Here is a 1,107,100-nt window from a genome sequence, read left to right on the forward strand (position 1 = left end):
CCCAGGGTTGGACTACAAACTATAAAGAAAAGAAACCCAATGAAGATCTGCCGTGGCTCTCTCCTTACATAGGCATTTGCTAGAAATGCACCTGGCATTGGCTTCCTCTGCCAGGTCTGATTCCTGATCCCTTTAGGCTGGGTTTCAGTTTGCTTTGTGCCGCTGTAACAGAATACCTGAGGAGAGGGCACTTAAAAAGATCAGAAACGTGCTGGCTCACAGTTCAGGAGGATGAAAGATCCCAGATGGAGAAGCTGCATCAGAGCATGATGGGAGACATCTCATGATTCTGCCCCAAACCCCTATGATTTGTACATACAGGACCCAGCCCCTCCTCTGTATCCCTTAGCCCCAGGTGTCTTTGTCTGTCCTTTAGGATTAGCCACTTATCAAGAGGAATTCACTCGAGTGAGGGAATGGAACAGCTGGCCCTCCAAGGTTCTAATCACCAACTCCAGAAAGCATTTGCTTCTCCAAAAGATAAATCTTGTTGGCCAGTATTGTCCAGAGGGGGCTATTCAGGGGAATTCTAGGTCCATGAAAGGAAACACTAGGTCTGGGGCAGAAGGTAACTTCCACTCACATGTAACTGAAGCCCACCTGGGCACCAGAAATTCCCTCAAGAGCATGGCATCACTGACCCATCAAAGAAAGGTCATGAGCACCACTGACCAACCAGGAACTTGGATGTGAACTGAATGTGCATCTCTCAGCCCCAATTTTAATATTTAAGAACCATCCCTCCTAACTTGTCAGGGAACCCAGGAACTAGGCAATCACTATCCAGCACCTTGCTCTGTACTTTGCAATAAATACCAACTTTCTTCCACTACCCCAGTGAAGTGACTGGCTTCATGCGCATCAGCAAGTGGATCCAGGTTTGAGTGCCCTGTAGCAATGCCTCCAACTAGTATGGGGGTTTGTTCTGTAAATGATGGAAGAGCACACACCTGCACATGCATGAAGACTGAGGGGGAAGGGGCACTGAGCTCATCTTTTATGAGGATGCCATTCCAGAAATAACAAACCCACTGCTGTGATAACAGCAGGAAGGGTTCTGCCCTCATGACCCAATTACCTCTCACAGGTCCTACCTCTCAACCCTGTTGCATAAGAGACTGTTTCCAACACTTGAACTCTGGGAGGCACATCCAACCTCAAGCTATGTGATAGATTTGATGCAGTGTGAATAGGTAGGCAGCTAGCCAAGTCCAAATGAGCTGGAAGCCTTACAGCCCTGCGATATAATGTTCTCTCTTTACCTGACAGTCAAGAATGCCCACCATCTCAGGATGCCCCTGTGTCTCATCCGGAACCAAGAAGGGGAGACGCCAAGATTATATAGATATTAAACTCTACGTGGAGGTACCATAAAATTCTCAGACTGCAGCATGCATGCCAAGGTACTCTCCCTACCTCATAAAAGAGGCTGAGAACAGGGGAGAGCCCTTTTTGGTTCCAGAGCATGGTGAGGGTGCTTTTCTGTTTTTTTCCTCTTTGTGTCTGTCTTTGGACAGCACTCTGGCCCACTCCTGAAGGGTATTTCTGCATGTGGGGTGACCCATACTCACACATGAATGTGTGTTTTTTCTTTTACTGCTGAATAAATCATGTTCCCACTCGTGTACAGTGCAATACCTCTGCCTACAATCCTTATTTCTATGTGAGGCAAGAATCTGGGATAAAATCTAAGATGCCCAGGCCCCTGGTCACCCTGAGCTTCTCTTTCTTTCAAAATTTACACTTTTCCTTTTTTCATACTGTTTTAAAGTACTGTAGTTCTTTGGGACTTTTCAAATAGAATGTTCATATTATGTATTTTATGTGCTTTATCTCATTGTAAAATAAGTGAGTAAGAAAACCAAGGTTTTGGATTTTAAAAGAAGCATCTCAGCTGGTGCCACGGCTCACTAGGCTAATCCTCCGCCTAGCGGCGCCAGCACACCAAGTTCTAGTCCTGGTCGGGGCACCGGATTCTGTCCCGGTTGCCCCTCTTCCAGGCCAGCTCTCTGCTGTGGCCAGGGAGTGCAGTGGAGGATGGCCCAAGTGCTTGGGCCCTGCACCCCATGGGAGACCAGGATAAGTACCTGGCTCCTGCCATTGGATCAGCGCAGTGCACTGGCCACGGCGGCCATTGGAGGGTGAACCAACTGCAAAGGAAGACCTTTCTCTCTGTCTCTCTCTCTCACTGTCCACTCTGCCTGTCAAAAAAAAAAAAAAAAAAAAAAAAAAAGAATCTCTTGTTTCCAGGACTGGCTCTGCCTCTATATGTATAACTCTGGGAAACTCACTGAACTTTTTGGTTCTCTTTTTGTCCACCTTAGAATTGATGTGGGTGAAGGGTATTGATTTTTCACTCTAGGTCCTTGTCATGCACAAAGATGAACATTCTTGGTGCTGACACAAATAAGGGTCATAAAGTGATAAGATTTATTTAAAAGGTGAGAAAGTGAGTGCACACCAACACACACACACATGAGCAAGGGTTGCCCCAAACAGACACCCATCATGAGTGGGCAGTGGCCCAGATGATCTGCCTGATAGGAGTAGGACTGATGAAGGGAAACAAGGAGAGATTACCTGGCAGCCCCTCCAGCTATAGTCAAAGATGGAAGAAAAGGAGAGAGAGAGCTCCTCCCACTGTTAGTCTTTTTTATGAGCTTGGGGGAGGTGCCTCCAGGTGTGAAGCCAACTGGGAATTATATGGCAGTTCCACAAATGTCACATGGAGCTCAATCTCCATATTTTCATGGTATTTCTTTAGGTCTTGGTTGAAGCAGTTGCATCCTGGGAAAGGGGGTATTTTGATTGACAAGCAAGAGGATAGAATTACATGCAGGCTGGTGACTTCCAGCTCAATAGACCTGGCTAGCTGCCTGCCTACCCCATATCAGAATGGGGTGGTGATTTTAACAGGCTTTGGCAGCTGTCAAAGTCCATGAATCCACGTAATACAATGCAAAGCAACCCTATGTAAAAGATTATAATGCTCTTTGAAGGTGTTTCTCTCTTTCATAAAACACCCTGTGGTATACGCAATAAAGGGCAAAGAACCATTACTGCTTTTCTTCATTCTCATAATAAATTCTGAGCTTTTTCCCCCCTGGGGCTCCTTAGAATTCTCGATGCTATGTGTTTCTCCAGAGTTCTTACTGTTTCTCTCTCACAGGTCTGCCGCTCCTCTTGGTCAAGAGCTACACACCTCTCCCCCATTCAAGAGAAAGAACACTCTTGGCTGAACCAGCCCTTACCTGCCTTCAGCTCTGCAGTGGTCGGCATTACAAGCAGCTCCTCAGTTAGCCCTCTGTGATTGAAAACGAGGACAGGCTTACTCCAGCTGATAGTGCACAGAGCTTTGAGAGAGACCAGCTCAGAAAGCAGTCTGACCTCTGCGTATCTCCTTGCTCATATCCTGTCTGGATGGTGGCAGCATTTTCTTACTGAAATGAGTTTCCCCTCTTCCGACTTTTCTGGAAAATAATGAAGTCAAATGTTCTGCAGACAGCGTAGAACAAAAGGGTCAAGCAGAATTCACATGGGAAATCCACCCCTCGGTGTGTTTTTACAGGTTATAGGAACACTTCTTACTCTCTAAAATAGATACAGGTATAGAATCTGTCTATGTAAAGTTGCAGTGATGATTCAAGAAGATGAAAGTCAGACCTTGGTGAATCATAAGCATGGAATAAGCATTATCTCCTGTTAAAAGATCATCTTCAAATATAATGAAAAACTTGTGAAGATAAGACATTGGGCAGTTTCACAATAGCCAAAGAAGTCTTTGTAATTTCATCTCTAAAAATCGCTAGTGTTCTCACCATTGGAAAAATTACATTATTCCCTTGATAATAAATACATCAATCTTCAAATCTACTGACAGCATCATAACACTCGTGAGAATGTGAGGAAGAAGAGACATGATTGAAAAGATTAGGAACTTGAAAAAATTGAGAGGAGAAGATTAAAGAAAAATAACTTTAAAGCTTGCTCAATAATTCAGAATGCGGTGAGTGAAGTATTCAAACAATGGAAAAACTAATATTCGAGTTGGCAGGATCTATGATGATAACAATACTGCAAGAATGAGCGAGGATGAGCTGGAAAGATCAGTGAACTCTCATTCCAGATGCTATTGACACTTCCCAATGCTTGCTTCATGCCAACCACCTAGGTGTCTCTGAATCTATGAGAAGGCTAAGAGCCAATTGTTATTTACTTACCACTGTACTCCCAGCACCCAGCACCCAGCACTCTCATTGTCAGTGCTTCATCGACATGTGTTGGTTTCAAAAAGAAGTATGTGACAGAGGCTGGTAGAAATCACTTCCCCAGTATTACCACCAAGAGAACTTCTAGATATTACTGTTTCAATAATGAACCAAATAGGGGCTCGCAGGGTAGCACAGCAGATTAAGCTGGTATTTCATATCAGAGCAACTGTTTGAGTTCCTACTGCTCGGCTTCTGATCTACCTCCCTGAAAATGGACAAGGGAAGGCAGCAGAAGATAGCCCAAGTACCTGCAGCCCTGTCATGCATGTGGGAGACCAGGATGGAGTTCCAGGCTCCTCGCTTCAGCCTGACCCAGCCCCATTGCTTTTGTGGCCATTTGGGGAGTGAACCTGTGGCCGGGAGATCTCTTTGTTTCTCTATCTCTCCCTTTCTCTGTCACTCTGCCTTTCAACTTAGTTTTTTAAATAGATAAATAAAAAATTGTGAACAAAATTTAGACATTATACTGGGGTTGCATTTTAGAAAGGAATAAAAAGAATGCCAATAGATTGTTACTGATATAATCAATTTAAAAATATTTATGCATTATGTAGTACCAGTGAAAGACACATGCATGAAAACATACATCTCACCCACGTTCTCATAGATCTTGAAATCTAGTGGAAGAGACAGCACCTAAAAATGTACGTAGGCAAATAAAAATGTAATCCTTCAGGCAAGTGCCCTGAATAGACGTGCATCATCCCTTGGAATGTTAACTGCATCAGGGAGGTGGGTGGGGAGAATTGGTGATATCGAAATTGAAGGATGAGGCAGGCATTAGTCAGGCAAAACTCGTGGGCGGGGGGATAATTTTAGGCAGAAATAATCGCAAATGCAAAAGTTTCAAAGAAAGAAAAAGCTTAGCCTAGTCCCAGATCTGAAAGAGCCCAGCACAGCTAAAATACATATTGTGCACAAAAGGAAAAGACACCTTGGAGGAGTTGATCAGTCAGGGGCAGTTCTTAAAGGTATTGATCACCATATAGGTATTGGTCAGCAAGTCCTTCCTGCTGGAAGATGTTAAAGAAATGCCATTTTAGAAAATCTACCCTGGAAATTGGACAGAAGGTGGAATGTATGTGGAGAAGCGTGTCTTCAGATTGTGGTAGTAGTGAAGGCAGAGGCAAACTGTGGAACTGGGGTGTGGGCAAGTGGAGGCCTGGAGGTGGCCACACGTAGGTGATCCCAGCTGTATTCAGGAAGCAAAATTGATGTCTGCGTCACTTCCAGGGCACAAAAAAGGGAGAAAATGACCTAAAAAAAAAGGGCCACAAAAGCAGGGAGAAAATGACCTAACAATTCTGGCTTGAGCAAGCCAGTGAGATTCCTTTTGTTGAGATTATGGAAGAGAAAGGAAAGATTGGGGTTCAGTTTGGGAGGCTTCCAGTTTTGAGACTGGGAGCAGACCCAAGCAGTGAGGTCAAGTCCTCTGGACAGCTGACCATTTGCCTCTGTCTCCACCAAGTGCCTCTGTTCTCTTCCACGAGCTGTCTTGCTGAAGCTCACACCTGTAAGTCACTGCAATGGAAAGACACCAAATCTTTTGGAGGCGAGAAAGGAGGTGGAATATTTCAGGAAGCAACTTTGTGTTTCACTTGCTGGTCAAAGAGTACAAGCCTTCGGTTATAAGACAAAGAAGATCTAAATATCTAATGTACAGCATGATGAGTATAGTTAGTAATAATATATCATATGTTTGAAATTTGTTGAGAGTAAAAATCAAGTGTTTTCATCACACACATATTCCCCAAATGCTAGCTACGTGAGGTGATGATATATTAGTCTGAGTGTGGTAATCATTTCATAATGTATACATATATCAAACACCATTTTTACTGCCAAGTATACACATATTTTTAAATAAATCTTTATTTATTTTTTGAGAGACAGAGAGATTTCTCATTTGCTGGCTTACTCCCCGAATGTCCAAAATGCCTAGGGCTGGGCTGAGCTCTGCTGAGAGTCAGACAATCAGCCCAGATCTCCCACGTGGGTGACAGGAACCCCACCACATGAGCCATCACCTGCTTCCTTTTAAGGAGCAAGAAGTGGGAACTGGAAGCAGAATTAGGTCTCAAACCCAGATAGTCTGATGTTACATGCAAACAGTTCAACCAGAGTCTTAACCAACAGGGCAACTGCTTGCCCCTAAATAATATTTTTTGAAGATTTGTTTACTTACTTATAATGTTTATTTGTCAAGCATACTTCAATGAAGCTGGGAGAAAAAAACTCTCACTGAGGAAATAAACAGGTAACAAAGTAGCAGAGAAGATGAAAGACTAGGAACATCACATTGTGCATGTGCAGAACTGCGTCTGTATTCTAGGCTTAGTGACCAGAGGATGACTCATGATCAGTTTACAAGTGGATTCGGGAAATACAAGTGATGGTGATTAAGGGAGAAGGAGTCTAATAAAAAAGAACCATGCCTTAGATCTTTTTGTTGCTCTTACTTCTGGGGTCAGGAAACGCCTCCAGAAAGCTCCTCCAAGACCTTTCCTAATTAATTTTTTAAGCATGTCTCCATTTACTTTTTTTATTTTTCTTTGCTCTCATCATCCTTACTTGTCTTTCTTTTCCTTCTTCCAAAAGCAGAGATTTTCAGCAGCAGGAGGGAACACTGTGAGGGCAAGTAAACACAGAAAGGTTTCGATGTTGAACACCTTCATATTTAGAGACAATCGATTTTGATTTTATGCTGATGGTTGGAGAGATCCAGTAGATGGTACACATATGTCAAGAAAGACATTCCTCAAACCTGCCAACATAAGTGAATTTCACTCTAATTGAGCAGAAAAGGGTGAATCATGTAAAGAGAAGATTATTTTTGGAAGCTTTGCAAGTGAAGAGATGTGCTTTGGAGACAATGAAGTATGATACATGATGAAGACTGTAGGAGTCTCAGACCATGTACTTACCACCACCTCTTGCTCAGAAGGCCAACGTGCAAGGCCAGGTTTTCTGTACTGCCTTTAGCACAACTCCAGTACCTGAAGGTGGCTGTGAAATAGTGTCCCTGTGATAGTCAGGGAGCTCTGTCCTACTGTGGTTTGAAGACTACACCATTCAGGTTTCCTCGTGGAGATTCAGAGCACCCGTGGCCATCCAAAGGTTTTTACTCTTCTGCTGCAGAGTAACCTATCTTCTTCTTTTAAAAAAAGATATTTATTTATCTGAATGCCAGAGTTACTGAGAGAGAGGGAGAGGCAGAGAAAGAGAAATCTTCCTTCTTGTTTCACTCCCCTTATGGCCACAATGGCCAGGGTTGAACCAGGCTGAAGCCAGGAGCCAGGAGCTTCATCCAGGTCTCCCATGTGGATGACAGGGACCCAAACACTTGGGCCATATTCCTCTGCTTTTCCCAGGCCAATAGCAGGGAGCTGGATTAAAAGTGGAGCAGCCAGGACACAAATCAGAGCCCATATGGGATGCCAGCATTGCTGATTAGCTGTAGCCGCTATGCCACAATGTCAGCCCCAGAGGGATCTTTCTAAAGTACCCCAGCTTACACAAGGCCCCAGAGGGTATGGGTCTTCTCAGAACAGCTTTAGGTTTCTACACAGTGATGTCCCACAGAGACCAGGTTGGGTAGAGCCTACCTAAGTCACTCAGGATTTCCTGTTTCAGAAATGGCCCTGCCAGGTACGGTCTGTGAATTTCCCTCTTCATTTTTGTATCCTGCAGGCTTCACAGCTGAGTCATTCTGCCCTGTTCCTAAAATGTCTGGCTGGAGTACTAACCTTATTTTCCTGATTCTTTCTTCCAAACCAAAAGAATCTGAGCATTTCCTCTCAGGGTAGTTCTTTATTTTTGTTAACAATTGAAGAAAGACCTAGGAATCATTCTTGAACCGTCTCTGCTTCATCCTAAAGGTCTTTAGTGGCTTTTTATCACGTTAAAAAGCCAAGTTTCTGTGTAATTTCACTATTTTTCTTTTCTACTGCGTAAATTCTGTTTTAGAACACAGTGATAAACTATGACTGCATATAGATGTGAAACTGTCTAAAAGTCAGAGCTAGGGAAACTAAGCAATATGTTTGTAAAGATTTTTAAATACTTGGAAAAATTAATACAAAAATGCCGCTTTTTCTGCACTTCATTTCATTGTAACATGGTAACCTGCTGACTTCACTCAGTTATGAAAGCTCATCAGATGAAAACCTCTTGCTAAGTAATAATCTTGTGAAACTTTTCAGTACCCAGCAGGTGACCCATCTGCACATAAACAGTGAGTGGACTGTTGTTGACTCAAGATATTTTTGCAATAATTGATGTGATCCTTTTTCCCCTCAATGTGATGACATCAACCCTTCAAGGAAGAAAACCAGATGGGAAAATGTCCACCAGCTTAATCTAAGCCATACTAGTTTGGTAAAATAAATGTCTGTATCTATTAGCAAATGGAAAATCTAAGAATTTTTTTAAAAATTTTTAAGAACCACATTTACAAATAAAAATCTGAAAACCCTTTAAAACTGGTAATTCTTCTCTTTTCCAAGTATATGGTCTAGTGTATGTAATATAATAAACCATAATATTTATTTTTAAATTTTATTTATTTATTTATATTGAATTATATTCAGTAAAAATGAGTTTCTTTCCTTTGCTGAATGTTTTCTGTTTTGCTTAGATGTGCTTTAAGGAATAGCATATTGTTCATAATATTTTAAACTGCCCCAATCACTACAAATATTCCTTTTATCTTGAAGTAACATTTCTGCCTTCATAAATAACATATGCAGTTGAAATATTTGTAAATATATGGGACAAAAAAAGTACAAGCTGTGCATAATAAAACCCTTTTTGAAAAGATATCTTTTTTATGTATTTGAAAGCCAGAGTGAGAGAGAGGAGGAGGAGGAGGAGAGAAGCAGGAGGAGGAGAAGGAGAAGGGGAAAGGGAAGGAGACAGAAACTTGCATCCACTGGCTTCAAACCTAACAACAGCCAGGACCAGGCCAGAACAAATCCAGGAGCCAGGAACTCCATCCAATGGCAGACTCCCAAGTACATGGGTTATCCTCTGCTGCATTTCCAGGCACATTAGCAGGAAGCTGGATCAGAAGCAGAGAAGCCAGACTCCAACCAGCATTCTGACATGGGATGCCAGTGTCCCCAGCTAGCAGCTTAATCCACTGCACCAAAACACCCACTCCTAGAATAAAACATTTCATGTAAATTTTACCCGAGAGCCTTATAGTTTGGAGCTAAGGTTGCTGATTGCTGTTTTAGGATGCTCTAGGTTGAGAACAGTGCATGCATAGGAGAATAATAAAATACAATTGTAATGGAACTCCCAGACTAGTAGGTAGAGGAAATGCAGACCAAGGTGATCTTGTTCAGGACATTGATAAATGGTAGCTAATTAGAGCATCATAATTTAAAAGAGGAAATAGATAAACTATATCAAGAAACCAATAAAATCATTTTCCAAGTGTTATTTGGCAAACCCCAAATCATTATATAGTTTGCTTCCTCAAGTCATGGAGAAGCCTGTTCAGATTCCATCTCCTATAGGAGTTGTTCAGGATGATTCTACTCAAAAGAGCAGAATATAAATGGAGTTCTATTAGAATTAAATTAAATGAATTAATCAAATTAAATGAATTCATACATAAATTAAATGAATTAATTAAATTTAGAATGCCATGGAGTTCTAGAAAATAGAGGGGAAAATAAAAATTTTAAAGAATCAACACTATAATATTTAATATATTCTAACTGGCATCATGAATGAAGAAGTGCATATATTCTACTTTAATCAGAATCAATAGAAAGACTAGGGCAGGTGTTTGGTGCAGGATTTAACATACTGCTTGGGATTCTCTCATCTCGTATTGAAGTGCCTGAGTTCTGTTCCACTTTCAATTCCAGCTTCCTGCTAATATGCACCCTGGGAGGCAGCCGATGATGGTTCAAGTAGTTGAGTCACTGCCTCCCACATAGAAGATGGTGATTATCCTCTGAGTTCCTGGCTTGATTTAGACCTGCTCTGGTGGTTGTGACTAGCTGGGGAATGAGCCACTGGATATAAGATCTCTCTATGTTTCTGTCTCTTTTCCAAGTTAGGATTTAAAAAAAAAAATAATTCAGAAATCAAATATTTGGGGCCAGCACTGTGGTGTAGCAGGTAAGGCCACCGCCTCCAGTGCTGGTATCCCATATGGGCACTGGTTTGAGTCCCAGCTGCTCCACTTCTGATCCAGCTCTCTGCTGTGGCCTGGGAAAGCAGTAGAAGATGGCCCAAGTCCTTGGGCCCCTGCACCCATGTGGGAGACCCAGAAGCTCCTGGCTCCTGGCTTTGGATCAGTGCAGCTCTGGCTGTTGCAGCCAACTGGGGAGTGAACCAACAGATGGAAGACCTCTCTCTCTCCCTGCCTCTCCTTCTCTCTCTGTGTAACTCTTTCAAATAAATAAATAATTTTTTTTAAAAAATCAAATATTTTAATATGAGGTACAGGATTAGATACATTACTCATCATTTGAGATCAGTATCCATGCCAGAACAATTACTAGAGCAACACTTGTTGAGGGGGGTAATATAATGTCATTTGAAACAGTGCTTTTATACAGCTCTCTTTGATCACATCATTAATGATTTGTTCTTCCAATTTGAATTAACCTGTTTGATTCATATTTATTCCTTATTTAATGACTGTTATGAAGATGTATCCCAATTGCCTGTGTAATATACTGTGAGATGAGAAATGAAATTTGGTTGTCATTCATGACAATATTTTGTATATATTGGCAAATACAGCATAGTACTATTATTGCAAATATAAAAATGACTGAATGAGGGTCAGTGTTGTGGCACAGAAGGTTAAACTACTGCTTCCAACACCAGCATCTCATTTCAGATTGCCAGTTCAAGTCCCAGCTATGGAACTTCTGGCCTCGCTCCATGCTAATGTGTTTGAGAAAGCCATAGAAGATGGTGCAGATCTTGGGGATCCTGCCATCCACGTAGGAGACCCGGATGGAGCTCCTCACTCCTAGTTTTCACCTGGCCCAACCCCACATGTTGCAGCAATTTGGAGAATGAATCAGCAGATGGAAGACCTCTCTCTGTCTCTTCCACTCTCTCTGATGCCTGCCTTTCAAATAAATAAATCATTGTTTTAAAAAAGAAAGAATAAATAATCATACTTCAAGGTGGAGGAATGGAAGTGCATAGAGAGTGATGGTTTACTAAAGACCACTAGCATTGCCATGGACAGAAGTTGGAATAAAATAACTTTTGTCTTAGTTCTATAGGAACTTTTTGTCAATGAAATCAATGTTGTTTTCTGCATTAAAGTTCTAGGACAGACACTAATATATGCATGTATATAATTATAGGAGAAAGGAAACATTTTGATAAAATATTTTATTATTATTAAGAATAATAATATAATCATGGTTATAAAAATAACAACTTTATTAACTACAGAAACTTTATAATACAAGTCATAACCACAGTGTTCTCTTTGTTGGGTAAGCATCCAGCTATACCACTCAATAGGCAGCTTATCAATTTCCTATTTACACACAAAACAAACAGTCATAACATCCACAGTATTCCATTTTCAGTTTCCTAAAGACAGAAACTTTCTGTGCAAATGGAAATGAACCTACTTAAGAGTTACACTGTCAAGATTTATAAGGTTCAAATTTTTTTTTGTACTAGTAAATTCTTGGTTCTGAACTCATTTGAACATCAAAAAATAGCTTCTTTTTTGGACTTTTTCTTGAGAAGAATTTTTTTAAAACTATGTATTTAAAAAACAAACTGTCTTTCTACTCAGATTAATTGTACTTTCCAAATGAGTTTGTCTACAAATATGGGGTATAGTCCCTTGAGAGTCATTATTTTTTCTAACCTTAGTAAATCAATTTAAGGCTCTTTACTATGAGAGTTTATTAAAATCATTTACCTCTTGATGTCTATACTGTGAACATGAGTTTTTAATGAATACAATGCTCAGAAACAAGCAGAAAGTGCCTGACAGCAATTTCCCACTTCTTGACAGTGTTCTTTTCGAGAGAATGTTGTGGCTATAACATTCACTTTGTACAGTACCATTGGTACCAACAAGAAATATTCACAGGAATAAATGAAATACAATTTTGCTATCACATGCCATTGCTGTTATTTTCCTTGCCATCCAGTGTCTCACAGGTCCCACAGTTTGAAACACTTGGGTAGCAAGCAAGAGCCTGTTAATACTAGAGATGGACTCAATGTAAACCCTTTTACTGAGGACCTGCCCACAGCAAACAGGTAAAAGTCATTACACATTTTACAATAAAATTAAGGAAATATACAAAAGGATTATCATCCCTTCTGCACGGCAGAGGCAGTATGACAAATATTTTAATTTTACATTTCTATTCTCGGTAGACATAAGAAAATGTCTACAATTATAACAGCATATAACCGTTATTTCAACAGCCGAAACCAAACACAGCACTGAGAACTTCTCGTTTAAAGGGTCCTTTATGGTGATGCCACAAAATAAAATAGTTTTTTGGGTGAATTGGAATTTTTATTTTTTGAACTTTATCCAGAAAAGACCCAATAATTAGTATCTTGCACCAGAGAACAGTGACATGAGTGTACCCTGTGCCACCACCTAACATAACCTGCATCTTGCTCACCTGGCTTTTGTTGTCAATTGCCCCCAGTTCCCTCTGCTACAAAGGAAACCCGAAAAAAATTACTGTGTACACCATGTTTGGTGATTTACTGATACTGGTATTTTCACTCATTAATAAAAGTAGAAAATACTGAATTAAAAGGTCTGAAAAGTTAGCTGCACCTTATATTTAGGACATCCCTATCTTTCTTTCCATGGAAATATAGAGAAAAAGACAAAGAAATATTTGAAACTATGAGTATTTAAGGTTATTGCAATTTTTATAATAGTTTTTACAAATATAATTAATATATGTGACTTAATCAATACAACTTGGCCAAGTTCAGCAAGAGGAAAGGAAAAGGATGAATTATATGACCATGAACATATTTAGATGAGCATATTTTAATGTTTTGACAATGTGCCTTTGATATTTCTGTATTTTTACTAATATGGTGTATTATATAAGGGAAAGAGAAATACGATCAGATAAAATGATGTAAACTGGCAACAAATTTGCTATCCCCTAGCTTTTTATTTCTTGTTTCTTCATACGAGTATTTTGTCACCAAAAGAAAAAAAAAGGCACAATTTGTATAAGCTCTATACTCTGTAAACTCAGCTCTTCAGTAAACTTAAAAACACTTTACTCAAGATTGAGCAGAGAATGCTCTTGGGACACTATCTGGATCCTTGGCCTTGATAAAGAGCACTCAAGAGGATCAAAGCAGAGAAATTAGAAGGCTGGACTCACAGCATTCCAATTATGATTTTTAAAGATGTTCTGTACAGGAAGATCTTTGGAAAATTCAGACCTATCCTATACGTCATTGTTATCCCATTTCTCCACAAGTACATGATCTTCAGCCCATCACAGCAAATACAATAATGAATATGACAATATGGCTGTCATTGTACAATATAAATAGCTTACTAGAGTGTCTCCAATGGCATCAGGAAAGAGCTATGTAAAATGGATTAAGGAATGGGAATATCTCAAAAAAATACTTGATTTAGCAGATTAAAACTTTAGTTTAAGAAAAATTTGAACAGAATTTGGATAAACTAGTTCCATTCTTTCCCTCTTAAATTTTTTCATTGACTTGAATAAAGTTTTATTAGGCTCAAAGACTACCAGTTTGAAAAAATATTCTCATTTTTTTCTCCAAGAGATAGTTTAATGCATGATTTCATGAAAGCTATTTACAAAACTGTAGAGACACAGAAATTTTCCTCTTAAATAATTCTTAAAATTTAAAGATAGTGAGCTAGAAGCCAATTAACAGCAGCAAGGAATGAACCTATTTAAATACATTTTTAATGACTCAACCCATTTTCAATCTTCTTCAGTTAGATACATGTCTAAGAACTTTAAGAAATGCTTTAGGAAAACAGATTTACAAATACTTTGCATAAAAAATTGGCCCTAAATCTGGAGGAAAGAAATACTACAGATGCAAATATTTCTGTCTCATTTTAAGAAGAGACTGTATAAAATACTTAGTATAACAGATACTCATAGACAACTAGATTCAGGGCCACCTGTGGGACATGACCACACTTTAAATGTCAGCCGGGGATGGGGGGTGGGGGGTCAAGATCAAGTGCAGGTTAGATCCAGATAATGAAATCATCACTTATACCTGACACCTTTCCTTAACATTTCTACTGGCCTTCGTAAATGGTTTTTTTCTAAAAAAAAAAAAAAAATCTAAAAAAAATCCAGAATATTTTGAAATTACATAAGATAAACCATGATTTGCTTGTACTGTGTGCACATGTATACTCGCATATGTGTTCTTGGAAACATGTGCCTGTATATCAGAATTGCAAGATATGTGATGGGGAGAAATGAATGAACTATAACAGATGGCATATGAAAGGTAATTTAACATTGAGTTAAACTTTAAGGACACAAGGTATTGATGGTTTTGGTGAGGTTAAAATAATCTGTAACTTTCAGGATTCATTATTAAGAAACTAACCTTGGAAAGCAGCATAGAGAGACTGATTGATCTTTTCCATTAAATCTTTTACCATCCAAAAATTATACCTTTGCTTTTTTATTCCATTCAAGTATCTTCAGGAGATATGTTACTGCATGTACCTTAACTCACTTCAACATTTACAAAATAACACTGACAAACAGAACAACAAAAACACCCATATATATTAATGAGTATCTCAACAAACATGACACTCAAGTAGTTGTCTCAAGGTTGTTGTGAGTGACACTTTAATTCCACGTACTCTGACATCCTCATGTTAAAGAAAGCTGTATCGATGGACGCTTCAGGCTTGCTTACTTCAGTTATGGCTGTGGCACCTTATACGTTAATATAATTTTGTGTATCCACTTTGCATAATATGCCACTCGGACGAAGATACCAGGACGATTTGGAATGGCACATCCACGACCGGGAACAATGACTCCAAGAACCATTCTCATTTTATGTTGTTCACAAACAAGTGGGCCACCATAATCCCCCTAGGTGGAAGGCATGCAATAACAATAAAGAATTATTTCTGAAACAAAAATAATGACTCTGTAACTTTAGCCTACATTGATTTGCATTTCAAAGGTAAATAGACACTAAATGGGAGTAACTACTGCTGAGATGGGAAGACAAACGAGTGTACTAGTCTTTGGTTATCCACTAAATTTGTCAAATAAGACTAAGATAAGTAGAAAGTTCAAAGTGCCATATTCACTTAAGAATTGCTTGCCTTTTCCAAAAATATTCTCTTCCTTTTGCTGGATAAAAACTGACACATAACCATTGAGACCTTTTTAGTACAATAGCTTTTATATTTTTGAAGGTTTTAATTTAATGAATACAAATTTTCATATGTACAGGTAGCTTTTATATTTATTTTGATCTTCTGATGTTCCAAATATGTCAGTTGTAGAAAATTTGCATGATCTTAACCAGCTAAATAAAAAAAAGTGTGGTTGATAAAATAATTTTATTTATTATTTAAAATTATTTTTCCAGCCAAGGAATGTTTCTCCACTCAACTGTTGGAGATAGTAGTTAATATACTCACTAACTTCTGGAGGATAATAACTATGCTTTCTGGAACAAAGTCTGATTTCATGGTATTTCCCTTGTATGGTAACGCTATTGTCCCACTAGATAGAAAGAATAGATAGTTTGATCCATGTGTGTCTATGTCTTTTCATGTGTATTTGCATATAATTATATATATTATATATATATGGTTACACATATTTTTATACACAACCATTACAACTGTACTGTATCTCTTTCATATAGCATGCAGTTTCCTGAGTATGCAACAATCACTTTTGGCTTCCTTCCATGAAAAAAGAGTGCTTGTGGCTATTTTAATTTCTCCCCAACAGAGATGTTGTGAGACAAAAACCACACCATGGCAAGACTTTTGCTCTGGGATGCAAGTGGAAAGTAAAGAGCTGCCAACACTCTAGGATAGGAGAAGTCAAGGTGGAGGTGAAATAGAGCATCGAACAGTAAGGGGAGAATGTTCATCCTAACAGCCTCTCTATAAACCAGGCCACTCGAGGTGCTAAACAAATGAACCTGTGATCACAGATCAGAGCTCTTCCAAGCAGTTCACCTTGGAGACTTCCACTAAACACGGTGCCATTGTTACTGTGCCTGCATTTGGGAGGATTTCATTTTCAATGCCTCGCTTGCAGCGGCAGAGACAGATACCAGAAAAAAGCTCTGGAGGAAACGTGTGTTTTTTGAGAAGTGACAAAACACATTTGAAATCGAGTCTCATCGATAAGGATAAATATCACAAATATGTGAAGTAAGGAAACTCAAAGTGTATAGATGATAACCCACAGGAAAAGCTGCTTCTGAGAAGTGACTGTCAAGTTGCTTTTCATACTGACAGTGAGGCCAGGACAAGTAGAAGATCTGGCAAGAGACATCTTGCTCATGGGAGCTGTGAGATTTCTCTCTCTCTCTCTCTCTCTCTCTCTCTCTCTTTTATAAAGTGTATTTATTTTTCTCATGGTAGAACTTCACACTCAAACTCATTTTGCCAGAAGTACACCAAATTTGAAAATGTTTATAAACACAAGATCTGTTTCTAACCATATCACTTTAAAGCAGTTCTTGAAACTGTACTTCAGTATTTCTTTTCAGGAATAAAATCTCAGAGCAAGGTGTATAACACATGCACTTTAACATATTTATGTTCCACACATCAGTCGTGCATTTCCATACCTATCAAAGGACATTGCCTTTTTATTCAACTCATTTCATGCTTTGCTCCACTTCTATCCCACAATCCCCCAGCTCCAAGGCCTGAAGAACACGTCTCTCACATCTCAAATGCACCAAAAATAACCATTTAACAGCTTGTCCATGTACAATTGGGATAGGCACACAGCCAAGCTGACAGAACCATTGCCTAACAAAGGAAAATGTCCAAGCTCTTAAAGTCACAAACTTTGACCATTAGTCTTTTTCCTAAATAGAATTTGTTTGGACACTTCCACACATGCCAGCTTAACCAAAAACACTCCAGAAAGTTTAAAGTCAGGCATATATCTCTTCAAAATATCATTAATTGGGATCATTTAGAGAGAATTTGGGTAAAATCAGGTAAACTGAGGAAAACGTTACAGAAATGCAAGCTATTATGTAAAATTTAGTTGGATGCTTCTAACTTCAGCAGCTTTCCCTCAGGGTTCTGGCTGTATTTGGTTAATGTTCTTCAGAGAGACAGAAGTCATCAGTTTGCTGCAAATGACACATGGGTTATCTCATTAATTAGTTAAAAGAAAATCATAAGGTTAAGAGAAGATTATTATTATTATTGCTGTTATTTTTTACAATTCAACTCCTAGGAAAGTTGGATGCACATTTCTTTTGACTTGGGAAAAATAAGCAGAAAAATGCAAAATATGAGGAACAACATAGGCTATTGAGTGAAGACCTTCCTTCTTACCTCACAAGGTCCTGATCCAATCTTCTCTGCTCCAGCACATATTTCAGATTCCTTCAGAGTCACTTTTCCTTGATGGTGCTGACTGCATTTCTCATTCCCCATAATATAGAGATGTGCAACTCGTAATAGACCGTCAGAGTTGATCACTAGATTGGTGCAAAAAAAGGTAAGGCTAATGAGCATACAATGAAGAGGATAAAATAGGAAGCAAATACACATTGATTTCCCATAAAAATGAATGGGATATTCCCTCATGTCTTAAAAACTAGCTTATGGCCAGCGCTGCAGCTCACTAGGCTAATCCTCTTCCTGCGGCGCCAGCACACCAGGTTCTAGTCCCAGTTGAGGCGCCGGTCCTATCCTGGTTGCTCCTCTTCCAGACCAGCTCTCTGCTGTGGCCCGGGAGGGCAGTGGAGGATGGCCCAAGTGCTTGGGCCCTGCACCCGCGTGGGAGACCAGGATAAGTACCTGGCTCCTGGCTTCGGATCAGTGCAGCGCGCCGGCTGTAGCAGCCATTTAGGGGGTGAACCAACAGAAGGAAGACCCTTCTCTCTGTCTGTCTCTCTCTCTCTCACTGTCTAACTCTGCCTGTCCAAAACAAACAAACAAACAAACAACCCTAGCTTACATCCGGTGTAGCCCCAACCATAAACACTGCAAGCAGTCTTCTCAGGAATGATGCATCCATAATTAGGTAAGTCAATCGTGCTAACAAAATCATCCAGGACAGCAGGTCTGAAAAGAGAAGATATGACATTCAGTACTCTCAAGTGGACTCCAGGAAAATTAGCATTTAAAATATAGTGCTTATATTTCACATATTTAGAGAGAATGAAGTCTTACTGCTAGAATAAAAGCAGGAAAAAATAAAATGAAATCTCTTTAAAAAAGAAAAAAGGAAGAAATCCAGAGCAGGTAGCAGAGAACTGAGTCATTTATTTGGTAATATTTAAGAATAAGTGGTCACTGTATTTTTAAAAAATCAGTATTTTATATTTTAAAGTCATCACATACTGCTCCTGAAGTTTCAGTTTTACGTAGGTTGATCAGTGCTGGCCCAACTTTATTTAATCAGATTTGAAAATGTTGTCATTGCAACTTCTCTTGTCTATATCCATATACACATATATACATATGTATGTTCATACATGACATGAGCGTGTATACATGACGTGTGTACACATGAGATACAATGTGTGCTTTCACAATAGATCTACACAAGCAGGAAAGAGTTGTCATGTAGGGAAGAAAACACTTTAACAAGTCCAGTCTACATTGAGTCTGTAAATTGCACTGTAGGAACCAACCTCGCAAGCTTCAGTAAAACCAGATCAGATCCTTCGGGCCCGTACACCAGCTGCGAGACGTTCAGCACCTGCTTGCGCTTCTCATCACCTCTTCCGTGGACATCGTGAATTCCCAGCCATGCTTCGTAATCCTTCAAGTCTTTATTTCTGGGCAAAATATTAAAATGTAAAAATATAATTACAAACTGTCTAATGCTACTCACTTATACGCTTAATTACATTCGCTTACAAGGGCAGCTAAACAGCTTCCATTTAAATATTACTTAAAGTGCGAATAAAGAGCAGCACAGCAGCACGTTAGCTATGGGAGAGCCTGAACCCTACAAGCATATCTAAGCAGAGAGAGATTTCAAGTTCTGAAAGTCCTAAAGGGCTATTTAAAAAGTTTTAATTGTACTCTCTAGATGGTAAGTCACTTGTGAAACATGCTCAGGTAGAGCCCGTTGCATGATTTACAATTTACAATTGTTGTGCACCTGTTGCTATATCTGTGTGATGTATATATTTGCTTTATTCATAAAGGTGGAAGTTTTATACAAATAAAACCAAAGTAACCTTGATGAGAATCAGGAAGCTTATACAAGCCCTGTCCTTATCTTTGTTAGACTGATTTTTGTGAGTTGGCTGCAATTTAGAAACGAAAAGTTAGAACTAAGAGAGGATTGTTGATCATTCCAAAGAAGACTTTCTATCCAGTGGGAGGCTAGGGTACAGATTATTACATAATTCAAAGCAAAAATTTTCCCAAAGTGACAGTAATGCTGATCGTGAAGAGAGGAGAGCTGAAGCCTACCAAGGGCGAAAGTACCAGTGAAGTCCAAGACTTAGAAGTTCAATTTCAAAAAGACATTAATGCATCCACCCCCGTGCTGGTGAATCTCTATAAAATGCACACGCATTCTAAGCTTAACCATTAAGTGCCCCAAACAAGTACTGATTTCAAAATCACTTTACCGAGAAGGGAAACATTGTCTTGCCGTAAGAACCCAGCTTTCCTTTATCAGTGATCCTCCGCAGATATGTTTATTTCTATGGGAAAGAGGAAAGAGAAACGAGTGACATCTGGGCAGAAAGAGTGTCTGCCAATTAATGCAAAAACCTGTGACTCTGTTGTAAACGAATAATTCAGAGAGGAAAATGAAGATACTAACCCAATTGAGGAGTCGTTTTATCTGAAAGGTAATATTTGATGATCCCAGCAAATACTTTTTTACATGATGTGATTACAATTTTATGAAATCAATTTTACTTCTGTGTGACTTGAAAGACTCAATTTTACACATACCAATACCTATTCCGGATGCACACGTGCCTCTCTTTGTGAGAAAAAGCATATGCTATAGATCTAGGAAAAGTAGAATGAAAACTATCGTAATTTGGACTTGTCTTAGAGTTTGGCTATGAGAAATGCAAATTCAAGTCCTGATGGAAACCATCCAGTGATAGCTACATGTTATATTATTTCTAAACTGTTCTTTCCCTACTATTCAATTTCAATGTTAAAATATAACTGAGTTTAATAAATGTCTTTGTTCAGTGTAGGGCCAGTAATACAATGTTTCATTTATAAATGAAAACAAATCATCAAGGGCGATTTCATATAATGTTTGTAGAGAATGAGCAGTCCTTGTACACATATTTGCTGATACCTAAAATCTGTGAATCCATGCTTTTTTGGCAGAGATGTGGAGAAAGGACTCATTTTCACAATTTCCATTTCCAGTGAGTACAGCTGTTCAGCGCTTAGAGGGTACGAGTAGAAGGTTCCCAGACTGAGACCATAGTTATTTATGACCTTCGCCACACAGGAGGATAAGCGTATATATCGAGTTATAGTTTCCTTTCCTCCCAGGATGTGTTTTGGAAGAATAACTAAACAGCTGTTGTTGTTAAGGACTTGGGTTTTAAAGAAAACAACATTGAGGTTTACAGCACTCTAATCGGGTTGAAAAAGGGGCTCCCTGCTTCCTTAAGAAGGGGGATCTCCAAAGAAATATCCTTACTAATTCTTCTTCTACTGTTAAACAGATGTGATAGAGAGCTACAGGTTTCAGGCAGGCATTTGGCCTAGCAGGTGGCATGCCAGCTCCCATATCTTAGTGCTTGGGTACTACCCAGCTCCAACTCCTGACTCTAGCTTCCTGACAAAGCACATCCTGGGAGGTAGCAGATGATGGCCCAAGCACTTGGGCCCCTGCCACCCACTTGGGAGACCTGGATTGGTTGCCTGATTCCAGGCTTCAGCACCCCAGCTGTTGTGGGCTTTAGGAAGGGAATCAGCAGATAGGAGCTCTCTCTATTTATCTTTCTCTAGACCCGTGTGTGTGTGTGTGTGTGTGTGTGTGTGTGTGTGTGTTTGTCTTTGCCTCTCAAATAAGTTAAGGGATAGGAAAGACTAACTCACAGATATGGATTGTTAGGACATTTTCTATAATAAAGAAAATTAAATTTCTATCAACTTTATTAAATTTATGTAATAAAGTACATTCTCTACATTCTCTATAATAAAGAAAATTAAACATTCCCAATATTTAAAAATATTTAATAAATCTTTATTTAGTCTTTATTATGCAATTGGGTTTACTATTCTAGTTAGCTTCACAATTCTATTCCAGTACAACATTCATAGGACAGCTACACTACAATCATCAGATAAGTATTTATAAAATCTGATGAATTATTTCCTGAGAAAAATGTATGAAAAGAGGCTACCTCCTACAACATTGGGGTGATCCAAATTCATATATATCAAAGAATATAAACTCCATATTTGATAAGAATTGGCTAATTAACTAAAGCAATTCAGCTTCAAGTTGTTACTATCCTATTTTGGTATCATTGAGACTTAGTCGCTAGGGGTGAAGGAATGAGGGTTTATTTAAAGAGGAATACACAAGTTGGAGTGGACGTTTGGCTTGCCAGTTATGACGCCAGATTGGGACACCTGCATCCCATTTTAGATGGAAAGCTCCTGATTCCAGCTTCCTCCTAATGCATAGCTTGGGTGACAGCTGGTAATGGCCGACATAGTGCACCTACCACCCACCTGGGAGACTGGGTTCCCAACTCCTGACTTCAGCCTGGCCCATTCTAGGCTGCTGTGGGCATTTGGCGAGTGAATCAGTGGTTGGGCGTTCTCTGTGTCTCTGTCTGTGTGGGCGTCCCTCTACCTCTCAAATAAGTAAATACCTTTTTTAAATGGAGATTTAAATAAGTGAGCAAAAATAAATACTTGGGGTTTTGAAAAATGAGGGAATTTTTAGGTACAAAATGTAGAGCAAGAAAAACCACAATGTGTAGTGGGAACAACAGCACCCAGAATTCAGGTGCATTTGGGGACTGCGTGAAGAGGTTCTGACATATGTACATTATGTATGTTATATGGAAAGAGATTTGGGCATTCTGATCACCTTATAGACTAATATACACAGCAGATGGAAAATTACAAGGGCAGATTTTAACTGGTATTTTCTGGGTCTAATTGTTATAATTACCTAGATTAATTTTCTACTGACAATGTAACTTTCAAAGTAATTTTAAATAGAACCTGCTACTGATTCTCTTCTTAAATTATGCATTTGAGAGACAGAGAGACACAAAGGGAGAGAAGGAAGGGCAGGGAGAGCTCCAGTCCACTAGTTCCATCCCCCAAATGCTTGGCGTGGTCAGGAATGGGCCCAGGCCAAAGCCAGAAAGTCAATCCAGGTGTCTCATACAGGCCTCACACTGGAGCCATCACCCCTGCCTCTCAGGGTCTACATTATCAGGAAGTTGGATGCATGAGAAGGAGCAGAGTCCAGAAGAGGGACACAGGCATCTCTACCCGCATCTTAACTGCTGAGTCAAATGTCCACGCCTGTCACTAATTTTTTAGAAGTACTGAGAAATAGACATGTTAAGAATATTTTATTGGGGCCAGTACTGTGGTGCAGAGAGTTAACGTGCTGGTCTGACATGCAGGCATCCCCTATGGGCACCAATTCAAGACCCAGCTGCTCCACTTCCTATTCAGCTCTCTGCTATGGCCTGGGAAAACAGTAGAAGAAGGCCCAAGTCCTTGGGCCCCTGCATCCACATGGGAGACCCAGAAGAAGCTCCTGTCTCCTGGCTTTGGATAGATGCAGCTCCAGTCGTTGCAGCCAATTGGGGAGTGAACCATCAGATGGAAGACCTCCCCCTCTCTCTCACTCTGCCTCTCCTCTCTCTGTGTAATTCTGACTTTCAAATAAATAAATAAATCTAAAAAATATTTTATTTTATCCACATTATTTTTTAAGTGTGGCTCTGTTGTTGATTTTAAATATTTTATTTATTTATTTGAGAGGTAGAGTTACAGACAAAGAGAGGAAGAGACAGAGAGAAAGGTCTTCCATCTGCTGGATCATCTCCAAATGATCCAAAGCCAGGAGCCAGGAGCTTCCTCCAGGTCCCTGAAGCTCGCTCAGGGGCCTAAGCACTTGGGCCATCCTCCACCACTTTCCTGGGTCATAGCAGAGAGCTGAGTTAGAAGAGGAGCAGCCAGAACAGTGATGTTTCTCACACTGATTATAATAATATCAACACTATTCAACTATAGATAATGAATTCTCTTTATAACAAATACTTTGGAATTTAAAATGACTGCTTTCCATTTGAATGACAAGGAAAAGTCAGAAATTAAAAAAATACAAAATTTATGATATGATTATACCTAGACATGATAAAAAATAAAATAATAATATCCTACATTGAAAAATCACTAACATATACACGAGAACTATGTATATTAAATGTATATAATAGCTCTCTGTCTAGTTGTCTTTTTCTGAGTCAGAACCAAAGCATTGCTTGGAATTAAGGTCAATGTCAATACATATGGGGTTTCTGTGAACAGTTAAAAAGGAAACAGTTACCTGTATTTCAAACTAACCATCCATCCCACATTTGTTCGTGTTGGAATCCCATTGACAACTCGCAATTGCTTTGTTTTGGCACAAGATACTACAGGATCTGAAAACAGGACCAAACAAAACATTTGGAAATTATCAGCGTCTCAGCTTTTCTTACATGCAATGACAGCTAGACAAACAAAACTAGCACAACTCTTTCAGAAGAGCATTTTGGAGAAAGAGGAGGCATTATGTCACCACAGTGCCACATCAGGCCACACACTTGCCATCCTCATTCATCTAGGTTGGCGAGTGACACAGGAAAACTAATCAACTCAGAGCCAGCAGGCGTGCTGTGATGCTGACAGTGGCTTTGCTCATCGTGTGCTGAGAACAAGTTCTCAGGTCTCATGTTAATGTATCTCCCTCAACACTCTCAACATAAAATGAAAGTTATTCATAGTGGTTGCTTCCAATTGTTAATAGGCTCAATAGCCTGGGAGGGGATCTATATTCTTACTTCTGAGTTTATACAGGAAGAATATACTTACAGTGGAATATGCTACCAATATTAGATTTATGGAAATTGTATGCAAGTAGCATAGCCATTAAGCCCAAGTTATTGTGTCCAAAGACAAATTTATTTGGAGTAAACATTTTCCAGAACGCTTCTATGTCCCTCACCTTACTCTACTTCTACTTCTGCACAGGTCTAGAAGAGACTTTCATTTCTCCCTCAGCCCCATGGAGCACAGCAGGAGTCTTTTAAGTCCAAACCCTTGAGTAACATCCTTCAACCCGAGAAATAAGTGAGGATCAAAACCAAGCCACTCCTCAAAGATTCTTTTTTTTTTTTTTTTTTTGACAGGCAGAGTGGACAGTGAGAGAGAGAGACAGAGAGAAAGGTCTTCCCTTTTGCAGTTGGTTCACCCTCCAATGGCCGCCGTGGCCAGCACGCTGCAGCCGGCACAACGCGCTGATCCGATGGCAGGAGCCAGGTACTTATGCTGGTCTCCCATGGGGTGCAGGGCCCAAGCACGTGGGCCATCCTCCACTGCACTCCCTGGCCACAGCAGAGAGCTGGCCTGGAAGAGGGGCAACTGGGACAGAATCCGGCGCCCCGACCGGGACGAGAACCCGCTGTGCTGGCGCCACAAGGCGGAGGATTAGCCTAGTGAGCCGCCGCGCCGGCCCTCAAAGATTCTTAAATCGAGGATTAACTGGACCTCTTAGAGTGTGTGTGTGTGTGTGTGTGTTTCCTACTAGACTGCCAGGCAGGCAATGAGCTTCAAAGATGAAGCAGGGTGAAGGCGCTCCACAGCACCCCAGTCTGCTGGGATTCTTCTTTCTGACTTCAGCTCCTTGATTTCATTTGAAGGATGGCATAGATAAAGGTGCCCAGCTCTCAGTATAGTTCTCCCAGTTAAAAGTCAATGCAAAGGCTCTTTTCACAGCCAAAGGCAGATATAACAACTTGTAGATTACTGATAGAGAATTGCATTTTGATATTCAGTATGCACTGGTTTTTGAAACTTCACTAAACCTACACATCGACATCAAATTTTTTTCAAGTGAAAATAAATACTTCAACTCATTTTTAAGATGCAAATCAATATGGATAGTTTTCTACAAAGAAAATAATGACATCTTTTCCAACTCCCATAGATTCAGATTTTAAAATTACTTACGGTCTAAATTCACTATTGTGGGGGTAGTATCACCTTCACCTGTAAAAATAAATATATGTACATTACATAACTCATATACATGTATTTCTGCTATAGAATAAAAGATATGCTAAAAAATCCAAGGATCAATGAATTGGGTAACTTACAAATATTCTTGATGTCTTATTGAATGATAAAATGTATTTTTAGTAATTTTGTGTCACCTTGGAGAATACTGCAGGAACATGCCTGCTATTATTATGTGATCTGAGGAGAGCCCTATTGTGTTACAGTGCAGTCTCTGTGTGTGGTTTCATGGCTGTTGGTGGTTTGAGTCACTCTGTCAGCAGCAAGAGTTGCCCCATTCTTCCAAGATGCTCAACATCATGCCTTGTGGGCACTTCACTGCTCATTATTGCTTGCTTCAATCTTTCATGCAGGGAGACCATTTTGGTTTTGTTGTCATTTGGCCCATTTAATTTTCTTCTGGAAACCACTTTTATTTTATATGATTGAGGATAATGGAAACTGAACGCGCTTCCAAAATCACTGCATTCTGGAAGATAGACATCTTCTGTTATGCACTTTGAGCAAAACTTTGAGAAGCTGTTCTGTAGGCCTTTTCCACTTCACTATCACATTCTATTCTCATTTCCTTTCTGCAAGCTTCCCCACTACTTCTATCACATGACACAGATCTAAAAATGCCTGTCATGCTAATACGGCTTGCTTTAGCTGAAATTTGAAGAAGGAAAACAAGTCAATGATAAAAGCTTTATCTATGGCAAAGTACAGGTGTGTGTGTGTGTGTGTGTGTGTTTGTATAGCATCAGAATCAAACATGGGCTCTTCTGAAAACCTTAAAATAGTTTCATTTACTATATTCTTAAGGTTTTGATTCAATTTCAAAATTTTATGTCATATTTTTCCCCAAGTAGAAACCTATGTTCCCATGCCTATATATTTTACATTGCTTTGTAATTGTTCATGTAATTGTATCCCTTCTAAGCTATAAACTATTTGAGGTTAAGATACAGTGTCTGAGTCTGGTGTTGTGGTGCCCCACACTAAGTCACGGCTTGCAATGCCAGCATCTCACATCAACAGGTAAGGTCATAGTTCTGGCTGCCCCACTTCCAAGTCAGCTTCCTGCTAATGCACCTGGGAAGCAACAGAAGATGGCCTAAATGTTTGGGCCTCTGCCCCTCAATAGGAGACCTGCATGAAGTTTCTGACTGCTGGCTTTGGCCTGGGCCAGATCGGGATGTTGTGGTCTTTTTGGGGAGTAAATCAATGCATGGATATCCTTCCCTGCCTCCCTCTGTCTTTCAAACAAATATATAAATAAGTCTTTAACAAAAGAAGCAGTGTTTGTGTTTTTGTATACATAGTCCATGATATAGGACTGAACAAAAATTATAAATGCAAGAATAAATGAAAAAAGCAGTCAACAAAAATGACAAATGCATGAATAAATGAAAACAGAAACAGGAGTTAAGTTTTTTTACTGCTTAATTGCAACATCACTGTTCATAATAGCTAAGTGGATATTTTTATTGTGCAACTTTAAAAAAAGTAGGTTAAGTAACTTGCTCAAGACAGAGTTATTGGGCTGGAATTCTTACTTGGGAGTCTGAGTTGAAGCTCAGGAGCACTGTATTCTCAATAGATAACACTTTACATTTTTCTAAGATATACTAAGAATGCAGCGTGCATATGTACACACAAATACATAGGCATCTCTTAATTTTTATTTTTGCATATTTGATAAAACATGTCATATATCACTATATAAATATTTTAGAAAAATATGGAAGAATCTCTTGTAAGGGAAAAGTACAGTGTGAAAGTGATTGATAGAATCTTCACAGATAAATAAATAATAAGAACTCAAATCTTCTAAAGATAAATTTTAGTAGCCTTTCACCAGGGAGAAAACGTAAATAAATCCTGGCTATAAATATTAGTTGGAAAAATGACAGTGTAAAAATATTTATTAAAATTAATGTTTGTTATACATTGAAATAAAAATGAGTTATCTGTAATAGCAATTAATCAAATACTAGCAACACCCTGAAGTCTTTCAACACCACATTCCTGACTTTTAGTTTAAAAATGTTAGTTGGAAGACTTCTACATAATTAGAAATCTGTTTTCTTTACGTTTATAAACCAAATCCCAGCATCCTGGGAATCTACAGACATTTTTACTCTTAACTCTCCACAAGCTAGATTGAGCTGTTATGATTTTTTACAAATCAGAAATCCTGTAGGGAAAGCAGTGTGTTCAGAAGCCAGATCATCAACATCTCTTTCTTCCTCACCCACTGTATATTTCCTTTAAAAGTTACTTTCTATTTATTTTTGCTTATTTAAAAGGCAGAGAGACAGAGACAGAGAGAGGCAGAGACAGGCAGATAGAAAGAGATGTTCCATCCACTGGTTCATTCCCTTGCAACAGCCAGGACTGGGCCAGGGTGAAGCCAGGAGCTTGAAACTCAATCCAGGTTCTCAGACTGGTGCCAGGGACTCAGGTACTTGGACCATCACCTGCTCGTCCCCAGGTTGTGTTAATGGAATGAAAAGTAGAGTTGGAGCTCAAGCCCAGACACTCAGTTATGGAGTGCAGATGTCCCAAGCAGGGTCTCCATTGCTGCGCCAAAAGCCCGCCCCTCATTTTGGATTCTGTATGTCTCTATCACTCCTTGGTTGTAATTTGTTTTTCAAAAAAACATTAGGAGGTGTCGGCGCCATGGCACAGTAAATTAATCCTCCACCCACAGTGCCAGCATCCCATATGGGCGCTGCTTCTAGTCCCGGTTGCTCCTCTTCCAATCCAGCTCTCTGCTGTGTCCTGGGAGAGCAGTAGAAGATGGTCCAAGTCCTTGGGTTCCTGCACCCACGTGGGAGACCAGGAAGAAGCACCTGGCTCCTGGCTTCAGATCAGTGCAGTTCTGGCCATTGTGGCCAATTGGAAAGTGAAACAACGGAAGGAAGACCTTCCTCTCTGTCTCTCCCTCTCACTGTCTGTAACTCTACCTCTCAAATAAAATAAATAAAATCTTTTAAAAAAGTTAATAGATACATAAAAGTTACACACAGTGTAGGTTTCCAGGTGATGGTTTCATATGTGTATACATTGCGTAATGTCTAATCAGGATAAATATATCTATTCATGCAAACATTTGACATTTCCTTATGGTGAAGACATTCGAAATCCTACCTTCTAGATTTTTCTTTTTAAATGGAGAAACATGCAGTCTATTAACATTATCTATTTTCCATCTTCTGTGAAATGGAAATAGGACTTTCTTCTATAGGTCTTTCCCTTAGTCCCTGCTAAGTAGCCTTTCTTCGTCCCTCTTTTCTTCCCCAAATTTTGGAAATCAACATTATACTTTTGACTTCTATGAGGTCATCCTTGCTTAGACTCTTCAATTACAGAGACTTTACAAAAAATTATCAGTGAGGTGAAGCTAGTATTTAGAAAATATAAGGGTTTAATTACTGAAAATGTTTTCATACAGCATTCCCTGGAGAAGGAAGTCTGCTTGTTGTTTTAGCATGAAACTTGGAAGATATCTTTCCTGACAATACACTGATGGAATCTATGCGAACTCTAATATGGGAAAAGTGACAGGATAGTACTAAGACATTAATTAAATTAAAAGGTATGATCATACCTCATGAAATAAAAATATAATAACAGGAAATACCATTTCTTTGCAAATATCTATGCTTAATTATGTATTGTTGTAAAGAATTTCCTAACCTATTAGGTTAGGAAAATAAGATGAGCAGTTCCAAGTTTTATCACGGGCATATTGATGAGCATCCTATTTAATAAGTTTCCCTTTTAATGCTACAATTTCATGAAACACGACTAGCTTGTCCACTTTCTGTGAGAGAAATTACCTCTTCAATATGACAAAAATTAAGGAAAATACAGATGTGTGTTTGCATTTCTTTATTTAGAGCCAACATTTCTGCCACCTAGTTCTTTTATTTATTTTTATTTTTGTTCTTTTTAATTGACCCATAGCAGTTGCCCACATGTATGAGGCACAGTGATAATTCAGTGCATGTATGTGGAGTGTCACCATCAAATCAAGATAGCTAGCATTTCCATTTCTCTTTTTATGATAAAGAATTATGCTGCTGTTCTCAAGGTACTTGCTACTGGCTTGTCTCACAAGAAACACAGTATTAAAACAAGGCTCTTAGAAAGTCACAAAAGTACTTATAGCACATTGAAGGCATTCTTCCATCTCAACAGGTATTAATGCACATCCACGGTCCCGGATGAGGCAGCTGTGCTCTCCAAGAGACACTGATAATGCCCAGAAATATTTCTGATTGGTTGTCATGGCTGGGGGAGGGGAGGTGACACAGGCATCCTGTGGCAGAAGTCAGGGACACTAACAACGTCCTCCCATGCACAGCATGGCCTCCCACACAACCAATTAACCAACTCAATATCAGGAGAGCAGAGGTCAAAAGCTCTGAACATTCTTACCACCTCGGATACAATTCCCAAACTGACCTCCAGACAGGATTTTCACTGTACTCCAGATACCATACAACTGAGAGATCCTGGTTACTCATGTGCACTAGGAATCATTTTATGACTTGCTTTTTTAATTTTTTTTCTTACTAGTAAGTTTTAATGTCTTTGAGGATTATATTTTTTGAAGACTCATTTCCTGTACTTATTTTTCTCCTGAGTTCTCACATCTTTGTCTTAATGATATACAATTCTTTTGTATAAAGTATAAAAGATGAATTTTATATAATATATATGAAAATAGGTTGTGTTTTACATATATCTTTTACTGTATGCATTAGCATCCCTTTAAAAAGGTTATTTTGGACTCAGAGAGGTGGGTGGAAATCTTTGGGCTCCCCAGTCTTGTAAGGTTAACTCACTGAAGAGGAGGGAGCACCACCCTGTCACATTTGGTCATGGGTCTCTTAGAGACTGAGGACTTTGCTGCAAACTCTGTTGCATTCAGGTGCTATTAGTCCTGGTGCTGTGAGTATGCAATGGTCTTTCTAGTTGGGCTGTGTCAGAAACATGGCCATTCATCGCTTCTGCATTCCAAATGGGATTCTTCTCAGAGGAGAATTTTTTTAAAATATCAGCAAAATTCCTTCTTGTTTAGAAGACAGAAGAGAGACAGACTGTGTGTGGTGTGCTTGTGTGTGTGTGTCTGTGCTGTTCTCTGGAGAGCATTCTCATTTGGGATCGACGCCAGATGTCCTGTATTATTTACATCACTGATTAAGTTATCATTTTAGAGGAGAGGCAGTACATTTAAAAGATCCCAACTGTAAAAAAACACTGCATGTACTTACAACGAGCAAGAGGACAATAATCCCAAGGCACAAGAGGATTCCCTGTGTAACACCAGGGTCCGTGGGCATCATCGTCGGGATTCCGGCAGTAATTCTTGTTCAGCTTACTAGCATCTGGTTCCCAGAAGGTGTGGCTGCAGAAACAGCAAACTCTGAGCGTCAGAAGCTTTTATGCTACCCACGAGAAGCAACTAGTACAGGAAGACATAATGCTGACATTTTGCTTTCCTTGTAGATACAACACAGGCTTATACTTAGTGTGAATTTTTGTTATTTTGTTTGAGATCTATTCTGTTGCTGTTATAATTTGGAAGCATTTTTTTGTTTCTTTCAGATGCATTTATTTATTTATTTGAAAGGCAGAGTGACAGAGAGAGAGAGAGAGGTAGAGATAGTGAGAAAGAGAGATCTTCTATCTACTGGCTCACTCCCCAATGTCTGCAATGGCCAGGGATGGGTCAGGCCAAAGTCAAGAACCAGAATGACATCCTGGTCTCTCACGTGCATGTATGGGACCCAAGTACTTCAGCTGTCACTTCCCAAGTGCATTAGCAGATAGCTGGATAGGAAGTGGAGGGGTTGGGACTCCAACTGGCACTACAATATGGGATGTGCGTGTCCCAAGCAGTGTATTAATCTGCTGTACCACAACACCCACCATTGGAAACACATTTTCTAACTTGAGAGTATAGAATTATGGATCCACAATTAGCATATATGGGATTATGAGAAATCTTGTCACTCTGTTTCTGCTTAAAAATAATAGAAGTAAGTAACAAAAATAAAGAGATTGAGAGCAAGCAGATGGCAAAGACTAAATTCATAACATAAATAGAAAATGCAAGCTACTGTAAAGGCATTTTTTTCATGTTTCAGATATATATGACTTGTCACTAGCAATATTGCTCCAAAAAAGTACAAGGAAGAGATAATAAAGAACAATATGATAACAAATAATTAAATCTTGAAATCTCAGAAGTCATATATGTTTTTCTGGCCTATAATTGAGTAACAGTTCAACTGCTCTGGTTTACATTGTAATTAAATTTACTACAAAAGAAAAGCAAAAGTGCTATATGCTATTTCATAGGACCACATCCATTCATGTAACATCAATATTTACATTGACCTCAACGTAGTGAAGACATTCTGCACGGACATTCTGATCTAGTCATTAAAACTGTACGCTTAGCTGAATTTGTTTTGTGTTATTACTACCTACCACATTTGAGGTTCTTGATGTGTCAAATTAAACACAATCAGAAAAAGCCTACCCAAGAAAATCAGGACTATCTTTCTGGACACAGGTTCATGTTCCAGATCAGTAACACCAGGAAACACACCTAATCCTGACTATGTGCCACATTCTATCATCAACTCTATACAGATACAAACTCAGACCATCCTTTGAGACAGGCTCTAAGATTTTTCTCTATTACATTTGAAGATGCTGAAAATCAGAGAGCCCAGTGAACTATTCTAACGTCCCATGGCCCCATGGCTCTTCCAGAGTCAACATGTGAAACCATCGTGCTCTTCTTCTTGCTAACATAGTTTTTTTTCCTAAGCTGATAAACCAGGTATATACACATATAAAAGTGATCACATTGATTGCAAAAACTACTGCTAATTATGAGAACATAGTAATCTTATAGCACACACTATTTGTAACACCAAATTCATCAGTTAATTAGACATTGCCATGCTAAGGTATGTAAAGGTTTCCTCAACGTGTCCATATTCTCCTCCAAAGGTGAAACCAAAGTATGTGCCCCTTTCTGTGGGTATTATCCATGGCTCCAGTGCAGAGCACACAGAAAACGTCTAGAAATGAATGAGTGCTGCACGAGTTACATAATTAGAAGTGTGCTACAGACAGGCAATGTTATGAGGTGTCCCCCCAAAAACTAATATTTACTATTGCGTATAAAATAATAAAGAAATAATAATGTTTATGTCTCCTGTTATCACTACATTCTGTTTACTGAAAGAAAAAGGTATACACACCGATGCAAGTCTTCCATGTTCTTGTCCCACATTGAACACGTCAGTCCAGATCTTGTTTTGGATAAATTGCCCATATAATTCTTGCCATTCCCAAGATAGCAATCTATTGTAAAGTGTATAAGAGGAAGACTAATGAATATTAGGGAAGATAAGACTAAGACATTTTTATAAGTATATGAAAACTAACATAAAAATGAAAACAAAACACTCTGAAATTTGTGAAGAGACTTAAACATGTCAGATTAAAGGATCTATCTGTCCAGCCCAATTTCTCCATTAAACTAGGTGCTTATGCGAATTTTTTTTAAGATTTATTTATTTACTTGAAAGATAATTACAGGGAGAGAGAGAGAGAAAAGAAAGAGAAACAGAGGGAGATTTCCATCCACTGGTTCACTCTACAAACAGCCGCAATGGCTGGAGTTGGCCGGGCCAAAGACAGGAGCCAGGAACTCCAACCAGCACTCCCACGTGGGCGGCGCAGGCCCAGGTACTTAGGCCATCCTTCACTACTTTCCCAGGCTATAGCAGGGAACTGGATCAAAAGTGGAGCAGCTGCGACTTGAACCAGCATCATATGGAATACTGGCATTGCAGGCAGCCGCTTAACCCATGGCACCACAATGCCAGCCCTGCAAATTTCAATATTACAAATAACATCAAAAGAGAGAAAAAATTAAATGAGCGACCCTTTGGGATACTAAGAAAATGAAAATTTTCAGAATGATATTTGTATATCTTAACATTTTCTTCCGAAAAGATTCATTCCACATAAAAGTCAAGAAAAACATCATGAATGCTCACAAAGGAGGCACCTTCCCTGTGTTTTGATTTTTGTCTTTTAAGACATCAATGTTCTGAGTCACCCAAGCCAGCTGTTTGGCAAATGTGCCACCTTAATTTCAATTTGTCTGATTATTTTCTCATGAATGAAACCATGCATGAGCTACTTGACAGGAGCATGGTGTGGGTGGTGCTCTGTGCTTTCCAGAGCACTCCTGACCTATGAAGTCCATTGGTCCCTTCACTGCTGACGCATTCCATCACTTGGCAAAGTAGAGCAAAAGACAAATGGTTAGGGCCTTTGGGATCAAGTAAACACCGAGCCAAACCTACTTTCACAAAATGACTTACACAAACTTTGGTGAGGTTCATGAGTCAGTTTTTATGCTGGTTATAAAATGATTATCTTTCATTTCTAAAATTTCTTAATGCATTGGCATTCATCTTTAAATACTAGTTTTACCTCTTCCCTTTCTCATCCACTTAGCGACTCACAGTGGAAGGGAACTCTTGGACTCCTTTTTATTCAATGTGATATAGACAGTAATCTATTACTGTTACTCATTCTGATGCACAAATTGTTTCAAAGTTCAATGAAAGCAATTTTATTTTTTGTTTTTAATATTTAATATCCCTTTCATTGAAAAACAGAGTGAAAAAGTGTGAGAGACAGTGACAGAGAGAGGAGAGAGAGAGATCTCCCATCCATTGATTCACTCCCCAAATGGAAGTACAGTCAGAGCCAGGCCAAATCATAGCCCAGAACTCCATCCTGGTATCTCACACAGGTAGCAGGAGTTCAAGTACTTGCACCACCATCCACTGCCTTCCAAGGCACATTTTACAGGGAGAGGGATGGGAGTGGAGCAGCTGGGACTCGAACCAGTGTTAGAATATGGGAGGCAGGCATCACAAAGGCATTTTAACTGCTGTATCACAAGGCCGGCCCTGGAGATGACTATCTTTTCAAAAGAAATCTAATATAAAAAAATCACATTCTTCCAAAAATGTGTGTTGCACTTCTACATTTAAAAAGAGATGCTATCCATATTTTTAACATGCCAAACCTTTAAAAAACTTTATCTATTAAACATTGATAATTTGTATAAACACTGTAGATTTGACTGTAAATTATCATCTACAAAAGTATATCAGCACTGAAATTCTTCTGTTTTGGAGATGGGCATTTGGGGCAGAGGTTAAGATGCTGCTTAAGCAGAGATGTCTGTATCCTGCATTGCACTGCCTAGTTTTGAGTCTCAGCCGCACTTCCAATTCCAGCTCTCTGCCAATGCACACTCTGGAAGACAGCAGATGATGGCTCAAGCAGTTAGGTCCCTGCAACCCATATAGGAGTCTGAGACAGGGTTCCAGGCTCCTGGTTTGGCATGACCATGTCCAGTTATTGCAAGCATTTTGGGAGTGAACCAGTGGCAGGGAGATATTTCTCTGTGTGTCTCTCTGTCATTTAAATAAACAAACATAAATAAACTTTTTAAAAAAGATTATTCCATATTTTAATGTTGGTAAATTACAAATTATTTTCACTTTTTTAAATCAAAACCATTATGGGATATCGCCTTACTCCAGGAATATTGACTATAAATCAAAAACACAAAATATTTAGAAATGCTGGTGAGGAAGTAGGGAAAAAGTAACGCCTGAACACTGTTTGTGAGTATGTAAATTAGTACACCCATTGTGGAAAACAATTTGGAGGTTCCCCAAAAAATCAAAACAGAACTACCATATGATCTAGTAATCCCATCATTGGACATATTCAGTCTGTCAAAGAGACATCTGCATCTCTGTGTTAACTGCAGCAGTATTCACCACAGCTGAGAGATGGAAACAATTTATGTGTCATCAAATGATGAAAGGATAAAGAAAAGGTGGTGCATTTTCACAGTAGAACACTACTCAGCTATCAAAAAGGGATGAAATCAGCCGGCGCCGCGGCTCACTAGGCTAATCCTCCGCCTAGCGGCGCCGGCACACCGGGTTCTAGTCCCGGTCGGGGCGCCGGATTCTGTCCCGGTTGCCCCTCTTCCAGGCCAGCCCTCTGCTGTGGCCAGGGAGTGCAGTGGAGGATGGCCCAGGTGCTTGGGCCCTGCACCCTATGGGAGACCAGGAAAAGCACCTGGCTCCTGGCTCCTGCCATCGGATCAGCGCGGTGCGCCGGCCGCAGCGCACCAACCGCGGCGGCCATTGGAGGGTGAACCAACGGCAAAGGAAGACCTTTCTCTCTGTCTCTCTCTCTCACTGTCCACTCTGCCTGTCAAAAAAAAAAAAAAAAAAAGGGATGAAATCTTGTCGTGTGCAGCCATGTGGATGCAACGGGAGGTAATTACGTTAAGTGGAATTAAACCCAGCACAGAAAGACAAGTGTCACGTGATCTCACTCCTATTTAGAATGCTGGAAAATTTGTCTCAAAGAAGTTGAGAGCAGAATGGTGACCACCAGAGGCTCAGAAGGTAAGGAGATGAGGGAAAAGGGCAGAAGTCAGCCAACAGGTACAGTATTGCATTTAGGTAATAGAAACCATTTCTAGTGTTCTGTTGCATAGCAAGGTAAGGCACCTGGCTCCTGGCTTCAGATCGGCGCAGTGCGCCGGCGCACCAGCCATCAACCACTTGGGGGCCAAACCAACAGAAAAAGGAAGACCTTTCTCTCTGTCTCTCTCTGTCTCTCACTGTCTAACTCTGCCTGTCAAAAAAAAAAAAAAAAAAAGAAGAAGAAGAAGAAGAATGCATAGTGTTTGGTTTTTGTTTTTATAAAAAAGCTGGAAGAAAGGATTTAGGATATTTTCACCATTAAGAAATGATAAATGTTTGAAGAGAAGGATGAGTATTACACAACCCATGCATGTTTCGAAACTTCACAAGGAACCATGTGTATATGTGCAAGTTCCATGTATCAGTTAAAAATAAAAGCAACTTGATAATAATAATAGGGTAGAAATCCTAATAGTGGTGGTTAGAAATAAATAAAATATTTATTTGTGAGGCAGAGTGACAGAAAGAGGGGGGAGAGAGAGGAAGGGAGGGAGGGAGGGAGAGAGAGAGGGAAGGAGGGAGGGAGAGAGGGAGGAAGGGAAGGAGGGAGGGCGGAAATCTTCCATCTGCTGACTCACTTCTCAAAAGCCCACAAAAGCTGAAGCTGTACCAGGCCACAGGCAGGAGGCACAACTGCATGCAGGTGTCCCACACAGGTGGCAGGGGCACTTGGACCATCAACTACTTCCCTCCTAGATGCGTTCGCAGGGAGCTGGATCATAAATGAAGCAGCCAGAACCAGAACAGGCACTCAGATATAGAATGTGGGCATCTTAACAGCTACTTAACCAACTGGACCACAATACCCGCTCCTAAATGAATTATTTTATAACTTGTCCAGGGATCAGTAAACACATTGTGAAAGGAATATAATAAGCACATCCAGATCTTGTGTTCTCATATCCTTGGGTCATATTTATAACAGCACTATATGGCATTTGGGCTTAACTTTAAGAACTCAAATAGGATAGGATTTGACACTGATAAAATAACTTAGAGTCATTGTAGTGCATGATAAATTGATTTCCAAAGCATAAACACAAAATGCAATGCTCGCATACATGAAAAAAATATGTAAGTTAAAACCTTTTCCTTCAGGGCCAGTACTGTGGCATAGCAGTAAAGCTACCACCTGCACTGCTGGCATCCCATATGGGCACTGGTTCAAGTCCTGGCTGCTCCACTTTGATCCAGCTCCCTACTAATAGCCTGGGAAAGTTTGTGGCCCACTGCAGCCAAGTGGGAGAGCTGGAAGAAGCTTCTGGCTCCTGGCTCTTGGCTTCGGGGTGGCCCAGCTCTGGCTATTGCAGACATTTGAGGAATAAACCATCAGAAGGAAGATCTCTCTCTCTCTCTCTCTCTCTCTCTCTCTCTCTCTCGTTTTTCTCTATCTCTCTCTGTATCTCTGCTTTTCAAATAAATAAATCTCAAAAAAAAAAAAAAAAAAGAAGAAGAAGAAGAAGAAGAGAGAAAGGAAACCTTTCCTTCGGGATCAGCGTTGTGGAGCAGTGAGTTAAAGTCACTGATTGTGACTCCGGCATCCCACAGTGCCAGTTTGAACCCTGGATACTCTGCTTCTGAAGCAATTTCCTGCTAAGACATCCTTAGAGGCAGCAGGGGATAGTGGGTCAACTACTTGTGTCCCCACCACCCACATGGTCATCTAGGTAGAGCTCCTGGCTCCTAATTGGCTAACAGTGTATTTCTGCTTTAGAGAGAGAGAGAGAGGAATTTTTCTATCTGCTGATTCATTCTCCAAACGTCTACAAGATCAAGGAACTCCAGAGGATTTCCCCAGTGGGTGGCACGGACTCAGTTATTTGAGCCATCATCTGCTGACTCAATCATAGGCACTCGACACAGAATGTGGACAATTCCAGTGATGGCTTAACCAGCAGAGTCTAGCACTGTTGCATACATCAGATGCAACATATCTGAAGAACAACATATAGTTTAAAAAAATGAAGGAAAGAGAAAAAGAGTGGAATAATGAAACCATCATTCGAAGGAAAGTCAGATTTATTTGCGACTGTGCCAATTTAAGAATTTAAGCAAGTTACTTAAATTCTGTAAGCCCAATTTCTTTATCTATAAATGAACCAATTTACTAAAAAAATTGCATCTTGTTAACTTCCTAAAGCCAAAATCCTCATATTCTGTCATATAATCTTTTTGTGAATGACATAGGTTTATGTGAGTACATCTTAGTGGGCACCAAAAGCTTATAAAACAATTGTTCTCTTTTCCTCTTATCACTCACACACTCTCAGCAATTGTTCAAGTGAATGAGACAAGGGTGCAGAAGACCCAGCTGGTACCAAATATCCCTTAATTTTTGGCTTTGACTTCATTTCCAACTGACCTTTAAAATCTGCCAAAGAATAGAAAGATTGACTATAAAGGGACTCATCCCCTCTTCCTTCTACAGCTCTGTTTTCAGAGTTACATATAAACAATGTACTGTGGACAAAGTTACCAGATGGAGGAAGTATACAGAGAGCAAAACACCTATGAAACGGAGCATTCTATCTGGGCTTTTTAGCGTGATGTAAGACTGACCATGACCATTATGGTTAAGTTTATGAGAAATAGAATATGGTTGCTTAAAACTCATAACTCTTTGGGACAGCATTTTGGTGCAGTGGGTTCAAACACCACTTAGGGTGGCTGCTTCCTGTCTCAGAGGACCAATGAGGGTTCTGGCACCTCGGGTTCAGATCCAGCATCCTACTACTGGACTCTGGAAGGCAACAAATAATGATTCAGGTGCTGAGACCCTTGCCACCCACATGCAAGACCCAGAAGGAGTTCCTGACTCCTGGTTTTGGGCTTGTCCAGTACTGGTTGTTGCAGACATTTGGGAAGTGAACCAATAGATGGACCACTGGGGGTAGGGGGCGGTGTCTTTGTCTCTCTTTCTGCCCTTTAAATAGATAAAATAGATAAACATTTTTAAAAATCATAGCTTTAAATTTATTAGACACTAACAAATGTCCAGAGCTCACCATTATTAATCTGCAACAAACCATTTCCCTTGCAAACCTGTTTCAATATAGTTCCTGAAAGAGTTGTCTTCAACAGCATCTATTTCCAAGTAGAACTCTGATTTATCCCACAGGTCAGAGCTACACTACATTCTTATCTCTTGTTTGTACACCTGAAACAACCATTTGACTGGTTCTTGTGTTTTAACCCCTGTGAAGAATTCTGATTATTTTCAGAGCCAGTGCTGTGGCATAGTAGACTAAGCTTCCTCCCGCAGCACCAGCATCCCATAACAGCACCGGTTTTCAAGTCCCAGCTGCTCCTCTTCCTACCCAGCTCTCTGCTATGGGCTGGGAAAGTAGTGGAAGATGGCACAAGTACTTCGACCCTTGCACCAGCATGGGAGACCCAGAAGAAACTCCTGGCTCCTGGTTTCAAATCAAGGGCAGCTCTGGCCATTGCGGCCATTTGGGGAGCGAACCAGAGGATAGAAGAGATCTCTCTCTGTGTCTCACTCTCTGTCTGTAAATCCACCTCTCAAATAAATAAATAAAATCAAAGAAGAGGAGGAGGAAGAGGAGGAAGAGGAAGAGAATTCTGGTTATTTCCCCATCATGCAGCCAGTGATCCAGTAAAAATGTTAAGTCAGACCAAGTAACTTTTCTTCTCAGAATTCTACAGAGTCTCTTCTATTTCAGAGGACAAGGTAGAATTCCTACCATGTTGATGCATGTTAGCCCTGTCACCTCCCTAAGTACATCTCCTCTGCTCTCTGTCTTGATCACTGTGTGCCAGCCACAGTGATGTGCTTATTTCTCTCCCTGAACTGTTGAAGCACTCTTTGGCCCCAGGCCATTTGTACTTCCAGTTTTCTCTGCCTAGGGTGCTCTTTAGATTCATATGAGCTGGCAGATGCTACTCCCTTACCTCCTTGACCTCCTGATAATGAGCAGTTTAACAGAGGAGCTCACTCTGACCACTTTTCAAATGGCAACCCCAATCTCCTCTATTTCTGGGACATCTCTGTCTCTCTAACATTTACCACAAACTAACATAATATCCCCACCAGGATTTCGATTTTGCTTGTTTTCTATCTACTGGACCTCAGTCCCATGGGATCAAAGAATTTAGTTTTGCTTGGTGTATAATTCCCAGGGTCTAGAACAATCCCTAGCATTAATATACACTCAAATAAATAGATAGATGGTTAGTGAAGGAACAGATAAAGAAAAGCCAAGTTCAGACTTGCCGATTTTGTCTGCTAACCAGTAAAATCAATGAATCAAGGGGTTGATCTTCTGCTGTAAAATATACCCTACCTTCAGGCATTTCCCTAGAATTTAATCATGCTTACATTGCAAAATATCAGCTATTACCTTGTCCACTTGACACATCACATTTTGGAATTTGGGAGCAGTAGCCAACTCGGATGTTTGGGTCAGTGGTGAAACACCAGGGTGACTCAGCCCCATCTGGATTTCGGCAATAATTTTCTCGTAGGTCCCTAATGAAACAAAGCACATTGATATAAATAGAGTTCTTATGTCAGTGAAGTCAACATTAGCATCTCCATAATCCCAGGCTATATGCATGTTTATAAATAGAGCTGTGAGTTGTTGGACTTAGGAAATGTATAGCTAGTTAGAATTCGGTACATGCGCTGGATACTGCCTGAATTACCAACACAAATGCTATCAAATGTCAGTTTCTTTTCCTTCCATAGGCACACAGTTCCACACAAACCTTACTACTTCATGAGAGAGAGAATAGAGACCACGATATTCTTCTCACTCATTCTCCAAATTCAGACTCTCATTTAAAAACACTGGCCTATTATTTATTATGTTCTCATGGCCCATAAGTAATTTTGAAACAACATGTATCTCTCTGCAGGAGAAAGGTTATTATTAATAGTCACTAACTACTCTCATTTGAAAATATAAGCTCAACCTATTCAAATGATTGCCCCAAAACATGATAGCTTTTTCTTTTTGAATTCTGTATTTCTTTGATTTATTTAATTTCTGCGTAGGTTGTTTTCAATTACAAAGTAGTTCTTGATTTAGATAACTTACTTGTACTCTTTATAAATATTTCTGTAAAATTAAGGCCTAATGATAACACAAAAACCTAACCATAGAGTAAGTTGTCAGTGTATTCCATGTATATCCTTTATTTTAATGATATTTTAATTAGAAATGCATAATTCTCAACACGAAGGATGACTATGTTAATATTCTTTCTATTTGGAAGGAATTAGGTGGTTTTCTACCTAAATATAATGTTCATATAAGAGAAAATATGGAAGTAATTATTCACTGTCTTAAGACATGTTCTCTAATTTTAAGCAGGCTTGGCCTTTCTTTTCATAGATTATTGGCTAATATTTTCACAAAATTAATATTCAGTCTATTGGAAACCACAGTATTTGTATCACTTAGCTCCAATCAGAAGTTCTGTAATTTTATTAATATCCAGTTGGGTCATCAGAAACTGAAAAGTTGTTGAGGCAGAAGCTTGCATTTGGTTAGAAAGTCAACAAGTAATAGTCTACCTTTCCAAGTGGATTCTGCCACTGTGTGATTTAAGGATATGAGAAGCGTCATTGTCATAATGAGGGCCATTGTGCGGTAACAGTTCAGGATAGTGACCCATAGTCAACCTCATAGCCTTCTCACAAAGTTATGAATTAGAATAGATGAAGAAACTTATTTCTTTGAAACCAGTTAGTGTTAATGTTCTAAAATTTAATGTCAGTACAAAATGTGTGCTCTAAGTTTTACATAAACTTGATATACATTTATAATTTTTATGGATAATTGCTCAGTTAAGTATTTTAGACTGTTAACTTAAGGCAAAATAATTAAGTAAAGAACTATTAACAAAATTCTCAGTTTAGACATGCCCTTAAAATTGGTATCTGGAAGAAACTAGAATAAATAAAAGCTAGATTAAATAAATAGAAAAGCCAAGGTTTGCCCAAATATTTTTTCTCATTTTCTTTCCCTTGTCTTGAAGAAAGAATTTTTCACAACTACCAAAGTGAACTGATGATTATATGATTCATGTAGGTTCCGGGCAGGCAGAATTGTTAATTACAGTGTTTCAAAAACTGTGTTTTGTAAGAAGTTTCAGTATTGAGGCAAATAAAGTTTAACAGAACTCGAGACACCTGATCAGCCAGGCCCATTGTACCAGCTCATAAATATGAGAAGGCTTCAAAGACTTCATGAAAATTGGAATTAAAAGGTAAGCTTATTTTGCTTCAAAAATTTTGAAAACCATACATTAGAATTTTTTAAAAGTTCATAAAAATGCCTATTATACAAAAGCTGCATGGATTTCAAACTTTTTTGCCAAAATAAACACATTCTTAAATTCCATTTTCCATGATCTTTCAGAAACACTCTCATAGCAAAGAGTAAATCAATGTTCTGAGCAGAACATTCAGACAGATTTTATCAGTTTACTAACATGGCTCACCTTTTTATCTTATTGACATTTTGTTTGGTTATTTTGACCAAATAACTAAATTAAGACAGGATGGCTAAAATTCAATAAAGCCTGACCATAAGATATTTGATAATTAGATTTTAATGGTGAAGTCTATGCATTCAATTTCTGTAATAATTCTTTTTATTACAAAGGTCAGAGTATCAGCACATACACTATTTATTTGGGTATTAGCAGTAATTGAAATCTAGCAAAAAGTGTGAATGGCATTTGATGCAGTCTCCTTTGTCCCTTTTAATTAATCTTTTCTCACTTTCTTTGCTTTCTCTACTTCAGTATTTTTTTCTGAGGTGCAAGTGGGTCAGGAATGGAGAGTGAATGGCTGGGAAGGAAATGAGAGAAATAAACCTGGAATGACAACTATAAATTTTGTTATTATAAAATAATGAAAAAGAATCTTAACAGATGGCTATTTACTATCTCAACAAATAAATAACTGAATTAGCTAAAGCACACAAGTCCACAAAACATCTCCCCTCTCCAGTGGATGGGCCAACAATTGTTTATACTCTCTGCTCTGAAATGTTAGGGTGTCTTATTAAAAACCAATTATATAAAGCCAATATATGTTATTTATAGGTGCTATTTCAGCAAAGCACTATGAATGACATGTGTGTTATAAATCTCAAAAGCAATCATTTCATGTTCCTCATAACAAGGTGGACAATTTAAAAACACATGGCACTGTGGCTTTGTCCAGCAAAAGTCACATGGTGAAAAAAATAAGCCAGGGAGACGCACACAACCAAGAAATGACTGACACTCAAAGGCAGTTTTGAGGGCTTGACTCATCTCAATGAGAGTTTTGCTTCCCCATTCTCCAAAGACAATCCAGAAAGAACAGAAAGCATTCTCATAAGCTTTTAAACCTCATTTTATTCCTTGGTGTTTAAGGCTGCCAACTCATGAGCTTAAAATATTGGCTGAAATCAAGGTATGCCTTTTCATTTAATAGAAAAAGAAATATGGAATCTCCCTTAAAGCTAACCTGAGAATTTAAGAAGGGATAGTTTGAAACGTGCTTGTTTATCTTTACCATTAATTGATCTATTAAATAAATCTGGAAGATCAAGGCTTCGATCAGAAACAGTTCAACAGAAGGAATAGATTTGCATGCTCCACAGCTCACAATAATGTTAGAATATGAGGGGCTGGAGAGGGATGAGCCAATAAGCTCCAAACTTGGTGGAAGGATGGGGCATGCTGGCTGCTGGACTTGATCAGCTTATGCTGTGTGTGTCTGGTGAAATACTGCACTGTGCTCTATACAGGTGTATGAGTTATTACACATTAATAAAAAAATCAAAGCAACAATTTAGAGATACGTTCCCAAGGCGGGGAAGATCAAACCCTCTGAATCAGAAACACTTAGAGGATTTACTGAAATGTACATTTGACAGTCAAGTCTCAGACTTAACAAATCCAAATCTCTGAGTGAAAAAATAAATCTGCCTTTTACCTCCTGATTATCTCCTGGCACAGTCAAGTTCAAGTAGCACTAGCAGAGGAATTAGTAAAAAGTAGCCATTCTGCCTCATTTCCCCCAGGGTCTACTGAAATTTTTAACATTGGCTTAATTTACTCACTTGCACTTGAAATTTTCGGGAGTTATGTCATGCTGGTGAGGATACTGGGAATCCCAACGCTGACAAGGAATTCCATTCCAAATGGTATTGATGGTTCCCCTGTAACCTTCTCCTTGACCTTGAATGCATTCCGTTGTTTCCATAGGGACATCAGTGTCATTCATAATACTGTGAGCTATTGGAAGAAAGAAGCTTCAGTTACAACTTCCAACACATCATCTTCCTCTTTGAACTTATCTGCATTTGTGCCACCAGAATTTTTCTGTCATTTACAATATTTTAATAATTAAGTTCAATAAGTATTCCAACTTAACAGTGTTATTCTCTCTGTTCCAATTTCCCTTTCATTACAACCTGAAATTAGTTTATGCTTGAAAAATTCCTTAAAGACCTTTTAGTTTCACTTATCACTCACTTATCACTAAAACTTATATACACTGAACAGGTAGTATTTCTGAATGATTATGTGATTATTCCTAAAATCAGATTGCTCAAATATCTAGAATCAGTGATGTAATGGACCATGATTGCCCTCTAATATGCCAAATCTATTTGAAGTTTATATGTTAAGATTCTCTTTTAATCAATTTGTTAGTGTTAAGAAAATCAGTTTTGCTACAAAGGTCTATTTCCTGCTTATCCAATTGCAATGCTTACCATAACTCACAGAGATAAAGAAACCCTCAGAAACTAAAAAAAAAAAAGTATAAAATTACATTTTACCATAACCAGAACTGTCTCCTTTTTACCTCTAATATTTTTAAAAATTTTGTTTGAAAAATACAAATAGTACTTCTTTTTAAGATTTATTTTAAGATCTTTTTAAGAAGAGAGTGACATAGAGAGAGAAACAGAGAGAGAGGTAGAGAGAGAAAGATCTTCCATCCACTTGTTCAAACCCAAAACAGCCACAATGGCCAGGGCTGGGCTAAGCCAAAGCCAAGAACTAGGAACCCCATGTAGGTCTCCCAAACCTGTAGCCGGGGTCTGTACTCGGGCCATTTTCTGTTGCTTTCCCAGGCACATCAGCAAGGAGCTGGACTGGAAGTGAAGCAACCAGGACTTAAACTGACATTCTAATATAGGATGCCAGCATTGCAGATGGCAGCTTAGCTCTCTTCACCACAACACCAACCTTGTGTTTAATATGTACTAAGTTATAACTCAAGACATTCTAAAATTTGTTTAGTTTTTCAAAACATACATGAAACTGTTTATGGTTTGATAAAGTTGGTACAAATCTCCTAGCTATCTTTGCAACCTAAATGATCATTCAAGATACCCCTGGTTAAAGCTCAAGTTTTAAATTGCTAAGGATAGCTTAAATTTTGAATAAATTGCTTTGTTTTACCCCATTATGGAATTAAATTTACTACCTCCCTTCCAAAGGAGAAGTCAGAATTCAATGTGTCTTCAGAGACAACGCACACCCATGAACATTTTTGACATTTAGTACCGTAAATTGTTTCAAATAGCTCTTAAATGTCATTAAAATGTGTTTCTCCCAAACAGTTAACTACAAGATGTGGCTGGGTGTTTTGTATCTTTAAGTGTCAGGAACTAAGCCTAGGCAAATTAAGTGCATTCTAAGCTGAAAGTTATTCTGTGAAGGTTTCTGAAAAGAGGGGGAAAGATTACTTTGATGACCACCCCAGCCACTGGAATAGGTTGTACATTCAGATTTCCATTAATTTTCCAATTCATACCTTTACTTCAGGTCATTTCACAAAAAGTCTCAATTTCTTACATACCTACTTTAGAGAATGAAAATAGGACTCATATATCCTAAGTTAGAAAGAAATTCAAATGGGGTTGGAAAATATCCAGGAATTGATCTATACAGCAGTAATTGTGAACCAATAGGCCAGAAAATTAATATATAGTGATTTGGTAATACACATTGATTCAGGAAGAACACAAATTATCGACCTGGGAGAAAGGTCTTGTATAGAAAGTGTTGCTGCTGGTTACACAAGTCCTTTGTGACTTGAATTCGATATCAGATGAATTTCAAAGCTCTTGAGGAACTACAATATTTCACCAAAACAAAAGCTATTAAGTTACTATATTTCTGAGGTTGTGAGGTGGGTGCTAAGTGACAAGAAGAGACTGAGTGTGTGGAAAAGTCTTTGAAAGGGTGGTAAGTGAGAAACAGGTGAAAGGTCAAGCTTGCCTTGCTGTATTTCACATCCAGTTATAAAGTTATGATGGGAAAAGGCAAAAATAAATATTCCCCAGGAATCAATCAATTCATTCGCTTCATATCTTAAGAGAAGTTTGGATTCCTCCATTGCTATGGTTTGAGTATGGTTTGTCGCCTCTGAAATTCATGTTGAAATCTGACCACCACTGTGGCCATGTTAGGAGGTGGCATTTTTTTTTTAAGATTTTACTTATTTATTTAAAAGGTAGAGTTGCAGACAAAGAGACAGAAAGGTCTTCCATGTGCTGGTTCACTCCCTAAATGGCAGCAACTGATCTGAAACCAGGAGCCAGGAACTTCTTCCAGGTCTCCCATGTGGGTACAGATGCCCATGCACTTGGGCCATCTGCTAATGTTTTCCCAGGCCACAGCACAGCAGAGTCGGATAGGAAGATGAGTAGCAGGGACACAAACCCACGCCCATATGGGATGATGGCACTGCAGGCAGAGGCTTAGCTCACTACACCACAGCATTGGCCTCAGGAGGTGGAGTTTTGAAGAGATGACTGGGTCAGAAGAGGAATGAATGCCTTTCTCAGGGTGCTCAGGTAGGCTGAAGCAGGAGTTTGGTGAAGCCGAGAGGCCTCTACTTGAGATGTCTGCATCCCATGCCAGAGAGCCTAGGTATGAGACCTAGCTCCTCAAGAGGTCTTTGTCTGATGCAGCCATTTCATCTTGACTCCCAGCCTCCCTAACAGGGAGCCAAGGTCAAGCTCTCAGAAAAGGAACCAAGACACTCAGCTTTCAGGCACCAACTCAGGACTTCCATCGAGAGTCCAGGGTCCTTACACTGGAGTAAGTTCTGAGTTAGGGCAGCCACTGCAAACACACTTTGTCTGGGTTTTGTCACCTGTCTGGAACACCTGGGTTTCCTTCCTCTCCTGCTGGCTTATGTGTATTGTTTGCCTTCTTTACTCCTGAACTCCTGTTCTCAAGCACTGTGAACATGCAAGTCACAGACCCAGGCTCCCTGAGCCCAGATGTCAACAAGGACCACCCAGGGCCAGATGTGGGCCCAGATTACCCCAGAGAAATGAGTTCAAGGCTAAGCCCATCAGAAATGAACCTATTCTACTGCACGATTTTCCAGACAGCAACCAAAACAATGGGGCCAAAAGGAAGACAGTCCTCGGATGATGCGTTATTTGTTGGAATCTCTACCTGTGGACACAGGTTCAGAGAGCTGCCTCCTTTGCTATGCAAAGGCAACTTGGCATTGTTCAAACAAGCTGAGCGGAGGGGAGGGAGTTAGACATTCTGCCTACACTGTCAACCTAAAATTAAATATCAAGAATCATTTCCAGCATGTGTTTTTAGATAAAGGTGATCAGAATTTCAAAGTGATTTGTTCTTAAAAAACTTCTTAAAGTTACAATCTCGTGGAAATGACCTATGACAATGAACATCTGAAGCAAACATAGAGCCTGAAATTCATGAACAAGTTTAAATCTACTGTACAAAAAGAGAGAGGGGTGGGTGTTGAGCCGAGCGGTTAGAATGCCTGTGCCGCAGTAGCTGAGTTCAGTACCCAGCACCAGCTCCTGACTCCTGCTTCTTGCTACATCAGACCCCTACATGACAGCAGTGATGGCTAAAGTAATTGGATTTCTGCCACCCATGTGGGAGACCTGGACTGAGTTGACGGCTCCTAGCTTTGGCTCCAGCCCAGTGCCATGTGGGAAATGAGGGTTTTCCTTCTCTCTCTCTCTCTCCATATACATAAATAAATAAAAAGTACGGTGAGTTTACTAAGGTAAATAAAGATTATCTTAATTCCTTAAGAAATCAACACATGATCAATAGAAAATATTAAGAAGAATGATAAAAAAAATTTAGCACTAATAGAGAATGAATGAGCATTTCTCTTAATTTGAGAGCAAATTTTCTAAGTTTAGGAGTCTCTGTGAAAAGGCAAATCTGTATTACAAAAGAGCATTTGTATAAAAACATTGAAAAAAATATTTCACTGCCAATTTATCACCTAAAATGTCAGTGTCAAGTTCAGAACCTGTATCCTTAATGCTAACACCACACCACAACTGAATAGGTCTCCAATCAGCTTTGATCAATGAATCTTGATCAATGAATGGCTTCAGATCAACCCAACTCCTGCCATTTGCGGAGTGAACCAGTGGACGGAAGATTCACTCTCTCTCTCTCTTTCTCTCTCTCTCTTCCTCTCTCTGTAACTCTAAATGAATAAAATGTAAGTCTTTTAAAAAAACTAGAAAAAAGTGTTAGGGAATTTAAATGGTAACATCATTATTTTTGTCTTTTGTTTTAATAAACATCCATGTCTTTAAAATATATAGCCTTAAGGAGTTGATGCAGTGACGGTATAGTGAGATTCCAACCCAGTTCCCTGCTAATGTGCTTTGGAAAGCAGCAGGTAATGGCCTGACAACTTGCGACCCTGCCATCACGTGGGAAGACTCAGATGGTGTTCCAAGCTACTGGCTTTGACTTGACCCAGATCTGGCTGTTGGGACCATTTGGAGAGTGAGCTCGAGAATGGAGCATCTCTCTCTCTCTCTCTCTCTCTCTTTCTCTCTTTGAAACTCTGCTTTTCAAACAAACAAACCAATTAAGTCTTAAAATATATAAGGTTAACTATCTTGAGAGTTTCTCTTTTCCTTTTGTTTCTATTTGCTGGAAATATTTCTCATGATTTTTGACCACAAGTTAGCAGTATTTCTCTTTAACTACAAAGTCCCTTCTGAAGTTGGTGCATTGGTATTTATGCTGTTTGACATTCAGCTGCTAGAAGTGACCTCATAAACAAAAATGATATAATTCAAATGACAATGTATGAACCACTAACCCAGAGGAATCAAGATATATTTGTACAACAAGGTAATTAAGTGGTTTTCATTAATAAATAAGAATTCTCATGAGGCTTCATGGAGCTGTTCAATAAATATTCGCAGATGAGGACTCTGATGAATGACTTGTTCTGTAGCCATTTCGCTGTGATCTAAATGCTTGATCTCTGCTGCTCACGTACTTACTATTTAAACAGCATGAATTATTCCTCCACTGCAGTAAAATAGATTCCTGCTGTTGCCCTACTGTATAAGTATCAAAACCTGCTGCAAAACCAAAACAAAAGCTTCAGGATAACTGATTGGAAAAAGCCCATTAAATGTTGGGGGAAGCATTCTTTTGCACTTAATCTTTTAACATGGACCCAAAGGAGGGAGGTTTGCAAGTCTCCTGTGGCCAAACCAAGTGTCAAAGAACCACCACAGGAACATCCCCAAAGATCAGCTGAAGTTGATCAAGTTTAGACAAAGCAACATGCTTTTAAAAAGCAGCATCCCACATACACAAATATTTTTGCAAGTATGTCTACCAAATTCATACGGAAAATATCAGGAACTCTTCTGAGCATTCCTCACGAATCAAATGTTTTGCCAGGCATGTCAGTGGTAGCCACGCTTTGGAAGCAGATGCAAAGACACTTAATGGGATCCTCAATGGCCTAGGAGTGAAGGAATGTTTCCCTTTGATGACAGACACAAAGTTTTCTGTTTGGAAATACTTTCAGGGACAGCAGCATTTTGCTGTTGAATTTTTTCTCTGTCCTAAGAGGCCATGATCAGATGCAGGACGTGCCTCTTGGAACATGATTTTCACTTTGCTTTTGGGGCTGTGTTGGGTTCTGATGCTGTCATGTTCGGAAGGGAGTCTCAAGTCTGGGCAGAGAGCAAGAACTAGCACTGACTGTCACCTAGTTCTTAAGACAAACATCCTGCTCCCCACCCCCAAGAGATGGACATCAGTGGGGTAAGATCAGTAATGACGCATGTGATCAACTGTTTGCTGTGAAGGGCTGGCCAGAGCCTTCTCAGGGGGCCACATGACCCCGAGGAGGGCCTGAGAATACCACCCAGAGAGCACCAGAGCACCTGTTGATTATGAAGAGCCACAAGCATGGATGATAAGTGAATCTTGCACTCATCATTCTATCCCCTACCCTTGCCAACACCCTTACAGAAGAAAAATCTAGATTTCCCAGTGAGAACCAGCTATTGCTGTTCATCTTCCTGTGCTAAGAGCAAGTTGCTTCACCAGCCAGTGGACAACTACCTGATCGCCCCTTGGAGTAGTTCAATCCCAACCCACTATTTCTTATTCCCAGCTACCGAAGAGCAACTGAAATAGGATTTTTTATAATGGTCCCTGGAGGTTGAGAACAGTGTATGAAGCCACTCTCCCATCATCTGTGCTTGTGCTCTTTGGCCACAAAGGGCAGGATCAGGCTCGTCATAAAGAGCTTCTTGTTTTAAACTTGACATGGGAAAGTAGTAAAGACCTCCAAAGTACAGACCTCAAATTGCTTGCACGTTTGCTTTCCATGTGCAGCCAGGATTTGTATCTGAAACTTTTCCCTGGACTTGATCCAAGCCTCTTCTGGTACAAAATGCTCAGGAGACACGACTTTCATGAAAAACCTTTAATTCCGAAGTCCTATTCCTTAGAAGATGATTTAGAAAAGACCTCCAACTACAAAATTATTCCCTTAAGAAAGGGGATCGATAGCATTGTTTTTGCCTGACTCGGAATACAATAACATGTTATTTCTATGAATCTCTATTCTGGCCTTGGATGAATCAATAAGATTCAATGAGACAATCAACTTTCTTTGAGAAAGAAAATAATTTGCTAAAATTATTTCCCAATGCACAAACACAGTGAATTTTGAAAGATGAGTACATTCTCTTAAGAAGATGTCAACGTTCATTGGTTACTAAGAAGAAGCATACTTTGCAGTTGTTACCAATGGCAGCATACCTACACAGCCTGTTCATTCTACCTTAACAAAATATCATAAGCTTGGTGACTCAACCTCGTAATTTATTCCTCACAATTCTTGAGGCTGGGAAACCCAGGACCTTGATGCAGGCCAATTAGCTTCCCAACGAGAGCCCTGCTCCTGGCTTGCAGATGGCCACTTTCTTCCTATGCTAAAAGACAAAGAGATCTCATTTTCTTCTGATGCCAACAATTCTGTAGGATTAGGATGCATCCTTATTACCTCACTTAGTATGAATTACATCTTAAAATCCCTGTGTCAACATATAATCACATTAGGGATTAGGGCTTCAAACTAAGAATTTGGTAGGAATGAAATTCAGTCCACAGCAGTATACTGAGTAGAAATCTTAGCTACCAAAGATCTTTCTAGGTCCTACTTTGAAAATGATCCTGGACCAGCTGCCTGCTATAGCCAGGGAAAGCAGTAGAAGATGGCCTAAGTCCTTGGACCCCTGCACCCGCATGGGAAGACCCAGAAGAAGCTCCTGGCTCCTGGCTTCGAATCAGCACAGCTACGGCTATTGCAGCCAACTGGGGAGTGAAGGGAGTGAACCAGCGGATGGAAGACCTCTCTCTCTCTCTGCCTCTCCTTCTCTTTCTGTGTAACTCTGACTTTCAAATAAATAAATAAATCTTTTTAAAAAATTAAAAAATTTAAAAAATAATCCTGGAAATTCAAAAAATAAGAAAGAGGAGGAAGAGGAGAAAAATAAAGATAAAAATAAGACAAGACTGGCCCATTTTGCTGGTAAGAGAAAACTCATCAATACCACACCAGAAGGAACAAATGAATATTACCAGCTCAGGAGAGAAATGAAACCTGAGTATGAGCTGGGGAAAAGGTATGTAGCAAAATCTTCCTGGCTGGTAATATATGAGAAAATCAAGTTTTTACATGAACATTGAGACACACAGAAGAAACACCAGGAGACTGAGAAAGAAAAAGGAAAAACTACCAGTTTCTGGGAAGGTAACACTCATTACTTCAGCAAATATTTGCTGATCTCTAGTAATGGGCAATATACTGTATTGAGCATAAGGAGAAAAAAAAAAAAAACAGACATGGCCCTTGCTTTGTTTGAGCTTGCAAGTTCACATAACAAGAGTTATTATCTAAACAATTTCAAAAATTAATACAACCAGCGCTGCGGCTCACTAGGCTAATCCACCACCTGCGGTGCCAGCACTAAGGGTTCTAGTCCCGGTTGGGGCGTCGGTTCTGTCCCGGTTGCTCCTCTTCCAGTCCAGCTCTCTGCTGTGGCCCAGGAGGGCAGTGGGCCCAGGAAGGCACCCGCATGGGAGACCAGGAGGAAGCACTTGGCTCCTGGCTTCAGATCGGCGCAGCGCACCGACCGGTAGCGAACATTTTGGGGAGTGAACCAACGGAAGGAAGACCTTTCTCTCTGTCTCTCTCTCTCTCACTGTCTAACTCTGCCCATTTGTGGGGAGCAACTCGGACTAGACTGTTACTGGAATTAAGACTTATTCTATGCATCTGCTCTCCCACAATATGGCGCTGAGAAGGGAGTAACAACTTCTACGCAGCTGCCTCTCACCAACTTGAGTGATGACCTGCAGGAGCTGATCCTGCTCCTGATTGGAGGAGAGCAGTGTACTCGGCGTGTGGGTAGCAGAGTTGGGATTGGTGGAAGAGGACTATAAAGGAGGAGAGAGACAACATGCACCAGGAACATCCATCTGAAGGAACACCTGAGCAGCCCCCGAGAGAGCCGGCTGGCAGTGTGCCACTCCCCCGCGGAAGTGGGGAAAGTGGCAGGGGGAACCGCCCTTCCACGGAGGTGGAAGGGTCGGTAGCCAACCCGGGAAGAACCAGCAGCAAACCCGGGGAGGGCCGAGCAGACAAAAGAACAGCGCAGGGTCCTGTGTCGTTCCTCCACGAAGAGGGGGAGCGACACCCATTAAAAGATAAAATTAAATTAAATTAAAGCAATAAATAAATACAAGACCAAGACACTGAGAAGTACCTGGCAGGAGAGGAGAATGGCGTTATGAATATGTAATAAGAAATATAATATGAGATTTGACCAAATCAGGAAGATCAAATACAGAATTGATAGTGGGAGCAATGACAACAGAGTTGAAATTTGAACAAGTAACTGTGAACTAGGTGAAAAAGGAAGAGGAAATTATTCAAACCAGAAGGACCAATGAGGTAAAGGCAGCATAACAAGGACATGGAAGATAGGTGGTATAGGAAAAAAATAAAAAAAAAACACTGTGGCTCAGAGAGCAAGAGAGCAAAGAGAAATGTGGTAGGTAGTCATGCATGAGGTTAGAGGGAATGGAGGATGGTTTGGTTTGGTTTTTATCCTGGGATGATGAAACGAAATCATTGGAGAGTTTTTAATTGGTGAGTGTAGGAGTTGTACAAGTGTGTGGTGGAGGAGGGGAGGTGGAGTGCCCAGATGAGAAATGACACAACCTCATTTTTAAGAACATCATTTTCTTTGCCTTATAAAGAAGGGATTAGAGCAGAAAACAATGGATAGAAGTGCAATGCCATTCAGAAGGCCAAACATTTATCATGCAAATCATGCCATCTTAGACGAATGAGACCAGGATGGAGTGAAATGTCCATGTTTGAGAGGTTATGTAGAAGACAAAAATGACAGGACTTGGTGACGGATCCATGTGAAGAGCAGAGGAGAGCTCTATGTCTAGGATTATTCTAGGCTTTGGGATCTTAATCTGGGTAAATATTAGGACCAATTATGCATAGACTAGACCATCCTATAATATTGTCAAAGAAAATCAAAGAAAAAGATAATGATAGAAGAGGTTTCCACCAGGGTGAGTTGCAGGTATAAGAGGCTGGAAACAATCAAAGCAGACAGCACGTAAAAGTCCATCCCAATTAGTGTACACTAAGGGAACCACATTAACTTTATTTTTCTTACATAGTAGTAAACATTTTTCTGAAAGAATCCAGGGGCACCTAAGTTTTCCAAGACGCTTTTTGGGGCCCAGGACAACAAAACTCTTTATGATAATGTTGAAATATCAACATTATCACGGGCCATGATGGAAATGCACATCAAAACCATGAAAAGGTATCATACTTTCAGTTCAATTAGCTATTATCAAAAAGATAGGAAACAACAAATGCTGGCCAGGATGCAGAGAAAAGGTGCAACTGTTACGGGAAACTGAATGGAGATGTCTCAGGAATCTAAAAATAGACCTACCACATGATCCATTTCTGGATATATATATATCTACAGAAAATTAAATCTGTGTATCAAAGAGATGGCTGCACCATCATATTTATTGCTGCACTATTCACAATAGCCAGGATATTGAATATACCCCTAAAACCGTCAACAGATGAATGGATAAAGAATATTTGGTATCAATGCACAGTAAATATAACTCAGCCACTAAAAAGAATATCTTTTCATTTGCAGCAAAATGGTTGAACTGAAAGCCATTATATAAGTTCAATAAGTTAGAGTAAGAAAGACAGTTACCACATATTCTCTCTCATGTGTGAAGGCTAAAAATACAACTGATTTGTTGGGCAGGATAGGGGAGGGGAGAAACAGAAGTAGATTGACTTATGGATGCTAAACCACGGTTGGATAGGAGTAAGTGTTGCTGTTCCATAGCATGATGGGGTGATGACATTCACAATAACCCAATACATATTTTATGAACAAATAAAAGAGAGTAGCTCAAAAATTCCAAACAAAGCAATGACAAGGAGAGGGGGAAACATTAATTACTCTGGTTCAATCAGTACAATTCAACTTACTGAAATATCACATTACCATATACCATAAGTATGTACAGTTATTAAGTCTTCATCAAAAAATTTTATGATATTTAAAGTGATAGAAATGCTGACTAAACTATTTGACCTTCAACATTGATTATATGTATGCAATTATCACTGCGTATCCCATACAATTAAAATAATAATTTAAAATTTCATGTAAGCGTACACACACGCACGCACACACACACACACACACTTGTACTTCAAAGTGGAGTTTCCAGATGACTTGTGATGTGTGATATATCAAAATATTGAAGGCAGAAGGAAATATGAAAAAAAACCTAACTTTTTTCTATTGAGGTGACATTAAAGATATTTGACTACAATGCCAATGATTTCCCTATTTTTCTGGAAAATATAGACTTTTTCATTCAGGATATATCTATTAACATCCAATGAGTTTACAATTTTAATTGTTAATGCATTAATCAACTTTTGAAGACTGTTTTTATTTCTAGTAGAGTATTAATTTTTATAACCCGCATAAATAACTTGGATTTCCCAATAACAATAGATAATATAAAGGTATAGTTTGTGAACTGGTGTAACTAATTAATGAGATGTACCAAGGGACATCAATCACCAGGCAATTTTTCAAATACCGAGGACCCATTGAAGTTCACTTCAGAGAAACACAATTAGTATCAACCAGTTTTTTATTTCTCTGAGAAGCAGTGAACGAACAGATAGAACAAACTGTTATTCAAAATAGGAACTTATTTCAGGGACAAATCTAAGAAACTCCATGCTTCATTCAGGCACTTGATGGGATTTTCAGTCTTGTTATATATTCGCAATGTTTTAAAATCCCCTATGCCCAGAACTCTGTTAAGAGTCACATAGCTGAAATATTTGTGGGCTGCTGACATTTGGGCAGATACTCCTTCTGAGGAAGACGGGGTGAAGGGAGGTAAGGAAGGCCTGTCCCAGGGTGCCCTGGCACACATCCGTCAGACAACAAGAGACATTCCTCCTTCCCTTGGATAGATACGCTGACTGTAACATGGAAGCTTAGATGCCAAATGACAGGGACAAATTTATCATTCATTCAGCAAATGAGGAACTGACAGCAGCACTCAAATCTTGGCTCTGAAAGGTGTAATATCCCAATACCAACACAGCTTCCACTTTTGCTTACTCACTTGTGCTAAAGCTCTAAAAATTCAATTCTCCCATAAGCCTTGGTCTGATGTGTTCCCTTCTGTCTCCCAAAACGAAGGAAAGGGTTTGACAAATAATGGCTTTTCAGAAAGTACTTATTGAATGAATGCCATGAGAAGGGGCCAACAACCGTCTTGGTGTTCTCCTCAAGCTTGGAGGCATTGACTTAGGCTCAGGTTCTGCCATTACTATTCACTGGGGATGTTCCAAAACCTAATTCAGAAGGCTGAATTTAGATTTGCTGTGAACACAGAAGCCAACCACATGCATCTCACTCAGTGGAACTAAACTTACTCTCTCTCTTCTCAGTGAATACCATGCTTACATATGCTTCATCTAAACAAGTTGGGCAATATTTTAGCCATTTCTTCGTCCTTGTTCCATTTCCCACTTATCCAAATTGTCATTACATGAACTATGCATTCTTTTCTAAAATAATTAATTAAAGGGCAGCGCAACAGAGAGAGAAAGAAAAAGACAGAGAGCATCTTCCACCTGCTGACTCACTCCCCAAATATCTTCAACAGCCAGGGTTGGACCAAGCCAAAGCCAGGAGCTGGGAACTCCATCTGGTCTCCCATGTGGGTGGCAGGGGCCCAAGTACTTGGCCTATCATCTGCTGCTTTTCCAGGCCCATTAGCAGGGAGATAGATGGTAAGTGGAGCAGTTGAAACTCAAACTGGTATTCTGATGGGGTGTCCAAGTGGTAGCTTAACCCCACTGTGCCACAGACACCAGCCCCCTGCATTGCAGTCTACCTTTTTGATATTGTTCTATTCTTCCTCATCTTGATTTTCTCACCTGCCTATTGCGTTGACTCACAAGATTGGCTTCTCTTTTATGTTGGAGAGTCTGTTCTGCCTCACCTCATCATAGTTCTCTGAAAGACTTTCATATGCTGAAGTTAATTTTTTTAAATTTCCTATGGTCACAGGATTTGAGCAATAAATGCACAATATACTAAATGCACAGAGACATACATACATGCAAATTCACACATGTGTATGTGTAAGTATATATTCTGCATAGATATACAATTATTAGTTGTGCACAGTAAGCAACATTTTTAAAGTATTTTCAAAGATCACTAAGTTTAATGTCCCTAGAGCAATGCACTATCACAAAATCCAGGAGGGATAAGAGTTCAGTACAGTGGGAAAAGGTAGTAGAGAAAAGGAATTTAGGGTGTTGAACTCGCCTGATTGCTGAGGAGCCCTTTCACGTCAGACAGAGGACTTTGGAGAAGTATCCATAAGGAAGCAAAGGAGCTGGGAGCTCAGGCCCCTTAAGATGTCCGTGCCCACAGAACCTTCGGAGAATCTTCCTATGGCCCTGGGTTTCCTGGACAGCAGTTTGGAGATCACTACTCTCAATCCTAAAGTAGGACCACTTCCCCTGCTTCAATTTCCATTCATGGCAACCAGATGAGCTCTTCTCATTTCCTGCTTGATCTGCCTCATATCAACTGAGCTTTTCTCATCCTCTTTAATTTTTCTGTTGTTACTCCATACCCATGTAAACTCACCCACCACATCTTCAATACTGCAGAGCTGCTGTGAGCACACATGTCTTCACACCTGGCCTAATCACAGCCACATTGTAGAAGTGAAATAAATACTATCATTATGAGATAGATAATGCCTCTCTCTAGGTGTTGGATAAGTTGTGGCAATTATGATTTTCTAATACAGGCATCATGTGATAAAATCAGAATTTAACCACCTTCATTCAACCATCAACAGGGTGACACAATCATCAACTCTAAGCTTTTCTTTAAACACATTAAAAATCAAGGATGACCTAGCTTGATAGAATCAGAAAGTTGACCCAAGAATTTAATGATAGAAATATAAAGTAATCATCAATTATCTGTTACAACCAGTGCAAGTAAGTGGGAAAAAAAAAACTGTGCTACTACTATAAAGAAGGAAACTGCCAGACTGTGGGCTGGGTCATATGTCAGAGAATGGTAGGCAGCTTCTTGAAGCTGGAGATCTCAGCCACAACCACAAGAAACTGATATTGAACTTGAACTAGGATGCTAAGTCTTAGATGAGATGGCAAGACTGGTGGGCACCTTAATCACGAACTTGTGAGACCCTAAGCAAGGAACCCACTTGAGTCACATCAGACTCATGGCCCACAGAAGCTATGAGACAATAAAACATCTTTGGTAATATGTCAACTTTCAATAGTAAACTAAGATACAATGGAAACCATCACCAAGTTTCCTGGTTTTGCACTTCAAGTTTTGCTATATATCGGCATAAACATTTGAAAAAACATTCAAAAAAGATTATCTAAGGTTGTACTTCATTCACTTCAATAAAACAACCATCGCTTTATTTCTATTTTTATGCCATTATCATAGGTACACATATTCTTAAACTAAAATATCATCCTCTAATAAAGTATTTCTAAACTATTCCCAAAGCTCAGGAGATTATTTTAATCTTAATATTGTAAGTTTGGTTGACAAATTCTATGATAATTTTCTTAGAATTAATATCTGATAAGCACTACTCTCTAAGAAAGCCATTAAATTTATTGCATGTCAATTTCATCATTGGTCAATTCCTCTTTTCACAAAAAATAAAGAAGACTTTAATAGTCAGGAAGCATCATATTAATTCTATTTGCCTTCTCTCCTAATATATTTTTTAAAATATCCTAAATATTGTTTTTGAACTGAAGAGGAGGGCAACACTTGGGTGTCTTAGTGTGTGCATGCCAGTCAAAGGGTGAATTTGCAGGTGAGTGTGTGTGCACGCATGTGTGTTGGCACTGGTCTTATTGCAGAGACAAGACTTATAGGATCACCTAAAACACAAAACAACAGAAGGGAAACAGTTGGTTTATTGTCCTTAACTGGTCTAGGATGAAGGAAAGATTAAGAAGATTAAACAAGTCAATGAGTGGAACTAGCCCAATCTGTACAGACGGAACACTGTCACAGGACCCTTGTTTTATTTTCAAGGATAAAGCAGGTGATTTCATTTCCTGGGAACATTGTGTTTCCCTCTGAGAAGCTTCTAGACCCTAAAGTGAGTCCACATATGCCTGGCACATCCCGTTTCTATGGGCTGTACAAGAGGTGTCCACAACATTTCCTTTTATTAGCAAGTCACAGTTGAGCGACATTGACCTTGGCATGGGTGCAGTGGGAAAAACACTGGATCAGGTTTGTCCAGAAAAATATCATCATCATGCTACTATGGGGAAAGATGCAAATACCTATCCATGTCCTCATAACTATGCACATTACCCTGGCTGCAGGTGCCCGACCTTAGGCAGTTTATTTATTTTATGTCTCTGTATATAAGTGCAAACCTTTATGTTATCAAGCTAACTTATAACAGTGTGACACTTGAAAGTATTTATGAAATCTATTGATCTGAAAGCACTTTAGAATCCAGTTGTAAAAAAGGAGATTTGAATTCAAAGAAACAAAAACAGGTCTACAGAGGGGTCTTTAGAAAGTTCATGGAAACGTGTATGATGATGAAACTCTACATGGACTTCAAACATCAAAATAAACATCTTTTAATTCCATTTTCCATGAACTTTTTAAACTTCCATGAAGTCTCCTCACACAATTTCAGAGAAAAGCAAAAATGTGTCAGTTAACCATGGAGGAGAGGACCCTGTATCTGGACTTCAAGGATATCACAAGAAAAAAAAAATTTTTTTTGGCATAAATTTAGCAGAGCTAGATAAGGACCATCTTATAGAAGGGGCTGGTACTGTGGCAGCATCCCATTAGGGCAGTGCCAGCATCCCATAAGGGGACCAGTTCAAGTCCCGGCTGCTCCACTTCCGATCCAGCTCTCTGCTATGGCCTGGGAAAGCAGTAGAAGATGGCCCAAGTCCTTGGGTCCCTGTACCCACATGGGAGACCCGGAAGAAGCTCCTGGCTCCTTACTTTGGATCAATACAGCTCCGGCCATTGTGGCCAACTGGGGCGTGAACTAGCAGATGGAAGACCTCTCTCTCTCTCTCTCCCTCTCTCTCTCTGTCCCTCTGCCTCTCTTTATCTCTCTGTGTAACTCTGACTTTAAAAACAAATAAATAAATCTTTTTTTTTAAAAAAAAAAAAGGAAAAGAAAAGGATAGTAGAGACTGATTAAAAACACAGGATGGATCATCATACAGGCTGGGTGCAAGGACAGCCTGGGGCCTAGGGACCAGCTACGGCAGACTGAAGACATCCATGTGCAGCTCCTATTGGACTTAACTCTTCTCAACTGCAGCCTCTGTCAATCACCAGAGGAGTTCACAGCCAGCTCCTGCTGAGTCCCCAAGGAAGACAGGTAGGAAGGATGCAGGACTGAAGGGTAAGAAGCAAGGTCCTAGCTTCTGCTGTCCTACTGACTTTGTGATGCTGCACACCTGCCCTGGGCTTTCTCTTCATATGAGGACTTTTCTTATTTTCTTGATAGCATGTGAACATTTAGGACTTTCTCACAAGGCATACACATCTTCCATTTATGTGTGAACTTCTGTTTTTACCTCTTGCAAAATAACGGCTTTCTGAAAAATGCAAAAGATGGGGCAGGATGATGTAACCCATTTTAGAAACATTAAAACCTGCACACGTGAAAGCATTGAGTAAAATAGTTGTTAACCTGCCTCACTAATAATCGCCTGCTTAGATCCAGTCCATGAAAGGAAAAGGAAGCAATAAATTTGACCCTAACTTACCACACATTTTAATTGCACAGTACTCCCAGGGGGTGTCAGGGTCAAGAGTATAACACCATGGCCTCGGCTTGCCATCAGGATTGCGGCAATAATTATCATCAAAGCCCTTGTCGGGATATCTGCAAACCACACCAAGAAAAGTGTCACGTAAATCTGCCTGGAGTCACCACCCAGCCCTCGGCTTGCAAAACAACTCCCCTCTTAGTGTGGATACCACTAGCTAGGGCAGAAGGACATTTCCTCTGTCTTGCCTTGCAAGGACCGCTAATCATTGACTACTAAATGGACTAATTGACACATTCCCCAAAGTGCAGACTGCCATCCCCTTTGCTAAGCTAGGTCCATTTGGTACTTGTCTACCAACGGAGGTCCCAAACAGAGTCCCCTTCTCACAGAGCCCCAGTGAAGGACAGATGACATAAACATGACCCCCTGTAGAATGCTCATTAAGAAAACAGGCCCTCCACTAGGGCAGGCTTTAAGTTCACACTGCAAGTGGGGTTTCAATAGCTCTGTTGCTAATGATAGCCCAATGTGGGAAACAGAACCTTTTAGGTCATGCCCTCACCTCCACCAGAGCAAGGAGCCCAACTCCTTCTCCCCAGCCCAGCCCACCTCCCTTTAAATCTAGTCTTGAATTAGTGACTTGATACTAATTGCTACCATATCCCTTCTCTTCTCTCTGGTAAGGAAAAAATGCTCTTAAGAGATAGACCAGAGTGAGTTTTAATTTCACTTAATAAAAAAAAAAAAAACAAACAGAAAGCAATAGAGGAGGGGGAAGAGAAAGAAAATACAACTTCCAGCATTTCATCATGGTTTTTATCTTTTATCAGAAAAATAAAGGGATTTATTGGAATTTCTTTTTTTTTTCAATTTAAAAGTTTTATATGAAATAAATTGTAGACATCCTTAGTTTGGGGAACTATTTGAGCTCAAAATCTATTCCTGGTGAAGAAGACAGACTTAACTGCCTAATTTCAGCATACTGGCCATCCATATTGGCACCTTCAAAATACACCAGTTAAGGGAGGGCATGGTGGTATGGTGGGTTAAGGCACCGCAGGGAATGTGTGTACCTCCTACCAGAGTTCCAGAGGTTGAAATCCACCTCCACTTATTACCCAACTTCCTGCTAAGGCACCTGGTGGGCAGCAGAACATAGCCTAGGAACTTGGATTTCTGTCACCCACTTGGGAGAAAAGGTAGAGCTCCCGGCTCAGCTCAGCTGTTGTGGGCTTTAGAGGAGTGAACCTGAGGTTGGAAGTTCTCTCTCTCTCCCTCTCTCTCAGCCACTCCACCTTTCAAATAAAGAAAGCAATAAAAATAATGCCCCCAGGAGAAAGCAAGCATGAAATTTTTGTTCCACCTTTCATTCCCTCTCTATGAACATGACCTAGATCATGGTGTTACCTATGTGAGTCCAGAGTACCTGAGTCTCTGAAGCAGCTGTCTACAAGGAGACCAGTCTGTACTTAGCTATGGTGCCTCTTCCTACAACACAAGCCTGTCAAAATGACCAGCACTGAATTGGCCATCTTAGTGACATTACTGGCAGGGAAGAGGGAGCCTCTGTTAGTGCTTCCACTCAGCACCTCAGCAATGGTCCAAGTTCAGGACCTCCCGGATCTTAGGAACCTTAATCTCCTCAGCCAAGGCCCATTGAAAGTGTGGCCTGTGTAATCATGCACCTGTTATAAATCTCTTTGCCCTAAGAGTCTCCTCCATGTACCCTGACTCCAACACCTCAGTCAGAAGAATCCTGAGCAATCAGGGAATCCTGAATCTTAGGTCCAAGCCCCACCAGGAGAATGTCATAGAAAGAGAATGTTCATGACTGCTTGTCATGGAGCAAAATGACAGCTTGTGGAAAGAATTGTGGGAAGCGTGGTTCAGTGCTTTTACCTTTCGGGCAAGAATTTGTGCCGGTGTGGTGTCTGATGGTCCCAGCGCTGACAAATCTTGCCTGATTCTGTGTGATCCATGGGGCCTCGATAACTTTCCCCATTGCAGGTCATACATTCAACTAATAAAATTAAAGTAGGGCACGTTAATTGTTTGTGACAGCAAAATCAAGAACACCACTGTCCCTTTTAAAGAACAGTAAATCACCTGTTTCACAAGTAGATTTCAGAACCCTACACACATCCTTATCTCTTTAAAGTAGAGTTTAATGTCCATCACCAGTGACACAAAATACACCGTGCAGAACCCTTCGCAAGGCTTAAGTGAGATTTTTGTAACTTTTGTCAGACCAATTGACCTGAGTGTCAGGATGCTGTCCATTTAACTTTTAATAACTGTGCAAAAAGTTATGTAGAAATTGGAAACATAGACCCTGGGGATTTTTCTATTATTGCTCTAAAATGTAAGGATCTCAGTATGTGTACTGTCAGCACAATAGTGTTGCTCTCTCCACTCCAAACACATAAACAGGAATTCCACAATGTACACTGGGCACGTGTCATACTCTGACAGTTCATGGCATAATCAGGAACTGACTGGTTTTAGACCAGGTTCAGATGGAATTCTGGTACAATTCGAAAAACGCAGATATTTTTAAAAAAAGAATTCATGACTCCTTCCTGCTAGCGAACATCCATGTTGAATAACTGGGCAGACTCATGTTTTTATCTATCTTAGAAAATGACCTACTATTGAACTCTTCATACTCATTCTTTTTAAAATTTATAAGCTGATCTAATTATGCAGGATCTCACTGATGATTCTAGAAGGTCAATTAATTGTTCTGGCTGGCTTCTTATGTCACATCGAAAACTCTGCAACACCTCAACTAGCTGAAAATGAGACTTCTCAAATGGATAGTTTGATTTGTAGCATAGCGTGCATCCTGTGGAATAAATCATTGCTTGGCTTTCCTACAAATCCGGCAAATTTCCCCAACACGTAATTTGTATCTTGTGATTACTGATCATTTAACTTTAGCAAAAGTGGGGGAAGATATCAGTGTTTCATTTTGCCCATTAGGATCCAGCCTAGCAAGTATGTGTAGTGATTTGGAATGTAATCTCAGAATCATCATTTTTGAATTTTTTAATTTTTATAATCAAATAAAGCCTTGACTATTAATTTTCTGAAATGCATGACCACTTGACTTGATCCATCTACTTCCTTTCATGTAGGTTAATTCATGAACTAAGTAAGACAAGGGGCCAATTCAGCTGCCCTTCATTTGATACTTGGATTTGCCAGACTACAAACAATATGCACCTGAGCTGCAAACGAGAGGCCTCCAGGAGCATATTGATAAAGGTGCTCAGGTCAGCCAAGATCTTCTCCACATTGAAATGTTCAACACAAGTTATGCATCATCACATTACAGCTCTTACTGCATTTGAATGGGGTTCAGATTTATTTAGTTTCCTTTCTAAAAGAATGCAATATTTGATATCTTCAAAGAAAATGATAGGGTACTACCATTGTTGTTTGCTCCTTCGCATTGAATGAAACAGTAAAATAGAATTCTATAGGCACACATTAAACATAAGCACTCATATGTGCAGTGTCTACTCTTGCATAATACTCAGGAATCAGAATATATATGTTATGTTTCCTTCAACAGTTTCTAATAGTATATTTCTTTCTAATGAAAGCAAATAAAATTATTTTCTGAGAAGCAGTACTACTGGCATTAGTATAGGACATTTTTTTCTGAACTTGTAGATTGTAATATCCTTAAGGACAAGTAGTTACACAAATGAAGCAGATGACTCTGTTGGATGAGTCCTTTTCAGAATGAGTGTTTGATCAATGTTTCTACAACATTAATGTGCATAAAAATCACCTTTGGATCTTGTGAAAGGAAAAATTCTGATTCAGCTAATGTAGGCTGAGGCATTAACTAATAGAAAGCTGCCAGGGGATGGCAAAATTGCTGATGCCTGTACCTCACTCTGAGTACCAAATTTGTAGATAATATACTCCACACTAAAAGTTCTCAGTGTTTGGTGATGATGCTTTTTTTATTTAAGAAAGATTGGATTTTACCCAGCCTTTGAAGGATGGATGACAATTGGAAAGGTATAAAGAGAAAAAATAAAATGGCTCAGAAACATGAATTAGGATGTTAAATTTCTAGTAAAGTGCAGAGAGAGTGATTTGTTGGCCTAACAATATAAAAATAACCAAAAAACAGTTAGCAAGAATAATGTTAGCTGTTGGAAGGCTAAGAAAGTTACTGGAGTGGAATTCAAAATATCCTGTGAAACAGCCAAGATGCAAAATACATTATAGGTTTCTATCTATCTATCTATATAATTGATTTCACACTTTTAACACATAACATATCCTTGATTGGCGCTATGAGGAAAATGAGGCTAACAAAAGTTCTAAGGAACTTACCTATAACAGAATGTCAAACCTGTGTCTGGAGCATGAGTTTGTGACCCATAGTCTAGTGTTCTTTCCACTATCACACATTGCCTTTTTGACCTCCATATTTTGACTTGCTTCCTACACATCCTAACTGGCCAGACTTGAAGACAGACTGAATGCAATAATGCTAGGAGTCGATATCCCTGCCCCTTCCAGCATTGTCATCGTTATTTTTGCTTCTTGTTTGCAACAGCAAGTTGTCCTGCTGTTAAATGGCCTCTTATTGGAGGAGGGGGAGCAGAAGGCCAAGGGAAAACCCACTAGATTGGTCCACTTATCCAAGGGAAATAAATGAAAAGTTTGTTCTTTTACTCTTGAACCAAACCATCAGGTTAGTTATAAACATCACTCCAGAAAGCCGAATTTGGACCCCATATTAAGTTTTCAAGCTTGTGGAATTCTAAGAAACATGTTCTCAGCTCGACGTCAAGCCATCCAAGTGGGAACCTAATCCATCTACTCAAGGAAACAAGTACAGTTGAACTGTGTCACAGGGAAAAGGGTGTGAAGATCACCCTTTGGCTCTATCATTGCCAGTGCACCATTTAACCATTCCGACAAGTGCTTCCAACATAATAGCAGTAATGAGAAATAAAGCACTGTCCCACATCACATGGACTCAAACTAAATAGCTTCTGTTCATAAATGCAGTCTATTTTCTAAGTATAGCTCTGGTCTAAACAATAGAAGACCACAACAAAAACTATACCTAAATTGCACTATAGGAACAAGAAATTTTACAATTTCTCACCATAATAATTAGCAAAAAAACTCAAAATTTGTGTTCTCTTTGCTCAGTCATAAACCCATAAGCAATGTGGATTTAACAAGTAAAACAACTATTTCAAAGTATTTGAATCTACTGTTAATCAGTGTTGATTTTACTCCCATAAAGGGTATCTTGGAAAAATCCATGCAGATGATTTCTTTAGCAAAATGAATGCTTAAAATATAAATAATCTCACAAACCCACATTTCTAAAAACAGTTTTATTTAAATCTTTGTTTTCAAAATTTTTTCTCTAGACTCTATACTTAAACTTTTGAAATTGTTGGTATTTTTAAGTTTAAGATATCTAACAATAATGATGATGGCTTAGTGAAAATGTATTTACCTGAATATTTGACAATCATAATTGGCATCTGCTCCAATGACTAATAAGTTATTTATCTTAAATCCCAAGCAAATGCTAAAGCAAAAAATTGGATCTTACATGCCTTAACTTTCTGTAATTTTGAATTAATTACTCATTTCTTCTTCACATAATTATGTAGGATTCTTTTCAAAAAAGTAAGCAGGTAAAAAATTGTAACTAGCATGACGTACTTGATAGATTATACATTGACCAAATTTAGCTAATTGGTATATAATAAATATAATATCCCATAGTCATTTGGGGTGAGAAAACTTAATATCAATTCTTAGTATATTTGAATATATTATGACTACAGGTACAATGTTATACAATGTATCATTTGAATTCATTCCCCTATGCAACTGAAAGTTTGTAAATATGATAAAAGATCAGTGGTTTTCATTTGGAATAATTGCTGTATTTCAGGTTTAATTTTAAAAAAATAATGTTAATAATTGGCTATCAGATAATTTTAGTATCTAAAATATTAGCCAAATTTCAGATGACTATTTAGACAAGAACTTAATGTAGTAACATAAATGTCAAAAAATACATACTGCTCTTTATGTCTTTTTCCAAAGAACAGCACAAAAGTTGGCCACAGGTATTTTTCTTGTTTAAGTTTAAATATACAGAACGCTTGATAATTGTTAAGTCATCCATAACAATGTAGCATTTGGAGTTTGCTATTCAATAAATTAATATTCACAGATGAAAATGGCCAACCATTATACCGTTTAACTACATTAGATTTTGAGGTTTCTACCTCTCATGTATTTTAGTAGAAATGGATATCATATGCACTTTATTTTGTACATTTTGCATTATCTATTTTAAAAATAATGATGTTTTCTCCACTAATGTACTGACAATGCTGATTTGGAACCTCTTCATGGAATAAAACTTTGTTCATTTTATCTGGATTTTAAAATATCACAATTCAAGTCACAGTCACTAAAAACATGTTTAGCCTACGAGGCAGGTGTTGATTCCATTTTCCCATGGGAAGGTTGTTCTACTCTCGTCAGACCTCTAATTGTTTCCAGAAACTGCAAATCTGCAACATTTAGTGCCACAGTGGCCAAGGGCATCATGAGCCATTAGTACTAAGGAGCAATGCCCTTTGCTTAGGATATGCTGACCTGGAACTGTGAGAGGATGAGAGTTGCATCATAACAAGAAAACAGAAAATACAATTGATGCCATTACTTCTTATCTAGCATGTGGTTTATTCAAAACCACCTAGTGTCCCAGATCTACATTTGTGTATTTTGATAAAGTCTCTTCTTAGAAACCAGGGATTGAAAAATCACCTTCCCATAAAGATTAAGAAAATAAAATAAAATGCTAAGATCTTTAAAATATAACCAAGTTACCTGAGTTTGAAAACAATTCTCCAGGTCAAACAAAACCAATAAATATATTTGTTGCCAATGATTTTCAATTTCAGAAAGCTGTGGTGATGCAGATCCCTCTAATAGTAAGGACTTTTTTAATGTGCATATTTAAGACAAATATTAATTACAGATTTATTCATACAAAACAGACTTGTTCATGACGTTATCACAGATAAGTTTATTATTTTTAAAAGAAAAGAAAACAATGAAGAAGTTATAGGGAACAGAATATGATATGGAATGGAAAGTAAGAATTTACAAACAGAAATGGAACTGGCTCTAGCACATGAAGTCAATGACTTTAAATTAACCAACAGCAGAAAACAAATCCACCTTCTCTGTGACAATTAGATGACAATGGCCTTTACTTTGTATGTAATAAATATCAATCTAGTATTAAATGAATATTCATGAAGAAAATACTTCAAAAAATATTTGATTAACACACAGTAAGATCTCTTACTATAAAAATGCATGGCATTCAAGCAGCCCCTCCCCAACCCAAAGTAATCTCAAAACCCTAATCAATTTCTAATATAATGCAAATCCATGCTTCATTTGGATTTTTGGAGTTTTAGTTTCTGACGGAACTGGAAAACCTAGCTTTTCTGTAGCTAGATAACTAAGAAAAATAAAAACCACATATACTGCCCCAATGGTCACTCTTGCATCTTGCCATTCATTGGACAATGCCCTTATGCTGGGGAGGAGGTACAGAGGTGGCCTTAGGGTTTCTGCATTCAAGATGGCTGGGATCCTCTACTTGGTCTCTTCAGATACTACTCTGAATGGCATGTCCAGTCCATGTGTCAAGCAGTTCTATCCCCATTTCCACCATAACACACCTGGGGATGTCCAGCTTATATTGTCTTCTGGATTCATGTACCCTTGCCAACCCCACTTCAGAGCAGTTTGGAGCAGAACCAGCTATTGGAAGGATAGGACTGGCCTTGCTAATAAGGACAGGAGGTAAGCAAGCACACTACCCCAGAGGCAGGTCTCAGGCTATGCTGGAATTCAGACTGACAACTATCTCCCTCACTTTGCTTTCATCTGGTGATCATCAGATGGTTTTCAAAACATGGGGTAAAAAGGCTCAAATCACGATTGATAGTTGCACTGGAATAAACAACACATATAGGGTGATTGATTTGTTTCTGTTCACCTTTAATGGGAGTTACAGTTCTACACAGAGGGGGAATAGAGTGCCCCACGTGGCATTCAGGTTCATTTACCTTCTGAACATTGAGGAATGTCACAGACTTCGTAGCGTACCTCTGGATTGCTTGTGAAACACCACGGTCCCCCTTCTTCCCCACGAGGATTTCGACAGTAGTTTTCCTGTAGGTCTTTACCGCGATAGCTCGAAGGCAAAAAGCTAGTTTTAAAATGATAATCATTACAGTATAAGAGCATGCAACTTTATGTGGGGCCTATTCATTTTACTAATGAGTAGGTATATTGTCTTGAAAGTACAGAAACTTTATCCCCTATGCCTTCCTATAGTTGGACTTTGCCATTTTCGCCCATTCTTAAAATATTTGAATTTTGATACCCTTCAACTCACTGTGCATTTCTATGTTCAACATCAAGCTAGGAATGACTACTCTGATTTGCTAATACTTGAACACACCAGAACTGAACTCACGTTGTTTAATATTCAGTTAAAGCTCCACTCAAAGGAAGCAAATAATTGGATCAAGGTCACTTAGCAGAGAACTGAGGATATTGCAAGGGACTTTGAAACCTCGCTATTATTATTATTCCTTGTCTGAGATCCTTATTGTTTGTTTATTGTTATACTTTTGAAAAATACCCCCTTTTCTCCTCCACCCATATCCGGCCCCCTACACAATTGAGAAACAAACTTATGAACTAACATAAAAAACAGCTCCAGAATCTAATTAAACCAGAACTCAAACTTCAGCTCTTTCTCTTATGAGAAGATCCCAACTAAAAATTCAACCTCTATGAGCCTATTTGCTTACCTGCACACTGAGTATAACCATAACTGAAAACCTTATAACTTCTATAGTTGTTTCGAGAAGTTCAGAGAGATGACAGAGTAAATACTGACACTTAACAGATTCTACTTCTTGTTGGGTACACTTCATGTTGCAGTCTCTACTCTGTCCTAATTGTCTATTCTCTTCAAAAATCTTGAAAAGTCAGCTATGACTGGGCTTGGTTCTCCCAGTGATAGGGTGCAGTAACTGCAATATCTATCACCATGTTGTCACTAGCATAAAGTACTCTAACACATCAGAAAAGCCAAAGTATTTTATAATGGACTCAATAATAGTAACTTTGTCTTTTAGACTTCTTGCAAAATAACATAATAATTTTACTAGTAAACTTTTTTTTTGCAAATCCAGTCACATTTTCAATATTCAGTTTGGTTTTTGCTACAAAGCTTTATTTCTACTTTTACTGATCTCTGACTTCTAGAGGGTACTTAACTAAATAAAAATCAAGGATTTTCATCTGTAAGTAAATATGAATGAATGAAATGTCTTCCCTACCCAATACAACCTCTAGTTAAGAAGTTATCTTTTTTAAAAAATATTTTGGATAGAATGAACACAGACATGCATTGGTATCCAGCAATATTTTCCAGTGAAATTCTTTCATTTGGACATGAATGTTCACCATAATCAAGTCCTCAGAAAATAAAAACTATCTGTCAAAAAGAAATAGCCTACTCTAAAAGAGTAGTATTTTTATTAAATAAATCTTTTTAAAGAACCAATTAAATAGTATAAACATTAATGACTCCAAAATGCCTTCAGATAACAAGTCTATATTCTTATTTCACTATCATTTCAATATGGAAAATGAAAATAAGACATTAGGCTATATGACAAAAATTATGATGCAATTAAACCTTATCATTTCACAGTTCATAACAGTAATTTGTTTTCAAAAAATAGAGTCATTTGTGCTTTGTCTTAGTTTCAGTGCCATTGTTCCAGAGTATTTTAGCATAACTTTTGATTGTTACATTGCTTCAACTTTATTTTCTTTCATTTTTGACACTTCACTTTTCATGGCAAATCTATATGAAAGCACTTTTTTCTCTGATAGAATCAAAATTGAGTTTTGTTTTATATATTTTCATAAAGTACAGCAGAACTTAAATTCTCATCAGAAAATTCTATTGTAACTCTTTTATGAAAAATCTTGGTACAGTACAAAGCATAAGCTATTATTAATCACAAAGCCAACATTTTTGCTCCATATACAGCAGCTGACTTAATATATGACACTGGTCCTTAGACAATTTATTAACTCTCTGAGTGTTTCAATTTCTTCACTTACAAGATTTATAGACTGAACAAGATTTCTGTACCAAGTTTAGCACAAGTTGAATAGACACATACTCAATATTGAATGTTTTAGAGAGGAGTTTTCATTCCATACACACATGGAAAGCAATACACACAACATATACCTTTCCAGCAGATTTGTAAAGCCAAAGAGAAGCTGGGAAGAAGCAGTGAATGAATCAGTCAATAGGTTAGTATGAAACATATAGGTGGGAAGGAAAAGAGACAAAGTGGAAATCAAACTGAGAAACAGCCAGAAAGAGTGCCCCCACCAAAGTTAATAAAATGAAGAGATGCGCTTCTGTCTGTAACTTTTAACCCATTCTTCAGGATGCAGATTAAAGAGTCTGCATCATCTCTTCTCTTCGTTGGTATACAAGTTTACTTCAAAGTCTGTTGGATACGCCATACATACTCTTTTGATAAAGCAAGCAATTTCCATGAGCTTTTTGAAGACCCCATGTCTTTGACCTTTTACTCAAATTAACGTGTTTAGGCTGCTAATCTGTAGCATCCCATGTTTGGCCAGAGGATGAAGCTAGCCCTGCTCTGTTCAATTAGCTGTGTTCATTCGACAAATGCTTGTGAGAACTTGCTACACACAAGCCTTGAGCCAGGTAGTAGCTCTGTAATATGCTTTTATTTGCATAAGACTATTTTTAGGTCTTTGTCCTTGCTGCTAGCAGGCTTTAAGAGAGATAGTGAGGAAATATTTAAAATTGGGTTATACCCAAATATACTTTGAAATATAAACTACGTCCTCTGGGTGCTAGCCTCCCTTTCTTTTCTTTTAATATAGACTATGTTCAAAGGAAACTTGAACCGTTCCATCATCTGCTTCATTTATGAATAGTGGGTGGCTAATGAAGGATAAAGATGTAGATATCAGGTCACCTGCTCTTCTGATTAAGCTTCAATACTAATTTCACCATCTATCATCATCTTCCTATTAAGTCACTTGTCAAATATTTCCATTTAGGGAGTCAACAATAAATCCCTCCTCCAGACAGAGGCATATTTCTTTTTCTCTTTCCCATAAAATTAATCTTGAGTTAACACTTAATTTAAAAGTGTCAAGCTATCATTCAGATATTCCAATAGGCTGCTAATTGCTGAAAATTAAGTGTTGGTCTTGTTGGATACAAAAGAAGATTTGATGAACAGAAAAGATTCTCTGGACTGTAAACATCTGTATCTGTAGGAAATAGTCATTGGTAAAGTAGCTGATCGGACTACTCAGCAGAGAATCACAATCGTAGAGAACTTGGGTTGAAATCAGACCTCTACTAGGTCAGTCCAGTGCAGTCTCCTGGACCAGGTAGGATTGATTTCAAATGATATTCTTTTGTTCATGAAAACTTAGATCTATCTGTTTAAATAAGATGTTTTGTTTACCATGCAAGGAGCAACATCTTGCAAACCCTTAAGAGAACAAACTCAATTACATAGTTTGTAATGTAAAGATAATACTACATTTCAGAGGTGTTCCTGTGTAGTTGTAAGTAAGTAATTTGGGAAAATTATTGTTTTCTGTTATTTGAACACTATAGGGCTGTTCACCTTGGACACTTACTAGATGGTGTTAATTATGCTGGGATCACATGTTCTAATCCCAGTGTGAAGCCTTGAAATCTTGCTTTATTTTTCAGTCAATTTACTCATTTCTATTTACTAAAGTAAAATCAGCTTACAAAAATGATGCCAAAAGAGTGGAATAGAATAAAAAGTGAATTCATCAAGGCAGAGTCATCACCCCCATGACTAAAAGAAGACACAGCATGTGTTGTATGGATAGGCCAAGTGTTTCGTGCCCTGGGATTCTTAAAAGCACATGTTATAGAGTAATATTGGCTGGGCTTCCATTCTAGGGAAACCACTTACTAGTTGTCTATGACCCTGAAAATTTATAAGGTTCTTTGTGCTTTCCTTTCACCGTGTATATAAAATAGAACTAACAAAACTACCCACTATGTGGTTCTCCTGAGGATGAAATAAAATAAACCAAGTCAACTGCTCAGCAAGGCACTTGGCACGTGGTTAACAAAAACCTTTCAATGGAGTTCACAAACCAGAGGAGAGCTGTTTTAAAGAACTTTAGTTCTTCTTGCAATTATTTGTGAAGTCCTGAAATCTGAGGCTATATTTGGTATTCAGCAGGCATTAGACATGTCTGGTTTTTTTTTTTTTCCTATCAGGATGAGAACTCACAGTCTAATGAACAGATAGATACTATGTTTACCGGTCTTTAAATAGAATCCATCTGTTATAATGAACACAACCATCCTCTTCAGACAAGAAACTTAGCTTCTATGGAAGAAGTTTTGTGGAGTCTTTGGACAACAGGTGAAATAGGGAAGCAGGTTGATCCAAGCTTTGAGCCATGGTTCTCAATGTGAGCTGTACTTTGGGGAGTTTATGAAGTACTGGTGCCTTATTTCCCCTGGAGATTTTTGGCTATAACTAACCCACGTTACCACCTGGGAGACGGGCTTCCTCAAAGGTGAGCAGTAGGTGATTTTAATGCACAGTCAAGCTCGGAATCCACGGAAGGGGAAGAACACTCAGCTCTCACTGAGGCCAGAATCTCACCCACCTCCACTTTTGCACAGTCCACCTGCCCGTGTACGTAAGGCTGCACTTTCTCCAAGGGTAAATGGGAAAGAATGAAATACTCACTATGTTTTCATAAACACCGTGACCAACACATTGAAGCACTGAGGTAGGACAATATTGGGGCATATATTAATGGTAAATGTATTCATCATTTTCTAGATCCTCATCTTGAGTTCACATAATCTTTGGCCTAATATGAGGCAATAAAGTTGAGCAAGCTAGTACAGAACTGTAGAATTATCCTGAAGGCCTCATGCGAGACTTCTCTTCACACTATTCTTACCTGTGTTCATGTGGTATCATGGAACTCCAGGGCTGACACTTGATGCCACTCTTAGTAATAGACACTGTTCCCTTATAGCTGCCTCCTTTACCAATGATGCAGTTCCTAATGTAGTCTATCAAAGAAAGCAGAGGAAGATGTCATAACTATGTGAAGCGTAGGCTATATGCATGGAAGAAGAAAAAACACAATAAAATCCATTTCAAACTTCTGCACAATTTCAACTAACATTGAAATATACTGCCTAAAGCTTCTACTAAAATTTTCTGAGTGGCACATTCCAGAACAATCCAAAACAAATGAACAGGCTGATGAGTGAGAATTTTTAATTTTATGAGTATATACAGAGATTAATCTCTGTCCTAGCCAGGCATTTGTGATTTATACAAATATACAGACAAGAAAATATTAGAAACAAAAACTAAGTGATTTTTAAAATCTATATAGAATTCAGAAATTTTCTTAATAAAATTAATTAATGGCCCTTCTTTATCTCAGCAAAACTGTGTGGCTTTTTGTGTAGCACCATGCGTGTAAAAAATGACTACACTGGGTGACTGTTTTCCATACTTTTGCTACCGCTGCTGCTGTCACAATTTATACAACTTTTAGTAACAAGATGCATATTCCTATCAAATAATGGCAGATGCAGTTGTTAGCAACCGAGAAGAAAGACTGAAGTAAGAATGGTCTTGTATTAGATCATTGCGTGTAAGAACTGCAAATTCTTGGGGTATAAGGAGATTACCTCATTTTCTACCATAAGTTAATTTTTTATTTGATTTAAACATGTATGCTATTGACATGAAAGCATCTGTATGTAGTACCCCATACTCAAATTTAATGGAACCGAGTATGACTTTTTGAAGAAACATAGAAATAAGTGCTGTTTTCACAAGCATAATCCATAATAATTATTAGTGTGATTAGAGAATTTGTAGAACTCATAGTTAATAATCCACAGTTATTTCATTTATATAATTATACTTTCAAACAAAATAAATGCTTTTCAATACAATTGCAGACCATCATAATAGACAAAATCAACATATAATATGGCCTCAAGTCCTCTTTTAAAGATTTTTACAGTATATGAATTACTCTGTTTTCCAAAATTTCCATTTTTATGTTATCAGTATTCATCACCATCACTTAGATTGATTTCTAGAGTTTATTAAAACATAAAATACTATAATAAGTTCAAAACTTGCCATGGAGTACTTTGAACTGATCACTTAGAAAGGATACTTTACAATTAACATGGAGAATCCCAGTTCTAGGAGAAAAACCTAGAAAATCACTGAAGGGGGGGAGGGCCTCTAGATTATGGAAAGTATAGGAAGTCCTCTCTTCAGTCTAAAATACTGTACCAGCTTCACCTGTCTTAACCGATGAAATGACTTCATAACACATAGAGCATATAATAGAAAAACCAGTTGGGAAGTATACTTTGGCAGGAAATTACTGTATGTATTTTGTACTTTGTTTCCTAATGCATTATTTAGGGGGAGGTCAGTTACCTTTGTTTTCATAGAGGTCAAATTCATGACCAAACTCTTTTTTCACTCCACTGGACATGCTATTGAAAGGAAACCAGAGGCATCGTTTTTTTGTTTTATCAAAAACAAAGGCCCTGAAAGAAAAAAAAATCTGAATGAGTAAAAGCAATACCACCACTTATACAGCTTTTAAACAATGAGCACATGGTTTACCCAGGAGGGCAGTATAAAAACAGATGCATACACACATAAAAATATGAGTGATATTTAAACTTACCATGCTGATGGCCAAACAAGAAAGAACAAAATTAACATTTTGCCAGTATGGATTTAAATATCAGACTGAATACTCTGAAATGTTCTTGGGTTATTCTAAATGACTTATTGAAAAATAAGGGTTTCACTATATAACACAGCTACTTGGGTTATTTATGAAGACTATTTTTGTTACAAGCATGGCAAGTTGGAAGGTTTTGTCTACATTTATATGCAAATGATTCAATTTGAGACATCATGATTAATTTCCAAAATTTATAACCATGTTAAGTATATTCTAAAGTGGAATTTCCTAAGGTCCATTAGAAAAATTACCACCCACATACTGGCATTGTGGCACAGTGAGTAATAACATGGCTTGCAAGCCAATATCCAATAATGGAGCCCTGGTTTGAGTCCTGGCTACTCCACTTCCAATCCAGCTCCCTGCTAATATGCCTGGGAAGACAGCAAATGATAGCCCCAATACCTGGAGTCCTGCCACCATGTGGGACACCAGGATTCTGTCTCCTGGCTTCAACCTGACTCAAACCTGGCTACTGTAGCCATTTGGGGAGTGAACCAGTGGATGGAAGATACTCCTAGAGTCTCTGAAATCAAATAAGTTTGGAAATTTTTGGATAAATATGGCTTCTTAATGAGCTATAAAGCACTGGAGCTTATTAAAGGCTATAGAAATCTTTGCAGAAGGATAACTGCTTATTTAAGGCAATGTTTCCTACAAGTATTTTAATTAAAATATTAAGATTACAGAATATGCTTTTGATATCAAAGAAATCAAAGAAAATGGCTGGCAGGTGATACCTCCACAATCAGCATTCTTAAGTATTACACTGGTTTTTGGGGTTGGTCACTAAGAACAAAATGATAGATATCAAGAAGTAATAGCATTTTTTATAAAGTGATTCCATCTGGAAAGTGGGTAACAGGTTTTCCAGTTTACTGATGTCATTAACCTCTTTTCTCTCATTCCACTGCCATGACATACTCCCTCTGAAATGTGTTTCTCTATCGTATTGTACATCTCCATATGGAGTGTGGGCAGCTGTAAAATTCCATGAGTTGCATCTCCTTTTAAATGTAAGAGTCTTTATCCTAGCCTTCTTTGAATTATTATCTTCTTTTCAAGAATTTACTTTGTCTATTTTATAGTTGTTTAGCCCTGGGGGACTAATCCAGCACCAGTTACTCAGTCAGCACTAGAAGAAGAAAGCCTTCTAATTCTCTTAAGTAAGTTCATGAATTGGCAATCGTCTGCAGAGCTTAGAATCAGGCATTCTGGTCACCTCTGCTCAGCAAAGAGGAACTTGAATCCCTGTAAAATCAATCATGTTGATACTTCCTCACAGGGAATGCTTGAGAGTGGTCCACCCATGCCTACTCAATTCCTAGATGCTTTCACACAAATCTGTCAGTATTTTTTAAAGGATTATGGTGTTTTTCATTGTTTTTTCAATAATTCCAGTCCAAATAACAAGTCAGCAAAGAAGATACTATGATTTATTAAAGATTTAATTTTGGAGTATCATAGTATGACCATTGAATTCTGAATAACTAATTTATTTCTCAATCCCAAATAATATGTATAATCTATGTACATGTACACAATATATTATATATACATATATACATACACGTATCTGACAATAGACAGATGAGGAGGATGTAATCATTTCTGGGCAGAAGAACTTTGGAACATGTGGTTTTCCGCATAGGTAATCATAAATTTGGAGACTAAATATAACTTGACTAGAATACAGTAGGCAAGTATGAAACTTCATATACAACAATGCAATGCAATTCTCCCATTTCACTTCCTCTGCCCTTTCAACTCCGAAAGGGGGAAAATGCCATTGCAGCCTCCAGGACTGACAGAAGTACATCTCCATCCACTGCATAGCTGGGTGTGGATTCAGAGGAGAACTCAGGCAGTTACAGGAAAGTCAGGGAATAACATGACCCTAGGAATATTCTTGCAAAGTCAATTCGCACTCCCCTGGCCAGGCAATGCTCCCTGAAAGTGGCAGCCTCGCAGTGGAAACAGAAAGTAGGTTGCATTTTGCTCACCCCTGGGAATGGCCATCTCTGCCCCTGTCTTTTCACCTCCTGCTCCTAACACTCATCTCCCTGGGCTAGGCCACATGAAATTAGGACATCAGGACATCTGATCATGGCAATCACTAAACCCTATGTTCATGTGCTGCTATCCAAATGTCATAGAGCAAATTTCAAAATGGACAGAATCATGTGTGCAATCCTGGTCCTAGCAATGGAACACAATAAGGCATAAAAGAATAGAACACGTGTGAGGGTAGCGAAGGCTTATGAAGACAAGAAATGCAGCTTTTTCCAGCAATCTGGGAGGCTAGTCACATGAAAATGTCACCTATCTGACTCAAAACCACAGGTCTCCCTAAAGCTCACTGCTGATGTTATGGGGATTCCTCCCTAGGAGCCTGCAGGGAGAGAAGCAAAAGATACGCAACTCTCTGTTGAGTGCCCTCAGCACTCTGAATTGTTGGGACATTTCCCCCTGAAACTTCATCGTCATTCCCTAACTCCTCTGAAACAGTGTGGGCTACTGATGCCACGCCAATCCTCTCAAGGTGTGTGTTTTTTTTTTTAATCTAATTCTTTCAACACCTTTGATTTAAATCCCTACAGACAATGATATAAATTGCAGTAAATTCTGGCTGTTGCTCAATATCTATTCTGAAAATTTCTGCATTCCTCTTGCAAGAAAAAGTAAGTTTATTCTGAATACGTTATTTTAAAAATGTGAAAGAGATAAAAGTCCATCTCATTGGGTTATAGGACCCCACATTTTATTTTTCATATGAGAAAGCATAAATTCCTTAAGTAAAGACTCTTTGGATTGCAGAATATAGAGTTTTTGTGATCTCCCATCTTCAAGCCATATTCCCATCACTGACAGTTAAATCTTCCAGTGAAATTAGGACCACATTTATAATTTTAAGGACAAATTACATTGAATAAAAGAAACATGATTCCAATGAGCACATGCTATATTTGGGAAATTATGCTAAGAACAAAATTAAATAACTTACTTGCAAGTGAATGGAAGTCCTTTATTCCTAATACATCTGTTGGCACATTGGTCTGCTGTGTTCATTTTTTTAGTTTTTATCTTCAGTAATGGGTCTTCTTTGATAAGAATCGTCTTTGCTGACTTTTTAAATTCATGAAGTGTATTTCTTCTCTTCTTCTGTCCCTCTATTAATAGGAAAATTTTTAAAATACATTTAGGAGAAATGTTTAGAAGGTTCATTTGGGGAAAAAAATGCTTAAGAATCATCTACAAGATAATGATGTTATCTGGCAACCTACTAGTCTTGCAAAGATTGCAGGCAAAAAATGAAGTGAGGAATACTTAAGAGCAAGGGAGGAATATTGTAAGCAGGGAGTTATTCACCTACAGTCTTTCAAATGAATGATGCTTTCAAAAATTAGAACAGAGTTCATCCTAAAGAAGCAAATGAACCCTAAAGAAGTAATTATCAAATAAGTAGGATAGTTCACCCTAAAAAAGTGACATTTTCCAAACAACCCAAAAGCATTGGTGCCAGAAGCATATCACAACATACTTCAAATTCATATTTTGCATTTTCTTCTATAATCATTCTTTATGCAAATTACAGTATTAATTAAATAAGCCAGTTCAAAGACAGGTGAGAAAATTTCACTAACAACAGTATAGTGGATAATTCTAACTTGCTCTTTGAAGTATTTCAGACCATTTAGATATTAGCCCTTCTCTTATTTACTACATCAATGTTGTCTGTGCTTGTGGGCACTGCTTCTCAGTGGCACTGATCTGTTTATCTTGAGATCAGGCCAAATGCTGTGAATCAAATGTATGTAAACCTTCATCCTTTAATGCAGCAGTTTCATTTTTCTTCATCAAAGTACAAGGCCACTAGATAGCATGAAGCCTCCTAGTGGGGGAAAAAATACTGAAAACAGAACTAAACCATGATGCAAGACTTCATCGTGAGGCAAGGCTTCATCTTGTGCATGAGTATCAAGAACTTGCTTCTTTTTCTGAATTTGCCCAAAGTAACTTCAAATTTAATCATGACCACCATCTTCACAGTGTGGATCCAAACATCTAATAGAAGGCAGCTATTGGATAGTAACAAGAGATGTGATCACGCCCTCTGCCTGTCAATGCTTTTGAACACCCTACGAACAAAGGCAGTGATCCAGATACAGGTCAAGGAACTGACCACTTAGAAGATCTCGCAGGGGAAACTCAGCTGCCTGACTTTCAGACCCCCACTGTGAACCATGCCACCTTTATCTAGGAATCACTAAGAATGTGTATGAAAGCACGGTGTGTAAACATTCTCTGAAGGTGTGGGTTAGAGCACTCAACAAAGAAACTTGGGTGGTAGACCAGCAAAGCTTTTTTGCTTTGTCTCTCTATGTGGCAAAATGTCTCAACATGAAAGGTTGAAACTTTGTGCAGAAAATTTGGAAATAATGGATAGCAGAGTGAGGAGCTGAGGATGGTATCATAATCTTAGGTTTGTCAGCACCCACTAGCTCCAGTTGGTTTATTGAACATGCACATACTACTCATTATCATCTATCCTAACCTAAAGTTCTCAGAAAAGAAGAGAAACGATGAAGTCCTCCAGAGGTCTGGTCCTCTGTAACACTCTGATCACTAGCACCAGAAGACTTGTACCAATTCTTGTAATGATGCTTTCATTTTTAGCTTTTCTTTGCCCTACAAAATGCAATGGCTATGACACAACAAATATAATTTAAAAGACATTTTAACATTGAAATTCAATCAACCAAACAATCTATTAGCATGTTATTTATGGAGTGCAGACCAAATGGTTTGCATAAGGTTGGCAGACAGATGATAATTCTGGCATTCTTATTGACTTGCCAAATGACTCTGTTTAATTACTTGAACTGTTAATTACTCAATCTACTAAATGGAAGTTATATTAACTTTGAACTAATGAGAGTTATTTAAACTGTAATCATCAAATAAATGTTTGGAAATCAACTTGGTTAAGAAAAATGTTACAAATAAACGAAGTATCAGTCTTATTTTAGAAATTTCATCCCTTAATTTATGGTGTAAGAGAAGAAACTGTTATTCTCCCAAGCAAAGAAGGCATAATTGGTTTCTGTCACAAAACTATGTTAATGGGAGATAAGGTTTTCCATTTAGACTTTCTCCTTCCTTGACCTCACTACACTATTATAAAATGTTACACAGCATAATAATCATTTGATTTCCTATATGAATTTGAATATTTTAAAAATAAATAGCAGTATTACTTTTTATTTGTTGAACTTATTAGGGAGAGCCACTAAGCCTTTGAGTAGAATACAGATTAAGATGTGTTATTTCAAGAAATTAATAAAATATTAAATAAATAGTAGTTAACATGAAAAATCTGTTAAAAACATCTGTCCAGTGAAATGAAAGAATTTTATGTATATATTCTCAAATGAATTCTGTTAACTAAAAATATAGAATTAAAATTGACCTGATGCATTAATTATACATGTATAAGGGTGAGAGAAAAAGCACTAAAATATTCAAAAAATCTAAGGTAAATATTTCATTCGTAATGCATTTGTTATTATCAAACACAAGAGAACCACATCTGGTGGGTGCAGTGGTTTCTTCTCTCAACGCCAGGCAAAAAGAAGGCAAGCAAGGAAGACTGCTCTGCGGAAGAGAGATCTCCATGGAATGGCTGGTTGTGTTTAATTCTACAGAGCCTCACTTGTTCTATGGAAATGTGTGCACGTGTGGTTGTTCCTCTTTAGAAAAAAAATCTACTCTTGCTTGCTGATAAACTTTCCATCACTACCTTTCATCTAAAGCTCAAAAATGATTCTAAAAAGCAAATAAGTCTATGATTATCCTTTATTAGAGATTAAAGATAAGTGAAAGGCTTTTTTGGTGCTGCAAAAATTAATCAGGGTCCATCGGAACCAGATGCCAGAAATGACTTCTCATTACATATGGCATAGAAACTTTTCCTGATATGTCAGCAATTTTACCAATTGCTTTAAAATATGAATTTGGAGCAAGTTGCTCAGTGTGTAACCTGTGCATTTATAAAATTAATTGTTTATTCAAAGGAAGAAAATGTCCAAAGAGAAGTCACCTAAAAATACAATTCCTTTGCTGAAAATAGTTTCTACTTTCTCTACCATATGTATTAACAACTGATGCTTGTTTTACTGAAAACAGTTAAAAGCCAAGCTTAATTTGGGAAGCAACTCAAAAATATCTTTGGATCAGAGTTTTCTCTACTATTTTTTGTGTGTGTGACTGTTAGTTGAAGTTTATAAACAAAATATTGAAATGAAATCAAAGGGTGAGAGATCACTGCAAATTTGTCATGCTTTAAATTGTAACTTCTTTTTCCTTTTATCCCAGTATGGGAAAATATTCTGGAAGCTCTATTTCCTGAAGAACCTAAAGTCCTTATTTGAGAACTGAAATCATTAGAATCCTAGTGAAAACCTGCACACAGAAAGTAGGGTCAAAAGTATCAAGGTGCTTGAAGAAAGACACACTTCTCCTCCCCAGTCCCTGGCCTCACACTCATTTCTCTCAATACCTCATATATTTTCTTCTCAGTGTGGACTAACCATTGACTTCAAAGGCAAATCATGCAAGGAAAGGATTTGCAGGGTGTGGAAAGAAGTAGGACTCTGACTTCACATATTCTGAGAAACCTGCCTGCATGATTAGTGATTAACAGTTCCAAGTGGCAAGATGTTAAGATGAAAGTATACAAATAATTAATGGAAAGGAATGGTTGTGACTGGAAATTTTAAACTCCCCAGGGACAAGGATTACAAATGAGTCTCCATGTTTCTATTGGGAGTTTCCCAAATCCACAATCTTCTTTAGGGAAGGCAACTGGTTCACAAATTAAGATGTCAAGAAGAGAAGGTATCAGACTGAAAGCAAATGCGGGTATCTGGATAGCGACAAGTCTCTTCCAAGGAGACTTACAAAATGAGGTGATGTTCATGTGAGAATAGGGGCCCTTCTAGATGGCTCCTTCCTCCACTTCCTCCTTTCCATTGCTGGTTCAGGGTCTCCAGCTTTACTGTCTGTGTCTGCCTACAACTCTCCCTCCATTAGGTGACTGGAGCCGACACTCTGAAGTCCAACTTGAGTCAATCATCCTGTCAACGTAAACGACTTCTCTATGGAGACCACACTGTCTAGCAGGACGCCCAACCAGTCCATTCTACCACACTCACGGTTCCAGTCCAGGCAACTCCCTCACCTGGTACACCTGTCCCTAGAGACTACTTTCAGCTGCTGTGTGGTGGTCTTTCTGGGACATCCCTTCCCTTTCTCATAGCTATGCCTTCAAGTACTTGGCTTCTCCAGCCATGCTACCGTCCATCTTTTCATACCTTATACGCCATCTATTCCTTAAGCCTATGTTGATCTGTCAAGCTAGGAATGGACTCTTAGCCACAGTGTAATCATATTTCTAACACCCAGGGATGGTTCTCTTTCTTTGTTAATATTCCTTAACCCATATAATTTTTCAAAAGAAAGTTTCAGTTAATTTTACGGTTGGGGGTACCACAATCACTTATTTCATTCCCACAGCCTTGGGGAGGAATCTCAACTACTATGTTAACGAACAAAGATAAGTAACATCTTTAAACCTCCATTTCCACATGTAAAATAAATCCAAAAATGCCAATCTCATCAGAATTAAATAAGCTTTACTTCAGAACTTGGTCCATGACATGTGCTCAGGAAATATAGCTTCCTTTCTCATTTGTCTATCTTGATATCCCCAAGGATTCTTTGGCATCAGGTACTCTCTTAGGCTTCTTTTGCTACAGAGGATTAGCTACTTGTTTCCAGTGTTGAGGACAATGAATAGAAGGTAATTCTATAGAAACTAATTCCTACAAGGATGGTTTGGGTGCACAACATGGAGTATTTCTTAGGAAACTAACTGCATGTCAATATATTACATCAGTATCTGTTTTTCTAACAATTATGAATTTACAATATGTGCAACTATATATTCATAGAATAAATCCAAAAGTGTAACCAAAGCAAGGGACAATAACAAGAAAAAGAAAACTTCTAAATGTTCAGTACTAGATGACATAAAAACCAGAACCTTTCTATATACATATCCTAAGAATGTTACCAGTGGTTTTCATTTTGAAGGATATCTAAAAAAAAAAAAAAAGCAACTATCAAGACAAACTTGCCACCCAAACAAAAGTAGGTCCACTCTTCTGATGACAATTTTAGCATCATCCACTTCAAGAATTATTCACAACATATCTGTAATTCTCAATTGGCCTCTTGTTGCCTGCCAGCGCACTCTTGGGCTGATTTCTCCCTATACTCAGGAAACACAGTCATTTCAACATTAGCCAAAGTGAAATATAATTACAGATGTGCATCTCCTGCCAAAACTTCATAATGCATGCCAAAAACAAATAGATGTTGTCCACGGTAGATCTACTGTTTGGGTTTTCCACACTGTGCTCCCTTGCTTTAGCTCAGATAATTCCAGGTAATTGTATTCTCCAGAACAGCAACATCTTAATCTTTTCAAAGGAAAGTCATCAAAACCAGAGCCAAGATTTCAGGTTATACTTGAAACCCCCTACACCGGCAATGTCCAAGAAGAATCCTTTTCCATGCAACACATCTCAAGGATGACAACCTGCTCTCTTCACCACTTCAGGAATCCAACCTAAGTGCTTTCAATCGACCCTCCCCAAACCGACCCTCCCCAAACAGTGTCATAAGGACCACTTCACAAAACAGAAGAAAGCCTAGTGGTTTGCCTTATCATTTAGCAAAATCTTGGCATCTTCAACCCTTGTACTGCCTCAGAAAGTAGATCAGAGGTCTGATAAATTTCACATTTAGCTTATCTCATCTCAAAAGATGCACGAGCTCTGTTTCTTTGCAAAAAAAAAAAAAAAAAATCCGTGTCTACCATCTGGTCATTTATCCCTTTCTTTTATTCCCCGTGTGTTCACTGCCTCTCCTGTTGGCACCCCAGCCGCCACGGTGTGATACAACCAAATACAGATGTTTCCTCTTGTCCTGATAACAAGGGAAAATTTCCCACAGCAGCAACGGTATCTCTGAAACCTCTGGACACAGGAGCGCCAAAGCAACTCCTCCCCAACTGCAAAGTCTCGGCAAGAAAGTGGGAGACTGACAGGAGCGGTCATGCAGCTCCCATCCAAGTCCCCCAGGTCTGCCTTCCCAGGCACTGCAGTTCCAAAAGAGCTGGCATGCATGCCCAGAGGGAGGGAGCCAGAAGACTGGCTTTCTCTTTCATTTCTGTAACGTTCATATGCGTAGATTTCAATCTACCTCATCCCATGAAGACCTGCATAAAGTCACACTCTATCCTAGCAGGTTGACTGTGGGATGAGGGGTGGTGGGTTGTCAGGGGACAGATGAGTCCCTGCCGGACAGACCATGCCTCTCCCAGTCTTCAGACCAGACCCCATCTTCAGCTTTGAACTTGCTCAAACCTGCAAAGTTGCAGCCAGAGTGAGCGCTTCATTCCTGCCGCATCAGCCAGGACTATTGGGGCTAAATGAGCAGGGCTGGGGACTGGGTTGGCTGCTGGCAGGGGGGAGGGTGGGGAAGAGGGGATGTGGCACTGTGGGATGTTAATTATCATTGTAAATGCTTTTCCACAGAGAAAAAAAAAGAAAGTCAAAAGAAAGTATAATGAGAGGTTTTTAAAAACCCATACCCCATACTGAGTTCAGAAAGGGTGCTGGGAGCCAGGTCCAGGGAGTGTGGTGGAGAGAAAGCAAGGGTTTCAGCAAAAGTTAAAATCATCATCCTTGTCATCACGGAAAACCCACACTGACCTGCGTAGGGGATGGCGATGGGCAGCAGCAGGAGATGCAGCAGGACCTGCTGCAGCAGCAGGACTGGCACAAGTTTGGACACCCACATGGTGCTGCTGGCCGGGCCGGCGGATCCCACTGCAGGAGCTGCCTGGCTGAGAGAATCCTGTTCGCAGTCAGTGCCCAAAAGAGCCCGCTCGGCTCCGAGCTGCTTTTTATTGCGATGAGCTAAGTTTGTTGTGTGATTAACTGGAAGGATCTAGGTCTGAACTCCCTCTTACGGTAAGAAACTGTTTAACACAGCCCTTTTACTCTCCTCCAGCCCCTCCTTCTCTCACCCCCCACCCCTCCCCACCAACACCACCAAACAGACCCCAGCTCCCCCTCCCCCCTCCCCCACCCCTGCCTAGGAAAGAAACTTACAAAGAGGAGGTCACCTGGCCAGAGGCCAGCTTCCATTTGGAAGCCAGCTCCAGATCCCAGTGGCTCCTATCCGAGTCGGAAGGGAGGAGCCAGGCTCAGCCCAATAGCTGAATCTGCAGGCACAGGCCGAGGACCAATTCGCTCCATTGAGACAGCAAAGTACATGTGTTTACATATCTGGGGGGGGGGGGGGGGTAGGGAAGGGGAAGCAGCATCAGAGGAGAGCAAAGGGCTGTCTTCCAGCCAAATGTCCTCGAGCTCCTCATCTGGGCAGTGTCACAGCGAGAGCAGTCTGGACATTCCAGACCCTGACACCGGTTCCCCCTCCCCCCCCCACCCCCCGCGGGGTTACAGCTTGGGGAGGGAGGGGGAGCAAAGCCTGAAGCAAGTCCCAGGCCAGGTAAGAAAGAGATAAGTGAAGGAACCGATACCGGATTGCAGAAGGAAAATCAACAAAAGCATACCGGGTTGCAGAAGGAAAATCAACAAAAGCGGCCAGGAGGCAGGTGGGAGAACTGCTCCTCTCACAGGCTCAGGGCAGGCGGCTTTCATCAGGAGCTGTGCTCAGTTCCCCAGTGGCCACACATTCACCCACGGTGCCTCACGTACACATGTACACATCACGCAGATGGTCTACTTTATTTGCAGATGCTCTCTCTGAACACAGCTGAAAGAGACACCTTGCCCATTGCCTGATTCCTGACAGGTAAATATACCGAGGTTGGACTGTGCATGCTTGTACTCCTGGCTCCCTCGACACACACCCAAGCATATGGGGATGTGTGCCCGTTCTGAGACTAATGTCCACCGACATCCCTCCTGGTGCTTGAAATCAGGAATCACGAGTGGGCCTCTCCTCTCCTGCCCCAAGCCCTGCGCACGCCCATGGCTCCCCCAGGTCCAGGCGCAGGGCTGAGGAGCCGGCTGCGAGAGCACTACCCCCACCTCTCACTGGACCCGGAGGAGGAAGATTTGTCTCTGCCCCACAAGGTGGATGCTCTGACTACTGTGGGCAACAGCTTGCTTTATTTCTGATGGACAGTGAGACAGCACTGCCCCGGGCATGTCTGAGATGGGTGGCGATCCCAGTCTGTGCCGTTGACAGAGGGGTGGAGAGCAGGTCCGGGGGGCTGCGCAGAAGCGGCCATAGGCAAAATTAAGGTCACTTGCAAAGCGAGCTTCCCTGCACGATCTTCCCTCCTTTCCCTCCTACCCTCCCCACCCCCACCTCCGACCCACTGAGAAACCCACCTGCCTGATAGGTCCCTGAGGTCGAAGGCTATCTAAAGATAGGGATTAAGGGAAGTCCTTTGGAGGGACCCTCTTTCTATTGCCTCTTCCTATTGCTAATTCTGCCCTTTTATCATTTTCTCCTTATAGAAACAAAACCAGACAAATGCAGAAGTCATTTGTCAGTGTCTCTCTGGTGTCCCAAGTAGCCAGTTTCCTTTCTTTTTATTGTCATTACACTTTGGGGACCTCTGGGTCTCTGCGTTGCCTGGCCATGACCCTGAATTGCCCCACTGGGTCTCCTGCGCTTTATTAGGGATTAAAGCTGCTTTGGAAGATGCTGGATTTTCTGTAAGTGAATTCTGGCAGGTATTTTTCCTGTCTCTCAGAGAAAGCAGAGCGTGGTCTATAAGCATAGTAACATTTAAAGTTACGAGTTTGAGGCAAAACCAGAGTGGGATGGACAGTATTAGATCACACATTTTAAAATATCTTTGCTCTAATTGTTTTCTTTCTTTTAAGTGTATTTCTATTTGTTTGAAAGGCAGAGTGACACATGAACACATGCACCCCCCCCCCACACACACACACAGATCTCCCAGCTGCTGGTTCACTCCCCACATGCCCAAAATAGCTAGGGCTAGGCTAGGCTGGAACCAGGAGCCGGAAACTGCATCCAGGTCTCCCACGTGGGTAGCAGGAACCCAAGTACCTAAGCCATCACCTGCTGCCCCTCAGAGTGTGCATAAGCAGGAAGCTGTATCAGAAGCAGAATCAGGATTTGAACCAGGCACTCCCATGTATGATGCCAACATCCTGAGAAGAGGCTTAATCCACTGGCCCAGAACGCTTGCCCTGCATCTTAAAAATATTCATTGTCACATTAAATACAGTAAACACAACTTAAACCTATATAAAAGTATACATGCATATTTTTCTTTTTTTAACTTTTATTTAATAAATATAAATTTCCAAAGTACAGCTTTTGGATTACAGTGGCTTTCCCCCCCATAACTTCCCTCTCACCTGCAACCCTCCCATCTCCCACTCCCTCTCCCATCCCATTCTTCATTAAGATTCATTTTCAATTATCTTTATATATAGAAGATCGATTTAGTATATATTAAGTAAAGATTTCAACAGTTTGCACCCACACAGAAACACAAAGTGTAAAGTACTGTTTGAGTACTAGTTATACCGTTAATTCACATTGAACAACACATTAAGGACAGAGATCCTACATGGGGAATAAGTGCACAGTGACTCCTGTTGTTGATTTAACAATTGACACTCTTGTTTATGGCGTCAGTAATCACCCAAGGCTCTTGTCATGTGTTGCCAACGCTATGGAAGCCTTTTGAGTTCTCTGACTCCGACCTTATTTAGACAAGGTCATAGTCAAAGTGGAAGTTCTCTTCTCCCTTCAGAGAAAGGTACCTCCTTCTTTGATGGCCCATTCTTTCCACTGGGATCTCACTCACAGAGATAAAAGTTTACATGCATATTTTTCTTTAACTACTTTTAAAATTTTTTTAACTATTTAGTTTTCTTTAATTTTTTTTTGAGAGATAGTGAGAGAAAGAGAGAGAGCGTGTGCTTCCATCTGCCGGTTCATTCCCTAAATACCCATAGGGCCAGGAACGCAGTTCAGCTCTCCCACGTGGGAGACAGGCACCCAAACGCTTTCATAGTCACCACAGCCCCACAGGGAACACCTTAGCAGGAAGCTGAAGTCCAGACCTGAGGACTGAACTCCAGTACTCCCAGATGGCACATGGACAGCCTAGCCAGTGTCTTTACTGCTAGGTCAAATGCCCACTCTCTTACATTACTTTTTGACCATAGTTATTTGGTTTCTCTTTATTGAAATCATAGGTAGGGGCCGGTGCTGTGGCATAGTAGGTTAAGCCTCTGCCTGCGGTGCTGGCATCCCATGTGGGCACCGGTTCATGTCCTGGCTGCTTCTCTTCCAATCCAGCCTTCTGCTAATGGCCTGAGAAAGCAGTGTAAGATGGTCCAAGGGCTTGGGCCCCTTGTACCCACGAGGGAGACCCAGAAGAATCTCCTGGTTCGGATCAGCCTGGCTCAGACTGTTGCAGCCATCTGGGGAGGGGGGTGAACCAGCAGGTGAAAGAACTCTCTCTCTGTATCTCCCTCTCTCTGTAACACTGTCTCTCAAATAAATAATCATTTTTAAAAAATGAAAAAAAAGAAATTGTAGCTAATATGCATTGAACCTTTAGTGTATGTAAAACATGATGCTAAGTACTCTTAAAAACTTAATTAATCCTTACAGCAAACTTTAGAGAATTATTAATTATTATTAATTAACTATATATTATTAATTATTATATTTCAAAGGCTGCAGTTGGCTAAACACACACACACACACCTTTGTCTTCAGATTCCTCAACCACAAGAGACATTTGTGAAAATGAACTTGGCAAATAGGTTCATCTGATCTGTGATCTGCAATCACTAATACTGTGTGCCCTTGAACTGTTCATGTCATTTGTTCAGTGCTTGGCACATGTGAGATGCCATTGTGTTTGCAGCTCCCAGTCCCATAGTCTGCTTAGTTATACACCTGGCTTCTAATCCCTGATGAATCTTGTAAGTCTATTACTAATTGGGATGTCAGCCTCCTAACATCCCAGTTCTCCTGCCACCAAAATGAGATGTTCTTGAGTATATGACAGGTGCTATGCATTGTTTCACTTATCCTTTATCCTTGCTCTGGAAAAAAGTGTATGTCTATCAGAGGTTTGTATTATTATCATCAGTGACTTACAGTAAGAAAATCAAGATTTAGGGATGATAGGAATGTAGCTGAGGTGAATCTGCTACTACAAGGTGATTCTAAGCCAGGTATCAAGTTACTGCTATCAGCTGCTATTGCACATGGAAATAGATCCACACTGAAAGAGTTCCGATATTCCTTCCAGCTCTGTTACTTGATAACTGAATCGTTAGTGGTTTCCATATTTCTATACCGTGTTTTCCTCTCACATCTAGGAAAGACGCGCTTGGAGCCAGCATTGTAGCACAGCAGTTTAAGCAGCCTCCTGCAATGCCTGCATCCCATATCATAGCTGATTCAAGTCCCAGCTGCTCTTCTTCCAGTCTACCCCCTGCTAATGTACCTGGGAAAGCAGGACAAGATGGCCCAAGTGCTGGGGCCCCTGCCGCCCATGTGGGAGACTCCGATGCTCCTGGCTTCATCCTATCTCAGCCCTGATCATCAGTCTCATTTAGGGAGTAAATCAGCGGATGGCAGATCCACCTCTTCCTCTGTCTCTCCGTCTCTGTAATTCTGCCTTTCAAATAAATAAAACAAAATAAATCTTTAAAAAGAAAACAGAAAGAAAGAAGTACCTGTTTGATCTTCAGCATTGCTTATCCTCTCCACACAATCTTTTTTTTTTTTTTTTAAGATTTTTTTTTTTTACTTGAAAGGCAGAGTTACAGAGAGAAGCAGAGACACACACACACAGAGATCTTCCATCGGCTGGTTCACTTCCAAAATGGCAGCGATGGCAGCAGCTGAGCCAATCCGAAGCCAGGAGCCAGGAGCTTCCCCAAGGTCCCCCACGTGTGTGTAGAGGCCCCAAGCACTTACTGCACTTACTCCAATCCAGAGAGCTGGATTGGAAGTGGATCAGCTGGGACCCGAACCAACAACCATATGGGATTCCAGCACCTCAGGTTGGGGCTCTAACCCGCTGAGCCACAGCTCTGGCCCCTACACAATCTTTTTTTTTTTTTTTTTTAAGATTTATTTATTTATTTATTTAAGAAGCAGAGTTACAGACAGAGAGAGGGAGAGACAGAGAGAGGGAGAGATAGAGATAAAAGTCTTCCATCTGCTGGTTCATTCCCCAAGTGGCGCAACAGGCAGAGCTGGGCTGATCTGAAGTCAGGAGCTTCTTCTATGTTTCCTACATTGGTGCAAGGGCCCAATGGGCTATATCCCACTGCTTTCCCAGGCCATAGCAGAAAGCTGGATCAGAAGAGGAACAACCGGGACAAGAACCAGTGCTCATATGAGATGCCGGTGCTGCAGGTGGAGGCTTAGCCCACTACACCGCAGCATGGGCCCCTCCACACAATCTTATCTCCTCATTCTCTCCCTCTTTGTAGGCTCTACCCTCTAGATTGGCATCTTTCTTCTCAAAGCCTCACCCCTGGATGATTTATACTGATGATTATCAAAATAGAAAATATTCACATTAAAATTTCATCCAATTTTACAATCTGGGTCAGACAAAAATCACTTTTAAACACATAAATAAGAAACAGAAAATATTGCAAGCAGGCATGACCATAATTATTTGCAAAATTATGGAGCGTGGATACAATGTCCATGCCAAACCTAGACCTACATTGCCTAATAGTAGCTGCGAGCCACATGTGGCTATGTAAATTCAAAAGTAAATTAGTGGGAATTCAGTAAAATCGAGTCTTCCTCTTTGTGCTCAGTGTCTGTAGCATCTCCCATAGTGGACAATGCAGATACAGAATATTTCCATCATTGCAGAAAATTCTATTAGATAATTTTGATCCAATCTAAGATGTTTGGTGTAAACATCATCAAATGTTCTGGGTTCCAGCAGAAAGGCAAAGTAAGACAATGATAACTAAAGATGTCAAGAAAAGAGAGAGAGAATAACCATGCCAGCCATTAGCAGTTAAGATGCCCCCTGGTGGGGGTATCCAGCGCTGTGGCGCAGTAAGTTAATCCTCCGCCTGCGATGCCTGCTTCCCATATGGGCGCCGGTTGGAGTCCCGGCTGCTCCTCTTCCAATCAAGCTCTTTGCTATGGCCTGGGAAAGTGGTAGAAGATGGCCCAAATCCTTGGGCCCCTGCACCCACGTGGGAGACTGGGAAGAAGCTCCTGGCTCCTGGCTTTGGACTGGAGCAGCTCCGGCGTTGCAGGCATTTGGGAAGTGAACCAGCGGATGGAAGACCTTTCTCTCTGTCTCTCCCTCTCACTGTCTGTAACTCTACCTCTCAAATAAATTAATACAATCTTTTTTTTTTTTTTTTAAGATGCTTCCTGGAATGGCCACAGGTCATATCAGAGTATCTGGACTTGACTCCTAGTTTTGCTTCCAATTCAAGCTTCCTACTAATGCTCACCCTGGGAGGCAGTAGGTGATTACTCAAGTGTGTAGGCCCCTGCCACCCACAAGGGAGACCCAGATTGAATTCTGGGCTCCTGACTTTGACTCATTCTTGGCTGTTGCAGGCATTTGGAGAGTAAGATGATAGACGGAAGATCTGTGTCTCTTTTTTTTTTTTCTCTCTCTGCCTTTCAGATAAATGAATATTTTAAATGACCTAATTGAAAGCAATGGACAGGACTTTGGACACATTGTTGATTAATATAAAGTGGTTTTTCCATGCATTCAACTTTAAATGTCCACTAAGAGGATTCTAATGGTTACTCAGTCAAGTCATAGATTCAGCCAGTCACCCATGACTTTTGCCACACTCCCAGGAAGTCTGTTGCAGAATTTGTGGTGAGACCACAAGGCAGCATCCAGGAAAACAACAGTAACAGTTCAAGTACATCATGATAGGGTAAGAATTGTCATGCACATAAAAATAGCAAGTTTATTTTTTCTCTAGAAATATGTCACATATACTTAAACAGAAATAATTTCTTTTCATGCAGTCACTACTGCCCATAAAGCAATAGCATTGGTGCATATTCTAAGAATTTGTCTCCAGGCAGGCATTTTGGTGTAGCTGGTGGAGCCTCCATCTGTGATGCTGATGCCCTAGATGGGCACTGGTTCCTGTCCCAGCTCCTCTACCTGTGATCCAGCTCCCTGCTAATGACCTAGGAAGGGCAGTGGAAGATGGCCCAAGTGTTTGGGTCCCTGTCATGCACATGGGAGATTTGGATGATACTCCTGGCTCCTGGCTTCAGCCTGGTCTGGCCTTTGCTGTTGCAGCCAAATGGAGAGTAGACCAGTAGATAGTCTCTCTGTCTCTGTCTCTGTTTCTCTGTGTGTGTTGCAGGGCCGAGGGTAGGGATGAGGGTTGCAGGGCTCTGACTTTCAAATAAATAAATAAATCTTAAGAAAAATAAAGAGGGTAGAACAAACCAAGTATGGAGAGAGGGTTAAAAAAAAAAAGGTGCTCCTCTATTAAAAAAAAAAAAAAAAAAACAGAATTAGTCCCAAACTAAAGGACAGCTATGAATTGAGCTGTGCTTTGTCTTTGGGTGGTAAAGGGAAGACAGCCATTGAGAACACCAGGAAATCTGAGCTAGAACTAAACTCTGAGGCTTCGTTTTCAGTTTTCTGAGCCAGGAGGGGCCATTCTCCGAATCCAGGGGCCTGTTAAGGAACACTCCTCACCGTGAGTGTCAAGGCCAGTTTTTATGTATGTCCAGGTGTGGGCTGCTTTGTTAGATCTGCAGAGCCCCCAGACTTATAAAGCCTAAGCCCCTCCACACACCTTTTGTGGTAGACACCGGCATGTGAGTCAAGTGCAGGAATTTGGGGGATCTATTTCTTTGTTTCTGAGTTTCGAATCCAATGCTGATAAATCCATGAGTGTAAGACAACTAAGATATTCACAATATGGTGTTTTTTGAGGCAACTGTGTAATCCATTTATTTTGCATCTTAAAAGTCACATCATAAAATCGAGGGCTCCTTTTACTATATATACATGTTGCATGTTTATTGTGGTCTTGGGGATATCTGAGGTAGCCCCCTTTTCCAGATGGCACTCAGTACCAGGAATGACTTTTTCAAACTTGGGAGAAAAAGGCTCCCCTTGTTGGAATGCTACTTCTGTGGGCAGTGTGTGTGTGTGTGTGTGTTTGGTTTCTTCACAATTTGCTAGACTATACACAGCATATCTTGTGTATTAGCTTTACTTATAGATTACTTAAAAAGTTACATAACTAATGCTAGGATAGTGTAGTTCCCTGTAACGTATCTTGGTAATTTTATTAAAGAATCTTATTTACTTATTAACCTATTTGAAAGAGTGACAGAGGGGGAGAAGGAGAGAGGGAGAAATCTTCCATGTGCTGATTCACTCCCCAAATGCCTGTGACATCCAGGGCTGGGCCAAGCTGAAGCCAAGAGCCTGGAAGCCCATCTGGGTCTCCCAGGTGGGTGGCAGGGGCCCAAGCATTTGGGCCACCCACTGCTGTCTCTCCAGGTGCTAAAGTATGGACCTAAATCGGAAGTGGAGGAGCTAGGGCTGGAACAGGCACCAGTATATGGGATGTAGGCACCACAAGTAACCCACAATGCCAGCCCCTGGATAAATTTTTAAAATGGTTGTATTGTCTAGTTTATGCTCAATAAAGCAGTATTGTCCCGGTTTTTGAAGAACCTGCTACTTGAATTCTTAAATTGTTGTCTTAAGAGCCCTCATTCTGAAAGGTAGCATCCTTGACAGACAAGGTATTTGCCCTCTTTGGACTTAAGGAGGTTTCACAGAGCTAAGGGACTGACAAATCCACCAGAAAGACATCTTTTCTCCAACCGTGGAGCACTGGATACTGAGAAGCAAACCCACGATTCCTGAAACCACCTGTATTCCCTATCCATTTCATCTCACCTATTTGCATGCCTTTGCAATTCCCGATGTAAACCAGAGCTATAGAGATACGGAGTACACCAAAATGATAGGAGATGCCGCGTGCAAAGCCTGGATGAAGGATGTTGTCTGATGTCTCAATCTAATCCCAAATCAAGGGAGAATAAATGCTCTTGAATGAGCTCGATGGTCTCACGGTACAGCTCTAAAGCAAATCAAGCCTCACATACTGAATATGATGACTTTGAATGGGACATCCACTACAGGGAACCCCAGATTACAGCACTCTTTAAGCTTCTTTTATTCTTTCCTTGATAAAAGAGAAAGTTTCATAAAAATTTCTGAAAATCTTTTGCACCACTGATTTGTTATTTCTTATTTTTTGTATTAATAAGAGAAATACAGCTTTCTCTATTAAGAATAAAGTAAGGGGTCACTGCTGTGGAGTAGCGGGTAAAGCTGCACCCGGAGTGCTGGCATCCCATGTGGGCGCCGGTTTGAGTCCTGGCTGCTCCACTTCCAATCCAGCTCTCTGCTATGGCCTGGGACAGCAGTGGAAGATGGCCCAAGTCCTTGTGCTCCTGCACCCACGTGGGAGACCCAGAGGAAGCTCCTAGCTCCTGGCTTTGGATAGGCGCAGCTCCAGCCGTTGTGGCCAGTTGGGGAGTGAACCAGCAAATGGAAGACCTCTCTCTCTCTCTTTCTCTCTTTCTTTCTCTCTCTCTGCCTCTCCTTCTCTCTCTGTGTACCTCTGACTTTCAAATAAATAAATAAATTTTTTTTAAAAAAAAGTAAAGTAAAATATCTGTTACCTCTGTTCATCCCCCAAATTAACTTATTTAAGTGAATATTTCTTACACTTAAAGGTATTCTAATATTTTTTTTTCTGTGTTTCTTTCCTCAGAGGCAACTTTTTAACTTTCTAAGTGTAGCCACGCCTTCTGGTGACTCAGCATTATCCGGAGGGCTATCATCAGAGGAAAGCTTTGCGTCTTGCTCAATTTTGAATTCCGAAGTTTTGTATAATATACGGCTTTCATATTCTACCATTTAACATGTTTCACCACGGATTTATTTATTTATTTTCTAATGTAAACAGTGAGATAGCCAAAGGGCAGGCCAGCTGGTACAAGTTTTCATGACACCACTAACTGAGAGAAGCTGGACAAACGAATTCTCTACATTCGTCTGCAAAGTGATTATAGTGAGGGTCAAGACCGTTACCATTGGAGCAGGCCTACAGAGCACATCCAAAGCATGTATTTGGGCAACCCACTACAGTTGTAGTTATTATTCCTGTTGATACCGAAACATTTACGATTTTCTTTTGATCATTCAATCTCAAACAGAAAATACCTACATTACCACGCAGAGGGAAGCTAGGATCTTGGCATAATGAGATTAGGAAATACTGTAGCACTTAACAGTTATTTAATCCAAACTCTGTGTTAGTATTTTTTTAAAGATTTATTTGTTTATTTGAGAGGCAGAGTACCAGAGAAAGGGAGAGACAGAGAAGGAGAGGTTTTCCATCTGCTGGTTCACTACCCAAATGGCCAAAACAGCCGGAGCTGGTCCAATGCAAAGCTGGAAGCCAGGAGCTGCTTCTGGGTCCACCATGTGGGCACAAGGGCCCAAGCACTTGAGCCATCATCCTCTGCTCTCTGAGGCCACCAGCAGAGAGCTAAATCGAAAGTGAAGCAGCCGGGACACAAACCAGTACCCATATAGGATGCCTGTGCTTAGCCTACTACGCTACAGCACCACCCCTGTCTGCTGGTATTTTGTGAGAAATTTTAAGTAAATCAAAATATGAGTTGCAGTTCTTGTCTTAACTAATGAAGGAAAGCAGAAAAAGCCACATAAATCCATTTTATAACATTTTGCTTGTGAGAAATTATATATAAATAAAACACTCAAAAGACACAAGCAACTTTCAGTCTATTCAACTTTACATCGACATCTTGCCTGGATAAATGTCATTGAAATAATACTCTTGAAGTTACTTAAGGGAAATGTAGCATCCAAAAACCAAGGGAATTTGTGTATTATATCAGCAAGTCAGTTAAAAAAAAAAGAGTGAGAGGACAGACAAAATACCAATATACTTTATCCAAAAGTTTATTTTGACTCATTTCTCAACATTAAAATTTTAAATGATTTTTTTAATTTTAAATGAACAAGCTAGCCACACTTTGTAGTCAATCTACAGAGCACTTGATGAATGGCTATTAGCCACTTGTATATCACAGCCCCTTGCAGTGTCTAGACTATCTTCTTGATTCTTAAAAGCTGTTTAGACTTTAAATAGGCTTTGTTTGTTTTCACTTAATATAGTTCAAGTGTTTGGTGTCTGCCTTCCAAGATACCAGTGAACCACCATTTAGCTCATGCACACGCGTATATACATATTTACACACAAGTACATTTGACACATAAAAGACCGTACAACTAAAATCTGTTCTTCAAAACCACTATAAATTATTCAAAAGAAAGCCAGTTCATCGTATAGCAGAAGGCCAGATTTTTAGGTGACTGAAATCTCCCAGTTTACAAAATGAGAAATTGAAAGCATGCAGAATTCTATCTCCGAGAACTCACACTGATCACCATTCTCTGCGGCATGCCTCTACACACAGACTTAAGACAAAACTCAACAGCCACACCCACTGATACCACATTGAGGATGATTTCGGCTCTAATTCTCTCCTACGTGGTATGTCATTTGTAATAGTAAGTCTTAGGAGAGATGAACACGCATTAACATTAGAAATTAGTTTTGTTAGTCGTAACAACATTCAACAATATATCTATAACCATATACTTACAAGTTCTAAACTAAAATCGTTAAATCTTTGACTTGAAATAAGTAAATTGTTCTGTAGCAAAAGCCATGTAATTCAAATTTATGTATAAATGGCATCTATTTCCTAATAGATAATAAACCTAATATATTTCTTTATATCTTCACTATTTTATTTATCTTTTTAAAAATAGTTATTTATTTTTATTTAATGAAAAGAGAAATGTCAGAGAATGTGGGGGGAGAGAGAGAAAGGGAGGGAGAGAAACATCTTCCATTCACTGGTTCACTCCCCAAATGCCCGCACCAGCCAAGGCAGGCCAGGCTGAAGTCAAGAGCATACACCTCCATCTGGTCCCCCGTGAGGGTACCATGAACTCAAGTACTTCAGCCATCCTCTGTGTGCTTCCAAGATGCATTAACAGGAGGCTGGCTCCAAAGCTGAGGAGCCAAGAGTCAAACAGGGACTCTGCTATACATGTGGGCATCCCAAGCTCTGCCACAAGGCCCACCCCACTTCAGGAATCATTTTCTTCAACCACTGGTTGAAAGCAACAGTGAAGGACTTTACTACGTGATGAAGATATCACAGTAATGCGATATATTGTGGTAGCCAGAGCAACGGCTCCCCACCATGTCCAGGTCTAACCTTGGAGCTGGTGATTGGGATGTTCTACATAGCGAAAGGGACTTCACGTTTGTGACTGGACTGATGAAGATGTTGGGAAGAATGGTCTGAGCTGATCAGGTGAACCCATCCCATGGATCCTACAGCTAAGAGAAGAATCTGAGAAATCTAAAGTGGTTGGCTTTGGAGAAGGAGACAAGAGGGCATGAAAAAAGGAACACAGACAGCCTCTAGAAAAGGCAAACCATCATCCCCAGGGCCTTCAGAAAGGACACTGGCCTGCTGTCACTCTGACTTGAGACCTACCCACGAGACAAAGTGTAGCTGAGTAACTTTAAGCCACTAAGTTTACAGTAACTTTGCTATAATAGCAATAGACATCTATCCACACATGTGTCTTCCTTCCCTGAGTATTTATAAACTCCTTCTAGGTAGCGGTCAGGTCTTATCTCCCACTGTATCTTTCCAATTTACCTCTTTCTATGCATTATCCTTAGTAAGCAGCCAAATAAGTCTCAATTTCAGGATTAATATAAGAAAGTGTTGTGTTTTTAGAAACTATTTGTGCTGATTAGGTTATGATGGGAATCTTGACCTCCTAGTGGTTTCTTCGTGGCCTGTGCAATGGTGCATTAACGATTCTCCAAGAGAAGCATTTTGCAATGTGCTGTTTATTCAAGTAATCAGAAGAAAGCACAAAAATTACACTTGACATTGCAGGAAGATTAGCAAACAATAGTGTTGTTTTGAAAGACAGAGATCTGTATCTCTGAAAGGGGAAGTTGCAAAACTGTCTTTTCCTTTATCTACTCAGATTCCTTAGGCAGGAGGATTTTACAACCAGTATTATCCTGCTTGGAGACTCTTTTATGTCTGGCACTTTTCCAGAGTTCATCTGATACCCCAAGGCTTCCCAGAGCCCTCCTTTGGGAGGTGGACTTAAAAGTTGTAGTGTAAAATGTAACTGAAAAATTGATGTAATAGTGCAACAAAAAAAAAATTGCCAAATAGTTTATTTAAAAGGAGCAGAGAAGTGGTTATAGGAATTGCACAAAGGCTGTCAAACACAAATGGGTTCTGCTAAAAAGCCTAGCCACATCCTCTAGGATCTGTGGGTGTAAAGGGATTGATTGAAAGTTCTTTATCCACCCCTTTCTTACCTTATTGGCCCATCTACTATGCCTTGCATGACTATGTATTTATGCATCTTATTACAAATATAAATCATCTGTGAAAACCTGCTCCAGTTTTTGCACCTGCCGGGAAATGACACGAACAACTATTGAGTGTCCAATGTACTAATAGATATGAGGTCATTCAGAGAAATAAGAGACATATTCTCCATCCAAAGGAGGAATCATGTTCTACCAATACGTCTAACAATAATAACCTGCAGAGAGCCACTAGAGATTATATGCAATAATAAATATGTATTTAAAGTTATTTCATGCTTTTGTTACATTTAATTTTGTGTTTCCATTTTGTGCATTACATTTCTTGTGACTTTTTAAACTCTTAAGTAAGTAAGTAGAACTAGATTTATTTCTCTTTGTTTCTGCCTCAGGTATCCTAGTTTTGGGTATCACCATGGCTAGTGAATAATAGTCATTGTTTTCCAGTTTCTATAACCTTATTTTCACTGCATTTTGTAATTTAAAAATAACTAGAATTACTGGAATTTTGTAATTTAAAAGGGACAGGCTTGCATCCTGTACCAGAGTGGATAGGACTGACTCTCACCTCTGCTTCTGATCCAGCTTCCTGCTAATGTACGTAGGAGAAAGCAAATGATGGCCCAAGGACTTGGATTGCTGCCACCCACTAGGGAAACCCAAATGGAGTTCCTGATTCCTGGTTTTGGCCTGACCTAGCCTGGATGTTGAGGGCATTTAGGGAGTGAATAAGTAAATGGAAGATTTCTTTCTCTCTCTCTCTCTCTCTCTCTGGGTGTGTGTATGTGTGTGTGTGTGTGTGTGTGTGTCATTGTTCATTTCAAACAAATAAATAACTTTAAAAAGTGTTCAGGGGGCCGGCATAGCTGCTAGAGCCACTGCCTGAAATGCCAGCATCTCATATGGGCACCAGTTCATGTCCCTTGTCCAGGCTACTCCACTTCTGATCCAGCTCCCTGCTAATGACCTGGGAAAAGCAGAGGAGGATGGTCCAAGTGCTTGAGCCCCTGCACCACGTGGGAGACCCAGAAGAAGTTCCTGGCTCCTTACTTTGACCTGGCCCAGCCCTGGCTGTTGCAGCCATCTGGGGAGTGAACCAGTGGATGGAAGATCGATCTCTCTCTCTCTCTCTCTCTCTCTCTAACTCTGCCTTTCAAAATAAACACATATTGTAAAAAAAAATCACCAGACTACTGCCCATACTGATTTTACTTTAAAATGTTTTAAATAAATTAATTATAAACTATATACAATAATAGTGTTTATCAGACTCCCCATTCTAAGTACATCATGCTTTTTTTAAAAAAAATTATATATTTGAATGAGAGATCTTTTATGCAAATGCTCACACAGCTGGCGTTGTGCCAGGCTAACCCTGGAAGCCGGGAACTCTATCTGCTGCCTCCTAGGTGTATTCACAGGAAGCTATATCAGAAGTGGAGGCAGGGCTCAATCCCAGGCACTCTGACCCAATCCCAAGTGGTGGCTTATCCTGTCTCACCACAGTGCCCACTCCTCTCTTTTTCCCTTCATGTGAGCCATGTCAATAGAAACTCTTATGATCTTTACTTAACAGGTGAGGCACTGAGCTAATCACAAGCACTGATTCTATGGCAAACCTAAGACTAGAACCCAGATTTTTCTCTTGAACAAAAAAAAAGAGTCTGGAAAAAAAAAAGGAGTGAAATATGGCACAACATTATAGGGACAGAAGCAGGGGTTTTCCTCTAATTTTAACTTTGGTTACACATGGGAAATGGGGAGAAATCTACCCACTCATAATAACATGGATTGCTCCCCATCTGGGAGGTGACGGCATGGACAAGCCAATTATCAATTATTACTCAAAACTACTCTAGGCCGGCGCCGCGGCTCACTAGGCTAATCCTCCGCCTAGCGGCGCCGGCACACCGGGTTCTAGTCCCGGTTGGGGCGCCGGATTCTGTCCCGGTTGCCCCTCTTCCAGGCCAGCTCTCTGCTGTGGCCAGGGAGTGCAGTGGAGGATGGCCCAGGTGCTTGGGCCCTGCACCCCATGGGAGACCAGGAAAAGCACCTGGCTCCTGGCTCCTGCCATCGGATCAGCGCGGTGCGCTGGCCGCAGCGCGCCAGCCGCGGCGGCCATTGGAGGGTAAACCAACGGCAAAAAGGAAGACCTTTCTCTCTGTCTCTATCTCTCACTGTCCACTCTGTCTGTCAAAAAAAAAAAAAAAAAAAAAAAAACTACTCTATCCTCACTTACTTCTACCTTACCCAACATTTTTTTTTTTCTGAACCCTGTTTGTGGTTGCAAGTTTCTTGAACATAGAAGTACAACATTGATTCTAGAATCCTAGTTTACCTGTTGTTGCTAACAACATCTTCAATTACTAGTCACTTATCCTCTCATATTTCTTCTCAGAAAAGCAAACCATCAACCTCCCTGTCAGCCAGTTCTTTCTGTTGCTGAGCAGTGCACTGTCCTATTAGAAAGTGTCCATCATATAGATCTGAAATCCCCTACTTTATACCTTCTAAACATGTGGCCATGATTCTGCCTCCTTTAGCCCAAGAAGCGACTACTCCCTTCCACCTAAAAATGTGTACTGCTTCACAGGATTCACCCCATCCCATCCTTCCAGCTACTCAAACGCCCTGTTAAACCAGCACATCCAGAGAAGAATAAAAACTGCAGTAAACATGATCCAATCCATGAAGACTTCTGACTACCTCTGTTTGTGAGCTAAAAACCAAAGAAATGTTAATAGGATTCAATTCTTAGAATGAAGAACCCACCATCTATTGATGGGTTATTAAATATCCCAAACTGGGAAAGACCTTTAAAGAACTTCAAATCATTTAATCCCCTTAACAAGCCCCTGAGCTGGGTACTGTGGGAGCAAAGCATAGCATTTCTGCCCAGGTGCAAATTCTCCTTGCCCAGGTTCTGCTTGCTGTGGTCTCGCGGTGCTGATGCAGTATCACTTCTTCAGGCACCCTTGTGAAACTTCGTTTACATACTTTGTGGGTATTTAGGAACAATAAAATATAAAATGTACATCAATATATTTTATGGCAGTATTAAAATGATGTAGTAAAACCATTCCCACGTAATAAATCCTCATAAAGCCTGTAATTTTAAAGTGTTATTTTCCCATGTAATCTGTTTTTTAACCCATGCTTGAAAGGTTGTCAGTTCATATGCTTATATATGATATGATTATGTAATATTAAAGGGTAAACATTTAATCATAGAATTTTTGCCTGCTTTTCAAAACCTGAAATCTACAACAAGTAGGAAAATAATGTCATTAAAATAAAGATATTTAGAACATGAGAATAAAAGCAGCTATAACAAATGTCTATAAATCACTAGGAACAGTCTTTGAAATATTCCTTCACTTTTAAAACCATAGCTCCTTGTTTTTCAACTGGTATAAAATTTAATTATAATGCCATTAAAATCAGGAATAAGTGTCCAATAATGTGTTTTAAATTAACTAAATGACACTTTACACTCTTTTCCTATCTACTCCATGAACCCTTGCTCTTCATAGTTCACAAAAATATAAACACAGTTGCCAGACCTCACTAAATTTATTAAGATTTGGCAGAATGCCTGTGAAAAAGAAAAAAGACAAAGAGGGAAAAAATCAGGTTTCAGAAGGAAGTCTAAAATGAGGAAGAAAAATAACTTCTTGAAGTCAACCAGCAGAGCAAAACAGGTTGCAGCTAATTGGGAAAATAATGAGTTCCTTTAGCATTTATCTCTCATGTACCTGCAATTCCATTTAAAAAAAAAAAAAAAACACTTCTAGAACAGATTTGCTTCTGCCTGCATTCTGGTCATTCTGGCAGATAATCAAATCCTGTGGGGTAAATCTATGTCAAGAACTTGAGGGAGACAGATGAGGAGCACCTTAAAGAGGGGGCAACTGCCACCTATCCTATCTTCCTTGTTTCTTCTGTATTTTGAATACAGAACATTAGGCACAAAATATTGGACTGAGATGGCCAGAATAAACATTAAAATGTAATACTTCCAGAAAAATACATTAAAATCAATATTTTAAATTTTCTATATGTTCTGTGCTACAATTTCAATTTTATTCATCATTAAGATTTTTTTTAAAATTTCCAGTTATTTTGAAGTAAATTTCTTTTTAAAATTTTTTTAAAAAGATTTATTTATTTATTTGAAAGGCAGAGTTACAGCGAGAGAGAAAGAGACTCAGGGACAGAGGGGTAGACAGTGAATCCACTGATTCACTCTCCAAATGACCACAATGGCCAGAACTGGGCTGATCCACAGACAGGAGCTAGGAGCTTTTTCTGAGTCTCCCACATTGGTGCAGTGCTCAAGCACTTGGGCCATCTTCCACTGCTTTCCCAGGCCATTAGCAGGGAGCTGGATGGGAAGTGGAGCAGCCAGGACTTGAACCCATGTGGAATGCTGGCACTGCAGGTAGTGACTTTACATGCTATGCTACAACACCAGCCCCATCATTAATAATTTTTTAAAGAAATCAATGGAAAATGAATACATATGTATAAACATACACTCACATATTCAAGGTATGTGCAGAGAGGTTATAAATAGTAAGTTCACAACTATTTCTTAAAATAATACTTTAGTGTCATTTTTCTTAAAAGGTCAGAACTCAAAACTATTTTCTTTTCCAGAGATTTTGATAGCTTTATTAAGAACTTCTAGCCGGAGAGTATTTTTAAAATATGAATTCCACAAAATTTAATGACTCGATATATTTGACAATGAAAAATAAATGTTTTTCAGTAGAATAGAGATCAGCCCCATAGCTTTCGAATGTGTCTCCTTATAATGTGCTTACAATTAACATAATTTTCTACTACTCTGATTAAAAATGTATACAGGATTTGGTCCTGAGACTAGAGGTTGTGAATTTTCCAGATGTATCTATAATTTAAATGGATTGTTGCTAAGGACAAAAACGAAAATGACTTCTAAAAACAATAGAACTTTTTTTATCTTTTTAAAGATTTATGTATTTGAAAGGCAGAGCTCCAGAAAGAGGAGAGATAAAAAGAGAGAGAAAGAGATCTTCCAATCGCTGGGTTCACTCCTCAAATGGCCCCAAGCCAAGGCTGTACTAGGCTAAAGCCAGGGGCCTGGAACTCCACCCAGGTTTGCCATGTTGGTGGCAGGGGTCCACGTACTTAAGCCATCACCTGCTGCTTTCCCAGGCCATTAGCAGGGAGCTGGACCAGAAGTAGAGCAACTGAGACTCGAACCAGTGCCCATTTGGGATACCAGCATTGCAGGTGGAGGCATAACCCACTGCACCACAATGCTGACCCCTTTCTGCTTTAATTGCTTTATAAATTGCTCATTTTACTGCAGTTCTTGGAATAAAAACAGAGAAGACCACTTATTGACTCCCACCAAATATATCATAACAAAAAAGAGATTTAAAATACAAGTTAAAAATTAAAGCAAGTATAAAAACTAAATTGTTAACTACTACCTCATAAGGCACAGAGCTTTACTAAAATAAAATTAAAATGATAATAATTGAAATTTATTCACTCTTGATAATCTTTTTTATCTATTGAACTATTGCTAATAATACATTTGTCTATAAATAAGACTACTGATTCCAGAAGATAAAGATCATGTATGAAGCATCTTCAAAAAGTTCACAGGAAATGCATATTATGAAAAAATTGTGCATGGATTTCAAATTTCTCACCAGGTTTTTTAAAAAATTCATTATTTACAAGCTTTGTGAGGTAATGTCATAGGCCAAGTATTATGTTCTAATGTAAATAAATATAATTCCATATATAATATGGAATAACCCATATACAGTTTATATTATCATTTTCACTGTCATCATATATTTTTATGCTATGTAAATATGATGTAAAAGGACACAGGCCAAATGTATGTTTAAAACATCACTGTGGCATTGGACACTTGGTCTAGTGGTTAAGACATAGGTTAGTGTGACACTTCCCACATCAGAGTACCTGGGTTCAGTCTCGACTCCCGCTCCTGATTCCAGCTCCAGCTTCCTGCTCATGCTGCTCCTGGGAGGCAACGAGGACGACTCAGATCAGTGATTGTCTTGCTGGTCCCCAGTGTCAGCCCCAGTCCAACTGCAACCACTGCAGATATTTAAGGAATGAACCAAAGCAGATGGGAGCTCTCCCTCTCTATCTCTAACTCATTCTCTCTCTCTCTGTCTCCCAACCACTCTGCCTCTCAAATACGTAAATCCAGAGATTTTTTTTCTTTAAAAATTCATTATAGAACTATTTCAAGGATCTTTGTGACCAAAAATGAGAATGCATTAAAGTAATTTTAAAACATATTATTTATTTTTAATAAGAATTAAGAAAATTAGATTTGTGTTAGCATCTAGATAAGGATTACGTAGCTTTGTCTCTGAAGTTAACTGGACAAGAACAATTTAATTTTAGATGTATGTCACTAATATTCACTATGAAGCATTTTCCCTTTGGTTTCCATCACTTTATGTTACCATACTTTGTGTTCTTATTTTCCTCAGACACCGGACCAGTCTTGTACCTTTGACGGATCCCCAGAGTTGATTCCTTCATTTGGTTCTATGCCCAAGTTCCCTTCTAGAAGATTCTTTATTGCCAAGGAATAGCCCTTTCATGACAACTAATAGATCTCATTGAATTTGGAAACCTCAATATTTAATCAGAGACCTTCACATAGTTCTGTTGAGCTTTCAATATTCACTTCTTCTTCCTTTCATCGTTTTTTTTTTTTTTTTGTATAAGAATGTAATGCATGATGATTTTCTGCTAATTATAGTTCTAGGTTCTGAAGATACACTGGTGAATAAGATAAACATAGGTACCCAGGCCATTGTGTTTTAGTGATGAAGCAGCAAACAAAAGTCGATGAATAGCGATTACAATTCAGTTGCTTATATGCACCCCAACTTATGATATTTTATTTTAGCAATCGGAAAGGACTAAGCTGCCAAGTGAAGAATTTAGAATTCTGCTTCGAGTTCTCTCATATGACACACACTAAGAATGGAGCCTCAGAGTTTGGAGTGTGGAGATTTTGCCTAGAGTATGTTATAGACAGGGCTATTAAAAATAGAGTTTAGGCAGTTCTGGCATCATTTGATTTTTGTCCCACCGCAAATAACCTCTTGAGAATGAATGTCTAAGCTCAGGGTGGGGTAGGAAGAGGAGGGTTCCAGCCGCTGACGTTAGAAGGAGCCCTTTCTTCATTCGACCATGACCTCCAGAATTGGAAGCCGTGTCTTGTTTAGTTCCCTACCACCAGTGCTCAGCCCCGTTTCCACAATATCATAGATGCATAATAACTGCATGTGCCTGTTTTGAGGTGATGTTGATAGAGTCTTGAGTGAAATTTCCAAACGAAGGGGGAGATCACTGAACAGGCAACCACTAAAACATGCTAACACTGCCCAGGATTGGGTTTCCACTGGTGTGTTGGGTTTACCCAGGGAGATCTATGACCCCTGGCACTGTGTGGCTCCAGTGACTGGTTCCTCTGAAAGCCAGTAGGGAAAGGAGTTCTCAGCCCAGTCCTGCAAGCTCACACGCCCAGGAGGAAGCTGGCAGCCACCGGCTGCAGACTCCACCAGCAGGGCCTGTAGGTCTCAGGGATCAAGACAGGAGTTCGTTGGGAAGCTCTCATTCCCTCTCGTGGACCTTCCAGCAGAGAAGGCCTTTTGCTGTGGTTGCTTTATTTGTTTTTTGGAGGTTTTTTCCCTTTTTTGCTTTTTGTTGTGTTGTGCTTTGTTTTGAGCCAAGTTCAAGGCCAGAGAAGTATAGTCCATGAAGTTACCCCAGCACCTCATGCCAGAGGAATTTCTCACAAAATGAATGGTTTCAAATGCAGCAGCCTGCCCAAGTTCCCAGCTTGCAATCTCCCTGGAATCTGCACCCTCAGACTAACCCTCAGAAAAGAAAAAGGAAAAAAAATGAGACCCACTCATTCTGATGTCCCTGCCATCCCTATTTATCTGCTGCGATTTTAAGAAAGCTTTAGACAGGGTAAGCTAAATTTGGACAACTAGATGTGTGGCCATGCCTAACATGTATTTTTTTCTATGCTTTCCAAGTACGGTTTTAAAAGATTGTCAGGACAGAGTAGGAAAGTTGCTTTTAAAATCCAAATGCAAAACCCAGCTGAAAGAACACAGGAAGTTTTACTGAGTAATTGAGGTGATTACATGCAAAGCACTTTGCCCATAATCAGTGAGTTTCAAAAGAGGGTAGCAGGGTGATTGACAGTGTTGGCCACCCTTGAATCTACATCCTGATTGGAGGAAATAATTACTAGTATGGAGAAAGAGACCCAAGACTCTCCATCTCTTTCTTTTGCAGACTTAATCTGGGAGAAGAAAGATTATAGCAGAAAATAAAGTTGAGAAATCTCGATGTGAGGAACAAGAAAGCAGAAGTTCTGGTTATATCAACCACATGGATTTTCCTCTTTGGCTTTTCTTTTATTTATTCCCTGAGCATCTATTATGTTCCAGTTTGTGGGAAGAATCCAAGGACCTGATGCCATGGAAATCACTCATGTGCACTGCAACATGATGAACAGAGGTACACTGTCAGCATGGACATTCAGTTTGCAGGAAAAGTAACTAGGGCAAAATGACAAGCTGTGGTTCTAGACCCAGTCTGCTGTCCGTCTGGATGCTCCACGTGAGCCAGCAATTTCAGCTGGAGCAAACCAGGGGTCATTTGACTCAAGAATTCTGCAACTCCCGGGAGACCTTCAAGCCACTAGTCTAGAGAAGACAGTGTTTGTGCACCCCCGAGTGCCACTCAGGCTCTGGCCCTTCGGCAGGAGCCAGGCTGATTTCTGGCAGTCTCTGAAATGCTTCTTCCTTTTTGTTTTTCCATTCCAATGCTCCTACCTTGAATTCTTGCTCTTATTCTCTCTTTTTAAAGATGGATATTCTCCCCGGGGATTCCTAGATTCACGTTTGTCTTTGGATGTCCCTCAATTGCCTGTAGCAACTACTAAAGATATATTACTTGGTTGCATATGATTTTTCTATTACATACTCAGTGCATGACTTTCTATAGGTTCCGTGAAGCTTGAGAGATAATGATCCACTTTTTATTGTTTTGGGGAGTTTTTAATTACAAGAGCCCAGTCTCTGAGGATTATGCTATTGCAGACCCTTGGTGATTGTTTTAAAAGTTAAATAAATTTTGATGTTATCACAGTGCCTCTCACATATCAAGTACTCAAATGATTTCAGCTACTCTTAGCATTAGCATTATTTTCTCTGAAAAGTCTTAGCAAATGGAATCCCCTTGAACCAAAATTGAATAGGTCCATGTTCCACATTCTTTCTCAAGGAGAAAAATGGAAACTTTTCAGCATGTCACCCATTGACAAGAATGCATTGCCAAAGCCAAATGGGAGAGAATTAGACAATCTTGAATGGAACTGGCTAAGCAGAAAGTATATTAGACTAAACAACAAGTGGGAAAATGTAGAATAAGCGTTGGCTTTGGAATTTGTGGTTACCCTTGGTCAAGCTGGATGAGCAGAGGGTGATGTAGCCCAGCTGCCACCCTCTCTCCCGCTCCTACCATGTTCCCCTGCCAGGTTTGATCCACACCGAACTTGTAGGACTCTGTTCATTTTAGGATCAAGCCATTTTCTAAAGTCTTTTGTGGGCTTTGCAGGGTACTGATAGGTGGCAGAATTTAATTGGGAGTAGAAACAAGTGCAGAATCTAGATGTTTTTAGACACACAGATCCCCAACTACACCCAGGGCAGGGACTGGACAGTTCCCTCCGCTAAATGTTTTACTCTAACAGATGGCAGACTGTGAAACGCTGAGCACAACTTCAGGTTGCTACCAAACAGAAAACATTGTGGACGAAAGGAAACTTTTCATAGATAATGTACATGAGGAAGCAGCTGAAAGAGATTTTTCCTTTTAATCACATTTAGGTGATCTTTTCAATCTTGTAAATTTTTTAAAAATATTTATTTATATATTTATTTGGAAGACAGTTACAGAGAGGCAGAGGCAGAAAGAGAGAGAGAGAGAGAGAGAGAGAGAGAGAGATCTTCCACCCGCTTGTTCACTCCCCATATGGACGCAAAGGCCAAAACTGGGCAGATCTGAAGCCAGGAGCCAGGAGCTTCTTTCTGGTCTCCTACATAGGTGCAGGGGCCCAAGGACTTTGGACATCTTCTACTGCTTTCTCAGGCTATAGCAGAGAGCTGGATCAGAAGTGGAACAGCCAGGACTCAAACCAATGCCCACATGGGATGCCAGCACTTCAGGAAGCGGCTTTACCTGTTACTCTACAGCACTGGCCCCTAATCTTGTAAATTTTTCTAATTCAACTGACATCCTCTAGGCCATCTTCTTGACTCAAAAATACGGACCATTGGCCAGATACCAACTTATGTGTAAAAAAAAATCTTTTATAAATGACTGAAATCATAATGATTTCAACCTATATGTAATGCATAAGACAAAAGTAAAATCCCAACCCCCCATTTTTAGGAAATGCGTTGTGAGGATGGTACAATCTACTAGAGATTCTTTTAACCACACAGTGAATCCATTTTTCCTAATCTCGGTTGAGCACTGGACACTATTATGGGACAGAATAGAAGAGAGCACACTGTTCATTCTCCAGTAGTCTCATTCTTTTCAGCAGCCAAAGAATCATAGCATAGGATTCAGCCATTTATTCAACACATATTTGCTGAACTCCTTCCATGGCACTCAACAGTTTATAATCCATATGGACATATGCCAGCAGATTCTGAGCTCCCTGTCTCAGTCAGAAGTTTCTCAAAGCAATCCATTCATTTAACAGCTCAAGTAACTCCAATACATGTGTAACAGCCCCCATTTTTCAGACAAGTAAACTGAAGCTAAAAACGTTAAATGATGTCTTTAAAAACACACAGCTACTAAGTGGCTTTAATTATCTATGATGTGCATCCGTTGTACTACTTGCTTTTAATTCTTTAGGTTTATATCTTTGAAAGGAGGAAAGAGAGCTCAAGAGCTCTCATTCACTGGATTACTCTCCGAAATGCCTACAATGACTGATGACCAGAGCTGTTCCATCTGGAAACTCAACTGAGGTCTCCCACATAGGGCCGGAACCCAGTCATGTTAGTCCTCACTGATGCTTCCCAGCGTCCACACTAGCAGGAAACTTGAGTCAGGAGTTGAAACCAGGTGGCAAACCCAGGTACTTCCTTAACTGCCAGGCTAAACACCTTTCTCCCAGCCTACTTTTCACCATGAGAAGAATAGACACTGTGCTTGGTTTTGCAAAGTTCTTAGCTGTTTGATGACAGAAATTTCCTTTCTTGGGAGTTTGAACAATGGGTATTTATTCTCAAGAGATAAATTTTAATAATTACTGATCAAGCTGATTTGCTCCCATCCTTCAATCATACTTGTAGTGCTACCATTTTGGAGAAATGTCTTGATGGCAATATTTGGCATTTATATAAGGTTTACTAACAATTATTTTTCTTTTAATAGTCACAACATTCCAAAAAGAGATTTTTGAAAACTGTTCTTCAATTCAAGCTTAAATTTTTTTCTTACTTTTTCATTACATTGCTTCCAAGTCAGGAAGGCAAATATTATTTTATCTACATAACCAATTGGAAAACTTGCATAAAGAGGCCAAGAAATGCCATCTCCTGTTGCATTGGACCTAGAAGATACTCTGAGTCAAAGTTTTTCATTCCCACCCCAGAATTATTTCAATCACCTCATGCTCCCTTCACAATAGTGCTTCGTATTCCCAACATACATCACAATATAGCCACAGAGTTTCCCTGGTAGAGCATAAGGTAGCTGTTTTGTCCAGTATGTGCCCTTCCCATCCATCCATCCATCCATCCATCCACTGTACTCGTTTCCCTTCCATATCCTGCATTTGTGCATTTTCTTCAGAGGGGGAACTGGAAGAGTCTCAGAATTTTTAAGCGATACTAAGGGGACCCCTGCTCCCTTGCTCCTGGGAGGGACCCCTCAACACTCTGACAGCCTGAAGCTGCCTTCTACAAGAATCCACCTTTGTCTGACTTCCTCTCCTTCTGCCTTGCCTCCCACCTCCTCCCACACTTTCCCATGGGGGACTTCCTTCATAAGTCATTCATACCTGGACTGTTGTCTCAGGCTCTGCTCCTGCAGAACTTAATATGAGACAGATGGCATCTGTTTATTATTATTAATATTGTTGTTGTTATTGTTGTAATGATTACATTTTGCCTCCTCTACCATTTCCTTGACTTCTACCATGTGATACACTTATCTTACGTCGCATTCCTACCTCCTTCTGGGATTGGGATTTGGGTTGGCAATCACTGAGCACCAACCTCATGGATGTTGTGAAAATCTCTCCCAAATGCCCAAAAGAGAATGCATTATCGTTTTCACACATCCTCGCTGCCTCTCCTTATTTCTGCTGGTGGAAATTTCTTAAGCAAGAAACATCAGTTCTTATAATCATTTCCTCTTTCCCCTCTTTTATTAAATCAATCACCACGATTTGTTCAAATGTTTTCTTTTGCAAATAATATTTTATTACTTTTCAGCTATCGAGCTGTATTAGTTTACATTCTTGTCACCTCTTTCTTTTACTACTTGATAACATTCAACATTTCTCCATTATCTCCATGATCGGTATTCAAATATATCCTATATCAGAATGACCTTGAAACACAACCATGGTATTTCATGGCCTAGAGAGTTCTGATGAGTTTCCAGGGCCTCAGACCAAATCCCCTCCCATTCTATCTGTGATCAGATTCCCTAGGTTTGGGAAGGACATTTGGACTGGCAGTTAAGATACCAGGTGGGATGCTGGCATCTCCTATCAGAGTGCATGTGTTTGATGCCAGCTTCAGGCTCTGGATTCTAGCCCTCTGGTAATGGGGACACAGGGAGGCAGTGTTGATAGCCAAGAAGTTTGGGGCTCTGCCACCAGCATGGGAGGTATGGATTGAGTTCCTAGCTCCCTGTTTCAGCTTGGCTGTGTCTGTCTGTCTGTCTGTCTGCCTATCTATCTATCTATCTATGCTGTCTTCAAAGTTTTCCAAAGATTTATTTATGTATTGAAAGGCAGTTACAGAGAGAAGGAGCACACACACAGTGAGAGAGAGAGAGAGAGAGAATCTTTCAGCTACTGGTTGACTCCCCAAATAGCCACCTTGAACCCGGCTGGGCCAGGCTGAAGCCAGGAGCCTGGAACTCCATCTTGGTTTCCTGTGTGGGTGGTAGTGACCCAAGTACTTGGGCCATCTTCCACTGCTTTCACTGGAACATTAACAGGGAGCTGGATCAGAAGTGGAATGCAGGGACTCCAATCAACACTGATACAAGATGCTGGTGTCTTGTGTGGCAGCTTAACCTGCTGCATCAAAATATATTTTTTCAACTCTCAAGTCTCATCTCACAACAGATTTATCCACTCCATACAATGCCAAAATTAGTCATTTCTTTATGATGTGGTGAAACAAAGAAGCGAACAAAAAGCCAACAAAGACAAAAACTCTGGCACTAATCAGCTTTTACAAATGCAAATGTTACTTTTGGCACAAAGGAGTAACAGAAAGAGAATCGATGCCCTTTGATAGAATGCTCATTGGACAATCACTCCCAGTTACATTTCTATGACACATAGTAGTCTTGCAAAGGGCAGAAAGGGATAGTCACACCTCCAGCATCTTCAGTGTTGTGACACTCAAGAGGTTGTATCACTCAAGATACTCCAGGACAGGCATTTGATTTAGCTGTTAAAGTTCTCGCCTGGGACCCCTGCATCTCCTATCAGAATGCCCAGTTTGAGCCCTGCATTTCATACCCAAGTAGCTGGTTCAGTCCCTGCTCCTGTATTTGGGATCCAGCTTCCTGCTAATGTGCATCCTGGAGAGTTAGCAGATGTGATGACTTAAGTACCAGGTCCCTGTCACCCATGTGGAAGACTTGAGTGGGATTCCTAGCTCTTAGCTGCTGCCTGCCTGTTGTGGGTATTTGGTATCTGAACCAGTGAATGGACAATCTCCCTCTCTCTCTGACTTTCAAGTATAATGGAAACTTACAAATAAAAATATTAAAAGAAATATTCCACTAAGTGATGAAGAAGTTAAAGTAGGTTTTACATTCTGTAGATTTATTGTAATTAATTCCGGGTTAAATGTCTTATCCTCTAAAACAACATCTTCTCATTAAGAAACAGGTTAGACGCTGTGGGTTCCAAGGTTTGATTTTGAAATGCATTTATATGTTAGAGAATTATATTATTTTGCTTCTAAATATTCCTCCATTTCATATAGTTTCTTAATTATACATAAGATAGAGACAATTGAATAAACTGCTCTGTAAATATTGATTAATCATACATGCAAAGAGATTTCAAAAACTTTTTTTTTTGTCTGCTCTACTTAATATGACTGGTTTAGTTCTGTAATTGATGCACAGTTATTCTTAAGTGTTGAAAATTAACTGAAATGTGATCCCTGTTGAACATGGGAGTGGGAATGGGAGAGGGAAGAGATGTATAATTTGGGACATGCTCAGGCTGACTTGCCCCAAGTGGTGGAGTTGGAAGCATACCAGGGGATTCCAATTCAATCCCATCAAGGTGGCATGTACCAATGCCATCTCACTATTCCAAGTGATCAATTTCAGTTCACAGTTGGTCATGGTGGAGGGACTGGGAGTCAAAGGGAGCACATAGACAAGTCTAGTACCTGCTAACGCTAACCGATGGAGTAAATAAAGGGGAGAGTGATCCAACATGGGAAGTGAGATACTCAGCAGACTCATAGAATGGCAGATGTCCTAAATAGCACTCTGGCCTCAGAATCAGCCCTAAAGGCATTCGGAGCTGGCTGAAAAGCTCATGAGAGTATTTCAGGCATGGAAAGCCAAGACACTCTGGCAAAAGATCTCTGCGAGTGAGATCCCAATGGAAAGAACAGGTCTTCAAAGAAGGAGGTACCTTTCTCTGAAGGGAGGAGAGAACCTCCACTTTGACTATGACCTTGTCTAAACAAGATAAGAATCGGAGAACTCAGAGGGCTTCCATAGCCTTGGAAACTCATGACTGGAGCATAGGGAGATTACTGATGCCATAGACAGGAGTGTCAATTGGTAAAGTCAACAACAGGAGTCACTGTGCACTTACTCCTCATGTAGGATCTCTATCCTTGATGTGCTGTACATTGAGATTTAATGCTATAACGAGTACTCAAACAATATATTTCACTTTGTGTTTCTATGGGGGTGCAAACTGTTGAAATCCTTACTTAATGCATACTAAACTGATCCTCTGTAAAAAAAAAAAAGAAATTATCAATTCCCAACTTGACTCTCACTGGGATTAAACATGACAGTAGGTCTGCTCTGATTTCATCATCATTTAAAAAAAATCATCTATTATTTTTCACTTTATGTTTCTGTGTGGGAGCAAACTGTTGAAATCCATACTTAATGCATACTAAGCTGATCTTCTGTATATTAAGATAATCGAAAATGAATCTTGATGTGAATGGAAGGGGAGAGGGAGTGAGAAAGGGGAGGGTTGTGGGTGGGAAGGACGGTATGGGGGGGAAGCCATTGTAATCCATAAGTCGTACTTTGGAAATTTATATTTATTAAATAAAAGTTAAAAAAAAAACTTCCTGGAAAATACATACTATGAGAAAATTATGCAGATTTCAAATTGTGTATGTGTTTCAAGATTTATTTATTTTGAAAGCAGAGAACAGAGTAAGAGCCAGGTCGAGAGAGAGAGAGAGAGAGAGAGAGAGAGAGAGAATGAGAGAAAGAGAATGAGAGAGAGAGAGAAAGAGATCTTCCTTTCATTGGTTCAGTCCCCAGATACCCACAAGAGCTAATGCTGGGCTAAGCAGAAGCCAGAACCTTGTACCCCATTTCTTAAGTGGATTTCAAAAAAAAAGTTTGCATTTAATTTTATTCTTCCAGGAATATTTTTTCAGTATCCTTGAGTGTGTGCACGTCAGTGAGTATGTGTATGTATGCTTTACTAAATCAAATACATAAAAGTATTTATACTTTCCAGATTTAAATGTTAACAAATTTAACCATGCCTGTAAGATTTTTTTTCTGTAACCTTTACTTCTAATTGAAAATAACTTTGAAATATATGCTATATATATTTTAAGACATTTTAGATAGATATTTTCTTTTAATAAAATTCCTTATTTGATATGTGTTTCCCTAAGTAATACATTAAAGAATCTCATTCATTTGTTATGTAAAAATGCAAAAACAATTCAGATACATTGCAGATTTTTTAATAAGTTCATGAGACAATACTCAGTATAAAGAGACGTTATTTAAATTACTCTCAGTGACAATATAACTGTAGTTTAGAAAAAAGTAAAGGCACAAGAGAAATATATTTAGAAAAGTAGTGTACATATTTCCTTTGGGCTGGAAAAAATAAGTGGTTGTTATTTACTTCATTGGGCTGTAGCCTGTGTTGAAAAGATTAGTCACTGATTCCCACTAATTAGACAGTGGCTGAAAAGAATCTCTCTAGACTTCTCAGGCCTTTTAACCGGTGTTGGTTAAGAATTCTCCTCCAGTACCAAAACATGAAATCAAACTGTAAATAAAAGATCAAAGGCTTGCACAGCTGGCCCCAGTGGCCCCTCAGTTCACACCAGAACTCACTGAGCAGTTAGCAGAAGTCACATTTAATGGCTTATGCTGAGTGTGGGTGTCACCCTGAAAGCAGTGTGTGTTTGGAGATCAGGGGAAGAAAATGGAGAAGGAGTTGTAAAGAGAAACAGAAAATATCAGCTAAATCTCCAGGAATCCTTTGCCCAACAGAGAAGGAAAAACAAAAGCAAAAAAACCCCTATTTTAGCATTCAAACTTATTTCATGCTTAATTAGCAAATCCACTGTTGCAGACGACATATGTAAACTGATCATCGAATCGCTGTTCATCCTGATTTTCCAAACAAAACCACAGGACATCATCAAGTAACCTGGAGTCAGATTTGACACAGTCTGTACCACCAATTCCTCTTTAAATAAGGCATGCAAATCCAAGTCATTGCGAGGGATCACAAGAGAGCTATGTCTTGCTTACGGGAGACTGCTTTACAATTCATTCAAGGAATCATTTCAAAGGACGTGGTGATAAATATGAATTGAGTTTTTCCAGAATGAGATTTTTTTATGCAGAGCAGCCATGGGTGGATCCCATGATCTGAGAAAGAGACCGTTCCCTTCCTTCTCTTTAAAATGCTCTTTAAAGTCAGCCTATACTGCATCTGGCATTTGTTCTCCTAGAGTGAAAATAACTAGTAGACCACCAGTAATTTAAATTGTACCCTGTTCCAAGGATGTTTGACATATGGTCCCTTTGGAAGAACAAATACAAAAAACTGGCTCTAACCCTGGAAATAAGGTTACTATAGACTAACAGAAGGTTGCAATTAACCAGTATCAGGAAGGTTAACCTGCAAATTTCTCTCTCAAATACATACTAATCTCATTTGTAAACCATTTGATGCCGTTACAGAGAATGAAATAATAAGGGTTATAATGTTTAATTTTAAATTTGATTTCTCTTCTCCAAAAAAAGTAAGAAGGAAATGTCACATTAAGTTAATAGTTGCCAGTGAACCTAAGAACACACACAGGGCAATTCTTTAATATTTAAACTTTATAGAGACGATGAGAGAGAGAGAGAGAGAGAGATTCCTTCTGAAGACCATGATACTGGTTTTTAGTCAAACATCTTAAAAATAAATAAAATCTTATATTCTAGTGCTTCCTCCATCATTTTCCGTCACTCCGATTTCCTAGTGGAGGGGAACAAAGAATAGCCTCGTTAGAGTATTAGATGATGAAGGGCTGGAAATGAAACGGTTTAAGCACTGCCCCTGGCAGATTAAGCAACAAGTCTCAGGTCTGTGAAGCCACTTGCTGCAGCGGCCCAGCCAGTCCTGGTAAACATGACCTAGAAATCTGTTTTTCTGATTCAAGGTCCAGAACACTTTTTTACAATACCATAGTGTCTCTTATAAACTATTCTGCATCTATCAACGTAATTGATAAAATGTGGGTGTACTTAACCAGAGGGTTAAAATAGTAGCATATAAACTGAAGGACAACTTTTTCAAAATTTCCCATATAAAAAAGTGCCATCCTAAGATATTTTTTAAAAAATGGAAGCGCAAAGATAGTGAATGTTCTAATTAAATTTATTATTTTATTTATTATTTATTTATTATTATTATCTAATTTGTTTGTATTTTTAAAATAATAAAGTCTGATTATGAAATATTAAATGCTTAAACTATAGCTTAAAAATTATTTTAGTTTCCCGTTAATTATGTGGAACAAACTGTATAAACTAGAATAAGAGGAACATTTACTTTGCCAGCCGATGAATTCTAGTGATACCTATGCATGCATGCTAGAATCAATAGAAATCAATGTGATACTTTATTTTTTTACCTCTGGTACCAAATAGAATGTTGTAGAATTATACACTGAACTAAAAAAAAAAAATCAAGATTCAATAAAATAAAAATTGAACTTGACCTAAGGTATTAATTTATATAATAAAAATAGAAAAGTTCTTTATAAAATGACACAGATAAATGTATAACTCTGAAAATAGAGACAATTCCACTACTACTTCCAGTAATTTCAATGTGCTTTATAGGACAGCACTTCACTCCCCAATAACCAGGCTTCTTCAAATGCCTTCTGGCACTTGGTTTCCCGATTCTTGAAGGTAACAGAATCATATATCTATGGAAAAGCAAATCATTCATTTATTTCCTCCATGTCAATATTAAATACTGAAACAACTCAGAACAGCATTAAACCCTAAAACAATAAATACTGTTGCATTAAAGTCATTTTTTAAATTTTTATATGATGTATTCAAAATGAACCAAATTGAGCAACAAATTTGACACAAAAACGTGACAACGTGCCTGAAGGGCAGATCCTCCACCTGGAAGGAAGCATGCATTTGAAGGACTTACAACAATGGCACTAACAAGAAAGTTAATAACCCTCATAAACAACACCATCCATAGTTGACAGTTTTGCAAAGTAAAACTATTAGGAAATGTTTACTTTATAATGAAATCTGACATACTTTGGATAAAATACTGCTGCTTGAGAATTGATCTTGTCAAAAAAATCAGAAGGGTAAACGAATATGAAGAAAAACAGTATTCAGCAACTCCTCCGTACATGATACAATTAATTTCCCAACTAGGTCTAGGCTGCCTTGCTTTTTCACAAAAAGCCACTCTAAAGGGAACATATCAAATTTTGTATCAAATTTTCTCTTCAAGGTCTGGAAAGAAGGGTCCCCAGACAGTGAAGTGATAAAGTAGCAACGAAACACAGAGATGATCACTGCAACTCATTGCTTCAATTTCTTGACCAATACCTTTCTCGTCTGAGAAATATGGAAACAAGTAACTATCTTGCAGAGTTGTATTGAGTTTCAAAAATAATATCTGTAACGTGCCTGGTGCAGGAGAGGAGTTTAACAACTGATGGCTAATGTATTAACGGGATTGGAGTACATGGGTCCAACACAGCACAGGAGAAACTTCTAGAAGCAGCAAGGGAGAGAAGAGCCACAGTTGTGCTAGGTTTCGCTCCAGTAGACATGAACTTGGCAAGAGCAAATCATTTGTACAATTCAGCATTTCTGCCACGCAGGTGCAAATGCATGATTTAAGCACTTACAAGTAATCCTGGCTTTACACGTGGCTGGCTAGGGAAGATGGGTCTTTTCCGGAGAAAATATGATCACGGTTTGTGTGCACCAAAAAAAAAAGTGGAACTGCTGAGAACCGGGAACAATAGGAAATGGAGAAATGATGATGTCAGGAATAGCTTGAAAGATTTGAAAATAAATTTTAAAAAACTTATAACCATGAATGATCATACTTTACTTTTTGTAAAATAATATTGCTATCTAATATGCTTCAGTTAGCATCAATGTTGAAGAAATGGTATTCTTCAAACTATTGGATAAATGAAAAGGAGTTTAAAACTGAACTCATAAGCAAGGTACACTCATAAATATTTATAGTAAGCAGATCAATAGACATGGAGTAATATTTCTAATCACTCACTTGCTGTCTTTGAGACCGTGGATAAGAATCTTAGTTTTTGACAATTACATATCAGTGTACCTCTAATTTTCCAACATTTTATTTTATTTTATTTTAATTAGTTGGAGCTGGTTAATTAAGCCATAAAATTCTTCTTTCAAAAGAGGGCTGTGGGGCACAGCAGGGTAAGCTGCCACTTGTGATGCCAGCATCCCATATCAGAGCACTGGTTCTAGTCCCAGCCGCTCTGCCACTGATCCAGTTTCCTGCTGATGTACCTGGGAAAGCAGTGGAAGATGACCCAAGTGCTTGGACTCCTGCCACCCATGTGCCACACTCAAATGGAACTTCTGTCTACTGGCTTCAACCTGGACCTTGGCAGTTGTGAATATTTGGGGAGTGAATTAGTAGGTGGAAGACCTCTCTGTCTCTCTGTCCATCTCTCTTTCACTCTGCCTTTTTTTTAAGTTTACAGAGGGGCAGAAGCAGGGCAGAGAGAGAGAGAAGGAGAGAGAGAGAGAGATAGCTTTTCCATCCACTTGTTCACTCACCAAATGCCTGCAACAGCCGGAGCCGGACTGATTCAAAGCCAGGAGCCTGGAGCTTCTTCTGGGTCTTCCATGCAGGGGGAAGGGGCCCAAGCACTTGAGCCATCTTCTACTGCTTTTCCAGAGTATAGCAGAGAGCTGGGGCGGTAGTGGAGCAACTAGGACTCGAACCGGCGCCCATATGGGATGCCCGTACTGCAGACCGGGCCTTTAACCCACTGTACCACAGTGCTGGCCCCTCCCACTGCCTTTCAAATAAATAAAATAAATCTTTTTTTTTTCTTTTTTTGAAGATAAACACCTGCCATGGAAGACAAATAAAACTGCTTTGTCTGAAGTAGACGTGGCAGCCTGGCAATCTTCCAGCTTCCACATTGGTCAACACCCACTTCCTTATCATCTTGATGCAACTTGGAAACCAATCTAAGATAAACTTTTCAGGAGTCTTTAGACAATTAAAAAACCATTCAGGTTGAATGGTTTATTTAGAACAAGTGCTCCCATTTCCTTAAGAATAGACATCCCTTTTGGGACTCAAAAAAAGATAATTACTTCTCCAAATTCATTTATGAAATAACAATTTAACACAAGACATCCAGAATTCTCCTAAAAAGATAGCATGGCGGGCTGGCGCCACGGCTCACTAGGCTAATCCTCCGCCTTGCGGCGCCGGCACACCGGGTTCTCGTCCCGGTCGGGGAGCCGGATTCTGTCCTGGTTGCCCCTCTTCCAGGCCAGCTCTCTGCTGTGGCCAGGGAGTGCAGTGGAGGATGGCCCAAGTGCTTGGGCCCTGCACCCCATGGGAGACCAGGAGAAGCACCTGGCTCCTGCCTTTGGATCAGCGCGGTGCGCCGGCCTCAGCTGCCATTGGAGGGTGAACCAACGGCAAAAGGAAGACCTTTCTCTCTGTCTCTCTCTCTCACTGTCCACTCTGCCTGACCAAAAAAAAAGAAAAGAAAAGATAGCATGGCATCCAGTAAACAGTTTTATGCAACAGATTCTGGATTGGCTGCTTTCACCTGAACACACTTTACATAGGAGACCCTGGTCAAGTCATTTAACTTCTCTGAGCCTTGCTATTCTCAAATCTCAGATGGACACAGGGATCTTTGCCTCCTACAGAGGACTGCTGTGAGTTTCCAATAACATAAACAGGTGAAAATGCTTGCAGTATTTACAACATTCATATGCTGTACTGTGGCCCTAGTACCTATGGATTTGAGATATGAATGTTTGTTTCATGTTCAAATTAATTGTCAGCTTATTTCTTAATTTTTAAAAAATAACTACTTTTTTCATATAACAGCAGTTTGTAATCACAGATATTACAGAATCTTACTCTGGAAATAACAAATATGCAATTTTACATGGACTACTGAAAGAATTTCAACATATTAGACACACACGATTCTTTTGGGTCCAACAGGGATAAAGAAAAAACACATTTAATGAAATGACTACTACTAATCAATGCTTCCTACCCGCATTGATATGACAACGAGACTCCATTAAGCACAATCCTTTTCACATCTATGCTAAAATTGGCATGGAAGCAGACATTCACTTGTTTCGGATATGCAGAGGCCAAGGCTAAAGTCACAGCCATTTAGCAGATCTCGGCCCCATTTATAAACTGAAGGAGATCTTTGATGTATCCTTAAACTCACGCAGTTTTCATGAACTCTCTTTTGTCTCTATTTGCTCTTCTCTTGATGTTGCCTTCTTTTCTTTTGTGGAACCGACTGATGGTGTTCTGTACAGATTTATTCAAGTTTATTCAAGTATTCAAGTGCTCCAAGCAAGGCTGCTTCATGTGTGTGCGGCTGGTGCAGTCTCCCAGGGGCCCATGTTCAGAAGGTCTCACTTTGGGTATAATACTCAGCTGTGGCCATCCTAAACTTTAATAAATTCAGAACAATGGACAAATCTTGATTCTTCACTGAGCCCATACATTGTGCCTGGTCCTAAGAGTTTCTTTATACATCAAATTTATTATATTCTTTTCATTGTTTACCTTTTTCTCCAATTGTGATTTTGCCTCTTTTCTGCAACACCCTAGTTACCCTTCATCACTGCTTCATTTTTTGAAGAATGAAAGAAAGGGGCCCTTTGTATACCTGTGTATACAGGAAGGGAGACTTCTCCTCCCTAACCTGATATGAAGTTTGGTCTTGGGAATTTACCCACAGAACAAATTTCCAATTAAGTATGGTGCTGATGCAAACAGACTCCTTTTGGAGCCAGCACTGCTGGGCAGCAGGTTCACCACTGGCTGTGACTCTGGCATCCCATATGGGAGTGCTGGCTTGAGTCCCGGCTACTCCATTTCCAATCCGGCTCTCAGCTAATGCTCCTAGGAAGACAGTGGAAGATGGCCCAGGTGCCTGGACTCCTGCCACCCAGGTAGGAGACCAATCCGGACACCTGAGTTTGGCCAGTTGCAGCCGTGTGGGGAGTGAATCAGCAGATGCAAGAACTCTATCTCCCTTTCAAATAAATAAAATAAACCTTTAAAAAAATAGATGCACACAGACTCCTCTTTATCCTTTTCACATGTAGAAGATTACATTTGTACAAATTTTTCCCCAGAAAATATGTTATCTAAATGACCTGATCCTTGTTTTTTAAATCATCACATACCTAACAATTTATTTCAAGAGTAAAGCAATTCTAAGGAACATCAAAAACCCCATGAAAATAGAATTAAAAGTATGAACTTAGAAATATAAGAGATTTTTGAAATTCATGCGTTGGGGCCAGCTCTGTGGCTTAGTAGGTTAAGCCTCTTCCTGTGGTGTCAACATCCCATGTAAGCACCAGTTCGTGTCCCGACTGCTCCTCTTCTAATACAGCTTTCTGCTTATGGCCTGGGAAAGCAGCAGAGGATGACCCAAGTGCTTGGGCCCCTGCCACCCACATGAGAAACATGAGGAGTCCCAGGTTCCTGGCTTCAGGCTGGCCCAGCCCCAGCCATTGGGACCATCTGGGGGAGTGAACCAGTAGTATTCTCCCCACCACCTCCTCTCTCTGTAACTCAGCCTTTCAAATAAATAAATAAATATTAAAGCAAAGTGTTCATCGTTTAAATTTTAAAGATATCCCACAAGTGTGATTTTTCCAGAACCCAGTAATTCATTGCTCAAAAGGGTCTCAAAACACTACACGTTCAGTGTAACACTTCAATCTGCGTAATAGGAATACAATTTTGAATCATAGTAAAGTAATATACGAGCCTTTTGGACAGCACTGCACTTGAAGAAAGGCCATATTTCCTAGTTGAACCCTTGAGTACACATGTTCGGGAATTAATTCTCTACTAAAAAGAGAAGTCTTGCCCAAGAACCATTGTCAACTAAATGGTTCTAATGAACCTCCAAAATTATTTATAAACACGTGTAAGTTGCATATGTTTGTGCAAGTAAAGTAGATATAAATATATTTGCATATTTTATAGTTCTAGATACATTAAATTAAATTACTGTGATCATATTTGGATAGGTAAAGTGCTTATCACAGCTTCCAGAGAAAGTGACTCCAGGCTCTCTTAGAAAAAACGTTAGTTTTTCCTAAATTGACATTCACTTTCATCTACAGCCTCATTTATTTTGCTCCTTTTTGCTTGAATTCTGTACTAAAATTTTTTTATAATATATTTAACATTTATTTTTAAATGTTCGATTGGATACCAAGTATACACAAGAAGCTCTGATTTTGCATTTATCCTGTTTCTGCATCTTTTTAAGCTTTACTTATTTATTTGAAAGGCAGAGTTACAGAGAGAGAGAGAGAGAAGGAGAGACAGAGTTTTTTTTTAACTTTTATTTAATGAATATAAATTTCCAAAGTACAGCTTATGGATTACAATGCCCCCCCCATAACTTCCCTCCCACCTGCAACCCTCCCCTTTCTCACTCCTTCTCCCCTTCCATTAATATCGAGATTCATTTTCATTTCTCTTATATGCAGAAGATAAGTTTAGCATACATTAAGTAAAGATTTCAACAGTTTGCACCCACATAGAAACACAAAGTGAAAAATACTGTTTGGGTACTAGTTATAGCATTAAATCACAATGTACGGCACATTAAGGACTGAGATCCTACATGGGGAGTAAGTGCACAATGACTCCTGTTGTTGACTTAACAAATTGACACTCTTGTGGCATCAGTAATCTCCCTAGGCTCTAGGCATGAGTTGCCAAGGCTATGGAAGCCTTTTGAGTCACCGACTCTTATCATATTTAGACAAGGTCATAGTCAAAGTGGAAGTTCTCTCCTCCCTTCAGAGAAAGGTACCTCCTTCTTTGATGACCTGTTCTTTCCACTGGGATTTCACTCGTGGAGATCTTTCATTTAGGTTTTGGGTTTTTTTTTTTTGTTTTGTTTTGGTTTTTTTTTGCCAGAGTGTCTTGGCTTTCCATGCCTGAAATACTCTCATGGGCTTTTCAGCCGGATCTGAATGCCTTAAGAGCTGATTCTGAGGCCAGAGTGCTGTTTAGGACATCCGCCATTCTATGAGTCTGCTATGTATCCCACTTCCCATGTTGGATCGTTCGACAGAGAGATATTCAATCTGCTTGTTCACTCCTCAAATGACCACAACAGCCGGGGCTGGGCTGGTTCAAAGCCTAGAGCCAGGAGCATCTTTCAGGTCTCCCACATGGGTGCATGGGCCCAGGTACTTGGGCCATCCTCCACTGCCTTCCCAGGCCATTAGCAGGGAGAGCTGGGTTGAAAGTAGAGCAACAAAGACTCAAACTGGTGCTCCCATGGGATACTGGCATCACAGGCGGTGGCTTTACCCTCTGTGCCACAATGCCGGTTCCTCTGCATCTGTTTCAAAACAATTCTTGAAGGTCTTGATAGAAATTAAGATCAAGAGTTTATCATGACACCCTTAGGAACTTTGGCAACTATAATTAGGGATTGGCATTTGGTACAGAGATAAGATACCACTTGAGAATGCCTGCATCCCATATTGGTCTAGGTGGGTTTGAGTCCCACCTCGATTTCCAGTTCAGCTTCCTGAAAAAGTACAGTCTAGGAGGCAGCAGATAATGGTTCAAGTACTTGAATCCCTGCCACTTACATGGTAGAAACGGACTGACTTCTTGGCTCCTGGCTTTGGCTTGGCCCAGCCTTGGCTGTTGTGGGCATTTGGGGATTGAACCACTGGATGAAGATCTCTCTCTCTCTCTCTCTCTCTCTCTATCTCTCTATCTCTATCTCATATCTATCTATAGATATCTATTGATCCATAGATAGGTAGATAGATGGATATATCTGTCTCTCTCTCTGTCTCTCAAATAAATAAAAATAAATACAAAGCAAAAGGAAGTAAAATCACGGAACCATCTTCACATGTTTCAATACGGTGGCTGTGAGCACCTGAGATGGGCCTGGGTATGTAGGGAGGACTCAATGCCTGTCAGGTTAGACATGCTGCTCTTGCTGCTGCACCTAGACTGGACGTGGATTCTGCGTGGGTGGATGCACTTCCTGCTCTGTGCTGCACTGCCATGGGCTGCTTGGTCAGATGCCTGCTCTCCCACCTGGGGAGCCAGCGCCATATCAACTGAGTGATTCATGTGTTCCCTAAGCCCAGCGCATTGCTGTATCTTTGGACTTTAAATTCTGAGCACTGTGCACATATGGGACCATTTGGAAAGGTCTCTGGTGTCCTTTTGCTTTTTGGGGGGTGGTTCTTTAGATCCCTGCAGCCCTGAAGGTGCAGTGTTTACTCCTCATCCTGCCTGCTGCTCACTGCCCTGGGGCAGGAGCCAGGAGACACAAAGCCGTAGATTTCATGTTCTTCTGAAAGATGCTGTCTCATGCAATGATCCGTACTCTTACAGGATTACTAAGTCCCACTCTCAGTTCAGTATTCCCTCTCCCTTCAGCACTGTTCGTTGGCTTAACCACATTTACCCTGACCTGATATGGTCTACATCGAGCCAGCATCCATGTGGCAGGAAGGGCACATGATGAGAACAAGAGAAGGAAACAGGTGGACACAGGTGGCTGCTGTGAGTAGACAGCCACTTGTCATAGATGCAAGGACAGCAGTCAAGTTAGACTTAGTCATTCAGCCACTGGTGCCTAGGTGAAACGGTCAGACTTTCTGTCACTGGGACACTTGTTGCCTTCCTAGAGCCACAGGGACTGCAACAAAATGGGACTCCCAGAAGTACTACCACTCGGGAGAGGTTGTCAGGCTGTTCAAGCTGCTGGGACTCCCGCCTGGCTCCTCTGTGAATTCCCTCACATTGTCCCAGTGTGTTGGCTTGAGTTACCCAGAAGCCCCCTGTGATCACTACCTCACTGCGTCACTTACCCTGCCAATGAGTGCCAGGAGGTGTGTGTGTGTGCCTGGCGTTCTGTTAGTCTATTTCTCTTTTTGCCTGATCATCTTGTGAGTTTAGGGCTAGAGTTAGTTCATGACTATAGTAGCCATCTTTAAGCTAAGACTTGGGGAAAAAGATAACACCCTCTTTTTCCTCCTATTAATACTTCTTCACCTAGGGCCAGTGCTGTGGCATAGTAGGTTAAGCCTCCACCTGCAGCACCGGCATCCCATATGGGTGCAGTTCTAGTCTCAGCTGCTCTTCTTTCAATCCAGCTCTTTGATGATGTCCTGGGAAAGCAGTGGAACATGGTGCAAGTGCTTGGGCTCCTGCTCCTATGTGGGAGACCCAGAAGATGCTCCTGGATCCTGGTTTTGGATCAGCTCAGCTTCAGCCATTGTGGCCACTTGGGGAGTGAACCAGTGGACGGAAGACTTTTCTCTCTGTCTCTCCCTCTCTCTCTGTAACTGCCTCTCAAATAAATGAATAAAATCTTCACTTTATTTAAACATCTGATTTCTTATTTGGCTTTATCACAAGTTGCTTCTTTTAGATTTATGTAGATAAATTTCTAAAAAGTTCAGAAACAAAATCAAATCCAAGATAAAGAATGTGGATTTGTATTTCAGACTATCCAGGCTTCACGCTGGAGCAGTGGGTTGAGAGGTCACTTGGGATCCCCACGTACTTCATCATAGTTCAGGATTTGTGTCCTAGCTCCTCTGCTTTCACTTCAGCTTCCTGCCAATGAGCCTGGAAGCAGCTTGGGCCCTTGCCACCCACGTGAGAGACTGGCATGGAGTCTCTGGCTTCTGGTTTCAGTCTGGCTCAGCCCTGGGTGTTACAGGCATTTGGGGAGAGAACCAGTAGGTAGAAGATCTCTCTCTTTCTATGTGTCTCTGTTTCTGCCTCTCTCTGTCTCTCTCCCTCTTTTTCTGTCACTCTGCCTTTCAAATAAATAGCAAATCTTAAAACAAAAATGCATTACCTGGTTTCCATCCACTCTGCTCTTCTTCTACACATGAAAGAATAAGCTTCAAAAGCATACATTTTTATTTAATGTAATAAGTCAGTCTTTACATTTCTCTTTTCATATTTTAGACCTGATATTGCATATATTATAAGTATGAAACTTTAGTGTCAGTATATCAGATTGTCATGAAAATTTGCACAATTCTTTTTTTCCACCCTGATTTTTAATGTCATTGGACTCTTTCTTTATATTTAAACTCTTCAGTGACACTCACTAATGATTAATGACCCACTGACTCGTGCTGCCTTATAACATGAAAGTCACCGAAATGCCTTTTCCCTGGAGAGCAATTATTCTATGGAACAATATCCCCTACCTGGTGCATTGAAGTCCCAAAGGTTGGCTGTTAAACTTGCAGTTGTAATTCGTGAAAAAGTCCAGAATGCCAAGTTTTGAACTGCTGGGGATTTTATGCACCGTTTCATTTTACTAGAAACAACGTGTTTCTTCTCTGCCTTTGCAAAGAGTTTGAATAAGTAGCAGAAACAGCATAAACTTGAACTAGGTTTTTTAATTCAGATACCTAACTGAGACTTTTTTGTTTTGAAATTATACTGTGGACATGAACAAAAATACAGCAATGCAGGCATGTGTCTATATACACATGTTCATCTATTTTTTAAGGTTTATTTTATTTATTTAAAGGCAAAGTTAGAGAGAGAGAAAGAGACAGACAGAGAGAGAGAGAGAGAGATCTTCCATCCACTGGTTCATTCCTCAAATTGCTATAATAGCCAGGGTAGGGCTAGGCTGAAGCCAGGAGTCAGGAATCCACCCCACATCTCCCACATCAGTGGCAGGGGCCGGAATACTTGTGCTATCATCTGCTGCTGTCCCAGGCACATTAGCAAGAAGCTAGATCGGAAGCAGAGTATCCAACACTTGAACCAGTGCTCCAATATGGTATGCTGGTATCACATGCTTCACCCACTGCACCACAATGCTGGCCCCAATATGCTCCTCTATTTTGATATTTCAATGGAGAGAATTTTACTATTTCAACTCAAGAGAGACTATCTCACAGCCCTCAGAGTTATTTTTGAAATAGTAAAGAATTTCAATGTATCACATAATTCTGCATGTAAATCTCTGATCCTTGGAGAAACGATGTTTGTTATTTATTATTATTAGGATACTTCTGTCATTTGTGAATATTCGGAATATTTAGGATAAGTACATAAGGCAAGCTAAAATCATGAGACACATATAGGCTAGAATAGATATCAACCTTCTTGAGGAATCTGATACTGAGAAATCCTTGCCAGGTTTCTCCCATTATAAAAAAAAGAATAATGCCTGGTTAGTGAATCTATCAGTTAGTGTCAACAGTACTATGCCTTCAACTGTTCTAATCCTACAAAGGTACAACTAATATTAGTCTACACAAGGAGTATTTACAGTCTTTTTGTTAAGACAAGCACATCATACTGCCTGTTAAGAGCAGTACATGCAATGCTGATGAAATCATATGACTGCAGAAAGTGGAGAACTCATTATGAACGTGCTTTGTACTCATTGAACATCAGGGACAAGGATCCCGAGCTGAGCCTCCAATGATGGTCACAGTTGACTAAAAGGGAAAGGCTAGGAAGGAAGGAAGAGAAAATAATTCACGACAGAGCTCTGAAGCAGAAAGCAGTGTCTCGTGTGGCAGTGGCAGGAAAAGATTCCCTGGAGCGTGGAGTACGCGCCCGACTCTCGGAATGGAGACTTAGACTAGCGAGACACAGACAGCCCGGCACTGTTTGGACTGGCTAGTGGCTTGTGGACATTGACGGGCCACTGATTTGAGGCCAGAGTGGTGGATGATGGACTGCAGGCGAGGGACTTACCCCGAAGGCTCGTGCAGTAATTTACATCGGAGGCGATGAAAGCTGAGAGTAGCGAAGTAGCTGCGGGAGTGAAAGCGGGACGCGCAGATGAAGGAATGATAACTCTGAGGGACAGGTCATAATTAGACGCTGAAGGAGTGGAAACAGTAGGCGATGACTCCAAACCTCTGGTCCCTTCCAGATGACTAGAAGAAAAATCGTGGCTGTGAGAACCAGAGCTCAGTCAGGACGTGGTGGACTTAAGGTGGTAGAGAGACAGGGCTGTGACAATGCCGGAAGCACAGCTGGAACTGTGGTTCAGGAGACCCGCTGTGTGCGCCCGCACTCACGAATGAATGCCATTCCCATAAAGAACAGGAAGCCGGGAGAACTGAACTACTCCGGTTTTTACATAAGGGAAATTAAAGCATCTTATACAGAAATCTCATTTATTTACGTTCGATTATCTGGACCCCAGATAAGTGGCTGTTTTGTCCCTGGATCTCATCTGTAATTTGCAAATAACAACCTGATCTTTCTCAAGTCAACACAAAGTATGCAAACTTTTTTTTTTTTGGGGGGGGGGGGTCCGGGTGGTACTTTTCACTTATAAATACCTGGCTAGTGAACCCATCAATAAGTTGAAAAGTCTTCGCTACGAGTGTTTGCCTGGCGTGCTATTTCATAGTAATGGAAAGAGTAGAAGATAGACACGTCGTTTCTGACTTGCAGGCACAATCACATTGGTGACTTAGGGCTGTGGGCTGGGGCCTTGCCTGCCGACCCCCAGGGAACATCACTGAGCCTCTCAGCACGCTGACGCTCCTCCTGCTTCTCCTGTCCCAGGAGCCTGGGGAGCAGTGGGACTCAGCAGAACCGACAGTCGTGTGAGAGGGAAAGACTGAGAAGCGTGTGCACCGGGCCCAGCACATCATCAGGCCCTTTGCAACCGCAGCGTCCCGCAGGTCTAGGGCCACCACAAAGAGGAGGTGGAGCACAGAGAGCAGCAGGAAGAGCGGACAGGCCAGTTGAGAAGGAAAACAAATCATGAGGAAAGGAGGGAACCCAGACCATGCACCACCTAGAGTCCTAGTTTGTTGGATCCTCAGCTCAGAGTATGGAGGGCGGTGTTACCAGCTGAAGGCTGGGGACCGCCTTTTGAAAACCATCCATCACCACCTTGCAGGACGCAAAGAGCTGGAGCAGCATGGAACAAGAGAATATTGTGGGCCTCTCACAAGGGTGGGTGAACTCCCTGGACCACAGAGAGCACTGTTATAAAAGAAATCAATGTCACTGAGAAGGTGAAGATTCAGTTGCCATTTTTCTCTCCTCTTGCTCTATCTGATGTATGCAGTGGTTTGGATGTGGTTTATCCTCCAACGGTCATGTGTTGGAAGCCTGGTTTCCAGGGTGGTGCTGTAAAGAGATGGGACCTTAAAGAAGTACGACCTAAGGGGATATCATTAGGGCTTGCTGGGGACACTACCTTTCTCTTCTTTTTTTAGGGTTTATTTATTTAATACAGAGCCTGAGTTACAGAGAGAGAGAGAGACAGAGATAGAGAGAGAAATCTTCCGTCTACTGGTTCACTCCCAAGATGGCTGCTATAGCCAGAGCTGAGCGAGGCCAAAGCCAGGAGTTGGGAGCTCCATTTGGGTCTCCCAAACACTTGGACCATACTTGGCTGCTTTTCCCAAGTCACTAGCAGGGAGCTGGATGGGAAGTGCAGCTGCCAAGACTCACACCTGCACCCATAGGGATGCTGGCTTCGCAGGCTGTGGCTTTACCAGGCTATGTACAATGCCAGCCCCTGGAATCACTACCCTTGAAAGAGATTTAAATGTTCCTCACTGGACCCTAGCTATCATCAGAGCAAGACAAGGTCCTGCCTAGTCTATGCTTGTGTCTCACCAAGTGATCTCTCTCTCTCTCTCTCTCTCTCTCTCTCTTTCTCTCTCACCTGCACACTCACCATGAATGGAAAGGCCAGATAGTGCCAGGGCCATTCTTGTTTGGACATGCAGTCTCCAAAACTTTGAGCTAAACAAACCTCTTTTCTTTGTAAATTATCCAGCCTAAGAAATCTGTTATAGTAATGGAAAATGAATGAGTGCATTGTGCTTGCGAAGATTTTTTTCAGCACTTAAAGCTTGGGAATTCTATGACATCTTTCTGTTCATAATGTGTTTATGATATTTTGTAATCCTAGGCTAGATCCAGTCATTGATAGTTTATGTTTTCTTGATTTTGTAAAATTAAATATTTTAAATCTTCTCTACAAGTCTGTGTGGAAAAAGAGCTGGACTGAAATGAGAAAAAAAAAGATAATTTATTCCTGTCCCAACTCTGTCATAGTGGCTTTGGAAAAATAACATTTATTTTTGTCTTTTTAAGTATATGTCTTCTCTGGAATTCAGTTCCCTCAATGTAAACTGTGGATAATAGTATTTATCTTACTGGACTCTTGTGACTATTAAATTAGGTAAAGTGCTTACAGCACATGTTAACTATTATTATTATGAGATTACAGCTTTAAAATTCTATCTTCTATTACTTTGTAATGAGAAAATCACAAATGTATGCGGATATGGGATAACTTCAGTGGATCATAAAATTAGGAAATTGAGTGAGCCACACTAACTATGCTTAAAGTCAGAAATCTGATTAATATAGATTTAAATAATTTTTCAAAGGGGAAGGCATTTCACATGGTGGTTAAGCCACCACTTGGGGTGCCACACCCCACACAGCAGTGTTTAGGTTCAAGGCCCAGCTCCATTATCCATTCCAGCTTCCTGGTAATGCCCATGCTGGGAGGCAGTGTGATGGCTAAAGTGACTGGGTATCCGAACCCATATGTGCCCTAAATTGAGTTCCAGGTTCTTGGCTTCAGCCTGGACCACCTTTGCTATTGCAGGCATTTGGGGAGTGAACAATGAATACAAATCAAACTTTCTCTCTCTCTCTCTATACCTTTCAAATACATGAAATAAAAATTAACATATAAATAAATAAAAAATTTGAAATAGAGGAAAAGGTATTTCAAGGTTAAAAAAAAAGTTGGGATTGGTGCTGCGGCTCACTTGGCTAATCCTCCGCCTGTGGTGCTGGCACCCCGGGTTCTAGTCCCGGTCGGGGCGCTGGATTCTGTCCCGGTTGATCCTCTTCCAGTCCAGCTCTCTGCTGTGGAGGATGGCCCAAGTGCTTGGGCCCTGCACCCACATGGGAGATCAGGAGAAGCACCTGGCTCCTGGCTTTGGATCAGCACAGTGCACTGGCCGCAGCGCGACGGCCGCAGCGGCCACTGGGGGAATGAACTAACGGAAAAGGAAGACCTTTCTCTGTCTCTCTCTCCCACTGACCACTCTGCCTGTCAAAAAAAAAAAAAGTTAGATAAGGGACTGGTGTGTGGCATAGCAGGTAAAGCTGCTGGTTGCAATGTTGGTATACCATATGGGTGCGTATGGGTAAGTCCTGGCTGCTCCAGTTCTGATCCAGCTTCCTGCTAATGGCCTGGGGAAGCAGCAGAGGATGGCCCAAGTATTGGGACCCTGCCACCCATGTGGGCATCCTGAAAGAAGCTCCAGGTTCATGGTTTCAGCTTGGCCCAGTCCTGGCTATTGTGGCCATGTGGGAAGTAAATCAACTGATGTAAGGTGTGTATGTGTGTGTGTGTGTGTGTGTATCCTCTTCTCTCTGTGTAACTCTTTCAGATAAATAAACCTTTTAAAAAAATAGTTGGATACAAATAAACAAATGTTTACAACTTCAAATAAGTAGACAGATATTTGCAGTTTCTTGGAGGGTTAAGCAGGACAGCTCCTGCCACCCTGATTTTCTGTCCACTTGCAGGTGACAGAACTTCTCCTCTCCTGGTTGTCATATGCTGTGTATTTCGTAGCATTTTTGTCTCATTAAGCAGCACCAGGGGAACAGATGCATAAGGAAATACCCAGGTGCCTGCTTTTGTGAGCATAATGGGATACAACTAGTTGCTCTTGCAGATAAACTTGTAAACCATTTTAATAGGGGCCGGCACTGTGGCACAGCGGGTTAAAGCCCTGGCCTGAAGCGCCGGCATGCTTTGAGCCCCGGCTGCTCCACTTCCAATCCAGCTCTCTGCTGTGGCCTGGGAAAGCAGTAGAAGATGGCCCAAGTCCTTGGGCCCCTGCAAGCACTTGGGAGACCTGGAAGAAGCTCCTGGCTCCTGGCTTTGGATCAGCACAGCTCCGGCCGTTGCGGCCATCTGGGGAGTGAATCAGCAGATGGAAGACCTCTCTCTCTGTCGCTACCTCTCTCTGTAACTCTGACTTTCAAATAAATAAAATAAATCTTTTAAAAAATTTTAATAAATTTACATTTACATTTTGTTGATAATTAGACTCATGAAGATTTAACATGGAAATTTAAAAATTTTAATTTATAACATAAGAAAATAAATCAATACCAGGAATAATTTTAAACATTTACAAGTTACCTGCATTTCTCTCTTCTCTCCTTGAAGAGATGCATTAATATAGTTGGGTACTAGTTCATTTTATGCATGGGAGAATGATAAACCACACTGGCATTCAATCTAAATTTAATACAAATTTAATCATGAAACAATGTCATAGTGGTATGCTTATATTTTCCATTTTAGGAAATCTTATGGTTTTGCTTAATTTTGACCTTCCTATTGGTATTTCTGTAGTTAATGAACATGTACATAAATAGACTTTGTTCACTTGAAAATTAGTAATATAATTTCTTCTATTTATTCTTACCATGAAGGAAACAAATAAGACTGTGCTTCATGTTATGATTTCTACACTAAGAATTTTTACAAATTGGTTACAAATATCCTACTATATTATCTATCAATCAGCAACCTTGAAGCAAAAAGAACAAATTGCCTCCATTCCATAATTTTGCACACAGAATTCTTTACATGAAATGCTATTAATTACAGGATTTTTTTTTAATCATAATCAGAGTTAACATAGAAAGTATATAAAAGGGTGAGTGCTTCGTGTAGCAGTTAGGATGCAACTTGAGACAACCTGCGACCCCTAACAGAATGTTTGGCTCAAGTCCCAGGTCAGCCCCAATTCCAGCTTCCTGCTAACATGCACCCTAGGAGACAGTAAGTAATGGCTCAAGTACTTGGGCCCCTGCCATCCACATTGGGGACCTGATGGAGTTTTGGGATCCTGGATCTGGTCAGGCCCGTCTCAACTGCTGGGGGCATTTACAGAGTGAACTAGAAAATGGAATCTCTCTCTCTTCCTCTCTCTCTCTCTCTCTCTCTCTCTCTCTGTTTCTCTGACTTTAAAATGAAGAATAAGAAGATTAAGAAGAAAATATATAAAGATTGGAGTAAGGCAAAGTGAATCAAATATCAGCTTAGCTTCCAGGGACGCTCATTTAATTTCCCTTTGCCTTGTATGTGAAATAGGACAAAGAATGCCTCCCAGACTAGGTGTTAGAATCAGGAAGTGGAGTTGAGGGCTCCTACAGTGCTTGGCATGGACACAGAAACTGGTGGGTGAAAGCTGGCACAGCCCTGGAAGCTGCACAAATCACACACGTGCACATACTCACACCTAACACTTTTCTTCTCAGTACTGAGATGCAAACGGCCCTATTCAGAGAAAACTCTGCATTGTCTCCTCATGCACACAAAGTGCCCGTTAACACAAAAAGCAAGGGAGCTGAATGTGTTTTCCCATTGCACCTCCGTATCTCACTCTTCCACTCACAACTCAAGCTGTGATGCTCAGGACAGTAGGGCAGGGATGGGGGCTGCCTGTGTGCACTTGGCCACGGGGTGGGGAAGAGACACAGTCTCCTATCAGCTGGTTTATAACAACCTCCACTCAGGTCTCAGTTAGAAGAGAGCACGGATCCAAGGGAAAGTCATCGTGTTTGGGACACCTCCCAGAGCATATTAAACCAAACATTAAAAACGTTTTAAAGAGGGAAGAAGTTACAGAAGCCCGGCCTGCATGGCTCTCTGTGGAGCTGCTCGGGGATCTTGGCAGCCTGCCAGAAGGCACCTTGCACCCTCGTGGGAGCGTCTCCCTTAGACTTTTTAAAAATAGTTTTATCTGGAACTGGGATGAGACAATACAGGACTGAGTTTCAACTCCCCCAGAAATCAGCACTGGGAGGGGGAAGTGGAGCTGCACATGTTGTCACACCAGAAATGCTGAAGTCAATTTAGGGAACTAAGCAAGACTTTATGGCAAAAATACACTTACCATGGCATAATCTTGACATTTTGATATTTTCTGGAGTTGGCTTTGCCTGTGAAGGAAAGAGTCTGGTTTTTAACTCAATCCAGAGCCACAGCTCTTATGCATGAGACCTGGCCCCAGAATAGCCCTCTCTTCTCAGGGACTTGGAAATGAAAGTCCACTGTGAGTCTTGCCTATGGAGCTCAGTAGAGCACCCTGAACTTAGCCTAGCCGTCTGCCCAGATCATGTGGTCCACCCCAAGCCTTGCGCCGACACGGGGATTGCTTGCTGAGGCAGCAGGACTATTTTTAAGTATTACTTAATGGTCTTGAGTCCCTCATTTTTGCTTTGTTTTTTAAAGGTTGGCAAAATAGAAAATTCCTCTTTTTATCATAAAGTGGGCAATGCATATGTGGAGGCTCTTTTCAGATCACCAGGCCCTAACCCTCTCCAACAGGGGTTCCGTTTCACTCCTGTCCTGGCCCCACACAAATATGACTGTAGATGCCAAATAGCAGTGCATCCTCCAATATCCACTCAAGAGCCTGCATCCCTGGAGTTTCCTCACGATATTTTGTGATGGAATTCATTCGCTGAATGAGGGGTCAGGCCTGTTCGCTCTGATACTCAGCGATAACTAATATTAACTCAAAGTACAACATGAGCATGTCAACTCAGGACGTGTGGCCCTTATAGCCAGCAATGTGGTCTATAGAGAGAAGGCAGCTCTGGGGAGATTGGCATCTGCCAGGATTCTGCTTCAGGATTCAACAGATCCCTTAGGCAGTCATCTGATCTTCACAATCAAGAAGTGTGAAGATCTTATTTGGCCAACATACCTGAAGAGGTCTATAGTAAATATATTAGTCTAACTCAAAGTAAAAGTTGGGTAAGCCACAATGGTGGCATTGGAAACTGGAGACATTGCCCCATGTGAGGCAGCCAATTCTCTTTCTACGGGGGCTCTCATGGGAATCCAAACAATAACTTGAAGTGAGAAATACAGAATTAGAACAGAGAGAATAACCTGTATCATCTAAACAAACACACATATCTGCATCTTTAGGGAACTTTCTGAAAATATGCAGTATTTTGCTGCAACATGTGGATTTTGAGTGGGGCATGGGAGCTGTGTTTTAAAAGCACCTCAGACAAACTGTTGACACCAGTTTGCTTTGAGGAATGACTGAAAAATCACACAATGTGTACTGGCACCCTCCGAAGACAATCAAATGTGTATACCTACACACTGAAGACATACCAGCCTCTTGAACCAATGGTGTGTAGCCATACCTCCCGTCCCCTAGACCCAGGAAAGTGCGCACTAAAGTGAAGCTCTTTCTCAGATGATGGCTGGGGAACTTTCTATCTGACCAGAGCTTGTTTTATTCACATACGTTGTTCATTGACCTCATTTTGCCATGTCCTTGGGAGCTACTCCACCTTCTCCAAGGTAGGTTTCTCAGACAACAGTCCTATTTACAGAGAACCTACTTATGATGTTGACCCACTGCAAAGAAGTTTATATACATTTTTCTCATCAAATCTTCCCAGTTGTCCTGAAAAATTAGATATCTTTATTTTACTTACAAAGAAAATGCATTTCAAGAAAGTTTATTGATTTGCTCAAAATCAAACTGCTAAAAAGTGATCAAACTGGTCATCAAATGTTTTGGGTTCCTGGAAATCCCAACACTAATCATTGCTCACTGGTTTTATCCTTCAGCTCATGAAGAACACTGCTAATTGAAACACCTGTGCAGCCTTTATCAGCCTTCAAGTTTCACCTGCCTGGAGATTAAGATGCCCCATTACCTAAGAGTGTACTGGCCTGTTCCAAGCAAAAGATTTAGGAATTTTATTTATTTACAGAGGTTTCTTCATTTGACTCACAGGTACAATGAGAAAATATTTATGTTACATTAACATGTGTGCATTAATTTTAATAAAAGATGGAAAATGCCTAAATAACAAAACAGAGCTTTAAGTAAGTTCTTTTAAAATGAAGTCTAAATAACACACAGCAATTTCATTAGGAGAATACATGCGCATACATACATTGGAATAGGAAATGAATAAATATCATAAAAATAAATATCAAAGAAAGCAAAACCTTTTTAAAGTAACTTTTTTTCTTTTTTTAAAATTTATTTTCAGGTAGAGTTATAGACAGTGAGAGAGAGAGAGAAAAGTCTTCCTTCCGTTGGTTCACTCCCCAAATGGCCACTAGGGCCGGTGCTGCGCGGATCCAAAGCCAGGAGCCAGGTGCTTCTTCCTGGTCTCCCATGCAGGTGCAGGGTCCCAAGCACCTGGGCCATCCTCCACTGCCTTCCTGGGCCACAGCAGAGAGCTGGACTGGAAGAGGAGCAAGTGAAACAGAATCCGACGCCCCAACCCGGGCTAGAACCCGGTGTGCCGGCGCCACAGATGGAGGATTAGCCTATTGAGCCACGGCGCCGGCCTGGACGGTGTTTTTGATAAGAGGAGAATGCTATCAAAGGTACATATTATGAGTGTTTGTGAGGTTCTCATTGGAAGTATGAAATATCAATGAAAAATAAGGCGCAGCTATTTGTCTGCAATGAACATTGCCTAGAGCCTCCATTATTGCAATCACCAAGCCATGAACTTGAGGACTTAGAGAACTGGGAAAAGTTAGTGACATCTTGGGCAGAGGAAAACAGATGTAGGAGATCAAGGTGGAAAGGCATCAGAACTTTAGAAAAGGATTCTAGTTGGTTTAAACATTAACTCATAAGGAAAAGGAAGTAAATGTTTGGTAACATTGAAGAGTCTCTGGATTTTAATGAACATTTTTTTTTGTCATGTAAGGTGATTTTCTTTCAACCAGAAGATTATCTCCAAATGCTGAAGGTACAGACAAGAGGTTACTTTACATCATCCACATTTTGTTTGGTAACCACCAATGAAAGTAGCATCACTAAACCTCAAATTGTTAAGTCCTTATCTCTTAATTCCACAAAAAGCATCAATAGTTTGTCAAATGCCTAAGGGGAAAATTTTTTTTTTCATTCTATCCTCTCCCTAATTTCAAAGTTAGATTTATTTTACTAGATCAGATTTGAAAGTTGCTCAACCAAGGCAGCTGTTTGGTGCAGTAGTGAAGATGCCATTTGGGACATCTGTGTCACATAACTGCATGCCTGGATCTGAGTACTGGCTCCTCTCTTGATTTGAGCTTCCTGCCCATGTGCACCCTGGGAGGCAGCAGGTGTTGGCTCGAGTACATGGTCCCTGCCAACCACATGTGAGACCCAGATTGAGTTCCTGGCTTCCAGCTTTGGCCTGACCCAGCTCTGGCTGTTGGAAGCATGTGGGGAGTGCACTACCGATGAACAATCTGTCTCTGTATCTCTCCTTCAAACAAATAAATAAGTTTTCAGAAAGACAATTGCTGAGCATTTGGTCACTTTATAAATTTCATTGAATAGAAGTCAGACACGGTTACATATGGACCTATTTGCCGATTAAGGCTTTACCACTTGTTCATAACAAAGTAATTTGATTTCTGTGTTGTTTTCTCTCTATATATATTTTTTATATTTGTTTATTTATCTGAAAGGCAGAGTTACAGAGAGGCAGAGGCAGAGAGAGAACGGAGTCTTCCATCTGCTGGTTCACTTTCCAAATGACCACAACAGCCAGAGCTGGGCCAATCCAAAGCCAGGAGCCAGGTCTCCCCCAGGGGTGCAGGGGCCCAAGGACTTGAGCCACCTTCTGCTGCTTTCCCAGGCCATAGCAGAGAGATGGATCAGAAGTGGAGCAGCTGGGACTCAAACCAGTGCCCACATGGGATGCTGGCCCTGCAGGCAGTGACTTCACCATCTATGCCACAGTGACAGCCCCATGTCTCTGTACATTTTTAATATTTTATTTTTGAATAGTTTTAAATTTGCAAAATGAAAATTGTAAAGTAGTAATATAAAGAGTTCCCAAATACCCACTCCTTATTTCCCCATTAACATCTCATATTAGTATCTTTGTGATAATTAATGAACTATACCCAGATTCTCATATATATGTATACAGTCTCTATACATTTACTCAAGGTCTCTCTTCTTTCTCTTATATTTTGCTACCTTGGCCTAAAACTAAGCATCTACTTTCTATTTTGACACTTAAACTAACTTTAGCCTATTCTCTAAATCCCTCTGTGACTCTCCATCCTTCTAGAATACTTGACACCACCTCCTCCATGCTTTGATTAAGCTCATCTGTATGTTCATAATAGCTAAGTTACATCAATATACCTTAAAAATATCCTTATTTATGGGCATTTTATCTTCCTACATAATTTTTGGTAAACTGTTTCTCCCCATTTTAGTCCCTGTGGCTCAGGGGGAAACTGGCTTCAAACCCCTCATGGAAGGATAGGCACTTGACCCAAATCAAAGCTCATCACAATACTACATTTCTGAGGGTACAATGAGTAGCTCGGGCACAACAAATGCTGCAAATGGTAAAAACCAAAATCCACTTAGAAAGTAATGTGAATGCTTAAAGCTACAGATCTCTCCTCTGAGATCCCAATTTCTGAACATCATGTAAATGTGTGAGTCTTATTTGTCATTAGTTTTTGGAAGTATGCCGTAAAATGAAGTCATTCAACAGAAGAGAACAACTAACATATTAAATGGAAGAGAATGAGTCCTAAAATGTTATTTGAGTCCCTGGATCTAGCTATGGCTGAAGCCATTTGAATATATACATATTTCAGCCATTCTTACTAACAGGTAGTACTCTGATGAAATTAGTTTAAGTTCGGTTTTCTTCATTTGCCATCAGAAGGATCCAGATTTATACATCGTGTCTGTCTCTGTCACTATACTGTGATTGTAGGAATGGCCTCTTCTATCCTGTGAAAGGACTTGGAACAGAATAGGTTTGTTAATGAAGGGAGGGAGGGAGAGAGAGAAGAAGGGAAGTATGGAGACAAAACGATATATATTTCTTACTATCGACCAAGAAATACCAACAATATGGTGCTCTTCTTGCAAAACAAAGAAACAAAAGTCACCCATAAATTTTAATTAATTATTTTCTAATTGTTGTCCTGAACAGTGCCGGTCACAGTGGGTCACGATCCCTCGAAATTTTCCTAAAACGGCTCACTCTGTTTGGATGGATATTTACTTCTTAACACCGAATGATATCCTCCAGGTCCTAAAGTTATTTTAAATGCCGTATGAGATGGCGTCTCTGTGTGTGCCTTTGGGATCAAGTTTCATAGTCTAATCAGACTCACCATTAACAATCTTCCTTGGACAGAGCAGAGCTAATATAGTGTGATGAGAGAGTGTTGGCCGGTGGCTCAAGCAGCTCTGCAAGTCTGCACATGTGGATTCTATTTTCAAGCCTATGATTGATTTCCTTTCTGACGATGGCAAACCCTCCAGTCTCCCATATGATGCTTATCAACAAACGGTGCCTGCTGAACTCGTTTATGGAAAAGAGGTAACCGCATTTCAGAAATTCAGAATTATTTCATAAACAAGTTGAACTTGTCTCACCACAATACTGGTCTGGATGTGTGATATATCACCTGAGCAAAATAAATAGTCCCATTGAGAGAGTTCTGTAAAATTTGGAAAATTTAATGTTTTTTCTTAGTACATCTATTAACCTCTTTTGATAATTTGCTTTTTTCTTATCTAACTCCTGTTATCTATGACGTCCACCTTTGGATGTGTTGTTTTTAAGCGTTCTCCAGCTGGTTTCCTATGGGTTGCAAACTATTCAGTCAGGAAGAGATGAGCATTAAACAAATGTTTATTGACTTGGCTTCTTGACTCTTGAAATTGATACCATTGTCACCAGTTTCACATATTCATGTGGAGTGATATATATAGATATATAGATTGGATAGATAAGTAGATAGATAGATGATAGATAGATAGATAGATAGATAGATAGATAGATAATACTTGTGGATGTGTGTAATCTACCAGAAGAATCTGTATTCATCTGGGTTTCACTTTTCTTTTGATGGGATACAAATCCGAGCTACCTTGTGTTGGGAAGAAAGTACATGGACTATGGAAAGTACAGTTTCTGAATTACTGCTGTACCTTCAAGTCATGAAGAGGAACAGATGACCTTAGGGAATCCTTTATAAGTGGCTTTTTTTTTATTTGAAAACTCAAATTAGAAGATATGAGAAAGCATGTAAAACACAGTCATGACAAATTTTCTTTTCTTCTTTTTTTGTAATTAGAGTGAATGTTGACTTACTTAGCTCCCTGCTGTGGAGCACATGAGATAATATCAGCATGTCTGTTCCTACAAGGATTAAAAAAGAGGTTACCTGAGAAATCACCTAGGCCCTGCACTTTGGGGAAAATGCTAATGCAAACACTCAGTGGCCATTTGTTTTCGTGGTCAGTGGTTTGTTCAGTGTTTTTCTCTTCTTTGGGCCATGCTTTTGTTATTTTGGTGATTTAATTATTTTGATTTTTATTGTAGAATGTTTGCCATTTATTCCAATTTTTGCAATTAGCTACATATATTTTTACAAAAACATGCTAAAATTATTTAAATTACCTCTGTATCTGTGCCTTTCTACTCTGTCTTCTATATGTGTGTGAAATCATGTTTCCTCATTTTATTTCATTATTTTAAATAATTTGATCTTAAATATGATTCTATGCTTTATCAATGCTCTTTTCATTTTTTAATTCATTCACTTCTGCTTTAAACTCTATTTGTACCTCTTTTTTCTTTAGTTTTATTTTGTCATCTATTTTCTTCTGTTAAATGCTTGATCTTTTACATTTTGCATCCAAGCACGTATCACTAAAGTGTAATGCTATGAATTCTTTTCTGAGTTCAGGTATAACTCTTTCCATGTTGTAGCTTCATTTTGAACACTTTATATTCTGATATTAAATATCATTATATGCCTATCCATTTATACACAGTGGCTGGACACTTTATTTCATTGGTTGCCATTTTGTTTGTTTGTTTGTTTTGACAGGCAGAGTAGATAGTGAGAGAGAGAGACAGAGAGAAAGGTCTTCCTTTGCCGTTGGTTCACCCTCCAATGGCTGCCACGGCTGGCACGCTGCGGCCAGAGCACCGCGCTGATCTGAAGGCAGGAGCCAGGTGCTTCCTCCTGGTCTCCCATGGGGTGCAGGGCCCAAGCACTTGGGCCATCCTCCACTGCCTTCCCGAGGCACAGCAGAGAGCTGGCCTGGAAGAGGGGCAACCTGGAAAGAATCCGGCGCCGCGACCGGGACTAGAACCCAGTGTGCCAGTGCCGCTAGGTGGAGGATTAGCCTATTGAGCCACAGCACCGGCCGCCATTGGTTTTATAACACGTGTTGGAATGTGTTGTCTAAAAAATACCATTTTTGAAAATATTCGAAAATGACTTGAGTGGTAGGCGTTTGATGCAGTGGTTAGGATTCCACTTGGGATGCAAGCATATTGGGGCATTTATGCTTGAATCCTGACTCACAGGGCTCTGCTCTTGGTCCAGCTTCTGGCTAATGAGCACTCTGGGAGGCAGGAGGTGATGGCTCAAGTAGTTGGGTCCCTGCCACCTGCAGGGAAGACCTGAATTGAGTCCCAGAATCCTGGCTTCAGCCTTGACTAATCCTGGCTGTTGTGGGCACTCAAGAGAGTGAATCAGCAGATGGAAGATCTCTCTCTGTCTCTCTCTATCTTGCTGCCTTTCGAATAAAAATAAATAAATAAGTGATTTAAATAACTTTGAGAAGAAGTGATACTCCTGTGATACAATATTTATTCTTATCTATTTAGATCAAGCACATTCATTACATTCTTATATATCTGCAATCTTGTGTCTAATTATTGAAGTATAAGACTTCTTGAGTTAGCCTCCTGTTTCTACTGATTTTCTATAGATGTACCTGTGAAAATCTGTTGTTTATTATTTGTTATCACTCCTTAATGATTTATTCTTACATTCAGGAACATTAGTTTTCCATAACTTTGGTGTTAATTTTGAACCCAGTATGAATCATCTTTTCTCTAACTACTTTAAAAACATTATCTTTTCTATGTCGCTCTTATAGTTTTTAGATCTATATGTTCTGTTGTCAGTTCTGTAATGCTAAGATTTTGGTCACAATTTGTGTCCTGTGTCCTAGTCTAATTTATATCACTCTGCTATTTCACTACCTCATCCTTGTCTTTTTGTTTTACTGATTTCCTGCTCCTTTGAGCTTCTTCTAGATGTGAAAGTATTTTTGAAAGGCATCTTTTTAGTACCTTCTGGATATTCTGTAAGATTTTTACCCTATTTTGCATACTGTGTCCTTACAATTATGGCAGCATTTTTTCATGGCAGGCCTGGGACTTCTTTGCATCTTTTTCATATTTAATATGGGTTATGACTGGATAATCCTCCCAAAGGAGTGTTTATATGAATTCCCCTTCCTTCTCTTATTGTCTTATCTGAAACCTGTTGCTGTGCACCTCAGAGAATCACGGAGCTTGAGAGCTGGTTATTGTTGCTTTGTATTTTTTCTGTATTAGTTTGAATTTCATATTAAAGGCATGGGTTTCTTGGTTGAAGCTGTGGGTTGATATGATTGGTACATTTATTCTCTGGTTTTTAAAATTTATTATATAAATATATATGAGATTTATTTATGTATTGAAAGGCAGAGTGAAGGGGTGGGGCGAAACAACACAAGACAGATCTTCCATCCACTAATTCACTCCCCAAATGCAACAGCCAAATCTGGCCCAGTCCAGAAACAGGAGCCAGGAACTCCATCCAGATCTCCAACATGGGTGGCAGGGGCCCAGGCACTTAGGCCATCATTCTCTGCCGTCCCCTGGCACATTAGCAGGGAGCTAAATGGGAAGTGGAGCATCTCAGACAAACAAGAGCTACAGTATGGGATGCTGGTGTCTTAAACGGGAGCTTAACAGTCTATGTCATAATGCAGGCCCCTCTGAAGCTTCTTAATCCAACACTTACCATTTCGTTGAAAGTGTCCCCTAATCTGGGAGACACATTTGAACTTCAGATCCAAGTTAAATCACGAAGCCTTCAGGTCCCGCTATCTGAGCAGAGAGGCTACCCTCTACACCTTTGCCTGCATGCGACCGGAACTCCTCTTCCTCCTCTCAGTAAGCGGAGGAGAAACAGACAAGCTTGGAAGAGCGCAGATCTTTCAGTCCAGGACAAGCACGACCACAAAGGTTCTTGTTTAACTCGTGTTCTTTATGCATTCTGTTTGACAATTTCTGTCTTTTTTATTGTTGATCCTTTCTGTTCTCTTGCCTCTGTGCCTTTGTACCTGGAGGAAGACAAACTCACTCACCTTTAATGAATACTCTTTATGGTGATGACGACATTTGCCTTCTCTTCCCTTTCACTCTCGGTCTATAGTCAGAATTAATTGCTCTGGAAATGAGGTTTACCGATTATTTAACATGAAATCTTCTCATTTTCCACAGCTCAATCAAAAATCCTGGGGGGTACAATTTCTGCAACAAATGTTCCCGGGACTCACGACAATCAGCCCCCCACACTCATTCTCTTAGGAAAATATCCCTTCCACTTTGCTTTGCTCCAGGAGGAGGATGGGGCATTCAGGGCATTACACTTTTTAACAGTTTTGCATTTTAAAATATCTGGAAGCTGGGGTGTCTGCAAAGCTGGAGGTGAGGCTCTTTCTTCAGCTTTTGCCACACTAATTTGTCCTGGTGAAGCCCAAATATCATTTTGGTTCATGTGGTATTTAATTGTGAACAGCAATGGCTGCAGGATTTTAAGGGTCACTAGGTCCAGATGTTTGGTCATTAGTCACCATGGCATAACCCTTCTTCAATATAATAAATATGGATAAAATAAGGAAACACTCCAGCCGTCAACAAGATTAGTGTTCAAGACTAATAGGAGCCTGATTTCTGCTTTTTAACTCTGCTCACATTTAACCCTTTGAGGGCAGAGCATCTCACATGAAGTAAATCTCTCCTCACACTGCTGTTATGTTCTGAAGTTTATATACCTTCATTAATGGCATGTGCACTCACCAAAGAAGTGCAGGCATGCTTTTAAGTGTTTTAATACTTTACATCACACTTCATATCTTTTTCTTAACAACATATTGGAATGTTTAAGAAGGTGGTTTTGTTGGACAGTCAGGTAATTGTCTGATAAAGGGACCTGTGTCTACAAACGCCTATTTAGAATAGTTTATGGGACATCTTGAGCTGAACTGTATTGTCCAAACATTAAAACATCATTTCAAAAATTGCTCGTGTGTTTACTTTTTCATTCTTTCTTTAAGTCTCTACATAGAACAAAGAAGCATATACCTAAAATCTTTCCTGGCTCATGTATTTTGAACCTGGTACGATGGAAACAAACACCTGCAACTCCAGGGTGCAGGTCAGGGGCTCAAGCCACACGAGAAGCCATTTCTGTGATTTCTGTAGGTTTCTCTGCACTAAATGTGGATAAAAATGATACTAACCATGCAGAGTTGTTGCTTGCATTTAATGAGATCATGCATGCAGTCAGTTAAGGCTAATGTTCTTATTCTTATTTGCATAGATTTTGAACAACATTTTAATGCATATTTTTGCACAAAAGATTGGCATGAAAAATTGGATGAATTTATTGGCTACAAAGTGCTAAGTAACTAGTCTGTGTCCTGTCCTTTAGTGAATATTTTACTGATATTAGTTCATCATATAATACCTATAATGCCTATTATTTTAAATGCTAACTCATTTATGAAAGTTATTGTTTTATATAATTCAATATAAATTTGACTTTTTTTCATTTTTAAATTTTTTTAAGAGGTAGAGTTACAGACAGAGGGAGAGACAGAGAAAAAAGGTCTTCCATCCACTGGTTCACTCACCAAATGGCTACAACAGCTGGAGCTGGGCCTAAAAGAAGCCAGGATCCAGGAGCTTTCTCCAGGTCTCCTGTGCAGGCGCAGGGGCCCAAACACTTGGGCCATCCTCTCAGGCCATAGCCGAGAGCTGGATCCAAAGAAGACCAGCCAGTACAGGAACTGGTGCCCATATGGAATACTTAGCCTATTGCACCACAGCACTGGCCCTGTTGATTTTGTATTTGTGGACCTCTTTTTCTGGTCAAAACAGTCCTCACTCTGTACTGTTAATCAGTATCTTGAATGCTGGCTTTACCTTCCACACAAAAATTCCAAATTGAAAAAAGATGAAATACAAATAAGGAAACTATATATCTTTGCCTAGTTGGTTCAGTTTCTTGGGAAAAAAATATATATAACATGTATATTACACAATTATGTTATTATTCTATTACAGCTTTACTGGAGTAAAATTGACATATCCAAAGTGTACAATGTGTACACTATGAGGATTTGCTGTACAAAAACAATGTGTAATGATTATTGCGATCAACACATCCATTACCACACATAGTTACCAGGTGTGAGCGAGCACACAAGTCCACTGAGGATACTTGAGATCTATTTCCATAAAAGTTAAAGTCAACAGTGCAGTACAAGATATTACATGATCACTGTGCTGCACATTAGATACCCATGATATTCAATTACCATATAGCCAAAAGTTCAAACCCTCTGATCAACATCTCCCAGACCACCATGACCCAGCCCCTAGAAAGTGATATTCAGGGTCTATTTTTGGTAAAGACACAATCAGTTTTAACCCCTACACACACACACACACACACACATACACACACACACACATACACACACCCCGCTACACCAAGGCTTCTTCTGTGGTCCATTGCTCCAGAACCCTAAGCCTGGCCATGTGAGAATCATGTTGTCCTCTGCCAGGTTTTTCAGTTCCTCATCACCTGTCAGGGGAGCAATGATCCAGGTGAAAATAATTGTTCAACTAAAAGAAAGCAGTGGGAAAGCAACAACTCATCCGTTCAACCCGAAAGTGTGCAGGTGGGATATCTACTCACTAACTCCCCAAACAGCTTCAGAGTCCCGCCTCTCATCATGAACTCTATGGTTCTCTTCTGTTTCCTCCTGTTCTAGCCATGGTTTCCTCTTCTCTCCATCTTTCTATAATTTACTGTTTTGTCTGCTCTAAAAAGTAATAGCTATTATCTCAGGCCTTGTGGTCTGTTATGGCACCCTTCATCTACATGAAGACATATATATATAAGTAATTCATTTCTGTGTCAATGATATGATCTGAAAAAAGACAAATTTTTATAAGCATGTAATGATGATTAACTGCATTGTTCATTTTTTCTATTGAGATGTTTTCATACTTTGAAAACTCAGTTTTCAGTCTATGTAAGCATTGAACTAAATGATACGATGTTTGTTTACTTAACTATAATGTTTATTTTCAAGATCACTTTCAATCAAGGTATACTAAATGGTACTTTTTAGTATATGTGTAACATACACGTGAGTACATTTCTCTCTGTCTCTTTCATGCTACAAGCACATCAGTATGCATATTGATCTTCAATTATATTTATATTCACTTTTTCTTACATATTTTAAAAATACACTTCCCAATGGCTGTATCTGTCCCCGTTGAGTCTGGGGATGGTGCTGCAATTTATGTAATGTGCTACTCTGAGGCTAAGGAGACTACATCCAATTTCTTTTTTAAATGTCAACCAAAGACTTTATAGATTTTTATTTCCTTCATCTTCTCTTGTAACCTTCTTAGTAAAATTATTAGTACAGCTGTCTGAAAGATCAGATTTAAAGCCTTCAAATATTTCCTTGGTCTTAAAACACATGCCCCAAGAGACTTTCCACCAGAAAGGTACATTGGATTAACACAGCTTGGTTTTCTGACTACATTCTTTAAATAGAACTGACAGCCCCCAAATAAGGAGGCCAATTTATTTGTTAGGACGTGTACAGAGTATAAGAGGGGACATGTTTTTACCTTAGTAGGATGAAGGAGACCAAACCAGGTTATCTAGGAAGCAATTTTGTACCATTGCAATACAAAAAGAGTTCAGTGAAATACTTCTCTCTGGAAAGCTTCTATTAAGTGAAATAGATGCTTACAAAAAGAGCAGAGAGATTTTGTGCTAAAGGGAGTTAGTATCTGCTTAGTCTAGAGTTATCAATCAAGGCGTAATTCCATGCTAGGGAAATGTGACTCCTACTGGCTATCTTGAGCTCACACCCTGTGAATGGTTTCATTAGAATGCACATCTCAATGGAAACCATGCTTATTGATTAGGCAATGGTGGGGCTTCAAGAGATCTGATGCAGATCCTGCCTCTCCTCAAGAGAAGAGTGGGTTTAGCCGAAAAAGCTGCACCTGCTTTTCTATGCCAAGTGGGATTTCAGGATTTTTTTTTTTTTTTGAATTCTGAACTGACTTTGTAGACTGAATAATACCTCAGAGTTGGAAGAGCCACATCTAAAATGCGATTCAGAGAGCTAAGATTAACTCATGAAAAATAAATGGTGACTTTAAGCAAAATATACATAATTTTATTTTACAAACCTCATTGTGTGAGGGGAGAAATGTTTGTAAATATAACCTTGAGTTCTGGATTAGGGAAATGTTCTTACTTGGCAAAAGAACTTTCCATCATGGAACAATAACTTCAGTTGCTTGGATTCTAGCAACTGACGGATTTAGTACACAAAGGCACTAGTTGAGCTAATGATGTCATTCAAATAATGTGGCACTTTACAATGAGATGAAAATCAACAAATTTCTCACAAATTACATGTGAGTTTTCATTTCAATGCTTTAATTAAAAATATATAGTTTTCAATGCCTGGGAGTGAGAAAATGTATCTAATTGTGACTTGTTAAACATATCCAAGTTTTCCTTTACATAAAGCTTTTCCCGATTTGAGAATTTTCTTTAAAATAACAAAAAGCTTAAATAAAAATTAATAACAACTATGTGTATGTAAATCATTCATATATGAAGGGACACAATATTTATTGTTTATAATGGGCTGCTTGACTTTTGATTTCTATTCAACACATAAGAAACTTGAAAGTTGGAAAACATCACTCCCGGACATGAAAGAAGCGAAGCAAACTGAAAACAATGATTCTTAGGTCAGCCAGGGAACTGAGGTCACAAGGCAAACTGGAAAGATGGACAGAAAGAGGTCTTTTCTTTTCTTTTCTTTTTATTTATTTGCATGTTTCATAAATACAACTTTAGGAACACAGTAATTCTTCCCACCCACACTCCTACTCCTCTTCTTTGAGAGTGACAGCTCACCAAGAGTAGAACGCGGCAAATGGCGACAGAACCATGGGAACATGTTCAACACCTATAATTGAGGAGTTGCTGGAGGTGTCACATGGACTAATTGATTGGGACTTTAACCACCTGGGAGGAGGGAAATTTTCAATTTGGGATCCCTAAAAAGACTGAGGCCTATCACAGGGCTCCTAGAAACCTCGCCTGCCCGTTTTGCCACATCAATAGCACTCCTAAAGAACAGCAGAGCACAGCTCAAAGAACCACAGACCTCAGACCCTACTGAAGTAGTCTCTAAGAAAATCGAAAAACCACATAAGAGGCGAAACCATGGACACAAAAGGAAATCGTAGCCACTGATACCACAACTATAGAAGCACTGTAAGCATAAACATACTCTAACCACCAAGAGAAAAACATAAGCCCTCACATGAAATATCTATATATGTTGATGTGACAATTGTGTCTGGCTCTTAAGAAAAAATTACAAGGCATGCTAAAAAGCAAAAATGACACTGCAATGAGGCAAAGCCAGAACCAAAGCCAGCTATCACAAAGATCTTGGAATTATCACACTGGGAATTTAAGTTGCCTGCATTTAAAATACTAAGACCTATGATGGAAAAGGTGAAAAACATGCAAGAACAGATGGGTGCCGCAAGTAGAGAGATGAAAATTCTGAGAAAAAGTAAAAATGAAACGCTAGAAGTAAAAAAAATTGTAACAGAAATGAAGAATGCCTTTGATGGGTCCATAAGTAGATGACACAGCTGTAGAAAGAATCTGTGAGGTAGCTTCTAAAATGGAAATGCAAAGGAAAAAAGAGTGAAAAACAATGGAACATAGGATCCATTAGCTGGAATTATTACAAAAGATGTAACATATGTGTAATCCCAAAGGGACAAATACCACTTGTTCTCCTTGATAGGTGACAACTAACTGAGCACCAAAAAGGAAACCTGTTAAATTGAAATGAACACTAGGAGAAACGGTGACTTGATCAGCCCTCACCCTGACTGTTGATGAGCAACTTGATATGTTATCCCTCTTAGTATTTTGTTTGTTTGTTCTACTTAATACTTTTGGTTGAATACTGTAATCAATACACAATTCTTCTTAAGTGCTGAAACTTAACTGTAAAATGATCGCTGTTAAATGTAAGAGTGGGAATAAGAGAGGGAAGAGATGTGCAATTCGGGACATGCTCAAGCTCAAACGATAGAGTTAGAAACATACCAGGGGATTCCAATTCAATCCCATCAAGGTGGCATGTACCAATGCCATCTCACTAGTCCCAGTGATCAATTTCTGTTCACAATTGATCATAATGATAGGACTAAGAACCAAAGGGATCACATAAACAAGACTAGTGTCTGCAAATACTAGCTGATAGAATCAAAAAGGGAGAGAATGATCCAACATGGGAAGTGAGATACACAGCAGACCCATAGAAAGGCAGATGTACTAAACAGCACTCTGGCCTCAGAATCAGTCCTTAAGGCATGCGGATCTGGCTGAAAAGCCCATGAGAGTATTTCAGGCATGGAAAGCCAAGACACTCTGGGAAAAAAAAAAACCTAAATGAAAGGTCTCTGCGTGTGAGATCCCAGTGGAAAGAATGGGTCATCAAAGAAGGAGGTACCTTTCTCTGAAGGGAGGAGAGAACTTCCACTTTGACCATGGCCTTGTCTAAATATGATCAGAGTCAGTGAACTCAGGGGGCTTCCATAGCCTTGGCAGCTCATGACTAGAGCCTAGGGTGATTACTGAGGCCATAAACAAGAGTGTCAATTTGTTAAGTCAACAACAGGAGTCACTGTGCACTTACTCCTCATGTAGGATCTTTGTCCTTAGTGTGCTGTACATTGAGATTTAATGCTATAACTAGTACTCAAACAGTATTTTTCACTTTATGTTTCTGTGTGGCAGCAAACTGTTGAAATCTTTACTTAATGTATGCTAAACTGATCTTCTGTATATAAAGAGAATCGAAAATGAATCTTGATGTGAATGGAAGGGGAGAGGGAGTGGGAAAGGGGAGGGTTGCGGGTGGGAGGGACGTTATGGGGGGGAAGCCATTGTAATCCATAAGCTGTACTTTGGAAATTTATATTCATTAAATAAAAGTTTGAAAGCAAAAAAAAAAAAAAAAAAAGAAGAAGAAGAATCAAAGCAGAGAATTTTTTTGATGTAACAATGGCTCAGAATTTTCCAAAAATTAATAACAGACCCCAAAGCACATATCTAACAACTAGGAAAATAACAAACAAAATAGGTAATAAACATTCAGTAGTTGGACACATCATATTCCCAACTGTAAAAAAAATCAGAGAAATCGTGAAAAATGTCAGACAAAAAAAGGGCTAGTATGCCTACTGAGGAATAGCAAGTAGAATTAGAATTCCATTCAGAAACCCTAGATCCATAAAGGAAAAAAGAGCGGAGAGAAATAGTCAACATATTGAAAGAAAAGAAAAACCCCTACCAACTCATTAGGCTGTAGCTTGAAAAATTACCCCTTAAAACTAAAGGAGAATGAAACACTTTTTCTAACTAACAGAAACACTTTTTCTGACCAACAGATCTGCCACAGGCAGATCTGCTTTCCAAAATGTTAAAAAGTTCTTCAGAGAGAATGAAACTTTATAGATCAGAAACTCATACCTAGTAAAAAGAGAATAAGCATTAGAGAAAGGATAAGAGATAACAAAATAATTTTTATTTGTTCTAACAGATAACAGTCTGTCTAAAACAATAACAGCAATGTATTTGATGATTATAATTTATGGATAAGTGAAATTAATGACAGTAATTTGATACAGGATTAAAGGGAAGAATTGGGAAAATCGATCAGAAACTACTTACATTGCCCATGAAGCAATATGGTATTACTTGAAAGTGAATTTGGATTATTTCTAAATGTAGATTGCAAACTTTAGGGCAAATATAGGCCATAATTATTTCAACTCTGTGGAGTAGATATTTATATTTTATTATAGAAGTAAAATTAACTTTACTTTAGAAAACCAAACCAAATATTATCTAGTAGAGAAAACTAAGGCAGATAGGAATTAGTTAATTTACATGACTAATAAGTACAGGATTCATAATTTTAACCTATCTCTGTAAACTTCCAACCACAGATTTGACCAACTGGTTCATCTTGCTACCCGTGTGTAAGCAAGTAGCAAACTCATAATAGAATGATCAAAGAAAACAAAAGGGAAAATGAAAAAGGGAATAGATGTTATTTCATAAAGATAATATTAACATAAGGAATGTTTTGAAGTAGCAAATGTACTTGTCACATTGGCATTAAATATAGGGTAGTGATGCAGAATATATAACCAAAAACTAGCCTAATTCTTTTTAAAAGTTTTTATTTGTTTGTTTGTTTTTTTTTTTTTACATGAGAAACAGAAAGACAAACAGAAAGAGTTCCCATCTGCTCGTGCTCATATGGTTGCAATGGCCTTAGCTGAGTCTGGGCGCCAAGAACTCAATCTAAGTCCTGCCATCGGGTTTGCAGGAATACAACTGCTTAAGCCATTACTGCTCCCACCCAGGGTCTACAATAGCAGGAAGCTGGAAACAGAGGAGTCCAGGCTGGGGATCAAACTCAAGTGCTTCCAGGTAGGATGTAAGCATCTTATTTGTTTCTTAACTACTAAAGCAAACTGTCTGCCCCATTTAAATGATTCTTTTGAATATACTTACTTACCCATTTGAGAAGCAGAGAGTTGGATGCAGAGAGGGAAAGAGTACTTAAGTTCTTTGCATTCCAGAAAGGGCACTGTTGCCTCTCCCGCTTAAAGGCAGTAAGTGCCACAAGTTGGAAACTGATGACCCCAGTGTCCTACAGATCCACATCTTCACTCATCACTTCAGTGACTGTCACCCACCAGCTACAGCTTGACCATGCACAACAAGACTCTTTGGTATTTCCATACCCTTTGCTTGTATATGTCTTGTGATTGTTCTTTTCATTTTTAAACATTGCAAGTACAGAAATTTGTTATTGTGTTTTAAAGTCTGCTTTCATTATTCTTGATTTTGCATTTTAATTAAATTAAAAATGTTGCCACCTGATAGTCTTGATAATATTTGAAGTAGATCACTATTTGTCTGGACTCAACAATTCCTGTGGTTTTCCTCTGAGGAGAAAAACCACGACTTATGTTTTGCTGCCTGCTACTCTGAGGGGTAGTTCCACACTGGTGAACCATGTTTGCATCATACTTCTCTTGACCAACAGAGAGCTAAAAATCCATTGAAAATATTAAAAATCAGAAGATAGAACATAGGAATATATGAACCCCACATTTTGTGAAATATTTGAAGTTCCCAAGAGCAAAAGCCCTGTGCGTATTGGACTTGCCACTTTCCATAGGTGAATATGCAGTTCACAGCAGCCTGTGCCACTTTTTTCTGCCTTCCTAAATCTGAGACAGGCAAAGTGGCAGTGACCATTCAGCACATTGCTGGTTTTCTGGTTTTTTTTTTTGTTTTCTTTTTTGTCCTTCCTTCCTGCCTGCCTGCTTTCCTTCTTTCCTTTCTTCTTTTTGTATTCTCTCTCTCTCTCTCTCTCTCTCTCTCTCTCTCTGTCTCTCTCTTTCCCCCCCTCTGGTTCTAATTCTGAGTCTGCTTCATTTATGTTACATGCCCAACACCCCAAGCAATTAAGTTTGTTCCTAAACTGTCTGTCACTCTGTCACTATGCCACATAGAATTTTATATGCAGAACTAAGCAAATACAGCATTTTTAGACCTCTCTCTTTCATTTTAACACTATGGCCCAATGTGAAGATAACGACTCTATTACATTTTTTGGCATCCAAAAATAAGCTCATATTGAATGCACAGTCAAGCAAAATTTTCAAGGCTGAACCCTTGATTTCTGCACAGCTGGAATTCCTTGCAAACCACCTGCAGACTCAACATTTCTCTGCATCCTGGTGGGATCCTTGGAGCTCTAGCCAACAGTGAGACTAAACATACGTCACCCCTGCAATGACCTATAGCTGTGTTCTGCCAACTCAGCTTTTACCTCCTTCTCATTTGAATCTTGATTCTGATGCCTGGGTCCCTGTCTGTTTACCTGGGCAGATGCTTCTGACTGATACTCTGCCATTCTAGGACATGCGCCTGGTCCCTAAAGCCTAGCAGAGTAGCTGAGATTGTAACTGGATTGAGACCACAAGTATGCTTCTATTTCAAAATGAATCCTGCTGCTGCATTTCCTTATTACCCCAACACTGCCTTTAGCCATTGTTTCTGTTGTACATGTTGGGCTGGATGCGCCTTCCCCTGCTAGCGCTCTGACCCCCCAGTGTCAACCGCATGCCTATCTGAGGCACGGCAGATCAGGATCCCAGGAGCTACTAGCGATCTGATGATGTGTCTGCTAAATAAATCACATCTGCCTTTTCAAAAGGTGAACAGTCAAGGCGATTCTGTGTATGTTAGCTGTCTGATTTTGTTTTATTAACAATAATACCTATTAGTGATACTAATGACTAACAACATATTTATATAACTATTTTTACATCAGGATAGTGTGACAGACCCAATATAGTCACCAAAGACCTTTCCAGTGTCCATGTTTTCCAATTTCCTTTTCCTTTCAGGTAGCATCAACTTTGATGTTGCTTACTTTAGCACTAAGCAATAGTTTATAGTTGAATTTCTGAACTAAGGACTCTAAAAGCTTCTACTACACTTCTCTAGTTAGATTTAACATTTCATTTCATTGTACAAGCCTCTCTTCAGCCTTAATTTAACTCTCAACATATAAATAAGCATTCAAGGGATTTTCCCCACTTTTTATGTGTTTAGTTCACATATAATAATTGTACATATTTATGAAATATAGTGCAATAATTTAATACATGTATACAATGTAAAATGATCATAATGGGCATTTATGTTTTCTCCAAACACTTATCATTTCTTTGTGTTGAGAACTTTCAAGCTCTTTTCTTCTAGTTTTTTATAAAATATCTGATAAATTGTTGTAATTTCAGTTAGCCTACTATGACATAGAACATTAAAACTTATTATTCCTAGATAACTTATTCTAGTACTGGGTATTCTTCTTCCTACAGTCCTTGGCTTCTAGAGACCACAATTCTACACTCTACTTTTATAAATTCAATATTTTTAGTATCAACAAATAAATGAGAACATATAGTCTTTGTCTTTTTGGTGCCTGGCTTATTTCCCTTAACGTAATATCCCCAAGTTCCATCCATTTTGCCACAGATGACAAGATTTAATTATTTTTTAAACTTTTATTTAATAAATATAAATTTCCAAAGTACAACTTTTGGATTATAGCAGCTTTTTCCCCCATAACCTCCCTCCCACCCGCAACCATCCCATCGCCCATTCCCTCTCCCATTCCCATTCACATCAAGATTCATTTTCAATTATCTTTATATGCAGAAGATCAATTTAGTATATACTAAGTAACTAATTTAGTATATACTAAGTACTAAGCACCCACACAGAAACACAAAGTATAAAGTACTGTTTGAGTACTAGTTAAACTGTTAATTCACATTGTACAACACATTAAGGACACAGATCCTACATGGGAGTAAATGCACAGTGACTCCTATTGTTGATTTAACATTTGACACTCTTATTTATGACATCAGTAATCACCCGAGGCTCTTGTCATGAGCTGCCAATGCTACGGAAGCCTCTTGAGTTGGCCAGCTCCGATCTTATTTAGGCAAGGCCATAGTCAAAGTGAAAGTTCTCTCCTCCCTTCAGAGAAAGGTACCTCCTTCTTTGATGGCCCCGTTCTTTCCACTGGGATCTCACTCACAGAGATCTTTCATTTAGGTTTGTTTTTTTTTGTTTGTTTGTTTTTTTTTTTTTTTTTTTTTTTTTTGCCACAGTGTCTTGGCTTTCCATGCCTGAAGTACTTTCATGGGCTTTTTAGCCAGATCCGAATGCCTTAAAGGCTGATTCTGAGGCCAGAGTGCTGTTTAGGACATCTGCCATTCCATGAATCTGCTGTGTATCCTGCTTCCCATGTTGGATTGTTCTCTCCTTTTTAATTCTATCAGTTAGTATTAGCAGACACTAGTCTTGTTTATGTGATCTCTTTGACTCTTAATCCTATCATTATGATCAATTATGGACTGAAACTGATCACTTTGACTAGTGAGATAGCATTAGTACATGTCACCTTGATGGGACTGATTTGGAATCCCCTGGCACGTTTCTAACTCTACCATTAGGGAAAAGTCAGGTTGAGCATGTGCCGAACTGTACATCTCCTCCCTCTCTATCCCCACTCTTATATTTAATGGGGTTCATTTTTCAGTTAAACACCTAAGAATAATTGTGTGTTAATTACAGAGTTCAACCAATGGTATTAAGTAGAACAAAAAAGTACTAAAAGGAATAAAGTAGTAAGTTGTTCCTCAACAGTCAGGACAAGGGCTAATCAAGTCATTGCTTCTCATGGTGTCCATTTCACTTCAATAGGTTTCATTTTAGGTGCTCAGTTAGTTGTCACCGATCAGGGAGAACAGATGATATTTGTCCCTTTGGGACTGGCTTATTTCGCTCAGCATGATGTTTTCCAGATTCCTCCCAGATTTCATTGTTTTTTACTGCTGTATAGTATTCTATGGAGTACATATCCCATAATTTCTTTATCTAGTCTTCTGTTGATGGGCATTTAGGTTGATTCCATGTCTTAGCTATTGTGAATTGAGCTGCAATAAACATTGAGGTGCAGACAGCTCTTTTATTTGCCAATTTAATTCCCTTTGGGTAAATTCCAAGGAGTGGGATGGCTGAGTTGTATGGTAGGGTTGTATTCAAGTTTCTGAGGAATCTCCAAACTGACTTCCATAGTGGCTTTACCAGTTTGCATTCCCACCAATGGTGGGTTAATGTCCCTTTTTCCCCACATCCTCATCAGCATCTGTTGTTGGTAGATTTCTGTATGTAAACCATTCTAAATGGGGTGAGGTGAAACCTCATTGTGGTTTTGATTTGCATTTCCCTGATTGCTAGTGATCCTGAATGTTTTTTCATGTGTCTGTTGGCCATTTGAATTTCCTCTTTTGAAAAATGTCTATTGAGGTCCTTGGCCCATCTCTTAAGTGGGTTGCTTGTTTTGTTTTTGTGGAGTTTCTTGATCTCTTTGTAGATTCTGGTTATTAATCCTTTATTTGTTGTATAGTTTGCAAATATTTTTTCCCATTCTGTGGGTTGCCTCTTCACTTTCCTGTTTCTTTTGCAGTACAGAAATTTTTCAATTTGATGCAATCCCAATTATTAATTTTGGCTTTGACTGCCTGTGCCTCAGGGGTCTTTTCCAAGAAGTCTTTGCCTATGCCTATATCTTGTAGTGTAGGATTTACTTATTTTTAATGGCTCAATAATATTCCATTGTGTGTATATACCATAATTTATCAATTCATTTGTCAAGGACCCCAAGATGATCCCATCTTAGCTATTGTAAACTATGCTGCAATAAATATAGATATCTCTTGAGATACTGGTATTATTTCCTTTGATTAGAAACCCATTAGCAGAAGAGCTGGATCATCTGGTAGTTTTATTTTTCTTCATTTGAGAAGTATCCATACTGTTTTCCATAATGGCTGTACAAGCTTAGCATTTCTAACAACGTAGAAAGTTCTTTTCTCCACATTTATACCAGCATTTGTTATCTTTTTCCTTTTAGGGTATAGCTATTCTAACTGTGGTAAGATGATACTTCCTTCAGGTTTTGACTTCTATTTCCAAAATGATCACTGACACTTAACTCTTTTTCATATACTTGTTGAGAATTGGTATATTTTCTTTTGAAAATAGTATTTATGTCATTTGTAAATTTTTTAATTGAATTATTTGCTTAACGTTGAGTTGTTTTAGCTCTTTATGCATTTTGAATATTAAACCCTGGTTAGATGATTGGTTTGCAAATACTTTCTTGCATACTGTAAGTTTTCTCTTAATTATTATTTCCTCTGCTATGAATAAGTTTTGTAGTTTGATATAATCCCATTTGTCTATTCTTGCTTTGGTTTCCTGTGCTTTTAGGGTCTTATCCAAGAAATCATCACCTTGACGGATGTCTTGAAATACTCCCCTGTGTTTTCTTCTGCTAGCTTCATCATTTCAGGGCTTATATTAAAGTCCTGGATTCATTTCAAGTAGATGTCTGTATAGAGTGAGAGATAGTGGCCTAATTTCATTCTTCTGCATACAGATATTGAGTTTTCTCAGAACCATTTATTGAAGAGACTATTCCTCCAGGGTATGTCTTTGGCCCTTTGTCAAACATTGGTTAGTAATAGATGCATGGATTTTTTTGGTTCCATGAGTCTCTGTGCATTTTTGTATATCAGGACCACAATGTTTTGGTTATGATAACTGTGTGGTATGTTTTGAGGTCAGGTATGGTGATGTCAGTAGTTTTATTCTTTGAGTTCAAGATTGCTTTAGGTATAAGGGGTCTTTTGTGAATTTCAGGCTTGTTTTCTCATTCTGTAAAGAATGTCATTCGTGTTCTGATGCGGAATGCATTGACTGTTTAAAGTTCTTTGAATAGAGCATTTCGCCCACCGAGTCGGCGCCATTGCTGGAAGCATTCCCGCCCTGCTCTGAGAGCGTCCTCGGTTGTCCTCAGTGAGACCACCAGCAATCACTGACTTTTAAAGATGTGGCTTCACATCTTTTTAATGATATGACTTCACATTGGAGGAATGGAGATTGATGGACCCTACACAGAGCAACCTGCACAAGGATGTGATGCTAGAGAATTACAGGAATCTTGTCTCCCTGGGGCTTGCAGTTTTCATACCAGATATGAAATCTCATTTGGAGAATGGAAAAGGACCCTGGGCAGTGCTGAGAGAAATTTCAAGAGGCCCCTATCCAGGGAAAGCGGTGGAAGATGGCCCAAGTCCTTGGGCAGCTGCACCTGTGTGGGAGACCCAGAAGAAGCTCCTGGCTGCTGGCATCGGATCAGTACAGCTCCAGCCATTGTGACCAATTGAGGAAACCCTCCTGGATTGAGTGGTCGTGAATCGGAGGACCTACTGGGAGAACAAGGTCGCCCACCGCGCGGAAGCCGAGCCGCGGGACCGAGCTGCGCAAGCCGAGCCGCGGGACCGAGCCGCGCAAGCCGAGCCGCGGGACCGAGCCGCTGGAACGCGAGGTGAGCCGAACCTCAATAGCCCGAGACACCGGCAGGCAAGTGGAGAGAGGAGACTAGAGGGAACGACCCCCGGCGGGGGGGCGGGGGGACTTCACCAGGCTAACTGGAAGAGAGAGAGGAAAAAAAAAAAAAAGGTGACTGGTACGGACACGGGTTTCTCTCTCTCCGCTCACCTCTCAAGGGCGAGCAAGACAAAGAGCAGGCGCCATCTTGGACATACGTCATAAGCAGAGCGACCTCAGGTCTGCACCGGCCCTGAGCCTAGCAGAAAAACCTGACTCTGGGCAGGGCAAATTAACAGGAGATTAGGACCTAGTAAATTTGTGATGCTACTGAACTGAGACTGTGAAAAAAGAGACGGTGGGGGAGAGAACTCATGGAATTCACGTGAGCACTCTCCAGAGACGCTACAATTCCGTAACTTTGGCAACCCAGTGGGAGACTGAAGGAGAATTTGAGCCCACTCTGAGGGCCGAACAGATTCCCTGTGTGGTCCTTGGGAAAGAGCTTCTGATCTCTGGCTCCTGTGGGTATATCATTTGCCTGCTAACTACCTCCAACTTCGTTCAGCTGTGCAGAATAACTTCCCTTTTGAATCAAAAAAAAAAAAAAGAAAGAGAGAGAGAGAGGTTTACCACGCCTAACCTGGGAGTGTCACCTTTGGCACACCAAACAGAGCTCTCAGGCCACACCCATCTCAAGCCCTAAGGCTCCATCAAAAACAGATAGTCCACTTAATCTAGAGTCATAGTATAACAAGAAAAAGCACCACAGTGAAGAAACCAAATATCTCCAATATGACAAATAACAAATGCAAAAACCAAGGTAATAAAAACAAGGAAGTCACCATGAAGCCCTCAACTGAAAAAGACACCCCAATTCAAGATTATGAGGATGATGACATAGAAGAAATGCAAGAAGCAGATCTCAAAAAATTGATAAGAACATTAAGAAGTTCTCAAAAACAAATTCTTGAACTACAGAAATCCTTAATGGACAAGATAGAAAATCTCTCTCGTGAAAATGAAATATTAAGGAGGAATAAAAATGAAACAAAACAACTAGTACAACAGGAAACTGGGATAGTGACTGAAGTGAAGAATTCAATAGATCAAATGAAAAACACAATAGAGAGCCTTACAAACAGAATGGGTGAAGCAGAAGAGAGAATATCGGACTTAGAAGACAGAGAACTGGAAAGGATACAGTCAGACCAAAGAAAAGAAGAGGAAATTAGGAATCTAAAACATATTGTCGGGAATCTTCAGGATACTATTAAAAAACCCAACATTCGGGTTCTAGGAGTTCCTGAAGGCATGGAGAGGGAGAAAGGATTAGAAGGCCTTTTTAGTGAGATATTAGCAGAAAATTTCCCAGGTTTGGAGAAGGACAGAGAAATCCTAGTACAGGAAGCCCACAGAACCCCTAATAAACACGACCAAAAGAGATCCTCACCACGACATGTTGTAATTAAACTCTCCACAGTGAAACATAAAGAAAAGATCCTAAAATGTGCAAGAGAGAAACATCAGATTACTCTCAGAGGATCTCCAATCAGACTCACAGCTGACTTCTCATCAGAAACTCTACAAGCTAGGAGAGAATGGCGAGATATAGCCCAGGTACTAAGAGAGAACAACTGCCAGCCCAGAATATTATATCCTGCAAAGCTATCATTTGTGAATGAAGGTGAAATAAAGACTTTTCATAGCAAACAGAAATTGAAAGAATTTATTGCCACTCGTCCAGCCCTGCAAAAGATGCTTAAAGATGTGTTACACACAGAAACAAAGAAACACGGTCATCAATATGAAAGAAGGTAAAGGAAGGAAACCAAGGAAGGAAAGCTCACAGCAAAAGATCACAGGGAATTCAAAGCATATATTAGAACTTATCTTTGGCAAATGGCAGGGCAAAGTTACCACTTATCATTAGTCACATTGAACGTGAATGGCCTGAACTGTCCAGTTAAAAGACACCAATTGGCTGATTGGGTTAAGGAACAAAACCCATCTATTTGCTGCTTACAAGAAACACATCTTTCCAACAAAGACCCATACAGACTGAAAGTGAAAGGCTGGAAAAAGATATACCATGCCAACAGAAATGAAAAAAGAGCAGGCGTAGCCATCTTAATTTCAGACACCATAAACTTTACCACAAAAACCGTTAAGAGAGACAAAGAGGGACACTACATAATGATTAAGGGATCAATTCAACAGGAAGATATATCAATTATCAATGTATATGCACCTAACTACAGGGCACCGGTTTATCTAAAAGATTTGTTAACGGACTTAAAGGGAGACTTAGACCCCAATACAATAGTACTGGGGGACTTCAATACTCCACTCTCAGAAATAGACAGATCAATAGGACAGAAGATCAACAAGGATACAGTAGATTTCAACGACACTATAGCCCAAATGGATCTAACAGATATATACAGAACTTTCAATCCTACAGCTAAAGATTTTACATTCTTCTCAGCAGTACATGGAACCTTCTCTAGGATTGACCACATACTAGGTCATAAAGCAAGTCTCAGCAAATTCAAAAGAATTAGAATCATACCATGCAGCTTCTCAGACCATAAAGGAATGAAGTTGGAAATTAGCAACTCAGGAATCCCTAGAGCATATGCAAACACATGGAGATTGAACAACATGCTCCTGAATGAACAATGGGTCATAGAAGAAATCAAAAGAGAAATCAAAAACTTTCTGGAAGTAAATGAGGATAACAGCACAACATACCAAAACTTATGGGACGCAGCAAAAGCAGTGTTAAGAGGAAAGTTTATATCAATAGGTGCCTACATCAAGAAATTGGAAAGGCACCAAATAGATGAGCTTTCAATTCACCTCAAGGATCTAGAAAACCTACAGCAAACCAGACCCAAATCTAGTAGGAGAAGAGAAATAATTAAAATCAGAGAAGAAATCAACAGGATTGAATCAAGAAAAACATTACAAAAAATCAGCCAAACGAGGAGCTGGTTTTTTGAAAAAATAAACAAAATTGACACCCCATTGGCCCAACTAACTAAAAAAAGAAGAGAAAAGACCCAAATCAATAAAATCAGAGATGAAAAAGGAAATGTAACAACAGACACCACAGAAATAAAAAGAATCATCAGAAATTACTACAAGGACTTGTATGCCAGCAAACAGGGAAACCTATCAGAAATGGATAGATTCCTGGACACATGCAACCTACCTAAATTGAACCAGGAAGACATTGAAACCCTAAACAGACCCATAACTGAGACAGAAATTGAAACAGTAATAAAGGCCCTCCCAACAAAGAAAAGCCCAGGACCAGATGGATTCACTGCTGAATTCTACCAGACATTTAAAGAAGAACTAACTCCAATTCTTCTCAAACTATTCAGAACAATTGAAGAAGAGGGAATCCTCCCAAATTCTTTCTATGAAGCCAGCATCACCTTAATTCCTAAGCCGGAAAAAGATGCAGCACTGAAAGAGAATTACAGACCAATATCCCTGATGAACATAGATGCAAAAATCCTCAATAAAATTCTGGCCAATAGAATGCAACAACACATCAGAAAGATCATCCACCCAGACCAAGTGGGATTTATCCCTGGTATGCAGGGATGGTTTAATGTGCGCAAGACAATCAATGTGATACACCACATTAACAGACTGCAGAAGAAAAACCATATGATTCTCTCAATAGATGCCGAGAAAGCATTTGATAAAATACAACACCCGTTCATGATGAAAACTCTAAGCAAACTGGGTTTGGAAGGAACATTCCTCAATACAATCAAAGCAATCTATGAAAAACCCACAGCCAACATCCTATTGAATGGGGAAAAGTTGGAAACATTTCCACTGAGATCTGGGACCAGACAGGGATGTCCACTCTCACCACTGCTATTCAATATAGTTCTGGAGGTTCTAGCCAGAGCTATTAGGCAAGAAAAAGAAATTAAAGGGATACAAATTGGGAAGGAAGAACTCAAACTATCCCTCTTTGCAGATGACATGATTCTTTATTTAGGGGACCCAAAGAACTCTACTAAGAGACTATTGGAACTCATAGAAGATTTTGGCAAAGTAGCAGGGTATAAAATCAATGCACAAAAATCAACAGCCTTTGTATACACAGACAATGCCATGGCTGAGGAAGAACTTCTAAGATCAATCCCATTCACAATAGCTACAAAAACAATCAAATACCTTGGAATAAACTTAACCAAGGACGTTCAAGATCTCTACGATGAAAATTACAAAACCTTAAAGAAAGAAATAGAAGAGGATACCAAGAAATGGAAAAATCTTCCATGCTCATGGATTGGAAGAATCAATATCATCAAAATGTCCATTCTCCCCAGAGCAATTTATAAATTCAATGCAATACCAATCAAGATACCGAAGACCTTCTTCTCAGATCTGGAAAAATTGGTGCTGAAATTTATATGGAGGCACAAGAGACCTCGAATAGCTAAAGCAATCTTGTACAACAAAAACAAAGCCGGAGGCATCACAATACCAGATTTCAGGACATACTACAGGGCAGTTGTAATCAAAACAGCATGGTACTGGTACAGAAACAGATGGATAGACCAATGGAACAGAATTGAAAAACCAGAAATCAACCCAAACATCTACAGCCAACTTATATTTGATCAAGGATCTAAAACCAATTCCTGGAGCAAGGACAGTCTATTCAATAAATGGTTAGGAAAACTGGATTTCCATGTGCAGAAGCATGAAGCAAGACCCCTACCTTACGCCTTACACAAAAATCCACTCAACATGGATTAAAGACCTAAATCTACGACCTGACACCATCAAGTTACTAGAGAACATTGGAGAAACCCTTCAAGATATTGGCACAGGCAAAGAGTTTCTGGAAAAGACCCGGGAGGCACAGGCAGTCAAAGCCAAAATTAACTATTGGGATTGCATCAAATTGAAAAGTTTCTGTACTGCAAAAGAAACAGTCAGGAGAGTGAAGAGACAACCGACAGAATGGGAAAAAATATTTGCAAACTATGCAACAGATCAAGGGTTAATAACCAGAATCTACAAAGAGATCAAGAAACTCCACAAAAACAAAACAAGCAACCCACTTAAGAGATGGGCCAAGGACCTCAATAGACATTTTTCAAAAGAGGAAATCCAAATGGCCAATAGGCACATGAAAAAATGTTCAAGGTCATTAGTAATCAGGGAAATGCAAATCAAAACCACAATTAGGTTTCACCTCACCCCGGTTAGAATGGCTCACATTCAGAAATCTACCAACAGATGCTGGCGAGGATGTGGGGAAAAAGGGACACTAACCCACTGTTGGTGGGAATGCAAACTGGTCAAGCCACTATGGAAGTCAGTCTGGAGATTCCTCAGAAACCTGAAGATAACCCTACCGTTCGACCCAGCCATCCCACTCCTTGGAATTTACCCAAAGGAATTTAAATTGGCAAAGAAAAAAGCGGTCTGCACCCTAATGTTTATTGCAGCTCAATTCACAATAGCTAAGACCTGGAACCAACCTAAATGCCCATCAACGGTAGACTGGATAAAGAAATTATGGGATATGTACTCTTTAGAATACTATACCGCAGTAAGAAACAATGAAATCCAGTCATTTGCAACAAAATGGAGGAATCTGGAACACATCATGCTGAGTGAAATAAGCCAGTCCCAAAGGGACAAATACCATATGTTCTCCCTGATCGGTGACAACTGACTGAACACCAAAAAGGAAACCTCCTGAAGTGAAACGGACACTATGGGAAACGGTGACTTGATCAGCATAGCCCTGACTGTTAATGAACAACTTAATACATTATCCCTCTTAGTAGTTTTTTTGTCTGTTCTACTTAATATGACTGGTTTAATTCTGTAATTAATACACAGTTATTCTTAAGTGTTGAAAATTAACTGAAATGTGATCCCTGTTAAACATAAGAGTGGGAATAAGAGAGGGAAGAGATGTATAATTTGGGACATGCTCAAGCTGACTTGCCCCAAATGGTAGAGTTAAAAACATACCAGGGGATTCCAATTCAATCCCATCAAGGTGGCATGTACCAATGCCATCTCACTATTCCAAGTGATCAATTTCAGTTCACAATTGATCATAATGAAAGGACTAAGAGTCAAAGGGAGCACATAAACAAGTCTAGTACCTGCTAACACCTACCGATGGAATAAATAAAGGGGAGAGTGATCCAACATGGGAAGTGAGATACTCAGCAGACTCATAGAATGGCAGATGTTCTAAATAGCACTCTGGCCTCAGAATCAGCCCTAAAGGCATTCGGATCTCACTGAAAAGCCCATGAGAGTATTTCAGGCATGGAAAGCCAAGACACTCTGGCAAAAGATCTCTTTGAGTGAGATCCCAGTGGAAAGAACAGGTCTTCAAAGAAGGAGGTACCTTTCTCTGAAGGGAGGAGAGAACCTCCACTTTGACTATGAGCTTGTCTAAACAAGATAAGAATCGGAGAACTCAGAGGGCTTCCATAGCCTTGGAAACTCATGACCGGAGCATAGGGAGACTACTGATGCCATAGACAGGAGTGTCAATTGGTAAAGTCAACAACAGGAGTCACTGTGCACTTACTCCTCATGTAGGATCTCTGTCCTTAATGTGCTGTGCATTGAGATTTAATGCTATAACGAGTACTCAAACAATATATTTCACTTTGTGTTTTTATGGGGGTGCAAACTGTTGAAATCTTTACTTAATGTATACTAAACTGATCCTCTGTAAAAAAAAAAAAGAAAAAAAAAGAAATTATCAACTCCCAACTTGACTCTCACTGGGATTAAACATGCCAATAGGTCTGATCTGATTTCATCATCATTTAAAAAAAAATCATCTATTATTTTTCACTTTATGTTTCTGTGTGAGAGCAAACTGTTGAAATCCTTACTTAATGTATACTAAGCTGATCTTCTGTATATTAAGATAATCGAAAATGAATCTTGATGTGAATGGAAGGGGAGAGGGAGTGGGAAAGGGGAGGGTAGTGGGTGGGAGGGACGGTATGTGGGGGAAGCCATTGTAATCCATAAATAGTACTTTGGAAATTTAAAAAAAAAAAAGAAATAAAATATTAGAGGTTAAGTTCAAAAAAAAAAAAAAAACAACAATATTCTTTGGGTAGATTGCTCTTTCTTGCCAGACTGTAAACTTCATGGGGTCTAGAAACATATTTGCTTTGACACTAAAACTCAGTATCTTGACAGTCATTTAGTTGAATAAATAAATGATATACAAAAAAAGAAAGTTCTTTGAATAGTATGGACATTTTAACAATATTGATTCTTTCAATCCTTGAATATGACATCTTTCCATTTCTTTGTGTCCTCTTCAATTTTTTTTAATACTGTTTTGTAATTTTCATTGTAGAGATCATTCACTTCTTTGGTTAAGTTTATTTTAAAGTATTTTTTGTTTATAGCTATTGAAAATGGGATCGCTTTCTTGTTTCTTTTTCAAGCTTATCATTGGTATATAAAATGCTGTTGATTTTTGTATGTTGATTTTGTATCTTTTAACTTTCCTTATCAATTCTAGCAGGTTTTGGTGAATAGAGCTTTTATGTTTTTCTATATATAAAATGATGTCGTACACAGACAGGAATAATTTGATTATTTTCTTTTCTATTTAGATGCCCTTTATTTCTTTGTTTTGCTTATATGCTCTGGCTAAGACTTCCAGTGCTATACAGAATAAAACTGGTGAAAATGGAGACTGGTGTTACCAACACGGTACTGGCAATGTCAGCTTGCTAATGCACCTAGGAAGACAGTGGAGATGGCCCAAGTACTTGGGTTCCTGACACCTACGTGGGAAACCCAGACCTGGTTGTTGGCTCCTGGTTTCATTTTGGCCGAGCCCTGGCTGTTGAAGCCATTTAGGGAGTGAACCAGTAGAGGGAAGATTTCTCTTTGTCTCTTTCTGTCTCTCTTTCTTTCTCTGTAACCTTGCTTTTCAAAGAATTTTTTTTTTTTTAATGATGAGGCATTTGTGCTGGGGTACAGTGGGTTAAGCCACTGTCTGCTATGCTGCCGTCCCAAATCAGATCACTGGTCTGAGTCCAGGCTGCCCTGTTTCTGATCCATATTGCACCTGAGAAGAAATAGATGATGGCCCAAGTGCTTGGGTTTTGCAAACCCATATGCAAGACCTGGATGGGGTTCCTAGCTCCTGGTCAACTTGGCCCAGCCCCAGTCATTTTGGCCTTTTGGTGAGTGAACCAGTAGATGGAAGATCTCTCTGCTCTTTACTTCACCTCTTTCTCTGTCACTCTGATTTCAAATAAATAAATAAATAAATCTTTAAATAAATGTTGGCAAAATTGGGCATTCTTTTCTTGATCCTGATCTTAGAGGAAATACTTTCAGTTTTTCCCATTCAGTATGATGGTGACTATAGGTTATCATATATAGCCTTTATCGTGTTGAGCTACATTTTTTCTATATTTAACTTGCTAAAGTTGTTTAAAATAAGAGATGTGGAATATTATTGAATGCTTTTCTGCATCCATCCATTCATATGATCATATGGTTTTGCTATTTATTCTGTTGATATGGTACATTTCATTTGTTTTTTCACATTTGTTGATCCATTCTTGCATTCCTGAAATAAACCACACTTGATCATGGTGTATGGTCTTTTTGACATACTGTTGGGTTCAGCTTGGTAATATTTCATTGAGAATTTTTACATCTATGTTATCATGCATACTAGTCTGTAACTTTCTTTTTTGTGTGTGTCTTTGTCTAGTTTGGTTTCAGAATAGTGGCAGCTTTGGAGATTGAGTTTGGAAGAATGCATTCATTTTTAATTTTTTGGAATAGCTTGAAAAGAATAGCATAAGTTGCTCTTTGAAAGTTTTGCAAAATTAAGCTATGAAGCCATCCATACCTGAGCTTTTCTTAGTAAGTAAACTTTTAATTACTGATTCAATTTTATTACCCATTATTGGTCTGTTCAGGTTTTCTGTGTCTCCATAGTTAAATTTCCCATTTATTCTAGATTTGCAAATTTATTGGTATTTGGGTGCTCACAATAGTCCTTAATTATCCTTTGTACTTTTGTGGTATCAGTTGTAATGTCTTGTTTTTCTTCTCTGACTTTATTTATATGAGTCTTCTCTCTTTTTTTCTTGGTTAGCCTAGCTAAAAATTTGTTAATTTTTTAAAAAACAACCCTTTATTTCATTGATCTTTTGTAATTTTTAACCTCCCTTTTGTGTATTTCTGCTCTGATCTTTGTTATGTCTTTTCTTTGACTAATTTTGGGTTTGGTTTGGTCTTGTTTTCCTAATTCCCCGAGTTGAATCAGTAGCTTGCTTATTTGTGATTTCTATGTTATTGACGTTTATTGCTATAAACTTTGTTAGTACTACTTTTGCTGTATCCCAAAGCTTTCGGTATATTGTGTTTCCATTTTTATTTGTCTCAAGATTTTTTAATTCCCCTATTGGTATCTTCATTGATTCATCTGTTATTCAAAATTATGTTTAATTTCCACATCTTTGTATAATTTCTAAAGTCCTTCTTGTTTATTTCTGTTTTTATTCCATTGTGGTCCCAGAAGATACATGATATGACTTTGACGTTTTTGAATTTGTTGAGATTTGTTTTGTGGCCTACCATGTGGTCTATCCTGAAGAATGTTCCCTGTGCTGATGAGAAGAATGTGCACTCTGCAGCTATTGAAGGAAATATGCTATAAGTGCCTGTTTGGTCCACTTGGTTTGGTGTTTCTTTGTTTTTTTTGTTTTTTGGTTTTTGGTTTTTTTGTTTGTTTGTTTGTTTGTTTTTGTTTTTTTGGTCTGGATGATTTATCCATTGATGAAATTGAGGAGTGCAATTCCCTGACTATTTGGAGTCTCCATCCATTTTGATATAATGTTTACTTTATTTAATGAGGTGCTCCAATGTTGGGGGGTCCATATTTACAATTATTATATCCTTTGTTGAATTCATCCTTTTATCATTGTTCAGTAACCTTCTTTGTCCCTTTTTACATATTTTAACCTTGATTCTATTTTACCAGATGTAGTTATAGCTACTTGCTACTATTCCTACTCTTTTAGTTTCTCTTTTTGTGGAATATCTTCTCTTCACTTTCAGTCTCTGTTTACCTTTTCCATTGAAGCGAATTTCTTTTGGCAGCACATCATTGGGGCCTTTCTTTTCTTTTCTTTTTTTCTTTCAGCCAATGTAAACCTTTTGTTGGGGAATCTTAGTCTGTTGCTATTCAACAATATTATTAACAGTAAGGACTTACTCTTGTCATTTTATTGATTTTCTTTCTGGTTCATTTGTAGAGACTTTGAATCAATCTCTCTCTCTCTTTTCATCTTTATTATCTGGTGGTTTTCTGTATTGATAATGGTTTTCTCTGTCCCTGTTGTGTACCTGTTCTGCTAGTGAATATTATACTCTGAATTTTTACAATGATAGTCAACCTTCTTTTTCTTCTGTGTGTCTGTTAGTCTGATGTGGTAGTGAGGAGATCCCTAAGTTACTGCTTGTCTTGGAAAGTCTTTGTTTATCCTTTGCTTATGAAGGATAGATTTTCTGAGTATAGTATTCTGGCTGACAGATTTCTTTTTTTCTTTCAAGATTTGAATATATCATCACATTCTCTCCAAGCCTGTCAGGTTTCCACAAAAAAAAAACCTTCTGTAATAATAAGTATTCTCTAATATATTACTTAATACTTTTGTCTTATTGGTTTCAGAATTCTCTATGTCTTGGACTTTTGCTAACTTGATTATAATATACCTCGATGGAGGACTTCTTTGTTTGGATCTCCATAGAGATTTTAAGATTCCTAGGCCTGGATGTCCATATGCTTCTTGAGATTTGGGAAGTTTTCTGCTCATATTTCATTAAATAAGCTTTCTATGATTTTTCCTCTCTCTGCTTCTTTTGAAACACCCACAATGCGAATATGTTTGCTTAATGTTGTCCCAAAAATCCCATAGGATTTCTTGATTCTTTCTTATGGTTTTTCTACTTTGTTATTTCAAAAGACCTCTCTTCAAGCTAATTTTTTTTCTTCTGTTTGAACCAGTCAGCTATTGAGGCTGTCACCTGTATTTTTATATTTTAAAGACTTATTTATTTACTTGAAAAGCAAAAAAAAAAAAAAAAAGAGAGAGAGAGAGAGAGAGAGATCTTGCATCTGGTAGTTCACTCCTCAAATACCCAAAACATCCAAGGGGCTGGGACAGGCTGAAGCTGGGAGTGCAGAACTCCATCTGGGTCTCCCACAGTTATATGAGCCATCATCTGCTGCCTTTCCAGATGCAATAGCAATAAGCTCTATCAGAAGTGGAGGAGCCAGGACTCAAACCAGCACTCAGATTGGAATGCAGGTGTCCCCAGCATCAGCTTAACCCTTTGTACTACAAGACTCACTCCTCATCTCTGTTTTTATTTCATTCATTGAATTCTTCATCTCCAGGGTTTCTGTTTAATTCCTTTTATAATCCCAATCTATGCTGGATTTCTCACTGGGGTCATGAGTTGTCTTCCTAACATCATTGTATTTTCTATCTCTAGTCTCTTGTATTCCAATGTTTTTCTAAAATCATTATTTTAAAATTATTTTTTGGGTAATCCATTGATTTCCTTTCCTTTGGGATCCATTGTTATTTTGTTCATTTGAAGGTTTTTTTTTTTTTCATTTGAAGTTATTTTGTTGATTTGAGGGTATTTTGTTGTCTTGTTTTTTCATGCTGCTTGTGTCGCTAAGTTGCTATTTGTGAAGCAGGCAAATCCAATCCCTTTTCCATTTGTATGGAGTGACTTTAATGGTAAAAGTCTTTCTCCTGGTGTTGACTTCTAGAATTTCAGCTGGGAAGGCTGCATTGGCTTTGATTCCAGGTGAGCATGTTAGTATCGTCCCCATGCAGCTTTCTCTGCTACAATCAATGTCTGTGATGCCTCTGAATGTCTCAAAGCCTGGGCTACAGGGGTTTGTGGAATTGTCTGCAGGCTGGGATGCTACTCTCTGAGATGTCGTGTGTTTACCAGTGACTCTGAGTTTGGTAATTGTGGTAGATGGAGGGCATAAATCAGTGTGGGAGGATTAAACAGGGGCCTGGATTCCCTGTGGTACTTGGGCAATTGTGGTAGCAACTGAAGTGGAGATGGGGTTCTTGTGAGTGGCTGAGCTGGGCAAGTGCTTCCCCTTTACTATGGTGGGCCAGCCCTCTTGGTAGACTGCCCAACTGCTTCCCAGGGCTGTGAATGGGTGGACAAGGTACATGCTGAGAGTAGATAAATCAAACCTCCTGAAGGAGCAGGTTGAGGGATAGTCAGCTCCTTCCCAGTGCCTCTGGGTCGAGCTGCTTAGGACATGCTGTCTGTCTGCTTCCTGGGATGGATGGCTGCAATCTAGTTTTAAAGCCTCTGAGGGATGGGTAATTGTTTGTTTATTATTTAAGAAGTAAAGCAAAGTTAGAATGAGCTAAGTCTAGAAACTTGGGCCTCCTTTCTATGGATATTTGTTTGAGATAATATTTTTTCTTAATTCATATCTCATTAGGCCTCAGTTTTATCCCTTACCCTTTTCTTACTACAATATTGCTGTTTTTGCTAGTTGGAGAATATTCCATTAGTAAATGGATGAGAGAATTTCAGAGTTCATAGGAAAAGGGTATTATCTTTTAATTCCACTTTCCCTAAACTTCTTAAAGCTCCGTTGTACAAGAATAGTGTCTGCAAATACTAGCTGATAGAATAAAAAAGGGAGAGAATGATCCAACATGGGAAGCAGGATACACAGCAGACCCACAGAATGGCAGATGTCCTAAACAGCACTCTGGCCTCAGAATCAGCCCTTAAGGCATGCGGATCCGGCTGAAAAGCCCATGAGAGTATTTCAGGCATGGAAAGCCAAGACACTCTGAGGGAAAAAAAAAAAAACCTAAATGAAAGATCTCCGCAAGTGAGATCCCAGTGGAAAGAATGGGTCATCAAAGAAGGAGGTACCTTTCTCTGAAGAGAAGAGAGAACTTCCACTTTGACCATGGCCTTGTCTAAATATGATCAGAGTCAGTGAACTCAGGGGGCTTCCATAGCCTTGGCAGCTCATGACTAGAGCCTAGGGTGATTACTGAGGCCATAAACAAGAGTGTCAATTTGTTAAGTCAACAACAGGAGTCACTGTGCACTTACTCCTCATGTAGGATCTTTGTCCTTAGTGTGCTGTACATTGAGATTTAATGCTATAACTAGTACTCAAACAGTATTTTTCACTTTATGTTTCTGTGTGGCAGCAAACTGATGAAATCTTTACTTAATGTATGCTAAACTGATCTTCTGTATATAAAGAGAATCAAAAATGAATCTTGATGTGAATGGAAGGGGAGAGGGAGTGGGAAAGGGGAGGGTTGCGGGTGGGAGGGACGTTATGGGGGGGAAGCCATTGTAATCCATAAGCTGTACTTTGGAAATTTATATTCACTAAATAAAAGTTAAAAAAAAAAAAAGCTCCGTTGTAGAGTCTGAAATTTCAAAACTTGAGCTCATCAATAAAATACAAATCATCCAGGTAGAAATGACAGGAATCTAGTACACATGCTCAAACTAAACATCTGAGTGTGAGAAGCCAGAGAGCCCAGAACTTGCTAAGAACTTCATGCCATCCCATAAAATGGCCCTTATTCAAATGACTCCACAGAGAACTCTAAACTTTTCCAAAACATGTACCATGGATTTCAACAGAAGGTGGTTTTTGACTTGTGAGAGAACATTTGTTGACATCAGAAGAGATGGTTAATTGTCACAGTTGAGCAAGGTTGGAGAATTCCTCTTGTCTTCCAGAAGATATTGGCCAGGAATGCCTCTCAACATTCTAAAATGCATGGGGTATCCCTAGAGCAAAAAATTACTGACACAAAACACCAAGAAAACCAAGGTTGGGAAACACTAGCATAGAGGGGCGGGGAGGGGGAAGAAATAGAAAGCTTACTCTTGGTTTATATTAAAAGGAAAATGAAAGTTCAAAACTAATCACTACCAAACTGGCCACAACAAACTTATGGGTAAAGCTTACACAAAAGTGTTGATAGAAATACAACAATAACAAATGAACAAGTCCAAAGTTCTTATTAAAGTAATTAGCATGACAAAGGAGACTTTATGTCAGGAGTGCATGGATAAGTCAACAAAACAAGTCTGATAAAAGTAAATAGTTTGATAAATAATGGCAAAAAAGCTACATCTCAATATATACTAAACAGCATTTCAGAAAAATCAGTAGCCAATATTAGTTTTAAGCTATAATCATAGCCTGATAATTGAAAGAATTTTTCCTAATTTGGGAAAAAGTATACACCTGAATAAAAAATAATATTGAACAGTAAACTACTAAAGGCATTTCTGTTAGAATTAAGAACAACAAAAAAATGACAATAACCAGTATATTAGGTTATACCCTATATGGCAACACAATAAGGAAATATCTAACATAAAGTTTAAGATGGAAAAAAACAAAATAATTATTATTACCTGTATGTAATATTAGAGAATTTAAAGAAAACAAAGAAAGAAAGGTATCCTCATGATTAAAAGAATACTGAAAATTTAAGAAAGTCAGATTTTTTTAAGTCATCTATTTATTTAATGACAGGCCTAATCAGTTAATCATCATGAATTAAAATTATAATTCTATTCACCTTGACAATGACACTAAGGTTACAAGGAGGACCTTCCACTTGAGCCCTCTACTCTCCCTTCTTCCTCCCTCTTTCTACAGCCACATCCTAGTTCTATGGTGGGACTGAGAGATGACTGCCACAGGCCATTCTCAGGATCCCCACAGCCACTCTGGCCTTCCCTTTATTATGAACTTATTTTCCTTTGTTTACAGATAGGGACTACTAATTTGAAATCTTCTCTTTCATTGCTTTCAACCAAATAACCTAAAGACCAACGCAGGGAGGATCCAAATAAAGAAAAGTTCAACCACAAAAGTGAGAGAAAATATGAATAGTTAGGCGCATATTGTTGCCGAATGGGGAGACCCTATCTGTGAAGATGTGAGTTTTCTATCAAATTAGTTCGACTATCTTGTGCTACCAGGATTCCACTCTCAGGGTGTGCTCTTCAACTAATTCATGTTATAGCTTACTGGAAAAATAAATATAAGGAAATAGAGCAAGTTTTGAAAGAGAATGCAAGGGATCTGCCCATCAGATAATAAAAGGGAACAAACAAGCCCTGTGTGTTGTCAGAGGGAGTAAGAATAAACACATGGATCAACAGACATGAAAGAAATTGCAGCAGTATCTTCACACACACTAAAATTTTAATTGAAAGAATTACCCAAACAAATGTAGCTATATCACCTACCCCTGCTTCACATACACACAAATCTGGTTTTATTAGAAGTTTACATTTAGTGTATAAAATATTAAACATTTGTGAGATGATTTTCATCATCTTCGTGCAGGAAGAGCTATGTTTGATAAAAAGAAATCCAGGCCAAATATTGTAAAGGGGAGGACTGATCAATTTATTTACATAAAAACACAGAAATCAAAGTTACTACACAGCAAAAGTCACCATTAAACAGCTTAAAATATGTTTGAGAAAGGAAAATATATTTTACCTCATTAGAAATGCAAGTAGTTCAACTGAGTAAAAAGATTACAACTCTAAGTGCACAGCAGTTTCTATTAATTCATTTCCAGGAAGTCACTTAAAGGAAATAATTCAATAACTACACAAAACATATATATGCTTCTTCCTTTGAACATAGTAATATTTGTGGGGAGCAATCCGGACTGGACTAAGTTACTGGAATTAAGACTTATTCTATGCATCTGCTCTCCCACAATATGGCGCTGGGAGAGAAGAAAACAGCTTCTACACAGCTGCCTCCAGTTCAGCCAATAAACTGTAGGACTTGCTCCTGATTGGAGGAGAGCAGCGTACTCGGCGTGTGGGCAGCCGAGTTAGGATTGGCAGAGGAGGACTATAAAGGAGGAGAGAGACAGCATGCACCAGGGACATCTAAGGGGAACATCTAAGGGGAACACCTGTGCAGCCCCCCAGAGAGCCGGCCGGCGGTGTGCCGCTCCCCTGCGGAAGTGGGGAATGTGGCCAGGGGGAACTGCCCTTCCACGGAGGTGGAAGGGACAGTAGCCAACCCAGGAAGAACCAGCAGCAAACCCGGGGAGGGCCGAGCAGACAGAAGAACAACGCAGGGTCCTGTGTCGTTCCTCCACGAAGACGGGGAGCAACAATATTAATTTGGAAGTAACTTGAATGACCAATGATGGCAGATTATCTACCAATAAAGAATATTATACAGTCATTACAAATATTTGAGCTAGTCAGGCAGTGCCTCACTGTTAAACTTCTGGTTAAGATGCCCATGTTCCACACCAAGGGCCTGGGTTTTTGACACCTGTTTCTGGCTCCCAATTTTCAGTGTCTTGCTAGAGTAAACACTGGAGTCAGCAATGGTGGCTCAGGTAATTGCCCTCCTACAACCCACCTGTGAGAGCTGGATGGAGTTCCTGGCACCCAACTTTGACTTGGACCAGCTCCAACCTTTGACCTGATCTTTGAGGAGTGAACCAGTAGACGGCATCAGTCTGTCTCATAAATAATTTTTTAAAGATTTATATATTTATTTGAAAGAGTTACACAGAGAGAGAAGGAGGGGCAGAGAGAGAGGTCTTCCATCCACTGGTTCACTTCCCAGTTGGCTGCAATGGCCAGAGCTGGGCTGATTTGAAGCAAGGAGCCAGAAGCTTCTTCCACATCTCCCATGAAAGTACAGGGACCCAAAGTCTTGGGCCTTCTTCCATTGCTTGCCCAGCAAGCAAAGAGCTGGTTCAGAAGTGGAGCAGCTGGAACTCAAACCAGTACCCATATGGGATGCTGGCAATGCAGGCAGCAGCTTTACCCACTAGGCCACAGCACCGGCCCCCATAATCTATTCTTAATTAGTAAGTTTGAATTATGACAATAGTTGAAGAATAAGACATTTGTAAAACATTAAGTAAAATAAAGAAGGTTGCTTTACCCAATGTATAGATGCTACATTATGCAGTGCAGTCACGGATCACTAAAGCGAAGTCTGGAAAAACATACTTCAAGGGGCCAGCACTGTGGCACAGAAGGTTAAGCCACCACTTACAGAGCTGGCATCCATATGGGCAACGGTTCAAATCCCAGGTACTCCACTTCCAATCCAGCTCCTTTCTATTTTACAGTGGAAGAACTATTTTATTGCATCACAATTTACAGTTGTAAAATATTCAAACCAGCATGTACATCCAATAAAAAGAGAATATGTCATTTCACAAAATACTAGGAAGCTATTAAAATAATGATATGAAGCTAATTCTAAAACTTTGTAGGAACTTGGCACAAAATATTTGATAAAAATAATAAGTAAAGGCCGGCACCGTGGCTCACTAGGATAATCCTCCGACTGCGGTGCAGGAACCCCGGGTTCTAGTCCTGGTTGGGGTGCCGGATTCTGTCCCAGTTACTCCTCTTCCAGTCCAGCTCTCTGCTGTGGCCCGGGAGGGCAGTGGAGGATGGCCCAAGTCCTTGGGCCCTGCACCTGCATGAGAGACTAGGAGGAAGCACATGGCTCCTGGCTTCAGATAGGCGCAGCGCCAGCCATAGCAGCCATTTGGGGGGTAAACCATCAGAAGGAAGACACCTTTTTCTCTGTCTCTCTCACTGTCTAACTTTGCCTGTCAAAAAAAAAAAAAAAAAAAAAAAAAACTCTCTCTGTTTCTCTGGCTATCAAATAAAAAAAATATAAAAATAAGTAAAAGAAACTATAAAAATTTTAAGTGTACAAGTTTACAGTTCTTCACATAAACATTAAAGATTTAAACAGACATTTTAACATTGATGAGATTCTTGTTAGTGTACATGTGTAGTTGATGTTTAAGCTCTTGGTAAATTTTTTTTTATTTCATGAAAACACTTTAAAAATTTGTTTATGTGTTCATTCATTCATTCATTCATTGGGGAGGGGAGAGAGAGAGAGAGAAAAAAAAAAAAAAAAAAAAAAACAAAGAAACCTCCCATCTGCTGGTTCAGTTCCCATATGGCTGCAATGGCCAGCACCAAGCCAAGCTGAAGCCAGGAGCCAGGAAGGCTAAACACCCCCACTCCTACCCCCACCCCTACCCCCACTGCCACCATCCCGCAAAAACACTTAAAAAATGGAGCATGCTTTGTTTCTTTCCATTAAGATATATTTTTAATTAACTTTATACACAGAAAACCAACTCTATAAAGGAGTTCAACAATTTGCATGGAAACCCCTCCAAAAAAAAAATTGAAACAAGAATTGTTCAAAGTCATTGCATCTTGAAATTAATTTCACTTCTTTTTTGGAAAGTTAATTAACTATAAAAAGCACCTGAGAATGATACATCTTTTGCAAGCACTTAGACATTGTTATAATCCAACTCTTTGAGGACGGAGGTCCTACATAGGAAGTTAGTGCACAGTGACTCCTGTTGTTAATTTAACAATTAACATTGTTATGTATGACGTCGGTGATCACCCAAGGTGCTTGACACGAACTGCCTAAGCTATGGAAGACTTCTGAATCCACAATCTCTGGCAGTATTTAGACAAGGCCATAAGCAAAGTGGAAATTCTCTCCTCCCTTCAGAGAAAAGTACCTCCTTCTTTGATGACCACTTCTTTCCCCTGGGGTCTCACCCACCACAGTCCTTCATGTAGGACATGTTTTGCCACAGTGTCTTGGCTTTCCGTGCCTGAAATGTTCGCATCCCACAATCTTCTTACTCAAATAAACTGTGAAATTTATGTGGTTTCAGCACAGGGAACCCCATTTTGATATATCTTAGCAGTAGTTATGTCTAATGAATGAGGTTTTTCTCTGAGAAACAATCAGATAGCACTCTTGTTTTTTTCCTATTCTAAAGCATCCTTTAAAATTAAGAAATAAAATTGCCTATACCTGACACAGAATTTAGATTTTGGAGGAACTCATCTGTCTCGATTGTTTTTTGACAGCCAAAGTAAATATGACTTGCAATTGTAAAATATTCTAGGCCAAATTTTTCCTGAATCATCCCAATGGATTGCTGGCAATAGAACAGGAATTTCATTATATAAAGAGGAGCAGTCACTTATTCTACTTAAAACAACCAACTGAAAGATTTTAGTCAAAAATATTAAAAGTATTTTCAAAGAAACAAAATTATTGTTTTCACCAGGTAGGACCCTCCTCACCTTGGAATATGCTCTTCACTTGAATGTCCCATGCTCTTGGAAATGAACTTTACCCAGTGAGCTTTTTACTTACAGTCTAAGGAGTCAAGCTATCAAGTTTAAGTCAAACTATCAAAGTCAAAGTCAAGCTATCAAGTTTAAATAAACTGCAAAAACGTTTAAACTATCCAGCTCAGAGAGAATGTTTCACAAGTCCCTCATAAAATCATAAGCTTCTCTCCACCCCATCTCAAATGGTTTGAAGTTCTTGTTTGTCCACAGTTAGGATGATCCTATCTTTCAGATGCTATTTTACTATTTGGGTGCATTTGGTGTTGGGTGGGATATAGAATTTTCTTTCTTTTTACTTTGAAGAGCTCTGCACCTTCTTTAGAGTGGCTCTTCTTCCCCACCCCCCAAAAAAAGACTAAGCATAAAAGTAATGTAAAAATTCTGGAAAGTATAAATGAAGTGAGATATTCTTCACCATTCCTGTGTCTTCTTAGGTCTTTTAAATTGTATTACCCCTCCTCACTGTACTTCAGCCAAAGCATCACACTTCACTCCCTGCATCCCCGTAAGATCAATTCCACCATGGTCATTCATAAGTCAGCCTCCTTGGGGTAGAATGGGAGAGCTCACTTCATTTTCCAAAAGTTTAATCAGTTTATGTTTGAACAGATTCCACTGTTTTTTTGTTTTTTGTTTTTTGTTTTTTTTACTATACTGTCATTAAAAAAACCACAACATATCTACGGGAGTATTTGAGATTTGGTATGCATCTCTTTTTTGATCTTTAAATTTTTTTTCTAGATTTTCATTTACTTAGTTTAGAGGCAGAGTTACATAGAGACGGAGGGCGAGACATACAGAAGAGATTTTCCATCCACTGGTTCATTCCACAGATGGCCCTAAAGGCCTAGAGCTGGGACAGGCCAAAGCCAAGAGCAAGGAGCATGTAGTTACACAGGCCCAAGCACTTAAGCCATCCTCTGCTGCTTTCCCAGGCACATTAGCAGGTAGCCGGATCAGAAGTGGAGTAGCTGAGATGTGAACCAGCAATCATATGGGATGCCAGTGCTGAAAGCAGTGGCTTAACTTGCTACACCACAGTGCCAGCCCCTGATCTTCAAATGTTCACCCATTCTTGACTCCCTCAGCAGAACCCAATGAGATTCACAGTAGGAAGCATCAGGGAATATCAAAACACCCTTTGCAAACAGATAAAAGTAGATGGGTTCCAGTCCTTATTTTGTCATTTCGATCTTGTGAAGTTGCCATTGAATTTCTCAGCCTCCCTAAATCTCAGTTTCCTCATCTGTCAAGTGGGCACAGTAATAAAACCTCTGCAGTTGTCATCAGGCTTCCTGTCTGAAGGGTCTTCAGCATTTTCATGGAAAACGTATATTATGGAAAAACTAAGCATGGGTTTCATTTGGGGGTTGCAAAATGAATTTATCATTTATTTCCATTTTCCATGAATTTTTTGCCATCAACCTGTGACATCGAGTAAACTGTGTGATATTCTGAGTTTTATTTTTCCAATTACAATTACACTCAGCTCCTCTTTGGATGGTTGTTTCTGAAGCTCTTCCATAATCTTCAGTGATACCTTGACGTTAGCATTTACAAACACTTCAGCTCCCTGTCTTAACAGTGACCAAATCATATGTAAAGCCAACGTTTGAAAAAGTTGAAAACGATATGATATTTGTTGGAGATTTAGATATGGCTTGCAGACTAATTTGGACCCTTGGTGTTTAGCTTCCTCTTTGATGCTGCTTGAAACCAAGATGATAACTGAAGCGAGATATAAGAAATGTTTACAGTTGCCGCTTATCCTCTCATGTTCTTCATTAACTGGCCCGGCCTGTTGTCCTTTGAAAAGGCCAAGGTTCACGGTCCTGTTTTTTAATTGCAATTCACTCGTTCCTACTTCTTCCAGGAGCATCGGCATCAGCTTTATCATTGCTGGTGAGATTTACGGCTCGCTAATAGGCAGTCGCTGGATTCCCCGGAGTCTCCCCAGGAAACATGAGCAGCCTGTGATGGCTACAGCTGGAATCCCGTTCCACTTCAGAAGCTTCCTAACAGCATTCTCAGATGTGTGAATATCCATTAGTGACCCAGGGGGATTACTCCTTGGCACCAAGTTTACGTGCAGGAGAGGCCTGCGTGCTGAGGATGTTGTCCCCTTTCGCCAGCAGAGTGAGGCGGGGCACGGAGCTTGGAGGCTGGAGCACCCTGCAGGCTAACGTGTGGGAACGGAGAGTGCTTTTCAAAGAGAAGAATTCAAAAGGGAAATTCTAAAATTTGGCCTCGGGGTCCAGAAGTTTAATATTTATGTTGAGTAAACAGCTAACATATTTATCAAAACGTCCAAGGGCATGAGGGCTAAGCAGCACGATTTGATCTTCCTGTGTCTGTTTATGTGGATGGTAATTGACAGTAAGCAAGACTGAACTTTCGCTTCCTGTTCACCGTATCTAGGACAGACAATGCTGGGAGGATGACTCAGTTGCTCCGGCAGCAATGTCCTTTCAGGGAAAGCTTCCTGATTTCACCACGTCTTTTTAAAATATTTCTACTTTTCCTGCCCGCCCCAACGGCTCCTCAGCTTCTCTTTTTGCAACCACATCTCTAACCACTGTCCTCTCGCTTGGTTATAGCAATTCAAAAAGGGTCCCTGTCAGTTTCAGGTTAAAGGAGAAATATTTCTTTTTCCTTTTTTTTTTTTTAGTTTTTTTTTTTTATTTGTTTATTTGAAACAGAGAGTTACAGAGAGGCAGAATGAGAGAGAGAGAGGTCTTCCACCTGCTGGGTCACTCCCCAAATGGCCACAGTGGCCGGAGATGGGCCAATCCGAAGCCTGGAGCCAGGAGCTTCCTCCAGGTCTCCCACTCAGTGGCAGTCTTTTGCTGCTTTCCCAGACCACAGCAGAGAGCTGGATAGGAAGAGGAGCAGCACAGACACAAACCGGTGCCCAGGTGGAGGCTTAGCCCACTATGCCACAGTGCAGGCCCCAAAGAGAAATATGTCTGAGTCGATATGCCTCTTTGACAGAAGTAGTTCATGGGTTTTCTTGCATAAACCACGTCTTCATTATCACATTTGCACAACCAGTGGGAAAAAGCTACCTTATTGTTCAAGTAATACACAGAATGAAAGGATGAGCAAAGAGAAAAATCCTAGGGTTAAAGTTATAATTAAACCCATTCTATCAGCTCAGGGGAAAGAAATTTCAGTCAGAATCTGGAACGAGTCTATGTGTTTTCTTCCAATAACATTATGTGCTACTCAATATTAGTGTAATAAATATAACATTTAGTAAAAGATTATTGTTTAAAATTACCATTATCCTCTTTGAATAAATATGTGAATGAATGCAAACAAGTACCATTCAAGTGGAAAGAGTAAAGTCCTAGGCGGAGAGCAATGGCTTGTGTGTTTATGAACAGATGGGTATTCAGGTTTCATCCATTAGGCCACATTTCACAACCCTGGCTGCACATTAGAATCACCTGGGGAACTTTAAAAAAAAAAGTTGCCCAAGCCCCACCTCTAGAAATGGTGATTTAATTGGTCTGCAGTGAGCCTGGGTATGGGTATTTATTAAAAGCCCCCTAGATGATTCTGATATGCAGCTAGAGTTAAGAATCATTGCAGTCCTGTCTTGAAGGCAGGTTCTTAGAATGACTTGAAGATTGTAGAAAAGAACACTTAGAGGTAGGGAAGTTAAAAAAGAAAAAATATGTTCTCATTGTTCCACATTATAGGACACATTTATTCAACAATTGATAATATGCACTGAGTCATTACTGGGTATTATTGGTGCTATATATAGTGAGCATAAACAGGCGCATTGTGGAGCATATAGTCTGTTGAGAGAAGATTGACATTAATCAAACAAAGCAGAAATGCTTATGAAATTATAACTCCATCAAAACCCATGAAACGAAATACACTATAGGAAAAGAGTTCTTCTGCATACTTTCCCAATGGAATGATATTTGAACTAAGATCCTAGTTACAAGCAAAGATGGGGGAGTAGTGATGTAAGACAAAGGGTACTGCATGTGCAACGGCACTGACCCTCCAGGGACTGTTTATTGAAATAAAATCAAGATGGTTGTCACTGAGAGACCAAGGAGGATTAGTTTGAAATGTTCCTGGAGAAAGAAACAAGTCACTTCAAGTTCTTTGGGTTGTGAGACACATCAAAGTTTTTGATTATTATCCTAAAGCATAGGAAATCATTGTAAGATTTTTTAAAAGGTAAAGTATTTTCAGACAGCTATCTAGTGAGAAGAATGTATGATGGGGAGATAAGAATGGGAAATACAGAAGCTGAACACGGGGAGACAGCTTTTAAATGAAGAGGTGTGCAAGGATTACAAAAAGTATTTTAAATATGGAATATATGAGATTTAAAATGTTAGAGGATCATAGTTAGGGAGAGAATTATAAACTTTTTGTAAATACTGAGTCAGAATTACTTTTATATCATCCAAATAGGAATGTCAAGTAAATTGTGGGTTTTGTGAGCTTGAATCTCAAGCTAGAGTTTTTCAATAATAAAGAAAGGGGAAAATAAGAAGGGTGAGAGAAGTGGAGGCAGGGAGGGAGGGAGGAAGGGAATATCATCATGTTCTTAGAATTGTACATACAAATCACACTGAATCTGTTAAAAATAATTTGAAATTAAAAAAAAAGAATAAAAAATTTTAAAGGAATTAAAAATATGCAAATTGGGAGTCATTTTCAAAGTGGATTAATGAAGGCTATTGGATGAAATGTCCTTTGGAGGGGCCAGTGCTGTGGCTCACTTGGTTAATCCTCCACCTGCAGCGCCGGCATCCCATATGGGCTCCAGGTTCTTGTCCCGGTTGCTCCTCTTCCAGTCCAGCTCTCTGTTGTGGCCTGGGAAGGCAGTAGAGGATGGCCCAAGTGCTTGAGCCCTTGCACCTGCATGAGAGACCAGGAAGAAACAACTGGCTCCTGGCTTCGGATAGGCGCAGCGCCGGCCATAGCAGCCATTAGGGGAGTGAACCAATGGAAGGAAGACTTTTCTCTCTGTCTCTGTCTCTCTCTCTCTCTCTCTCTCTCACTGTCTGTAACTCTACCTGCCAAATAAATTAAAAAATAAAAAAATAAATAAAAGAAATGTCCTTTGGAGAAGCTACAGCTTGAAGAGAACAGGGCCGAGAACATGGTCTTTAAAAACATCCAGCCTGGGGCCGGCACTGTGGCGTAGCAGTTAAAGCCGCAGCCTGCAGTGCCAGCATCCTATATGGATATTGGTTCGAGTCCCGGCTGCTCCACTTCAAATCCAGCTCTCTGCTATGGCCTGGGAAAGCAATAGATGATGTCCCAAGGCCTTGGGCCCCTGCACCCACCCAGGAGGCCCCTGCACCCACCCAGGAGCTCCTGGCTCCTGGCTCCTTGCTTCAAATCAGCCCAGCTCCAGCCATTGCAGCCAACTGGGAAGTGAACTCACGGATGGAAGACCTCTCTTTCTCTCTGCCTCTCTTTATCTCTCTGTGTAACTCTGACTTTCAAATAAATAAATATATCTTTAAAAAAATCCAGCCTTTTGAGCAGAAGGAAAGCAGAAAAATATGGTCTATATTCCCTGTACACTCTTCCCTTTTATTTTCCTGTCTGAGTGCCTGCTGATACAGTTATTTCCATAACGGTGGAATCAGGTTAAAGCAAAACTTTATCACTATTGCTTTTGCTCCCAGTCAATTGGTTTCTCAAAGCCTGGGTTCATAAAAGCGTTCACAGTAAAGATAGACTGTGAAAGGCCAATCAGGGTGAGAAGCTCCAAAATTATTACAGCAGCCAAAACACTATGGAAATTCTGTATGGATCCAATCATTGGTGCGCTGGCAATCATAAAAGAATGCCAGCACCGTCCAAAACCAGAAAGGGGAAATTAAACGTGCTCATTGTATAATATGGTGACGATAGCCAATAACAATGCATTATGTACTCGAAAATCACTAAGAGTAGATGTTAAATGTTCTCATCACAAAGAAATGTGTTATGTAATACACAAGTTAATTAGCTTGATTTGGTCATTCTACTATATATAAGTGAGTAGAAAAATTGAGAGAGCAAAGCATTATGTCATATGCCATAAAATATAAAGCTATAAATTGTCAATTAAATGCTTTTTAAAAAAAGAAACCAATGAAAAAAAATCTGGTGTTATAATCATTGCAATAGTAAAAAAAGTCATAGTCTAAAGTAAAAATACATCATAAAAATTATAAACAAATACTAAACTCTTGTTTTGAAAATGAAGGAAGATATTTGTGGGTAAAACATTTAGGGTAAAGAAAACAAGTTACAGACACTGTACAGAGTAGAGTCCCAACATCGGCCTTGTTGACCTTTGGGCCTGGATGATTCTTTGCTGTGGGGCCTGCTCGATGCATGATAGGGCCACTAGCAGCTTTCTCGGCCTCTGCTCACTAACTGCCAGAGAAATCACTCACCTCAGCCCAGGGACACCATCAAAACCATCTCCAGAGATTACCAAATGCCCCTGGCTGTGAAACACATACAAAACATGATTCCTTTTATTTGAAAACAAGATCTGTTTGGCAAAAACGTACAGTGTGAGATAATATAACTGGGGAAAGGTATGTGATTGTAAGTAAAAGGGGATATTGAAGGGTGGAATAAATTCTTTAGGAAACAAGAAAAGGAAAAACTGACTTGTGACTATTGTCTGTTTCATCATGTAAGTACTGACGCCTTGGCTGACTTGAGATACAATGATGTCACTGAACCCAAAGTTCAGAATTGATACAAAAATTGCTTTTTCATTTTTTTATGATTTTTTTATTTGAAAGGTAGTGTGTGTGTGTGTGTGTGTGTGTGAGAGAGAGAGAGAGAGAGAGAGAGAGAGAGAGAGAGTTGGTGGGGAGAGGGAGGGAGTCAAACAGAGAGCCATCTGCTGCTTCACTCCCCAGATGGCTACAACAGCCAAGGCTGGGCCAGGCTGAAGCCAGCAGTCTGCAACTCAATCCAGACCACCCATGAGAGTGACAAGGACCTAAGCACCTGGGCCACCATCTGCTGTTTCCCAGGTGCATTAGCAGGGAGCTGGATTGGAAACCGAGCAGCCAGGACTTGAACCAGTGCTCCAATATGGATTGTGGGCATCCCAAGTGGCAGCTTAATCCACAGGGCCACAACACCTGCCCCACTAAATTGTCCTTGAAAACCAATTCAAGCCAGTTCCAGCCCCCAGTTGGATATAAGAGCAAAAAAACTAAATTTCAGTGGACCATCCAACTTCCATAAGGATAGAGTTGCAACACACAGGGCACTGGACCAAGGACTTGCATCTGCTCATGGGTCTGGTGCATTGTCCTCTCACCAGGCCTCTGAAAACAAGGTCTGACATCAGTGTCCTCATTAGTCTCTGTAAAACTCTTAGCAACACAACCTCATGGACTGTTTCTTAGCCCCAGTGAACAGGGAAATCTGGGAGCACGACTCAGCAATGCATGGTTTCCCTGGCTCTGCAGGTGACTATGTTATACATTAAAGCTTGTGAACTATAGGCCTGGGCAGTAATAATATGTTCATTTCTGAAGGGCTTGATGCTTTTCAAAGAATTCTCATCCTCTCAGCTGCGTTTCCTGTGCACCCTAATCCTAATAACAGCGGAACTGCTCTGTAGGAAGATCAATTTGGCAGCTTTGTTAGATTCAACAAAGAGAGAAATTGAAAATTTAGCAATGAGTTATGGTCCTGATTTATGGTGCTGACTGCAAATGAAGAAATAAATGGTCCCCAGGTAGAATAAGGAGCAATGATATCTCGCTGGAAATGCAAGCTAATGCACAGAAAGCAATGTGAATTGCCTCCAAGGTTTTCAGCCTTGTTAGCTGGAGGAAAAGGGGCCTAAAAAATGAATAAAGAATCCCATCCACAAAGCTGTCCTGGTTTCTCCTGTTTGTTGCTATGGTTTCCCTTCATTCAAACACATTCAGAACATTTTAAATGTAATTCACATAGCACATATTTGCTTCCTATGTTCTCAAGCTCTCCATTTGAGGATATTGAGCTGTATCCACTCCTGTAGCCTCTAACAGTCTTGGCAGAATGTTGTTCTGTGCAGCTGATAATCCTAATAACTGAAGTAATACATCATCATGCAGGAATCATTTGGAAAAGATGCTTGTAGTCATTCGATTAATATTTGCTTTGGTGCTTCAGAACAATGGCAGCACCAGGTGAAAATACATAGAACAGTTGGAGTTATCGATCCAGGCACATCCCAACCACATACATGCCTTCAAATAAAGCTTTACCACAGCTTCATTCATTCCAGCCCATTCTGTAGACAGTGTTCCCTGTGTGCAGTCCACTGCTTTCAGTGCATTCTCCAAATTTTTGATAGTTCCTTTAGTTTTGGGGTCTTGAATCTGCTAAGCTTTCCTCTCCATATTCTGATAGAAGTCAACCTCAGTTGTGGAATCCATTTTTAAATTTATTCAGTAAAATTATATCTTGAAATGTCTTTTAAAAAATTAATTCCTTAGGGGCCAGCATTGTGATGCAGTGGGTTAAGCCACCACTTGCAACACCAGGATCCCATTTCAGAGTGCAAGTTTCAGCCCCAGTAGCTCCACTGCTAATTCAGCCTTCTGCTAGTGCACCTGGGAAGGCAGCTGAAGATGATCCAAGAGGTCAGGCTCTTGATACCCCTGATGTGGGAAAGTAGGATGGAGTTTCTGGCTCCTGGCTTCAGCCTTGTGCACACCTAGCTATTGCAGGCATTTGGAGAGTGAACCAGTATATGGAAGTCTGACTCTCTCTCTCTCTCAAATTAATTTGCTAATATTATTGGCTCTGAAATATTTTAGCTACATAAAAAATGCTCTTATTTTATATGTCAAAGTATGAATAACTACTTTTCAGAAAATAAAATGGGAGTTCCTACTAAATTTATAAAGTGGATAGGCATTCTTGAGTTGATGAGTAAAATTTGAATAATTTACTATGAAAAGGAAAGAAAGAAGGAGTAAAAGAATTTTAGTACTCGAATACACATGCAATTCCACAAAAAGGTGGTCTACTTTCTTGGGTACAAATCTACTACTAATATTCTCCTTACCCTCAATAGACTAAATTATATTGAAAGTGCATAAGAAAGAGGAGAGACACTGGAAAGAGATGCCTGCAATTGAATCAGTTCTACCACTGAAATCATGACTTCAGAAATTTATTTCATGTAGATCTCAATCCAAACAGAAACAAAGGTAATAACACCTACTACAAAGTTTTTCTGAAGACAAAATATTTGATACCAATAAAACAATTAGCATAGTACCTGCCTCAGCACTAACTTACTGTGGATTACTGTTATTATTGTTGATCTAACTTTTTAAAATAATAGAACAGCCCAATAACATAAAATTTAGACTGGAACATTATGAGGAGTAATGAGTCAATCACTTGAAAAGTGCACAGAGGAAGAATAAACTATTCATTTTAAGGTGTCAATCATATTGTGCCTGCATTTTCATTTAAAAGATACTTGTCATTTAGAGATATACTGAAGTATGCACAGATGAAACAATATAGAGTACGAATTTGTGTAATAATAAGCTGGAGAGAAGCGAGAGATGAACAAGTCAGACATACTTTTGAAATTAGGCTGCAGGGGCCGGCGCTGCGGCTCACTAGGCTAATCCTCCACCTGCGGCGCCAGCACACCAGGTTCTAGTCCCAGTCGGGGCACCGGATTCTGTCCCGGTTGCCCCTCTTCCAGGTCAGCTCTCTGCTGTGGCCAGGGAGTGCAGTGGAGGATGGCCCAAGTACTTGGGCCCTGCACCCCATGGGAGACCAGGATAGGTACCTGGCTCCTGCCATCGGATCAGCGCGGTGCGCCGGCTGCAGCGCGCCTGCCGCGGCAGCCATTGGAGGGTGAACCAACGGCAAAAGGAAGACCTTTCTCTTTCTCTCTGTCTCTCTCTCTCTCTCACTGTCCACTCTGCCTGTAAAAAAAGAAAAGAAAAGAAAAGAAAAGAAAAGAAAAGAAAAGAAAAGAAAAGAAAAGAAAAGAAAAGAAAAGAAAAGAAAGAAAAGAAAAGAAAAGAAAGAGAAATTAGGCTGCAGGGATATAGGCTTCATTTTACTGGGTCCTTTGTTTTTCTATGTACTTGGGGGGAAAAAAATCCAGATGTCAGTTTTTTGTAAACACAGTGTTTTTTTCAAACTTCACTTAAAATCTTTGCTACACAAATTGATAGGAATTATATAATCCTATAGCTTTAATGATTTGGTGACTGTTTTAAAATTTACTTTATAGGTCTTTTCATTTTTATTTGTTGAACTCTTAATTTAGTAGAGCTATTAAGCCTTTGACTATAATGTAAACTAGACGTATTATCTCAAAAAGTAATAAGTAAAATAATAACTTAAAACTTTTATTTGCAAAAAAAGAGAATAAAGGAATGAATTATATTGTTCTGTGCCTGAATTTGTTTTGCTTGTTTGAACATTTGTTTAGCAGCCTTGCTGTATCACCATGGCTTCAATGACTGCCACAATATGTAAAGTTCATAGAAAGAGAAGTAAAATGATTGCTCTGTAGCTCCCTTAGCAAACAAATATATTCCATACACACACATACACAAAGGAATAGGACCACTCCAACACACAACTACACACAGATATAGGGGATTGTTTAAGGAACTCATTTCTCAGTACATGTGAGTGACAATACTTTCTTGCAGCCAAAAGATCTGGTGGCCTATTACATTTAGAAAACTTTGTGCATTTGGGTAAAGAATATTTATAGATTGATAAGACAACAAGAAATAAGCCAGTTTCACCATAAATTTATATAAATGAAAATATGCTCAGGGCCAGCACTGTGGCGCAGCGGGTTAAAGCCCTGGCCTGAAGCACTGGCATCCTATATGGGCGTCAGTTCTAGTCCCAGCTGTTCCTCTTCCAATCTAGCTCTCTGCTACGGCCTGGGAAAGCAGTAGAAGATGGCCCAAGTCCTTGGGCCCCTGCACCCACGTGGGAGACCGGAAGAAGCTCCTGGCTCCTGGCTTTGGATTGGCACAGCTCCGGCCATTGCAGCCGTTTGGGAGTGAACCAGCAGATGACAGATATTCTCTCTCCTTCTCTCTCTGTAACTCTGACTTTCAAATCAATAAATAAATCTTTAAAAAAGAAAACAAATAAAAAATATTTTAAAAAGGAAAGAAAATATGCTCAATGGTGGTCTTATGAAAGATTTACCAAACCTATTGCAAAAGCGAGTACATGTTCAAATTTTGCAAATTTATTCTTGTGAAAAAGCTAAGTAACAGATATAGTCTTTGAAAATCAAATGCATATACAATGCAAATACAACATTGAACTTGGTTTAATTCAACCAAACTCCATGTAATTGATATAAGGAAGTTTTAAAGTCATCTCCAAATAAGTGTATCTTAATATAAAAATATTAATTAGTTTCATTTTAGACCTATTGTTTGTGATGTCCATTATTGATTATGTTTCCATCATATTTACCAGAATAAGATTGCCCTTGATCCTAGTAAACATTTCATGAATCAAATTGTTAAGTCATTGTAGTGGTGAAAGAAAATGTTTGCCTCCCAAAGAATTTTTATTTATGATAAGGACATATTGTACTTCAAAGTCAGTTTTTAAAGGGACTTTGGTAATGGATGTGGGGTTTTTTTTGTTGGTTTTTTTGTTTGTTTGTTTGTTTTTTGTTTTTTGACAGGCAGAGTAGACAGTGAGAGAGAGAGACAAAGAGAAAGGTCTTCCTTTGCCATTGGTTCACCCTCCAATGGCCGCCGCGGCCAGCGCGCTGCAGCCGGCGCACCGCGCTGATCTGAAGCCAGGAGCCAAGTGCTTCTCCTGGTCTCCTACGGGGTGCAGGGCCCAAGTACTTGGGCCATCCTCCACTGCCTTCCCTGGCCACAGCAGAGAGCTGGCCTGGAAGAGGGGCAACCGGGACAGAATCCGGCGCCCTGACCGGGACTAGAACCCAGTGTGCTGGCGCCGTAAGGTGGAGGATTAGCCTACTTAGCCGCGGCGCCGGCAATGGATGTGTTTTAATTAGACCAAATTTTTGTCTTTATCTTCTACGAATACATGACTTTCTGACAACCAGCTACTACCATTAATTAAATATAGACTCAGTGTAAACATCAGAAACCATAAATCAAATATCACTCTTAAAGTGAATTTCAGGAAACCTTGAAAATGTTAATCTCACCAAAAGGAATCAAAGTTACAAACTAAACATCCTCCATGAATCCTGATTATCCATCGCTTATGATAGTAGTAACAATATTGTGATGGTTGTTCTATTTATTTAGTAATTAAGGAAGGCAATAATAATTCAGAAAAACTCAAATGGAAAAAATGTCCTTTTTGTTTGAATTCCTGACGCATCATCTAATCAGGATAGCCAGACTGTAGAAAAGCCGTCATCTTCTTTTGAAAAGGAAAAGGTTAAATTGGACAATATTATTTTTATAAATTATACTATACAGAATGTCCACTAAGCTAAATTTATTTATGCTCATGGACAGAATTCTTGGCATTTTTTTCTGCTTAAATGATAATTTACATGCAGCTTGATTTATTTGCAAAGAATGCATCAAGAAACCACAGAGGGTTATCAATTTTTTGTAGCCTTACATTCTCTTAGTTCATGGCAAACAGCTTAACATCCGTACATATTTTCCTCTAATGTTAAGTTAATGCTAGTGATTTATGAAAGGAAATAAAATGTGTCCAGTTTGGGCCTGCAGGAAAAAAATGCTTGTACTTTTACTATTTGGGGTGCATGTTTTTTCCAACATACAAAAGTTCCTCCTTGATCGTCATGGATTCACTATAGGATGTTACTCACCACTGGTGAGAACCCCTGCTTTCTCTCATGCTGTCACATGAGAACAAGGAACTCTAGACTCTGACAGTATCACACCCTCTGTCTGCTGGATTTAGGCAGGCTGCATATGAGATGCCACTCCATCCATCGCCATGACATGCACAAGGGCGTGAGAGATTCCGCCTTCAGACTCAAGAGTATTTCCCCTCCTGTGGATGCATCTTGAGCTGCTGTCGGAATTACAGACAGCTTCAGTGTGGTTCACAGGTTCAGCCTATCTGAGAATGTTGTAAATTCCTCAGATGTCTCAAACATCACTTCAATGTCGGATCATTGAACTCCCTGTTATTCTTTGTTTTTTTCTTCATGCTCAGATCTCCTGATAAGTCTTGTTCCTCTGGAGCAGTGCCTGAGAGCAAAGCATGCCCTTCTTAACAGAAGGAGGAATTGGCAAAGACATGCGTGTCTCCCTGGATCCATCATGTGCATGTCCGTGATGGAAATGGAGCCCAATTGTCCGCATTAGATACAAACCATCAAAATTTGGAGGATTAGTCCAAGGAATGCTTCCCACTCGGAAAAAGACAAGGTTAGCCCAAATATATCACTTTATTTAAAAACCGCATGTTCTATTTATGAACTCTGAAAAATATTTAATAAGCAAAACAAATTTTCTTGCAAATTTTCTAGCAAAACAAAATTGCTTGTGTCCCCCAGATATCTCTCTCTCTCTCTCTCTCCTTCTCCCTCTCTCTTTTTTCCCCCTCTCTCTTGTGCACACACACACACACACACACAGACTTTCCCAGTGTGTTGGCTCTTCTCTCTTTATATCACAAGATATACCACTTAGGTCCCTGTAGATCTTGAAGAAAGCACTGTTATCACTGATGTTTGACAATTATTTTATGCTGTTTTTCTTTGAGAACAGGTGAAACATGCTTTCTAAACTTTATGTTGCTCTCAATTAGGAAAAAAGATTTGCAATATTTTCTTGATGTTTTAAATTCATGTTTAGGAATACTATTTTAAGGAAATCACACAAAGACATTGAATAAACCACCACCAGGAATACTTAAATTTAAGGTTACTGGATTGTATAAACAGACAGAAGTTGTAAGGTGTGTATTGAGCTAATCAACTGTCACCTACTATAGCCCAAATAATTTCTGCACAGGTTTGTAAAGAAGTTATTGTTGGCCGGTGCCGTGGCTCAATAGGCTAATCCCCCGCCTTGCGGCGCTGGCACACTGGGTTCTAGTCCCGGTCAGGGCGCCAGATTCTGTCCCGGTTGCCCCTCTTCCAGGCCAGCTCTCTGCTGTGGCCAGGGAGTGCAGTGGAGGATGGCCCAAGTCCTTGGGCCCTGCACCCCATGGGAGACCAGGATAAGCACCTGGCTCCTGCCTTTGGATCAGCGTGGTGCGCCGGCTGCAGCGCGCTGGCCACAGCGGCCATAGGAGGGTGAACCAACGGCAAAGGAAGACCTTTCTCTCTTTCTCTCTCTCTCTCACTGTCTACTCTGCCTGTCAAAAAAAAAAAATATTTAAAAAAAAAAGAAGTTAGTGTTGTGTATTAATTTTAACTTCTAAATCAATGTGACAGAGGAATACAGTCAATGGATGTTTCAATGTGAGACTATTAATGTTCAAATGTATTCATGTATTTGAAATGCAGAGAAAAACAGAAAGAGAGATCTTCCATCCACTGGTTCGCTCCCCAGATGGCTGCAATAGCCAAGTCCAGGCAAGGCTGAAGCCAGGAGCCAGACACTCATTCAGGTTTCCCCACATGGGTGGCAGGGGCCCAAGCACATGGGCCATCAGCCATTGCTTTCCCAGGTGCATTAGCAGATACCTGGACTGGAAGTACAACAGCTGAGACTTAAACCAGCACCCTGACATGGGATGCTGGTGTCACAACACCCTGCACCCCAAGCCCAATTCACAGCCCTATTATTATTTTGCTGTCTTGCCAAAGCATGGAAAATTTTTCATCTTGCTATTTAGTGTAAGTTATAAGGGCAATGGGTATTTCACACAGAATCCCTTCTTCCTCTACAAAGTGAATGTTGGGTAAATTCCTTCCCAGGAATTTATAATCCAGCTCCCAGTGGAGAGTGACTCCATACAGGATGGACTTTTATTAGGGGTCAAAAGAACATGACTGTCTATGACTGAATAAAAAATAAAGAAAGAAACCTTTTCTTGGCTTCAAATTTTAAAAATTATATTGGGAGCTAATTCCTACATATTTATTAAATATTTTAATAAGCACTGTCACATAATTGTATTCATAGTATATTATAGTTACCATCCCTATGTTGTAAATTCTGGATTAGTGTCCGAAGTGGGTTAAGTGTTGGGCCACAAATGAGATGAATGCATTCTAAATCTGGAACAAGTGAGTGACTTTATTTGAAGAATATTGGGCCTGGCCTTGTGGTCCAGTGGGTTAAGCCACTGCCTGTGATACTGGCATCCCATATAAGTGCCAGTTCGAGTCCAGGCTGCTCTATTTCCGATTCAGTTCCTGCTAATGCACCTGAGAAAGAAGCTTTAAATGATCTAAGTGCTTGAGCCCCTGTCACCCGTGTGGGAGACCTGGATGGAATTCCAGGCTCCTGGCCCAGCCCCCAGCTGCTGCAACCATTTGGAGAATGAACCAGTGGATGGAGGATCTCTCTCTCTCTCTCTCTCTCTCTCTCTCTCTTTCTCCCTCTCTGTCCCTCTCTGTCTCTCTCTGTATCTGGCGTTTTCTGTTAAAGATCTCCATAAAAGATCATCCTGGGTACCAAGGTGGCTCCTTAAATGCAGTGACAAGGGATCCTATAAGAAACACACAGAGGAGAGAATACGAGGATAAAGAGAAGGTGGTCAGGTGGAGACCACGTCAGAGACTGGAGTGTGCAGCCCCAGGCCAAGGAATGCCGGGAGCCCGCAGAAGCCGAAGAGGCAAGGAAGGCCTGGAGTGAGCATGTCTCGCTGGCACCTTAAACTCGAATTTCTCTACTCCAAAGTTGAGGAAATAAAATCTGCTATTGTAAGCCACCCATGTTGTGGGAGTTTATTATGGAGGTCCTAAGAAACTAATAGTACGCAATTGTATGCACTGAAGACACTCTTCAGTTGTAGCTGAAAAGCACTACACAGCCACAAGCAGGCGACTTTGTATAAGGCACATAGTAGGTGCTCAACAAGTGTGCATTGATAAATGGCACCTGTGTTTTCTTTACATACCACAATTCATGCAAAGCAAAAAAAAAAAAATGTAAAGGGTAGAATGCAAGCAAGAGAACATTTTATATCTTCTGGATTTTTAAGTCTCTAAAATCTGATGGGAAAGAACATGTTTGGTGTTTCCAATGTCCCAGCTTCTTAGAAACATAAGATTAATAGGAAGTAACAAGTCTGAACCAGAAATTTCTACTTGTCCATTGTGAAAGGACTCCTACTCTATGGCATTTGTGTCTTTTCCATGAAAGGAAAGTTTCATTGGAAAAGAGGGGCAATTTACTGATGTAGCAGGGCGGTAGTTAGCAAGGAAACGCTGAGGTTGCCAGCCCCACCCCACTGCCTTACCTTTGCTGCAACCCTCTCTATATTACTCCAAGCCCCACCCCTCCCATGCAGGGGGAAATCACTGGTCAGCCGAATTGGGACAGCCAAAAATATACAACATGGCTGCCAGCTGCCTCCCTAAGATAACACTTAGCTCATTATAATGTCATTAACAAAACATTACCATGGCTGACACTTTCATTCCCATGATGCACCTGATACCATGACACTTCTGAGATTTCAACAAAAGGGCAAGCAAATGAATGGGACTCAATCCCACCTAGTTCCGCCCATATGAATACGCACTTAAACCCCACCGTAGACACCTCCCTCTGTACCTCCAGGTCTTATAAAGACATGGACCTAACCCTGGTTGAGTGCAGTTTTCTCTTGCACATGACCACATCCTTGGGTGTATACTTTCACTTTGCCTGCAAATAAATCTTGTTCCTGTGCTGGCCTTTACCTACATCTCATCCTTTTGCTCTTTTTTTTTTTTTAAGAGGATTTATTTATTTGAAAGTCAGAGTTACACAGAGAGAGAAGGAGAGGCAGAGAGAGAGGGAGAGAGAGGGAGAGAGAGAGAGAGAGAGAGAGGTCTTCCATCCACTGGTTCACTCCCCAATTGGCTGCAACAGCTGTATCTATGCCCATCCAAAGGCAGGATCCAGAAGCTTCTTCCAGGTCTCCCACATGGGTGCAGAGGCCCAGAGATTTGGGCCATCTTCTATTGCTTCCCCAGGCCATAGCAGAGAGCTGGATTGGAAGTGGAGCAGCCAGGACTTGAACTGGCGGTCATATGGGATGCCAGCAAGGCAGGCAGTGGCTTTACCCGCTACGCCACAGTGCCGGCCCCTGAATTTGCTCTTGCATCAGAGTTAAGAACGTGGACCCAGTCACGCCTTGACCCCACTCTGACATGTTTTGCCACACAGCAGTGAGTGCTATTGTCTAAGATAAATTGTTTTCATGTAATATGAGACACATACCAAAGAGAAAAATATACAATATCATTTTTATGTGTATATATGTGTATATGGTATGAAGCACTCACTACAGAACCAGAACAGTGGGAATGAGATTGTGCTCACTGTTGTGTTCTTGCCTGCTTTCATGCCCCTTCCTCCTCTACTCACTCAGCCTCTGTTATTTTCTATGCATCCCAAAAACAAACAACCCATGACTTGAATGGCCTAAAACAACACCCACTTTTATGACAGTTTGTGAGTTCTCAGCCCACAAAGAAAGTTAAGATTCGTGGAAGCAGTGCCCAATACTACACATGCCACTCTATTATTGAAAATGTCTACCTCCCTACATAATGTGCCCCTAAACTAGTTCCTGACTGTTCTTCAAGCTTCTAGCCCAGTTCTATGGCAGTTCAGAAACACACACAAGGAACAGAAAGAACTCAAATTTTCTCTTTAGTTGTAGAGCTATCACATTAGAGACAAATCTTGACCACCAGAACAACTATGTCCTAGTACCCCTTCCTCCACATTTTAACTTATTCAACAGGACAAGGAGACTCTAAACAGCAGAGCTTACCAAGAAAAGTTCATTCTGGGAGGAGACAGTAGAGAGAAAAGCACATACTATGTGAAAGGCCACTTGGTAATTCATATGGCAGCATGGTCTTTTTTTTTGAAACGTGGAGAGACAACAACAGTGCTTAATCACGCCCCAAATGCCCGCAACAGCAGGGACTCTGCCATTTTGAAGCCAGGAACCCAAAACTCAATCCAGGTCTGCTCTGTGGGGTGCAAGGACCCAAGTACTTGAGCCATCACCTGCTGCCTCCCAGGGTGTGCATTAGCAGGAAGCGGGAATCAGGAACTCGACCCCCAACACTACAATATGAGATGCTGTCCTCTCAAGTGGTGTCTTAACCACAGCATCAAATGCCTGTCCCAAGAGCACTATCTTTTTCACTGAACTCACGGGTTCTTGCAGGTGTTGATCTTGTCTGATGCACAGACCTTTGTGTAGACTGAGGACAGATCTACAAGGTTATGAACAGCAGGCAATAAAGCCGCTTTGTAGTTTTGTTGTTATTTTTAATACAATGTAGGCATCACTGGTAGGTAGAATAATTTGTTGTTTTCATACCAACTGGAAGATTTTGGGACCTTTTTAGTGATGGCAGGGTACAGCTCACTTAAACTTGAACAATGTAGATGAATCTTCATGAAGAGTGTGAGATGGGAGAGGCACTAGGAACTCCATGTATTAATACTGCATTAGTACTTCATACTTGAAACAGGAATGCTAGCCAGGAGTGTAGGATTGGGCAAGACAGGGTCAGCAAATCTAAAAGTTTATTCATTTGAGCTTGTTTTTCAGAAGATGTTCCATAAAAGCTGATTTTTTAAATATTTATTTGAAAGGCATAGTTTATAGAGAGAAGGAGACACACACACACACACACACACACAGATCTTCCATCCACTGGTTCACTCCCCAAATGGCCACATAGTTGTAGCTGAGCTAATTTAAGGCTAGGAGCCAGGAGCCAGGAGTTTCTTCCGGGTCTGCCACGTGAATGCAGGGGCCCAAGCACTTGGGCCATCTTCCACTGCTTTCCCGGGCACATTAATAGGGATTTGGATCGGAAGTGGAGCAGCTGGGACTTGAACCCCAGCATCCATATGGGATGATGTTATGGCAGTGCCGATAGGCCACAACACAAAGCCAAAAGCTGATCTTGCAATTGGTACTCAGGGGTTCAGACCACCACACACAAGGAAAGCTCCAAGAGAGGAGGCTAAGTCGGAGTTTTGAACAAGCAATGTATGCAGATATGTGTGGCTTGAACAGGAAGGGCTCTCCCACTTTCCCTTACCTACATCCCTGACACGCCTGTAACCCTGGCTATAAAAGCCCTGGAAATCAGCTTCCCAGGAAGGCAGTTTATTTAGGGAACTGTATTTCTCCACTGTCTCTTTCATACACAAGTAAATAAAGCTCTCCTCTGAGCAATTCCTCCCTGAGGCTAATTATTTGGCAGCCCCCCAAGCAAACAGACACCTTGTGTCTGCTATCAAAATAACATTAATTATTTTTCCTCAAGCAGAAGTTTACAGAGACATACAATAACTCTGTAACTCCTTTGAAGTCAGTTATAAATTTTAAAAATGTTAATACTTAATGTGAATATAGATGTGAATTTATACTGTTTTACATAATAAATACATATACTATACAGTGTGATGTGTACAACCGCCTGAAACAACATCAACAACAACAAAAATTTCTCAACAAGAAACTTGAAAAAGTGGTGCAGTGAGCACACTTATCTATCACTTGTATTGATTTTTAAAAATTTGCTTATGGGCTGGTGCCACGGCTCACTAGGCTAATCCTCCACCTTGTGGCGCCGGCACACCGGGTTCTAGTCCCGGTTGGGGCACCGGATTCTGTCCCGGTTGCCCCTCTTCCAGGTCAGCTCTCTGCTGTGGCCCGGGAGTGCAGTGGAGGATGGCCCAAGTGTTTGGGCTCTGCACCCGCATGGGAGACCAGGATAAGTACCTGGCTCCTGCCATCGGATCAGTGCAGTGCACCAGCCGCGGCGGCCATTGGAGGGTGAACCAATGGCAAAGTAAGACCTTTCTGTCTCTCTCTCTCACTGTCCACTCTGCCTGTCAAAAAATAAAAAAATAAATAAATAAAAATAAAAATTTGCTTCTGGCATACTCAGCATCAATGATACAGATCTTGCCAGAATAAGCCTCATCAAATTAGAGACAAAAAAGAACTGATTATAATGTCAAGAGTATTGAGGAATATCTGAGCTTCTCAATGCAAGGTTATCTTTAGCCTTGATAGCCAACCACAGGCGTTACAGTTCTTTGTTGCTGTGGCCCTTCTGTGACCCAGGGTTTCAGCACTTGCAACCACCCCTGTACAAATTCAGACATGATTCTATGTAGTGCTAAGAGTTTGGCCATTTGCTACCAGATTCATCCTCCATCTTCCCCTTGTTGACTACAAACGGGGCTCTTTCGCAACTTAACTGCACATTGGGTTCAGCAATGGAAGCCATTGTCTAGAGACTGAAGATCATTTTTCGAGTGTATCAGCATTATACTGAGTCTCTAATAAATAAAAAAGTTTAAAAACGAAAGCACATAGGGAGTATGGTGTTCAAGATAAAAAACTTCAACTATAATGCTAGTGCTATCTCTGGAGGTAAATTTAAATCTAGCAAAGAATGACAGTGATTAGGAATCGGAGTCAGCTTAGTTATTGGGGTATGACTAAAAAGAGAAAATTCTGGCTTGTGGCTTTTCTTGTGCTTAGAGTTCAACCACAACCACTTCTTTACACAAGGAGCTCAACATGAAGTATGTAAGCCATCTTGAGGCAAAGTTGGGCAGGTGGCTTTGCTTTCAGGTAACACAAAAAGAAGTAGGCATGTATATGTGTGAATGTCACTTTAAAAGATGAGAACTGGGTAAAATCACAAATTCTTTACAACAAATCATATCAATAATTTCCAGCAAAATAATACTTAGCTCCCTTAAGAAATGGTGATATGAAGTTATGCAAAGTATCCATTGTTCTATAAATCTTTAGTACTGAAAGGGAATTATGCTTCTTCTATGATCTAGGTTTTTCTTCCAATAAAGCAGGATTCAAAATGTGTTGCATTTGGTGTTTTGACTCTCTTAACTATATGCCCTTTGTGAACTCACAATTTCTCGCTGTTCTTTCAGTGCAGGATTTAAAGAACTTGACTACATCTTCCTACCACTACCACAGGGACATTGTAATGTAATGGTGTGGTTCATCTTAATATTAGGATTTCCTGGGGCTCTTGCTAACTTCATCTGTGCAGGTTAGCTTATCCACAACACCTACATCTCTCACTTGGATCATTGCATTCTGGCCTTTTGCAATCAAGTAGGTTGGAATCAGTACCTGGCTCTGGCTCGGGAATGTGCTGGAACAAATATTGGCTGTTTTCAAGCCTGAATGTTCCTCCACATTATGATCTCTTTCTTCTGCAATAACTGGAGGAAATGTGTTCAATATGGTGGCAAAACAAGGAGAAGCCTGGGCTCCAGCCACCATCTGTGGAATCCATGACAACCTGTGATATGAGCAGTACCTGTGCTGTGTTGAGCCACTGAACTGGGGTGGGTAAACATGTACAACACTAGCATGAGTTAATGGCACCAGTATGTCTAACCTGAGCTAAAAGTCTTGCTAGTTTTAAAGATTTTAAGTGGAAAAATGTGTTTCATACTGTATCACAAAAGAGAACTTTGCTTCAGATAGTGAATATCCACAATATCACCCTCTTTCCCCCAAATATTTTGGTCATAATAACAAAATTATATGTATATGACTATATGGGTATCTATGCCTGTATACCTGCAAACACTTATGAATGTGAGAATCAAATATGTTATGCTTAAATAAAAATTTTTAAGCACTAGAAGTTATTAGGATTTCTAAGAAATAGCAAAGAGGTGATGAAATTAAAAATTATTTGGTAACCAATAATGTAAACAAAACTATGAGAAATAAGTCTACCATGGGAGGTAGCAGCAACACCAAAACTGCTCCAAGCCTATAGGGAGTAGAAGCTGTGAGCAGTAAGAAACTTAACACAACTCCAAATAAAAATTGTTTGGCCAGTAAAACTGTTTCAAATATAGGCTGCAGAATTCTATACTCAGCTAAACTTTCAGTGATATATAGAATAAAAAATTTCCCTTACATACAGGAATTTCATTTACTGTCAAAACACTTTCTGAAGAAAACTACTACAGGAATCATTCCATAAAGACTGAAAGTAAATTCCACAAGGAGACAGTAAGATGACAAATACAGTAATGTGCCAAAACCCAAACAATAGAATGACATGTCATTATCTAATTTCATTATTTGAAAAATGCAAATGATTCTATTTTTGCTTCAGGTGCAAACACTAGCCACACTAGCTAGAAGCACTAAGAAATAATGAACATTACATATCTGTGTTCCTATTATAGCTGAACTGTAAACAAAGAGAATTGAAGCTTCCAGAAGGAAATTTGAAGCTTTCATGCCAGAAACAAAGAAGCAACATAAAGACAAAATGGAAAATTCACTAGTTTATGCTTTGGATGGAGGAACTGGACACAAATACAGACTCCCACATGTAGAAGGCTGGAGTTTAATGGCCCATAGCAAGAGAGAACATGGCGTAGACTCTGAACCCAGTGTAGCGTTGAAAATAAGACTTCCAACTAAAGCTAGGGCTCACAAGACTTGCCATTCAAGACAAGGGAAGAAGAGAGCCTAAAAACAGCTCTTGTGTTTGTGTAATGATAGGGCAATCATTCCTGTGCCAGGGCTTTTGGTGGAAAAGTAACACACGAGAAGGAAAACCCTCAAGTTTAAACACAACTCTACACTCACGCGGCACTCTCTGAGTGAGGAGAGGTCCCTCACAAACACATCTTACAAAACCACACTAAGGAAAAACACATCTATTGTAATGAAGAATCAGCGTACAGAGGTTTGTCTACCTGGCCCTCTTAGACTCTCCAAGCCAGGAGTCCTTAGTGTGTCTTGGTTTTGACAGCACAACAGCTGCCAATGCCCCCACCCTCAAGTGGTGTCTCCACAGCATCACTGCCTTCAATGCTACCTTTCCTTATAAAGACAGTGGCCTTGAAGCGTTTAAGACTCATGGAAGCCAGTAGACCTCATCTTGACCTGGTTAATCTATGAAGGACTCTATTTATTTTGTCACTAGGAGTCCAATGCGCTATCCATTGCACTACAGAGCCACCTGAAGGACTCTATTTCTAAATAAGATCACATTTACATATACCATAGTTTCTTTATAAAGTGAGATAATTCACATGTTATGAAAGATTTTTCTAAATGGCATAGATTTTTATTTGCCTTGACATATTTTTTCAAAATTTCTCCAGTGGGCATACACATGTGTTATTTTTATAAAGCAAGGAAGAAATAAGTAAACAAAGCAATGTTGTTTAAAAACCCACCTGTTCTTATGGTCTGTGCAGCTGCAGTGACCTCTTAATGTTCAATTATAATAAATTGTATCTATTCATCTGCTTTTTTGTCTTTGTTTTCCTGAATTGTAATCAGGTCTTTCCTCAGGCTCTTGCAATCAACAATGTTATTGTTTTTCATGTCCTACTGAAATAATAATGTACTGTGTGTGATTACAGACCTGCTGGAGTAATTACAAATGATTCTCTAAAAACATCTACTTAGAAAAATAAGAATGCTACAAAAACATAACATACTCTGAAAGTATGCAGACAAATTAGGCTTTTTCATAAGTGTGGCAAAAAAATCATAGATGAAATGATAGCAATGCATCAAACTAGAAGGTCAAAGAGCAAGGAAGAACTGAACCCATAAATCAAAACTGGAGGAGCCAAGTAGCTAAAATACACTGAGAGTATTGGATTATTGGGATGGGTGTTTGAAACAGCAGTTAAATTGCCACTCAGGGTACCTACATCTCATATTAGAGGCCCTGGGTTCAAATCCTGATTCTGCTCCCAATTCTAGCTTCCTGCTAATGTACACATTCTGGGAGGCAGCAGGTGATGGCTCAAATTTTTGGGTTCTTGCCACCCACATGGGAGACCTGGATTGAGTTCTGGGCTCCTGGCTTTGGCCTGGTCCAGTCCCTGTAATTAAAGGCATCTGGAACATATATATATATATAAAGAAAGAGAGTATATATATATATATATAGAGAGAGAGAGAGAGAGAGAGAGACAGATATATCCCAATCTTTCTTCTTTCTCCATCTCTCTTTCAAACAAAATGATAAAAATCTGAATTATTGGATTGTTTAAATATAACAGAGGATTTCCAAACTGCTAGTATTGATTTGTTCTTTAAAAAGATTTAGTTCTGTCTTTGAAAGGCAGAGTGATGGAGAGAAGCAGAGAGTGAAGGGAAGATCTTCATCAGCTGTTTCACTCTCCAAATGCCAGCAACAGTCAGGTCTGGGCCAGGCCAAAGCCTGAAACCAGGACCTCCACCCTCATCTTTCACTATGTGGCGGTAACCCAAGTACATGGTTCATGTTCTGCTGCCATCCCAAGTGCATTAGCAGGAAGCAGAATAGCTAGGACTTCAACTGGCATTGCAGTATGGGATACTGGCATTGTAAGCTGTGGCTTGATCTGCTGCACCACAATGCTGGCCCTTGTTTGCATTATCTTTATTTCAACAAAAAGCATAATATAGTAGATGCTCCATAGGCCTCACACGTGACCACACTTTGGTGGTATTTTAATGCTCAATGTATGTTGAATGCTATCACCTATCCAGAAAATCCACTCTAATGGCCTGTAATATAAGAATCCACAGTGTCATCAGGAACAATCCGAAATTTTAAACAGTCACCAACCTTTTAAAAATGTTAATGCTCTAGCCTTTCATAATAAATCTTGAAACAACAAAGCTAAAACAGTAGACATAAAATTTTATAAACTCATAACATAGTGAGGACATTTTCATTTGATATTAGGATATAAAATGTTAATTCTATTTGGCGGAGTACATGTTCAGAGTCTTCCTTAAGTCCTCGGACAACTTTTGAGCACTTAAAAATTTAACAGCTATAGTTATGCTTGAAATAGTGTCACCCACCATTTATAGAAGCCTTATTATTCACCAGGCATTAATCAGACACTGGGGATAGAGCAATGAGTAAAACAGAAAATTCATGGAATCCTCACTCCAGTGGAGGAGACAGATACAATGAAGAAGTAAATGGTATAGTGTATTAAAAATGATATGCGCTATGCAGGAAAATTAAACAGGGAATCCTAAAGAAACAGGGCTAGGGCAAGGAATGTTGTAGTTTTCCATAGGTGCTCAGAGGGTCAGAGTAGGGTACTAGTTCCATCCCATTTACCTACTCAGATTCATTCTCCACACTTTTCTGTACTATTCTGTGACTCTGGATATCTCTGTGTGCTTCATCAACCAGGCCATCTCGTCTTCTGGATTCCATCTGAGTTTGGACCCTGGAAGGTACAAGCTGGAACCCCACCATGGATTGTGATTTGCCCGTGGCTATGATCTACTCTCCCAGCCATAGTTAAATCGACTGTGTCCACTGTGTCCACTCTGTGGACACAGACTTAGCCAGTTTCTCTTAATCACTCACTATCCCAGCCTCCCAGGAACACTAGGAAGGTTAACGCTCCATTCAGTGATTCTCCCCAAGTGGTTTTCCATACCCTCTTGCTTCCTTTTATTCTGATGACACCTATGTAAACAATTCCTGCATTAAATTGCTGAAATACTCTTTTGACTGTATTGTTTCCTACCTAGATTACTTCTGATAACTTATTTTTACTGCCTTTGGCCACAAGAAACAGATGTAAATTGGATTTAGGAACTAATGATCTCATATTTGATGGAAACAAGCAACAAAGTCTCCTTGTCGGAATAGAATCAGATAGTGCTAATTTGTGGCTTGCAAAGATATTAGAATACCTGAGATTATCATTAGCAGTGGCACAGGATTGTGGGTAGGAGTTGAAGCACTGGCAAAGCTTCTGGTAGTGCAACCTATCACCGTAACGGTGACAATGAGAATTATGAAAAGTGCATGCTTTCTCTGATGAACCTGCATGAGAAAAACCTGGAAGTCCGAGCTGAGAGCATGGGTGGAGACTCAACAGGTATTAAGGGAGCTGTGAAAGGATTATATTACATGGTTACAGAGGAGACCTGACTGACATCCAGCCCAAAGCCTGCTTACTATGGTTCAAGAATTGCAATTCCATTTATATGGGAAATACCTTCAGTCTTTTCTCCTAAGTGAAGACATAGGCTTAGTGGGAATAGTGTCCTGACAGGTGGTATGGGGACATCTGAGCAGATCCAAAGAAATAGAAATCACAGAAAATGCAAATCCTTCTCAACATTCTTGGGAAGAGAAAACTCCCTCTTCTACCCTATCCACCAAGACAACAAACTTCTCCTTTTTAGAAGACTTTAAGTAACTTCAGCAAAAACAAGTTGTAATGGATCTCATTAGATGTTACACCAATTTTCTTACCTACAGGCCTATATGGAGATTTACATCTTAAAATAGCTCAAACATAAAATCATGCCATCTACTCCATTAAGCAGTTTAAACACAAAGGATCTGGCCTATTTGCATTGTGATGGGTTTAGGCAATATAGGGAGAAATTAGTTACAAGAGTAGTAGGACAAATAGGATAAAGCATGATTGATTTTAGCAGGATTTAGGGAAACTCACTTGGGATAAATTTAATGTTAGCTCAAGCACCTGGAAGCAGATTTAACCATCTCATTGGTTCATTTACTGAATGAAAATGGAACTCAATGGTGAAATGCTATCAATGAAATGGGGACGAGAAGAATTCCTAGGGTGCTAAAGCAAGGAGTGAGAAGGAATGGAATGTTGGACTGGACCTATGTTTTGCAAATTCCTCAGTTACCTTCTAGCTCTTCTCGGGAAGGCCAAAAGGTACTCTCTTCTTCAAAGCTTTGAAGATCTTAACCATTTATAGTGACTGACTTCATAGGCCAGAGATCAAGTGGGCAATGATGGATGGAGGTGAGATCTTTGAATTTAATTTTTGTAAGATACTCCTGGACCATCGCTGCAAGAAGTAAGCCTAAACCAGAGACATTGTGGCTGTGGTCATTTAACAATTGACTCTGCCATGTAGCTGCAAGGTGCACCATGACTAAGTCCCCCTCAAATGGAGGGGCAGTGGTGTTTGACTCAACTGTTATGCTTGGGATTCTGGCATGGCAGAACTTGACATCAGAGATGGAAATACATAGATTTTATTATAAAATAAACTAGATACAGGCTCTTCACTGAGGTATTAACCTCAGTGAGGCACTTATTTGTCTAGAAGTCCAAAATGTCTAGAAGTCCAAAATGTCACCAATATCCACTAATTAGAATGGAAGCTGATTAATGTGACTTGATCCCTGGAGTTCCGGTCTGAATCAGTCTCCCAGTGGAACCCGAGATCCATCCTGTGGTTATTTACCCAGACCAAACAGGCACCATGGGAATGGACACTCAGTAACCGGTAAAATTCCCCACATCATGACCTGACCTTGGAGAAAGGGCTAGTGTGACAGAAAAATTAGAGCTAAAGCTCCTATAAATGCAGATGTCCATCCAAAATAGCACAGTCAAGGGCACACTTCATTTCTAAGAGAATTACAGAGATTACCACTGACATTAACATCTGGGAAAATGCAGAGTTTGTGATTCTTCTCACGTCCCTAATTAACTTGTCTCTTTAGGCATTCTAAAACAGCACGGGTACTGGATCGTGACTGTGGATTTTCTCAAAGATGATCAGTAACTGGAGCTAATCCAACATGCTCTTCTTGATACGATTAGAGCAAATAAGTGCCTCACGCATGATACACAGCTACTGAATCACAAATCACTGGATTTCTTAATACAGAGAAAAGTAGAAATAGCTGGTCCATTCCCTGGAAAGTAGAAGGGTTTTGTTTGCTAGATGTGACACACAGAAGTAAGCAAGCACCTTAGATGCATTGCAGTGACACAGCAGAGTGTCTTCGTAACCGACCAACAACACCATCACAGTTAACCTGCACTACAATATGGCAGAGAGAACAGCTGACAAACCCCTGAGACCAAGGAACAGTCATAAGCATTGCCAACTTTTCCAAGTACAGAGTAATTACTCCTTATCCCTACTGATGGGAATGGAGCCTTAAAATGCTCAGTCTTATAGCACTGAATCATATATTGGTACAGCCATTTTTTAAACAAAATAGATGCAGGGTGGGGAAGGAATGGACAGCTGTGATTGCGGTCATTCTCCACTTAACCCTCCAGATCTGCTCTCGGACTTCCTCTTCTCCACTCTGTGTTCTCAAAGGCCATGGTGCATCTCCTGGATTCCCTCACTCTGGCCTCTGAGTGCAGTCGACATGAGGCCCTAGCAGGCATCACACGATGAAAGGAGGGATGCCAGATATTCTTTCCTCCGCCCTGATGCCTCTGTCTCTGTCTGTAGTTCCTAGTTCTGGGCAGGCAACTTCTCTGCAAAACTAGGAGATGGTTTCTCACTCAGCTTTTTACATTCAAACAACGGCTCTTTCCCTTTTGCCATCTCTCCAGGGCATGGCATTGGACTCCAGTTGCTGCTAACATCTGGGTCCTTCTCCATGCTTTTGCAATCCCTTAAGCCTTCCCATTCATTAGAAATAATCCCTAATTATCTCTTAAATTATTCATTTGAAGGCAGGCAGTTGGCTCAGTTGTTATGGTTGGACTCTGGGTTTGAGTTCTGGCTCCGCTCCCCATTCTAGCTTTCTGCTAATGCAGATTCTGGGAGGCAGCAATGATGGTTCAAGTACTTGAGCCCCTGCTACCCAGCTCGGAGACCCAGATTGAGCTCTTGGCTCCTTGCTTCAGCCTGGCCCAGTACTAGCTATTACAAACATTTAGAGAGTGTCAGCAGATAGAAGACCTCTCTCTCTCTCTCTCATTGTTCAGGCTTTCAAATAAATAAAAATACATATATATATATTTAAATTACCCATTTGAGTTATGAACCATGCTCTGCCAGAATACCAACAAACACAGCAGGACTCACTGAGACATTAAAGGTATAACACAGAAGAGAGACATGATTGAAAGCACAGACTTAACACGTAGGATGGCTCAGGGAAGTAGAGCAAATGGATGGAATCTGCTGTGTGATGAAAGTGCTACAAAGCCCATTTAGGTGTCATCAATAAGAAATGTACTTGCTTAGTTTTGCTTTGTTTTGTTTTGTTTTGTTTTAAATCCAAATGCTGGCATTGTCCTGATAAGCTTAACAGGTTTATTTATAAGTGTTATAAAACTGGACTGCTGAAACCTGTTCATGAGACGAGGGAGCAAACAATATGGATTTATTGGTAATGAGTGTTCTATACAGAGGTAGCAGCAGATGGTAAGTAAGACCCACGCAACCAAGAGTGTAACCAACTAGCTTGCTTAAAAAACATTCAGGAGCCACATTTGGCTGGAGTGAAATTAGCAAGGTTTGGGAGGAGTATTTGTTGCATGAGGTCATGTAGCAAGTTGAAAAGTGTTGCAGAACAACCTTCCAAACTATTTGGAGGTATTCCCATAGAAGCCGCAAATCTGGGTCCCATTGCCTGATGTGCAGAAAGCCAATTACTAACACTGGGGTGGTGAAAGAAAAGATATTTATTTGCAAAATGCAGAGCAAGGAGTCAGTCATCTATCACTTAATCCATGGGCTTCCCAAAGGGTTAAGGGTAAAGCTTCCCATAGATTGAAGTTAGAGCTGAAAGGTGAGTGTTTAGCCTGTGTCCAAGTTCCTGGGTGGTCTGTGGTGCTCAGTGACTCTCCTTTGATTGGTCATTGATGCTATGCTCCTTGGGGGAAATTTTATGGTGATCAGGTGGGCACCTGTAAATTTGGGGTCGAAGGGTTACATATAGGTGATAATAATATTCTGCCAGATACCTAGAATTTTCCCCACCCGAACCTGGAATTCCCCTAAACAAACCCTTCCAGACAATACTGGCAAGCAACGTTTTATCTCTTGGAGAAGCAAATGACTTCTTCAGTTGGTGATTCAAACAGTGGAGGATCAGCTGTGCCATTCCCTCAACTGAGGGAATTCTTTTTCATAAGTGGTTAATCCAGAAGGTTGGGGCTAAGGGAGACAGAAGAGGGGCTTTTCAAGTTTGACTTTGTATACCCTAGGAAATCATCAGGAGGTTCAAGATGGAAAAGTGAGATTATTTACCAGGATCCTCCGCTGCAGTGCTGAACATATTCTAGGAGCAAGTGTTTGGAAGATAGTTGCAATAATATTGCCATAATTTGGACTGGAGGTGATGGTAGCTCGAATCACTATGATAGCTGTGGAGGTGATAGGATGTATTCATAGTTGTGAGAATACTCATGTTTTGCAAGTTTGCATTTTCAGGTTTATTCCTTTTAAAAGTTCACACATTTATCTTAACAGTTAAAATATTCATATACCACATCAGAGAATTGGATTCAACTCCTGCCTCCAGCTTCCTGCCAATACAGCCTGTGGGGGGGAAAAAAAAAAAGATCATGCCTCAAGTAATTGGGTTCCTGCCACTCACATGGGAGACCTAGGTTGACTTCCAAGCTCCTGCATTTGGTCTGGCCCAGTTCTAGCCACTGCAAGCATTTGGAGATGATCTGGCTGCTGAGAGTTCTCTCATTCTACCTCCCTCTCTCTCCCTCTCTCTCTCTCTCTCTCTCTCCCCCTCTCCCTCTCAAAGTACACAGGATATTTATTTTTTATTTTTGTAAGAGACTGCTACATAAACCAATACAAATTGTTTGATGATGACTATTTGGTCTTTAGAGTCACTCATCATAAGAAAATGATAGAGGCATTTCCCAAGACTAGTTGTGGATTATAAACACACCATCAAGGGGAATTTTTTTTTAATATTCAAGTAAAAAGTAGCGTGTGTGGTTAAGGCACTGACGTCAAAACGGTGATGTGTCTCACAACAGATGTAAGTTTTCAAATATTTCATGGTTTAAACACGTTTTCTTAGAAGTGTTTCAACTTACAATAATTAGAATCTGATGTCTATTTTGAAAAGTCTGAGACCATGGCTTATATGGTCGTACAGTTTGCATCACATGAAAATGCACAATATCAATAGTTGCTGAGAAGATATTAACTCAGGTTCTCTATATTCTTAAAGGTTAATTGAACTTATAAAGAGGATTATTAAATATCTGTGAAGAGGTAATTAATGTATGTTAAAGGAGATGAAGAAAACATCATACAGATTCATCAAGGCAAACTCATCAAGTGAGAAAATGGCATCTTGCAGACCTCTTGATATTCACATTATCAGGTCAATGATGGCAGGGAATTTTTAACAAATAGATGTATGTCTAGCTACACTGGGACCTCACACTTAATACATATTCAATATGTGGGGGTAGAAAACTACAAGAAAAAAAAAACAAGTGTTTTGTCAAACTTTGCCTAAAATATTTGTCAGATTGCTAGCATTATATAGTACTATAATTTTAATGGTTTTGTGACTATTTAAAAATGTATATGAGTGAAGTTGAACATTTATTTCCATTGATTTTTTAAGATTTATTTATTTATTTATTTAAAAGAGAGCATTACAGTGATAGAGGAAGATTCAGACAGTGAGAGAGAGAGATCTTCCATTCCTGGGTCATGTCCCAGATGGCCACAATGCTCAGGGCTGGGCCAGGCAAAAGCTAGGAGCCAGGAATTTCTTCTGGGTCTCCCAAGTGGGTGGCAGGAGCCCAAGCACCTGGGCCATCTTCTGCTGCTTTTCCTGATCCACTGGCAGGGAGCTGGATCAGAAGTGTAGTAGCAGGGACAAGACCCAGCACCCATATGGGATGCCAGCATTATGATTGGCAGCTTTACCTGCTACCCCACAATGCTCTTCCTTGGATTTCTGTGTATAGCCCTTGCTTATATTCCTGCTGCACTATGGTCTTTTTACATTTGATTTGGAGAACTCTTCATTCAGTGCAGTCAGCATTCCTTTGATTATAACATTTTATCTCAAAATTAATAAATAGGGCCGGCGCCGCGGCTCACTAGGCTAATCCTCCGCCTAGCGGCGCCGGCACACCGGGTTCTAGTCCCGGTCGGGGCGCCGGATTCTGTCCCGGTTGCCCCTCTTCCAGGCCAGCCCTCTGCTGTGGCCAGGGAGTGCAGTGGAGGATGGCCCAGGTGCTTGGGCCCTGCACCCCATGGGAGACCAGGAAAAGCACCTGGCTCCTGGCTCCTGCCATCGGATCAGTGCGGTGCGCCGGCCGCAGCGCGCCGGCCACGGCGGCCATTGGAGGGTGAACCAATGGCAAAGGAAGACCTTTCTCTCTGTCTCTCTCTCTCACTGTCCACTCTGCCTGTCAAAAAATAAAAAAAAATAAATAATAAATAAAATATTTTAAGAATAAATTACATTTTAAAAGGAGAGAAAGAAGACTTTACATTGTTAACTTTTTATTAAGGTATATTCAATAATTTACCAATGAATAGCTGACTTCCTTTGCCGCACAACCAATAAAATTGTGCTTGTTGTTATCAGTTTTTAATTTGTCTCGCATGAGCCTAGTGGTTAAGTTGCACATGTCTCACACCAGTAAGTGCTTGGGTTCAATGCCTGGCTCTGGCCACTGATTCCAGCTTTCCAGTGATGCAGACCTCGGGGGCAGCAGTAATGGCTTAGATAGTTGGGTTTCTGCCACCCAAATAGAACAGCGGGATTGAGTTTCAGCTGAGCCCAGTTTTACTTGTTGCAGGCATTTTGCAGCAAAGAAGCAGATGGTTGTTTTCTCTGGCTTTTTTTTTTTTAATCTATCTCTCTCTGTCTCTCCACCTCTGAAATAATAGTAATAATTGTTATTATTATTATTATAAACAGATGGATTAAACATTAGATTTTTAAAAAGGTTTATTTATCTATTTGAAAGGCAGAGATAGAGGTGGGAAGAAAGAGAAAGAAAGAGAGATCGTGCATCTGCTGGTTCACTCCCCAAATTGCTGCAATGGCCAGGGTTAGGCCAGGCTGAAGCAAGGAGCCAGAGCTTCATCTGGATCTCCCACATGGGTGCAGGGGCCAAGTATTTGGTCCGTCTTCTGCTTTTGCAGGTCCATTAGCAGGGGGAGCTAGATGGGAACTGGAGCAACCAGGCCCCAATCCAGCGCCCATATGGATGCTGGAGTAGCAGAAGGTAGCTTAACCCACTATGCCACAACACCAGCCCCTAAATACCAAACCAAAGGGTTACAAATGGAAATGCATTATATAAAAAAATTATGCATGCATTTCAAAAAGGTTTACCTTCATTTAATTCCATTTTTCCTTAATTAGTTTGAAGTCTCCTTATATATAAAATATATTATCATCATTATCTTTTAATATTCGGTGAATACACTGACGATTTTTATATTATGTCTTAAATTTGTAAAACAGGGACAAGAGTTTGGCCTAGCAGTTAAGAAACGCACATCCCATATTGGACTGCCTGCATTGAGTACCCAGCTCTGGCCCCAACTGCTGACTCCAGATTCCTGCTAATGCAGGCCCTGGAAGGCAGGACAAAGATTCAAATAGTTGAGCTCTTGCCACCAATATGGCAGACATAGATTGGACTCCTAGCTCCCCGCTTCCATCCCTGCCAACTACAGGGAGCACTTGGGGTGTGAATCAGCACGTGGGAATTCTGTCTTTCCTTTCTCTCATTGAGTGTGTGTGTGTGTGTGTGTGTGTGTGTCTGCTTCTCAAATAAATGGATAAATATTTAAAAAATAAAATTATAATAATAGTTGTACATTACAGACACAGTATGTTTATGAAGTACTTAGAAAATTTTTTCCCAATGTTTATATCATATTTGAACAAAGCCGTCTTTGGAATTTTTATTCCATAAATATTTGTTGAGAGGGGACCATTGCAGGCACTGGAGACATTGCAGGGACCCCAGCTAGGTCAGCAACAACATTTCCTTCCCCAGCCTTGGTGGTTCAAGTGTAACCTTGTGCCCAGGCAGAACCTCATGGAAAGACTTTTATTAAGCAGGAGACAGAATGCTTTTTCTCTTTCGCTTCAGAGGTGGGAGTTGTTGAGGACAGAGCTGCAGATGGCCGTTCCGCCTACCATCCAGAGAAGCCCATCTGTGGTCAAAGATAATCAATATGACTAACAGAGAGAAAAAGGAATCGGTGCTTGACAAACTCCAACGGGCGGTTGTGTGATTTGCACTGCTCTTTGAGCTTTGCAGCTGACATTTCTGTAGACTGCGTGCCAGGCTCTTCTTATCTGTTCTCACTGCTTGTGACTGATCCATTGGATGTCACTGATTAAGCGATTACAAATCAGATTGCTGTCTTGGCAGCTAAGAGTTCTGGCTAAGATGGAAGGCATTCATCACAGAACATCTCTTTTTATCAAATTAGTGTCCTTCAAATTGATGAAATTATATGATGCTGTTAAGGAAAGGGAAAACAAATTAGTACATGAATTCACTTTAATGAATTAAAAGAAATTAAAAATAGCATAGATCAAGAAGTACCATTAGGCCATTGAAAGCATTAGGGGAAAAGGGAAATTTTATATATTATATACTACAGATTTTGTTTGCTTACAATCAGCATTGATTGTGCATGTATTTTAATTCAATAAGAAATGTAGAACTATTTAAAAGTAAAACCTAAGTAGATAACAAAGAATCTATTTTTTTTAAGATTTATTAATTTATTTGAAAGTCAGAGTTACACAGAGAGAGAAGAGGAAGAGGGAGACAGAGAGGTCTTCCATCTGCTGGTTCACTCCCCAGTTGGCTGCTATGGCCAGAGCTTCGCTGATCTGAAGCCAGGAGCCAGGAGCTTCCTCCAGGTCCTCACACAGGGGTGCAGGGGCCCAAGCACTTGGGCCATCATCTACTGCTTTCCCAGGCTATAGCAGAGGGCTGGATCAGAATTGCAGCAACCGGGACTTGAACGCGCACCCATGTGGGATGTCGGCACTGCAGGTGGTGGCTTTACCCGCTGTGCCACAGCAGCAGCCCTGAAATAATCTATTTACTAATTTAAAGCAGTTTAGCCTGGACTGAGATCACTGAAGCTGTAGTTACACTAGCAAACCATGCATGTGTATTTGTAAGCTGACTTTTGTCTTCAGCCTGGAACTATAATGGAAAGCTCATTAGGACCCTTTTTGGATTGCTATGGCTTCCATACATAATGAGGCAATCCTAGAGAGGTAAGTCATGCCTCTAAGACTAAGTTACATGTTTTACTCGAGTTGTTTTACTCTACTGTGACCTCTTGATAAGAAGAAAAGGAGGTATGTTGTCAAAAGAAAAAAAAAGAAGCATTCTTCCTATAAACTATTGGGAGAGAAAACACAGAGCTATGGTTGCACATGCATTGTTTCATGGGGAGACAAACTGTAGTCCAATATCATTATAAAGATATGATTATATGCAGAGACTGGGTCAGCCAGCCCTGTGGCTCACCTGCTCTGTGGTATCCAAATGACTGTCCCACATTCAGAAATTGTCAACACCATGAATTTAGAGGCTCGTGAAAATATGAGGGTGATGTGTTTTCCCAGCAGTTGCAATGAATGCACTTCATGTAGAAAATACCTCTCCTGTTTTATATTATTGCCTGAGTCCTTTTTATTTTTTTTTCAACCATAGAAAGAGATGAGCCTTAGTTCTTAGTGTACAAAGCAAGACTTTGGGAGCTTCCAAATCTGGGTTTGAAATGCTGATTCTGCTGTTTATAAGCTTTGGGACTAAGGGGAAATTGTTTAATAGTTTTATACTTGTTTTCCTAATAAGAACAATGGGTTACTGATGTTGAACATACAGTTTTCATTCAATTTACTTGTGGAGGGTTTAGCACAGAGCAGTCCTTCAATGACCTGTAGCCTTTGCAATCATTATTCCATCCAACATCCAATTCAGTGACAGTGAAAAAGCATTGTTGATTAACAACCTCATGATACACAGGGACAGAATTAGGGCAGAGTGTCTGTAATAACGAATTTTCATTAAGCAGTTAATTTAACCACCAAATTGAGAAAATGTCATTGTTATTATAGCTGTTTTAAAAGTCTAACTTACTGGATGTCCTGTGAGTTCCAGTAGTAGTTATGACTACTGTAAAAACAAGCATAAGTACTTGAGGCAGGTGCCACATAGGAGCACTAGTTGGAAACACAGCTACTCTGCATCCAATCTCGCTTACTGCTAGTATGCCTGGGAAGGCAACAGATGATGGTCCAAGTCCTTGAGTACCTGCCACCCATGTGAGAGACCTGGATGGAATTCTGGGTTCCTACCTTCAAACTAGCCCAGCCCTGGCTCTTGTGGCTCTTTGGGGAGTGAACTTGCTGCTGGAAGATCTCTGTCTCTGTCTCTCCTTCCCTCTCTGTCACTCTACTTTTCAAATAAACAAATAAATAAATAAATAAATTTTCTAAAGAAGAGGTTAGAAAGAGCAATACAAAAAACCATAAACACAAATCCTTCCAGAGATGTCTATGATGAATTGTCTGAAATTGCAAAGCTAAAAATACTCCCACAATGGATTTTGATTTAAAATAAGCTGTGCAAATTTGGCCTGAAATAATTCATTAAAAGCTTTTTCCAATGCATTATTTCCCCTACAGTTGTAATTAACCTTCAAGATTTTATAGGGCTTGAGTATTCTTTTGAGAATACAGCATTAAATGTAAGGCAATTTAATTGATTAAACAGGTAAGATGATTTAAAAAAATATTTCTTGGAAAATCAGGAAATTATACTGATTTCTCTGGCATATTTTTAAATTGTTTACTTATTGGTTTAATTTATTTGAAAGACAGAGATTGAGACACAGAGAAACAGAGATCACCCATCCACTGGTTTACTTCCCACATATGCCCACAACAGTCTGGGTTAATTATAAGACAGGAGCCTGGCACTCAATCCAGGTGTCCCACATGGGTGGCAGTGATCCAAGTACTTGAGCCATTACTTGCTGCCTCCCAGGGTGCACACTAGCAGGAAGCTGGATTCAGGAGCTAAACTGGGAGTTGAACCCAGGTACTCTAATTGAAGAACCTTAAAAATCAAACCAAGATGGAGTGACCTAAGCCAATACCATTAAAAACAAGAAGTCACCTTTGCCCCAAATAAAAATTACAGTTTAAAATTACAGCCCTAAACTTTTTCCCCCAAATCTAAAATTAGGTGCAGCTATAAAATAAGGGACCCTATGCTTAGCTAGCTGCGACACTTGTGCCTGGCTGTGCTAAAACCTAACCCAGTTTGTATACCTCCTAATACTCAAATAACGGTGTGGGAAGCGGGACGCTGCTCTCCCACAAGGGGAACAAAGGGAGCTAGAAGTCGTCCCCCCTCAGGGTGAACAAGATGGCGCTGGCAGGGAAAGGAACTACTAAAGAAGTAAACAACAAAATGGTGACTAGGTGCATGCCTCCCATGTGATCCTGTAGCTGATTGGATAGAAGACGCATGCCCTTCACATGATCAGCTCGCGGATTGGACTGCTGTGTGCATGGACTCTATAGTGCTTTTGATTGGTCGCTGTGGGTATATAAACCATGTGGCTTGTACTGGGGGCGCTCTCCGGACTCCCGAGTTCAGGAGGCCCGTCTGCGCAGACGCCGAATAAAGTCTCTTGTTTTTGCATCAGCTGGTCTGGAGTCTGAGTCTCTGGGGTGTGCCTCTCGACCTGTTAGCATCCTCACTCCAAGGGTCTAACATAATATGGAATGTAGTCATCTCTCAATTGGCAGCTTAACCACTACACCAAGTGCCTGTCCCATCTCTGATGTATTTTCCATGGTGTAATCTATTCCAACAGCTTCTGCATTTATATAGACAGCAGGCCACCAATTACCTTTTTTTTTTTTTTTTTTTGAAGGCACAGGTCAAAATGCAGTGTCATTGTTCTAACAGTTGCTAAAGGAAGATAGGAGAATAGAGGAGAGGCCAACAGTGAAGAAATAAAAGGCAAGATGAGGTCCCATCCTTCTGTTACATCCAGAACACACTCCATTTTTGTTCTTTCAGATTCAAATATTCTAATAAACATTGCCCTCATTGTTTTAAGCTCTGGTTTTAAAAAATGAATGGTGATTTTTAAAACATCGTAGAAGAACTTTGGATCCAGAAACTTTATCCAGGTTGTTAAAATTCAATAAATGTTTATTTCACTCTGTACATTTGGAGATCTCTGGACAGATTTATCCAAATGAACTTGCCCTATTTCATTTAATAATTTAAAAGAATGATTTTTACAAGAAGTTTTTTTTTTTAGAAGAAACTACATAAAAATTACATAATGACTATTGAGAATGTTTTTAGGGCTATATTAATTTTCTTTAAAAGAATATTTTTAAATGAATCACACTACATGATGTTAGGAAAACATAAGGTTGAGAGTGTCATTCCATACAAAAATAACCATTACAACTCAGATTTGTTTAGGATTTGAGAATAAGACATAAGAAAAAAGCTAGAAGGAAGTATAAAGGAATCCACATGAAAGCAACTGACCATACAAAACCTCTCTGTATTAAGAACCTCAGAAATGATTTTTTGAATCTTGCATTCTAATTATAATTCTAAATGAGTTATCAACCATGTATGCATATAAAGTATTAGGTATACAAATGTTTGTTACAAATAGATTTATTCTAGCAAAAATACAAACAATAAATCCTAGAACTCAATTTTGTGTCTAACAATAGAGAAATGACCAAATTTCATTTTATGTTGTAGACATAAAATGTGTAATATATTTTCAAAGAACTTTTAGATGGGATACTGTTACTAATATGGTAAGTGAAAATACAACACACACAATATGCTTCCATTGACGAAAATAAAAAAGAGGGGCCGGTGTTGTGGCTCAGAGGGTTAAGCTGCTGCCCATGACACCATCCCATCCCATATCCAGAGCCTGGTTTCAGTCCTAGCTCCTCTGTTTCCTTTCCAGCTCCCCACTAAATGTGCTTGCAAAAACAGCAGAAGATGGCCCAAGTGCTTGGGCCCCTGCATTTATGTGGGAAATCTTGATGGAGTTCCTGGCTCCTGACTTCAAACTCTACAAGACCTGACCATTGAGGCTGTGTGCAGAGTGAACCAACAGAAATGGATCTCTCTTTCTCTCTCTGTCTCTCTGTTTCTCTCTCTCTCACTCTACCTTTCTAATAAATAAAACAAATCTTTAAAAAAAAAGAAAATAATAATGAACATTTTAGAATGACAGGATAAATATCTATTCAATAATATCTTCTATATACTTTTCTGTTTTTTAATTCTTCAAAGGTCACATCAACTTCCAATTTGAATCAAAATAAACATTATTAATTAATAAACACATGTCATATATGAGAGAATATGACCTTAAGAGCAGTTTCTATAAGTGAGGAAGACTACATTTTTATCTTTTTGTTTGCAATATTAGCTTTTACTTGTCCAAAAATCATATCCAAACAACACAGTTATGAAAACTTTTATAAATGTCCATTAAACCAAAAATATTAATGTGGCTTGGTCATAACAGATTTCACTAAGGGAACTGAAATATATTGTTATTTTTCTTTGGATTCTCAAATATGATTATTTTCTGAAAATCAAGATTTTGACACCTTAATGATAGTGATTATGGGGTAGTTTTTAATTTTTATATTTTTAATATTTATTTTATTTATTTGAAAGTGACAGAGAGAAGGAGAAAAGGAAAGAAAAAGAGAGAAAGACATCTTCCATGCACAGGTTCACTCCCCAGATGACCACGATGGCAGAGGCAGGGCCAGGTCAAAGCCAGGAACCCAGAACTCTATCCGGGTCTCCCACCTAAGTGCTCTGTGACCAAGTACATGAGCCATTATTTGCTGCTCTCCCAGGCTCATTAGCAGAGGGCTGGATAAGACGCAAAGAAACCAAGACTCAAGCCAGCACTCTCTTATAGGATTCCAGTGTTGCAAATGGCAGCTTAACCTATTGCACCACAAAGGCTACCCCAGCTTTTGGAAGTTTTAAAAAGATATACCAGGGGCTGGGGTTGTGGTGTAGCGAGTAAAGCCACCACCTGCAGTGCTGGCATCCCATATGGTTGCTGGTTCGAGTCCCGGCTACTCCACTTCCGATCTAGCTCTCTGCTATGGCCTGGGAAAGCAGTGGAAGATGGTCCAAGTGCTTGGGTCCCTGCATTCATGTGGGAGACCTGAAATAAGCTCCTGGCTCCTGGCTTCGGATCGGCACAGCTCAGGCCGTTGCGGCCAATTGGGGAGTGAACCAGCAGATGGAAGACCTCTCTTTCTTTCTCTGCCTCTCCTTCTTTCTCTGTGTAACTCTGACTTTCAAATAAGTAAATAAATATTTTTAAAAAAGATATACCAGAATCTTGTTTAAAATTGGATAAATTAAAATTAAAATGAGAGGTCAGCACTGTAGCTCAGCAGGTTAATGCCCTGGCGTGAAGAGCTGGCATCCCATATAGGTGCCAATTCGAGATCCGGCTGCTCCACTTCCGATCCCGCCCTCTGCTATGGCCTGGGAAATCAGTAGAAGATGGCTCAAGTCCTTGGGCCCCTGCACCCATGTGAGAGACCTGGAAGGAGCTCGTGGCTCCTGGCTTTGAATCCGTGCAGCTCTGGCCATTGCAGCCAATTGGGGAGTGAACCATCGGATGGAAGACTTCTCTCTCTCTGCTTCTCCTCTCTCTGTATAACTCTGATTTTCAAATAAATAAATCTTTAAAAAAATAAAATAAGAGAAGACCGTTATTTCCAGTTGTACGTATGTGTGTGTGTATTTCCTATGTCCATAATACACATATTAGCTTTTGTTTCTAGTATCTAATTTCCCTTTATCTACTATGAGTTAATAAAGACAATGACATCTATAAACCTGGGTTTTATTATAAAAACTAATGCACTGCTTAGGGGCAGGCTGAGATCATACAGGAAAGCAAGAAAAGTGAATTCAAATCAAGGATAGGAACAGAATAAAATAAAAGGATTAACAGTGATCTATCCATTTGAGAATATGAATTCAACCAGTCTGCAGAAATTCAAAAAGGTAGCATGGTAAGTAAAAGAGCACAGATTGGTTCCAATTCATATTCTGTTTCCAACAGTGTGGGTGTGGGAAAAATAATAGCTACCCTTCTTTGAAGGGTTACCTTCTTAGGTACCCTAAATAGATTATTTCTAATCATCAAAAGCAGTTGGAAGTGAATTGTCAGTACCTGGCATATGGTATGTACTTAAAAAGTATTTATTGTTTTTATGAGTTTTAAATATTTATATAGGTTAGAATAGAAAGTCTCATGTGATGCATAATGATATCAATTTCACCTGCCAAGTCAAACACGAACAAATGTGCTTTAAACAATGTGCTTGAAATAGGCAGTCATGTTTTAAATGTTCTTTTCAGTTCCAAAAATTTAAATGTTCTTTTCAGCTCCAAAACTTGTCTTCCGGGTGGGATTCTTAGCACTTCGTCACTTCTGGTCACATGACGACAGCCTGTCCTGATTTCACTTTCCCAGATTCAGAGGAAATAATTACTCCTCTATCTCGGCCGCAGCTATTTTTCCTTTGCCATTGGCCATTTTGTGAATCCTCCCAGGACACAAATCTCACAACAGCTGTCTGTGACAATCTAGGTCATGTCCCAGATGTCACACTTCCGATCCAGCTCCCTGCTGATGGTCTGGGAAGAGCAGCGGAACATAACCCATATCCTTTGGGACCCTGCACCCACATGGGAAACTGGAAAGAAGCTCCAGGCTCCTGGCTTCTGTTTGCCTCAGCCCTGGCCGTTGCGGCCATTTGGGGAGTGAACCAGCAGATGGAAGAGCTCTCTCTGTCTCTGTATCTCCCTCTCCGTAACTTTGACTTTCAAATAAATAAATCTTAAAAAAAATAAAATAAAAGACATCCAGGTTTCCGGTTGATGTGATCATGCATCCTCCACATGCTCTTTGGAAATCCTTCATAATTTATAGCTACAAAATTTCTTTGAGATTTTTTTTTCCCTCCTCCTGCCACAAATCGCTCATTGCAGAGCTTAAACATGTTTTCTCATACCGTGTTGGCAGACTTGTATCGTGATATTCCTCAGGCTTTCCTTCCATGTGACTTTCCCCCCTGTGTTCTTACTTCCTTAGTATGCTGGTTCACACTATATTTCCCAGAGTCTGCTGAGGGTACTTTCCCTGTCGTGGTCATGGGCTGCCAGGGCTGTTCTGGAGACGAGATCCATCCGAACAAACACACAGCTCTATTACTTCCAGTACTGTAGAAAAGCCTTGGTTAGGCCAATACATATTTTCCTGATAAACAATTCATTCCCGTTTTCCAGATGAGGAGACCGAGCTGTAGATGCTAAGGGAGGAGTCCATGCTTAGGCAGACAAGGAGGAGCACCGTGATCTACTGCCAGCTCTTCCGTCTTGAAAGCTTCTGCGTGGCCCATGCAGTAACTACCATCAACTACAGAGAGTTCTTGCTTTCTCGTGCTTGGCCCCTGACCCATGACAGCTGCTAATTAATCATAGCACTCTGTTCAGTTGAATCCCCTCCATCTCCCTCAATGGAACAGTGTGCAGGCACAGGCATGGGGCTAGAAGTGCCACTCTAATAAAAGCTCTTTTCTGTCACAAAATGAGAACAGTCTCTCCCTGCAGTCATAGGTGTGTGGTTTATTCACCTGCAGAATGGGAGCATCTCTAACTCTTGGCCATCCTAACATTTAGGAAGATTATTAATCTGTATATTACCAGAGGATACATAATTTAGGAGTTTCTGATTCTTTTCCATAGAAGATATATTTGAAGTACCGTATGTTTACAATATGAAAGTCGTACTCACCATGAACTGACATTCACTTTGTAACCTTCAAATATTTTTCCTCAGGGTGGAAATTTCTCATGCTTGATCACAGCCCAAAGATAATTTTGTCCTGGAAAACACTCCCTATCTTTGTTCATCTACAAGGCCTGTCCTGTATGTGAAGAAATAAGAAAAATGAAGAAGAACCACACACAGTTGAAATAGTCCATGTGTATGGTCTTCACAAAGGCGTATTCTCTGGGGAGCAACCATTTGAAATATGTTTTACAAATTGTGTGTTTAATGGAATATATGTAGTATGAGGTCATAAGAATTCTTGGGTTATTTCTTTGAAGTCTAGTGTTTTAAAAATAATGCCAATACTGATTTAGGAATCTTTTAGAATTACATAACTGTGGTTTGGTTTTGCTTTATAACCTGGAGGTATTACACACACACACATACACACACACACATTCACACACATTCACTTTGAAAGGTACCAGCAAAGCACTGCTCAGGGAAGGCTTTCCATTCCCTACCCCCTTACCTTTGGCCGAATCTGCTCACATCTGCCCAGAGCTGAAGAAATCCTTGCCACCAAGCGGAGTCTGTGTTTTCAGCCTACAGCCCAGGAAATAACTACCTGTGTGGGCAGATCCTCAGTGCATAGCTGTTAGGGCCCACAAAATTCAGGACTCAGCACAAAAGAAAAAAAAAAAGGTGGATGGGACGCAACAAAGAAAATAAAAACCAAACCATCAGTTTCTCTTACCAAAGTGCCACCTTCTTCAAAGTATCATAGCCAGGATTACAAAGAAGAGCAGGAGTAGCAAGGTAGAGTCCCATACAAATTAGAAAATAAAGCCCAAAACCCATAGAACACCTTAACATTATTAGGAATTTTTTAAAAAAATTATTTATTTATTTATTTGAAAGGCAGAGCTACAGAGAGGCAGAAGCAGAGAGAAAGAGAGAGAGGACAAAAGACCTCTGTCTGGCTCACCCCCCAGATGGCTGGTACAGAATTTTGGTACAGAATTTTCATCTAGTTTTCAATTAATCATCACTTCACCTCTCTTCATGCAGATTTTCTGTCTTTGAGCGAAGAAATTGAGTCGGCGGGAAGTGCCCTGAATCGCCCAGACCTACAGTGGCTGGAGGCACTGGGATTAACTCCCAAACTGAGCCCTTGGGCGGGCGCCGCTAAAACAGGTTTGTGCATAACACTTAAGCACTCTGGGTCTTCACAGCCCCACCGAGACTCAACGGCTGTAATTAATGTTTAGTGCTTTCTAGGAAGAAAGTATGGGGGGAGTCTACTGTTTTTGAGGGCTCGCCATTTCCACACAACTTTTATTCCTAAGTGAATGATATTTTAGGAATTCCTTATATCAGCCTCTCTCTCCTCCGTGACAAACCAAGACCCTTCACTTTGTTGTCCGACGGAATGGCACAGGGCTAAGTCTGCCCCTTGCGTTCTGTCACTGTCTTTCACCTAATCAGATGATTTACTGGACTATGCAGCAGGGCAGTGCTGCAGAATCTGGAAATTCTCTTCCTTAAGTGCCTTGCCGAGCTTGACTTTCCAGAGTCTGCTGGGTGAGTGTTTTCCAGGGGAATGAGAGCCACAGAAATACAGATATCACCTAATCACCACGTGTCACTCTTAGCATTATCCCCAGAAAGCACTCCCTCCTGCTGATTGTCTGGCTGACACAACAAAACTCCTTGAAGCAATGTGAAAGCAACAGTATTTGGTGATCCGAGCTGCCTTTCATAGCTGACCGACTGCAGAGGCAGGATGGGCAAAAATGAAGTTCTCCCATTTTCAGGCACTTCATACGTAGATTCTGGTTGATTCATCTGAACATCATCCATAAACAATAGCATCAGAGGTGTCTAAATGTGGGTTTGTCTGCCTGTCTCAACGGTCTCTGGGTTCCTCCCCCTTCCTTCCTGAAATGGCCAGATTGAAGCTCCACCTTTAGGGTGGCAACAGTGAATTTTCCTACATCAGTGAGAAGTCCAAATGGGATGCAGTAAAAGCCCGACCTGTCCTTAGCATTTATGGAACCGAGATAGTGTGCCATACGGCTATATTAGAAATGAAGAAAAGTAGCATAAATCTTAATTATGGGTATTAAATTATTTAGAATACAATTTAAACCTAAACCAATTTCCATATGAAAAGTTGTAAATTGAATTGTTTTATTTTTTCTAAAAAAAAAAAATCTTCTGGCCAGATTCCCTGTGGCTAATCTATATGGTTATGCCATGTGGTTGGGAACAGGAAACACCTGTCTCCCTGCTTGCTAGCACTCACTTAACATGATCCCCAGCAAAACAGTTTTTTCAGCCTGAGTCCAATTCACCAGAGGTCATTTCAATGTGGACTATTTCAACTTGTATTACAAACCATCAGTGCTGAACAGTTTTCAAGCTCTTTCTGGTTATGAATTATTCTATAGTCACCAGAGGTTTTAAAACTATTGTCCTGAGGTCCTCTGAAAGAGATCAATTGCAAATTTCAAATTCATTGGGATTTCGATACATAAAATACCTTATTTTTACATTTTTATTATCAGAGAGAGACTATATCTCACCTTGCAAAATGGAAAGTGTATTTCTAGTTCTTTGTTTTTCAAAAGCATAATAAATAAAATCTATTGTAAGGGTTTCAAGTGTCAGCACAATATATTTGCCTTAGGGCTTTGCATTTTTTTCTCTTTCACTTTTTACGGTGCTTGAAAACAGAGTCTTCGTATTTAATATCCCACTCAAGTTCAGACTTTGAATTTTTCAATGCAAAGTTTGACAGTTATCACCAGTACAGATGCTTCAGATAGGCTAACAATTCCGCTTTGGGAATGAGTGTTCAGACTTGTATTTTTTTTTTTTTTAACATCACCATAGTTTCATCACCAACAGTCTGCCTAGGTTGACCAAGGAAACAATGAAGTTGAGCAATTGCTTTACCATTCCCTCTGGTTATGAGACTCTCTCCCTCCCCAACATGGAAGGGTTAAGAGGCCAATATTGACTTTAAAATAGCAAATTGCAGAATACCTCATGCTGTATAAGAAATAATTCATGATTATTACACCATTTACAGACACGTACTCGGTAGAACTATGGGTATGCTTGACAGCTGTTTTCACCCCTGATTTCACTGCATTTTCCTAGCTGTGCACCAGACAAGATTATTTCCATATCCAAGTAAACACAAGGTAGTTCTGGCACTGAATTATGATGCTAAAGGGTCTTGCCCCTTAAAATGAGAGGTGCCCCATATCATGCTCCACAACCTACTCAATTAAAAGGTCAGCCTGCAGACAGCAATATAATAGCATATGTTCTCAAGGGGAATGAAAATATATTTTTCATATAGTTTAAAATTTTGCAGCCCACTTCTAAATATTCTGGGGTTCATTAATTTTCCTTTTGTGTTTGTGCATAAGAATAGAACTAATGAAACATAGAATGACCAGGCAAGCAATAGGGCAAAAGAATGTTCTATTAGGTAGGTGGAATTAGAAATGCCAGAAGATTGCCTTCCTGTGCCCATGACCCTTGCCAATACCCACAGAAGTTTTGGAATAATTAATTCTTCCATTAATGGAAGAAAAGGGGGAGCTGGAGGGTAGCAGCTGCTCTGTGTCAAAAGCAGATGCTAGGCATGAGTCCTCAGGGCATAAATTCTACTTGCAGAAATAGATGACCACGTGTCAACGTTGTTTCAGGGTCTCAGTCTCTCCCATGGTACATGCTGTCTGGACCCAGGATACTCTGCAAGTCTAAATGTATTGCCATAATTTTAAGAAGCACATTGCAGGTGCCGGCACTGTGGCACAGCAGGTTGAAACCTCAGCTCACAGCACTAGCATCCCATATGGGTGCCAGTTCTAATCCCGGCTGCTCCACTTCTGATCCAGCTCCCTGCTAATGCACCTGGGAAAGCAGTGGAAGATGGCCCAAGGGCTTGGGCCCCTGCACGTGTATGGAGACACAGAAGAAGCTCCTGGCTTCTGGCTTTGGCCTGGCCCAGCCACGGTTGTTACAGCCATTTGGGGAGTGACCCAGTTAATGGAAAAATCTCTCTCTCTCTCTTTCTCTCTCTCTGCCTCTTTCTGTAACTCTGCCTTTCAAATAAATTAATTAAAAAAATTACTCATGGATAGTCAAATTTTGCCAAGACAACTTTGATTCAGGCAACAAATAGCTCAGGAGAACAAGAATAAGACTTGTTTCTTCCCTCCCACCAGGAATTTACCAGGGCTGGCATTGTGGCATAGAGGGTAAAGCTACTGCCTGCAGTGCCGGCATTCCATATAGGCACTGGTTTGTGTCCCAGCTGTTCCACTTCCCATCCAGCTTCCTGCTATTGCACCTGGGAAACAGCCGAAAATGACACAAGTCCCTGAGGCCCTGCATCCACATGGGAGAATCCAAAGAAGCTCTTAGCTTCTGGCTTTGGCTTGGCCTAACCCTGGCCATTGTAGCCATTTGGGGACTGAACCAGCAGATGGAAGATTCACTCTCCCTCTCCCTCCCCCTGCACCTCCCCCTCCCTCTCCCCCCTCTCTAACTCTGTGTTTCAAATAAATAAGATATTTTATTTATTTATTTATTATTTTTTTTTGACAGGCAAAGTGGACAGTGAGAGAGAGAGACAGAGAGAAAGGTCTTCCTTTTTCCGTTGGTTCACCCCCCAGTAGCCGCTGCGGCTGGCGCGCTGCAGCCAGCGCACCGCCCTGATCCAAAACCTGGAGACAGGTGCTTCCCCTGGTCTCCCATGGGGTGCAGGGCCCAAGGACCTGGGCCATCCTTTACTGCCTTCCCGGGCCACAGCAGAGAGCAGGACTGGAAGAGGCACATCCAGGACAGAATCTGGCGCCCCGACCAGGACTAGAACCTGGTGTGCCGGTGCCACAGGCAGAGGATAGGCCTGTTGAGCTGCTGCGGCACCGGCCCAAGATAAATATTTTTTTAAAAAATAGAATTTACCATAGTGAATTCTTAAACTACTCCATGCTCTAGTACTCCAGTTTGGAGATACAACGGGAACCTGGAGGAAAATAATGCAACTCCCTCATCCATAACATCTTACTTTTTAAGTGAAAGGAAACACAATTCATAAAGCAGTTGGATGACATGAGATAAAAATGTCCTACTTAAGTTATTAGACTCACTGTCACTCATTCGTCTCTAACCATAGCCTGAATGACTTGGGCAGAGATTTAGTGACACTGTTCTGCTATGAAAATGCCCCAATTACCAGATAGTTATTTAATACAGAAAAGTTGACTTAAATTATTACCCCTTTCAACAGGCTTTGGGAAGGTGATTTCAGTGGTATTGTGTTACTGCTTGTTCTAAGTGAAGAATTGTAAAGGAGATTGGATAACAAAGATCTAATTAGAAATTCACTCAACACTCACACCCCCATCTCTTCTGTTTGTCTCTACCAGTTCCCATCTGAGTTCACAGGAAGTGGAAATCCCTTTGAAGAAATCTCCCTGGATTTTTCCTTTCAAAGTGGGTAGCTCTTAAGCTTTAGAAATCAAAATAATAAGAATCTGATTATTTCGGTATTTTGATGGGAGAGCATTGAATCTGCACATTACTTTCAGTAGTATGAACATATTAACAATATTAATTCTTCCAATCCATGAACATGGAGAGTCTTTCAACTTTTCCGACTTCTTCATTTTTTTCATTAGTGTTTGGGAGTTTTTATTGTAGAAGTTGTTCACATTCTTAGTTAATTTTATTCCAAGATATTTTACCCTTTTTATCCTCTGTAGTTATTGTGAATGAGATTCCTCTTACAGTTTCTTTTTCAGCAAGTATGTTATGAGTATATAGAATGCCAGTGATTTGTGTGTGTTGATTTTATATCTTGCAACTTTGCTGAATTTGTTTATTAGTTTTAATAGTCTTGTTGGAGTATTTAGGCTTTTATTTCTTTTTATTTTTTCAAACGTTGTAGTCTAAAAGTCTTGGATTTTTTATATACTTATTATGTCATGAATTCATAAGGAAAGCAGCTCAGGCTCCTTTTCATTGGTTCTGACAAAGTGGGCTTCTCTGGTTGGAACAGGCTGAGGCTTCAGCTGAATCCAGGTACCTCTCTCTTTGGTTTCCTTCTCTTTCCAATCACGTCCTTTCACATGATTCAGAAAGCTATCCTGGCTCCTAAGAGTGCTTAATAGACTCAGTTTACATACTAATTCTATTGGGAAGAATCTGTTGGGTTCCTGAACCAGGACCCCGACACCTCGAGATGCGCACCCCAAAGACTCAGATTCCAAACCAGTAGATGCAACACGCAAGAGGATTTATTCAACGTCTGCGCAGACGGGCCTCTCGACAGCACAAAGCCCTCCAAAGAAGAAGTCCCGAACAGTTGTTAACGAGCATTTTTAAAGGGAAAAACCACACAATTTACTTAATACACGCAATTTACACACTAATTGGAGGGTTTAAATGATACACACACGATTTACACACTGATTGGAGGATTTAAATGAGGGGGTTAGTGGCGGGAAAATTTTTCTGGCTATCGCAGGAGTCACTTTAAGACTTTAGGGTGGGATATCTGCTGCTCGCCAGAAGGTGCTCTGCAACTAGGAGTTATCACAAAGCCTTGAGGCGGGGTTCCTGCTGCGAACCACATCTCCAGTGACAGCTGGTGCCTAGGGCTCTTTCTAGGAACTAGCACACTAAGTGGGGCAAAGGTTACCTCTAAGAATTAACTCACTAAGTAGGACAAAGGTTACTTCATCTGGGACGGAGGGGAGTGGCTCTTCAAATCTTGCCCTTAACTTCTTTGTTTACAATGCCAACGCATGCTAGATTGCGTGGGAACGACATGCAGGTTTGTCATGGGAACATTTATAGGACACTCCTTTTATAACAGTACCCATTCCCTTGATGACTACAACATCATCTTTCTTGTAGATGTCCACGCATGTGGCCAAAAGAACAGCTCCATGTTTTCTAAAAGGTCTGGACAGCATGTATGAGGTGCTGCTCATCTTCTTCATTGTGTTTGTCATCGTGGCAAATTAACAAAAGATGGCAGTTCTGGTCCAAATGCTAGATTTTCCTATATATTAAATCATATCATCTGGAAACAAGGATCATTTGATTTTCTCTTTCAAATTTGTATGTCTCCTAGTCACTCTGGCCAAACTTTCAGAAATAAATTGAATAAAAGCAGTGAACGTAGTCCTCATTATGTGGTTCCAGATCTTAGAGACAACATTTTCAGCTTTTCTCCATTCAATGCAATGTTGGTTAGGGCTCATCATATACAGGCTTTATCATATTGAGTTATGTTTCTTTTATATCTAATTAGTTCATGGACTTTGTCATGAATGATTGTTGAATTTTACTGAATCATTTTTCTGCAACTGTTGAGATGATCAGAAGCCTCTCATTCTTCCATGGACGTGATGTGTCACATTCTCTGATTTGTGTATTTTCAAACAATCCTGCATCCCTGGGATAAGTCTGACTTGATCATAATGCTGATCTTTTTTAATGTCTTTGGAGTTGGTTTTCTAATCTTTGTTGAAAACTTTTTGTCTGTATTCATCAGGAGTATTAGTCTGTAATTTTCTTTTTTGTTTTGCCCTTGTGTGGCATGGAAATCAAGGTAACTCTGTTCTCATAAAATGAGTTTGCAAGGATTCCTTCATTTCAGTTTCTTGGAGCAAGTGAAACACTTCAAGATATTAATATAGGCATTTTTATAAGACCCCAAAGCAAGGCAGCAAAGGTAGACAAATAGGATTTTATCACTCTAGCAAGCTTCTACACAGCAAAGGAAACAAACAACAGAGTGAACAGATAACTGATAGAATGGAAGAAAATATTTACAAGTTATTCATTTGATAAAACATGTAGATCCAGAATACATATGAACTTAAAAAAACTCAACAACCAAACTATCCAGTTAAGAAATGAAGGATTTGAAAAGACATATATCAAAAGAAAATATAAGTGTCCAACAGGTATATGAAAAAGTTCTCTGTATCAGGGGAATGCAAACCAGGAGCACAATGAGATATCATACCATTCTAGTTGGAATGGTTATATCAAAAAGACCAAAAATAACAAATGCTAACAAGGATGTGGAGAAAAGAGTTCCCTTATATACTGTTGGTGGAAATACAAACTGATACAGCCCCTAAGGAAAACATTATAGGGTGTACTCAAAAAACTAAAATCATTCCTAGCCCATGGCCTAGGAATCCCACTTCTGAGTATATATCTGAAAGAAATGGAGCCAGCACATCAAAGAGCTACCTCTACTCCCATGTTCATTGTGTCACTGTTCACAATAGCCAAGAAATACATCAACCTTCTGTATCAATAAATGAATAAATAAAATGTGGTATATGTCTGTCGTGGAATAGTATTCAGCCATGAAAAAAGAATTACATCCTGACCTTTAAAGCAAAATGTACAAAAATGGAGATAATTACATTAAGTGAAATAAGCCAGACACAGAAAGACAAATACCACATGTTCTCTCTTAGATGTGGCACTTCAAAAAATAGTACATCTGGACTTAACATAATGGTTACTAGAAGTTAGCAAGGGTAGAGTGGACAGAGGGAGATTAGAAAACTTGTACTTGTTGCGACACAGTGTTCCACAGCATGATGGGAGACCATAGCTCATAATAAGGTACTATTCACTGTGTAAATAACTAGAAAAGAGGAGTTGGCAGGCTCCAAACACAAAGAAAAGATAATCAAGTGTAAGAGCTAGTTGCCTGGTTTGATCAGTTTTTGTTGTATAAATAGCTGAAATATTGCACCATACCCATTAATACAGCCACATGTTACATGTTAATAAAAATTTTAAAATGCCTTAAGATCCTTGTTATATTATTGAAACAATTGGTTAAAGTGTTTCATGGTGTGATTCAAAGTTCAGAACAAAGTCAATCAATGCAAGAGAATAGGAAAAGGAAAGGCTAGTGAAAACAATGGAACATTTTTAAATCATGTTTTGATAAATTTATTAAGGTTTAAGAAAGGATATCACATCAAATATAGTTGGTATGGGGGCAGAAAGAGAACATTATTAAAAGGAAAAAACATTTTCGTCATAGACAATGTTCAAAAATTACTGAATTAAAAAATACACTGTCAAAAAAACTATAATGAGCCAATCCCCTGCCACATGGCAAAAACAAAGTGAATAAGATAAGCTATATAAATGACAAAGTCACAGCTAATATCACACTCAATGGGGAAAAGTTGAAAACTTTTCCTCTAAGATCAGAAACAAGACAAACTTGCCCATTCTGGCCACTTCTGTTTAATATGATACTGGAATTTCTAGCCAAAGTCATTTGGAAAGAAAAAAATTATATCCAATATGGAAAGGGCAAAATTAAAATATTTCTGTTCACTGATAACATCATCTTACATAGAAAAAAACCCTAACAATACCATCAAAAATACTTAGAAATAATAGGCAAATTCAGTAACCTGGTAATATAGTAAATCAACATGCAAAAAATCTGTAGTGTTCTATGGATAATAGCAAACCATCTGAAAATGAACTTAAAAATACCATTTATAATAGCTGCAAAAATACATAGGAATAAATTCACCAAAAATGCGGTATCTGTACACTGGTAACTGTAAACACTAATGAAGGAAATTGAAGAAGACACAAATAAATGAGAAGAAATCTTTGATCATGGATTGGAAAAATTGATTTTGTTGCAATGTCCTTACTACCCAAAGCAATAAACAGATCAAAAGGGACTCCTATAAAATTCTAGCAACATTACTTACAGAAATAGAAAAAGCAATCCACAAAATTATTCTGGAACCACAACAGACCCTGAATAGCCAGAGAAATCTTAACCAGGAAGAACAAAGCTGGAGGTATCATGCTACTTGCCTTAAAACCATAATACCAAACTATAGTAGTCAAAACAGAGGCCTTTGACATAATAACAGACATGTGGACCAATGGGACAGAATAGAGTCCAGGAACAACTCTATTGACTTACAAAGGTTCCAAGAATACAGAACAAGGAAAAGACAGTCTTCAATAAGCAATGCTGGGACAACTGGATAACCACACGTAGAAGAATGAAACTAGGCCCTCATCTCACACCAGATATGTGTAAAATTTGGATGAAAACTTAAATAGAAGACTTAAGACTGTAAAAGTACTAGAAGAAAGCATACAGGAAAATATCCCTGATATTGGACTGGACAACGATTTCTTTAGATACGATACCAAGTTTCAAGCAACAAAAGTAAATATAAACATATGGGACTACATCAAACTAAAAAGCTTTTGCAAGACTGGCACTGTGTCATAGTGGATAAAGCTGTTGTCTGCAGTGCCGGCATCCCGTATGGGCATCCGTTCTAATCCCAGCTCTCCATTTCTGACCCAGCTCTCTGCTATGGCCTGGGAAAGCAGTAGATGATGGCTCAAGTCCTTGGGCCCCTGCACCTGCAGGTAAAGATCCGGAGGAAGCTCCAGGCTCCTGACTTTGGATCTGTGCAGCTCCAGCCATTGCAGCCAATTGAGGAGTGAACCAGCAGATGGAAGAACTAACTCTCTCTCTCTCTCTCTCTCTCTCTGCCTCTCCTTCTCTCTGTGTGTAACTCTGACTTTCAAATAAATAAATAAATCTTTAAAAAATAAGCTATTGCATAGCAAAGGAAACAATGGACAAAACAGAAAGGCAAACTAAGGAATAGGAGAAGAGGCTGGCGTTGTGGTAGAATGGATTGGGCTACCACCTGAGATGCTGGCATCCCGTATCAGAGCGCTGGCTTGAGTTCTGGTTGTGCTGCTTCTGGTCCAGCTCCCTGCTTATATGCCTGGGAAAGCAGTAGAGAATGACTCAAGTGCTTGGGCCCCTGCCATGCATGTGGGAGACCCTGCTGGAGTTTCAGGCTCCCGGCTTTGGGCTGGACGTGACAGTTGTGGTCATTTGGGAGAAAGCCAGCAGCTAGAAGGTCTCCCTCTGTCTTTCCATCTCTCTGTCACCCTGCATAAGTAAAAATAAAAATAAAGGAATACAAGAAAATATTTTCAAATCACATTTCTGATAATGGATTAATATAAAAAATAAACAATGCATTCAGCAAATAAATAACCTGATGGAGAAATGGGCAGAGGAATTGAATAGATATCTTTCCAAGCAAGACATATTTATGGCCAAGTTATATTTAAAAATGTCGAATGTTAGTAATCATTAGAAAAATGTGCATGACAACCACAATGATATATCACCATATTCTTGTTAGAATGTCAGAAAGTTGAAAAATAACAAGCATTGGCAAGGAAGAAAAGAGAATACATGCAAACAGTTGGTGGGAATGCAAATTTGTACAGCCATCATGGAAAACAGTATGGAGTATCCTCTAAAAAGTAATACAACTATCAGAACAGCCAGCAATCCCACAACTGTGTACATAGCCAAAGGAAACAAAATCAGTGTCTGGAGGAGCTGTCTGCACTCCATGTTCACTGCCACATCATTCACTATGGCCAAGATACGGAACCATCCTGAGTGCCTGAGATTAATGGATCAAGAAAACAAGTAATCTACAATAAAGGAATCCTATTCAGCCATTAAAAAAAAAAAAGGAAAGGAAATTCTCTCAATTGCAGCAACCTGGGTGACTCTGCAGGGCATCATGTTGAGTGCAGCAGGTCAAGCACAGAGAGACAAATACTGAATGATCTCGCTTATATACAGTTGTCTAAAACAAGTCGAACTCATAGAGGTAAGAAGAAGGTTGGTTGGTAGTTACCAGAGGTTGGAAGAAGGTGAAAGCTGGGGAGATGTTGGTTACAAGATAGAAAATGTCAGCTAAACAGGATCAAGTTGAGAGATCTGGTGCAGAACATGATGAGTATAGTTAACAGCAATGTCTCCGAACATGAACACTCCTGAGGATAGATTGTCCTTGCTAACAAACAACAAGTGTGTGAAGTAATGTGTATGTTACCTCCATTTCTTTAGTCCATAGTGCACATATATTTTTTGGGGGGGTGGAGAGGAAATGTTTATTTTTTAATTTCATCCTTCAAGTTCATATTATGTACATAAAGAACTATATAAGCTTGGCCAGCGCCGCAGCTCACTTGGCTAATCCTCCACCTGCGGCACCAGCACCCAGGTTCTAGTCCCAGTTGGGGTGCCGGATTCTGTCCCGGTTGCTCCTCTTCCAGTCCAGCTCTCTGCTGTGGCCTGGGAGTCCAGTGGAGGATGGCCCAAGTGTTTGGGCCCTGCACCTCACGGGAGACCAGGAGGAAGCACCTGGCTCCTGGCTTCGGATCAGCGCAGCGTGCTGGCCGTGGCGGCCATTTCAGGGGTGAACCAATGGAAGGAAGACCTTTTTTTCTGTCTCTCTCTCTCTCTCACTGTTTAACTCTGCCTGTCAAAAAAAAAAAAAAAAAGAACTATATAAGCTGGTCTTTAGGCTATTCAAATATTTGAGTTGGGCATTAAATTATCTGATAAATCTGAAAAAATAAAACTTGATCACCCTGCTTATGAACATGAAATAAATTAGGCAGAAATAAAAAAGAGGGCATTGGCATGCAGAATTCTTAAGTTGAACAACAGTGTAACTGGGTTAATTTTAAGTTAAGAGTTTTATTTAGAATTTACCTTTCAAGTTGGTAAAACATTATCAAGGTTTTATATGCAAGATGTGTCTTTTTCATACAGGTGGTCCCCTGGATTACTTACTCATTTCTCACACACAAGAAACTCCACTGGTACCACACATTTAAGTGTATTTGTGTCATAGATCCTAAGAATTTGTGGAAGCCAAAAGGAGGCTTTAAGACTGGAGAAACTCCGGGGTAGCTCATCTTTGGGCTTGATGGGGAGGAGGGGGGGAGAAGGCAGAATTCCTGTGCTGTATTTCACATCTCTTAAAATTAGAAAGTTTTTTTTTTATTATTTATATTATAGAACTCATTACACACTACAATTTCCTTTGAAATATGGTTTACATCCAAATCATCATTACAAACACTGGCACTTTTACACGGAGGCAAACTAAAAATACCTTAGACCTTTAAAATTAGGCTATAGAATAAAAACAGTCCATGGTCTTACATTCAGGAAAATCATACTAAAATACTATTCGGAGCATAAAAGCCAAGAACACTTTACACATGCCACAATATCACATGTATTTACATGGCTCTTTCTTCCCTAGATAGTTAAAACTTTCACATTATACAATCCCCCACTTTATGCAAGCTTCCCAGGGATGTTAGGAGGCCAGATCACTGTCAGAATAGCTCGTGCAGTGCTATAATACAAAAATGTGTTTGAAAGCTATTGAGTGACCATTAAATACTGTTCCTATGAAAAATGCTTTGGATGTATTCGTTGGCAGACACCTTTCCAACTGCAGTTAAGAAGGCCGATGGGGTATACTGTGCCTCATTCTAACCCTTGAGTGCCCTTTCCACATTGACCACTGCAGAATCTTCTAAACTGTAACTTATTAAGGAAAATTCACATTTTCTTTGGCAGTGCATTAGAATATTGACGTGTTACTAGTTTGAGTGTTTCTAGAACATAAGCTTTCAAAGGTTCAACTAGTTCTTGATACTTCTACATCTTAGGTGATTAATTTGATTCACTGACTTAACTCACTACTGATCCATGAATGACAATCTTAGTTACTTTCCCCTAACACACAAGATAAAACGTATTTTCTTTGCCCTTCCCTAAATCTAAACTTGAATGGGAATCCAAACTTGAATGGTTTCACTTCAAAGTCACTCAGGTGAGGACACTTAGTATGGAGTCCAATTCTTTAGTTATTTTAAGTTGCACTGACACTACCATTATACCAAAGTGTACACAACAAAACAAATGAGATGAGGTATGCTTACTCTAATCAGTTTTACACAAACAGATTACACTCCCTAGTTAAATTTGTTTCAAGCCAATTTAAACATTAGCACTTTATCTTATACATGTACTTTAAGTAAAGTTTAAAGTTGAGATGTCATTATTTCCTTATCTGAAAGATTAAAGGAAACAGAAACCCGGCGGCTTGGTGGTTTGGGAAGAACACTTGGTAATGGCTGCTCACTGACTTTGGCTCCAGCATAGTTCTGATTAGCTTGCAGCTTAAAAATAAGTTAGGACTTGACAAGTTCGAGTTGAAGTTTTCATTATCTGGGAAACTTTTGTTCTCCCTTCCATTTCCCCTGGTCTGCCATGCGGCTGCTGACGAGTTATAACCATGGCCTCTTTCTCTTTCCTTAGGAACAATCTGCATCTGCGAATTCTGAGCCTTCGTCTTCCGCCTCGTAAGCTGTTGTTGGTTCTTACTGGCATCTCTAGATTGAGGGGCTGGAATGGTCTACTTCTCTGAACACCCATCTTCAGCTTCTTTGTCATCTTTCAGTCTGCTTCTCAGACTGCAGGATGTCCCCCACCTGGCCTCTTCCTGGCTGCCAGGCCCGGGATCCTAGGTGTTGCTCTCTGGCCGGTAGGTAAGTCTCAGTACGGAAGTTTTCACTGGCTGATCTGCTGAGTTCAGCCTGGGAGCTGAGGCCAACACCTGAGTCTCCTTGCACACACAAGCGTGAGAGAAGTCCTAGCGACTTCACGCCTGGAACTACAGTGGCGCTGCCTCTCCACGTAGAGGCCTCCCCCCCTTTCCAGCTAGAGACAAGGCACGAATCACACAACCCACAAGCACCAACCAGCTAGCAGCTGACCACTTGGTGTCCCAACCGGACATCCGCCTCCTGCCTCAACCGACAAAATGGGCAATGTACACAGATTTTAAAACATCATATTGGGCCGGCGCTGCGGCTCACTAGGCTAATCCTCCACCTTGTGGCGCCAGCGCACCAGGTTCTAGTCCCGGTTAGGGCACCGGATTCTCCTGGTTGCCCCTCTTCCAGGCCAGCTCTCTGCTGTGGCCAGGGAGTGCAGTGGAGGATGGCCCAAGTGCTTGGGCCCTGCACCCCATGGGAGACCAGGATAAGTACCTGGCTCCTGCCATTGGATCAGCGCGGTGTGCTGGCTGCAGCGCACCGGCCGTGGCGGCCATTGGAGGGTGAACCAACGGCAAAAGGAAGACCTTTCTCTCTGTCTCTCTCTCTCACTGTCCACTCTGCCTGTCAAAAAAAAAGAAATGTCAGGCATCTGGGCACATCAGACCTCCATCACATGTGAGTAAGGGAGGTAAAACTGAGACTGTAGTTTTAATCTGGAAGTGAGGGTTTTATCAAAGCCATTGCCATCAATGCTTGCTAAATTCCCAAGAGTTAGTATTGGCAGAACATACCAAGAGAGGCAAGCATAGACACACATTTTCTTGTAATGTTCCCTAGTGTAATGAAATTCTTGGTCCTCTTAATCAGCTATTCCAATATTCTGCCTGGAAAATGGGGCCATGTATTCACCCTCAACACACACACATACAATGACTCAAAGTCAGTTTCTTTTTCCATTAAGATTTCTCTGCCACACAATTAAAAGGAAAAATCATTTTTAAAGATTTATTTATTTATTTGAAAGTCAGAGTTACACAGAGAGGCAGAGAGAGAGAGAGAGGTCTTCCATCTGCTGGTTCACTCCCCAATTGGCCGCGATGGCCAGAGCTGCGCAGATCCAAAGCCAGGAGCCAGGAGCTTTTTCCAAGTTTCCCACACAGGTGCAGGGGCCCAAGGACTTGGGCCATCTTCCACTGCTTTCCCAGGCCCTACCAGAGAGCTGGATCAGAAGTGGAACAGCCAAGATTAGAACTGGTGCCCATATGGGATGCCAGCACTGCAGGCGATGGCTTTATCCACTGTGCCACAGCACTGGCCCCATTTTTTTTTTTTAAATATATACACTTTAGAGTTCATTCAGGAGAACTTTTCTGGTGGCAATATTATGGAGTCTTCTGAGACATATAGAAATTCATTTTGTAAGCTGCCAACCTAGAGGAAGAGACGGGAGATAGATAACATGATAACTTTCCAAACTTCGAAATATTTCTGTCAAATGAATTGGGAATTTATCTGAAAACACCTGGGAGCCCCAAAGCTGTCTTTTGAAGATGACTTTCTACTCAGACAGTCTCAAAAATTAAAGGTGAATTTTTTATTCATTTCTTGTCCATATAGACATCAATAAGATATACTTTGCCAAAGATGATGTCAGCCTTGCCGACAAAAGAAAAGATTTGACATGATTTCAAAGAAATGTCTGAAAGAATTCTGAGTTGCCTTGACATAAGCCATCCTTATCTGGAGAAGAGGCTGGGAGCATTCAGTTTCTGTTTCTTAAGGGATGCCTTTGTGAATTTGGATTTTCTATTTTTTTTTCCCCAAAGAAACCTTTTATTTAAGGAATACACACTTCATGCATTTCATAAGTACAACTTCAGGAATATAGCGATTCTTCCCATGATACCTGCCCTCCCACCCCTCCACCTCCTCCCTCTCCCATTCCCAGGCCCATTCTCCACTAAGAACCATTTTCAATTAATTTTATACACAGAAGACCAACTCTATACTAAGCAAAGAGCTCAACAGTTTGCACACAAAAAAGTTCCTCAACAATAGCTACAAAAAATCAAATAACTTAGAATAAATTGCACCAACAATGTCAAAGATCTCTATGATGAGAATTACAAAGCATTAATGAAAGAGATCAAGAAGATACAAAAAAATGGAAAAATTTCTCATGTTCATGGATTGGGAGTCTGGATTTTCTGTAGCCTGCTGTCAAACAGAAAATGATCAAAAGTAAGCATTTGTCAATAATAATGTGGGCTACCATGTGAAACACCCATCACAAATTCAAATTACTAGAGCTATGCACATTCTTATAATGAAAGTTATTTGGAGGAAAATTAAATTTAATCTGCACAAATTGAACTTATTCAGTTTTGAAGCAAAGTGGCTTTGATTTTGCTTACAATAATTAACGAAAAACACTTATTTTTGAAGTGTAATTTTATAATTTTCTTTGTCCTATGAAGGTAAGAATTTTAGGATTTATCTTTATTTCAGTGAAAAATGTCACTGGAATTTTGATAGGGACCCCATTCAATCAGGATATTGCTCTGTGTAATATGGGCATTCTAAGTATTCACGATTCCAATCCGTGAACATAGGAAGAACATCTTTCCAATCATTTGTAACTTTAGTTTCCTTCACAAATACTTGTAATTTTCAGTGTACATATCTTTCATCTCCTTCGCTAATCATTTGATGTATTCTGTTATTTTTGATGTTATGGTAAATGGGATTGTTTTCTTGATGTCAATATCAGATAATTTGCTGTTACAGTATAGAACACTTCTGATTTGTATGCATTGATTTTGTATCCTACACCTTTACTCAGTTTCTTAGTTCTCCTAGTTCTTTGCTGTAATCTTTAGGGTTTTCTGTAAATATGATTAAGGCATTTGCAAACAGAGTCAGCTTTTCTTGTCTTCCTATTTGGATGCCTTTTCTTTATTTTTCCTGCCTAACTGCTTAGACGAGGACTTCCAGTACTATGTTAAATAGACTTGACAAGAATGATTATCCTTTTGTTTTTAATATAGTGATAAGTGATATGCTGAAAATTTGAAACTGTACTCACTCATCGGTGATATTGGCTATAATTTTTTTGTAGTGTTCTTATCTGGCTTTGGTGTAAGGGTAATGTGGGCCTCATGCAATGAGTTTGGAAATTTTCCCTCCTGTGAAAATTTTTGGATGAGTCAAGGAAGTATTGGTATTAGTACTACTTTATATACCTGGCAGACTTTACCTGTGAAGCAATTTGGTCATTGAATTGTCTTTACCGAAACAATTTCAAGCATTAGTTCATTCAACTTGCTCTTTATTGCTCTATTTCTTCATGATTCAGTCTTGGCAGTTTGTCTAGAAATTCACTCATTTCGTCTAGGCCATCCAATTTGTTGTCATGCATTTGTTCATATTAATCTCATAATCCATTGTATTTCTGTTGTGTAAGTTATGGTATTTCTTCTTTCATTTATAATTTTTTGTTGAATTCTTTTCTTCTTGATTATAGTAGCTAAAAGTTTGTCAATTTTATTATCATTTTCAAAAACTAATTGTCAATTTCATTTTCTCTATGTTTTCTACTCTCTGTTTTGTTTCTACTCGAATATTTATTATTTCCATTCTTCTAATAACTTTGAGTTTAGTTATTTTTTTTCTGGTTGGTTCCTTAATGTATGAAATTGGGTTGCTTATTTGATATTCTGATTTCTGAATGTAGGCATCTGTCACTATAAAATCCCTTTCTAGAACAGCATCTCATACATTTTGGTGTGCTGTGCTTAGAATTTTATTTGTGTATAATTACTTCTTGATTCTTGTTTTGACTGCTTCTTTTACTGTTTGATCAGTGAGAGTGTTTTGTTTAATTCTCACGTATTTGTGAATTTTCCAATAATTCTACTATCATTAATCTCTAGTTTTATGCCATCTTGCTCAGAAAAGATAATTTCAATATTGCTAAACTTAAGATTGATTTTGTTGCCCAACATATTGTCTATCCTAAAGAATGTCCTTTGTGAATTTGAGAAAAGTGTATTGTGCTGATGTTGGATAGATAATTTCGTGTATGTCTTTCAGGTCCATTTGTTTATACAAATCTTTTGATTTCTTCCTCATTTTTGTCCGAATAATTCTGTTGTTCAAAGTGTGGTATTGAAATTCTCTTCTATTGGGCCGGCGCTGAGGCTCAACAGGCTAATCCTCCGCCTTGCGGCGCCGGCACATCGGGTTCTAGTCCCGGTCGGGGCGCCGGATTCTGTCCCGGTTGCCCCTCTTCCAGGCCAGCTCTCTGCTGTGGCCCGGGAGTGCAGTGGAGGATGGCCCAGGTCCTTGGGCCCTGCACCCGCATGGGAGACCAGGAGAAGCACCTGGCTCCTGCCATCAGATCAGCGCGGTGCGCCGGCCGCAGCGCGCCAACCGCAGCGGCCATTGGAGGGTGAACCAACGGCAAAGGAAGACCTTTCTCTCTGTCTCTCTCACTGTCCACTCTGCCTGTCAAAAAGTAAAAAAAAAAAAAAAAAAAAAAAAAAATTCTCTTCTATTATTATATCACTGCCTATTTCAACCTTCATTTCTATTAACATTTGCTTTATATATTTAAGTGTTCTGATATTGGGTGCATATACCAATTTTTAAAACAATTTTATAATTGTTTATAACCTTGATGAATTGATCCTCTATCAATGTATAGTGACCATTTTTTCCTCTTGTAATAGATTTTGTCTGAAAGCCAATTTTTTTTCTGATATAAGCAGATCTACTCTTTTTTTTGTTTGCCATGTTTATAAAATATCTTTTGCTACTATTCACTTTCAGCCTATGCTTTCCTTAATGTTAAACTGAGTCTCTTGTAGGCAGCATATTTTGGATCTCGTTTTTTGCTATATATTCAGGAATTCTGTTAATTGCAGAGTGCAATACATTTACTTTTTAATTTAAGAAGCATAGAAGAGCCGGCGCCGCAGCTCACTAAGCTAATCCTCTGCCTGCAGCGCCGGCACACCAGGTTCGAGTCCCGATCAGGGTGCCGGATTCTGTCCCTGTTGCTCCTCTTCCAGTCCAGCTCTTTGCTGTTGCCCAGGAGGGAAGTGGAGGATGGCCTGAGTGTTTGGGCCCTGCACCCACATGGGAGACCAGGAGGAAGCACCTGGCTCCTGGCTTCAGATCGGCACAGCCCGCCAGCCACAACGCGCCAGCCGTAGCAGCCATTTGGAGGGTGAACCAACGGAAAAGGAAGACCTTTTCTGTGTCTCACTGTCTAACTCTGCCTGTCAAAAAGAAGAAGAAGAAGAAGAAGAAGAAGAAACATAGAAGAGAGAGAGAGGTTGGGGTGTACCCATCCATTGGCTCACTCTTCAGATATCTCCAATGACTGGAGGTGGGTCAATCCATAGCTAGGAATTTTGAAGGCAATCCAGAACTCCCACATGGGTAGCAGGGACCCAACTATTTGAACCATCACCTACTCCTTCCCAGGTACACATTAGCAGGAAGCTGGAACTGGGAGAAGAGCTGACACTCAAACCCAGGCTCTATGATATGGAACTTGGGAATCCCAAGTGGTGTCTTAATTTGTAAGCCAAATGCCCACGCTTGTTTACTTTTAAAGTAATTATTTATGGATAACTAAAGTGATTTGGTTTATTACTTTCATATTATTTTGCAGCCCCTTTGTTCCTTCCTCTTCTATTTCTCTGTGAGTTGTGGAGGTTTTTGGAGTGTTTTTTGTTTCTGTTTAAATTACTTACTTACTTCTCTTCATTTTATTTGAGAGAGAGAGAGAGAGAGAGAGAGAGAGAGAGAGATCTTTTATATATTGGTGCACATACCAAATGCCCACAACAGCCAGAGCTGAGCTGAAAACTCAATCTGGGTCTCCCATGTGGGTGGCGGAAACCCAAGCACTTTAGCCAACATCTGCTTCCTAAGGGTGTACATTAGCAAAAAGGTAAATCAGATGCAGAGTAAGAGGGTCTTGAACCATGCACTCCGATAGGGGATGCAGGCATCCCCAGCAATTATTTAACCACTGTGTCAAATACCTGCCCAATAGTGGTATATTTTGATTCCTTCTTTTCACATTTATTTATCTACTAGAAAATTTTTTGTAGTTTCCATGGAGCTTATGCACAAAAATAGTCCTTTAAGATATTATATTCTAGTTAAGCTGATAACCACTTAAATTCAGTTGCATACAGAAACTGCACATTTGCTTCTCCCTACCACAAATATTTCATGCTGTTGGTCACACATCTTACATCTTCTTATTTTGTGCATCTGTTAACAAATTGTTGTAGTTTTAGTTATATTTACTTTTGCCTTTTAACTTTTATACTAAATTAAAAGCAATTTACACACCACCATTGAGTTTTATAGTTTCGTGTTGTTGCTAATTTGCACCTTTTAGTTACAATATGAGGAATTCTCTTCAGCATTTCTCATCAGGCATTTCTAGAGGTGGTGATCTCCCTCACTTAGCATTTTTTGGTCTGAAAATGTCTGTCTCGCCTTCATTTCTGAATAGCAACTTCGCCAGCAGTAGTTTTCTTGATCATCAGGGTTTTCCTTTCTTTCAACCCTTTCATTATAGTGCTGCTTTGCCTCCTAGAAAGCAAAGTTTCTGTTGAGAATTTCTCTGCTGACCTAACGGGGATTCCCTTGTATGTGATGAGTAGTGTTTCTGTTGATGTTTCCAAGAATCTCTTCATCTTTGCTTTTGCAATTCATTTATATATGTGTTTCAGGCTGTTGTTCTTTGGGCTGATCCTATTTGATCTTTGAGCTTCATGAATATTGATGCCTATATTCCTCTCAGGATGTGGGGTGCTTTTAGCTTGTATTTCTTTAAAGGAACTTTCTGCTCCTTTCTCTTTTTTGTCTCTTTCTGGCACTCCATAAGTCATATATTTGCCCATTTGATGGTGGCACACAGGTTCCTTATGATCTCTTTTATTCTTTCCTCTTCTTGTTCCTCTCACTTGCTGATTTCAAATGATCTGTCTTTGGGCTCACTCTTTCTTCTGCATCATCAAATCTACTCTTAAAACTCTCTCTTGAATTTTTCAATTCTCCCATTGCTCCTTTAGTCCCAGAATTTCTCTTAGATTCTTCTTTATAGTTTCTATTTCTTCAGGAATTTATAATTTTGTTAATGCATTGTTTTTCCAATTTCACTGAGTTGTCTCTGGCCACTGAGCATTGCTAGGATGATTATTTTCAGCAATTATATTTCATTTTCAATCTGTAGATCTTCATTTGTTTGGGGTCTGTTACTGGAGCTTTAATTTAATGTTTCCATAATTGCGTTGTTATTTGCCTGATGTTCATTTGTTTGCTTGCTTTGGCATTCTTGCAGCCTTGTGTTCATGTCTGTGCATTTGAAGGAGCAAACACTTCCAGTCTTTGCAGACTCATTTTGTCAGGTAAAGACAATCTCCTGCTGGGTTGCTAGGATGATGTGATTTCCTCTAGGATCACAGTTGATTGAGGCTGGAACTGGTTTACATGACTTCCCTGAGTCTTCAATGAGGTCTTGGTTCCTGGGCCTGGTACCAGGGATTGATTGTGATTTGCATCTAACCCCTAGGTAGATCTACCTCTGGGAGCGCACATGGGAATGCCTCCCTCTGGGTGATTGTGTGTATGTTAATACTCTCAGACAACAACTGAGAGAGACTATATTTACAGGATCATTTCAAGGTACATATACAATATCAAATTTGATGGGCTTATCTCTCAAGGTGCAAGTGAGGTAATTTCCTGTTTTTTTTTGTTTGTTTGTTTGTTTGTTTGTTTGTTTTTTGAAGATGGTTCTTATACTAAGACAAAGGCCAAATGGGGCTACAGCCAAACCTATTTGAGAATTGGGTCATTTCTAAGTTAGGAAATGGCATGACAGTTGGCAGTCTTACTACCTGGGAGTATGTTTTCCTTTTCAACATGACTCTTCTAGGTCTTGGGCTCTACCAGCATTTTGTAACTTGTTACCTGAATCCCAAAGCTCCCACAAAGGCACTTTTTCCCATGGATGGTTAAGAAATTATTGTTGCTCAGGGACATGTGAACAAGAAACCTCTTATTCTGCCATCTTGTGTCTACCACTCTTCTCTTTGTCAGTATAGCTACTTATATTGATTTATTTCTAAATATAAAACCAACCTTGATTTTCTAGGATAAACACTACTTGTTCATGATATAGTACCCTTTTTATATGTTGCAATTTGTTGTATTAAATTTTGTTAAGAAATTCCCATCTGTGTTCAATTAGGGTATCAGTGTATAATTTTCACAGTATACATATTCAATATATTTATATATCATATGTATGTATATGCTAAATTTGAGTTTGTAATGACATCTCTGACTTCTATCCTACATTAAAGGATCTGTTGTAGCTTTTTCTTTATGATTGTCTATAATGCCTGTTAGTAAAATGGCACTGTTTTATCTGTGGTGCCATCTATGCCCTAGACACCATTTTAGACACCAACAGTAGACTTTGGTCCTAAGTCCCATGGTCCAACCACTGGTGTCAGCTCCACTCCCACTCTAGTGGGATTCACTACTCCTAGTTCCCTACCTGACCCCAACAAAGGTATAATAGGACCCATTTTCTGGACTTGTGTTCTCTTTTTCCTTCTTCACCCCTTCCCTCCAGTTTGTCGGGTTTCCCCCCGCCAATAAACCCTTTCTGTTACTCTGGTGTTTGGTGTGTTTTGTGGTGACCTATCTGAGTCATGGCACCAGTGTAAGGCCAGCACAAAACACGCCAAACACCAGAGTTAGAGGAAAGGTTTATTGTTCAGTGGGGCAACTCTGACAGACCTGGGCGGGGGGATGGGAGCGAGTGGGAAAGGGGGTGAGAGAGAGGAGCAGAGCCTAAGAGAGAGAATACATGTTTGGGAACAGCTCCTGTGAAACCTTTGCTGGGGGGAGATCAGGGAAGTCGGAGCATTGAATCTCGTTAGGGTGGGGGTGGAGCTGACATCTGTGATTGGGCCATGTGGTCACCTGGCATCCAGCAATGGCGGCTGGGGGGGGGGACAGTGCTAGAGCCTAGGATGGTGTCTGGGGTGTAGATCATGCCACAGATATGACCCATCACCATCTGCAATTCATCTTAATTATTTATTTATAATTAATTTATAATTAGTAACATCAATTAAATCAGCCTCTCCATCTCCTCTTCAATATAATTATGTCATTTATTTGTAGTATAGTTACCTTCATTTGTCACAGAATGCATTTCTTCCTGGAGTTTCTCAACATCCTGATTGATTTTTTTTTTAATTTTCTACATCTTCATACATTATATTTTGGGTATAGTTCCATGGATTTTGAGAAATGGACAGGGTCATGTATCCATAACCCTAGTATCATATGGAAAATTTCCCCTATGCATTCTCAACTAACATCAGCAACTACTGATCTGTTTTCCATCTTGACTGCATTGTCTTTTGCAGAAGGTCATATAAGTGGAATTATAAAATAGGTAACCTTTTTCTGTCTGGCTTTTTTCACTCATCAAAATGCATTTAAGATTTATATATGTTGCATGAAACAATAGCTCAATCCTTTTTATTGCTGAATAGCTTTTCGTTATTTGTTTTTCCATTTCCTTTTCAGAAAACAACCTAATTGGTTCCAGTTTTAGTGATTATGAATGAGATTTTTATAGAAAGTTTGGTGTGTGAATGTAAGTTTCCAAATCACTTGAGTGAATACCTAGAAGTGTGATTGCTGTGTCATGTGTTTAAAATCTATACTTAACTTTATAGAAAAAATACCAATTGCTCTTGCATAATGTCTGAACTATTTTTAATTCCTTTAAGTAATAAATGGTCCATAGCCTTGACTGCAGTAAGTATTGTCAGTTATTTGTGTTAATGGCATGTAGTACTAACTTATTATTATTTTAATTTGGTTTTCCCTGATTATAAATTATATTGAATATCATATTATATATTTACTTTCTTTTTTTTTTTTTTGACAGGCAGAGTGGACAGTGAGAGAGAGAGAGAGAGAGAGAGAGAGAGAGAAAGGTCTTCCATTGCTGTTGGTTCACCCTCCAATGGCCGCCAAGGCCGGCACACCGCGCTGATCTGAAACCAGGAGCCAGGTGCCCCTCCTGGTCTCCCATGGGGTGCAGGGCCCAAGCACTTGGGCCATCCTCCACTGCACTCCCAGGCCATAGCAGAGAGCTGGCCTGGAAGAGGGGCAACTGGGACAGAATCCGGCGCCCTGACCGGGACTAGAACCCGGTGTGCCGGCGCCACGAGGCGGGGTATTAGCCTGTTGAGCCGTGGTGCTGGCCTTATATTTACTTTCCATTTATGTGTTTTTGAAGTTCTGTTGAGATTTTTGTCTGATTTTTATTGAGTTGCTTGATTTCTTATTACTGAATTTAAAATTTTTTCATATATTCTAGATCAAGCCCTTTATCAGATACTTAATTTGCAAATATTTTCTCCCAGTCTGAAATTTGTCTTTTCATTGTCTAAATAGTATCTTTCACAGGTAAGTTTAAAAATTGTTACTGTCGGGGCCGGTGCTGTGGCATAGTAGGTAAAGCCTCCGCCAACAATGCTGGCATCCCATATGGGCACTGGTTCAAGTCCCAACTGCTACAGCCCGGGAAAGCAATAGAATATGGCCCAAATCCTTGGGCCTCTATACCCAAATGGGAGACCTGGAAGAAGCTCCTGGCTCCTGGCTTCGGATCAGCACAGCTCCAGCCGTTGCGGCCAATTGGGGAGTGAACCAGCTGATGGAGGACCTCTCTCTCTCTCTCTCTCTGCCTCCTTTTCTTTCTGCTACCTTGATTAAATTCATGGATTGCTTCCAGGAAATAATTGAAGATTAATTAGAATTTGATACATAAGAAATCATTTTATCTGAATAAAAAGTTATTTCTTCCTCCATGATCTGTATATGCTTTATTTTTCTTATTTTATTGCACGAAATAGGACTTTCAATATATTATTGGATAGGAGTGGTAAGATAGGGAATCCTTGTCATATTCTAGATCTTATAGGCCGGCGCCACGGCTCACTAGGCTAATCCTCCGCCTAGCGGCGCCGGCACACCGGGTTCTAGTCCCGGTCAGGGCGCCAGATTCTGTCCCGGTTGCCCCTCTTCCAGGCCAGCCCTCTGCTGTGGCCAGGGAGTGCAGTGGAGGATGGCCCAGGTGCTTGGGCCCTGCACCCCATGGGAGACCAGGAAAAGCACCTGGCTCCTGGCTCCTGCCATCGGATCAGCGCGGTGCGCCGGCCGCAGCGCGCCGGCCGCGGCCATTGGAGGGTGAACCAACAGCAAAGGAAGACCTTTCTCTCTGTCTCTCTCTCTCACTGTCCACTCTGCCTGTCAAAAAAAAAAAAAAAAAAAAAAAAAAAAAGCATATTCTAGATCTTTGGGAGAAATCATTCAGATTCTTACAGTTAAATATTATGGCAGCTGTAGACTTTTAGTGTACTCTCTATTAGGTTAGATATGCCATCTTCTATTACATTTCACAGATAGTATTCATTACAAAAGTGTGTTGCTTTTTGTTAAAAACTTTTTCTACACTTATTGTAATGATCATGTGTTTTCTCTTAAATAATCTGCTGATTTGACTAAATTCACTGATTGATTTTTCCTAAACTGAACGGTTGTTTCATTGTGTAAATAAATTTCAGTGGGTCGTGATGTTTTATACTTTTTGTTACGTTGCTGGATTAAATTCACTAATATCTTGTTAGGGTTCTTTGTGTCTATATCCAACAAAGATAAGGTTTTCTTGTAGTGACTTTGATTTGGGGAACATACTGGAGTTATGAAAACTTAATATGTGTTCCCTGTGATTCTGTTTTCTGGAAATGATTACATAGGACAGATGTTATTTATTTTTAAACATCTGATAGCATTCCCCATTGAAATAATTTGATCCTGCAGTTTCATGTTTTACAGGGTTTTAACTACCTTTTAATTTCTCTGAAAGTACTATTCAGTTTATCTACTTTGATGAGTATTAGTAGTTTGTATCTTTCAAATCATTGATATTTTTCATCTAAGTTATTGAATTTATGGGCTTAGGTCTTTGGATAATATGTTTTTACTATTCTTTTACTGTTTTTGGGATCAGTAATGATATCCCAGCTGATTACTCATTGGTAAGTTGAGTCTCCTCTCTTGTTTTCTTGGCTTGTTAGCTAGACTACAGATTTTAGTTAACAGAGCAATGTGATTTATAGGAGTAAAAGAAGCAGAAACAGCAAGTTCAGCGAAGGGAATTTTAATTTCTATTTTTCACTTTGTAATAAAGCAGGAAGACAATTAAAGAGACACACAGGAGGCCAAAATAATATCTTTAAGAAGGCAGATCTAACTCATATACATTAAACTCAGCACTCTAAATAAATAAATTACTTCATCTAGGGTTCATCAATTAGGCACAAACATTTGTCATAGATTACTTACAAACATAACTTTCTAGGAATTGAAACTAGCAGTACTACCAAAAGCAATATGCCCTATTTGCCTGCACAAAACTAAACATTAATTATTTAAAGCACCATAAACAACAATGGTAATGATAATTCTGAACCTGTTAGGTATGGAGTAATAAAACAAGATAGAACTTTCTTTGATGTAAAACAAAGTAAACTGAGACAAAATCAAGCTGCTAAGATATGTGATGTTCCCTTTAAAATATCAGTTCACTCAAAATGACCCCACAACCTGGAGCCAACTATATAAAAATTGCTATGGGCGAATAGTAAATAGCTTAATGCAACACTTGATTTCTATTTATATTTTTTGTTAAATAGAAAGTTATTAGTGCCACTTTCTTGGTTTATAACATAAATAAATAATGCTTCTTTTAAATTTTTTGTAGAACTTTCTATAAATATACACATATACACAAGAATGTTTCTGACTTATTTCATCATTTTTACAATGCTCTGAGGTGATTCTGGAAACATTTGGGTAGAAGTAATGGTATATTGCATATGCAGTTTATCTTATAATGTTTCTGTATCCTTATTGAAATTGCTTAATTTGTGATTTACAGAATATTATATTTTTAATATCTTACAGATATTGGAGAACTTTTCTGAGGTCAAACTGTTCCTTTAGGTCCAGACAAGTCCATTTCATCTCACACAGTGGAAGATGTGGACTTTTAAATACTACCACATTTTTCTACATAATGCCTGACCTGCAACCTCACTATTTCCCCATTCTGTAAGGTTTGGTCATTGCATGGGAGATCTACTGCAGTGAAAGTAAATTTTCATTGTACCAGACTTTCACATCTGAGCAGCGTCAAAGATAACAGAGCAATTTTGCATTTGTTGTACTTCAAGCAATTTCCATTGTAATTAAATGCAATTATTTTCATTGGGTTAGTGGCTTATTTTGCAAAGATTACAAAGAGTGTCAAGTATAGGTCTGTAGTTCTGCCAAAAAATCTGTAATTTTTTTTAACTTTTAAAATGTATATTAAGGGAAAATTTTCATGTATTTCTTTTATACAGTTTTAAGAAAATCTGTGATTAAAGAATGTGTGGTTACACAAATAATTCATGGTGTCATAATTGCTATACAATGGCTAAAATTGAATTCAAAAGTAATCTACAAGATAGAAAATCAAAAGACCCATGTCCATTTTATCCACAGACTAGTGACAGTGACTGCCTCATTTAGCTTCCCTCAAAGTCCTTTGCAGGTCTTTTTAATAATTTCTCAGTTTCATTTCATGTGTGAATTAGTTGAGTGTTCGAAAACCAATAGTTGAGCCCTACTTCTCCTTAAAACTTCATTCCTACTATTATTTACTGCAAAATGCAAACACTTTAGCTCAAATATAAAAATAACATGATGTTAATGTCTCTTATCCCAAATTTTTGTTTAATTCATCAAAGAAGGTTTCTGTCCCCAACACTTCACTGCCATCAGAATCATTGAGGTCATTGATCTGCTGTCTTATAACCAATTTGCTTAATTTCATTAAAACCATTAGCCTAATTGATTGCCATTTCGTTTTGTTTGTTCCCCTTCCTTTCCACCGTCCTCTCCTCCTCTTCATCCCTTTTTTTCTCCTCCTCCTCCTTCCCTCTAATGAGTGAAATTCCCTCCATTTCTTATACATTTCTTGATCCTAGGCAAGAAATACATTTGCAATAAAAAAGTTACAGCAATTATGCAACCTTTAAGCAAATTATGTACACTGGCAAAAATATTCCAAAATGTTTCATAAGACAAACTTTTCATTTGGCTTGAAATCACTTCTATATTTTAGTTGGAACCATATGCCTTTCCTAAAATATATCATGAAATGAATGCTAATGATAAATTAACCATGTAGCTCAAAGGGTATAAAATGAATGACTTCTTCTGAAACAAAAAAAAAAAATGAATACAGACAGTACAGTTGCTTTGTTACTTCGAATATTTTAGAGGTAATTTTTCAGTTTCAGTGGCCTGGAGCCAAATTCTATGCTTCAGGTGAACAAAAATCTATCCTTTCTAAATGAACAGTATGGAGTGGCAGCTTACTAAGAGGAGAGAAATGTTTAATGTATTTTCTTTGCTATAACTATCAACAATGATGTAGATAAACTACAAAATGTAAAAAGAACCTCTTTGTGAAGAATACGTTTTGCTTCACCCCTCCATTAATATAAATGCAATTTGTACTCACAGAAAAACACAAATTTAAACTAAAAAGTAATATCATGTCACATTAGTCTTAGAAGACTTACTTATGGCTCCACCATATGGATGATCATCAGAAAAAATAATGTCAGCTAGAAATATGTTTTCAGTGGAAAAATAATATGTGTTTTCATTTTCTGGCTTAAAATATTGCTATTCTAAATGGTTTTCCCCCAAAAGCTCATGAATATACCATACATCTAAAATAATATCAGTGAATTATGAAACTGCAAACTATTCCACGTTTCAATAAATTAATAATGGAGCTCAAAGCATGCAACAAATCCACATGGCATGTAGCACACTATTAACTCTTCATAGGCTAATTGTTTTTAAAACTATGAAACTGGATTATTTTCCGGGAAAACATTTCATAGTCATTTATTTTATGGTTGTGATAGAGACATTAAATATAGAAAGATGAAGTCACCAAGGTTTATTGAGAATGAGTATGTCAGGGCAGGACACAGATGTCTATTCTATCTTACAGCAGCAAATATAAAATCATTGAGCAGGAAGGATTCTCTCAGTGTTGTTGATCTTGGAACCTATGGGAAAGAAATTTATTATTTGAAAAACTGCAGGATGAAAGAAATGAGGTCAAGGTAGGGATTGACTTTGGGCGGTGAAAAGAAGACCTTGAGAAAAGACTCAAATTGAGAAACATGGGTCAGATGAGAGAAACAAGACAAGTGTTCTTGTTAAGAAATCCAGTTATAAGAAAGTGCAATGCCACATCAGGATGGGTAAGGGAAACAGAGTTGGCCAGCAATGTGAATGCCATCTATTGCAAATTGAATTTATGTGACTTTTTAAAAAGAATTATTTTATTTCTTTCAAATGCAGGATGACACAGAGAGGGAGATACACAGAAAGAGATCTTCCATCCACTGGTTCATTCCCCGCATGACCACATGAGCTGGTGCAGGGCCAGGCTGAAGCTAGGAGCCAGGAACTCCATCTTGGTCTCCGACACAGATGGCAGGGACCCAAACATTTGGCCATCTTCCACTGTCTTCCCAGGCACTTTAGCAAGAAGCTGAAGCAGTGCATCAGGGACTTAAATCTACTGTCAGACCTGAGATGCCAATATCTCAAGTGCTGGCCTAAACCACTGTGCTACACCACCAGCCTCTGTGACTGGTTTTTACACATGGATTTCTTAAAAAGGAGGTAGAGAAATCAAGAACCAAATAACATGAACCACCTTTCTGTTTGAGATCTTTGATTAGCTCACTAGCAGTCAATACCTTCATAGAGAAAATAACACCTTCCTGACAAGCATTTGTATTTTTCCACAGCCTCAATCATTTAGCCTCCTCTTCCATACAACCCAAATGTTATTCTTGCAGTATTTTCATCTTGATTTATGAAAAAGCAAGTTACATGGGTATTTTTGCTTATAAACTTTTTTTTAAGATTTATTTTTTATTCGAGAGGTAAAGTTATAAACAGAGATTGGGAGAGAGACAGAGAAAGGACTTCCATCTACTGGTTCACTTCCCAAATGGCCTCAATGGCCAGAGCTGAGTGGATCCAAATCCAGGAGCCAGAAGCTTCCTCCGCATCTCCCATATAGGTCCAGGGGCCCAGGCACATGGGCCATCTTCTACTGCTTTCCTAGGTCGTAAGAGAGCTAGATCAGAAAAGGAACAGCCAGGATACAGACAGGTGTCCACGTGGGATGCCGGCGCTGCAGGCGGAGGCTTAACTCACTACACCACAGCATCAGCCTCTGTTTATGAACTTTCAAATTACCATGGTTACTTTTTTTATATATATTTATTTGACAGGTAGAGTTATAGACAATGAGAGAGACAGAGAGAAAGGTCTTCCTTCCGTTGGTTCACTCCCCAAATGGCCACCACGGCTGGCGCTGCGCCAATCTGAAGCCAGGAGCCATGTGCTTCTTCCTGGTTTCCCATGTGGGTACAGGGGCCAAAGCACTTGGGCCATCTTCCACTGCCTTCCCGCGCCACAGCAGAGAGCTTGACTGGAAGAGGAGCAACCAGGACTAGAACTTGGTGCCCATATGGGATGCTGGTGCCACGGGTAGAGGATTAACCAAGTGAGCCACCATGCCAGCCCCACCATGATAACTTTTAAAAATAAATTCCTATTGTATTTCCCTTACTCTAACTTTAAAAAATAATTCCCGTGATAACAGACATCTTTATTGCAGCAGTTGTTTTTTAAAATATGTATTTAGTTGTTTCTGTTTTGAAAGTCAGGGAAGCAGAGACAAAGAGAGATTTGTTTACTGGTTCTCTCCTCAGGTGCCTGCAATTCTGGGGCTGGACCAGGGTGAAACCAGGAGCCATAACTCAGTCCAGATCTCCTACAAGGGAGGCAGGGACCTAGGCATTTGGGCCATCACCTGTTGCCTTCTGGGGTATTCATTAGCATGAAGTTGGAGAACTGAATAGAAATAGGATTCGAACCCAGATAGTCCAATACGGGATGCCTGTGTTTCAAACAGCATCTTAAAACCATGCCAGACATTCACTCCACTGTCGATTTTCTTTATAGCTCAACAAATACCATTCAGTTATTTTAAGAACTTTAGTAGCATTTTTTAAAAGTTATTTTCCACATTTTTGTGTTAGTTTTTTAAAATTCTTTTTATTCTTTTAATTCTAATTCTCTTTTGATGTTTATAAAATGGCTTCTAATACTGCATATTAATTTTGTATTTATTCTTTTACTATATAACTTAATGTTTGTTATATTCTCCAGAGTGCAGCTGGTACCATGTCTTAAATAAATGATTATACTACCGCTTCTTTCGAATTTTTTAAAAGCTCACTTTTTTTTTTTTAGAAATTTCTTATCACAGCAGCTGTTGGTATAGCATCATTCAAAATAACTAGAGCTAAGGTCTCATCATAATTGTGCCAAGTCATGTTAGAACTGTCTGTGAATGAGGGTATGGTTCAGAATGAATGCTTCAGAGTATTGATGAAGGAATGAATGAAAGTTTACCTAGGAGGCGAGTGGCCTGTGAGGGGTTCTGAGTGGAGCGCATGACTTACATGGGCACCGAATATTCCAAGTCATTTTTTGTCAACCTCATTTTACTGATGACAAAAGCAAGGCAGACGTTTCATCAACCTGTTTTGCTTCTCCCCTTGTTCTAGCTCATGGTGCCTGCTCTGTTGCCCTTCTCCTAACCAGTTTCCTGTGCTAATGGAAGCACTGAGCTGGGGCTTCCTCTACCAGGGCCCTCCCCTGGAATTAGGGATGTGCGTGTTCATCTTCTCAGAGATGCTGACAGTTTCATCCAGGATGCACTAGCTACTCTGTTCCCCTGATCCGCTGTGCTAATCCTGGTGTGCCCTACGCTGCGCACCTTCTTCCCAGGGCTGGCTTGAGAGTCCCTGGCAGGTCTGAGAATTGGCACAACATTTTAAGATCTGCCACCTCACAGGCAAAACTGGCAAATACCACAAAACTCACTAGTTACTGTCCTTGGCTGCCTATTAAAATTCCTTGGGGAGTTATATGAAATTTCACACATCTGGGTTTCACCCATAAGTGTCTGATGTCGTCAGCCTGAGCTAGATGCTACAACTGTACAGTCAGGCTGAGAACCGCTGGTCTGATTTGGCTCTAACATAGCCCTTGTCCTTCTTCTTCACCTTTCTGTCTGGCACTGGACCTGCACACAGACAGGACTTGGTGTCTATGGGCCTAAACAATCCCCTTTGGCCCCTGTTCTCTGTATTGCCCACCAGGCAGATACTCTTCCCGGGGTGCACCTGTCAGCCCACGTCTGATGAAGTATTCCCTCTCTCTCCTTACCTTAGCTGTAGGGAGCAAGCATTAATTCACAGTTTAGTCACTCACATGGGTAGTCAGTGACAGCGTCGAGGCTGGGAACCAGGTGCACTGACTGCCGGACATCTGTGTATTGCATTTTCCACAAATGCCTTTAACTTGGTTCATTATTTACTTGGCTATGTCCTATGGGCTCCCTCTTTCCTCACATTTGGGCCTACTATGTTCACTAAATACAAATTGGTGGTTATTTGTTTATTTTTGCCCACTTTCTCTTTGTGTACACTTATCTGCTTGTAGACAATGCTAAAAGGATGGTGATTCATAACTCCACATGTGGACCAATATCTGGAGTCAGTTAAAGTGGGTCTAACTCATACAGCACACAGTACAGTACAGTGAATTCGTCACTAGAGCTCAGCATTGGGAATATGATGGGTAACACAGACTCTTCATCACATTTCATCCCTTGGTTTCCAGACTTAGGTGCTATAAATCCACCTGCGGCGCCAGCACTCCAGGTTCTAGTCCCCGTTGGGGCGCCGGTTCTGTCCCAGTTGCTCCTCTTCCAGTCCAGCTCTCTGCTATGGCCCGGGAGCGCAGGGGAGGATGGCCCAAGTGCTTGGGCCCTGCACCCGCATGGGAGACCAGGAAGAAGTGCCTGGCTCCTGGCTTCAGATCGGCACAGCGCGCCAGCGCCATAGTGGCCACTAGGGGAGTGAACATCGGAAAAAGGAAGACCTTTCTCTCTGTCTCTTTCTCTCTCACTGTCTAACTCTGCCTGACAAAGAGGAAAAAAAAAAAAAAAAGAAGTGTGTATAAGTGTATAAGAAGGTGCTATGATCAGATAATGAAAAATTGATGTTTTTTTTCCAAACAGATTTGCCTTTGCCTGGGTCTCCACAATTATGTTGTAAAATGACTTACAAAATACAAATCATTTTTCACACTCTGAGATGAAAATAAAATAGCAAGAATGCAATTTAAAGCATTGCTGACCGATGTGTCTCATAAGAAGTTGCAGCTCTTCTGTAATTTTTCTTTCTCTTTATACCATCAAAGAATAAGTAAGAGGCCTTTATATATACATATCTTTTTATATTTATTTATAGTAGTTGATAATCAAGATTTTCTTTTTAGAAATAATGCACTTAACTAGGGAGGAAAACTAGTTCTAATACAAAGGCTAAAATATCATTTGCACAGATTTTATTTCTGTACTCTAAGGCCCTATGTTAGATATGCAATACTTTGATCACTAAAATAATCTTTAAAGGGTACCACATATTTGTCCTAAATCAAATAATAGCAAGTGTGGTGTCGTTTAATGTCTTAATACGGAATAGTGTTGAGCCAGAATGAAACATTTGTGAAAAACTGAAGTATTTATGTCTTAATCTTAGGGATCCACATTCTGATGGCATTTTGTGAGTCTCAGAGACATTCTGAGACTTGAAACCTGCAAACAGCCTAGATCACATTCACCATGTATTAGATCACTTGTTATTTAGTAACAGCTGAATTCTTATTTGTATCCAGCTACTAAACATTTGAGAGGTAGAGTTACAGACAGAGAGAGGGAGAGACAGAGAGAAAGGTCTTCCATCCACTGGTTCACTTCCCAGATGGCCACAATAATTAGAGCTTGGCCAATCTGAAGCCAGGGGCCAGGAGTTTCTTCTGATTCTCCCACAGGGTGTGGGGGCCAAACACTTGGGCCATCCTCCATTGCCTTCCCAGGCCATAGCAGAGAGCTGGATTGGAAGAGGAGCAGCTGGGACACGAACTGGTGCCCCTATGGGATGTCGGCCTCACAGGTGGAAGCTTAGCCTATTATGCCATAGAGTAAACCCTAATATTAAAATTTGTATCTACTATATATAATCAAACCATGGTACTAAAGTTCACAGGGTTAGAGTGAGTCTAAAATAAAAGTGGATTCTCAAGAGAATTTTTTAAAGGATAGATTATTTTAATGTGAATTCAAGTTTATTTTTTTGAAGATTTATTTATCTATCTGAAAGAGTTAGAGAGAGACAGAGGCAGAGAGAGAGAGAGAGAGAGGTCTTTCAGCCACTGGTTCACTCCCCAAATGACCACAGCAGCCAGAGTGCTGTGCCGATCTGAAGCCAGGTGCCAGGAGCTTCTTCTGGGTCTTCCACATGGGTGCAGGGGCCCAAGGACTTGGGCCATTTTCCACTGCTTTCCCAGGCCATAGCAGAGAGCTAGACTGGAAGTGGAGCAGCCCGGACTCCAACCTGCACCCCTATGGGATGCTGGCACTGCAGGTGGCAGCTTTACTCAGAACACGACAGCGCCATCCCCTGATTCTTTTGTTTTATAAATAAAACTCGGTCATATTTACTCCAGTAATTTATCATTTTAAATCTAGTTTGCATATTCATAGTACAGTTTCACTATTTACTTACTCATCCTTTAGCACATGTCAGCTATGCAACAGCATAGGTAAAACTCAGTGTGGACAGAGATCCTTGGTTGTCTCCAGTATGGGGAAGATCAGAAAATTTCCAGATGAGATGCAAAAGATGGTTGAGATTCTGCACCAGCGTAGCCACTGAGGACTCACAGCTGGGTGGGGCAAAGGCACCTTACAGCTGAGACCACAGGAGTAATAAGCTGTAACTATGCAGTTAGTTAGAAATTCTAGGCCAGGGGAATTCTTGCATCACTGCAATGGAACTCTATCTCTTTAACTGTCAGTTTGCTACATCCACCTTCCTAGGATGCACCTGTTGCACCCAGGACTAGGGCACATGCTCAGATCCCACCCCAGTTGTAGGTCTCATTGGACTCCCACCCCCTTCCTTAGAAAAACATGTGGCAGACAGGAGAAAGCCCTCGTTCTGGCACAGACCCTGCTTGTTTTCTCTGTTCTGCCTCAGAACACACTGGGATGAACCTGTACTCACTTACAGGTACTTTCTTTGGGGTTTTTCTTACTCATTTGTGGGTAACTCTTTGGCCCACTCATGCTGGCTATTTCTCAGTGTGGAGCGGCTCACACTCACATGTGAATGTGTTTATCCCCTTAACTGTTAAGTAAATCCTGGTCCTATTTGCACACGATACTAGTCTGCACTTAGTGCTGTTCTTATCCTATGTAGGAGGTTCATTATTATTGGGTTGCCCACAACAGAAGATCAGATGAGGCCAGCACTGTGGCAAAGTGTATTAAGCCTCCACCTGCACTGCCGGCATTCCATGTGGGCACAGGTTTGAGTCCTGGGTGCTCAACTTCCAAACCAGCTCCCTGCTCATGTGCCTGGGAAAGCAACAGAAGATGGCCCAAATGCTTGAGCCCTGCACCCACGTGGGAGATCCGGATGAAGGTCCTGGCTCCTGGCTCCTGGCTTCAGTCTGGCCCAGCCCTGGCCATTGAGGCCATTTGGGGAGTAAACCAGTGGATGGACGATCTCTCTCCTTGCCTCTGCCTCTCCCTCTCTGAAACTTTACCTTCAAATGAATAAATAATGTTTTAAAAAAGTCATATAATTTCTGGATACAATATTATCTATGAGTCACAGTAAAGTCAATCCAGACTCCTGGCTTCAGCCTGGCGCAGCCCCAGCAATTTTAACCATTTAGGAAGTGAACCAGAGGATGGAAGATCTCTCTTTCTCTTTCCCTCTCTCTCTCTCTAACTCTGCCTTTCAAATAAATAAATAAATAAGTAAATAAGTAAGTAAGTAAATCTTATATATATGTATACACATAACATAGAGTATAATGTATGTGTGTGTGTATATATATTTATATATATATATAGAGAGAGAGAAAGAGAGATAATAACAAAGATTTATATACTGCCAAGGACATCATAGGAAGAGATTTTGTCATTTTTGTGATACATTTAGATTAAGCTTAATAATATTCCACATCTATGTTTAATTAGAAAATTAAAAAATGAAGGTCAAGTGTTAGTGGTCTTTCATGAAATTATTTTTGTAGAATTAATATTCTACCACTTGAAAGGTGCACTACTAAACATTCATAACCCACATTGATAAACAGACTGAAGGAGAAATACACAAAATAAGTGACAGCTGGGATCATTGGAACTTTTGTAACTCTAGGAATAACTCTGATAGGAGCAGTAGAATTTCCTCTGTGGAGCCCACACTCCTGTGCTGCGATCGATGGCAATGGAAGGAGAGATTAAGCAGGGGATAACATCTGAGAACTCGGGTGTGGTGAGAATAAATGCCCCAGTGTTACAGACTAAGGCATCCATGATCTTAACATAGCAGGACACAGGATTGATCACAAGGCTCCCAGCACATGACAAGGGATCCAATACTACCTCAAGTCTTAATACCCACGGAGACAAACACAGCATTTGGGAGAACCTGGGTCTCACACGTTCCTTGGGCTTCGGGGAAGTGACTCAGATGTGCTCGAATGGGCAGCAGTGTACCTGACATATTATCATTTTCAGTTAACCTTTTAGTGTCATTGTGCACCCAAGGGACATTATCTCTGGGTAGAGCGGCCCTGAGACATTACTGTTATGTAGACTATGAGGACATGCAACTTAGGTATTGAGGGATGCACGCCATAGTGTTGAAAACACAGCTTTATCTTGGGGGATCAGCTTGGAGCTGTGTATGCTTGGGTTTCCTGTAATCATTCTCATGGCTTTTTTACTCATAATTTTCCTGATTCTCCATTTTTGTTTCACAGCTTTATCATTTCCATTAACGGGCAAAGAATATAATACAAATCCGTGCAGCAAACTTTCACTGCATTATATAGCTAATAGTCGATTTTGGGGTGATAGTTTAGCTATATCTGCTAATGTAATGTATATGTACATTTTTACACACATACAAAAATAAATTTGGTATCTAATCTGTATTTACCTGTAATTTATAACACAGGTTTGCTGATGTCTGATGTTTTCTTCAATTTAATGTCATTTGGGCACAATGACATTTCACCATGGAAAAAGAGGCAGATATATCAAGGCAGGAAAGAATTTTTTAAAGAAACAAAAAATTTTTCTAGTTACATACAGATCAGGCTGTGATACAGACAAGTGAGACAAAAACACTTGTACTTGAGATCTCCTCTGTCTGCCTATACTGCTCACTATAAATCTTTGAAAATCAAAATGTGTTGCTTCTTTCCTCTTCCTACCTGGTGGCTAACGGTGTTGTGCTTCACACTGTTGAGAGTGACTAAACGCCTTTCTCGTGTTTTTGTTTACTCCACGATTTAGGGGAATTTAGGAGTCTTCCAAGGCCCATGTACTTTGACTGTCACCTGCTGCTTTCTGAGGTGCATTAACAGGAAGCTGCATCAGAAGCAGAGCAGCTGAGATCTGAATCGTTACTCAGATTCGGGGTAATGCATCACAAGTAGCAGCTTAACCCACTGCACCACAGTGCGGGCCCCTATTTAACCATTTTTGAATCATCAGAACTTTTTTTACCATATAGATGGTTATAAATTTTGTCTTCACTGGATTATACCAGCTACATGACAAAATAACCTTCTTTCTCCACTTTCTGATCATTGTCATGAATCCATTATGTGATATTAATATTCATGTTTTCAAGAACAAATAGTGTATAAATGTATGTGTATAACATCTATATATGTAGTGAATATGGCAAAATGTTAAAAATCATCAAATTAAAAAAATTTATTTTTTTATTTTTTTGACAGGCAGAGTGGACAGTGAGAGAGAGACAGAGAGAAAGGTCTTCCTTTTGCCATTGGTTCACCCTCCATTCACCCTCCAATGGCCGCCACGGCCGGCGCGATGCGGCTGGCGCACCGCGCTGATCCCATGGCAGGAGCCAGGTGCTTATCCTGGTCTCCCATGAGATGCAGGGTCCAAGGACTTGGGCCATCCTCCACTGCATTCCCTGGCCACAGCAGAGAGCTGGCCTGGAAGAGGGGCAACCGGGACAGAATCCGGCGCCCCGACCAGGACTAGAACCGGGTGTGCCGGCGCTGCAAGGCAGAGGATTAGCCTAGTGAGCTGCAGTGCCAGCGTTAAATTAAAAAACTTTAAAAACACCCCTAGAAACATAAAGAAAAAAGGAAATGTTATACTATAATCAATGAATAGGTATATTTATTAATAAAATACTTTCAAGAAAAAGTAAATTTCTCATTTTTATTTCTTTGAAAAAAATAAAAGTAAAAAATCGAAAATGAGCCACAGCTTCTGTGGCAACAACTTGGTAATAGACTCTTGAGTGATACATGTAATAGGTCCTGACCAGAGCCAGGATCCCAAAACTCCATTCAAGTCCCCCATGTGGGCAGAGGCACTTGAGCCATCCCCCACTGGTTTTCCCAGGCCATCAGCAGGGAGCTGGATCAGAAATGGAGCAGCTAGGACATGAACTGGGACCCATATGGGATGCTGGTGCTGCAGGTGGTGTCTTCACCCGCTACGTCACAACACTGGGCTCTGGGGTTGAGTTTTTTGAGTCACTGAGGTGTTTTATATATTAATCCTTTGTGCATAAGTAGCTTACAAATCCCTTTTTCATGTTCTGTTGGATGTCTTTTCACTCTATTGTTTTCTTGGATGTGCAGAAGCTTCTAAGTTTGATATAATCTCTTTTGCCTAATTTTAAGTCTCTTTATTTATAGGCTTCTACCTTTTGCTTATTTGTTTCTTGTAACTTATTTTTTTGAGATTAGTTTTCTTTGTAGAATTTTCCACAGCCTGAATTTTGTAGACTGTATTCCCTGATGACATGTAATTTGTTCCTTTGCCCTGCATTTTCTGTGAATTGGTTATTGGATCCACAGGCTGCTAATACAAATATAAAGTAAATCACATATATCAGTTTACTGTAGCTACTGTAACAATTTGCCACAAAGTTGGTTCAAAACAAAAAATTTATGCACAGTTCTGGAGGGCACAAGTCCTAAATTAATGTACTAGCCTGGCTTTTATCCCTCTGAAGATCATAGAGGAAAATTCTTTCTGGTCTCTTCCAGCATTTGATTGCATCACTCCGATTTCTTCTCATCTTTCTGTGCCTTCTCTTGCCTCTTGTAAGAACACCTGCTATTGGATTTAACATCCACACATTATAATTCAAGGGGATCTCACCTAGAAAGTCTTAGCTTACTATCTGCCAAGACCCCTGCTCCGAGTAATCTTACACTCAAAACCTAGTAGGTACATTAGACACTCTTTTAGTGGCCATGAGTCAACCTACTACAAAAGGTAATGAATAACATCACTGAATGATGAGTTAAATCTACTAACAATTAAAATTTTCCATTGTAATTTAAAAAATTGATTTTGTTATCTTTGGTTATCTTCTTTGGGTAGTGCTACTTTTTGCATGTTGTATCTACTTGGCCAAAATCTTATATACCATCCTTTCTTTAATTCCTCTTAAAAGTGTCTTTACAATTCTGACAATTTTCTCCTTATTTTGTCTTCTGTTTATCACAAACATTATCTGTCGTTTATTTGTTTCAGTGTTTCCCCTATTTATTCTGCAAATCTGAAAGATCTTTTTCCTTTTATGTGTAATTCTTTTCTGAATTCTGCTACATTATTTGTTGGCACTAACACTGATTTATGATTTTTTCCGTACCTTCTGTCAGTTTTCTACATTTCTTTCAGTGAGCTTGAAAAATTAGGTTAAGTGTTCAAATGTTTTGTGCACATGTCCTTTAGGCATGCTTTCATTGTCTTCATAAGTGTTATTTTTAGTCTGCATTTTCAAATTTTCTTATGCTAATTCTGACTTTGAAATCCTATGGCTCAGTTTTTAGAAGATGCAGGAAGAATAGAAAACTAATGCAATCTTTCTAGAGGAATCTCTCAGAATTTTGTTCACCATTGCCTTTATTCTACATCATCACTTAGGTTACAATGAACATATGGCCGAATGAATAAAACTTCTCATGCTGTTAGAAGTTCTAGAGAATCACCATCAACAATAAGTACCCTGTAGTAGGAGAAAGGTTCTAATTAAGGCACACAGGAGAAAACTAATGGACAAAGACACAGCCCTCAAATGGCTAGTTCAAAGGTCTTCTTGTGCCAATACAGAACTCTTCGGCCCAAAAGGCTGATGGTGCTTCCACTGAGTAACTGACTACCAAGGAAACTGTAGACTATATTTATTCTGTCATTGAATGTCCAATTTTAATTGTAAACAAGATAATGTCCAACTACTGGACAACCACAGGGGCTGACGCTGTGGTAGGTTAAGATTCTGCCTGCAGCAAGGACATTCTGTATGGGTGCCAGTTCAGTTCCTGGACGCTTGGCTACTGACCTGGCTCCCTGCTGTGGCCTAGAAGGGTCCTCGGGTCCCTGCATCCACACGGGAGACCCAGAGGAAGTTCCTGGCTCCTGGCTCCTGGCTTCAGACTGGCTCAGCTCTGGCTGTTACAGCCATTTGGGCAGTAAACAAGGGGATGAAAGACCTTTCTGTCTCTCCCTCTTTCTGTCTGTAACTCTGCTTCTCAAATAAATAAATAAATCTTAAAAAAATGAAAAAGCATATTATGGTTTATTGCTTCAGAAAAACTTACATTGATTTGTGGAAGTATTAAATGTTAAAAAAATTCACCATTATACTTTAAAATACATTAAGATAAATCAATGCCACCTAAGTGTTTATTAAATAGTGGCATTTGTGCAAATACTGAAAAAATGTCCTAAAACATTGTAATATTAGGGTAGAAATTAAATATATGATCACAATAAGAATAAAGTGAAACAACCACCACAAAACACAGCCTGACAATGTATGTAGATTTGTTTTCCAGAAACCTATCCCTTCAATTCTATTCTCAATCTTATGCAAGAACCAGAGTATATAATTTTGAATTATTAGAAATTCTTGGTCATGTATTCCTTGTATAAATTATTACCTGAAACTTACTGAATTGTTAATAAAGATTTAAGCACCATATCTACAAACTACTTAAAAAAGTCTAAGGGATATATGCAGCCTAATCTTTTTTTTTAAACTTTTCTTAATTATTTAGCAATTCCTTAAGGTTGTTTACATATCTACTAACTAAATGCTTGAAATTTATTATGACAGTTAATGTTATTTTCCATTAGGATGCAAAATAACATAATGCTTAAGAACCATACTTGGGGCTGGCGGGGTTAAAGCCCTGGCCTGAAGCACCGGTATCCCATATGGGCACCGGTTCAAGTCCTGGCTGCTCCTCTTCCAATCCAGCTCTCTGCTGTGGCCTGGGATAACAGTAGAGGATGGCACAAGTCCTTGGACCCCTGCACCCACATAGGAGACCCAGAAGAAGTTCCTGGCTCCTGGCTTCGGATCAGCGTGGAAGGCCAGCTGCCAGCCGTAGCAGCCATTGGGGGGTGAACCAACAGAAAAGGAAGACCTTTCTCTCTGTCTCTCTCTCTCACTGTCCACTCTGCCTGTCAAAAAAAAAAAAAAAAAAAAAGAAAGGAAAAGAAAAGAACCATACTCTTGGGGCCGGTGCTGTCAAGCAAGCTAAGTCAAGGCCTGTAGCGCTGGCATCTCACAGGGTTGCTGGTTCGAGTCCTGGCTGCTCCACTTCTGACCCAGCTCCCAGTCAGTGGGCCTAGGAAAGCAGTGGAAGATGGCCCAAGCCCCTAGGCACCTGCACTCACTTGGGAGACAGAAGGAGTACTTGGTTCCTGACTTCAGCCCAGACCAGTCCTGGTCACTGTGGCCATCTGGGGAGTGAACAAGCAGATGGAAGCCCTCTCTCTCTGTAACTCTGACTCTAGTAATGTGGGATCATCTTCATTAACTCTGTCCTGTGCTCTCTCCATTTTCAGTAGACTTGACGTATTAGTCAATCTTTTAGCTTTTCGGAAGGGGCTTTTAGAGTTTCATACAATTGTAGCAGCCTTTTCATCAGGTAGTTGAGATGATACTGAATTTGTTCTTTGTTTAATGTTGTTACTTAAAGTTGTGATTATCACTGAGTCCCTCATAGTTTGCACACCCTCTCTGGTTCTCCTTGAAAAAGGCTACCAGGTTTTTCTCTTGTTAGATTTGTGTGCCCTTCAGGAGACAGATACCTTGTATGATTTTTATTTCTTTCTACTCTTTTTCCAACCTCTTTCTCTGGCAACATCACTTCCTCCTCATCAGTTTTTCTTTTTGGATTTCTCTTAAACTGTTGAGACTCCTGGAAGCATTCGCTTTGCCAGGCATCCTGATCTACATAGCACAATTATAGGAGCATGTCAACAATCTAAGCTGATACGCAGCCGCTGAGGTTGCAGGGCGGTGACAGGAGCCAGCTCTGTCAAGAACTTGTACTCACTCACTGGTTCTTCTTGAACCTTTCAAGTCATTCGCATCCAAACACTCAAAACAAAACAACAACAATAAAAAAAAAAAACCCTGATGGTTTCCAACATTTGGATGAAGACACCCAGGACAACTTTGCTCTTTCATCTGCCTTTTCGCAGCTCAGCCATGAAACCCAGGTCATTGCCCATCCAGGCTTTTGCTTGCCACCAGCTCTTTGTTGTCAAGATCTTTTATTGCATAGTGCTTTTCTGGAGTGAGTTCTAGGATGCTCATCTATGTGATTTGGGGAGACGGATAGTCTCCCTAAGTTCTCCTAGAGCTGTGCTCTATTTGTGTTTCTCATCTCTGTGTCCTGTGAAAACTCTGCTTTGGTGAAAAATCTAAAACTCTGGCAATGTTCCTTACATGTTGGAAATTTTGTCGATGCCAAATTTCTCCAAATACTCCAAAAGTCAGCCCCACAGTTACTGAGCTTCTGAACTAAGAAGGACCGAGTGACTATTAGGAACTCTGATCATTCGCTATTTTCAGTATTTATTGAGTGATAAAGGAACAGGAAGTGAGAGACATCATGTAACATGCCACACACTCTCTCGTGTCCTAATCAGCTTTCCCTGAGGTCCAGTGGACAAGGAGACAAGCAGCCTGAAGTCATTTGAAATACTCATCTAGTAAATGTATTTTTAAAAGCTTTAATTAGCCTTTTCATTAAGGAATAATCATTAATTATGATATGCCAGAAATCAGATTGTCAACTAATAATCCATTTCTAGAATCACTCTGACTTTTGCTATTATTTTAATAATGAACCTGATTGACCAAATTTTCTGATCCTATTTATAGAAAGGTAGTTCAACTGTGTGAGACATTTGATAGTATGACTTAAGTAGAACAGAATGTCCTGTAGAAGGAGCTGTCCTAATAGTGATATCAATTATCATCACATTTGATGAAGAAAATTTTATTTAAAACATTATTTCTTTAATTTGAAAGACATGGAGACACACACACAGAGTGCACACATGTGCATATGTGTGTGCTCCCATCCTCAGGTTCACTCCCCAAATATCAGGCATAAGCCTGGATTTGGGAACTTGATCTGGGCCTCAGACTTGAGTGGCAGGAAGCTAACTACTTGAGCCATTGCCTGTTGTTCCAGAGTGCCCATCAACAGGAAGCTGGAATCAGGAGTGGTGCAGAGTCAAGGCACTTCAAAATGGGAGGCCAACATCCTAACCTCTGCACCAAATGCACCGCCCATGCCAAATTTTTATCTTTATCAACTGTCTGTATTCTCCTTTCTTCCAGTCCCTGGCAGCCATCACCCTACTCAATTATTTATGATAATTCTAGGCATTTCTTGCAAACAGTGTGGCATTTCAGAACATGTGTACAATATGTAACAATCATATCAGGTGAATGGCATATCACTTAGGACATACATAATTTCTTTCTCTCTGGAATATTCAAAAGTCCTCTCTGCTGCTTTGAAATATTCAGGTAGTTATGGGCAACCGCAGTTTGCTCAATAGTGAAATAAAAGACAAGAAATTATTCCTCCTATTCACCTGCACCCTGCAACCATTAACCATCTTTCCCCAACCTTTCCTCTCCCACACCTTTCCCAGAGTTCCAGCAATAACGATTCTCTACTTCAACACAAGTTTAGTTTCCACAGCTAAGCGATGCATGTGGGATTTGTGTCTGATCTTTTTCTTCCTTCCTTCCTCTCTTCTTCCTTCCTTTTTTCTTTTTTCTTCCTTTTCCTTTTTATCTCTTCTTTCCCTTCCATTTTTCCTTCCCTTCCCCCTCCTTTCTCCCTTCCCTCCCTCCCTCCCTTGCTCTCTTTCTTCTTCATTTTTTACATAAAGTCCCTCCATCCATCTATATTATAAACGACAGAAGTGCATTCTTTTTTTTAGGCTGTATAACAGTGCAGTGTGTAGGTATACTATATTTTCTTTATGCATTCATGCACTTATGGACATCAAGATGATCACACATCTTGGCTATTACGAATAGCCCTGCAATAAACACACAAGTGCAGATGTCTCTTTGGCATACTAATTTCATTTCTGTTGGATATATACCTAGTAGTGGGACTGCTGGTTCATATGGTAGCTCTATTGCTAGAAGTACTGCCAGGGTTGTCTTTATAATGACTTGCTAATTTGCACCCCCACCAATACTATTTGAGAGTTGTTCTTCCTCTGTATACTTGCCAGCTTTTATTATTTTTGATAGCTGGAGGTGATATCTCATTGTGGTTTTGATTTTAATTTCCCTAATGGTTAGTAGTGATGAACATTTATACACCTGTAGGCTATTTGTATACCCAATGAAGATTTTGATTATCAGCCATGTACAGCCATTTAATCAAGATGAAAATCATTTCTTCAAAAGAGAAAAATAAAATAATAAAAATAAAGCCTTCCTTCAAGATTTCAGTTGGATTGGGATCAGGGTGTGTACAAAAAGATGTTTTCAAGGCACGTATCTGGTATTAAGATACCACTTAGGATGCCCACCACACATATCAGAATGCCTGGGTTCGAGTCCCAACTCTACTTCTGATTCCAGCTTTCTGCTAACGTGCACTCTGGAAGGAAGCAGGTGATGGATCTAGTACTTAGGTCCCTGTCAACCATGACAGATATGGATTGAGTTCCCAGCTTCTGGCTTTGGCTGGGACAGGCCCTGGGTGTTGTGGGCATTTGGGGAGTGAACCAAGGGATGGAAGATCTCTGTCTATCTCTGATAAATAAAACTAAATAAAGAAATGCAATAAGATGGGTTCATTTAAAATCTAATCAATAAACTGCTAGTATGGTTTTATACATTAAAATACAGAAATAATTTGCAATAAGAACTGTCACATGTAATCCTGGCTATATGAAGGCCCAGGATTTTGAATTATTAGAATGGGAGCTGGGTATCAGTATCTAAAACAAAAAAAACAACACCTCCAACAAGGGTTTCTAATATTTGGTCAGTGTTGAGAATGTTTATGCTGGTGTATATTCTTAAGCAGCAAGTACCAATCTTATCTTTGTATCCTTAACACTGCATAAAAGCTCATTCACAGTATTTCTGAAATTAATCGTTCATTTTACCCTCTGGATTTGTCCAGCCTCCCTCACAGCTGTCCTGGGCTACCCACCTAACTGATCCTAACCACAATGTTAAACTTCAGAACCCTGAATCACCCTGTTTTTTTTCCTTTCTCCTACTACAGTAACCAGTAAGTGAACCATGCCATACTCTTTTTTTCTCTTCCAACTTTTTTTTTAAACTTATTTGGAAGGCATAGTTAGTTAGAAGGAAAGGCACACACAGACCTGCACACACACACACACACACACAGGGAAAGAGGGAGAGAGGGAGAGAGGGAGAGAGGATCTTCTATCTGCTGGTTCATTCCCCAAATGGCTGCAACAGCTGGAGGCTGGGCCAGGCTGAAGCCAGGAGCCAGGAGCTTCTTCTGGGTCTCTCAAGTGGGTGACGGGGGCGGGCGCAGTGGCTTGGGCCATCCTTTGTTGCTTTTCCAGGCGCACTAGCAGGGAGCTGGATTGGAAGTGGAGGTGCCAGGACTGGCACTTAAATGGGATGCCAGCGCTACTGGCAGCTACTTTAACCTAGTGTGCCACAGCATTGGCCCCTCTTCTTAATATTTCAAGAACTGGTCCATGTTTTTCTATCTGGCTTCGTTCTTGCCAGTCAACAAAGGCTTCTCACCTCATTGAGTTACGCTGAACTGCTCTCCTTTTCTGTATGTTTTTTTACCAGTAAGAACCCAGATTTCATTCCAGGGGATTATCCTGAAATGTGAACATGATCATATTGTTCTCTGCCTACAAAACTTCAGTGGCTTCCAGTTGGATCAACACCTCATGTGATCCAGAGAGTACTCCCCAGCACTGGCCCTTTGTCTTGGCCTCATTTTTCACTCTTTAACCTGCCCCCTGCCACCTATCTCCATCCATAGTCACTGAATTGACGTTTCTTGGCTGCAGCTCCTGGCTTCCACAGGCTCCTAAGTACTGCCAAGCTTCTTCCATCAGCTTACAATCATGGCTGCCTCCTCTGGCCAACTCTGTCTTGCTAGGTTATGTTTCTATTAGATGTATAGTACATTTACTTCCTGCATCATAGCACTTACCTCATGCAATTGTAAATGCTTATTAAATTTTTAGTATTCCCAACCAGTAGTTCCATAAGGGCAGGGGCCTTTTGTATCTTGTATAGTGTTCTTAAGTTTAGAAACTTCAGCTGGATAAAGAATTAAAGTTTTGAATGACAAACTAACGAGACAGATGGTTAGGATCTTTAGGGCTCTGGCCCAAAATGATACTTAACGACAAAGAGGAAGGTCATCGCAACATTAACTACTCAAAATACAATGGGGGCCGGTGCTGTGGTGCAGTGGGTTAAAGCCCTGAAGTGCTGGCATCCCATTTGGGTGCCGGTTCTAGTCCTGGCTGCTCCTTTTCCAATCCAGCTCTCTGCTTTGGCCTGGGAAAGCAGTAGAAGATGGCCCAAGTCCTTGGGCCCCTGCACCCACATGGGAGACCCAGAAGAAGCTCCTGGCTCCTGCCTTCGGATCAGCGCAGCTCCGGCCACTGTGACCATCTAGGGAGTGAACCAGCGGATGGAAGACCTCTCTGTCTCTACCTCTCTCTGTAACTCTTTCAAATAAATAAGATAAATCTTTAGAAAAAATACAATGGATGGTAAAATCGAGTGCCTCAACAGTACTGTGTTCTATGCTAAGTGCTCTACATGAATGATACCGCTTGCTCCCATCATGGCAACTCTACAACGTAGTTCTGTTATTTCTATAATATGGCTTGGAGACATTGTGCAAGGTGCCCACGGTTCATCACTAGTAAGTGGTGAAATCATGATCCAAGTCTAAACAGATTTTACTCGCCACTTGCCTACACTGTCTTCACCATGAGAACTGGGTGATTACTGGGTTTAGACATCTTCCAGACTGGTATATTTGTAAATTTAAAAAGATGGATGAGGAGCAGAGGGGATGGTAAGTTTACCAAGTATTACATTTGTTGTTTACAATAGTTATCAAGTACCACATACTTTCACAAAAGGAAGGTTAAAAAAAAAAAAAAAAAACTAAACAGAGAAAAAAGAGAGGTCTTTCCCAAAAGAGGACATCAGTGACCTTGTTCTAGTTTGTCTCCAACACATACAAAAGCGTTACAAAGTGTCTGGTGCCATGGTTTCTGGTTCAGTTTTGACAAAAAGAAGCCAGTGGCCTTACGTAAGACTCAATTCCTCTGGACAGCGTCATGTTAAAAGTGAGCACTTTTAACTGCTTGGTCTGTATGACTTAGAATCTCTTTTTATTTTGTACATTTTTATGGAATTTCATACAGTGGTACAATAAAAATGTTTTAAATCATTTATTCCTACTACATAAAGTTCATGGTGAACTATTTTATAGATTTTAAAAGAAAAATGGAAAATGTTTAAATTGACCACAGAACTGTTATGATCATGATAAAGTGTTTTGGGGGGAAAAAAACCCTACACACCAAAGAAAATTACATCTTTGAAAAATATTTCATCCATGTATATTTTAACATATTAATACTTAATAGTTATATGTTTGAATCCAGATTTATACTTTAAAACATTAATGGCAGAACTATAAAAATCTGCCTAATCTATCATTATAATAAGTACACTACAGACATACTTTGTTAAACAGGCACATTTGACAGTAGGCATGTAGGCATACGCTGACTGATTTCTTCCCATTGCAATAGCTATAAGCTTACTTTAATGGGACACACCTACTAATTATGTCAAGTTGTATTGATTTTCCAATTATGGTAGGAACATTAAAGTCCTTAAGTACATTTTTAAAATAGTTCAATTCAATAATAAATAGCATTGTTGAGTAGTATACCAATTTATGTGAAATGGTATAGGTGTTCTGTGAATCACTCCACTTTTGAGATCACAATATTCTGGAATCAAGACATGTCCAAGACTTTGAAATTATTAAGACCTCATACTGATGTTAGCACAAAACTAGAGACCAGAGATAACATATCTTATGGATGTAAAATTTTAAAATCAGTTGAGTATAATGCAAAACAAAAGAACTATCAACAGTAGTCCTGTGGATATAAAATATTTTCTTTCTAGGTTTGTAAGTCTAACAAATAGCATTAATGGGCAGCAATAGATGTTTGTTTTCAATAAAAGTAAGTACTCTGAATCAGTTTGTAGACAAAGGGGGGAAAGGTTGCAAAGAAATGGGATTGAATACACCTAAGAAAGCATTGATAAAGCAAGTTCCCAACAGAAGAGGTGGAAATGGGATCAAGATGATTGATAGAGGAAATGAGGGTCTCTGGAGAGTAAGAGTATTGATTGAGGAGATAAATTGGTACAGAATGAAGCCAGATGTTCAAAATACAAATGCTATCCACCTTACAGTTTTAAGTAGGGGTTTTCCTGCTAAAGTGCCTTGATCAGACATGGTGGGGGCCAGGCTTCCAGTAATGACCATCAACAGCATTCCACCCACAAGTAGGTATGTTTGCTCACTCCCATAGGATTTCCAAGACAGACAAAGAAAACAGATTTAGCCTGTACTTGATTGCACCAAAAATTGGCATAAACAGAACCCAACAGATTTTTGTGTGTGGGGGGACTTCTTACACTTCATTGTCTCATTATTTGCTATAAGATAGAAATATTTAGATGTTAGATGTATGAAAGATATGCAGATTTCAGAAATTCTACCTTGTTTCTTTCAAACTATGAAGGTCCTCAGAAAGCTCTTAGAAAATGGAATTCAAAGTTGTTATTTTTGGTGCATTTTTTTAAATTCATGAATATGAAGGGTCTTCAAAAATTCGTGAAAAATGCATATTGTGAAAAAACCATGTTAGGATTTCAATTTTGTTTGCATCAAAATAAACATCTAAGTCCATTTCCCATGAACTTTTTGAAGTACTTTCGTATTTCCCCCAAGGTCTCTAAAGATCCACGTAAACATCATATTTACCTACGAAATGTTTCTCACAATCGAAGTTCAAGGTGTGACTGACGTTCCCAAATGCTGCAGTGCCGAGGGCACCAGTGAGAAGCGTCAGAGTTACATCAAGGAAATACAAGCGCAGCGGTTTGTGAGATGAGGTTTGCAATTATAAAAAACACTCTGCAACCCCAGGTTTTTATCTCCCCAAACCAGAATTCTTTCCCCTGAAAGGCCTGCTTTTATAAAAAATATTTATGACACAGCCTTCTGTATCTTTCAAGTTGACCTTAAAAAAAGCAAAAGACCCAAACTGTGTGGTGACTTTAAATGATAAACTTTTATTCTGAATATACTGTTTTTGCACAAGATTTAACACAACATTTTCTGGGATTATAAATATTTTTATAACAGTATTATACAAATTTTTACAAAATGTTTTTTATCAGGCTAGTTAATTTCCACAAAAGTGTCAAGAGAACATAATAAAGGGGGAGAAGAGATCTATTGTTCACAAAAGCCACTTGGCCTTTCACTGGAATGCACACAGAGCATTTCAATAAAAGTATTCTAAAAGCATGATCCAACACTCATACAGCACGAGAAGACAGCTTTGCCAGGTCACACTGGAAACTCAGTTGGCATCTATGCAAGACAGTATCCCATTAGTCTCAGTGGAATTTCTTCAAGATAATTACGTGAATTAGAAATGAAGTAGATGAAACCATCAGTAGGAGTTGTCTAATTCTTCAAAACTCTTGCAATGTTTCAGCATTTGATATTTTCATTTTATTGATTTGCTCTTTACAGAAATGTACATTGAATATTAACAATATTAACATTCTGCTAGGAGAAACAATACAGGTTCCAGATGAGAATAAAATATTTGAAATTTGAGTGAGATAGTCTTTCTATTCTACATTAAAAAAGTACATCCATTTTGTCTCACTAGATCTGACTCTACTTTCAGACAGTTTAATGTCAACTAAGATGATTAATGGAACAGCTTAAGAGTTTTAAATTAAGACAGAATTTGAGCTTTGGTGGAGACAATACGAAGATTTAAATGAGATGTAACATACAAGAGAGCATCAAATAAGCAAGTAACACTTGGGTTGCAAAGGTCACTTAAAAGGGATACTGCCTATTTGAACCCCATAAGGCCAGTTTAAAGTTAATAAAAGGAATATTATAGGAAAACTTACAAATGGCAGCAACACTGTTTTTTTTTTTCCAAGTTAAGCACTAACGCCTCAAGCATTAGAAACATGAAAAAAGATCATACCAAAATCTTAAAGGCCCAGGACCTAAAAATCTTTTCAATCAAACTTGCTAACTATGTCATGTTAAAAACCTGTTACAAATATGGACCACGACTGGTGTTTGGCAGTAATGCTGGTTGTTCAAATGAAGAAAATACAAAGAAATCATTAATGTGAAATGTTAACATCAATGCAAGACTGATTTTGACTGTGTTTTGGTAACAAACTGCATTAGCCTACATGAATATAGCAAAAATTAAATAAGTGAAAACAGTTTAAGACCTTTTTTATTGATCTCTTGTTCTGTCTTTGGGAATCAATATTAATAATAGGATAGAATTATAGTTCTTATCAACAGAACTCACAGAAAACCAGTGGTAAATTTAAAAACAAGTTGATGGGATGGGTATTACTGTCTTCCAAAAAAGTATTCTAAAGCCATGAGGACTCAGTATCAGTCATGAGAAAAACTTTTAGGCAGAGAGCATGTTCTTACCCCATTTATTTCCTTGTACATGGTTGTCACAGGATATAACTTCATCATATAACAGAAAATAGAGGTTTATAGCAAGACTCATGCATATAAGTATATTTTGATGGGAACAGAAGTCAAATAGGGTTCTGTCAAGAGATGCCAAGTTTAACTATGATTAATATAACAATAATGCAGTTGATGGAAACGTACTATATAACTGACATTACCCATGAAAATATATTTTATAGACTTTAAACATAATTTTAAGGTAGTCTGTTGTATGCTGGAAGCAATTCAATTGTTTTAATGTGAGTCATTTATATACACAAACTATCTTTTTTTTGTTTTGATATCCCCTTCTCAACACTTCAATGATTTAAAAATCTAGCAAAAGTTACAATAAGTTTTAAATATTTAATTAACAAACAATATGATTTAAACATATAGTCAATATAGTGAGAAGTTCTGTATTTTTCTTTTCTATCACTTTGGTGTCTTCTAAAATGTTGATACCAGTTATGAATGAGACTACAAAATCATGACAGTGCATTAGAAATGGTAACTGATGTCAACTCTTAGAACAATCATTGGCAAAGTGGTTCCACTTTCCCTACCCCCTACCCCATTTTAAGTTAAAAAAAAAATCTTAAATAAGGAGATGTACACAAATGGTATCTAGGGCATATTGGTGGTGGGAGGGAATTACAAATGTATGTAAAGCTAAAGACAAAACAAATATATCTTTTCAACTATGCTAAAGAATTGGTTCTACCTTTGATATGTGGAGCATATTAAAGCATGCTGGATAATGTTAATAACTTTGACTTAAAAATGATATATAAGAAAATTTCCAGCATTTATACACACCAATTATTTGGCATGTTCAAAAGATGAAAAAAAAAAGCATTTTACCATAAAAAAATCTGCATACTTTCAGCCTTCAGTAAAATTACTCATTACGCTAGAGTTACACATTCGTTGTTTTTACTCCTTCTTCAAATACTGTTTACTCCTGAAAATAATTTTTAAAAGCATAAGTAATACTCTGCTATCATGTCAACCTGTAATGAAATATCTGATTTACTACGCTAACCATTTTCACCTCTGAGGCTGTATAAAAAAAATTTTATTATTCACAATCAAGTGTTCATGTGCATACATATAGATTCAAGGTTTCCTATTTGTTCAGATTACTGTAAAACCCTCAGCAGGTTATATGGAAATTTCTGTCAAATGATAATAGAATTTAAAGTGGAGGGGCACAAGCAGCAGCGCTTTTTGGATTGTCCATGCTACTGTTGAAAAGAACAAAGAGGAAACCCAGAATGAACCTTCTTTGAGAACATATATGTGCTTTTCAAAAAATAAATGTGTCAAATCTGATTTATGTACTTAAAATATCTGTACATAGGTTTTCAGGCAAAAGCACGAATCTGTATAAAATCCATTAATTCTCATTTCACCATTTACCTAACCCAATCATTCAGCACTTTACATTGCACAGTATATTCAGAGTAGTTTAACAACATTTTAGAAGATGACTGAGGTGCATTTACACTGCAAGGTTCAGATTCTTACATAACAATAATGTCACTCAGTTAACTTTTCAAAGGACTACACTCTACAGTAAGAGAAAAACAAACTGAAAAGTTAAAATAGCAGCAGCATCATGCAAATACCCTTGGTAACCCAAGTTCATTTGTCACAAGAAAAACATTTCCCCTCCCCCCAACAGGCTTTTCTTATAGCATCTTTAAATATCTGGCTAGCACTACCTAACTGTACTGCGAACAAAAGGAACGTGACATCAAAGCATTTAAGGGCTTACATTTATGAGGAAATACGTCACATATTCAAATTGTACCCTCAAGCACCTTTAGTTTAATAATCTCTTAGTTGTTATTTCAATCATTAATTCGTTACTCCACCAAAATTTAATTGGTCATCAATTGTGTTTTGCTTTTGGCAGAGAAGCCATTCTTCATAAGGCATTTTATTCACGGCATTTTTTTTGGTACAAAATTAGCCATTATTCATATATCCACAGTCCAATGTTAATTCTCTCTCTTTATATTATATTGTTATATATAGTCACTAACCACTCAAAGCAGGAATTAACTTTTAACAGAAGAAGTGAAGGCAAAAACAACCTCCCCCTTCCCCTAATAGATTTTCTTGGTAGAATTGCAGCAAGTCAAAATTCCAGGTCAAAATCAAGACAGTTCTTATGATTCATAAACAACTGGATGGGGAGCCCTTTTACATGGATCACCAACAATGCAACAACAAACTCCCAGATTTGCCAAGAGAGCACGTATAGAATTCTGCTTTGATGTTATACATAGATGATGCAGCATTCACACAAGTTTCAGGACTGGACACCCTGACATGCAGCCAGTGGGTGCCTGATGAGTCTGCGCCTTAGGGCTCTGCCATGGCAGAGGCCCAGCTAATGTTCTGATTTAACAGTTGACCCTACTTTAACATAACGGAGGGATCATGTTGTGGCAGGGTCTGGAGTTTAATTATGGAGATTTGGTTTTAGAAGGTCATAACAGGCAGTGTCTGCTGCCAGAAACCAGCCAAAGCAGTACAAACTGTATCCCGATGATGGACCACAGGGAAGGATTTAATCCAGAGACCCCACCGCAGTCAGTATAATCCTCCTATTGGAAAGAAAAAAATAAAAATGTAAAGGTCATTTAGTATGATATTTCCAGAGTAACCCGTTATTTTTCCCATTTCTAAACTTACCTTTCAAAACTGCTTTAATTAAAAAATAAATGATAGTGTCTTGGATATTATTGTTCAGCAATTTTAGACAAAGCAAGTTCCATAGCAGCATTTGTCAAGTGTTTTAAATATTTAGTTGTAGACTAGATGATTATGAAAGAAAATGCCTTAATCATAAGTGTTAACGTTGAGTAATAAGAGTATATCATTTTTAAGTAAAACAATTTCATAGTAACAAAAATTCTATATATTACTAAATGTAAGACATAAAAATAAAAGTTAATACTATGTTTCATATTTCCAAGAATTGTGATTGTAGGAAGAATATGCCAGAAGGAACAGTTTGCTTAAGAAATGAACTTCTCCTATATCCCATTTCTAAGGTGATCACATACTGCATTTGTAGCCCCTGGATTTCTATCTAGAATTAAAGAGTGACATATTTGAACCGTAAACAATGAAAGGATCCTCTTTTGAAAATATGTATTTAAAATGAAGAAGTAAGCTAAAAAGAGAGGTGTATCTTATTTAGAGAACCATTAACTAGTAGCAATGAATATCCTCACTTGGATTTGCCAATGTAGTAGTGGCTCATTTGGTTCCCTTCTAATGCAAAGTTATTCTTTACTCTGTAACATTTTTACATCCCCTAATTCCTTTTAACATAGTGGGTTACATTTTAAGAAACCTCACATGTTATCCTCTTAAACATATGTTAGGAATTCATTAATCCAAGGTGCACCTTTCAAGACCCAAAATAATAGTAAATGAATGCATGGCCACATGAAGTTTCATTCCCCACAATTATTTTACAAAGCTTGTCATCTAAACAGTAAGAACTCTGGCTCATTGTATTCTCTGGGATTTAATACCACACCTGCTACCTGGTAAACAAAAAATTTGTCTTGAATTTTATTTTAAGGCAGTAGAACTCCTATTTCATTTGTTAAAGACAAGACTGGAAGAAAAGCATCTATGAAGGAAAATGTTACTGTTTCAAAAGCTTATTTCCTCAATCTAAATAGAATCATAAAACAGTTCTTAGCTCTCTTCCTATTTTACCTTTCAGGAGCATTTTACAATGTATAGCATTCTTTCCCTGAAACATTTTCTCATGGCGATTAGCTCTGTGGCACAGCAGATTAAGCTGCGTCCCATATCTGAGTGCCAGTTTGAGTCCTGGCCACTCCACTTCCGATCCAGTTCCTACTAATACCCCTGGTAAGATGGCCCAAGTGCTCTGGCCAGGCCCCTGCCACCCACGTGGGAGACCATGCAGTTCCTAACTCCTGGCTTTGGTCTGGCCCATTGCGGCCATTTGGGCAGGGAACAGAGAGATCTCACTTTCTCTCTCTCCCCCTCTCTGTAACTCCGTTTTTCTAATGAATAACTCTTTAAAAATATATTTTGTCATGTGTTTTTGGTTAACATACTCCTCTGGCTTTCCTGGAAAGTTGTTTGTGGTCAGTCTTACTCTCCTTGGCTTGAGCTCCTCCTTGTCATGCCCTCTAAATGCTAGACTTTTCCAGGGGTCCGCTTGCTCTCTCTTTTTATTTTTCATGTGTACTCTGTGTAGGTCACCTCACCCTGTATCACAGCTTTAAATTTCATGTATTTGCTAATAACTCGTTCTTTTGCATCTTTAGCCCCAAATTCTTCTCTGACTTCCAGATCACTACTTGGATCTCTCATGGAGATTTAAAATTTCACTTGCTCTGGCCGGCGCCGCAGCTCACTAGGCTAATCCTCCACCTAGCGGCGCCAGCACACAGGGTTCTAGTTCCGGTTGGGGCGCTGGATTCTGTCCCGGTTGCCCCTCTTCCAGGCCAGCTCTCTGCTGTGGCCCAGGAGTGCAGTGGAGGATGGCCCAAGTGCTGGGGCCCTGCACCCCATGGGAGACCAGGATAAGCACCTGGCTCCTGCCGTCGGATCAGCGCGGTGCGCGGGCTGCAGTGCGCCGGCCGTGGCGGCCATCGGAGGGTGAACCAACGGCAATGGAAGACCTTTCTCTCTGTCTCTGTCTCTCTCTCTCTCTCTCTCTCACTGTCCACTCTGCCTGTTAAAAAAAAAAAAATTCACTTGCTCCAAAATATTATTATTCTGAGTATCAGTAAAAAGTACTTCTAAAGTGGCAGACCAAGCCAAAGAATGTAAGTCATTTGTAATTCATCTCAAATCAGCCATCAGCATGTCCTGTGAACTCTGGCATCAACATATACCCCCACACCCATCACCTCTCCCTCTCTCTCAGGTCTAAGCCACCACCACCATTTCTTGCCTACACTTCTGCAAAACATGTCTCATTGTTTCTATCCTGCCATTTTATAGTCTCCTGAAAACTATAAAAACCTTTTATGCCTGCTTGAAATTTCTCATCACTGTCAGAACAGCATCCACAGTCCTGAACAAAGCCTGTGTTCTTTCTGGGGTTTGGGGTCTGGCTGCCTTTCCACCTTCACCTTCCCACATTCCTCTCCTCTCCCCTACCACTCACTCTAATCCAGGGAACTCAGGATGTCTCTGCAACAGGACCTTTGTCTTGCTCTTTGCTAAGATGATGTTCTCTCCAGCTACAGTAACCAGGTGTAAAACAGGACGCCCAGTTATATCTGAACTGCAGGTTTAAAATACTGCTTTAGTGTAGCTCAAGTATCTCACACTCAGAAGCGTGGCCTGATACATAGGTGTGCAGTTTTAGTCCTTGGTAAGTAAACAGTAGGTACTCAATAAGGCAGCACACATATTGAGTGGCTAGAAGTGCTGCCAACATGAAACACTCACTCGGAGGAGTACCACAAGCAGTCCCCAGTTCCAGGAAATAATTATTTAGATGGATGAAAAATTAGCATGCAAAGGAGACTCCTTTATGTAGTAAGGGTGGATTTTGTCAAGGAAATTCTTAACATAAAACACATCTTTATGGTTTAGAAATGTGTTATGGAAAGAAAAATATTCTCTCTGGATCTTCATTATTTTTATATATATTTTTTATTTTTTTTGGGGGGGGGAGGGTTTCATTTCCTCCATGTGGTGATGAGATAAGTCTGTTCCAATCTGGGAGGTGATCCTGTAGATAAGTTATTTGAAGTCCCTGTCATCTGCAGGTTGTTCAAACAGTTTCCTAATCATGTTTTTGCATGTGTTTGCATGGTGCCACCACATATACTGACACTAGAAATTATTCTCTGGAAGTACATGAGATACATTCTGAATCACAAAGAACAGATACGGGAGAAACCTCAGCATTTCCTCTGTCTTCTAGAGTTTGACACCAGTAAAAGACTTATTTTTAAAGACTATTATAGTAGCAAATAACAGATTGGTATCTTGTTTCAGCTTAGCACATTAAAACAGAGAAAGAATGCTATGCCATTTTACATGTATCTTGGCTTTAAAATATGATAGACTAATTTTACTAGCATTCTTCAAAGGGAACATCTCTCAAAAGACTCTTAAATAAAGATATCAACTGAGAATTCTTTATTACTTTTCCTTCTCCATTACTTATTAAATGACTTGCTAAAAGTAAAAAAAATTAAATCATAATTATATTCATGTGACTTCGTGTCAAGGTTTAGTTTGTTCAAGGAGGAACAACAACAGTGCAAACCTCTCCAATTTACTGATGTTAAAGAAGTATCATCGAACCTTAGTCTTGCCTGTCTTTCCCCAAACAGAACTTGAGGCAATCAGCAAGAGCTCATCCATCTTTGATATATTTAAAACTTTAGAAATACATCTCACCAACAGAACGTGGCACGGTTGTAAGGCTCAGTTGTTTGCTCTTTGGGAATTACAGCTGTCATTTCATTTCCTTCAAAGGCAAATCACTAGTGAGGACACCTACCAAATCATGGCTAACTTCCAAATTCAGATAAGTCTCGAGTTATTGAGGCAGATGGATACTGCACAATAACTCTTTTTTCTTTTTGACAGGCAGAGTGGACAGTGAGAGGGAGAGACAGAGAGAAAGGTCTTCCTTTTGCCGTTGGCTTACCCTCCAATGGCCTCCGCGGCCAGCGTGCTGCGGCCGACGCACTGTGCTGATCCGCTGGCAGGAGCCAGGTACTTATCCTGGTCTCCCATGGGGTGCAGGGCCCAAGCACTTGGGCCATCCTCCACTGCACTCCCTGGCCACAGCAGAGAACTGGCCTGGAAGAGGGGCAACCGGGACAGAATCCAGCGCCCTGACCGGGACTAGAACCCTGTGTGCTGGCACCGCAAGGCGGAGGATTAGCCTAGTGAGCCGCGGCGCTGGCCACGATAACTCTTTTAATAAAAACGATGCCCAAACAATTTGTTCTCTGCCACAGTATCTTAACACTTATTAACTCACCAAATGCTGACTGATTACTATTTATTTTTCTGAAGACAATAATGTACTTTTAGAAATTGCATTTGCAAAAAATAACAATATTTCTCAAAGAACTGATTTGTTTTACTTTCTTCCTTGATAAAGTTTAGGCTTGTTCTTTTCTTTCTGTCGCTCCCCCTCTTCATGGAGGAACGACACTAAACCCTGCCTAGGCTTCATATCCGAGTCACGGCACCATTATGTCGCTCCCCCTCTTCGCGGAGGAACGACACAGGACCCTGCGCTGTTCTTTTGTCTGCTCGGCCCTCCCCGGGTTTGCTGCTGGTTCTTCCCGGGTTGGCTACCGTCCCTTCCACCTCCGTGGAAGGGCGGTTCCCCCAGCCACTTTCCCCACTTCCGCGGGGGAGCGGCACACCGCCGGCCCGGCTCTCTCGGGGGCTGCTCAGGTGTTCCCTTTAGATGTTCCCCTTAGATGTTCCTGGTGCATGTTGTCTCTCTCCTCCTTTATAGTCCTCTTCCACCAATCCCAACTCTGCTACCCACACGCCGAGTACGCTGCTCTCCTCCAATCAGGAGCAGGTCCTGCTGTTTATTGGTTGAACTGGAGGCAGCTGTGTAGAAGCTGTTTCCTCCTCTCCCAGCGCCATATTGTGGGAAAGCAGATGCATAGAATAAGTCTTAATTCCAGTAACTTAGTCTAGTCCGAGTTGCTCCCCACACTTTCTTTCTTTTTTTTAAAGTATTTATTTATTTGAAAGGCAGAGTTACAGAGAGAGGAGAGACAAAGATAAGAGATCTTCCATACCCTGGCTCACTTCTCAAATGGCCACAACAGGCAGGGCTGGGCCAGGCTGAACCAGGAGCCAGGAGCATCTTCCAGGTCTCCTATGTGGGTGGCAGAGGTCTAGACACTTGAGCCATTCTCCGGTGCTTTCCCAAGTGCATTAGCAGGGAGCTAGATCGGAAGTGGAACAGCCGAAACTCGAAATGGCACCCATACAAAGCCATGGCTTTAACCTACTGTGCCAGCCCCAGGTTTGTTATTTTTATTCAGGAAGACTGAAGTTTCTCCAAAAGCTTGTGTCAGAAGGTCTCACTTTTACATTTGTGTGTTAAAGAAGTCCTCATGGTTGGAGCTTTGTAACTATAATCCTTAATCTTTACCCTTTCTGGATTGCACAGAGTGCAAGGGCCCTAGATGCAGACAGAGTCATTTTTTAAGTGCATTAGAGATACTTACTCTGGAGCTTACACTATCTTTCCTCTTGTCCTGTAAGCAGAATCTAATCTACCACTAATTGTGAATTTCAGCTAGACTAACACTGAAGTTTAGATCTTGACTTTTATTGGTCCTCAATGCGAAAAACAACTGCCAACTATCCTGGCAATATTTTTATTCATAATATTTTTTTTTAAAGTTAAGGTTTTGGAGAAAATAATACTTTCCTTTGACATCATGTCAACACTCAAATCACATTAATGGGATTCACTGTTCCATACTCATACCTGTACTTTAAAATAACTAACCAAGTTTTGCTAATGAAAAGTATACACCATCAACACTGCCTTCTCGGGATGAATCACTAAGTATTTCTCAAGGACAGAGTGACGTCAAGAAATCCCAGATGTGCTCTTTCTATCACCTGCAATTTGTTTTGCCCAAATGTACTGATGTCATTCCATCAAGCCTATGTTGATGTTTATTTTGTGAAACAACAATGGTGAAATAGAAAAATATTACCAGTAGAATCTTAGATGAAAAATTCAAAAATTCGCTGGTAATTACAGATTTTTCAAGATAAAGGTAAAAAGGGGGCGGACATTTGGCAACAGCACTTGCAAAATTTTGCCCTTCCTTGGTAACCTGTAAGTCTTACCTGAAAATACTGTGATGGAGTAAACTTGTGACTCACAGGTGAAAATGTATCTAATTTTTATACTATTCCTCATCCACAGCACATAATTTGATACTGTTATGTTCTTGTTTGTTCATTTACATTATGACCACAGAGACAATTTTCAAAACATATAATTTTATTACTTAGTTTCTTCTTCAAAAAATCAATTTTAAATAGCTGCCTATGTATTAATTTTACAAATGTGTACTTGGAGAATGTGGGTTTTGTTTCAGTCATTTACTTTTTAAAATCAGCTAGGGTTTTCTTTAATAGGGATTTTCAGCAATGGCAACTATTATTTTACTATCTCAAAACAAATCTTTTTTTTTTTTTTTTTCTGATATTCCCTCTGCTACCCACACTCCCCCCTCCTCACCACCCTCATTAGCTCCCTCCATGCATAGTAACGGCCACATCTCCATCTAGTGGTTCCCTACGCAATGAATACCTGGAGACCAACGAAGAAAAAACACAACAGTGTTCTAGTAATACAATCATGATGATGCTAGAGCATCAGAAAAGAAATTTCAAAACAATAAATAGAACAATGAAAAGAGATCCAAGTCCTAAAACATTTGATACTAGTGCTGCTTATAAAATTCAGAATTTTTTCAAAAGGTTAATAAATAATGACAAGTTTTGGCAAATAACATAAGCAAATTAAATAAAATGAACTTAGAAACACCTGTACTGAAACTTTTCACTCAGAATATCAATATTTGGGGAGTAAAAATCCAGGAAGTTTTTTAAACAAGATTCATTTAAAAGCAAGGAAAAATCAGAATGACTGATTCAGAAGTTCTTAAACAATTAAAATGGTCCTATAATTTTTTGTTAGCATTTTTGAACATAAATTGAAACATCTAGCTCTGATAATTGGCATCAAGATTCTTTAGTAAAAGTGATATCATGAGACATATATAATTTTTTTCCACGTTGATTTAATTAATACCCAAACACCTAAAGAGAAAATAATGATTTTTAAATAAATACAGGAAAATGATATGTTCTGTTTAGGATTAGAAACTTAACACACCATTTGAAATCAGCCACTTACAAAGCAACAGTAGCACTGGAATTTGAATAGCCTGGTTTCAGGACATTTATTATTGTGAATTTAGGGATATGGGTTATTTTATAAAATTTCAAGCCAAAAACAAAAACAAAGAAAAATTAGAGAAAGTGACTGACCATCCACACCACATGAAAACTTGCAGTAAAATGAAGATAGGAGCTGACATCATGGTACAGGCACGACTCGTTGTGCATATAAGTTGATCCTATTAATAACGGGCAAAGTAGCAAGTACAGGAAAAGGAAAGAAAACACAGAAAAGAAGACATACAAGATGAGATTTCATGCAATTTGCTGGCAGTTAGCAGTTCATGTGAGCCTCCATTCAGAGCAGAACCACAGTGACCGTAGCAGATAAGCATTACCAACATACTCCACTGCTAAAGAAACACAACACAGTACCAGCACACCAAGCCACCGAGCAGGAGTTGTACTTTCACACACAACCTGATAGAAAATGGGCAGGAACTTGAATTGTTGGAAAATTTTATCAGTTAAATCTTTTTAATGCTTTGATTAAAAAAGGTAGCTTCCTGGGATAAGAATATTTTGGGTGATAAACAGGGTTTCTATACCTTTTAAGTTACTTCTGAGTGAGTTTAATCTTTAGACTGAAAAAGCTGGTGCTAACAGTTGGGCAATGAGTTGGCATGGGCAACTTTGAAGATTCTGAATCACTTTTCCTATCAGGAAGAATGATCCCCATAGTGCTTGGAGATAACTGGAACTTACTAGCTAACACATCTTTGCTGTTTAACCCTAATAGTCACTACTGATTTTCTTTCTTCTTTGCCCCATTTTTAACTTAAATCATCTAACTGTATAATATGTAACTGAAAATCTCCTACCCTTTCTGGGACAAATGTGGCTATATATTAGAGCAGCTAAACATAAGCTAAATAAATAAATAATCCTCTAAATGCATATAAATCAATAGATGTTCTGACATCTTTTCAGAATAAATCATTCATGAGATGATAGTGCTCTGTTTGGATGCTTAAATGTGTGTGCAAGACACTTAATGCAAAGGTATACCTTGAAGAAACAAGATGGGGGAATATAGGATTTAAAAATCAATTATAAAAAAGTGGGCAGAGCATTTTTTGTGTCCATCTGAGAATAAAGTTTTTCTTAATAATTAAAATAATCTAGAAAATATAAAGCTGATTACATATGTAATAAGTCAGAACAATGTTTATTAGGAAAAGATAGCTGAAATATAGAAATAGTAGTGATCATCTTTAGATAATATACATTAAATATTTAATCCAATTAACTCTGTGTAACTGACCTAACTTAAAACAATAGAAAGAGAAAATAATTAAGGTAAATAATACAAATCTAATGTCTAGTAGAATAAAGAAACCCTTCTAAGAGAAGGTAGAAGTATAAATTAATGGACAATAACTGGATGGCAGGTTTTTAAATACAGAAAACTAATACAAAATAATAAAATATTATAATAAAAGTAACTTTCATGTCTTCAGGATTGGCATATAAATAAGGGCAGACAACACATATACCATAACTAACATATTCTATAAGTTATTATTTATTACAAAGTCTTTAAAATAATTAGACCTTGATTATTGGTAAATTGATTGGAACTGTGTTTGAAAGTACAATTTCTGTGGGAAGGATAGATAGAAGAAGCAACTGTTAAGTATATGCTAACCAAGAAAACTATTGAAATGACAAAAATAAAAACCTATCTACCAGAAAGTACATCATGTTAATAAGGAAAACTATGATTAAGACGTTAAAGTTTGAGTTAAAAATTGCGACTTATCTCCTTAAATTCTTGTGGATGCTGACCATTAATTGGCAGTATTTTAATCCAGTAAAAGTTTCATCTTACCAGGACATTGTTGTCAAAGCAGACATCTGGCCCTTTTCGATATCTGGGTTGTTTAACCATATCACAAGGATCTGGTCCATCAGCTAAAGAGACTTGTTAAGGAATATGAAGTTATTTTTGTTCTCACATGATTAAAAATAAACAATGCAATGCACTTATTTCCCAACGTGAACAAAAGCCATCTATGCCATTACTCTCATCCAACACAACCGTTCAAGCAGTCAGGGATAGAAGGAACTAGGCTTGTGAATTCTCCGCCTGTACACGTGAGGCACAATCATCCTTGAATTCAAGCCAAATCTGGGGTGAGGGGGTCCCTTCTGCCTCCACGGGGTGATCACAACACTTTAATTAATGTTTCTCTTTATAAGCATAATGCCTGTGACAGGGTTAAACATGCATTGCTTTCAGGGGTCATTCTGTTCCCAACTTCTCCGAGTCAAAGGATACAAGTTTGCTCTGCTTGTATGAGCAGCCGTGTGTCACAGGGACATGTCCCCTTGCTCTCTACCATTATGAATATTAAATTGGTGTTCATGAGCTTTTCTACATGAAAGATTCTGCAAAATAAATATTAAGATATGACAGAGAATGATAAATATCTTTTGGGAATCTTCCAAGGACTCTTGGATATTAAAATGAGAGACAAAATATGGTATACTGAAACATAGAGTGCATCATCACCCTCAAAATTAGCTCAACAGCATGAGTATTTTTAGAAGAGAAAAATTACTATGTCTTTATATATTAGCCTAAACATATTACCTCTCTCAACTGAATACTAAAAAAAAATGCAATAGAAAACATCTTAAGTGTGACTTTTGTTTTCCAAGGGCTAGTTCTCATTGCATAGTAAGCACTAGCAGTTGAAACTCATAGAATGAAATGTTTCATGGGACATGGTTAAAAAATTGTGATATTTATCACTGAAATTGAACGAAGGTTGACTTACTTTACAGTAAGAAAACCAGGAACATAAAAATGGCTAAATATCTTCTCGAAGTGCTGTTCAACAAACACTAGCCAAAGAAGCTACTGAGCACCTGAAATGTGACAAGTAAGACTGAGGATCAAAATACTAGCTTTAACTCATTTGGCTGAAATTTAAACAGCCACAGGTAGCTGATAACCACTGCACTGCACAGCACAGATGTAGAGAGAATCAAGGGCTTTAAATTCCATTCCCTTCGTCCACACCTCAAGCTGCTTCTGCCTTCCTTTGTAACCAACATAAAAATGTGAGTATATCACTGAACAATTTCTTTATGGCTTTATTTATTTATTTTTCAAGAAGTGAGGTTTTGGGAATGGTGCTGTGGTGCAGCGGGTTAAAGCCACAGCCTATAGTTCTGGTATCCCATATGCACACCAGTTTGAGTCCTGGCTGCTCCACTTCCAATCCAGCTAGCTCCCTGCTAAAGCACCTGGGAAAGCAGTGGAAAGTCCCTTTAGCCATGTGGGAGACATGGAAGAAGCTCCTGGCTCCTGGCTTTGGATCAGCTCAGCTCCGGCCACTGCGGCCATTTGGAGAGTGAATCAGCAAATGGAACACCTCTCTCTCTTTACCTCTCTCTAACTCTGCCTTTCAAATAAATAAAACAAAGCTTAAAAAAAAAGAAGTGGAATTTTTTTCTCATTGAATGTGGAATACAAGCACAAGAAAATCGTGATTCAACTTAACGTCTTGCTTACATTGACCTTTACCTCCCAATTTAAATTTGGTTTTTGAAGTACACATTGCTATTACTGGATATCAACTAATGCAAAGCCAAAGGACATGGAAACTTCGACACAGACACTGAAGTGCTGTAGTTCCATTTCCTGAAGTTGATGGTCTGATATACTAATCTCTAAACAAGGTGGTTGCACTTGACTCCTCCCCTTTCCATTCCTTTTCATGCCCTCTACCTCCTTCTTAGACACAGATGTTTGCTAAATTCAAGTCATAAAACACTGACCCGTGCGTATTAAAGGTTCATGATATTTTCAGTAAACTCCTTTCAAACAGTTAGTGACTACTTTTGGGGATCCCCTAGCAACCAATTCCAGTACTTTCACAGTTTCAGATTACCTAACATCCTCCTATTTCCACTCTTCTATGTTAACATGCCTTCAAGAATAACCTGCCCTGGTCTCTACACCAAAATGTCCCTTATGGTAGGCTTTGTAAGTTGTGGCTTATGACTTGGTTCTCAGGGATACTACGATGTAGATTATCACTTTCTTCTTCATCTTGTCTTTTTCTTCTACCCCACTACAAGCAAATTAAATTATCTGCTTTTCAAAATTTTATTTATTTTTACTATTTCAGGAATTTATTAGTACATTGCATCACAGCAAATGCATAATTATAATTCTCATGTTAATATGAAGATTCAATGTTAAGAGAAGATTCAGTGTAGTTCATAAATAAAATTCTAATATCTTTCAAACTTTCACAAATGTTTTATAAATACTGACAAACATAAACAATGAACCTCAGAAATGGTATTTTCTGCCAGTTGCTTCAGTTTCAAATAAAAAATAACATTAAATTCTTCATGTCACATTATGAGAAGCAAAACAAACAGAAAACTCCAGAATATATATTTGAAAACCTGTTTAGTGACTGCTATTTAAAAATCATATTTGATTTAGAATTACCAATATAATTTTAAATGTTAAAATATAATTCTACAACTTTATACTAGAAATTTTAAATGAGTTTTTGACAAAAATGCATTAAAATAAAATCAAATTTTTTAATTTTCTGCCTAAAGAGAGAATCAATTAACTTGACCATATAATTATTATTATTATTATAGGTAAAGGCATAACTTACAAAAGTCAAAATTAATTTGAAAAATTCTAATTTTGAAAGCCTACAGAGTGACAGACGATCCCTGCACATTTTCAATCTAAAACAGTTGTTTAATCCCAACAACAATCTCCGTTATTTTTTGAATAATTAGAAAAGTGAAACCAATTTTGTAGTGAAATAAGATTATTCCAGAAATAAAGACACACGTTACCTGGAACAATTCCCACAGTCTAATACCCCACTGAACGATTTGCTGTCATTATCGAAGAAATACTGGGTTTGCTCAGTGATGCAGCTCTGCTTTGACATGGAGGCAGTGAAGTCGTCATCCTCCATATCAGCTGTAGGGAGTCAGAACACAGACCACTGTCACCAGCGGACACTGTCGTCTGTCCCCCAGAGCCTTCATCTCTCCCAGAGCAAAGTCAAAACAGAAGGCAAAACCCTTGACTGTAATATGAAGAGAACCCATAAAAGGTACCCAATAAATATTATTAGAGTAAATGAACTCAACTACAAACAGCTACAAAATAGAGGCCACATGGCCTAAGGAAGTTTCTAAAACATTAAGAAATATTTGACAAAAAAATTCCACCTTGCAAGAGTAGGAGATGGATGGACCCTGTGTCTCACACATACACATCCACCCATGCACATACACATTCTCTTTGAGTTTGTTAACTCAGCACATCAAAAAAATTTTTTTTGATTGTTAATCTTTACAATGACAATAGCTGAGTCTTCACATACCTGCCTCAAGGAGCCGTGGAAAAGTCAAACTCAACAGAAACTGCTGAAGAATAGACCTGAATTTAAAAAAAAAAAATTGATAAAAGGCTACATATTTTCCTTTATAAACATTACAATGAAAACCTGAGTATTTTTACTTGCTTACATATATACATCTTTTTGGGAGAAATAAAAAATTTAGGAGTATATTTATGTAAGTTTTCATAAATTATACAAAACATTGCAACCATCTTCTTAAATCTGTAAATGAGGTCATGAAGTTAGTGTTCAGGAGGAAGTGGAGGAGGGGCCCTACTATACACTACTAAGCAGAAGTAGTTAATTCTTGGAGGGAGAATGCTAATATTTCTGGGTGCGGATTTTTACATCCATGGTTTCTTATTTGAGTTTTAAAAATTTTGTGGTGGAAAGACAAAGAAAACATAAATGACCTTACGCCATGGATTTGGGCTTGTGGACTACGAATTGTTTTATAATATAGAATTTATTTGTAGATAATTAATGTGACATTCAAGAAATTAGTACACATAGAACATGTCACCTTTCATTTTAATATCAGTACAGAATCACTGGAACTGAATTTAGTTTTAAAAAGGAGGGGAGATGGAGGCAGAATGGAGACTTTAGCCATAAAAGAGGATAAAGACAATCAAGTATTTCAGAATCACCATGAGATTTGAAAAACTTACTTAAATGCAAACACAAAAAATTACTCTCGAGCCAGAAAACCATTTTTGAGGGAACACAGAATTTTTAATGTCAAAGATTGCTGATTTAGTAAAATGATACAGTCACACTTAAATTTTATCTTAAAGAAAAGCCTCACTTTTTAAATGAATGTTATAATTTAACCTACAAGGAATAAGGGTAGGATAACACGGCAGGGCGATGATACAGAAAGGAAGGAGGAGAGAGGGAGGGAGGGAGGACAGGAAGGTGGGAACAGATGCCAGACTAGAGATGAAGCCCAGCTACTTGACTGACCAGAACTGCTCAGTGAGAACTCTGACCTTCCAAACTTCGCACAGTGCCTCAGGAAACAGTTCCAATGTCTTATTCCCACAGGTGGTGGGGCACAGGTCGGGTGAGGGAGGTAGAGAGGGCGGGACAGTGAAAAGAAAGGACTGGATCCTTTTCAGCAACAACTACCTCTAAAACTATGCCAGTCCTGGCATTTAATAGTAAAGAGGCAGCATGAATTTGACTAACGTGGACAACTATTTCAGAAATTAAAAACGAAATACTTAGGGATTTTTTTATGGATCACTATGCTTAAAATGGAAGGAATTAAGTATCATACAAAGGGAAGAAAGAGTTTCAGCACATCCATAGAGAAAGGAAGTTTCTAAAAGTGGCTAACATTTACACGAGCATAACATTGTTTTCATATAAAAAAACAGAATAACTACAAGTACTACAGTGACCACTTAAGAAACAATTCATAAACATGACCTGTGTTTCCTCTAAGAAATGACAAAGCTATTCTCATAATAACAACTTACATGTCACAAAACCCACATTTTAATCGAATACTTTACCATTTCAATTTCATGCATTCTCTCACTACCCGCAAACAAAAACTCTGACTTACCAGGCAGCAGCAGTGGCCCACCATCCAATCTGCAGTATGTCTGCTATTGATGGCTATAAAACATAAAAAAAGATGACGTTACATCCACCTGCACTTGAGGACCCCTTTGAGATGGGCTGATCTGACGGAGGCACTACTGACCACATAAGCCGAGCGGTGCCCTGCTCCCTGCTTTGGCGCAGCACCAGGTTCACACACCGACTGATAATCATAAGATTTGTTAAAGGCATAAACTGATATATTGACCAGGTGTCTCATCAAGCTTGGATCAATCTCTCCAAAGAATCTTCCAATCTGATATAAAGAAAAGAATCATAAAATCAACTTTCAAATTTAAACCAGATGTGAATACCTAAATCAATACAGTGAAAAGAAATATGAATAAAATATGAACTAAAACTCAGGAGTTTAAAAAACAAAAGCAATGGAAAATCTGCATTTGTCACCATGAAAGCACCAAAATGAGATTAGGTATTTTTCTGCTTGATATTATTTTTGTGGAAGGAATGGACACAATTCATCAATTTCAATAATGTTTGAAGAGGTACTGCAATGTTGACCCTACTTTTCTCTTACCACACGTACATACCTGATTGGTATAATCATCATGGTTGGCCATCAAAAGAAACCCACCGTCATCTAGAATCACACAATCCATTACCTATCAAAAGAAAAGTCTGCAGTCAAGACATCTGGGTTAAGAGGCTACATAATCAAATGATTCCGTTATACAATTACAACAAAAATAGGAGAAAAATCCACATGACTGTATCTTCTCTTGAACACACGAGGGTATTTTATATTGCTCATGGAAGGGGCCGGCGCCGTGGCTCACTTGGTTAATCCTCCACCTGTGGTGCTGGCATCCCATATGGGCGCCAGGTTCTAGTACCCGCTGCTCCTCTTCCAGTCCAGCTCTCTGCTGTGGCCCAGGAGTGCAGTGGAGGATGGCCCAAGTGCTTGGGCCCTGCTCCCACAAGGGAGACCAGGAGGAAGCACCTGGCTCCTGGCTTTGGATTTGCACAGCACCGGCCGTAGCGGCCACTGGGGGGTGAACCAATGGAAGGAAGACCTTTCTCTCTATTTCTCTCTCTCACTGTCTATAATTCTACCTGTCAAATAAATTAAAAAAAAATTGTTCGTGGAAAAAGGAATTCAAAGACAAGCTTGTCTTGGTGTACACAATTTTGAAATCTGTGCCTAGAAGGAGTCCTCAAAAAGTTCACGGAAAATACATGTTGTGAAGAAATTATGCACAGATTTCAACAATATCTTCAAAAGAAATTAATCATTGAATTCTAGTTCTGCATGAAGTTTCTGAGTGCTCTCATTTATTCAGATGATTCCAATGCTCATATTCCTATCAGACCACCAGGGCTTGGTAATACATGGCTAACTAGTAAGACTATCAACTGATTCAGAATAAATCAGAAATAGTTTTAGCACTTCAAGGTCACATAAATGATCCAGGAAATGAACAGACTAAAATATTTAATCATGTATAATTTTGTTATTTTAAACACAGTCTTGATTTTTTATAAAAATACATTTAAGTAACATTTTAAGAAACATACTTGACTGATTAAAGAAAGAAAAGCAAGTAGGATAAAACACTATATTTTTACATTAGAAATGTTTGGTTAGATAATTAGAGGTCTGAAAGCAGAAAGCAAAACAAAAAATACAACTGAGAAAAATATTTCATTGACCTTGAAACAGGGAATATATTACCCAATTTAAATCATGCATGAAAATCAATTTACACTGTTTTCAGAGTTGAGAACATATATATTTTCCTATGTAAGTGAATACCACCCATATTGACAACACGTTATGCTTTGCCTTCCCATAATATGAAACTATTTTTAAAAATAGAAGCATTTAAAGTTAGAAATTAAAAGCATATAAGTTCAAATTCACTTATATTAATGAATTTACATATCCACAGATTTTAGCATTTGATTAAAAATTCTCACACCTTTTTCTTTTTTATCATGAAACGCTTAGTTAGAGTAATATAAGAACATAGCAGTTAAAAGACATTTAGTAAGAAGGTTCTTACATCACTGTTTCGTTTGCAGTCACAAACTGGACCAGCACACTGAAAGACAGAAATACAATTATCATCTCATGTGTTTTTTTAAGTTGGATTTTAACTATATCATATCACATTAGTTACTACAGTTATAATTAAAAGTTTTGGAATAATTAACTTAATATAAAAATAAAAATACATAACAGTCTAGTCTGTAAGAAAATAATTTTAACATTAGAAAATACCAGTCAATAAACAGAAAAAGTAGAATTTTAAGTTATAAAAAAGAAACATATTTCAAGGTTATAATTTATTAATTGATCAAACAAAAAATCATTGAAAAAACGGAATTCATAACTTTGCTTCAATGTAGGGTGTTGAAAATTTATTTTGCTGCTCTATAAGGACCTTACCTGTAGATTTCTTATTTTATTTTGAGAATAAGTGTAGCATAAGAGGTTTTAAAAAACTATCTTACCGGATCCCTGATTGAAGTTTTGGTGAAATTCTCTATCCAAGAATTTACATCAATTTTAATTCCAACAACTGAAAAATTAAAGATAGAAATGGATGTAATACAATCTTTGCTATATGACATATTAGAAAATTTATACAAAAGCAAAAAATGTTGGAGTGAATAGTTATTGTAGATTTTTGGGGGGAGCTCTTCATTAAGGAACGATGCTAATTGTTCTTGAACTATTACATCATCAATCATTTATATTCACAAAACAATTTATTTATTGGCCACACACTGGCCAATTATCTAATACAGTAAGCTAAAATAATAATAGTGATAATAATAGTGATAATAATAATATCAAAGATAGCCTCATAAATATGACTTCATTCAAGCGGTGTATTTTAAGAAGCTTCCCTAATCCCCTCGCACGTGTAACAGGCTGAGAGAATAACTGGTAAACGAGCAACTGAGGGAAGGAAGGAACAGGTGTGAGTTGTGAGTGATGGGGTGAACCAAATACTAGAACCACTGATGGGATAAAACTGCCCTCTGAAGTAGGATGGTCACCACTCATCCATCTGGCCTCCATAATATTATGCTTTTTTTCTAAATTTCCAGTAAAATTAAATCATATAATGAAAAAAAAAAAAACCAAGTTTTTACTTTATTGTATTCACCCACCTCAGCTGACTTCCACTTCTAATGTTTAATTTTATTATGTATTTTCACTTGCTTATTTAATTTTTACCAAAAAGTCATTTTTCTATAATTTGCAAGTTTTTAACAGATCCCTTCCTAATCTTCTCTGATAGGACTCTATAGAGTACCTATGCCATAATTTATGTTCCCCCCCAGTGATGGAAGTTTAACTTTCTATCTTTAAATTATTACAAATATTTATGTCCTTGGCCATGTTGCTTTATTATTTATTTGAAAGTATTAGGAGAGACTTCTCTAGTGGAATTCCTAGATCAACCCAATGTTTTAAGTTGTGCATTTAAAATCCTAATATATTATGTTAAATGGATTCCATAAATTTTTGTTGATTATATATAAAAACACTTCTTAAATTCTTCAGCACTTTATAGTATCAATTTAATTTTATCCCCAATTTGATAGATAGCAAAATTACATATTTTTTCAGTTTGCATGTCTGACATTATTTTGTTTGAGGCATTCACATGATGGGAGATTATAGTGTAGATGTCAGGTCACATTTAATTTTGATTGTGTTTATGTGTATAGTGTGTGTATGCTTACCTGCAGGTTTAAGAAGTTTTCCTTGGATATATATTTCTACAGCTTTGCTTACCATAATGCCTGACTCATAGGCCCCAGGTCCACTTTCTAAAAGAAAAGAAAGAAAACAGACTTATCTAGAAGATACAGTGGATAACAATATTAAATTTATATCAATAGATACAGATGGATAGTGTTTTACTTAAAAATTATAGATTATACAACACATAAAGAGATGCATGGTTCCTTCTTCCTCTCTTCTTTCTTTATATACCAACCAAGCTACTTGGAATGTCCATGAATTGTTGTGTATTTATTGATTTGGAGACAGGAATTACCTAGTTTGGTTTAATCTAAATCTGCAACATAATGCACACACATCAAATCTTGGCTTTCTACCATCTGCCAAAATGCTGGGGCAGTTGCAGAAGTAAAGAGGAAAAAAGTAAACAGGAAAGACTGGTCTTGGGTGCCTAAAACTGGTGTTACTTTTTATAATGTAGATGTTCCTGGACACAGCTCTGAAATTCTCTGAACTGCAGTTGCCCCCACCCCTTTTTATTTTATTTGAGAGGCAGAGTTACAGACAGTGAAAGGGAGAGACAGAGGTCTTCCATCCGCTGGTTCACTCCCCAAATGGCCACAATGGCCAGAGCTGCACTGATCCAAAGCCAGGAGCTTCTGGGTCTCCCACGCAGGTGCAGGGGCAAGCACTTGTCCATCCTCCACTGCTTTCCCAGGGCATAGCAGAGAATTGGATTGGAAGTGGAGCATCTGGGACTCGAATCAGTGCCCATATGGGTTGCCTGCACCACCGGCAGAGGATTAACCTACTATGCCACAGCACAGCCCCAGTGCAGTTGTCCCTTTTGTGAAAATGGGGGTAAGTAAGGCCTATTCCCAGAGATGTTAAGGAGTTAAATTAGAAAGATGTTTTGGAAATAACAGAATATTTTCAGTATTTTATAAATATTACAGTATGTAATTAATACTGATAAAATATAATTAATCAGTTACTCTATTTTATTTAGTTCATTAAGCATTCTTCCAATATATTTTTCAGCTGTGCCATGAAGGATGCTCTACATGTGTTTCTATTTCCTATGCATGCCTGTTAGAAATGCTACCTTTGCGCGACTGCATAATTGCATGCTGTGTAAGAATTTTCTCTCTTCAACTAAATGGATGCTTCTTTTCTATTTTTCTAATACCTTGCATATAATGCAGGCTTTTGAATAGTCATTTTGGTCAGTTAACATAAAATATATTGATGTGGGAGAAAGCAGGTAGCAGCAATAATTTATTTTTGAAAAAGTAATTGAGGAAGCTGAATTCCAAAGCAATACTTACTGTTAAAGTAGGGAGCAGTGAAAACGTAGTTATCATTATCGAGGCTCCTTTTATAGAAGCTGTCTTCATATGTCTCTGGGTTTTCCTGCCAATTTTCTCCAGCCCTAAGGAGGAAATGGCTCATCATTCATATTCTTTAATCTACCTGATAACCTACTTTTCCCTTGGTGGACACATTGAGCTCTACAGATAACGTCTACATCTCAGGTGTATCTAAGGAAGTTAGTGCTAGCTGACAGTGGAACTGATACTACTAAGCAATACATCAGAACAGTATCAAGAAACAGAAAAACTGGCTCCTAGTCTTACTCAGCTGTTTACTATCCAGGTAATTATGAACAAGACCAATTAGTATTAGTAAGTCTTGGTGCTTCCTTGGTCCACTTCCGACCATTACAGAGAAAGATACATCAAGGAACACTGGAAACAATGGCATGCTATACAAATCCTGCTAATAGTCTAAATCATTATGTTAATTTAATTAGTTTGAGCTTATGTCTACCAAGAGAAAATTCTCTTTAAACATCTTGTAAACATTTTAATAAATAAATAAATATATATATATATAAATACCTATATCATTGAAAAAATCCTAAGATTCCATTTTTCAGAATGGAGTATTTTAATACTGCAAATTCTTGACAACAATGACACCAGTGCAATCTACAAATGATGATCAATTTCTCTGGAGAACGGTTTCTTAATACAGGAATGCACAGATCTTGGTACGGTTTTTCTAATGCACTTACTTTTACAGGTGTTATTTGAACTTACTCTTTGGGATAAACTCTGGTAATCCCACCATCAGTCACAACAAACCGTGCTTTCACTCCCTTGCTGGAACACATGAAAAGAAGATTTTTTTTTTCCAAATTGAATTTATCCTAAGATATTAACTTAGGTATTGCTGAAACTAAAAGAGATAAAACAAGTTCCTGAAATAAGGGAAGCCAAAGTAAACACACCAACTGATGCAAAACTATGCCTTAATAACTGCAGTATCTATGAAGTAAGTCCTTAATAGGAGGCTGCTTAAGGAAGGCTCCTCAGGAAATGAAGATGAAGCTACATTTTGAAGACAGAATGGGACTTAACCAGCATGACAGAAAACAGAAGATGTCACTGTAGAGTGAGAAGCATATACAAGGGAAAAGTAGTGAAGAGTGCTGGTATTTGGTGCATTGAAAGCATATGGGAGAAATGGTAGCAAGCAAATTTTAAATACAAGTTTCTTAAGAATGAGTAGCTCATAATTGATTTTGGAATACACAAACATGCTTATTTAATTTGGTTTATTTACACCAAAGAGTATACACATGGAAAGCCGAGAAACGACAGGTATTAATACTGAAATGTACCCACAATTGAAAATGCAAGTTCTCCACAATTGTAAAATGATTTTGAGATTCTCAAGGAAAGGCTAAATTCAAAGGTAGAATATCTATTTTTATTAATAAGAACAAATACTTACATATTCTTCTGCTTACTCCAGTAATTTTGAACAAGTTCATTTGTAAAGCCTGCATCCAGCAAGACTCTATTAATCAAGTCTGTATTACCTAACACAGAAAAAAGGTATCTTTAATTATACTCACATACTTCTTTAAGACAGTAATGAAACAATTATATTTTCTAGCTCCAAAAGCAAGTTAGAGTGAATATTCCTATTAATTCAAGAACATATTCTGTATTCATATTCTAATTTTTCTAAATTTCTAATTTTCTAGATTTCCAATTTTAATTGAGAGAAATATATAACATAGGGGTATAACACTGTCAAAGGAAAATGTAAAAATGAGCTAATGCCTATAAAATGATCTCTAATTAAAATAATTATAAATTCTCAATTCTTTACATATAATCATCTCAAACATTTCCTACTGAATTACAGTGGAGGCAGACAAATGGTGATGAGAAATAAAAAGATGGGAACAGACAACACAAGTATGAATTACACTGGAAATACTATTTTTAAACATATTTAGACTTCTCCAGAAACTAGAGGCAGTGAAAAATCTTTTTCACACATTCTTTTGAATGACTGCAATTTTCATGGTATTCTGAAATATTTACAAAAAACTCATCTTTGCAAGGAGTATGAGAGTGTTATATAATTTTGTATCCAATTAAAAAATATTCTACAATCCTATATTTTAGTTCTCACTTGGAAATGCCTATCAATTATTAACAGGAAATAAACATTGACATAAAATAACTGCTCAGAGAAAGTACACAATGAGTAGAAAAGTTTAGAATTATGCCTAGTGTAGACCAGCTACCCATGACTGGCTTTCGAAGTGGCTTTGAAGCCACTAGCTAATTCCTGCCAAAGTGGAGGCTCTGTGAAGACATTTGTTCTCCTATGTGAGAAATCTAAACTTCAGAGGCAGCTTTAGAAAAAGGTTTTTGTTTTTGATAATAAAGTGCTTTGTTTAGTGCTTCCTGATAGATTTTTAAAAAAGAAAGAAGGGAGGAAAAGAGACAAGGGACAGGGAGGAAGACAGAGAAAACAAAAAGTCAATTAGATGTATTTGCTCTTTTTTTTCCTTCAAATTATATCCACTAAGGTAAATTTGAATTTACTTGGTTTTCCTCTCTTGATTTCCATTAAACTGCATTTGTTCCTGACAGTGCTTTTACAATAAATATTTTTAGGAAAGAAATGTTTAGATTTTTAAACATGTTAAAATCCAAAAATCCATAAATCTCTATGAAGTCTCATAGTTTGAATGATGCACATTTATCTGAAAGACAAGTATAGTGCTTAAAAATGAGAGACTAAAATTTGGTTCTCTAGCTGAACTTTTTTACTCCATAAATTGGGAAATAACAGCTTGTTTTTTCTTTTGAAGATAAATACTTTACTGTGATCAAAAACAGACTGTCAGAAAGAAAGAAAACATTAAGTGATATATCTTTATATTTTTGTTTCTTATTCTACGCATGTTAAGACTCATACAGGCCGGCGCCGTGGCTCACTAGGCTAATCCTCCGCCTTGTGGCACTGGCACACCAGGTTCTAGTCCTGGTCGGGGCGCCGGATTCTGTCCCGGTTGCCCCTCTTCTAGGCCAGCTCTCTGCTGTGGCCCAGGAGTGCAGTGGAGGATGGCCCAAGTACTTGGGCCCTGCACCCCATGGGAGACCAGGATAAGTACCTGGCTCCTGCTATTGGATCAGCGTGGTGCGCCGGCCACAGCGTGCTGGCCGCGGCGGCCATTGGCGGGTGAACCAACGGCAAAGGAAGACCTTTCTCTCTGTCTCTCTCTCTCATTGTCCACTCTGCCTGTCAAAAAAAAAAAAAAAAAAAAAAAAGACTCATAGAAATTTATATGTTCCTCTACATAGCAGGAGCAATTAAGAAATCTTCAAAAGATAACACAAAATTAAATATCCTAAATTTGAGAGTAGTTAAGGAAAGCATACCCTGTTTACATTTAGCTATTGCAAATATATATATTACTATGTTTTGAAAACTTGATTTCATTTAATGATGAAATGTCATTTCTTTCATATATAAAATTAAGGCTCAAATTATTTTGCCGTTAAAAAGTCATGCAGTAAATAAATCACAACACCAACAAACTAACATGATTATAGTAACATGATACAATAATGCAAAGACTTCAGGCCTTTTGGATATAACTGGACCGAAGCAATTGTTGCGAATTAATACATACTTACAGGATGGGTTGTTTGGAGTTTTTCTATCAATAAACTCATTGAAATTTAAAAGAAATTCAGTGTTATTATCTGAAGGTTTAAGGTCACTGCAGTAATCTCTGGGGGGAAAAAGTATATTTTAGGATATTAGATTCTAAGATCAAATTTTTACAGTATATCTGGAGGTACTAAAAACAGTTTGATATTTCATGCTGCTGATTATTAATTGAATATTAACAATGTTAATGAGAACTTACTGTATTTAAGATACTGGTAAACAAAAAGTTGTACTATTTTATATACTAACAAATTATCTTTTAATTCCTAACTTAAGAGAAGACACATATGCATCTGTACCCAATAAGTTGCAAGATTTTGTTCTGGCACATGAAGAAAAATGTCACCATAGAGATAGGCAGTTGAAAAAAAAGAGAGCTGCTTTAACAGTCTTTTTGCATATTGTGTCTACGTATTTTGCTAACACATCAAAACTTGACTATTCAGGGATAGAGAGAGGGCACCATGAGAGAGAAGTAAAATTAGGAGGAAAAATCATGTTCATTTGAAAAAGTATGTGAGTCAATGTAACTGTATTAAGATTTTTGTTTTCAGGGCTGGCACCTGTCTCAGTGGTTAAGTCCCTCTATGAAACGCCCCTGTCCCATATCCCAGTGCCTGGGTTTAATTCCCAACGCTGGCACCTGACTCCAGTTTCCTGCTCACACAGACCATGCGAGGTAGGGGTGATGGCTCAATTAGTTGGATTCTAGCCCTTTCTTGACTCTGGGCTTCCCAGTCACTCCTGGCTGTTGAGGCCATGTGGGAGTGAACCAGTGGATGGGAGCTCTGTCTGTCAATCTCTTTTCCTCCTGCCCTCTACCTTTCTGTTTCTCTGCATCTCAAATTTGACAAATTAATAATAACAAACTAAAATGTTTTCCCATACAGTTGTGCTTGAATATTTAAAAAAAAATCTTGAGGTTCAAACACTGCAGACATACGCTATACATACAGATTTGCCCATAGCTATGTATATCTAAGGGTACAGAGATACACAATACACACTTGCGTATACCAGGGACTTCAAAAAGTTTATAGAAAATGCATATTATGAAAAAACTATGCATATATTTCAAAATTGCACCAAAAGTACACATCTTTCATTTTCCACAAATTTTCTGAAGTAGCAGCTTGTATATATACTCATCAGTGAAAATACAAAATTCTCCATTATGATTACTGTCAGATGGAGTGTTATTGCTACAAGTGCAGAGCCTGTATCTACTTCATTCACCACTGTATATGTGAGTCAGCACACTGTGTAGCACATAGTAATTGCTCAGTAAGTATCTAAATGAACAAACAGAATTCTGTTTAAAGTTGGTTCTATGATTTGACATGGGATTAACACATAGCAGTCTTGACCCCAATTCAGATTGTTGTTGAAGGCCTCCAATGCATACAAGTGCTAAGAAAAAAAAGAAAAGAAAAACCAACCTTGGTGCTAGGAATGTGTAGCCAGATTCTTCAAAATTATCCGGTTTCAGTGTTTCTGAATCTGAAAAGATAATGGCACGGGATTGGAGAGGCAACTCGGAGCATATTTTTGAAATTCTAGGACAGAAGGTACTAAAAGATTGTCTTTTAAAAAATGTAAAATACACTACTTATATCCTAAAATTGAAACACATCAATGAATATTAAGGTCCTCAATGCTTCCCAATATTATAATAAAATCATAACACAGATTAACTTCACAGCATCTGTTGCAATAATTATATCAGAGGAAACACTATAATTTTCCCATTTACTAACCTTACCATAACCAAGATGTCTTTTAAAAAGAGAATATCAATATTACCTAATAGGTATTTTATTTAAAATCTCAGTGTGAAATTTACCAACATTGACAAAGAAAATGATCTTAGCAAGCTCATTAATATCTTTAGTGAATTAATAACATTCTTCATATGAGGTATGAATTAGTAAGTACAAGAGTAAAAAACACCTGTTTTTAATTCTAAGAAAACAACTGGCATGCGAAACAGACTGCATAGGAAACACAAGCATATTCTTCCCCCTTTCTGCTGCCCAGGTCTGAGTGATCATGGAGGAAATCTAGCACATGAGAAGCACGGAGGATAATCCCCAGTAGGAATGGAAATATCAGTGGACTTTTCAAGTGTACTAAAAGAAAGAAATCGAGCAACAAGAAAATACTTGCCCTTCATTTTGCCCTTTTTTGCTGTGAAAATCCATCAGAAAGAGAAAGCAGGGAAACAAAAAAAAAGAGGGTAAAGCAAAAGGGGTCACAAACAATATTTTATTCAATGACTTTCTTGAATAAAAATATTGTGCATAGATCAAAGGTTCATTTATGTACAGCTGTAGTCTGGAGAAAAGACACCTAGGTTTGAAGACTGGGAAGTCTGTCCTGTCCATCATGACTGATTACCCTCTCTGTCCTGTGGTCATTTCTAGGGCCTGTGTTGCGAAGTGATTAATGCAGGTGCAGTACCAATGTCAGGCTATAAACAGAAGCACTTACCTATCATCAAAGACTTCACTAGTTATCCCCTCACATGTATCAAGTAAAGAACTAGCTCATGCAAAATTGCTGGTTGTTAAAAGACCATCATATCTATCAAGTGAAAGTGCAAATATAAATGTTTAATAGATAGCCACAATGGATTATGAGCACCAGGCCTGCAGACAGCAGAACATAACTGACAAAGAAATGAGTATAACTGAAGTTTATTTTAAAGTCAGATGAAAAAGATATGTACTTTTTTGTGTTTTAATTCTTCCTAACAGGAAAAGTAGATTGTCAATAATAATTGAGATGTGCAAAGGATATGATGGTCATTTGACTTCACTAAATTTAGTCACCAGAAACAAAATCAAGATGAATTAAAAGAAATATGTACTATTAACAATTACTCCACATTCCAAATGATGTTTAAAGAAAATAAAAACTAGTCCATTGGAGTTACTGAGACATTAATTTGGATTATGAAAAGAAAGTTAATTGCCAAGCACAGTATTATTCTGGCCAAATGCAAAAGAGAAAAATGAAAAAGAAGGAAAGATCAGAAAAGGAAAAGCTGTATAGTGCCATGACTAGAGAGCATGTTGATAATTAGCATGTGAAACACTCTGCGCCAGCTAGCAGATCCTGAGCACGACAGCTACAGAGGACACAGCACTGCAATGATTCTATGAGCACATAGCAAGGCAGGGAAGGGAGGAGGGGACTGCCAGTGAGACTGGAGTACCTGCTCATATTCTATCCATGTAGAATATTTCTTGTTCCTTGCATGTTTGGAATGGGTTAGAATCATTGCTGCCGATTTGGTAATCACACCTACTAAAATGTAGAAGCCTTGGGTATTCCAAAATCTAGACGTATTTAAACATCTGATACTGGGAGATAACAAATAGAGCCTGGAGTTGCTTTCACAGTACTTACATCTGGCCTGAGTTATTGTCTCTTCTATTTTGGCTTTTATATAGTAAAAACTGTAGGTTGGTAATACCAAGGCCAAACTGCAATAGAAACAAGAGAAGCATAAACACAAACAAACAAAAATGAAACATAACTTAAAAAAAAAGACACATCAAGTTCATGGGAAAATCCAAAGATCTTCCTCATGGAAGGAAAAGACATATTACTTTGACGAGAAAAATGCATTCAGCAAATTGAATCCTTAATTTCAGGCTTGCCATCCAGAGTCATCCGACTGTCTACAGTGTAGGGAGCCAGAAGAGACAAGTGGGAAATAAGCTACTAGATGCAACCATAAATTAGCCGAGGAGGAAATGTCACTGATCCCTACCATATTTGCAGATTATATTTAAATATTTTGAATTTTGACAAAAATAGACGACCACTAGGGGTAGGTTTAAATAAGTACATATATCCTACTAATTGGATGCTCCCTCCTTAATGTGTTATACACACTGTTAAACTGCTTTGCAGCAAACAGACACTATTAAAATACAAATGAAAGAATCATTAACATGAATGACTATTGAACAATCAGAGAGTCATCTGAAATAAACTGTTAAGGGATTACACACCTATGGTTTTAACATTCTAATTGTTATGTAGGTTCCCCAGTGTCTACTGATGGGCAAATCCAGATTCCTTTATAGCACTAATAGAGACTGCTTATACAATTGTTTCTCACTCAGTTATATCACAAGAGCGTGGTATTTGTTTCAAGTTCATTTACTATGGATATTCTCCGTTATCTGGCAGTTTGTTATTAGGCTCAATGGGAAATACATCTTGACTGTGTAATCTGTAAGAGTCATGGGGGTACTCTGGCCTGATGGTAGACAGCCAAGCTGGAGGAGATTTCTAGGGTCAACATTAGCCTGAATTCAGAATGCTTAGACACAAGGAATGTCAGACAAGCCTGTCATCAAATCTCACCTTAGTGACTGCACAAAAATAAGAAGCTATCCTGTAGGTAACTTTCTTTTTGAAATTGCCAATGAACAAAATGCAGGATGTGTGGGAACTGTTAAATGATGTCAGAATATCACGCGGTTTCTAATAACACAAATGTATGTAAGTGATTCTTCTACCCCCAATACTGGCTAGCACACTTGTTCAGGGCATGATTAAGTATTCCACATCCACACGTGTAGTGCAAATGACCTTTGCTAATCATTGAATATAGAAAGAAACTTGTAAGCTGTCTGTGGCAAATATGAGGGTACCTTTAAAATGTACACTATTTCCCAGAAGCCATACTTATTGAATGAGAACTATGGGCGTAATTTGGCAATCACTTTTAATATTTACTCCAGATGTTAGTGTTGCACAGGAAAAGGTGTGCATTTCTAGGCTTCTGAGTATTTCTAGACATTTGCAGATTTTTTTTTTTTAACCACTCAAACCTCATGTATCCCCAGCGTTGGGGATGGATATCCAAACTGTAATTGGGTTATATATTGTTCATGGACAAGATAGAATAGGATGAAATATACAATTTCAGACTTCCTTTCTTATACATATAAATTAAAAATCCACTCTATGTACAGGAAAGAAAAAAGCAGAGGTTTATTTGCTTCAAATTTATTATACAATAAAGATAGCAAAATGAGTGAATGCTTGTTACTTCCAATTCCCAAATCTTTCTCCATCATTAAGTAATTCATCCACTTTCCTTATGAGAAAAGGTCAGGGAAATAAAATGCTACATAGATTTAATGAAGATTTCCACATTAATTTAATGGGTAACACCCTTTAAGTGGAGGCAGAGATGAAAATTAAAAGAAGCAATGTAATCAGTCTGAAAGTAAGATGACCTTTCATGATTCACTTGCCATTTATAGAACGGAGAGCAGAATTACTGAATATCTGAAGATTGCCTCCTACAAATTCCTCTCGAGGGAAATTAGGACACTTTTATGGCTCCATCAGTACTTATTACTAAGAGAAACTTCTAATTGAAACCGATAACAGTATATCATGCAACTGCTACAGTGTCACTCTGCAAGCTTGGGTTACATGTCATGTACCATAAAAAATAGCGTGGAAACCTGTGAGGAACACAACAGAATTTTTAAAATTGGCCTATCAAATATACATTTTGTTGGCTGTAAATCTCAGTTTGTTATTAATAGCTATAATCTTTTGCTATAGAAAAATTCAATTATACTTAATTTAATTATTTCCATCTCAAGTCAAGTCATTTCTTCAACATATTGCCAGATAAGATCTTTACCAACATTCTGACTCAGCAGTGCTGTCACCTGCAGTGCTTGCTGTCTCTCTCTCTCTCTCCATATAAAACCAACAGACCAAGACTGCTTTATTTCCTCTTAAAGGTTAATAAAACAAGTAACCACCAGATGGATGGTACAGCCCATGCAATGTTTCTGTGACTCACATAAACACGGTTACCTGATTTAGACAGACTTATGCCATACTCTTCAACTTAATCATTTATCCCCATAAAAGGAAACAGTTCATTAAAACAGAGAAAGCTTTCTACTAAAATATTGTTTTATCACAAAATATGGTACCTACATTCAGCCAAGGCTTAAAGACACAGAATCACCAGGTACAATTTGGTACTTTATTCATTAAACCAAAGCCTATCTTTTTTTCTACTTGTATGAGATATTTTGTTCTAAATTTTTTATTTGTTGAGTTGGTTTGTCCAGAAATTCAGAGAATTATTTGCAATGGAAGCAGACCTAATCTGGCCCAAAGCTGGAGATTTGGGAAGCTATGCCTGAGAAAAACATGCAAAAGTGGGGATGTCGGGGCCTTTGTAGAGAATGGAGATTCACATGGTGAGAGAAATGGCAGAAATGACAGGGCTGACAGGATGTGTTGGAATTGTGTGATATGAATAGCAGAGCTGAAGACCCCATTTAACTTGGTTGAAAATGGGAAGAGACCAGTGTTTCTGTAAACAGGGATTGACAATGTAAGAACCTGAGAAAAGAACATTAATTTGCCTGTACTATGTGTGTGTACTACCACTGGGGCTGTGAGGGAGGGACTGAGTGGAGAGGCCACTTGGTGAGACAATTTTAAATACCTTAAAGGAGGGTACATGAGAAATGAAAATACCCGCAAAGGTCCCTATCGCATAGTAGGACCAAGGTGCCGCTGACTCACTGTTGGATCAAAAAGATCCAGCTTTTCTAACCTAGAACGTCACCTCAGCAACAAAGGCATGGAACACATTCCCACACAGTGCACAGCCTCTCACGAGACACGGCTCCAAGATCTCTCTCGACGCCTTTTGACAAGTTTATCCCAAAACTTTAAGGTGGCAAGAATCCAGAACAAGGAAGGAAAAAAGATGACTTTTGTGTATACTTGAAGATTGCAGACATGTAGAGAAACGCCGGAAAGGACATCAGAAATAGGAATCCATAGATGGAAAGCAATAAAATTATTGAAGCAGTCATTCTGGTATGTCTCAATAAATCTAAGACTATGTCAAAGACTGAAAGTACAGAAACACTGGCACGCAGTGTGTGAAGACAATGCTGGGTACTCTCTCACCTTCAGTACTACGTGCATCCTAGGAACACAAAAGGAGACAGGTTCCTGCGAGAACAATCTGCAGCTCAAGGAAACCCCTAGCTCTAGGAAATTTGCAAGCTCATCTAAAAAGTTATTTATATTTTCTGGGGAGTTGGTTTTATTTTATTAGGAGAGGAATCGCTGATTCCCCCACAGTATACTAATTAGGTTACATATTAAATGCAGATCAATATGTAGTCAAAGGTACCTCCACTCTTTCACACTGCAATAGAAGTTCTGGACACCACTGAATGAAACTGACAAGATGAGACAGATTGAAAATTCCTCCAATATGAAAATTTTCAACTTCTTCATAACTGAAATAGCTCAATTCTGTAGATATTTGCAGACTGCCTATTACGAGCCACTGTCTTACAAGCTGGAGATTCAGAAGTAAAGAGAGCAGGCAATAATCCCTATCCCTCTGAGAACTCAGAAGTGAGAGAGGACCACTGAGAGTCAGTGCAGGTAAGTTTCTATGTACAAGCTCTGTGTGTGTGGTGTGCCAAGGGTTATGGAAAACATGAACCAGGAGGATTTAGATAGGCTTGCTGGAGATGGCCTTGGAGAGGAAACAGAAAGTGTGTGAAGCTCTGAACAAGATGAGGGAATGACAAGGTCACTCTGGGCAGAATTGCAAGTACAAGGGCCTTAAAGAGGAAGGGTACCAGTGTTCACGAGGATTAGCAAGGAAGACAACATGGCTTAACCAGAGCAGATTCAGTGCAGCATCTGGAAGATCAATTACAAGAGCTAAGGGTGAGTGAGGCCAGCTGATTTAAGCACTGGTGGCCATGACCCTGTCCTTTTATGCTAAATGTGACAGCAAAAGTTTGGTAGGGGCAGGGGGCAGGGTGAGAAACGAAACAGAGTAACTCAAGTGTTAAGATCATCCTTGCTGTGGTGTGGAAATCAGGAGTAGAGATGGAAGATGGACATAAGGATGTAAGTACTTAGGCACAGTGGGAGTGGGACTTCCCTCTGACCACTTCTGCTTTTTTTTCTCAGTAAAATGGGAAGCAAAAAAGATGTCACCTGAGAGAAGATGGAGGCAAAGGGTTGTAGGCTGGCAGAAAGAGAAGCCATCCAAAGTAACCGAGAAGCACCTCAAACTTACTGTTACAGAGTTCACCACGCACCACTGAACTAGCTCACCTGCAGTTAGATGGCATGAATTTCAGGGGATATACCAGTCAGTGAGTATTTTCTTTAGGCACTTTTAGCTAAAAGGACAGGTACTGGTGTGGAGCTGGTCATTATTTGAAGATAACCAGGACTGGCACTGTGCCCCACTGGTTTGCCAAACCTGAATGTGATGAAGGGAGTGGACAGAGTGTGCAAGTGAATCGACGCAATGAGACCCAAGAAATTGCTGCAGAATAAGGAGGCATGAAGTCATGCAGAGGGCAAGGCAGCGACAAGTTAGAAGGGACAGAGGGGTTTCACAACTCAGTTGAGTCAAAGCGCTGTTGGAACTGGGCTGTTAGTGGAGCAGATGGAAAACTATCTGGTAATCAGAGAGTTATGAGCAAACCTCAAGTTTAAGATGATGTTGCAGCTCTGACACTGTGAGAGCTGGAGAACATCACTTCAGAACAGGTGGCTAAGTTAGGGGCGTGGCAAGATCATTACATAGTATGGGGATTTTTTCAATATTTATTATTCCTAATGTAAATATACAGATTTTTATCATGCATAGTTTCACTTCTAAATTTTATATTCACAGTTTCTATCTTTGCCATTCTGAAAATCAGACTCCAAACTTCAATACAACTTATATTGCAAAGAATAATTTTCTTGTTGAAAGTTGCATTAAAAATTACTTAAGAACACCTAAAGATGATATTCACTCATTGGAGAATGGACCACTAAAGAGTAAAGACAGACACTTAACCAAGCACTTTTCCCACATTGTACCTATCAGCATCATTAATTACCTATAATCTGTGCCGTTGACAGGAGTCCACGTGTATGTCCTGTTTCCTTTGTCAATATATCTCTAGAAAAAAGTATGACATGGTTATCACTGCCTTACATTCTTTTTCAAAAGCATTTATGGCTTTCATATTCCCACAAATTACAGCGTTGAGCATAAATTTAAGAAGCGAATCTTTAATCCCAATTTTAAACATTTCACTAGTACCATTAAAATCTACAATAGATAAATAAATGAGGATATGCATATATGCATTAAAGATTTGACTATTTATTCATATAATTAAAAATTGTTTTTGATGCATGCATGTACTTCTTAGCAGAGTAGTTGGATTCCTAGAAGACATGACCATGAGAAAAATGCTTAAAAATTAATTTGAGACAGGTTTTGGGTTAAAATATTCAACAGGGTACATGTGAAGACAGTTTCCATGGGAAACATTTCATTTGTGTGGAATTTAAAATTACTTGGAAACTCATTGCGCCAAGCGTTGTGACATGTGGTAAGATGGCTTTTCCTATCTCATAGATACAGAAAATGATGTAAAGAAAAGTTACGTGATTTCCTACAACAAAAATTACGTGCTTCACAATTAATTTCTGACCTCAGCCTATTGAAATTGCTTCTTTGGGTAAAACTACACCAAATCCCATTGTAATCTGAAAGACGCATCACATCTTAAATGTCTCTACCAAATACCACAATAGGATAAACAGAGATAAATTTCCTGTTAAGATAGAATCTTAACATCAGAGTAATATGGGCGGGTGTTGTACAAGAGGTTAAACATTGCTTGCAATGCCTGCCTGCCATTTTGGAGTGCCAGGGTTCAAGTCTTGCCTCTGTTTCCTGTCCAGCTTCCTACCACTGCATACTTTGGGAGGCAGTAGGAGATGACTCTACTTGGGTCCATGCCATCTACATGGGAATTCCAGACTCTACAATTGAATTCCAGACTCCTGCCTTTGGCTTGGCCATGCCCTAGCTGTTACAGCCATTTGTAGAGCAAACCAGCAGATGGAAGATACCTTCCCTCTTTCATTCTCTCTCTCTATTCTCAAATAAATGAAAATAAATAAAAACTTGAAGGAATAACATGCATGTGTAATGTTGTAATTATTTTAATCGTCTATAAAATATACAGTGAGGAGCAGCAATTTGGCTCAGTGGTTAAGACATGAGATAAGATGCTTGTGTACCACATGAGAGAGCCTGGCTCTGACTCTTGAACTCCTGGTTCTAGCTTCCTGCCAATGAAGACTCTGGGAGGCAGCAGGTAATGGCTCAACTGATTAGGTTCCTGTCACACATGTGGGAGACCTGGACTGAGTTCCCAGCTCCTGGTTTCACCTTGGCTCAGCCCTGGCTGTTGTGGGCATTTGGAGAGTGCACCAGTGGATGTGAGCTTTTTTCTGTCTATCTTTCCCTCCCTATATCTGTCTTTGTCTCTCAAAAATAAATAAATAAATAAATGATACTGATAAAAACTGTGTTCATTCACAGAGTAAGTAACAACTTTCCTTGAAATGCAGAGACAAAGACACAGAAATGCGGAGGGGGAGCCACGGAGGAACGGAAGCTGAGCAGCTGTATTTACTGAGGACAGCGTGCTCAAGAGCAAAACCCAAAGGGTCAGAGATGGAAAAGAGCCTGCAGTTGAACAGTGGTCAACAAAAGCAATTTACAGTAAACTAGCAGAGGGAAAATAGCAATGCGAATTAGTAGGGAAAAAACTTACTTTGTAAGTTGAGGAAAGAATACTCAAGGCCAAAGAGTTCTTATACTGAAATGGCCTGAGAAGTTGGTAGAGCCTTTCAGTGGCTTCCAACCTTCTTAGGGAGTGGGGCTGTAAGCAGCAGGGCTAATGTCTAAGGAAACAGAGCTGACACTTCAACAAGGACTGGAATTTATATACCTCCCCTTGTACTCTGGTACTGGGAACTCATAATGATTTTTTTTACAGATTTATTTATTCATTTCCAAGTCACAGTTACACAGAGAGGAGAGGCAGAGAGAGAGAATCTTCCATCTGCTGGTTCAGTCCCCGATTGGCTGGGAGTCAGAAGCTTCTTCCGGGTCTCCCACAAGGGTGCAGGGGCCCAAGGACTTGAGTCATCTTCTACTGCTTTCCCAGGCCATAGCAGAGAGCTGAATTGGAAGTGGAGCAGCCAGGTCTCAAACCGGTGCCCATATGGAAGGCCAAAGCTTCAGGCCAGGGTGTTAACCCACTGAGCCACAGCGCCGACACCTCATAATGATATTAAAGTGAGGAAAGCCATGTGCTAACAAACGATCTTATTTAGATCCCAAGTTGCTCTTAGGGAAAGAGCAGCTGAGAAATTCAGGAGATATGTGTACATCTGAAAAAGGATGAGGTTGTGGAGAGAGGATAAAAGCTAAACAGAAAAGCTTAAATCAAATTTCCAGCTCACCCGCTTCTGGATCTTACATATTTTTCAAAATATTCACATATTTTCCTAAATGTACTCCACATGCAACTAATAATGGACAGACACATGTCTTATACAAAAAGAGCTCTTACATGTCAACAGAACATAGGATTATTATTACCATAAACCTGTGGCTTAGTGTAGGGAGTTGTATTATAATGTGATTTAATTTTGGGTTCAATGGAGGAAAATTATAAACTATATAAATACAAAAGGAAGATAAATCCAGTCAGGAAAAAGTAAATTAACAAAAACTGAAACCAGTTAACAGCAGAACTCAAGAATTAGGAAATCTGCATCTATAAATCATATAAAATATAAAGCCTTTAAATATGAAGTTCAGTTTTGCATTGCTAGTGTGGTCTAAAACAATGTCACAAAGTTATACTGTGTTTTATTTCTTATGATACAATAGACACAAAATACAATTTCAATAATATATGGTTAATAACATAATACATCAAGAATGCAAAGATAATTTTATAAAAAGGAGAGGGTAAAAAATGTATCAGTGGAAATTTCCCTCCAGACAATAGGCATTATAGTGCATCAACTTAAGCTGATGCTCCAGACTCCCAGGTCCCTTACTAGGGTGCTGGTTCAAGTCCTGGCAGCTCTGTTTCCATTTCAGTATCCTGTTAATGGACCTGGGAGTCAGCAGATGACCCTGCCACCAGTGTGGGAGACCAGGATGGAGTTCTTGACTCCTGCCTTAAGCCTGTACAGCCTTAGCTGTTGGTCATTTGGGGAGTGAACCAGTGGATGGAAGATCTCTCTCCTCCTCTGTCACTCTGCCTTTCAAATAAATAAATAAATTGATATTTCAAAAGAATTTTTAAAAAGAATAATTATTAGACAGTCCTGATGTAAATACTGAGTCAATATGAACGACAAATCAATATCAACTGTTCTTAATATATATTTTTATATTCGAGTATAATCCTTACCTCATCTTGAGATTTAACCAGAGTTCTGAATGTTTTTTCTCCACTTTCTCCATCGATCATTTTATTTCGAATCTAAGGAAAAATGAAATAATTATTTTTATTCCAGGAACCAAACTGACCTACCAAAGTACAATTATTAAATACTGATTTTTCAAGATTTTTGCTTTATTTAAAACAGAGTAAAAGTGAGTTGGTTGTACCTGTAACTGCAGTTTTCCAGTGGAAAATTTTTCCAAGTTATTACATTACAGTCAGTTTACATTATTTTAAGAAGATGAAAACATTCCCAGCGAACAATTTTCAGTCACTCATTAGTTTCTTTAAGGCATTTAATAAAAGTATGGTCAACTACCTATGGAAATGTACATGTATGTACAGAATTAGCAATTAATTCAGAATACTCAGAATTTCTGCCTGACTCGCACAACCTGTTTCATGTGAGACAGGAATTTTTAAGAGTATTCTCTACACTTTTTAGTTTTTATGATTATTTGTCATATGGGACAGGGCACAAAAAAAACCTAAGGGGTAGAAAAAATTATAAAAACCTACTTGGGTTCAATATAGCATTTCTTAAAAAAAATTCTCAACTTCTTAAAAATGAACAAGGCCATATTTATTCACAAAGTGTAACAGTCTGGCACAGCAAGTTAAGGTGCAACTTACAATGTGCCTTGAATCCTGGCTCCTCTGATTCTGATCCAGCTCCCTGCTAATGCACCTGAGAAAGCAGCAGAGATGGCCAAAGTGCTTGGGCCCCCTCCATCCACAGGGGAGACCCCAATAGAGTTCAAGGTTCCTGAGCTGTGGCCCAGTCTTGGCTATTGCGGGCATTTGTGGAGTGAACCAGCAGATGGAAGATGGATATCTCTCTCTCTTTCTCTCTCTCTCTAACTCTGCTTTAAATAAGTAAATTTTTTTAACTTTTATTTAATGAATATAAATTTCCAAAGTACAGCTTATGGGTTACAATGGCTTTCCCCCCATAATGTCCCTCCCACCCGCAACCCTCCCCTTTCCCACTCCCTCTCCCCTTCCATTCACATCAAGATTCATTATCGATTCTCTTTATATACAGAAGATCAGTTTAAATAAGTAAATTTTTAAGCGAGAGAAAACAGAATAACCAAGAACCAGTCTGCTGCAAATTCTTAGAATTTTCTTTAACTTATTTTTCATTTTATGTATCTCAACCAGTGATTTACATGTAGTTTTTTTTTTTTTTTTTTTTTTGACAGGCAGAGTGGACAGAGAGAGAGAGAAAGGTCTTCCTTTGACGTTGGTTCACCCTCCAATGGCCGCTGTGGCCGGCGCGCTGCGGCCGGCACACCGCGCTGATCTGAAGGCAGGAGCCAGGTACTTCTCCTGGTCTCCCTTGGGGTGCAGGGCCCAAGCACTTGGGCCATCCTCCACTGCACTCCCGGGCCACAGCAGAGAGCTGGCCTGGAAGAGGGGCAACTGGGACAGAATCCGGCGCCCCGACCGGGACTAGAACTCGGTGTGCTGGCGCCACAAGGCGGAGGATTAGTCTAGTGAGCTGCGGCGCCGGCCTACATTTAGCTTTAAAAAGTGCAGATGACAAGTAAATAAATTTGGTGTGAACAATCTGAATTTAAAGAATATATGATTACTTGCTTGCTCTTGCTCGCTCTCTCTTTCTGTATCTCTTTCAAGTAAATAAATCTTAAAAAAACACACATGGTTATCATAATTTAGTTAATGGCTCCCCATGTAAGTTGAGTATCCACATATGAGAGCTCATTGATAAAGCATTTGGCACTAAGTAGACCCTCTGCAAAGCTCTTTCCAGGCATTATTTCATTTAACCACAATACTAAATGATTGAGAGAAAGCAAAAGCTTAGAGAGACTAAATGAGATCAAGAAGGTCATTCAGTGGAGTTAGGGTCTAGAAACCAAGCTCCTCACCAGTTTTTCCTCCTACTTTATGATGTCAAATGCTTTAGAACAAACATTCACGAATCACTTAAAATACTCCGGCACTACAAAGTCTATGTTCTTCCTAGTAAATAAATAAATTCTGTTGAGAGGTTAAATGTGCAAAACGTTTGAGTCAAGTACAAATTAAAACATACTGTGACAAGTTATTTTTTAAAAAACATGGTGACCTTTGAATAGATAAGATAAGGAGATAATCCATTTGGAAAAAAATCCTAAATGGCTGAGCTTTGGAGGGCAAAGGAATGATTCTGCTACCAACTGGCTGACTCACAATGGACAAACTAAATAAATTCTCTGAACCGCAAACCAGTCATCAGTACAAGAGACATTGTAACAACACAATGCCTATTTCAAAGGTTCTTGTAAGTCCATGACTGACATATGAGAACCCTTCAAAAAGCTCATGGAAAAGGGAATTAAAATTAAATTTATTTGGGGGCAACATTTTTTGCAATCTATGCACAGTTGCTTTATACTCTCCGTTTTCCATTAATATTTTGAAGACCCCTTCTATAAGCTCTATACTCAATAAATGTTATTTTTGTGTTTAATGTGACTGTCCTTGTTACTATGAAAGACTCCCTCAGAGACAATGACATGGTTTAGAAACAACATGGAAACGTATGGAGCAAAGGGTGCTCGGGTGCACAGGGCAGCTTTTCTTATGCCGCTCAACATGTGGTTGAGTGGCTGGGTCCCTTTCGACTTTTCTTTCAGCTGAACAGTGACATCTTCTAGGTCTAAGCTTGTTATCGAAGTTTACAAGTCACATTTGTGTTGAAACAGTTAACATCCCTTTTTCCCTTGGAAAAAGAAATGAAGAAAACTAAAGGTCCACTCAACGTAAAATATTTATTCCTTTGCAGATGATCTTTTGAAAGCTGGAGTCCCCGATTCAGGGATTTTTTTTTTTTTCAGACAAAGATCATTTCTCTTTGTGCCCACATCTCCTGATAGTCATTGTGACACACAAAGCATCTCAACAGATATGGGTGGAGTTGCACTGATTACACTCACCTCCACTTTAATGTCATTCTCCAACTCTGCATCGAGGAAATCCAATGTCACTGGCTCCTGAGATTTGGGGTTCTACACAGAAGACAATCATAACTAAGCATGATGACATTTAAAAAGGGATGCTGCCAAACAGCAATCGAATTGATGCTTATGAAATTCAGTAAAATTACTTACCTAAGGTACATTAATAATTGACTAAAATTATGTAACGGTGTGTTCATATAAAATATATGAAACTAAGTAGTCAAAACAAGAGAGTGATATTTGAATGCAGCACATTTTTATTAATCACCAACTGAAGAGAGTCACATTCAGAGTGTTGTATTACATATTATATTTACAACCACAAGTTGTGTGGGTAAATGATTTTTGGAGATCCACTTGCAACTTTCTTGTCTTTGCAATGAGGCAAAATACAGCCACTGGATAACTTATTTGGCAACAAAACTAAGGCAACATATAAGCATGCTTTTTAGATTTATATTTTGTAAAGAAACAAGAAAGTACAAAAGTGAAAATGCTTTACAAAACTAGGTTTGGATTTGCTAAGTAAAACAAAAACCATCAGACCTATTCTTCCTCCTGAAAATCAGGGAAAGATGCACTTTTGCTTCATATTTTTGAAACTCATAAATTTTATATTTTAATAATTCAAATTAAGTGAAAATTTTGTAAGAGAAGATTTGTGGTCAAGTCATAAAGTATTTAACAATGATTACCTACTGCAATTGAAATCTAATGAGAATAATAACCTCTGGGTTCACTAAAAACTGTTTCCTACTTCCTGCTTTAATAGGATGGACTACTTGAGACATTGACAATCATTTACAATGTCTTAAGGTTAAACGTATTTTATTAGACACTGAATAACACAGTATACATGGCATATATCTATTTTATGATGATGACAAAAATGTCTTCTTTAAAAAGTAACTCTATTTAAACAATGAACACATTTTATTCCTGTAAGTGAGGATTTGTAAACGCAAATTTAAAAAAACAAGCTTTGACATTGTGAAAAACAATGCACTGCTTATGGATTCTAATACTATAATTAGAAGGTTCCATAATATTTTCCCAGAGGAAATGAACTTTATATTTAAAAAATTAACAGGCATTATATTTATTTTAAAAACCAAACAGATACATATTTATGGGGTAATATATGAAATCCTGCATATATATATGCAGGATATCTATATATAAATATATAGTGTAACATCCAATCAGGGCAAATATATTTAATTTTTTAAACATTTGACTTATTGCTATGGTAATACATCCAAATCATAGCTTCTAGGTTGTTCGCTTTTTAATAAAGAAATAAACAGAACAGTTTCTATAGTCACCTACTGAGCAATAGAATGCAGGAGCCTGTAACTCCTACCTAACTCTAATCTAGTACCCATTAATCAACCTTTCCCATCACTCTCCAGCCTCTGATAATCACCATTCTATTTCTAACTTCTGTGAGCACAGGGGACAAGTATTATGCAATCTCACTCCTATGTGGAGACCAGGAGTTTCTGTAACATTCAAAATAAGTATCACATTTTTCAAAGGTGAAATTTCTGTCCATTGGCTGGATAGCATCTTTGCCTCAGAAACAAATGCTAGTGACTAACATGTTTCATGACAAGAAAATAAAAAATCAATATTGAAATGCCTTCTAAGTCTTTGTTTCAGAAACAAAACCTAGAAAGTTCCTAACAAATGGATTCTCCACATTTATGGTATTTTTCAGAATGCCTTACTGAAGTCTCATGAAATAAATCTACACACAAATGCCGTCACATCAAAGGAAAAAAAAAATTCAAGAAACTCACCGCAACACAAAGCCCCAAGTAATCAACATGACAAAACGGAAACAGAAAGAAGAATCTTGATCTTACATGCAATGGATAATGCATAGCATGACCAGACCCAAACGGCATGCATGGAGGAGGCGTTATCAGGGAGCATTGGCAATATGCAGGTCATGTCCCAATCCAGCATCCAAAGACACAGAGAAGAAAATGAAATCATAACAGAGCCATGTCAGTGCAGAACTTGAACTTTAAATGGCAATCTGGCTTACCACGCTGTCAATGTCCCTTCAGAGGCAAAGTGCCTGACACATTCAGAAGTACCACAGGCTCACAAGAAAGCACTGAGAGAGTCTGTGTGTCCATTACTTTTGCTTGATAGTTTAAATGTATAATATTTCTCAATTGTAACATCTGAGTATCAATGGACAGATGACCACAATCATTTGTGGAAGAGGCAGAAGGCAATGTTGTTAACAAATTTTAAATTGAAGCAACTACTAGTAGTATTGTAAATATTTCACAACTGAAAAATTATTCCCCAAACTGAGACTTTTGTGGAAAATTCTGTGGTTGCTAGCTTGCCATTTGGGGTTTTCATAGAATGAAAACAAAAATAAAACAAACCATTTTGCAGGTTGTTTATTTTTTTATACTTCTGTCATAATATTTACATGCAATATGAGATGGCTAGAAAAATAAAAAGTCACTAAAATGCACATGACTTTGCAAAGTAATATTAAAGATAATAAATCAAAAAAATCATGCAAAAAGAGTAACAAAACAATATAACATGTCAAACAGGCATAACCCTGGTTTTAATCTCTATAGAAATCAAGGAAAATAGAAAGACTTTCATATGCCGAGACATAAAACTCAAGACTGTCATGGAGTCCTGGAGCTCCAAGAAAACGGAAACTTCTACCACAGTTCAATGACTCTGCACTTTAGAACAACCTGGGAGCCTTAACAATTACTCAGAGTTATGGGATCCAATCCTGGCCCAATTAAATCAGAAGTCTTCAGGAAATAGAAGTTTTCAGGAAGTTTTCACTTCATCGACTTAACTGCCTAGTACATTTAATATGCTGTGTAGGGTAGAAAACAATGGCTAGTTCAATCCTCCTTTTCAGGTAAAGGAACTGAAGGAGTACACAATTTAGTGAACTGCAAAGGAATACAGTGTTAGCTACTGGGGGAGAACCAGACTAGTTCACTAACTCATAGCTTTGTGACCTCTTCTTAATATCTGTTCTTTGCCCATCCCAATATCACCAGTATTTTAAAAGAAACAGTAAACATATGGAATGGGTATTTGGCCTAAAGGGTAAGGTGCCAGTTAAGCTGCCCCCATTCCACATCTGAGTGACTGGGTTCAATGCCTCAGTCTTGCTTCTGATTCCATTTTCCTGCTAAGGTGAACGCTGGAAGAGAGTGTTGATGGCTCAAATGTTGAGTTCCTGCTACCCATTTGGGAGATCTGAATTGAGTCCTAGTTCCAGGCTTCCGCCCAGTCCAGCCTGGGACTGTTGCAGGCATTTGGGGGTGAGCCAAGCAGATGGAAGTGAACTCTGTTTTTCTTTTGATCTCCACATCCCTCTCTTTCCCTCTGCCTCTCAAATTATTTTTTTCTAAGTAAAGGTAGGCTTACATATACAATCATCAATAATGTTTAATATTACTAGAGAACCTAAAATTCTCTTACTAAGTGGTAGAATGTATCATTTTATGTTAAATATTTTAGTATGCATATAGAAATATGTATACACATAACTTTTAACTCTTATTGACAAGATTTTGCAGTGAGTTTGCCGGACAATAAAACTCACACTATTTATATTTAATGCTGAATATTTTTATTTAACTGAAGAGAAGTTCCTATAACTTCTAATCCAAAATTATATTTTTAAAAACTAAAAGAAATTTGGGTTTGAAATTTATGACTTACGAAGACTGTCAATTAGAAACTGTATCTTTATTTTCACTTACAAGTCAATAATTTTACAAGCAAATTGTTAGGATCACATGGATTTGACATTAATTTTAAATTAATAACAACTATATTTTTAGATGCCATCTTATTATGATTACTCTGATTGTTAACATTATAATTGCATAATTTACTAAGCAATCTTTAGTTAGCCAGTGCATACCCCCTGCCACCATTAATAATGCCTTGGCCCCAGTTGATTGAGAAACCTCATGCTTGGGCGCTTGCTGTCAGGAAAGACGGCTTTAATCATAGGCTTTAAGAACGTAAGCTTCATCTCAACTCTGATTTAGCGCATTTGAAAGCACAGCTATGTCTGTCTTCATTTACAGTTACCTGAACATTGGGTCTCCTTTTTCTCAAATTAATTGTTGGTATACCTACACCAATAGGCTGGAGCAACAGAAAAATGGTAATGCATTCACACTGCATTTTGACACAAGTAAGGAAGGTTCCATCCCGTAATCAATTTTGATCAGATAGTTCCTTGACTAGAAACAGGTCTAACTTATGTAATTAAAATTCAAAATACTTGCTAGCTACCAGAGTTTATGTTCAGAAAATAAAAGTTCAAACATCTTTAATAAATAAAGATGCTCATACTAGTAAAAAATTATTTTTAAGCAAAATAACCATTAATGTTTGATTTTTTCCTCTGGAAAAGTATGTATTTGGGAAGTGTGAAAGATAGTATGTCCCAGACTACTTTTCCAATGATTGAGGAAAAAATAAAAAGAGAGAAAGATATGGGAAATTATAGAACATATAGAACAAATATGCAAATACTAACAGTTTTCTCCTTTACTATGCAAACAACCTAAATGATATTACCATCAGATGATAGAGTTATACATATCCACCATACGTACATTTTTCTTGTTTTTTCATTTGTCTATGATATATTTTAGTTCTTTTGAGGGGGAGTTTAAGAATACAGTAGCTATAAATTTAGAAATCTTTCCAAAAATCAAGCACATTCCATTTCTATCCTTTTAAATTATTTTACTTTGAGGAATATAATTTAAAACATATTGGATATACAAAGACCAAATATTGGAAAACTTTAAATTTCTTTTGTGATTTAAAAAGATAAAAGATTTTCAGCTATGGCAAAGTCATAGATTGGTCACCTAATGGTAAACAACTCTACTAAGGAGAATTTAACATGAGGCCCGTGAAGAGTCAGCAATGATGTAAAACAGTGCCTATGTAATACTAATATAATATAATATAATATAATATAATATATTATATTATAATAATATACTTACATAATACTTATATAAAAACAATGTATTTATGGGACAGGTGTTTGCCCTGGAGGTTAAGATAGTGGCATCCCGTATTGGAGTGTCTGGGTTCCACAACACCCTCTGGTTCCTCAGTCCAGCTACCTGATAATGCAGATGCTGGGAGACCCGGGTGACAGCTCAAGTAACTGGGTTCCTGCCACCCACATGGGAGACCTGGATCAAGTTCCCAGCTCTGGCCTTCTGCCTGGCTCTGCTCTAGTCATTGTGGGAACCTGGGGGTGAAATGGGATGAGAACTCTTTTCCTTTGTTTACTTCTCTCTTCTGTCAGTTTCTCTGTCTCTCAAACAAATTAGAAAAATATAGTCATATTATATTAAACATAATAAACACTGGTTAGTAGTTATATTTGCTTAGCTGCTTTATTTATACCATGATGGATTTTATATGTAAATAAGTTCCAAAGAGAGAAGAATTCAATAGAAAATTAATCACAACATGTAATATTATTTATCATATTAAAGCAAAATGCAATTAATTTAATGTTTTTGCATTCAGTATCAATGGTTCTTAATTATTGATTTGGACACTATTTAAATGACACAATTTTATGTATGTGTGTATGTGCACTCATTTGTGCTTTCTAACACACGGCCTATTTTCAATTTCCATGTCTGGGAAGGAAATAGCATGCATTAGTCTGCATGGTTTAAAGTATCTTCAGTATTATCTCAATGTGAAACTGTAACTTAAAAGATGTTCATAAAACTGCACTTATGATATACTATTTTGTCTAATTTTACTTCCAAATACGTTTTGCCATCAATGCCCTGTGAAGAATTAATGAACAGTGAAATGATATGAATGAGGTAAGTTACGAAAATATTTTATATCACAGGAAAACAGGCATTCGAAATAAAATAAAATGGTTCCTCTATGGAATTTTACTCCTTCCAGAATAACTCATTGGTAATAAACATTTCCTATTTGTGAAGCTCATCACATGTGTTTTGCTTATTGAATTTCCTGTGTTACTTTACAAGGCAGCTAGAAGTATAAAGACAAACCCTTTGGAGATGGAAAGCAGAGAGAAGAGCACTGGAAACTGGCCTGGGCTTAGAGGAGCATTGCTGATGTTTGTCAGGTTCACACCCATGTCTGCAGCAAGGTCTTTCACTACCATACAGCCTTAATCAGTCACCAGGGGGTTGCAGGAAACTGACGGTCAGTGGGTAATAACCACTGTCTTTAGGTAGCAATATTAGTTCAGCTAAACTGGCAAGAGAAAATGATAACTGCTTTCACACTTTCATACATTAGCATCTATGGTCTTGTTATATCCAAGAAGAAAGTCCCATTACAGACTGTTCTTTCATGTTTGGTGTTGTCTAGTGAATTTAAAAATGACAATCCTATTAAGAATATTAATCATTAATTTTATAAAACATTATTGACTGTAAATAAATAATAGATATAAATACCTTTGGCTGAAGATTTGGATGTAATAACACATAACCATTAGGATCAATTGCAAAATAGTAGCCATTGGGGCAGAGCTGAAAAATAATCAAAAAAGTTTAGATAGAGATTAATGAGACACAATCAAAAATCTATACTTTTTTAACAATTATTAAATGCACATTTTATAACATGTTGAAGAATAACCTGGTATCACATTTTAAGGGTGCTCTTAACCATTTGCTTTCCTTATTAAGATAATTTTTCTTAATTTTTGAGAATTACTTAAGTGTTTATGGTTATGGTAAATTAAGTTCTAAAAGAGAAAAGTTACCAAAAGAGTAAATTGTGTCTTACTGTAAAACGTGGTGTCAGTCTTTTAATATCTTCCAAAGACACATCAACTCCCATCACTCCAAGAATCAGCTGGTTCTATAACAAGATGGCAAAGAGCACATTTTACACTAAGAGACTACTTATTTCTACATAATCGCTCTCTCAATATATATTCATCCTTTTCCTTTGATAATGGTCGTTTTCCATATTATCTTAAACATAAACTCAGTATAGAGTGAGGCACATTGGGTGTCAACTTACAAAGACTCCCTGCTTTAATTGTTTTCCACTATGTTATCACCATTATTATTTAACTTAAATGAAGTGGGTGACTGAACATATGTGAGATTTCTTATATCCTTTTCTCCTAATATTTAATTGATACTATACAGTCAGCAAGTGTAGCTCAGGGTGTTTTTATGGATGTATGTGTGTGCAGACTGTATGATGAACTATAATTAAGAAACTATGAGAATGTCTAGCTTATAGATTGGACCAGAACACATTGGATGCTTGATGTTGATCGTACCTGTGCATGTGTGACTATCTTGAAAGTATGTCTGTCATCTTATTGGTAATAAGATCCTCAAAACACTTTTCCTAACTGCCAGTAATAACTTCCAAATACCAAATGATGGGCATCATAGGGTTAATTATAAATTGAGGAGATTACATGGCAAATTATTATCATACTATCCAATGGGACATAACAATGTTAGCATTTAGAATTGGAAATACTGATTTTAAATAAACTTATATAAAGCATAAAATAATAAGTTGAGATGTTTACAAAGATTATAAAATTTAGTTACTGGTTATGAAGAAACTTTAAACTTTGTATAGGTGCAGATTGCAAAAGTTCTGTCAACAACCTCACTGTTTCCTGTGAACCAATCCTAATCTGAGCAAAAAACTCCCCAAGTAATGCAATCTGTTTCAAAGTCCATAGTGAGATTTGTAAACTTGTACTTGAAGTGTACTTGAGGGACATAAAGAATTACTCCTTAATGAACTGCAACACTTAGAGCACACAGGTATTTAGGAATGGTAATGGACTTCCAAGGAGAAAAAAATAATTAATGCTTTCTATGGCCACATTATTAAAATGAGTTCAACTTAGATTTCTAATAACTGAAGAAACAACACCTAAGTGTAGTAGACTTTTCTATAAATTGGAGACGAATATTCTTTCAGGTCAGGAAGACCACATTCACCATAAAAGAAGTATCTAGTATTAAAAATACAATCTTAACTTCTACATTCTCAGATTCTCCCTGAATCAAGATAGGATAAAGGAATACAGTCCTATATTTAAATCATAAATATCTGAAACATAAGAAACAGAATAGCTACAAGGCACATATTTTCAGAACTTTTTAAGTAGATAGCATTTTATTGCATTGGCTATATTACCAGTGTTAGAGACGTTAAGTGCTTTTAAGAAACTTGTTATTTTTCCTGTATCTTAGAAAATAAAAAAAAATATAGAACTTAATTTAAATCAGATCTTTAGGTAACAGCATGAATAAAAAAAAAAAGATTGCTTGGGAGTTGAAGTGGAATGATTTAATAAATATACTTATGTACCCGATGCAAACATCACCATGATTTTGGTTTTTGGATTTTTCTTTCTGAACTCCATGAATATCTCAGATGCACTTTAAAAACGTGCACACAATATTATTGTCCATTCATCACGTAATTACTCCCAGGGTACAACTTTGTGTTTGCATAAGGTCATAGTAGAGTTAAGTTCAATCTTGGCTCTAGGGCAAGAGAGTGTGACTGTACTTCCTTTTTCCCAGGTGGTTACCACAAGGCTGTTGTTGCCTTTGACTTTTGGCCTCGATAGATAGTTAAACTGTATGTGCGTCCTTATAGAAATATCTTATCAACATTGGGCTTAAACGTCACAGCTTATCATTTATTATTGTTAATTTTATCAATTAACTTTTAACCTTTAAGTTTGTCTTATTTTCAAATTGGCCAGTTATGTTGAAGACCGGAAGAGTTCCAGTAATGACAAGTCCCAGTTCCTAAAAATAGATGCAGAAAGAAAGGCAAATGAACACTACAATTTGCATTAGCTTTTGATATTTAACATTCATTCTGTAGTTAATTCCAAAAAGTCACAAAAACGAGTCACTTGTTTCGAATATTGATTAAAGCTTATTTTAAAAAATCAAGCAAAAATGTCTTGGAAATAATTGAGACCTATTAAGTAGCTACTGAAGCCTGTGACATGTAAAATAATACTCTATTGGGATACTGCTAATAAAGTAAAAAATTATCTACTTACACAAATGATTAATAACTGCTAAACATTTTAGGAACCATGCCTACAGGTTTTCATAGTGATAGTTGAATGAATCTCAGGGCCCTCCGCAGCAGAGCAATCTTAAAATACTTGAAATGATTTGTTTACCCTTCTCTTTTCTTGCTTTATGCTTAAATTTTTTATGCCAAAGACTTCAGGCTAAATCACAACTGTGTAGCTGAATAACATGGTAAACAGCAGAAACAAGAAACTGATAGTTCATTTCTGGGATATTTTAGGTAAACACTACTCTATTCAAAAGAAAGAAGCAATATTTCAAATAACCCTGAAAACAAATAGAACTTTTTGACAGAGTAAAATGGTGTAGAAAAGACGAATAAAAGCATCAAACTGGAAAGTTTTCTCATTTAGCAGTTTAATATAACAAAAATAATGTCATCCTTTTAATCAGTGTACAGATAATTTCATATATGAAATGGACCCACAGAAATTAGTGAAATAAAATGATCCTCTAAGTCAAAGGTTGCTTTGTTTAAATAATTACTGAAAGCTGCAGCCATTTTACACACACACACACACACACCACATATAACCAGTATTTCATGCTAAAACTAGATTTTCAACAAAATTTTCTTCTTTGAATAATTTAAAAATTACTGTTGGAAACTGGATTTTCAAAGACTTGAATACACTGGTAATCTCTGTGTGAATAGTGGCCTCCAAATCCAAATCTCACAAAGACCACGGTCTCATAGAGCCAGAAGCACAGGGAAAATGTCTGGGAGGGGTTATAACTTACAGTAGTGCACATGGAAGCCCAAAACCAATGGAAACTGCACTGGGGAGGAGGGACAATGACAGAGAGGCTTCTGACTGAACAAGTTATCTGGGGCAAATATAACTAAGGAACAAGTGACACAGTAGGGCACACTGGCTCTCTAGCCCTACACAAGAACTTTTGATAACAAAACATACTAAAAGCTCCCCCATCAATAAAATTAGATTAGAGATTTATTACAAAAACCTAATATCCACAAGATAATTCAGTGACGATTATTCTGGTGAGATCTTGACTTGAATTATAGCTGATAAGAAAAAGATTTAAAATGCTGCAGTCTAAGACAAACTATATATGGATGAAATCTTTTTCTATGCATTACTTTTGCATTTATCCAGAACACCATAATTTGCTTCTAAAAATAGTAATATATATCAAAAAAAGAAGATACCAGACTACTAATGTATTAGATTTAAGACAATCATAGATAAACTCCCTAATGATCAACTTCTGTTTTCGCCCTCATTTCTTAAGAGGCACAAAATGTGTATCCTATTCCTGGGCACTTCACACATCTCCAGAGAACAAAGAGAGAAATAAAACAAGATTTCTGCCACCTTATTTTACACTTACTTTCTTCAACGCACATGATTCTCTTCTTATACAAAGAGGCTCACTTTTCTCCCAAGTAAAACAACCCTCCACAGTTTTTTCCCAGTCTTGTTTCTGCATTGATTTCTCAGTACAGAAACTGATCTTCATGAGTAACTAGGTATTGTTCAATCAATACACCCAGTACTTCTACAGCTTTTATGTTGGATTCCTTCACCTCAGCACCACTACAGAAGCTCCTATGTTCAACTAAATGTCATCAATTTTAATCACAGCCCACTACACATCTCCAAACTTGGAACGTCTCTGAAATTCCAGAGCTCTTTGAATTTTCTCATTATGAATATTATATTTGGAATTGAAATATTTTTAAATCTTCCTTCTTAATAAAACTGTTGATATCATTGACTTGCAATTCAAATCTGATGGATGTAGATATTTTTAAACAAATAATTTACAAACACACAATGGGTCCGTTATTCCCAAACCAGTGCAAAAAATGCTCAGTGTGCCCAATGAAGAGCCAATTCATGTGTTCCATGGTCTTTGTTTTTATTTTTTACATTGAGTTTCACCTTGTTGTACATTTAGTACCCATGTTTCCTCCTAAGTCATTTGTGCTATCAGGACGAACCTCACCAGCAATGCAGACATGTGGGTTAATGAACTTCTGGCCATAGGAACCATAGGAAGGCATGATTAGTGACTCTTTCTATTGTACACAGTTCTGCAGTGGATTGGGAAAAGGGAAGCATTTTGGCCAAAGCTCTAGATGACCATGTGACCTTAAGTAAATAAGTAATGTCAAGAAGGAACACTGGACAGTAATTTTAGCTAAGGCTTAAGGGAAGCAAGCTGCATATTATCTTTCCTAGCATGCAAGGCTGCCGCTAATAGTGCCTATTTTTCTTCTAACTTCCTGTATATGTTTATTTTATAAGAACCAAATGATAAGTAATTCTAAATGGATTGCATCTTGCCCCTTGAGGTTCATCATTGCATTTAGAAAAGTAGTAACAGCATGTAATTGAACTCCAAGTAGGGGAAAGGGTATTGAATCAGCAGTGACTTTTCAGGGCTTGTTTTTTTCATTATATCCAATATATTATTTAGTAAGTAATTAGTAAAGATTACACATATTAATAATATTAAGTGTAATAATTTAAAATTTTTATATCAGGAAAGTAAGGATTACATTAAAAACATTTCTCAACTTCAGCCTCATTGACATTTTCGGTTGGATAATTATTGTATTATTTTTAAAAACGTATTTATTTATTTTCATTTTATTCAGAAGGGAGGGAGGGAGGGAGGGAGAGAGAGAGAGAAAAAGAGATTTCTCATCTGCTTTCACTTATCAAATGTCTGCAATAGCTGGAGCTAGGCAGGCAGAAGTTAGGAGTCAGGAGCTGAATTTGAGTCTTCCATGTGGGTGGCAGGGACTCAACTACTTGAGCCATCATCTGCTGTCCCCCAGAGTCTGCATTAGGAGGAAGATGGAATTGGAGGTGGAGCTGGAACTCAAGCCTAGGTACTCTGATCTGGGATGCAGGTGTTCCACATTGCATCTTGGCCACTGCCCCTAACACCTGCCCCTGGACAATACTTTGTTGTGTGCATGTGGAAGGGGGCTGCTTTGAACGCTGTAGTATGCTAAGCAGTGTCTGTGGCTTCTACCCATTAGATGCCAGTAGGAACCTTTCCCTCTCCCCAGCCATGACAATCAAAAACGTCCACAGACATTTCCAAATGACCTGTGATGAGCAAATCACCGCTGTGGGGGAATCACTGCTTTAAAATATGATGGAATACTGTATTAAACATGAGCTGTTCAAGGAGCAATTTATGTGTGTGTGTTGTTTCACAGTAAATTTCATCACCTCAATGGTATAGTTTCAGTCAAAATGTCTGGGGTTGAATCTGCAACAAGAAATTCTATATGAAGAAGTAACTGGGTTATGATGATTGCTGCGAATCTCACTGCATGTACTTCTGAGCGTTAGAGGGTCTGGTTATTGTTGTGGAGGTGCTTCTACTTTAAAAGCAGAACTCTACTTCAAAAAACATTTCTTCAGTATTCTTGCTCAACATCTGCAGACATACCTTCTCGTTCACATACTTTCAGCATGATTTTTACATTCAAAAGTCAGAAAGGTACTGAAATATTCATAGATTCAATAGGCTGGATTGGAAATTGTACATAGTAAACATAGCAATTGAAAAATAGTATATTAAGCTTGTGGTTCTCTTACACATTCAAATTTAGGTTTTCATGTGGTTTATCTAAATTCCTGCAAAGAAGCTTGTGCTAGAAGGCATTATAAAGAGGATCTGATGAAGAGAGAAAGAGAAATATCATGTACAGAGAAGTAGTCAGCTGTGCTTATGATAGTTTGGTTCAATATTCAATAACCCAGCCTCTTACCAGTGCATCCAGGTACACATTTGTCCATTGGACTTGCTTAGCTTTGTCTCCTGCTAAAACCATCGGTCTTCCCAGAACATCTAGGTATTCCTATGCATTAAAAAAACACTTGTGGTTGAAAACTAGGAATTCTTTGTTAAAAAAGATCTCCATAGAGAAAAGAGTAATTGAGAGTTAAAAATAAATGTGCAATCAAAATTAAGAGAGCAAGTATATAATTATTTAATTCTTACTTTGGGCATTCCATATCTGGTATATCTACATACTCTAAAGCAACAATATTCTACTTACATGATTAATGTGATATATCTAACCTAGTTCCTTTTTTCTAGTAACAATAAGAACATTGTTTTTCCGAGGTACAACTGCTTATAAGTAAAATATGCTCCTTGTGAAGTGTTTCATACTTTAATCTGAACGATTTAAGGTTCTGCAATTTATTCCATGAAATGGTACAAACATGAAATAACAGAGCAGCTACATACTTGCTTTCATATCAAAATTATTTGGAGGAAATTCAAAACTACATTAAAACATATCAGAAAACAAATGAAATACTATGCCAAATATAGAAGGCAGACTCTAATGTAGCTGCTGTTTCATTTCAACATTCAACATCTTAAGTATGCATTTCCAGAAATCCCATGTTATGTAGTCTCAACTGCGACTTAGTCCATTTTGAAGATTTTTCAGTTATTTTCAAAATTGGCCAATGATTTTAAATCATAATTTATGAGTGTTTAAAAATAATACATATTTAAGTTAAATTTCTTTGTTCTACAAAAAATTAACAGGTAGGTTGTCAACTGAGTGGAGGTTAGAACAATCATCTTTTTTGTACACTTTAAACATGTAAACAGATCTCTAAGGGGTTATTTTGGAGTTATCAAAATTCTGATAATCTTACATGGTTTATCCATAACACTTACTGTTTAATTTTCTATTTGGGTACCTACAACTTAAAAAGCCTCATTTAAATGATATGCATTAGAACTAAATTCAAATTGCATGAGATGAGATTGTTAGTAAATCTGATCTATTCATTTTCTATGATTTTTTTAACATTGAAGTAACCAATATATATATACTCATATATATATACTCAATACTCATATATATATATATATATATTCTCTCTCTCTCTCTCTATATATATATATATATATACTCATACACATAATTTTTACCTGAGTTTTGGATGTTTGAAAACCCTTGGAACTTTTATGAAATAAAAACCAATACATTAACCCTGACATTTAGCATTTTAATATAAATGTAAGATTGTGAATCTTTTTTCCATTCTTAGTTGCAAACACTGTCTCCATACTGAGCATTTTTAACCTAGAAATCTTATACTATGAAAATAATTTAAACAAGTTTTAAAAGCCATACCTGAGTATTAATTCTTATGGCTCCAATGGATGGAATTTCATAATAATAACCTGAAATACATATATGAACATATATATGTAAATACAGTAAAGAGATACACAAAACATTTTATATCTTTGAAGGAAAAAAGTATTTTTCACTTCTTAGTTGAGCAAATACAAAATCACCAATATTGACAATACAGTAAGAAGTTATTTGATTAATGCATGCTCACAGCAAATATGTAGACTTTATGAGAAACTGCTACATATCTTGGATGAGTAACAAAATTAATGTTATATAACAATAAGGAACCTGATACCATTAAAATATTGTTTTAATTGGAGAAATTATTAAAGATGCAGTTGGTTATATATCTGATTATTATTGTATTTACCCGAATATTTGCCTGAATATAACTTTCAGAATAAATTCAGGTCTTTTTGTTGCTATTTTTTTTGTAGTTTATTTTCCAAATAACATTTTTTTCCGAGTTTTTTTTTTTTCTGAGTACAAAGGAACTATGGGCTCCTTGCACAAAATTTTAATTACCTAGGCACATTCAAGAAGACATTTTCTAAAGCAATAATTAAACCACTCAGAATATTCTTGTCACTCTTTCATACCTAAGTTTTACAAAATTCAGCTATTCTGTCATTCCTGATTTTTCATGTAAGGTTATAGTTGACAAGTATTATGAGGAATCATTGCATACAATATATCTTTTTATAAATGTGCAGTAACATGATCAGATATCTAAATTTTTATAGGATGTGATGCTACCATCAAAATTTGCTGTGTGTTTTCTCTATAGAACACACGTTCGGAGCCTTATTTTTGCTTTAAGTCCTATAAAAGTTCTGTACGACTTAGGATATTTTATACAATAATATGTAGACCTAAAAGCAAGTAGCAAGTCCTTTTTCTTCTAGTGAAATGTAGCTAAGAAAACACATCTGTCACCTTTATTTTCGCAAGCCATCCACTGAATAGGTCCTCTGTCGTAATTATGTTGGCCAACTGAGAATGTGAATACACGTACCTGAATGAATTGAAAAACAGCTATCTGTAAGGTTGAATAAAATGTACTAGATGTCAAAACAAAACAGTCAAAGTGAAGACAATTAAAAGCAAGCTTTTTGGTTGATTAATGTGACAAGAGAAATTGAGGCCAGTGGAGACTTCAGGAAGGTACCAGAGAGAAACCACATGATCTATTGTAAACACAGACTACAACTGCCAAATTAAATTAGCACATGGGTGCTCTGCACTTTATCCCCTGGCTAAAGTTTCATTAGTAGAAAATGCCATCTTTCAGGTCTAACTCAACCTTACCTGTCTCATCTCATCAAAACATATTACACACATTTGGTCCCTGCAAAAAATATTTCCCTACTCCACAGGGTATGTGATGATGAAAATGTATACAGAAAGTTGCTAGAATCAACTAAAATTAGTGACTGCTTTGCTACCCTCACACCATGAAAATATTTAGGGTATACACAAATGATTGTGTTTGTGTATGACTTATTCTCTGGAAAAGATGGCTGGGATATATAAAAAGGTATTTTTAGCTCTTAGGGTTTTTTAGAGACTCAAAATTACTGTTTCTAACATGCTTTCAAGTCTGTGAATAGTTTAAAATTCAACTGAGATCATTTTAAAATCATAATTATTTAAATATTTATTAAGAACCATTGAATTCAAATAATTGTTTGAGTATATAAAAGATAAATTCACTGATACCAAAAAAAAAAAAAAAAAACAAAACCAAAGGGCAATTTAATGTATGTTAATCTTTTACTAATTTAGTAATCATACTAAAGCAAATCCCAAGTTCAACATAGTTATCCAAAATATCAATTTTCTATGAGTTCCAAATCCAAGAACAAGGTTTACAGCTTTTCCCTAATTCTTGCCTACTGAGTATTTGAACTGACCTTTTCCAATCATTCTACCTGTTTTGGGTTTTTTTTAACCTTTTACACATGATTCTGGAGCACAATCTCAAAAGAGATTACGTGTGTGTTCTCTGTTCTTTAGCCAGTTTTAACCACACAAATCACATTCTAATTCCTGCCCTCAAAACACGTCCTGATTGTTGCTGTGTCACTCATTAAGTCATCCAGGTTTGCCATCTGGGTGTCCATGCTCTCGAATTCTACGTATTAAATGACTGATTCCAAGTTAACAGGAGAGGTTGGTTCTCTCCCTTTGGCCTCCTTGATCTCTCCCTGTCTTTCTCTGGGAATGCTCATCCTGAGAGTTCTGCTTATTGCCCTTGTCTACACTCCTGAGGAAGGGTGGTTTTTCCATTTACTACTTGTGGAACACTTTATTTAGTGGAGGGTAAGCTTGTGATTATAAAGTAAATTGAAAGTATGTCATTGCAAAAACTAAAAGAAAAATAAGAAAAGAAGGAGAATTGAAGGTGGGAGCGAGGGGAGTGTGGGAAGTATCAGTATGTTCTTAAAACTGTATATATGAAAACCATGGAATTTTTTCCCTTAATATCAATAAAAAAAGTGGAAAGAAAAACAATGCAATTTCTTCATCTAACTTTTCAATTGAGTCAACTTGGGGAGCAGTCTGAATATTTTGATGTAGTGTTGTTGTGCTTACATAATTGACCTTACTCTGAAATGGATATATTTTTATAAGCGGGTTGGCCACCCTAACTAATAATTCAATTTTACTGTCATACCTTGCACAATCATCTCATGAACTCAGGGCAAGGAAAAAAAAATCTGGTGGATCTTTCATGATGAACATTAGAATACAGGCCTCATTTTTCACATGAAAGCACAGCTCTGTGTAATGGCTCCTGGTATCACAGAAGTATTCTATTAAAATATTTTCCATGAAATACTTTTCAGTAAAAACATAAATGAAGAAGACTAAATGAGTTATTAGACCTACATCTGTGGGAGGCAAGCATTTTTAACAACACAGCAGCTGCACTTTAGAATCCAACCACGTGACTATTTTGACTGATAGTCCAAATACACACTTTAATTTAGCAAAAAAGAAAAACAGTAAGGCAAGCTTGTTGCTGTATCTTTTACTACAAAAGTTTCACTACCATGTGTTTGCTAGCTCTGGGAGGTTGTCAAAGTCAAGCTATTTAGGATGAGGGTTGAGTTTGCAAGTGTACATTCTGTCACAGTTAATTATAATGCTTAAAAATATGCTAATCTTTTATTTCTTGCTTCTTTTTTTTCTCACATATGTTTTTGGTGATTTAACACAAGCTGCGTTATCTGACTGAATCACTCCTGTATTATCAATGTATATTTGATACCTCTTTTCTCAATTTTAATTGGCCTGACAGCGCCACTTTAAAGGCATGATTTTTCTGAAATTTTTTTCTTAGGGATTAATGAAATCTCAAGAAGTACAAATGCAACCTACTTTTCATAAATTGGGCCACTGTCTTATGTCTTACTATTAGTCTTTAAACACACTTTAGTTAATCATATAAGAAGAATTTTAACTGAATTGATTTCATAAACATCTGCATTACACATTGTATAGTACAGGTATATAATGAATAGGTGAAATTTAAAAGAGTCTTACTGGACACTAACTTTCTACTTGGAACTGCAGGCATTGTCATCCCTCCTGTTCCACACTGTGTTACTGCCACCCTGTGGAACAGTCAATGAACTAACTCTAAAATTCCAGATGCCAACGTCCAGAATTGCTGATCCCCCTGTTTTCCACTTCTGTAAATGTACAGTTCTTAGTTTTGAAAAACATGGAAAAATAAAGTGACTCCTTAAAATGCATCCAATTTAAAACATAAGGTACATTAAGTTCTCATAAATATGTATTTGAAGTATTCATTTCTTACCAGTGTGTTTGTAGGATTTTATATAAAATTAAAACAATTTAAACTATATAAGATAGCTCCAGTGTCAGGTATTGTGGTGCAGCAGGTTAAAACATCATTTGAGATGCCTACATTCCATATCAAAGTACTTGGTTCACTGGGGTCGGCACTGTGGCGCAGCAGGTTAAAGCCCTGGCCTGAAGCGCCAGCATCCCATTTGGGTGCCCGTTCTAGTCCCGGCTGCTCCTCTTAATCCAGCTCTCTGCTATGGCCTGGATAGCAGTAGAAGATGGCCCAAGTCCTTGGGCCCCTGCACCCACATGGAAGACCTGGAAGAGGCTCCTGGCTCCTGGCTTCGGAACAGTTCAGCTCTGGCCGTTGTGGCCATCTGGGGAGTGAACCAACAGATGGAGGACCTCTCTTTCTGTCTCTACCTCTCTCTGTAACTCTTTCAAATAAATAAAATAATTCTTTTTAAAAAAAGTACTTGGTTCACACCTCCACGTCTGATCCAGCTTCCTGCTAATGCATACACTGGGAGGCAGTGGATGATGGCTCCAAGTACTTGAGTCTCTGCCACCCATGGAGGAGATCTAGATGGATTGCAGTCTCCTGGCTTGCACCTGGTCCAGCCCTGGCTCTTGTGGGTATTTGGGGAGTGAACGAGCAGATAGAAGATCTTTTCCCTCTCTCTCTCTGCCACTCTGTCATTCAAATTAATATTTTATAAAAAAAAATAGCTACAGATATTTAATATGTAATCAGACAAGCTAAATATTTCATCTAAAGTCTTAATTAAGCAAATTCCTCAGATCAGGCCAAGACTACATACAGGCAAAGTTAACTTCCACGGGGGGAATTCTCCTCCACTTGTGTGGCACAGTGCATTTATAATCATACCATTCGATTCATGGAACAGAGACACAGTGGAAATTTTCTGTTCTAGTTCCTAGAAAGCTAGCTACATGTTTCTCAGTTAGGGTGTGTGACTTTCCGGTGGGCTCTGCTGTGAAAACGTTTGCTTCTATGAGGTTTGCAGCATAGGAACACACGAGATACACACTCAAAATCAGCTTTGACAAATGTTTTTCAGAATGCTGGAGTGCAGGTCTTTGACAGAAAGAACACGGGTGGCTGGCGCTGAAGAAACATTGGATTAGGTTAAAACAGTTCCAAGACTGTACAACGTGGCATCTATTGTAGTGACTTACACACAATCGAAATGCATGCTTGCTTATTAAATGACAGAAGTGAAGTCTCGTGAGTGGTCTCTACTCCGTGCCTGAGGGACTGCAGTAAGACAAGATTTGGGGTCATCCAGCGCATGGGTCAGTTCCTTGTAACGTGGGAAGAACAGAGCCAAAACTGGCCCAGCAGCTATCTCTTATTTTGTAATTTGGGTTATTTCGTTCTATTTATATGGCATGGTAAACTTCTATCCTTTAAATATTATGTAGACATAATAACTGTTCCTGAACAAAATTTTTTAGGTAGCATAAAATATTCTTAATAGACTTATACCATTTATGTGCTGTGTTACACTAAGAGAAATAAAAGAATTCTTGTTATTCTTGAGGCATGCTTAGTTCTATAAGCATAAATGCAGTAGTAATCTGAAGAGCATATTCAATAAGATTAAATCTGTAAGTTAAAAATTGGTCTTTATTATTTGTTGTAAACTTACATAGCTTTAACTTCATTTGTTTCAAAAATAATTTTTCCCTGAGCAGAGTTTTATAATTCCAATAACTTTGCTTGATACAACATTCCTAACCTACTTGATTCAAGAAACTGCTTAATTATCAGCAAATTTCGTTACTTAAAATGTTAATACTGCTTTGTTGCCTATAATAGAACACAGATTTAAAACTTAAATCCCACATTTCTGACTTTTGCTAATCTGTTTTCTATTTTGTTTTGTTTGTTGAAAATTCAAATACTTGTCTTCAATTAAGAATCTTCTAAAGACACAAGGTCAACCTATTTTAAAAAGCCATAAGAACTTCTGGTTTCCCAGCAGAATCTGGTTACTGGAAACTGTCACCTCAACACTTATCAGTTACCCAGAGTTCAAGTTTAATTTATAATAGGCAAATCTCCAAAGTATAATGGAAATGAGTCTATGAAGAAAGGAAGCCAATAAAATAAAAATAAAAACTTCAGCTATCGAAACATGTCAGAAAAATTATGTCAGAGATGGGTTTTATTAATCTACTCTGTGTACTAAAATTTTTGGCATCGTGCCTATGAAAATACTAGATTGGGCTGAATATTTTAGGGTAAAAATCTACAGTGGTTACCAGAATTCACAAATACACCCGAATCTGGAGCACGTGAGTAGACCTCACCTTTAGTTTACAATATTATGCAACACAAACAAAAGTCTGCAAACCCAGCTTTCATAGTTATTCTATTATTCTATATAAAGTCCAAGAGTCTGAAAGCTAGTTGCAACTGGCAAAATTTTGAAAAATCCATCTTGGGCTGTTCAGGCTCTGAGGAGCAAGAGCCTTTGGTGAAAACTCTGGCCAGAGGACTTGAAGGAAGGTTCCAGGAAGGCAAATGATAATTAAGATAGCCACTAGGAGGAAGAAAGGGACAACCAGTGAGGGGCACTCCATGTAGGGTTATTGAAATTCCTGTTTCTGCCACCTGGTAGCTGTCAGAGTTTCAATGAATTGTTGTTTTCCAGTTTAGGATTTCTAATTTCCAAACTGGGGGTTGATGGTGATAATAATTATTATTACTTCAGGTATAAATGAACTAAGAAATGTAAAGCACTTTTATATGGGAAATTATCAGTTCAACAAATATTAGCCATGGTAGAAAAGATGATAATGATAATTAGTACCACCATTTCATGAGTTAGCATTTTCCACTGGTGGTCCACTAACAGCCTTTCTTGGCTCACAAAGAATTGAAAATAACTCCAAATAAAGCCATTCTAGAGGAGCAAATTGAACTCACTTTAATGATCTTCAGCTAAAAGCTGTAATAAAAAAGGTTCAATATTATCATAATGAAGTAGGCAGGCAAATAGGTTAAAATTGATTAGGTTTGTGAGCTGGAAAACCACGCCTTCACCACACCCCTGTGTGACCTTAAGCCCTACCTGATACCTTCGCCACACCCCTGTGTGAGCTCATCCCTCTAACTGGCCACACCTGAGTTCCCACCAGCCAATCAGGTTAATTAACCACTCCCCTTTGAAAGTGGGTTAAAAGCCTGGGACATGGTTTGTCCCACCCTTCTCTTCTTCCCTGGCCTCTTGCCAGGAGGGGGCTTGCTGTAGCCCTGTGCCTCCTGGCCTAGATTCTCTTCCATGTGGCTGGTTCCTGGTGCTCGGTATGAACCCAGATTTACCTCTCTCTCTTAATAAAGCTCTCACTCTTCTACGCCTCTTTCTCACTAAATAAAGGCTTAAAATGTACCATGCTGCCTCGTTTATCTGTGCGCTGGTATTTAGAATTCTCTAAATATTAGGCAAGAATCCTCTTGGGTTTATTAATATTGGGGATTTATTAATAAGCATATGGTGAAATCGTATGACACCCCAAATTCTGGTAGCACATGTGGCACTCCAGATAGCACTTCTGGGAAATTTTAAGGGGACACATTTTTGTGTAAATTTTAAAGGGTCATGTCCGATTTCAATAATGCCAATGGGTTCTTACAGAACACATGAAATTTTGCAGGGTCTGACTGAGGCAGGATGTCATCAATTATTTGTTGCCTTTGCTCACAAAACAGCTGTTTAAGAAGGAAAACAAAATGCAGCAGTCACAGAAGTTGGGGAGCAGGATCTTAAGTGATGAAGCTGATGTTACTTCCTATCCATGTCTTAGGTCTGGGTGGAAAGCACGAGATGACAGTGGTGTTTCTAATTTAGTAGTGATGCTTATGAAGTGCCTCACATTATCAGATTACAGGGCAGTGGTTTTACGTTCCGTTTCCTTCTGTCCACATAGTAGCACAGTAGTCCCTCCCCTCAGGGCTTCACTTTCTGTGGTTGCACTTATCTGTGATCAACTGTCACAGAGAACTACTAATATTTTTTAAGGTTTTATTTATTTGAGAGGTAGAGTTACAGACAGAAAGAGGGAGAGACAGAGAAAAGTCTTCATCTGCTGGTTCATTTTCCAAATGGCTGCAAAGGGAGGAGCTGGGCCAATCTGAAGCCAGAAGCCAGGAGCTTCTCCAAGGTCTCCCACATGGGTGCAGGGGCCCTAGCCCTTGGGCCATCTTCCACTGCTTTCCCAGGTGTGCTAGCAGGGAGCTGGATCATAAGAGGAGCAACTGGACATGAACCAGCGTTGCAGGCAGAGGCTTAACCTAACATGCCAGAGCGCTAGCCCCCAAAACTATTAATATTTAATATTTGCCCTCTTTTGAGATCCATTCACATCATTTTATTATACTCTGGTGGAAAATATGTTATTAATTACCCTATCGATGATTAATCTCTTGCTGTGCCTAATTTTTAAAGTAGACTTCATCACAGATATGTTACAGAGGAAATAAATGTAATATACATAGGGCTTGGTACTGTCTGTGGTTTCAGGTATCCACCGGGGTTCTTGGAACACATCTCCACAGATATGGGTTGGGGGGGGGGGGAGGCTTTGGTCCTTGATGAGCGATGGATAAGCCATGAGAACACTGTATTTCTAGGCACCTTGTAGCTCTGTAAGGAGTATGATCAGCTGAGAAGTCAGAAGTGAAGGCACACGGTGGGTACTTCAGATGTCCTCCTTGAGTAGCACCGCATACTTCACTGACACTGCTAAGGAGAACACTTAAGAAGATGCATGTGTTGGATGGATGAGAGCAAAAGAAAAGATGCCATCCGTACAGTGGTCTGGTATGGAGACTTCACTCCGTTCTTCTAGATGGTGTAGGCAAGAGTGGAGCATCAACAAAGCTTTATTCAGTATTCTAATTAGAAGGGAAAACTGCTCTTTTTAGTGACTTCATTTCAAAAGAAAAACAAAGCTATTGAATTCTTTGGCATTTATATGGAATTATATTGAATATTTTATTGAGTATTATGTTGATTTTGAATATTAAATTTCTTTATAACGTACTCCTTGCAGTTTACCTTGAGAGCATATTTCCTACGTATTTCTTGGCATGGTCATGATATCCATAAACACTGAGCAACTGCTGTACATCCTTGAACCTAAGGATTCATGGGCATTTACAAACTCAAACAATCCCTGTATCACGGGGCTTGGAATTGATATAGACGTTCAAATTAAAATGTGACTAAGTCATGAAAATAATCAAAAAGGTTTATCCAAGGGAAAGAAACTAAGAAGAAACAAGGTGTTGAAATGAGAATGAGAAGGACTGTCTGGAGAACAGGGATCACTCTAGAGAGAGTATGTGGGGAAGACTTCTCTGGGAAGACACACTAGAGAAGCAGAGTTCCTTACATTTAAGGCAGCCACAGAAAAAGCAGAACATGGTACCTTTTCCACAAACAATGGGAAATACCAATTCTGGGTGGCACAAGTGCACCTAGAAATCATTTCAGGTATAAATGTTGCACTACGCACATTGCTTACCCCTCACTTTTCATTACTCTATAGACATTAAATTAAGGAGAGTTTAACATGTATGAAAGTAATATTCCTGAAAAACTGGAGAAATGCATCTGTTAAGATTTTCCTTAGCTTAGGGAATGAATTGTCAGCATTCACTTCATTCTAAGAGAATGAATGCAAATCCATACTGTCAAACACACATGTACAGACAATATGCCTTTTAGATGGATGATTTCTATTGTTTTCATCTCCACAACAACTTCAGCATTAATAATATATTTGGTTTTTATGAACAAAAGCATAGCCCTTTCTGATACTGAAAAAAATGGAAGTGTTGAAACTGACAAAGTATCTGAAATGAAAGCTTTTAGAAGCAGTGCATTTGTTAAGTAGGATTTCAATATTTTACAAGTTAAATATCATTCATTATGTTTAATCACTTCCTCCAAAGGCTTCACTCAGGCCGAATGGAGCAGCCAGGCAGAGACACAGTAGAGAATGCAATGAATTATTTTACCTTTACCTACCATATAGTGAAAAACTGACAACTTATATAAGACACATATGCATATTCAGCCATTTCTGATTTGGTTATAGATTATTTCTCTCTCCTTTGGATCTGGTACAAAGAAGTCAAATCTTTAAAAATAAATGCATTAGAAATAATGCGGGACCGGTGCTGTGGCGTAGTGGGTGAAGCCACCACCTGCAGTGCCGACATCCTATACGGGTGCTGGTTCTAGTCTCGGCTGCTTTACTTCTGATCCATCTCTCTGCTATGGCCTGGGAAAGCATCAGTAGATGGCCCAATTCCTTGGGCTGCTGCACCCGCATGGGAGACCTGGAGGAAGCTCCTGGCTCTTGGCTTCAGATCGGCCCAGCTCCAGCCATTGTGGCCATTTGGGGAGTAAACCAGCAAAAAGAAGACTTTCTCTCTCTCTGCTTCTGTAACTCCGATTTCAAATAAATAAATAAATCTTTAAAAGAAAGTTCATTTAAAAAATAATGCATTTCTCATCAAGGAATTACACCTTTAGCTACACATTATTTTGAAAATTATTCCTCATCTATCATACGCTTTTTGACCACTATTCTCATTCAACTTACTAGTTATTTTGAAATTTTTATTTTATTAATTTAGAATGTATATACATATTTTTATATTAATTCTGAGAATTAAACTAAGAAACAGAAAACTAATTTTTAGTTGACTGAGTAATCTCAAATGTGCATTGCTAACCGCTCCTCCAGCTATTCTACAGAAAATTCAATGTTTTCATGTTGCTGGTCCTGGAGATTATCTTTCAACTCTGCGTCTGGTTTCACTTTCCTTTATTCATTTGTTTGGGCTCTGTTAGAGCACATTTTCGTTTTGGCACCATTTTTAAGGAGGTCTTATACCCATGGGTGAGCTCTAAGGAATGGCACCGCTGCAGGTAAAGATTAGAATGTGGACATATTTTAATTTGGAACAGCTGTGTGAGAAGATTAACATGGATTCAGTTGTAAAGCTGAACCTATCTGTAATCAGGTAGATTAATTCCCAAGAGGAGGACATTCCACAAAACATCCCGTGTCTCAGGTCTTTGGGGTCTTGTTCCATGGTGCCACTTATCTGCAGTCTCATTCATCAGCTCTCAGGATGCACCGGCATCGTACTGACCTGGGTTGCTCTAAAGGAGTTCTGATTTGTCTGAATGAAAAATGAATATAAACGATGCATTCAGTAACCCCAGCAAGAGGCTTGAGCAGAAAGTGGGATTCACAGACATCTGCAGATCTTTTTGAAGAGCTCACTAAATTTTCCTTTACAGTTTGTAATTTTAATGTCTTTTTAAATTTGTATTTTATTGTAGTAAGAATGGTGAACATGAGATTTATCCTCGACACATTTTCAGAGCAGAATCTATCATGACTGACTACAAGGTTCCAGAGCAGATTTCTGGAGCACATTCATTGCACTGCACTGAAATCTGATTTCCACGGATGAGTAAATTTCCATTTCCGCCTCCTCAGCACCTGGAAACTACCAATTCACTCTTTGATTCTATGAATTTGACTATTTTAGATACCTCGTGTAAGTGGGAAACTTATTTCTGTTCTTTCTTTCTGTGATCGTTTATTTCACTTCGTGTCTTCAAGTTTCATCCATGTTGTTGTATAACCTTGAACTTACTTCTTTTCAAGGTTGACTAGTATTTCACTGTATGTGTTCATATTGCACTTTCTTTACTTATTCAAATTTCAATGGACAGTTAGGTTGTTCCCATTTGCAGCACTCTTCAAAGTGGCCCAGAATAAACAGGGGACTGCTCTTCAAGATCCTGATTTCTGTTCTTTACTGGATTAATACTCTGAGGTAAGACTGCTGGATTCTATGGTAGCTCTAGATTTAATTCTTTCAGGAGCCTCCATATTGTTTAAAATAGCAGCCGTGCCATTTTGACTTCCCTGGAGCAGTGTACCAAGGTGAAAATTTCTCCATATCCTTCCTAAACCCTTGTCTTTAGTTTCTTTCATAAGAGCCATGTTGACATGTTGAAGTAATATCTCACTGTGGCTTTGATTTGCATTTCCCTGATGATCAGTAATGCTGAAGTATTTTTTTTTAATTTATTTAATGAGCATAAATTTCCAAAGTACAGCTTATGGACCACAATAGCCTCCTCCCCCCACCCCGTGTCTTCCCTCCCATCCACAACGCTCCCCTCTCCCACTCCCTCTTCCCTTCCCCTTCACATCACAATTAATTTTCAATTATCTTTATATACAGAAGATCAATTTAACGTATGTTAAGTAAAGATTACCACATTTTGCTCCCACACAGAAACATAAAGTGTAAAATACTATTTGAGTACTAGTTATAGCATTAATTAAACACCTAAGAGTAATTGTGTATTAATTACAGAGCTCAACCAATAGTTTTAAGTAGAATATAAAATGCATCTTTTGCATTGTTGTGACTTCCACCCGACCTCCCTCCCTCCCGTGGCCCTCCCCTCACCCACTTCCTCTCCCCTCTCCCCCCTTCATCACGTTTCATTTTCAGTTACCTTCATATACCGAAGATCAATTTAGTATATACTAAGCAGGGATTTCAACAGGTTGCACTCACACAACCGAACCAGGTATAGGGTATTGTTCAACTAGTAGTGCTGTTTTTGAGTTTCATAGATAAACATATTAAGGACAGAGATCCTGCGAAGGGAGCATGTACCCAGTGACTCCCGTTGTTGATTTAACAATTGGCACTCTTATTTATGACGTCAGCAATCACCCGAGACTCTTGCTATGAGCTGTCTAGGCTATGGAGGCCCCTTGATTTCACCAACTCTGAATTTGTTTAGTCAAGGCCATATCACAGTGGAGGTTCCTTCCTCCCTTCAGAGAAAGGCGCCTCTCTCCTTGATGGCCTGATCCATGCTGAAGTATTTTTAAAAAAATATCTCTGGCCATTTGTACATCTTCTTAGGATAAATGAGTAGACAATCACTGGTCTATTTTTTTAATGGGGTTTTCTGTGCTATTGAGTTATTTAAGTTCCTATGTATTTTATATCTATCAATCCTTTATTAGATACATGACAGAGAGAGAGACACACAGAGAGAGAGAGAGAGAGAGAGAGAGACAGAGACAGAGAGAGCGATAGAAAAGACAAAGCTCTTCTATCCATTAGTCTATTCCACAAAAGCCCCCATGGTTGGGGCTGGTCCATTTTGAAGCCAGGAACCAGGAACTGACGAGTGGCAGGCAACCAAGTACTTCAGCCACTACCTGTTGCCTCCCATGGTGTGCATCAGCAGGAAGCTGGAATCGGAAGTGGAGTCAGAACTCAAGAACAGGCATTCTGATATGGGATGCGGGGGTCCCAAGCAACATCTTAACTGCTGTGCCCAATATCCACTCCTAGAGTTTTCTATGCTTAAGATAATGGCATCTTCAGAGGCAATTTCATTCTGCTACTAATTTATAGTTTCATTCCACTGTGGTCATTAAAGATACTTGATACGATGTGCATCTTCTTGAACTTGTTAATGCTTGTTTTGTGAACTGATATGTGATCCACCCTGCAGAACACTGCTCCACACCTGAGAAGAATGCCTTCTGCTTCTGAGGGGTGGAAGGCTCTGCATTTGTCTGCTAGTTCCAGAACTTAGAGCTGCTTTCTAAGTTCTGTCTTTCCTGACAGATGTTCTCTCTGGATATTCTATCAAATACTGAAAGTGGAGAATCGAAGTTTCCTACCATTATTTCATTGTTAGCTCTTCTTTCCTGAAGAGATAACATGGCAGTGTTAAAATTATTAGACTATTGGCCGGCGCCGCGGCTCACTAGGCTAATCCTCCGCCTTGCGGCGCTGGCACACCGGGTTCTAGTCCCGGTCAGGGCGCCGGATTCTGTCCCGGTTGCCCCTCTTCCAGGCCAGCTCTCTGCTGTGGCCAGGGAGTGCAGTGGAGGATGGCCCAAGTGCTTGGGCCCTGCACCCATATGGGAGACCAGGATAAGTACCTGGCTCCTGGTTTCGGATCAGCGCGGTGCGCCGGCTGTAGCGCGCCAGCCGCGGCGGCCATTGGAGGGTGAACCAATGGCAAAGGAAGACCTTTCTCCCTGTCTCTCTCTCCCACTGTCCACTCTGCCTGTCAAAAAAAAAATTATTAGACTACTTGAATAAAGAATACTCCTTTCCCCTTGGCCTATTGATAATTATGAATCTGTCCTATAATAAGACTCACATTTCCAACTTTTGCTAAAAGTACTTAATTTATTTTATAATTGAATGTGTGCTTTCAGCTGGCAGCTTAAATTCCACAAAACAATGGCCGGCGCCGCGGCTCACTAGGCTAATCCTCCGCCTGCGGCGCCGGCACACCGGGTTCTAGTCCTGGTCGGGGCGCCGGATTCTGTCCCGGTTGCCCCTCTTCCAGGCCAGTTCTCTGCTGTGGCCAGGGAGTGCAGTGGAGGATGGCCCAAGTACTTGGGCCCTGCACCCCATGGGAGACCAGGATAAGTACCTGGCTCCTGCCTTCAGATCAGCGCGGTGCGCAGGCCGCGGCGGCCATTGGAGGGTGAACCAATGGCAAAGGAAGACCTTTCTCTCTTTCTCTCTGTCTCTCTCTCTCACTGTCCACTCTGCCTGTCAAAAAAAAAAAAAATTCCACAAACAAGATACAGGTCCAGTATTATTGCACCTTGTGTCTGGGGAGACCCCATGTTATAGTGCAGAGTGAGGGACATGCAGGGCTCTGCACAGTGAGTTGTGGGACCTGAGGCCCAGCACATGAACAAGCCCGCAGCAGGAGCGATGTGCTAGAATGTTCCCCAGGTGTGAGGGTTTCCTTGGATTTTCAATGATGAGATGGAGTTACTCAACAAGGTGAAATGTGTACATTCTTACAATCACGCACCTGTACTTTCACACTGCTTTTCAGTCTGATGATTTCTTCAGTAGAAACATTGATAGAATCAAACTATCACTTGAAAAGTACTGACAATTTACCAACAGCTCGGTCTGTTATTCAAATGTTATAGCATATGAATGAAGTTGACATTTTGAGATTTCATTATTGTTTATCGTCCTTGTCTAACACTTTCAAGGAACAGTAGTTTTCTACTTACTACTCATTGAATTCTTTATTTAGTGGAGGGTTAAGCTTGTGATTATAAAGTAAATTGAAAGAACAATAAGAAAAGGAGGAGGAAGACAGATGGGAGTAAGGGAGGTGGGGGGGTAGAGTGGGAAGTATCACCATTTATGCTCTTAAAATTAAACATATGAAATACATGAAATTTGTTCCCTTTATATAAATTAAAAATATTTTAAATAAATAAAATCACCAAATGTTACAACAAAAGAAAAAAATAACTAAGACGTGCTTTAAATTGTATGATATAGCACAAGCAGTATATTAACAGTTGAGGAAAAAGATTTGCAGTTAACTTGAAGTCATATATCGATATGTACATGTTTCAATTACTTGATCATTTTCAAATACATACAGACTAAATGAACCTGAGTGTTTTAAAGTGTTTCAAACCTTTTGTCAACTCTGTATCCCAATATGAATAGTATTTTGTCTGCCAAACCAACTTTATTAATTCATGTTTTTCTCTCTTTATAGCACAGATAATCAACCCATGCGTGTTCCTCAAACACAAAACAACCCATCAGAACTAATGAAGGGACACATCTTTCCAAGTGGTACAGTCCAATCAAAACTAATAGAATGAGCAGTTTATCCCATAGAGGTTTTCTTGGGAACAGATGAATAATTTTAGGCAGAATTTTTGAAATTACAAGCAATAGTTTAAATTTATTGTTATATGTTATAAATGGAGCCTTGGTATTTTAATAGAACAGGTTGGGAACAATGTGAAGAGTTGGTAAGAAAGTTGAATAAGCTGGTGATAAGACTCTTAAAAGAAAAAAAAAAGAAAACAGCCTGAGTTTGATCAAAGCTGATACACTCCACAGTGACAACAGGTTCTCAGGGATCCCTCCCCAAGCATCCTTTTCCCGGCAGTAAAATAAGCATTAAAACAAACTCATTCCCACTCTAAAGCCCTGTTCTCATAATCTCCATGGCTTGTTGCAACAGCACTCTTAACACAGTATAAAAGGATTTGGTTTCAGTCTTTTCTTGAATCAGTTTTCAAGTAAGCATGTAGTTTTTCCTGTTATAAACTCTTTTTTTTGGTAAATCTACAAAATAATACATAGAGACTTTTCTGAAAACTTAGGAAATCTGAGTATTATCACAATCTTTAATAGTTACATTATGTAATATGTTTATCTTGGAGAAACTGAAATTGTTCCTATTTTTTCATTGTCGTCTGATTTCATTCTTTTAAAAAAATATTCCTTAAATCTGATTCTCTGTGTAAGAATCCAATAGGACTTACAGGTCCAAATATTTTGTGGTTCTGTAAATTCCATAAAAAATCCTATTTACTTTCTACTTCAGCTATTGTTGTATAATCCATGTTTCACAAGACTTTATAACTGGGGCACTAGTGTTTTTGATCAAAAATTATCCCCTCACCACCACTACCCATTATCTGTTACAAACCACCTAGATGAATATTAGAATTGAAACACAAAAATTTCACTCACTTTCTTGTCTTTATTGTATTTGGCAAATATCTCCTGGGCTCTCTCTTCTCCTCCGTCCGTGAACAACATGATAATCTTATTGCAGTTGGCTCTGGATACATTATACTGTTAAAGGAATAATAATAATCAGTACTATCATATCATCCATAATCACTGACACTGTCTATAAAGCAATATGCAAAGAGCATGAGCAGCTTGCGAGAAACGAGTAGAACTGCCAGTTAAATAAGTTCATTCTAAGAACCTGTTGTTAGCGCAGCCCCCACCCCACCCCACCCGCCCCGCTTCAAGGGCCTCCCCTCACAGCTCACTTCCTTGGGGTCTTTGATCCCATGTCACTCCATCAGTGAGACCTCTCCTACAAATAGCTTTTACATCGCACTCTCCCTCCAGACTGCAATCGTCAACACAGCGTTTCGGTCTCCTTAGATCCAGTCCATATTTTCTTCCTTCACTGCTGGCTCCCCCAGTGCAGTATACGCTCCACAGGGGCAGGACGTTTCATCTTTTCCTTCCAAGCTGTCTCCCTGCCTCACACATAATCATCTCTCAGTGACTCATTAATACATGGGTTTTAAACGAATCAATGGTTATGATGCCAACTGCATGTGCCTGCGATTTTATACCCCAAAGAAACAATACAAATTAAAAATGTGCATACCCTTTCATATATATTTTCAATTTATTTCTAAACATTTGTTCCCTTCGTGTTCATTCTATTTATTTGCTTTCTGTTTCCACAATGACAGCCCCTTAGGGACTCCCTAACACACGAGGCCTTTCCATTCTTTGGCCATTGCTGAAGCCTGTTCCCAGAATATCCTCCTAACCTCTCGCCTTCGCATCCTGAAAGGCTCAGCTCCAGCAATTAATCCTCCTAAACCTCAAGGGCTCCCAAAGACTTTGGACGTGAGAGATCGGTGGATTAGCACGGAAGGCCATGCAAATGAACAATTAATTTACAACACAGGACTTCTGTGAGGTCTGAAACAATGATCTTAGCCTTTCTTTGGCTGCAAAAAATGTGTTTGCTGAAATGTTGAGAATAAAAAATAAAAAATCACTGAGTTCTGAATGCTCAGCTACTTTGCAAATGTCAACTCTCTCGCTCAGTGCTGTCCAAAAGACAAAGAGTGTGAGCCTAAAATGTAATTTTAAATTTCCTCATAGTCCCCTTAGGGGGAGTAATAACAAATTATTCCTAACCATAAATTTCACTTAGCAGTCATCCAAAATGTTATCAATTCAACATGAAATCAACTTAAAAATTGTTATGATGTTATACATGATTTTTCCTTCGACGCCTTCAAACTTCTGTGTGTATTTTAATATTTGCAAACATTCTGATTCTGCACAACCACATGTCAAGGGCTTGGCACTCCCATGGGATTGTGGCTATCACGTGGGACAGCACAGTCTTGGTGTTAAAATGGCTAATATTTTTAAAGCACATGAATTCTCCTTTAGTGAACACTCATTGAAAGTCCACACTTTATCTTTTTCTTCAAAGAACATAAATCCCATTTTCTGTTGTAAAAAATAATGAAGATAACATTTTACCCTATTGATGAAAAGATTCTATATTTCATATTGGCTCACGCCTTATTGACTAGGTTGTTAGAACACTGGCAGTAAAAGCTTTCAATGAGGCGTTGTGAAAACACAAGTATTGATTAATACACCTTGGCACATTCAAGCACCATTCTTAAATTTGGACATAGCCAGTCTGAAAATTTGATTATACAAAAAGTTACATATTTATCATCAAAATACTTTTGTAAAGGATACCTGGAATCCCCTAACTAGAATCAATTCTATGATTAGTCCTTTTTATCTGCACTGACAAGCCAACAAATCAATATGTACCTAAAGGCCTGTTTTATAACAATGAGAAAGATTTTATCATAGGACATGGTTTTATTTTTTGAAATATTATAATTATGGAATTATATATATGAGGTATTATAATTATGGAATGCAAACATCCACATAAGCTAACACACTAGGTCTTGCTGATCATCTGTATACTTGTGTAAATAAAATGATAATAAGTTTACCCAGGAGAGATAGATGTTAGGATACAGAAAACTAGAGTATGGGAAAAGCTAAAAATTATTTTGCTTTCGTCATGATTCTCACTGTGTAGCCTTCTCAGATCTCAAGGTGCAGCAAAACATATCACAACAAGTTTTACTTGCAATTGTCCAAAGAATCATGCAGTCACAAACAATTAACCTAACTGGCTTTTAATCAATTAAAAGAACCTAATGTAGGGGTTGGCATTGTGGTACTACACGTTAAGCCACTGCCTGCAGCACTGGCATCCCATATGGGTGCCAGTTAGAGTCCTGGCCACTCCAGCTCCTATTCAGTTCACTGCTAATGTGCCTGGGAAAGCAGTGGAAGATGGCTCAAGTGCTTGGGCCCCTGCACCCATGTGGAAGAAGCTCCTGGCTCCTGGCTTCAGCCTGGCCCAACCCTAGCCATTGCAGCTATTTGCAGAGTGAACCAATGGATGGAAGATCATTCATACCTTCTCTCTTTCTCTTCTTCTCTATCCATAACTCTTCTTTTCAAATAAATAAAAGTTTTTTTTAAAAAGAACTTAGCTTAATAAAATTACAAGAAGTAGGTTGATATATGGTATTTTAAAAATGTATTTATTTATTTGAAAGACTGAGCAAGCTTCCATTCACTGGTTCATTCCTCATATGCCTCCAACAGCCCCAGCTGAAGCCAGGAGCTGGAAACTCAGTCTAGGTCTCCCTTGTGGCTAGCAGGAGCCCAGTTACTTAGCCGGTACCATTGTCTCCCAGGGTCTGTCTTGGTGGGGAGCTGGTGATGCACTGGAGCTGAGAATCAAACCCAACTACTTTGATGTAAGGATGAACATCTTCTAAGACTCATATCTCCATTCATTCTTTCCTGGGAGGGGCAGGCATTATAGTGTGGGAGGTTAGGCTGGGAGTGAGGATGCCTGCATCTGAAATCAGAGTGCCTGGGATTGAGACCAGCCTCCAGTTCTGACCCAGCTTCCTACTAATGGGTATTTTTGGGAGGCAGAAGACAATGGCTCAAGTACATAGCCCCTGTCACCTGTGTGGAGGAGCCAGATGGGGTCCCTGGTTTCTGACTTCAGTCTGGTCTAGCCCTAGGTATTGTGGGTATATGGGGAGTGAAGTAGCAGATCAAAATCTCTCTCTCTCTCTGTCACTGTTTTTCAAATATAAATCAATGCTAAAAAATAATTAAATGAAACTTGTTGTGGGGCTAAATGATAATTCTATTTTTCATTTGTGCCACTGATCTTAAAGACAAACTTTGCAAGGACAAAGGAGGAGCAGACACCGTAGTGTGTTATAGTAAAAGAACTAGCACAAAATGCTTCAGGGTTGAGTAAGATGAGCCCACAGCATTGCGGGGAATTATTTCAGTGGAAAATTTCCATCAATAGGGCAGATGTAGAAAGTAGAACCCATGAGACATACACAACTGGCATCGCTGACAACTGTGGAGAAGTGGCAGGAGAGGCAGACAGGAGTTAAGTCGTATTTGATCAACAGCCAGTAACGGACCTGGGAGTTAGCATGCCTCTGCAGTGAGGCTGCCTCGGAAATAGGACTGGGGCTCGTGATCATTTCACAACTGGAACTGGGCAGGAGGGAATGCGGTCAGGCAAACCAACCACGCCGAGAAGAAGAATTACAGTGCCAACAGGTAGAAAAACTCCATTACGGACTCGAGAAAAAAAGAACTTTTATTCCCTTTTTACAAAAAATAATTTCTATGCCTTTACTAGAGAATACATATACCTTAATCAAATAGCCTGATCTCACAGTTTTGAGTTTCCAATTTTTATTAACGAAGATACATTTTTAAAAAATATACTTATTTCACCACAGATGGCTGCCCTGGAAGACGGCAACGCTGCATGTCTCTGCTGTTCGGCCTCCTTACTCGTTTACTGAATGGTGTGTATGACACAGCAGGATCTCAGATCCCAACCCACGTATCGCAGCCACACCCAACGTACTGGAGCTTCAGCTGGTTCCTATCCCGTGTTCCCTCTCTCTGGGTCCCTATGTCCCCATCCAGCTACTAGTCCAGTTCAAAGGACTTGGGGCAACCTAAGCCCCTGCCCACACCATCCAATCAGCTACCCCTGTTGCCCTCCTTAGCATCTTTCCACTTCGGTCCCCACACGGGGCCTCCGTCATGGCTTCCTCACTTAGCAGCATCATTCTCACACTACGGATTATCTGTTTGCTCCTGAGCATTTTCCAGACTGACACCGTGTGGCCTTTCCATTTACATCACGACCCACGGCCCCACACAACACTGCTTATATCCCACACCTGCTGAACCACCCACCATGCTATAAATGCATCGGGCTGTCTCCTACGTCCATGCTTCATCCACTCTGTTCTTTGCAAGGATCTTTCCTCTCTCCTCTGCTATTTCTTCAAAAACCTCATTTTCTTTTCTTTTTTTTTAAAGATTTATTTATTTATTTGAAAGGCAGAGTTACAGAGAGGCAGAGGAAGAGGTAAAAGTAGAGGCAGAGAGAGAGAGAGAGAAAGATCTTCCATCTGCTGGTTCGTTGCCCAAAATGGCCAAAGCCAGGAGCCTGTAGCTTCTTCCAGGTCTCCCACGTGGATGCAAGGCCATCTACTGCTTTCCCAGGCCATAGCAGAAAACTGGATTGCCAGGACTTGAACCGGCACCTGTATGGGATGCCGGCACTTCAGGAGGCAGGTTTACAGACTAAGCCACAGAGCTGGCCCCTAAAAGTTTCATTTTAAGCAAATGGCCACACTTCTCCTACCTTCCCTGGGCAGGTGGAGCCCCTCTCCAGGGCTGTTCTAGCACACACTGTATGGCCCGCGTGGGCATTTGCTAGGGCGCTGTGGATGAGGTGCCCATGTGTTGTTCTGGACCTTCCTGAGAGCTTTGAAGGAGTTCACAATAAAATGGAGGACACGACCATTTGGAAACACTGGCCACAGTGTCAGCAACATGCTATACCTGGGTGCAGTGCAGCCCAGTGTCTGATGGTCTTAAGTTCAGATTCTGACAGGTGGTTCAGGGCCATCCTCACCAGGAAGGAATTTCCACTCTGGGGACTTGTCTTCCTGTTCACCTTAATACCTACCACATGCAGGCTGGCGCTATGGCATAGTAGGCATTATGCCTTTGCCTACAGAGTCAGCAAACCACATTAAAGCTGGTTCATGTCCTGGCTGCTCCTCTCCTGATGCAGCTCTGTGCCAATGGCCTGGAAAAGCAGTGGAAGACGGTCCAAATGCTTGGGCCCCTGCACCCATGTGAGAGACCCAGAAGAAGCTCCTGGCTTTGGATAGGCCTAGCTCCAGCAGTTGCAGCTATCTGGGGAGTGAACCAGTATAAGATCTCTCTCTTTGTCTCTCCCTCTCTGTTTGTAACTGCCTCTCAAATAAGTAAATGAATCTTTAACAAATTATATTTACCATTTGGACCTTTCTGTATATAAAGACCCAAACTGGAAGTTTAATTCTCAAATATTTCCAGAAACTAACTGGTGACTGACAGCACAAGTTTCCAGAAATATTACAATATAAATATTGTAGTAACTGAGATAAGAAAAAGCAATGACATTCTATATAGGTCAACTAACTCTCTGGGGCTCATTTGAAATCAAATGATTAGCTGATGCACAATTTTAAGACAGTTTTCAAAAATTAAGGAAATAAAAGATCTGAAAGAAAATTTACATTCTGTATAACATTTGAATTTTGGATTTAAAATTTTAAAAATTTAAATTTAAAAATTTCAAGAAAGACATCTACTTCCTAGACAAACCTTTTTCTTTTTTCCTAAGGAAATTAAAAACAGTCCTAGACAGTAGTATCTACCGGGATATTGAAATTCAATAATGAACCAAAAAAAAAAAAAAAAGCACAGAACTGATACTTACATTAAGCAGCTGCTCAAAAGCAAAACTAAAGCCCTTCTTATAATCTGTGATTCCTTTTGCTGTGATATTATTCACTGCATCTTTCAACACTTTCTTATTTCTTACATTTGCTTGGACAAGGTGCTGAAAGCAGCTTACATCCTGAGCATTGCTGTTAAACTGCAAGAGATTAAAAAAAAAAAGAAGATATGTAAGTGAACATGAAAATCAGCCAGCACGTTTTCATTGATTGTGCTTTATACTTTTCAATCCCACTGCATTGCCTTCTCTTTTAAGACAAGTGAGCAGATGGATAAAAAAGGTGCATGGAAGACCAAGTGGTAACCTTCTCCTATGTCTCTAACCCATCCAGTATCTGAGCCTGTCCCTTGCATTCTTAAAGTCTGGTTTCCTTCTTCATAAACTCAAGATGTGAGTTACATAAGGTGCCTGCCTTCCAGTTCTTAAATGCGATGAGCATGCAGACAAAAATCCAAAAGCAATGAAATAGATTTAGAATCCAGAAATAATATGAGAGGCCTGCCCAGGATTCAGGAAGAAGTTGAACATTTTCATTGCCTCTCCTCAAGAAAGACTGGTTGGAAAAAATAGTATACTGAATGACAAGGGGAGATGTTTAGACATTTTGATGGCTGAGTCTTTCCTTGGGTGCTAACACGGAAAAGCAACCTTTGCTCGACCTTACAGAGGATCACTCCAGAGACTGCAAAGAATGCAGGTAGCCACGCACACACAGCTCACTGAGTTCTTGCCACCAGTGACTAGGCTATGGGAGGAGAGAGCTACACTCCAAGACATCTGCCCCTAAACGAGTAATTTCACCAACTCCATAAAGAGTATTCACTCTGTAAGTTATAAAGTAATTCATTGATTATTTCAGAAAAGATAAGAATAGAAGTACTGCGAATCAATTCAGGATACTAAAATGAGTATGACCAACTCACCATGGATGGACTCTGTCATTTGTCTAAGTTCCTTGTCTAGACTGCCGTATCAGTAAAATGGGAATAGTAATAATAAAGATAAAAACTTGCAGAGGACTGGCCAAATAAAATGTTGAAGATACTCTCAGATCAAAAACACATAATTCAATGATTTTTATGGGTTAATCACAAGTGAATCCATATTCTTAGCAATATAATGCATTATTCTTTTTTTCTCTGAAGATCACAAAGCTTAATTCTAAGATTCCCTGCACAACTCATCAATCTATTAAGTGAACATGTAGTAGCAGCCTTTTGTATGCCAAGAATCTGGCAGGTGACAAGTTTATGCTTCCAGACATGAAGTAAAATATTCATGCATACACAGGGGTACTCACATATGCCACATACAAGGGGACTTCAAAAAGTTCATGGAAAATTGAATGAGAAGGTAATACCTACGTTTTATGGATTTTCTGGCGCCTCCTGGTGTGTGTGTTTGGGAGTAAATACTGATATGGTTCTTGCTATGTGCTGAGTTTACTACATACTTTACAAACATTCATCATTTCCTCTTTGAAATGTTGCGTAAAACAATCATGATCACTATCCTTATTTTACCCTCAGGCACACTGAGACACAGAGAGGTCACATAACTTGTCCCCAGTCACAAGGCTAATGAAAGACAGAGGCTCAGGGTCCAAAGCTGCACTGTGGCGCACAGCCCGTGGCTGTAGCTGCCCCCACATTGTTCCCAGTATGGTATGACAATCTATGATTCACTCGACATAAAGCAATGTGAAATTGTGCTCCAGACCACACTCTCAGAGGAGAGGTTCTAACTCACACGCTGAGCATTTGGGGAAATTCTCCTGAGAAATGGCATTTCCTGTGTGGGTTCAGAGAAATGACCCAGAGAAAAAGACACAGAAAGAAGAGCCCAGGCAAATGACCTGTGCAAAGGCCCTGGTGGGTATATGCTGGAGAAGAGGAAGTCTTTCAAGGAGATCAAGAGCGCCATTCAATTGCATATGAGGACAAATAAAACAAAATGAGTTGAGAGACAGAGCCCAGAGTGAGAGAGCATGAGAGAGGAGCTAAATCACACCAGGTGTATGGGAAATGCCGAGGAAGTAGCATTTTTGCTGTTGACTGGAAAGTCGTTCAAGATTTTAAGCCAAATGCAAGATGATTTAATCTAAAACTGTAAGTGTCCCCCCTAACTGCTATGTGGGAAATGGATTTAAAGTGAGCAAAATTCAGAGGAGGAAGACCATTAGGAAGCTGGTTGAAAATACACTGAATGCGGTGTGAATCACTGAGTGACAAGGGACTAGGTGGTGGGCAGCGCATCGGATTAGCCCCCTTTCTGCCTTGCCTGTTTGAGCATCAGTACAATTTGAAATGGTTGGTGGCTGAGGCTGTGAGGGACTCTGGAAAGGCCAAGACAAGGATGCTCTCTGGGGAAGCCAGCCATATTCACCCACACCTGAGATCTACGATGTCCAGCTGTGGACGCGTGGGCACAACCGCCGCTGTGCCAGCACAGCCATGCTGGAGCACCAGCCCGCAAGGGCACTTAAACCGGCAGAAAGTACAGCCGAAGACTGAAAGGTCAAGGGCACTGTCACACTCACCCCTGGTCACTCCCGACTTGCTGTGTGTGGAGATGCAGCACTGGACCATGTTCACGGGAGGTGGGTCATCCACCCCCCACACCCCCACCCAAAGCTGTGATGATAAGAAAGGCAACGAAGGCGGGCTGAAGGATGTCTGGCTTCTTTGTTTCCTCGGGACTCCAACCACTCAACCAACAGGGCAGTGTTGGGGATTCCAGTAGACTGTGTCTCTGTCAAAAACACAGTTCTGCCTTGCTTTCCAACCAACCATGTTTCTGCATTGGAGTCTTAGCTATGTCTAAGTGTAATGGTGGCTTCAAACAAGCTATTCTTCTGAAGTACGAGAGAGAGAGGCGGGGAGGGGGGGGAATCTTTCATTTACTGGTTCACTCCCGAAATGGCTGCAATGACCAGAGCTCAGCCAGGCCAAAACCAGGAGCCAGGAACTCCATCTGGGTCTCTCACATGAGTGGCAGAGACCCAAGAACTTGGGTTATCCTCCAATTCCTTCCCATGCATATTAGCAGGGAGCTGTATCGGAATCAGAACAGCCAGGACTCAAACTGATGCCCATATAGGATGCTGGTACCATAAGCGGTGGCTCAATCCACTGTGCTACAATGCCAACCTGAGTTGAGTTTTTAAAAAACTGTTTGGATTTTAATTGTGATGCAGAAGTTACAGCACCATTTGGTTTTGCACAGACAATATTTCCACTAAGATGGATAAGTTTATATTTTGAACTAGAGAATATAGGGAAAAAGAAAAGAGAGAGGAAGAAAAGAGAGAGGGAGGGAGGGAGAGAGGGAGAAAGAGACAGCAAGAGAGAGACAATATATAGGAGCATATTTCAAAAAAGTCATGGAAATGGAATTTAAAAATGTTTATATAAGGACTATTCAAAAATGCATGAAAATGGCATATTATGGGACTGGCACTAGCCCAGTGTTTAACCAACCAGCTATGATGCCTGCGTCTCATCTTCATACCTGGCTACAGCTCCCAACTCCAGCTTCCTGCTAATGTGGACTCTGGAAGCAGCAGCAACGGCCCAAAGAGTTGAGTTCCTGACACACACATGGCAGACCTGGATTGAGTTTGTGGCTCTAGCTTTACCCTTCCCTCACCTAGGCTGTTGTGGATATTTGGAGAGTGAACCAGCAGACGGGATAGATCTAGCTCATATTCTCTAATAAATCATTTTAAAATAAATATTATGAAAAATTTGTGCATGTATTTCAAGGTTTTTTTTTTTACACCAAGATAAACTTATCTTTTAATTTCATTTTTTCATACACATTCTGAAGCACCTGGGTAGTGGCTTTGTTATTCGTGGGGATGGCCAGAAAAGGGAGGATTCAAGACATGTTTTTGAGAAAGAAACGATAAGGTGCAGAGATGGACTTACTATGTGACTGAGTAACACAGTAGGTATCTTGAATAACTGCCAGGCATCTGCCATGGGTACCGGGGTGGCTGGAGGACTTGGGGAATGCCTGGTTTCTGGAATATTCAGGAATAGGGAAGAGAGAGTTCAGCTGAGGGTAAGATTTCAATATATTCAGGATACACAAGTGGAGATGTCAACAAAAGATGACATTTCAAGTGTGAATCTCAAAAGAGGTTTTGATGGAAGGTTTAAAAGCAGAACAGAAATCTTCACCCTGGAAATCTGGTTGAAAGTCATGTGGATTAAAGGTGGAGTAGGCAGCGGTACAGGAGAAAACCAAGTAAAGGGCACGTTCCTGTGGAGATGGGAGGGGAAGCAGGGGACTGGACTATACAGGATGATGAGAGGGGGAAGTGTCTCAGGGGACAGACAGGGTATCTCAGAGACGGAAACTGAGGACTAAACTCTGCCCACCTAACTCATATACATTACACAGGCTGGGTGGCTAAGCCATCACTCGTGATGCTGGAATCCATATGGGAGTGCCAGGTGGAGTCCCAGCTGCTCCACTTCTAAACCAGCTCCCTGTGAATGCACCTGGGAAGGCAGCAGATGCCCCAGGTACTTGGGTCCCTGCCAGATGGAGTCCCCGGTTCCTAGCTTTGGTCTACCCAAGCCCTGGCTGCTGTGGCCATTTTAGGAGTGAACCAGTTGCTAGGAGATCTCCTTCTCTTTCCCTTTCTCTTTGTTGTTCTACTTTCAAATAAATAAGCACACACACACACACATAGAAGGGAGGTGACAGAAGGTCTGTAGAGAATGGAGACAAACAGTACATAAAGTATACGGCACAGACATAAAGTATTGTGCATGCAGGTGTAAAGTGTCAAGACAGTTTACAAGTTTACAGGACAAGACCTGTCTCATTTTTAGTTTGAGCTCCACTTTCAGGCATTTCTCATGAATGAGAAAGTCCCAACATACTTATTGACTGATTTCTATACATTCGAATGTTAAAAAGTTAACTTGCCCGCGTCTAAATGAACAGTGCCACTGCCTGTTTCATCACTTTCCCCTTCTTTGAGAATTTGATATAACCTTCTTGTACATGCTCCATTTTGAAACTACAATGTGAATTCCCCTGAAAGTTACAGAAAATAGGTGTCCAATATATGAATAGTATAATATCTGACGTTAGTAGAAATGCTTACAAGGGATTTTACTTGCTGATCTACTTAAACCATGGATCATCATAAAGGTACGAGTTACTCAGGAGGTGAGAGTTGAATGGTGTGTTGCCCTGAGTCTTGTTGGGGGCCTTGACATGCTTTTAATATAGAAAAGTGAAGCATCTCATTAAGCCACTTTAACTGGTGAAATGCAAATTCATTACATACAAATTTAGTGGCATATAATAGAAATACTACAATTGCACTTGTGATAAAACTCGTAAATAATGCAGAGAAAGGAATCGCATACCAACTGTTCCTCCCTGTAGCAAATCTTATTGGGAAAGTCGTGAGAAGTTTTAAAAGCTTGCAATTGTACAAACATGTCCTCCACAGGCAACCTGGATGTATCTCCTTTCAGAACATAAATACGTTCATATTAATAAAGACACATCACCTATCTATGTCTATATGGAAATATAAAATTTCATTTTCACCAACTGAAATTGCAGCTGTTAGTAACAAGAGCCTACATATATATTTAAAATCACATATCAAGGGGCTAGCGCCATGTCGTAGCAGGTCAGCATCCCCTGTGGGTGCTGGTTCGAGTCCCACCTGCTCCACTTCCCATGCAGTTCTCTGCTATTGCCTAGGAAAGCAGTGCAAGTTGGCCCAAGTGCTTGGGCCCCTACACCGCGTGGGAGACCTGGAAGAAGCTCCTGGCTCCTGGATTCAGACTGGCGCAGCTCTGGTCATTGCAGCCATCTGGGGAGTGAACCAGTGAATGGAAGATCGATTGATCTCGCTCTCTCTCTCTCTCTCTGCCTCTCTGTAACTCTGCCTTTCAAATAAAAAAAAAAATCTTGAAAAAAAAGAATTACTAATTCATAGTAAATATTAAAAAACACATATTAAAAACTTCAGAGCAGGCCGGCGCCGCGGCTCACTAGGCTAATCCTCCGCCTAGCGGCGCCGGCACACCGGGTTCTAGTCCCGGTCGGGGCGCCGGATTCTGTCCCGGTTGCCCCTCTTCCAGGCCAGCCCTCTGCTGTGGCTAGGGAGTGCAGTGGAGGATGGCCCAGGTGCTTGGGCCCTGCACCCCATGGGAGACCAGGAAAAGCACCTGGCTCCTGGCTCCTGCCATCGGATCAGCGCGGTGCGCCGGCCGCAGCGCGCCGGCCGCGGCGGCCATTGGAGGGTGAACCAACGGCAAAAGGAAGACCTTTCTCTCTGTCTCTCTCTCTCACTGTCCACTCTGCCTGTCAAAAAAAAAAAAAAAAAACTTCAGAGCAAAAGTTGACTAATATAGCATTACAAATTTTGAAATTGTGTACCATGAGTGAAAAGATAAACTTAAGGAAAGTATTCCTTTGTTATCTAGTAAGAAAATATTTCTTTTTCTAAGTGTGTATATATTTTCCTAGTAAAGATTTTTTAAAAAAATTATTTATTTGAGCAGCAGAGACAGACAGGTGGACAGGGATCATGTATCCTCTGGTTCACTCCCTAAATGCCTTTAGGAGCTGGGGCTGGGCCAGGAGCTGGGAAGTCAACTCCAGCATCATATGTGGATGACAAGGACCCATGTACCTGAACCATCACATGCTGCCTCCCAGGGTGCACTTCAGCAGCGAGCTGGGATCAGAAGTGAAGCCAGGACTCAATCCTGGGCACTCAGGCATGGGATGGGTCTCAACTGCTGTGCCCAGCACCCACCCCAAAAACTGAATATTGTGTGCTGTAATCAGAGACACAGACTATCATCACACTGATTGTCTGACCCCACAGCAGTCAACCGCATAGGCTGCCTACTAGAACCGCAAAGCATAACCTCTGCTGGCACACCTGCACAGGTGGGCACGAGGGTTCAGAGGAGCACCCAGGAGGAATCCCAGAGCTTGCCCCACACAGCATCTGCTCCTTCTGCCGGCAGCTCGCGTCCCACCCTGCACGCTGCTCCTCGGCCCACCACCTCTCTGCTTCCTTCTTTATAGGATGGCCCCACCAAGTCCCACATCTGTTTCTCACAAAGGTTTTCAGGTCTGTCCCTGATGAGATCAGATCACTTCACTATCAGCCTGCCTGTCGCCCGTTCTCTGGAACACAGCTGTAGTCCTGTGTTTCTTCGTGCGCTATCTTTGTAAAGAGATTCTGCCATTGGATGATTAGCCCACACGGCTGCAGAAGATCAGCCCATCACTGGCAGCTTCAGTCCTCGGCACTTAACTGGTAGGCTGTGCGTGCTTATGGAACAAACCTATGAATTCTCTGCTTAACCTCTGGCAGGTGCAGTTTAAGAGAATTAGAAGCTAGAGCAAAATGGTGATGCACAGTGAAGCAACACACTTGGATGCACCATAGCTTCGCTCCGCACCCTGCTGTTACACTGGGGCATTCAAAAATATAAGTATTCTGTCCAAGTAAACACTGTTAAAACAGCCAGATGAAGGTTTGTGGAGCACCTGGCATCATCTAGCACAAAAGCAGATGTTAAATAAACTGCACCTGTAGCGGCTTACAATTACTTTAGCAAAAAAAAAAAAAAATTAGTGTACTCAACACTGATATCAGAAAGAATCCCTAACTCATTCCTGATTCATGAGTAAGCTGTAAATAAAGGCCAATTTCTGATAGACAACATATCTCAAAGGTTAGTTTAGTGCTGGAAACAGTTTCTGGGATTAACATGAGCTAGAGATTCCAGTGCTTCCAAAACTCTTCCAATGAAACACCATAGGCAAGCACACACATCCAACTAGAAGACCCATGGATGCCAAACCAACCGTTGATTTCTCACATCAGCTAAACCCCACTCTTGGTTTTGTGAAGACAGCAGCTATTTAGTGTTTTGACGTCCTCTGCTGGGTACCAGATCATTCTGCGAAACCGTTTTGTTGGGGGTTAGGGGGTTTGGAGGTGGAGGAGTGGAGACTAGTGCTGGTCACATGTTCCTGGGACATGAACGATGACATCTTGCCAGGTCCAAGAAGCGGCAAAGTCCCCAGACGGTGCCCTGTGTCAGGGAGGGCAACTGCAAGGTACCCTTCGTGGAGCGTCAGGTGTCCCACGGACGGGGGAGTGGGTTCTCGCAGTCCCACCTCAGAAGTACTACGGCTTGGGACAAAGGCAATCCCTCCGCCTGGGGTCACCGGATCTTGGCCCCTCAGTCTGCGCCCACTTCACAAAGCCCATCTTCCTCCTGCTCCATGGGTTCTATGCTGTTACAAGGCAGCCACGCCTAAGGGTGCTCTGTGCCCTGATCAGCCCTGACACTTTCTAACAGGGAAAATGGAACACGACACTTCTCAGCTTTTGAATTGGCTCAGTACCTAAATAATCTCCTAAGCACGTCTTAGTCTTCTGCTTTCCGTCTTCAGCTCACACGGAATAAACAGGGTGCAAAAAAATCTGTGAGCTCAAGTCGTGAGGATGATGGGTAAGGACAGAAACTTCAAACCCCGACCTACAGGTGTTTTGGAACATGGCTTTTTTAGTTTTAAATTAAAAAAATAGTAAAGTTATTTACATAATACACAATTATAAAGAATAATGCGTACATTTATGTCATGTAAAATATGATTAATATAAACTAACAAAGTAAATTAAACAATTCTGCATAATAAGCGGTACAAATTATAGTATCAGATGCTATCTGTACTGTGGCCACAAGATGGCAATGTAGGAAACGAAAAGGAAAGCATGAACCTGGGTCATGATCTTGGGAATCCTGGTTATGTTTAAGCTTTCTGTATATATTCCCAATAAAAATATTTCTACAACTATTTTAAGTATTTTTCACAAGAAATTTGGACACTAGGAAATATTATATACAAACAAGATGATTACTCTAAATCATACATTAAAAAGCTGATAAGTATCCATAAAGGTATGGATATAGTCCCAGGTAAGAATGATTTCTGGGGCTGGTGCTGTGGCATAGCGGGTTAAAGCTATGTTGCAAGGCCCAGCTGCTCCACTTCTAATCCAGCTCCCTGCTAATGCTCCTGGGAAAGTATCAGAGGATGGTTCAGGTCCTTGGGTGGGCCCCTGCCACCCACATAGGAGACCTGGATGGACTTCTTAGATCCTGGCTTCAGCCTGGCCCAGCCCTGGCCATTGTGGCCATTTGGGGAGTGAACCAGCAAGTGGAGGTCTCTTTCCGTCTCTCCTTCTCTCTGTAACGCTACCATTCAAATAAATACATCTTAAAAAAAAATGACTTCTGAATTCTGTATCTGTCACCAAAGTAGTTTCCGGAAACTGCACCAATTTAAAGGATATTTGCCAGTTTTACTGCATTCTCCTAAACATTTAACATTTTTTATCCTAAAGTACATGTGAAAAGGGTACTTGAATATTTCAATTACCTGAATATCGATTACTAGTCAAGTAAAACTTTTTCCTCATATATTAATTTCCACAGAGTTCTGTGAATTGTAAGTCTTTTCCCAATTTGTTGCTCCTTTTTTTAAAGATTTATTTTATTTATTTGAAATGTAGTGTTACAGAGGGACAAACAGAGGGTTCTTCCATTTGCTAGTTCAATCCCTGCTGCAATGGCAGGGGCTGGGTCAGGCTGAAGCCAGGAGCTCCATCTGAATCTCCCACGTGGGTACAGGGGCCCAAGAACTTGGGCCATCTTGCACTGCTTTTCCAGCTGCGTTAGCAGGGAGCTGCATGGGAAGTGGAGAAGTGGGTACTTGAAACAGCACCCACATGGGATGCCAGCACTGCAGGTGGTCACTAATCTGCTGTGCCACAACGTCATCCCCTGTTGCTCCTGTTCATTTGAATCTATGAACTTACTCCATTATTTTAATTAATTGAGAAGCAGAGGGAGCAGGTGCACGTGAGCACACACACAGACCTCACATACACTGGTTTACACTTCAAACTCCTTAAAGCTGAGAGCCCGTAACGCAATCCAGGTCTCTCTCACAGGTGGGTGACAGAGAACTGAGTATTTGAGCCATAACCTGCTGCTTCCCAGAGTATGTGCTAGCAGGAAACAGGTGTCAGAAACTGAGCCCAGGTACTCCAACGTGAGATACGGGGGCATTCTAACCGGTGGCCTGAGCACTCTGCCAAATGCCAGTCCCCTTTCATGAATTCATAGCATAACTCCAAGAAAATCACTCATCCACCCATCAGATAAGTACTCATTTATAATCTGTCTTAATGTTTCATTTTTTTTTTTGCCTTGCTTACTTTACATCTTGGTGTTTAGCCAAGGTAGAATTTATTCTCTTCAATACTCTGAGGTGACAAGTGAATTCAGCCATTTGTCTTTGCAAATAGCCAATTTCTTCCTTTACTGAATAATTATTGCTTCATGACCCATTCTTTATGGTAAATTAAGATTTGGGGTATATTTCTGGAACTTTTATCCCTTTCCTGTTTCCATCATTTTGTGAACTTATTCTTTCTATATTCATTATTATGATCATACAATGTAATAATGACTATATTAATAAAATAGTAGCTGACAAATACCATATGTTCTCCCTGTCTCTGTGACTCTGCCTTTCAAATAAATAAATGTTTAAGAAAATAATAAAAATAAAAGCAAAAAAGGTACTGCTATTAAGCCATGATTTTTGGCAATGATGTGCATTGGCCTGGAAGCAGCAAATGATGGCCCAAGTATCTGCTTTCCTATCGCCCACATGGGAGACCTGGATGGAGTTCCTAGCATCTGGCTTCAGTCTGGACCAGCTTTGGCTGTTGCAGCCATTTGAGAAATGAGCCAGCAGATGGAAGATAGATCTGTCTCCCCACCCCCCACCCCCCAACCCCTCAACCTTTCAAATAAATAAATAAACCTTAAAAATTCCAAACAGAAACAGGGTGGGCATTTGATGCAGCTGTTAAGATGCCCCTCAGGATGCCTGCATCCGATACCAGAGGGCCTGGGTTTGAGTGTGGGCTCTGCTTTCTAATTCCAGCTTCCAGATAATGCAGACCTGGGAGGCAGCAGCGGATGGTTCAAGTACTTGGGTCCTTGCTACCCACACTGGAAGCCTGGATTGAGTTCTGGACTCCTGCATTTGGTCTGGCACAGACTTAGCTATTATAGGCATTTAGGCAGTGACTCAGCAGATGGAAGATTCTCTCTCTCCCTCCCCCTCTGTCTGCCTGTCAAATAAATAAAAACTAAAGAAGTATTTTTTTTTTCAATTTCAGAACATACTGATAAAGAATTTGCACTTTAATTCAATTAGGAAACACAGGTCTCATCTAGGCCCTTTCTCTCACAAAATCCATGCCACCATCACTGCACAACCACAATCTCCTCCAAGCTTCAGTGTCCTGCTTTCTGAAACAAAAATTTGGGAAAGAACTGGAAGTTCCAAAATGATGACCTGGATCTCACCTGATAGTTTGACAATAAAAAACAAAACCATAAATAAGGACTATTGTATATATAAATCAAATGAAAGAATTCTTTATCATATTATAATTATAAACATACAATATGCTTGCTTACAAGGATAAATCATCATATGTCAAACCTTTAAATAGAATTTTCATTTTTAAACAAATGTTCCCATTCATTTGAATCACAATATACTCAATATTCAGTCTGTTCCTTCTTGTTGGAGTGTTCTACAGATTTCTAAAAAACAGTCTTGTGTATCATATTTATTACATTGTGTTTATATTTGTCTACAGAAATATTACAGTTCTCTAATCGTATGCATTTAGAAGAATTGCCAGCAATCAATTAATGCCATGCTACTCTTTCACTTCAAAGCAATTTGTATTTAGCTCATCTCTGCCTGACAATTATATATTCTCAGCCATCTCTTAATAAACCACAGTGCAATTTTGATTCTACAGAACTTGTCCATCTGGAAATATGGGGAGCTTTCTTTCCCATTCCATTATTCTCAAGACACAGTAATCTTATGGGTATTAGTTCTACTACAAATATCTTTTCATAGCCCTGTGGAAATTTGAATGTCAGCTTCCAAAAGAAAAACCTAAATGAAATTATCAAATGATCATATACTCTGGGATCAATTTCTGCTTAACAACACTATGATTCAGACCTGATCAATATGTCCATTAGGTGCATGGCGCCTAGAGCTGATTACCTGGAAAACGTGCCCTCGTTGAAACCATGGCAATCACAGGGTGGTGATGACTGGTCTGCTTACAGAGCAGAGGGATGGGCATGTCTCTGTTTGTAGACTGGAGATACCTCAGCCCTGATAACTCGAGTGAGGGGACTCTGGTCTTCTAAGGACAGAATTGAAATATGACTACTAGACCAGTGGTCAGGCACCAGTGAGGATGTGCATGTCCCACATATGAATGCCTCCCAACCATCCCCAGCTGTGGCTCCAACTCCAGCTTTCTGTCCACGCAGACCCCAGGAGGCAACAAGTGATGCCTCAAGTAGTTGGGTCCCTGCCACCAACCTAGGAGACCTGGACTGTGTTCCTGGACTCCCAGACGCCACTCACCCACAGCTGGTGTGGGCATTTTCAGAGTGAACCACATGAACTTCTCTCTACCTCTCAAACAAGTAAATCTAAAAGTTAACACAAAAATCCTGATACCCTACTAGCACTGCTACGATGAAAAGAAAGCAGTGCCAATTCCAGAATGACCGCTGTGTGCACAGAAATGACACACACACAGTAACACCTACACAGAGTGGTGCTGCTGCACCCAAAGAGGCCCTCATTTATGGGGAGGAGGGAACCAGGGGTACAGTAAATAAAGAGCACACGTGTGGATGGCTAACGTGACGGAATAATCAGATTGGGAGTGAGATCAGGAGGACGACCCTGAGAAGGCAGCTTCGGAGCAAAGAGCTGAGCTGGGGGAGGTGCCGTCTGCAAACTGGATGTGGACGCATCAGGATTTACGCCACGGGGAATGGAAGGGGCTGCCAAGCAGTGCCTCTCCGCACAGACAAGCACCACGCAGGAAGGACACACATGTTTATGGACCTCACCAGTGAGTGCTTGTGAATAGGAAGTGGCATCTGGCTGGGAGCAACAAGCGGTGGTGAGAATGACACTGCCCGGTAACTCTGCCCCGCTGAGGTCAACTACACAGGTGAAAAGTACAGGCTTGGTTATGGAACAGACAAAGACCTCAGTAGTGACAATCCCTGAGCACAGGGTTATGTGGAGCAGACAGAGGCGGGAGTGAAAACACACTGCAATAATTTGCAAAGGGGGTTAGTAAGCATGAATTACTGAACAAAACATTAGAAAGGGAAACCAATTGCAGGAAAAAGTAAATGCCCAGTATATGCATCGGAAGTTTCTAAGAAAAACTGTATGAATTATTACTTTAGGACATAGCTCCTTACATTGTAACATTAAAAAAAAGATTTTCACGTCTAAGATGTATTTTAAGTTATAGTGTTTACAAGAGTTCACTAAATGCTTTTTCAACCCCTGAGAAGTTGGCTGAAATGGGGTGTTGTTTCATTAACAATTAAGATGAAAGTGTTTGCATTGTGCAAATCAGTACTTCCAGTATATCAGTTCACATTTTTCTTTCTTTGGAATTTCAAGTCTACTAAATAATGAAGAGCAAATATAATAACTGAATGTAAATAATTCTGAAGGATTCCGCTCTGTGTGTAGTTCAGGCCAGCCTAAACTATCCCTTTTGCCTGTACTCAAAACAAAATGAATGTAACTTGAAAAACTAACCAGTAAGTACCGAAACACAGTCATTTCTCAGTCCATCAAGCTCCAGCAAATGGATCAATAACTTTAAAGAATTTTATTTATATAAAGTGAATGAATTTCATGTATTTCATTTATACAGATTTAACAGCTACTTCCCACTCATGCTCCAAGCATCCACCCTCCTCCTTAGTTTCTTATTTTTTCATTTTTACAATAGGATTCTTGCATATTATTTTATAATCACAAGCATAATCTTCATATTTTTAAAGACAATACCTCAGTTAGAATTAAAATATCTGCCTTCCCTTGAATGTTACTTTGCGGTTTTAAAACCACATAAACAACTAACTTCAAAGTACCAGAAACTTAGTAAACCATGTATGTAATTATTAAAGGAAAAAAATATTTATCAGACTTGTCAACACCTGGCTATAAACTATCCCTATATCTGCAAAGCAATTAAGTTATCCTCTGGCATCGCTTAATTAAAACTCAGTAACCTTGATTTCTTTGGCCTGTTCTTGTAATCCCTACGTTCTCCTGTCCTTCAGTGTTATTTCTTCATGCTCTATAATATCTCTATGCGTCTTTCCAATGCAGACTGCTTTTAAAAGTACTTGTCTTTGCCTTTAAAGAACAAGTCTCTGGTAGCAGAATCTTGATTCTTCTAAATGACCTTAATTCTGCTCCTTCTTTCTGTAACCCCCACCAAAAGCCAATGGCTATGAAAGAAAATATCCCACAAACTTCCACAGAATGAAGAATTCTGTAAATTACCAATCTGTTAAAATCCAGGTTAGTGGAGGTATAATAATAAGTCCCAGAAAGATGTGTCTGATTCCCTTCTTTCTGATAATCTAAAACCTGGACTGTGTTCCTGGGCTCCCAGGCTCCACTCACCCACAGCTGGTGTGAGCATTTTCAGAGTGAACCACATGGACTTCTCTCTCTACCTCTCAAACCACATGGGTTTCTCTCTCTACCTCTCAAACCACATGAACTTCTCTCTCTCTACCTCTCAAACAAGTAATCTAAAAGTTAACATACGAATCCTGGTACCCAGCTAGCACTGCTACAATGGACAGAAAGTAGTGGCAATTCCAGAATGAGCATGAGTATGTGTGTCTACGAATAGCAGTGAATGGATCAAACCCTGTGGAAGGCTCACTTGCAGGGCTGGCCAGATGCAGTCTTGCTCCTGGGTGGTGGAGCTTGAGGCTCTCTATTTACAGCCTCTGTCTGATGTGGCTATGGGGTGAGGTTCATACTGCCCGGCCCTAGGGGACCTCTTACATAGCAAGAGTAGAAAGTGTGACCCTTTCATTTGTGACATACCTGATCTGTAGATCAACATCAAGATTTCCTGAACTCTTAAATGGATGGTTATTCCACCAGATGTGAAATGAAATTACTCTTCCTGATGTCATTTGCAACAAAGCTTCAGCAACATGCCAAATATTGTTATTTTATTTGGACTCAGGACAAACCAAGGCCTGTGTTGAGCCCTGGCTCATGAGTAGGATTTACTGCACTTGCAGCCCAGCCTCCCAGCAAGGGTAAGCGAGGTTGGCCCAGCACATGTGCGAGAAGGAAGGGAAAAATGCCTAAAAGAAAGCCTGGTGTGAGGAAGAATGTGGAGAACTATGGGGAATGCGAAAAACAACTAACAGCATCGAGAAGCACTGTGGATTTAGCTGAACACCCACGGAATGCTTCAGTGGAATGTGACCAACTGTCAGAGATGGCAGAAGAATTGAGCATTAGTTGCTATTTTTGTAATTCTGCACACAGTTTCCAATCCGTGCACAGTGTGGGAAAACAAAAGTGCATGATTTAGTCTTGCGATTGTGTCATAGAGCATGCTGGTATGTGCAGCTCTGGGAGTGGTGGATGCAATATGTGGCTTCGGCGAAACCCGGGTGGACCATGTTAGGAACGTCTCAGTACACGTGCAGTGCCTGCCCTCTATAGATGCTGAGTGTGTTGAGTGTGAACCAGGTGTAGGGGATCACAGGGGCAGAATACTCAGTTGCTATTTTTGCTCTCACTTTCTCTATGAAGATGATCAATTCCAGCATCAAGCCAGCTGCCAGCATTTAGCAGTAGAAATATGTAAGGGTGTTTTCATGCCATCAGCTTGGTCCACATTCGTGTCTCCACTGTAAGGCTTGTTTCTGAGATGAGCAAACAAAGAGCAAGGTGCTGAAAGCAATGGGGCTGGCATTGTGCAGCAGAGGTTAAGCAGTTTCCTGTGATGCCAGCATCTCAGATGGGTGCAGGAGAGAGTACTGGCTGCTCCACTTCCCTGGCCTTATGGCCATTTGGGGAGTAAACCAGTGGATGGAAGATCTCTTCTTTTCTCTCTGCAACTCTGCCTTTCAAACAAAATTAATGAATCATAAAAAAGAAATTCCTTTGAAGAAAGGGAAACAATGATCATTTTGGGGCCAGCACAGTGCAGCCCCTTAAGCTGCCACCTGCAATGCCGGCATCCCTTATGGGTAGCCAGTTCAAGTCCTGGCTGCTCCACTTCCTGTCCAGCTCCCCGCTAATGCATTCAGGAAAGCAGCGGAGGATGGCCCAAGTGCATGGGCTCCTGGCACCCCTGTGGGAGACCTGGATGGAGCTCCTGGCTCCTGGCTCCGGCGTGGCCCAGCCTTGGCCATTGAGGCCACTATGGGAAATGAACTAGCAGATGGAAGATCTCTTTGTGTCTCCTCTTTCTCTCTCTCTTTCTGTAACTCTGCCTTTAAAATAAATAAATAAACCTTTAAAAACATGTGTCAGCAAGAAAAAGGGGAATAGCCTCCTGGCCCTAAATGTGGCCATGCAACTCAAGAGACCAAGGATCTAGGCAGGTCAACACGGGCTGGCAGTGAAGAGGGCAATGGAGCTTCTGGGTATAACGCTGATTGGAAAAGCCTTTCATCTGATGAATGTGGGAGTGTGGTTACCATGAAGAGGAGGAGGTGGGGTGTGAAGCAGAAGAGGATGCGGAGGCAGGTGGAAAGGATTCTGATGCTGAGCCATCAGACTTAGTCACTGGTCTGAATTGAGAGAGGATCTGTGCTAGTGGCTATGGTCCCTATGAGGAGGAAGGGAACCAGGAAGCACTGCTTGCCTGCAGGTGTCTGTAGGCGAGAGGGGCAGGAATGTATGTGTGCCTGATGAATCGCATGCAGATGTCTCAAAATCCTACCATTCTGGCCTTGGGCAAAAGACTAGTCACATTTACTGGGCCAACTGGTTGGGCATAGTATTTTTATGGGAACTGATAAAAACACTGCTTATAATTCATTATATCTCATTTTACAAAATGTAGTAGATAAAATGAATTGCTGTATTTTTATGTCTGTCCACAGAATGAATGTTATCATCTAAATTGTCATTAAGTATTATGTTATCTTTAGTTGCATGATATTTACGTTCTTTTAGCAATTTGCTCATCCAGTCTCTTTCTCACAATGTATGTCCTGAATAGTGCTTATTAGCATTCTCAAATGTATTGACAAAGTGACTATTTGGCCATTTTTTGACAGCAGAGCCATATCAGAAGCGCTATCACTACAGATGTGTTCCTCAGGCAATTTCATTTCTTTTTGAATAAATCTAGTATTTCACATTCAAAGAAAAAAAGATGAGCAATTAAAATTGTGTCCCACTTGCCGCCCAGAGCAACTCCATATGAAAACCAGCCCCCACTCACTCCGTTGACTTTCAACAGTCCAGCCTGGAACTGTGGCGAGCCTGGGATTTTGCCCTCATTGCAAGTTCAGAAGTTAGCCTCCTACAGTTTCTGAGAAAACAGAAGGGACACCACAAGCCCTCCGGCTCAGAGACAAAGGGCAGTTTAACAATCAATAGCAACAGCTCTAGTACCCCAAATCCTAATTACTGCAGGATACAACAGAGGAGGGCTGGGGGCACCTGTGCAAGCCGGGAGGAGTTTTTTGGGCAAGAATCCCAAGATGAGGAAGGGCTTGCTCTTATGCCAGGGTGGCTGGTGGCTGGCCCCTGCTCCCTTCCAGAGAGAGACAACAGTTTAACTACTCTGCAGTTTAAATCTCTTCCGGGGAAGGTGATGTCTCTATCTTTACTATCCTAGGCTGTACACAAATCTAAGCAAATTGCTTGTTAATGCTTAGACTTGAAGAAGTAAGATAGGTCCATGATGAACTGTTACCCGACAGTGGGTAGAAGAGCGTTAGAAGGTAATAACAGCAATATTAGTGACAGTAACACTCACAGTAGATGGCACTTTCCATGTGACTTTTCCTTTCACTGATACTTTGGCAAGTTCCATGTGATTCTGTCGACATTTAAAGAAGAGATGGAGCCCGTGTTGGTGCAGTGGGCTAAGCTGCTGCATGCGAAGCTGGCATCCCACAGAGTGCAGGTGTGAGTGCTGTTTGGAGCCCTGGCTGCTCCGCTTTCAATCCAACTCCCTGCTAATGTGACTCAGGAAGGCAGCAGAAAATGTCCCAGGTGCTTAGGCTCCTGCCACCCACGTGGGAGACCCGGATGGACTTCCTGGTTCCTGGCTTCAGCCTGGCCCAGCCTCAGCTATTGCATCCATTTGGAGAGTGAACCAGGAGACCAAAGATCTCTGTCTCCCCTCCTCCCTCTCTGTAATTCTGCCTTTGAGATAAATATAATAAATCTTTTGAAAAAGAGAATGAGACAGAAATTGATAAGCCTGAAGACACTTGTATGAGGTCATATAACCAATAGTTTCAAAGCTTCCAAACTGTCCCTAATGCAATTCTACAAGGACATGTGAAAATCAGCATTGCCTGAGAAGAATGAGCAGCAGACCACTAAACCAGGTACAAGCCTTATAATGTCATTGATGCAGGAACAACGTGTCCATGGGACTGTCCCATCAAAACGCTGGTCTCCACTCCAACGGATACAACAAATGCTGGGGCTGCATGCCATGGAAAACAAATGCTTTTGGGACCTTAAGAATATCATATTGAGAACTATGGTTTGTTCATAACGAGATGCCTGAACCACAGAGGCCTGCCTCACACAGAGGTCTGGGCCAGGAAATTGGTAGCCTGCACTGGGGGTAAAGACTCTAGGTGGAGTACCAACCATGCTAGCTCAAGCCTCATTTCACATGTGTACTTAGAGACCATTGATTCTAGAACTGCTGCTGCTCTGTGAATGAAATCTAACAAAAGCTAGAAAATTTTTTTAAAGAAAACAGTTATTCAAATAAGCAACAGCAAAGACGTTGTAAGGAATATTTTGATCCCCCCCCCCCTTTTTTTTCTGGTGAGAAACCTGACATTATTAGATAAGGACCAGGCGTTAGAGCAGCTTCCAGGAAGAACACTCCAAGTGCCTCACCTTCCTCATGACAACTTAAGAGCTGGATCAGATTCTCACGCGAGAACATACGTGGTTTCCCTGAAACGCCTCAACATCTCCTTCGGTTGTTAACTTTTCACCCAGACAGCAGACAGTTTTCCTTCCGTCCTCTCCTGGCGTGCAGTATTTTACTGCTCAGATGTCAAACTCCCTCACACTCCTAAACAAATCCCACTCTCTCGTGCCAACATCTGAAATTTTGCCTGTAAATCAGAACATGCTGGGATGGAATTGCTGCTCCTATCATCTACCACTCCTCCTATCAAAGCATGTAAGGGGATTAGTTAGAAAACAGCTACACTAAGCTTGCATTTCAGCCCTGTCTAGCAGCAGGCTACCTTTCGGCAACAAAGACCAGCCCTGGAGAGAGCAGAAATACTTAGTAAGGATGCAGCATTAGTTCTGCCATCTTATAACACGATCTAAGCATGAAAATTACCATTCTGAAAAGGAGAAAGAAACTTAAGACGTCGAAACATACAAATAAGCTGCTTGATTTTTCTCTCTCATGGTTCAAGGCAGCTTTGTTCAAGTATTAATACAGATGGCACCGTAAGTCATTCAAGGAATGGCACGCTCATATGCACGAGGTGCAGAGAAAAGCGTGAGGCTCTGTGGGTAAATTACCATCACAATCAATTTTAGAACCGTTCCTTAGCTTCCTCACTGCCTATCACTGTGCATCCCCGAAGACACAAGAGCTGAGCTCTGTAGCTTTCCTGAGCATTCAAAAAGCATCAGAGAGAAAGGACAGCACACACTTCTGTGCACAAGTGTGCACACACACCACGCATTAAGGCATTGTCAATATTTCTCTAAGACTCTCCATATCATTAAATCTGTTTAATGAGAAAGGCCTATCTGTTCAAGACAAAACTACAGTTTTACCTTCTGCTCACCAAAAGGTAGCAAACGGCTACAAATCAGGTTTCCCCTCCATTCCAATGGCTCTGCCTCAAAAGGAAGAATGCATGAGTGTGGGAACTGAGGGGAAGAAGTAGGAATATCCCCTCTCCTCATAACTCAAAATGATCCACGTGGGAAATCTGTACTTCCAATCCCTGCAACTGTGGATTTCACTGAACACAAATCTGCTTTGTTGGAGTGTAGGGAGAAGAAGCGTGTTGGGCAATGCTCCTACCAGGGTCACAGCAAGGTTTCACTCAACTTAAGTCCACAGCTACTGTGCAGACACTATGAGCCTCTCATGCCTTACACCAGTATGCAAGCAGAACAAAACAAAACAAAGTTATCCTACTGACAGCGTCAGGACTCCAGCTGACCTGGGGATTATCATGAGGTCTGTAGTTGTACAACGTGGGGAGGGGTGACAATGCAGGGGCTCAGAAGACTCACTCTAGCCTTTTGTGACAAGTGACAACTGTGAAGGGACAAATGCAGAAGCCACTGTTTGAGTGGGCATAGAAAGCACAGACCCCCTAGGCTCCTGGGGTGAATGTTTTGGTCATCCCACCAAATAAGTTACCAGCTTAAGAGCTGGCCAACTGGGAGGGAAGGTACCAGGGCTGTTAGAGGAGAAAAAATATAAATGGTGACTTGGTTCTGACCCAAGCAACACACCATCAGGATGCATGAACCTTGGTTCCTTTGTTTTTGTATTTCATATTTGTGACTAGTCTCCACTGTTAATATCACTGATTGGACAAGGTAGCTGGCCAGCCTTCCAACAACAAACACCTAACACTTTTTTGGGGGTTCAGTACTCCCAATTGTGGCCACAGTCTGTTCTACTGACACATGGAGAAGGCCGGTATAGGACTCCCCATCTACTTTGGGTTTTGGATAGAATAACTCTGGAGCGAATGCTCTGTGTAGCTTGCAGAATTATGTAGCCGAATAAGTTCATTTACAGTAAATTAAGGTCCTTGAATTGGCTTCCTTCTTCACCTGCCTCACTCCCAACTCCTCGGGTGGCCTCCCTGTGATAATCTCCCAAATAATCTATTATTTATCTCTGAATCAATGAGTGAGGCTCACTTCTCAGAAAAAAAGTCAGATTAAGATATTAACCACATTTAATATCTGCTAGTTTTTATACACATTGCACTATGTTCCTCAAATCTGCACTGAATATAATGTTTTCACGACTTTCTTTTTTTAAGACTTTCTCTTCTGTTACGCCAAAGAAAATATTTTGTTAACAACCATCTCAGTGCCTTTGTAATGAACAATGTTTATAACAACACGAAGTAAGCATCTTTCCTGATCATCTTGTTAGAGAGATCAATCACTACACGTTACTTGTTTGTGTTCTGCTGAAACAAATGTGAGCTGACACATGGCCGTCAGATGGTAAAATCAGACGACATGAATCAGAGATCTATGCAGTATCAGGATTCACTAAATAATGTCAGGGTGTAGACAAACTAGAGGAGTCTGAAAGGTTTACGTGAAACAGACAGAAATTTAGATGGAAAAAATGTCTTCCCAACTCCTTCCCGTGTTGGCGATGCATCCTTCAGCCCCGGTGGAATGAAGCATCAGAAAGAACTTGCCCGGGCTCCTTGCGTAATTATTTACACTACCAAACAGCTTCCATTTATCCTGCCTCATAGATATTGAGTCCTGTTTACCATAGCTACCCTTGGCCAGGGATACCAAACGAAATGTTTTTTAGACCTGAATTCCCTTCCTCTCAATAAATAACATCAGTCTTGTTGCAGCAGTTGATGGGGGATTATACCAGCTCTCCTGCCTTCTTTTTATCCCCTGGTGGAGCCCTTCCAGGGAAAGCAGTAAATCTGTCGCAAACCAGCTGCTTCAACATCTTCCCCCCAAGTGATTTCAGAGACAGATCCATTCTTATCCGTTCAATACAAAACAGCCTTGCCGCAAATTCCTCCTCCACAAACATGTCTATGGGTATTTCCCTTTCAAATATGAAACTGTGTCCACCAGACATTGGAATATTTTCCATAAATTCTATGAGTTAAAATAAGGCATAATGAGACCTGCACTGTGGCGCAGTGGATTAAGTCACCGCCTGTAAAGCAAGCATCCCATACGGGTGTTGGTTTGAGTCTCAGCTGCTCCACTTTTGACCTGGCTTCCAGTTGATGGCCTAAAAAATCAGCAGAAGATGGCCCAACTATTTGGGCCCCTGTATCCATGTGGGAGACCTGGATGAAGCTCCTGGCTCATGGCATTAGCCTGGCCCAAATCTGGTCAATAAGGCCATCTGGGAAGTGGACCAGTGGATGGAAGATCTCGATTTCTCTCTCTCTCTCTCTCTTTGAACTCTTTCCCCCTCTTTCTCTTTGAACTCTACTCTTTCAAAGAGTAGAGTTTCAAAATAAATGAATTTTTGAAAAAAAATTTTTTAAGAATGAGGCAATGTAACATTGATTTGTTTTGCTGGCATCAAAGTTCAGTTTCATTTAGCTAAGAGCAGGAAGACTGAAGATGTATCTTCAGAAATAAGACTTTAATAAGAGCACATTCAAATGTCTATTGGTTCTTGTGTTAATAGGAAAAACACACTTTCAAAACATAATACTTTATGGATATGTATCCAGGATGAAAAAGGAGCACCGCAATGAGTAGAAAATTGAGATAGAATCATACTGCCAAGCTCTGCTTAGCAGTTCAGCAGTACCAGTGAGTAAAGAAAGAGGCTCATATTATGTGCTTACGCTCTTGAGTGAGGCAGAAAATGTGAGAAACTTTTCATTCATATTCATTATTTCAACTATTTTCCCCAGGAATCAACCCTTAGAAACTCAAAAAGGAGCCTGCCACAGTGGTACAGAAGAATAAGGAACTAGGACAAGACAGCTCAGTCTTGTGAGCTACCAAAAACTTCTCAGCACATTTCAATAAAAACATAAAGGACCTGAAGTCAAGTGGAGACAGAAGTTGCAGATTTACACAGGAAAATGCAGTCATCTTCTACTTACTGAAGCCACGTTCACAAAATCATCATCTGAGAGGGTTTCCAACATTTCGGAGACGGATGTCCGGATGAGTTTGAGTGTCAGTCCACTAACGCTTCCACTCCTGTAAGAGCAGACAAAGGGATCCACACATGTTGCCAGGGATTTTATCAACACCACAGTGAGGTCATTTATAGAATATGCAAATGACACCTTGGTCTTTATCAGTAGAGGAAAAAGACTGACTGATACAGTGGGAATTACAAGAAGTCTTGCCCTCCCCTCACCCCCAATCAGTACATATGCATTCCTAACCAAAATTATAAAAGTTGCCTGTCAACTGATGATTAAAAATAAGGATGCTAATGGCATATTTGCTCATTCAGAAAATATATCTTAAATACTGGCTCTGTTAGCCAGAGGTTAAAAGGCACAGTCAATGCCCTGAGGAGCCCATTGTTTGACTTGGTTAAATCAATGCTATAAAGCCCATTAAAGACTGGTGGGCAACAATGCCCTGTTCTGCTCCCTGATGTGGTTATCTCTAGGGCTTGGCCTTCTCTTGTCTCTACATATTCTACATTTCTATGATCTTCTATGAACTCACCTCACCAACTTGCAGAGTTGGCCTTTCATCTCTAGGAAGCACTCGCCTCTCCATTGTGCTAGCTCCCAAGGTTTTCTTAGTTTCACTCGTTTACCTACTTGCTAAAAACTGAGACTCAATGTCCAACATTGCAACTACTCCCCAACATGTTCAATGATTTATGTCCCTGATAGCAACCAGTCTGAGTCTTGGTCATCCAACTTTTCTCCCTCCCCACTCAGACAGCCTCCCTCGTGCCTTTCGCTCCACAGTATCCAAGGCCGTGGTCCCCTCTGCAGCCCTCTCCTCTCTGGCTCAGTCCTCACAACATGAAGTTCCTGAAGTAACAGCCACTCCCTCCAGCGCTCCGTCACCTCCTCCACATGCTAACAGGTAAGAATCCTGGAAACAGGTCCCGATCTAGGAACTTCTGATACCAAATGGTCACCCACTAAATACCCAACAATACATCAAAGTGCTGTCTTCCTTCTGCGGATTCCTTTAGCGCTGCCTCTCACTCTTTTTATCTCTTACTTTCTGCAATTATCTTAGTTCCTTGACAATGGGGTTTTGCTTTCCTCTTGTATTTGAATCATTTTTGAGATCAGGGATGATATCCTGATCATCTTTGTCTCTACATTATGACATTATATATAGAAGAATCTCAGTACATCTCTGTGGAGATAATTTCAATGTATGGTTATTTCAATTTCATACACATTCAATCTAAGGATATGCATTTGGCTTCTAGAGATATTAATTTGAGAAATTATTTCTGTAAATTACCACACAACCAATAGAATGAAAAAATATTGGACTGTCATTTCAATTTGTGCATGAGAAGAACTTCATGGATTCACTTCTAACACTCAGAATAATTTAATTAAGGCAACATGTGGCTAAAATGCCTTTTAACAAATTAAATAAAAATTAACATTTAAGTTACATTTGTCAAATTCAATACTCTCTCTTTCTCAAGCTGGGTTATAAGGCTTTGATAACTAATTTTAACTTTTTAATTTCAGATCAAAATGGGAAAAATCCAAATGTTGAGATTTGCTTGTAATAAGTACTTATTTGCCTACAAATCATTGTATTTTTCTTCTTCCAAAGAGCCAAAAGACCTATAAGGATATGCTTTCTTACTCTCAGTGCTTTAATTAGTTGATATTAGTGTTACAAAGTACATCTCCGTAACAGGACATAATCTTCTCAGTGTTCCACATGTACATACTCAATCTTATTAGAAATGTGTACATATGCACTCAGACATATAAATTAACTCGAAACAATGAAACAAATAAGTAAAATGACCGTGTAAAAACTCTTGGAGCTTTTCTTGCCTTTTTTTTTTTTCCTTGGAAAAAGTCCCAGTACTGACATTTAATATTTATCTCTTTTGTGACCAAATTCCTAAAGGTTAATTGAATCATAAATGACAAAGTGCCAGCTAAATGCTTCTACGTTTTTCTCCATTTTTTAAGAGAAACTGCTTAGTTTTAGCAATCCTGTTCTTTAATATTGTTCAAAATGTAGAGCAAAATTAGAATTAAATCATTTTTCCAAACACTTGAACTTTAGAACCATATTTTTCCATTCTAACATAGATTCCATTTTAATAATAAAATTTTGTTTACTTTGCTACTGGCTTAACATATCCTCTTTGGATATAAGTCAACATAATTATTCTTTAGGGTCTTTTTTTGACCTATCAAAGATGTCTTGGTTCCAGGCTGGCGCCGCGGCTCACTAGGCTAATCCTCCGCCTAGCGGCGCCAGCACACCGGGTTCTAGTCCCGGTTGGGGCGCCGGATTCTGTCCTGGTTGCCCCTCTTCCAGGCCAGCTCTCTGCTGTGGCCAGGGAGTGCAGTGGAGGATGGCCCAGGTGCTTGGGCCCTGCACCCCATGGGAGACCAGGAAAAGCACCTGGCTCCTGGCTCCTGCCACCGGATCAGCGCGGTGCGCCGGCCGCAGCGCGCCGGCAGCGGCGGCCATTGGAGGGTGAACCAACGGCAAAGGAAGACCTTTCTCTCTATCTCTCTCTCTCACTGTCCACTCTGCCTGTCAAAAAAAAAAAAAAAAAAGATGTCTTGGTTCCAATATATGGCTGTTATTTGTTTTACTTTTTCTTTTCTTTTCTTTTTTTTTTTTTTTTTTTGACAGGCAGAGTGGACAGTGAGAGAGAGAGACAGAGAGAAAGGTCTTCCTTTGCCATTGGTTCACCCTCCAATGACCGCCGTGCTGATCCGAAGGCAGGAGCCAGGTGCTTCTCCTGGTCTCCCATGGGGTGCAGGGCCCAAGCACCTGGGCCATCCTCCACTGCACTCCCTGGCCACAGCAGAGAGCTGGCCTGGAAGAGGGGCAACCGGGACAGAATCCGGCGCCCCGACCGGGACTAGAACGCGGTGTGCCAGCACCGCTAGGCAGAGGATTAGCCTATTGAGCAGCTGCGCCGGCCTATGGCTGTTATTTGTAAATACTCCCAAATCCTCAGTGTATAAAGATGGAAAGTTGGGCTACTCACACATCCACCAGAATAAGCATATCTTTAGGGGATGCAGCACCTTGGATGTACCTGAAACAGAGAGATAAATACTTTTTTCTCTTGCAAATCATCAAACATTGATATTTATTGCAATGATATTTACAGATCTCTGAGGTAAGGCATTTCCCTGGCACAAACATACTTGTATTCTGTCTCAGGAGAGGATGGTTTTTTATTCACAATGTCAGCTTGAAGAAAGGTATATTTAACATAACATCAGAGATGCCAGAGGCATGAGACTTTAAATGTATTGTTCTGATACTTGTAACAAAAGAAACATTTTAATACTGGCAGGAAAAATTTAACTTCAGTAATGACAGTCTTTGGAAAAAAATTATTCTAAACACCAATTGTGGGCCACAGGATTGAAAAGTCAGTTTAACAAGTGACAGACTGTCATATTTTTAAGTGCAAAAAACTACATGGTCTAAGAACATAAAAGAGCAACTCAACAAAATGAAACAAACCAGTAATTAGAAATAGTGAACTATGTAATGTTATTAATGAGAAGTCAAGAGGTGATTCTCGACTGTGTTTAAGAATCATGGGGAGAATCAGTTTAAAATGTTGATTCCCAAATTCAACCTCAGCCATAAAAATCAAAATCTCTTCCTTTGAAAGAAATCTAGAAGAGTGAGTGCTTTATGCAGATGGTTGAGCAATTATGGAGAGAAGCTTGAGTGCAGGTGACTAACTTGTGTTGCTTGTCTGCCGCAGCAGTGACAGCTGCACCTGCACTCAACCCTCTACTTATTTTGGAGGTCTCTTTGGCCACCGGTCTCAATCTTACTTCTCAGAAGCCTTCCAAGCAACACATTAATTGGTTTCCAGACAACATGAAGCATAGAAAAAAAAATCTACCCAGGACTGTGTGTTGATAAAGCAGAGTTTAAAATCTATACCCACTCTTGTTTCTCTATTAGAAGGGAAGCTGGCAAAGCTGTGGGTGCATTCCCATAAAGGCAAAACTAGTTCATACCACCTGGCATGCTGCTCAATGAGATGAGAGTTCAGGATACTAACTGCTTCTCCTGGTTGTTGGCACTTAACTTGCAAGTTTCTCCCCAGACAACCAAATCCTGAACCTGAACCATGCGATATAGTAGTCTTTGTCTACATGCAACAATCAAGGACATTTTGGAGTAATATTAACAAGAATAACACCTGCCACTATTACACATTGCCAGCATTCATGTAAATTGTCATTGGGAAGTTTAACAGGACATTTAAAGAGTTGTAAATATGTCCTTTGAATTGCTTATTAAGATTCTTTGACTCCTATAAAAAAAGTTAGAAATAGCCTGAATAAGCGACCATATAATATTCTTTTTAATAATATTAAGGATCTCCTGAAGAATACACACTCAAAGTCATTGCTATTAAAAGGAGTAGGGTATTAAGCACTAAGTGGAATATAAAATGAACTTATTAAAAAGATACATCCAGGGCCAGTGTTGTGGCATAGCAGGTAAAGCTGCTGCCTGTGACTTCAGCATCCCATGTGGGTGCCAGTTTGTGTCCTGGCTGCTCTAGTACCAACCCAATTCCCTGATAATGGCTGGGAAAAAGCTGCAGAAGATAGCCCAAGTGTCTGGGCCCCTGCTACCCACATGGGAGACCCAAATGAAGCTCCTGGCTCCTGGCTTTGGCCAGGCCCAGTCCTAGTCTTTCTAGATATCTGGGAAGTAAACCAGCAGATGGAAGCTTGCTCGCGTGCTCTCTCTCTTCCTTCCTTTCCCCTCCCTCCCTCCCTCTCCCTCTCCCTCTCTGTTACTTTGATTTTCAAAGTAAATAAAAAAATTAAAAAAAAGAAAACTTCCACACATTAAATTCATTTAATAAAATATAAACAAAATATAATTAATTCTAAGAAGATAAAAATTAACTTATTTCTCCAGGAGACCAGTTACAATCATTGGCATTTTTCAAGTGTTGAGTTAAGAGAATGAGTTGTTTCCATAGTGAGACACAAACAAAAATTCTTTTTTGGAAAAAAAATTAAACCTAAGCTATCTGAAGGTAACCAGGGGCAGCCCTTACCTTGGGGCCAGTTCTCATTAGTTCACTGCTAGAGGCAAACTACCAGTGGAGGCTATCTAATCTTTGCTTGGAGTAAAACTCCACTCCAAGCAAATTGGGAGACTTTCAATGGAAATACCCACCAGCAGAAAGAGGTTTATGGCTGAGATTGAAGAGAAATCTGAAAACAGTCCACATGCAGTGAATGTAATCAATCACTTCAACAATATTCATGTTCGTTCCCTACTGGAACCCATCATTGCCATTTACTCACAACTACATTTATTCAATGACCAGCAGAGCACATTCAATAAGTAGGTAAATTTTTCCAGCTCAATCCTAAAGATTCCTTCCACTGTTTAATTAAAAAAAAAAAAAGTATCCTTTTTTCTGTTTCATCTTTTACATGGCTGAAAATTCTTACCATGGTCTTCTGCGTACATCATAAAGATCAATCTTGTTTGGGGTTCGGCTATTATCAACCCATGGAGAAGCTAGAAGAGAAAAAAGAGGAATTAAACCAAAATATTGGATATGCTCTCCAAAAATAATGTGAAGCATTTTTTTAAATGTCCCTGATAAACAATTTCATTTATCTACAGTAATGTGCCAATGGGAGACACCATTTTGATTTCCATCATATTTTTTCTTTTTTAAAATGGAAAACAATACAGCAGCACAGAGAAAAGCAACATAAGGCAGGTTTCTCATCAATTATTTCAGAAGTGACTTTTAGACAGAGGTGTTTCCTGGCTGTGAACTTGCACGTTTCACTAGGTGTTGATGGTTGTCTATTTTCTCCTCCTCAATACCAGCAAATTTCCAGTTTCAACTGTTTAATCCTTACACTGCTATTCTGAATCAAGAGCCTACTGCCTCGGTCTCTATAGGCCTACTGTTTTTCTGGTATTGTTATTATATAATAGCATAATTTTTGAACATTCATATTCACATATTTGATAATGACAAACTCTACATGTCTCTGCATTGTCTGCAGTAAGGACAGACTAACAATCTTGTTTTGGTTTCACAGCCTTTATCATTTGGCAAGAATTAGAAAAAAGTTTTTGTCTAATTTTATGACTCTTAAATGTAATTTATACTTACTCTAATTAAGTCTGCAATTATTTTAATTTAAATGCCTTACAAAGGTTTACATGCACACATACATACATACATACACATATACACAAACACACGCCCCCACACACATACACCTTTGATTAAATGGAGAAAAATGAATGCTGAAAAATGGATGATAATCTTATGTTAAAAAAAAATCTCTCCTTGAACAGGTTTAGACAATATGACTCTGGGACAATGCCTAATTCATATGATGTACATGACACAATCTATTTTGCCCTTTTCTTTCCTGAGAAAATCTGGAAATTAGGGAAGATTTTACTTAGGTTTCTCAGCCAACTAAAATAATTTGGCCAATTAGAATATGTCAAAAAAAATTTATACAGCTAAGCCCTTTCTTGACTGTGAATCTCTCTCATTAGTGGCTATCTTATAACATGATTTATTCTTTTTAAATGACTCATCACATTTACATGAAGCAGTAGGTTTTAACAGAGCACTCCTCCCACAGTCTTCTACTGACAGAGGGAGCGTACCTGAAATGGTAAATCTGCTTTAATTCTTGCATTTGCAGAAACTGAGAGCCAAGGATATAAATTATCACTTTTTTTTTTGACAGTAGACCTAGAATTAAGTAACAAGCATGCTGGTAGACGAGTCAGTTCTCTTTCAACTAGTTCTCCATAAAATCTGACTCCTCCAGTTAAAGTCTTAGCAGTAAGGAGCACACATCTAAAGCAATTGTATCCTGCTTGCAGTACTATGCTGCACTGGTACATTTATAGCCTCTCAACTCTAAATGCCCCCTTGCTCGCTGGAACCTTTCAACACTTTAAAAATGTCTTTTTCTCTCCACCCTAGAAGGTACAATTTCAAGTTTTGCCAGCACATGATACAAGACAGACACTGGATGAGAAAAGGCTGCTTGCTTTCTGTTTTTGCCTTGTGGGTTCAGAAACCAGGCATCCTCTGTCTGCCTCCCACAGTGCAGCTATGTTCTCCGGAGTGCTGCTCCTCTGGGGCTGCAGCTCCCCCAGTCTCCACAAGGCTCCTCTAGGTTGGGTAGCGTCCCCAGGCCTGGGCTCCTGTATGGCTCCGATTCCCAAATACCGAATGGCCAGAAGAACCCACGGGTGATTCTGTAGCAAGGAATTGCCAGTGAGATACCTAGAACCACAGAGGGTAGACTTCTAGCAAACCCCTACAATGTGGCTTCACAGTGGCTTCTTGGCCTTACCAGGTCATGGACAAGAAGGTCTGATCTCAGCCCAGCATCTCAGCCCAGGGGTAGCTGCTATTTATTAGATTCTGTAATATTATATCTGGTATTCACATATTATTTAGAGTTCCTGAACACTTCCAGCCAATCGCTTACTACTCACATCCCTGTTAAACTTATTAATTCATTATTTTAAAAATGAACCTTTGTTGTTCAAGCTACTGTGTTCTTTCTCCCTCCTGATGGGACCAAGACTGATCCAAACGCACACAGGAGCTGAGAGAAGTGAGATTAGTAAGCACTGCAAAGACAGTGGCAGCAGACAAGAATTAAGCGGCATGCTCAATCGGACTTGCCCCAAATGGTGGAGTTAGAAATGTGCTAGGGGATTCCAATACAATCCCATCAAGGTGGCATGTACCAATGTCATCTCACTAGTCCAAGTGATCAATTTCAGTTCACAGATTACTGACGCCATAAACAAGAGTGTCAAATTGTTAAGTCAACAACAGCACTCACTGTGTACTTACTTCTCATGTGGGATCTGTCCTTAATGTGTTGTCCAATGTGAAGTAATGCTATAACTAGTACTGAAACAGTATTTTACACTTTGTGTTTCTGTGTAGATGCAAACTGATGAAATCTTTACTTAATATATACTAATTCGATCTTCTGTATATAAAGATAATTGAAAATGAATCTTGATGTGAATGGAATGGGAGAGGGAGCGGGAGATGGGAGGGGTGCGAGTGGGAGGGAAATTATGGGGGGCAAAGCCATTGTAATCCATAAACGTACTTTGGAAATTTATATTTACTAAATAAAAGTTAAAAAAAAAAAAAAGAATTAAGTGGCCAGCAAGGAACTTGATAAATGATTCAACGTAACTAGAGTGTAAAGATTAAATTAGATTTCTGAATTCTGCACAAATAACATGCACCTAGGATTTCTATTTTCAATGTAACAGCTAATTGAAATGAACTGCGATATGAGCTATGGTGCTCCGTGACATTTATATCTCTCTTTAATGAAAGAAGAAAACATAAGAGGCTATAAATTACAGTATAAGTCAGATAATTAAATTTTAATATTATTCATAATTTCAGGTTGTTTATATTAAAATTATTAATGATCTTTGCATAGAAGTTTGCAGAGATATTTCCTATTATATAATATCCCTTGTTTTCATTAAATGAAGATACATCTGTAATGGTAAAATTAAAAAGTATAATTTATTCTGTGATATTGCTAGCTAAAATGTAAAGTCCCATGGTGGCATTTAAGTGGTATCTTATTTATATCTCAGAATTATTGGAGATCAAGCAGTGTAAAGAACAATAATTAAACAACACTGAAATTCCCTGAATAATCCGTGCACTAATCATGCATAGGGAAAGCTACATTCCTGCAAAAAGTGAAATGCTGCTCTCTTTAGATGTCTCTAGCTTTCTGATAAGAGTTTTGGGAGGGGAAGAGAAATAGCGCAAAATGTGAGCTTCTCATTTCTGAATGCCATCAGTAAAAGCGATAATGACCATTTATGAGAACTACAGGGACCAGCGCGGTAGGGCAGCAGGCTAAGTGGCCACTTGTGACGCCAGCATCCCACAGGCTACTGCACACTTTACATACAGCTCCCCCCTAACGCACGTGGAAGGGAGCAGAGGAGGTACAAATACTTGGGCTCCTGTCAACCATGTGGTGAGAGACTCAGCTGGACTTCCCGATCCTGGCTTTGGCCTGGCCAAGCCCTGGATGTTGTGGGTATTTGGGGAGTGAACTAGAGGATGGAAGATAGCACGTTCTCTCTGTCATCCGTGCCTATCAGATAAATAAATAAACATTTGTTTAAAAAGGGAAAGATTCCTTTTGGCAAAGTCTTCATGTGGCAGGCTGTGTCTGCATTTTATGTTGAATGTTGGGGGTGCTGCAAACAAACCGCATGAGGATATGAGAAGGAAAAGGCAGATCTGGAGATGATCAAAATTAAAAAAAAAAAAAAGTCAAACAACTGAAAGGAGGCAGTGGCAACGCAGGAGTGTATGAGGAAAGCTAACCTGTGAGGGGAGAGACGAAGCCCCATAGGCAGGCTGAGTAGAATCTTGGTACGGTGAAAGGCACAGTCAGGGAACCAGACGTCACTCTGGCAATGCCGGTTTGTCTATTTTACCAGAGAACGCACTCTTCCTAGCAACGAACCCTCAGAACATGGCAGTTCTTTCAGAAGTAGGAGCTCTGCTCGCGTCTTAGCAGTCTTCTCTCCTGTGCCCAGCCTATCTTGACTTAAGCAAATAATCTTTACATTTTAACTTTGTTTCTGAGTAATGGGACTCTATGTTCAGATGATGGCATTGCCTTGGCCGGCAGGTGGCTTTGATGTCTCCTGAAGTCTTCTCTAACTTCTCACACGTGAACAAAGGACGGAAACTCATATGCAGAAAGCAGCATTACAGCTGAGGATAAACCACCATAAGTTTTAAAATAAAAAACCTCTTGTGAAGTCGTTTGCTGATAATTATACAGATGCCATGTAAACCACCCAAAACATTTTCACATAACATAAATGGATATTTCTCTATTATCAAGAGTACCAGGTAACAAAGACAAGTTGTGTGGTTAAGTGGAATATTCAATAAAGTTACATGGCACACAAAGATTTAATCATGCTCATGGCCCATATGTGAGTCATTTGGTGTTTCAGGAATAATTATGGGCACAGTATGTTTTATGAAGTATGTGATGGGTAGGGTTTATCCAAAAATCTCAAACATATGTCACCTACAGAAAATGTGAACTGTGACCAAGAAATAACTTCCTATTTTTGTAAGCCAAATTTCCATTTACACAGCAATTATAATGATAGGTTTCTAAAATTAAAAAAAAAAGGTTTCTACAAGAATTTTCTTTTTTTTTTTTTTTGGACAGGCAGAGTTAGACAGTGAGAATGAGAGAGTGAGAGAGAGAGAAAGATCTTTTTCCGTTGGTTCACCCCCCCCAAAATGGCCGCCACGGCCAGCGCACTGCGCCGATCCGAAGCCAGGAGCCAGGTGCTTCCTCCTGGTCTCCCGTGTGGGTACAGGGGCCCAAGCACTTGGGCCATCCTCCACTGCCTTCCCGGGCCACAGCAGTGAGCCAGACTGAAAGTGGAACAACCGGGACAGAACCAGTGCCACGACTGGGACTAGAACACGGGGTGCTGGTGCTGCAGGCGGAGGATTAGCCCAGTGAGCCGCGGCGCTGGCCATGTTTCATTTTTTTAAAAAAGATTTATTTATTTATTTATTTATTTGAAAGAGTTACATAGAGAAGAGGCAGAGAGATGGAGAGACACAGAGAGACACAGAGATACACACACACACACACACACACACACACAGGTCTTCCATCCATTGGATCCCTCCCCAGTTGGTCACAACAGCCAGAGCTGTGCCAATCTGAAGCCAGGAGCCAGGAGCTTCTTCTGAGTCACCCATGTGCGTGCAGAGGCCCAAGGGCTTCGGCCATCTTCTACTGCTTTTCCAGGCCAAATCAGAGAGCTGGATAGGAAGTGGAGCAGCTGGATCTGGAACTGGAGCCCATATGGGATGCTGGTGCTTCAGGCCAGGGTTTTAACCCACAGAGCCACAGCACCGGTCCCAAGAATTATGTTTCTAAAATCTTCTTGATTTTATGAGTCAGGAGTTACCTTTACATTGGTATTAATGGTTAATTTCTTTACTTTAAGATTAATTCATTTATTTGAAAGAGTCCCACACTGGGGAATGGGGGGGTGGGGAGTGGGGGAGGGGAGAAGGGGAGGGGGAGGGGTGGAGAGAGAGAGAGAGACACTGATTGATTGATTTTCCATCCAGACCGTAACACATGGGACTGGGCCAGGCCAAAGCCAGGAATCAGGAGCTTCTTCCAGATCTCTCACAAGGCTGGCAGGGGCCCAAACACTTGGGTCATCTGCTGCTGCTTTTCCCAGGCCATCAGCAGAGATCTGGATTGGAAGGAGGGCAGCCAGGACTCCAACGGGCTCCTATATGGGATGCTGATGTCACAGGTGGCAGTTTAACCCACTATGCCACAATGATGGCCCCCTATTTCTTTATTCTTTAAAAAATTTTTTTTCTATTTATTTGAAAGAGGAAGAAGGAAAGAGAGGGAGAAAGATTTTCCATTCATTTGTCTACTCCTCAAAAAGCCACAACAGCCACAGCTGGGCCAGGCTGAAGCCAGGAGCCTAGAGCTCCATCTGGGTCTCCCACCATGACAGGGACCTGAGTATTTGGGCTGACTTCCACTGCTTTCCCAGTGCATTAGCAGGGAGCTGGATCAAAAGAAGAGCAGCTGAAATTGCTCTGAAACGGGATGCCACAATTGCACACGACAGCTTAACCCAACATGCCACAATGCTGGCAACAATGATATATTTCTCTAACAAGCTTATATTTGCCATATATGAAAAAGTTCTAAAAAGACTATCTGACAGGCCGGTGCAGCGGCTCACTAGGCTAATCCTCCGCTTTGCGGCGCCGGGTTCGAGTCCCGGTCGGGGCACCGGATTCTGTCCCAGTTGCCCCTCTTCCAGGCCAGCTCTCTGCTGTGGCCAGGGAGTGCAGTGGAGGATGGCCCAAGTGCTTGGGCCCTGCACCCCATGGGAGACCAGGAGAAGCACCTGGCTCCTGGCTTTGGATCAGCGTGGTGTGCTGGCTGCAGCGCGCCAGCCGCAGCGGCCACTGGTGGGTGATCCAACGGTAAAGGAAGACCTTTCTCTCTGTCTCTCTCTCTCACTGTCCACTCTGCCTGTCAAAAAATAAATAAATAAATAAATAAAATGACTATTTGAAAAAGACTTTAAAATCAATAAAATTTTCTTTTCTTAGTAAAATTAACTGAAAAGTAATGATAGTTTTAGGCATCTAAAAATGAGTGACACAAGATAAGGAAAATTAGTAATTGATAGAGGAATAAGGAACAGAAAAAGATAAAAAGTTTCAAACCAATCATATTTCTTAGCAACATTTATTCACATATTTTACATGTGGTTCTATCTCTAGCCATTACATGCACCTCTCAGCTTCCACATTAGCATCCTATTTAACTGCTCTGTGAGCAAAGAAAGAAATCATTTCACCTATTTAAGGATGGTTGATTCCAGAGCAGGATCTAAAGTGAGCAACTGTTACAACTATTACCTGTGAAAAATAAGATATTTTGAAAAGAATGAGGTTCTACAAAAGGCAACAAAAGATGAGGTTACAGAATCACCTCCACAAATGGGGATGATGGGATAACTTCAAAAGCATGTCATTATTTTGCATATGTAATATATATCCCCTAAACACAACACAATTGCTGGATCCTCTATCATAAAATAAGTCACATAATTCACAGTGGAAACCCAGTGCTTGGGTGTAAGTATAGGTATTTGCACTTCCCTGTGAGTGCCCTAAACTTTATCATTCTAAATTGATCACTTTACTAACAAAATAAAATTTTTTAAAGGTTTATTCCTTTATTTCAAAGGCTCAATTACAGAAATAGAGAGGGAGAGGCAGAATCTTCAGTCAGTTGCAACAGCCAGAGCTGGACCTATCCAAAGCAAGGAGCCAGGAGCTTCGTCCAGGTCTCCCACACAAATGTACAGGTCCAAGTACTTGGGTCATCTTCTGCTGCTTTCCCAGGCTCATTAGCAGGGAGCTGGATTGGAAGCAGAGTAGCCAGGATTCTAATCAGTGCCCATATGGGATGCTGGTGCTGCAGATGGCGGCTTAACCTGCTACACCACAGTGCTAGCCCCAATAAAAAATACTTTTTAAAAAACTATTTATTAATTTGTTTGAAAGGGAGAGAGAGAGAGAGAGAGAGAGAGAGAGAGAAAGAAAAGAGAGAGATCTGCTGGTTCACTCCCCTGATGGCCACAACAGCCAGAGCCAGGCCAAAACTAGGAGGCTGGAGTTTTATCTGGGTTCCACGTGGGTGGCAAGGGCCCAATTATTTGGGCCATCTTCTGCTTCCTTCCCAGGTGCATTAGCAGGGAGCTGTATTGGAAATGGAGAAGCCAAGACTTTGAACCAGTGCCCATATGGGATGCTGGCATTGCAGGTGGCTGCTTAACCGCTTGCGCTATGCCACACACAATAAAAATACTTTTTGTATGTCAACATAGTAATTAGCTCCAAACTTTTCCAATCCATGCAAACTAAAAATCATAGTCAACTTATACTGTCAGTAACTAACTCCATTTATTATTTTTTAAACCTCTAATATCCTCTTCTTTCACATTTAAGGATTCTCCTTTTAAAATTCCTATCTGGTCCTTTGTTCACATCTTTAAAATGTCACCTGACCATTATTATAGCAATGCCTTCTGGTTCAGCTTTCCTAAATCTTTCTCCTTGCAAAGAGAATAAACTCTGTCTTAACCATTGTATTCAACTGCTCAAAATGTTTGTGTTGTTTTGCCTACATAACAAATCCCAAACCATTCTTCTCTTCAAGGCCACATAATTTGTATTACTAAATCTCCTTGTTTGATATTACTCTTTTTTAGATTAACTGGATTCACTAGATCTTTTCATTTGTTTTTTACTTCGTGCCGTCATTCCTTCCAGAAAAATTTTGCCTTTCATGCTTTAAAAAAATATGTATTTATTTTGAAAGGCAGAGTGAGACAGAGACACTGAGACAGGAAGATTTGCCATCTGCTGGTTCACTTCCCAAATGGCCATAAGAGCCAGGGTTGGGCCAAGTCAAAGCCAGGAGCCAGGAGCTCAGAGCTCCACTGTAATCTCCCTCAAGCGGGGCCCAAGTACCCAAGCCTTTATCTGCTCTCTCCCAGGATGCTCATGAGCAGGAAGCTGGATGGGAAGCAAGGTAGCAGGGATTTGAACCATGCACTCCATGTGGGATTTCAGTGTCCTAGGCAGTGGCTTAACCAGTTACACCACAATGCCTGCCTCTGCTTTTTCTCTTGACTTATTTTCAATCAAAAGTTCATCAGAGGCCAGCACTGTAACATAGCAGGTAAAGCCACTGTTGCATCCCACATGGGCACACTGGCTGCTCTGCTTCTGATCCACCTCCCTGCTAATGGCCTGGTAAAAGCAGCAGAAAATGGCCAAGTACTCAGGCCCCTGTCACCCACACAGGGAGACCTGGAAGAAGCTCCTGGCTCCTGGCTTAGGCCTGGCACAGTGCTGGTCATCTGGGGAGTGAACCAACAGATCTCTCTCTGTGTCTCTCCCTCTCTCTGTGTAACTCTTTCTAATAAATAAATCTTTTTTAAAAAGTTCATCAATCTCTCCCATGACTCTAGTCCATAATTTCTTCTTTTTCTAAAATTCTGTAAGAAATCTATCACTCTAGTCTATCTAATTTATTCGGTATTTACTTCTTCAAGCCTCCTTCATCATTCAACTAGAAAGAGTTTTTGACCCTATCCTCTGCTATTTGACTAAAATATCCTCAAGCTATTTTTCAAAAAGCATTGTACAATTTACTAACAACTGGCTACTCAGATGGGGAAAAAGTCACCCTATAAATTTTGTACACAGGGTCTTATTTTATTCCAGTATAATTCTAGCACATACAGTAATATGGAAATGTCCCCACCGAGGTCTTTTCAACACTAAAGCTACATGCACTGGGTCCCTTTTTTATAGTAACTATGGTTTTGAAATGAGCAAATAAAGCAGGAAAAGGAAAGACCAAATGGTTAATAAGACATCTGGTAAATGTCATCTGGAGATGAAGACAGTTTTTACTTTTTCTCTTTTATGCATGTGTGTGTGTGTGTGCATGTGTGTAAATGCAACCAATTATCTAAAAAGAGTAAGTGCTGCCTACCTTGGCAGTTCGATGAGTGGCTGAGTCTTAATTAGTCTCAATGACTGCAGGAATTGTTACAATTTCAGGAGATGCTAATAGGGAAATGAGCAGTCTGTCCCTACAGTTTTTATGACGCATAAGAATTCACAAAGTTGTCAGGGATTGAAAACAGTTTTAATAGTTTTAATGTTAATTTACATAAATCAATTAAGAACTTCTAAAGGAAAGAGCTCTTAACCTGATTTTCAAACAAGGCACATACTGAATGATGAATGAGACATGGGTTCCAACTTTTAAGTGTTTTTCTTTTTTTAAAAAATTTATTTTATTTATCTGAAAGGCAAAGTTACAGAGAGAGGTAGATTCAGAGAGAGAGGTCTTCCATCAGCTGGTTTACTCCCTAAATGGCTGCAACAGCCAGAGCTGCACCGATCCAAAGCCAGGAGCCACGAGCTTGGACCATCTTCTACTGCTATCCCAGACCATAGGAGAGCTGGATCAGAAGTGCAGCAGCCAGAACAAGAAGCAGTGCACATATGGGATGCTGGCGCTCCAAGCCAGGGTTTTAGCCCATTGCGCCACAGCACCAGCCCCAACTGTTTTTTTTTTTTTTTTTTTTTTTATAATTTATTTATTTGAGTGGCAGAGAGAGAGAGATTGATTGATTGATCTTCCATCTGTTGGTTTACCTGTCAAATGGCTGCAAATAGGTGGGGTTGGATCAGGCAGATGCCAGGAGACTGGAACCCTATCTAGGTTTCCCACATGGGTGGAAAGACACCCAAATACATGGCCATCTTCCACTGCTTTCCCAGGTATTAGCAGGTATTAGCAGGGAGCTGGATTGGAAGTAGGGTAGTGGGGACTAGAACCAAAACTTGTATGGGATGCTAGTGTTGCAGGCTGCAGTTTAACTGACTGTGCTACAACACCAGCTCCTTCAACTTTTGAGTTTTATTTTGTTTTCATAAAATTATATTTATTTATTTATTTGAGAAGCAGAAAGATGCAGAGATCTTCTATCTGGCATCCCAAATGCCCACAACAGCCATGGCTGGGCTGGTCAAAGCCTGGATCCAGGAACTCAATCCAGATCTCCCACACAGGGGCAGAGATCCAAGTACTTGGGCCATCGTCTGCTCCCTCCCAGCATTTGCATTAGCAGGAAGTTGGAACTGGGCATGCACAATATGGGACGCAGACATCCCAAGTGCTATTTTAACCAATAGGTCGAATGTCTGTCCCTTATTTTGCTTTTAATTGTACATAAGAAGAGACTTCACAAAGTTTTTGGAAAATGGAATTGAAAGATAAGATTATTTTGGTATAAAAACTGAAATGTTTAAACTAGCATAGTTTTTTTTTATAATATGTATTTCTATGAACTTATTAAAGATCTCTCATATTTAGGGGTATAGTGTGATGTTTTGATACATGTATACATTATGTGATGATCAAATTTTGTTACACAGTATACTCATCACACCTTAAACATTTATCATCATTTTGTGGTGAGAACATTCAGAATCATATCATATTATTTATATTGAAATATACACTACTATATTGTTAACTACATTCACCCTACTATACTATATGGAACACCAGAACTTATGCATCCTAGCCAACCATGATTTTGTAACTGTTGGCCAATCTCCACATTATCTCCTCCCATTGCTTTCCCAGCCTCTGGTCATCACTATTCTGTGTACAACCATGAGATCAACTTGGGTTCCAGCTTTACCTATGACTGAATGACAAAGGCAAATCACTACATCTACACTGCACAACACAGACTGTGGACTTTGCAAATGCTACAGGGCTAAACACCTAAGGCGATGACATTAGGGCCCACCTTGGAAATCATCCTATTCAACTACCTGGTGAAGAAATGGGTATGGAGACAGAACATGACCTGACCAAAGTATAAAATGTAGCTCATAGAAGTTGCTTATATGAATCAATAACTCCACCCATAGCAGTGTTCATTTATTATAACACAGAGCCCATCCCGCCTCCAAATTGCAAAGGAAGAAGGGAAGAATCAGATGAAAAAGAGAGGGAAAGAAAGAAGGGAGAGGCAAAAGGTCAGGCAGGAATGATTTTCACAGCTTACTGCCATCCACATCAACCCAAGGAAGAAGACAGGCCCAGAGACAGGTGTTAGAGTTCAAATCTCCCTGGGTTATCAAGTCAGCTACTCTGCAGAACCATCTCTGGACAGTGTCTTTATATTATGTCAGCTCTAGAGACTTCTGTCTTGGAAGCTGATGTTTCCACATCTTCTAAAGGATCTTAAACATGAATATCCTGAGGGTAGGTGACCACCTCTGACTTTGCTCCACATCTGGGCAATACACTAAGAAATATAACTAGGGCTTTTTCTTCTTTTAGCAATGTGACATTTTAACCATTATTATCCTCTTTGCTTCACAGCTGACATCAGCCAGAGTTTCTAAAGGTCACGGCCACAACCAGTGGTGGAGGTGGGATTTATGTCCTGGCTGCCTGGCTCCAGAATTTAGCTGCTTGTGTGGCCCTGCTGAAGCAGGATCTCAACAATGAACAGGAACATTTTTAGACGCTGTTGTGAATCAGAGGAGTCTTGTTTCTACACAATATCATTTTCAATGCCTCTGTGGCCAGAATTCTCTTAGGAAAATAAAATAAAAATAGATAGCTTACATAATTAAAAAATATTATATAATTCTATTTTTTTTTTTTTTGGTAGAGAATGTTTGGATGCATGTCTGATCTTTAGGATTTTGTTTGATCTTCAGGATTCCATGAAGTAATAGGGAAGCAGACTTCCCCATATTATAAAGGAAGAAATGGAGAGCATGAGAGAAGGGGTTTAGAGATTCAGAAAAGAAGAAAATTAATAGGGACAGGCATTTGGCATAGTGTTTAAGACACCACTTGAGATGCCTACATCCCATAGTGGAGTGCCTGGGTTGGAGTCCCACTTCTGATCTGGATTCCAGCTTCCTGCTAATATGAACCCAGGGAGGCAGTAGTGATGGCTCAAATAATTGGATGGGAGATCTGGACTAAGTTTGAGGCCCAGTTCTGGCTGTTGCAGGCATCTGGGGAATGAAACAGCAGATAGGAGTTCTCCCTCTCTCTCTGCTTTTCAAATAATTTTTAAAAAAGAAAGAATAAACCAAAATGTCCGAATATCAATAATTAAGTTCACATTTTGATATAAAGCATGGGGCAGGCCTTGTGGCATAGTAGGTTAAGCTGCTGCCTGCACCAGCATCCCATATGGGCTGCAGTTCACGTTCCAGCAGCACCACTTCTGATCTAGCTCCCTGCTCATGCACCTGGCGAAGCAGCAGAAGATGGCCTAAGTGCTCGGGTCCTGCCACCCATGTGGGAGACCCAGAAGAAGCTCCTGGCTGCTGTCTTCAGCCTGGGCCAGCCCAGACTGTTGTGGTCATTTGGGGAGTGGACCAGTGGATGGAAGATCTCCATTGGTCTCTCCCTTTCTCTAACTGCCTTTCAAATAAATAAATAAAGTTGAAAAAAGTAAAAGTAAAATATATGAAGCAAATACTTATTTTGTAAAAGTATACCCAAAATATTGCATGAGTCATATTTACATTAAAAAGTTCTTCACCGTTCATCTGAAAACTAACTTTAGGTTGGCCCCTTTACTTTTTCTGGTAAATTTAGAGAAGTGAACTGTGCCATAAGCTAAAACCAACCTGTTCTGCACAACTCCAATTTGTGATATTACTGCCTCATATTATAGTGTAACATCTTAAGATCTTCTACATTTCTACTTCAGCTTGCCTGTTAGCTGACTGTAACTCCAATTATGTTCTTTAATGTTACTGATGAAGAGAAAACTAGACATAGGCAAAATTCATCTAGTGGATATGCACAGTTGTAGCAATGCTTACTGTTTTGCATTTCCAAAGTACTTTCTGACATATTATCTCATTGTTCAAAATAACCTGCAGCAGGTAAACGGAGGAGCAACTAGGGTTCCCATTTTTTGGATCTGATGAATAAGACCTGAGAAGTTTAGTAGACCTACTCTGGTCCCATGGGTAAGCAGTAAAATACTAGCTTAAAAGCCGAGTCTTACCTGTGAAAAATCCAATGTACTAAAAAGAAGGAACATGTGAGGGTACATTAAGGACTTATGAAAAAGGAATTAAAAAATATATATTTTGGTGTAAACATTTTTGAAAGTCATGCATACTTTTTTTTCCCACAATATGCATTTTCCATAGACTTTTTGGATGACCTCTTAGAAATACAGATTTTAAAATATTTCACGCCAAAATAAGTTTCTCTTTTAATTCCATTCTTTGTGAACCTTTTGAAGTACCCTCATATTTTCTGTTTCCAGTCTTGGTTATGATGATTAACAATATTTAAAGATTGTGATTTAAAGTCTTTGACTTAACAGATAATTAGGAGGACCAAAAGTTTAAAATCTCTGATTTAACAGATAATAAGCAGGACCAAAGAGGCAATTTATCTTATTTAGACTTGCGTCAAAAGGCTAAAATCAGACAGGAAATGCAGTCAACTGAGAAATTTTTTTGAAGTCATATTATTTGGGACAGGCATTTGACATAGCAGTCAAAACGCTGGCTGGGATGACCGTGACCCCAGATGGGAGTGCCTGTGTTTGAGTCACAGTTCCAACCCCCTGGCTTTTGTCTGGTTAAGCCCCAACCATTGCCAGCATTTGAAGAATGAGCCAGCACATGGAAGAACTTTCTCCTCCCCTCTTCTCTGCTTTCTTTCAATTTAAGAAGAATTAAGAAAGAAGTCCTATGATTTTAAAAAACTCTTTATATTTGGGGAAAGTGTCCAGTGTACTGAAAATAGGCCTTGGCATACACAGAAACACAGTGGTTCAGTTTTAAGATGATAACAGCGTCTTAATGGCTTCGAGAAAGAGACTTGATCTATTGTACCATCTTGTCTTAAAGAGGAACTCTTCAACAGGTCACCTGAAACCAAAACTGCATCAGTGCAGTCCTTCCTAATCAAATAAGCCGTCTTTAAAGAACCTCCTCCAGCAGGGAAATGAACTCAGTCACAGTTCTCCAGTCCCTGCATGCGTCTTGCTAAACTGTTACTGGAAACTAGGGCATTGTGGGTCAGGGCAGGGCTGCTCCCACAGCTAATGCTCAGAGCAGGACCACCTGCATTCAGGGAAATTAAAAATCTCAAGATCTTTCCAAGAGGAGGTGAACATGTCAGGACCCTTGAGAAAAATTAAAGCTGCCGTGTGTGACTTTGCATTTAACAGGAAGGGAGGTTCAGAAGATGATTCACTAGTCAGCTGAAAGTTACTTAGTGCAACTTGTAGAAGAGCCACGTTTAAAAGCTGGGTGTACCACGGCATGCCTTTCCTGCCGGGCCCGTGCGTCCTCCCTCCCCTCTTCCTGTCTCTTCTGAAACTCTTCTCTTTCTTTTCCTGCATCACCAATTTCTCTCGGGTCCTGGGCTCTGGTTTCTCATCCTTATCCTAATTTGCTCTCACATATTCGTTTAATTGTTTGTGCTGAGTTTTGTGATGAAGTAATGTATTTTCCACTGTTTATTCCTTTTTATTTGTCTGAAAGGCAGAGCGACAAAAGACAGGCAGAGATCTTTCATTTGCTGGTTCAGTCCCCAAATGCCTGCAACATGTTGGCCTGGGCCGGGCTGAAACCAGGAGCCAGGGACCCCATTCAGGCCTGCGACAGGAGCGGCAGGAACCCAAGTACTTGAGCCATTGCCTCTTGCCACCTTGGCTGTGCAATCAGTAGGGAGCTGGAGTGGAAGGCAGAGTCAGCCCAGGATCTCAGACGCAGGTGTTCCTTGCTGGGGCTGAACCCACCGTGTCACAATACTTGCCCCAAGGTAATACATCTTAAAAGACTTAAAATCTCTAAGTCACTGCTAAATGTCTTCTCTTTGTTGTATTAACTTCTCTTTGCTGTATTACTCGATAGGATATAAGGTGTCTACTTCCTATAATTTATAACTGTACTCATGTTTTCTAAGACCTGATGCACTTTTATTATATACATGGATAGTGTTGCTTTTCTCCTTTGTCTTATCATATATATCAAAATATTTAGTTTCCTGATACATAAAATTTAACACTGGGAACAGCATTCTGGCGTGGAGGGTTAAGTCCCTACTTGTGACACTGGCATCCGATATTACAGTGCTGGCTCAACCCCTAGCTGCTCTGTCTCTGATTCAGCTCCCTTCTAATGCACCTGGGAAAGCACCAGATGATGGCTCAAGTACTTGGGTCCCTGCTACCCATGTGGGAGATCCAGATTGAGTTCCCAGCTCCAAGCTTCAGCCTGGCCCAGCCATGGCTGTTGAGGGCATTTGGAGAGTGAACCAGCAGATGAAAGATCACTCTCTTTCTCCCTCTCCCTTTCTCTCTGCCTGTCCCTCTGTTATTCTGCCCTTCAAATAAGTAAAACAATTATTAAAAATTTAACATGTTAATAAAGTAATGTGAGAGTATTATAGTGAATATTATTTTTTAATATTATGGAAATACAGTATACATACCAAGCAATTCGTATAAGTGTACAGATAAATAATTTTTGATCCTCTGAACAAACATATAACCAACACCCAAATGAATAAAACATTACTAGTACCACAAGAGTCCTCATTCTTCCCTCTTCTCCATCTTTTTTTTTTTAAAGGTGGAAGAGTATATTGTCATTTACATGGTATCATTCAGTTAGGCAATATTTATGACTAAGTACCAAATGATATGACATCCACACAATTTTTATACTCTGTCTCTATTCACTTCTGTAAATAAGAGAAAATGTGATATTTGTCCTTCCAGGTCTGGCTTATTTCATTCAGCATATAGATCTCCAGTTGCACCATTTTGTTGCAAATATATTTATATAAGGAAAAAAATCTCACTGCTATAACATGTGATATGTGATAGTTCCCCATTTCATATATTAATATTGATGTATTATATCTCACTTGTTTTTTCAGTATTTAATATAAATTTGGACTTTCCTGGAACACTGGATTTCTACAAATAATACTTACTGCATATCTCACCATCTGGCATTTGCTACCATCTAGTTTTATGGTCTTTACTTAATTTAAGAACTATTCACCCAGATGATGCCCATTGGTCTTTGAATACTAAGCCCCCTTCTAATATTCAGTTCATCCATTTTTACAGCTGTGACTTTTTATTTTGAACAGTTCAACTTGTTACACATGTTTAAAAAATTTAAGCTTCAAGAACTCTCCTGTTTTAATTTATATTGTGGGCATTTAATGCCTAATTGTCTACTATATAACCCATAACTTGGGTCATGCCTTTGAAAAGGAAAGTGCATTTTGTGTTGGTCAACTTGTTCTAAAATATGGAGAAGTTAAAAATGCCAACAGACTTTCCACTTAAGTGTTTTCAATAGGTTCTCAGGATGCACATGTGATTAATTTTTCATCTGTGTTTTAGAAGTTACTATTTATTTCTCTGCATCCTCCTATATAGGAACTTTACTGAAAGCTTTTAAAATTATTAATTTATAAAATACATTCTTCTTCATTGAATGTATATATATATATATGATCAGTGAATGCCCCCAGAATTAATACAACATGACGCACACAAGAAAGCTCTATTTTTCTTGTGATTTCCTTTTATTTCCTGTCTTACTCATTTTAACAAATCCATATGCACTGACTAAAGAAAACCATGAGTACTTTTGTTATAAATTTCAAGCACCTTTAAAACCTGGAGAGAAATGTTTCAATTAGTTTCTAAAACTCTATCCAGTCCTCTACTGTGACGCACAGTTGGATTCAGGTTGGGCAGCTGGGCCTGTATCTCAGAACTGTTACAGGATCCATGGTGACTTCCTGCTCCAAACGCACTCCTGAGGAGACCTGTTCATGGAGTCACTGCCTCCTGGCTTAATTCCAGGTACCAACCAGCCCAGCTGCTACTTAGGGGTTTCAGTTTAGAGTGATTTTGGTCAATACGGAGCCATGTAGGAAGGGATATCTGTGCCTTAGGAAAGGTGTGTGAAATAATCACCATCTTAAAACATAGGAGAAGGTGACAGGATTCTCAGGGAACATGGAAGCTGGTACTTACGTCTCACTGGATGGCTGTGGAATCGCTGAGCACTTACCTGGGTAATACCGGGCCAGGCCAGTGGCACTGCCAAACACCTGCCACAACAGTGAAGGGTCTTCCTCTCGATTTTTTTTGAAAACGTCATCTAAGGCACTTGTCCAGTTGAGTTCGTTTAACACGATTGTCGCTAACAGAAAGAAGACAGAAGAATCAATGAATCCAAATGTATAATTAATTACTGAATCTGTCTTCATCTATTTACAAAATAATAGCATACATTTTTCACTGCTTTATCTGCGAAAGTCCTCTCATATAGTGGTTATCAAAAGACTGTAGAGCAGGGATTCTTTCTTCTAACAGAATTTAATATGCCTATGACATTTTTGGCTGGGTAGTGTTTTTGTCGTGCATTATGGGAACTTGAGCACCATCTCTGGCCTCTAACCAACACATCCCAGTGCCATCTCATCAGTAGTGACAAACAAAAACGTCTCCAGATTTGTGTCAAATGGCCTCTGCAGGGAAAACTGCTCTAGGCTGAGAACCACTAGGACACATCCAACAGAGCAGGGGGCGGGTTGGTTTTCCTCCTCCTCCTCCTCCTCAGTGGCAGTGCTGAGGAGACCCACAGATCACCTCAGGGCACAGTTGAAAGATCACAGCTCCCAAGTATTGCTGCTCCCCTGGGGTACTCAAACATAAACTGGTATGTTGCCAGAGTTAAAAATAAACAAATGCTTTACCATTGAGCTTTACCATTAAGCTTACACAACAACAAAAAATGCACATAGTTTGATAAGAGGCAAAATTCATTCCAGGGCTTGACAACATGAGTGATACAAAGAGGAACTATCTGGTACTCTCTCTTTATAAACAGCGGTTTTTATTTTACTTTTTTATTTTATAATCATTTTATTATTTTCTTTTCCTAATTCATAATTAAAGTAGGGTGCTAATAAGCACCAGGTGGTTGATTTTGATATCTAATTAAAATTACCCACTGATACTGGACAGTTTTTGCAAACATACGTTATTCATTACCATGAAGGAGAAGCGATAATGATATGAGATTCCACAAGGGTTAAAATTATATACGATTTTAATTACGGGACTCCATGATCATAGAATCCCAAGTCTAACATATGAGATATGTAGTTGGCTTAGAAAATAATTTTCCCTTTACTCAAAAAGCAGTCAGAGGGGTGGGCTTGTGGCATAGTGATTAAGCTGCTGTTTGGGATGCTGGAATTAGCACAAGAGTGTCAGTTTCAAGTCCTGAATGCTATTCTTTCTGATGGGTGCTGGTACTTGGGTCCCACAGCGCATGTGGGAGATTTGGGTTGAATTCTGGGCTCCTGGCTTTACCTTTACCCAGTTCTGGCACTTGCGGGCATGTGAGCATTGAACCAACAGATGGAAAATCTATCTATCTCTCTTAATCTCTTTTGCTCTGCTTTTCAAATAAATAAATACATGAAACTTTCTGAAAAAATCACACAGAAACCATGTTTCCTCCCCCCTCCCCCTTTTATCCTTTATCCTTTATAGGTATCATCATCCCAACAGCTTGGGCAGTACTGCATGTGAGAAACTGGCAGAACTGGAACAGGGGAAATGTGCTTAGATTAGAGACGCTGCTTATCTTTGTTCTACTCTTTTCTGTGCGCCTATAACAGATAGAGCAAACAAATGCAACCATGGCTAAATCATGCACAGCGTTAGGTGTTTATATTTCAAACTTTGTAGCACTGACAAAAAAAAATCAAAAAAGAGAAATAGCGAAAACAAGGAGACTGGGGAACTGTTCTGGGACCAGCGTCTTGATGCGGTTCTCATTACTGAAGAACTACCAAGATATTCATCTTTATGGATGTGATTACTTTCAGAAAGATCAGTTGCGTGTGTGTGAATATTCATGAGCTGGGTCAGATCCATAGTGCATCTGAGATAGCAGAAAATTCATATTCAAAAGCATGATCCAATGAACACTAAGTGGCCAGTTATATGAAATTTTACATTCACACAGATAACCTGAACTGATATGCACTGTCATGAATATTTATACTGCTATAGAAAACATCATAGAAAAACAGCGACATTGTCCTTTTCTTTAAACATTCATGAGTTTTATAGTAATGTTCTACTGAACAAATAATGATGTTTATTTATGACCAAGATAAGACATCATTAATCCCTATTCTATTCTATCTCTTCAATTTCCTTGACTCGAACACATATTAAGTAACAACTGACATCTAATTATTTGTAATAAAGTTTAATTTGTTTCCAAGGCTGCTAATTTTTCCTTGTTTTTATTTGCTAGCTTAACAGCTACTAAGTATTAGGCACTGATACACCGACTGCGACCTATACTTCTATGTACTGAGGGGAATCCCTGAAAGAGTTCTATCATTGTGGTAATATGCTTTCAAATTTCTAGGTTATACATTTGAAGACTCTCTTTTTCAGAGAAGCCATTATGAAGCAGATTACAAAATATTTTTCTCAAAATGTGTCCATCTACAGATGAATTGAGTACAGAAAGAAGTTACAGACAAGAGACTTGAACTAATTTGAAATTTTACTCAGAATCAAAGAAACTGTATTTTCCCCCTACCACTGGAGCAAGGTTTATAAACCTGAGGCTACTTACTCAGTGTGTAGTATGCTGGGAGGACACAGGTACTTTCATATTTCAGTATATATTTATATGGACTTGTCAATGCAATCATTATTCTACTAATCACAATCTTTATTTGAATATCAAAAGCAGACATCAAAACTCAAAGGATCTGCCATGGAATGTAAAATTGGTACAGCCCCTTTAGAGGACACTTTGACTCTTTCCATCAAAATGCACATAGTCTTTAAACCCACAATTCTACTTCAAAAAATTTATATTATGGAGAGAGTATGTGTCTGTAGTACTTAATCAGAAAATTTTAAAACAGGAATCCTTCATTTAATTATGCCATTCAAATTCATTAAAACACCAAAACTGTAGGAAAAATTGCAGCATGACGGCATTTTTTTCCTCAAATCATAGGGAAAGCAACTAAGAATTGTAAAAGAGAATATATAAATCACCAAAGCAAACAATCAAAGAAGAAGGACTACTATTTTAGACTCTTTGTTATTTGGCCCTATTTTTCTGATCCAGAATTATCTTTGACTAATAAATACATTTTTCCCTGGTATCCTGAAATAAATAGACTTTCCTTTTCTTAATCTCTTGAAATTAAACAGCTCCTTCAGAATAACTAACGTGTTCAACAATTCCCTGCCTCTTTGCTAACAGCATACTCAGGATAAATAATACTGAAATAATGGAGTAATCTGCAGATGATGGAATAACAAAACTAATGCACAATGCTGGCCAGGCTAAACCAACTTCATGTCATTTCCTAAATTTTAATGTGGCCCCTACCATTTTCACTACATTCATAAACCTACATTCCCCATTTCCCTATCTCTAAATTTGTAAGCAGAGTTTATGTATGATCTTTTTTTAAGTGACAAGTCTATCTATAACTGGGTAACAAGCCAAGTGCATTACACTTGTCGAAGGTTGTTCTTGGCAGATCTTTTATTTTATATTCCATAGGGTTCATGCAGTTAGCTGGGTGCCTCTTTATTGTCAGCAAGCGTTTTTGGCCTCACTTTTCTTGACACCATAATTTTTTTTAAATTTTTTAAAGATTTATTTATTTATTTTAAAGTCAGAGTTACAGAGAGGCAGAGGCAGAGACAGAGGCAGAAGCAGAGAGAGGTCTTCCATCCGCTGGTCCACTCTCCAATTGGCCACAATGGCCAAAGCTACATATATCTGAAGCCAGGAGCCAGGAGCTTCTTTTGTGTCTCACATGTGGATACAGGAGCCCAAAGGCTTGGACCTTCATCCACTGTTTTCCCGGCCACAGCAGAGAGCTGGAGCAGAAGTGGAGCAGCAGGGACTTGAACCGGTGCCCATAAAGGATGCCAGCACTGTAAGTCGTGGCTCTACCCACTATGCCACAGCACTGGCCCTGACATCATAGTTATTAAAAGGTTTCAAATATGATAGAACAAAGAAAATACCAAATTCCTTGAAAAATTTCCTTACTTTCAGCAAATATTACTATGGATGATAAAACTACATTGTTTATTCACATAAAGACACAACACTCAAAAGATAAAAAAAAAATGACAAACTCTTTCTTACCACAGTTCTGATTTTAATCTGGCATTGTATATTACAAAATCCTTAAAGTGCAACTATCATCCCTTATGTCACCATCTTTATTTTAATGTACAGAGCAAGAAATGAAGATTGAATTTTAATTGCAGAAATAGTAATAAAATTAGTAGCTAAACTATGTTTCATCCAAGATTCCAGAATAAATGGTCTTCTTTTAAAAAGCACTTGAAATATTTTTGGATCAAAAATAAAATATTCTTTTATTTGAATAGATATATTTAATAATATTGAGAGCTTTGTTTTGTATGTATGGCCCAATATTATTTAATATTATGTTGTGTTTATAAAATCTTAAAAGCATAGGCAACAAAATTAGACAGATGGGATTATAGCAAATCGGATTCATTAAGGTGAAGAGACAACCAGTAGAATGGGAGAAAATATTTCACACCATTTATCTGATTACTACCAAGAACATACAAGGATCCCAAATACTCAACAGAAAAAAAAAAATCCCATTTAAAAGTGGGCAAACTGTATGAACCAACATTTCTCAAAGGAGTAATGCAAATGGCAACAAACATGAATAAACGCTCAATAGCACTAATAATCAGAAAAATGCACATCTACACTACAGTAAGATATTACCTCACCATGGTAAGCATGCCTATTAAAAAAAATGACAAATGCTGTGGAGAATGTAAAGAAAACAGAATCTGAATGTGAGGGAATACAAATTAGTACAGCCATTAAGAAGAACAGTATGGAGGATCCTGAAAAAACTCAAAATAGATCTGCCACATGATCCAGCCATCCTATCACTGGATGACCCAAAGAAATAAAACCATCTCATCAAAGAGTTACCCACACTCTCACATTCATCTTGGGACGATTAACACTAGCCCAGATATGGAATCAACAAGATGTCCAGTAACAGATGAAGAGATTTTTTAAACTGTGGTAAACATACACACATACACATAGTGGAATATCATTCTGCCATTTGCAGCAAAACTGATAGAACTGGAGGTGACACTGAATAAAATCAGCCACACTGAGAAAGATGGGTCCTGCAAAGTTCTCTCTCATGTGTGGAAACTAAAAAAAAAAAAAAAAAGTTGGTCTGAACATAGAATAGCAACTACTAGAGGCTAGGAAGGGGAGGAGCAGAGGAGAGACAACGGGAAGTTGGCAATGGGTTTGGAAACAAAGTAAGACACAAGTAAGAAGTTCTAGGGATCCACAGCATGGTGGGGTGACTGTGGCTAACAATACTGTTATACGTTTCCTGAAGAACTGAAAGAAAGGAGCTCACAGGCTCCAAACATAAAAATCAGAAAGAAATGCTAATTTACCCTGATTTGCTCACTACACATTATATATATTTCTTAAAATACTGCACTTTATCCTAGCAATACATATAATTTTTATCAAATTTTTTCAAAATATTTTATTTATTTGAAATAAAGAGAGACAGAAAAAGAGATCTTCCATATGCTGGTTCACTCCTGATATGGCCCCAACGGCCAAGGCTGAGCCAGGCTGAAGTCAGGAGCCTGGAACCCCTCACCCAGGTGTTCCATGTCGGTCGCAAGGGTACCAGTATTTGGGCCATCCTCTGCTGCTTTCCAAAGCACATTAGCAGGAAGTGGAGAGGAAGCAGAAATACTAATATGATTAATCATCATATATTAAACAAATATTTTGAATTATCCCATCACCCTAAAAATACACATAATTGAAATAATAATTTTAAGTGAAATGGTAGAGTTAGAAATGTGCCAGAGGATTCCAATTCACTCCCATCAAGGTGGCACCTACCATTGCCATCTCACTAGTCCAAGTGATCAGTTTCAGTTCTGATCCTAATGATAGGATTAAGTGTCACAGGGATCGCATAAACAAGACTAGTGTCTGGTAATACTAACTGATAGAATTAAAAAGGAGAGAACAATCCAACATGGGAAGCTGGATACACAGCAGACTCAGAATGGCAGATTCCTAAACAGCAATCAGGCCTCAGAATCAACCCTTAAGGCATTCAGATCTGGCTAAAAAGCCTATGAGAGTTATTTCAGGCATGCATGGAAAGCCAAGACACCTGGCAAAAAAAAAAAAAAAAAAAAAAAAAAAAAAATGAAATGACCTAAATGAAAGATCTCCGCGAGTGAGATCCTAGGGAAAAGAATAGGTCATCAAAGAAGGAGGTACCTTTCTCTGAAGGGAAGAGAGAACTTCCACTTTGACTATGGCCTTGTCTAAATAAGATTGGAGCTGGCGATCTCAAGAGGCTTCCATGGCCTTGGCAGCTCATGACAAGAGCCTCGGGTGATTACTGACGCCATAAACAAGAGTGTCAAATTGTTAAGTCAACAACAGAAGTCACTGTACACTTACTCCCCATGTAGGATCTCTGTCCTTAATGTGTTGTACTATGTGAAGTAACAGTATAACTAGTACTCAAACAGTACTTTATACTTTGTGTTTCTGTGTGGGTGCAAACTGTTGAAATCTTTACTTAGTATATACTAAATTGATCTTCTGTATTAAAGATAATTGAAAATGCATCTTGGGCCGGCGCTGCGGCTCACTAGGCTAATCCTCCACCTTGCGGTGCCAGCACACCGGGTTCTAGTCCCAGTCGGGGCGCCGGATTCTGTCCCAGTTGCCCCTCTTCCAGGCCAGCTCTTTGCTGTGGCCAGGAAGTGCAGTGGAGGAGGCCCAAGTGCTTGGGCCCTGCACCCCATGGGAGACCAGGATAAGTACCTGGCTCCTGGCTTTGGATCAGCGCTGTGCGCCGGCCGCAGTGCACCGGCTGCGGCGGCCATTGGAGGGTGAACCAATGGCAAAGGAAGACCTTTCTCTCTGTCTCTCTCTCTCTAACTGTCCACTCTGCCTGTTAAAAACAAACAAACAAACAACAACAACAAAAAGAAAATGCATCTTGATATAAATGGGATGGGAGAGGGAGATGGGATGGTTGCGGGTGAGAAGGTGGTTATGGGGGAAAAAGCTGCTATAATCCAGAAGTTGTACTTTGGAAATTTATATTTATTAAATAAAAGTTAAAAAAATTTTAAGTGATCAGTACAAATAAATTTTATTTTATATTCTCAATTGCAGATAACATGACAGTGTGTTATAACACATATTTTATGTTGTACTCGATATAGCCTTTCTTTCCCTCCCCACCCTTGACAGAAAATAGTGTTTTACCTTTACATAAACTTTCTGTCTCCTGATTTAACTATGAGTAGAAGTACATGAGTGAACTGGTATTAGAAATACATGACTGCATTTTTTTTTCACTGTAGAAGATTGACTAATGCCAGTCTAGCCCTAGAACCTACTGTCAGTTACTAATGAATTTAGCTTAGTATTGTATGGCTACTTCAAGAGTTAAGATTAGCTCTCATTTTCTGTCAAATTTTAAGAAATGAAGATCTGTGTCCCTGTTATAAAATTCTACTTTGCAAAATTACGTCTTTTATAGATGTTCAAGGCCAGCCTACTAAAAGCAGTGAACGCTTAGAGAGCAAACCTTGACTTAAAGCCTCTATTCTGAAAGGCGTAACAGGATTTCACTGATAATTGATACAGAATGCTGAGCATATGCTATTCTTCATATACTTAGCTTTCAAAAACATGGCCTTGGTGTTCAGCGTTTTTTCTCTTGTAGTGTATCCTTTTGTTCGGTCTGGCTTCTCCAGGGAAGAAAGAGGAATCCAATTTGTAATAGCACAAAAGACACACCTATGTCCGCTGCTAATTCTAAAATACATGACTCTCATTTCTTGTTTATGACATGGAATACAGAATTACTGACAATCTCTAAATCCAATTTTCTTCTACAAACTTCAATCTAGAAAATATTTCACTATTGTGTCCTTTTAAAATCTGTATAGGATTTAAATACATTTTATTTATTCAAGGTTCAGGGCCTTAGCATGCATGAAAGGCTCTATATGAATATTTGAAAAATCTTCAGCATATTTATATCAACTACAGCTTTCTTTGTTTTAAGTAGCTTTACTGAAATATCACTGACATATAAAGTCATATATATTTAAAGTGTAAAACTGGATGTTCTGATATACATGAACTCATACATCAAGCACTTATCACCATAATCAAACTAATTATCTCTTTAACATTTTGGGGGGGGGAGGGAAGGAGGGAGGGAGGGGGATGGGGAGGGAGAGGGGAGACAGAGAGGGAGAGAACCCTCACCATGCTGTACGTTAGATCCCTGGAAATCATTCATTATGCATAACCGAGACTGCATTGTTAACGACATCTTTCTAATATATGCCAGGATACAGAGAAAACAAATTTATGATTTACTCAAAGTATAAAATAATTTTTGACAAGCCTTTGGTTAAGAACTATTGCTATTACAGCAATGGAAAGGACTAGATAAACATTAATTTTAACAATGCTTAGTGTTGTACAGTTAAATAGGTAATACAGAGAATTCACTACAACGTTTACAATGCTGTTTCCATTCAAGGAGTACTACCATTCTGTTCTAATTTTGCATTAAGGGTAAAAATAAAGCACTTGGAGAGGGCATTTGGCTTGGTGGTGAAGATGCCAGTTACACACCCAAGTACCAGACTGGAGTGCCTGGGTTCAATGCCTAACTCCAACTTCCTGGTAATACAGGCCCCAGAAGACAGCAGTGACAGTTCAAGTAACTAAATTCTGCCACTCACGTGGGAAACCAGGACTGAGTTCCTTCTTCCTACTTCAGTTCCAGCCCAGCCTCAGGCATTGGAGGCATCTGGGAAGTGAATCCACAGATGGGGGCTCTATGTTGGTCTGTGTTTCTGTCCCTCAAATAATTTTTTCTTTTTTTAAAGATGTATTTTATTCATTCGAAAGGTAGAGTGATAGAGAGAGTGGAGTGAGAAGGAGGGAGGGAGAGATCCATCTGCTGCCTTACTCCCCTAGATGGCTCAATCTGGTTCCTCCACATGGATGGCAGGGACCCACGTATCTGGGCCATATTCTGTTGCCTCCCCAAGTGCATGAGCAGGGAACTGGATCGGAAGCAGAGCAGCTGGAACTTGAACTGGCATTCCCATATGGGATGCTGGTATTGTAGGTGACAGCTTAGCTCAGTATGCCACAATGTCAGCCCATCAAATACATTTCTTAACATAGCATGTTATTTAAACTTGCTCCTATTAACAAATAAAGTCGGGCTGGTGCTGTGGCTCAGCAGGTTAACGCCCTGGCCTGAAGCGCTGGCATCCCATATGGGCACCAGTTCGAGACCCAGCTGCTCCACTTCCCATCCAGCTCTCTGCTATGGCCTGGGAAGGCAGTAGAAGATGGCTCAAGTCCTTGGGCCCCTGCGCCCATGTGGGAGATTCGGAAGAAGCTCCTGGCTCCTGGCTTCAGATCTGTGCAGCTCCAGCCATTGCGACCAATTGGGAAGTGAACCAATGGATGGAAGACCTCTCTCTCTCTGCCTCTCCTCTCTCTGTGTGACTCGACTTTCAAATAAATAAATAAATCTTAAAAAGATAAAGTCAGTAAGATTTATTAAGCACTTATTGCATGCCATCAGATATTATAATTTTCCTTGCATTATCTCATTTAATTTCTAGGATAACACTAAAAGTGAGATACTGGTATTGTCTTTCTTTTAAGATGATGAAAAAAAAACCTAGTAAGTTTTTACAAACATCACACACTGAGAACTATAGAGACAGCACCCATATAAGTGTATGTCAACATTCCAAAATCCCCAAGATCCGTATGCTATTTAATTCTACACTTTCATTTTATCTGTAGTTGTGGCTGTCCAAAATCTTTAAATCTGATACACAAAATTGCCTCTTCCTCCATAGCACAATGGTTCTCAAGTGTTCATTTTAATTCCAGAAACTCTAAAACACTCTACTCTCTTCCTTTAACAAGCAAGTAAGGATTTTCAAGCTAGTTTTTAATGCCAATAAATGTCACCCTCTTCTTCCCTTTTATTTTTTGGACAATAACAGAATATTAGAAGTTCTAAATTATTTTTGGCTTAGATTCGATCGTAACTGTAAGTCTGATTCTAAACTGAACTTATGTTTTATCTATACAGAAAATGCTTATTTCATACCATAGTAAACAAGGGAGTCATTAAAAATGTTGCATTTAACAGATGAGATGTGCCATATGTCACTAATTTTATTCCTCAACCCTAATCTCTAAAAAAGAAAAATGTTAGAAGAACCTACTGATCCAATTAAGTGCACAGACAAAAAGAATCCACTTTAAGGACTTGACAGTGTGCATAAATATTAAAATGAATGAAATCTTTTCAGTGGATTGGGCTAATAGAATCTCATCTAATCCCAATGTAAATGAAAAATTAATAAGGTACCGGAAAACAGGGAGGCCAAATCTAATCTCTGTAATCGCATCTCAGGCACCAGAATCCACCTCCCACTGAGGATGGGCAAATCCAAGGCACACGAGGACTCTGATGAGGAGATAAGCCGTACTCCTGCAGCCAGTGTGCTGCAAATATTAAGAGGCCCTTGTCCTTGTCAATTCTGTAACCCCTTTATCACTGAGACTTCTGGCTCCCCATCTCTTCAGTTTCCTGTGGACTGAGCACCTGGCCAATGCCCACAACACAGCTGTGTGGGTTTCATAAAAGCTGCAAATCGTGCAGCACACAAAAGGAGTGGGGGAAAAAAAGATCCACTTTATCATTAAAGAAAAGAAGAATAATGCAAGAGAAAAGGAAGACATTAGAAACTAATAGAACAGCTATTCAATGAGCGACTTAATGCCACCTAACAAAATTATGATTTTTAAGGTTTTTTTTTTTTTTTTCGGGGTGGGGGTCAGGATTTGGGGGAAGAAACATTGCAAGAATAGGAGGGAAGGTTAAAAAAAAAACACCTACTAATCCTTAAAGCATTGTAAGAATTTCTAGTGCTAGCATTATAAAAACCAAATAAAATACTAGTAACCGTGTTAGCCAAGCATCTCAATCACTAGTGCATCCTTTACATTCTTGAGTTTCTGTCACTTTTTTATCTAACAAAGTGAAGGCCATCTACACGAAGGATCTTGCACAGGCCACACGTTTGGTATGGATGTCAAATGGATTTCAAGATGAAAACTTTTATTATAGTCCTTTTCTTGGCTAGATCTAAAAAAATTGTAAGGTGCACATCTCTTTCAGGTGTCTTGCGCAGCTGACAGCTCGCTTTTGCATGCCAGAGTTTTATCTCAGTCTTGTCAGTTATTTTCTTTTCCTTGAACACCAACCTATATTTTTATATATATATGTGTGTGTGTGTGTGTGTGTATACATATGTAATTCTCTCTGTGTCTTTCATATAAAGCCACATTCCTTCTGCCCAGGTATTTTGCACCAGACCAGATCATTAAAATATTTCATTTTAAATTTTGGAACGTTATGTAATTTATACATATAAAACAGGAATTTTAGAACTAAATGCTAGAAGAAAATACAATTTTAACCCTTAAAACTTCACCAAATCATCTTCATCAGAAATTTGGGTATTGGTAAATAAAAATGAGAATGAATCTGACACATTTCTATTTCTATATATTAGAATAATATTTCAGTAAGCATATAGTGTGCTAAATTCTAAGCATACAAAAATATTTTAAAATGCCTTAAAGATACTGTGCTTAAACCTTAAAGAGAGAAGTAAAATATGCAATTTTTAAAAAATCCTCAGATATGAGAGAATAGAAATGAGATTGGTACCAAATGGGAATGAATATGCAGTTAAGACCAAATTTAAAGGACTCCGAATTGAGGGATTTCTTATGCATGCATACTACAGATTTTCTTGTTGGCAATGCCTTTTTCCTTCAAGTAATTGGTATTTGGAAAACAAGTATAGGAATATGTGTAGTAGGATCAGAGAGTTTCCTCGCCACTGCCACCGCTCCCAGACCCAGCGAGCAGCTTCCTGACAGATCTGGACCTTGGGGTGGGCTTTCATTCTCTTTGGCCTGTTTCCTCACCTGAGTGCTTTGGGTAACAAGAATATCTCCCAGAGCCTTTTTGAAGGTCACAAATACTTGTCACTTACTGGCCCCTATCATTATCATTATCATTGCTATCTTCTCTATCGCTTTTTTTTTTTTTTTTGACAGGTAGAGTGGACAGTGAGAGAGACAGACAGAGAGAAAGGTCTTCCTTTGCCGTTGGTTCACCCTCCAATGGCCGCTGCAGCCGGCCAGCGCGCTGTGGCCAGCGTACCGTGCTGATCCGAAGGCAGAAACCAGGTGCTTCTCCTGGTCTCCCATGGGGTGCAGGGCCCATGCACTTGGGCCATCATCCACTGCACTCCCGGGCCATAGCAGAGAGCTGGCCTGGAAGAGGAGCAACCAGGACAGAATCCGGTGCCCCGACCGGGATTAGAACCCGGTGTGCCGGCGCCGTAGGCAGAGGATTAGCCTACTGAGCCACGGCGCCAGCCTCTTCTCTATCTCTTAACACTGAGCATTTGAAAGATTTTGTTAAAAAATATCATCATGGAGCAATTCTGATCCAGCTGCTAAATGCTGGAATATGTGAGTAGAACCTGGTTCTTGCCTTTCCTTTCTCACCCTACCCTGAGGCCGTGGACATGAAGGATGCTTCGTTTCCTTGCTTTGGCTGTCATGAAGAAAACAGTGTGCCAACCTTCCCAAAACCAGTTTTATGACATAACGCAATGCCAAACCAAAAATCATAAATATTGTACTAGGAACTTTTAACGTGGTATGTGATTTTATTGAGCATATCATTTTTACAAAGGAATATTCCCAGAGTTCCTGAAATCATTATCCTAGGTCTAACAGAGATATGCTGATATCCTAGCAAAAGGAAGAAAATTATGTAAGATCTAATAAGCATACTAGACCCAAAACATACACACACACACACACACACACACACACAAGCTCCTGTTAAAAAAAAGCAGAAACTCTGACCAGGAAACGCAGACCAAATTAGATGAGGGAACTTCTGCCTTTGCCCGGAGACTGCCCAACTGCAAAGGGAATTCAATGTCTCCATCCGATCTGGGCTGCTGAATTCACAAAGAAGGACGGACAGGTAGGGCGCTGACTAATGAGATATGGTTGAGGGAGAAGGATAACAAGGCTCCAGGGGAAAAGGGTGATGCTGACAATGAGGCCCGCGCTGCTTGGTACTTAAGGTTTTGTGTCACTGAGTTTTAGAACAAAGAGTTGCCTGGTGAGTCTAAGATGGAAAGATCAGATGCACAGAAGCACAGCACAGACAAGTCAGCTGTAATCAAGAACAGAGATCTCTTGTTTTAAATAACATGTGCTGATCCAGAGTGGGGGAAAAAGCACACTGAACTAAATACATCTCAGATTGCTGCATGGAATCATGTTACATAAGGGCAGGAATGAACTGAAACACTATTTTGAAGACAACACGGGATTAATATCCTTGTGTTGTGTTGCTAGCCTTGTGCTAGTATTTCTAGTCATATTGTATAGAGAACTGTCCATATGTATATTTGCAGAGTATTCATTATATATTTTGTTACTTATACAGAGACACAGACTTCTATCTTCAAAAAAACACAAACTATGAACACGGTTGGTTTCAAGGATGCTTATAACATAGTAAGCACAATTTGTTCAGATTTTAATGGAATCATTACAGTCGTTGACACATTAAATTTATAAGTCCTAGCTACTTCATAGCTCAGCAACTACCTAAATAACACAGGTACAATCGGTTTTCTACTCTAATAAATCATGTATTTTTTTCATTCACAGATACTGCTAAATTTCCAACAAAATTTACATGTGTCAAAGTGAAAGAGATCAAACCAGTCTGATGCAGCCTTAAAAAACAGTAAATAATTCAAGTCCTGATCAAAACAAGCATTTGTAATATAGTATTCTTATAACAACTTAAAGACTCAGGACAAAAAACACCAGGGGACAGTAAACAACCAGGTCGTGCTGCTTTGGGCTCCAAGGTATCTACGCTCGGTTCTGACTTCACAACATGCTCGCTTAGGCCTTTTGCAGTAACCATTGAGATTTTCCAGTTTTAACTCACTTCCACCCACTTTTCTTCTGCTGCCACAGTAGTCTACTTGTTGAATGCCCTTCCTTAATTAAAAGTTGTTCTCCATAGGAGCAGGTCTTTCAAGAGTAGCTTCTGCCCATCTTTCAGGCTGAAACCCTAGTCTTTTCCATGCACAGTAAGCCTGAGCCATAATCAAAGACGTTCTGACATCCCTAGAGGATGCAAGTCCTAATGCCTGCCTCCCACATTCTTGGATACGCTATCTTTCCTGTGGGTACTGGCTTTCTGACCATGCCTGCTTGTTCAAATTCTCCCTTCTTTCATGTCTCAGTGCAGCATCTTCTTCATTCTAGGTGCTCTTTCATCTTCCCCAGCCTGCCTCCTCCTCATCTAGCAGAGTATAAACTCCCTCACTAGTCTCCTATAGCTTTATCTACATACAGCCATTGAAATACTTCCACATTGCACTGTCATGGTTATGTGTGCACCTCTATTATACTGCAAGTGGCTTCACAGTAAGAACCACAACAACATGTTATGCATCCCTCCCCCGACCCCAAACCTAAAATATTGTGCAAGAGGCAAGGGAAGGTGGCAAAGCTATATTTAAGACACAGTTGTAAAAAATGCAGTAAACTGTACAGTTGAATGAGCTTCTAGTTTTTCAAGTACAAAGTGAAAAAAAAAACATTATCTATGATACCTAGGTAGGATTGTTATAAAAATTAGAATATTATGCTACACTAAGTGTATAATAGGCATTCAGTGGTCAGTAAAGATTAACATGTTTAGGTACTCAACAAGTATCTGTTAATGCATGAAAGAATACATGAATATATGAATTGTAACTCTCCTGTGCTTGGTCCTATTCTTAAGTTAAAGGCAACCTTAAGCAAAGGATAAAAGTGTTCTGGTTTTTAAATCTTTTACTTGATAGATGCCACATCCTTCCAAGTGGTCCAATATTTCCTTATCTTCCCCTAAGCCAGAATGACTGGTGAGTGGTGGGTATCCCCAGAGAATTCGCTGGTCCTGCTTTTACTGTGCTCTTGCTGACAGATCACCCCGTTTGACAGGAAATGTTTGCAAGAGTAGGGTATAAAGGTTGTGGCCTAATTTTAGAGATCTCTAAATCACTAAATATGTCTAAAAAGCTTTTAAGTAAGTATCTCTTGATCTGTGTGTTTCATCTGATTACCTGGCTTCTATCACACGTGCATCCAACTGACATCTACTGATCACCCATTTATGCACCAGACACTGTTCTAAGCTCTCAAAGGGACAGATGATAAATATTTTAGGGTTATTTATGGTCCAAGTAATGTTTGTCACAGCTACTCACTTTGCAGCTATGGCAAAAATGCTCCATATACAACACATGAAAAAAGGGGTATATGAGCCAATAAAACTTGATTTGCAAAAACTCGTGGTGGGCCATGTGTACAGATTTCCTCTAGAACAACAACTCCCATTGAAACACACAGGTCTTCTAACATTCTGGTGAAGGAGAAACACAAAAATCAATAATCGTCTAACAATGTATAGAGAATCCTTTAACAAACTGAAATTGGGATGCCACAGAGATGGACTAGTTGGCTACTTTAAGATTGGGTTGTCAGAAAATTTATGTATTCCTTATTTGAAAAGCTGTGTGTGTGTGTATGTGTGTGTGTGTGTGTGTGTGTGTGTGTGTGAGAGAGAGAGAGAGAGAGAGAGAGAGAGAGAGAGAGAGAGATTTGATCTTCTAACTAATGGTTCACTCCCCCAAATGGCCACAACAGCCAGGGCCACGCCAGAGCAAAGCCAGGAGCCAAGAACTCCCTACGAGCCTCCCATGTGGGTGGCAGGGGTCATTAGCAGGGAGCTGGATCAAAAGCTGAACAGCTGGCATGGGAACTGGCACTCCAATATGGCAAGCCAGCATCACAAGCAGTGGTTTAAGTCACAGTGCCATTAACAATCATCCCCAAGAGATTTACGTTGAGAACTAACTACCCACAGAAAGGTTAATATAAAAATCTTAATAAAAACAACACCGATGATATTAACAAACACTGGTAGGAAATGCCTGGACAGTGTCCTGATCTCACTGCGATTCACTACAATGCTCAAGGACAGAGTCTCACACAGTTATCCTACTACCTAGTACACTAAAATATCCAGACACACATAGCACTAGTGACTACTGTGGCACAGTAAGGACACTTTGGGTATTCTTACTGTAATAGATGTATCCTAGAAAGGAGAAGTTCTAACTCTGGCATTATATTTAACCACTCAAAAAGAAAACACCATTTATTAATAATGCTTGACCACATCCTTGGAATTCCATCTCCATTACATTGCAATAACCATGCTCAAGTTACTATGGCTCTAATGAAGTCAGAACAACAAATCAAAGAATCAAAAATCAAATTCTTTCTATCGGGCCAGCGCCGCGGCTCACTAGGCTAATCCTCCGCCTAGCGGCGCCGGCACACCGGGTTCTAGTCCCGGTCGGGGCGCCGGATTCTGTCCCGGTTGCCCCTCTTCCAGGCCAGCTCTCTGCTGTGGCCAGGGAGTGCAGTGGAGGATGGCCCAGGTGCTTGGGCCCTGCACCCCATGGGAGACCAGGATAAGTACCTGGCTCCTGCCATCGGATCAGCGCGGTGCGCCGGCCGCAGCGCGCCGGCCGCGGCGGCCATTGGAGGGTGAACCAACGGCAAAAGGAAGACCTTTCTCTCTGACTCTCTCTCTCTCACTGTCCACTCTGCCTGTCAAAAAAAAAAAAAATTCTTTCTATCACAGACTCTGTTAACACCTGCGTTTCAGAAGCTAAGTAAATACTACCAGGTGCAGGTTAGGGGGATGGTCCCAAAGGCTTCCTGAGGAAGGGACACACACAATGCTAAACAGCAGAAGTGGCGGGAGAATGATTGTGGGGCCGATGCAAGGAACACCTTGTGCTGGGCATGAAGGTGAAAGCAGACATAAGGCATTGCTCAAATGGCCTAAAACGAATAAGGGGGAATGATGACAACAGCAAGGACAACACAGGGATTTATCAGATGGAGCTTCAAAAACTTGGTGGAAAATGGACCGAAAAGATAAGAAGCATTTTCCAGGAGTTCCTGGGAGCCCTTTTTATTATGATATTTAGGAATAAATATTCTCTTCTGATAATTACAGAGGGTCATATAAAATGAAGTATGAAGTAAAGTCTAATTGCTTTTGAGACTTCATTCAGAAGCCAGCATGGAGGAGACTGAAAGTGGGTGGGAAACCGACCAGACAAGGCAGGATGGAGAGCAGGCACAGCCAGACTGGTGAGCAGCAACCCTGTTGGCACATAGAAGGCAGGGATGTGGAAGGAGTTTTGAGAATTACCACATAGAACCCACCTAGAGGCCATGGTGACAAACAGTGGGAGAGGAGAAAAGAGGAAATCTGGTGTCCTTGCTTGGGAGTCTGGGCAGCACTATTAATAGAGATCAGAACATCTGTAGAAGTGTGTTTGGAGACAACAATGGCAAACCCTGTTTTGAACATACTATGAGAATACTGTGAGATAAGTAGGATCTCAGGTAAGGGGTCAGCGTCAATCCCCAAGGGTGAAGCCCATGTGTGGAAGTTCAAATGCAGGGGCCACTGTTGAAGTGGCACTTGGAATATCACTATGAATGAAGTGACACCAGGAGGGTCTGTAGGCACGTAGGTACTGAAGAGTGCTATCAGAGAAGCTGCTCCACAGAAGGAATCCACTGGCACAACTCTGTGAAACAAGAACATTGTTTCCCATAAAAAGTGATCAGGAGCAGGCACTGGGTGCAGGGTTTATGAGGCCACCGGAGACACCTGGATCACAGTGTCCGGGTTGAAGCTCCTTCTCTGCTTGAGATTCCTGGCCCAACCCCGATGCGGGCATTTGGAGAGTAAACCAGGGAAGGGGAGCTCACTCCCTCTCTCTCTTTCCGTCTGCCTCTCTGTTTCTCTGTCTCCCTTTGTCTGTTGTTCTGCCTTTGTTTCTCTCTCTCCTTTCAAATAAATAAATAAAGATTTAAAGAATAATCATTGAAGAGCACACTTTAATATTTACTCCTTTTATTTAACAGAAACGGCAGAATGTATCTTCCAAATGTGATTTTCACGTCTGCATTAAAATAAATGTACTGATTATGAATTCCAGTCTATCGAGAGATCACACAAAAGAGACACTGAAACCAATAAAAGCCTATTATGCTCTAATGCACTGTTTTGAATTTTGCTTTCTGTAAAATAGTTACTGGCTTAGATCAAGTGCCCAGGGATACAATGCCTGCATCTCTAGCATATAGAGCACTTTGACTAATGCTTGCCATGGGCATGGAGAAGAGGCCACCGCCCTTCTCTGCTAGAATGATGGGATAACCTATTGAGCACCCACACTCACAGAGGGCCTTGAGAGGCTGGGCTCCATATGACTGTGCAGCCGTGTACAATCATAAAGTTCAACCACAGCAGCTGGACACGGACTACAAAGACACTGCAATTACTGCACATATCCTCCTGGACATCACGGCATGGCCTTCCCCAGCACTGGACTTGCCCTTTAGCTTTGTGAAATGAGCAGAGCCTGCAGCAGGAGCTCTGATGGCACCAACGCCAACCACCATCACTGATCAGAAGGCAGGACTGTGTGGCAGACTGAATTACTTAGAAATGCATCGGGTGGTAATTCATGGAAAAGAAACCTCACTGACTCCTCAGTATCATTTAATGACAGAAGGTATTTCATAAAGCAGAAAATTAGGCCTACATTCAGGAAGTACTCCATGTAACTTTTTCTTATTTGACAGGTAGAGTTACAGACAGTGAGATAGAGAGACGGAGAGAAAGATCTTCCTTCCATTGGTTCAGCCCCTAAATGGCCGCTACAGTGGGAGCTACGCTGATCCGAAGCCAGGAGCCAGGTGCTTCCTCCTGGTCACCCATGCGGATGCAGGGGCCCAAGCACTTGGGCCATCCTCCACTGCACTCCCAGGCCACAGCAGAGAGCTGGACTGGAAGAGGAGCAACCGGGACTAGAATTGCACCCACATGGGATGCTGGCGCCACAGGCGGAGGATTAACCAAGTGAGCCACGGCGCCGGCCTCCATTTAACTTTCAACAAATGGTTATCAGTCTCTGATATAAACATTGATGGTATACTGAAATGAATTTTACCATCCTTCCCCAAATATATGTCTTGATATTAACCTTACTCCTATTGTTAAAGGAGGGCTTTCCTTCTGTTTGTGTATCAAACTAACAGAAGCTGGGATCTTTCACGTAAGTATCTCTAGCCTTTCCAAATAAATCTGAAGCAAAGCCTTTGCATTTTTTGTTGATTCAATTATTTTATACTCATACTGCTAAAATACCAACCTTTGCTTTTTTTGTCTATTTACTAAATGTGACACCTTCAACATTTTTCAGTAAAATCAAAAGCCTGTGCATTTTATTATTTAACATTGTTTTATGATTTTCATCTTGTATTTTTAAATCACATACTCTTCAGAATCTAATACCTTCTTAGACAGGAAGGTAGATGTGTATATGACTCACTATAGACACAAGATCACATAATTTTGTCCTCTGTTTAAACTAATATGTACTTATTCTATGCATAATCAGTAACATTAATTTATGTTAAAGGCATTTACTTTTGATAACCCTTCTACCATCTACCCAATGCAAAAAAAATCATTTTTTTGGTGAGAATAGAACAAATGTTTATTTTTTTAAACTTTGAGAAATTCTGAATGCAATGAGAGTGACTCATGAGGCTTCTCCTTAATGCACCATGTCCAGTGATCCTTTCTATTCCTTGGAACCAATCATATTCATCATTTAATAAGAAATTTTCCCTTTTAAAAACAAATCCAAAAATCTAATCTTATTATCTAGAATTTACATCTTCAATCTAGCTTCCTCTTAATGCATCCTGGGAGGCAGCAGATGATGGCTTATGTGCCGGGTCCCTGTAGGAGACCTAGCTGGGGTTAGTCACCTGACTTCAGTCTAGCTTAGCCCTGACTGTTGTAACTTATTTGGGGAGTCAACCAAGAGAAAGAGATATCACTCTCTCTGTGTCTTTTACTCTGCCTTTCAAGTAGAATAAAACAAATTTTAAAAAGTCTTTCACAGGTATTAGTGCTGTGAGAACATAAAGAGGTATTCATCGGGACTTTTGGGGAGTGCAACACCAAACAAAAGATCTCTCTCTCTCTCTCTAACTCTACCTTTTAAATAAATATTTTTTTCAGAAAAACATGTATTCATTAAAATAAAAAATGTCCCTGAAACTCAAGGACACTGCTTGTCATATTCAATTTTATTTTTTTAAAGATTTGTTTATTTATTTGAGAGGCAGAGTTAGAGAGAGAGAGAGAGAGACAGACAGACAGACAAACAGACAGTAAGAGAGAAGGGTCTTCCATCCTTTGGTTCACTCCCAAAATGGCCACAATGGCTGGAGTTGGGCTGATCTGAAACCAGGAGCTTCTTCCTGGTCTCTTACATGGATGTAAGGGTCCAAGCACTTGGGCCATTTTCCACTGCTTTTCCAGACCATTAGCAGGAAGCTGGATGGGAAGAGGAGCAGCCAGGGCATAAATTGGTACCCATATGGGATGCTGGTGCCAAAGGCAGAGGCTTAACCTACCACCACAGTGCCAGCCACTCCAATACCAAACAATCCCTGTCTTTCCTATCCTTCACAATAAACTTAAATAAATACTATCAAAACACAGACTACCAAGTTATACTTTTCTCATAATTTAACATATTTTTATCTCAAATTTGAAGTGAAGAATAGTTTGCTGGAAAGAGTTCTCCCCATGAATGGGATATATGTACCACGCAACACAGACTCAAGTGCATTTATGCAAAGTGAAATGAGGGTTAAGGAACATATTTGAAATTGTATCCTATATATTTCAATTTTCAGAAATGATTTCAACAAAGGTGTATTATTTTAAAGATTTATTTATTTATTTGATAGACACAGAGGTACAGAGAAAGGGAGGGAGGGAGGGAGGGAGGGGGAGAGAGAGAGAGATATCTTCTATCTGCTGGTTCACTCCCCAGATGGTCACAACAGCTAGGTCAGGGCTGAGCCAATGCCGAGCCAGGAGCTTCTTGATTCCCCAGTGCAACAGCCTAGGTACTCAGATCATTTTCTGCTGCTTTCCCAGGCCATTAGCATGCAGCTGGACCAGAGGTAGAGCATCTTGGAGTAGAAATGGGCCCATATAGGATGCCAATGTTGCAGGCGGTGTCTTTACTTACTATGCCACAATGCTGCCCCCCCCCAAATGTGTATTTTTACTACACTTTTCATTACGAAGGAAGATTAATTTCCATATCATTTGAAAATGATGTTATTTGCCAGAGAAAAGTCAAAGTGGAGCCTATAATTAAGTTTTTGAAATGTATAAAACATAGCAACACCATGATTTTTTGGATAAATGCACTGAAATAAAATGGAATTTAAATATCTGGCAATAATTACAACAAACAGAAAGGAATATACATACTAAATGTGCATAGACTTCTATGTTGGGGGATACTTATTTACAAAAGATTCAATGTGTGATAACTATACATTAACACAAAATGAAAATCTGCAGAGAAAATAATAAAATCTATGTACAAATGGCATGATAACAACAGAATTTGAGGTTTGAAACCAGTTATGAGGGGGTCTTCAAAAGATTCATGGAAAATGCAAGGGTTTCAAGATTTTTGTATCAAAAATAAGCTTACATTTTAATTTTATATTCCAAAAACTTTTTTAAAAAGATTTATTTACTTGAAAGGGAGCATGACAGAGCGAAAGGATGAGACAGAGATCTTCCATGTTCTGGCTCACTCTCCAAATGCCTGCAACAACAGCTGGGCCTTCCAGGTATCCCACATGGGTAGCAGGGGCCCACGTACATTCACCATCTTCTTTTTTTTTTTTTTTTTTTTTTTTTGCAGGCAGAGTGGACAGAGAGAGAGACAGAGAGAAAGGTCTTCCTTTGCCGTTGGTTCACCCTCCAATGGCCGCCGCGGCCGGCGCACCGCGCTGATCCGATGGCAGGAGCCAGGAGCCAGGTGCTTTTCCTGGTCTCCCATGGGGTGCAGGGCCCAAGCACCTGGGCCATCCTCCACTGCACTCCCGGGCCACAGCAGAGGGCTGGCCTGGAAGAGGGGCAACCGGGACAGAATCCGGCGCCCCAACCGGGATTAGAACCCGGTGTGCCGGCGCCGCTAGGCGGAGGATTAGCCTAGTGAGCCGCGGCGCCGGCCCCATTCACCATCTTCTGCTGCTTTCCCAGCTGCATTAATAGGGAGCTGGATTGGAAGCAGAGCTGCCAGGACTCCAAGAAGCGCTCTGATATGGGACGCTGGCAGCAGCTTAACCCGCTGTACCACAATGCCAGCAGGTCCCTCCACAACCTTCTTGAAGTACCCTGGTATGGTCTGGTCAGAAAAGAGTGCTCAACTTTCTTGTATCCAAATCTCCAATACTGTCACCATAACAGAAGGTTCCATCTCAACTGACCAAAGTTCTAGGGAGGCAGACAAGTGATGATGGGTGATATAACCAGCACCAGTGAAATGTCATGTCATGAGATGAAACTCTATGTGATCCAAAATGAAAGTTTCAATATATTTATAAGTTATACCTTTCTGCTGAATCAAAAATCTGCAAAGCACATAATATTCCTCTTTGATCCACTGAGAATTCAGTTTTCTTAACTTCTGCCATACTCTTACCCTTTATTACAATAACTAGTGAAAAATATTTCAACTAAGTATCAAAATATTACAATTATGGTAATAGCATTAGAATATGTCACAGCACGCCCTGAAATGCAAAATCACCATGTGCTACTGATAATTTAAATATATTTCGCTTGCTCATAGCCTGCTAACCCAGCTTAAACTCGTCTCAAACCTTGAATTTGATCTCCAGTTTAGTGATTACAGAGTATATGTTAGTTAAATCATATTTTTAATAGATTAATATTAGTGATTGTGTCACTGGGAAGAGTCAGAAACATCACCTTTGTGAGTTATAGATTAGTTATTTTGAGTTATATAAAGCAAACTAATACACTACAGATACTTTCTCAATTTATACAATTTAATTACGTGACACTTTGATTTGTTATCTTAGAAATGAAGAAAACGATGGATTTTCAACTCTCAGAGTATAAAGTCAATTTACTGTCCAACTTGTAAATTGTGTTTTGGTTATCTCATGATATTTTTGAAATCTGGATAAAGAAAAAAGAATAGTAAAATGGAAAACAGAGAATAAGAAAGGGAAAAGATACTTAGATTTGCAGCTCCAGATGGGAGAAATATAAGGGCTTTAACATTTGGAAAAAACTGTCTTAAAATTTATTTGAGACAAAGCTTTCAGATGAAAATTTTTATTTTTAAACATTTTGGGGAAAAACAAATCCTAAAAAGTAGCAGCAGCCACCTTTGAATTGGGAATTTTATAGATAGATGAATAGCAATATTTCAGGAACATTAGTAAGGTAGGAATATCAGAACACATTTGTTTTCCTATGTATTAATATGTATATGAATTAAGCATAATAAAAGATCAAAGTGGTTTATTGCTTCTTCTCATCCTATAAACAACTGCTTGTTGTTGTTGGAACCCAGGTACAGAAGTAGGATAGTTTCTGCTTTATACCCTTATTCAACCTATGGTCTAGAATGATGGAGACTGTACCCATAAGACTTTACCCAATTGGCCATATAGGCAGGAAGGAGGCTTGAGGGGGGTTTAATACCAGCAATGAAATCCACTGGCTTGAACGTCACACTTATCACTTCCACTGAGAAGCCACAAGACAGCACCTTCCACAAACACCACCTTGCCACAAGTGCAGAAGCCATGCAGTCCTCTTACACATCTAAAGTAGACACACTGATTCAACTAAGCAGTGAGGTCTCTAGCAGGCAGCAGATGTACCTGTGAAATAACTATTCTTCATTTCATCAATAACATAACCCATGAGCTGGATAAGCCATGATTTCTCTTTCAATAATGATTCATGTAAAACATAAGAAGACCAACCTAACAAAAGACAAAATGTTCAGGAGATCTCTGACATGACCAGTGGAACATGGATCTGTAAGTGAATACTCTTCTGAATAGAGAAAAAGGCCTGTTTTGATTAAAAGTAGAGACATGTTGGCCAGATACTGAAATTCTTGAAAGGTAGAAAAAGATTATAAGATACCATTTAGGGCATAGAGCCCTAATCACTAGTTTTTGTATATAATTCCCATGTAAAATTCACAAAATACTGTAATACATGATAATGCACATTACAATTACTCAACAGCCTTAGTTTCATTTGCATATTCTGATTGTTTCCTATTCTTTGTATAAGCTAATCCATTTATCAACTTGATCATTGCAAATTAAGCCTTTGTATACCCATCTTCAAGTTTCCTTAGAACACATAAAAATAGAAGTTACTTTCATTAACATATGCTTTTTTTTTTTTTGGACATGCAGAGTGGACAGTGAGAGAGAGAGACAGAGAGAAAGGTCTTCCTTTGCCGTTGGTTCACCCCCCAAAGGTTGCTGCGGCCGGAGCGCCACGCTGATCCAAAGCCAGGAGCCAGGTGCTTCTCCTGGTCTCCCACGTGGGTGCAGGGCCCAAGGATTTGGGCCATCCTCCACTGCACTCTGGCGCCACAGCAGAGAGCTGGCCTGGAAGAGGAGCAGCCAGGACAGAATCCGGTGCCCCAACCGGGACTAGAACCTGGGGTGCTGGCGTCACAGGCAGAGGATTAGCCTAGTGAGCCACGGCGCCGGCCCAACATATGCTTTTTGATTGAAAGTGAGAAATAATATAATTTATGCCTTATGAAAAATGTATAGGTAATTCTAGTCATCCATATACTGGTTTTCTAGTTATAAAGTGGCTTGTATTATTACATTTTGAGTAAACTTAATTGAATTTTAGTAAAATACCTGAAATTTATGAACTCTAAAATATGTAGTTTATTACATATAGGAAAACTCCATATTAGCAACTTAAAAGATCTTCAAAGTAAATATGATTTCACATTTAAATTTTCAGATAGTCTATTCATTAAAATATTAAAACCTATCTCAAAATCAGCTACTAAAATTCATGTTCACAAGCTACTTACGATCGTATAATAACTGCAAAAGAAACTGTGAAAAGAACCTACTCAATATAAAAAAATTCTAACTTAACTATAATTTGAATAAATTAACTTAATTCCATAATTCATCAATTATTTTAACATTTATGAGAGCAGTGATTTTATTGAATGAATGAACAAGAAACAAATTATGTACTCAGTTCCATGTGAATAATTTGTAAATGACACCATTCTTATCAGACTAATATAAAATAACTTACACTTGTTTCTTATGAAAATGAAACCTACTGATAGATAAGATGGAATTTGGTTTAACAGTCATTTAGGAATGGTCTACTGAAAATAAATGAAACAACAACAAAGAAACAGGCATTGTGGAACAGCAAGTCAGGCTGCCTCCTGGGACGCTTATATCCCATATCAGCGTCTGTTCAAGTTCTGGCTGTTCAGCTTCTGATCCAGTTCCCACTAATGCATTCTGGGAAGCCACAGATGATGGCTCAAGTGGCTGGGCCCCTGCCATCCACTTGGGAGACCCAGATGGAGATTCAGGCTCCTGGTTTTGGCCTTGCATGGCCCTGGCTTGCTGTTGCACTTGGGGAGTGACCCAACACAGGGAAAATTCCTTTGTTTCTCTGTCATTTCGCCTTCAAGGAGATGAAAATAATTAAACAAACATTTGAAAAAAGAAAGAGTGGTTGAGTTACTTTATAAATGTCTCTTTTAATCATCATTAAAGTTTTCTGAAGTATTACAATAGTATTATAAAATTCTCAATAACAACATTGTGAAAATACAGCAGGAAAGGACTGTTTATCTAAATATTCATTGAAATATTTTCATTTTAAAAATTCATTAGTATATTTTCATTTATAAATTGAATTTCATAATATTTCTTTTCAAAAATTTGGTTTTCTACTCATTAATTTTTTATTTTTGGAATCACTTTCCACTTTTGTCAAAGATTACTCAATATACTATATATTTCACATTGTACAACTTCTTCTTCAATTTTTCTACCAAGAAAAATCTTTCTGAAATTTTAAAAACAACTGAGAACATCCTACAACAATAATAAATAGGAAGGATCTTCAAAAAGTTCAATAATGAATATTATGAAAAAACTATGCATCAATTTCAAATATTTTTGAATGAAAATAAATTTACTTTTAATTCCATTTTTCCATGAACTTTTTGGATACTTCATGCACTTCTGTGAGAATATTTTAACAGAAGGACTTCATTTTAAGTAAATAGGTTGTGGTAGAAGAGAACTAAAAACAAATAAATAGGAATACTGACTTGATTTACACAAAATACATAAATATATTCTACTTTAAGATGATAATACATAAACATGGTCCTTCAACATGGTTATTGAATTATACCACCTGGACACTAGAGGGAAGTTTTTATTTTTCAAAACAGATTTGGAAATCCTTATCTTAAATTATATTTAAATTAATGATAAATATTTTAGTCCATTTAGAAATTATTTTATTTACTGTGTGCATTTGCAAGAAAAAGCAAAACAAAGTTGACCTACAACTGAAAAAATAAAAAGCAAGGCCTTTGATGTACCTTAACAAATTGCATAACTCAAGTACTGTTTTATGTTTTATTCATGAAGGTAAAAATTGTACATGGTCCAATCCGATCTAATCATAATAAATACTGACAAAATTCAACCTGAATATTTGCACAGATTCTAGCTCTATTCTTTTGAAATTTGATCATTGGATTTTAAGACATTAGTCCATTCAAAATCTTTCCCTTTTTTTAACAGAGTTTTAGAAATATCTTTTAAATGCCTCTATATCTCTAGGGGGAAATTTGAGTAAGATCTGATCCATGAAGTAAAATGCCAGTTGATTAAAAAATGCTCATCTTGAATTCCAGCCATCCACTTTCTCTCCAATCCTCAATCCCTTTTTAATTTGCTTTGAACAGTGCTGTCAGTCTGTTTTGGAAGCTATTCTAATTTAAGATTTCATTATCTCCCTTCTTCAATCTTTGAATGGCCTGTCATTTGTTAGACCCATTATAAAAGCTAGCCAAATACTCTCCTGATTCTGAGCTGGCAGTTTAAAGAGGGACTGCACTGTGCACATGTCCTTTTCCATACCTCCCCTCTGTGATCTTTTTCATTTCCTTTGGGAAACAAAGAAAGAGTGAATTTTTATCTGTATTATGCATTTAAACACTTGAAAAATACAGCAGCAAAATCGCTTCTCGGCCTTTTGGCTAAGATCAAGTGTAAAAAATACAGCAGTAATGAATTTTCACAAACCCCAGATATTCTTACTCAGTCATATACAAAAATATTTACAGAATATTTTCTTTGTAATATAATTAATAAAATTTTGAAAATACATAGAACTAAAGGAAATTTCATAAGCATGTTGTATAATATTTGAACTCCTCCTTAAGGAAGGGCACTGAGAGATAAATACCAGCAACAAGAACTTCCTCAGAAAAGGTATCTAATTCTCATTCTTGATTATGTGTGCACTAGAAAATGTTCTTAGATTCATGTGACCTACATAAGGGCATTATTATTCCTCTTAGCTGGAACACATGGGTTCAGTATGAAGACCAATCACACATGTTGAGACAGTTTCTTTAAAAACTTTATTGGGGGCCGGCGCCGCAGCTCATTAGGCTAATCCTCCACCTGCGGCGCCAGCACCCCAGGTTCTAGTCCCGGTTGGGGCACCGGATTCTGTCCTGGCTGCTCCTCTTCCAGGCCAGCTCTCTGCTGTGGCCATGGAGTGCAGTGGAGGATGGCCCAAGTACTTGGGCCCTGCACCCGCATGGGAGACCAGGAGGAAGCACCTGGCTTCTGGCTTCGGATCGGCGCAGGACGCTGGCTGTAGCGGCCACTTGGGGGGTTAACCAATGGAAAAAGGAAGACCTTTCTCTCTCTCTCACTCACAGTCTAATTCTGCCTGTCAAAGAAAAATTAAAAAAAAAAAAAAACTAAAAAATTTTTAAAAAAGCTTTATTGGGGAGGGCAGTTAGCCCAGCTTTTAAGACATTGCATTCCAGATCAGAGTATCTGGGTTTGAGTCCCAGCTCTGGCAACTGGCTACAGGTTACTGCTAATGCCAGTCCCCGGTAGGCAGCAGCAATGGGTCAAATAACTGGTGTCCTGCCACCCATGTGGGAGACCTGGATTGAGTACAGAAATAGTGGACCAGCTGTGGCCATTGTGGGCATTTGGGGAATGAAAAGTGGACAAGAATAATCTCAATAACACCCCCCCCCCACCCCGCCTTTCCCTCTCTCTGTGTATGTGCCTGCATCTCAAACAAAAAATAAAGGAACACACCTTTTCTAATTACTCTTAACTATTCTTTTGGTAGCTTGCTGAGAACAGCAGGATCACCACTGGCTTTTTCTTAACTATTTGGCCAAATAAGGAAACACTATTCTTCTGTAGGGCCGGAGAAGTCCTGGGGAGGCAAATCCAAAATGAAACCCAGGGCCACGGAAGCAACTGGCAGTGGTTTTGCACACATAATAGAGATGTGTGTCTGCTCCACAGCAAAGAAACTACAGAGAGGAGGAGCCCAGTGAGAGCCCTGTAGATAACCCACAAAAACCCTCCTCAAGTGCAAGTTGGCTTAAATGATCTACAAGACCCATCTCCCCAGCTGCAGCCTTTGCCATCCAGGCTGGAGATAGGCAGGCTTTGCTTTCCTTCCAGGCTTCTAACTGATGGGCAAAATTTCCACAACACCTAGGAAATGGATGACCCTCTCCTCCCCTTCCCACTCTAGGTGTGCATGAGCTACTACCTAAGGTGAGAACAGAGAGTAATCACAAACTCAGTTGGGAAATTCACCATTACATACGGCTAAACATTGTAATTTCTGAACTGAGTCTTTGTTGATGAGTAAGAGTGAAACAGGCCATTCTACTATTTGAGAGCCACCAGGAAAGTCAGCTTCATCCAGGGTCACTTACTGGGAAAGTTTAAGAGGCTAACAAAATGAAATCGGGTTCTCATAATCAATCACATTTGTATAAAGTGATTCACTATAAAAAATAGTATAAATTCTACCCCAAGTAGCATGCCTGCTTCTTATAAAATGATCTGGATAAGAGGATTATTAGTTGAGATGGACACTTGTGGGATGTTAATCTTACATAGTCACACATTAATAAGAAATAATGGGTAAAATAAACTATATTTATTCCTAGAGGAATTTCTCTGAAATTTTAATGGTTAATATGTTCATGAATCTCTAAAGTAGGTGCATAAAATAGAGCATTTCCCAAATTTATCTGACCATTTAAGAATCTTGACATAATTTTATTAATTATTGCACAAATCAGAAAATGTGGCCTGTTCTGATGAGCACTTGTCAAAAAGTTGGTAGGTGATATTAAGTTGGATTTAGACATTGTAATAGACATCTACATAAAAGAGCTAAGTGGACTTTGCAAGAGCTAAGTTACAGCTTTATTTTCATTGACATCTAAGATTTAAAATTGTTCTAAGTATTCCATTGGTTAAAAGAATTCTCAAGTTTCAATGCGGGAGGAGTTTCCCACATTCATCCAAGGGAAGGGCATTCTAGAGAAACCTCAATCTGTACTGCTTTGTCACAGAACAGCAATATCTGCATCAACTAGTAAAATAATCTGTCCATGTGACTGCACCATCCTGGACACCATTGTGATCTGGTTGAGTAGACAAAGAATCAAGTTGCAACAATCAAGTTGTTTTTTTTTTTTTTTTCAGGATAAAATCAAAACATGTCTGCAATCATAGAAATTTCAGTCTCTACGTCTGCAGAGCCTAGGTACTCACTAGACAACTTACAGACTCCCCATGAAATGACTAATCTAATTATTATTGCTATCTATGCCTACAATTTAGTAAATTAACTATGTTTCCAATTAACACCTACTCATGGAATGAGCCTGGTGAGCAGTGATTCATTGCCTGACCCCAGTCACCTCAAGACAGTGAACTGAAATCAAGAGTGTAAGTTAAGTTGCTTAAAAGGGCCTTGCAAATCCAAAGTCATATATTTCAAAACTGTACACTGCAGGATAAATTGTAAAAGAACAACTTCACTTTTTTATAATTTGTTCTACATCTATTCTTGCAAAAGTGAGCTTCAGTCTGCAGCCAATTTTCTGTGGAAATACATTTACATCTTAATCTGCTCAGGCTACCATAACAAAACACTATGGACCGAATGGCTGAACATCAGACTTATTTTCTCACCGTTCTAGAGCCTGGAAAGTGAAAGATAGGGACAAATGAGCTGCTGGTGCAGGCACTCTTCCTGGCTTGAAGCAGCCAGTTCCTCATGGTATCCAGGTGTATTTGTGTGTACACAGAGAAAGACAAGTCTTCTTCTAAGGTCACTAACTCTACCCTTATGGTCTCATTCAACGGACATTACTCCCTCAAGTCCCTGTCTACCAACACAGTCACACTAGGAGTCAGGGCTTCAACTAAAAAAATCTACTGATGGTGGAGGGAGGGATTCAATCCAAAGCCATTTGCAAAATCTATAAAACTGTTATCGCTAATTGGCCTAGCGTTCTAAAATGCTGAATGAAAGTGCCAGCATCTATGTGATCAGAAGAATATTGTAGCTTCTGCATTTGGGTTTACATGTCGTTAATATTTTCCTTTCAGGAAACAAATACGACAGCGCTTTCTGTGAACAGTTATGCATTACAGAAACAGCAACGGAGGAAGAAAATAAACTTAAGTGTCAAAGTCATCTCAAAAGTAGAATTGCTTCTCCTTGTGCCAGGTTTATTAAATATTATCAAGTTATCCTACCCTACAATCTATATTTTGTACCACAGACAATGTCCCTCATGTTGCTTATGATGTCCTCCTTATTTCACTGCTCTACTAATGCGCAATACCAATTATTTCAGCAAATGCTCATAGTATAATAGATGATTGCTTTGACATAGAATCAATTGCATTTCTTAAGGGCGCCCTTTCTTAGCACTTAATCAGACTTCCAGTTACATGGCTCAGAATCAAGTCTTTATCATTTAAATAACACTTTAAAAGAGAGAAAGAAAAGCTACTTTGCTAACACTAAAATCATGATACCATTTTAGACAGTTTTTTTTTTAAACATTCACTTGTTTTTAGTAACTTAACACATAAACCTACCAGTATGGAATCATCTACCCTCTAGAACTGAAGTAACTTTATTATTTTTTTTTTTTTGCAATAATCTGGCTTTCAAAATCAATAAACACAAAATCTAAGAATGTACTCTTGCTGAAAACACTGTTTCAATTGTATATTGACGCAAATTTCTGGTTGGGATAAATATTAGTATATAAAACTACTCCAAAATATTTCAGTGAGTCAAAAGTGACAGAAGCTTTCCAGTTTTTCTTCCTTGGAGCAGTGGGTGCACTGGGAAATCTTACGTTGGAAGGGACTTTCATCGGAAGGGCCTGGAATCTTCAGGAAGCTCATGTAAATCAGGTGGTGTTGAACTAACTCTCAGTTTTAAGAAAAATGAGATACCAGCCTGCAAAATGTAGACCAATTATTAGCCTGTTTTTCTGTCTAATATGTTAAGAGTGAGCCTAACATGAAATATTCCTTGGAACCGTTTGATCGTTACACATAAAACTCCTATTAGGTATGATTTAGAGTTGACTAACATGCTAATATTTTGAATTAGTGATTTGGGGATTTAGATGGGAACCAAAGTAGAGACTGAGGAAGAGACCCCAGTGATCACCTTCCCACAGAGACACCAACGTGAACAGCAACAAACACACACACACACACACACACACACACCACACACATCACCATCACAAGAGCTACAGACGCCAGATGAGAGACCAGTGCCATGTCTAGTTATAAGAAGAAAAGTCACACTGAAGAAAGCAAAAGCAAGAATAGCCCCCTGCCACCCTTCTTCCAGCTGCAAGATGATGGAGAGATGTCTCCCTCACTCCCCATCCCTGCTGGGGAGAGGGAGACAAACTGAATTCCAGTGCCAGGCCCACTGTGAAAAAATCCAGTCAGACCAACTCCCAAGCCCCAGCCCCCACGCCTACACCTATGGAGTGATAATATTGAGTTTCTACAACCAGGTGACCCCTCCACAACTGCTGGCACAAAGCAAAACTGCAGCTGTGTAAAGGGCAGCAGAGGGAGCGTCTCAGGGCCTTGCAGGCCTCCTATCTGAAAGCAGGTCTACTGTGCCAAGACCCTGCACCTGATAAAGCACAAAGGCCAGCTCCCCAGCTCCCAGATTGAGTCTCTAGATTTGTCCAGAACCAGGCACAGAACTGTGCTCTGGGGCGATCAGATTCATTTTGGCTGCCAGGCTTCATGGACAGCAGAAGGACTCTGTAGGGACTTGTGACTGTAGGAACCAGGTGCAATTAGCCTGGGGCCAGTATGAGTAGCCAGGGGGGCTGCCTTTATCACTCTCCTCCAAACCTGGGCAGACAGCAAGAGGCACCAGACTATGCCTGAAATTCAGCACTGGGCTGTTAACAGGCAATTCTAGACAGATCCCAACAGTTCCCATCCCTAAACTGGTGCCTTTTGACAGGTGCTCCAGTGTCAAGCAGAGATCTGCACAATGAGAGACAGACTTGTGTTAGCATGTGTCAACATCAGCCTCTCACAGCCCTGGTGTGTACCCACCCTGGGCCCCAAACACAGGCCCCGGCAATTGTGATATCCAGGTGTGAGCCCCTGAGTAGCCACGGGGCTGCCTCTCTCGGGCCTCCCACAACCTTAGGCATACAGCAAGAAAGCACAGGACTGTTTCAGGATTCAGTTGCAGGCTGATAAAATCCAAGAAAGACTCTCTGGACCTGTTTGAGGACCCACCAGTGTTCCCTGATTCCAGCTGAGCAGTCTTCTGCCCCAGCAAACATCAGTGGCTGACACTTGCAGCACTGGGCAGTGACAGACAATAGCAGGGGAAAGCTATGCTCTCGATGAGATGATGAGATCGGGGCTCCAGATCTGATTTAGCATGTGAACACGGCACAGGGAGTCTGAGCCTACCCCATGTGGACCCTTCCCCAGTGCATACTAAGCAGGCTGTAGCTGCAGATTTGGGACTTATCTGAATTCAGAGAGTACTGTAAGACTGAGCTGGTAAAAACATCAGGGCAAACCACAACTTAGGGTGCTACCCAGGGCTGCAATAGCAGAAGTGTCCATAGTCTCAGAGAAAAGAAACAGGCTGCTGAGAATTTCTAGGACAGCCAGAAATGAAGCTAGTTTACCATAACTAATCCCTCAATGTGTAGATGTTGTTGTACTCTTAATAATTCAAAAGCTCCAGGAAACCCTTGTCTCACCTAAAGAGCAAAATAAGATGCCAGAAACCAGCCATCTAAGAATTGAAATTTCCAAATGTTCAGATGAAATTTCCAAAATAGTGGTTTTAAGAAAACTCAAGGAAATTCAAGAGAACACAGAGAAATTATCCAGTATTCCAACAAAGAGATTTGACAAATATGGAAGTAATGAAACACAAAAAAGCAGAAAAACAAGAGAAGGCATAAACAGCAGAATAGATCAAAAAAGAAAGAATCCATGAGACTGAAGAATAGCTATTTAAAAATATACAGTTGGAAAATAAACAAGAAAAAAATTGAGGAATGAAGAAAATTGACAAGACAGCAAGATAAGAGAAAATATTCAAATGACTGGGGTTTAAGGAGTATTTCAGAAACCAAAGCAGTAGAAAGCATATCAAAGATAATTTCCTAAGATAAAGATACAACTTTACAGGTCCAAGAAGTCAAAGGTCACCAATGAGATTCAACACAACCCAAGATGTATTACAGGCAAGCTCTCCAAGGTTAAAGGTAAAGAAAGGATTCTCAAAGCTGCAAGACCAAAGAAGTAACACAAAACAAATTCCCAATTCACCTGAATGCAGACTTCTCAGAGCAAACCTTATAGGCCAGGAGGGAGTGGGATGTGACTTTTACAGTACAAAAGGAAAAAAAAATGCCAGCTGAGAATACTCTATCCAGCAAAGCCAGCCTTCAGACATGAAAGAGAGATGAAGATATTCCCTAACAAATAAAAGCTGAGTTTCTCACCACCACGCCTGTCTTAAAAGAAATGCTAAAGGGAGCTCTTGAAACTGAAAGAAAGATGCTAAGGAGCAAAAAGAAAATATAAGAGGGTAGAAAACTCACTAGCAAAAATAAGTACCTGAACAAAGTCAGAATGCTGTCATATGGTAAACATGGTGTGTAAATCATTTATCTTTATGGTGAGAACTAAAAAGAATTATAAACACAATATTAAACATTAAGAGATAGATAACAGAGAAAGAGGTCAACTATGATATCAAAAATTCAAAGCATGGGGCAAAATCTGGCACAAATGCTGACTGTTTTATTAGGATTTCTGATCTGTTTCTGTTCTTGTTTGTCTCTGTCCCTATCTTTTTTTTTGACAGCTTTTATTCAATAAATATAAATGTAAATGTTAAGTTGTTATAATTTCAAGATAGCTTGTTATAGTACAAAGAAGTTGTTATAAGTTTAAAGTAACCACATAGCAAAATCTTGTAACAAAATTACCAAAAATAAGCAAAAAATCAACATACACCACTGGAGAAAATAACATACCCACAAATCAGTTGTCTAAGAGATGGAGAAAAAAGAAAGGAGCTACAACACAAATGCAAAACAGTTAATAAAGCTGCAGCAGTAAGACCTATCAATAATTATTTTAAGGGCCAGAGCTGTGGCATAGCAGATAAGCCTCCGCCTGCAGTACCAGCATCCCATATGGGCACCAGATCAAGTCACGACTGCTCCATTTTCTATCCAGCTCTATGCTATGGCCTGGGAGAACAGTGGAAGACAGCCCAAGTCCTTTGGGTTCCTCTACCTGCATGGGAGACCCAGAAGAAACTCCTGGCTCCTGGATTCAGATCGGCACAGCTCGAGCCGTCGTGGCCAATTAGGGGGTGAACCAGTGGATGGAAGACCTCTCTCTCGACCTTTCTCTTTCTCTCTCTCTCTCTCCCTCTTCCTCTCCCTCTCTCCCTCCCTCCCTCTTTCTCTTTCTGCCTCTCCTTCTCTCTTTGCAACTCTTTCAGATAAATAAATCTAAAAAAATTATTTTAAATGTAAGCCAACTAACTTAATTAAAAGCCATTTTGTGTGTGTGTGTGTGTGTGTGCGCACCCTCGCGTGTGGTGTAAAGGTATTCTGGCATAGCAGGTTAAGCCACCATTTGGGCCACCGATATGCCTTACTGCAACTCTGTTTCAAATCCTGGCTACTCTGTGGTTCTGATCCAGCTTTCCGCTAAGACTCCTGGGAGACAGTGGATGATGGCCCAAGTACCTGGGTTCTTATCACCCACGTTGGAGACCCAGATGGATTTCTTGGCTCCTGGGTTGGGCCAGACGCAGCCATGGCCATTGCATGCATTTGGGGAGTGAACCAGCAGATGGAAGTGCTCTCTCTTTCAGCCCATCTTTCCTTCTCTCTCTCTGCCACTCTTTTATTATCTTTAACAAAACACTTTGATAGGATATCTGTCCTTAATGTGTTGTACAATGTAAATTAATGCCATAACTAGTACTCAAACAGTACTTTATACTTTGTGTTTCTGTGTGAGTGCAAACTGTTGAAATCTTTACTTAATATATACTAAACTGATCTTCTGTATATAAAGAGAATTGAAAATGAATCTTAATGTGAATGGAATGCGAGAGGGAGCAGGAGATGGGAGGGTTGTGAGTGGGAGGGAAGTTATGGGGGGGGGGAGCCACTGTAATCCAAAAGCTTTACTTTGGAAATTTATAGTTATTAAATAAAAGTTAAAAAAATAGGTTGACAAAATGGATTAAATTATGCTATTTATGAGAAACAATTCACTCTAAAGACACACATATACTGAAATTAAAAGCATAGAGCAAGATATTCAAGGCAAATAGAACATAAAAGAAAGCAGGGGAGTAGCCACATTTCTATCAGATAAAACCAATTTTAAATCAAAAGCAATAAACAGAAGCCAGAAAGGTTATAACAGTAAAAGCCTCAACCCAGCAAGGTTAAATAAAACTTATATATGCACCCATAATTGGAGCACTGAAACACATACAGCAAATACTAATAGTCCCAAAGGGAGAGACAGATTCCAGTACAATAACAGCAGGAAACTCTAACACACCACTCTCAGAAATGTTGGGTCAAGTAGACAGAACCTCAACAAAGAAACAGCAGTTAAATTGTTCTATAAGTCAATTGGACCTAGGAGATATGCATAGAACTCTCCTTCCAATTGCTGTAGAATCCATATTCTTCTCAACAGCACATGGAGTATTTTTCAGGATAAATCACATGGCAGGTCATAAAACAATTCTCAATAAATTTAAAAGAACCAAAATCTCATGATCATTTCTAACCACAATGCACTGCAACTAGAAGTAACAAAAAACTTTTGAAAACTACTTAGACACATAAAAAACAACTTACTCCTGAACAATAAGTAGATCAAAGAAGAAATCAAGGAGTAGATGTAAAACCTTCTTGAATTGAATGAAAATGAAAACACAACGTACTTTCAAAATCCAAAATACAGCACAAGCTGCATTAAGAGAGGGAATTTAAAGAAATGTATACCTATATCTAAAAATAAACCAGAAATATCTCAAATAAGCAAATTACCATTGCACTACAAGTAACTAGGAAAACAAGAACAATCAAGTTGAACATTACTAAAAGGACCAAAATAAAAAAAAATTAAAGCACAAACAGATGACATAGAGGCTAACAAAAAAATAAAAAAATCAATAAAATGAAAAACTGATTCTTGGAAAAGATAAACAAAATTGATAACCTTTAGCTAAATTAACCAAGAAAAAAATGAAGAGGATCCAACTACACATAATCAGAAATGAAAACTGAAATATTATGACTAACCTCCACAGAAATGCAAAGGATTACTGCAGATTACTATGAACAATTACATGGCAAAAAATCTGTAACGTAGAAGAAGTGGAAAAACTTTTGAACACATATATCTTGCCAAGGCTGAATGATGAAGAAACAGAATACTCAAACAAATCAATAATGAGCAGTGAGATGGAATTAGTAATTCAAAAACTCCCACCAGAGTAAAGCCCAAGACCAGTAACTTTATTGATGCATTACAACAAACATTATAACAACAATTAACATCGATCCTTCTTAAGTTATTTCAACATATAGAAGAGGAAGGAAGTATTCCAAAGTCATCCAGCATTGCATTGAAATCAAAATTAGACAAAGATGCAGCAACAACAAAGCTACAGGTCAATATCTTTGATGAACATGGATGCAACAACCTTCAAAAATACAGGAATTTAATCTAATGACACATTAAAAAGATCATTTACAATGATCAAGTGGGATCCATTCCAGGGATACAAGGGTTGTTCAACATGTACAAATCAATAAATTTAATACACCACATCTACAGAATGAATGACAAAAATCTTAATGATAATCTGAATAGATGCAGAAAAGCAGTTGATAAAATCCGACATCTTCATAATGATAAAAACTATGTAAAATAGCTATAAAAGGAAGATACCTCAATGCAATAAAGCCCAATTATCGCAAGCTAACAATGATCATATTGAATGAGGAAAAGCTGAAGGCTTTCTCTCCAAAACATGGATCAAGAAAAGAACATCTACTTTCACCACTTTTACTCAACATGGTGCTGGAAATTCTAGTAAGAACATTAAGGCAACAGAAATAAATATAGGGTATCCAAACTGGAACTGAGGAAGTCAATCTGTCACTGATTGCAGATGACATGATCTTATTATAATAGAAATCCCCAGAAATTCCACCAAAAGTTTTTAGATCTACTAATCAAATTCAGCGAAGTTGGAGGATACAAAGCCAATGAACAAAAACTAGCAGAATTGTTAAATAAGAGTGTACCATCTGTTAAAGAAACTAAGAAACCAAACTCAATTCCAGTAGCTACAACAAAACAAAAAGACCCTGGGAAAAACTTAACCAAAGATTTCATTCCTCAAAGGAAGACATACAAATGGCCAACAGGTACACAAAAAAAATGTTTAGTATCACTAATCATCAGGGAAATGAAAAATCAAACCACATTGAGGTATCAGTTCACTCCAGTAAGATTGTCTGCTGTCAAGAAGACAAATGACAGCAAGCACCAGTGAGAATGTGTAGACAAGGGGACAGTAGCACGCCGTTGGTGGGAATGTATATTAGTACATGCCTGCAGAAAACAGCATGAATGTCCTTTAAATACTAAAAAGGGAAGACCATATGATCCAGTAATCCCACTCCTGGGTATATACCCAAGTGAAATGAAATCTATTGAAGAGACCACTCTTGTTTACTACACAATTATTCAAAAAAGCTAAGAAACTGAAATAATCTAATCAGCCATAAAAATGTAATCCTGTCATCTGCAACAAGATAAATGGAACTGGAGGTCATTACTGAAATGAAATAAAACAAGCATGGGAAGACAAAATATCACACAACCTAATTCATATGTGGACTGTAACAAATAGGGGACCTCACAGAAGTTCAAGGTATGATTGTGGTTGTCATAGGCTCGAGAGATGTGAGGAGGGAGGGATAGGAAAGGCTGATTGATGGGTACTAGGTTACAGCTATTTAGGAGGAAGAAGTTCTGGGGTTCAACTGCACAGTAGGGTGACTATAGAACATGCTACTCTACAGTAGATTTCTTTTAAAAAAAACCTACAACATAGGATTTTGCATGTTCTCACTATAAAGAAATGCTATTTGTTTGAAATACCCAACCTATTACACATTTACAAGCAACAAAACATCACATAGCACCACATAAAATGCATTCACTTTTAAATGTCTGCTGCATTTTTTTTTTAAATTAAAAGAACAAAAACAAAAAACTAAGAAGATGGGAGCTGGACATTCAGCCTACCCATTAGGATGCCCTTGTCCTATATTGCTGTGCCTGGGACTGATACTCGGCTCTGACTCCTGACACCAGCTTCCTCATAATGCACACTGTAGGAGGAGGTGGTGACGGCTCAAGTGATTGGGTTCCTGTTATGCATCCTGGGAAGATGTGTAACTTCCCAGTTGCCAGCTTCAGTCCTTGGCCCAGCCTGAGGCCACTGCAGGAATCCAGGAGGTGAACCTATGAATGGGAGTTAGTTCGCTCTTGCTCTTTCAGTCTCTCTTTAGTTCATATAAAAATCAGCATTACAAAGAGAAGAGTGTGTAAGAGTAAGAGTAAGAGTAAGAGTAAGAGTAAGAGTAAGAGTAAGAGTAAGAGTAAGAGTAAGAGTAAGAGTAAGGAAAGGAAAGGAAAGGAAAGGAAAGGAAAGGAAAGGAAAGGAAAGGAAAGGAAAGGAAAGGAAAGGAAAGGAAAGGAAAGGAAAGGGAAAAGGAAAAGAAAGGAAAGGAAAAGGAAAAGGAAAAGGAAAAGGAAAAGGAAAAGGAAAAGAAAGGAAAGGAAAAGGAAAAGGAAAAGAAAGGAAAGGAAAAGGAAAAGGAAAAGGAAAAGGAAAAGGAAAAGGAAAAGAGATCTTCCATCAGCTTCCAAGTGGCCAAGAATGGCCATGTTGAGCTAGGCTGAAGTCAGAGGCCAGGAGCTTCATCTTGGTCTCGCACATGGGTGGCAAGACCCCAAGCACACGGGCCATGTTCTGCTGGTTTTCCCTGGCTATTAGCAGGGAGCTGGATCAGAAGTGGAGAAGTGGGGACACAAACTGGCATTGATATGAGATGATGGTGTCATAGGTGGTGGCTTCATCTACTGTACCACAATGCCGGCCCCTTCTCTATCATTGTGTGTGTGTGTGTGTGTACGCCGTGCACATGCACCTCTCAAATTAACTAATTAAAAAAAAAAAAAAACACATCTAGCATTGTGATGTGGCATGTTAAGCTGCCTAGCGACACCAGCATCCCATATCCAGGCATTGATTTGAGTCCCAGCTACTCTCCTTTTGATCCAGTTCCCTGCTAATGCACCCAGGATGGCAGCAGAAGACAGCTCAAGCACATGGGCCCCTGCCATCCATCTGGGAGAGACAAAGGAAGGTCCCGGCTCCTGGCTTTGGACTGGCCCAGCTCCAGCCTTTGCGGCCATTTGGGTGAGTAATCCACAGAAAAGAAATTTCTCTCTCTTTCTCTCTCCTTCCCTCCCCCTTTCCCTCTATTTCTCCCACCTCCATCTCTCTCTTTCTCTCTCTCTCTCTCTCTGTCATTCTGCATTTCAAATAAAAATACCAAATCTTTTCTAAAAATATGAAAATGGAAGCAACTCGTATCTGTCAGACTTCTTACGTTAATTACCACCAGCAATACTCGCTGCAATCCACTAAGGTTTATTAACCTACTCTGCAAATGAAGAAGATGAATACATAGTGCCTTCAAAGAACATGGATTTTGTACCCATTCTTCTCAGGCTTTATATTTCCACCCATGTATTCCAGCTGAACCTTGATACTATAATATATAAATAAATATACTTCATTTTTACACCAGGATTGCACATGCCTGGAATTCTAGCATTTGTGGAAGCTCAATTGTTTTTATTAATGTAAGATGATTAGAATTTTTATAAGTGAATAATATTCAAAAACCACAAGTCACTAAAATGGAATCCAATATCAGTTATTAACTACTTGAGAAACTGATGATCTGAAAACAGATTATAATGTGAAATTAACAAATATATTTCTTTTGCAATATACAGAAATTTTTTGCATATACTTTTTGCATATACAGAAATATACCATTAATGGCACTGTTTAGGTTCAAAATACAATTTAAAATCTTTGATATTTCCTGTGGCTACTGTGAAAAAGTTCTTTTTTTTCTGCTGTAGTTTATAATTGGTTATTGCTAACATACAGGCACAAAACCAGTTTATTAATATCAATCATATGTAACCTCCTTAGCATATGTTAATTCCTTAAACGTTTTTGTGGTTCTTCCCTCGGCTATTTTAGATTCGCCATGTGGACTCCTGGCTGCCACTACCTGTGACTTCCCTTTCCTGCTTTTGTCTTATTGCCTGCAGAGGGTCCAGAAGGAGGCCGCAGACCAGGGACAGCCAGCATCCTTGTTCTGTTCTTCATTTCCAACACACTATTAATGCACTGATAAGAGTGACACCAGCTATGGATTTCTAGTTGCTAGGCTTTGAAAAAGTACAAAGGTAACTTCTATTCTCAGTGTGCTGAGTTTTGGTTGCTGGTAGTGCTATATGGATTAGATTTTAATTTTAAAAGGGGTGTAAGACTATTGAAGGCTTCATCTGCCTGAGTTGTCCAGAATATAGTAATATTGGTAACCATGCAAGCTTTCTCAATTCATAGGTCAGTTACATATTGTTCATGTGTTCTTCTGTTGATACCTCACTAGTTTTATGGCAATTCTTTAAAAATTTTTTTCATCATTATTCATAAATGAGACTAGCCTGGGGTTATCTTTCTTTTATCATTCATTTTTATTTTTGTTACATGAGTTGATAAACTTTTTACATTTCTTACAGTAAAATTGCAAATACTCAAGAGCATCTATTCTACATGTTGTGTTCGCATTTCAACTTGAGGGACTTCAGAAATTAGAACACGAGACTTTTTATGAGACTGTAGCTACAATAACGCAAAGAAGAGGCTGTTCCCTTCAGTGCAGCCTTTAATTAAAGTGCACTTTCGAATTGATTAAACTCAGAAACCTAGAACAATCCTCTAAATCTGATAAGTTCTGAGGAGCTGCGTGAAGCACGCCAGCAGTTATTAAATTTTCCAGGTCTTATTGCCATTGCTGAGGTATCTCCTGTCATTTACTCGTGCAGCTCGTGTCACAGGCTGTGAATTTTAAAGGTGTGTGGGCCAGGCAAGGGTAGAGTCTTGCTGATGAAATTGCAGACAGAGACACCAATGGGGAGACTAGCGGGACGACATAAACAATCCAGGGACAGGGCTGCTTCCCCTGCTGCTCCCTACACTCCAAACAGGACCTCACAGCTTCTGAAAACACAGATTCAGGTGTTTTACCTCAGTGGTTTTCAAAATCATAACTTTTACTGAGTTTAGTAAAATTATTCTCTGCAAATGCTTACAGATAGCTTATTCCAAACTGGAAAGAGAAACATTACTCACACAAAGTCAAAACTCTTATAGGATACTGACTAAAAATATGTGTAACCTATGTGCAAATTAATAATCTTTGAAAATGTGTTTATTTTATGTCAGATTTTTATTCCAGCGTAAAATACAGGAGGACTTCAGATATAAATATTATTTCAACTAGAAAAAACAAAATGTTCTAAGAATAAAGAAATGAAGACCCTCATGGAAAGTATTTAGTACCCTCCCATGGACTGTATGGCTGCTGAATAATTAAACAATAACCTAAACTTGTACAGACTCCATCTTATCAATCCTAGACAAACAGGACTCCCTCTAAGGAACTTAAAGGGGTGAGCAGGCAGGGCTCTGGTTATGGCACGAAGGTTCAGTCAGGGTGGTTTCTGCCCTGCACTATTTTACATACAAGACTTTCATGCGTATACACATTATAAACAAAATGTTCCACAGATCAAAGCTATTTGAGGTCCTGGTGCCGCAGTGTAGCAAGTGAGGCTGCTGCCTGCAACACCGGCATCCTGTAAGAGCACAGGTTTGAGGCCTGGCTGCGCTGCTTCTGACCCAGCTGCCTGCTAATGTGCCTGGGAAAACAGCAGAAGATAGCCCAAGGGCTTAGTTCCTTGCCACCCAGGTGGAAGACCTGAATGGAGTTCCAGGCTCTTAGCATCGGCCTGGCCCAGTCTGGCTGTTGTGATCACTGGGGGAGTAAATCAGTGGATGCAAGGTCTTTCTATTCCTCTCTCTATCTCCCCCTACCCTGTAACTTTTTATATAAATAATACTTTTTTATATAGATAATACTTTTTATATAAATAATCTTCAAAAAAAAGCTATTTGAAAGAAGAGAAAAACACACAGATTTATGTTTCTAACCAATTAGCACTCAGATTAGCCTCAGCTCTCTTTATCACAGTGATTGGAATAGTGCCATGATATCCAGGGGATTGACGAAAACTATTTTGACTTAAAAGTTTTACATCCACTCAGTTGTCAAAAGACACTGAGGAATAAGATTATTATTTAACTGATATACCCAACAAACAAGACACAATAGAAAAGGTAATAGTAAGTAACCTGGAAGATATAATATTCTTGTAAAAAATAAAATGAGAAACACAAGGTAGACATTTGATCTACCAGTTAGGACAATGGATGGGAGACCTGCACCCCGTATCAGAGTGCCCGGGTCTGAGTCCCATTTCAGCTCCAGATTCCAGCTTCCTGCTAATGTGCACCCTGGGAGGCAGCAGTGATAACTCAAGTAGTTGGGTTGCTGCCACTTATGTGGGAGATCCAAGGTGAGTTTCTGGCCCCTGGCATGGGCATTTGGGGATTGCATCAATAGATGCGGACTCCTTATCCATATGTCTCTCCAGTGTCTCAAATAAATGAATGAAATGTTTTTGCATGTATGGTGTGGCATTATCTGAAGTTAGTGTAACAGTTACAAATGCAATTGCAAATATCAAAAATAATTTTAAAAAATAACATACATTGTGGTCAAATTTAAAAAAAAAAAAAAACCCCAGTCTGAATCCAAATGTCAGATAATTCAGGATAGGAATCAGACCTAATAATGGTATAAGCCGAATGGTGAAGAAGTGAAATTATGTTTAATTCTAAGGTAACACAAGAAATTACCTACAACAGGTAGAGAACAATCACATGTTCAAAATCTTTAAAGCATGGAGAGAAAACAAGTGATATGTACTTTCCAAAATATGAAAAAAACAAAAAGACTGAATACAATAATTTGACAAGAGATGAAATTTATGTTACAAAGACTCATATATGCATTTTAAATTGTGTTTGTAACAACAAATCTTGAGTGAATGTAAAACTCACAGGCTATGTACAATGTTAGTCCTTTAAATTTCTTGACTCTAAATAAACTTTGATTTGTAAGCTTATAACAACAACAAGCACTTACAAAGCAGTTACATTGGGCCTGGTGATATCACGAGGACCTAAATATGCTACCTTATTTTATATTCAAATGATATATCAGATTAGTAATCTTATCCTCATTTCAGAGATGAGGAAATGCTTGTCCAGAAAGCTGAAGGATTTGCCCCAAAAAACAATGGTGCTAAAAGTAGATTAGAACTGAGGTAGCTCTATATACTCAGGCCTCTGTAATTAAAGAGAATATTAAAAAGGTATCTTGCAGTCTCAAGTGGTTCTAACCCCCAACTCCTTAGTCTACCTATGTGAGAAGGCAGGACAGGAGGTGTGGGTTAGGGGGATGGGTTAGAGAGTGGAAAATGTTGAAAACCAAAAGGCTACAATTGTGTTCCCGAGACACAGCTCATCCTCACCAATGATTAGGCTGGGATAAGAGAAGCCATGGGGTTCTCAGGCTCTGCCCTCACCACAGACAGAGTGGCTTAGAAACCCCACTGCACATGCTTCTCCCTAAGCATACCATTCTCCTCACCCCACCCCACCCCAGGGAAGCCATCGGGGCTAAGACTTCCACAGTGGATTTCTACTTCTTTAGGCCTCCTGCTTATTCCCTTCCCCCTGCCCCAACACTCCTTTTTGTCTTGAAACCACAACAAGTGGGAAGAGTTATCTTTTCCCTACATCCTAGGGAAGGGGAGGGAGGGATGGGGAGAGGGAGGGATGGAGGAAGGGAGAAAGGGGAGAAAGAGAGAGACATATGCAATAATTAGCAGTAAGAACCAGGGACAGTGTACAATGAACAACCTTCTCCCTTTACCAATCGGTGGACATGCAAGTGTGCAGAATATACAGGTGTGTAGAATATACAGAATGTCCCTGTGCACCTGTCACTAGGAAAGCTGAACTGTGTACCACGCAGCAGTTCAGAAGGACAGCTCCCTGAATGCAGACCTCCTATAAGAGTGCACTCAGTGAGGCCACTGGATAGCAACTGTTCACAAAACTCAAGATTTCTTCTTTTACTTGGACCCGAGTTTACCACAGACTTTTCACACGACACATAAATAAAACAATCACATTAGCTCCTATTCTGTTTCTCAGAAACAAGTACGGAAACTGAGGGACAGGATGGTATTCCAACAGGTGTTCCAATCCTTTTACTTACATCCTTCATAGATGTCAGTGGGGATATGGACAGCTGCGTGCTGATAGGATACTTGTCTTCTAAAGTTAGCATCGTCAATGAAAACAGGTTTGATCCTCTGGCTGCCTGGTTCACTGTCATTTTTTTCAGGCTATACAGGAAAAGATAATAAACACAGTTTTGTAACTTGCATTAACAGATATTTTCACACACACTTCCCCATAAAGCAAATGCATAGAATGCATATTCTTTAAAAAATAGAGCCGCAAGAATAGTTTTAAATACAGTATGATGATGGCATTGGATGCACAAATTTCCACTCTGGTGTTAGCACTCACAATACATCTTCATGGTATCATTCACCATACAACTAACGTCTGTTCTGATTTCTTCCATCCTGCAGTCATTTGGAATCATCCAGAGCCTTCCTGTTTATAATACTTACTAAGGTAAGGTACATTTAAAAACCAGGAGAAGTGCTTTCCAATAATACCAGGTTAGAATTACCCACTTTAAAAGAAATTTACAAGTTACATTATTACATTGATGTTGGGCAATTGAGGACAATTCTTGGTTTGACAACTCATTATTCATGTGACAGCAACAAGCAATGAAGGACAATTTTTGGTCATATTCATTTGATTTTGGCATGTTTTCCCGGTGTATCAATGTGTTTAAGAAAAACATATTGTATAAATATAAATTATATAAAGTATACAGGAAAGAAGAGACCTCTAAATACAGTTAAATCCTAACTTCAATTCATTTGTTTCCAAAGGTAGGAACCAAGTTCCAATCAATGAGTCAGGCAGATCCCACAGGAGTTTAAAGTCAAAGATTAATCTTCCATCTATTGGAACCATGCATTTGACATGAAATTACCCTTCGTACTGTACCAGCAGGAAACTGGGAATTTCATTTATTTATCCAAAACACATCCATAAAATTTAACTATGTTGAACTTTTTTTGTTTGAAATGTATTTAACTATTCTCTAACCATATTTTAAAAATTAAGTTCAGACCTGCAGGGGCCAGCACTGTGCCACAGCAGGTTAAGCTGCTTACACCCCCTATTAGGGCACAGGTTTGAGTCCAGGCAGCTCCTAGCTCACTCCCTGCTAATGCTCCTGTGGAAGCAGCAGAGTATGGTCCAAATGCTTGGGCTCCTGCCACCTCTGGGAGACCTGGATGGCGTTCCTGGCTCCTGGCTTCAGTCTTGCCAGCTCTGGAACTTATAGGAATTTGGGAAGTGAACCAGCAGATGGAAGATCTCTCTTTCTCCCTCTCCTTTTCTTTCTCCCTCTCCTTTTCTTTCTTTCTGTCTGTCTGTCTGTCTCTCGCCCTGACATTCTACCTTTCAAAATAAATAATTCAAGTCTGTATTTTCAATTCCTTCACTATATGGATCTGTTTCCATATCCTAAAGGCACACTCCCCAAACAATACTACAGAAAAAAAAATCACTTCTGATATCATACTACGGAAACACCTGACAAACAAAAGAGAAAACTGAACTGAATAAGCAGAAAATGGAAATGTCACAAGAATGCGGCAAAATCCAAGGCTACAAGTCTACAAATTGGCACTGTTCAACTTTTCATAATGTCTTGAAAATTTAGATGACCAGATAATACACTAGTAACCTTGACGATTTTAACATACATATACACAGAGAGCGAGCGAGCCTATTTTTTCCATAAAAAATGCAATAGAAAAATTGCAACACTGCAGACGTTTTAGACAAAAGTAGGATCAATAGAATTATTTTTATTCTTTTTTAAAAAAGATTTATTTATGCCAGCGCCGTGGCTCACTAGGCTAATCCTCCACCTAGCGGCGCTGGCACACCGGGTTCTAGTCCTGGTTGGGGCGCCAGATTCTGTCCCAGTTGCCCCTCTTCCAGGCCAGCTCTCTGCTGTGGCCAGGGAGTGCAGTGGAGGATGGCCCAAGTGCTTGGGCCCTGCACCCCATGGGAGACCAGGATAAGTACCTGGCTCCTGCCTTCGGATCAGCGCGATGCGCCGGTGGCCGTAGTGCGCCGGCCGCGGCGGCCATTGGAGGGTGAACCAACGGCAAAAAGGAAGACCTTTCTCTCTGTCTCTCTCTCTCACTGTCCACTCTGCCTGTCAAAAAAAAAAAAAAAGATTTATTTATATATTTGAAAGGCAGAGTTACAGAGAGAGAGGGTGACAGAAGAGAGATAGATCTTCAATCCACTGGTTCATTCTTCAAATGGCAGCAACAGCCAGGACTGGGGCAGGCTGATTGGAAGAGGGGACAGCCTTGTGATGCTGCAGGTTAAACCACCAACTGTGATGCCACCATTCCATAAGAGCACCCGTCCCAGCCTGTGGTGCTCCACTTCAGATCCGTCTCCCTGCTAATGTACCTAGGAAGGCAGTGGTAGGTGGCCCAAGTGCTTGGGCCCCTGCCACCCTGTGGGAGACCTGGATGGAGTTCCAGACTCTTCGATTCACTCTGGAGGCCCCCACCTCACAGTTTGCCGAAAGCATAAGTCAGGTATCCACGGTTCTCTGGTAGACCTCCTCATGAGAAAGCCAGGATTGATAAGCAGTAAGCCTGGTAAAGGATGCATAAATGTTGGTGCCATCTATGTATAACACCTTTATTTTTGTGACTAAGAGATGGATGTAACTAGCAATGTGGTGAGTAATAACTGTCAAAGAATGTTTTAAAAGAAAATAGTCCTTCCATACGGGTTACGGCCATCCTGAAACAAGTTGGGGGAAATGCTGCATTTTCTATTTTTCTACAAAGAAAATAACAAAGTGCCTTAGCACCTCCAGGGATCTCTGAGCTTTTTTACAATAAAGAGAGCTGTGGTTACCCCAGTATTTTGAAGTTTACAAAGTCCTAGAACTCATTTTTCCCCAATATAACACCTATTACGTAGAAGACAACTTAGGACATACAAGTGCAGAGTCTAGTGGAGAAGAGGCAGGAGTTCTGATTCTACTCTGCACATTAATAACATCTTGGACTTGGACCAGTCACTGTTTCTAGGGTTTCAGCTTCCTGACCTAGAAAACAGATGATGCTAGGCTACAGGTGTGGTTTTTTGTTTTGTTTTGTTTTTTGATGGAGTATGTCATCCTCCTTCCACAGAACAAACTGCAGATCTCAAGGGGGCAGCTGCCTTCTGACTGACACTGAAGAAATAGCACATCTACTGGTGACACTTAAAAACAAACACACACTGAGGGGCCAGTGCTGTGCCACAACAGATTAAGCCCCTGCCTGTGACACCAGCATCCCACATGGGCAACAGTTCGAGACCAGGCAGCTCCACTTCCAATACAGCTCCCTGCTAATCTACCTGGGAAAGCAGCAGCAGATGTTCTAAGTTCTTGGGCCCCTGAACCCAGACACCTAGAAGTAGTTCCTGGCTCCTGGCTTCAGCTTGGCCATTGTGGCCATTTGGGGAATGAACAAGTGGATGAAAAATTTCTCTCTGTATTTCTCCGTTCTCTCTGAAACTCTGCCTTGGAAATAAATCTTTTTTTTTTTTTTAATCTGAATATAGATCTCAATAGGGCTTGGAACTAATAGGATCGCAAGAGGAAGAAGTGAAATGAGGTTTAATTCTCAGGTAACACAAGAAACAACCTGTAAACTATTTTGCTTCTATTACACACAATTAGAGAATAATCAGAATATTAAACATTTCAAAGAAGTGACAGGAAGTAAACAGTATGTGCTTTTTAAAATATTAAAAGTAGTGAGAAATAATAAAGATAAAATAACTTGACAGATGAAATGCATGTTATGAAAAGACTCACATGCATTTGTAAACTTCATTTTAAACAACAAATCTAAAAATTAAAGCTAATTTACAATATTAGCTCTTCTCATCTTTTCTAATGAATCTTTCATTATAATTAATAACAGCAAGCATTCATTTAGCATCTACCTTGAGCCTGGCACTGCCTATGAGAACCTAAGTATGCTAACTTATTTTATCCCAAATGATCTTTCTGGTTAGTATTCTTAAGCCCACTTTAAACATCAGAAAACGCTTCCCAGAAGTTTGTTCTTCCACCTTAAATTAGTAACTTCAAAACTTAAGTTGAGTTAAAGAATCCATAAAATCATTTGCACTTCTGATAAATATACCCCTAGTTCTGTAATTTTAGAAAATAACACATTATTTCTGTGAGCATATCATTCCCAGAAATGCCATTTACATTTATTTCTAGCAAGTCTTAGATACATGAAATGTAGTAGATTTTCTACATGGATGAAGAGAGAGTGAAAGATCATTACAAAAATGAGTCAGAGTTAGGAATATGTGGTATGGTCAAATACTTCATTTCTTCTCTCAAGAAATATTTATTGGCAGAGTGGAGACAGCAAAGATTTATCAATAATAATTTTTACAGAAATGTCATTTATTAACTAAATCAGACCCAAAAACTAAATGTTCAAGGACAGAATAGTCACAATTATGAGAGCTATGATTTTATACTGCTGCTAAATGTAAGAGTAAGTATATTTACAATGTATATAAATGCTATATTTGTTGTAAAAGATATTAAGTTTAAAAAGTGCATGTTGAGGCCAGCACATGTTGAGGCTAAGCCTCCACCTGAGGTACCAGCATCCCATATATGCACCAGTTTGAGTGCCAGCTGCTCCTCTTCCGATCCAACTCTCTCCTATGACTTGGGAAAGCAGTGGAAGATGGCCCAAGTGTTAGGGACCTTGCACCCATGTGGGAGATGGGAAGAAGCTCCTGCATCCTGGCTTCAGTTTAACTGAGCTCCAGCCATTGTGGTCATCTAGGGAGTGAACTAGTGGATAGAAGAAGACCTTTCTCTTCGTCTCTCCCTCTGCCTGTAACTCTCTCAAATAAACACATAAAATCTTTTTTAAAAAAAAATTTTTGTATGTTAATCAAAAAGGAAATGAGTGGAGGTACACACAGCTACCGTTATTGCTGGTTTCATAGCAGTGAAAAAATTTTTAATTTTATTTTAAGTATTTACTTAATTTTATTTGAAAGAGGGATAGGGAGAGAGAGAGAAATCTTCCATCTGCTGGTTCACTCCCCAGATGACAGCAATGGTCTGGGATGGGTCCAGTGGAAGCCAGGAATCAGGAACTCCACCTTGGTCTCTCTCACATGGGTGTTAGGGGCCCAAAAACCAACCACTGCCTTCCCAGGTGCATGAGCAGGAAGCTTGGATCAGAGGAGTACAGACTGGAACCAGTATTCTGATACGGGATGCAGACATTGCAAGTAGCAACTTAACTCCTGTGCCACAACACCCATCAGGAGAAATTACTTTGCTAATCTTTGTGCCCTCCTATTTCTTCCAGTCATACTATGGGCATGCATTACGTTTGTGATCAGAAAAAAGTACTAATTTTTAAGTCTTTATTTTACTTAAGATAAAAACCACTTATATTTCCTCAGAATCCGCTCCTGTTTAAAAATTAGCAGTTTTAAATACATTTCATGGAGATTCTTGCATTTATAGATTACCATATAAAGGGCTTTAAGGAATAATTTAAAATAATAACGTATTCCTCAACTTGCATAATCATGTGTCAACATTCATTTTAATGCAAAGTTGCTAAATATATTAAATACTAGCTAACACAATTGTTCTCCTTGCCTCTCCCTTTTGTCTATCTAGATAAAAATAATTTCATAAAAGTATTACAAATTCTAAATCTAACCCAATGAAATTACTGTTCCTAATATCATAATTCACTTCTTTATTTATATAGTATGACAGTAAAAAATTTAATTGAAAATGCAGCAAATATTAGGCACAAAGGAACTGACTTTTTACACATATTGCCTAATTACACTAAATAAACAGATCAAACAAAAAATAAAGATTTTTCTTGTTTTTCAGAACACCTAAAAAATAGATTATCATCTCTTTCCATTGTTTTTAATGAAATATCTCGTCTGAAGTCCACAGACTACCATGTACAACTGTGTACAGAAAAACAGAGCCAGTGATTTATAAAAAAAAAATTCTCAAAGGAATTTGGAAAAACTCATAAGAGAAACATGAGATGCATGATTCTCAGACGATTCTTCTCAGTATAATTTCAGTTGTTAAATAATAGATGAGAACACTCAGACACTGAGCGAGACATGAGCCAGTGCTGGATGGGTAGGTCACTCAGTTTTACAAACAGAACCTATTAGCAAATTCCACGTGGAAAGTCACAGTGATACCTCTAGGACAGACACAAAAGGCTCTTGCCTATTTATTTCAAACTAAATATGCTTAGGACGGATATTTACTTGCGATATTTTATTAGAATTTATTTAATATAATGTGTTAAAGAAATGTAAATTTATTGCATTATTTAGATTATTGAATTTTAATATTTTTATAATTTGACATCACTTTTGCTTATAGCAAATCCTCAAAGCTTCAAAGTTTATGTATTTCACCTACATTTTTGCAATAGATGCATACTTTAGAGTTTGCACAATTCAGCTTGTACCAGCTCATTGATAAACTCTGTTCACCACACAGCTCGGCCTCTGCTTCCTTCCTACTGCTCTCCATTACTTTTGTATCTCAAAAAACTAAAAAATAGTTGACACTGGGTAAAAATCATTCACTAAGACCATCAATGAAAATATAGTATCACAACCGGTATCTCTATACACCAGAGAATGACTGAAATTAGTATGATGAACCAAACTCTTCAAGAACCACAGGCTATACCCCTGCACACAATTCTTTAGTGTGTGTGTCTATTTTCAAATCTCTACATACTTTTTAAATACCTTAGAGACAGAGAGCAAGAGCTCACAACAGTCAAGACTTGGAGCCAGGCCAGGCCTGAGCTAGGGTCTGGGAACTAATCCAGATCCCCCATGTGAGTGACATGGATTCATCCACCTACAAGAGCTGCAGCTGCCTCTTAGGGTACCTATCAGCAGGGGAGTAGTACTGGGAGTTAAGCTGGGACCTAAGCCGAGGTAATCTGATGTGGGATGTGGGCGTCCCAACTGGTCTCTCAAATCCTAGGTCACATGCCCGTCCAATTCCTGATTTTACCTTTTACAGCTATTTCATGGATGTTATTTAATACAGGAACGTACAAGTTTTACAATGTAGTTACTATTGGCATGAGCATAGTGGTGCTTGCATCCCATATTGAAGCACTGGTTCAAGTCCAAGTATTAGCTGCTCCACAATCTGATCCAGCTTATGTGCCTGGGGAGGCAGTGGGTGATGACCAAAATAGTTGGGCCCCTGAGATCTATGTGGAAGACCTGGATGGAGTTCCTGGCTCCTGGCTTTGGCTGGCCAAGCCCTGGTTGTTGTGGTCATTTGAGGAGTGAACAGTGAATGGAAGAATGGAAGATATTCATTCACTCATTCATTCATTCTCTCTCTCTCCCTCTCTGTGTGTATATGTCTCACTCTTCCATTCAAATAAAATAAATAAATCTTAAAGAAACTAATTTAATTATTACTGATTTTATAGTTATTTTATGTCCCTATTCAAAAAAGACTTTCACACAGGGGCCAAGTCTGAATATTCAGGTATACTGGCGTACTGATATCAACACTGTGAACTGAAAAGTAATGTTTGGGGCTGGCGCTGTGGCGCAGCAGGTTAGGGCCCCAGCCTGAAGCGCCGGCATCCCATATGGGCACTGGTTCTAGTCCCGGCTGCTCCTCTTTCAATCCAGTTCCCTGCAATGGCCTGGGAAAGCAGTGGAGGATGGCCCGAGTCCTTGGGCCCCTGCACCCATATGGGAGACCTGTAAGTAGCTCCTGGCTTCTGGCTTTGGATCAGCACAGCTCTGGCCATTGTGGTCAATTGGGGAGTGAACCATCGGATGGAAGACCTCTCTCTCTCTCTCTCTCTCTCTCTCTCTCTCTGCCTCTCTTCTCTCTGTGTAACTCTTTCTAGTAAATAAATAAATCTTAAAAAAAAAAAGAAGAGTAATATTTATTTCTTTATCCACTAGTTATTGGAATCTAAACAACCTGTGCTAATCCACTAGTTAAGGGTGGTTACAGATTTTGACTCCTATAGAGGAAAGTTCTTTTTGGTAAATCCCTTGAATCAGTGAGAAATGGTATCTTTGGGATTTGGGTTAAGACGATCATGTCCCGTAGCAGAGTGTCAATCAGTGGCTCTGGCTCCTGACTCCAGCTTCCTACGCATGTAGACCCTAGGAAGCAGCACTGATGGCTCAAGTGACTGGGTTCCCACAGCCCACAGGCTCAAAGATCTAGCCTCAGTCCAGCCCTAGCCAATGCAGGCATTTGGGGACTGAACCACTGGATGAGAGTTTTCCCTTTGTCTTTCAAAAAAATAAGTTAAAACTAAGAAGTGAAAAAAAGAGAATTGGACACGCATCAAAGGAACTGCAGTCAAAAACATCCAAGTGAAGACAGAAGGTAGAGAAAGATGTGTGTGGCTCTTGTTCAGTCTGGGTTCTAGTCAGCTGTAAGGCTAGGTTGAATATTAAATAATGCACCTTTTACGCTGGCAGCAAGAATGCTGTTGAATATCCTGACTTACTTGGTTTAAGAGTTATTTTCTGATTCAGAATAACCATCACTTGGAGAAGGAGTAAGCGGATGAAAAAATTTAGGAAAACAAACAGCAATAAAAAAAGGAGTTAGATGACATTGAGTATGCATGCACTAAGGGCTTAAATATAATATTTGTACTTTTAATTTATCAAAATATAACACTAAGAAAATAAAGTTTTAAAACTAAGAATTTAATAAGCAGCCATACTTTCTTTGCAAAACACAAGCTTAGCTAATTATAATGTTTGATAAAGAAGCAATAAATTTTCTTATGAATTTGCATGACTTCTCCAGTTCTTCAAGTAATTAAAATGCTAAATTTATCCTGTAGAAACGCAGGGCCTTAATTCTTCAGAGGTGATTTATTATGCACACTAGGAAAAGAATGTTTTACAATTCACATGACTGGGAGGCATTTGGCCTAGGGATCAAGATGTCAGCTCAGATGCCTGTGTTCCGTAACAACCTACCTGGGTTCCATTACCACCAGCACAGGCTCCTAACTACAGTTTCCTGCTAATTCAGACCCTGGGGTGGGGGCAGGGAGGGCAGTGGTGATGGCTGAAGTTAATAGGGTCCCTACCACCTCCGTGGACTCAGGTTGAATTCTTAACTCCTGACTTCAGTCTCAGCCCACACCTGGCCACTTGGGACATGTGGAGAGTACACCAGAGGATGGGAGCACACTCTCTTTTTCTCTCTCCTTTAAAAACAGAAAAAAAAATTTTTAAAATTTTTTAGAAATCAACATGAAAGATGTATTAATAACATCTGTGGCCAAAATTGATTATTTCTAGTTTTTATTTTTAAAGATTTGTTTCACTTATTTGAAAGTCAAAGTTATAGTAAGAGAGAGGGGCAGAAAGAGAGAGAGATCTTCCATCCGTTGGTTCACTCCCCAAAAGCCAGCAACAGACAGAGCTGAGCTAGACTGAAGCAAGGATTCAGGACTTCGTCTCCCAAAGTGAGTGCAGGGGGCTGGCGCTGTGATGCAGCGGTCTAATGCCCTGGCCTGAGGCGCCGGCATCCCATATGGGCGCTGGTTCGAGTCCCAGCTGCTGCACTTCTGATCCAGCTCTCTGCTATGGCCTGGGAAAGCAATTGGAGATGGCCCAAGGCCTTGGGCCCCTGCACTCACATGGGAGACCCAGAAGCAGCTCCTGGCTCCTGGCTTCGGATCGTCGCAGCTCTGGCCAATGCAGCCAATTGGGGAGTGAATCATCAGATGGAAGCTCTCGCTCGCTCTCGCTCGCTCTCGCTCTCTGCCTCTCCTCTCTCTGTGTAACTCTTTCAAATAAATAAATAATCTTAAAAAAAAAAGGGGGGGGGGGGATGCAGAGGCCAAAGCTCTTGGGCCATCCTATGCTGCTTTCCCAGGCCATGAGCAGGGAGCTGGATAGGAAGTGGAGCAGCCAAGCCTGGAACCAGTTATGGGATGCCAGCATTGCAGGTGGTGGCTTAACCTGCTATGCCACAATGCCTGCCCCTAATTCTAGATCTTAAAGATCAATTTACTGTTAGGCTTTTGTGTATTCTTCTTTCTTTTTAAAAAAGATTTAATTATCTATTTGAAAGGTAGAATGAGAGAGCAAAAAGACAGAAAAAATTTGAGAGATCTTCTGGCTATGGGTTTACTCTCCAAATGCCAGAGTGGGCCAGCCCAAGGCCAGGAACCAGAACTCCATCTGGGTCTCCCACGTGGGTGGCAGGCGCCCAAGCACTCAAATGCTCCCTCCTAGGAGCTCTTAGCAGGGAAGCAGATCAGACAAGGAGTAGCTGCGACTTGAACCAGGCACTATGATACTGGGTATGGGAATACTAAGCTACAGTTTAAGCCACTGTCCCACACTGCCCAGCCCTCTTCACGTACGCTTTGAGTAATCGTAGTTACACACAAAGGGGAAGGAAAACCAGGATACAGTCTGAGATGATGAGAGTTTAGGAAAAGTTAGGAAACAAAAAGCAGCTGAAACTGTACTCAGACGCAAAGAAACCAGACACTGTAGAGCCTATTAAAGAAAAACATATGTCTAAGGGCACTTGAGAACATCAGTGGAAAAGCAGAATTAAAAGTATCTTTATTTGGTCATTTTTTTGAAATCCATGCATGTTTTCAAAACATGTTCTTTTCTGTAGTAATTTTCAATTGCTAAAACACTTTTTGCAGTAAAATAGACTCATACTTCTAATTCAATTTTCCATGAACATACAGTTAATGCCTAAGGCTCTGTCTGCAGCACACCGTTACACAATGTGTACCAATCAAGTCAGGCAATCAGTACCCCAATTCCCCATCACCACCCTGGGCTCAGAGCCTCTGAGCTGCTCCCTTCCAGCCATTCACAAAATATATCACAGGTCACAGTTCCATGAATTTGTTGAAGTACTCTAATATACACACATTTCCAAATACGACATAATTGTTCTAAGTAAGGATTTGAAACACATGAATAGAAACTAAACTAGGTTAAAGAGGGATCCTGATAATTACAGTAACTTCTTTATTCAATTAAACTCAGAAGACAAAAATAGACATTCTCCAAAAAGGTATCCAGATTGCTGATGAGGATTATATTAACATTAAAAAATGGAACACATAATGTTGTAATATCTTTGAAATGAAACTGATGTATTTACTTATTTATTTTTTAAAGGTTTATTTCTGTGAAAAGCACAGCTAAGAAAGGAGAGGTACAGAGGGAGAAAGGGAGGGGGAGGGGGAGAGGGAGACGGAGAGGGAGAGAGAGAGAGAGAGAAATCTTCCTGGTTCATTTCCCAAAGGGGCCTCAAAGGCTGAAGCAGGACCAGGCTGATGTCAAAAGTGAAGAAACTCCTGGTCTCCCACATGGGTTGGAGAGGCCCAAGTAGTTAGGCCATCATCTGCTTCCTGCCTTCCCAGGAGTACTATCAGGGAATTGGATTGGAAACAGAATAGAAGGGCCGAAACCAGCACTCAGATATTGGATGCCAGGGTTGCAAGCACAGGCTTAACACACTGGACCATAATGCAGGCCCCTGATGTATGCTTCCTCTGCAGGATGAACCAATGCCTGTGACTCATCTGTGGCAGGACCCAGCACAAAATAAGGAAAGCCATCAGCATGGTGGCAGGGTCCCAAGTAGTGAGGCCATCTTTCACTGTCCATTGTCTTCTTGGGTGCATTAGCAGAGGTGGGGCAGCTGGACTAGAACGAGAGCTCTGATACTGGACACTGATGTTGCCGGTGGCAGCTTAACCTGCTGTACCACAACACCAGCCCCAAGGGACATTTTTATTTGGGGGCTGTGAAGAACACTCTGATTTTACAGAGACTGAAAGTTCCATACAGCTCTTTCCATGGAAACCATGAAGACCATACATTATATTGTAAAAAAGAAAACCTAAATGAAAACATTCTACTTCAAGAAAATTGAAGTAATTTTTAATATTACGATAGACAATACTTTTCAAAATACCGTCAGAGCAAAAAAAGGTTTTAAAAAAAAAACTTTGCAAAGTATGAAGATAATTATATTCTCTTGATATCTTGCTCATATCACACAGCTAAGACCTAACCAAAGATCAAACCCTGGGACTCCAGAAACCCACTATAAATGCCACCAACTCAGAACAAGTGAAAACCAGTACTTAAACTGTGTTTGCAAAAAGAGCATGTGCCCAAATGTGCAAAACATTAAAAATGCATCTAGCTGAGAGACCTTTTTGAAAGCAACCTCTAAAAACACACAGCGGAATTCCTAGGAGAAATTGAATCTAATTTACCTTCTTGTGAATTTTACAGTGTTTTCCCCCAGTGAATCCTAAGGGGACTGTATACCACGGAGGGATGCACACATGAATTTTAAGGTATCCAGAGTGGATCAGATAGGTGGAAATCTACAACTTCAAGTCTGCACAGCCTTTTAGCCACACAGAGTTCATTTTGCCTGGTGAAAGGCCTCTGTAATCTAACAACTGTGGATGACAAAGCTGGTTGGGTAACATACAAGTCAAACACATAACAATTAAATAGGAGCATGGAAACCACAATGAGATACTATCTCACTCCACTTAGAGTGGCTATTACGAAAAACACAAAAAATCACAAGTGCTGGTAAGGATAGGAAGAAAATGGGGAACACTGCAGAATTGCCTTAGAAAAGGAAAACTGGTCTACCCCATGACCCAGCTCTCCGATTTTTGGGTATACATCCAAAAGAAAAGAAAGCAGTGTTAAGTGTGTGATATTTCAATTTACCTATACAGTGTGTGCTGATCAAATCAGGGTGATTAGCAATTCCATTTCCTTATGTTTGGATCCTTTGAGTCCCACTTCTGGTTCTTCATAACATAATTAATAGCTCATGGTGAAACAGTTACCCTGCTGAGCTGTGGGACACTAGAATATATCCCTCCATCTGACTGTGTTTTGGTATGTGTCATGCCTCCTCCCTCCATCATCTTCCTTTCCTAACCCAATCTCTATTTTACATCCAGATTGTCTTTCAGACTTCCACAAATGGGAGAAAATATGCAACATAGGCACCACAACATCACCTTCCACTTTATTTTTTATGGACGTAACTTATGTGTTGGGGAGAAACAGCACAATGCACACACAAAATAGAAGTTTTACATCATCATATAACATTTAGAAAAACATAAACACAATGCAGGCAACCTGTCAATATTGCATGTATTATTTTTTTCAATTTCTAAAGAAAAATTAAGTGTCAAGGATTCTATGGAATTTGGATTCCAAGATTCAGATTCCAAGTTTTTGTGTATAGCTTTAAAGATGCCCTAATGCACACTCCATATTGAAAAGGGTATCTACAAAAGTTGTTATGGATTCCGGGATTTGGATTCTAAGCCTTGTGTTTGCTTAAAAGCTTCTGAAACAGACACTGTGCTGGACAGGGGAGCTACAAAAGGTGTTCCAAGGAATCAAGGAGTTTTTAACAAAAAACTCCGACATTAGGAATTCCTGAACAAGCCATTCATAAGATCCTCTTCAGATCAGTTTCAGTTTAAATAAAAGGGACCTTACCAGGTGCTATTGAGCACGACTACCTCCATGAAATTGGGATTAAACTTCTACCTCTTAAGTCATCACAGTGGAATGTGAAAGACACGCCTGACTGTTCCGATAAGCCAATCAGAAAACTTAAGTAATTCAGAGCAAAAAGGATAAGTAAAACTTTTGCCTTTGTCTCAAGACAAACATACTGTACCTGCTTTCCTTGATTATCTCTGGGAACTATTATTGATGATAAAGCTACCTAATGATTTCTTCTATTATAATTCTCTATACTCAAGTGGGTTTATAATCTACATAAGTGTAGCCTATCACTACCCACTATCTGGGAATCTGTAAGATATGTTGTTTTCATCTAAAGGGGCACCCCACTTATACTTGGTTTTGTTCCAGTTTTGCCTTTGCTAATTAACAAACATGTTTCAGAACTCGACTTCTTGGAGTAACTGACCATGCAGGGGACACAGCCATTGACAATGACTGAGACTGCTCTAGCTCACAAAGCAAATTTGTTACATAGGATAGGAAGAGACTTCAAGACCCTGGATAGGCAGGGCCTGCACTACGCCCCTCATAAGCAGGAAGCAGTTACAGAAGAGATGATTCAAGGTCCATCAACTTCCATTAAGATTAAGAGGATGGAGTTTCTGAGTTGGCAGGCATATAGGTTAAAATCGATTGGTTTTGTGAGCTGGAAGACCACGCCTTCACCACGCCCCTGTGTGACCTCATGCCCCTACCTGGCCACACCTGAGTGCCCACTGGTCAATCAGGTTAATTAACCACTCCCCTTTGGAAGTGGGTTAAAAGCCTTGGAGACACAGTGTATCCGCTCTTCTTCTTTTCCCTGGCCTCTAGTCAGGTGGCGGCTTGCTGTAGCCCTGTGCCTCCAGGGCACGTGGCCTTCAGGCCACCCGCCCTAGGCTTCCTGGCCTAGATGCTCCTCCACGTGGCTGGCTCCTGGCACTTGGTATGAACCCTGATTTACCCCTCTCTCTTAGATAAAGCTCTCACCCTCCTATGCATCTTTCTCACTAAATAAAAGCCAAAAATGTAAAAAAAAATAATAATGTAACAATTATTTAAGAAAATCTACCTTCAAGTTCTTTCCTAGTCATAATTTAGGTTTTTAGGGAATTTATCCCAATAAATCTCTAAGTTCCCTGAAGATTAGTGAAGCAAATTCCCCAGGAGGCTTGAGTTGAGCCAGCAAGATGCACGGTTTTCTTAATCCCCAAAGTCAGCAAAAAGCAATCAGATCATTACAAACCCTTATTAACCTAATTCCAAGATCTATGTTTCTGAACAAACTCCAAATGAAATAAGTTTAACCCAGAATTCCCAGGTGATTAAACCTAGTGGGCTTATTGGCTGCATTTTATTTTATTGATCATCTTGAAAATTTGACCTGTCTTGGACATATGGCCAGACAGCTGAATTCCCTTGACTGTTAGGTTGCTATTTATTTTATTCTTAGCTGAGTCTTGTCTACATTAAAATTAATTCTAACATAATGTCCCATCTGAATGTCTTTTTAAAGGCCCAATTTTTCATGATTTCATTTTATTTCACGGAAACAAATGTAATTCTAGAATGAGCTAGTAGGGATATGCATCAAATAGCAATGAAATGTATTCTAATTATTAAAATACCAAAAAATAGGCTTCTTTTCTAACATTTAAAGAAAATCTATCTTACAGTACATAGCTTTTATTTCTGATGTTGGTCTAAGCTGAATCCTCAGGTATTTGATGGTATAGAGATGGACTATTAATTACTTACATGTAAGATCTGATTTATTCAATGTTTCCCTGTGTGTTGTACACTGAAAATAAGTAGCTCAATAACTGTCAAAGAAGGTATTTGTACTGGATTATAATTGTACTTATTCTACAATTGGTAGTCAATACATTACATGCAGTGTATTGTTTAAATTTCACAGTGATCCATATGTCCAAAACTAGGTCATGTTGGAGCATTAGTGGCCGAGTTAGAATATTTGTCTGTAGTTACTACAAGTGACATAAGGATTATAAGGATCAGGCTTTTAGGTTCCATGTCTGGAAATGATTTTAATGTTTTTCAGAGAAGGAAAGTAAAACGTAGTGAACGTGATACTGGTCATGTGTGGGAGTCAAGAGGGTCCATTCTGTATCAAGACTTAAGGACAAATTTTGGAGACAGCTTTGATTTAGAATTTTAATTTATTTCATGTTTCCATTACTCTGTCCATATTTAACTTTTTTTACTTTCAATGAATTTTTACAAATTTTAAGAAACAATAACTTGGCATTTATGGAGTACAATCTGATATTTCAATACATGTATACAGTGTGTATTAATCAGATCTGCGTGATTATCAAGGCTTGAGTTCAAATCCCAGCTGCTCCACTTCCGATCCAGCTCCCTGCTAAACTGCCTGGGAAAGCAGTGGAGAATGGCTGAAGCATGTGGGCCCCTCTGCCACACAGGTGAGAGACTTGGATGGAGTTCCTGGCTCCCGGTTTCCCTCTGGCTTAGCCCTGGCCATTGAGGCCATTTTAGGAGTGAACCAGCAGATGGAAGATCTTGTTCACACCCTCTCTTCCTCTCTGCTTTTCAAATAAAATCTTTTTTTAAAAAAAATCTAACATTTTAATTGTATGTAGAACCAGACTGGGCTTTAGTTTATAAAGTATTATAACAAGTCTGCGTTCATGTTTCACAAAAATTCATGATAACTTAGCTTAACGTATCTGCCCAGACAAGGAACCAAAAAGCCTGATGCTTATATCACTTGGAGTAACTGCAGACAAACATTCTAACTAGGGCCACTAATTCCGCAACATGATCTGGTTTTGGACATATGAGAAATCACATTTTGTTGTTTCTTTTTGTGTGAGAGGAAGACAGACAGATGGAGGGAAACAGAAAGCTTCAATCTGCTGGTTCACTCCACAGTAGGCTGCCATCTCCAGAGAAGGAGCCAGGAACTGAGATCCAGCTCTCCCCTGTGGTTGGCAGGAACCCAAACACTTGGGCCATGATTGCTGCCTCCCTGGGTCTACACCAGCAGAAAGCGGAAGGCATAAGCCAGAGCCTGAAATGGAATCCAGATACTCTGGTGCAGGGGTGGGTGGTAACTCCTAGGCTAATGTCCACTCCCACACATTTGCTCTGATGTTACTCGAGCCCTCGTGACTGTCCCTGGGTGTAAGGAGAGCAAGGGGCAGTAGGAATGATGAGGAAATGCTCTCCACAGCCTCTGTCATCTTCTGAGGCAGCCTCATCAGGTGAACAGAGGAAACAAGAAGTTATCTTAAAAATGAAGTCCTATGGTCCATAGTAAAAGCTAATTTTTAGACTTCCTGTTAACTTTGTTTCCAGTAACCTGGAAACAAAAGACATAGGAATTTTCACCATGCTTGTAAAGATTACCCATTTACTTAGCTTATATAACATCAGCTCAGGAAGCAAACACATTCTTAGAACCACTACAAGTAACCCTGGTATTGAACACAGAGATTTAACACTCATCATCCACAATTACTCTATGCTATGAAAGAAGAGAGGAGAGAGTAATGGGGAACAGTTGATGAACAAAGGGCACTGAGTTACAAACAGGAGAAAAACGTTCTGGTGTTTTATTGCATGGGAGGTTAACCAGAGATGATAATAATATACTATACATTTCAAAGGGGATAGAAGAAAGGATTTTGAATGCTTTTAACCTCAAGAAATAATAAACACTCCCAGAGACAGAGATGTGTATCTTGACTGAATCATGATACAATGCATATATACTCCCATAAATTTGTACAATTTTTAGGTGTCAATTAAAAATAAAATATTTTAAAATACAAAAAAACCAATAAAATTAAGATTCCCTACCTCTATTTTCCAAACATCTAGTAGAGGAAATCAAAGTTGTATATCTTTATAATAGTGTAAGTTATTACAGCATTAAAGCCAGAACTATATTACAAGTTGCTTAGCAGACTTATAGAAAAGAATTCCAATTACTGCCTGTTAAAACCCAGAAATCTCAACTGGAGGACACTATGTGAATTCTGTTTTGAAGAATTATTTAGCATGTGATTGGAAAACCTGTATGATATCATGATCAGGTACTTAAAATGAGTATGTTAACATTAACTACTACAGATTAACTAGACACCGGAAGGAGTATCTTAAATTTGCAATTAGGCCATATTTCCTTCCATGAGAACTGTGTCTCTCCAAATAATCTCATCTGCTTATTCCTGAATTTTTAAGTTTGAAGAGGAAATGTTATTTAAATGACTACAGACATAATTTTATCATATTGTACCATCCTAAGGGGACATTAATTCTGTTTCTTATTTCAGTCACTGCTTTAGTGAAATCTGGCTGTCAGTATTTATTTTGTAGCCACAAGGTGAATATAAATAGCATGGATCTGAGCAGAGGAACACAGATATAATAAAACGCCCTTGAGGAATTGTCTTAAACCAGAGTCCTTGAAGAGCTCCAATCCGACAGCTCCCCATAAACCAATTCAGTTCTAACTACTAGTGAGCTTACAGTTGATAGGAATAATTGATCACCTTTGAATGCTTCTTTAAGTGAGGCCACGTGTCATCATTATAATGAACAAAAGCACTGGATTATACTTGAACATGGCATTTTATGGTTGAATATGAAATTGGTGATACAGCAACACAATGCTTGCTGAACAGCAGAAATTGGGAAATTCCAATGTTAAACCTGATTCCAACAGGGACTAAACTCCTGGCTTTCTTTGGTTCTGACTGACGTATTTTATGAGAGCTAGCCTTCATGCCAAGCCACTTAAATTCTACATTCCACCCAGTGCCCCCACTTTTCCTGAAACATAGGAGTTCTGAGATTTTCATCCTGTTCTACCCTTAGGCATTTTTTTCAAATTATTCCTTATGATATATATAGGTGTGAAGTAGTCTGAGTGTAACAGTAAGAAGGAGTGCAACTGTGACAAGCTGGGGAGTGTGTCACACCCGAAGGTATTCAAATTCACTTTAACATTAAGTCCATCAGAATATCTTCATGTCTGCAGCTGAATGTGGCCTTGCTATTTCACGTAACTTCACATTTGCTTGGGAAACTTCAGCAACTGGTTTTCAAATTCTCTTCATAAGCTAAACATAAAATTCTATTTGAAGCTGTTCTGCCAAGCAACCAAACTAAATATTTAGCTGCCTACTAGAAATCGTGGCTATCTTGAACAAGTTTTTGTTAGAAATGGTCTTGACTTTTAAACATCTCTGTCTGAAACATTGCAGGTCTCTATTTTCAATTTTAGACTTATTTCCTTGCAAGAAGTCCTAGCAGATTCTCTCTAACCCATACACTTTGACTGGGTCTTTGGAAATACATGAGTTAGGATCGCAGCTCTGCATTTTGACTTCCAGATTTATTATCCTTCTTCCCATCATTTCTCTTAATTTGTGCCATTCTGAGAACTCTGCTCAAGTTCACTCTGAGTATCACTGATGAATAATTCACATTATTAAATTTGCTAGTTCTTCCAATGGGAATATTGTTTTAGCATTTTGTCTGGATGATTTATTTTGGTTTACTTTTTATAGATCAGTGGCTTTTTCATTGGGGACAATAAGCATAGATTTAATGTTGTTTTTCTCTTTACCTGAAGTAACATTAGCTCACAGGTAAGGAAATTTTTCTCTGTGTCTTTAACCTATGGCATCTCTACTACACATAAATATGTATATATTTAGTTAGTATTAAATGGAAAAAAAGTTTATCTAGTCTCCAGACTATAAAAAGGGCAGATGATACAGATTATTTTCCAAGCATTTCTCCTTACTGTTGTCATGTTTGTAACTAGAAGGAGACAATGACACCTAACATTTGGTACCATTTCTGATCAACAATTCAGGCATTCACTAACAGCAAGTATTTTCCTAGAGATAATCAATTTCAATTCAATTCTCCAAATTAGAGATATCTACACAGGTCTGTGTTAGGTTGGAATTATGATGAAAGGATTTCTTTAAAAATTAAAAAAAAAGCTTAGAGAACAGAAAGTGGGGAGTATGCCTGGCACATATATATAAATTGCGTGTTCTCAGGCCATTCCACAGTCATGTAGAATGAAGCTTTAATTTTAACTTAAATTCAGTGACTTATTGGGAAAGAAAAGTTTACTGAGTGATGACAACAAACTAGATGTTGTAAGACCTATGTCAGCTTCCATAACCACAAAAGAACATCCTCCGGGAGCTCACTCTCTACCAAGCCTACTAAGGAAATCATTTAAGAACGGTAGTAGTGCCTTCAACAGGAAGAAATTGCCATTTTGTTACCAAGTGCTATGTCTGCTTGGGAAGGACTGTGGAAAAGTTCCTGGAGGGTCTTGAAAACCAAACAGGCTCAACAATAAGTCATTAGAAGATCTTGACAGCTGAATAAAATGTATGAATATAATGTTTAGGAATATTTATATACTCATAGTAGATGATCAAAAGAATGTAAATAAATTAAGGTGACTAAAAGAAAATGAAAGCAATTCAATAACACATAAATAAATGGGGCTGACGTCAAAACTTGATTATTGTCTTGGAGAGGAAATAAAAATGGTTTTTGCTTGAGAAAATAATCCCTCTTCTATAAAACAACAGGAGAGGAAAATCAAATTATCTCCCATGAATTCAGAACAAGTTAAAAATATGAGCAGAGGCTTTGAGTTTACAATCTCTTAGTCCCCTCCCATAGACATAATATTTAAAATAGAGACTTTATTTGGTTCTCAGGTATGTGTCACCATTGAAAAGTATTGAGAATCAATATATACTTTGTTTTTAAAGACTTTATTTATTAGAAAAGCAGAGCTACAGAAAGAGAGAGGTAGAGACGGAGAGAAAGGTCTTCCATCCGCGGGTTCATTCCCCAAATGGACAGAGAGGCCAGAGCTGAGGCTCATCTGAAGCCAGAAGCTTCCTCTGGGTCTCCCACATGGGTGCAGGGGCCCAAAGCATTTGGGCCACCTTCTACTGCTTTCCAAAGGCAGAGAGCTGGATTGGAAGAGGAGCAGCTGGGACATGAACCATGTGCCCATATGGGATGCTGGCATCCCAGGTGGAAGCTTAGCCTATTACGCCACAGTGCCAGCCCCAAAATATATTTTTAATAATATTATTTCAATATTTAGTATTTTAATTCGTTCCATTGCTTCATTAGATATTGATGTATAAGATGAAAAACTCCCATTATATACTCTCAAATCATCAATTTTCAATACAGGATATTGAGGAGTTTCAGCAATAAAAATACACAACTGAAGTGGTACACAGAAAACCCAGGACGAAAACAATGAGGATGGTCCAACCTCAACCCGAAACAATGTGATGGTACTACTATGTGACTATTTGATTATATATGCTTAACGATATTTTTAAAATTTACTTTATTTATGTGAAAGGCAGTGGGGCAGAGAAAGGAAGAGAGATCCTGCATTGGCTGATTCACTCCCCAAATGCCCGCTATAACTAGGGCTTGTCCAGCCTAAAGTCAGGGCCCTGGAACTCGGGGGTCTCTCACGCAGGGACTCAGTTACTTGAGCCATCACCACTGCATCCTAGAATACTCCCGCAGCAGGAAGATGGAGTCGAAAGTAATGGCAGGGCGGCCGGCGCTACAGCTCACTTGGCTACTCCTCAGTCTGCGGCACCGGCACCCCGGGTTCTATTTCTCTAGTCTGCTCCTCTTCCAGGCCAGCTCTCTGCTGTGGCCCGAGAAGGCAGTGGAGGATGGCCTAAGTGCTTGGGCCCTGCACCTGCATGGGAGACCAGGAGAAGCATCTGGCTCCTGGCTTTAGATTGGCACAGCGCACCAGCCGTAGCGGCCATTTGGGGGGTGAACCAACGGAAGGAAGACCTTTATCTCTGTCTCTCTAACTCTGCCTGTCAAAAAAAAAAAAAAAAAAAAAAAAAAAAAAAAAAAAAAAAAGAAAGAAAGAAAGAAAGAAAAAGAAAGTGATGGCAGGGCTTGAACCTCAGGCACTCCGATAAGGGATGTGGCCAAGCCAAGAGTCATCTGACATCTATGCCATACATCCACCCGTGAACACCTAATTAAATGTACTTACACTGCAAAACTTCAGGTGAGGGTGAGTAAACGTCATCGCCACAGAAGTTTAAGTATCTCTGAAAAAATAACCTGTAGCCACTGAAAATCCTGAAGTTGGATATCAAAGTGTGACATTTAATGAGAGTTCCTGACTTTCCTTCATGGTAAGAGAGTAAATATTTCCATAGCATAAAATAATTAGATCACAGTGATCAAAGAACATGGCAACGAGAAAGACTGGGAAACACAAAGCATTTTATATTTCTTTTACTGTAAAAGGGATTTTTTTTCTCAAGTTGAAGGATTTAACTACATATAGATGATAAAAGACTCACAGACAGGTGGGTGGAGTTATCCTTAACTTTAAAATGTTGAGAAACGCAAACTGAAAGGTAAATACAGAAACTGCTAATTAATCATCTCCTGTTTATTTCTCCCTCTCTCTTTAGTAATAGAACGGGACATTTTACTTCAGTACACGCCCGTCCAAAGGGGAGGAAAATACACCCCATGCCTCCTGCAAGGAGGCTAGGCTGGTCCTTAAATCATGGACAAAGGTTGTGGCAGGAAGGGGCAGGTGCAGCTTCCAGAACAGGCCCTGCATTGCCACTTGCCCCCTTTCTGTTATCTGCAGTGCAGAAAAACAAACAGCAGGGACACTGGACCAAGACATGGAAGAGCTATGCTGGGGGCAGAAGAGAACACGAGGGAAGGCCTCCAAAGCCATGGGCTGATGGGAGTTACAACATCAGCCTATGTAAGAGAAGAGAAGGCTGAACTTCTGTCTAGCTTTAGGCACCTCCAGGTGAGGGCCCTCCACAAAAGCCAAACTGACATACTAATACAACGGAGTTCATTTTTATTCAAGGTCTTAAGATTTTACAGGAACAACAGTACTGTCCTTTCTAAAGCACATTAAGCTTTGCAACCAAATTTTTTTAATGAGGTACAAAATAAATTATCTTCCAGTTCTGTACAAATCCTCCCAAGATTTTACGTGAAATAGTCCATACCTGGAAAACCAGATGATATGAGCAGCATTCAAGTTCTATTTCAACCCAGACTAAGATTTGACCTGAGAGTCCATAGCCTCCAATAAGTAGAATTGTACTATTTTATGGGATCTCTCACACACATTATTTTCTCTTGACAAATTATATTTTTACTTTCCCTAAGCAAAGACAGCCACATCTTCAATTTGGATTCCGTAATTGACATAAATAACATGAAGTACACAACACAGTGAAGTATTTAGGTGCAATAAAAATGTTTTCCCAAACACCAAACAGAAAATATGTATGTGGTTCCCTCGGTTTTAGACAGCACTTCCTGAAAAGCATTTGTTTTTCATATTAGCACAAATTCCATGGGGAAATAGGTGACACATAGATTAAAATTAAATATAAAAATGCTTTATAATTACTTGACTGCATAAAAATATTTTTTATAAATAAGAGATATCACATTTTGTGTGTGTTTGTGTGTGTATGTGTGTGTGTGTTTTGACAGGCAGTTAGACAGTGAGAGAGGCAGACAGAGAGAAAGGTCTTCCTTCCATTGGTTCACTCCCTAAATGGCCGCTACGGCCGGCACTGCGCCGATCCGAAGCCAGGAGCCAGGTGCTTCTTCCTGGTCTCCCATGCAGGTGCAGGGTCCAAGCACTTGGGCCATCCTCCACTGCCCTCCCGGGCCACAGCAGAGAGCTAGACTGGAAGAGGAACAACCGGGACAGAATCCGGCACCCCAACCGGGACTAGAACCCAGGGTGCCGGAGCTACAGGTGGAGAGTTAGCCAAGGAAGCCGCGGCGCCAGCCACATATTTAGTTTAAAAATTAGACTTGTTGAACTCTTTAGTGGAGCATTAAGCCTTTAACTATAATCTAAATTAAAAATATGTTCTCTCAAAGAAAATACCATGGTTTCCCTACGTCAAGGTGACAGATACAACGTGCTACATTAACTTTCAGTATAATGCTGAGAAATTATTTAGAAAATAATGGCTAATGACAGTTGAGAACAGTCTGGACTTCTCTGTGAATGATTTTACAATACGTATGAAACTATACAAAACCTTTTATCCCATATTCCCACTTCTGGGAGTGTATATTAAAATAAATTTAAAATTCCAGAGAAAAATTTTCATGCACAGAGATGTTTATAAGTTCCAAATCAGATGAAGAAATTAATAGAACTATGTTCTACAAACTCAAAACAATGACTTAACAACTGTTTCACAGCACATTACTTAATAATGTGGTCACAGAACAAATCACAGAAGTCAGTAAACAAATATGTTGATGAGAAACCTTGAATAGGCAACAAATTTAAGACAATTATAGCAGGTGAGAGGGTAATGGATGTGCTTTTTCATCTCTTGACGATCAAATTTTGCAATGTGATCATATTCTTTGTACATGTAAGTATAAAGAAATATTTTTCCTAGAATCTAAGAACACTCAGAAATGGAATGAGTTTCATGAATCACCTCTTCAACTGTATCACACTTTTAATACATATTTGGTGAATATAAATTAGGGTTGGAGTAGGACATGAGTTGGTCTCTGATTTCTATCCTAGCCATCTTTCTCCTATAAAGCAATCTTTGCAAATTATTATGGCAGTGTTATTTTTAAAAACATTATCTACACTGTTTTCAAAAGTGAAAGTTTTATTTCTCTAAATGCTAACCATCATTTTCAAATTCTAAATTTAGAAGTTGATATTTTGCTACATATAGAGTTTTGATTTAATTTGCTCAAGTTCACCTCATGGCCCCAAAAATGGACTGAATTCTTTATACACATAATTCTAAAAAAACTCGCAGTAGTATTTTAGCCTTTTCTTTTTATATGGGAAGTGGCTCAAGCAAAGCACATCCAATAGGATCACATTTGCACTGGTTTTCCTGTTTACTGGGAGTTTTGAGTATTTTAGTGACCATCTGTGCAGACAAATTATGAGGAAGATACTGAGTCTAGCTCAAGTATTACAAATACCTAACTTGTATATACTTTTCCGGTTGTAAGGGGCACGTATGCGAACTCTTAAGTACTGTGAAAGCACAGTGGTGCTTAATTTAAGTACAGTGGTACTCAGAGAGAGACAGAGCTTCCATCCATTGGTTAATTCCACATATGCCTTCAATACTTAGGGTTGGGCCTAGATGAGGTCAGGAGTTAGAAACCCAATCCAAAACTCCCACATGAGTGGCAGGGACTCAATGAGCATTTACCTTGGTACGCATGGTCTTTAAAACCCTGAACAGGCCGGTGCCTGCGGCGCCAGCACCCCGAGTTCTAGTCCCGGATGGGGCACCAGATTCTGTCCCCGTTGTTCCTCTTCCAGTCCAGCTCTCTGCTGTGGCCTGGGAGTGCAGTGGAGGATGGCCCAGATCATTGGGCCCTGCACCCACATAGGAGACCAGGAGGAAGCACCTGGCTCCTGGCTTCAGATTGGCGCAGCGTGCTGGCTGCAATGTGCCGGCCATAGCGGCCACTTGGGGAGTGAACCAACAGAAAAAGGAAGACCTTTCTTTCTGTCTCTCTCACTGTCTAACTCTGCCTGCCAAAAAAAAAAAAAAAAAAAAAAAAAAAAAAAAAGAAAACCTGAACAAAGAAAAATAACCAACTTTTATGTCAAATAAAAACACTTTTCAACTTAGAAAGCAAATCTGATTTAAGTGAATAAATCTATTTTATTTGACATAAAATATAATTTCTTCCATTAGTTCAGAGAACAAAAACTGTATGACAATATTGGTGTCATCTTTAGGCAACACATAAGCAGAGCACTGCATGTCATTCCACATACTTCACTCATTATGAAATCACAGTTCTGTAACTCATATGTTTAATAATAGTTGCAACTGGTGTACCACCAAGAAGGTAATGAAAGGCCAAGTGCTGTGGTACAGGCAGCTAAGCCACCACTAGGGACACCTGCCTCACGCACAGAGCAGTTACTCTGCTGCCCAGCTTCCTGCTAATACACCTGGGAGGCAGCAGGTGATGATCTAATCACTTGAGCCCCTGCCTCCCAAGTAGGAGACCTGGATGGAGCTGATGGCTCCAGGCTTCGGTCTGGGCCAGCCCAGTAACTGCAGGCATTTGGAGAGTGAACTAGTAGATGGAAGATCTCTCTCTCCTCCCTCTCCATCTAAGTCATTCTGCTTTCAAATAAAAATAAAGACATCTTTAAAAAAGAGTTGATGAAGATGTTACATACATTTAAATGACCACGGAATTTCTTAATATTAAATAACTAATTCTAAGGGTTAAACAGTATCTCTCTTAAAATCTATTTTTGCTGATGTCAATCAATAATCCATTAAAACATTCTGTATTATATCTTGGTTGTCCTTAATAAGCTTCCTATGTCATGAAAATGACAGTTAAAATAAAAGGAAAGATAGCATGAGCAAAATATCTCAATCTAGGGAAGAAAGTTTTAAAACAAACTTCTTCATCCATGAAAAAGACAATAAATTACTTCATTCACAGTGTTATTACAGGAATTAAATAATTGTGTTGTGCTTAGCAGTATCCAGGCAAACGTATTGCTCAATAAATCACATGATTTGTTAATATTAACTGTCAAGGTATGATTTAAGAAGTGGTGACATTTCAAGCAAACTATTTTGATTTTTTAAATTTTTTTGAAGACAAGCCCTACTTATTTTATGTTTTTCCTCTTAAATACTTGAAAGAAAATTCTATTCAATGGTATAAAATATAATTTTTGACTCAGACAAACAATATGTGGATGACACAATTTTAAGTATAATTGTTCATTTTTATGCACTGATAAACCTTAAGCTCTTAGAGCAATACCTGAAATACAGCAGGCTCTCAACAAACACTAGATTTTAAAGATTTTATTTATTTATTTGAGAGGTAGATTACAGACAGTGAGATAGAGAGAGAGAGAAAGAGAGAGAAAGAGCTTTCTGCTGGTTCACTCCCCAATTGGCGGCAACAGCCAGGAGCCTCTTCCTGGTCTCCCATGCCAGTCCAGGGGACTAAGCACTTGGGACTTCCACTACTGCTTTCCCAGGCCACAGCAGAGAGCTGGATTGGAAGAGGGGCGGCGGAACTAGAACCGGCGCCCATATGGGATGCCAGCACTGCAGGTGGAGGATTAACCTAGTGCACCACGGCACTGGCCCTAACAAATACTTCTGAATAAATACTTGTATGAAGATACTTTGAAAAGTTTGTGCAAAAACAGAATTAAAAGATATTTATTTTGGTGCAAAACCAGTGAAATTCTTCAATAGAAATATCTATTTTTTGGTATAGTCAAAATGAGGATTTAAAAAAAAATTAAGTGTGGAGTGAGTGAGTGGTCTAGCAGTTAGCAAACCACTTGAAATCTCCCATCCTGCCTCAGAATGCCTGGGTTCAATACCAGCTCTGAATGTGATTCTAACTTCGTGACTGCGCATCTTGGGAGGCAGCACATGATAGCTCAAGTAGCTGACTCTCTGCCACCCATGTGCAAGACCCAGATTAGATTTCTGGCTCCTGGCTTCAAGCTGATTCAGACCAAGCCAATGGTAGGCATTTGAGGAATGAATCAGAGGATGGGCATTCTGCTAGCAATAGCTCTCTCTCCTTCCTAAATATGTAAAATAATAAATAATAAAAATTATGGACTCTTTATTTTATGAATTTGAAAATGTTTCCACTGTTAGAAATTCAAATATCTCTCAAATGTCCCTCTCAATGTGGCAATATCAGAAGAAACTATAACATTCCATGTTCTTGAATATGCACATCAGAGTCATTCATTTAAAAGTACACAAAAGCCTTAGGGAACAATGACTATACTTCAAACTTTGGGCCAGCATGGCCAGTTGTTGCACAGTTTACTCTGGTTTGAGCCATGCAAGCAAAAACAGACTGGTATGGTAACCCCAGTGGCATTAGCAAAGCTACAGATGGATGGCATCTGACCTCTGTCTTCAATACTGCTGATGGAATGCACAGGATTTAAGTCAGTACAATGGACTGAGGAATGGACAAAGGATAATGGGAGTTCAGGTCCAGAGAAATACATGGCATTTCTATGTATAACGCTGCCAGTAAGATGCTAAAAATCACTGAAGCTCTGAAAATGTATCATACTTCACCATTTCTTAACTGGTATTTTCCTTATGCTATTTACACTTTAAGATTTATCTTATTTATGTGAAAGGCGGAGTTACAGAGAGAGAGAGAGAGAAAGAGAGAGAGATAATGAGAGAACCTCCATCCTCTCATTCACTTCCCAAATGGCTGCAATGGCCAGGGCCAAGCCAGGTGGAAGTCAGGAAGCTAGAACTTCATCTGGGTCTCCCACAATGGTGTCAGAGGTCCAAGCACTTGGGCCATCTTCCACTGCTTTCCCAGGTGCATTAGCGGGGAGCTGGGGTTGCAAGTGGAATAGCCAGAGCAGTGCCACTGTTGCAGGAGGCAAGGTAACCAGATGGAGGCCGCATATTCACACATTCTTAAAAAACTAAATCTGCTAGCTCTCTTTGTTCTATAAAACAGATCATCCTATTACAACAAAATTTTTCTTGGAAGTTAATGTGAAACTTGAAATACTCACATCAAGATCATCCTTCGCGTTATAGTAGACAACTTCATTGCTCTACACAAAAAAAGAAGGAAAGAGTGTTTTAGAGTGAAAACAAAACATACTGAATCAAACACTGAATGCATTTTTCACACATTTTAAATAAACATTTCAGAGTATTTCTTTCTCAAGATAGTCCATAAAAATCTTTAGCCAATATTTGCTGAGGACATATTGAAATAGTCTATCAGTGGTATTAGAAAAGGAATATATTTTGCATTGGGAAACAGATCTCAGTATAGGTCTGAGGATTTTTTGAGTAAAAAATTGAATTTGTATTTCAAATGCAACACAGATATATACACAAAAATACACATTAAATAATAAACAGGATAACTTAAGAAGCTTGTGAGACAAATATCTTAATACTTTGTTAAAACATATGATTTTAAAAACATGATTTTAAGAACATAGATATATATATATATGTACAGTGTTGAAATGATTATTTCAGAAATGTGCATCTATGTAATACTGGCAGAAATTTACTTGTGCAACTAATAAAAAAAGAAACAATTCAGCAAACAAAAAATAATTAGATTATCTAACATGTGATTACCCTCATACTCTCACAAATTGATGAATTAGCACGGGCACTTTATCAAGAATTAATTTAAATGGACAACACTTCTTGTCATGTCAGTGTTGCTGCAATAGACCATAAAATGCATATATTATGGCCAGAAATTGTATTATAGAAGGATTACATAAATAAGACCAGTGTCTGCTAATACTAACTGATAGAATTAAAAAGGAGAGAATAATCCCACATGGGAAGCAGGATACACAGCAGACTCATAGAATGGCAGATGTCCTAAACAGCACTCGGGCCTCAGAATCGGCCCTTAAGGCATTCAGATCTGGCTAAAAAGCCCATGAGAGTATTTCGGGCATGGAAAGCCAAGACATTGTGGCCAAAAAAAACACCTAAATGAAAGATCTCTGTGACATCCCAGCGGAAAGGAGGAGGTACATTTCTCTGAAGGGAGGAGAGAACTTTCACTTTGACAACCGCCTTGTCTAAATAAGATCAGAGCTGGTGATCTCAAGAGGCTTCCATAGCCTTGGCAGCTCATGACAAGAGCCTCGGGTGATTACTTATGTCATAAATAAGACTGTCAATTGTTAAATCAACAACAGGAGTCACTGTGCACTTACTCCCCATGTAGGATCTCTGTCCTTATTGTGTTGTACTTTGTGAATTAATGTTATAACCAGTACTCAAACAGTACTTTATAGTTTGTGTTTCTGTGGGGGTGCAAACTATTGAAATCTTTACTTAGTATATACTAAATTGATCTTCTGTATATAAAGAGAATTGAAAATGAATCTTGATGAAGAATGGGATGGGAAAGGGAGTAGGAGATGGGATGGTTGTGGGTGGGAGGGTGGTTATGGGGGAAAAAAGCTGCTATAATCCAAAAGTTGTACTTTGGAAATTTATATTTATTAAATAAAAGGTAAAAAAAAAAAAGGATAATGGAAAAGAAAGAATAAAAAAAAAACTGTCAAGGAATTTAAAATTCCTGTTCTTTGAATGGAGTTTAGTTCTACAAAATGCAAAACTAAGATACTTGTGTGAATTGCCTTTTTCTTTTCCCTTCCTAAATTGACTGCAGATAGAGCCAGTTTTCCAGGTCTTCAATAGTAAGCTGAACACTGTGCCAATCAAAAGTCCACAGATACTATAAAATTTTGTAAAAACAAATAGCTAAATCTTTAGTCTTTTCACTTTAAAATATTTCAAATAATACAGAAAAGTATAAAGAAGAGTTCAAAGAGCTCTTTATGTTTAACAACTTCAACATTTTTCTATATTCATGTCATATATAAACATGACATATCTACACATACATTACTGTTTTTTAAAGCAGGGTAGCTATATTAAGATCACATTATGTGGAATTCATGACAAAATCACAAGATGAGGAAAGGAGGTCATATTATTGTATAAGCGGTATAATTCATTGAAGACAAAACATGTAATAACACATTTTCTCTTCTATGTAGAAGTTGTAGTAAGAAAAGTGTGTAGATGCCATATTATTTGGTACACAGATACTTACAAGTTTTTTGAAAACAAAAAAAAGCTTGAGAAACACTAATTTAGGGATTTTTTTTTTTACAAAAATGCCTTTTTTTTTTTTTTTTTTTTGACAGGCAGAGTGGACAGTGAGAGAGAGAGACAGAGAGAAAGGTCTTCCTTTGCCGTTGGTTCACCCTCCAATGGCTTCTGCGGCCGGCGCGCTGTGGCCAGTGCACCGCACTGATCTGATGGCAGGAGCCAGGTACTTCTCCTGGTCTCCCATGGAGTGCAGGGCCCAAGGACTTGGGCCATCCTCCACTGCACTCCCTGGCCACAGCAGAGAGCTGGTCTGGAAGAGGGGCAACCGGGACAGAATCCGGCGCCCTGACCGGGACTAGAACCCGGTGTGCCGGCACCGCAAGGCGTAGGATTAGCCTAGTGAGCCGCAACGCCGGGCCTAAAATGTTATTTTAAAAACTGTTAGATCTTTGACAAATTAGCAGATATCACATAGGGGGAAAACCATTCCATGGTTATTAAAATTTTGAAAACAACAAGCAAAAATTAAAACTTTTCTCTTCCTGGGAAGACTTCACAGAACCTCGATGTGCAACTGTCCATTACAAATCTCCAAGAACAAAGCGTTATCTTTTTTTCCCCAAATTTACTTGCCACAGAAATCTGTCTCCTTTCTGTTTGAGAAACATGAGAATAAATATAATACACAGATCTTTATGAAAACTAAACAAACCAACAACTACAAATATTGGAATATATGACTCATAACTGTGAACAATACCCACGAGTTTGAATTTATTTCCCTTAAAATCAGAGCATTTTAAAAACTGCTTGATTTTTTTAAAAAAAGTAAACAAAAGAATTTTAACATGCAAAAAAGTTCTAATTCCTGAAACATTCCAATAAGTTTTATAACAGAGTTAAAATACAGAATCACAACTCATCACATATATAAAGCAGGGCAATTTTCTGAATCCACCTGAGGACCAAAACTAATTACTAGTTTATTGATCTCACATTCAACTTTCAAATTTATACATAGGAGATAACTTTCAAGAAAGAATGTGTATTCCAGCAAAAGTTAAAAAGCACTGAATAAGTTTATCTTCGTCTTACATTTTCTGCCATTTGCTTGCTTCTATTTACAGAATTGAAACATTTTGAAAACAATTTCAAGCAATTCAGTATCATCATTTTAACAGAGATTCATTAAATCCTTAAATGTGCATACTGCTGTGCAAAGAAAGGCAGGAAAGCAGCCAAGCAGCAAAGGTAAGAGCATCTACTCATACCCTTTAGACAAAATAATGGTTACAGCTTAATTCAATAATATATCCCACGTGCACAGGGTTACACTTGATCCTTGTACCAGGGCCCAAACAACACTGATTAGTCAACTTCCGTGTGTGACACTAGGTCCCATAACAAACGAGGAGCGCTTACTCAATGAAGATTAAGGGGACCTCAAATACTTTAAGAAAAAGATGCAGGTATGATAAACAAAGTTCCAGCATTAGCTCAAACTAAGTATTTTTTATTAAAGATGTATTTATTTATTCATAAGGCAGGGTAAGAGAGAGACTGAGAGGAGAAAGGGATCTTCCATCTGCTATTTCATGCCCCACATGGCCACAATGGGCAGGTGTGGGTCAGGCTAAAGTCAGGAGCCAAGAGCACCATTTTGGTCTCCCACATGGGAGGCCATGTACTTGGGCTGCCTTCTGCTGCCTTTCCTGGGTACATTAGCAGGAAGCTGGGTCTGTAGGGGAGCAGCAGGGACTAAGCATTCCCATATGCATGCTGGTGTCACAAGTGGTAGCTTAATGCATTTGCACCACAACACTGGCCCCTCAAACTAAGTATTTTGATTTAAGATAAACTGTGAATAAAATTAAATGAAAAGAAAAAGAAATCCTAAAGTTCACTGGGATTTTCCAAATGTCTTCCCTTTTTTTATTGTGCTATATTTTACACAAAACTGCCACTTTGCTGTTCTTTCAGAAACTATATATTGCGTTGAAAATTATCAAATATGTATATCCCAAAGTTTGGATTTTATGCATTTGAACAGGCTTTTTGGATTTTGGATGACATACAAATCCCTAATGACTTTTTCAAATCAAAGTGAAGCAAATAAATTAGTCATACAATTACATTGCACGTCAATCATTCTTACACCTTCTTGTAACTGAGTATTTTGTATTTCTGCTCTCAAAGAGTTCTTCTTAATATAATGCTCATTTCTTACAAGGTCAAAATATAAAGGCAAAGCACAAAAATGTGACTTTTTATAGAAAACAACAAAATGATGATGCACCAAATCAAGTTCATGTGCTTATAAAAGAAGATAACAAAGATCATAGAAGAATATGCAAGAGTTGCTGTTCCATGCCTTAGACTAAAAAATGTGATACTTCTTTTGGCACAGCAGTATTTTTTTAATCTCACTTGAGTAAGTAGACTTTAACTTCTCAAACCCCCAATTTTTCATTGATAGTCTGCCATTTCACTATTAAATGATTTTCACCTAACAGAAAAACGCAGCTGGTAAATTTTCATAAGCGTAAATTCATACAGAGCATCGGGATCTGGAAAAACTATATTCAATCTGTCAATCCAGTACATTTCCAAGGCAAAATGTCATCTAAAACAATGCTTAACATTCATCTATCATTTAATTTACACAACTGTATGAAAACTTTTTTTTTACTCTCAGTCCATCAAATTTTGTAAAGAAAATGGCAATGATTCATTTGTGTGTTTTTATAGTTTTACAGTTATTTGGCTAAGATGATTTTAGGTGAAACAGTAATTCTCTTCCATAACACTTCACTTGTAGCTGTCTTCTCTGCTCTATAAGTAGTGATGTCAAACTAAATCAGTTTTCATGAGAGGTATGCAAATCAATGAACTACCAAAATACATCCAAAAGCAGAATTAAGATAGGGAGCAATTCTCAGAAATAAAGGAAAATTCATACCAACTCAACCAAGTTCTGTTTTCATAAAATTACAAGAAATTGAGTTAAAAGAAATTTAACTACTTATAAATATATCTAAATTGCACAAAGGGGCGGAATTAAAGGAGGAGACAAAATCCCAACTGAATTCTTTCCCTCTTGACCCTGTACCCACCTCTCTCCCATTTAGACTGAAGAGAGATCTGTGTTCTATCAGTCAACAGTAGACCATATTCCATTCATTGAACTCATAGTGTGGTGACCTTCTCTATGCTAAGTGCTGGAGAAACAAAGATGAAAAATATTTACACCATGACCTTAGGGAACCAGTTCTCAACCTTCAACTCAAATGTGGGAGCAAGTTGATACAGGTGAGTTGATCACTGCCTGTTACAAACGAAAAGTACCTCTTCTAATGTTTAGATGGCATGATCATCCAAAAACTTCATACTTTTCTTTTTAGTCAAAATTATTTTTTAAATCAGTACAGAGCAAGAGGGAGAGAGGGAGGGAGAGAGAGAGGGAGGCAAGAGGCAGAGACCAAGAGTGAGGTCTTCTATGCACTGGTTCACTCCCCAAATGGCCACAATAGCCAGGGTTGGGCCAAGCCAAAGCCAGGAGCCAAGAACTTACTCCAGGTCTCCTTCATGGGTGGGTGACAAGGGCACAAATACTTGGGCCATCTTCCATTGCTTATTCCAGGTCATTAGCAGGGAGGTGGATCAGGGGGCAGCAACCAGAACACAAGCTGGTGCCCACATGGGATGCCAGTGTCACAGGCAATGGCTTTACCAGCTATACCACAGCACCAGCCCTCAAAACCTTACTTTTCAAACTCAGTGAGAATTTGAATTTCAGGGAGTTCAGACACTGCCCCCTCCCCACTCCAGATGAGCAGTTTAACTGTGTTTCTTTCTTAATCCCTTGCCTATCCTGTCACTCAAAACTCTCAGTTCCCCCTCCACAAAGTACCAGCACCACTAAATACTTTAATTAAAAGGATGGCACATAAACTAATTACTTTAGGCACAGGTGATAGAATTGAGTCATCTTGTTTCTCTATTATCCTCTGCCTAACTGTTTCAGTGAAAATAATTAAACATCATCTTCGAAGGCATTTCACACTCAAAACATCCAAGTTTTTACTGGATTTCAGGTCATTATGCACAGCACAATGGAATAAAGCCAGCAATAGCCACAAACTAGATTTGTGGGTTAGTCAGGTCTTTGGAGAGCTATTTTTCATAATTTAAGTACCACCAGCTGACAAGAACAAATTGTTTTGTTTCTGATATTTTACCAAGTAGTTTAGTTATTTATTATCTCCTTGAAGCAAATTTACCCAAATGGTCTATGCTAATATAATATCGCTGCTTACTGAAATTTAAAACATCCCCTAGCAAGTTGAGACATAAATTACTTTAGCCTCCCTATATCTACTGGGAGTCAAAAATTAAATCTGGGCAAAATAGACCGCTCCATCTTAAAAATGTAGATTGTAAGTGACAGTCCCTTGCACGTCACTTTCTAATAAAAGTTGGCCTTTGATGAATAGTTTACGTTAAACATCTGAGGCATAAGTTCAAAGATTCCACGTGCAAATAAGATGTTGCCAGGAAATAGATTCAAATATTGAAACTGGGAATTAGGATTTAAAGTCAACAACAAAATGCATGATACCTTCACAATTCAAATAGAAAATAACTTCCTGTCAAATTCCCTCTCTTTTCTTGGCTTACCCCCCAGCTCTGCACATGATCTATGGCTTGACAAATTTTGGGCAATTGCATTTTCACCTCTAAACATTTTTTTTAAAATATCTGCTTCTTATTGTCATTTTTACTGCTTCTTGGTTACAAACATGATGTCAGTTGGCTGACCATTAGTGATACTCTTCAAGAAAAATGAGATATGTTAATGGTAACTACATCATTTCATTTGAAAGTCAAATTTTTTAAATAATATACCCAGAGCAATCTAGTAACCACATACACACCACTACCAGTTCTGTGGAAACCATCCACTATCCTAGTGTCGAGTTACAGCAGCACTGTGGCACTGTATGAATACAGGAACTCAAACATCGGTGCAGTTGTGGGGTACAGGAGAAAGAGGGGATGGGAATGCAAACAAATGTTTCCAAGACAGTGATCCTTGAGAAAAGTGTGTTCTCACGCCATCCTGTTTGTTTGAGGTTTACAACACATGACCATGCTAAAAAAAATATAACAAGGAATTTGGAATACAAAAAGGGATAATCAAATAGGCAAAGGTCCCTCTGGAAATCAGTGTTACCAGAGTTTCAGACAGAATTCACCCAGTAAACCAGCATGTGTACTATACAACAAGAGACAGTAACCAAGACAAATGATGTGAAGAGTTGAACGAGCTGTTTGGCACACATAGTGGTGTTGGGAACTACTGCTTTATATGGAGAAAGAAAAATCAAAACTACATATGGATAGCATCGATTTATCAATTTTATTTGGTATTTTATACTAATTAAACATCTTTTTACCTCAAGTTCAGTTAGTTTGCTTTGAATCTATTTAATTCATGTAAAGAATGAGTGTGCTCCAAAAAGTTCATGGAGAATGGAATTCATAGGTAAGTTTATTTTGACATAATTTTTTTTAAATCCATGCATACTCTTTTCATAATACCATTTGCCATGAACTTCTTGAAAATTCCTCATAATTTCCTCAAAGGGCCCACTAACATATTAGAAGTTACTAGTTGTTGTTATTGTTCTTTATTTTAAGGATTATTTAAAAGGCAGATGAGTGTAGGGGGCAGGGCAGGGCATAATGAGAGAGAGAGAAGGCATGAACTTCCACGTGCTGACTCATTCTTAAAACACCTGCAACAGCAACGGCTGGGCCAGGCAGAAGCCATGAGCCCAGAACTCATTCAGGGTGCTCTATGTGGATTGCAAGGACCCAGATATTTGAATTATCACCTGCTGCCTCCCAGGGAGGCATTAGTAGGAAGGTACGCCTGAAACAGAGCAGCCAGAACTTGAATCAGACCTTCCATCAATAAGGGATATGATTGTTCCCAGGAGTGACATATCAGCCTCACCACAAACCTGCTTTGTTTTAAAAGGAAAAATAAAATCATTAGAAGTATAACGCAGTCATCAATTAATTTTTCCATATGCATCTTGTCCACTAAATGCATTGCTGTATTCTGAACTTCTGATTAAAATACTCTTTCTACCCCTCTACCTTCTTCACACATTAATCTTCACTCACTGCTGCTGAGATAAATTCCACCCTTACAGTAAACCAGAAGTTTGCTTGTCCATCCTAACATCCAAACTATTTAATCCCACAAGGCATAAATCAGAGTTTCCCACATTTTAAAAACTATAGTAGGCCAGCGCCGCGGCTCACATGGCTAAACCTCAACCTGCGACGCGGGCACTCCACATTCTAGTCCTGGTTGGGGTGCCCGTTCTGTCCAGGTTGCTCCTCTTCCAGTCCAGCTCTCTGCTGTGGCCCAAGAAGGCAGTGGAGGATGGCCCAAGTGCTTGGGCCCTGCACCCGCATGGGAGACCAGGAGGAAGCACCTGGCTCCTGACTTCAGATCAGCGCAGCACGCCGGCCATGGCAGTCATCTGGCAGGTAAAAATGGAAGGAAGACCTTTCTCTCTGTCTCTCTCTCTCACTAACTTTGCCTGTCCAAAAAAAAAAAAAAAAAAAAAAACGAAAAAAAAACTAAAGTAAACATGTGGATTTACTTTGACATTTTTCTTTCCTTTCCTATACAGAAACTCATCTTTAAAAAACTCACTCTTTGGGCTAGCGCTGTGCCGTAGCGAGTAAAGCCACCACCTGCAGTGCCAGCATCCCATATGGCCACTGGTTCAAGACCTGGCTGCTCGACTTCTAATCCAGCTCTCTGCTATGGCCTGGGAAAGTAGTGGAAGATGGCCCACGTGGGAGACCCTGAAGAAGCTCCTGGCTCCTGCCTTGGGATCGGCACAGCTCCAGCCGTTGTGACCATCTGAGGAATGAACCAGAGGATGGATGACCTCTCTCTCTGCCTCTCCTCTCTGTGTAACTCTGACTTTCAAATAAATAAATATTTAAAAAAAAAACAAAAACTCACTCTTCCCTAAGTCCTATCATGTGATTCTCTTTGACTAGTAGGTTCTATGAGCCCCTTCTATGACCACAGCTACCAGCAAAGTTTAAGTCTATCCAGCAACAGTATTCCATTTCTGTATTCCTCTGGCTGTAATAATAGGTCCAGGAGTAACTATGGCTGAGAAAGTCCAGCCTGTTAAATCCTCAATCCTTCCACACCAAAGGCTACCTCTATCATTTGGTTTCTTGGTTACAGGAACAGTAATTTCTTCTTTTATTCCTTAAGCTAATAATCAGAGTTTGGCTTCTAACTCCTACAACTGGTGGTACCATTACGAACACTATGCTCCCTATAAAGTCTTGATTCATCTTTTCTTAGATCACGTTTGTGTAATAAAAATAGAGGTGTGTTCTGATATGGAAATTATTTTGTGTAAAAGTTAAAATTCTAGAGTAGAAGGTTAAAAAATTAGTTTAACCAAGAGATCAAGCTGGTCTTAGGTTTTCACAAACGCTAAATTTAAAATATTAAATTATTCCAATTTGAATAAGAAGAGTGTTTTATTAGGTTATAATCAATGTTATCACAATGTCTAGAATGTTGTTTGGCCAGCTATTGAATGGACTGATAAATAAAGATCACAGACCTGTGAGAAAATACCAGAAATTCTGATAAAATTACAACAGCATGCAAACACACACACACACACACGCGCATGCACACAGTGCATCTGTACAGAAAAATGAACAGCTTTAAAAAGTTTTCAAAGTAGCTAAAATGTAAAAGCACTTTCAGTCCTAAAAGAAAGAAGAGGGATTCCAAGTAGACTGTGATTTGGGTTCCTTGATTCTTAAACTTCAAAAGAGATCAATTCATACTAAACATTAAGAGTTATATCAATTCATTTCTTCATCTGATAAACTTTAAAGGGAATCTGCCTGTAAGCTATTTTGGTGCTCCAAATGGAATCAATAAATATATGTCTTAAATTGGAGGAGAGAAGTGAAAGCATATTAAAAAATATATTATTTCCTCTAGGCACCACATATCCCAATGCAGAACTGAACATATCCATAATGCTGAAGAATCTACTTTAATCTATATCTCTCATGAAGCATTGGGTATAATCATGTAAAGCATTCAAATTTAATCCACAAAAATATTTCATTTTTTATGTTTCATCCTATTGACTTAGACAACCCACAGCTCTTTCTGACTCATGATCAAAGTTAGCAGCACTTGGTCATAACAGTATTGATATCCAAGTAATATGGAGTGTTAATTTGTCCAGTGGTATTATTAGCATCATCTCCAAATTAATTGTTATCAGCCTCAGAAAATAATCACACTAACACAGACATGACTTACATTATGGTCAGTGAATTACTGAGTATAAAATAATGTGGCCCAAGTCAAAGCCTTAAGAAACATTAAGTTTGTAATCGCTATATCAATTTTAACTGTCACTGGGCATGAGGAGCTATATAGAGTAGGAAAGAAAGGAGAAGTTAGCATTTAGGTGTCTATTACAGGATACCCAAACACGAGGATCATTGAAACTTTGACAAAATCGCTTTGATATCCAATAGCTTTGATCTTTGAAGATACTATATTGATAAACATTTCAGCAATCTTGTAGCATCTTGTTCTTTGCACTCCCCCACCCTCTCTCCACTCCAGTCCCACTTCGGATTATTCACTGTGCTTCAGCACTTTAGGTGAAAATGGATACTATCAAACCAAATACATCATTGTGGAGCTTGGACATCATGTTTTAAGTCCCTAGAAAGCAGTAATCTTAAAAGACAAGATTTATAAATTTTGACACAGATAGCTTTATGTGCAATGGCATTTCAAAAAATTTGTGGGAAGTTGGATTGAAAGGTGTTTACTTTGTTGAATATTTTGAAATTCATGAACTGTTTTTCCATAATAGAGATTTTTCATGGTGTTTGAAGTCCCCTCCCACAAGAATAAAACTAGAAATCTTAACAATGAGACTTAGTTAGAAAGAACATAGGGTAGGTATTAGAGGATGTTCCTCCTCGTTAGGAAAAGGAATGCCAAGACTAGCCCACTTTAGTGGGGAAAAAAAAAAAAAAAAGCAAAAGCTAAAGCAGTAAGCAGTGACACACATATCCTGTGGATCCTCTTACAGGTAGAAAACAGTGGGTCGGGGAAGACGTGCGGGAGGGAACTGTAGAGCAGAGGGGAATGTGCCATTCTTTCTCCAGGAACTCCAGAATGTACTCATGGATGTGAAGGAAGCCTTCCTTGCAATGGAAAACCTCCCCACCTCATCAAACGTAGATACTCTCCCAGTGCTTCTCACTGCGCCTTCTGCATTTTCCTTCTTTATGCATCACGGAGAACGACAGTAGCTATCTCACTGGCAGGAACGCATGGGAGAAGCCTGACTCCAAGATCAGCTGCACCCATTCCCAGGCCACACACTTACCCACAGCACTGTGTATTCTGAGCACTGTGAGTGCAGAAAGCGGACCTCAGTGTCAAGTCCTTCTGAGCGAGCCTGCCTCCTTTGCAAACTTGTTGTTGTCTTTATCCTCCACTGACAAGGTCTGTTGTAGATGTGGCTCTCCAGAAACAGAAACTAAGATCTGAGCACAGGTAAAGATTTTGTTGTTGCTGTGGTTTTTTGGAGAGGGGATCAACACAAAAAGTGAAATACAGAGCAAAGGCATCCAGTCCTGGGTCTGTAAAAGCTCAGTTCCTTTGAGAACCTCTATGTTATTACTAAAATTTGTGACAGCCGAAGTGTGAGGATGCTGGGGCAGGGTCCAGGGTGTTTACTCTGGCACATTCCGGGGGCCTGAGGAAGTCCTCCTGCCCAGCTTTGCAGATGCTAGAAGTAGGAAGCCAATGGCACATGCTCATGCCTGTGGGTGGGATAGGGGCAGGGGAGTGCTTCTGAGGTCCTGACCAGTGGAGAAAAGTCCAGCTTTGCAGATGCTATGAAGTAGGAAACCACCAGAACCTATGCATGCGTGTGGGAGGGTCACTGGGAGTGTGGTGGAAGGTCTTCCTGAGCCCCTGGCTCTTGGACAAACTACTCAGCACGACTCCAGGCTTTGAGTCCTCCTCTGGAAAATGTGCAGTCAGTCTCTGTTCTCTGGAAGCCTTTTGCCTCCTTGTTTTGATGCCCCCACTGAGAAAACAGGAGGACCTGGTGGCTGGGTTCCTCTGTGTATTCAGAGAGCCTTTGAAGAGTTTCCTTGCCTGTTCTTGTAAATACCCAACAGAATTTGGAGAGCAGGTTTCTGTTCTGAAAAACAAAGGCAAACTTCCCTTGATTTTTTTTAGTCTGAAATCTCTCTGACACATTTCTGGGGAAGCATGGAAAACAGTGGGAGAACATTTACATCATTATTTTTGTTTTTGTCTGCAAAGGCCAAGTTAAAGTATATAAATACAAATATTCATTTATGCCTGAAAATAATAACCATGTTTCTGCAGTTTTTTGGGGGGGGGGGGTTGTTTGTTTGTTTGTTTTGTTTTTGCTTTTGTTTTTGTTTTTTGGCAATAAAAAACATCCTCAAACTGAACCAACCAAAATCAAGCCAGCCATGCCTCCATTATCGGATATATTAACTCCTCTGGATCAACCACTGCTATCTTTCAAAAACAAAACAAAATGACATTCATTTATATTTAAGAGAAACAGAGATCACACTTTCTTCATACAGGGGATAAAGATTACGTCTTAAATCTGTGCTACCTCTCCATAAAATTAACTTTACAAATAGTAGAAAGAAAGGCTATTGCAGAGCAAATAAAAAGAATAATTCCAGATATCTTAGAAACACTTAATCACTCTGTAAAGAAACAAAAATTCCTAGCAGCCCATACCTCATTAGCCTAGTTTTAGTATTTAATTAAGTTATATTTCAAAGAGCTTTTTAATTCAAACTATTCATTGATTCAGATATAAGTTCACTCTAGTTAAAACATGCATAATTGTTAAAATGTTAGTTTCTGAAAGCAAAAATTCAAAAGCTCTTCAACAAATCCAAAAGACTCTCAACATAGTCCTAGTTTCATCTGCTGTCTAAATTTGATAAAGGAGAGGGATGGAGAGAAGGAAAGACAGGGAAAGGAAATTTTGTGGATCATGCTTTAGTTCTCATACATACATGAATAAATTAGTTGCTTTAAATTTCATAAAGCATAATTTTTAGAAACTGTAATCCTTTTCTAGAATATTCAAGATATTGTCTTGTTAGTTTTATTTATTTGAGAGGCAGAGAGAAAGGGAAACAGAGACAGCTCCATCAGTTGCTGGTTTACCACAATACAGGCCAAAGAAGGGAGCTGGAACTCAATCCAAGTCTCTCATGGCTGGCAGGGACGCAAAATCTTGAGCCCCCACTTGTTGCCTCCCAGAGTCTGCATTAGCAACAAGCAGGAATCAGAAATGGACTCAGATCCAGGCAGTTCAGTACAGGGAGGAGGTGTCCCAAACTCTGGGTCAAATGCCCATCCTTCTAATTCAAGTCTTAATCTGTGGCAACAAACAAACTATGCAAAGTTACCTTGTCTTTTCCTGTATAGTTGGGCTAAGGGGTTCCAAATACAAAAGGTTTCAATGATCACCTAATGTTACAATTTATGGGAAAGAATTTTGCAAACTTTAAGGACATATACATGTATAACTAATATTATCTAGAAATCCAATTATTTTAATATTGTTTTATAGAATTATCATTGGGGCCAACATTGTGGCGCAGCAGGTTAACACCCTGGCCTAAAGTGTCAGCATGCCATATGGGCGCTGGTTTGGGACCTCGCTGCTCCGCTTCCGATCCAGCTCTCTGCTGTGGCCTGGGAAGGCAGTGGAGGATGGCCCAAGTCCTTGGGCCTCTGTACCCACGTGGGAGACCTGGAAGAGGCTCGTGGCTTCAGATTGGTGCAGCTCCGGCTGCTGTGGCCAATTGGGGAGTGAACCATCAGATGGAAGACCTCTCTCTCTGCTTCTCCTCTCTCTGTGTAACTCTGACTTTCAAGTAAAATAAATAAATAAATCTTTAATTTAAAAAAAAGAAAGAAAGAAAATAGAATTATCATCAAGGCCACTATTTAGGTACCCAGAATATATTTACTTTGATAATACAATTATATGCCTAGAATAACAGAAAGTTGAAATTCAGATAAAAATTGCCTAAAACTTAAAAATAGACATTTATCTAGTATAAGTGATGAAATTAAGTTAAAAAGATTAACTGATTGAGATAGAGGATTGAAAGTCACACCTAAATGAAATTATTTCAAAAATAGCAAGCTGGTGTCACTTCAGTGGAGAGCAATGCTACTGCAGTATTCAAGCCAATTATGGTGTTGTCTGCATTTTAAACTAGCATTCTAGATGTGCTGGTGAACACAGCAACACAACAACATGCTTATCTTTTGATCATGTTGCCTTTTTTTAGCGCATAAGAAACTCAGTCTGAAAAATATTTTACATTTAAAGAGTTCAGCAATTTCAAAGTCAATATCCAGGTGAGAAAAATGAATAGGCTGTATTAACACCTAATTAAACTTCACAGACACAACTTCCTCCTTGCAAAATTACAGAGCTGTGTTTTTCCCTCCAATGTGTTGTATGTGTTGGCCACTATTATGTATTATTTGTTTAGTAAAAATATAACCAGTTTAGAAGCAGATCCAGTGAAGTTAGCATCTGCCCAAGCTATATTTTACCATATAGCAAGGGAATATAGCATAAACCCCAAATGATCAATGCTGATAAACATCAGTATACACAAGGTACTATTCACTCATCATCCTGTGACTAGCCTCGTCTTGCTTAGAAATTCCTTAGAGCACACAAAAGAGAAACTGGATCTTAATAAACACTGGAATTTAAGGAAAGTTTAGGTTAAGTCATCTTTAATATATGAGAAAGTATCATTACCTTTCATTATTATTTTATAAAACTAGTATTAAAATTGTATGTATTTATCTGGAGCAATTAGGAATTATAGGAACTTGAATTGTAGCATAGCAGGTAAAGCCTCCTCCTATGACACTGGCATCACAGATGAGCACCATTTTGAGGCCTGGTTGCTCCACTCCTGATCCTGCTCCCTGCTAATGTGCCTGGGAAAGCAGCAGGAGATGGCCCAAGTACCTGGGCCCTTGTACTCTCCTGACTCCTGGCTTCAGCCTGGCCTAGCCCCAGTTGTTTTGGCCATTTTTAGGGAGTGAATCAGTGGATGGAAGATCAATCTCTGTGTGTGTGTGTATGTGCGTGTCTCTTCTCTATATATAACTCTTTCAAATATATCCGTAAATCTTTTTTAAATTGTACAGAAAGTACTTCCAAAAGATTGGAAATGAAATTTAAAGATTTATTTACTTTGGCATGAAAAATTTTTGAAGTCCAACCATGGAAAAAGAAAAACGTGGAATGACTAAACCTAGCTAATTAACATGCATGTATCACCCCATATATGGTAACTATCATTTTTGTGATGAGAACAATTAATATTCAACTCTCAGCATTTTTCAAGAATACAGTATTTAGAAAATGTTACTGTTCACAAAATAGGTTTGTCAGATAAAACATAGGACACCCAATTAAATTTGAATTCCCGACAATAAGCTTTATTAGAAGCATTTTCCAAACTTATATGAATGATATATTTAATGGAAATCCAAATGTAACTGGGCATCTTGTCTTTATGTGCTAAATCTGGCAACCTTTATAAGATACTATTACATTAGTACATATATGTACACACGTGTATATTATTTGCAACATTTTAAAAAATGTTTCTCTTTGAAGAAATTCTCAGGGAAGCAGAGAATGCTCTGTCACTAGACACTAGTTATGAAATTAAATCTGGTGGGCTGGCGCCGTGGCTGCCGGATAAAGCTGCTGCCTGTAGTGCTTACATCCCATATGGGTGCCAGTTCAAGTTCCGGCTGTTGCACTTTTTTTTTTTTTTTTTAAGATTTATTTATTTACTTGAAAGTCAAAGTTACACAGAGAGAGGAGGGGCAGAGAGAGAGAGACAGGGGTCTTCCATCCGCTGGTTCACTCCCCAATTGTCCACAGTGGCCAGAGCTATACTGATCCAAAGCCAGGAGCCAGGAGCTTCCTCTGGGACTCCCACATGGGTTCAGGGGCCCAAGGACTTGGGCCATCCTCCATTGCCTTCCCAGGCCACAGCAGAGAGCTGGACTGCAAGTGAAGCAGCGGAGTTTTGAACCAGCACCCATGTGGGATGCCAGCACTTCAGGCCAGGGCGTTAACCTGCTGCACCACAGCGCCGGCCCCTGGCTGTTCCACTTTCAATCCAACTCTCTGCTATGGCCTGGGAAAGCAGTAGAAGATGGCCCAAGTCCTTGGGCCCCTACACCAACATGGGAGAACCGGAGGAAGCTCCTGACTCCTGGCTTCGGATCTGTGCAGCTTCAGCCGTTGCAGCCAATTGGAGAGTGAACCAGCAGATGGAAGACCTCTCTCTGCCTTTCCTTCTCTCTGTAACTACAACTTTCAAATAAATAAATAAACCTTTAAGAAATTAAACCTGGAACAATGATCTCAATGCAGTGACACCAACATTACAAAGTGCTCCAGCCTAAGGCGTGTTTCTGTTTGGTGAAATGCACAGTATGCTAATATGGTGCTGCAAATTTCACATTTAGAAGACCTTGTGGACATTAATTTTCACATTGAGATACACTAAAGCAATATCAGAATGATTTGATATTGATAACTGAGCAGCATGCAAACTTTTGATTATTTGAGAAAACTCACAGGAGAGAAAGATGGCCGTGCTATCTGCCATTCATTCCATCAATCACTTTGGCTGACATCCATGACCTGTCTTGCAGCTTACAAGCTTGTGTTCAAACCGTAGATGACATGATTTGTCTAAATCATATGCTAGAACCAGTGCAACAACTCTTCCCGGTCGGAGGCCGCTTCCGATGTCAGTGGTACCTGAAATGCTGAGCTCTTGACAGAACCGACAAACCATTCTAAGTGTCTCCCAAGTCACCTTCCTTCTTTTTGGGGTTTTGTTGCCACCAGTTATTTTGTTGAGAAGACAGACAATAAGCCAAGGGAGAGATTCAGAATTGAAACGGAATTCTGGGCACTTATTTTTGAATTAAATGCAAACTAGTCATATATAAATAGAGTAAAGGAAGGTCAAAACAGCTTTCTGAGAAATTATATATATTTAATAAATAAATCTATTTATTCTTAGATCTTATTTTCAGGAGGTTAGTTTATACACTGAAACCTGAATTTCTGTAAGTAGAAGGCAAATATTCAATTGTATAATTAAAAATAAGCTCATTATGCCTTTTTCCTCCCCAAACTTCATTGAAATGACTCTGGGATATAGATTTATATCTAATATCACAAACTATGAGGCAGGCATTCAGCACAGGGGTTAATTCTCTGCTTGAGCTGCCTGTATCCCTAGTGGAGTATCTAGTGAACTATTTACTGGCTGCTCTCCTTATGATTCACCCAGGAAAAAAAAAAAAAAAAAACAAACTAGTGATGTCTCACATAGGAAACTTAAGATTGAGTTTTGGGCTCTGGGCTCCTGGATTCAGCCTGGCATGGCCCTGGCTGTTGGAGCCATTTGGAGAGTGAACCAGCAGACGGAAGCGCTCTCTCCATCTCCATCTCCCCCTCTACCTCCGCCTCCATCATCTCTCTCCTCTCTCCTCTCTCTCTGATTGCAGTTAAAAATGAAAATACATAAACAAATAATTCAGGGGCTGGTGCTGTAGCATAGTGGGTAAAGCCGCCATATGGGTGCCGGTTTGAGTCCCAGCTGCTCTACTTTCGATGCAGCTCTCTGCTATGGACTGGGAAATCAGCAGAAGATGGCCCAAGTCTTGGGCTCCTGCACCAGTGTTGGAGACCAGGGAAACTCCTGGCTCCTGGCTTTGGATCCGTGCAGCTCTGGCTGTTGCGGTCATCTAGGGAGTGAGCACACAGATGGAAGTTCTCTTTCTCTCTCTCTCTCTACTTCTGCCTCTCTGGAACTCTGCCTTTCAAATAAATATTTTTTTAAAATAAAAAGAATTCAAAACTATAAATTATGTAAAAGGACATAATAGATCATCAGATCTATCTAACTAAACATGATGTTTACAAATCCCATTGTCTTCAACCTTTTAACTACAGGTTTCATTCATTCATTTCATTAAGTAGTAGTATGACTACTTCTTGATGTTTAATTGATCAGTCACTCATTTATAATGGGATTATGTGTCTGGATAATAAGAAAGTAGTATTGAGAGGCCAGCATAATGGTTCTTTTAAAAAAGATAGCATTTTATGTTTTCTCCATTGATTGATTTTTAATTGACACATAATTACACATATTTACGGGATACAATGTAAGAATTCAGCATACTTATAGAATGTGTAATCATCAAATCAAGGTGCTTGACATTTCTATATCAAACATATCATGTGTTTGTGTGTGTGTGTGTGTGTGTGTATGTATGTTGGAAACCTCTCATCTTCCAGTTCTTTATAAAATATATAATACTCAGAACAGGCATTTGACCTGGTGGTTAAGATGCAAGTTAACATGCTGGCTGGAATCTGGCCCTGGCTCCACTATCAATTCCAGCTCCTGCTCATGGGCACAGTGCAAGGTAACAGGTGATGGCTCAAGTACTTCTTGCCTTCCACTTGAGAGACCCTGATTTTTCTGAGTTCTTGGCTTCAGCTTGACCCAGCCCTGGTTGCTGGTTTCATTTGGAGACTGAGCAAGCAGAAGAAAGACAACTCTCTTTTTCCATGTGTGTGTGTGTGTGCGCACGCGCGTGTGCACACGCCTCTCCAATTTTAAAAATTAAATTATATATAAATTATATAAAAGAGTAATAAATTATTATAGAGTATAATCACTCCACTGCATTGTAGAACACAGGAACTTTACTCCCTTGACAATTTTTTTCAAAGATTTATTTATTTTACTTGAAAGAGTTACACAGAGAGAGAAGGGGGGGAGAGAGAGAGACAGACAGACAGACAGACAGAGAGGTAGGTCTTCCGTTAGCTCGTTCACTCTCAGCACCAGCCTCCTCTCTTGACTATTAAAAAAGCAAGTTGTACGTGAAAAGCTGGTAGATTTCTCTAAATTTTTTTCTCCATCCACAAACACTCATTAAACATTACTGTTTTAAGACATAGGATCAAACTCTTCAAGAAAACAACAAATACAAAAAATCCCCTGAATAGGTGATTTAAAATAAATACCTCAGCAGTAATGATTTTAAAAGGAAACTCTTGGAAGGAAGAAAAAGGTAACTGTTACAGAGCCTGTATAACTACAGATTACCTTTAGCTTTCAGCTTCTTGACAGACTAGGGGAAAAGAAAATCCTGATCAGATCATTCTCCTTGTCTGACGCAAAGGATAAATGAGATTTTTGCCTGAAGCAATATGCTTCTTCCTGTAATCAAGGCCTGTAGGAGAGGCAAAAAAATAATAGGCAAACACAAAAAGATCCTTCCAATTTCCTCTCTCCACATTTCTGCATATATGAGCACTACTTTTGGGATATAAGGCAAAAGATAATACCTAACACCATTTTAATTTTTTTCGATCATTGCTGTCACAAAACTAAATGCATCTTTTTAAAAAAATGTGAGTTTTATACATGTGCAGAAAACAGAATCTGAGAAAACAGGCACTCATTTTTTTTCCAGTATTGGAAAGAAAAATATAGTATGTGCATAAAACATATTCATGCTCACATCACTACTGAAAAGAACTGTGGTGAACTTTAGGAGATATAAAATGTGATTTAAAAATGTATGCCAATGAATCTCTGTAGAGTCTTCTATAATCAAGCAAGTCATAGAAAAAAATGTGGTGTTCATTGATTCTTAGTATGAGAATCTGTATCAGCTATGCCACACTAGCCACAAATATTAAGGAGATGTACATATTACAATTTACAGATGAGAAGACTGAGATTCCGGTAAGTAAGCCAATTTCTCAATGTCAGTAAGTACTGAAAAAATATTTAAACACAGGTGTATCTAACACTACAGCTCATGTAACTTCCTTGAATAAATTAACACCCTTTTTCATTTTCTAATGTGAGACTAGTATAGTACATATTTTTAAACTGTACCTCTACATAAACATATTGATAAATGAAACACGCATTTAAGTAAGGCAGTGCTAAATCCAAAGCTTTCAACTTCTATACAAAAATACTCCCTCCTGGTGAGCTTCCCAGGTAGTATGTTCTGCCATTAGCAAAAGCAAATTAGTTCAACAAAGCTGGAATGCGCTCTAAACTGGTCTCTCTGCACCTCCTTTCTCTACTGATAATCCTAGACAGTCACATGCTGATGACAAAAATAAAGGGTGGACAGAGACAGAAAATAAACTTCCATCAGTATGAAGGAAGGGTGTATGTAGCACAACTGTTGTCTTGGTTGCTGTATGCATCACCATCATAGCGAAAATAGACAGCTAAAAACTGGGAGAATGAAAGTCCAGTCTGTCTGTAAAAAAACACTGTTTAGATAAACTGATCTTCAGCATGGTTTATCCACTCTGACACTGTCAACCATCATATGTTAATTACATCCAGTATTTTCCTTATTCCCTCATCTAATTCTTTTACCACTCAATTTCCTGATGAAGAACAGTGGATACAGAACACCAAATAGATTTTTATAACTTTAAAGACGTCGTGCTAAGATTGAACAGATCAATGGCACATCAAAATGCAATTACATAGCAGCTCATGTCATACATACAAGATGTTGGTACACTATGTGGTCAGCTTCATTCTCCACACTTTTGTTTTCATTCAGAAAACCTTACCATCAGAGCCAATCACGCCTATTTAATTAGGGGTTTGGTTGACTTCCCTTTACTCTAGGTTTCTATTTACTTTGGGTATCAGTTAACCCAGCGGGAAGCACTTCTCACCAAACTGCCTGTCCACAAATAAAACTCCAGGGGAAGCTGGATGCAGTTAAAATTAAACGACTGCTATAGATCAGTCTTTCCAAGGGAGAAGTTGGTCAATCAATCCTTAAGCAACTCACATGTCAGTTCTAATTTTCTGTCTAATCAGCTTTCATGCCACATTCTCAAGTAACATTCTCTACTTTTTAAAGAAGGGAAATCACATATATTTCCCATTTGAATGAACTGACATCTCTTCAGAAGCACATAAAAAATTGAGAAAGTACTAAGAATTTTTTTTATAAAGAAAAGATTTATTTTATTTAATTGAAAGGCAGATTGACAGAGAGGGAGACAGAGATCTTCCACTTGCTGGTTCACTACGGAAATGGCCACAACAGCCAGGGCTGGGCCAGGCCAAAGCCAGGAGCCTGGAACACCATCTGGATCTCCTGCATGGGTAGCTGGGTTCCACGTCCTTGGACCATCTTCCACTGCTTTCCCGAGCGCATTAACTAGTGGGGAGCTATAATGAAAGCAGAGCAACTGGGACTGAATCTTGCACCCCCAAAATAGGATGCCGGTTCCCAGGCATCAGTTTAATCCACTGTACCACAGTGCTGACACTCAAGGTTTTTAATTCAATAGGCTATAAATAAAATCATTTTTCTCCCAAAAAATGAGAAATTAGTAGACATAACATCCAGTAATAAGCAAGCTCTTCACTGTTTTCTTTTTGGAGCAGAACGGGGAGAGGAACGAAAATGGAAAGCTTAGTGGAGTTCTCTTCTTTGTGAGTTTAATACGGCTGGGCTTCTTCTCAAAGTCCTCTGTTTATAAATGCATTATAACCTATTGTGAAAATGGACTAAGTTTTATAGTTTCCACATTACAAACTGACCAGCACTAACCCCATTAAGTAGGCTTCCTGCCCGACCGCAATCGGATGGCTGATACTTTTTGAAATCAGTGTTTTGGTGACTACAGCGTCCTTCATGATAGCCTTGAATTCCACATCTCCAGAAGAATTTGAAAGACAAGGACGCTCTGGCACTCTTCAACATGGCTATGAGTAGCAGGACAATGGCCCACCCCCATGCTACATTCACGAAGCTGGCAGCATGGCCGAATGGGGCTTTTGTACTCAGACCTTGGTTTTTCTTGTCATTGCTGTTTTCTCTGTGAGTCTGAGCATGGCTCACGACAATTTATAGTCATCAATGAAATATCCTTGACATTTTGAGAAAAGAAAACAACAGCAAGCAGACCCCCACAGAGTGTGCCACCCATTTCCAATGTTCTAAACTTCTGCAGGCTTCTTCTGTGCTTACTCTGTGTGAATGCAGACAGGAAAGCAAAGGTGCGTGACAATGTCACACAATGCGATTTCATTTTCTGTGGATTAAAAGCATTCCAGGCCTCCAACCTTCTCCACTTACCACCAGAAGAAATTTAGGGGATTAAAATCTAGCTTATTAATATAATAAAATAACTCTATAAATTAGATTGTCAGAGAAAAGCCTGTTTAAAAATAAAAAAAAAAAAAAACTCCCAGAAAGCCTCAGGATTAGTATCTATAAGAATAAAATAAAGGAAACATTGATATTCTCTGTCAGTTTAGTTTGTTTTCCTTCTAGGCAAAGAAACAGGCTTAAGTCACATTGAATATATGATTTGGTCATTTTCACTCAGAACAAGGATTCTGAAAATAGAATTTGGCTGTAGGACCATCAAACATCAACTTTAGACTTATGACAACTTGGATTCTGCGGTGGGCACTCTCCTGATTGCAACTAATGATTTTTATTTCAAAATCCAACACCCTCCCCACCCCAAACATAAATGTCTCAGATTTTCAAATAAAAGTGTGCACATGTAAAATGTATTAGATTTTACTGACTGTGAGTAATAAGGTGATAGAATTCCAAAGTTCATACAAACACTAAGATTGTAGACTTATTATCAGGAGAGCCCAAAGGCATAAAAGAAGGGGTTAGCATTGTGGCACAGGTTAACCATCTCCAGTGATGCTGGAGATGTCCCATACGGGAGCACCAGTTCAGGTCCCATGCTGCTCCACTTCTGATCCAGATCCCCACTGCATCTGGGAAAGCAGAAGATAGCCCAAGTGCTTGGGCCCCTGCCATCCACATGCGAGACCTGAATGGAAGTCCAAACTCCTGATTTTGATCTGGCCCAGCCCCTACTGTTATACCTATTTGGGGAGTAAACAAGCAGATAGAAGATTCTCTCCCCCACCACCACCACCAGGCTTTAAAGAACCAGGCTGAATATTTATACATCTCCCTATCTTCCCACAATGCAAGCGAACAATTTATCAAAGAGGGCATGCTGATCCTGTTCTGCTCTTGTTATTTTATGTGCCAAATGTGTTCATTTGGAAATTTTTAAAATTATGTTTCAAAAAGGAAACAGCACTTTTGTGAGCAAATCAGAACTCTGTGGAATGTAACAACTTTGTGTATGTTAAAGGTGGTTGCTAAATGTATACCTTGCAGAAGAGCCCACCACAAAGCAAACAGTAGACATTTGAGCCAAGTTTTGTTAAAAAACAAAACAAACTTGACTGATTGCTGTTAGGTCATCGTTGGAAACATCCTCAGCTTCTACATATTGTAGCATTATTTGTATTTCCTTTAAGCGAAAACCTACTCAAGAGTCTTGGGCAAAGGCTCACCTGCATGATTTCAATTAAGTATAACAACTCTGCTGCTGGCACCAATATTGTTCCACTTAATTAACCAAAAAACTGTGACTTACAAATTTTAAAATTCGCTACAGGTTTCACAATGAGAAGTAAGTAAACTCTTTTTGGCATGTTGCCTGGCAATCTTCTCTATCAGTAATGGTATTCTAAATATAATAGATTTTACTTTCTTCATGATAAAAAGACTTAACATTAGACACTAAAAAATGACTATACACTTAATGCTAGACATCAAATATACTTTTTAATGATGGTGTCAGAAACACAATATACTCTTTGTAGTAAAATCATTACATTTCATGTGCAAATGGTGACTTCTGGTACGTGTTTAAATACCACAGTTCTTGTTCCATGCTCTCAAGATTTGCATTGCTTTAAACTGCATTTTTTTCTTCATCATATTTTCTAATAATTTGCTTTAAAGCAGAATTTTTTTTAATAGCTCACTGGTATCTGAGGTAGCATGAGATATATACTTTCAGGGAAATGAGCGGAGAGCCTAGAAGCTAAGCCACCAGCTATGTCTCACATCAGAGTATCTGAATTCAATTCCCAGATGCAGCTCCCAGTTCCAGCCTTCTACCAACGAAGATCCTGGAAGTCAGTGGTAATGTAGCTGAGTCCTTGCCACCCACGTGAGAGACCTGGGTTAAGTTCCCGGTCAGCATACATTTGGGAAGTGAACTAGTAATGGAAAGGTAGCTCTCGTTAGCTGGCTCGCTCGCTCTCTATCTCTGTGTGTATGTGTGTATGTGTGTATGTACCAGCTATCCCTATCCATGTATCTCTTTCTGCCTCCAAATAAATTATATATATATATATATACACACACACACACACATATTTATTTCAAGAACACTTGTGTTAGAAATGCCCTATTTTGGCTTAGAAAATGCAGTTAATTTTACAACCACCTACAGTTTTTTTTTTCATTTTTTCCTAATAAATTCTAGACAAAAAAATAAGGATCATCACATTACAATAAAAGCCATGACTTCATAGTTTCGGTCTAAATCTTAATAGACTTCTTAGGGCTGGCACTGTGGTACAGTGGGTTAAGCTCCGGCATCCTATATGGGCACTGGTTTGAGACCCGGTTGCTCCACTCCGTTCCAGCTCTCTGCCATGGCCTGGGAAAGCAGTAGAAGATGGCCAAAGTCCTTGGGACCCTGTACCCGCGTGGGAGACCCAGAAGATGCTCCTGGCTTCGGATGGGTACAGCTCCGGCTGTTGCGGCCAACTGGGGAGTGAACCATCGGATAGAAGACCTCTCTCTCTCTCTCTCTCTCTCTGCCTCTCCTCTCTCTGTGTAACTCTGACTTTCAAATAAATAAATAAATCTTTAAAATAAATAGACTTCTTAAACACTTAAAGGCTTCCTGGGATGCACAAAGGAAAGAGCCTATTTGTGAGGTACAGGAGCAATTCATCTAAATACAAGCCCTAACCCACCCTACATCCTCTCTTCATAAACTTTCCTCATCACCTTACATAAACCTGCTAGTTGATTCAGAGATTCAGAAATCTTGCAGAGCCATTTTTTGGGAAGGGGAAAGAAGGAAAAAACACCACCCATAGACATGAAACCCTAAAACAAAAGGAAGAACTAATGCCTATGGTTTTCATGGTCCCAGAGAAATTACAATCCTATTCATTAAAATAGTGGGGGAAATGGGCAGGAAAAAAAAACAAAAGGAGAAAGAAAAAAAAGAAGATAAAATTTTGCAGGTGAGGTTACAAAGTTAAGTTGGCAAAGAAGTTGCCTGAATGTAGAGAAAAAAAAAGGTAGATGGATGCCACATTAGAGAAGCTACATGAAAACAAAACAAACAAACAAACAAAGGACAGAGCAGTTAAAAGACTAAAGATGATACCAGCTATGGAAAACAGAAAAGGTGGCTCACTAACACTAAGCAGTGCTCATGAAGAAGGGGGCATTAAAACACACACAGGCGTGCTGCAAGAAAACATCTCTGAATCGAAATTAAAACTTTGATAGGAAAATATCAAACAGTTCATAACAAGGTGGATCACTCTTCGTTCATGCTCAAGAATGACGACTGAATCATTAGGAAACCAGTGAGGAAATCATGCCACTTTAGGGCGGGATGTAGGGACTGGAAATAGACTGACTGAAGACTTTAACACTGAAAGAACACAGTGAAGCAATGTCCCAAAAGGTTGAGGAAAGCAATACATACCTTTCCAATGCTTACTGCACGTGCAAAATGGCCAGATATTCTCAGGCCTACACACACACACACACACACACACACACACACACACTGGATTTGAATGGGCCAACTCTCTCCTTTTTCGAAGTACTTGACAACAAAAGCCAGTGAAACTATGAATTGAAAAGGGACGTAGGTCAGCAGTAGAGTAACTGCCATAAAAAGTATTGTGGATACAATTTAGTCCATCAACATGCAGAAACATGGAGTGGCCATTTGGCACAGTAGTCCACCTGCCTCTCAGGACGCCAGCACCCCATATCAGAGGGCCTAGGTTCGAGTCCTGGCTCCTCTACCCATTTCAGTTTCCTGGTGCGCAGTGGGAAGCAGAGGTGCTGGCTCAAACAGGTGGGTCCCCAGCACCCACAAGGAGACCCAGATTGAGTCCCCAGTTGCTGGCTTTGGCCTGCTCCAGCGTGGTAGGTGCAAACATCCAGGGAGTGAGGCAGTGGATGGGAGATCTGTCTGTCTGTATTTACAACCAGGATTAAACACAGTGCAGGTCATGATTACAATGCATAAGAGAAATATTAACAATGTAAAAGTAATAACTTACACTAAGCACTTGGCACAGTGGTTAAAAATGATGCTTTGGACATTCATGACCCATAAAATTGTGCCCTGGTCCTGGTTCCACTTCCAATTCCAGCTCTCTGCTGATGCACACCCTGAGAGAAGGCAGGTGATGGCTCAAGTATCCACCAACCCATGTGGGGAACCCATATTGAGTTTCAGGCTCCTGGATTCAGCGTGGCCCAGCTCTGGCTATTTTAGACGGGGAGTGAACCAGCACATGGGGGCTCTCTGTATGTTTCTCTCTCTCTGCTTTTAGATTAAATACTTTTAAATAAAAGTAATAATTTAAGAAGACCTGAGAGGAGTGAAAAAGGTATGGAGAAATGTGAACATGCTCAATGATTCAAATTGGAATGGACCCTGATAATAAATTCATACATTCCATGCTTCCTATATAATGCCTGGGTCTTATTTTGTATCTCATGAAAAAATGCATACCAAAAGAGATAAATAGATAAACGGAACATGATGCTTTTGAGAGATATCTTTGGTTGTAGAGATTTGTAAAGATTTAATTATTTCAGAGATAGACACTCAAGAACTTCCTTCCAATGCTTCACTCCCCAAATGAATCAAACAGTGGAATCGTGGCCAGACTGAAGCCTAGAGCCCAGAGCTCAATCCAGTTCTTCCCTGTAGGTGGCAGGGACCCAAGCACTTGGGTCACCACCATTGCCTCTTGGGGTGCCCCTCAGCAGGAAGCTGGAGTTGGGAGCAGAGCCAGGACTCAAACCCAAGCTGCCACAATGCTGGCCCCTGATTATCAATAATTTTTATGTCTAAATCAAATTTATTTTCCATTCAGTCTTATTTTTAAGCTTTAGAACTGCAGTTTGAGGGACTGACATATGGCACAGTGGATAAACCTGCTGCCGACTATGTCGGCATCCCACATGGGCACACGTTCCTGTCCCAGCTGCTCCACTACTGATCCAGCTCCTTGCTGATGCGTCTGGGAAAGCAGCAGAAGATCCACGTGGCAGACCTGGAGGGAGCTCCTGGATCCTGAATTCAGCCAGGCTCCATCCTGCCCTGTGTTGCCATTTGAAGTGAACCAGCAGATACATCTCTGTCTCTCCCTCTCTCTCTCTAACTCTTTAACATAAATAAATAAATCTGAAAAAAAAAAAGAGAACTGCATTTTGTTTCATCATTTTTCTTTTCATAATCAGTAAGCTGTCCAGTCAGGGGTGGTTGAGCTTTATTTAACCTCATGACATCAGTTACACAGGCTCACTGCAGAGAGATCTACAGTGTCCTGGCTCCATATCCATTGGAGGTTTCTGAGAACCTTGGTGGAAGGGTGGAAGGTAGAATTGAGGGTTAAAAAAAAAATCTTTCCAGGTAATCCTTAGAAGATTTTCAGTAGAAGTAACGTCATATGGAAAAACATTGCAGTAAAAATCAATCGGTTTTTGCAATGTAACAATTTTTTAATTTTTAGAATCTCATCATTTAATTAACATAATATGCCCTATGACACACAATATTACAATCCCATTCTTTAACATTCAGCAGTTACAAGTTATCTTTGATTTTCTTGCTTTTGGCCCAAAATATGCCTTCAGTGGAAGCAAAAGCAGGTGTTTGGCATTTACTATCTTAAATCTGTAGTCACAAAAAGACTTCACATTTTCTATCATTAGTTTTGGCAAATGGTAATATTTTGCTCTTTTTTATCTGTTGTTACACGTATGGCCTGGATTTTACTGTTGTTGCTGCTAAATCGGCACAGTTCCCACAGGCACTTTGAGAAATGCGTCAAGTTGCTTTCTAAATTTGGGTTTGTATCACCTATGCTATTCTGTTCTGGTATTTGGCCGACTTTCTGCTTTAAAATTTTACAACTTGTTCATCTTAGTTCTTTCTAAAAATGTGTGTGTCAGGATATGCAAATCAACATTGATCACTATCTTACAAAATTGGCTATTAAAGTCTTTTTTTTTTCCCCAAAACAGAAGTCTCATGATTCTTCTGTATCTAACTGATGGCCTCAAAAGTCTCACTTGCCCATGTACATATGAGAGATCAACACAAAGCTTATGGAACATTTGTAACGTGAAGAAACTAAGCATGGAATGCAAAACCTTTTGGGACCAAAGTAAACTTGTCTTGTCTTTTCATTTGTCCATGAACTTTCTGAACTGGGATCAGAAAGTTGAGTCATGGGGCCAACGATGTGGTGCACTAGGTTAATCCTCCACTTGTGGCGCTGGCATCCCATATGGGCACTAGTTCTAGTCCCGGCTGCTCCACTTCCAGTCCAGCCCTCTGCTATGGCCTAGGAAAGCAGTAGAATATGGCCCAAGTCCTTGGGCCCCTGCACCAGCATCGAAGACTGGGAGGAGGCACCTGGCTCCTGGCTTCGGATCAGTGCAGCTCCAGCCGTTGTGGCCATTTGGGGGGTGAACCATCAGAAGGAAGACCTCTTTCTCTCTCACACTGTCTGTAACTCTACCTGTCAAATAAATTAAAATCTTAAAAAAAAAAAAAAAGAAAGAAAGTTGGGTCATGACTATAGAGTTTGTGCAAGATTATGGCTGAGGTTCCTTTGGCAACAGTTTAATGAGGGAAAAGAATACAAATTTATTTACTGTAACTTTTAAATCAGACAGAAACCTTAGTAAGGAAATGAAGACTCAAAGGAACAAGACGACAAATTTTACGCAAGATTTAGTAGAAAAGATGTGGGGAAGTAGAACTGGGTAAAAAAGGATGATCTAGTGGTCCCAATCTGGGGGAACATGACAAGGCCTGTAGCTCACACTCTTCCATGTCCCTGAGCCTTCAAAATAAGGAGGCCCCTTTCCTCTAACGAGGGAAGGGCATGTCATCAATGAGATTCTCAGGACATACTTCAGGGAAGAAGGGGGGTGGGCGGGGCAGACAGAGACCTTCCTGCCTCGCAGATCGCTCCAGTTCCTTCATCTCAAAATATTTATGGAAGAGTGTGACCCGAACCCCATTATTACAACTGTGTAAAGCCAATCTGTGGATACCATAGGATAACAGTGCAAGCTCTCATAACATGATGAGTAATTTCACAATTATTCTGCATGCAGAACGTGGATGTTTTAGACAAAAATGGCAGTGGCAGAGGTAAAATCAAAGAAATGTGTTCATGACATATTTTGGATTTGGAATTGACAGAATTTGCAGATGCACTATGCATGGTTGTGGCAGAGGTAGGAATTAAGAATTAATTCTCAACATTGGCTATATTACCTGAGATAGGGATGTTGACAGATGATCATTATACTAGTAGAGAAAATAATGAAAACAACTCTTTGTCAGGGTAGCAATACTACTATGCAGAAACAGCTGGATCAATAGGCTTTGGAGTGACAAAAGAAGTGGGGTGGAATATCCTCTAAATTCAATGAAATGGATGAGGTGTCTCCGGCTATATGGGCATTTAAAATGACAGAGTAAGAGCCCCAGATTTAGAACACATCTGAGATCATGTTAAAAAAAATAATAGGAAGGAAGCAGGCAGGAAGGAATAGAAGGAAAGAAGGCAGGCAAGAGCCGTGCTGCAGCACAGTGGGTTCAGCTGCCACTTGCAATGCTGGTATGCCAGCTGGGGGACCAGCTGGAGTTCAGGTTGCTCCGCTTCTGCTCTCATTGCCTGCAATGCTGCAGGGAGCTCAAGGACTTCACAGTTTGGGATACAGCAATGGCAAATGGAGCACAGTGGTTAACGGGTCTGGCAGATGATCACTAGACGAGATGAATGGCTATCAAGGGGCGGTGCCAACTTCCCTGGAAACACCTGGAGTTTCTAGCAATTTTTTCCTGGGGAGAGAGATGATGCCAAGGAAACAGAGTGACAACTATTGTGCATCTCACAGAGATAAATTTGCGGATGGCAACAACAAGCCAAAATTTTTCAGATAAAGAAAATTCTACTCAAAAAGATAATTTTGCCGAAAGTGCACAACAAATTGTTGGCAAAATTTGAAGTATAACTCCAGGCCCACTGCTCTGTAAGTATACCACAACTGTAGACAAATATATTCGCAAATACAAAGGGCAGTTCAAACAAATTCTTTGTTCTCTCTCCAATAATACTGACATTTCCAAGTAAAAGCAGGTATCTATTACTACAAGTATGTTCTTTTTAACAAAAATCATTACTATCTGTCAAGGATTGCAAAAAAATATGGTTTTCTTTTAATGCATTAATCACCATTCTTATCACCAGGAAGTTTACATTTTAGGAATCACTTTTCATACATTCATTGGCTGGAAGTCAACTGATTATTTCCTAAAGAAGAGGGAACAGGGGCAGGTGTTTGGCACAGTGGTGAAAATACTGCTTGGGATGCCAGCATCCCATATCAGATGCCTAAGTTCAAGTCTTAGCTCCACTCCCAATTCTAGTTTTCTGCTAATGCACACCGTGGGAGGCAACAGGAAATGCCTCAAGCCCTTGGGTTCCTGACAACCACATGGGTGACCCAAACTAAACTCCGAGTTCCTGGGTCTGGGCTGGTCCAGCCCCAGCTGTTGCATGCACTTGGGGAGTGAACCAGTAGATGTCAGAAGCTCGCTCATTCGTGCTCTCTCTGCCTTTAAAATAAAATAAATAATGAAGAAACATAGGTGAAGAACAGGAAAGAAAGACTCCCCAAAAGATGGAGACAAGAAAATTATACACTTGGGTATGTACTTGAAAAGGAATATAATGGGAATTAAAGGATCATGTATTTACTTAAATTTAGTTATTAATCCCATTTTCCACAAACTTTTTAAATTTATTTATTTACTTATTTTTACTTGGTGGAAAGGCAGAGAGACAGATATCAGCCCTCTGCTGGCTCACTTCTTAAATGCCTGCAACACTTGGGACTGGGCCAGGATGAAATCAGGAGCTGGGAACTCGATCCAAGTCTTCTACACGGTGTGCCAAGTCCTCCCAGGGTGTGCATCAGCAGGAAGCTGCACTCAGGAGCAGAGTCGAGACTCAAAACCAGACATTCAGACACAGTATGCATGCATCCAAAGTGTTTTCTAATTGCTGCACTGAGCACTAGCCTCATGGGAAGGCTTAAACAAATCCAACATTGGTGGGGCAAAGTCATGAAGAAGTGGAGAGAGAACAGTTTTCTAGGCCGAAATCATCAAAACGTCTGTGGGTAAAGAAAATAATATTGCTTTAAAAAAAATCAAGCAGTTTACTCTGTGCTTTGGGGTTAAGTATTGGTATTTAGCTGCCAGAGATATATTGCAATAGAAACCTTAGATAAAGTTAGACAGGGCCAAGTCAGATAGGGCTTGGTATACACATACTCTCTCTGTCTCATCCTCATTCTCTCTCTCTCTCTCTAGATGTAGATATATAGTGTGTATACACACAAACACACACACACATATATATATATGAAAGATATATATATACATACACGTATGAATCAAAGGCAGAGTTACACAGAAAGATAGAGAAAGAGAGAGAGATCTTCCCTCTGCTGGTTCACTCTCCAAATGACTGCAATGGCCAGACCTAAATCAGGAGCATGGGACTCCATCTGGGGTTCCCACATGGGCATAGAGCCCCAGTTATCTGGGCCACCTAGCACTGCCTTCACAGGCATATTAGCAGGGAGCTGGATCAGAACTGGACAGCTAGGACTCAAACTGGTGCTCCTAGTCTCAGGCTGCTTAACATGCTGCACCATAATGCCAGCCTCGACCCAACATATATTTGAAATAGAGTCACTGGAAATTTTTAAACATGAAGTGAACTGGATGGATGTTTATGCAGTAAATCTTCATAGACCATACATTATATGTACATTATGGTAATTTGGAATACTAATTCAATTTTTACATCTTTTATTTGTTTTACGATTTAGAAATGACTACTATAACCACCCTTCATTGTACATAAGTGGTGTCCAAAATTTTCAGTAAAATGCAACTAAAGTCATACTGAGCCTAAGGAAGTCTGGGTTCAAAAACCCGTTTGACAGCTGCAATTTGGCACCAGCTGGTGGCAGGAATCAATTCCAGATTAAATATCAACGAGGATGATCCTGGGGTCTCTTCGTGATGGGAATTTTTAGAAGCCTGGCCGCAGTTCCGGGAATCCCTCCATAATTTAGCACCGGTTTCATAATCTTGGCATCTTCAGACACTCAGGCAGCAGACTGGGTCCTAATAAACAGACACACCACCTCCACCTCCCCACCCCCTAAGTCAGGGATGCCTGGCCCCCTCTAACATTTACGCCTCTTTCTGATTTGTGGAGGGATGGGGAAGGGATATGAAAAATTTACCCAGCCTCATTTATTTCCACATTTACATTATCATAGGATACATCATTATGGTGTCTTACTGTACCTATGTGCTTATACTGACTGTCTGCAGTAGAAATAATAGAAAACTGAGACAAGGGAGATCATTAGAAAATATTAAAAATTCTTAAATGTTTATTTTTTTCTCCAGATAATAATTATTATTTTCTTTCCTTTTTCAATATAGAAAACAAAAGGTATAGGTTTTCATCCAGGATAGCCGACAATTTAAAGTCCATGGTTCAGTGTTAAAACACTCTTACCATGCACATTTATTCTAGTTAGAATACATGAACAAAAACAGCAAGGCACTATTGAGTAGTCTGACTTTTCTCATTAAATCAGTTTTTCAGAATTTTTGAATAGGCAAATTTTGCATCAGAGCCCCTTTTAATCTATCTTGATAATGAGGACAGAATCTCCGAAGTATTCCAAGATGCAATGATAGATATATTGTTTCCTCTACACAGCAAAAATACTGTGGAAATATACAACCATGCAAGCTTCTGATGCAAAGGGCAGTACAACCAGAGGAAGAGACAAAGAAAGACTAAACCAAGCCAGAGCCTTAAATTACGTTCATGATCCATCAAACGCATTTGGTCATTAAGACAGAATGCAGCTCCTCCACCTTTCACCTCTGAAAATCAGCGATTTCATCTCCAGGACGCACACCAAGTCATCACTTAGAACAGTGTTTGTCTTCATGAGTTATACCCAAAGCAAACACAGCCTGTTTTCCTATTCCCCGTATTCACAAATGTCTGTGCTACAATCAACAAGAACAATGCAATCCCGTGAAATGAATGACAGATGAAATGATTAAACACCTAATATCAGCTCCTATTATTTTTACTCATAAAACACAAAACTTTCAGTACTATAATTTTAAGTGACATTTGAAAGTATGACTTGGCAAAATGATTTTAAAAATCATAAAATGAAAGCTATATTGATGAACTAAATGAGCCTATTCACATTCAATAACATTCAACTTCACTAGAAAAATATCCACCTTCTAATTGACTTCTGTGAAACTATACTGAAAAGAGCTCTTCAAATGTTTTATTTACTGGCCAATTTCTAGATGTCTGTACTCAGCCTATTAGCTGGTGCTAATAAGCCCTACATAAAGTTCCTAGTTATTAAAATCCAAATTAGGCACCCCTTATGTTTATACATGTGTAGGGACAATTAATATTGCAGGCTTAGTTGGAAGCAAAATTGCTTTAGTTAACCAACCATTGCAATGCAATCAAATGAGATTTCAAATGCAATTGGAAAAGATCTGTTTGGTAGACATAATTGCATTTATTTCATTCACAGTTTTCGAAGCTTTTTTTTCCCCAGCTGTCCTTAATAAAATAATTTGTCAATCACAAGTGACATAAAATATCACTTGTAACACCCATAAGTGACCAGGAGACCTGAAAGGCAGCTGGTAGACACAGCTTATTTACAAATATTGGCTTGAACTTGTAAATGCATGACCACATAAATCTCAATCCATTTAGAGCGTAGACCCTTTGTTCCCTCCACTGTACATTCAGTTGGGAATTAAGGCAGAGCTGAGGGAAAGTGAGAATTACAGGACACCTTTTGTTGTTGCCAGCACATCCTGCCATGCCTTTTGTTCTTGTTGTTCATGAGATTTCTCTACATTACACAGTAGGGAATGTTAATCAACATTTTGCCTAAGTAATATTAATGAAACTTGCCCACTTGTACTTGAGGGAAGAAGTGGAATGTTATATTTCTTTTTGAAATGTTAATGTACCTTTTAGGAAATTATTTCTGCCTTCTAAATCATCTCAGTGCTAAATTATTAAAGGATGGCATTAAAGGACTACTGCACTGATACAAATAGTTAAATACCTTAAAAGATGAAAGGATTAAAAAGTTTAAAAGGAGGGCCTTGTGGGAGATGGTAGCACTTAACTTCAAATGTATGGTGAAAATACAGATTTAATCTGCAATTTTTTGTGCCTTCTCACAAAACAAGGAGAGATCTAATGTTGATGATTTTATATTTCAAACCATGAATCTGACTTGTGCTGTGGCATTAAAGATGTATTGAACTTATTTTTATGTAGCTATCTCTAAACTAAAGCACCATCTAGTTTATCAGGGGAAAAAACGGGACAAGTGCGTCTTACTTTTCACTTATCTGAGTCTTAAGGTTAGGTAACCTTCACTCAGCTTCTATTCTCTGAGCATAAAATGGTCCTTCAATCTCCATGTTCAATCACCACCTGGCATTTCAAAAGGCAGGCCTATTGTACAGACTTGATGTCTGACCACCATGGTAAGATACGGAAAATACCAAGTCTCAGGGTATACACCTTGACAGGCATGTGTCCTGTGAATATCACCCACATTCCTTCAAGACGACTACTCAGTAAGTGAGTTGACAAGGCTTGAAAGTGGCCTTGCTGGTCCTCCCTGTAACAGTCTCTTTTGACGTATCAATATGTGTGTAATTGCTAAATACCTTGTGAGGTCATCTAGGGGGAATCAGAAATAGAATTTGTTCAAGAGTTCTCCCACTCAGTGACCACTTTTTGCTAATAGTCCTAACACTCACTGAGTAAACTTTCTATTTTTTATGGAACTACATGAGTCTGAGTATATAGGCACTGAAAGTATGTAAATGAGGGTTTACATTTCATCGTAAATTGTTTTTTCACATTTTGACAACTTACAAGAACACAATTAAAATCACTGGCATCTCAGAGTTGAATTGGCTTCTTTTGCTTTAAAGAATGAAATAAATAAAATGACACGGTGCCTAACAATTGACGATGGCTTGGATTCAATAAAATATGTTAATAGCCAACATGTGTTGAGTCTTTTTGTGTTACACATTAGGGTTACCCATTACATGCAGCAGGCAAAAAGGCATTAGCAAAATGCTAATGTAGTGTTAGCCCAAAGTTAAGGCATTTACTGTACACCTGGGGAAGGAAACTTTCTATGCAGAAAGCAATAGTCAAATGAAACATCAATAATATAAAAGCCATTACTGAAACCCTCCTTGTCATGTTATTCTTTCTAGATCATTATGCCTTTGAAAACAGAAAAATATATATACAATTTAGTAAATGATTAATTAAAATACTACCAAATTATTTTAATGTAGATAAAAAACAGTTTTTTGACCAGCACGTGTATAATCTATACGTTACAAAGGCTAATTTTGTGTGACCTTAGTGAGCCTTTAAGTTCTCCAATTTACTCAGGACTTAAATTAAAATAGTGCAAAGGGCACTATACAATACTAGGCAGACTATATTGCCTAACTTTACATACATTATACTTTACACTGCTTTTGCCATGCCAGTTGTTCTTATTGCGAGTCACTTCCATTTAATATTAGTATATTTTTAGTATATTTTGGTGTAAAATTATTTTGAAATCTAGGCAAAGTTTTCCCATGAAACACATTTTCCATGGAATTTTGAAGACCAAGTATACCTATCATTTGAGAATGTTTCTGCACCAAAAACTTATCTTTTATTTCCATTTTCCATTAGCTTTTTGAGGTACCCTTCTAATATCACTCAATGTTTTTTACTTTGATACACAACAAAAGCATAAAAACAAAGAGTAGCGTGCAGATTTCCTAAAGCTTATTTTAGCGTTCCATGGAAGCACAACTTTCCTAGCTCCAAACATGAGACTTTGGTTTTACAAAATATTGAGCAGCACAATCTCTCACCTTCTAATTCTATTTTAAATATGGGTGCTACAATCCCATAAAGAGTTGTCTAAAATTGTTCTGTGATGAGGAACTGAAGAGATTTTTCACTATCAATCAAATAAATTCAAATCTCGGAGCAGAAGTATTTGGCCAAGTCGGGAAAAGAGACTTTCTTTTGCTCCTCATCTGTAGAAGGGTGCAGAGTTGAGAGACTGACCTCATGACAAAGGGTCTTCTCTGCCATTTGTACAATTAAATGAGGGACTCTTGGAGCACAAAATAAGTTTACAGAAAAAAATAACACATGCAAAAGCTGAAGTCAGCCAGCCTTTCTAAAATTAGGCCAGAAATGAAGACAGATTACTGCTAGCTAACGTGAAGCAAATTAAATTTGAGCAGGTTTAATATATTCAGTCTCACTTTAATCACAGGACCTACCATCAAGGTGATTATAACAGGCAAACCTCCTAGCAGTTACATACAGCATGTTTTTCAACAGTGGATTCGTAGTATCTCGAAAGACAATTCAGATACTGTCACTTAGGACGACCTTTAGTGAAACTTTTAATACCTTTAAATATACAAAAACTTTTCAAGAGGCTTTTAAATTTGCTTTACAAAACACAGAACATGAACAAGAACATTTCTGAGTCACTTAACAGGCATTAGTAACTCAAAAACAAATTTTTTTTAAAGCAACAAAGTACAGCTGTTTTTTTTTCGTCTCTTAAGACCCTAAGATCTCACTATAAAGATTGTAATGTAATCAGAATGAGCCAAATTCACGATGTCAATCTACTTAAAAGTGATTAAAAGAGTTCTTACTGCAAAATCTTCCCTCCATTGGTGGGCTGCTTGAACTTTCTCTGCTTCCAAAGCCAGGCGCTGAAAAACAAGAAAAATAAATGTTGGAATTCACATGACCACATGCACTTGTGATTGTTACATAGAATGCTTGGGTTTTCTAATCAATTTTGGGGACACAAAAAAGACACAAGACTCCATATTTACAATTCATAAATTCTAAATTGTCATTTAACAACTTGATGCATGAGTATAGACTCTTTGGCAATATAAATAATACATCATTTTGAGCATCATTGGGTCAATTAAGAGTAGCATTCTCATTATGGTGCAGCGGGTAAAGGTGCCACCTGTGACTCCTGCATCCCACATAGGTGCAGGTTCAAGTCCCAGCTGGTTCCACTTCCAATCTAGCTCCCTGCTAATGGCCTGGGAAAAGCAGTGGAAGACAGCCCAAGTGCTTGGGTGACTACACCCATTTGGGAGACCCAGATGAGGCTCTTGCCTTCAGCCTGGCCCAGCCCTGGCCACAGAAGCCATCTGGGGAGTGAATCAGTGGATGGAAGATCTCTCTCTCCTCTAGCTTCTCTCTGTAACTCTGATTTTTAAATAAATAAATATTTTTTAAAAGTATCCTCAAATTACTAATATTTTGATTATTAGAAAAAAATTTAGTAAATATTAATTTGGATTAAAAAGTTTGTTGGAAAATACACTTAAAGAACTTTATAGCATATATTTCTATTAGTGGACAGGAAATGACACTGAAAGACTCATAAATGTGTGCTGAGCACTATATTAGGCACCTTTTTAATATAGCTAGCTAGTTTTCACAAAAAGCCACAAAAATGTAATAATTTCCTCTTTTCTGCAATACTTTTTTTTTTTCCTTAAGAAGTAGAGAACCAACTAAGCAATTACAGTTCCCTGCAGTGGCCAGGGCTGAAGCCAGGACCTAAGAACACAATCTAGCTCCCCACTGGGATGGCAGGAACCCAATTTCTCAAGCCATTGTCTTTGCTTTCCAGGGTCATCACTGGCAGGAAGCTGAAGACAGGGACCAGGAACTGGGACTCAAACCCATGTACTCAGATATAGTACGTGAGTATCTTAATCGCTAGATTAACTGTCTGGCCCTGCAGTCCATTCTTAATAGTCCTTTCAGAGATTTACCTGAGAGAGAATAAACTGAGTCCCCCCATCTCAGAATAGCTTTATGTCAGCATCACTCTCAAATACTAAAGTACTCAGAGAATTCCACGATGACCTATTTGTCCTTAACACCTTCAAAATTGTATTCCATTATGTTCTGTTGGAGATCATTTGTCTAGTGTCATCTAATGACTTTCTGTAGGCACTTGTGTTCCCTCTCCCCAGTAGTAGTTTTTTTTTTTCTATTTCCCAGTTTTACTACCATTTTTCCCATGTGATTAGCCTTCCCAGAAGGCAGTACCATGCAGTGATTCAGTCAGGAACCAAACCACTGGGTTGTAACTTCCAGCCCTTCCGCCCACCAGCTGTGCAACCTTGAGGACAGTTAAGTCTCTTATCAAATTTTCTCATGTGATCATGTGAAAACCTGCCTCAGAGGTTGGCCAAAAGATGAAATAAGCACTGAGAACAGTGCTGGACAGAGAGAGAGCAAGGAGAGTTCTTAGCGTTCTGCTTGCCCCTGTGTCCCACTGAAGAGACAGCTCAGGACTGAGGTTACCTGTGACCTTCGCTACACAGTTGGGAGATGGTGGCAGAAACAGGCCAACGTAACAACAAATACAATAAATGTAAATGCACTACACTCACTTATTAAGTAACGGGATTTATCTGGCTAGGCTTTAGAAAAGCTTAAATCTCATAGCAGTTGGCAGGCTTATGTCACCTGTGATCAGTCACGATTTCTCAGTACGTGCTCTCCCTAATGAAGCCTGGTCTACACTGGACAATGGAATCATTTCATTAGACCATTATCAGCACACTGGCTTCTATCCCAGGAGTATACTAATATAATCTATTCATTTTCTAAGCTAATATATAGGTATCACCAGTGACCTTATAGTATCTCCTAAAGGGACATCTCAGTTTAAGAATCCCCAAGATGGAATTTCAAGGAAAATACTTCACAGTCTGCTACTATGACAATGGTTTTGGCTATCAGCTGCTAGGCAAAAATGAAGAACAAGAGTTACTATTAACAACAATGTAGTGTATATTTTTCTTAGGAAAAAAAAAAGAATTTTTTCCACTTGCATTGTGGCACAGCAGGTTAAGCCTCTGCCTACAACTCTGGCATCCTATATGGGCACTGGTTTGAGTCCCAGCTGCTCCATGGCAGAGAGACTAGAAAAAGAGAGACAGAGACAGGACTCCCATCTGTTCCTTTACTCCCCCAGGGCCTGAAACAATCAACACTGGGCTGGGCTGAAGTCTGGGGCCAGGCACTCAATCTGGGTCTCCAAGAGGGGCAGCAGGGACCCAACCACTTGAGCCATCACTAGCTGCTTCCCACAGTGCTTATGACCAGAAAGCAGAGCCAGCACTCTAGGCACTTTGATTCACCAAACACATTTTAATCTGAAAAGCTTTTATGTTGTATATACCCACATTGGAAATTTACAAATACAATCATGAAAAATCGACTACTGTTATCATCTTTGTTCATTCCAAGAAAGGCATAATACTGAATTTTAGATATTTCATCTATTTTTGGAAAAACATAGTCACTGATGGTGCCCTTCCTTGGGCAAAAATCAGTTGGACCTTCCTTACAGGAAATTTACATGTCTTCTAGACACTTCAAGTCTCCACTTCTGGAACTTCCGGTTCCAGTCAAGTGACCTTTTATTTATAAAGCCAATAACCTACCATTAAATGCCATGGGTGAGCTGTGTTAAAACTGATCAAATCTCTGTCTAATAAAATGTGAGTATCCCTCTTTTCATAATTGGCTGTAGAAGTATATCCAATAAAAATAATTTCTGAAAAAGGATATTGTATTTTTCACATTTAAGTTACTGCACAGTACAACACAGTACCAAGCATTGTAACCAGGGAGAACACCAGACACAAAGAAATAACCTCGCTCAGCAGGGATACCTATAGGAGAAATTTGAACCTTAATTTGCTCTTATTAAAATAAATAAGAAAGGCTCATTGAAAGCTTTATTAAAAATGAGGTAACACATGTATATATGGGAACACGTATATGTGGACAAAGGATATTTACAATGTGTTATCTGTTTTATGAATGCATAGCTCCCTACTTATGTGTTTAAATATAAAAACAGAAAATAATTTTAAAGATTGGAAGGACTCACAACTTTAACAAAATGAACAATCCTAACATTCTGCACATTCCTCAAGAAGACTCTTTAGTTTCCCATAACACCTACGAAATGTGTAATCACCCTGAACATGTTGTAGTATCAGAAACAAAACCCTGACAGAAATGTATTTCAGGTCAAAGGAAAACTTCCTAGCAAATTAATAAAAATCATGAAATATGAAGAACAGAGCGGCAACAAAAAATCAAAGTGTTGATTTGCAAACTGACTTTCCATATTTCCTATCCTCAAATCCTAAGAGATCACTGCTAATCAGTGAAAACAGCTTTGGATATGCAGTAGTCTCCAAGAAGGAAAAAAAAAAAAAAAAAAAAAGAGAGAGAGAGAATAGGAGAGGTTTAATCAGATAAGAAAAAGATCAGCTCCCTTGAAGGCTCATTCATTCTCAACCTTCGCTTCTTGTCATATTTTCTACCAGCAGTGAACCCTGTCAAGTGATATGAAAATCTAACAAAAGCTGTATAATTACAAGGTATATAAAGACATAATTCTTTCTGTAATCAATATCTAAATACATTATCTCTTAGAAACAAACCTATAAATAATTTGCTTCCCAGACTGTAAATTAATTCAGATTAAAGATAAAAGGAGTTTCCTAAATATTTAATTATAACATTTTTCCTTTTGATATCCTTGAAAGAAAACTGTCAGGGATCATATGACAGCTCAGTTAGACTTCAATAACGTTGATACTCATGCAAAAAAAGCAAGAAAGGACTTAGAGACACCATTCAAACAAATATCACTAAATTCCAAAACAATTTCTTAGGCTAATGTATGTCCAGATTTTTGTTTTAATAAAGGGGCAATAGATATCTATAACAGATTAATCCAAGTAAAAGATGCATATGGTGTGTGGTATGTTATTCATAGTCAAACAGTTAACAACCAATAAGGATTAGCAAATCCTTAAAATATTATATTATTCCTATGTTGACAATGTAATTATCACTATAATGAGTTTCACCTACATTCATCAACAGGTTCTTAACATATTAAAAGGATCAGGATAATCACTTGATTGGCCTAACAATACCTATTGAAAAGAGCAGATTCAGATTAAGGTATTCAGGTATAGCAATTAAATTGAAGCTTAGAGTATAATGAACAAATCTGGTCTCCAATTCTGGTGCTGCATTTTACTACAGATGGAATTGAAGGCAATGAAATTAATTTTTACAGCAACTAAAAGACTTGTCCACCTATGTATTTCCTACTTGGTATGACAAATATCTAGCTATTATAAACTCAGTACTGTTTTCCTTTCATTTGAAACACAGAAATAACAATGTAGAATAAACACTATGAAAACTATGACCACTGACAACCATTTCAACATGTAAATGAGAGTTAAATGAAAATCCCTGGGTGATCCCAAAATTTTCATTGTATTTGGCCCTGCATTAAAGCTAGTATCTATAAAACACAATGGTGAGTCAAAAGTATATGCAACAATTGAATAAAGCAGTCAATGAGTTCAATGTTATTTTTTTTACCATAAATGGTATGAAACAGGTGAATAGATCACTGAGCTGTGCCCTCCCAACTAATTTCCTGGGAAGTAGGGGGAGAGGCAGACAGTGTGATGTGACATTTCTCCAGCTTTTCTTATGCTGATGGGAACTCTTGAAAATCTCAACAGACAAGATCACAATTCCTCCATGAATATTTATTATTATACATATTCAATCTCAAAGGTAAAATGCTCTTGTCTAAGAACCTTAACTAAATAATGGGAAACAATGAAGTTTATTGAAATTCGTATAAATGTAAGTGTCCAGTAGAATACTCCCAAAGCCTTTTAGCAACTTGTTATATCTTACTGAAAAAAGATTTTACTATGAAAATCTTAATGTGTATAGAAGCTGCTCTATTTTTTATTGTATCTGTTATATCTTTGCATATTGTTTAAAATGTTTGTACGAAGTAACATTACCAATACTTTGAAAAAAATCTCTATTGGCTAAAGAAATCAGGCCCAAAATTAGGGTTTAAGGTTAAAACCGTATAAAACATGAATAGACTAACCAGTGTGAGTTAACTTTGGCATGCTTCAACATCTGATAACTGGCAACTAAATAAATTCATACATAAATGGACTGTAAGAAAAGTATTTAGGATAAGAAGTATAATGTACCTTTGCTTTATTGAATAAAAATTCGCAAAACACTTGCTATGTGTAAGGGTTTAGGAAACAAAAATACAGGCATAGTTCTTGCTTCTAAAATGATTTTATGTACATATACCATATATACATTATAGAATCCTGAAATGGAGTTTGATTCCCTGATGCACTTTGAGTCAATCACGGACAGCCTGGCTGTGGGAGAAAGCAGGCTTTCATTTGTAAAGCACAGAGAAAGGTGCTAGGGGGCTGTCACTTAATCCCTAGGCTGCCCTATAAATTGAACTTGGGGGTGGCAGGTGCATGATCAGCTCATGAGAAGATCTCTGTGCACAGTCCCTTGGATTGTGTGAGGAGGCAGACGTGCAGTTAGGTCAGGTCTCTGTTGCAATAAGACGCAGAGTTCCCTTTAAGAGTGGGGAAAAATGCGTACTTTGAAGAAGCTGCCTTGAGCCAAGACCAAATTGCTGATAGCATCCCTGAGATAAGTGTCTAGTTTTATCAACAGCAAGACAAAATTGCCAGTCCCACCCACCTGATGGGTTTTCTGTTTTATCCTGAGCAAGCCAGACAGGATTACAATTCCAACCTGACTGATGGCTAGCTGCTGTGCTATCCCCTGAAACTGTATAAAAGCCCCCACAGAGGCAAGTTTCTCAGGGTCTTTGTCCCTTGGAGCCCCTCCTCTTGACTGCTGCAGCAGGTTTCTGACTTCAATAAACCTTGCTTTGCTCACTGCCCCTGTCCACATGGAAATTCTTCTTTCACGTGAGGAGCTCTGAGACTGTCATCATCCTTCCTGTAACAACTGGACACAGGAAGATGGGGTTCTTTGGGGAGTTTTGATGCTGGGAGGGCAGATTTCAGTCTGGGAGCACCTGCAGATGGGAGCTGCTTTTTGTTGAGGGCCTGGAGTATCTGGGGAAAACCCTCAGGACAAGATTGAGCTTCAAGTGTCATCTAAGGAGGAGAGAAATGGCCTTGTGAGTCCTGTGACTGGGGACCCTCAAGAACCAGCTGAATCCTTCCCTGAATGTGCTGAGTTATTTTTATTAAGGAATTCATTTGCAAAGAAACTTTAAGCTAAGGGAGGGAGATGACTGGAGCCTGACAGTCATCTAATATCTGCTCACAAGGTCCTGCACAGGGACTCGGTTTGATACACATGTATCATATCCTATGGCCAGCACCTGGTATTTGCTCCATCAAGCTCTGTCAATTGTTACAATACAGGAGAGCCCTGAAGAATGTCTGTGTGACAGGGTTTGGCCCACATCCTACATCAGAAGACCTGGATTCAACAGCTCCAGCTCTCCTTCTCGTTTTATAAGTAACATATCACAAATCACCTGGAAGTTCACCTGATTCACTTCCCCGACTCCTTTCCCAAACCCACAGAAACCTCTACAATGAATTGGCCTGTATCTGCTGACAGGTGTATCAGGTGTATTTTTTTTTTAATTTTTTTTTTGACAGGCAGAGTGGACAGTGAGAGAGAGAGAGACAGAGAGAAAGGTCTTCCTTTTGCGTTGGTTCACCCTCCAATGGCCGCCGCGGCAGGCGCGCTGCGGCTGGCGCATCGCGCTGATCTGAAGCCAGGAGCCAGGTGCTTTTCCTGGTCTCCCATGCGGGTGCAGGGCCCAAGGGCCATCCTCCACTGCACTCCCGGGCCATAGCAGAGAGCTGGCCTGGAAGAGGGGCAACCGGGACAGAATCCGGCACCCCGACCGGGACTAGAACCTGGTGTGCCGGCACCACAAGGCAGAGGATTAGCCTATTGAGCCACGGTGCCAGCTCAGAGTGTATTTTTTTAATGTGTAAATGCTACATAATATTGATATCGCTGATTCTTTTTCCCAACAAGCTGTGTGTGTGAGATCAATGGCAAAGAAAATTCCATCAACTAACTTCATGAGGGGAAGGATCTCCTAGGAAGAAACCTATCACCCTTTCAAGGGATAGCTTACCTTGAACAAAACATCAGCAAACATCAAAGAAAGATGAACTTTTCTCTGAAGGGAGGAGAGAACTTCAACTTTGCATGTGCCCCTGTCTAAAAACCAAAAAAGTCTGTGGACTCAAAAGGCTTGCATAGCCTTGGCAGCTCATGTCAACAGCCTCAGGTAATCACTGACATCATAAATAAGAGTATCAGCTGTTAAATCAACAACAGGAGTCACTGTGCACTTGCTCCCCATGTAGGACCTCTGTCCTTAATGAGTTGCACTATGAGAATTAACAGTAAAACTTGTCTTCAAACTGTACTTTATACTTTGTGTGTCTGTGTGGGTGCAAATAGTTGAAATCTCTACTTAGTATAGAGTTGGTCTTCTGTATATAAAGTCAATTAAAAAAATTTTAGTGGAAAATGGAATGGGAGAGGGAGTGGGAAGTGGGATGGGAGTGGGGGTGGGAGGGCAGGAATGGAGGAAAGAAAACACTATATCCCTAAAAGCTGTACATATGAAATTTGTATCCATTAAATAAAAACTGTCAACAACATAAAAAAAGACATCAGCTAAGGTCAGTGCTATAAGAGCAGCATTTTGCTGAGGACTTAGGACATGTAAAGACAACGAGTGGGAGACGGCAGAATGTCTCAGAAAATAAAACCCTCTCCATGGGCCTAACTTTATGGCACCCAACTTCTGTGAGAACACAGCGCACCTTTAGCATACCAACACAGAACAGGCCTTATTTAGAAGTCTACCCATGCTTTCTCTTCAGCAAGAAGCCATCCTTCGTTCCACAGGTGCTGCTCATGCAGTTTGAAAGGCTCCACCCCACTACCTAAGCAAGGCATCTTAACCAGAGACACGTGCCATCCCCTCACTGTTAGCAATTCCACTCTTACAAAGACCATCAAATGCTGCTGTTACATCTTATGCTTGCCTAAACCATGCTTTGGCAGACTTCCTGTTTTAATTGAATGCCATGAACCAGGAGCATTTAATCACAATCACCATCTTTTATTCGCCACCTCCCCCCCTTTTTCTCCTAGCAAGGCACACCAAACTGGATTTCAGGTTACACAATTTTTTAATATAATTTGATTTTAATTTAGGACAAATATTCAATATTGAAGGACTTTACCAAACTCTGTAAAAATATGTTTAGTTTAGCACCAGTCCATCCACTTGTTAAAAAAAAGAAAAAAAATGGGGGGAGGTTGTCTTCTTGCTCATTGTTTCTCATGAGAAACAAAACAGGCTAAGTAACATAAAGTTCAAAATACAAGTGCTTACTGGATACAAACATGAATGAATATGCCTTTCATTAAAAATACTCAAACAGAATTCCTAATAGGAATAAAGTAGGTGGGTCAGTTCTTTATCTCTATTCAAATAGTAAGGGGGGGGGAGGGGAGAATTGGGAATGGAAGCTAAAGCTAGAGGGCCTCAGTTAGAAAGGACGCCCACCTACTGAAGCCTCAGTTTCCCCAAATGAGACCAAAAGAAATGGAGAGCAGAACACCGGGTGCTTGATGAATTTGCATGGTGTCCCTGTGCAGGGCGAGCACATCTTTTCTGCATCCCTCCCCTTGTACTTGGGCATCTTCATGCCTCCATAAATACTGAAATGATGACACGAGAGAAGCATCCAGATCCATCGTAAAACACAGAAGGCCAAACAACATATAGCCTTACCCTGTGTGCAGTGCACTATACGGTTTTGTTGATTGGGTTTTTTTTTTTTTTGATAGCCAATTATTTCCTTGCATTGATGTCATGCCAGGTTATGTGAAATGAAAACCTCATACTACAAACTATTTTTGTTTCTAGGTAAGCTCTAATGTGTAATATATGCAAAACGTATAAATAAAACTAGCTGAAACCAGGCCAGTCATTTATTTTTCTATTTGTGGCCAAGTGAAAAATAAAACTTTGGAATGTGGCTTCTGGATCGTATTATTTAGATTCTAGCCCAGATCTGCCTTATTCAGGGCCTGTTTTTGAAATTAACCATGAGGCTTCAAGTCTAATCTTCAGAGATATAATTAGCTCCAGAAAATTGGCAGACTCTTGGAATACAGAAGCCAGGGGAAAGGAGCTATCATTCACTAAGAACATCAAAACTCCCATGGCAGTGGCCAAAGTAAATAATACACAACTGATCATTAGCATCACCTTTTTTTTTTTTTTTTTGTCTCCACAGCATAAAGCTAAAAGATTGTTCAACTGAATGTAATTTCCCTATCCATGCTACACTTTGCCACCTGCAAAGAATCTCTGCAGGAGCTTGTTCAACTCACCTGAATCTCACCCAGACCCTGCCCAATCCCACCACCAACCAAAGATGCTGATTCTATCCCTGGTGTCACTCCTGGAAATCTGCCTATATTTTAATAGGCTGTGATTTCTCCTTGCACTAAACTTTGAAAACACTCTACTAGAGGTTTTTAAAAATTAATATAATCTAGCTGGGTCTGTGGCAGAGATGTAAGCTAACACATGGAAAGCCACTCTGGGATTTTAGAGTGAATCTACAATCAGTCAACCTGTTCTCCAAACATGGGAAGCTGCTGCAGCCGCAGAAACCCAGGAAGGGGCCAGTGGGAAGCCGAGAGAGAATTTTGTCAGGAGAGAGGGACAGAGGGAGAGAGGGAGAAAGAAAGAAGGCAAGGGGCAGAAGGAGGAGAAGGAGGATAGGAATAGGGAGATGGAGAGTGTGTGGGTAGTGTGTGACAGAGAAGAAACCATGCACAGTAGGGGGAACTTATCTACATGGCTCTGGTGTTGAGCACTGGGGAGACTGTGGTCAGCAGCTGTCAGGGAGAGGAAGGACAAATGGTAAACAACTACACGGGGAAAGATTTTAACAAGCCCAAGGTGACAGGGTTCACTGTGTTTGAAGCAACTTCTACCGGGCCCCAAAATGGATGCCAAGAAAGCAACTGTATTTAAAGATTCATGACATATCATATCTGGTTGAGTCTACTTCAAAAGAAATGTTCATTGATCCATCTCTCGACCTGCAAACTCCCACCATCATGTATCGAACTGATGCCATCTTCACTTTGTCAGCAGCAGTTCTTAACCGCCCATGCAGTCTACACCTTGTTGCAGAGTCTTGGTGTTGCTAAACTATGACTCTCAAAGTGTGCCCGGACAGCTGGTGCAGCATCCCCTGGGAACCTGTTAGCCAAATTCTCAGATCAGAAACTCAGTCTATGATTTAACAAACGCTCCAGCCGACTGTGATGTACACCGAGGTTGGAGAAGCACCACTCTCAAGCACTGCTGGAGCAGAAGCCTCCTCATATGTTCACAGCAAGCTCTCTCTGCCATGGTAAAGAAACCAATCACAAAAAAAAAGCATTTGCTGTATGGTTCATCTTTGGAAAAATAAACCTAGTTAAGTCTGATGCATCAGACATACATAGGTGAGACAGCAGTCACTAATTGAAATACTAACCATTCAGAAATTAGCCATAATCTGGGATGTTGCCTTTAGTGGTTATTATAGTTGGAAAATTTTCATCTCTGAGAAGTTAATTTTATTTTGAAACTGTAAAATAATGAACAAGGCAAAATGGCACTTGTCTTTTAGACGAAATATGTGAAACCACAGCACAGGATGTTAGTCAAATGTATGCTAGAATCTGGAGAAATGTTACCGATGCCTCAACAAAATGCACTAAAATTCATTCATTCTCATCAATAAACTGCATTTTGTAATTATCTAAAGTTACCTTACTATTTTTCTTCGTTGAAATACCCTATTGTCAGTTTGCTTTAGCTTTTAGTCTTATAACTCCTTAATCTTACCTTTCTTTGTCTCTTTTCATTCTGGAACAGACAATACTAGTTAGTGGTTTCAAATCTACTTATCCTTGAAACCTCACCACTGAGAATTTGCAGGAACTTGTGTGGGCTTCAGGGTTTTATTTTGGTTTAACTATGTTGGTTGTCAAATGAAGCCTAAAACATGGAAGTTTATGCACGTTAGAGGAAAACTGCTCTACTTGTACGAAAATGATCAAATATATGCAGGAAACAGGTAACGTAAAGGAGCTAAGGTACACAAAAGACGAGAAAGAGGTTTCTCAGAAAGACCAGAAAAGAGGTGGCAAGGTCACTTGTCACTATCGGATGGTCTTTGTGAAGCCTTGGCACAAGTCTAGAAATGTACCAAAGCCCATGCGGGTCTCATTAGTCCAGGGAAAGAGCAAGAACATGGTTCAATTAAACCTAATCCAAACTAACATAATCAACACGAGGGTGTGGAATGCTATCTAGATTGAGAAGTACCTTTGAAAAGTATCTTTTAGCACTTTATTTCTACTTCTTTAAAATTTTTAAATGGGACAGAAGATGAAACTAAATACCTCAACTCTTTTCAAGGACCATAAATTGAGGCAAAAATATATAAAAACTATATATATATATACTTATTTATATACATTATGAGAGCATACTTTTGTAAGTTATACTTATTTCCTTTATATATAAATGCATATAAGTTGATATATATGACACTGAAGATGAATCTATTTAAAAGGCACAATAAAAGGGCTCCTAGGTGTATTTCACTGGTTCACTGTCTAAATGCCCGCAATAACCTGGGCTGGATCAGGCCAAAGCCAAAAGCCAGGAACACAACCCAGGTGGCAGGACTCAAGTACTTCAGTCATTACTGCTGTCTCCCAGACTCTGCATTATAGGAAGCTGGACTCAGGAGCACAACATCTAGACCAGGCACTCTGAAAAAGAATCTAAACCAGCAGGCTGAACTCTGGCTCTATCAGAAATGTATCTGTTCATTTACAGTGAAAACTAACTTTTAAAAGGTTGATCCTATCACTAAAGGACCACGTCTTGTCTCATAATTTATCTTTCTACATTTTATAATCCCTAAATCGTTTAGCATAGTATTTCCCTTACCATAATTCAAGTTTCAAAACAGTATAAACTATTAACTTTCCAAATAAGGTACTACACATAAATTTAAGAAACTCGAAAATGCAACAAATTCCTAACAATAGGAATTTGAATAGGAATAATCTATTATAGCACAAGCATTCACTCAGCTGTTCTGAGTATAATTCCAAAGTTGGTTTTTATTTTTAGTTCAAATTTTCGGCAGGGTTTGGTCAATGAAGAATTCAATTTATTCCACCAACATGCAAAAAACTTTGTTTCTTTGTCAGAGAAACAGATACAATAAACTCATTTCTCAGAATTTTTTAGGGGTTAACAGACTGGAGGGGCAGGGTTGGTGTTTGGTGCAGTGATCCAATATTGGAGTACCCAGGTTCTAATCCGGGCCACTCTACTTCTGCTCTAAATTCCTACAAATGTGCTTGGGAGGCACCAGATGGTTGCTCAAATACTTGGTTTCCTTCCAACCTTGTGGGAAATCCAGATGGAATTTTAGTCTTCTGGCTTTGGCCTGGCCTAGCTCCTGCTGATGCAGGCATTTCAGAAGTGGCTGGAAGAGCTCTATCTTCCTCCAACCCTTCCCTCTGTGTCTCTCTGCCTTTCAAATAAAATTTTAAGAATTTCTTTAAATATTTAATCATTTGAGATCCAGAGTTACAGAGAGAGAGAGGTCTTCCATCTACTGGTTCACTCCCCAAATGGCCACAGTGGGCAGAGCTGGGCCAATCTAAAGCCAGGAGCCTGAAGCTTCTTCTGGGTCTCCCACGTGACTGCAGGGGCCCAAGCACTTGGGCCATCTTCCACTGTTTTCCCAGGACATTAGCAGAGAGCTGGATCAGAAGAGGAGCAGCCAGGACATGAACCCATGCCCATATGGGATGCTGGCACCTCAGGTAGAGGGTGATCCTACTACACCACAGCACTGGCCCCGTAAAAAATTTTTTTGAAGAAATTTTTCCAAAAAAAAAAAAAAAAAAAAAAAAAAGTAACTGTGACACCTTAGTCAACATCAGCTATTATGAATTAGGAAGGGGAAAAGGAAGAGATACCTTATTTCATTAAAGGTGGAATCAACAGGGATAGATCTCTATGTTCTAGGTTACAGTGCTTCCAAAGACACTGTCCCATTCAATCTGTTCTGGCACCTTCCATTTCTAAAATTTCACTTCTCTCTAGCTCCCCACCCCCGCCCCACCACCCACATTTGCATCAAAGCAGATTTGTTTCCTTTTCCTCAAGCTACTCCTAAATTGTAAACTATCTCTCATTCCTGACTGGTAGTCTTAATTTCTTTATACTTTTAACTACTTTACTTTTGAGTTTAATTAACTCACACAAGCTGCCAGTTTGACGAGTGGGCTGTCCTTAAAAAAGCAAAGTGTGATCCGAAAGAGTAGACAAATTTTCTGTTTTGCTAATGTTGCTATGGAAACAATCTTTCTTCCCCTTCGTTTTGTTACTACACTGGGGAGGGCTGAAGATATCACATTCTGCGGTAGATAAAATTGTGTATGGTTTGCCTCTTTCATTTATGTAATCTTTCCTCCTAGGACTCTGAAAATCAGTATGATGTGTAAATCAGTCAATCAAATTTATAAAATATGCAGTGTACTCAGATTTCAAAATATCAGAAACATTGTTCATTATCACTTGGAAAAAATGTCCTGTTTTCCCTTTTTCTAGAGAATGTGTTTTTAATGCTCTAAAAGATTCAGTAGCTAGTTAGTATTATATTAACTTGAGTAATACAATTATTGTTTCTCTTATTCTCAAGTAAGTTTTAATGATTTCAATAAAAGCTTCCAGTGACTGGCATTATCAGACCTTCTCTGAATAATTCAAATACTATCATCCTATAATTTTCTGCTCACATTTCTTAGATGTAAGACTCCTAAACATTGACAAAATTTTAAGTTCTTTTTTTTAATTACTGCATTTTCAGTATGTGTTCTTTTTTAAGGTGTATTTATTTGAAAGGCACAATGACAGACAAACAGACACAGAGATGTATCTTCCTCCATCTGTTGGTTCCCTCCCCAAATGCCAGCAACAACCAGGGCTGGGTCATGCAGAAGCCAGGAACCTAGAAGTCCATCCTGGTCTCCCACATGGATGGCAGGGTCCCAAGTATTTGGGCTATCATTTGTCACCGTCCCAGGTGCATCAGCAGGAAACTGAATGGAAACAGTCAAGTAGCTGGGGCTCAAACTGACACTCTGAAAGGATGTGGGCATCCCAAGGGGTAGCTTATCTGGTTGTGCTATACCACCCATTCCTAAATTTTAAGTTCTTGGCAATCAAATGCAAAGTTGAAGAAGGCTTATTTTTTGCCTTTTTAAGAAAAATTAAAAGTGTATATCCATTATGCAATGCACATTATGTGTTAAGAATGGAAGCTAAAATATGTGCAGCCAACTTCCAAACTGTAAGCTTTACATATGGTATCTCAGTTACCATAATGACATATACATATATATATCCATAATGACAAATATATAAATGCCTTATAATGAAACATACAGATGCACACACATATTATATATTATATATATTAAGGTGACATATTTTCAATATCTATCCTTTACCCAATACTTTACATGAACTATCCATCCATCTTTCCTATAATCTTACTAGATCCTACAGTTGGCTCCATTTTAGAGATGGGTAAACAGACAGACATCAGCAGGCTCAAGCCTTCCCTAAATCACTGGACCCTCAGTGGCACAGAAATAGGAATTTTAATAGAGGAGCCCATCCCAGAGCCCTTGCCTCTTCCCTTCTTGATGAATGCCCTTACACAACTGGTTCTCAATGTTATATAAGCAGAAGACAAACTATAAACAGGACTAATTCTTTACATTCCAGCTTCAGAAGAGCTCCAGGTATGTGTCAAACAGCCAACTGAACATGTGCAAAAAGATTCTCTCAGTATTTAATCAACTTTGCATTTATTTTATAAATTAATAGCATCTTGTTCCATCTGATTCCAGTTCCCTCTTCAAGTCCTCAGGTTCCACAACCACAGATCCAATCAACTGCAGAACAAAAATATTCAGAAAAAAACTGCATCTGTACTGAACATATACCAACGTTTTTCTTGTTTTGGTTCTAAAACAATATAGTATAATAATTGTTTACATAACATATGGAAGTACATGCCTAGATTATATGCAAATACTTCTGATTTATTTTCATTTTTACATAAAAAGGAGAGAGAGACAGAGACAGAGAGAGAGACAGAGAGACTGATTGAGATTCTTCCACCTGCTGCTTCACTCCCCAAACACCTGCAATAGCCAGGCTTGAATCAGGCTAATGTCAGAAGTCCCAGACTCAATCCAGGCCTTCCACATGGGAGGCAGGAAATCATCTGCTGCTTGCCAAGCTTGCATTAGCAGGAGGCTGGATTTGAAGCAGAGGAGTCCCAACTCCAAACAGGCGCTTCCAACATGGGATGCAGGTGTCCCAAGTGGGCTTTTAACTGCTGTGGGGAATGCCAGATCCTACTTCATCATTTTCTATAACAGACTCGAACATCTCCAGATTTGGTAGCCATGGAAGTCCTGGAAGAAATCTAACATGGATAGTGAAGAACATTTTTCTTCATCTCTCCCTACCACACTGAACTCCACTACTTCGCTGTAGAAAGTAGCTGGGAAATTAGGCCAAGTGAAATAGGGTTGTATGGCCAAAACCTATTTAAATAGTACCCATCCTGATAATATAAGAGTAGAAATTTGGCTGTGGAAAAGAATGGACTGCAACAATGGAACAAAAGATGAGATTTTAAAAAGCTGGAAAAATTTCATTTTAAGAGTAGGGTTTCCTACTCAGAATCTCCACTATTACTTCCACCAGAAAATTCTATGACATTTATAATTAAAAAGGTAAGTGAAAGAGAAGGATGGTGCTAAGTTTGAACACATATTAGGGTACTTCAAAAATTTCATGGAGGGGCAAGTGATTGGCACAGTGATTTAGGTGCTGCTTGGGATGCTACATACTTTATCAGATTTCTGGTTTGAGTCCTGTCTATTCTACTCCCAGTCAAGATTCCTGCTAATGCACACCCTGCAGGGTGGCAGGTGAGGCACCGGAGACTCAGACTGAGTTCCTAGCTGCGAGCTTCAGCCTGGCCCAGCCACACATGTTGCAGGCATTTGGGGAGTGACCAGTGGATGGGAGATACCTTTTTTCTGAGTCTCCTTATCTTTCCAAATAAATAGAATAAAAAGAAAATAAGAATGAGAGGTATCAGCCAAATGTGGCACGTCTGGGTAAAGCTTCAGAGCAGTGGAGACAGGGAATTAATGAGGAGTAAACACGTGATTCTTACAGAAGGAGACAGGAGGGAAAAGAACACGAGCAAAAACAATTTCATATAAGAAAAATTCAGCTTTCCTTCTTTGTGTTGTTATTGAGCCTTCTACTAGGCCAGCTGTTGAAAATATACAAATGAATAAAAAACAGTGTCTACATGAGGGCTAACTCATGGTTTTGCAATAGGAAGAATTTAAACTTTTTTTAAAAAATCATGAATTTAAGGATTAAATATATGGAATAATAGGATCCAGAAACTTAATTGCTAATACAATTCCAAGATAAGTGAGTTTGAAATTCATGTAATCAAGAATCAGCCTTGGAAAACTTCCCTGTTGTGGAGTTTGCAATCAAACAGCCTAGTGTTCATTCATGAGAAACTGCCATTATGGATCTCTTCACGGAAGGTTTTCTAGGAGTCAGGCGAAGTTCTGTAATTGAAAGTAAACAACCTAAGTGCATACAATGGTACTGTTATTCACCTCCACAGAAGACTTCATCTGCATGGCTGGATTGTTTTGCTCTTGTTCCCTGCATGAAAAATTCAGTGTATCAATTAGTTGTCCTTTATCCTGAATATGAGCCAAGCTTTAATTGCTTCATATCCATAATTGTATTAACTATGAATAAATTGTTTCAGAAAAAAAATTTTTTTCTATGGCACAAAGGAGATTAATTACCGAAAGACAATACCAATCCTCTGCTATCAATCACATGGCCACCTAACGAGGATTCGGCTTCATTAACTTTCCTCAAATCTCGTTTGTAATATAAAACACCACCGCACAGTCAATTCCCAGAAAGATAAATTTAATCAACTCTATAGTGGGTGGATTAGTTTATACCAACCTTTCCCATTATCTAACTGCAGTCCCTGTCCTCTTCAGAGTCCAATACCATCACATCAAATATTCTCTGATAGCGTTTTGGACCACACTCAATAAAATAGGAATCCGCACAATATCCTTAAATCCATCACCACTGCCTCCTGGCATCATGGAGAAAAATCAATTTATAGAATCCTGTGTTGTTAGAGACTGGAATGGAGCGTGGAGGTCACTGGGTCCGTGCCTCTCATTTGACAGAGTCAAGTCCTATCACATAGAGAACCCGTCTGTTTGGGAATTGAAAAGCCAAAAAGGTCAACCACAAAACTATTCTTCTTTGAAAGAAAGGTATGTTATTGACTGACATCAGAAAGTTTTCAAATCTATTCCCCTCTAAGTGCACGAAAGTAAGTCACATTTAATAAGTATATTACGAATGAGAGCAATAATAAACATTATGTTCGCCGGCACCGCGGCTCACTAGGCTAATCCTCCGCCTTGCAGCGCCGGCACACCGGGTTCTAGTCCCGGTCAGGGCGCCGGATTCTTTCCCAGTTGCCCCTCTTCCAGGCCAGCTCTCTGCTGTGGCCAGGGAGTGCAGTGGAGGATGGCCCGAGTACTTGGGCCCTGCACCCCATGGGAGACCAGGAGAAGTACCTGGCTCCTGCCATCAGATCAGCGCGATGCGCCGGCCGCAGCGCGCTGGCCACGGTGGCCATTGGAGGGTGAACCAACGGCAAAGGAAGACCTTCCTCTCTGTCTCTCTCTCTCACTGTCCACTCTGCCTGTCAAAAAAATATAAAATAAAATAAATAAACATTATGTTCATAAAGAAGACAAAGGTTTATGTATAAGTCTAATAAACCTACGAACTATTAAGATTTGCTATTCTTTCCTTATCTCCACCCAATCCCTGCATTATGACTTTTTTTTTTACTAAAGATTTAATTTTTAAATTTCTTTTCATGTTGTTTGAAGACAGATGGAGTGAGACACAGATCTTCCTTCTACTGGTTCAGCCTAAAATGTCCTCAACAGCAAGGGCCAGGCCAGGAGGAAGCCAGAAGCCTGGAATTCCATCTGGGTCTCTCACATGGGAGGCAGAGTCCCAGATACTGAGCCATCCCCTGCTGCTTCCCAAGGTGCACTGTAGCCAGAAGCTGGATCAGAGTAGCAGGGGCTCCAACCCAAGCTCCTATATGGGATGCAGGCATCCCAAGGGCCAAAATAACCACTATGCCAAAACACTGCCCTATCAGGATTTATAAAGAGAAATCTAAGAGCTAACGACTCATAAAACTATTAAATCACTTTGCCTTCACTATTATTGGGAAATGTGCTTACTATGCATTTATTGACAATATATTTTATGCATGTTAAGATACACTTTTGCATCTAACGTAAGAATTCTAACATGCATAATTATTTAACCATAGTTATGATTTATTTCCAGTTTGGGAAGTAATTCTTCAAAAGCTATTAGTTGAAAAGACTTTTGCAGTATTAGCTTTATGATAAAAGCTTTGAGGGCTTCCCAAAGCAATCTGGATTTATCAAGCTGCTTTTCAGTAAAAAGGTGTTTAATTAGGTTGTCTCACACTTTCTCTAAATCTGAAAAACTAATCACCACCTTCTAACTCAAAGAACACTGGAAAGTTGCTTTGAATATTATCCTGTATGAACCCTTTGGTTTTTCCTTCCACTCATTTCTGCCTTCTATCAGGGAGAACTTAGACTTGACTTTAAAAGGGTTTGTGTTTTTTAAAATCAAAGAAAGAGTTAAAGGGGAAAAAAAGTCAAACAAAATCACAAGATGACTAAACCCAACTAATTTCTTTTGCTTGTTAAAGAGGTATTCGTGTGTGCAAGCGTGCATGTGTACTGTGTGCAGAAAAGCACAACTGAAGGGAAGCAGCAAAGCAAAAGTGTGAACAAAGTAAAGAAATGGAGAAACTGAATTATAGCAGGAACGTGCATATTTCAAAAGAAAAGGGTGCAGTATACAAACTTAATCAGATATGCTTTTCTCTCCATTGGGATTCATGTTTATCTTAGAAACACAAAGAGTGATTTATGTTGCTCAATATCTACTGAGTACACACTGTGCCCCTCCCCCAAAAATCTAACCACATGCTACGAAGAACTCTGTGAAGTCATATTTTAAGAAATCCATGCATTTAAAAACCTGAATGACTTTTTATTATCCCTCTCCACCTTGGTCTAGGCTATAAGATATGTTACAATAAGCACCGAAATAGAGTTCCTACCCTCAAGAATTTTACAATTACAATGCAGAACAATGGGAAGGCAAAAAATGTAAGATGACTTTGTGCCCTAAAATAATTTAACATTCAATGAGATTCCAAAGAAAATGAGGGAGACTTGACATCTAGTCCCTTAGCAGTGAGGGCCAAGCACAGTAACCCCAGGGCCTGTTATTATTAAGAGCCGGTGTTGTGGTGTAGTGGGTTAGGTGTAGGACCCTGGCATCTCAGATCAGAGCACTACTTCTAGTCTTAGTTGCTCAGCTTCCTACCCAGTTCCTTGCCAAAGAGTCCAGGAAGGCAGCAGATGACAGCCCAAGTGTCTGGACTGCTGCCACCCACATGAGGGACACAGATGAAATTCCTGGCTCCTGGCTTTGCTGTGATCCAGCCCTGGCTGTTGTGGCCATTCGTGGAGACAGCCAGTGGATGCAAGATCTCTGTCTGTCTCTTTCCCTTTCTCTTCCTCCCACCCCCTCTCTCTGTCACTCTTCCTTTCAAATAAATACTAATTTTTTTAAAATAGGCATTATTATCATAATAAAAACATGCAGCCTCTTTCAGAATAGGTCCCAAGTCATTTAGCTAACAAAAAACAGCACATTACACGCAGGTACACACAGGCACATACATGAACACACACTATCATACATATTTGATAACAAATTAATTAATTTTCACTAAAGATGGAGAAAAATCTTTAAAACAAGATATCTGCTGCTGTATGCTTCACACAGAGGAAAAAAAATAAACTGCCAAGGATAGGTGTCCACTTCTGGATCTCAGTGGAATATGAAGCCTGCAGAGTGCAGCAGCAGAATTAGAATGAAATAACAGTGCCCTAAGGAAAGCAAATCATATCAAGTATCCATTCTGTTCAGCTGAGCTTATGTACACAAGTGTGGGAATCAGGATAAGGCCGGCACAGATACTCTACATAAGGAGAGATTAAATTATAATTGATTGAGGTGGCGTATTCTCGTCTCCTGAAGCCCAATGCAAGAAGGCACTTGAAGGTGACAAGAATGTATGACACAATCCGTGGAGAGAGTACAGTGACAACATCTCATGTTGGAGATAGTATTTTTTAAAAAGAAATCTAAATCACATGAAATTCAATTTTGAATTTGATGTTGCTTTTCTGGCAGAAACTCCTGTCCTGACTTGAAGCTCCTTTAAACCTGCAAGGTATGGAAGGGAGGGTCCATAAATGGCAAAGCAAAAATATGACTCAAAAGGAGCAATTTTTTTCAATCACAAAACATTGAAGAAGGGACTCGATGAATGCTGAACTTAAGGTTTTAGGGTACATTATGGAATCTGGGAGTCTGTTTACAGATCTCAATATTTTGCAGTGGGGAGCTACCTTGAGAGCCATCTTCTTATATATAAACAGTTTTAATGTGGTCATACAGAGCAAATGTAAACAGTCAAGGGTCAGTTCTTGAGGAACATCTATTTGTGGAACCAGCATTGTGGCCCAGTAGATTAAGCCACCACCTGTGACAATAGCATCCAATATTGGTGCCCTTTCACATCCAGGCTGCTCCGCTTCCTATCCAGCTCCCTGCTGACGCTTCTGGGAAAACAGTGGTAGATGGGCCCCTTCCACCCATGTGCCACCCATAGATGGAGTTCCTGGCTCCTGGTTTCAATCTCTTCTAGCTGTTGCAGCCATCTGAGGAGTGAACTAGTGGACAGTTCTCTCTCTCTCATGTGTGTGTGTGTATATACATTCAAATACGTAAATCTCCACAAATGTTTATCTAAAGGTAAAAAGGTGTAGCAAGCCACTAAATTTAAGGAAAAAAAGAAGAAACATTTATATTTAAGGTAGATAGATGAACAGAACCAGTAAAGAAAAGAGAAAGTAAACAGTCAAGGTGCTTCAGAGGTGGTTCCAAATTGTGCAGGTACTTGGGGGCCAAACTCTATGCTCTCCATTGAGTATATATATATGTGTCCAAATGCTAAAAACTTAAGCAGTTCGTCCTTCTATTTAGTGTGTGCAACATCTAACATGAATACCACCCCCCACCCCCCCACCCCCACACAGCACAGTTGGTCTCTATAGTTATAAGGTTTGCTAAACAAATTGTTATTCTTTTGTACCAAGGCACCTACCCTGACCCGCACAGAAAATATTACTCAGATAATAGCATTTTGCAAGGTCACTTTGAAATCATCAGTAAATTGCAAGGAAAGCCATTTGTTCTAGTTCCTAATCCCTTTATCAGATGGTTTTTCTGCTAATCTGTATTGGTGAGTGATGTGTTGATACCAAGGGGTTGTACAAGGAATTAACCTGAAGCTTCACAGTTAGACATAGACAGAGTTGCATTTTTACCTGGGTTTTGATCCCTCATAATTAAAAACAGTAAATAAGCCCAAACAGGTACAAGAAATGCTTCAATATTATTAATGTTATACATTGATGGAAATTTTTCAGGAACAATTTCCAACAATACACATTTATACAGTATCTTCTTTTTCAATTACTAATGGCCAGACAACAATAGAAAATTATTCTCTTCTACCATGTGTGTCCAAAATAGTCCTTGGAAAATTGACAAATATCTGGGATATTTCAGCAGTTTTGGAATTAATCATAATTTTTCTCATTGTAGTTTGCCAAATCTTTTGAGATGTGTGGGTTTGCAAGAATATTTTTAAGCCTAAAAAGATTTAGCATGAACCAAAATAAAATGCATCATTTATACAGAATTCAAAAGAACCTAAGTAAAACATTTATTGGAGTTTAACATATCATAATCTATAGAAATGCACACAATTTTGGAGTATAAAAATGTTTAATGCACTGTAGATTTTTCTGAATTGTTTTTTGCTTTTCTTAGAAAACTGGTAGATTTTTTGAGTTTTTACCCTCACCCTACATCCATCCAAAATCCAGTATCTGAGTAGATACTGTTAAGAACAAATGTATTTAACTTACTAGTCAAAAGTATATATATACCTGGTGTTTTAGCTTTGATTATCTGCTATACAACCTGAAAGTCCACTTGGTGATACTGAATGAAAGCCAAGACTACGTATGCTCATAAAACAATGGCTTCCAAAATGTTCCATTTATCTATTATGTATATCTTATCAACTGTATGTCATGAATTAAAGAAAAGAGTCACAGCTGCAAAACCATAGTAATTACACATTGAGATCTGAGGGCAATAATTTTGGCATGAAAATTAGGAGTCAACACTGTTGTCTGGGTAATGGTTCCAATGAAATAAGAGAGCCACTTAAATTTCTAAAATAAACAGACTCTAGTAGGGAACATTTCAGTGTACCTGCTGGTGCCCGTGTTTCCTCTCATGCCCTGGTGCCAGCCAGTGGCTGAGTCCCCACCATCCTCCCAGGAGCAGGAGTCGGGAGTTGGGTTACCACTTGCCAAAGGCAATCCCTGCTGTGGCAGCCTGGCTGACAGGATTCTGGGAGTCAGGCATGGCACAGATGCCCCTCTAACTATCTCAGTGCCACCTTTCAAGAGACCAAACTTCGTTTTGCTTTGTGCCAAGAAAAAAAAATTAAATAAAAGATAAATTATCTCCTGTAATTTATACAGTTAAAAAATATGTGTTTACTTCTTGTGCTGGAATAACAACAACAACAACAAAAACAATGAAACATTATCTTCCCTTACTGATCTGTGTGTACACAAGAGCTGGGGCAGTCACACAGTGAGGTCACAACGACTCTTCTTTCAATCTTCACTTTTAAAAATGAGTCACAGCTAGGAAGCTAAAGTCCATGCAGAAACATTAAAAGTCTTCCCTAGGAGAGAGGGCAAGCGATACTGCATATTTTCAGTTAATACCTATTCGTATTGTGACATACTTTAAGGAAAAATGAGCTCTGAAGCCATTTTCGGACTTTGGGCAAGGACAATCCTAACAGCAATATCTGGTAAAGGTCAAGTCTGGAAGAAAAGAGAACAGAGGATGAACCATGATCTGTGGGGCAGGGAGGACTGGGAAGCCTGGATGAAGAATCCCTCGCAAGTGTCTCTAGGGCAAGGCCTTGTGACAGTACTGGATAATGGAGGTTGAGTACCCAGCATGAGAGTGGGGTGGGGGTGGAGGATAGGGGGGTGGAGGGAGAGAGGGAGAGAGAGGGAGGGAAAGAGGGAAAGAGAGAGACAGAGAGAAAGAGAGACAGAGAGAGACAGAGACAGAACAAATAGACTAAAGAAAGTGGTCATAATGGGCATGGACAGCATTTTCACATCTTTGATCAAAAATTGGCTTTTTTCTGATGTTTTGGGTATTTTTTAGCACTCTACTTACACTATCTTTTCAGAGTCACATTTAGACAGCCACCGCACTGAAGGTTTACACAGTCTCCTAACGAGAGACATAGGGCCGCCACAACCAGGGCGATGGGTGGTTGGATGGAGTGAGCAGTGTACCATCAGGACACACAAGGGAACACTTAATGTCACATAAATGGGGTGGGATGTGATATTGAGCGGGGAGGGTTCCACTGACCCGGTGATTTCTGAACTGTGTCTTTTTGTTGTTGCTGTTTAAGATTTATTTATAGGAAAGGCAGAATTACAGAGAGAGTGGAAGAGATAAAGAGAGAGACCAAGAGAAGAGAGAAACAATCTTCCATTTGCTCGTTCAGTCTCCAAATGGCCACAATAGCTAGGTCTAGACCAGGAGCCCACAACTTCACCCAGGTCTCCCACAGGGATGACAGCGTCCCCAAGTACTTGGCACCTTCCACTGCTTTTTCCAGGCCTTTAGCAGGGAGCACGATTGGAAGCAGAGCTTCGGGGACTTGAACCAATTCCCATATTGGATTCCAGTGTTCTGAGTCACAATGCTGGCCCCTGAACTATGTCTTAAGACTAACTAGGAGATAATCAAGTAAGGAAGGTGATTAAAGTTGTTCAAAATATTCGTTTTGGGGAGGTAAAGTGGGAAGGAAAGAAAGAGGAAGATAGTTGCCACCCACTGGTTCACTGGCTCACACTCCAAAGGCCCTCGGTGTCATGGGGGCAGGTGGGTGGCAGAGGGATTAGCAGAACCCTGAACCGAGACCTCAATCTAGGTAGGAATCTAACCACGTGGGCCATTACTGCTACCTCCTAAGGTCTGTACTGAGGAACTGGAAGCCATAGCCAGGAATGGAACCCCAGGTACTTCAAAGTGGGATCCTAACTCAGGATCTTAACTGCGAGTCCAAATGCCCACCCCCCTCAGTATAATGAGGAGGCCTAGGTTTGGATTGGTGGGATGGTGATAAAAAATGAGGCTACATAAAAAGAAAATAAATATTTGAAGATCTTGCTTACCATTGGATATTTTTGGTACAAATAGCTGTTTTCCTCTTTTGCAACATGAATTCTTTCCCTAACTCTCCTTGAAATGTTATCATTTATTCATTTAATCACTTTTGAGCATTGACCAAAAAACCCTCCAACCTAACAAAATCTCTCTCAAATGAAACATTTCCATCTTCTCACTGCCTGGCTTTGGACTGGGAAATTTACAGACTACCTCACACAACTTTGATACCAAGCTCTGTGCCTACCATCCCACCCCTGCTGCCAACCTTAATGGCTGGGTCAGGAGAAAGACGACAGAGGATGGCACAAAGGACCTTGGTCAGCTGCAAGGAGACAGACTGCTGTGCTGATCCATCTCCTGGGCAGTGTGAGGGGTGTTACAGATCTTTCTCCGCTGGGGATCCCTGAAGGCGTCACTTCGAAATGGGGCCTCCTTGCCCAGATGGCCGGGAGCCTGTCCATCAGATCTGAATTCTGGTGACCTGCAACCTACTCGTTACAGGTAACTCATAACTCTCGACTCCTGCCAAGTATCCTCACTTCTTTTTATTACATGACCTCAAACTGGGAGCTTAGCTAAGCCAGAAGTAATTTTGGAATCATTTTGCAAGTCCTACCTACGTGGTCTAATAACTACGGCTTCAGTAAAAAGACACTTGGCACTCATAATCCCTAATACTGGCAATGAAATTTTCCAAATAGGAGGAGCTACCTGTTCACCAGCTTACTATGCTAGTTTTATCATAAAAAAAAATGCCACTGAAGAATCCTACAAGGAATGCTGGCAAAGGTGGACAGGACTACCACCCTCAGCAGGGATTCCAGTTAGACAGCCAAGGAGCTCCCATAGCAGGGAGCATCAGGACCACCAACATGGGAAAAGATTCAAGATACAGTAAGGAGCAGAGCCAAGATGACCTTGGTGGGCCTGGAGGGCCAGATATTCTTGCTTGCTTATGGTTCTTCAGTGGGCCTGCCTGTAGCTTTGTTTGCTTTAAGAAAGAACCAGAGAGGTCACTGAAGTCAAGATAGAGGTCCAGAGAGCAGAGTAAGAGTGTGATTCACCTGAGTCAGAAATCTGCCAGCAAGGTGGACGGTTCGGGATGAGACTACGCTGGGCAAACAAATTGAAGATGTTGCCGCTGGTGCTTTTCTCTTATATCTCTGAATAGCGATCAGTTGTTATAAAATGCAGGATGATATGGTAGTGTGAGAGGAAAGGAATACAGATCTGAAGTAACACACTGCGGGTCGGGAGACAGAGTAGGTCCAATATCTAGGGATAAATACATGTATTTTATAACTCTCATTCATTTCTGAGGGAAAATAACATTTTCTTATGTGAATTCTTAAAAATCAAAGCCCTGCGAGAGCATTTGGTACAGCAATGAGAATACCACCTGGGATGCCCACATCCCATATGGCAGCACTTGTGTTTGCATTCCTGTTCTGATTCCAGTTTCCTGCTAAAGCATAGCATGGGATGCAGCTGTGATGGCTCAATGGCTGGATCCCCACCACCCATAGGGGAGACTCAGACTGATGCCCAGGCTCCTGGCTTCGGCCTGACCAGGTCCCAGCTGTTGCAGGAATTGGGAGAATAAACCAGTAAATGGAAGATATTTCTTCCTCTCTCTCTCTCTCTCTCTCTATCTCTCTCTCTCTCTGTATTTCAGATAAATAAATTTTAAAAACCAAAGTACTGAATAAAAACAAGTTGATTAAAAATCTAGCTAAGCACTATCAAGTGAAACCTCTGACTGTTTTAATGCAGAGAAGAAAGGCTACTTTTTGAGAGATTCAAATGTATAGAAAGATTAATATTTATTAAGGAGCTTTAAAGGAAAAACACTGTTATCGTGGCAGAATGTAGTATTTAGGCATATTCAAAACTAAAATCTAAAATTTATGTGGTGAACAAGGACAGAATATTTTTAATCTCATCCTATCACTGCATCTCTAGATAATATATTTATTTATTTATTTATTTATTTTTATTTTTTTTGACAGGCAGAGTGGACAGTGAGAGAGAGAGACAGCGAGAGAAAGGTCTTCCTTTTGCCGTTGGTTCACCCTCCAATGGCCGCCGCGGCCCGCGCGTTGTGGCCAGTGCTTGACAATACATTTTAAAAATAAACTTATTTTTCTCCTTCAACATTTTAGAAGTGTTTAAAATTATGTCAGTGCCACAATGTTGTATCACAAGTCACCCTGCTGCAAAGACCAGAACTGACAGACATATGATTTTCTAATATATGGCACAAAGTAATGAAAACAAAGGGTGTCATCTTCTGTAGGTCAAATGCTGTGCCAAGCATGCCACGGGCATAATTTTGTTTGCTCAATATGACAACATAATGCAAAAACCCTACCAGGTAGGTCGTGAGATCTCCACTTTGCAAATGAGGAAACTGAGGCACGCAGAGGTTAAAAACCTAGAGAAGCAGTAGAATGACTAGAAAGGGGGTGTTTCAGTGGAGTGCAAGGATGTTATGTTCCCATTTGATGTGGCTGCAAACATTCTGTGTGGATTCTAGACAAAGTTCTTCCCTCTCTGGACCTCCACATCCCTACCTGCGAATTGGACACATGGAATTCAGGGAGCTACAAGGCTCCAATGTGGTATTTCCCAAATGTTGCCACACATTAGAAGGATCTGGGAAAATTCTAAATATCTTGATATGATGGTGGGATCCCAGACCACTGCAGTGAGGAGATCTGCTGGTAGACGTCAGGTATCAGCTTTTGTGCAGCACTTTTAAATGCCCTGGGTTCTATCTACTTGAGCATGAGAAGCAGAAAATAAATGGATTGCTCCTATTTATACTCAAACATAACGAGATACTTGAAATTTCATTTTAGAGCAAACCTGTGTCCTCTAGGCCACCACCAAGGAAAACAAAGAGATTGTGGAGCAGAAACCTAATAAAACCTGAATCCTTGACTTCATTAATACTACACTGCTTCAGTGATAGCTGGGACCTTCCTTTCTTTCAAAATTAATGCAATTCTTTTCATAGACTCAAATTATATTCCAAAATATGAAAACATGACTATGTGAGGAGTGTACATGATGCCCATAGTAGGATTCTGATTGATTGTTTTCACTTCCTCACATTTACAAGGAAGCGTGGCAAATCCTTGCCTTTGTCCATATAGGACAGCCTTCGGGCAGAGAACGTTCCCTCCAGACACCTGTGATCAGCTTTTCACGGTGATCATCACAGGCACTGCATCCCCTGTGACAGTAACCTGTTCAAGACACATGAATGGATTAGAGAAATTTTTTTATGCAAGGATTTACAGAATGGACTGCAACTCATCAATGAGAAAGGAGAAATGCCTGCCACATAACACACATCAAGAATCCAGAAGCACTATTCTTTGGGACTGCAGACTGATACAAAAAGAGCACATCAGCATGGTTTCATGTTATAAAGTGCAAGAATGAGTAAAGCAAATCTAAGGGGAAGGAATCAGAGTACTGTTGGCCTGGAGTTGGCAACCTCTATAGTTTCCACTTAACACACACATACATATGCAAATCTATCACAAATAATGCAACAACCCGTGCTAGGGAAATTGATATTCAGTTTTCTTTGTTAGATTTTTATTTATTTATGACAGGTAGACTTACAGACAGTGAGAGAGACAGAGAGAAAGGTCTTCCTTCCATTGGTTCACTCCCCAAATGGCCGCAACGGACGGAGCTGCACTGATCTGAAGCCAGGAGCCAGGTGCCTCCTCCTGGTCTCCCATGCAGATGCAGGCACCAAACACTTGGGCCATCCTCCACTGCCTTCCCAGGCCATAGCAGAGAGCTGGACTGGAAGAGGAGCAATTGGGACTAGAACCAGCGCCCATATGGGATGCCAGCACCCCAGGTGGAGGATTAACCTAGTGTGCCTCGGCCCTGGCCCCTTGATATTTGTTTAAACTGCTAATAAATCCAAGTAGAATTTTGTATGCTTTAGCAAAAAGAAAGGTTATGGAACAAATGTTTGATAATTCATATTATATATTTATAAAACATTCATACATTCATGTAATTATATTAATTGGGATATAATATTGGGTGATAACATAATGAGATCTTTTTGTTTCTGTCCTTAAATCAGTTTCTACTGTCCTTTTTAAAAAAAAAAAAATTTATTTATTTATTTGTGAGGCAGAGTTACAAAGAGAGAGAGAGAAGAGACAGGGAGTGAGATCTTCTATCCACTGGTTCAATCCCCAAATGGGTACAATGGCCGGAGCTGCACCGATCCGAAGCCAAGAGCCAGGAGCTTCCTCCGGGTCACCCACGTGGTTACAGGAGCCCAAGCACTTGGACCATTTTCTACTGCTTTCCCAGGCCATAGCAGAGAGCTGGATAGGAAGTGGAGCAGCTGGGACTCGAACCAGCACCCATATGGGATGCCAGCACTGCAGGCACAGCTTTACCTACTAAGCCATAGCACTGGCCTCTTTTTTTTTTTTTTTTTTTGCTTTAATAAGCATATACTTTTATTTTAAAAAGGCTATTTCTATCTTGAAAAGAATAAATACAATTGCACTTAGCCTTACTTTTATCTTCTCTCTCATGAATAAAGAACACAGGATCTTTTCATTCATTTATTTATTTATTGGAAATGCATAGAGACAGACAAATAGATGGGGACAGCTCACATCTGCTGGCTGACTCTCCCCCATAAACCTGTAACAGCAAGGGCTGGTGCCAAGCCAGGAACCCAGGGGCTGGGAATCAGTCCACGTCTCCCATGCAAGGGGTGGGACTCCAGTTACTTGAGACATCACTAGCAAGGAGCTAGAGTTGGGAACCAGACAGAAATAGAGCCCAGATACTCTGATGCGCGGCACAGGCATCCTAACTGGTGTCTTAACCACTAGGCTAAATGCCTACCCCAAGAACCTCAGCTCTTGTGCTTTCTTTGTATGGCTTTCCATTTGTACTAAGTCACTATTTTTGTTAGTATAAAAACAAGTCATCGAGAAATAGAGCTATTTCATTTGATCCTTCAATATCTCACTCTTTGCTCTGAAATACTGCCAGCTTATGAACCTGCCCTATTTAAAAGCTATTCTACACTTTGGAAGACGATGTATTTGTGAAAAGGAATAAATGCCCAAAAGGACATTCAAGGGAGAAAGCTATATATAAACCATAGAATAATTCAGAAATGTAAAGCTGTATTGTTTATCTAACTGAAGCTTATCTAACTGAAGCTTATAGAATGACTACAAGGAATATAGCTTTTTTTAAGCTTTTATTTATTTGAGAGGTAGAGTTACAGACAGACGGGGAGACAGAGAGAAAGGTCTTCCTTCCATTGGTCCACTCCCCAAATGGCCGCAATGGCCAGAGCTGTGACAATCCGAAGCCAGGAGCCAGGAGCTTCTTCCAGGTCTCTCACATGGGTGCAGAGGCCCATATTTTTATCTGCTACACCACATTGCTGTCCCCGAATCTCAGGGTTCTCTAATCTCAAAAGCTATATTCCTGGGGTCTATGCTGTGGCGCAATAAGTTAATCTTCCACCTGCGGTGCCGGCATCCCATATGGACACCAGTTCTAATCCCGGCTGCTCCTCTTCTGATCCAGCTCCTTGCTAATGCACCTGGGAAAGCAGTGGAAGATGGCCCAGCTGCCTAGGCTTTGGCACCCATGTGGGAGATGCAGATGGAGCTGCAGGCTTTGGCTTGGCCCAGTCCTGGCTGTTGCAGCCATATGGAAAGTAAACCAGCAATGAAAGAACTGTCTCTTCTCTCTCAGTACCTCTGCCTTTCAAATAGATTAATGTTTAAAAAAGAGAGATGGAAAATAAAATCCGACATAGGCATGGATAACAGAGATTTGCACATTATAAAGGATTCTTAATAAGAAACACAATTTTAAAAGAACCTTTAAGTGGAGCTGGTGTTATGATGAGGGGCTTAAGCTGCTGCTTGCAACACCTGCATCCCACAACCAAGTGCAGGCTTAAGTCCCAGGCTCTTTGCTTCTGATCCAGCTTCCTACTAATGTGCCTGGGGCAGCAGCAGATGATGGTCCAAGTACCTGTGTCCCTGCAACCCATGTGGGAGACCTGCATGGAGTTCCAGGCTCATGGTTTCTACCTGGCCCACACTTGTCTGTTGAAGCCATTTGGGGAATGAATCAGTGGATGGACCATCAATCAATCAATCAATCAATCAATCTCTATCTGTCTCTGTCTCAAATAAAAAAAATACATAAATCTTAAAATGAATCTTACAGTAGATATGTTCAAAAGTGGGTGTTTTGCACAGTAGTTATGTCATTACTTGGGAATGCCATTTCAGAGTGCCAGTTCCAACCCATTACTGTGCTTCCAACCTAGCTTCCTGCTAAAATGTATCCTGGGAAACAGCAGATGAGGACTCAAGTGCTTGGGCTTGTACCATCCATATGGTAGACCTGGATGGAGCTCCTATATCCTGGCTTCTGCCTAGCCCATCCCTGGAAGCTATGGGCATTTGAGGGCTGAACCAGTGAATGGAAGGTCTCTCTGTATCTTGTGGTTTCTGGGTCTCTTGTCACTCTACCTTACACATAAAATAAAGATAAATAAACAAATGTTTGAGTATATATGTTTGTTAATTATTCAAGTATGTCCACTATTGGGTGGCTCCACTCATATCTGGTGCCCCCAGTCATCAGCTGTCAGGCGTTGGGGAAAGGACCTGTGACATGGCAGCAGTGCACCAGGGTTTACCACCACTGTAGCTGTTCAGATCAAACTGGTTACAACTCAGTCTAAGCCACCAGACCATCCTAGAAGAAGGCAGCCACTGTTATTTGTAGAGTAAATGTCATTTCAAATAGCTCTCCATGGTAAAAGTATTCTAAACTAAGATGTATACAAACATAAATTCAAAGCATAGAATGTGCAATTGCGGACCCTTTGAAGTATTAAAAAGCTTACCCTCAGAGTTGTGATACACACTGGAATCATTCCCAAAGAGAAGGCTGAGCCAAGTTCAATCGATTTGCTCCAGCGATTTTCATCTTATTATTACATATGCCTTTTCTAATTCTTTTCATTTCGATAGATGTACAGCTTTAAACATTCTTTAAAAAAATCAGCTAATTAAAAGTTGAAGGGAAGAAAAATCACACTGAATGTGCTTTTATCTGGAAGGCGCCCATTACTGTCTAAAGGGCAGTTTTTCTGAGGTTATAGTACTTCTATTAATCATAACTTTAAAATATGCACTTAACAAAACATGACATGAATGTGAATTTTATGCATCTTTTCCCAAATTACTGAATTCTGAGCTATTTTTTCTGGAACTAATATTAAGAGTCCAATGTGAATCTATTAACTGCATTTAATCCATACTGTTCATTATTTGTTAACAGTCAGACACACATACATACCTACCACACATACATGCCTAACTAAACACACACATTCATATGTAGAACATATGCTGGTTCATTCCCAAAATGGCCGTAATAGAGCTGGGCCCAGCGGAAGCTCAAAGTCAGAAGCCAGGAGCTTCTTCCAGGTCTCAGGGATCCAAGTACTTAGGCCATATTCCGCTGCCTTTCCAGGCCATTAGCAGGAAGCTGTATCAGAAGTGAAGCAGCTGGGACATGAACCAGTGCCCATAAGGGATGCTGGCATCAGGGGGGCAACTTAACCTGCTACACCACAATGCTGGTCCACATGTATTGATTTTTTTCTTTTTTTAATTATTATTTTTTTGACAGGCAGAGTGGAGAGAGAGAGAGAGAAAGGTCTTCCTTTGCCGTTGGTTCACCCTCCAATGGCCGCCACGGCTGGCGCGCTGCGGCCGGCGCACCGCGCTGATCCGAAGCCAGGAGTTAGGTGCTTCTCCTGGTCTCCCATGGGGTGCAGGGCCCAAGCACTTGGGCCATCCTCCACTGCACTTTCGGCCACAGCAGAGAGCTGGCCTGGAAGAGGGGCAACCAGGAAAGAATCCGGCGCCCCGACCAGGACTAGAACCCGGTGTGCCGGCGCCGCTAGGTGGAGGATTAGCCTAGTGAGCCGCGGCGCAAGCCCCATATGTATTGATTTTTAAAAACTCTGTTTCACAAAGCAGGTGTTGTGGAACAAAGGCTTACACTGCTTTTGGGATTCCTGTGTCTGCCTCCGCTTCCACTTCTGATCCCAGCTTCCTGTTGATGAGCCTGGGGGCCAAGAGATGATGGCTCAAGTACTTGAGCCCCTGCCATTCACATACGAGACCAGGAGAGAGTTCTTGGCTCCTGACTTTGGCCTGGCCCAGATCTGGACATTTTGGTGATTTAGAGAGTGGACCAGTGGATGGAAGATCTCTCGACATCACTCCTTCTGTCTTTCCTTCTCTTACTCTATCCTTTAAATAAATGAGTAATTAAAAAATTATTTTCCATGAAAGAGGAAGGTAAAATTAAAGTGTTAAATAATTTAAAATTATTTATTTTATATAAAGATCTACTTATTTATTTGAAAAGTAGATTTACAGAGAGTGAGAGAGATCTTCCATCCACTAGTTCACTCCCCAGATGGCCAAAACAGACAGGAGCCTGAAACTCCATCCACGTCTGTCCCACATGGGTGGCAGGGGCCCAAGCACTTGGGCCATCTTTTGCTGCTTTCCCAAGCACATTACCAAGCTGGATCAGAAGTGGTGCAGCCAGGACTTGAACCATGCTAATATGGAGTGCAGGCATCACAGGTGGTAGCTTTACCTGCTGTGCCACAAAGCCAGCTCCTAATTGTAATAATTTTTAATAAGTAGCAGCCATGTATTTTTAAAATTTTATTTCATAATTTGTCTAATAAAAAAACTACCACTACTAAACATTCAACAAGTCAAATTAGGTATTTAGATGCTTAAAAAAAAAAAACAATAATAAGCTCCGTTCAAATAAAATTTTAAAATATCCCATAAATGCAAATTTAATTGCAAAAAGAACAGTTCCCATTCTGCTTCTTCAGGCAATGCCTGAGGCTCATTATCTATCTCTTTTCTAGGTCTCAGCATAGCAGAAGGAAAGTAATGCATTTGGTGCTAAGATATAGCAGGATACCAAAATTAAAAAAAGGGTAAAAATTATTGTTCCCATAGTGACATAACTCACTTAGAAAAATAACAGTGAATAAAGTATATTAAAATATAGAGAAAGATATCATGTGTATGTGCTACAGCTAGAAACTAAGAAATTATAATTATTCAATTTTAATCATTTTAGTACTCCTTAGAAAATAAACACCTTTTATTCATATGAATGTAGATTTATCTATAAAAACAAAAAAGAAATAAGTGCATTAGATGGGATTTAAGCATACTTAGGAAATTATGAAAATCTTTCCTGATGGGCCTGGCGACTGTGAATGCCCTCAACCCAAGTCTACCAGATGTTCAGTCCTCCTTCCATGGCAGAATCTCTCTTTTTAGACCCTAAATGCAGTAGCCTTGATTGCCATAACCAAATCACCCTTCATGTCATCACAAACTCTCCCAGAGAAGCAGATGAAAGTCTGGGGGCTGGAGGTGTGTTACCAGCCCCTGGTGCGAAACCTGACCCAAGGTCTCAGAAGGAAGCAGGCTGACTGCAGCCAGCTCCCTGATCTTGGCCAAGTCACCCCCTCTCCCAGTGCCACCCTGTGCTCTCTTGTCCTGCATGTCCAACAGCAATTGCCCTCCAGAGACTGATGGGTCAAAGGAGACACAGTGACCATGAGAAGTTTTGTAAAGCATAAAGTATTACCCACGACTGTAAGATCTCTTTCATTTAACAAAGACCCTATGTTCGACTCTCCATGGTTAATTAGAGGAGATGTGAGACTTTAGAAAAGAAAGGGTGCAGTGCGGTTTAATTTAGACATCAACACACGCATGCACAGGCTCTTTATTTTGCAGACGCCAGAGGAGAGCAACTCTGATCCCTGCCCCTGTGCCGCAGCCCTAATGAGACCACATGGTCACCTGCTGGCAGTGCCAGAGGTGGAGGAACAGACATTTATACCTACTGGAATTTAATAATCTCTGCAGGGTTTGTTCTGACAATCGTAGTCCTGTTTCAGTGGCAGCAACCATATGCCTATTTTAATGACCTCTATGGGTTTAAGAGGTTACAGGTTTTTCCTTTCCAAAGGTTGTTTTCAAAATATACAAAAATACATGTGATGCATTGCTCGAGAGGGTACATAAGAGCCCAAACACTCTCTTTTCTTCATTACTGAAGTGGAAAGACCACCTCTCGCCCTCTCTATGGAGCTTATGAAGCTGTCTTGTAAGAGCAAACAGCAACGTGTCACATTCCGACTTGCTCTGAACTTGCACTGTACACCTCAAGGACAAGGGAAGGGGACTGTCACTATACAGAGAGTGACAGAAATCAGTCTATGTGTCATGATGCAAGAATTGCCATATATGACTAAATTTGGGATTTGACCCATGACACTCTTTTTCACTTTTTAAATATTCAATAAGTAAATACAGATTGCACATGTATGTATAAATGCATGTACATAATATACATGCAAGAGGGCATTTAGAGTCTGTTATGACATGTACTCTTGTAGCAGTAATGCCTTGACATTATTCATAATTTATCATAAAACTATAGAATTTACATTAAAAGTCTTGCCGGCTTGAGTGGGCAATGGGCCTAAGGGTTAAGACATCAGTATGGAAGCCTGCTTCCAACATTACAGTGCCTGGTTTCAATCAGCTCTCAGATTCTCATTTGAGCTTCCTGGGGAGCAGCAGGTAATGTATTAAGCAGTTGGGTCCCTGACATTCAAGTTGATGCTGGCCCAGGCGTCTAGGGAGTGAATCAGCAGATGGGGTTCGTTCTCTCTCTCTCTCTCTCTAGTGCTCATTTTCTCACTCTGAAATAAATAAATGAAAATTGAAAAAATATGTACTACAGGGTAATTGTTCAATTTATCAAACTTCTTAATCTTTTTATCACACAGGTCATATCCAAAAAACTTGTCATCAAACATCAAATTATAATGCAATTAACACTTTTGCAGGTAACTTCCCATGTGTTTTTCAGCAAAAAACTCATTATTGAACCAAAATTAAATCACTTAAACTACGTGATCTATTGTATTGAATTACTGTTCCATATCTATGAGTCACAGAACTCTCCCCACACCTGCCTTAGCAACTGTTAGACAAATTTATTGACAATAATTTATTCTTAGACAAATTATTGACAATTTTGAAATTTTGTGTATTTTCTTACCTGGAAACCTTCTATTTAACATATAAAAACTTCCTGCATTTCATATATACACACTTAGGAACACAGTTATTCTACCCTCCCTCCCACTCACAATCCTACCCTTCCTCCCTCTCTTATTCCATTCTTATTTTTTACTAAGATCTAATTTTAATTAACTTTATATATGCAAGATTAACCCTACACTAAGAGTTTTTGTTTTGTCAGAATTATCACTATTCATGATCATGATCTAATTTTATCAGTTTATATCCATCAAAGTAAACCCCATCTTATACAAAATCTCAGCTAAGGATATGTCCAGGGGATCTATTGTACATTTGGCTATGGACAATAACTATGTGTTTAGCCTTGAAATTTGCTCAGAGTAGATTTTAAGTTTTCTCAAATCATAAAACTAATTTGCAATAATTGCCCTACAAAAAGCAATTTTCAATATTTTCCATCAGTGAAGCAATATTCAAACACAGGTGAACCTATGTTCTCTCACTCTTATTCCTTCTTTGTCTCTGTCTCTCTCTCTTCCTCTCTCTCTCTCTCTCTCTCACACACACACACACACACATACATCACAGCTTTAAAGAAACTGTTTTGCAGAGTACATTTCCACCAGATGTATCTGGCAGAAATTAAACTGGGAAATGGGGACCCCTGCTCTATTCTCAGTGCACAGTAAACCCTTCCTGCTACTACTTTTCATTCTGTGAAAGCTGTCGTAAATCTCTGTCCACTGATCCACTTGCATTTGGCATAGGGGTTGGTAGATTATTTATCGGAGGGATTTCTGTCAGACTGGGATTAAGATGTCCTAAAAATTCCCTCGTGGGCAATTCATCACAACACCATTTAGAGAGTGAAAAGAAAAGCCACAATAGACCTTGGTAGCAAAGTGGAAGTGAGTGATAGGTGAACCCAAACCCCCAGCTTGTGCTAAAGCAAGCAGACAACTACACTGAGCGTGTCAATCAAACTGCCTCATAGGCGGCCTCATGCATATGGAGCAGGGAATAAACAGATTGGTTTTTCTTTACTGTCCCAACAGTTATAAGGAGAGAGAATCCAAGGCTAACGAGCTTGTTTCTGTGTATATGCCAGGCAACTTCTATCTCCAGTTCTTTCTTATAGTCAAAGAAACAAAAACAGGCATTATTTCTGAAACAATGGAGGTTGTGAAATGCTTCCTTGTTGCCAAATGGCTCCCTATATAGGCAATGCCATACTTGTGCACTGTCTGAATCCAATAAATCTTGCCTCTTTGTTTCGAGAAATTAACAAACCAAAGTATAATTTTGGTACTTTCAGACCGACATATATACAACACAATCTAAAAGAATCCCCGAGGTAAGGCTGAACCTTAAATCATCATGGGAAACTTAAATTTAAAATATTAAAAAGAACTGCTAACAATACTGCAAACGACACTACGTGGGAAAATTCTCTGGGGAGATCTGCGGTCATTAAGGGATTCCAAATTCCTCAACCTAAACATAATTGGGTTTTTTCCCAGATGCTAATGTGAATAAGGATAGTCCCCAGGAACAGAATCTAACCCAGAGTGGGATGATTACAAATATTATTGAAACAATGAATTGAGGAAGGAAGTTAATGCTGGACTCATTTTGTTTACTAAGGTTAATTCAAAACACTTTTCTTTAAAATGATGCTGAATCGGTAGTGGTTTAAAACTCGAATGCCAACATGATTGGAAGCACACTCAGAGTGCCTTGATGTCTTCTCTGTTTACAGGATATGCAGGAAGAGGTTACCACAGAAAGAATGCAAAGGTCTGGAAAACACAGCAACAACATTAAGTCTTCAGGTCCCTGAGGGGATTTCCCTAGGGGGTTGTGACTTTCACTCTCAGACCACAGAACTGGAGGAGCAGGACTTTTCAAGCTCAGTCTGGGACTTTGGTAGGAAGGTGTCAGGGCTTCGGGGTGTGCACAGCTTGTGCAGAGAGTGTTTCAGGAAATTAGGCTTTGTCCATGGGTAGACTCTGGTTTGGAAGATGGATTTCTTCAGAGTGAGGAATCAGCTCAGCACTAAGTATCGAGGGACCTCACAATGTCCATGCCCTCTGAGCTAATAAGTTCTCTCTGTTCCTAGAAGTAACTCCCATGAGATAAGGTGAAAAGCAAGATGCACAGACATTTAATGGAATTGTGTCAGCCTTCTCATACTGAAATTTAGATACATGAAAATTCTGAAGCAATATAAGAAGGATTTGTTGGCATATAGGTAATCATTACAGAGGTCTATTAGACAGATACTAGTTATATAAAACATTTTTTTGCTCACTGATGTTTTAGTTTACTGTTTGTGGAGCATAGATTTAGTCTGGTTCTGAGGCTCCTTTTGGAGCAGGGAGATTTAGCTAACAAGGCTAGGATGAGTCAATGTTCCATCACTCTTACTAGCATGACAGGTGCATGGATAGACAAGAATCCCAAGAAGAGATGCCAAATCTAGCAAATCAAAATATAGGACCCCTAGCTCAATTTGATTGCAGATAGGCAAGGAATCCTTGTGTACAGTAAGCACATCCCATGTAATGTTTAGTCACTTTGAAAAAGTGACTCATTGTTTACCTGACATTCAAATTCAACTGGTAGACTGAACCCCATCTGACATTTCTACAAGCAGCAATCCAGGACTCACACGGAACCACTGGGTAAGAGGCAGTTCATTTTTTTCCATTGCAATGATAAACATAATAGAACATAAGCCTAGAGTCCCTGTGTGCCACAGTTAGTTCAGCATGGGGAAATTCTGCCTTCATACGTAACAGAGGAGCCATGGTTCTGATGACTCCATCTGAACTCATTGATCCAGCTATCATGGAAGCTACCAGACCTTTGAACTGGGTCTTCTCTGGCATGTTCAAAGTTAATGTCCTAGTACAATTTTCAGAAGTGAAATGTAAATTTTTATTTATGTCTCGTGGAACTGAAATATACTGATCTAACATGTCATTTATATCCCCCAAAATGAAGAAATAAGTATTATTTGGAGATTTATGATCCCAGTGCAGATGTGTAGTAGATTTAAGAGTTACCTAGTGGAAGCCTGGTTATCCAGATATCCAATAGCCTAGGCTGCTTTCTAACATGATAAACTGCAAATAGATCTCTCAAAAATATTTTATACAGACACAGAGACATCCTCTCAAGAAGCCAATCCCTTTCCAGGCTGATGTGGTCATGGAATCCTGGGTATATGTCTAAAATTCATAGACCAAGGGGCAGTACCAGGTTGTTACTAAACCTGAACGTGATACAGACGATGCTCAGCTCACCCTATTCATCTGTTGGTCCTGTTATAAACCTGTTCTTTTTCTTCCAGCATGCCACCTATTCAATTTGACAAGCTTGTACAAGCTCACTAGCAACAAAAATAAGGCCTCTTTTCAATTAAACCTGCTTTCAATTAAAATTACAGAAGAGCACATGCCTAAAATACACATTAGATCACATCACTCTCCTCCTTAGAGGCAAAATATACTTCCCCCTGTGTTGCCATGTAAAATTCTAACTTTAGGGTCGTAGTCCTCTTTTCTGTCCTCATTCTCGGTCTCTGTTATTTGCACTTCATGGACTTTTGTGTTGAAATTCTTTCCTGAAAAGATCTGTTTATTTATCTGAAAAGCACAATAAGAGAGAGAGAGAGAGAGAGAGAGAGAGAGAGAGAGAGAGAGAGAGAGAGAAAGAGTGAAATAGAGAAAGAGAGAGACTGAATGAGAGACTGAGTGAGAGAGACAGAGACAGAGACAGAGACAGAGAGAGAGAGTCCTCCATACACTGGTCTCCTATCCAAATGGTCAGGGTTGGGCCAGGATGAAGCCAGGAGCCTGGAACTCCATCCAGGTCTCCCATGAGGGAGGCAGCAGCCCAAGTACTTGAGCCATCACCTGCTGCTTCCCAGGAGCATTAGCAGGGAGCTGGATTGGAGGCAGAGTAGCTGGGGTTTGAACTATCTCTGGCATGAGATGCAGGTGTCCCAAGTTGTGGCTTACCTCATTGTACCACAACACCCACCCTGTCATGCTGAAATTCCGTTAGCTGTGTACCTCATCCCTGCTTCTTTGTTACCTCCAAAGAGTGTAGACTCTCTGTAAACTTGGGATGCCCTGCAGCCGTTTCTCCACCTGTCTGCATATTCCTGGGCTACTATAACAAAAACATCATACACTGGGCAGCTTTCTAATAACATAATTTTCTTTTTCACTCTCCTGGGGGCTGAAGATTCCAAGACCAAGGTGCTAGTAGATTCGGGGTTGGGAGAGGACCCAGTTTCTAGTTCATAGGTGGCACCTTGTTGATAAGTCCTACCACGGTGGAAGGGATACTGTTGCTCTCCGGGGTCTTTATGAGGACTAATCCTAATGAACAGAGGCTCCACCTCATATTCCATGGAACTTTCAGAGACCCCTACCTGCTAGTACCGTCACCTTAGAGGCTGGGACACAACGTAAGAGTCTGGGGGGGCAGGCCCGGCGCTGTGGCTCACTTGGCTAATCCTCCACCTGCGGTGCCGGCATCCCATATGGGCACTGGGTTCTAGTCCCAGTTTCTCCTCTTCCAGTCCAGCTCTCTGCTGTGGCCCGGGAGGGCAGTGGAGGATGGCCCAAGTGCTTGGGCCCAGCACCTGCATGGGAGACCAGGAAGAAGCGCCTGGCTCCTGATCGGTACAGGGCCGGCCATTTGGGGGGTGAACCAGCAGAAGGAAGACCATTCTCTCTGTCTCTCTCTCTTTCTCTCTGTAACTCTACCTGTCAAATAAACACAAATTTAAAAGAATCTTAAAAAAAAAAAAAAAATCTGGGGGGATGGAGAGGTTGATAAACATTCAGTCCAGTGTACCACTGTCATAATTCCTGCTAACATTTGAGAAATAAACTGACCTGTCTCCTCTGATAAAGGTATTTTCTCGCTCTGTTACAGCTGCTCTAAGTCAGTGACCTAATGTTCTTCTGTTCTCAATAGAAGTCAATGGATGATATGCATCCTTCACATGGGATTGCAGCCCCTCATTAACCAGTCGCTGGATGTGAGCTGCCTCCATGGAGGAGGCAAGTCCTTGGACAAAGGCAGCTTTCTTGGTCAACTGTCAGAACACCCAGCATGGTGAGGAATAAGCCCCTCAGTCCTCAACACCAGCATCACCACAAAGCAAACCATGTGTTCTATAACTCATAAAACTGGCATGGTTTAAATGAAAAACATGTCAATTCTCAGAGCAAATCCTTGTACATACAATGAATTATCTTCTCAATCTATCAAAATTACTCCTTGTGGCAAGCATCAAGAAAATCAATTAACTCTTCAATTTCCTGGTAATATGCATGTGGTTCAGAAAGCATTTCTAAGCCTCCAAAGGGTTTAATCATTATGAAGTAAACTAAGCAACAAGACAGACACATCTCATTTCAGCTTTATCAACATTGTCTCCTGGGAAACATTCAGAGAGAGAAATAGCTCTCAATTCAGTGTTCCTAAAGATAATTTATTCAAAAGAGGCTTTTATAAATGCACCAAGTCACATATCAGAAACATGAAAGTACCAAGAGATCTTCTAATTTTGCTCCAAATATGTCAGGAATCTGAATCTTCACATCTACAAGGAAAATCTGGCACCTCAGAAACTTGCCACATGAGTTAGCAATAAACGTTATTATGTAATACACAATGCAATTAAGTACTGAAGTAACTCATGCATTAGTTCTATTTTAATCATTTTTAAAATTTCTCCTGTTAAATCTTTTCAATATTTATTATGTCCTAATGTTAGACATTTTTTTTTTTTTTTTTGACAGGCAGAGTGGACAGTGAGAGAGAGAGAGAGAGAGACAGAAAGAAAGGTCTTCCGTTTCTGTTGGTTCACCCTCTAATGGCTGCCGCGGCCGGCACACCGCACTGATCCGAAGGCAGGAGCCAGGTGCTTATCCTGGTCTCCCATGGGGTGCAGGGCCCAAGCACTTGGGCCATCCTCCACTGCACTGCCGGGCCACAGCAGAGAGCTGGCCTGGAAGAGGGGCAACTGGGACAGAATCCGGCACCCCGACCGGGACTAGAACTCGGGGTGCCAGCACCGTAGGCAGAGGATTAGCCTATTGAGCCGCGGCACCGGCCTGATGTTAGACATTTTAACTAATTTTAAGTACTGCTTAAAATTTAATGCCATAGTCTTTTCATTGGATTATATTTCTTCTTCACCATAATTTCTACTTTTATGTCAAAACCTCTTTCACAGTAATAATTTTCTTAAAAGCAAAATTTTCAAAATTTGCTTTACCTTAAAAACAGATTTTCAAATTAGTTCTAAATGTTGGCATCTTGTCTTAGAATCACATGCATTTATTCTATTATGTTGTTTAAAATTCTGTGCAACATAAATAATTCTACAGTCCCATAAGATATAAATAGGTAAGAGACATTCAATGAATCTTTCTAAATACATCTTTATTTGAAAAGTGGGGAATGGTTGGGGAGAGAGCGAGCATGAGCTCTTCCATCCACTGGTTCATCTCCCACAGCAGCCAGGGCTGGGCCAGGCAGAAACCAAGAGCGTGAAACTCCAACCCAGGTCTCTCGCTTGAGTGGCAGGGACTCAAGTACTTGAGTTATCACCTGCTTCCCAGGATGCATTAGTACGAAGCCAGATCAGACCAATAGCCAGGACTTGAATCTGCACTCCAATGTGGCACGCAGGTGTCCCAGGTGGCAATTTAACCTGCTGTGCCTTAGAAAATAATTTCACTAGTTGAAATTCATTTTGCCTCAAGGAGACTTTTCTGCTTAATTCGCATTTTCACTGACAGATACTTTGGCTATAACGACTCATTACAAAACCACGGCTCTTCTTTTCACTTATGTGGCTACCTCAATGTGGAGACGCATTACAGAGTGGCCTTCTAGCAAGCAGTTCTCTTTATCCTGTAGAGTTAGGTGGCCTCAAATATACCTAACTATACTGTACATCTCAAAGTAACCCTGTGATGGCATGTCACTCCAGGATCACTTTGAGGAGTTCACAAGTCTCAAACAATCCCAGAGAGGTCACAAAACAGGCCGGAAGTGAGAGCCCACCAAAACAGGGAGGAGCAAACTGTTTTCTGGTCTTGGGCGAGGGCATGTCATTGGGAAAATACTGCTGGTACCGAATTCCTATTCTGGCACATTTAAAAGCAGTAACTAGCTTCTCTTTCTGGTTCCATTTTCCTGACATTCACTCTTCCTTTTGTTTCCAAATACTCCTTATATTTTTTAAATTTCTCACCACACAAAGCAAATCTTCCTAGACACAGTAATAACCATACATTATGAAGCAGTTCATCATAATCGATTTGGCTTGCTACATATTCATGAGCTATTTCATTGTAAATATTCCAAACTTTCCTTTTCCAAAAGCCAAACTGCTAATTTATTCTTCCTTATGTGAAACATTCTAAGGCTTAAACTATTGCAGTAATAAGACATATTTTAGTTCCAAGAATGGTCTCACTTTGTCAAATATTTCAGCTGCCCAAAGGCCAGGAATCTAGAAGTAGAGGACAAAAGAAGAAATATGTCCTGGAGGAAAAAAAAAAAAAAAAACTCCCTAAGTAAGCAAGGAAAAAGCTAATGAACACATCTGATTAACAAAAACTAGCAATAAACTGTCAAACTCTTGATCTTCAAACTGCTGCGAGCTGAAACAAGTTTCATTAAATGGGGAAGGAAAGAGAAGAGGAAACCTGAGGAATGCTCCAACCATCCCATTTGCTAAGAAGACACAATTAATTGCATTCAATGATACTTTATGCAAAACCAGTGAGAATTTCTCCCAGTCCCCTGCTCTATAAAAGGTTGCTTCCTTTCTCCTCATGTCCTTGACCATTCTCCATAAACCACAGAAGCTCAGTGCCTGCTCATTCATGTCATCTGTCTGGTTGGCCCAGCCTTTAAGTGGTTTTTTTTTTTTGCCTTTTTTTTTTTTAATTTGTTCCTCTCAACTATCTTTTTTTCTGGCCCTGTAAAGCAACACACTTTGAATTTATCACAAGTCACATACACAAGGTGACAGTATCCTGAAGCTGTAAGATCTAAAACAGGAAAGCTCAATCAGAACAAACAGAAATCAACATTTTCACTTTATGTTACACTGACATGAGTATGTCTTTCATATAAAGAATTTCACAGACAGGTTCAAATAAATTCCAAAGTCAACTAAAATACATTTTTTTAGTGAAAAGAGGCAGAAAGTTTCATTTCATGCAGAACTACAATTTTAGCACCTTTATCTCAGTTATTATAATGTGGCCCAAAATACAAAATCTACCCAATACTCACGGTGAGATTTCACACACGAAAATCATTATCATCACCATGAACATTGTTCTGTCTTATTCATTTGAAATAAAAGAAGTTAAAGAAAGCTACTGAAATTCAGAATAGTTTGGGGGACAAAAATATCAGTAATCGTCCATTTTGAAAACTGCATTTTGGTTCTTTCTTGCCCATTGTGGTGAGCAACGTCATCACCAACACCATGGCTAATGAACACTGAGATATTTCATAATCTGGGAGACACTGTATGAGGGCTTCACCATCACTAGATAATCTACTTTGCAGAACAACCCATTCAAACAGATAGTATTCTTAGCCTCATTTAAGACATGCAAAAAATTGATATTCAAAGACACTTGTTTTTCAGTCAAGTTCAGGCAACAGCAAGGAGCAAGCCGAATGTTTTCCTTAGATCTATAGTTATGAAGCCTGAAAGTGTTGGTTCTCTAGCAAACATCAACATAATCTGCAGGCCTCATTCCTGACTGTTCCCAAAGTATTTCCTGGTAAAGATAAGGATGTCTTACTCTATAAGATTTTTCTACAGTATGCACATATGTACTGTTTTTGTTATGAATCTGATTACTGATCAGGAGAAAAGAACAGATCAAGGAAGACTGATTTAAGCTTTGATATCAATATGAAATTTCTTTTTCTTTATAGCACTTGAGTAAGAAACCCAATAGAGTTTGCACCTCAGTCTCATATATGTGCCTTTTGGTAGAATATAATGTGTTCTCTCTAGAATTCTCAGACAGCCCATGTATTTTATGTTATGCTGAGAGCCAGTTAACCTCTCTCTCTCTCTCTCTCCCTTTCCTTCTCTGCAACTCTGACTTTCAAACAAATAAATACATCTTTGAAATATATATATATACTCCAAAAAATCATTTTTAGCAAAAAATCCCATTTTAAGTTTTTTCATTAAAAAAAGTTTAAATGAAAACTATCTGAAAAGTGAACAAGGTAACTTTATGTATACTTACATGAAAATTACAAGCTTGATCCTTAAATTCCTACTACATTTTAGGTCCCAATAACCCAACAACTTTCAGATCTATGGCTTTTGATTTACTTTATTTTGCTGAGAACAAAATCTAAGTATCAATAATTAAAGGACCACCTAAAGAGAATACTCATAAAAAATAGTTTAGAGGCAGAAAAACCATATAGAGAATCTCAATCTGTTTTCATATGGAGAATCTTTTTTTTTTAACTTTTATTTAATGAATATAAATTTCCAAAGTACAGCTTATGGATTACAATGGCTAACCCCCCCATAACTTCCCTCCCACCCGCAACCCTCCCCTTTCCCACTCCCTCTCCCCTTCCATTCACATCAAGATTCATTTTCAATTCTCTTTATATACAGAAGATCAGTTTAGCATACATTAAGTAAAGATCAACAGTTTGCACCCACATAGAAACACAGTGAAAAATACTGTTTGAGTACTAGTTATAGCATTAAATCACAATGTACAGCACATTAAGGACAGCGATCCTACATGAGGAGTAAGTGCACAGTGTCTCCTGTGGTTGACTTAACAAATTGACACTCTTGTTTATGGCATCAGTAATCACCCTAGGCTCTTGTCATGAGTTGCAAGGCTATGGAAGCCTTTTGAGTTCACCGACTCTGATCATAGGAAACTATTACCTTATTTCCATAATATAAGGAATATTGTAGTTTTTTCATCTGATCTTTTTTTTTAAACAGGCAGAGTTAAGACATTGGTTCATCTCCTAAGTGGCTGCTACAGCCGGTGCGTTGCGGCCAGCGCACTGTGCTGATCCAAAGCCAGAAGCCAAGTGCTTCCTCCTGGTCTCCCATGCAGGTGCAGGGACCCAAGCACTTGGGCCATCCTCCACTGCACTCCCGGGCCAGAGCAGAGAGCTGGACTGGAAGAGGAGCAACTGGGACAGAATCCGGCGCCCCAACCGGGACTAGAACCTGGGGTGCCGGCGCCGCAGGCGTAGGATTAGCCTAGTGAGCTGTGGCTGTGGTTTCGCTGGATAGTAGGTAGGGACAGGAGGAATCTCGTTCATCCATTCATGCGCGTCACTAATTAGATGACGAGGCATTTGGCTACCTTAAGAGTCATAGTTACTCCCACCATTTACCCGCGCTTCATTGAATTTCTTCTTCTGATCATATTTAGACAAGGTCGTGGTCAAAGTGGAAGTTCTCTCCTCCCTTCAGAGAAAGGTACCTCCTTCTTTGATGACCTGTTCTTTCCACTGGGATCTCACTTGCAGAGATCTTTCATTTAGGTTTTGTTTTTGTTTTTGTTTTTTTTGTTGTTGTTGTTGTTTTTTGCCAGAGTGTCTTGGCTTTCCATGCCTGAAATACTCTCATGGGCTTTTCAGCAGGATCCGCATGCTTTAAGGGTTGATTCTGAGGCCAGAGTGCTGTTTAGGACATCTGCCATTCTATGAGTCTGCTGTGTATCCCGCTTCCCATGTTGGATCGTTCTCTCCCTTTTTTATTCTATCAGCTAGTATTTGCAGACACTAGTCTTGTTTATGTGATCCCTTTGACTCTTAGTCCTATCATTATGATCAATTGTGAACAGAAATTGATCACCGGGACTAGTGAGATGGCATTGGTACATGCCACCTTGATGGGATTGAATTGGAATACCCTGGTATGTTTCTAACTCTACCGTTTGAGGTAAGTCAGCTTGAGCATGTCCCGAATTGCACATCTCTTCCCTCTCTTATTCCCACTCTTATATTTAACAGCGATCACTTTTCAGTTAAGTTTCAACACTTGAGAATAACTGTGTATTGATTACAGTATTCAACCAAAAGTATTAAGTAGAACAAACAAAAAAAATACTAAGAGAAATAACATATTAAGTTGTTTATCAACAGTCAGGGCAAGGACTGATCAAGTCACCGTTTCTCATAGTGTTCATTTCACTTTAATGGGTTTCCTTTTTGATGCTCGGTTAGTTGTCACTGATCAGGGAGAACATATGATATTTGTCCCTTTGGGACTGGCTTATTTCACTCAGCATAATGTTTTCCAAATTCCTTACAGGGATCACTTTTCAGTTAAAATTTAAACACCTAAGAATAATTGTGTGTTAATTACAGAGTTCAACCAATAGTACTAGAACAAAAAAAAAATACTAAAATGGATAAAATATTACATTGTACATCAACAGTCAGGACAAGAGCTGATCAAGTCACTATTTCTCATAGTGTCCATTTCACTTCAACAGGTTTCCCCTTTGGTGCTCAGTTAGTTGTTGCCGATCAGGGAGAACATATGATATTTGTCCCTTTGGGACTGGCTTAATTCACTCAGTATAATATTTTCCAGATTCCTCCATCTTGTTGCAAATGACCAGGTTTCATTGTTTTTGACTGCTGTATAGTATTCTAAAGAGTACATGTCCCATAATTTATTTATCCAGTCTACTGTTGATGGGCATTTGGGTTGGTTCCAGGTCTTAGCTATTGTGAATTGAGCTGCAATAAACATTAAGGTGTAGACACTTGGGCCATCTTCTGCTGCTTTTCCAAAGCCATTAACAGAGCTGGAATGGAAGTAGAGCAGCCAAGAACAGGAACCAACAGGATGCCAACCTTGCAGGCAGTGGCTTTACCTGCTATGTTACAATGTCAAACCCTAATACAGGTTGTCATTTATTAAAAACTTGAGCTCTTACTTTTAATCTCAAACATCTGACATAATGCCTTCCACACAGTAGGTGCTAAATGATTACAATAATTAGTTCTTTGAGAAGTGCATAAATAACCAATTAAAAATGAAAGTTCTTTTCAGGATTTTTAGCTGTTAGTTTTTTCTTTTTTGTATTTGGCTTCTAGTGCTGTGTCTTAAGATGCTAATTTGCTGTTAACTTGTTCTAAAAAACTCTGTTATTTCAATGCGTTGGTTCCCAAAGCATGAAAACTTTTTCATTCTCCAGTCTGCCAAATTTACAAACTCTTCCTCCAAGGTAGCTATGAAGGTAAAACCAGCTACAGAATATGTTATTAAAAATAAAAAATTTACAGGGCAAGTGTGGTGGCATAGAGGATTAAGCTATGGCCTGTGGTGCCAGCATCCTATATGGATGCCAGTTCATGTCCCACTGCTCCATTTCCTATCCAGCTCCCTGCTAACTGCCTGGAAAGACAGTGGAAGATGGCCCAAGTGCTTGGGCTCCTGCATGCACTTGGGAGACCTGGAGGAAGCTCCAGGCTCCTGGCTTTGGCCTGGCCCAGCCACTGTCGTTGTGGCCATTTGGAGAATGAAGCAATGGATGGAAGATTTTGTTTCTCTCTCTCTGAGACTCTCCCTCTCTCTCTGTAACTATGCCTTATAAATAAATAAATCTTTTTAAAAAAAATAAGCATTTTACTTAGTAGGACAAAATCGTTGACAAGCATGTGATTTTGGCTGTAGAAAGTAGGAACAGAAGGACTGCCAACATGGCGCAGTAGGTTAATCCTCTGCTTGCAGCACCGGCACCCCATATGGGCACGGGTTCTAGTCCCAGCTGCTCCTTTACAAATCACATGTATTCTGTTAAAAACTAATTAGAAATTAATATAACCAAACTAAAAAAATGAAAATGCCAAAAATAAAAATAGTAAACTGGCTTTTAAATTAGCAGTATTCTTGATATATAAATATATGTGTATGTATAACCTTAAGCTGATCCAAAGTACTAGTGATAAACAGTCATTAAATATTACCGTTAAAAAATATTAGCTAACACATGTGCAACAACTGATCAAAATGTTAAACAGCTAACCACTAGAAAATGCCACATATGAATATAAGTGCATATATTTAAATTTGCGTGTATTGTCATAATGTGTACAAGAATTTTAAGATATGGATTTGAGATGCATTCACAGCAAAGAACAAATATCAAAGTTTAAAAAAAAAGCAAAGTTAAGTAAAGTATCCCTTTGCTGACGTTGAAATTAAATTGCTGTATGCAACAGGATATAAGAGAATGGTAAAGCAGGGATTAAGCCTATTCAACACAGTTGGTATGAATATTTGCTGGTATGTCTTTATTTTACATACACACACACAAACACATGTTTTATATGGAAGAGAAGCCTTGCTGGTTTCAGTAATGTGCTGAGGTAAGAGAGGTATTGAATTCTGGTTTTTATTTTGTTTTAAAATACAGGACTTTCTAAAATGGGAGTCAATGACCCATTTACTTGAGTTTCCATGCAAATACAGACTTAAGATAGTACAAAGACCCAGACAGAAACTAAATGCTATAATATTTAAAGTAGCCTATCCATTGTTCAAAACCAAACTGATTCCAAAACGTAAAGTCTATGTGAAGAAACTTTTTACCAAACTCTACTTCACTGGTTTTTAGTATCAAATATGAAATCATTTGTAAAGTATGTCCTCGAGAAAGGTTTGATTGGCTTGCTTGGGGGTCAGTCACAGACATTTCCAAAACACAGGTGAACAGCAATCGCACTGATGGTACATGAACTTCCTTCAACCAAAGACTCATGGATTCTCAGGGCTTCTCAAAGGAATGAAGGAAAGGTTCAAAATGTACAACTGTCCCCAGCCACCTGGGGTGCTCTGTAGCCAATGTACTGACAGCTGACTCACATTCTACAAGGCATCTCACTCATCTTTTCTCATTTATCCTCACAACAACTCTTCAAGAAAAAAGGCTGAACTGCATTTTAGATGAGAAGCAGGCTCTGAGAAGTTTTCTAGCTATTGGCTCCTTAGAGGGAGCAACAAAAAGCAATTGAGGGGGCCACTGATGGGGCTGGCTTTCTAACAGCCACCAGTTGGGATGCCTGTATCCCATATCAGAGTGCTGGTTTAAGTCCCTGCTACTCTGCACTTCTGATCCACCTTCCTGTACCTGAGACACAGGGGATAATGGTGCAAGCTGTTGGGTTCCTGCCATCCACAAGAGAGAGACCTGGATGGGGTTTCTGGTTCCTAGCTTTTACCCAGCTCTGGCTTTTGCAGCCATCTGGGGCATGAACCAGCAGATGGACGATATCTCTCACTGTCTCTCTCCCTCCCTCTGACACTCTGCCTTTCAAATAAATAAGTAAATCTTCTTCTTCTTAATAAAAAGCAAATGAGCTTCACAACCACTGAAGCAGGCCTCTGAGCAGAGGAAGAAACAGCTCGCCCAATCTTCCACTCTATCAGCAATCCAGATGGGCCACACTGTTAGCAAACAGATCCACAGATGAAAAAAGCTATTAATATCCCAAAGGAAGAAAAAAAAAAAAAAACACAGGAGATTGAAAGGAGCTTGATCCTCTAATGTTAGACCTAGAAAGTACCTTAGTTGACTGCTCTTTCTGCCCCCCTCCATTAATGTTCAAATTATATGCTTGTATACTTTATTATGTACTAGATATCTTCAACATTTCCGCGTAAAGATCAGTTAAGTCATTTACTATTCCTGGTTTAACTTGTCATATAAAAACAGCTTAAGAAGTCACTCTCCTTGCATTATAGAAAATACATAAAATATTAGAATTCTTATTTGCACGAGGGCAGCAAAATGTTTCATACAACCTTGGTGTTTATGAATTCTCCAAAGTCATGTTAATCTTTCTAAATATCTTCTTTGAACATTGTGGATGTAGGTTAGTAAAACCAGAAGGTATCATAGAGAGGACCATAGAGGCTATAGGGTATAGAAAGTCCAAAAATAATTAAAAATACTGACTCTATGATGTAGAAAGTCAAATATAATAAAACTGTGTCCATGCCCCTCTACAGAATTGAGAGCGAATTGATTCACCCGAATTGAGTTCAGAACTCTAGGCCTGGAAGAACATGACACAGGATAGGAGAGCTGAAAATGAGTCAGCTGAAATTGTTGTCATGGCCTTCAATGGCTCAGAGAGAACAGAAAAAGAACTTTAGGAACCAAGACAGACCAGCGCAATGAATGTTCCCAAAGGAGAATAAAATAAATTGTATGAAGGACAAAGTTGAGAGTCTGCTGTTGATTCTGGACAAGGTTCTGGTATAAGATTTGAGCCTTGAGAAGATAAAATAGCAGGCTAGTAAAATCTCTTTGATTTTGAAATTACAAGCCTATCCATAATAGTGATTTACGTGGGTTCTTCAGATAAATGGGTCGACAGACTGCAGAAGGGAAATTCGTTAGACTAACTTGGCTTAATAAAAATATCACTTGATAACAGTGTGGCCCAGTGTTCAACTGTTCAGTACTTGATTAGTATGCTCTGCTCGGCTCTGCTACTTATTCCAGATCTACAATGGTTTATCTGAAAATCAGAACCCAGACAGTGTTTGGAATGCAGAATGTTCTGCACATTATACTAACACTTCCAGTATCCATTATTTCTTCAATATACAATCACATTTAGTGGGACACACAAAAGCTAGTTGTTTACAGCCTCACCTCTTTCAAGTATGGATGGGTTTTGTTTCTTTTTTGTCTCATTTTTATTTTTTTAAAGGTGCATTATCTTTTTTAAAGATTCAATTATTTATTCAAAAGTCAGAGAGAGGAAGAGACAGAGAGAGAGATCTTCCATCTGCTGGTTCACTCCCAACATGGCTGCAACAGCTGGGACTGGGCCAGACTGAAGCCAGGAGCCAAGCATTTCTTCCAGGTCTTCCACATGGGTGCAGGGGCCCAAGCACTTGGGCTATCTTCTGCTGCTTTCTCAGGTGCATTAGCAGAAAGTTACATTGGAAGTGGAACAGCTGGGACTAGAACCCCTGGCCATATGGAATGTCGACATCACAGACAGTGTCTTAATCTGTTACTTCACAATGCCTGCTCCTTGTCTCATTTTTAAAAAAGATTTACTTATTTATTTGAAAGGCAGAGTGACACAGAGGAAGAGAAAGAAAGGGATCTGCCATCTGCTGGTTCACTCCCTAAATGGTTGCAATGGCTGGGGCTGATCTAGGCTGAAACCAGGAGCCAGGACCTCTATCAAGGTTTCCCCTTAATAAGTGGCAGGGGGCCAAGGAACTGGGTCATCGTCCATTGCCTTTCCAGACACATTAGCAGGAACTTCGATCAGGAGCAGAGTGGCCAGGACTCACATCGGCACCTGTCTATCTTTTATTAAAAGAGTTCCAGTTTGTGGAAGGCAGAATCTGCAATAGGTGTCAAGACTCATGCCCCATGGTATTCAAGTCCAGGCCCTAGAGTGGGGGTGGAGACAGGGAATGATGATTATCACTCATATTATAGTAGTCACCTTTATCCACTTGGGATACCTTCCAAGTAGCCCAGTGGATGGCTGCTGAACCCTACATATACAATTTTTCCTATACAGAGATACTTATGATGAAGTTCAATTTATAAAGGAGGAACAGTAAGAGATTAATAAAAAAAAAATTACAATAAACTACTATAATGAAATTGTCAGCATCACCGTTTGTGTGGTCTAGGACCATCATTAAGTGAAATGAGGATGCCTTGAACACAAGCTCGGCCATACCCTGACAGCCAATCTGATAAACAGGACAGCTAGGAAGAGACTGTTGGCACAGACAGCAGTACGGTGTGGATATCTGGACAAAGGGATGAGTCACATCCTGGGCAGCTCGGAGAAGGGTGGCGTGAGATTTTATCACACTGTTCAGAGAAGTGTGTAATGTGAAAGTTTTGAATCTGGAATTTTCCACTTAATATTTTAGAACTGCACTTGACAAGAGTATCTCTGACCTCCAGGGAAAGTGAAGCCACAGGTAAGGTGGGGACTAGTGTAAATGGGAAAGGTGAAGCGGTTTTTGCAGCTGTAATTAAGACTCCTAATCCTTTAACACTGAGTCAACAAATAAGGAAATCACTTTGTGGGTGGGCCTGGCCTAACCATGTCATTGCTTTTAACAAAGGGTCTAGTTGTCCCAGAGTTGATGTAGCAGTGGCTTTCTCCCACTCCCTCTGAAGAGCCAAGCCACCATGAGTACCACAGCTGCAGGAAATGAGTGCCGCCAACAACCCCCAAGTATGCAAGAGGAGGCCAGAACTCGCTGAGATGGTAAGATGCTGCCTGGGGAGCCCAGAGTAGAAGCTCCTGGTAGGCCATGCCATACTCTTTACAGAAACTGGGAGGTAGCAAATGTACATCAGTCTAAGCTGGCAAGAGGATGGCACCTGGCCACACCTCATAGGAAAAAGGAGGACAAGATCAGATCAAGTTTTGCTAAATATCAGTTACAAAAACCTGTAGGCTCCTAGAGACATCTTTATCTTGGAATTGTGACTAAGGACCTGGAGTTGCATGATTTTAAAGTGTTTCATTACTGGGAGCCATTATTTAAACACCGTGAGCTCTATTTAGCTTCCTCACATTTAAAAGTGAGAAAATAACTAAGATGTTGGTGAGAATTTACTAAAATGGTGTATTTTTTTTTATTTGACAGGTAGAGTTATAGACAGAGAGAGAGACACAGAGAGAAAGGTCTTCCTTCCATTGGTTCACTCCCCTAATGGCCACTACGGCCGGCGCTGCGCCAATCCGAAGCCAGGAGCCAGGTGCTTCCTCCTGGTCTCCCATGCGGGTGCAGGAACCCAAGCACTTGGGCCATCCTCCGCTGCCCTCCCGGGCCACAGCAGAGAGCTGGACTGGAAGAGGAGCAACCGGGACAGAATCCAGCACCCCGACCGGGACCAGAACCCGGTGTGCCGGTGCCGCAGGTGGAGGATTAGCCTATTGAGCTGCAGCGCCTGCTCAAAATGGTGTATTAAAACACCCGATACACCTGGAACCACCACGGCGCAACCAACTTCTCATGATTACCGTCAATGTTTAATTGTATACTGTGTTCTAAACCAGTGGATCTCAATACCAGACACATTAAAAGCCTAAGGGGAGCTCAGGTTCCACCCACACCAATTATACTGGGATTCCTAAAGGATGCAGGACCAAGGCAGGTCAAAACTTTGCCAGATGGGTAAACATTGTGGCCCCGTGAGTTACACTATGGCTTTTGATGCCCACATCCCATATTAAAGTTGCAGTTACAGTCCTGGCTGCTCTGCTTCCAATAGAACTTCCTGCTAAATGGGTCTGGGAAGCCAGCAGAAGAGGGCCCAAGTAGGAGATCCATGATGGTGTTCCTGGTTCCTGGCTTCCACCTGGCCTAGCCCTGACTGTGGCAGCCATTTGGTGAGTAAACCAAAGAAAGGAAGATGGAGCCTGTTCTCTCTTTCCCTCCCTCCCTCCCTTCCTCCTTACCTCTTTTCTTCTGTCACTCTACCTTTCACGTAGATGAAAAATAATCTTTTTTTTTTAAGTTTCCCAGATGATTCTAATGTTTACTTAGACTGAGAACTACAAGGGCCTTCCAAAAGTTCATGGAAAATGTATGAGAAAAACGATACATGGTTTCCAAAATTCTTTGCACTAATATGCTTACCTATTAATTTCATTTTCCATGACCTTTTTTAACCTCATAGTATTCCAAATACAATGTCACAGAGGATGTCAGTGTGTTTTTTCTTTTTTTTTGGTAGCATTTAATAGTATTTGTGAACAAAGTCATCATCAAGTAAGGAAATATCCAACTACTGAATGTTTCTCAATTTACATAAATAAGTTGTCTATTATAAAATCCTCTCAGATTCGCTCAGAGGATATAGACTTAGATTATACTGTAGGTATAGTCTAATTGCAAGAGAGAGAGAGAGAAAGAGAAAGGGAGGGAGGGAACTGACAAATCCCAGGCCAAGCCCTAGACACACGAGACTTCCCACATGTGGAGCCCTTGCAGGATGCATCACTTTCCCTGTCCCTTGTGTCATGATACCACTTACACGTGGTTCCTACCGCAATGAAGACTGGATAAGCAAACACAACAGGGTGAGACTATGGATGACAAAAAACTCCGACCCATAATCTCTGAAGAAATAAACCCTGGAAGACAAATTCATATTGTTTTTAGCTTGAGGTTATAAAGAAAAAATGCTGCTCTGAACATTCCAGAATGTTAGTGCCTATCTTTTGGTGGTTTACATATTTCTACTGGAAATGGATCTAAGAGTGGATACATATGTTTCGCTTTGATAGAAAAATTACTCTTTCATTTAAAAAAAAGTCCTTCTGTGGTTTTTTTTTTTTTTTTTTTTTTTTTTTTTGTATTACTGTCCAATAGTTACTGGCAAACAGGTACAAGTCTTGCTTGTTTCACACTAATGGTATTTTCAAAGAATGTATTAAAATTTTGATTCTAGCAAGGAGAAAAAAAAAGCCATACAGCAGATATCATGCCAGTTTTATTTCTTCTAGAAATATACAGACAAGCTTATGTGAAATTTAATTTACATCTATCTGAGAATACCAGTACTCGTATAATAAAAGCTCCCTTGGCTTCAGTTCGTGAAGTATAAAAAGCAAAAGAAGAAACTTGCATTTCAGGAAAGCTAAACTGAGCAGCACAAACTTTTGTCTTATGTAAGCTTTTGGAGACCAGGCCCAGGTCACATTCATCTGGAGGTTCCCACATCTCTACCTCTGTCCATACAAGGCTTGTGCTAAATGTGGAAAAAATGAATTCTCAGGAAACTCTATCAGCAGGTGCTCCTCTTGAACTGTTCTTTAAACGAGGTGATAGGACATGGATAACATTCATCACATCAGCCTGCCCAGCCCTCCCTGGCTTGTTTTGTGTTTCAGGTCCTAGAGTGTGGCACTGGAAAGCAGCCCACAGATCTCCTCCCTCCAACCAAAAGAGAAAAGAGAGCCAATATTTACACTGACCCTGGGAACGCAGCCTGGTCACCCATGCATTCAAGAAAGTGCCCTCCAACCCCAAGGTGGGAATGGAGAGAGACTCTGCTGCTCTATTATGAATGCTGCAAACAAAGGGCGAAAGAAGGGCCATAGGAAACACAGATAGGCCACTGAGCATGGCAGCTTCCAGAAGCATCGGCACATTCCTCTTTGCTGCTACATTAACTGTGCTTGTCAAAGAATTTACACTTACCTTTTACATTTTCTAAATGACATATAGGTCAAATTTCAAAAGTATGTTTTGGAGAGAAGCAAACAGAATTCTACAGCAAAACATCTGAGTTGTATAGTTTTACTGTACTGCCAACCAAAAAAATCACGCTGCATGGTAAGTAGAAATCAGTGTGACAGGAAAACTGTCCTAGGACTAAGAAGAAAGTAATTGCTCTGACATTTATTATACACTACACTCTTCCTCTCCATGTCACCCACACCAGGTGAAAGGGAAAAATATATGATGTTAAAGGAACATTATCATCCCAGATTCCACCATTGCAAGCTCTAGAGATGCTAACATATTCCCCAATTCTAAAGTCAATGTTCAGATGTATAGTTACAATAAATAATAAATCATTAATAAATAAGCATAGTATGCATAGACTTTTTAAATTTTACTCTTCCCCACAAAACATCTGCCATATTGTAACAAAGTTTTTACAATATTAGTTTTTAAATATGTAACTCCCTGAATAAATTATAATTCTATTCTCATGTCACATTTGCACTAGAGGTAATTTTTTACTATTCCATGTTTGTGGCTTTTTAAGCATTTTTCCTACTTCTTAAATTACTTTCTGACAATATATATTCAGGAACAGGAGTGTGAGGCTAACGAATATGCATATATTTGTTTATAAAGCAAATTACTTTCCAAAGTACTGTTGCCAGTTCTACAAATTTGAACTATCACATTATTAAAATTTAAAATCAAATAGCACCCCAAATTAGGATACCACTCTCATGTGACCCATAACCACAACACACTAATCAACCCACAACCAACAATATAAAGATTCACCTGCCGAAAGCTTTCACAAAATGATATACAGTTTAAAGTAACGAATATCTACTTTTCCAAATTCTGTGTCAGAAAATCCAATCATCTGCAGCAGTAAATTGAGGTTAAGCTTCCATGGGGGGAAGGGAAGAGGAAAAACCTTAGTTTTTATTGAAAACATCTCATGTGCCATGTCTTGTGCTACAGCCTTTCTTATGTGTCATTTACTTTAATGTGGCCAACTATACAATAATTGTTTCTAGTTTCACAATTTTTTTTTTTTTTTGACAGGCAGAGTTAGACAGTGAGAGAGAGGGAGAGACAGAGAGAAAGGTCTTCCTTCCGTTGGTTCACTCCCCTAATGGCCACTATAGCCGGTGCGCTGCGCCAATCTGAAGCCAGGAGCCAAGTGCTTCCTGCTGGTCTTCCATGTGGGTACAGGGCCCAAGCACTTGGGCCATCCTCCACTGCACTCCCGGGCCAGAGCAGAGAGCTGGACTGGAAGAGGAGCAACCGGGACAGATTCTGGCGTCCTAACTGCGACTAGAACCCGGGGTGCCGGCACTGCAGGTGGAAGATTAGCCAACTAAGCCGCGGCGCTGGCCCCCAGTTTCACAAATTAAGAACCCAAGATTGGGGCCAGCACTGTGGCATAGCAGGTAAAGCCGCCGCCTATAGTGCCGGCATCCCATATGGGCACCAGTTGGAGTCCCGGCTGCTCCACTTCAGATCCAGCTCTCTGCTATGGCCTGGGAAAGCAGTAGAGGATGGCCCAAGTCCTTGGGCCCCTACACCTGCATGGCAGACCCGGAAGAGGCTCCTGGCTTCGGATTGGCACAGCTCTGGCCATTGCAACCAACTGGGGAGTGAATCAACAGATAGAAGACCTCTCTCTCTCTCTCTCTCTCTCTGCCTCTCCTTCTCTCTCTGTGTAACTCTTTCAAATAAATAAATAAATATTTTTAAAAAAAAAGAAGATTAAGACTTGCTCAATGTCATATAGATTCAGGGTAAAACATATCCATATTTCTACTATAGCAAACACACAAACACACACAAATAATAAATTCATTATATGACACTTCAGGAGGGCTTTCAAGCAGAAGTGTCCCAACATTGACAGTCAGTTAACTTATTTCTTTTGGTAAGGAAGCAATTAATTGATCATTTAGAAGACAATCCTTCCCTACCCACCTGCCTTCCGGCTTATAGAGAAGAAATTTGTCATAAAATAATTTATCTCAAGTGCAAGAGTTCATTAAAAAGCATCATAACATGATTTCTTCATAAAGCTATATTCCAGAGAAGACTGCTTTATCCTTGACATATTAATATTTTCACATGAACATATAACCTCCTACAGGCATTTACAAATATTGTTTTTCTCTTTTTAAAACGAGTTTATCGATTAAGACTAGTGTGCATGTGTGCAGAAAACTGCATAAATTATCATGAATTTTAACAAGTAAACGTATTCATGTGACGCTCACACCAAAAACACAGAAATTACCAGCATCTGAGGAGCATCCCTTGTGCTTTAGCGGCTAACACCAGAGATTAGTTTTGCCTTCACAGATATTTTTTAATCTAGCAAAGCCCTGATAAATTCTTTGTGACCTTTATTGAAGTATTCATGTAATTTCTGCTAGCTCTTCCATTTCTTCCCTGAAGATAGAAGCTTATCCCATGAGATCGAGCGAGCAGACCTGATGAGAATAGGAATATCAATCGGCATCGTGGCGGTGCAGCCTTTGAATGTTTCGAAGTGGGGACACACCCCACACACTACATGGCCTCTTTCCCTTTTCCACTCCTACAACCACATCAGAACCAAAAAGATGATGTTTCACTAAAACGACTCACAGATAGCAGTTATATTTGCATAACAGGATTTATTCCTGCTTCGCTCACTACCATCTGTTTGCACATTTTAAGTAGAGATTGAGCCATAAAACAATCTTATGTAACTTTTCACATGCTACTTTATAGAGCAATTGTCCCAAATGCTGATTATCTTTTCTGAGTATTTAAAGTTGTTTCTGTAAAAAGACACAAGCCCTCAAATTCAACACTCTTTCACTGATAAGTCATTTAAAATCTTAACAGAACTACTACAAGATCAATTGCCATGCCATCTGTAATACATTATCAAGTGAACTGTGAGTTCAGAATGTGAGCATTCAGCATAGTGGTTTAGACACTGGTGTCCCATACTGGAATGCCTGGGTTTGATTCCTAGCTTCACCTCCTATGTATAGATTCCTGCCACTTCTGACCCTGCAAAGCTGCAGTGATGGCTCAAGTAATAGGGTCCCTGCCATCCAAATTGGAAGTAGACTGGGTACTCACATCCTGGCTCAGGCACTGGTCCCAGCCCCAGATATTTTGGGCATTTAGGGAGTAAACCAGCAAGAACACACACACACTCTCTCTCCAATACATACATTTTAAATAATTTTTGAAAACAAATATACACCCAGGTATATGCTTTCTGATGTTAATGCCTTTCATTATTATGTAGAACATAAAACATAGGAGAAAGGAGAAAACATTTCAAAAACTTACTTTCATTAATAGTCTCTCTAACATGGCAAAAGTGCTTCTCCTAATAAAAGTGCCAAATGAATTAATGAGGAACTAGATAACTGTTTTAATTAAAATGTTAGGATTTGGACCTGGCACTGTAGCACAGCAGGTAAAGCTGCTGCCTGGAAGAAGACCCTGGCTCAGTTGGCCTGGCCCAGTCCTGCCCGTTGCAGCCATCTGAGGAGAGAACCAGCAGATGGAAGATCTCTGTCTCTCCCTCTCTCTGTAACTCTTTCAAACAAATCAATAAATATATTTTTTAAAAATTAGGAGTTAACTACCAAAGACACATAATACATGCTATCTCAAATTTTTCTACATAAAGAGATTTTAGGTATTAGATTATAAATAATTAAGCATCAGTGTCAAAATAATATATTTTTTAAAGATGTATGCTGTTTATTTGAAAGTCAGAAGTTAGAAAAGAGGGAGAGATGGAAGCAGAGAGACCTTGCATCCACTGGTTCATACTCCAAAGGGCCACAACAGCCAGTCCTGGGTCAGGCTGGAGCCAGGAGCCAGGAGCTTCATCCTGGTCTCCCACATGGGTGCAGAGTTCCAAGTACTTGGCCATCTTTCACTGCTTTTCCCACGCCATTAGCAGGGAGCTGGATCAGAAATGCAGCAGCCAGGACAGGAACCAGCACCCATATGGAATGCCAGCATTGCAGGCAGAGGCTTTACCCAATATGCCACAACAGGGGCCCCATAAAAATACTTTTAATACTTTATGAACATGAACACACTTAAACTAAACATCACAGAAGGTCGGGAAATTCACATGATCTGAATGTAACAAAAACGGATATCTGATCTTAGGTTGATTAAACATTCAATCAACTGATATCTTTATTATCTATTGGGCTCTTTTATGTTTTTGAAATCACTGCTTTAGAATTTTCAAAAATAGTGTTTTAGAAAAAAGTTTTTGAATGCTGAAATTTTTATATTTGACCACAAGGGGGCCATAACCATCTTCTTTGAATTTTTAGTCCAACCAGGTAGCAGAGAAAAATGAAATTGAATTAAGCAGTTCTTGGGGTTGGCACTGTGGCACAGGAGGTCAATCCTCTGCCTGCAGCGCCTGCATTCCATATGGGTGCTGGTTCTAGTCCCGGCTGCTCTGCTTCCAATCCAGCTCTCTGCTATGGCCTGAGAAGGCAGTAGAAAATGGCCTAAGTTCTTGAGCCCCTGCACCTGCTTGGGAGACCCAGAAGAAGCTCCTGGCTCCTGGCTCAGATCAGCACAGCTCCAGCCACTGTGGCCATTTGGGGAGTGAACTGGCGGATAGAAGATCTGTCTCTCCCTCTCACCGTCTTTAACTCTACCTAGCAAATAAATGAATAAAATCTTTAAAAAATCAGTTCTTGAAAGTTAAATAGTTAACATAAGGAAACATTTATGAACATAAAAACCTGATTTGGAAAAATAAATAGGAAACATTGTGCTTTGTCCTATATATGTTACAGGTTCGAAGAATACTTTTTGCTACTTCTGTTTCTAAAAGAACAAGCATATCCCTATACCTTTCTGAACTCACAACAGCCTCGATTTAAATAGAATGGGCATTAAATAAAATAATCTGTGAAAATTACTAACAAAATCAGAAGTTCAAGTGTTGCCATTTATCACTCTACAGATAATAAAAGGTTCCCTCACCTGAGGGTGACCTAAAGTGAAGCTTAAGAGGGAGTAAAATTACCAAAACATAATCCCCAGAGGAAAGAAATAAACTAAAAGAAGATAATAATACCTAACAAGGTGATACTTACACTCGACTCCTCTCCTTTTTCTTAAAACTACAAAACAGATTGAATGGCAGCTATAAAAAGTAATAAGCACTTTGCTCAAATATTCTCCATGATGCAATGATCAAAATCAACTCTTTTCTCTGCATATAAAAAAGTTATAATGTTTGACACCCAAAAGAAACATCACACACGTGCACTGGTGGACAACCAGGGGTCCCACCCATAACCCCTGTGAACACTTACTGTGGTGTATTTGAAAATGCTGCCGGCACACTCACCAAGGGCAGAGGGGCTGCTCAGAAGTGAGGACCGCTAAAGCAGTGGCAGCATCATTCATTCCCCGTCTCCTACAATCCCTGAAATGGCCTGGGACACATCCCATTCTCACAAATCACTCGAAATTCTGCCATACCAAATAAGTGAGGTTTGCTGACAGTAACACCGAAAGCTGGAATAAAGGAAACACTAATACTTTTAAGAATATGGAATCTAAACAAGCCTTCATCAGGAAAAAAAAAAAAAAAAAGAATATGGAATCAAAGTTCCATTGTGAGTCTATTCTAATCTTAAAGTTTCATACCAGCACCTTTATGTTCATTCTCATGATGTCATGATGTCTAGATTTGCTTCCTTTTTTAAGATGTATTTTATCTATTTTATTTCAAAGGCAGAATTACACACAGAAACAGAGACATATACAGAGAGAGAGATCTTCCATCCTCTGATTCACTCCCCAGATGCCCACAACGGCTGGAGCTGGGCCAATCCAAAGCCAGGAGCCAGGAGCTTTGTCCAAGTCTCCCACGTGGGTGCAAGGGCCCAAGATCTCGGGGCCACCTTCTGCTCTCTTCCCAGGCCATTAGCAGAGAGCTGGATTGAAAGTGGAACAGCTGGGATTCAAACCGGCACCCATATTGGATGCTGGTGCCACATGCAGAGGCTCAGCACACTATGCCACAGCTCCAGTACCCAATTTCCTTTATTTTTCTAGGTTTTGCCTCAAATGCCAAGTAACTCTGCCTAACTACTCTGGTGGGTGGATCTTAGGTCCTGTGACAACCAATGGGCAGTACACAAGAGGACAAGGATAGCTTAGATGTATTCCTACAATGTCATTGTGGGCCAGCCCTAATGATGTCTCTGAACTCCGGAAGCCGCAATCTCCATGACTCATTCCCTTACCTATCTAATAGGAATATACTCATCACCTGCCTTAGATAGCGATGACTGTGTGCCAGAAACTGTGGACGAATGTTACCTGAGTAACCCTCTTAAGAACTGAACAGAAATGAGAAGACTCACAGGAACATTTGCAGTCACACAGCGCCATGCTAACAAGATCCTTTATCTGTTAAGAGAAATAAATCCTCGGGTAAAGGGGTGGGGAAGCAACACGGAGAAAAGGTCTCTCCAGGGACTGCTACCAAGTTACCAATAAATAGAGAATTAGAAGATGTGAAACACCACTTGCTAGGCAAAACACTGTTTTCTACCGTCTTTGAGAGGCTTTGGACTCAAAGCTCTTTAGTAGTGTAAGCTCCTTCCCCTGCAACAGAAGAGAAAGGGCGATTCCAGGAGCCACCCTGCATGCACAGTAGGTATCAATACTATTCTTTGGCATCTGTATTCCAAACTACTGGGGGCTCTAATCATGCCTAACTAATGCACAAAGTCCTTCCTTCTTGTTTTCCAAGAGACCTTCAGCAAGTTGTACTTGACATTCACCGAAAAGCACATTTCTCTGTGATAATGTTATTCTTCTCTTCTGCTTTAAATTAAATGTGACATTCGTAACTTAATCTCTTCAGTAACCAATTGTATGTCAGAAAAACATTTTCTGAGAATAAGCATTTTCTTCCCCAATTTAAATTAGAACAAGAATTCAACCAAAGCTACTAGAAGCTTCTTTCCCCTCTTCAGTAGTATTTCTTAGATGGAGATTTTCCTGAAAGTATCTAACTTGACAACATTACAAGTGAAGAGGAAAAACTAGTGTTTTTGAATTCTTTGGACTGATATGTTCCTAGTAGTGATATTTCATTCCACAAATCCAATTTGCCATGTACGATGGGTGATTTCATGCTAAATTTCAAACTTTATAATTGAAGAGAAAAATAACATATAACTCAATAAGAAATTTGTAAAAGAAATTCCCTTTCCTAGGCAACAGCTGAATCCATTTATGTTTCTAATTTGGCATTTTAATTCAATTATAAATTCAAATGTTCTTGAACAGGTACACTTCAATCACTAGCACCTATAAAATCCAAATTATTGCATTAATTCTATGACATGGTCTTTATAATAAGCATATTTTAAAGTGTCTTTTTCTAATAGCTATATACTTTTCCAACACATATAAATTATATAAAAACTCAGAATAAGGGGAAAGTATGAGAAACATTCTAAATCCTAAACAAAAGCTTTACAAGTCTCCCACTCTTAACAAAATTCAAAATACTAATACCAGTCGTAATCTCCCACACACAGCAAATTTCTCAATTTAGGGTAAATCAGGAAATAACCAGAAAATGCAACAATTAACACTTCTAAAGTTAGCTCAGTGAATTTCTACTCAATAAGTGATCAGAATTAAGTGTTATTGGCAAAACACACACACACAAACACACACACACACACACACACACACACACACAGTTCCCAGCTTGTCTTCTAGGTTGTTTCCAAGCTCTCTCCTACCCAGTCTTCTGGGATTTTAGTCTACTGAACTAGCTGTCAGAGAGGTGTGATTGAGTTACTTCAAATCTGACTTATTTAAGTACTCTTTATTTTACAACCATATTATGAAGAATGTATATGCTCCTGGTAATATTTTGATCTCCTAATGGGATTCTTCTCTGAATGTAAGGTACATTTTGTAAAATAAAATACATAGTAACTTAAAATACTTGCAAACATATGACAAATAACCCTCAGATTAAGTTCACTATGCTATACTCTGTAAGCATATAATACAATTTCCTCAGCTATATTGTAAATGGTTCAAGTACATAAGCACAAAGTCACAAAATACATGTGCACTAGTCACAGGTATGCAACTGGTGGCTTACCTAGAAATTAAAGATGTCAACTAAAGGATCAGGAAATACCAAGCACTATTGGGGTGACACAGCATTAATTCTGTTTACTTTCACTCATAGTTTCTTATAGCTAAGTAATATTTCTTCCTAGATGCAATCTCATGTAAAACCTGGTTTTATCCTTTCAACCATCTTCTATGTTAGTATAAGTACTATCTTCTTTCTTGGATGGAAAAATTGAAAGGTAGAGGCCCTGAAAGCTTATCATATAGGAAGTCTCTCAGCAAATTCATAGGGAGGAGGGAGCAGAATTCATGTGGTCTGTCTAGTGTCCCAGTGTCCAACCACCAACATGCAACAGATCTATACTTCTCAATGCTCTCACTAGCAGGTGGACTTATGCCAACCTCTGGAACTTCATCTTATTTTTGACATTTCAACTCACCCCAGTCACAACACAGGAAAGAAGCCAAAGATTACACAAGCAGGCATGCCCAAGTACATACTGGAGCTGTTAATCATCTCATTAAGGATGGTCCTAAGCAGATCAGATCTCAAGAGAAAGCCTCATGATCAAAGTCACTGAATTTGAAAATGCCTAAAATCATCAAGGCTTTGACATAAGCATGGGCTACAAGCCAAGAGCTCGCTAAAATCATCACAAGTCCGTGAACATATAACTAGAAGCCAGGAATGAGCACATTACTGCCTCTCCTAGGGTGATTTCCAAAACCTTTGAAAAACTCTTTATCATCTAAAATGTCATGGAATCTTCCTAACAGAGCTCTTGAGACTTGTGAAACAGGGAAACACACAACATCTTACTAGACAATCAAGAGTTCTTTGAAATCATTTCCTTTTTCTTTTATTAGAAAGCAGCATACATATTTGAAACACAGTGGCACATGTGTGTGTCATCGATTCTGTCCATGTTGAATCCATGGTGTACATCAGACAATTCCAAGGGCACGGGATGGTGTCTGATCACCACTCATGAGGTCATTTGCTTCTCCAGTAGGTCTCAGGTCATGGTCAGTACTGCTTCAAGGGGCTTCTTCTCTGTTAATTCTGGGTCTTGGACAGAAAGTAACCAACTGCACATAGCCTCTCTAATATGACTGAAGGCCACTTGTGCCATCATAGAAATTTCTTAACACAGGATCACTAACCAATTAAAGCAAGGATATACAAACCCTGACCAACCAGGAACCTAAACAAACCCTGAACATGCACCTCTCATTCTATCTTCAACGCCTAAGTACTTTCCTTTATCTCTAACCCTTGGGGTAGCCCAGGAAATAAACCGTAGTGCCCCGCTTCTTGCTCTGTGCACTGCAGTAAACTTCTTTCTTCTAACACCCAATACTCACCAATGGGCTTTTTTTGTGAATCAGGCAAGCCGACCCATTTTGGGGGATTCCACAGCAACATCTCCAACCAGTTTGCTGTTCTATAGCAGTAGGAGTGACCACATTTTTCCTTCCCAGCCAATTACTTTGTAAAAGGCAGGAGGGCCCCGTGGGAGCTCCATGGTATATCTGCAGAATCTACCAGAACTTGCCCTGGGCTTTTGGTGCGTTCGCTCACACACACCACCACTGTGGGCCTAGCTTCCAGTTTCTTTATATTCATGGGCTCTCAGCCACCCTGGTTGTATTCCTCTCAGGGTCCATGGTAAAATGATCATGACACCGAGTATAAGGAAGCAACAACTAGTACAGATGTTGCTGGCCTAGCGAAGAGTGGGCAAATTAAAAATGATAGCACCACTACATGATGGTGCTGAAGAAAGGACACATGCTATAGTTTTGGATGCTCTTGAGAGTCTATGGGAGAAAGAAGAGGATTTTTAATGTTGGGAGTTACACAGACTAGCATTTAAATCCCATTCCTGGTACTCATCCACCAGCTGTGTCACTCAAGCAAAGCAATCAACGTGTGTAAGTCTCAGTTTCTTCCTCCATGTCAAAAGACATCTAAACCAATAGCTCCCAAACTATCTTGCAACCTTTCCTCTTCTCAATTCTAGTTTACTACAGACAAAATCCAAGAGGGTTTTACTGCCATCTTCAATATAATAACCTTACTTTATCTTTTGGATCTAAGTCTAGATCTAGAAAACAGTTATCTTAATTTCATAAGAACACAGAACACAGTTTTAAATTTCATATTTAGGGGATGGTACTGTGGCCTAGCGGATAAAGCTGCAGGCTGCAGTACCAGCATCCCACGTGGGCACTGGTTCGGGTCTCAGATGCTCCACTTCCAATCCAGCTCTCTGCTATGGCCTGGGAAAGCAGTGGAAGATGGCCCATGTCCTTGTCTCCACGTGGGAGACCCAGAAAAAGCTCCTGGCTCCTTGCTTTGGATCAGCACAGCTTTGGCTGTTGTGGCTATTTGGGAAGTGAACCTGCAGAAGGAAGACCTCTCTCTCTCTCTCTCTGCCTCTGCCTCTCTGTAACTCTGGCTTTCAAATAAATAAGAAATCTTTTAAAAAATTGAAAAATAAAAATAGATAAAAATAAAATGTCATGTTTAGAGACAAGTATATCACTAACCTGGCAATATAAATACATTAAAAAAATCTCACAAACTATATCTTTTATTTCCTGTTCTTTTATATAAATAGTTCAATTTATTCTATTAAATTCTTTTTTTAAAAAAATGATTATTTGAAAGGTAAAATTACAGAGAGAGAGGAAGAGAAACAGAAAAAGACGAGAAAGAGAATTAATCTGTAGGTTCACTCCCTAAATGGCTGCAACAGCTAGGGTTGAGCCAGGCTAAAGCCCAGAGCCAGGATCTCCATCCTAGTCTCCACGTGGGTAGCGGGGGCCAAAATACTTGGGCCATGCTCTGCTGCCTTCTCAGGGACATGAGCAGGGAGCTAGATCAGAAGTGGAGCAGCCAGGACTCAAATTGGCATGATATGGGATGCCAGTGTCTTAAGTGGCAGCGTAACCTGCTGTGCCATTACACTGGCATCTATCCTACTAAGTTCTTAAAGAACTCTTAAATTTCACTTAGAGGCCGGCGCCGTGGCTCAATAGGCTAATCCTCCACCTTGCGGCGCCGGCACACCGGGTTCTAGTCCCGGTTGGGGCGCCGGATTCTGTCCCGGTCGCCCCTCTTCCAGGCCAGCTCTCTGCTATGGCCAGGGAGTGCAGTGGAGGATGGCCCAGGTGCTTGGGCCCTGCACCCCATGGGAGACCAGGAAAAAGCACCTGGCTCCTGGCTCCTGCCAGGATCAGCGCGGTGCGCCGGCTGCAGCGGCGGCCATTGGAGGGTGAACCAACGGCAAAGGAAGACCTTTCTCTCTCTGTCTCTCTCTCACTGTCCACTCTGCCTGTCAAAAAAAAAAAAAAAAAAAAAAAAAAATTTCACTTAGAAAGTAATATCACTGTCTTAATTAAAAAGTGTTTTAAAGTACAGTTAGAGAAATATTTTAAAATTAGAACTAAACTGAAATTACACAAACCTGGGGATTTAACCCAGCACTTAAAGCAGCCTTGAGTCGGTACTGATGTAACTCAAATCTGTATTGCTCATTTCATATTTCCTCAGCAGTTATCAGTCTGATTATGAATCAGACACCTTTGTAAGATTTATTAACAGTTTAGGTTAACAGAGTTTTACTTATACAAAACTATGTCTTCTTATTTCAAGCCTGAACACTTTTATTTTTCCTGTATTTTATTGTCTCCATGATAAGGCAGCTGCATGGCTAACTGTGCTGTTCTGGAAAAAATTCTGCATTAATTCAGGGACTGGAGCTCCAAGGAACTGCTTTGCAGACCTGACCTGCTTAAGGTCAGACAGCTGAAGAAAAACCAATATCCACAATGAACTTTCAAATGTCCTGGGAATACGCAGCTGAAACCTGTGGGATCAATTTGGGGATTCATGACAAAAGAGGTCCCAAGAGATCTACGGATTCCACCCCCATCTCTCATTTCAGATTTCAATCTCCTGAGCACTGGAAGGCTGCCTGCTGGAGAAAGGGGTGAGGGGTCAAGAATGCGTGGAAGGGACAGGAGGGAAAGCACATCAGAAGGGTTCATGCTGGGCCCACAGTACACATTTACCAGGATGGCAAGCTAAGGGCAGAAATAATGCTGCCTGTTTGCATTCTTAAAGGCATACATTCCCCTACTATTCAGTACTGTCCTACAGGAGCCTGGGTATGGGAGCAAGTGCCATGATGATGAAACCTCCTCCAGCTCACTTACTCATCAGAACACCAAGTTTCTAAAACCATTCTCCCAAAGTGTTTCTCAATTGCTTCACTCATGGAAACAGGCTAAAATTTGTCATCAGAAGAATACTATGAAGCTTGAAAAGAAAGAAAAACAAAGCTGGAAATACATAATACACAGTGCATGACAGGGCTGAGGGATTAACTGACATTATGTGAAACTGAATATCATGAAAGTAGCAGTAAATGGATTTGATTGCCAGGAGTAAAAAATATTAGTAAAGGGTAGACTATAATACATGAATCAGAAAAGCAAAATGTTTAATCAGTTATCTAAACTCTCTGAAATATTACCTTCAGCAGACAGTAGTCTAAGATATAAAACCAGAGACTGAAAACAAAGCAATTGCATAACCGGTGGCCTCAGATATTACAAGAAATTCTCAAAATCTGAGAGTAAAACAAGTTATGTACCTTAGATTCAAATTCACCACCACCATTCCACTTCTCTATTAAATAAAGAATTTGATTTGTGGGTTTTTAAAAATAGTTTATACTCATGTTTTTCTAGTTTATTCTCATTTTTTTCTAAGGTTTTAGGGGCTACTTTTTTTCAGATAAAGTCTACTTTTTCTTCCTCGTTCATCAACTGTCTGGTGTAGCAGCCGCTGAAAGATCAGGCCTCTGGGAAGTGTGGAAGAGCTCCTCCAGGAAATTGAAAACACAAAAGAAATTGTCATTAGATGACACAGAAAATTTTCCTTCTGCAAATGGAGTCTCTGTGTGCATGTCTTTTCTGGGTTTGCTTGTTAGGTATTATACACAGATCTACATATTCCAAGCTAATTTTATGAATCAAGTTTAGACTGATTTTAGTGCAGAAAAATATTTTGTGAAAAAAGTATCTTTGTATTACATTAATTTCAAAGATATGCCTTGAAAATCACATTAGGGCGACATTTAGGAAATAAACATTGTACTACGAAAGTCACCACATTTTAAAACCACACATAATTTTCAAGAAATGCTTTAAAGTATTCAAGAGTTGTACAGTTAACTCTAGATAGTAATGCTATCAAACATTCTGATAAATTCTAAATAGATTTTTGTGTTCAAAATATTTAAATTCTGTATCAAAACATTTTAAATGGTGCTGTACTAATATTTTGGATTATTAAAAATTTTAAAGACAGTATGTGAAGCTGAAATCAGAAAAGACCCCCTAAAATTTACACTGAAATGTGGCCCCTTAAAGTTCCCCAACAGTGCTATTTGAGGTGCCACATGTGCTACCGGAATTTGGGGTGCCATTTGATTTCACCACAGGCTTATTACTAAATCCCCAATATTAATAAGCCCAAGAGGGTTCTTGCCTAATATTTAGAGAATTCCAAATACCGGCACAGATAAACGAGGCAGCATGGTACGTTTTAAGCTTTTATTTAGTGAGAAAGATGCATAGGAGAGTGAGAGCTTTATTAAGAGAGGGGGGTAAATAGGGGTTCATACCGAGCACCAGGAACCAGCCACGTGGAAGAGCATCTAGGCCAGGAAGCCTAGAGCACAGGGTTCGAAGGCTACGCGCCCTGGAGGTGCAGGGCTACAGCAAGCCCCCTCCTGGCAAGAGGCCAGGGAAGAAGAGAGCCGGGCCACACCGTGTCCTGGCTTTTAACCCACTTCCAAAGGGGAGTGGTTAATTAACCTGACTGGCTGGTGGGCACCCAGGTGTGGCCAGGTAGGGGAATGAGGCCACACAGGGGCGTGGCAAAGGCGTGGTCTTCCAGTTCACAAATCTAACAATTTTAGCCTGTATGTCTGCCTACTTCAAAGCTAAGCTCCTCTTCATTTCAAATTCTCTGGACCCCTACCCTACTATCCACCATCCCACTCTCCATAAATGCCATTTACTTTCATTTATAAATCACCTTTTTAAAGGGAGGGAAAAAACCTGATTTTAGTAACAGATTCTTTCAAATTCAATGTTGCAGAAGGAGTTCTTGCCTTGCAAACATTTTTGAAAGATGGCTGAGGTAAGATAGATTCTCATCTTTTCCAATGATAGGGAAATAAAATTCCTAATTAAAAGTGATTAGCCATCCAAATATTGACTCCTTATTGTCAATAGTGATTATTATCAAATCATTTTTAACATAGCCGAGAATGAGGAACACTTGCTAACTGACAAGCAATAGGTAGGTGTTTTACATACATTCCTCTTTTAATCCCCATCACACACTCATAAATAAGGTATTGTCATGGTTCCCCTTCAGGGGTCAGAAGGCAGAGGTCAGGGAGGTCTGCCCACTCCCTCACCGACCTACAGGGGATCAGCAAGCAGGAGAACCCCAGAGTCCAAGTCCACACCCAAATACTTCACCTTTACTCTGTATCACCTCAAAAAGTGAAGTCACAGAACTGTTTTCTCTTGCTCTACCTTTTGGGTTTTAAAAAATGGTTAGTGCTTCTTGTACTTAAAGGTCATAATTTCCCTTTTCAAAGATGACCAGAAATCTCACAGTGGCTTCACAAGGGAAATGGGAACCAAAGACTTTTAAGAATTTTCTGGGCTGAGCTCATGTTTCCTTGATAAGACTACTTCAGAAGTAGAGCCCTTTGGTGCTTCACCTTAATTTGTATCTTTAAATGAGAGGGGAAAGAGTTTTCATTCATTAATGAAGGTGCACCTTAATGAGATAATTTATGGGCTTATTAGTTTTTCAAAGGCATTGAACTTCTCAAGGGAAAATGTTTCATGAAAACAAAATGCATTTTTTATTAAAATTGCCATTTTCATCTCAAAGGCAATGGATACTTCATATGTATATTCATTTATGATATTTTAATCAGCTTGAAGTTCAAATCTTCATGACATTCAGGATGAGGTATCCCAAATCTACCCACAAATCACTTTATTTATCAAAGAGGTTCCTAAAATCCCCCAAATGAAAAGGAAACTGAGCTCAAGGAAGAAAACAATCTAAAATATTAATCTTAATTGCATTTTAAAATGTTCGTTACTTTTTTTTTGTTATGTGCTTAGATGTTTAGATTGAGTTTTAACTTTCTCCAGTAGATCAAACAGTACCTACCTATGTTAAACTGAATCAAAGAACACGCTTAAAGCACATGCGGAACTGCTGAAAGACTTAACACCATGGTGAATGTCTTAATGTAAGCTGAAATAAAAGGAAAATGAAATTATACACGGGGGCGAAAAACAAAGGGGGAAACAAAACCCAAAACACTGAATAGTCATGATTACAGCAAGTTAACCAGCACAGAAAAACAAGGTCACCTGGAAGGAAAATTAGAACAAAGTTCTTCACTACCTAGGGATCCTTGATGTAGTTCCATCCTCTTCCAACTTTCCTCCATGGACGGCAGCACTTAACAATTTTTAAGTGCAGTGTGAGGAGCCAGCATCCCACATGGGAGCCCAGGTTCAAGTCCAAGCTGCTCTGCTTTTGGTTCTGTTTCCTGCTAATGTGCCTGGAAGGCAGGCAAAGATGGCCCAAGTGCTTGGGCCCCCACCAACCACATGGGAGACCCAGATCGAGTTCCTGGCTCCCAGTTCTGGACCCAACCCCAGTTGTCATGGCCATTTGGGGAGTGAACCAGATGGATGGAATTTCTCCCTCTCTCTCCTCCTACCCCTACTATGACTTTCAAATAAATAGAATAAATCTAAAAAAAAAAAAAAAAACAAGTACCTTGTGAGCAGCTTTCATGTTTTCCCATGTTACACAAGATGGATTCAGGTTTACACAATGCCACATGTGCCAAGTGGCTGGCAGAAATAGGGCTAGTGAGGGTATACTTAGTTTAAAATTACTTCCGTGTATGTTAAAGCTGAAATCTGATTACTGTCATTTTATCTAGTTAATATTAATCTGATTAATCATTATATCCTATCCTTTCTACAAGACTGTGTATCTTTGCTTATAATTTTAAAGTTTACTTATGGATCAGAAAAGTTTGATAAATACAGTATAAAAAAATATAGCTAAATCTAAGTTTCAGAGAAACCTAAAGAAATACTCAGAAGGAGAAAAGCAATATAGATCATGAAAATGCATCACTAGCAGTGGAGAATGTTCATTTACACATATGATTTGTACCTCAGTACAGATAATGTATCCATTTCTTAAACTGAAGAGGCAAAGAAACATTTCAGAAACCAATGAGGAGCTGTGATGGGTGTGAGTGCACAGGTCAGGAGCGCAAACCAAAATGTCCCACGGATTTCATCCTCAGGAAGGTGCACAGGGCATCCACTGACATACACCCGAGGGGCCTGCACTGTACCACAACAGCTTAAGCTGCCGCCTGCAACACCAGCATCCATATGGGCACTGGTTTGAGTCCAGGTTGTTCTACTTACAATCCCGCTCCCTGCTAATGGCCTGGGAAAGCAGTAGAGGATGGCCCAAGTACTTGGATTCCTGCACCACGTGAGAGACCCAGATGAAATTCCTTGCTCCTTGTCTTTAGCTTGGCCCAGACCCAGGCACTGCAGCCATCTGGGGAGTGAATCAGCACATGGAAGACCTCTCTCTCTCTCTCTCTCTCGCTCTCTCGCTCTGTAACTCTTTCAAATAAACAAATCTTAAAGAAAAAAAAACTGTACACTTAACAGGTCAGCATTAAAGATTAGCTAAACACCAATTCTCAAAGGCTGTTTAAAAAATCTGTTAGCAAAATCCCTTTTTTGCAGCCTCAATTTTGCAACTTTAACACACATATATAAACACAGTTACCAGCATTATTTTTAAAAGTGCTGTCCATCACAAACATATGAATTATAATTGGGGAAAAAAATTTCTGATCACACTGACTCTCACACTTGCGAAAAGTGGAATAAAATAAAAAAAAAAATGTAGCAAAGGCTTGGAGCTGATTTCCTGAGAATACTTATAGCATCCCCCAGGATGTCCACTCCAAGAAATGAAGCAGCACTGGTGCCAAACAAGTAAGGCATCGTGTCGCCTCCCAGCCTATTCTGTGGCAAATCCACTCCAGCCAGGGAACATTAGGGTTTCAGTGTTGAGGACTAACTACTGTCTTCCTCAAATCACTGTCATCACAGGCGAGGCAGAATTCTCTGAATCCCCTGGAGCTTGGCGTTTGCTCAGCCCCGCACCAATGCATAATTTGTTTTTGTCTTGGATAAACCCCAGGGTAATTCTCCACTCCTACAGAAGTCTCCACTGCACAATTGAAATTCACGTTTAATGGCTTCCAAGGGGAAGAGAACCCTTTGGTTTAGTGTTTCCAAAGATGAAAGCAAGTTCCAGCTATGGAATAACTGAGAACTATATATGCTAAAACTTGCAAGTATATGCACTTTGTGGATTAAAACAGAATCCCAAATTTTGGGGAAAGGTGAAGTTTTATTAAACATTCAGTAACTCAAAAGGCTGCAAGTTCCCCCATAGCGGTGTGAGGAAAGAAAGAGAGAGAAAGTTCGAAAACTCTTTTGTAGTGCTGTTAAATTCACTTTAAAGAGAAAGTTACGGGGCAGATGCTTTGATACAGCAGGTTAACTGTTGCTCTGGATGCCAGCGTCCCACACTGGAGCACTAGTTTAGTCCTGGATACTAGTTTAGTCCAGTTCCCTGCTAATGGATCGTAGGAGGCAGCAGATAAGGGCTCAAGTGCTTGGGTCCGTGCCACCCAGGTGGGAGAACTGCATGGAGTTCCTGGCTCCTGGCATTGGCTTGATCCTGCTCTGGTTGTTGTGGGCATCTGGAAAGTGAATCACCAGATGGAAGATCTCTCTCTCTGAGTCTGTCTGTCACTCTGCCTTTCAAATAAATAAGCCTCTAAAAGAGAGAGAGGAGGTTTCCAGGTCTCCATTTTCACCAATGAAAAACTGGCAATACTGAAGAGTAAAACATATGTGTGTTAGTGGTTAATTGTAACGGTGTTAGCAGCTTTTCCCTCTGGCATAGCATAAGCTCTTGACATATTTACACCTCCTTTCCATGTTAGCTAGTCATTTATTATAATGAGTGACATATACTTGGGGCCTCACCTCAGTAAAGGTCAGGTATTCTATTGCATATATGTATTGAATCATTTATTCAGGGTAAACTTATTGCAGAATGTCAGTAACATCCTATCAGAGCCCAAGTCTCTGGTCCATGAACCCTCATTGGTTATTAGGTTTTAAATGACACATTGGCCAGTACCATGGCTCACTTGGCTAATCCTCCGTCTGTGGTGCCGGCACCCCGGGTTCTAGTCCTGGTTGGGGCGCCGGATTCTGTCCAGGTTGCTCCTCTTCCAGTCCAGCTCTCTGCTGTGGCCTGGGAAGGCAGTGGAGGATGGCCCAAGCACTTGGGCCCTGCAGCCGCATGGGAGACCAGGAGGAAGCACCTGGCTCCTGGCTTCGGATCGGCACAGCGAGCCAGCCATAGCAGCCATTTGGGGAGTGAACCAATGGAAAAGGAAGACATTTTTCTCTAACTCTGCCTGTCCAAAAAAAAGACACCAAAAAATATTCATTTATTTTATAAGTGCCTCAAGCTCATCATAAAAAACTACAAAATACTGAGAAGCAAAATAAACACACAGTCAATAGCCTTATATCCTTCCGTATTTTATGTCTGTCTAGAAATATTAATACAGATTTAAATCATTACTATATTATTGATTTTTTTTTAAATTATTTGAAAGGCAGAGATGTGGAAAGATTACCTGTCTATTGGTTCACTCAGCAAAGGCCTGTGACAGCCATGGCAGGGCCAGAACTAATTCAGCAGCCTGGAACTCCATCTGGGTCTCCCATGTGGGTGGCAGGTGCCCAAGCACTTGGGCCATCTTCTGCTGCCTTCCCAGGCCATTAGCAGGGAGCTGGATAGAAAGTGGAACAGCCAGGACTCAAACTGGAACTCTGATAAGATAGCAGCTGCCATCATACCTTTTTGATGTTACATTATCAACTTTTTTTATAAATATTATTTTACTAATGTTGATGTGACTAAGCTGCTTCTTTAAGCTGATTTGTGAATGTGTGCTAGCATATATGTGAGAATGTGATATGTGTACATGTTGGTGTATATGTGAGAGTATGAAGTGCTGTTTTGTGAATGGGTTAGCAGGTATGAGATATGTTGGTTGTGGGAAAGCTGAGAGAAGGGACTATCTTCCTTGCTCAGCTAACAAATGGCTGAGATATGAGCTTATCCAATTATCAACCATTTTGTCAAAGTATTTTCACTGTTTTGGGTAATACCCAGATAATTTTAACCTTTATGAAAAATGCAAACTGCCTTTGGCTGGTGCCCTTTTGGCTCAGTTGTGTCTCTTCTCTCTACAAAGAGGAGATGAAGTATGGACAAGGCTCCTCACACCTGGGACCTTCTCCCACTTCTCCAGGAGAGTCTCTTCTCCACCTGAGTCACCAGATATAAGAAGAAAGGAAAGCACAACAGAGCACAAGTTGCAGAAGATCTTCGAATGCCGGCCATATTATCTCCCTTCTTCTCTTTCCTGTCTCTTGGGAAATACACAATGAAGACAGTGACTTTGGAGTAGAAAAACACATTCAGTAACAAACTCATGTGAAATTAAACTGTGCCAATATTTCCCAAGCCATACTTGGACGTGTGACTCTGGGAGTGAAGGTAGAGAGGCCTACCCAGCCCGATAGAGCCCTCGAATGCTGCCCTGAACAAATCCAACTCTGGACATGTGCTACTGGACAGGCTGGTACTCCTTCACAGAAGCACAGGCATGGTCAGACTGCATGACAGCAGGTTGGCAAAAATCATTTTTTTGTAAACTATATATTAAAGATTAACAGAGTGCCTCCATAATCATTTGTATCAAGCTTATACATTTTCCTTAGGAAAGATTAAAATAACGACGTTTTAACATTATCTAGTCACTCTTCAGTGAACCTGGGTTTTGGAAAGACAAATATTATACAAAAAAATAAATCCAAAGTCCAGGAAATAGAGAGAAAGAAGCCTCCAGGTGCCTCAAACTTATACTTCAATATCTGATCCAAAGAAGCCAACTTAGTTTCTAATTTAGAGAAACAGACCCAAGAAGTAACACAAAGATGTATCACAGCTCAGGTGAAGGCTATGGCACTGAGCAGCAGCCTCTTTTAGCACCAACCTAGCAACTGTAAAATCCTGAGCAGGCCCAGCAAAGAGCTGTAGATTTTACAAGGCTAACAGAGTCCCATGGTAACTCTGTTAGAAAGTCTACATTGCCACAGGTCACGACTATGTTTATAAATAATAACAACTACAATAAAACGACAATGATAAAGGGCTTCACGCATAAGGTTAATGGTGCCTGCTCAGCAGTGAGGCATTCACTGTTAACTGTTCTTTGCAAACTGTTGGCAGATTTCCGTAGATCCTTACATGTCTCCCACGAGAGAGCCATCTTCACTAATGGCCCTCCTTTTTTGAAGACAGATAATTGGGGACAGGCGCACTTCTAGCAACGTGAGAACAGAGGGTGCCATCTGGCCCCACACAGGAGCCACACCCAGGTTCGACCCTCTTGGAATTGTGCTGAGGCTCACGCGATCATTCAAAACAGGATTGCAATCATTACAGAATGTGAAAGGTAACATCAGAATCCAAGTGTTCCTCGTCACAGCTAATACAAAGCAAGTGCTTTATTTTCAAACAATTGAAGGCAGTTTTGTAAAACCAAGAGAGTAACATTTTTTTTAACCTGATACTAACTGAAGTAGCTTCATATGTAAGGTACAATAATAGAATGTGGCTACATAAAACAGCATCCATGGGGAGGCATTGTGGTTAAGATATGATTTGGGGCTCCCGTGTTCAATTTCAGAGTGCCTTGGTTGCTGGCCACGTCAAACACTTGCCTTTCTGAAACACTGCTTTCCATCACTGTCATGCTGGCAAAGAACAACAGTGATAGAAAATCTTTAGACTTTGGCATAATTACGTCACAGAACCTGATGTGTACATTTTTAAAGACTTACTTGAAAGGCAGACCAACAGAAAGAGAGAAAGAGAGAAAAAGAGAGAGAGAGAGAGCGCGATCAATCTGTCATCCTGGGATTACCTCCCAAATGCCCCCAAGAACCAGGGCTGGGCCAGTCCGAAGCCAAGAGCCAGGAACTCCATCCTGATCTCCCATGTGGGTGGCAGAGACCCAAACACTTTAGCCATCAGCTGCTGTCTTCCCAAATAAAACAGCAGGAAATCAAATCCAAAGTGGAGGGAGGTTCCAAGATGGCGGAACAGGGAGGGAGCTCACTGATAGTCCAGGAAAAGATAGTTTTTAAAAGTAGAGATAGTGTAGTCTCAGGGAAGAGTTAGGGAAAAAACAGCATAGGAAACTCTTTCGGAATTAAAGGGACACGGTGGAGCTACATGGAGGGCACAGGTGCCCACAGCTTGGGAGCCCAGCTGCCGAGAGTCTCCTCCGCACCAGCACTGGAAAGAGGTGAGGCAAAACCACAGTAGCCTGAGACACTGGCAGAAAAGCAGCAGGAAGAGCCTAGAGGGAACAAGGCTTGAAGTCCCTTGGGGGAATGTACACCAGCCTAACTAGAGGAGAGAAAAAAATAAAAGGGACGGTACGGACAAAATTCTCTCTCTCCACTCACCTTACAAAGGTGTGCAAGACAATAGAGCAGGCACCATTTTGGACATATGTAACAGCTGCGCCAGCTCAGGGCTGCACCTGCCCTTAGCCAAACAGAAAAACCTGACTCTGGTTGGGAGTAATAACAGAAGACTAAGACCTAGTGAATATGTGGATCTTATGAACTGGGATTGTGGAAAGAAAAAAAAAAAAAACTGAGGGTGTGTGGGAGAACTCACGATGTAGCTGAGACGTGAGTAGTCTCGGTGGGAGATGCCACACGCTCAGGCGGCCTTGGCTACCTGGTGAGAGACACTGCAGGGGAATCTGAGCTTACACTGAGGACTGTACAGATCCTTTGTGTGGTCCTTGGGACAGAGCAGTCAAATATTATACCCACTGGGGCTAGCGCTCAGGCACTGAATGCCATCAAGGAGAAGAGCTCAGCTGAGCGGAATTACTTCTCTTCTGATTAAAAAAAAAAAAAAAAGAGAGAGAGAGAGAGAGAAAGAGATTTACCATGCCAAACCTGGGTGTGTCACCTTTGGTACACCCTTAACCCTGAAGAACTAAACAGAGCTCTCTGGCTATACCCACCATAAACCTCTAGAGATTTACCAAAAGCAGACAGTCCACTTAATCTAGAGTCATAGTATAACGAGAAAAGCCACCATAGTGGAAAAAAAAAAAAAAGAAGAAACCAAAGAATATCTCCACAACGCCAAACAAATGCAAAAACCAAGGAAACAAGAACAAGGAAAACAACATGATGCTCCCAAAAGAATATGACACTCCAATACAAGATTATGAAGTTCATGAGATAGAGGAGATGCAAGAAATGGAACTCAAAAAATTTATCATAAGAATATTTAGAAGTAATCAAAAATAAATGCATGAACTACTGAAATCCATGCAGAACATGACAGAAAATCTCTCATGAAAATGAAATCTTAAGGAGGAATCAAAATGAAATGAGGAATTTACAAAATGAAATTAAGATATTGAAGAGAAACCAAAATGAAATGAAGAATTCAATAGAACAAATAAACACATTTGAGAGCCTTAAAAACAGAATCAGTGAGGCAGAAGAGAGAATATCATACTTGGAAGACAGAGCACAGGAAAGTATACAGTCAAACCAAATAAAAGAAGAAGAAATTAGAAATCTAAAAATTATTGTTGGGAATCTACAGGAAACTTTTTTTTTTTTTTTTGACAGGCAGAGTTAGACAGTGAGAGAGAGGGAGACAGAGAGAAAGGTCTTCCTTCCATTGGTTCACCCCCCAAATGGCCACAACAGCTGGTGCGCTGTGCCGGTCCAAAGCCAGGAGCCAGGTGCTTCTTCCTGGTCTCCCATGCAGTGCAGGACCCAAGGGCATGGGCCATCCTCCACTGCCTTCCTGGGCCACAGCAGAGAGCTGGACTGGAAGAGGAACAACTGGGACAGAATCCAGCACCCCAACTGGGACTAGAACCTGGGGTACCGGCACCACAGGTGGAGGATTAGCCTAGTGAGACATGGCGCTGGCCTACAGGATATTATTAAAAAACCCAACATTGGGGTTCTAGGAGTTCCTGAAGGTATGGAGAGAGAGAAAGGACTAGAAGGCCTTTTTAGTGAGATACTAGTAGAAAACTTCCTGGGTTTGGAGAAGGACAGAGACATCCAAGTACAGGACGCACATAGAATCCCCAATAAACATGACCAGAAGAGATCCTCACCATGACACATTGTAATCAAATTCACCACATTGAAGCATAAAGAAAAGATTCGAAAATGTTCAAGAAAGAAATGCCAGATTACTCTCAGAGGATCTCCAATTAGACTCACATCAGATGTCTCATCAGAAACTCTACAGGCTAGGAGGGAATGGCAAGATATGGACCAAGTACTAAGAGAAAAAAACTGCCAGCCCAGAATATTATATCCTGCAAAGCTCTCATTTGTGAATGAAGGTAAAATAAAGACATTTCATAGCAAACAGAAATTGAAAGAATTTGTCACCACTTGTCCAGCCCTGCAAAAGATGCTTAAGGATGTGTTACACACAGAAACATGGCCATCAATACAAAAGAAGGTAAAGGAAGAAAATCTCCCAGTAAAAGATCACAGGAAATTCAAAGCATGTATTAGAAATATCTTTGGGGGGCCAGCACTGTGGCTCACTTGGTTAATCCTCCTTCTGTGATGCTGGCATCCCATATGGGCGCCGGGTTCTAGTCTGGGTTGCTCCCCTTCCAGTCTAGCTCTCTGCTGTGGCCTGGGAAGGCAGTGTAGGATGGCCCAAGTGCTTGGGCCCCTGCACCCGCATGGGAGACCAGGAAGAAGCACCTATAACAATAGTGCCACTGTAGTCTCCAGTCAAAAGGTACAGACTGGCTGAATGGATTAAGGAACAAAACCCAACTGCCTACAAGAAACACATCTTTCTAACAAAGATGCATGCTGAAAGTGACTGAAAGTGAAAGGCTGGAAAAAGATATTCCATGCCAACAGAAACAAAAAAAAGGCAGGTGTAGCCATATTAATATCAGACAAAATAAACTTTAACACTAAAACTGTTAAGAGAGACAAAGATGGACACTATATAATGATTAAGGGATCAATTCAACAGGAAGATGCAACTATTATAAATGTATATGCACCTAATTACAGGGCACCAGGTTATTTAAAAGATATGTTAAGGAACTTAAAGGGAGACTTAGACTCCAATACAATAGTAATGGGGGTGTTCGATACTCCACTTTCGGCAATAGACAGATCAACCAGACAGATGATCAACAAGGAAACAGATTTAATCTACACTATAGCCCAAATGGATCTAACAGAACTTTTCATCCTACACTTGAAGAATACACATTCTTCTCAGCAATACATGGAACTTACTCTAGGACTGACCACATACTAGGCCATTAAGCAAGTCTCAGCGAATTCAAAAGAACTGAAATCATACCATGCATCTTCTCAGACCACAAGGGAATGAAGCTAGAAATTAGCAACTCAGGAATCCCTAGAGCATATGCGAACACTTGGAGACTGAACAACATGCTCCTGAATGAACAGAGGTCATAGAAGAAATCAAAAGAGAAATTAAAAACTTTCTGGAAGCAAATGAAGGTAACAATACAACCTAACAAAACTTATGGGATACAGCAAAAGCAGTGTTAAGAGGAAAGTTTATAGCAATAGGTGCCTACATCAAGAAATTGGAAAGGTACCAAACAAATGAGCTATCAATGCATCTCAAGGATCTAGAAAAACTGCAGCAAACCAGACCCAAATCTAGTAGGAGAAGAGAAATAATTAAAATCAGAGAAGAAATCAACAGAATTGAATCAAAAAAAAATTACAAAAGATCAGCAAAATGAAGAGCTGGTTTTTTGAAAAAAAATAAACAAAATTGACACACCATTGGCCCAAGTAACTAAAAAAAGGAAAGATCCAAATCAATAAAATCAGAGATGAAAAAGGGAATGTAACAACAAATACCACAGAAATAAAAAGAGTCATCAGAAATTACTACAAAGAGTTGTATGCCAAAACTGGGAAATCTACCAGAAATGGATGGATTCCTGGACACATACAACCTACCTAACTTGAACCATGAAAACACAGAAAGCCTAAACAGACCCATAAGTCAGAAATTGAATCAGTAATAAAGGCCTTCCCAACAAAGAAAAGCCCAGGACCAGATGGATTCACTGCTGAATTCTACCAGACATTTAAAGCATTCTCCTAATGTGCAACCAGGTCCTGGTAAAAGCCTCCCCTCCATGGTTGGTCTACCAGGGTCTAGATGGGTGTAAAAGGAGTGAGCTGAATGTTTCTTGGTTGCCTTGCTCCTCTATGTGAGTGATGTGGCATTACTACACCTTCTGTTTTTTCTTTTCAGAACCACACATTGAAAGCATTTGCCCAGCTCTGTGTATGCCATATGTTACCTTCATTAAAGTAAATTCCTATCAGGAAGTATCCAGTAGTCATCGGTGGTTACACAGCTGGGAAAGCGCAGGAGACTGGATGCAAACCTGGTCATCTCTGATGCCAAATCCCTAGTTTTCTGAGAGCAATCCTTTACATTCTGCTGTCTATAAATGGATCACCAGGGAAACAAGCTCAAGAGCCTAGTCAGTGATGACTTCATTGCTGCACCCTATCTACAGTTTTTACTACATGAATTTCTGTGTCCTTTATTCTTTTTTACTATTACTATACTCAATCTATTTGAGAGCCAGAGAGCCAGCCAGACAGACAGCTCCCATCCATTGGCTAACTCCCAAATGCCTGCAAGGTCTCAGGCTGAAGCCAGAAGCCTGGAACCAGGAACTCAATTCAGGTCTCCTATGTGGGCAGCAGGAATCCAACTGCTTGAGTCATCACATGCTGCCTCCCAGGGTTTCTATTAGCAGGAAGCTGGAGTCAGGAGTTGGAGCTAGGCATTGAACCCAGACACTTCAACGTGGAACACAGGCATTTAACCACTAGCAAAATGCTGACTCCCTGTGTCCTTTAGTCTTTATTATTTTTTTTTCAGGATTTCTTTATTTGAAAGGCAGAGTTTCAGAGAGAGAGAGAGAGAGAGAGAGAGAGAGAGAGAGAGGTCTTCCATCTTCTAGTTCACTCCCCAAGTGGCTGCAACAGGCTGGGCTAGGTTGAAGTCAAGAGCCTGGGACTCCAACTGGGTCTCCCCTGTGGGTGGCAGGGGCCCAAGCACTCAGGCCATCTTCCATGCTTTCCCAGGCACAATAGCAGGGAACTGGATCAGAAGTGGAGCAGCTGGGACTCAAACCCATGCCCATATAGAATGCTGGCATCATAGGCAGGTTTAATCCACTGCACCACAACCCAGACCCCATTCCTTTATCCATCAATTATTACTTCATTCTACCTATTAAACAGTATAACGATGACTGTTTTTCAAATGCCTCTTTTCCTTATTTGTTATAAAGTGGGAATATGAGTGTGTTTTGGGAAAGGTAAAATGGACACGGAATTCTGATAGGATACCAATAGTTAATATTAATTTGAGCAGTGATGATATCCCAAGCAAGTTACAAAATGCTTTATGTAGTCTTCACAGTTATAGTTATTAATATACTACTCATTTTTATACTCAGGGAAGCAAAGATAGGATTAGTTACTCACATGCTAGTAGGTGATAGAGGTAAGATTCAGAAACTGGCAAGGCTGCCTGGCCTTATCACTACTATATCATCCAGATTCCCTCTGTTATCTAAATGCTGATTTGCTCATTCATTAAGCACATATTCACTAAATATCCAAGGTAGTCAAGAACAGAGCTAGAAGCTGGTGTTGTAGCATAGCAGGTTAAGCCGTCAGCTGAAATACTGTCATCCCATATGGGCGCTGATTCAAGTCCTGGGTGCTCCACTTCTAATCCCACTTCCTGTTAATGTGCCTGGGAAATAAGTACAAGATAGCATAAGTGTATGGGCCCCTACGCTCACATAGGAGACCCATATAAAGCTCCTGGCTCCAGCCTGGCCCACCCCCAGCCATTGCAGCCATTTGGGGAGGAAACCAGTGGATGGAAGATCTATTTCCCTCAGTTCCCCGCCTCCTTCCTCTCTATAACTCTCTGACTTTCAAATAAATATTATAAACTCTTTAATAACAAGAAAGAATAAAGAGTTCCTGGCCACAGGGAATAACAAAACAAAGCACCTGTGATATATTAAGAACTAAGCTGTTTGAGAAAGAAATGGAAAAAGGGAAAAGGAAGGGGAAGGCCAAGGCCAAGGCAAGGAAGGGTAATTGTGGTAGCTGGAGGGGCATGTCAGGGGATGGACAGCAATTAAAATAGAGGAAGATTGGGTAGAGAAAGTCCAATTTTAAGGACGAGAACTTAACCAGTTAAGGAACAAAAAATTAAGTGTGGGTACTCAGGGGAAGGGTAGTCAGACACAAGGGTGTTTATATAACGGTGGGAAGAGAATGGCTGGAGAGGAACAGTGCATTCCAGGATGCAGGCTCCATCTGACATTCCAAATACTCTAGATTTCATAACCAAGGGAATGAGAAGCAAACATAGAATTTTAGATGCAGAGACGAAATGATGAGTCCAACGTGACAGTAGTAGGGAGAATGAATTAGATCTCTGGGCAGGACGACACTGAGAAATACAAGACAGAAATAACAAACGTATGAGCTCAAGTAGACACAATAGCCACAGCAAGAATCCTAGAATATGCCCAAAAGGAGAATCCACAAAGATGGGAACAAACTTTGTGACCATAGTGTTTTTACAGGTCATGTATAACACTGATGATTAAGATTAGCCAAGGGTATGATAAAAATTGCTGGCTCTGGAAGATCAATTCTTGTTACAAGGAAATCTAGAAGATCCCTATAAACGTTTTAGTATACATAACTAAGATAATCTAAAAGAATCTGAAAAGATGTCAAATATCAGCATATAAAATAATTGCATTAACATTAGTAATGGTGTTTCATATTCAATCATACTTTTTTACTGAATAAATTTCATGAGCTCATGTAATGAAGTTTATCATTTGAATTTTACACTAGAAGTGACCTATATTTTATGTATTTATTTTATTTGAAAGAGCGTGAGAGAGAGAGAGAGAGAGAGAGAGAGAGAGAGAGGCAGAGATCTTCTATCTGCTGGTTCACTCACCAAATGGCCACAATGACCAAGGCTGGGTCAGGCCAAAGCCAGGACCAAGCAGCCTCCTCCAGGTCTCCTATGTGGGTGCAGGGGGCCCAAGGACCTGGGCCATCTTCCACTGCTTTCCCAGGCACATTACCAGGGAGCTGGATTAGAAGTGGAGCAGCAGGAATTCAAACTAGCATCCATATGGGATGCCAGCATTGCAGGAGGCAGATTAACCTGGCAGGCCACAGTGCTGGCCCCATATTTGATTTTTATAGCCCATGAACTGGCAAGGTACAAGAGCAGGTTCTCTGAAGCAACTGATCTTGAATTTAGTGTGTTCCTATACAGCTAAGAAACATGAGGTCAAAATATCTTTAAGTGGCAGATTTGTTGGAAAGGAACTCTGTTTCCTCGACATCTCCATTTGAGAAGTAAACTCACCTCCCTCTGACTCTGTGTCTGAAGGTTTCTAATCTGATGTGAAAACAAAACAGTGAAAATTTATGCTACCAGGGATGGAGGTTTGGCCTAGTTTGCCCATGGGAGAGCTTGTTCAGTTCCTGGCTTGGGCTATTGACTCTAGCTTCCTGCTGAAGCCCACCCTGGAAGGCAGGGGTGATGGCTCAAAGAACTGGATCCCTGCCACCCACATGGAAGGCTTGGGTTAAGTTCCTACCTCCTGCTCTGGCCCAAAGCCCCGGTTCTTGGAGGCATTTGATGAGTGACCCACCAGATAGGAAAGCACTTGCTCTCTCACTCTCTCTCAACCCCCCACCACAGTCCCAATGCTCACTCACTCCTACTCAAATAAAAATATATATATTTAATAATATATATATTTATTAAAATTACTGTGCTGGCAGTAGGTACTATGGCACTATTGAGCTAAACTGCTGCTTGGGATGGCCACAGCCTAAGAAGGTAGCAGATGGTGGCCCAAGTACTTGGGCTCCTGCCACCCATGTGGGAGACTTGTATGGAATTCCTCTCGGCCCCACTCCAGTGTTTGCAGACATCTGAGGAGTGAAGCAGAGGATAGACGATCTCTCTGTGTCACTCTGCCTTTCTAATAAATAAAAGAATATATCTTTAAAAGCTAAAAATAAAAATAGCTGAACAAAGTAGCTAATCTTTATTCTAATTTACCAATAAGAAATATAAAATATATATTTTTGCTTTGCTACACACTAAATAAGGAGCCATTAAAAATGAATTCTACATCATGAATGGTTTGTGTGTGTGTGTGTTTTTTTTTTTTTTTAAGATTTATTTCTTTGAAAGGCAGAGTTGCAGAGACAAATGAAGGGACAGAGAAGAGAGATCTTCCATCCATTGGTTCACTCGCTAGATGGCTGCTTCGATTGGACCAGGCTGAAGCCAGAAGCCGGGAGCTTCTGATGAGTCTTCACATGGGTGCGGAGTCCCACGCACCTGGGCCAACTTCCACTGCTTTCCCAAGCATAACAGCAGGGAGCTGGATCAGAAGTGGAATAGCTGGGACTCAAACTGGTGCCCATATGGGATGCTAGCATCACAGGAGACAGTTTAATCCATTACACCACAATGGTGACCCCTACATCATTAAGATTTAAATAGATCACTTCTACTTTCTCAACACATTCCATCTATGTAATTTAATTTGGTTAATTCTTCCATCCTTCCAAAAGTGAACACAGAACAAACAACACGTAATAAAAATTTCTCAGATATCCTGTTCTCCAGAAATGTGCTTAACAAGGAAAAAAGTAAAGTAACAAATGTTGCTTGTTCTCATAAACCTGTTTTTAGTTCACTTTTCTTTAAACTTCCATTCATTTTGTCCTTTTTTTTTCTTCTAGATTTATTGAAGTATAGCTGACAAATAAAAATTAAAGATTTGATATATTCATAAACATTAGGTAGGGATTAGTACAAATTCATTAACCCATCCATCATCACAGAGTTAGCATTAGCAGATTTTGAGTGTTACCCAATTATTCGTGTTACAAACTCTTGTGTTTTGGGAGAAATTCTTAACGGTAGAAGGGAGTAATTCATTGAAGACCTAGCAGGAGAAGCATTTACATATTTTTAGCTTGTGCGGCCTCCCTTTTTGCCTAAAGAAGTACATCAGTTTCTGAGTTAGCAATATGGTGTCAGTCATATACTTTGGAGCAATAATTATCACAGGTCTGATATTTTATGTGGCATTTCAGATACATATAATGTTAGGCTATCATTCATGTCTTTGCTAAAATATGTAGGGAACATCTATAAACACAGGTAGTGAGAAAACTGGCTTCAAAGGCCTGACAAGGCAGACTCCATCACCTTGTTTAATCTACTGCTTTCCAGAGTCAGCGTGCAGCTTTATGGATTGTGAGTTCTGGTGTTACCAGGACCCTTGGCCTGCTCCATCTCTCAAGTGCGGATATAATGTTATCACATGGATTGCAGGACAACGTAAAACCTGGTCTCTCTCCAGTGGTATGGGAACATCTCTCCAGTGGTACAGAAAGATCACGAGAATGGGTGTCTCCCCCAGGAACAACATCTACGTCGTCACCAGACAATGGTTCTCTCTACAACCTCCCTTCCTTACTTAAACTACCAGCCAACTGTCCTTCAGGTTACTGCCTTCACGCTCTAAGTCAATTCATACAGTCATTCATACCCATTCACAGAGGCAGCCATTCTGAATTACTAAGAATCATGCTCAGTCTTCCCATATGTATGCATGTCTACATATATGAGAGTATGACTGTCAGAACCTGAGCTAAGTGGTTGTGGGATACTACGACACCTGCAGTCAAGTCCTAAACAGAAGATATAGATGCATGTATTTATTCTTACTTTATACAATTCACTGTGAATGTTGCCTAAAACATGTTGCAAAAGATCACCATGCCTGGTCATACAGAGTAATGCTGACCATGTAGTGCATGTAAGCATTGCATTCATGTGTATATGGAGAAGATACTGATGTACACTGATTACTCTTACACATATAATGCACATATAAAAGAGAGTAGTATGGAATTTGAATCGGTTTATAGTACATCAGAATTATGAGCTTACTGTCCTCTTTAGGAAATCTTTAGCTTACAAATGAAGCTTGAGAATGAAGACCCCTAATCAAACCACCTAATAAAAGATGCTATGATGGTATTATTTTGAAAAAAGAAAATTACAAAGTACTGAAATAAAATATCTAGGGTATTTAACATTTAAAGCAACACAATTTCAAATAAAATAAATTACACAAACGAATGACCTAGTTGGTATGGGCTCATTATTACATTATCATCACTGGAAATAATACCTACTACCACAAATTTCAAAATGTTCAATGCCTTCCCCACAATATGTATCAAGGTGTCATGAGAGATGGTATCAGTGATGAAGGCAGTAGCAACAATTCTACCCTAATTTATTACAACTTGGAAGCTGTTTGTTTGCTCCTAGTTTTATCCAGATTATAACTCAATTATCTTTGTTTTTGTATGTATGTCTGTGTCAGGCTTTAATATATTTCATTAGAAAGGAAAATAAAACATCTGTGAGTTTCAGTCAAGAAAAGTGTTCATTTTTCCCTTTTTGTGGCTGACATAAGGTCTTTTAGCTGAGCCTAGCAGCCCTAGTAGGCTCTGTTCCTCGAAAGGACTGGCACCGAATGTGAAACAGGATTCTGGCCCCAAGCCCACACCAGTCTGTTTTTAACCATCCATCATATACATTACCCATGTACTGACAATGAAAACACAAATTCAGTGCCAGTCATCTATTTTTCAGGGGAAATGCATATACATCTTGGGATTATTCCCATGTGCCACTGGCAACTCAATCCAGATTTAAGGGATACTCCTTGTTTTGAGTTAAGGCCAATAAGCGAATGCCTGACACACAAATGTAGGCACAGCATGAAAAAATGAGATCACAATAAAGAAATGAAGGAGTTAACATGTGAGAATACAAATGCCACACTCCAGTACTCTATAAACCCTAAAACAAGTAGTCAGAATAGAATAGTCGTAAATATGTCTTTCCATTTTTTAATGTTCTTATCGTCCCTTTGGTAAGATACAGTCATTGTTAGTCATCTGGATTGGTTCCCACATTTAAAAAAAATATACTTGTCTATAAAATCTCAAAATCTGGGAAGCTCTGGCATAAACTTAGCCATAAAGCAAAAGAATAAACCCAATAACCAAGGAAGCATACAGAGTTTGAGAATATTTATTTTGTTTGTCACTTTATCTCACAAAGATAAAGGAGATTAGAGTTTGTATACACTTTGGTTCTTTGAGAGAGCTGCCAGCCCAACTAGTAGAGATTAAGAATAAAACAAGGCAAAAAGGGCTGGTGAAGAAAGCCCAAAGTTGAAAAGATGAGAGGCAAGTTTTTGAAAGCAGATGAAGCATCTAGCTTCCAGCAAAAGAAATGATAGTTTTGGGGGGACTGGGAAGAAAGAGGGACAAGTAGATACAAGTGAAGTTTGAAGATGCTGGATTTGAAAGGGGAAGGACTTCAGCAAGTCCCTCTTGTACGACTGGAGAAATCAAGTGCTCTCCACCCCAAGGAGAATACAAAGGCACTCTAAAAAAAGTTAGTGGGAAATGGAATTAAAAGATAAGTTTGCTTTGGTGTGAAAAGTTTTTGAAATCCATGCATAGTTTTTTCACAGCATGCATTTTCCATGAGTTTTTAAATAAAGTTCCCCATAGTGACGATGCCTTTCCTCCTCCTCCTCACTTCCTTCAGATTCCAGTTTTCACTTAATCCTTCTCCCCAGGATGAGGGCAGAACAATATTGTTTCTGTGAATGTCAACCAAAAAAATTGTTCCTTGGCTAATCTGAAAACATGTGAGGCTGCTCAATTCAATGGACAGCGACATACACCGTTTTTCTTAAGGAGAGTTTCTACCCATTAGCATTCCTGGCAGGCCCAACATCCAGGCCCTCCAGCTTGCATGAAGTGCATCAAGCCTGCAGAGTTTACAGAACTGATGCTCACAGGGCATAACCACCTCTGCTCTGACAAACCTGCAATGTCACTCTAAACAATTATAGAGGAAAACATGAAATATACCACCAAGAAAGCTCACTTCAAACTGTTTAAATATTAATCAGACCCATGTCTTCCAAAGATAATGCTCTTTTTGTTCAATAATCACACATCTGACCTAGTAGGTGAATACATAAGCCCACGTCTTTTAAAGTGCACTTTCTGCTTATTAGAAGGAAACTATAATTCTTAAAATCACACATCTAATTGCTGAATAAACAGTGAGACAGATATGGAAAGACAGAAAGATGACAAGGTAGATGGATACAGATGCACGGAGTAGAAAAGGCTATTTGAGTGCCATCAACTACACAAGAAAGCACCACTGTGTATGGCCTCAGCGCAAACAGACTCAGTGGTGGCTTGAAATATAAAATGTAGTTTTTAAGTTTTATTTTAAATCCTAGATAGCTCAGTGCCCTTTGCCATGTATGCATTCCTATCACATTAAGAGTTTCAACTGCGAGAGAGCTAACTACAGCTCTAATGTGAACCTCTCTAGACTACTTTTATGGCACACATTAACTTAGAAAGGCTTTGAGCCTTGAATTACACACCCAGGCTAAGTCCAGGCACCTTCTGCTACTCCCTAGCATGGAGACCCAATCAACTGAAGTGGGTATCATCAACACTTGCTTGTCAATGGGAACAATCAGGGCCTGAAAGCAGAGTATCCGTCACAAATTGGAGGAGCCCACAAATACTCTAGAAACAGAAACATTTTGATTGTCAGACAGTTAGTTAATGTATTTAGCATGCTTTTTGAACTTTTCATGGCATAAGAAATAAAATTAACCCTTTCTCTGGAAGAGGAATTAGGAAATAACTTGGTAACAGAATAGCTCTGACAACCATACAGTCAGTAACTTTGCTTCAATGACATCACAATTCCCAGAGGCATGGGTTTGATTTATCAGTCGATGGTGAGAGAGATGCATTATAAAGTGTTTCAAAAATTTGCTTCCACACTTCCTGTGGAGGCTCTCAGAATCTGGGGACCCTGCAACACACAAGGGCAACATAGCCCTTTCTCTCTGGAACAGCATCAGCATGTGGCCCTAAGACTCTTAGCTCCAGACTTCTCATTCCACTCTTTCTTCTTTACAGAGCAAATTGTGATGGAAACCGATGGAAATAGGACTCCTTTGCTCTGGTATTTTCATTACAGTGAGTCTTCCTTAGACTGAGGAAATCTCCTTTAAGGTCCTAATCCACGAAAGCCTTGTCTTTTCAAACACTCCTGATGTCACATCCTAAAGGTGGCAGTCACGCCCACCTTAAAAGCATGCTGAGATACACATAAAATTGTCATGCCAAGTGGAAAAGATTGGGTAAATGATATCTTAAAAATAGTAAAGTCTGATGCTTCATTGGTTGTTTACTTTCAAAGACCTCAAGTGTTCTAAATGGGCTCATCTTTTCTTCCTGAACGACTTATTTGGACCTAAGACCAATTTCAAATGCCACTATGAAGCTAATCAACCCAAGTTTTCTCCTAAAAATGACATAACATGTGATGTTCCCATGCTAACAAATAACAAGAGACATTTACTATGTTGTCTACATTTACTGTCTCTTGTTATTTGTTAGAAATGTAGATTACCATTGCAGTAGCTGTTACTATTATTGCTATATCATGTGACATCACTGCCTTAACTGTAAAAGTCTGCACAGGAGACGGGAAGTCTCCCACAAGAGACAAGAGCTCTGGAACAAGGACAGATGCTTGACTCTTCTACATGCACACATCACTATGCTTAGAAAAACTGCTTTGATGCTTTGGCTCCAGATGAATACAGAAAGCTTCAACATACACTTGATTGGTTAAACCTGAAGGGCATTATCTTTGAAAATATTTACTTATGTATTTACTTCTTGAAAGGCAGAGTGGGCTGGTGCTGCGGCTCACTTGGCTAATCCTCCACCTGCAGCGCCAGCACCCTGGGTTCTAGTCCCGGTTGCTCCTCTTCCAGTCCAGCTCTCTGCTGTGGCCCGGGAGGGCAGCGGAGGATGGCCCAAGTGCTTGGGTCCCTGCACCCACATGGGAGACCGGGAGGAAGCACCCAGCTCCTGGCTTCAGATCGGCTCAGCACGCCAGCCATAGCAGCCATTTGCGGGGTGAACCAATGGAAGGAAGACCTTCCTCCCTGTCTCTCTCTCTCTCACTGTCAAAAAAAAAAAAAAAAAAGGCAGAGTGACAGAGAGGCAGGAAGACACAAAAAGAGAAATTTTCCATCCACTGGTTCACATTCTAAATGGCTGCAATGGCCAGAGCTGATCCAACTTGCAGCCACCAGCCTAAAATTTCATCCGGGTCTCCCTCATGGGTGGCAGGGGCTAGATGCAAAGTAGAGCGGCCAAGAATCAAACCAGCACTTGAATATGGGTGCTGGAATCCCAAGTGGTGGCTTACCCTGCTATGTTACAACAACCAACCTTGAATGGCATTATTTTTAAAGCATTTTCTCCAACTAAAAAAAAAAATACAGACATTTGTGACGTTATTAAAAAAAAAAAAAAAAAAAAAAAAAAAAAACAACAGGAGATGGACCCTATCCACAGAACTAACTCTGAAATTAGAAAGGAATATAACTGAACATGTGTTAGATAAAAGTGATCATTTCCAAAGGGCAGCAATTTATGCTGCTTGAAAGTATCTTTAAAAGGGACATCAAAAATGAAAATAAAAATTTGGATATATTGACTTGGTTTCTATAGAAGAGCCATCCAAACTATTACCCATCATTATTGGTCTTTTTTTCATGGATAAGCAAACAGGCAAGAAAATCAAAGAGATGTCTGACTTTCCTCTAAATAAATGAATAAAATCCACATGGGTAGGGCAAGCAGAAAGAAGAAGGGCCACCCCTGGGTGCAATGAAACCCATCACGACTGGGAGAAGGTTAGAAATAAACACATTAAGATGGGGTATTCTCCTCTGAAAATCTGCAGAACCTTCTAGTTCCGTATTATTACGAAGGCTCCCACTGTTTTCAAAACTGACGTTAAGGCTGAAAAGTAATTTTAATTGGCAGATTTTTTTAAATGATGTTTACGTCTACAAATCTAACGCTTTTGATAAAACAGGCACCACTTCCATTTCTTCTGCTTCCCAACATATCCTGCTGGTGACAGATGTTTCAGAACTGTTTCAATGGCCCTGTCCAAATAGCAAAAGCACACTTAATGATACCCGTTGCATGTATATTTATAGTTCTAATCATATCTATATATTGACAAATTTGCTCCCCTTGGTAATTATATTCCTATTCAATATTAATGAATTACTGGCTGAAAGGCATTTTTTATGTAAACACACACACACACACACACACACACAAAAGACCTGTTTGGTGCATTATAATGAGAATGGAATCACACTGTGTTTGCTTCAATGTAAACAGTCTGAATGTTTTTCATATTTTCCTTATAAAAACTAACTCCACAGGCTTATTTTCACAGCATATAGGAGAGGTGTCATTTACTGTGAGAGTAAAAGAAATGCGGCTTAGTGTCAGCCCCGCTGTCTTTGACTAATCTGCAAGCCACCAACTTTAATGGCTCCTCATAAATAATTCAGATTTTAATTATGCTGCCAGCCTCTGACCTGAAGGGAAATGAAGAAAGAAAAGGAAAAGAATGGACCAGGGAAAGCATATCAGTTGAATCAAATTGTGCCTCCAGTAAATGACTTAGTGTCTCAAGGCTCCACTTTGCTACTCAAGACGCACCTGCTGCCTCGTCTATGATTTTTTTAATAAAATTAGTGTCATCCTAGACACACAATTGATAACAAACCATTTACTCTAAAAAAAAAAAAAAGACATTCCTACCCTTATTTTAAAGAGCTGTACTTCTCTATTCTGCTACATGTACGCACATACACTGAAGGAACAGAATATACACCGAGACCTTCAGCAGACTCTCCTAATTAGGTATCTTCCCTCTGTTTGCAATCTGACTTGATCCTCTCCTGAAAAGTCATCCTAATACCAGGCATGCTCCTATCACTGCAGTATCACATCAGATCTCTTTATATTAAAAGGGAGGAGGTGGTTTGACATATTAGTTTTCTTCCAAACCCAGGTCTTATAAGTTATTGCTGGTGGAGCTGGTGCCAAATGAATGGCTGGCTGAATAGACTTTGGAAAATCTGACTGCATCTGTCACACAGAAAGCTGGCCAAGGTAGGCCTGACAGGCGATCCATGGCTGACTGATCACCCCCCCACCATCACCTAAAAACATCTTTTAATTGCATCAGGTCTCTCAATCCACAGTTGAGCATCTGCTCCTTAGAACCAAAGCCCTATTTCTCAAATTAAAATGCTCAATCTCACTGCATAATTTTTTTTTCTAAATATTGCCTTACAATTTTCCTAGAGCAATGCAAACTAAGTCATATTTGGTATAAGATCTCTGGGGTCAAATCTAAACCATGCATATTAATGATTTATTCCTTTTCTGGGGGAGGTGTCTATAGATTTTGTCTCTATATTTAACCAAGATCACATTAGGATCTCACTCTGAAATCTCATTTGTGACAGGTCCTTCTGGCTGACTTTGGGGACTCACTGAATCAGCTCTGGGTGCATTTTTTCTGAATGTCTATCTACCTTTTACTGCAAGTCCTTAGAAAAAACCTCAACAGTCCACTAGACTCTACTTGAAAACGTTATGTAGTTGTCTCCAGGATGAATTCATTGTAAAACTGAATCTTATGCTACAGTTGCTTGCCATAAATTGAAGTCTATTTTATTAAACAAACTGTAAAGTTAAATTTTTCCATAATTTTCCTCTGTATTTTTCCTTCACTCTTATTAAGATTTCATCCTGAGAAATGAGAGGGAACATGGAGACATGCAGCTATACTTCTTCTAACTTATTTTAATGGTTTTAACTGTTTATATGATGAAAAAATAAACAGATGGCTGTTTATTTGAGTTTGCAAAATCATCTATTTGAGCTACAAGATCACATATTTGTGTGTATCTTAGGCACTATTTCTTATAAAATTATATCGAGACAGCCATCCTGGAGCCATTCAATTACCAAGGAAAAAAGCCGCAAAATATTTCTACTCAATAAACCAATTTGGAAAATGAAAGAAAAATTGCCTGTCTTTTAGATAATAATGAGGTACATCTCCTTCATTTGTTTGAAACCCAGGTTTTGATTTCAGGTTTACAATAGCAGAGTCCTGCTATAGGTTATTGGTGGACAAGCGCTCTTGTAGGCCACTGTGGTTATAACAAACCTGGGTTTTCAAAAACCCAATTAACACGCTTCTGCAAATGCTCTCAAATTAGAGAAAAATTTTGTGAAAATGGGTGTGAATTCGCTATCAGATCCTTCTGAAACAAACCATAGTGGTTGTAGACTGAACTCATGAAAAGTATTTTATGAAATCCAAAATACTACAGAAGTTTATCATCAGAAAAGTTCTTTAAATTCATTTCTAACAAAAATGTGTGAGACCTTTTTCCATGCTCAAATAAGCAGTAAGAAGAACTTAATACTCTAGGCTGGCGCTGCGGTTCAATAGGCTAATCCTCCGCCTGCGGCGCTGGCACACTAGGTCCTAGTCCCTGTTGGGGCGCCGGATTCTGTCCCGGTTGCCCCTCTTCCAGGCCAGCTCTCTGCTGTGGCCCGGCAGTGCAGTGGAGGATGGCCCAAGTGCTTGGGCCCTGCACCCCATGGGAGACCAGGAGAAGCACCTGGCTTCTGCCTTCAGATCAGCGCGGTGCGCCGGCCGCGGCGGCCACTGGAGGGTGAACCAACAATAAAGGAAGACCTTTCTCCCTGTCTCTCTCTCTCTCTCACTGTCCACTCTGCCTGTCAAAAAAAAAAAAAAAAAAAAAAAAAAAGAACTTAACACTCTAAAGAAGACTGAAGCCAGAAAGCATTTGCCTTGTTTCACAGATGCAATTCAATCACAGAACAGAGTCTTTCTGGAACCAACAGACTCATCAGCTAGAAGACTCTCAACAAATGTATATAGACTCAAGCCTCTTTGAAACTTGCCATTCAAATAGGTTCAAGGCAAATATCAAAATCACAAAGATCCTTTATTTTTAAAAATAACATTTGTTTTCTCAGTAAAAACATATTTGTAAAAAAGCTAACAGCAATGATTTGATTTGCATTTAATATGATAAGCACTTTTTTGTATGTTGGCTAGCATTTTGACTGTGTGTAATGTCTTTTCTTGCACTCCACCCATTTCTCTCTGGATTGTTAAACTTCTGTTTGTTGATCTGTAAAAGATATTACTTTTTTGACAGATTCTATGATATAGTTCTTACTGTCTCAATTATTTATGCTACAGCACCAAGTAAATTAAATTCAAAACAGGAAAACAGCTCAGAAGAATCTGTTTGCTAATATTTCATCTAACAACTTTCAATTACAGTATCTAAACATATAATACAGCATTGTTGTGTAACGCTACTGAGTCTCTGGCCATTTCTCTGATTAATCTGCAGGTTCTTTGCAGAAGTACTAAACAGGCACATGGTTGGTACAGCCAGCCCTTCGTACTTCTTGTAGACTCAACTATCCTACTGCACTGAAGGTGCTAAAGCTTTCAAAGCTGACCACCTTAAACTTACAGACTCTATAAGCTGTACATCTGAACAAAAAAAATTAAAAAATTAAGAGTAAAATTTATCTTCCTACTTTTGGTGAATGAAGTCACTTAACTATTTCACATAGGCAGAAGAAAATTTATTTTTGGCAAAAAGTTTGTTTTTTCAATACTTTATAAACAAAAGTTTCAGTCAAATATTACTGGAATGTAGAAAGATTAAAATTGATCATTATTTCACCCAAATTAAAACCTTTTTAAAAGGATATTCAATATTCGATAATAGCAGCTAAGACATGATGTTTTAGGTATTATCTCTATAAATATTCAGTAAGCGCTTGAACTGAAAAAGTCCTAGATATGAAATTAACTTCCAGAGATTCTTTTTTGAAAGTAGGAGAGCTAATAAAGGTACTTTAGGGAGAAACTGGCCGGTGCCGCAGCTCACTAGGCTAATCCTCCACCTGCGGCACCGGTACTCCGGGTTCTAGTCCCGGTTGCTCCTCTTCCAGTCCAGCTCTCTGCTGTGGCCCAGGAGGGCAGTGCAGGATGGCCCAAGTGCTTGGGCCCTGCACCCATATGGGAGACCAGGAGGAAGCACCTGGCTCCTGGCTTTGGATCGGCGCAGCTCCGCCGAGGTGGCCATTTGGGGGGTGAACCAACAGAAGGAAGACCTTTCTCTCTGTCTCTCTGTCTAACTCTGCCTGTCCAAAAGAGAGAGAGAGAGAGAGAGAGAGAGAGAGAGAGAGAGAGAGAAACAGAAACAGATATTCTGCTTGGTATTTAATTACAAAGACTTATTGGTGGGGCAGGCACTGTGACATAGTGGGTTAAGCTTCCTGGTGACAGCATCCCACACCGGTGCAGGTTTGAGTCCTGGCTGCTCCACTTCCAATCCAGTTCTCTGCTAATGGCCTGGGAAAGCAGTGGAGGATGGCTCAAATGCTTGTGCACCTGCCACACATGTGGGAGACCCAGAAGAAGTTCCTGGCTCCTGGCTTCGAAAGAGCCCAGCTCCTGCCATTGTGGCCATTTGGGGAGTGAACCAGCAGATGGAAGATTTTCTCTCTGTCTCTCCCTTTCTCTGTGTCTGTAACTCTGACTCGCAAATAAAACATCTTTTTAAAAATAAAATTTTTTAAAATATTTATTGGTGTAACCAAGATATTCACTGTCCTTCCAACCAAATATTTTCTACTCCTTCTTTTCTTTGGCTCTCAGTATTTAACCAAAGCCAGAGATATTCAAAAATAAGAGGCAGCGTGGGCCAGTGTGGACAATAATTACTAGGGGAAAATGTTGAGAAACTAGCTTGGGCTATGCAGTGCTGGTACATCGCATAATGCTTTAAAGTATGAAAAGCTAAAATGGGCTTTTGATAAAATGAGAGAAAAATAGAACTGTAGAGATATTTGAGATTTAAAAAGATAAATAAATAAGAGGATCAATTAAGAATGGTGAACAGGACTCCATGACCAGGGGGCATTTCCAAGCCACTACATGTACAGAGAGCCTGCTAATGGCTTATGACAGGACAGCCAAAAGGGTGTCCAGGAAGCTCACAGCCAGAGCTCAGACCCACTAGAGAAGCTGCAGAGGGGAAACTGAAACGACGGTGGTTCCTCCAGCCTCCGGTGCAGCCCAGGATGCAATGGCACAGGAAACTGTCAGGAGTGCAGGCCTTTTTAAACTGGAAGTAGATGCCCATCTTGCGTGCTCTTTCTTGGTGAAAAAAAAAAAGCCAGAGTCCACTCGATTCTGCAAACCAGAATCCTGGGATATTTTCTGGTCCTTTGAGCCTCCTATTCAGCATATTCAGCATATCTTACACAACTCCCCTCCTCTCTTCCTCTCTTCTGCATTTGTGAACTGTCTACTGTAAGCTGCTTTCTCTGTCTTGGGTTTTTGCACTTCTCTCTCCTTGGTGTCTTCCTGTGTCTGACTGTGAACCCCTCTGATCTGTAACTTCTCTATACCTCCCCAGAGCTGCTCATGCCAGTTTATGAAGATACCAGTTCTCATCTCCTCCTTTCATCGTCTAGTTAAAGCTTTACTGATGAGTTTAGAGGCAAAGAGAGACAGACACATAGAGAAAGACAAAGAATACTTCCATCCACTGGTCACCCACCGATCATCTATAACAGCCAGGGCTGGGCCACGGCTGAGGCTAGGGGTCAAGAATACAAGCCAGGTCCCCACGTGAGTAGCAGGAATCCAATTAATGGAGCCACGACCGCTGCATTCTGGTTTGCATTGGCAGAAAGCTGGTGTCTGGAACCAGAGCTGGGAATGGAATCCACGTACTTCGATGGATTCACTAAATGTTCACTCCTCTTCCCCCACACCTTTTCTTCTTCCTTTTAATAGATTCCCCGGTGTGACAGGGACACTCTCACTAAAATGATGGCAACCAAAGCTTTAGGCCTTTAATTCTTCTAACACTTACCAAAGAGGAACCATTTCAACCCCTTTACAGACGGGTCACAGAACTCCAAACCACACGTGTCCACCCTCAATCATAGAGCCTTCTTCCCAGGGCACATGCACACCAGCTACTCCACAACCCCCTTCTACAGACTTTCCTGTATCTCACCACTTCCTTCATGCATTGTGAACTGTCCACTGTGCACCACCTGGAACGCTCTGCGGCCCTCTCTGCATTTCAGGAGTTTCTTCTGCATGCGTCCATGGAAATTAAATCATGTATACAGAAGTCGTGTGGGCCTATTCAACAGTCTTTCCCACTGGACCGTACATTCCTTTAGGAAGAGATATTGCCATCCCAGGTCATAGCATTTTTTTTTGTAACTGCAGTTCATTTCCTTTTTATTAAAGTGCTTCAGTTGAACAACGTAATTAACAATCAACACAAATTTCACTAAAATATCCAGAAAGTCCTCTATAAGTAACTCAAATAATATTCTAGTTAGCAACAGTAATCACTACTCGAAGATGAGATGCCTAAGACACAAACAACGTACAAGAGAGCTTTCTGCCTTAATTTTGCTACACATTTCTGCACCACTGTTCTGCCTCTCTAGTCTCCTGATCTTGAATTTCAGCTCTAAAGATTCGTGATTTGGCTTCCTACCTAAGTTCTTAGCTGTTCCCTCCTAAGGTATTTTTGAGTTTCCTTTATTTTTCTTTCACTTTTTAAGTGTTTGCATACCTTTGTGCTCTTGAGTCAACAACTATCCTCCCATTCTAACAGGTAGCCACTATTCTGACATCTGTCACCATACATCTTGTCTCTTCTTGCATTTTATATATGCTGAATGATATAGCATGGATTCTGTAATATTGCCGTCTTGTTTCTTTGGCACATTACTATCGCAGTGAGATTTATAACTGCTGGTGTGTGTTGACGTAATCTGTTCTTTTCTTTGCTGTGCAGTATGCCACTGTATGAATATTTATTCAGTCTTCAGATGATGGACATTAGGGTTGTTTCCAGTTAAGAGCTTTTGAAAAGAACAAAACACATCTTTTAGTGGATGTATGCACTGTTTTCTATTGTACGTGTTTAGGAATTGACGAATTTAGGGTTGGTACTGTCAGAGAATTTTCAAAAGCAGTTGTTGTGAAATAAATATTGTCACACCACTGTATGTAAGCTCCAGCGTGCACTGGCCAAAAATAGACATTGAATCTCTTTTTTTAATTTCAGATATTTTGTTAAGTGTGTATACAGAGTCTTAATGTCATCAACACTAAATTCCTGGTAGCTATATGTTTGGGTCTTACTTGTTCTTTAAGTCATTTCATTACAGGCTCTACCTGACCCCACCAACATTCATTTGTCCAAATCCAGCTGAATTTTTTCATAACCATGTTTCTTGAACTGTTTTCCCTATTTAACTACAAGCCACTGACATATGCAAACTGCTTCCTTCTTCCTGCCATGAAACTCAGGCTCCGGATCCCCGTTAGACTCTGTAAAAACAGTGCTGCAATCACACAGTCAGCCCTCTGCACTTCCTTTTCTGTGCCCACTGCCACCCAAATGAAACTACATATCCACTGCCATCCCACTCAGAAGCATCAATCCTCTGATTCCACTCACTCCTAGGCAGGCAGCTACAGCAAGAAAACCTACCATTGCCACAAGTGCAATGCATAGAAAAGTCTAGTCACAAAAAAAAAAAAAAAAAAAAAAAAAAAAAAAGCCGGCGCCGTGGCTCAATAGGCTAATCCTCCACCTTGCGGCGCCGGCACACCGGGTTCTAGTCCCGGTTGGGGCGCCGGATTCTGTCCCGGTTGCCCCTCTTCCAGGCCAGCTCTCTGCTATGGCCAGGGAGTGCAGTGGAGGATGGCCCAGGTGCTTGGGCCCTGCACCCCATGGGAGACCAGGAAAAGCACCTGGCTCCTGGCTCCTGCCAGGATCAGCGCGGTGCGCCGGCTGCAGCGGCGGCCATTGGAGGGTGAACCAGCGGCAAAGGAAGACCTTTCTCTCTCTGTCTCTCTCTCACTGTCCACTCTGCCTGTCAAAAAAAAAAAAAAAAAAAAAAAAAGAAAAGTCTAGTCACATCTTTATCCAAAACCAAGCTTCTCTCCAGAGTTTCTTCTCCAACAGCCAAATACCGTAATTCAGTCTTAAACTCCTGAGTCATTTATTCTTACATCTCTGCAATATGCAGTAAGTAAAATAATTTGTTTGATTCGTTAGCAAATTTTATTCCCATTCTTTATCCTATAAAATATTCACTCCAATAGAATGTAAATGTGTTAATTGAAGTGGTATGTATCTTCTATTATTCTCAAGTGGACCCACCTTAATGGGTTAAATTTCACACAGGCTTGCTAATTTTCAATGTGCTGATTTTGGTCTTTGGACTACTAGTTTTACCGCTATCAATACAACTAAAGCAATGACAATCAAGTCATAACTCTGAATAAAGACATTCTCTCTTTTATGCATGACAAGAAGTAGATTCTGTGGTGATCCCTATGCGAAAGTTGAGAAAACTTACCTCTAGGCATTTACTAATTAAAGTGAAGGAAGATAAATGGGCATTGGGAGGAAATGGCTAGACCAACACAGTGTTCAATTACATCATAAAACTCTTTGATTTTTCTTTCCTCTTGAATCTATTTTAACTTTTTCTAAATAAATATTTATAACCTCAGATAGCAAATGATGGGCTACAGAATTTTTCTCATAGCCTCTAAAAGACAAATTCTATGATACCTAAATGAATATTACCTCCTTTATGGCATTCCAAACGCTAGAAAGGAGTAATTTTAACAGCCAGGGACTCAGCGTATCTGAGAAACATATAAAGCAGCCCTTACTGAGGAACATTTGTACTGTAGGTAGCGTGGTGATGGCATCAGTCACCTAACAGTATTAACAGCAATAGTAACAAGTACACATGTGTGTACATAATAGAAGGAGGAAGGAAAATAAAAGCATCACAGTGTTGATATTTGTACCAGAGTGTAGAACTGGAAGTTTTCCCCCCATCTACCTATTTGTCTTATTCAACTTCTTACAAATGAGAATGCAATTTTTCTAGTGAAGAAAAACCCCAGTCATGATAACACATTGCAAAGGCTTCCTGGAAGGCCATATGTCATCTGTCCCTTGGCTCCCCTCCCAGCTCCTCCTGAACACTCTTGCACTTGTTCATTAAGCTCTTGCCTCATCAGCCCTTCTGATCCTGGAACCCATGGCCTCACAGCTCCCTCTTCCTGGAATGGCAAACGTGTGTCTGCACACAGCTGAGTACACTGTCAAACTGAGAGCAGCCTACGCAGAAGACAGATGAAGAGTTATGTTCCTGGGCTTTCCAATCTTCAAAGCGCTTTCTACCATACAAAACCTCTACTCGTTTCCTGTTGATTTCTCTTACTTCATAAAATGTGAAATGACAAAACATGCTTGTCTTGAACACTGTTCTATCTCTAGTTCCTAGAAAATTGCCTACCAAATAGCAGGGATTCAAGAACTGTGTTCTGAATAAGCACTAAGGTGACCATCACACACTCTTAATACTGTCCCCCTTCCTGGTTTATGGATTTCATATTTTCTAATCCTTCCTCCTGCATTCCTGATCAGTGCTCTTTCCTCCTTCACTGAAATCTGTCACTTCCAGGTAATCCTTACTCACACATGACAGAGAGGGGAATGCTGTGTTGATACCAAAGTCTGTGTGTGTGTGTGTGTGTGCACATGCGCGAAGGAGAGACAATAGGGAAGACTCCTGTGAGTATGCAATAGCATACTCCCAGGGTACTAGGATCAAGAGTCCCTGAGGGAGGCAATTATTTTTGTTTGCTGTTTCTCTTCTCTAAACCAGTACCTGGCATATTTTAGGGACTCAATGAATAAACAATTGTTGCATATATGTATTTATGAATGACTGAATGAGGAATAGTTAATATATCTTGCCCTGTGCATGCATAAAAATAACGTAACGTAAGGGGATGGTAAAACAAGCCACATGTAACTCTGTGCAAGGACACACACTGTGACCTAAATTGGGTAGCAATAAAAGAGTAATGAATGGAAATCACTTGCTCATGAACCAATCGCACAGGCACACATTAAGTAAATCTGATATGAAATATATACACAGCTGCACAATGCACAGATTTTCCCACCAAGCAGCCAGCTCTCTCATGCTGCCAATTAAGTCACGGTGTACATTTATTATTTCATTTCAAAATCAAAATTTACTTAGAACCTACAGCAAAATCCTTGGTTCTGCCATACAACTTCCCTGAGAAGAATGGAAATTGTGTCACATTGGAACTGTTTGCCCAAGTAATCAAAATTTCAATACCACTTCCTCTTTTCTAACCACATCTTCAAATTCAAATTCATCTCAGAGAGGCATATCCCCATCAGCATTAGCCTATTATTTAACACGTTCCCCTTAACTTCTCTGATCTTCCTGAATGGATAGCACAGCTGTTCACCCAAAGCGATGTGCAACCCCCCATCAGGTTGCTCTCTGTTTCTATCAGCCCCAAAAGCACCTCTGTAATTTTCTCTGGAAGGGGTCTCTCTGCAGAGGTCCCATAGCTTGTGTATGCTTTTTGTATGCTCTCCAGTGGGACAAATACCATCTAGTTGGCTTTATATTGTTCTTTCCATTGAAAACCTGTAATTACTTTCCACAAGCAACACTTCATCCTGCCAAGCTGATTAAAGGCGGTACACACTGGAAGGCAGAGAGTAGCTGTGCTCAGACATCAAAGAGCTTATCTCATAAGCAACAGTGCTGTACCATGCACACAGTCAGCACTAAATAATGGTTTTTAGATGATATTATATTTGACTTTGACAGACAACACAATTATGTTTTCTGGAGAGCTGAGTGGACCAAAAATGGACTTCTGAACTGCCGCTTACTAGGAATAGGTCTCCATAAAGGGCAGATCATCCCAATTCTGCACTCCTATCATCTCCTTTACATGTACACCAATTAAGTAATCACTTTTCTTCACAGACCAGTCAACAGATACTTTTACTTGATCACAGTCTTTAAGTCTATTTACTTTGGCTGACTGTGATTAGCTAAACTTTATAGTGACCTACACATTAACACTCTCGTTTATATTTTTTTAAACATCAATATGTGTTTGGCTTCTTCAAGACAGCTCAAAGTGCTACTACCTAAGAAACAATGATTTTCTCAGGATGTTCCCATTCATCTGTATGGCAAAGTCAGTATAATTCTGTATTTGAATAGTTAATTGTCTTTCACTCTTTTTTCTATATAATAATTGTTAAAGTAGATTGTTAAAGTAAATTGCTATACTGAGAACAGAACCATAAACATAATTACATTAATAGAATTATGACAAGGATATAAAAGTATTTATTTTCATTTTATTTGAAAGGTAGGGAGAGAAATGGAGATTTTCCATTGGCTGGTTCACTCCCCAGATGCTCACCACAACCAGAGCTAGACCAGGCCAAAACCAGGAACCCAGATCTCAGTCTGAGTCTCCCACGTGGGTGGCAGAGACTCAAGTACATGAGCCAAAAGTGATGAAAATTTGACCTAACAACACTAACCAATCTCCAACTGAAACTACAGATACACACACAGTCATGTGTATGTATACATATATAATTGTCTGTATATGCACCAAATATGTTGAGACAATATTCCTAAATACTGTATCACTAAAAGCACATAACTAAAATTAAAATAATTTTTTTCTCTTTATAATGTTTAGGGCTTTTAGCTTCCATTAACACACATGCATACTGAGGTTCATAAATGAAGTATAGATACAAAGACAGATTACCTGTAGATGTCACCCTCTTATAGTGTTAACACAATTTATAATGCAGAGGAAAACAATTTATTTCTTTGAAATAGGAGTGTTAATTTAATATCCCGATAGTGACAAACAAAATTGCATATATTCCTGACAAAAAGAAATTCCCATTTTTGAGATGCAGCTAAGTTCCAAAAATGGTTACCCAATTTGTTTTAAAATTCATGAGTCCTCCTCATAGAATGGCAGATGTCCTAAACAGCACTCTGGCCTCAGAATCAGCCCTAAAGGCATTCCGATCTGGCTGAAAAGCCCATGAGAGTATTTCAGGCATGGAAAGCAAAGACACTCTGGCAAAAAAAAAAAAAATGACCTAAATGAAAGAATTCTGTGAGTGAGATCCCAGTGGAAAGAGCAGGTCTTCAAAGAAGGAGGTACCTTTCTCTGAAGGGAGGAGAGAACTTCCACTTTGACTATAACCTTGTCCAAATAAGATAAAGAGTCGGAGAACTCAAAAGGCTTCCATAGCCTTGGAAACTCATGACTGGTGCATAGGGAAATTACTGATGCCATAAACAGGAGTGTCAATTTGTAAAGTCAACAACGAGAGTCACTGTGCACTTACTCCTCATGCAGGATCTCTGTCCTTAATGTGCTGTACATTGAGATTTAACGCTATAACGAGTACTCAAACAGTTATTTTTCACTTTGTGTTTCTATGTGGGTGCAAACTGTTGAAATCTTTACCTAATATATACTAAACTGATCTTCTGTATATATAGAAAATTGAAAATGAATCTTGATATGAATGGAAGGGGAGAGAGCGGGAAAGGGGAGGGTTGCGTGTGGGAGGGAAGTCATCGGGGAGGGGGGAGAGCCAATGTAGTCCATAAGCTGTACTTTGGAAATCTATATTCATTAAATAAAAGTTTAACACACACACACACAAAACAAAACAAAACGAAACGAAAAAAAAAATCATGAGTCCTCTTCAACTTATCTCTGGAATAAACAATGTAATGATTCAAATCCCATGATGACCTGCCAGGTTGTCAGCTTTAGTAGGTCCAAACTTCAGGTCAAATGTTAATGAATCAGCCAGCGCGGGGCTCCCTAGGCTAATCCTCTGCCTTGCGGAGCCAGCACACCGGGTTCTAGTCCCGGTCGGGGCGCCGGATTCTGTCCCGGTTGCCCCTCTGCCAGGCCAGCTCTCTGCTGTGGCCAGGGAGTGCAGTGGAGGATGGCCCAAGTGTTGGGGCCTACACCCCATGGGAGACCAGGATAAGTACCTGGCTCCTGGCTCCTGCCATCGGATCAGCACGGTGTGCCGGCCACGGCGGCCATTGGAGGGTGAACCAACGGAAAAAGGAAGACCTTTCTCTCTGTCTCTCTCTCTCTCACTGTCCACTCTGCCTGTCAAAAAAAAAAAAATGTTAATGAATCAGAGCGACAGAGGCGAGTGGGCTTCAATGGAAGCTCCTGTGAAATCCTACTCAGCCAACAATGACAGTCATGCGAGCTGGCTCCCACTAGTTTCTAGGAACCCAGGCAAAAGCATCTTTTTCTCCAGCTCTTGGCTCCTTTACAGGCTCCTACCTACCTGCAGCTACACATCCCAGCCTCGCATCCAGGCCAGCTCTGCAGAAAAATCATGCCAAGGTTTTTAGTTCATTGAAAATTTTATTGTCTTTTGGGTCAAATTGCGTATCTACATGGAATGAAAGAAAACAAAGGTCTGATAGGTCGACCTGCCCCAGGGCATATCTGCATTTTCACAGAGGCGCTGGAATGGGTATGTCCTGGAGAAGTAAGGGAGCACAGGCTCCTTCTTGCACTCCTGTTCTCGTAATTTATCCATTTCCAGCCTCACGAAGACAGCCAGGAGCACAGCCCACTTCAGAAAAGTTGCCAATCCAAACTCTAGGGAAGGGCATATTTTGTGGATTAATAGGCCATACACAGACTCTGATCACCAATCAAATGATCTCTATTGCTTAGAAACCAAAATGAATGGCCAATAATGCTATTGTTAAGATGTCTCCTCCTAACCATCAATTGTTACCAATCTCAGAGAGCAGAAAGAGTGAACAACTTCTTTCTCAGGTAGTTAACTGAACGCAGATGAATCTGTATGAACTGAACTCAAGTGAATTCCTTAAATAATGAACAATCTCACCTCATCTAGTTTGTCATACCTTCTCTCTCCTTAGGTTGCAGGGTTTCCATAACCTGCTCTCCTCTAACAGTTTGCCTTTAAAAATCAATCTGTTGGGGGGCCGGAGCTGTGGTGCAGCGGGTTAACACTGTGGCTTAAAGCGCAGGTATCCCATATGGGCACCAGTTCAAGACCCGGCTGCTCCACTTCCAATCCAGCTCTCTGCTACGGCCTGGGAAGGCAGTAGAAGATGGCTCCTGGGCCATCTTGGGCCCCTGCACCCACATGGGAGACCTGGAAGAAGCTCCTGGCTCCTAGCTTCGGATTGGCGCAGCTCCAGCCATTGCAGCCAATTGGGGTGTGAACGATCGGATGGAAGACCTCTCTCTCTCTCTCTCTTTCCTTTCTGTGTAACTCTTTCAAATAAATAAATAAATCTTTTTTAAAAAAATTTATCTGATGTTGAAACCAGAAAAAATAAGCCTCCTTGAATAAAATAATTATTATATAAATAATTATTTATATCCTGTAGATTTATAATTATTTTAAAAAATTAAAGTGTAAACTCAACTATATATGACAATACTGAATTTAGTCTAGGTAATTTTCAGGCAATCTGGTCTCTGTTCACAGCTTAAATGATCAAAAGTAAATTAGTCTTGGATATCTGTGAAGACACAAAAGAGCTTTACAATAGTCACTCCATTTTCCATGTCTTCACTTATAAGCAACATGAAAAAAAGAGTCATAGGGATTGAAACAAAACTAACAAAACCCAACGTACATTAAAATAAAAGTACATAAAATAAATCATGTGCCTTGGAAAAGGCAGTAGTTGAAAACATAATATATGAACAATATACTTGATTTTGAACAATAAGTGAAAATAAAGGGTCTGGTTGTGGCTAGCCTCTATTTCAAGGTATTATTCAATGTGTAAAAACAATACATGTGTGCACATTCGTGGACACGTACACATACATCACATACATACATAAAGGAAAGAGTTCTGCGTATTGCAAGTATGAAAAAATTGTAATTTTCAGAAGCCTATGGGCCAAAAAGCTCAGAAAGACAAAACCCGAAACTCAGGTAATTAAACGGAATCTGCGGCATTTTTTGCCCCTGTTAACATCTCCACAGATACAATTTTGGTGTGAGCCACCTTAATGTGTCCAAAAGAGCACATAGTCCTGTCCTCCTCCTCCCAAGGTTGGTAGGTTTTTTTGCTCAAAAATATCTAGGGGACTAGTGTAGCTTAGAAGAAACTAATGATCTTCATCATTAACTGAAAGTCAGATGTTATTTCTCCCCTACTTATAATTCAAAAACAACTTTAAGATCAGACGATTCTAGAAGTTTACAGCCAAAGGAGTCTTTTATATCATCTCAGCCTATCCCATTTACGTAGAAATAGTTTGCATGAGGTCAAACTACAAGTAAATGGAAGAGCAAAGACAAGAATTTAGGCTCTAATTTGGAATGTAGCTCTCTGCATTTCCACGGCAACAGGTAGGTTTACTGAGTTTTATTCAGCTACAAGTAATTGTAAAGCCAACTCAAATGGGCCCAATCACGGTGGAATTTGCTGGATCTGGAAACAGGGACATCCAGATGTGAGATGTGATTCAATGTTTGCTGACCGACCACCCGGGCATGATCGTCCTAAGTGCCCTATGATCCAGACTCCCGCATGGTCCCAGAGAAGCCTAACTTCAGAACAAAGTGGAGAGACAGGCACACAATACAACAGGATGTTGTAAAAAGGCTACTTTTACACAGACTTTACATCAATATGATATAGATAGGAATATAAACATCAAATGCATGTACACCAATCTTAATTTGAACTGAATGTTGAAATAATTCATAAATTTAAAATATTATGCTTATTCAAAAATCTATAATGCCATTTTAACATGGCACTTCTGGGGCAGGAATTCTGGCACAGCAGTTAAGGTGTTACTTGGGACTCCCATATGTCATATCAGAGTACCTGAGTTCATGTACTGGCTCCACACCCAATGCTATCTTCCTGTTAATGCCCAAACTGGACGGCAGCAGGTGATGGCTCGAAGTGTTGTTCCAGAAACCCACGTGAGGGACATGGATTGAGTTCCTGGGCCCTTACTGGTTCAATCCTGGCTGATGTGAGCATTCGGAAAGCGAGCCAAGAGATGGCAGATTTTTCTGTTTTTCTCATTTCCTCTCCTTCTGTCAATCTTCCTTCCAAATAAATAAAAAGTTTAATAAACAAAATGGCAATTCTCCCTGTAGGTGTAAAGTTACATTTTCTGTAATAACTAATAAAAATTTTATGGTGCCAATCTCTGAATTGCCATAACATTTTAAACATTTCCACATACCATAAATTTAATCTCTTCTTGCAACTTTGTTCACTCTACTGAGTGATCTAGGAAAGCTGAGAAATATCTGAACCAAAAAGAGGTTCCTTCTCACAACTTCCAGAAAAATCTGTCAGAGGCTTGTGGTGGATGAGGGTGAGGGTGATCTCTGTTCTTGTTTCACACTGAAGATGAATTTCCATGCGGACAGAGACAGTGAGCAAAGCGAGATTTCCTGAAAGTCAGGAGGGGGATTCCAAGGGAGGAATTACCAAAGAAGCTTGCCAGTGCTGGCTCTTTACACACCAGGTGACTGATTGATATTAGGTATGATTTTCAGAAAGAGGCCAATCAGGGGATGAACAGAATAACAATCAGAAGAAAGGGATTAAAATCCTGTCTATCTTTGATAAAACTGACCTAACTTCCTTCCAACTCACACCTATTAGCCTGACTAACTCCTCACAAGAGCTGGGACTGAAACATTCAAAGCCATGGACTAGGTCACCTGGAACAGGCTAGCGGAGTGGGCACCAAGAGAGCAGCAGGATTTGTGAGGAAAACACTTGACAAGTGGAGGGTATGTCTGACTCTGAAAGTACCCTTATCCCAAATGATCATCCCATTTTCTTATTTCTAATTCCTGTACTATCAACAAATAAAACAATATGTTCTCCTAGTTGCATTTTATTAAAGAAAATGTTTCATCGATAAAATTATATAATGGGAAAAATATATCAGGTTATCAATACAGATAACCAAAGCAAGAAAGGAGAACACATTTTTCAAATTGTTTCTGATTTTTTATGATTAGTTGAAATCCATTTTGTGCATGTAGGTAGGGTTGGCAGAGGAGGTGGCAGCTCAGCGGCAATCTGCACATTCCCAAAACATGTACATTATCCATTTAAACATCGCCATTCACCCAATGTAAGAATCAAATTGAGTATAATGGTCAATGTCATCTATAGCAATGCTGACTGGGGGACTTTCAGAATTTCTGAAGCACAATTAACTTGGTGATGGAACTGTAACATAAATATCCTAATCAAGAGATGGATTCTATCTGCCACATAGCTTATGAAGCACACCAAGAAACTTGCCACTGTGATTCTATTTGTCCATATGAGACCTTCCCTGAAGAATATAATCCACCTGCAGTTATTCAAAAGCGGAGTTACGGAAACCTCTTTTCAGGCAAAAACACAAGTAGTGTACTAATCTTTCCTAGTCTTTGTTCCATAATTCAACCTGTCCATCCTCAGGTTATTTAATGCTTTATGAAACATATCCAAAGCCATCTTCCCCAAAGCTTCCTTCTAGTTGGAGAGGGCAATCAAATGCTTCTCTGTGCAAGGTTGTACCTGGTGAGTAATAGAAAGATAACTCATATGGGTGCCAGTTTGAGTCCCAGCAGATGAAAAAAATCTCTCTCTCTCTCTCTCTCTCCTTTTCTCTAATTCTGCATTTCAAATAAATTAAAAAAACAATCTTTTTTTAGAAAATTCCAAATATGTTGAAAAGAGTTGGTAACAATCAATTGCATAGAGGAATTAAAACATTGATGATGACTTTCAAAAAAAGAACAATCTCCATGAATCTACAAAGCTAGTTTATAAGGAATTAAGACTACAAATGAGATGATGAGGGAAGGGGATGTGATAATGGAAAGATTCTGATAAAACTACATTAATAATCACCAAGAAGAATATCAATTGCTTAAATAAAATGTTTGCACATGAAATCTCAGGTATTAAATTGCACAATGAGGGAGTGGGGGACAGAACTGACACATTATAATAGTATACAAAGACATTAATGGAACAGAACTTAAAGCCTAGGAACAAAATAGAAAGTATTCGGTAGCATTTTTAATAAGTAAAGACATGAACCTGATCCAATCAGTTCACCATTTGGAAAGGAAAAGAAAAAGCGAGGCATTTGTCTCTTCACATGTACAAAAACTTACTCAAATGGATTAAGAGATTAAATTTAAGGGACAAAGAAGGTCAGAAAAACAGACTAAATTGAAAAAGTAAATAATCCAGGACACAACATGTCTGAGCAAATTAATGAAGACAGGAAGTATAAAGACTGATAAATCTATAGAAATTTTTTTAAATGAAGAGACACACACACAGAGCAGCACAAGCATGAGCATCTCATTTAAGAATCCACAGCTCTCCAAGAATGAGTACCATGCAGGCTTCATTAAGATGTGCTCTGGAGGCTTAATGGTTACACAGAGCCAATGGGGATTGTCCAGGTGTTTGCCACGTTTTTCAGCTCACTGTGAGGTAAACCTAAGTTGTATCAGACCATTGGTGCTACAATGAAAAGTTCCTTAGATTACGTAATTTACAAATAGCAGAAATCACAGCTTGAGAAGCAGAGAGGCACCTGCAGATTTGGTGTCTGGTCAGGACTCACTGTCTGCTTCAGAGATGGCACACTGTTGCCTCCATTTAACATGATAAAAGGGTGGAAGAGTGGATGAGAGTAAATTCCTTCCCTCCAGCCTTCTACAAGGGCACTAACCCCATCCGACCCCCAGAAGGCTCTACTTTGTCACCTGAAGGTTAAGAACCAACAACAAACCGTGGCAAAGCGCCAACACTCCAGCCACAGTAACAGTCTATAGTTTGCTTAGGTTGTCTCTAACTATGCCATACTGAGAGATCCAACCCTTCAATGAACCAAACTCACATCCAATTCCTTTAAAATATAGCCCAAATTTGTACCCACTTAGGAACTGCCTCCTTTCCATACCCCTCAAAACCCTACTTCACATCTACTAGGAAGAGAAAACAAGCCACAGACTCTGAAGACACGGATTCCTGCTGCCAAGCTGAACTCCTGAACAAGAGACTTCCCACGGGATTGCTAATCACAGCACCTGAGAAAAAGCCCTCTTATGCTCACCCCCTTTCTCTCTATGGGACTCCACTCCTCCTCCCACTCTGGAAGGAGGCCCTGGCCATCCATCCCAGGCTGGGAAAGACTCGGCCTCTCCTGCAATCCCATCCAAGGGCTGCCTAGCGAAGGCTGCTGCTGAGCAGCTAGGTGAGGTGCCACCTCCCATGGTCCTCCTCCACTGACAAGGGCCCAGGCCCCTCCAACCCCCTCCACATCCCAAGCCTGGGTCATCTTGCAGTACCTTTCATGGATCAGCCAGTGTCACCATATATAGGAGGGGCCCTCGAGCCAGTCAATCCCACACATACTCTTAAAACATGACCTTGACTATTAACTCTCCAGTTCTAGATGAAGCACATAATGTGGTAAGAGAGCTGACGAGCTGTGTAGGAGATGGTTAGAAGGTGTCAGACACAGGACCACCCATGATTACAAAAGCTTCAGCTTGCAGTACTCTGATTGGATCTGCTATGACCAGTGGACCATATGCTAGATTGTCAAAATGAAACTCTCTGGTGTGTCAAAGCAAGTAGAATCCATAAATACATGAGATGGCAGACAAGAGAAGGCTTACCCTGACAATCTGGAACATATGGTTCCCCTAACTATTTTAGCAATCACATATTGAAGAGTTAGACAACGGAGGCCACAGGACCCTCTAGGAAGAATATGGATTATGAAGCATACTTCCTACCTGCTGATACACTGAGACATAGGCACAATTGAGAAAATACAGTTAAGTGTTTATGTGTTAAATGTTAACAGTTCAAGTGTTTCATGAACTCAAAAAGTTCATGAAAAAGTTCACATGACATTCAAAGGTAAGTTCATTTTGGTACAAATACTTTTTTGAAATCTGTGCATGAATGAACTTCTAAAAATACCCTCATGTGTATGGGAATGGACAGTGAGTTCTATTATTTGTAGATCAAGGAGTCAAAAGACACAGACGAATCCCATTGAACCCACCCTTAGGAGCCCAGAGCTTTTTCTCAGGTTCACAGCAATATTTGGAGCTGTCCCTCTCCCTTGTTGTTTACTCCTTTCCTGTCTCTGCTCTACCACGCCCCCCACTGCTTTCCACACTTTCTCCTCTATCTGCCTCTGCAGCACTTCTTCATCTGTCACAGCTCTTGTGAACATCACTTGCCAACTGTTGCTTCAATCATCACAGGGGAACATGAAGGCTTTTGGGGAGCAAAGGTCCCAGGCAACCAAGAAGCACCCCTTAGTGGGGCAAGCTGACATCATCTACGCCTGGAAAATTGTTTTTCATGCTTCTGCCCATCTGTTTTGTTGCTCCATGCTCCTTGACTTTTTCTTGTATCTCAGAAGAAGAAACAGGTTATAAGCACTCACAGGAAAGTTTACTCAGTAACTATTTATCAAGACACAAACACCCAACTCCATTGTCTATCCAACAAATAACTCATTGAAATTGACACAAGATTCTATCTGGGGTAAAAAAGACATGCAAGAATTTTATAGCTTTGTACAGAAGAAGACGAAGTCATAGACACCTCTCCAAGTAATAATCTGGGTCTTTCATTTTCCAGTTTTGCTCAGATCACTTAAGTTAGTCTACGCTCATATTCCAGTCAGACTCTGGGTTATTGATGTAGCTTGACCTGCTGAGGGGAAGGCAGATTAGATCATGTCTCCATACTCCTCTGACCTTAAAAAGCTTGTTTGTTCTGATAAACAAAAAGGAAGTCACAGAGAAATGTTCTTTTTTTTTTAAGTCTCTAAAAGTATTCACTTTCTCAGCCATGTTACTGGTCTCCTTGAGAATGTAAATGCATGTGTGTGTGTGTGTGTGTGCATTCCAATATGTAAACAGCTCCACGGGCTGCCTGAAACATTTACCTTATCTATACGTTTCACAAGCACAGTAGGTTCAGATCATGGGAAATGAAGGGAGATGCTCTCTGTATTCTGCCTAATCCCTATTTAACAAGCACACAGATTAAAAGCGTCAATACTCCTTTTCTTAATCATAAGTTGATCTAATGTACAGGTCATTTGCTGTTTATTATCACTAGCCTTTGAACATTCTTCTTCACAATTGTCTCCAACTCAGGCCAATAACAATTAGCACAAATGTGTGTGTGGTTTTATTTGGGGGGTTGGAAATTTCCAGGAGGTAGCTTACAGACTTGCTCCCCAGTCACTGACATATAGGTCAACTTAGATTTACTAGTGGTAAATCTAAGCTGGACTTCCTGTTTCCCTTCTGTGCACTCAGAGAGTTCCTTGTTTATTTCCAAAGACTGATTTCTTACTAACTTAGGTTATATATGGGCAGGTAGGCATAGTGGTAACATCACTGGCATCAAGAACTGTCCCAATTGGGCAGCTTTGGGGCATGGCAGGTAAAACCGCCACCTACAATTTGGGCACTGGCTGCTCCACTTCCAATCCAGTTCCCTGCTAATATGCCAGGGAAAATAGCAGCAAATGGCCCAAGTGTTTTGGCTATGTATAAGGCCTGGAAGCACTTCCTGATTTCAACCTGGCTCAGTCCTGGCCATTGTGGCCATCCAAGTAGTAAACCAATGGAAGGAAGATCTCTCTCCCTGTCTTCCAAACAAAATAAATAAATCATAAAAAAAAAAAAAAGTGGACAATCTACTTGCTTGACTGGGATGTTCTTGAGAAACAGCAATTTTAATTCTGTTTTCCCTTCGAAGTGTACTTCATTGCAGTTGTGTTTGTTTTCTGTTTTCTTTCTCAGACACAACATCTGTCCTACATGCTTCGCTGCACTGTCTTTTCAGTGGAGAAAACGTAGCAGAGAAATGAAATGAATATCAAATTCAGAGCTCCCAGAAGAGCTGACCCAAATTCTCAAATGATAGCATTAAAATGCACCTTCTACTTTCAGATCTAGGGTACCATAAAACAACTCCTTAATGATTCAAATGCCATGTATTCTAGCAAGCTCTCTTTGATGGGCCTTTGAAAAAGGATGCAGACAATTAAAGTAATGAGAAAACAAACTCTCAACTATTTAAAGACAAGAACACAAGGATAAGGCCCCGATGGCCACAGAGCTAAGGACAAAACTTCTCTGTATTCGTACTCACACCTCGGTTACAGAATTTTCCACTGTGTACCTTATCAGAGCATCATGTAGGCAGTACAAGGTCCGACACTGCCTACTCTGGAGCAAATGTGATTTGTCTGTGGTATGGGCTCTTATGAACGCCTGCAGTACAATAACCCGAAGGATTTTATGGAGAGGCCTTCCAGTGCCACAGAGGAAACTGCTGCAGGTGTCTTCTGGACATTTATTCCAGTACAAAAGCTTGTTTTTATGAATCCATACTTCTTAAACGGTATTTTTTGTTTCTCTCTTTTCCACCCATAATCTCCCAGATTTATCCTTGAGTGATTTTAAGGAAATTTAAAGGACGGAGGATTGTTTAGGGAGTTGAAGGGCCTGGGGTTAAGATGGAAGGAAGGCTGCATATTAGAAGTCGGTTTCTCAAACACATAAATACGCACAAGCCTATATACCCCCCCCACACACACATACACACACATCTGAACATTTAGCTTCTTCATTAAGAGTCACTGAATTGATATATTTTGTTGAGTAGTGCAGGCAGATTAAAAATTATCCCTGCTTAAATATTTGTGCCTCACAAATACACACTTGTCTCCTGCAGACACCAATTTAATATTCAGTATCTGGAAGGAATCTGATGCTAATTGAGCAGGTTTTCTTCTGGTATTAATTTTAATTATTTAGAGCAGCATGGAGCTCTTCATAATTTCCCACCTGACAACTGGGACCCCAAAGAACAGCTGCCTATGGTTTCATGCTCCTCTGAACACACTGGATATCAGAGAGTCAATAAGCTTAGGCATGAATTCTCTGCGTGCTCCACTGAGGTTGTGAAAATGAACCCTTTGGAGGAGTTCAGAGGGAACCTGCAACTGAGAATGATGTCCAAGCCACTGTGCAAAGTATTCTGACAGTCACAGATCTCAAAGGAGCTGCAGGGAGAGCAGCTCCCTGCGGCAATGAACACAGCCCATAGTTAAATAATAAATCACAGTCATGGAGCCAGCCTGCAACCGCCACTACCTATCAGAAAGTCCCCATAACCACACAATACAAATATTTAGTCCCTATATAGTTGTGTATCTCAATGGACCCAACGGAAGCAGCCATCTATTTGTCCTTTCCAAAGGAGATTTGTTTAGGTTGAACTAAAAGAAGGATTTTATTTGAATTTATCAAATTCAAACAAGTACAATGAAACCTACTTATTCAACCCCATATTTAAATATATCCCCCAGCCATGACCCTCAGAATGGAGAATGGTCCAAAGTATACATAATTTAGCACAAACATCTTTGACACCTCAACCCAGTTTTTTGCTTCTTTTGCAAAAGAACAAAAGGCTTCCTTTTGCACAGTATTGTATTTGCTCTCAGATATGCCGATTTAAGATACAATGAACTACTTGAATTATTCATTTGAATACTGCATTTGTTTACAGACAGAAGTTTAGAGAGGCCCTGGATTTTGTAAAAAGTTGATAAATCAGGAGAACAGACACAGAAACAAGGACTCATCATTCCCAAGAAGATAATCATAAACTTGCACCTTTCCAGTATGATAAATGAAAGGTCTTCAAATTAAAAAAAAAATCAAACATTACTCTCACTAAAGCTCAGAAGCAAAAAGAACCACCATTTAACTAGTAACAGCTGATGTACGGATCATTCATACTGACTCTCTTTCAGCAAACAAATGCTTGTCCAGCTGGAGACTCTGAACCCTAGTCATCTCTGCAAAAGCACTAATATTTACAGTCTTCTCACCGATGTGAACACAACAAAAGGAGCTGGTCTTTCTAATATGCCCATTCCTCTGAGCTAGTGCGACTGCATGTCTCAGGGATCAGGAAGTGCTCCTGAGGCAGCCACCTTACCAATGGCACTGACTGGGTGGAGGGCCATTCCCCCAAGACAATCACTTTCCACCGAAATGCTTCTGCCTCACCTTTCCCATCACCCTTCTGTGCCCACCTCCTGAAAAACTCACAGCCCTACTGCCATTTCTCAACTTTCGCTGCGAATCACTACAGAACAAATGACAGCAGAGGAAGACTAGACACTGGAGTATCGTTTCAGAAGTCCTTCTGTCCTCCAGGTTAGCACTGTCAAAGGAGGACTGGAGACAGAGACAGGGGAAACACAGAAAGAATCTGAAGGGCACTTCCCAGGTTTACATGCTGAGGGGCAAGGAGCAGTGATAAACTGTCGCTACTTCAATTCCAGGTAACTGCAAACAGACAAAAACAGAACCGACACATCTTTCAGCGCAATGACCCTAGGTCAAAAAAGGCACCAACCTAGACAAGATGCAAGAATTCAAGCTAAACTGGGGAGAATGTTAACATCTCATTTTATAAAAGTAATGAACACAAATGAAAAACTATGAGTATTCACTTACAATCAGTACAATCAGTAATTACATACATAAAACTCATTTTTAATTAAATTGTATTTCTATCAAATACAAATATTTAATTTAAAAGTCAAACAGTCCTACAAAGTCTCTTCAGGAAAAAAAAGAGAACATGATTTTTCAAAATCCAGCTATACCATTTCCCATCCCAACCAGTTCCCAGAGCTGCCTATTTTCAATGTAGCTTCATTAAAAAAAAAAAAAAAAAAAAAAAAAAAAAAAAAAAAAAAAAAAAAAAAAGATGTAGTTATTTTGAAAGTCATAGTTACAGAGATAGGGAGAGACACAGAGAGAGAGAGAGACAGAAGCAGAGAGATCTTCCATCTCCTGGTTCACTCCCCCAATGACTGCAACAACCAGGGATGGCTCAAGCCAAACCCAGGAGCCCAGAACTCCATCCTGGTCTCTCATGTGTGTGGCAGGGACTCAAGAACCCAAGCTGTCTTCTGCTGCCACCCAGTGCGCTAGCAGGAAGCTGGGTCAGAAGTGGAGGCAGGACTCTACCCCAGGCACTCTGATATGGGATATAGATTTCCCAGGCAGTGAATTACCGCTGTGCCACAGGGCCTGCCCTGTATACCTCAATTTTTAAATACATAACATTAAAATTGCTTTAAATATTTAAATGTAGATAATATCCATAACATTCCTTCAATGAGAATTATATCATTTTGCCTGCTGCACTCTGCACACACATGGACACTCATACAGACATTTGTTTTTTCCCTGAGCTTTTCCAGCTTAGCTAGGAACAATTTTTTGTAGTTTACGATTCAGTGTTGACAAAATTATAACGAACATCTACTCTCCACTCAGCACTACAGTGTATTGCCATTACATTTTCCTTCTTTCACAACTTTGCGATTTCCCTGGAGTTGTGCATTCTAAGGTTTTCTAAAGGACAAATCAATCATTTCAATGGGGTCCAACATATTGGGCAATGCCCGTTTCATGTTTCCCTTGGGGACATCACCCCTGGATGCCTTCACCATCCTGCACCTATCTGGAATAAACTCCCACCCTGCTGCTCAACTCCTAGCCATGCAATTGTCTTGCCTCTTGCTGTTTACAATTCTTAGGTTGGAAGAAAAAATCCATGTATTCCTTTGATCCTTTGCCTCCTCATTTTGTTAGGAGTACTTTCTCTAGAAGCTTCCTGAGAAAATCTGCATGGGAGAACAATCTCTTGAGAATTTTTCTACTTTACACTTAACTGATAGTTTGCATAGGTATATAATCCTAGTATGAAAATAACCGTCCCTCGGAATCCTGAAGGCATTTTACATTGCCTTTAGTATCAGTAATTACTGAAACGTCTATTGCGTTTTGAACCATCATGCCAATGCTGGCTGCTTTTTCTCTCTGTAGTTGTAATGCTACTTCTTTAATATTCTTACAGTTCTGGCTGATGTCCTTTTCTTCCATTGTCCTGCATACTTAGTTATTCTTTTCAATTCTGATTTCATGCCCATTACTTTTGGGAAATTATACCTGGGGATACATAACTTAGTATTTATGTGACTACATTAGTACATATTCATAATAAATCAATCCATATTGTGATAATCATACATACGTACACATACATATCCATGAATGCTTACATACACACACACAAAAAAAGAACATTCTTCCTTTCACTGTTTCTTTTTATTTTGGACCTCTTCCATTTTGTATTTCTTTGCTTTGTCTTGTTTTCTGCAGGACAATGTCCTTAACTTTATCTCCCCTCCCCTTCTTAACATTTTTATTTCTGTTATCATTGTAAATACTCTCATAATAGTTTCCAAACATGAAAGACTTCTTATCAAAGGATGTTTATCATAGCTCTTTTTTGAAATTTTCTTCTGTTTCCTGAATTGTCTCAGTTGTCTGTTTTTCCTTTTGTCTTTTTTCTTCTTTTTCTCTCATTTGTCATTCTGACTTCCTCATCCTACTTAAAGTTTTCCTCAAATATCTGTATCATCATCTATTCAAAGCTAATATTTGGACACAGAAACACTATTTTTTAATGTTTACTCATTTTCATCTATTTGAAAGGCAGAACAACAGAGACAGAGACACAGAGATTGATTCCATCAACTGGATCACTTCCCAAATGCTCACAAAAGCCAAGACCCAAAACCAAGATCCTGGATCTCCTTCCAGGCCTCACATGTCTGTGGCAGGGGCCCAAGTCCTTGCCCCATCATCTGCTGTCTCCCACAATGCATTAGCAGGAAGCTGGATCAGAAGCCCAGGTGCCAGGACTCACACCTGACTCAACACAGAACATGGGCATCCCAAGAGATAGCTTCTCCTGCTACACCACAGCACCTGCCCCTGAAAATCTAACTGAAGGCCCCTGTGCCTGCACAGCTTTGCAGATTTGTGGAATGCACCGCAAATTTATCAGCTAAGGATCTGTCTGTTCAGTTGTTAGATCCCTCTTTATTGAACTCCATACATTCCATTTCTTGGGCCAATAGCTCCACAAATTAAGCCTGTGAACACTTCTAATTCTGGGATTCAGGAGAGAATGATGCTGGGAATCTTGAAAGCCGCTCAAAGAGCAGAACTAATTGAATTCTACAAGAGTTGATGCCTCCTGATTACGTATGAACCACAGCTTCTTGGACTTAACACAGGGTGGACTCTGAGAGGAATCTGCAAAGGTACTTCTTGGAAACACTCCTGACTAATCCTCTTGCCACACCCCTACATTGCACCTCGCCATTCAAACATATCGTGTGGCTCCAATTTCCAAAATCTTCTAGAGTTCTGAGGTACAAATGGGTACAAATCCTCAATACAGTTTGTGTTCTTCAAACTTATATTATCAATTCCACTGAATCAGTTGTCACTCTTCTGGTTCTAAAAGTTTGCTAACATTCCTTGTATAACATTGTTGTCTCATATAACCTTTATCCTCACAGAGGTAGCCTTTTCATCCTTTTACTATTTGTTTGTTTGGGAGGCAGAGACTTCAAGGTCAGTAGCAACAGATCAAACAACCTTTTGGGTTGGTGAGTGATCACTCTTAGTTGGTTCTAGGCTGCAGGGAAGGGGACAGCAGTCATGTTATCAGCTCACTGTCCACACAAGCCAAGTTCATAGGAAAATCTGGGCCACTTCACATATCCCCACCATTAAAAACAAGTTCAGGAGCACTACTCAACATGTATTATCTCTTGAGTCACACTCTTCCCTGAACTTACCTGCATTCAGCACGTAGGCAGATCATCAACAAAATTCTGGAGCTGCCCTGAACTCTCTTGGGAGTTTCCACATCTCTCCTTTGTTGAATCTTTCTCTATTTCTATGAATTATTCAATTATGGGACAACTTCCTTTTTCCTTTTTTAAAATTTTTTTTGTTTTATTTATTTGTGTGAAAGACAAAGAGAAAAAGATAGTAACAGGGAAAGACCTTCCATCAGCTAGCTCATTCTCCAATGCCTATCAACAGCCAGGGTTGTGTCTGGTTGAAGCTAGGAGCCAGGAACTCCAGCACTGTCTCCCAGGTAGGTGGCAGGGACTAAGTACTTGAGCCATCACCTGCCACTTCGCAGGGTCTCCATTTGCAGAGCCAACACTTGAAGCCAGGCACACTGAAATGACAAGAGGTAGCTCATCTGCTGCACCAGACACCTGTCCCCTTCCTCTTTTCTATGAATAATTTTTTAAATATTTACTTTATTTTTTTTGAAAGTTAAAGTTTTATTTTTTTGAAAGTTAGAGTTACAGAGAGAAAGAGAGATCTTCCATCTGCTGGTTCACTCTCCATATGGACACACTGGCCAGGGCTGGGCCAGACTGCAGCCCAGAGCCAGGAACCTCCTCTGGGTCTCCCACATGGGTGCAGAGGCATGAGAAAGAGGGCCATCTTCCACTACCTTCCAAGGTGCATTAGCAGGTAGCTAGATCGGAAGTGGAGTAGCCAAGACTCAAACTGGCTCCCATTTGGGATGCAGGCGCCACAGGCAGCTTTTTAGCCACTACACCACAATGGTAGCCCCTCTATGAATAATTTTTAAGGAAAAAATTTTAACTATTTCTGGACATACATGAAATGTCTACTGTAAACTTAAAATTATTAAAATATTTCCTCAAAAAACATTTTAAATTGATAGTGAAAATTACTATCTTTTTTTATTTATTCGAAAGAATGAGAGGGCCGGTGGGGACGAAAAGGGTGCAGAGAAAGAGACCTTTTATCCAATTGGTTCACTCCACAAATAGCAGCAGTGGCTGAGCCTGAGTCTCCCCACGTGGGTGGCAGGGGTCCAAGTACTTGGGACAATATTCGCTGCCTCCCCAGGCTCATTAGCAGAAAGCTGCACTGGAAGTGGAACAGCTGGAATTCCAAGTGGCATCACAGCTAGCAGCTTAACACGCTGCACCACAACACAGGCCCTAAAACGGTCTTTATTACATAAAATTCAAATATATTTGTTTGATATAAAGGGCAGCTATATCATAGAAGCACAAGAAAATATTTAACTTGATATTGGACCCCTTTGTCACAAGTCTTTTCTTGAATCCAGGAATCCAGAGTTATTTGCCTTGAAATTCCCAGGTGATGGCATGACTCATCATTTAGTTCTGCTGTTACTGACCTCTCTGCTGAAACAGAAATATGACTTTTTATACTCTGATATGACTGTTCATACTCTGATATGAGCTCTTTAATGCTTTGGAAAGAAATATATCTAAAGATAAAATGCAGATTAACTAATGATTAATAAGAATTCATAACATTAGCTATCTCTTAATATTAAAAACATATTCCATGAGTCAGGAAATTGAGCACACATAAAATTGGGGAGGGATCTCCTGTAACAAAACGGACAATTACCCAGCTTAGAGCCTGAAGCTCAACCACAACCACATACAACTAAATTAAAACCAATAGTCTACAAAGTAAGTATCAATCATATCATTCTGAAACTTTGTAGGCTTACTGATGGAACTGTAAATTCAAGGGCAGAATTTTTAGTTTGTATTTTTCTGCCCACATATTCTGTTGCTAAAATAGTTTAACTTTGTTTTTACAAGATGGTATCTTCATTTTAAGAAAACCTAAATAACTGACAAAAAGAACAAAGAAGACATTTAAATAAGTCCCAAACCTGGTAACTGCAGATAACTAATATACAGAAGCCAGTAGTTACAATCTGTCAATCTTTCTGCATGCTGCATTGAACATGAAACAGATGGAAGATTTGTCAGCTAATTATTAGTTGCACACAATCTTTCAGGAAAGAAAGTGAAACTTGAGACATTTTTGGGAAAGAAAAAAAATGTTTTGCCCATTCCCTCAAATATATAACTGAGCGAAAAAAATGAGGCCATTTAGCTCAGCAGTTAGGTTGCCAGTTGAACCCCACATTCCATATTGGAGGGCCAGCTGCACTTGCGATTCCAGCTTCCTGCTAATATACACACAAGGAGGCAGCAGTTGATGCTTCAAGTAGTTGGGCTCCCACCCCGATAGGGGGCCTGGACTGAGTTCCTGGCTCCTACCTTTGGCCCCACCCAGTCCTGGCCATTGCAGGCATTCAGGGAGTAAATAAGCAAATAGGACCACTCTCTTTCTCTCCTCCCTCTTCTCAAACTTTAAAAGTAAGGTTAATAGGAAACTTTCCTTGCTATGGTAAAATAACAAATATCAGAGGAGTGAAAATTCAAACATTAAATCTCAGTACTAGCTCAGGAGACGTAGGTCAACGGATACAAAATTTCATTCACACAGGAGGAATGAGTTCAAGATACTTATAGTACAACACAACGACAATGGGTAACAACAATAATCTGTATTCTTGAAAACTGCTCAGAACATTTGAATTGTTCTCACCATAAGTAATTAAGCATATGAAGTAACACATATTTAATCACCCTGGGTTAGCTGTTCTACAATGTATACATCTTTTTTTTTTTTTTTTTTTTTTGACAGGCAGAGTGGACAGTGAGAGAGAGAGACAGAGAGAAAGGTCTTCCTTTGCCGTTGGTTCACCCTCCAATGGCCGCTGCAGCCGGCGCACTGAGCTGATCCGATGGCAGGAGACAGGTACTTATCCTGGTCTCCCATGGGGTGCAGGGCCCAAGCACTTGGGCCATCCTCCACTGCACTCCCTGGCCACAGCAGAGAGCTGGCCTGGAAGAGGGGCAATCGGGACAGAATCCGGCACCCCTACTGGGACTAGAACCCGGTGTGCCGGCGCCACAAGGCAGAGGATTAGCCTAGTGAGCCACGGCGCCGGCCCGTATACATATTTCAAAACATTATGTTGTACATCATAAATAAAGTTTTATTTGTCTACAAAAAAATAACTATAGTTGTGAGATAAATGGAAAAAAAATAGCACCAAGCCAATCATGTCCAGAAAAAAATAAACTACCTCTCAAGTATACTCAATTCAGATACTGTACTTGGGGGAGGGAAAGGTGTGGCTTGAAAATTTAGCAGGACAGATGGTTCAGTGATTTATCGAATACAAAAAGCAATGAATTACTACTGCTAAAGTCCAGGACCCGTTTGTGACAGCATTAAGGGGTCAAGGGCAGCAACAAAGTATACGCATACTAGATTAACATGTAGATATTGAGCAGGAAAAGCTGCCTCTATAAGTGACCCTTTTTAAATGGGGTTCACATCTCCGAGCCTTTGTGACATCTGAATCACTTAGCTCACTGTGTCAAGCTAAAATTTGAAGCCTTAAGCACAATATCATTACAAGGCAGCTAAAGCTCTATGCTATCACAATTAATAAGCAGAAAGGCACATCATTAGAAACCCTCTTGCAATCACAGGGAGGATTTTGATGAATTTAAGAAATGTAGGCCTGGGAAACCTAACTGGCATTATCTTAGTATATTATCAACTAGTATATGTCTTTTCTAAGCCTTGTCAAGCACATTGTCCCTTCAATACATATTGATTTTAAGTGTTGCTATACGGTTCCTTCACCCCAGCCCACCTTTCAACAAGGTAAAATCAATATTCTCTCCCATGTATCCTTATGACACTTTGTATTTTCTTTATGGTTTCACTTGTATACTATTCCAACTATCATATATAATCATATATGATAGTACTTCAAAAAGCCCATGGAAAATAGAATTAAAATATGATTTTGTTTTGTTGCTACAAAAAAAGAAAATTTGAAATCCATGGATCTGAATGGTCTTCAAAAAGTTCACAGAAAATGTAATTATGAAAAAACTCCACAGATTTCAAAATCTGGGGCCCCAAAATAAACTATCATTAAAATGAATCTATTTTCCACACACATTTTGAAGTACTCACATACACAGGTGAATGTAAACATCTCCAGGATGTATGTGTGGGACTTGTATTTGATATTTAATAAGACTCCAATATATACTACTTGATTATAAAAGGATTTGTGTGTATAGTTGAAAACTTCCTATAAATACCCAACATACTTTGTAAATTTCAGGTCTAAGATGTTACGATTTCTCACCTAAAAAGAAAAGAACCGACATTAAAATGAGCATTTTAATGAATACTTAATGAATATTTTAAAACAATATTTGAGGGAAGGGAGGTTGGGGAAAAGGTGACAAGTCTTACTCCTATGTAGGAGTAAGAAGTTTCAGGGGTTGTATTGTACAGCACACAGATTATAATATCAAAGTACTGTATATTTCTCTATTGAAAATTTAAAAACTAGAAGGTAGGATTTTGAATGTTTTCAACATATAAAAATAATAAATGACTCAGGAGATATATTTATACTGATTGGACTTTGTATAATATACACTTGTACGTCACATAATTCCCCCAAAGTATGTACAATTGTTATAATCATTAAAAAATAATTTAAAAATAAAAATAAATGAATATCCCATTCAACAATACAACAACAGGGTTGAAAAGTAAGAAGCAACCTAAATTTCTTCTAATAGCCAACAGTGACTAGACACCAATTCCTTGACTTTGGAGGGAAAGAAGGAAGATACTGGAAAACAATCCACAACATACCACCTGCTTTCAAAAGGTTACTTCAAGGAGAAGTGTATTTCTTAGAGCGTCATTGTAAATTATTTAGCACAATACAAAGAATTCAGTACACTAGCAAAAGAGATGGAAATCCCAAGTGTCACCATAATCACAGACTAAATAGTCTCTCCCATGCAAACAAAGAAACAAACAGATGTCCAGTCTGCATTTATTCTACAAATTACCTTCAGCATTTTTAATCTAGCTGTGGCCTTCTTTAGTATCCGTGTCCCAGGGCATTGTTCAGCTCATGGCAAATAGCACATCCTCTCTGGAATGCATTAAATTTAACATGCTGGAAGCCAGTAATAAAGCATTTTACTATAAAACCAAATGAGTAATAAACTATCTTAAAAATAATTATGTGTTCATCTACCTTCATAAACAACCTTATTACCAAATGAGACCCAAAATAATTTTCCACAATTACCCTTCTGCTATAGATATATCAGAAGCAGAATTTATTGCTAAGGGGGAGTTTTAATTGGAATCAACTAGGGTACAATTGAGGTTTTAATAAAAAAAAAGTTTAAGTTCCTCATTAAGTATATTAAAATTATTATGAAATACAACCCTAATTAGAAAATGGTATGCAAAAATATCTTTCATTCCATACAAAGAAATATTTGTAGCTCTTGTAAAATCATAAATTTCAACAGGAATTACTAATACTTAGTATGCATTTTTAAAGTGCTCCACCAGTAAATGATGACTCTGAAGATCAGCATCACATAAACATCTTCCACAGACTGGGAAGCTGAGGACAATGCAAACACTACCAGAGACTACTCATCTCTTTAATTTCTGAGGTTAGTAATCTATGTATGTATACATATATATGCAAAAGACCATAACTGTAATTACTCTTAAGAGACAAACCATTAGAGAGCGACACTGTACAGCCTTCTCTTTACTATGCCCATGTTTAACTGTTTCAGAATTTGCCATAACCCAGGTTTTCCATTCTTCTGTATAATCCTATTAACATCTGAATGGCAGCATCTTCTCTTTTTATCTAAAGCTGGGGACTAGAACACATGAATTACTTTCCTTTATTTTAAATTTCATCTACAGTTCAATCACACTACAGAATTTATTGAAAATGAGAGCTCCTACAAATGTCTTCTTTAATGATGCAATTTAAAGTGCACACAATTAAATTACTAAGTAAACACAAGGGCAAACACCAAATCATCTCCATCTGACCTGGTGAAAAGGAGTACAATTTTTTTCTTAGCATAGGGAATCCCAGATTCAGTACTCTCAGCAAGAGTGAAGCTGAGGAAAGCCAGGACCTAAAGCACTGCAAGGGCTGAAGAGGAATGACCATGTCAGATCAGAGAGAAGCAGGCTGACAACATCATATTAGGACTTCGCAAGGCTAACCAAGAGCACAGACTGCATCCTCAATGACAAATAATTTGTACAGACAAGAATGAGAATTTGCAAAGGGCTTCTTTGAAGAAACATACAAATCACTTTGTCCACAGAAAGCAATACTGGAAATGAAGGGTAATGCATATATTATCAAGTTTTATGGAATTTTAGCAGGCATATGTATAAATATATATTTTGATAAATTAAGTAAGGCAGACTATTTTTTGATAGTAATTTTTTTTTGTTCCCAAAGTTTGAATATCAACAACTGAGGGACATTATTAAATCATAGCCAATCAGAGGAAAGCTTTCTACAGTAGTTGGAATACCAAGATTAATCAGAATAGTAATGATTCATATCTAATCCAACTTCTACAATGAATAAAGATAAAATCTAAGAATGAATGAAAACACTATAAGTAACAGCAATATAGACATGTACTTCCTAAAATCAAAATAGTCATGGGGGCAGGCACTCTGGTGCAGTGAGCTAGGCTGCCGCTTGTGACACCCACATCCCACACAGGAGTGTCAGGGATCAAGCCCTGCCTCAGCTTTCAGCCCCGCTTCCCACTAATGCCCACCCTAGGTGGCAGCAGGTAACACCCCAAGTGTTTCGGTTCCTCTCACCTAATCAGATCACGTTCTGGACTCCTGGCTTCTGCCTGCCCCTGCCCTGGCTGTGGGGATATTTGAGGAGGAAACCAGAGATGGAAGATCTCTGTCTATTGGTTTCTCCCACTGTCATTGTGATTTTAAAGCAAATACAAACAAATAAATAAAGTTTTAAAAATATTAATGATATCCATATAATCTCACCTTTGAATATACAGGCTAAATATTTCAATATATAAATTACTTCTATTATTTGTATCTGACTTGTATAAGTGACTATAATGAAGTAACTGTTGACAACTTACAAATTTAAACTTTACAAGAGAAGGAAGATTTGATAAATATCCAAATATAAACACTGCAACCTGGTTTACATATTGTGATTTCATTTCATTTGTATTAAAGTTGAGATAAGAAAGTAGACAGACAATGGAGGTTTAATATCCTAATAATATGGCCTAATGTCTTAGGTGAATAGCTTGATGCATATTTTTCACTAATAAATGTGATGAAAGAAAATATTAAAACATTTATCTGTAGTTCAAAATAGATTTGTTTCCCTACCTATACACAGAGTTTTTAAGGATGGCCCAATATTTTTATCTCAAATCTAGCTCTTCTTTAATAAATTTTTTAACAAATGAGGAATTCTTACATCAAGTTGTGTATTATTCTTAGCAAATAATCTACTTTTATATTTTTATAGAGAATACTTTCAAAGCCATCACCAGTTACCTTCTCAGGTACATTAGCAGGAAGCTGAATCAGAAGTGGAGTAGCAGGGACTAGAAACATCAGTCCCATGTACTCCCATGTGCCTGTGCCCAAAAGAAACTGTTCAGTAAGTTCTGATGTGTCAAGAAAGATAGTTTAAACAACTCTTAAATACCACATCAAAAGGAATAATATGGGAAAATGTAGGCAGCCATGACATGTTCAAAAAATGACAACACATAAAATCAGAGACGAAAAGCTTGTGTTTCAAACTGTCCTGATCTGTGACCAACTAATCTTGTGATCTTTGGAAATTTATGTACTTGAGTTTCAGATATCTTTTCTCTAAAATAGTAACTGTGAAGATTAACTGAGAAAATGCATTTGAATTGGTCCAATGTATTTTTTGAGAGTGGTGCATGCAACATTCATTTTAATTTTTTTCATTTGAAGAGACAGAGACAGGCAGAGAGAGAGACAAGGAGAATTCATCTGCTGGTTCACTGCCCAAATGCCTGCCATAGCCAGGACTAAGTCAAACTGAAGGTGGGAGCAATGAACTACTTCGCTGGCAGAAATCCAATGGTGTCAGCCCTAACTGCTGTCGCCCAGGGTCCACATTAGCAGAAAGCTCGAGTCAGGAGACACAGCAGGTGTAGAGTCCACATACTTCGTTACAGGATGCAGGCATCCTAACCAACATCTTAACCTCTATGCTAAACTTGACTCAAATTAAATATTTATAGAAATCATGGAATGATATATACCAAAAACATGAAGCACAGTTGTCTTTAATAATGAGATTTAACGTACCTCTGACTCTCATATTTCTTATATTAAACATGTATATTTTCTAATTTTAAAAATATTACAGTAATTAATAGGGGTGGGTGTTGTGACACAAGGAGTTAATATGGGACTGTGTGCATCACATACCAAGTGCTTGGTTTGAGCCTCCACTGCTCTACTTTCAATACAGCTGCCTGCTAATGTGCATGAGGGGAGGCAGCAGATGATGGCTCAAATGCTTGGGACCCTGACACCCATATGGGAGACCCAGATGGAGTTCCTGGCTCATGGTTTCAGTATGGCCCAGCCTTGGCTGTTGCAGGCATTTGGGGAGTGAATCAGTGGATGGAAGGTATATCTGCCTCTCTCTCACTCTCTTTCAAATATATAAACCTTAACAGTAATGCCAAATAAAAAATAAGCTACATTATATATTGCAGAAATGATGTCTAATTGTTTTACATATATATACATGTACATATATATGTCCGTGTGTGTATATATATATACTTACATATCTATATGTACATAGATATAAACAAATTAGGTATTATTGTTTTAGTCTATTTTCATTATATCCAAAGCTTCTATGGAAGAATACCTACCATTATAAGAGAATCATATGAATAAGTAATGTTTAATCTGTTTACTCTTTCGATCTTAATAATGTCTGGGTTTCTTTTATACATGAATCTGAAAGGATCAAAGGTTGCCAGAGCAGATAGATACATATCTCAGTTTGCCAGATTTTATTTTCTTCTGTATTTGCTATGCTTACCATCTTGGCTCAGTTGAAAATTGAAGAAAAAACTGTTAGATTTGTCTTCATTAATTTTTTACAGAGATGAAAGGAACTATACTTGTGTTCAAAATGCTAAGAGCATTTATTTTTCCAGTCAGCTCTATGTGCTGGTCATGAGAGAAGGTGAGAAAGCCCAAGAAAACTGTTTTCATCCAATTCCTCCAAACATCAGGATAATGAGACTTCTGGCAACAACAGTATTCTCAGTTGTTTCTGGAGTCAGCATACCAAACAGGTGAAGTGTCAATAATATGCAAAAAAATACAACACCAGTGAGGTGTGCTAACTCTATATTAACAGTATTACACCTCCTAAAAGAATTAATTGACTCAAACCTTTGCATGCCAGGTTTTTCTTTCAAAGATATTAGGGCTGAACTTTCTTGGTTCAAATATTGTGAGAAAAAAAAATTAGCAATTTCCATGTGTGATTTTAAAAAATCATTCTCTCTGACTTGAAAAATGTCCAATAACCCTAGTGGTACTAATAATGACATTTAAATATAGTACTGAAATACATGAGATAATCTCCATCATTATACCAATAACAATAGTAAGATTCAAAGCAAATAGGACTGTTAACCAGGACTTTAGCAAGTTGGGTTTGACAATCCTACATCATACTGCAATGGGGTGGGGAGAGAGAAAAAGAAAAATAGCTTTGTCTCTCCTACTCCAGATTCCTAAGCATATTACTGTCTTACAAAACAGTCAGTGGAGGAGTGCATATTTGACCTAGTGGTTAACACATCAATTAGGGGCCAGCATTGTGGCACAGCAGGTGAAGTTGGAGCCTAAAAAGCTGGCATCCCTGGTTCAAGTCCTGGTTGCTCCACTGCTGAACTTGCTACCCAGCTCACTGTTAATGAGCCTGGAAAAGCAATGGAAGACAGCCCAAATACATGAGCTCCTGCCACCCACGTGGGAGACCAGAATGAAGCTCCTGGTTCCTGGCTTCAGCCTGGCCCAGTCTAGGCAATTGTAGCCATTTGAGGAGTGAACCAGTAGATGAAAGATTTCTCTTTCTTTCTCTCCCCCACCCCACCCCATCTCTCTCTCCCCCTCTCCCTCCCCCTCTCCCTTTCCCTCTCCTTCTCCCTTTCAAATAAAAAGACACCAATTAAGACACCCCATCCCATATAAGAGTTCCTAAGTTCAATTCCCAGCTCTGGATCCTGAATCTAGCGTCCTAATGGAGACCCAAGAAGACAGAAGTGATGGCTCAAGTAGTTGGGTTCCTGGCACTCGGGAGAGAGATAAGGATTGAGTTTCCCATTCCAGGCTTTAGCCCTTGGCAGCTGTAGGTATCTGGGGAGTGATGGAACAAGGACATAAGCCTCAGATCCTATACTGTTCCCTACCTCACCCACTGCATTTTTCCCCAGGTTTGGAAGCCAGTGGGCCAAACCTGAAGAGCCAGTATGGAAAAGCTCCTCTTCACCTACTGCCACCCCCTCCCCCATCCCTAGCCCACATAAGATATAAAAGGGCCCAGCCTGCTGGGGTCAGGGCCTCTGCCAAATGTTCCCTCTATGAGCATGACGGCAATGGATTTATTTTCTCTGAATAAATCCGGTCTGGCTTTGAGTTCATATTCTGTCTCCTTTCTGTTCTGCATCCTTTTTCTCACATTTGGTGCCTTATTGAGGTGGCACTAATCTATGCCTCTTTTCCTTTTTCTGTGACAAAATTTCTTGGAGAGTATCAATTTTGATTCAAGTTTATTTGAAGCTCATCTTCTTTATTAATTACATTGACTTAAAAATGACTTATTGTAAATTTTTTATTTATTTTTTAAAAATTTGATAGGTAAACTAAACTGCTTTAAAAAATTAATTTTTAACTTATCTTAAATTAAGTTTAATTACATTATAAATAAATATTATAATAGAAATTTGCGTTTTCATGGTGCCTAGGAGCTGGAACTTCAAGATCAATCTGTCAGCAGGGCGAGTATCTTCTGGGGAACTGCGGGCTTGGCTTGGTCCTGTCTTCACCTGGTCTTTCTCTGCACATGTCTGCACTGAAGTTTCCTTTTTTTGTAAAGACATCAATTGTCGCTCCCCCTCTTCGTGGAGGAACGACACTAAGCCCTGCCTAGGCTTCATATCCGAGTCACGGCACCATTATGTCGCTCCCCCTCTTCGTGGAGGAACGACACTAAACCCTGCGCTGTTCTTTCGTCTGCTCGGCCCTCCCCGGGTTTGCTGCTGGTTCTTCCCGGGTTGGCTACTGTCCCTTCCACCTCCGTGGAAGGGCGGTTCCCCCTGGCCACATTCCCCACTTCCGCAGGGGAGCGGCACACCGCTGGCCGGCTCTCTCGGGGGCTGCACAGGTGTTCCCTTAGATGTTCCCCTTAGATGTTCCTGGTGCATGCCGTCTCTCTCCTCCTTTATAGTCCTCCTCTGCCAATCCCAACTCGGCTGCCCACACGCCGAGTACGCTGCTCTCCTGCAATCAGGAGCAAGTCCTACAGTTTATTGGTTGAACTGGAGGCAGCTGTGTAGAAGCTGTTTTCTTCTCTCCCAGCGCCATATTGTGGGAGAGCAGGTGCATAGAATAAGTCTTAATTCCAGTAACAGTCTAGTCCGAGCTGCTCCCCACAATCAATCATCTTCCATGAGAATCCAATAGAATGACCCCAATTTCAACTTAAGTTTATCTTTGTAAAGACCCTACCTCCAAATAAAGTCTCAGGTTGAGGTACTGGACTGAGGATTCCCATATAAGCTTCTGGAGGCACACAATTCAACCTGTACCAAGATCCAAGGGGGAAAGAACTCTACAGGGCTCATTTCCCCAAAGGAGAAAACATTTACTGGAATCTGTATGGAAACCCAGTGTAAGAACTGGAAAGTAGGAAAGCATCTATGGGATTCTGCTCATCTCAGACAGCCAAGAAAGAGGAGTTCTGTAACATGTTCGCAACAGGTTCCTAAAAGAGGTAGGGGTGGCCAGCGCCGCGGCTCACTAGGCTAATCCTCCGCCTTGTGGCGCCAGCACACCGGGTTCTAGTCCCGGTGGGGGTGCCGGATTCTGTCCCGGTTGCCCCTCTTCCAGGCCAGCTCTCTGCTGTGGCCAGGGAGTGCAGTGGAGGATGGCCCAAGTGCTTGGGCCTTGCACCCCATGGGAGATCAGGATAAGTACCTGGCTCCTGCCATCGGATCAGTGCGGTGCGCCAGCGGCAGCACGCTGGCCATGGCGGCCATTGGAGGGTGAACCAACAGCAAAGGAAGACCTTTCTCTTTGTCTCTCTCTCACTGTCCACTCTGCCTGTCAAAAAATTAAAAAAAAAAAAAAAAAAGAAAAAAAGAATGTAAAAGAGGTAGGGGTGTTATGTCTCTGTCTCTCTCCCTCTGTGTGTGTGTATGGTGGAGAGAAAGTTTCTCAGTCATTAAACTAAATGTTAAGTGAACAGAATTCTCCCACTAAAAGAAATTACCAAACTGGATCAAAATTTAGGAGCAGGCATTGTGGCAAAGCAGGTTGAGCCACCATCTGGGACACCTACATCCTATATCAGACTTCCTGGGTTCAAGTCTCGCTTCTGCTTCCTATCCAGCTTCCTGCTATTGAACGCCCTGGGAAGCAGCACATGATGGTTCAAGTATTTAAATCTCTGCCACCCAAGTGAGAGAACTGGATGGAGTTTCTGGCTGCTGGTTCCCGGCTCTGGTCTGGTCCAGTCCCAGCTCTTAAAAGTAATTAGGAAATGAACAAGCAAATGGAAGATCTATGCCCCATTCACCATGCCTTTCAAAATAAACAAACTTCTGAAAATGTCTCTGTACCCTAGGGCAGGTACTGTGGTACAGGGTGTTAAGCTGCCACCTGTGACACCAGCATCCCATATCTGAGTGTGTCCAAGCTTCAGCAGCTCTGCTTCTGATGGAGCTCCCTGCTAATGTGCCTGGAAAGGTAGCAGAAGATGGCCCCTGTCACCCCCGTGGAAGATCAGGATGGAGTTCCTGGCTTTTGCCGTTGGCCTGGCCCAGCCCTGGCCACTGTGTCTACTTGGGGACTGAACTAGCAGATGGAACATTCTCTCTCTCTGTCACTCTGCCAATAGATAGATAGATAGATAGATAGATAGATAGATAAGCAGACTGTTGCTTGAGAAAATTACATCCCATATCAGAGTTCCAGTGCTAGTCCTCATTCCTCCTCTTCTGATCCAACTTCTTGCTAATGCACTTGGGAGCCAGCAGGTGGTGGCCCAAGCACTTGAGTCCCTGCCATCCATGAGGGAGACCAGGATGGAATAACTGGTTCCTACATTCAATCTGGAAGAGCCCCCGACTTTTTTTTCCCTTCTTCAAAAAAACATAATAAAAGCCAGAACTCAAACCTCCTTACATAAAAATTAAAACTCTACTGTCTGAAACAAACATTCCTTCAAGGAATGTTGAAAATGTTGCAAATAAAGAAAAAGGTAAAGATAAAGCTGCTAGCCCCCAAAAACTCAGGTGAGACAACACTTAAAGACAAGGTAGACCTTTAGAAACTCGGTTGTTAATTCAAAATAAAATGTCATATTCCACTTAGAACATGAAGAAGGTGAGGAAAACAATATTCCAGAAAATTACATCCTGAATAAGAGATAAAGATACTCATTATCACATTTCACCACAAAGTGGGTTTAATCTATAAATCATCTAGTGCCACAAGTATCAGAATTAACCAAAGTGTAATTTGATTCTCTTTCCTCCTTAGGGAGTTTCAGAAAATCACTTGCTACGTTTTTCTAAGAAATGGATAGAAATTTTAATTCATGTCTGAGGTCAATGTCACCAGGTAAAAAATAGTTCCTTTACACTAATATTTCCTTTGTTGAATCAGAATACCAGATATCAAAAGGTTAAGCAAAATAAACCTCCAAAGAGCAGAAATCTACTATATTTTCCTTGACAACTGATAAACTGCTTGTTTTAAAATCTACATTTATAAAATTTAAACAGAATCCCTAAGAATGACTAAAAGAAATAAATAAAGTAGTTTCAGATCTCATATAGTAACTAACTTCAAGAATTTAGAAAACCCGTTGTTTTTTTTTTTAATGATTTTTATTTATTTATTTGAGAGGTAGAGTTACAGACAGTGAGAGGGAGAGACAGAGAGAAAGGACTTAAGGTCTTCCATCTGCTGGTTCACTCCCCAGATGGCCACAATGGCCAGAGCTGTGCTAATCCAAAACCAGGAGCCAGGTGATTCTTCCGGGTCTCCCATGTGGGTGCAGGGTCCCAAGGACTTGGGCCATCCCCACTGCCTTCCCAGGCCACAGCAAAGAGTTGGACTGGAAGAGAAGCAGCCGGGACCAAACCGGTGCCCATATGGGATGCTGGTGCTGCAGGAGGAGGATTAACCTACTGTGCCACGGCGCTGGCCCCAAAACCCGTCTTAAAAGTATTGAACACACAGTTCCAGTCATAATGCTGGATCCTTCCACAACTACACTCTCAGTGAGAATGGCTTGTGTGCATATGGCTGCATGTCCTTGATAACTCAACTACTTGTGCTCATTACTAAATGCCTTTGTAAACATTCATCAAAGTTATTCCTTCTCTGAATGAAACTGGAAAACATAAGAACAAATACCATGATCTTGCTGACTCTAATTCTCCTATCACCACTGAGGCAAGCTCGCTCGCTCTCTCCACTCTTCCCCTCCCAGGCTGCTCTGTATTTGAAATAAATAAATAAATCTTAAATTGTAAGTAATGCTTACCTTTTTACAGTACAAAGTATCCCCGCAAAATATGTGCTGATGTCACTGAAGGCACATAAGGGTGACCCCAGTCTTTCACAGGTTACTGTTTATGGAATATTATGTAATTTTTAAGCATTAGCTGTACCATCCATAGGATTCTGAATTTACATAAGCTACCAAGAGGACCCAGAAGCCTTTGTGGCTCACTGTTTCTGTTAAAATGCATACATTATTTTCCATCTTAAATGCTGTCACTGAAAGGAAAAGTGGGAAATTACTATTGTCACACAAACACAAGTGTACATCACCAGCTCCCACTGTAACGGACGCCTACTTATGTGGCAATAAAACACAGGCGGATCACGGGGTAACTTCCCTGCATGAGGGTGGCAGAGAAGAAAAGTATGGCCTGCCTTGACAGGAGCTGCTTTTAAGTCTTTAAACTGTCCTCCTTCTAGCATTTATTCAGTGTGCCTTTTATGCAGCTGAGAAATCAGCAAGTGCATCTGAAACACATAAGCTGAGTGGTAGCTAAAAGGTGGGAACTTTTCTCAGGGCAGAGATCCATGCCACCTGCTGCTCCTCAGCTTCTGGATTTCTGATTTGGCTTCCTACAGAGGAGCAGTGGGCGTGAGATGTCAGCTGGAGGCTAGAGTCTGCCCTCTACAAGGGAGGAAGAACAGTTAGCAGTTGCCCCCTACCCTTACCCCTTTTCCTGGCCATTTGGCCTTGCTGAAATTCAGGAAAGAGCAGTTCTCCACTCATAGAATCATCTGCAAAAACCATAAGGCTCCAGTAGGCAATTATGTGCTGCAAAAGAAGGACAGTGAATGCATCAAACATGTATAAACTTTATGAAGAATGAAATCCCAAGAGGGGTGTTCCTAGATGATTGCATTAAACTCAGCTCTCTGCAGGTCTAAGCTGTCCCACTCCTATGACGCCTCTCTCCCTTCTCAAAGAAATGAGCATTCTGGCCCTTTCACTCTATGCATGCCCTGCATTTCTCACCATTTGTAATTAAAACTCAGTTAATTAAGCACACCTTACACTTGCAATTGCAAACAGTTTACTTGATTATAGGCAAAGATGCATAACCAACAATCTGGAAGAACCAGAGTTCACTTCTTAAAAACCAACAGAGCAGCAGCACGGTATGTAAAAAAGCTACTAGTCTCTTTGCTTTTAAGCTTAGTGAGTAACTGCATGCTATTGATATGGGTAGGCAGGTAGCTAGCAAGCAGCCAGGAGCTGAGGACTGCCAACACCCACGCCTCATAAAAAGCCCAAATCCTATTATCTTTTTTTTTTTTTTTTTTGACAGGCAGAGTGGACAGTGAGAGAGAGAGAGAGAGAAAGAAAGGTCTTCCTTTGCCGTTGGTTCACCCTCCAATGGCCGCCGCGGCCGGCGCGCTGCGGCCGGCGCACCGCGCTGATCCGATGGCAGGAGCCAGGAGCCAGGTGCTTTTCCTGGTCTCCCATGGGGTGCAGGGCCCAAGCACCTGGGCCGTCCTCCACTGCACTCCCTGGCCACAGCAGAGGGCTGGCCTGGAAGAGGGGCAACCGGGACAGAATCCGGCGCCCCGACCGGGACTAGAACCCGGTGTGCCGGCGCCGCTAGGCGGAGGATTAGCCTAGTGAGCCGCGGCGCCGGTCCAAATCCTATTATCTTCCCTGCAGATTAAACAGGGCTGACATGCCCATTCCTCATTCTGGAGCTATCCCTCACTTTCCATCATGCTCCAGATGCTATGACACCTTCCTGGAGACCACCACATTCACCACATCCTCAACCCAACCCTGCCTCCTTGGCATCCAATTAGGCCCTGTCTAAGCACCCCCCGCCCAATATCCTGCCTCCTTGGAACATCCAATCAGGCCCTATCCAAGCACCACCCCATATCCTGTAAAAGGTAGACTCCAACTCAGGTAGGTATAATTCTCTCATCAGGTTGCCCACACTTATGTCTGAGTGAGCATTATCTCTGTGCTTTTCAACAAATTCTGCTTTTCTGCACATTTCTATCCATGTCTCCCAGCTGCATTTTTACATGAGAACCTCGGACTACACTAGTTGGAGTTCTCTCCAAGCCCAGCCAGGGTCCAGAGTCCCACAACAGTATCTAAGCTCAAGTTCAGGAATTGTAATAGAAACCTAATTTTTATCTTGATATATCTTGATATAATGTGTGTTAATACCTAGAGCACAGTATCCCTAAAACATATCCCCAGAATATATTCACTTAGGGGTATAAAAGTCCCAGCACAGTGTGTGGCTCTAAAATTGCTGGTTTTCAGCCTAAATGATTACATTGAGCTCAACAAGAAATGAGGGATTTTATGACCTGTGTATCCATTACCTGACAAATCCACCACACATTTTTATACAAATAACTTAATTCCAGTAAGACCAGAGGACTAAAAGGCCACATTCCCTCACCTTCCTTCTCTCCATGGCTTCCTTTTTCTCCTTCAGTTCTCCCTCTACATATGATATGGGACCCAATCAGGGAGATGAGATTAGGCTCAGGAGCTGAAGGCCACACCCCGCACCCCCTGCCAGATCTCTTGCTCCATACCTCATCTCACCTGTATCCATCCACCTGCCAATCAGACCATGTAACCACTCCCCTTTCAGAAAGTGAATAAGAGGTCTGGGGCACACTGAGTGCACTGTTTTTTGCCACCACTCCTGCCCCTTCTCCTGCCTACATGGCACCCCCATGTGCCTCTGGCTTGCAGACTCCCATATGTGGCCCCTGGCTGGCCCTCAAGCTTTTGGTACAGAGCTTCTCATTTAATCTTTCGGAACCACCCTCCCGTTTAATAAAGCCCTCACATTCCTGTGCATTTCTCTCACTCTCTAAATAAATCTCAAATCTTACCATGTTGCCTGCTACATTTGAGCTGGTTTTTTTTATTCTTATCTAAACAAACAGCAAGGACTCCAAAATATTAATTTTCGCTCAAGCTCCCCCCATAACACATACACTGCAATTAAATTAAGCTGCCATTACAGGCTCTTTTACACAGTGTTTCTCATGTAAAATAAGACATGACAATACGTAATCTTATTGTGAAACAAAAATAGCAACCTATTACTGCCTGACCCTGGGTAATATGCTTAAATCTTCTTAATTCTGTGCTTACTCATCATATTTATTCAAGGAGAAGGGGAAGAGGAGGAGGAGGAAAAGGAAGAATCAAGAAAAGAGGTGGGAGAAGGGAAGACAGAAGAATTAAATGCAGTAAGCATAGAGAACTCAGTAGTAGGTCTTGATACACACCAGTGCAAGGCAGTGTAGGAAGAAACGATGTCATCAAGCTTGGGAATTAAAGAAATCTCTGCACAAATCCCTGCACAAAAGATCTCTATAGAATGGAGACAATGGTAATGCCAAGTGTGGAAATATTTTGTAAGGATTAAATAAGTCAACACCAATAGAGTCCTTAGTCCAGTGTCTTCTATATGGAAAACACTTGGTAAATCACTGCTATTATAAGATATTTGAGATTTTAAAAACATTTTTGGTTTCTCTCCCTACTGAGAAAGCTTGAGGGTTAATTTCATTTCAGTGGATACAACTAATGAGCCAAAATATAGTTACTGATGAAGACAGCTGAAGTTACATACTGTATTTGTCTATTCCGATCTCCAGTTTACAAATTCCTATCTGGGAGGGGAAAAGTTGATGGGAGCAGTCATTTAATGAAAACAAAGACTTAGGTAGGAGTCAAACTCATTGCTATGAGCCACAAACAACAATGGTTATGGGAATGTCCATATTTTAAGGAAAAGTTCTGAGTATATAAATATCATCCTGCATGAATTAGTTAATTATTCTCTTATGTAACAGGCCACATTCTGTTGTTGTGTTGAGGGAAAACTGCACAGGCAACAAGATATAGGGGGTACCAAATTCTCTGTAAACTCTCGGGTAGAAAATGGGTCATTACTATTTGTGACTGGCCCTCTGCAGCACAGGTCTAGAATTAGTCAGAAACGACAGCGTAAACAATCAGGGCCGACTGGTTCACAACAGACCAACAATTACAGGAGAAGATGTAATTGGGGAGTAATGAGAGCTGGGACATGAAGTGAACAAATCAGCCAGGGAAGAAGCAGACAGTCTTTTGTAACTAATGCCTGGGCTGTCAAGCCACACTGGGTCTTGTCAGTGTCAGGTGCCCTGGAGCCTCAGGCCCACATGTGCTCGGCGCAGCCAGCTGGCCCAGTGCCCACGGCTGGGATCACACACACAGGGCAGAGCGTGCGAGCTGTATTGGTACTCAGCAACTGCAACTCCGAGGCTGAGCTTTCTGACAGATAAATCTGGAAGACAGATGTTTGCCCAACCAGCCTCTTAATTCCGAACTGCTTACATTGCCAACAGCAAAGGCACTGATCTGCAGAGAAGAGCGTGAGTTTTTGACATTATTATAATAATTAAGAGTATATCGTTTAAAATCAAGTCCTACATACATAAATATATTTACCCTAAGACACTGGGCAAACATGGAAGCAGTCACTCCCCCCCAAGTCTGTCAGAAACCTCTTTCTAACAAATAAATGAAAAATAGAGAGAGAAGCAAAGAACAGAAGGAATAAAGACTTTTATTTCCTTAAAAGAAAAGTATAATGTTCAAAATCCTTTTTTAATATTGACTCTATTTATTTGAACAGCAGAGAGAGAGAGAATCTTCCACCTGCTGATTCACTCTCCCACATGGCCGCAAATTACCAGAGCTAGTTTGGTCTGAAGCCAGGAGCCAGGAACTCCATCTGGGTCTTCCACATGGTTGGCAGGAGTCCAAGCAATTGGAACATCATCTGCTGCCTCCCAAGTGCATTAGCAGGTATTTGGATCAGCAGTAGAGTTGCTGGGACTGAAACCAATGCTTCGATATGGGATGCTAGCATTACAGGTGGCAGCTTAACCCTCTGTGCCACAGTGCCAGCCCCCCAAATCCTTTAGACTTAAGCACTCCTGTTCTAAGAATTTTTTAAATAAGGTAATTAAAAATCTTTCTACATATATGTAAAGATGTGCTCTGAACAGCATTAGTTCCTATAAGTAAACTAAATTTCTACCAATAGAAGACTGGCTAAATAGTGATATTCTCATATAAGGGAATACTACAAAGCTATTTAAAAGACCGTGTTAATCAATGTCCAATCACACAAAAATTGTTACAAAATACTGGTAATCACACACATACAGGTACTAAAAGGTAGTCACTAAACTTTAAAAGGTAGCTTTTCTCTGGATGGTTGACTCTTAAACTTCATCTTATACTAGATTTTTATATTTTAAATTATTGACAATAAGGCTATACTTGCATAGTTATATTCATACACGTATAATATACCAGAATCACCGAATATATATTATCGTCTCACATATGAGCCATGAAAGTAGCTTCTGCTATAGCTGGATCATATTCTAATGAAAAATGATTAATTTTCAGTTATAATATGCCTTGCCATAGTATTTTACTACATTTAAACATTTGATTCTGGCCTCTGTGCTTTAAGATAGAGAATAAATGTTAATAATTTCCAAAAGACAGTACAAAATGAAAAAAATATGCGTACAAAAATTGAAAAAAAAATCAGGGCTCATTAGGTCATAGAATTACAGCACACTTTTTTTTTTAAATTTACTATGTATGTGAGAGATATTAAGAGACAGACAGACAGACAGACGGAGTCAGCTCCCATTCGCCGATTCACTCCTCAAATGCCGACAACAGCCAGGGCCGAGCTAGGCCAATGCCGGGACACAGAATCTAAGAACTCAATCCATGTCTCCCCGAGATGGAGTTCCAGACTCCTTCCTGGCTTTGGTCTGGCCCAGCCATGGCCATTGCAGTCATCTGGGAAGTGAACCAGCAAATGGAACATGTCTCTTTCTCTCTTTCTTACTGCTTCTTCCTCTGTCTGTCTCTTTAACTCTGCCTTTCAAATAAATAAATTAAAAAAAAAAAAAAAAAAAGAAAAAGAAGATCTGGGTCTCCCATGTCGGCAGCAGAGACCCAGCTACTTGAGCTGTCACCTCCAGTGACAAAGTTATGTGTTAGCAGGAAGCTGAATCAGGAGTGAAGGAGGAACTCAAACCCAGGCACTCCAGCTTGGATACAAGCATCCCAAGTGGTGTCTTAACCTCTACACCAAATAAACAATCTGCAGCTCTTACTGAAAAGCTCTGACAGAAGTCAGAAATAAGTAGGTTTAAAACTTCTCCTACCTGACACCTCAGAGTTAGATGGCCTAGGCTTTCATTATTCAACAAATTACACAGATCAAAGGCAGATGGTATCTGATTTTTCAGACACAGTTATGTATCTATCTCCTAAGGTTATCCTTAAGATTAAATTTGATAACATGTGTAAAGCATTTAACTCAATGTCTGGCAATAATGATGGCTTAGCAACTGACAGGCATCATGATTTGCCAAGAATACTGTACTATGATGAGATGACAACTCATACCACTCCTACAATCCCCACCTCCACAACACACAAACACACATACATGCACACTAAGTGAGATATTCTAAGCTGAATGTCAATCAACTGTCAATACATACAGTGTACAGAAAATAAAATAGGCATAAGTTAGACAAAGATATGGATGTGACAGGTAATTTCTTAAAAGTCAAGTTAGGTAATAATAATTGTACAATAAATTGCGGAAGTTGAATCACTAATAACATTAGGGAAAAGAAAGCCAATTCTCTGTCTGATGGTTTAGAAAATCCTCTCTTCTTTTTTGTTAAGATTTAATTTTTTTGAAAGTCAGAGTGACAGAGAGAGAGAGAGAGAGAATGTTCCAACAGCCAGAGTTGGGTCAAGTTGAAGTCAGGATCCTGGAACTCTACCCTGGTCTCCCACGTGCATGACAGGGGCCCAAGCATTTGGACCATCTTCTGCAGCTTTCCCAGGCATGTTACCAGGGACTTGGAATGGAAGTGGAGCAGCTGGGATTCCAATCCGCTGGTACTCAAAGGGGGCGCCAGCATTGCAAGCAGTGGCTTAAGCAACTGCACTAAAAAGTACCAGTCCCTGGAAATCCCTGGAAATTCCTTTTTCTGAGGATAAAGCTGTGGGGAGCAACCCGGACTAGACTAAGTTACTGGAATTAAGACTTATTCTATGCATCTGCTATCCCACAATATGGCGCTGGGAGAGAAGAAAACAGCTTCTACACAGCTGCCTCCAGTTCAGCTAATAAACTGTAGGACTTGCTCCTGATTGGAGGAGAGCAGCGTACTCGGCGTGTGGGCAGCTGAGTTGGGATTGGCGGAGGAGGACTATAAAGGAGGAGAGAGACGGCATGCACCAGGAACATCTAAGGGGAACACCTAAGGGGAACACCTGTGCAGCCCCCGAGAGAGCCGGCCGGCGGTGTGCCGCTCCCCTGCGGAAGTGGGGAATGTGGCCAGGGGGAACCGCCCTTCCACGGAGGTGGAAGGGACAGTAGCCAACCCGGGAAGAACCAGCAGCAAACCCGGGGAGGGCCGAGCAGACGAAAGAACAGCGCAGGGTTTAGTGTCGTTCCTCCACGAAGAGGGGGAGCGACAAAAGCTAGACAAATGAATTTTCAAAATTCCTTCAAAATTCATGATTTGATGGTGCTTTAGTTCATTTAGCAGAGCTTTCTATCAAGCTACCAGTAAGCTGTATCCAGAGACTTAGGTTTTTGCAACCTAAGTTTGCAAAGACAGTCTTGATTTTACAGGAGCTGCAAAATTATGAGGAACAGATTCCAAAAAACTCCTGTGTGTGTACAAAAGGCACAATGGTATTGGGCATCTCACAAATGATGTCTAATTTCATGCTCCTGGGGAAAGATCAGGACATGAATTCATAGAGGACAGTTTAGAGTTTGTGATTCTGAGGGAGACAAACAAGAGGTCAAAGGAGAAAAGGGAAAACCAAACACCAACAGATTGAAAAGTCCAGTGAAAATACAGGAATCTGGACACCACTTCAAAGTCCAACTCCAACAATGGCCAAATGGTGTTTCATGTTAGCAAACATTATTGGCTTGGATTGTCTTCAACTTGTTGCAATGCCATGAAACTCTGTTTTTAGATGCCTTTTATGTGAATAGAAAAAAGTAGCTTTGGATTATCACTTTTCTTTGCTATGTACTGCAAAACACTATTAACTAGCATATTCAGATCTGAATGCTTCTGTGGACACAAGTTAGCTATTCTGTAAAAAAAAAAAAAAAGAGAGAGAGATGTAAAAAAAAAAAAAAAAGAGAGAGAGATGAAACATAAGGGGGTTCAAAAACCAATGTCTGATACCCATGCACAGTTTTTTCATGATACACATTGCCTATGAACTCTTAGAAATTATTTTGCAAAGTATTGGTTTATTTGACAGGCAGCAAGAAAAGGAGAGACAAAGAGGGAGCCCCTGTCCACACATTCACTCTCCGAATGCCTGCAATGACTGAAACTGTACTAGAACCAGAGCTGGGAGCAAGGAACTCAATCCAAATCTTCCTCATGGGTGGCAGAAATACAAATACTTGAGCCATCACCTCTGCCTCGCAGGGTATACATTAGCAGGAAACTGCTGACAGGAGTGAATACCAGAAATTGAACCTCGGCACTCCAATGTGGACTGTAGCCATCTCAACATTAAACTAACCCACTTTTCATGAACTTCTGCAAACCTCGCATATATGGATTTTTGTTTTCTTACTTTGAGATTATCATTCAACAACAATCGTAGATTTTACAGACTCTCAGCCTGCCAGGTAAAATCCCACGACTGTCACCACAGAAAGGGAACAGTTATGAGTAGCCCAGAACCCAAGTCTGGGTTCCAGCTCCTGCACTAATTATCTCTGGGCTGCCTTCACAGGCGTAAGACCCGTGAAGCCAGATGAGCCCACACTCAGAAGAACCCGTGCATGGTGGAATTCTGTCGCTGCCAGGTTGAAACTCTTACCTCTTCAACAAAGTCCTTGTCACAGGCTACCAATTATGTAGGGTTCCGCCTGTATGAACTCTGCCATTGGCTTCAGCTAATTCTCGCTGACTTCAATGTAAGCCACAAACCAAACACGAACTTTTGCCTAAATGTCTACAAGTGCTAGGTTATCAGAACCTATATTAGCTTTGCCAAATTTGCCAATGCAGTAATGTTTGTGTTGATATTTTAAATATTGTCTCCCATCCAGAAACCAACATGAGACTGTGAAAATACTATTTTCCCAAAAGAAACTTGGGTCTAGTGAAAACCTTCCCTTGTCTGAGCCTTCCATTACAGAACAAGGTGCAGTAGCCCATTCACTGTGCTTTCCACCTTACAGGTATATTTGACAACTACCTTGCTGACAAAAGCATCCGAGTTCAAGCGCGCTTTGGTGCTGACACTGCTCACCTTCTCCACACTGAGTGATTTACAACAGAAAGCATTGTTTAAAAACACTTCACCACTAGCCTTTCCATAGTATTTTAATCAGGACAAAGTGCTGTCAGGATGAGAGGGCTGGGTGTGGAGCAAGGAGCAGCCCAGCGCAGGTGTAAGCATCTGTTTCCTTCCTCCTGAAAGCCACAGGGGCCTGCACGCAGCACTTAGTGTCTTACCATCTCGTCCGCCGGGCCCCAAATTCCTATCAGTATAATTACCGTAGATCTAAACATCCGTAGAGGTGCTACAAAAATATGTAAACTTAAGAGAGGAAATGTAGCCGTGTATCTGGAACTGTCCACTGAAAATATTAACAAATGGTTTGAAGAAATACAGGCATGTCCTGTTGAAGGCTTTGGAAACACTGGATGTTCTGAAAGAACATTTTTTTTTTAAAGATTTATTAATTTGAATGGCAGAGTGACAGAGAGACAAATATCTTCCATCTATTGGTTCACAGTCCAAATGTTTGCCACAGCCAGAGCTGAGCCAGGTTGAGACTAGGAGCCTGGAACTTCATTCAGGTCAGGATCCCACTTGGGTGACGGGGTCCCAAGCAGCACTTGGGCCATCATCCACTGCCTTGCTGGCGCATTAGCAGGGAACTGGATCCAAAGCAGAGCAGGAGGGATTTGAACTAGCGGTCCAGTAAGAGATGCTGGCACCCCAAGTGTGACTTAATCCACTGTGCCATAGCACCAGTCCAGAGTGAAACAGGGGCTGACTGAATAGTGTTTACTATTTTCAGATGGCAATAAAATAACATATTTAATAATCTAAACCTCCAGCCAATTTTTAAGATCTAAACTAAGAAAAAAATGCAATTATCAAATACAAAAATGTACTGACAAATGTAATAAAACCATGTATTAGAATGTAAAGTGCTATCAAACATTACTTCCAGATCAAACAATGAACAGGACTATTAATAGACAGTGTTTGGGGTGGCTCTGTGGCACAGCAGGTCAAGGCACCACTTGGAACAGTTACGTCCATCAGTGCTGGTTAGAGTACTCGCACCTCTGCTTCTGATTCAGCTCCCTGCTAAGGCCCAACCAGATGATGGCCCAAGCACTCATTAGGGCCCCTGCCATCCAAGCAGGAAACCCCATTATAATTCTGAGCTCCTAGCTTTGGCCTGGCGTAGCCCTGGCTGTTGTAGGCATTATAGAGTGAACCAGTTTATGGAAGATGGATCATTCGCACTGTCTCTCTCTGTCACTCTTCAAGTAAATGAACAAATCTTTTAACAAAATTAGACAGGTGCTTGTAGACTACTTTGCCTCTCAATGCCAGGAGAAAACATATGCACCTCCTTGGTTGGCAGCTGGCCTATACTTCAAAGCATCTCCACGTAATTCTGAAGTTCTATTAATCATATTTGAAGTGTAAGTCAAGATTCTCCTCAATACATCATATTGTTAAAAGTTTGAAAAAAATAAAAAATAAATTAAAAAAGCAAAAGTTTGGAGTATTGTAAGTTTGTATGCAACATGCTCATAAGCATTGGCAAAAAACAAACCAAAAGGGAGAAGACGTCTTACTGACTGAGGGTTCCATCAAGTCTGTGAGGACTGGATTTTGAAACTCAAGGGGCACAATGAACCACCAGCTGGAAATACATTCTGCAGGTCATGGCCATATTTTGTTTAGTAGATAAACCAGCTGCACTATGCGATAGGCAAGTGCAGAAGATGCTGCCAAGCATACAAAATATATGATGATGCCAACTTTAAAGGATTTAAATAGAGTTGTACCATGGGACCCCATTCAGGCCTAAGTATTATGCCTTTATTAGTTATAATAGCTAGGTGTCACCTAGACAGAGCACAAATGACAGATAAATATTTTGGTTATTGAGACATCATGTGGGAAGATGGTGCAAAGAACTACTAAAAGCTAGAAAACCTCAATACAAGAACCCTAGGGGCTAGCACATCGGCACAATGAGTCAACCCACTGCTTGGGTTAACTGCAATCTTATACTGAAGCCAGTTCGAGTCCCTGCTGCTCCACTTCTGATCCAGCACTTGGGAAAACAGAAGACAGCCTAGTGCCTTGGCTCCTGTCACTCGCATGTAAGATCTGGATGGAATTCCTGGCTCCTGGCTTTAGACTGGCTCAACCCTAGCTGTTGTGGCCACTTAGGGTGTGAACCAGTGAATGAAGATCAATCGCTCTCTCTCTTCTCTGTCTCAGTGTCTGTCTGTCCACCTCTCTCTTTATAATTCTGCCTGTCAAATTAATAAAGAAACAAAAACAAAAGACAAAAACCCCCCAAGTCCAAATCACTCACTCTGTGGAAAGTCGAGGGAAGCAACCTAGTCTTAGTTTCAGCTGATGCTGAAAACTAAGTAAGTTTGTAAGCTTTTAAACTAATAAGTGGGTATACAAGGGACCATCAAGTATTTTTGTGAGAATATATAACTAGGTTTGGATTCTTTGCTAGCTGTGTAAGACTGAACCAATTATTGGATTTCCTGCAGCTTTCACTTTCTCATCTTTAAAATGACAACAATTATACTGACTGTGCAGAATAGAATTTGTGTTTAAAATACACAGTAAAAATTTAGCAAAGTATCTGGACTAAAGCAGACATTCAATAAATGCTAATTATTAATTCACTCCCTTCTGTTAAAACTCCACACATGCATTTCAGAAACCAGTTCATTCATTCACGCCTCTAGCTTGTTACAACCCACTTCTTACATTTCTGTCTTTTCCCACTTCTTATTTCCCCACTGTTCTCTCTGAACTTACACTTTATCCCTATAACAACGTCTGCTCTCTTGAAGTCTTAATTCTTGAGTATTATCAGACCCTGTCCAATATGGTTCACTTTTTCAGATACTTCAAATATTGTTAACTAATCCTTGAATATCTTTGAGGTTCATGAAAGCTACTATGCCCATCTGTGGGGAGCAGCTCGGACTAGACTAAGTTACTGGAATTAAGACTTATTCTATGCATCTGCTCTCCTCTGTGGGGAGCAGCTCGGACTAGACTGTTACTGGAATTAAGACTTATTCTATGCATCTGCTCTCCTACAATATAGCGCTGGGAGAGGAGAAAACAGCTTCTACCCAGCTGCCTCCGGTTCAACCAATAAACTGTAGGACTTGCTCCTGATTGGAGAGCAGCGTACTCGGCGTGTGGGCAGCCGAGTTAGGACTGGCGGAGGAGGACTATAAAGGAGGAGAGAGACGGCATGCACCAGGAACATCTATGGGGAACATCTGAGGGAACCCGTGCAGCCCCCGAGAAAGCCGGCCGGCGGTGTGCCGCTCCCCTGCGGAAGTGGGGAATGCGGCCAGGGGGAACTGCCCTTCCACGGAGGTGGAAGGGATAGTAGCCAACCCGGGAAGAACCAGCAGCAAACCCGGGGAGGGCCGAGCAGACGAAAGAACAGCGCAGGGTCCTGTGTCGTTCCTCCACGAAGAGGGGGAGCGACATAATGGTGCCGTGACTCGGATATGAAGCCTAGGCAGGGTCCTGTGTCGTTCCCCCACGAAGAGGGGGAGCGACATAATGGTGCCGTGACTCGGATAGGAAACCTGACTCGGATAGGAAACCTAGAACGGATAGGAAACTTAGGAGGGAAGAAACGGAAAGAACTGGGAAAATACCGGAGAGAGAGACTAGCAAAGAGCCTAGGTGCCGGAAGAAGCTATTGAAAGCCTAGGCATAGACTCGGATATGGACTGTGGGAAAGAAGTTAGGATTGAAAGCGAAAGTGAAAGCTTTCATAGACTCGGATGCGGACTATGGCGGGGAAGCTAGGAGACTGAAAGCGAAAGTGAAACCTGGAGGAGGCTTGGACTCGGATACGGACTGTGGGGAGAAGCCAGGAGAAATGAGAAGAATATTGTTGGAAGAAAACTTAAGGAAACATACCGGGTAGAGAAAAACGTTAGGGAGGATGAAGCCGCAAGTGCAGGCCGAGGCGGAGATATAAGCCACCTTGGAATTCTTCAAGTCACCCCGGGGAGCAAGAGGCGAAGATCTGGAACCAGAGGCAGAGACGTGGGCCGCCAGGTTGAAATTCGCCAGGTTAGTCCGGGGAACTTGGACTGAATGCCGGTGGTGGCGGAAACATTCGCGGAAGCCGCTGCGTGCAGAGAGAGCACGGGGCGTGAATAGATAGAGAACGCAGGGCTGGTGTAGGCCGTGGTTCAGACGCGAAAGGGTTAAGCGTGGAGACCGCGGAGCGCGCGAAGCCGAGCCGCGCAAAGCCGGGAAGCTGCGCAGATGAGAGAGGCGCGCGGGCTGAAGCGGCGCAGAGCCGGGAACCCGCCGGCAGGGCGAGGTGCCGGGAAGCTGCGGGGATAAGAGAAACAGAAGTTTAGAAGTAAGATGAGAAAAATAGGAATGCTGGAAGATAGAAGTAAAATGGGAGAAATAGGAATGCCCGGAGATAGAGAAATAGAGAAATAGAAAGGCCTCCCCTCAACATGGCAATTAGAAGGCTTGGATTCGGTCTGCCCGATTAGTGAGGCGATGAGCACCTGGGCGGCTAGCAGCTTATGCGCCACAGGTCACCGAAGACAGGCACGAATTAACATCAGTAAGGCTTCCCCACAATACCGCAATTAGAAGGCTTGGATTCGGTCTGCCTGATTAAGGCGGTAAGCGCCAGCAAGCAGCTCGACCAGAGTATGAGCTGCAGGTCACCGAAGATAGGCACGAACCAACACTAATAAGTCTCCCCCACAATAAGGCAATGAGAAGGCTTGGATTCGGTTTGCCTGATAGGTCTTGTAAGTCCCCTGCAGGCAGAGCAGAGCATGCGCTGCAGGGCACCGAACACAGGCACGCATCAGCGCCTAAAAACCTCCTCACAACATGGCGAAGAGAGGACCGGGATTCGGTTTTCCTCATTGATAGGACTTGTAAGAACCTGTGGCAACTCTAGCAAGTAGAGCAGAGTGTGTGCTGCGGGACACCGAAGACAGGCGCGTATCAACGCCAAAAAAATAAAAAGAAAGGGGGATCTGTGGGGAGCAGCTCGGACTAGACTAAGTTACTGGAATTAAGACTTATTCTATGCATCTGCTCTCCTCTGTGGGGAGCAGCTCGGACTAGACTGTTACTGGAATTAAGACTTATTCTATGCATCTGCTCTCCTACAATATAGCGCTGGGAGAGGAGAAAACAGCTTCTACCCAGCTGCCTCCGGTTCAACCAATAAACTGTAGGACTTGCTCCTGATTGGAGAGCAGCGTACTCGGCGTGTGGGCAGCCGAGTTAGGATTGGCGGAGGAGGACTATAAAGGAGGAGAGAGACGGCATGCACCAGGAACATCTATGGGGAACATCTGAGGGAACCCGTGCAGCCCCCGAGAAAGCCGGCCGGCGGTGTGCCGCTCCCCTGCGGAAGTGGGGAATGCGGCCAGGGGGAACTGCCCTTCCACGGAGGTGGAAGGGATAGTAGCCAACCCGGGAAGAACCAGCAGCAAACCCGGGGAGGGCCGAGCAGACGAAAGAACAGCGCAGGGTCCTGTGTCGTTCCTCCACGAAGAGGGGGAGCGACATAATGGTGCCGTGACTCGGATATGAAGCCTAGGCAGGGTCCTGTGTCGTTCCCCCATGAAGACGGGGAGCGACACCCATCCTCAACACTATGTGAACTGAATAGTTCTTGCATTAGACGGCTGCTCATATTGTGCCAAGCCATGTTAGAGAAAGCTAATTGGAGAATGCGAGTTTTATATTAAAGGGTGAGACTCTAGTTTTTCTAAAAGGCCAATTAAAGCAATTTTTTTTGCTCTCCTCTGCTTTTTTAAAGTGAATTTTCTCTAGACTCTATTCCCTAACAAATCTTGAAAAAAGTCTTAACATACACACCAGCTGGTTGGATACACATGTTAGTAAGAGCATTCCAACTTGGTACAAAGACAGTGGCCCAGAGAAAAACTGCATTTCTCATCGCCCTTGCAGTCAAGGGTTGCTCAGTGAGCTGGACACTAATAGCAAAATTCAACAGCTAGAAACCTCTTGAGACATGTAACTACTTGCAGAAAAATAAATTCAAAATCTGTTCACATTTCCCTTTAATTGGCTTGTCTATTAATCATATTTTAGTAACTTTTCCTCTTCTCCATGGCATAGAAAAGTTTTACTTCTAAAAATAATCTCAGCTAATCAATTAAAATACCTAATCTGAGTTTGATTATAATTACACCCTCTGGAAATGGTAGTTGTCCAACTGATTTGATCCTCTCTTGGGGTCATGTCTGGTTTTTGTTTTGTTTTGTTAAAGATACCACAATGTGCAACTGCAATGCTGCACTGTCAGTTACACCTCAATCCTACCATGCCCACCTGTTTCCACCCATCGTTCTCATGGCCTTGCCTGGTCTCAGGACTTCACTGTTGGCATCCACAGTATGTATCAAATCCAAACAAAAGTCATCCCAACTGTGCAAAACAAATAGCAGACTGCCGGATCTCTTTACTGCTCAGACTAAGAGGGAAATACGCTAGCTCTCTGAACAATCCTGTTACAGACATTTACACTGGATTAAAAAGAAGGCTAAGCACACTTGCACTTGGGGGCCAAAAAATGGCACAATATTTCACACTTCTTCTAAGAGGATTTCTTCTGTTGTTTCCATCAGGCTGGTAAAGTTTATACTCAAAGGACAGATTGCAGATGAATAGCCAAAACACACACACGTGCGCACACACACACACACACGCACACACTCAAAACACTGGTCTTCAGATGCTCCTTCAAACCCCTACACAGGACAGGACTGCACTTTTAGAAACTGAGAGGATATATATAATATATATATAATATATAATATTCTGTTCATTTCCAGTGTCAGCAAGGCACTAAACACATTCATCAGTCATCTTACTTCCAGTACAGTAAAAGTATAGCCTACTACTTACAGAGCAGTACATATAGAGTCTACTTCACTAACTACTTACAGTAGACTCCATTTATTACTTTATTCCTCCAAATCTTCACCACCACTCCCAAGACCTTCATTGTATAAAATACCACAACAAACTTTTTCAACCAACACAAAAGTGGTTATTCAGTGTGATTTCCCAATTTTCTCTGCCTGCAAACACAACCTTTTTTATATTTAATAACCCTCCCATCCTTTTTATGTGACAGAGAGAAAGAGAGAGAAACAGTGATCTTGTATCTGCTGGTTCATTCCCCCAAATGCTTGCAACAGTCAGGGCTGGGTCAGACTGAAGTCAGAAGGCTGGAACTCCATCCAGGTCTCCTACATGGGTGGGATGGAACCAACTATTTGAGTCATCACCTCCTAGCAGGAAGCTGAAGTTGAAAGTGGAGTGGGGGCCTGCGCCGCAGCTCAATAGGCTAATCCTCCGCCTGTGGCACCGGCACAGGCTAATCCCGGTCGGGGCACCGGATTCTGTCCCGGTTGCCCCTCTTCCAGGCCAGCTCCCTGCTATGGCCCGGGAGTGCAGTGGAGGATGGCCCAAGTGCTTGGGCCCTGCACCCCATGGGAGACCAGGAGAAGCACCTGGCTCCTACCTTCGGATCAGCGCGGTGCTCCGGCCACAGCACGTCAGCCACGGCGGCCATTGGAGGGTGAACCAATGGCAAAAGGAAGACCTTTCTCTCTCTCTCTCAATGTCCACTCTGCTTGTCAAAAAAAAAAAAAAAAAAAGTGGAGTGGGGACTCAATTCAGGTATTCCAGTTATGGGACATTAGCATTCCAAGCAATGGCTTAACCCCTGTATCAAACACCAACTACTTAATCATCTCTTTTGTTCCAGGCAAAAGATCCTGTCAACCTTTCAAAGAGAACATACCTTAGTCTGGTCCTCTGTCTGCTTTTGCTAAAAATCATTCTTCAACATTTTTTTAATATTCAAAGTTCATAGATTCCTTAGTTCCTGAGTGTAAGTATGTTTATATGCCCTCTAAGCTCGAAAACAGACAAAAGGGATAAGTCTTCAGCTGTGCTACACATGTCCCCTTCTCTGTCCTACCAAATTTTAAGCAATTCTAAACAAAGTCCTTGACAGTTTCCCAGTTCTCAAACACACTGCAACACTGCTCAGTTCTACCACATTCGACTGAATCTCCTCTCACAAAAGTACATCAATGACACCTAACAGCCAAACACCATACATTTTTAATTCTTAGTTAAGTCTGTAAGAATTTCACAAGGATTCCTTTGACACCTTTCTCACTTCCTGACCTTAATTTTTCTTGAATTACTCTCTATACTTCTGTGTTAAAATCTCTAGAGTTGAAGACCAGAAATCTGTATTTTTTTTTTTTACCAAACTCTTGGTGACTGCTTACAAATACAGAAGATGGAGAACCAATGGCACAGAGATAAAGAAACACAAGAAAACTGGTTAGACAGCAATAAACTAGTCCTCCTCCCAAGAAAAAAGAAACTGGTAGTCATTTGCCTCGCCTCCTCTTCCCATAATCTAATCATAAGCTGAATATCAAGGTTCAATTAAGAGTTGGGGCATATGACAATATCTAAAACTTCATATTACATTGCAGCAGTTGTAATTAAAGTTAGCAGGACAACCCAAGACACACAGGATAAGTCTTACTGGAAAAGTGTCACTAGAGAAGTTTGATCCTATTTTCTTCGAGACATCCATTTACCAAGCAGACCCTTCTGTGCTGGACCAGTTGGTAAACAATGGAGGCCACTGACTTGCTTCGCCTCCATCTCTCAGGATGGGCCACTGGAGGCTCGGCTCTTACTCAAAAGCTTTCTCTCATGAATTGTTCATTAAAATTTGCAGATATTTCAGCCTACTGTGGGTCAAAATGAGTGCTAACAGCAAGGTTAAATGACTTTCTGTTTTGCTTCCAAACACTGTTTGATTTGAGATTGCTTAAGAATAGTCCAACAATGTCAGTGGAATAACCATCACAGTGAAGCCACTGTGTGAGACATAAACACAGCACATACCAGAAAAATAGTCATTTAGAAGACAAATGTTAGAAAGGAAATGGCAAACATTATCAGTGTCACCTTCAGGGGAAGGAGTGCTGGCAGGCAGAGGAAGACTGGAATACACAGTACTCCTAAAATTAAATTCTACCATGACCCCATGCTATCCACACAATCATAGTTAGGAACTTGGGTCATCTGGGTTTCCTCATTCATAAAACAAGAATGACTAAGTGTTTAGGGTGTCTACCTCATAGGATTTCCTAAGACTAATGCACTGGAATCACCAGGATCACAACATGAATTTATATAGCCCCATCCCTACAAATATAACCACAGTTACTTAGGTACAAAGGTCTATTTTGCCATCAAAGAGATGGCTTGAAAACAAAGTTCTTTTGCATCCATTTTTCTTTCAGCTCTTCCTAAGGCTGGTTAATGGAGCCGATCAAAAGACCATAAAATGAGGCCGGCACCGCGGCTCACTAGGCTAATCCTCCGCCTTGCGGCGCCGGCACACCGGGTTCTAGTCCCGGTCGGGACGCCGGATTCTGTCCCGGTTGCCCCTCTTCCAGGCCAGCTCTCTGCCGTGGCCAGGGAGTGCAGTGGAGGATGACCCAAGTACTTGGGCCCTGCACCCCATGGGAGACCAGGATAAGTACCTGGCTCCTGCCATCGGATCGGCGCGGTGCGCCGGCCGCAGCGCGTGTGCTGCGGCGGCCATTGGAGGGTGAGCCAATGGCAAAGGAAGACCTTTCTCTGTCTCTCTCTCTCACTGTCCACTCTGCCTGTCAAAAAAAAAAAAAAAACCCACACCATAAAATATGACTAAAAAGTCAAAATAAATGCTGAAATTGAAAACTGAAAACTTAAGGGAAAGAAATGAGAGAAAACATCTGAATAAAGACAAACCAAAGCATGAAGCAACAGGCTATAAAAGACAGAATTAAAATGTAATGTTCAAATATATAAAATCTCTGTGCAGACATGAACAATAGCATTTACCACAGATACTGAAAAACAATCATTCCAGGAAAAAGTTTTTTAAAAATCCAGTTGTTCATCTCCTTTTTCTAAAACACCAAATTTTTAACATGAACTGTTAAGTTTTTCATATGCATATAAAATAAGTCTTACTTTTTCTTTCACAGATTTTACATTTATATCTTCAAAGTTATGCTAATAACCCTAATAGTAAAAGTGTTTGAAATTTTTAAACTCAAAAATGAAAATTGTCTCCATACTACCATGTATCCTATTTTACTGAATAAATTTTTTGAAAATAGCCAATTGGTACAGAATTCACACACAAAAAAAGCATCACATTTCAGCATATTCTATTAATAGGAGCATCCAATTCTTAATTAGTGTGGATGAATCGTAGTTTACACAACTCTACCCAGCCATAATTTCTCTCATGTTAGGATCACATGCTTCAGCAGACCAAAGGATCTGTTTGTGTAAGAGGTAAGAACGCAGACCTTGAAGTCAGACCCTCTTGAATTTGAATCCTCTCACTCTTGTTGAAAGATAATCATTGAACAAGGAACATTAGTATTTCCTGGGAGCTTAGCTGAACTGTGGTATCTCTAGACCAATCTATTTAATAAAAATCTGCATTTTCACACAAGCCAGGGTACTCTGTACACAAATTACAGTTTCAGATGCATTGGCACACTTTACTTACTAGGGACATTTCTTCAAACAAGTCAGGAACCCTCAAAGACCTAGTTTCCTCATTGAAAAATGAGACAAAAAAAAATGTCCAAATCACAGGATTAGCGTAAGAAATAATGACAAAACACTATCTAGTCTATCTTGCATTAAATTTTATCACCTACATCACATTTGCATCTTCATGATTTTTCTACTGCAGTTACCTATAGAATTACATTACTACCCTACCCTGATAATTTGAAGCTCCTTTAATTGAAATGTCTCCTTGAGTATAAGCATACAACAAAAATAGAAGGAAGTTAATAATGCCATTTTGCATTCATTTACAACACAATGTAGCACCTGTTTTTCAATCAGCCTCAAAATATTTCTCTTCTGAATAATGTGTTTTCTATTTTTGTGGAATCAAAGAAGTTAAATAAAGAATGTTTAGTTTGAAAACAAACATAAATCTCTCTCCCTGACATCAAATCTAACTAATTCCACATTTAATTAGCCATTGAGTCTTCTTATTCTGCTACCCCAGGATGCTAATAACACACCAGGTGTCTTGAGCTTCAGTTCAATGGTGAGTAAGAAAGAAGTCTTAATAGGCTTCCACATTAATCCAATTAAGGCAACACATGCACACAAACACACACACACATACACAAACACACACACAAATTTTTCATTCTCCTACTTTTTGCAAGGACATTGATATCCAAATTACCTGCTTCCTACATCCACAGGAAAGACACAAATCCATAAAATCAATTCATATGAATCAAATCATTCTCACCTGCCCCCAGGATATTAATCACTTAGTTGAAAATGGCTTATTTGGCTACCTAAGTTTTTATTGCAAACATTTAAAACTCTAAATGCTTTTAAATAGTATCCATATCCTCAATGCTGAAGATCATAATGCTTTGAATTTTCCAGGAATGAAAAGTTTGCCTTCTTTTTAATTAAATCTTTGAACTTTTAGTGATTTGGCATTACCTAAGCCACATTCTAGACACATTAATACAAGGTCCTGAATACTTTATGAAACATAATAATTGATAAGTGCCAAGAAAATAAGGAAAATTTCTGAAGGCCACACTACATATAAAACACAGGAGGCTGAAATTCGGAACTGTGAGTGGCAAGTAATCAAAAATTCAGAGTACCCTTGGTACAAATATCTACAACAGTGCTGAGATCTGGGGGTGGGTATTAAGCAAAGCAGTTAAGACAATTGGGTCCTGTATTGGAATAGATGGTTCAATTTCTGGCTCCCGCTCCTGCCTCCAGAAGAGGCAGTGACAGCTCAAGTGACTGAGCTCCTGCCACTCACATGGGAGACTTGAATTGTGCCCCAGCTTCCAGCTTTGACCCTGACTATTACGGGCACTTGGGGAGTCAATAAGTGAGTAAGGTATCTCTCTGTGTTCTTGTCTGTCTCTGTTTCTGTCTCTCTCTCAAGCAAGTAAAATTTTAAAAACAGGAATGAAATCTACAGATTCAGAGGAACTTAGCCTATGCTAAGTTTTTTTTTTTTTTTTTAATGCAATGTGTATGAGAACTTTATGGGAAACTTTTAAAACTTTCCTGAATGGTTTAAAAAAACTGCCAAGTGGAAAGAATGTCCTGGTTATCAACAGAAAGAGCAAATAAAAAAAAAAAAAAAACTGATTCTTCTCAAGTCCATTTAAATCATCAAAATCCCAGTAAATATTTTCCTGGATAATTATGTGCAGAGACAAAAGCTTAAATAAAAAGAGCAAGTGCAAGTTTCGTGAAGATACTTCTAAAGAAGAGGACTGGAAAGTACCTGGCCATTCAATGTCTAGCTTGGTCACTGGAGCTCACTGTGGATGCCAAATTATTTAATAATGAGCCCAGGAAAACAGGCTCAAAAAAATTTGAGCACCAAATTATATACTAATACCAGCTACAAGTAGATTAAATACTTCATTATGAAAGACAAAATGTGTAACTGTTTATAATAAAATACATTTAAAAAATAAATGTATAACCTCAGGTAGGGAAGTATTTCTCTTTTTTTAAAGATTTATTTATTTATTTGAAATGAGAGTTACAGAGAGGGAGACAGACAGAGAGATCTTCCATCTGCTAATTCATTTCCCAAATGGCTACAATGGGCAGGAATGGGCCAGGTCAAAACCAGGAGCTTAGAAATGCACTCAGGACTCCCACATGGATGCAGAGGCACAAGCAATTGGTCTATCCTCTATTGCTTCCCCAGATGAATTAGCAGGGAGCTGTGGGGAGCAACTCAGACTAGACTAAGTTACTGGAATTAAGACTTATTCTATGCATCTGCTCTCCCACAATATGGCGCTGGGAGAAGGGAGAAACAGCTTCTACACAGCTGCCTCCAGTTCAACCAATAAGCTGCAGGAGCTGCTCCTGATTGGAGGAGAGCAGCGTACTCGGCGTGTGGGTAGCAGAGTTGGGATTGGTGGAAGAGGACTATAAAGGAGGAGAGAGACAACATGCACCAGGAACATCTATCCGAATAACACCTGAGCAGCCCCCGAGAGAGCCGGCCGGCGGTGTGCCGCTCCCCCGCGGAAGTGGGGAAAGTGGCAGGGGGAACCGCCCTTCCAGGAGGTGGAAGGGTCGGTAGCCAACCCGGGAAGAACCAGCAGCAAGCCCGGGGAGGGCCGAGCAGACGAAAGAACAGTGCAGGGTCCTGTGTCATTCCTCCATGAAGAGGGGGAGCGACATAATGGTGCCGTGACTCGGATAGGAAACCTAGGCAGGGTTTAGTGTCGTTCCTCCATGAAGAGGGGGAGTGACAGGGAGCTGGAAGGCAAGTAGAGCAGTTGGGACTCCAGCCAGCACCCATATGCAATGCTGGTGTTGCAGGTGGCAACTTAACCTGCACACCACAATGCCAACCTCTTTTTTTTTTTTTTTTTTTGACAGAGTGGACAGTGAGAGAGAGAGACAGAGAGAAAGGTCTTCCTTTTGCCGTTGGTTCACTCTCCAATGGCTGCCGTGGCTGGTGCGCTGCGGCCGGCGCACTGCGCTGATCTGATGGCAGGAGCCAGGTGCTTCTCCCGGTCTCCCATGGGGTGCAGGGCCCAAGGACCTGGGTCATCCTCCACTGCACTCCCTGGCCACAGCAGAGAGCTGGTCTGGAAGAGGGGCAACCGGGACAGAATCCGGCGCCCCGACCGGACTAGAACCCGGTGTGCTGGCGCCGCAAGGCGGAGGATTAGCCTGGTGAGCCACGGCACCGGCCTCCAACCTCTCTTTAATCTTCTGAATTTTTAAAAATTTATTTGAAAGGCAGAGTGAGAAAGACAGATCTTCCATCCACTGGTTCACTCCACAAATCACAGGATGGCCAAGAATGGGCCAGGCTGACCCCAGGAGCCAAGAGCTTCATCTGGGTCTCCCATGTGCAGGTGGCAGGGCCCCAAGCACTTCAGCCATCCTCCACTGCTTTTCCCAGGCACATTAGCAGGGAGCTGGATCAGAAGTGGAGCAGCCAAGACTTGAGCCAGCACTCCAATATGGGATGTCAGTATCACCAGTGGCAGCTTTACTCGTTGTGCCAAAATGCAGGCCCCAAGAAAAATTTCTTACAGAAAACATCCCAAAATACCAACAGTTGAATGAAAATTTGACTTTGCATTAAAATTAAGAATTCATCTCATCAAAATACACAATAAAGAAAATTACTAGGCACAAATTGGAAATAGATATTTACATTATATATAACTAAATGAATTACTACCTATGGTACCTAACCTGCAAATCAACAAAAAATTAGGGGCATGTGTCTTGACACAGTATGTTAAGCCACCATTTGGGACACTCACCTGCCACATCAAAGTGTCAGAGTCCTAGATGCTAGATTCCTATCCAGCTCCCTGCTAATATGCCCACAAGGCAGCAATGGCTCAAGTTCTTGAGTCCCTGTAAGACTGGCCGACTGGTGTGGCCATCTGTGGAGTGAACCAATGGATAGAAAATCTCTCTCTCTCTCTCTCTCTCTCTGCCCCTCCCTCCCTGCCCCCCCCCCCCCGCCTTCGCTCCCTCATTCGCAGAGGACCGACACCGGATGCTGTTTTGTTTTGTTTTGTTTTTCCGGTCCTCCCCGGATTTGCTGCTGCTCCCCCGCTTTCGCGGAGGAGCAGCACCAGCGAGCTCTCCAACCAGCTCTCTCAGGGGGCGTAGCCGCGCATGTTGTCTCTCTCCCCCTTTTAAGGGGTTGGGTCAGGAATCAGCTAATTAACGAAGCAGCTGTGTAAGATTTGTTTACTCTCTCTCAGCGCCATATGATGGGAGATCAGATGCATAGAGTTAGTCTTAATAGTCTCAGTGGTCTAGTCTAGTCTCAGTAGTCTCAGTACTTATTTGTCTCCCGGGCGCCCCGCCATGTTGCGGGAGATGGACCTTGCTCCCCACACCCCCTCACTGTTGCTCTGCCTTTCAAATAAATAAGTAAATATCTAAAATAAATAAATAGAAATGTGCAAAACATATGGACAGATATTTCAGTGAAGAGGCAACAGAATGGTTAATGATGACAGGATGTTTTTCTCGTGATGGGTGAGCAGAGGTATCATTTCACACCCACTGAATTGCCTATAGTTAAGATACCAGACACTTCACATGTGGGGCAGACAAGCACCAGTGAGGACCCATGCTGCTAGTGGATGCCTCAATTGATAATGACACAACTGTTTTGTCATACACTATAGACCTAATTCTTTACATTCCTTACAAGGAAGCTATTTGGTTTTCCTGTACTAAAAATTTTTCAAGAAAGTTCAGCATTGCTATTGATAGTAGCATCTATGTGGCAATAAATCCAGATAAGAAGTTGACAACAGAGAAGAAACCCACAAATTGAAATACTTTCTCAGAAAATAAGATGTTACTGTGAGCTCTGAAAGTTTTAAAATGGCATGGAGTTCTGTGCAGCATGATGGAATCTCGCTCTGTCTCACCTGGGATGTGAGTGAGCCCTCTTTCCTGGGTCTCCACTACTAACCTGTTAATACAGAAGCTTCAGTTATGGGATCAACTGACCAAGAATGGCAGTGCTGGTCTTCAGCCCTCACAATTAGCCTAACACTACTTCACTATTCCTTCCACATTCATCTCATCATGCAGACAGTGCACAGTCTCACATTATCACAACGAGACTGAATACAGTACAGTAGTAATTACTGTTCATCTCTGACTATGGTTAATTTATGAATTAAACTTTAACATAGCTATGACTGTACAAACAACATAGTCCATTCAGTCAACCTCCGGATTAGTGCGATATTCAGAAAAACCATGACACCTGACCTGAACATGAACAGAATTTTTGTCATTATTCCCTAAACAACACAGTGTAACAGCTATTTCCATAGCATAACATTGCACTACATGTTACAAGGAATCTGAAGATAACTGAAAACACACAGAAGGATGCGTGTAGGTTAAGTGCAAACCTGTGGCCACATTATATAAGAGACCTAACATCTGGATTTTGGTATCCAAGGGGTTCCTGGAGGCACCCCGCAGTGGATACTGAGGGATGATGCCCAAGATTCAGTGCTGTCCACAGTGTCAGGTGCCCACTGGAGAATCTGCAGTGCATACTCCATGGAAAGGGGGCCCTGCTATAAAATGAACTAAAGTTAAGCACAGGCATACAGATAAATTATACAAACATAATGTTAGTGAAGAAACACAAGTCTCCAAAGGCTACATATAAAAATATATGATTTTAATAAGGCTAAGAAATAAGCAAAATAAAAATTACCTTCCTATGTCAGATTCAACTTTATTAAGCGAAAAATCACATGTAATCAAGTATCAAGGATATTAGCCATTTCTGGCAGGAAGATGGGGTGATGGGGTAAGAGAGCACTGTCTGTAAGGATGTTGGTATTATTTGTGGATTTTATCTGTTAAGTCAGATTTAAGCATGTTCCTTTAATATTAGGCACACATACATATAAATATGTAAATGTTGATTGCATATACTATTCCTATGTATCACAACAATCTGTAGTTATATGAAAATAAACGAGTACCAAGAAAAAGGATAACTGATTATTTTGAGTTCATGGTATCACATCCTGTATGATCACAGCCGATGAACAGTTACCAAGGTAAAGAAAGTATACTGGAAAGAATCATCAGATAAAGCAAGAAAAAAACAGAAGATGAGGAATGGAAGTTAGTCACATGAGCAGATCCAGCACGGACTCACCACCAGGGCTTTAGATCTGTTGCTGAGAAGCTTCTCAATGTCTCTGGCTGCGATTTCCACCAGCTGACGTGCATTATTTGGTTCCACAGTATACAAATCTTGATATTTCTCATAAATCTGTGTGAAAGGAAAATTAGTAAGAACAGTAATTGCTTATTTGGCTCAAAAGCCCCCATTAGAATACATTTAAAACTCTGAACAACTTATTAGAAAAATACACCCTTTTCTTTCTTCATCTGGATCTTTTTGAAGAATGTGCAAGGAAAAAAGTATGTAAATACAAATTTGCTAGAAAACCACCAGCTTGCCAAAATACCGGGTTGTTACCTGGTTGTGAAACATCGTGCACCATAATGGCTTATCTGTACAATCCAGAAGTTGCTGTACAATCTCTAAACCCTGTATCAACTGTCCTCTGCAGTGGGAGAGAATGGAAGCCCACAGAGCAAATGGAACAACCGAACCACTGAGGGTCACACCTGCAGGAGGTGGACAGAGGTGGGGGCAGGGCTGCCTTGGAGGATGTGCAGAAGGAGACCTTTTCACTGTGCTCCACACATGGAACTCTGCGTCTGCTGGATATATTGCTAAATCGGAGAGGGGGAGGGGGGGAAGAGAGGGAGGGGAGGTAGGGGAAGGGGGGAGGGGAGGGGGAGGGAGAGAGCATGAGGCCCCTACTATGTTACTCTTCAGCTGCCTCCCATACAGAGGAGCTGAAGGTCATTCCATCTAAACTAAAACTGTGGTTACAGCTGTAATACGATCTTTTTTATTTCAAATTAAATGCTTGTTTTAAATCACTGAATCAAAGGAAACCAAAATTAAGCTAAGTAGCAAAAGAAAACCCAGCTGCACTTCCAGCTCACCTCTGGGTCTATGGAAGAAGGATCTCCCTTGAGTGGCAGGATCAGCACCTGGTTTACAGGGCCTGTCACTCCCTGCTGGAGAGGAAGAATTAAACCGGAGGAGGGGTAGCAGCGTTTGTGGCTGCAGGGCTGAGCTGAGTAGGAAATCCCTTGTGCCTACGACAGATGGGGTGCACATGCATGACTAAACCATCTTTGAAAGCCAGGACCTGGCAGGTTTTTACTGTCTTCTGGGAAGTGAATCCAGGCACACTCAGGAACCAGCTCAACCCTGCTTTTTTGCAGGCACAGATCCAGCATTCTGCTTTACTACCAACAGGTCCTACAGTCCAGTCCCAGCTGGGCTTGGGTGCTACTGGTGAGCACCGGCTTTCCATAGACACTGACACAACATGATCAGCTTATATTCATACAGAGCCTATTTGTTTATATGGACTTTAAATTTTATCTAACAAGTGAATACTGTAAAAGATCTAAATCAAAATTTATTCCTCAAATTGACTGCCTTATTCCATCTATGAGATTTGGTCCATATGCATTTGAACTTTGATCTTAGAGCTTTTGATTTAAACTCTTCAAGGCACATCAATTTAGTGACAGAACATAAAGTGTGGTTTCTTCCAGGAGTCCCGCATACTACCAAACTAATTACGCTCTCTGCTGAGGAGCAGTCATCAAGTCCTATTTGACGTCCAGCTCACCCATGCTGAACTCTGTCCACTGCAAAGCTCCCTCTTTCACTGAAACCTAAGATGAGATTCAGGAACACGAATTTCTGGATAGATTCATTGATCTGGGATACAAATAGTTAGACCTCAACACCACTTTAATTGATCCAGGATATTGAGTGCTTTGCAGTAAAACCAGTGGAGCTAATTGATCTGAAATGCAGTCGTGCTTTGTACCATGAACATCATGTTCGCTTCTCTAGTTCAAGTCTAACCTGTTTCCTGTGGTGTAAGGAATGCAGTGTGCTTCACAGTTGGTGGAGATCAGTTCAGATGCACAACCTGCACTTCATATCATTTATTCAATCACTACTTACATGCCTACATGTGTCAGACACACCACCAGGTGGTGTAAAGAATGGTTGATTATGGGGGCCGGCACTGTAGTGTAGTAGGCTAAGCCCCCACATGCACTGCCAACATCCCTTAAGTGTGCTGGCTTGTGTCGCAGTTGCTCCTCTTCCAATCCTCTGCCTATAGACTGGAAAAGCACTGAAGATGACCCAAGTCCTTGGGCCCCTGCACTCACATTGAAGTCCCAGAAGAAGCTCCTGGCTCCTGGTTTTGTCTAGGCACAGTTCCAGTCATTTTGGCCATTTGGGGAAAGAACCAACGAATGGAAGACCTTTCTCTCTGTCTCTTCCTCGCTCTGTAATTCTACCTCTCAAATAAATAGAATCTTTAAAAAAATAAAAATGGATAATAAATCTGAAGAAAAAATGTATTCCAAGTATATGTATATCCTCTCTAATATATAAAGAACTTTCTCTCAAGTTCTCATTCTAGAAAAATGTTTAAATACTTAAGAAATAAAGAGATCTCATTCGCAAACTCTGAATTGAGTCAGTGACTCCTGGGTCTAGAGCTGCACTGTAAATACCAGCTGTACTAGTTGATATATAAAACCAAAATTGAAATGTCTCATTTGGTAAAACATGAATTAAAATTAGAATAATGACCAAACCAAAAGAACTAGTTCCTGCTTTTGAAAAAAATGCAATATTCACTGCTGGGCGGCAGCTTCTCCGAAGACTCTCAGAAAGATTCCCGACATGCTTCACACACGATCTCCACAGTGGAAGGCTCCCAACAGGTTCTTAAGACTACAATACAATTTCACAGCGTAAACTATTTGTAAGTCTATTTTAACTCTTTCTACCACTACAATAAGACACCCTTCAGTAGTATTGGACATATTAATGTATTAGTATTTAAAATGCAATCGAGGGCTGGGCGTTGCAGCATAGCAGGTTAAGCCACCACCTGCAATGCCAGCATCCCATATGGGCACCGGTTTGAGTCCCGGCTATTACTCTTCTAATCCAGCTCCCTGCTAATGTGCCTGGGAAAAGCATCATAAGATGCCTCCAGGACCCCTACACCCATGTGGGAGACCCCAATGAAGTTCCTGGCTCAAGGCTTCCACCTAGCCCGGCCCCAGCTATTACAGCCATCTGGGGAGTGAACCAGCGGATGGAAGATATCTCTCTCTCTCTCCCTCTCCCTCTCCCTCTCCCTCTCTCTATAGCTCTGCCTTCCAAGGAAACAAAAATAAAAGCTTTAAAATAAAAATGAAATCTGGGAGTGGGCATTTGGTCCAACAATTAGGATGTAGTTTAAGATACCAGCAACCTGTATCAGAAGAGCTGTGTTCGATTCCTGGCTCTGGCCAGGAATTCCTGCCTATGCAGCCTTCAGGATGGGGCAGATGACTCAAGCAGAGTCCCTGACACTAGGAAACCCAGATTCAATTCTGAGCTCCTGGTTCATAGATTTAAGACAATTTTCAAAATGATACATTTTGATGTGATTTCAAAAAGTAATATCTCCTTGATAAAACAGCTTACCAAAATTCCTAAAGAAATGTTTTGGAAGTTACAATACACCACACAAGGAGTATGCCACAGCGTAACAAACACCCCACAGAGACTGAATGGAAATGGAAGCTTCCATGTTTTGGATGGCCTAGAAGATCCTTAGTAGCAATCAGTTTTAGGCAGCTACTCTATGCCACTTTTAGGTGTTTCACTCACGCGACACTATTTGTTTACTTGAAGAAATCTAAAACAATGTACACCACTCACCACTGTATTAGTGAGAACGGTGGGATTCAGGACTGGAATGTGGGCATGGAAGGAGCAGGATTCCCTCTTCAGAACGGCAGAAGATGAAGGGTAACATGGCTTGTGTGTTTAGGCAAAGGGGGTCTGCAGGGCCACTCCAGGTCCTGAATCCCCCTGGGCTTCAGCAGGAACTCCAGGAAAATCCCACAAGATAAGCAGGAAAGGAGCAGAGTGTTAAGGATCAGTCTACCCATGAGGAGACAGCCTTATTAGCAGGCCCAGAGAAACTCAATGCAGTGGGAATCAGAAGTCCTGCTAAGGAACAATGGTGAAGAATCACCCAGAACTGAGGAATCCTGGGAAGACTGCAGGTTTCAGCCAGTTTTGTTTTGTTTTGTTTTGTTTTTTGTTTTTTGTTTTGTTTTGTTTTGTTTGACAGGCAGAGTGGACAGTGAGAGACAGAGAGAAAGGTCTTCCTTTTTCCATTGGTTCATCCGCCAATGGCTGCTGCGACCAGTGCGCTGCAGCCGGCACACCACGCTGATCCGAAGCCAGGAGCCAGGTGCTTCTCCTGGTCTCCCATGGGGTGCAGGACCCAAGGACCTGGGCCATCCTCCACTGCCTTCCCCGGGCCACAGCAGAGAGCTGGCCTGGAAGAGGGGCAACAGGGACAGAATCCGGCGCCCCAACCTGGACTAGAACCCAGGGTGCCGGTGCCACAGGCAGAGGATTAGCCTATTGAGCTGCAGTGCCAGCCTTGGCCAGTTCTTACTAGCAATCTTGACCATTATCTTAGTCAAGAGAACAAACACGAGCAAATACACCAGACACCTAGTCCCATAAGCTTCCCCCTTGTACCCAGACTCCAAGCAGCCAAGTCAGTAACAAATGTCAGAGAACACTGCAAGGGAGTTGGATCTCAGAATGGATGAAACCCTTAATGGACCTCAAAAGGGTGCTTCGAACAGAAAGATGCTCATCTTTAAGTGATTAGTGTTATGATTGACAGCATTGTGAAACAATAAATCTGCACTGTTTTAATTTCTAAAGTTTGCCCATCCTGCTCACGAACAAGTTCAGTTCTCCGAAGGGAAACTCAGTCTAGCGTCTGTATATTAGATCTGAAGTTTACAAACTGTGACTACCTCATCCTCCAAGTAGGCACTTGCAACTTCTTCCGTGAGATATGTCGTGTACTCCACATTTCTGCCATGCCCAAAGCTGGCCTTCTGGGGAAGGTTTCCTCCTGTCAACCCCTGACGAAAAAGGGGCCCTTAGCTTTCCTACGTGCGGCTGGCAGTATTCCAAGCCACGACCCTGTCCTTGGCCCTCAAACGACTGCGCTAGAATTCACTTCAGACCAACGAGCAGGCTGGCTTCTGGTTCAGTGGTTTGAGAGCGCCCAGTTATAAGGAACCGGAAAAGTAGTGTTAACACTTTGAACCAATGACATTTTCTCACCATACGATGGCCACAGGATAGAATATCACAGATCAAGGACCATAAGTAGAAGCAGAATTGAAAAGACTTGTGGAAGGAAGATAGCATTCAGATGAAATTGAGCAAAAGAAGGGATGGTGGCAGCAGATAGAACCATGGTGTCAACATCTTCATCCCTGGAACCTGTAAGTATGTTATATAGCACAGGGAACAAAGTTTGCAGATAATGAATCAACCTTAAGATTTAGAAGATGACCGTAGATTTTCAGGGTGAGACAGTTCAAGGGCAGTTTGAGAGGGGATCAACCCAACACTACCGGATTTGAAGAAACAGGAACGGGAAAGAGGTGCTGAGACAAGCAGAGGACTTTATGATCAACAGAGTGACAAGACTATCAGTTGGCATTGGCTGAAGCCAGTTATATTTTTTGTCACAGTAGCAAGGAGTCAGCAGTGGTCCAGAGCTCCCCAATGAGAGTCAACAAGAATGATCAGGGCCGGCGCTGCGGCTCACTAGGCTAATCCTCCACCTTGCGGTGCCCGCATACCGGGTTCTAGTCCCAGTCAGGGCACTGGATTCTGTGCCGGTTTTGCCCCTCTTCCAGGCCAGCTCTCTGCTGTGGCCAGGGAGTGCAGTGGAGGATGGCCCAAGTGCTTGGGCCCTGCACCCCATGGGAGACCAGAAGTACCTGGCTCCTGCCATCGGATCAGCGCCGTGCGCCGGCCGCAGCGGCCATTGGAGGGTGAACCAACGGCAAAGGAAGACCTCTCTCTCTCTCACTGTCCACTCTGCCTGTAGGAGTAGGAGTAGGAGTAGGAGTAGGAGTAGGAGTAGGAGTAGGAGTAGGAAAAGGAAAAGGAAAAGGATGAAGAATGATCAGCCTCTGGAAGAGGTTCTGCACCACCCTTCTCCTCACCAGTGTCGTCTACACACCCTACATTCCTGCTAAAATGCAGCCTGCTCCCAACTTCAGCTGGTTGCATTCCTAATGAATGCTTCTACAGTAAACTCCCTAAGTGAACCACTGCTCCTAAAACCAGAAATCCTAACAAAGACTGCATTTGGAAACTGTGATGAATGGTATTTATTAATTATCACTTTGCACTTTCACTGCATTAGTCATTAGATTCTGATGAATATGAAAAATGAGCACTGCAGTCAAAAATGTACAATTTCCCGTAGGCTTCAGGACATAATGAAATTAGCTCAAGGACAGTCATTATTACCATCACAGTTGGGTAAGGTTCTAAGAAGAAAGTCTAGACAGAGAAGCAAAACTTATCAAAATGGACATGCATATACTGTATAAAAGTTAGATGAACTGGATGAATAAAGATGATTCTATCTCCTAAGAATGGGAGAGGAATTACAAGGAAAATGTTACATTATCTCCCACCATCATTCTTACCTTACTATATTCATTGGCTGACTTCAAACTCATGTATCTTCAATGCTAATTCTGGCAACAAAAGAGACTCGCTGTCATTTGGTTGATTTCAATAGCCATGAAATCAGTTTCACTTAACATTTGTTGAACTTTACAATGTGGACCGGTTTGTGGATTTTTTTTTCCATTAAGTGTTCCCTAGCAACTGAGAATGTCTTATATCTCAAGTTGTGTTAACACAAAAGAATGACATCATGACGATGCTTAGCCACTTCCAGGGATCAAAGATCCCTTAACTAAAGATACTTGACAATTCAGAAATAGGATATTTCTTTTTATTTGTTAGTCTTATCATCATCTAAGCTGACCAACATAGAGAAATATTGAGGTATGCAAAGGTTCCTTCACCCAAAGTGAGAAGCAACTGGTGAGTCTAGGTCTAACCAATGGTAGAATGCATATTGCCAGAAAAGTGTTTGGTTCAAGTAGCTGGGGTGCTTGCTAGCCACACAGGAGACCTCAGTTAAGTTCCTGGCTTCCAGGCACTGGGGAATGATCAGGCAAATAGGCACTCTCTCTCTTTCTCCTTATCTCTCTGCTTCTAAAGTAAACAAAAGAAATATAATTTTTTAAAGAATATATTTTCCAAAAAGGAAAATAAAAGTCAACCTACTTTTCTAAGAAAATTAGTGAATTTTGCCTAAAATGATGCATTATTTTCTAGCAAACCCCTGATTTTCCAACCTCTTTCATCTTCCCCTTTGATGAAAATAGCAAATAATGTCATCTGTCATTTTTAATATTAATTTACTTTTATTCATTTGAAAGGCAGAGAGAAGGAGACTGAACTTTTGTGTGCTGGTCTTCTCCCTCAATGCCTGCAGAAGCAGGGGAGGGGCAAGGCCACACCTGGAAGCCAGGAACTCAATCCAGGTCTCTCACACGGACAGCAGAGACACAATCACGCAAGCCATTACCCACTGCCTCCCAGGGTGCACATTAGCAGGAAGCGGGACTCGAAACCAGAGCCAGGACCTGAACCCAGGTATAGAGGAGGCAAGCATCCTAATGTCTGCACTGAATGTCCACCCCAAATAACCCCATCTCTTAAGCAAAACTTTCAAAATGTGTTATTCTTCAGTACTCTTCAGCATATTGTCATTTATGTTTAGCACAGCTGGGTAAAGAACTTAATGCAAATACTGATAAAGTATATTAATCCAATATAGTCTGAGGAAATTTATGAAGCTATAATATTTATTGTATAAGAGGCATGGTATTTTGTTAGCCTCATTTAAAAAAATACATTTGATTCTCTACAACTTCCTTTTAAGTAAATTATAGCCGTTTTTTTTTTTCTCTCTCCATACTGGCCTTTTAAATTTTAAACACTTGAGATTTCTATTTTGCTACTTTTCAGTATATGCAAATATCCTCCAGTACTCTTATACATAAATTAAATAAATTAAAATCATGGCTATTATGTATTTTCTATTTACCTTCACCAGAGGAGGAGTTTCATGAGGTCAGAAATTTTTGTCTGCTTTGTACGTTGGTATGTGCCCAACACAATAAATCTCAATTGCTTAAACTCACGAATGGATAGAGATACTGGTTACGATGTCAGGCACTGCTGGGAATGTAAAGGCTGACATACAACAGCTTCATGCCCTTATTGTAAAATTATTTATTTATTTTGGACTTAACAAAATGATAAAGCTGGGGCCGGCACTGTGGTGTCATAGGTGAAGTCTCCACCTGTGGCATCCCACATGGGCTCCAGTTCAAGCCCTAGCTGCTCTTCTTCCAATCCAGCTCTCTGCTAAAGGCCTGGGAAAGCAGAAGATGGCCCTAAGTGCTTAGGCCACTGCACCCATGTTGGAGACCTGGAAGAAGCTCCTAGTTCCTGGCTTCAGGTTGGCCTAGCTCTGGCCATTGCAGCCATTTGGGGAGTGAACCAGCAGATGTAAGAACTTTCTCTCTGTCTCTCCATCTCTCTGTCTGTGACTCTTTCAAATAAATAAATAAAATCTTTCTAAAAAATTCACAAGACCCAGTGTTGTGGTACATCAGGTTAATGCCCTGGCCTGTAGCACCAGCATCCCATATGGGCACCTGTTTGAGTCTCAGCTGCTCCAGTTCCAATCAAGCTCAATGATAATGTACCTGGGAAAGCAGTGGAGGATGGCCCAAGTGCTTGTACCCCTCTACCCACTTGGGAGACCAGAAGAAGCTCCTGGCTCCTGGCTTAGGCCTGGCCCAGCCCCGTTTGTTGTGGCCATTAGGGGAGTGAACCATCAAATGGAAGATCTCTCTTGGTACCTACCTCTCTCTGTAACTCTGCCTTTCAAATAAATAAAAATAAATCTTAAGTAATACTAATAATAAAGCTAACTAAGGTGCTCAGCAGTTATGTAAGGACTGTAAATGCAATATAAAAATTATACTCTAATAACAAATACACAAAAAAGGAATTATCAGTAGGAGAGAAAATAGCAGTGCCCTAATGAAGAGACATGGGCATTGATGTTATGAGAATTCAAGGTGAAGTAAAATCACATGTGCATGATAGAAAGATGAGATCATAACCACACCTCAGAGAAAATGTGTACTTCAACAAGGGATGAAAGAAGTAAGAATGTGTGACACAAGTAATTATTAGAAAATAAAGACTGAAAATCAAATTGAGACAATTATGGAAGGTTATAAAAGAAGATTGGCTTGTATCTTATTCTGCAGTCAACTCAAAGCTATTTTTTTAAAGATTTTATTTATTTATTTGAGAGGCAGAGTTGCAGACAAAGAGAGGGAGAGAAAGAAAGATCTTCCATCTGCTGGTTCACTCCCCAAATGGTCACAAGAGCCAGAGCTGAGCTGAGCTGATCCGAAGCCAGGAGCCAGGAGCCAGGAGCAAGAAAGCTTCCTCCAGGTCTCCCACGTGGGTGCAGGGGCCCAAGCACTTGGGCCATCCTCTATTGCTTTCCCAAGCTATAGGCAGAGAGCTGGATTGAAGAGAAGCAGCCAGGACTAGAACCAGTGCCAATATGGGATGCTGGCACCACAGGCGGAAGATTAACCTGCTGCACCACAGTGCCAGTCCCCTCTAAACTATTTTCAATCAATAAAACCTAGATCAAAACTTGTGGTTTCTCTCACTATTAATAAACAGGAAGAATGCAGAATGTAAGTTTGTCTGCTATAAATATCACCTGAATATACACACATACATGCACACATATACACATACACATATATCTGAGCATACATACACACATGTAATTCAGTCATACTTTTAAATGTCTAGAGTGTTTTTTCCCTGTGATAACTGCATCAAGTTGACATTTCAACAAACACAAGAGCTCTCCTATCTATTATTCTTTCTATTTGATATGATACAGCTTCTTAGCTGAGACCACATCTTTCTTTCATTTTTTTATTTTAGATCAATTTGTAACAGATTCAATATGGTTTGTAGATACATCTCATTTCAAATGAGACACTACTGTTAGAAGAATGAAATCAGAACTAGTGAACTGGCACACACTGCTAATTGCCCTGGTTATATGCGCAAGGACATCAGTGACACATGTGAGCAACATGTTAAAGACATAACAGAACAGGTGACAATCAATCATAAACATGCCTCTGATTCTCTCCACACATACGCAGGAACAGATGATTATATTTAAGTAATTAGAATAAAAAAGTAAAACAAAAATAAGTATTATATCAGTTTTTAATTCTAGGATACTTTACCAACCTAGCCTCTTTTCCCTCCCCTATCTGAAGCCATACATAAATTGGAAATTGAGGAAGCATTTTGTCCTGAAAATTCATTTGCAATTTGAAGTGAAAGAGATCACACTAGATTCTATTAAAACTAAATTAAAAAATAATTAACCATAGGCTGAGTGAGTTGCCCATTTAATGTCTCTAACCCCAAACGACCAAAATTCGTTTCACTGCCAACAAAGGGATTTTTAAAAGCAGCCCAGTTTAATTTCACCTTCACTGTCCTATCTTATGAACAAGTGCTTTTGTTGAAGACTAACTGCTACCTACCAAAACTGATAGGCAGTTTTACAGACATATATGCACTTCAAGAATTTCATGCATTCACTCCTGCCTCAAATTCTTCAGTTCCTCCACAACAGATGTTCAACCTCAAAGTGTACTGATTGACACTTGCTACCACCTATATCTTTATAGTGGAAGAATGTTCCATGCAGTGTAGGACACTAAGCCAGAGCACTGGGTTCTATGCCGCTGGAAAGATGCTAGGAGCAGCCACAGCCCCAGTAAAGATCCTGAGAAACATCTCCAAACATTGCCAAAAAGGTTCTGGTGGACAAAACTGCCCCTGACTTAGACCCACTGTGATAGAGACACAGTTGGAGCAAATACTAAATAACTAAGCCTACATTACTAGTGTCGCTTAAGAAACTGTTGATTAAAGATACTGTAACAAAATGGTAACAAAGAAAAGTCTTAACACCTGTTAATGAAACACTTAAAGTCATCGTAAGATTAGAAATCCCTTTGGGATTATTCTGTGTCTTTAAAAATCAATGTAATTAACCACTGTTATCACAAGTTGCCTGGGTATTATACCCTCTAGGGCTAAAGCCCAGGCACTGGTCTCCTTTGAGGAGAGGAAGTGAGCTTGAGATTAAATCAACAGAGCAGAACAAACCTCCCCTCCGATTAAAAAAAAAGAAAAAAAAAAAGATTCCTCACATCCAACCTGGGTGTCACCTTAGACCCTGCCTTCACCGCGGAGCACTGGACAGAGTTCCCTGACTACATCCACTACCCACCTCCAGGTAGTCACTGAAAAAGCGGACACTCCACTAACCCACAGAGGTACAGTCCAAAGATAAAAAGCCATCACAGGGCAAAAGAAAACAAAATGAATTAAAAAAAAAAAAAAAAAAAAAAAAACACAAGTATCTCCACAAATACTAATAATAAATGCAGCAACCCAAAAAACAACAATAAGGAAGACAACATGACTCCCCCAAAAGAACACAACACTTCAACACTAAAATGTGAGGATGAAGAGACTGAAGAAATGCCCGAAATGGAATACAAAAGAATTGATCATAGGATTACTTAAAACTAAACAGAAGCAAATGCATGAACTAATGAAATCTACATGACATGAAAATGAAAGAAAATTTCTCCCATGAAATTGAGATCTTAGAAACCAAAATGAAATTTTGAAAATGAAGAATTCAATAAAACAAATAAATGCTGTGGAAAGTCTTCACAACAAACTCAGTGGAGTAGAAGAAAGAATATCCAAGTAAGAAGACAAACCTCTGGAAATATTACAATCAGACCAAAAAGAAGAAAAAAAAAAAAGAAGAAGAAGAAGATCCTCACCACAACACATTGTAATTAAACTCACCACAATGAAACATAAGGAGAAGATTATTAAATGTGCACGAAATATCAGATTACTTTCCGAGGATCTCCAAATAGACTCACAGCTGACTTCTCATCAGAAACCCTACAGGCTAGGAAAGAATGGCAAGATATAGTCCAGGTCTTAAGAGAAAAAAACTGTCAACTAGAATACTGACTGTAGTCTGAAAAGCTCTCATTTATGAATGAAGGTGAAATAAAGACCTCCCATAACAAATAGAAATTCAAAGAATTTGTCACCACCCATCCAGCCTTACAAAAGATGCTTAAGGGTATGCTGCACCACAGAAACATGGTCATCACTATGAAAGAAGGTGAAGGCAGAAAATTTCCCAGTAAAATTATGAAAGAAATCCAAAGAAAATAATAGGAATATTTATGGAAAAATGGCAAGGCAAAGTCCTTACTTATCAATAATCACCTTGGATGTAAATGGCCTCAACATTCCACCTCTGACACAGACTGGCATAATAGACTAAAAAGCAAAACCCATCTATTTTATGCCTAGAAGAAACACATCTCACCAACAAGGATACAGGCAGACTGAAAATGAAAAGATAGAAAAAAGATGTTAAGTCATAAAGCAAGTCTCAGCAAATTCAAAAAAATCAAAATCATACCATGCATTTTCTTGGACCACAATGGAATGCAGCTGGAAATAATAACTCAGGAAACTCTAGAACATATACAACTACATGAAGACTGAACAACATGCTCCTGAATGAACAGTGGGTCACTGAAGAAAACAAAATAAAAATCAAAAAATTTCTGGAAGTAAATGAAAACAATACAACACATCAAAACTTATGGGATATAGCAAAAGCAATGTGAAGAAAAAAAGTTTATAGTAATTGGTGCCTACATCAAGAAATTGGAAAGGCATCAAGTAAATAAGCTATCAATGCAACTCAAGGACATAGATAAACAACAGCAAACCAAACCCAAAACTAGTAGGAGAAAATACATAATTAAAATTAGAGAAGAAATCAACAAAATCGAAGCCAAAAAAAAAATTACAAAATATGAGCAAAACCAAAAGTTGTTTTTTTGGAAAAAAAAAAGTTGACAAACCATTGGCCCAACTAACCCAAAAAAAAAAAAAAAAAAAAAACAAAGTGGGGGGAGAGGGGATAAGACCGAATAAATAAAATTATAGATGAAAAAGGAAATGTAACAGAAATAGAATCATCAGAAATTACTACAAAGAAATGTATGCCAACAAACTGGGAAACCTAGAAGAAACAGATTCCTAGATACATATAACCTACCTAAATTGGGCCATGAAGACATAGAAAACCTAAACAGACTAACAACGAAGATGGAAACTGAATCAGTAATAGGGGTGCAGCGGGTAAAGCTGCAATCTTAAGTGCCAGCATCACATATGGGCACCAGTTCGAGTTCTGGCTACTCCACTTCTGATTCAGCTCTCTGCTACAGCCTGGAAAAGCAGTGGAAGATGGCCCAAGGCCTTGGGCCCCTGAAACCACATGGGAGACCCAGAAGAAGGTCTTCGCTCCTGGCTTTGGATCAGCTCAGCTCCAGGCAATATGGCCATCTTGGGAGAGAACCAGCAGATGGAAGACTTTGCTCTCTGCTCTGCCTCTCTGTAATTCTGCCTTTCAAATAAATAAATAAATAATTTTAAAAAAGAATCAGTAATAAAGACCCTCCCAACAAAGAAAAGCCTAGGACCAGATGGCTTCACTGCTGAATTCTATCAGACATTTAAAGAATTAACTCCAATTCTTCTCAAGCTATTCAAAACAATTGAAAGGGAGGGAATCCTCCCAAACTTTCTATGAAGCCAGCATCACCTTAATTCCTAAACCTGAAAAAGAAAGAGCAGAGAAAGAGAACTACAGACTATTTTCCCTGATGAACATAGACTCAAAAATCCTCAACAAAATACTAGCCAATTGAATCCAACAGCACATCAGAAAGATAATTCCCCTGGACCAAGTGGGATTTATCCTTGGTATACAGGGATGGTTCAATATTTGCAAATCAATGTGATACATCACATTAACAAATTAAAGAACAAAAACTATATGATTATCTCAATATATGCAGAGAAAGCATTTGATAAAATACAACACCTTCTCATGATGAAACCTCAGAGCAAACTGCGTATAGCTACAAAAAAAAAAAAACACACACACACACACTTTGGGAATACATTTAACTAAGTGTATCAAAGATCTCTACAATAGAATTATAAAACACTAAAGAAAGAAATAAAAGAATATACAAAGAAATGGAAAAATCTTCCATGTTCATGGATTGGAAGAATCAATATCAGCAAAATATCCATACCACCAAAAGTAATTCATAGATTCAGTGTGATACCAATCAAAATACCAATGACATTCTTCTCAGATATAAAAAAAATGATGCTGAAATCCACATGGAAATGCAAGAGATCCTGAATAGTTAAAGCAATATTATACAACAAAAACAAATCCAGAAGCGCCATAATACCGGATTTCAAGACATACTACAGGGCAACTGTAATCAAAACCGCCTGGTACTAGTACAAAAACAGATGGAAATACCAATGGAACAGAACAGAAAAAGCAGAAATTAATCATGCATCTACAAACAAAAGAGCTAAAATCAATCCCTGGAGCAAGAACAGTCTGTTCAACAAATGGTGTAGGAAAACTGGATTTCCACATGCAGAAGTATGAAACAGGACTCCCACCTTGCACCTTACACAAAAATCCACTCAAAATGGATTAAAGACCTAAATTTATGACCCGAGACAATAGGGGAAATCATGCAAGACATTCACATAGGCAGAGTTCTTGGAAAAAACCACAGAGGCACAGGCATTCAAAGCCAAAATTGACAAGTGGTATTACAACAAATTGAGAAGCTTTTGTACTACAAAAGAAACACTCAGGAAAGTAAAGAGACAACCGACAAAATGGGAAGAAATTATCTGCAAACTAGGCAACTCAAAGGATTAATATCCAGAATATATACAGAGATCAAGAAACTCAACAACAAAACAACCCAATGAAGAAATGGGCAAAGAACTTAAACAGGTATTTTTCTAAAGAGGAAATCCAAATGGCCAACAGACACATGAAAAAATGCTCAGGGTCACTAGCCATCAGGAAAATGCAAATCAAAACCACAGTGAGATTTCACCTCATTGCAGTTAAAATGGCTTTCATACAGAAATCAACAAATGACAAGTGCTGGTAAGGATGTGGGGAAAAAGGTACCCTAATTCACTGCTGATAGGAATGCAAACTGGTAAAGCCACTAAGGAAGACAGTATTAAAATACCTCAGAAATTTGAATATAGACCTATTGTATGACTAAGCCATTTTACTCCTGGGAATTTACCCCAGGGAAATAAGATCAGCATATGAAAGTTAACTGTATCCCCCATGTTTATTGCAGCTCAATTCACAATAGCTAAAATACAGATTCAACCCAAATGCCCATCAACTGAAGACTGCATAAAGAAATTTTGGGATGTGTAAACCATGGAATACTATACAGCAGTTAAAAGGGAGAGATCTGGTCGTTTGCAACAAAATGGATGAAACTGGAAAACAACTTAGTGAAATAAGCTAGTCCCAAAAGGACAAATATCTTACGTTCTCACTGATCTGTGATAACTAATAGAGCAACTAAATGGCAATCTACAGAAGTGAAATTGACACTTTCAGAAGCAATGACTTTGAACAGCCCTTGTCTCAACTGTTGAGGAACAGTCTTTTTTTTTTAACTTTTATTTAATGAATATAAATTTCCAAAGTACAGAATATGGATTACAATGGCTTCCCCCCCATAACGTCCCTCCAACCCACAACCCTCCCCTTTCCCACTCCCTCTCCCCTTCCATTCACATCAAGATTCATTTTCATTTCTCTTTATATACAGAAGATCAGTTTAGCATATATTAAGTACAGATTTCAACAGTTTTCTCCCACACAGAAACATAAAGTGAAAAATACTGTTTGAGTACTAGTTATAGCATTAAATCTCAATGTACAGCACACTAAGGACAAAGATCCTACATGAGGAGTAAGTGCACAGTGACTCCTGTTGTTGACTTAACAAATTGACACTCTTGTTTATGGCCTCAGTAATCACCCTAGGCTCTTGTCATGAGCTGCCAAGGCTATGGAAGCCCCCCGAGTTCACCGACTCTGATCATATTTAGACAAGGCCATGGTCAAAGTGGAAGTTCTCTCCTCCCTTCAGAGAAAGGTACCTCCTTCTTTGATGACCCGTTCTTTCCACTGGGATCTCACTTGTGGAGATCTTTCATTTAGGTGTTTTTTTTTTTTTTGGTTTTTTTTGTTTTGTTTTGTTTTTTTTTGCCAGAGTGTCTTGGCTTTCCATGCCTGAAATACTCTCATGGGCTTTTCAGCTGGATCCACATGCCTTAAGGGCTGATTATGAGGCCAGAGTGCCGTTAGGACATTTGCCATTCTATGGGTCTGCTGTGTATCTCACTTCCCATGTTGGATCATTCTCTCCCTTTTTGATTCTATCAGCTAGTATTTGCAGACACTATTCTTGTTTATGTGATCCCTTTGGTTCTTAGTCCTATCATTATGATCAATTGTGAACAGAAATTGATCACTGGGACTAGTGAGATGGCATTGGTACATGCCACCTCGATGGGATTGAATTGGAATCCCCTGGTATGTTTCTAACTCTACCATTTGAGGTAAGTCAGCTTGATCCCTCTTAGTATTTTTTTTGTTTGTTCTACTTAATACTTTTGGTTGAATAATGTAATCAATACACAATTCTTCTTATGTGCTGAAACTTAACTGAAAAGTGATCGCTGTTAAATATAAGAGTGGGAATAAGAGAGGGAAGAGATGTGCAATTCGGGACATGCTCAAGCTGACTTACCTCTTTTTTTTTTTTTAATACTATTTATTGAACTCTTTACTTAACAGAGAGTCAATCATATGTGTATAAAGTTAATTGAAAATAGATCTTAGTAAACAAATGAGAATTGGAGAGTGAGGAAGAAGAGAAGCGGGAGGGTGGGTATCATGTCTCTAAAGTTGTAATTATGAAGTTTATATTCACTAAACAAAAATTTATGGGGAAAAATAAACAAACACCACTTGAGACCCCTGCAACCCATATATGAGTGCTGGTTCTGAGTCCAGGCTGCTCTGCTTCCAGTCCACCTCCCTGCTAACGCAGATAAATTACTTTGGACCCTGCCATGTGGGAGACTGGGATGGAGTTCCTGACTCATGGTTGAAGCCTGGCCCAAACCTATCTATTGCAAGCATTTGGGTAGTAAAACAGTATATGAAAGATATCTCTCTCTCTCTCTCTCTCTCTCTCTCTCTCTCTCTCCCATTCTAGTCAAATCAATCAAGAGAGGTGTGTGTTTGTCACAGTGGCTAAGATGCCCACATCGCATATCAGAGTGCTTGGGTTTCAGTCCTAGCTCTGGTACTACTTCCAGCTTCCTGACCATATGCAACTTGGGTGACAACAGGTAACGGCTAAAGTATCTGGGTTTCTGCCACCCACAAGGGACATCTGAATTTAATTCCTGGTTCTTGGCACTGTGGCACAGCAAGTCAAGCTGCCCCAGAGATGCCAGTGTCCCATACTGGAGCGCCAGTTTGAGTCCGAGTTGTTCCACTATTCATCTAGCTCTGTGCTAATGTGCCTAAGAAGGCAGCAGATGATGGTCCAAGTGCTTAGATACCTACTACCCACATAGGAGACCAAGAATGGCATTCCTAGATCCAGACTTCAGTCTGGTCCAGCCCTGGCTGTGACAGGCATTTGGGGAATGAGCCAGCAGATGGAAGACCTCTTTCTCACTCTCTCTCCTTCGCTCTGTTACTCTGCCTTTCAAATAAATAAAATTGTTTAAATCATTCAAAGAATTCTCAGCTTCTGACTTTAAGCTGTCCCAGCTCCAACTCCTATATGCATTTGGGAAATAAATCAGTGGATTTCTCTCTCTGCTTTTTCAATAAATTAAATAAGGAAATAAATATTTTTTAAAAGAGATGCAGGTAGAGTCCCAGTAACTGACTTAGAGTGTTTCATTATTGAGGGAAACAAAGCCACCCTGGACACAAACCTAAACATAAAATAATAATAATAAATAGCTCTACTTGCTCAGTAAAAGTAACAAGCTTAGAACTTTTTTCCAAGCATTGATTATTGTCCTTACAACATTTCTGGGAGAAAGGACACTTAGTATAGAGCTCACTTGATCAGCAGGAAAAAGGAATCTAACATCACCCAGCCACTTTGCTGCAGCTCTTGGCCCAGAAGCTGCCCAGCCCTTCCTGCTGCATGTGTATCTTGCTTGTTCTGTGGTCAGAATCACCACCGGTACCCTAACCACCTCCTGCTTTTGAGCACCTTCTTTTGTGCATATGTTAATGCATTAAGCTCTCCACTACCAACTTACACAAGACGACAGACAGAACTGATGAAGACTGTTTCTGGACACATTTCATCTTTACATCTTCAAGTGGCATACTGAAACACAAGGGTAGTATTTTTGTTTTAAGATTTTTAAATTGTTTTTTTATTTGAAAGGTAGAGTTACAGAGAAAGATTGATTTTTCCATCCTCTGGTTCACTCCCCAAATGGCTTTAATAGCTGAGTTTTGGCCAGGCTGAAGCCAGGAGCTTGGAGCTTCTCCCAGGTCTCACATATGGGTACAGGAGCCTAAGCACTTGGTCCACCTTCTACTGCTTTCCCAGGCACATTAGCAGGGTGCTGGATCAGAAGTGGAGCAGCAGGGACTCAAACTGGCACCTGTACAGGATGCTGGCATCGCAGGTGGTGGCTTTACCTACCACACTACAACACCAGCACCAGATAGTGCTTTTGATGCTAACTTAGAAGATCATGAAAAAAAATCAAAAGCCAGGATGTCCCATGACAACACTGTAGAATGAGTCCACTTTCAAACATAAATGTCGCAGAAAAGAAAATTCAATCCCACCTTTCATAAAAATATTTGCATGTTTTAACCTAACCTTTTACAAATTCTAACTCCATCTGCATTTAAGCAACAGCTCTGTCACAACCAAGAAGCATACATCAGTGACCTCTCTTAGATTACAAGTGCATGATATGAGTCTGAAGTCTCATAAAGCTGCCAGGGGAATCTGACGTTCTATGTAGATGGAGCTTGGAGGGAAACACATAGGAGAGGCCAAGGACGAGTGTGCTGGCCACAGGTGCCGACATCTGCAAATCCAGCAAAGCAGAGTAAAAGCTTCAGATCAAATGAGCCCTTGTCCACCGTCCCCGGGCCCCAGTACTTTCCCCAAGTACACATAGAATCATAAAAATGTAAAATGTTAATATACATTCTAAAGCACACAAAAATTTTTATTTTACATGTCAGCCAGGGCTGACATTAGGCAAGGGCAGAGCCAAAGAAAAGCTCCCTCCCTCTGGAAGTCATGCATGTTCAGGAGCATGAGAGCAAGCAGCTCCTAAAATTCTGCATCCTGGCACCTCGCTTCCCTCACTACTGTTGGTGGACTACTGGGCCCCTGTCTCCAATTCTCCCCTGCCAGGAAAATTGGGCTTATTTGGGAATGAGGAAAAACATTTTTCAAAATACTGTCTTCTTACCTATTTCCTACTACCACATATCTTTTGTTTAGAGATCAAAGAATCACTAAAGAGTCCAATGAGCATCTGTAAATGACAGCTGTCAAATCCTTCTTTTGGAAGGAAGAGGAGGCTAGGAAAAAGTACTAATGAGCAAGGCCTCTGAGGTATCAAGAAAAGAGTGACATGAGTGACAGCTCCGGGTGGCAGCAGTTTGTGGTTCCCGGTACAAATGCAGTGAGTACATACTTCTGATTGCCCAGGTCTGCTTCCTCTTAACAGAACACTCTGCAGGTCTCTGATCATATGTTAATATTTGATATTCATTGTATCCCCAATCCCAGCAACTCCAGGACATTGGATATCTTGGCCAGATCACAAAGCTGGCAATCAGAAAACCCAAGTATAGTCTTAAAGATGATTTTTAAGGATATGCTATAGAGTTCCATAAAGCACACTCATTGTGTTTGCTTCAGCTGGACGATCATCATGGTAAAACCAGGGAGAATTTATTGTTTGTTACCATTCTTGGTGATTTATCTGTGGCTATATACACAAAACCATTTCTTCGCATACCAACAAGAACAGAAGGTTTTAAATTAAGCATGTAAATTTACATTTCAGAATTTCCTTCTATAATTTCCTTTTTTAACGAAATTCAAATGGAAATGCTCATGAGTGGATAATTGTAGGTGGCTGAGCCTGGGCTTTTGTATCTCTTTTAAAAAGAGCGGTAACAGAACCAGATAAGCTAACTTTGTACTTAGTTGGGGATGTGCTTACTTTCCCCAAGTACACATAGAATTATAAAAATGTAAAATTCTAAAGCACACAAAAATTTTTATTTTACATTTCAGAATTACATTCAATTTCGTAGTTGTGTAACCCAGAACAAAATTTTAACCTTACAAACGATCCCCTCATGCACATTGAAGATGATGATGCTTGCTGCATAAGGTTGTCTTGCAGACTACTGAGGTAATGTATGTACCAGGCGGAGCACACCGCTAGCATTAATGGGAATAAAACGAGGTCCTTTAGCTTTTGAAAAGGTTCTTCCACATTAAATGCACTAAAAAAAAAAGGAAAAGGAAAAGAACTGCAGGACCTCTTTGTTTCCCATGTTTTTTTCTTCCCTCAATTATTTCATCTACTTTGTGGATTAGCATATGCAATTTACACATGTGTATTCTCCAAATGATTAGAAAACGAAAGAGTTGAGAAAAAGCTAGTTTTAAACTTGAATTCATGTGGGGTGGGGGAAGTGTGTGTCCCCATCCAACAGTAAACCTTTTCCCTTAAAAAAAATTGAATTCATCCAGGACAAGGGTGCTACTTATGCTTCGTCATTCTTGTTTTTTAACATAAGATGGGCAGAGACCTGGGGAAAATTTCTTCTCTGTTAAGGTACTCAGTAACCTTTATAAACCTTCCCTAGACTAATATATTAGGAAGCCATAAGCAGTTTTTATAAAATTGCCAAGATGTACTGTTGTACCTATGTTGCCACAATGCACTGGTTCTTGGCCTTCATGTTATAAGCTGGCTGAGCCCTGTGAAGTAAGTAAACACAGCTGTATTAACTAATTTCAGAAGAGTTACCATTTCCACGGCACTGAATCTCCATCCAGAGATCTGCTGAATTCCTCCATTTATTCAACCTCTGGTCCTCACTTTACAACCTCCAGGTTTTGCTTTAAGTTCTCATGGTCAAAGAAATTAACTGCTTCGGTGCACATTATGTTGCTGTAGGCATCAGGAATGAGGCACGTGAAATTACTGATCTTTGTAAAGTGACACATTTCATGCACTCTAATACTGGAATTACTTTTTCCAATAATGAATGCTACTGTATCTCTAGCAGTGCCCTCCATTACGTAATATACAATTATTTTTCAAAATTATTTATGAATTTGATAGGCAGAAAGCAAGAGGCAGAGAGAGCTCCCGCCCCTGGTTCACTACCCAAATTAATGCAATGGTCCTGAGCCAAGGAAAAGGAACCAGGATCTGGGAATTTAATCCAGGTCTCCCACAGGGTTGGATGGACCCCAAGGAATCTAATTATTAGAGTCATGACCTGGTGCCTCCCAGGGTCTGCATTTGCAGGAAGCTGGAATCAGGAGCCATACCTGGAAATCAAACCCAGGTATTTCTGCATGGGATATGTCATCTTAACCAATAGACTAAATGTCCCCTATAAAATTCTTTTGTCATTTTTTGGTCACTGTAATGAGGTATGTGTCTCCTAAACAGAAAATTGTGAGAATTTTTCTTTCATCCTTTCCCTTCTATTCTGTTAACCTAATCCAGACAAGATCATTTACTTACTCATCAACATTTACAATCTTCCTGGTGTTCTATAATTCCTAGAGCCATAACAACTATCAGGTTAAGACTGGGACCACAGAATCATTCACTGCAAATGCAGACTGGGCAACAAGTTGGCACCAAACCTAACAAGGAGGTCAGGCATGCAAGCGGCTTTTCAGGCGGGAGAAGACTGAAGGAGTGTAGGAGAGGCTCCCAAAGGCAGTTTATTTATATTCTCCATCTATCAATACAGAATCCGTAATCTCTCACTTTTTTTTTCTCATTTTTGTTGAGCCTTCCCCTCCATCAATTTAAAGAGTATTTAAATGAAAATTAATGAAAGTCACTTGTGAGAACATTCACAGACTCCATCATTTAAAAGCAGCTCATTGACTATCCTACTTACTTTCATATTCTCACCCCTGTGCCTAACAATGAGTCACTGCTGATCCCCAAGTGTCAGCTTACAACAACTTTGCATTGGCAGCAATCAAGATGTTTGATGACCAGAACTAGGTTCCTTGAGGACAGGAACTGGGTTTCTTTGTGTACCCTTGGTGGCCTGCACAACACCTGGGACACATCATGTGCTTTGTGGGTGTCGACTGGAATTAAACCTGACTGCTATTAACAAGGAACACTTTTCAATTTTCAAATACATTCTTTATTTCACAGATACAGGTTGAATATCTCTTACCTGAAACGACTGGATCAAGAATTGTTTTAGATGTGGGAGGATTTTAGATTTGGGAATATTTATATATACATTATAAGATATCTTGGGGAGGGGACCCAAGTGCAAACACAAAATTGGTTTATGTTCTTTATACACATAGCCTGAAGGCAATTTTATCCAGTATCTTTAACGTACCTGCCTTTTGATGTGACCCACCACACAAGCTCAGGAGTGCAATTTTTCATTTGTGGCATCATGCTAAGCCCAAAACATTTTGGATTTTGAAGCGTTTGGGATTTCAAATTTTCAGATCAGGGATGCTCAGACTGCATTTAGGCTTGATTAACAGTCTTAATTACAAGGCAATAAATGCGAGGTGGGCATTGTGGAAAAGCAGGTTAAACAGCTACTTGGATGCTCATATTCAATAATGCAGTGTCAGTTCCAGTTCCAGCTCCTCTACTTCTGACCCACCTTCCTGCTAATTCAACTTCAGAGCAGCAGATGATGGCACAAGTACTCAGGCCCTGCCACCCATGTAGGAGACACGTATGGAATTCCCAGCTCCTGGCTTAAGCCTCGCCCAACCCTGGCTTTTGCAGGTATTTGGGGATTGAATTAATGGATAGAAAATTCTCTTTTCTCTCTCTCTTCTTTCCTCTGTCTCTCAATACATAAACATTTTTTTTAAAACCTGCAAACATTTTTAAGAAATTCTGGAATATTTGAAGCATTTGCTTATGGTTTATTTACTAAGTTCTATTAATACATAAGCTAACTGTACAATCCAGTTTCTCCCAGAGAGTAATACTGATATATGACTGAGCATTCCTAATCCAAAATGCTCTTACTCAGAAAGTTCTTGAGTATCGACATGATGCCACAGTGTAAAACTCCACACCTGACTTTATGTGATGGGTCTCATTCAAAACACAGGTATGCTGAACAGATTGGATAAAATTACCTATGTGGATAAGGTATATATGAAACATGAATCAATTTCATGTGCAGACTTACAGTCTATCCATAAGATATCTCATAATGTATATGGAAACATTCTACAATTTGAAAAATTTTGAAATTCTGGCTTCAAGCATTTTGGATAAAGGATACTCAACTTGTGTAAGTAGTCACATATTGAACATGAAACTGCCATTATACCATTTCACCTCATTACCCCATGGCAGTTTTGGCATATAGAAGGCCTCACTGCTTCACTAAGAACACAAGAGAACTTTCAGACTGCTGCATTACTTACACTGATGTGGAAGTAGTGAGACTCTAAAAGAAAACACGTTTAATTTTTACTAAATCTCACAGAACCAAGAACATGTCCTTAACCAAGGAAAGCAATTTTAGAAACTATACACACACACAGGTTTACCTAGCCAGTTCAGAAATCATAAGAAAAATCATACTGTAAAGTATCTTCATTTCTTGTGCCTAAACCTTTATAAACAGTCTCAATGACTAATTCAATGACTAATGGCTGTAAACACTTTTCAAGTGTTTTTAAAGACAAAAATCTACTGGTACCAGCACTATGGCACAGCGGGTTAAGCTGCCACTTGCAATGCTGATGTCCTATATCCGAGCATAGGTTTAAATCCTGGCTGCTCCACTTCTGGTCCAGCTCCTTGCTAATGTGCCTCAGAAGGCAAAGAAGGATGGCCCAAGTACTTAGTCCCTGCTGCCCATGTGGCAGATCTGGATGGAGTTCCTGGCTCCTGGCTTTGGCCTAACCCTGCCCTGGCTGTCGCACGCATTTGGGGAGTGAACCAGCAGATGGAAGATCTCTGTCTCTCTTTCTCTGTCATTCTGCTTTTCAAATTAATGCATTAAAGAAATCTTTAAAAGAAGAAATAAAATGCACCCTCTAAGAAAGAAAAGTGTGTTCCTACTGAGGATATTCAAAGGACAAAAGAATCCAACACAGTACTTGAGGTTACCACTCTATGAGGGATTCTGCAAGATGTTCTGAATAATGGAAACACGGGGTGCCACGTGCTTAAGCCTGTGCTTTGAGTGTGGAGGGAGAATGCACACTATGCGATATCATCTGAGGGAGGCTGTGTGAACAGTAGGGTGTGAAAGTTTCTTTAAGCTTCAGAGGCCACTTCCTGATCACAATAACCAGCTGCACCAAGGTCCCTCTCACAAACTCACCACTGGATTCCAATGACAAATCATATCCTAGCTGCCAACCCCAGAAAGGCAGCTTCCTAGAAGATAGAATTGCATTCACATGAAAGAAAAGACGGATAAGTCTCTTGGTGGGTTTTACTCACATCAACAAGCTGATTGACTCCACTTGCTGTTTTTGCCAGTGTGACCAGGTCTTCTTGCATCTTATCCACCCATGACTTGATACTGCAGAAATCAGAAGAGAGAAAATCCCGTGAAGAGCCACATACTAATACTCCACGTTCATGCTTCAAATACTTGGTTGAATTGTCTTTAAATCTTTTCTCTCCCTCTTAGATCCCACTAAGTCTAGCCTCCCAGTGTACAAAAAGGTTGAACTTTCAGTGTATAACCTTTTAGGAATGCCTGCAAACCAAAAAGAGAAAAATTATAATAATGCCTTCTCTAATATGAAGATAAACATCTATTTTTTAAAACATACTTATTTTTTCTTGAAATTTCATAAAAATGATTACTAAATTCTAAACTATGGATTTTGTCTTTTAGCATATGTCTTCCAAAACCAACAGTAACAGTGTACTAAATAAGATTAATTGAAAAAATGCATGAATAATTCTACCACCCAGGGCTAATCATCCTTACCAATTTGATGTGTTCCCTTCTAATCTCTTAAAATTCTTCCATTTGGTTGAAAGTACATTATATAAAGTTCGCACATCTGTCTCACTGATGTCATATCGTAAATCCTTTCCCATGCCATTAGGAATATTTTGTAAACATTTTATTTTTTAATGGCCACTTAATATTCCAGTATCTCTACATAATACATTTGACAACCCTCTCTTTTTAAAAGAAATTTATGATGTCATCTGCTTTTAACCACTGTAAATATCTTAGGACATGAAGCTTAAAAGTCTTTTATTTCCTTAGCTAGATGCTTAGATTTAAAATTACTAGATCAAAGCTGAAATTTTAAAGCAAAGATTTGATCATTAAAATTATGATTAAAGGATTAAAGTTCAGATCTTTTTTCAGTTATATATAAGGGAATTTCAAGAAGTTCTTGGAAAATGAGTAAGATAAAAATCTATGCATGGATTTCATTTTTTTGTACCAAAATAAATTTGTTTCATTTGTCAATGAACTTTTGAAGTACTCTTGTAGTTTAATGAAATGAATATCTTAAAATATGAGCTACAGATATCACAAAACTTTACTAAATCACTGTTCTGTCTTCACTGTTTCTTGGCATTAAAAACATTACCAAATATCCATCCATTATAAACCAATATAATTTAACTTGCAATTCCTTCATACAATTAATTTCTTCATCCTCATGTTACATACCTAATATTTTTTGCTGACCAAACACAAGGAAATACTAGAAAGTTAGTAAGAATAAAAATAAGTAATTTAAGTATGAATTTCAACTTCTTACTATATATATATGCATATATATATACATATATATATAACTTGAATCAGAGATTTAACTGCATGTGTATTCTCCTCTTAGTAGAGAATTCCAAAAGTACAAGTTCACTAACTTTTTTTTGCACATGAACTTAAACACACAGAATCAAAACTCGAATGTGGAACAAAAGCATGACATGGCAAAGGGATTCTAATGCAGGAGGCTTATGAAAAGAACAGCGAGCTGATAAACTAAAGGGAAAGAAAGAAAACTGAGCATCGGTCATAAGAAGCTGAAGGCCGGCGCCGCGGCTCACTAGGCTAATCCTCCGCCTTGCGGCGCTGGCACACCGGGTTCTAGTCCTGGTCGGGGCACCGGATTCTGTCCCGGTTGCCCCTCTTCCAGGCCAGCCCTCTGCTGTGGCCAGGGAGTGCAGTGGAGGATGGCCCAGGTGCTTGGGCCCTGCACCCCATGGGAGACCAGGAAAAGCACCTGGCTCCTGGCTCCTGCCATCGGATCAGCGCGGTGCGCGGGCCGCAGCGCGCCGGCCGCGGCGGCCATTGGAGGGTGAACCAACGGCAAAGGAAGACCTTTCTCTCTGTCTCTCTCTCTCACTGTCCACTCTGCCTGTCAAAAAAAAAAAAAAAAAAAAAAAAAAAAAAAAAAGCTGAAATGCCTTAGAGGAACACACGAAGAGACTGGATTTACACGTGGAACAAACTCCTTAGAGACCAAAATACACTGAAACTAGAGATATTTTAGAACAAATAAAAATAAGAAAGAGCATTTATTGAATCATGCTGTATGACTAGGATAGAAAAAGGTAAATGAGTATCGACACAAAAAGCAAATGGAAGTATAAAGTAGAAATTTGCAGAACCACTGGAATTATGATCACACAATATCATTCTAATATTATACTTTCTGTTACTTACGAGCTAATGTGAATATCTGAAAAGTACAAACTAATATTCTTAATATTACTCTTAGATAAAACTGCGGCCCATTTTTAGGTTAGAAACAAATAGTGTAGGGTACAAGTAGGGGCAAAAACCACCAACAACATATTTTTATTTAAAATTTTTATTTATATGAGAGAGAGAGAGAAGCACAGAGCTCCCATTCTCTAGCTCACTCCCCAAATGCCCACAACTGCTGAGTCTCTGCCATGCAGAACCCAGAGCTGAGAACTCAACCCAGTTCTCCCACATGGGTAACAGAAACCCAACCAATCACTGCTGCTTCCCAGAGTCTGCATTAGCAGGAAGCTGGAGTCAGCAGCCGGAGCCAGGTATTGAGCCCAGGTACTGTGATGTAGGACACAGGTATGCTAAACAGCAGGCAAAGCACTCCCCCAACACTGCTATCGAATTCATTCAAACTATCTCACTTCTCTGAGCACTGACTGAACAAGTCCTAGAACCCAGCGAAAACAAATTATCTTTTCTCAAACATAATTCTCAACACTGACAGATAGTGCAAAGTGTTAGACGTACCTTCAGCTAGGAAAGGGAGATAGAAATAATCGATACATGTAATGAAATGAACTGAGCTCATGCCTAAATTCTGATTTATTCCAAAAGGATCCAAATAGTACATTCTAACTTGACACTGGAGTGCACTGTCACTATGAATGCTCACTGAGGTGAATCTGTTTGGGCTGGAAAACAATTCAGGACGTGTCCAGTCTTCTCTGCCCCACTGACAAGCTGTCAACAATGCTTTATAGGAGCACAGATTATTTTTCATAGATATGAGGTGTTACCTGAACTTCCTAAAACATACAAGCACTCTGTGTTTCCACAGTGAGTTAAAAAATCATACAGGCAAGGAAACAGAGAGCACATTGATCATAATAGTGAAAAATTACTTAAGGGAAGACACATTTGCAAACTCCTTATCAATCTCTTTCCTGGTAAATTCTCAAACACACACAAGGGGTCTTCAAAAGTTCATGGAGGGGCCAGTGCTGTGGCATAGTAAGTTAAGTCTCTGCCTGCAGCACTGGCATCCCATATGGGCACCAGTTCAAGTTCTGGCTGCTCCACTTCCAACCCAGCTCTCTGCTAATGGCCTAGGAGAGCAGTGGAAGATGGCTCAAATGCTTAGGCCCCTGCACCCATGTGGGAGACCTGGAGGAAGCTCCTGGCTTCGAATCAGCCCAGCTCCAGCCACTGCGGCCATTTGGGGAGTGAACCAGCAGATGGAAGACCTCTCTCTGTAACTCTGCCTCTCAAACAAATGAATAAATCTTAAAAAAAAAAAAAAAAGTTCATGGAAACTATATGCTATCCATTTTTACCATAATCTTTTTTTTAATTTATTTGTAAGAATAACAGGGCAAAACAAAGAGGCAGAGAAAGATCTTCCATCTGTGAGTTCACTCCTCAAATGCCTGCAATAGCCAGTGTTGGGCCAGGCCAACACCAGGAATCCCAAACCCAATCCTAGTCTTTCACATGGATGCCAGGGACTTAACCAAGTGAGCCTTCACCTGCCACCAGGATCACATTAGTAGGAAACTCTCAGAAGTGGAGGAGGCAGGACTCCAATAAAAGGTACTCCAATATGGCATGCAGGAGTCCTAAGAAGCAGCTTACCCCACCAGACCTCAACACCCGTTCCTCCACAATGTGCTTGAAGTACCCTCACAGGTATAATCACTTAGCAATGTGTTCTTACATTTATCCAGAAGGCTCTACACAGAAGATAAACCCTTTTCATGTAACAAAAAACCAGCATCACACCCACTAGGAGGAATTTGTGGTTCATTCTCTGTTAACCCATTCAGTAAATACTAGAACCTACCAAAGAAGGTACTGACAGAGGTACAAGTTGGGGCTAAAGAAGGGGAGGAAGGCAGAGGAGAACAAGAATATGGTGGGATGGGGCCGGCGCTGTGGCACAACGGGTTAACGCCTTGGCCTGAAGTGCCAGCATCCTATATGGGCACTGGTTCTAGTCCCGGCTGCTCCTCTTCCGATCCAGCTCTCTGCTATGGCCTGGGAAAGCAGAAGATGGCCCAAGTCCTTGGACTCCTGCACCCACGCAGGAAACCCAGAAGAAACTCCTGGCTCCTTGCTTCAGATCAGCACAGCTCCGGCCGTTGTAGCCATCTGGGGAGTGAACCAGTGGATGGAAAACCTCTCTCTCTCTCTCTGCCTCTACCTCTCTCTCTAACTCTGTCTTTCAAATAAATAAAATAAAACTTAAAAAAAAAAAAAAAAAAGAATATGGTGGGACAGGTTTCAGGAACCAGGAAACTCATTCAGTGAATACTCAGCAGTGGTCTACAAAGCTAACAGAGCAGGCTTTCTGGAGCACGTAGGTAGTTAAAGCAGACAGTGGGACGGAGAACAAAAAGAAGTGACACGGAAGGCAAAGGGAGCTAGGACGTGGCATCATCAGCAACCCTGAGGAGTCTGAACAGCTGGACAGCAAGTGTGGTTGAGCAAACAGGACAGGATGTCAGAGAGGGCTCGAGGGATCAACAAGGAAGACACTCAGGGGCTGCACTGGCCACTCTGAAGCATTTCAATTGCATTCACAGTGAATGGCAAGACGCCAGAAAATGAGAGGTCAGACAGCGACAAGACCAAGTGTGTGTCTTTGAACGTGACAAAATCACTTCCCTGACACCAACAGGGTGGTGGCTCAGCGGGAGGATTGCAAGTGAGAAGAGAGAGTCTAGGGAAGAGGTGAGAAAAAAGGAAAACTCAACCTCCATGGTGACAAGAGAGAGCAAGGGACAAGGGGGGAGACCAACAGAAGCAGTGAGTTGCACAGAACTCCTCAAGTCTGGACAGCGAGACTCCCGATGCTGCTGGATACAGAGTGGACAGGACAAAGATTTGCAGATGATCCACGGAGTGTCTCAGCTGGATGACGAGAGGGTCACTCTGGTACAGAAAGTACCAGAGCAAGAACACTTGAGAGGGATGCTGATGAGTTTGTTCTTAGTGAAGTGGTTAGAGGTTTTTTTGAGAAACTCAAATACAGACACTCAGTAGAGATACTCAAGGTCATTTATAGACAGGCAGAAGGTGACTGAAAAGTGCATAGGACTGGAGTGAGGAAAGCCCCAGGGTTGACCTTGTGGCAGAGCAGGTTAGGCTGCTTGGGATGCCCACACCCCACTGTCACACTGCCTGGGACGGAGTTCCAGCTGCTCTGCTTCCCGTTCAGTTCCCTGCTAACCTTCCAGGGAAGACAGTGGAAGATAACCCAAGTGCTTGGTTCCCTGCCATCCATGAGGGAGACCCGGATGGAGTTCCAGGCTCCTGGTGTTGGCCAGGCCCAGTGCCAGCTGTTGCAGGCATGTAGGGAGTAAACCAATGGACGGGAGATCTACCTCTGTCCCTATCATCTCTAACTCTATCCCCTCCCCTTTCCTCCCCCCCACCACACTCTGTCTTTCTGAAAATAAAGGAGAAAATCTCCACGGACTTCACAGACTCAGTTAGAACGCATCTAAAGGACACAGGGAAGGAGCAGCTGGAGGGCAGGAGGAGGAATGCAGTACGCAGAACTCTGGAAAACACTTGAAGCAAGGGACCAAGGAATAGGATATGGGTAGCAGCAAGGGGAGGGAAACCCAGAGCCATGGCTCCCAGGAGCCAGTGAAGAGAAAAGCTTCTGAAGAGAGGCAGGAAGTGCAGCATCATCTAACGTGACAGAAACACATCCACATTGTCCGTGAGGAGGAGGAGAGAAGCTGCAGAAACCGGACAGCAGACAGCAAGGAAATCAATTCTGGAATCGCTAAGCTCGTGTTTCTATGTGAAAGGAAAGCCACATGGAGGAGGGGACATCGAAGGTTCCAGGGAAAACCTAACTTCTTGGTAAGAATGGGGTGCAGGAAACACTACGCCAAGCATGAGAGGTTTATTAAAGGGGCGGATGAAATTAAGAAATGAGCAAAACAGAGGGTGGGCATTATGATATCACAGGTTAAGCCACTGTATCCCATATCAGAGTGACTGGCTTCTTGCTGATGCACAACACACCTGGCATGCAGCAGATAATGGGTCAAGTACCTGGACCACTGCCACACATGTAGGAGACAAAATTGGTGTTCTGGGCTCCTGGCTTTGACTTGAGCCACCCTTGCCTGTTTCCGGCATTTGCAGAGTGAACCAGCATTGGAAGATCTCTATCTCGTTCTTGCTCTCCCTATGTCCTGTGACTTTCAAATAAATAAACAACATCTAAGAAAGAGACAAAGAACCCTCACCCATGGCTGAGAAGGAAGATATGTCTCCCATGGAGACTAGAGGAACAATGTAGAGGATTCGAGATAAATGGAAATAATCATGACAACTACAGCAAGATGTTGAGACATTCTACTTTATTTTATTTGTGAAATAAGAGTTACAGTCGTGTGTACACTGTTAGGCATATTGATGTGGGTAGTGAAAAAATGAAAGGCTTAGGAAGAACAGGTGGAGAGTATGAAAGGATGGGCCTTGCACTGGAGACCATCAGCGACCACCAGCACACATCAGGGTGGAAGTGTGGATGTCACCCACCTTACTCTGGAGCAGGCAAAATCAGGCAGGAAAGGTTCTCAGGTGAATATGCAGCAGATGACAGCAGTAGAGGAGGAGGACAAGGTCAAGTAAACTGAAGTCCTGGCAACTTCAAGATCCTTGCTCATTTTAAATAACTGACTACTGAAAATATCCATTAAAATGTGGCAAAATCGCACTCATAAGCAGTGCTTAATTAAGAAACTGAAAATTTTATCACAATAGCTGCAGGAAAATGTGAAATTATTGTATTATCTAATTTCAACATATTCTTTTTCTTTTTAATATTTAAGCCTAATAATTTTATCAAAAGAATATGCTATAGGAAATACATGGCCCAGGTACATACCTATATCTTGCTTTAAATCACTTGAAACAACATATACATTCAAAGAGATCAAATCCCTAAACTCAGTGAAATAGAACAGGTTGCTCTCAGAAGGTTTTAATAGTTTGAACATATTTGTTAGAAATAAATGAAAACTATGCTCTCCAGCCAGTTCAAGAAATTTCATCCAACTCCTGAATACCCAGTTATGCTAAGTACAATAGAAGCAGACTAATAGCTAAACTGTTTCCATAAGAAAATGCATTTGATTTTCCAATTTGCCAAGTCAGGAGCATGCTTATTAGCTCTGTTTGTTAGAAATTTCTACTGCCAGGCTTCAAATCTCAGGTGCAAACAGAGGCATCAACGTTCTAGACAGGACTGGGCACATCACAGTGAAAAGAATGGATGGCAATCCCTCTATTCTTCATTCTTTATAGTACAGAAACAGCCCAAACTCTGAAAGCAAAATATAAAATATTCAAATTCTCATTATGTTTAAGAGGAACAAGTTTGCTATACAATTAGTATTGTTCCTTTGGTGGTTGGGTTTGTCTGTAATACAGCTTCAAAAGAGCAGTGCATATGGTTCCAAAGACTCTATTTTCAGAAAGAGAAAGATGGTAATCTATTCCATTTTGCATGCACCCATGGAACATCAAACTCAGAAAGGCACAAACTGCATCCTGTTTATTATTAAGTGTCACAGTTGAGTACAAAGTGTCAAGTCTGCATGGTTACTTATTGAATTATGTTAAACACTAAGCATATTAGAGAATTGGCCAGGGCAGATCAACGGAGTCAAAGAAACAGCTAAGACATGTTACAAGAAGTCCTACCCAAGACTAACTGTCCTTCCTGTTTTTGAGGTAGATAAGTTCTCTGGAAAAGAACATAATGTGGATACACCTCCTGCCTGTTGTAAGGAAAGAGTATTAAAACAGACATCTTTCTTCTACACTCCTCTACTTATTCCACTTGCTGTTATCACAGGGACAAAGAAGGAATGGGTGGGGACATTTACTCTAGTGGTTAAGACACAGGTTGGGAAACTCACCTCCCACATCAGAGAACCTGGTTTCTACTTCCAGCTCCAACTCCCGACTCCAGCTTCGTGCTAATGCAGACCTTAAGATACAGCAGTGATGGCTCAAGTAATTGGGTTCCTGCCACCCACACACACATGAGAAACCTGCAGAGTCCCCAGCTCCCAGTTTCACAGTTTCGGGCATTTGGAGAATAAACTAGCAGATACGAGAGCTCTATCACCTCTCTTTCTCTGAAATAAATAAAACTTCTTTTAGAAAAGTTATAACAGGAGATACATCATAGAGAAAAGAAAAGAAGTGTATTTGTTAAAGTAATGGATATACAGGAGGGATATACGAGATTGATAAGATAGAGCTCCAGATATTACAGGCTTAACAGAATTTTCTTGTCTATGCCACTATTTTTTTAAAGATATAATCTTATTTTTAACTCAAGGGAATAAGACACATAGTTATGCCCTGTGGAGCAGGGTGGGGCAGGAGGGGTAGGGAGAGGGCAGAATTAAAATATCAAAAGATCTAACAAACTGCCTGAATTCAATTGTGCTGATATATAAATAGCTTATTCGTAAATCTGAAGGAATAAGATCATATATTTCAAAAGTCAAGTGTTCCACTTGCTATAAATATTCTACCAATGCCAAACTGCTCCTATTTTTGTTACATAATAAACCACCCACAGTGCTCCTGTAGTTGGATAAAAATAACATAAGGAAGCCAAAGATTTAATAACCTAGACATGCAATTTTGCTAAATATGCATGTTTCAAAACATGGATAACTCTATATTTTTTTTTGCAAGAAAGGAATGCTTAGTATCTTGCATTAAGCCATAGGATTGTTTTGTGAGATGGGTGTCATGCCAGGAATGTCAATTCCTGAAATTATTCCCAATTTAAACCATTTTTCAGTAATGTTACTGCTCTGTTTTTAGAAACTGTCTTCAAGTGTGAAATTGAAATGCCTTAGGATACCATTTTTATCTAGAACAATCCTGAAGAAATGCAGAAAGAGATCTGACCATGCTAATCAGAGTGGACAGGAAAAGGACTGAAGAGTAGGAAAAAAGGTTGTATCACTAAAATCTGAACACTCAGCTGTTCCTGTTTCTCTGCCTTCATTGTGTGTGTGTGTGTGTGTATGTGTGAACCCGTTTAACATATACATGCATCGTTCTCCCAGGCCAGTCTTCATGAAATCTACTTTTTTCCCTGTCATGTTGGATTTTTCTGTGCGGTTTAAATTGTTTATTTAGTTAATATTTTCTGCTTCCACTGCGGCCATTTGTTTCCAGCGTCCAAGACAACAAAGCAGCGATGAATGCGCTGGCAGCACGGCTGTTCTGCAGGTGAGCAGCAGGGCCAGAGCTCACCTTCCTTGATCCTGGGGATTTGCTCCCTGAGGCCTTCAGAGCTTTGTTTCCATCCTGCCCCAGCACAGCCCACTTACAACCTCCAGCCTGCTGCCAACCAAGAGGTCCCACGTGGCCACACAATCTGCTGCTGGTGTTTCTGTGAACCAAATGAGCTGCACTTCTAATTGCTGATTATCAAAACTCCACTCACTTCAGGGAAGATCTTCCTTTGCATTGTTTCACTGTATTTTTTTTTTCTCAGTCATTACAAATTGTTCACAAAATGTCTTTTTAGCCTAATTCAAGCATGTAAACATTATTCAATGTCATGATACAAAATTCTGCATCTCTCTTGTCTCCTGAATTACTGGCTGGGCATTCACAATATTCCAAATACCGTAATGTACTCAAAGGCTTGCCCTGTTTGGATTCTGACTTAAATGGCCGCCCCTTTCCCACATGGATGAGTATGTGCAGGCAAGCCACTTGCTTTATAACAAACAAGTGGGTTTTGTCGATTCCTTCCTCATGGCTGAAATCACCCCCTTAAGGCTCCGCTCCTGAAAAGCAGCCTGCAGGCTGTGCTCCAAGACTCTCTTCAGGCCAATCCAAGACCTCAGACTCCTGTATCTTTTGTTTTTTCCCTGAGACTTTTTAGTTTTTAAAGATTTAATTTATTTGAAAACCAGAATTATAGAGTGAGAGGGAGAGATACAGAGAGATCTTCCATCTGCTGGTTCACTCTCCAAATGGCCCAGCCCCAGCTGTTGTGTCTAGGCAAAAACTAGCAGTCCAGGACTCCACTGGGTTCTCCCTACATGAGTGGTGGGGTCCAAGTTCTTGGGCCATTTTTTGCTGCTTTCCCAGGCACATTACAGGGAGTTAAACTGGAAATGGAGCAGCCAGAACTCGAACTGGTGCTTATATAGGATGCCAGCATGGCAAGCAGTGGCCTAATACACTGCATGACAACACCAGCCTCCCCCCTCCCCATTAAGTTTCTAAGATCTGAACCCATCAAAGAATGATACATATATTAATATACTGTCTTTTATTAGAGCTATTTCTCCAAGAACAGTTAATTCCCTAGAATGGATGGGCATATCTTACAGTTGCATATTCTGAGAATCTCTAGCATAGTTCTAAATAGACAAAAGATATTTAATAAGCAACAGGTAATATTTACTGAGCACCCATGTATCAGTAGCTGTCCTAAACAAGCCAAGTGAACAAGCTATTTAATTCTCATAAAAAAATCAATTGAGGTAGACACTATATTACTAGTCTCACTTTACAGATTACAAAATTCAAAAAGAACAGAGGTGAAGGTGCTTGCCCAAGGTCACAGAGTTAATAAATGGCAGAGCAGTTTGGTCTTTTAAGTGAATAAAGGACATCTACCTTGGGGCAGAAGTCTAGTACAGCAGTTAGACTGCCTCTTGGGACCCTGGCATCCTGTATCTGAGTACCTGGGCTGGAAACTTGGCTCCACTCCTCTTTCCAGCTTCTTGCTAATATACACCCTGGAAGCAGGTGATGGCTCAAGCGCTTAGGTCCCTGTTACCCACATGGGAGACACAGAACGAGTTTTAGACTCCTGGCTTTGGTGTGGTCCAGCATTAACTATTATAGGAATTAACAGGGTAAGCTAGCTGATAGGAGATCTCCATCTCTCTCTATATAGCTGATAGGAGAGATCTCTCACCCACTCTCTGCCTTTCAATGAATAAAATAAACATTGAGTAAAAATTTATTAAATTAACTACTTAAAAAGTGCTAATGGATGCAGTGATCTGAAAAGTGGTTTAGTTCTTATCATTAAACCACCAGATAGTAGCCATCAACTCTCCCTCCATCATAAATTTAGATATGCCTCTTATTTTCTCTTTTCTAGAATGTCATAGCCCTGGGTTTAAATTCCATTTCATTGATGTAGAGAAAAAGTGACATTTACGTAAGTCTTATTTTTACATGACAAGAGAAAGGCTATCTATAGTTACAAAACAAGGATTTAAATAATTGAGACGATTCAGGTATTTTTCTCCTTGAAAAATATATCTGGGAGGGCCAGCATTGTAGTACAGGGGGTTAAGTGGCCAGTTGTTACGCCAAGTCCATATTGGAGCACTGGTTCAAGTCCTGGCTGCTCTACTTCCAATGCAGCTCCCTGCTAATGTACCTGAGAAAGCAGCAGCAGATGGCCCAGTATCCATGTGAGATCTTTGGATGGAGCTCCTGGCTCCTGGCTTCAGCCTGGTCCAGTCCTGGCTGTTGAAGCCATTTGGGGAGTAAACCAGCAGATGGAAGATATGCACTTCTATTTCTCTCTTTCTCTCTCTGTAACTCTGTCTTTCAAATCGATAAAATAAATCTTAAAAAAAAAAAATCTGAGAAAATATGCATGTTACTTACAAATTATCCTCAAATGAAATTTTTAAATTTTTATCAGCATTATCCAATTCATCAGGCACTATTTGTTTACAACAAGATATTCTATGGCTCTCATTTACATAACATGACTTTCTTGGCATCGTGCGTGATGTTCCCAAAGATGGACTCTCATACGAGTCACAACATGCACACATACTTGACAGAAAGTAGCAGGTCAAATGTAGAGTCAGCCCTGACGTGTTTCTCAACATAAAATGTTCTACAAGTAACATGACGTCTTTCAGAGTGAATGGGAAATACGACTACTGCAGCTGGCCTTGGCTGTTTTCATGATGCAACTTCAAGTGCACAAACAAACGTATGGGTAAGAACCAAGGCCCAGCATAGTTGACATGGTGTTTGCCTGACAGCTGTTCCAAGACCAAGATCAGTCAACAATCAAAAAGACATCAATGCAAATGTATCAAAGTGCAAATCAGAAAGACAAGAACTCTTTTTCTGAAAATCATCAGAGAAAAACAGTGCCAGGATGGTCCACCTCCAGCACTTCATCACTTTCTCATTCAGTACAGGACTTGAGAGGTAGGAATGACATTTCCAAACACGAGATGGCAAACAGCCTTCCAGCTTGAACAATCTACTGCAATTTCATTGCTGTTGGCCTTTTGCCCCCGCAGCACGTAGGGTCACAGCAGTGACCTCTCTGCCTGAGAAGCACATGCACTGTCCTATGGCCCAGCTGATGGTCTCAGCTGTACTTTCTCATCAGAAGATGGCCCCTTGGGTGGGGATTAGAGCTGGCTCCCTCAACTGGCCTGTTAATATCAATAAACACCCTGACTGCTTGTTTTAAAATCAAATTGTTCTTCCCCATTAACACAGTGAAATCAACAATGAGAAATGCTGATTAAAAATGAATTTATGTTTAAGAAGAGATCAAACACACAGAAATAGAGAGTGAAACAGTGGTGGGAGAGGGAAGGAGAAGAAACAGGGGAAGTGGATCAGATACACAGGATGAACAAGTCTGAAGATCTAAGGCACATGAGGACCAAAGTTAACAATACTGCACTGTTTTAGGGAATTTTACTAAATAACTTGAGTTTAGCTGCCCTTATCACACACAAAAAAGCAACTGTGAAAGATGACAAACATGTTAATCATTTCACTAGAGTAACTATGTCATTAGATATTAAATATATTGCATTATATGTACTGCATACCTCAAATATACACAGTAAGATTCATTGATTTAGAAATTGGCCTATGGGGCCGGTGCTGTGGCACAGCGAGTTGAACCAGTGCCTGCACAACTGGCATCTCATATTGACTACAGTTCGAGTCCCAGCTGCTCCACTTCCTACCTAGCTCCCTGCTAATGCACCTGGGAAAGCAGCAAAGATGGCTCATGTGCTTGAACCCCTACAGCCATGTGGAAGACCCAGAAGCAGCTCCTGGCTCCTGGCTTCAGCCTGGTCCATCCTTAGTTGTGTAGTCATTTGGGGAGTGAACCAGAGGATGTAGGATCTCTCTCTCTCTGTAGCTCTGCCTTTCAAATAAATAAATATATCTTCAAAAAGAAATTGGCTTATGTTTATCAAATGATCCCCAAATTACAATACACCTTTGCAAAGATGAGTTATAAGAAAAGAGTTTACATAAATGTCAAAAGATATCTTCATTTATTGCTTGGTCACAATCTTAGGCATTTTTAATTTAAACTGACTTTACAAATTACATATAACATATGCTAGTGTTCAAACAACAGTGTCATGTAACTATTGCCTTTTGTGCATCATATGTTGAAAAGTAGGTCAAAATCTAGGCAATTAAAGGAAAAAAATAATAAAGTAGAAAAAGCACTTTATGTAGCTAAATCCAGTTTAAGCTTCTGTGCCCAGTAAATTAGAATGAACACTCAGGCATTTGGCCTAGTGATAAAGACAGTACCAGTTAGGATGCCACAGCCCACATGGGATTACCTATGTCCAATCCTGGCTTTGCCTCCTGACCCCAGCTTCCGCTAATGCAGACCCTGAGAACAGGGTGATAACTCAAGCAGTTGAGTCCTTGCCACCCTATGGGAGATCTGAATTGAACTGAGTTCCTGTCTCAGCTTTGACCCAGCCCAAGACTGGCAGTGGCAGGCATTTGAAACCAACAGGTGGAAGCGCTCTCGCTCTGTGTTTCTCTTTTTGTCATCTCTCTGCCTCTGAAATATTTTTATAGAAAATATACTGTAAGACATGATTCATACATGCACAGTAAATTACTTTCCTAGTTAAATCTTTAATACCAGATAATTCATTATTACAAGAAAAGAAGAAAATCACAGTGTCAGGTATAGTTCCCTTTATCAGGGAGTAAATGACAGGATGATTACTGAAATGTAAATTATAAAATAACCACTTTAAAAACACGAAGGCTGATCTCCTGGAGTCTCCTTTGTGTTAATGATCATCTCTTTCATAGTTAAAATAATTATTCAGTGATTTGAAGCACAGACATAGAGACTGGATCACCTGAAGTCACCAGAGAAGCAGGTAGGAAACGCTGACTGAGCCCTGTGAAATGAGGAGGCGCCGCTCTAAGATTTACACCCATGTAACTCATGCTACTGAAAAATGAAAGAATCATGAGGCAGGCAGTCTCATGAATTAAACATCAACTGTACAGATGAGCTGTGGCAGGCTTCTAATTTTTTCCCGTTATTAGTCATCCTGTCACTGTTCCTAGTGCTCCATTTAGCGCACACCCCAATGTGGATTTCCACAGCAGCTTCAAAACGGACCTCCCTGCACCGTCACGTTCAAGTGTAAAGGTTTCCAAAGCTGGATCTGTGAATCACATGTGACTCAGCAACCTCCCACAGGCCTGCCAGCCCTTCTTTTCTCTCTCCAAACATTCCCTTGCAGAAGGGAGGCTGCATGGCCCTCCTTACCACCATTCGCCAAACACAAACACAAAAGGACGTGCACGCATGCAGTCCGTCAGAATTCACACTACCGGTGCCAGGTCAGCAAGAGCAAGAGAAGTATTTAAAAAAAATCAAAAAAACCTCCACTGCCACTGCTCCCCTGCTCTTGTCTTTTCAAACGCTCCATGGTACATTTTCCCAAAGCTCTGTCTCTTAGCAGCAACGTGGCCTCACCGGCATTTTGAACCTCTTGTAACTGAATATTTAACTTAACTTCTTTCTCAACTGATACAAACCACAAACATGAATTCTGGATCTGCAAACTGCAGAAGCAGCAAACACCTTGGACTTCTAGCCCAGCTCCTATTTAATGGAGACGGCCCTTTATGCAGTTACATGGTACACATGAGAAAGGATCATGTCAGTTATCCCAAACATGTCCTGTGACAGGCATTCATTTACCTGCTAAAAACCTTTCCATTTGGAGGCAAAACTGTCTGAAGGTCTTTCTGGGTGCAAAGGAAATTATGGCATGCTTATCTTTTGACTTGTCATGCAACTTCTTACCCATGCTTCTGTAGTGCTTAATTTTTTACAATGATTTTTTTTTCCAAAGATTTATTTTATCTATGTGAAAGAGTTAGAGAGAGAGGTAGAGAGAGAGAGGTCTTCCATCAGATGGTTCACTCCCCAGATGGCCGCAACAGCCAGAGCTGTGGTGATCCAAAGCCAGGAGCCAGGAACTTCTTCTGGGTCTCCCACATGGGCGCAGGGGCCCAAGGACTTGGGCCATCTTCTACTGCTTTCCCAGGCCACAGCAGAGAGCTGGATCGGAAGAGGAGCAGCCAGGACAAAAACAGGCCCCCATATGGGATTACCGGCACTTCAGGCCAGGGCTTTAACCCACTGCGCCATAGTGCCAGCCCCAACAATGATTATTATCACTTAAAATTTCCAACTAAAAGGGCTGATGCTATGGCCTGTGATGCTGGTATTTCATATAGGAGTGGCTGGTTGGAGTTCCTCGTTGGAGGCCAGGAGTACCTGGACAGAGTTCTCGGCACTTGGCTTCGGGCTGTCTGCAGCTATTTGGGGGAGTGAACCAACAGGTATAAGATTCTCTCCCCCCCACACACATTCTCTCTCTGTAACTCTGGCTTTCCAATAAATCAATAAACCTTTAAAAATTTTTAAATACATAAAATTTCCAAGTTAAAAAAAAAATCTCAGAAAAAAAAAAAAAAGTATCCGAGCCATCCAATTCCTAACACCTACTTAAAGGAAGCACAGAATATGATCGTTTCTGCAGGGATCCCATTGTGCATCACAAGGTCTCTCCTCACACTCACCTGGCAGGGAGATACCTTGACCACAAGGTCTCTCATCTGAGGACCTGCACTGGGCTGGGAAGCCACAGGAAATACCATGTTCCTGGTGAACAACCACGCCCAGGATTTGTGGCATAGCCACTTGGTACAGATCAGACTACAAGAAGAAAAATAAAACTGAAGGAACTGAAAGAGATTCAGAGCGCCCAAAGAGGGGGAAAAATTAAGAGAAGGCATGAAGAAGGGGGGCGTAAGAGTGGGGGGAAAAGGAGCCTTGAAACAGGTGCTCCATTTTTCAAAACACATGTGAAAGGAGGGGCGGGCATCGTAGGGCAATGGGGTAAGCCTGCTTGGGACACCTGTAAACCAGGTTAGAGTCCTGATTCAAGTCACAGCTACTCCACCTCCAACCAAGGTCCCCGCTACTGCGACTGGGAGCATAGTTCATAGCTCAACTACAGTCCCTGCCACCCAAGTAGGAAACCTGGATGGAGTTCTAGCTTCCTGTTTTCAGCCTGGCCCAGACCTGGCTGCTGTGGCCATTTGAGGAGTAAACCAGCAAATGGAAAATCTCTTTGTCTCTGTAAGTTTTTTTTTTTTTTTCAATCTAAGAGGAGTTTCCCCTAAAAAAGTGAAAATGTGCTTTAGTACATTTGAAAAAAATTCCAAAATCTGTAAACAATGCACTACTTAATATTTGAACTATCAAATATTAATTGCAACTTATAAGGTATGTAATTAGCAGTCTTATGGAATAAAAAACAGTGTTTAAACCAACCATGTCGAAACATATGGTTACTGAGGTCTACTTCACATGGAATTATGAAGAAAATTCCCCTGTAAGCTAATTTATAGAAAGTATTGTTCACTGATGTTTAACTTATTGCTAGAAAAAGTATGTTCCTTGATCTTTATTGCTCAAGAATGAATCCTTTCAGTGTGGATGAGTTTCATATAACACAGATTTCTGTTGTGTAGATCAATGACAGATCAATAACTGAACAGCGATTTAGTTATACCGGTCATGATGTTGGCTCCCTGCACAGCAATGGGGTTCATATTTGATCATTTCTGCATTCTCACTACACTTCTACATGAACACTTTCAGGAAAAACATCGCTCTAAAAGAATTCATTGCTCTAAATACTGAACAGTCACATATATGCTATTTCCACACGAGAGGCAGTGTTCACATTTTTCTGGGTGGCTAATAAGGAAAACAAGGGCTGATGTCACACTGCCTAATTTGTGTGACCCTACCAGTTCTCTCTCATTACTAGTGGGTGACACACAAGAGCACTGGGAGCAGATCTTCTTGTTCTCTCTAATCCTGACCAGGGTCTTCCTTACTTGCTACTCTCTTAGCTAGTAAACTGGAGAAACCTTAGCATGAGACTCTAGAAAGAAAAAAATGAAGCAAATTAAAAATGACTTCAAAACTCACCCACCTCCTAGATGCCACATTGCTACAGCACAGATATACAGGCCCATGTGCCTGCATGCACCATTGTTTTGAGGAAGAAGACACTTCAGTGTTGAACTTGTCTCTCTATATATCTGATAGTCATCTTTGAAAAGCACGCTATTTGCACTTGCTATTTCTTCTGCCTACCTTATTTCTCCCTTCAAGATCAAACAGCTCCACCTTCCAGAGGCATTCCTGACCAAGTCAGCTAAATTCAGGACTTTACCCCTGCCTTCTGCCCTCCAAATCAGTCTCTAGTTGTTTCTTTAGGACACTCGTGACCTTGCAACTATCTTGTCTATTTTCTTGTTTTTCCAGGAGAAGGTAATCAGCACAATAGAAGGTCTTTCACTGCTGAAATCAAAAGCACTCAGCTTTGTCCTGGGACAAAACAGTCACCCAATAAAAATATTAATTGAAAAAATAAATGGCTGGCTCTCTGAGGGGAGCAAAGAGTGTGGTCAAATTATCCTATCAGCAAGGAGCAATAAACCAGGTTTCTCCTGGAAAAGCATGGCCTTCAATCCAATAACTTCTGTTTCTTTCTTAACTAGAGGAATGGAGAGGAATGAGGGAATTGAATCATGGCTGATGCATGGGCCATAAAGCTTCTCTTAAAAGGCACATATAAAAATATTCTCTTTCAAATATCTTAATCTTACAGAATATGTCCATCGGAATTTTTTAAAATAAATTAAAAATAAGTGTAAATAAAAATACAATAAAAATAAGTTTAAATTTAATTAATTTAAATTTTTTAAAAATAATTTTAAATTATTTTCTGAAGTCAGAAGAAAAATAAAAGGCTCACTGGTTCCCAATAACAAAAAAGTAGGAAATCCAGCAGGAAGAAAGCCACTGAATCAGCCAACCTCCATGTAATCAGACAGCAAGAATTGCTGGGCTCTGAGTGCACACACCTGCTTGGCTCTGTTCTCAGGAGCCACTGCACCCTGCTGCTGATATAGTTAGCTACCTACAGCCTCAACTGCCCATGTCCGCTTTGGCAGTGGGCACGTGCCTCAACACCTGTGGAAACTTCAACCCAGGGACCGTCAGCAACTGGCAGAAGTACTGGCAGACTAGGATAAATGTTGAGTTTCTTCAGGGAAAAGCAGCCAAACAAATGTGTAGAGAAATACACAGAGGGTACTATCTAATCTAACACTGTATGTCTTTGCCAATGGCTAAAATTACTTTTAGAAGCTCATTAAGTTCTGTGAAGCAGGAAAGTAATGATACCATAGCTGACTTCTCTTCCAAAGTCATAATCAGAATCTGAAATTAAATTGGAAATAGGATATCGTGGCATTTTTGGACTTAAGCAAATCAATGTATTATTTTATTTTGAGTTGTTACACTATTCATATTAATTCCAATGAATGTTTTACTTTATATATTTCACATACGCTTTACTGCAGCCTCCATTTCCTAGACAGATGCTAAGGGGGCATCTTCTATTATCAGACAACAACAAGAAAATGAAAGCCCCAAGACTTTGAGGTAGAGCCTGTGGTGTTACTCCGTGTTCCCAAACGTCCAATTACGTGACATTAAGTTACATTTTGTACGTTCTGTGAGGACCCTCCCCAAACTGGCCCCTTCCATCCTTCCAATCTTACTATCAGTGTTTTCTCCTCTCTTGCTGTACATAGCAATGACCTTTAGGTTGTACCCACTCCAGAATGACAAGAATTCACTTGAAGACCATTTTGGGTAAAAGTGAAATCCGAAATATTTTGAGCACTGGATGGTACTAACAACATCACATACTTTCCATTTTCCTAATTCAAAGATCCTTCGTGTTTATATTTTTCTTGCTAGGAAAAAATTCTCCTTAAAACAGTCTTCCTTGGGGCCAGCATGGTGGCATAGCAGGTAAAGCCACTGCCTGCAGTGCCAGCATCCCACACAGGCGCCGGTTCGAGTCCTAGATGATTCACTTCTGATCCAGCTCTCTTCTATGGCCTGAAAAAGCAGTAGAAGATGGCCCAAGTCTTTGGGCCCCTGCACCCACATGGGAGACCTAAAAGAAGCTCTTGGTTCCTGGCTTCAGTTCAGCTCAGCTCTGGCCGTTGTGGCTGTCTAGGGGAGTGAACCAGTGGATGGAAGATCGATCGATCGACCTCTGCCTCTGTCTCTCTGTCTCTGCCTCTCTGTAGTTCTGCCTTTCAAATAAATAAATATTTTTAAGAAATAGTTTTCCTTAAAGATTTCCAATCATCCTCTAAGTCAAATATTTTCTGAAAATCTCTCCATGGTGCAGTACTAATTTACATAAAATTATCAGAAGAGAATTCTATTTCATAATAATTTTTAAAAATTTATTTTATTTAATTGGAAGGCAGCATTACAGAGAGACACAGAAGGATATATATATATATATATATATATAGAGAGAGAGAGAGAGAGAGAGAGAGAGAGAGATCTCCCATTTGCTAGTTCACTCCCCAAACGGCCACCAGGAGCTACATCCAGGTCTCCCACGTGAGTGTAGGGGCCCAAAAACCTGGGCCATCCTCTGCTGCTTTCCCAGTCACATTAGCAGAGAGCTAGATTGGAAGTGGAGCAGCCAGGATGTGAACTGGCATCCGTATGGGATGCCGATGCCACAGGCAGTGGCTTTGCCTGCTATGCCACAGTGCAGGCCCCCAGTATTCAACTTGTTTTCTTGTTAAAGCAAGGTAAGTTAAAAAGGGACCCTTCCTTAACTTAATAAACATTATCAATCAGATTCATGGTTGAAAACATATGAGTAAGGATAAGCCAAGGAATAAGGAACATAAACACTGGGGAAAGAAAAAAAAAAAAAAAGAAAAAGCTTTTATTGTTTGCCAACAGTATGCCTACATAGCAATCCAAAAGAAAAAACAGAAGACTTACTGAATCTACACAGTTAAGTAGGAAATTAATAGAAAAATAAATTAATAAAAATTATTAATTTTAATAAAATTAAGAGGAAAAATTAGTAGAAAATCAATAGGAAACATGTATCACTGGCTGGAAAAGAAGTAGAAATTATCAGGAAAAAAGGACAAAAATTATTGGAAAGAAACTCAAGCTCATTGATCACCAAATAAATAATTAAAACACAAAATATCGGGGCTGGCGCCACAGCTCACTGGGCTAATCCTCTGCCTACAGCACCAGCACACCGGGTTCTAATCACGGTTGGGGCGCCAGATTCTGTCCCAGTTGCTCCTCTTCCAGTCCAGCTCTCTGCTGTGGCCCAGGAGTACAGTGGAGGATGGCCCAGGTGCTTGGGCCCTGCACCCGCATGGGAGACCAGGAGAAGCACCTGGCTCCTGGCTTCGGATCAGCATGGTGCACTGGCCACAGCGGCCATTGGGGTTCAGGTGAACCAACAGAAAAGGAAGACCTTTCTCTCTGTCCCTCTCTCTCACTGTCCACTCTGTCTGTCAAAAAAAAAAAAAAAAAACATACAAAATATCTTATACACATCAACACAAATTCAAAACCATCAACAAATACTGTATATATCATTGTGTGTGTCTGTGTGTGTGCGTGTGCATGTGTTCTCTCTGAAAGAAAGTCAGGAAATTGCTTTTCAACATGAAAAATACCCATTCATCTCTAGGTCTCATCTCAGGAAAATGCTGAGATCCCCACACAGTACTTTGTACGAGGCTGCTCACTGGGACGTTATCTGTAACAGGAAGTAAATGTAAGCCATCTATATACTCCTATGTGAGAGGAATTCTTAAATTCTTGATGGCTTATTAATTCCACAGAATGATTAAAAATTAAAAACGGGGGACGGCGCTGTGGTATAGTAGGTTAAGACTCCACCTGCAGCTCCGGAATCCCATATGGGCACCGGTTCTAGTCTCAGCTGCTCCTCTTGGGATCCAGCTCTCTGCTTACGGCCTAGGAAAGCAGTAGAAGATGGTCCAAGTGCTTGGGCCCCTGTACCCATGTGGGAGACCTGGAGGAAGCTCCTGGCTTCAGACAGGCCCAGCTCCAACTTCTGCAGCCTTTTGGGGAGTGAACCAGCAGATGGAAGACCTTTCTCTCTGTCCTTCTCTCTGTAACTCAGCCTCTCAAAATAAAGAGTTTAAAATGGAATGGAAAATAAAGTCATGAAAAAAATTATTCATGGTAAAGCTGAATTGCTCCAGTGGAAAAGCAAGTCACAGTGCACAGATTATGAACTTATCTATAAGCATATGTAAGAAAACAAGCATCCAATTATATGTGCACTGTCACAATGAGTAGCACAAGCAGTGAACACCACTGGAAAGACAAACTGCCAACCAGAGAGCAAGTAAGGAAGTGGGGAGATGGGTTATGTCTAGATTCCATTCTGTACGTAATTTACTGTCTGCCTGAATCTTCTGCAATGCAATGTGTTACATACAATATAATGAAAATTAAAATTTTTAAAGCTAATTCACACCTATTCATAGAAAGAAATATGATTTGGAGTTATTTCCCTCCTAGTTGGTGGAACAGCGAAGTGGCTGATAAATTCTTGGGCTCTGAACCAGACGTCTTGCATTTTAATCCTGCTTTGGCTGTTTGTGAGATGAAACAGGGACAGTTCTTCAACAGCAGGATAATAATTGGATGTAAGTCACAGGTTCTGATGAGAACTAAAATGATCTTACACATAAACAGCTTACAATAATGCCTGCTCCATAATAAGCCTTTTTGTGAAGATTTATTTATTTGAAAGACAGAGTGACAAAGAGAGAGGGAGAGCCACAGAGAAGGAGATAGATCTTCTACCCCTGGTTCACACCCTAGATACAGATAACAGCCAAAGCAAAGCTAGGCCAAAGCCAGGAGCCAAGAACTCCATCCAAGTCTCCCATGTAAGGGGCAAGAACCCAATTACTCATGCCATCATTCACTGCCTTCCAGGCACATTAGCAAGAAGCTGAATCAGAACTACAGAGCAGGTAGGATTTGATCCAGGCACTCTGATATGTGACACAGGTGTCCCAAGTGGCAACTTAGCCCACTGCATCACAACATGCATCCCCCATCCCCTTAGTAAGCCTTCACTAAGTCTTGGGGGTTGCACTACAAAGTCTACAGCATTGAGAACTAAAATTTAAGGCTGAGAAAAAAAATATATTGCTGATCTGTAGTCTTAAGTTTTTCAAGAAGAAATGACTACGTACATTAGAAAAACCATATCCTTGATATAGAAATCCACTGAAAAGTCACTTGTCCTTGATGAGATTAAAACTTTCACTTTAATGCAATTCTATGAAATGTTTAGTGTGTAATTTTCTTACAAGAGTATAGGCTTGGAACATTGTGCATTGTTTGTCATTTTCAGTCTTTTATTAAAATTCCCCATAGTATTTTTACTATATTTAATAACTGTTGTTATTAGAAAAAGAAAATGAAATTAACTGAACTTCAATTTCATATATTGAACAATAAGTTTAAAAACTTATGATTTTGTACCTTATGATTTGTATCACATGTACTTTTGCAGAATACAAAAGTATTCTCAACTGCAGCAATAATTAACTTGTATTTAACTTCTTTTCCAATGTTGCAGTCCCAAAAATTAAAATGTGGCAAATAAATATTAATAAGAAATAAATTGTGAACTTTAATATATGTGCGGCTTCATCATAGCATTTCCAAATTTCCAGGTAATATTAGCATGACGATGCCTACAAAAATCTGACTGCTCCTCTGGAAATTAGTGTGAGATTCTTCATTGCATTTAAGATATGCATGAAACAATTCTCCAATAAATAACATACAAATTTGGCTAGTATAAAAAAATTGGGGCTGGTGCTGTGGTGTAGCGGATAAAGCCACCACCTGCAGTGCTGGCATCCCATATGGGTGCCGGTTCGAGTGCCAGCTGCTCCTCTTCCGATCCAGCTCTCTGCTAGGGCCTGGGAAAAGCAGAGCCTGCACCCACGCGGGAGACCCAGAAGAAGCTCCTGGCTTCCAATCAGCTCAGCTCTTGTCGCTCCCCCTCTTCATGGAGGAACGACACTAAGCCCTGCCTAGGCTTCATATCCGAGTCACGGCACCATTATGTCGCTCCCCGTCTTCGTGGAGGAACGACACAGGACCCTGCGCTGTTCTTTCGTCTGCTCGGCCCTCCCCGGGTTTGCTGCTGGTTCTTCCCGGGTTGGCTACTGTCCCTTCCACCTCCGTGGAAGGGCGGTTCCCCCTGCCACATTCCCCACTTCCGCGGGGGAGCGGCACACCGCCGGCCGGCTCTCTCGGGGGCTGCACAGGTGTTCCTCAGGTGTTCCCCCTAGATGTTCCTGGTGCATGCCGTCTCTCTCCTCCTTTATAGTCCTCCTCCGCCAATCCTAACTCGGCTGCTCTCCAATCAGGAGCAAGTCCTACAGTTTATTGGCTGAACTGGAGGCAGCTGTGTAGAAGCTGTTTTCTCCTCTCCCAGCGCCGTATTGTGGGAGAGCAGATGCATAGAATAAGTCTTAATTCCAGTAACTCAGTCCAGTCCGGGTTGCTCCCCACAAGCTCTGGCCATTGTGGCCAAGTGGGGAGTGAACCAATGGATGAACGATCTCTCTCTCTCTCTCTCTGCCTCTCCTTCTCTCTGTGTGTAACTCTGACTTCGAAGTAAATAAATAAATCTTTAAAAAAATCAATTCAGTGAGGCAAGACCTCAGTCTATATACAATCACAGCAATATACGCTATGCTATGAAGCAGAGTTTTATTTTCTAATCTTACCTAAACTACAAAAGAGACTATTTTCATACAAATTTAAAACATGACTTTCAGAGAATCTTGAAAACTGTTGATAAAATCCTAAATAACTGGTAACATTTTCTGAAGCCTTGAGAAGCTCCACAACAATGGGTGAAGAAATACTGCTGTGTCTAGAAGCCAAAGTGTTTCCTGAAAACAGAAAGATTACAAACACGAACAGCAAGAATACCAGTAGGTTTCAGACTTTGATCCTTACTAGTAAGGAAGTGAGTTAAGACTGCCTTATTTCTACTGGAAAGCGTCTTTCAATTCAAGTTACTATAATCACCAGCTCTCGACTCATTTTGTGGCTATCATGTTCATTCCTTTTCCTCATTTGTTAAGGAAAACTGCACACCCCACACAAGCTCTCCACACACTCACATTCGAGGTGAGTGAACCAGATCAGTCTTCTCTTCAAGCCAACATTAAGCTTCCTTTTTTTTTTTTTTTTTTTTTTTTTTTTTTAAGAGAGAGAGAGGTCTTCCATCTGCTGGTTCACTTTTTTTTTTTTCCAAGATTTCAAAGTCAGAGTTACGCAGAGAGAGGAGAGGCAGAGAGACAGAGACAGAGAGGTGTCGTCCATCTCATGGTTCATTCCCCAGGTGGCTGCAACAGCCAGAGCTGTACTGATCTGAAGCCAGGAGCTTCCTCCCGGTCTCCCACATGCGTGCAGGGGCCCAAGGACTTGGGCCTTCTTCCATTGCGCTCCCAGGCCATGCAGAGAGCTGGGTCGGAAGTGGAGCAGCCGGGACTAGAACCGGTGCCCATATGGGATGCTGGCACTTCAGGCCAGGGCATTAACCCACTGCGCTACAGCACCGGCCAAGATTCATTTCTAAGAACTTCATTTTCTGTGCTGTCAATTCCCCCTTTTTAATTGTTACAGGGTCTCATACATAATTCATAAGTCTTATTAAAACACATCATATTGCCTGATGACATAGCATGAGTTGTCAAGTGAAAACTAACAATCTTTGACCTCAACCCACCCACTGACATCAATAAGAAATGAAAACCATGCCTTCTAGCTGACTAAAAGGGCTCTTAGGCTGTGACACTAGGAACTCCTGAGCTAACAGAGACAACACTTGGTTCCTCAGATCTCCATTCTACCACAAATCTTTTCTTGTTCTGTTTTCAAGGGTTGGATTTCTAAATACTTGCTGTTATTTACCACATAACTCTATGTACTAGTTTATCTATATTCTAAAATTAGTGTATCTATGATCAAACATTTTAAAATGGAAATACACAATTGTAGTTTCTTTTGCTTGTATCCAGACACATCTAGGGGGGAGAAGAAGTTGTGATTTTAATGCATATAGCCTCAGTTTTAATCAGGGGAATATTTTCTAAAGAAAACCCCTACAGAGAAAGAAAGGCTATTTAAGAAAAACCATATTACCCATGGGAAACCCTCCATCTGTTTGCCAGCTAAAGACTGACAAGGGTCACTCCCCATGAAACTGGACATGGGTGACATTCAATGCAAACTAATCTCAACACAGCTCCCTTCCCAAGGAACACTACACTTCTCCAAGACAAGGTAAATGTTTTAAGGTCAGAAGAACACAATGCCTGTCTCAGTGTCTCGTGCTTGTTAGAAAGACAGGTAATTTAGGAAGAGTCTCTGACATTTACCAGGGAATCACGCTTTCACGGTCTCCTTCTCTTCCAACCTGACACCTAATTAAGCACCAATACAAAACAATATAAATGAACAGATGTACTAGTCATTAACAGGAATTACCCAATCTCCTACCAAATCACTGTGTATGGAGAGGCCTCTATTTGTAATAGGTGGACTTAATTGCCCGAGACTTCCCCAGAGAAGTGCACAAATGGATCAAGACATCTCACACTTGCACGTATCACACCCAGGCCCTCCTCCTAAGCCTGGATCCCTGCTTTGTCATCGTTATATCCACTATCCAAAGGAGAATAAACAGTGGCTGCAAAATCACTACCAGAAGATCCAATAAATAACTGGAAAAACAAAGCTAAATGAAAAGAACCAGGATTCAGATTTAGCAGAACCTTCATAAAATCTTTCTGTATCACAATGCTTTTCATTATGTTCTTGATGATTTTAAAAATGTACAATTAACAACAACAACAACAAAAAACTCTGCAAGAATATTAAGAGTATAGAAGAATGATATCTTCTGGCAATTGGCTGTGAAACATTTGTTTTGTCACAAGGATCTGATTCACAATTACTGCAGTTGCATGGTTTGTTGATTAAATCAGCCTATGGCTATCATTAGGGGAGCTCAAAAGTCCTAAAGTGAGCCAACCAATTCTCCTCACATCATTAGGCAAGACAGAGAGTCCAGAAAGTTGACACGGTGAAATGTCTTTATTCCTTTGATTAACACCCCTCTGGGCTATGTCTACAGTGTTGCTAAGGTAGCTCAGTTTACCCTCATGAAATCCTATCGCAACATGATCATTTAAATAGGAAAAAAGAGGCGGGGTATAAAAACAATCAAGTATGTGGCTGGATTCAGAATTTAGAGATCAGAAAACAGATTCTGCTTGCCTAATTTTCAACAAGCTGAGAGCATTAATGTGAAGGAATATGAGAGATGTGCACAAAGCAACTTCAAAAACTTCTTAGAAAAACGGAATTTAAGAGTTTATTTTGGTGCAAATTTTTTTAGAAATCCATGCATAGTTTCTTCATAATACACGCTTTCCACATATTATGAAAATCATTTTTTGCAGCAAAATAAACTCACTTTTAATTCTATCCTTCCATGAACTTCCTCATGTATCCCCTTATTCCTACGACTATTGGATTAGGGCTGAATTTCTGGGGATAATTCAAATGAAAAATTGGCAATTCCTCCTCAAAGACACAGAAAATATGTGGTACAGAGAAAATATGAACATACAACTTTCGAAGTCAGTGTTCCTGTCCTGTCCACACACACACACACACACACACACAGAGGGATCATTCAGGTTCACAACTGTGCTATCTGGCCTCACCTCATCACCCACAGGACATCTGTTTTTATACAAAATCGCCTCCATCTATGGCCATATCACTCAAAGTCCTATTCCAGGTTCCAGGAGGACACAAAGGCACTTCTGGCTGCTTGCAGTTCAAGTTTTGGAGTTGACATCATGAAAGACTGTTCCCAGATGTGTTCAGTGGCACAGAGGTTTCCCATTCACATCATCCAATCTTTTCTGTTGGCACTGCAGGTGCACAAATCAAATGCCTGGCCATCCTGATCATAAGGAGGAGTAGAGGCGGGAATGTGGGGCCAGATCCAGCCTCCATCTGTACCAGGTGTTCCCCATTGGCTGCCCCAACTACTGGGTACTTTCTCTCTGCTCTTTTCCGAGGACACATTGTCTACACCACTCAACCACACATGGCTTTGAAGACTTCTCACAGCTCTGCAATTGTTGTGGCTTATATCAGAAAGTTGATGAGCTTTCCCTGTTTATTTCCTCCTCTGCGAAAATGCAGACATTTGTGGCCAGGGCTGAGTTGTATTTCTTTACATATAGCTTAGTCAATACACTCAAGCCCACCCGCTACCACAACCACCACCAAATATCACTGATTTCATTGTAGACTTGTCTTCATCAACTACAGTCCCAAACAGCACATCCCTGAGATCTCTGGGGGAGAAAATCTGTTACTGGTGCTGGGCCCCAGGCTCTCCTGGCTCCAGGAGGCAGCTTAATCACTGCAAACACCCCAGTGCCCATCAGCAGAACACCACCAAGCGAAGCATCCTGTTTGTGTCAGCTGGAGCTGGCCGTACCGAAAATAGGGGTCACAAAGGGGTTCTTCAAGGCAGCGGGCACCCTGCCTTTTGTGAAATATGAGAAATCTGCGATTCTTTGTCTCCAAACAAGCATCTAGTTGATTATGTCCGATTCAATAGGTGGGGAAATGTCATTGGACTCCAAGCTTTACCAAATTTCCTTTTTAAATAACCAGGGATTTCAGCAGATAGTCTTCCAGCTTGCTATCCATCTTCAGCAGCTCAATAAATACTTGTCATTCACAAGCTGGAAATGAAACAGCACTCCTCTTAAATCTCACCCTATTGTTATCGTAAATATAAAACAGCCGGGAACCTGACAATGACAGCATACTACTCAAGATTTTCAGTAGATACTGTCCTTGCTTTTCTTGTTAAGTACAAGGCTAATGTTCTCTTCAAAGAGAAATAACCAAAAGGAAAAAACAGAAGCTTTGACTAAGAACTATATCTTCTGTTCACAGTGAGTAAACAATAGATATTCCAAAACAGCAGGCATCTCATTCGTTCCATAGGGTCGGCCCTGGTTAAACTCTTCCTACAGGCAAGGAATGGTTTTGCATTTTCTACACACACTCTATGTCTCATTTGTAAACATGTACGTGGGTTACAACCTTGAATCATGCATATGCATGGCATTTCCATGGGGTACGGAGCCTGACTTTATTTTTCATTGTTACCAGACTTCTCAAAGACTGACAAATAAAATAGCTGGCTTTCAACAGCGCTCAGCTCACTGTTTATGAAAGTGAGCCATATTCCACAATGTCGGGTGCGTGCTTTTAAGAAAAATCTCAAAGGCAATGGATGAAAACATCGAAAGAACCCACACAACGTTGGGAAGAAATGCTCAACGATGAAATGGAGGGTTATCAATTCTCTGCCACTTGTAGATTGCCTGCCACCCCTTGGCATGCTGAGATAATTATATACACATGACACTGTATTATACATGCTGTTTGCCTACTTCCAAACTGTTCTCTCATGCAACTATTATTGATTGAAGCTTCTCATACATCGTTTTTAAGTCACAAAAAAATTAGCTAATTTCTACCAGAGCTAATCCATTACTCAAATTTTGTCAAGGAAATTCTGGATGAATTGTGCAGAACTGCCAGGTTCCATTACAAATAAAAATTGATTTTCTTTTATTGGGGTCATGCAGGCAGCTTTTAAAATCTAACATCTCTTCTTTTGCCAAAAATCTAACATTCTAGTTATTGATTAAAGCTTCAGAGTGGCTTTGGAAGGCATTTGATTCTCTTTTCTATTTAGATCAGGACTGTTATATTGGATCCATGCAACTATGGCCATCTGTGGGACTCGGCTCTCCATGTTGGCTTGTCTTGGCCCCTGTTTTAACTTCAGAAATAGTATGGCCAGTGTGGTTCTTAGCAATTTTGTAAACCTGCCAAGAATGCAGGCAGAAGATGGAAAAGGAAGCCCCTTGGGCCTAGCAAATGTTCTTCTCTCTGTCTTCCATTAGCTCTGACTGCACAAATACTTAAGCATTCTTAGGTTCAGGAAAAATTATCTGCTGCTAAACCATTGGCCCTCAACACTGCAATGAGCTATGCGTCACCTGGAGGGCCGCTGTGGAAGCTAATCAACCTACCTGCACACATAGCTCCTTGAAAGTCTCCAAAAACAAGAACAAGGGCGCATGTATTTCTACAGCCTTCTTTGTAGCACCTTCCAGAAATACCAAAACACTTTATTTCTGACAAGATAAACTCTACAGTCCACTTAGTGGTGAAGTGACACCCTGACAGAAGGGACTCCATTTTGGGAAAGCATCCCCCACTGTGAGACTATGGTCTGAAACTAATTATGTTCTAAAACTAAGACAGTAACAGCACACTACATCTCGCCTGGTGAAACACAGAAATCCCCTAGCATGATTGCGCAAGCTTAAAACAGACTGCACCTGGATTAACATTAAGATTGCAATTTGTCTATGTCCCACATATGACTTAGGTCAGTACCTGGACTAATGTCAACTGCAACTGGTATGGTCAAGATTGTAACTGATATTATTTTAGGTCAGCTTGACCCTAACAAACATGTGTTCCCCCTCCCCTCTTTGTAGTTTTTGCCTTTATAAACCCTGTTGCTTTGAGCTTCAGGGTTGAGAGTTCTTTAGGGCATGAGTCCACACTTGACCACAGGCAATAAAGGACTGTTATCAATTTTATCGATGTGTGATGCTCCTCTGTTTGCACTCAGGCACAACATTGGGAAACAGGATTGGCATTTCTGCCCTATGTCATTTAAACCAATCATTATAAATACTAGGAAGTCAGGACTATCTGTACCATGTAAGATGATAGCTAACTGAGGCTTCTTCATCTTACACCAATTTCAGGTCAGAAGAACTGAAATGCCACCATGGACAGCTTGCGGGATGTTGCTCAGGGCACCAAGAATCTTTTCAGACTCTGTTTTCTTACCTGTAAAACAGAGCTATTTACCATTGCCTTTCTCCTATGGTTGTTGTAAGACTTAAAGAGAACCTAAAAGAACTTAATATATAATTAATCAATAATTATTATATTAAACATATGAGTGATGACAAGCTCAGTAACTTGGCAATTCTGTTCTATTCTAATGCCTTTTTATTTATAGGAAGAACCTGTTTCTGAGGAATAATACTCTACCTCCCTATGATTTGCACACATTAGTCTACATTTCTGAAACTTTCATTATGTGGCTAATTCTGTCATGAATTCTCTGGACTTGCTAAAAATAACAGCTCATTATTATTCTTCCTAGAATATGAATCCTTCACACATTAGCATCCTAGCTAACTGCCTTGAAAACAATCTAATTTGCCAATAAACTTATTAAACCAAATTTAACTCTTGAGTCCTAAAATCAACATGTGAGATGTCATCAGGCCACTGTGGTGTCTGTGTCTCAGTCAGGATGGTATGCTTTGTTCATAACCAACCAAACTTCCTAGGTTTGGGGTTATGTTGGTGGTTGTGTGCATGTGTGTGTATGTGTGTGTGTGTGTGTGTGTCTGAGAGACAGAGACTCATTAACTATATCCAAGCCAGTTCTCAACTCTGTACTACAAATTTCAAATTTGAACTGAGACTGCATATGTGTTAAACTTTAGGTTTTTAAACAAGAAGGAAGGAGAAGACTAGTGGTATTTTAAAGTGGTCAATACCAGTTTTTTATTTCAGTTTCTCAATTTAATCCTCCAACCACTTGCATTAGGAATGAATTCGGATGCTTTTAATAATTACAGACTCCCTCGACTAGTGCAAGTCACCACTGATGAACTAATTTCAAAGCATGGTCACAAGAAGCCAGGGAAATACCTTCCATGCAACTTTTTTCCTTGTAAAGTTACGGAAAACATTTGGTTCCTCCCCGAGAAAAGCACTTCAAAGACAACCTTAATGAATAACAGAAGCATCTAATATTTACCACTTAAAATCTGAAAAGCACTTTAACAAACCCATTCTATTTTACATTATATCGTATCATATACAAATATTATATATTTAACATACACCAGCATTATGACTCTTAGGACAAGCTTCTTCACTAATTTCAAAGAAACAATTTACCTCTGAGTGTCTCAAAAAGGAGCATTTAGGAAACATGCTTGTGTGCCCAATTTTATTCTCCCAGGACAACTATCATTGGCTACTCAAACGTCTGACGTTTCAAACTGAACACATCTACTGAACCACTTATTAACTCCTTGAATTATAAAGGTTAAGCCATGGTATGGAAGGTTACAAAATGAAAATAAATGTTTCTTCTCATTATATACCCAGTTTTGTTTTTTTTGTTTTTTTGTTTTGTTTTGTTTTTGTTTTTGTTTTGTTTTTTTTTTTTGAGATTTGTTTATTTATTCAAAAGGCAGAGTTGCAGAGAGGCAGAGAGAGACAGAGTATCTTCCATTCACTGGTTCACTCCCCAAATGGCCACAATGGCTGGAGCTGGGCTGATCGGAAAACAGGAGCCTGGAGCTTCTTTCAGATCTCCCACGTGGGTGCAGGCACCCCAGGACATGGGCCATCTCCTACTGCTTTCCTAGACCATTAGTAGGGAGCTGGATCATAAATGGAGCATCAAGGACTCAAACCATATGGGATGCTGGCACTGCAGGCGCAGCTTGACCCTACCCCATGGCATTGGCCCCGATATATACCCAGTTTTATTCCATAGAAGTACACACATTTTTCCTTTTTTTTTTTTTTTTTTGTATTTCCCATTTGAGCTACATTCAGAATTTGATTAAGTCTGTTTTTAACCTGTTTTTTGCTTTTGTAGGCCATACAAAGTCCCTTTCATTTCTCCTATAAAATACATGACAATTAACTCCTAGCTACTCCCTGCTTATCTTCTCCTTGATGTTCATCCTTCTTACTTCCTTCTTCCAATTTACATGAATTATCAATTTATTTTAATGTTTCCATTATTCTCGATTAAACAGCATCTTAAGGATCTATTGCACTATCCATAGGCTTTAGGCACTATTTCTTATTGCTTCTATATGAGAAGTGAAAAATAATTAGTACCTTGCCACATCCCTTCACCCTCCCATAACCCAGCTTCTCTGCTCTGTGTAGTGTTAACTTTTATTTCAAATCTCAAATTTTCTCACCTAAAAAGAAAATGATAAAATGCAAAAGTGATTTTTATGACTGATCGGAATGGTATAAAAAGTCAAATATATGTATAACAATATGAGCTTTCAGAAAGTTCATAATACAATTTTATGTCATTACTTTTATGCCAGACATCATACACAGATAAAAATAATCCCAGGACTTTGGGTCACTGTATAAATTTGAAGAACTGATCATTTGATTTTCAAGTGTTCAGATGATCTGAAACTATTATACAAACAAAAGCCAACTGCAACTTCAAACACTCTCAAACATTTTTATTGAAATGTAGAGGGAGGAAAGTGCATTCATTCAATAACCATCTCCATCAGGTAGAAATTTTCACAAAAAGTCAGAATCTGGCAACTACTCACTTCCTATTGATGTATATGAAGAATGTCTTTGAAAAGCAAAAGGGTTGAATACAACATATTTTCAAATTATTTGAGGCCACCTTCATCATTAGCCTAGCTCGGAAGAGTACAATTACTTCGTGAGCAACAGTTTGAAAAACACCCCTCTGGAGTCTGGATTTTATATGGAGGGCAAGGATTATCAGACCACAATAACCTAAAACCCTGGAAAATTACTTTTACTAAACGTGACTGTACTTAACCCTTAGTTGTTACAGAAAGAAGCTTACAAAATCCAGTCCTGAGTTTATTAATTCTTCAACAACTCATGTACTGAAAAACCATACATGGTAAGACTTTCTGTCATACCCAAGCATCAGAAAAAATACTTCAACTCCTCATACAATTAGTTCACTGCATCCATATATAAATGACAGTACACATTTATTTTCCTTCTGGTTTGCACTGGTCTGCTCCCTGTCTTTAACTTGGTATGATTTTATTTTCTATATTATTGTTTTATATTCAAACAGGTAAATAAATAAAATATAAAAATGTTCATAGAAACACAGTATTTCTGAATGGATTTTTTTGAATGAATGTATTTTACCTACATCGTATTTGAGATTATTTAAGAGGCACATTGTGGAATAAAGTAATTGTGAACCCCAAAATAACAGAAATGCAGATTAATGTAAAGCTGGGTTATAAACACATACAGAGTTCTCCCAAGATATCAGGAGGATAATCATGAATAACTACACAAAGGAATTTGATGAACTTTAAGGAAATTTTCTGATGGCCAGAGCTTTCTTTCCTCTTGACAGCTAAAATGCACCAGAACCAAAGTGAAAGGCAAACATAAACAAGCAGCCCTTCCCAGGGCTCTCATCCCAGTGCCCTCCTGGGTCAAGGGGGTGATCTCCACTCCAAAGTGTTCTTTTGTCTTCATTGTCCAGCCATTCCCAGATTACTTGGTGACTTGCTTAAACATGCTTCCTCAGCAGTGATCCTGGGCCCATCCCATTCACTTCTGACCTGCACCTGCTCTTTTCAAGTGTTGCACTAAGAGGGGCTGAGGCCAAAACACAGGCGTGCCGGCCCATTCACAGAGACCATTCAGACAGCTGTGAGAGGAGGGGCGGTGGGCGGGGTACTGGCCCTCCGGAGAAGAAAGGACACTGACCCCTTAAATCAGAGAGCTGACCTTCTATTTGTCACTGGTTGTCTAAGTAAGTGCCAGAGGACCACCTCCCCCATAAGATGCTTTGTGCTACAGAACTGTGACATGGCCTGGGATGGTGCCTCTGAAAAGACTCGATGAATTATTGGTATTTAAGACGAATTAAGTGACATGTTTAGATAGCTAGAAATGGGATGAAATCTATTATATGGCTGGTGCTCACAAAGATTTGTTCTGTTCCCAAAAGAGGATAGGCGGGGGGTGGGGGTGGAGGGGTGGAGGGCGTTAATATGTCTGGAGACAGTTCTGTATAAAAATATATCATGGTAGGAAGGGATTTGCAGATGACTTAATACTTCTCTCCCAGTCTCAAGGCTGGGCTTCAACAACTCAATTGCTTCTATTGAAACGGCACTGTGATTTCTGACAAATCATCAGTTCCACTATGTGACCAGGAGGGAATCTCACACACTCACCGTCTCATTCAGAACACAGCCCTGATCAGAAAATCAATCACAATTCATTTTGAGTACTTTTCTCCACTAGACAAGTTTACAGAACTTGTACCTCAGCTTTTCGCTGAGATACGCTGGCCACTGATCTATTCCCAAAGAGAAAACTTGACCCTGAGGCTGAACTTTTTCATCGCAAGGAAGCTAGCTGGCCCCAGGGTCACCTTTGCCATCCACTGATTCATATTCTTCCTTTGTTAGCACCAATAACACTAAGGAGAAATAGAGCCACAAATAATGCGGACTGAGAAAGAAAGAAAGAAAAATAAAGAGAAAGAGAGGGAGAGAGGGAGGGAGGGAGGGAGGGAGAGAGGGAGAGAGTGCGAGCAGTTTTAACAGCTAGTTATTAATCCATAAGTCGTACTTTGGAAATTTATATTCATTAAATAAAAGATAAAAAAAAAAGCTAGTTATAAGAAAAAGGAAGATCACAGAAGAGGGATATTCAAAGCAAGGGACACAGAGAACACACTGATGGAAAGGGACAAAATGAATCAGTAGTAAACACTTCCAACATGGTGTGCGGCTGGAGCAAACGCTGCAGGAGCCAAGATTTTCAGAACAAGGCAGGCTGGTTTCATTGCTTGGGGATGCTCTCATCTGCCCTGCCCCCACCTCCACAGGAACATCTGAAATTTTGCATGTATACCCCTTCTTTGAATTAAGTACTTAGTTAATGCTTATTTCCTATATATGCACACAGTGGATTTCCATTTCCATTTAATTAAAGTTCTAGTCATACTAATCAAAAGCACCAATGTTGACATCAGTAAATATTCACAAAGTACCCCTATATACCAAATCAAGATGACCAAAATATTGCATATTTGAAAAACCACATAATTTTTTTTAAAATAAACAAGCCAAAGCAGCTGCTGGCAAAATGTGCAAGTCTGTTTGAAGTATATGTCTACCCTGCAGAGCAAGGATCGAAACTATGAAACAGGGAGATGCAGAAAAATCAGCTGGCTTCTTTTCAGTTACAGTAGGCACAAAAAAAAAAAATCTCTCATGTATCACACTGAATCTGACTAAAATTAAAGGTTTCTAAGGGCATTTTGGTTTTGATTCGAATACTATTTACCACGTACTCCCTTACTGCTAAATGCACATATGTTGAAGTCCCAGGTGCCATAATGACTTTACTTGAAGATGGAATATTTGGAAGGTAATTAGAGTAGATGCAAGGTCTACACAATGGGACTAATGACTTTAGAAGAGGAGAGAGAGAAAGCATGGAAGCCAGCCCTTTCTCCACCACATCGGGGTGCATCACCAAAGCAAGCCAGGCAGGGGACCCTCTCTAGGAATCAAATTGGCCTGCACTTTAAGTATAATAAATGTTTGTGGTATAAGTGACCATGTTATAGTATTCTGTATTGCAGTCCATGCAGACTAATATATACAGTTGAGTTCTAAGATATTTTCAAATAAAAAAATAGACCACTGAGAGAGAAGAGGGGAAAAATAGGAAAAAAAGGTTTGTCCAGACTTACAATATGAAATAAACATTGCAATTAAAATGGTAAAGATTATTTTAAAAAAAGGCTTGTTTGCCTTTTGTAAAAATGGCAAAAAAAGACTGTTTTCAGGGAGGATAAAACACTTTTTATACAATTTGAAATCAGTAGAAGAGCAGAAATCAATGGAATACATTTTTCACTATTGAAAAGAGCAGAGATGGAGTTCTTTCTTACTGAATGTTGGTGTAGGACGGGGGAAAACCGTGGGGCCTGATGTAAGAATCGCTTAATGCATGTGGATGAGGCATAAATCACATTCCTGCTCTGAGATGCTCTTACACCCCTTTAGCTGCCAGTGAATTGCAGACCCAATATAAATGCTTTCCCCACTGCTTGCATTAATGGCTCCCTCCTCCTTCTCCAACAGCTCTTATGAAACTTCACTATTGCACAAGAGGATGACTCAGAATCGCCCGCCTTCTCTCTGCCTCACCAGCTCCCAGAGGGGCAGGATCCTATTTTGCTCAGCTTGTGTTCTGCTCCTTCTTCCCTTAAGGTCCTGCTATCTGGACATGCAAAGAGGCTGGAGCTTTTGCTCCCACTGCTGCAATAAGAAAAGTGCAGAAGCTTACGCTGGCATGGAACATAACTTATTTTGCAAGGAATTATTAGCTCTTTAGAGAAGCAGACTTCTTCCTACGTATCTCTGCCCCCACAGCTCCGTTGGCTGCCTCTGGTTCCCAACAACGTCTCCCATTGATGCCCATGATGAGTAAAAGAGCCCAAAAGCCTGCTGGTCAAATAGAGTTGAAATACTGCTGTTGTAATTACATATCTGTTACCGTGTAGGTTAAATGGGCTTTACAAACTGGAAATTGCTTATTTTCATAAAATATATGATTTGATTTCTGAAGAATTCACTTATAAACACACTTTGGGAACACTACAGCAAGACACCAGCTATTCTGTCTACATTTGCTAACATTGTATTTTTATTACATAACATTAACAACACCCTGGAATTAATATTTAGGTTTAGAATTTAAAAAAAAAAAAAAAACACTAGAAATAACTGAACTAGAACTTTTTCAGGTAAGTTAAGAACATTTTTGGGTCAGGGAATGATAATGCATTCCTGGACCTTTTTTTGCAACACTCCTTGTAGCAATAGCCACTGCGCCAAGTGCATTTAGCAAAGGATTAAAAACAAGCATCTCAACAACAGTCTTGCATAGCTGTCCTTTTTCATCAACCAGAGTCTCAGTTCTTACTTCCTGCCACATTCTCCTATGGAAACTTTGCTTCAATGCAATAAAGTGTAAAATATACAATACTTCCGAGATACATCGGTACATGAGATTGAGGGCTGAAACTGACTCTTGTTGCAAATCACATGTTAACGTGCTGAATCCTAACCCGAGCCAAGGGAGTGCTCTTAAGAACCTGCACTTTGCAGAAATATAGGAGGCAGGTAGGAAGAATGAAACAAAAATAGCCCCAAAGCGATCAGTAGGCATTTAACACTGCAGTCACACTGGACACATTGAATCTGTGTCCAAACATGGCTCTGGCTCCTGACCGCAGCTCCCTGCTAATGCGCAGCTTGGGAAGCAGCAGTGATGCCTCTGTCATAGCTGGATTCCTGCCACCCACACGGGAGACCTATATCTAGTTCCCAGCTCCTAGTTTCAATCTCAGAACAGCCCCCCATCACTAAATGCATTTGGAGAGTGAATTTAGCAGATGAAAGCTCTGTGTATTCACATGTGTGGTGCGTATGTGTGTTTGCCTCTCAAATACATAAATTAACAGCTCTACATGCATTTAAGTAATCTGTATGCAAAATTATTAAACCCATTTCACTGTAAAAATTATAATTACTTATCTTTTAACAATCAAGCAAAAATAATCACATCTACATAAGCAAGTAGATTAGTACCCTGCAACACACACACACACACACACACACATGCAGTCCATGTATATGGGATAAAGTGGTAGCAAATTAAAGATATCACATATAATGTTTAGAGTACAGTTCTAAGAGACTAATTATTGCACTTCAGATGGCTCTTTGAAAAACATGTTATTTCCAATGGCTACATACCTTTATAAATCATTAAATGTCTTTACAATGATGGCTGTTGAAGCAAAACTTATTGTTAGCCCTTCTTCAGGCTGTTTTGCTTTTTGTTGCTATTTTTATTTAATAAACAATTGTAGAAAATATTACTGATGAAGACAGACATCTTTGTGATATACAGTTCTTAGAATTACCTGTGGCTTCTTTACAACTTAAAATTTAAAGCATTCTTAGCTGCAATCCCCATCTTCCTCCTACTTCAAAAGAACGTCATTTCTCTGAATATTATTGGAGATGTGCAATTTAATGTCAACACCGGATCAGTGAGGATGAAGCCTCCATCCAACAACACACATTTTGGTTAAGACTGTTGGACTGTGTCACACTGCCAAATTTAATAATGCTGCTTTTAAAGTTACAAATGTTATATCATGCTAGGAAGTGCCAAGAAATGGCAAATTTCATGAAGACGTAATGTATTGATATGATCCTCCCACAATGATACCAGCGAAATATCAAGTGTCAACAGCTCTTAATTCTTTGAGCAGCTCAGATGATAGAAATAACTTTGATCAAAAACTAGTTCTCCTACAATATTTCACGTATTTTCCACTTCAAAATACCTAAGAGCAACCGTAGTATTTGCTGTGTTATCATCTGAGCTAGAAGCAAGTGCAAAGTAGTGAAAGAAATCAAGTACATCAGGACAGTGAATCATGGGAAGAAGCCAAGATTCTGCAGGTTGACAGCAGCAGCTCCTGAATTCTAATTTAAAGCCGACCTAATCTCTCCATCTCCTCATCTTCCTACTGGCAGAACCGTCTTCTTTTCACATGAAAACAAGAAGTACTGACTTTCGACTCATAAACTCAAACAAATTAGCCAATATTCTCAAAATTTCTTTGTGCTTCACAATCAGAGGAGGCCGGGGTTTATTTTTGTTTTGTTTGGCTACTTCCCTAGTGGCTGAACGGAGGTGTAACAAACTAGAGAACAGATGGGGTAGAAAATAAAATCCAGATTATGTTTTAACCACCAGTCTTCTGTTCTCAAAGCAAAACTCTCCCAACTGAAAATAATTCCGTGGTGACTTTTCATCCTTCATGGTATTTTCCATTCACAGAAGACCCTGGAAGGTCGCCCTGTGTCTGCTGTTAGCAGCTCCAGGAGACACAGAGAGCAGCAGCAGGGTGTGATCAGGGCAGCAGGGAGCAGCCACACACAAGTCAGGGCCATCAAAGGGGACTAAACTTGCAGCTCCACCTGCTTCTCCGCAGGGGATGAGCAAGAAAACAACTGCTTAAAACCAACATGAGGTCCTGCACCAGCACCAGCGCTCACCTTTCCTGGACAGGGATGGGAATACATCTAAAGCCAATATGTTTGGGGTCCTTCCTCAAGATCTGACACTGAATTTTGATTCCTAAAACAGAAAGAAAAAGAAACTGTGCAACTGTAAAATTAAAGAAGGTGAATCAACAAACCAGGAAGGGAGTTTTGTTGTTGTTGTTCTCTTTAGTTTCTTAGAGGTTCCGTGATAGACTATTTTCTTTTGTAGAAAGCTATGGCTTGTGTGATTTCTACCACCTTTAAGTATTTAATGCACCCTGAAGAATTCTCACACTGGTGGCACTTACCAAACACATTAATGCCAATATACTCATGTATATGTTGCATATGCGGTGGCTTTAAGATGTAATGGCTTCTTTATATTTTATCTCCTTTTTTTTTTTTTTTTTTTTTTTTTGACAAGCAGAGTTAGAGAGAGAGAGAAAGGTCTTCCTTTCCATTGGTTCACCCCCCAAATGGCCGCTACGGCCGGCATGCTGCGTCAATCCTAAGCCAGAAGCAGGTGCTTCCTCCTGGTCTTCCATGTGGGTGCAGGGCCCAAGCACTTGAGCCATCCTCCACTGCACTCCCAGGCCACAGCAGAGAACTGGACTGGAAGAGGAGCAACCAGGACAGAATTCAGTGCCCCAACCGGGACTAGAACCCAGGCTACCAGCGCCGCAGGCAGAGGATTAGCCTAGTGAGCCGCAGCGCCGACCTATCTCCATTCTTAAATGTACATTCTGTTAATAAAGCAGCCTTTAGATGTCCGGGAAGCAAAACAGTCCAAGACAGCACCACTTCCTGACTGACATACTCCTCTCCTGTCCCAGCAGCTTTCCAAGTGCAAAGCTGGCCCACTTTGCTGACCCACAGATCCCATGCCTCCCTCTTCCTTGCTCTGTGACCATGAACACTCCTTGTCACAGTTTCCCCATGTTTAACATGCTGGTAACAGTAACTAATTCAGTGGATTTGTGGAGGAATTATATGAACTAGTGCATGTAATGAGAACTCAGCAGATGCTTTGTATATAATAAAAGTTCACATAGGCCGGTGCCGTGGCTCACTTGGCTAATCCTCTGCCTGCAGCGCCAGAACCCCAGGTTCTAGTCCCAGTTGGGGCACCAGGTACTAGTCCCGGTTGCTCCTTTTCCAGTCCAGCTCTCTGTTGTGGCCCAGGAGGGCAGTGGAGGATGGCCCAAGTGCTTGGGTCCCTGCACCCGCATGGGAGACCGGGAGGAAGTACCCGTCTCCTGGCTTTGGATCGGCGTAATGCCAGCCCGTAGCGGCCATTAGGGGAGTGAACCAACGGAAAGAAGACCTTTCTCTCTGTCTCTCTCTCACTGTCTATAACTGTCTCTCTCTGTCAAACTCTGCCTGGTAAATAAATAAATAAAATGTTCACATAAACCATTGTTTGAAGTTAAAATTCTAGATTGCATGAAGTTTACATACTTTATAATTTTATTGATAAGTTCAAAACACCTCACGTTACTTTGCAGTCGATAAGTATTGAAAAAAAAAAAAAAAAGTGTACAAGGGGCAGCCTTTTAGCCTAGCAGTTAAGACACCTGTGTTCCTGGCCAGCTTCAGCTCCTGACTCCAGCTTCCTAAGGCAGACCCTGGGAGGCAGCAGTGATGGCTCAAGTGACTGGTTTCCTGTCACCTATGTGGGAGACCTAGAATCAGTTCCCAGCTCATTGCAGGCTTTTGGGGAAGTGAACCAGTGGATGGTGGATGGATCTCTCTCTCTCTCTCTCTTACTTTCTCTTTTTCAAATAAATGAATGAAAGACATGGATGAGCTGAGGGAGAAAACAGTGAGAGTTTGAGGGACCGTCCCTGGGGTCCCCAGGAACAGACAGATGAGGCAAAAGGAAGCCAACTGAAGAGTCCAGACCCCATTTAGGCTGACAGAAAGGGTGAGGTCAGGGTGGATCAGCAGAGCACTCTGTCATTTACTCAGAGTCAGTCAGAGTATCTGTGGGAATCAGACTGGAAAGAGCAATTTGTCTCCTCAATCATCACCTTCCTCTAACAGAAAGCAGATCAAAATCTGGGGCGGCATGTGGTGTAGCAGGTAAAGCTACCACCTGCGACATGGACATCCCATATGGCTGCGGGTATGTGTCCCAGCTGCAGCTGCTCCACTTCTGATCCAGCTCCCTGCTAATGGCCTGGGAAGAGCAGAGGAATATGGCCTAAGTGCTTGGAACTCTGTACCCACGGGGGAGACCTGGATGAACCAGTGGCTGGAAGATCTCTTTTTTTCTCACCCTCTTTCTGCATGACTCTGACATTCAAATAGTAAATAAAAATCACTAAAAAAAAAAAAAAAGAAAAAAAAGAAAAAAGTTAGCAGGTCAGTAACTGTTACCTGTGTGCAAACACTCGGTGTTTTCTTGGAATGAAAGAAAAGCCTCTTGGGGAAGTAGAGTATGCTCCCTGCTTTAGTAACGTGGAGTTGAAACAGAGTTGAAGTCTGATAGACTCTTCAGGGATTCCTTAAAGCAGATTTTAAGGACTACATCATCAACAAGAAGTGGCCAATTAGCAAAGAAGCTAATGCAAATTGAATCACCAAGATGCAGAATGCAATTTCTAGAGAAGCATTAATGAGGAGTTACTGTAAATGTTTACAGTTCCAGAGGCCCTGGAAGGCCCAGCCCCATAGCTCCTGCGTAGATGAATTTCTGAAAAAGCAGTTCTTTACTTGAAAGGCAATCACAGAGAGAAATAAAGGGAAAGACAGAATCTTCCATCCATTGGTTCACTCCAAAAATACCTGTAACAGCTGGGGCTAGCACTGGACCAGGCCAAAGCTAAGAGCCTGGAACCCCATCCTTGTCTCCCACGTGGGCAGCAGGGGTCCAAATGGTTGGGCAACCATCTGCTGCCTTCCCAGATGCATCAATAGGAAGCTGGATCACAAGAGCGGCAGCAGAGATTCAAACCTGCGCTCTGATTTGGGATGCCAGCGCCTGCATCACAGGCAGTGGCTTACCCGTCTGTGTCACAGCACTGGCCCCCAGAAGAATCTTAAAAAGACATCACTGTTCCTTGAGGTAATAACAATCAGTTATGGAACAATATTGCTCCACACAAATAGGTACAACACTAAGTATCCAATGTAGAAAATGCTAATGAAGAAACTGAGTCATGTAAATCTAAACTTTTTTAAAACAGTCATCATAGAAAGTGTATAGTTTTTAAATTTGGATTTAGTTTATTTATTTGCAAGGTGCAAAGACAAAGAGATTCAGAGAACTCTCCTGTCTGCTGGTTCATTCTGTCAACAACCAGGGCTAGCCACACCCAAGCCAGATGCCAAAAACTCAATCCCACACGGGTGACAGAGCCCCGGAGACTTGAGCTATCATCTGTTGCATCCCAGGGTGCGAATTAGCAGGAAGCTGAAATGGAGAGCTGAGCCAGGACCCAAGCACTTGGTCCAGTGTGACATTCAAGAGTCCCACACTACAGCTTAAACACTGCATCAAATGCCTAGCCCAGAAATCACTTGTTTTAAAAAGAAGCGACCTTTTTGTGATGTAGTAACTTCGTTTACTAAGAGTATTTCAAAGAGAGGTCAATGCTATTATGACAGTAACCTCTTGTATTCCTCATGCAGAAACATAAAACAGTCTGGGGGTCTTTCTCCCTTCTGAAGTGTACAGTGTGGAAACGCAGACAGAAAAGACCAAAACTACACCAAACGCTGTACAGATAAGCAGGTTAACAAGCCCATTAACAATCATCCCCATCAATATCTTAGCATCTGCTGTTTGCACTGTACTTGTCAATACTGAGCATCACTCACAGGTCATCTGCACATATAACGACACAGAAAGCACAGAAGACTGAGGTGGGAGCAGGGAGTGAGCCAAAGATGGGTTTAGAACCTAGCAACACATCTGCCACACTAGTATGCTACTGGACGGAGACAGGTTATGGACTTTGCATGCTTTACGGTGTCAGAGGGAATTCCTCATCACTTCCATCAATGGGTCAATCACGGCTGGCCAGTGATGCGGTGCCATTTCCACTTCTCTCTCGGATTCACCTGATTCTGACTCTGAAGCCTTTGATGGCCCAGAGTAAGCAGCTTAAATTCACAACAGTGAATTCTAATTACCCAGAAGACAGAGGAGTACCACGTTGTGGCAAGCCAAAATGGAATCTAGCACAAAAGTAATAAATATATTTGACGTTTAGATTCCTTAAATGTTTTCAACAGATTTTTTTCCCCTCCCATTGTACTTCTCTGCACAGATTCCAGCCATGTAGAAGGCAGCTATTTGCAGAGCTGAACTCTGTGGTCCCACGTGAGGGGTTTAAAAGGTACTAGAAAGTCTAAATTCCCTTCCCAACTGTAATTAGTTGTTCCCTGCTCATAGCAACTTTTCTTTCTTTAAATGTCCCTTCATTTAAAAAGACCCCTGTGAGGGATGATACATTAAATCACTAACAGGTTATAATGAATGCACTTACTAATGTGATTGGGAGAACAGATAAAACAAAACACGAATAGTCAGTGCCTTGGAAGGAAGAAAATTATTGGGTCTTCTCCCATGTCGATACAACAATTCTAATTAGGAACATTTCCCTTTGGATTTAAATGTTCAGCTGTGCCTATAAGTCACTAGAATAACAGAGAAGAGAAACAAACATATCAGCCCTAATCGTAAAAGCTGTCCCTTTTCTAGGTAATATTCTAGGGGTTACATCAATCTGATTGTATTATAAACAATATCTTCCATGAATTTCATAAATATGAGATTATGGGTTATAGTCCTCTAGCTGTGTCCGGAAGATCCAAACATAATAGAAAGGAACGGATGGATGGAGAGAGGGAAAAAACAAGAAAGAAAGGTAGGGAAGGGACAGTAACACCTGAATTACCTTGAAATTGTATTTGGATATAACAATTTTATCTCTGCACAGACATGCATTATTTGAATGAAATAAGGGACAGGAAGTTCATCTTGCAATAAGGTAATACTGACTTCTTACACAAAGCACAGCAATTATGAATGTTCTTAGATGCATTGAATACATGCTGAAGACCTCAAAAATGTGTGCATGTTATACAAGGGCTCAACTGACAGTTCTCCATCCACATGAACAAAAAGAACGAACAGCCAATAATATGTACAGGGGGATTGGAAATAACGTTTAAGCCACTGGCTATCGTATTTCAATGTAACAGCAGACATAAAGGAAGCATTTCTGTACATTTTTATAATTATTTTAATGGGATGAAATGAACAGTTGAAAAACTGTTTCCAACAATTAGATTCCATTCATAAGAATATTTGTCCCTGCCAGGTCTAAGGTCTCCTGGGTTTGCCTACCAATGGCTACACAGTATGCATGCAAAAGCTTTCCTTTGCACCTTTTCCATATAAATACAACTGAGAAAACTGAGGATCATAATTGCAAAGAAATGCTTATTTTTTCCAAGATAAAGCATAAAATCAAATATACTTAAAAATAACTAGACACTTGACTTCCTCATTATATATATAGAATTCATATTCGATTTCTTATTATATTGAAGTAGACACCTCATCAATTTCTAAAGCAACATCAGAATGAAACACAGTAGCAACAACCCTTTACTAAGAATGGAGGAAACAGCAAAAAGATGGAATAAAAAGTAAAAAATAAAACTGCCAAAGGTCAACGGTGAAAATTAAGCATTTATTGAGCCTTTGCTTTGTATTGAGGAGCGTGTAATGCAAAGGCTGGAGATAAACAGACTGAGTTCTTACCCACAGAAAATTAGGAGGAATTAACCAACTGACTGAAAACGAAGGCAGTTAAATGCACCAACAGAGGTGAGCACAAGGAATTACAGATGGATTCTGAGCCAGTCAGTTTGCCTGCAGGCATTTTTTTTGAGAGCAGTGGGTCTTGTACCTAAAACACAGAACAAGAGGCCATTCCCAATAGGAGACATGTAAATGACTTCTTTGCAGGGCAGGGAGGGGGGGACACTTGGGAAGCTTTTTATGCTTTTGGTTGCTTGCTTGTTTCTGTTTCTAGAATCTTTTCTTCTTCAAAAAGATTTCCAAAACTGAGGATGGACCCAGCCACTAGAAATACAAGAATCAATTAATTTTCTATGAGACACAGGAGAAGAGATGGAGGTTCAAGGGCATTTGACTAAAGCAAAGCAACTCCTAGATACACACTTTCCCAGATGGAAGGACTTTCTCCCAAATGCCAGCTCTCTTACTACTTTATATCACTTTAACCTTCAGTCACAATCATAAAAATGATTGACAATGATGATAGCAACAACTAATGTTTCATACATTTGCTATGAATTATGGCTTACTTTCAGAATAGTCTGTGGGTAGGTAATAGTTATTTCACCTGGTAGGTTACTTAAAAAATCAATATTGAATGCCTGTTGTGTGTACAGCACTATCCTAGACAAAAGGAATACAACAGTGAATAACAATAAAAATGAAAAAAGCAACTCTGATGGCACACATGATGGGTTACCTGGTATATTAACAGCTGGAGAAGGAAAGGACACTGGGCAGACCCTGCACACCTAGTCAGTGACAAGGTCAGGGTCGAGCATCCTGACTCCAGGATCCAGTCCCTTACACCCTGTGCTTTGCTGCTACGGAAATGAAACACACTCATCATTGTTTATCCATGGCATTCTGCTCTTCAGATTTTAGATTTTTTTAATTGATTCATTTGAAAGACAGAGTTACAAAAAGAGGTAGAGAGAGAAAAATGTCTTCCATCTGCTGGTCCACTCCCCAAATGGCCAAAATGCCCGGAGCTGAGCCCATCTGAAGCCAGGAGCCAGCAGCTTCTTCTGGGTCTCCCACATGCATTCAGGGGCCCAAAGACTTGGGCCATCTTCCACTTTCCCAGGTGCATTAGCAGTGAGCTAGATAGAAAGTGGAGCAGCCGGGACTGGAACTGGCACCCATAGAGGATGCTGGCGCTGTAGGCCAGTGCTTTAACTTGCTATACCATAGTGCCAGCCCCAGATGTTTTCATTTAATAGTACTAAAGTAGTAATACAGCTGTATTTAAAAAAAAAAAAAACTCTAAGCACACATGTCATCTAAGCATGCAAAGCACCCCAATTACCACAACTATTTCACTGAAACCTACTAAGATGTGTATTCTAGAAGGGTTGGAGGAACTGCATAGGATGTTATGTTGTTCATGAGTACAAATAGGCTATTTGAGTACAATTAACTGTCTGAAGGAAGTTAGAATAGTATGCATGTCTATTTACCATTGTAATATAATACTTCAGATTGTGGTCAATGTTTAGTACTACATATCTCAGCCGACAGAAATATTTTATAGCTAAACAACACAGTAATTGGAGACAAGCAGATAAGTCATTTAATTACTACAAATCTCAGTCATTCCATGTAAAAAAAATAATAAAGTGGGAATAAAATACATTCCCAGCATTTATTTGATACACTTATGGGAGGTGATAGAGGTGTTAAGAAAACTACAGATGCAATGCTCTCCATCATTTCCTCTTTTTAGCATTACAGAATTACTCGTGCTTTTGAACATATTTTACAACGTTTAGTAATTATTAGATAACATCTTTCTCTGTATAATTCAAGATATAAATACTCAGCCCTTAACGCCTTAAATCAACCTCAAGGTTTAGTGCCATTTTTTTTTCCTGAGCTGAAATTACCTTCTCAGTGTGAACATTAGGCCTAGTGGTTAAGACACCTGCATCCCACATCAGATACTCAGCTGAGGCTCCTGTCTCCAGCTTCCAGCCAACGCAGCCCCTAGGAGGCAGCAGTGATGGCTTAAGTGGTTAGATTCCTGCCATCCACATGGGAGACCTGGACTGACTTGAGCTCCTGCCTCTGAGTTTCAGTTCCAGTTGTTGCAGGCACTTGAAGAGTTAATCATCAAGAGCTAGTGTTGTTTCTCTGGCTCTCTCTCCCTTTCTCTGCCTTTCCGACAAAAATTGGAAATAAAACTGAAAATATCCTTTAAAAATTTACAATTTCAACTGCCATGTAGGTCCTTTATCTGCTAAGCTTTTCTTTCAAGCTTTGTGTAATGTATAAATAATGCAGAGTTCTGGATATAGTCACATAGGTTCCAAATCTAGATCTTAAAGGTGATGAGGAACATCTGGATCCTCTTAAGTCAACCAGAGTCTCTTACCATCTGACTCTCCAGGCTGATTCCCACTTTGGGGGTACACAATATATATCTGTCCTGGGGAGTTCTGGTACTCCCAACTTCTTTATATCAGAATAGCTATTCCTCAGTCTGTAATACTGCCCTTTGCTTCAATTCACTGTCTACACACTTTTCTGTTAAATTGTAAATTTAAGCTTAGCTTTCCTGGCAGTGGCCTGCTGTTTCCTGAATCCAAATAGTAAGGACAGCTAACGATTTTAACAACAAATTCTAAACTGCTATTCAAAATATCAAAATGACGGTACTTCAGATTGGCAACATAATCTACATAAAAGCAAGCAAGCATTTCTGGGTCATAGAATTTGACAACCCCATAACTGATACCAGACAGTATGATCAACTCAATTCATATTTCTTCACTGAAAACAAAAGTCTGATAAAATTCCAACTAAAGATTAAAATGCCTAATCTCTTTTTTTTTAAAGTTTTAAAGCAAAAATGTATTTTAGCATAGAGGTGCCAAGGTGGGAAATTGCTTTTAATTTTTCTTCCCCCCTCTCTCCATTTTTTTTATTTTATTTTATTTAATGAACATAAATTTCCAAAGTACAGCTTATGGATTACAATAACTCCCCCCCCATAACTTCCCTCCCACCCACAACACTCCCCTCTCCCACTCCCTCTCCCCTTCCATTCACATCAAGATTAATTTTCAATTATCTTTATATACAGAAGATCAATTTAGCATATATTAAGTAAAGATTTCAACAGTTTGCATCCACACAGAAACACAAAGTGTAAAATACTATTTGAGTACTAGTTATAGCATTAATTAAACACCTAAGAGTAACTGTGTATTAATTACAGAGTTCAATCAATAGTTTTAAGTAGAACATAAAAAATACTAAAAGGGTAAAGTATTAAGTTCTTATTTTTTCTTTTTTGTTATATAGTTTTTTTTTATTTAATAAATGTGAATTTACAAAGTGCAACTTTTGTATTGTTGTGGCTTCCCCCCCACACACAACCTCCCTCCCTCCCTCCCTCCCGTGGCCCTCCCCTCTCCCACTCCCTCTCCCATCCCGCCCTTCATCGAGTTTCACTTTCAATTACCTTCATATACTGAAGATCAACTTAGTATATACTAAGCAAGGATTTCAACAGGCTGCACTCACACAACCACACAAGGTATAGGGTATTGTTCGACTAGTAGTGTTAAGTTTCATAGTAGAACACATTAAGGACAGAGATCCTACGTGGGGAGCCTGTACCCAGTGACTCCCGTTGTTGATTTAACAATTGGCACTCTTATTTATGATGTCAGCAATCACCCGAGACTCTTGCTATGAGCTGTCTAGTCTATGGAAGCCCCTTGAGTTCACCGACTCTGAACTTGTTTAGTCAAGGCTGTATCACAGCGGAGGTTCCTTCCTCCTTTCAGAGAAAGGCGTCTCTCTCCTTGATGGCCTGTTCCTTCTGCTGGGGTCTTGTTCACCAGGATCTTTCATTTAGATTGTTTTTTGCCACCGTGTCATGGCTTTCCATGCCTGTGAGACTCTCATGGACCTTTTAGCCAGATCCGAATGTCCCAAGGGTTGATTCTGAGGCAGGAGTGCTGCCATTCTGTGAGTCTGCTGTGTGTCCTGTTTCCCCCGCAGGATCATTCTCTCCCTTTTAATTCTATTCTTCATTATTTGCTTACACTGGTCTTATTTGTGAAATCTCATCGACACATACCCTATCTTTTTGATCGGTTGTGTATTTATACTTATCACTTTACCAAGTGTGCTGAAAATGCCAAATCTCTTTTAAGATTTGTTAGTTAGCTGAAAGGCAGAGTAACAGATGGCTGTCACTCAAATAGCTGCAACAGCTAAGGCTGGTCCAGGTTGAAGCCAGGAGCCAGGAACTCCATCCAGGTCTCCCACATCAGTGGCACGGGCCCAAATACTTGGGCCATCCCCCATTACCTTCCCAGGAGGATTAGCCGGGAGATGGATCAGAAGTGGAGCAACCAAGAATGAAACCTGCACTCAGATGCGCGATGCCAGTGTTTCAAGTGGCGGATTAATCCCCTGCACCACAACACTGGCCCCTCTAACCAGTTTCTGACACTGTGAACTTAAGTGCTTTTCTTTTTGAAGTCGTACAGCTTGAATTCTTCAAATTGCATGCATTGCATCCTTGTCCCAGAGCCAGAAAGAGAGCATACTCCCATCATCTGCCCACCCCCAAAACATCACAATGGTCCCAGCTAGGAGATGAAGCCAGGAGCCAGGAACTAAATTCAGGTCTCCCACATGGGTGGCAGGGATCCAACCACTTGAGTCATTATTGTTACCTCCTTGGATCTGCACCATCAGGGAGCTGGAGTCAGGAGCAGAGCTAAGATCAAACCCAGACACTCTGAGATGTGAGATGCAGGTATCCCACCCAGCATCCCAACAGCAAGCCCAAATGCCCACCCTGCAAGTGTTTAATCTTAAGAAAAATATTAATTCTACCTCAAACTGAGCATTTGAAAATGTAGAGATCCGTGCTGACAGAGCACACAAACTAGTGGAGAAACACAAAGGCAAACCAGTGATTATCATTCACAGCAACAAGTGTTTAATGAGGTATTTGCACAAAGAACCTTATTAGTATAGAGGAGGCAATTAAATTCCTCTGACAGCCAAACTTATTAGGCATACACCGTCATATTAGAGGATGTGCTAAGCATATACAATCTCATGTAATCATCCCTACACCCTGCAACGTGACAGCCAGTGTTACAAAGACGAGGCTCAGAGATGGTAAAAGCAGACTTAACCAAACTAGCACGGGAGTGGGGTCAAGCTTTACATGAAAGACAACGGTGGCTTTTATTAGATGATAAAAGGAGGGAAAGACAGCAGGGAGGTAGAGATCAAACAGCCAACCACCATGGTCATGAATGTGTTAGGGGCTCTGGTAGAGGTACCTGTGGGACAAGATCAGACAAGTACTGAAGGGGGCCAAGGAGGAGGCCTCACAGGAAGGCTGCACCAATCACTCTTTGACCTCAACATCTAGTGCTGAAGTCATTTCTTAACCACGTAGACTGCAGAAGACTGAAGCTGAACCACAACGAGTAATGCACAAGAAAGGAAACGATAGCTTTCGAGCCTCAATCCCAACAGGAAGGACAGAGACCAACAGAATGAGGCGGAAAGAACGCAGCTGGGAGCGAATGGTCGCTATCGCTTTGTGATTTTTATTGCAGCAAACCAGCCAACGTGCTCCTCTCTAACTTCTCTGCCACATTCAAGACAAACAACATCATCCCATCTGGAAAACTGGTCCAAAGAAAAGACTTCATATCAGAGAATGAGTTTGTACTATTTTAATTCTGATGATATGCTGAGTAAATATATGCAACTGTGGTTGTGCGTGTGGTGCACTCACATTACAATAACCAGAGACCTAAAAGGCTGCTGGTAGACATGACAAATCAAACAATGTCCCCTTACAGCCACTGCACTCATTTCTAAGTGAGGACCCAGTACATTACCACCACAATTTCTCTCTTCTTCTATGTCCCTCCTTCTTCCCATCCTTCTTATGATCGTCCTTCTGTTCTCTCCCTCTTTCATTTAATCACAAACAACTCTAATGGAGAACAGAATCTACCTTTATGTCACAATTCAAATCTGACACACACACACACACACACCCCACACACAAACACATACACAAATATTCACAACATCTGGCTGGCTTGTGGCTAATATAATGAAATAAAAATTTTAGCCTCAGGAAAGTCACTATCTCTATTGAGTTAACGACAATTTTGTGGGGTTTTTATGATTGATTTATTTATTTGTATTTGAAAGACCCAGCAACAGAGAGACAGAGGGAGAACAAAACAGATTTTCCATCCACTGGTTCACTCCACAAATGTCCTTAACAGCCAAGGCTGGGCCAGGCCAAAGCCAGGAGCCAGGACTCCATCCAGATCTCCCATATAGGTAGCAGGGGCCCAAGCACTGGCACCATCTTCTGCTTTCCCAGGAGCACTAGCAGGGAGCTAGATCAGAAGCAGAGCAGCTGGGACTCAGAACAGCACTCTGAAACTGGATGTCAGTGTCACAAGCAGAAGCTTGTAATGAATGGATGAAGAAGATGTGTTACACATACACAACAGAATACTATTCAGCCATCAAAAGTATAAAATCTTGTCACTGGCAATGGCAACTGGAGGTCACTTTGTTAAGTGAAGAAGCTAAGGCTAAGATACTTTGTATTTCTTTATTTTAAAAACCAGAAGATAGAATTTTGGATGTTTTCACTAAAAAGAAAAGTTAAATGTTTGAAGGGATAAATGTATTTACCCTGACTGGCTATTATACAAGATATACATGTAATGACACTTCACATACTGCCCCATAAATATGTACAATTTTAATGTCTGTTAAAATCTTTTTAAAATGAAAAAAGTAGAGTCTGAAGACTCTAAATATGATCCCACATGCGATGAGTCCAACGAAATTCTTTTAAATAATGGAGAGACATGATCACAATTTGTTCCTATTTGCTTGTTTTTAAGACACAAAACTGCAATACAGAGGACAAATCACTGGGGTTGGGAGGCAGAACATGAACATGTGGTTATTTATAATGAAATTTCATAACTGAGTTAACAAGAGGCAAAAGCTTGAGCTAAGCCAAACAGCAATGGGGCCAGAAAAGACATGGTGGCCAATTAGATTTGGATGGAAAGGGGATGGGAGAGCATAAAAGGGGGAGGTACTGGATTGATTCTGAAGATTCCACTTAGAATACACAGGAAGACAAAGAAAAGGAAGGAGAGAGAAAGCTGAGATGAGAGAGGACGGGACTGAAAAATACACTAACTTTGAACTGGTTAAACACATCTTGTTGATATCGAAGTCAAGATGTTCAGTCTGCAATTGCAATGATGACAAGACTCTTATCAAAGAAAGATCCTGGAGCTAATATATTTGAGAAATGTCAACAAGTGTAACTTTGTATTAGTTAGAATTTCTTTTATTTATTTGCTTGAAAGGAAGAGAGAAAGAGACAGACAAAGACAAACCAACAGACAGACACAGAACTCCCATCAGGCAGCTGGGCCAGGACTGACGCCAGGAGCTGAGAATTCCATCTATGTCTCCCAGGTAGGTGTAAAGGACACAAATACTTGAGCCCTCACCTGCTGCCTCCCAGGGTGCACATTAGCAGGAATATAGAGTTGAGAGCACAGCCAGGACTCAAACTCAGACAATCCCATACGGGATGCAGACAACCCAAGTGGTAGCTTACCTACTGCACCAAACACCTGCCCCAGTGCCATTTTTTTTGGTAGTCAGAGAGAAATAACTCAAACTGCTTACACAATTAATGGAATTATTTTTGGCTCACTTGTAAAATTTCTAAAGTAGGGTGGACTTTCAAGTGTAATTTAATTAGGACTCCAGTTTTCTTTCTCTGCAGCTATTTTTCATATTATTCCCTTCTCTGCTAACACATCAGCACAGCAATTCCAAACTTTGTATCTATATCCCAGAGCAATATTCCCTTGCCTGTTTATTGAACAATGGTTCTGGACTTCCTTCTAGGCCAACCTGGATCTCACTAGTATCTAGAGAAAGGTGTTGCACTGATTCAGATGGTTCAGGACCCATCAACCCCTTATGGAAGCCACATAGCACAGGAAGATTTGAATAATGCTGAGCAAGCAATCCACGTGTCCTCTTCAATCTCCTCACAAGGCTGACAACGTCTATTATTCCAGTACTTTCCAGGAGAAAGCTTTTTTAAAAAACAGTATTATCTTTTTTTTAAAAAAAGTATTTTTCTAACATATATAGAAAAAATTTCAAGACCATTTTAAGACTATTTGACCTTCCAAAGCACTCAAATCCAACCACACTCCCTTACTAGATATAGCAGCAAAGTAAATATTCAAACTCTATGTCAAAAACTTATCAAGCAATTCTACAACTGAAGAGTTTTCAATCAGTACAAATGGGTAAAATTAATTATAGTTTGCTTAGAACACCCCCAATCACTAAAACTAAATCGGCAACCCAAGAAAGACGCCAAAAGACACAGAGCAGGCTGTCACTTGGATGGAACTTTCTAAATAAGATCTTGAAACCCCAGCCAAAAAGAGACCTGGAAGCGGCAGACAGGGGCCAGTGACCTGAAAGGGCCTCCGGGTGGGCCAGAGGAGGACACAGAATGACAGGTGCAGCCTAGAGGGCCTGGCAGGAACATGGATAGCTACGGAGCTCCAGCAGGGACAACAGGCAGAACAGATCAGCTTCATTTCAGAGGATGTCTGTCACATGACCCCTTCCTCTGCAAAGCTCAGCACCAGCCAGGCCTTTCCCACATATTAACTGCCAGCTCTGAATCGGGAGAATAACTCTTAAATTGGTAAAGGTTAATTGTTAAAAGTTTGCTATTATCACTGTTGACAAAGGCTTAAACGGAGATCAAGTTCAATGATAGAGGAATGCATTCAGCTACCCATCTTGCAAATTTGCTTTCCTATACAGTACAGAAGTTCACACTAATACCACACTTAGCACCACTTCATAACTTTTCAAATCACCTCATCATGTTATAACCTATTATTTTTTCAACTGTAAAACGAAAACCACAACCTGGGCCCTGTGTCTCAGGCAGTATCACTCTGTAGTCAACAGAAAAGATATTTTTTGCTGGATCAGTGAGTCCACAGGGAGCCATGAGTTGCCAAATATGGTCCATCCGAGCACTGAGAATTTAGGATTAGGTTTCAACATGTGTTACTGTCAATCAAATACTAAATCTATATTTATTTGGGACACCCAGCAGGGATTTAAACAAAGGAATTCAAGGAATGCAAGATTCTTTCCTGACTTAGCTGATTTTGAGAGTTACTCTCATTTGTGTGGATGGTTTTAAAACTTGATTAAATTAAGAATTGATTAGATAAGGTTCTATTAAGTTTATGATCCTCTGTAAAGAGGAATACTGTAAATTTTCTAGTCAGTCACTGCTCTTGGGGGTTCTGGACATAAAATGTGATCATTGTGCAAGAACTGCTCTCAATTTGAAAGTGAAAATGGATGCCTAAGACAACAGTAACAAGAAAATAATACTCCATTAGAACACTCTCTATTTAAACATATGCATTCAATGTATCAAAAAAGTATAACAGAATGGTCCAGAATGACATAAAATTAAGGTTTTAAAAATAGATCTCTAAGTTAAGATACAAATATAAGACAAATTTATAAAAACAGAACCATATTCCAAAGCTGGGGGAAATTACTTCTAAGTAAAAACATTACAACAATCTCTGGTATTGTTCATCGGTTAGTTCTACAGCTAGCTATAGCTTCATATTGTTCCTAGCTAGTAGCTAGGGAGATAAAAGACAAAATCCAGGAATTCATACTGTGGCTCGGGGGCCAACAGAAATGCTGTCTGTGGAACTCAGGAGGATTCCCAGGAACATGACTTAGTGTGCGCTTATGTATTACATGGTGCAAATCATCATAGCTATGCAGTTGGAACTACTTTCCCACTGTGGTCATTCTAGTTTGAATGGTGTCTCTTTAGAAGGCGTTGTCCAACCATCACCAGAGAGAACCATATCCTTACACTTCCCAACTTCAGGTTTACAGTTCAGATGCCTGTGCTACATGGGAGGAGGAAAAGATGCCTCATCTTGTAGTAGTAGCCCTGGCTCAGAAATCACACTTTGGTGTTCACTTTATTGCTCTTTATGAATGAGTTCTTATCTACTTTAATCCAGGAATCTTTTTTCATGTTTCAGTAGTTCTCAACTTTTAGACTTCCCACTTTCTTTCCCACTTTATCCGGATCATTTCTAGCAAAAAATTAGTGCTCTATAATTATAATGAATCAGTAGTATGCTTCAGTAAATTCAGATGATATATCTACATATATAAAACCTAGCCCAACAATCAAATATTCTATTTACTGCCCCTCTACAAATATCATAAGGAGACCAATAAGGCAGATCTACAGTGGGAAAAATTTTCTATCCAAAGAATGTGATAGGCAGTTGTTAATTTAAGCTCTGCCACACAGTTGTCTTTAACTCTGCTAAATTCTAAGCAGTATTACCACAAGAACAGACACACTAGCTGCATGCTCAATGTGTGAGCTCACATTGCCAGAACTATGAAAATAGACTGGACATTCGGAGGCAATGGGAAATGGACTTGACATCCGCCTTTGAGCCCCTTTACTTGTGTTAGTTTTTCACGTCACTAAAGAAAGATATGACAGCACCAAATATTTCTTAATATTTCTATACATCTATAAAACATAATCTCCTGTATCTCCCAATATCGGAAGATTATTGCTATTTAATACTTATTAAGTGACTTTTTTGAAAATCTGTGCATTGTACACAAAAATGACTAATAAGATCAATGCTTGCTAAAACAATTGAGTGAAGATTACTTTTAATAATGATATTGACCTTTGATCTTTAGAAATACAAGATATTTGAGAGCACATAGGACTCCTATATGGAGCCTGGGACCTCAGTTCATGCTCCTGACTGTAGCTTCCTGCTAATGCAGAGCTGGGAGACAGCAGGGATGACTCAAGTAACTTGTTTTAGGCCACCCTTGTGGAAGACCCAATCATGTTCCTGGAAGCTGACTCTAGCTCCAGCCCAGGTAGGCCGTTGTGGACACCTGGACAATGAACCAACAGAAAAGAGCTGGCTTGCTCTCACTCTTCCTCTCCCTCCCTCTCTCTCTTCATAATGACATTTGATCATCAAAAATATATTTGAAGGAAAAAGTTCCCATGAACAAAAATGCTGGTGAATTTCAAATATATTTATCAGTAGCAACAATAACATACAGATGAAAAACAGGAACAAGCACGGCAAGTAAGACCACATACATTCACTCTATAGCTTATGCTTGGCACAGATAAGGTTTTGAGAATTCACGGCAGACAATTCCTAGCCCCTCCCCTGTTCAGCAGCTCAGTTCACATTTTGAGTTGGAGCACAGTATTTAGGAAGCCCAGGAAACGCTCTTGTGCTTCATGAGGTCAATTTTAGTTGTTGCTCTAGCCATAATATTGACACTTAATGATAGATAAATACTCTCCAAGGACTGTTGGTCATCCAGTCAGTTCAAATCACCTGTAGGTCAGATCTGGTGGATAGCTTACATTCTCTTTACCACAAACAAGAATAGTACCACTTAGTTTAATAATCTGTTGTTCTTTCTACTATATAATCCCTCCCATCATCTCTCAAAATGTGAATTCTCTTTGAAGATATAAGGAAACGTGCCAAAAGTGGTATCTTTCATAGTCTTACATATCAAGTTTCATAAACAGGATGTTCTGTGCTGTGAATGAACTTATTTCCACACTTAGAGTAAAAATCAATCATATCTGGAACACAGGGATACTACAGTATCCCATGTACAGTAGTTTTAAGAAATCTGTGTGAAACAAACATAAAGGTTCAAAGAGCACAGACAAAAAACAACACAAAAGGGAGATTCTCACAGCAGACAACATCTAAAACGAACACAGCTCTCCATGGGGGCAGCTTTATTGGAGTCGATAGGCAATAGAAAGTTCACCTGGGGCCGGCGCCATGGCTCAATAGGCTAATCCTCCACCTTGCGGCGCCGGCACACCAGGTTCTAGTCCTGGTCGGGGCACCGGATTCTGTCCCGGTTGCCCCTCTTCCAGGCCAGCTCTCTGCTATGGCCTGCGAGTGCAGTGGAGGATGGCCCAAGTCCTTGGACCCTGCACTTGGCTCCTGCCATCGGATCAGCGCAGTGCGCCGGCCGTGGCAGCCATTGGAAGGTGAACCAACGGCAAGAGGAAGACCTTTCTCTCGTCTCTCTCTCTCTCTGTGTCCACTCTGCCTGTCAAAAATAAAAAATAAATAAATAAAAAATAAGAAAGTTCACCTGGATCAATTCTTTTGCCACTACGTATGACTGTTCCTATCTCTTTCATTTCTATCATATAACCAAATTCTACCCATTCTCCCTTTCCATTATTTCTTCTTTCCATCCTTCCATCCCATCCCTTCATCCCCTTGAGTTGAGACCATGTGGGCTACAACAAAAGCCTCAGTGGTCCCTGGGGAGTCTTCTCCCTCTGGAATCCATCAATGTCACAATTAAGCAAAGAAAGATCCCAATTAGGACCCAGTTATTCAACAGGCTGCTTAAACATGACATATGAAGGGAAGATGCTGTGGTTTTATCCTCAAAGTTTGTAGCAAAGCACATCTCACAAAGAGTTCTCAATGACAAGCACTCATCAATGAAACCTCATGCCCAGGAACTAGAGACTGTGTAGAATATAGTTCACCTTCGATAAACAGCTTTTGAATAAATCAAATTTTTTATTGAACTGATATACCTCATACCTGTCGAGATTAGGCTTCTAAAATACATTCCCCTTTCAAAAATGCTCAGTGGCTCCCTCTACTTCCATCAGGATGACATCCACTTTGGGGATTGACAATCCCAGTTTTCCATCTCCGAGACTTTTTCTCTTTTCATTATTCCTTTATATAAGGAAGCACAGCAGAGTGAAAAGAACATTGCTTCTGAGATCAGGCAAGCTGCTGGATGATGCTTGAATCCTGATGAGATGTTTTACTAGTATGTGATACTGGGAACTCTTCAATCTTACTTTTTACTACAGAAGAGCAATTAGCACCAGAAGGAAGTTGTGAACATAAGAAAAATGCATTTAGATGAATAGACTTTGCCGAAGCTGAAACAGTGTTCCTTCTTTTTGCAATCAAGGTGTAGACTCTACTTTTGTTAAATATTTTCTTCTTTCTGACCTCAAGCTGGAAAATCCAACCCACTACCTACTGTGCTTGCACCTAAATCCTAGTCATTTTTTCTAAAGTCAAATCAAAAGTTAACCTGGTTGATACAAACATCCTTATGCAAGTACCAGGCAGTAGTACCACAGGATGATCAGCTAATTAAAGATGGTCCCGAGACAGTGATTTAATGAGGAATATTTATGTATGGGGAGAAAACCAGACAGCTACTTTGCAGCTACCCACAGAGCTTCAAAGAGAATGAATGCTCAAAGCTGTGATGGGGAGTAAAGCAAACCAAGAACCTGGAAACTGTGCAAATGTCACCCCCACTCTAAAGCCTGACTGCCTGAGCATGCAAGCCAAAACTCGTTCTGCATTCACTATAGCACCCCTGCACATGCCTGTCTGTTCCCCACATAGAAACTCCTTGAGAATAAATAAGTCACACCCCTTAGACTCTCCATCAGTGCCTTGCACATCGTAGGTACTCAACATAACTGGCAATTGTGCGTAGACTATCAGGTAATGACAGTTACTTGACTTACTGTGATAAATTACTGCTCGTATATTGAAAAATACTGATTTCTGCTTTTCTCCTAACAGCCTCTTAACACAAGAAATTGAAATATGAAAAAACAAAGTGCAGAGCCCTAGATGAAGCCAGTACTGGCCACAAACAGAAGCCATTCCTACTGCTGGGTTCTCTGACCCAGTGGCTCTCCACCCTGAGCACACAGTAACATCATCTGGGGAGGTTGTTTTGTTTTGTTTTTATACTAATACCAAGCCAATTATCATAATCTCCTGGGTAAGGCCATGGCACTGGTGATTTCTCCAAATTAACCTGGCAATTCCAAGTGTACATGTGATAGAAAACCACTGTTCTCTCCCAATTCTGGTGGACAACATAAATGGGGACAGTTCTTGAAAAAGCCAATGTCGGAGGTCTCTTCTGCTCACTACTGTCTCCTGGTTTTCAGTCTTTGAGTTTTGGAAACTGTGACTCTTAACATGACCTTTTAAATTACAACACTTGCTTTTCTTCTGAGTTAACAGCATGCTCGAGATGAATCTCAAAATAGTCGTTTCTCTAATTTCATCAGAAATGTAAGTAAACACACCTACACAATTTCAAAAATAAAAATGTGATCACCAAAACACTGGTCTGCTAATATGATCTGGGACTCTTAGGACAGCAGCTTGGGTTATTAAGGGAGGCCCTCAAACATACCTTCTCATCCATTCCCTGCGAATGAATCCATCATAGTGGTTTACCAAATCCATATTTTATTAAATATTTTCTATCACTCTTATAGCAAATTCATTTCTTATTAAATGTTTTCTACCATTCTATCTGACACCCTTTCATTCTGACTGATGGGCCTTTAGAAAGAAGCTAGTACACGTTAACAGGCAGTAGACAGGGAATCTGTTTTCTGAGCTCAGGGGTCCCCAGGGGCAGCCACACCAAGGATGGCTGATGCCAGGTGACTGGCTTGCAAGTCTCCCTCACCTGTCAGGGAAGCGAGCGTGACTGAGCGAGCGCATGAGGGCAAACAACGCTCCCAAAGTGCTGGCAGCACAGGTCTAAAAATAAAGCTACGAAAGCACTGGGAAGGCAGAATGAATTCTTTAACACTTAGAGTCTTCTATTTTAGTCTGCTACGAAGCAGGTGACCTCAGCACCAAGCCAGGAGTCTTTTAACTTTCTGTAGCCCTCGCTTTCAGAAGTGAGCCCGCCTCACTGAATTCACTCCAGCTGTTTCAAATTCAGAGTGGTAGGAGAATCTGGTACTCTTTCAAGTCTGCGCTCTCTTGCTCGCTTTCTCTTGCACACGTGCTCTCGCTCCCTCTCTCTCTCAGGATTACATGATAAAATAAGCTTCTTTGATATCTATTTACCTATTTAACTTGATTATGTTTTTGCCCCATGTATTATTCTGGAAAATAAAATGTTCATTCCATCGATACCTTAGGTATCTGGGTGTAGGGCAGAAGCAAGAGTTTAAGAAAATGTTCCTTTATCTAAAGAGACAGAAGTCTAAATGTCCTCCGCTTACAAACCACTTCCCACCACAGTGCCCAGGAGAGTCTCCCAGCTCTGGTTCCAACTCCAGTTTCCTGCTCATGCAGACTTTAGAAGGCAGCAGTGACGGCTCTTGAGGCTGAGTTCCTCCTATCAACAAGGAGACTTAGATCGCAGCTCCAACCTTTGCTGGTATTTGGGGAGCGAACCAGCAGATGATAGAACTCTCCCTCTAGTTCTCCAGTTCTTTTCTGATGCTCAAGGAAATAAATAATTTTGGGAAAAAATCACTAATCTAGAAAAAAAGAAAACCACAGACTTACGATGTTCTTATCATGTTCCAACTAAAGTTATCCTTATGTTAAATGCTATTTTCAATGCTCTGACACCCAAGCAGCTCTGTATGAGAAGGTACCACAATGTATACTCGAAAGCACAAACTCAGAATCAAGAGATCCAAGTTGTATCCCTGCCCACTGTCATCTCTATGTCCACAACTAGCGGTTCAACTGCTCAACACTGGAGTTTCTTCACTTAGAAAAAGGAGAGAATAAGGTCCTTCCTTGTTTTATAGGATTTAGGTCAGAATTAAATAAATGACTTAAGAAAAGTGTTGGCATTCTGCTTCGTATCTGGCACAATAGGTCCCACCAATTATTGTCAATCCAAATAACAGCTGATGACTCAAACAATCAAGAAGCAATATTATTTAAAATGTTATGGGGTGAGTGTTTGGGATGCCCGTATCCCCAGTCAGAGAGCCTGGGTTCAAGTCCTGGTTCCCATCGTGGTATGAGCTTCCTGTTAATGCACATACTGGAGGCAGCAGGTGATGGCTCAAATACTTGGTCCCTGGCCCCCATGTGGGAGACCCAGAGATCTGGGCTCGTGGCTAGGACTGGTCCAGCCCCAGCTGTTGGACAAATCTGGGGAGTAAACCAGGTAATAAAGATTCTGGTCAATCTTTGATTTTCAAATAAGTAAATAAATAATGTTAAAATATAAAATTTCAGTGAAGTTCACTCAAGGATCTTCTGTGTTAGAGTACATTTTTCATAACAGGCATGCACAAGAGAGGTCTCATTTGCTGGGAAGTAAAAAAAAAAAAAATCATCTCATGGAAATTGAGATGCTAAATCCCTAAGGCTCAAGCCAAAACTAAAACTAAATCAGGATCTCTCCCTCTTTCCCATTTTTTCTCACACACACACACACCCACGCACACTACGTTAGCCAGATTTGGAGATTCCACAAAAATTCTGCTTCACTGCTGGTTATTACCACTTTACATCTCAAATAACATCATTGAGCTATCCTCCTCAGGATTGTGTCACCAAACACAAGAGGTCATTCTAAAAAGTCAACTTTGGCAGGACCAGCGTTGTGGCACAGCTGGTCAAAGCCCTGGCCTGAAGTGCCGGCATCCCATATGGGCACCAATTCTAGTCCCAGCTGCTCCACTTCCCATCTAGCTCTCTGCTATGGCCTGGGAAAGCAGTAGAGGATGGCTCAAGTCCTTGCGCCCCTGCACCCGCGTGGGAGACCTGGAATTCCGAAGCTCCTGGCTCCTGGCTTCGGATCAGCGCAGCTCCAGCAGTTGCAGCCATCTGGGGAGTGAACTAGCAGGTGGAAGATCTCTGTCTCTACCTCTCTCTGTAACTCTTTCAAATAAATAAATTAAAAAAAAAAAAAAACTTTAAAAAAAAGATTTGCCTAGCAATTAAGACACCTGTTAAAATGCCTGCATCCCTGGGGCCAGTGCTGTGGCGCAGCTGGTTAACGCCCTGGCCTGAAGCACCGGCATCCCATATGGGCACCAGTTCGAGTCCCGGCTGCTCCACTTCCGATCCAGCTCTCCTGCTATGGCCTGGGAAAGCAGTAGAAAATGGCCCAAGTCCCTGGGCTCCTGCACCCACGTGGGAGACCCGGAAGAAGCTCCTGGCTTCGGATCGGCACAGTTCTGGCCATTGCGGCCAACTGGGGAGTGAACCATCGGATGGAAGACACCTCTCTCTCTCTCTCTCTCTCTCTCTCTCTCTCTGTAACTCTCTCAAGTAAAAAATAAATAAATCTTTTTTAAAAAATGCCTGCATCCCTTTTTGGTGAGCCTGGCTTTGTAGCCTGTCTCCAGTTTCCTGCTATGCAGACCCTGGAAAGCAGCAGTGAAGGCTTGAGTACTTAGGTCCCTGCCACCCACGAGAAGACCTAGATGGAGTACCCAACTCCTGGCTTCGGCCTGGCCCAGCCACTGCAGTTTTGGGTATTTGGGGAGTGAAGCAGCGAGTGGGAGCTCCCCTCTCCACACTTTCAGTAAATAATATTTTTTTAACGCTTAGAATACAAAAGATCTATTTAGAGTAAACACTATACCTCTCCCTTGAGACTATCAAAATATTTTGTTAAATCTGGCATTAACAGAAAAATTTTCCAGGTTGTCTCAGAGACATAAAATGATGGTGGAAGCAAGCTCTAAAAGCCATTTCAATAAGAATTAGCAGTCTGCTAAAAGTGGTGTTTAGTTCACTGAATTATCTTAACTTATTCATTTTCCCTTAAAAATTAGAGAAATATTATTTGAATTTGACCCCAAATCCATATATTATTCGTTTTATACATTAAGACATTTTCTTAAAAATTTGATTGATTTATTTTCATTTTATTTAAACATCAGTGAGACAGAGTGAGGTCATTCATTCCCTGGAACAGTTCCCAAATGCCCACAATGGCCAGGGATGGGCCAGGCTGAAGTCAGGAGCCTCTAACTCAACCTGGGTCTCCCCAGTGAGCGGCAGGGCACCAAGTACTGGGGCCATCAACTGCTGCTTCCCAGGGTACACAGTGCCAGGAAGCTGGACAGGTAGTAGAGGGAGCAACACTCAGACCAGGCACTCTTGTATGTGATGAACACACCCCATCAGTGACTTAACCACTGTGCGAAATGCCCACCCCCCCTACCCAGTGTTTGGGACACTATATTACTATTTCTTGTATCACTTTTCCAGGCAGACCCTAACTGGACATTTCTTGGTCAATCACTATTTACCTTTTGTATACTAAGAAACATTTTTCTATCAGTATAAAAAGGAACTTTGTATTAAACTTATTAATTTTTCCCAGTATCTAACATTTACTCAAAGGAAAATGGGTCATCAGCAAGGTTTCTTCTACTCATGCACCGATTTCTCTGCCAAAGAACCAATGCACCTGCAAGCTCAGGGTCCTTCTGGTCTAAGCTGCACGTGCCTCACCCTGCTGACCAGCACCGCCCTGCAGAGAATGAGGACAAAGGCTGACACAGGCTTTTGCCTCAAGCTCCACTATTCCTTTCAAAGACAGATGACGGAAATTGTTCTATTTTCATAGATTATGAAAAATTCTTCTTGCGATATTTTTCTTTCCCAAATGGCTCCATATTTAATTCTTAATTACAGCTAAAATATTTGTTTAAAGAAATCATTTAGACAAGCAAAGCTTTTAAGGTGGTAGGTGGTCGGTGCCGCGGCTCAATAGGCTAATCCTCCGCCTGCAGCGCTGGCACACCAGGTTCTAGTCCTGGTCGGGGCGCCGGATTCTGTCCTGGTTGCCCCTCTTCCAGGCCAGCTCTCTGCTATGGCCCGGGAGTGCAGTGGAGGATGGCCCAAGTGCTTGGGCCCTGCACCCCATGGGAGACCAGGAGAAGCACCTGGCTCCTGCCATCGGATCAGCGCGATGTGCCGGCCACAGCGGCCACTGGAGGGTGAACCAACGGCAAAAGGAAGACCTTTCTCTGTCTTTCTCTCACTGTCCACTCTGCCTGTCCAAAAAAAAAAAAAAAAAAAGGTGGTAGGTGTAGATATTTAATGTGTCCAGTATTATTACAGGTATGCTATAAAGTACCAAAGATACAGACCCTTTCTATTGGCTTCTTTTCTCCAGAGACTAATACACTGTTAAACTGTGGCTTGAAATGCTTACTAAAATAATGTATTTTTTGAAAGCCAGAGAGAGGGGCAGAGACAGACATTCTGGTTCATTCCCAAAATGACTGCAATGGCCAGAGCTGGGCCAGGAATTCAATCCAGGTCTCCAACATGGGTAGCAGGAAGCCAATTACTTGAGCCATCACCTACTGCCTCCTAAGGTTTACATCAGCAGGAATTTGGAAGTGGGAGCCGAAGCCAGAACTTGAACCCATGCACTCTGTTATAGAGCACAGGCATCCAAACTGGCATCTTAACCACCAGACCAAACACCTGCTCCTTATTCACTTCATTTTGAGACAGAGAGAAATGAAGAGTTATTATATTATCGGTGAGTCCCTATATAAACCAACTTAACATATTATTGATAATATTTAATAATTTAATATATGACATGCATATATTGTGAAAAACCCCTTGAATCATATGGGTATAATACCATAAATAACACTGTAACTTATTTTACATCCACCAAAAGTTAAACAAAGAACTAGAAGAAAAACAAATGAAGATGGAATACTAACAGAGTCAAATTGTTATTGAGTTTGCTAACAAATAAGCCTGGAAGGAATTTATGGAGCAAATGCATAGTATGTGATTACTCCTGTCGGAAGGAGACAAGGTCAGAAACCAACTTAATGGCAGCTTCAACGTCACATGACCCCAAAACAGTGGCTTATCAAGGGATGTGGACAGTCTGCCAGCACAGGCCAATGCTGTGCTCTTGGGTCTTCAGATCACTCACTCACTCATCGCCTCATGGAGCGAGGTAGGCAAGTGCATTTGAACCCATTTTACCAATGAAGAAACGGAGACGCAGAGACATTTAGTGGTGACCCAAGGTCCACTGACTAGCACGAAAACCCAAAATCATGTCTACCCTGCACACACCTTATAGCACAGCTTGTAAAGGGAGACCTCCAAGAAACCAGGCAACATAAATACACGGTAGGCAGACCGCCTAAACCTAACTCTGGACCATGGTATATGGAGGATTAACTTGTGGGAAACAGGAGCAGCAATGTTAACAGCATCCCGCCCGACGTGGCCAGGTGGAAACAGGAGGAGACCCTGGCAGCAAGGATGCTGCCTACAAGTGAGCAAGTGATCGTCACCCATTCCAGGGAGGTGGATATGTCCAGGACACACGCATCAAAGGGTTTTCTCTAAGAAGCTGGAATCAAGTGAGCCTGCCTTTTCATTCCACGTGACCTTACACCTCCCCCCGACACATCGTGGACGCATACCCTGCTGTGACCTGAGTGCATAAACCACCAGTGATAACCAGCCATTCATATTTATAATCATATCATCATCCTAAAAAAGCACATACTAATAATTCATAGTGTTCTAACTTATAACATCCCAACAGAAATTCAGACTACCATTACTTATTAAAAGAAGGGGAGACAAAAAGCTTTCTAAATTAGCCTCCTTTTTTCTTTAAAACCAGTCTTCAAAAGCCAAGGGTTCTGTATTTCTTGGGAAGTCTGTTTGGCAGGCATCATCCTATTTACCCATCACACATTCCCCAAACCTGGAGCAGACTGGCTGGTGTCGTGCCAGAGAGGAATACAGAAGGCACACCGGATACAAGCCTCTCTCTCTACGAGATGCTAAGAAAGCTCCCGAGACACGGAGTCGGAGAGTGGCAGGAAATCGCCTGGAATTCTGGCTGGCAGTTCCTCAAAGACAAGCTCGGTTGCACGCACCGCCATTCTGGTCAGGGAGCTCCCAACACCGAGTCTGACCCATGACGTGGCTACGTTGGGACTAGGCCCCACGGCACGTTGCATTTTTGCCTCCAGCTTAAAGGCACTGCATTTTTTTTTTTTTTTTTTTTTGGACAGGCAGAGTGGACAGTGAGAGAGAGAGACAGAGAGAAACGTCTTCCTTTGCTGTTGGTTCACCCTCCAATGGCTGCTGCGGCCGGCACACCACACTGATCCGAAGCCAGAGCCAGGTGCTTCTCCTGGTCTCCCATGGGGTGCAGGGCCCAAGCACTTGGGCCATCCTCCACTGCACTCCCGGGCCACAGCAGAGAGCTGGACTGGAAGAGGAGCAACTGGGACTAGAATCCAGTGCCCATACGGGATGCCAGTGCCGCAGGCGGAGGATTAACCAAGTGAGCCACAGTGCCAGGCCCCCAGCTGCTCCATTTCTGATCCAGCTTTCTGCTAATGCCTGGGAAAGCAGTAGAAGATGGCCCAAGACTTTGGGCCCCTGCACCTGCAAGGGAGACTGGGAGGAAGCTCCTGGCTCCTGGCTTCAGATCAGCACAGCTCCAGCCATTGTGGCCAACTGGGGCAGGGAGTGAACCAGTGGATGGAAGACCTGTCTCTGTGTTTAACTCTGACATTCTGATAAATAAATAAATCTTAAAAAAAAAAAATTAACGTTTGCCATGTTTTCTATAATAGAAAAGGAAAAGGCAGTGATTGAGAACTTTTTTAAAAGGGGAGGAAAATGCACAGAAAGCCACCAGATTTTCTTCTTAAGATTTATTTTTATTTATTTGAAAGGCACAGTTGGGGGAGGGGGAGATGGGGAGGGGGAATATTGTAACAGCCACAACAGCTATGGTTGGGCCAGACTGAAGCCAAGCACCAGGAACATCTTCAGGTCTCCCAGGTGGATGCAGGGACCCAAGCACGCGGGCCATCCTCTGCTGCTTTCCCAGGCACATTAGCAGGGAAGTGGATCAGAAATGGGGTAGCCAGGTCTCAAACCGGCACCCATATGGGATGCCAGTGTCTCAGTACCAGCCTAACCTGCAGCACCACAATGCCAGCCTAAGGCAACAGATTCTGACTGCAGTGAAAATGCAATGTATTTATGCTGTGTAAATAAAATGACGTATGAGAGAGGTGTGGTGGAGCAGACAACGTGAAAAGGAGATGCCAACCAGTGGAAAGGGGATCTTTTCAGCATCTCCCAAGTTAGAATAAAATGGTTCAGAAACACATCAAGAGCCCCATTAGGTCCAAGCACCTAGAGAGGTAAAATCGGGTATTATTTCTCTGCAGAGAGAAAAAAAAAGAAACACAGAAATGACTTTTGGAGAGAATAAATGCGCTCTGTCTGCAAGAAGTAGGTGAGCAGACACCCAGTTTTCTTTTCACCTTCATCAGGATGCTTCTGGTCTACCAGCTCAGCTCAGCTCACCTCAGCTCTCGAAAATTTCAACATCACACCCAAGATGGAACACCACCTGCCGACAGATGAGGCTCCACAGTTTGTCCCAATTGCACCCTGCTTGTTTGGGAGATGGGAGAATCTCTGTAATTTCTCCCTTGGCTGGGGGCGGGGGGGTGGGCGGCAGGAGCCTTTCCTATCAAGAAAATCTTTGTTGGTTTACCACACAGCTGTGCCAGGCAAACACCCTTAGCCAGAGTGTGTGCCCTGTGATAATTACAGCATGCCCCAAGGCCACTCTGGCAACTGTCCACGGAGTGTGCCCAATGACAGGTGACACTGTCTCCCTTCTGCTCCAGACCCAGCAGGGAAGAACACAAACGGATACACTTCTGGTGACAACATGGCTTGCTGCAGAATCCTCCCCTTCAGGAAAGGCATGCATCTCCAGGAACAGGGGAATGCCCCCCTCTGCGCACCTGACTCCGTTACATAATGACACTGCCGGCCTCACCAAGCACTGAGCCTAACAGCTTAATCTAGAAAATATCTGGATCTCACCAATTTACCTGTTTGAACAGCATACCTGCTACCCAGTACTAGTGACTAAAACACTCAGGGGATGTGACAAAACGCTCGTGCACAGAACACTCCCCCAGCCCCAGTTCCAAGAACTGACTCAAAATGCCAACAACGCTGGGAATTAGAAACTCTGCCTCAGGTTATAAGGGAAAAATAGGTGTTTTTGCATAAATTCTATGTGGTAATACTTCTCTCCCATAGGTGCCTCATAATAAGCCTTCATAGTTAATTTCAGCCAACTTTCTCTGATACAATTTTTCTAGTTGTCCACATTATAGAAAACAAATATAAAATCCATCACACTGCATCAGAATAGAGAGACCAAGGATGGGTCAGGACTATGAATCATCAATCTCCTTGGTCGAGACCTGATGTCTATAAAATGCAAGGCTAGGCCGGCGCCGCGGCTCACTAGGCTAATCCTCCGCCTTGCGGTACCGGCACACCGGGTTCTAGTCCTGGTTGGGATGCCGGATTCTGTCCCGGTTGCCCCTCTTCCAGGCCAGCTCTCTGCTGTGGCCAGGGAGTGCAGTGGAGGATGGCCCAAGTCCTTGGGCCCTGCACCCCATGGGAGACCAGGAGAAGTACCTGGCTCCTGCCATCGGATCAGCGCGGTGCGCCGGCTGCAGCACGCTGGCTGCGGCGGCCATTGGAGGGTGAACCAACAGCAAAGGAAGACCTTTCTCTCTCACTGTCCACTCTGCCTGTCAAAAAAAAAAAAAAAAAAAAAAGCAAGGCTAAATCACATGCAATATTAACTGAGGATTATTTCCAACAGCACAGTTTCCAGTTTGTCACCCCATTACCAATTCATGATTGTCTCTCCTTTATAAGATAAAACTTGCACTGCTTTTAACCCAGCACATCACAACAGTCAGACGTAGAACCACTCTCAGATAAAAATATGAGAAAAGTATTCAGAAATTTACTCCCTATCTAGGAGGCAGAAATCAAATTCTGTCTCTTTAAAAAAATGCTAGAAAATATTTTCTGTGACATAAAGGAACAGCTGCCTTCAATGTTTTCCAAATCTTTATGTCATTATTTATAAACAACAATTTTGTGGCGTACTTGCCTTTGATAAATTTGTGGTATGTTTTATGGGGAGCAAATTTCTGACCTTCAATTCAGAGTGCCACAGAATAGGAAAAAACTAGTAAGTGGGGGTGGGGAGTGGGGATCAGGCTGCACTTTCCTCTTACGTTGGCTGCTATCACTGAACTCTAAGTACAACACTCAATCACCCTTTACGCTGTAAGTGCATGTCCTTCAAAGCATCTGTCTCTCCTGTCCTAATGGTTGGCCCCTCTTAATCTACCACACCAATATTCTGCTGTCTATCATCTCATTAAATCGCACTCTGGCATTATTGTTACAAAATACCACACGCACTCATGGGAGTTCTCTACTGGCCATGCTTAATTTCTCACAGACCTCCTTATGAGCATCACATTCCACTGATACCTACCTAAAACAATGACTTTCCCACTGGCTCACTCCCCAAATGCCCACACCAGAGTTCACCCCCTGGCTGGGTCTCCCATTGGGTGGCAGGGACCCAACCACTTTAACCATCACCACGGCCTCCTACAAATGGAATGAAGCTGGAATCGGGAGTCAGGAATTGAACCCAGGCACTCCATCGGATTTGGAACACAGGTGTCTGAACCACAGTCATAATGGCCAGGCCAAATGGCCCCCAGAAATGACTCGTTTGGCAAAGAATGTGATGTTATGGGTAGACAGTATCTGATCTTAGAAAGGGGGAAATCTGCTGAGCAACCTTTCAGAAGCAGATCCCCCAAAGTTCTTCCTCCCACACAGTGCGTGGCAGCGCCAGACACAGGTCAGCAGAGACAGAAACATCATCTCTTTACACATATGGTGGGGCCCAGTGCTGTGGCAGAGCAGGTAAAGCCACCACCTGCAGTGCCAGCATCTCATATGGGCGCAGGTTTGAGTCCCAGCTGCTCCACTTCTGATCCAGCTCTCTGCTATGGCCTGGGAAAGTAGCAAAAGATGGCCCAAGTCCTTGGGCCCCTGCACCCACGTGGAAGACCTGAAGGAAGCTCTTGGCTCCTGACTTTGGATCAGCACAGCGCTAGCCAACCAGGAGGTAAACCAGCGGACAGAAGACCTCTCTCTCTCTCTCTGCCTCTTCTCTCTGTATTACTCTTTCAAAGAAATCTTTAAAATATATATATATATGTATATATATATATATATAGTCTACATTTAATGGCCCACATTGAAGAGTTTTTATTTCTTTTTTAAATTTTTTTTTATTTGACAGGTAGAGTTATAGACAGTGAGAGAGAGAGAGAGAGGTCTTCCTTCCATTGGTTCACTCTCCAAATGGCTGCTTCAGCCAGCGCTGAGCCGATCCAAAGCCAGGAGCCAGGTGCTTCTTCCAGGTCTCCCATGTGGGTGCAGGGGCCCAAGCATTTGGACCATCCTCCACTGCCCTCCCAGGCCACAGCAGAGAGCTGGACTAGAAGAGGAGCAACCAGGACTAGAACCTGGCGCCCATATGGGATGCTGGTGCCGCAGGCAGAGCATTAACCAAGTGAGCCATGGCGCCAGCCCCGAGTTTTTATTTCTTAAACAAACTCCCTTTCAAATAGCATGTTTAGAAAAATCCTATTTATGCAATGATTTAGGAAAGAAGGGTTCCCTTGGTTTTTTTTTTTAATAGGGAGCAGTACTTAAATTGTGAGTGCAACATAAAAGCAGGGATTAGATCAATCAAGGAACACACATGGGGAACGTTCAGCCCAGACTGTATAAGGCCCACAAAATCAATTGTTCTACCCCCACACCAGGGTAACCATATACACAACTTAAAATTCAATAAATCTGTAGCAGGCAATACTTAAGCTGATAATTTTGTATGGCAAAAATGAGGTTATAAAGATCCAAATGGCCTGTGGCAGAAAGATTCCTGACCCTGGAAGAAAGAATTTGTGGGCACCCCAGGAAGGAGAAAATATACTGGTAGAAGAGTACGGAGAGGAAGACACAGGGACGTGAAGTCAGATGCCAGCACGGCTCCCACGCACACTGTTACACCCATCCTTCACTTTCAGGGTGTGCCCTGACCTGGGGCTGCCTCTATGCACTAGTGTTCCATGACTCACAGTCTGGTGGGAGAGAAGGATGGTCAGGGATAAGAAATGCTAAGGCAAAGAAGTTCATTTCCAGGCCATCCAAGATCAACAGAATGATCTTACAGATAATTTGGATATAAGAATCCTGGTTCTGGTGGCCTCATCCATATATATTTCTTACACACGCATTCCTTTCCTGTGGCTCCAGGCAGCCCTAGGAAAAAGTCCCAGCCAATACCTAACCAAAGCTGTTCACAAGAACAATACTTGCTTTTTAGATGGCAGGTTTATAAGAACATCTGGGTCCAAATGTTCACACCATATTTTTGGTCAAATTGCATAAGTTAAATTAACAGTCTTGTATGAGGGCCATCTTGCCAAGATGCTATAAATGATGTGCACATTAAATGTAATAATAATTAATATTTTATTGCAATAATTAACTCTAATGGTTACCAAGGTGATGGACAATTTCTGTTAGAGAGACTTCAGCAGATTTGTCTTAGAATCTTGGCCTCTGTAATACTCAAAATTGCAGTCTCTTTCTGGAAGGGGATTCTCCAATTACATGGAAATAACTATAATGTGTACTCTAAGAGATCCACGAGGTTATAAGGGAACTTATTAATGAGGTATCTTTTTGAGCTTAACCTGAAAAAAATCACTTAAAGGGAATAGCTACACAGGGAAGTTTAACAAGAGTCTGTCTAGCACTGTTAATACTGGTATTCTTCTTGACCTTTCTAATTATTATCCAGGAGATGCAGCATCTTTATAAATCAGGATCCAGTATAATTCAGTTAGTTTTAAGTGATTCAGTAAAGAACAGAACGCGAATCCCTCAAGAGAGCCCTAAAACACATCATTCAGGTTTTCTAGGAACCCACTGTATCTTGGCACTCTGTGGACACTCTAAGATGTGCCTGAGACAATTGCTGAGGAACCTGTATACAGCAACGGTATCACTTAGAAATGACTGCTGGGAAAAGTATAAAGTAAAACACAAACACCATGTGGCACTAGTCAACTGGTGTAACTTAACATGCACTGTTTCATTTGGTAAAAACGCTACATGGCAAATGTCTGGCTAAGCCAACACTTGCACCGAAGATGAAAGGCATATTCCATTCCTGGAAAATTTTTAATTGCCTTTCACAAAAATGATATCATTTGATTCTGGAGGACTTTCAATACAGTAACCAGATGTATATTTTCAACCTCAGTAGGCACTCTGAGATGAGACATAAGTGGAGATTTTCCATATAGCCTTGACCCCATTGGCCAAATATGCTTTACAAGATCATCCAAGGGAAAAAAAAAAAAAGTAGAGGAAACTCAACCTTCCCCTCACTGCTATATCAAAGGAAATGCTCAGCTGACAGCAACTGTCTGACCCCATAGCAAACAGTAAACATTCCAAGGAGAAAGCATAAAAGGCCTTATTTGCTTATAAATCCCGTAAAATTCTGGGAGGGGACTACAGCATTTAACAATCAAATGGAAGGCTCCCTTCAAATCAAAAGTGACTTTTGCTTCAAGGAAAAGGCCAGTGTGATCCAATTAATAAACTGGAAGATAAGCATTCAAGTGGAACCTAGCATTTCAATGCAAAGTCATCAAATGTGAGTCTCCCACTTTCATTTTATGCCATTTTCAGACTGAAAACAGCAATTTTGTCACTGTAAATACTCAAATCAAATAAACTAGAGGTACTTAGACTGCTCTGCAGATGCTGCTGGTCTGTGAACTGTTCTTGTCAGTACACAAGAAAAAGTACAGAAACAGTATTCTAGATAGTGTTATTACACTGTGAAACAGTTTATGGTTGTTGAGTTTAATTGTTTAAAAACAAGATTTATAGTGTATTTTTAAAATATTTATTTATTTGAAAGCCAGAGTGACCCAGAGAGAGATCTTCCATCCACTGGTTCACTTCCCTACAACAGCCTAGGGCTGGGCCAAGCTGAAGCTAACAGCCCAGAACTCCATACTATTCTCGCACATGGATGGCAAGAGGCCCAAGAACTTGAGCCATCACCTGCTGCTCCTCAGGCACCTTAGCAGGAAGCTTGATTGGAAGTGGGACAGTTGGGACTCCAACAAGGCACTCGGATAGGAGATGTCAAGCATTGGAAATTAGTGACTTAACCCACTGCACCTCAACATCAGGCCCTCTATGTATTTTGTGTATTTTTTTTAATTTCACTTTTCCATTAACTGCTTTTTATTGCATGTCACAGAAATAGAAATTTGCAACAGATAGGAAATTTACTAAATAAACAAGACCTGCTCCTTTAGCAGAGTTGGTGTGAAAAGCACTGGATGACACAGTTGCTCTGACCAGGGTCCCCTGGTGTTAGTAAATTAATTAGTGCTAAAAGACAAATCCTGAACAAATCAGACAGCCAGCAGTACTCTGAAAGCAAAATGATGACCTCTGCACAGGGCAGGGTGAAGGAACACCTGTCTACAACTTACAAGGGCACCCCTCGTTAGGGTAAACCAGTGAGCACCCAGTACTTGATTTTGAGAACAAGCATTTTATCAGTATTTTTCTTTGAAAAGCAGAATTCAGTTATTCACCTAAACCTATTCAGTTAATACTTGTCATGGAAATATCAAAGAACATGACCATTCTATATAGATATTTGGCCAAATAATAAACGCTGATTAGAATTTTAAAGGAGGCACACATTTTCAGGAAATACAAATACAAACCCTGATTGAGAACTGTCTTAATGTTTTACGTTTCAAAATTGTTTTACAATTTTTTCAACGTATTTATGGACAATAACACTATAAACAAGCTTAAACCAGAGCACAGAGAATCCTTATCCATAGACAGAGAAAAGTCCAGCTGGCTAATCATGACAGCCCCACTAATGAGCAGTTAATGAGCTCCTGGAATTTTCTTTCCCTACAGTATGGATCAGAATCAATGTCACAAATCACAGTCCACTTAGAGGTAAACGAATGACATGTCTCCGGTAGCTTTCGAGTGTTTCCAAAGCTTATGAACAGCTGAAGTGGAAACGGAATGAGTGCTCCCGTTCTCTAGCTCTGGGTGTGTTTATGAAGCTTGCTGAATAAAACAATCTGTGGTGGACAGAATCCAACATGGCTCCCAGGGGTCCCTGCCCCTGTGAAGCCCACTCTCCCTGAGCACAAACAGGATGCCACTCCCATGACAACTCCCCTCAGATGGCAAAAATGAAGGCATTCAGTTAGGTGCCAGATCCCAAACCATTTGATTGTGAGCTGAACTCTTAAGAGTTCAAAGCCCCTGAAAGAGACAGGGCCCCTTTCTCAACAGAGGGATTTTCCTGTTGATATTGAAGAAATAACACTGCCACGCTGTGAGATAACTTTCATTGGGTCTGCACTACCATCTACGCTTGAGAGGGGAGAAGGGAGCCTTATAAGGAACTCGGAGCAGTCTACACGGTCCTGCAGCTTCATGAGACCCTGAAGACAGCATCGGGACTCCTCCCCCTGAAGATTGCGAGGTAGTAAATAGATGTTACTTCAAACCATAGCGTTTGTGGTAATATGCTACCTCCCATAGAAAATACCAAAGCACAATCAAAATCTTGCTGAATTTTAAACACAGAATTCAGTGTCTCTATGTATCGTTATACACAATGCCGTTATAAAGCTTTTGTCTGGTTCCTTTAAATTGGTGATCAGCTTTCTATTTCCTTTGTAAATTCTGATTCACATCATTTTTGTGTATGTATTTAACAGCTTTTCCAACTTCTCTCATTTGATCACACCTGTCCAGAAGAAAGCTAATAAACTGGGCACAACAAAGGGCCACATATATAAGATCCTGTACAGACACCTCTTCTAGACCCTACAATGCCTTGAACTCTATTGTAAATTAGCACTGAGTAACAACACAATTGGGGCTGGCATTGTGGCATAGTGGGTTAAGCTGTCACACGCAGCACCAGTGTCCCATATGGGCACAGGTTCAAGTCCCAGCTGCTCCACTTCCAATCCAGCTCCCTACGAATGGCCTAGAAAAGCAGTGGAGGATGGCCCAAGTGCTTGGGCCCCCGCACCCACTTGGGAGACCCAGATGAAGTTCCTGGCTTCAGTCTGGCCCATCCATGGCCTCTGTGGCCATTTGGGCAGTGAAACAGTGGATGGAAAGAGCTCGCGTGTGCACGCTCGCGTTCTCTCTCTTTCTCTCTCTCTGTAACTCTGCCTTTCAAGTAAAATAAATCTAAAAAAAAGCCTAATTTAATAAAAAAAAATTCATAATAATCATTTCTTATTCAAGGTAACATGTGTGGTGCTCATCTCTAAGAAAAAAGGCATTATCATATATTACAGATACCATAAAAATGATTGCTTGCATAGTTTTAAACTTACCATTTTGAGGCAGTTTGCAGCAATTACTAGAAATATACTGTCAGGTGAAAACATGGGGGTGGGCCTTCTTTCACAGACCTCAAATCATCAGTAAATCAGCCAATAAAACTGACTTTTCTGCACAAAAGAATTCAAGATCAATGACTTCATTGTATGTAGGTTAGTGTACCTTCAACCAGATGCAGGGGCAGAACTCCCTTTCTCAGGAACACGTCCACAGGCACAGGAGTGTTCAAGAGCCATGCTCAGTGCTTTCTAGGAGCCAGCACTTGGCACAAATTAACACTGGTCATTCTCCCGAAATCCCTATGAAGTTTCACCAATGGGAAGGTTAACATGTCAGTTATCCAGCTATCAAATTGTTGAGCTCAGCCGTTAAGCAACCAGGCAAGTTCAATGAGATCAGTAAACCCTAATGTTCAAAAGCATCTATTTTTAATGAACAACTCTGTCTTCTATGCCTCTAATATGGTGTTAGCTAGGAAACATTTTGAGGACTGAAAAGATAGTCCTATGGTTCGGATGACAAAAACTTATTACAAAGCAGCAAGCACACCATGTGCCATAGTCATGTACAAGAATGAGACTTTGATGGTTCCAAGCGTGGATAAGAAACCCAGAACCATTTAAACACAGATCTGGGTGTCTTGGCAGGAATCCGTCCTACTGTGGTAAACAGAGAGGTTATGGATTCAACAAGCAGATTAAAGTTGGTCATTTCTTCCAGTGATGCAAAATCCAGTTTCAGACAAAAGCCGTCACACACTGCATAAAAAAAAATCTTAAAAGCAACCTCAGGACATGGAACAAGGAACCATCTAGAGTGTTTTCTTTCCTTCCTTCTTTCTTTCCACTTGCGTCTTCCCTTCTTAGGTCTTTTCTAGGAATGATTCCTCCAGTGCTTTGATTTGTTTAATGCAAAGAGTACAAGAGGGGGCCAGCGCTGTGGCATAGCGGGTAGAGCCGCCGCCTGCAGCGCCAGCATCCCATACAGGCTCCTGTTGGATTCCCGGCTGCTCCACTTCCAACCCGACTCTCTGCTGTAGCCTGGGAAAGCAGAAGATGGCCCCAGTCCTTGGGTCCCTGCACCCACGTGGGAGACCTGGAAGAAGTTCCTGGCACCTGGCTTCAGACTGGCACAGTTCTGATGGATATGGCCAATTGGGGAGTGACCCAGTGGATGGAAGACCTCTCTCTCTCTCTGCACATAACTCTGACTTTCAAATAAATAAATCTTTTTTTAAAAAAAGTATAAGATATCATTTCAAGAAAATGAAGTGAATCCGAATCATCTCCAGAGATCCTCCAGGTGTGCACTGGAACTGCAAGAAAAGCCTCCACAACTAATGGTTGCATTAGAAGAAAAGGACCCAACACATTCCACTATTTGTGCCATAAGTTCAGAGCAAAATATGTACACAAGCACTTGACCGCCTCTCATTTAAGCTTCATGATTTTCCCTAAAGTCAGAGTGTGATTCTCCTCCATAGAGTAGGAAAATAAAGCTAAAGGAAACTAACATTCTGGGATCACACAGGCTGTCTCAGCAGTACAGTTTAACCCTGGGACTGCCTGCCTCAAACCCCAATTCTTCCCACCATACCTGGCCACCTACGCAGAGTTCTCTGAACTTCCTGAAGACAAGCAAGGATGGCCCTGGCTTTACTGCAATACCTGTCAACACGCCTGGCAACTGCAGGGCAGGAGCACAGTAATGCAGCATCATGGTGTTGTGTGGGAGATGGGGAGCAGCAGGATGGCAGGACAGCGAGGTAAAACTGAAAGCAACAATCAGCAAGCACACACCACATCCATTTTGATGTCCCAATTACTCCTGATGAAATGTACAGTCCTTGATAGGTAAGAAGGTACTTGTGCATACTACAGAGCATTTTCAGATTTTACAATGTCTCGTAAACCTACAGATCCTATATACATGCCACACCTCTAACTCTACATACATGCATGTCATTCATATTTTAATTTTCATTTCATATAAATCCTTATGGTAACACATATTCTATGTAAGGCTAATGCATTACACAATGTAATATTTATAAATGTGTGCCATATCAAAATCATATGCATGTTTGTTGGTATGAGTTTCTCTGCCATTAGGATAGTGTTACCAAAGAAACTGAAAGGAGAAGGAAAAACACACATCCTGGGCAGCTTGTGGGCGCCAGGTTTTAGACCCTGGTGCATATTATACGAACAGATTCACGGGGACATCTGTGAAAAACCAAAGGCTTGGATCAAATGGCCCCCCTCTGTCATGGCCATTTACACCCAGGGCCTCAGCTGGCTCTTAGACACCACACAGACAGGTTGTGTCACAGCTGACAATTTAAGGAGATGAATGACCTCATCTAATTATCATGCATGGTTTGCTCTGTGATGAGTTACCATTCCCCCATGTTTATTTATTACCACTGAGGATTAATATAAATTTTAAACAATTACTCACCAGTAGACCTTTACTTTCACGGATCAACCCCCTGGGAACTGAGCTACACATGCTACACAATAAAATATTGCCTCATGAAAATTAATCCCAATTTTTATGTTGATGTTGACAGGAAAATCAGGTGTTTGCAGAGACAACCAAGCATCTGATAGGTTTCGTTTAAAGCAATCCACACACCCACAGTGCACCAATCCTCGGGAGGCATCCCATGTCCCAAACACTGAAGTCCTCAAACACTTTGGAAAATTTAAGTCAATTCTAATATAATGTCATAGCAAAGAAGGGCTGCTCTTTTTTTAAAGTACCAAACATTCTAAGAATTCTACACATTCCTTTCTCTGGCAAATGTCGAAATGACTGCTATAAAAAAGAGGTGCCTGCCCTAGCCATCCCCCTGCTTCAACAGTTATCCTGGATGTGTTCTCTTTAGTCATGGTATTAACCGGTAGCTTAATCTAAAATATCTCTGCTCCACAAGTCAGTTCAAATATGAAGCAGAAAACTTCAATGTTGTTTTTTACCAAAACAGAATAGTGTAGTGCGAAAGGTTTGGCTCCGTTTCTATTGTGAAGTGAACGGGTGAGGTTAAATGAGTGTAAGGAAGCATCACTGGGATGAGTCGAGTGAAAATTGGCCTTTTTTGGGTATACTCTTGGCAGATTTTTTGCAGACTTCTGTGTTGGTTGCTAAAAAATGCGACTGGTCTCAATTTTACTATCTGTACTCACTCACTTCATGAGGTTGAATGGAATCATTTCTACAAACACCATGGATGGATTCATTTATGAACTTTCAAATATTCTGTTTTGAGGCCACAAAAACGCATGTCTTTGTTCGATGATGAGAGGTTATCTATCAGTGGCAGAATTATGACTTTAAAAATAGATCCGATCTCCCGTGGCACAGTTCTCATACAACAGGTGCCGGCTGAAATGTCAAGATCAAACACATCCCATCCTTTGTGCTGCTGCTTTCTTCAGGTTCCCTTTGAGGTCACCGGGTTTGTCCTTAACCCAGAGACAGAACACTTCACCCATCCAAGTCCACTTGCATTCCACTCCATCACCTTTCATTTCCTTTTCATGATAAAAGGTTACACGCATTTTAGGGAGAGACATTTTTAAGGCCTGCTAAGCTTTCCTTTTCCCATTCATTTCAGGGTGTTGTTTTGTTTTGTTTTGTTTTGTTTTGTTTTTGTGGCCCAAAGATATATCAGCACGATGATCACACTCACTAAACCACTATCACCAATGATCTCAAGAATTTTGAATGCAGAAAGACCACACAAAGGCACAATAATAAAGCCTGGCCATTAACTCGCCCTTCAACATTCCCATGCACTCTTTTCTTGATCCTCACGGCAGGCAACACCGTGATGCAGGCTGCAAGAGTAAGATTATCCTTGGGGCCAGCATCATGGTGCAATAGGTTAAGCCACTGCTGTGATGCCAACTTCCCACATAGGAGTGATGATTTGTGTCCCAGCTACTCAGCTTCCAATCCAGATCCCTGCTAAGGTGTCTGGGAAAGCAGCAGAGGATGGCTCAAGGATTTGGGCCCCTGTTACTCATTGGGGAGACCAGGATTGAGGTCTTGGTGCCTGGCTTCTGTGGCTTGGCTTACCCCCAGCTGCTACAACCATATGAGAAGTCAATCAGCAGAGGAAAGATCTCTACCTCACTCACTTTGTATGCATGTATGTCTTTCAAATTTAAACAAAAAACATAATTTTTAACAAAAATGAATTTTTAAAAACCAAACATGGGGCCAGCGGGTAAAGCCTCAGCCTTCAGTGCCTGCATCCCATATGGACGCCAGTTCAAGACCCGGCTGCTCTACTTCCAATCCAGCTCTCTGCTGTGGCTGGGAAATCAGTGGAAGATGGCCCAAGTCCTTGGGCCCCTGTACCCTTGTGGGAGACCAGGAAGAAGCTCCTGGCTTATGATCGGCGTGGCTCCAGCTATTGCAGCTAATTATGGAGCGAACCATCAGATGGAAGACTTCTCTCTCTCTCTCTCTGCATAACTCTGACTTTCAAATAAATAAATAAATCTTTAAAAAAAATTATCCTTGTTCTAGAGATGGAGAAACTGCTTTCCAGTGGCTCCTTCCCCCTTAAACCTTGATTACTAGAATCTGGGGCCAGGTGAGAGGTGAGCTAATGGTTGCTCACACCTTGATGCTCCTGCCAAGGGCAGCCAAGCACAGCAGGTAGAGTGAGGGGCGCTAAAAGCTGTTTAGGATTAATTTTAGCTCCAAGTTAAATCTCCCCATCTCTAAAACAGAGATAAGAACAATACTTATCTGGGAGAACTGGCTTGAAGGTTAAACGGACCAAAGCACCAAGAAAGTACTGATTCACAGTACTGGCTGGCATATAAAAAAGAGACCAAAAATATCGGAAAGCAACATTATAATGACTGAAGGAGGACTGCAATTACTAGTGCTCATCCCTGAAGGTAGGCATCAAAATGAGCTCAAAGAGGCTGTGTGAGTATCCATGGAAATGAAGAGCGGAGTCACTGAAGGAGAAACAGCCCTCCCTAACTTCTCCTCTCTCGACACAAACCGCACGGTGGTTCTTCCACACTCAACACTACCAATGAGATCAACGTGGATTCTCAGAACTGCCGGCACTTGCAATCCTAACCATTCATGCATTCATTCATCTTGGGAACTCAGGGAACGTGGCTGTGATGGCAGCTGCCAGTCATCTCCAGATCTTCAGGAGACCCGGGAGGCCTCTGGAAGGGTCACCCAGGGATGTGCTTTGCAGGAATGTTCTCATTGCTTGCTCGGGCTTATGATTTTGTTTTCTTGTCAAGGATCTGCTCCCCTCCCAACATCTACCCCGCACTGACATGATGCAGAGAGAACAGCCAGGGCAGCACCAGTAAGCCACACTGCCTGCCCAGACCTAATAAATAAGCAATGCTAAGTCACCAATGGCAAGCATCGTTTGTCCTTTCTGCTTCCTTTCAAACGATATTGCTGTAGTATCTCTACTACAAGAACATACACGTACGAAATCTGATGACATAAAACTACATGCATCCTCAAGACGATAATCTCTCCTAGGAAAGAAGTAGATGAAAAACAAAGAAAAAAGACAACCAAATGTTGCTGTGTCCAGAAGGAATGTAGTGGGTGGTAACTGGGAGTCTAGTGACCGCCAAGCAAAAAGAAAACTATACTCTAGGTATCTCAAAATTTGAATATGACCACCTGTATGTATTACATTCTGGAATCAAGTCATTCCTTCTGGAGAATGGAATATGTCATCTGGAACATTACTCCAAAACCATCTCCCGTAAATTAAAATTGTACCCAGCCCATATCCCAACCATCTGCTTCAATTCTCAAGGCAGTTTCATATTTCAAAAGTTACTTTGTAAGACGTTCTTTCTGTCTTGATCCCTTGCTCACCTGCCTCTGTCAGAACATTCACCCATCAATCACGGCCTCTCTCGGCACTTTCATCTCTCTGCCATTTGGTCTGCTTCCTCTGATATGCTCAAATCTCCCCTCTGGTAACACTTATTTAGTTGTCTGCACAACCCTCACCAGCCCCGAGCGCCTTTTTCTGAGAATTGCCTTTTCCGCCATCCTGGGTAACAGCAACTGGGTTTCTGCAATGTAACCTTCTAATGAGACTGGGGCCAGGTATGGAGAAGTGGTTCAAGGTCAGGCAACCAGAGTCCCTTTTCCAAAGTTTATCTCCCGGTTATACAAAGAAAAGCAGAGGCTGATTTGAGACATGATCCTGATGGCAGTCTCACTCCTTTTGGCAGCTGCTGGCACACCTTTGATTCTAACTTCTGTGGCTGATCATCCAGCTCCACCACATTTAAAAATACTCCGAGAGAGAGCACTGTGCTGCAGCAGGTTCAGCTGTCTCTTGTGATACTCACATTCAGTCTCACCTTCACTTTTTTTTTTAAAGATGTGTTTTATTTGACAGAGTTATAGAAAGAGAGAGACACACAGAAAGAGAGGTCTTCCATCTGCTGGTTCACACCCCAAAATGAATGCAATGGCCAAAGCTGAGCTGATCCAAAGCCAGGAGCTTCCTCTGAGTCTCCCACATGGGCGCAGGGGCCCAAGGACTTGGGCATTTCTCTGCTGCTTTCCCAAGTGCATTATCAAGGAGCTGGATCAGAAGTAGAGAGCCGGGACTTCAATTGGCGCCCATATAGGATGCTGGTGCTGCAGGCTGGGGCTTCAACCCACTGCGCCACAGCGACAGCCGCATCACCTCCACTTCTGATTCTACTTCCTGCTGATGCACCTGGGAAGGCGACAAGTGATGACACAAGTACTTAGGTACCTGTCATTCATATGGCAGATCCTGGCTCCTGGCTTCTCCCTGGCCCAGGTCCAGCCAGCTCAGGCATTTAGAGAATGAATCAGTGGATGGATGATATTGCTCTCCCTCTCTTGCACTTCTGCCTTTCAAATAATCAAGTAAGGCTTACTAAAGATAAAACATGTTCTACTTTTTGAAATAAGACAGTGGATAATTTTCTACTACTTGTTATTGCAAATGGCCTAATAGAATTCTTATTCTTAAAAGAATCCCAAATTCCTCAACCTGTCTTCCCTGAAGTTAGTCTTCCCGAATACTGCCAGATATCCTGAAAGAACAGCCTTCACCTGATATCTTCACATTCCCAGCTCCCACCAGCTCCTCAAGTCAACGTAATCATACACTCTTCTGAAACTGCTTTCAAGTATCACTGGCCTGATGACATCCTTAAAGGGACCACCTTGCATCACTTCTCTGCAAATTAAACCGTAGGTGAAGGCTCTTCTTCTGAACCTCACAGTGCCTGTCATCACAAACAACTGGAGCAGGTGTTGGCTCTTGTGGTCATGCCACTGACCGCAATGCCTGCATCCCATAGTGAAGGGCCTGGGTTCGATTCCTGGCTCCACTTCTGATTCCAGCTTCCTGCAAATGTGCATTCCTGGAGGTAGCAGGTGATGTCATTTGTGGTTTGCTCCTTGCCACCCACATGGGAGATGTGGACTGAATTTACAGCGCTGGAGTTTCACCCAGCCCACTTCAGTTGTTGCAGGCACTTGAGGAATGAACCAGTGAATGGGAGCTCCACACACACACATAACTATGAAATAATTTTAGAAATAAACAATCCCTTCTTCTGACTTCAAAGGCGCTGCTCTGACTTTGCCTCCAAACTCCCCTGGGATATACAAGTCTAAGGGCTTAGAGACGTCTACAAGATACAGCCAACTCAGAACATCCAACAGTGAGCCTATTACCACAACATCAGCCAATAGCTCCTCCAGGGTTCTCCAGCTCACAAACTGTAATGAAACATGATGTACCTCCAACTATGCTCTTCCTGATTCTTCAAATCCTGTAACCACCAAAGCCCAACAGTTATCCCATACCTGTTTTACTTCCTCACTGCCAATATCCTTTTTTAGATCCCAGGTATCAGTCATTCAGCAAATGCTATGATAGCCTACTAATGCTTTCATTGTCCCCACCCTAAATACTGGCCCTCTTTAATCCATCTTCTCCCAGTTTTGAATTGAAATTTTTTTTAAGATTTTATCTATTTAATTTGAAAGCGTTACAGAGACACAGAGAGGTCTTCCATCTTCTGGTTCATTCCCCAGATGGCTGCAATGGACACAGCTGAGCCAATCCAAAGCCAGGAGCTTCTTCCAGGTCTTCTACATGAGTGCAGGAGCCCAAGGACTTGGGCCATCCTGTTGCTTTCCCAGGTGCATTAGCAGGGAGCTGGATTGAAAGTGGAGCAGCTGAGACTCAAACTGGAAACCGTATGGGATGCTGGCGCTGCAGGCCAGGGCTTTAACCTGCGGTGCCACAGCGCCAGCCCCTTGAAGTTCTTTATTAATTTAAAAATCCCAATAGCAACACAGGATAAAGAGTGGGGCTACCATGACCATAGTATGTTCATGTGTTATGAACATGGCCCATCATGACGCACGAAATTTAGAACCTAGACTGGAGCCAGTAGTACCCTGCCCTTGCTCTGCCCCTGCATCCCTTCCCACTCTAGAGCTCCATGCCTAACACAGAAGAGACCACATTTCTTGAGGTCATACTTCCACATGCAATGTGCTTTGAACTCGCTCATGCTTTGATGCATCCCACTGTTTCACAGTCAGCCTAGCACTGTGAATGTCTTCCTTGGGGACTCTCTTCCTCCATTTAATCGTATTCACAGCATGTAGCTCAGTGCAGGACACAATTTCCACCAAATAATGATGGCATTAATTGTCTAATTAAATTGAATTTGATGTTAAAAATATGTGAAGCAGGAGACCTTAAAAGAGATTGTGGAGAGAGCTGGCACTGCACTCCAGCACATTAAGCCATTGCTTGCAATGCTGCATCCCATAACAGAGTGCGGGCTTGCGTCCCGACAACTCCATTTGGAATCCAGATCCCTGCTAATGCACCTGAGAAAGCAACAGATGATGGTTCAAGAACTTGAGCCCCTGCCATCCACATGGGAGATCTGGATGGAGTCCCTGGCTCCTGGCTTTGGCCTGGCCCAACCCCATGCCATTATGTATATGTGGGGAGTGAACCAGCAGATCTAAGAGCTCTCTCTTCACTATGCCTCACAAATAAATTTGAAAAAAGTACATAAACCAAAACTATTTCTAAAAATGAAATGTACTATTTTCTTGGAGGGCTAACCACTCACCATCAGTGCACTGCCTACAAGGCTGCCTACCTACAAGTTATTTCCTTTCTTGGTGACCTAATGAAAGAAATTTGCTAACCGAAGTTCTGTCTGCATGATCAGCTTTTAATAAACTTTCCTTAATAAAACTTTAATTAAAAATTATATTAATACTTCTCATATGATGAAGCATTTCCCCAGCATTATAAATAAAGTGAGAATTTGCAAGTACTTCTGTATTTTGAGATCCAGACAACTTTCCTATCTTCAGTCCCTAAGTCTTATATGTGAGTATTCAGATCTCTAAAAATGAGTCCTGGGTAGTAAACCACACTTCAGTTCAAATGGAAGGGGGAGGAGGGCTAAGAAAAATAACCAACTGCTCCACCTCCCATCTTCAATGTAATTTTGCATCTCCTAAATCTAAGGCTTCCTTTCTCTGTCCCACTCACACATGCAGCGCAATGCCTGCACATCACTTTTATAAACAGGTATTTTCCCAGTTTGCCTGAGCCCACTGATCTGAGCCATTCCTCTTTGAACTCTCAAAATAAGGCACTGATGTTTAACCATCCCTTGATGGAGTCCAACAATATGTGCCTTAGCAAAGAAACAATTTTATTAGCTCTTTCCCCCAATTATTCCCATAGCATTGTGGGCGAATGTCAAAAGCAACTCTTGTTGAGGCTGCCTGACAATTCTGGTGCAAGTGTTGGTTATGCACTACAGATTTATCTATGGGTCGAGATCCCTCAACAGGGAAATGGTGGTAAAAAGAGGTCCCTCTGAAACCATCAGAAGGACTTGAAATTAAGGTCTGGCCACAGAAAACTCCAGGGGAAAGGGGAGACGCAAAAATTCTTCCTTTGATTTGACGTTAAATGCAAATAATAAACTATGATTAACAGTAATTGTGTGAGAGCGAGAGACAGAGACAGATGGAAACTAAGAATGCTTTATTTAAATAAAATTCAGGAATTATTTTTCATTATTTGCCGGGAAACCTCATCATGAATTCTCAACTTTCAGGAAAAAGAACTTAACAGACAGTAAGATTATTCCTAAATCCAGAGCATTTAAAATGGCCAGCACCATTATGTTCCACTGCCATCTTTTCTAGTTTAAGTTGTTCCTCCATATAAGACACAGAATTTTAAATGTATCCCAAAAATTTTTTTTTAATCCACGGAGCATATGGTTAAAAAAAAATCAGCTGAAGCAAATGTTAAAATAACATTTAGCCAGAAATATCCCACATTCATATTCAAAAAGAACTTCAAATATTGCTTCATATATAACAGCCCCATTATGAATTATTGAAATTAACTATAGAAGTGTGCCAATGTGTTGAGACCACAACATCAATCTTTGTCTTGCTCATAATCTTGCTTGAACCTGTATAAACAAATGGCAGTATTCAAAAGCACAGTGGCTACTTTCTTGACTCTTACAGAATCACTAATAGCAGTTTATTCCTGTGAATTGAGTTAATACAAAAGATGCTTATAGCCAACAAGGCAGGGATTCTTAGAGGTTTATACTGGACATACAACTCTAAAACCTGTGTGCAATCATCTTCATTCCTAAATATGTTTCTGAATATTTCACACCAGCAAATGTGCTTAACTCTTACAAATTTCAACATAACTGAATGGCAAAAATAAAACTGCTTAGTGTTCAAAGAACTTTTAAGGTGCCCAACATCCCAAGTACAATAGTTTCTTTCTCATACTTGTTTTGTTTAAAAGATGGCAAAACTCCTTTTGTTAACCATCAGTTATGTTAACTCCACATTTTCAAGCCTCTTTTTTAATGCAGTATCTCATTTGATTCTTTTGACAAATTATGCTTAAATGCTAATGGTACAAAAATATTCTGAATGAGATTTAATCCCTGTAAATAGCTGTGGATTGGTAGAAATCTTAAAGCATGAACACCTGGCAATAGACTTATCCTACTGGAGTTTGTTTTAACATAACCGCTAGAAATTTTAAATGTGGTATGCATGCACAAACATATGCGCATTTGCACACACAAAATATTATAGTACACAGAATATTGTAATTATACAATCTAGACAAATTCACTGTGCAACCTTAGCGTTTTGAACCTCAAGATAGTAAATATGATATTTTTGCCTTCTATCAGTTGTACGCAATGGATCCTGTAGCCCATCATCTTTTTTCTTTCTGCTCTATAAACACCACATCACCATTTTCACGTGCCAGTGCCCAAACAAGAGAAAGCGAGTCCTATGTCAGCTACATGGCTGACCACCACGGCCCAGTTTCAATTGTACTGGAAAGCAACTGCATGCAAGGCTTGGGAACAGGTCTGGCACCGCTCATGGGCAGCCCATGAAAGGGAAGGCTTGGTGGACACACGCAGTGACCCTGCCTGTCGCACACCAGCAGCTTTCAGGAAATGTGGAGTGGACATAATAGGACGGAGTTCCCCTGGGGTAAGCCTCTTATGCGCTGTCTGAAACACTACTGCGGACACTTCTTTTAATGCAAGTGACCAAAGGTTATCCCTTTCGTAACAACGAAAAGTAACTTTTCAGAACTATGCAAACACAATCTGATTCTTTTTTCCAAAATTCTACGCATGTTTATTTTAGAACAGTGTGGTCCACAATATCCATACGTATTAAGGCACTTACGACAATCAAACTGCATAATTTGTCCAAAATATGTTTCATTTTACCCTCTTGACTGCCAGATTAAAAGTTAGAGCTTGAAGCCACATCTTAAACAGTAAGAGTTGAATTCAGAAGACTGCTTTCTTGGAATGTCACATCTATTTCGAAAAATAGGGAACAGAAGAGAACTTCCATGTAAGTGTCTTATATAATAATGATAGCCCAGAGAATACATAAAATAACAGTTTACTACAGGCATGATTTTTAAAATTAGTGTGTTTAGGAATTGTAAAACTGTTTCTTATGAGTACATGCTCCTAAATATAAGGGCTAAATTTGAATGTGATACATAATTTGCACTTGTTGTTTCTGTGTTTGCAAAAACTCCCCGTGTGTAAGTCCTTTTAGAAGAAAGAACACTTCGTGGTTATAAATGTTGGGAGAAATAATAGAAGGATATCTATGCAGCCAGGTTTCCTTGAAGAGAAAGAATGGTAAAGTCTTTATTTTCAAAATGAACCACCTGCTACATATTCTGGTGTAATATGTATTTACTGCATTTAGCTTAATGAATGCCACAGCGAAGAAAAAGGAGATACTAAAGGCACATCTGATTTCCTTTTCCTGAACCATATTGTGCTTAAATTCTTGTCTTTCCAAAAAAATTTTTTAAGATTATATCCATTTCAGTCTGGCTCATTCAAGCACCAAGCCAAACAGTCATACATACAGCCAGGTATAAAATTAATAAATCTGTCATTAAGTTGCTACTTACATGGGAAAAATGTATTTACTACTGCATATTTTAAACATAACACCTATAGAATAATCAATGTAATTCTGTGATTAAACTGATGGAAACCAATTAAAGAACTGAGAAAGGGATTTATAATGGTCACTGTTTTTAGGTTTACATTTAAAATCTTTTATCTCACATTTTATCCTAAGTCACATTTCCTTGTATATGCAGTATGTAAATAGAAATTGTTAAGTTCAAAGGAGAACAACTATGTCACCTTTAACGCATGGAATAGAGATCCATTCCAATGCCATGACACACAGAAATTTATTTTCCATAGTCTGTAAACACAAATCTGCCAATCAACAGGAAAAAAAATTTACATCCTAGGTATTTAAACCCCAAAAGTCCTATTTCTTTATGAGACTTTATGCTTATTTCCTGTAGGTACTTGTAATTCTTAATTATATATTTACACCACTGAACAGTTTTATATTAAAATCCCCTTAGGTAAATGGGCTTTCAGACAATTATTGGTGACTGACTGGCACTTTAATACAATTGACATAATAATTATAACTGCAATGCTTGTAAGAATAATTTTTTTAAAGAAAGTCTCAAAATTAAAAACATTCAAATTAACGTTATAATACTGGCTATGATACAAGTAATCCTCAATTATAATACAGAAGTTTTTTAACATCTGTACCAAGAAATTTTAAATAGAGCTTTTTGGAAAACTATGATTTAAAACACCACTGTAACATGTGTATAATACAACATGAAAATAATACATTTCCATTTACAGTAAACCAATACCCACTGGCTGTTTGCTTCCATTTCACATATTTATTTCACACTGTATTCAAACAGTTCAAAAAGAAACACCTAACCTTGGGAAAGAATCACATCAAAATTCCTTTGTCTGAGGAAAAAAAACAGTAATTTCAATGTTAACTCTTGGGTAATTAAACTACTATTTTAATTCAGAAGAATATGCTATATTAGGATTCTGTTAAACCAGAAAAAGATTTAGGATGATATTAATGTTTTGTGAATAGGATTTAAGCCATTTGTGCTATTTAAACATCCTACTTAAATAAACAAAAAAAAACCACTTCAAATTACTAATTCTAATTCAAGGCCAACTCCAGTTACCACCTAATTAATTTTACAGTGTGTTAATGGCATGCTCTTCCTGTTCTAATGGTAAAAACTTCAGATTTTACCTTTTCTCTGAAAAACAAGACTGCCAGGAAAACAAAAGAGTTTACTAATGGTTTCCAGAGAAATGTATACACAGAAGCGTAGTTTGCCGAAAGGAACAGCTACAACCTCTGTACTCAGCTTTGATAAACTTGATATTTTTCCAAGACTTGAGATCCTTCTGATAAACATCCCACATGAATTATTTTTATGCAAGAAAGGCAAATGGCACTACAGTTTGATGAATTAATGTCACCTTTTTTTAATCTGTTTTTTCAGAAATCTAAGATACAGTACTAACGTCAACTGTCATTTCTCCTCCCCTTTGCACATGGGTTTCATTGATTTCCAAATAAACACCTGAAGATACAGAATCCTGCCAAAAATATTGTTAATACTGCCTATAGGAAACTGACCTGGCTCTATAAAATATTTCATTCAATTCTTAATTCATGAAATAACTAACATTTCATGTGACCTGAAAATATCTTGAATTTCCATTGTTCAGAAACATTTCAAATCCTCTCAACTGTGGTGTCCTGACCCCCACTATTTAGTCTCTTCCCAATGCCTGGTAAACAGCTCACCGTGAAAGTTGAGCCGTTTGAATTTCAGGGAAGCACTGCTGGTGGATGTCCTTCTCACAATAGGAATTTCCACATTAATATTTTACCCCGGCACGTTCATACATAAAACGCTACATTTTGTTCTCTTTTGAAAAGTCGTCCTTTTTCCCGATGGTGTGACCATACACGCCCTCCAAATGACAGAAATGGTGACAAATTGCCAGTTAAAAACAACACTCCGAAAAGGTGAAATCTGGACACGTTTGGAATAGCACTGCTTCCTCAAGCGCAGTTTCTGTCTTTGACACGAAACAAGCCTATTTGCGTTCCCACTTTCTGGGCCCACCTACTAAAAGCCTTCAAAAAAAAAAAAAAAATCCAACAAATGCGAGAGTGATTTCCTCCTAGGAGTGAACGATTGTTGCAGCATCCTTAGGGCACCTCTTCCTCTGTGTGTGTTTAAGACAGCGGGCTGGAACGTTCAGCCAGTGAAGAGGACAGTCACCTCCTGTGCTTCTAACAAAAAGGACCTACAAAGATCATCCAACATTCCTGCCAAATCAATGGGGAAAAAAAAAAAAAAAAACAGCAGGCACTGCCCTTGTGCGGCCTGGGGATGCCTGCACTGACACCTGCTGTAACCACCCCTTAACCTGAATCCCAGGTCGGACACAGCTGCAGGGAGTCAGCCGGTACCCAGTCTCCGTGAGCACCCACCCAAAACTCCAGCGCTGTGCCCACAACGCGCAGCAAACAGCTCCCCGCGGCCTCAACGCTGGGAAGGCTACCTTGGGCTTGGGTTTTATTTTGTTATGTGCAATGCATTAGGAGTGACTCATGCACTTAAGATCACCTACTCCGAGAAGCTTGGAAGTAGCTTCAAGAACCAAAATCAATGCATCCCCAGCCTGCCCGGTAGGCTATTTGGCGCGTTTTAAAAATACATATGTATGTATACACTGATGCGTGCCACTGACTGAAGTCCACAGCTTTTTTCTGCATCCTAAGGGAGTATTGAGATTTCCCATTCCTTTCCTGCTACCTTTACACAGTCTGTTTCCAAAATAGCAGCCAGGATTTTTTTTATTATTATTACTATTATTATTTCAAAGTTATTTTAGACATGTTAAAAAAATCAAATGGGAAGGGAAAGGGAGGAAAAAAAAAGCAGGAGGCTCGGGTGAACTGATCTACCCGTCCTGGGAGCGGGAGCCTGGCACTGAGACGGAGATCGCGAGCCAGAGGAGGTCCGGGCGCGTGGTCCCGGCACCTGCGGGGGCCGGGCGCGGGCGGCTTCCGGGGCGCCAGGAGCTGTGGAGCGCGCCCGGTCCGCGTGCGGACCCCGGGCGGCTCTGGACACCGCAGCCGTCAGAGCGCGCTTCCCCAAGGAAGGGCCCTGCCCCACCAGCTCCTGGTAAAACGCGCACCGCCGAGACACAACTCGGCCCGCGTCCCCTCTGGACCTCTGAACTCCTCGAGTCGCCGGGACCCCGGCAGAACCCGTGAGGCACGGCCGCCGCCGAGTCGCGGGCGCTCGTTCCCCCGCGACGGCCCCGGCCCTGCGCATTCCAGCGCCCACGGAGCCCACCCAGCCCGGCTCCGCCCGCCGCTCGCTCCCCACCCGCACCGGCGGCCGGCCGAGCCCCGCGCCGCGGGACCCCCTCCCCCGCGCCGACTTACGTGACGGCTGAAGGGAACGGCTCCTCCGACGAGGGCCCGATCAGGATCAGCCACGCCTGCCAAAGTGTCAGCGTCCAGGCCAGCGGGCGGCCCGCAGCCATCTTCGCGAGCTGGGAGCAAGCCCCTCACACGCCCCGACCGCCCCCCAGCCGGCCCCGGGGCCGGGGACCGAGCGGCGCTGCCACCCGCGGGCGGCGGCGGCGGCGGCGAACGGCGCGCGGGCGGGCGGGCGGCGGCGGCGGCGAACGGCGGCGCTGGGCTCTGGGAAAGGGGCGGGCGGACCCCGCTAGCGCGCGTCGGCTGTTCGGCGCCGCGGCTGCCTCGCCTCCGCCGCCATCAAGGGCGACTTTTGCCAACAGACCTCGGCGGTGCCGCCGGCGCCCGAGCGCGCACACACCACGCTCGCCCTCCCTTCGCCGCGCTTCCTCCCTGATTTATTTCCCGCGATTGCCCGGGCGGGGGCGGGGGCGGGCGCGGAGGAGGGGCCGGGGTGGGGGCCGGGGTGGAGGTGGTGGGAGGGGAACGGCTCCGAGCGGCCTGGGCCGGCGAGGCTGGAGGAGGCGGCCGGGGGCGGGCGGAGAGACGGGGCCGGGAGCAGCCCACCATACAAGGCAGGCAGGAAACTCCCCAAAGTGGGAGTCGGCAGGGCTGGGCTGCGGAGGCCCCGGGCCGCCGCTATTTCCGCGCGCGCAGGCGGCGCAGCCCCCTTTAGCCCTTCTTGTGCCTGCCTGGGGACTCGAGACCGGGTCTTGTGGCCACCACTGGGGGGGTTGGGGGGGTTCGACCAGGTGGCAGTTTGCCCGGCTGTGCCACGGTGGGTAGCGGGGCGGGCAGAGCGCCTGTGCCAATTGTGCCGGCGGCCCCCTTCTCCCAGGTGCAGCTCGGAATGGAAGGGTCGGCGCGGGGAGGGGGCACAGGCCTCCCTCCCACGGGCTCCCCGCAGTCCCTGAACCGCACTGGCCGCTGCAGGGCACGTTCAGGTGTGTCAAGTCGTGGCAGCAGCAGGCACAGGTGGCCCTCCGCGCGCCGAGGCGCCGGGTCGGGGGAGCTGCGACGTGTGCGGTGCCGTGCGGTGCCGAGCCGAGCGCGCTCCGCCTCCGCCGTCCCGGGGAAGCCCGGGCTGGGCGCGCGCCGGCCACCCCAGTGAGAGATCCCACGGCGCTGGTCCTGGGCCTTCCTCGTAGCCGTGGACCTGCCGGGTCGAGGGTGGGAAAGTTTGCTTGAGCATCTCAGACTTGCCAAGCCGCGTCGGCGGCGCGGAGGGCCCAGCTCCAGATCAGAAAAGTGGCCGTTGTGCGTGTGGGAAAGCAGCCTGTCGTTATCGAAGTACCTGTTTTTAATAATTAGCCCTTAGTGCCTTAGTTCCAGGAGGAACTAATGAAAGAAGAAAGGCCCTTATTAATTCGCAATGGATTTTCCAGTCGTCTGAAAGCGACCTCTCCGAAGACGGGTGGTGGTGGTGGTCCAAATTTTAAGTGTGTATGATTTTATGATGCTCAGTCCAGCGGTGTTTTTTTGTCCTTGCTCCCCATCTACCTCTTTTTATTTTTTTCCTTGTTTGCCTTATGCTCTGCATCTTTATCTTGCTCTTTGTCTGTCTTTCTGCTTTGAGTGGCCTCACAAAGGGCACCCCGCCGAGACTTAACTTACTTTGTTTTATGTTAGGCAAAGAGAATTTGGCAGCCAGTGAGGGGTGAAGTGGGGTGTAATGGGATTGAGAAGTGGAGCTCCAGAGGGTATTTTATATAACCGAAGAAAGCTTTCCACTCCAAACTAAGACAACCAAATAGTGTCAAGTCCATTATTGTTTATTTTATATCTAATGATTCTAAGGCAGATTTTCTTCCCCCGCATGAGGAGTAAGAAAACCAGAGTGAAAGAAGTCCATTATTGTCTATGTGATAACTCTGTGCCTATGTCATAACACAGTGCGTAAAAACGTCATCATCATATATCTTGTCAATTACTCCATTAAGGACTCCAGACTTCCCACTGTGGTACACCGGTTGTCAATTTTGTATGTTTTGCAGGAGAGCCTTAAAGAATGTAATAAACTCCTAGAGACGGTAAGGCAGGCTTCGTGATTAACTTCGTTGGTCTTTGAGCCAAACCTCCGTTTCTTGGCATTGCTGTGATGAAGCGCTGTGCTCTCCAATACCTGAGGCTGTTGAAGGGAGAGATTGCTTCTACGATTCTTGTTGAAAGCGTTGGCTATCCGCTGGGAGCCTAAGTCATTCCTTAATACTCTGTTGTGTGCTGTTCCATTCATTGCTTTTACCGACCTGAACCTTTCTAATGAGGATATTCAGTGTGGATTTATTTCCTGCATATGATAGCTAAAACAAGAACATTCACCGAACATTGCTTTATGTTTCTGTTGGATTCACTACAGCCTTCTACAATGCATTTCTTTTTTTTTTCCAGTTCAGCTCTATTGTTTCAGAAAACTCCATAAAAATCATATCTTATTAATTTAATAAAATTTTGCTAACTCACCAAAATTTCTCATTCGTGATAAAAATTATCAAGGGCAGTTATTTCATAGAAATGCTGAATTTGTTCATGCACATTACACTTAGATTAACAAAATATGAACAAAAACAATAAAAATCTAACAGCCATGAAATACCCTTACTCCTTTTTTATTTGAGATTATGCTATGAATATTTGGTAACAAAATTCTGTCTTGTATTTTTATAACAGCCTATGTTTGTATGTACATAGGAGGGTATTTTTCTGTTTTTTTTTTTTTTCAAATCCAATTAGAATAAGACAGAGTAACCTAATGAAAATTATCTGACTCCTCTCCTTTTTTGTTCTGTACAGAGATTCAAAAATGAAAAAAAAAAGGAAAATAATTACTCTTTAAAAGGCAATAATTTCCCACTTTTTTGCATATTTTAAAACAACCGTGTTGAAAACCTTGACAAACATCTTTATTTGCTGATATGCAGGTGAAAGTATATGAAGAGCCATAATCAGATATACTTGTGATTTAAGGAATATTGTGTTTCTATGCACAGACGTGTGTGATGTTAAAGACAAAGGAACAGAAAGCTTCACCTATCCTATCTCTTTGGAGAATATCTCAGGTGAAGGAATTTAGAAAGAAACTCAGAAGTAGCCATTCCCAGAAGAACAGGTGAGGGATGTGTAGTGAATTTTTGTTAAGTCAAAGTTCATCATCAGTATTTGTAAAGTAAAGCAGCATCTAGAGGCCTTCATGAAAAAGCAACATGGAAAGGAAACTATCCTAAATTAAGAAACACAGGAGGCAGGCGCTTGACCCAGTTATTAAGGCCTCAGTCAAGATACTCGCATCCCACATCAGAGGGCTTGGGTTTCTACCTGACTGTGGATCCTACTCCAGCTTCCCTCTACTGAAGACTCTGGGAGGCAGCAGTAGTGGCCCAGGTGAGTGAGTCCCTGCCACCCACATGAAAGACCTGGATTGAGGTCACAGCTCCCAGCTTTGGCCTGGCCCAGCCCTGGCCATTTTGTCCATTTGGGAAGTGAAGCAACATATGGAAGTTCCCTCTCTCCCTCTCAAATTAAAATAAATAAATAAATAAACATGTTTTTAGAAATAAGGAAGACAGAACAGGAGCAAGCATATAACAGATTTGCAGAAGTTATATGAAGGGGTGCAGGTTGTAGATGTTTGGGGTGGTGGTTAAAACACTGCCGGGGATTGCCTGCATCCTATGTCAGAGTGCCTGGGTTCAAGTCCTGGCTCTGTTCTCCATTCCAGCTTCCTGCTGATATGCGTCTTTCTAGGCAGCAGGCGATGGCTCAATTAGTTGGGTCCCTGCCACCCACAGGGGACACTCAGAGTTCCAGGCTCCTGACTTAAGCCTTGCCCAGCCATGCCTGCTGTGATCATCTGGGGACTGAACCAGTGGCTGAGAGGTCTCCCTCTTTCTCCACCTTTCTAACAAACAAAGCTTAATGATAAAAGTGTTCAAATATTTTGTATAAACAGGCAATTATTTAGAAGAAATTTTGCCATGACCCAATTGGCAGAGAATGGCATAAACTCTTAAGAAATACCTTTTCTAAACAGACGGAAAGGAGCATGAAGCAAATGTTTATTGGAAGTTTATTACTTGCCCATTGGAGTCCTCGATTGGCAAACTTATACTAACTTGAGCATTAAGGAAAAAAAAAACTAGCTATTTAAAAATGCCATCATATCTTTTCAACCCAATAATAGCTTTTCTTTTGAATTTCTTATAGAACTTTTCATTCAATTCCTTTTATTTTTATTCTTCCTTTCCCCTTTCCCTCACTAAACACAAGGACTTCTTAGAAAGCAATCAGGGCCTAAGCATGACTTTCTTTTTTAAAAAAGCAAACTCTATTCAACTCTAAAAATCTAGATTTCACAGTAAGATTCTTCTTTAAAGTTAAAGCTACTTGTTTTGTTTCCTTTGAGTTGTGAGTTATAGAACAAAGGAATATGGAATCCACATTCTTGGGCCTACATAGATAAAGGGAAATAGAGAATGCAGTTATTTATTTATCCAAATATTCACCAGCAATGGAAACACAATGGAAAGTGGTTAATGAGAGGTAGATAGCAAAAATTGAAATGATCAAACCCATGATTATTGCAAAATTTCCTGGCTTTTTTTTTGTTTTTGGGGTGTTTTTTTTCTTTTTTTTTTGTTTGTTTGCTTTTATGGATACAGTGTTCTGACATGGGGCTTTTCTTATTCTTTAAACACAATGGAACACCAGTGTAGCTGAGTGTATTTCTGTAAGAATTTGGGTATGTTATGGGTCAAATTCACCTCCTGAACAATAACTCATTACTGTAAGGCACAGGTAGTATACAAGTTAGTCAGTTAAACAGGTGTCCACGGAAGCCCCACAAAACAGTCTTGGGGGGCCAGTGCCGCGGCTCAATAGGCTAATCCTCCGCCTTGCAGCGCTGGCACACGGGGTTCTAGTCCCGGTCGGGGCGCCGGATTCTGTCCCAGTTGCCCCTCTTCCAGGCCAGCTCTCTGCTGTGGCCCGGGAGTGCAGTGCAGGATGGCCCAAGTGCTTGGGACCCTGCACCCTCATGGGAGACCAGGAGAAGCACCTGGCTCCTGCCTTCGGATCAGCGTGGTGCGCTGGCCGCAGTGCGCCGGCCGCAGTGGCCATTGGAGGGTGAACCAACAGCAAAAGAAGACCTTTCTCTCTCTCTCTCTCTCTCTCTCTCTCTCACTGTCCACTCTGCCTGTCAAAAAATAAATAAATAAATAAATAAATAAATAAAAACATTCTTGGGGTTTCTCCCCCAGCTGTAATGAAAATGGAAGAGAAAACAAGAGAGTGATTTTTTTTCCCAGCCTCATGTTTTAGATTGATACGACTAAAATTCCTACCGTTATCATTGAGAATATGTGACCCTGTGGCCATCCCAGTGAACTTACAATGAAAATCCTATATTCCACTGATAAATGAGTAAACTAGAGATGATATTATTGCCATCTATCACAGATGGGAGATGTGAACTTTAAAGTTTGGTATTTGAAAACATTTGAAACTCAGTATAGAGCAAATATTCTCCAGTAAAGTATTTTCCTTAAGATGTACAAGGTGATAGTATATAATTCCTAAGGGTTTTTGATAGTTTGGGGAAGAAATCTTTGGGAAGATATTGAATGCCATCAGATATGCTATTGTGTTTTCATAACAGACCTGGCAGTATCTCAATGCGGTGTACCTTTCCAACTAAGGACAGGGATTTACAATGTTGTTCTAAAATGGTTAGAGCTGTTTACAATTCCAAGCTGCACATACAAGGGCAATTTTAAAAGTTCATGGAAAATGGAATTAGAAAATAAATTAATTTTGGCAGAAAAAACTGGAATTCATGCATAGCTTTTTTGTAATAGACATTTCTGTGAACGTCTTGAAGATGCCTTCATATTTTATTACTTAGATGTTGCTGTAAGAGATCAATCTGTCTTCTGCTCAGATGTCATTCATTTTTGAGAATATACTTTATGCTGTCAAGATACTTGCAGATGAATTTTCTGTTATTTTAAAATAACCAAATGCTTAACTTTAAAATATCAGAATTCCAACATGGAGACTTAGAGGTTGATCATTGTCCAGTGACATTTAATCTGTCTTCCATTAATAATGCTCTTAACTTAATGATGTCATTGCACATGTCACTATTTGTAACAAGAGCAAGCTGTTTTCTTTGGGAAGACTATGTATATTGTCACTTCTGTGAATTTCTGTTAGGCTCTAAAAATTCCTTTTATTCCATATCTGAGTCCTTAGCCCTTTCAAAAGATAGTGGATTGGATACACATTTCCTTTAAATTTCTTTTTTATTTCTCAAAATATGCAAAACTTTTCCCTTTCAATAACAACGCATTCTTATCAAACTGTCAGCCTAATAACATCCACTCTTGTGAATTGGAGACTTGAATCAGTCTGAACAAAGACCAGTGTGGCTCATCAGGTTTCAGGAACACAACTCAGTTCTGTTTTGGCTTTTCTTCCCCAATTTAATCATCCTGTTCACTCCACCCCTGCTCCACCCCTTCTTTTGACCTCTTTTCCCCCAAAAAGGCAATAGCTCAGTGTCTTTCACACAGAGGGACTTTTTTTTTCCCTTAAGTAATTCAAAAGGAAAAGAAGTGGTAAAATTAGTAAAGGCACAGAAAAGTTCCACAGAGAAAAGGAAAATTGTAAAAAGATGGAGGAAAGCTGTGAAGGAAAGGAAGAGTTTTCACATAATACACATAAACACAATGTCCCCCCTAAAAAAAGTTAAGACAGACAGCAAGAAATATGAAGGCCAAAAACTGTGAACAAACGTGGTAGCACAAGTGAGTGAAAGGGTAGCACAACTCAATTTACTTCAATGTTGAATCAATGAAAATTTTTATTGCTAGACAAATATAAGACATATCCACTATCTTCCAATTTTATTGAAAACAGGAATAATTATTCAAGACACTTTTTATAATTTAAAAGTAGAACAGGTTGCCTGATGTTAATATTTAACTGATTTTTTAAAACAAAAAATAAATATTTGGGATGGGTGGTTATTTGAGAGGTTGGGATGCCAGTTGGGATCTGTATCCCATCAGAGTGCCTGGGTTCAAGTCCCAGTTCTGCTTCCAGTTCCACCTTCCTGCTAATGCAGACCCTGGGAGGCAGCATGTGATGGATGACTCAAGTAGTGGGATGTCTGCCTCCCATGTGGAAACCCAGATTGAGTTCCTAGCTCCCAGTTTCAGCCTGTGCAGTCCTAACTGTTTTGAACAGTTGAGGCATCCCATATGGGCACAGGTTCAAGTCCCGGCTGCTTCTCTTCCAATCCAGCTCTCTGCTATATCCTGGGAAAGCAGAAGATGACCTAAGTCCTTGGGCCCTTGCACCCGAGTGGGAGACCAGAAGAAGCTCCTGGCTCCTGGCTTCGGATCAGTGCAGCTCTTTCCGTTGCAGCCAACGGAAAGAACCAACAGGTGTGAACCAGCGGAAAGATTTTTCTGTCTCTCCCTCTCACTGTAACTCTACCTCTCAGATAAGTAAAATCTTGAAGGAAGGGAGGGAGGGAGAAAGGGAGGGAGGGAAAGGAAAGGAAAGGAAAAGAAAAAAAGAAAGGAGAGGCAGACAGCAAGAATCTTCCATCCAGTGGTTCTCTCTCAAAATACCTGCAACAGCCAGGGCTGGTTCAGACCACAGCTAGGAGCTTGTGGGTGGCATGCTTCCCAGGGTGAGCATTAGCAGGAAGCTGGATCCAGGGAACTCAAACCAGGCACTCCCAGATGGGATGCAGGCATCCCAAGCTGGCACTGAAGGCACTCAGCCAAATGCCTGCGCCAAGGATTTTTATATAAACTTGGGAAAACATCATAATCCACTGCATGCAGAATATTGTTTTGTATATAATTTTTATGGTCAGTCACTCATGACCCTTAATGATACCTATGTCCTTTTTCTGTTCAACCTTCGGAACAACGTCTTTCTAACTGTACTTTCTTTTTTTTCCACCAAAGCTCATGAACAACAATAGGAAGGAGTAAACGGGATTAGGAGAAAAAGGCAACAAGGACTTAGCTACTTCAGTGATCAACTTGTTCTACCCTGAAAAATTGCTTATGTTTATAAAAATGTTCATGAACTCTGTGCTGAGTCATGTGTCTCAGGCTCCTTCCCATGTCTCACATTCATTTGTTCATAAGAAAACTTGAACTCATCCATATTCTGGGCCTCCATCTAATATCCAGGTTTTTTGTTGTTGTTTTTAGAGAGAGAAATTGATTTATTTATTTGGAAGGCAGGGTGACACAGATAGGAAAAGAGAGGGAGATCTTTGTTCCTCTGATTCATTCCACAAATGCCTGCAATAGCTGGGGCGGGGCCAGGGGAAAGCCAGGAGCTAGGAACTCCGTCCAGGGTTCTTGAGCCTGGGTACTTGAGCCGTCTACTGCCTCTTTCCTAGCTCATTAGCAGGGAGCTGGGTTGGAGGCAGAGCAGCCAGGACTCAAACAGGCACTCTGATAGAGGATGCCAGGGGGCCAAGTGGAAGCTCAACCTGCTGCACCACAACACCCACCCCATATTCTGCACTCTTGATCTCAGATATTCTGTTGACTCTTGAATCATTAGGAACTCCTCCTTTATTAAGGATAACTATGCTGACATGTGGTGGTGTGTTAGAAATGGCACAGATGTACCTACAAAGCTTATCCACAGCATGTATATTGGAGCAGCCTGGGATTTGAACCCAGGCACACGGCCTCAGGTCCCCTGGCTCTTAAACACCATGCCTTATGGTCCAATTCTTGCTCTGCTGTTTAGTAGCTTAGGGATATAGATGGAGTCTCTTACCCTTCCTAGCTGTAGTTTTCAATTTCTTAAGAAATCATGAGGCTAATGCTATGAGGATGAAGATAATGCTGTATAGAATAGTTAGATCCTTGGTTCATCCATAGCCATGCCCACAGTCAGGGACATTGAGGAAAACAAATAAACATGTGGCCATTCAAGTTGAAGGTTTCTCCCTCTTCATGGACTTCAGCTGAAAACAAATCCTTGTATGTGTTGCAAGTCACTGTAAACACTACTGAACAACTACTTGTAAGAACAGTTAACCAGTGTGTGGCAAACATGTGATGAATCTTTTTTTTTTTTTTTTTGACAGGCAGAGTGGACAGTGAGAGAGAGACAGAAAGGTCTTCCTTTTCTGTTGGTTCATCCCCCAATGACCGTCGCACCACGCTGATCCAAAAGCAGGAGCCAGGTGCTTATCCTGGTCTCCCATGGGGTGCAGGACCCAAGCACTTGGGCCATCCTCCACTGCACTCCCTGGCCACAGCAGAGAGCTGGCCTGGAAGAGGGGCAACCAGGACAGATTCCAGCACCCTGACTGGGACTAGAACCCGGTGTGCTGGCGCCACAAGGCGGAGGATTAGCCTATTGAGCCGCGGCGCTGGCCACATGTGATGAATCTTAAGATGTACTTGTGCTCTGAGAAAGTACTACTGTTTCACTCATTCTTCTGAAATTTGTAAGTGTGTGCATTCTTTGAAATGTACCTAATACGTTAGTACACCGGAGATCAATAAAGGTTGAGACTATTGATTTAGAAAAAAGCCTATAAGAATGAAAATGCTGTCCAAGAATCAGTAAACCTTTTTGGAAATACAATGTATGCAGGCAGATTTAACTGGAAAAATAATGATTGGAACTATGTAATACAGGGTTTTTTCAATTTGTTTTTAACAACTTTATATATGTATATTCAGATACAATAAAATTCACCCAAATAAAATGTAAATTCCAATGGCTATTGGTATTATAGAAATATTTTTATGATACTAAACTATCATTTTTCATTAAAAAATCAGGCAGGCATGCGGCACAGCAGTCCAAGACACAACATGGGACAGGAAAAAAGGAAGGAAGATAGAAAGATTTATTAAAAATAAAATTTCAGAAAATCAGCCAGTACATGTTTAATTCTGTATACTATTGGATGAGAACTACACATATTGGCTCTGTGTGGAAATGTGACAGATACCAGTTTAACTTTGTAATTATTTCAGGTAAATGTTAGTGACCTTGACATTGAAGGCATACTGATTCCTAGTGACCAGAACTTTTCTGTATATAAAAACTTAACCTTGGGGAGGACATTTAGTCTACCTGTTAAGACAAACACATCCTATGTTGGAGCACCTGGATTCAATTTCTATCTCTGGCTCCTGACTCCAGGTTTCTGCTAATGCAGATCCTGGGGAGGCAATAGTGTTGGCTCAATCTGGGCTCCTTCCAGCCACGTGGGAGACCTGGATTGAGTTCCCTCCTCCTGGACTCTTTTGGGCATTTGGTGTTTGAACCAGTGCATGGAAGCTCTCTCCTTCTGTCTCCCTCTATCTCTGTGACTCCCTGCCTCTCAAATACATAAGTAAAAGCAAATTTAAAAACATAAAAATCCTTAGCCTCTCTCCTTGACATAGTCCATTTTAGGTAATTAATCACTATGGGAAGCTTATACTAACTTTCATATTTAAAAAATAATTATCTGGATCCCCTGTGAAACACTGCTTTGAAAACAATAAAACTGCAATTCAGATTGGCACATCACATCTATTTCTTTATTTGTATCATTTATGTATTATGTGTAGAGTTTATTTTATGTTGTCATCTTTTTACTTGTACAATGAGAAGAATATTTATGATATTGAAGTAGTAAGGCTGTAAATGGCATTTGGCATTTGCATTCATCAGATACGTCAACTTTGCTTCTACACTGAGTCACTGGCTACACATATTTATTGCTGCATGTACTGTTCTTCCATAAACAGCAGTACCTCAGTAGGACACCTTCACATTACTGATCATTTTTCCCTTTCAATGGAGAAGAAAAAAGTGAAACATTTTACAGAAACAAAATATTCTCACCTTGATCAAGTAAATAAGAAGCTTTAAAAAGGTGAATATGACAACACAAAGACAATCAGATCAATAAATTCTGACAATGCATTTTGTTCTGGTATATTCTATTGGATCTCCAAATGTTTTATTTTTGTTTTCTCAATGAAACATTAAGACAAATAGCTGAGTTCAGTGCTGTTTCTTATAACAGATTTTTTTAAAAAATTTAGTTTGTTAAAATGTCCTTTGAAAGGCAAAGATGCAGAGAGAGGCAGAAAATCTTCCATCCACTGGTTCACTCCCCAAATGCCCACAGCAGCCAAGGATGGGCTGGGCTGAAGCTAGGAACCCAGAACTTCATTCAGGTCTCCCATGTGGGTGACAGTGGCCCAAGCACTTGAGCCATCACCTGCTGCATCCCGGGGTACACATTAGCAGGAAGCTGAAATAGGAAGCAGAGTAGTCAGGACTTGAACCAGGCACTCTCACAGGGGATGCAGGCATCCTAAGCATGAACTTAACTCCTGCACCAAACTCCTGGACTGAAAACTTAAAAAAAAATTGATGAAAATGTTTCTTTAGGGGCCAGCGCCGTGGCTCACTAGGTTAATCCTATGCCTGTGGCGCCGGCATCCCATATGGGCGCCGGTCCTAGTCCCGGTTGCTCCTCTTCCAGTCCAGCTCTCTGCTGTGGCCCAGGAGGGCAGTGAAGGATGGCCCAAGTGCTTGGGCCCTGCACCCACATGGGAGACCAAGAGGAAGCACCTGGCTCCTTGGCTTCGGATCGGCGTAGCGCCAGCTGTAGCGGCCATCTGGAGAGTGAACCAGCGAAAGACCTTTCTGTCTCTCTCTCTCACTGTCTATGATTCTACCTGTCAAATTTAAAAAAAAGTATTTATCTAAAAAATTGGTAATCATAATGTTAAAATACAGGCAATCATCAACTTATATACATGTATTGAAAATGATCATTTTTGTATCAGTCTTTGTCTTGAAACAAATACTGTGCTTTCATGAAAGAAGATGCAAACTTTAATTAGGAACCTGAGCAATTCAAATTTCTGCTTAGCTTCAAATCTAGCTCTACAATCACCATTCTAGCCATAAAGTTTTATAGATGCAAAATAATATTTATATTGATAACCCTGGAAATATTAATTGATGGACTGATCACTTAATTATATTAATAGCAGGCCGGCGCCGCGGCTCACTAGGCTAATCCTCCGCCTAGTGGCGCCGGCACACCGGGTTCTAGTCCCGGTTGGGGCGCCAGATTCTGTCCCGGTTGCCCCTCTTCCAGGCCAGCTCTCTGCTGTGGCCCGGGAGTGCAGTGGAGGATGGCCCAGGTGCTTGGGCCCTGCACCCCATGGGAGACCAGGATAAGTACCTGGCTCCTGGCTCCTGCCATCGGATCAGCACGGTGCACCGGCCGCAGCGTACCGGCCAAGGCGGCCATTGGAGGGTGAACCAACGGCAAAGGAAGACCTTTCTCTCTGTCTCTCTCTCTCACTGTCCACTCTGCCTGTCAAAAAGTAAAAAAAAAAAATATATTAATAGCATCAAGAGTGATTTGCTGTATTTCACTGAGGAAAAAAAGGCCAAATTTTATCTCACACCTGTAGAATATAGAGATGTAAATGTATAATGTGACTGAAGAGCTCACTATGATACAGACTGGAAATGCAACTGTGTGTCTTTAATCATTCATTTATATATTTATTCTCTCAGTCTTCTACTCTGTATGAATTACCTATTCACTTGTTATTACCATACTAAGAGCTAAACATTCTGTTAAGAATCGAGAGGTACATATATTTCTCCTTGCCGCTCAGAAGCTGAGTTACATGTATATGTTTATGTGTTACATATAAATGTCCTGATGCATGATGCCTTTGTTACTTAAAAAGTATTAAAATTGGAAACTTGTGCCCAGAATAGCAAGTCAAGAACTCTTATAAATAACGTTGCTAGTGGGAATGTTAAAATACAGCAGCTGCTTTGGAAAAGCTTAAACATAGAGTTTCCATTTGATCCAACAATTCCACCCCTAAATATTTATCTAATAAAGACAAACAACAAAAGCTCATCCAAAATATGTACATGAAATACTCATAGCAGGGATATTCTTAGTAATACAAACACACGAAATGCCCATGAATGGGTAAACAAAATGCAGTATATCCATTGAATGGAACATTATTTAACAATAAAAATGGAATACTGAAACATACTGGATGAATCTTGAAAACATACCAGGTGAAAGAAGCAGCCCCTGAAAGACCCCGTAGAGTATAACCCTATGTGTATGACATATCCAGATGAGACACATCCATAGAGATATAAATTAAATTAATGTTGGCCGAGGGTTAGAGAGAGGTGAGGAATGACTGCTAATATGTATGGTGTTTTCTTTAGGGATGATGGTATATGTTCCAAAATTGATGTGGTTATGGCTGTAGAACTCTAAAAATTCACTAAATACAGCTGAATATAATTTAAATGCCTGAAAACATGACCAGACTGCCAGTGTTGTAGGCATGGTTGTCCCTGGTGAAATAACGGGCTCAGTAAATATAATTACGAAAGAAAGAAAAAACCCAACGGAGGGCAAGAGGCCCAAAGCAACACTTGCAAGAAGTGATCAGAGTTTGACAAGGTGTCTGTGTAAGCAAACCACATCCCTATTATCCCCTGGAGGCTCAGAATTGATTCCTGGGAGGGGTCTACTGTGTAAACGTCAGGGCTTGTCCTCTTCTATGCAGTTTCAAAGCACATACTCAGCCCCTGGAAAGGGAGGTCCAGGCTGTATGCAGGAGCTGCTGGGAGAAAACTCCAATGGCAGCAAGAAGGCTGTGGTTGTCCTTTCAAAACGACAGCGTCGTCCACACAGGCTAATGGTGCTCTGCCTTGAGCATGTGTCACAAACACCTTCCAGACTTGTTCAACAACAGATTACTGGGTTAAGCCACTGTCCGTAGCACCAGCATCCCATGGGGCAGGGTTTCCAGTCCCGGCTGCTCCACTTGCAATCTAGCTCCCTGCGAATGCACCTGGGAAAGTCCTTAGGCCCTTAGCACCCACGTGGGAGACCCCAGTGGAGCTCCAGGCTCCTGGCTTCCGCCTGACCCAGTTCTGGCTTTTGTGACCATCTGGGGAGTGAACCAGCTAATGGGAAATCTCTCTCTCTCTCTCTCCCTCCCTCCCTCCCTTTTTCTCTGTAATTCTGACTTTCAAATAAATAAGTAAATCTTTTCCAAAAAAGCAGATTACTGATGCCCAAGCTCTGAATTTCTACCAAAATTGCAAGTGACTCTGATTCTGCTGGTCAGGGGATTGCACTTCCAGAACTATTTGTATATATGTAAGTTATTCATAAAGTGACTATATCAGAATGGAAGGTGATGTGAGATGGGATGGGCCAGCAAAGGGGAGAGGACGACATAAAGGATATGACACATAGAACACAAATGTGTAGGCCAAAGCCTATAACCCAGGATCACCTTGGGACATGAGAAGAAGGGTGGTTTAGTCAAGTGAACTTTATGATCAGGCATTCCTATTAGCAACAGTTTCTGAGTTAAGCTGCTGGTGGTATCTGCTTCTCCCTTTCATGGGTCAAGGTCACTAACAGTGGCACATGGCTTTCTCCCACTGCACCTAGAAAGTCAGTGTATGATGGCCCAAGTATCTGGGCCCTTGCCACCCACTTGGGAGACCTGATGGATTCAGGATTCTGGCTTCAGCCTAGCCCAGCCCTGGCTGTTGTGGCAATTTGGGGAGTAAACCAGTGATGGAAGTTTCTTTCTCTCTCATTCTTTCTCTGTCACTCTGACTTTCAAAAAAGAAATCATTTTTAAAAAGTTAGCTTGCTTTTGGTAAGAAAATCAGTATAGATTTGATTCAGTGCATGTATTTCACTCTGAGATTGAATGGGACATTTTATTTAATTTACCATAAATATAAGTTGTAAGAACAATAGAAAGAAAATGTTATTAGCAAAATGCTCTAAACAGTCTTGAATGTTTCTCAAGTCTACTTTAAGTGGCATTGAAGGACAATTTCATTCATTTTCACCATTTCTAATAAAACTTGGATTTATGTAGGCCACGGAATCCTTTCAGAGAACAAAGCCAAAAGTAAAGCAAAATTCTTTATTGTGGTTAAAAATAGGAGTTAGTCTTATTGCCTTGAGCAGAAAAGTAATCTGGATACTCCAAAGAAAATGTGGTTATAGAGGGGAAGAGAATTCGATAGAGAAAATATAGACATGTATTCAGCTTCCTCTTCTTCAAGAATTTTCCAAAGAAATCTGTATCATCTGGAGTTGGGTGCTTGGGTTCTTTACTTCTGTTTTGTCAACTAATATGAGTGAACAGATAGGAGCACTAAGACAGAAACTGGCATAAATAAATATACAGATTCAGTGGTATAAAACTTACTAATTTAAATTAGAGTTTTGCAGGGCAGGCGTTGAGGCTCAGCAGGTTAACCCCTGTATGGGATAACCATATCCTGTACCAGAGTGCCACACTGAGTCCGGCCTCTGCTTCCTTTTACTACATCTGAGAGGCAACAGATAATGACCCAAGTACTTGTGTTCTAGTCATTCACATGGGAGACCCGATGCACTTCTTGGCTCCTGGCTTTCATCTGGCCCAACCTGGAGGGAGGGCATTTGTGGAGTGAACCAGAGGATGGAAAAGCTGTCTCTGTGCCTCTCTCTTTCTATGCCACTGTGCTTTTCAAACAAATAAAATATTTTAAAAAGAATTTTGTAGACAAAACAACTTGAAAATCATTTCCAGGACTGGCGTTGTGGCATAGTAGGTTAAGCCATAGCCGGCAATGCCAGCATTCCATATGGGTGCTGGTTCATGTTGCCGCTGCTCCACTTCCAATCCAGCTCCCTACTAATGACTCAGGAAAGCAGCAGATGATGGCTTATGCACCTGGGTCTCTGCTATCCACGTGGGAGACTTGGAAGAAGCTCCAGGCTCCTGGCTTCAGCCTGGCTCAGCACTGGCTATTGAGGCCATCTGGGGAGTAAACCAGCAGATGGAGGGTCTCTCTCTCTCCCTTTCTCTCTGTAACTCTGTATTTCAAATAAATAAATAATATTTTAAAAAATAAAAATAATTTCCAAAGCCAAAATACGTATGTAATATTTTACTTCATGAAAAACTAGGGCAAAGAAATGGGTTAATTCTTATTATCTGTTCAGTACTTCCAAATATCTAGGTCCATAGAATTTTTTTCTTATGTATACCACTTTTTAAAAAGATTTATATATATATGTACATATTTATCTTTAATATAAAAAATAGTCTCAGCCTTAGAACTGATTTGACAAGTTAAAGTCACACAAAACCAAAACCCTTAAAAACAAAAATTGATTGAGGATCATGCTAAATTACATTAAACAATGTGTTTTAACTAGTTCTTACTTTTTAAGGCATATCCAACAGAACAGTCAACAAAATGGACATTTCTGTGCCTAAATAGCTACACATTTTAGTACTGATTAAAATAGAACTAAATGTTCACTCATGCTATGGTTTTCATGAATTTTGATATTTTTAGTAGTGGAAAGTTGAATTCACTTTATAATATTTTCTACTTTTATAAATTGAGTTTTTCTCTTTATGTAGGTAATTCATTATTTTTATATTTATTTATTTGAAAGGCAGAATGAGAGAGAGAGAGAGAGAGAAGGAGAGAGAGAGAGAGATCTTCCATCTGCAGGCTTATTTCACAAATGGCCACAATAATCAGAACAGGGCCAGGTGAAAGCTAAGAGCCAGGAATTCCTTCTGGGTTCCCCATGTGGGTAACTGGGACCCAAGTACCTGGACCATCATCTCCTGCCTTCCCATGGCATTAGCAGGGGGCTGGATCAGAAGCAGAGTATCCAGGAGTCGAACTGGCACTCCTACATGGGTTGCTGGCATCCCAGGCAGTGGCTTAACCTGCTGTGCTACCATGCTTGCTCTGTAGGAAATTCTGTATTATGTTAACGTTGATTTATGTGACACATAAACCCTTAAATATTGATAGCTTCACAGAGAAGGAAATTAGGTTTTGTTCACTTTGTAGTCCTTGCAGACTTGCCTGTCACCAGCAGATTTCTCCAAGTAGCATTTCAAAGAATAAGGCTCTTTCCTTCTTGAAAATCTGCTGTCTCCTAGGGCATCCAGACAAAAGGAGACTGGACAAAGAGTATCCACTTCTTAACAGCATATGACTTTTGCTGTCATTCCTTTGGGGTTAAACCACTCATATGACCCAATCTAGATTCCCCATGGAAGTTGCAGGGGAGAATCTGTTCTGTCTCAATCATCTAATTGAAATGCCGAGGTCAACTCAGAAGAGGGCAGTAACTTCATTGAAATTCTACAGAAGCTCGGGCACTCATTCTGGTGGTGAATCAGCTGACTGTCACAGACTACCCTTTAACCATAAAAGTCCCTGCTTCCTTCTTCCCCACATGGAACACTCTCTATTTCTTTAAGCTCCATTTCTGTCCCAAGTTTTTATCCAGCTCCATGTTAAGGATCTCTACATAATGGACAGGTTTCCATGGGTCTCCACAATCCAAGTTTCCCGACCCCCTTGTCACCACTCACCTGCAATACAAAGATTGGGCAGAGAAAAGATTGCTGCACCAATCCTCATTTGCAAAAAGGAGCCTGTATTTAAACCCAGCACCTCCTGTTCCTCAGCGCTGACAACATCTTGCTGAGCAGACATGAGCAAAATATTTACTCTTGCAAAAGATCTCTCAGACCCTGGTCTCCATCTCTGAGTCGGATTTCCTTCTCTATTCTCTTTGATAGCTCCTGGGTCTCAGTTTCTGGGAGGTTTGTTCTTGTCCGTTATCCTCCATGACTGATTCTTAAGGGAAGAGTGGGGAATGGTAGGAAGAACAACAGCTCCTAAAAGGCTTTTCATCCAAATCCTTTAAACCTGTGCATATGCCATATAACGCGGCAAAGGAGAATCAAGACTGCAGGTGGGATTAAGGTTGCTCCCTGACTTGGAGAACAGCAGATAATCCTGGATGATCCAGGTAGGCACAGTGTAATTAGAAGACTCTTCTAAGTGAGACAGGAGAGTCAGCGGCAGAATGAAGGCTTAAATGCCTTTGCTGGCTTTTAACCATGAAAAGAGTCTTCAGAGCTAAGGAATGCAATGGTCTCTAGATGCTAGAAAAGCAACAGAACACTCTCCCCTGCAGTCTCCATGAGGAATGCAGCCCTGCTGACATTTTGATGTTAGCTCAAGAGATCTGTGTTGGATCTCTGAGCTCCAGAGTCAAAAGATAATAAATTTGTGCTGATTTAAGCCACTGTATTTTTTTTGTAATGTGTAATGGCAGCAATAGGAATCAAATGTGCCCTCTTTGGGAGCTACACAAATTTTGGTCCACAATTTAAATTACTGCAGATCTTGGGGAAAACAGACTTTTTTTTTTAGATAGTTGAGAGCTTTTTGCCTAAAACAGAGTTCTGATCTAATTACATCAGCCAAGTTACAACAACCACACTCGAAGTTCTTTCCTACTGTATTAGTCTGCTTTTCATTAATTCAGCAAAAATACCCAAGAGGAGATTCTTGGGAAAGAAAAGGTCTGTTTCGGCTTCCAGTTTGGAGGTCACAGCTCAGAACTGAGTGGTCTGGCTGCCGTGTGTTGGCTGACACTGGTCATTGCCGGTGTGAAGGAGTGATAACATGCTGAGCCAGAAAGCAGAGAGAGAACAGCTAGGCAGAACCTAAACTCAGATAATCAAACCTCTTCTCTCCAAGGACATGCCCCCCAGATGACCTAACGACCTCCCCCCAGCCCCACCTAGGGTTTTTAGAATGGACAAGGCCTTAAGCAAGCAGCACCTTAAATTGTAAAAAATAACAATTGGGTGTCGATGTTCTAAAAGCAAAAATCACTTTGCACACTGAACTTAAGGAAAGACTACTGTATAGCTTTCTTTTCCTTCAAAATGAAGAAAAGCTTTGCTTAATGGTCACATACTTTAACTGGAGTAAAACTAATGCTTACCAGTCTCCAGTTGTATTTAGCTTCTGGTTGGAATTTGAAAAAATGAAAACCAAATAAAATAGGTGAAAGTTCCTTGACTATTCATGTGAACACACACACATACACCAATGCCTTTGTATAACAGCAAATCAGATCATTTCTGCCTGCATTTCAATGGAGACAACTTACTAATATATTTGTCCTGGCTAGGTGCATGGGATCCCCAAATTCAATTCTGTGCTATAGGCTGTTGGACAATTACCTGCCCTTGTTACTGATACATATTAATCATACATGGAACAGAGTAGTTTATTTAAATTTTTTCATTTATTTATTATTTGAGAGGCAGAGAGTGAGGATGAGAGTAAGAGCAGAATTCTGTCCTATGGTTTACTCCCCAGATGCCTGCAAGTCTCTGATGTGGGTGGCAGGAACCCAGTTCCCTGCTGCCTCCCAGGGTGTGCATTACCAGGAAGCTGGAATCAGGACTGGATCCACGACTCAAACTCAGGCACTCTGATATGAGACGTGGGCATCTCATGTGGCCTCTTAACTGCTATGGGAAGTGCTCAACACAGAAAACAGAATATTTTAAAATGATGCTTATTTATAAAGGCCTTGTTGTATACTAAGCTGATCTTCTGTATATTAAGATAATCGAAAATGAATCTTGATGTGAATGGAAGGGGAGAGGGAGTGGGAAAGGGGAGGGTTGTGGGTGGGAGGGACGGTATGGGGGGGAAGCCATTGTAACACATGAGTCGTACTTTGGAAATTTATATTCATTAAATAAAAGATTAAAAAAAAAAAAAACTTACTATCTCAGTCCCGCTGCACGAGAGTAGGGACCTCAAAAAAAAAAATATATATATATATATATAAAGGCCTTGTTAACCAGGACATTATTTGTAGCCAGGGTAGAGATCCACTGGTTTAGGGGTATTTGGTGCTACATTCTGGAAAGTGAAATATCAAGCTTGAAAATGTTGGTTAGTTACAGAACTGAGTGCAAGGGTAGGCAACCCAGATGAAGGTCTGGAACACACACCTCTCATCTGTCAAAGTTTACAATAGTTCCTGGGAAGGAGAGCACACACATGCAAAGTATAGTTGTCTCTGTCGCCTTGGATCTTACAATTTGGTCATAGAAAGGCCTTAAGCAAACAGCACATTTAATTACAGACACTGAGAAGAGCCATAGATGACAAGTACAAGGCACTGGGGCAGAGTTCCACTACAACACAATATTGATTGGTGAGTTAGTAAATAGTTTCACAGAGTAGGATGCAGAAGAGGAGTGGTAGGCAGCGCGGTGAAATCACTCCAGGGGGAGGCAAACCACGTGGAGCACCAGAGCCGTATTCCTGATCTGACAGAAGGAAATCAGCAGCAGCACCCCAAATCTTCTCTGAAAAACAAGCAGAAAAGTCACATCATACATTTTTAAAAATATCTATTTATTTATTTGAAAGGCAGAGTTACAGAGAGGCAGGGACAGAGAGAAATAGAGGTCTTCCACTCCCCAAATGGCCACAACGTCCAGAGCTGGGCCGATCTGAAGCCAGGAGCCAGGAGCCAGGAGCTTTCTCTGGGTCTCCCACGTGGGTACAGGGGCCCAAGGACTTGGGCCATCTTCTACTGCTTTCCCAGGCCACAGCAGAGAGCTGAGTCAGAAGTGGAGCAGCTGGAACTCAAACTGGCACCCATATAGGATGCAGGCACTACAGCCGGAAGCTTTAACTGCTATACCACAGCGCTGACCCCCACATAAAATATTTAAAGGCATCAAAGATTGCTAACTAAACCAGAGCAAAGGGCCAAAATTTGGAGAGAGGGGGACTGCAGGGAAGTGAGCTATGGTTTCCTCAGTAAGCACCTGGGACTGTGGGCTGTGCCTGGGGATAAGATCACTATGGATCACGGGAGAGATTTCAGTGTTCTTGCCAAGCTTAGGTGTCGGGGAGAGAGGGAGATGGGAGGAGACCCATGGGGGCTCTGTTCGTGATGAGAAGAGAGGATGGGAGACTTGTGCCTGACACCTGGCCAGTTTAAGAAGTTCAGAAGAAAGTTTTCAGAAAGCATAGCAGGACATAGAATGACATAGAGTGTCACCATGCTGAGGGGACAAAGATGACAATGTGGGGCCTTTCATGAAAGGTCTAAGTCAGACATTGAAAAGCCCTAGAGCAGGGTGGCATTGTAGTGTGGTGGGTTAAGCTGCCACCTGCATCCCATAGGGACACCACTATGCCAGTTTGCAGGTTTGGCTGTGCCCCTTCCCACACAGCACCCTGCTGATGGACCTGGGAAAGCAGCAGAAGATGGTCCAACTGCTTGGACCCCTGCCACTCACATGGGAGACCTGGATGGAGTTCCTGGCTCCTGGCTTCAGCCTGACCCAGTCATGGCTGTTAAGTTCATTTGGGGAGTGAACCAGCAGATGGAAGAGATCTCTATGTGTCTCTCCTTCTCTCTCTGTAACTGCCTTCAAATAAATAAAATGAATAAATCTTTTTTTAAAAAAGCCCTAGAGTGTATGCTGGAGGTGAAGCAAAAACATAGAACGGATAAAATGCTATGAAAACCTCAATCCAGAAGTTATTAAGATGATCTTCCTCCAGGGAGAAAGTGGAAGATAACGAAAATTGAAATCTCTACGAGACTTTTTACTTCCTAATGTGGAGACACAGACAAGGGTATTGCAATCCACACGATTCAGATGTTCAGGAAAACAAAGACAATATGGGACAGATGAAAAGGTGGAGGATTCTGCCAGAGCTTTGAAGTCTATAAAAGAGTTGAATGGAAATTTTAGAGCTAAAAAAAAAAAATACAGCAGATTAAACATCCAAAGACCAGATTAGAGGATTGAAATACAAGCCTATGGAAAATCTTCAGAGTAAAGAGAGGAAAAAAACCACAAAACTACAGCAAAGCGTACGAGCCGCTTGGGGGACGGAATGGAAAAGTCGGACACACACATAACTGGATCTGCAGAGAGATGATAGAGAATGGTCATGAATTTCAACACTGGTGCAAGATGTCAGCCAGAGATTTAGGAAGTGCTGAGAAACCCAATCGGGATAAATAAAAAGAAAACAACCACATTTAAGCACATTGAAGTCTACGGGCTGAAAACAAGAAGTGGTGAGAAAATACTCACAGTAGTCCTATGAACACAAGGCCAAGGGACAGGAAAAAGTTCACCATGTTAAAGGAAAATGTATTTAGAAGCCAGTGTGTTAGATTTCAGTTAGAATAAATAAAAAGAAGGAGTGGGAAGAGGGAGAGGGGGAAGAAGAGGAAGGAGAAGAGGAAGGGGAGGGAAAATGAGGGGAAGAAAAAAGAGAAGAGGAAGTCAGGAGGATGAGAAAGGGAAGAGGAGAGGAGAGGGAGAGGGAAAAGGAGAAGTAATGATCCAGAATGAAGCTACAAAAAGAAGAACTAAGCAATGCGGTTTTGTTCTGTTCGTTGGATAATGGAACGCTTAGAAAGACTCAATAGAGGAACAACACAATCAGATACGCACAACTGTAAGTTTCCTTTTGCAGTTCCGACAAGGATGGACGAAAGGGCGGGACAGAGAAGGAGGAGAGGCCAGGAAGCTGGTAACTAGGTGCAAACCATCGTGGAATGAGAGGGAAGTCCATTTGGCCTTGGTAGGTCCCAAATTCAGAAAACAACCAGCAGCAAGGCTACCTTGATCCTGGCTCATAGAAATGCCTCCGGCTGGTGCATGTTGGGACACTGGAGTTATGGCACAACAGGGGATCGTCTGTGGGTCCCCACAGCTTGAGCTGGATTCTTGGCTTCAGTGAAAGATAGAAATCCATGATGAGCCAGCCAAGTGAAAGAAAGAGGTTTTTGATTAGCGGAAGTGGAAAGAAGCAGACTGCCCCACAGACAGACCAGCCCCTGTGGGTTGTCTCAGTTCCTCTTTAGGGATTTTGACAAATGTGTGTTAGACTTGTGTAGAACATGCCACTTACTTCTGGGAAAGGGTGGTGATTCCCAGGATTCCACTCTTTTTCTATCTTTGCTGGTTGTCACGGCAGTTGTAAACTATCTTGGCTTGAGGGCAGTGGTTTTTACCATGTTAGTGGATTACAATGAAGGTATAATGAGGCTGAGGGTTGGCAAGCGTTTAATCTGGACACCACGTTGGATGCATCTGGCTTGTGCCAATCCCTTGATGTCTACTTCCTCTTTCTGGGAAATCTTTGTAAAACTATGGTTTCACTGCCTTATTTCCAGCAGGTGGGGCTGGGGCCCTGCCACATACTGTCTCACTGGAGCAGGTGCAACAGTCAGTGATGGAATATGTGGTCATTGGTTTGCTGGGGCGAGGACTTGGAGTATTTGATGCTGCTCATATACACTAAATGATATTTTGGTCATTATTTGGGTCTTTTAAAAAGATTTATTTTATTTGAAACACAGAGTCACAGAGAGGGGGAGATACAGAGGGAGAGAGAGAGAGATATATATCTTCCATCTGCTGATTCACTCCCCAGATGACCACAATGGCCAGGGCTTGGCCAGGCTGAAGCCAGGACCAGGAGCTTCTTCTTCCGGTCTGGATTGGAAGTGGAGCAGTTTAACCCTGTATATATCCAACTGGGTTCATGGGAATTAAGCAAATTACCAATTATTAAGCACTTAAATGTTTCCCATGTTTTAAATCACTGAATTGTCACAATGACCCTATAAAGCAGTCTTACTTCCTTATTCCCCTTCTTCAGGTGAGAAACTTGAAGCTAAATTTACTAATTTGTTGAGAGTAAAACAGAGATGAAGAAATTTGTGTAAGGGTTGGGCATTGTGGTGCAGCAGATTAAGCCATTATTTAGGATGCCTGCATCGCATATTGGAGTGCCTAGTTAGAGACCGGGCTGCTCCACTTCTGATCTACCTTGCTTCCTGCTAATGTGCCTAGAAAGGCAGCAGATGATGGCCCAAGTACCTCTGTCCCTGAGACCCACATGGGAGACCTGGATGGACCTCACTGTGCCTCTTCACTTTGGCCGGGCTCAACCCTAGCTATTGCAGGCATTTAGGGAATGAACCAGCTGATGGAAGTCTCTCTCTCTCTCTGTCTCTCTCTCTCTCTATCCTTCTCTCTGGCTTTCAAGTAAGTAAATCACAAGTAAATCTTTAAAAGCAAAACAGAATGACACATTGTTTGAAAAAAGAGAAAGGAGTTTGGAAAGGCGAAGCTTTGAGATAGCAGCTAGAAATAGGCGGAGTTTGCTGTGTTTGGAGTCTGGAGAAACTTTTAGACCCCTTTCACACCCTCACTTGTGCGGTGCAGTGTGGACTGAGCAGGCGGGGATTTAGGTTCTGCAGAAACTTGAGCTGGGAAGGAAGTGACCAGCACCGTTCCAGGGCATGGGATCAAGGCTGACAGTAATGTAGGGAGGGTGACTGTCTCAATGATTATTCTGACCTTTTTATTTTTTTATTTGGCCATTTTGGTGACTCACATATAATTTTGTTTGATGATGACTTCTATTAACTGGAATGATAAAATATTTATAAGAATAAATAATGTGATGACCAAATAAGGTCATCACAATGATATGAGTAGTAAAAGGTGGTTACACTACGTGGTGATATTTTTGAGAAATATATAGACTCTTCTAACTTTTCCTTGTTTGGAACTCTGTACAGATATCTAGCCTTGGCACTGCCCTCAGTAGGGCAGAAAATGTGGGAGATAGTAGTATCCCATGTTATTCTTTAATGAAATATTATTTTGTGCATAAGGCTTATTGTTTCTTTGGGAAGAAAATGAAGGAACTAAAATGTTCATACAGTAATGCATGAAAATGCATCTTTAACAAGTGACCCAATAATTCTGCCACAGATTCCAAATTTAGTATCTCAGGAAGGATCACCAGTCTTTTTTTATTTATTTAAAAAGATTTATTTATTTACTTGAAAATCAGAGTTACACAGAGAGAGAAGGAGAGGCGGGGGGGGGGGGGAGAGAAAGAGAGAGAGTCTTCTATCCGCTGGTTCACTCCCCAACTGGCCACAACGGCCAGAGCTGCACTGGTCTAAAGCCAGGAACATCTTCTGGATTTTAAGTGGAGCAGCAGGGACTTGAACCGACGCCCCTAGGAGATGCCAGCACCGCAGGCAGTGGCTTTACCCACTACACCACAGCACTGGCCCCAGGATCACCAGTCTTAAGAAGATACAGACAACCAGACTTTCTCAAAAGGTGGAAGTACAGACTCAGATGTCTTCATTTAACTATTTGAAGGGTAGAGAGAGGCAGACAGAGATACATGGAGAGAAATCTACAATTCACTGGTTTACTCCCCAAATGCCCGCCATAGCCAGGGCTGGCCCAGGCCAAAGCCAGGAGCCAGGAACTCCATCCAAGTCTCCCAGATGGGTGATAGGGACCCAAGTACTTGGGCCACCCTCTGCTGCCTCCCAGAGAACGCATTGGCAAGAAGCTGGATCTGTAGTAGAGTTAGAACTCAAACCCAAGCTCTCCAAGGTGGGAAGCAGACATCCAAACAGCATGTCAACCACTGAACCTAGCATCTACCTTGCAGAGAAGCTTTTGATCTCCCAGCTGAAACACTTCGGCTGACTTCCCCGCCAAAGAGCTAAGTGCCCAGTAAGGACCCTCCTTTTCTCTGAGAAAGACTGAGGACAGTTCAAGGAAACCACACCAGGTAGGCAGAAGGCAAATCACGTGCTTGCTGCCTGGGGACCGTGATTTTCAGACACTTTAGATAGCACAGAATTAAAGAATCAGCCTGTCTGCAGTGGGATCCCTGCCCTGCCACTTACAAAATATGGAACTTCTTCAAGTTCCCTGGGACTGTATTTGCTTCAGTTTAGTAATAAAAAAAAAGTGTAGGTAGTAATGGAACCTGTCACATGGAGTTATTGCAATGTTTAACCGACTTAGTGTTCTCACACATCAGCTGAGAACATTGCCTGGAAAATAACAGCTACTCCATAAACATCAGGTACTATATCATCACCACCATCATCACCATTTTACTGTTACTGATCCTATGTCATCATGGCCAACATTTCGCTCTTGTTTCCTGCCACTTATTCTGTCATTCTTAGTCCCTATTATTTTTCCTCTCCTTTCATTTATAACCCTGTTTTCAATAATTCTAAATATATTTGGTGGATAATGTTCGTAACAGACTCTAAGCATAAATCAAACACTGCCATAGTTACCACCCAGGCTAGGAAACAGGGTTTGCCCAGTGCACCTTGGGAGGCCAGGCTAGCCCTGCCCTCATTCCAGCAGCTTCTCTCATTCACCACACAATCACTATTTTGAGCTTTTTTTACATTTAAAAAATATTTTTAAATTTACAAATTCAATATTTTAAAATCTCCTCTGCCTGAATTTGTGATCAGCACAGTTTGATGTGGCGTGTTTGAAAACTTCATATAGATGGAATTTTACTGCTTATAGTCTCCACATCTTATTTTTCCCCTCAACTTTAGGACCCCAAGGTAGTTTCATCTTAGGTTTAGGTACAGATTATTCATTTTGATTGTGGCATAGAATTACAATGTCAATATTAATAGACCTTTGTGTGGTTCTCCATTGTTTGCTCTCATCAACAGCATTCCCATGAACATCCTTGCACCTATTTCTTGGTTCACATATTTGAGAATTTCTTTAGAACAAAATCCTGAAAATGCGTTGTTGAGTAGCTGAGTATGCACAGTTTTACCAAATAATTCCAAATTACTTTGCACTGTAGCTATAATGTTATACATGCCAACTAAGAATGTTTAAAATTGTGGTTACTCCAGAGCCTCTCTTACATTACTGATTATGTAAGTATCTCTTATTTTTTCCTACTCCAGAACAACTCAAAATTAAATTCAACTGGAATTCAGGACTAAATGTTTATTAAACTTTACTAAACATGTGGGTCTTTTAAATCATAGTCAGTTAATAGTTTCAGCTTTGAAACATACAATCAGGGCTGGTGCCGTGGCTCACTTGATTAATCCTCCGCCTGTGGCACCGGCATCCCATGTGGACTCCTGGTTCTAGTCCTGGTTGCTCTACTTCCAGTCCAGCTCTCTGCTATGACCCGAGAAGGCAGTGGAGGATGGCCCAAGTGCTTGGGACCCTGCACCCTCATGGGAGACCAGGAGGAAGCACCTGGCTCCTGGCTTCCGATTGGCGTTAGCTCCGGCTGTAGTGGCCATTTGGGGGATGAACCAACTGAAGGAAGACCTTTCTCACTGTTGAATTCTATCGGTCAAATAAAAAAGAAACATGCAATCTTCTACAGCTTTGGTCGATGAGAATACTGGAAGGAGAGCCATCCTTTGCCATCCTTTGTGGATATCAAAGTCCTTGGTGCCCAAGTCTCTTACAGAAAATGGCATAGTATTTGCATTTAACCTAGCACATCCTCCGCTATACTTGAATCATCTCTGGATTGCTTATCATACTTGATATAATGGAAATGTTGTGTAATACTGTATAAATAGCTGTTATATCATATTGTCTAGGGAACAATGTTAAGAAAAAAAGTCTGTTAGTGTTCAGTAGAGATACAACCATTGTAAGCATAATTATATATATATATATATATATATTTTTTTTTGACAGGCAGAGTTAGACAGTGAGAGAAAGACAAGAGAAAGGTCTTCCCTCCACTTGGTTCACCTCCCACGGAGGTGCACTGTGCCAATCTGAAGCTAGGAGCCAGGTGCTTCCTCCTGGTCTCCCATGCGGGTGCAGGGCCCAAGCACTTGGGCCGTCCTTCACTGCCCTCCCGGGCCACAGCAGAGAGCTGGACTGGAAGAGGAGCAACCGGGACAGAACCGGTGCCCCAACCAGGACTAGAACCCGGAGTACTGGTTCTACAGGTGGAGGATTAGCCCAGTGAGCTGCGGCCACCGGCCTCATAATTATATTTTTGATTCATGGTTAGTTAGTTAAACCTACAGGTGCAGAACCTATAGCTACAGAGGGTCAGCTGAAATAATTTTCAAAAAGTTAATTTTTTGCAGGAACATGTTTGGTCTTCTGATGATTAAGCACATTTTATTTTATTTTTTATTATTTATTTATTTATTTGAAATTCAGAGTTAAAGAGAGAGAAAAGGAGAAGGAGAGAGAGAGAGAGAGAGAGATCGAGAGATCTTCCATTAGCTGGTTCACTCCCCAATTGGCCACAACTGCTGGAGCTGCGCTGATCCAAAGGCAGGAGCCAGGAGCCAGGAGCTTCTTCCGGTCTATCACACAGGTGCAGGGGACCAAGGACTTGGGCCATCTTCCGCTGCTTTCCCAGGCCATAGCAGAGAGCTGGATCAGAAGTGGAGCAACTGGGACTCGAACTGGTGCCCAAATGGGTTGCCGCCACTGCAGGCGGTGGCTTTACCAGCTATGGCAAAGTGATGGCCTCGATCAAGCACATTTTAAAAAAGGAGGATATAGCCCAATGAGTTCTTACTGCTAGACAGTTGAAAGAGGTGGCTCTGTTGAAAGATTTCTCTGAGAAGATATCAGTGAGCTAAAGGACACTTCCTCAACAGAAAATTAGGGGTCAAAGGCATAGAGATTAAATTCTTGGGGCCGACGCTGTGGCACAGCAGGTTAACGCCCTGGCCTGAAGCGCCAGCATCCCATATGGGCACCAGTTCTAGTCCCAGCTGCTCCTCTGCCGACCCAGCTCTTTGCTATGGCCTGGGAAAGCAGTAGAAGATGGCCCAAGTCCTTGGGCCCCTGCACCCGCGTGGGAGACCTGGAAGAAGCTCCTGGCTCCTGGCTTGGATTGGCACAGCTCCAGGCGTTGCAGCCATTTGGGGAGTGAACCAGCAGATGGAAGACCTCTCTCTCTGTCTCTACCTCTCTCTGTAACTCTGACTTTCAAATAAATAAAATAAATCTTTAAAAAAATTCTTCCACTCTGATTACTTAGAAATTATATTGGGAATGCTGGCAGGGCTTGGTGTAGAGGCTGACTTGACTCAGGTGGTTTGTAGTCTATGGCCATGCAATCCAATGTCACTTAATCTTAAAAAATCAGATTTAACAATTCACACTTTCTTTAAAACTGTATGCACATAATATTTTATATAATTAAATATATAATGAAAACAAAATATATTTTGTTATGTTTAAGATAACTTAAGTTTTTAAAAATTTTATTTCATTTATTTGAAAGGCAGAGAGAATTCCTATCCATGGCTTCACAGATCAAGTGCCCACCATAGTCACTGCTGGGCCAGCTAAAGCCTAGAGCCAGAATTCAATCTAGGTCTCACACATGGGTGGCAGGACCCCAAATACGTGAGCCATCACTAGCTGCCTCCCAAGAAGCACATTAGTGGGAAGCTGGCAATGGGAGTGGAACCCGGAATGAAACCCAGGCATTCAGCATTGGATATGGGTGTTCCAAGCGGCATTCAATCACCACGTCAAATGCCTACCCAAGATCACTTTTCACAGAAATTCCTGTGGTTTCCTATGTTTAGAAATATAAAATTTGATTCCATAAGTTAAATTTTGAGGGGGAATCTCTTGCATTTGATGATTATGTAAGATTTCCAATGGAGAGGATTAAAGTCCCTTTCTTTCTGTTATATGTATGTAATATATATGAAGGGACTGCAAAAAGTGCACAGGAAAATGGAACTAAAGATCAGTTTATTTTGGTATGAAACAGTTTTTTAAATCTGTGCATATATTTTTCCTAATGTGCATTTCCATGAACTTTTTAAAGACCCTCTTGTGTGTATTAAAGATGGAGGTGGGTAGATGTGGATTGCTTTCGAAACAAGATGTCTTGCAAAAATTGTCAGGCCCACAGAAATTCCACTTAGGCTGCCAAATTTGCATTAGTCCCGCCCACAGTTTGAAATGTCACTCCACCCTCTCTTTGCCATCTGCATCACCACCTACTGATTCCTATGTCTCCAGTCTCAGAGAACAGAAGCATCTGCCTATGACAGGCACAATCGGAGTTGCCCCCAAAACACAGATTCAGATGAAAAAAATTTATTAAAATCGAGTCAGAATATCTATATATTTTTAGAGTCAAAACTTTGCCAACATAGGGTTTTCAGGCTAGTTTCTTTGTCCTTGATTTCTCGTACTGTTTAACTTCCCCCAAAGACGATCATTTTACAATGGATCTAAAATCATTTTGATGGATTTGTAGCATACAACCTATGCACATTTTGTCACTTATGGCTAACTGAATGATGCAGCTATTTTTCTACTGATTACTTGCCATTTATTAATTTATTCAGTAATTAATTTATTTTGAGGATATAAAATAATAACTAGAGAATCAATATATGTTCTTTCCACTCTTGAAAGCCATGATATAGTGCAATGCTATCTAATATGAATATACTTTGTGATATATGTGAAATTTGTGATTTTTTAGTGTCAGGTTAAAAAGATTAAACAGAAAAAAAATTGAAATGAATTTTGATAATTTGTTTATTTCAATATATCCAAGAGATTATCCTTTCAACTGGTAATCAACATAAAAATTATTTATTGTGATAATTCATATTTTGGGTACTGTTTTCAAAATCCTGTGTCTGTTTTATGGTTACAACACATCTCAGTTTGGATGAGCTGCACTGCGAGTGCTATTAGCCCCATGTGGTGAGTGGCTGCTGAATTGGACAGCTTAGGTCTAGCAGATAGATGATAGGCAATCACTATTTCAGAGTGAGAAAAACAGCAAATAAATATGCAGCCAAAATATAAGTGTAAGGAGAGGGGGGCTGTTTACAGGAAGCCTAGCTAATCTTAGGAGACTGGGAAGGTGCTCCAGAGAAATTTTAGACTGAGGACTCCTGGATGCACCTGAATTATACTTGCGAGATGGAAAAGCCCCAGGAGAGAAGAGGACAGTTTCCTGGGCCAGGTGCACTGAGGCTTTGAAATCAATCCAGCACAGGACACACAGGCAATAGGTGCGGCCACTGATTGGATCTGGGGGATGAATGTTCAAGATGCAATGGCAGTGTGCAGAACGGAATGACCCTGGGGTTAGCAAAGGAGCAAGCGTTTAGCCAGGACTTGAAGCATCAGTGGAGTCTGCGGTAAGAGGAAGTAGGATTGGTAAGAAGATAGAGTTTCCTAGGTGAAGCTTAAAGTTGTGAACGCGCACAGCAGCATGGGCAATTTGACAGAGATTCTGCAGGCTGCGGAGGAAGATGTCTGTGGCAGTGGTGGGAAATGAAACAGAAGAGCAACCCTGGGGCCAGAGTGTGAAGAGGCTTGTTCCTAGTTAGCGTGACGTTTCTTTCCGAGCAAGCCAGTGCCAGGTCACGTGAGTGTCGTGGGGCCTTCCATCTGGAGACCCTCTCAGGACAGGAAAACTGCGGTTGGGGATACCGCTAGGAAACCTACCATCCCAGGACTACCTGACTGGCACGTGATCACCTGGACAGGATGGTGTCCTAACAGGAAAAGGAAGAGAGATCGATGCTTGCGTGGAGGAAAAGCGTGAGGACGTACTGAGAAGCCGCCTGCAAGAAAGGAAGAGAGCCTTAGCAGAAATAAGGTTCACCAGAACCTTGATCTTGATCTTGCAGGTTCCTGAACTGTGAGAAAATAAACCTCTGTCACTGGAGCCTATAGACTTTGTGACAGCAGCTTACAGTAGTCGGCTTAGGCTGCCATAAGGAAATGTCATAGACTGAGGGGCGTACCTAAGCAGATGTTTATTTTCCTATGGTTCTTGAGCCTGGAAGTCTGAGACAAGTACCAACAGGATTGGGTTCTAAGGATGGGTCTCTTCCTTGCCTGGATCCCTCTGCCTCCTTGCTTCATCCTCACGTGAATGTACCGTGAACACAGGGACCAGTCCACCTTGCTGAAATTGAGAATTCGCCTCGGCGTGGAGTCAAGACCCATTTCAGACTTTGAGCTGAACAACTGGTCTGAGAGTGAACACTGTCTGAGCCAGACAGGGCAGGAGGAGGAAGATTTGGAGTAAGGAATAGAACAAGAATTCTGGGTTTGGTATGCTAGCTTGGGGGAGTATGCTAATTTTAAGATTTCAATCTGACATCCAAGTGGAAATACTGAGCAAACAATTGGGTATGTTTGGTGGAGTTGGAAGGTGAGGTCTGGGTTACAGATACCTATCTGTAGCAGAGGTTGAGAACTCTCCAGGTTTACACTCTACTCCCCGGATCCTTGCTGACTTCCGTTCTGTTGGGGTGGGCCTTCTGTTTCTGCAGAGCTGGGCTCTGACCCTTTGAGGCACGCAGCTCTTCCTCCAGGCGTTCGCACTTCCAAGAAGTACGAACCACGTCTCTGCATTTCACATCAGTCTTCCGTGGTTCTGGGGCTCCTGCACGCAGAGACCTCCTTCCTTGGGTGTTTATGATAATGACAGGGCAGGCCTTTCCAATAATCTTTCAATCTCTTCCATGATGTCTCCCGGCCTTCCTCCCTGGAAACCTCTCTCACCTGTCTCCCTCAACAGGTGGAAGAATCACTTTCTTGATGTTTTTCTACCTTGCTGCAGATCTGATCACTCCGACTGGGAAAGCTAGAGAGCTTAGCATGTTAACAGAGTTTAAACAATTGGAAAATCCTTTTCTTTTTGAAAATCACGTGGAGTGTAGACTATTGTCTAAATCACTCAAAAAAACCTACTTTATTCTTAAAAGTTAAATGGTTACTTCTTTCTCTTTCTTTAACAACCCTAATCCTCCTCAAAGAAAATAGATGATTGGGGGCAGATTACATAGCACAGAAAGATGAAAGAAAAGCACATTAACATATTTCAAAGGATTATTACACCTATTACATGTGCAAGGGTGTAGGAAACATTCTTTATTCCTTTTAATTTATTATAAGCTCTTTTTGACATTGATTTTATCTCACTCATTTATTAATCAATTCAAAAAAATCTACTGAGTACCTGCCAGGCCCAAGGCACCATCCTGGGTGCTGTATAAATTAGTATGGAAATGAACAAGGTGAATGAGGTCTCTGACCTCATCGAGGAAGGTGTTTAGAAGAAAAAATAGGGAGGCCTGTGCTGTGGCACAGTAGGTTAATCTTCTGCGTGCAGTGCCAGCATTCCATATGGATGCCAGTTTGAATCCTGGCTGCTCTTCTTCTGATCCAGCTCTTGGCTATGGCCTGGGAAAGCAGTAAAAGGTGGCCCAAGCGCTTGGGCCCCTTTGCCCACATGGGAGACCTGGAAGAAGCTCCTGGTTCCTGGCTCCTGGCTCCTGGCTTTGCATCAGCTCAACTCCGGCCATTGAGGTCATCTGGGGAGTGAGCCAGTGGACTGAAGACCTTTCTGTCTGTCTCTCCCTCTCACTGTAACTCTACCTCTCAAATGAGTAAATAAATAAAATCTTAAAAAAAAGAAGAAGAAAAAATAGGACAACAGCACATTGGACATAGCATGAGGAGGCTTCCTGTCTCAACTTAGAGGGGGAAAAAGCTATAGTTTTAGTGAATATGGATATTTATTGTCTCGCTTGACATGAAGTTAGGTGCTAGAAAAGCTCCAGTAAGATTAATTCCACAAGGATGGCCCAAGTGCTTGGACCCTGCACCCGCATGGGAGACCAGGAGAAGCACCTGGCTCCTGGTTTTGGATCAGCGCGGTGCGCCAGCCACAGTGCGCCGGCCACAGAGGCCATTGCAGGGTAAACCAATGGCAAAGGAAGACCTTTCTCTCTGTCTCTCTCTCTCTTTCACTGTCAACTCTGCCTGTCAAAAAAAAAAATTAATTCCACAGCTCTATTATCTTATCATTTATAGAAATTTTTTCTTCTCTTCTGAAATTTTCAGCATATGGGCCAGTCCTCTTGCCCGGATATCCTCAGGACTGTAAAATCGCTGAGAGTCTCAGGAGTCATTTTCAGAGAATTGTATCCTGGGGACAATTCTAAAGAGGCTTTTTTTTTTTTTTTTGAACAGACAGAGTTAGACATTGAGAGAGAAAGAGAGACAGAGAGAAAGGTCTTCCCTCCGTTGGTTCACCCCCTAAATGGCCTCCATGGCCAGCACGCTGCGCTGATCCGAAGCCAGGAGCCAGGCGCCTCCTCCTGGTCTCCCACACGTGCCCAAGCACTTGGGCCATCCTCCACTGTCCTCCCAGGCCACAGCAGAGAGCTGGACTGGAAGAGGAGCACTGGGACCAGAACCTGGCGCCCACATGGGATGCTGGCCCTGGAGGCGGAGGATTAGCCAAGTGAGCCACGGCGCCGGCCCCTAAAGAGACATTTTAAAAATTTGTTTATTTATTTGAAAGTCGGAGTAACACAGAGAGAGGAGAGGCAGAGAGAGAGAGAGAGAGAGCAAGGTCTTCCATTCAATGGTTCACTCCCCAAATGGCTGAAATGGCAGGAGCTGTACTGATCCGAAGCCAGGAGCCAGGAGCTTCTTCCAGGTCTTCCACATGGGTGCAGGGGTCCAAGAACTTGGGCCATCTTCCACTGCACTCTCAGGCCATAGCAGAGAGCTGGATTGGAAGAGAAGCAGCCAGGCCTAGAACCGGCTCCCTTATGGGATGCCAGCGCTTCAGGCCATGGCGTTAACCTGCTGCGCCACAGCACCGGCCCCTAGAGGCATTCTTTTAAAGAAGGTGATACATTTCTCTAGAAGTTGAATGTCCTGCTTCTCCAGAATTCCGTGATTGGTTTATTCCAGGCCAATCTGTTTTCTGTAGTCTCAGACAGTCTCAATGGCCTTAAACTAATCAAGAACTGTGTTTTGGGGCTGGGAAGGCCCCAGGGTCCCTTGAAGACTGTTCCTCAGGGGATGTGATCGTACGAAGGTTCTATAATCAAAGAAAGACGGCAGAATCCGCAAGTAAACGTGCCTGCTACAGTGAGTGAGTGATTTGGAAGAGGTGGGAAACTCGAGGAATCTCTCTGAGATACAATTATACTGAGGTCTTACTAAGAAAAAGATGCAACCGCAGAGGGAACTGAAGAGTATTCCGGGGGAAGTGAAAAGCAAGTGAAATGAATTCAAGATGGGGAAAAGTGTGATGTGCTTGCAGAAATAAAGAAGACAAGGTGGGTGAAGCTCAGAGACAATCTGGGACGGTGGCATAAAAAGAGCGTCCAAGGGTTGAGTGTTTGACCTGGTGGTTAAGATCCTGCTTAGGATGCCCATATCCCATATCTGAGTGCCTGGGTTCAAGTCCTGGCTCTGCTCCCAATTCCAGCTTCCTGCTAATGCGCACTCTGGGAGACAATAGTAATTGGGTCCCTGCCATCCATGTGGGAGACCTAGGTGGAGCTACCAGCTCTCAATTTTGGCCTAGCTCAGCCACAACCACTGTGGGGATTTGGGGAGTGAACCAATGGATGGAGATTTTTCTCTCCCTCCCTTCTTCCCTCCTTGTGAGATAAATAAATAAAAAGATAAGGGGCCGGCGCTGTGGCTTACTTGGTTAATCCTCCGCCTGCAGTGCCAGCATCCTATATGGGCACTGGGTTCTAGTCCCGGTTGCTCCTCTTCCAGTCCAGCTCTCTGCTGTGGCCCAGGAGGGTGGTGGAGGATAGCCCAGGTGCTTGGGCCCTGCACCTGTATGAGAGACCAGGAGGAAGCACCTGGCTCCTGGCTTCGGATTGGCACAGCGCCGGCCATAGCGGCCATCCGGGGAGTGAACCAACGGAAGGAAGACCTTTCTCTCGGTCTCTCTCTCTCACTGTCTATAACTCTACCTGTCAAATAAAAAAAAAAAAGATAAATAAATAAAAATTTTTAAGAAGTCCAGAAGTAAACACTAGTTAGTGCTACAGGATCCTCTAGGGCATGAGAAGTAAGAAGGTGGGTTTTATTCCATTGAAAATTAGAAATCATTGGAAAAATTTTAAAGCACTTTTATAAAGGTCCTTCTGACTGCTGTACATGAATGATTAAGAGACAAGAATAAAGCATTTGAGAAGTTAATGTGGTAGAATAAGCAAGAGATGATAATAGCTACTGCAAAGGTGGTGTATTTGAGATGGTGAGCAGATGCCAGGTGTATGTTGGGGTAATGCTAACATGACCTCCTAATGGATTGTCAAAGGTATGGAAAAGGGACATCAAGCACAACTTCTGGATTTGGGACCTCAACAACTGAGTGGATGTTTGTGCCTTTACCTAAAATAGGGAATCAATGAGGAGAAACTGATCCTGATGGATTGGAGTAAGTCAAGGATTCTCTACTGCATGTAAAGAGTTTGACATCCCGGTTATATCTTAATAGAAATATGAATACAGCTTACATGTATGAGCCTAGTGATCTAGAAAGGATGACTATATCATCCAAGGATATAATTTGGGTAATTAAACTATGAATTTGATTAAATTTTTAAAGGTTATCTTTTTCTCATTTTTTTGTTGTGGTAAAATACATTTAATGTAACATTTACCATCTTAATTTCTTTTTTTTAAATTTTTTAAATCTTTTTTTTTTTTTTTGACAGGCAGAGTTAGACAGAGAGAGAAAGAGACAGAGAGAAAGGTCTTCCGTTGGTTCACTTCCCAAATGGCCACTACGGCCAGCACCCTGCACCAATTCGAAGCCAGGAGCCAGGAGCCAGGCACCTCCTCCTGGTCTCCCATGCGGTTGCAGGGGCCCAAGCACTTGGGCCATCCTCCTCTGCCTTCCCGGGCCACAGCAGAGAGCTGGACTGGAAGAGGAGCAACAGGGACAGAACCGGTGCCCCCATCTTAATTTCTTTTAAGCATACCATTCAGTGGTATTCATGCTGAGCAATCACCACCATCAATCTCCGTAACTCCTTCCATCTCGTCAAACTGAAACCTTATGCCCAGGAGCCAGGAGCTTCTTCCGGGTGATCTACCACCCCCTGGCTTCCACTCCTCGGCAACCACCATTCTCCCTGTCTTCCTTCCTTCCTCTTTTTCTTCTTTCCATTGAAAGAGAGAAATACAGAGACAGACAGACAGACACACTGTAGCCCATAAATATGTATCTTTAATATGGCTTTGATGAGATCTTCCTGCTTACTCCCTAAGTGGTTGGGACTCAAATCCTGAGACTCCAATATGTGATGCCGATGTCCCAAGCAGTGTCAACCACTGCACTAAATGCTCACCCTGAACCATCATACTTCCTGTCTCTATGATTTTTTTTAAAAAAGCTTTATTTATCTGAAAGGCAGAGTGGCAGAGAAAGAGAGAGAGAGAGAGAGAGAGCAAGCTTCCAACCAAATGGCTGCAATAGCCAGGGCTGGGCCAGTTTGAAGCCAGGTGCTGGGAACTCCATTTGGGTGGTTCACATATATGGTAAGAACTCAAGTACTGGAGCCAGCATCTGCTGCTTCCCAGGCACATTAGCAGGGAGCTGGATTGGCAGTGGAGTCGACAGGACTTGAAATGGCACTCTGATATGGGATAAAAGTATCCCAAGTGGCAGCTTACCCCACTGCCCCACAATGCCTGCCATGTCTGTATGATTTCTGACAACCCTAAGTCTCTAGGCAACCAGAATTCCATAGTATTTGTATTTTTAAAAAAGACTTATTTATTTATTTGAAAGACAGAGTTATACAGAGAGAAGGAGAGAGGGAGAGTGAGAGAGTGAGAGAGAAAGAGAGAGAGGTCTTCCATCCACTGGTTCACTCCCCAATTGGCTGCAATGGCCGGAGCTGTGCCGATCCGAAGCCAGGAGCCAGGAGCTTCTTCCAGGTCTCCCACGCGGCTGCAGGGGCCCAAAGCCTTGAGCCATCCCCCACCGTTTTCCTAGGCCATAGCAGAGAGCTGGATCAGAAGTGGAGCAGCCAGGTCTTGAACCAGTGCCCATATGGGATGCCAGCACTGCAGGCAGCAGCTTTACCCGCTACGCCACAGCGCTGGCCCCAGTATTTGTCTTTTTGATTGGTTTATGTCACTTAGCATTGTATCCTTAAGGTTCATCATCCCTGTTGTAAAGCCTTTCAGAATTTCATTCTTTTTATTACATGTTTTTCTTTTTAATTGACACATATTTATGGGCTATAGTGTGACTTCTCAATAAATGTATACAATGTATACAATGATCAGATCAGAGTAACTGACATACCAATCATTTGTGAGATGCAATCAGATCAACTGAAGAGAAGTTAGATGGAGAAGAAGGGCTAAAAATTTTAAAGACAAAGTAAAATTAGTTGTGTCATATAAGCAACATTTAGCAAAATAACCTAGGAAGGAGCTACCAATCAGGTGAGAAGAAAACCAAGATATTGTAGCATCTTGGAAATCAAGAGAAATGGTGTTGGAGGATTGAGATGTCGTCACCACTCTGAGAGGAGAGCCTAGGTCTGATCATTGGCTTTGGCAAAATGGAAGGTTATGACTCAGATAGCATCCTTTAGCAGCGTCAACCCTATATAAATAATTATTGAATTGAAATGATATTCTCAGGGTGGGTGTTTGGTACAACTGTAAAGATGCTGTCTGGGACATCTGCATCCCATTTTGGAGAAGCTGGTTTTGAGCCCCACCTCTGCTTCCGTTTCCAATTTCCTACTGATGTACTCGCTGGGAAGCTAGCAAATGATAGCTCAAGTAGCTGGGGCCCTGCCAGCCATGAGGGAGACTTGGATTGAGTTCCTGGTTCCTGGTTTTGGTCTAGCCTAGCCCTGGCTTGTTGTGGTCATTTAGGGAGTGAATCAGCAGATGGAAGATCTTTGTATGCCTCTGTCTTTCAAATAAGCCAAAAATAAATAAATGAATAAATAATTATATTCTTCCTTATTTTTTGTCTCACTACTGTCCCAAATTCCAATTATGATAGATAAATAAAATGCAAACAGCTTTAGCATAGCATAATATGCATCTTTAATATGGCTTTGATGATTAGCCATTTTTTTTGTCTCTTAGGTTTATTCACTTTTCTTCAATTTAATGTCATGATTTTTTGAGATTTCATATTTTTAATTTACATTATAGTCAAAGGCTTCATGGCTCTACTAAATAAAGATGTTCAACTTCACTCACACAAAGTAAATTTTAAAATAGTCACCAAATCATTAAAACAATGGTCGTGTGCAATTCTGATGAACCATTCTTAAACAGCTTGAGGTCACATGTCACTGGGAGTCATTTTCCATGGTTCCCTTGGATTTCTGTACATCTTGCTAGTGGAAACTGGTAATTTTTTCTTTGGATGCTCTTCCCAAGGATGTTTGTACAGGAACAACCTTGGAAGCATGGGATAATGACTCCCTCCAGAGCAAAAGACAGGTTTGTTTACAGTTGTACGTAAATAGATGTAGTATTTCCTTATGGGGCAAAGGTTAGTCAGGCTCACTGTCGGTTATAAAGTGTGTGTTTACTCAGCTCAGGACTCCTCTCCACTAATGGCACTCACCGCATGCACGGGTAACACTTGCCCCTCTTCAGCTCTGCTTCCAGGAATTGGGCTCAGGCCTAAAAGCTGGCGCTCTGTTGTCAGCTGATCCAAGGAGTAATAAAGTCCTGTGTTTTTGATCCAGGAGTCTCATGTCTTCTCTCATTTCTCATAACGCTGAGGCAGGATGACCTGATAGCTTGCAAAAATGATTCCATTTTCCACTCTTGTAAGTCCTTGACTTATATTTGTATTCAGTGATCTCAGTTGAAGATAATGGAAATGGTGATTTATTTACAGCTTTTAATAGTTACCTCACACAATTTTCCATTACATAGAGTTTTTGCTCTATGACAGCTTACAAACACTGCTGTTTCAAGACCTAACTAAATGATTTTGACTGCTATTTCCAAAAGAAAAATGTGGTTACTTGTAAATGCAATGTTAAATGAATTATCTAGAACAGACATAAGAATGTATATAAGAGGATTTCAGAAGATCCTCACAAATTATACCAAACTTTGTAGTCTACGATCTACTTTCTTCTTGAACTAGGAATAGAAATGGAGTTATGTTATTTTAAAATCGACCCATTGGTTTCTGTGAAAAACAAAAACAAAAACAAAATGTGCTGCCATTCTGTTTTATTAAGACATGTCGTTCGTTTCAATAATATATAATGATTGATTTTGACCTCTCACACAATCAGAATAATAAATTGGACAACCAGAAGAATCTCAGGGAATACAACTCCAGCTAACTCCAGCTTTTATGTGTATGTATAAAAACAACAGGAACAAGGCAACTAAGAGAATTCCTTCATTAGCTGTGTTATCAGGATTGAATTGGACTTCTGATTGTCAGGTAACTTTTCCTGCCACTCTTTATGTATTTGTTTCCTTTGTTCTCTGTTAATCCCTTAGCACTGTGAAAAAGCAACGTTCTGAGATTAAAATGCATACTAGAAAGTGGAATCTTTTGACAGATAAGTAACAGAAAAAGGGTCAAGTTCATACCTAAGGCTTCTAGTCACCCAAGGACTACTATTGTCAGCAAATACTAGTAAAAGTAAGCAACCCAGGACCAGCTTATGGCACAATGGTTAAACTGCTTCCTGAAATACTGGCATCCCATATGGGTGCCAGTTGAAGTCACAGCTGGTCCACTTCCTATCCACTCTCTGCTAATGAACCTGGGAAAGCAGTGGAAGATGGCCCAAGTGCTTGGGCCCCTGCACCCACGAGGGAGACCGAGATGGTGTTTGAGGCTCTAGGCTCTGGCCTAGTCTAGCCCTGGCTGTTGTGGTCTTTTGGGGTGTGAACCAGTAGATACAGGATTTCTAACTCTGCTTTCCAAATAAACAAATAAACCTTAAAAAAACTTAAGCAACTCAAGCTGGAATTTCTTTTTAAAAATATATATTTATTTATTTGGAAGGCAGAGAGATGGAGACAGACACACACAGAGATTTCCTTTCCATGGTTCATTCCTCAAATGCCTGCAACGCCTAGGGCTGGACCATGTCAAAGTCAGGAGGCCAGAACTCGTTCTTGGTCTCCCATGTGCATGGCAGGGACTCAAGCACTTGAGCCATCACCTGCTGCCTCCTAGCGTATGCATTAGCAGGGAGCTGGCTTCAGAAGAAAAAGCTGAACTTGAACCCAGACACTCTGATATGGGATGCAGGTTTCACAATCACTGAGCAAAATACTCTCCTCTGGAATGCCTTAATTTGGCTCACTTAAGAAAATCCCTTTGACTAGGAATTTAGAGAAAAAGTTATGAGCAAAGTCATAAATAAAATAGAGATATTCAGCACTATTACCATCATTGCAATATCCATTTATTCTTTTAATTAGTTCACTGGTCTGGAATAATCAATTCAGAAAATAAATCAAATAAATTATTGTCATTATGAAGAAAAAGTTCAAGTACTTGATTATATATACATGCAAATCAGTTTTACATACATAATCAGTTGTATATATAAAATCAGTTTTATATACTTATAATGTTTTCTTTTATGACACGTTTTTAGGTACTATATAGACATAAAATATGATCCTTATGCAACTACAGATCAAACAACACTTTTGTTTTTTGGAAAGAGAGAGAGAAGATCTTCTACCCTCTGCTCTCTGGTTCAGTCTCCAAATGCCTGCAATGGCCATGACTGGGCCAGGCTGAATTCGGGAGCCAGGAACTCAATCTAAGTCTCCCATGTGAGTGGCCAGAACTCGAATACTTAAGCTATTACCTGCCGCTTCCAAAGCCATGCATTAGCTGGAAGTTGGAATTGGGAGCTAAGTCACAGCTTAAACCCAAGCATTCCAATGTGGGGCATAGGCATCCCAAAGGATATCATTTTTTCTTTAGGATTTATTTTATTTATTTGAAAGGCAGAGAGGCAAAGGATGGAGGGGCAGAGAGAAAGAGAGAGACACAGAGAGAGAGAGAATCTTCCATTTGCTGGTTCACTCCCCAAAAGGCTATAACAGTCAACAGTTGGGACTAGGCCAAGATGAAGCCTTTAGCCAAGAATTCTATCCTGGTCTCCCATGTGGGTGACAGGGCCATCTTCTGCTGCTTTCCTTTTTTTTTTTTTTTTTTTTTTTTAACATTTATTTTCATTTTACTTGAAAGGCAAAGACACATACACTCAGGATAAGGGAGAAACAGAGAAGCAGAAAGAAATCTTGCATCTGCTGGTTCACTCTCCAAATGTTCACAATATTTCTGCTGCTTTCTGAGACACATAGCAGGAGCTAGATTGGGAGTGGAGCAGCTAGCCCTCAAATCAGGACACTGATATGGGATGCCCATGAGACAGGTGGAGACTTAACCCGCTGCAGTGCAATGCAGGGCCCCCAAGTGGCATCTTAACCTCTAGGCCAATTGCCTGCCCTAAAACAACACTTTTAAAAAAAGATTTATTTATTTATTTGAAAGAGTTCAGAGAGAGAAAAGAGAGTCAGAGAGAGAGATCTTCCATCCACTGGTTCACTCCCCAAATGGTCACAATGGCCAAGGTTGGGCCAGGCTGAAGCCAGGATCCAGAAGCGTCATCTGGGTCTCCCACACAGGTGCAGGGGCCCAAGGACTTGGGACTTCCTCTGCTACTTCTGCAGGTGCATTAGCAGGTAACTGCATCAGAAATGGAGCAGCCAAGACTCTGAACCAGGGCCCATATGGGATGCACGCATGCTTTACCCACTACTCCACAATGCTAACCTTCAAAGCAGCACTTTTTAAACAGAATAAGATTGGATTGGATTTTGCTTGTTTATATTTAATTGTTATTGCAGAGAAGATACAAATTAAAAATTTATTTCTTAAATACATAAAATCTTTTGCTTATTTAATCTCCTAAAGTTCATTATATTTCCTTGTTCAAGTCCATTAAATAATGCATAAAAAAACTTCCATATAGTTTTCTCCTGTTATGTGCAGTCTTGTTGCCAACATGTTTGTTGAGCTGGTTTGACTTTGAGAATGATTAATTCCTGTCTCCAACCAACGTTGAGACTTGTTTTAAGTCAACTCCAGCAAGCTTCTGATTGTACTTTTACTGCAGGGCTATGAAGCCACACTGTCTCCTCAGCATTAGAGACCATATCTATCAAGTTCTTGGTATTTGGCTGGTAATTGGGACGCTTACCCACTGCCATTTAAGCAGCAAGAACTGTTTCTCCTAACATCAGTCATTTCTATGTTTAAATGAGAAGCCATGTTGTGGAGAGTCTGAACACAGCAGGTAACAGCTGTTGAGACGGAAATATTTTTTCCTTTAAATTAGCATCAGCATTATGTCTTATTGCTGGTGAAGACTTTACTTCTGGTGTTTCCTAAGGTCATAAGACTTTTAAATGTACTTGAATTTGTGTAAAGAAGCCATTGGTCAACAAAAAGAAATTTCCTTATTGAAACCAATGTATATTTAAACTCATCCTGATTTGTATAAACAGCTGATCTTTTAAAAGATATGCAGAATAAGTTGTCATGTTGTATCCAACAGAGATGGTGTATATTAACACGTTTATTCCTACACATTCCAATAGATGCCAGTTATTATTTAAGTCGTGGGATTCAATTTCATGGCACAGCTAAATTTAGATGAGTTTCATTACTCATGAAGACACAAACAAGCCAAAATGGATTCCTCATGAAGAGGTAGCCAGTTAAGGAGGATTTCTGTAAGGTCGCCATATGTTATGTCTGTATCTGAAAAACTGATGAAATGCATAGGATTCAGTCTTGTGCTCACTGTGGACTTTAACCCAAAGGCTGGCTCATTCTGTCTTGTTAGCTTTGTAAGGTCTCCTGATTTCATTTCTTTTTAAAAAATATTTTAACAAAAGCACAACATTTGCATGTGTTTTTGGGATATCATGTCATGTTTTGATACATGCATACATTTTTAATGTCCAACCAGAGTAAATATATTTATCTCCTTAAACATTTGACATTTCTTCATGGTGAAAACATTCGACATTTCTTCATGGTGAAAACATTCAAAATTGTATCTTCCGGGTTTTTTTAAATAAAAAATATACAATTCAATAGCATTATTTATTGCCATCCTACTGTAAAATAGAACCCAGAACTGCCTACTCCTATCTAACTTCCTTGGAACCCACTAACCAACTTTTCCCCACTCCTCCCTGCCCCTTCCTGCCAAGGCTCTGGTAACTGCCATTACATTTTTTTAAAAAGACTTATTTATGTATTTGAAGGTCAGAGTTACAAAGAGGGAGGAGATACAGACTGAGAGGTATCTTCCATCTGTTGGTTCACTCCCCAAGTGGCTGCAGCAAGCCAAGGGCAAGGAGCTTCATCCGGGTCTCCTCTGTGGGTACATCTTGGACCATCTGATGCTTTTCCCAGGTCATTAGCAGGGAGCTGGGTTGGAAGTGGAGCAGCTGGGATTCAAACCAGCACCCACATAGGATGTCCGCGTTGCAGATGGTGGTTTTTACCCACTACACCACAGTGCTGGTCCCCACCATTATACTTTTAACTTCTGTGAAATCACTCTTTTTTAGACTACGCATGAGTGAGATTGTATGGTACTTGTCTTTCTGTGCTTGATTAACTCACGTAACATAAAGCAGTTTCATCCATGTTGTTGCAAATGACAGGATTTTGTCCCTTGATACGGCTGAGTAGTATTCCATCTGTCTGGGTACCACATTTTGTTTAACAACTCACATTCAGTTTGTCTCCATTGCTAGGCCACTGTGAATAGCACTATAATAAACATAGGTGTGCAGATGTGTCTTTGACAGACTGACTTCCTTCCTCTTCAATATATACTCAGTAGTGGGATTGCTGCATCATATGGTAGTTCTATTTTTAGTTAAAATTATTTTAAAAACTTATTGATTTGATGCCGTTCCTGTTGATGAAAATCTTTTTACTGGGGAAGATTTGGATGAACTAGAAGAAGAATTAAACACACTTGATTTAGAAGAATGACACCAACAAGTCAATGACAAAATTAAGTCAGCTCAACGTGAGTTGAAATTGACTACATTAATTTTTTCCGCCTAGAATCAACAGGATGTTTGTTTCTCATGCTGATTCTGGAGGGTTTGTTCTCCAAAAAAGGAATATTCTCCCTACGTCTTCTCCTCTGACTTTGACTACATCTCATAGTAAGTTCAGAGTAGTTCATGATAAATTGAAAATATAATGGTCATTGCAGAAAATGATTGATTGTTGTAACTGTCCACTCAAGTAGGAATTGTAACTGCTTTTTCAGCTTTTGGTTCTCATTGGGCATGTGTTATTCCCTGAACAACATAAATTTACTTTAAAATACCCTTCATTTAATGCAGTTTTTAGTGAGTGATTTCATTTCCTTTGTATTTATATGTTTAAAAGACTGCCTGAATATGAGAACTGTACTTCATAAAGGAAACTGCATATGCAGATTCAGTATTGTATATCTTTGGACAAGTAGATGGACATTTAAAATGGGACTTTAATCTGACAGGATCAGTTATAATGCCCTGTGTTAAACTGTTTAAAAGTTTTCCCTCTTCTTTTTTGCCAATAAAGTTGTAAATAAAGACCGTCATACATTAAAATTAAAAAAAAAACTTATTGATTTGAGAGGTAGAGAGAGAAGAGAGAGGCAGAGAGAAAGCTCCCATCTCTTGGCTCACTCTTCAAATGGCTGGGATTGGGCCAGCGCCAAAGCCAGGAGCAAGTCATGCAATTTGGGTCTCCTATGTGGATGTTAGAAACCCAATACTTGTGCCATCATGACTGTCTCCTAGAGTCTGGGTCACTAGGAAGCTGGAGTCAGGGGCTGGAGCTGGGAATTGAACCCAGGTAATCTGATGTGGGATGCAGATGTCTTAACTGCTAGGCTAAATGCCCACTTATTATTTTTGTTTTTGTTGAAGACCCTCCATTTTTCCACAGTGACTGTACTGATTGACATTCCCACCAACAGTGTGCAGAGGCTCCCTCTTCTTCATACTCTTGCCAGCATTTGTTATCTTTGCCTGTTTGATAATAGCCGATGTAACTGGAGGCACGTGATATCTCACTGTGGGTTTTTTCCCAAAAAAAACTTTATTTTTTTCTTTTTTTAAAAGATATATTTATTTATTTGAAAGTCAGAGTTACACAGAGAGAGAAGGAGAGGCAGAGAGAGAGAGAGACAGAGAGACAGAGAGAGGGAGAGGTATCTTCCTTCTGCTAGTTTCACTCCCCAGTTGGCTCCAATGGGCAGAACTGTGCCGATCCGAAGTAAGGATCCAGGAGCTTTTTCTGGGTCTCCATTGCAGGTGCAGGGACCCAAGCATTTGCGCCATCTTCTACTGCGTTCCCAGGCCATAGCAGAGAGCTGGATCAGAAGTGGGGCAGCTGGGATTTGAACCGGTGCCCATATGGGATGCCAGCACTGAAGGCAGCGGCTTTACCCACTATGCCACAGCACTGGCCCCAACCTTTATTTATTTCATTTAATTGCTTATTTGAAATACAGAGTGACAGAGAAAGGAGGTAAGTCTTCCATCCCTAAATGTCTACTTTTATTTATTTATTTATTTGACAGATAGAGTTATAAACAGTGAGAGAGAGAGAGAGAGAGAGAGAGAGAGAAAAGTCTTCCTTCCGTTGGTTCACTCCCCAAATGGTCGCTACAGCTGGCGTTGCACCCATCTGAAGCCAGGAGCCAGGTGCTTCCTCCTGGTCTCCCACGCGGGTGCAGGAACCCAAGCACTTAGGCCATCCTCCACTACCCTCCAGGGTCACAGCAGAGAGCTGGACTGGAAGAGGAGCAACCAGGACTAGAACCAGCGCCCATATAGGATGCCAGCGCCGCAGGCGGAGGATTAACCAAGTGAGCCACGGTGCCAGCCCCTCATCCCCAAATGTCTATAGCAGCCAGGGCTGGGCCAGGCTGAAACTAGGAGCCAGGAACTCTATCCAGATCTCCCAAGGGGGTGGTAGGATCCCAAGTATTACAGCCATCATCTGCTGCCTTTCAGTCACATTAGCAGGAAGCTGGATCTGAGCACAGGTGGGGTTTAATCCCTGGCACTCTGATACGGGATGTGTGTACCCCAAGCAGCAGCTTAACCCACTGAGCCACAGTGCCAGTCCTTGTGCCCAATCTTAGAGAGCTTTTCATCAATCAGTATGTGTTGGCTTTTGGCTTCTTATATATAGCCTTTATTATGTTGAGGTATGTTCCTTCTATAATTTGTTGAGAGTTTTCATCATGAAGAGTTGTTGTATTTTATCAAATGCCTTTTCTAAATCTGTAAAGACAATCATGTAATTTTTCTCATTCATTTTATTGACGTGGTGTATCATGCTTATTGATTTGTGCATTTTGAACCATCCTTGCTTGCTTGAGCTGTGGTTGAGCAAGGAGTTTTGAGCTCCTAGTGAGTGTGCTAGGTGCTTGCTCCTTTTGACCTTTTGCTGATCCATAGGACATTTTCACTGTTGTGTAAATACTTGCATGCATGATTTTCCGACACCCTAATAAAAAGGCCAGACCAAACCTATGGGTTTATGGAATCAAGCAGGCTCATCAAGGCAATGTCAGTCTTTTGCTTTATTTATATTAAACTATGTTAACTTATGAGTATCTTTCATCTAGCCACATTTTTTTATTTTAAGCACTGCGTCAATATTGTAGACACTTTGAGTAGTAACTTTATAAATAAAAATACAGTGCTTGTAGTTCTTAGTCCTAGCATTTGTGAAATTTTAAAGTTTATAAAATTATTTCAATTGAAGGTTCCATAAGAACCCCTTTCTAGTTGATGTTCTAAGTGAGCTAAATTTAAGAATTTTTGGATTTTTCCTCTTGGGGAAAAATTGTTCATTTTAAGTGCTAAGTCATTATTATAGACACCTTAATTATCTTGTAAATAAAAATAAAATTTTCTAGTTCACTAAGCCTATACATTTGTGAAATAATCTTTTTAATATGCTGTTAGAGTCAGTTTGCTAGTATTTTTGAAGAATTTTTTATTTATGTTCATCAAAGATCTTGGCCTGTAGCTGTCGTGTGTGTGTGTGTGTGTGTGTGTGTGTGTCCTTGTCTGGTTTAGGTATCAAGGTAATGCTAACCTTGTAGAATGAGCTTGTAAGAATTCCTTTCTCTTCTAGTTTTTGGAATAATTTAAGAAGAATTGATGCTAATTCTTTAAGGGTTTGGCAGAATTCAGCAGTGAAACCATCTGGTCCTGGGCTGTTCTTTAATGGGAGACTTTTAGTTACTGATTGAATTGCATTATTTATTATTGATCTGCCTGGGTGTTCTATTTCTCCATGATTCAATCTTGGTAAGGTGTTAAGTGTACCGGAATTTGTCCATTTCTTTTAGGTTATCAAGTGTGTTGCTCATAGCAACCTTTAACAATTCTTTGTGTTTCTATGGTGTCAGTTGTAGTGTCTCCTGCTTCAGCTATGATTTTACATAATAGAATCTCCCCTCCTTTTTTGTTAGTCTAGCTAATGGTTTGTCAATTTTATCTCCTGTGTTCTTTTGTTTTAAATTTATTTTTTTAAAAACATATTTATTTATTTACTTGAAAGGCAGAGTCAGAGTGAGAGCAAGAGCAAGAGAGAGGGATCTGTTCCATCTACTGGTTCCCTCCCCAAATGGCAGCAACAACCAGGACTGGGTCAGGTCAAAACCAGGAGCCTGGGGCTCCATCCTTATCTCCCCACATGGGTGGTAGGGCCCAAACATCTGGGCCATTCTCTACTGCCTTCCCAGGTATGCTAGAAGGGAGCTATATAAGAAGTGGAGCAGGTAGGATTTGAACTGGTGATCATCCTGGATGCCAGCATTGGTAGCAAAAGCAGCAGCATAACCCGCTGTGACACAATACCAGTCCCTTCTTACACATTTTTAAAAAAATACTTATTTTCATTTTACTTGAAAGGTAGTGAGATACACACATACCGAGTGGGTTGGAGAGACAGAGATCCTCCATTCACTCCCCAAATGCCTACCTCAACCAGGCTAGACCAGGCAGAAGCCAGAAGCATGAAACTTCATCTGGGTTTCCCACATGGGTGGCAGGGACCCAGCTATTGGAGCCATCACCTGCTTCTTCGGAAAGTGCATTAGCAGGAAGTTGTAATCAGAACAAGCAGAGCCGGGACCCTAGCACAGGTGCTCTCATTTGGGATATGAGGATACCCAGTGCCATCTTAACTGCTTTGCTAGTCACCCACCCTGTAAAATTAATTTTCTTAAATTGAAAATGTATCATTATCCTATTCAAAACCATTCAGTGAGTCCCCATTTCCTCTTAGACGAAGGACAACTGTCTTAAACAGGCATTCAAAACTCTCTACAATCTGGATCTACCCTCCTTGTCAAAACTTAGCCCTCCTACACTCTTTCATGAGTTGTGTAATTAAGCAACACTGAATTGTATGGTATTTATCCGGGATATTTTGTATATGCAAAGCACATTCAACAATTTTAATTAGAATCCATCCTATTTAAATAATAACTTTTAAATTCTTTAATTGTGCTATGAACTTATAAGCTGTCACATGCTCCTTTTTGATCTTCTGATGCGTTTTGGGTCTCTGGTTAGAGGTAACGTTAATCATAGTAATGATCAGGAAGGTACCTCCGTATGTTTCACAATTCATACAATAGCATCTAATACATTGTCTTTTGCAGTTTCAGAAAATTCTGTGATGTGGCTACCACAGTTGTACTTATTTTTTATTTTTATTTTTAAATATTTACTTATTTATTTGAAAGGTGGAGTTACAGAGGCAGAGGAAGGGAGAGAGAAAGAGGTATTCCATCTGCTGGTTCACTCCCCAAGTGGCTGCAACAGCTGGAGCTGGGCCGATTTGAAGCCAGGAGCCAGGAGATTTTTCCAGGTCTCCCATGTGGACACAGGGCCCAAAGACTTGGGCCAGCTTCCACTGCTTTCCTAGGCCATAGCAGAGAGCTGTATTGGAAGTGGAACAGCTGGGATTCGAACTGGCACCCACATGGGATGCTGGCACTGCACACAGCAGCTTTACCTGCTACGTCACAATGTCTGTCTCTACAGTTGTATTTAGAGTTAAGTAAAGAAACTAAGGTTCACAAGTTTGTTAGTTGCTTGTTATCACATAAATGGTAGAGTCAGAAAAAGAATCTATGTCCTCTGATAGTCCAATGGCCTTTTTGTGTCAATATTCTGAGATTCCTTCAGTGTTGTATTATCTTATGATTTCTTTTTGCTTTCTTACTTTCTAAAAAAGATGTATTTATTTATTTGAAAGGCAGGTGACTAAGAGAGAGAGAAAAGAAAGGGAGAGAGAGAGAGAGTGATCATCTATCCCCTAAATTCCCCAAATGGTCGTAACAGCTGGAGGTGGGCTAGCCTGAAACCAGGAGCCTGGAACTCCATCTGGGACTCCCATGTGGGTTCCAGAGGCCCAAGCATTTGGGCAATCACCCATTGCTTTTTCTTTCTCATTAGCAGGGAGCTGGATCGGAAGTGGAGAAGTTGGGACTTGAACAGTTGCTCCAAAATGAGATGCTGATGTTGGTGGATTAACTTGCTGCTCCACAATGCTAGCCCTCATGTGATCATCATTATTACATAAAAGAAAACTGTTGCTGGAGCCTGGTGCCATGGTGCAGCAGGTTAAAGCCCTGGCCTGCAGCACCGGCTTCCCATATGGACAGGAGTCCTGGCTGCTCCACTTCTGATCCAGCTCCCTACTAATGACCTAGGAAAGCAGTGGATGATGGCCCAAGTCCTTGGGCCCCTGCACCTGTGTGGGAGATCTGGAAGAAGCTCCTGGCTCCTGGCTTCAGATTGGCTCAGCTCTGGCTGTTGTGGCCATTTGGGGAGTGAACCAGTAGATGGAAGGCCTGTCGCGCTTTGTCACTACCTCTCTCAGTAATTCTGTCTTTCAAATAAATAAAATAAAGTTTTTTTTATTAATTAATTTTTTTTTTTTATTTTTTGACAGGCAGAGACAGTGAGAGAGAGAGACAGAGAGAAAGGTCTTCCTTTGCCGTTCGTTCACCCTCCAATGGCCGCCGCGGCCGGCGCGCTGCGGCCGGCGCACCGCGCTGATCCGGTGGCAGGAGCCAGGAGCCAGGTGCTTTTCCTGGTCTCCCATGGGGTGCAGGGCCCAAGCACCTGGGCCATCCTCCACTGCACTCCCTGGCCACAGCAGAGAGCTGGCCTGGAAGAGGGGCAACAGGGACAGAATCCGGCGCCCCAACCGGGACTAGAACCCGGTGTGCCGGCGCTGCTAGGCGGAGGATTAGCCTAGTGAGCCGCGGCGCCGGCCTAAATAAAATAAAGTTTAAAAAAAAGAGAGAGAGAAAACCATTACAGGCAAAGAACCAAATATAGTACTTATTGAATCAGTATTAATTATAATTAAATCACAGTGTTATAATTAAATGTTACTGTAACTTTTATGGGCTAGAAAAAGCAAATGTAAAACTTTGATTAAAAATAATTGTCAAGTTTTTTGATACCTAAGGCAATACTATATATGAGGGTGCTTCAGAAAGTTAGTGTAAACATGAAATGAAAGGTCCATTTTACTCAAATTTTGATGTAAAAAATTTTTCAAAGTCCATGCATAGTTTTTTCATGGTACATATTTACCTTGAAGTTTTCTAAAATTTCTCATATATTTGATTGCAATTGTTTTGCACCAAAATAAAGCTATCTTTTAATTCCATTTGTCTGTGGATTTTTTTGACATATTCTTGTAAAACATTTAGAAATGAAAATGTTGAAAATGATGAAAAGCTTCAAGGCTGCATGTGGATGAATGGCAGCAGCCCTGGTTCTTGTGGGAAACTGAGGAGTGAGCCAGCAGATGGAAGACCTCTGTCCATCTCTCCCTCTCTGTATCTCTGAGAATAAACATAAGAGAGAGCCCATATGGACTAAATACTTATAACATTTGAGAAGGAAGCATGTATACAGAATGGTATATGTGTTCTCCAACCTTTTAAGAAGCAGTTTCAGGTTCAAAATAAAATATAGCTAAATGATTTCTAGCTGCATTGATATAATCAAGTTGATTTAAATTAACTTATGGCTGAATAGGAGACACTCTGAAGAATTAGATGAGCTTTTGTGACACTTAAGAAAGTAACATTGGGATTCATCATGAATTACAATTTCTTTAAACATTTTTCATAAGCAAATTGCCTGCAGGTTTCTGCCATAGTATAATCACAGGGTGAAGTTATACTTGAATGACAGACATTCATTTAAATTAAGTATTGCTTTGCTTTGTTAAGTTAAATCTATTGGATTCATCTAAGTGATAAATAATCATAATAACTAAAACAATTGGCTTTCAATTTGTTTTCAGATATGTCCCTTTAGAATCAAGTAGCAAGACAGGCATTTGGGGCAGCAGTTAAGATACCACGTGAGACCCCTGTACGCCCTACTGGAGTGCCTGAGTTTGAGTCTCTGCTCTCCCTTCCAGCTGCCTGCTAATGCACACCCTGGGAGGCAGCCAGTGGGAGCTGAAGTCCTGGAGTCCCTGTCACCCACATGGGTGATTCAGACTGAATTCCAGGCTCCTGATTTCAGCCTGGTCTGGCACTGGCTGTTTTGGACATTTAGGGAGTGAATCAATGGATAAAGGACACTGTCAATTTCTCTCTCTCTGCATTTCAAATAAATAAATAGAAATTTTAAAAATTACTTATTAAAATTATGTGGCCTAATGCCTGCCACAGTAAAGACAGAAGAGCTAAGAGCATGATTTCTGGTTGGTTGGCTCAAATCAAATCATCAGCTCATTTGTTTACAAATTATCTCCAAATATAAGTATAGCTACTTTTCTTATAACTAAATACCATGAAAATAACTAATGCTTTTAAAAGTAATAAATTGTCGTTTGTTGATTAAATGAAAGGTTGCTTTGCAGAAGTATATTTATATGGAATTGTGGCAGTGTTTTTCACCCTCCCTCTAGTGGCCTTATGCCAGTACTGCATTTCCCTTTTGAATTATTTCTTGGTAGTTTCTACTTTGTTTGGTTAATCCTTGCTTTGTAGCACAATGCTAAATGACTTAATCATGCCTCTAATTTCCTCCTTAGTAGTTTTTTAGTCTGTGCTAAGGTACTACTGTTACGATAGTAAAAATAAAATGGGTTTACCTTATTGTGTTTTTAATGTTAATATTTCTACCACCTACTTACACTTTTCTATTTAGGTACTTTTGTTGAAAGTTATTTAAATTTTTTTTAAATTTACATAAAAGAGAGAGAGTGAAAGAGAGACTGAGAGAGACAGAGAGATACAGAGAGAAAGGGATTTTCAATTCACTGGTTCACTTCCCGAAGGCTCACAACAGCCAGAGTTAGAGCAGTCCAAAGCCGGGAGCCAGAAATTCTGTCTGGATCTCCCATGTGGGTACCAAGGACTCAAATGCCATCACCATTGCCTCTCAGGGTGCATAATAGCAGGAATCTGGAATGGGAAGTGGAGCCAGGACTCAAACCCGGACCTAGGCACTCCGGCATGCGGTGTGGTACACCAAGCAGTGTCTTACTGCTGTGCCAAACATCCCTATCAAATATCTTATATTTCTAAACTATGCTCTAAAAATACCTGTACAGGGAAAAAGTAATTGATATTTTTGTGAATGTTCCACATTGTGAAATCAATTTTAAAATTACAATAAAGTGATAAAAGATTACATACCTGGCAAAAGAAGGGTAAGCTTACATATTTTGTTAATTTTACCTGGAAGCGTGAAATAAATTTGTTTTCCACACAATGGCAAAAGATTAAAAAAATGCTATTTCTGTTTTGTGAACACTTTTGTTCTAAAGTTCTATCACTTATGCTAATATGGTACTGCATATGTTTGCCAAATATTTTGCAATTACAGTTTTTCCCCCAATAATTTTCCTGGAGATTCTGAATTTAAGTATTTATTATTTGATAGCTCATAAGTCAATTGTCAGGAGTTGGCCTTGTATCGTAGAGGATTAAGTCACTGCTCAAGTCCGGCATTCCATACCAGAGTGCCAGTTTGAGTCCCGTTGCTCTGCTTCCCATCCAGCTCCCTGCTGATGAACCCGGAAAGACAGCAGGAAGTAACTCAAGTACTTGGAACCCCACCACCTATGTTGGAGAGCAGGATGAAGTTCCTGGCTCTTGTCTTTGACTTGGCCCAAACTTAGCTATTGTGGCCATTTGAGCAATGAACAAGCGGATGGAAGATCTCTTTCTCTCTCTCTTTTATCTCTCCTTGTCTCTTTTTTTCTTTCTTTCTTTCTTTCTTTTTTTTTTTTTTTTGACAGGCAGAGATAGACAGTGAGAGAGAGAGAGAGACAGAGAGAAAGGTCTTCCTTCCGTTGGTTCACCCCCCCAAATGGCCACCACAGCCGGCGCGCTGCACCCATCCGAAACCAGGAGCTAGGCGCTTCTTCCTGGTCTCCCATGCGGGTACAGGGCCCAAGCACTTGGGCCATCCTCTACTGCCTTCCCGGGGCACAGCAGAGAGCTGGACTGGAAGAAGAGCAACCGGGACAGAATCCAACGCCCCAACCAGGACTAGAACCCATGGGTGCCGGTGCCGCAGGTGGAGGATTAGCCAAGTGAGCCACTGCACCGGTGCCTCTCCTTGTCTCTTGTCACGTAACTATTCAAGTAAATTAACTAATCTTTAAATAGGCAAATTTCCAGGTAGTACTTAATATTACTTTATACTATAACCATACTTACACTCTGTTCATTTGCCGTTGTTGCAGATAAAAATGTCTACACTATCAAATAATTTATTCCCAATAATATCTGTTCATTGAGTATCTCAGTAAGTGAACATTTTGATCAGTGCACGTCTATATAAGTATATTTGTGTATCACGGATGAGGCTACCTTACTCTTTAAGAAGAGAATGAGTTTTATTGATTTGTTTTACATGTAGTTTATTTTAAAAGATCTTGACATTAGACTAGTTATTGTGGATTATGCTTTTGTGAGCTAGGTGGGGCCTAAATTCCCATTCTAGCCTCTTGCCTCTTAGAGAAGCATTGTAGTTACAGGCACAAAGACAATGTGCAAAGTGATAGTTTATTTATAAGGTGATGAAAACACACACACACACACACACATACACACACGGGCATTGTTCAGGGAGAGTGGGCCGGGAAGGGAAAAGAGATTTTCTTACCCTGCTTGCTCTGGGTCCACATGGACAGAGAGCCCCCTCCCCTTTACCAGGCTTCTTATGTGCTTAGAAAAGGGAGTGGTTACATAGAACTGTCCCCAGGCCCCAGGTAAGGGGAGGGACATCCTGAGGATCTAATTGACAGGTGGGTGGATAGGATTACATGGGACAGGGGATATGTGGCTTCCATCTCGTGACCTTAACCTAGCTATCTGTCCTATCCCATATCACTAACAAGAGCTTCCTGTTTTTGTTGTTGAGTTTTTATTTGTTGTTTACTATTCACTATTTAAAACATTGGGAATGAATGATTCTGTAAAAAGTAAAGAAATGCCTGCCTCCTTATTAGCTCACTACAATAACAAACTCAGCAACTGCTTTTATTTATTTTTCTAAAGATTTTATTTTATTTATTTGAAAGACAGAGTTACAGAGAGAGGTAGAGACAGAGAGAGGTCTTCCATCTGCTGGTTCACTCCCCAGATGGCCGCAATGGCTGGAGCTGCACCGATCTGAAGCCAGGAGCCAGGAGCTTCTTCTGGGTCTCCCACATGGGTGCAGGGGCCTAAGAACTTGGGCCATCTTCCACTTCTTTCCCAGGCCATAGCAGAGAGCTGGATCAGAAGAGGAGCAGCCGGGACTAGATCTGGTGCCCATATGGGATGCCAGCGCTTCAGGCCAGGGCTTTAAGGTGCTGTGCCACAGTACCGGCCCCCAGCAACTGCTTTTAAAAACATTTCCCCAAAACTTGAACTATGAAGCCAGATAAATTGCCAAGATGGCAAACCACCACACTGGGTGTCCTGTTTCACCTGAGGCTAGGGAAGCTCAGGGAAGGCCAGCTGTAAGGTCCTGTTGGAATCTTCAGAGTGGCATAGTCAAAGCTTAGAGCAACAGAGGACTGACTGCTCAATGGCCTGCCCATTCCTTACCACTTCTTAAAATAAAGGAGCCACAATGCAAACCAGAGTTTGCTATCTGAAGTCTTTTATACAAGACACACTACACAACAGGGCAAGAACTATGTCCTGTCTTTGGTTTAAATCTGCTGTCACAGCTTAATTTTTAATGGTGTCCACTCAGACTCTCGAAAGTCTCTTAGTTTAAGATAATGGACTATGTTGTCATTTTGCCTTTAAGACATTTATAACAGTATAACCATCAACAGTAGCATGTCCTACAAAACTACATAACCACAATTAGAAGTTGCCCAGTACCAGAGTTGCAAGCCATAGCTACAATGGAGAACTTAAATGAAATGTGAATTTATTAGCAGTATCTGGGGCAGCTTACTGTGTGAAGAGAACACCCAAGAAGAGTGGCCCAGTGTTTGAGAACTAGAGCAGTTCCTGAAGGCTGGAGAACAGAATCCAATGAATGGCTGTTTTGCTTCAGATTTGCACTGTTGGTGTCACTCTGTGGAGGTATTAGATTACAAGGATGGGCATCTGAGTGGTCTTGGGTCATGGGTTTCATTTAAGGATATGGAAGTTCAAAGTACTTTAATTGGTGGTTCTGCCAAATTGTATACAATGGGAAAGGAACAGTGAGATGAAACTGAAGGCAAAGATGCTGGCCCAAGTGCACCAGGTCCTGGTAGCTAGTAGGGAGGAATCCTCTCAAAGGAAGTTGCAACTGACATGTGTGATGCAGGAGAGTGAGAAATCCTCTTTTACGAACTTTGGCGCATTCTTAAGACTGATGCAGATATTTCTACAACCATTTTTTTTAATGTCTCCCCCCCGCCTCTTTTTTTTTTAAAGAGGCAGGTAATGAACAAGTGTTCTTTGTAGGTAAAGAAGTTCATCACTTTTTAATTGCTCCAGACCTTCAGCTCATCTTTTGATTAATGAACATAGTGACTCAAGAAACAGTGGAAAATATTAAAATCCTGTTTGAGCCCCAGACTTCTCCGTCTGCCATTTAAGATCCTCCACAACCAAACCCTAAGTTGATTTTTACAGCTCCGTTCCACATTTTCAAATACCCTGGGGAATAGATCTACTTGCCATTTCCAAACATGCACAGTATCCTCTTGATCTTCAACCTTTGTTGAAATCACCTTCTCCTTATCATATTCAACAGTAACATATCCTTCAAGTACCAGCTCAACTATACTTAGGAGGAATAACCTTATCTGGTTGTTACAGGTCAGCAATAGCTACCTCATGTCATAACTTTTGCTGAAAATTGCATCAATTATATTTCACATGAATATGTCATCTACTTCCTACAATACTAATTGGTCAGGAATAGCTATCTCTTGTCATAACTTTAGTTGAAAATCACATCAATTATATTTATGTTATCTACTTCTAATAATATACATTTATTTAGAGTCAGAAATTATAATTTTTATGTCCATAGCAGTGTTCTTGGACACTTGTTGATTGACTACTGGTTTAGGTTGCCAGTGACTTTTACAGATAAACCTAAATAATTGCTCTGCTCTATGCTTGTTAAAATATATTTTCAACATAGCTTTCCTATCATCTTTGATAGTTCTATTGAACAAAGTCATCATGCCTTTTAAATAACATTGAAATTTGATCCAGTTAGGCCATTTAGCTCATCTCTGTTTACAGATTCAGAATGAGTGCACTTCTCATGCATGACTCTAGTTGATGTAATTCAATGTCCTTTTATGACCTGGACGCCAGAGTGATGCTAACTTTTAAAATGATGAATTGTGAAAATCCATGCATTTGAATCACTGAATTAATTTCTATGTTGGTGTTAAACATAATGCAAAAGAAGGCTTTCTTTATGTTAGATAAGTTCTTTATACTTCTGATTTTCTTATAATATAGGATTGCTGACAAATCATCAAGATTTTGGCTGGTTCTATCTGAATCTTTGAAAGAGCTTGGGAAAAATCCAAAAACAATATACATTTTTAATTAAAACTATGTATTGCTGCTCTAAATTTATTCATCTAATTATTGCCATGGTGTCCTCATGTTCTAGAATTTTCCCCCAAAGACAGTACTATATTTGGCAATTACAGTTTCCTTTCTGTCACCTTTAGCGGAGCTGTATTGTGTCTGAAGAACGACTTTATTTCACACACTGCAATATTTAACTAAGTTGGGTTTTGTGTGTGTGTGTGCATGATATAGATCAAAACTTGCCTTCAGTGAGTCCAACCTTTTAAAGTACCGACTTTAAAATGACATTGAAAATTTTATAACTGTTCTTTACTAGTTACTTGTGCTTGTGTATCCATGCCGTTCCCATGCCTTCGAAAATTTTCCGGTGAAAGTTTTGAAGTTTCTAATTTTTCAATCTAAATGAATATCTATAGATTCTTTGAAGCTGTATGCACCTATCCAAACATCTAGCCTAACCAGTCACTTCATGTAAGTATAGCTCTTTGTGATTTGACATATACCCCTGACACTGCTTATAGCTTTGTCATTGTCAGTTCATCATTCTCTGAGTTTAAGTGACAGCATACTTATTGAAATGCATAGTGTTCACTTAATCTTCTAAAAAGCAAACACATAGGCTTTTAAAAGATTTATTTATTTATTTGAAATGGATAGTGGTAGAAAGAGACAGAGAGCCACAGATGAGAGAGAGAGAGAGAGAGAGAGAGAGAATCTTCTATCTGCTGGTTCACTCCCAAAATGGTCACAACCACTGGGACTAGGCCAGGCTGAAGCCAGGAACCAGGGACTCCAGCTGGGTCTCCAACATGGGTGTTCTTGGGCCATCTTCTGCTGCCTTCTTAGGCATGTTGGCAGGAAGCTGAATTGGAAGCAGAGTGGCTGGGACGTGAATCGGCAATTTGATGTGGGATGCTGGTGCCGTAAGTAGCAGTTTCACCTGCAGCACCACAATTTCAGCCCCTGTAAACACACAGGATTTTATTTATTTATTTGAAAATTGGAGTTACACAGAAAGAGAAGGAGAGGCAGAGAGAGAAAGAGGTCTTCCATCCACTGCTTCTCTCCCCAGTTGATTGCAACGGCTAAAGTTGGGACAATCCAAAGCCAGGAGCCAGGAGCTTCTTCCAGGTCTCTCACACAGGTGCAGGGGCCCAAGGACTTGGACCATCTTCTACTGCTTTCCCAGGCCATAGCAGAGAGCCGGATCAGAAGTGGAGCTGCCGAGACTCGAACTGGCACCCCTATGAGATGCCGGCACTGCAGACAGTGGCTTTACCTGCTGTGCCACAGTGTCGGCCCCCACACAGGCTTTCCAAGTCCAAGGCACTCTAAGGCCCATAAATATAGCCAGGATCACACAGTAACTACCACAGTATTTATTAAGTGTAAATTTTGAAGTTCTGATATCCTCAGACTTGTTATAAGTGACTTTTTCATTATCAGTACTTTCTCAAATACAATGTCTTGCTTTGGAGGGAAAAGGCATCAAAGTATCAAAACAAAATATTTTTATTGTTCTAAACAATGACAGGAACCTCAGTAAGCCACCTGGACTTTGCCCAAGTGGCCTCTGTTCCCAGCTCATGCCATCTGTCTGCATGGGTCCCTCGGGAGTTGATGGTTGGTTATGGCATTGCACCAGTCATCATGAGTTGGATAAGGATTTACCAGATGGCTTCTTTCTATTGCAAACCAACAAATCCATTTCTAAGTGGATGTGAACTTTATAAGTCATGTCAATTGGCAGAGCTGCCATAACAAAATACTGCAGGCTGGGTGGCTTAAACAGCAGAAGGTTGTTCTCTAGTCTGGGAGGCTGGGAGCCCAAGACCAAGGTGTTGCAGGGCCGTTTTTTTTTTTTTTTTCCCAGAAGCCTCTCACGTTGGCTTGAAGATAACTACCTTTTCTCTGTGGTCTCCCTCAGCGTCTCCTCTGTGTGTGTGTGTGTGTGTGTGTGTGTGTATACCTCCCAGTGTCTCCATGTATTTTGTCATCTCCTAACCACTGGTTAGGATTAGGGTCCACTCCAACTAACTCAATCTTTTTTTTTTTTTTTTTTGAGAATTATATATTTATTTGAAAGGTGGAGTTATTACACAGAGAGAGATCTTCCATCAGCTGGTTCACTACCCAGATGGTTACAATGGCCCTCGCTGAGCCAGTCCAAAGCCAGGAGCCCAGAGCCAGGAACTTCATCTGGGTCTTCCATGTAGTTGCAAGGGCCCAAGAACTTGGGTCATCTTTTTTTTTTCTTACATTTATTTTATTTATTTGAAAGTCAGAGTTACACACAGAGAGAAGGAGAGGCATACAGAGAGAGAGAGAGGTCTTCCATCTGTTGGTTCACTCCCCAGTTGGTTGCAACAGGTGGAGCTGTGCCAACCTGAAGCCAGGAGCCAGGAGCTTCTTCCGGGTCTCCCATGTGGGTGCAGGGACCCAAGAATTTGGGCCATCTTCTACTGCCTTTTTTTTTTTTTTGGACAGGCAGAGTAGACAGTGAGAGAGAGAGACAGAGAGAAAGGTCTTCCTTTGCCGTTGGTTCACCCTCCAATGGCCGCCGCAGCGGCCACGCTGATCTGATGGCAGGAGCCAGGTACTTATCCTGGTCTCCCATGGGGTGCAGGGCCCAAGGACTTGGGCATCCTCCACTGCACTCCCTGGCCACAGCAGAGAGCTGGCCTGGAAGAGAGGCAACCGGGACAGAATCCGGCACCCCAACCGGGACTAGAACCTGGTGTGCCGGCACCGCAAGGCGGAGGATTAGCCTAGTGAGCCGCGGTGCTGGCTATCTTCTACTGCTTTCCCAGGGCACAGCAGAGAGCTGGATCGGAAAGGAGCAGCCAGGACTCAAACCGGCGCCCATATGGGATGCTGGCACTGCAGGTGGAAGCTTTACCCACTACGCCACAGCGCTGGCCCTCTCTCTGCTTTCTGCTTTTTCCAGGCACATTAGCAGGGAGACAGATGGGAAATGGAGCAGCCGGGACACAAACCAGCGTACATATGGGATACTGGCCCCAAGCTCACTTAATCTTTCTCACCATTTAAGCTCCTATCTCCACATCAACCATGTTGTGTGGTCCTGGAACTGAGGACTTCAACATATGAATTTGAGGGATTTACAGTTCAGTCCATAGCACAAATGCCTGGTCACTCACCAGGAACAATGGACAAGAAATCAAAGGTTCATTTGAACCATACCATTAATGTGTAACCCCATGGCTGAACGTGGTATAGCATTTAGAGCACATATATTTGTTCAGCCTTATCACTTCCTAATGAATGTAAAGGAAAATAAGTTCTCCCATAGGGTTGCAATTTATCACCCATCCATATCTGCTTCATTGTCGTCTCTGTAGATCCTTTTTACTCTTCAGCTAACTAAGCACAGTGGTATCCAAACTATTTTGTGGAGTCCTCTGGGTTTCACTAACTCTTGGTATGTGTTTCACTTTGAATACATTTTATCTTGCACATAAATGCTTTACAACTAAAAATGAACCCCTCGCCAATCCAACTGGGATAACACTGGAAACCAATTACACCCTTAAGGGGTACTGTTGTGTTGATTTATTTTTGAGGGGCTCTTGTAACACTGCATCTCCTCTCACCTCTGTGCGTAAAGCCACATTTTTTGCAAGAGTGCACAATATTAAGAAAGTTATATTGCTGCAAGGATTTAGAAAAAGTTCAGATGCTGGGCCCTTTAGCTCCTGTAAAATCCCATAAGGAGGCCTCGTCGGTCCCTGCCAGGAAAGTTACAGTACATTTCCTAGGGCTTGTTCTCCTGGTGGCACTCCAGCCAAGTCTGCCTGCTCTTTGAACACTTACCATCTTCCTGATTGGCTGTTGTGGTTAGTTTCAGCGCTGATTGTCACAAGGAGGGACTCTCATCTGGCCTAGACACCTGTTCATTTCCTTTTGCTGTGACAAATCCTGCATCCTTCAGCCTTCTGGAGGCAACATTTGTTTTAATGCACAAAGAACAATAGAAGGAGTTCTGGTCTTTCATTTGGAGCAAAAGTGGGTAGGGATGGGGTTCCCTTTATCTCTCAGTCTCAGGCTTCCCTACACTCACCTGCTCCATCCCTCCTGGGCTTCCTGCCTTCTCCTACCCTCTTTGCCCCAGACTGAATACTATTCCCTGCCTTTATTTTCCCAAAGCACTGCCCCAAATTTTTTGTTGTGAACAATTTTCCTGAAGTTTTGTTAATATTGAGTAGTGATCAGAACCCAGATAGGATCAAAAACCCACAAGAAGGCAAGAACTTCAAATTCAACTTCAGACTGTCATTTTGGGCTATTTGACCAGCCTTTAGCCCATGATGGACTTTCTGGCAATGGACCTCTGCATCCTTGGGGGCTTTCTGCTACGTGCCTGAGCCTGTTCCTTGTCTCTTCTTGCCTGATAGCTCCACTTTCCTACCTGTATTTCAAATATCCTCAGCTCTTTACCATCAGTCCCCGGAATGATAACTGAACAATTTCCTAACTTTTCTGGGCAAAGAAGTAGCTCAATACTTTGTCCATTCTTTCCCATAGGTCCTTATGTTAAATAGTAAGTGGAAATAATCCCCAATTTAAGTTATGTTAATCCTTTATAAGGCAGAAATAGCATGCCCAATGTTCTATGGAGTACTGTACATTTTTTTTGCTTGTGTATTTTGTGACGTAAAAAATTACCCATAAAATTATATATATAGTATTTAGTAAGATACAGAAAATTCAGACAAATGGCAATTGATATAGTTAAGTTGATTAGCCTCAAGATAAGACAAATTATACTGTGTATCACCAACCATCACGTAGTTATTAAACACATTCAATATGTGAATTTAAATGTCCTTAAAAGCCTAAAAACAAATTTACATATGATTACTCAAAGAAAAAGTACAATGGTTATAACTTGTCATGGGTGTTCCCCTTTTATACTAGAAAAATAATGTATACATAGCTTACTCCATAAACTATGCAAACATTGTGATTATATGACATATAACATAATCATATAACTATAAGATATAGAGAGTTAGGTACACATACATATGTCTACAGATTTACTCTTACATTTATTTATAAAAATATAAATGAGAGGCCAGCGTTGTGGTGCAGCAGGTTAAGCCACTGCTTGTCAACATCCTGTATGGGCTCCAGCTTGCATCCCTGTTTCTCCACTTCTGATTCAGCTCCCTGCTAATGTGCCTGTGAAAACAGCAGAAGATGACCCAAGTGCTTGGACCCCTGCCACCCACATGGGAAACCTTGATGGAGTTCTTGATTCCTGGCGTTGGCCTAGCAGAAACCTGGTCATTGTGGTCATTTGGTGAGTGAACCAGTGGATGGAGAATCTCTCCCTCTCTCTCCCTCTCTCTCCTTTCTCCTTCTCTATCACTGTGCCTTTCAAATAAATAAAGTAAATCTTTAAAAATGGTAATTGCATACATAAATTATGTTTTATAATAAATAACATAACATATTCACATAACTATAAAATATATAGAGATAGGTATGGATATATATATATAAATCTATAGATAGATATTCCTTTTATATTTCTTATGAAAATATATATGAAGGGCCAGAGCTGTGGTGTAGTAGGCTAGGTCTCCACCTGCTGTGCTGACATCCTGTATGGGTGCTGGTTTGTTTCCTGGCTGCTCCTCTTATGATCCAGCTCTCTGCTTGTGGCCTGGGAAAGCAGCAGAAGATGGTCCAAGTGCTTAGGCCCCTGAACCCCTGTGGGAGACCCAGAAGAAGCTCCTGGCTCCTGGCTTCGGATCCTCCCAGTTCCGTCAGTTATGACCATTTGGGGAGTGAACCAGTGGATGGAAGATCTCTCTGTTTCTTCCTCTCTCTGTCTGTAATGCTACCTCTCAAATATATGAATATATATACATAATATATGTATGAATATGAAACCCTTGCATATTTTATTGAGTAGAGTCAAGAAGTTTCACAACACCGAAATCCTCCATTCATCTCTCATTTCTCATCCTATTCCTCAGTAAATCCTTTAACACTATTTTCAAGACATTTCAGAAACCTGACCCTTTAGCATCATCACCGCACTGCCACCACCAGCAATGGCTTCTGACACTACCTGGAATTAGGCCAAACTTCATAGGCCAAGGGCACGGTTCTCCACCAGGCTGCCCCTGCGGCATATGCCAGCTCCACTTCAGGGGTTCCCAGAGCCATCTCTACTTCTGACCAACTGACTGCACATCTGGGGGTTCCCACCACCTCCTCAGCTTGAGAATTCACTAGTGACCATCAAGCACTCTACTTCCTATCGAAGTTGTAGTACAGCAAAAAGCATACAAATCAGGACAAACCAAGAAAAGCTACACACAGGGGGAAGTCTGGGAGGCCTCAAAAGCCAGAGCTGCCTGTGACCTCTCCCCATGTTGTCACCTTCCAATCACAGCAGTGGAGAACTGGATGTCCAGGGGTTCCAGCCAAGAGAACTCACCCAAGCTGTAACCATCAGAATCTCTTTTGGGGTTTCATGATAGGCAAGAAGAACTGAATCAGTGGCCACAGATGGGACTCAGTCTCCAGGTTTCAGTCCTGTCTTCCCGGATTGGGCTCCTGTGTGGCCCAAAGCCCTCTCATCCCGTAGCTGGACTGTCTGCCCTATGCAGCTCCCATTCTGAAGCACCCTTCATAGTTGTAGCTATGTAAGAGCCTTCCAACCTGTTTAGCAGAAGCTGTGAAGGCCCAGACATTCCCATCACCCAGCATAGTTCAAGGATCTAGAGACTGCCTCCCAAGAACCAAAGTCAGCCAATTCTTATTTTATACTTCCCAGCTCAAACCTCCATTAGCTCTTGTAATAGTCCCCTAACCAGCATCCACCTTTCTCCTCTTACTTTCTTTTTTTTTTTAAAGATTTATTTACTTTACTTGAATGTTACAGTTACACAGAGAGAGAAGAGGCAGAGAGAAAGAGAGAGAGAGAGAAAGAGAGGTCTTCCATCCACTGGGTCACTACCCAGATGGCTGCAACGGCCAGAGCTGTGCTGATCCAAAGCCAGGATCCAGGCGATTCCTCCAGGTCTCCCACGTGGGTGCAGGGGCCCAAGGCCTTGGGCCATCTTCTACTGCTATCCCAGCCCATAGCAGAGAGCTGGATCAGAAGTAGAGCAGCCGGGTCTCGAACCGGCACCCATATGGGATGCTGGCACTGCAGGCCGCGGCTTTACCCGCTTCGCCACAGTGCTGGCTCCTCTCCTCTTACTTTCTTATAGTCCCATCTTCTGTTAACTACAGTGTTCTTTGTAAAAATTTTGTTGAATCATGTAATTCCTAGGCCCCACACCTTCCAGTGGCTGCTCAGTTCCAGTGTAATCTAAGGTTTTGCTGCGATGGGTGAGGCTCTGCATGATCAGACCCATGCCACCTATCTGAACTCGTGTCAGTACCCACTGCTCACTCTCCCATAGCAACAGCAGTTTCCTAGCTCACTCTCAAACAGGCTGTGCAGTCTTAGGGGAAAAAAAGTTGCACAGTCATTCCTGGAGCTTTTTCTCTTATTTGAGCATTAGAGTATTTCTCACCCAGACCATGGTTTCACTCATTTATGTTACGAGAAAAGCTCTTTTGGGTCATGCTGAGTTTGAATGCTATGATGTTTTAGCTGAGATTATAATGTATAAGAAATTAAACATGTTTAAATTGTTAAACTCAACATGTCTTAATAAATAGGCTTTGGTAAATTTTGGCTTTCCAGCTGACACATCTATGATTTTCTTTGATACCTATTATTTTCTTAAATGAGTCATATGAAGAAAAAATAACCTGTAATTTTTTTCACCCATTATGGATGTTTAAATGTCTGAAGACCCAATTATTGTCTAAAATAACAAGTTATTGAATGTAGCTAATTGTTCATATTTGAAGTAAAATATTCTTCGTTTCAGCTTCAGATTGAATTAGCATGTAAGAGTCCTGAGACATTAAAGTGAAGCATTTAAAGTAAGTCAGTGAACTTTTTTTTGTAGAGGGGCAAACATTTTCAGCTTTGTAGGCCATAAAAGTCTCTGTTGCAATGTTAGTGCACTGAAAAAGTGGTCAAAAGCTACACGTAAATAAATGGGAGTCACTGTGATCCAGTACCACTTTGTTTACCAAAATAAGCAACAGCTGGATTCTTGGCTGTGGATCATAGGCCAAGGAAAAAGGACACTGGAGTAACTGTTGTTCATGTCAAACAGAACTTTCTCAAGGCAATGCTGAAACAAACTGGATGCTAAAGGTCATGTGAGATGACCCCACCTTTTCATCAAATAGTCTCATCTGATGAAATCCTCACTGATGGATTTTACAATAAACACAAATTTTGAATTTTAATTTACAAAATCAGTTTATTTTTGGACTCTTGCTTCTAGGAAGATGGAGTAGATGTTCTTCCCAGTGCTTACACTGAAAATCCTGATATTATACATCAATATAAGCAGATGCTGGAAGGAAGGCACACACGTTAGAGATGTTAGGAGCAAAGGAAAAGCATGGTCAGCTCCCTAGGTTTTCTATTTGCCCCATAGGTTCTAGACCAGGTTCTGGGAAAGTGGCAAACAGAGACAGACACAAATAATTCAAACAAAAGTCCAATCACTGTAGCCAGCTGACCAGGAAATAGACATTTAGCAAAGGAGGATGCAGTTTACTGATTTATTTATAAAGATTTATTTGAAAGGGAGGGAGAGAAGAAGAGGGGGGAGAGAGAGAGAGAGAATCTTCCATCTGCTGGTTCACTCTCCAAATACCCAAAATAGTCACAGCTGGGCAGTCTAAAACCACAAATCAGGAACTCCATCTGGATCTCCTACATGGATGGCAGGAACCCAGGCACTTTGCCATCATCAGCTGCCTGTCAGGAGGATTAGCAAGAAGTTGGATTGGAAACGGAGGAGCCAAACCTCAAGTTTGTGCTCTGATATGGAATACTGACATTCTATGCAGTGGCTTAACCCACAGTGCCACAAGGCCTGCCTCCAAGAAAATATCTTAGATAAGAAAAAAGTGACTCTATTTCAACCAAGCACCAAAAAAAGCAACAGTGGCTCTAACCCTTGCCTCTTGACAGCCAAGATCAAGTGGACAGCCTAGACTTCCACCTTCCCAGAGTGTAACCAGGTGGGCCAACCCACCATCCTGGATGTCAGAGAAGAACAAACAGGGAGCTAAAATGTCTTCCCCACTGGACAGTAAGGAGGGCCCCCGCCCTCAGTGTCAGTGGAGACTGTTTGGGGAACCTGGCCTTTGCTATGGTTTCCACATCTCCCTCAAAGTCTGTGCATTGGAAACTGAATCTCCAATGTGACAGGGTTGAGAGTTGGGCCATTATAGAGGTGATTAAATCTGAGAATTAATGTCATTATCATGGGAAGAGATTCTTGATAAAGCCTTCTCTTTCCCCTTCACTCTTCCTCATGTACGCTCATTCTCTTGCCCATCTCTCTTCTACTACGGGATGATGCAGCAAGACTTTGCCAGATATGGGTCCCTCCACCTTGGACTTCCACGTCTCCAGAACTGTAAGAAATAAATGTCTGTTCTTTACGAGTTATCCAGCCTCAGGTATTCTGCTTCAACAGCACAAAATGCACTAAGATTGTCTTCCTCCAACTGCTGCCTAATTAGACACCCTTTCCTGATTGCACTGTGGTGGCATCAGAGGAGTCGTGAAGAATCAGGATTTCCCCAAACCCAGTACAGCAAGGCTACTTTCTCTGCCCTTCTCTCAATAGAGGTTGGAATTCCCACCTCCAACCAGCAACAGGGAAACACCCCTACCCTTTCTGGTCGGAGTGCTGACAGCAAAGTCCTGAAAGGGAGCCTGAGTTCCGCCTCTACTCATCAGAATGACAGATTCCTTCTCTGGTCTTCACAGAGGCTGAGTGGGAACTTGGATTTGTCTCCTACTTGGCAGTAACCTGGTGGCAGCCCCCTGCTCTCCTGCAATAGCAGTGCCAGAAAAAGCCATAGCATAGCACCTTCTAGGTCTCCCACATGGGTTCAGGGGCCAAAGTGCTTGGGCCATCTTCCACTGCTTTCCCAGGCCATGAGTGGGGAGCTGGATCAGAAGACGAGCAGCCGGTACCTGAATCCATGCCCATATGGGATGCCGGTGCTGCAGGCACAGCACTGGGCCCACTTTTCCTTATTTATAATAAATGGTCCATGTTAGAAATATCTATCATGTATATGATTGAAGTGCAAGCTTTTAAAAGACCATCACTATCCAATCCTCATTTTTATATTCCCCTCAGGGTTACTTACGGAACTCTCCTCCAACGAGACACTGTATTTGTCAGATGCATGCAAGAGGCAAAATGATGCCCATTTTCCATTTTTTAAGAACTATATACTGCATTAACTTTTGGCATTAGATTTAGCACTAGCTCATTGGTGACTGTGTTTTTAGCTTTGTTATGTATTTTTAGGGACAAACAGTAGAGAAAGAAGCAAGCAGCCCTTGACATCCTAAGACAGTTCTGTCATGAGCACGTGGGGCTGTGTGGTCCTGGATGGCCTGGTGCCAGGCTGCAGTGTTGCAGCGTGCAGAGCTGTTCTGCTGAACACAACCATTCTTAGGAAGATCAGCAGCAGACAAGTTCATTCTGAGACCATGATACAGTGAGACAGAACAAGGACACGTCACAATCTTATCTAAAGAGACAAAAAGGAGGTCACCCTGTCACCTACAAGCTGCCAGCCACCTCCCTTTACCAGTAATGTGAGTGACTTCTTTAGTGACAGCTTTTGCTCATTCTACTCATTCGAGCTCTCCCTGCAGATAAGATATATTGAGCTACCTGCTTTTTTTTTTTTTTTTTTTTTTTTTTGTCTGAAATCATTTCTAAAGCACGTCTCCCATGTGTGTGGCAGGAACCCAATTGCTTGAGCTGTTACTGCAGCTTCCCAGGGTTTGCATGAGGTGGAAGCTGGAGTCAGGAGTGGGCGCCGGGTATGGAACCCAGGCACCGTATGGCAGGACACGGATGTCCTAACTGGCTGGTAAACTGCTGAGCCAAGTGCTCACCTCTTCTGGTTCCTTTTAATGAGGAAATCCAGATCTGTCTGCTATGTGCGCCTACTGCTTCTGGAGATGATGCTGAGTTATTGATTTTTCGATCTTTTTGCCTCTGTACAAATTTCCTTCTCAGTGTGGCTTTAGCCACATCTCATATGTTTTGGTAAGATGTATTCCATTATCACTATTTAAATTGTTTTCTAAATTTCAATTGTGATTTCTCTTTTGAGACAGGATTTTTGGAAGAGCATTGCTTCATTTGCAACTTTTTTATTTTGGGGGGGGATTTTTTTGTTTGTTTTCTTTTGCTCTTAATTTCTAGCTCCATGACTCTGTTCAGAAGTAATACTTTTTTTTTTTTTTTTTTTTTTTGACAGGCAGAGTGGACAGTGAGAGAGAGAGACAGAGAGAAAGGTCTTCCTTTGCCGTTGGTTCACCCTCCAATGGCCACCGTGGCTGGCGCGCTGCGGCCGGCGCACCGCGCTGATCCGATGGCAGGAGCCAGGAGCCAGGTGTTTTTCCTGGTCTCCCATGGGGTGCAGGGCCCAAGCACCTGGGCCATCCTCCACTGCATTCCCTGGCCACAGCAGAGAGCTGGCCTGGAAGAGGGGCAACCGGGACAGAATCCGGCGCCCCGACCGGGACTAGAACCCGGTGTGCCGGCGCCGCTAGGCGGAGGATTAGCCTTTGTGGTAGGTTTTTAGCCTTAGCTGTCAAGGAATCAGTTAAGGTGCCCAAGACCCATTTTGGAGTGCCTGGGTTCCATTGCTGACTCAGCTCCTGATTCCAGCTTCCTACTGATGCAGACCCTGGAAAGCTGTGGTGATGGCTTAAATGATTGGGTTCCTGCCACCGGCAGAAGATCTGAATTAAGTTCCTGTCTCCCAGCTTTGTCCCTGGGGTACCAGGGCAGGCACTGGGGAGTGAATCAGTCAATGGGAGGAAGCACTCTGTTGGTCTTTCTCTGACTCTCAAATAAATAAATATTAAAAAAGTAATAATACTTTGTATTGTTTCAGTGTTTTAAAGAATGCTGAGACTTGCTTGATCTAGCATATGGTCAATTTTGTTAAATGTTCTGTGTGAACTTAAAAAGAATATGAGTTCTATGGTTTAGATGTAATGCTTATTAATATGCTAATTAGTTCTTCTTTGTTAATAAGGTTGCTTAAATCTTCCATGTATTATCTGTCCTGTTAGTTTCAAAGAAATATGTGTTAAATAGTCTGAAGCTATGTTAATTTATTATTTTCATATGTTTTTGTTTTATATATTAAAACAAGGTTATTAGGCATATAAAAGTCTGGAACTGTCATATCATCTTAGTGAGTTAAACCTTTCATTGTGACATTCTCTATTTATTGATAGTAATGCATTTGCCATATATCAGCTTTCTGTTAAAGGTCTGTTCAGGTTTTCTATTTCTTCATAATTCAGTTTTGGTCAGTTGTGTGTGTCCGGGAATTCATCCACTTCTTCCAAATTTTCCAGTTTGTTGATGTATAGTTGATCATAATGATCTTTTTTTTTTTTTTTTTTTTTTTTTTTGACAGGCAGAGTGGACAGTGAGAGAGAGAGAGACAGAGAGAAAGGTCTTCCTTTGCCGTTGGTTCACCCTCCAATGGTCGCCGCGGCTGGCGCGCTGCAGCCAGTGCACCGCGCTGATCCGATGGCAGGAGCCAGGTACTTCTCCTGGTCTCCCATGGGGTGCAGGCCCCAAGGACTTGGGCCATCCTCCACTGCACTCCCGGGCCACAGAAGAGAGCTGTTCTAGTCCCCGACCGGGACTAGAACCCCGTGTGCCAGCGCCGCAAGGCGGAGGATTAGCCTAGTGAGCCACGGCGCCGGCGATCATAACGATCTTTTATAATCCTTTGTATTTCTGTAGTATCTGCTGTGATGTTTTCTTTTTTATTTTAAAAAATCCAGTGTTATAATCTTTGTAAAAAAACTGGAATGCTTCGCCTATTTATAGACAATGTAACCACCACTACATTTGACGTGAAATCCACCGCATTACTTTCTGCACTCTGTATGTCTTTTTTGTGCTCCCTTTTTCTGCTTTGTTGTGGTCTTTTAGATAAAGTATTTTGTTTTTCTTATTTGCTTTGTGAGACTGATAATTGCATTTTGTTTTATTATTCTTTACATGGTTACTCTAATGATAACCCCAGATAATGCCAGGACTTTGGACCATGGGACTCCATTTAGGGCATTTTTGCTTTCTGTGTTATTATTAACAAAGTATTTGAAACTCCATAAGAGTTGGCTGTTATTGCTTTTAAAAGACAATGTTTATTAAAATTTATCCTTATCATTCAGTCTTTTGATTGTTCTACATTCTTATTGTATCTCTGTGTTGCTTTATATACGAGCAGATCTTGAAATTATATCTTGGAAATGACATATACTACATGTAAAGACACACATATGAGGTGCAATAGGAATACAGAAGGTCAACCAAATGGCTTTTTTATTAAAGAGCTTCTCAGTCCTCAAAGCTGATCTCTGGCTTGCCCATTTACGACACTTAAACCATGCAAGAAGAATAAACTTTAAAACTGTTAGATGAAGCGCTAAATGGGGAGACATTAACTTTGAACCATTAAAGAACCTGGTCCAAGGGCAGAGTTTTACATGATTATGTTTTGCAAACAATTCTTCCATTTAGCTTGCCCTGTGTGCTCTATAATTTATGCAAAAGCCTGAAGGAGGAAAACATTGTAATAAAAAAAGAAGAAAGAAAAGCATATATGTATAACATATATTATATATATATAATAAGTACATGGATTCTGAGATAAACAATACTGAAGTTTGAATCTCAGCTTTTTGGTTGTATTTTCCAAATTCTCTCTCCCATTCCTTATCCCTTTTCTTTCTCTGTCTCTTGTTCTCTCTCTCTTTCTCCCCTACCTTTTTTTTTTTTCATTTCCTCATCTAGATAATGAATACGAGAGTGCTGACCTTATAGGATTGTTATGAAGAATAAATGAGATTATCCACACGCAGTGATACCTTCTTGTCTGTGCTGCTGGAACGAGCTCTGTGAGTGTGAGCCCATCACCCTTCTACAGTCAGTGAGGGAGGCTGATGGCACAGAGTAGCACTTCATCCTGGAAGACATTTGAACAGAATGATGGTTAGAATGTAGCATCAGGGAGGGATGTTTCTACTCAGTTTGGCTTAATGACTGCTCAGAGACACACGTGGATATAGTTGCAGCCCCACTGAGATCAGAAAGCAGTGGCAGAAATGTCCTGAGACAGCCTACTGGCTGGAAGACAGATATAGCTCAGGGAAAGAGCACGGGCACTCCAAGATGAAGGGCGAGGGGAGCACACATGAGAGATGCTACACCCAATGGGAGCCAGATGGACAGATGTTCTGCCATGGGTGCTTGGAGTTATTTTCTGTTACTGCCATAGTTCGTTCGTTCACATGCCCTGGATTAATGGAGCCAGAGAAAACATCGGATTACGTATCAATACATACAAGCTAACACACGGCAGAAGAGGTCCCCCACAACAACAGAAGGCTTTTTCTGCCTTGGTCTCCCGTGTACAGTCCAGGGAGACAGAGGACAGCCTGAATGAAAACACATCAAATATGTAGTGGGTGGTATTGGTCCCTTCTCAAAGCCCCTTGGCTGTGTACAGCCCGCCACCCAACCTTCAGCTACTGTGTGTGATAGGAGGTGTTGAACAACAGCTGTTCCTTCTCTCAGGAGTCTCCCCTTAGAGCTGTGTCACCAGAAGGCTATCCCTCCCCAGATCAGGGTACAATAGCTGCTGCTTCTTGCTCAACCTGAATCTGACTCTCTAGTGTGATGTTTGCAGAGGGAGACCTCTGCCTCCCACTATGGTCTCTCAACGAAACTGGTCTCAGACAGAAACCACAGTTCCTGCCTGATCCTGCCGCCATCACTTCCCTTTCCTTAAGAAATTATTTGGACAAAAATCTTAATCTCAGTTTCAGCTTCCAAAGAACCCAACCAAAGACAGAAGGAAATACAAAAATGCATCTTGTTAGCTTTGAAGACAAATGAGCCTTGATAAGGAACACTGTATATATAAACAAACAAAACGTGCTCCAGACTAAGGCACATTCACCACATAGAATCATTCCATGAAATGTTTTCTGGACATTATTTCTACTCTCCAACCAACTATGTTCTTGCAAGCTTTTAAAAAAGGCTTTTGCTTTTTCTTACTGGTGGGAGCCTCTCGTTGATATTTTCTGCTGTGCACTTTAAATCACTTGAGGTCATGCTTCAGACTCTCCCACTGGAAGTGATAGCCCTGCTGTCTCTGCAGGCTTGTCTGATAATGATCCTCATAACAACAAATGCTGGCATTTCTTGAGTACTTCTACTCCCTAACAGGCTGCTGGAAACCCTTACATGGCTTCATTCACTTAATCTTCCTAACTTCTCCAAAACACAAGCAATGTCATTATCTGTGTTTTAAAGCAGAGAAAAGGAAAGCGCAGAATTTTGAAAGGCAATGTCTCAGAGTCACAAAGAGTTAGTGGAAGTGTTGGAATTCGAATCCAGATCTCCTGTTTTTAATTTTTTTTTTTTTTTGACAGGCAGAGTGGACAGTGAGAGAGAGAGACAGAGAGAAAGGTCTTCCTTTTTGCCGTTGGTTCACCCTCCAGTGGCCGCCACAGCCAGTGCACCGCGCTGATCCGATGGCAGGAGCCAGGTGCTTCTCCTGGTCTCCCATGGGGTGCAGGGCCCAAGCACTTGGGCCATCCTCCACTGCACTCCCTGGCCACAGCAGAGAGCTGGCCTGGAAGAGGGGCAATCGGGACAGAATCCGGCGCCCCGACCGGGACTAGAACCTGGTGTGCCAGCGCCGCAAGGCGGAGGATTAGCCTAGTGAGCCGTGGCGCCGGCCCAGATCTTCTGTTTTTAACCATTACTCTACTGCAGCTCAGATTCTAAGACATCTGGTGTGACATAATGACTCCGTACTCTATAGCAATTCACCATATGAAATATTGCCCATTTCTCACTTTGGAGGATTCTCTTGTGAGAAAAATCAATGCTTATTTGTGAGAAGATAGATATGCCTATTTTGGGAGATAATAAATAGGAGAAACACGAGGTTTATGGAATTGCCCTTCAATGGCAAATTTGATTCGGTTGGAAACATTTGTGACTGGCAATATGTTGGAAGCTCTGATTCAAGAATTTGACCTGGTGGGAATTTAAATGATAGAGGGAAAAGCTAAAAAAAAAAAAAAAAAAAAAAGGATCCTGAGTACTGAGATGAGAGCATGAACTCAGGAAGCACAGAGGAAGGAGAAAAAAATGGGAGTGAGAGGAGCCAGTTCCCCAAGGGCTGTGCCTGCCTCCTACTTCCAGGGCCCATGCAAGACAGTGTGTGGCAGTCCTGACCGTAAGATACATTCCAGTTTTGTAAGGAAAGTGGTCATTTAGAGCAAAGGCTCACTATGACATGACTTACTCCTCCAATTCAATTGTAAGTCCTCCCAGTTCTCAGGAAATACGCAGTATCTTTTTTTTTCTTCTCTGTGTTTGACTCAGTGTTTCCACTAGTGCTCTAGCAAAGACTTATTTTGAATGAGTTTTATGCTCTTTTTTTCAAGTCAGTAATGAACTGGAGCTTGGTAGAGAAGCCAGAATGAGAGATGTTTGCATTAGCAGTAAAGAGGTAATGACTGAATATGTAAATCTGAGTCAACAAAATCTTAGGATGGAGTTCATAGGTCAAAAAACACATAGTGGATAGTCCAGTAATTGCTATCATAGCCCCAAATCTTAATATTTCTTATTCCTTGACCAGTGTCTTCGTGGTGTACCACAATTGTCTGATTAGAGCGACAAGTGAGCGGTAATTAAATCAAACTAGAAAACGCATTGACTTTCAGCCATGCTATGATTATTAACTAGCACACAAGTCTAATAACGTTTATCTTATGCAGGCAAATACTGAAGAAGTGAAAGCATTTGGAATAATTTAGAAAGAATTAAGAGACTATTTTTGTAATAGCAAAGATTCGTATGCTTTTGCCCGTCCCAGCAAAGGAATCATCCTCTTTTCCCACTCATTAAATTATTTGACTGCACACGTGATGTTGGAAGCTTTCCCAGATGTCATGGGGTTTTCATAGGAGACTTGTTTGTGTGAGTGTGAGTGTGTGTTTGTGTGTATGTGCGCATATTTTGGCTAAGGTGGGCTCACTGACAAGTTTAAGACAGCAGGCTGCATTTCATACGGTGCATAACCTCAGCCCTGTGAGGTATCGTCATGGTTACCTGAACAGCGCAGGATGTATGTGGGTGAAAGATGAGGTTCAAACAGCGTAAGAATAGGCTCTTTTACAGAAACCAAAGATTATGGACCAAGAGAGGAAGGTAGGAGGAGGTGTGAACAGACCAGCATTCAAGAGGCTGTAAAATAAAGCCTTGACTAAGTCATACCTTTTCTGTAGTCAAGATGTGACAATGATGGGTTTCCAGTGGGTGTATCTCAGAGATTGCTTCATTAAGGAAGTGGCTCCACAACAAATTTAAAGAAAGTCAGGGTGAAGATATTAGCAAAGTGGGAGAATGGCTCAAGGACTTGTTGGGGGTGATTGTTAGGACACAGTGCTGTCCCCTTAGTTCAGGGATTTTCACATGATTGAAAATGTAATAATCCAGTTTGTAGCATTAGTGTATTTACCTAGAATAGTTAGCCACTTTTTTGTTTAAGGTCTTTCACAATCATAATTTGTAGTTTATAAGCCTTCTATAAAACAAAGTATTGCTATTAAAACTCTTAGTTATTCCTTAGGTTTGTTAAAATCTAGTCTGGTCTGACTTCTCTGTTAACAATTTATTTGTTGTTTTCCTTTGTTTCTTACTTGTCAGCAGCTTGGTGAAAGAAATGTGATCTTTTTATTTTTACAGTCTTCTATGAGTTCAGAGGGAAGAGAAAATAGCTGAAAGTAACTTGTATTATTTTAAACCCAGATAATTCAATAATTCAGCAATGATGGATCTGGCCCTCACCAGAGTGCATCGTCAAGCTACAAAAACCAATCGAACATCGGCCACTAGGAGCTTTGCAAGAGCTGCTACATGCACAAACCAGATGAAAGATGAATGTGCTGAGCCCCCTCTGAGGCTGAGCAACCCAGGAATTGGGACCAGGGAAGAAAGAGTGATTTGGAAGAGACTTGGATTGTACCTGTGGCCAACCTTCTTCTTCCACCTCTCTCTCTCGCCTTCCCTCTCTGCAGTCCCTGGTGACCAATATTCTCTGCTCCCATACTATATTGTAGTTAACAGTAATGTGTTATATATCTCAAAATACCTAGAAGAGAGGCTTTTGAGTGTTCTGGCCACACAGCAATGACAGATGTATGAGTTGATGGATGTGCTAATTACCTTGACTTGAACGTTACACAGTGTATACAGGAATGGAAATATTACGCTGTGCCCCATAATACCATGTGCCTCTTAGATATGTTCAATCATCATGTGTCAGTGAAAACAATGGAACTCAGTTTGTTGACAAAGATTACTTAAAACAAAACTATGATACAAGCCTGCTTAATATTCCAATAGTGAACAGGAGAATTGGTATTTAAAACAATTTCTCAAGAACCTGTATCAGTTGAACACAAAACTAAGAACATTCTGTGACCCAAAGAAAGCAACAAATCCCTCAGGAAAAAAACAAAGATTCTTTCAATCCAGGAATCCTAGTTTAACTTCTCTGCTCCTGTAAATAATCTCTGCTTAATATTTTATAATTGGAAATTATTTTATTTTTCTACTCATGGGCTTAAAATTGTCTTACAAATATACAAAATATACCAATGGGTTCAGTCACTCAAGTTTGAAAACAAACTTGCTGAAAATTGCAAACTTCATGAGATAGAATCAGATTTATGAAGAAATTCTTTCCATGAAGTTTAGTTAACTTTTTTCCTAATAAATATTTTAGTACTACCATCTCTGCAGTTGAAATTGATGCTAAAGATGTGTAGGAATGAAACGGGCAAGTGAGGAGCTGTGGTTTTTCTATTCCCAGGAGAAAAGCCTCAAGCTGCAGCAGGGCAGTCTTTCTCGAGGGTCCAATTAAAATGGAGCCAATTATGTTCTGTGATGCCTTCCTGCCTCCTTACAATTCTCTTACGTGCTCATGGAAGAAAACTCTGCACATGGATGGGTTAAGATTATCTAATAGGCATTCCGAATGTTGTTTCATTTTATAACCAAGGAAGACATAGGAACTAATCATGTATTCCATTGGATTTTCAAATAATGTTAAGCTTACAGACATGGTAAGGATCAAGCTGCTGTTGAGATTAAGTTGGGATCCTTAAAGTAAGGATCAATGAATGTAAACATTTTCAATGGATGGTATGGTTTTGTTTTTAAATATATATATAAAGATATATTTTAATATATATTACTATTTTCTTTCTGTGTCCCTCCCTCATTAGTGCTGAAAAATGAAATCTTTTAAGAATAGAATCTAAGATCTCATTTGTAGTCTATTGACCCAGAATCCATAGCCTTGTTGTGAACATGCTATGAACAAAAGAAATACATCACTGTGTACTACGTGCTTTCTGGCTCCCATTACTGGACAGGGATTCCGAGGGCAATATGGACATTTGCAAAGGAGAGAGTCTTTTCCTTTCTTAGGAGCTTTTGGTGTGACTTCTCTTTAAAAAGATTTGAGCCATCGTTTTTCTTTCCTATAAATAAAACCCTGTTTAATGCCAGTTCGTTTTCCTCCTCAGAATATGATTTACAATGGGAAGAGAACTTTCCGAAGAATGAATTTCTTCATGTTAACACTGTGGCTTCTGATCCTCATTTTGTCTTCCCAGAAGATAGAATCATAAAGCATTCCCTGGCCGGTGCTGTGGCTCACTAGGCTAATCCTCCACCTGCGGTGCCAGCACCCAGGGTTCTAGTCCCGGTCGGGGCACTGGATTCTGTCCCGGTTGCCCCTCTTCCAGTCCAGCTCTCTGCTGTGGCCCAAGAAGGCAGTGGAGGACGGCTCAAGTGCTTGGGTCCTGCACCCACATGGGAGACCAGGAGGAAGCACCTGGCTCCTGGCTTCGGATTGGTGCAGCGCCAGCCGTAGCGGCCATTTAAGGGGTGAACCAACGGAAGGAAGATCTTTTTCTCTGTCTTTCTCTCTCTCACTGTCTAACTCTGCCTGTCAAAAAAAAAAAAAAAAAAAAAAAGCATTCCATGATAACCAGAATATTTTTAACTCATTGACAAATATTTTGCAATAGAGAACCAGAATTTAAAAAATTTTTATTTTATTTTATTTATTCCAGAGGTAGAATTATAGACAGAGAGGAGAGACAGAAAGAGAAGTCTTTCATCCACTGGTTCACTCCCTAAATGGCTGAAATGGCCGGAGCTGGGCCAATAAAATCCAGGAGCCTAGAGCTTCTTCCAGGTCTCTCACATGAATGCAGGGGCACAAGGACTGGGGCCATCCTTCACTGCTTTCTCAGGCCATAGCAGAGAACTGGATTGGAAGTGGAGCAGCTGGGACTTGAACCGGTGCCCATAAGGGGTGCTGGCACTGCAGATAGTGGCTTTATCTGCCACACCACAGCGCTGGTCCCAAGAACCAGAATTTTAAAAGTAAAAGAAATTTCTAAAATCCCTCTATTTTATAAATATTGAGTTTGAGGTCTACATAGTTCACTGATTGAGCTCTCCTCTTAGGGTGAGGAGTGAGATCATCTGATGGACTCTCATTTCTTATTTGTAGTAGGAAAACCCTGAAATCAAATATTTGGTTTAAAAAAAAAAAAAAAAGTACCGGGCCAGCGCTGTGGCTCACTTGGCTAATCCTCCGCCTGTGGTACCGGCATCCCATATGGGTGCCGGGTTCTAGTCCTGGTTGCTCCTCTTCCAGTCCAGCTCTCTGCTGTGGCCTGGGAGGGCAGTGGAGGATGGACCAAGTACTTGGGCTCCTGCACCCACGTGGGAGACCAGGAGGAAGCACCTGGCTCCTGGCTTCGGATTGGTGCAGCGCCAGCTGTAGCAGCCATTTGGGGAGTGAACCAACGGAAGGAAGACCTTTCCCTCTGTCTCTCTCTCACTGTCTAACTCTGCCTGTCAAATAAAAAAAAGAGAGAGAGTGATCTTCCATCTATTGGTTCACTTCCCAAATGGCCACAACAGCCATGGCTGTGCCAAGTCAAAGCAGAAGCAGAAGCTGGGAACTGATGTGGGTGAGGGGTTATTATCATTTTTTCTGCAGGATCTTGCCTTTCACCCAGAGAAGCACATTAACTACAGACATGTATAAGGTGCACAAACTGATAACAAGTTTTATTATTTAAAAGGTAATAAAGTGAACACATACACGTGTGAGCATGGGTTGCTCCACATAGAGAAATATCTGTCATGGGTGGGCAGTGGGCCAGAAGATCTGTCCCACCGGAGAAGGTGTGGGGGAGGGGAAGCAGAGAGAACACCTGGCAGTCTTCCAACCATAGTCTGTGGCAGAAGACACACACACACACACAGAGAGAGAGAGAGAGAGAGAGAGCGAGCTCCTACCAGTGCTGACTTCCTTCATGAAGTCGGGGCTCGGGTAGCCTCTACAGCAGCCATGAGGCCACCTGGGAATTTTGTGGTATCTCCATAAATTCCAGCTGGAGCTCAATATCCTATTTTCATGGCAGTTTTCCCCCAGGTCCTGGATGAAGCACATGCATCCCAGGAAAGGGAGCATTTTAATAGACGAGTAGGAGAATAGAATTCCACATGCGGTGGGAGGTAGGGGCGGGGTTAATGGCTGGCAGGTACCTCCAGCTCACCAAACCCACATAGCTGCCTGCCTAGTCCATATCAGAACTCAATCTAAGACTCCTCCGTTGAGTGGAACCCAAGTGTACTTGGGCCGTCATCTGCTGCCTCCCGGGTACATTAGTGGAAAGCTGGATTGGAAACGGTGGAGCTGGTACTCAGACAAGCACCCCTATATGGAATGTGAAAATTGTAAGCAGCAGCTTAACCCACTGCACCACAACGCTTGCCCCATAGGGGGAGTCTTGGAAGTAAGCATCTTTGCTATGGAGGTTATCTCCAGTGCGGTGGGTTTCAGGAGTCGCCTGGGAAACCACACAGCTGTGGCTGTGATTTGACTCCTAACTTTCAGTCATGTCCGTCTTTCTCCCCTTCAGTAGAATACGTAGAAAGCTACTGCTGCTGCCTGAATTGAGGGAAGAAATGGAAACAACATTACTTCGGGGAAAGCGAGCATCTAGTTCTATTTCAAAATAGGATCGACATAACATATATATGTATAAATCAAATACATCAGTGTGTGTGTATGGATTCTATGCATTGTTATTAAACTATTCATGAAATACTTAAAAATTCATGGTAAATTTTTATCCCCTGAAGCAGAGGATGAGACAGCGATTTGGGTTCCTGGGTTTTATTGAGATAGTGCCTTTCAGAAACAAAACAAAACAAAACCAAACCTCTGACCGTGTAAGAAGTGAGAGACGTAGGACAGGAGTGGGGAAAAGGCCACGCAAGGAAGTGGTCTTAGTAAATTCTACACCAGCTTGCTGAGAAGTGGACACCGGCATGTAACTGCCTCTCCAATGTCTTTCACGGTGACAGGAGCTGCTGGACTTGCACGCCTCTCCACCAGCCGGTCATGCAGTGACTCCAGGCTGCTCCAGAGATGTGTCAGATGAGGCGGCCGCTGTGGCAGAGTGCCATTCTCCCAGGAGAGACCGACCCTCAGCTGCCAGTGCCTCAGGATGTGGAGGCACTTTCCTAGGAGGGGATCTGGGGCCACCCAGAATTCTAAGGAAATTAGCAAACAACAACCACAGCTGAGATTCTACTGGCAATATTGTCTACCCTAAAGGCAAGCCATTAGTGAACATTAAAAAGCCCCACTTACTAAAGAGTAACACAACTTCTCTGTATGGCGATTGGATCAAGACAAAATTCAAAACTGAATTATAGATTGAGTGGTCAAATTTGCAGTCGAAAGCAAATTACTTTTATGAATACTGTTGTTACTAAATGACAGCACAAAAATGCTCTCAGCATTCAAGTTAAGAAATTTTAAACACAAAAATGAGAAAATAAAAAAGCAACCTAGAAATCAATTTGAATACTGCAGAATTTAATAAATAAATCCACTCTTCCCTGGTGGTTTTCTCCACATTTTAACAGATCTATTAAATGTATCACTTGCATACAATAAAATGTGTATATTTTAAAGTGCACAAACTGAGAAACTTCAACATATGTGTGCCTTCATGAAATCATCTCCACAATCAAGTTAATAAACAAATTTCATCCCCAAATTTTCTTTAGGCTATTCTGTAACTCCCCAGTTCAGGCATACACTGATTATTTCAGTTGTAAATTTGCAATTTCCAGAATTTTATATAGCATGTACTCTTTTCATTGACTGGCTTTCATTCAGTGTGATTATTTTGATATTTCTCATATTGTGGTATATATCAATAATTCATCCTTTTTTTTATTGCAAGTACTATTCCATTGAATGTTTATACTACAACTTACATATTTTGTGTTAATGAACCTTTGTGTGGTTTCCAGTTTTGGGCTATTATAAATAACACTGCCGAGCAAGGTCAGGCACATAGGAGAGACCTTGGAGCTCAACCACTTCTTTCTCTTTAAAAAATAAAAATCATTACTGGTTAAATTTCTTTAAGAAATCGTTTATTTGAGAGAGGGAAGAGAGATGGGGAAGAGAGAGAGAGAGCACTCTCATCTATTGGTTCTCTCCCCAAATGCTTGCAGTGGTCCTCACTAGGATCCAGGAACTCAATCCAAAGTTTCCCACATGGGTGGCGGGGGTCCAAGTACTTGAGCCATCGCCGCTGCCTCTCCAGATCTGCATTAGCAAGAAGCTGGAGTCAGGAGCCAGAGCCCAGAGTCAAATCCGGGTATTGTGATTCGGGATGCAGGTGTCCTCGCTAGCGTCTTACCGGCTAGGCCAAATGCCCACCCTTTGCAGTCAACATTGGATGGAAGTTTCCTCAGCTCAGGGAGTTGACGAGGCTCTGCCTGGGTTGCTCCTCCCGTACTGTATCCTGGCTCCCTTCTTCAGGCAGTAAATTGGAGCAAATTGTAGGGCTCTCCTTATTTACGCCTCTGGTTGAGAGGCAATTCTTCGTAGCATTTTTATGTGTCCTCTGATGGCTTTTGTCTTGAACTTTCTTTTCATGGATGCTTGCTAACAAACAATTTCACAACACAGAGATATTTTCTCCTTCAAGGTGGCCTGCCACAGTCTCACAGATGCTGGCTGACGACAGGAGGCTCCTGATTCCAAGGCAAAGCACGGTGTGTACTGCGCAGAGCATCATGAGGAGCGAGAGTATTATCGCTTTCCTGTGCCAGGTCCTCAAACTCCAGCTCCCACCAGGTGAGAGAAGGAGGGCCCACAGCATAGTGGATTGCGCTGTAAGACGGAAGCCCCCAAGCTTTTATAATAGGCTGCAAGTAAACCTGTTAAATCTTCGCACCAGAGAAAGACCTCTTTGCCATACTGGGCAAAAAACACAAATCTGCCTTCTTTGAAAGAGACAGAATCTCTGTCTTCCAAGGCTGTTTTTGAAACATCCCTCACAATGTAGCCCAGGATAGGGTGGAATCTCTCAGAGACTGAGAACCCATGCCTCCTCTCACTGCACATGAAGACCTGTGGCAGACTGGTAGAGAACTGTCTTCCAAAATTCCTAATTGATATTATCAGCATTTTGTCTGTCAAATTCTCTACTTTGAGATTTTCATTATGACTAAATATGTCTGATATAAAAATATTTAAAGAAAGCTTGATGATTAAATATTAGGAAAAAATGAATAACAGTTGGGGAAATTGAGAAGTTACTGAAAAATTATTCTCACTTCTTCCTTTCCTTTTGGGTTTACTCCTTTTCATTTCCAAATAATTCAGTCCCAAAGCTATTAGATGGAAAGGAGAAAGGTAGGTGGGAAGGGAAGTAACCTAAAGCTGGGGGCCAACCCAAACAGGTGTAGGAGTGGCCTTGTGTAGGGACTCAGAACCTAAGCAGGATGAGGCAATGTCATTTTAAGGAAGTGTGGCCCGGTGTGAGGTGTTGAGCAATATAAAGGGAGCATCCATACAGAATTGTGGCCCAGCATGGGGTGGGATGTCATGGCTCAAGCTGGGTAAGAAAGGCAATTAAAGGGTTGATGTTGTGGTGTATCAGGCAAAGCCACTGCCTGCAACGCTGGAATCTCATGTGGACGCTGGTTTATGTACTAGCTGCTCCACTTCCCAATCCAGATCTCTGCTAATTCACCTGGGAAAGCAGTGGAAGATGGCCTGAGTTCTTGGGTCCCTGCCACCCACATAGGAGACCAGGATGGAGTTCCAGGCTCCTGGTTTCGGCCTGGCCTAGTCCTGGCTGTTGAAGATTCTCTCCCCTCCCCCTTCTCTCTGTAACTCTGACTTTCAAATAAATAAATATATATAAAAAAAGAAAAATAAACAAAGGGCAATTAAACACCAGAGGCAGAGGTGTTCCATTACCCAGTTCCATTACTTAGAGAATAACTCAAGCAACAAGATTTCAGATCTTATATTCCCCAAACCTTTTCCACTGAAAGTAACAAGACCTCTGGAAGAAATGCTACTATCATGTCTTGAGCAATGAAATTACAAGATGAACTTGGAACACCTTGTGCCACAGACAAAGAAATGTTCAAAAATGAAGGGAACATGTCAAAAGAACACAAGTACCAGCTTGAAATGGTTTCACTGGCCACATCAGAGGCAGGAAGCAGAGCCTAATAATGATAGTAGTGTGTTATAAACCATCAAATAGAGTGGGAAACCATGGATACAATTAAAATAAATGAATAAACTGAAACTGTGATAAAGAATAAGATACATAGATTTTTAGTGTCTCTACATGAAACATCTACTAATTCCACAGAGTGACTTTACAATGGAGAATGCTGGTATACAGCCTTTTAAATTAGTGGTCAAAATGAATCATTATTAGGCCGGTGCCACGGCTCACTAGGCTAATCCTCCGCCTTGCGGTGCCGGCACACCGGGCTCTAGTCCAGGTTGGGGCGCCGGATTCTGTCCCGGTTGCCCCTCTTCCAGGCCAGCTCTCTGCTGTGGCCAGGGAGTGCAGTGGAGGATGGCCCAAGTGCTTGGGCCCTGCACCCCATGGGAGACCAGGAGAAGCACCTGGCTCCTGCCTTTGGATCAGCGCGGTGTGCCGGCTGCGGTGGCCATTGGAGGATGAACCAACGGCAAAAGGAAGACCTTTCTCTCTGTCTCTCTCTCACTGTCCACTCTGCCTGTCAAAAAAAAAAAAAAAAAAAAAGAATCATCATTAGTGATAGGGAAAATCGTAATCATGGATCTCTTGAGAGGATGCAGCATGAAGAGGGTGCAGCTACCTATGTCCTGCCCCTGCCAGCGACACATCATCTGAATCTAATCACGAGGAAATACCAGAAAAAAACCCAAATCTCAAGGCATGCCACAAAGCAATTACCAACTACAGCAGTTCCAAAGTCATAGCAGTGGATCTTTGGAACAAATAGGAACACTTGGATGGTGACTAGGCATTAAGATAAAAATTGTAGAGGCCAGTGTTGTGACACAGTCTGCATTATGGCATCCCACATGGGCACCCGTGCGAGTCCTAGCTTCTCCACTTCCAATCCATCTCCCTGATAATGCCCCTGGGAAGGCAGCAGAAGATGGTCCAAATGATCGGGCCCCTGCCACTCATGTGGAGGATCAGGATGGGTTCCAGGCTTTTGGCTTTGGCCTAGCCCATCCTCCGCCATTGTGGCTATTTGGGGAGTGAACCAGCAGATGGAAGATCTCTTTTTCTCTCTCCCTCTCCCTCTCCCTCTCCCTCTCTCTCTCTCTCTCTCTGTAACTCAACCTTTCAAATACCTAAATAAAATCTTTTTAAAGAAAAGATGAAAAATGTATTAGCACTAATTTCCTGATTTTGATGGTTGCGTTGTTACATAGATGGTAAGTCCTTGTTTATGGGAATGACACAGTAAACTATTAAAAGATGATAGGATATCAATTTGACAAACTGGCTTTCAAAACATACATTAAACAAACCTTTCTCTTCTGTAAATTTGTGATTCTTTCTAAACAAAAACCCTCAAAATATATGACTCAAAATATTCTCAAAATAATTCTGGAAAGAGGTAATTTGATTCCACACTTTCAAAATACATTATTTCATATTTTACAAGAATATATGCTCTTTACCCTATAAACTGGTACAGAATCTGGACAGAGAGAAGTAACATTTCAATTTGGTTTATGAAGCTATCATTATTCTGACATCCAAATGTCAAAATATAGTATAAATGATATAGAGAGCAATCTTCTGTGAATGTAATACAAAATCCTAAATAAAATACCACCAGTCCTAATTCCCTACTAAATCATGAGCATTTAGGGTTGAGACTAGGGATTGATCCCTTTAAAATGCAAAGATTAAAATCATGAGCTCTGAGGTAAAATCATGTGGTCTGGAATCCTTGGGCTGCCACTGACTGATCAAGAGAACTTGGATAAGTTCCCTAATTTCTTAAAGGCTTCAATTTCTTCCTTAATAATCAACTTTATACAACTGAGGGGAAATTATTGGAATATGTATATATGTACTCAACAGCTAATTCTTACTAAAAGTGAAGCTAAGTCAGTATCTATCTAACTAAGAAAACTAAAGTATCTTCTTTTGATTCAAAAAGAACGTTTAATTAAATATAATACCTAATCCTGGGATGAATTCGAACCCACACACATACACCCATACACACACATCTAGTGCTAAAATGTTTTCCTTTTTCCAAAACATTTTTATTTATTTATTTTCATTTTATTTGAAAGGCAGAGATACAACGACACACACACACACACACACACACACCTTCCATTTATTGGTTTACTCCCTAAAGCCTCCAAACAGCCAAGACTGGGCCAAGCTGAAGTTTGGAGCTCATTACTCAGGCTCACCCACCATGTGGGTGGCAAGGTCACAAGTACTTGAGTCACAACCAGCCACCTCCCAGTGTCTGCACTAGCGAGAACTGGAATTGGAAGCACAGCCTGGACTTGGTATCAGGCACTCTGATATGGGATATAGACATCCCAAATGGCATCTTAACTGCAACATCAAATGCCTGCCCAGTGGTATTCCTTTCACAAGAGAGAGATTAGAAATCTGCATAACAAATTCTGTTGTTGTCAAGATATTGATTGAGGGCATAATCATCTGAACATTCAAGCAGAGTTCCTGGTTCTACTTCCAGAGTCGTTAAACCTCCCCTAGTAGGATGAGACTAGCGTTGGATGAGGTCCACAGTTTTGTTTTGTTTTTTTTTTTTTTTTCCCCATGTGAACTTCTTTGGCTTTCTGAGTGATCTCACAACTGGTATTTATCTTCTCCTAGAGAGAGCAGTCTAAGAGATCAAGGCAGAAGCTAGCCTTGATGTCACTGGGCAGTTTCCACAGAACTCACATACAGCACACACCATTTCAATGTGGGAAGAGATCACACAGTGCATGAATGCCAAGAATCAAGCTCACTGAGAGCTATCTTGGAGCCTGGCTCTTACACTGTCTTAAATCACCAGGCAATGGCTCATCCATGATGAACACTGGAGCAAACAATTATTGATTGGCTATACAGCCCTCTTCATAATCCCTTTTTAAGTGAATCTAGTTACCATAACCAAATGAACGTACTAGCTACCTCTTGCTTATTGCAATTTATAGTACAGGCCATGGCCATACTTTTTGGTTACATAACTCAGATGAAGACACATTTCCCATAAATTTACCTAGGGACAAAAATTTTCCAATATAAGGGTGACTGTGCTAACTAAGAAGTGGTGACCAGTGGTTATTCTGCAGCACAAGAAGAAATGAAACAAAGTGCAGAAGAAGTAGATGAGAAATGTTGAGAGAATACATAGTTAGGTGGTTATTGGTTGGTTGTCCATGCAGTATCTGTTTTCTCTTATAACATTCCTGGCAGATCTGTTTCTTTTTGGTGGTATTGGAGATACTGATATCACTCTGGATTTGTGAGAGGAACCATACAGCAAGGAAGAGCTGATGAACACCTTCCACCTTCTAGACAGTTATGGCATAGACAGCATTTGGTCTGAGAACAATTAAGATTGTTAATATTCCTTGCTCTTTTTTAAAGGAATGAGAGTGCAGGTAGCCTTGGGATCCAGTGGCTGCCATGCTGGAGTGAGGCTTAGGCTAAGGCTGTCCCTGAGAAAGGCAGAGGGAGACAGAAAAGAAACCTTGTTGATATAATCTAGAAATAATGATCAACTTTGTATGAAGCCTCCTCTGCTCCTGGACCTCTCCATGTATGAGTCGGTCTAGTGCCTTTATTTCGTTTTTAAAGCTGTGGCATTTGTAATATACAATTACAAAAATGTAAAAACACCTTTTTGTCCCCAAGATTTTGCTGGGAGGCAATGCCAGGAATCCCCAGATCTCTTAAAGTTGCCTAAGGTGAGACTATTTTTAGTCCTGGCAATATTTTCACATTTCTTGTGTACAGAGCATCTCTTCTCCTCTTATGGTGAGAGCAGAGGGCTCTAATTATCTGGGGTTCACCCACAATGGGGCTGCTTTTCTCCCCATTTAATCATGAGCCTAACAAAAAGGCTTAGCTCTTTCTGGCTTGCATAAAACAGTAAGAATTCATGTCCATCTCACACAGAAGATAGTTTTTCTGCATTTCTCTGTTTTTTTCCTTCTCAAATGTCTAATTAAAAAAATTCAAATGTATAAAGATATTGAAATAATACTGCAAAGAATATCCATAAAGACTATGCCTAGATGGACCAATTGTAACTGTTTTTCCAGATTTGCTCTTTTTCCCCCATCCTGTGGGGGTGGATTCACATGTGTATATTGACAGACACACTTTCATTTTCTCTACTGTTGGGGTTTGTAGGCTTCAAAATCTAGTGGTTTAAAATGTGGTTTGTTATTAGCTTTCTTGACTCTGGAGGCTGGCTGGGATCAGCTTGGTGATTTTGTGCCTGGGGTCTCTCATGTGGTATGTTTGCCTAATGACTGGCTGAAGTTAGCTGTAGGTTTCAGTGAACTGAATACCTTACATGACCCACTCACGTGGCTATCTGTTGACCAGCATGTCCTTCTAGATTAACTTTATTTTCTTATTTTTTGATACTCTAGAATCTAAGGCTTTATTATCTGGGAAGAAATCATACCTCCTAGGACAAGACAGTCCTTAAAGACAGCAAACTTTAGAGTAGACATTGTGTACGGTGGGTTAAGCGGCCACCAGGAATGCTGGCATCCCGTATCAGAGTACTAGTTCCAGTCCCAGCTGCTCTGCTTCTGATCCAACTTCCTGATAATGTGCTTGGAAAGACAGTAGATGACGGTACTTGGGCCCCTGCCATGCACATGGGAGATCTGCATAGGGTTCCTGACTCTTGAATTCAGCCTGGCCCAGCTCCAGTTGTTGGTGGCATTTGGGGAGCCAATCAGCAAATGGAAGATCTCTCTCTGTCTCTCTAACTCTCTCTGTCTCTCTCTCTCTACTCTGCTTCTCAAATAAATAAGTAAATATTGAGAGAGAGAGAGAGAGAGAGAGAGAAGACAGCAAGCATATCTTCCAGAAACATACCTTCAAAATGCAAACTGATCCAGAGCCCATGCTCTGAACGGCCTCCTCTATCTGACTTACACTCCAGACTGCAATATTCCTCTACCCTAGTCATGCCAGGGTTGACACAGCTCCCATTCCCCAGAACCTCCTAAAATGGCTCAAGCTAGCTGATCACAAGCCCACTTATCCTGTCTGCCCTTGCCTTTTTTGTGAAACTGTGATAAACTCTGCTGCCCATGCTTGTCTTTCACTCTTGGCTCGTGAGTGACCCTGGTGACTTGTGTATCTCTACATGGTGTTATGTGCCTCTTGTCTTGGGAATTGTGAACAAAGAACTGTTTTCAGTGAGTCATCTCCTGGCCTTTCAGCCTCAGCATACATGAATACAATCCACATTAAAAAATTTTTTTAAAGATTCATTTTTTACTTATTTGAAAGGCAGAATTACAAAGAGAGAGGGAGGACAAATATCTTACTTCTGCTGGTTCGTTCCTCAAATGGCTTCAATAGTCAAGGCTGAGACAGGCCAAAGTCAGAGGCCTAGAGCTCTAACTGGGTTTCCCATGTGGGTGGCAGGGGTCCAAGCTCTTGGGACATCTGCTGTTGCTTTCCCAAGCACATCAGCAGAGAGATGGTTCATAAGCAGAACAGCTAGGACTTGGACCAGTGCTCATATGGGATGCCAGTGTAACAGGTGGTGGCTTTACTTGCTGCACTACCAGGCTAACCCCAAACACCACATTTTAAAACACCTTTCTGCATGGCTTAGCTTTCTCACAGCATGGTGAGTTTCTGAAGGAAATAGAAGTTCCCAATTTCTTAATGCTGGGGCCCAAAATCCAGCTTGGCATGACTTTTGCCATATTCTAGTGGTCAAAGCAGTTACAGAGTCTTCCCACATCGAAGGGAAAGGTATATGGACCCCACCTGTATGTGAGTGAGCATCAGAGAATTTGTGGCCATCCTTAGTCTGTCACAGTCTATCTTAGTTCCCAAATTATCTGTAGCCCACCCTCCCCCTTGCAAACGCTACTCAACTCCTTCTCCCTTTCAATAACATGAAGTCTCACAATCATCACAACCTTAGTCTAGGATTGTGTCATCTAATTCTGGTCTAAGTGCTGGAGAAGCTACTTGAATGTGGTTCCTTGGGCGAGGTCCAGGTGACTATCCTTGGATGTTGTTTATCGAGATGGTTTCTTCCCATCTGAAGACCTGTCAATCAAAGAGAGTAATTTTCTGCTACACACAAACTCAACGTACAACTGTGAAGGTAAGAGAATAATCAAATAGTCTCCTAACAAAGAAGAGGAGAGAATAAGAAATGGAGCCACATAGAAGCCACTGGTTCACAGCAATTCTGAAATCCAAATGAAGATTTGCATCTGTTGATTAGGGCCTAGTTCAGCTCCTGTTCAGCTCCTTGGGAATAATTGTAAAAGCTCCTTGCTCTACAATTTGGGTTCTGAGGCGTACTGACTGAATCATCTTGCCGTTTGGGTGAGAAATGGCCTACACTGGTACTCGAATAGATTCCTCCATTTTCTTCTTGTTCTTAGAAGTTAGGAAAGCCAAAAGCCTCTCTCTCTCTTCCTTCCTTCCTTCCTTCTTTCCTTCCTTTCTTATTTATTTATTTATTTGAAAGACAGAGTTACAGAGAGGCAGAGGCAAAGAGAGAGAGAGAGGGGAGAGAGAGAGAGAGAGAGAGAGAGAGAGAGGCATAGAAGTCACATCCACTGGTTCACTTCCCCACATGCTTGAACTGGGAACTCCATCCAGGTCTTCCAGGTGAGTGACAGGAACCCAACCACTTGAGCCATCACTGCAGTGTCCCAGGGGCCACCTTGACAGGAAGTGGGAAGCAGGAGCAGAAGCAGGACTTGAATCCAACACTCCAATATGGAACACTGGCATTTTGCACAGCCTCTGTCGCCAGCTTTCTATGACCCATATTGGAGATCTCTCCATTATCTAGATAACAGTCATCTGCATGTAGCTTTTCAGACAGGATTTCCTGTTTGCAGAGCCCGGAGGGAGGTCTCTGTGAGCCAGTGTCCTACAGGCTGCTGTAGCCTGCCTGCTGGAAAGGGACCGTGCAGAGCCTTCTTCAGCTCCTTGGCGAGCTTTTTTCAGTCAATTAGATCTCTGTGTCTTAAACAAGAGGTCCTACAAGAGGACCCTGGGGGGATCTTTGCCCCAAGTCTTGTCTTATTTGTGGACGTTTTCTAGGACAAGCTGGGGATCTGAAACAGTTTTATGTTTAAACCCCCAAAGTCCTGGCTCCTTTGTGTTATTTTATAAATTCTCAGTAACCAAAGAGGGTCTTTTGTTGGTTCATCTCTTTGTTCATGCACTTTATTATACATGGTTTTCGAGGTCTGCCAGAAGAAATTGCTGCTATCTGGGTGGCCACAAACAACAGAAAAGTATTCTCTCATGGTTCTGGTGGATAGAAGTCCAAAATCTAGTGTGGACAGGGTTATGTTCTCCCTGAAAAGACTAGAGAAGCTTCGCATCATGCCTTTCTCTGAATGTCTGGTGTTGTCAGGAATTTTTGGAGTTCCATGGCTGCTATATACAGCATTCTAATTTGTGTCTCTGTTGTAATGTTGCATTCTCCCCACGTCTCTCTGTGTTTTTGTCTCCTCCTCTAGTCTTACAAGGACATCAATCTATTGGATTAGGGCCCACTCTGATGACCTCTTCTTGACATGATTACATCGGCAATCTATTATCAAATAAGGTCAAATTCACAGGTACTGGAAGTTAGCACTTTAAAAAGATTTTTAGAGGACAGTTCGATTTCAGACAGGCAACTAGAAGAAGTAGGTTTCCACTTTTTAAATTCTGATTGGAAATCTTCCCAGCTGGATTGGCAAGCTCATTAGGAATCCTTTCTATTTGTTTTTTATCCCAGGTGCTAGTACTGCCAAAGTTTTCTGTGCTCTACGACAGAAATTCCCTTTTCTCTATCTTATGCAAACACTTTCAAACTCTTACCAGGTGTCTCCTCAAGGTTCTTCCAACTACTTCCTACTACCTGGTCCCAAAGTCAATGCCATGTTCTGTGTTTTAATGCAGCAATCTTTCTCTCTCTCTTACACACACACAGATACCATGACACTACACATCACCTTTCAGTACTTTGGCAAATGTCCCCTAAGAATTGGCCCATGTCTTTTATTGTACTACAATACAACTACTTGATTCAAGAAATTCAACTTTCTTTTCTTTTTCTTTCTTTCTTTCTTTCTTTCTTTCTTTCTTTCTTTCTTTGACAGGCAGAGTTAGACAGAGAGAGACCGAGAGAAAGGTCTTCCGTTGGTTCACCCACCAAATGGACGCTATGGCCAGAGCTGACCCGATCCGAAGCCAGGAGCCAGGTGCCTCTCCTAGTCTCCCACACGGGTGCAGGGCCCAAGCACCTGGGCCATCCTCCACTGCCTTCCCAGGCCACAGCAGAGAGCTAGAGTGGAAGAGGAGCAACCGAGACCGGTGCCCCAACCAGGACTAGAACCCGGAGTACCGGCACTGCAGGCGGAGGATTAGTCTAGTGAGCTGCAGTGCCGGGCTCAACTTTCATATAATGCATTTACTGAATATATAATCTATCTTCTAATTTTCTGTTTTCCAATTTGATTTATCAAAAATCAAGAATCCATGGCTGGGAAAATGGCTCAGTGGTCAAGATGCATCCCATACTGGATTGCCTGGGTTTGAGTCCCAGATCTGCTTCAGCTAACGTACATGGTGAGAAGCAACAGGTGATGGCCCAAGTACTTGGGTCCCTGCAACTCACATGAGACATCCAGACTGATTTCCAGGCTCCTGGCTTCAGACTGGCCCAAACTTGGCTGTTGTAGGCATCTGAGCACTGAATCAATGGTGGAGATCTCTCTGTCTGCTTTGGCTGTCTGTCTTTCAAATAAGTAGAAATAAAATAAAAATATAAGAAAGTAAAAACAAGAGTCTAATTAAGAATTTCACAATGCCAAGAATTACTGTGCCACTTTGGTCTCCTAATTCAATTGTTAGGGTCTGAAAAAGCCCACCGCCAGAGGAACAACTCCAAGAGACTTATTCTCTCATGCAACCAGCAAAGGGTTAAATTTATTGATCCAACATGTTGGGGCCCTCTGACAAGGACAGAGGAGCAGTGAGGAACTTCAGCATAGGGTTTATAAAGGCAAAAACCACAAAATCGGGAGGGGGGAGAGAATACACGGTTGCTAAAATCTTACAATCAGCAATTATGATCTTAAGACATAGACAAATCACATCTTCATTATTAGCCCTCAGTATCCCAGGTGCAACCTTACTACTTTTAAGCTTGAGCAATCATGCTAGGGGGTTTTTGTGCGTTGCCAAGGGTGATGCAGTGCACTGCTATTGTCCAACTATTTGAGATCATAGTTTCAGACCAGAGTCTCACGGTGGGGGGGTGCTTTCCCAGAATGGAGTCTCAAGTGCTCCAAAATGGAGTCCCTACTGTCAAGGTGCTACTTCACTCTGTTTTATTCTTACAGCTGCACAAGGAAGGTTTAAACCTGTAAGCTTAAGCTTAACTTTTTACACCTGCACATATACAATTTTAACTCTTCACAATCACTCCTGGTTTGCTGGTTTTTGCTTTCGTGTGTTGTGATGTTGACATTTTGGAAGAGCCCAGGGCATTTGCTTTGCAGAATTTCTCCCCCACTACCGTCACTCTCACCACATACAAATCTGCTTGCACCATATAGTTACTGATATTTGGTCACTTCTGAGCTAGCAGAAGGATATTCTATTTGGCTCATCTGATACACAGGTGATGTGTCCTCAGCAAGGCACATGAACAGTAAGCATACATTATCAGTTCGTCACTTGTTTGGTTAAACTTGGTGATTTGCTAAGGTTAAAATCTGTCACAGTTTTCCATTTAAAATTTATTAACTTACTTCGCAATGAATAATCTATGAAGTGATACTTTGGAATTTTCTAGATAACTTATCCTCCAAAAATCTTTTGCTCAAAAATTTAAGATTCCTTGGGAATCTTTACTTATACCATTTATTTAGATTTTTGTTGGAAAAGGGTGATTTAAAAATTCAGTCATTCTTTCAACATTTAATTGGCTTTCTTCTGCTCTACAATTCTTTTTTGTATTATAAACTAACTTGCTCATAGTTTTCTGATACTACAACTAAAAACAAACAGTTGTAAAAAATAGTTGCCTTTGAAATTATCATTTTTAGTAGATTGAATGATCTGGTGTATTCTGGACAGACCTTAATGTGGCACCCTTGATTCTAACTCTATGTTATCTCCCTATTTAATCCCTTCTCCTTGAGTAGGGGTGGGACCTATGACTTGCATAGTTAAGGTCTGAAATCACTTGTTTTGGGTTAATTCAAAAAAAATTATTTTGGATGCATCTGACTTAATAGGGTAAATGCTGTCAAAAGAGAAATGGGACATACTTGGGGTGACAGATTCAGCTTGCACTCTCTCTCTCTCTCTCTCCCTCCCTCCCGCCTCCCATTGTATTTGAAAGACAAAGTTGCTGAATGAGATCTTAGATCTTCCATCTGCTAGTTCAATCCTCAAATGCCCACAACAGCCAGGGCTGGGCTAGGCCAAAGCCAAGGAATCCCAAACTCAACCCAAGGCAGAGACACAAGGAATTGAGCTATCCCCCCCTGCCTCTCAGGGTGCACATTAACAGGAAGCTGGAGCCAGAAGTTGGATGCCGGCATCCAGTGCAGCATCGCATTACTACACCAGACACTCAGCCCCCGCTTGCATTCTTGGTGAAATAGAGAAGAGCACACGGTAAGAAATTGCATCCAGCCTCTGAGAACTGCAAGTAGCTTTAAGGAAATGCAGACAGCCCCTGGCACAGAGGAGCTGCAGCCTTCCCAGCTAGGCAGCCAGGAAAACATTTGTGGCCTCCAGTCCTACAGCAACAAGGAAATGAATTCTGGCATAAACCTTACTTGAGCTGAAAAGCAAACTTTTCCTTTGTCAGGGTCCAGATGGAAATGGTGCCCAGCTGACTCATTGCAGCCTTGTGAGACCCCACGCAGAGGAGGCAGCCCCTTGCGCTCGACTCTTGACCCACAGAAAGCAGATATATGAGGCCGCTTCAGAAAGTTCATGGAAAATGCATAATGCAAAACAGCTGTGCATAGATTTCAGGGGTGTTTTAGTACCCAAATAAACCTATATTTTAATTCCACTTTCCGCGAATTTCTTAAAAGTACCCTCCTCTTAAGCAGCTAATACTATGATAACTTAGTACACAGGAATAGAAAACCAATATACTGAGTAAAACACAAATAAATAATTGTTCAAAGAAACTGGTTATACATCTTCATGTTTAGTATAGTCTCGTTAAATAAGTGTGTGTGTCGCTCCCCGTCTTCGCGGAGGAACAACACAAGACCCTGCGTTGTTCTTTTGTCTGCTCGGCCCTCCCCGGGTTTGCTGCTGGTTCTTCCTGGGTTGGCTACCGTCCCTTCCACCTCCGTGGAAGGGCGGTTCCCCCTGCCACTTTCCCCACTTCCGCGGGGGAGCGGCACACCGCCGGCCGGCTCTCTCAGGGGCTGCTCAGATGTTATCCGGATGTTCCTGGTGCATGTTGTCTCTCTCCTCCTTTATAGTCCTCTTCCACCAATCCCAACTCTGCTACCCACACGCCGAGTATGCTGCTCTCCTCCAATCAGGAGCAGGATCAGCTCCTGCAGGTCATCACTCAAGTTGGCTAGAGGCAGCTGCGTAGAAGTTGTTACTCCCTTCTCAGCGCCATATTGTGGGAGAGCAGATGCATAGAATAAGTCTTAATTCCAGTAACAGTCTAGTCCGAGTTGCTCTCCACATGTGTGTATATGTATATATATTTTAAGATTTATTTTTATTTATTTGAAAGAGTTACAGGGAGAGGTAGAGACAGAGAGAGGGGTCTTCCATCTGCTGGTTCATGCGCCGATCTGAAGCCAGGAGCCAGGAACTTCTTCTGGGTCTCTCACATGGATGGGCCATCTTCTACTGCTTTCCCAGGCCATAGCAGAGAGTTGGATTGGAAGAGGAGCTGCTGGGACTCAAACCAGTGCCCATACGGGATGCTGGCACTTCAGGCCAGGGTGTTAACCCGCTGTGCCATAGTGCTGGCCCCATAAATGTATATATTGATATGGTAAAAGATTGAAAAAAAGTGAAACAGATTGTTAACTGTCCATCTCGCAGGCTTAGACTGCTGGTGATTTTCAGAGTCCCGTTAATATTTTTGTAGAATGTATACATATTGTATAACAAGAATCTAAGTAGAAATCATTGTTAATAAATATTGATAGAGAATTGATGGATTTAAAGCAGTAACTCACTGAGAGAGTAACTTGGCCAGCACCCTGGACCTGACTCCTGCCACTAAAGAGTTGAGTCTATGTCAGTGACTTATCTCTGACGGAGGGAAGCAATGAGTGCATAAAGTCCTTTTAGTGTCTAGAGCTTGGTGGTTTTATTGCCACTTCGCCAAACCAAAAGAGTGCTTTGGATGCTGACATTGTGGCATAGGGGGTAAAGCCGCTGCCTGCAATGCCCACATCCCATATGGGCTCTGGTTCATGCCCCGGCTGCTCCAGTTCCAAACAGCTCCCTGCTAGCATGCTTGGAAAAAGCAGTGGAAGATGGCCCAAGTCCTTGGGCCCCTGCACCCACAAGAGAGACCCAAAGAAGCTCCTGGCTCCTGGCTTTGGATTGGAGCAGCTCTGGCTGTTTTGGTCATCTGAGGAGTGAACGGCGGATGGAAGACCTCTCTCTCTCTCTCTCTCTGTGCCTCTGCCTCTCTGCAACTCTGCCTTTCAAATAAAATAAAATAAGTCTTAAAAAATACTCAAGTAGTTAAATTAATGCTAAATACATGTAGCAATCAAACTGGGTTGGAAATAAGCAGGCTTTTTTTTTTTTCAGAGTTTTTGTTCAAACTAATCAATACCACTTAAATAAATATTTGGATTTGCATTAACTGCTAAAAAGACTAAATTACTGAATTGAGTGGATTGCTTTTGTGAGTCTGCCTCACACTTCCTGTGTTATTATTCAGGTGCCACTCATATGCTGTGCTTCTTACAGTTGTGGTGATAAAAGTCACCATGTGCAGGGCAGGACTTATGGCACAGTGTGGGTTAAGCAGCCACTTGCCATGCCACATCTCTTATTGGAGCATTCGTTCGAATCCCGGTGCTCCACTTCTGATCCAGATGCCTGTTAATGCACCTGGGAAAGCAGTGGAAGATGACCCAACTACATGGGCCCCTATACCCATGTGGGAGAACTGGATGAATCTCCTGGCTCCTCGCTTTAGTCTGACCCAACCCCCACCAGTGTGGCCATCTGGGGAGTAAACCAGAAGATGGAAGATCCATCTCTCTCATTCTGCCTTTCAAATAAGTAATAAAAATTCTTAAAATTTATTGTATCCTGAAATATAGGACACAATCAAATTGTAGAGAAAACAGAACTAAAACAAAAAGGTGAAGGTATGTCATGGCTTTATCGATATTCTGATTTTGATAAATTACAAAATTTGTCACTGTGACTAAGTACTTTCTCAGGAACGGAGCTCTAAATTGGTTGTGCTTACTGAAGGAGCCAGCTGATAAGAGAATTCTTAAATAAGAGGGACGGGCCATGGGAGCTCTTGGAGGATTTGAATTGTTTATGACTACCCCTCGGGTGTATGATATAATGATTTGGTAAACTCAGATTGTGAGCAGAACAACAGCATCTTATGTCATACACACAGTTGCCAGCCTGCTTCTTCTCCATTTGGCCTCAAGGGATTCACAGTCCCACTAACTCCGATGTAAGTGATTACCTACTGTTCATTACATCATTTCGTTAAAAGCACTACAGAAAATGCCATTTATTATCTTCAGTTTGCTTTTTGCTATTTATTTGGCACGTCAAAACTCTAGTTTTGCATGTAATAACTTTGAAATGAGACTATTAATCTAGGTGCCAGTTTACTCACTGCAGAATGCTCCTGTAACGGAACAGAGAAATTTATAGTGAGCACACATTTCACTCGGGGGGTGGTGAGGAATAGGATGGGGGGCCCGTCTGCTGCAGAGTCCTTCCTGCTGTGTCACTCCATGGCAGAAGGCTGGAGAACAAGAGATGGTGGCAGGTGAGAGAGAAGAGACAAGGAGAAAGGGGCCAATTTCTCTTTTATGTGGATTGTACCCCTGTGATAATGGCATTCATATGTTCATGAGATCAGAGCCTTAGCGATCTGATCACCTGCTTATTACTCTCCTCCCTCAACACTGGAAATAACTCCAGTAAATGCTTTTTGGGACACACATTCAACTCATAGCAGAGGGGCTGGCGCTGTGGCATAGTGGGTAAAGCCGCGGCCTGCAGTGCCTGCATCCCATATGGGCACCAGTTTGAGTCTTGGCTACTCTATTTCTGATCCAGCTCTCTGCTATGGCCTGGGAATGCAGTAGAAGATGGCCCAAGTTCTTAGGCCCCTGCACCCACATGGGAGACCCGGAAGAAGCTCCTGGCTCCTGGCTTCAGATTAGCGCAGCTCTGGCTGTTGTGGTCAATTGGGGAGTGAACCAGCGGATGGAAGACCTCTCTCTCTCTCTCTGCCTCTCCTTCTTTCTGTGTAACTCTTTCAAATGAAAAAAAAAAAAAAACTCATAGAAGAGAGACTAGCAAATATCTTTTTCACATTAAATATTTATTTATTTCAAAAAGGGAGGGAGGGAGAGAAAGAGAGAGAGAAAGAGAGAGAGAGAGAGATTCCAAATTCACTCCCCAAATGGCCAAAAGAGGTTGGACTGGGCCAGGCTGAAGCCAAGAGCCTGGAACTCCATCAGGGTCCCCAACATGAGTGACAACAGGGATCCAAGTGCTTCATCCTTGTTGCCTCTGAGAGTGCGCATTAGCAGGAAGATGGAAAAGGGAGTGGATCTGGACTCAAACCCAGGCACTCTGTTGTGGGATGCAGGCATCCCAGATGGTGTCTTAACTGCTTTGCCAAGGAATCTATCCATATTTCACAGTGTTTTCCTGTAATGAGTGGATGATGCTAATCACACTAAATACACATTCAGTTCAGAAAACTTGACATATGATATTTTACGAAGCTTTATTTCTGTAAAGATGGACAACAGAATTCGGATGAGTTAATTTTTTTTTGAATTTTGAATTTTTAAGACAAGGACATAGAAAAAGAGACAGACAAACAGGGATAGAAAGAGAGATAGAGACCTCTCATCCACTGATTCACTCTCCAAATGCCTGTGAGGCCTAGGGCTGTGCAGTGGCCAACGCTGGGAGCTCAGAACTCAACCCACATGGGTGGTAGGAACCCAATTACTTGAGCCACAACTGCTGCCTCCCAAGGTCTGCATTAGCTGGAAACTGGAGTCAGAGCTAAAGATCAAATTCAGGCACTTTGTTATTAGACATGGGTGTCTTAACTGCTAGACCAAACCTCTGTTTCAATATCTATCTTTTTTCTCTTCATCACTTCATAGAAACCTCAAAGAGAAAAGAAATAGTGTGCAAATGAAATTAGATATAAAATTAATAGAAAGACCCAAGGGACACTTTATTTTTTTTAATAGAAATTGCAAATCTTAAATTGCGATGATAAAGTACCACCATTTTGTGACATGGATAAAATATTTTTTACTCACTTTTTCTTCTTAAAGTTATTTTTTATTTGAGAATCATTATGGATCAACCATTACATATGAAAACAAACAGATACATATTTCTACATTATTGTGGCTCAATTTTGTGAGTATGTCAGATTTGCCGAATTTGTTAGTAAGCATTCCCATATAGGAGAAGTATTTAAGTTATTGCTTCATTGCCTACTACCCGAGGTTTTTTGTTAAATTGCAGAATGGACAAAAGTGTAATCTAGGAGTATATATGACATAAAAGCAGGCAATTAAAATGGAATTTGTAGCATCTACCTGGAAATGTATTGTTGCTGGCCCTCTAGTCATTAGTCTACTGTGTCTTAAACCAAGCAGGAATAATACTGAAGGCTATTAATCATTCAATTTTCACAGCAGTGCAGCAGTATGAATTTATTTAGCACAGCCAGTTGCATTATTTTGACACATTGGGAAAAAAATTGTTCTGTCTAATTGGCCTTCAAACTCCACTTCCTCCAGGATGGTGTGTAAATCTATGATTATTTCACTTGGTATGCACTGCGTGGCACAGAGCGAACTCCGCCTGGTTTCAAAGCTGCTAATGAAGTTTCATGGCGCCTTCCACATCTTCCCTTTCATCTGGCCTCTCTCCTTCTTTCACAGTGATTACAAAAGCACACATCTTCAAAGGAGGTAAAGAAAGACGTTAAGTCTATCATTTTTGAGAGGCATGGACACACACACACACACACACACATGTAGAGATAAGAGTTTCCATCTGCTGCTTTGCTTCCCTAATATTTGCAATAGCCTGGCCAGGCCATTGCCAGGAGCCAAGAAGTCAATCCAGGACTCCCTCTTGGGTAAGAGGAACCCAACTATTTCAACCATAGCAAGTGCCTCCCAGGGTCTGCTTAACAGGAAGCTGGAATCAGGAGTGGGGGAGACAGGGAGACAGGTATTGAAAACCCAGGGACTATGATATGGGATACAATCATCTTCACGGGCATCTTATCTCTTAGGCCAAAGGCTTGTCACTGACATTGAACCTGGAGTATCATTCTCTACTTAAACTCATATGGAAAATTCTACAGAATTCTCATAGACTTTTGAAGACTGAAGTGAGAGATGCAAGTGCTCTGGGTTGTGTATCTCAAATATCATTTTTTTCACATTTCATGATCTGCAGGTAGCTACCTCAAAGCTTGTATCACTGAGCATTGTCCCCTACTCACGTTCTTCCCAAAGTCAAGCTGCATTAGCGTGCTGTCCTGGGAAAAACAATCTGAGGCCCGCGGTGCTCTTTCCAAGGGCCCAGCCACAAGCAGGTGCGCTCCCCAGGGCTTGAAGGAACACAGTCCTCCTGTGAAAGGCACCCGCTGGGTTTCAAGCACTCCCTCACAGTTGTCTTTGCCTTTCAAGCTTCTTTCAGCCCCTCACCGTCTTCCTACTCGCTCCTCTCATCTTGCTTTGTACTTGACTTACCAAAGGAGAAGTAGTCATGCAGGAACTCTGAATTCCTGCCCCGAGGTGAGAAGCCAGCAGTGTCCCTAGGAACTCCGGGTGGGCTCTCTGCTTGCACCAAAGGCTCACTCTGACTCCCTCCCTCGCTGTGCTCTGCATCCCATCTTCTGTCAAGGCCCAGGCAGCTTTGCTCCTGTAGTTCCTCTCTTCCCTGCAGCACCGTTTCTTCCTACCCACTGGGTGATTTCCATCAGCACGCAAACGCGTTTTAGTATCACCTACAACAGAGAAACCCCTCTGTTCAAAGGTGCATCCGTTAACACTGCCTCACATTATGCCCTTCCCAGCCAAGCAGCTCAAAAGAGATACTCGTGATTATTGTCGCCATGTCATTTATCAACATTTATTATCAGTGTTTTGTCGTTCTTGCTCGGATTCTCCGCGTCTTACTTTTCCTGGAGATATTTCACCACAAGCCTCAGATGTAATATCTGTTTGCTCATGAATACTTCAGTCTATAATCCCTCAGTTCAAGCCATTTAAAAATAACCACCCCACTGTTAGCAAACTTAACAAAAAATCGCAATAATTTGGATGATCAATAATCTGGGTAATGTTTGATTTTTCCTAGTTGTAAACAGACAGCAGTCCCTTACCATTTTATTCTGTTTTTAATTGATTAATTAATTGGAAGGGAGAGAGAGAGAGAGAATACCCGCAACAGCAAGGCTGGGGCCTCTGTGGAGCTGAAGCTAAGAGCCTGGAACTCAATCTGGGTTTCTCCCCTGAGTGGCCGGCACTAAGTACTTAAACTGTCATCTGCTGCGCCCCAGGATGCTAATTAGCAGGCAGCTGGAATTGGAAACAGAGCCAGGACTTGAACCCAGGCACCCCAACATGGAATACAGGTGTCCTAAGTGGTGGTCTAACTGCCACACCCAATGTCCAATTCCCCCCCACAACCCCGGCCCTACCCTTTTAAAATGCCATCTATTAGTTGTTGCAATGAAATCCTGTATCCCACGGAGTTTGACCGATCTTGTCTTCTGATGTCCTTTATCATCCATCTATCCCTTCTGTCTCCTGTGAACCAGTAATTAGATCTAGAGGCTTAATTAGATTAGCATTTGATTTTGATACTTGAGATTTGACCGAAGCAGTTGTTCCTTGGTATCCATGAGGGTTTGCTTCCAGGACATCCCTCCAATACCAAAATCCATGGCAGCGCAAGTTCCTAAAACAAAGTGGCACAGTATTTGCATATAAACTAGGTACATTCTCTATATTTTAAATCATCTTAGACTACTTGTAATACCTAATACAATGTAAATACTACTTAAATAGTTATATTCTATTGTTTCAGGGATACTGTCTAGGAAAAAATATCTGCACATAATCAGTACAGATGAAATCTGTTTTCCCAGTGTTTTCTGTCTGTGGTTGATTGAATTCACAGATGAAAAGCCAATGGTTACAGAGGCTTAACTGTCCTGGCTACCCTAAGGGCATTGCCCTTAAATTCATTATTGTCTTAAATAATGCATGTCAGCAATTCCCCCCCAATTCTCCACTTCAAGCATTTTATTTTTTGGGTTCTAGCAATACCACCACACCCTATGTCCCCCTTCACCTTAAACAGAGAATTTCTGTTACTTCAAAATGAAAACCATCAGAAGGAAAATGCTCAACACTCTGCCAATGAGTAAATCTACTTTTATAATACTGTACTTTTCTTAAAATTGGAAGCGGTGTGGTGTTTTCCTACCTAAGGACTCATCGTTCCCCTTCTCAGGGAAGCTGTTTCATTGATTTTGCTCTTCCAGGTCAACCTATTTCTTTTCCCCCTGCTTTTATGCTGTTAGCATTTTGAACATGATGAAAGAACTCTGTTACTCCCGTCACCTCCCAAACTGTCTCTCTTTCATCCTGACTCACAGCGAAACATTTGGAAGGTTTCTGTACTCGCCTTGAATTCTTTCTTGCCTCCTACTCACTTCTCATCCCAGTGCAATCTGGCTTCTTCCTACCAACAATTCCATTGAAGTTGCAGTTGCCAAGGAAATTAGCAACTTCCATATCAGTAAATCAAATGTGCCCTTCTTGATACTTGTCTTGGTTTAGTGCTTAGAAGTACTTGACTGTCTCCTGATGCCTCCTTTCTTGAACACTGCTCTGGGGACAGATATTTCGCCTCGTAGTTAAGATCCCTGTGAGGGTGTCCCCGTTCCTGGGCATGCTGCCGTTTTCCAGATTCCTGCTAATGGCAGTGATGCCTCAAGCAATGAAGTTTCACCACCCACACGGGAGACAGAGTTCCTGGCTCCTGACCTGATCCTGGCCCGACTCCGCCACTGCAAGCATTTGGGGAATGAACCAATGGATGAGAGCGCTCTCTCCTTCTCACTCTGCCCTTCTGTTTCTTTCTCTGCTTCTCAAAGAAATAGAAAAGAAAAAAGAAATTGCTGCTAAAAAAAAAAAAAAAACCCTAAACCTGCTTTGGGTGATCTTGGCATTTCAAAAACAGACAAACAAAACCTATCTTTTACCTTGTATGGATTTTAATGTCTGCTATAAATATGCTCACTAATAGCCTATTTACTTCATCTAGAGAATTTTAATCATACAGTTAACTGCTTACAAGGAGAGTCCATATGTTTAAAAGAAGTCTATTCTTTTAATTTGATTTTGCTCTGGGCAGAAAAGACCTTAGATTTTTCTTTCTTTAAAACCAGCTAATTAGAATGGTGAATAGAGTCTGGAAATAGAATTCCTGACCACCACGTCCAGGAAATGTTCATGCAGTTGATATGGCAGTATTTTTTTAATACTCTGGAGCCCTTAGGAATTAATTAAAAGCGAATTAGAATAATGAATACCATGACTAGATAGGTCATGTTGGACAAGCCATTTTTTTATATTGAAATAATTAGCTACAATCTCATAATTCTGTTATATACATTGGAGCATCCTGACCCTCAGTGTTCATTTGTAATTAAAACATTTCCAGCTAAATAATGTCATTAATTCATTAAAATTCTTATGGAATCAAATTTTTCAATAAAATATCATGTGATTTTTTTATAAAGATATTCTAAAGAAATAGTATTCCTAGCAAGAATCACAATTGGATTTTTGACATCAACTTATCATTCCTGTTAAGTCTGTCCAATGACCAAATTAGTCTTAACTTCATAGCTGTAAAGAGAATTTTGCCTTTAAAGAAAATATTATAGACTTCAAAAAAATTTAAAATAGGCTTGTGGAGTGGGCATATGGCAGAGTTGTTAGGCTAACACCTAGAATGGCCGCATCCCACACTAGTGCCTGGCTCTGCTTCCAATTCCAGTTTCCTGCTTATGCTCACCCTGCGAGGCAGCAGGTGATGGCTCAAGTGCCTGGTTTCCTGCCACCTCCACAGGAGACCTGACTGAACTTTGGAACTCCTGGCTTTTGTCTGGCCCAGGCCCAGCTGTTTTGGGCATTTGGGAAGTGAACCAGTGTATGGAACATTTTTGTCTGGCTTTCTCCCTGCCTTTCAAATAAAAAATTAATAGAAAAAAATTTAAAACATTTAAGAAATGTTTATAAAAACAGGATATTAAAATATACTGAATTGAGACTGTGTCAGGTTATTGTGGAAGAAAAACTATCTGTTTCTTTCAATATTTGATAACACACACAATACGTTGCTACTTGAGAAAAAAATCTCATTAGTTAATATGATCTGTTTGTTACCACAAAAGACTTGGTAAAATGTATGAAAAATATTCTTTATAATAATGTCAACACTACTGCATTTATGCATAATTTAACAAAAGTTTTGTGATCTGTTGGTAGTTTCTATTAATTAATAAAAATTCTACTATTAATAAGAATTCTTATTACATTGTATTCAAAATGAAGAGAAATATTTTGGAGTGGTTTATTTCAAAATTGGAAAAATATTTTGAATATACTGAAACATGCTAATGAATTGTATAACTAAATATGGTAGGATTTAACTTCTATTGTTTGGAATAAATGCAGGTTTAGCCTTATTGTTTTGCACAAATAAAAAGGAGGTAGTGATTACATAAGCTTTGTAAAAGCTGTGACCTAAAAGCTGACACCAAGGATCTTGACATCCAGAGATCTTGAGATTTCTAAAAGGTAAAATCACTCCTTTGTATAAGATGCAGGATGTAAAACTGACTATATCGATGAAGAGAAATAATCATTTGGTTCTTTATTCTGTAACATAAGAAGTGGCATTCAATTTTTCCAAGACTGTCAGGATGTGAAATTAAATCATTTTATTTCATATATTAGTATCCGTGATCTATCCATTTATTGTCTATATGGAAGGATACTGCAGAATCTTCTTTATTCCCCCAAATACTACAAAATATTTGGAAGAATTTATTCAAATTAGGGCAAATGTATTTGTTTTCGCAAACGCATGCAGAGATTGAGTCCGGTTCCGGTGGACTGGGACAATACATGGCATGTGGCACGGGGAGCAGAGCTCCTCTGGGAGACAAACATTTTCGCTGAAAGTGGAGGAACAGCTGCTTCCCCAGGAAACAGCAGAATCTGATCACTGGAGATGAGAAACGGAGTGAGTGATTGGAATCTCCGAGATATGCCGTGCAGCTGCTCTAACACATTTGCGCTCTCTGCTTGTATTGAAAAGTTAGATTTACAAAACTCTTAATGAGCCAGAGTTGTTCTGCCTTTCCGTGTCATTCAGAGTCATCAAAACAAAACCATATGAGGTGTTCACCAAAGGCATTGGTGTCCAGTGTTTTATTGGCTACATTAACTCTAAAGCCAGAAACCTTGACGACTTTATTATTTTCAAATAATGTTGAGACTTTTGCTGGTTTTCCATCAAATAACGTCAGAGCCATCAAAAAGCCTTAGCCCTTAGATGGGTCTTAGCATACAGTTTTTTAACGGACTTATTATTTTTAAGTGGAATTTTAAAAATGTATTTATTTTCCTTTTATTTGAAAGGGGGACACACAGAGAGAGAAAGACAGAGAGGGAGGGGGGAGGGGAGGGAGAGTGTGAGAGGGAGAGGGAGAGGGAGAGAGAGAGAGATCTTCCATCTGCTGGTTCATTCCCTAGATGGCTCCACTGGCTAGGCCAAGAGCCCCCTCCAGGTCTTTCATGTGGGTGGCAGGGGCCCAAACACTTGGGCCATATTCTGCTGCTTTTTTCCCAGGCCATTAGCAGGGAGCTAGATTGGAAATGGAGCAGCGGGGACAGGAACCTGTACCCATATGGGATGCCAGCATTGTAGGCAGTTGCTTTACCTGCTATGCCACAACGCTGGTGCCTGATTTATTTTCTAAGTGTAGAAACTGAAGCCCATATAGGCTAAGTGGTTCTTAATGCCATTTAATATTTAAACTGGGAAGAAAACATGTATTTCCCTGAAAATCTGAACAAATGGTAATTCTCACACATATTTCTGGGGAATAAAAGATTTGCCAGATTTATTTAAATTCCAGCCATCTTAAGGTAGAGGGCAGGAAGAGATTAAATATAATGAGTCTTCAAAAATTTTATGAATGGGGGGCCGGTGCTGTGGCTCACTTGTTTAATCCTCTGCCTGTGGTGCTGGCATCCCATATGGGTGCCTGGTTCTAGTGCTGGTTGCTCCTCTTCCAGTCCAGCTCTCTGCTGTGGCCCTGCACCTGCATGGGAGACCAGGAGGATGCACCTGACTCCTGGCTTCAGACCGGCACAGCATGCTGGCCGTAGCGGCCATTTGGGGGGTGAACCAACAGAAGGAAGAGCTTTCTCTCTGTCTCTCTCTCTCACTGTCTAACTCTGCCTGTCTAATAAAAAAAAATTTCATGAATGGGGCTGGCATTGTCGTGTAGCTGGTAAAGTTGCTGCCTGTGATGCCGGCATCCCATATGGGCAACTCTTCATGACCCTGATGCTCTACTTTCCATCCAGCTCCCTGCTAATGCACCTGGGAAGGCATCAGAAGATGATCCAAATGCTTGGGCCCCTGACACTCATGTTGGAGGCCTGGAGGAAGCTCCCAGCTTGTGGCTTTGGCCTGGCCCAGACCCAGTCATTGTGGCTATCTGGGGAGTGAACCAGCAGATGGAAGATATCTCTCACTCTCTCTAACACTGACTTTCAAGTACATAAATTTTAAAATAAACTCCATTAAAAATTGCATTATCTTTTAGTTCTATTTTCCATGAATTCTTGGAAGCCTCCCTTTTTCAAATAAAAGCAATAGGAAGCGAAGGATAAGGAAGTCCTTAAATAAACATAACACAAAGTCTAGTGTTTGTTTGAAATCTTAAACTACATGTCACATGGGAGAGAGGTCACGTATCCAAGTGACAGAGACTAGCACACTTCCTGTCCTGATGTACAGTAGTAATGACATCTAAGTCAACGAAACTCCAGGTCATGCGCTGCTCTGAATTTTAACACCAGCATCAATAGCACATCACATGAAGGCTATAAAAACTGCATGTGTTCTTTTTCCATTGATTTTACGTTAGACGCTCAATAACGTATGTGAAGGGGGCATTTTTATATTACCATTTTCTTATTTACTTACCCTGAGTTCTCTTCACAGCACACACTTTCTTTGCAAATGCATTTTTTTTCTGAGCCATTTGTATAAATACACTTCGCAGCATTGTAAGAAAGACATCCTTTTCACTTTTCTCTTTGAGGTTTGTTTTCTTTGAGGTATTTGTTTCTTTTAAACATCAGGGGTAAGTGCCCCAAATCAATTCTAATCCATTGCAAGACTTAAAAGGACAAAAGATATTTTTGTACGATTTGAGAACTCAGTGATTCTCTTTAGCATGCCATAAGGCCGCTTTTGATCCAGCCATGTGGTTCAACCGTACTGAACTACTATTAAGTTATTGTCCGTTAAGTGGTACTTTGCTATACACTGTTAGGTACAATGCTAAGCCCTTCACAAAATTAATAGGGAACATCACCAAAAACTCCATGACAGAGAAATGAGTTTATCCTCATGTTATCACAGAGGAAATAGAAATTTAAGAAAGATAAAGTAAGTCAGGCTTGCAGGATTACCAAAGGTAGCAGAAGCCAGGAACCGGATCGTCACACCATCCCAAACCTGACTCTCACACCTTCTGTTACTTCTCTTAAACCACCACATGACTTCACGCACCCCCGTGCTCTTCGGCACCTGATTTCCATTGCTAGAAATGTCCTTATGGTGCTGCATCTTCTGGTCAAGTCTCAGATCCAGCTTCCGCTTTTCTTGTCCCAGCGGCTTCCAGGATGACAAGTACCAGGGGGCGTTGTAATTGTTTTCATTGTTGAATCCCTCAGGCTGTGACTCCTTTGAGGGTGGCTATCAGGCCTTGCACACTCCACGGCAAAATAGCTAACTCTCAGCTCAACAAGCACAGCATACAATTCTGAAGAATGCAAACTCAGTTGTGTTGTTTCCATGTTTTCCTTTCCTTTTAACCGCAAGTACAAAAACTGTAACTCAGTCCTTACGGAATCCACAAGGAGGTGGAGACTTGAGAGTAACTTTTCTAAGCTATCAAACCAGCCCCTGCTGGGAAGAGGGCCTGCAAAGAGCAGACAGCTCCATGCTCTGCTGCTCTCTCTCTCTCTTTTTGTCTCCCTTCTGATTCCTCACCCTATAAATCTAATGCGCTGCCTTCAGGTTTGTGTTAGCAATAAGCCACTGCTGTCCTGGGAAGAATGACAAGGGAGTGATGGGTGTGGGGTTCAGGTCTTAAGGATGAGGCCTAGGGGAACAGGAAGCCCACAGTTGCTAGGGCTTCAAATGTCGTCATCTAGATTCACTTTACACAATCCTTCGATTCTTTGCACAGAGCCAGTTAATCTCCTGCTGATATGTTTCTGGGCTGTGTCTTATCTTCGTGTTTATGGGTGCCAGGCTCCATAATGGGGAGGTGGAGTTAGGAGACAGGAAAGGAAGTTCCTATACCTTCACACAGTAGTAAGCCTTATTCTATCTGGTGTCTTTTGCCAAGACTGATTGGTGATCGTTGGGATCACTGGGGAGCTGTCCTAAACTTAATTTGGCAGAAATACATTGATGCTATCAAAATTTCTATTTTTCTCATCGCTTCCTAACATTTTAGTGATTTTATAAATTTGACAACTGTGGTTTCATACTCCAAGAGTGATCAAATTATTCTAATCAGTGACTATGATTTTCCTTCTCTCTCCCCTATACTGAAATATGCTTATTTTATCACTTTTAAAGATTTGTTTATTTGAAAGGCAGAGCTACAGAGAGGGCAGAGGCACAGAGAGATTGAGGTCTTCCATCCACTGGTTCATTCCCCAGATGGCCGCTTTGGCTGGCATGCTGTGCTGATCTGAAGGCAGGAGCCAGGTGCTTCCTTCTGGTCTCCCATGTGGGTGCAGAGCCCAAGCACTTGGGCCATCCTCCACTGCCTTCCTGGGCCACAGCAGAGAGCTGGACCGGAAGAGGAGCAACCGGGACAGAATCTGGCGCCCCAACCGGGACTAGAACCTGGGGTGCCGGCACCACAAGGCGGAGGATTAACCTAGTGAGCCGCGGCGCTGGCCCAAATGGCATCTTAACCACTATACCAGATACCTGCCCTGAGAAGAGTGTTTATACACATACGTTGCAGTCTTCCTATTGGTATGTTCAGGTTTAAAACAAAAGAAATTTCTGACCAAATGTTGCTTCTTTGCAGTTAAGAACAACGATTTCAGTAAAAGGAAATTATAATATTCTAGATTTAAAATGATTTTGAGGCTCAGATTGCATCAAATAGAAGAAGATTCAAGGTTTGTGTTCTTTAGTTAGGAGAAAAGGATGAGGAGAACAAAGGAAAAAACACTGTAAGGAGGCACAAGAGGGAGAACAGTGCATGACTGTTTACTGCCAGCATCCACAGAAATAAACAGGCTACTGAAAGCAACCACTTGTAGAAATAAAAAGGCTGAACCAGGAAAATTCATGGCATATTCTTGTGAAATTTGTATCGGAAACAGGCACTGTGAAATATATCTTTATAGTCAGAGATCCTTATTAACATTGAGCATTGTCCATAATCAGTACAAGTAATGTTAATCTCAGTGACAACAGAAATGTGATTGTAAATGTGGCATGGGCAAGCAGCAGGTAGCAAAAACAGAAGCCCAGGAGTTTTGCGCCTGAGTGAAATAGGAAATGCACTAATCCAAGATACTGATATACTGATATGTTGGCAAAAATTTTTAGGTCTTAATCCCAATTTTAACTTTAAAACCATTGAAAATCAGGTGCGTACACACATAGAATATTAAGAAGCTCTTTCTTATAGTCTTTAAATGTGAGCTTTCGTTAATATCACATTGTTTTTATTTGCATGTTATTGATGTTTCTGAACAGGAGCTTCCCTTGCACAGGTAATTGATACATCCCTCAAAGAGAATCAATAATAATGTATGCTGTTCTTCATGATAAAACAAACACTGAATTCTTCATAAAGACCTTACTTGACTTCAGTAGCTCCCATAAAAATTGGGAACACTTCGTTATTGTCATTCCGGTTTAAAGTATTGATCTCAGGGATATTAAAAAGGAACCTGTTGCACGATCACAACAGAGACCTGTATATTTCCTTCCTGTTGAAATTCTGATTAGATCCAGTTGTTCCTAGGAGGGAAAAGGGTACTTGAGTTTCAAAGCACAGAGCTCTGTTGCTCTGTGTACTAGCATTCCCCAGCCCCCGCCACGCCCGGTGGTTTTAAAAGGAATTTCAATGAGTGGCATTAATGCTTGACAATCATCTGGTTGAGTCTCCGTCATTTCTGAAAGTGGGGAGAAGGGTATGGGAGTAGAGAACCAGTGCGATGTAAGAGCGATTCTCATGCTCCTGAAGTGGTAAAATATTTTTCTTAATTGCACAGAAAAAAGAAAGCAAGTTAGACCATGGAAAAAGATTGACTTTCCCAATCCCCAGTTAATAGTAAATCCATGTTTTAAATCCCTGCTTTTCTGTTGCAAGTAAAAATGCAGTATCTTCTTGTTAGAAGCTTCTCTTGTTGATGAAACATTTTATTTGGGGCACAGTTTATTTCGTGCAGCAATGTTCCTGACAGATTGCTCTCTATTTCTCTGACAGGCAAATAGGACCCACCTATAGTTTGCTCTTGCACACTTTTTTGCAAAGTCAATAAGAGTCAGTGGGGGTGGTCAGGGACATTTCTGATTTGCAACGAATAGTCAATGAAACAATATGGGGAGGTCATTTAATACAGTCGTAATCGATTTCTCTGTTGCCTCTCCGGCCAAGCTGTTGTGCAGGAACAGATTTTTAATTAAATAAATAGCTGGGTCGGCAGGCAGGTGCGCCCGGGCAAGCAACCTGCCCCGGGATTTGGTTTGCAGCGGTTGCTTGGCAACACAGCCCAGATGGTCTCTGAACAACAGCTGCACCCTCTGCTCACAGCTAGCAGATGCTCACACCTCGGAGAGTGGCGTCAGAAATAATGATTTGTGGATAATAGTTTGTGGAGCTCGCTAATACACAGGAAAAAAAATAGCTTGAGTGACTTAGGGTCAAAGATGTTCCGGACTGTTATATAGAGAATGTGGGTTTGGATCCGGTGAAATTATCAGACAAGACAATGACAATGAAATATGATTGTTGCACTGTAACCAAAAAAGGAAAGAGGAAGAAACTTCTATTATGCATGAAGCAAAGTGAGAGGTGCTTTCACATACATTCAGTAATTTCATTCTTCCCATAAACCCCTAAGTTATCACTATGTCTACTCCATCAGACAAGATACCGAGTTTCAGAGAATTTAAATCACTTATAAATAAGATTCACTATTCTTTTAGTATGCAAATGTAAAATTGTAGGGAAAATAGAAACCAAAGATGAAATGTTTAACATACAACCAGAGAGAATATGTGTAATGCAATAACTGTTACTACCAGCAACTGGTAGCTTCGTCAATTTATAACTACATTCCTGATCTTGTGTCTGTGGGATCATGCTTGATTTAATATAACCAAAATTTTGAGTAATTGGCCTATTGCAAATAATTAAACAATATTATAAGTATAGGGCTGAACATTCTGTCCACTCAAGAACATGTAATTCAGTTATGACAAACCAGAACCCCCTACTATTTTGGTCTTATCTGATTATTCCAGGCCCTGAACATATGACCCCAATTTTAATGTTCTTCTAGGTACAAATTCAGTTGAATGAAATGATAAGAGTGTTTTCTATGTATTTCCTATGTGCATTTTGGAAGAACAGAAATAGCTTTAACATTTTTTTTTATTTTTATTTTTTTGACAGGCAGAGTGGACAGTGAGAGAGAGAGACAGAGAGAAAGGTCTTCCTTTGCTGTTGGTTCACCCTCCAATGGCCGCCGCGGCCGGCGCGCTGCGGCCAGCGCACCGCGCTGATCCGATGGCAGGAGCCAGGAGCCAGGCGCTTTTCCTGGTCTCCCATGGGGTGCAGGGCCCAAGCACTTGGGCCATCCTCTACTGCACTCCCTGGCCACAGCAGAGAGCTGGCCTGGAAGAGGGGCAACCGGGACAGAATCCGGCGCCCCGACCGGTGTGCCGGCGCCGCTAGGCGGAGGATTAGCCTAGTGAGCTGCGGCGCCGGCCCTTAACATTTATTTTTAAATTTGTAATATTTGTATTTTGCAATAAGCTGTACAATTTTTAAAAAATTCATAAGTATTCAAGGTCTTTCTTCCCCCAACCCATCATCCTATGTACACATGGGTACGGGAACTAAAGTACAGAAGTAGATTACATAGTCAGCCGGATAATTCCATCTCCACTCTCATAATCACACACACACACTTTGATGACAACGTGCTCATATTTTCCCTTAGTATTTTTTATATTTTTTTCTTCAGAGACAAAAAGAAAAAGAGAGAGAGCTTCCATCCACTGGGTCACACACCAAAAGCTGACAATGGTCATGACTAATCCAGGGCTGCAGCCAGGAGTTGGAAACAGTCTGAGATCCCCATGTCGGGGCAGGAACCCAATCACCTGAGCCGTCCGTCAGCACTGCCTTGCACAGTCCACACGAGCAGGAAGCTGTTGGGACCTACATACTTGAACATACAACGTGGACATCTTGACTCTAGGCCAGATGCCTGCCCTATCCCTCAGTATGTAGAGTTTATCATTTTGAGTCCTTTTTTTCCTAATACACTATCTATTTTTTCAAAACATTTGAAATAAACATGCAACTTCACACACACTTCTCATTTACCATATTTTTCTATGAATCTCAGTATGGAAAATACTCATTTATTTATTTATTTATTTTTTATTTTTAAAAATATTTATTTATTTGAAAGGCAGAGTGACCAAGAGGGAGGGACACACACACAGAGACACACAGGGGTGGAGGGAGAGAGAGAGAGAGAGAGAGAAAGAGAGAGAGAGACTGTCCATCTGTTGGTTCACTCCTCAAATGCCCACAATAATAAGGACTAGGCCAGGCAGAAACCAGGAGCCTAGAACTTCATATGGTCTCCCATGTATGTGGCAAAGAACCCAATACTAGCACCCTCATTTCCTGCCTCCCAGACACATTAATAGGAAACTGGATCAGAATGTGGAAAAGCAGCACTCTGATATGGCATATGGATGTTTTAAGTGGCAGCTTAACCTGCTGCGGCATAATGTTGGCCCCCATTTTTTTATTTTTAAAGCCTTAACAGCTTAAGTTACCTGAAGAGCATTTTATCAATTATATTTTTTGAATGAATCATCACAGCTCTTTTAAAAGGACAAAAAGACCCACAGAACTCCACTCCAACTATTGAATGCATAAATTATTTCATGATACAGCATTGAGTTCTTTTAATATTGACTAGCTATACTAAATTAATTTGTGTTGAGTCAATAAACAAGAAGTTACAAATAACTAGATAGTGTTTATTTCATAATATTTTTCATGATGCAAGATGCAATGAATAGGTCATTATACATCCAAATAATTAGCCTAAAAAATAAGACTTTCAAGAGTAAATTTTTTTTGACAGGCACAGTTAGACAGTGAGAGAGAGAGAGAGAGACAGAGAGAAAGGTTTTCCTTCCGTTGGTTCACCCCCCAAATGGCCACTATGGCTTGCGTGCTGTGCCGATCCGAAGCCAGGAGCAATGGGTTAAAGCCCTGGCCTAAAGCACCAGCATCCCATATGGGCGCCGGTTCTAGTCCCAGCTGCTCCACTTCCGATCCAGCTCTCTGCTATGGCCTGGGAAAGCAGTGGGAGATGGCCTACGTCCTTGAGCCCCTGCACCTACGTGGGAGCCCCAGAAGAAGTTCCTGGCTCCTGGCTCCGGATCGACGTAGCTCCGGCCGTTGTGGCCATCTGGGGAGTGAACCAGTGGATGGAAGACCTCTCTGTCTCTACCTCTCTCTGTAACTCTGTCTTTCAAATAAATAAAATATATCTTTAAAAAATAAAAGCAAACTGAAACATTTAGAAATTTATGGGTGAAAGGCAGCAGGAAAGTTGTTGAAAACACTAGGGTTATAGATATTAGGATTGTATTTATCAGAATTATGAATGTAGCTTTTATTAAACTTAAGTAATATTTTAATATTTCAGAAAAACAGCCTCTCATCTCCCCCAATGACAAAGATACTAGAAGTCAAGTAGGCCTAAAAATTTATTCTACCATGAGCATGCAAATGTTAATTTACACTCAGCTGGAATGATAATATTTTTTAAAATTCTGGAAGTGGAATGAAAGGATTACTAGAGGATATTAATTAAGTTACACAAATTGTCAGGGCTATAAGGGATATTAATTAATTAGAAGCAACGGCTGGAGATTTTTTAAAGCAAACTTTGTGCCATAACTCTTAAGATGTGTTTCTCTAAGAGCATAACAGATCTGTGACCCCTAAGAATTAGGGGAACACTAGGGATTGGACATGGTATCCAGGGAGTAGGCGGCAGAGTGAAAAGTTAGACATTATCTCTTTATTCCAGAATCCAGCCACAAAGGGGAGAACCGAGTCTGAAATAGTTTACATTCTGTGGGTGTAAACAATATGTAAATGAGCACTATTTTATGCTGGTAAGTTTATCTAGGTCATGTACAAGTTATGGATGACAAAAAAATTCCCATTTCACTCTTAATTTAGCAACAATATAAGCTAAAAGTGGGTCATTTGTAGTTATTTAAATTTAATGACTTTAATTATGTTGCCATCCATTGCTCACATTATGTCTTGTTCCTGGGTTCAGGAACTGTGGTACCAACTCTCATCTCTGCAAATATCAAATGCAATTTAAACATATATTATAATGGAGTGTCTTAATAATCTCTCAAAATCGGAACTGCTTTCTAGTGAACATAATATGGAAGCTCATGAGGTTTTGGAAGCTTTGGAGGTTTTGGCATCTTTTGGATGCCCAGATCTGAAGAAAGAAAATTGGTGATCTTTGATGTGATATGGGTTACATATTAGCAAACCTATAAGCAGTAACACATATTGGTGTTCACACCCCAATCAGAATCAGCTAAGCAGAGTCTGTTGTGAGACCCCAGAAACAGTTGATTTTAAGCTCCTCAGATGCTTAAAAACCATCAAGCCAGAAGTAAGAAACACTGATGTCAAGGCTTCTTTGTCAAACAAATAGATGGGAATTTTATACTACTACAGTGCTAACGTTTTGTGACAATTTAAACATTTATAGGAGTGAAGTTGAACATCTTTTCATTCGTTTATTGTGTATAGCCCTTGCCTATTTTCCTGCTGGTCCATGGCTTTTTTATTTGTTGAACTCTTTATTTTGGAGAGCCACGAAGCCTTTGACTATAATGTAAATTCAAAATGTTATCTCAAGAAACAACAAATAAAATATGAAGTTAAAAAATGCTTTAATAGGTTTAGGCTTCTCAGCAGTGGAAACCCGGCTTCCTCTACCTCCCCCCACCCTTACTGAGGGTGTGACCTTGGCCAAGTTTTCTCATCTAGTACTAACAGGATAAAAATAGCAACTATCCCACGGAGTTGCTAAACTAATCCCGTGAGCAGAAATTCGTAAAGTAGTTCAGGCAGTAGTCACAACTGTGGCACAATCTGTTTAAAAACTGTAAAAGACAAGTCAGACTTTAGGGTAAGGGGGGAGAAATTTTAGGCTAGAAAGGGAATTGGGGAGCAATAGGATGTCCTTTAAGCTCTCACCACATGGAAGCATATTCGAGGATTTATCTTGGATTTGGCCAAGAGGTCTTAATCCCACAGACAGAAACTGCTAGAATATTTGATGATTTATGTCATCTATGTCATATACGATCCAGCGACACCTGACTGAAAATCAATGATGCACAGAATGGAAAGGACCAGTGGCTCAAACTTGGATCTTAGGCTGGGAAACAGGGTCTCCTCTTGGTTCTCTCTGCTTTCCTTTCCCAGCGTCATCTTCAGACATGCTTCCCTTCCTGGCAAGTAGCTCCATCTTCAATGCATCCCACTTAGTAACTCAGAAATGGAGAGCCATGCCTTCCATGCAAAGTTCCAAACCACGTTGCACTGGCCCTGCCTTGCCCTGCCTAGAGTGCTGGTAACTGTGCCCTAACTTCCCTGACGTGATAGCCTACTGGTTTGCCTAACAATTAACCCTTCACAGAGCCCAGGGGAACCTGATATTCAAATCCATTAGACCTAAATCGTATGCTCATTGGGAGTCTGAGGGGAGGTTAACCCTACACAAACCACACAGATACAATACAATGAGGGGTTAGTAACCCCTGCATGGAAACATTGGGTGCTTGTCATCAGGAAAGGGAGACTGGAGGTGGGACAGTCTAACAGCAACCCTTGTCACCATGGTTACAGAGGAGGAGCTTCATGCTTCTCTGGGAATCCGTTAACCAATGGGTCAGGTGCAGCTGGATCTGGATCTGTGGGGGGGTAGTTCCTACAAAGGCTCTGGGGAAGGAAGAGTCTTCTCTCAGTGCACAAAGTTGTCCTGCCTATTATTTCTGAAACTATTTTAAGAGGGGACACAGCATTCTTGCTAAGACTTAAAAGGATGCATTTATCTAAACTCGGATTAAGGTATAATTAGCTGACATCAAGTCCTCTGGGGTGTGTGTGGGGGAGAGGAGCTTTGATGGGAGGAGAGGGAAGGGAAGCCAAGGAGTGAGTAAATGGGCACAGAGAGTTGAAGATCTGTATGCTGGGCAAATAGCCCACTTTCCATGGCTGCCAGGGCTTGGCAGCATCCCTGTCGGGGCTCTAAGAAACCCTACCTCTCAGCATGCCCCATCCTGGCACCTTATAGCACTAGTGTAGTTCACAAATTTCACAATCTGCCCAAAGTACCTCTGATTCAAAAATCAATTCTTTGGATGGTTATAGATGGGCGGGATGGTGGATGCCAAAACAATCCCTCAATGCGATGAAGGACTTGATCACTTGACATTATGTGGATTAAATATTGTGGCTATTGACTAATTTCTTTCACATTTAAGGATGTTGCTGGAACATCATGCAGACAAGCCTGTTAAAACTCAAGCAGATGCCAGAAGTGGCCAGAAATGCGCTGTAACCTAAAAACAGAGCCAGTTTTACTTTGGAAATCTGACTCATGGATGACTACAACAACTTTTTTTTTATTTGACAGGTAGAGTTATAGACAGAGAGAGAGAGAGAGAGAGAGAGAGAGAGAAAGACATACAGAATGAACCATCTGTTGGTTCACTCCCCAAATGGCTGGCACTGCACCAATCCAAAGCCAGGAGCCAGGTGCCTCTTCCTGGTCTCCAGTGCTGGTGCAGGGGCCCAAGCACTTGGGCCATCCTCCACTGCCCCCCCTCCCCCGCCCCAGGCCACAGCAGAGAGCTGGACTGGAAGACGAGCAACTGGGACCAGAACCCGGTGCCCATATGGGACTACAACAACTTTGACCTTTTCCCCAGATTCCCATTTCAGGGTGCTGTGTCTGCTTCTCTTTTTATTTGCCTTGCTCCTCTTGCCCTCATTTACTCCTAGCTTACAAGTGACTACTCCACACCAGGGCTCCATAGAGGAACAGAGAGAGATTTTAAAATCAACTTCTCAGTGGCCTTTGTGGTAAATCTGTCAAATCTCTGTCATGAGATTTGGTCCTATTTTCTCTGTGAGTCCAGACTGTTGAGTTTACCTTCCCATTTCTAACTGCTTCAGTTTCTTCATTTTGTATCCCAGAACCACATGAATGTGCCTTGGTTTTCATGACATCAGAGGCCTAGGGTTTTCCCTAATGCCTGTGTTTCCTTCTCTATCTCTTCACCCCTTCTTTCCGTGTAAGTGGTTTTCAGACCAAATTTACTTCTCCTCTACTGCTGGTGAAGGGTCCCTTCTGATGAGTCTGTGATGCACTACTAAAGAACTATCACAACAATGAGCTGTTTGGATGTTGCTCTCCTTAACTGAGTTTAAGCCACTTGAGGCACTTAAACCACTTAAATCTTTTATCTAGTGCAGTGTCTTGGACTGAAAATAAACTTCTTATCCCTGGTAGAGTAAGTCTGAGATATTTTGCCCAGAAGAGTCGCCTCAGGCCACTCCAGGCCTAGGACATAGTGAGATTGGATATAATGCCATGCAACACCTGTTTCCTAAACTAGAAAAGCCTGGTGCTCTTTCACTCCAGGTCCATGGAATCAGACTCTTTGTCAAAATCTCCAGATAGCATTGATGACTTGGAAATCAATCGTATCATTGATGATTAGGTATAAACTTGTACTTGACCCATAATTAGACTTTTTACATTTAAAAAAGAGTTAAACTTCAACACAGATCGATTCTGATACTGACTAAAAGAATAACTGATTATCAGAACGGGGGCTGGCATTTAACCAAGTGGTTAAGATGCCAGTGAAGATGCCCACTTCCGACATCTGCGTGGTTGATTCAATGTCTGAGCTTCCTGCAGTGCAGACCCTGTGAGGAGCAGACATGATTCAAGTACTTGAGTTCCTGCCACCCATATGGGAGACCTGGATTGAGTTTCTGGCTCCCAGCTTTGGACCTGGTCCAGTCTCAGGTTTTGTGGGCATTTAGGGAGTGAATCAGCACATGGGAGTTTTCCCTATATATGTTTGCCTTTGTCTCTCTGCCTCTCAAACAAATAAATAATTTTAGAAGTTGTGAAATTTAAAGATGGTCAATTTCACATTATTCCTCCAACCCCCCAAAAAGAGGCAGGGAGTGTTTGGTGCAGCAGTTAAGTCCTTGCGTGGGATGACCACATTCTGTGTTGGAGTGCCTGGGGTTGAGTCTCAGCTTTGCTCTCCATTGCAGTTTCCTACCACAGGAGGTAGTAAATGATGTCTCAAGTAGCTGGTTCCCTATTTGGGAGACCAGTTGCAGTTCCAGCTCCTGTCTTTTGACTGGCCCAATCCCTGCTGTTGCATTTGGAAAGTGAACCAGTGGATGAAAGATCCCTGTTTATCTCTTTTTCTCTATATCCTTTGAGTAAATAAAATGAATTAATAAAATATTTTTAAACAAATAAAGATTTAAAAAGACAAGAGAATGTATAAAAGTAGGTAGAGAGATGACTGCTATTCAATCATAGTCAAAAATGGTTCTGTGCATCCTTTAAGAAGGGCAAACCAATTTGCTTGATGCATTTACTTCTGGAAGTTTGTATGCTGATGGGAATACTAACATTCAGAGAAAATAATGGCAATGGAAGGGAGTGTTGCTAAAGCAGCATCCACAGGGAGTTGAGGACATGAGGTACCACGTTTACAGATGGATTGGCTGTGGCTCAGAGCCCACATTTTTATGTATACTATGGGACTGTGTGGCTCCTCTTCTGATTGCTTCTGCTGTACGTAGCAGGCCATTACTCAGAGTGGGGAAGTATTTGAAATATAAAGACACCAGTTGTCGCTCCCCCTCTTCATGGAGGAATGACACTAAACCCTGCCTAGGCTTCATATCCGAGTCACGGCACCATTATGTCGCTCCCCGTCTTCGTGGAGGAACGACACAGGACCCTGCGTTGTTCTTCTGTCTGCTCGGCCCTCCCCGGGTTTGCTGCTGGTTCTTCCCGGGTTGGCTACCGTCCCTTCCACCTCCGTGGAAGGGCGGTTCCCCCTGCCACATTCCCCACTTCCGCAGGGGAGCGGCACACCGCCGGCCGGCTCTCTCGGGGGCTGCACAGGTGTTCCTTCAGATAGATGTTCCTGGTGCATGTTGTCTCTCTCCTCCTTTATAGTCCTCTTCCACCAATCCCAACTCTGCTACCCACACGCCGAGTACGCTGCTCTCCTCCAATCAGGAGCAGGTCCTGCTGTTTATTTGTTGAACTGGAGGCAGCTGTGTAGAAGCTGTTTCCTCCTCTCCCAGCGCCATATTGTGGGAGAGCAGATGCATAGAATAAGTCTTAATTCCAGTAACTTAGTCTAGTCCGAGTTGCTCCCCACAACCAGTGACAGTGGAAGATAAATTTTCTATCTCAGTAGGAGAGCAGTGAACACCTGGATGTTGTAAAATCCACTGGTCAAGTCTCAGCCATGGCATTTGGGTGATGCACTTGTCACTGTTGGCTTGAAGTACTTTCTTCATTGCCATTGTGATTTTCTTTAAATTTTCTGTCTACCCTTTCCCAACCTTCTTGACTGGTTCTTCAATGTTTCCCTAAACTCTCTATGTTGAAGTGCCACCCAGCTTGAACCTTGAAACTTTTTCCACCTATACTCCTTAGAGGATCTCACGCATTCTCAATGACTTTAACAACCAGGCACATGCTGACAGCTCCCAGATTTATATCTCCATATTGAATTTCTCTACAGAATTCCAAATTGACTCACACAACTGCCTACTCCATATCTCCATTTAGAATTGTACTACACCTCTCAAACTTATGTTCAAAATGGATCCCCTGATTTTTTCTACTCTGTACCCAATCTGATCCTCTTGTGTTCCTTTCAAACTCAGTAAATGGCAACTCCAGTCTTCTTAAAAATGTATACACAAAACCTGGAGTTACCCTTGGCTACTGTCTTTCAGCAGAACTCATATCATTTTCAATTCATCAATAAGTCTTTTTTCCTGTAATTAAAAAAATTATTTAATTTATTTGAAGGACAGAGTTACAGAGAGAGAGAGGGAGAGACACAGAGAGGCAGATCTTCTACTTGCTAGTTCACACTCCAAATGGTCACAATGACCAGGACTGGACCAGATTGAAGTAAGAAGCCAGGAGCCTTTTCCAGGTCACCCATGTGGGAGCAGGGCCCCAAGCACTTGGGCCGTCTTCTGCTGCTTTCCCAGGCACATTAGCAGGGAGTTGGATCGGAAGTGGAGCAGGCGAGTTTCAAACCTACACCCATATGGGATGCTGGTGTTGCAGGTGGCAGCTTTACCTGAAATGCCACAGTGCTAGCCCCTTGCCTGTAAATTTTTAAATATGTGCAGATGAAATCACATTTGCCCAATTCTACTGCCATTGCTCTGGACCAAGTTATCATAATCTTTAGACTTCTTTTTTTTTAATTTATTTTTTCTAAAGACAGAGATAGAGAGAGAGGTAGAGACAGAGAGAGACAAGATTTCCATCTGCTGGTTCACTCCCAAAATAGCTCCAACACTGGAGCTGAACTGATCACAAAGCCAGGAGCCAGGAGCTTCTTCTGGGTCTCCCACGTGGGTGCAGGGGCCCAAGGACTTGGGCCATCCTCCACTGTTTCCCAGGCTCATTAACAGGGAGCTGGATTGGAAGCGGAATAGCTGAGACTTGAACTGGTGCCCATATGGGATGCCGGTGCTGCAGGCTGGGGCTTTAACTCACTTCGCCACAGCACTGGGCCCAATCTTTAGACTTTTAACTGGTTATCTTATCTTAGCCTACTGTTTCTTTTTATCCACATATTCCAACTATACCACACCCATTGACGTTCCTAGAATACACTAGGCATGCTCCCAATTTGGGTCATGTGCATTATTTTCTCTGCCTTGAGCACCGTTTCCTGTGTTGGCCATATGGCCACTCCCTCTTTCTTTTCAAGTCTTCGTAGATGTACAGGAAAAAAGTCTGAATAATTATACATCAAAATTTTATCTTTAAAGTTTATAGAAATTACATGCACACACACACTTTTCTCCCTAAATGATGGATTTTTTAAAAAAGATTTATCTATTTATTTGACAGACAGGGTGACAGAGAAAGAGAGAGAGAGAGAGAGAGAGGGAGAGAATATCTCATTCCATTTCATTCACCAAATGGCTCCAACAGCCAGGGCTGGTCCAGGTCAAAGCCAGGAACAGAAACTCCATCCTAGTGTTGTACATGGGTGGCAGTGGCCCAGGCACATTACCAGGGAGTTGTATCAGAAGCCAAGCAGCCAGCACTCAAACTGGCATTCTGATATGGGATGCCAAGCACTGCAAGTTGTATAACCTGCCGCGCCATAGCCCTGGCCCCAGATGGTGGAATTTAAGGTGACTCTTTTTTTTTTTTTTTTTTTGACAGGCAGAGTGGACAGTGAGAGAGAGACAGAAAGGTCTTCCTTTTCTGTTGGTTCACCCCCCAGTGGCTGTCGCACCGCGCTGATCCGAAGGCAGGAGCCAGGTGCTTCTCCTGGTCTCCCATGGGGTGCAGGGCCCAAGCACTTGGGCCATCCTCCACTGCACTCCCTGGCCACAGCAGAGAGCTGGCCTGGAAGAGGGGCAACCGGGACAGCATCCGGCGCCCCAACCGGGACTAGAACTCGGTGTACCGGCGCTGCTAGATGGAGGATTAGCCTATTGAGCCGCGGCACCGGCCCTAAGGTGACTCTTAAGTTTCTATTTAAATACTTAAATATTTTCTTTGTTTTCTCCAATGAACATATAATAATGAAATTGCAGCATGTTTTACAAAATACTTTCTTCAAATGGAATGGAATAGCCTCATGACTTGTTAACCTGCTCTTCACTCTTCCTTGTGAATATAATTATTAATCTGTAATAAATATTATTAGTAGTAAAATATTATTTTAAAAATATTTTAAATGTTATATTTATAAAATTTATATTTAGCATAAAATTTTATATTTATACATTTTTAAAATTTAAAATTTTATAAAATATTGATATATAAAATATAAAAAATTATATCTATAAATTTTTTAGAATTAACATTTTATAAAATATTTAATAGTAGTAAAATTATTAGCATGTTGTAAAATGTTATTTGCAGTATCTCTATCAAGCTAGTCTTCCCTCAGTTGCTTAGTTTCATTTTGCAAACATTTCTGAGGACTTATTTATTTATTCTTTAAAATGAATGCTAACTGTGTTTTTTTAGTGTTTATTTTATTTATTTGAAAAGCAAAATGGCAAAGAGAGAGAGAGGGGAGGGGAGGGAATAACAGAGAGAAAGAGAGCTTTCAGCCTCTGTTTCACTCCCCATAAGGCTGCAACAGCAGCGGCTCCGTGGCCAGGCTGAAGCTCATGTTGCAGGATTGCAGGTGGCAGCTTAACCTGCTGTGCCATGGTGCCAGTCCCATTTAAGAGGATTTCAAGACCCAATACCTGATGTCTGCTATTGCATTTTTAGAGTTTGAATTCACTTCCTACAGATATGCTAAACAAACCCATGTGGAATTGCTTGCAGTGAGTGAATCTTGCAGAGATGTTTGGGATAGCAGGGATGACAGCAACAGTAGCCAACACCAGTGAAGGTTTCCTACGAATCGGATCCCCACACAATCACAATGTCATGTTCAGACTCAAACTAGCTCTGCGGAAGAGTGGAGACAGACAGTCCCGGCAACCAAGGTGCTGGGGCAGCTCACAGGCCAGGCCCTGTGTCGGATCCTGTGGCAGCTGGCGAAAGTAAAGGCAATATGAATGAGTATTAGCTACTAGTTCTTCCTCTTTCACTAATTGTGTACAGTTTTCATCAAGCTCTTTCTTTACAAGTATAGCAGTAGTTCTCATTTTAAAATTAGTGTTTCTGATTTTTTTTTTTTCAAAGAACACTTCCAGCTGAGCATTAAACAACTTGTTTTATAAAAAGTTTGCTTCAATCGTATGGACGTTGTATCCCAGTTGGAATCTCATGGATCAGGTTTACAAACAAGTGTTAGAAATGTAAGAAGGAGACATTTAGCCTAGTGGTTAAGGCCCCTGCTTTGGAGTGCCTGGCCCTGGCTTGTTGCTCCAGCTTCCTGCTAATGGAGACCCCAAGAGGCAGCAGATGATGCTCAAGGGATTGGGTCCTGCCATCACATGGGAGAACTGGCTTGAGTTACAGGCTCCTGGGCCAGCCCTGGCCGTTGTGGGCATTTGGGGAATAAACCAGAAGATGGAAGCCATCTCTTTGTCTCTCAAATAATTAAAATTTTAAAAATATAAAGAAGTTTAATGAACCCATTTTTAATTCCTATTATGTCAGCAAATTTGTGGTGAGGACCATCCCAGAGATACTGAAGTCCTAAGTCCTAAGGCTTTTTTCTTTTTTCTTTCTTTATTTATTTGAAAGGCTAAGTGAAAGAGAGAGAGAGAGAGTGAGAGAGAGAGAGAGAGAAGAGAGAGAGAGACTCTTTTGTTCACTCCTCAAATGCCCTGAACAGTCAGGGGTTGGCCAGGTTGAAGCCAGGAACCAGGAACTCCATTCTTGTCTCCCATATGGGCGGCAGGGGCCCAAGTACTGAGTGATCTTCTACTGCCTCCCAGGTGCACTAAAAGGAAGCTGGATGAGAAGTGGAGGAGCCGGAACCTGAAGCATTTGCTCTAGTAGGGGATGCAGGTATCCCCAGCGGTGGCTTACCCTCAGTGTGCCACAAAGCCTGCCCAGGACTTTATAGATTTCCACTGTTTGAACAACAGAGGCCACCAGGACTCTGACAGTGTCTGTCCAAATGAGGTTAGAAGAGAAAGGGGGCTTGCTTTTGGAAATGTAAAGTGGACAGCATCCTAAGAAGTAGATTTCTAACAGCTTTAAGGAAAGATGGAATGTTCAGAGCATCTTGTGGTGCTAACTAAAGTCCATCATCCTTCAGGTATGTGCCACATGTTCGATTCCAGGAGTGAATGGCAATTTCTCTTGATATTTTTTAATTTAAAAATTAGAGAAATGAACAGAATGGAAAATACCTTTATCACATCTGAATGGTTAATAAAGGGTTTGGAATCATGCAGATTATTATTTTTAAAATTTAATTTAATTTTTTGAATCATGCATATTAAAAAGGACCTGCTATTTGGAAGGTTTAGCTAAATGAAGTTAGGTAGCTTCTTAGGATCATTCCATTTCAAGCTCCATAAGTCTAGCAAGAAAAGATCTATGTGTAAGCAGGGAGGAAAAAATTCACTCCAACTATAGTAAAACCTTGTCACAGCTGGAGAAGTGTGCCCGACTGCATAAAATAAGAGGTTGCTTTATTTCAAGGCTGGGTAAGTATCTACTGCTGATTTAAAGAAGCAGGCTCCTGATTTCCAGAGATTTTTTGCTTCCAGGATCTAAAATCTCCCCCTGGGATCGGCATTTGGTGCAATGGTTAAGTCACAGATTGAGAGGCCCACATCCCATATTGGAGTACCTGGTTTGAGCCCTGCCTGCTCCAGTCTGAGTCAGCTTCTTGCTAACACCACCCTAGAAGGCAACAAGTTTTTGGGTCCTGGCCACCCATGTGGAAGACCTGGATAGTTCCAGGACTCCGGCTTTGGTCTAGCCTTGCCTTGGCTGTCACGGGATTTGGGTAGTGAACTAGCAGAAGGAAAATCTCAATCTGTCTGTCTTTCAAAAAAAAGCAAATTTAGAGCCATCCCTTTCAGCCCCTGTTATGATTTGGTGCCATCTGGTGGAAATTCAGCTCTGGATTAAGAAACAAGGAATTGTGGCAAGCACTGTGGTGCAGTGGGTTTAGCTGCCATTTGGAACACCTGGATCTCACATGATTCAGCTCCCTGGTGATACATTCTGGGAGGCAGCAGCATAGGATGGTCCATGTACTTGGGCCCCTGCCAACCTTGTTGGAGACCCAGACAGAGTTCCTGGCTCCTGGCTTCAGCCTGGCCCAGCCTTGGCTGTTGCCAGCATTTGAGAACCAGTGAATGAATGAACAGTCTCTATCACTCTCGCTCTCACTCTTTCTAACTTTTAAGTAGATTAAAATGAATAATAAAGAATAAAGAAAAAGAAAAGCAAGTTGTTGTTTTTGGTTTCTATGGCTGGATGTCAAGGAATTCCAAGGATGCCTTTGGAGAGTTAGCAGTTACCTCCCAGTTAGTTGACAACTGGTTAATATCTCCAACTAGAGCAACTGGCCCATTAAAGTACTGAAGATGAGGGATCCCCTCTCTCTTTATCCTGCTTTTCCAGATGGAGACTGGGGAGCCTTCCATCTGCTGGTTCACCCCCAACTGGCTGCAATGGATAGGTTCGGGCCAGACTGAAGCCAGGAGCTGGGAACTTCCTCTGTGTCTCCCTCTTAAGGCAGGGGCCCAGGCACTTGAGCCATTCTCTGCTGCCTTCCCAGGCACATTAACAGAGAGCTGGATTAGAAGAGCAGAAGCCATGACTTGAACCAGTAGTGCTCCTATGGGGTGCCAGCCTTGCTAGACCACACCACTGCCCTCCCTCCCACCCTGGGCAGTTTTGTGACCAGAATGAGTGTGGACTTTGAAGCCAGATGAAGCTGAGTTCAAGCCTTGTCTTCTGTGACAATCACTTTGCTGAACTTGCTGACCTCTTAGAGTCTAGGTGTTCTTATGTGCAAAATATCTACCACGTGTACCATGGGAGAGGCTGAAATGCCATACATTTTTAAAAAGGTACATGAAGTCCAACTCGATGTTGAAAATATTGATGGCATCAATAGCATTATGTCTGGTTATGCATAATGTCTGTTGTACCAGATAGTTTAACTGAAGCTGCATTATTCTTTAAAGATTTATTTTTTTATATGAAAGGCACAGTGAGAGAGTGAGAGAGCAAGAGCGAGAGAGTGAGAGAGAGAGAGAGAGAATGCTTCCATCTACTGGTTCACTCCCCAAATGCACACAGCTACCAGGACTGAGTCAGGCTGAGGCCAGGAGCCAGGAACTCCATCTGGGTCTCCTACATGGGTGACAGGGACCCAAGCACTTGGGCCACCATCTGTTGCCTTTCCTAGGTGCATCACCAGGGAGCTGGTTCGGAAGTGGAGCAGCTGGAACTGGAATGAGCTCTCTGATGCAGGATGCAGTTATTGAAAGTAACAACTTGCACTGCTCCCTGAATCTACATTATGAACTCTCTGCATTCATGACTAATAAAATTTGTCATGAAAAATATTCTGGACCCTGACTTGTAAAAGTGTTTTAATGCTACCAAAGAAGGGATGTAAAGAAATAATGCCAAACTTTCTGCTGTAAGAGACCCCTTGTTGTACTGGACAAATTCATTCATTTAATAACTATTTAGTGAGCATCCACTGGTGCTCAGTGCTGGGAAATGAAACAGGTATTTTCTTGACCTTCGTGGAGTCCATATTTTATCTACACTTCTGTTTACTGGTCTCAATAAACAAAACAGGGTGGGTGTTGGGCATATCAGTTAGGACACTGCTTGGGGCACCTGCATCCCATATCTGAGTTTGAATTCTGGCCCTCATGCCAATTCCAGTTTCCTGCCTATGAGCACCCTGGGGGGCAGCAGATTATACCTCATCTACGTGGGTCCCTGATACCTACTTGGGGAACCTAGTTTGAGTTCCAGTCCCCTGGCTTTGACCTGGCCCAGCCCTGGCTGTTGGAGACATTTAGGGAATAAAGCAATGGGTGAGAGCTCTGTCTGTGTTTCTCTCTGTTTCAATGCCTTTAAAATGAATTAATTTTTAAAAAATGTGCATTCATGTTTTAGAAAATTTTGTCATTGATGAGTTAAAATTTACTTTTATCTTTTGTATGAACTTCCCTTGACAATACAAACTCCCACCAGCACAACAAGGCAATAGATAAATTTGGCAGAGCGACTATTTATGTCCTGTCTTCTGTGTTGCCAGGGTGATGGTAGCAATACTGCAAACACTGGAGGTGGTTGTTATTGGCAAGGATCCTGACTTTCATTTCCAAATGGAAGGACTGTAAAAAGCAAAGAGTAGGCTGGAATGGGGGCAGTAGACTGGCTGTGGCTATACATAAGCTGGATGAATGGATTATTGGTGATTAACTGAATATGTATGTAGTTCTCTCTAATGATATTTAAAAATGTATAAAATTGTAGCTGTCGCATCAAATATTTCATTTTTTTGGAAAACCAAAACCTTATCATTGTATGCTTTCAGAAGTTGTGAGTTTCTTGACCACATTTCTTCTCCTTTCTTTCAGTGAAAAAATAATTCAAAAGGTATACTGAGCTTTTGGTCCCTCCTTGAAATAAGAGTTGAAATGTTGCCACAGTGTAAGTTCAGCTTCTAAAGGATTTTTTAAACACATTGATCAGACACTTTAAAGGGAATAAATGATTATCTACGAACTCTGAAAAAGAAAAAGTCATCTGTAAGGCCGGCTGACTTTTCTGTCTGCTTTGGAAAGAATACCTTCATTCAGAACATGAACCAGGGCTACTTGATCACTTTTTCTTCTCTCCAGCTTGATTCAGTCCATCTCTGACTTCAAGTTAACTCCCATGTTGTCCCTGAATTGATTAAAACAACAGCAGTGAAACTCCTTGTGAAGTAGACGATGGCTTGACTTCATCAAACTCTGTCTTCTGCCTTACAGCATGGGGTCTTAGTGTGCTTAAACATCATTAAGGAAAATTGCCTCTGAAAACTACATTTCCAAATCAGCATACATAATTGGTTCACCACCAAGAAACCATTCATCCAGGGGGAGGAGGGAGAGAAAGAGAGAGAATGAGAAAGATGTTGAGACTACATTTCTCAGATTTCTTGGCTGCTAGATTGCTTGCCACAAAACAGGTTTTGCCAATTGTACCCAAAGCAGAAACACTGAAAGACAGAAGTGATATGGAGACTTTATAAGCTTCACCTGTTTTGTTTGTTTCTGCTGATAATCGATGTTATATTGAGGTTATTAAAGTTTTCTGCAGCACAGTTTTGGTGTCTGTTTTCTGGCTTCTTGAGTTTTGAGAAGCATTTTGGAGCCATCCTTGGAGGCCTAGCCTGGTGCTCGTCTCTCCAACTGTTGCCACTGATTTTTAATTACTGGATCCTCTGTTGTGTTACCTCTTGCTCAAAATACCTAAAGTAGTTTTAGTTTCCGGTAGTAACCTCTCCTGATGCACATCCCTTGTCATCCTCTGCTGAAAGAGCCCACTCCTGTCCCTCTCTTCATGGGAAACTACCCACATCATCAGAATCACGTTCAGGGGTGTAGACAATCAGATTCGGGAGTGTAGACAGCGGGGGTGAGGAAGAGTTCTGGCGACACGTCAGTCAGCCTGTTGCCAAAATGGCACCAGAGAAGGCTGTGCTGTCCCTACCACTTGTTACAGGGGACATTCTGCCAGTTCTGGTAGAGCTGCCCCTTCATTTTGCTTGGAAATGACTGCCTATCAAAGGACACACTTCCCCGTCCATAGGGCTCCCCACACACAAGTCTTTGTGATTGTGTCTTCTGTTCCCCAGTGTTTTGCACACACACACACACATACACACACCCCTTGGGGAGAGGATAGTTGTGTTAACCATGGACAAAATAATTACAACTTGACACATGTATTGAGTAGCTATTTTTTTTTTTGACATTTATGTTGGCATTTAGTTATCACAATAACTCTGAAGTAGTTACTTAGAAAGGGGAGTACTGGGGCCGGCGCCGCGGCTCACTAGGCTAATCCTCCGCCTTGCGGTGCCGGCACACCAGGTTCTAGTCCCGGTCCGGGCGCCGGATTCTGTCCCGGTTGCTCCTCTTCCAGGCCAGCTCTCTGCTGTGGCCAGGGAGTGCAGTGGAGGATGGCCCAAGTGCTTGGGCCCTGCACCCCATGGGAGACCAGGATAAGCACCTGGCTCCTGCCATCGGATCAGCGCGGTGCGCTGACCGCGGTGCGCTGGCCGCGGCGGTCATTGGAGGGTGAACCAACGTCAAAGGAAGACCTTTCTCTCTGTCTCTCTGTCTCACTGTCCACTCTGCCTGTCAAAAAAGAAAAAAAAAAAGAAAAAAAAAAGAAAGGGGAGTACTGAAGCACAGAAAATATGGAGACTTCTATGCTAAATAATTACCACTGAGCATTGATTATGTGCTAGTGTAACTGTTAAAAGCGTTATTGTTGAAATTCTTACAAACCCCATTCCTGAGGACACTGAGGGACAGTGATGAAGTGATTTGCTAGTGTGGACAGACCAGACCAGTCCTGTGTAACAACCACTCTGCTGTCTATAGCAAATCCTGAGGGGAAGGTTCTGAGGTTCATTTTGGGGGTATATCCTTAGGAAGTGAGTGCTTAGGACCTCTTTAATGTCAGCTTTGGTTTCTTGTCACTAAATTCCAAACAACCAGCAAATTTGCAGTCGCCTATGATACATAGGAAATTTCTTTCGTCATTCAATGTGTATCTGTACTTCTGACTGTTCTAGAGTAATATATCCTGATCAATGTATATGATTTGATATTAAAAGTAGATAAAATGTAATTATGAATGTATGTCTTATGAATAATGTAATATTTTTGGTGATCCACGGTATGACAATTTCCATGAGTTTGGTGAGAATTAACTGAAGTAAAATATATAAAAAAAGAGTTAATATGATCAAAAATGAATTAAGTAATATAAGTACCATTGAGATTATTTTGTTGCCAAAAAAGTATAGTCAATAAACATATTTTTTTACAAGATTTATTTATTTACTTGAACATCAGAGTTACAGAGAGAGAGAGAGAGGCGAGAGAGAGAAAGAGAGAGAGAGAGAGAGAGAGAATCGTTCATCTGCTGGTTCACTCCCCAGATAGATGCAACAGTGGGACTGAGCCAGGCAGAAGCCAGAAACCAGGAGCTTTTTCCAGGTCTCCCATGGGAGTGCAGGGGACCAAACACTTGGGTCATCTTCTGCTGCTTTCCCAGGCCACTAGCAGGGAGTTGGACTGGAAGTAGAGCAGCCAGGACTTGAACTGGTGCTCATATGGGATGCTGATGTTGCAGGCACTGGCTTCACCTGTTACGCCACAACATCAGCCCCTAAACTTATCTTTTATAGATATGGCTTGCAGAGAAATGGCCTTGACACATTTCTACAGATTCCTTTGTCATTGTGTGAAAATCACAGAAGCCGGAGAATTTTAACAAGTCCTGAACTGAACTCCAAGACTGCCTATGGAGGAACGTGAGGTTGTCAATAAACACCTCAAAACTCAGCAAAATTCATGATTCCTGAAAATGTATTTTTCTGGAAGAAAGAGTATTGCTTATATCAATTTTCCAGAATGGCTTCCCCCAAAAGTTTCAGGCATGCTGATGCAACATAGTGATAGAATTGTCAATACTAAATGTATTTAAGAGAACATACTCTAAAGTGACAAGGAAAACATTCATCATTCTCTAATTAAATAAAAGAAACACAGGGTAATAAAGAGGCCCAGATAAACCATTCAAATAAGCGTTGATTAACACATCTCTGCCTGGGGGTGAAGTCAAGAGAGGCCTCAGGCAACTCAGTCCACTGGCCTTGATTTCCTGGCAGCGAACATTCCCCTGAAAGTGAAGTTCCTTTTTCCCCGTCATGCTTATGTCTCTACATAAGGTGGTCATATATACAAGAGACAGCCTTCTGAGAGCTAATGTGTTTTAAGTCAAAGCTTTCAACATCTACCCCCTTCCTTGAAAAAAGCCCTCACCTCCAGAAGGTGCAATTAATCCGTTGTCACTGGACATAGCCGACAGGTGACAGTGGAATAACCTGGTGGAGAGTCATCTCCACAGAACAAAATTGCTATGCCTTCCTTAGACAATAGGAGAAGGTCAGCTTATCAACATGTTGCTGGTTTGTGTGCTTTCCTTGGTCATCTTCTAATTTTTGTGGGTGTCGAAGAATTGTCTGAATTAGAATCAAAAGCAAAAATGTGAATGCAATACATATGTGATAAGAAGCATATTTTAATAATATCACACACACTTAAGGTTAATGTCAAACTTGGTAGCTGACACTTACTTCGAGAATTGTTCTGGGGCTGGCGCTGTGCCAAAGCAGGTAAAGCCGCCACCTGCAGTGCCAGTATCCCATATGGGTGCCGGTTCGTGTTCTCAGCTGCTCCACTTCTAATCCAGCTCTCTGCTATGGCCTGGGAAAGCAGTAGAAGATGGCCCAAGTCCTTGGGCCCCTGCACTTGCATAGGAGACCTGGAAGAAGCTCCTGGCTTCTGGCTTCAAATCGGCACAGTTCCGGCTGTTATGGCCAATGGGGGAGTGAACCAGTGGATGGAAGACTTCTCTCTTAGTTTAGGATTGTCTTCTGTTAAGAATATAGACAATAGGGGCTGATATTGGGAGGCAGAAGGTTAAGCCACTGCTTGTGTTGCTTAATGTTGGTGTCCCGTTTTGGAGTGCCTGTCAGAGTCCTGGTTATTCCACTTTTTTTTTTTTTTTTGACAGGCAGAGTGGACAGTGAGAGAGAGAGAGACAGAGAGAAAGGTCTTCCTTTTTGCCGTTGGTTCACCCTCCAACAGCCGCCGCGGCCGGCGCACCGCGCTGATCCGATGGCAGGAGCCAGGTACTTATCCTGGTCTCCCATGGGGTGCAGGGCCCAAGGACTTGGGCCATCCTCCACTGCACTCCCTGGCCACAGCAGAGAGTGGCCTGGAAGAGGGGCAACCGGGACAGAATCTGGCGCCCTAACCAGGACTAGAACCCAGTGTGCCGGCGCTGCAAGGCGGAGGATTAGCCTAGCGAGCCGCGGCGCTGGCCTCTGGTTATTCCACTTCTGACCCAGCTACCTGCTTATGTGCCTGGGAAGGAAGCAGAAGTTAGTCCAAGTCCTTGGGCCCTTGCCACCCATGTGGGAGACCAGGTGGAGTTCCTGGCTCCTGGTGTTGTCCTGGCCTGGCCTTAGCTGTTGCAGCCATTTAGGGAATGAGCCAGCACATGGAAGATCTCTCTCCCTCTGTCTCTGTCTCTATCTCTCTCTCTCTCTACCTCTATTCTCTTTCTCTATCTCTACCACTTTCTCTGTTGCTCTGCCTTTCAATTAAATAATTAAATCTTTAGAAAAGCATGTACACAATAAGCCATAATAATGTTAACAGTACCAGTGACTTTGACAAAAATAGAAATCATGGATATTTTCAAATATCACTGCAGTTCTCTCAAAATATTGCTAATATTTGTGACCACTTCAACATCATGGTATTTTAAAATTAAAATACACATTAAAAGTTTTCAACATGGCATTTTAATGTGATTTGCTTCTTTTTAAATCTGATACATTTTGTTTTCTGTATTTAGTGAACAGTTAGTTGAGAAATGGCCCCAGTTACCAGAGAAGTGCATGGCACAAAAACATTGAAGAATGCTAGGAAGGAGTTGGCTTCTTTCCACGGGATCTCACTCACAGATATTTTTCATGTAGGTCATTTTTTGCTTGGCCGGTCGCCGGGTGCAGCCTTGAGCTCATGCAACTGTTACGTATGTCCAAAATGGTGCCCACTACATCGGCTTGTTACAGGACATCGTTGTAAAGTGATCAGGGAGAGAGAAACGTGTCCATCCTGTCCTTTTTTTTTCCCCCTCCTTTAGTTTGGCTGGTGCACTTTCTCCCACGGGGCTTCAAGCCTGATTCCCTCTATGCGCTTCCTGCTGCTTTTTCGCCAGTGGCTCAGGCTACTGCAGCCTGGTCTCACCTCACTTTCCAGCGCTGGTACATAGGCTCTCGGCTGCTGCAGTCCTGAGCCGTGGGCGCCCATGCCTTCCACGTAGGTCCACCGTGTCCCTCTAATTTTGGTAGAGTTTCCTCTGCCGTTTTCTCCCTACCTCTTCCCTGAGACTACACTAGCTCCACTTTTTTTTTTTTTTTTTTTTTTTTTTGACAGGCAGAGTGGACAGTGAGAGAGAGAGACAGAGAGAAAGGTCTTCCTTTGCCATTGGTTCACCCTCCAATGGCCGCCGCGGCCGGCGCGCTGCGGCCGGCGCACCGCGCTGATCCGATGGCAGGAGCCAGGAGCCAGGTGCTTTTCCTGGTCTCCCATGGGGTGCAGGGCCCAAGCACCTGGGCCATCCTCCACTGCACTCCCTGGCCACAGCAGAGGGCTGGCCTGGAAGAGGGGCAACCGGGACAGAATCCGGCGCCCCAACCGGGACTAGAACCCGGTGTGCTGGCGCCGCTAGGCGGAGGATTAGCCTAGTGAGCCGCGGCGCCGGCCACTAGCTCCACTTTTTTAAACTATCTTCTCCTTGGCTAGAGCAGTAAGTTCCCTCCCTACTCTGTCATCTTGGAACCTCCTCTCCCAACATATTTTTTATAAATATTAAATGGTGTGCTGCAAAAAAACAATCAAAATAACTGAAGTATATTATTTTTCTTCTTAAATTTTTATTTATTCAAAAGACAGAGAAAGATAGAAGAGACAAAGATTTCCCAATAAGCTAGATTACTTTCCAAATGCCTACAACACCCAATGCTGAACCAGGCCAAACCCAGGTCTCCCTCATGGATGGCAGTGAGCAAGTACATGAGCCATCAGCTGCTGTCTTCCAGGGTACATGTTGGCAGAGAATTGGAACTGGAAGCAGAGCCAGGACTAGAATCCAGGCACATCAGTGTGGGATGTGGGTGTCTCAAGCAGCATCTTTTTATTTTTTTTATTTTTAAAAATTTTTTGACAGGCAGAGTTAGAGAGAGAGAGAGAGATGGAGAGAGAGTTATAGACAGTGAGAGAGAGAGAGACAGAGAGAAAGGTCTTCCTTCCGTTGGTTCACTCCCCAAATGGCCGCCACAGTCAGCGTGCTGTGCTGATCTGAAGCCAGGAGCCGGGTGCTTCCTCCTGGTCTCCCATGCAGGTGCAGGGACCCAAGCACTTGGGCCATCCTCCACTGCACTCCTGGGCCATAGCAGAGAGCTGGACTGGAAGAGGAGCAACCGGGACTAGAACCTGGGATGCCGGCGCCGCAGGCGGAGGAAGTGAGCCACGGTGCCAGCCCCAAGCAGCATCTTAACCATTGCATGGAATCTCCGCCCTGAAGTACATCATAATTGGAAATGCAAAATATAACAGTAAGGGGCAGAAGTTGTAATGTCATAAATACCATTCTTACTTATCCCTTGCAAAAAACCACATTGTCCATCAAATACCATGAAGTAGGACTGAACGGGCAGCTGATATATGCTTTCTGCAAAAGTGGGTCTATATTTTGAAAAATGATAAATGCTTAAAAAGTACCAAAAGAGTCTATTTCTCAATTTCTAAGTCTCCATCAATATGTATATGCACAATATAAACTTTGATGTAAATGTTTACATATGTGTATTGTTAATTTTATGTATAAATATAATCAAATATCAACATTTACGTTATACATATATATTTGGAAAATAAGTAAAACCTGAGATGTGTTTTTAGCAAATCTTACTTCCGTAAAGAGCATTTGAATGAGCATTATTTAAGCATTTTACTGAGAAAAAATGTTTCAAATTTAAATGTTGAAAGCAAGGAGATTATTTTATTATGTGATTTTCTATGCTGTTAGTAAAGTACTTTTATGCCCTTCTTTGACTAATCACGGTTAGCAAATATTTTCATTCTTTCTCTCTTTTTTTTTTTTTTTAAAGATGTATTTATTTACTTGAGAGGCAGCATCGCACAGAGAGAAAGAGACAGACAGAGTTCTTCCATCTACTGGTTTCCTCCCCAAATGGTTGCAGCAGCTGGAGCTGGGCATATCCGAAGCCAGGAGCCAGGAGCTTCTTCTGGGTCTCCCATGTGGGTACAGGGGCCCAAGCACTTGGGTCGTCTTCCACTGCTTTTCCAGACCATAAACAGAGAGCTGGATTGGAAATGGAGCAGCCAGGATTCAAACAGGTGAGCATATGGGATGTGGCTGCCGAAGGTGGATGCTTAACTTACTACGCGCAGCCCTGGCCCCTAACAAATATTTTCTTAATCACTACTGATTTTTATTTCCTCTCTCGTTGCAGAGAGTTTTTATTCTTATATACAGGGTTTTTTTTTTTTTTTTTTCATTTTGAGGTTAAAATCTCACTCAGAGTAATCTTATTTCTTGCACAGGAGGGGAAAGATCAGTCTATAGTAGAAAATAGTAGGAAAATAGTAGGAAAATAGTAGGAAAATAGTAGGAAAATAGTAGGAAATCTAAACTGAAAAATATCTCGTAATAGGAGCACAGACACCTCCCCAAGAACTAAAGGTTGTATTTTCTCCCCAAGCTCTCTCTTCTCCATTAAGAATGAAAACAGAAAAGAACTTGTCTCAAACACTTCCTGTTTGTGGTTTCAAATTATTTATATCTTCATTAGTAAATATAGACACATTTAATACAAATGTAAGATACTCTATAATTCCTTGCTCCCAGAATAGTGATTCAAAATGTAATTTAAGGTGTATAGTACATTAGGATTTTTAACAGTTCTATCTTCTCACTCACAGATGCATCCTTTTATTATGAAATTAGAAAAATGGGACTTTGAGAGCTGCTTCATTTTCATTCATCTACCTACTTAAACATTTTAACTTAGTGATACATTTTTAGTGTTTATATTTATTTATAAATATTTTTACTTACCTCCTGCCTGGCTCTAGGCTTACTTTCAGGATACAATAAAGATAAATCAATGAGAATTCTTGCCTTTGTGGGATATTCTTGTAAAATCTCTATAGGGAAACAGATATTACAATTATCACTTAAAAATTCGTTGGGAGGGAGGGCAGAAGCAGGAAAGGAATGTCATTATCTTCTTAGACTTATAGCTACAAATCATGCTGAATTTGTTAAAAATGAATTAAAATTAAAATAAAAAATGGAAAAAAATTGTGACCAGTGCTATGTTGTAGTGTATGGTAGAAATAAATGCATTTTGTGGTCTTGTTGAGAAACCTGAGGAAGAGCTAACGTGAATGAGGGTTAGCAGGAGATAAGAGAAAGCAATCCGTGGGATGGATTGTGAGAATAGGCAACGTAAATGTGAGGGTTGGGACTCCAAACTAGACAGAGCCTTGCTAGTGAGATTTTTTTTTTTTTTAGCTTGGCCTGGTTGTGTTCTTCTTTATCCCAGAAAATAATGGACAAATGTTGATCCATTATGCGACATAGAAACACTGCCTGACTTGAATTCTGAGGAGTTTGCTTAGCTGCATTTTCAAGAATATTGGAGAGGCGCTGGAGGATTTATGGGAGAAGTTAGAAATCTGTTGCAAGTGGTTTGCTGGGTCTTAGTCCACCTGAACGAGGATGGACTGGGTCCGAAGAAAGGTAAGTGCGCCGCTAGCCTGTTCCCCAGCCTCCCGATCCTGGAGACAGTCAGACGCAGCGGGGAGTCAAGTCAAGCAAGCAAGAACTCCCTTTACTGGCACATGGCAAAGCCTTTGAAAGCACAAGACCACATGATTACTGGGGCAGGGCTTAAGGACCAACCAATTACTTAAAAGGTCATTTTACAGGGTGACTTTTTACAGGACCAGCCATATGTCTGTACACTCATCATCAGCTGTTACCGCCCCTGATGCTGCGTGGCCAATCAGCTTTGGTGGTAAACAACTTTGGGCACCGCCCACCTTACTTCCTTTGGGCGCCATCTTTGAATTGCCACGTGTGCCTAATTTCCCTACAGTGGTTAGTGGGTGAGAAGACAGAGAAACAAAGAAGGCATTGAAAGTAAGAGGCTGAAATCAGAACGGAAAAAATGACATTGCTGGTGAGTTGGGTAAGTGGTTGAGACAAATAAGTTTTCAGGCACAGGTGCTAGGATTAGAGTTAGCACAATCACATTGATCGTTAGGCATGTTGATGTGTATTACCCTGGAAGAGTGGCGAACATTTAATCCTAAGTTTGGTTTTGAGTGTATAATGTGAAGTGTTACGAACAGTCATCAAAGAGGAGATGTCGAGTATGCAGCTGGATGTTCGGCTCTTGAATTAGAAATATGAGTTTCTGAATTACGTACCTGGAGATGAAAGTGATTCTACATAGGTGAAATGAGATTGTCTATGGGAAAGAAGACACAATGAGAAGGTAGCTTAGGACCTAGCCTTGATTAACTCTAACATTCCATGATTAGAATCCATGTTTTTCCTAGTCCACAATATAAATGTTATTGGGGAAGTTAGCCGGAAATATTTCAGTAAATAGAGATCACATGTGAAATTTCACAATCCTAGCTTGTCTCAAAAATCAGAGGCTGTCAACATACTGATCTAGTACTCTTTTTTAAAAATATTCATTTATTTGTTTAAAAAGCAGAGTTACAGAGAGAGAGAGAGGTTTTCCATCTGCTGGTTCATTCTCTAAATGGCCTCAACGACTGGAGCTGGGCTGATCCGGAGCCAGGAGCCAGGAGCCAGGAGCCAGGAGCCAGGAGTTTCTTCCAGGTCTCCTGCATGGTTGCAGGGGCCCAATGACTTAGGCGACCTTCCACTGCTTTCCCACCATAGCAGAGAACTGGATTGGAAGTGGAGCAGCCAGGACTTCAACTGGCCCCCATATGGGATGCCGGCACTGCAGGTGGTAGCTTTATCCATTAAGCCACAATGCTGGCCTCAATACTGATCTAGTATTCTAACTGAAGAAGAATTGGCCAAACAGGAGTAGCAGATAACCCCTCTTAGAAGCACTGTGTTTTCTATAGTTACAATCTGTGTCACTTTCCATGTAGTCTGTGTATAGGCAGCCATTTATCACCATAACTTGTGCTATGGTTTTCCAAAAGCCAAACTTCATTGTCTGCTTTCTGTCATGTATTCAAATTGGTGGACTCTGCATAGACTTTAAATTCTTTTAAAATCTAGTAGACAATAATTACATGTGACTAGACACCAATGGATGCTATAAGAAGTGGACACAGAGAAAATGCCAAGGGAGAGAGCCATTGACTCTGCCAAAAAGAACAGGACGAGCGTAAGGAGGGGAGATGCATTGTATCCGCCCTTGAAAGATGTCTACGAGCTTCAAATTATTGTTGGTCTTCTTTTGTTTTACTTTAAGATAGAAATAGGAACCAAATGCTGAGAAAACAGAATTTTATAAAGTCCAGGGCCACTTAGTAATTTGATACATAAAAATGATGGAGTGAATTTGGGAGAAGATCAAGATAGATTTTCAGAGATATTTTATGATAGGATAAAACAGAGAGCCCATTCGTGAAGCACTAGAGAGCTATTAGGGAAAAATTTTATCAGTGGAGTGACTCCGTGGTGGGTAGTCTTAGCACTCCTCCTGTCTGCTTTTAAGATAGGAATTCATCTTCCTGGATTTCCACTCACATTGTATGTCCACGCACCTACTTTGTTCTTTGTGTAAAGAATAACTTGCTTGTATAATTCAGTTCAGATACCAACAATTTTCTCTTTACATTTCATCCTGATTCTTGGAAGCAGAGTGGGTATGTAGGATAACCTAATACAGACCTATAGGCCAGGTAGTCATCCAAATCAATTCATTTGCTTTTCCACTTTGATTTCCAAGTTCAAAAATCTCTAAAAATCGAATGTTTTCTACTTACCCAAACATCTAGTCCATATAATTCAAGTTCACATTTATTCCTGTGAGGCAAATATTTCTTCTCCCAATTAGCAAATTAAAGTTCTAATTAACTCATAAACACACATTGTTACCTATTTCATTAGGATAAGTTAATTTTAACTTCTAAAAATAGGATGTTGACACTGATGGGAAAATAAACTGTGCTAGCACAAGGGCAGATGCCAGTTTTTGAATTATATATGGTGATGATTCATGGGCACAACCATAAATCTTAGATAAGAGAGCACATCCATCAGGGGGATTGTCAGAAGCATATGGAACCTTCAGGTGCTGTGGTGACTAATGACCCTTCATAGGCTGGAGTGAAGTTCCAGCTTAATGCCTAGGGACACAAAGAGCTGGATGTAAACCACATCACCAGTGGGGCTTTTTAAAAAATTTTTTTTAAAATTTTGCTTGTTTTTATTAATTTGTGAGCTCTGGAAGATAAAACTAATACTGAGTAAATCAGATATAAAATGATCTGTGTATTCAAAAGATATACTTTTTCCAAAAGTGGAGGGCTCGTGTTCAAAATGATAAGCCTGCATGTGTATTTCTCTGTGTGTGTGACCAGATTTGTGTGTGTTTAAATTACAGACCATAAACCCAGTAGTCCCAGTGCCACTGTGAACATCTGTGTCAGCCTTTTCTTTAGGGGTGGTGGTTTATAGTTTTAATAAGAGTTTTTGCTTGTTTTTAAGGAAATGGTTGACAGAAAGATGTTGACTGGATTAAGTAAAGAGAGGATGGGATTTCTGACACGGGAAGACATCTTCTGACATTATATCTCGTTTTGAGCTGGATGGTGAACCATGAGCTATTTTCGACGTTAAGCATGAAAGGTTAAACTTAAAGAGGTGCTATGAATGGACTTTGAGAACAGAACTAATTTAAATCCTTCCATTTCTCTGGTTCTCTTCTATGACTAATACAAAGAGTCCACATTTTAAAGCATATGTAGTATTTTCTTCTTTAGAAAATTGGCTCTAGGGTGTACATTGAGTGCCTGAAACAACCGTACTCAAGCAAAATGCAAAGAAAAATCCCTGCCCAGCGACAAGAGAGGAGAAGCAAGGACCTGTGACAGTTCCTGCTGTGCTTTTCTGTCTCTGTAAAACCGAGTTTATAGAAAGCTCTCTTGTTTTTATTTCATCAACTCCACTGGATCCCATTTGCCCAAAGCTTTTCAATATCTGGGCAGTTTGGGGAGACTCCATTTCTAACAATTCCTTCAGAATCACACTGCTAAAGTAGTCAGGTTATTTTTAGTTCTTAAGAGCAACGGTACTAGATGAGGAACAAAAACAGCTCAAGGGATCAGACCGTGCGTAGTTTTCAAATTCAGCCAATTAGAGCCCACTCAGGAGAGGCAGTCATTCATCTCCTCTGAAATCTAATTTATTTAACATGTGTTTTCATGTATTTTACTTAAAATTAGAATAAACATTTTGGAGTAGTATGGAGTATTTTGTATGCAGAAAACAAAAGGAAAGAAATTTAGAAGACAATGACTAGAAAGATTAAAAAAAAAAAAAGCTAAAGTATTGTGGTGGATTTCAAACCTCACCTTAATCAGATTCAATTTTATCTCCTAGGTGGAAATCAGACAATTTTGACAGGATAAGTATGGATTATTCTTGGCCGCAGACCCTTTTCTTCTATGTGTTTGCAATTTGATTTTTGTTGATTTCTCCTAGGAGTTTTTCCAGATGAATAATTGATCAGAGTCCATGTCAATGTTTCATGGATGTTGAGTTCTGTTGGAACCTTCCTGGGATGGAACTTTTGATTTGTAAAAAGGGAACTGTTCCATCTTCTGCCTTCCTTGCCATTTGAAGGTTATCTACATCCATATCAGCTTTCATTAAAAACTCAATTAACTTTCAGAGTAAGACCTCTGATACACTTTCCTTGTTATACCCTCCCTTTTATCCATTCTATAACACACTAGGAAAATTGTATCATAGCCTGAACAGTTTGAATTTTTTTAATCCTTACTATGATTCAGAAACCACTTATACCCATGATATGTTAGACTGTAAAAATATGCAGCTATTGTCTGCTGTTATGGAATTCAAAACTTTTATTTGATAGAAACATTTTAAGAATTTCTGGTGCTGTGGCCTAGTAGGCTAAGCCTCCACCTGTAGCACTGCTATCCCATGCGGGTGCCGGTTCATGTCCCAGCTGCTCCACTTCTGATCCAGCTCTCTACTGATGGCTTGGGAAGACAGTGGAAGATGGCCCAAGTGTTTGGGCACCTGTACCCACGTGGGAGACCTGGAAGAAGCTCCTGGCTCCTGGCTTCTGATCAGCTCAGCTATGGCCTTTGCAGTCATTTGGAGAGTGAACCAGCAGATGGAAGACCTTTCTCTCTGTCGCTGCCTCACTGTGTCTGTAATTCTACCTCTCAAATAAATAAATAAATAAATCTTTTTTTTTTACAAGGAAACAACATTTAAATAATTGAGTACCCAAACAATGGAATCAAACAATTAGAAAGAAGCAAAATTAAGAAGGCACGAGGCTGGCGCCGTGGCTCAATAGGCTAATCCTCTGCCTTGCGGCTCCGGCACACCGGGTTCTAGTCCCGGTCGGGGCGCCGGATTCTGTCCCAGTTGCCCCTCTTCCAGGCCAGCTCTCTGCTGTGGCCAGGGAGTGCAGTGGAGGATGGCCCAAGTGCTTGGGCCCTGCACCCCATGGGAGACCAGGAGAAGCACCTGGCTCCTGCCTTTGGCTGCAGCGCGCCGGCCACGGCGGCCATTGGAGGGTGAACCAACGAAGACCTTTCTCTCTGTCTCTCTCTCTTACTGTCCACTCTGCCTGTCAAAAAAAAAAAAAAAAAAAAAAGGTATGAAAGGGGGCTGGCTCTGTGGCATAGCGGGTAGAGCTGCCACTTGCAGTGACGTCATCTCAGGTGGTGGCTTAACCCACTGGCCACAACGCCGGCCCCAGGAGCCAGTATTTTTCATTCTACTGTTACTGAAGGCCCAGGAGGCCTCTAGGTCCCACCAGCCCTCAGTCCTGTGACACAGCCTGGATTGTGCTCAGCATCTCAGCTGTCACTCGCAGCCTTGCCTTGTGACTTCAGGGGGCCACACTAATGCAGCTTGCAGGTGTTTCAGTGATGTGTGGGACTCTCCAGGATGCCGACCTTTTCCACAAGGCCTTGACCTTGAGAACGTGGTCACCTCACAGCTTGCAGAGTGGACTCCTGGGTCTCTGTTCTGGCCTGTGGGCAGAGGTTATGTGCAGGAACTTCTCAGCCACGCAGGGGAGACCTGCTAACCTCGTTGGAGTCTGTTGTCATTTCTCATAACTTCAGGGACAAGAGCATCTACAACCCTCTTCCCGAGCCTCAGGAGGCAGTAAGTCCTCTTGCCTTTTCTTTCCTTCAGGTAATTTACTGTTTCTATTCCCAGTTGGAATCCAGATGACAGAAAGTGGGAATGTCCTTCTCCTGGAAGAAGCTCCACCACCACAGAGACTTGGAGTGGGAAGTGTTGGGAGAGAGCCATGGAAGAATCCATCGTACTGGGTTTTCCAATTTGTTTAGCTAGTCACTTCACCCCAAACCCAGGCCTTCAAATCGTTATCTTGGAAGAAAAAGAACATCCCCCCCCCCCCCAATTCTCCAGTATTTGCTCTTTTTTTTTTTTTTTTTTTTTTTTTTGACAGGCAGAGTGGATAGTGAGAGAGAGAGACAGAGAGAAAGGTCTTCCTTTTGCCGTTGGTTCACCCTCCAATGGCCGCCACGGCTGGCGCACTGCGCTGATCGGAAGGCAGGAGCCAGGTGCTTCTCCTGGTCTCCCATGGGGTGCAGGGCCCAAGCACTTGAGCTATCCTCCACTGCACTCCCTGGCCACAGCAGAGAGCTGGTCTGGAAGAGGGGCAACCGGGACAGAATCCGGCACCCCAACCGGGACTAGAACCCGGTGTGCCGGCGCCTCTAGGTGGAGGATTAGTTTATTGAGCTGTGGCGCCAGCCCAGTCTTTGCTCTTGAGTAGAAATTATCAAGGTCTGGTTTTGGAGATGGTAGACCACACACATCAGTGTAGTCTTTGCAAATATTAACCCTGATGAACCACATAAGTTCTCTTACTGAATAATTTCCCATCATCTGCCTGTGTCCTTTCTTTGTTTCTTTCTTTCTAGAGATTTATTTATCTATTTGAAAGGAAGAGCTACACAGAGAGAAGTATAGACAGGAAGAGAGAGAGAGAGAGAGAGAGAGAGAGAGAGAGAGAGAGAATCTTCTATCCACTGGTTAAAGCTCCAAATGGCAACAACAGTCCATGCTGGCTAGGCTGAAGCTTCCAGAAGCCAGAAGCTACAAGCCAGGGAACTCCATCCTGGTCTCCCATGTGGGTGCAAGGGTCAAGTATTCGGCCCATCTTCTGCTACTTTTTCAGGTACATTAGCAGGGAGCTGGATAGAAAGTGGAGCAACCAGGACCCAAACCTGTGCTCTTATGGGATGTTGACATCACAGGCAGCAGCTTATTCTGCGCCACAATGTTGTCCCCGACTGTGCCATTTCTACCCAGGACAGTGTTTCACCAATTCAATCCCAATAACCTATTGAAAACCTTGTTTCTGTGCAGATTTTTATTTATCACCAAAGGCCAGTTAGAATACAGGAATTTAAAATAAATCACATATTAAGTGTTATAAAAATAAATGTCTACTCAAACATCTGCTTTTTTTTTTCTATAGAGTTCAAAACATTTTGTGAAACCCCAGCAAGTGTAACTTGGTACAGAGGGAAGAGGTGTCTCTCTCTGGCTGGTTGTTTGCTAGATTGGCACAAACCCTAGAGAGTGCATGGAACTGCTTATGGGGCAGTGTTGATATGCAAAGTCAATGCGGCACATATTTTCCACAGATTTTTAATAAGAATAATGAAATTTTCTACTGTAGGGCAATATAATCCCTATCTCCATCATCGAGTATTCATTATGTTTCAAGACTTGTGACTACAGTTTGGGTGGGGGGAATAAAGTATGCACAGGAATCAACAAGTAAAGAGGCATTTGGGAAACTGGGCAGTGAGACTTGGGCTTAGGATTTTGGGCAAATATCATGGAATTCAATAGTTCCTAGGAAACATGGTGCTCTTCCCGTGTTAAGGTTTGGATTTTGGAGAGAAACTGTTGGGTTCAAAGTCCATCTCTGCCAGTTACTGGCTCTGTGGCTTTGGGAAAGCCACAGAATATCCTCTTGCTCTCTTGCAGCAAAGTCCTTGTAAATGTGACACCTCAGGATATCAGGGTTGGACCCATATGGCTGCTTGGACTCGGGAGATTTTTCCCACCAATCAGATTTCCGTAGCTTCTTAGAAAATCTGGCTCCGTGTAGACCTTCATTTCTTTATTTCTCTGCACCTCCCTCAGCTCTTTTGGGTTGTTAGGTAAAATGAATCTATGTTCTTATACTACTTATGCCTAGAACATAAAACAAGTTATATAACCAACAACTGATATATGTCCAGAGCTTCTGTTTTCCCACTAAAAACCCACCATTGTGCACAACACTCGAATTACATAGTGGGCAGGCCAGAAGAAAGTGTGTGCAATGCTGAAAACTACATGAAGAGTATTATGATTACCTTCATAGTAAATAACTGTGGAAAGCTTGCAGTCCATAGCTAAGGAGTGAAAACGTACTAATTTTAGCAGCTCAGAAACCTATGCATAGCTAGAGATAAGACCGACCAAGATTCTGTGTGCAAAGTCTAGTCTGCAAACACCTGCCTCTGCACCTGACTGTAGAACAGTCACTGTTCTGATGGAGACAGGGCAGGATCTGGTCCCTGTGCGACTTGAAAGAGGCCAGTAGGTGGTGCAGAGCTGAAAGATTAAAGAAGATCGCAATATGAGTAGGAATAGCATGCAGGCTGTGTGCTTTCACTGACTCCTTGGTGAAAAAGAAAGCTGGCAGAAGTTAACACTAAACCTACACTATGATATATATTTGTGTTTATCTATAACCAGGAAGACATGCACATACATATTTAGTTTCGTATTAACTGCCGTCTTAGCTCCATTACTATAACTAAATACCCAGGATGTGCTGTTTATTCAGGAAAGGGGTTTATTTTAGCTCACAGCCCAAGACTGGGCAGACTCTGTTGGTGGCAGATGGCACGTTGGAGCCCATGAGGAGGAAGGACCTCATGGTGAGCCAGGAAGCAGAGAGAGAGAGAGAGAGAGAGAGAGAGAGAAAAGCTGGGTTGAGGCTCAGGCTTCTATCACCATCCTCTCACGAGAACCAGCTTCTAAGCCATGATTTGCCAGGACCTAAAGACCTTCCAATAGGCTCACCTCCTAGACACCACAATTGGATCAAGCCTCTCAAGCCTCCAACCATCAATTCACAACTTTGGCACTTAGCGAAAGCTAGGGAACCAAATCATGTTTAAACTAAGGCAATTGCTTAAGTGATTAACTGGTCTTTATCTCAAGGAGAATTTCAATCATTTTTACTAAACTCTCTTGAATGATCAATGTTCAAGAACAACCTCTTATAAATAATTCTATAGATGGGGTCTGATTTAGGAGCATCTTGATTCATACTTTTAAAAATCAGAGTCCTTCTTATACCTACTACCTAAGAAGCAGAAATGACATGGTTGGCCATAATCTTCCTATTGACGCGAATTTTATCATTAATCTCATATCGGTTATAAGAATGAAAAAAGCATAAAGTATAGAAAATTTCCTTTCTAACCTCTGACTATGTTAGCAATATAAAAATGACTTATCTGTGTCAAATAGATGCAAATCTCTTTTCTATTTTTGCCTTTTTTCATATGCTCAGCTGAAACCTTCATCTCCTGATTTCATATACCTGTGTAAACAATTAATAAATATTTGTTGATGAATAAACTATGTGTACTGATATGTACATATACAAATACATTTAGTCTCACTTAGTTTACAAAATGGTCCAGTGATTTGACAAGTACTCAAAAGAGAGGGTCTTCTGCATTCTTACTTAACTTCTTGTTCCTATAGGCATCCATAGACAGACCAGCCTACGAAACTGACAGATTTTGATGGTAGTTATGGGTTGTGAAGTGACAGCTATAGGTCAGGCCCTATGAGGGATAACCCACTTCAAAGGAATTTATATTATCTTCCTTTAAAGGAATAATATAAATGCAGAACAAATCTAAATTTTAGAAGATGTGCAGAGATGACATCAAACTGTGTTTTCTCTGTAGAAATGCACTTCTGTACCACATCTAAAGGAGGATGGATGAGCTAAGATTATTACTACTATAAATATAGACATATTAGAAAAATTCTTCTCTGTGCACCAATCTGGCAACAACTAATGTGCTAATTACATCAGAAGTGTAGGAACTTGTGATCAAACAAATTTTAATTAAAATTCTGACTGCAGCACCTCCTGGCTGTGTGACTCAGGGAGAGCTTTGCCTGAACTCTATAAGGTTCTGCTTCCTTACTTTACCACCTGAGCCCCAGAGGTACTGTGAGTTTAGAGTGACAGAGAATATTGCTCTGGAAATCTGTGGAAGTTATGACGAAATGGTTTTTCTTTATGGATGTATTCTTTGACTTTATAAAGACCTATTTCCTTGCTTGGAGTGACAGAGTCATTGTAGGTGGATCTTTTCCTCAACTATGGAGCATTGTGATGAGTCTCCAAGCCAGGCGCTTCCTGGAAAGGAGGAGGATTGTAGGTGATTAGTGGAGAGGCAGGAGGGTGTGAGAACTCCTCATCTTTCTCAGGTGATGCCTGCTTTTTCTCTTTAAAAACTCCTTTGTGAATTGGGACCTGGTTTTTCGTGCACACCAATATTCAGCAGAGTGGAGAAAATATATGAGATCATTTTGTCAGATCTATTGGCTCTTCAATCCAGATAAAGCCTTGGACATATAAGGATAATAAAATAATATTTTCATTATCTCATTAGTCTTCAAAAGATAGGCTCAGCATTTCTTGTCCAAGTTGATTGAGATTTAATCTAGACGATGCTATGCAAGTTAATTTATGTACAGGTTTTAAAAGTGATATTAATACCTTTAATAAGAGGAATGAGACATTCATTTCTTTAGTATGATTCAGTTGGCCCTCCAAGGACTACCATGAGTCTTGGTTTGGTGGAATTATTTCCTAAATAGTCATGCCATTTCTTAAGTACCACAATGAGATATAAGATATTGGCAGAGAAGTGCTCCCAATGGAGAAGTTTCATGTTAAACATATGGTCCTGGCGCCCCTTAGTGTACAAAAGGATCATTACAGTTATATCTATAATTGTCCCAGTATTCTCTGAGTGTGAATCAACCTCTATGTAGCTCTATGAGATGTTAATAATAATAACAAAAAATTTCCCAACATGTAGGTTCTAAGAAGATAACTATCATAATTTCCTTTATGATGCATTTAATAGTCTTTATGCTGTTTCACATTGTCAGGCATTTCCATTCATTAAACCAGTAGATTTAATTTTAATTGAGGATTTCTTAATGGTATATTTTCTAGTTATTGTGCTATGCAGGTAAACTGGGATAAAATCACTTTCCTCAATGTTCAAACATGGCGAGGTTGCCCTTGGTATGCAGGTAAGATCATCATCAATTTGTTTCCTTATTCAAACAGTGCACTGTCATAGGTTGAGAATGGTCTATTGCATTTTTCTTACCAAAAAAATGAGAGTTTGATTCACAGTGATCCATAAGGAATCAATTTACTAAAGAGAGAATGTAGATGCTTATCAGCTTTGTTCCAATGTTTCTGAATAGGTTTTTCGAAATTTATTTAGCCAAGGTAATATTTCCTCCAGCTTTTTATCCATCTCAAAATTCTGTATTTCTTACTCTAATTTTTCCATTGCATTCTTTGTATAGCTCCTTATGGGTTTTATTAATGCCACTCACCAAGTGTTTCCAGTTCTCCTCTTGAAAACATAATTCTTGGGAGAATTACATTTCTCTGAGGCTGTGAATGGGATGGGGGCTATATAGTTTGCTTAATTTATCAAGAAAATGTGAGAGGCATTGTATATTTTGTTGGTGGTGGGGGGAGGTAAAATTTTGAAGCCAGTTATTTACCTCTCTCTCTCTCTGTCTCTCATTCTCTCTCTCATCTCCCATCCTCCCTCATCCACTCCCTTTCCTAAGGGGACAACAATACTCCAGATGGAGACTCCCCTGTGCCCCAGAAGGAGAATGAATGTGTGGAGAGACCCCAGCTGAGCTGCGTGGAAATTGAGTGAGAATGTAAATCTTTGTAAATCTAATTTGTTGATATTTGGAAAGTGCTCATTACTGCAACATAACCTAGTCTTTCATGACAGATACCCTCCTCTTCTTAGAGGCGGATATTTTCCAGAATTCCTACATTGATAAAATTACTGTCCACTATTTATAGCTTTTATATTTTTAAAGGACAACCCATATGTTTACTACCCAATTTTATGTTTATAATTCACCATCAAATATAACAGAACCTGAGTTGTTTCTTTGTTAAGTGATGGTAGTTTGTAGTTGCTTACTAATATTTTTTTCTTGAGTGTGAGGACTAAATTTTCAAACATCAGAGAAAGCAGAGATGGCAAAGTATCAGTTGATTTTGCACAGGGTGATGTGATGGAAAAATTATCTTTTTAACTTCTCTACTACTCATTTAAATAGATGAATTTTATGCACATGAAAAGTTCATTAACTATATAAGCTTGAGATAGTAAGATATATATATATGTATAATATATATATATATCTATATTTGAAAGGCAGAGTTACAGAGAGGCAGAGAGAGGGAGGGAGGGAGAGAGGGAGAGAGAGAGAGAGAGAGAGAGAGAGAGAGAGAGACAGGGGAGTCTTCCATCCGTTGGTTCACTCCCCAAATGGTCGCAACTGCCAGAGCTAAGCTGATCCGAAGCCAGGAGTCAGGATCTTCCTCTGGGTCTCCCATGGGGGTGCAGGGGCCAAAGGACTTGGACCATCTTCCACTGCTTTCCCAGGCCACAGCAGAGAGCTGGATTGGAAGTGCAGCAGTTGGGACTTGAACCAGCGCCTATATGGGATGCCGGCATTGCAGGCAGCGGCCCATCCACTACACCACAGCGTCAGCCATGAGATAGTAAGATATTAATTTTAGTTATATTGTAAGCTTCTATTAATTATATAGGTCTAAAATATCTTTTTATATGTTCATTTTATTAATTTATTCATCTTTATTTAAAATAAGCTGATAAATGAGCTTATTAAATGTTTTATTAACTTTTTATTTCTTGGAAGCAAGGAAAAATGGAAAAAATATACAGGTAGTTTAAATACCTAGACTGTATAGCATAATCAAGTGATGTCATAATATGTTAAAGAGGACACAGTTCTGTGATGACAACATCATGTAAGCTGGGAGGAGTACACGTGGCTGAGTGCTGTGTGGAAAGAGGGAAAAGATACTGATCCTCCTCAACTGGTGAGTTGTGTGTATGGAGCGACTGCTCAGATAATGGAGTCACAGTTGACACCAGTCACCACAGGACAGGGGATACAGGGGATGCCAGGAAACAGCCAAGCTGGAATTCTGCATTCAGGCGAGTTATCATCGCACCTAACCTTTGAAATGCAGAGTTTCCAGTCCCCCTGCTCTTCCAATGTCCTTCATTCACTCTTGCCCTGAAAGCATGTGGAGAACTCTGCGTGAAACACGGTGGCAGGGGTGGGGAAGGGAGAATAAATGGGGTTTGTGTACGAGTTCCCAAAGGCTGGTTTGAGTCCAGCTGCTCCACTTTTGATCAAGCTCTCTGTGCTTGGGCCCCTGCAACCCACATGGGACACTCCGATGGAATTCCTGGCTCTTGGCTTCAGCCTGGCCCAGCCCTAGCAGTTCCCACCATTTGGGGATTGAACCAGTGGATGGAAGATCCCTCTCTTTCTCTTTCTCTGTAACTCTGCCCTTCATATAAATAAAGAAAATATTAAAGAAAATTGACTGTAATTAACTCCTCAGAGAACAAACCTGTATAAGAAAAGAAATACACCAGGTTGCCTATCTGTACATAATATTTACATAGTTAGAGCAATAAAAACACATTATTTTTCCAGATACAATTGTGATGCAGTTATGTTAAGAAGACTCCAATCAAGGAGACGGTGAAAAGAGGTAAATCCTCGCCCTCCATAACTGGAAATTAATATGTAATACCTAAGACTGGGAGCAGTCAAAGAATGCTTGTCCAGCATGCTAGTAAGAAATACAGAGGCAAGGAAGAGAAGAAAGAGCCGCAGAGTTAAAAGAATTTGTATTGTCAAAAATTTTGACTATTTAAACTATTTATATATATATATATAGTAAATTTTCAGAAGAAAATTTTAAAAGATTCAAAAGTAAAATTTCCACTTATGCTTTCCATGTTAGTAAACCCCAAACTAAAATACAGTCCAAATATCTCTCTGAAAATGTGCTTTTTTGACATTCCCATTGCATATTTCATAGGTAGCTCTAACTTTATTTCTTCTTCCTCAGGCTTACCCACTCCTCTTCCTCCTTCTCCACCTTCTCTTTCTCCCCCTGTTTTTTGTTCATGCAGGAAATGGCACCATTATTCAGCCAGTCACCCAGATCAGAAAAGGAAATGTCATGCTTCTCTGATTTCTGCCAGCAAATCACTGATTCTTTTTGACTCTCCATCTTTTTTTCAAAATGTATTTACTTTTATTTATTTGAAAGGCAGAGAGACAGAAACAGAGAGAGAGATCTTCTGAGTACTGGTGCACTCTCCCAATGCCTGCAATAGCTGGGGCTGGGCCAGGCTAAAGCTAGGAGGCTGGCATAAAATCCAGGGCCCTTTGTGAGTGGCAGGGATTCAAGTCTTTGAGTTAATGCCTGCTGCCACCCCAGGTGTGCATTAACAGGAAGCTGGAATCAGGAATGGAGTTTGGACTTGAACCTGGTCACTTCCAATATGGGATGGAAATGTTCCAAGCAGTGTCTTTTTTTTTTAAGATTTATTTTTATTTTATTTGAAAGAGTTATATAGAGAGAGAGGAAGGAAGAAGGGGGGGGAGAAAGGACAGAGAAAGAGAGAGAGAGAGAGGGAGAGAGAATCTTCCATCCTCTGGTTCAGTCCCTAAATGGCTACAATTGCTGGGGCTGTTCCAGGCTGAAACCAGGAACCAAGAGCTTCTTCCGGGTCTCCCATGTGGATGCAGCGGCCCAAGCACTAGAGCCATCCTCTGCTGCTCTCCCAGGCGCATTAGCAGGGAGCTGGATTGGAAGTGAAGCAACCAGGTCTCAAATGGGTGCCCATATAGAATGCTAGCTCAGTCCCCCCAAGCAGTGTTGTAACAGCTTTGCTACACACCTGTTCTAGATTTCACCCTTTTACAGTACCTAAATCAATTTTCTTTTCTCCATTTTTGCTGATTCTAAATTAGTTCTGGTATTACTAAATTTCTTGCAGTTATTTGTATATGTGCCAAGTATTTTTTTAATTATTACTTTTAAAGGTTTATTTATTTGTTTGAAAATCAGAGTTACAGGGTGGGGAGAGAGAGAGAGAGAGAGAGAGAGAGAGAGAGAGAGAGAGAGAGAGAATCTTCCATCCGTTGGTTCACTCTCCAAGTGGCTGCTACAGACAGGACTGGGCCAGGTCAAAACCAGGAGCCAGAAGCTTCTTCCAGGCCTCCCACATGGGTAGCAGGAGTCCAAGAATGCAGGTCATCTTCCGCTGTTTTTTCCAGGCCATTAACAGGGAGCTGGATTGGAAGTGGTGCAACTGTGACACAAACCAGCACCCATGTGGGATGCTGGCATGCAAGTGGTGGCTTTGTCCAGTATGTCACAATGTTTTTCCCTCTTTAATCATTTTTTAAAAATTATATATGTATCTATTATGTGAGCATTTTCATTTTATTCAACAGAGAGAAGAGAGAGAGGAGAGGGAGAGGGAAAGGGAGAGGGAGATAGAGAGAGAGAGGAGAGAGAGAGGGAGAGGGGGGGAGAGAGAGAGAGAGAGAGAGAGAGAGAGATTTTCCATCCATTGGTTCACTCCCCAGATGCCAATAACATCTGGGCCAGGACAAAGCCAGGAAAGCCAGAAGCTCAACCCCGTTCTCCCATGTAGATGATAGGGACCCAAGTGTTTGAGCCACCACCTGCTGTCTCACAGGGTGTACATTAGCAGGAAACTGCATCAAAAGTGAAGGAGCAGGGACTCAAACCAGGTACTCCAATATGGGATGTGAGAGTTCTGGGTGGCAACTTAACCCCTGTGCCAAATGCCTTCCCCTCTCTTCATTTTGGTTCTAATCACAAACTGGTTCTTTGGCTTGGACCAGTTTTCTTTCTCTTTTAGGGATCAATGAGAGCATTGAATCTTTCAGAGTTCTCCGTGACATTTTCATCCCAATGCTCATCTTACCCTAGACATCTTATCTGTGCCTTTCATAATGTTTGACACATAGAAGAGGCTTACTTTGTTTCAGGAATGAATAAATGAATAGACTGAATGAATATTAATCAATTCAAAGAGTATGGGTGTGATTTCTTCATCACTGACCGGGAGTCACTTCTAGGTTACTAAGGTTTAGGTGAAATATCAGTTCCACCTAGATTCTGTGCCACCTAGAAAATTCTTAAACTACTTTTTTTTTAATATTGAGAAATCCAAATGTTCTTGCCATCATGTGCAAATTCAAGCATCAGGGCTTTTCCTTAAACTAGGAAACTACCTGTCAGTATAGATATTTTCTTTAGCACTTGGATATTGTCAGAGAAAAGTCTTTCTTCTGTAGGAGATGTCTGGAGAGGTTAAACTCAATGGAAGAGGACCGTCGGCCTAAAACACATCACTCGGAGAGTGAACTACTCCTTTCCCCTTGCCTCTCTTAGCTGAGCAACTGTCAGTTTTCCAGAAAGGAGCTCACCCCTTGCTCTGTTAGAATGTCAGAGAGATGCATATTCATCTGAGACTGCTAGGGACAGGGTGAACTTGGGTGGCTACACTGTACTGCATTTATTTTTAGATAACATTTATTTTAAGATAAAGAATTTCTTCTTCACATTAGGAGATAGCCTTGACAGCTCTGGGGGTAAACAGCCACAAAAGGCACAAGAAAAAAATCTTACTAGTGCTAAGTTCAAGAATTGAAAATGAAAGGATTGTATACAAGAAACATAATTACCTTTGTCATTGTTAGAACTTTCTAGTAGGTAGGTATACAACTAGAACAAATGTATTTTAATATTTCTTCATATATTTAGATATGGAGGTGACAAAATAAGATCATGCTGTTATGTACTTTCCATATATATATATATATATTTCTGTGAATGTGATGAGTAGAAAAACATTAACTGGTATATCAAATTCATATATTTTATCCTGGTTCAGTCCTCCCTTTGTGACCTTGAAAAATCATTTATGCGATTTAAAGTTCAGTTTCACTTTCTACAAAATTAATGTTTTGCCAAATACAATTCCTTAAAAATATCAAATTAATTTAAATGGAAGAATTTCATAACTGTAAGCATTCTTTATAGATGAAGAATTTTATTTCTTTTTTAAATTTTTTGACAGGCAGAGTTGGACAGTGAGAGAGAGAGAGACAGAGAGAAAGGTCTTCCTTCCGTTGGGTCACACCCCCCCCCCCCCCATGGCTGGTACGGCCAGCGCACTGCACCGATCTGAAGTCAGGAGCCAGGTGCTTCCTCCTGGTCTCCCATGCGGGTGCAGGGCCCAAACACTTGGGCCATCCTCCACTGCCTTCCCAGGCCACAGCAGAGAGCTGGACTGGAAGAGGAGCAACCGGGACAGAATCTGGCGCCCCAACTGGGACTAGAATCCGGGGTGCTGGCACAGCAGGTGGAGGATTGGCTTAGTGAGCCACGGCGCCGGCCCAGAATTTTATTTCTTACAAAATACACTCTATGTTTACTATAGAAAGTTCCAAGCATAGCTGTTAGCTGGTTAGACTATTTTTACTTAATTTACTTAAATGGTTTACTTTAATGGAATTTACTTAAATGGTTTCTTTGAGGTTATGAGTTTACCGTGTCATTCTGTGAAAGCAGCATCAATTCTCCTCTAGAATAGGTCAGGGACATGCTTTGTAAAAGGCTTGATACTATGGTCAGAAGTTAGGATATTCATTGGCTAAAAAAAACCAGGAAGGATGGGTGCTGTGGCATAGTGGGTTAAGTCACTGCCTGGGACACCAGCATTCCCATATGGGTGCTGGTTCGTATCCCAGCTGCTCCACTTCCAATCCAGCCCTCTGCTAATAGCCTAGAAAGCAGCAGAAGGTGGCCCACATGCTTGGGCCCCTCCTACCCATGTGGGAGACCTGGAAGAAGCTCCTGAATCCTGGATTTAGCCTGGCCCTGCTCAGGCCATTACAACCATCTGGGGAGTGAACCAGCAGATAAAAGATTTCTCTCTCTCTGTCTCTCTCTTTCCTTCTGCAACTCCTTCAAATAAATAAATAAAAATAAAAGCAATAGGATAGTTTGAATTCATTATTTCATTCACATCTATTATTTTTGTAAAACATTTGGGCTACTGCTAAATACATAGCTTTATGTTAGGTGTTGAGGAAAAAAACATGAATATCACCCAGCCTTTGCCATCTAGCTATGCACCGTCTAGTAAGAGCACAGGCAGCCATCTTTTGTAATAAAACACTCCATATGCTATCAAGTGTCATGAAATCACACACAGAGAAGAGGTAATTAACGTTGTATGGGGGAAGAACAGACAGGTCGAGAAATGCTTCCCAGAGCGAGGTTTGGAATGTGAATGAGTAAAGTCAAGAGTGTGAAGACTGGGCAAGGTCTGGAGTGAAGATTGAGTAGGGCAGAAGGAGATTAGGGGGGTTCAGGTTTACAAAGAGAAAACTTGACGGCTAGAGGAGAAAGGGAGACAGCTGATGGAGCACATCTTACAACTTTTGAACCTAAATTTTATTCTGCAGATATTGAGCTATCCTTTAAGAGTTCTAAACAGGGAAGCATCCTAATCAGATTGTACAGGGAAGAAGTTCCATTGTGAAGAAGCCAAAATTAGGATGATGGGAGGTTATTGCAACGTATTTGGGAAATGTTGAAGTTGTGAAATAAAATGATTTTCATGGGGGTAAAGACCTGGGTTGATCTTGGAGAATATTTTACAGGTATAATGATAGAATGAAGAAGAAAAATGATAGGGAAGTCAAGATCTAAGGTAATTGTTAGGTTTGGATTTGGGCAACAAGTGGAGTGGTGGTTATAAGCTGCAAGCCAATAGGCAGGTTTAAGGTATGAGATATTAATGGTTGGAAATGAGTTTAGTTTAAGAAATGAAAAAGGTTTTCTAAACTGTTACCTTTAGAAGATTTCATTAAGATCATCCACATAAGTTTGACCTCTGTTGATAACTGACAGGGATGAGAGATGGAGAAATATTAAAGCTCTCATCATCTTATAAAGCTGATAGTCAGCTTTGTGGGTGTTGGTGAAGGAGTTTAAAAATAAGACTGCTGGATGTGGAGAGCCTGAAGAAGGATTCTGTCTGTATTTCTGACAACTGCCATCAGGTCATGATCCATTGACAACCTTGAAATAAAACTCTCATGATGTTGAAATATTTTCCTCCATTGAAATATTAATTCTGTTGTGTCACTGATTAATCACATATGCATAGCAAAATTATGTCAAGATAATGTTAGCATAACATTTCAAAAAGCATTTGTTTATTTTTCATCTACTTGGAAGGCAGAGTAACAAAGGCAGGGAGAGAGAGAGACAGAGACAGAGAGAGGTATCCCATCTGCTGGTTCATTCTTCAAACACCTACAACAGCCAGGATTGGGGGCCAGGCTGAGCCAGGAGCCAGGAACTACATTTGGGTCTTGCATATGCATGGTATAACTTGCATATAGCACTTGAGCTATTATCCATTGCCTCTCAGGATGCATTAGCAGGAATCTGGATCAGAAGCAGGGTGGTTAGAACTGGAACCAGAACTCTGACATAGGATACAGGTATCTCAAATGGTAGGTTAACCTGCTGCACCAACAATGCCCACCCATAGAATAAAATTTTAACATAAAAATTCCTATGTATAAATTATGTATCTCTCATAATCCCATATGAGTCCTGGCTGCTCCACTTCTCATCCAGTTCCCTGCTAATGTGCCTGGGAAAGCAGTGGAGTACTTGGGCCCCTGCACCCACATGGGTGACCTGGAAGAAGCTCTGGGCTCCTGGCTTTGGCCTGGCCAAAGCAGCCATTTGTTGCAGCCATCTGGGGAGTGAACCAGCGGATGATCTTTCTCTCTCTCTCTTGCTCTCTCTCTCTTTCTCTGTAACTCTGCCTTTTAAATAAATAAATAAATCTTAAAAAAATAGCTGGCAAACTAATATCAAATTGGTGACATGTATCTGTCTAGACAATTTGTTTAGCATTTTAGCTGATAAGGATATCCAATTTTATCCATGTATATCCAGTTTAATAAACAGTTTACTTGTCACATGGGATGCACATATGATCACTTTTTTTTCTTTTCATAAGGAATAGTACAGCATGGTCTTAACATTTGACAAATGACTTCAAAATTCTAGCTCAAGGATGAATTTTTGGCCTAGATTTGGTTCTGTCTCTTCAAGAAAAAATGGATAATGTTTGCGTATATTCTAATGAGTAGAGCCCAGTGGTGTCCATAGGCTGTGGCTTGCCATTACCTGAGTTAAAGACTGTTTGATGAAATGTGGATATCTGAAAATAGTTAATAGAATTGCTGGTACATTTTTATTTCTAGATATGTGCTTTAATGAAATATTACAGAAATTAAACTCCATATATTAACTGTAGATGTGTCTGGAAAATGTTATAACTTTTGATAAATTTCATGCTTGCTTATTTCTACTCAAAGTCAGAGAGGGATTGCTGGCTAATGAAGAGGACTGGACCGCAGCTGAATTGCGATGCTATGAATGCTGCAGTTTTCACTTCTGGATGGGAATGGTGCTTCCGATTCCTTGACTCCTTTTCAGAATGTACACATTTTTTTCTAAATCACTCCCTGGACAGAAAAAAATGTTTGTAAATGCTTCACCAAGTCTTCCAGGAACATAAGCAAGTTACAGAGAGGTTTTGGTGGGATTGGATCGGGTCACTCAATGTTCAACATCGATGTAATGATCTACAAGGAGCCCTGACCCCACAGCCCTCTCATCTGTGTAACTGGAGAAGTGACCATACCCAGAGGCAGGGAACAACCCCATGAAGAAAATCAAGTATCACTCCACTCTCAGTCATCTAAGGTCGCACTAATCCAGACACTGAGAGTCCACGTTGGGCTCCTCCTGGTCCTAGTCTGATGTCAGCATGACTGCTACTGTTTATTATTGAGACTTTTTATTCTGCTCCAGGAGATTTGGTCTCAATGAGTTGTCCTTCAGCTCTGAGTCTGATCTCAGTAGCCTGATTGGCTCCCACTTGTTCTATGGTCAGGGTTCGTCTCTCGGGACCGTAGGCTTCCTTGCAAGCCCTAGCCTCAAAATGAAGGCACTGCTACCTCCTTGCACCTCCGGAAACTACATTCTCCCTGTCTTCCCAGGTCTCTGCAGTCTCAGTAATGTCAGCATCTTTAGTGCAGGGCCTAACTCTGAAATGATGCTCTCCTGATGTCTATCCATCATCAGGGGCCAGGACATGGGTACATTTTCTGGGTTGGAAAATATTATGAATGTTTCAGCCAAAAGTCACTGTTGAATATATTTTGTTTTTGTAGTTGTCACATTCTTCCCAAACTTGAAGTTGAAATGCCCTTTAGCCTGTGGGATAGTACTAAGTGTTTGATGTATATTTAAATCTTTAACTGAAAAAGTAACTTGACGATCTTGAATTTACCTGAAGTTTTCAGATTTTACTGGATTGTAGGATCTCAGACTCCTGGTGATAAGGAGGGGGCAATTCTGGATGATTGCATTTTCCTCTTTGCAGTCCACACAGACACAGGGGGCCTGTCAACTTTCACTGTTGCCAATTATTCTGCTAATTGGATCCCAAGTCTATTGGCAAGACTGCACCTTGGCCTGTAGCATGAAGAATGCCCATTCCCCAGGGATGGCTGTTTGATGAGGAGTTACTTTCTATCTTTTACCAATCTGGACATTGATGACTATAGGGCTCAAGTGACTTACTTCAAGTGACAGGACTCCATGGTCAATCAATGCCAAAGTGGAAGCTAAAATGAATGCTAGCGATTCAGCCAGTGACCACAAATCAAAGTGACTGAATCTATTTATCACATCCAATTCTGCTACAGGAAATAGGCTTGATGAAATGCAATAACTTCACCCACCCAGAAGCAACCTCATCACCTTCATGTTTTTTCTTTCAAAAAATTTCCATACAGAAAACTAGTGGTTGACCTCATTTGCTCACTTAAGTGAGAACAATATTAGTATTCCATTCACCAAGTATTAGCAAGGTAATCACATATGTTAATATGCACTAATAGACATTTTGTATCTTGTACTCATTATGCACTTTTGTTAATTATTAGCGTGATGAATGTAATATGTATCCTTGCAAAGAGCTTTTACAATTATGCAGATGCATTAGTCAGCTTTCTGTTGTTTCTACAATGAAATACCCAAGGCCGTTAGCTCGCAAGAGTTATAGTAAGAGAAGAGGTATATATAGCTCACAATTCCGGATGCTGAAATTCTGAACAGCATAGCACAGGCTCAGCGAAGGTGGTATACCTCATGGTGCAGACGGCCATGATGGAAGTATGAACAGCAAAAGGACCATATAGGGGCCAGGAAGCAGAGCGATAAACTAGGTGGGGTCCCACAATCCTTTTTGAATTTATGTCCCAGATGACCCAAGGATGCCTCACCAGGCCCTTCCTCTTAAAAGTCTGCACTACCTTCCAAGACTGCCAGTCTGGACACAAAGCCTCCAGTCACAATCACTCAAACCACACCTAAACCTAGCAGTAGGCAATGGAAAACACTTTTTACTGGCTACATTTTAGAAAAGTCTCTCTGCTACATTTTCCGACATATGCAAATGCATTATATAACAACCATCATCTTAGATGTATATTATGCAATGGGGTCATTGTTTAAGAGCTGAAAATACCACATAGATGAGTATAAAGTTTAGATTAAAAATGTTTCAGGAAATGCCAACACTTTCAATTCCCCAAGTGCCTCAGCTTCATCAGGATCGGGTCTGCAGTAGGAGACCCAAGGACAATTGAGGGAATGCTGTTTATCTACCTGGAGAGGATTCATTACCTGAGACATTATCTGACATGAAAACAGATGTACTCCTGTCACTCCTTTGACCTCTCTAACAAGATGAACAGCTAGGCTGATACATTTATTGATCAGAGCAAAACCCATTCCACCGGAAACAGATAATAGATGCACATGGGTGTGGATGAGGGTTTAACATCTGTTCCAAGTAGACTGACTATTAATCTGGAATCTGAAACAATCCTCTTGCTTCTTGGCAGTGCTGCCTTTTGTTGTAGGTATACAGAAGAAAGTTCTGTTTATAGTGGGCAATATTTTATGAATATGGGTAATGGTATATGAAACTTATAAATTAAGTGTGTCAAATATGCTCTGTATGCCAAATGTGTTGAATATTGAAAGTATTTATCTTTTTGCAATTAGTTGCTTCTGCTTTTCTTTCGAAAGGTAGCATGAAGTATTTGTGAATGTTAGTGGGTACTTCTTGAATAATTAATTCAGGTATTCGTTCATCATTACTGATATTTATACTATTTATATAACACTCTTACTGAAAGTGTTACATTATTAAAATGTTAAAATAAAGGCTTACACTGATGAGATACAAATGAGTAGGAAACTATTTATGTTAGCTAAGAGCAATTTCATTGACTAATTAGTTCTAAACTCTTTGCAAGTCCTTATTTTTCATGGTCCCCAAGGATTCAAAGAAAGAAAGCAGCTAATAAATATGCAGGCTCAAAAAAAGTTCATAGAAAATGAGCATTATGCTAGATATATGTATGGATTTCAAATAATGTTTACAGCAAAATAAACATCTGTATATTCCACTTCCACAAACTTTTAGAAGCCCTTGTGTGTGTGTGTGTGTGTGTGTGTATGTGAGATTAAACTTTCTGACCATCCAATCAGTGTTATAACTGGTAAGAATATTGCGTGTTTACTGAGGCAAAAAAATTATATCAAGAATACATGAATCAATCAATGGATTTTCAAAATGATTTCACAGAACAGCTTTTGTGCCAACTCATATGCTATAAATATTAGATGCACCAAACTGAAATTACTTTTTTCCCATAGAGATTTACTGACAGATCCAAATCCCTCAACATTCTAAATGTAGACTTTATGCAATGATAAATCTTATTAACTCGCCCCTGTCACTTGATTCATTATCTTTCCCGCAGAGCTATATTCTTTTATTAGATATCACAATGAGAGGAAAGTTCTCAACTTGTCTAGTCGCTTAATTAAAAGTCTCAATATAAATGATTGCAAATTTATTTTAAATGAAAATATATATACTTATAAAGACGATACCCTTTTTAAAAAGATTTATTTATATATTTGAAAGTCAGAGTTACACAGAGAGAGAAGGCTAGGCAAAGAGAGAGAGGGAGAGAGGTCCTCCATCTTCTGGCTCACTCCCCAGTTGGCTGCAACAGCCGGAGCTGCGCCGATCCGAAGCCAGGAGCCAGGAGTTTCTTCCGGGTCTCCCATGTGGGAGAAGGGGCCTAAAGACTTGGGCTATCTTTTACTGCTTTCCCAGGCCATAGCAGAGAGCAGGATCTGAAGTGGAGCAGCCGGGACTCGAACCGGTGACCATATGGGATGCCGGCCCTGGAGGTGGCTGCCTTACCCGCTATGCCACGTGCTGCCCCCCAAAATAATACTCTTTAGACAAAAAAAATTATGGAAATTTGGACACATTTTTGAAAATCAATTTTTGGACTTTTCCATCAGTGTCCAATTATTCCAATTTTTTTAAACAGTATATTAATTTGGAAGTATAAAATCTGTTGCATAGGACCACAATTGTGAAAACTGACCACACAAAGCCATTTCTTCCCTGTGTGTGTCAAACACACTTGTGGCATAGCCACTTTTATTCATGTCTTTCAGATTCTTAAGTATTGAGGTTTGACTTACAATTGCTTGAACTACAGTGCTGGCTGAGAATGTTGGAAGTTGTAGAAGGAACTGATTAGAAAGAATGCTGTATCTTTCATATGGAGAGATTTTGCTCTTATGACCAATGAGATGTGGCATCTTGATGTCCTGTAGAAAAATCAGAACACGGTTTTGTTTCTATTTCTCATTTGATTTTTTTAAAAGATTTATTTATTTATTTGAAAGGCAGAGTTACAGAGGGGCAGAGGCAGAGACAGAAAGAGAGATCTTTCATCCTCTGGTTCACTCCCCAAATGGCCACAATGGCTGGAGCTGTGCTGATCTGAAGCCAGGAGCCAGGAGCTTCTTCAGGGTCTTGCAATGTGGGTGCAGGGGCCCAAGGACTTGGGCCATCTCCCACTGCTTTCCCAGGCTATAGCAGAGAGCTGGATAGGAAGTAGAGCAGCTGGGGCTCAAACCGGTGCCCTCATGGGATGCCGGCATTGCAGGCGGTGGCTTTACCTGCTACGCTACAGCAACAGCCCCATCATTTGATCTTTATAATAAACAGGTAGGTGAATGAAGATACGATTTATTAACACTGATTAGCAAATAAGGAACTGAAGCAGAGTCTGAGAGAGACTTGTTCAAGGTCACATTCTGAGCAGCTGTAGCATAGACTCATCTGCTCTTTTGATTTCAATTCTAGCATCTTTTCTGTCATGCTAACCTGTTCGGACAGTCAACTTTCAAATATGGAGCATCTGCCTTATGTTAATCAGAAAGCACTTAGGGTGTGGATGCTCAGCCTAGCAGTCAGATACCTGTGCCCCACATTGGAGTACCTGGGTTTGGACACTGGCTCTGGCTTCTGATCCAGCTTCTTGCTAATGCACACCCTGGGAGGCAGCAGTGAAGGCTCAAGTACAGCGGCTCCCTACTATCTAAGTGGGACACCTGGGTTGAGCTCATGGTTTGTGGTTTCAGACAGCCCTAGCCCCTGCCATTACAGGCATTTGGGGAGTGAATTGGCAATTGGGAGCTCGCTCTCTCTCCCTCTCTCCCCCCTCAAATAAGTTGACTCATTTTTAAACAAAAGCACTGAATTACTGCTCTTGCTTCGTCATAGTCCTCATTTCAGCAATATTCCATCACTTTTAAACATACTAAGCAGATGAAATAATCTAAGATATTTGGAAGTGGATTAAGAAGAGAAATATGGGGACCAGAAAAAAATTCCAGGGTAGTGTAGTACTACAAGGCTAGCTGTTGAAGTATTTGAGATTTATATATTTCCATAATTTGGGAGAAAAATGAATTATTGTCTTTTTAAAAGTTTCTCCTTTACCAGCCTTTTGAAAAAAGCTATTTGTTTATGAAATCCTCTGTTGACTTTCTGTTCATCTACACAGATAAAAGGATTTGACTATTATTTCACCACTTTCTTACTTCACGGCCTTATTAATGACAGAATGCAACACCTGGCAAGGCTAGTAGAATGGAGGATGGTAGGCTACAGTGCAGGAAAAACCTCTCCCATAGACTGTATTTCATTGATTGTTGCAGTCATAATTCATATTACCTTTGATTCCACATTCTCAGAGCCTAGCAGATTGTCCTGTACAGAGCAAACAGTCAATATGACTTAATTATTTATGAGTGGGACCGTAAGAAGAGTCATGGAACAGGCAATGGCAGAAGTCAGAAAAACTGAAAGACTGTTTGATTATCCATGGTACAACCATCACAAAATTTGAATTTTGGTCATTTTCTCTTGAGTTGTTTTTCCCCTATTCACACAATATTCATATGCTTTCATAAATTAGACATATGTGTGTGTGATCCTGTGTGTATGTGTGTGTTTATTGTGACAATTCTGCTTGATATTATATGAAGTTGTTTATATGATCATAATCTTCCTAAATAATTGTTTTGTGCCTGCATAGGTCCACTAACAGAATGCAGGAATTTACTTCAACATTTCTCCATTAAGTGGTATTTCATTTGTTTCAATGATCTTGCAATTTTAAAAAATTATTGTCTTTATATGATTAGCACATTTTTGTTTATCAATAAACAATTATATATATTTTTAAAAGATTTATTTATTTGAAAGTAAGAGTTACACAGAGAGAGGAGAGGCAGAGAAAGAGAGAGAGAGAGAGAGGTCCTCCATCCGATGGTTCACTCCCCAATTGGCTGCAACGGCCAGAGCTGCGCCAAACTGAAGCCAGGAGCTAGGAGCTTTTTCTGGGTCTCCCATGTGGGTGCAGGGGCCCAAGGACTTGGGCCATCTTTCACTGTTTTTTCCAGGCCACAGCAGAGAGCTGGATCGGAAGTGGAGCAGCGGGTCTTGAACCAGCACCCATGTAGGGTGCCGGTGCTTCAGGCCAGGGCATTAACCCGCTATGCCACAGCACTGGCCCCTAAACTATTATATTTTATCTTTGATATAGGATTTCTTTCAGATATTTCATCAACAATGTTTATTGAATGCTTATTCTTTGGCAGACTCTAGTTGACACTAAGAATTTTAAGTTGAAAAGAAAATCCTAACTTTCTATTGGGTATAGAAAAGCCAAAGAGAAACTTTGCTATAATTGGCTGATATACATCATTTTCCCTTTACAAATAAATTGCTATCAAGTAATTCTCATTATTTGACAAAATATAATCCAAGAACTTTCTTTTTGAGTTACATTAGTGCAAAGCAGATAAAGCACCGATTATTACAATGAGTTGAAATAGTCCTGAGCACAGAGGCCCTGAGATAGAAAGCATGGGGTTTTAAGTGATCAATTTCAGTTCACAATTGATCATAATGAAAGGACTAAGAGTCAAAGGGAGCACATAAACAAGTCTAGTACCTGCTAACACTAACCGATAGAATAAATAAAGGGGAGAGTGATCCAACATGGGAAGTGAGATACTCAGCAGACTCATAGAATGGCGGATGTACTAAATAGCACTCTTGCCTCAGAATCAGCCCTAAAGGCATTCGGATCTGGCTGAAAAGCCCATGAGAGTATTTCAGGCATGGAAAGCCAAGACACTCTGGCAAAAAGATCTCTGTGAGTGAGATCTCAGTGGAAAGAACAGGTCTTCAAAGAAGGAGGTACCTTTCTCTGAAGGGAGGAGAGAACTTCCACTTTGACTATGACCTTGTCTAAACAAGATAAGAGTCGGAGAACTCAAGGGGCTTCCATAGCCTTGGAAACTCATGACTGGTGCGTAGGGAGATTACTGATACCATAAACAGGAGTGTCAATTTGTAAAGTCAACAACAGGAGTCACTGTGCACTTACTCCTCATGTAGGATCTCTGTCCTTAACGTGCTGTACACTGAGGCTTAATGCTATAACGAGTACTCAAACAGTATATTTCACTTTGTGTTTCTATGGGGGTGCAAACTGTTGAAATCTTTACTTAATGTATACTAAACTGATCTTCTGTTAAAAAAAAAAAAAAAAGAAATTATCAACTCCCAACTTGACTCTCACTGGGATTAAACATGACAATAGGTCTGATCTGATTTCATCATCATTTAAAAAAAAATCATCTATTATTTTTCACTTTATGTTTCTGTGTGGGAGCAAACTGTTGAAATCCTTACTTAATGTATACTAAGCTGATCTTCTGTATATTAAGATAATAAAAAATGAATCTTGATGTGAATGGAAGGGGAGAGGGAGTGGGAAAGAGGAGGGTTGTGGGTGGGAGGGACGGTATGGGGGGGAAGCCATTGTAATCCATAAATCGTACTTTGGAAATTTATATTCATTAAATAAAAAAAAAATAGAAAAAAAAGAAAGCATGGGGTTTTAATGGCTGATGTCAAACGACCCATTTGGTAAATATGAAATGCAAAATACAGTATAAAATACAAATGATTTACAGTCTCTTTCCTTTTACAAAACTACTAAGTCTTCTTTTGTGACATTAGATTAAAATGATTTTTTTTTGCCTGTGTGATTTTCTTTGTTTCCACAATGTTAGCATCTATCACATCTATTTGACATAAATACCATCAGCATTCTATTCATGTCATCCAATGATCACTTTTAGGACATTGCAGTTTGAAAAGCTAGGATAATTATGTTGCATATTAAAGTCCATGGCTCTATCTTGGAACCCATTGGAGCTAATACTTAATATTTCTCTGACAGTTTATGATTTACAAAACACATTCAGTATAAAAATGTTTTGAAGTGTGCAACAAGGCATGGGAGGGAGAGATGATGAATCAGTCCTCACTCAGGAATAGGGTCATGGTAAGGGAGCCGTTAGTCTAACAAAACTCGTGACTCCTAAACAACATTTATCATAAAATTCATCTCCACCTATCTTCCATATTTTCTGTCCTAGCATCTTTGTGAATCAAAATTTCTCTTCTCTTTGCAATTAACATCTTTCCCACAAATGGCTAATTTCTACCAATTTCCAAATTGCATATCTAATATCTTTTCATAGTTTTCCTTGTCTTTGCTCTGGGCAAATTAATTTCTCTTTTCAGTATGTTTCCAAAGCATTTTGTAATTCCCATTATACCACTTACAAATGATAATATTGCTTTATGCTTTGTCTAGTTTTCTCTCCAAGAATTCAGCAGAGAGGCCGACATCCCTATCATAGTCCCAGCTGCTTCTCTTCTGGTCCAGCTCACTGCTCATGCACCAGGGAAGGCAGCATAAAATGGCCCAAGTGCCTGGGCACCTGCCTCCTATGTGGACACCAGGATGGAGTTCCAGGACCCTGGTTTCTTCCTGGCCCAGCCTCAGCCATTGCGGGCATTTGGGAAGTATACCAGTGGATGGAAAATCTCTTTCTCTCTGTCTCTCCATCTTTCTTTCTGTAATGCTATCTTTCAAATAATAAATAAATAAATAATGAAAAATTAATCTTAAAGAACTCAGCAGAGGGGCCGGTGCCATGGCTCACTGGGTTAATCCTCCGCCTGTGGCGCCAGCATCCCACATGGGTGCCAGGTTCTGGTCCTGGTTGCTCCTCTTCTGGTCCAGCTCTCTGCTGTGGCCCGGGGAAGGCAGTGGAGGATGGCCCAAGTGTTTGGGCCTCTGTACCAGCATGGGAGACCAGAAAGAAGCACCTGGCTCCTGGCTTCGGATCGGCACAGTCCGCCGAGCCTGTGCTGTGTGTGGGGGCAGCCCTGCTGAGGGGACTGGGCATCAGTTTGTGTGTGGAGCAGAGGTGGTTGTGTCTGGCATAGACTCATGGCAGAGTTCCCAGCCCACCCTCTCAGGCCACCCTGCAAGAAGCACTGCAGGCCTTACACTGCTCAGGAAAGCCTGGTGGTTCTTGCCTGGCCTGCTTTCTTCCAAACTTGCCTGAGGCCCAGCCCTGGAAGAAGCAACCATCTGCCGCATTCCAGCCCCTGGGCCTTGGGAGGCCATACACAGGCGGGGACTGCTTTTCCCTTTCTTCCCCATCTTCAGACCATTCTGCCCCTTGCTGCCTGGATTTCTCCTGTTTTGGGTGGAGGTTGGGAGGCAGCACCAGCCTCATTCTTCCTCCCCACCTGTCATTTGTTCCCACCCTCCACGGATGGAGAGTTTGCTGGCATTGATGGCAATAGACTGCTGTTGGGGCTTGTCGCTCCCCCTCTTCGTGGAGGAACGACACTAGACCCTGCATAGGCTTCATATCCGAGTCACAGCACCATTATGTTGCTCCCCGTCTTCGTGGAGGAACGACACAGGACCCTGCGTTGTTCTTTTGTCTGCTCGGCCCTTCCCGGGTTTGCTGCTGGTTCTTCCCGGGTTGGCTACCGTCCCTTCCACCTCCGTGGAAGGGCGGTTCCCCCTGCCACTTTCCCCACTTCCGTGGGGGAGCGGCACACCACCGGCCGGCTCTCTCGGGGGCTGCTCAGGTGTTCCTCTTAGATGTTCCTGGTGCATGTTGTCTCTCTCCTCCTTTATAGTCCTCTTCCATCAATCCCAACTCTGCTACCCACACGCCGAGTACGCTGCTCTCCTTCAATCAGGAGCAGGTCCTGCTGTTTATTGGTTGAACTGGAGGCAGCTGTGTAGAAGCTGTTTCCTCCTCTCCCAGCGCCATATTGTGGGAGAGCAGATGCATAAAATAAGTCTTAATTCGAGTAACAGTCTAGTCCGAGTTGCTCCCAGTTGCTCCCCACAGGGCTTCTCCCTTCACCCAGTGGTGGACGGGTCCCTACCTGTTCCTCCCTGCTGCTCTAGGGTGCAGGCCAAGGTCAAGAGGGCTATAGACACCTGTGCTTGTAGGGGTTGCACCAATCTCCTGGCCTTTGCCCTCCCAGACCCCCAATTGAGAGGGGGCTGTTCCCCATTCCATGATAAGGGACAACTCCTCAGGCTGGCTCCTGGCATCAGGAGCTGTGAGTAGCCACCACCTCATCCCCCAGCATGCCCTCCCCTCCTCTGAATCTGCAAGAAAAAGTCCTGGAGCCCCTTGGTAGGGACACAAAGGAGGGAAAACTGTAGAATAAAATGCCGGGGTTTGTGAATAGTCGGTGGTGAGGTTGGGGCAGAGATGATTTTTCATTTTAATTCCTCCCTGTGTAAACTCTCCCTCTGAAGTATAGGAAATGACCAGGAGAGAGTGGCATCCAGCATAGGGCGCCTGTTGTGTTACTTGTTCCATGGCAATAAAATTATTTGTAGATCCTGAAAAAAAATAAGGACTACATCTAAAACATGGAAATACTTATCATGAAATATTGAAAAAGCCAAAGCACATGCTACAAAATCAATCATAGCTGATCAAAAAGATTGAGGTGTTTCTGGAGCTGAAATTTGTTCCTTGTTCTACTTTCCAAGCCTTTCAAAAGAGTTGGTAGAGCAATCAAAATTTACCATGGTGAAAACTGTCTTACAAATGGACACTGATTATCTAATCTTTTATCTTTAGTTTGTTTTTTTTTTAAACTTTTATTTAATGAATATAAATTTCCAAAGTACGACTTATGGATTACAATGGCTTCCCCCCCATACCGTCCCTCCCACCCACAACCCTCCCCTTTCCCACTCCCTCTCCCCTTCCATTCACATCAAGATTCATTTTCGATTATCTTAATATACAGAAGATCAGCTTAGTATACATTAAGTATGGATTTCAACAGTTTGCTCCCACACAGAAACATAAAGTGAAAAATAATAGATGATTTTTTTTAAAATGATGATGAAATCAGATCAGACCTATTGTCATGTTTAATCCCAGTGAGAGTCAAGTTGGGAATTGATAATTTCTTTTTTTTTTTTTTTTTACAGAGGATCAGTTTAGTATGCATTAAGTAAGGATTTCAACAGTTTGCACCCCCATAGAAACACAAAGTGAAATATATTGTTTGTTGCTGTAACTGGCTGCCCTGGAGGGGTGTGTGAGGTCTGCCCTGGGAGTTAAACACCCTCCAGTGTCAGCCCTGTGAGACCAGGTGGTGAAGACAGTGAAGGTGGCATAAAAATATTATCTTTGCCTCCATATCACTTTAAATGGGCCAAGCAGCCCAAACAGTCTACATGTATCAGCTGAAGTGACCTCATTGTTGGATACAGAAATCTAAATTTCTATTCAGATAAATTACAACCTAGGTATGCTTCAGAAAATAATGTTCACAAGGAATCCTTATAGGTATTTGTTACAAGCCAACTCAACTGATGCATTTAATGTGAATTTGTAAGAAAAATTTGGTTTAAATAATGTCTTTCACTGAACATTTGTGAAGATACCCCTGTGCCAGGTAGTAGTTTTTGAGTTAATCTGAATCATTCAGGGGCTTGTTTTCTGTTCAAGCTCAGCAAGTTTATTACCAATTTCCCCACAACATTGTGCTTATTCTTAGAAACACGTAATAATGACACAATAAGCATTCCGTACTACTTCTATAGATATATTGGTGCCTCATTTGTGCTTTTGCATTTCAGCCATCATCCTCTGATTTCTCTTACTTATTGCTTGCTCCTGAAAAAGAGAGATGCTTCCAGTCGCTGATGGGCTAAGATCTCATAAAACCATGCGTTCCAGGAAATGCATGAAGAACCAAGGGACTGGCCTACTGCTACCCCTTCTACACATCTCAGTTTCTCCTTCACCATCCTCTGTGGCCAGAGGGGAGTGGCCAGGGATGCCATAGGCTCGCACAGGATGACAGAGGGCAGCAGTCCAGATTGGGCCTCAGTCTGAAAAGTGCACGGCACAGACCCTCAGTTGCTAGTGTCACAGAGACGTGGATCCCCCATGAAAACTCAGCACTCCATTGTAAAACTTCATCTGTCCAGAGAAAAATAAAAACACAATGCTTTCATTTATTGAGTTTTTCATTGAATTCAATAGTGACAAGGTGCTGAGTGAATCCTAATGGAAATTGTCATTTCATTATCTTATCTATAGGTAGCACATTGAATGATAGGAATTCATAGGATCACAAATTTAGGAAAGATGGTCTCTGTTAAATGTATTAGATCCAAATTACCCAAGTGATGTATAATATTTTTATTACCTATGTGCTAATTAAATGAATTGAAGTTTTCCTGTAGTTTACTTTAATTACACCTACACTACACATCTCAAATATTGAACTATAGTCAAAAGGTATGAATATATAAATATTTTTTTACTGCTCATTTGAAAGCTAATTATTAAATGTCTTCTACAGAAATGCACAATAAATATTTGGCTTTTCAGGTAGAAGTGTAGGGTGAGAATACTTGATGAAAGATCATGAAATTTAATTTTTAGTGTAAACATTCATAATAGTCTGCCCATAGCAGCTTTTTTATTGACTTGAAGTTTTAGGAATGATGTAGATGGAATCAGTAATTGGGAGAGAATGGGGACACCTGCCTGGACAGATGGGTCAGCTGAACTATTTGTGGCAATAAGTAAACAGAAAAAATGATTTCACAACTGGATCATCTCTTCATCAATTACATGTGAGATCTCTAGAGTAACAACTTACATGATGGCATAGTTACTTATTCTATGTATTTTATTGAACATCTGGTTTGTAAGAGACATTGAATAAGAAGTCATAATTCAAAAAGACCATGTACCTTTCATTAGAGTCTCATAGTAGGTCTAGGGAGATCTTCCAGCCAATCACTGAAGTATAGTGTCGTTGGCAGTGTAACAGAGTAGTGGAAGTTGGCTGTGGTGTGGACATGGTTTGAGTGTATCCCTTGAAGGTTTATGCACTAGGTGTGGAGTGTTGAGGTGGTATAATTTTTTTTGTCTTTTTAAATTGTAATTTACTTATTTTCATTTATTTAAAAGACACACACATTCACACACACATACAGAGAGAGAGAGAGAATGAGAGAGAATGAGAGAGAGAGAGAGAGAGAGAGAGAGAGAAAGAAAGAAAGAAAGAAGATAGAGAAAGATGGAGGCATTCCATCCCCTAGTTCTTTACCCAAATACTTGCAACATCTGGGGCTGGGCTAGGCCAATGCCAGGAGCCAGGAACATAATCTAAGTCTCCCATGTGGGTGGCAGGGACCCACGTACTTCAACCATTAACTGCTGCATCCTAGGGTACACATTAGCAGGAAGCTGGAGTCAGAAGCAGATTCAGGACTCAAACATGGATGCTCCAATGTGGGACTGGGGGATATTTACCTCTTTTCAAAATGCCTGCCCTGAGATGATGGAACTTTTAAAAGGTGGGGCCTCAGGGAAGGTAATTAGGTTATGGGGCCACCGTGCTTGGAAGGGATTAAAACTGATCTTACAGAGTGAGTTATTTTCTTGAGAGCAGGTTGTTATAAAATGAGGTCATCTCACAGGATTAGCCCGTTCTGTACACACACAACTGTTTCCTTTTCCATTTCTCTACCATGGAGTGAAGCAGCCAGGGAGCCCATGTGAGGATAGCAGCACAATGTAGGCTGGTCTTCTCATCACCAGAATCATGAGTGAAAGGAGTCTCTACTTCATAAAGCATCCAGCCTCAGGTATTTTGTTATAGCAATAGAAAAATTGATCAAGACAAGCTTGCTGTAGGGTTACAGTGAATACTGCTTCAGGTAGGTTAGCAAACATCTCGGACTCCATGACTTTTATTTTGGCACAGTTAAAAGAGCTGTTCTTAAGGCAGAGACGGGCATATGGTATAGAGGACACAGTTCTCTCAGTTGCATGGAGACAGGAAGTGGTGCTGTTGCTGTGGACAAGGAGGTTGCTTGGTGTGACAGGTGCAGAGTCCCTTTGGGAGAATGTGAAAAGGTGAGGTTCTCCCCACAGAAGATGATGGTCTTCCAAGAAAATGTTGAGGAAAAATACTGCATCTTGTAACAGCATTTGCACATTTGGAGAATGACATGATCAGATCTTTCCTTTGAAATGTCTTTGAAAGACTGGGGGAAGAGATATGGAAGTGAAGCTGATCTAAGAACCCTCACATATCAGGATTCCCATAGATGGCCTTGTTCAACTTAAGGGAGTGCACATGGACTAGTTCCAACAGTACAAGCAGAGGGAAGGCGACCCCAAGAGACAGTGCTTGAACTGAGTGCCATGAACAAAGAAGGAAAGGGTACAGAGATCTGGACAGAGTCATGCAATGTGTGTATCCTCAGAAGGAGCAGTGACCTTCTGACCATTCTGTCCCAACACAGCCATCTTTTAGGTCCTCACAGAGAAGGAGTCAGGGTGATAAATTCCAGTCTCACTCTCTTTCCTCATTCTAATCCCCTTCCAAGGCTCTCAGTTGGCTAAATCTGGTCTAACACCAGAGGACATGGACTCCCAGGGAGCAGAGCCAGATGAGGAATTCTGGCAAGTGAATCCTGAAGGACAAACCAGAGACTATCAGTATGGTAGTGGGATTCAAACTTAATAGCATAAGAGTCTTAGAAAGAGAGAGGAAGGTGGGATTTAATTATGGGAAATTCTCTCTCTGCCTTTTAAATAAACAAAAATAAATAATTTTTTAAACTTTTATTTAGTAAATATAAATTTCCAAAGTACAGCTTATGGATTACAATTGCTTCCCCCCCCCATAACTTCCCTCCCACCTGCAACCCTCCCATCTCCCGCTCCCTCTCCCATTCCATTCACATCAAAATTCATTTTCAATTATCTTTATATACAGAAGATTGATTTAGTATATATTAAATAAAGATTTCATCAGTTTGCACCCACACAGAACATAAAGTGTAAAATACTGTTTGAGTACTAGTTATAGCATTACTTCACATTGAACAACACATTAAGGACAGAGATCCTACATGAGGAGTGAGTACACAGTGACTCCAAAAATAAATAATTTTTTAAAAAAAGTTTCTGGAGGAGCACAAATTGTGGCAGAGCAGATTAAGCCACTGCCTGCAACAGCGGCATCCCTTATTAGAATGCCGGTTGGAGTTCTGACTACTGCACTTCCAATCCAGCTCCCTGCTCATGTTTCTGGGATAGCAGCTGAGGGTGGCCCGAGTGCTTGCTCCCCTGCCACCCAAGTGGGAGACCTGGATGGAGTTCCTGGCTCTTGGCTTCAGCCTGGTCCAGGGTTGGCTGTTGCAGCCATTTGGTGAGTGAACCAGCAGATGGAAAGTCTCTCTTTGAATCTGTTTCTCCTGCCCTCAGTTCCTCCTTCTCTCTTCCTCTACTTCTCTCTGTCACTCTGCCTTTCAAATAAATAAATCATACCTCTAAAAGATGTTTATGGAAACTGTAATTAAATGTTTATTTTCATGCCAAAAATTTTTGAAATCCATGTATAGTTTTTCATTATATACATTCTTCCACGAGCTTTTTGGAGACTTTTCATATTCCCATCTGTATTGTCTTCTCTGTTGATCTAGGCTATCCCACTCCCCCTTTTAGACCATTACCCTCCCATCCTCATGCCGAGGTTCATTCTCTTTTGAAATCCATATTGTAAGAAACAGCCTCACTCGTTTACCTACAGGATGAATTAGGACTAAGGAAGTGCAGAGAAAGCCAGACTTTATTAATGATCTTGCAAGATCCAGTGCCTGGTGGGCTAGCACACTTGGGGTGATTTACAGCAAGCAATTCATTTTCTAGCATGCAAGTCCCTCCCCCAGTTCTTGGCTGAGTAACTATGAGGGTTACAATTTTACCTGCATTTGCTTCAACTGTTTTGGCCACTGATATCCTGTTTGCCTAAGAAATTCCAGAAGCATGTACCTAGCCGTTATGCTAGCTAGATACTTGTCTGCAAGCTGTGATGCTAGCTAGTTGTCTACTTACAACTAAACCCCTTACTTTGAAAATGAACCAAATGTTTACTTCTCACAACACTACTAATTCAAATACAATTATTCCTGCTCTGTAATCCAGTGATCCTAATGACTTCCTTGTCACTTGTGTGATCTAATGAACTTGGAACTCTAGCTGGTATTTCTAATCTTCAATTTTCCCTGGTGATACAAAATCCATTTGGATGAGACTCATCAGAACATAGGCCTTACTTCAGCACCTCTATCTCTGGATGACACTCGGATCGCGGCATCACCCAGAACTTCTGTAGTTGAGAAACTTCTTTTCTTAATCACACCTAAGTAGTATTGTACATCAGTGTTCAATCTGACAAGTTCTGAATCTTCCAGGCCTCTCCTTTTATATGTCTCTTGTAACTTGTCTAACTACGTGAGTTAACTACATGTGAGATACACTTCTTGGTCAGAGGAAAGAGAATTCTTCTGACTCTCAAGGTTAGACTTCAGAGATAATGTAAATGTCATACAGAACTTGAATACTGAAAGAAGAGGATTTATTCTGCAGAAGGCAGAAGAAAATTCAAATTAGAGAAAATATAATGCTCAAACATGAAGGTATACACCTCAGAGCCTGTTAGGAATTGCCAATAGCCCATTGCTAAATAGTATAAGGCAGGATCCTTGAAAAAATAGAGGGGACAGTTGAGGTAAATCTCAATTTTTTTTATTATGGGGCAACTAGAATGAAATTTTGGAAAAATAATTATCACTGTCAAGGAATTACTTCAATAACAGATGTTTAGTAAGATCTATATTAGCTCTTTATTAATCTACAGACAAGAAGATATAATAACCATATGTAGAGGCAATGGCCTTATCTATTGTATTAGCCAGCCTCTGCTGCCATAACAAAATATTATAGATCAGATGGCTTAAACAGCAGAAATTTATTTTCTCACCATTCTGGAGGCTGGAAAATTCAAGATCAAGCACACTCTCTGGTGTCTCTTCCTATAATGATATTAATCCTAATTGTATCAGTGCATCACCCTTATGACCTCACCTAACTTTAGTAACTTCCATACTCCAAATACAACCACACTAGGGTGTGAGGACTTCAACATATCAATGTGGGGGAGGGGTCCACAACATTCAGTACATAAAACCCATCACTCTACAAAAGGGCAATCACTCAACAAAAACAGTAGAATAGTCAGCTGCTTATTTCACTGCATCAGCAAATTTGTCAAATGCTAAGCTTTACTCACTATAGCTAATTGCCAAACACAAAGCGTACTTGTTATTGCTCAAGCCCAAAGTATATAGAGTTGATTTCCAAGTTTTAGTTATTGCATTCTTCTTTGCACAGTCAGTTGGGTTCTGAATGCTTTTTTCAGTCAACTCTTCTTTAGCAGATGTCCATGCCAGATTGTGTAAAATGTGACTGGTGATGGATGGATACTACTGAGCATGGGTGTGTCACTCTCCTTAAAGAGTTTGCCAGACCAGAGCAGCAGCCAAGCATGTCCATATGAGCACTTATCACTCCATCAGCCTTAAAATTTATAGCATATCATCACACAAATCGCTGTAGCTCCATAAAATGCCAGAAGAGTTTTTCATCTCCTGGGACTTGAATCTACAATGAACTTGCAAGCAGATCAGTAGCATCACAACTGCATTGTCTGCTGCATCTCACACATTGAACTGGAGAACTGCATGTGCCATTCATCTTGTCTTTTCCTTCCATTATAAATTCACAAGTTTTATTGGAAATGAATTAAAATGCTGTGCTGTCCCTATAGTCTGGCCATTCTTCCTTGCATGCCAAAGACAGCATTTCAATGTCCAGTGCCGAGTTGTCAACTCTCTAGCTAATCCAGATGGAGCTGATTTCACCTAATGTGTCATATTTTTATATTAAATTTCACCTTTTTTTTACAGGCAGAGTTAGTGTGAGAAAGAGAGAGAGACAGACAGACAGAAAGGTCTTCCTTCCGTTGGTTCACCCCCTAAATGGCTGCCACGGCCGGCGTGCTGTGCCAATCCGAAGCCAGGAGCTTGGTGCTTCCTCCTGGTCTCCCATGCGGGTACAGGACCCAAGCACTTGGGCCATCCTCCACTGCCTTCCCAGACCACAGCAGAGAGCTGGACTGGAAGAGGAGCAACCAGGACAGAACTGGTGCCCCAACCAGGACTAGAACCCGGGGTGCTGGTGCCACAGGCAGAGGATTAGCCTAGTGAGCCATGGCACCGGCCCAAATTTCACCCTTAAGTGCCAGAGAAAAATATTTTTTTTCCTTTGTATATGAACTTAGGCCCTTTTGAAGCATTAAAAAAATGCTTGCAGGGGCTGGCATTGTGGTGCAGCAGGTTAAGTCACCACTTGAGATGCCAGAATACCACAGCAGAGTACTGAATTGAGTCCAGGATGCTCTGCCTCTAGTCCTGTTAATGCATCATGGAAAATCAGCAGCAGATGGCCCAAGTGTTTGGGCTTTCACTACGCATGTGGAAGACTAGGCTGGAGTTCCTGGTTCCTGGCTTTGGCACGGCCCAAACCTGGATGTTTTGGCCTTTTGGAGAGTAAGCCAGAAGATGGAAGAGCTCTCGCTCTCTCTCTCTTTTTTCTTCTATGTATGTACATGTCCCTCTCTGTTGCTGTCCTTTGAAACAAAAAATAAATGCTGTTTTAAAAACACTTGCAGAGAAATCTGGGGGCTATGGCTATTTGGAGAGTATTCTAATGCATCATTGTAGTATGTTTAATTTTCCTTACTTTCATTTTTCCTATTTTTGTCTATTACAGTAAATTCCCTGAAATTGGCATCTATGTTTTATTTAGTCAAATTAGAATAACCGAGGACAATTTCTCCCTTTTCTAGGAGATGAATTTTCCCTGTTAACAAATTCTCTCCCCTGGTACTGCTTTGGCAAAGGAAGGGTGGAGGCCCTGGACTTCCAGAGTATGGGCTGGTGATTAATGACTCAGAGAAGGAACTACTAATTGCTATTAATGGGCTCCTCAGTTTTCACCTGAGCACCTTACTCACTGCACTGTCATTAGCTCTTTACACCTGCCTTCCCCCATATGTAGAGCTGCGCAGGGCAAGGCTGTGTCTTACACAGCTTTGCATTTCTAGGACCTCACATGTTACTTTGTCCATAGTAATAAAAAAGATGTTTAATTTCAGCAGGTGCTTAAGGACATAACTTTCCGAGTCAAACAGATCTCATTTTTTTTTTGACAGGCAGAGTTAGAGAGAGAGAGAGAGAGAGAGAGAGAGAGAGAAAGGTCTTCTTTCCGTTGGTTCACCCCCAAATGGGCGCTACGGCCGGAGCTGTGCCGAACCAAAGCCAGGAGCTAGGCGGCTCCTCCTGGTCTCCCATGCGGGTGCAGGGCCCAAGCACCTGGGCCATCCTCCACTGCCCTTCCGGGCCACAGCAGAGAGCTGGACTGGAAGAGGAGCAACCGGGACAGAACCAGTGCGCCAACTGGGACTAGAACCCGAAGTACGGGTGCCGCAGGCGGAGGATTAGCCTAGTGAGCTGTGGCGCTGGCCCAGATCTCATTTTGAGCTCTGAGTTTGCCAGTTGAACACCTGGCTGACCTTAGGCAAAAATAATCAACATTGAACTCTCTACTTAGTGTAGAGTTGATCTTATGAATATCAAGTTAACTGAAAATAGATTTTTTAAAAAGTAAGAATGGGAATGGGAGAGAAAGAAGGAAGAAGGTGGGAGTATGGGTGGGAGGGAGGTAGGGTGGGAAGAATCACTATGTACTAAATTTGTATTACTTAAATAAAATTTAAAAAATTAGTCAACATTTGTTGTCACTCTTTAGATTTTCCCTCTTCCCTTTTTTCTGTTGTAGAGCTTGATTTCCACCCCCCCACCCTTCTTTTAGGAGAAGGCAAGGTCAATCAGATAATCTGGCCTTACGCCCAGTTGGAAAGATGGTCATGTGACACAGGCTAAATAACCCATACATTCATCCACAGATGAGAGTGGCTGGCTCCACGACAGGCACATGGTTGGGACCAGGCTCTTGCAGCTGAGCTGGGTTTGTCAAAACTTTGGGGAAGGGGCCAGCACTGTGGTATAGTAGGTTAAGCCTCCACCTGCGGTGCTGGCATCCCATATGGGTGTCCCAGCTGCTCCTCTTCTGATTTGGCTCTCTGCTAATGGCCTGGGAAAGCAGTGGAAGATGGGCCAAGTGCTTGGGCCTCTGCACCCATGTGGGAGACCTGGAAGAAGCTCCTGTGGAAGAAGCTCCTGGCTTCAGATCGGTCTACTTCTGGTTGTTGTAGCCATTTGGGGAGTGAATCAGCAGATGGAAGATCTCTCTCTGTGTCTCTCCCTCTCTCTGTCTGTAGTTCTGCCTCTCAAACAAATAAATAATTCTTAAAAAAACACTTTGGGAAATAGAAAGCCTCTGGTCAGCTAGGAATCAGCAGAAGGGGTGAGGTGGAGCAAAAGTAAGTAGTTGTTCTCACAGAATTAAGAGGCATAAACCATATCGAAAGAATAAAGGTACTGTTAGAATCATGGGGATTCTACATCTGAAATTTTCAACCATACAAATCATTACGCTGTTTTTTTGTAAGTTAAAGTATTTTGATTTAAATTATATGATACTTGTAATGGAAGGGATCCTGACTAGTTTATTATATTATTTAAACTCTTTAAGGCTCAGTGTCTACATGCACAAAATAGGGGTAATACACATCTTGCTTCACATTCTAGCAAAAAAAAAAATCAGTTTACCATTGATTTTTTTTTTAATTTTTTTTTTTTATCTTTTATTTAATGAATATAAATTTCCAAAGTACGACTCATGGGTTACAATGGCTTCCCCCCCCATACCGTCCCTCCCACCCACAACCCTCCCCTTTCCCACTCCCTCTCCCCTTCCATTCACATCAAGATTCATTTTCGATTATCTTAATATACAGAAGATCAGCTTAGTATACCTTAAGTAAGTATTTCAACAGTTTGCTCCCACACAGAAACATAAAGTGAAAAATAATAGACGATTTTTTTAAAATGATGATGAAATCAGATCAGACCTATTGTCATGTTTAATCCCAGTGAGAGTCAAGTTGGGAATTGAAAATTTCTTTCTTTCTTTTTTTTTTTTTACAGAAGATCAGTTTAGTGTACATTAAGTAAAGATTTCAGTCGTTTGCACCCCCATAGAAACACAAAGTGAAATATACTGTTTGAGTACTCGTTATAGCATTAAGCCTCAGTGTACAGCACGTTAAGGACAGAGATCCTACATGAGGAGTAAGTGCACAGTGACTCCTGTTGTTGACTTTACCAATTGACACTCCTGTTTATGGCATCAGTAATCTCCCTATGCACCAGTTATGAGTTTCCAAGGCTATGGAAGCCCCTTGAGTTCTCCGACTCTTATCTTGTTTAGACACGGTCATAGTCAAAGTGGAGGTTCTCTCCTCCCTTCAGAGAAAGGCACCTCCCTCTTTGAAGACCTGTTCTTTCCACTGGGATCTCACTCACAGAGATCTTTTTGCCAGAGTGTCTTGGCTTTCCATGCCTGAAATACTCTCATACCATTGATTTTTAAGAACCTCCCCCCTGCCCTGCCAACCTCCATGCTAAAAATCATGTTTCTTTGGCTTTGCTCACTTCTTACTTCATGTTTTCTGATCACTATTTTTCTCCTCTCAGAAACAGTGAAAAATATTAAGACTCAAAAAAGATAGCACAGCTGAAATGATAGCAAATTCATCCCATCCTTCTCTGACCTCACTTTGTTTCCCAGGGAGTAGAAATGCTTTGAAATTATTCTTTGTATTGTCCTGAGAATGCTCCTTAAGGAAGGCACCATTCTGCCCCCTAAGGGTTACTGGACTATGGAGTACGGGGAAGACAAATACAAAGTACTTGGTTTTCCAGTGATTTTAGTTGGGTTGGGTGGGGAAAGAGACTCATTGTCCTTCTTACTAACCCCTGCCACTAAAATCTCTCTAATGAGAATATAGATCTTCATTTACCAAATATGGGTATTACTAATGACACATCAGCTTAAGTTCAAAAGAAGATAAGACCACCATGTGTTTCCAGATTCCACATGCTATGAATGAAAGATCTTCTCACACCACTCCAAGTTCCTGACATAGCTACCACCATTGCAATCCAGGGTCTCCCATTCTCCTTGCCAAGTTTTGTGATGATCTATAGGACTTCATGCATACAGGGTACTTTGAAACATTCATGGAATTAAAAGATACGTTTATTCAGAAATGTTTGAAATTCATGCATAGGTTTTTCCATAATGCATATTTTCCATGAACTTTGTGGCAACCCCTCTGAGACAGTGTGCCTTTTTGAGAATCCAGATGTATGTCCAACATTGCTGTCCTGTGACTCTTTCCGAGCTTCCACTTCTCCCTACCTTAGAATATGGGATGAATACATGCACTTCAAATACAAGAAGGTGTGTGAAGCTTCTCATTTTAAAAAAATCACTTAGGCAACAAGAAAGCAATTCTTGTCTCAAAAAGCCTCTCATCCTCTGTCCCAGAATGACTCTCAATGCGAACAGGAAGACAGAAAACCCAGCAGCCTAGAATGTCTCATTAAAAAGCTGCACCCCACACCTTTCCTCACATACTCTGCTGGAAAGAGCTGCTTTCTGTAGTGTTATAACCCTTAGGAATGCATGGGTAGAAAAAACCTGAAGAATCATTCTCTTAAGAGAAGAGCTCTCAAACCTGGTTGCAGAGTAAAATCAACTAAAGAGCTTTAAAACTATCCAAGCCCTGAGAACTTTCCCAGACAAATTAAATAAGAAGAGCAATTGAGCCTGAGTCATCATAAATGTATTCTTCATGGCTCTGGAGACTGAGAAGTCCAAGATTAAGGTGCTGACATGGAAGATGTCTTTTTTTTTTTTTTTAATTTTGAAGTCCCTTCTCTTGGATTGTAGGTGGCTGCCTCCTCCCTGTGCGCTCATGATCTCTTCTTTGTGAACTCAGAACATGAGGACAAGAAATCTCTCTGTTGTTTCCTTTCAGGAGAGAACTTTGATGAATTCATAGAACATATGTATCACAAAGAACTGCATGGATTCCAAACATTTTTGTTAAAAACACTCATACTAACTTATGTGAACATGTGTGAACAGGATTTAGTTTAGGCACTGAGAAGGATAAGCAGAGCCCTTATATGAGCAATGCAAATTTTGCAAATACTGAAGAAAAAACAAACATCAAATTTATGGTAAATGTTAAGTAGAAGAATGATGAAATTGTTGATGAATGACATAAACGACGGAAAGTTTCTGGGGATGAGACTACAAATAAATCAGCAGTGTATAGACGGATGAGTCATTTTAAGAAGGGATGAGATAATGTTAAAGATGACTTAACAAATTGACACTCTTGTTTATGGCGTCAGTAATCTCCCTAGGTTCTTGTCATGAGTTGCCAAGGCTATGGAGGCCTTTTGAGTTCACTGACTTTGATCTTATTTAGACAAGGTCATAGTCAAAGTGGAAGTTCTCTCCTCCCTTCAGAGAAAGTTACCTCCTTCTTTGATGGCCCGTTCTTTCTAGTGGGATTTCACTCGCAGAGATCTTTTCATTTATTTATTTATTTTTTTTGCCAGAGTGTTTTGGCTTTCCATGCCTGAAATACTCTCATGGGCTTTTCAGCCAGATCTGAATGCCTTTAGGGCTGATTCTGAGGCCAGAGTGCTGTTTAGGACATCTGCCATTCTATGAGTCTGCTGTGTATCCTGCTTCCCATATTGGATCGTTCTCTACCTTTTTTATTCTATCAGTTAGTATTAGCAGATACTAGTCTTGTTTATGTGATCCCTTTGACTCTTAGACCTATCAGTATGATCAATTGTGAACTGAAATTGATCACTTGGACTAGTGAAATGGCATTGGGATCTCTGTCCTTAATGTGTTGTTCAATGTGAATTAATGCTCTAACTAGTACTCAAACAGTATTTTACACTTTATGTTCTGTGTGGGTGCAAGCTGAAGAACTCTTTATTTAATATATACTAAATTGATCTTCTGTATATAAAGATAATTGAAAATGAATCTTGATGTGAATGGAATGGGAGAGGGAGCGGGAGATGGGAGGGGTGCAGGTGGGAGGGAAGTTATGGGGGGCGGGAAGCCATTGTAATCCATAAACTGTACTTTGGAAATTTGTATTTACTAAATAAAAGTTTTAAAAAATTCTAAAAAAAAGTTAAAGACGAAGTTCACCACTACAAATCGTCCACACCAGTTTGCAAGGAAAAAAAATCCATCATATTTTTACCCTAATTGAAAAGGAACCTAATAAATGGCAAAAACATCAATTGACATAATAGCCATCTCAAGTGGTTTAGTTTACAATTCTGACTGAAAAATTAACATGGGACAAGTTTTCTGCCCATTGGGTACCAAAACTGTTCCACCAAGACCAGCTGCAGACAAGGGCAGAGCTTTCAATAGAAATTTTAAATAAGTGCATTTCTTGCAAAGATTGGAAAAGAAGATGAAATATAGCTTTACCAGTAAGATGGAAAAAGAAAACAATATCCATTTATTTCTCAAAAGAAGATTTTTTTGTATGCGTGCAAATTAAAGATGACCTTTTAGCATACTAACTTTCTTTTTAAGAACTTTTTTTTTGCATTTTTTTATTTATTTGAAAGGTAGTGAGAGAGAGAGAGAGAGAGAGAGAGAGAGAGAGAATCTCCTATCCATTGATTCACTCCCCAAATGGCTGCAACATCCAGGTCTGGGCCAAGGTGAAGTCCGAAGCCAGAAGCCAGGAACTCCATTATGGGTTGCCCACATGGGTGACAGTGTCCCAAGTACTTGAGCCATCATATGCATCAGCAAGAAATTGGATATAAAGTGGAGGTGGGACACAGTCCAGGTACCCTGACATGGATGCCAGTGTCCCAAGCAGTGGTATAAACTGCTGCATTACAATGCCAGCCTCAGTAGCTAGAGACTTTCTTGAACTGTCTCTCAATGGCACAAAATGAATGTCACTATATTTCAGATCATTCCTGTTGAGTGACCTGTGATAGATTCCCATGTTGCCTGTTACATGTGACCTATCAGACCTTTGTTGTTCTTTCTGACACCAGCAATGTTACCATGAAAGAGCAACAATAAGATTCAGCCACTTTATGGGCCCAGGAGTTTTGCTCCTGTCTTCAAATACTTTCTGCTTTCTGCCTCCAATCAAAAAAAAAATAGTAGAAAACTGCAGATATAAACTCCTGTGTTATTTTTAGCTTCCTGGAAATTAATATATTGTTTTAATAAACTCTTTCTACTGTTGAATGTCACCATAAAGAATCATCTGACAATGCTCACACACTCAAGAGAATGTATTAACATTTATTACCACAAATGTCCTCATTAATGTTTTATAGAATGGCTGGCCCATAAAGTGGTATTAAATCTCCAGGTGGCTTCTGTCTTGTTTATTTCATGCTTATACAAAATTCTGAATTTTGAATTTTGCAGTAGCGGTAGAGGGTAACACTTCATAGCTGATGTCATTGAATTTTAGACACATTTACAGTATGCTATTTTTTAATTCATTTATTATTTGTTAGCTTCCCTATTCTAAATATAAAATATGTTACTCCATGAGGAGTAATATAGGTTAAAAATATTTTATATTTTTATTATTTTTAACATGGGTTAAAAATAAATAGATGTTATCTTTTTAAAGGAGTCTTGATTGATGGCTGGCATCGTGGCTCAATAGGCTAATCCTCCACCTGTGGCGCCGGCACACTGGGTTCTAGTCCCGGTCGGGCGCCGGATTCTGTCCTGGTTGCTCCTCTTCCAGGCCAGCTCTCTGCTGTGGCTTGGGAAGGCAGAGGAGGATGGGCCAAGTGTTTGGGCCCTGCACCCCATGGGAGACCAGGAGGAAGCACCTGGTTCCTGGCTTCAGATCAGCGCAGTGCGCCGGCAACAGTGGCCATTGGAGGGTGAACCAACGGCAAAGGAAGACCTTTCTCTCTGTCTCTCTCTCTCACTGTCCACTCTGCCTGTAAAAGAAAATCAGAAAGAAAGAAAGAAAGAAAGAAAGAAAGAAAGAAAGAAAGAAAGAAAGAAAGAAAGAAAGAAAGAAAAGAAAGAGAAAGAGAAAGAGAAAGAAAAAGAAAGGAGCCTTGAGCATAGAGCTCATTCTATAAAAACATTCACATCTCCTCTATGGCAGACAGTGCTTGGCATCATGGAGGTTTAGGAAGACATCTCTCTTTTGTATCTGTCTGGAGAACACTACTTGCCAACAGAACGCTCTGTGATCATGAAAATGTGCAGATCTGCTGCAGCACCCAGTATCATATCCACTAGGCAGATGCAGCTTTGAGAACTTAAAATGTGGTTACCACACATAAGGGTCTCTTTTAATTTTATTTAATTTTAATGAATTAAAATGGTCATGTGTTGTTAATGACAACGAAAATGGACAGGTTGGCTGTAGAGGTTATAAACCAAGGACTCATTTCTTGACATCCCTTGACAGTTGGGTACGCCCATGTCCCAAGTTATGATTGATGAGGGTGTATCTGGTAGAACATAGCCATGACAGCAGAGCCACTGGAGAGAGAATTAGTAAGAATATGAAGAGGAGAGTGAGCACACATTTGTTGGAAGGGCTGAGTGTCCCGCTTTATTGGTTAGGAGTGCATTCAGCAGCAAGGGACAGCTTTTAGGAAATGTACAAAGGGTGACAGGGAGTCTGCCTGCTTTTTTATCTACCTGCTTGCACACCATGCTGGCTCCATCTCCAGACACAAACTCTAAGGAAATACTTAAATAAAGATCTTCAGTTGGTTCTCAAGTGAACTCTCAGAGCCAAGAGAAATTATCTTCAATGATCTCAGTGGCTACTTAGAGCTAACATCAGAGAATATGCAGGTAATTCAAAAAGTTTGTGGAGGGGTGGACATTTGACACAATGCTGCTTGGGATACTGATATCCCCTATTAAAGTGCCTGGGTTTGAGTTCTCATTCCCATTCTGATCCCATGGGAGACCCAGGTTGAGCTCTTGGATGTTACAGGTACTTGGGGAATGAACCAGTGGATGTGTGCTCTCTTTCAAATAAAGAAAATAAATTTGTATAAAGTAAACCTCTTAAAAATAGTGGAAAATGGGCTTAAAAGATGTTTATTTTGTTACTTTTTTTTTAAATCTTGGCACAGGATCTTTATAATATGCCCCTTCCATGAACGTTTTGGAGCTCCGTCATGAGTGCTTCTTTTGCCCTGCTGTTCACATTGCTGGCTAACACTGTGCCTCTGCGGCAGAATCTAAACCAGAATCACATTGGAGAAATTCCAGGGATACTCTTGCGAGCTTCTCATCTGTGGTGAAAGTGGGAATGTGCAAAGGGACAGGGAGCAAGGCCTGCTGAGAAGATGGTGGCCCAGCACAGAGATTTTTTTTTTAAGTTTTATTTAGTAAATATAAATTTCCAAAGTACAGCTTACGGATTACAATGGCTCCCCCCACCATAACTTCCCTCCCACCTGCAACTCTCCCCTCTCCCGCTCCCTCTCCCCTTCCATTCACATCAAGATTCATTTTCAACTATCTTTATATATAGAAGATCAATTTAGTATATATTAAGTAAAGATTTCAACAGTTTGCACCCACACAGAGACACAAAGTGAAAAATACTGTTGAGTACTAGTTATAGCATTAAGCCTCAATGTACAGCACATTAAGGACAGAGATCCTACATGAGGAGTAAGTGCACAGTGACTCTGTTGTTGACTTAACAAATTGACACTCTTGTTTATGGCATCAGTAATCACCCTAGGCTCTTGTCATGAGTTGCCAAGGCTATGGAGGCCTTTTGAGTTCACTGACTGATCATATTTAGACAAGGTCATAGTCAAAGTGGAAGTTCTCCCTTCAGAGAAAGGTACCTCCTTCTTTGATGACCTGTTCTTTCCACTAGGATCTCACTCTCAGAGATCTTTCACTTAGGTCATTTATTTATTTATTTATTTTTGCCAGAGTGTCTTGGTTTTCCACGCCTGAAATACTCTCATGGGCTTTTCAGCCAGATCTGAATGCCTTAAGGGCTGATTCTGAGGCCAGAGCAGTACAGAAATTTTAACAGGGAGTTCCCCATTGCTGGTTTACCTGGGTGGATGGGATGATTATGACGTAACAAGTGTTGGATGAGTAGATTTTCTATGATGACTCCAATCCAGAGAAAGATAAAAGAAGCCTCAAGGCTTGGTGACGACACAAAGATCCTGCACCAGTCTGGGATTGCTCATATCTCATGTTGCCAAGTTAGAGAAATGAAGTCACAATAGTTGACATTTCTGTTTTATTGGAATAGAAGACATTCCTCAATAGTACAGAAAAACTACACAGTTTTGCAAGACTTTATCCCTTCCTATGGCCTAGCTGACATTTACAACTGTATTTGGTCATCACTTAACAGTTGTAGCAATTTTTTAAAGCAGTTTGGGCTTCAATTTACAGTTTTCTGAAAGACTTCACCAAGAGAATTCCTTCAGGATTCCTGTTTCTCAAATTCCTCTTCAAATTCCTGTTCCTCGAAGTGGAATTTGAGGAACAGCAGCATCAGTATTGCCTGGAAGTTTTAAAGAGAAGCAGAGCCCCAACTGTAAGGAGGACTCTTGTTTAATTATAAATTTGGGAGAAGGACTGGTCTTGTGGTGCCACTTGCAATGCCAGCATCCTATGTTGGCACCGGTTGGAATCTCAGCTGCTCTGCTTCAAATTCAGCTTCCTACTAATGTGCCTGGGAAGGCAGCAGATGATGGCCCAAGTAATGGAGCCCCTGATACCCATGTGGAGACCAGGATGGAGTTCCTGACTTCTCTTTCACTCTGCCTTTCAAATAAATGAATCCTTAAAAAAAATTTGGTAAAAAGAATGTGGTATATTATCTAGCTTCAGAAATGCAAGAATGTGGGAAAATGTGTAATTTTTCAATGGAAGAAATAAATTTCACAGAAAAAATGTTACCAGCCAGGGCTGCCAAAGGATCCCAAACTTGTTTCACAGAGTTGGTGACACACTTGAGAGCAATCAGGATTTGTATCCATATACTGAGAGTTTGAGCTAGTAAAGAACACCTAGTAAGAAAAAAAAAACGGCTCTTTCTGCTTTTCAGTTCTGTCCAGGAATCTGGGAACTCTCCTTTCTCTCCCTAACAGCCCTTGACACATTGGTCTGCTGTGACCCCGCCTGGCAGCTCAGCATCATGCACAGGGTTTTCTGTCCTCCCATCAGGGATGTTTTGTGGCCCATCTCTGACTGCAGGCACTTCACCTTCTGACTTTTCCCATACACGAAAAATTGACAACTGCCTGCACTCTTGTCAGGAGAGGATTTTTGCAGTAAATCTCAAAATTCCATTTCTTAAAAACATCCAGAACCTGGATACACCTTTTCTAACCCTAAAGCATGATGATGGCACACAAACTGAAGAATATCAAAATCCTGTTTGATAAGACCAATTCTGAGTATGTCCTTGAACGTGGTGAGTGAATATTTGTGAAAGCAGTCCCAGCTGTTTATCAGTGAAATAAATATATCCAGATCCAGGGAAAAATTGACAATGATTTCTTATAAATCCTAAACAGGGAACATTCAAATAATGAAGAGAAGAGTCTACTGTTTCCAAAATTTTTATCAGTGAGAACTCTCCATTTCTATTTTAGGCTTGTTCACTATTGTGTTGTTACAGCTCTTATCTTCCTTCTCTCCGAAACACTATCTTAGCACATTGTCAGAGGCAGCATTTCAATAAAGAGCAAAAATTAATGCTATTTTATAAGGAGTAGATTCTCCAGTTTACTTTAAGGATCATAACCTCTCAAAGTTAATAAAATTCAATTTTAAAAAAGTTGAATGATGGCCAACTGGAAAAACATGCACTCTTTCAGTTTGTTATGAGAAAAAAGACATTGAGGCATGGATTAAAAAACTTTAATAATGGGCCGGCACCGTGGCTCAGTAGGCTAATCCTCCACCTAGCGGCGCCAGCACACCGGGTTCTAGTCCCAGTCGGGGCGCCGGATTCTGTCCCTGTTGCCCCTCTTCCAGGCCAGCTCTCTGCTGTGGCCAGGGAGTGCAGTGGAGGATGGCCCAAGTATTTGGGCCCTGCACCCACATGGGAGACCAGGAGAAGCACCTGGCTCATTGCTTCAAATCAGCGCGGTGCGCTGGCCGCGGTGGCCATTGAAGGGTGAACCAATGGAAAAGGAAGACCTTTCTCTCTGTCTCTCTCTCACTGTCCACTCTGCCTGTCAAAAAAAACACAAAACTTTAATAATGTTGCCAGAATATTCACATCACTTAAACTCTTAGAAGAAAGAATTACAACAAATCTAGTATCATAAATATTAATTGGCTTTATCTGCAATTCTAGAAGCAGGCAATAACCTAGACCCAAACTGGCTCAGAATGCCTTGCCCCGCTATATGATCAGGCTCTAGTTACAGCCAGAGAAAAGGATGTGATGCATAGAAAATGGAACTCAGGTTCAGAGGCAGCCCTGTTGGTTTCAACTCCCCGCCATCTAGTTTAATATTGATTTTGACAGTTGGGTGTTTGTGACTGGCTGAGACTCAGTTATTATTACAAGAGAAGGTTGCTGTCTGTTTACATATTAGATTGGATTTCAGTTCACTGTGTATGGAGAAATCTTTAGCTCAAACTTAAAACGTGTGTGGAGTCAGCTTTTGACCAAACAACTTTATTATGATAGGATGGGTAATTTAAGACAAAATTATTATTCTCCTGATGGTATTTGATAGTTTCTCTTCATCTAAAAAAAAGTTCCAAATTTGAGGACATGGATACAATGGGCTTTCTAAGAACACTACGCTATTTGTAGTATCTCCCTTCCCTGTGTCCATCCATGGCATGCTCCATCCTCTCCCACCTCTTCACTGTTTGAAGACAATGTCCCCTGCTCTCATGCTTCTATGACTTAAGTTTGCTTTTATTTTAATTTTAAAATTAGCCATAATTGTGCATACATATATGTTATAATGTGTCATTTCAATGCAAATATACAATGTGTATTGATAGCTTCGGGGTAATCAACATTTTCCTTTCTTTGACATAATGATGAGAGATTTGGAACTCCCTTCTTCTATTTGTTCATAAAATACATACTTGATCACTGCAACCTAAAGTTACTCCACTACGTGTGTAACTCTAGGAACTTATTCCTTCAGTCCAACTCTGATTTGGTATCTGTTATCCAAATTCTCTTTATCTCTCTCTCCCCAGCCTCTGGTAATCAACATTCTGTGTCCACTTCGAGGTTTTTTTTAGTTCCCACATATGAGGGATAACATGTGGTATTAGTATTTCTCTGTCTGAATTATTTCACTACATGATGTCCTCCATGTGCATCCACTTGCCTACAAATTATAGGGTCTCATTCTTTCTTGTATGCTAGAATACTGTTCCATTGTGTATTTACCCCACATTTTCCTTACCCATTTGTTTGGTGATGCACATCTCTGTTGATACTATATTTTGGCTATTGTGAGTAGTGCTGCAATAAAGCTTCTCTTTGATACAATGATTTCATTTCTTTTGGGTATAAATCCAGTAGGAGGATTGCTGGATTACATTGCAATTCTATTTCTGTTGTTTTAAGTTACTTTCCATATTGGCTGTACTAAATTTTACTACCACAAACAGAGTATAAGAATTCCCCTTGCTTCTCATCAACATTTATTGTTTGCTTTTTGACAATAGCCATCCTAACAGGGGTGAGTTGATATCTTATTATTTTTTTTTTTGCATTTCCCTGTTGGATGAAGGATTTTTTTATGTATCTGTTGGCCATCTGTATTTCTTCTTTTGAGAAATGTCTATTTGTATCTTTCTCCCATTTTTAACTTTAAAAAAATTTTCCAAGTTCTTGATATATTTCGGATATTAATCCTTTGCCAGATAAGTAGTGTACAAATATTTCCTCCATTCTGTCAGACATCTCCTCGTCCTATTGATTATTTCCTTTGTTCTGGAAAAGCTTCTGAGTTTGATAAAATCCCAGTTGTCTAGTTTTTCTTTTGTTACCTGTGCTTTTGGGATATTATCTAAAAAATTCACTGCCTATAATAATGCCTTGAAGTCTTCTTCTATATTTTCTTGTGGAAATTTCATTGATTCAGATATCACATTTAGTTCTTTGATCCATCTTGAGTTGATTTTTGCATGTAGTGAGAGGTAGGGATCTGATTTCATTCTTCTATATATGTATATTCAGTTTTGCCAGTACCATTTATTGAAAAGACTATCCTTTCTCCAATGTGTTCTTGGCACCATTGTCAAAGATCAGAATTAATTTCTGTGTTCTCTGTTCTTTTTCATTGATCTATTTGTTGGTTTTCATGCCTGAACTATGCTATTTTAATTATTATAGCTTGGGATTATTCTTTGAAATCAGGTATTGTGATGGCTCTAGTTTTATTGTTTTTACTCAGAATCACTTTGGTTATTCTGGGTCATTTTGTGGTTCCATATAAATTTTAGTTTTTTTCCTAATTCTGTAAAGAATGTCATTTTTTTAAAAATTTATTTGACAGGTAGAATTATAGACAGAGAGAGAGAGAGAGAGAGAGAGAGAGAGAGAGAGAGAGAAAGGTCTTCCTTCCATTGATTCACTCCTCAAATGGCTGCTACGGCCGGCACTGCGCCGATCTGAAGCCAGTAGCCAGGTGCTTCTCCCTGGTCTCCCATGCGGGTGCAGGGGCCCAAGCACTTGGGTCATCCTCCACTGCCCTCCCGGGCCACAGCAGAGAGCTGGACTGGAAGAGGAGCTGCTGGGACTAGAACCCGGTGCCCATATGGGATGCTGGCACCGTAGGTGGAGGTGGAGGATTAACCAAGTGAGCCACGGTACTGGCCCCTGTCATTAGTATTTTAACGGAGATTTCATTGAGTCTGTAAAACCAAGTAGTATGGCATTTTTTTTAATTTTTTTTTTTTTATTTTTTGACAGGCAGAGTGGACAGTGAGAGAGAGAGAGAGAGAGAGAGAGACAGAAAGGTCTTCCTTTTGCCGTTGGTTCACCCTCCAATGGCCACCGCGGCCAGCGCGCTGCGGCCGGCACACTGCGCTGATCCGATGGCAGGATACAGGTACTTATCCTGGTCTCCCATGGGTGCAGGGCCCAAGCACTTGGGCCATCTTCCACTGCACTCCCTGGCCACAGCAGAGAGCTGGCCTGGAAGAGAGGCAACCGGGACTGAATCTGGCGCCCTGACCGGGACTAGAACCCGGTGTGCCGGCACCACAAGGAGGAGGATTACCCTAGTGAGCCACGGCACCGGCCAGTAGTATAGCATTTTAGCAATCTTAATTCTTCCAATTCATGAACAAGGCATAACTTTTCAATTTTCTGTATCCTCAATGATTTTTCATTAATGTTTTATCATTTTCATTGTAGAAATATTCTACTTCATTGGTTAAATTTATTCTTTTTTCAAGAAAAGATTTATTTTGAAAGGTAAAGTTACAGAGAGAGGGAGGAAAACAGGGAGGGAGAGAGGCAGGAGGGGGGCAGAGAGAGAGAGAGAGAGAGAGAGAGGTCTTCCATCTGCTTGTTCACTGCCCAAATGACCACGACAACAAGGGCTGGGCTGGACCAGGCTGAACCCAGGAGCCAGGAGCTTCTTCTGGGTGTCCCACATGGGTTCAGAGAACCAAGCACTAGGGGTGTTTTCCACTACTTCCCCAGGCCTATTGGTAGGGAGCTGGATTGGAAGTGGAGCAGCTGGGACACAAACTGTTGCCCACATGGGAGGCCCACACTGCATGTGGTGGCTTAACCCATTATACCACACTGACAGACCCTTACATTAAATCTTAATTTTTTGTAGCTATTGTAAATGGGATTACTTTCTTGATTTCCATTTCAGCAAGGTCATTATTGGTGCATAGACATGCTACTGTTTGTTGTATGTTGATTTTGTATCCTGTGAATTTATTGAATTTGGTTATTGGTTTTAATAACTTTTTGGTAGAGTGTTTACATTTTTCTGTGTACAAAATCATATCATCTTCAAACATCGATATTTTGACTTCTCACTTTCCAATTTTGGTGCCTTTTGTTTGGTTCTCTTCCCTAATTGATCTTGCTAATATATCCAATACTACATAGAATAAGAGTGGTGAAAATAGATGACCTTATCTTGCTCTAGAGGGGAAATGCTTTTGGCTTTTCTTTATTCAATATGCTATTGGATATTGGTTTGTTATATGTAGTCTTTATAATTTCAAGGTACATTCCTTCTATACCTAATTAGTTGAGCGTATTCAATCATGAAGGAATGTTGAATATTATCAAATAATTTTTCTGCATCTGTTGAAATGATCATATGGCTTTTGTTATATTGATGTGATTTATGGTGATTTTTTAAAAAAGATTTATTTGAAAGTCAGAGTTACGAAGATGGAGAGTCACAGAGAGAGAGAGAGAGAGAGAGAGAGAGAGAGAAACAGAGAAATCTTCCACCCACTGGTTCATTCTCCAGATGGCCAAGGTTGGGCCAGGCTGAAGCCAGAAGTCTGGAGCTTCATCCAGATCTCCCATATGGGTGCAGGTGTTCAAGGACTTGGGCCATCTTCCACTGCTTTCCCAGGTACATTAGCAGAGAGCTGGATCAGCAGTGGAACTGTTGGACTCAATCCAGGGCTCATATGGAATGCTGGACTTGCAGGTGGCAACTTTACCCACTATGCCACAATGCCTACCCCTATTGTGATTATTGATTTGTGAAGGTTGTAGCAACCTTGCATCCCAGGATGAATCCCATTTTATCTTGGTGTATAACCTTTTGTGTGTAGTGTCGGATTTTGTTTGCTAATATTTGTTGAGAATTTTTGCATCTATGCTTATCAGGAAAATTGGTCTGCAGTTTTCTTTTTTGTGTTGTGTCTTTGTTTGCTTTGGGTGTCACAGTAATGCAGGTCCCATAAAGATTTTGGCAGCATTCCATGCTTTTTAATTATTTTGTAATAGTTTGTAGAACTAGAATACGTTTTGTAGAACTCACTTGTAAAAACATTGGGTCTCGAACTTTTCTGTGACAGAAGACTTTTATTTTTTTTTTTTTTTTTTTTTTTTTTTTTTTTTTGACAGGCAGAGTGGACAGTGAGAGAGAGACAGAGAGAGAAAGGTCTTCCTTTTGCCGTTGGTTCACCCTCCAATGGCCGCCGCTGCAGCCGGCGCACCGCGCTGATCGATGGCAGGAGCCAGGATCCAGGTGCTTTTCCTGGTCTCCCATGGGGTGCAGGGCCCAAGCACCTGGGCCATCCTCCACTGCACTCCCTGGCCATAGCAGAGAGCTGGCCTGGAAGAGGGGCAACCGGGACAGAATCCGGCGCCCCAACCGGGACTAGAACCCGGTGTGCCGGCGCTGCTAGGCGGAGGATTAGCCTATTGAGCCACAGCGCCGGCCTGACAGAAGACTTTTAATTTTCTTTTTAAAAGATTTATTTATTTATTTATTTGAAAGGCATAGTTATAGAGAGGCAGAAGTAGAGAGAGAGGTCTTCCATCTGCTGGTTCACACCCCAGATGGCCGCAATGGCCGGAGCTGGGCCAATCCGAAGCCAGAAGCTTCTCTTGGGTCTTCCACATATGGGGGCCCAAGGACTTGGACCATCTTCTACTGCTTTCCCAGGCCATAGCAGAGAGCTGGATTGGAAGTGGAGCAGCTGGGACTCGAACCATCACCGATACGGGATGCCAGCACTGCAGGTTGGCTGCTTTACCAGATATACCACAGCACCAGCCCCCAACTTAATTTTCTTTAACCTAATTCTTTTTATACCTTTCCATACCAGCACACTAGTAGTAATCCTTCAGGCTACACCTCAATGAGGTATATCCTTTTGTTTATCTGTGAACATTTTCATTACATTGTATTGGCTTAGGTAAAGTTAGACCACAGTTGAAACAAAAACAAAAGCAAAACTTGATGTTCAGTGACTCTGGATAACCAAGGCTTATTTGTAGCTCAAGTTTGGTTCCTATCACAGGTCAGCTGTGTTTCCACGTCATCTTCATGTCATCTTCATTTCAGTTCCCAGGCTGAAGGATCAGATCCACCTAAGACACTGATAGTCTCCAGAGAAGCAAGATGACAAGTGGTGGAACCTCGGAATAGTGTTGAGGCTTCTTGTTCAAAGTGGCCACTTTTTGGGGCTGGTGTTGTGCTGTGGTGTGGTGAGTTAAACTGCTGCGTACAACCCAGGCATCCCATGTGGGCTCTGATTAGAGTATCAGCTTCTCTGCTTTGATTCAGCTCCTTACTAATGTGCCTGGGAAAGCAGTAGAAGGTGGCCCAAGTGCTCAGGCCCCTGCTACCCCTGTGGGCAACCCAGATGAAGCTCCTGGCTTTGGCCAGGCCAGCCCCAGTTGTTGGCTGGGGAATGAACTCTCAGATGGAAAATTTCTCTCTCTCTCTCTCGCCCTTTCTCTCTCTTTTCCCTTCTTTCTGCGAACTCTGCTTTTTAACTAAATAAATCAATCTTTAAAAAAAAAAGGAAAGTGGCCATTTTCACTCACAATTCATTGGCCAAAGTATATCACATAGGCATCCATGAGATGGAAATAGAAATTCTCTCTATAAGGAAGGATAACAAATATTTAAAATCATACTACAACTTAATATAATTACCCATAATAACCCAGAGTGTATCAATCACTGATTATAGAAAAGGCATCTGCTAAATATGCTACATGAATTACTCCTCTTACAAGGAACTTGGAGCTCCTGGAGGTCAAACAATTTACCAATCAAACAGCTCATAAATGGCAGAGCCTACTGACAAAGGGGATTTAATTTGAAGATTAAACATTTGGATCTTCACACTGCGTCTCCATAAAAAATTTACTCAATAAATATAACTCTCAAGAAAAAGAGCAGAACTGGCAGCAGCAGGCTGTCTGTGTCAGCTGTGGCTTTGGTTACTAATGAGATGATAAAGTACACATGCTCTCATAGTCCGTTACACATCTTTGTCTAGGCTGTTGTTTTCAACTAGGGCCAGTTTTGCTCTCCTGGGGATATCTGGCAAAGTATGGAAGCATTTTTGGTTGTCAATACCCATGGAGGGGAATGGCCCGAGGTCGAAATGGATTTTTGCTACTGCCAGTTAGTCAAGAGAGGCCAAGGATACAGCAAAACATCATAGAAAATGCAGAACATTTTCCTTGAAACCAAGGATTACCCAGCCCCAAGTATTAACAGCACCAAGGTTAAGAAGCCCTAGTCTAGGGTATGGATAGAATCTTTAGGTCATCTTTAAATACAAGGCTTTATCACTGTCCACTCTACCTGTCCAAAAAAAAAATAATAAATACAAGGCTTTATTCTTCAAATAAATGATATAGAACATCTTTTTCTACCTTGATTAGCATCCCATCAATATGCTTTACTCCCTATCAATTTAAAATACTCCCAGGTACTTGTGTGTTCAAAAACATAAAAAAAAATCCACTGTTTATTTAGAAACAATTCAAGCTCTATACACTATAGATGGATTATGCCATCCAATGGGAAGGTGACATTTGGAGAACAGACCACAGGATGTGGTCTCCAGGCAGGGAACTGAAGAGGTAGAAGCTTCTGGAAGCTTGGTCAGCTCTTAGAAACAAATCACTTGGTGATGCACTCTGGCAATATTTCCCTCTCCCATATCTCCACAAACACACTTTATATAAATTAGCTAATGATCCAAGTGTTGTAATGATGAAAATTCAGGAATTAATACTATTAATGTCTACTCTGTCTTTTCTTATTCAATAACAATCACCTAATTGGTACAGTACAGGCAGTTTTATTTCCTCATTATAGTAAGCTTTTTCTGTTATATTCTTTATATCATATATAAAATATTTTTTTGACAGGCAGAGTGGACAGTGAGAGAGAGACAGAAAGGTCTTCCTTTTCTGTTGGTTCACCCCCCAATGGCCGCTACGGCCGGTGCGCTGTGGCCAGCGCACTGCGCTGATCTGAAGCCAGGAGCCAGGTGCTTCTCTTGGTCTCCCATGCGGGTGCAGGAGCCCAAGCACTTGGGCCATCCTCCACTGCCCTCCCGGGCCACAGCAGAGAGCTGGACAGGAAGAGGAGCGACCAGGACAGAATCCGGTGCCCCGACTGAGACTAGAAACCGGTGTGCCGCAGGCAGAGGATTAGCCTGTTGAGCCATGGCGCCGGAATATATCATATATAACATATTTATATATAAATATATAGACATATATTTATATATTATTCTGTTATATTCTTTGGATTATTTCTAAAATTTTACTGCAAAGTTTTATTTTACTTCTTTGAAAGATGAAGAGAAAGAAACAGGCAAACATCTCTTGTTTGCTGGTTCACTTCTCAAATGCCTGCAACAACTAAACCTAGGCCAGGTTGAAACTGGGAGCCAAAAATTCAATCTTGGTCTCCTATGTGGGTGGCAGAGACCCAGGTATTTGAGACATCATCTGCTGCCTCCCACAGCATGCATTAGTGGGAAGCTGGAGTTGGGAGCAATGCCAGGACTCAAAACTGTGTACTCCCGGGCTGGCACTGTGGTGTAGAAGGCTAAGCCTCTACCTGTGGCACCAGCATCCCATATGGGCACCAGTTCATGTCCTAGCTGCTGCTCTTCCAATCCAGCTCTCTGCTTATGGCCTAGAAAAGCAGTGGAAAATGGCCCAAGTGCTTGGGTCCCTGAACCTATGTGGGAGACCCAGAAGAACCTCCTGGCTCCTGGCTCTTGGCTCTGGCCATTGCAGATGGAAGATCTTCCTCTCTGTTTCTCTCTCTCTTTGTAAATCTGCCTCTTAAATAAATAAATAAAAATCTTTAAAAAAATCAATCATGCACTTCAAAATGGGACAAGGCCATCCCAACCCAGTGCCTTGACCACCATATCTAATACTCACTCCACTTGAAGTTGAAAAAAGTGTTTTCCAAGGTGTTTTATGACTTGTATCTCAACCAGTTTCACTGATCAATGTGTGTTGCAATCTTTCTCTTATTTATATTTTAAAATCGTATCAAATGACTTAAGTAGTAGTATCATAAAAAATTAAAGAAGTACAAGTTTTTATATAAGTGTTTTGAAGTGGTGCTATGGTTTGTTGCTCTGCAAAACTCATGTATTGGAAATTCAATCCCCAGATTCTTATGTTGATGGTTTTTGGAGGGGAAGCCTGTGGGAGGTGATTAGGATTAGATGAGGTCCTGAGAGTAGGATCCCTGTGATGGGATTAGTGGCTTCTGTCAGAAGAGAAAGAGAGCTTGCACACTCTGTGGGTCCTGCCATGTTATGATGCTGAAAGAAAACATCCCCAGATGAAACTGCACCCTGCTGGGCCTCTGAGTCAAATGAACTTCTGTTGTTTGTGATTTACCCAGTCTGTGCTTTTCTGCTATAGCAGCAGAAAAAAAGGTCAAGACAAATGGGGACATCGCCGGATGTATCGGGTAATCAATGTTGAATCAATGGCGGAAATCCTTACTTGGCATTCAGTTCATAGAAACAAAATTGATCTGTTTGTGCTGGTCACTCTGGTGAGGTTTTGGGAAAATACCATTTTACAGGCGTTGGCAAACCTTTCCTGTAAAGGATAGGTTTTTAAACTTTGCACCCATGTGCCACCCCTCAAATCTGCTGTTGTGGTAATAGAAATAGCCACAGACAATAAATAAATGGGGGTGACTGTATTCCTGAAACATTTATTTACCAAAAACAAAACTGTCTTGTCAAATTTGCCTTGTGGAAAGTACTTGGCTGTTCTTTGTCCTGCTCATATTAAAAGAGCAGTCACCGTGGAATAGAAAGGGAAAACTTTCATTCTAATGAGACCACAAATAAAATGGGCTTTGTTTACACATTCCAGGACCCACTGTGGATCCCTGAAGCAGCTGAGAATACCACAACCTATATATGCCATGGTTTTTCCTATACATAGATATACATGATAAAGTTTGATTTATAATGTAGTCACAAAAAGAAATTAACAGTAAAATAGAAAATCCACAGTAATATACTGCCATAAAAGTTCTCTAAAGTTTTGGAATTATTTATTTCTAGAATTTTCTCTTTAACATTTTCAGACCGTGGTTGACTTTGAGTAACTGAAACCACAGCACATGAAATTGCAAATAAAGGCAGGACTGCTGTATGCCACAAACTCTGTGGCAAGTAACCAAAACTCTCCACCATCTGAACCAAATTATTTGAGTATTCACAAGATTTTTTCCTCTTGTGTTTCTTTATTTTTGTCACCCAGCAAACTCTAGAAACCTTACTCTGTTCCCTGAGATTTAGGAATCCCATTCCTGTGATCACTGTCTGCCTTTCTCATCCTTAGCTCTCTACCTAAAACCCAGCTCTGGGTGTGATGTTTGATGCTGGAGAACATCACCATCATGCTTGGTCTCTGACCGTGGCAAGTAATTTCCTGCATCCAACACAGGCTGTTGAAGCTGTGGGGTTGTAAAGAAGGCATCAGCCTTAAGATCGAACATGTAAAGGTTTGAATTGCATCTCTGCTTCGTGTTATGCAAGTTGGCACAGATACTTGACCTTTTTGAAGCTTATTTTTTCCATTGCAACATTAATGACTACCTTCACAGAAGTATTATAATTAGGAATAAGCTAAGTAATTCATTGAGATAGCATATGCAGGGGATGTCAGTTATTTTCTACCTTTTCTTACCTTTAGGGAATCATAACTATAAAATGAGACAAATAAATACACAGATAAGTAAATAACTTGTTTCAAGGCAAAGTCATGCAGTGAAACTATTTCATTCTTACTAAAAATACTTAAAGTTGTATGATACAGATAAAAGAAAAAGAGAGGAATACTACAGAAAAAATGTGTCTTCAATTGGTATATGTAATGTATATTCATATGTATGAATACCTACATTCAACTGATGATAATATAAGCATATCAAATTTTGGAATAGAAAATAATTGTTTAATAAGTGGTGTGGAAATTGCTACTAACTGAAACAAATAATAAAACACAATAAATTCCAAAGTGCTCAAAGGTTTGAAACATTTAAAAAAATGAGACCACAATAAAATTGAGAATATGAATGTGTTCATTCACAGTACAGAAACCTGGAAGGGGGGAAGTGATTGATTAGTGACTAATTAAAAGGCTGAAAATGTTGACTTTGGGACTGGCGCTGTGGTGCAGTGGTTTAATCCTCCACCTGCAGCGCTGGACTCCCATAGGCACTGTGGGGAGCAACTGGGAGCAACTCGGACTAGACTAAGTTACTGGAATTAAGACTTATTCTATGCATCTGCTCTCCCACAATATGGCGCTGGGAGAGGAGAAAACAGCTTCTCCGCAGCTGCCTCTTGCCAACTTGAGTGATGACCTCCAGGAGCTGATCCTGCTCCTGATTGGAGGAGAGCAGTGTACTCGGCGTGTGGGCAGCCGAGTTGGGATTGGCGGAAGAGGACTATATAGGAGGAGAGAGACAACATGCACCAGGAACATCTAAGGGGAACATCTGAAGGAACACCTGAGCAGCCCCTGAGAGAGCCGGCCGGCGGTGTGCCGCTCCCCCGCGGAAGTGGGGAATGTGGCAGGGGGAACCGCCCTTCCACGGAGGTGGAAGGGTTGGTAGCCAACCCGGGAAGAACCAGCAGCAAACCCGGGGAGGGCCGAGCAGACAAAAGAACAGCGCAGGGTCCTGTGTCGTTCCTCCACGAAGACAGGGAGCGACATAATAGTGCCGTGACTCAGATATGAAGCCTAGGCAGGGTTTAGTGTCGTTCCTCCACGAAGAGGGGGAGCGACAGGCACTGGTTCTAGACCCGGATGCTCCTTCTTCCAATCCAGCTCTCTGCTAATGCCTGGGAAAGCAGTAGAAGGTGGCCCAAATGTTTGGGCCCCTACACCTGTGTGGGAGACCTAGAGGAAGCTCCTGGCTCCTGGCTTCGGATCAGCGAAGCTCCAGCCATTGCTGCCATTTGGGGAGAGAACCAGCAGAAGGAAGACCTTTCTGTTTCTCCTTCCCACTGTATAACGCTACCGCCAAAAAAAAAAAAAAAAAAAAAAAACCAAACAAAAAACAAAACAAAACAAAAAAAAGTTGACTTTACAACATTAGCAACAACCAAGCTTCTGATGACAATGAATAAATCCCAAAATAGTTTTTGTGCATATACCAAAATGATAATTTTCTTAATTTACAAAAAACTTACGCAAGTCAATAAGAAAAAAAGAACAAGCCAAATTATTAAGGGAGCAAGGCATTTTTTCAAAAAAACTACAAATGCAAATAAACTGCATGCAAATAATCTTCAGTTTCAGTAACAATTGAATAAATGCAAACTATGAAAAACTAGATTGCATGTTTCTACTATTAAACTGTCAACAATTAGAATAGTTAGATGTTTCTCAACGTTGGCCAGGGTGTGGATATATGGGCTGCCTCACACATTGTTGTTGAGAGTATAAATTGCTATATCCTTTTTGGAGGAAATGTTAGCAGCAGTTATGAAACTTTGAAATACTTACATCTGTTTTCCACTACTAAAAATGTAAACTTTCCACATACTTAGAAAAATTTGTAAAATTTGTGCACAAGGAGATTCATTACAGAAATTTTTATAACAACAAAATGCTGAAAGCAATCAAAATGTTGCTCATCAAGAGGGAACAGATTAATATATTACAATATATGGTTATGATAGTATAGGCTGCCATACTGATAAAGCATTTGTATGAAAGTATCTCTAAAATCTATATTTAATGGGAAAGAGAAAAATACAGAGTAATATGTTAAGATCTGTTGTGAGACAATAAATTTATTTTTTAAGATTCATTTATTTACTTATTTGAAAGGTAGAGTGACATAAAGAGAAGGAGAAATAAAGATATATACATATATAGATAGGTAGATATAGCTACATATATCTATCTATATCTATACATATCTATATATATCTATACATATCTATATTTATCTATATATAGATACATCTATCTATATATATGTATATATCTATATCTATCTATCTATCTATATATAGATAGATAGAGAGAGAGAGAGAGATCTACCATCTACTGGTTCACTCCCCAGATGGCCACAACACCCCTGTCTGGGCCAGGCTGAAGCCAGGAGCCAGGAACTCCTTCCACGTCTCCCATATCAGAGGCAGGGACTCAAGCACTTGGGTTGTCTTCCATTGTCTTCCCAGGAGCACTGGCAGGGAACTGGATCAGAAGAAGAGCAGCCAGGACTCAAACTGGGTCTCTGATATGAGATGCCTGTGTCACAGGTGGCAGTGTAACCCATTGCACCACAGTGCTGGCCCAAAGACAATAAATTCAACTCTAGCTACATACATACACATGTAGATAAACATACATGTCTGTGAGGCTAAACGGTCACAAGACATCGGGACACTGGGTGTGTAGGGACAGGGATGAATGATAGGCACTCAGCAATGTCCCAGGCTGCACGAGCTTTCCAACACTGCATAAGGCTTCACATGGTTACTGGTATTTGTCACAGGAGTTAAGCAAGTGGTGAGAGTAGGGACTATTTCATATTATCTTCTTTTATTGAGAAAAAAGAATTTATGTTTTCAATATAAATATAGACACACAAACACACATTTGCTTTTAAAGGAAAAGCCATTCCCAAGAGAATTGTTTCAAGTGAGAGCATGTGGTTTACACCAGAGTGTGTTCAACATAAGGTAGGTATGAAGAAGAGAAAGAATGCTAAAAGCCGAGAAAATGATCATCCAACAGCTTGGTTTCTGTCAGTTTTGCTGCTCACAACCACTCTTTCTTAAAATATTTTTGATCTCCTAAATGTGTTATGGAGGAATCTCCAGTTTTACATTCTCTTTCTGAATGGATACGTGGTTAGCACACTGACTGTGGGCTTGAAATAACAGGTTGTTAGTGTGTATAGTTCCAATCACCAATTATTTTTAGCCTATCAATGGATGACTAATTCAAAATCTCAGGTTCCTACTTGGAATAGGGACAGAGTCTCAAAGCATGATTTTTTGTAGTAAGGCGAGTCTACTCCATTTCACATATGTGAGTGACATTACCGTCTGCTATTATTAAAGGCTAGTTGTACAGTTCACAGTGATGTGGAATGGTGCAGAAAGTCATGGGACAGGTGTGCCACTCTCTCACCTGCCCTTTGTGCCGCACCTTAACTACTGATTCTTGTCCTGGACGCTTTCCTTTTCTCTTCCCCACATCAGCTTTCCTTGAACACTTCTCAAAACCCACGTTAACACTCTTTCCTTTTTTTCTCAGAAAACAAACAAGTTTTCATCAAGGAAACTTTATGTTGAGGTTGAGCGGGGAGAGGTTAGATGAAGTCTGTGTATGAAGATAGATCTAAGGGACTGAAATTGACTAGCTCAGATCTGCTTCAACACACTGTTTATTGGCATTCTAGACTGCATTCATCTCTGTCAATCTTCTTTTTTTTTTTTTAACAAGTTTCAGTTGAAACTTTTTATGGCACATTTTATTGTGTGTATTTAAGATTTGGAATATGATGTTAGAAACAAATAATAAAACGATTACCTAGTATACAAGATTTACATGTCTCTCATCCCACAATGACTTTTTGATGACAAGGACAGCTTAAATCTACTTACCTGACAAAACTCCCTAATGCAATACTATCTTATTAACTTAAGTCCTTGTGGTCTACATCAGATCTCTAGACTGATTCCTCCTACATATCTATGATTTCATTATCAAGAGTTTGGAAAAGACTAAGTTTGATGAGTATTTTTCTAAAGGTCATTTCAACATAGGAAGGCCAAAAAGAGCAAATGAACACAATCGGATGAGTTCCTAACATCAAACACGAATTGGTCACTTCTTTATAGTCTCCTGACATTGGCCCACACTCAGTTATAGATGATGATTCTTGAAAAGGTGAATGCAAGAAATTGTGGAAGACCATAGAAGAGGAAGAGCTGTGAACCAGTTGGACTTCTTGTGAAACTGGTCTCCTGCATGCAGGGCACACACTGCTCCAGACTGCATGCATGCTGCAGGCACAGCTGTCCTGGCTTACGCTGCCCCTCAGCGGTCGCAGCCACAGCCTCCCAGTGATTCCCAACATTTCAGGCTGTAAAGTGTGAGCTCCCTCCCTCCTCCTTCCCTATAAGAAAATATTTATATTTGACATTTCTCACTCCTTTTTCCTAGTCTTATGGGAATGATGTATTCCTTCTGAGGCTCATAACTTCAAAGCAATGATGAAGCTTCTTTTATCAAGTATTCCATGTTTTCCCTCTTCCTTCAACTTTTATCTTTATGCTTGATCCTTCTTTTCTGCATTCAAATACACTAATTTTCTTATGGAAAAGTTTTTTTTTTTTTAAAACAAACTTTTCTGATCTTGAGCTTTTTTTCTTCTGGCTAGCAGAATATCTTACTCGTACTTTAGAGAGTAAGCATTTTATTTAATTTTTAAAAAATATTTACTTACTTATTTAGGAGCAGGACAGAGAGAGTTCCCATCTGCTGCTTCATTCCCCAAATGCACATAACAACAAGAACTGGGCCAAGGCCAAAGCCAAAGCCAGGTGCTGGAAACTCAGTACAGGTCTCCTATATGGGTGCCAGGAACTCAATTACTTAAGCCATCCCCTCCTGCCTTCCAGGGGCTAGAACTGGCAGGAAGCTGGATTCAGGAGCTGGAAGCAGGTTCTGAAGTAGGAACTATAATATGGGATGCAGATGTCTTAACCAGTAGGTCAAAAGTCCACCCCAAGCATTTAAAAAATGTTTACTTATTTATTTAATTTACTTGAGAGAGACAGAGGCAGAGTCAGAGAGAAACAGGAGAGACAGAGAGAGGGCAACAGATAGGGCTCCCATAAGCTGGTTCACTCCCCAAATCCACCAAGCAGCCTGGGTTTGGCCAGGCCAATGCTGGGAGCTGGAAACTCAATCCAGGTCTTTCACTTGAGTGGCAGGGACCCATCCACTCAAGCCATCAACTGCTGCCTCCCAGGCTGCACATTTGCAGAAAGCTGGAATCAGGAGTCAAACCAAGACTCAAACCTAGGCACTCCAATATAGAGTATGGGTGTCGCTCCCCCTCTTCGTGGAGGAGCAACACAGGACCCTGCGCTGTTCTTTCGTCTGCTCGGCCCTCCCCGGGTTTGCCGCTGGTTCTTCCCGGGTTGGCCACTATCCCTTCCACCTCCGTGGAAGGGCAGTTCCCCCTGGCCGCATTCCCCACTTCCGCAGGGGAGCGGCACACCGCCGGCCGGCTCTCTGGGGGGCTGCACGGGTGTTCCTTCAGCTAGATGTTCCCCATAGATGTTCCCTGTGCATGCCGTCTCTCTCCTCCTTTATAGTCCTCCTCCGCCAATCCCAACTCGGCTGAGTACGCTGCTCTCCAATCAGGAGCAAGTCCTACAGTTAATTGGTTGAACTGGAGGCAGCTGTGCGGAAGCTGTTTACTTCTCTCCCGGCGCCATATTGTGGGAGAGCAGATGCATAGAATAAGTCCTAATTCGAGTAACTTAGTCCAGTCCGGATTGCTCCCCACAGATCCCCCTTTCTTTTTATTTTTTAGCGTTGATACGCGCCTGTCTTCGGTGTCCCGCAGCACACGCTCTGCTGTACTTGCTAGAGTTGCCACAGGCTCTTACAAGTCCTATCAATCAGGAAAACCGAATCCGGGTCCTCTCTTCGCCATTGTGAGGAGGTTTTTAGGCGCTGATGCATGCCTGTGTTCGGTGCCCTGCAGCGCATGCTCTGCTCTGCCCGCAGGGGCTTACAAAACCTATCAGGCAAACCGAATCCAAGCCTTCTCATTGCCTTATTGTGGGGGAGACTTATTAGTGTTGGTTCGTGCCTATCTTCGGTGACCTGCAGCTCATACTCTGGTCGAGCTTTGCTGGCGCTTACCGCCTTAAATCAGGCAGACCGAATCCAAGCTTAATATTGTTGTATTGTGGGGAAGCCTTACTGATGTTAATTCGTGCCTGTCTTCGGTGACCTGCGGCGCATAAGCTGCTAGCTGCCCGCAGGTGCTCATCGCCTCACTTGATTAGGCAGACCGAATCCAAGCCTTCTAATTGGCATGTTGAGGGGAGGCCTTATTTTTCTCTATTTCTCTATCTCCGGGCATTCCTACCTCTCCCATTTCACTTCTATCTTCCAGCATTCCCATTTCTCTTTTACTTCACTTCCAAACTTCTGTTTCTCTTATCCCTGCGGCTTTCCGGCACCTCGCCCCGCCGGCGGGTTCCCGGCTCTGCGCCGCTTCAGCCCGCGCGCCTCTCTCATCTGCGCAGCTTCCCGGCTTTGCGCGGCTCGGGTTCGCGCGCTCCGCGGTCTCCACGCTTAACCCTTTCGCGTCTGAACCACGGCCTACGCCAGCGTTCCCTATCTATTCACACCCCGTGCTCTCTCTGCACGCGGCGGCTTCCGCGAGTAACACAGCGTAGCTTGCGTCTCCGCCACTAGGATTCAATCCAAGTTCCCCGGGCTAGCCTGGCGAATTCAACCCAGCGTACGTCTCCGCCCCACGATTTGGCTTCCCGTCCTTTGCTCCCCGGGCTAATCAGACGGATCCCAATCTGGCTTACGTCTCAGCTTCTGGCTTCAACTTTTCGCCTCCTATTCCCGGGCTAACTTGAGAACCCCAAAGTGGCTTTCGTCTCCGCCTCGGCCTGCCCCCTGCGGCTTCAATTTCCCTAACATTTTTCTCTACCCGGTATGTTTCCCCAAACTTTCCTCCAACGATATTCCTCCCTCATTTCTCCTGGCCTCTCCCCACAGTCCGCGTCCGAGTCTGTTTGTTCTAGCTTTCACTTTCGCTTTCGACCTTAGAGATTTCTCCCAGCTTCCCCCCGTAGTCCGTATCCGAGTCTATGCCTAGGCTTTCAATAGCTTCTTCCGGCTCCTTTTTCGTCCGGCTTTTCCCTAGGCTGTTTGCTAATCTCTCTCTCCGGTAATTTCCCAGTTCTTCCCGTTTCTTCCCTCCTAAGTTTGCTATCCGTTCTAGGTTTCCTATCCAAGCTAGGTTTCCTATCCGTCCTAGGTTTTCTATCCGAGTCACGGCACCATTATGTCGCTCCCCCTCTTCGTGGAGGAGCAACACAGGACCCTGCGCTGTTCTTTCGTCTGCTCGGCCCTCCCCGGGTTTGCCGCTGGTTCTTCCCGGGTTGGCCACTATCCCTTCCACCTCCGTGGAAGGGCAGTTCCCCCTGGCCGCATTCCCCACTTCCGCAGGGGAGCGGCACACCGCCGGCCGGCTCTCTGGGGGGCTGCACGGGTGTTCCTTCAGCTAGATGTTCCCCATAGATGTTCCCTGTGCATGCCGTCTCTCTCCTCCTTTATAGTCCTCCTCCGCCAATCCCAACTCGGCTGAGTACGCTGCTCTCCAATCAGGAGCAAGTCCTACAGTTAATTGGTTGAACTGGAGGCAGCTGTGCGGAAGCTGTTTACTTCTCTCCCAGCGCCATATTGTGGGAGAGCAGATGCATAGAATAAGTCCTAATTCGAGTAACTTAGTCCAGTCCGGATTGCTCCCCACATATGGGCATCCCAATGGGTGGCTTAACTGCTAAGCCAAACACCTGCCTATCTCCCCTCCAAAGCACCTTAAGAGTATATGTTCCTGCTTCCTGACTAATTCATTGCCTACCACTCCCCTCTCAGTCCATTGCAATCTATTTTCTGCCTTTATCGCTTCCATGGGACTGTCCAATCCTCGTGAGTTGCCAGAGCTCTCTTTTCTCCTCCTGTTCCTTCTTTCTCTTTCACAAAACTTAACCAGGTCCACAGCTTCTGCTATCACAATTAACTTCACTATTTCTAAACCTATGTCTTGAAACATTCCTTCCTTCAATTCTGGAGCTGTTATATTTGACTGCCTCAGTGACATTTCTGTTGGATGCTTAGTTCTGGTTGCTATCACAAAATACCACAGATTGAATGGCTTATAAACAACAAAATTTATTTCCTATAGTTTTGGTGTATGTAGTGAGGGCGCCAGCATGGTTGAGATTTTGTAAGGGACCTCTTCCTGGTTGGAGATTGCTGACTGCATGGCTTTGAGACATGGCAGAGAGCAAGGAGAGGTAGGCTCTGTCATGATGATGATGAGGGCACGAATGCCATTCATGAGGGTGCCACTGCAGTGGAATTCGTGAACAGAGAGGAGATATTAAGGCATTTAATAGGAAGTAGTCTTTATTATTTTTATGCTCACATAAGGCTCAGTCAGATTCATATCCAAGAAGCACTCAGCCTTGAGAACATGGTTTTAGCTTCTTTGTCTTCCTTATATGGCTACATGCATACATTTGATCGGATATTCTAAGATTACATGGTGATACAACACTGCACATGCATACATATTTACTGATAATGTTTAACTAGCTTCCCTTAATACACCTAATATTTCTTCCACACACAACCTGAGATGTAAGCTGTTTGGAACCTTAACACCATAGCTCTGTGCTGACAAGCAGAAGTTGGAAGTAGATAATGCCTACATTCCATTCCCAGGATGTTTCTCTTCCACCCCCCAACCCCCATCTGGGGCAGGTCTCTACCATACAACCATCATGACGCTATATAATTCTAAGAGTCTCCCAAAGACCTTACCTCCTGGATTCACCATGTTGAGGGGTGATATTTCAACATTTGTATTTTGGGGGGACACAAACATTAAGTCCATAATGGATTCATCTCAGGTTCCACAAACTCCAGAAAATCAAAGATGAACAATTCATCCCCAAATTAGCTTCAAAATTGAACATTCCCTAAATCTGCTTAAAATTGAGCACTTCTCAAACTGTGTCTCTTCTCTTTTCTTTATCTTCCATATTCAGATACATACATGGTTCTGTCAAGAAGGTACAGTAGACATTAAATCAAAATTAGTGGAGCCAGTGTTGTGACATAGCAGGCAAAGCCATTGCCTGTGATGCTGGCATCAGGTGGCGCCAGTTACAGTCCCCACTGCTCTACTTCATATCCAGCTCCCTGCTAATGGTCTGGGAAAAGCAGTGGAAGATGGTCCTAGCATTTGGGCCCCTGCTCCCTATGTGAGAGGCCTGGATAAAGTTCCTGGCTACCAGCTTCAGCATGGCTCAGCCCTGGCCTTTGCAGCCATCTGGGGAATGAATCAGCAGGTGGAAATGGTCTCTCTCCCCGCCTCTCTGTTTCTCTTTCTCTGTCTCTACCTCTTTCACTGTAATCCTGACTTAAAATAAATAAGTAGCTCTTAAAAAATCAAGCGTAATAAAAAAGTAACAAGGAAGGTTGCTATATAAAAATAAAGGGATGAATTCATGAAGATGGAAAAAACAACCATAAATATATATGCACCCAATACTGCAGCACCCAAATATATAAGAAAACATTGATAGATCTCAAGGGAGAGATAGACTCCAATACATTAATAGTAGGGAATTTTAAAACTCCACTTTCAGAAATGGACAAATATCCATATAGAAAACCAAAAAGAAGCAACAGGGTTAAACTGCACCCGAGGTCAACGGGATCTAGCAGACATCTATAAAGCATTTCATGCAACATCTGCAGGACACACATTCTCAACAGCACATGGATAACACAGCAGCATATCTTCATGACAGATCCATATAGTAGTTCAAAAAACAAGTCTCAGCACATTTAAAAATACAGAAATTATATCAATTACCTCTTCTGACCACAATTCAGTAAAACTATAAATGAATAATACAAGCAACTTGGGTTTTTCAGCTCTCTACTATGGCCTGGGAAATCAGTAGAAGATGGCCCAAGTCCTTGGGCCCCTGCACCTGTGTGGAAAACCCAGAAGAAGCTCCTGGCTTCAGATTGGCGCAGCTCTGACTGTTGCAGCCATCTGGGGAGTGAACCAGCAGATGGAACACTTCTCTCTCTCTTTCTCTCTCTGCCTCTCCTTCTTTGACTTTCAAATAAATAAATAAATCTTTAAAAAAAAAAAGAGAGAGAACACTGGCCGGCGCCGCGGCTTACTAGGCTAATCCTCCGCCTTGCGGCGCCGGCACACAGGGTTCTAGTCCCGTACGGGACGCCAGATTCTGTCACGGTTGCCCCTCCTCCAGGCCAGCTCTCTGCTGTGGCCAGGGAGTGCAGTGGAGGATGGCCCAAGTGCTTGGGCCCTGCACCCCATGGGAGACCAGGATAAGTACCTGGCTCCTGCCATCGGATCAGTGTGGTGTGCCGGTCGCAGAGCGCCGGCCGCGGCAGCCATTGGAGGGTGAACCAATGGCAAAAGGAAGACCTTTCCTTCTCTCTCTCTCTCTCTCACTGTCCACTCTGCCTGTAAAAAAATAAAAAATTAAAAAAAAAGAACAGTTTGGGAAATTATATAAAAACTACAGAAATCAGAGTCCGACATTGTGGAGAAGTGGGTTAAGGCACTGCCTGGGAAGCCAGCATTCACTAGGAGCATCAGTTCAAGTCCTGGGTGCTCCACTTACCACCTACTCCCTGCTAATGTGCCTGCAAAAGCAGTGAAAAGTGGCCTAAGTACTTGGGCTTTTGCCACTCACATGGGAAACATAGATGGAGTTCCTGGCATCTGACTTCAATGTGTCCCAGTCCTGGCTGTTGTGGCCATTTGGAGAGTGAATCAGCAGATAGAAGATTCTCTCTCTCTCTCTCTCTCTTGGTGTGTGTGTGTGTGACTGTGTCTCTCTGTGTAATCCTCTGCTTTTAGAAGAATAAAGTAAATATTTAAAAAGGAAATAAAAATTAAATAATTCACTTCTTAATATCCAATAGATCAAGGAAGAAGTTAAAAATTGTCTTAAAACGAATGAACTTGGAAAATAACACACTGAAAACTATAGGATATAGCAAAAGCAGCACTAAGAAGAAAATTTACAGCAATTAATGCTCATGTCAAAGAAGCAGAAAGGTCTCAAATAAACAGGTTATCACTATAAGAATAGGAAAAGCAAAAAAAAGTCAAACTCAAAGTTAAGAGAAAGAAATAATAAAACTCAGAGCAAAAATAAAAGAAATAAAGGCTAAAAATCGAAGCAAAGAATCAATGAACTGGGTAGTATTATGGGTTAATCTGTGACTAGGATTGCCTCTATCCCATATGGGAGTGCCAGTTTGAATCCCAGTTACTGTGCTTCCAATTCAGCTCCCTTCTAACATCCCAGGAAACAACAGATGATGGGTTCACACTTCATTGCCCAAAATGATTTGCAGACTGAGTGCAATCCCTAGCAAAATACCAATGGCATTTTCCACAGAACTAGAAAAAACAGTACTAAGATTTGTATGGAATGGTAAAAAGACCTTAATTAGCCAAAAATAATCTTGAACAAAAATAACAAAGCAGGAGGAATTAGACTACCTGACTTTAAAATGTATTACAAAGTTATAGTAATTAAAACAACATGATATTGGCATTAAAACAGATAATCACTAGAAGAGAAGAGAGAGCCTAGAAGCAAACATATGCATCCGTAGCAACAGATATTTGACAAAGGGCAAAATTCATGTGCTAGGACATGAATTGAAAAAGGACAGTTTTCAATTAGCAGTGCTTGGAAAACTGGTTAACCAAATGCACATGAATGAAACACTATCTCCCACCAGGCATAAAAATCAATTCACAATGGATTAAAGACATTTCACTGTAAGACCTGAAACTTTGAAAAAACTACTGGAAGAAAACACAGGGGAAATGCTTTAAGGCACTTATTGAGCAAGGAATTTTTGGGTTGGATCCCAACAACACAGGACACAGAAACAACCATAGACAAATTGGATTTCTTCAAGCTAAAGAGCTTTTGCAGAGCAAAGGAGACAGCAGAAACAACTTACAGAATGGAAAAAAATATTTGCAAGCTATGTATCTGGCAAGTAGTTAATAACCAGATTTTATAAGGAATTGAAACAACTCAAGAGAAAAAAAATTAAATCACTTAGTAGCTTAGTAGATCTAAATAAATTTCTCAGGCTGGCACCACGGCTCACTAGGCTAATCCTCTGCCTACGGCACCGGTACCCCCGGTTCTAGTCCCGGTTGCGGCACCAGATTCTGTCCCAGTTGCTCCTCTTCCAGTCCAGCTCTCTGCTGTGGCCTGGGAAGGCAGTGGAAGATGGCCCAAGTGCTTGGGCACCTGCACCCGCATGAGAGACCAGGAGGAAGCACCTGGCTACTGGCTTCGGATCGGTGCAGCCCGTCGGCCGTAGCGGCCATTTGGGGGGTGAACCAATGGAAGGAAGACCTTTCTCTCTGTCTCTCTCTCTCTCACTGTCTAATTCTGGCTGTCAAAAAAAATTTCTCAAAGTAATACATACAAATGGCCAACAGGTACATAAAAAAAAAAAAAAGCCCAACATTACTCATCATTAGGGAAATGCAAAGCAAAACCACAATGAGATCACATCACTTAAGATGGTCTATTATTAAAATGACAAAAGATAAGTGTTGGAAAGCATATGGAGGAAAGGAAACCCTTGCACACTGTTGGTGGGAATGTAACTTACCACCACCCTTGCAGAAAACAGTATGGAGGTTCATCAAAGAAGACAAAACAGAAATGCCTATAACCCAGCAACCCCAGTACTTAATACATATTCAAGGGAGATGAAATCAGTCAGTTCAAGAGATGTCTGCACTCTCATGTTTATTGTGGCACTATTTACAATAGCCAAGGAATGAAAACAACCTGAGTCCATCCAATCAGAAATGGTGGTACATACAGTGGAATACTACTCAGCCATAAAAGTATAAAATTTCGTCTTTGAAACAACATGGGTAAAAGTGGGGATCATTTTGTTAAGCAAAATAAGCCAAGCACAGAAAAAACAAGTACCACAGTACTTTGTTCATATGTGGAAGTCTAAGTTGATGTGATAGAAGCTGAGAATAGAATGGTTGCTTCCAGAGGTTGGCGATGGAAGGGCAGATAGGAAGTTGGGGAATGGTCATGTAATGTGTACTGATTTGTATTGGTAGATAGAAATTTTTGTGTTCTATTGCTCAAGAGAGTCACTATAAATCATGGTAATGTATTGCCATTCCATCCATATAACTAGATGAAAGGATGCTGAACATCTTCCTTCCTTCCTTCCTTCCTTCCTTCCTTCCTTCCTTCCTTCCTTCCTTCCTTCCTTTCTTTCTTTCTTTCTTTCTTTCTTTCTTTCTTTCTTTCTTTCTTTTTTGACAGGTAGAATGGACAGTGAGAGAGACACAGAGAGAAAGGTCTTCCTTTGCCGTTGGTTCACCCCCCAATGACCTCTGCAGCCAGTGCACCGTGCTGATCTGAAGCCGGGAGCCAGGTGCTTCGTCCTGGTCTCCCATGCAGGTGCAGGGCCCAAGCACTTAGGCCATCCTCCACTGCCTTCCCAGGCCACAGCAGAGAGCTGGACTGGAAGAGGAGCAACCGGGAAGAATCTGGCGCCCCGACCAGGACTAGAACCCGGTGTGCCAGCGCCGCAAGGCGGAGGATTAGCCTAGTGAGCCGCAGCGCCGGCCAGGATGCTTAATATTTTCACCGCCAAGTTGTGATGTTACAGGAGATATGTTTACATGATTGGGCATTACACACAGATAATATGTATCAACCATCCTATAAATATGAACAACTTTTTAAAAACTATGTATAGAGATGATAGGCAGATAAACTATTAACATATATTAACATATAATCTCACTCTTTAAAAATATTCCATTCCTCTGTGACCTGGCCCTCATGGCGTGGTAGTGGGAGCTTGCACTGTGACAGTGACATCCCAACTCCACAAGTGAGATGATTGCTCCATTTATGTTCTGGATTTTTGGTATAACTGTGGGAATTAGTTATAAAAGCTAAAGTTATAGCCTGAGTCTAGCTTTCCAAATCGCCCTGCGAGCCCCTAATAAATCTCTTCTGCTTCATTTGGCTGTAACATGTTCTCTCCTCTGCACGTGTATCTTAACAATACAAACTACCAATTTACAATTGTAAGAATACTTTTTATCCTCCATCATGCTTTTTGTTGATGTGTTCATGTCTTCTGCTTGTCTGTGGATGGCTGGATGGCTGGAGAACAATAATCCCTTTAGTCTTGCACACAGTAGATACCCAATATTTATCAACGGAATACACTCACAAATGGTGTGTGCCATACAAAAATAACTTCAGCATAATTATCCTTTTATGAACTATTAAACTAAATAACATGTTAAAAATATTAATAAATATGTGACTTCAACTCAGGATGCTAAAATATCTTTCAAGTCACACTGTAAAACTTTTTTTAAAAAAGATTTATTTATTTATTTGAAAGTCAGAGTTACACAGAGAGAGGAGAGGCAGAGAGAGAGAGAGAGGTCTTTCATCTGATGGTTCACTGTCCAATTGGCTGTAATGGCCAGAGCTGCACTGATCCAAAGCCAGGAACCAGGTGCTTCCTATGGGTCTTCCATGCAGGTACAGGTGCCCAAGCACTTGGGCCATCCTCCACTGCCTTCCCAGGCCATAGCAGAGAGCTGGATCAGAAGTGGAGCAGCTGGGTCTCAAACTGGCACCCATATGGGATGCCAGCACTCCAGGCCAGGGCGTTAACCCACTGTGCCACAGTGCCAGCCCCGGTAAAGCTTATTCTTTAATAGTTTCTCATTTGCAATTTTTCTTCAATCAGGAAAGTTGCTTTTGTTGTCCTAAAAGTTCTCATGCAAGATTTCATTTCCTTTTTTGCACTTTTAAATGGAAATTGAAACTATAAAGTTATAACCTTAAGATGCATTGGTGCTGTCACACTGAAGGCCATGCAAGTTTTTTCATTGTGTGCCTCTCTGGTCCTTAGCATGTCAAGGATGACTAGTCACTTTCATTAAGCACTATGACCTGAGCATGAAAGTGTAACGGTATTTCAGGGTCTGCCAAAACAACTCAGCTCTTGCAGCATCTTCTGTACCATGTACTTTACAGTTTAAGAAAGAATATAAAACAAACAAAGATGGTCCAATAACAACATGGTTATAATTAATAGTTATGAATGATAATAAATTATAACTTGTATTTATTTCATTGTACATATATGAAATGAAATCAGCCTGGAATAGGGAGAACAAAATTAAATCTGCAAGAATTGGGCAAGTTATATAACAAAAGCGTTGAAGATTATGAGTGAGGAGGACTATGGAAAATAAGATCCCATTCATGGTGTGAAGGGGCTGTCACTGTTCCAGAGAACAAAATTGCTATCTTGTAGAAAGGTGAGCCAAGTGAAGCCAGATTGATTTTTAAAATCTTTATTTACTTGAGATGCACAGAGACAGAAAGAATGGGATAGAAAGAGGCAATATGGAAGAGTGTTCCCATCCAGCATTTCTCTCCTTAAATGCCAGCAATGTCCAGAGCTGGGCCAGGTTGATGCTCAGAGGCATTAACTCCATCCAGGTCCCCTACACAGGTGGCAGGGACCCAGCTACCTAAGCCATTACCACTGCTCTCAGGGTACGCTCTGGTAGGAGGCTGAAGACAGGAATCAGAGCTAGGAATTAAAACCAGGTACTCTGAGAAGGAATGTGGGCATCTTAATTAGTGTCTCAACTGCCCCTAGACTTGACTTTTAAGACAAAACAGGAATCTAGAGTTTGTGTGAATTCTCCTGAATTTTATTTTTTTTAAAGATTTATTTGAAGGCCAGAGTTAGAGAGAGAAAGGGAGAGACACAGAGAGAGAGAATCTTCCACCTATTGGTTCAATCCCTAAATGGCTACAATAGCTGGGGCTGAGCCAGGCTAAAGCCAGGAGCCAGGAGATTCTTCCAGGTCTTTCACATGTTCAAAAACAAATGAACTCTGGCTAATGATTTTTATGTTGAGATCATTGTTTAGAAACCTAACTAGTATTTTAGTCAAATGAATAAATGAATGAAGATGTAATGAATACAATGTATGTGGAAGAAGTCCTCACCAATCTTTTCTAAAAGCATGGATCTTGATGTCAGGGACTTTACAAAGTCCTTGGAAAAGCTGAGTCTCTCAACACAAAAGGGAATTTGATACAGCAAGCAATTGGTCACTGCAAATGAACAAAATGGAAATAACCTCTACACTTAGACTGGACAGCTTTTCATTAGTACATCAAGATGAGTCCATTCCTAAGGGCTAGGATAAGTAGAAAATAAAAAAGACAAAATCTTTGATAAACACTTGTGACTTTATACAGGTGTGTGATATGTATCTAGAATGGATTTATATTTAACATCAATATAATGAAACAAGGGCATTCGATTAGTCACTCAGCTCTTCGAATATCAGCTCTACTAATCAGCTGTGTACTTGAGTTGGCTTAACTCTGAGTTTCCCCTCATCATGGACTTATTATGAAGATGTAAAGAGAAGTAAAATGCTTGGGGCAGAGAAATTCTTTCTCTCTCTTTCTCTCTCCTTATTTAGTAAAGATAAATCAATCAATAAACATTTTCAAGAAAAAAACCCAGCATCTCCCTAAAAAGAGTAATTGGATTGAGTGATGGACTACTTCATTTCTCAGTTATCCAAATTTTTCCTCTAATGCACAAAGTATTTTAAGTACTGGTTATCAGGACAAGAACATGAGAAAGATGAATGTTTGTCCTAGAAGTGCCTGGTTAACTAGTAGAGGATATAGAAAAATCTACATGCTGAGACAGGCCAAAAGGATGGCTTCTATTTGTAGAGGTTCCTTACAAAATGCTAAGATAGAAATGGATTGGGAAAGGTCACCAAGTTCTGATAGTCACAGAGCTGCTGTGCAGCTGAGTGAGTCTTGTGGTATGAGCAGAAGTGTTCCAGATGGAAGAGTGGAAGGCACCTGGAGTGAGGGAGGGAACTGAGCATTGTCTGGACCAGGACCACTGTTCTTGTGAGAGGACATGTGGCACAGGCAGGAAACAGCATGGGGTTTTGACTAGGCAAATCGTAGGCTGCTCAGAGGCCAGAGTTATCCCATGTCTCTGTTCTTCTTTTTTTTTTTTTCAGTTTAGTTTATTGATTCATTTTTATTTATTTGGAAGGCAGAGACAGAGACAGAGAGAGGTGTCTACTATTTTTTGGTTCACTCCCCAAATATTTGCAACAACTTGGATTGGGCCTGACTGAAGCCAGGAACCTGAAACTGTATCCTGGTCTTCCACATGGGTGTCAGGGATCTAAGTAAGTAGGCCATCATCCGTTGTCTCCCAGGTGTGTATAAGCAGGGAACTGGATTGGGAGCCGAGATGGGACTTGGACCCAGGTACTCCAACATGGGATACAGACCTCCCAAGTGGTGACTTAATGCATTATACCACAATGCATACCCATCTGTTTCAGAAAGCCATCACAGTACACTGGTAGGTAGAATTAATTTGTCCCCAACATCAAATTGCTGAACTTAGATTATTTAGTTTTTTTTTTACATGTTTATCTCTAAGTACCTCATTTGTACTAATTTTTAATCCTCACAGACTTATGTGGTGAGTACTATTACCATTCCATTTTATAGATACCAAAAAAAAAAAAAAACCAGCTCAAAGATGTCAGGTAACTTTCTAAAACTCCAACAGAGAGTAAATAGCAGGGCTGTACTTGGAGCTGGTATCTCACCATGCTTGCTCCTATAATACGATGATTCTCAGAGTCTTCACTTTCTCTGCAGGTAAGTTTTCAATGTGAGCTTAGTAGGCTGATTAGAAATGTTTATATATTTGAACATAGTTATTTTAGGTGTAAGTAGGTAGGAAAGTAAATAATAAACATTGCTTTTCTGGATTTCACTTAGGCAAAAACTCATTTTCTACAATTCATTATAATTTTGTGTAATTATTTATATATTTATGATTGACTTACTTATTTTCATGAATATAGCAATGTTTCACAACAGAGGATATGGAATTCCAGAGCGATTATATCCCAAATTAATTATACCAATGGGGCTGGCACTGTGGTACAACAGGTTAAGTGCTGCTTGCAATGTCCACATCTCATATTAGAGTGATAGTTTGAGTCCTGGCTAGTCCACTTCCAATACTGCTCCCTGATAACGTGCCTGGGAAAAGCAGTGGAAGGCGGCCCAAGTGCTTGTACTCCCGCCACCCACATGGGAGACCAAGATGGAACTGCTGGCTCCCGGCTTCAGCCTGGTTCAGCCCTGCCTGTTGTAGCCATTTGGAGTGAATCAGTGGATAGAAGATCTCTCTCTCTTTCTTTCCTTTTCTTTCTCTCTCACTCTCCTGCTCTCTCTGTATCTATGCCTTTCAAATAAATAACTAACTAAATAAATAATCTTTTATGCAGATGACATTATCAGTGACAGTATTTCATCAAAAAGTACATAATTTACAGTCAATGAAATACTAAAGCGAATGTTAAATAGGATAAAGTATTAGTGAGTGGACACAAGCATTCTTTTCCTTTGTTATGGTGAAGCACTCTCCCACACAAGTAAAAGCCAACACCAAATCAGTAAAGTTCTGAAGTGCATTCTCCAGCCTCTGCTTTCTTCTCTGCAGAGTAAACAGCATTAAGTATCACATTAACCCTTCTGTTCTTAATTACTTAAACTCTTTCTTCTAAAGCAGCTTTCTCAAAAATTGGCAATCTTGATATTAATGTAATGTCCTGGCTTTCCTCTCCATACTCTCGGATGGTTAGAATTTATTAGAAATTATGTGCAAAATTGTACAAGCAAAGGCCACCATATCTTTGTGGACTGAATCTTTGCTGAACGCTCTACTCCACGTTGCCTGGGTAAGGTCAGGTTTTCCTTCGTTCTTGGAGCCTTTCCTCCTTATTTAAGAATTGTTGACCCAGAAAATAAGGTCATTAACTTCATAAGAGACTGTTCAAGTCCCAACCATCTACCTGCAAACTCTCTTGTGTACACAGCTTGTGTGCCCCTAATAAGCAGAGTCTGGGTGCCCAGTGCCCATTTTCTGTGGCTCAATCATGCACCACGCCCACTGTTCTGCACCACGTCCACTGCATTCTGTAATGTCCCTTTGCCTTCTCTCCCCACCTGCCGTACTTGGGAACACGCCCCTTGATAGTCTGATATCATCAGAGAGGTGCATCTGGGCAGGCTGTAACCCTTCCTTGTGCATTTAGAACCTTTCACATAAAGATCTGGCTAATGGGAAGGAACTGTACAACATGGCAGACAAACATGAATCTTCCTCATAATTTAAGAGGAAAGCCTTTATGAAATAAGACGTTCTAAAGAGGATCCTACTCCAAAATGAAAAATAAGATTCTTCTAGAAATTCAAATTTTGAAACTGTGATTCACTCATAATGGTTGATAACCAAATCACTTCAGTGTAAGCTCTGCAATGAAAAATATCTGTGGGGCTGGTGTTGAGGTGTAGTGGGTAAAGCCACCACCTGCAATGCTGGCATCCTATATGGGTACCAGTTCATGCCCTGGTTGCTCCACTTCAATCCAGTTCCCTGCTAGTTGCCTGGGAAACCAGCAGAAGATGGTCCAAGTGTTTGGGCCTCTGCCACTCATTTGGGAAACCCAGATGAAGCTCCTGGCTACTGGTTTTGGCCTGGCCCAGCCCTGGGCCATTTGGGGACTGAATCAGCATATGGAAGATAGATCTCCCTGTCTTTCCTTTTCTTTCTATAACTCTGCCTTTCAAAATAGATAAATGAATCTTAAAAAAATCTATGTGTGCATAGATGGGAACATGGAGTTGTTCTGGTTTCTTCATTGCTCAAGGCCTGATTGTACAACTTTAATTTCTTTGGTATTTTTCCCAGTGAAATGCCTTTTTTTTTTTAAAAAGATTTATTTATTTATTTGAAAGTCAGAGTTACAAAGAGAGAGAAGAAGAGGCAGAAAGAGAAAGAGAGAGGGGTCCTCCATCTGCTGGTTCACTCCCCAGATGGCCGCAATGGCCGGAGTTGAGCCAATCTGGAGCCAGGAGCTTCTTCCGGGTCTCCCACGTGGGTGCAGGTGCCCAAGGACTTCGGCCATCATATACTGCTTTCCCAGGCCATAGCAGAGAGCTGGACTGGAGTGGAGCAGCCGGGTCTCGAACTGGCGCCCATATGGGATGCCGGCACTGCAGGCGGCGACTTAACCCGCTGCGCCACAGCACCGGCCCTTGAAATGCCTTTTTGATGAAACTAATCTAGTGAGTTTCATTTTCTTCCAGCTTAAGTACTAACACTTGATATAAAACTACAGAAGAAAATCTAGGGGCAAAAGGGAAGATATACAATAAGAGCAAGAAGAGATGCCCAACCTCATTGGTCATCAGGGAAATGCAAACGAGAGTGATGGAAAGACTTCAGCACACTCTGGAATATCACAAGTTTAAAAATCCATCTGTGATCTCTTCATAATGTGCATTTCCATGAACTTTTTGGAACTTCCTCAAACGCATGGAGTTCAACTTAAAGGTGGCATGTTGTATTGCATGTCAATTAAGTCTCAATAAAAGACAAGAAAAAATGGGAACATAATTGTTGTTTCTTGGGGTTAATACCTAAGATGTACCCAATGACTCCTTATCATTTCAATTTGAAAATTTATTGCAAGCTTTCATTGCTCATGTCTGTGATCATGTGTTACTACTTCAAGTGTAAAAAATGCACTATTCACAATGGTTATTACAACAAACACACATAAATAAGACTAAGAGGACTTTTCTCTTTCAAACCATAACTCACTTGGGTGGATATTCTATCTTATGTACATAACACTTGTTACCTGTTAACCACAATTTCTGCTTTTTTCATTGTGATAAATACTACCAGCACAGGTTTGGTAGAAATTCTAAATTAGTAACAACTTTATCACTTTTTAAAAAAGATTTATTTATTTGAAAGTCAGAGTTAGAGAAAGAGAGCGAGAGAGAGAGTGAGAGAAAGATCTTCCAACTTCTGGTTCACTCCCCAGATGGCCACAATGGCCAACACTGGGCCAGGCTGAAGCCAGGAGCCAGGAGTCCCCTCCAAGTCTCCCATGTGGGTGGAGGGTCCAAATACTTGGGCTGTATTCCACTGCTTTCCCAGGCCATCAGCAGGGAGCTGGATGGGAAGTGAAGTAGTCAGGAAATGAACTGGATCCCACATGTGACATCAGTGCAGCAATAGGTGGCTCTACCTGCTATGCCGCAACATCAGTCTCCCAATTTCACTTATTTTTTATTCTTATTTTTATTTATTTATTTGAAAGGTGGAGTTACAGACAGAGAGAAGGAGAGACAGAGAGAAAAATCTTTCATCCACTGGTTCACTCCCCAGATGGCTGCAATGGCTAGAGCTGAGCTGATTCAAAGTCAGTAACCGGGAGCTTCTTCCAGGTCTCCCACATGGGTGCAGGGGCCCAAGCACTTGGGGCATCATCTACAGCTTCCCTAGGCCACAGCAGAGAACTAGACTGGAAGAGGACAGCTGGGACACAAACCGAAGACCATATGGGATGTCAGTGCTAAAGGCAGAGGCTTAGCCTACTATGCTACAGCACCAGTCCCCCAATTTTATTTCTTAATCCACAAGTGAGAAAGTTATTTTGGGAATTCTACAGATATAAAGAGAATGCTGGGAGGGTACAAGAATTTCATTTATCTCTCTTGCTATTATTCTCGCTATTAAACATATTTTTCTCGCTATTAAACATAAAGAAAATATGCCCATGCAATTTTTAAAGATTTATTTTATTTATTTGAAAGGCAGAGTTAAAGAAAAAGAGGAGAAACAGAGAAAAAGAGAGAGAGAGAATCTTTCATCTACCGGTTCACTCCCCAGATGGCCACAAAGACCAGGATTGGGTCAGGCTGAAGCCAGGAGCTAGGAGCTTCTTCTGGGTCTCCCACATGGATGCAGGGTCCCATGCACTTGGGTCATCCTCTGTTGCTTTCCCAGAAACATTAGCAGGGAGCTGGATGGAGAATCAAACTGGCACCTACATGGGATATCAGTGCTATAAGGTGGCAGCTTAATGTATTATGCCACAACACTAGCTCTTGTATATTTTTTATGAACACCTGAATATTACTTCCAAAGTAATGACTTTCAAAGGCAATTTGTTTGGTATTAACAGCTAATGGTTTTTTGAAATGCGTATTTGCCAAGATAACCCAAAAGTTCTCTGTGGGGCCTGTGTTGTGGTGCAGCAGGTTAAACCAACACCGTGGATCCCAAATGCATCTCTTCTAATCCAGTTCCCTGCAAATGCACCTGGGAAAGCAACAGAAGATGACACAAGTGCTTGGGCCCTTACCACCTATGGGGGAGATCTGGATTGAATAAATCACCTATTTTCTTTCTCTCTCTCTGTCTCTCCCTGAGACTCTGTTTTGAAAATAAATCAATAAATGTTTTACAAAAAAAGCTCTCTGTGATTTCTATTCATAGTCCTGTAGAGCTCATTCTTGTTTTGTTTTCTAGGATGAAAATCTACTTCTTCTGAGGCAGAAATTGCTGAGTACAGCCTGTAATATAAAGCTTTATAAATATTCCATTCAGATATCCAGAAAGATTTAGTTGAAATTTTACCTATGATGACAGATGGGATAAGGAAGACAGGGCAACATTCTCTACTCTGCCTCTATTCCGGACAGACAGGATTTATGTTCCTGTGTTCTGCAAAGGACAGAGATGCCAGGCTTCTCTCATAAATCTCTTTACATTTGCCATGGAAGGAATATTGCAGCCAACTGACTACATGCATTGATTTGGGGTTTAAAAGAGTTATTTCATTTTAAAGTGAGCAAAGCACAGGATGATAGAAGAATAATATCAATGATACTTCTAAGTATTTTTTAAAAAGTAACCCTCTGAATAGAGAAAGAAACCCTGATTTGTGGCATTGTCTGATTTCCTTGCAAGGCATCAACATGATATCAACTAGCTCACAGTTTCCTGTAACTCTAATGCTGGTTTTTGCAAGAGACATTCTGAGCTGGCTTTAGAGTACCAGTGAAAGGAACATGAAATTGATTTTGAGCAATCAATTTCAAGCTCATTAATGACATGATCAAAGGAAGATCTGCAATACATCTTTTATGTGACAGTAGAAAATAAAGTTAGCATTTATGGTACCAAACTGAAAATGTTGCTGTATTATCTCTTTACTGAAAACATATATAAATAATCTTTGGGAAAATTATCCCAAACAACTTTCTTCATTTTGTAGGTTGGTTCAGATGTGATCATCCTACAAAAAAACTATTTACTTTTATTTACTTTGAAATCTACATCTAGGGGCTGATGCTGTGGTGTAGCAGGTAAAGCTACCACCTGCAGCGCCAGCATCTCATATAGGCACGGATTCAAGACCCGGTTGCTCCACTTCCAATCCAGCTCTCTGCTATGGCCTGGGAAAGCAGTAGAAGATAGCCCAAGTCCTTGGATCCCTGCACCCACGGTGGAGACCTGAGGAAACTCCTGGCTCCTGTCTTCAGATCGGTGCAGCTCCGGCCGTTGTGGTCAACTGGGGAGTGAACCATCGGATGGAAGACCTCTCTCTCTCTCTGCCTCTCCTCTATCTGTGTAACTCTTTCAAATACATAAATAAATCTTAAAAAAAGAAATCTGCACCTAGAAAAATAAGTCATGGAAATTGGGAAGTAAATACAGCATTCCCACATTTTGTTTTATTTCAGAGAAACATAACAATCTCCTGCATGAACATCAGAGTGGTTCATCAACTGATCAGAACAATTGTTACCTACAGACAAGACAAGGATAATCAAGAAGCTAGTGCACAAAATATATCTCACCAAATGCATGCAAATCATATACAATTACTACTTATATTTTAAAACTCATGGAAATCAAAAGAACAACATAAGATACACATTATGGGAAAACAAAATGGGCCAGTCAGACAAACAGGAAGCTTCCCTGACATAAACCCTATCATTGTTTTCATTTTATACTTAAGGAAACTAAAGTACAGAGAGAATAAAATGATCTGTCCAAGGCCATACAGATGGTAAATGGCAGAGTCAAGACTCAAACCTAAGTCTTCATTCTGATAGCCTTAATAACACTGCCTACATAACATTCCTTTACTCTTCACAATTTAGGATGATCTCCTAAAGAAATGTGGGAATATTAAAAACAGGAATTATGTAATGTGATCAGGTCTCACTGGGACCCAGAAAAATCTATGTACCCAACTCCCATTGATGAGGCAAGAACTGTTACATTGATTTGTCATTTGATACTGCAACACCATTCTGATTTCAATGCAACTCTGGCAGTCACATGTTCTTATTGTCCCCTCTATAGCAAATATTCATGGATCTCTATTATTGTATTTGGAATTGAATTGACTCCACACTTTTTGTGTCCTTCTAAATTTCTTGGTCAAAGTGTGGAAAAGGAAATTCTAACTAAGCCACTAAGTATTGACTTTGGTCAAGCAGAACATGGTACCAAGCCATTTTCATGAATGACACTGGATTATTCTTATGCTAGGAGAGGGCATAAGAGAAGGCAGGAATCAAGTTTTGGTAAGTAAATAGATATCATCGTACTTTATCTAATATAGAACAACTCCAAAACTAACTGGAGCAGTTGCAATACCACCCCCAAACTGGATCCACTCATCCAATGGCCCAAAAGTCAATCATTGACATAAATGGTAGAAGAAAGGTGTATTTATTGCAACATGCAGAGGAGGGAGCCAAGTATCTATCACATAATTGATGGATTCCACTGGGGGTTAGCAGTGAAGTTTCTTTTGGATTGCTTGAGAGGTGTGTGTTCTGCTCATGTCCAAGGTCTGGTTGATCTGTGGTGCTCATGGCTTACACTGATTGACAGTGATGCTGTACTCTTTATGATGGAAAAGTGGGCTTCAGTCGGTTTGGGGGCTACATGCAGGTGGTAGTTCTTGCTCTGGCCTGGGATATCCTACTAAAAGAAATCCTTTGAGTCAAGATGTTAATTATTGGAGAAAAATGACCTCATGAGTTGGTGATAGCTGCACTACCCCTTCAATTCAGTAAGTTAATTTAGTAGGAGGTTGATTTGCAATCAAAAATACGGTAGAAACTTGAAGCTAAGGGAGGGAGGTTGGGATCTGGTGGTGTCTACCACATGTAATCAAGTAATTGCACAGGAGCGTGGTTTCACCAAGAGGAAACACAAGATAACGAGGAGATGATGACTTCAGTGTTACTTGACTTGACTCTTTGGTACCTACCTGCAACATACAAAGGAGGAACGATTCATTGGCAGGAGAAATTCAATAGTCTGTAGGCCAGGAAAGGTCCCTGGACAATGAAGCCTCAGTGTACCTCTCACAGTTAAAATGAGAGTCATGCAATAATGTAGTCTCTTGTCCCTCCTCTCTCATTTTCATTTTAAAATTGTGTGTCAATTAAATATTTAAATTTATTCTTCATGCGTTGTGAGTGTGAAGTTTTAATTAAAAGTCCGTACTCTATGGTTTTCTCATGTAAATTTGTTGCTTGAAGGCTGCCTAGCAAATAATGCAAAGATAAAACAGAAAAAGTCTTTGAGGTAATCTCAGCAAATCATAGACCCAGTTCCTCTGAGTACTGCTGCCTTGAAAATCCCTTCAGAGTAGGAAACAAACATTGCTGTCTGCAGTACTGCACATTCCCTATTTGAAGCAGTCTTTAACAGCTGTGTCCTCTGTGTACAGTACTTAATGGCCTCATGGTGCTGTGTGACAGCATTAAACATCGTTAAAAAGGTAATTAGAATAAAAATAGAAAATTCCATATATCATTTGAAACCTATCAGATGTAATCTGTCCTTGAAACAAAAAAAGGGCAATGATAATAAACTCAACTTTTCTCCCAAAATACATGACAGAATGAGAAAGAAGTCTCTGGGTAGCTTTTCAAGAGACATAATTAATAATGCCCCAACAAATTACTATACATAGAAATTGTCAGTGTTTTATATGAGTCTTGAGCAAGTGAAATTATATTCTTAAGGTAACAACTAAGTAATGTTGTAGAAGAGGAAAGCAACATTATTAACACTCCCCAAAGAAAATGATCCTGCTCTGTTTTGTTTATTTAGTGATCCAGATTGACACCAGATTTTTAAAAATATTTTAATTAATTTATCTGAGAGACAGAGAGACACACAGAAGAAGTTCATTTCCAGGAACCCCAGGACCTGAGCAAAAGGCAACTACCACCTGGATGTAGCCCGTAGACTGACTGGAGCCCATTTTACCATCATCAAAATTTCCTGAAAGACATGACATTACTGACCAATTGAGGGAGACCCATGATCACTGCAGACCAACCAGGAACACGAGCTGAAAATGCACCTCAGTTTGTACAAACCTTATCCCATAACCCCTTGGGGGCACAGGAACTTAAGTGACAGCCACCTGTCTCCTTGCTCTGAAATTTTCAGTAATACCTCCTTTCTTCCATCACCTCAATGTCCAACTCGCTTTCTGCTCTTTGGACAAGAAGATCCAGTTTTAGGGATTCTATAGCAACTCCTCCAACCAGTTTTGAGTATTGTTTTATAGCATTTTTAAAAGATGTATTTATTTATTTGAGAGGTGGAGTTATAGACAGAGAGGGGGAGAGACAGAGAGAGTAGTCTTCCATCATCTGGTTCACTCCCCAGATGGCTGCAATGGCTGAAGCTGGGCCAATCGGAAACCAGTAGCCGGGAGCTTCTGGGTCTCCCACATGGGTGCAGGGGCCCAAGCACTTGTATCATGTTCTGTTTTCCCAGGCCATTAGTAGGGAGTCGGATTAGAAGTGGAGTTACCGAGACTTGAACTAGTGCCCAAAGGCTTAACCTACTATACCACAGTGCTGGCCGCTGTTCTGTATCATTTTAATCCTAGTTAAAGTCAATCAGATGTTCTTGCAGGTGGACCTGGGTTACAACTGATTGGATGACCTGTTTCAGTGGTAAACATCCATTCATAAGAAACCTTGGGGTTCCAGGAGAGGCTAGGTCAAGAATTCTACTCATCATTAGCAGTGGCTTTGTCACCATCACATTTCTAACATAAATAGCCAAAACCTTGGGACCATCATTGTGGTACAGCAGGTTCAACTGATGTCGGTGATGCCAGCATCCCAAAATAGAGTGCTTGTTCCAGTCCTTGCTACTCTGCTTCCAGTCCAGCTCCCTGCTAATGAGCCTGGAAGGCAATGGATGATGCCATACATGTGGGAGATCTGGATGCAGTTCCTGGCTTCTGACATTGACTCAGCCTAGCCCTGGCTGTTGAAGGGATTTGAAGAGTAAACCAGTGATGAAAGAGCTAGTGCTCTCACTTTCTCTCTCTCTCCCTCTTTCTCTCCCTCCCTCTCCCACTGTTGCTTGCCTTTCAAATAAATAGATGTCTTTTAAAAAGCCAAAACCTCCCTCTTTGTAGTGTTAAATATCCACCCCTAATTGAGCATGGATGATGTAACACATGGAATAACTTATGGCTATGTCTGCCCACCTTCTTGTGAATATGCATAACCCTACCAATCATTTCCTTAAAATTTAATGAATATGTGTGATTCTCCTAAACTTAATGGTATCAAACATGTAACCCTCCTTTACTCAGGGGGTCTGGATTTTGGTCACGAGACAACCTTGTTCTTGGCTTGGCTGGACCAAATAAATTCCTTTCTGCTTTAAGTTAAAACCATTGACTGTTTGTTTATGTTAGATTGTAGGCTATACAACAACCCTCAGTATTCTGCCCACTTCCATTATCATATATGTTTTCAAGGAGTAGTTACCTAACAGTAGGAAAATAAATTGTGATCATAACTGAAAACACTCAAGATAACCAACTCTTTAGAAAAAGTGATCTAAAATATTAGGAAGATAAAGTATTTAGTAACAGGTCTCTCACTATATAGTCTCCAGAACTTTAAGCTGGAAAACAAATAGTAATTTTTTAAAAATTGAGATTTAATGCTATAACTAGTACTCAAACAGTATTTTTCACTTTATGTTTCTGTGTGGGAGCAAACTGTTGAAATCTTTACTTAATGTATGCTAAACTGATCCTCTGTATATAAAGAGAATCGAAAATGAATCATGATGTGAATGGAAGGGGAGAGGGAGTGGGAAAGGGGAGGGTTGCGGGTTGGAGGGATGTTATGGGGGGGAAGCCATTGTAATCCATAAGCTGTACTTTGGAAATTTATATTCATTAAATAAAAGTTAAAAAAAAATTAGGAAAATGTGTTAGTATTTTACATGGTTTCTAGCAAACTATTCTATCAAGTGACACAAGAGAATCCTTGTATCAAGTCACTGATTCAGTGAACTCTTTGCTCCAGCCCAGGGAGATGAATGGTTACTTTGAAAAAGTCTTTGGGGCTAGCACTGTGGTGTAGGGAGCAGGTAAAGCCACCACCTGCAGTGCCGGCATCCCATATAGGTCTGTTCAAGTTCTGGCTGTTCCACTTCTGATCCAGCTCTCTGCTTTGGCCTGGGAAAGCCATAGTAGAAGATGGCCTAAGACCTTGGGCCCCTGTACCCACATGGGAGAACTGGAGGAAGCTTGTGGCTCCTGGCTTCAGATTGACCCAGCTCTGGACGTTGCAACTATTTGGGGAGTAAACCAGTGGATGGAAGACCCTCTCTCTTTCTCTCTGACTTTCTGTAACTCTGACTTTCAAATAAATAAATAAATCTTTTTTTTTTTAAAGAAAATGTCTTGTTTTGTTCAGGAAAAATTATGCTCTAGCTTTGAGTCTAGGGTGAGCTGAACGGGGGTGCACTTTTCTATTTTATGCTTGGCTTTGATTTTAATTCTACTCTCTGAACAACATCCACTGAAGATTACAGTCAAATGGAAGCAATAATTTATAAAGATCTTTTATTATATCAGAAAGATTAAAAAATTAAATTTAAAACATTAAGATTTCTGTGTTACATGCTACCAGTTAAATGACTGTGCTTCTAGTAAATAGGTTATTATAAAATATACTTAAATCAGTTCAAATATTGACATGCTAGAGATGTCATTTTTACAAATTCATAAGGTACTCTGAGATTGAAAACCATGATTTCCACTAGGAATGCATTTGCATTCTGCTGCAGGGGAACAAGATGTCTTTCACTTCTTCATCATTCAGTGCTAAGTGCTTACTTTCTCACAACTTGCCTCATCCCTCTCTGGAGATAAGGAAGCACACACAGGAAAAGATTGACAACGCTAAATGGAAAAGATTGACAAAGTCCTGACATAATAAACAGGGCCTTTTCTCTTCATCAAATTTAAATTGCAACTGTGGTCATATTTTTGTGTGCTTTGAGAGTTAAAGGATACAAAAGAAACTCAAATTTGAGTATGTGCATATATAAAAAAGAAACCTTTAGACATGCTTAATCAGTGCGTGCTACTGAGAGAAATTTTAATCTTGCTAAGGAAAAACTGCAAAGATTTTTATGAAAAGCCTCTTTCAGATGTTGCCTATCCAGTTGGCTCATGATCAAGGGTTGAGCCTCCTGATGTGACTTTCCTGCTACTGCTGAACGTTATTGTTTTCAGATGTCCCCTACAGACACTCCATAGTCTTCAGAGGAAACATGTTGACAAAGGATGATTTACTCAACAGCACTAACCTGACCTCCAGCTTCCCTCCTGAGCTTTAAAAATTCTCCTTGTAAGTTGCAGTGCGCTGCTCCTGCTGCTGGGGAGTAGGATGAACAAAGTTCCCAAGCCTGGGAAACAAGAAGAATGACCCCAGGTTTCACATTAATTGGTTTCTCAAGTATCTAAAATAGTAGATGTATCCTGGACTTAATTATCTTGCTGAAATTCTCAGTGGCCCTACGTGAAATGTGAGATTGCCATTTCTCTTCTAACATTATTGCGACCCTCTTTTACTAAAAGAGAACCTGAAGTTTCTTCAAATTATCCTCTAAAAGGAAGTCACATGTCTTCCATTTTCATCAGAATAAGCTGTTTTAGCTTCCCATTGCTTAATCATCGGAGAGAAACTACTCATGGGGGAAAGAAGTTGACTTTGGCTCATGGTTTACCAGTGGTGGAGGTGGGTTTAATTATTCCACTCAGAGAATTATTCTACTCAGAGAAGCATTCTAAGCACCGGCACGTACACAATGCACAAAGTGGTAATGTTGTGGGATAGGTTGGGCCTAAATTTCTACTCCAGACTTTTGCCTTTTACTTAGAAAAAAATTCTTAGTACAGGAACTAACATCACGTGCAGCATGATAAGGTTTACTTACAAAGTAAGAGAATACACCAGCACATGAAGGCTTTATTTAGGGAGAGTGGGCCAGGGAAGTTAAAGAGGAATTTCCATACCTTGCTTGCCCTGAGTCCCCTCCCCTTTACCAGGCTTCCTATGAGATTAGAAAAGGGGAGTGGTTACATACTACTGCCCCAAGGTCCCAGGTAAGGGGAGGGACATTCGGGGGAGGGGTCCTCTGATTGATAGGTGGGTGGAAAGGATTATATGGGGTGGGAGAGGTGTGGCTTCAAGCTCATGAACTTTATTTATCTATCCTCCTGACTTGTCCCACATCATTAATATTTATTTAAAAGCTGAGAAAACAACAAAACACTCTTGGCATAGATGAGGAGTGCAGATGGAAAAAAAGGGGTGGTGGAGGGGAAATAGGAGGAATGGAGCACCCCCAGCACCTCTTTTAGTCTTGGTCTCCCATAAAAGAGGGACAAGCATCTCCCAAAACCCTCTTTTAAGAGGTAGTGTGGTCACCTGGGAGTTTTATGAAATCTCCATAAAATTCCATGTAGAACTGAATATGCATCTTTACATGGTGGTTTTTCCCCTTGAAAACAAGGCACCCCATGAAAGAGGGTGTTCTGATGAACAAGTAGAAGAGCATTACATGGAGTGGGGGTGGGAAGCTTGTGGTTTGTGGTCTCCTGCTCTGCTAGCTACTTTGTCCCTTACCAGTTATACAGATTCACAGTTCAGGCTTGACAAGCCCCATGGGCTTGGCCATCAGGTGAGGCCGGAGAGAGCAACAGTGGAACATGTGCAGTGAAACTAAAGTGGGACAGAGGGTTGGCTGGCTCAGTGAGACTAGACAGGTAAATCATCTGGCCCAGGTGGGTACCTGCTCTGTGGCAAGCAATAATGGTGTCACCACCATCACTTGGTAAGACATAAGTCCTGACCATTAATAATTAAGCAGCCTGACCTTATATTGGGCAGGCAAACAAAAACCAATGTTTACCAGCAGGAGTTTCTACTTCATTATAAGAGTAAGAAACACATCCCTGGGAGGAGACTTAAGATGCTAATGAAATATGCAGTGTAGTTAAAGCATGACCTCCCACTAGGCTTACCTCCTTGATGCCATAATTGGATCAAGCCTTCCTCCTCTTTTTCTCTACTGTGGAAAAGCTCTCTCTACTCAGATAATGTGTTATTGTACAGAGTTTTAATGACTTACTACGCTTCAAGGAATGCCTTGAGGAAGAATAACACACTGACAATTCCTAAATGACAGTTCATCAAATGAAGTGAGAGTATTTTATTGGTTATGTATTGGGCTCTGAAATTCTAAGAGAATCAGAAGTAAGCTGTGTCTTTGGATTACTTGATTTCTTTCCTTTTTTTTTTTAAACAAGATTTATTATTTGAAAGCCAGAGTGATAGGAGAGGGAGGGAAGGACAGAGGGAGAGAGAGAAAAAGAGAGAGGGAGAGAGGGAAAGAGAGAGATCTTTCTTCCATCCACTGGTTCATTCCCAAAATGAGCCCAACAGGGTTGAACCAGGCTGGAGCCAGGAGCCAGGAACTCCATCCAGGTCTCCAACATAGGCAGCAGGAGCCCAAGTGCTTGGGCCATTTTCTGTTGCTTTCCCAGGCACATTAGCAGGAAGCTGGATTGAAGTCCTGGAAGCCAGGACATATCAGCTAGTATGCTGATATGGTATGCTAGTGTGATACATGGTGGTTTATCCACAATGCCAATGCAGGGTTGTCTGATTTCTTAAAGGGAGGTGGGGGAAGATAGCCCAGTGGTAAGTTGCTGGCTAAAATGCTAATGTCTTACATTGAAGTCACACTGGTTCCCACTTCTGACTGCATTTTCCTGCTTACACAGACCCTGAGAGGCAGTGGTGATGGTTCAAGTGATTGGGTTCCTGCTCCCATGTGAGAGACCTGAATTGAGCTCCCAGCTTCCAGCCTCAATGTCCTCCCAGCCCCAGCCAATGCAGGTATTTGGGTAATTAACCAGTGGATGGGAACTCTTCATCTCAGATAAATGAACACAAATTAAAGAAAATAAAAGATGACTGGTAGAAGTGAGATGACATCCAAAGTGGAAAAACAGTGTTTGAGCATCCTCGCACATTGTAGAGATGTTGACATGGGATAAGGTAGCTGGCAGAGCTGCAGGTCACAAACCACAAGCTCCCACCCCATGTGATTCTATCCCTATGTAATTCTACTTGATGTCTATTAGAGCATCTTTTTACCCAGGATGCCTTGTTTTTTATCTTTTTTATCTGGGACCTGAGGAGAAGTTGCCATGTAAATATGCATATTAAGCTCTGTGTGGAATTTTATGGTGGTATCATAAAACTGCCAGGTGACCACCATACCTTATTAAAGAAGGTGCTGGGACGTGCTCTTCCCTCTTTCAATGGAGATCAAGAATGAAGGAGGTGCTGACCTCTTCCCTCTACTTCCCTTCCCCCACCCCTTTCCCCCTTTGGCCCACTCTACCCCTCAATTGTGGCCCTGTGTATATGTATGTGTGTGTGTGTGTGCTTTCTCACCTTTTGAATAAACTTTTTTACTTCGTGCACCTATATGTGTCTGTTCTTAGAATGCTTCTCTAAGCAGAAGGCAAGGACATGGAATAAAAAACTAGTCCCCACCTCGCCCACTTCAGTGTGATCACAAAACTGACATGGTGCTTGTTCTGGTTTTCAGGATGATGGATGAGAAAGCAATTAAATGAAAATGTTTTATTTTTCAAAAATTAAAATGCTGGGGCCGGTGCTGTGGCACAGTGGGTTAACGCCCTGGCCTGAAGTGCTGGCATCCCATATGGGCACCAGTTCGATTCCCGGCTGCTTCACTTCTGATCCAGTTCTCTTCTATGGCTTGGGAAAGCAGTAGACGATGGCCCAAGTCCTTGGGACCCTGCACCCGCGTGGGAGACCCAGAAGATCCTGGCTCCTGGCTTCAGATCAGTGCAGCTCCGGCCATTACGGCCAATTGGGGAGTGAACCATCGGGTAGAAGACCTCTCTCTCTCTCTGCCTGTCCTCTCTCTGTGTAACTTTCAAATAAGTAAATAAATCTTTAAAAAAATTAAAATGCTGTATTTATCATTATGAATTTACTTTGATAAAGCATGAAATTCTCCAGAGAAGATACTCAGTTAAATTTCATCTTTTTTTTTTTTTTTTTTTGACAGGCAGAGTGGACAGTGAGAGAGAGAGACAGAGAGAAAGGTCTTCCTTTGCCGTTGGTTCACCCTCCAATGGCCGCCGCGGCCGGTGCACCGCGCTGATCCGATGGCAGGAGCCAGGTACTTCTCCTGGTCTCCCATGGGGTGCAGGGCCCAAGCACTTGGGCCATCCTCCACTGCACTCCCTGGCCACAGCAGAGAGCTGGCCTGGAAGTGGGGCAACCGGGACAGAATCTGGTGCCCCGACCGGGACTAGAACCCGGTGTGCTGGCGCCGCAAGGCGGAGGATTAGCCTAGTGAGCCGCGGCGCCGGCGTAAATGTCATCTTACCCTCAATATTAAAAGCTCTGTGAAATAAATTCTGTCCCCATACTGTGCTGTGTATGCATACCATTTTATGAAACTAATATACTGTTTCAATATAGGAAGCTAGCTATCTAAATCCATCACTTATGGATGTCAAAACTGAGAAGCAAAATTCCTACTGACTGCTCAAAATTCAGGTATTCATTCTTTCCATTGTAGGTTATCATGATCAGCTGTATTCTATGACTACAAGTTAGCACCCAGAATATCTAGCTCCACAGTTATGCTGGCATGATCAAAACAGACTGGGTGGTATGTTCTATGACATAGTTTAATGAGTGAGACACACATATGCTGAATATTCATACCAAGACATGTATGTATAATCATGAAGTGTGGCAACGTTGAACTTAACCCAAGTCCTGTGACACTAGAAAACAGTGTTGGTCAAGGAAATTCTTCTCCTCTTTGTGTCTAGGAGATAGCATGCTCCAATGACCACCACTGCCATAAATCACACCTATGTGGGTTGTGCACTTGGCCTACTGGTTAAGATACTGTTAAAGATATCCATGACCCACATTGGTATCTGACTGAGATCCCTGGCTTCAGCTCCTGACTCCAGCTTCCTGACCATGTGCACCCTGAAAGGCAGCTGGTGGTGGGTCAAGTGACTGAGTGCTGGCACCCATGTGGGAGACACAGATCGAGTTCTTGGCTCCTGGCTTTGGTTTCAGCTAAGGAACCTTGTGGGCATTTGGACAGTGAACCAGCAGATGGGGGCTCTCCATCCCTTCTTCCTTGTCTCTTTTTCTGTCTCTGTGCCTCTCAAATAAATTAATACATTTAAAAGAACAAATAAACAAGACTGACAAATGCCTCCCTTGTTTATTTATGATAAAGAAGTATATATCCTCTGCATTGCCATTCTTTCCTTCATAAATGATGAACCAAACTGCTAATCTCCACTGACCCATGGTAATAACATGACTGTTCTTTAAACGTGTTACAATTTCTCTCCTTGCTCTAGCCTCCTGAATGGTGACTCACCCTCAGCCTGAGCCAGCTCAGAGCCCCTCTAACAGGCCTCAGGGCGTGGCCTTGGGATAAGACATCTCTGCTGTCCTGTAAGTCAAGCCAACCTTTCATTTCCCCACACCGATTCCTGCCGTATTTATTTCCCTTTATGAAAGAAAATCCCTGTTGGCCTAACCCTTTGGAAGCTTGCATATCATCTAGTCAGAGCTCTTCCTTCCTGCAAAAATCTTTTCCATTAAGTTCTCTCAGGGCTGGCACTGAGGTAGAGTATGTTAAGCCTCCACCTGCATTGCTGGCATCCCATATGGACGCCGGTTCAAGTCCTGGCTGTCCCACTTCTGATCCAGCTCCCTGCTAATGATCTGGGAAAGCAGTGGAAGATGGCCCAAGTCCTTGTGTCCCTATTTCCACGTGGGATACCTGGAAGAAGATCCTGGCTCCTGGCTTCAGATCAGCCTAACTCCAGACATTTGGGGAGTGAACCAGTGGATGGAAGACCTCTCTCTCTTTCTCTCACTCTGTCTGCAACTTTGCCTCACAAATAAATAAATAAATCTTAAAAAAATAAGTTCCCTCTCCTTACTAAGTCTAAATTTGTTTTTTATTTGACAAGGCACACGGGTGGTTTAATGAAAGATACATTGCTTGTGACATCTGAGGGAGCCTGGGAGCCTGCAGAAATAGCCCGAGCTGAGGGAAGGACTGGTGGTGGAAAGGGCTGTACCTTGAGAGAAACTTTTACAGGAAACCCAAACCCTGGGGCTTCGATCTCTGGGAATCGGGTGAAGTCTGGGAGGGGAGGATGGGAAAGAGGAGCAAGCATATTTGAAACAGCTACCATTGGGTCACCTTTATCATGTGTGTTGGAATCTTGCTTTTTACTGATTTCTCTTTTTTTCATCATTGTCATAGCATATTTCATGCATATTTCACACATATTACCACTGGAGAGCCACTGGTATTAGATTTTCACATTTAGTTTATCATATTGATGTGAGATAAATGGGCAGGAAGTTAAAGTTTAGGTGAGCTGGAACTCTTATAAGCCTGCAAAAGGAGGCAGTCTCTTTAACTGTGGATTTGTTACACCCACCTTTCCTGGATGGACCTGTCATACCCAAGAGCAGGGCACATGCTAAGAGCCCCCTATTTGCATATCAAATTAGGGTACCACCCCCTTCCTTTATAAGAAGAGGTGGAAAGGGGCCTAAGAGATACTGCCCCTAGTTTTTTCTGCATTCATATAGAGCTTTCCATTCTCCTGCCCTTCTGAGCTCTGATGGACTTTTCCAATTAGAGATACTGCTTTTGGTTTTTCTTTTCTCCCTAGTTTATGGCCAACTCTTTGGCCACTCCTGTTGTGTATTTCTCTGTGTGGAGCCGCCCATACTCATGCATGAATGAACATTTATTTCCTCACTGGCAAATAAACTCTGTTCCTATTTACACACAATACCACTCTCCACTTACTATTTCTATGTTTGCAGGGGACAAAAACCTGGATCCAAAGTTAATGTATTCATTTTCCACATCAATATGAATATATTTTTCAGTTTGTGGAAAATGGAATTTTGCTTATTTGAGAATTTCACATGAACGGAATCATCTCCATGTTCTCCATATAAACAGAGTTATTTGTATGCTATTTGTGTTAAGATTTTTTTTTCTTAACTTGAGCTAATGCTTTGAGATTCATTTATGTTGCATATTAATCACTGTTAGTTAGGGCTAATAAGAGGCTAACAACAACAACAACAAAACCTAAAAGCAAGAGCAAGGTGATAGGCCTTTGGGGAGCTGTTCTCAGGAACACGGAAGACCGCATGCATATGCAGGGTGTATGTGTTACCAGGAAACACCACAGAAGTCCCCAGTCTCTCACCGCTGGAGGCACTGCACAAGCTGGAAGTGAGGCCTAAGGAGAAGTTTTAAAGCATGTCCCAACACACACAGTGCCTTGGCCATTGCTGGGACTCCAGTGGTTACACATGACAACGAATTAGCCCAGGAAATTAACTATCACAAAACCCAGCAGAAATCATAAACTCAAAGGGAGATCTAATTTACAGAATTTCTACAATATTTTATTTAAATGTTGTTTTTAACAAAAAAAAAATCACAAAATAAATGAATGATCCGGAAAGTATGGTCCATACATAGCGAGGCAAGCAGCCACTCCAAACTGTCCCCAAGGAAGCTGACATTGTACTTTCTAGACAAGGACTTTAAAATACTTGTTAAAAATACAAGCATCCTTCAGAAAGTTCATGAACAAACAGAACTAAAAGGTAAGTTTATTTTGGTGTAAAAATCTTTGAAATCTGTGAACAGATTTTCCATCATATGCATTTTTTATGAACTTCTTCAAGGCACCTCTTACTGATGTAATGTAGATAGGTAGGCAGCTAGCTAGGTCTGAGTGAGCTGGAATCCTCACAGCCCTGCAGGTTGTCTCTTTATCTGTCAATCAAAGATCCTCATCTTCCCAAGATACCCCTGTGTCTAGTCCGGTACCAAGAAGGGGGAAACACCATGAGGATACATGGATATTAAACAGCATGTGAAGTCTAGGGAGGTGTCATAAACTTCCTGATGTGGGCAAGGGGGGATTCACTTTGTTTTCACTCCAGACTCTTGTCACATGCAAAGACAAATATGCTAAGTGCTAATACAAATAAGGGGCACAAAGTGATAACTCACTTAAATGAAGAGAATGTAAATATACACACACGTACAAGCATGGGTTGCCCCACAAGAAGACCTGTCATGAGTAGGCAGTGGGCCAGAGGATTTGTTCAAAAGGATAAAGGTAGGGGAGGGGAGACAGACAGAACACTTGGAAGCCCCTCCAGCCATGGTCTGTGGCAGAAGAGAGGACCCCTCCCAGTTGCTGCTCTCATTTATGAAGTAGGGAGTGGTGCCTTGCCAGCATGAAGCCAGCTAGGAATTCATATAGCACCTTCACAAAGTCCACATGGAGCTCAATATCCGTATTTTTCTGGTGTCTCCCCCACCCACACCCTCACCCCACCCAGGACTGGATGAAGCATATGCATCACAGGAAAAGGGGTGCTATTATCGATAGGTAGAAGGATAGAATTACATGGCGGCTTGTGACTTCCAGCTCAGCATACTTAAACGGACTTCCTGTCTATTTATCTCACACAAGTCCCAGATGGCTTCCCACATGCTAAAGTACCATTGCCTCCCTTCTAAGAGATAGAACTGAAGAGCTCTCGTTTGCCACACACCATGGTTGGAGGTACCGGGCAGGTTCTTTCCCTACCTTGGGCAATCCTCCGGCCCACTCATGACAGGTATATCTCCTTGTGGGGTGCCCCACACTCATGTATGTGTGGTTTCTCTCTCATTGTTAGATGAATCCTGTTCTTGTTTGTGCACCTATGTAAATGTCTTCACTTAAAATTCCTATGCCTGTGAGGAGCAAAAACCTAAAATAAAGCCCCTTTAGGGCCAGCGCTGTGGCACAGTGAGTTAAGCTGCTGTCTATAACACCAGCATCCCATATGGTTGCCTGTTCAAGTCCCAGATGCTCTACTTCCAATCCAGCTCCCTGCAAATGTACCTGGGAGAGCAGCAGAAGATGGATCAAGTGCTTGTGCCCTGCTACCCACGTGGGAGACCCAGATGAAGCTCCTGGCTCCTGGCTGTGGCATAGCTCAGCCATGGCCATTGCAGCCATCTGGGGAATGAACCAGCAGATGGAAGATCTCTTTCTCTCTCTGTCTGAATTTCCTTATACCAGTGCTTTTAAAACTCTATTTGAGGTAAGTCTGAATTAGGGGTTCTTGTTAAAGTATGACTCCTGAATCAGTAGATCTGAGATGGAGCCCTTGAACCTGCATTTCTAGTAAGCTGTATTAGCCTCAGACCGTAGTCTGAATAACAAGAACTTAGGACCCTCTTCTGGAGTTGTGTTACTGACTAGACCCTTAAGAGAATGAATACAGTTAAGTTAGTTCCTTACCTGGTCAAATCTTGTCTTGAATTCTTCATCTCCTTTATGGAACTGCAGTGGGAGCAGACAGATTTAACAATGGCTCCTGGTGTATCCTCATGCATTAGACTTTCTCATTAATTAGCCTCCCACCCTTCAAAGACAGCATCCACTCCTCTCTCCCACCCATCCACTCCCTAGAAATCTATTTTAGAAGCCATCAGCTAAAGTTGAAAGCCAGACAAAACACTTTGTTACTTTTCACTGGTGGTTAAATTGTGTCAAGGATATAAATTATTGAAAAGAATAATACTTGTTAGTGTTGGTACTTTTCTCTCTGATTTTTAAACTTATAATTGAAAGTGGGATCACATCTACTCTCAGGAGGAATTTGACTCAGAACAGTAGGCAATATTTCCACTTCCAATGCTTTCATGATATGCCCATCATCAGCTATTCTTGTTTGCAAGAATAAAAATCCAGTCAGATGGCTATTTACATGTAACAAATGGTTTAAAAAATAAAGTACATTTATCAGAATGTGCATCGTCAGTACAATTTGGGATATTAGTTTCTTCATTGTTTAACTTTTTAAAGAATTACACTGGAATTCTCTTCTTAATGGGATAGTATATAATTTGAATTAGACAAAAATAGTTTCAACTTTAGTTTTTGAAAAACAATTAACTGTTTTGTGTGGCTTAGTGATACAAAGTGAGCATTGTAATATTAAGAAAATCATTGAAAAGCATAAGTCATGGGTAGCTCATGCCAACCATTGTGTATTGTACAACTCAAAGAAAAGTTCTTCTTAGAAATATGAGTCTTAAAAGATTATAATGTAGAATATATAACACAAAAATATCATCTAGTAAAAATCTCCTTTCTAGAAAAATCTGTGGCCATAGTTGAAAGTTATCCAAAGTTGATAATGACTTTACATATATGGCAAAAGCAAATGAAGGAACTGTCTTATTCACTACATTGTATGCTTCAAATGATTTATTTAAATCGCTTTTAAAGTACAGTACAAGAACAGCCCAAATTGGGCCCCAGGCGTGAGAAACAGCAAAAACAACAATAAGAGCAGCAGCAGCAGAAACAACTCTTAAAAGCTTAAGATACTGGACTTATCAGATCCAAAATGTAAAACATTTGTGTCAACTATATTTAAAGAAGAAAGTGACAGGCTTGAAGATATTTGCTGAAAACAGAAAAGAAACAAATTTCAATTGAATTATTTTGAAAATGAATACAAAACAGAATAAGAACTATAGTTTTTAAATTCAGTGCATCAAAGTAATATTAGAGTAGACACAAATAAAAAGAAAGTTAGTGAACCATAGTGTATGTCAGAACAAAATATTCCCAGTTGAGAACAGAGACACAAACATTTTAAATCAGAGGAATAGAAAAGTGAAACTGGATATGGTGATAAGGTATAACAAATTTCCCTCACAATCCCAGAAAGAACAAATGAAGCAATGTTTAAAATGATAGTTCCCTGGGGTGGGTGTTGTGCTAGAGTGAGTTAAGCAGCTCCTTGGGACACCTGCATCCCACAGCACAGCGGTTGGTCAGTCTTGGCTTCTTTGTGCTTCCAGTTCAGCTTCCTGCTATTGCACCCAGGAGGCAACAGATGATGGACCAAGTACTTGGGATACTACCACCCACTTGGGAGACCCAGATGGAGTTCTTGGCTCCTGGCTTTAGCCTGGCCCAGCCCTAGCTGTTGCAGGCATTTGAGGAGTGAACCAGTAGATGGAAGGTATTCTCTGTCTCTGTTAGTCCCCCTTTCCCTCTGTCTCTCCCTCAAGGTAGAGGGGAGAGGGGAGAGGATGAGAGGCATAGTGACAGAAAGAGAGGGAGAGACACAGAGAGATCTTCCATCTGCTGGTTCACTCCCCAAATGGCCCCAAAGGTCAATGTTGGGCCAGGCCAAAACCAGGAGCCTAGAAATCTATCCAGGTCTCCCATGTGGGTGGGAAATAACACCAAAGTCTAGGTTATCTACTTGTGTATGACTCTATCAGGTTTGAAATTAATTATTTGTGCCCTTGACAGCCTAAAAGATCTTAACATCAATTGCTTGGGCCCATGCCACACTCATGGGTGACCTGGATGGAGTTCCTAGCTCCTGGCTTCAGCCTGGCCCAGATCTGGTTGTTGCAGCCATTTGGGGAGTGAACTGGTAGATGGGAGATTTCTCATTCTCATTTTCTCTCTCTCTCTTTCTGTGTGTGTGCATGTGTCCCTGTCTTTCCCTCTCTCTGATATTCTACCTTTCAAATAAGTGAATCTTTTAAAAAAATAATAGCAGTCAGATTAGAGAAATAGAAGTTACTGACAGGTGAAGGATAAATGAAATCCTAAAGATGTTGTGGAGACTTTAGTCTTTCAAAGGAACGGCATGGGTAGAGACAAAGACATGCTTATAGATTCATGAAAGAAATGAGAGCATGCCCGCCAATCAAGGTTGTCAGTTAATAGTAGAAGGAAGAAGAAGGGTATGGAAAGTCTTCAACTAGTAGGGGTGGGAACTTCTGGTCTGTGGGTCCTATAAGACCCACAAAATCATTTGGTCTGTTCCTGCCACCACACTGGGAATCAAAATTCAATAAACCTATAGCAAACTAATTTTTAAGCTCATAATTTTATATGGCTCGTTAATGATTTTATAAATAGCCAAATGGTCCTTGTCATAAAAAAAGCTTCCCACCTCTGGGTCAGAGAGCAGAAGGCTAGAAAAATACACAGTAGGGTTTTAATCAGTAATGTGTACTAAGGAGTGAGAATGTGGAGATGTGCTGAGAGAGAGGGAGAGAGACAGCCTAGCTCTACAAAATCTGGTCCCTTTGAGAGATTCAGCAATGAGGTTAACCAAGAGACTTGGGGAGGAAGCTTTGCAAATGACAACCCATATATATTTAGAGACAAATGCAAGGTTCTCAGTGATTCACCCAAGTGTGTAGGGACGTGAACCAGCTAAAATGTCATGGCTCCCTGCAATCCAATCTGCTTCCCAGATAAACCTTGGGTTGCTATGTGATTTCACAGCTTGATCCTGAGATCTAGGTTCATAGAGACAGTCTGTCCACACAACAAAGCAGGTTTCATTCTCTGCCTCACACACTCAGTGATCCAGATCCCTTGTTGCTGTGTGGAAGGATGAACTGCTCCTCAAGACTATCCTGCCATGTCCACAGGAAGGCGGTGGTCCTAGCACAGTTCTTTCCAAACTCTGTTTTAATCTACCCTTGTAGAGAAGCTCAAAGGCCATGGCCAAATTCAAAGGCCATCCCTTGGGCATTATTTTATCACTTGTAAAATGGCAGTAGTTAAGCATAGTGGAATATTTGAATTAGCCCAATGTAGTAATCATCAGGAGTAAGTAATTTATGAGCCTATATTCTCCTTACAGCTTATAAAATATTTGAACAGCTGGGAAAACATTTCTTAACTGAATAAAAAGGAAGTAATGGACAATTAATCACTGCAATAATGGCATATAAATGGATCCAATAAAAGTAATAGTGAGGGTCATTGCATTCTAAGGGAAACCTAAGTGTTTAGTGCACTTAACTTGCCTAGAGTTATTGAATTATATGCACTAGTAAGGAGGTGCCTTGATGGTTGCTAGAAGTCGGTAGAGCAGATCATGAAAATGGTATAAACCTTTATTGTGATGGGAATAAAATGTTGATAGAAATGGAATCAGTTTCAGAAAAACTGCTATTTTTGAAGCCATAGAAAATAAAAGTTAGAGTATTAAAGCAAACTTAAGCATAAAAAATTTCAGACCCTACCATATATAATTGTTCTTTGACCCTTGGAATGTTCTTTATTAACTGAATTTAAATATTCTTTTAGACAGTCACTGAATTAATTGATGTCCAAAATTTTATAGCTTCTTTGCTATTTTTCATAGCTCTTGGTCTAACCATAATTTTCTTTTGACCTTTTATTAATGAAGTAAACATCAAGCAGAAACTTTGGAAACTGATTTTGAGTTCAATACATATTCATCATATATATCACACTTTTATTGGTATTTTGTTGCTTTAACTCTGACAGACTGGTGAGCAAATGATGTCATAGAACATTATCTTAGGCATGGACAAAAATATGAAAGCATTAAAAGAAAATTGAAGGAATTTCATTTAATAGCATTGTTGTAATTCAAATCTAAATTGTCCCAAATTCTCAATGAAAAACAGTAATTATAAACCTATTAATAATCTCCAGAATAGATTTATATGATAATTTTAAAAACCTTTCATGACACAAATTTTCCATCTCTAGAAATAATTCCTGAGAGTGGGCATTTAGTTTAGCAGTTAAGACATCTGCATCCCACACTGGAGTACCTGGGTTTGATACTGGGCTCCAGCTCTTGATTCCAACTTCCTGATAATGCAGACCCTAGGAGGTAGCAGTGATGGCTGCCACATAAATGGGAGACCTGGTTTGCATTCCTAACTCTTGGATCCAGCCCAGCATAACTTGACCATTCCAGGCATTTGGGGAGTGAACAAGGGAATGGGGTTCTCTTGTCTTAGTACCTTTTTCTTTCCCTACCTGGCGATGTGTCATGGGGGACTAAAGGTCCCTCCTTCTACATCCAAACAGTTTCAGGCTCTTGTTCAGGCTGGGAGCTAAGAAGCCAAAAACAGGGTCCATATTAATGCTGGGTTTGAAAGTAAAGGAGTTTTTGTGACCTTGGACCAAAACTCTGCATGTAAGACAGATTCTGTGAGGATCCTGTTTTGGAAGCTGCCACTCAGTTGCTGGTAGGGACTTCTAGAGGAAGAGCTCCTAGGAGCCTTCTTCCACTTAGGATCAGGTGAGCAGATGGCCTGTCTTCTGTCAGGTGTGCCTTCCTGCCTTTGCAGAAGGGGTCAAAAAACACACTCTTGGCAGGACAGGGCAAGGAGGTATCAGAACAGAGCCAGACAGACTGGGTTACAGTGACTAAGCCTGGTGGAAAGGGATACAACTCCTTGTAGGCTTTGGAGAAGAGCATTGGCACAGGCTTCCCAAGCTCCTGTCTGAGGAAGAAGAAACAAAGAAGGAACTTACAGGACACTCTGCTGTTGGGAGATGCAAGAAAGCAAGGCAAGATAAATCAGCACAGCAGGGATTCCTTCCTGCACTACACACTCACACCCTCTGTCCCCTTCTATGCCTTCTTCATGCCACTCTGATCCAACCCAAATGACAAAGGATACACGTCCATGCAGAAGCTCACACATTCATGTGGTTCTCTACTCAGTCAGACCTCAAACCAAATTCATTCTGATTCATTCTGCCTGGCAGTGGAGGGTCACTGAGCTCCTCTCTCGGGACCAGGGAGTCTGGCTTTTTGCTCAGGACCCAGAAATGGTCCTGGAGGTGAGAGTCAGTTACATTTCCAGGTCAGTGGACTCAAGAGATGGGTCAGGTGGAGAGTTCTAAGCAAACAGGACACATAGCACAACACTCACCTCCCTCTTTCTACTGAGGGTGTGATAAATTTTCAATACTAGTGGAGAAGATGAATATTCTACAAATAGATAATTAGTAAAGTAAGACAATTACAGAACCATAAGTTCTATGAAAGAAACAAAATAAAAACTGAGGCATGTGTGAGGATAAAATGAAACAACCAAGAGCAATGACAATTACAAGGACAGATCTTTGAGTTGGAAGTCAATTCCAAACACAATAGGAATTGGATCTTGTGTTGCTGAGAATCTGTCAGAATAACAACAGGACATTCACACAGTGGTGACTTATGGATTGAGTTGACTTTAAACCATTTTTGCTAGTGATTTGTTATTGTAGCTTCAGAACAATCACTCTTTTACTAAGGAATGTAAACTTTGCGAGTTTTCAATTCTCATTGTAAAGAGGAGAAATTTTGGATGTTGTACCGATTATCCTCATACAAGGAGTTTAAGTCCTGACTCTGACTCTTACTCTGTGTTCAAGGTACCACACCAATGTTTGGTATTGTGGGAGGATGTGCTGGTTGTTCACATAGGTACGTTTGGGGTTGGGCTGAGGGAGCATCAACCTTGTACTTATAATTTTCTCCATAAGTCTGGCTACAGTTGCCACATCTGAAGGTTCACTGTCATATCAGGGCATGGAACTCCCTTCCAACCTATGAGGAATTTCCTGCATTCTGAAACCTTTAGGATCCCACACTTTCATTCCCAACTTCTCTAGGAGTTAAGATACAGGCAGAATCTTAAGGAATGGTCATTCAGAAACAATGACACCACCTTTTGATGTGGATTGAGCAATATAAGGAGTAGGAAATGGAGAAGTTCATTTTGCAACCCAATGATATCCCCATCTCAAGATCCTTAGCAGTGTCCAGGGCAGCAAACCTTGTGCCATTGGTGGTGTCTAGTTTAAAGGGCCAGTGGTGTGACCTCTGCCAGTGCCAGTGTCTGTCACTGAGACCTTCCCAGAGGATGTCTCCTGCTCTATTTGGACTGTAGCACTCTTCCTTTTCTCAATTAATGGTTCTCTAGTTTTTATTGATTCTATGAAATATGTATTTAGTAAAGTATATTTCAGATAAAATCAGCTAAACTACTATTCTAATCCAAGACAGAGAATTAGAGAGAGAGACAGAGACAGAGAGACAGAGAGAAGGGAGTCTAAGTAGGTAGGTGGTTCTCCCTGGGAGTCAACTTGGGGCTTAGTTTACTTCCAGGTGCCTCTAATATTCTTTGATGATAATCACCCTCCAGGGCTACCTGTCAAGGGTCTTGTTACTTCACTCCTTGCTCTCTGTTCTGAATATGTAAGCAACCTGTCCTTCTCCACTCCCTTCTGCCAGTCCCAAAGTCTAACCCAGTCCAACAGCTAAGAAAAACAAAATATCCTTCAAACAAGCACCACATTTGCTATCCCTTTCTTTAGCCAGCAGCTTCTTCCCTGGATTCTGGACTCCTTGTGTGGAGTCCACAGGGGAACAACCAGTAAGAGGAAAACGGACTGAGAGAGAGAGAGAGAGAGTCATGGAGAGCATCAGATGGCACCTGTCCAGCATGTGGACATTGTTAAACTGCATTTCATATGTTCCAAAAATCAAGAAGACAAAAGGAAGAGAGAAAGGGCCCAATGTAACTTTAAGAAATGAGAACTACCATGAGTGAAAAGAAATGTACTATTTGGTGGTAACAGCAGATTAGAAATTGCAAAGAAAAGAGTAGTAATTTGTGAACATACAGTAAAGAAATTACCCAAAGAAAAACATGGAGAGAAAAAAATAATGAAGTTTTGAAAAAAGCAGGAAGTAACATCCTCAAGCTGTGGGTCAACTGCAGCTGCTAATCAGAGTCCACCAAGGGGAAGAGAGCACGAGTAGAAAGACTCTGAAAAAGCAGTGACCAGACATTGAGCAAACCTCAACTGAATTCTGAGTTCATGGTTCCATAAAACTTTCTATATCCAAGCACAGAAACAGGAAGACATGACACAAGGGCCCCGCAGAAACTGTTCAACAGCAGAAAAGAGAAACGCTGACAAGCAGCTGGAGGAGAAACCCATATTAGCTACCCAGAGACAAAGCCAAACATGGCATCAGATTTCTCACCAGAAACAACACAGGTGAGAACACAGGGCAGCCACATCTTCCAATACTCCAGGATGAAAATTCACACAGAATCTTATACAAACTAGCTCATGATTTGTAAAATGAAACACATGTAACAATAGAATAATAGCAATGAAGGGTAAGGCTGCTCTTATTGCCTTTTTGATAAGGACACTAACCTCATTCACAGAGGCCTTGCCTTACAGATTTTCTTAAAGAGATTCCATATGAGATTCCATTATCTTAGGTGTTGGAGTTTCCACATCTCACTTTAGGAGGACATAAATCTTCAGGTCACAGAGAGTACTTTGCGTGCCTCTTAAGATGGAGGGGGCAGAGGAGAGCACAGGGAGTCAGAGTATGGGAGCAGCAGCATGAGGCAGGGGCAGGAGGAGGAGTGGGAAGAGCTGAAGAGAGGTAGTGCTCTCCCCCTGCTTGCACAATGGAAGCCTCTCTGGAACTACCCGCTCGTTCCATTCTGCTCACACACCTGCCGTGGGGCTCTCATCCTGCAGCCTTCTTTCCCACAGCCAGCCTCTCACCCCTCCTCCCCATCCCTGATTCTGGGGATCCTTTCCCTTTTCACTGGGTCTCCCCAGTCTTAGGTCCAAGCCCTTCACCAAGATCAAGATTGTCCCCTCCCACTGCCACCTCCTCAGATCTTTATTTCTAAACATTTTCTCTTGCTATTTTGAGAATCCACAGCCCAAGTGTCTTTAACATGAAAAAGAAGCACAGGCCAGGACTCCTCACGGAATTGGCGGATATGTCTGCTGAGTCAGAATCCAGCGGCCTCAGGTCATTTTGGATGTGATTTGTGTACATGTTAAACTTGAATAGAGCAGGGAGGATACAACAGACATTACAAGGATTAGTGCTTGACCTATAACCCTGGGCCTCTACATCCTGTGCACGCACTTTCGTTTGATGATTTTCATATAAGTTGCACAATCTGCATATTTTGCTTTGAGTTTTTTTTTTTTTTTCCCCATAAAGGCTTGGATTAGCATAGCACAGAATTCTGTATTTCTGCTCCTTCTTGTAAACTCAGAGACATGGATATCCCAGGACAGCTGCACAAATTGAAAACAACTCAAATGTGCATCACTAAAGAATATAAGGACAGGGGCCAGTGCTAGTTAACACCCTAGCCTGAAGTGCTGGCATCCCATATGGGCGCCGGTTCTGGACCCGGCTGCTCCTCTTCCAATCCAGCTCTCTGCTATGGCCCGGGTCCTTGGGCCCCCTGCCCCCTCGTGGGAGACCCGCAAAAGGCTCCTGGCTCTGGATCGGCTCAGCTCCAGCCGTTGCGGCCAATTAGGGAGTGAACCAGCGGATGGAAGACCTCCCTCTCTTTCTCTGCCTCTCCTCTCTCTGTGTAATTCCAACTTTCAGAGAAATAAACAAATCTTAAAAAAAAAGAATATAAGGACAAATTATGATTTTTTTCCCATTGGCACTGAGAATAAGTGACTGATGACTACCAAATCAGTAAGTTTTAATGAAGTAAGCAACCAAGTATAGGAAAATAAATCCTGAGTGATTACAGATTAAAACCAAGACCTGTTCAGAGCATACAAGAAGCAGGATATTATAATCTATAAAAAGAAGTGAATATTGTGAAGATCAGATCGTGACAAATGAAAAGGCAGGGAATGACATGAGATAGCTTCAGTGGAGGATACATGAACTTGTAATTTGTTAGGGGGAACATTTATGTCCTATGTACCTCTCTGCATACCGTTTTACACAGCTAAAGAAACTTGATCATTTATGCCAGTACATGTTATACCACGTAGTATGCAGGGTTATGTCAATCTACACTGCTCAATGAGGTGTGAGGATCACTAAGTGCATAGCACACATGGGAAAAATACAAGACAGAGGAGGAATAAAAGCTGACCCTTGGTCCCAACCAGATCAGTGACTGCTGATATTGGAAGAGGCTCCTAGTGTACACTGTGCTGGCAACCACAGACCTGACCTGACGTCTCTGCCCTGACAGTGGTGCCTCTGAGGATGCAGGAAACCTTGGCATTCTACAGCCTTGAACCCAGACATGAATTCTTTCCAGGAGATGACAGAAGTGCTTTGATTTATGAAACCTTAGCAAGAAGGAATCCTGGTAAGCCTGGTGGAGAAGAGCATTTCCCATCACTCTAGGTATTCCAAACTGAGGGCTGTCACTGGAGGGCAGGGCTGCAGGAGTGTTCCAGGTGTCTCAGGCACATTTGGAAGTTAGGCCACAAAGCAGAGGAGAGGGGTTGGTGGACTCTAACAGAGTCCTGCAAACTTGGAGAGAAGAGATAGCCAGAGAGGGGGCAGAACCTACAGCCTCAGGTTCTCACGTCCTCATTCTAATGTGTTCCCAAAAGTCATTGTAAACACAAACTCATGGAATGTATGCACACACACGCATGCATACACATACTCACATGCATGTGCTCACACAAACATGCACATACCCATTCACTCACACACACATACCGATGTGCACACACAGTATCTGCAAAGAATAAAACAATATCTGACAGCAACAGCAATTAAGCACCAATGAGAAGCAGAAATAAAGCACCCTCCAATCAGCCAAGGTTGTGTGGGGAGCAACCCGGACTGGACTGAGTTACTGGAATTAAGACTTATTCTATGCATCTGCTCTCCCACAATATGGCGCTGGGAGAGGAGAAAACAGCTTCTCCGCAGCTGCCTCTTGCCAACTTGAGTGATGACCTCCAGGAGCTGATCCTGCTCCTGATTGGAGGAGAGCAGCGTACTCGGCGTGTGGGCAGCCGAGTTAGGATTGGCGGAGGAGGACTATAAAGGAGGAGAGAGACGGTACGCACCAGGAACATCTAAGGGGAACATCTATCTGAAGGAACACCTGTGCAGCCCCCGAGAGAGCCGGTCGGCGGTGTGCCGCTCCCCCGCGGAAGTGGGGAATGTGGCAGGGGGAACTGCCCTTCCACGGAGGTGGAAGGGTCGGTAGCCAACCCGGGAAGAACCAGCAGCAAACCCGGGGAAGGCCGAGCAGACAAAAGAACAGCGCAGGGTCCTGTGTCGTTCCTCCACGAAGACGGGGAGCGACAGGTTGCTTCTCCTCTGGAGTCTGCAGCAGCCTGAGGAGCTGTGCCAGAAACTGGAGTGAGTAGTCAATGTGGAAGGGAGGATCAGGATAACCAGAACAAAGAAAGGGCGCCTGGAGCCGGCGCTGTGGCACAGCAGGTTAAAGCCCTGGCCTGAAGCTCCAGCATCCCATATGGTTGCTGGTTCCAGTCCCGGCTGCTCCTCTTCTGATCCAACTCTGCTATGGCCTGGGAAAGCAGTAGAAGATGGCCCAAGTCCTTGGGCCCCTGCTCCAGCATGGGAGACCTGGAAGAAGCTCCTGGCTTCGGATTGGCGCAGCTCTGGCCATTGTGGCCATCTGGGGAGTGAACCAGTGGGTGGAAGACCCTCTCTCTCTGTCTCCACCTCTCTCTGTAACTCTCATATAAATAAAATAAATCTTTAGAAAAAAAGGCCTCATGGAAGCTCAGCTTAGCAAAGAAAAGGAAGAAACCAGTCAGTGATAAGAATTTTTTTTAAAGTGCAGAATAGAATGTATTTTACTGATGCAGCTTGGCCCCAAGACTGGCACAGGTGGGCACCAAGAAGGATACCCTGGACTAAGGCCTCCACCCACGGGGAAGAGGAGGTGAGCTTTCGCCACTGAGGACTTCTGCGGTCTCCACTAATGCTTACCCCAGGGGATGGAGCTGCCCAAAGTCCACGGTAGAGCCATCACCGACCCACTTCCACCCCAGCACCTCTGACACTGGTGCTACTGCCATGGTGACCATGCCCATGCCACAGAGCCGCGCATGGTCAGCACTCTGCTCACGTCTACCACGCAGAAACCAGCGCCAACACTGCCGTGAGGGAGCCTCCACCCCAGCTCCCGGCACCACCACTGCTTCATGCGTTCCCATACCAGTTAGTTACCCTGCGTGTTCACTCCCAAGCCACCGTCTCGTCTCGTCTCCTCTCCTCTCCTAGGTGGTCACCCTCCACGTCTCACCTCTTCTCAGCCCGCATGTCCCTTCACTCTCCTCTCCTCTGCCCGTACCTCACTCCTGTCTCAGTCCCCACGTCAGATCTCTGCTCCGAATGTCTTGTCATGTTATATCCCATCTCCTCAGCCAGCCACATTACTTCCAGTCCCGCCTTCTCTGCCTGCCACCACATGTCCCGTCAAGTCCTGTCTCCTCTGCCCGCCCCACACGTCACTTCCGGCCTCCTGGGCCTGCCCCACTCGTCACTTCCTGTCTCCTCATCCCGCCTCATCGCGTTGCGTCTCCATGTGCAGTATCGTAATAAACTCGTTATTCGGTCACCATTTATACAATGGGGAAACTGGCAGGGATATGTGCAACACCCACGCTAGCCTTACCTTGGAGTAGCAGCCTTCCAAGGTGTGTATCCTTGTCCGCGAGAATACACGTCACCCGTGACCCAGGCTCAGCCTCCCGTTCCTGACACAGCACACCCAGGTCTCCAGGATCCCTCACGCTTGCGTCACAGGGCCCTGTGCGAAGAGCAAACTGGTGCCCGAATCAGCAGGCGGACAGGGACTTGTCTCCGGAGTACCAGAAGTCCGAGGGCCCATTCCCAGCCGGGGCCTCCACAGCAGCCCTCAAACTGGGAAACGGCCATGACGACAGAAGCCATGCCCATTGCCCGCGTCATCGGCACGCTTTCCTTCCCTCAAAGTAAGCCCCATGCAGCCCTCGCCCGGGTGCTCTCGCCCCTCGCCCCTCGCCCCTCGGGTGGCTGAAGCCCCTGCGCATTGATGCCATGGACGGCAATGGTGGCCTGGGGCCCCTTGAGGCCCACTGCAGAAGACACCACTTCAAGGGAAAAGCTGACCGCCGCAGCAGGGCTCAGGAAAGGGAGATGGTTTGGCAGGATGGCACTAAGCAACAGCGTTTCCAGAAGGCAAACCGCTGTTACCACGGCCTCAGGGCTGATGCTCATCGGGAGGAGGACGTCGGGAGCAGCGCCCAGCAGCTCCCAGGGAAGAGCGAGGTAAGGAAGGGTGGTGGTCATGGTGCGAGGGAGCTGGAAGGAGATGCCAAGGCCCCAGCGCATTCAGCCAGGCCGACGGGGTGCACACCTGTTACACAGCCTCTGTTGCACTGCCTGGGAAATGGGTTTTAGAGTACTATGCATTGACTTGGGTGGTATAAAATGCTGTCTTCATTTGTCTAGTCCCTTAAAGGAATGAAGCGTTTCCTTCTGGACTGGGCATACGAGAGTCCTTCAGCTTGCTCGCTCATGGAGATCAGCCAGGTTTTGATTTCACCTTATGTCGCTCCCCGTCTTCGTGGAGGAACGACACAGGACCCTGCGCTGTTCTTTTGTCTGCTCGGCCCTCCCCGGGTTTGCTGCTGGTTCTTCCTGGGTTGGCTACCGTCCCTTCCACCTCCGTGGAAGGGCGGTTCCCCCTGCCACTTTCCCCACTTCCGCGGGGGAGCAGCACACCGCCGGCTGGCTCTCTCGGGGGCTGCTCAGGTATTATTCGGATAGATGTTCCTGGTGCATGTTGTCTCTCTCCTCCTTTATAGTCCTCTTCCACCAATCCCAACTCTGCTACCCACACGCCGAGTACGCTGCTCTCCTCCAATCAGGAGCAGGTCCTGCTGTTTATTGGTTGAACTGGAGGCAGCTGTGCAGAAGCTGTTTCCTCCTCTCCCAGCGCCATATTGTGGGAGAGCAGATGCATAGAATAAGTCTTAATTCCAGTAACATAGTCTAGTCTGAGTTGCTCCCAGTTGCTCCCCACAACCTTACAGGAGCTGGAGACGTGTTCCTATGATCCTTGTCCTTCATGTCTTCTGGAGCTGCAAGGTTGGAGGAGGCACAGGGCCCCCGGGGTGCTGCAGCTTGGGGGCAAGAGAAGGTGATGGAGGCTCAAGGTCTGTGTCGGCTGGGAAATCATCAGTTCCCTCATTTGCTTACTGAAAGTTGATAGTTCAAAGCCCGCCAGGGGCTCTGAGTTTTGAGTCCTACCAGTCTTTTTACAATGAGTTTGTGGTTCACATTCTCTCTTAGCCAGACTCTCCCTTATCCTCGTTCCCTCTGCTTTAAATCATATATTGAAAAATCCGGCCTGAGCCTTGGAGATTTATATTAATAAAATACTTACGGGAATTTTGAAAACGAATCTGCCCTCTTACAAGGGTCAAAACGGTTCTGCGTCATCTGTACTTCCCTATGAATTTTAGGATTGTGTTTTCTAGTCCCATGAAGAATGCTATTGGTAGTTTGATGGCACTTGCCTTGAGTCTGTAAATGGCTAGGTGGTACAGATATTTTCATAATATTAATTCTTTTGAGCCATAAACACACCGTATTGGTGTGTGTCTGTCTTTCATTAGTCTTGTAATTTTCATTGTAGAGATATTTTACACCCTTGTTTAAATTTGTTACACAATATATTTTGTAGCTTTTGCAAATGGGATTGTTTATGTAATCTCTTTCTCAAGAAATTTATCATTGATGAATAAACATGATTTTTTTGCATGTTGGTTTTGTATGATGTTCCTTTATTACAGTTGTTTATTATTGGTTGTTAGTATCTTCGTAGAGTTTTTAGGTTTCTCTGTATGTAAAATAGTGTATTTGCATACACAGACTATTTGACTTTCCCCTTTCTTATCTGTGTGCCCTTTATTTATTTCTCTTTCTCAATTACTCTAAAATTTGAAGTACTCTATTGAGTAAGAGCCATGAGAGTGGCATCTTTGTCTGTTTCTAGTTCTTAGAGGAAATGTTTTCAGCTTCTCCCCATTCAATATGTTGTTGGCTGTGAGTTTTTCTTATACAGCCTTATTAAGCAATTTCTAACACTAAGTTTCTTCAAAGTTTTATCATAAATGGACATTTGGTTTCTTGAATGCTTTTTCTGCTTTAACTGAGATGATTGCATGATTTTTCTCATTGGTTCTGTTGATGTGATATATTATGTTCACTGATTAGTGGATTTTGAATGATCCCTGCAATACTGGGATAAATCCCACTTGATCAAGATATATGATTTTTGTTTTTTCCTTTAAATTTTTTTTGAGTGGCTGGTGTTGTGGCATATTGGGTAAATCTGCTGCCTGTGACGCCAGCATGCCATATGTGCACCAGTTCAATCCCAGCTGTTCTACTTCCAATCCAGTTCTCTGATAATGTGACCTAGGAAAGCAGTGGAACATTGCCCAAGTACTTGGGCCCATGCATCCAAGTGGGAGACCTTAGGGAAGCTCCTGGCTCCTGGCTTCAGCCTGGCCTAGTTCTGGCTCTTGCAACCATTTAGGGGGTAAACCAGTGGATGAAAGATCTCTGTCTCTCTCTGTCTCTTCTTATCCTCTTTCTGTAACTCTGCCTTTCTAGTAAATAAATAAATCTTTTTTAAAAAATGAAAAGAATTATTTTAGATGTGATATTGGATTTGATTTTCTAGAATTTTGTTGAGAATTTTTGCATCTATGTTTGTCAGGGATATTGGTCTGAAACTTCCTTTTTTGTTATGTCATTGTGTGGTTTTTGGATCAAGATAGTACTGGACTCATAGAATTAATTTAGAAGTGCCATACCCCCTTTAAATTTTTCAGAGTTGTTTGGCTAGAACATGTCTAGAGAAAAACTAGCCACATGCCCCATTTAGACACAAAAGAAGGTTCTCAGGGACCTGGGCACTCACCAGATCAGGAGATCTTCCTGATCACCAGGAGATCCTTGCCTCTTGGCAGTCTCTGAAGCCTGAGCAGTGGGTCCTTGGCCTTAACACGGTGGGGGGGGGGGCATCCTTTGTAATCGCTGTCTGCTTGCAATGCACTAAGAGCTTTGTTGTCTAATTAGGGAAGGGCTTGAAGAGCTTCCTGATCCAAAGGACAAATCCACACAGCATCACTGCAGTTAGCAGTTAGGGACAGAGGGTCCTCTCAATGTTAAAATTCAAATATGAACCAAGGGACCGTGACCTCAACTTATCCCACCATGACCACGGTGTGCAATGAAAGGTCTGAAGAGCAGTGGTCAGGAGTAAGTTATCTGACTTAATCTGGTGATAATAATCCCTCCTAGACCTTTTCCTTCTTGGCTGCCTCTGTGTCTTTCTCTTTCCTTCTCCCATTTCAATTTTTTCCTCCTTCTCTCTCGAATTTTCTCTATTCTCTCCCTACTGCCATACTTATGCCATTTTCTTCTCTTTGACTTACACACTGTACTCCCTTCCCAGCTACTGGTTCCCTGTGGCTTTACTAGCTGCACTGTCCTAAATAGGGTGGGCTATATGGGTTCAGATGATGCCCTTAAAATTTCCATCATGGGAAACTTGCTTCAACTGCCAGTATGAAGGTTGGAAAGAACATTCACTTTTGCACGTCTTTCTCATCCTCCCAACTGGGATCCTCTAGGGCTAGACGTTTACATGAGGCAATGGAATTCTTGGTACCTCAGGCCCTTGTAGCAAATACTTTCTTCCACTGAGGATTTAACATGTACCATCAGGTGTCAGGTCTGGCTCTGTAAGGGGACTGCATAAGAAGCAGATTCTAGGTCCTTGGCTAATGAAACTCACTTGTGGAATAACTGAGAAGAAGCAGCAGGGTATATAAAAGCCAGTTCAAGTTACTAAGTGTCTGCTGTCTAGGTTCTGGATAACTTGGGGGTGACAATGAGGATGAAGCACAGAGAATTGCAAATGGATGGCTTTGTTTTGAGGAGTGAAAGCCATCACATGTTGCATGCTGGCTACTAGAAGTAGGTGGATAAATTTGTGAGCTGGTGTTTGGGTGTGCAGTTCCCTCACTCATTCATGTCAATAACCAAACTTATCCAAAGATGTGACCAGAGCAAGATGATTGTGAATGTGTTTTCAAGTGAGAATAAAAGGTTTAGGAGCATCTTTTCACCCCTTGGGCACAATCTGCAGCTTTATAGTATATACCCTCTGATATGTTTGGTTGGTGTGTGGTTGTTAATGGAAAAGGTTGTTGGCTCAGTCCTTGGGATATTCTAGTCATAGGGTATTCTAGTTGTTATTTAAGTTTTTTCTGGCTCCTGATTCTTTCCCAACATTACACAAGTCTCTGAGGCTATTTTATTTTTCAGGCAAGGAGCTCAACTTTCTGCCCTCAGCTCCTCCCAATTTCCTTCTGCATTGATGTGTGGGTGTTGTTGGGTGGCTGTGAAGTCTCAGTGGTTGCAAGTTTGCACAGTGCCCTAACAGTTCAGTGGTTTCTGCCTGTACTTAGCATATGCCCCTGGTCTGCCTGCACTGTCTTGTGGTGAGGCTGTTCTTACCCAACTGATCTACCACCTGCTCTCTGGAGGCACTCCCAGTGTCTGCAGGTGAAGGCAAATGCATGGACCTGATCAACTACGCTGATTACAGGTTGGTGCAGGTCAATATGTTGTATTAACCATATTATTCCAGTATGCCACCACCAATACTGTTGTGGCAGAGGCTTTTTCTTCTAATTAGATTTGTTTCTAACTGACATAATTAAAGTTGTGATAGAGACTTTCCTAAGGTCAGAAGAAGAAAAAAGGAGGCATCTGTCCTGGGAGTGAAATGTGGTCGTTATCTGCTTGCCTATGAATGCTTCAACTGTAGTCCCTACCTGCTTATATGTAACTTTGTCAGGTTCTGCTTGTTAGTACACAGAAATGATTTTTTTTTTTTTGGACAGGCAGAGTGGACAGTGAGAGAGAGAGACAGAGAGAAAGGTCTTCCTTTGCTGTTGGTTCACCCCCCAGTGGCTGTTGCAGCCGGTGCGCTGTGGCCGGTGCAACGTGCTGATCCGAAGGCAGGAGCCAGGTGCTTATCCTGGTCTCCCATGCGGGTGCAGGTCCCAAGGACTTGGGAAATCCTCCACTGCACTCCCGGGCCACAGCAGGGAGCTGGACAGGAAGAGGAGTGACTGGGACAGAATCTGGCTCCCCAACTGGCACTAGAACCCAGTGTGCCGGCTCCACAGGCGGAGGATTAGCTTATTGAGCTGCGGCGCCGGCCCACAGCAATGATGTTAACCCTTGTCAGACAGTTCGTGGTTCAGTATGTGTGTGAAAAAAAATTTTGTTCCAGTATTATATCAATCCTGTGGCTGCCATGTCACATTAGAATATCCAATCAAATGTAAGTAGGTAACCATATAAGGGAGACAAAGAGGCTAAAACCATATATAAGAGAAACCCCTTCTTTGTTTGGGGCTCAGGATTTTGGATAAGAAATTACACCCTGGTCTTATGCTAGCATAATGAAATTACTTCCTGTTAAGAGGACCTTGGTGTCTTGTCTTGATACACGATTCCTGCTACATTGGGATTACGAGTTGTCACATCCTCACTTTAAAAATATCAATAGAATTTCTTTTCAGACTAGTTATAGGTTTACAGATGAACTGAGCAGGTAGTACATAGCATTCCCACCTATCTCTTGCCCCCCAACACTTCCCCCCACCCCGTGTTAGTATCTTCCATGAGCATGGTACATTTTTATAATTGATGAACCAATACTGATACATTATTATTAATTAGCTGCCATAGTTTGCATTAGGGTTCATTCCTTGTGTAGTGCAGTTCTGTGGATTTTGACAAATGTCATAATCCTATTTCAATATCACACAGAATGGTTTTACCATTTAAAGAATGCCTGTATCTCATCCATTCATGTCCTATGAGCCCCTTCAAGCTAAGTCATCACTGATCTTTTCACTATCTATGTAGTTTTGACTTTTCTAGGATGTCATATAGTTGGAATCACATGTCATATAGATTTTCAGCAGTTTCTAGCATCATCTAATGGATCAGTAGCTCACTTCTTTTTAGCTCTGAATATTACTCCATGGTATTAGATGTACCACAGTTTGTCCATTCACTCAGTGAGGAAATCTTTGTCACTTTCAGTTCTTGACTTTTATGAATAAAACTCATAAATATTCATGCACAGGTTCTCAAATGAATGTAAGGTTTCCTATTATTTGTGTAAACCTAGGACAGTAATGGATTGGTTATATGATAAGTCTCTGTTTAGCTTTGTTAGAAACTACCAAAGTGTCTTCCAAAGTGTCTGTGCTATTTCTCACTTCCACAGTCAAAGAAAGTTGCTGTTGTTCTGTGTTTTTGACAGTGCCTGGCATTATTAGTGTTTTGTGGATAAATTTTAGAGTTAAAAGTTCCAATGGCTGTCCAGTCTTAGAGGGAGAGGGGAGCCAACCCATTTATTGAATTTTTAACTCGAAGAGTACAAGGAAATTTTCATAGTGAAATATGAGAGATATCCTCTCATAGTTCTCCAGAGGAGCAGGGGAAGTACACATTTTGAAATCTGCCAACATACCCTTGAGGGACACTTCTGTCATTAGTGCCTTTCTCTTATCATTGTCTCTGTGAACTCATCCATGTTGCTGTATGTAAGAGTGGTTTGTTCCTTTTACTTGTATAGTATTTCATTTGAGTTGTTTCCAGTTTGAGGCTACTATTAATTAAGCAAGCATCACATTTAAAAAATTGCTTTTGAAGACAGCAAATGCCACAGGTTTGATGAATGTTTGCCTTGATTTGGAATATGATCATTATTGAATCTTTAAGCACCCAAACCAGAAGAGTGTTATAAACCAGGACCTGGGCCCAACAAACCCCATCTCTCTGGAGAGGCCAGTCAGTGCTCAGCTGTACACTAGGACCCTCTGTGCACTCATTCTGCTCACACTTGTCCCTCCCACCTGCCTTCCTGTCTGCTGACCTCAGGAATCTGAATATAGCCCTACCATATGACCCAGCCATCCCACTCCTCGGAATTTACCCACAGAGATATTTCATGTAGGTCATTTTTTGCCACGGTGTCTTGGCTTTCCATGCCTGAAATGCTCTCATGGGATTTTTAGCCAGATCTGAGTGCCTTGTGGGTTGATTGTGAGGCCAGAGTGCTGTTTAGGGCATTTGTTATTCTGAGCCTGCTCTGTGGCCTGCTTCCCATGTTGGATCACTCTCTCCTTTTTAATTCTATCTATTATTGTTATTATCAGGCACTTGGTCTTATTTATGTGATCATTTTGACACTTATTCCTATCGTTATGATCAGTTATGCATTTAAAATGATCAATTTATAACTAGTAAGATGGCATTGGTACCTGCCAACTTAATGGGATTTGGAGTCCCATGGCAAGTTTTTAGGTTTACCTTTAAGGGTAAGTCCAAAGGAACCTGTGCCAAACTGTACATCCCTCCCTCTCTTATTCCCACTCTTATTTTTAACAGGGATCAATTTTTAGCTGGATTTAAACACCTAAGAATAATTCTGTGTTAAGTAAAGAGTTCATCCAATAGTATTGAGTAGAAAAAGAAAATACTCAAAAGAATAAAATAGTAGGCTGTTCCTTGACAGTCAGGATGAGGGCTTTTCAAGTCTTTGCTTCTCATAGTGTTGGTTTCACTTCTACACATTTCCTTTTAGGTGATCAGTTAGTTGTCCCAGATCATGGAGAACATATGATATTTGTCCCTTTGAGAATGGCTTATTTCACTCAGCATAATGCTTTCCAGATTCCTCCATTTTGAGGCAAATGACCAGATTACATTTTTTTTTTACCACTGTGTAGTATTCCATAGAGTACACATCCGTAATTTCTTTATCCAGTCTTCCATTGATGGGCATTTAGGTTGATTCCATATCTTAGTTATTGTGAATTGAGCTGCAATAACATTGGAGGTGCATAGAGCTCTTTTATTTGGCAATTTAATTTCCCTTTGGTAACTTCTGAGGAGTGGGATGGCTGGGTTGTATGGCAGGGCTGTATTCAGATTCCCAAGGTATCTCCAAACTGTCTTCCATAGTGGCTTTACCAGTTTGCATTCCCACAAACATTGGATTAGTGTGACTTTTCCCCCCCACATCCTCACCAGCATTTCTTCTTTGTTGATTTCTGTATGAAAGCCATTCTAACTAGGGTGGGGTGAAACCTCATTGTGGTTTTGATTTGCATTTCCCTGACAACTAGTGATCCTGAACATTTTTTCATGTGTCTATTGGCCATTTCAGTTTCCTCTTTTGAGATGTGTGTTTAAGTCCTTTGCCTATCTTTTAAGTGGGTTGTTTGTTTTATTGTTGTGGAGTTTCTTGATCTCTTTCTAGATTATGGTTATTAAAACTTTATCAGTTCCATAGTTTGCAAAATATTCTCCCACTCTGTCAGTTGCCTCTTCATTTTCCTGACTGTTTGTTTTGCTGTACAGAAACTTCTCAATTTGAAGGCCGGTGCCACGGCTCACTAGGCTAATCCTCTGCCTTGAGGCGCCAGCACACCAGGTTCTAGTCCCGGTCGGGGCGCCGGATTCTGTCCCAATTGCCCCTCTTCCAGGCCAGCTCTCTGCTGTGGCCAGGGAGTGCAGTGGAGGATGGCCCAAGTACTTGGGCCCTGCACCCATGGGAGACCAGGATAAGTACCTGGCTCCTGCTACCAGATTAGCGTGGTGCGCTGGCCGCAGCGTGCCAGCCGTGGTGGCCATTGGAGGTTGAACCAATGTCAAAAAAGGAAGACCTTTCTCTCTGTCTCTCTCTCTCACTGTCCACTCTGCCTGTCAAAAAAAAAAAAAAAAAAAAGAAACTTCTCAATTTGATGTAATCCCAGTTGTTAACTTTGGCTTTGGCTGCCTATGCCTCTGGGATCTTTCCCAAGAAGTCTTTGCCCGTGCCAATATCTTGCAACATTTCTCTGATGTTCTCTAATAATTTGATGGTATTGGGTCATAGATTTAGATCTTTAATCTATGTTGAGTGGATTTTGGTGTAAGGTGTAGGGTAGGGATATTGCTTCAGAGTTCTGCATGTGGAAATCCAGTTTTCCCAGCACCATTTGTTGACTAGACTGTCCTTGCTCCAGGAATTGGTTTTAGCTCCTTGATCAAATATAAGTTGGCTGTAGATGTTTGGATTGATTTCTGGTGTTTCTATTTTGTTCAATTGGTCTATCTATCTGTTTTTGTAACAGTACCAGGATGTTTTGATTATAACTGCCCTGTAGCATGTCTTGAAAACTGGTATTGTGATGCCCCTGATTTGTTTTTGTTGTATAAAATTGCTTTAACTATTTGAGGTCTCCTGTGCCTCCGTATGAACTCCAGCATAATTTTTTTCTAGATCTGAGAAGAATGTCTTTGGTTTTGATTGGTATTGCATTGAATCTATAAATTGCTTTTGGAATTATGGACATTTTGATGATATTGATTCTTCCAATCCATAAACATGGAAGATTTTCCCATTCTTTTTGTATCTTCTTCTATTTATTTCTTTAAAGTTTTGTAATTCTCATCGTAGAGATCTTTGACATCCTTCGTTAAGTTTATTTCAAAGTATTTGATTATTTTTATAGCTATTGTTAATGGAATTGATTTTAAAAGTTCTTTCTCAGCCGTGGCATTGCCTGTGTATACAAAGGCTGTTGAATTTTGTGTATTGAGGATTTTCCTGTCTATGTTCATCAGGGAAATAGGTCTGTAATTCCCTTTTTCTGCTGCATCATTTTCAGGTTTAGGAATTAAGGTGATGTTGGCTTCATAGAAAGAATTTAGGAGGATTCCTTCTCTTTCAATTGTTTTGAATAGTTTCAGAAGAATTGGAGTTAGTTGTTCTTTAAATGTCTGATAGAATTCAGCAGTGAAGTCATCCAGTCCTGGGCTTTTCTTTGTTGGGAGGGCCGGTACTACTGATTCAATTTCTGACTTGGTTATGGGTCTGTTTAGGTTCTATATGTCTTCAGAGTTCAATTTAGATAGGTTGTATGTGTTTAGGAATCCATCCATTTCTGATAGATTTCCCAGTTGGTTGTCTCACAACTCTTTGTAGTAGTTTCTGATGGCTCTTTATTTCTGTTGTCTATTGTTACATTCCCTTTTTCATCTCTAATTTTATTGATTTGGGTCTTTTCTCTAACCTTTTTTTGGTTAGTTGGGTCAACGGTGTGTCAATTTTGTTTATTTTTAAAAAAAAAACCAACTCTTCATTTTGCTGATCTTTTGTAATTTTTTGGATTCAATTTTGTTGATTTCTTCTCTAATTTTAATTATTTCTTTTATCCTACTAGTTTTGGGTTTGGTTTGCTGTAGTTTTTCTAGATCCTGGAGATGTATTGATAGCTCATTTATTTGGTGCCTTTCCAATTTCTTGATGTAGGCCCCTATTGCTATAAACTTTCCTCTTAACATTGCTTTTACTGTATCCCATAAGTTTTAATATATTGTGTTGTCATCTTCATTTGTTTCCAGAAAATTTTTGATTTCTCCTATGACCCAGTGTTCATTCAGGAGCATGTTGTTCAGTCTCCATGTATTTGCATATGCTCTAGAGATTCCTGAGTTGTTTATTTCCAGCTTCATTCCATTGTGGTCTGAGAAGATGCATGGTATGATTTTGATTTTTTTGAATTTGCTGAGAGTTGCTTTATGGCCTAGTATGTGGTCAATTCTAGAGAAACTTCCATGCACTGCTGAGAAGAATGTGCATTCTGCAACTGTAGGATGAAAAGTTCTGTAGATATCTGTTAGGCCCATTTGATCTGTAGTAGCGATTAAATCTGCTGTTTCCTTGTTGATTTTCTGTCTGTTTGATCTGTCCATTGCTGAAAGTGGAGTATTGATGTCCCCCAATACTATTGTATTGGCGTCTTAGTCTCCCTTGAAATCCCTTAATATTTCTTTTCAATAGCCAGGTGCCCTGTAATTAGGTGCATATACGTTTATAATAGTTACATTTTCCTGTTTTATTTATCTCTTAATGATTATACAGTGCCCTTGTCTCTTTTATCAGTTTTTATGTTAAAGTCTATTTTGTCTGATATTAAGATGGCTATGCCAGCTCTCTTTTGGTTTCTGTTGGCATGGAATATCTTTTTCCAACACTTCACTTTCATTCTGCCTGCACCTTTGATGTGTTTCTTGTAAGCAGCAAATAGATGGGTTTTGTTTTTTAATCTATTCAACCAGTCTGTGCTTTTTAACTGGAGGGTTGAGGCCATTTACATTCAATGTGATTATTGATAGTGTCTTTGCCATGCCATTTTCCCAAAGATATTTCTAATATATACTTTGAACTCCTTGTGATCTTTTACTCAGAGATTTTCTTCCTTTACCTTCCTTCATATTGATGACCATGTTTCTGTGTTTCTGTGTGTAACACATCTTTAAGCATCTTTTGTAGGACTGGCGAGTCTTGACAAATTCTTTCCTTTTCTTTCCTAAACAGCACTCTGGCCTCAGAATCAGCCCTTATGGCATTCGGATCTGGCTAAAAAGCCCATGAGAGTATTTTAGGCATGGAAAACCAAGACACTCTGGCAAAAACAAAACAAAACAAAAAAACAAAAACAAAAAAACAAAAACAAAACCTAAATGAAAGATCTCTGAGAGTGAGATCCCAGTGGAAAGAACGGGCCATCAAAGAAGGAAGTACCTTTCTCTGAAGGGAGGAGAGAACTTCCACTTTGACTATGACCTTGTCTAAAAAAGATTGGAGTCAGCGAACTCAAAAGGCTTCCATAGCCTTGGCAACTCATGACAAGAGCCTAGGGTGATTACTGAGGCCATAAACAAGAGTGTCAATTGTTAAGTCAACAACAGGAGTCACTGTGCACTTACTCCCCATGTAGGATCTCTGTCCTTAATGTGTTGTACTATGTGAATTAACGATATAACTAGTACTCAAAAAGTACTTTTCACTTCGTGTTTTTGTGTGGGTGCAAACTGATGAAATCTTTACTTAATTTATACTAAATTGATCTTCTGTATATAAAGATAATTGAAAATGAATCTTGATGTGAATGGAACGGGAGAGGGAGCAGGAGATGGGAGAGTTGTGGGTGGGAGGGAAGTTATGGGGGGCAGCAACTGTAATCCAAAAGCTGTATTTTGGAAATTTATATTTATTAAATAAAAGTTTAAAAAAGATTTCAATGTCATGAGAGAGATTTTCTTTCATGTCTTGCATGGATTTCAGTAGCTCATGCATTTGCTTTTGGTTACTTCTACTTAAACTTATGAGCAACATTTTGAGTTCCATTTCTTGCATTTCTTCTATCTCATCATCTCCATAATCTTGTATTGAAGTGTTGTGTTCTTTTGGTAGTGTCATGTTGTCTTCCTTATTCTTGTTTCTTGGATTGTTGTGTTTGTTGTTCAGCATTTGTGAAGATTATCACTGGTTTCTTCTTTTATTTCCCCCTGGTGTGGCAGCTTTTATCATTGTACTGTCTCTTTAGATAAGTGGACTGTCTGTTTTCAGTGAATCTCTAGACGCTTGTAGTGGGCGTGTCCAGAGAGCTCTGTTCAGTTTTCCAGGGTTAAGGGTGTGCCTAAGGTGACACACCCAGGTTTGGTATAGTACATCTTATCTCTCTTTTTTTAATCAGAAAGGAATTAATTCTGCTCACCTGAGCTCTTCTCCATGGAGGCGAGTTCCTGAGCACTAGCCTCAGTGAGTGGGTATAATATTCATCTGCTCTTTCCCAAGGACTTCACAAAGGTTCTGTGCAGTCCTCAGTGTAAGTTCAGAATCCCCAGCAATGTCTCTCACCAGGTAACCAGGGCCGCCTGAGCTTGTGGCGTCTTCCACGGAGACTGCTCAAAGTCTCAGCCACACTGTGAGTTCTCCCACATACTCTCAGGTTTTTTTTTTTTTTTCACAGTCCTGGTTATGAAGCTTCACACGATCACAAGCTCCTATCCCCTGTTACTTCTCTCCACCAGAGTCAGGAGTCTCCGCTTAGCTGATTGCTGGACGCAGATTCGAGCTTGCACAGCTGTTACGTAGGTCCATAATGGCTCCTGCTCTATCGGTTTGAACACCTTTGTAAGGTGATCAGAGAGAGAGAAATGTGTCCTTACCATACTTTTTTTTTTTTTTTTCACTCCTCTACTTAGGTTGGTGCACTTTCTCCCACGGGGCTTCAAGCCTCGTTCCTTTTCACTCTTCCTGCTGCTTTTTCACCAGTGTCTTGGGCTACTTCAGTCTTATCTCACCTCACTTTCCAGTGCTGGTGGGTAGGCTCTCAGCTGTTGGAGTCCCAAGTCATGGCTGCCCATTCCCTCCATGTAGGTCCACCATGTCCCTCTAATTTTGGTAGAGTTTCCTCTGCCATTTTTTCCCTAACTCTTACCTGAGACTACACTATCTCCACTTTTTTTAAACTATCTTCTCCTGGGCTAGAACAGTAAGCTCCCTCCCTACTCCACCATCTTGGAACCTCCCCCATCCATGTCTATTTCTGAATCTCTGTGATCCCAGCAAAAGCCTTTATCACTCTGCAAGTCAGGGAGAAATGGGAAACAGGAAAGAGAGCAGTCCCAACGTGGAGACTGCTCACTAACCAGAAGGGCTGGGGACAATACTTCTCATGCCTGAGTTCACTTTGAAAGGTTCAGATACTGCAAAGAAAGGATACCTGAGTTTCACACTCTTACATCTGAAAGATGAATACTTGAGAAGTCCTAATGATCCAAATGTTTAACCCCAAACAGAAGTCAAAGGAACTGGATAAGAAAGAAAAAATGAAAATTGGACTATTTTTCTGCACAGCCCCTGAGGCTGTTAGACCAAAGATTCTTGCTCTACAACAAAGAGTTTTCTGGAGATCATGGGGAGGGGACCTGCTCTGCTTTGCTCATAAATTAGGTCAGGAACCAGTCAAATATGTCAACACTCAGGGTTGAATTTTGGGCAGTGCTAATAAAAATAGTCATAATAACAGTTACAAGCCTGGAGCACTTTACTCCAGGCATTTTGATAAGCACCATATACATGATGACATTTCGCTCTCATCATATCCTTGGGATAACTGTCAGCTATAAAGTACAGAAGAGAAACTTAAAGAAGAGGGACTCCCTGTAATATGCTGGACTATATTAAAATGTTTGTGTTTCTCTGCATCTGGCAGAGGGTTCAGTGAGTAAAGGGAGGAACACTCATTACAGCATTTTGCAGGACAGAGATGTGCTTCATGGTGTACTAGGACCAAAGAACAAAATATCTGCAAGCTTTCTTTCCTGGTATGCAGCATAACTCCAATGACAGAATTTCACAGCTTCCTTGAGAAATGCAAGAGAAATATGAGATCTGGGTCCTCCTTTGTGCACAATTCCCACCTCTATTGAATACCAATGATTGTCACTAAGCCATTTGCCTTTTTTAGAGCTTAAAACATGTTCTACAGAGAAGATGTCTCTGTCTCTAAAACATCCTGATAGCAGGGACCCAGTGGTCCTGAGGAGCTGAGCCAGGACTGTGGCCATGGAAACAGTTCAGTGCCTGTTGCCTGCACTTCATGATCAGCTATCCCAGCATTTGACTGAGTGGGGACCAGATCGTTGCTGGTGTGCAGCCCTGCCTGGATGGTTGCTTCACGCTACTTGTTGGAAGTGTGTTATGTGCTATTTGTTTCCTCAGGGCCTTGGTCTAGAAAGAAGGGCAGCAGAGGCAAGCAGGGGGGATAAGTAAAAAGAACAGAATGTGCGCTTGGTCTGGATAAATTATCTAGCTCTTCATATTTTGTCTTTAATGTGTTTCTGTTGCTCTTATGACAAGAGAAATAAATGTAGAAGCCTCTATATTTTTAAGTAAATGCAGCCATGTATCACATTAGAGATTTTGGTGAATGACAGACTGCATACATGACCATTCCATAAGATTATATCACCCAACCACCTAGCTCCTCTAAACTCTGGCTTTAGAGATACTATTTGCAGGCTCTTGAGATGGCCCCTGAACATTTTTCACAAGGAGTAAAAGGGATTAAGTATCTCATGAGGTTTGTGGGATTAAGTGCATTACTATGTATGATGTGTTTAGAATTAGTTTGTGATCCATGATATCCCCTTAATATGTTTTCGCTGTTACTGCTTTGTAATGGACATTATCATCTGGAACATTGTTATTTATTCCTGGGCAGTGACTTTAGCATCCCACTAAAGGTAATGTGTAGTTTTTGTATGAGTGGGTCCAAGTCCAGAGCATATAAGGCAGAGGGGAAAAACAAAGTCCTGACCCAGATACAAGGGGCAGTTTGAGGATACCCATGATGAAAGGTAAATAGATAATTACTACTGGCTCTTTGTGGACTTAGGGGCGATCAGATGTTAATAAGGCTTTAGAGATCCTATCATCAGTGGTTTTAAAAAATAATACTACATATTTTCTTTAAATAAACTTGACATGGATTCAGATTGAAAATCACACGTCTGGTTCAAATCTGTGCCACAGAGGGTAAACCAACTCAGTTAAGATCATGCAGAGTACTAAGCAATGCTGTTAACACTCAAATCCTAATGCACCCTCTGAGCCTGTTACTTCTTTGACAAAGAGATCTGCTATGCCTATTCTTTCCCAACATAATAAAATAAAAAACCTTAGGATGACAGTGGCGATCTTCCAAAATGTGATCCCAGTCCACTGTTCTTCACTTCCTTGGGTTAACTAGTATCTTTCTATTCTCCGATGATATTCTACCTTCTAATATTGACTCACTCCAGTTGCCTGAACAATACCCTCTTCCCCAGTTCCACCTGTGCATATCCTTCCATCTCGGTGAGCAGAACTTCAAGCAACTTAATCAGGGAACCCCTGCTCAACTTTGCCTCAATGGAATTCAAACATATTTGAGAACAGCGGCTTCCTCCTATAATCCATTTCCCCATTTGTGGAACTGAAACCTTTATCACTGGTATCCTATGTCTCTCCCACGAGCATGTCTTGGGAGCAGATAAGTTGTGTCTTTAGCTTGGCTACTGTACCATGGGATGGGATAGAAAGGAGGGGATTTGCCAAGTACCTAGATGTAAAGGGTTTCCTCATATTCCTCATTTGTACCTAATGTAGAGGAAAGTTGAAGTTTTTTAAAGACTTATTTATTTATCTGAAAGTCAGAGTTACAAAGAGAGGGACACACACACACACACAGAGAGAGAGAGAAAGAGAAAGAGAAAGAAAAAGAGAGAGAGAGAGAGAGAATCCTCCATCCACTGGTTCACTCCTGAGGTGGCTGCAATGGACAGCACAGGGTCAGGCTGAAGCCAGTAGTCATGAGCTTCATCCAGGTCTCCCACATAGATGCCAGGGACCCAAGCATTTTGGCCATCTTCACTACTTTTCCTAGGCCATTAACAAGGCACTGCATCACAAGCAGAGCTGCTGTGATATGAATCCGTTCACATATGGGATGCCAGTCTCAGGCAACTGCTTACCCACATACTACAACACTGGCCTGAAAGTTGCACTCTTGAGCTGATGCGGTTTACATGATAAATTTTTTTCTTGATATTGTCATATATCAGAGTTCTGAACCTTAGAAGGGGACACATGTGTTTTGCGCTTGGGGTAGACGTGAATCTCTGTGGTTCAGAGGTTGGGATATGACAAATAGAATTTCTATGGTGGACAAGAAATATACCCCACTCAAATCTCTAGAAACTGAGGAGGAATTACCTGTGTAATTGTGGTGTTCTATCGCATTTGGTAACTTTATTATTATTTTTAAAATTTATTTGACAGAGTTAGACAGTGAGAGAGAGAGAGACAGAGAGAAAGGTCTTCCTTCCATTGGTTCACTCCTCAAATGGCCACTACGGCCTGAGCTATGCTGATCCAAAGCCAGGAGCCAAATGCTTCCTCCTGGTCTTCCATGCGGGTGCAGGGCCCAAGCACTTGGGCCATCCTCCACTGCCCTCCTGGGCCACAGCAGAGAGCTGGACTGGAAGAGGAGCAACCGGGACTAGAACCTGGTGCCCATATAGGATGCCGGCGCTGCAGGCGGAGGATTGACCAAGTGAGCCACAGTGCCAGCCCCAGGATTTGGTAACTTTAACAAGAGATTTTGTGGGTGCCCCTTGTGGAGTCACATAACCACTCAAATGCAGGGACCTTCTGTCACCAGTAGGAAGAGATGATATCAGAGAGTGAGAATGTGAGCATGACTCCTAGCTCTGGAGCTGGTTGCAGAATGGAGAAGGTCTCTGAAAAAGAATGCAGGTGGCCTCCAACAGCAGAGTGCCCCTTGCCTGACAGTCAGTTCAGGAAAAAGGACCTCAGTACCAAGATCATAAGGAAGTGAATGCTGTCCATACCTGCAGCAGTGTGGAAAGGTATCATGGGCTCTAGATGAAAATGCAGCTAGTTGATTCATGGATTTAATTCCATGAGGCCTTGACCAGAAAATGGAGCCAGAGCACTCCAGCCTCACCACCTACAGAACTGTAAGATACTCATGTGTATTGTCTCAAGCTGCAGTTTATAATTCCTTCTGTAACAATAGAAAACTGAATATACAACTGATTGTGTCTTGCTTTCTGATTTTTATATTCAGAGTCATGTGTCAGAGCAAATGCTGTAGGCCTAAAACAAACAAACAAAAAACCGTTATGTGATTCTTCTTCAGCCCTTGTGATCTGAGAGCCTGTCCCAGGCATTTAAGATGTTCAAAGAGTTTCTTGTTAGTATTATTGAGCAAACCTCTGCAAGAAGCAAGATACGGACTTACTTAACTCTGTGCTAAAATGAACTGAGATTTAGTCATCTGTTTACAGTGTTTATGGCCACCTTCTCTTAGTGCTTGTTGACATGAGCTGACCACACAAAACTTCATAGTAATGATCACATACCAGCATTGACAAACCAAATCAAGAAGGGCAACAGAATAACCCTGATTATTAAGATACCCCAGTCACATTCCTGCAAAAGTAATCTGTCCTATTCTTCAAGTTTCCATGTTTTGTTTTACAGAGTTCCAATCATGGACACTTCATTCTTTGACAAGGGAGGGTGGTGGTTTCCCAACTCTCTAGCATGTGGAGTGTCAGGAGAATGCAGGTTAACTCAATCCCAAGACACTTCTGTGAACCTGCTTCTTATCCACAAAATCCAAAATACTGCTCATCCGACTCTCAGCAGCATCACCAAACATAGTGAGAAGCTTGTGCTGCCATTGGATCAGGAGATCAGGCAGAAGAGATAAGTCGTATAAACAAAGAGAATAAAGACAAATTGTATTGATTTTGGCTTTCTCAGGATGCAAGTGATGTTACTAGAATGAGGGCTATCTCATTTGAGTGAATCTCTGAGTACAGAGTTCATACATGTCTAAATAAATGGTGGATAGAGATGCTATTCAGTATTGCAGAAGGAAATTGGGAGGAAGAATATTCTCATAACTGCTTGGAGATATGGATTTGTGAATATTCATTCCAAGGCAAAGAATTAGAAAAATAGAAAGTATGAGCACTTTGAACCACAAATTCCCTTTATTGGAATACATCCTAGAGAAATACTTAAAAAAGTGGTAATGGAGAAACATGAACAGGGGAATATATTCCTCAAAATATTATTTGTAACAGTGATCATGGGAAGTAATTTTCTGTCCAGCAGTTGTGGAGTATATTCAATACCTAACTGCCTATCCATACCCTGAAATTGTCTGCAGTTGTTAAAGAGAAAAAGGCAAATTATGACCAGCTTGATGGTGATGCCTTGAGAAAAGCTAACATGGGGACAGATATAGTTGTGTGCAGTATTTCTGCCTTTGCATGGATTGTGGAGCAAAGCCTATTCCTCTTCTTCTCAGCTGAACAAGTTGAACTGACCAAAGCAAGGGTTGTAGAGATACCTAGTCCCCTGCTGGTTAGCTGGGAATGTGTAACACAGAAGTGCACACTACTAAACCAGGTCCCAGATGTGCTACATAGATTTCTATGGAAAGAACTCTGTCTGTACAGGATTTAGATTCAAAGGAAAGCCAGGAAATACAGTCTATGGACAAAAAGAAATCCACGGGAAAATGATGTCACAAAACTTCCCCACCTGCCACAGCAAGGTCTGCCATATTGATGCTCATGCTGCTTCAAAATGATGTGATGGTGCAGGTGATGGAACTGCTCTCTAGCAACAACCAAGCTTTAAGGAGATTCCTTAATCATTTGTCCTTGCTCCTGAGGGCTCTGTTGCAAGGAAGTTTTGTGTTCACAATTGTACCTTCAGATACCAAGATGAGGTCATTCATGGCTTTGTCTCTGATCCTCAGGAATAATCTGAGGATGACATAGAGAAACCTGAAGAAAGAGAGCAGGCTCCTGAAGTGGTCCCCGATGATTCATGAGCTTTCTGTGATCAGACTGTCAGCAATGACTTGGAAGCACATTTAGAGGAGCCTGTTAGTGAACTAGAGCCTGATCCTGAACCAGAAGCAGAACAAGAATCTGTCTCTGAAATCCAAGAGTAAAAGTCTGAGCCAGTATTGTAAGGAACTACTACCAAAAATGCTCAGAAGAGTTATTCTCCAGCACCCACAGATGTAATGTAGGCACTATAGGAAGACTAGAAGACATTTGCTTGGGCATCTGTGACCAGTAAGACTCTTTCACCCTGTGGAGCTATTCCTGTTACTGGGATAACAGTTCATGTTACTTAAGTTCCAGCTGCACATCCACGTTCAGAGTCTATGCCTGAATCCCCAGTTCCAAGGCAGAGGCCTCAGAAGGACCAAAGAATGTGATGAAAGTGAATAAAATATTCCTCCCTAGAAGGGACACAGACCAATCTGTGAGGCTGATGTTGAACCTGAAAGAACTGTGAGATGCCCTGACAGTCACCTGGTCTCCTTTTGCAGCATGCCTTACAAGGTAGACCAATAAGAACTTAAAGATTGCTTTGAAAATTATGACAATGTGTTGGAGGTCTGCAGTAACAGCGATGGGAAGTTACCCACTTTGGTGTTGTTGTGTTTGATCATTCTGAGCCTGCTGAGAGGGTCCTCAGCAACAGGTTAACCATGTTCAGAGGTGACATTCATCTGACTAAGGAAGAGAATAAGAGAATATCAGCAGATAAAAGTATATGGGAAGAACTGAAAGAGAAAATTTCCAGTGTTCACAAATGAATATAAGAACTGATCCAGAGATCAGGAGTATATGGTAAACTTTTGAGAGAAACGTTAGTATTGGACAGAGTATCTATGCATTATTAAATTGCCAGTCTCCACATTTTTGTTAATAAAAAAGCAATGTATCTTTATGATGGACAGATCGAGGTGACTGCTTAAGTCACTCCTCCAAGCCACTCCTCTAACATCACAATAATGTTGAGGGACACACTGGGCACACTTTGCCTCAGGTGACGTGGGACAGGAAGCACACAGCATTAACTCTCTAGTATTCCTGGTAAAATGTTAAGACTGGAATGAATCACTAGGCAATTGCCAGACAGCTTGCTGGGACCAGAAACTGACATGTCCTCCAGAGCACGAGTTACTGCCTCCACTGTTGTCACCAATGACAACAACAGGTTGAGGAGATGCTTTTGTTCCAAATGGACCAAAGCAATATGGCAGCACACTTTTTCATGCTTTTGAACCTAAAATATCTCTTCTCCTTCTTGTTGTTAGTGATGATACTTTCTGTCTTAGGAAGACACATCTGTTGAATTGTTCACTGGTCAGTATTCTGTAGTTGTCTGACAGTTGCTTCATAATTCAATTCAGACTAAACATATCAGCATCTGTGATACTGTCTCTTCCTACATGGAGGCAAAAATTGGCTTGTGGTGTTTTGCTCCTCCAGTTACTGCTGAGTCTTGTTCTTTAAATGATGAGAAAAGCCCAAGTTAAAGTCTCAGACCTAGGTATCCTTAGGGAATGACTATAAAGGGGGTCTCAAGTTCTGTCATTTCTCCCATCTACCCACCCTATTGGATAAGAAATTGTAGAGAGTGATAAGTGCAATTCAGTCCTCATAAAACTTCTGCTATTTTGTGTGGGAACTGACTGGAATTACTGTTCAGATGTTTCACATCCAGGAAAAACTTGTTTTTGTGATATCCTGTCATTTTAGCTACCATGGGTCACCAGTTCTGGCAGTTCTTTCTGTCTGGGAGGGAGAAAGAGAGAGAAATCAAATGAGAGTTTTGGTTAGCTTCTGCTGACAGCTGAGTTTGGAGGGACTGCTCCATAGTGACAGAGGCCAAAGCTAAACTGAAATTCTATGCAGTTGAGGGGCTGAGCTGCAGGTTGACAGAGGGGAAAGTATGAAAGGTAGAAGTTTGAGGGTAGAAGAACACCTCCATGAAATGACAGTCTGGCCTGTGATGTAAGATATGGGGACTTTGTACTCTCTCTCTCTCCCTCCTTCTCCTTTCCCTTCCCCCATCCCTCTCCCCTCCTCTCCTTTTTATCTGTGTGTCTTTCTCTCACCCTCTCTCTGTAACTTTGTCTTTCAAATAAATAAAAAATAAATAAATCTTTTTTAAAATTTTTCATATTGCTTCTAACAGTCTAAGGGACATCATTCTCCTCACTTGGACCTGCCTAGAGCAGAGATTCTCCTTCTCAGTGAGAGCTGCCTGCAGAAAAGATTGTCCTGGATCCTTGTTTATCTCCTTGGACCTTCATTGACTTGGCCCAAAGTTGATTCACCACAATAAGCTGCTCTATTCTCTGGCCTTAGATTCAACTGTGTTCATTTTCTAGATTTTCACCTGAACATGTGAAAGTAGTATTGGCAGTCAAACAAGAGAGAAGTAGTAATTACTGAATACTGCACAGTCTATGCATTTTTAAAACCCTGCCCTTTATGTCCAGTTTTGAAAATAATATTTTATGTGAACATCAGAATATGGCCTTTTGTAAAAAAATTTTGTTTATTAGAAAAGTAGAGAGAGAGAGAGAGAGATAATCTTCCATCTACTGGTTCACTGCCCAAATGCCCACAACAGCTGAGGCAGGACAAGCTAAATCAGTAGCCAAAACTGAGTGGCAGAGGCCTACATACTTGGATCATCATTCACAGCCTTCCCAGGCCTGTTACAGGAAGTTGGGTTGGAAGCAGAGTAGCCAGGACTTGAATTGGCATTCTGATGGGGAATATGGGTTTCCCAAGCAATGGCTCAGTGCACTGTGCCATTGTGCCATCTTTCATGTGTGCTTTTGTACCAGTGTTCCTTGCTGATACCATCTAATATGCTCTGTACAGTTCCAGCTTGGGTATATCCATGAAATGTGGTTACCACACACTCCTTGTGCATTGGAGCTGAAGACCAAGTGGGCTCTAGACCAGTAGGGATCGGTTACTGATGATGCAGGGTCTAGTTAAGGTTTTGTAATTGGGACACTTCTCTGAAATTTGAATACTTCTCATTCACATGCACAAGTTCAGAGTTAGGGGTTGACTTATTTAACCAAAACAGACCCAAGAGGAGGATATACGTGCAAGTAATTTATGAAGGCAGTGCTCCAGAGGACGGAGGCAATGGAGATGGGGAGCAAAGAAGGGAGGGCAAAGAAGCCAGTAGAGAAGTGTGTAATTGCAGCAGTTTAGCAGCTCGGTGATGCTCCTTGGCTGAGGAGGATGCTGGGGCTGGGTGTCCCCATGGCTGTGAGAGAGAAAATCAAGACTGCAGCTTTGAGAACAGAGCAGAGCTCAGAATGCAAGCAGGAGATGGAGATGGCAGTGACAGGCAAGGTGGCAGCCCCTGGAAAACAGAAGTAAGACCAAATAGCGATGACAGCAGGTGATGGTGAGAAAAGTAGGGGAGAGAAACAATAGCAGGAAATTGAGGTAGAGTGTTACCCAGAGAGTAATACAGGATAAATGTCGAAGAGTGACAGCTGTGGTTACTTCTGCACTGTAAATTGAATGCCAGGGACACTGTAGGCTAGTCTCCACTTGGTAAAATGCAGTTGTTTCCTGATAATATTATTTGTCAGGATTTGGAGCCATCAAGATGACTGATGACACAGCATGCATTGTTGTTGGCAGCTGACCCATCGCGAATATCATCATCCAGCTTGGGACTATTTCTCTCACCAAGATGACCATACATAGCATCCTTGAAAATGAAACCACAGCCATCAGGATCCACTAGGACACAGGTTCTTACTGTGACTCATTATTCCACCCACACAGACATGTAAGGAAGTGGTTTTTGGACAAGAAAATCCAAGGGTTAAAGCAAAACCAATAGAGATGCTTTGATATTCACTTGTTTTTGATCTTTCTTACATATACGTTCAGGATAAGATTGCCAGTAGGCAAAGGTCCTGCTGTTTTACAATAAAAAATTAAGATAATTGGATTAAACATGAATAGTTCCCAGAGTGATAGGGCTAAGGCAGGGGCTAATCACAAGAGATAGAAGCTGTGCTGTTGGGAAGGAGATGTTGCCTAAAAATCAAACCAAATCAGTCATGGGGAAAACCCATGAGAGCAAAGATAAGAGGAAGGAGGAAAGTTGGAGCATCTTAAAAACATGTGTGAGTAAGTACTTCATGTAAATATACTACACATCATATTATTACTGAATATAAACATGGCATATAACATGATATTCATGAAGACACACATGGGGACAAGTACATTTGGGAAAGAGGTTTTTTTTTTTTTTTTAAAGATTTATTTATTTGAAAAGCAGAGCTACAGAGAGGCAGAGAGAGAGAGAGAGAGAGAGAGAGAGAGAATGAGAGAGAAAGAAAGAAAAAGTTTTCCTTCCACTGGTTCACTCCCCAGATGGCTACAATGGCCTGAGCTGAGTCAATCCAAAGCCAGGAGCCAGGAGATTCTTCTGCATCTCCCATGCAGGTGCAGGGGCCCAAGGACTTGGGCCATTTTCCACTGCTTTCCCAGGCCATAGCAGAGAGCTGGATTGGAGGTGGAGCAGCCAGGTCTTGAACCTGCACTCATATGGAATGCCGGCACTGCAGGTGGCAGCTTTACCCACTAAGCCACAGCTCTGGCAAGGGAGGGGTCTTTTGAAAGTTCCTGGAAATACATATTATAGAACAACAATGCTTGGATCTCAAAAAATTTTTGAAGCATAATAAACTCATATTTCAATTCCATTTTCCACGAACATCTTTTTAAAAAGTTTGATTTATTTATTTTCATTTAATTGAAAGAGAGAGAAAGATCTCTTCAATCTGCTGGTTGACACCTCCCCTATCCCCCAAATGCCTACAACAGCAGGAAATGGGCTAAGTCAAAGCTAGGACCTAGTAACTTTAAGTTTCCCATATGGGTGGCAGGGACTCAAGTAACTGAGTTGGCACATGTTGCACATTAACAGGAATCTGGATCAGAAGCAGAGGAGAGATTTGAATCCAGGCACTCTAGTACAGCATTTGGGCATTCCAAATAGGATGCTACCTACTGTGCCACAACAACTATCACATTCCAGAAAGTTCTTGAAATACTCTTAGGGGCCAGTGTGTGTGTGTGTGTGTGTGTGTGTGTGCATGTGTATGTGTCCTATATGAACAAATGATGTTCAACAGAGATTTGGGAAATATGGAATACAGCATTCTGATGACTGTGACAATGTGTTGGAAATAAAAGGAAAAAGAAATTTGGAAAGAGTAAGAAAAAATATATCTGGTGTGCTCCACAATATGCTTTGCACTGGGGAGAACGTGCAGGGTGATTTGTGTGAAAATCAACAAAGCCTTCTCTGCAAAGTCTGCCTGGAGTCTTTTACTTCATCAAGCATCCCTGGAATGTGAGCTGGAAGAGTGACTGAGCACCAGTGCAGTGAGCTCCAGCTAGGGCAGTGGGAGTCCAGTGAGAAGTGAAAGGGAGGCAAGGGGAAGAGAAGAGGACCTGAATGGGACAAGGTATCATGGCAGGTGTCAGGTGGGATGTTTCTCTGACTCTCAGTGTGCACTTCTCACGAGCCCTCTACAAGAGGTGAGGCTGAAGGTCACTGGCACATAGGATGCTCCTCCTCCTTCTGAGCACACGGGTCTCATTCTCAGAGAAGGGCATCCACAGACAAGAGCTGAAAGCAGATCCAGGGGCTCCAGGAAGAGAAATTGAGAGATGCAGGGAGAAGAATGAATAGGATCCAGGTGAAATGAATGGGATGGGCTGGAAACTCAGTTTTAAGAAAATCTGAACAGAAGTGAGTCTTTGTAGGTGGGAAACTGAGGACATGGCCATGTGGATGAGTGGAACTGATGAATTTCGAGGGGAGTCATGATGGAGCCTGAGGAGCTCACTTTATGAAGGAAGGTTGCTCTCCATATCAGAGGGACAGGGGAACAGAAAAATAAGTTGAATCTATCAGGAGACAGCTATAGGCCTAGGACATACACTGATAATATACCTCACACTTTGCTACCGAAAGTGTCTAGTAAGGGAAAATTGGATTAAAAGGGGATATTGAGAAAGAAAGAAAACTGGCACTTTGCTTATCTGTGACAGTCCCTAGAAAGTGAGACCACAGAAATGGCTCAGCTGCAGGTGAAACAATACATACAAGATCACTTTGTTAGTGTTCAACCACCTGCAAATTAAAAAGATGAATTATCATTAAATAATCAAAGAGGATACTGAGCTCTTTTAAGTCAGACACACTGGAAATTACGTTGCTTCATAACAACACAACATGAAGTGGGGGAGTAAGACATAACGCCTAAGATAAATAACTTGGCCAAGTTCAACATGGAGTATTTGGGAAGCAAAGGCCTGGAGACAGAGGTTATGCTTAAACCCAGCACTGGCTCATATCACTATGTTGAAGCAGTGCAGATTCAGCGTGACCCTGAGAGAACATGAGGGAGGCTGAATGTACTTGTTTCATGAAGGGAGATCATTAAGAACTTGACCACAATTCCATGGGAATACTCACTGGCAACAGAAACAAGCAGGCAGAAGTGTGGCTCCTGCACCTGATTCCAACCACTGCCAAATGTGGGGCAGGTGCAATCCACAAGGGGTTGTTTTGGTTCGGGCAGTGTCAGACAGATCCTGGAGGGGCAGAAAGGAATAGGAAATTAACAAAAGGAGCAATCACTCCAGAGTCCTCACTGGCTTAAACAGCAGGCCAAAAGAGTCTGCCCACCAAGAGGAAGTGAGTCCATCCAGTGGCCCACAGCTTGGTCAAGGTGAAGCCTAACAGAGGGAGTGCAGACAGAGCCTGAGGCTGAGGAACAGGGACAGTGAATATGAAAAGGTTCTCAGGGAAAATGCCACCATATGGGTTAAAGAGGAAAGGGTGCAGTTGCCCTCCATTGGCACCCTTGCAACTGACAATCACAAGCCCAACAGAAGCTACTTGTCATGTTAAAAACCAATGATGGCCTGAATTGTGCAAACCTCAGTCAAGTGAATGCACCTGCTGAGGAGGTGCTTTAGCACCCCAGGTGTTCTGCACCCCAGCCTCATGCTCACCATCTGGTGCCATGCTTAGAGGTTTGCACCCATCCAATGTTGTGTTCTCAGTGGAAGGCAAAACCACAGATAGCCAACAAGCTGAGGGCAGAAAGGGACGACCTCGCCATGAGGGTGACAGGGTAGTGGCCAAAACTAACCAAATTCCCTGAGATGTCTGGTTGATCTGAGCCTGAGTGGTGACCACATGCAAGTGAAAGAATGAGAAAAAGCAGAGGGACCCGCGCTGTGTTGTATTAGGCTAAGCCTCTGCACCTGTTGTGCTGGCAGCCCTTATGGGCACCTGTTTCTGTCCCGGCTACTCCTTTTCTGATACAGCTCACTGATAATGTCCTTGGACAAGTAGTAAAAGATGACCCAAGTGTTTGGGCCTCTGCACCCACATGGGAGACCCAAAAGAAGCCCCTGGCTCCTGGCTTATTATCATGCCAGCTTCAGCTGTTGTGGCTATTTGGGGAGTGAATCAATGGATGGAAGACCTCTTTCTCTTGTCTCTTCCTCTGTAACTCTGCCTTTGAAATAAATAACTCTTTAGAAAAAAAAGGAAAAGAAAACAGAAATTTCAGGACACTCACATTGTTCCAGAAACATTAGGGGATGGGCAGGAGTGGTATGATGAGTATGGAAGCAATGCTATATTTGCTCCCTACATTTAGATTCTGTGTGTTCAAACAAAATAAGTGGCCACAAAGGTTGGAGACTTACCTGGATTTGGAAGGGAAGTCACACATTTGGTATATTACAAATAAAAATCAGCAAAAGGTACACTGAGAACCTAACACAGACTACTATTCTCTGCATTGTGCACATGGAACAATACAGGCAAGATTACTTGCACTGGGAGCACAAGTAGCTGGGTCAGGAATGTTGGAGGAGGCAAATGAGATTGAAGGATACTGGCCAGTCTGAATTCTCTGGGATAAAGAGGAGCCCGCTCTCTCCACTGGGCTGGACATCAACCCTTAGCTCCTGTGGCCAGAGTCTCTGCAACCCAAAGACCACCTTGCCACCCTCCTGAATGTTATCACCAGGGACAGCCAAACTGGCTTCTGGGTTCAGAATGTATCCAATTTAAAAGGTTGGATGATCCTGAACATTTTTTCATGTGTCAACCATTTGGATTTACTCTTTTTTTTTTTAAGATTTATTTTACTTATTTGAAAGACAGAGTTACAGAGAGAGGTAGATAGAGAGAGAGGTCCTTCATCTTCTGGTCCATTCCCCAGACAGCCGTAACAGCCAGAGATGCGCTGATCCAAAGCCAGGAACCAGGAGCCTCCTCCGGGTCTCCTACGTGGGTGCAGGGACTCAAGGACCCGGGCCATCTTCCACTGCTTTCCCAGGCCATAGCAGAGAGCTGGATCAGAAGAGGAGCAGCCAGGACTTGGGGCTGCCGGCACTTCAGGCCAGAGCTTTAACCCACTGTGCCATAGCACCGGTCCCTGATTTACTCTTTTGAAAAATGTCTGTTTAAGTCCTTTGCCCATCTGTTAACTGGGTTGTTTGTTTTGTTGTTGTGGAGTTTCTTGATCTCTTTACATATATTCTGGTTATCAATCCTTTATCAGTTCCACAGTTTGCAAATAATTTCTCCCATTCTGTCAGTTGCCTTTTCACTTTCCTGAGAGTTTCTTTTGTAGTACAGAAACTTCTCAATTTGATGTAATCCCATTGGTTAATTTTGGCTTTGACTGCCTTGCCTCTGGGGTATTTTCCAAGAATTCCGTGCCTGTGCCAATGTCTTGCAGGGTTTCCCCAATGCTCTCTAGTAATTTGATGGTATTGGGTTGTAGATTTACGGCACTCCAGAGAGCTTGACAGTTGGGTAGTTCAAGCCACTTTCTTTGAGTAACAGTAAAATATTCCTCTGTTTAGTTTTTTATTTTCTGGATCAGATCTGATTTCAGATTTTCTTCTTTGATGCATTCCGTCTTTATTATTATTTTTTTAATTTCAGGTAGAGTTATAGACAGTGAGAGGGAGAGACAGAGAGAAAGGTCTTCCTTCTGTTGGTTCACTCCCCAAATGGCCACCATGGCCAGAGCTGCACCAGTCCGAAGCCAGGAGCCAGGTGCTTCTCCCTGGTCTCCCATGTGAGTGCAGGGGCCCAAGCACTTGGGCCATCCTCCACTGCCCTCCTGGACCACAGCAGAGAGTTGGACTGGAAGAGGAGCATCCAGGACTAGAACCCGGTGCCCATATGGGATGCCAGCGCCGCAGGTGGAGGATTAGCCAAGAGAGCCACAATGCTGGCCCCTACATTCCTTCTGAGTAGTAGATTATAAAAGTCAGTAGGCCCTGACAGATGAGCTCCTCAACACAGGTCAGCCTTAGCGCTCAGCACTGATTAACCTGAGAAAGACATACTTGAAGTTTCGTATCCAGGAGGCATTAACAGGCCTCCTGTACCTGTACTCTGAAGACACGGCTACCCATGGAAACCATTCCTGTACTGATTGTGCCCTCCTAGCCCTTGTCCAGCCTCTCTTCATCTCACCTCCCTACTTTTTCACCAGGCTCACTGTTCTCCAGCCGCTGCTTGAGTGCACTGCCAAAGACAGGACTCCTCAGAGCCTTTCTTTCTTTCCATGGGAATCTAGTTTTGTTTGTTTAGTATCTTGCTTCACTGATGAATCTGTTAAACAACAAAGATTTGTCAACTGACATAAAGGATTATTTATCCAAAACATTTCTTGAGGGGCTGGCTTTGTGGTACAGCTAAACTGTATCTTGCGATGTCAAGTTCAATCCCAGCTGCTCCACTTCAGATCCAGATTTTTGTTAATGTTCCTGGGAAAGTAGCAAAACGTGGCTGCCATCATGAGGGAGATCCAGATGGAGCTCCAGGCTTCTTGTTTTGCCCTGGCCCAACCCTAGCCACTGCAGCTATTTGGGGAATGAATCAGCTTATAGAAGATCTCTGTTCCTCTGCCTTTCAAATACACAAGTGAATAAATAAGCAACAAAACAAAACAAAACAAAAATGTTGTTGAAGTTCATGTATTCCTTAAATCAGCCACCATAAAGTTTTCTTATTTCACCTCCATTATAGCTTTAAAACAATGGAATTATCTCCTTTTAAGGAAAAGTGGGACCTAAGGAATAAAGAACAGTAAATTGCAAAGCTGCAATTTGAACCCACTGTGTTGTGCCAAATGATTCATTCATACTTAGCTGTGCCTTCAAGTTGAACACGACATACAGGGCAGTAGTGTATAATCTGTTCACATTGCAGGTATGGAAGTATCAGGTTAAACCACATTTCAACATCTGTATGTCTTTGGACTGTTTTAGTGCCTATGATGATTTTGGTTCTTCCATTGACTAGGAATGGGATTTTCCAACAGAAACTGTTAAATTTGGTCCTGAACACATACATATCGATAGCTGGATCAAAAAACACACCTATGACAACTTTAAGGAGACATCTGAATCAGGGATGCAGTACTACTTGCAGGTAAGTGAGTGACATCCTTTCTGTGTGTTGCTTTTAAGTTAAGGAGCAGTCTTCAATGTCATTCATGTAATTGACTTTTGAAGTTAATTAAATACCAACATACTTCCATATGTTAGGAAACAGTAGATTTATTCTTTTTTTTTTTTTTTTTGACAGGCAGAGTGAACAGTGAGATAGACAGAGAGAAAGGTCTTCCTTTGCCGTTGGTTCACCCTCCAATGGCCGCTGCGGCCAGCACATTGTGCTGACCCAAAGGCAGGAGCCAGGTACTTCTCCTCGTCTTCCATGAGGTGCAGGGCCCAAGCACTTCGGCCACCCTCCACTGCACTCCCGGGACATAGCAGAGAGCTGGCCTGGAAGAGGGACAACCGGGACAGAATCTGGCACCCTGACCGGGACTAGAACCCAGTGTGCAGGTGCCGCAGGCGGAGGATTAGCCTATTGAGCTGCGGCCCCAGCCAGTAGATTTATGCTTGAAAGCAAAATTGAATAGATCTGAAATGATTTTTTGAGGGGTATGATATAAGTGTGGTGTGATGTTACTGGCATATTTCTATGAAAGCCAATAGCTCAACATGGCTTTCTTTTCTTTTCTTTTCTCTTCTTTCTTTCTTTCTTTCTTTCTTTCTTTCTTTCTTTCTTTCTTTCTTTCTTTCTTTCTTTCTTTCTTTCTTTCTTTCTTTCTTTTTTTGTTAAGTTGGCAGGTACCAATACCACCTTACTAGTTAAAGTGGTCAGTTTAAGTTCATGACTGGTCATAAAGATAGGATTAAGTGTCAAAGGGATCACATAAATAAGACCAGTGTCTGCTAATAATAATTGATAGAATTAAAAAGGAGAGAATGATCCAACATGGAAAGTGGGATACACAGCACTCATAGAATGACAAATGCCCTAAACAGCACTCTACCTCAGAATTAGCCCTTAAGGCATTTGGATCTGGCTAAAAAGCCTATGAGAGTTTCTCAGGCATGGAAAGTCAAGACACTTTAGCAAAAATGACCTAAATGAAAGATTTCTGTGAGTGAGATCCCAGTGGAAAGAATGGGCCATCAAAGAAGGAGGTATCTTTCTCTTAAGGGAGGAGAGATCTTCCACTTTGATTACAGCCTTGTCTAAATAAGGGCAGAATTTGTGAACTCAAGAGGCTTCCATAGCCTAGGCAGCTCATGACAAGAACCTTGGGTGATTACTGATGTCAGAAACAAGAGTATCAATGTTAATCAACAACAGGAGTCACTGTGCACTTACTCCCCATGTAGGATCTTTGTCCTTAATGTGTTGTACTATCAGAATTAATGGTAAAACTAGTCTTCAAACAGTTCTTTTTACTTTGTGTGTCTGTGTGGGTGCAAACTGTTGAAATCTTTACTTAGTATAGAGTTGGTCTTCTGTATATAAAAATAATTGAAAATGAGTCCTAATGAAGAATGGGATGGAAGAGGGAGTGGGAGATGGAATGGTTTGCTGGTGGGAGAGTGGTTGTGGGGGGAAAACCACTATAATTCAAAAGTTGTACTTTCAAAATTTATTAAAGTTTTCTTAAAAAAATAAATTAATGTATTTTATTCAGTTTCACAAAAAAAGATTTTATTTACTTATTTGAGAGGTATAGTTACATACAGTGAGAGGGAGAGACAGAGAGAAAGGTCTTCCTTCCATTGGTTCACTCCCCAGATGGCCACAATGGCTGGAGCTGTGCTGATCCGAAGCCAGGAGCCAGGTGCTTCTTCCTGGTCTCCCTCGTGGGTGCAGGGGCCCAGACACTTGGACCATCTTCTACTGTTTTCCCAGGCCATAGCAGAGAGCTGGATTGTAATAGGGGAAGCCGGTACTAGCACTGGTGCCCATGTGGGTTGCCGGAGCTGCAGGCAAAGGATTAACCTACTGTGCCACGGAGCCAGCACCCCCATTTTTTTAAGAAAGCTTTTATTTAATGAATACAAATTTCATAGGTATAGCTTTAGGAATGTAGTGCTTATTCCCTCATACCTGCCCTCCCACGTCCACTCCCACCCCACCTCCTACTCCCTCTCCCATCCCATTCTTCATTAAGATTTGTTTTTAATTAACTTTATATACAAAAAACAACTCTAACTAAGTAAAGATTTCAACAATTTGCACCCATTCACCCCCCACCCCCACACAAAGTATAAAGTACCATTTGAGAACAAGTTTTACAGTTAATTCTCATAGTACAACTCATTAAGGACAGAGGTCCTATATGGGGAGTAAGTGCACAGTGACTCCTGTTGTTTATTTAACAATTAACAGTCATATACATGATGTCAGTGATCACCCAAGGCTCTTCTTCAACTTCTCTTATTGAAGAGTTGTAGTGTTCCTTTTAGGGGGTCATAGTGTCATCCTGATTCTTATTTAGGTTTTTCTTTTCTCTTTCTTTCTTTCTTTCTTTCTTTCTTTCTTTCTTTCTTTCTTTCTTTCTTTCTTTCTTTCTTTCTTTCTTTCATTTCTGGTTGCTTTCCTCTTTAGTATGTGTCTTTGTGTTTGTGGTGTGTGTTCCCTTTGCTATGAGCTGCTAATGTGTCTGTGTGTTGCAAGTGGAAGCACACAGTCCCACCTCTGGGAGTCCTGCTCACTTCTCAATCATGATAGGGGCAGGTAGGTGAGCTCTGGGGCACTAAGCCCCGCCTACTGGGGGCTGGGTTTACTTCTCATTGGTACATGAAACAAGCTCAAGATTTCGATATTTAGGACTTCTGATTGTTGTAAATCTTGCGTGGTTGGGGAGTAAGTTACTTTGAAATGTTGTAATCCTCGTTCCCGGGTAGAGGGTGTTGTGATGTGGCCCCCATAATTGATGGGTGTGTGCATGGGAGGCAAATATGGTAGCCCCCTGCTTACATTCAATGATGTAAACAATATGGCTTCTCCCAGCCAGCTGCAGGTCCGTTTGGGGGAGTGGGGAGACATGAATGGACAGGGGTGTGTCTGACCTCTCCATTTGTTCCCCTATACTTTCTCTTTCTTCCTGCTTGGGACTTCAAATGCAGTTTGTCAGGCTCCTCTGCCCAATGCTATCCACAGCTCCATGGACTGGCAACTTCGTGTCTCACCTGGTGTGCTGGGGTGTGGGGGTGGCATCGGTCTCCCTGTTCTTCTCCACGGCTCCTCCACCGTGGAGGAGCCACGTCTCTATTGTTCCTCTGCCACTTCCCTTTTTTCTTGCTCCCTTAGGTGGATCTGCCCAGTCTCTGTTGGACTCCTGGGCTTCTCTGCACGAGAGCCATGGCTCTGTCACTGGCTTGTATCCCTTTTACTAATTATCTGTTTTGCCCCACATGACTTGGAACGTCCTGTTGCTATACTGTCATCTTGGCCCCCTCCTATCAACGTTGCTTTCTTGGATTTGAGGTGTTAGAAAGAAGTGTGCTCTCATTCTGAGAAACAAATGTGACCTGAGTTCATATTTGTAGGTTTCACAGAACACTGTCCATCAGATTCACTCTGTTGTAAAAAAAAAAAAAAAAAAAAAAAAAAAAAGATGATATTTACACTGAGTCTTAGCACCTTTTTTGTTGATTTAAGTCAAATGAATTCCTTCTCAATGTGTTTGAGCTGGGACCTCCAGTGATGCTTGATACTGCAATGCTTAAAATGATGAAGATTTCTCATTTTAAAAGGGTAGTATTTGTTTTTGTTTTTAGTATAACTAAATGCTTCAAAGAAAAATGAAGCCCAAGCTTTGATTTTCTCTGTTGATAGGTATTTTGCAGTATCTGCTGATATGTGAAGTTGTAGTTTTTTTTTTAACTTTTATTTAATGAATATAAATTTCCAAAGTACGATATATGGATTACAATGGCTTCCCCCACACACCGTCCCTCCCACCCACTACCCTCCCCTTTCCCACTCCCTCTCCCCTTCCATTCACATCAAGATTCATTTTCGATTATCTTAATATACAGAAGATCAGCTTAGTATACATTAAGTAAGGATTTCAACAGTTTGCTCCCACACAGAAACATAAAGTGAAAAATAATAGATGATTTTTTTTAAATGATGATGAAATCAGATCAGACCTATTGTCATGTTTAATCCCAGTGAGAGTCAAGTTGGGAGTTGATAATTTCTTTTTTTTTTTTTTTTTTTTTTTTACAGAGGATCAGTTTAGTATACATTAAGTAAAGATTTCAACCGTTTGCACCCCCATAGAAACACAAAGTGAAATATATTGTTTGAGTACTCGTTATAGCATTAAATCTCAATACACAGCACATTAAGGACAGAGATCCTACATGAGGAGTAAGTGCACAGTGACTCCTGTTGTTGACTTTACCAATTGACACTCCTGTCTATGGCATCAGTAGTCTCCCTATGCTCCAGTCATGAGTTTCCAAGGCTATGGAAGCCCTCTGAGTTCTCCGATTCTTATCTTGTTTAGACAAGGTCATAGTCAAAGTGGAGGTTCTCTCCTCCCTTCAGAGAAAGGTACCTCCTTCTTTGAAGACCTGTTCTTTCCACTGGGATCTCACTCGCAGAGATCTTTTGCCAGAGTGTCTTGGCTTTCCATGCCTGAAATACTCTCATGGGCTTTTCAGCCAGATCCGAATGCCTTTAGGGCTGATTCTGAGGCCAGAGTGCTATTTAGGACATCTGCCATTCTATGAGTCTGCTGAGTATCTCACTTCCCATGTTGGATCACTCTCCCCTTTATTTATTCTATCGGTTAGTGTTAGCAGGTACTAGACTTGTTTATGTGCTCCCTTTGACTCTTAGTCCTTTCATTATGATCAATTGTGAACTGAAATTGATCACTTGGAATAGTGAGATGGCATTGGCACATGCCACCTTGATGGGATTGAATTGGAATCCCCTGGTATGTTTCTAACTCTACCATTTGTGGCAAGTCAGCTTGAGCATGTCCCAAATTATACATCTCTTCCCTCTCTTATTCCCACTCTTATGTTTAAAAGGGATCACATTTCAGTTAATTTTCAACACTTAAGAATAACTGTGTATTAATTACAGAATTAAACCAGTCATATTAAGTAGAACAGACAAAAAAACTACTAAGAGGGCTAATGTATTAAGTTGGTCATTAACAGTCAGGGCTATGCTGATCAATTGAACGTTTCCCATAGTGTCCATTTTACTTCAGGAGGTTTCCTTTTTGGTGTTCAGTCAGTTGTCACCGATCAGGGAGAACATATGGTATTTGTCCCTTTGGGACTGGCTTACTTCACTCAGCATGATGTGTTCCAGATTCCTCCATTTTGTTGCAAATGACTGGATTTTGTTGTTTCTTACTGCGGTATAGTATTCTAAAGAGTACATATCCCATAATTTCTTTATCCAGTCTACCATTGATGGGCATTTAGGTCGGTTCCAGGTCTTAGCTATTGTGAATTGAGCTGCAATAAACATTAGGCTGCAGACCGCTTTTTTGTTTGCCAATTTACATTCCTTTGGGTAAATTCCAAGGAGTGGGATGGCTGGGTCGAATGGTAGGGTTATCTTCAGGTTTCTGAGGAATCTCCAGACTGACTTCCATAGTGGCTTGACCAGTTTGCATTCCCACCAACAGTGGGTTAGTGTCCCCTTTTCCCCACATCCTCGCCAGCATCTGTTGTTGGTAGATTTCTGAATGTGAGCCATTCTAACCGGGGTGAGGTGAAACCTCATTGTGGTTTTGATTTGCATTTCCCTGATTGCTAATGACCTTGAACATTTTTTCATGTGCCTGTTGGCCATTTGGATTTCCTCTTTTGAAAAATGTCTATTGAGGTCCTTGGCCCATCTCTTAAGTGGGTTGTTGGTTTTGTTTTTGTGGAGTTTCTTGATCTCTTTGTAGATTCTGGTTATTAACCCTTTATCTGTTGCATAGTTTGCAAATATTTTTTCCCATTCTGTCGGTTGTCTCTTCACTCTCCTGTTTCTTTTGCAGTACAGAAACTTCTCAATTTGATGCAATCCCAATAGTTAATTTTGGCTTTGACTGCCTGTGCCTCCCGGGTCTTTTCCAGAAACTCTTTGCCTGTGCCAATATCTTGAAGGGTTTCTCCAATGTTCTCTAGTAACTTGATGGTGTCAGGTCGTAGATTTAGGTCTTTAATCCATGTTGAGTGGATTTTTGTGTAAGGCGTAAGGTAGGGGTCTTGCTTCATGATTCTGCACGTGGAAATCCAGTTTTCCCAGCACCATTTATTGAATAGACTGTCCTTGCTCCAGGAATTGGTTTTAGATCCTTGATCAAATATAAGTTGGCTGTAGATGTTTGGGTTGATTTCTGGTGTTTCTATTCTGTTCCATTGGTCTTTCCATCTGTTTCTGTACCAGTACCATGCTGTTTTGATTACAACTGCCCTGTAGTATGTCCTGAAATCTGGTATTGTGATGCCTCCGGCTTTGTTTTTGTTGTACAAGATTGCTTTAGCTATTCGAGGTCTCTTGTGCCTCCATATAAATTTCAGCACCAATTTTTCCAGATCTGAGAAGAAGGTCTTCGGTATCTTGATTGGTATTGCATTGAATCTATAAATTGCTTTTGGGAGAATGGACATTTTGATGATATTGATTCTTCCAATCCATGAGCATGGAAGATTTTTCCATTTCTTGGTATCCTCTTCTATTTCTTTCTTTAAGGTTTTGTAATTTTCATCGTAGAGATCTTTAACGTCCTTGGTTAAGTTTATTCCAAGGTATTTGATTGTTTTTGTAGCTATTGTGAATGGGATTGATCTTAGAAGTTCTTCCTCAGCCATGGCATTGTCTGTGTATACAAAGACTGTTGATTTTTGTGCATCGATTTTATACCCTGCTACTATGAGTTCCAACAGTCTCTTAGTAGAGTTCTTTGGGTCCCCTAAATAAAGAATCATGTCATCTGCAAAGAGGGATAGTTTGAGTTCTTCCTTCCCAATTTGTATCCCTTTAATTTCTTTTTCTTGCCTAATAGCTCTGGCTAGAACCTCCAGAACTATATTGAATAGCAGTGGTGAGAGTGGACATCCCTGTCTGGTCCCAGATCTCAGTGGAAATGCTTCCAACTTTTCCCCATTCAATAGGATGTTGGCTGTGGGTTTTTCATAGATTGCTTTGATTGTATTGAGGAATGTTCCTTCCAAACCCAGTTTGCTTAGAGTTTTCATCATGAACGGGTGTTGTATTTTATCAAACGCTTTCTCGGCATCTATTGAGATAATCATATGGTTTTTCTTCTGCAGTCTGTTAATGTGGTGTATCACACTGATTGTCTTGCACACATTAAACCATCCCTGCATACCAGGGATAAATCCCACTTGGTCTGGGTGGATGATCTTTCTGATGTGTTGTTGCATTCTATTGGCGAGAATTTTATTGAGGATTTTTGCATCTATGTTCATCAGGGATATTGGTCTGTAATTCTCTTTCAGTGCTGCATCTTTTTCCGGCTTAGGAATTAAGGTGATGCTGGCTTCATAGAAAGAATTTGGGAGGATTCCCTCTTCTTCGATTGTTCTGAATAGTTTGAGAAGAATTGGAGTTAGTTCTTCTTTAAATGTCTGGTAGAATTCAGCAGTGAATCCATCTGGTCCTGGGCTTTTCTTTGTTGGGAGGGCCTTTATTACTGTTTCAATTTCTGTCTCAGTTATGGGTCTGTTTAGGTTTTCGATGTCTTCCTGGTTCAATTTAGGTAGGTTGCATGTGTCCAGGAATCTATCCATTTCTGATAGGTTTCCCTGTTTGCTGGCATACAAGTCCTTGTAGTAATTTCTGATGATTCTTTTAATTTCTGTGGTGTCTGTTGTTACGTTTCCTTTTCATCTCTGATTTTATTGATTTGGGTCTTTTCTCTTCTTTTTTTAGTTAGTTGGGCCAATGGGGTGTCAATTTTGTTTATTTTTTCAAAAAACCAGCTCCTCGTTTGGCTGATTTTTTGGAATGTTTTTCTTGATTCAATCCTGTTGATTTCTTCTCTGATTTTAATTATTTCTCTTCTCCTACTAGATTTGGGTCTGGTTTTCTGTAGGTTTTCTAGATCCTTGAGGTGAATTGAAAGCTCATCTATTTGGTGCCTTTCCAATTTCTTGATGTAGGCACCTATTGATATAAACTTTCCTCTTAACACTGCTTTTGCTGCGTCCCATAAGTTTTGGTATGTTGTGCTGTTATCCTCATTTACTTCCAGAAAGTTTTTGATTTCTCTTTTGATTTCTTCTATGACCCATTGTTCATTCAGGAGCATGTTGTTCAATCTCCATGTGTTTGCATATGCTCTAGGGATTCCTGAGTTGCTAATTTCCAACTTCATTCCCCTATGGTCTGAGAAGCTGCATGGTATGATTCTAATTCTTTTGAATTTGCTGAGACTTGCTTTATGGCCTAGTATGTGGTCAATCCTAGAGAAGGTTCCATGTACTGCTGAGAAGAATGTAAAATCTTTAGCTGTAGGGTTGAAAGTTCTGTATATATCTGTTAGATCCATTTGGGCTATAGTGTCGTTTAAATCTACTGTATCCTTGTTGATCTTCTGTCCTATTGATCTGTCTATTTCTGAGAGTGGAGTATTGAAGTCCCCCAGTACTATTGTATTGGGGTCTAAGTCTCCCTTTAAGTCCGTTAACAAATCTTTTAGATAAACCGGTGCCCTGTAGTTAGGTGCATATACATTGATAATTGTTATATCTTCCTGTTGAATTGATCCCTTAATCATTATGTAGTGTCCCTCTTTGTCTCTCTTAACAGTTTTTGTGGTAAAGTTTATGGTGTCTGATATTAAGATGGCTACGCCCGCTCTTTTTTCATTTCTGTTGGCATGGTATATCTTTTTCCAGCCTTTCACTTTCAGTCTGTATGGATCTTTGTTGGAAAGATGTGTTTCTTGTAAGCAGCAAATAGATGGGTTTTGTTCCTTAACCCAATCAGCCAATTTGTGTCTTTTAACTGGACAGTTCAGGCCATTCACGTTCAATGTGACTAATGATAAGTGGTAACTTTGCCCTGCCATTTGCCAAAGATAAGTTCTAATATATGCTTTGAATTCCCTGTGATCTTTTGCTGTGAGCTTTCCTTCCTTGGTTTCCTTCCTTTACCTTCTTTCATATTGATGACCGTGTTTCTGTGTTTCTGTGTGTAACACATCTTTAAGCATCTTTTGCAGGGCTGGACGAGTGGCAACAAATTCTTTCAATTTCTGTTTGCTATGAAAAGTCTTTATTTCACCTTCAGTCACAAATGATAGCTTTGCAGGATATAATATTCTGGGCTGGCAGTTGTTCTCTCTTAGTACCTGGGCTATATCTCGCCATTCCCTCCTAGCTTGTAGAGTTTCTGATGAGAAGTCAGCTGTGAGTCTGATTGGAGATCCTCTGAGAGTAATCTGACGTTTCTCTCTTGCACATTTTAGGATCTTTTCTTTATGTTTCACTGTGGAGAGTTTAATTACAACGTGTCGTGGTGAGGATCTCTTTTGGTCGTGTTTATTAGGGGTTCTGTGAGCTTCCTGTACTAGGATTTCTCTGTCCTTCTCCAAACCTGGGAAATTTTCTGCTAATATATTACTAAAAAGGCCTTCTAATCCTTTCTCCCTCTCCATGCCTTCAGGAACTCCTAGAACCCGAATGTTGGGTTTTTTAATAGTATCCTGAAGATTCCCGACAATATGTTTTAGATTTCTAATTTCCTCTTCTTTTCTTTGGTCTGACTGTATCCTTTCCTGTTCTCTGTCTTCTAAGTCCGATATTCTCTCTTCTGCTTCACCCATTCTGTTTGTAAGGCTCTCTATTGTGTTTTTCATTTGATCTATTGAATTCTTCACTTCAGTCACTATCACAGTTTCCTGTTGTACTAGTTGTTTCGTTTCATTTTGATTCCTCCTTAATATTTCATTTTCACGAGAGAGATTTTCTATCTTGTCCATTAAGGATTTGTGTAGTTCCAGAATTTGTTTTTGAGAACTTCTTAATGTTCTTATCAATTTTTTGAGATCTGCTTCTTGCATTTCTTCTATGTCATCATCCTCATAATCTTGAATTGGGGTGTCTTTTTCATTTGAGGGCTTCATGGTGACTTCCTTGTTTTTATTACCTTGGTTTTTGCGTTTGTTATTTGGCATATTGGAGATATTTGGTTTCTTCACTGTGGTGCTTTTTCTTGTTATACTATGACTCTAGATTAAGTGGACTATCTGTTTTTGATGGAGCCTTAGGGCTTGAGATGGGTGTGGCCTGAGAGCTCTGTTTGGTGTGCCAAAGGTGACACTCCCAGGTTAGGCGTGGTAAACCTCTCTCTCTCTCTCTCTCTTTCTTTTTTTTGATTCAAAAGGGAAGTTATTCTGCACAGCTGAACGAAGTTGGAGGTAGTTAGCAGGCAAATGATATACCCACAGGAGCCAGAGATCAGAAGCTCTTTCCCAAGGACCACACAGGGAATCTGTTCGGCCCTCAGAGTGGGCTCAAATTCTCCTTCAGTCTCCCACTGGGTTGCCAAAGTTACAGAATCGTAGCGTCTCTGGAGAGTGCTCACATGAATTCCGTGAGTTCTTTCCCCCACCGTCTCTTTTTTCACAGTCTCAGTTCAGTAGCACCACAAATTTACTAGGTCCTAATCTCCTGTTAATTTGCCCCGCCCAGAGTCAGGTTTTTCTGCTAGGCTCAGGGCCGGTGCAGACCTGAGGTCGCTCTGCTTATGACGTATGTCCAAGATGGCGCCTGCTCTTTGTCTTGCTTGCCCTTGAGAGGTGAGCGGAGAGAGAGAAACCCGTGTCCGTACCAGTCACCTTTTTTTTTTCCTCTCTCTCTCTTCCAGTTAGCCTGGTGAAGTTTCCCCCCCACCGGGGGTCGTTCCCTCTAGTCTCCTCTCTCCACTTGCCTGCCGGTGTCTCGGGCTATTGAGGTTCGGCTCACCTTGCGTTCCAGCACTGGTGTGTTGAGTCTGCCGCTGGTGTCCCGAACTGTGGGCTCCCACGCTCTCCACGCAGGTCCGCTCCCCTTCCAGCGCCGATGTGTGGACTCAGAGCCCTGGACATCCCAATTCTTCCTGCTGTTGTCTGTGTGGCACGCACTCCCCTTCGAGCACTGGCACGCAGAGCCTGCGGCTTGCGCAGCTCGGTCCCGCTGCTCGGTCCTGCGGCTCGGCTTCCGCGCAGTGGGCGACCTTGTTCTCCCAGTAGGTCCTCTGATTCACGGCCACTCAATCCAGAAGAGTTTCCTCTGCAATATTTTCCTGGTTCTTTTTTCTGAGGCTACCGTAACTCCCCTTTTATTAAACTAAATTTTCCCGGACTATCGGTGCGCGCCCTCACAATTCCGCCATCTTGGCTCCGCCAAGTTGTAGTTTTTAATGATGTTACACAGAATAGCTGTACTAAGGGTGTAGAAACTTTACTACATTTGTTGGGGAGGTTAATAAAAAATTTTACCCATAGTCCTAGTATAGAAATTAGAAATTATTAGAAAATAGAAATTATTTTCATTTTTTGTTTTCTTCTGTTCTATAGAGTTTCATATTTAAAAATAAATGCTTCTTTTGTTTCAGATAATAGCTTGCTTAGGGAAGCACACCACTCATTTACAAGTGAGAAAACTGTTTAGATTGTATAAAGTTAAACAATAATTAATATTTTCACTTAACATTTCATAAATCCTTAATTATGCTTTTTTTTAAAGATTTATTTATTTTATTCAAAAGGTAGAGTTACATAGAGAGATGGAGAGACAGACTGAGAGATTCCATCTGCTGGCTCACTGCTCAAATGGTCACATCAGCTGCGGCTGGTCAGGAGCTTTATTCGGGTCTCCCACACAGGTTCAGGGACCCACAGACTCTGGCCATCCTCCGCTGCTTTCCCAGGCATGTTAGCAGGGAGCTGGATTGGAAGTGGAGCAGTCCAGACTTGAACCGATGAGCATATGGGATGAGAGAGCTGCTTGAAGTGTTTTAACCCACTATGCTACAGCGCTGGCCCCTACTTTTTATTATTGAGTTGTAGTTCACATGGCATATTTTAAAGCATACATTATATTGGCGTATACTACAATGATGATGTTGTGTAGCCCTCATGACTGTTTAATTCCAAAACATTTTTATCACCTCAAAAGAAACCCCTGTAGCACTTACTAGCTACCTCTCGCTGTCTGCTGTGACCCCAGCCACTGGCAGCTGCTAATCTGCTGTCTCTGTGGGTCTACCTATTCTATATATTTCATATGAATGAATCATACAACAAGCGACCTTTTGTGTCTGGCATTTTTCACTTAGCATAGTGTTGCCACTGGTTAGCCACTATCTTTTTTTGTGGATGCGTAATGCTCCATCATGTGAGTATGCCATTTTCTGCTTATTCATTTACCAGCTGATGGGCATTTGGATGCTGTCTGCTTTTGGCCATTGTGTGAAGGGTGCTGCTTTGAACATTCACTACAAGTTTGTGTTTGAATGCCTTTTCAGTTGTGGGGGTGTATACCTAGGACTGGAGTTACTGGGCCATAGGGCAATTATTTATCCTTTTGAGGTGCTGACAAACTTCTGCCCATAGCTGTTATCATTTTATGTCTTCCTACAAACAGTGTACACAGGTTCCATTTTCTCCACACACTCACCAATACTTGTTAATTATAGCCATCCTACAGGGTGTGAAGTATTTAATTCTATTCTGATGTAACTTTATATTTAAAATCAGCTTTATGGCCACATACTTGATGGTAATATTTTAAAACTTTAGTAAATATTGATATTAAAATTTCAGTTAATATTAATGTCATTACATAAATTTCTTTTTAAAGTTTTTTTTGAAGAAATAATTTCTGTGTGAGAATTAAGGATCTAATTAGGATTTGTGATATATATATTGCCAGTTACCTTCCAAAATTATTCTGTCATTTTTTGTTGTCTCCAACAGAGAATAAATGCTTGCGGCTATACAGATTTAAATGTTTTTCTTTTAATTCTTAGTTTTTAACAGATTCAACAATTCTAAGAACATAATGATATTTCCTTCCACCTTCCATCCCTCCTTGCCTCCCCCTATTTCCCTCTCACCCTTTTTCTTTTTGAGATAACGTATTTTAAAATTACATTACAGTAAAAAGGCTTAATACGTCACAGAATAAGTTTAACAAGTAAAAAGCATAAAAGGCTCCAGTTTAGTGGGAATATAGACAATGGCTATAAATAATAACTGAATGGAAAAATGACCATTTCACCCATTTATAATGTATTTTAAAGTAATCACAGATCATTAAAACTATAGTAGTATACCATTCTTTTTAAAAATTATTTAATTTTTATTTAAAAGGCGGGGTTACACGGCCAGCGCTGCAGCTCACTAGGCTAATCCTCTGCCTGCAGTGCCGGCACCCGGGGTTCTAGTCCCAGTTGGGACTGTCCTGGTTGCCCCTCTTCCAGTCCAGCTCTCTGCTGTGGCCCGGGAGTGCAGTAGAGGTTGGCCCAGGTGGTTGGGCCCCTGCACCTGCATGGGAGACCAGGAAGAAGCACCTGGCTCCTGGCTTCAGATCGGCACAGTGTGCCAGCCATAACAGCCATTTTCGGGGTGAACCAACAGTAGGAAGACTTTCCTCTCTGTCTCTCTCTCTCTCTCTCTCTCACTGTCTAATTCTGCCTGTCAAAAAAAAAAAAAAAAAAAAAAGAAGCGGGTTACAAACAGAAAGAAGGAGAGTCAGAGAGAAAGGTCTTCTGTCTGCTGCTTCTCTCCCCAAATCACTGCAACAGCCAGGGCTGGGCTGATCTGAAGCCAGGAGCCAGGAACTTCTTCCTGGTCTCCCACATAGGTAAAGGGGCCTCAGCACTTGGGCCATCTTCCACTGCTTTCCAAGGCCATTAGCAGGGAGCTGGATTGGAAGAGGACCAGCCAGGATATGAACTGGTGCCCATATGGGATGCCGGAGCCACAGGCCGACTTAGCCTACTAGGCCACAGTGCCGGGACCAGTAGTATAACATTCTTAACCACTGGTTTGACAAAGTTATAAAACAAAGTTCTACAAAACTGTATATATTCGCAGCAATACTGATACACACAGATTCTTTCTTTTTTTTCTTTCCTTTCTCTCTCTCTCTCTCTCTCTCTCTCTCTCTCTCTTGTTTGTTTTTTAAATTTTAGCTCCCACCTGTAAGGGAGAACATATGGTATTTGTCTTTCAGGGTCCAGCCTATTTCACACAGCATGATGTCCTCCAGTTGCATCCGTTTTGCTGCAAATGGTAGAATATCATTCTTTTTTAATAGCTGAATAATATTCCAGTATGTATATATACTACATTTTCATTGTCCATTTATCTAATAAAGGTCACCTTTGTTGGTTCCAAATTTTGGCTATTGTGAACAATGCTGCTATAAACATGGGGGTACAGGTGCAGGTATCTCTGATACATTGTGTTCAGATCTTGGGACATATACCCAGTACTGGGATTGCTGGATCATATGGCAAGTCTATTTCTATTTTTTTTTTACAGATTTGTTTTAACTTTTATTTAGTAAATATAAATTTCCAAAGTACAGTTTATGGATTACAATGCCCCCCCCCATAATTTCCCTACCACTCACACCCCTCCCATCTCCCGCTCCCTCTCCCATTCCATTCACATCAAGATTCATTTTCAATTCTCTTTATATACAGAAGATCAATTTACTATATATTAAGTAAAGATTTCATCAGTTTGTACCCACACAGAAACACAAAGTGTAAAATACTGTTTCAGTACTAGTTATAGCATTACTTCACACTGGACAACACATTAAGGACAGATCCCACATGAGAAATAAGTACACAGTGACTGCTGTTGTTGACTTAACAATTTGACACTCTTGTTTATGGTGTCAGTAATCTCCCTAGGCTCTAGTCATGAGTTGCCAAGGCTATGGAAGCCTTTTGAGTTTGCAGACTTCGATTTTATTCCGACAGGGTCATAGTCAAAGTGGAAGTTCTCTCCTCCCTTCAGAGAAAGGTACCTCCATCTTTGATGGCCCCGTTCTTTCCACTGGGAACTCACTCACAGAGATCTTTCATTTAGGTCTTTTTTTTTTTCCCCCAGAGTGTCTTGGCTTTCCATGCCTAAAATACACTCATGGGCTCTTCAGCCAGATCCAAATGCCTTAAGGGCTGATTCTGAGGCCAGAGTGCTATTTAGGACATCTGCCATTCTATGAGTCTGCTGTGTATCCTGCTTCCCATGTTGGATTGTTCTCTCCCTTTTTTATTCTATCAGTTAGTATTAGCAGACACTAGTCTTGTTTGTGTGATCCCTTTGACTCTTAGACCTATCAGTGTGATCAATTGTGAACAGAAATTGATCACTTGGACTAGTGAGATGGCATTGGTACATGCCACCTGGATGGGATTGTATTGGAATTCCCTGGCACATTTCTAACTCCACCATTTGGGGCAATCCGATTGAGCATGTCCCAAATTGCATATCTCCTCCCTCTCTTATTCCCACTCTTATATTTAACAGGGATCACTTTTCAGTTAAAATTTAAACGCCTAAGAATAATTGTGTGTTAATTACAGAGTTCAACCAATAGTACTAGAAAAAAAAAATAGTAAAAGGGATAAAGTATTACATTGTACATCAACAGTCAGGACAAGGGCCGATCAAGTCACTGTTTCTCATAGTGTCCATTTCACTTCAACAGGTTTCCCCTTTGGTGCTCAGTTAGTTGTCACCGATCAGGGAGAACATATGATATTTGTCCCTTTGGGACTGGCTTAATTCACCTCTCCACACTGTTTTCCACAGTGGTTACACTAATTTACATTCCCACCAACAGTATATAAGTATTCCCCTTTCTCCACATCCTTGCCAGCATTTGCCACTCTGTGTTTTAGATTTTAGCCATTCTGACAGGGGTGAGGTGATATCACGTTATGGTTTTGATTTGCATTTCCTGATGGTTAGTGATGCTAAGCATTTTTCATGTATTTATTGACAATTTGTATTTCTTTTTTGAGAGTTGTCTGTTGAAATCCTTTGCCCATTTCTCAACTGGATTGGTTGTTTTGCTGTTGTTGGGTTTTTTAAGTTGCTGATATAATTGGGATATTAATCCTCTGTCAGATAGGTGGTTTGAAAATATTTTTTCCTGTTCTGTTGGATGTCTCTTCACTCTTCTGATCATTTCCTTTGCTGTGCAAAAGCTTCTGAGTTTGATATAGTCCCATTTGTTTAGTTTGACTTTTGTTGCCTGTGCTATGGGGGCTTGTCCATAAAGTCATCCCCCATACCAGTGTCTTGGAATGTTTCCCCAACATTTTATTTTAGCAACTTCATAGTCTCAGGTCTCTCATCCAGAGTTGATTTTTGTATATGGTGAGAGATATGGATCTAGTTTCATTTTCTACATGTATACATCCAGTTTTGCCAGCACCATTTGTTGAAAATATTATCCTTATTCCACTTTATGGTCTGAGTAGTTTTGTTAAAAATCTGCTGGCTGTATGTACATGGATTAATTTCTGGGCTCTCTATTCTATTACACTGACCTATGTATTGGTTTTTATGCTAGTACTAAGCTGTGTTAATTGCTATAGCTTTGCAGTATGCTTTTTTAAAAATTTATTTGACAGGTAGAGTTATAGACAGTGAGAGAGAGAGAGACAGAGAGAAAGGTCTTCCTTCCGTTGGTTCACTCCCCAAATGGCCGCCATGGCTGGCTGGCGCTGTGCTGATCTGAAGCCAGGAGCTAGGTGCTTCTTCCTGGTCTCCCATGAGGGTACAGGGCCCAAGCACTTGGGCCATCCTCCACTGCCCTCCTGGGCCATAGCCGGCCCCTGTAGTATGCTTTGAAATCAGGTATTGTGGTGACTCTAGTTTTGTTTTTCTTGCTCAGGATAGCTTTGGCTATTCGGAATCTTTTGTATTTCCATATGAATTTTGGGATTGTTTTTTCTAACCCTGTAAAGAATATCATTGGTATTTTGACAGGGAATCTGTAAATTGCTTTAGGTAGTATAGACATTTTGATGATACTGATTCTTCTGATCCATGAGCAAGAAATATCTTTCCATTTTTTGTGTCTTTGATAATTTTCATTGTAGAGATCTTTCACTTCTTTGGTTCAGTTAATTCCTAAATATTTAATGATTTTTTTGTGGCTATTGTGAATAGGATTTCTTTTTCTGTGAGCTCAAGCTCATCATTAGTATAGAAAGAAGCTACCTTTTTTTTTTTGTATTTTGTAACCTGCACATATACTGAGTTGGTTTATCAATTCTAACAGCTCTTTTTCTGGAGTGTTTAGGTTTTTCCATGTTCAACGTCAGTCACCTGCAGACATGTATAATTTGACTTCTTCTGTTCCAGTTTTGATGCCCTTTATTTATTTCTCCTCCCTAATTACTTTCTTTTTTTTAATATATTTTTTTTTTGACAGACAGAGTGGACAGTGAGAGAGAGAGACAGAGAGAAAGGTCTTCCTTTTGCCGTTGGTTCACCCTCCAATGGCCGCTGCGGCTGGCGCTCTGCGGCCGGCGCACCACGCTGATCCAATGGCAGGAGCCAGGTGCTTCTCCTGGTCTCCCATGGGGTGCAGGGACCAAGCACTTGGGCCATCCTCCACTGCACTCCCTGGCCACAGCAGAGAGCTGGACTGGAAGAGGGGCAACTGGGACAGAATCCGGTGCCCCGACCTGGACTAGAACCCGGTGTGCTGGTGCTGCAAGGTGGAGGATTAGCCTAGAGAGCCGCAGCGCCGGCCCATAATTACTTTCACTAAAGCTTCCAGTACTACATTAAATAAGAGCAGTGAAAGTGGATATCCTTGCCTTGTTCCAGAGCTGAGGGGAAATTCTAGCTTACAGATTTGACAGCAAGGGATCTTATAATTTTTAAATGTGTTAATTTAATTAGTATTAAAGTGACACCCATCTCTTTTTTATTTCAATTGACACACAAGTTGGACTTTGTAGTTCACATTACTTATGATTTATCTTTTTCTACATTTGATTAAATGTTGATATCCTTTTTACTTATTGGAATTTTCTTGATGTTTTACTTATTTTATTAATAATTTTCTTACTGTGAAATAATCATTAACCTTATATATTAATTTTCTCTCTCATTTGTGTGTGTCGATGTGTTTTATAAACTTTTAAGATATTCATAGTGTCAAATTAGTTCATTTTGTTCTTTTTGATTTACTTTTTACCCTCCTCCCCACTTTATAAGAACATCTTAAATCTGACTGATAAACACATATTTTCTTTTTCTTCATTTCAGCATTTATATAACTCTGAAGCCTTCAAAGCTTGAACAAAAGCTCAAAGCAAATGCCGAGATAAGAGAGCAGATGTTGGAGAATTCTTCTAGATTTTCAGCACTTGAATATTTTTTAATTTTTTGGCTATTTCTACTGTTTTTAGAATTTAGAGACAGTTTTTATCTTGGATTAACTTAGATAATTTTTGTAGCAGGAGTTATATTATAATTTTTTAAGAGTTATTTATTTATTTATTTGAAAGGTGGAGTTACAGAGAGTCAGAGGCAGAGAGAGAGAGAGAGAGAGAGAGATCTTCTATTTGCTGATTCACTCCCCAAATGGCCGCAATGGCCGAATCTAGGCCGATCCGAAGCCAGGAGCCAGGAGCCTCTTCCGGGTCTCCCACGTGGGTCCAGGGGACCAAGGACTTGTACCATCTTCTACTGCTTTTCCAGGCCATAGCAGAGAGTTGGATCCAAAGCCGAGTCTTGAACTGGTACCCATATGGGATGCTGGCACTGCAGGCAGCGACTTTACCTGCTGCACCACAGTGGTGGCCCCTATATTAGAATTTAACATACAGTATTGCAAATGGTGAGTTTTGATCATTGAATATTCTGTGTAAACGTAATCAGTAAATAGGAATAAACGGTTTATAATGTTTTGTCCTAATGTACTTATGAAGAGAGCAAAAACACAGAATTTTGCATGATTTCATGATAAGAAAAATTATTAGCTGAGGTTTCATTTCTTATACATGTGGTTATCAAAAATTCAGGTTGATGATAATGATATATACAAATGTGATATCTTAAACAAGAGTTCTCTATGAAATTTTGGGGAGCTAGTTCCTCTGGAGAAGCTGCTGTATTTTTACTTTGAAATGGAAAATAATTTTGCCAGTGGAATCATCAAAAGGAATGATGCCACCAGCCCTTCCCACTGCCTTGGGAGTCCACGGAGTCCACGGTGAGTGGCACGTGCCAGATGGTAGCTGACCTTCTGAGAGCTGCGACCCTGCCTTATGAGACCTCATGCTTTTGACTTTTAAATAAAGACCTTTTCACATGGAATATGCTTCTTTTCTAACAAAAGAAACACTATTTATGGTTTGGAGGTACAACATGACCAACCCAGGGAGGGAGGCAGGGAGACAAAACATTATGTATGTGTTTGAAAATGTTAAAATAGATGAAAAAAATGTTGCACAGTATAATTGAGATTCAAGTTACTGACTTTTCAGAGCATTGTTGTTGCTTGTCCTTGTAAGGGTTTTTTTTTTTTTTTAAGAAAAGTTGAAAATTTTTTGGCAATGTATTAACATTTAACTATTTAACTGTTGAGCTTTACATTAAAATTATATAACACAAGTCACATGTGCAGGTTCGGATCCATAGACCTGTTTCTTTGATAGGCTTGCTTTGGAAAACAGTGAGGGTTGGGGAAGTAGGTACACAGAGAGAGAACTACCAAAACCACACAGTTTTTTCCAAACCACTCTTCTTCCTGTCCCACTTCCCCCACAACTCCTGGATGGAAGGTCTCCAGGACTCCCTAGATGAAAACATTGGCTGGTTTATGGATTCATTGTTCCTGGGTCCCATCCCTTTGTGTTCTCCCGCACTGGAAAACAGATCTGGAATCTAAAACTTGAGTTTATGTATTGTCACTTTATATTCCAAGTAGATTAGAACCATGGAGAAGAGATTACAGTAGTATTCTATCCCTAATTTTATAATCTCACATATGTATATATATTTTTTATGATGTTTCAAAAAATTCATTTGAAACAGAGACAGAGAAAACTATTGCCCATCTTTCTGCTGATTCAATCCCCAAATGCCTGTAACAACTAGAAAGGGACCAGAAACTGAAGCTGGGAGCCAGGAAGTTAATTCAGGCCTCCCACACAGGTGGCAAGGACTCAACCCCTTAAGCCCACCTCCTGGGATTTCCTTAGCAGGAAGCTGGAATTGGGAACAGAGCTGGGACTGAAGCCCAGGCCCTGCAGTATGGGATGTGGGCACCTTAAGCAGTGTCCCAACTGCTGAGCCTACTGCGTACATAGCTATACCATCATTTTTAATAAAAATGATTTTTTTGTGAAAGATTAACGTGGTTTAATGGTACTTAAAGACCGTTGAGGCAAAAAGCCCTTTGCTCCATCCTTTGCTGTTCCTCAGTCCAATCCCCGGTGGCATCCAGCCTTCAGTTTTTTCAGGCAACTTAGTTTCAAGTTTTAGGTGATATGCGTTTATGAGTACAGCTATTGCAGGTTTCTAGCTTTTTTTTAAGTCAGCATCATTCTTTGCGTTACTGTGATTGAGTTTATATGTTCACTCCCACACAATCCCAAATCAATTTGTCAAACACTTAATTCTATACTTTATTTCAATCTACTCTTTCATCCGAGTACACAGCTGCTGGCCCAAGCCATCACCATCATGTTGAGGGTTTGTTTTCTTCTTGAATTGGATCCCTTCTGGATGATCTTGAATTGCTTTCTGGACAGTTTATTAGTTTATTTTCTTGTTAAAGTGGAGGGCTTCCTTTGGTAGTTTCTTGGGAATAGGTGCATAAGAGGTCAATTATTTTGCTTATACAAGTGGGAAGTCAAATTCACAATAAAAATATTAATTGACAAGTAGTTATATTCAAATTAGGAATTCTGAAGGCATTTTTACCAGTATCCTTAGCAGAATGTTGAGATGTCCAATTTTTGTATTTTGTCTTTTGTTTTCTTTTGCTCTTAGAATCTCTTTGTTCCCGGAATTCTAAAACTGCAAGATACTGTGCTTTGGTGGACTTGGCACTGAGGAAAAAAAAAAAAGCCTTTTTCAAATCTGTTTGAGAGTGAGCATATGCTTCCACCTGCTGGTTCACTCTTCAAATGCACCCAATAGCCAGAGCTGAAGCCAGGAGCCAAGAACTCAATCCAGGTTTCCTATGCAAGTAACAGAAGCACAATGACCTAAGGTGTCTCTGCAGCATCCCAGGGGCTACACTGGCAGGAATCTGGTGTCAGGAGCCAGAGCCAGAGCCAGAAGTCAAACACAGGTTTGACTGTTAACTGCTAGGCTAAATGCCTGCTCCCTGGAGAATACTCACATTCTTGACCCTTGGGATATTGGAATGCCTGAATTGAGCTTCACATATTTTTTTCTTAATCATTTCATTTCTGGAACATTTCTTTAACATGATTTCCCACTCTTTCTATTGAATTTTATTTCTGGCTAACATTAAATTACCTGCCTATATTTAGTTCCTTACTTTCCCCCTGCCTCCAGGTCCTAAGCCTTCCTGAGTTCCATGGCTGTCAGCTCACTCATCAGTGACAGTACTGCTGAGGCTAGAGGCACTCTCACCTCCTTCCCAGTACATCTGTTGAACTCTTCAGTGTGGTTTCCTATTTCATTCTTGTGGCTTTGCAAGTTTATTTCTATTCTGCCCCTTTTTTTGAGGTTTTGGGAAGAAGAGGGGAAAAGAGCATGATTCTGTATATTGAATTTATAGAGAGGGACTATTCATGAAATTGATGGGTAATTGCTAGGCTAAGATTCCTGGGAACTCAGTGTATAAGAATGCTTGACTTTTAAGTGCTAAAATGCTGTGTGTTAGATCAGTTGCTTGATTCTTGGTTAATCTTGCTCATTTGAAGGGATTTGGTATTGTCGCTGCCCAGCTTCTTGAAACTTTGATTTTGAAGCAGTCGACATACATGACTTAAATCTTTGCCTGCATTTACTGAATTTCCTGGGTATTGAGCCTAATCACCTTGAGGCACAAGACTATAAAGAAAAAGCAAGAAACACTTACATTTCTTCCCAGATTAAACAATCTGGATTAGAATATTTTCTTTGTCTCAAAACTCTTGTTAATGTGGCCATGGATTAAGATAAAATGAAGAGAGTCATCTTGCTTTGCTCTTACAGAGTTCTTCAGAAGTGTAGCCGTTCTGAAGCCAGTCTTGTCCTCTTCACTGGTGTAAGTGTGGTGGGATTCAGACATTGGTGCGAGGTCTGGTTTTTTTATTTTTATTTTTTATTTTTATTTTTTGACAGGCAGAGTGGACAGTGAGAGAGAGAGACAGAGAGAAAGGTTTTCCTTTGCCGTTGGTTCACCCTCCATTGGCCGCCGCGGCCGGCACGCTGCGGCCGGCACACCACGCTGATCCGATGGCAGGAGCCAGGTGCTTCTCCTGGTCTCCCATGGGGTGCAGGACCCAAGGACTTGGGCCATCCTCCACTGCACTCCCAGGCCACAGCAGAGAGCTGGCCTGGAAGAGGAGCAACTGGGACAGAATCCGGCACCCCAATCGGGACTAGAACCCTGTGTGCTGGCGCCGCAAGGCGGAGGATTAGCCTAGTGAGCCGCGGCGCCGGCTGCAAGGTTTGGTTTTAAGTCTCATCTCTGCTGCTTCCAGCCCATGTACCCTTTGACAATTAAATGCCTTAGCCAACATTTTCTTTCTGAATATTTGTAATTTCAATTTATTTGAAAGGCAGAGAGAGAGAGAGAGAGAGAGAGAGAGATATCTTCCATCTGCTGGTTCACTTCCCAGATGCACACAACAGTAGGGGCTGAGCCAGGCTGAAGCTAGGAGTCAGGAACTCTATCCAGGTCTTCCATGCGGAAGGTAGGGACCCAAGTTTTGGAGTCATCATCTGCTGCTTCCAGGATGCCTACTAACAGGAAGCTGGGTCAGAGGCAGAGCTTGGACTCAAGTCAAGGTCCATTTTCCTTATCTCTCGGGGTTCAGGGTGGGGCACAGAGGGAAAGGGGAGATTAACACTTCACAGGGTCATAAGTATACAGGAGAGAGGTAAAACACAGCAAATACTCAAAAATGAGTATTTTTTCAAAGGATAGCTTGATTAAAATGGATCAGGTAGTTGGGCGTGATAAAATAATAGCTATTGTGTCTTTCATTTTTCAGAGGAATTTGGCATAGAAATCAAATATAATGTTTCTGGAGAGCAGTGACAGTGCTAACAACATAGTCTTCCTCCATGAATTGTTTCTTGGGTGTTAGAGAAGCTTAAGAAGGTGACATTCCAGGGCCAGCGCCGTGGTGCACTAGGTTAATTCTCTGCCTGCAGTGCCGGCATCCCATATGGGCACCGGGTTCTATTCCTGGTTGCCCCTCTTCCAGTCCAGCTCTCTGCTGTGGCCCAGGAAGGCAGTGGAGGATGGCCCAAGTGCTTGGGCCCCCGCATCTGCATGGGAGACCAGGAGGAGGCACCTGGCTCCTGGCTTCGGATTGGCGTAGCTCTGGCCATTGCGGTCATTTGGGGAGGTGAACCATCAGATGGAAGACCTTTCTCTCTGTCTCTCTCTCTCTCACTGTCTGTTAACCTACCTTTCAAATAAATAAATAAAAAGTCTTTTAAAAAAAGTGACACTCCTTTTTCTTAAAAGCAGAGTGAGGTGTGTACAGAATACAGGTGAGAAGGGGATTTTGTGAAGCATGTGTTTTCTAAGGGCTGTGCAAAGCGATTCCAGGATGGATAGTGCCCATCTAGTCACAACAATGGAAGGTGGGATTATAAAGGACCACAAGTCCAGGAGTCTTAGGCCCTGGAGTCTGGAGTCTGGCGGAGCTTTCCACCACTGCAGCATCCCTTTTGTCCACTAGAGGGCAGAAGCTCCTTTGCAATGCATGTGAGGGAGCCACTGACATTCTTGTGTGAGAAGAGGGTGCGTGAAAACAGAATAAAGCCATTCCATGGAAAAACTATGGATGTGATGCAGTGCACCCTTCCCCATGCAATCTGAGAGGTTCCTGCCATCATCCTAATTATCATGTTATAGCCACGTTCTGTCCCTGTTGATTGCATTCCCTGGGTGGTCTGGAGTCCTTGCTACATCAGTTGTCACAGTGGCACTCCTGCTGCTACAGGACATTTATGTAGGGAAGTGTGTCATGGCGGAAGTGCTGAAGTGTGTTGGCTCACGGTCCTGGAGCAACACATTCACTGCAGTCCAATAAATACCACGTGGTTACCAACTCAGAGCATGGGGGTCCTTTTTGTTTCTTCTTAAAAGCATAGGTTTGGTATGATGTTGCATAAAACACACCAGACAGTAGGAGAAAAGGAGGCATTTGGAATCCTAAGCCTCTTGGCTGCATGCTGGGGCTCTCGGTCCTCCTAGGATCATTGTCTGCTCAAGAAAGCCAAAGGGAGACCACAGAGTTAGCAAGTTTTGTTGTGGTTGCTCCTGAATACTTGGTTGTTGTTTTCCTGGGTAATGGCAGCCAAAGCTCCCATTTTGTAAGTTATTTGCATGCTATTATTCTGCCGAGACAGAATTATGATTCTTGAGTCTGGGAGGTTTTTTCTGCATGTGCTTTGCGCTTTTAACTTTTGATAGAAATGATCTAGACTTGATCTTAAAAATTACTGCCTAGATGTGAAGAGTCCTCGGCTCTGAAATGGAATTAAAGAACAAATTACCATGACTCACTCAATAAAGCTTCTTATTAGCTTTGAATCAAGCCCTATTATAACACTTCTGATTTCATGGCAAGCAATACGGGGTGCGAGTTATTTCTGTGGCTTGATACCAAGCACCTGTGGGAGAAAAAAAAAGCACAAAGCAATTTTTCATAGGCAGTTATCTTTATTTGTCAGAACATTTGTGGTTGAAGAATTCTTTACATGGCAAAAAGAGTCAGCTGCAATGATCGAAAGCAGAGGAAAGTGAAATTACATGTTTCAGCTCAAGCTACCAGGAAGGGCTCTGTTTAAAGGATGCTGCTCTGGCCTTTCGTGGTGAATAAAGCAAGTTTGCACGCTGGAGATGGGAAGCTCCAGCTTCAGTTAGTGTCCCGCCAGCACCCTGGCTCCTCCAGCCTTGTTGGTTGTTCTCAGATACCCTCATTTGGAAATGCCAAAGGTAGCAACCCCTGGGTGTCAAGACAGCTGTGAACCCTGAATTTTATGGCCATGGATCTTATACTCACCTACTAGAGAGTCATTTGCAAGTCACCTCTCTGCTCTTGGCGGCTATGGACTACCCCCAGCTCAGTGTTCTCTGCTAGTTCTTTATTTCCCATTTGCATGTTGCAGTTCATTAAACAGTATGTTGTCTATTTTACATTGTGACTTCACCCTAAAGAAGACATTTTCTTTAAGAGCATGGCTTTTACTGAGTACTTCCTAGCACTTTCTAGGTTGTTTTAGTTCTATCGGAGTTGCCTTTTAAGTAGGTAGCAAGGCCAGGAATGTGGAGGGTTTTGCTTTGTTTTGTTTGTTTGTTTGTTTTTGGTGGCTGCGATTCTCTAGCTGGTCCTCTACTTTGTAAACACTGATTAAGCTCCACTATGAGGTTTAAGCAGCAGTAGCTACATTGCTGAAAGGGAACTAAGGCACAAGATATTAAGTCAGAAATTCAAAAATGTACCATATGTCAGTCACTGTGCCTAAAATAGGACTGTGTTTGCAATGATAATCCTACGAGGTGACATACAACCTGCATTCCTGGTCAAACGCTAATGTTGGAGATAATAAAGTACAACATGATGCTAAATAGAAAACACTCTTAGAAGATCTGTTGGGAAATTTGTGGCCATGTATCAACACATTGGGACCTTCGTCTGGGCTTTAAAGGATAAGAACTGATTGATTTCTAATGCTCTTTTATTCTATCTTGTGCTGCTTTTTATTGAATTTTATTTATAAAAGAAGAGATATGAAGACAGACAGAGGTCTCCCACCTACTGGTTTACTTCCCAAATGCCCATAACTCCTGAGGCTGGGCCAGGCCAAAGCAAGGAGCCAAGGTCTCTCATATGGGTGGCAGGAGCCCAAGTAGTTGATCCTTCACCCATTTCCTCCCAGGGTCTGCATTAGGAGGAAGCTGGACTTATAGGTGGAGCCAGGACTCAAACCCAGGCACTCTGATGGAGAGGGGGTCCCAAGTGGAATTTCATCCACTGCACTAAATGCCCACCCCACCTCTTCTTTTTTATTGTTACATCAAGTCATTCCCTTAGGCATGCTCCATAAAGTATATTTGGAATTCAGTACTATTAATATCAAAAATGCTACCTAATATTTAAAATACACAGGGAATTGTGTGTTCTTGTGAAATAAAATTTCAGGATAACTGGAACACTTGTTTTAGTTTTAACTCTGAAAGAACATAACTTGTTAAGGTCACTGTGTTTTGTTAGCTAGAGTTTTGGGGACTCATTTTTCATAAGAACTAGCTTGTTTTAAGCATCACTGAAAATTTCTAGGTTTTAATACTTTTTTTTTACACTTGATTGACACATACTAATTGCACATGCTTATGAGGTACAACATGATGTTTGGATAGATGTGTACACTGTGAGGTGATCAAAGCAAGGTAATTTTAGTACATCCATCACATTAAACATTGATCATTTCTTTACGGTGAGAGCCTTCAAAAGCCTCTCTTCCAGCTGTTAACTATGATCACCCTAGTGAGACGAGAACACCAGAATTAATCCTCCTGCTTACCACAGCTTTACCCATTGACCGACTTCTCCCTACCCCCACCTTCCTTCCCCTCCCTAACATCTGGTAGCCTCTATTCTACTCTCAACCTCTGTGTTTTCAGTCTTTTAGAGTACAGTGGAAGCTGTATAGTTCATGATGAGTGATTCTCCCAGATAGTCTACAGATGTGCCCCCAACTCCATTTTCCCCCCTGACTTTGGTTTCTCCTAACTCTAAATATCTTTCTCTCTATTCCATGGCTGGGCATTAGAGGACATTTTGTAAACATGGTGGGAGAAAGTAAACACCTGTCGCCACCTATAGGCAGGAAAAATATTCATTGCACTGACTTCACAGGAGTCCAAATGGCCATCGAATGAGGATTTCTACCCTCCGTCTTATTTCTGTTGGTGTACTTGTTAGCTGACTCCAATCCTTTGGGAAATTTTGATGTTTAAATCTGAAATAAATACGTTAAGTGTTCAAGTTCACTGTTTCTGGTAAAGGTTTATTTTATTTATTTGAAAGGCAAAGTGATGGAGAGAGACGGGGAAACAGAGAGAAAAAGATGTTCCATCTGCTGATTCCTCCAGATGCAAAACAGTGGAGTCTACGTCAGACCAAAGCCGGGAGCCAGGATCTCCATCTGAGTCCCCCACGCGGGTGGCAGGGCTCCAGGTGCTTGGGCCATCTCCTGCTGCCTTCTCAGGCACATTAGCAGGGGGCTGAATAGGAAGCAGAAAAACTAGGACTCAAACCGGTGCAACGATATGGGGTTTATGGGCTCTGGCATTGCGGGCCACAGCTTGACCGGCTGGGCCATAATAGTGGCCCTCAAGTACACTTCCTAACCTGGCACTGAGCATTTGCCGAACAGAAATGGTCCCTGCCCTGTGGAGTTTGCAGTTTATTGGGGAAATCAAATCTGTAAGCTAATGAAGGTAATAAAATACCATCAATGTTCTGATAGAAGAGCATGCAGGCTCCAGCCAGGACACAAAGGAGGTAGATTATCTCTGCTCAGGGGAGGTGATATTCCAGTTGTCTTGAAAGAGGATGAGGAGGGGTGTGGAAAGGAAAGGCAGTATTGGGGAGGATCCACTGAGCTCTGAACAACAGGCCAGTTTCACTCTGCAACAAACGAATCTTGGTCATTTATCTCTCTGAGTGTCAATTCCTGCATCTGTGGAAAGGATGGGGCTAGACTAGAGCATGTCTAAAATCCTTCCTAGGTCCAGAAACATATTAGACTTGTTGCATGAAAAGATGTTGTATGAAAAGACTCAGGCTTTTACAGTAGCTAGAATTGTTTTTCCAGAACCCTCTTTGCATATAATTACATGGTCATGCATTCTTTCTTGTGTCAGAGACATGTCTTCCTACAAACCTTTTTAATGTATTTGTGTTTTTCAGTTTACCTAAAGTCATGTTGTTGTTAGAGAATATTACCGGAAATGTTACAAATGTGTTACAAATGACCTCAGTCTGTGGGACACCCAGATGGAAGAGACCTGAGAGACCTTGGAGTCCAGCAGGGTTCCTCTCTATGGCATCGAAGGTTGCTAGGATTTTGTCTTGGAGACTCACAGCCAGCATCTGTTGAAATAGGGGCTCAGATACTGGGATCAGCGCTGCAGGTAAAATCCTCTGCCTGCAGTGCCAGCATCCCATATGGACAGCGGTTCACGTCCCTGCTGCTCTACTTTGATCCAGCTTCCTGCTGATGTGCCTGGCAAAGCAGCAGAAGATGGCCCAAGTCCTTGGGCCCCCACACCCATGTGGGACACCCAAAAGAAGCTCCAGGCACCTCGCTTTGGATTGGCCCAGCTCTGGCCTTTGCAGCCATTTGGGGACTGAACCGGCAGGTGGAAGATGTCTCTCTCTTTTTGCTTCTGCCTCTCCTTAACTCTGCCTTTCAAATAAATAAATCTTAAAAAAAAAAAAAAAGGACTCAGACACTCTACTGACGGAGAATATAAAAATTACAGCTTTGAATTAAAGCCTTGGGCAATGAGAATTGTACACAGTAAGTTTTTTTTTTTCCCTCTGAGAATCTTTATGCCCAAAGGCTGAAAGCTTAATTTTGTCTTTCAATATATTTATATCCAGTTTTGCCTAAAAGATTTGAGGCATCTTGCCAGAATATAAACAATATAATCAAAGAGAAAAAAAAGTAAAAATTAATTGAAAAAAAAAAAAAACCACCAAACCAGTCCAGGGGAAATACAGACAAAACTGAAAACTCTGAGGAGAAAGAGCAAATGCAGACAGGCAGGGCACCAAGAGTGACTATTGTTGAAGCCTGAGCTTCCTGGCAGGCAAAGCAAAAAGGATGATTACAGAGTTGTCCCTAGAAGGAAACATTTTCTTCTGGATAAGCAAACATTTCCAAGACCTTCAGTTGAAAATAGGGTTTGTGATTGGTTATTTACCTGGTCAGCGTGCTGCTGGCTGTGTTTTATCAGGCTCTAGTGTTTTGTTTTATTTTATTTGTCTGTTTTATTTTTTATTTAATTGGAAGGGGGAGACAGAGACAGAGATATCATTCTTCTACTGGTTCCCTCCCCAGATGCCTACCCAGCCTCTTACTTTTCATGTCAGTGTTTTCTTGCAGGGACAATGAATCACGCTTCCCAGGACACTGGTTCTTGTGAGCTTTACGAAGACAGGGAGCTTTGTGTTGTGGATTCCATAAACGACTTAAACAAACGGAACCTCTGTCCCATGTGTGCCGTGGAAGGCTTAGTGGGCTTCCTTGCTCAAGGCTGCCTGGAAAAAGCAAAGGCCGATGGGATGTGTGGGTGTGATGGGCAGCGGCTTGGCATTAGGCATGGCCTGACACTGGAAATGCTGTCGATTGTTGGGCAATTCTTGCTTTTTTTCTCGGAATTCTTGGTGGTATTATGGCTTTCCTTGGCTCCTAAGTCACCTTTGAACTCTTATCTTCAAGAATGCTGCGACTTCCTGTGCCTAGAAAGGGGTGGGCCTCCCTGGTGGGAACAGCGGGTCATTGATGGTGCCGCTTCCCCTAGGGGTCTTGCTCCATAGCAGATTGTTGAAAACATGCTTAACGTGTTCACCCAGTTCTTAAAATATTTAAATTATGTTGGACAAAAAAAAGTCATCATCATTTTCTACTTACAAATTGTCCAATTAAAGGGTTAGAAAAAGGGGTGAGAGGGAATCCACTGAAGACTGTATCTTGCCTCCTAAATATTATAAATGAGTTTCATCATCTCAGTATGAGCCTCCTTTCTAGCTTACACACCAATATCCAAACACAGGTGTTAATTACCTCCTTGTCATTTGTTTATATCCATTCCTGCTAAACTTGTTTTCCTGGTTTTCATATCTATGTTTCCCCTTTAAATCCTTTTTGAATTATTACTTTTATTTTCATTTAATGGGTTCAGGTTTTCATTTGTCTTTATTGCAGTCAGTTCCAATAAAATAGGTGTTTGAGTCAGCCTGAACTTTTTCGGTTGGGAAGCAAACGCTATTAAGGGGGATGTGGGATGTACTTAGAAGGCATAGGTTGTAAGTCACCCAGCTATCCATAATGAAGGAGCACCGTGAGTGAGAACAATTCAAAGTAGGGGGGCATCCAAAAGTAATTCAATCTACTCCACTCCCCCAGATTTCTCTACTTCTTATTCATTTTAATCTAGGTGTCAGTAGGCCCCAAGACCTCACAAAATGGTGAGTAATGTCAGACAATTCATGACTTTGGGGAACCAGACTATTGTTTGCGCATAGTTGTAGCCCCAGCTCAGTGGCAAAACATTGAAAAGAATCTTGCTTCCAAAGCACACCCATCCTGAAAACAGTTTTAAGAAGCCAAACCACAGCAGGGCCACTTTTGTTACATGGATGTAGACAGAAGTGATTATTCCTGAAATAAAAGGAATTTTCTGGGAGATGTTCAACCTTCAACTTCCTCATTCCTTTTCCCAAGAAAAATCCATTCCTTGCTACTTCAGTGCTAAGAGCCTTCAAAGAACTTTCTAGACAGGTGTCAGGATTAGCCTAGCCATGCTTATTCTTTGTGCACCAATGTAGAAGAAGGTTGAGAGTTCACAAACTGCTCCTGGCCCAAAGACATTCCTAAAGCATAAGTCACGTTCCAGGCTTGTCAGAGGGAAACGGTGTGTCCGTGGCTCATGTCCAACAGTAGGGTACTGGTACTGTTCAGTTCTGTTGACGACATGTATGTCATTGTGTTCTGTTTGTTTCCTATTTGCTCTAGAAGAGAAAAGCCCAGAGTTTGGCTCAAACTCAGGGAGCGAAAGCTGGAGTGTGCTCTTCATGGGGCTGCTGATGGTGCTGTCAGCCCAGTGCTGGTTTCCTTTGCCATCTTTCTGATAAGTAAGTAAGTAGCACTGGCACAGTTTTCATCGCTTGCATGCATTCACTTTGTAGCTCATTGTTTGGCTTTGCGGTTGGAACGTGTCCTTGCTTTCTGGCAGCTGATGCTTACCCTGAGAGACAGGGAGACACAGAATGCCTCTAATAAACTCTACGGCCCAGGGACAGGGTTCCTGGGACCAAGCCCACTGCATACGCCCATGGGGCTGGGAGTCACAAGCATGTTTGCTAAACATTTCCAAAACACTTTGATTTCCCACTGGGCCCCCCAAACTGCCAATGGTAAGCAGCTTAGTCTATTTACTCCTAAGTTTTCTTCATCTACTACATGCATTGCATTGCTCCATTAAATTCAGGTTTTTCACTCCCTCTTAGATTTTCTAACGTGTGCATCATCCCAGAATTCAATTCTTACACCAGGCCCCAGAAAAGGAATCGGGATGTGAAGCCTTTCCCATACCAGCTGCTCAGTCAAGGGGTCCTCTGAGCTGTCGGGCCACCTTCCTCCCTGCCTGGGATGAGGGGCAGGTGCATGGTGTTTCTACCCCTTCTGCATGTTGTTCCTACCCCCCACTGAGCCCGCCACTTTTCTCACTGAACCCTGCACACAATCATCAGGAATTACTTTGATTTTTTTTTTCCTGAGGTCATTTAAGGGCAGAAGGAGTCTGAGAGGGAGAGGGCCGCTTTTGCCTGAATGCATCAAGCTGTCATTTCTTCTGCCCTTTCTTGCCTGCAAACATTCTGAGATTGTACTCACGTGGGAGAGACATTTCCTGGGGGAGAGATGATGTCACCTGTTTCAGATGTGCTGACTTCAGCTTCACACTTTCCCCAGAAGCAAGCGTTCTCTCTGCCCAGCACTGCAGCTGACTCCAACACTCACATCTTGGACCATATTTTAACCAACATAACTTTTCTAACTCCAGGGAGAAGCAACTACTGGCGTGTGAACGTCCCATGTTCATTTATCAGCTGAGCCCAGTAGCCAGCCTATTATCAACACTACTAGCCCCTGAAAGATGTTCTCAGATAAACCTTGAAATGGAAATGATAAGGAGCTCGAATAGGAAGCAATGATTTTGTTCTGCAGTTCTTGAAAATTTTAACTCTGGTAAACGGATCTTCTCCAAATGTTCCATTCCCTCACTTGACTGTTTTGCCGAGGACTCTGGAAAATATTGTGCCTCTTGGCTCAGGAGTGGTCTGAGGAGAATTATTATACATTCATTATGGACTGATAATTCAGAGCCAACAGACTTAGGTCAAAATAGGCTGGAACTCAAAGGGTGTCATTTCCCCAATGATGAGGATAAATCCTTCTCTGAGAATGGCTGTACAAATGAGACACTGCCACAATCACTTCTGGGGAGATAATCAGACACACTGGCAGTTTCCTTTGGTTGCTCACGATGATCCAGTTTGTCAGTCAAAATCCATGTGGAGCTGCCAACGGGACTCCAGGCTGGCACTACGAGGTTGTAAAAATAGCTCCCTTGATAGGCAGCTTCAATCTTCACCAGTTTCTCTCCTGGCCCCTAGGACCCGGGGATTTGGGAACAGGGAATTGGCCAAGGGTGGCTTTCCGCGCACAGCTGTGCACCAGGGCTCTGCTGCTTTCCAGCGGAGCTCACTGGAAACCCAGGTGACACTGTTTTCCATTTTGAAGTCTAAACAGGAAACAGGACGGGCAACACATCGAGAAGATTAACAGCTGAGGGAAGGGACATAGATGATCTGAAGAAAATCAACAAGATCGTAAGCGACTCAACCTGCTGGACCCGGAACAGAACCACAGAGGTGATTTTGCGAGAGCAACTGCTAACACCTGAGGGCTGAGCAAGTCACTTCTTCAAGGCAGCAGATTTTCTGAGCAGAGAGCCAGGCCTGGGCCCACCTGTGGCAAGCAGGGAAGGAAGCAACTCCAAGGCAAGCAGGTTTGGGGAGAACACTTCTCACAGCCTCACCTTCTGGTAGGGTGAGATTTAATCAGGGGAGGGGTGGGTGGGTAGCATGAAGGAGGATCCTCAGAAAGCAACAGAATTGAGCTGCGTAGGTACAACTTTCCTCACAAAAGGGACATTGTCACTAGCATGAGTTCACCATGCCAGTGTGGTTCATTATGTCTCATGCAGCTTAGAAAATTCCTATGAATGTCCAAGGAATTCACTGAGCTCCACTCGGTGTTGAAGGGAGCCAGGTGGTCATTGTTTTCAATAACGGCGCTTCTGCTCTGGGCTGATTAGATGTCGACCTATTTCTCTAGGGGCAGTGATGAGTGGGATTCAGAGCTGGTTTGCCATCTGGTGCTTACCAGAGAAAACGTGAGCAGTAGTTTTGTGGGTGGAGTGGGGCCAAGGGTCAAAAGAGAAAGACCAGATTGTTAATTCAAGTGATGTTTACTGAGCTCCTAGTCTGTAAATCATCCTACTTAGCAGGTGCTCACATTCAGATGTGGGACAAAGGAAATGTGTAGTTATATAAATCCATCAGCAGCCTACTGATTATTTTGGAAAAAAAATCTGATTGAGTTGTGGTGTTTGCTAAGCTACAGTACAAAATCCTGTTTTTGGAGTATTTGGAACATGCTTTGTTTTGGCACAACAAACAAGGTACAAAATACATGACAAAGATACAGTAATAAATAAATACATGTAGAAAGCATGGGAGTCATAGAAAAATCTTTTATCTACCATATAGTGGGCAAGTTGCCGTGTATAGGTAAGCCTGATCCAGCCCTGCCCATCACACTCCACTGCCACTCCTGCTGGCTCCTAGGGCACGGAGCTACCTGGCACGAGGAGGCCCTCGCTTGCTAGCTTGGCCACTGAGCTCCAGGAATAGGCCAGGCTCATCCATCCACACTGTCAGTGGACACCAATATCCAAAGTAAGGTTCTTGGATAAGAACAAAGCCAACCAAGAAGTTTAAAAGTAGCACAAAACAATTGCTTTGGTCTTGCTAACAACAGCTGACAGGAATGGGAAGAATTTTGGTGTGCTTATCATTTGAACCAACTGAGATATCTCAGTATATAATATTGCACAAAACATCATGTTAAAATCAATTTTTATTACTTAGAAAATTTTTAATAAAAACCAATTCTCCTTGAGCCATGGTGTATAAAATAATTTTATTCCTTGGCCGGCGCCGCGGCTCAATAGGCTAATCCTCCGCCTAGTGGCGCTGGCACACTGGGTTCTAGTCCCGGTTGGGGCACTGGATTCTGTCCCAGTTGCTCCTCTTCCAGGCCAGCGCTCTGCTGTGACCTGGGAAGGCAGTGGAGGATGGCCCAAGTGCTTGGGCCCTGCACCCGCATGGGAGACCAGGAGAAGCACCTGGCTCCTGGCTTCGGATCAGCGCGGTGCGCCGGCCATTGGAGGGTGAACCAACAGCAAAGGAAGACCTTTCTCTCTGTCTCTCTCTCTCTCTCTCACTGTCCACTCTGCCTGTAAAAAAAAATAATTTTATTCCAGTAAAAATAATGACTTTATTTATATTTAGTAGAGAAGGATTAGCAAAAGAACTAGAATTGTGGGGAGCAACCCGGACTGGACTGAGTTACTGGAATTAAGACTTATTCTATGCATCTGCTCTCCCACAATATGGCGCTGGGAGAGGAGAAAACAGCTTCTCCGCAGCTGCCTCTTGCCAACTTGAGTGATGACCTCCAGGAGATGATCCTGCTCCTGATTGGAGGAGAGCAGCGTGCTCGGCGTGTGGGCAGCCGAGTTGGGATTGGTGGAGGAGGACTATAAAGGAGGAGAGAGACAGCATGCACGAGGAACATCTAAGGGGAACATCTATCTGAAGGAACACCTGTGCAGCCCCCGAGAGAGCCGGCCGGCGGTGTGCCGCTCCCCCGCGGAAGTGGGGAAGGTGGCAGGGGGAACCGCCCTTCCACAGAGGTGGAGGGACGGTAGCCAACCCGGGAAGAACCAGCAGCAAACCCGGGGAAGGCCGAGCAGACAAAAGAACAGCGCAGGGTCCTGTGTCGTTCCTCCACGAAGACGGGGAGCGACACTAGATCATCAGAAAAGTCTGATAATCTGTTTCCTCTGTGAATGACTTTGTCCAAAAGGGGCTATGAAAAGAAGAAAGAGCCTTAGGACTGGAAGCTGTCTTTCTACAGAGTCAGGAAGTAGATTTCATAACAACAGAACATGGCGATGATGGGAGCCAGCTTTGTGGTGCAGCAGGTTAAGCTGCTGCCTGCAATGCCTGCATCCCACATGAGTGCCAGTCAGAGTCCCGGCTGCTCTACTTCTGATCCACCTTCCTGCTAATGCACCTGGGAAGGCAGTGGAAGATGGACCAAGTACTTGGGGCCTTGCCACATTGGAGTTCCTGGCTCTTGGTGTGGCCGTTTAGGAAGTAAACCAGTGGATGGATGATCTCTCTCTTTGTCTCTGTCTCTTCCTCTCTCTCTGTAACTCTGTCTTTCCAATAAATAAAAATATATCTTTCTTGTAAAAAAGAAATATGAAAGTGTTCTCTTTGGAACCTTTGGAACCTCTTATTTGGTAAAAATAAAAACATTTCAGTAAGTTTTATAGGGAAATATTACTGAAATGAATTTTTACAATAGGAGAAATATTATTGAAAATATTACCAAAATGCTACTTATGATCAAGATGAGAATAATTTTTTAAAAATTGATAAAAATACTGGAGAAATGGAATGCATTTAACAAATACATGCTGTGTCCAGTAGTGTGGGCGGGGCTGTGCTGTGCTGGACACTGCAGAGGACCCATGGGGAGGAAAGGTGTGGTCTCCTCTCCAAACAGCTGCTTATCCAGTCATACAAGAGACAAATTTAAGACCTTAGTAATGATCTGGAACCATAATCTGGAGACAGCAGTTCTCCATGCCCTCAGAGGTCTTGACCTAGCAGGTGAGGGTGGGATTGACAATTCTTGTTCTAAAACAGCTGCTATGATGGTTATGGTGGTCAGTCAAGTGCCTGGACAAATAATGAGTTTGGAGTAACCTGAGTTGGATTCTGGATCCATATACAAGTAACCCTGTTGTCTTGAGCATTTTCTTTTTTTTTTTTCTTTTAAGATTATTTATTTGAAAGGCAGAGTTACAATAGAGAGAGGAGAGACAGAGAGATCTTCCATCTGCTGTTTCACTCCCCAAATACACACAATGGCTGGGGCTGGGCCAGGCCAAAGTTAGGAGCCAGGAGCTTCCTCCAGGTCTCCCAGGTGGGTGCAGGGTGGCAAGCATTTGGGCCATCTTCTGCTGCTTTACCAGGTGCAATAGCAAAGAGCTGGATCTGAAATGGAACAGCTGGGACTTGAACCAGTGCCCATATGGGAAGCCGGCACTGCTGGTGGCAGCTTAACTTGCTAGCCACAGTGCCAGCTGGAGCATGTTCCTTTACCTCCCTGACTTTTAGGATTTTCCTCTGTTATGTGGAGCATGGTATTGCTGGTGGGAGCAGGGAAGTTGGTAGGAAGCCCTTCAGCCTCTGTATTATGTACAAGTCACTAAAAGATTAAATGAATGTCTGTTGGATATGAAAGAAGGGGGCCATCTGACCACTTTAATATCAGGCAACACAAATAATCACAAACATCTTCAAAAGAATGTGGTCACCCACTTCTGCCTTTGCCTGTCTTAGTTTTCCCATTTCCCGTTCCCTTACCTTCTGTCTCCCATGTCCTGACCTCCTCAGTTGTGCTTGGCTTAAGCTCCACCTGAGCCCCTTCCCCTCAGCTATGCCAGGATCCATCCAGTCTCCTGTGAGGGGCATCCTGTCCTGAGTGTCTCACTGAGGATGTTTTGTAGGTCCCTCAACAGGAGAGGGCAGATGCTCCCTAAGGATTGAGAATGAAGTCTAGGAGTGGTCAGGTGTCTTTGCCCTTTGACGTAACAGCTGTAAGTGACTTAGAAACAATGCTACTCCTCAGGGCTAGTAGAATTTAAAATATAGTCAATATCAAAATATTCAGCAATTAATCAACTGAAGTCAGCAATATAAATGGACCATGAACAGAGGCAAGTGATTTATTCTTCCCATGTGAGAAGCAATGCAAAGCAGTAGAGTAAGCCATGACTCACTTAGTTCTCATGCAATGTAGAATGACCCTTACAACAGTGATGAGAATAAAAATTGCAGTTGCATTTTCTTTCTTTGCAAAAATGTCCATTGGGACAAAACTTGTGTTATCACTGAATTTCTCTCACTGAATTTCTCTCACTACCTAAGAGATATCAAGCATGACCTATAAGAAGTCACATAATTGGTCAGAAGGAAAGGAAACTTTTACTTTTATTTCACTTATTATCTATTTTTTTCCCTTGAAGGTTGATATTGCTAATAGAACATGTGGGCATTTTTCCATAGACATTTGCTTTTTGGCCAGCAATGTGGACAGTATGCTGGGAAGGTGTGTGAGGGTAGAGAAAGCAGCCATGGTATGAAATATAGAGCCTGCCTGTAGGGCTGAAGTGTCTCAAGTCTTCTCATGTGTCTAATAGGTGAACAGCGAATAGACTGTGAGAGTCAGGACTGAATTTAGGATGAGGATGGCATGACCCCACTTTTTCTTTATTTCTTGGCATCCTTTAACTCTTGATCTCTTTTAAATTTTAAAGCATAATTCATTATTCATGCATGAATCCTCAAAGACAGAAATTGTAATAAGCTTAATCCATAAAGAATGTTTTTTATTTTTTTTAAAGATTTTTTATTTATTTATTTGACAGGTAGAGTTACAAACAGTGAGAGAGACAAAGAGAAAGGTCTTCCATCCGATGGTTCACACCCTAAATGGCTGCAATGGCCGGAGCTATGCCGATCCAAAGCCAGCAGCCAGGTGTCTTTTCTCGGTCTCCCATGTAGGTGCAGGGGCCCAAGCACCTGGGCCATCCTCCACCGCCTTCCCAGGCCACAGCAGAGAGCTGGACTGGAAGAGGAGCAACTGAGACCAGAACCCGGTGCCCATATGGAATGCTGGCGCTGCAGGCAGAGGACCAACCTAGTGCGCCGTGGCGCCAGCCCCAGGAATGTTTTTTCTGAATGTGGCATGCTGCAGTTGCAGAGCATTTATTTTCTGATGAACAAATGGAGCAGACCAAACAAAAGAAAAAAATGATTACTACTTTCATCATGGCTTCTCAAATGCTAACCATGTCTAAGCTTTCATGCCATAAAATAATCTTAAATATTTCCAGATTACACTCTTATTCTGCATCTCCCCCTACCTGCCAACTTAGCAGATTTCTTTAATATTGATGAGTTTGGGGGCCGGCGCTGTGGTGCAGCAGGTTAAAGCTCCAGCCTGCAGCACCAGCATCCCATATGGGCACCAGATCCAGTCCTGGCTCCTCCACTTCCAGTCCAGCTGCCTGCTATTGCATCTGGGAAAGCACTGGAAGATGGCCCGAGAATCTGGGCCCCTGTGCCCACGTGGGAGACCTGGAAGGAGCTCCTGGCTTCAGTTCAGCTCAGCTCTGGCCGTTGTGGCCATTTGGGGAATGAACTAGTGGATGGAAGATCTCTCTTTTTTATTTATTTATTGACAGGCAGAGTGGACAGTGAGAGAGAGAGACAGAGAGAAAGGTCTTCCTTTGCCGCTGGTTCACCCTCCAATGGCCGCCGCGGCCGGCGCACCGTGCTGATCCGAAGGCAGGAGCCAGGTACTTCTCCTGGTCTCCCACGGGGTGCAGGGCCCAAGGACTTGGGCCATCCTCCATTGCACTCCCTGGCCACAGCAGAGAGCTGGCCTGGAAGGGGGGCAACCGGGGCAGAATCCGGCGCCCCGACCGGGACTAGAACCCTGTGTGCCAGCGCCGCAAGGCGGAGGATTAGCTTAGTGAGCCATGGCGCCGGCCTGGAAGATCTCTTTCTCTCTCTTTGTCTCCACCTGTCTC

General features: G+C 40.7%; 2 protein-coding genes, 1 long non-coding RNA gene and 4 pseudogenes across 15 annotated transcripts; 3 read left to right on the forward strand and 4 right to left on the reverse strand.

The window, feature by feature from the left end:
- Positions 1-11,630: 11,630 nt before the first annotated feature.
- HGF (hepatocyte growth factor) lies at positions 11,631-86,466 on the reverse strand. Of its 3 annotated transcripts, XM_089327986.1 has the most exons (19): positions 86,376-86,466; positions 85,974-86,107; positions 79,139-79,304; positions 75,816-75,928; positions 74,296-74,410; positions 69,309-69,451; positions 63,052-63,172; positions 61,147-61,265; positions 44,468-44,642; positions 40,745-40,872; positions 33,045-33,147; positions 31,038-31,171; positions 25,705-25,743; positions 24,041-24,137; positions 20,103-20,177; positions 19,149-19,295; positions 18,470-18,576; positions 17,842-17,987; positions 11,631-15,382 (listed from the first exon to the last, which is right to left on the reverse strand). In XM_089327986.1, the coding sequence occupies exons 2-19, from the start codon at positions 86,059-86,061 to the stop codon at positions 15,206-15,208; spliced, it is 2,193 nt and encodes a 730-aa protein (XP_089184112.1). In that variant the 5' UTR covers positions 86,062-86,107; positions 86,376-86,466; the 3' UTR covers positions 11,631-15,205.
- Positions 86,467-228,353: 141,887 nt separating this feature from the next.
- On the reverse strand, positions 228,354-229,392 carry LOC149127548 (large ribosomal subunit protein eL21 pseudogene; annotated as a pseudogene).
- A 6,940-nt stretch (positions 229,393-236,332) lies between these two features.
- LOC127491543 (proline-rich nuclear receptor coactivator 2-like) lies at positions 236,333-270,504 on the reverse strand (annotated as a pseudogene).
- A 2,476-nt stretch (positions 270,505-272,980) lies between these two features.
- CACNA2D1 (calcium voltage-gated channel auxiliary subunit alpha2delta 1) lies at positions 272,981-789,189 on the reverse strand. Of its 8 annotated transcripts, XM_070069795.2 has the most exons (40): positions 788,715-789,189; positions 696,845-696,926; positions 672,062-672,178; positions 509,900-509,959; positions 472,487-472,528; positions 444,260-444,389; positions 398,727-398,858; positions 380,881-380,950; positions 378,417-378,467; positions 375,331-375,430; positions 352,277-352,435; positions 346,324-346,428; positions 330,798-330,876; positions 329,856-329,905; positions 328,464-328,553; positions 324,329-324,406; positions 322,392-322,466; positions 322,058-322,132; positions 319,662-319,718; positions 315,531-315,602; positions 312,553-312,624; positions 309,157-309,218; positions 303,632-303,708; positions 302,387-302,407; positions 301,660-301,720; positions 300,184-300,281; positions 297,974-298,061; positions 297,277-297,339; positions 296,503-296,606; positions 295,174-295,260; positions 293,929-293,996; positions 293,478-293,516; positions 292,005-292,076; positions 291,557-291,709; positions 291,416-291,468; positions 289,825-289,880; positions 289,286-289,415; positions 286,725-286,834; positions 286,275-286,357; positions 272,981-277,062 (listed from the first exon to the last, which is right to left on the reverse strand). In XM_070069795.2, exons 1-40 carry the CDS (start codon positions 788,813-788,815, stop codon positions 276,946-276,948), a joined length of 3,339 nt encoding a protein of 1,112 aa, XP_069925896.1. In that variant the 5' UTR covers positions 788,816-789,189; the 3' UTR covers positions 272,981-276,945.
- LOC103348708 (zinc finger protein 330 pseudogene) lies at positions 367,638-369,174 on the forward strand (annotated as a pseudogene).
- A 136,823-nt stretch (positions 789,190-926,012) lies between the features above and the next one.
- On the forward strand, positions 926,013-939,216 carry LOC103348680 (uncharacterized). 4 transcript variants are annotated; one of them, XR_016230995.1, is made up of 3 exons: positions 926,013-926,167; positions 937,138-937,236; positions 939,070-939,216. It is a non-coding gene; the product is annotated as an uncharacterized LOC103348680 (long non-coding RNA). The 4 variants fall into 4 exon arrangements; XR_016230996.1 differs by having other exon boundaries at positions 937,138-937,228; XR_016230997.1 differs by having other exon boundaries at positions 926,013-926,158.
- A 118,004-nt stretch (positions 939,217-1,057,220) lies between these two features.
- Positions 1,057,221-1,058,496, forward strand: LOC149127549 (ras GTPase-activating protein-binding protein 1 pseudogene; annotated as a pseudogene).
- Positions 1,058,497-1,107,100: the final 48,604 nt, after the last annotated feature.

Source organism: Oryctolagus cuniculus, chromosome 3 (genome assembly GCF_051225735.1).
Source record: "Oryctolagus cuniculus isolate XC-2025 breed Fujian yellow rabbit chromosome 3, ASM5122573v1, whole genome shotgun sequence".
NCBI lineage: Eukaryota > Metazoa > Chordata > Mammalia > Lagomorpha > Leporidae > Oryctolagus > Oryctolagus cuniculus.

Excerpts from the sequence above, each read along its gene's own strand:
- CACNA2D1 (XM_070069795.2), bottom strand. The coding sequence starts at position 788,815 with ATGGCTGCGGGCCGCCCGCTGGCCTGGACGCTGACACTTTGGCAGGCG. Across the intron at positions 302,408-303,631 it reads GACAATAACTCAGGCCAGAT|CAAAAAAGGGCAAAATGAAG; the intron begins GTAAGTACTGTG and ends GGATTTTCACAG. Across the intron at positions 289,881-291,415 it reads TGGGCCACTGCTGCTGCCTG|GTCTATTCTTCAGCAGTTTC; the intron begins GTAAGTCAGAGT and ends TTTTAAATTCAG.
- HGF (XM_089327986.1), bottom strand. The coding sequence starts at position 86,061 with ATGTGGGTGTCCAAACTTGTGCCAGTCCTGCTGCTGCAGCAGGTCCTG. Across the intron at positions 69,452-74,295 it reads ATGATACCACATGAACACAG|CTTTTTGCCTTCGAGCTATC; the intron begins GTAAGAATAGTG and ends TTTTAAAACTAG. Across the intron at positions 33,148-40,744 it reads TGATGTGTCAAGTGGACAAG|ATTGCTATCTTGGGAATGGC; the intron begins GTAATAGCTGAT and ends ACTTTACAATAG.